Here is a 1153433-nt window from a genome sequence, read left to right as displayed (position 1 = left end):
CACATATGCACACACTGCTATTAATTGAGTTCACTGAAATTGTGTAAATCGTTAGCTTGTCTCCAAATTAAATATAAATGTTGATTTTTCCATTCTGTTTAATTTAACTCAGTTTTAAAAACAGTGTTTGAAAAATAACACTTAAACAACACACGTTCCGCCTAGTTATAAAAACAGTGGTGGGCTTTACAGTAGACCTGACCCTGTGGAAATGCTGAGCTTGCCCTAAAAATCGGGGTCAAAGTGCAACTGGAGCTAAACATGTATCATGTTGTATAAAGTGTGTCATGTTAATTGAGTTTACTTGAAAGGCAGCCTGTGTGAAACTCTGCTTTCTCAACAGTGTGGTACACGTTGGGCAAACATCTGTGGAAGGACATTACACCAGAGCTGTTCATCATTTCTTTTTGCAGAAGCACAATGTAACGGTGCAGTTAATGTTCTTGAGCTGGAGGAGGCGGCAGAAGTTGCTTACCTATTCAAACGCTAGAATAATTCATGGCATTACAAAAGTGTGAGTGAGTGGGGGCAGTGCTGTGTGAACACATTATCCCTTCCTGGGGAGCCTGGGGCCTGTGTCAGCCTCCCAACTCCCTCTCTACCTGCTTTCCTATGCTCAGATTGCAGAGGCAGGCCAGACGGTCCGACACACATCTTGCAGCTTTCCTGTCCATCAGCACAGAAGTGCCTTACCGTGGGCCATTTGAAGTGTCACTGAAATTCCGGAGACGCCACGCTTTTCCCCGGAGACCCAGAGAAGAGCATAAAAACTTGGAGTCTCCGGGTTAAACCTAGACACTAGGCAAGTATGGATGGCACCTGCAACAAAAACCATATCTCAGACATTTGGTCTATTCGGGGGTGTGAGAAACCTGAGGGTATTCTCCCGAGTAGACCTCGAGAATCCCTTGTTCAAGTGGCCAGCGAAGGGCTGGCGCTCTCAGTTCCCAACCGTGGGGGTGGACGGGAGATCACCAGGGTAGGGGAGCTCGGAGTTACTCTCGGGTGAATCTCCCAGGCGAGACGCAGTATTATAATGGGAAAGAACAAAAGGAGAACTAAGTCCTTGAGGCTTTCATAGGCTGTACCAATTCAACCTCCCTTGCACACAGTGAATCGCCCTTACTAGAATCCAACCACCCCTACACCCCTGGTAAACCGATTAAGAGCCCAAACCCTATTACAGTAGAAAACAACCTCTCCCAAAATCCCTGTTTTCCTGTTGCCTACCCGAATACTCCTGGTCTTTCTTTTCCATGTCCTTCTGGGTATTATTTTCCAAACTCCCAATCTGCATTGACACAACACTACTGTTCCCACAATCCCCCCTGTCTATTTCATAAACGCTACCAAATGTTAATCCCCCTCCCCTTTCTGACGCAAAACACTTTCTTACACCATGGAAAACAACGGACTAATACTAGAGCCGTTTACCTGACATGTCGCAACACAACAGTCAGGCAAAGTCAGGCAATTAATAATAATCTCACACACCTGACAGCCCTTTCCTTTCCCCTTGGGACAGCTATCCCAAGGCAGCAATTCAAGAGGAGGAGAAAGGTGGTGATAACGGAAGGCATGACAAGGAGAGAAGCGACCTTGTCCTTTCCGACCCAGACCCGCAAAGCCTCTGTGGAAGGAAGCATAAGACCGCAAACAATGGCCAGCGTGTGTTGCAGCAGATGTCAACAGTACATGGAGCACGCCTACACTGATAATTAGGACACAGAGAGATGCTTGCTACCATGGTACCGTCCTTGACTCCAGAGACAAGAAAAGCCAAGCGGTTCATCACAGCCTGGGAGCTGAGGGGAGAACTGATAAGAAACCGAACTGTGTTGAACAAAAGTTGCAAATGGCAAATTAAGGGAAGTTCAAAGAATTGTTAACATCTTATGGGGAGACCAGCTGCATGGGGGTCCAACACCACGTGGGTGCTCATCCGAGAGACTCTGGTTGATCCCCCGTTTGGTTAAACTACCAATACCAGAAAGAGAGCCACAAGGAAAAGGGTCAAAGTGGTTATACAGGTGTCTAACAAAATCCCCTGTACAGTCGGAAGTCTTTGACCGGCAAACCATTGGAAACTCTAAGGGAAGTGAATCCTGCAAATGTGATGAAAGTAGTCGAATTGCAAGCCTGGCAAGAATGAACCCGATGGAGGGATGCCGACAAAAAGGGGCGAAGCATGAACTTTGTGTTGACAAGAGTCAAGCCGACAAAGGGATGTTCACAGTGGACTGTTTAAAAAGACATTAAGACTTGTGAATGCAAAAGGAGAAACCTTCTGAATAAAAGTTGTACTGAACCTGACAGATAGAGGCTGGTATTGGACAAGGGCCTGTGCCCGGAAGAGGGGGATCCAAGAGTGAAAAGCGTTCACCCAACGGCTTGTGAATACCACATTCGAGAAGGGTCTGAGTCCCTAACAGTGAATGTAGCACATGTTACCTTTTTGAATGCAAGCCATAGTGAACCCGATGGAGGGAGGCTGACAAGTGAGAGGGGTCTGAGCCCGGAAGAGGGAGACCCAGGGGTTAAGAACCATTACCCTAGTGCTATCAGAAAGGTACTTTTATGTATTATTTTAACCTATCAGGCCCTTGGAAGCAAGAAACCTAACCTCTGAAGGTCCTGATATCGCTAGGAACTTTTTTGGATCTGAGCCTGGAAGAGGGGAATCCAGGGGTGAAAAGCCATCACCCAAGGTAAAATAACTTTTCTTTTGTTATTTGTAACAAATCAGGTCAGCGGAAGCAAGAGACTTTTCATAGAAAAGAGACTTAACCACCGAAGGTCCCAATAGCTGAGAACAGAACTGTTGTCTCGTGCTGGGAAAGTTCGAGAGTGTGCTGTGCTCAGGAGTCCCACTTTGTCCCATGCTCAAAATGTGGGGCAAGGGAGACCCCCCGGCTACCACATCCTGACTTATCATTTGTGAACACTTTTGTTCTTTCTTGTGAACCTTATCCCAGATTCTTTTGTATTTAGTTGTAAGTATTGGCAATTGTTTTTCTTTAGTATAGGCCCTGTTCTATTTGACAAGACGTCACTGGGACTGCCTTATTATTATTTGATGGTCGTAGCTTGCTCCCATCTTAGATTTAGGTTTAGATTAGGCATTTTTCCAACCTACCTATACAGTTTAATAAACACTCTTTTACTCTGATCACTTGTGTCTGTCTTTACTGTTGCCACCATGAGTTCCGTACAGTGGGTAATCATGATACAATACCATTCTCATTAACATAACTACATCATAACAGCATCATCACATCACTTATTGTTTAATATTGTTAGGGTGGTATAATCCTTCCCCTCCCTGTCCTTAATAGAATTATGACTTTCTGTAATGTTAATGTTGAAAATCTGAATTCTATGTCTACACCCGGAGGCTCAGATTATGCTTGTTCAAAGCTTACCAACCACCAACGTTGCAATCTTTTCAACTGGCTTGAAATAAAATGTCTTAAATGTTGATTCATTCAACCAATCTGCTACCTTCATATTGTCTTCCAGTCGGGCTCCCACATTAAAAGCCTTAGAAGCCATTGCTCCCCTCACTGGGTGGACGCCATAGCACTCTAAATGCCTCCTGCGCTCACAACCCATCTTGCCAGGGTTGCAGGAGAACTGCCCCGAAGGATCTCCTTGGGGAAATAGGCAGCTGAGACACCCCCTGCGGGTCGCAGGTCTTTCGTCATGTTTTCGTATGTCATTAAACATTGCAACGGGCATAGTTTATGCTGATCTGGGAATTATTCATATGACACTGATCTCAAATTCGTTTTGTTCTTCTCATGATATAACAGGTTACTCCTGAGGGAGGTAATGAATTCTTGTTAACTTCTAACGCTCACATCAGAAACCGTCCTGCATGACAAAAGGCATAGTAGCATCATCAGTTTGGCAGATAATGCCTTCCTGGACAGCTCACTGTTGTCTGGCCATGTTGTGAACATTCTCAAAACCCTATCTATGTCTGTCAGAGGGGCTTGCGGGTAGAGACGTGCCCACAAAGCAAAGCCAAAGGGAGAATAGTACACAAGAAGCAGGAGTACAAAGAGTCCTGCAGACAAGAAAGGATAGGCAACAGAGGCAGTGAACAGAAAGGGGCAGGGAGTACAAGTAAAACAAACACGTTAGGTTCCCTCTTGGGGTGTATGCAGAATGGGGGAAGAGTTTCCCACAGAACCAGTGAAACTCCAACCTTCTGAGCAGGGTACTATTAAAGGGCTCCACTCTGAATGCTCATGGAAAGGAGCAACAGTAGCGGGTGTCTATGTCTGGACCCCAAGGCATGAACAAACTAACATTACTCACAAGACTGAAGCTTGTACGGGTCCAGCAGGAACTGAACAATGATTGCCTCCTGAAACAGGAACCAGCACACCATTAACAATGACACAAGGTACAATACTGGAATGCGACAAAGGAAAGGTTCACAGATTGCCTGCTGGAAACCCAGCAGCCAAACTGCCAAACTCTAAACAAAGGAATTACACAAGGCACAAGTGAAGACAAGAACTGTAACAGATATATCCAGGGGAAAAGGGAAGTCAAAGTGAGTAAGATTCAGAACAGAGAACCAGAAGAAAGAAGAAAAGCAAAGAAACTAGAATCTGAGTAGAGGGGTAAGGGGACTGGAAACTGTAGACTGGTAACGAGGAACAGTAACTCTGGACTGGAATAACAAGAGTAGGACTGGAGAGAGAAAACAAGGAAACTGTAGCTCTGAAGTGGGATAACAAGGGCAGGACTGAAGACTGATAACAAGGAAACTGTAGCTCTGAAGTGGGATAACACGAGCAGGGCGGAAGACTGATAACAAGGAAACTGTAGCTTTGAACTGGGATAACAAGGGCAGGACTGAAGACTCAAGGAAGCTAAAGACAGGTAACACAGGCAATGGGTACAGCACAAGGAACAGCAGGCAGGGAACAAGAACATTGGTGGTAGAGAGCAAGGTGCTATAGACAGGGAACAGAGGACTGCAGGCAGAGGGGCAGGGCTGCAGTATGGGAAGCACAGAGGAGCAGGTTCTGGAAAAAACAGGACGCAGCAGAAATCAAAGGATCAAGGCAACAAAGCGCTGGAAGCGAGCTCAATGTAAGAGACCTGTGGTCCTGCAGGCAGCTGCTTAAATACTGCCCTGCCCTGTGCTGACGGAGGCTTATTAACAGCACCTGGAGCAGCAGACCTGAAGGTAATTGGCCTCCTCCCCCCTCCGGTCCAGGGAAAGTGAAAGCTCTACTAATCTCTAAGGCTTCTGGGGATTTTAGTTCTAAGACTGCTTCATAGGAATGGTACGGCGTTCTTTCATCGTCAGGCATTTCAAAGCCTGCAGTTTAAACGTGTTTGACAGTTCATCTAATTTTTTAGGGGGGGTGGGAAGGGCAGATAAGTGGTTGGGGGGGTTGGGTATAGGTAAAAATAGGTGCAGGAGGAGGGGATTCAATGAACTGTCAAACATGTTTAAATTGCAGGCTTTGAAATGTCCGACGATGAAATGACATACAACCATAGGAATAGCCAGGGAATGGGAACTACCACAAGGTGCATTATGGGACATGTAGTTTGTGAAATTAAATAAGAAAGTTCCAAAGTCTTGCAAACGGAAAGTAAAGGCAACAATATGAATAGGTATTGTCCAGGGAGTATTATGGAGAGGAATAAGTCCCAAATAGTCCACAATGGGTGCCAATTAGTGCGCCAGTTGCACAGTCGTGACAATGTCCCACAACTTGTCGTACTTCTCCTTTGGAGGTCTGAGTAACCCAACACCCCTCAGCAATCTGAGTATCAAAGGGTGTTCTCCGACTGCTAACCCTTCTACATGAGAGTGACCTGCTGATACCGCTGAGCAAGCCCTATTAATGGTCCTGTGGGCTTTGCCTTGTGCCGCCATCTGTGCTAAGAAATTAGATACGTGTACCACATCTGTTCTAGAGGGATGTGCGTTCCTCTCCATGCACCAGCAATACCATTTTGTCCATGCTGTCCTGTATGCTTTCCTGGTCCCTGGAGCCAGGACTCCTTGATAATATGTTCAGCTCTGCTCCATAATCCTGGCCTAGCCCAGGATATCATGAAATTGCCTACACAATGAGACTGAGGCTGCCCTTTCTCACTAGAGCGTGGCTGTCTCCCTTGGGGTCCCGCACAATCATCTCGTACTTAGGAAGAGCTATTGGATTGTCGTGTGACATCTCCAGCAGATGGGCAAACCATACTTGACGCCTCCAATCTGGAGTTATAAGATCCATCGACACCTGTTGCCTCCTCACCTGGGCCACCGTCCGTGCTATCATTGAAACAATGGGAAAGCTTAATCTTTGTTCAGACGCCTTGTCTTTCGGAATGCGTCTGTCGCTTCCGCCTTGGGGTCTGGCCTCCAACTGAATAACCAATGTATTTGTTTGTGCAACCTCGATGCAAACAAGTCTGTCTGACATGGCCCCCATCTCACATCAACTTCTGAAATACTCTCTCGACCAGCTTCCAATCACTGGCATCTCTGAGGAATCTGGAGTACCAGTCGGCTACTTTGTTCTGGTGGCCCAGAAGATGTTCTGCCGTCACTGACACTTCCCTCTGGAGACATAAGTGCCAACATTCCTGTGGCAGCTCTGCTAACATTTTGGACCTCGTGCCCCGTAGTCTGTTTATGCATTTGACCGTGGACATTGAGTGTCCGGTCAAATGTTCAAATGCATTTGATCGAATGACAAAATGCTCAAGTCAATTTGACTGAAAACCAAAAAGGTCGATTTTTTTTTTTAAAGTATATTTTTTATGTGCTCTACTATAGGTCAAAAATTGTGTTTTAACACCAAAAACAGGGATTTGGGGGGGGAACCTTTTGTTCGGTCAAATTGACTCGAGCATATTGTCATTCGATCAAATGCATTCGAGCATTTGACCTATAACCGACACATTGTTCATTTTGAGGAGTACACAGCATTGTGCTCTCTCCTGTGTCCAGCATCTCACTGCGAACAAGCCTGCAAGTAGCTTGTCATGAATCAGCACTGGAGTTTGTGGAGACGTTGGTGGCTCCGCTAGGTTCCATCACATTCTATTCTGAAAATAAGTGCAGCGGTCTAGTCTTCTCCAAGGATGGTCGATACACGCTTATACTGGTGTTCAGCCTGTCGGTCGGAGCCTTGCAACCCTCTTCCTACTTTCGGGTAAGATGCTCCAGAGTTTGCTCTCCCTTTCTGGTTTGCTTTTGCTCTTGCTGCCGATCCTGTCCTCCTGTTGTTTCGCTGGCTTTCGCACTGTGCACTGCTTTCTTTCCCGCTCCCTAGTTCATTGCATGTACTTTCTTGTCTTCCTCTCGACTACCCCGTGGTGGTTGTTACAGTCTGCTCAGTCCCATTCAGCCATGGCAGATCTCATTCCCTCCTATGGCTGCATTCTCCAGTTCTTATGCCCTCCTACTGCCTCTGCATATCTCATCTCCACTTCTGCATTCTAGTCCACCCCTGACTATTGTGTTATCTTTGTTGCCTACAGTATCCTCCTTCCTCTGCAATCTCAACTTTTATTCTCGTAGGAGTGGACTGGTCAGTGGTAGTTTTTCTGTGTACACCTTACATCAGTCCCCATCTGGATTTCACCTACGGACACCCATGTTTTAGGCTTTTTTCCTGGCCAGGGGTTGGCTCCTCTGAGTCCCCACTGCCTGGCTTGTTGCCAATTCAGGCAAAGTGGCCTCCGGAGGAGCTTGCCCTTATCTCTTCAAAAAGAAAGAGAAGAAACGCAAGCCAGGGCGGCGGAAGAAGAAAGGTGAATCTCCCAAAGAATCATCAGAAGACCCAGGTGAGGAGATTGAAGAGGAAATATCCTCAGATTCAGAGAGTTTGCAACCCCCATATCCCACAATGGCGAGACGGGAACAATACCAGGGACTGGTAGCAGCCCTTCAGGGACTCACTGTAGAGGTTCGAAACCTCTGGACTGAGAATGTGGCTTTAAGACAACAATGGCCTTCCAAGATGATCAAAGAGGGGACCTTCCACCTCTGGCATTTCCATTTGGGAAGTACGACGGCAATCCAAGACGGCTAAAGGAATTCCTTGATGCTTATCTTGTTTACTTTACCTTTCTCCCAAGATCTTATGATTCGGATAGGGCCATGGTGGGATTTTTGATCTCCAATCTGGTGGGTAATGCCTTGGCTTGGTCTACACCCTTGGTCACAGCATCAGATCCGACTCTAAATGAGTACAACCAATTCATATTTTGGATTTAAGGAATGATTCAAAAGGATGGAAGTCCTTTTTTCTTCCTATGAGAGCTTGTTGGACATTCCACAAGGTTCTTCAGATGTCCAGACTTATGTCTCGATATTTCAAATGTGGCAGCCGAGGCTGGGTGGCCTGATACGACACAACATACCTTATTCAGGAGAGGCTTACAAGAGGAGATAAAGGATGAATTAGCCCAGATTGCCATACCAGCAACTTTCTATGACTTGGTATCACTCTCCATACAGATCGAGTTTCGGTTGACAGAGAGGAGACTTGAGAGGAGGAAGACCAGAGGTTTTCAGACTACACCTTCACCGATACCTATCCAGGCAGATAAGCCTGCTGCGGATGAGCCGATGCAAATCGGAACAGCAAGAGGTCCCTTAACTGCGGCAGAATGGAAGAAAAGAAGCGATCAAGGGCTCTGCATGTACTGTGGGTCCAATAAACATCTTCTGAGAAATTCTCCTGAGATCCCCCTGCATCACCAGGGAAATTAATTTCCCCAACCTTAATCAGGGCTAAGGTAGGGGAAGAGCACACAGGTCCCTGTAATCACACCCAAAGAAAAGACACCACTGAAGACAACGACAAATGTTTTTTTGTGTACAGTTAATCATCGAGAATTGACCACTCATTGAAGTCCAGGCTATGTTGACTGCGGAGTGGCAGGGAATTTTATGGACGTAGCTTGGGCACAAGAAATGAACATCCCTTGACAAGACAAGAAGGATCCCATTCCGGTTGAAGGGGTTGATTGTTCACCATTATCATCAGGTCCAATTGTTCAGGGAACCTGCACAATTCCAGTCTCCATGTTCCTTCACAAGGAAGTTATATATTTTTATCTCAAAAAAGGTAGCATGCGCTCCTCTCCAGAAAGAACATGGCATGATAACCTGTTCTGAGATGAGAGTTTGCAGCACACGCTTTTTGCTCACTGTACCTTTCACAGATGGGAAATATCCATTTGCATATCAGTCTTTGTCCCACCCACATGGGCAGTCCAGCACCGAAATGCCATAGCAATTCCTCTCTGAACAAGAGTACCAACAGCAACCCCATACACAGGTTTCAGCCTTGTTGGGACTCACCGGTGAGGTGAAGCTGTTTGCACAGCTCACTTTCCTGTGAATTGGGGTATTCCTTGGTGCGTATGCATAACCCAAGTATTAACTGTACCTTGAATACTATCCAGTTCCAGTATCGGTATTGCTCCCAATTTTGCCTGGATCAGGAAACAGAATTCTCCCAAACAGGAGTGATGGTTCCCTTGTCTTCTTCTGTGGTACTCTCTATTCCCACGTACTATAAAAGTTTCCAGGATGTCTTCAAGGATGTTACCCCCAGAGAACTACCACCACATCGGAAAGAAGAATGCGCTATAGACTTGCTACCTGATTCCACAATACCATTTGGTAGAATGTTCCACCTATCTTTACCTGAAAAAAATGCCCTGAGAGAGTACTTGGATTGTAACCTGCAAAATGGCTTGATCGGGAAATCCAAGTCAGCTGCTGGGGCCTCTCTTTTTTTTATACCCAAAAAAGATTCTAAGGAATTGAGGCCCTGCATAGACTACCGTGGGCTCAACAAACTCACACTTTGAGACAAATATCCCATGCCCTTGATGAAAGATCTCCTAGAAGCAGTCCAGGGTGCAAACATATTCAGAAAACTCGACCTCAAACTCGATCCCATTCCGGTTGAAGGGGTTGATTGTTCACCATTATCATCAGGTCCAATTGTTCAGGGAACCTGCGCAATTCCAGTCTCCATGTCCCTTCACAAGGAGGATATCGTATCCTGAGGATCAGGACAGGAGACAAATGGAAAATGGCATTCCGGACCACTTTGGGTCATTATGAATATCAAGTTATGCCATTTGGGCTGGTTAACGCCCCAGCAGTTTTCCAGAGATTCATGGACAACATCTTCTCAGGTCTCTTGTTCACCTCGGTGGTGGTCTATCTAGATGACATCCTGGTATATTCCTCTAATCTAGCAGAACATTGAAGACACGTTACCAAAGTTTTGCATCTTCTAAGACAGCACCGGCTACTAGCTAAACCTGAAAAATGCATTTTTTAATTCTCTACCATTTCCTATCTTGGATTCATCCTCTCGAAGGAAGGAGTACAAATGGATTCCCGTAAAACCAAGGCCATCCTTCAGTGGTCGGAACCAAGATCCATCAAGGATATTCAGCAATGTGTGGGACTGGTGAATTTCTACAGGAAGTTAGTTCCCCAGTTCTTTGACATCGTTCTACCCATAATGGGGCTACTCAAGAGGGGTGTTCAATTTGTATGGAGTCCAGAGGCTGATGCCGCCCTACAAGAGCTCAAAAGGGTCTTTGTTTCAGCACCCATTCTCCGCAACCAAACCAGATAACCTCTTTTGCTGTAAAGACAGAAGCCTCTCGGGGCGTATTGAGAGCCGTTCTCCTGCAGAAAGGTGGTGACGGAATGGAGAATCCTGTGGCTTACTATTCACAGGCACTCACACCTAGTGAAAGGAACTATTCCATTCTCAAAAAGGAATTACTGGCTATACACCAAGCCTGTGAAGATGGCGCCATATCTTACAAGGAGCAGCCATTCCGTTTTTGGTCCGTATGGATCAGAGCAACCTCCCTGTTCTCCAACAAATGGAGTGTCGCAACTCCAGACATGCCAGGTGCGCATATTTCTTCTCTCAATTTGATTTCACTATAACTTACATACCTGGTCAAGAAAACAACCTGGCAGACGCATTGTCTCATAGCTTCAGAGAAGCTCCTGCAAAATACCAGGGCAACGAGAGAATACTAGCAGGGAAGAGATTCATTGGAGAGATTAATGCATTCTTACAAGATGTCAAACAGGCCACCACCAAGTACAACGCTAGTACCACATAATCACTTGAACGTCCTTTTTGTTTCAACCAGGGGTTCCTGTTTAAGGATAAGAGCTTCTTTTTACCCACAAGAGAATTGCAGGTGTTGGCGAAGTCATGGTGCCATGACCTACCGACCACAGGCCATAAAGGTCAAGCAGCCACGTTGGATTTGGTGATGCTGTATTTCTGATGGTCTTCAATTAATAAATATGTCAAGGAATATGTTTCTTCGTGTCCGTCTTGCACCCAAAACAAGTACTCAAAAAGAGCTTTCGAGTTGGATTAAACTTTTCCAGATCTTCTTGAGGTTGATTTTCTGCTGTGCAAAAGTATTTGGTTTCTTGGTTATTGTAAAATGTTCAATAAAAGCTTAATGGAAAAAAACAAGTACTCAACCGCCAAGCCTTTAGGTCTGTTACAACAAGAATCCCCTCCTGCTGGACCTTTAAAAAAAAAAATTATTAATTTTATTTATATCGCACACAATGGACCCGGAGGCATAATGGCGCATACGGACAAGCAATGAAAAATACAACATGAAACATAAAACATAAAGCAAAATAGAGTACAACCTAAAAACCAGGTAAACCCAAAAAGGACACTAATCGTCCCAATAGTATAACAGAGCTCATAGTGGGTCAGAGGACATGGATAATACATTTTCCATTTAACCGGACACTTAGAGTATTAATTTACAATTTGAACCCCCTCTAGGGAAATAATTGCACATACTAAGATAGTAAGGTAACGTACTAGACCCACAGCCTACTATGACACAGTCCCTATTTGATGATGAGCACCAATCGCTCAGGTCAATTCGGTGTATAACCTTCAAGTCAGACAATCTAACAACCCCTGGGCCTGTACGTTGTCACAGCCATGCAAGAACTTTATTACATAGTGCTTCTCTGGTCTCTCTTCCAGCTGCTTTCCCAATGATAGAAATTACAAAGTTACGTTGGTCCTTATAAAGGCATGGGTGCTGATGTCCTTGATAGTTGGCGTTTGAGATTTTGTTAATCGCACATTCCGCATAGGCACCTGCTTAGATACAACATTGACCTCTATAGCTGGTGTGTTAAGGTTTTGGTCAAGGTTGTAATCAGGTAACAGGATTAAGGAGGGAGTTTCCAAGACTTGACCCTTAAAGTCATTGCTGGAATGTTTGGACTGTTCATTAAAGGCGGGTAAGATCCTAAGAGGTTCAGAGTAGCTACTTCTAATAAGACTGGTTTGGGAGGCTTGATCCAATCTCTCCCCTTGTAGATTGGCTTGGCAACCGTTATCAATTTTTATCAGTTGACTCAAGATGGCTGCAGGAGTTTGTGCATCAGTCTGTGTAGCAGTGTTTTCTGTATGAAGGCATGTGGCCGAGACAAACTCGTTCAGAGTATCCATCAATGAACAGAGGTCCAGGAGGCTATGACACTGAAGAAGCTCTTTAGAGATGCTCGCTTTAAGATGCAAAAACTGAGTAAAAGCAGTATCATCAGATTGAAAAGCAGTCGGCTTAATGCCCCTTGCTAGGGTAGAGGGTGATGATGTCGTATAGTTGAGAATCCTTTTAGCACGTTTATCCTTTTGGCAACACATCTCAACGACTTTATTGTCGACCTTCCTTCTTCACAGGGACACACTGCCATAATGGTGACCATAGATTGCTTCAGCAAAATGGCACATTTCTTTCCCTTAACAGGACTTCCTGCTGCTTTCTTTACTGCAGCTGTGTTCCTAAAGGACATAGTCAGATTGCATGGTTTCCCACATACCATTGCGTCGGATAGAGGATTCCAATTAACCTCTGTTTTTTGGTCCACCGTATGTAAACGTATTGGTATCCATCGAGCTCTATCATCAGGGTACCACCCTCAAAGTAATCGACAAACAGAAAGACTTAACAATATCTGAGGTGTTTTTGCAACCAAAGACAAGATGTCTGGTCCGACCTACTACCCCTTGCAGAGTTTGCATACAACAATACCATACACACCACCTTAGGAATGAGTCCATTTTCTGCACCTATGGTTATCATCTTAAATGTCTGCCCACTATGGGATTCCCTCCTTCCAAAATACAATCTGTGGCCTTAGTCCTGGAAACTCTGACTAGTACCCACAAGGAAGCTCTACAAAACCTAGAAAGGAGTAAGGAATCCTACAAGACTGCGGCAGACCGAGGAAGAAGACGGAACCCGTCCTGGGACACTGGCACTAAGGTTAGGTTATCTACCAAATACCTACCTAGATGGGTACGGTCCAGCAAGTTTTCTCCTTGTTACATCAGACCTTTTTTGATCGAATCCAGAGTCAATCCAATAGCCTATGAACTAAAACTACCTCATAGATTAAGGAGGATACATCCGGTATTTCCTCCCTCCCTCCTTAAGAACGTTCTTCAAGATCCTTACCTACATAAGATCAAATGGCAATGTAAAGAAAGGAATGAAGAATCAGATGAGTATGAAGTCTCAAGACTCATATATTCCCGATACAGACATGGGCCTCTGCAATATTTGGTGTATTGGATAGGCTTCTCAGAGCCAGAGAGAACCTGGTAGCCCACTTGCAACATCCATGCCCCCCGGCTTATCCACCAGTTCCACAGAAAACATTCAGGAAAGCCCGGGGGTCCCAGATAAGGAGGGGTCATACTGTCATGAATCGGTACTGGAGTTTGTGGAGACGTTGGCAGCCACGCTAGGTTCCATCACGTTCTATTCTGAAAGTAAGTGCAGTGGTTTATTCTTCTGCAAAGATGTCAGCTGCACACTTTTACTGGCGTTCAGCCCGCCGGTCGGAGCGTTGTAACCCTCTTCCTCTTTTCGGGTAAGAAACTCCTGAGTTTGTTCTCCCTTTCTAGTTTGCTTTTGTTCTTGCTGCCGATCCTGTCCTCCTGTTGTTCCACCGGCTTTCGCACTGTGCACTGCTTTCTTTCCCGCTCCCGAGTTCATTGCCTGTACTTTCTTGGCTTCCTCGTGTCTACCCTGTGGTGGTTGTTACAGTCTGCTCAGTCCCAGTCTGCCGTGGCAGCTCTCATTCCCTCCTACGGCTGCCTTCTCCAGTTCTTACACCCTCCTACTGCCTCTGCATAGCTCATCTCCACTTCTGCTTTCTAGTCCACCCCTGGCTATTGTCTTATCTTTGTTGCCTTCAGTATCCTCCTGTCATGAATCCTCTCGGGTGGCGATGGTTGCCGTTGGTAAGGCTTCGCCGCCATTAAACCTTGCCATCACGTTCTCCCACGTTTCTCCGCTTTACGGTCTAGTTTTTCCCTTTTCGGTTCTTCTGGTCTATTTACTTCCTTTTTCCCCATAGCTCCCTGCGTTGCAACCGTCTCCTTTCGGTTTCACGGTGAGACGCTGCCAGTGCTTTCTCTCTCTCCGTTTCCCCTGTTTTTTCCCTTGCTTTTCTCACATTTTTCTTTCCCCTTTTTTCTTTCGCTCTTTCCCCCCGTGCTTTGCCAGGCTCATATGCGGCTTTCTCTCTCTGCTGCTTCCCCCTCGCTTCGCTCCACGGTGTTTTCACCTGCCATTCATTCAGTCTCCTTCTCCTCTCTCACCCTGTCCACCCTGCTTGATTTGGAGCTTCGTATTTCGCATTGCATTTACGAGGATATTACGTCTGCTGCTGCTACTACGTCTGCTACTGCTACGCATCCTGCCTCATATACCATCCAGCAGTCCTACAACAACACAGGGTTTTTTTCCGCCTTTGGGCTTTTTCCCCTGACTCTGCCTGCATCCGGGACCGGAGTCGAGGTGTGAACCAATTCAGAGTTTCACCACGGCTTCGCCCTGTGTCAGAGCTCTAACTTCAAGAAATAAAAAGGATTACCTAGCTCATTGACATGGAATTGGATCATCAGACTCTGAAGACTCAGGTGAGGAGAGTGGTGCCTCGGGTGGGAAAGCAGAACATTCGGGGAATACCCGTACGGTGGCCTCAGGTCTTGCACAGAGTTTTGACACCTCCTTCCTTTCCAATCTCAGCTATTGGTTCTAGTAGGAGTGGACTGGTCAGTGCTAGTTCTGCTGTGGATACCTTACATCAGTCCCCATCTGGATTTCACCTAAAGACACCCACGTTTAAGGCGACACAAATAACTTCAGGGTTTTTTCTGCCATAAGGCTTTTTCTCTGGCCAGGGGTTGGCTCCTCAGAGTCCCCACTGCCTGTCTTGTTTCCCATTCAGGCAAAGTGACCTCCGGAGGTGCTTGCCCTTATCTCATCAAAAAGAAACAGAAGAAACACGAGCCAAGGCGGCGGAAGAAGAAAGGTGAATCTCCCAAAGAATCATCAGAAGACCCAGGTGAGGAGATTGAAGAAGAAATATCCTCAGTTTCTGAGATAGCTCTACGCAATTGATTTGTAGATCTAACTCTTTCTCTGACCATCTGCCCCCTGTTAACAGATTTCCACATCGAGCACCCCAGCCCCATCTGCTGACATCAGACTCTATTATTAGGTCCGGTTATGAACCAAATATTACACTCCTGTTCCATGCATCCATATTTTGTAGGCACCACCTGTGTGGAAATCATGGTGACAAGTAAAACAGACACAAGTGATCATAGTTCAAGGGTGTTTATTGAACAATGAAAAGTGGTATGCGGGTTGGAAAAACGTCTAATCTAAACCTAAATCTAAGATGGGAATGGGTGTCGACCATCAAATGAAAATGAAGGCAGTCCTAGTTGTGTTGTGTCAAATAAAAGGGCCTATACTAAGAAAACCTATTGCCAATTCCTTATGCTAAATACAAAAGGGTGTGGGATTAAGTTTCTAGAAAAAGAAAAGAGTGTTCTCAAATGATAAGTCAGGAGGCGGTAGCCTGGGTCTACCTTCCCCACGTTTCGAGCACGGTGTAAGGTGGAGTTGTTGCAGCATAGTACAGTCTCGGGCTTCTCTAGCATGAGACGACAGTTCCAATAATAGTTCTCAGGACCGTCGCTGGCCAAGTCTCGTTTCCTTAGAAAGTCGCTTGCCTTCGGGTGTGATGTGTTCAGATAATCAAAAATAAAAGTTCCTTGAACACATAAAAGATTGTTACCAAAGTTCCATATGGGTGAAGGTTTCACCCCTGGGTCGCCCTCTTCTGGGCTGACCCTTTTTGTATTGTGCTTCACAATTCCATTGGGGTGACGACACCCCCCCGGCCCTGGGTTCCCCTCTTCTGGGCTGACCCAACTCAATTATATTCCAACGTTCGAAACAGGGTGTTGGCTTCACCCCTTGGATCTCCCTCGGCAGGGCTCGGATCTCTCTTGATTTGTAACAGAAGTTAATGCCCTTGGTTTCTCAATGTTCAGTTTCACTATGGGATTTACTTCCCTTTCTTGGGATTTACTATGGGATTTACCTCCCTTTGTTTCACAGTGCTTGTAGATCAAAGTCTTTCGATTGAATGGGGATTTTGCCTGACCCTCTTTATGAGCACTTTGACCTATTTCGACGGCCCTCCTACGGCTTCTTGTACTTGTAGTTTTTCCCATATGGGACCAGAGTCTCTCGAATTAGCACCAGCGTGGTGCCGCTTTCCTTCTGCAGCTGGTCTCCCCTTCACACTTTTAACAGTTGTTACTCACCAGCTGTGGTTTGGGTTTGTGGAGATAGTGACAGATGAATACCGGACTTCTGTATCTATTCTTAATTGATTGAAGAATCTGGGTTAGTCCTTAACGCAAGCCTCCTCACTTGAGGGAGCTCTTTCCCTTGATGCACCGCTCTGCTGTATGAGGAAAAAGACAGGACAGAGGAGCGGATCAACTGAAAGAGCGGGGAGAACACACCCACGGTACCAGGCTGCAACGAAAAAGCACATAGGTTACAGGCAGTCGGTGAGAGAAAATATCTAAGAACCTCTACTAAACAAAAGAACAACCTGCTTAGTCTATCACAGGCTCTCTGAGTAAAATGAGGAGGTAATACTCTTCCAGGACCCTGTTACCTAGTAATTTTAAAGGATAAGTTTTACACTGGTGTTCAAGGATTCTATGATAGAATGTAATGATACCAATTAGGGAGTCTACTATCTTACTGCTACTCTGGAAGGCAGGTAAGGAGTGTTGAAAGAAACAAAATCCACTTGATCAAACGAGGTATAGATAAAACAAAAAAGGGGGAAGGTTAGTAAGGGTCTAAGCCTGGGTGGCACGTGAGACGCACTACTTCCAGGGTGATGCACAGGTAATAATTGCAGAGCGTCCCGGATATGTGCACAGACTTTTCCTGAAGTCGGGTGTGTATAAGTCCTTGAATTCCCCAAAGAATCTGGTTGGAGTTCAGCAGCGCAATGGTAAGTAGTTGAAAATTGAGCGTCCTTATCCGTTCCGAAAGCAGAACGTTAAGGGATAAGACAGACAGTCTGATGAGGAAGCAGATTTTGGTCTGAGAGCGGGTTACCAGTTGAAAGGGGAAGGCAGAAAGTAGGTTCGTACAGCAGACTAGAGTCAGCAACGGTGCGGTATAAGAAGGACCAAATTAGCAGGCAAGAGAAGTCCGTAAGGTAGGCAAGAGTCGGAAACGTTGCAGTATAAAAAGTAAAAAATCAGCAGGCAAGAGAATTCTCGTAATACAGGCAAGGGTCAGGAGTCTGTGAACGAAGATCGGGATATGAGTAGCTACGAACAAAGGTCAGCTAACTTCAATCAGAAGCAGCCAGTGCCCTGCTTGAGAGGTTCTTATGCAAACGCAGTACGTGAGGTCTAACGTGACGACCTGCTGTTCCGATCACCTGATCCTCCAACAGCGTCCGAGGTGCTGCAGTGGAATGCAGCCTTGCGGAAAGGAGCGTGGACACTGCATGTCTCCATGGCAACCGCCAGCGTCAAAAAAACGGAGCAGCCAGGTGCGAACATGTTGGGAATCAGGCATTCTCACACCGGAATACGGGGTGCAGAATTGGGAACAGGACCTTGGGATCATGGCAGTGTCCACCCCCAAAGGCAGCAACACACCCCTGGAGGCATGCAATTTCCTTAGCAGGGCCGGGGCATGGATGTTGGCAAGGGGTTCCCATGTCCTGTCCAAAGGGGCGTAAACCCTTCCAGTCCACCAAATAAAGTGGGCTACCATCCCTCAATTGCATGTCTAGAGTAGCCACCACTTAGTATTTCTAAGTGCCGTCCGACACGGTAGGGGCAGAGTGAGCAGGCAGGCGCGTCTCAGGATGGCACGGCTTTAGCAAAGAGACATGCAAAACAGGATGCACCCGCCAGAAGGTTGGAAGGGAGAAACATACTGGAAGAGGATTTATGAGAGCAGTAATGGTATAAGGCCCTGTATACTGTGGAATGAGGATCTTCTTAGATGGGATTTTGAGGTTATGGGTGGATAACCAGACACGCATACCTACTTAGTAGTCTGGTGTCGCCAACTGATGGGCGTCAGCGAAGTGCTTTGCCTTTTCCTGGGCCTGCACGAGGTGTGCACAGATGTCAACATGCAGGGACTTCAAATCATGAACACGAGAGCAGCACAGTTGTCTGTAGGCATAGAAGGATCCAAGGGCAAGGAATGGGGATGGTGACCATAAAGCGCAAAAAAGGGCAAAACGCCTGTTGCCGAATGTAAGGAGTTGTTATACGCAAACTCTGTGGAATGTAACACTGACAGCCACGATTCCTGAAACTGTAAGCACAAGCATCATAGGTATTGCTCTAGTTTGGCATTAAATCTATCAGTTTAACCATCAGTCTGTGGATGGTGGGCAGTTGAGTTTCTGTCATCGATAGAAAATGACGAACTTAGGGCTCTCCAAAAGTGTGAAGTGAACTGGGTACCTCTGTCCATGACAATGACTGATGGCAACTCAAAGAAACGAAAAACATGTTTGAGAAAGAGGCTAGCCAGAACTGGTGAAGATGGAAGGCCAGCACAGGGAACAAAAAGCGCCATTTTGGCAAATATTCCACTACTACCCAAAAAATATCGAACCCCTATACTCATGGAAATTCTATGGTGAAGTCCATGGAGATCAAATGCCATGGCTTCTGAGGTACCGGAAGGGGTTGCAACTGTCCCACAGGCTTGTTGTGTGTGGACTTGCATTGTGCGCAGACAAAACACGATGAGATGTAATCTATGACGTCTCTTGACATTGAAGGCCACCAGCGGGACAAGAGTTCCAAGGACTTCTGCCTGCACGGATGCACCGCAATCAAAGAATCGTACAATCACAGGCTATACGGATGGGTAGAAACAACAGCACCTCCCAGTTGACAGAGAGGGTATCAGAATGCAAACAAGACAGAGCGTCTGCTCTAATGTGTAGTCGGGCAGGACGGTAGGTGATAGTGAAATCGTACTGGGAAAAGAAAAGATGCCAGTGTACTTGCCTGACGGTGACACATTTCATAGTTTTGAAGGCCAAGAGAAAACGGTGGTCTGAATGCACGGTGACCGAGTTACGGGCACCTAATAAATTATGTCTCGATTTGGAGAAAGCGTCTTTGATGGCTAGCAGCTGCCGTTCAGTTACTGTATAGTTTCGTCCGTAAGGTGCCAGTATCCGAGAGTATAAGACCATAGGATGTACCTGAGTCAGAACACCTCTGGTAGAGGATGGCCCCCACAGCCCAGCAGGAGGCATCAGCTTCCACAATAAAAAGAAGCTCTGGATTGGGATTGCTGTAGGACTGGCGCTGTGGAGAATGCAGTTTTCAGGGCCTCGAAGGCGATTTGTGCATCGGAATTCCAGTAAAAAGGCTTTTTGGCACTGATTATTACCGTCAACGGGGCAGCGATAGAAGAGAATGAATGAATGAAGCGATGGTAGAAATTTGAGAAATCGAAAAAAGATTGCAGTGCTTTGAATCGAGGTGGGTACAGGCCAGTCAAGTACTGCCTTGACCTTGGAACGACTCATTCTGATTCCGTGATCTGTCAGATCGTAACCCAGAAATTCCTCTTCCGTGGTGTTGAAGATGCATTTCTCAGCCTTGACAAAAAGGTGATGGTCCCTTAAGCGCTGCAGAACAGAACAAATGTGCGTGACATGCAGTTCATAGGTGGGTGAATATATCAAGATATCGTCGAGACGACTGCATACTGGTCTAGTATATTGTGGAAGGCGTCATTCATAAAGAATTGGAACGTAGCAGGAGCAATGCACAGGCCGAATGGCATCACAAGGTATTCAAACAATCTATAACGTGTCTTGAAAGCAGTCTTCCACTCATCTCCCTTTCTTCTTATGCGGACCAAGTTGTACGCACCTCGTAAATCCAGTTTTGGAAATATGGCTGATGACCCCAGCTGGTCCAAGAGAACCGAGATGAGGGGCAATGGGTATTGGTTCTTGATGGTGATTGCATTCAAGGCCCTGCAATCTATTCATGGTCTGAGGTTTGTTAAGAAACGAGCTACCAAGATTGGTCAGGCTCCGCGTTCACAATTCCTGGACTAAAACGGCATTGTTCGCACTAGAACGTTCGGGGATGCCCCCTTCCGACAACGCTCTGTCTCATTTACTCATCGGGTGTTTGTTACAGCCCGGAACCGTTTCTCAGAGCGCGTGCGGTTGCCGTGGGAACTAGGGCGCTTTTCGTCCCGCCGTGGTCACGTGCAACGTGGTACGCGATCACGTGACACACGACTCATAAGCAGTTAAAGGAAGAAGCCCGGCGCTTTTAGTTGAGTCGTATTTCGTTGTGAGAAGCTTTGTCTGGTTACGTTTCCTGGTTTCCTGATTCTTGCTTTGCCTTATAGATTGCCCCTGTCTCGCCCTTCTGCTTCGTTGTTCTCCTTGTAGTTCGTTTACGAACCACGTTTTGTCTTGTGCTATTGAACCCTGCCTGCTATACGGATGCTCTTCGCCTGCCCGTTGCCGAACTAATTTTTGCTGCACTGATATTCTTGGGATTACGTTTGTCTGTCTGGAATCCCCTGCCATTTCCCAAACCCATCCTGCTGCAAGGACATTCTCTGAATTCCGTTTTGTCTGCTCACGTTGTTACCGGATGCCTTACTACCAAACCACCAGGAGGTTTGTATTCAACATTCTCCCTGGCGACCCAACACTATCGTGTTAGCACCTCATTCAGTGGAAGATATCAATGCCACCCAAGTGCATCTGGTTCCACACTCAAACGTTGTCTTCTCCGTTGTCTGTCTTTACCTGCTGATTGTCAACAACTCTTTCTGGGATTCAAGAACAAGTCTCTCTCTTTCTCTCTGGTCTGAGGTTCTCCTGTAATAGGCGTCCTCGTGTCGTCAGGCCCAGTGACATCCTGGGACTAGAGACTAGTCACCCTAGCATAAGGCGTCCTCCTGTCGTTGGTACGGTGGCTCTTTGGGACTAGAGACTGGCCATCCTAGGGCTTAGGCGTCCGCGTGCCATCGGGTTGAGCCTTACTCCTCTGGCCAGAGGAGAACAGTTCATCCCTACACGATGGTAAGCCTTGATTCCTCTCTGATTCCATATTCTGAATGCCTTCTACTTTGTCTGATTTCTCATGACTTTTCATTGCTGTTTCATGCTGTTTCAGGGGAAGGTCGATCTCGTTCTTTCTGCCTATATTCTTGTTCACTACCATCTTGTATTACTACAGGTCAGTTCTTGTGTTGTATATATTACTGCTTTTGTTCATGTGGAACTTCTGTGGTGGCCTTTATAAAATCTCCCTGTAGATCAGATTACGCTCAGAGTATTTTTTGGTTCACCGCTTAAGCCAGAACGCCCTGCACTTGGAGTGTTGTTGGTTCGCCACCCAAGCCCGGATGCCCCGCTGATCTCCTTCTTCTGGTCAATCTCCTACTTGGCATGTGTGGTTTTTACCTACGCCCAAGTGGTACATTGTCTTGAGGAATTCCACGGCTACACGACGAGGTCAAGGCCACTGGAATCGTAACATAACTAGAAGCCATTACCATGGAGATCAGCGAAAACCTTGCAAGGATTATGCAGCTCGCGGCTGAACTGCGGAATGATATGGCAGCAGCACATAATGCTACACAAGGAACGATGGACGAGTTACAAGCCTCGATTCCGGCTACTGGTCCTGCTGTACCTTCAGCACAAGGACCCTCTACTTCTGGGTTGTTGGCTGGAATTTAAGGACAATGTCCCGTATATCTAACCGCGCAATTCCCTCTTGCTCCTCCACAGAGGTTCAACGGGGACCCCCGGGTTTATAGGAACTTTGTCAATCAATGTCGTTTACATTTTTTGTGTCGTCCGAATTCCTTCCCGGACTCCACCACCAAGGCTGCATTTGTACTTTCACATTTAGGCGGTACCGCTCTTCTGGAGGCTATGAGCAAGGTCTTCGACACCAGGTACAAGTCGCAAGCCACGGATTTAGAGATGCTGAGTCTTGTACAAGGGGATTCTACCTTGTTCTCTTACCTGGCCAAATTCAATCAATTGGCGGCAGAAACCAACTGGCCAGAGGAGAAGAAATCCTCTTTGTTCTATAAAGGATTGTCTGATTCCTTTAAAGACATTCTAGCCACCGTTCCAGTCCTTCCTACTGCAATTCCTGACCTCCTTGGTCTGGTATTACAGATAGATGCACGAAGGTCGCAACGGAGAGGGGAGCACAAGTCTCATGTTCCTGTTCCCATTCCTGCGTAACCTCCGGCAGTACTGAACCTATGCAAATAGGGGCGCTCCGAGGCCCTCTCACTCAAGAGGAAAGAGAGCGACGTCGGAGGGACAACCTGTGTTTTTATCGCGGGGCCTCTGATCATATCTTACGTTTATGTCCTCGCAAACCTAAGAAACAGGGAAACTCGAAGGCCCGGCAGTAAAGGGGGTCCCACTGTCGTGCGCACGTTTTCCGGATCCCGCAGTACCAAGAGTATTCTCCATTGAGGCACAATTGTCTATTCCATTCAATCTCTCCTGGGCAGTCAGTGGCATTATAGGTTTAGGTGCCACAGGCAACTATATTGATGGGAAGTATGCTTATGACATGGGCCTACCTTTGGTTCCCAAGAATAAACTGGAACTGGTCATTACAGTCGATGGTACTACATTGTTATCTGGTCTGGTTACTGACAAAACTGTCCCTATAATCATGATAACAGGTACTGGTCACGTAGAATCCATATCCTTTGATGTCATTGCAGCACCTCAATTCCAAATTATTTTGGGGTTACCGTGGTTGATGCTACATAACCCGTGTATCGATTGGAAGGCTGGTGAGGTGTATTTCGTTTCCTCTTTTTGTGAGGAGTCTTGTTTTTCCTCTAACAGGGACACCCCTAACACATGTCATCCCTTGTTACTTACAGCACCTATGGTAGGAGCTGTTTCTAAGGTCTTGCTTCCGGACGACTATGCGTCTTTCCGTGATGTATTTGATCCCAAAGGTGCTGAGATCTTACCACCCCACAGACCATATGATTGTCTGATTGATCTCGTTCCAGGTGCCAAACTTCCGGTGGGAAAGGTCTACTCATTAACAGTTAAGGAAGATGCCTTACTGAAGGAGTATATTGCAAACTCACTCAAATCTGGTTTCATCCGGCCTCTCCTATGTTTTTTGTGCCTAAAAAAGAAGGGGATCTCAGACCCTGTATAGACTATCGTGAATTAAATGCCATCACAATTAGGTACCAATATCCCATACCTCTAATATCTGTTTTATTGGATCAGTTGGGATAATCTGAGGTCTTTACCAAGTTAGAACTATGGGGTGCTTACAACCTGGTGAGAATCCGTCAAGGCGATGAGTGGAAAACGGCCTTCAAGACGCGGTACGGTTTATATGAATACTGCGTAATGCCGTTTGGGCTTTGCAATGCCCCCACAATGTTCCAGCACTTTATCAATGACATCTTCAAGGATATGCTGGACGTATTTGTGGTTATATATTTGGATGATATCCTTATATATTCATCTGACAAGTATCATTGATTTTACAAAGGCTGCGGGAACATCGCCTGTATGCAAAACTGGAGAAGTGCGTATTTCATGTCACCTCAGTGGAATTCTTGGGGTATATTATTACTAGGGTTTCCTGTTTTAGGGGTTTATTTTTTTTTACTTCCGGGGGTGTTTTTCCAGTGTTTTCAAAAAATTCAGAATCTGTGTTTATCAGTGTTTTCCCATTTGCCCCTTTCAAAAAATCGCGGACAACTGTTTTTCCAGGTGTAAACACAGAAATTTTATTTTATTGCTTCATTGCATGCAAATGTAGGGTAATATCTCAATGTGAGATGTTCTAAACAATTTTTAGATTGACCGTAAGAGGGAGCATTTCTCTCCCCACACCAGTGAGTGACACTTAGGACCTAATGACATTCTTACAGGCCATGAACAGTAAGGATGTGAAATTAACTATCGTACTCGGTCTGGCGACATTTCAGATAGTGCAAGAGCTAAAACATAGATAAGGAAGGGAGGGGGAGAGTGGGAAGGAAATGGAAACAGACAGGCGACTACCGATTTAGGCCTGGCAACATTTCTGGTAGAGCTGGAGAAAACAAAAGGTGAGGGAGAGTGGTGGAGAAAGGGAAGGGAGGAACAAAACAAGCGACTATCGTACTAGGCCTGACAACATTTCAGATAGTGCTGGAGGGCGGGGGGAATAAGGGGTCATACCCTCACACACCACCTTGTAAGTCTATGCAATACCTGTATCCAAGATGTAACTAGGTATGCTTTCCTCTGTGACCACCTATGACTACATGACTATATTATCATGACTACCACCATGCAAGTCCTACCCAAAACCTAAGAACGAGCTAAAATCATTGACTTTGTCAGTACTTGCTTTTTACAGGACTTTTGCTTCGAGGAACAGATGTGGGGGAAAGGCACACTTAAGACATTTTCATTTTACCAGTAAAACATTTACAAACGCAATTAAGCCATTAACTCTTAACAGACTACTAATTAATAATAGTGGCTTGATGTTACGGTTTGATAGAGAAAGCTCTAAGACATACCAGGATGGTGGGCATTGAGTGGGGAAGGGCAGGTAATGGGTGGTAAGGACAATAGGGTTTAGTTTAGCAGTAGACAGTCAATGGGTGGGGAAATAACCAGGGGGCACCAGAGGCAGTAACAGTCCTGCCCCGTTCTGCTCCTCTGCCACGGCTTTGGTTTTTTATTTATTTGTACAATGTTTTTCGGGTCAACATTGCGGAAATAAATAATTAATCGGGTCCACGGACCCGAAGAACATTGTCCAAATAAATTTAAAAAACAAGGCCGTGGCTGAGGCCTGTAACTGCCGCTGGGCACCAGTGGCAGTAACCGCCCTCCCCACATCCCGCTCCTCTGCTGGTGGGGGAGCTACTCGGGGGCCAAGGGCATGACTTGCCTCTGGCCACGGCACAGTTTATTTATTGATTTGGACAACGTTTGTTGGAACATTGTCCAAATAAATAAATAAATAAACCAGGCCGTGGCGAAGGCCTGTAACTTAGGGTGACCAGATTTCCAAAACGAAAACCGGGACAACCAACAACATAAGAGAGGGACTACCAGATTGCAGCTCACCAATGACCACCCCTCCCCCAACACGTCCCCACAACCACCACCCAATCATATTTCCAGCTCTTCTCCTTTTTATAAACTGTATATGATCTCATTTGTGCAGTTTTGTCTCTGAATCTTGGCATGTTACTTCAAAACAAGCGTTTGCCATAACTCAGTCATATTACATGGCCTGCTGTACAATTATTTCCAAGCCAGTCTCTGTAGCACAGTTAGTAAGTGTTGTGAGTGCACCTGAAAGGTTGGGGGTTCGAGCCAATCCTCCAACTCCAACATTGTGAAAAATAATTATAATAATTTTAATTTCCATAGTCACCCAACCATGCAAACCCCCAACGGTAAAATTAAAAAAAACTCCCGGGTCGCGGGATGGAGGGCGATTTCCCCGGGAAAACCAGGACGTCTGGTCACCCTACTGTAACTGCCTCTGGTGCCCCCTTGCAGGGGGCACCAGAGGCAGTAACAGTCCTGCCCCCGTCCTGCTTCTCAGCCACGGCCGTGTTTATTTATTTATTTGGACAACGTTTTTCGGGTCCGTGGACCCGATTAATTCATTTATTTCTGCAGTGATGGTCCCCACCAACATTGCGGAAATAAATAAATTAATTGGGTCCACGGACCCGAAGAACATTGTCCAAATAAATAAAAAAAACACGGCCGTGGCGAAGGCCACTGCGTCTGGTGCCCCCTTGTAGGGGGCACCAGAGGCAGTAACAGTCCTGCCCCCGTCCTGCTTCTCGGCCACGGCCGTGGTTTTTTTATTTATTTGGACAACGTTCTTCGGGTCCGTGGACCTGATTAATTTATATATTTCTGCAATGTTGGTCCCCACCAACATTGCAGAAATAAATTAATTAATCGGGTCCACGGACCCGAAGAACATTGTCCAAATAAATAAAAAAACAAGGCCGTGGCTGAGGCCTGTAACTGCACCGCCCTCCCCACATCCCGCTTCACTGCTGGTGGGGGAGCTACTCGGGGGCCAAGGGCATGACATGCCTCTGGCCACGCCATGTTTATTTATTTATTTGGACAACGTTCTTCGGGTCCATGGACCCGATTAATTTATTTATTTCTGCAATGTTGGTGGGGACCAACATTGCAGAAATAAATAAATTAATCTGGTCCACGGACCCGAAGAAAGTTGTCCAAATAAATAAATAAATAAACACGGCCGTGGCCGAGAAGCAGGACGGGGGCAGGACTGTTACTGCCTCTGGTGCCCCCTTCGCCACGGCCGTGTTTATTTATTTATTTGAACAATGTTCTTCGGGTCCGTGGACCCGATTAATTTATTTATTTCCGCAATGTTGGTGGGGAAGAAGTGCCCTTATTGTTGTGCTTATGAAGAAATAAGCACAACAATAAGGGACTAGTTGACAGAGAGAACAAAAAAACTGTTTGCAAAATGCATTCAATTCACCATTCAGCCACAAGGTGGCAATGGTGCATAATCATGTAAGGCACTAAATCCAAGTCTTTCATAGAGCTGCCATGATAGCTCACTGGCAACGCGTATGTCTTGAATACAAGACATCACAGCTTCATCTCCTAGATACTTAAGATCCTTACAATCTTTCTTGGGGCTAAGGTTGAGGCAGTGCTGAATTGGCTCGCTCCTAGATACTGAATTGGCTCGCTCCTAGATACTTAAGATCCTTACAATCTTTGTTGGGGTTCTCCAATTTCTATTGACATTCTAACTGCATTGACCAGTAACAAGACACGTTTTTCCTGGAACCCTGAAGCTCAATCTGCATTCGATCAATTGAAGAAGTCTTATACCACCAGCTCCGGTTCTACAGCATCCTGACCCCACACTGCCTTTTGTGGTAGAGGCTGATGCTTCAGATATAGCCGTGGGAGCCATCTTGTCTCAGAATTGTTGAGATAGAGGAATACTTCATCCTGTAGCCTTTCATTCCCGAAAACTCACCTCATATGAAAGGAATTACTCTGTTACGGAAAAGGAACGCTTGGCGGTGCGGGAGGCCTTCATTGTCTGGCAGTATCACCTGCTGGGCACTACGTCGCCCATACAGGTATACACAGATCACAGAAATCTGGTGGCCTTGCGATCAGTGAAATGCAACACCACCAGACGCGCACGTTGGCATGAGTTCTTCTCTGTTTTTTCCTTTTGATTAAACAATTTTATTGGTTTTATTGCATAATACACAACAAGCATTGACCCTGAAGGGGTCCAGCAACCAAAACATCACAAAAGTACATAAGGTCCAGAATTCAGCAACACAAGGTTATGTTAACGATTGCATGTTCACTCTTACATTTCATTTACATTCCGGCCACAGGCCTGTGTTGTACGAAAGTCTTATTGGGCGTTCCCCCAGTTTTCCCAGATTTTCCCCGCTTTCCCAGGACAACCTCTGGCCGCATACACTCTTCGCTCCATCGCAATGCATGCATCTACATCATCTATCCATTGTGCATGCTCAGGGGTTATACCCGATCCCCATAGCTTGGCAATGTTGCATTTGATCAGTGCTGTGGCGGTTGCAAACAGTAGCTTGTCAGTGCGAGACATCTCACCCTCGTCCTCGACACCCAGCAACATCAATTTCGGATCTCTGGGCACGATCCGACCCAGTACCTTAGTTAGTGTGTCGCAGCAGTGTTGCCAGTATAGCTTGATGTGCGGGCAGTCCCATATGATGTGGAAAAAGGTGCCCTCTTTCTGGCGGCAGCGCAGGCAGTTCGGGTCTGTGGTTTTACCCCATTGGAATAGTGCTACCCTCGGATAGTAAATTCTATGAAGGATTTTGAGCTGGACAAGGCGTAATCTGGCCGAAATGGCAGTTTCTCTCAGGTACATTAGGATCGTTATCCAGTCTTCAGGCAGTATCTCTCCCACATCCCTTTCCCACTTAGACTTTAGACTTGATAGCTCCGGGTTGGCAAAGGAGGTGAGAACATTATACATCACCGAGGTGATTTTGGCATCTATGCTATCTAGGACCAGGTTCCTCTCTATAGGGGTGCAGTCTGCCATGTCGCGCAGGTCAGGCAAGTGCCGCTGTAGGGCATGACTTAATTGCGTATGTCGGTATCGGTCAGTGACAGGGAGGTTGAACTCATCCACTAACCCCTCAAATGGCACAATTCCCCCATCCCGAATCATATCCCCCACTTTTTTTATTCCCGCAGTTATCCAATTCCGCCATTTTGGGAGCCTGTCCAGCTCGGGGATATGTTTATTTGCCCACAGTGGGTGTACCGGTGTGGTTTTCCCTTCCCAGTTTATATGATTATGTGCCTCTGCCCAGATTAGTGCCCGGTGAGCAGCCATTGTTTTGGTGGTGTTGATGTTAATTTTCCAGTATAGGGACTCTAGTGGGGTTATATTCGCTCCATCTAGGGTGTCGGATTTAATGTGAGGTAGCGAGGGATTGCAGTGTAATAGGTCGTTTATCACTGCCATCTGACTCGCCCAATAGTACGTCTGTATACGCGGCAATCCTATGCCTCCCTCCCAGATGGAACGCTGCAGGGTGTGGAGCGCTATTCTCGGGTGTCCATTGTTCCATAGGATTTTCTGGAGGATTCTGTCGATTCTGTGAAACTCCCATGTGGGGATGTGTAACAGGGCATTTTGGAGGATGTACAGGAATCTAGGCAGTGCCATCATTTTAAATAGTGCTGCTCTCCCCAGCAGGGTCAGTGGAAGGGCGTTCCAATGTTTGACGTCCTCTGCAAAGCAGTTTATGATTGGGTGGAAATTTTTCTCTACGTAATCGTTTAAATTTGTTGTTATCTGAACCCCCAGGTATCGAAATTGGTTAACTTCTATACGGAAGGGGCAGTTCTGTATCCCTATGCTACCTCTCTCTTTCACTGGAAACAGTATGGATTTCGACCAGTTTACCCTCAAACCAATAAAAGATTTGTATTCATTCAGTAAGCGTATTACTGTTGGGCAAGAGGTTATGGGGTCTGATAGGTACAGGAGCAGGTCATCTGCATATAATGAGACCTTATCCTCCCAATCATCTGTCCACTGGAAACCCTTCCACATTTGTGATTCTCTTAACAGAATCGCCAATGGCTCTATGGCAAGCGCAAAAAGCATTGCAGACAAGGGGCAGCCCTGTCGTGTCCCCTTGCCCAATCTAAATGGCTGCGAGAGCCACCCATTTACTCTGATCATGGCCTCTGGGGACTTGTATAGCAGCTGCACCCATCCCAGGAATTGGTCACCGAAACCCATTCGACGCATTATTTCCCACAGTGCTGGCCAGTGCACCGAGTCGAATGCTTTCTCAAAGTCTATTGTTAATAACGCTAAGGGACCCTGCAGGAGGGAGGATTTTTCGAGTGCACCGTGCAGTCTGTGTATATTCATACGCGTAGACCTCTGGGGCATAAAGCCGCACTGGTCTGGATGTAACAGTGACAGGATAACTTTCTGCAGTCGATTTGTTAATGCTTTCGCTAGGATCTTGGTTTCAGTGTTCATTAACGAGATCGGCCTGTACGAATTACATTTCTTTGGGGGCCTATCTGGTTTGGGGATCATTATTATGGTTGCTCTCCGTAGGTCTGGGGGGAGCTGTCCCTGCTCCCTTGAATGTGTGTACATCTGCAGGAGATGTGGAAGTATCGCGCTTGGTTCTATCCCTTTCCATGTCTCCACCGGGAAGCCGTTCGGCCCCAGTGTTTTCCCAGGGTGTGGTTGCGACATGGCCAACCCTAGCTCCTCTTCAGTAATGGTTGCCTCCAGTAGTTCTCTCTGTGCGCCCGTTAGGGTAGGGAGGGTAATCCCATTTAATACGGAGAGGTTGGTGGGGGCTTCCGGTGACCCATAGAGTGTCGCATAGTAAGCTGCAAAACCTTCTGCAATATCCTGATCTGTCCAGAGCGGTTCCGAATTATCGGGTTTGATCATCCTGACCTGCTTATGCCCTTCATCTCTGAGTTCCAGCCAGGCTAACATTTTACCCGCCCTAGCTCCAATCTCATATAATCTGGCGCGCATCCTACTGTGTGCCTGTTTAGCGTTGTCTAGGGCTACATTGTGCATTTTTTTTTGGGCAAGGACCAGTGCTCGGTTAGTTTCAGGCAGATCTCGCGCCAGATGTGCGCGTTCTGCATGTTCTACCTGTTCTTCAGCCTCTTTTACTTTTTGTACTTGAGCTTTTTTATGCGCCGTTGTCCAGGAGATAATCTCTCCCCGCAACACCGGTTTATACGCTTCCCATAACATTCCTGGGTTATCAATTGACCCTGCGTTTAGTTCAAAGTAATTGGTTGTAGTTTCTTGAATGCGTTCTACAAGCTCCGGGAAATCTAAGTAATAGTTGTTAAGGCGCCATGAAGGTGGAGGGATTGGCTTTGTCGTTGATAATTCTATTAATAGGGGAGAGTGATCAGAGATGCCACGCGGGAGTAGGGTGGCGTTAAGTACTCTGTGCACCTCTGTGGTTGGTACGAAAAAGTAGTCAAGTCTAGAGAGGGATGCATGGACGCCCGAGTGGAATGAGTATTCTCGACTCTTGGGGTGAAGGTCGCGCCATACGTCCTTCAGCCCCAGTGCTGATATGAAGGTAGCTAGCCTTGTGTGAGTGTCTGGATTCCTGCCCCTTAGGTGTGTGCAGTCCATTCCCAGGTTCATAACATCATTAAAATCGCCACCGAGAATTAGTGTGTCTGAGGAGTCCTGCATTATCAGGGGAGTTATCTCTTCTATGAGATTTGGCAACAACGTAGGTGGTGCGTAAATGGCTAGTATTGTTATGGTTTGACTCCATAGGGTTCCTGTCATGTGCACGTATCTGTCTCCTGTGTCCTGTGACACACTAGAAAGTGTGAGAGGTAGCTTCTTGTGGATCAATATGAGGACCCCTCTTGAGCCTGAAGTAAAACCTGAGTGCAGTGCTGTGCGATAGTTACCACGTTTAAATAGGTTGCATGTGGTGCCCGCCAGATGTGTTTCTGTGAGCAGCGCTACATCCGGTGCTTGCCTGTTTAACGCTTGTGTGACCAATCTGCGTTTTATCCCACTACCCAACCCATTGACATTCCATGTCAGGAGACGTAGTGATTTTGTATCAGATCCAGCTCTTGTCATCTGGGTGGGGGGCGGGTTACTGTTGGGCGGTACATGTAGGATTCCGGGAAGAAACCCAGTCTGTTGTTTCGCAGTTTGGTGCGGATTCGTATGATTGAGTGTTTAGTGTTGTCGGACCATACATGAACAGAGATAAAAACAAAACCAAAAGCAAAAACAAAAACTCCCCCTCCCCCCAGCTCTGTCCCTCGCTCCCCTGGAGGCATCTACTGCCTCGGTAGTATATAGTGTTACCTGATGCCCTCCCTATGCTCCCACCCAACCTGGAGTATCTGTCACCCGAAATTTAAACACAAGTAAGCCTAACTAAGCCACTCCCAGTGGCACATGAAATTCAGCCAACGGGCACCCGGGGTGGCTCTCCGTAAACTTTACAGCACCTTCCTGTGGTGCCGACGCAGACTTCTTAGTTTTAGTCTTAGTTTGTGGGGCGGGTGGCTGTTCGGCCACTGGCCTGATTGTATTCCGTGAGTAGATTGGCATGGGGAGCGAGAACTTTGTGGTGCTCCTACGTTTAGTAACCTTGTCATTCTGCCCAAAACTGCACCCATTTCATACTTCTTCCCGCTGCGGATTTCCTGGTTGTGGCCGTTGCTGCTGGTCCTGTTCTGGCGGTCGTTCTGGGCGAGGACTATTGCGTCTATCCCTTCCTCTTCTCTCCGTGTTCCAGTTCCCTTCTATGTGCCGTTCGGCCCAGCTCCATGCCTCTCTGGGGTTGGTGAAGTGCACGGTCGTTCCCCCATGGAATATCTTGAGTTGGGCAGGGAAAATCAGTCCATATTTGACACCCATTGATTGCAAGTGTTTCTTGAGTGGGTCAAATGACTGTCATGCTTTCTGTACCTCCCTGGTGAAATCGGGGAAAAAGGCTATTTTCGATCCGTTGAATGAGACCGTGTCCTTCGACCTTGCCAGTTGGAGTACAGTGTCCCTATCACTATAGTTCACAAATCTGGCAATTACTGTGCGTGGTGGAGCTCCTGGTGTCACTTTGCCAGCTGGGATACGGTGGGCCCGCTCGATAGAGAAGAATTTAGAGAATGACTCTCCGTCATAGATATTGGCCAACCAGTCCTCAAGGAAGAGTTCCATGCATTCCCCTTCGGCTTTTTCCGGCAGGCCGATTATACGGATATTATTGCACCGGGATCTACCCTCGCTATCGCCCACTCTTGCTTCCAGGGTCTTTATCTGTGCTAGCATACTCGTCACTTGCCGATTTACACCTCGCAGGCCATCCTCGGTTTCAGAGATTCGTGTCCCTGCCTCTCCCGTACGGGAGGTCAGCTTTTGCAGATCATGGCGCAACAGGGACACGTCTGCACCAAGTATATACTATCCATCTTTTTTTCCATCGAGGTCCTGGAATTGGTAATGGCGCTCATGATGTCTCTAAGGAAAATATTGTCCACATGATCTGGGTCGACCGATGGTAGCCTCTCTGGTGAGCGGGGTGCTGGTATGGCTGCATATTGATCGATGCTGCTCTGTATGGATATTTTCCTGAGCTTATCCTTACCCATTTTTCTGCTTGTTGGGGTACTGGTGTAGAACGCTGATGTCTGGTCCCGGAGGAGGGGGGTCCGCCAGGCGTTGGGAATAGGCACTATTGGTAAGTTACTGATAGTGGCTGACGTGGCGCCGGGCACGCTGCGACCAGCAGCTATTTATGCTTGTGCTAACTTTACAGTTCCTTTGTCCAAACAATGTCCATTAGCCACACATTCAGCAGCTCTGATACACTGCCCGAAGGTCAAGACGGTGTAGGTGCGCGTATTTGTGAATTGCGAATCGGTCACAGCTTTATAGGACCCACCGGGGCCCTGTGGTTCTGTCCTTTGGTAGCAGCCACACGCACTGGGCAGCACGCCGCTGTGGCAGGGTGTCGCAGTCTGGGCGCCACCGGGTCTGACACCAGTCTGCGTCGTGCTCCACTGGATGGCCCCTCTAAAGGGAAGGATGGTTTTCAATGGGGTCGGGTGGGCTTGTTGTAAGTTACATCTGTTGGAATAAGGAGTTCATTCACTTCCTCCTTTGTCGCTTTCAGAGTTCCAGTAGGGGTTTACGACTTTTCCCTCGTTGTCAGTGCTGGGGCACTTGTTCTTAACAATGTGGGATCGCCTGTTGTGTCCCAGAAGTGAGAGGAGGTTCACAGCCCAGGTTGTCAGCAGGCGCCGGTAGAGATTGCGGCTCCGGGTGGAGGGCCTTTGCCCGTGGGGGCAGGGGGGTCGGGTCACCAGTACTCTCTATCCCACCTTCCCCACTCCTTACCACATTGCCGGATGTTCCAGGTCTCGAGTAGCGGGTCCGTATCTCCAGTTACATGGGGCACGCTAGTCGGAGCACCCGCCGGTGTGCTGTGTGTCCTCCTCAGCTCCAACACTGCCACGCCAAGCGTCCCACTCCGGGACTGCTCCGGGTCCCCGGACCGAAAGGGTGTCCGCGCAGCACGGCACGATCTCGCGGCGATCTCACGGTGGGCAGGCGAGCTGCACCTGCGATCGCCGCACCGCCTCGCCGCCGTGGTCAGGATATTGGCTGCAGAGCCCGCCAGAGCTGTTCCTGATGCGCGCCCATGCTGGAGGAGTCGTTGTTTCCCTCTCGGACCGTCGGCTAGTGCGCAGTCGCAATTATGGTGGCCATCTTGGGCTCCGCGCTTTTTACGGTTCCTGTAACTTCTACTCGATCGGGACGGCGATTCCCCTTACAGATTTGCATCGGAGCACCGCGATTCGGTGCAGGAAAGTCTCACACACCGCTGGAGTATTTCAGGGTTCTGCACGGATATATTTTTGCGCAGGATTTCAGCAGGATAAGGCCAGTGGTTTCAGGTAGAAAAATATAAGTACATTTATTTTTAAACCATTCGTTATAAACACAACACTTCTATTAAACCCAAATGAAAACCATATGTTAAATATACTACAACTAACCAATTCACTTTGTACAGTAAGTCTGAAGGTAAGTACCCTGTGTTTGAATGAACCGGTGTTAGGAACAAAACACATTACCGCGAATACGATTGCGATCACTTTTTGACAGTTCAGTCTACTAAACAAACGCGTATCCGTGACATGAAATGCTACCGGGGCAAAAACACACTTAGCACTTGAGATTCCGAGAGGGTGTTGGAGGCAAAAATCACAGGCAATATTTTGGTTAGGCAGGCAGAATCAAGAAACATTCAAAGACAGGAGTTCAAACGTCAAAGGGTCGCAGCCAGGGTCGAACGACACCGGGGCCAGTTTCCGAAGATCACACGGTCAGACAGTTCACGATTCAACGTAGCCAAAAGTACTTCGATATTGTCAATGTTCGGAAGCAAAAGTTATAAGAAGGAGGGAAGACAAGGTCAAGCCTTGGAAATGAAGAAAAAGGGATTCACCCAGTTTCCTCAACAGAACACAGTACCTTGTTTCAATGGTGCAGCTGGTGCCCTGGCAGTTGTTCCTATTGGTTTCCCGCAGACCCACGATTCCTGGAGCTTAGTTGAAGCTGGCAGCAGTGACAAGGAATAAAAGGTGCGCTCCTTAAAAACAGGAGAGGCTCTGCAGGTGGCTATCCGGACCCCTACAGCAGTGTGCAGCGATTTCGACCACGGAAGAGGATCCTCTGGCTGTAGAAGATGAGCTGGTTATCCCCACCAAGCTCAAGGGAAGAAGACTCCGGACTGGATCTTCTCGGAGTCATTGAAGGGCAGATAGCTCAGGACTGCAGCAGGGCTTCACCGGGGACGGGGTAGTTGCAGCAGCCGTCGTTCTCTCCGCTTCTCTTCAGTTCCTTGTAGTTCCAGTGGCGATTCTCTGACTTCTAGCCCAAGAGACCTGCCTTTTATACTAAAAACCCCCATTCACACAGCCTGGCTGTCAATCACCCAGCAGGGGGGTTGTCCAGCCCGGACAACTACCCTGGCCAATCAAGACAAAGTGCGACTTGGGTTTCCTAGGATACCCTGTGCAGGGGGTGACTACACCTCTCCCTCACATTCAGCCCACCTAGACACCCAGGTGCCTGGTGGAGGGCTTCTGAACAGAAAGACCACCAAAAGACGGTGAACAAAGAAGGTGAACCTAGTTTGCCGTGCAAAGTAAAACACAAGAAGGACTTTAACAAAAACAAATGGCGAATTAACCCAACCGGAGCCAAAAGAAAGACGATTTGATCAAGCGGGTTTATGTTCGAGACTAATATAATAGCCAAGAACAGTACCACGTTTATCTAATATAATCGCGGTAGAAAAGTTAGGGTAGATACCACTGCCACCAGCCAAGTCTAAATGTTAAAAGAGCGAAACAATGCTCTAGGAGGTACAGATAAAAAGGGATACGAGTTAATCTTTCCAGTACTCCATGGAAGATGGGGTGTACTGGATCTGTGGTAGTTTGACTAAGTAAAGTAAATGGTAACTTTACCTTTTTCTGGGGGACAGTAGTCACCTCAGAAATGGAGTCGAGGGAAGTCTCAAAGACAACCCTGTGCCACGGCACTGAAGGTGCTATGTGACACACACAAAGAAGGGGGCTACTGAAGTGGTGTACTTCAGAGTCCATAATCACAAAAACAGATAGAAACACATAGCAAAACACAGGTAAGAGTGGGGGAAAAGCTCTCACTCTTACCTAGTGGAAAAAAATAAACTCCAGAAGTCCAGCAAAGCTGCTGGGGGACTCACTAGGTGAGGGAAATTAGCCATAAATGTGAATTCTCCCTAACACTCGCCCCCCAGAGTAAGGGACAGGAGGATTTAATCCACTCCTGGATGGAACTCATACCTCTAGTCGGTTACAAACATCCTAGAGAGACCATCAGCATTTTGGTGATGACTTCCTGCTCTGTGCTCAATGGAAAAATCAAATCCTTGCAGGCAGATTGATCATCTGAGTAACTTTGGGGTTTCCCCTTTCATTTGCATCAGCCATCTCAATGGTTGGTGGTCAGTCTGAATAGTGAAGGTAGATCCATACAAGTATGGTCTAAACATCTTCAGTGCCCAAACAATAGCAAAGCATTCTCTTTCTATTGTTGCCCACCTTGTCTCAGGATCCTTTAACTTCCTGCTGATGAAACAAATGGGGTGTTCCCTACCTTTGTCATCCAGTTGAACAAGTACTACACCTATACCTACATTAGAAGCATCGGTTTGTACAATGAAGGGTTGGTGATAGTCAGGAGCTCTTAGGACTGGAGCTTGACAAAGGGCTTCCTTTAGGCCTTCAAAGGCTTGATTGCACTCCTCATTCCACCTGACCGTTTTAGGAAATTTGGGAGAGGAGATGACATTCAAGGGAGAAGCTATGGTCCCATAGTTCTCTATGAAGTTCCTATAATACCCTGTGAGACCTAGGAAGGCTCTCACTTGGGTTTGAGTAGTAGGGGTGGCCCAGTTTTGTACAGCTTGTACTTTGCTAGGCAGTGGCCGTATTTCACCTCCTCCTACCTCATGTCCAAGATAGACCACTGAACTCTGACCAATTTGACATTTGCTTGCCTTTATGGTCATATAGGCCTGTTCCAGAGCCTGCAATACATAGCCTAGGTGTTCAACATGTTCTTTCCATGTAGGGCTGAACACTGCAATGTCATCCAAGTATGCCATGCAGAAGTCCTCCATCCCATTCAGAACTTGATTGACCATCCTCTGAAATGTAGCAGGTGCATTCTTTAATCCAAAAGGCATTACCTTGAATTGGTAGAGGCCAGCTGGGGTGGAAAATGCAGTTTTCTCCTTGGCATGGTCTGTCAGGGCTATTTCCCAATAGCCCGACGTTAGGTCAAATGTGCTGAGGTACTTGGCTGCACCAAGTTTGTCCACCAGCTCATCTGTCCTAGGCAAAGGATGGGCATTAGTCGTTGTGACTGCATTTAGAGCTCTATAGTCCACACAGAATCTCAACTCTTTGGATCCTGCCTTTGGCTAGACTATGGGCTAGTAGAGGGCTCTATAAACCCGAGTTCAAGCATCTTGTTGACCTCATTCCTTATATGGGTTCTTACATTGTCTGACATTCTGTACCCCCTGCTTTTGACAGGCAAACAGTCACCAGTGTGTATGTCATGCTGGCCCTAATGGGTCAAGCCTGGTGAAAGTGAGAACAGGGAGGCAAACTGATTCAACAGTAACTTGCACTCATCCTGCTGGTCAGATGTGAGACTGGAAGAGAGATTAACTCCTTCCACTTGCTCATCTAAAGGTAAGCCTCTGAGGAGGTCAGGTAGAGGTTCACTCTCCTCCTCCTCCTCCTCCTCCTCCTCCTGAGCTGAAGCTAGAAGCAAAGCTCCAATGTCAGGTCTGGAGACATAACCCTTTAAATGGTTGGTGTGAAAGACTCTGGGAGCCTCCTTAGGATTGCCTAAGTACACCAGATAGTTAACCTCTCCAGGTTTACCCACAACCTTGAAGGGTCCTATCCATTTGTCCTGCAAGGCCCTCTGCCTTGTGGGGACCATAACAAGAACAAGCTGGTCTTGAGTAAACTCAACCATGTTAGCCTTCTGGTCATGCCAATGTTTGACCAGAGCTTGACCTGCCTTCAAGGTATCACTTGCCTCTGCCATCATGTGTGACATTCTCCTCCAGAGACCTATCACATAGTCAGTCACTCTGACTGGCTTGGGGGAAGGAGCACTCTCCAACCCCTCCTTAATCAGGGCCAATGGACCTCTGACTGGATGGCCATAGAGAAGTTCAAAGGGACTGAATCCTACTCCCTCCTGAGGGACTTCTCTATATGCAACGAGAAGGCATGGCAGTAGAAGGTCCCACTTTCTTCTAAGGCATTCTTCTAAAGCACCTATCATGCTCTTCATAGTTCTGTTAAACCTCTCTACCAACCCATTGGTTTGAGGGTGGAAGGCAGTTGAGAACTTGTAAGTGACTCCACAGGTTTTCCACATGGTTTGCATGTAGTGGGGCATAAAATTTGATCCCCTGTCAAATATCACCTCCTTAGGAAAACCTACTCTGGAAAAAATACCAGGTAGGGCCTTAGCTACAGCCGGAGCCGTAACAGTCCTCATAGGTATGGCTTCAGGAAATCTAGTGACATGGTCCACTACAACCAGGATAAACCTGTTGCCTGAAGTTGTGGGAGGGTCAAGAGGACCAACAATGACAATCCCAACCCTCTCAAAAGGAATTCCCACCACTGGGAGAGGCACTAAGCGTGCCACACTCTTGGATCCACTCTTGCCAGAGGTTTGGCAAGTGTGGCACCTTCTGCAGAACTTGTCTACTTCTGTACCCATCTTAGGCCAGTAGAAGTGCAGAGATAGCCTTTCTTTGGTCTTCTTAAAACTTAAGTGACCAGCCAAAGGTACCTCATGGGCTAACTGCAGAAACTGGAGTCGGTTCACTAGAGGCACTACAAGTGTTCTGTAGTCTCCAGGGGTTGACTCAGTTGGTTCACTGTAGAAGAGGCCATCTTCCCAATGAAACCTATACTTCCCAGGCTCAGTCCCATTGAGCTGAGAAGCTGCCTGTTGGCGAAGACCTTCCAAGGTAGGACACTCTCTTTGTCCTTTACTGAAATCTTCCCTGTTGGGTCCACCTTCTGCCAGTAAAGACTGCAGCTCAGAATGGTCAACAGGGTCAAGATCTCCTACCAAGGTGAGATCCTCTTCTAGATCTGATTCCTCAGTATCTAGTTTGACCATACAGGGTTGAACCTCACACTCAGCCTCAGCTGGTGTGGGAGTCACAGGTGTGACTTTGGACAGTCTTTGAGATGTCCTTCTGGGCACAGGAGTGCTTGCTGGTTTCTTGCTGGCAGACTTAGGTTTCCCCTTTGTCTTTTCTTGTCCTGCAATGGCAGTAGGTATGTCCTGTGGACTTGGGGTGATAGCTTCCTCTATCATGTCCCCAGGAGAGCCTCTTAAGGTTCTCTCCCTTGCAGACCTCCTGCTTCCTTCTGCTGGGGGATTGGGGGTACTGGACACAACTCCAAGGTTTTAAGGTAATTTCCCAACAGGACCCTCCCAAGTACGTTGTTTTAAACACTTACAGGTATTCTGACAGTCATGTCATTACACTGGATGAGAGCTGGTAACTGGGGAACCATTTGCACAGGGCCTCCAGCTAACTTGGTTAAGTGTTTGGGTGCCTTAGCAACATCCTCCACTTTGAAAAAACATTCATCAACCACAGTTATGCTGGCTCCAGTGTCTCTGATGACAGGGGTCTCCTGACCATTCACAAGAACACTATCTTTATAATACTCTTTAGTATTATCTGGGATTGAGTTATAGACATCTATGTTTTGTTGTTCCCAAAGACCCAAGAACACTAAAGAAACACTAGCGGAGACTCTCATGGGTTCATCAGCTAGTAACTGAAAGTTTCCACTAGTCATAGGTACTTCATCCAGCTGGGAGAAGGCTAAGGAGACAGTGTGATCCCTGAAGGTTTACCCTTACACTTGGGATCTCCTTTCACATGACCAGGCAACCCACAAACCAAGCAGTTTCCAAATGCTCTCTGGAAAGGGGGTTTGCCATGGCCTCCATCTCGTGTGGAACCAGGAGGTACACTAGCCTGATTCGGTTTACCTTGTGGCTTACCCTGGTTATGTTTGGGGCCCTCTTTTAGATTGGAGTTATTGGAATTCTCTTTGTTGTCTTTCTTTGGCTGCTTCCAGAATCCTTGTGAGTAGCCCTGTTGGCAACCCACAAGTCAGCAGCCTTAGCTAGTTTCTTAGGATCTATCTCCTTTGAATCAGCCAAGTGCTGTCTAGGCTCAGCAGAGCAGACATCAAAAATAGACTCCAACATTACAAGAATCCTCAAGCCTTCATAAGTGTTCACCTTGTAACCCTTAACCCAACCATCTAAGTTTTTCAAACATTCACACACCCAGGTAGCCCAAGGGGTACCGTCATGCTTTTTGACGGTTCTAAACCTCTTAAGATACTGGGAAGGGGTCTTCCCAAACCTAGCTATTAATGCTAGTTTCACACATTCATAATCCTGTTTATCCTCCTCCCCCAACTCCATTACAGCATCACTTGCAACATGGGTGAGCCTAGAGAAAAGCCAAGGAATCAACTGATTCCCTGAGATACCTTGAATCCCATGATTGTACTCAAACATTGCTAACCAATCCAAAATATCAAGTTTAGTCTGATACATACCAATCATTTCCTTTGGCATACGGGGTCTCTTAGGGCTTGAAGACCTAGAGGACTCTGGGAGAGAAGCATTTTCTAGAGACAGTTTCTTCATTTCTAGCTCATGGTTCAGCTCCATTTCTCTGAGCCTTAACTCTTGATGTTTCATGGCAGTTTGTGCATCAATACGTTTCACTTCCAATTCAAGTCTCATTTTCTCAAGTGCAATAAACTCAGGAGTAAGTGTAGGACCTGTGGGGGTCCCTTTGGACAGAGGTTGTGCATTCTGAGCAGGCAGGAAAGGGAGTTGTAGGGTTTCCTAGCAAGGACTCATCTACTTCTTCACAATGAACACTCTCAGAATCAGAAACATCAAAATCCACCTTTGCTGGAGTGGTAGGTCCTTCTGACACACTCTCCAGGCTTTTTCCCATTAACTTTGCAACCAGTTCAGATTTCTTTCCTTTACCAGAGATATTCTTATCCCTACACATGGGTCTGAGAACCTCAGCAGTATAGAGTAAAATACTCTCTTCAGTGTAGTTTTCCATATTTGACATGATTTCTTAGTTAAATAGAATGAGTGGTGTTAGCCTTGTGGTTAGTTGAACCCAAGCAACAGCAGCACTCTAAGTGTAATCACTCTACTTCCAAATCCTTACCGCTGTACACCAGTGTTAGGCAGAATCCTGTGCAGTGCCCTTAGGGACCACTACACACAATTAAGACTACAGGTGGCAATACAAGTTTTACCTTTGGTACAAGCCTGTACTACTAAGTCAGAATAGTAGAAGTGGCGGAGCAGCCAGGCTTATCTCAAGAGTATATGAGCAGTAGCAGAGATTACACAAAGGGACCACAATTACTGTGACTCAAGCAAATACTGACTCAAGGTTTCAGGTAGAAAAATATAAGTACATTTATTTTTAAACCATTCGTTATAAACATAACACCTCTATTAAACTCAAATGAAAACCACACGTTAAATGTACTAAAAATAACCAATTCACTTTGTACAGTAAGTCTCAAGGTAAGTACCCTGTGTTTAAATGAACCGGTGTTAGGCACAAAACACGTTACCGCGAATACGATTGCGATCACTTTTTGACAGTTCGGTCTACTAAACAAACGCGTATCCGTGACATGAAATGCTACCGGGGCAAAAACACACTTAGCACGTGAGATACCCAGAGGGAGTTGGAGGCAAACATCACAGGCAATATTTTGGTTAGGCAGGCAGCATCAAGAAACATTCAAAGACAGGAGTTCAAAAGTCAAAGGGCCGGAGACAGGGTCGAAAGACACCGGGGCTAGTTGCCGAAGATCACACGGTCAGACAGTTCACGATTCAATGTAGCCAAAAGTACTTCGATATTGTCAATGTTCGGAAGCAAAAGTTATAAGAAGGAGGGAAGACAAGGTCAAGCCTTGGAAATGAAGAAAAAGGGATTCACCCAGTTTCCTCAACAGAACACAGTACCTTGTTCCAATGGTGCGGCTGGTGCCCTGGCAGTTGTTCCTGTTGGTTTTCCGCAGACCCACGATTCCTGGAGCTTTGTTGTGAAGGAGGACGTCTGAAGGGGGTCTGCACGACACAGGGATGAAGCCGGCAGTAGCGACAATGAATAAAAGGTGCGCTCCTTAAAAACAGGAGAGGCTCTTCCGGTGGCTATCCGGACCCCTACAGCAGTGTGCAGCGATTTCGACCACGGAATAGGATCATCTGGCTGTAGAAGATGAGCTGGTTATCCCCACCAAGCTCAAGGGAAGAAGACTCCAGACTGGATCTTCTCTGAGTCGTTGAAGGGCAGATAGCTCAGGACTGCAGCAGGGCTTCACCGGGACGGGGTAGTTGCAGCAGCCGTCGTTCTCTCCGCTTCTCTTCGGTTCCTCGTAGTTCCAGTGGCGACTCTCTGACTTCTAGCCCAAGAGACCTGCCTTTTATGCAAAAAAAAAACATTCACACAGCCTGGCTGTCAATCACCCAGCAGGGGGTTTGTCCAGCCCGGACAACTACCCTGGCCAATCATGACAAAGTGTGACTTGGGTTTCCTAGGATACCCTGTGCAGGGGGTGACTACACCCCTCCCTCACATTCAGCCCACCTAGACACCCAGGCGCCTGGTGGAGGGCTTCTGAGCAGAAGCCGGCCAAAAGACAGTGAACAAAGAAGGCGAACCTGGTTTGCCGCGCATAGTAAAACAAAAGAAGGACTTTAACAAAAAGAAATGGCGAATTAACCCAACCAAAACCAATAGAAAGAAGATTTGGTCAAGCAGGTTTATGTTCGAGGCTAATATAATAGCCAAGAACAGTACCACGTTTATCTAATATAATCGCTGTAGAAAAGTTTGGGTAGATACCACTGCCACCAGCCAAGTCTAAATGTTAAAAGAGCGAAACAATGCTCTAGGAGGTACAGATAAAAAGGGATACGAGTTAACCTTTTCCAGTACTCTATGGAAGATGGGCTGTACTGGATCTGTGGTAGTATGTCTAAGTAAAGTTAATGGTAACTTTACCTTTTTCTGGGGGACAGTAGTCGCCTCAGAAATGGAGTCGAGGGAAGTCTCAAAGACAACCCTGTGCCATGGCACTGAAGGTGCAGTGTGACACACACAAAGAAGGGGGCTACTGAAGTGGTGTACTTCAGAGTCCACAATCACAAAAACAGATAGAAACACATAGCAAAACACAGGTAAGAGTGGGAGAAAATCTCTCACTCTTACCAAGTGGAATAAATAAACTCCAGAAGTCCAGCAAAGTTGCTGGGGGACTCACTAGGTGAGGGAAATTAGCCATAAATGAGAATTCTCCCTAACATTCTCTGCTTACAATTTTGTGGTTACGTATCGTCCCGGTTCTCAGCATTCAAATGCCAATGCGCTCTCACGTATTCATGCTTCAGGTGCTTTACCAACACCTGAAAAGACGTTTGTGCTTCCGCACCAGGTGGTTTGTGGTTGTGTCCTTCAATCCTCCATGAAATCTAAATTGCGGGATTGGGTGCATTCCGGCCCCTCAGAGATCACTGATTATAAAGTGGATCTTGTCAAGGGTCTTCTTTATGTGCAGGGCCAGGTCTTTTTACCGGATAAGGACACCCGTTTTAGGGCCTTGAATTGGTGCCACGACTCCAAAATGGCAGCTCATCCTGGGGTTCGTAAAACATTGGATCTGCTGAGGAGGTGGTGTTGGATGCCTTCTATGCACAATACCGTCCACCAGTATGTCTCTTCTTGCGCCATATGTGCTCAAGGGAAAGGGTCGATTCTAAAACTATGGGGCTTCTTCCACTCCCCGAGCTCCCCTGAACCATGGTATCCATGGATTTTGTCGTTGAATTGCCTTCTGTAAGAGGTTATGACACCATATGGGTAGTCGCAGATTATTTCTCGAAGATGGCTCGTTTTGTCTCCTGTAAGGGCCTCCCTTCCACCCCGAACCTGGCAGAGTTGTTTTTGCAGAACATTATTCGTTATTTTGGTTTGTCCACCATCATCGTCTCCGATCACAGTTTACCTCTAGATTTTGGAAAGCACTTACATCTGCCCTGGGCATTGGCGACAGGTTCTCCTCGGCTTATCATCCCCAGACGGATGAGCAGACTGAGCGACTGAATTCTACAATGGAACAATATCTATGTTGTCTTATTCTGCAATACCATGATTCCTGGCTTTCCATACTAGGAATGGTTGAATTTGCTTATAACAACTCTTTGCATACCTCTGTTGGTGTTTCCCCTTTCCTTGCTTTATACGGATTTCATCCTCGTTCTCTACCTCTGACTCCAATTTTTCCTTCTACTGTACCTGCTGCTTCGGCTTGTTTACGGGATTTGATCAAGTTACAGGAGGATGTCAAACAACGATTGTCCGAGGCTCATTCGGCGGGTAAGAAGGCAGCTGATCGACACCGCTCTCCAGCACCTCACTATCAGGTGGGTTTTAAGGTTTGGCTCTCAACCAAACATTTACGTATTCCGGGTCAGAGAGCCCTCAGACCCCGTTTTGTCGGGCCTAACACTGTTGTTGAGGTGTTAAATCCAGTGGTGCTTCGATTGAAATTACCGGATCAGTGGAAGATACATCCGATGTTCCATGTATCCCTATTAAAACCTTGCCCTGCATCTGTGCGGTTGCAGTCAAAGCCATGCCCTGTTGTGGTACAGGGTTCCGAGGAATATGAGGTCAGTCAAGTGCTGGAGGCTCGCGTATCGCGGGGTGTCCGTCAGTACTTGATTGATTGGAAGGGATACGGTCCGGAGGACCAGACTTGAGAGCCTGTTCAGAATGTTCGTGCCCCCCGGTTGGTTGCCTTGTTTGGGCCTTTAGGAGAAGGGGGCATTCTTCGTGGAAGGGAACTGTTAAGAAACAAGCTACCAAGATTGGTCAGGCTCCGCGTTCACAATTCCTAGACTACAACGACATTGTTCGCACTAGAATGTTCGGGGTTTCCCCCTTTCCGACAACGCTCTGTCTCATTGGCTCATCGGGTGTTTGTAACAGCCCTGACCCGTTTCTCAGAGCGTGTGCGGTTGCCCTGGAAACTAGGACACTTTTCGTCCCGTCGTGGTCATGTGCAACGTGGTACGCGATCATGTGACACACGACTCAGAAGCAGTTACAGGAAGAAGCCTGGCGCTTATAGTTGAGTCATATTTCCTTGTGAGAAGCTTTGTCTGGTTAAGTTTCCTGGTTTCCTGATTCTTGCTTTGCCTTACGGATTGCCCCTGTCTTGCCCTTCTGCTTAGTTGTTCTCCCTGCCATTTCCCAAACCCATCCTGCTGCAAGGACATTCTCTGAATTTGCTTTTGTCTGCTCACGTTGTTACCGGATCCCTTGCTACGGAACTGCCGGGAGGTTTGAATTCAACATTCTCAACGGTGACCCAACACTATCGTGTTAACACCTCATTCAGCGGAAGATACCAACGCCACCCAAGTGCATCTGGTTCCACACTCGAATGTCGTCTTCTCCGGAGCACTTACCGGAACACTTAACTGCTGATTGTCAACAACTCTTTCTGGGATTCAAGAACAAGTCTCTCTCTCTCTCTCTCTGTCTGGTCTGAGGTTCTCCTATAATAGGCGTCCTCATGTCATCGGGCCCGGTAACATCCTGGGATTAGAGACTAGTCACCCTAGCATACGGCGTCCTCATGTCGTCGGTCCGGTTGCTCTTGGGGACTAGAGACGGGCCATCCTAGGGCTTAGGCATCCGCGTACTGTCGGGTTGAGCCTTACTCCTCTGGCCAGAGAAGAACAGTTCATCCCTACATGGTGGTAAGCCTTGATTCCTCTCTGATTCCATATTCTGAATGCCTTTGTCTGATTTCTCATGACTTTTCATTGCTGTTTCAGGGGAAGGTCGATCTCAGTCTTTCTGCCTATATTCTTGTACACTACCATCTTGTATTACTACAGGTCAGTTCTTGTGTTGTATATAATTACTGCTTTTGTTCATGTGCAACTTCTGTGGTGACCTGTGTAAAATCTCCCTGTAGATCAGATTACGCTCAGAGTATTTTTGGGTTCACCGCTCAAGCCAGAACGCCCTGCACTTGGAGTATTGTTGGTTCGCCGCACATGCCCGGATGCCACGCTGATCTCCTTCATCTGGTCAATCTCCTATTTGGCGTGTGTGGTTTTTACCTACGCCCAAGTGGTACATTGTCTTGAGGAATTCCACGGCTACACGACGAGGTCAAGGCCACTGGAATCCTAACATAACTAGAAGCCATTACCATGGAGATCAGCGAAAACCTGGCAGGGATTATGCAGCTCGCGGCTGAACTGCGGAATGATATGGCAGCAGCACATAATGCTACGCAAGGAACGATGGACGAGTTACAAGCCTCGATTCCGGCTACTGGTATTGCTGTTCCTTCAGCACAAGGACCCTCTACTTCTGGGTTGTTGGCTGGAAGTTAAGGACAAGGTCCCGTATATCTAATCGCGCAATTCCCTCTTGCTCCTCCAGAGAGGTTCACCGGGGACCCCCGGGATTATAGGAACTTTGTCAATCAATGTCGTTTACATTTTTTGTGTCGTCCGAATTCCTTCCCGGACTCCACCACCAAGGCTGCATTTGTACTTTCACATTTAGGCGGCACCGCTCTTCTGGAGGCTATGAGCAAGGTCTTCGACACCAGGTACAAGTCGCAAGCCATGAATTTAGAGATGCTGAGTCTTGTACAAGGGCATTCTACCTTGTTCTCTTACCTGGCCAAATTCAATCAATTGGCGGTAGAAACCAACTGGCCAGAGGAGAAGAAATCCTCTTTGTTCTATAAAGGATTGTCTGATTCCTTTAAAGACATTCTAGCCATAGTTCCGGTCCTTCCTACTGCAATTCCTGACCTCCTTGATCTGGTATTACAGATAGACGCACAAAGGTCGTAATGGAGAGGGGAGCGCAAGTCTCATGTTCCTGTTCCCATTCCTGCGTAACCTCCGGCAGTACTGAACCTATGCAAATAGGGGCGCTCCGGGGCCCTCTCACTCAAGAGGAAAGAGAGCGACGTTGGAGGGACAACCTGTGTTTTTATTGCGGGGCCTCTGATCATATCTTACGTTTATGTCCTCGCAAACCTAAGAAAGAGGGAAACTCGAAGGCCCAGCAGTAGAGGGGGTCCCACTGTTGTGCACACATTTTCCTGATCCCGCAGTACCAAGAGTATTCTCCATTGAGGCACAATTGTCTATTCCATCCTGGGCAGTCAGTGCCATTATAGGTTCAGGTGCCACAGGCAACTATATTGACGGGAAGTATGCTTATGACATGGGCCTACCTTTGGTTCCCAAGAATAAACCGGAACTGGTCAATACAGTCGACGGTACTACATTGTTATCTGGTCTGGTTACTGACAAAACTGTCCCTACAATCATGACAAAAGGTACTGGTCACGTAGAATCCATATCCTTTGATGTCATTGCAGCACCTCAATTCCGAATTATTTTGGGGTTACCGTGGTTGACGCTACATAACCCGTGTATTGATTGGAAGGCTGGTGAGGTGCATTTCGTTTCCTCTTTTTGTGAGGAGTCTTGTTTTTCCTCTAACAGGGACACCCTAACCCATGTCATCCCTTGTTATAGCACCTACAGTAGGAGCTGTTTCTAAGGTCTTGCTTCCGGACGACTATACATCTTTCCGTGATGTATTTGATCCCAAAGGTGCTGAGATCTTACCACCCCACAGACCATATGATTGTCCGATTGATCTCGTTCCAGGTGCCAAAATTCCGGTGGGAAGGGTCTACTCATTAACAGTTAAGGAAGATGCCTTACTGAAGGAGTATATTGCAAACTCACTCAAATCTGGTTTCATCCGGCCTTCACGGTTGCCTACGGTCCTACGTTATTTCGCCGAATGATTTTACATCGTGGGACTTTTCATCGCCACCCTTTCATCGCCAAAAACTCCTTTTTTTTTATTTATGGGGGGGCTTTGCCCCCCCAAAACTCCCCTTACTTAAATAATCATACCCCAAACCGCACCAAAAACCCCCCCATAAAAAAGTTTAAAAAAAAGTTTTTGGCGATAGAAGGGTTGGCGATGAAAAGTCCCACCATGTAAAATCATTCGACGAAAAGTGTGTATACCGTCGCCTACAGCCTCTCTTATGTTTTTTGTGCCTAAGAAAGAAGGGGATCTCAGACCCTGTATAGACTATCATGAATTAAATGCCATCACAATTAGGAACCAATATCCCATACCTCTAATATCTGTTTTATTGGATCAGTTGGGATAATCTGAGGTCTTTACCAAGTTAGACCTATGGGGTGCTTACAACCTGGTGAGAATACGTCAAGGCGATGAGTGGAAAACGGCCTTCAAGACGCGGTACGGTTTATATGAATACTGCGTAATGCCGTTTGGGCTTTGTAATGCCCCCGCAAAGTTCCAGCACTTTATCAATGACATCTTCAAGGATATGCTGAACGTATTTGTGGTTATAAATTTGGATGATATGCTTATATATTCATCTGACAAGTATCATCGATTTTACAAAGGTTGCGGGAACATCGCCTGTATGCAAAACTGGAGAAGTGCGTATTTCATGTCACCTCAGTGGAATTCTTGGGGTAAATTATTACCAACCATGGGATCCGCATGAGCGGGTCTAAGGTTGAGGCGGTGCTAAATTGGCCTGCTCCTAGATACTTAAGATCCTTACAATCTTTCCTGGGGTTCTCCAATTTCTATTGACGTTTCATACGTTCATTTTCATCTATTGTGGCCCCGCTAACTGCATTGACCAGTAACAAGATACGTTTTCCTGGAACCCTGAAGCTCTATCTGCATTCGATCAATTGAAGAAGTCTTTTACCACTGCTCCGGTTCTACAGCATCCTGACCCCACACTACCTTTTGTGGTAGAGGCTGATGCTTCAAATATAGCCGTGGGAGCCATCTTGTGTCAGAATTGTCGAGATACAGGAATACTTCATCCTGTAGTCTTCCATTCCCGAAACTCACCTCTTATGAAAGGAATTACTCTGTTACGAAAAAGGAACTCTTGGCGGTGCGGGATGCCTTCATTGTCTGGCAGTATCACCTGCTGAGCACTACGTCACCCATACAGGTATACACAGATCACAGAAATCTGGTGGCCTTGCGATCAGTGAAATGCAACACCGCCAGACACGCACGTTGGCATGAGTTCTTCTCTGTTAGGCAGAATCCTGTGCAGTGCCCTTAGGGACCACTACACTCAATCAAGACTACAGATGGCAATACAAGTTTTACCTTTGGTACAAGCCTGTACTACTAAGTCAGAGTGGTAGCAGTGGCGGAGCAGCCAGGCTTATCTCAAGAGTATATGAGCAGTAGCAGAGATTACACAAAGGGACCACCATTACTGTGACTCAAGCAAACACTGACTCAAGGTTTCTGGTAGAAAAATATTAGTACATTTATTTTTAAACCATTCGTTATAAACACAACACTTCTATTAAACTCAAATGAAAACCACACGTTAAATATACTACAACTAACCAATTCACTTTGTACAGTAAGTCTGAAGGTAAGTACCCTGTGTTTGAATGAACCGGTGTTAGGTACAAAACACATTACCACGAATACTATTGCGATCACTTTTTGACAGTTCAGTCTACTAAACAAACACGTATCCGTGACATGAAATGCTACCGGGGCAAAAACATACTTAGCACTTGAGATACCGAGAGGGAGTTGGAGGCAAAAATCACAGGCAATATTTTGGTCAGGCAGACAGAATCAAGAACATTCAAAGATAGGAGTTCAAACGTCAAAGGGCCGGAGCCAGGGTCGAACGACACCGGGGCCAGTTGCCGAAGATCACACGGTCAGACAGTTCCCGATTCAACGTAGCCAAAAGTACTTCGATATTGTCAATGTTCGGAAGCACAAGTTATAAGAAGGAGGGAAGACAAGGTCAAGCCTTGGAAATGAACAAAAAGGGATTCACCCAGTTTCCTCAACAGAACACAGTACCTTGTTCCAATGGTGCAGCTGGTGCCCTGGCAGTTGTTCCTGTTGGTTTCCCGCAGACCCACGATTCCTGGAGCTTCGTTGTAAAGGAGGACGTCTGAAGGGGGTCTGCACCACGCAGTAGCGACAAGGAATAAAAGGTGCGCTCCTTAAAAACAGGAGAGGCTCTTCAGGTGGCTATCCGGACCCCTACAGCAGTGTGCAGCGATTTCGACCACGGAAGAGGATCCTCTGGCTGTAGAAGATGAGCTGGTTATCCCCACCAAGCTCAAGGGAAGAAGACTCCGGACTGGATCTTCTCTGAGTCATTGAAGGGCAGATAACTCAGGACTGCAGCAGGGCTTCACCGGGACGGGGTAGTTGCAACAGCCGTCGTTCTCTCCACTTCTCTTCGGTTCCTTGTAGTTCCAGTGGCGACTCTCTGACTTCTAGCCCAAGAGACCTGCCTTTTATGCGAAAAACCCCCATTCACACAGCCTGGCTGTCAATCACCAGCAGGGGGGTTGTCCAGCCCGGACAACTACCCTGGCCAATCAAGACAAAGTGTGACTTGGGTTTCCTAGGATACCCTGTGCAGGGGGTGACTACACCTCTCCCTCACATTTAGCCCACCTAGACACCCAGGCGCCTGGTGGAGGGCTTCTGAACAGAAAAACCACCAAAAGACGTTGAACAAAGAAGGTGAACCTAGTTTGCCGTGCAAAGTAAAACACAAGAAGGACTTTAACAAAAAGAAATGGCGAATTAACCCAACCGGAGCCAAAAGAAAGGCGATTTGGTCAAGCGGGTTTATGTTCGAGGCTAATATAATAGCCAAGAACAGTACCACGTTTATCTAATATAATCGCGGTAGAAAAGTTAGGGTAGATACCACTGCCACCAGTCAAGTCTAAATGTTAAAAGAGCGAAACAATGCTCTAGGAGGTACAGATAAAAAGGGATACGAGTTAACCCTTTCCAGTACTCCATGGGACATGGGGTGTACTGGATCTGTGGTAGTTTGACTAAGTAAAGTTAATGGTAACTTTACCTTTTTCTGGGGGACAGTAGTCACCTCAGAAATGGAGTCGAGGGAAGTCTCAAAGACAACCCTGTGCCACGGCACTGAAGGTGCTGTGTGACACACACAAAGAAGGGGGCTACTGAAGTGGTGTACTTCAGAGTCCACAATCACAAAAACAGATAGAAACACATAGCAAAACACAGGTAAGAGTGGGGGAAAAGCTCTCACTCTTACCAAGTGGAAAAAAATAAACTCCAGAAGTCCAGCAAAGCTGCTGGGGGACTCACTAGGTGAGGGAAATTAGCCATAAATGAGAATTCTCCCTAACACTCACCCCCCCAGAGTAAGGGACAGGAGGATTTAATCCACTCCTGGATGGAACTCATACCTCTAGACGGTTACAAACATCCTAGAGAGACCATCAGCATTTTGGTGATGACTTCCTGCTCTGTGCTGAATGGAAAAATCAAATCCTTGCAGGCAGATTGACCATCGAGTAGCTTTGGGTTTTCCCCTTTCATTTGCATCAGCCATCTCAATGGTTGGTGGTCAGTCTGAATAGTGAAGGTAGATCCATACACGTATGGTCTAAACCTCTTCAGTGCCCACACAATAGCAAAGCATTCTCTTTCTATTGTTGCCCACCTTGTCTCAGGATCCTTTAACTTCCTGCTGATGAAACAAATGGGATGTTCCCTACCTTTCTCATCCAGTTGACCAAGTACTGCACCTATACCTACATTAGAAGCATCCGTTTGTACAATGAAGGGTTGGTGATAGTCAGGAGCTCTTAGGACTGGAGCTTGACAAAGGGATTCCTTTAGGCCTTCAAAGGCTTGATTGCACTCCTCATTTCACCTGACCTTTTTCGGAAATTAAGGAGAGAAGATGACATTCAAGGGAGAAGGTTTGGTCCCATAGTTCTCTATGAAGTTCCTATAATACCCTGTGAGACCTAGGAAGGCTCTCACTTGGGTTTGAGTAGTAGGGGTGGCCCAGTTTTGTACAGCTTGTACTTTGCTAGGCAGTGGGCGTATTTCACCTCCTCCTACCTCATGTCCAAGATAGACCACTGAACTCTGACCAATTTGACATTGCTTGCCTTTATGGTCATATAGGCCTGTTCCAGAGCCTGCAATACATAGCCTAGGTGTTCAACATGTTCTTTCCATGTAGGGCTGAACACTGCAATGTCATCCAAGTATGCCATGCAGAAGTCCTCCATCCCATTCAGAACTTGATTGACCATCCTCTGAAATGTAGCAGGTGCATTCTTTAATCCAAAAGGCATTACCTTGAATTGGTAGAGGCCAGCTGGGGTGGAGAATGCAGTTTTCTCCTTGGCACGGTCTGTCAGGGCTATTTCCCAATAGCCTGACGTTAGGTCAAATGTGCTGAGGTACTTGGCTGCACCAAGTTTGTCCACCAGCTCATCTGTCCTAGGCAAAGGATGGGCATCAGTCATTGTGACTGCATTTAGAGCTCTATAGTCCACGCAGAATCTCAACTCTTTGGATCCTGCCTTTGGTACAAGCACAACTGGGCTAGACTATGGGCTAGTAGAGGGCTCTATAACCCCGAGTTCAAGCATCTTGTTGACCTCATTCCTTATATGGGTTCTTATATTGTCTGACATTCTGTACCCCCTGCTTTTGACAGGCAAACAGTCACCAGTGTGTATGTCATGCTGGCCCAAAGGGGTCAAGCCTGGTGAAAGTGAGAACAGGGAGGCAAACTGATTCAACAGTAACTTGCACTCATCCTGCTGGTCAGATGTGAGACTGGAAGAGAGATTAACTCCTTCCACTTGCTCATCTAAAGGTAAGCCTCTGAGGAGGTCAGGTAGAGGTTCACTCTCCTCCTCCTCCTCCTCCTCCTCCTCCTGAGCTGAAGCTAGAAGCAAATCTCCTATGTCAGGTCTGGAGACACAAGCCTTTAAATGGTTGGTGTGAAAGACTCTGGGAGCCTCCTTAGGATTGCCTAAGTCACCAGATAGTTAACCTCTCCAAGTTTACCCACAACCTTGAAGGGTCCTATCCATTTGTCCTGCAAGGCCCTCTGCCTTGTGGGGACCATAACAAGAACAAGCTGGTCTTGAGTAAACTCAACCATGTTAGCCTTCTGGTCATGCTAATGTTTGACCAGAGCTTGACCAGCCATCAAGTTATCACTTGCCTCTGCCATCATGTGTGACATTCTCCTCCGGAGACCTATCACATAGTCAGTCACTCTGACTGGCTTGGGGGAAGGAGCACTCTCCAACCCCTCCTTAATCAGGGCCAATGGACCTCTGAGTGGATGGCCATAGAGAAGTTCAAAGGGACTGTATCCTACTCCCTCCTGAGGGACTTCTCTATATGCAAAGAGAAGGCATGGCAGTAGAAGGTCCCACTTTCTTCTAAGGCGTTCTTCTGAAGCACCTATCATGCTCTTCATAGTTCTGTTAAACCTCTCTACCAACCCATTGGTTTGAGGGTGGAAGGCAGTTGAGATCTTGTAAGTGACTCCACAGGTTTTCCACATGGTTTGCATGTAGTGGGGCATAAAATTTGATCCCCTGTCAGATATCACCTCCTTAGGAAAACCTACTCTGGAAAAAATACCAAGTAGGGCCTTAGCTACAGCCGGAGCCGTAACAGTCCTCATAGGTATGGCTTCAGGAAATCTAGTGACATGGACCACTACAACCAGGATAAACCTGTTGCCTGAAGTTGTGGGAGGGTCAAGAGGACCAACAATGACAATCACAACCCTCTCAAAAGGAATTCCCACCACTGGGAGAGGCCCTAAGCGTGTCACACTCTTGGATCCACTCTTGCCAGAGGTTTGGCAAGTGTGGCACCTTCTGCAGAACTTGTCTACTTCTGTACCCATCGTAGGCCAGTAGAAGTGCAGAGATAGCCTTTCTTTGGTCTTCTTAAAACTTAAGTGACCAGCCAAGGGTACCACATGGGCTAACTGCAGAAACTGGAGTCGGTTCACTAGAGGCACTACAAGTCTTCTGTAGTCTCCAGGGGTTGACTCAGTTGGTTCACTGTAGAAGAGGCCATCTTCCCAATGCAACCTATAGTTCCCAGGCTCAGTCCCATTGAGCTGAGAAGCTGCCTGTTGGCAAAGACCTTCCAAGGTAGGACACTCTCTTTGTCCTTTATTGAAATCTTCCCTGTTGGGTCCACCTTCTGCCAGTAAAGACTGCAGCTCAGGATGGTCAACAGGGTCAAGATCTCCTACCAAGGTGAGATCCTCTTCTAGATCTGATTCCTCAGTATCTAGTTTGACCATACAGGGTTGAACCTCACACTCAGCCTCAGCTGGTGTGGGAGTCACAGGTGTGACTTTGGACAGTCTTTGAGATGTCCTTCTGGGCACAGGAGTGCTTGCTGGTTTCTTGCTGGCAGACTTAGGTTTCCCCTTTGTCTTTTCTTGTCCTGCAATGGATGGCAGTAAGTAGGTCCTGTGGACTTGGGGTGATAGCTTCCTCTATCATGTCCCCAGGAGAGCCTCTTAAGGTTCTCTCCCTTGCAGACCTCCTGCTTCCTTCTGCTGGGGGGCTTGAGGGTACTGGACACAACTCCAAGAGTTTTAAGGTAATTTCCCAACAGGACCCTCCCAGGTACGTTATTTTGCACACTTAAGAGGTATTCTGACAGTCATGTCATTACACTGGATGAGAGCTGGTAACTGGGGAACCATTTGCACAGGGCCTCCAGCTAACTTGGTTAAGTGTTTGGGTGCCTTAGCAACATCCTCCACTTTGAAAAAACATTCATCAACCACAGTTATGCTGGCTCCAGTGTCTCTGATGGCAGGGGTCTCCTGACCATTCACAAGAACACTATCTTTATAATAATCGTTAGTATTATCTGGGATTGAGTTATAGAAATCTAAGTTTTGTTGTTCCCAAAGACCCAAGGACACTAAAGAAATACTAGCAGAGACTGTCATGGGCTCATCAGCTAGTAACTGAAAGTTTCCACCGGTCATAGGTACTTCATCCACCTGGGAGAAGGCTAAGGAGACAGTGTTGATCCCTGAAGGTTTACCCTTACACTTGGGATCTCCTTTCACATGACCAGGCAACACACAAACAAAGCATTTTCCAAATGCTCTCCGGAATGGGCGTTTGCCCTGGCCTCCATCTGGTGTGGAACCAGGAGGTACACTAGCCTGATTCGGTTTACCTTGTGTTTTACCCTGGTTATGTTTGGGGCCCTCTTTTGGATTGGCGTTATTGGAATTCTCTTTGTTGTCTTTCTTTGGCTGCTTCCCCTCATCCTTCTTCTGAGTAGCCCCAGAATCCTTGTGAGTAGCCCTGTTGGCAAGCCACAAGTCAGCAGCCTTAGCTAGTTTCTTAGGATCTATCTCCTTTGAATCAGCCAAGTGCTCTCTAGGCTCAGGAGAGCAGACATCAAAAACAGACTCCAACATTACAAGATTCCTCAAACCTTCATAAGTGTTCACTTTGTAACCCTTAACCCAACCATCTAAGTTTTTCAAACATTCACACACCCAGGTAGCCCAAGGGGTACCATCATGCTTTTTGAGGGTTCTAAACCTCTTAAGATACTGGGAAGGGGTCTTCCCAAACCTAGCTATTAATGCTAGTTTCACACATGCATAATCCTGTTTATCCTCCTCCCCCAACTCCATTACAGCATCACTTGCAACAGGGGGGAGCCTAGAGAAAAGCCAAGGAATCAACTGATTCCCTGAGATACCTTGAATCCCATGATTGTACTCAAACATTGCTAACCAATCCAAAATATCAAGTTTAGTCTCATACATACCAATCATTTCTTTTGGCATACGGGGTCTCTTAGGGCTTCAAGACCTAGAGGACTCTGGGAGAGAAGCATTTTCTAGAGACAGTTTCTTCATTTCTAGTTCATGGTTCAGCTCCATTTCTCTGAGCCTTAACTCTTGATGTTTCATTGCAGTTTGTGCATCAATACGTTTCACTTCCAATTCAAGTCTCATTTTCTCAAGTGCAATAAACTCAGGAGTAAGTGTAGGACCTGTGGGGGTCCCTTTGGACAGAGGTTGTGCATTCTGAGCAGGAAAGGGAGTTGTAGGGTTTCCTAGCAAGGACTCATCTACTTCTTCACAATTAACACTCTCAGAATCAGAAACATCAAAATCCACCTTTGCTGGAGTGGAAGGTCCTTCTGACCCACTCTCCAGGCTTTTTCCCATTAACTTTGCAACCAGTTCAGATTTATTTCCTTTACCAGAGATATTCTTATCCCTGGTCTGAGAACCTCAGCAGTATAGAGTAAAAGACTCACGTCAGTGTAGTTTTCCATATTTGACATGATTCCTTAGTTAAATAGAATTAGTGGTGTTAGCCTTGTGGTTAGTTGAAACCAAGCAACAGCAGCACTCTAAGTGTAATCACTCTACTTCCAAATCCTCACCGCTGTACACCAGTGTTAGGCAGAATCCTGTGCAGTGCCCTTAGGGACCACTACACACAATTAAGACTACAGGTGGCAATACAAGTTTTGCCTTTGGTACAAGCCTGTACTACTAAGTCAGAGTGGTAGCAGTGGCGGAGCAGCCAGGCTTATCTCAAGAGTATATGAGCAGTAGCAGAGATTACACCAAGGGACCACAATTACTGTGACTCAAGCAAACACTGACTTATGGTTTCAGGTAGAAAAATATAAGTACATTTATTTTTAAACCATTCCTTATAAACACAACACTTCTATTAAACTCAAATGAAAACCACACGTTAAATGTACTACAAATAACCAATTCACATTGCACAGTAAGTCTCAAGGTAAGTACCCTGTGTTTGAATGAACCGGTGTTAGGCACAAAACACGTTACCGCGAATACAATTGCGATCACTTTTTGACAGTTCGGTCTACGAAACAAACACGTATCCGTGACATGAAATGCTACCGGGGCAAAAACACACTTAGCACTTGAGATACCCAGAGGGAGTTGGAGGCAAAAATCACAGGCAATATTTTGGTTAGGCAGGCAGAATCAAGAAACATTCAAAGACAGGAGTTCAAAGGTCAAAGGGACGGAGACAGGGTCGAAAAACACCGGGGCTAGTTGCCGAAGATCACACGGTCAGACAGTTCACGATTCAACATAGCCAAAAGTACTTCGATACTGTCAATATTCGTAAGCAAAAGTTATAAGAAGGAGGGAAGACAAGGTCAAGCCTTGGAAATGAACAAAAAGGGATTAACCCAGTATCCTCAACAGAACACAGTACCTTGTTCCAATGGTGCAGCTGGTGCCCTAGCAGTTGTTCCTGTTGGTTTCTCGCAGACCAACGATTACTGGAGCTTTGTTGTGAAGGAGGACATCTGAAGGGGGTCTGCAACACACAGGGATGAAGCCGGCAGTAGCGACAAGGAATAAAAGGTGCACTCCTTAAGAACAGGAGAGGCTCTTCAGGTGGCTATCCGGACCCCCACAGCAGTGTGCAGCGATTTCGACCACAGAAGAGGATCCTCTGGCTGTAGAAGATGAGCTGGTTATCCTCACCAAGCTCAAGGGAAGAAGACTCCGGACTGGATCTTCTCTGAGTCGTTGAAGGGCAGATAGCTCAGGACTGCAGCAGGGCTTCACCGGGACGGGGTAGTTGCAGCAGCCGTCGTTCTCTCCGCTTCTCTTCGGTTCCTTGTAATTCCAGTGGCGACTCTCTGACTTCTAGCCCAAGAGACCTGCCTTTTATGCAAAAAAAAACATCCACACAGCCTGGCTGTCAATCACCCAGCAGGGGGGTTGTCCAGCCCGGACAACTACCCTGGCCAATCATGACAAAGTGTGACTTGGGTTTCCTAGGATACCCTGTGCAGGGGGTGAATACACCCTTCCCTCACATTCAGCCCACCTAGACACCCAGGCACCTGGTGGAAGGCTTCTGAACAGAAAGACCACCAAAAGACAGTGAACAAAGAAGTCAAACCTGGTTTGCCGTGCAACGTAAAACACAAGAAGGACTTTAACAAAAAGAAATGGTGAATTAACCCAACCGGAGCCAAAAGAAAGACGATTTGGTCAAGCAGGTTTATGTTCGAGGCTAATATAATAGCCAAGAACAGTACCACGTTTATCTAATATAATCGCGGTAGAAAAGTTAGGGTAGATACCACTGCCACCAGCCAAGTCTAAATGTTAAAAGAGCGAAACAATTCTCTAGGAGGTACAGATAAAAAGGGATACGAGTTAACCCTTTCCAGTACCCCATGGAAGATGGGGTGTACTGGATCTGTGGTAGTTTGACTAAGTAAAGTTAATGGTAACTTTACCTTTTTCTGGGGGACAGTAGTCGCCTCAGAAATGGAGTCGAGGGAAGTCTCAAAGACAACCCTGTGCCACGGCACTGAAGGTGCTGTGTGGCACACACAAAGAAAGGGGCTACTGAAGTGGTGTACTTCAGAGTCCACAATCACAAAAACAGATAGAAACACATAGCAAAACACAGGTAAGAGTGGGGGAAAAGCTCTCACTCTTACCAAGTGGAACAAAATAAACTCCAGAAGTCCAGCAAAGCTGCTGGTGGACTCACTAGGTGAGGGAAATTAGCCATAAATGAGAATTCTCCCTAACATTCTCTGCTTACAATTTTGTGGTTACGTATCGTCCCGGTTCTCAGCATTCAAATGCTGATGCGCTCTCACGTATTCATGATTCAGGTGCTTTACCAACACCTGAAAAGACGTTTGTGCTTCCTCACCAGGTGGTTTGTGGTTGTGTCCTTCAATCCTCCATGAAATCTAAATTGCGGCATTGGGTGCGTTCCGGCCCCTCAGAGATTACTGATTATAAAGTGGATCTTGTCAATGGTCTTCCTTATGTGCAGGGCCAGGTCTTTTTACCGGATGAGGACACCCGTTTTAGGGCCTTGAATTGGTGCCACGACTCCAAAGTGGCAGCTCATCCTGGGGTTCGTAAAACATTGGATCTGCTGAGGAGGTGGTGTTGGATGCCTTCTAGGCACAATACTGTCCACCAGTATGTCTCTTCTTGCGCCATATGTGCTCAAGGGAAAGGGGTCCATTCTAAAACAATGGGGCTTCTTCCACTCCCCGAGCTCCCCTGAACCATGGTATCCATGGATTTTGTCGTGGAATTGCCTTCTGTAAGAGGTTATGACACCATATGTATAGTCGTAGATTATTTCTCGAAGATGGCTCGTTTTGTCCCCTGTAAGGGCCTCCCTTCCACCGCGAACCTGGCAGAGTTGTTTTTGCAGAACATTTTTCGTTATTTTGGTTTGTCCACCATCATCGTCTCCGATTGGCGGTCACAGTTTACCTCTATCTTTTGGAAAGCACTTACATCTGCCCTGGGCATTGACGACAGGTTCTCCTCGGCTTATCATACCCAGACGGATGGGCAGACCGAGCGACTGAATTCTACAATGGAACAATATCTACGTTGTCTTGTTCTGCAATACCATGATTCCTGGCTTTCCATACTAGGAATGGTTGAATTTGCTTATAACAACTCTTTGCATACCTCTGTTGGTGTTTCCCCTTTCCTTGCTTTATACGGATTTCATCCTCGTTCTCTACCTCTGACTCCAATTGTTCCTTCTACTGTACCTGCGCTTCGGCTTGTTTACGGGATTTGATCAAGTTACAGGGGGATGTCAAACAACGATTGTCCGAGGCCCATTCGGCGGGTAAGAAGGCAGCTGATCGACACCGCTCTCCAGCATCTCACTATCAGGTGGGTTCTAAGGTTTGGCTCTCAACCAAACATTTACGTATTCTGGGTCAGAGAGCCCTCATACCCCGTTTTGTGGGGCCTAACACTGTTGTTGAGGTGTTAAATCCAGTGGTGCTTCGATTGAAATTACCGGATCAGTGGAAGATACATCCGGTGTTCCAGGTATCCCTATTGAAACCTTGCCCTGCATCTGTGCGGTTGCAGTCAAAGCCATGCCTGTTGTGGTACAGGGTTCTGAGGAATATGAGGTCAGTCAAGTGCTGGATACTCGCGTATCGCAGGGTGTCTGTCAGTACTTGATTGATTGGAAGGGATATGGTCCGGAGGACCGAACTTGGGAGCCCGTTCAGAATGTTCGTGCCCCCCGTTTGGTTGCCTTGTTTGGGCCTCTAGGAGAAGGGGGCGTTCTTTGGGGAAGGGAACTGTTAAGAAACAAGCTACCAAGATTGGTCAGGCTCAGCGTTCACAATTCCTAGACTACAACGACATTGTTCGCACTACAACATTCGGGGCTGCCCCCTTCTGACAACGCTCTGTCTCATTGGCTCATCGGGTGTTTGTAACAACCCTGACCCGTTTCTCAGAGCGTGTGCGGTTGCCCTGGAAACTAGGACGCTTTTCGTCCCGTCGTGGTCATGTGCAATGTGGTACGCAATCACATGACACACGACTCATAAGCAGTTACAGGAAGAAGCCCGGCGCTTCTAGTTGACTCTGAGAAGCTTTGTCTGGTTACGTTTCCTGGTTTCCTGATTCTGGCTTTGCCTTACGGATTGCCCCTGTCTTGTTCTTCTGCTTAGTTGTTCTCCTTGTCGTTCGTTTACGAACAACAATTTGTCTTGTGCTATTGAACCCCGCCTGCTGTACGGATACTCTTTGGATTACCCTTGTCTGTCTGGATTCGCATGCCCATTGCCGAACTCATTTTTGCTGTACTGATATTGTTTGGATTACGTGTGTCTGTCTAGAATCCCCTGCCATTTCCCAAACCCATCCTGCTGCAAGGACATTCTCTGAATTTCATTTTGTCTGCTCACGTTGTTACCGGATCCCTTGCTACGGAACCGCCGGGACGTTTGAATTCAACATTCTCAACGGCGACCCAACACTATCGTGTTAATACCTCATTCAGCGGAAGATGTCAACGCCACCCAAGTGCATCTGGTTCCACACTCGAATGTTGTCTTCTCCGGAACACTCACCTGCTGATTGTCAACAACTCTTTCTGGGATTCAAGAACAAGTCTCTCTCTTTCTCTCTCTCTGGTCTGAGGTTCTCCTGCAATAGGCGTCCTCGTGTCATCGGGCCCGGTAACATCCTGGGACTAGAGACTAGTCACCCTAGCATACGGCATCCTTATGTCGTCGGTCCGGTGGCTCTTGGGGACTAGAGACTGACCATCCTAGGGCTTAGGCATCCGCGTACTGTCGGGTTGAGCCTTACCCCTCTGGCCAGAAAAGAACAGTTCATCTCTACACAGTGGTAAGCCTTGATTCCTCTCGGATTCCATATTCTGAATGCCTTTGTCTGATTTCTCATGACTTTTCATTGCTGTTTCAGGGGAAGGTCGATCTCGTTCTTTCTGCCTATATTCTTGTACACTACCATCTTGTATTACTACAGGTCAGTTCTTGTGTTGTATATAATTACTGCTTTTGTTCATGTGCAACTTCTGTGGTGACCTTTGTAAAATCTCTCTGTAGATCAGATGACGCTCAGAGTATTTTTTGGTTCACCTCTTAAGCCAGAATGCCCTGCACTTGGAGTATTGTTGATTCGCCGCACAAGCCCGGATGCCACGCTGATCTCCTTCTTCTGGTCAATCGCCTACTTGGCGTGTGTGGTTTTTACCTACGCCCAAGTGGTACATTGTCTTGAGGAATTCCACGGCTACACGACGAGGTCAATGCCGCTGGAATCCTAACAAGGTTCCCCTCCTTTTTGGGACAAAAAATAGGGGAGAGGCAGCAGGAGATTTGGATGGGCGGATGAAACCCAAGGCAAGTGCCTTATCAACGTATTCCTTTAGTACCAGGTCCTTTTGATGCCTGAGTGAATACACTTGGCCTTAAGAGATCTTGGAGTCAGGGATCAGATCGATCGGACAATCGTATGCACGGTGGGGTGGCAGCATTTCTGCCTTTCCTTTGTCGAACACATCCATAAATTAAGCATATTCAGGTGGAATATTCGATGTGGGATTTGCTGAAACCGAACCAATAAGGGAAACCGTGGAGATGATAGGCTGGCAGGGTACCTTCCTAGAAATCACATGTGACTGAAAACAAGTGTCATTGCAAAAAGCCGAGGGAAAATGCACCACCTGCGATACCAAGTCAATGTCGGGGTTATGTAGATGCAACCACGGCAGGCCAAGGATAACCTTGAACTGGGGTGCATTAATGAGGTCAAAGGTGATATCCTCGGCATACCCCTCGTCCATTTTCATGTGTAATGGAATGGTCTGCTGCATTACCCGACCAGACACCAAGGTAGTGGCGTCAACTGCGTTGACAGTTTCGGGGTTGGGTTTGGCCACAATAGGGATCCCAGAGCTAAGAGCGTACTGGAGGTCCATGTAGTTTCCGGTAGCACCTGAATTGATGACTGCCTGAGCCCGAAAGGATCTGTCGGGGGACACTAAAAAGGTGACTAGGAGACAAAACAAAGCGAAATTAATGGCAGCTTGGGAGTCCAAGGGTGGCACTCCCGGCATAGGGACTCCATCTATTATTGGGTTTTGTAGTTTCCCACCTTTCGAGCAGGTTTCTTTGGACAGTTACGTAGAAAGTGCTCTGAAGACCTGCAGTATATGCATAGATTATTTGTGCGCCGGTGTTCCCTCTGGGTGGAGGTCAAAGAACCACGAATAGCCCCTACCTGCATGGGCTCAGGTTGGGGTTGTGAAAGAACAGCTGAGTCGTGAGTCGGGGATACAGGAACCACCGGTTTCCTTTCACCCCGTTGTTCGGCTCGGCGGGCATCACTCTGTAGGACCAGATCTAACAACTCAGTAAATGCAGTGGGTACTACAGGAACAGTGGCCAATTTGTCTTTCAGGTCCTCGGAAAAACCCTTGTAGAATACTGCTGCTTTTTTCTCCTCAGGCCAGTAAATCTCAGCGGCCAACTGATTGAATCTGGCCAGGTAACTTTTCAAAGGCCTAGTACCCTGGCGGCAGATTAGAAATTCCAGATCCGTGGCCTGGGTCTTATATCTGGTGTCGAAGACCCTGTTCATCGCTGTGATCAGGGCATCGCAATCATACAAGACATAACTGTTTGATTCCAACAGGGGGTTAGCCCAGGCAGCAGTGGTACCCCAAAGATAGGAGAGAACGAATGCAGATTTTGTGGTAGAGTCCGAAAAAGAGGTAGGGCGACACAGGAAATGCAGTTTACACAGGTTTATGAAAGTTCTTGGGGTCTCCTGTAAAACGCTCGGGATGTGCCAAGGGGAATTGAGTGGACATGAGGACTGGAGTGGGTTCTTATCTAGCAAGGAGGTAGCCAGAACCAGAGGCGGTAGCTCAAGTGACTCATTTATTTTTAAATGTTTTTATTGGCATTTGTGTAGTTACAGTCATGCATTTCAGTTTCCATTACACATGCCTACATTTGATTAACAACAACAAACAACAATTAACAAACAACTTCCTACACGTGCTTTGTGTTACTTATAACCTCAGTTGGGGCAAACGCTTCAATGTCTGGGACTGTAGCTTTCGCACCTGATATTTCCAGTTGGGCAACATCACTTTGGTGTCATGGGGTGATTAGTTGGGCACTGTTAGGGAGAATTCTCATCTATGGTTAATTTCCCTCACCTAGTGACTCCCCCAGCAGCTTTGCTGGACTTCTGGAGTTTATTTTTTTCCACTTGGTAAGAGTGAGAGCTTTTCCCCCACTCTTACCTGTGTTTTGCTATGTGTTTCTATCTGTTTCTGTGATTGTGGACTCTGAAGCACACCACTTCATTAGCCCCCTTCTTTGTGTGTGTCACCCAGTACCTTCAGTGCCGTGGCACAGGGTTGTCTTTAAGACTTCCCTCGACTCCATTCCTGAGGTGACTACTGTCCCCCAGAAAAGGGTAAAGTTACCATTAACTTTTACTTAGTCAATCTAGCACAGATCCAGTACACCCCATCTTCCATGGAGTACTGAAAAGTGTTAACTCATATCCCTTTTTATCTGTACCTCCTAGAGCATTGTTTCGCTCTTTTAACATTTAGACTTGGCTGGTGGCAGTGGTATCTACCCTAACTTTTCTACCGCGATTATATTAGATAAACATGGTACTGTTCTTGGCTATTATATTAGCCCCGAACATAAACCCGCTTGACCAAATCGTCTTTCTTTTGGCTCCGGTTGGGTTTATTCGCCATTTCTTTTTGTTAAAGTCCTTCTTGTGTTTTACTTTGCGCGGCAAACTAGGTTTGCCTTCTTTGTTCACCGTCTTTTGGAGGGCTTTCTGTTCAGAAGCCCTCCACCAGGCGCCTGGGTGTCTAGGTGGGCTGAATGTGAGGCAGGGGTGTAGTCACCCCTTGCACAGAGTATCATAGGAAACCCAAGTCACACTTTGTCATGATTGGTCAGGGTAGTTGTCCGGGCTGGACAACCCCCGTGCTGGGTGATTGACAGCCAGGCCGTGTGAATGGGGGTTTTTCGCATAAAAGGCAGGTCTCTTGGGCTAGAAGTCAGAGAGTCGCCACTGGAACTACAAGGAACCGAAGAGAAGCAGAGAGAACGACGGCTGCTGCAACTACCCCATCCTGGTGAAGCCCTGCTGCAGTCCCGAGCTATCTTCCCTTCCACGACTTAGAGAAGATCCAGTCCGGAGTCTTCTTCCCTTGAGCTTGGTGGGGATAACCAGCTCATCTTCTACAGCCAGAGGATCCTCTTCCTTGGTCGAAATCGCTGCACGCTGCTGTAGTGGCCGGCCCGGATAGCCACCTGAAGACCCTCTCCTGTTTTTAAGGAGTGTACCTTTTAGTCCTTGTCACTGTTGCCGGCTTCATCCCTGTGTGGTGCAGAGCCCCTTCAGACGTCATCCTTCACAACGAAGCTCCAGGAATCGTGGGTCTGCGGGTAACCAATAGGAACAACTGCCAGGGCACCAGCGGCACCACCGGAAAAAGGTACTGTGTTCTATTGAGGAAACTGGGTGAATCCCTTTTTCTTCATTTCCAAGGCTTGCCCTTGTCTTCCCTCCTTCTTATAAGTTTTGCTTCCAAACATTGACAATATCCAAGAACTTTTGGATACGTTTAATCGTGAACTGTCTGACCATGTGATCTTCGGCAACTAGCGCCGGTGTCTTCCGACTCTGGCTCCGGCCCTTTGACTTTTGAACTCCTGTCTCTGAGTGTTTCTTGATTCTGCCTGCCTAACCAAAATATTGCCTATGATTTTTGCCTCCAACTACCTCTGGGTATCTCAGGTGCTAAGTATGTTTTTGCCCCGGTAGCATTTCATGTCACGGATATGCGTTTATTTAGTAGACCGAACTGTCAAAAACTGATCGCAATCGTATTCGCGGTAACGTGTTTTGTCCTTAACACCGGTTCATTCAAACACAGGGTACTTGCCTCGAGACTTACTGTACAAAGTGAATTGGTTAGTTGTAGTATATTTAACATATGGTTTTTATTGAAGTTTCATAGAAGTGTTGTGTTCATAACGAATGGTTTAAAAATAAATGTATTTATATTTTTATACCTGAAACCTTGAGTCAGTGTTTGCTTGAGTCATAGTAATTATGGTCCCTTTGTGTAATCTCTGCTACTGCTCATATACTCTTGAGATAAGCCTGGCTCCTCCGCCACTGCTACCACTCTGACATAGTAGTAAAGGCTTGTACCAAATGTAAAAACTTGTATTGCCACCTGTAGTCTTAATCGTGTGTAGTGGTCCCTAAGGTCACTGCACAGGATTCTGCCTAACAGGCACATCGCAGGTGATTCCTGTTTTAGTCGGTGCATTCATAGGGGCTTGTCATCGGATGGGTGGAACATGTCCCAGAGCAAAGCTTTCCATGCCACACATTTGTCAGTACTATCTGGTTCCAATCTGTTCGCTTCCTCCACCCACACCTTGGTCTCTGCATCTGCCCACATTTCAAATTCCTTGCGCCATTTTCCATAATGTGGCCCCGCAGCAGCTTTCCAGGACATGGCGATGGTTCTTTTGGCTAATATGCATGCCAGATCCATAAACCTAACCACATGTTTGTGTTTGCTGATCCTGGGATAGGCACCAAGCAGGCATTCTTTCAGTGACCACTCATACCTCTTGACTCCAGCCTCCCTACATGCTCGCTCTATGCGTGCCCAGAAACGTCGCACGCGCACACACCAGAACATGTTTAACAGGTCAGCATCCTCGCCCCTGCCCCACGGGCATTGTGAACTTGCTTCCTTGTTAAACATAGCTGTTCTGTATGGGGTCATGTATGTTCGGTACAGCACATTCATTTGTATTAATTTGAAGCGCTGGTTCCTCGATACAGCCTTAGGGAAGCCCAGTATTCTCTCCCATTCTTTCTCCATTATGTTTGCACTTATGTCTCTCTCCCATTGTTCTTTCAGTGCTATGCCCTTGGGGTTGGGTGTGTCTATCAGCATGCTGTACAGCCTAGAAGTCGGCCTCCAGCCGTCGTTCAAATTATACATCAGGGTCAGCAGTGGACTCGCCTGTGGTTCCTCTGGCCAGCCCTCCCATCTTTCTTTGGCCGTTTCCCGGACTCTGCGGTACCCGAGAAATTGCCTGCTCGGCAGCTCCTCTCTTTCTTGCATTGAGTCGAATTCCCGGAAGACCCCATCTTCATATACGTCTCCCCATGTGTATATCCCCATCCCTTCCCATTTTCTTACTACTGACATATCTGTGCTGTCTTTGCATGTGTCAGCCGCTATCGGCACCTCCGGCGAGTAGTGGTTTACTAGTTTCAGTAGGATGTGCGCTCTCCTCCAGACCTTCCTGCCCAGTGTTATCATCAATAGAGTGTGTTTCGGACCCTCCTTTTCTACCCACAGTATTTCTTTTAGTTTGATGGGAGCCACTAGGTGTTGCAGTAAGTCTGTTTCCGAGCTAGTCTCGTCTGCTAGCCTTTTAACTACGTGACTGAGATGCGCTGCCAGGTAGTACCTCTCGAGATTTGGCAATTTCACCCCACCCTTATCGTATGGTAGATACAAAATTGCTAGTGAAAGTCTGTGGCGGTTAGCGCCCCACAAGAATTCTCGGAGCATCACCTCCAAGGAGCAGAAAAAGGACGCCCCTACATAGTATTGCACGTTGTTGAAGAAGTACAAAAACCTTGGGAGAATAATCATTTTGGTGATGGCTACCCTACCTAACAGTGATAGTGGCAGCTTCAACCAGAACTTCATGGACTTCCTCAAGCCCTGCACCACCTTTGCTGTATTATGTTCGTGCATTTGTTCCGGTGTATATCTAACGTTCACCCCCAGGTACTTAAACGTGTCCACCTCCCAATTGAGTCCCACTGCAGGTAGTTCATCAACATTCTTCCCCCTCAACCCCACCAACGGGAATATGCAGGATTTGGTTTTGCTGAAGTGGATCCCAGACACTTCGGTGTAGTTATCGAGTATGTCCAGGATCACCGGTACATTCAGGTGCGGATCTCTCACGTACAGCAGCACGTCGTCCGCGTAAAGTGACAGCAGGTGTCCTGTTCCCCCAACCCAGATGCCAGCATCCAGGTGTTGCTTTCTGATGTATATTACTATGGGCTCGAGGCCCAGCACGTACAACATTGGGGATAGTGGGCATCCCTGTCTCGTCCCTCTCTTGATATCCCAGATTGCTGACACCATCCTCCCTGTTTTAACCCTGGCCTTTGGATTTGTGTATAATATTCACGCCCATCGGAGGAATCCTTCCCCAAATACAAATTCCCTCAGTGTTGCCACCAGCCATTCCCAAAATATTGAGTGGAACGCCTTTGCGGCGTCCAGGGAGAGTATGGCATACTGTTCTTGAGATGCAGCTGTTTGCTTGAGTATGTGTTGCAGTCTGTGTAAGTTCAACGCTGTGCTACGCCCTGGTACAAAGCCTTTTGGTCACTATATATCAAGCACCCCATTATCCTATTCAGGTGCTTGGCCAATATGGTGGTTAAAATGTTGACGTCATAGTTCAGCATCGCTAGTGGGCGGTACGAATCACATTCATTCATTGGTTTTCCCGGGTTTAGGTATCGGTATAACTAGGGTCTCCCTCATGGATTCCGGCAGTTCCCCATTGGTGTATACCTCCCGGAAAACTTCAAGCAGCACCGGTGTGAGGGTTGCTTCATATGTTTAATAGAACTCTGTGGGGAGTCCATCACTTCCCAGTGTTTTACTGGAAGCTAGTGACCGTATTGCCGCCGCGATATTATGCCCTGTTATTTCGGCCTCTAAGGATTCCTGTTTTGACGGATCTATTTTGGGAAGGCCTATTTCATCCAGTGTGTTTAATATGGAAATTTGCAGCACCTGGTGGTCGTGACTGTAGAGGTGGGAGTAGAAATCTCAGAAAATGTCATTGATTTCCTGTTGTGTTTTACATGTTGTGCCTGTTGCATCTTTGATCTCCGGGGTCTGAGGTCGTGGGTGCTCTCTCCTACATAGCCACGCCAACAGTCTGCCTGGCTTATCGCCCTCAGCATGTGCTTTTGTGGTTTTCACTGAGTAACCAAACTTGGTGAGCCTTCCCCATGCTTCTTGGCAATCCCCTCATAGCCTTGCTAGTTGCACCTCCTCCTCCCTTGTCCCCCTTGTGTCTAACTGTTTGTGTTTTATCTCCTCCTCCAGTTTCTCCAGTTCGGCTCTCAACATTTTCCATATGCCCCCCGCTCCCGCAATGGCCTCGCCCCTCACCACTACCTTCATTGCTTCCCAGACTGTGCCCCATCTTTCAACGCTACCTACGTTCTTTTCCACATATTCCTCTATTTTATCTCGCAGTCCTTCTGTGAAGGATGGATCCGTTAGGGTGTCTGGTGCCACACGCCACAGTGGTATGGGCGGTCTAGGCCCCCATGTCTTCCAGTTCATCAGCAGCGGTGAGTGGTCTGATATTGACCTGCCTAGGTACTGTGCCGATTCTATTTGTGTTTGGTATCCCTTGGCCACAAATAAGTAGTCAATTCTCGTGTGCAGGGAGTGTGGCGATGAGAAGTATCCTTTGTCTGTGGGATGTAGCTCGCTCCACACATCTACCAGATCCAGGGCTTCGACGAATGTGTTTAGCGCCCCTGTTGCGCCGTCGTTTCTGGTCGCTGTCGGTTTAGACCTGTCCAGCTCCCAGTCCCTAACACAATTGAGGTCCCCTCCCCATATGAAGAAACTCTGTCTGCATTGGGCTAGTTGGCCCCCAGCGTGTCTAAGTGTTTTGGGATCCCGTGGTTGGGGAAGTATGAGTTTATTATACAGACCTCCACCAGCTCAATGCATCCTCTTACTATTAGGTACCTGCCTTCCGGGTCTGCCTCCCAACTCACTAGTTTAAATGGAATTGCCAGACTTATCCAAATGAGCACCCCTCTGGCATATTTGGAGTAGGGGGCACCATAGCATTGCCTATCTCAGTGTTCCGTTACTGCGGCCATTGTTTTCTTGGTCAGGTGGGTCTCTTGTAACAATGCAATGGCCACCCTCTTCCTGTTAATAAAGGATTTCACCCGATTCCTGCGCATGTATGTTCCCAGACCTCGGACATTCCATGTTAGTACTCTAATCTCATTGGCCATTTCAATATGTGGGTTTCCCCCCCCACCCTCTCTCCCCCTTGGTCTCCAGCTAATTTCCCCGGCTTCACTAAATGCGTCATTCCCCAGATAGCCCCCGCCCCCGCTCCATTGTGTAAAGCCACATTCACACATTTCTTGACACATACCTCGCTCCGTGTAGGGTTCCAACCATCACAAACTCCCAACCAAACTAGAACTAGAAACTGAACTCAGCTGCCACTTTCCAACCGTGGCGCTCGAGCGCTGTTACGCTCACATGGTATACACGGGGATGCCACCCAGCTCTGGTTGCATGATTTGCACTCTCGAATCCTCTCCTGGTCCCTTGGTAAGGCCTCTGGTTAAAGATGGGTCTGCAATATAGGAGAGCTGGATTCAATACCAGATTGTCTTTATGTTTTCCCACCTCCCTTGGCCTCAACTCCTTCCTCCCCCCTTGGGCCTTCTCCTCACCTTAATATCGTAAAAGGTGGATTCTCTGTCCTGCTCCTCGTGGCAGGGGCACGTAGATGTGGGGGCGAGCAGCGACCAAGTTACTTCACTGGTGCAAGCCCCCCTGTGGGAATCCAGGCCTGCTGCGACTCCGTAGGTTTGCTGCTTTACAGTCTTTATTTGCAGTTCTTATGTTCCTCTTAGTTCAAATAATAATGTCTTGCTTCTTTCCTTTTAGGTATGGAAAGGTATTTTGGTGTTGTCATGCAGTTTGAAGATGAGCATGGGCCGGTAGGCGAAAGCGCGGTGTGCACGATGCTGTCCGGTGAGTTTCGCCTTTTATATTGCTAACCTGTGTCTTTTCTCTCCTTGCAGGTTACGATATTCCTCGCCGAGCGCCGTAATGTTCCAGCAATGATACTGACCAGGAGATGACTACCCAGGTAAGAATTGTGTGGCTTTTTTCATTCAGGAGGAAACATGAGAAAATGCTTACTAATCCTGTCTTTCTTTCTCCTCTTTCCAGGTTATGGTATTCCAGGATGCATGCAGTGCCGGATGATGGAGTTCATACCTTCAGGTGAGTGGAACTGAAGTCAGCGATGGATTGAAGACAGGATACTGTTCCAGGTAAGTTTCGTAGTGTTCTTTCTCTCTCTGCAGGTCCTTGGTTTCAGGTAAACTGGCATCAAAGAACTGGACACGGTGAGCGTTACGTTGCCCACAGCAGAATAACGCAAAGCATGTTCTGCTGTTTGGGTGTGGTTTAAATAGTCTCAGGTAAAGTAGTCCAGGTAAAATAGTCCCAGGCCTGCCACACCCAAAGTAGTCCAGGTAAAGTAGTCCCAGGCCTGCCACACCCGAAAGACTAGACCGCATAGCTCAGTTCCTTGTAAGTGAGCTATGTCTGTGCCTCCATGTTGGCTGAACCCCCCAGGTTAAATAGTGCCAAGTAAATAGTCCCATTCTAATGTTGGTCTTCATGATAGTTATGAGCCTGGCGCCAAAGGGGCCAGGACTGACTCCAAGAGAGTCTTGGATGAGGTTTTAAGGCCTTTGACCTGGCGCTAACTGGAAGGCTGACTTGCCAGTGAGGGCCAGGGGCAAGGGTCATGACAGCACTCCCCCCCAAGGCCCCTCTCTTGGTGGCACTTCTGCCTGGTCCTGGTTTGGCTGGGTAATTCTGATGGAACTTTTTAATTAAGCGAGGCGCATCGATGTATTCACTAGGTTCCCATGATCTGTCTTGAGGGCCGTATCCCTTCCAATCAACTAAGTAGTGTAGTTTGGATCTGGTGTATTTTGAGTCTAGGATATCCTTTACTTCAAACTCTGGTTCTCCGTCAACTAATACTGGTTTTGGTGGTGTTATAACCCGAGTACTGGGTTGTACCGGTTTCAGGAGTGATACGTGAAACACAGGATGAATCTGCATAGTGGGTGGTAGGGCTAATTTAACTGCCACTGGATTTATTATGGATTCAATAGAATAAGGTCCCAGATATCGGGGACGAAAGGTCTGAGTCCTTTTTATGGGCACATATTTTGATGCTAACCAGACCTTGTCTCCAATTTGATAGTCCGGGGCTTTACTACGATGTTGGTCAGCGAATTTCTATTATCTGTTCTTGGCTTGGAGTAAATGTTCTGCTGCTTCTTTGAAGGTCTGGGAAATAGTCCTATGTAGGGCTTTAACCGCTGGCATTTCCAAAGGGGTTGGGAGATTCAATTCTGAAGTACGTGGATGTTTACCATATGTAGTGTAGAAAGGGGTATGTTCAGTGCTGGTGTGTAATGAATTATTATAGGCATATTCAGCTATCCATAACAAGTCCTTCCAATTTCTTTCCACTTGATGTAACATGCAACGTAAGTATTGCTCGAGGGTTTGGTTTGTTCTTTCTGTTTGGCCATCTGTTTGAGGATGGTGACTTGTGGATAGTCGAATGTCAAATTGGGCCATTGAACAGCATTTCCTCCAGAAGTTGGATACAAACTGACTACCTTGATCTGAGATCAAGACCAATGGAAAGCCATGTAGCCGTACAATTTCCTCCAAGAATACGTTTGCTAAATTGGATGCATTTGGAAGACCCTTAAAAGGAATAAAGTGTGCCATTTTAGAGAACAAGTCTACAACTGCTAAGATGGTGTTGAATCCTTGTCTGGGAGGTTGATCTGTAATGAAATCAAGGGACAGTGTGTGCCATGGTACGGGAGGAATTTCCAATGGTTGGAGAAGACCAGCTGGTTTCTGCTTTTGGATCTTGTTTTGTGCACACACACCGCAAGATTGGATAAATTGTATGGTGTCTTTACGCCATGTGGGCCACCAATAGTTTTGTTTTACTTTTGCTAGAGTTTTGGCAATTCCAGGATGACCTTCAATCAGGGAGTCGTGGTAACCCGAAATAACCTGCTCTTGTAAATCTTTACTTGGCAAGTATAGACGGTTCCTAAAATACGGTATCTGGTCTTTAATGGTGTAATATTCTCCTTGAGTACACCACTCTTGTGAGAAAGTAGTCTTCTGGAAATATGGCTACTGGATCTGGAGTTATGTATACCTTTTCATCAACACTCATGCGGCACAAGGCGTTAGCCTTTCCGTTTCGGACTCCTGGCTGGTAGGTGATAACATAGTCATATTCAGTGAAGAAAAGAGCCCACAGCAGTTGACGGGATGATTGAGCCTTTGCTGTTTTTAGGTATTGCAGGTTTCGATGATCAGTTATGACCGTGACAGTATGTCTAGAACCAAAGAGATAGTGTCGCCATGCCTTGAAAGCTGATTTTATAGCCAAGGGTTCTTTGTCTGTGATAGCATAGTTGAGTTCGGGAGGTGAGAATGTTCATGACCAGAAGGCCACAGGGTGTAACTGGCCAGTTCCTGGGTCCCTTTGTGAGAGAACAGCTCCCATAGCCATGCTAGAGGCATCTGTTTCAACTATATAAGGGAGGTCTGGGCGAGGATGCCGTAAAACTGGAGCAGAAGTGAATTTTTTCTTAAGTCCTTGAAAGGCCTTCTCTGCTTCTTCGGTCCAATGGAACTTTTTATTGTTTTTTCTCAATAGTGATGTAATTGGATGCACTATTTGGGAAAAATCTGGGATGAATCGGCGGTGAAAGTTTGCAAAGCCCAACATACTCTGGATTCCTTTGAATGAAGTTGGTGACGGCCAGTTAAGAATGGCATCTACCTTGTGCCTATCCATTCTGATACCTTTTGGTGCGAGGATAAAACTGAGGAACTCCACTTCGGTGACATGAAAAGAGCATTTTTTGAGTTTAGCATACAGTTTATGTTGGCAGAGTTTAGTAAGAACGGAGCGGACATGCCTGACATGGTCTTCTTTTGTAGCAGAATACACTAAGATATCATCAATGTAAACCAGGGCGCAAACGTCGATTAACACCTACAAAACATCATTCATAAAGTACTGGAATGCAGCAGGAGTGTTGCAAAGTCCAAAAGGCATTACCTGGTATTCATATAAGCCGTATTTGGTACGAAAGGCGGTTTTCCATTTGTCTCCTTTCTTCACTCGAACAAGATGGTATGCCCCCCTAAGGTCCAGTTTGGTATAGATTTGGGCGTCTTTGACTTGATCCAATAATTGGGGAATAAGGGGCAGTGGATAACGGTTTTTCACTGTGATCTGGTTTAGTGCGTGATCGTCAATGCAAGTCCTCAAATCTCCTTCCTTCTTTGGTACGAAGAATAAGGGACTGGCTGCTGGTGATTTAGATGGGCAGATAAATCCATTTGTCAGGTACTGATCAAGATAAGATTTAAAATTGAGGTTTTCTGGTTCAGTAAGTGCATATATTCGACCACAAGGAATTTGAACACCAGGTATGAGGTCGCTCTGACAATCGTAGGGCCTGTGCGGTGGTAGAGCATTGGCTTGTTCTTTCTGGAACACGTCTTGAAAATCTTGGTATTCATTTGGTAGAGTACTAGTCACACCTAGTACAATCGCCGCCGTACTGGGAGTAGCAGATGTACAAAAATCTGTTTTCCCCTTATCTTGGTAATAACAGGTGCGAGCACAATCATCGGAAAAGGCAAACTTCTTGGCACGCCAATCTATTAGAGGGTTGTGAGCTAACAACCATGGCATCCCTAAGATTAGTCGAAACTGAGGAGCTTTGATGAGATCAAATGCAATAGATTCTCGGTGTCCATCCTGGCACAGTAGGGTTAGTGCTGCTGTACATTGGGTTACTGGTCCGGAAGCTATTTCTGTCCCATCAACAGTAGTAACTTTTCAGTAGTCGACTTAGAGCATAAGGGAAGCCCCATCTCTGCTGCCAGATCTTGGTCTACATGATTCCCAACTGCTCCGCTGTCTATATATGTTTCGACAGCATGCATCGGAGACGATTGTTGGTGATTGATCAAAATTGCTGGTAATGCAAAGTGTGAGGTCTGTGGCTCATCCTTCTCGCTCGACAAGCGGACCTCTACGCTTGCTGGGCTTGGTTGTTTTCCGACTCCTTGTTATTATCTTCCTTCTCTGTGGCTCCAACAGTTCTCCTTGGTGGTTTCACTGGATATTCTTTGAGGAAGTGGCCTGATTTTCCTCAATATAAGCATAATTGCTGTTGCCTTCTCTTGTCTCTTTCAGTTTTAGTTAAAGGGGGCCGTACACCTCCGACTTGCATGGGTTCTAGTGTGTTTTCCAATATACGTGGAACATTATCCTTTGACCGGACATGCACAGCTCGAGTGTCTAACCTTATCCGGTCCGCTTTTCGGTCTTGTAATCTGTGATCTAATTGCACCACAAGGTTGATGAATTCTCCACAGTCTTTAGGTGGGTTAACCACTTGAGCAAGGACATCCGTTAGTTCCCCTCGTCGACCCCGATGAAATAGTGTGGTCCTTTTTTCCTCAGGCCACCCAGTTTCAAGAACTAGTCTGTTAAATGTTGCTATATATGTAAGCAAGTCTTGAATTCCTTGACAGAGTGATAAAAGTTTGTTGTCTAATGCTTGGCCTTGGGTATGACGAGCAAAACATTTTTCCATTTCCATCTAGAAAGCCCCAAAGTTATGTAACAACAGGTTATCCTGACTTACCAATGGTACCGACCAATCCGCAGCACTGCCACTCAGATGTGACAAGACAAAAGCAACCCGCGCTTGATCGTTAGGAAAAGCCCCAGGTCTGCAAAGGAAATGAAGATGATACTGGTTCATGAACGTTGCATACTTCTTGGGGTCCCCTGTAAATCGCTCAGGTGGAGCTAAAGGAACTGCCCCAGGAAGGGTTATTTGTACTGGATTGGTGGAAGAACTTGGTACAGGTGCTGGGGGAATGTTACCAGGCAATGGGGTCTGTCCTGCCTGTGATTGGAGCAATTGTCTACTTATTTCGTCGGTACGATCCTTAGTAACAATCAAATCCCTCCTAAGAGCGTTGGTTTCTTGCCTGGCTGAATGTACTTCAGCGCGTAATTGTCCTAACAACTGAACTAACTGGCCAGTCTCTGAAGTCTCCATGACGCCCAGGTGGATAATATTATTGAGTCTTTGCGTTCTGTTACACTCACCTGGAATCCACGGGGACGCCACCCAGCCCTGGTTGGATGATTTGCACTCTCAAACCCTCTCCTGGTCCCTTGGTAAGGCCTCTGGTTAAAGATGGGTCCGCAATATAGGAGAGCTGGATTCGATACCAGATTGTCTTTATGTTTTCCCACCTCCCTTGGCCTCAACTCCTCCCACCCCCCCCCCTTGGGCCTTCTCCTCACCTTAATATCGTAAAAGGTGGATTCTCCGTCCGGGTCCTCGTGGCAGGGGCGCGTAGATGTGGGGGGCGAGCAGCGACCAAGTTACTTCACTGGTGCAAGCCCCCCTGTGGGAATCCAGGCCTGCTGCAACTCCGTAGATTTGCTGCTTTACAGTCTTTATATGCAGTTCTTATGTACCTCTTAGTTCAAATAATAATGGCTTCTTTCCTTTTAGGTATGGAAAGGTATTTTGGTGTTGTCATGCAGTTTGAAGATGAGCATGGGCCAGTAGGCGAAAGCGCAGTGCTGTCCGGTGAGTAATGCGCGATGCGCGGCGCTGTTTCAACTTTTATATTGCTAACCTGTGTCTTTTCTCTCCTTGCCGGTTGCGATGTTCCTCGCCGAGCGCCGTAATGTTCCAGCAATGATACTAACCAGGAGATGACTACCCAATTAAGAATTGTGTGGCTTTCTTCATTCGGGAGGAAACGCGAGTAAACGCTTACTAATGCTGTCTTTCTTTCTCCTCTTTCCAGGTTATGGTATTCCAGGATGCATGCGGTGCCACATGATGGAGTTCGTACCTTCAGGTGAGTGGAACTGAAGTCAGCGATGGATTGAAGACAGGATACTGTCCAGGTAAGTTTCGTAGTGTTCTTTCTCTCTCTGCAGGTCCTTGGTTTCAGGTAAGATGGCATCAAAGAACTGGACACGGCAAAGCATGTTCTGCTGTTTGGGTGCGGTTTAAATAGTCTCAGGTAAAGTAGTCCAGGTAAAATAGTCCCAGGCCTGCCACACCCAAAGTAGTCCAGGTAAAGTAGTCCCAGGCCTGCCACACCCAAAAGACTGGACCGCATAGCTTAGTTCCTTGTAACTGAGCTATGTCTGTGCCTTCATGTTGGCTGAACCCCCCCTCAAGTTAAATAGACCAAGTAAATAGTCCCATTCTAATGTTGGTCTTCATGATGATTATGAGCCTGGCATCAAAGGCGCCAGGACTGACTCCAAGAGAGTCTTGGATGAGGTTTTAAGGCCTTTGACCTGGCCCTAACTGGAAGGCTGACTTGCCAGTGAGTGCCAGGGGCAAGGGTCATGACAGCGCCCCCGCATCTACTTGGCCCATCCGGGCTGCAGCGTGCGGGCTGTGGTGCACCAGCAACTGGCCGACGCCTACCAGTTTGTGAAGCGTGTCTGTTCGCTCAGTTCGAGGTTCCCACCATGCTCCTGCCATTTGGTGATACAAAGTGTTTCATTGTTCCCTGTTGCCCACCCGCAGGTTTGCTGTTGGCGAGTCTTACCCGCACCCCATTCTTCTCTTGGGCCGGCTGTACTTCATGTTTTCGCCTCCTGACCATCGTCCAGATTATTGTATTCCAGCCACATTGTGGCCGCCACCGGGGTTTCCAAGAAAACGGCTCATCCTTTGTAGAGCACCTTGAGCCTGGACGGATACATCAGCATGTACTTGAGGTTCAGTTTCCTGAGTTTAAGCTTAATTGGCATGAATGAGTTCCTTGCCCTTTGCACTGCAGGTGTGTAGTCCGGGTATATAGCTACGTTGGCATTGTCTGAACCAATCTCCCCGCCCTCTCTGGAGAATTTCAAGATAGTCTCTCTGTCGCGAAAGTTCAGTATCTTTGCTATCATGGGGCGAGGATATGGGCCCGGTGGCGGTCTCTTTTGCAAGGATCTGTGGGCCCTTTCTACCACGAACCCCTGTGACAATGTTTCTCCCCCAATTTCATGTAGTATCAAGTTTTCCACTTGTCCGTCGGGTTGGATCCTTCCATTCCTTCCGGGATCCCCAACAGGCATATATTGATGTGCCGGGCGTGCCCTTCTGCATCCTCTGCCCGGGCTTCTAGTGCTGCATTCTTCCTTTCTAGCTCTGTCAGCGGCTTTTCTAGTTCTTTGGTGGTTTCTGTTGTCTCTTTTAGTTCCGTTTCGGCTTTTGTGACCCTTTCAGTGAGGTTGTGGACATCTTACCTCATCAGCTGCACGTCAGATTTAACCTCCTCTATCTTGATGTCTATGAAAGCTCTGAGCGCTGCAATTGCTTGCAGCACTTGGCCATCATTAGTGGTGGTTTCTTTGCCTGGCTGCACTGTTGGTGCTTCTGGGTTGCTGTGCGGCTGGCCTTTCGGTTTGGCGGCATTAAAGGTGTTCATGATCGTAGCGTCTTTCTTATTCTTTTTTGTAGGCATATCTTCGCTATCACCTGATTATATACGTAGTACAGTGCTGGTGCTGGGCGCACCTCCAATTTGTGCTGCTATCACTTCCTTGCGGGTTCCCCCAAATCTGTCTAGCACCTTTCTGTGAAATATACTGATTGTGCACTCTTTTGCTTATGTTCTTTGGATTCTGATCTCAAGCTTCAGGGTCTCTGTTCTTCTGTGCAGTGTTGCTGCTCGCCTTGTCTGTGCTGCGTGCGTCTCTTGCCGCACTGGGTTATTGTTGCGTTGTAGGTGCTGCAGTGTTATGGGCCCTGTATCATCTCCTTCGTCCCTAATCAGCATCACTGTGTGCGCCCAACTCCTCACCTGTCCAATCTGTATTGTGGCGTGCCCCTGGTTTGCGCTGTTGTCCCTCCCATGTGGGGGTCCCTCAGATCTGTTTAGCGCCCCCTCTGCCAAGCTTCAATTTGAGCATCTTTGAGTTTATGTTCCTTTCATTTCTTAGCTGCAAATCATGGGGGTCTCTGTTCTTTTGTTTGAGGTCGCAGCACGTTCTGCCAGCACTAATTGTATCCTGTGCAGTGCCGTGCTGTTGTGGGTTGCAGGTGGCAACTCTTTGTGGGCCTTGGTTCACCTTTTTCCGCCCTGGTCAGCGTTACTGTGAGCGCCCAGCACCCCACCCTTCCGGGCTATGGTTTGCATTGCGCAGCTAATTAGCGTTGCTGCTTCCCCCGTGTGTGGGTACCTCAGGTCTGACTGTCACCTTGCTGCAGGGTTACTTGCTCGAGCATTTTTGGGCCCATATTCTCTCGTATTTGGCCTTTGTTTTTGGGGGCCTCAGCCCTTCAGTGCAGGGTCACACCGTGTTTGCCGGTGATGTGTGCGTCTTATTCAGTGCTGTGCCGCTGTTGACTTATAGGTGCCTCAGTGCTGTGGGCCTTCGTACCCTTCCCCGGCCCAATTGGTGTCTTTATGGGTGCCTAACTTCCTACCGGTCTGGCCCGTGCCTCTGTAGTGGGGGCCCAGTGTGTTGCTATCTGAAGGACCTGGTAGGGGAACCTGACCGGCCTGAGCGACCAATAGCCGCTTGGCCAAATCCTCAGTCTTCTATTGACTACCACTGTCATGATCTCTGCTTCCAAAAGGTCAGGGTTTTCCCAACTCCCTTGGAAGCAGATTCATAACCCAGGTTCCGAGTGCCAACCAGTCCCAATTGGGACCTTTTGGACCCAGTCCTGGCGCCAGTGGCACCAGGCTCATAAATATGCCCAGTCCCAGCGCTGGAAGCGCCGGGCTCATAATGCTTGGGTGGACTTACCTGCAGCAGACCATGCTGCTTACTTGCCTGCCAGTTGAGCCTCTGATCCTCTTCTGTTTGGAACTACTTTTCCTGTTGGGTGGGGCAGGAGCCACTCCCTAGGTTCAGAACACTGGAACTCTTCTGGAAAGCAGGAACTCTTTTCTTACCTAGGCGTGGCTGTGGAAGGAGACACCTAAGCACTACAGGAGGCTATTTAAACCACACCCGATGGATGAATCTTGCTTTGCATTATTCTGCATCCTCTGCAGCAGAACGCTCATCGTGTCTTCTGCATCTGATCCTGGGCCTAAGGAAAAAGGCTTACCATCCTGAATCCAGTCTTCAGCAACACCTATAAAGACAAGAAAGAACAGGTTAGCATTACGGTCTTCAGTGACAGCTCTTCACTTACCTGGGCCATCGGCTGTCACCAACGCCTCGCGCTGCATTCTGAAAGACAAAGGCTTACCTACTCTTCGTACGCTCCGGAGGCCTTCGGCGCTGCATCCCGCATCTGAAAGACAAAACAAGGTGCGTTTAAAGACATTGGGGAACTTTAATACTCACGTGCCATTACTCCTTTCCACATCTAACCCAGTGGGTATTCCGGCACCCTGCAGCCGCTCCGAACTTGTACCTGCAAAATAAAAAGACAGTTAGAGCGCATCGTGAAGCAGGCAACAAGCGCTTACTTACGTGCTTCCAGGCGCTTCTATTCATCACACGGGCTCCATCTTCAACTCACTTCAGCCCGTCATCCACCATCGCCCGGAACCCTGCAAAACAAGAGACATCATTACTAAAGACTTTAAAGACATTAGAATTACTCGAAACTTACCGTTCGTGCAGTAAACGACGGACAGCAGTCCTCTGAAGTCAAGAGGCCTGCTCCCCTTATCCAGTGAAGAAACTGGTTACAGCACCCTGCCCCGAGGCAGATGGAGAGCACGGCGTTCACTTACCTAAGGTGAGAGCGTTAACCTTCGGGGTTCTACAGGAGAAGAGAAAGGGAAGAAGAGAGAGACATTTAATAACCCAGTTCATTAATCCCATATTTTCTATCTGCAGACATCTTACCCTTCGAGTCAAACATACAGTGCACAGAGGTCCAGCCCAAAGAGCCAGCCGTGTGTTACACATCACCTTTGAAGATACAGTATACGCCCAGTCAAGACCGGCGCCTCTACGGGAATCAGGTGAGCATTACAACCACCTCCCTCTCACTGTGCTTAGAGAGCCATCAGCTTCACCTCAATGATGATCCCCAACAAGGGTGAAACCCGTGTATGGGGTTGCTGGTGGTACTCTCGTTCAGATTGGAATTGCCATTGTATTACGGTGCTGGACTGCCCCTGGGCAGGACAAAGACTGATATGCAAATGGATATTTCCCCTCTGTGAAAGGCACAGTGAGTAAAAGCAGTGGCTGCGAACTCTCAAGTGGTTAATAACCACTGAACAGGTTATCATGTCTGTTCTTGCGAGAGAGGGGCGCCCGCTACCTTTGTAAAACTATTTGTTAAGGAACCTGGGATTGGTAACCCTAGGTCTCCTGGGGGCAACCAGACGTGGTCTCCCTCTCACTGTGCTTAGAGAGGCATCAGCTTCACCTCACTGATGATCCCCAACAAGGGTGAAACACATGTATGGGGTTGCTGGTGGTACTCTCGTTCAGATTGGAATTGCCATTGTATTTCGGTGCTGGACTGCCCCTGGGCAGGACAAAGACTGATATGCAAATGGATATTTCCCCTCTGTGAAAGGCACAGTGAGTAAAAGCAGTGGCTGCGAACTCTCAAGTGGTTAATAACCACTGAACAGGTTATCATGTCTGTTCTTGCGAGAGAGGGGCGCCCGCTACCTTTGTAAAACTATTTGTTAAGGAACCTGGGATTGGTAACCCTAGGTCTCCTGGGGGCAACCAGACGTGGTCTCCCTCTCACTGTGCTTAGAGAGGCATCAGCTTCACCTCACTGATGATCCCCAACAAGGGTGAAACACGTGTATGGGGTTGCTGGTGGTACTCTCGTTCAGATTGGAATTGCCATTGTATTTCGGTGCTGGACTGCCCCTGGGCAGGACAAAGACTGATATGCAAATGGATATTTCCCCTCTGTGAAAGGCACAGTGAGTAAAAGCAGTGGCTGCGAACTCTCAAGTGGTTAATAACCACTGAACAGGTTATCATGTCTGTTCTTGCGAGAGAGGGGCGCCCGCTACCTTTGTAAAACTATTTGTTAAGGAACCTGGGATTGGTAACCCTAGGTCTCCTGGGGGCAACCAGACGTGGTCTCCCTCTCACTGTGCTTAGAGAGGCATCAGCTTCACCTCACTGATGATCCCCAACAAGGGTGAAACACGTGTATGGGGTTGCTGGTGGTACTCTCGTTCAGATTGGAATTGCCATTGTATTTCGGTGCTGGACTGCCCCTGGGCAGGACAAAGACTGATATGCAAATGGATATTTCCCCTCTGTGAAAGGCACAGTGAGTAAAAGCAGTGGCTGCGAACTCTCAAGTGGTTAATAACCACTGAACAGGTTATCATGTCTGTTCTTGCGAGAGAGGGGCGCCCGCTACCTTTGTAAAACTATTTGTTAAGGAACCTGGGATTGGTAACCCTAGGTCTCCTGGGGGCAACCAGACGTGGTCTCCCTCTCACTGTGCTTAGAGAGGCATCAGCTTCACCTCACTGATGATCCCCAACAAGGTTGAAACACGTGTATGGGGTTGCTGGTGGTACTCTCGTTCAGATTGGAATTGCCATTGTATTTCGGTGCTGGACTGCCCCTGGGCAGGACAAAGACTGATATGCAAATGGATATTTCCCCTCTGTGAAAGGCACAGTGAGTAAAAGCAGTGGCTGCGAACTCTCAAGTGGTTAATAACCACTGAACAGGTTATCATGTCTGTTCTTGCGAGAGAGGGGCGCCCGCTACCTTTGTAAAACTATTTGTTAAGGAACCTGGGATTGGTAACCCTAGGTCTCCTGGGGGCAACCAGACGTGGTCTCCCTCTCGCTGTGCTTAGAGAGGCATCAGCTTCACCTCACTGATGATCCCCAACAAGGGTGAAACACGTGTATGGGGTTGCTGGTGGTACTCTCGTTCAGATTGGAATTGCCATTGTATTTCGGTGCTGGACTGCCCCTGGGCAGGACAAAGACTGATATGCAAATGGATATTTCCCCTCTGTGAAAGGCACAGTGAGTAAAAGCAGTGGCTGCGAACTCTCAAGTGGTTAATAACCACTGAACAGGTTATCATGTCTGTTCTTGCGAGAGAGGGGCGCCCGCTACCTTTGTAAAACTATTTATTAAGGAACCTGGGATTGGTAACCCTAGGTCTCCTGGGGGCAACCAGACGTGGTCTCCCTCTCACTGTGCTTAGAGAGGCATCAGCTTCACCTCACTGATGATCCCCAACAAGGGGGAAACACGTGTATGGGGTTGCTGGTGGTACTCTCGTTCAGATTGGAATTGCCATTGTATTTCGGTGCTGGACTGCCCCTGGGCAGGACAAAGACTGATATGCAAATGGATATTTCCCCTCTGTGAAAGGCACAGTGAGTAAAAGCAGTGGCTGCGAACTCTCAAGTGGTTAATAACCACAGAACAGGTTATCATGTCTGTTCTTGCGAGAGAGGGGCGCCCGCTACCTTTGTAAAACTATTTGTTAAGGAACCTGGGATTGGTAACCCTAGGTCTCCTGGGGGCAACCAGACGTGGTCTCCCTCTCACTGTGCTTAGAGAGGCATCAGCTTCACCTCACTGATGATCCCCAACAAGGGTGAAACACGTGTATGGGGTTGCTGGTGGTACTCTCGTTCAGATTGGAATTGCCATTGTATTACGGTGCTGGACTGCCCCTGGGCAGGACAAAGACTGATATGCAAATGGATATTTCCCCTCTGTGAAAGGCACAGTGAGTAAAAGCAGTGGCTGCGAACTCTCAAGTGGTTAATAACCACTGAACAGGTTATCATGTCTGTTCTTGCGAGAGAGGGGCGCCCGCTACCTTTGTAAAACTACAGTGCACAGAGGTCCAGCCCAAAGAGCCAGCCGTGTGTTACACATCACCTTTGAAGATACGGTATACGCCCAGTCAAGACCGGCGCCTCTACGGGAATCAGGTGAGCGTTACAGAATGCAAAGCCTACCACAAAACTCCCGTCCAGGCGCTATGGAAACCTCGGATACCGACCAACTAGCCCAGTTACTTGGGGAACTAAGGGCAGAAGTGCATGCAGCCCGTCAGGAAACGAACGCTCTAAGAAGGGAACTGATTATTTCCAAGGAGCGAACAGATGATCTCGCTAGACAATTGCTACAGTCACAAGCCGGACAGACCCCGTTACCCGCATCTGGGGAAATCTTCCTTCTACATCCTCTATGAATCCAGTGCAGATCAACCTACCTGGGAATGTACCTCTGGCTCCGCCCGAACGATTTTCTGGTGACCCAAAGAGGTTTGCAGTATTTATCAATCAGTGCCGGTTGCATTTCTTATGCCGGCCAGCAGCCTTTCCAACTGATCAAGCTAAAGTAGCTTTTGTGCTTTCGTACCTTAGTGGCAATGCGGCAGACTGGTCGATCCCTCTAGTAAATCAAGATGATCCGGTCCTCCATGATTTTCAAGCTTTTCAGCTCAGTATGGAAAAACTGTTCGCAAGACATTCACAGGGGCAGGCCTTGGACAATGAGCTTCTTTCGTTGCGACAAGGTAATCAAGACCTTTTGGCTTATATTGCGTCTTTCAACAGACTGATAGTGGAAACTCAATGGCCTGAGGACAAAAGGATAACGCTGTTTTATAGAGGTCTACGTGGAGAGCTCAAAGATGTGTTAGCCCAAGTAGTGAATCCCCCACAAGATTGTTCGGACTATATAGACTTAGTCGTTCAAATAGATCACAGACTGCAGAACAGGAAGGCCGATCGTTCCAAGTTTGATGCTCGAGTATTTTCCAAACCGCCAACTCCTTCCAAAGGAGTAGACTCCGGGGAACCCATGCAAATAGGGGGTCTGAAAGGTCCTCTAACACAAAAGGAGCGGGAAAGGAGAAAACAGTTGCAATTATGCCTCTATTGCGGAAACTCAGGGCACTTTCTTCGAGACTGTCCGGTGAAACCTGCTAAGAAGGCAGTAGGAGCTGCAGTTACCAAAGTTACAAACTCTGAGCAGGGAAACGACCTCGCCCGACAAGAATAGAGGTCCTCTTGCCGAGCGTGAAAACCAGTTCCGTGACCTCGCATTTCGTGATACCTATGGTCCTCATTAGCCCTGATAATCCAGATCGATTACATGCAATTGAAGCTTACGTCGACAGCGGTGCCATCGGCAATTATGTGGATCATGAAATGGTTTTGAGGATGAATCTAACTCTTTGTCCCAAGGCTGTAAAGGACGTCATTACTACGGTGGATGGTACGGAGATAGCCTCCGGGCCAGTAACGCATACCACTCAAGAAGTGACGCTAATAAGTCAAGATGGACACCATGAGAAGATCGTGTTCGATGTGATCAAGGCCCCTCAGTTTCAGATTATTCTAGGAATACCTTGGTTAGAGAAACACAATCCTCTGATCGATTGGCGAGCAAGAACGGTCCAGTTTCCAGAATGTGTCTCTACTTGTCACCCTCCACCTGGTGTTGCACTGGCAGCAATTTCTTCAGAGACTCCCCAGTTACCTCCCGAATACCTAGAATACCAAGATGTTTTCCGGAAGGATCAGGCTAACTCTCTACCTCCTCATAGGTCTTATGACTGCCAGATAGACCTGATACCTGGATCTACTCCTCCTTGTAGTAGAATTTATGCCCTCACCGAGCCTGAGAACCTTCACCTTCGACAATACCTGGATCAATACCTGGCAAATGGGTTTATTCGTCCTTCCAAGTCCCCTGCTTCTTCAGCTTTGTTCTTCGTTCCAAAAAAGGAAGGAGACCTTAGAACTTGTATAGATTATCGCTCCCTGAACCAGATCACTGTTAAGAATAGATATCCGTTACCTTTGATCCCTGAACTCCTGGACCAAGTCAGAAAAGCATGCATATATACAAAGCTGGATCTTAGAGGAGCTTACCACTTGGTACGAGTAAAAGAGGGCGATGAATGGAAGATGGCCTTCCGCACCAAGTATGGGCTATTTGAATATCAGGTCATGCCCTTCGGACTTTGCAATGCCCCGGCCGCCTTTCAATATTTTATGAACGATGTCCTCAGAGAGCTCATAGATGTGTGTGTTGTTGTTTACATTGACGACATCCTCGTTTATTCTTCATCGGAATCTGAACATCGGAAACACGTGAAAATGGTCCTCGAAAGATTGCGTCAACACAAACTTTTCGCTAAGTTGGAAAAATGTGTTTTCAACGTGACTGAAGTTGAATTCTTGGGATTCATATTATCACCTGGCGGAGTGCGTATGGATTCAAAGAAGGTCGATGCAGTTCTCAAATGGCCATCACCATCCTCCGTAAAAGGTGTGCAAAGCATGTTAGGCTTCGCTAACTTTTACCGCAGGTTTATCCCCGAATTCTCTCGAATAGTCCAGCCCATCACTGCCTTGTTAAAGAAAAACAAACGTTTTGAATGGTCTACCGAGGCGGAACAAGCTTTCCAGGATTTGAAGACTAAATTTATCTCTGCACCAATCTTAAAACACCCTCGCCCCGAACTCCCCTACATCGTGGAAACTGATGCTTCAAGCCTTGCCATGGGGGCAGTTCTATCACAAAAGGACCCGGTAACCAATCAGTTGCATCCCGTGGCATTTTGGTCCCGCAAATTCTCGCCTCCTGAAATCAATTACACGATTACTGACAAGGAACTTCTGGCTATCAAGTCTGCCTTTAAGGCTTGGCGGCATTATCTGCTGGGGGCCCGACACACCGTTACTGCGATTACGGATCACCGAAACCTGCAATATTTGAAAACCGCAAAAGCCCAATCCTCTAGACAACTCCGTTGGGCTTTATTCTTTGCCAAGTTTGACTTCATAATTACCTATCGACCTGGTACAAAAAACGGTAAAGCTGATGCCCTTTCTCGGATGGGAGTGGAAGAACACTTGATCAACCCTAAACCTGTACCAATCATTCCCGAACAAAGAATTCTGGGTGTAATCGCCACACAATCCATAGAGGAAGTTAAGGATAAAGCCAGGCAACTTTTAACTCCAGCAGACATACAGAATTGGCATCTGCAAGGAAAGGACTTTGCAGTAAAGGACAACTTATTGTATTTCCAAGAACGATTATACCTACCCAGCACAGATTTACAGAAAGAAGTAATCTCTTGTTATCACGATTCTTTAATGGAAGGACATCCCGGTATAGCCAAGACCTCAGAAAAGATCAAGCGCTACTTCTGGTGGCCGTCTTGGAAAAAAGATATCAGAGACTTTATAATGTCCTGTGGAGTATGCGCCCAAAACAAGAGTCAAAAGGAAAGACCAGCAGGCCTCTTACGCCCTATTGACACCCCACCTCGCCCTTGGCATACGCTTTCTATGGACTTCATCACCGATCTACCTCCATGCTCCGGATACAATACGATTCTAGTAATCGTGGACTTATTCTCCAAGATGGCGCATTTCATTCCGCTCAAAGGCTTGCCAACAGCAGCAACTCTGGCCCGAGAATTTCTCGAAAACATCGTCCGACTGCACGGTTTTCCTTCGGTTCTAATTTCGGATCGAGGTAGTCAATTTATTTCTCATTTTTGGCGAAGTTGCTGTCGGTCGGCTCAAATTGATGTGAGACTATCGACCAGTCACCACCCTCAGACCGACGGACAAACCGAGAGGACCAATCAAACTCTGGAACAGTATTTACGCTGCATGCTGCAACAAACTGAAAAAACTTGGAAAGACATCCTTTGGATAGCCGAATATGCCTACAATAACTCTGTCCATTCGGGAACTGGGAAAACCCCGTTTTTTCTTTTGTACGGCAGTCACCCTCGAACCTCGGAGTTGGATCCCCTCCAAGATCTTGAAACACCAGCAGTAGACTACCTGCATTCTACAATCACCCAAGCCTTTAAGGAAGCTGTTTCTCACCTTCAAAGGGCTAAAGAACAATACAAGAAAGGAGCAGATCAACATCGGAAGGAAGCCCCTCAATATCGAGTAGGGGATCAAGTCTGGTTATCCACCAAATATCTACCTCTAAAAGGGCCACGCACATTCAACCCAAGATACCTTGGTCCCTATTCCATCACTACCATAGTAAACCCAGTAGCGGTCAAGTTGGACTTGCCCCCGCACATGAAGATACATCCGGTCTTCCACATCTCTCTATTAAAACCCGTGCAACCTCAAACCCGACTAACTAAATCTCCAAAACCTATCTTAGTTGATGGGGAACTCGAGTTTGAAGTCAAAAGCATTCTGGACTCCAAGATCTCCAAATCTAAACTATTTTACCTAATTGACTGGAAAGGCTACGGCCCCCAAGAGAGATCCTGGGAACCTGCTGAATATGTCCACGCTCCTCGCCTAATCAAAAGATTTCACCGAACATTTCCTGACAAGCCAAAACCCCCGGAGAAGCCCGGTTTGGGAGGGGCCTTGAGGGGGGGTACTGTCATGATCTCTGCTTCCAAAAGGTCAGGGTTTTCCCAACTCCCTTGGAAGCAGATTCATAACCCAGGTTCCGAGTGCCAACCAGTCCCAATTGGGACCTTTTGGACCCAGTCCTGGCGCCAGTGGCACCAGGCTCATAAATATGCCCAGTCCCAGCGCTGGAAGCGCCGGGCTCATAATGCTTGGGTGGACTTACCTGCAGCAGACCATGCTGCTTACTTGCCTGCCAGTTGAGCCTCTGATCCTCTTCTGTTTGGAACTACTTTTCCTGTTGGGTGGGGCAGGAGCCACTCCCTAGGTTCAGAACACTGGAACTCTTCTGGAAAGCAGGAACTCTTTTCTTACCTAGGCGTGGCTGTGGAAGGAGACACCTAAGCACTACAGGAGGCTATTTAAACCACACCCGATGGATGAATCTTGCTTTGCATTATTCTGCATCCTCTGCAGCAGAACGCTCATTGTGTCTTCTGCATCTGATCCTGGGCCTAAGGAAAAAGGCTTACCATCCTGAATCCAGTCTTCAGCAACACCTATAAAGACAAGAAAGAACAGGTTAGCATTACGGTCTTCAGTGACAGCTCTTCACTTACCTGGGCCATCGGCTGTCACCAACGCCTCGCGCTGCATTCTGAAAGACAAAGGCTCACCTACTCTTCGTACGCTCCGGAGGCCTTCGGCGCTGCATCCCGCATCTGAAAGACAAAACAAGGTGCGTTTAAAGATATTGGGGAACTTTAATACTCACGTGCCATTACTCCTTTCCACATCTAACCCAGTGGGTATTCCGGCACCCTGCAGCCGCTCCGAACTTGTACCTGCAAAATAAAAAGACAGTTAGAGCGCATCGTGAAGCAGGCAACAAGCGCTTACTTACGTGCTTCCAGGCGCTTCTATTCATCACACGGGCTCCATCTTCAACTCACTTCAGCCCGTCATCCACCATCGCCCGGAACCCTGCAAAACAAGAGACATCATTACTAAAGACTTTAAAGACATTAGAATTACTCGAAACTTACCGTTCGTGCAGTAAACGACGGACAGCAGTCCTCTGAAGTCAAGAGGCCTGCTCCCCTTATCCAGTGAAGAAACTGGTTACAGCACCCTGCCCCGAGGCAGATGGAGAGCACGGCGTTCACTTACCTAAGGTGAGAGCGTTAACCTTCGGGGTTCTACAGGAGAAGAGAAAGGGAAGAAGAGAGAGACATTCAATAACCCAGTTCATTAATCCCATATTTTCTATCTGCAGACATCTTACCCTTCGAGTCAAACATACAGTGCACAGAGGTCCAGCCCAAAGAGCCAGCCGTGTGTTACACATCACCTTTGAAGATACGGTATACGCCCAGTCAAGACCGGCGCCTCTACGGGAATCAGGTGAGCATTACAACCACCTCCCTCCTGATTGCATTTGTCTCTGAGCAGACCGCATGCACCTCGTCCAGCAATTCCCCCAAAAGAGTTGATAACGGGTCTACCCCTGGATCCATGGCACTCAGACAGGGCTTGTGATGTGGGCATAGCGTTTTGTCACGCTTACCTCTGGTGCCCTGCAGGAGTGCCTGGCCCGGTCTGTACCGATGCGTAGCCCTCTCACTGGCTGCCTTCACCTTGACACTCGCCCCAGCCACTCTTTCCCCCACTGGTCGACTGGGGATTAACTCCCAAGGGACAGTGAGGTTGGGAGGGACCTGGGTGGTTTCGGGACTTTGTGGCTGTATTGTACTGGGGCGTCAGGATGACCTAGAGGTAGTGCAGGATAAGTATAAGCGCAAGTACCTTCCCTTCTGCCCCTCCCCTCCAGACCCTTGGTTGGCTGGCTGGTGCAAAGCGAGCGCCTCTCACTGTAATGTTTGCGAATAAGGTTGCGGCCCTGTTATGACCGGCTCTTGGTCATAGGGTTCACTCCAAGGGACACTCAGGATACACAGGCCAGGTACGCATAGTGGTTACTTTATTAGCTTCTTAGGTTACAGGATCAGATGTCATCAAGTCATCAGGAGATAAAGAGGAAAGGGACAGGAGCCCACTGGCTCCCACCACCCAGGCTCACATAATCTAACTGCCTGGGTTAGGACCCATTCAACCCCAAACATTCTAATCTCACACTCCAGACTCACAGCCTACATTCTGATGGTGACATCAATCCTGGCTCAGCACACATGCAAGTATAAGAGCCAACCCTAACACCTCCTTTCCTACAACAAACAAACACACCTCAAACACACACTTAGAGAAAGCAACCCTAACACCTCCTCCTCTTGCATAAAGAATAACACACACTTTCACAACAGCAAGACACACCTCACTCTCAGCAGAGTTCCGCTAACCCCAGAGATTGAACAAACAGGCGTAACTAACATCCTATGACAGTCCCAGCCGCCACAACTAACATTCCTAACCAATCAAAACATCACAAATCGCCTTCCGTTCCCGCCTGCCACAAAGGAACCTCGAACTGCCACTTTCGAGCACTAACCGCCCACCTCGGCAAACAAACCACAACACTACCAAGACCAACCAAACACAAAGCTCCTTCCGTTCCTCTCTGCCACACAGGAACCTCGGACTGCCACTTCCGAGTACTAACTCCCAAAACCGGGAAAAACCAGGTACTGTCATAACTGCGCAAGATACTTACTAACAACCCAACAATCTACCTGGGTCACCAAGAAACCACAGTCACAACTCATGCCGCTGTCAAATCCATTCCAAAATTCAAGCAACACAGACACACCTAATCACCAGTCACTCACCTCATCACACCAATAAAGAAACGCAACCAGCTGTCACTAAACAACCACCACCAGCATAACGCTACAAATGTTGGCCAGACAAATGAGCCCTTCAAAACCAAATAAACACCCCAAAGTGAACACAGCTGCAGATGAAACGTTGCCAGGCTTCTGAAATTAATCAAGAGCGGACTCAAGAACAATTCCAAAAGTCACCTAAAGTTAAAAGAAAACGCTAAATGCAATGTAACTTGCATCTCCAGAATTCCAAGCAATCCCTGGACCTTAACAACTCCAGGGTCACCAAAAACATCAAAGCTTCACACAGCTTCAAGTAAACTCCGCAGAGCTAGACACCTTCAAAAACAACATAGAAGCTTCACACAGCTTCAGGCACTAGTCCCCTGCTAGATGCCTCTGGACTGCTCCGCAGAGCCACAATCCAAAACAACATAAAAGCTTCACTAGGTTTCATGTGAACTCCTCAGAGCCACCAATCATCACAAAAACACAGCTTTGCAAAGCTTATGGTACTAGTCTCCTACTAGGTACCTCTGGACCCCTCAGAGTCACTAACCAATTAATCAAAGTTCCAACTAGCTTCTATACTAGCCTACCACTAGTAACATCACTAACCCCACAGGGCCTCAAAACACCAAACACCTCCAACTCCGCAGAGTCCCCTGACCAACCCTGGTCATGTACATCAATTAAAACATATTCCAAAAACAATAAAAGATTTCAAAACCCAACACTGGTCATGCACCAACACTAAAACATTCACATACTGCTACAACACACACACAAACACAGGATGTTCAAAATACAGACAAACCCGGCATAGAATGTTAACTGCTAAGGAGCGCTGCAGTCACTCTGGCAGTCATCATGGGTTGCACATCCATGCACGCACAAACAAAACATCACACCTACAATGCCTCAAAAATGGTTATAGTAAGCATTGCAATGACATATCAATAATCACATTATAAATTTCAGATCTCATTTCCTAAAAGTCCATGTTGCCAAAGCATGGGCAACTCTAAATGCTGAAATGACTCAAAGATTGTGGTAACCATTAATGACCAACATCACTCTTATTGTGCTTTAAGATCACAAATCTCACACCACACACACACAAGCAAAACATAGTGTTAGGATGATCAGAACATTGAAACATAGTACATCCAAGTCACATTTTCTAAAAGTCCATGTCGCCATTAAACAGGTAACCTAATATGCTAAAATGCCTCAAAACGTTATACTAAGCATAATAGGATCAACACCCTTTGATTGTCCACCTCAATCAACCGCATATGTGCCACTCACACACAACCCCTGTCACAACACAAATGTGGAAACCGACTTTAAATGAGACCTAAACGTCCATGTTGCCAACTGGGGCCAACTCTAAAACCAACCTGCAATGCCTCAAAATGGTTACATCTAAAATAAAATGCATCTCCTATTCTCAGTGCAACATCATTCTCACTAATACTTCTCATGTTAATTCACTACTAATGCACAACAGTACTCTTCAGTCACTACTTGCCACATCGTTGCTCAATCCATTATGACATTTTACTTTTAAATGAAACTCCAAAATTTCTTCTGCAAGCATAAACTAATCATCCCCAAAAACTACTATCATACCCAAACCCAAACAGTAACCATTTTCTCATTGTGTGGTCCCCACCTCAGACCAAATCAGCATAGCGTCTATTCTCATTAAAACCTTTAGCCTCCAGGCGCATAAAAGGCACAATTACGCTTACTTGGCATGGAAATTACACTTCCCCTTTTTAAATAATGCTGGCATAGTCACTCAGGAAATGGTGGCACACTTGGGCAGCCTCATGCAAACCTGCTAATGCATCCTCATGTACCAGGGGACCTACTCCTGGCAGACTCCAACAGGCCATCCTTGCTCCAGGCTCCATGGGGCAGGATGCTTCTGACAACCCTGGGTGGCTGCCTCCAACAGCCCTGAGGGCTGACTAAAGCAGTACTGGGTGGCTGACTCAAACAACCCTGGGTGCTTTCCATTTCTCCAGACTCTTGGACAGCCTCTAATGACTCCTGGCCTCAAACAGGGCACTCTCACTTCTTCCCAGGGGTCTCCTCTGACAGGCTGTCTCTTCTAGACCTGGATGCTTTCCATTTCTCCAGACTCTTGGACAGCCTCTAATGACTCCTGGCCTCAAACAGGGCACTCTCCCTTCTTCCCAGGGGTCTCCTCTGACAGGCTGTCCCTTCCAGCCCTGGGTGATTTCCATTTCTCCAGACTCTTGGACAGCCTCTAATGACTCCTGGCCTCAAAGAGGGCACTCTACCTTCTTCCCAGGGGTCTCCTCTGACAGGCTGTCCCTCCCAGCCCTGGGTGGACTGGCTCAAACAGCCCTGGGTGATGGGCGCAAACAGTCTATGGGGGGCAGTGGGCTCTCCCTCTCTCCTTTCATTCACTTGTCCTCTTGCCTGCACCCCCCGCAGCAGAGTCTCTTCTCCTCTCTCACATGACATCACACAGGTACCTGCATCTCCTTTTGCTTCACTTGGTGTCCACTCCAAGGTCCTCCTTCACCATACCTTGGACCATCCTCGTCGCCAATTGTTATGACCGGCTCTTGGTCATAGGGTTCACTCCAAGGGACACTCAGGATACACAGGCCAGGTACGCATAGTGGTTACTTTATTAGCTTCTTAGGTTACAGGATCAGATGTCATCAAGTCATCAGGAGATAAAGAGGAAAGGGACAGGAGCCCACTGGCTCCCACCACCCAGGCTCACATAATCTAACTGCCTCTGTTAGGACCCATTCAACCCCAAACATTCTAATCTCACACTCCAGACTCACAGCCTACATTCTGATGGTGACATCAATCCTGGCTCAGCACACATGCAAGTATAAGAGCCAACCCTAACAGGCCCTCCGGTCTGTATCGTCCTCCAGTTACTTCACTAAAGGTGCATGATCCAGGCCAGGTGCGATTCTCAGGATACTACGGTGAGCAGGTAAGCCTTGATTCAAACGTAGGAACAGGAGAGTCTTGGTAAAACACGAGCGTCCAACTTGCTGTGCTAGCACACTTGGTCTGAGCTTACTTTCACAATGTCTTTGGGCCTCATTACACGGTAGGCGGTAACCATGGTGCTATTAGCGCCATGGTTCCCGCTGGTATTTTACCGTGTCCACCTTGGGGAAAATTGCAGTCCCGTAATTAGCACCAAGGTCCCTTTGCGGGTTCGTTTTTTAACGCCTGCTAAAAGCAGGTGTTAAAGTACCAACCCTCAAAGGGACCTCGTAATAAGGCGGTAAGGGCTAACGGTCACCGGTACCCTTACCGGTGACCGTTAACCCTTAACGCCTACCGTGTAATGAGGCCCTTTGTCTTTCTTCTTCACAGGAGCTGAGCGACTGAAGGCCGACACCACGACGAGATGCTGATGGAACAGAGCTGGACTCACTGCGCTGGTGAGCACACTAGGCACAGGGACGGGCGGTGCTCGAAGTACGGAATGGGATCTCTCATACTGTTGCTTTGCCTTTCAGGTCCTTGGATGCTGCGGGCAAGACAACAGTCAGAGGAACAAGGAAGAACCAAGATGAGCAGCAATGACGTACAAATGTCCAAAAGGAGCAGAAGATGAAGAACCAATGTCCAAGATGAGCAGAAGATGAAGAAGCAATGTCCAAGATGAGCAAAAGATGAAGAACCAATGTCCAAGATGAGCAGCCCCACCGGCGGACTCCGGGTGCTGTTCGGAAGAAACAAAAATGAACACAGAGACAAAGCCTCTACGTGGGGGCATGGATCCTCGTTTTCAGGTGAGTTCCCTCAGGTGAGTTTCCACTGCTTCCCTTCCATGTAAAGTTGTCGGTAGATGCACTGAGAGCAGGAGTGGTAAGTGAGACACTGTTCTTGCAAAGAGCAGAAGAAACGCTAAGCACAGGGTGCGGTCTTGGGCATGGTTTTATAGCCTTGGGCGACGCCCTGTCAGCGTTACACTGCCAAGGGGCGCTGGTTTCTCGCACATGCACAGCACTCCTTTGCACGTGCCGGGTGTTCCTTCTATCTTGGTCGGTGCACTGGGGCAGATTGCGGCCTTGCTCCCTTCTCCCCGCCTACGCCAGCCAGCCATCATCGCTGTCCACCACCTCCCCACTCTACCATGGGGGAATACCACTCTCCCTTGGGCCCGACCGCGCTGGCCCCGCTATGGGATCGTCACAGCTTGGAGTAATATGAGGACGTAATACTCTTCCAGGACCCTGTTACCTAGTAATTGTAAAGGATACGTTTTACACTGGTGTTCAAGGATTCTATGATAGAATGTAATGATGCCAATCAGGGAGTCTACTATTTTACCGGTACTTCTGGAAGGCAGGTAAGGAGTGTTGAAAGCAACTAAATCTACTTGATCAAACGAGGTATAGCCAAAACAAAAAAAGGGGGTTAGTAAGGGTCTAAGCAAGGGTGGCACGAGGGACGCACTAGTTACGGGGTGGTGCACCAGTGATAACTGCAGAGCGTCCTGGGTATGTGCACAGAGTGTTACTGAAGTCAGGTGTGTATAAGTCCTTAAATTCCCCAAACAATCTGGTCGGAGGCCAGCAGCACAACCGTAAGTAGTGGGAAATTGAGCGTCCTTATCCGTTCCGAAAGCAGAACGTTGAGGGATAAGACAAACAGACAGTCAGATGAGGAAGCAGACTTTGGTATGAGAGCGGGTTACCAGTTCACAGGAGCTGAGCGACTGAAGGCCGACACTGCGACAAGATGCTGACGGAACAGACCTGGATCCAATGCTCTTTGAGCACACTAGGCACAGGGACGGGCGGTGGTCGAAGTATGGAATGGGATCTCTCACGCTGTTGCTTCTGCCTTTCAGGTCCTTGGATGCTGCGGGAAAGACAACAGTCGGAGGTACAAGGAAGAACCAAGATGAGCAGGCGATGACTGTTAGGGAGAATTCTCATAAATGGTTGATTTCCCTTACCTAATGAGTCCCTCAGCAGCTTTACTAGATTTCTAGGATTTATTTTTCTCACCTGGTAAGAGTGTGAGCCTTTTCTTCCACTCTTACATGTGTTTTGCTGTGTGTGTTTTCACTTTTTGTGTGATCTTGAGCACTGGAGCCTCACCTACTCCATGGCCTCATATGTTCATGTGTGTTACACAGCACCTTCAGTGCAGTGACACAGGGTTGTCTTTGAGACTTCCCACTGACTCAATTTTCTGGGGCTGACTACTGTACCCCAAAAAAGGGTAAAGTTGCCATTAACTTTACTTTAGTCACTTTAAACCACAGACCCAGTACACTTCATCTTACATTGAGTATTGGAAAGAGTTAACTCTTATCCCTTTTTGTCTATGGGCCTCATTACACGGTAGGCGGTAAGGGAATAGCGGTACGCTAAATTCCCTAGCTAATCACGACCCTGAGTGCCCGCTATTAGCGGCACCGCTAAGAACGGTGCCACTAATAGCGGCCAGTCCATAGGCGCGCGACCCCTCAGGTTGGAAATAGCGGCAAGGCGCTATTAGCACGCTATCACAAGGCATGCAGGCATGCAAATAGCGGCATGGTATTGGCCGAAAAAGCCCATACCGGCATGGAGGAAATACCGGCATCGCGAACCACACGTTAAGAGACCTGAGTAGTGATCCCACCTGCCACAGGTGGCCACAACAGCACAGGTGGAGGCAATGGAGACTGGGGCAGCACAAAAGGAGCACACCACACCCCTTCCCACACCCCTTCCCACACCGAGATGGTTGCAATACTTGCAGCATTACATGGGCTGGAGGACATGATTGCATTGCAGCACCAACAACAACAGGCAGCACAGAGGAGTCGCAGGAGGAGAAGGATGGCGAGACAGGCCCAGCAAGCCCCACCAGTGCACCCAGTCATACCACAGAGGCAGCCAGCAATCCCCAGGATTCGAGCCAGTCCATTCAATGCAACCCCTGAGCAGAGACACACCCTGTACCGCCTGTACCGGGATACCATCACCAACATTGTGGACATGATTCACAACGACATAGTGAGCCACATAGACATCCGTACTGCCATCCCCCCTCCACTGAATGTGGTAACTGTGCTCCACTACCTGGCTACAGGCACCTACCAGCACACGGTAGGGCAGATGCATGGCATTTCACAAACAGTATTCACACGCACGTGGACCCAGTTGCCCGATGCCCCCCTGAAGCACACAAGTGAACACATATCCCTGCCACGGACAGCCCAGGAGATCTCCGACGACAAACTTGGCATCTATTCACTGGCATGCATCCCACGTAGCATTGGGGCAATCAACTGTACCCATGTGGAAATGGTGCCCCCACATCACAATGAGGCTGTCTAACGAAACAGAAAGCATTACACTCCATCAATGTCCAAATGGTATGTGACTCAAATAAAAGAATAACACATTGCCGTGACCGATACCCCTGATCAACCCATGAATCAATGGTCCTGCGGAACTCAATGATACCACGCAAGATGGAGCGCCATGCTGGACAAAGTTTGTGCCTACTTGTTGAGTAGCAGGGCAGGCACATGGCAGTGTGATGTGAGTTGTGTTTGGGGGGGTAGAGATGCATACTCCAACTGGTTGTGGACTGTCGTCCGTACAATAAAGGAACATACAGATTAGGGTTGTAACGGTATACCGGTATACTGGTATAAACACCGTGAACAATTTAATTATCTTTAAATAACCGTTACCTTGTTTGTAACGGTATACCGAATCCCGATATAAATGATGTTTTTGTAGTGCACTTTACAATGAATGCAAGCAGGGGTGTGAGTCACTGGGCTGGGCTGGCTGGCTTCTGTTCAGCGAGTCTGGGGCTGGAGGCGGAGTTTGCCCAGGCCCAGGCTTCACAATGAATGCAAGCAGGGGTGTGAGTCACTGGGCTGGGCTGGCTGGCTTCTGTTCTGAGCCTGGGACTGGAGGCGGAGTTTGCCCGGGCCCAGACTTTACAATGAATGCAAGCAGGGCTATGAGTCACTGGGCTGGGCTGGCAGGCTTCTGTTCAGTGAGCCTGGGACTGGAGGTGGAGTTTGCCCAGGCCCAGGCTTCACAATGAATGCAAGCAGGAGTGTGAGTCACTGGGCTGGGCTGGCTGGCTTCTGTTCTGAGCCTGGGACTGGAGGCGGAGTTTGCCCGGGCCCAGACTTTACAATGAATGCAAGCAGGGCTATGAGTCACTGGGCTGGGCTGGCAGGCTTCTGTTCAGTGAGCCTGGGACTGGAGGTGGAGTTTGCCCAGGCCCAGGCTTCACAATGAATGCAAGCAGGAGTGTGAGTCACTGGGCTGGGCTGGCTGGCTTCTGTTCTGAGCCTAGGACTGGAGGCGGAGTTTGCCCGGGCCCAGACTTTACGATGAATGCAAGCAGGGCTATGAGTCACTGGGCTGGGCTGGCAGGCTTCTGTTCAGTGAGCCTGGGACTGGAGGCGGAGTTTGCCCGGGCCCAGGCTGCTTGGAACATTCCTGACGCATGTGTAAGACAGACACGGGCGGCCCATGCTATCTGCAGCAGAGAGGAGGTTACAAAAATAAGTTTCTGAAGTTTCTATCAACACAGCATGTCTTCAGTCACCAAGAAGAACTCTGAAAAGCCAGGGAGATATTAGACTGAGCAGGGAGCAGATTTACTTCAGACAGTGCCCTCCTCGATTCTGGAATGGAGGCCCACTGGACCTGCGCAGGGTTGTTGAGTGCCAGAGTTGTGGCCTGCTCCTTGACGATCGTGGTTGCAATGGCAGCACCTGCAGGAGCCTATATACCTACGTACGTGCAGCAGCAGGTAAGGTACCCCTACCTACCCTTCCTTTCCCCCTTCCCAGCCCTGTTCGCCAACCCCAGTTACAAACCAGCCACAGGTGTAACTGTAATTCCTATCCTCAGCTCAAACAGGGCTAGGCGCGAGGTAGGTATTGGGAGGGAAAGGGGGCACGAGACAGGCATAGGCAGCCTCAGCCGAGAGAAGAGAAAGTCAGGATGCAGCTTTCCCCTTGTAGTCTGCCGCATTAGACAGAAAATTAATAATGGGGATCAATTTCTGCACTCCGCCTGCAAAGCCCCGTGTGTGTGTAGTCTCTTCTGTCTTAGGGGGCATGGTGAGGGGTAAAATATGGGGCACTGCACTTCTCTCTGATGCCAGTTAGCATGAGAGGAACGGACATGGTGGCGGCACATTATGCGAATGCGCAGGGTTCTCACTCATGTACTGACTCAGTTTTAAAAACTAGCAAGCACGTATCTCTGCAAGAAAATGCATTTTGTAATGATCCTGCACGGTTTTTATTATCCCCCTCGCCCCCCCTTTCAAAACTATTTGAAACCCCTCGCAAAACTAAAAGACACACATTTAGAGCGGCACAGCACACTTCACCCGAGCAAATCGAAAGTGGCCATTTACTGTGTGGCCTTAGAACTGTCTTTTAATTGTACAATTGCTCGGTTATTATGAATGCTATATGTGGCATAGTGCATTCTACCAGAAAACCAGTTAAGTCTTGGAATGTACTAGGGAATGGTGGTACAAAGCATGTTTTGGCCGTACCCTAGCAGTTTACTCTGTATGTTATGTTCTGCAGTGGCGCAAAACTATTGTTCTGATCGGACTCTACCCCAGACCCCCACCCCCTCCCCGCCAGCCACCAAAATGTTGGGCTATTGATTCGACCTGGCTGACCTAAAGAGCCATGGCCGGACCAACAGACAAAGGGGCTGCATTACTAACTTAACTCATTTCACTGTTAGCACCTGTATTCAAATTCATGCATACATTTTTAGGCAATTGAAATCATGATGTGGGGTTAGCACTGCGTGCCAGGGGAGTGATTGGAAGTGTAGATGCGCGCCAGGGGAGTGATTGGAAGTGTAGAGGGAGCATAGGAGACTGCTCATTCTCACAGCAGTTCTTAAATCCTCTAATGACTTGCCCTGTACTTGCCTTTAGCCTCTCAGAGGTCCATCTCTTCTTGCTTGGCCTGTATTTATGCCATGCACAGATCGCCACCTCTGGTGGCTTGGCCTGCAGAGCTGTCTGAAGTTTTTTCCCCAGGCTAACACTCCTATGATAACACGTTTCTGTTGAGAAATTGTGAAACAAATAAAACAACGTGACTCATCGTGATTCGTGTCCCCTGCCAGCTGCGAACACGGCCATGTTACCCTGACAGAGGCAAGAGCCAATTTCAGCTCCTAGAATTTCACAACTGAGTGTTTAGCCCCGAATATAAGAGTGGGCCCGCCCAAGGGGGACGAGAGTAAAAGCAAATAATATACCCGAGAGTTTCTGACAAGCCTCTCTCCATGTCTTCTGACTGTCTCGGAAAGGATACGCCAGCCCATGTCCCTAGAGCAGGCCCCTGCACCCGCCGGCACTGTATAGGTATTGCTGTTGTGTGGCCATATGCAATGCATGACTGACCCTTGGAGACCCAATACGTTGCATGCTGGGACATGTAGTTTAATTGCTCCTACCATAATTACTGATGTTTAAGAAAAACAGGACTGGCTGAGGCTGTACGCAACTAACACAGGGCTAGGCAACTGGCAGTTCCAGAAATGGTATGCTGGGAAGAAAACTCTGTGGGGTCGGTGATGCACCTGCTGCTTTCAGGATCTGATAGTGGGGTATCGCAGCCTTTTGTTATGTTGTGTTGTAAAGCTTTCATGTTGTGCCTTCATGTGTCCACCGTAGTAGTCTCTGAGCATCCAGGCAGGTCTGGAGGTTGGCATATTGTGTGCCCCTTGCCCGGGGTATCCAGACCGTACTCTGTGAAAGGAGAAGGAGTGGATAGGGGCCATTGGAATGGGGGGAGGGGGGAGTGGTGAGGGCGGGAGGAATGTTTTGTGGCAGCAAGGCTGCATGTCCGTCCTGTGGATCTGAGAACTTGTTCTTCAGAAGGGGGATAAGAGACGCACGATTCAAATTAGGTTTCGGGGGAGACGTGGCCTGCGGGGTGTTAACAGCTGTAGAAACCACTCCTGGGCACCAAACGCTCTACTCCCGTTGCCCCAGGGCCAGAAGGCGCTCACTGCTTTGACATTCAATCTTTCGCCCGCTCCCTATCAGTAGGGGACACTCAAACTGTTGACAAAGCCCCATGGGCACTTGGAGGAGAGCGCCTCCTTCCTGAGAGCAGGATGTTGGCCTGGGCCTCTTCTGTCATCGGCACTGGTGGCGTGAAAGGGCTCTTTATTCCGTGCCCAGCGCTGCTGCTGGCAGGGGCGAGTGGCAGCTCTCCAACTGGAAGGGAAACCAGGGTCGTGGGGGATCTGGTACCAGGCCGCCGATCTGACCCGAAGCCATGATGCAGCGAGGGGGTGGCATAGGAAGCGGGGAACCCCAATACTTGGGCAGGGCTAATGGGATCACTGGAAAATAATGCTAGGTGGTGTGTCAGAGACTTGTGGTTGATCTCCTGCAGGTGAGCGCTCCTTAGGGCGCTTTTACCCAGGGGGAGGGTGGTCGCCTCTTTAAACAGGGGATGCCCTACACTGGCCATGCACAGGACTTCAGGGGTCTCGGTCCTTTCCTGCGGCCGGAGATCCCTCAGATCAGGTTCCAGAACTCAACCTCTTCATCCCGAGGTTCAAAAGCACTAGAGCAGGGGGGGGCAGCTTTCCTGTTGCTGCACCAAAAATCTGGAACTGTCTCCCCATGCATATCAGAAACAAGCCATCCCACCAGCGGTGCAAGAGCCTAATGAAAACTTGGCTCTCCAACAAGTTTTAACAATCCATGACAATGAGATCCTCATTCTTTCACTTCACCCTTCAAGGATATTTCCCTCTGCCTGCATTGTTCTATAATTATGTTATGCCCCGAACTGCACTTCCAGTATTGCACTATAACCATGCCATGCCTTGACTCTGAGAGCCTCATTCTCCCACTTCACCCTGCTATCTTCCTCTGTCTATATTGACCTATATCTATGTTATAGCCCCGCACTGCCTGTATTGTATTATAACCATGCCATGCCTTGAACTGTGCCGCTGGTGGCTTAATCAACCACCCTAACCCTCACTGCACTATACTTTCCCCTGTACCCAGTTAAGCCTGTTCATGTAACCTACGCCGTGATACCTCCGGGTTTGGGCGTATAACAAATGTAATAAATAAATAAGTGGGTGATTTCAGAGGTATAGGGCAGAGTTAACAGCTTTTAGCCTTCAAGCTTGACCAGAATAGTCTCATTGGAATGTGCAAAGAAGTTAGATGCCCCCACACAAGTATGTTTGCCACTCCCCCACATTCTCTGAAGTTAGCGCCTCCACCAACATTTAGCCCCCCCGTCCTCCACCCACCGAAATGTTACCCTAGGTGCACCAGTGGAAGGAGCAGATATGCACACTTGCAGTTGGCAGAGAGGTGAGGAGGGAAGACTTTGCTGAAACCGGCAGCATTAAACTTTTACTCTGTTTGTGCACATGCAGAAAAATGTACTTGCACTAACACAGTAAAACTTGAAAGCTGCTATTTTCAAGACTTCCATGCCCGTCTGCCTCAGCAAAATCAAATGCTCACATAAGCCCCCTCCCCATGGATGCGAGCCAACATATAATGACATTATGTGTACTTTTTCACACCCGAGGTTAGGGTCTGTGCAATTGCTTTTTCTTCGGCATATGTGTTATGTGAATGTCACTAGAATAGCATTTTGGTAGTCAGTCTAGTCATTTATTTCTGTGGCATGACCTTATAGGTACAAGTGTTATCGTGTACAATCTACTTTGTATGGCATGACAGTATTTTACATCATTTGAGATTTGTTTTTCTTCATATTGATGGTCTAATTACCATTAGTGCGACTGAGACATAAGTGACTTCTACTACAACACTTGCATGACTCCACATTTCTTGACCTCCTACCCCTCTAAACTTCTATAAAGGTTGTATATTGTATGACCAAGTTAAGTTGGACCACCAGGATCCCCGCCTGCTGAGTTAAAGTAACATAGATTTATGTAAGAAGAACTAAGGCAACTTCTTGGTGGAGACTCTTGTTTGTGTTTTGTGTCTTGGTGAAAATGTGTGACTTTCCCTGGCAAAATATTATCTAAGATAATGGTTAAACACGCGTGTGTGCTATACCGCGATAACCACGGTATACCGTCATTTCGCATGCAGGTTATCATACCGTCAAAAAATCAATACCGTGACATCCCTAATACAGATGTACGCCAATGTCCTCCAACGCAGCACACAATGTAGAGGACACAAAACCACATGCAAGCAGCAAACTTCACAACAAAGACATCAATCCCTAACCCAATACATGATACATCTATCCACATGCACATTGCACATCATACCATACCCTACATGACACAAAGCTGCTACATTCAGCCAATGTGCATAATGTAAATGTGCGTTGAACAACATCACAACAGATATGCGCCCTTGAGTGCATGCAAATGGATCACCTGTAGCCATTGTACAGAACTACACCCGTACACCACTACTGATGTGCCGCTTCACAGCATGGGGATATTGGAATCCTAATGGCAGAACACTAGCATTGTCGTACAAAGGTTGCCTGCGCCCATGAACACCTAGAATGGGTCTGTGTTGCATGTGTATGTGGTGATGCGTGCATGTATGTTTGTGGCTGGTTCCATGGGCTGATTGTTGTCTCAGATTTGGGGGGCCCCTCACCCTTCACAGTGCATTGTTTCATGTGTACACTCACCTCCATCTGATGAAGTGGGCGCACCATGCTCCATGTCTCCGACTCCCTCAATCGATTCCACGCCAATTGTGCTGGCGCAGGTCTCCTCCCACTCCCGGAGTTTTATTGCGGAATCAGCGCCACCTCCTGTGGCCATAGCTAGGTTGCGATTAGCAGCCAGAATGCTGCGGACCCGGAGCCGTAGGTCATCCCACCGCTTTCTGCAGTCCTTGACAGTGCGGGTGGTGGTGCCCAACGCACTGACTTTGTGGGCAACCTCTGCCCAGATGGCCTTTTTCTTGATGAGGGTCTCACGCCGCATGTCATTGGCGAATACTACATTGGCATTTGCCGCTAGGGTCTCTGTTAGCATGATCAGCTCCTCGCTAGTGAATTTTTCTTTGCGCTGCCGATCTGCGCCTTTCTTGACGGCCTTTGGCATCTTCTGGGTGTCCGGGATGATTTGGTGTTGGAGTCGTGTGGAAACAGGTCCTGGATGCAGAGGATGGCAATGGATTCTGTTTTTAAAGATGGCCGCCGTGCTCTTTCCCGTTCCTGTGCAATGACGCTATTTCCGTTTCCGCAATTTTACGGTCACCGCTAATAGCGGTGACCGCTATTTGCATGTAGCGGGAGGGCGGAAGTGCTATCAGCACTTTCGTCGATGGCGGTAAGGGACTTTTTGGGGTCTTTTGCGGCATGGCGGTAGGGTCATTACCGGCATGGTGCTGCGCTCGTGTCCGCGTACTCATAATGCCACGCTATTAGCAGCATCAGGCCAAGGCGGACACGTTAATAGCGCCATGACGGTAATGGCTGGAATTTACCGCCAACCTGTGTAATGAGGCCCTATGTCTCTTGGAGTATTGTTTTGCTCCCTTTACATTAAGACTTGGCTGGTGGCAGTGGTATCTACCCTAACTGTTCTACTGCGATTATCTTATATAAATGTGGTATTGTTTTAGGCCATTATATTAGCCTCGAACATAAATCTGCTCGACCAAATACATTTTATTTTGGCTCCGGCTGGGTTTATTCACCATTTCTTTTTGTTAAAGTCTTTCTCGTATTTTTCTCTGCGCGCCAAACCGGGGATGACTCCTTTGTTCGCTGTCTTTTCGCGGGCTTCTGCACAGAAGCCCTGCTTAAGGCGCCTGAAAGTCTAGGTAGGCAGGATGTGAGGGAGGGATCTTCGGACCCCTGCCATGGGTTCCCTTGGTAACCTAAGTCGCAATCCTGTTTGATTGGCTGAGGGGACTGTCCTTGCCAGGACAGCCACCCTGCTGTGTGATTAACATCGAGACTGTATGAATGGGGGAAAACTGCATAAAAAGCAGGTCTCTGGGACTGGAAAGGCAGAGTCGAAACATGAACAAAAGAACCAACAAGGAACTGGCAGAAGAGGACCCCTACAATGACTGAACCACCCGGTGAAGCCCTGCTGCAGGTCCGAATCTTCAGAATCCTACGACAGAGAAGATCCTCCAGGAAACGTCTTCCCTTGAGCTGGTGGGACCAACCAGTTCGCCCAAACTGCAAGCCGGAATCCCTCCTCTGGTCGAATTCACTGTACAGAGCTACAGTGGGCCGGATAGCCAGGAAGGTCGGACCCTGCTTGGGTTTTAAGGAGCGCACCTTTTATTGGTTGCTTTGCTCTGCTGCTGGTTTCTTCCCTGGGTAGTGCAGGACCCTCCAGTCTTCCTACTTCTTGTCAGTCCGACAGTCGCTTCAGGAACCGTGAGCCTGCAGGAACTACCAGGAACATCTGCCTCAGCTACAGCTCCCTCTCCGTTTTTTTTTCTCCACTTTATTTTTATTAAGGTTTTCAGCAAAAGACAAGTCCGCCAAATAACATTTGGCAGTAACCCGTAATAAACATATCGAACGAATAAACACTCCCATTTTTCCCCCCCACACCCCTGCTCCCACTACCCTCCCATCCCTAACCCCTGGCTTACTAACTTCCGAGAACCAACGGTGCAAGAGACAAAGAGTAGAAACTGAACACACATACAACTTTACATTGAGGCCAAAATAGTAGTGAGGTCTCCGATGGTGATTAAACTCTTGGCAACAGGGCAGGACAACGAAACTCCAGGTTTCAAGGTTCATAAAACCCCTAGTCAGATCAACTTCAAGGCTTCACAGTTCACACTTAGCAGAACCACAGTCCAATCCTGCAAAAAAGATGACATAGTACCATTGGCGATGGCTAACAGTTTCTCATACGTGCAAATGGTTATCAACCTGTTCAGCCATTTTATCTTGGTGGGCGCTAGGGAACTATTCCACTTTTGGGCCAGAGCCAATCTTCCCGCTCTCAATATGGCCCCCATCACCCCCGTAAAGGAAGCCCACTCTTTATCAGGCAAGGGCGTGCCCAGTAGGACCTCAAGCTGGTGAAGGGAGGGGCTCGCTCCGAGAATGTCTTTAATCCAGCTGAGCAATTCCGACCAGTATACTCGGACAACCTGACACTCCCACCACATGTGAAACCAGGTACCCCTGCTCGAACACAATCTAGGACACATTGGAGACACCGAAGCAAACAACTTAGACAGAGAAACAGGAGGACGATGCCAGGAGTGAAGGATCTTAAAATTATGTTCCATAGCTTCCGTGTACAGCCCCCCCGAGAGAACAGATTTGAAAACAGACTTCCATGTTTGGTCATCCAAGGCGAGGCCCAGCCGTTCCTCCCAGGTACGCTTGAACGACTGTCTGTCGGTTAAATTAGTTGTGACTAGCACATTATTGATCTTAGAAAGGGTCCCCTACTTGGACTTAGCTTCTGCAAAAATTCTTTCAAAGGGAGTTAAAGGGCGCAACAGATCGGCCACCCATCCCGTCTGGGTGAGGATTCCCTTGAGCCTCAGGTATTCAAAGACCGAAAGAGGCTTATGCATAAGCACCTCCACCAATTGATCATATTCCACGAAAACCCCCTGGCGAAAGAGCTGGGCAGCCCTTTCCAATCCCTGATTGGACCAAGACTGCGTCTCCCGGAACCCTCTAGCACCGAGATCAATCAGGGGGCCCCATAAAGAAGTGAGGGGGGATGGCCAAGAAGAAAGAAGCATGTTATCCCTGCTGGGCTTCCAAGCCGCCCACAAGACAGCAAGGACCGGATGCGCTCTAATTGGCCCTGGGATGGTTCTAAGGGGAGCCCATAAGAGGTCCCTGACCTTTTTCGGATGGACCTGAACATCCTCCACAAAAGTCCAATATGTCCTTAGATTGTCCCTCAGGTGCTCTAACATAACCCGTAGCTGGGCTGCTTTATAATACAATCTAAAATCTGGGAGACCACAGGACCTGGGTAGGGTCAGAGTGGAAAATTTTACTCTAGCTCTCTTGCCATTCCAGATGAAATGGAGGATACAGGAATGCAATACTGCAAAATAAGAGTCCGGGACCAAGCAGGGAAGGGACGTAAAGAGATAAAGAAGCCTCGGGAGAATGTTCATTTTAACCACAACCATTCGCCCAAACCATGAAAGAGTCAGAGGGGCCCACCTTAATAGATCACCCTGGATTCTCGCCTGAAGGGGGGGGAAGTTTAGCTTAAACACTTTACCTAAATCTCTGGGAATATTGGTGCCCAAATACCTGGTACACTTGCGCTCCACTCGCATACCCTGCACTTCTACTCTCTCCCTGATTTCATGATCCAGCCCCCCCATTGGCATTATGCATGACTTGGATATGTTGACCTTTAACCCAGAAAAGGACCCCAACGACGAATCAAGTCCAGCAATTACAGGAGTGATTTGCGAAGATTGGTCAGGTACACCAAAATATCATCTGCAAATAAAGATAGCTTGAATTCACAGTCCCTGCAAGGCACCCCTGCCACTCCCTTATCAGCCCTGACCGCAATGGCGAAGGGCTCCATCGCCAACGCATACAAGAGGGGAGAAAGGGGACACCCCTGACGAGTACCCCGAGAAAGCGCGAACCCCGCCGATGAACGACCGTTAACCAATACCTTAGCTGAGGGATCATTGTACAGGGCTGAAATCCACCCACAGAATTTATCTCCGAAGCCCATTTTCTGGAGTACCCTCCCCGTGTAGAGCCATTCGACACGGTCAAAGGCCTTCTCCGAGTCCAAGGAGAGGAGGTAGGCCTCCAACTTTCGCTTCGACACCTCATGCATAAGCCCCAGAGTTTTCCTCACATTGTCTGAACCCTGGCGACCTGGGATGAAACCAACCTGGTCACCATGAACCAGTGAGGGAAGGAATTTCAACAATCTATTCGCCAAGAGTTTGGCTAGGATTTTAACATCTACATTAAGAAGGGAGATAGGCCTGTATGACTGACACCAAGTGGGATCCTTCCCTTCTTTCAGAAGTACCACAATAAGAGCCGACATCATGGTAGGAGCCAGGGAACCCATATCTAGGGCGGAGTTGAACACCTTAGTGTTAGGGAGAATTCACATTTATGGCTAATTTCCCTCACATAGTGAGTCCCCCAGCAGCTTTGCTGGACTTCTGGAGTTTATTTTTTTCCACTTGGTAAGAGTGAGAGATTTTCCCCCATTCTTACCTGTGTTTTGCTATGTGTTTCCATCTGTTTTTGTGAGTGTGGACTCTGAAGTACACCACTTCAGTAGCCCCCTTCTTTGTGTGTGTCACACAGCACCTTCAGTGCCGTGGCACAGGGCTGTCTTTGAGACTTCCCTCAAATCCATTTCTGAGGCGACTACTGTCCCCCAGAAAAGGGTAAACTTACCATTAACTTTACTAAGTCAATCTACCACAGATCCAGTGCACCCCATCTTCCATGGAGTACTGGAAAGGGTTAACTCGTATCCCTTTTTATCTGTACCTCCTAGAGCATTGTTTCGCTCTTTTAACATTTAGACTTGGCTGGTGGCAGTGGTATCTACCCTAACTTTTCTACCACGATTATATTAGATAAACGTGGTACTGTTCTTGGCTATTATATTAGCCTCGAACATAAACCCGCTTGACCAAATCATCTTTCTTTTGGCTCCGGTTGGGTTTATTCGCCATTTCTTTTTGTTAAAGTCCTTCTTTTGTTTTACTTTGCGTGGCAAACCAGGTTCGCCTTCTTTTTTTCACTGTCTTTTGGCGGGCTTCTGCTCAGAAGTCCTCCTAAAGGCGCCTTGGTGTCTAGGTGGGCTGAATGGGAGGGAGGGGTGTAGTCACCCCCTGCACAGGGTATCCTAGGAAACCCAAGTCGCACTTTGTCATGATTGGCCAGGTTAGTTGTCTGGGCTGGACAACCCCCCTGCTGGGTGATTGATAGCCAGGCTGCGTGAATGGGGGTTTTTCGCATAAAAGGCAGGTCTCTTGGGCTAGAAGTCAGAGAGTCGCCACTGGAACTACAAGGAACCGAAGAGAAGCAGAGAGAACGACGACTGCTGCAACTACCCCGTCCCGGTGAAGCCCTGCTGCAGTCCTGAGCTATCTGCCCTTCAACGACTCAGAGAAGATCCAGTCCGGAGTCCTCTTCCCTTGAGCTTGGTGGGGATAACCAGCTCATCTTCTTCAGCCAGAGGCTCCTCTTCCATGGTCGAAATCGCTGGGCACCGCTGTACTGGTCCGGATAGCCACCTGAAGAGCCTCTCCTGTTTTTAAGGAGCGCACCTTTTATTCCGTGTCGCTGCTGCCGGCCTCATCCCTGTGTGGTGCACACCCCCTTCAGACGTCCTTCCTTCTCGACGAAGCTCCAGGAATCGTGGGTCTGCGGGAAACCAACAGGAACAACTGCCAGGGCACCAGCTGCACCATTGGAACAAGGTACTGTGTTCTGTTGAGGAAACTGGGTGAATCCCTTTTCTTCATTTTCAAGGCTTGCCCTTGTCTTCCCTCCTTCTTATAACTTTTGCTTCCGAACATTGACAATATCGAAGTACTTTTGGCTGCGTTGAATCGTGAACTGTCTGACAGTGTGATCTTCGGCAACTGGCCCCGGTGTCTTTCGACCCTGGCTCCGGCCCTTTGACTTTTGAACTCCTGTCTTTGAATGTTTCTTGATTCTGCCTGCCTAACCAAAATATTGCCTGTGATTTTTGCCTCCAACTCCCTCTGGGTATCTCAGGTGCTAAGCGTGTTTTTGCACTGGTAGCATTTCATGTCAGGGATACGTGTTTGTTTAGTAGACCGAACTGTCAAAAAGTGATCGCAATCGTATTTGCGGTAACGTGTTTTGTGCCTAACACCGGTTCATTCCAACACAGGGTACTTACCTTGAGACTTGCTGTACAAAGTGAATTGGTTAGTTGTAGTATATTTAACGTGTGGTTTTTATTGAAGTTTCATAGAAGTGTTGTGTTTATAACGAATGGTTTAAAAATAAATGTACTTATATTTTTCTACCTGAAACCTTGAGTCAGTGTTTGCTTGAGTCACAGTAATTGTGGTCCCTTTGTCTAATATCTGCTACTGCTCAAATACTCTTGAGATAAGCCTGGCTGCTCCGCCACTGCTACCACTATGACATAGTAGTACAGGCTTGTACCAAAGGTAAAACTTGTATCACCACCTGTAGTCTCAATTGTGTGTAGTGGTCCCTAAGAGCACTGCACAGGATTCTGCCTAACACCGGTGTACAGCGGTAAGGATTTGGAAGTAGAGTGATTACACTTAGAGTGCTGCTGTTGCTTGGGTTCAACTAACCACAAGGCTAACACCACTAATTCTATTTAACTAAGAAATCATGTCAAATATGGAAAACTACACTGAAGAAAGTATTTTACTCTATACTGCTGAGGTTCTGAGAACCATGTGTAGGGATAAGAATATCTCTGGTAAAGGAAAGAAATCTGAACTGGTTGCAAAGTCAATGGGAAAAAGTCTGGAGAGTGGGTCAGAAGGACCTACCACTCCAGCAAATGTGGATTTTGATGTTTCTGATTCTGAGAGTGTTAATTGTGAAGAAGTAGATGAGTCCTTGCTAGGAAACCCTGCAACTCCCTTGCCTGCTCAGAATGCACAACCTCTATCCACAGGGACCCCCACAGGTCCTAAACTTACTCCTGAATTTATTGCACTTGAGAAAATGAGACTTGAATTAGAAGTGAAACGTATTGATGCACAAACTGCCAAGAAACACCAAGAGTTAAGGCTCAGAGAAATGGAGCTGAACATGAAGTAGAAATGAAGAAACTGTCTCTAGAAAGTGCTTCTCTCCCAGAGTCATCTCGGTCTTCAAGCCCTAAGAGACCCTGTATGCCAAAGGAAATGATTGGTATGTATGAGACTAAACTTGATATTTTGGATTGGTTAGCAATGTTTGAGTACAATCATTGGATTCAAGGTATCTCAGGGAATCAGTTGATTCTTTGGCTTTTCTCTAGGCTCCCCCCGGTTGCAAGTGATGCTGTAATGGAGTTGGGGGAGGAGGATAAACAGGATTATGAATGTGTGAAACTAGCATTAATAGCTAGGTTTGGGAAGACCCCTTCCCAGTATTTTAAGAGGTTTAGAACCCTCAAAAAGCATGATGGTACCCCTTGGACTACCTGGGTGTGTGAATGTTTGATAAACTTAGATGGTTGGGTTAAGGGTTACAAAGTGAACACTTATGAAGGTTTGAGGAATCTTGTAATGTTGGAGTCTATTTTTGATGTCTGTTCTCCTGAGCCTAGACAGCCCTTGGCTGATTCAAAGGAGATAGATCCTAAGAAGCTAGCTAAGGCTACTGACTTGTGGATTGCCAACAGGGCTGCTCACAAGGATTATGGGGCCACTCAGAAGAAGGATGAGGGGAAGCAGCCAAAGAAAGACAACAAAGAGAATTTCAATAATTCCAATCCAAAAGAGGGCCCCAAACATAACCAGGGTAAACCACCAGGTAAACCGAATCAGGCTAGTGTACCACCTGGTTACACACCAGATGGAGGGCAGAGCAAACCCCCATTCCAGAGAGCATTTGGGAAATGCTTTGTTTGTGGGTTGCCTGGCCATGTGAAAGGAGATCCCAAGTGTAAGGGTAAACCTTCAGGGATCAACACTGTCGCCTTAGCCTTCTCCCAGGTGGATGAAGTACCTATGACCAGTGGAAACTTTCAGCTACTAGCTGATGAGCCCATGAGGGTCTCAGCTAGTGTTTCTTTAGTGTCCTTGGGTCTTTGGGAACAACAGAACTTAGGTGTCTATAACTCAATCCCAGATAATACTAATGAATATTATAAAGTTAGTGTTCTTGTGAATGGTCAGGAGATCCCTGCCATCAGAGACACTGGAGGCAGCATAACTGTGGTTGATGAATGTTTTTTCAAAGTGGAGGATGTTGCTAAGGCACCCAAACACTTAACCAAGTTAGCTGGAGGCCCTGTGCAAATGGTTCCCCAGTTACCAGCTCTCATCCAGTGTAATGACATGACTGTCAGAATACCTGTAAGTGTGCAAAATAACGTACCTGGGAGGGTCCTGTTGGGTAATGACCTTAAAACTCTTGGAGTTGTGTCTAGCACCCCCAGGCCTCCCAGCAGAAGGAAGCAGGAGCTCAGAAGGTCTGCAAGGGAGAGAACCTTAAGAGGCTCTCCTGGGCACATGATAGAGGAAGCTATCACCCCAAGTCCACAGGACTTACTGCTATGGCAGGGCAAGAAAAGACAAAAGGGAAACCTACGTCTGCCAGCAAGAAACCAGCAAGCACTCCTGTACCCAGAAGGGCATCTCCGAGACTGTCCAAAGTCACACCTGTGACTCCCACACCAGCTGAGGCTGAGTGTGAGGTCCAACCCTGTATGGTCAAACTAGATACTGAGGAATCAGATCTAGAAGAGGATCTTACCTTGGTAAGAGTTCTTGACCCTGTTGACCATCCTGAGCTGCAGTCTTTACTGGCAGAAGGTGGACCCAACAGAGAAGATTTCAGTAACGGACAAAGGGAGTGTCCTACCTTGGAAGGTCTTCGCCAATGGGACTGAGCCTGGGAAGTATAGGTTGCACTGGGAAGATGGCCTCTTCTACAGTGAACCAACTGAGTCAACCCCTGGAGACTACAGAAAACTTGTAGTACTGTCAGGCTCACCTGGTCTCCACGGGGGCGTAGCACGTGGCTGCACGAATGATGTCTGCACTGGCGTGGTACTGCGTGATTGGTGATGTTGCTGCAACTTCTCCCTTGTTATCACCCTCCCGAGGCTTTTGTCTGCAAGATCGAAATAAGGTATTAGCTACTGAGGGGGGAGTTGAGTTGGACCCACCTCCTCCACCACCTGATGCCCTTCTCCGCTTGCTCTCACCTTGAGGTTTTGTAAGGTAGACTCTCCGTCCTGCAATCTAGCAGGGGCGCGAATAACACAGTCTTTCCAGGATCGAGTTACTTCAGTGATCCGATGAGCGATTGCCGAGTCTAGGAGAGCTTGGTCAAACAGGTAAGTCTCTATGCCAATGACTGGTATAAAGTCTTTGAGTCTTTATTTTGCCCCAACTCCTTTTAATCTGTGTCTTTGTCTTTACTTTCAGGCGCGACTTCGAATGGATTTTGCATGAAGGTTCAAGTGGACTTAGGACGCTGAGCAGATGTCCTACAGGTGAGTGGAAGCGCAAGAATGAAGCGCTGTAAGTCTGAAGTACTGTTTTCCCTTCCGTGCGTGACTAACCTGTCACTCTTCTTCTTTTTCAGAGGCAGCGCGGTGCTGGAATGAAGAATGGAGGAACTGCTCCGAAGATGCTCCGGAAGGATGCTGAACCTGAGAGGATCCTTACAGCCAGAACGAAGACCGTCCCCTTCAGCTGGTGCGAAGGCCCGGGAGCGGCTGAAGAAGCTGAAGAAGCAACCGATGGAAGGATGCTGCAGGTAAGGCTTAGCAGTTGTACTGACTTGTTTTTCCTCTGTCTTTTTCCCTTCCAGGTACCGATGGATGAAGTTCTGGAAGGGCGTGGCTGTAGGAGTTCAAGGACAGGACAGACATGGTGAGCGTTACGCTGCGGGAGTGCAGAATAATGCGAAGCGTGTTCTGTATGCAGGGCGTGGCTTAAATAGCCTTGCAAGTAGTCCCAGTTAAAGTAGTCCCTTTACCACACCCTGTTCTTTGAATAAAATAGTCCCTCTGCCACACCCTGAGGAAACAGAAAGGCTCCGCCTGACTAGACTGGGAAAGTAGTTCCACATGATTTATCCCATATTATGAGCCTTGCGCCAACGGCGTCAGGACTGAGTCCAAGAGGCTCTGGGGGCTTGAAAAGCCCTTATGGGAGTCGATGACTGGGGGGGCCATCGGATCCATGGGTCTTTTAGTGCAAACCATGACAAGTACCTCTAGTGAACCGACTTCAGTTTCTGCAGTTAGCCCATGAGGTACCTTTGGCTGGTCACTTAAGTTTTAAGAAGACCAAGGAAAGGCTATCTCTGCACTTCTACTGGCCTAAGATGGGTACAGAAGTAGACAAGTTCCGCAGAATCTGCCACACTTGCCAAACCTCTGGCAAGAGTGGATACAAGAATGTGGCACCCTTAGTGCCTCTCCCAGTGGTGGGAATTCCTTTTGAGAGGGTAGGTATTGACATTGTTGGTCCTCTTGACCCTCCCACAACTTCAGGCAATAGGTTTATCCTGGTTGTAGTGGACCATGCCACTAGATTTTCTGAAGCTATATCTATGAGGACTGTTACTGCTCTGGCTGTAGCTAAGGCCCTACTTGGTATTTTTACCAGAGTAGGTTTTCCTAAGGAGGTGATATCTGACAGGGGATCACATTTTATGTCCCACTACATGCAAACCATGAGGAAAACCTGTGAAGTTACCTACAAGTTCTCAACTGCCTACCATCCCCAAACCAATGGACTGGTAGAGAGGTTTAACAGAACTATGAAGAGCATGATAGGTGCTTTAGAAGAACCCCTTAGAAGAAAGTGGGACCTTCTACTGCAATGCCTTCTCTTTGCATATAGAGAAGTCCCTCGGGAGGGAGTAGGATTTAGTCCCTTCGAAATTCTTTATGGCCATCCAGTCAGAGGTCCATTGGCCCTGATTAAGGAGGGGTTGGAGAGTGCTCCTTCCCCCAAGCCAGTCTTAGTGACTCACTATGTGATAGGTCTCCGGAGGAGAATGTCACACATGGTGGCAGAGGCAAGTGATAATTTGAAGGCTGGTCAAGCTCTGGTCAAGCATTGGCATGACCAGAAGGCTAACATGGTTGAGTCTACTCAAGACCAGCTTGTTCTTGTTATGGTCCCCAAAAGGCAGATGGCCTTGAAGGACAAATGGATAGGACCCTTCAAGGTTGTGGGTAAACTTGGAGAGGTGAACTGTCTGGTGGACTTAGGCAATCCTAAGGAGGCTCCCAGAGTCTTTCACACCAACCGTTTAAAGGCTTATATCTCCAGACCTGACATAGGAGCTCTGCTTCTAGCTTCCGCTCAGGAGGAGGAGGAGAGTGAACCTCTACCTGACCTCCTCAGAGGCTTACCTTTAGATGAGCAAGTGGAAGGAGTGCATCTGTCTTCCAGTCTCACATCTGACCAGCAGGATGAGTGCAAGTTACTGTTAAATCAGTTTGTCGCCCTGTTCTCACTTTCATCAGGTTTGACTCCTTAGGGCCAGCATGACATACACACTGGTGACTGTTTGCCTGTCAAAAGCAGGGGGTACAGACTGTCAGACAATCAGACAATGTCAGATCCTATATAAGGAATGAGGTCAACAAGATGCTTGAACTCGGGGTAATAGAACCCTCTACTAGCCCATGGTCTAGCCCAGAGGTGCTTGTACCAAAGGCAGGATCCAAGGAGTTGAGATTCTGCATGGACTATACAGCTCTAAATGCAGTCACCACGACTGATGCCCATCCTTTGCCTAGGACAGATGAGCTGGTAGACAAACTTGGTGCAGCCAAGTACCTCAGCACATTTGACCTAACGTCAGGCTATTGGCAAATAGCCCTGACAGACCATGTCAAGGAGAAAACTGCATTCTCCACCCCAGCTGGCCTCTACCCATTCAAGGTAATGCCTTTTGGAATAAAGAATGCACCTGCTACATTTCAGAGGATGGTCAATACAGTTCTGAATGGGATGGAAGACTTCTGCATGGCATACTTGGATGACATTGCAGTGTTCAGCCCTACATGGAAAGAACATGTTGAACACCTAGGCTATGTATTGCAGGCTCTTGAACAGGCCCATCTGACCATCAAGGCAAGCAAATGTCAAATTGGTCAGAGTTCAGTGGTCTACCTTGGATATGAGGTAGGATGAGGTGAAATAAGGGTAATGCCTAGCAAAGTTCAAGCTGTACAAAACTGGGCCACCCCTACTACTCAAACCCAGGTGAGAGCCTTCCTAGGTCTCACTGGGTATTATAGGAACTTCATAGAGAACTATGGGACCATAGCTTCTCCCTTGCATGTCATCTCCTCTCCCAAATTTCCTAAAAAGGTAAGTTGGAATGAGTAGTGCAATCAAGCCTTTGAAGGCCTAAAGAAAGCCCTTCGTCAAGCTCCAGTCCTAAGAGCTCCTGACTATCACCAACCCTTCATTGTCCAAACTGATGCTTCTAATGTAGGTATAGGTGCAGTCCTTAGTCAACTGGATGAGAAAGGTAGGGAACACCCCATTTGTTTCATCAGCAGGAAGTTAAAGGATCCTGAGATAGGGTGGGCAACAATAGAAAGAGAATGCTTTGCTATTGTGTGGGCACTGAAGAGGTTTAGACCATACTTGTATGGATCTACCTTCACTATTCAGACTGACCACCAACCCTTGAGATGGCTGATGCAAATGAAAGGGGAAAACCCAAAGTTACTCAGATAGTCAATCAGAGCAGGAAGTCACCACCAAAATGCTGATGGTCTCTCTAGGATGTTTGTAACCGACTAGAGGAATGAGGTCAATCCAGGAGTGGATTAAATCCTCCTGTCCCTGTTACGCTCACCTGGCTCCCACAGGGGTGTCGATCTGAACTGGACAGCTGCGGTCTCCACCAATGTGACGCGCAGTGCCAAGATGACGGACTGGACTGGCCCACCTAGCTTTGTTTGCTTGACCCGTAGGAATATTCTTCTGCAAACGGAGAAAAGGAATTAACCACCTGTGGAGTGGAGCGTTAACCCCCCCACCCTCGCTGTTCTCCCCACTGATCACCTGTGATGTCCCCTCTTATAGTCTCACCTGATGGTTTGGAAAGATGAGCTCTCCATCCTGCATTGAGCGCAGGAGCGCGTAGATAACCAGTTGCTTCACTGGCTCGAAGGAATTGGTGAGTTCCAGAACAATAATGACTCCGAGATTTCCGGCAAGACTCCGTAAGTATGTAGTTCGTAAGAGTTCAAATGTCCAATTTCTTGCAGGTTGCAGCTTGACCCTAGCGAAGGGTTCCTCGTGGCATCCGGTAATATTCAGGTAAAGATTTGTATTATCCAACACAGTTCGATAAAATAATGTCAATATGTAACCTGTTGCTTTCTCCCTTATTCAGGCGCTGAGAAAAAGTATGAAGTCTCTGGGAATAATACCTTCGGCGGTAAAATCAGGTAAGTCTATTGTGGTGAGGAGGTTTCCCCTTGTTTGTCCCTTTGTTTTACCTTGCTGTCCTTTTGTTCCCCTTAGGGGCCGGGGTACGGCGAGGATGCAGTGGAGGCTGCGCCGACCCGTGAAGAGGAATAGTACCCCCGGTGGTAAAATCAGGTAAGTCTATGGGGGGTAACTAATATTGCCTCTGTTTATTCCCTTGGCTCACCTTGCTGTTCTTGTGTTCCCCTTAGGTGCCGGAGTACGGCGGGAACATGCAGAAGGATGCGGTGGAATGTGAAGATGTTGCGAAGGCTGGTGAGTTCAGCACGGCGCTGCAGCAGGCGAGGCGACGCGCATAAAATAACTTCCTTCTTCCAGCTCGAAGGCGCGGTGGATCGGGAATTCAGGTAAGGATCAAAGGTATTGCTCTTGTTCTAACCTTTTCTCCTTCTTTCTCCCTTTTTCTAGGAGCTCCAGACTCGAGGCGGGCGTGGCAGAAGGCTGGATGCAGACATGCAGGCACGGTGAGCGTTACGCTGCTGGATGCAGAATAACGCGAAGCGTGTGCTGATCTTCGGGCGTGGTTTAAATAGCCTCCAAACTAGTCCCAGGTAAGTATTCCTCCCCAGCCCCACCCGAGTAAAAAATAGTCCCAAGGTAAAGTAGTCCCTTCCAAGCCTCTTTTGGCTTGGAGCTCTTGCAGCATGGTCTGCATCAGGTAAGTTTGCAGCATGGTCTGTATCAGGTAAGTTTTAATCTATGAGCCTGGCGCAATAGACGCCAGGACTGCACCCAAATAGCCCCTAGCAGGGGTTGTTGGGCTTGCTTGGAATAACTTGATGCCTGCTTCTGGGGTTGCTGGACTTGGTCTGGGTCCGCGGGGGTAGGCATCATGACAAGGCCCTTCCTAAAGTCATTCTTCCCCGAGGTTTCGGTTTGTCTGGGAAGTTTTGGTGGAATTTTTTCACCAATCGGGGTGCATGAACGTGGTCACTAGGTTCCCATGACCTTTCCTGTGGTCCGTAACCTTTACAGTCGATTAAATAAAAAGGTTTTGACTTTATCAACTTGGAGTCCAGGATGTTCTTAACCTCAAATTCTGGTTCCCCGTCTACAAGTATGGGGTCTGGTGGCTTGGTTAGTCTTGTCCCTGGTTGCACTGGCTTCAAAAGTGACACATAAAAGACGGGGTAATTCGCATACTAGCAGGTAAGTCCAACTTGACAGCCACCGGGTTGATAATGGCCTTAGTAGAGTAAGGTCCCAAATATCTGTGGTTAAAGGTCCATGTTCCCTTTAGAGGTATGTGTTTTGTGGCTAACCATACTTGGTCCCCTATCTGGTATTGTGGAGTATCACTTCTATGCCGATCAGCATCTTTCTTGTATTTTTCTTTTGCTTGTTTTAAATGTGCAGTTGCTTCCTAGTGAACCCTAAGGGCACTGCATAGGATTCTGCCCAGGAACGGGGCTAGCGCGGAGTGGAAAGTCTTATAAAAGGGGACAGTGAAACCATCGTCTCCTGGCCCTGTGCCACTCCTTAATGAGGAGATAGTACCAAGCACTTCCTGTGGAGAAATTGGGAGCTCTAATGTGTCTACATTCTCCGCGGCGAAGCGAGGGATGGGAAGGGATCCTAGAAACTGGTCCACATCAGCCCCGCCTCCTGAATATTCCGACGTGTAAAGACCTTCATACTAATGCCTAAACTCCGTTGCTATCTGATCGTCTTGCAGAACTCTTTCCCCTTTCTGACCTGTAATAGAGTTCACCCTTCTACTGTTGCGAAGCTCCCTCAAACGCCACGCCAGGATCCTATCTGCCTTTTCCCCCCTCTCCGTATACCTCTGTTTCAAAAAGGCTAGTTTTTTCTCTGTCTGTCCCACAAGCAGGACGGATAGTTTAGCCTTAAGATTCTGAAGCTCCTCCCATTTGCCTGGACACATCTGAGACTTCAGCTTCCCGCCCGGCTGAATGGCGGCTATTTGCTCCCTCAGCTTTAATTCCTCCCGACCCCTCTCCTCTTCTTCCTCGCACCCATCTCCATCAGAGAGCCTCTGACCGTGGCCTTAAATGCATCTCAAACTCCCATGACCTCCACATCCCCTGTGCCGTTAAGAAGGAAGTACTCCTTGATTGAACCTAAGAGGGACTGTCTAAGCTCCTTATCTAACAGCAAGGTGTCTTTGCAGATCCATCAAGCCCTGGACAGGGCCAGGAGGGACCCCCAAATTGACCCTAACCAAATTGTTGTCGGACCACGGGATAACTTCCACCCCAAAATCAGAAATACAACCCCGAAGCATGGAGTCCACTAAAAGTTAATCTATTCCTGAGAACGCGCCATGGACCACAGAAAAAAAAGTGAAGAGAAATTCGCGATCTCCCTCAACAGGTTGCGCATCCGCCAGTCCCCCAAGACCCCCCTAAAGCTTTTAACATATGAGGCGGTCATATCCATTACGAGACCAAACATTTGGCCCCACCATTCCCCTGCAAACAGTCAGCACAACAGCCCCCTCCATCCAAGTCAGGGCGACGGCTGCTTCGGGAATGGTGGCGCCACCTTCCTGAACTTCCTATGCCCTCAAACGCGACTTCTTCCCACAGATTCCGAGGGTCCACGGCGGCTTTCGTCTTCCCCGCTTCCCCTCTCTTTACCATCCTTCGAGGAGGAGTCCCCCAATAACTCACTAGTCACTCGCTGAATATCAGTCTCCGAAGTAAGGGAATACTTGTAGCCGTCCACCTCAAAGGCAAGCGAAAACGGATGGCCCCACCTGTAACAAACCCCCTTAGCCTGTAGCCACCTCGTCAAGGGCCCGCAAAGTCTCTGCCGAGAAAGGGTCAGCGCCGAGAGATCCTGGTAATCACAATTTTGCTCTTCTAATCAATGGGGCCTTTCTTTCGCGCTAAGTCCAGAATCTTGGATTTCTCAGCATAATAGTGAAATTTCACAAGGACCGAACGGGGCCCACCAGCGCGTACCCCTGCCCTATGGGCTCTGTCGATTGTGGGTTCGCTGGTATTTTCACCATCAAACAAACTACTTATAATCACCTTGACCCCTCTCACAATGTCAGACTGCGTCTCCCCTTCCAGCTCCGGCATACCGAGAAACCTCAGGTTGGTGAGCCGCTTCCTATTTTCTAGGTCGTCCAGCTTGAGGATGACCTTGTCCTCTCGCCTCTCCAGCTCAGCCAGCCTCATGTCAAACTGCGTCTTGAAGAGGTCCGCCGAGGTTTGATTAGCATCCAGGGCCTGGACACAGTCCTCAACAGCATCCACCTTCTTGTCCAGGGAGTCCAACCGCTTGCTAATATCTGCCCTGAAGCCTCGTATTTCCTCCAGCAGGGCTGCTATATTGCGGCTCACCGACTGAGCCTCCATCACCTCCGACTGAGCCGCAGCCTGCATAATGCCCTCCTCCCCCTTCTTCACCGTTTCACGCCGAAACCTTTGTAGGGCCTGCGCCCAGTCCATCCAGAGAGGAGCAAGTAGACTCCCACGATAAAGGAACAGGAGACCCTTGGGGGCAACCGGAACGGGCCCTCGGGCCAGCCCGCTGTGTCTCCCCCCTCTGCGCACTCAAATGCTCCAAAGCCGTGACTCAGACCCCCGTCAGGCCACTCAGTGAATCTTTGCCAAGTCCGCCCCCTCTCCTTACCCCTGGCGCGAGGGCTTGTGCAGTTTAGGATGCCCCCACCCGGTGTGCCATCACAAATGCCCAGCTAAGTTCCAGACCAACAGACCACCTAGACACACTGACTCAGGGGGGGCCCTGCCAGCGGGCTGCTCCTCCTCTCTGTTCCCCGGTTGGGGCGCCGGTAGGGTGCAACTAAGGCTCCAAGGGGAAGACCATTTCGCCAACCAAGTCCAATGGGTGCAGTGCTCCTGGAGTCACCACCTGCGCCAGACAACCAACTCACTTAGCAGGGTTCAGGGGCTCGTAGATCAGGCTCACACTAGCTCTGCTCTCCGCTCCAGCCCGCATGGAGGGGGCCAGGCCGACCACCCACAGCTCATCTACCAGCAAGGAGGGGCCAGGTTGTGCCTACGTATACTCCTCCGCTCCTCCGCCACAGTACAATGCAGGAGAGCAGAGAATCCCCCAGGCCGTCCGCCCGCTCTCACAGCCGGTTCCACTCCTGGGCCAGGGGCGGCACGAACACTCCACCACACCGGCACATCCAGCAGACGTCTGCAAGGGGTTGCAAACCACGCCGGAGCTCTCCCGCCGGCTCGGCAGCTGACACCGATGCACACCGCAGTCGACCCCCTTGGGGGTCAGCACCTCCACCAGACGTCTCTGCCCTGGTCCCGCAGTCCGGACCACGGGCGCTCCATCAACAGCGCACTTTAGGCAGCAAACACGCAGGGTAGGCCACCGCCCCTCCCCCACCGCCGGCCAGTCAGCCTCAGCGCGGTTTGCTCACCGAAAAGGCTGACGCACTTCACACACCTCCGGCACAAGAGAAGCCGAGCGCCGATCTCCCGACACCGCAAGACTCCGGGATCACGCACCACTGCTGCACCTAGGATTCAGCCTGCCACGGGGGGGGTCGTAATGCTCCTTCAACAGGACTGGGGGCTCAAATTCCACTTATTAGGCATCCCGAAACAGAGACCGGCTGAGAAATTTCAGCTCATCTCAGCGCCCTCTGGCAGCTCTCTCCCTCTCCGTTTTAAGGTACTGTGCAAATCCGGTTGTCCGTTTCGTTCAACCGCAGTGAAAGTGTTTGAAATCTTTCTCCAATCCGAGGGCTTGTCCTTCTCTTCTCTTTGAACTAACTTTTGTATCAACCAACCTCGTCCGGAAACGTGCCACAAACTTTAGCGCAAACTACCCTGAACTGTGTGATCTTGAGCAAACGACGTTTGACCCATTGACTTTGTCCCTAAGCCTTTTCTCCCTGATTCTATCTCTGTAGTTCCTCTTGTTCAATTACCCTGAGTACTTACCTGTTGGTGTGATTTAATTCCTATTAATTTTGTCTTTCCCTCCCTTTTAAATTGCTGGAGTGCCATTTTGCTCCCAATTCATTTTGTGAGCTTAACTTGTCTGGGATTTAAGGGAAGTGGTGTGGTATATTAAGAGTGTGATTTTTAGACTGCTTGTAATAGTGTACTGTTATACAACTGAAGAGTGAAATAAATGTATATTCTTTTATTGAAAACCTTGAGTCAGTGTTTGCCTGAATCATAGTTATTGCTGTCCTTTGTGTAACTATTTGATACTGTTCACTTACTCTTGATATAAGTCTGGCTGCTCCGATACTGCAAACAATTTAACTGTGTAGTACAGGCGTGTACCAAAGGTGAAATTGTACTGTCACCTGTAGTCTTAGTTGTGTGTGGTGTTCCCAAAAGGTACTGAATCTAATTCTTCCTAACACTGGTGTACAGCGGTGAGGATAAAAGGATAGTAATTACACTTAGAGTGCTGCTATTACATTGGATCAACTAACCACAAGGCTAACATCACTAAAAAGCAATATTAATCATGTCTGATATGGAAAGCCACAGTCAGGAGACCCTCCTGAGTTACACTGATGATTATTTAAGAAACATGTGTAAAGAAAGGAAACTCTCTGCCAAAGGCAAAAAAAGATTGAATTAGTTGAAAAGTTGTTAAAGAACCATGGTCTAGGGAGTGGGTCTGAAATGCCTGACTCTGGCAAATGTGGAAAGTATTGAGGATGAGAATATGTCTGCCAATGATGAGTTGGAAGAGGTAGATGTGTCTATGAATGTAAGCCGCTCTGTCCCCTTGCCTGCTCAGCAACCTCAACCCTTGTCCACTGGGACCCCCACAGGTCCTTCACTCAGTCCTGAATTCATTGCTCTTGAGAAAATGATGCTTGAACTGGAATCCAAACGTTTAAATGCTCAAACTGAACAAAAACACCAAGAACTTAAACTCAGAGAAATGGAGTTGAATCATGAACTAGAAATGAAAAGATTGTCTCTTGAAAATGCTTCTCTCCCAGAGTCTTCTAGGTCTTCCAGTCCTAAGAGACCCAGTATGCCTAAAGAAATTGTGGGTATGTATGAGGTTAAGCTTGATATTTTGGATTGGTTGGTAATGTTTGAGTATAACCATGGTATTCAAGGTCTTACAGGGAATCAATTGCTTCCCTGGCTCTTCTCTAGGCTACCCACTGTTGCATATGATGTTGAGATGGAGTTGGGGGAGGTGGGTAGGATGGATTATCAGTGTGTGAATGTCACTAAACCTACTGACTCACACCCTCTTCCTTCACATTCCTCCCGGAGTTGGCCTAATAATGCTTCCGAAGTATTCAGACGCCCCCAAGTAAGGCCTTTTGCAAAATGATTTACATTTACTGTACTAAAGAAACGTGCGCCGTTTACAGCCCGATGGCGGTGCCATGGAGACTAGGTTATAAACAATGAAGTATACGTCATCACGCGCACATTCTGTCATGTGACTTCATGCACATTTAAAATTCCCATTGACTCTGACTCAGTGCTTCTGATTTTGGCTGAAGTACGATACGTATCTTGGGAATTTCTACGTTTGGTCTATTGGTTTGTTGATCTCTTGCTTTCTTCTTGGACTTTGTTTCTGAACCTTCCTGAAACTGCCCTCCGTGACTCCTACCCTTCATACCTTCTTCTGAGTCCTTTTGTGTTCTGCCTTGATCTGCTGTATTCCACGTTGCCGACCCGGACTGCTCAAAGGACTTCTGTTTCCTCTCGATTTTGGATTGATACTGTATTCCATGTTGCCGACCCGGACTGCTCGAAGGATTTCTGTCTCTGCTCAATTTTGGATTTGTTCTTGCCTCCACGTTGCTGGCCCGGATTGATTAACGGACTTCTCAGTCATACTTGCACATCCTTGCTGACCCGGATTTTCATCACTCTGTATTTGGATTGAATCCTCACCTGTGATCACTACCTGGTAACACGGAAGCTCTCACTCCCTTTCATCCCGTTACGGACTAGAGACTTCCTGGTACTTGGAGGGTGTTTTGGGAGCGTCCGTGTTCCGTCGGGTCCTTCAAGTGACTTCCTGGCCTCTAGGCGTTCCGTTTTCTGCGGGAGTAGTTCTGCCCCCTAAGTTTGCTTCCGGATCTACCTAAACAGTGATCACTATTCAACTCTGCACGTCAAGTGCTGATTATCAACAGGAACACAGTAAGGATCCATCTAATACCTATTGCTTTCCTGGATCCTCTCCTTTTTTCAGTTATACCAAATCTCACTTTGTATCTTTACTTCTTTTCTCGCTCCAGAATTGCACACCTCATTGCTAACCGGTTGGTTCCACCCAAGTGGACCATCCAGTGTTGTGTTAGTCTTTCCTAGTGAAAAGCTTAATTAAGGTTAGTCCAGTTTGGATACACTGTGTTCTTGCTGATAAAAGAAAAAGGCTATTGTTAACGTGCCTTTTCCTTTACGGCTCTAGGTGTACTGTTCGTGTTTGGGTCAATTCTTCCAAATAATAGATCCCTTGGTATGGTATTTTAAATCCATACACAGGGTTACATTGTTGGGTAGAATTCTTCGGCTACACTTTGTGTGCAAGAAATCAGGCTACCCTGACAGTGAAGCTACCTTTAATTGCTGGATTTGGGAAGACCCCTTCCCAGTACCTTAAGAGGATTAGGACCCTCAAAAAGTATGATGGTACCCCATGGGCTACCTGGGTATATGAGTGTTTGAAAAACTCAGATGGATGAATTAAGGGTTACAGAGTAAACACTTATGAAGGAATGAGAAATCTTGTTCTGTTGGAGTCTATTTTTGATGTCTGCTCTCCTGAGCTCAGACGGCACATTGATGATTCTAAGGAGATAGATCCAAAGAAGCAAGCTAAGGCTGCTGACTTGTGGGTTGCCAACAGGGCTACTCACAAGGATTCTGGGGGTACTCCGAAAAAGGATGAGGGGAAACAGACAATGAAAGATAACAAAGAGAATTCTAATAACTCCAATACAAAAGAGAGCCACAAACAGCAAAATAAGGGTAAACCACAAGGGAAACCAAATCAGGCCAGTGCACCATCTGGACCCAGACCAGATGGAGGTCAGAACAAACCCCCATTCATCAAAACATTTGGGAAATATTATGTTTGTGGGTCAACTGACCATGTGAAAGGGGATCCCAGATGTAAGGGTAAACCTGTTATAGACTTGATGGTCGTGCAGAGTAAGGATACCTCCGTCCCCAAGTAACGCACAGGCAACACCAGTAATACTGCCTGTGCGGTCCTTGAGGCCACAGGTGAAGTAGTTCGTAGACCTGGATTCAGGAACCGCCGGAAATGGACCCCCCGATCGCTGCAAGGCAATGGGTTAAAGGTAAGCAAGGCAATGGGTTACAGGTAAGCACAGACGACCTGACAGGAATATAACAGCAGGGTATGATCCTACTTGGCTTACCTATGTGTCAAAGGTGTAACAACAGCGGGCGTTGGGGACCCCAAAAGGCGGAGGGTAGATGGCAGGTAAGCAGGCAAACAACCGCCCAGCGTGAGGTCAGAGGCCAGGAGTCCAGGAGCAAAGACGAAATCCGTAAGACAAAACCAGGGACAGTCCAAAGGTCAGACAGCAGTTTCAACAGTTCCAAGGCGTGGTATCAAGAGGCAGAGGACACGGGGAAATCCAAAAGTAGAAGGGTGGTCCGGCAACTGGTAATCCAAAGATAAACACAAGGGCAAGGCAGAGGCAGTCCGTGGTACAAAAACGTGGTCGAGTGTATCCGTAGAGTAAGGCAAAAATGAGCGTCGCAGAATCCCGTTGGAAAACAGCTGTGAAGCGACGCTCATTGATTTCAGGACGCTTTTATCCAGCAGGACGTATCACGTGATGAGGGGCTAAACACGTGATACGGAAGCAGTGGAGAGTCACGTGACACGTGACGGGCGGATCTTCCTAAGTCCATTCAGGGCACCTCGGTAACCTGGGAGCCTCCAACGCAACTGCCAGGAGCGGGAAGGAAGGTAAGTGCCAGGTGTATGAGAAAACCCCTGGGACTGATGCCCGAATGGGCGCCTGATCGTGCGTGCACTTGTGTATATGGGTGAGCGAGTGGGATGGCAGGAGGACGAGGGTGGGGGCGTGGCCAACTCGGAAGTGCTGGTAGGCGCAGGAGTCGTAACAGAGTCCCCCCTCAAAGGCCCACGACCCCGTGGGCAAGCAGGGCAGTCCCTATGAAACTGGGCAACCAGGAGAGGGGCATGGACGTCAGAGGAGGGAACCCAGGAGCGATCTTCAGGGCCATAACCCACCCAGTCAACGAGGTACTGAAGGCGACCCCTGTGAAAACGAGAACCCAAAATGGCACTGACCTCGAACTCATCAGGGGCGGACAGTGACACGGGAGCAGGAGGCGCAGCGATACGAGTAGGGGCAAGATAAGGCTTGAGAAGGGAAGTGTGAAAAACAGGGTGGAGACGCCAGGCAGAAGGGACCCCAAGACGAAAAGCAACAGGGTTCAGGACGTGAGTGACCCTATAGGGACCAACAAAGCGTGGTAACAGCTTGCGACAACCAGGGATGCGTAGATGTCGGGTCGATAGCCATACCCGATCACCCACATGATATACAGGGGCCGCAGCCCGCTTCCTGTCAGCCTTCGATTTCATGACTACTTGCGCCTCATGAAGATGGACCAGGGTCTGGGCATGGACATCGGTCAGATCGCGGACACAGGCATTAGCCGCAGGAGTGGCAGAAGTGAGGTCAGGTAACGGGAGAGTGCGGGGATGCTGGCCGTACATAGAATAAAAGGGAGAAAAACCTGTGGCAGAATGTCTGGCATTATTGTATGCGAACTCAGCGAGATGAAGTAAGTTAACCCAGGAATCTTGATACTGGAGGGTCAAACAACGCAGGTATTGTTCCAGTGCTTGGTTTACTCTCTCCGTCTGCCCGTCGCTTTCTGGGTGATAGGCAGAAGAAAAGTGAGCAGCAATACCTAAGAGCCTGGTAAGGGCCCGCCAGAAGCAGGAAGTGAACTGTGACCCACGGTCTGATACCATAACCTGCGGAAGACCGAAAAGACAGAAAACGGTCTTAAAGAACAGGCGGGCAAGGGTCGGGGCTGAGGGAATGCCTGTACAGGGGATGAAGCGGGCCATTTTTGTGTAGGAATCGACTATGACCCATATTGTATCATAGCCCTGCCTGCGTGGTAAGTCAGTGATCAGATCCATGGAGATGGTATGCCAAGGCCTGGGTGGAACAGGTAGTGGTTGGAGTAACCCCAAAGGACGCCCTCTACGAGCCTTACATTGAGCACATACTGAGCAGGTGTTAACATAGTTAATCACGTCTCGTCTCATGGATGGCCACCAACACCAACGGTGCAGTAACTCAAGAGTGCGTTGCTGCCCGGGATGGCCATTGATAGCTGCGTCGTGGGACCAAGCAAGCGCCTGATTACGGGCGTCGATTGTGGGAAGGTACAGTCTACCCTGAACAAATGGTAGCCCCTCTTGAATAATGATATCCCATTCATTAAGTGCGTGCGGATGTTGGGAAACCCATTGCCTGATGGTCGTAAGCATGGATGGGGATGGCGTGCATAGACATATGACATGGCCCTTTCCTAAAATCGTCTCTGAGAACAGAGGCAATGTTTCCCCACCAGGGGAACGAGAGAGGGCGTCAGCTTTGCCATGGATCGAACCTGGCCTGTACTTAACCACAAAGTCAAATGCAGCAAAGAACAGGTGCCAGCGCACCTGTCGGCTATTAGCACACTTGAGCGAGGCCAGGTCCTGGAGGTTCTTATGGTCTGTGTACACGATCGTCTGGTGCCTGGCTCCCATGAGGTGGTGCCGCCATGCCTGAAGGGCATCTTTTATGGCCAGGAGTTCCTTCTCAGTCACCGTGTAGTGGGATTCGGCTGTGGTGAATTTCCGCGAATGAAAGGCAACCGGATGTAAACAGCCCGTGGCAGGGCATGGTTGGGACAGCACGGCGCCTAGGGCAAACGACGAGGCATCTGCTTCTAGTATATACGGTAATTCTGGGTCGGGATGCTGTAATACGGGAGCTGATATAAATCTAGATTTGAGCGCGTCAAACGCCTCCTGGTGTATGGAGGTCCAGATGAAAGGGACAAGGGGGCTCGTCAATGCAGTCAAGGGAGATACAATGGAGGAAAAGCCTACTATGAACCGCCTATAGAAATTAGCAAAGCCGATAAATGACTGCAACTGTTTGGTGTTGCCGGGGATCGGCCATTCCATGACAGCGCGGACCTTGGATTGGTTCATCGATAGCCCCCCAGGAGAAATATGAAAACCCAGGAAGTCCACCTCTCTGACATGGAACGAGCACTTTTCGGGTTTAGCAAACAATGCGTTCTTCTTCAGTCGTGATAGGACTTCCCTGACATGAGTAACGTGGTCCTTCGACGAGGAAGAGAAAATCAGGATGTCGTCTAAGTAAGCCACCACATACGTGTCCAAGACATCGGAAAAAATATCATCGATGAAACGTTGGAACGTAGCAGGTGCATTACAAAGCCCAAAGGGCATAACAGTGTATTCGAACAACCCTTGTCGGGAACAAAACGCGGTTTTCCATTCGTCACCGCGCCGTATTCGGATTAGGTTATAAGCCCCTCTTAGGTCTAGTTTGGTATAGATTGTTGCCCTAGTCAGTCTATCCAGGAGCGTGGAGATAAGAGGGATGGGATATCGGTTCTTTATTGTGATGGAATTCAAGCGCCTGTAATCCACGCAAGGGCGCAAATCACCCTCCTTCTTTGGTACAAAGAATATCGGACTGGCAGCCGGAGAGCAGGAAGGCCGGATATGACCCAAACGCAAGGCCTGTTGTATATAGTCTTTTAGGGTTTGTTCCTCGGATGGTGATAACGAGTAAACCCTTCCCTTGGGTATAGGGGCTTCTGGGAGTAAATCGATAGGGCAATCATAGGGCCTATGCGGAGGCAGGCCTTCCGCTATGACTTTATCAAAAACCATGTGGTAATCTTGGTATTCCCTAGGAATGCCTGCCATAACGGCTCCCACGGTGTGTGCTGACATATCGTCGGGTGCCGTATTGCTGATATGAGAAGAAGCCATGGCGCCGAGAATGGAAGCAGGAGATAAGTGTGACTCCGGTTCCAATAGACAGAAATGTTGGCATTCCTCTGACTCAAACTGCACTTGCCCCGTACCCCAGTTGATTAACGGGTTATGGTGCTTTAACCAGGGTATACCTAGTATGACCCCGAACTGGGGCGTGGAAATGAGGTCAAACGACAAGTTTTCCTTGTGTACACCATGAATGACCACTTCCAAGGGCGCGGTTTGGTGTTTAATCGGGCCGGATGCTAGGGATGTGCCGTCAACAGCCTGTACCTGTTCGGGACGTGTCTTTTGGATCAGGGGTAGATTCAGTCGATGTGCTAGTGCAATGTCCATAAAACAACCCGTGGCTCCGGAGTCTATTACTATTTGAACAGCGTGTATGATGTCTCTGGTGGGCTTCAATAGTGCTTGCACTGTAACGGGTCTGATAGGACCAAACGTAGGGCCCGCGGGGGTCGTGAATGGGCTCGCCGGTGCCCCCGACATCATGGGCGAGCCTTCTGAAAACCCGGCGCCTTGTTTCTCGGTCGACGGGGGCATTCATTCACATAGTGTCCGTTTAGACCACAATAGAAACATGCGTTGTTGGCTCTTCGACGTTCACGTTCTGACTGTGTTATAGGACTGCGGATCCCGCCTATTTGCATGGGCTCAGAACCAACGGAAGAGGGAGCTGGATGGGGCTGCCCAAACGAGGATTCTACCCTTCGTTCGGATTTGCGGGCGTCCACTTGTAGAGCAAGGTCTACAAGATCTGTGAAAACAGAAGGAAGGGCAGGAACCACTGAAAGGGCGTCCTTCATAGCACTACTGAGTCCTCGGTAAAACACGATCGCCTTCTTTTCCTCAGGCCAAGAGGTTTCAGCGGCAAGTTGGTTATACCGGGTGATATACTCGATCAATGATTGTTTGCCCTGCGTAAGGTCCAGTAGTTCCAGGTCTCTTGCCTGGGCCTTGTAGCGGGTATCGAATACTTTAGCCATCTCCGTGATCAGAAGCTCGAAATCGTATAATAGGGGATGGTTGCCCTCTAAGAATGGATTAGCCCAAGTGGCCGCTATGCCTGATAAGTGTGATAAGAGAAAGGCGGCTTTCGTAACTGAATCGGGGAAGGCTTGGGGTCTACATAGGAAGTGGAGCCTGCATTGGTTTATAAAGGTGCGGTAGGACCGTGGGTCTCCCTGGAAACGTTCTGGGGCAGCAAGAGGAGAGGTGGTTGGGATTAGAACAGGGGCAGGAGCGGGAACAAGTGCGGCCTGGACTGGAGGGGTGGGATCCCTAAACTCGATGTCTGCAGGCAGGGGCTGTTGTGCGTTCTGTAGGAGGTCTAAACGGTGGTGTATGGCGGCTGTGGCTGTGGCCATGTCAGTCCTGAGGGCCGCTACGGCCTGCATTAAAGCGATCACGGGGTCCCCGGCGGAGGGATCCATACTCCGACGGCCAGAGGCTTCACAGTCTGTTATAGACTTGATGGTCGTGCAGAGTAAGGATACCTCCGTCCCCAAGTAACGCACAGGCAACACCAGTAATACTGCCTGTGCGGTCCTTGAGGCCACAGGTGAAGTAGTTCGTAGACCTGGATTCAGGAACCGCCGGAAATGGACCCCCCGATCGCTGCAAGGCAATGGGTTAAAGGTAAGCAAGGCAATGGGTTACAGGTAAGCACAGACGACCTGACAGGAATATAACAGCAGGGTATGATCCTACTTGGCTTACCTATGTGTCAAAGGTGTAACAACAGCGGGCGTTGGGGACCCCAAAAGGCGGAGGGTAGATGGCAGGTAAGCAGGCAAACAACCGCCCAGCGTGAGGTCAGAGGCCAGGAGTCCAGGAGCAAAGACGAAATCCGTAAGACAAAACCAGGGACAGTCCAAAGGTCAGACAGCAGTTTCAACAGTTCCAAGGCGTGGTATCAAGAGGCAGAGGACACGGGGAAATCCAAAAGTAGAAGGGTGGTCCGGCAACTGGTAATCCAAAGATAAACACAAGGGCAAGGCAGAGGCAGTCCGTGGTACAAAAACGTGGTCGAGTGTATCCGTAGAGTAAGGCAAAAATGAGCGTCGCAGAATCCCGTTGGAAAACAGCTGTGAAGCGACGCTCATTGATTTCAGGACGCTTTTATCCAGCAGGACGTATCACGTGATGAGGGGCTAAACACGTGATACGGAAGCAGTGGAGAGTCACGTGACACGTGACGGGCGGATCTTCCTAAGTCCATTCAGGGCACCTCGGTAACCTGGGAGCCTCCAACGCAACTGCCAGGAGCGGGAAGGAAGGTAAGTGCCAGGTGTATGAGAAAACCCCTGGGACTGATGCCCGAATGGGCGCCTGATCGTGCGTGCACTTGTGTATATGGGTGAGCGAGTGGGATGGCAGGAGGACGAGGGTGGGGGCGTGGCCAACTCGGAAGTGCTGGTAGGCGCAGGAGTCGTAACAAAACCTTCAGGGGTCCACACTGTCTCCTTAGCCTTCTCCCTAGAGGAAGAAGTACCTATGGCAAGTGGAAACTTTTACCTCCTGGCTGATGAACCCATGAGAGTCTCAGCTAGTGTTTCTTTAGTGTCCCTGGGCTTGAGGGAACAACAGAATTTAGATGTCTATAATTCCATCCCAGATAATACTAAAGAGTATTATAAAGATAGTGTTCTTGTGAATGGTCAGGACACCCCTGCCATCAGAGACACTGGAGCCAGCATAACTGCGGTGGATGAATCATTTTTCAAGGTGGAGGATGTTGCTAAGGCACCCAAATGGCTCACCAAGTTAGCTGGAGTCCCTGTGCAAATGCTTCCCCAGTTAGCAGCTGTCATCCAGTGTAATGATATGACTGTCAAAATGCCTGTTAGTGTGCAGAGTGAACTGCCTGGGAGAGTCCTGTTGGGTAATGGCCTTAGAACTCTTGGAGTTGTGTCAAGCACCCCCAGGCCTCCCAGTAAAAGGAAACAGGAGCTCACTAGGTCTGCAAGGGAGAGAACCTTGAGAGGCTCTCCAGAGGAGTTGATAGAGGAAACTATCACCCCCACTCCATGGAAGTTGCTCACTGCTATTTCTAGGAAGAATGAGGCAAAGGGGAAACCCAAGACCCCCAGGAAAAAGACTGACAGCACACCTGTGCTACCAACAAGGACATCCCAAGATTGTCCAAAGTCACACCTGTGACCTCTCCACCTGCAGAGGCAGAGTGTGAGGTGCAACCTTGTGTGGTTGAGCCAGCATCTGAAGAGTCAGAAGATGACACTGTCTTAGTTGGAGATCTTGACCCTGTTGACCATCCTGAACTGCAGTCTTTACTGGCAGAAGGTGGACACAACAGGGCAGACTTTAGCAAAGGACAGAGAGAGTGTCCTACTCTTGAAGGTCTTCGACAACAGGCTGCTAACCAACTTGATGGCCAAGAAGTTGGGAAGCACACTTTAAGCTGGGAAGATGCCCTCTTCTACAGTGAACCAACTGAGTCAATCCCTGGGGACTGCAAAGGAATTGTAGTGCCCCTTGCTAACAGACTCCAGTTCCTACAGTTATCCCATGAGATACCTTTGGCTGGTCACTTGAGTTTCAAGAAGACCAAGGAAAGGCTCTCTCTCTACTTCTACTGGCCTGAGATGGGTTCAGAAGTTGACAAATTCTGTAGGCACTGTCACATTTGCCAAACCTCTGGCAAGAGTGGAGCCAAGAATGTAGCACCCCTGGTGCCTCTCCCAGTGGTGGGAGTTCCTTTTGAGAGGGTGGGCATTGACATTGTCAGTCCCCTTGACCCTCCCACATCTTCAGGGAACAGGTTTATCCTTGTTGTAGTAGACCATGCTACAAGATACCCAGAAGCCATACCCATGAGAATCGTTACGGCTCAGGCTGTGGCTAAGGCTCTACTTGGTATTTTTACCAGAGTAGGGTTTCCTAAGGAAGTGATATCCAACAGGGGATCCAATTTTATGTCCTACTACATGCAAATAACAAGGGGGGTCCTGGGAGACTCTCTGCCAGACATGAGTCCTGGTTACAAGAGTTTTACTCAGAGTCTTTAGCTCACTATCTTTCACAGAGGAGAAATATCCTAAACATATCAGTCTTTGTCCTGCCCTGGGGCAGTCCAGCACCGAAATGCTAGGCAATTCTCCTCTGAGCAATAGTACCAACAGCAACCCCAGATACGTGTTTCGGTCTGGTTGAACCTCATCAGTAGGGTGTAGCTGTGCCTCTCTAAGAACAGTGAGCAAGTGGTCCACGTCTGGATTCCCCTAGTAATTTAGGGTGAGACCCAAAGTTACTTGAAATATGCAAATAACAAAGGGGGTCCTGGGAGACTCTCTGCCAGACATGAGTCCTGGTTACAAGAGTGTTACCCAGATTCTTTAGCTCACTATCTTTCAACGAGGAGAAATATCCTAAACATATCAGTCTTTGTCCTGCCCTGGGGCAGTCCAGCACTGAAATGGACCCCCCTTGTTATTTGCATATTTCAAGTAACTTTGGGTCTCACCCTAAGTTACTAGGGGAATCCAGACATGGACCCCTTGCTCACTATTCTTAGAGAGGCACAGCTACACCCTACTGATGAGGTTCAACCAGACCGAAACACGTGTCTGGGGTTGCTGTTGGTACTCTTGTTCAGAGGAGAATTGCCTAGCATTTCGATGCTGGACTGCCCCAGGGCAGGACAAAGACTGATATGTTTAGGATGTCTCTCCTCTCTGAAAGATAGTGAGCTAAAGACTCCGGGTAAGGCTCTTGTAACCAGGACTCATGTCTGTCAGAGAGTCTCCCAGGACCCCCCCTTTGTTATTTCCACTACATGCAAGCCATGTGGAAAAACTGTGGTGTCACTTACAAGTTCTCTACAGCCTACAGTCAAATGGACTGGTAGAGAGGTTCAGTCATACTATGAAGAGCATGATAGACGCTTTAGAGGAACTCCTCAAGATAAAGTGCGACCTTCTACTGCCATGCCTTCTCTTTGCATATAGAGAAGTCCCTCAGCAGGGAGTTGGTTACAGTCCCTTTGAACTTCTCTATGGATATCCAGTCAGAGGTCCATTGGCCCTGATCAACCAGGGGTTAGAGAGTGCTCCTTCCCCCAAGCCAGTCAGAGTGACTGACTATGTGATAGGTCTCCGGAGAAGAATGTCACACATGATGGCAGAAGCAAGTGATAACTTAAAAGCAGGTCAGGCTCTGGTCAAACATTGGCATGACCAGAAGGCCAACATGGTTGACTTTACTCAAGACCAGCTGGTATTAGTTATGGTGCCAACAAGGCAGAGGGCCTTGCAGGACAAATGGATAGGACCCTTCAGGGTTGTGGGCAAACTTTGAGAAGTGAACTATTTGGTGGACTTAGGCAGACCTAAGGAGGCTCCCAGAGTCTTTCACACCAACCGTTTAAAGGCTTATGTCTCGAGACCAGAAGTGGGACCTTTGCTTCTAGCTTCAGCTCAACAGGAAGAGGAGAGTGAACCTCTACCTGACCTCCTCAGAGGCCAACCTTTAGATGAACAGATAGAAGGAGTTAATCTCTCTTCTCAGCTGACTTCTGAAGAACAGGAGGAGTGCAAAGTTCTGTTGAATCAGTTTGCCTCCCTGTTTTCACTATCACCAGGTTTGACCCCTTGGGGCTAGCATGATATTCTCACTGGTGACTGTTTACCTGTGAAAAGCAGATGTTACAGAATGTCAGAGCATGTGAGATCCCACATCAAAGGAGAGGTCAACAAGATGCGTGATCTCTGGGTTATAGAGCCATCTACAAGTCCATGGTCTAGTCCAGTTGTTTTAGTACCAAAGGCAGGATCCAAGGAGTTGAGATTCTGTGTGGGCTATAGAGCTCTATATGCAGTCACTAAGACCGATGCCCATCCTTTGCTAAGGACAGATGAACTGGTGGATAGACTTGGTTTAGCCAAGTACCTCCGTACATTTGATCTAACCTCAGGCTATTGGCAAATAGCACTGACAGGCCATGCCAAGGAGAAAACTGCATTTTCTACCCCAGCAGGCATCTACCAGTTTAAGGTTATGCCTTTTGGACTAAAGAATGCACCTGCTACATTTCAAAGGATGGCTAATCAAGTTCTGAATGGGATGGAATACTTCTGCATGGCATACTTGGATGACATTGCAGTGTTCAGCCCTACATGGAAAGAACATATTGATCACCTGGGATATGTTTTGCAGGCTCTTGAGCAGGCCCATCTAACCATAAAGGCATGCAAATGTCAAATTGGTCAGAGTAAAGTTGTCTACCTTGGTCATGAGGTAGGAGGAGGTGAGATAAGGCCATTGCCCAGCAAAGTAGAAGCTGTGCAAAACTTGGCCACCCCTACTACTCAAACCAAAGTGAGAGCTTCCCTAGGTCTCACTGGCTACTACAGGAATTTCATAGAGAACTATAGGTCCATAGCTTCTCCCTTGAATGTGATCTCCTCTCCAAAATTCCCTAAAAAGGTTAGATGGAATGAGGAGTGCAATGAAGCCTTTGAAAACCTGAAGAAAGCCCTTTGTCAAGCTCCGGTCCTAAAAGCTCCTGATTATCACCAACCCTTCATTGTGGAGACAGATGCCTCCAATATAGGTATAGGTGCAGTCCTTAGTCAAGTGGATGAGAAAGGTTGGGAGCACCCCATTTGCTTCATCAGTAGGAAACGGAGGGAACCAGAAACAAGGTGGGCAACCATACAGCGTGAATGTTTTGCCATTGTGTGGTCTCTGAAGAGGCTTAGACCATACTTGTATGGATCTACCTTTGTGATTCAGACAGACCACCAACCCTTGAGATAGTTAATGCAAATGAAAGGGGAGAACCCAAAACTTCTAATATGGTCAATCTGCCTGCAAGGGTGTTACGCTCACCTGACTCCCACAGAGGCGCCGGTCTGATCTGGGCTGCTGCGGCCTCCTCCAGCATAATGCGTAGGGCCGAGGTGTGTCATTTGTCTGGCCTGTAGGAGTACTCTTCTGTGAATGGAGAAAGGGTAATTAACCACCCGTGGAGTTGAGCGTAATTTCCCCCACACCCGTTGTTCTCCCCACTGACCACCTCCGATGTCCCCTCCAAAGTCTCACCTTATGTTTTGAAAGGACGAGCTCTCCATCCTGCTTCGAGCGCAGTGGCGCGTGATGGACCAGTTGCTCCACTGGTCAAAGGAATTGGTGAGTTCCAGGGCTATATTGACTCTCCCGGCAAGACGCCGTAAGTATGCAGTTCGTAAGAGTTCAAATGCCTGACGATCACTCCTATCCAATCCCGTAATCTGTGGTCTTTTCCTTTATTCGGGTGCTGAGAGAAAACCAGAGTCGAGGAGTTATACCTCTGGCGGTAAAATCAGGTAAGTCTATGGTGGGAGGTGGCTCCCCTTGATTGTCCTTTTGATTCACCCTGTTGTGCTTTTGTTTCCCCTTAGGGGCCGGTGTACGGCGATGGTGCATTGGGAGCTGCGCCGACCCGAGGTGAGGAATGGTTCCCCCGGTGGTAAATCAGGTAAGTCTTAGGGTGGTAACCAGTATTCCTCTATATGTTCCCTTGGCTTACCTTATTGTCTTTATCTTCCCCCAGGTGCCGGAATGCAGTGGGAACATGCAGGAGGCTGCGGTGAAACGTGAAGATGCTGCGTGGAACGGTGAGTGCAGCGCGGCGCTGCTGCTGGCGATAAGACGCGTTTAAAAATGAAGTCTTTCCTTTGGTTCGACGATGCAATGGCTCTGGAATCAGGTAAGAAGCTGGTAAATGTCCTAGTTCTAACCTTTCTCCTTCTTTCCTTTGTTTCTAGGTGCTCCGGGTTCGAGGCGGGCGTGGCTGAAGTCTAGATGCTGCTGCAGGCACGGTGAGCGTTACGCTGCTGGATGCCAAAGGCGCCAGGACTGTGTCCAGATGGCCCCTAACAGGGGTCGCTGGGCCCTGCCCCGGGAACGTGATGCCTGCTCCCGGGGCTGCTGGACCTGGTCTGGTTCCCCAGGGGTAGGAATCATGACAAAGGGTTTGATTTTACCATTGAGCACAGAAGAGGATGTCAACACCAAAATGCTGATGGTCTCTCTAGGATGTTTATAACCGACTAGAGGTAGAGATTCATCCAGGAGTGGATTAAATCCTCCTGTCTCTGAGTCTGGGGGGGGTTGGGGGGCGAGTGTTAGGGAGAATTCTCATAAATGGCTGATTTCCCTTACCTAATGAGTCCCTCAGCAGCTTTACTAGATTTCTAGGATTTATTTTTCTCACCTGGTAAGAGTGTGAGCATTTTCTTCCACTCTTACATGTGTTTTGCTGTGTGTGTTTTCACTTTCACTTTTCTTGAGCACTGGAGCCTCACCTACTCCATGGCCTCATATTTTCATGTGTGTTACACAGCATCTCAGGGCAGTGACACAGGGTTGTCTTTGAGACTTCCCACTGACTCCATTTTCTGGGGCTGACTACTGTCCCCCAGAAAAGGGTAAAGTTGCCATTAACTTTACTTTAGTCACTTTAAACCACAGACCCAAACACCCCATCTTACACGGAGTATTGGAAAGATTTAACTCTTATCCCTTTTTGTCTGTGTCTCTTGGAGCATTGTTTCGCTCCCTTTACATTAAGACTTGGCTGGTGGCAGTGGTATCTACTCTAACTTTTCTACCGCGATTATCTTACATAAACGTGGTATTGTTTTAGGCTATTATATTAGCCTCGAACATAAACCCGCTTGACCAAATACATTTTATTTTGGCTCCGACTGGGTTTATTCACCATTTCTTTTTGTTAAAGTCTTTCTCGTGTTTTTCTCTGCGCGCCAAACCGGGGATGACTCCTTTGTTCGCTGTCTTTTTGCAGGAAGGTCGGAACCTGCTTGGGTTTTAAGGAGCGCACCTTTTATTTGTTGCTTTGCTCTGCTGCTGGTTTCTTCCCTGGCTAGTGCAGGACCCTCCAGTCTTCCTACTTCTTGTCAGTCCGACAGTCGCTTCAGGAACCGTGAGCCCGCAGGAACTACCAGCAACGTCCGCCTCAGCTACAGCTCCCTCTCCGTTTTAAGGTACTGTGCAAATCCGGTTGTCCGTTTCGTTCAACCGCAGTGAAAGTGTTTAAAATCTTTCTCCAATCCGAGGGCTTGTCCTTCTCTTCTCTTTGAACTAACTTTTGTATCAACCAACCTCATCCGGAAACCGTGCCACAAACTTTACCGTGAACTACCGTGAACTGTGTGATCTTGAGCAAAAGACTTTTGACCCATTGACTTTGGCAATAAGCCTTTTCTCCCTGATTTTATCTCTGTAGTTCCTCTTTTTCAATTGCCCTGAGTACTTACCTGTTGGTGTGATTTAAATTCTATTAACTTTGGCCCTCATTACGACCCTGGCGGAAAGCGACTGACCGGAGCGCCACAGCGTAAATAGCGTTTCCGCCATTGCACGAAGGAGCAAAGTGCGGCCCATTCCGACCCATCGGGCACGAGCACCACACCACGGCGGAAGTGCAAAGTACGCGATGGCGGAAATGACCCCAAAACGGCCCACACCGCCGCCGTACGGCGCCCTAGGTGCAATACCGCCACCCCTCTTAGCGGTCACCGCAGTGTGCGCCTACCGGAAAGTACGGTGACCGGAAATATACGGAAACGGAAGTTAAAACATGGGCCCGGAACGGGAAACATCCCGGCGTACACCTATAAAAACACTAAAACCACACAACCACTAAAATCACTACCCTGAAACACACCCCAACCCGTCAACCACCCTAGCGAAACCAAGACAAATGGGAAAAGTAGCGAAGAAAGCGTGCGACCGCAAGCGGCAGGTCCACTTCTCCCGTGAGGAACTCACCGTGCTAACAGAGACCCTCCAGGAGAATGCTGCCGTCGTCTTCTGCACGCAAATGACCAGGACGGCACTTGCAAACAAGAAGGCCATATGGGCTCTGGTGGCACAGCGGGTAAGTGCGGTGGGGACCGCACCCCGCACCCCACAGCAATGCCGCAAGCGATGGGACGACCTGCGGATACGCGTCCGCAGCATACTCTCTGCCAACCGCAACATTGCCACAGCCACCGGGGGAGGTCCTGAATCACCCATCAAGTTGACCCCCTGGGAAGAAATCTGTGCCTCCACCATCGGAATGGAGAGCATAGAGGGAGTCGGAGGGATGGAGAAAGGAGTGCAGACATCCGAAGATTCAGGTAGGTGGGCCAGATAAAACAATGCCAAATCCACACAGTCCATCCATGTGAAGTACCATGCGTCCACATAGTGCAACAGAAACACATGTCCAGGAGAACGTCCACACACATCGGCCTGATAGCGCACGTTAAAACCCACAATAAATACATAAATAATTAAAAACCCCTAATACACGCACTACACGTGCAGCAGGCACACCCTAACTGCAGGCTGCCAAACAATTGCACCCTCACTCCACACACAAATCAAAGCACCTCCAAGGCCCCGACCCAAATCACCCTCAGGTACCACCCCAAAGCATGTGATACAATGCCATTCCAATTCCCACAGACCCATCAATAACCCTCGCCCTCCTTTACTCCACCACAGGGTCCGATCCAAACGACGAGCTACAGGACACCCCTACCAGCACACCTGCAAAGAGGGCCAAGACCAACGGCCAGAGACCCTCCACCTCAGCTGCACGCATCAAGACACGGCAGCAGCACAAATCAGGTGGCAGCACAGAGGAGGGAACATCAACAGGCACCCCAGCAGCCAGCATGCCCACAACACCACCACCACAGGTCCCCCCAATGGATGCCACAGAAGGCACTGCCTCTGGTGGCAGCAGCACCATAGGTGACACCCCATTGATGGCAGCATGCTCGGACACAGAAAACGGGGATGCCGAAGTCAGATCCATCCATGACCTGTCCCAATCCCCCTGTCTGTCCCATCCCGTACAACATGAGGATACCACGCAGGGGCACCCACAAGACGACGACTGGCCATCCCCCACAAGCCCTGTGGCAAGGCAACATGAGGACAACAGCCCCTCTGTGACACCCCCGCAAATGGCCATGGCCCAGCAGAGGCAACAGTCCCTCGACCAGTTGATCGAACAACAGCAGCAACTGGCCACACTCCTCAAGGACCATGCCGATGAATGTGGGGGCACTAAGGCAGACATAGAAACATCAACTGAGACACTCAGGGCAGAAATGGAGAGAGGTACAGAGACGCTAAGGGCACAAATTGAGAGAAGCACCGAGAGCCTGAGGGGGGAACTGCATGCGACGTCCAAAGACGTATGTGCCGAACTTGCCGCAGTGCGCCGTGTGCTCACTGAGCTCTCGCAAACCCTTAGGGACATGCATGGACGTGAGCAGGCAGACACATCATCCGTTGCAAGTTCCGTCCAGGGCAGCCCCCAACGTAGATCTGGAAGGAACCTGCGCTCCACAGGCAGGGGTGCCCCTGATACCCGCAGAGGGGGCATGCAATAGCGACAGCCCACTGACAATGAGCATCTTTGGACACTGGTGTTTGGGGGGGAGGTAGGAGGGTGGAGGGGGTGTGTTGGGCTCACTTGGGTGGCGGGTCGATAGGGTGTTCAACATGATATCACATATGCCATAAAAAGTGCACGATCAACCAATGAGAAGTGTGGACATTGATCTTTGTGTACTAGGCCATCATAGGCGTACAGTCCATATTGTGCATGTCCCAGACACACGCAGTGCCACGAGTCCCGTGTCCATGTATCAGCCACCAGGCGTGAGTGCTAGAAGCATACATCAATGAGATGCTGACGAATGTCACGGGCCTCCGGTGCCTCGCAGACTCCATGAGGTGCTGCCACATCCCCACCCTCATCATGACCATCATCAGGTGCTTGCAGTTCTGCGTCAGGGGGCATGGGCACATTTCTACGTACGCACATGTTGTGGAGCATGACACATGCCATCACCATCTTTGCAACCTTCTCATGGCGGTACAGGAGTGCCCCGCCAGACCTGCTGAGGCAGCGGAAACGAGTCTTCAGTAGGCCGAATGCCTGTTCAATGACTACACGGGTACGTGAGTGGGCATGGTTGTAGTCCTCCTCATGCTGGTCCCGTGGGTTCCGGACTGGTGTGAGGAGCCATCTCTTCAGTGGATATCCAGCATCACCTGTATGTGGACGAGAAACGTATGATGTGGAATGCCATTGATACGTACGCACACCCCCCCCCCCTTCCTGGCAGGTCATTGCCAATTCACATACCCCACATCATCATGCATGTAATGAGACTCACCGAGTAGCCAGGATCTGTTCCCTGCGTGTCGCTCCATGTAGCGTGGTATTGTAGAGTTCCTCAAGACCATAGAATCATGGGTTGATCCAGGGAATCGGGCACAACAATGTGTAATGATCCTGTTGGAGTCACACACCATCTGTACATTCAGGGAATGAAATTGTTTTCGGTTGCGGTACTGGGCCTCCATGGCATGTGGGACGACCAATTCAACATGGGTGCAGTCGATGGCACCAATGCAACCCGGTATGCCGGCAAGTGCATGGAATCCCACTTTTGTGTTGGTTATTTCCTGCTCCGAGCGTGGTAGAGAGATGTAGTCGTCTGCGTGCTGCAGGAGGGCATCGAGCACTTGCAATAGTGTCCGTGAGAACAGTGGCTGAGAAATGCCATGCAACTGTCCGACTGTGTGCTGGTAGGTGCCTGTGGCCAGGAAGTGTAGTACAGACACCACCTTCAGTAGGGGTGGGATGGCGGTTGGGCTATCTATCATGCTGACAAGGTCAGCCTGTGTCATGTCCACAATGGCGGCTATGGTGTCCCGGTCCAGACGGTAGAGGGTGTGGATCTGCTCATCAGTGAGGTTGAACGGATGTGCTCGGAGGCGTGGTATTGCGGGCTGCCTGCGTGGTGGTAGTGGCTGTGCTGGTGGGCCTTGCTGGCCCTGCCTTGGCCTCCTCCTCCTCCTGCGTCTCCTCCGTGCGGCTGGTTGTAGTTGGTGTTCGTCTTCTTCTTGGAGTCGGAGCACTTGCAGTGCTATCAGGTCCCCCAGGGCCAACATCGCGAGTCCTGCCGGTAGCATTTCGGTGTGGTTGTGGGAGGAGACTGGCTGTGCAATTTATGTGTTTTCAGGCTGTATGGCCTCCACCTGTGGTGATTGATTCCACCTGTGCAAACTGCTCTCCCCTTTGGCCGAGCACGTCCCGCGCACAACGCTGCAATTCGGGGAATTGTATCTTGCTATTGCAATCATGTATTTGTACCCGATGGCCGTGTAAGATTGGTTGATATGTTCATTCTGCTGTGGTCCCATTGTTTCACATACTATCTGTGCAGTCGCGAACAGACTTGTGAGGGGTCAGTGGAACGTAGTACTCGAGTAACGGTGGGCCCTCATGCATCACTGTACCGAGTTGCAACGACGGGCGGGGCGTCCCATTCGTGGGTGAAGGCAGTTGCCATTTTCACACACAGCCGCACTCGATGGAATAATTAGTGATTTCAAACGGCCACAGATGCCTTTTCGACGTGATGTTGCAAATGAGGAATTCGAAGGGCGGCGCTTTCGGTTTCCAGCTAGCGGCGAGGAGATGCCCACAGGTCTGACTGCAAATATAACGTTCTATTGTTCTATGTCCTTGAGACAGGGCCCATGGCGAGGGAGCAATGATTGATATGAATAGTTTGGGATGCGCAATAGCTACGTGGGCGATGAGGCCGTCCGTTCCCAAATACATGTTACTTCACAACACTGGAATTACGGGCTGGGGCACTGTGGATTTAGCAGGCTGCATAACGCACAGACTCAATGGATGTTTCTAATGTTATGTGAGTAATTATTCAGGCATTTTGGTCCCGGGATGAGGGAATGATGGATGGATGCATGGGCAGGTGATTTGATACAGAGTTTGCCATGTACAGGGCTTCTTGGGATCTATCCGCCTCCCCTACGCTATGTGATGCAGGGCTGCCATAGTGGGACCATCGTCCATCTGGCCTTGTTGAGCCCTCCCTGTCTCGAGGCGCCCTCAGACACTTGTGTCCATGCACGTTAACATTCCCATCTGATGGAATCTGTTTTGACAGACGCATGCACAGGTACACTCGTTTGTGATGGTGTTTGCACCTCGATATAGATGGTTATGAGTCGCAAGTGGTTTTGGGGTGGTGATGATCCTTTTGAGTGGGCTAGCATGCATATGGCTGTGGATTTCGTGTGATCATTGAAGTGAGTTGTTGGAATGTAGTTCTGATGGCCATTCTGTTCTTTTTCTTTTCTTTTGGTTGACAGGTATCTCCTCCCCTTTTGCCACTGCCATCTGTATGCCACTCCTGCAGATGGATTTTACTCCCGACACCTGCTGCTTCGTGTTAATCAGTGGAGCAGCATTACGATCTTATGGGACGATCGCCAATGGCCCACATGCCCTTACGCAGTACTGGTGGCTCGGAGCAACATTTCGGCCTTTCAGCTGGACTAGTGCCTCCCCATTGGGACGGCCCTGCGGTTCTGTGCGCTTCCATGTTGCCTTTTCGTACGTGAATGTGGCTCTGTGTACCATGGGGGAACAGGGCGACACACAGGTAGTGGCTGGTCATTTCTTGCGGAAGCAGCCCACAATGGTGATTAGTGTTTTGGAGTTCATGGCCTGATGGCTGTATGGGCTTGGTGATTTTGATGTGCATAAAATTTCTATTCTGATTTGGCCCGTGTAGCGTTTTTCTTTGCAAGTGATGTGGCATATGCCTATTTGGGGGGCGATGTATTGTGAGGAGATCTGCATTGGGTTCCAGCTTCAGGGTTTAGTTGCGTGGTACTGTGCTGGGCGCGTTTGCCTACGAAGCCCAGTGAGGTCAGGGATGGGGGCTGCCAATATGACAGTTTGAATGTTGTCATGCTCAGGGGCGGGGGATTGGGTTTTGTGTAACAGATGCCGGTCAGCCAGGTGGACTGGTGGAATGATGTGATTTTCGGAATATTGCTGGTCACAGGTGCCTGTGTTTGCGTGCGTTTCTTGGTGGGGGACTGTGGTCATGTCCATTGGGATGGCTTCTGTATTCGTGCCATCTGTGCCCTGCAGCTCCCATTGGCCCCTCTTGTGTTTCTTTTGTTCGTTGCCATGCATGGGTGACTTGTACATTTCAATGGTTGCATTGTGGCTTCATTGCACCTACGGGGAGTTGTACTTTGTGGGCAGGGAGCGGTGTACAGGCACTCAGTGGGGCCGTTTACGGTTGATTCGCGATGCCGTACTTCTCGCCATGGCGGAATGGTACATTACGCCATGCCTGATGGCGTTAGGTACATGTCCGCTAGGGTCGGAATTGGCGTACCGTTGCGCCATGGTGGTGTTTGCGGTTTGGCATGGCGCGCGCGCGCGTGCTTGGTGCAGTTAGCGTTGGCGTTCACTACGGTGTCGCTAATGGCTTCGCACTTTGCGGTGACGGGTCATAGTCGCACCGAGCGCTATTCGATGGCGGTATTGCATTTCCGCCATCGTTTTTCGATTTCCGCCAGGGTCGTAATGAGGGCTTTTGTCTTTCCCTCCCTTTTAAATTGCTGGAGTGCCATTTTGCTCCCACTTCATTTTGTGAGCTTAACTAGTGTCCTGTTATACATTATACAACTGAAGAGTGAAATAAATGTATATTCCTTTACTTGAAAACCTTGAGTCCGTGTTTGCCTGAATCATAGTAATTGCTGTCATTTGTGTAACTATGTGATACTGCTCACTTACTCTTGAGATAAGTCTAGCTGCTCAGCTATTGCTACCACTTTAACTGTGTAGTACAGGCTTGTACCAAAGGTGAAATTATACTGTCACTTGTAGTCTTAATTGTGTGTGGTGTTCCCAAAGGGTACTGCATATAATATAATTCCGCCGAACCATTACGTACAAATGTCCAAGAGGAGCAGAAGATGAAGAACCAATGTCCAAGATGAGCAAAAGATGAAGAACCAATTTCCAAGATGGGCAGCCCCACTGGCGGACTCCGGGTGCTGTTCGGAAGAAACAAAAATGAACACAGAGACAAAGCCTCTATGTGGGGGCGTGGATCCTCGTTTTCAGGTGAGCTCCCTCAGGTGAGTTTCCACTGCTTCCCTTCCATGCAAAGTAGTCAGTAGATGCACTGAGAGCAGGAGCAGTAAGCGAGACACTGTTCTTGCAAAGAGCAGAAGAAACGCTAAGCTCAGGGTGCAGTACGGGACGTGGTTCTACAGCCTTGGGCCACACCCTGTCAGCGTTAGACTGCCAAGGGGCGTTGGTTTCTCGCACATGCACGGCGCTCCTTTGCACATGCCGGGCGTTCCCTCTGGCTTGGTCTGCGCACTGGGGTAGATTGCGGCCTTGCTCCCTTCTCCACGCCTACGTCAGGCAGCCACCATCCCTGTCCACCACCTCCCCACTCTACCATGGGGGAATACCCCTCTCCCTTGGGCCCGACCGCTCTGCCCGCAATGGATTCGCGACAGCTTGGAGTAATATGAGGACGTAATACTCTTCCAGGACCCTGTTACCTAGTTTTTGTAAAGGATACATTTTACACTGGTGTTCAAGGATTCTATGATAGAATGTAATGATGCCAATCAGGGAGTCTACTATCTTACCGGTACTCTGGAAGGCAGGTAAGGAGTGTTGAAAGCAACTAAATCCACTTGATCAAACGAGATATAGCCAAAACAAAAAAAGGGGGTTAGTAAGGGTTTAAGCCCGGGCGGCACGAGGGACGCACTAGTTCTGGGGTGGTGTACCGGTGATAACTGCAGAGCGTCCTGGGTATGTGCACGGAGTGTTACTGAAGTCAGATGCATATAAGTCCTTAAATTCCCCAAAGAATCTGGTTGGAGGTCAGCAGCGCAACCGTAAGTAGTGGGAAAATGAGCGTCCTTATCCGTTCCGAAAGCAGAACGTTGAGGGATAAGACAAACAGCCAGTCTGATGAGGAAGCAGACTTTGGTATGAGAGCGGGTTACCAGTTCAAAGCGGAAGGCAGAAAGAAGGTCCGTACAGCAGGTTGGAGTCGGCAGCGGTGCAGTATAAGAAGTACAAAATCAGCAGGCAAGAGAATTCCGTAATGCAGGCAAGGGCCAGGAGTCTGTGAACGAAGATACGGATATGAGTAGCTACGAACAAAGGTCAGCTAACTTCAATCGGAAGCAGCGAGTGATGTGCTTGAGAGGTTCTTATGCGAACGCAGTAGGCAGGGTCTACCGCACCGACCTGCTGTTCCGATCACCTGATCCTCCGACAGCGTACGAGGTGCTGCAATGGAACGCAGCATTGTGGAAAGGAGCGTGGACACTGCACATCTCCATGGCAACCACCGGCGTAGAAAGAACGGAGCAGCCAGGCGTCGAACATGTTGGGAGTCAGGCATTCTCACACGGGAATACGGGGCGCAGAACTGGGAACGGGGTCTCGGGATCATGCCAACAGTTAATTCACAGTTCAATAGCTTTGGTTCTAAACTTGCCACTTTGCGATTCTCACTCAAAACAGCCGGTGCTTATCGATTCTCCCCTTGACTCACTGGCTGTGTTGCACCGCTTGGCTTTCGGTTTCTTTGGAGTCAAGGCTGGTACCAAGGGCGCAGGAGCGTCCCTCGCTCCTGCTTATCAGCATAATCCTGCCCCCTGTACCGTTGACATCTGCTGCAGGACACTTGTGCTATTGATCTTCTCCTCTCTGCAGTAATGGCGCTGTTGGCGTTACCCAACAGGCATATCGCTCTCTAGGCCCACTATGCAAGATCGCTGGGTCAATGGCCTCGTTCTTTCCTTTAGTCTCTTTGGCCAGTTACAGAATTTTAGTAAGCGGTCCGACCAAATCAAGCCTCTTGTCCTGGCATGACTGCCAGGACCTGTCTAGACCTTTCTTTATGTCCTTCACATATCTTCCCATAAATGTTACCATCCGGTCATCGATTTCCATAGCTTCTGCGATCCCCTGGGAGATGAGGCCTTGGGCATTTCGCCCTGAAATTGTTTCTGGCCTCTTTCGCTAGTAGTGTCCGGTGACGCTTTTTCAAATATGCTGCTACTTTGTCAGTGGTAGATCATGGGTGTACTAGGGCATCCGTGTCGAAATAATCCCCGGCTTCTTCTTCAATGTTAGCGGCCTTCCTTTTCTTAGGAGCCCTTTTTTGCCCCTCTTCTATTTTGTGATATGTAACATTGATCAATGTAGTGTCCAGCCCTGATGATGGAATAGATTCCGAAATGCATTAGCCCAATAAGGACACTTTGCTGGATACATTTTTGCCTCTTATGAGAAATTAAAGAAAGATTTAGGCCTTTTTATGAAAAGAAGACTCACTGACTCATTATATGAAAAAGCTGAAATAATTGAATACATTTTGATTGAAAAACTGCCCAGAATATCTCTACCATAATTGCAACTGCATCTGAGAGCACCCGGCTGAGTGGTAATGATCAGTTTCTGCAGTGTATATTAAAGATCCTTGAGCCATAGGATTTGATCTCCGGGCAGCTCCAGTGAAAGAATTATTATATCTTGATGATTAGTATTTTTTTCTACATTATAGTAATTTAGCGGTGCCAGTCTTTAAAGCAACATGTCAAAATACCTTTGCCATTAATAAAACCATAACAATGGACATAGGGGAACAAGGGGCATGAACAATGTTGTACAGAACCACACATAACATAAACTACTTCTGATGAGCCTCTGTGCTTAAAGTGTCCTGTGAAACCATTTGGCAACCCTGGACAGGCATGTTTTATACGCTTTTGCTCTGGAAAGCTGCTCCTCCCCTCCAATCCTTCCACCGGCCTCTGAATAGTGGTGCTGGAAACTGATCAGGAGAATGTTGGCTTTCCACTTTACTTTTCTGGAACCCTCAAAATCCAGGTTTCTGGCTCTTTGTCAGATGCTTCTCGCCTCTCCTTTTGAAACAGGCCTGACCGGTCTCTTGCGTCTTTCCTGAAGTTACCAATGGCTCTACGTAAGGACCAATGGGAAAGCCTGCTGACACGTATAATGGAGCCGTCTGCGCGATTGAGGGGAACATCTTTGCAGAGCATTTATCATGACGCAGATAGATCTAGAAGCAGCTTCGACGCAACGTAACTTATTGGTGGGTCCTCTCTTCTAATAGAAAGTACTTGCTGCCCTCCTAAATGATAGCCACTTAGCGTCTCAGCCGAATTGGTTCTTCAGTGGTTTTGGTAAATTCACAATTTTATTTTTGTTTTCGTCTATTCAAGTGCATCTTTGTCCTTTTGAATTATACTTTCGTTCATACCTGGGTTTCATGAATTTCTGGGTTCGACGACTAAAGTAGCAAGTAGGACAACCAAAAACGGAACTGGCAATGTAGATGTTTTGGACTTACAGAAAATGGAGAATGTATGCGTGGTAGGTAGAGCTGGACTGGGATAAAACAAAAATCGGCATGACATCATAAAGCGACCAAAATTTGTGAATAAAAATGTGTAATATTTTGCAAAAAAAGGAGTGGTACCTTGTGGCACGTTTGATATGGGAACATTTCTAGTAAATGTATTGTCATTTTAAAGCACACCGGACTAGTAGTGTTTATTACAACTACGAAGTTAGCATTGCACCAATGAACAGCCCGGTCAGTTTTTGAACATGTTATCGCTAGAAACGATAAAAAAAGAGCGTATTCAGAACAATATATATATATTCAAGCAGCTGGATAGCCGCGAAACGCGTAAATTGCCCGCACTCTCCATTTTTCCACCACACACCCAATAAAGTTGATTTTTTGGACCGGTGTGGTTTTGGTGTTTTCCTTTTTTGCCGCCTGTGCATTGTCACAGGCTGCTGCTCTCGGGAGTGCATTCCGCTTTCCCGTACTCTGGTACGTTGGGTTTTGTGTGTGTGTGTGTGTGTGTGTGTGTATATATATATAAAATTATTGTGCTTATGGTTTACAAAGAAACGTTTACACAAAATGAATTACAACAGCTCTGTAACATCATATAAAAAATAGTTACAAAGATGACCTCAAAATCCATTTAATATTTCATTAACCTAATACTAAGAACTTTAAAAATTACCCAACTATACCAATAACATTTATAAAATGCACTAGTGCGAGGATAAGAGCTACCGATGTAGTAAAAAAATCTTTCCCACAACACGTTGCTTATAATAAAATCCACAGAATGTACAAAACGCCCAAAACAAAGTACCATTTAACCATTCGCATTTTAAAACCAAATGCTTCAAAGTCTTAAACCTACAATTAGGGCAAATCTCATCTTTTTTCAATAAAATGATATTGTCTTTTGTTCTTTAAACATTAAAATTGAAATGTATGTAAGTCCTCCTGGTTAAGGGGGAAGGGAAACGTAAATGCATAGGAGTTCCCCTGATTTTTTGTGGACCAATAACAGATCTTTCACACTTTTATATTTAGCAAGATTTGTTTAGGTCTCACACTAATTATTAAGGAATAGCTTTTTTTAATGGACCACATATCTGCTATGCCCTCTTCCAGCGTAATACCCCATTTCAGTAATGCTGATTCACAGACATCAACAAATGGATTCTTCCTGTCTCGTGCTGTCGTTCCGAAAGCAGAAAACATTGAAAGCTGTGGGAGGGGGATGGGGGTCCCTGAATTTAGAGCATACAAGCAGCCTCTTCCACAGCATCCTGACTTTCAGTGAGGCTAGGCCCAGCTCAAAGCGAAGAGCTATCATAGGACACTTTGGTAAGGAAAGAACTGTATTTCATATAATAACTTCTATAGGAGTAAGGTCTACATAAAAAAGGAACTGATATGTTTCGAGTCCATACAGCAAGGCTTGGACTACTTTCCCCTCGTAAAATGGTTGTACTGGTAAAACAGAAAAATGTACCAATTTTCTTTTTTTTAAAATTCTCATCTGTTAACCAAAGGTTTTCGCTTTTCTTTTAACCTTATCTATGATTAATTGCCTGTTCGGGCGTGTTAAGATGGAAAGTCCTAAGTATGACAATTCATCAACCATTTCGAATTTCTGACCCATTATCCACCAACTCATAGACTGCTTATTACGCTTAGTACAGTTTAAAATCTCTGTTTTCTTTCTCATTAATAACAAGGTTATTCTGTTGAGCGTAGGAAGCGAAAGCCTCTTTAAGTCTCTGAAGGCTCACCTTTGAATTGTCCACAAGGACAATATCATTAGCATTAAGAGATCCAGGCGACCTTTAGGTCAGAAATCTGGGAAGAGAAGCTTGTGCAAGGTATTCTCCCATATGATATGTTATGATATGGCATTTATAACGCGTCTATACACAAGTGTTTCAAGGCGCAACTTGGCAAGGGAGGGGAACATACACCTGCCAAATACACATTTTAATAAGAGAGGGACAAGGATACAACCTTGCCTAAGACCTCTGAATGTTTTATTTGGTTGTGAGAGGTCCTCTTAGCACCGTATCACTATAGAGGCTAATAACGGCAAGCGGAACAATATTATGCAGTCTCAAAGTAGTGTGATAGAAACTTAAATCTTACATTCTTACATCTGTGAATGAAACAGACTAGTTTTAAGAATCCAGTGCTGTAAACCATTGCCACTTACTCTGAAAATGAAGATTACTGGCAAGAAAAATCTGTCCATAAACAGTTCTCACCTGCCATGGACCGGAGGGAAACTGAGAAACTTAGAGTATACCAATGCTAGCCATATCCTATTAAAAATCAGTATTTCTGTTGCTTTTATGTGGAGAGCGTGTGCACTGAAATGAAAATTCAATAAACAATAGAGTTTAGACTAACAACGAGTAGATGAAAACTAAAATCAAACCACGAAGGGGGCGAAGGTTGGTGAGGAGGTGAAAAACATTACTTTCAACATTAACATTAATAGGCTGGACTACTGCAACAGCCTCTTTCTAAATCTAACCTAAATATGTGGACTTTTTGAAATGTCTAATCTTCATATGTCATATGTGATTTTGAACTATGATATTAATGTCAATTTTGTAATTTTCTTATGGCTTCGGTTTAAAACAATATAGCCCTGATTTGAAAAATGCTTGTGGGAGCCGAAACGCGTAACCAAGTAGAGGGCTTTGTAACAGATTGTGCAATTAAACAATCAAGTCTTAAACTGGCGCTGAGTCCTGGAGTTTCCTGTTTTTCTTGTTACTTTGTGGACGGTATGGGCTTAATATCCGTCCAAATCCAGTGACCCCCGACAGTTGATGACAACTAGTGCAATCAATATTGCCTAATTACCTGACATTCAGTAGGGATTGAAAGGAGTCGCCTTCCAGAGCAACTTTTTCAAAAATAAGCCCCACAATTTTACATTTGAAGCCTGGTGTTTCTGAAGTTGACAAAGGCTGACCCATTACCCTATACTTCATGATGGCCGCCTATCTTAGGAATCGGGAGGAAGACACCAAGAATCTCTTCACGGAACGGGGAGACATGACACATGCCTTCTCGAACATTGTACCTAAAAGGGAAGATTTACGTTCCAAATTCATCAAACTAGAAAGAATATCAAAAAAAGAAATAGATAAATATTGGGAAAAGATCTCCCTGGAGATATGTAGCGAATGATCGAGTGCCAAGGGGATTGAGGATCCTTATTTTCTCCAACTTCAATAATGATCAAGACAAAGATTTAGCAGATGCATGGGAAGCCAATTTGAGCAACAGCTCAATGAAAATGATGGATCTCTTAATTGAGCATGCGACTAGAGAACATAAGAGAGCAGTGGAAGGAATTGAGAGTATTAAGAAAGAAATTACCGAAATGCAGTCTAATGAAGCAACCAAAGCTAAAAATTATGAAAAAATGTACGAACTTCTCCAAGTCTACCAGGATGACGTTAAGCTTAGAAAGCTAAGAAAGTGTTACTGTGACGATCGGGACTATAAAGAGGACCGAGTTTATACCTTTCAGACCAAATATGATGTAAGCACTAAACCGTCTTCGAGAAATTCAACACCCAATACGTCATCAGCAAGCTCGGATGCAGACTCTGAACCGGAAATCTCAGAGGTCAACAGTGGGAATGTACGCGAAGATGGTGGTTATATGAACCAAATTAGGAGGTATAAGAAAGGCAACCGCAATCTTCCCAAGAAGACAGTCCGTTTTCAACTACCAGCTATTATCAGCACTCAAATGCCGGTTCAAGGAGGAGAGGATGGAGGGGGGGGCAAGAAACAGCGCAAATCCAGACATCGTCCATATGGACAAAAGATTAACGAGGGCCAGTTCGAAGGAGGCAAGCAGCTCCAAGTAATGGAAGACCTTGTATTTAATCTATCAAGTAAAAATGTAACTACAGATGAGAGATGCCTTCTCAATAAGGGCTTATCATTTGCACCTACATGTGACTCAAACAGAGTGGAAGTACATATCGACTTGTTCAAGTTTATACGTAAGTTCAAGTTAAAGAAATTTTTTGCTACTAAAGCTCCTGATAATTATCTCAGTAAAGACCCGGACATTCCAATCAGTGGACATACTATTCAGGATGTTGAGGACACCTTCTTGGTCAGATCCCTAACAGAAGATGATCAATTTGCTACATTTAATCTTTTAGATGAACTAAGGGTTAAATCCAGTAGTATTCCTACCAAAGCTTTGAAATCAGCATCCAAATTCATGCCCCAGCTACCGGCGGATAACATAATAGATACATTCTATAGAGCAGTATCTCAGGATCTATACGGTATGGATGCATGGAAGAATAAACATTGTGTTACTGCTAAGCATAAACCCACTAATCTAACACAGGGAGAACTAATAGCACTCAAAGGATTGAAATCCGATGCACAGATTTTAATTAAGGAAGCCGATAAAGGGGGGAACATTGTAGTAATGAACAGGGTGGACTACCTAAAGATGGCCAATAATCATTTGTCAACCCCCGGGTGCTATCGAATAAGAACTGACAACTTCAAGAAAAAGGCTGTCGAGCAACTGAAGACAATATCTTCAATTGGCACAGGAAAGGCCTCATCACAGATGAAGAAAGAGCCTTCTTATTAGTGAAAGAACCAGTGGTTCGGACTATGTATTTCCTTCCGAAAGTACATAATGAATTCAACATTATACCGGAAGGCCGCCCAATCATGAGTGGGATTGGGTGGATTACCGAAAATGTCTCGGAATATTTAGACGCCATTCTCAAGCCAAGAGCGGCAGTACTTAAATCATATTTGCAAGATTCCACTAGCCTGATACGCAAGCTACATGATTTTGAATGGCGTAATAACCTATTACCTTGCCACCTTGCACGTCAAGGCCCTCTATACCTCCATTCACCACAAATGGGCAACCGCCTCTATCGACTATACCTTTAGGAATGATTCTGCCTCATACTACAACCAAATCCAAATGCTGAAGGAAATGTTACAACTCACCTTGGATCTAAACCTTTTCACGTTCAACGATGAGATATATCAACAAACTAAAGGAGTGGCTATGGGCACTAAATACGCTCCAGCCCTAGCCAACCTCGTTATGGGCATGTTAGAAGACAGAATAGTATATACAGCCCCGTTTTTTCTCAACAAGGTTAAATTGTGGACGCGGTACATTGATGATGTGTTCTGCATCATCGATGGATGTACTGGTGAATTTCAAGACTTTGTCGATCATTTGAACCAAAATTGCTATGACATCCAGTTTGTGGGAGAGTGTAACAACAGAAGTATTAATTTCCTGGATTTGACGATATAACCAGATGGTAATCAGCTATACACTAGGACATTTAGGAAACAGACAGAGGTCAACTCCACGCTTCATACAAGTAGCTGTCATCATCATCCTACAATTCGGAATATACCATTAGGCGAGTATATTAGAGCCAGACGGAATTGCCAATTGGATAGCAAGTTTGAAGAGGAATGTTCTTTATTACGATATTGTTTCAAAAACAGGGGTTACTCAGATAAATGCATCAAATCGGCTTACAAGAGAACAAAATGTATGCAACAGCAAGATTCTCTTCAACCCAAATCGGTTAAAAGTACAGATGGTATAATTGGACCAAGTTTCATAACACAATAGTGCAGGGACCATCGGCAGATCCAACTAATCTTAGAGAAGCACTGGTATCTTTTGAAACTTGATGAACACATTACTAAACTGATAGATGTGAGACCACGTATGACTTTCAAGAGAGCTGGGACTCTTAAAACAATACTCAGTCCATCTTTGTTGCCAGATATTGAACAAATGAACCGCACAACTTGGTTGTCTAGCAATTTGAGTGGTTTCAGAAAATGTGGTATGTGCACACAATGTAGGTAGGCGCACCATTAGACCAACAAATTTATGGATTCTCATGGCAAACAATGGCTAATACAGCAAGGGATTAATTTCAAACCCAAATTTGTGGTGTACGCTATCATTTGTGTATGCAAAAAGATCTACATTGGTAGCACCAAAAGAGAACTGAGAGTACGTATTCGCGAGCATCTGGCCAAGATTGGCAGTCAAGACACTTCGTTGCCCTTAGCAAATCATTGGCAAAACTTGCATCAGTTGCACAACAAATCTGACATTAGATTTATAGGTCTGAAACAAGTGATACTGAGCAAACGAGGAGGAGACAGATTAAAAGCCCTGCAGCAGTCTGAAGCACGCATCATTTGCTTTTTTAATTCTACCAATACAGGTCTCAATAATGATAATGAGATGGCTTTATTCCTATAGGATTTTTGTCTCTACTAAAGAGTTGATGATTTGAATCATGTGTAACAGCATGATAGTAACTTGTTTACTGCATTTATCATTACTCTTTGTGGGGTTGTGGGAGGCGTAGGGACACTAGGCACACTTAGTGATCTCATAGGACTCTTCTCACTAGACTATTTACATGTAGTCAGACATACTATATTTTTAAAATTAATGGGTTTGTAATTGTACAAACAATGAAACATTCACTCTTAAATGCACTTTCAAACAATTAGTTGATAGCGGAAATGAGGACCTTATTATTTTTATTTCTATTTTGTAGTTTATCATATTACGGTATGAAACAGTATACGCTAACTTATTGTTTTAGATGTTATGCAGGCTATAACAAACTGGTCCACTAATATACAATTGAAATTTATGCAAATATGCTTTTCAGAGTATTTGTCCTTTTGAACGCATGTATGCATAGTTTTCCCTTTAAGGGGGTGGCAACATGCAGTGATGTGATATAGGAGAGAGTTATTTGTGGCGAATCGAGGCTGCTTCGCCTCGTAGGAAAGAAATCGCCATGGCAACGCATTGTTGCGTTGCCGTGGGAACCCAAACACTTTTTAAGCCCTTCCAAAATGGCGCCGGCTGCTTTCACCATTCGAGCAGCCGACGTGAGGGATTTGTGAGTGGCAGAGTAAGTCGCTTCATCTTGATCACTCGTGTATGCGAGTTTTGTATTTGCGAGCGAGATCGCATGGATACGGCCTATTGTAGAACTCGACAAGGTGCCTTACCTTTAATCAGGTTTCTTGTTTAACGTGACGGGGCCACGAAACGCTAATTTCCACCCCGCAATGTGGTATGGCATCCTCCCTGTGACGTGCTTTCTTACTTTTATGCAATATAGGTTGCTTCCCTTCGTACGAGAGGTGACCCACTTGGTGAGCACTAGGTTGTTAGACTAATTTGGGATTATTATAATTTTTGTGTTTACAGATTTTCTACCATTGGGATTTGTCCCTATTATTATATTTCGGACAACAGTCGTACGGATCAAATAGTTCTATTATTGGGTAAGCTCAAGTTATATTACATTATGTAATTATATAAACACACTTAGCAACATTCTTAGCAATAACTTAACTAATGGGCATTTTTTACTTTTGTCTCTTGTTTTTTCATTTTCTTTTTATGTGTACCTTTATTTGTTATTTTATTTATTGCTATTCTGACATGGAATTTCTCATATTACTTACTGTGCTATGGCTTTATATGGTTACATATGTCTATATTATGACATTATTTTGTGTTTTTTGAACCCGCTTAATCCTCCCCTTCACCAACCATTGTTTCTCTGTCTAATATAAATATGTGGACTTTTTGAAATGTCTAATCTTCATATGTCATATGTGATTTTGAACTATGATATTAATGTCAATTTTGTAATTTTCTTATGGCTTCGATTTAAAACAATATAGCCCTGATTTGATAAAGGCTTGTGGGAGCCGAAACGCGTAACCAAGTAGAGGGCTTTGTAACACATTGTGCAATTAAACAATCAAGTCTTAAACTGGCGGTGAGTCCTGGAGTTTCCTGTTTTTCTCTTTCTAAATCTGCCTGTTTCTACTCTTCGACCTCTGCAGCTCATCCAGAACAGGGCTGCAAGACTTGTCCTTGGCCTCAAGCCCAGGGATCGTATCTCTCCAACACTGAAATCTCTGCATTGGCTCCCAGTGGCTGCAAGGGTTAAGTGCAAGACCCTTTGCATTGTCCACAAGGGTTTCTGGGGCCTGGGTCCTCAATACCTCCAACTCTCTCTTTGTAAATACAGTCCTACTCGAACCAACTCCCTTAGTGTCAGTCGCTTCTCCAAGCAACAAGTTGGTGGTAGATCTTTCTTCGGCTGGGGCCTCCCTCTGGAACAGCCTCCCTGCCTATCTGAAACCCGAGGTGAATCATCTCTGGTTCCGGAAGCACCTCAAGACCTTTCTCTTTGCTTCTGCCTTCTCTCTTCCTCTCCCCTGCTGATTTCCTGTCTGATACTTCACTAGTCACCTGGCTACCCTCTGATTTCGGGACCAAGTCCCTACCCGCCCAGTTGCACACCCGCACTGCCTCCCGGCATCCCTTGCACTTGGGTCTGTATCTGTGACCCTACACTCCCCCGACTTGCACTTTTGGACACCTGCTGTCTGCACTTACCCTTGCACCTGCCACCTGCTGGCCGCACTTCTTGTTATTGTTTTGATCCCATTTACAGCACTACCCCCTCCGCTTTCCCCTGGCACTTTTCCCCTCCCCCCTCCCCTGCACTTGCGCGATCTCAATGTCACTTGGCCTAGTAAGATCGTTGTAAGATTGTTATCTCTGTCCTCCCTCTGTTCCCCCTTCCTTGCCTCATTGCGCCTTGTGTATAGGCGCGTTACAAATGCCATATCATATCATATTAATAATACATTTGATAGATTTATAGTAGGCAAAAAAGGCTGAGCGGGGTTGTGTGACAACAAAACTGTGAGCATTATGTATATATTACTCATGGAAAAGCCCTCAACAAAATTGATAAAAGGCCCCTAAATTATATGGAATTAAGGGCAGGATTACTTCTGAGATGACATACGTTTTTTATGAACAATAGCTTGAGCAAGAAGATTCTGCCCACTGACACAGTTTGGTACTGCGGAAGTGTATGATCGCAGTTGCTCTGGGATGCTGCTGTTTAGCTTCTTTTTTCCCCAGCAACCTAGCTCTTTCTGTGGCCAGGGAAATTACGCAATGAGGTACGGGGTCTTTACAGGCCCATACCTGCATTGCACTACCCAGAATGGAAATGCTTATGCAGACGGGGGAACATGTAAAAAGTGCATTACCCCTCTGTCCCTCTTCCTCAGTACAGGGGTCAAAATAAGGATTTGAGGAGCAGGAGCTAAAACCAACTCCTGGGAATCAGGAATCATTCAGCAAGCAGGAGCTATCTCTTGGAAACCAGGAGCTAGTCCATAGTGAAACACAAATCTAACTTACACACTATGACCTTGTGTCTATTATGTACAAGCACATATTAGTGAAGTGCCCCCTACATGTGTCGTCATGCTTCTTTTTACACATTCTCAATCACACAGAAACGATGTCAGGTAGATCTGTTTGTATGGCATCAGTCGGCAAGGGGAGTCTTACCAGGCTCTTTTATGCTACAAGCAGGAGCTAAATAGTTCCCAGCTCCTGGCAATTTCAATCCCTGCAGTACTTATGTGAAGATGTTTTCTTACCACCAACTTCTCCAAACCCCTCTTTTCTTCTTTTTTTCCCCTTGGGACCACCCTCTCTGGGTGTAATGCCTGCCTTCAACAAACACAAGTCCTGTTTTTTTTCTGGACAGTCCTCCAGATGTGCGGGCTTCCGTACATTGATTTTTCCTACAGGTTGTTGTGCGGATCTCTCACGGCTCCTGTTGGGCTCCAGCTGTGTAGGGCGGACTGCAGAACCAGAACTGTTCCCAGAGCAACAGGGTATTCTGGGGGCCTATTCCAGTCTGCTGAGCTGTACCAGTAAAAACTGTGAGGAAGCAGTACATCACTAGGCTGGAATGTAAGACAAGTTCAGTGACACACCATTGTTATGTCTCCCGATGGACTGCATTTCCTGGCAGGTCTTAATTTGGTGGTGGGCTGAGCTTGCAGCACATGGCTTTAAGGGGGCTGGGTCAGGCGTTGTTTGGATAATGCGTCCTTGCCCATGCCTGCAAAACACTGCCTGTTTCAAGAAAATGGGGAAATATGCTTAAAAAAGGGAGCAACGGAAGACCAGTCCTACTTCATCTTTTATCTTCTCCCTCTTAAGAAGAAAAGAAAAGGGAGGAAACATGGGTCCAGATCAGAGCTTTACCTTACAGGCTGATGAAGAGTGTGTTACAGGAAGAAAAGCAGAGAAGTCTTAAATCTTTTGTTGAGGAACTCCTCAGGTCCACCTCTGAGGACACTCGGGGGTGTGTGTGCAGGGGGCCTTTAGGGAAATATTTGGATTTGAAGGATATGGAGGTAGTGTTAACCCATGTATTTAATAGAGTGTAATTTCACAAGCCTGATCCTGCGAAGGGTGATAGCCCCACTGTGCAGCAGTTTAGAGTGTCAGCAAATAAAGGGCTTCCCATCAAGGACGTAAAGGATATGCTTTTAAAGTATTTGAAAGATCCCAATTGCATCTCCATTCTGTGTTTTATGACTAAGCTCTACACTCTATCTGAGGAAGAAGCAGTGCTGCCTACATCCCTGGAAGTGGACTCTATTGTCATCCCTAACTGGGCGGTCATCCATGGCGCCCAGAAGAGGAAGCAGTTAAGGAGCCTGTGCAGAAGCATGTCGACAATGCCCTTTGCAAAAATTACTTTAACCGTGAGGAGCAATTGGTATGGTTGTTACACCACTATGCTCCTATTACATGACATCCTGTATCTGGTACAAGCAATCATTTCAGGGGAGCTCAGTAAGGAGTTAGGGCGGGGGGGAATGCAGCTCCAGGGTGAATTCCTGTCTGTGATATCTCGCAATGGCATACAAGCAGTTGTGTTAACAATGGGTAATGTTAAAGAAGGCAGGCGGCTGATGCATGTCAGAAACTGTACCAGGGACCCTGCAAACAAGTCTAGCATTACATATAGCTTCCAAGGGGCTATGCGTTTCAGGTAGAGCCAGAAGCACAAGTATACAGAGTGCATAAGCAGGATAAATCAGCAGAGATCCTCCATAAGAAGAACACGTGGCATCATTCAACTTCCACGGTATTAGAGGCCTGAAACCAAGAGGCTGTTTCAGAGAAGAGGTAAAAAAACAGGCTTCCTAGCATCACCCTAAGGTAAGCTTTCAGTGTCCAAGACCAGATCCCTGGTCAAGACGGCTACGTCCTAACTGGGTCACCTCTCCAGATTGGAGTGCATTGGTGGAGGCTGTAGGTTTTTAAATAGCAGTGAAAGATATCCGGGGAAGACCCATGATTTCAGGAGATCATTCAGAAAGGGTACACCAACAAGTTTTCCCCATTGGAGTGCATTGGTGGAGGCTGCAGGTTTTTCATCCTCTAGGCCTCCCGATAATGAAACAAGACTACATGGCCCCGGGATCCTCTCAAGAGAAAGGCTTTCCTTTCAGAGGGTAGAATTGTCTATGAAAAAGTACGATTTGCAGGGTTCCCCGATCTCAGTCTGGGTTGGTAGTGTTACTCTATTGCATTCCCTGTACCAAAACCCTCAGGCGAATTTCAGATGTTTATGGACCAGGAGGGAGTCAAAATCTCCATTAAGAACACCACGTTCACAATGGAAACACTTCACAGGATCATCCAGCTCATTTTCACTGGCAAATCATTGGCCTCAGTGTATCGGAAGAATGCTAATCTCCACATTCCCAACTGGCTCTGGAGGATCAGATGTTCCTAAGGTTCTCAGTCCGGTGGCGTAATCTTCAGCATACTGACCTGTCGTTCGGTCAAACATCCTCCCCAGGGTATTTACAAAGACCATGGCACCGTCAATGGGCTGTCTGCACAAGGGAGAGGTGTTGTGGGTTTTGTGAGGGGTCAGAAAAGCGAGACACACCCAAAGGTAAAGTTTTCTCAAAGTTTGCCATTTATTCAAAGTAGAAAGGGGGTTTGAGGAACTTCTAGCTTTCCCTAACCTAATAGAGACATCCCTACCTAGCAAAATAAGACTAAAGAAAACTGACCTAATGTCCAAAATATCTCTGACCCTCACACTAATGCATATAATAAACTCATATGAGGATAATGTGGTTAAAGTTTAGTTCAACAAAACAGTATTGTAATTCAAACTCAAATGTTCTTGTAAGCACTCCTTGCGACCTGGATTGTATTCCCTTCCCCTGGATCAATTCAGGAATACTCAGATTATAGTTTTGTTTCAACAAAGTTCTGTTCAAAGAAATAGAAAAGTATTTTTCAACCGTCAAGACTTTCTTGAAGAAGCAACAAATGTCCTTTTCACCACAGCTGGTTGACAGTTCAAGCAACTCAATGGGCCTCATTACAACCATGCCGGTCTGGAAACAACGGTGCCGGTAAACTTACCATCACTGTTGTTTCCAGAAGGGCATATTACAAGTCTGCATGCCGGAGCCGCTGTGCCCGACAGGTCGGACTCTGCCGGGTACAGCAGCCACGGTATTCAGACCATCACAGAAGTACTGGCACCGTTAAGAACGGTGCCGTAGCTTCCGTTTTCCCCATTTACTGGGGCCTGACTTTCCAGACTGCCGGGATTGTAATCCCCTGGTGCAGCCGGTAAATCATTACCGTCCGGCGGCAACCCACCCATGTCACCGGCACGGTTACAGCTGGACCTGTAATGAGGCCCAATGTTTTCCACAATATCCCTTTCTTCAAAAGAAACAACTTCTTGTCAAGATAACACATACTTTTTCTCAATACCTCTTCTTGTAACAAAACTCGTTTGTCAGGATAGCAAACAACAACTTGCCTCAGGGATGCCCCTGCTTGTCAACAAATGATACATAAAAAGTTGTTTCCAAAATTATTTTCTGCCCCAAAGATATCAATTCATCATCTTCCTTCCTGGTCCACTCGCCTGCTAAGGCTATTCACTATAAGCCCTTTCCTGGTATACTTGCTTTCCAGGAAGAAAACTCCTACCACCAACTTCAAACTTGATGGCTTGATTCCAGTATTCTCCACACCAGTCTATACATTTCCACACTTTCTTAATCCAGTCTATTTGTGTGGGTGGGTCCTTTTGTTTCCAGTGTTGGGCCAATGTTAGCCATGCCTCTATGATCAGCATCATTATCCCTTTTTTTGTTGTTTCGTATGCGTTTTCTTGTGTCGGGTCCCACATGCCTGCTAGCCATATTCTATTGTGTAGTCCACCAGCACCCTGTATCATGTTTCCCACTTGTTCCTTTATCTCCTTCCATTAATTTGTTATGGCCGGGCAGCACCAAATATGTTTCCAGTCCCCTCTTTGTTGGCACCCTCGCCAGCACTTCTCGCTCGTGGTGGGGTACATTTTGTGGAGTCTTTCGGGCGGGTGGGATGCCACTGGAAGAGGATTTTTTGCCACATTTCCCTCAATTGTATTGAGCGTGTCAGTTTGGGAATTTTGTTCCATACTTCTCTCCATTGGTCTCGCAATATCGTTTGCCCCAGGGTCTTCTTCCACCTCTTCATGTATCTCCATTGGATCTCCTCTTCCTGCTCGTTCAGGATTCCGTACAGGTTTGATATCAGTTTGTGAGATTCTGCATCTGTTGTCATGAAGGTTTCGAACGGGTTAATTGTCTTGTGGCAGCTTCTTTGTTGATGGGAGATGAAAGCCAGTGCATCAGCTGTAAGTGCTGATATTTTTCCATCTGGTTTATTCCTACCTCTTGGATACATTCCTGGAATGACATGGCTGTTGTCGATCCTTTATACATATCTCGTATTTTTGTACATCCCGCTTGGATCCAGCTGGTGTATGCTTTAGTTTCCATTCCCCGTGGGAAATCCAAATTCCCGAACATCGGGGTAAATGGTGACGGATACGTTGTCAGGGTCCGTCTTTTGGTCGCTGTATCCCACGCTCGTAGTCCCGTACTTATGATTTCACTAATTCTGGTTTTAGGGTGTCTGTGTCTCCTGTCCTTCCATAGTAGGTCCGATAGGCGTGCCCCGGCGACCGCTTCATCTTGTTGTGCCCACACATGTTGATGAGGCTGTGCCGCCCACTCTTTTATAACCCGTAGCAGTGCCGCCTCGTAATATTTTCTAAAGTGGGGAAGTGTAAGGCCTCCCTCGTTCTTGTGGGCTGTTAATGCCGTCATCGCAACTCTCGGCGGTTTGTGTTGCCATATGTATGCGTATATTGTTTTGTTTAATGATTTGAAGAATGACTTCAGTAGCTTTATCGGAAGCATCTCTAAGTATAAGAGCCTTGGCAGGACCGTCATTTTGATGGTTGTTATTCTACCCAGACATGATAAGTTTAGGGGGTTCCATTTCCTGAGGTCTGCTTTTAGTTTAGTAAGTAGGCCTGGGAAGTTTGCCGTGTATAATTGCTTTACCGTCGGCGTCAGTCTGATTCCTAAATATGTGATGGTCTCTGTTGCCTTGTTCATATGGGTTGTACGAGCTAGCCTCTCTATTTCTAACGGGTCCGCCGTTAGGTTCAGGATCTCTGATTTGTGTGTATTGATCTTCAGGCCAGATAAAGATCCAAAAAGGTCCAGCTCACCCAGGAGTGCCGGAAGGGATTGGGTCGGTTCCGTCAGGGCCAATAGCATGTCGTCCGCAAAGGCCATCGTTTTATGCTCTATTCCGCCCATCCGTATACCTCTTATTTGTTGCTGTGTTTGTATCCTTTCCATTAACGGCTCTAGGAAGTGTGCATACAGAAGGGGCGATAGTAAGCATCCATGCTTTGTACCTCTGGTTAGAGTTACTTTGGGAGATAAGAGTCCATTCAGTGATATTCTCTTTGCGGGTGTGTTGTAATTGGCCTTGACCATCCATATATATGATTGTCCAATGCCTATGAGTTACGTTCTAGCCTTGCTGGAACAGAGGCTATACTTAGCTGTCAGGTGTGGCAACCGGTGCGTTGCAACTGATTTCTTTCCCAATGCTAGTTGACAGTGCTCCTGTCTCGTGTTACTCCTTGTTATCCACCCACTTGCCTTTACACTGTTTAGTTTTCCTGCTTTCAATTTTGCATTTTTTTTCCGCCACGCTTCCCGCGGGGCGTTTTTCTTCATTATTTCTGGCCCTACCCTGCTCGCGCTGTCGCGTGACCTCCCCAGTGTGTGTGTGTGTGTTTTTTTTTGCTGGAGTTATCAGACACCTGCGTTCACGCTCTGGGGCCATTAATCTGCGCGTGTTCACTTGCTAACTGCAGTTCTTTTCTAGCACACGCTTTTACACACGGCTGCCTCTTTCAGCACGTGACCCCTGAGTTGTGTGCTTTCTCTGACCTGTGTCACCTCCCCTTCTGTTTATTTACTCACCTGTGCTCACAGAGTTCTTGGAAACTTTTCCCAAAAGCTTAGACATTGCACCCAGGTGCATTCTGGTATACATAGTACTCTCAGGAAGTTGGATTCCAAGAAGGATTGCGAATACCCACTCACTGAGCAAAATTCCAAGAAGGATTGTGAATACCCATATGAACTGAAGCTGTATTCCAAGAAGGATTGTGAATACCTTTTTGAACAGACCAACTCACCTGAAACTACCCAGGGCTTTTCTACTGCGGCTTTTCCCTCTTTTGGGGTGGGCTCCCCGGAGTCCCCGCTGCCAGGCATATTGCCTTACTGGCAAAGTAGCCTCCGGAGGAGCTCGGCCCTATCTCTTCAAACAGAAGGGCAAGACGGTGAAGAAGAGGAACCCAAGTGCCTGGAGCGAGAAACCTGTGGAGACTTCTTCAGACGAGCCTTCGGAAGCCAACTCAGAAACTCGGGTGAGGAGTGGGAGTGGGAGAGTGATATGGGTACTATTGTAGACACTAAACAGTCTGAACCTGAGACCGGCGGGGAGAGACACTTAGGCACATCCTCCTCTGCCGGACGACATTGTGGAATCCCCTGTCCGAGTACTTTTGACATTATGGGAATTGAAGTCCATAGGAGTGTGTATAATAGTAAGTTGTTCCATTTTATTCTCAATTAAATCAGATTGTCCTATACACTGAGAGTTACTAGAGTAAGGGGAGTTTGGGTAAAGAGTCTAATTTCACATTAGAGTGAGGATTTTTCGTTAAGACAGAATCATGATAACTCAAGGTTCTCATCTTCAATTCTTGAGTCTCTGAGGTACCAACTTGGTTCTGTCTAACTGGCTTTTTACAACAAGTTCTTTGAACATTGATATTAGGGGGATTGGTACATTGATAGTATGCCATTAAATATCTGGAGGAATGTTAGGGCTGGAGAGATACAGGCCCTGGGCTTGAGGCCAAGGATAAGTCTTGCGGACCTATTCTGGATAAGCTGGAGAGGACGGAGAGAGGAAGAAGGTAGATTAATCAAGAGGCTATTGCAATAGTCAACCATGCAGAGTACCAGAGCTCTGTAAACGTTGAGCTTCTGGGGAAAAGTGAGGAAAGGAAGGATACCTCTGAGGAGGTGGAGTTGAAAGTGTGCCTTCATGGCAAGGTCCAAGATGTGAGGGAGGAAAGAGAGAGAGGAGTCGAAGATGACTCGAAGGTTTCTGGCTTCAGATGCAGGAGGAGGTGCAGAGCCCGAATAGGGTGGCCAGAGTGAAGGGAGGAAAGATGGAGTGGGAATCCCAATAGGAAGGATCTCAGTTTTGCTGGCATTGAGGCAGAGATCACTGGAGGCACACCAGGACTGGATAACAGAAAGGCAGTCAGGAATGGTAGAGTCAGAAAGGGGAGCATCAGAGGGAAGTTTGAAAAAGAGTTGGTTGCCATCTGTGTAACACTGGAAGTGAGGTGAGAAAGTGGAGATGAGGTGAGCAAGCAGGGCGAGGTAGATGTTAAAGAGCCAGGGTGAGAGGTTAGAGCCCTGGGAAACGCTACATATGGAGATAGAGGTGGGAGAGGAGAAAGGGCCCAGGATGACCGGGGAGGGACGGTCAGTAAGGAATGAGGTCAGCCAGTCCAGTGCCCGCTCCAAGATACCAAGAGTACCATGGAGCTGTTTTATGAGGATGGAATGGCTGAACATTTCAAATGCAGAGGAAAGATTAAGTAGAATGAGGACAGTGGGAAAATTAGTGTCAAGAGATGCAAGCAGTTCTTCACGGGTATTCAGAAGAACAGTTTCCGTGCCTCTGAATGCTCGGAATCCAGATTGATGGTTGTGTAGGCAACAAACGAGATCAGTATGCTGGGCCAGTTGGGGGTAGACCAGCCTTTCAAGGAGTTTCCCAAGGAAGGGAGTGATAGAGATAGTTTCTTTAGACGTATAAGAGATGGTGCTTTCACAAGGTGGTCCAGCCTCTAGTTTTTCTCGTTTGTCCTTTAGGGAGTTGAGGATAATGTAAGGGACATGAATGAATCAAATGTCTGAAACTCCCACAGATAAACACCCCAGCTCTGTGGAAGGGATATTCTTATAATTTCTCTGTTTTCCCTCTTAGAAATCTAAATTCCAAAAAAGGAGTTTTAAAGTTTCCACGAGTCACTGATGACGTGTAATATACCATGAGGTTTACCCTCTTCAGGGAGTAAATCCTGTTCTATGACATATTCTCTGCAACGATTCATAAGTTTAGATGAACTTAAAGATGATTCAAAGTCTAAACACGTTTCTTGATGAAAACATTTTCGGGGTTTTGGACGGTTCTGTTCAACACATGTTAGCATATTAGTGTATCTATTGGCATTTTCATCATCCAGTAATTCAGTTAGTTTCCTCTACTAAACAAGGGGAAAACAGTTTTTCAGCTTGGTTGTCATCGACATAATTCTTAGGTATATCATTACTCCATGTTTCCCATACGACATCATACACTAAGTTTCCAACCTTCTCGCCCTTCTGAATCTTGCAAGGTTCGGGGGAGATGTTTAGGAACATATGGTTTAATTCTTTTTGCAATATATTTGAGGAAATATTTTCAAGCCCCTTTCTTGCTAGGGTATAAAGTAGACTGTTGTATTAACAGGATATTCTGTTTTTAACTGCAATGAAACTAGTATTTTGTCCCGTCCTGAAATAACCTTGAGGACAAAAAACATGGTATAAATTACCCTCTACAGGCTTCCTAATAGGAGAAATAGCGTGACTAGATAATTTTTTTAACGTTACGCCTACATTATCCCTGGAAAAACAATAGTTCTCATGCTCTTTTCTCAATGTTCCTTTTCCCCTGATGGCAAAAGGGTCTGAGGTCATTCCTTCCCTGGCTGTCGATATAATAGAGCCAAAGTGTGGATTTTGAGTATATAACCTAGTAAGGGAAGGCAGTATGTCCATGTCAATCTTCATCTGATCTAATGTAAGTAGGGTCAGTATTTACCATACTCGTATGGGTTCCCCAGTTTGTTTCAGCTGAGTCCAATCCCACTCCTGATACCATAAGTGACGGGTCACAAATGCGATACAGACACAAAGTTAAAGTGTTCTCAAAGTTTGCAATTTATTCAAAGTAGAAAAGGGGTTTGAGGATCTTCTAGCTTTCCCTAACCTACTAGAGAGATCCATACCTAGCAAATTAAGACTAAAGAAAAAACTGACCTAATGCCCAAAATATCTCTGGCCCTCACACTAATGCATATAATAAACTCATACAAGGGAAATGTGGTTAAAGTTTAGTACAACAAATATCTTGTAATTCAAACGCAAATGTTCTTGGAAGCACTCCTTGCGACCACGTTGTATTCCCTTTCCCTGGATCAATTCAGGAATACTCCGATTATAGTTCTGTTTCTTTTTTATTTTTATTTTTATTTCACATAGTTTATACAAACTTTTGAAATATAAAACTCCAATACAAAATACTCTCAATATTAAGTAGACCATAACTAAATTTTACAGATAATTATAGGAGCAAAGATAGCACAGAGGACCATCACTGTTTCCATCAGTTCTCAATCACTGCTACACGGGTTCACGTTCATGACTTAATAGCTGGCACTGAATCAAGCATCTTTTGCAGCTGTTCTAAAAATCTCATTATTGCTAATGCCAGTGATTTGCTCTCACTATTGTGCAATTGTCTCCACCATTCTTCTACGTTGCATGTCAGATATTTACTCAATTCTTTCCTTAAGAATTTCTCGCGTTGGTCACTCAATTTATTACAGAAAAGCACTAAATGTTTTAAATTTTCTTCCTTGATTGAGCAAAATCTGCAGATTGCGTTTCCCGATGCAATCATCTGTCGGTTTCTCAGGATTTCTTTCGTTTCGAAAATGTTAAGACGGAATTTCAAATAGAGCCTTCTTAGACGCTTAGAGGGTGCGATCGTCAGATATTTTGGAATAGTGTTAAGTTTTCTGGCTTCTATTTATGAATTTTGCATGGCTTTATGTCTTGATCTTCGGTCGCCAATTTCAATCCAGTCGAGATCTAGCAGCTTCCTTTTAACTGCATCTGGGTTCCATAATGTTGATTCTTCAGTACCCAACTGGTTTAGGATGTCTTTGCAAGTTCTTATCAATTAATATTTTGAACGGTGGCAAGTTTGCTTCAACGTTAGTCTTTCTGAATAATGCTAGCTTATTCCATATTATTCTAGCGTTTAACGTGGAATTCCCTACTTCGTACAGAACGCAGGCTGTTGCGGAATCTGTAGAATTTTCTTCCAGAAAGACCCTTCACGCATTGACCAGATTTTAGAGTTGCATCCGAACATGTTTTCAGCTCCGTATGTTAGTATCGGAGTAACTTTACTTTGGTAACATTTTCTTACCGGTATGTAAGAGAATTTTCCATATTTCTTTTGCATTATGATTCCTTGTGCTGTTAGTTTCTTACATGTACTTATACGTTTTTTCTTCATAGGTTCATCATTTATGCTGCAGTTGATGACTGTCCTTAATATCTTGTGTGTGGGACTTCAATCCAAGGGCCCAACTTGACCTAATCTTGTTTGACGACCTTCCTCGTTTGTTTTCAAGAACTAGAATTTAAGATTTTGCAACATTTATGTCCAGCCCTAGTTCTTCTATGAAGGCTTTTAAAGCTGTCAATTTTCTTTGTAGGCTGATGGGTGTACGGTCTAAAATGACCATATCGTCAGCATAAAGAATGTGAGTTAGCTGGATTTCATTCACCATTGGAGGGAATGATACAACGCTGGCTAGAACTGCGCCGACTTCCAATATGTAAAAATTAAAGAGAGTGGCTCCAAGTGGGCACCCTTGCTTCACCCTTCTTTCTGTTGGTATGGGGTTTGTTAAGTTACCTGAGCTATCCAGACGAACCTTTATGTGGGTGCCTGAGTATAGTTCTTTGATAGCTTGAATTAGGCTGATATTGCATCCTCTTTCCTTAGGTTTTGTCCACAGTGTTTCACAGTCTACACCATGGAAAGCATTTGCCATGTCGATGAACGCTAAGTAGACTTTTTGAACCGTTCTTATGGCATCATTGATGGCATCAATGTTGAGCAGGTTTCGGATCAAGAGGTTTAAACTACATCCCACTCCTTTAGTAAAGCCAGTTTGGCACTCATCAAAGATCTTCTGTTGTTTGATCGATGTTGTCAATTGTTCGAGCAACAAACTTGCAAAGACTTTCCCTGCTACATCAAGTAGGGCTATTGGCCGATAATTTGCGGGGTCAGTACGGCTGCCCTTCTTGAATATCGGTACTATGATACCAGTTTTCCAGGTCGATGGAATCCGCCCTTCTTTGATTATTAATTGAAACAGGATATCACAGAATTCAGTCCACTCGTCTATATTTGTTTTCAAGTCGGCGTTGGAGAGGCCATCGGCCCTACTGCCCTTGAAGCACTACTTTTTTAAATAGTTAATCGGATGTCCTCTCGGTCGATCTTTAGTTCCCACGGCTGTGTTGCTTGCAAGGTCGGGCTGAAATAATGTTTCACTTTTTTAAATAGATTTGTGAAGTGACTCTCCCACTCTTTTTCGATCACCATATTCGTTAGCACAGCTTTTTCTGGATTCATCGAATCGTTTATAATTGTCCAGAATCCTCTCGCATTTTTATGGTTTAGTGCAGTCAACATTATCTCGGCATCTCTCTGCTCCAGCATTGCTCTGTGCACTTTACACCAGTTGTTGTATTGGTTTTTCACTTTCCTAATCCGACTCTTACAGTCTGGTTCTCTAGAAGCTAGAATTCCTCTTATGGTTTTCCTGAGTTCTCATTTTTTTTTTGCACAACCTCAAGATCATATTGGTGCCTTTGATAAACGGGTTTATTTTGGGCGTGCTTCTTTTTTTTTGTATATTTCAAATAGATGATGATATTCTATAGACTCATTTTGGCAATCCTCATGTTTTGGTCTTATCATTTTTGTTACTGTTATGATGTCCTCATTTCTTAGTCATAGTCTGTTATGGCCAGGTTCAATCGCAATTTGTTGATCCCATTTTTTATGAGATGCTAATTTTTTCTTGTGCCATTCCATGGATACCACATTGTGGTCACTTTGTTTGGTCTTTGTAATTCTAAGGGCGCCGATTTCTTGAAACAATGCTTAGGAAACAAAAATATAATCTATTATGGATTTTTGAGGGCCTCTTTCCCAGTTTGGCATCGGCGGGATGTCCCGCTTATCGTGCCATTCAGCATTACTAGGTTTCTGTTTGTCATTTCTTCAAGCCATCTTTCGCTTTTACACTTCTCCTTGTAGTTGACCACTGCCTTTGATTGATCTACTTCGATCAGCTTCATATTAAAATCCTCACATAATACAATCTGAGCATTTGGATCCCTTATTAAGATGTTATCAATAGCATCAAGAAGATCATCCTCAAATTTTTGGTGGGATATCGGAGTTGTATTCCAGTATATAATTAACAGATGAGGGGTTTCCGTAGTCTTCATTGTTTGTTTTACTGGTTCCAGGAATGCCATCTGAAGGTAAGGAGAGATGATCTCGGATGACTTGATTCTTAATCCGCTGTTTCTTTTAACAAGGATCAATTGGCCCGACATTGGGTGACCTTTTTTGTTCTGTTTCAACAAAGTTCTGTTCAAAGAAATAGAAAAGTATTTTTCAACCACAGAGTCTTTCTTGAAGAAACAACAAATTACCTTTTCACCACAGCTGGTTGACAGTTCAAACAACTAAATGCCTTCCACAATATCCCTCTTGTAAGGATGATTCCCAAAAAACCCAGGTTCCAAACCCAAATGCAATTGTTCTGTTATATAACAATCTCTACAAAAGAAACAGCTTGTCAAGATAGCACGTCACTTTTTCTCATTACTACTTCTTGTAACAAAACTCTTTTGTTAGGATAGCAAACAACAACTTGCCTCAGTGATGCCACTGCTTGCCAACAAATGATAAAGCACATAAGTTATTTTCGTTCAACTAAGTTCTTTCCACAATTCTTTTCTGCCACACAGATTTCAAACTATCATCTTCTTTCCTGGTCAACTCGCCTGCCAGGACTAATCACTATAAGCCCTTTCCTGGTACACTTGCCTGCCAGGAAGAAAACTCCTACCACTAACTTCAAACTTGATGGCTTGATTCCAGTATTCTCCACACCAGTCTTTCGACATACTTTCACAATTTCTTGAATGTTGGCAATGTGAGATATGGGGCCTCATTGCGACCTCGATGGTAGCCATGCCGCTATTGGCGGCATGGCTGCCGACGAAATCGCGTCTGGGTTCCCAGAATGGGGAATTACCGGGCCATTCCGAGTTTGGAGGGCCCTGTAATTCCTCCCTCCAGGAACCCGGGCCCGGACCTTCCCCATTCCCATTTCAGCCCCTATAGGGCTGAATGGGAATGGGAGAGGGAGCAAACAACTGGCCGATTACGAGTGGCCTGTTGTTTGCTCCCTCTTCCCCTCGCGGGACCCGGTAAGGACGCCTGGTTTTACCAGGCGTCCTTACCCGGTCCATCGAGGGGACCTCGTAATGTGGCGGAATGGGTTCAACGGGTCCGCCTCCTTTTGCAGAGCCCGTTAACCCGTTCCGCCAGGGTCGTAATGAGGCCCATAGGCCTTCCCACAATTATGTCTCTTAAAAGGGGACTTAAGCTTTGGTTGCTTTATTAAGGGTTTTTCACAACTTCTTGGCTGATGGTAATGCTGGTTATGAACTTGTCCCAGGGGTTCTCTGGATTTGGTTTGCTTGTAGTCTTTTGGCTGTAGGTAATGTTGGTTAGAGGCTTTCCCCACTGGTAGCTCACCCAAAGTCTGTTGAACGCCTTTTGGCTTTGTTTAGTACTGATTGTAAACTTTCCCCTCTTGGAGTTTAGCCAAAGTCTCTTGACAGCCTCTTGGCTGTCGGTAGTACTGATTATAACCTTTGCCCTCTTGGAGTTTGCCCAAACTTTTTTGACAGCCTTTTGGCTCTAGGTAACGTTGGTTACAAACTTTCCCCTCTTGGAGTTTACCTAAAGTCTTTCTTCTTTGCCATTTACCTTTGTTTTCTTTCATTAACTGGTATTCATTAAATACGTTCTGCTTAGTTTTATTGTTCAGTATTCAAAATCATTAGTTTGTTACAGCTTTCGCGCACAGAGCTCCACAGATTCAGCTATGAAGTCTTATGAAGATAAGTAGTGACTTAGCTACAGGGTATCGTAGAGACTCGGTTTACTTGGCAAGCGTAAATCCGGTTTTAGGCCCAATCATGACAATTGGACAGCTTTTACAATTCCTCTCTTTTAATAATGCTAGATTTGCCTGCGGTTGTCGACACACTTGATCATTCGGTCCTTCCTCATAGGCTAACCTTGGTGGCCATGGTGTCTGATTCTGCTCTTCGTTGGTTTCCATCTTTTTTGTCAGACTGCCACTACTGTTTGAGCCTCAATGGACTCTACACTGAATTTTAAACAAAATATAGGGTCCTCCAAGGGTCTGCTTGGTCCCCTTATTATTCAATCTCTATGTTAAACCTTTCCATGATTTACTGTCTGACCTGGATAGTGAATATCATTGCTACGCTGATGATATTCAGATATTCTTCAGACGTACCAGTCTTTTCACAAATGACAATGATGTTTGGTCTGACATATTTTCTTTTTTTACCAACTTTATTTAAAATCGGTTGCATTCACATAACATTTTTCAAACAATAGGGACTAGACAGACAGACGCATACCATAGCGCTGTTCTGACAATTCCCACCCCGCCCACCTTGTATCGACCCTCCCAAATTCTCCCCAACTCTGCCGGGACCCAGCAAACCTCACAACGATTTAATGAATGTGCAAGAACTGCACCACTAAGTGCGGCGTGTGTTCCTGCGCGGGGAAGTCCAGGCTATACTCCAGGATCGGGGACCAAGTGTCAGTGAACTGGTGTAACACCCCTTCTTTGTCCGCAGTGACCTTCTCTGCCACTAGAATGTCCCAGATTTTGGTCCACCACAGCGGTAACAGCGGGCCTTCCTTAGGGCAACTTTTGAGTTCAAGCAATCGTAATCCTCGCCTCCAGAAGCAGCTGGGTGATCAGCTTGGCCGTCACACCTGACCTCGGGTATACCCCGGGACTGGTACCCCCAGCAAAGTCACTTCAGCTTCCACAGGGAGTCCGACTCCAGTGATGGCTTCAGTTGAGTCAACCACTTTCTCCCAGAAGGTTCGACTTAGGGGGCATTCCCACCACATGTGTAGATATGTCCCCTGAGCCCCACATTTCCTCCAACAAGCCGGGTCCAGCAAACCATTGATGCCGTTCAACCTCTCTGGGGGTTAATACCATTGATATGTCAATTTAAAGGCACATTCCTTGTTAGTTACACATTTGGAGGAGGAGTAATTTCTTGTCCAAATATCCACCCATGTCTAGTCCTCTATGGAGTGCCCCAGGTCTGCCTCCCATTGGGCCATGTATTGGGCCGGAGCGCCCACATGTTCACCTTCAAGAGTTTGTACAGCCTGGAAATGCCCCCACATCCCCCCTCTTGTGAGCCCTCTAGCAAAGTAAGCTCGATGGATCCCAGGTCCTGTGTAGCCCTTTGACGAACCAGCGTGTGAACTGTCCAGTGCCGGTTCAGGACATAAATGTACCTCTCCGCCCTGGTCAGGGTAAACCTTTCCTTACAGTTTACAAAGGACAGGGGCAATCCCCTATCAAAGAATTGAGACAAGTATTGCAGGCCCCTCTGCGTCCATCTCCTGAATTCGGCAGGCCGAAGTCCTGGAGTGTAGTCTGGATTATGGAAGAGTGGGGTGCTTGGGCTCAAACAATCATGGTCCTTCAACACCCAATCCCATGTTTTCAACGCTGGTTTCTTGAAGGATAGTAGACCGGCCCAGTGTTTTCGTGCTAAAGCGGAAGTTAATAGCAGGGAGCTAAGGTGAAGTGGCACTCTGGATTGTTCAATTGTCACCCATCTCGAGGGTGGGGGGGGGTCATCGACGTGTGCCAAGCCAGAAAGTGAGTCAGTTGGGCTGCTGCTTAATAATTGCGTACATTCGGAACCCCCATCCCACCCAGGAGGGTGTTGCCCAGCATTTCCTTTCTCAGAATCATAGGCTTTTCCCCCCGACAAATAAATTGGAAGATCTTCCGCTGTAATGCGAGAAGGGGTTTCTGCAGAATCTCTACTTGGAGAACTGAGCAGTGGTAAATAAACCATGGCAGCAAATTCCTTTTACTGGCCGTGATCCGACCCATTAACGAAATTTCTTGGGATAACCACCTTTCGAGATCTATTTCCTTGGAAGAGAGATGGGAAGTTAGCAGCATATAGTTCTTTCAGGAGCGCTGCACTATGAATCCCCAAGTATAGATCTGTCACTCCATTTAAAAGGACAGGAGGACCGAAGGGACTCTGCATCACCCGGTGACAAACTCATTCCCAGGGCCCCAGATTTATGGTAGTTAAACTCAAAGTCAGCAACCTGTTTAAACAAGCCGAGCTTTAGGAGGGACTGTTGTAAAGACGATTGAACGTTTGTGAGGGTAAGCATTATATTGTCCGCATACAGGGACAACTTAAAGTGTGTATGGCCTATCCTGACCCCCTCGGTGGTGGGATTGTTGTGGAATCGTTGGGCAAAGGGCTCCATCACTAGGGCAAAGATTAGCGGGGAGAGGGGGCACCCCTGCCTAGTCCCACACATGAGAGATATGGGTCCTGTTAGATTTTGGTTCACCCACAGTGAGGTCCTAGGCGAGCTGTAATTAGCCAAGAGCATCTTCCGGAATAGCGGCCCAAAGTGGAATGCCTCAAGGGTTAGCTGCATAAACTGCCCATTCAACCTTATCAAATGCCTTTGTGGCATCTAGCATCACCAATGCCATCTTACAGCGTTCTGAATTAGCTATATCCACCAGGTTTAGAACCCTGCAAAAGTTGTCCCCCGTGGTTCTACCCTGCACAAAACCGGTTTGATCCGCATTGACTATTTTGAGGAGGACCATGGCTTATCGATTGGCCAAGATCTTGGAGTAAATATTAGCGTCAATATTCAGTAACAAGATTGGCCTCTAGTAGGCACAATCTTAAGGGTCCTTGCCAGGTTTTAGTAAAACATGGATGGCGTTGTGCATCCAGTTTGCCGGAAGGAGTTCAAGAGATTAGCTAGGGGAGTCAGGCGCTGAACCTGGAAGAGTTTATAACTTCGATTAGCCTTTGCAATCCCGTCCCAGAGAGCCATATCATAAAAGATCGGATTGTACAACCTGCATGGGGGTTTAGGGTGGGGCGCAGGATCATGAATTCAGACTGTTAGTAAGACTGGGGTATGATCTGACAGCGCCCTTGTGTCTATGGCCACGTCATCCACATAAGACATAAGTTGGGGGTTGGCCAGGAGTAGATCTATGCAGGATGAAATGCAATGTACATGATAAAAGTATGAGAAGTCGTTTCCCCCCGGGTGCAGTAGACTTCCAAAAGTCGATTACCCCCAGGGACTTAAATAGGCACAATAACCCCAGTGCAATTTTAAAGTCCTGCGACGTGGGTTGGTGAGTTTTATCAGCCAGGGGATTCCTGCAGGAAAGCTTCTTGCCCCTCGCTCGGGGCGTATACAGAAATCAAGGTTTGGAGCTGACCAAATAACATAACTTTGGCTCCCACATAGCGTCCTTCCAGGCTGCGTTGCGCCTCCAGCTGTACAAAGGGACCCCTCTTGCTAGGAGGATTGCTGTGCCACCTTTCTTAGTGTCGCTGGATGCCAGGAATTAACTCGGAAAGTCTCTGTTGCGGAGGCGGGCAAGTCGGAGGGGGTCAGATGAGTCTCTTGGAGAAATGCAACATAGCTATTCAGATTCTTCAGTTGCTGCAGGGTCCACTTTCGCTTAAACGGTGAATTTAAGCCTTTTATGTTATAAATCACAAATGTGTCAGCTTCTGGTGGGGGTCGGGGAGTGCCAATTGGGGCTCTAAATTCTTTACAGAGGAGGTGGAATCCGGGGTAGTGTCAGCTGACACCTGGATCCATTATCGCTTCGGCTTCTCGAAGCAACCAGGGTTTCAACCTTTTGAACCAAAAATGAACCACTGCAAACTGTGCAGTAACTGAATTTTGCAAACGGCCCAACATCCCATGAGCGGTTCCACCCTCGTGGACAGGGTAAGGCTGTGCGAGGCCCAGGGCGCTTGTGACTTAAAGTGCCCCAAATTGGTAGACTTGCGAACTTCCTTTGAGCAGAGTTCACTCGTAGAGGACTCCGTTTTTGCTGTCATTTATGTCTCGAAAGGGCTCCTGATTTTCTGGATTTGTCTGCTAACGAGCACAGAGTATGCTGAGGATTTGGGTTTTCCCCTGACTGGCGGCGAGGAACTCCCTTACTCTGGGGCCAGGCCCCTGCAGAAGGTCTTCTGCCTCCTCCAGCGAGCTGACTGTGCGCATGGACCCCTCCATTGAAAGTTGAAGAGTTGCTCGGAACCCCCATCTGTAACAGACTTTTCTATCTTGCAGAACAGTGGTCAACGGCCTCAAGGCTCTTCGCTTCTGTATTGTGGCGCCAGCTAGATACTAAAATATTTGGGGGGAGGTTTCTTGGAAGATTATTTTCTGTTGTGGTCTTGCGGCTGTAATGATGTCCTGCTTGGTGGTGTAAAAATGCACCAGAGTGATCACCTCTGCAGGGAGGCCTGGGGCAGCCTTCCATTTACCCCGCAGTCTGTGGCTATGATGCAGCAGCAGGGAGGCCTCGTCGTAGTCTGGGAGCAGCATATCGGAAGACTTTTCCAACCTACTCACTCAGAGCTTGGTCAGGGACTATAGGTGGGCCCCCTTAATGCAGAGATTATTGCTCCTTGCTCTGTTTTCCATATGCTCCTGTTTGAGAGCCATGGCCTCACTCTCCCCTTCCGGTGACAATACTCGGCATTGGAGGTCTGCGATTGTCCTCGTCTGTTCCGAGTCCTGGTCTTCAACTTCCCCGACTCTCTGTTCCACTACCAGGACACGGCTGTCTAGGCGCTTCATCTGCTGTCCAGGTACTTCATCTTCGCTGAGAGTTCCACCATGCAGTTTCTGAACTCTGCCTTGATATCCGACATGAAGGATTGCAAGTTCTCATTTGTAGTCAACTGTCCTGGTGTATTAACAGGCCTTTCTGGAGAGAGGACCATGGCTCTCACCGTCTCCCTCCTCTTCCCTTCTCCTCGGGCTTTATTAGGGCGGCTATGTCCGTATTTATGAGCGCCTTCTGTTTTGGCCATTTTCAGGATGCAGGATGCGAGGGCGGTATTGTGCTGCAGAGGGAGCTACCGGGATACCCTCCCAGGATCACATTTGCTGGCACCAGACCCGAGTCTGCCCACCCCAGGCCATGAGTTCGCCCTGAGATTGGGTGGCGAGTCCTTATCGCGCCCGAAGCCCGCTTCACAGCTTTGCCAGCTCCGTCGCTGAGAAGGCCCATTGTGGGGCTCTACCTCGCCCACACCCACACCCACGGATGGCTCCTGGTAGTGTCCAAATTCCAGGCAGATGGTGCATATTTCCTAAGATTTAGTCTTGCAAGCAGAATATCTGCCTTGGTCTTAATACTGCCAAAACAGAATAGTTCATTATCGTAAATGTCCACATCTCTTATTGCTACAGTCATACCATTTGGATACTGGTTCTATTATGATACTTCCTAAGGTTAAATATTTAAGATTATATTTTGATTCTTATCTGGACTTTTCCACACAAATTAAGGTGACAAGGGGGCATGATTACGAGGTCGCCGGTCCGGTAACAACGGTAACGGTATGCTTGCCGGTACTGTTGCTACTGGACTGGAAAACTCTGAGTTGTGCCGCGGGTGCCTTTCATTGTCTGCCCTGGCGGAATGAAAGGCACCCACGAGCACTGCATGCCTGTACCACCGGCACCGTTATGAACGGTGCCGGTGCTACAGGCCTCCCCATTCCCATTGAGCCCTATAGGGCTGAAATGGGAATGGGGATATACTGGCACCCACGAATGGGCAATTACCGGGTCCGGTGGGGCCGGAATACCCCTGTAATTACCCATTCGCGGGTGCCGGATTTCCATGCCGGTATTGAGGTAGCCTTGCCGATTTTACCGGCAAGGCTACCTCCAACCTTGTAATGAGGCCCAATGACTCCTACGCAGAGTTACCCTTCCGAGTGGGCATGCATGAGCATTCCACATTGGGGATGGCTGCCTCAATGAACGCAAGAGTGGTCTCCCTCTTTGAGATCTGTGTAGCAGCCGCATTGGCATCCCCCTCCATGTTCATGTTACACTACAGATGACATCTGCCAGGGCATGCTGTTTAGGCATTTGCACAGGGTTACTTCTGGAAGCCCATCATTATTGTTTTGTTGTGTGTAATGGGTCATGATAATAAATCCTCATTGGGGGGCCCAGGTCTAGAGTTGGAGACTGGAGTCCCCGTAGTAGCAGTGATCCAGGAGTTCACAGAACCCGATGGCATGAGGATGCAACAACAAGGTCCAGAGAAATGCAAGAGTCTTGTAGCAAAGTTAATAGTTGTCAGGTTCAGGTGTTCCCTTCACCCCTTCCGAGTCACTCCAATCCCCTTCCTCCTCACCTGTAAGTTCTGAATTCAAAGTTCCTCCGAACCGCTTCTTTCCTTTTTTTTGTGGAAGGGATCTGCCCCAAAGGGAAGCCACCCTGATCCCAAAATAGAAGGTCCGGGGGGCCCCTCCTCTGGTTCAGACCAGAGGGGAAAAAGCCGTTGGCACAAAAAAACCCTTTGTGATGGTCTCTGGTGGTCTTCACACTTGATTATGCAGAAGGTAAGTTCCGTATTAACAGGGATGAGATGCCGGCAGGAATATGACATACAGTTAAGGATTGGAGTGAAGGAGCCAGAACAGGTACCCGGGGGCGAGCCCAAAGCCAGACCGCAGAAGCACTGTAGCTAAGACTGAGAGGGAGAGCAGGAGGAAAGGGAAGGGAAAGGGGAAAAGATCCCTGCGAAACCTGGGGGGTGCCCTCAAGTCCCAGGAGAGAGAGAGCAAAAGAAAGACAGGAGGAAAGGCGCCAGCAGCAGGGAAAAGCAAGCCGGAGCCGAGAGAAGGCGCAGGGCAGCATGCCGAGAGAGAAAACTTACGATCGCTCCAACCCGAAAGCCTGACGTGAGTAGGTTGCAACGCGCAGACTTCCGGGTTGGAGCGGCTAAAACGGTACTCCCCGGCGACCGGCAGAAAAGACTACACCGCCGCTGAGCGTTGCATGTAGACGTGGCGGAACGGCTAATGCCCGCTCCAACGTCATCGGCTCCATGCACGCCAGTCACGGCGGTGTGTGACAGTATGGTCCCCTCCACGGCCCACACCCCCCGGTTTACCCGGATGGAGTCGATGGAACCGCCGAGTCAACCTGGGTGCATGTACATAAGACTCAGGTTCCCAAGAGTCCTCAGAATGAGGATACCCCTTCCAGGCCACCAAATACTCAAGCCGCCCTCTTCGATACCTGGAATCCAAAATACTCGAAACTTCTCGGGGAGAGTCTGTTGGGCTACAGGTATGGTTAGTTTCCGTTTGTAAGGAGTATCTGGATCAACCGGTTGGAGAAGGGAGGAGTGAAATACAGGATGAATCCGATGCATACTTCTGGGGAGTTGTAATCTAAAGGCCACCGGATTTATCTGTTTGACAATCTTGAAGGGATCCAGAAATCAGGGAGTAAGTTTGGTTGGGTGAACCCATCGAGGTAGATACTTGGTGGACAGCCAGACTCGGTCACCCACCTTCCAGTCGGAACAAGGTAGGCGAGATCGGTCAGATTGCTCCTTATACCTAATGCTTGATAGACGTAAACTTTGCTGAGCAGACTTGTGAGCGGAGGCTATCTCGGCTAAATGGGATTCAAGCGTGGGTATATTGGAGAAGGATTTGAACATGGGAAGCAATCCCCATGGGTGTATTCCATAGGTGCAGAAAAAAGGACTGAGACCTGTAGCTGAGTGCTTGGAGTTATTATATGCAAATTCTGCAGTAGGTAGGAGGGCCACCCAATTGTCTTGTACACTATTAACAAAACACCTAAGATATTGTTCAAGAGAGGCATTAAGCCGCTCCGTCTGACCATTAGTCTGCGGATGAAACCCCGAAGAAAGGGCAAGTTCTATACCCAAACGCTGACACAGCGCCGCCCAAAATCGGGAGGTATATTGACTCCCCCAATCGCTGATAATTTTCTCAGGTAACCCATGTAGTTTGAAGATGTACCTTAGAAAAACCTCCGCCATAGCTGAAGCAGATGGCACTCCTGGTAGTGGGGAGAAGTGAGCCAGTTTGGTAAAAGAATCTATCCTAACCATCAGACAAGTACAGCCCTGAGACGGAGGCAAATCTACGATAAAATCTGTAGAAATATGGGACCATGGCTGAATAGGGGTCTCCGGTTGTTCGAGGAGGCCATAAGGTTTATGAGTTGGATTCTTATTCTTGGCACAGGTCAGACAAGTTCTACAATGTCTCTTGACATCTTGAGTAAGAGTGGGCCAAAAAAAAGAACGGGAGATAAGATCTAACGTACCCCTTATACCTCTATGACCTGCTGTCACATGGTCGTGGCCCCAACCTAGGATCTTAGATTGTAGGGTCCTAGTGGGGATGAACAACCTCTGTCCAACCAGCAATAAACCGTCAGACCATCGGACCTGGTGTTGTTGGTTCCGAGGTATCTCAGCTTCCGATTCGGGCGTAGTGACCATTCTGACCTCTTGGAGAAAGGCGGAAACCAAGCCCACAATACGGTTCCTAGGAAACATATAGTCAGGTGTGGGTTCTGTCAGTACTTCGGGGACATCACGCCTAGATAGGGCATCTGCCAGACTGTTTAAGGTTCCAGGAATATAGGTAATGGTGAAGTCGTATTGACTAAAAAAATGAGCCCAGCGTGCTTGTCGTGAATTTACGCATTCCATATTCCTGAGGATCTGTAGGTTTTTATGATCCGTGCATAGGGTAAATGGATGCAAACTTCCTTGTAGTAAGTGTCTCCATTCCTCGCAGGCAGCCTTCAATGCCAGTAATTCCTTCTCAATCACAGAATAATTCTTTTGACTGGTAGTGAGGGTCTTTGAGAGATAAGCCACTGGATGTTCCTTCCCATTTCTGACTTGAAGAAGAACAGCTCCTAAGGCTCTAGCCGATGTGTCTGCTTCTACAATGAAAGGCTTGGTTTGGTCTGGCTGGCTCAAGACCGGAGCAGTACCGAACCTCTCTTTAAGCGTTAGAAAGGCTCGGTCAGCTTGTTCTGTCCAGAGAAAGGGTCGTGACTCCTTCTTGAGAAGGGCAGTGATGGGTAAAACTATTTGGGAGAACTGTCGGATAAACTTCCTATAAAAGTTTGCTAACCCCAGGAAGCGCTGGACCTCCTTAAGGGAAGTAGGAGCTGGCCAGTCCAGGATGGCCGAAACCTTCCTTGGATCCATGGTGATGCCTTCAGAAGAAAGAATATACCCCAAATACGGAACGGATGTAGCATTAAAGAGACATGTCTCTGGTTTGACCTTCAAGTTTTGAGATTGAAGACGGTTAAGTACTGTCCTCAGGTGCTGGGTGTGTTCTTGTTGAGAGGATGTGAACACCAGAATGTCGTCAAGGTAGACTATGGTATTCAAAAAGAGTAAATCCGAGAAGAGACAGTCCATGAAGCGCTGGAAAATGGCCGGTGCATTGACTAGTCCAAAGGGCATAACCCTATACTCAAACAGGCCAAAAGGAGTTCTAAACGCCGTCTTCCATTCATCCCCTTCTCTGATACGGAGGAGATGGTAGGCGCTCCGCAAATCCAATTTAGAGAAGACAGAGGCGCCTTGTACTGCCTCAAGGATGTCGGAGATGAGCAGCATAGGGTAGCGATCCCGAATAGTGATCTTATTAAGGCCTCGATAGTCAATACACGGTCTCAATTCCAATGAATCCCTTTTGGGTATAAAAAATAACGAGGCTCCTGCAGGAGACCGTGAAGGTTGAATGAGCCCATTAGTCAGATGAGTGTCCAGATAGGCGCGAAGGGCCCTCTTCTCTGTCAAGGATAACGAAAACATGCGCCCAAAGGGTACCGGAGCTTCTGGTACCAACTCTATGGCGCAGTCTTTCGGACGGTGTGGAGGCAGATCCAGGATGGGAGTTTCCTTGAACACTTCTTGGTATTCCGACAGTTCTGGAGGAATACAACACACTTCACAGACATTCTTATTTTCAGGAGTAAGGATCTGCACGGATTCAACCTGCGGTTGTGTGAGACAATTTTGTTTACAAAAATCCGATTCGAATGCCATAGTGTTGCGGGTCCAGTCTATGGTTGGATTATGTTTCCTAAACCATGGAATTCCGAGAATAATCGGAAAATGAGCAGCTCTGATGAGATTGAACTGTATCTGTTCGGAATATTGAAGGATGGTCGCTGTGAGAAACTCAGTAGACTGAGTAATAGGTTCGGAGGAAAGTGGGGTACCATCCACTCCTTCCACCTTTTGAGCATCCTCGCGTTGCAAGAGGGTGAGACCTTGTTGGTTGGCCCATACAGTGTCCATGAACACCCCAGCAGCCCCACAATCAAGCAGAGCCATGGTGGTAAGTTCTACGTGTCTTATCTTCAGCTGGATGGTTACTTCCATGAGGCGGGCATCCATTGTTGGGACTTGGGACGAAACAGTCACTGTAACATATGGACTAAGGGTTAGACCTCGGATGCTAATCCCCTTTAGGTCCGAGGTCGATCGTTTCCCGCCCGCCAAGGTGGTACATCTGGGCAGTTTCGGAGAAGATGGGCATTGGATCCGCAGTACATGCACAGACCAGATTCTCTCCGTCGTCTTCTCTCCTCTGGTGTCAAAGGAGACCGAGCTGTTCCAATCTGCATTGGTTCTTCCTTATGGCTCAAGGATGGTATGGCAGGTAGAGAGGAGGTTCCAGGGAGAAGGGTGACTGGGGTTTTATGCTTCCTCCTTTCAGCCTTTCGTTCTGAAAGCCGATGTTCTATCTGCAGTACAATCGACATGAGATCTGATAAGGTTGTGGGTCGAGCGATACGAGCTAGCTCGTCCTTGAGTTCCTCCCTTAGGCCTCGGCGGAAGAGGGTATACTGGACCTGTTCCGGCCACCCTGCTTCCGTAGCCAATCGCTTGAAAGAGGAAATGTAGGATAGCAGATCACTGGATCCTTCGAGAAGCTCTTCAGCCGCTACATGTGTGATGTCGGGCTGTTCAAAAGTTTGTTTCAGCAAAGACAGGAAGTCTCCATAGTCCCGAAGGACCGGGTAGTTGGATGTCACGAGAGGTGTAGCCCAAGCCAGGGCATTTCCGGTCATATTAGACACCATAAATCCCACCTTTGTGTGGTCTGTGGAGTAGGTCTGTGGGCGAAAGGCAAAATGGACAGAACATGCTTCCAAGAACTCCTTCAAACGTTTAGGAGCTCCGTCGAACTTGCCCGAGGACAAGGCCATGGGAGGCAAATCCAATTCCCCAGCTTCTCGGTTAGCGACCAATTGCCTCAGGGTGGCATTCTCAGTCTTGACGTTCTGCAGTTCTACATTCATAGCCTGAACCGCGGCTACCAACTCTTGAAATTGCTCAGGAGTAGCCAGTGGAGTCCTTTGGCGTTGCAAACTGTCAGGTTCAGGTGTTCCCTTCACCCCTTCCGAGTCACTCCAATCCCCTTCCTCCTCACCTGTAAGTTCTGAATTCAAAGTTCCTCCGAACCGCTTCTTCCACAGCTCTTCTTTCTTCTTTCCTTTTTTTTTGAGGAAGGGACCTGCCCCAAAGGGAAGCCACCCTGACCCCAAAATAGAAGGTCCGGGGGCCCCTCCTCTGGTTCAGACCAGAGGGGAAAAAGCCGTTGGCACAAAAAACCCCTTTGTGATGGTCTCTGGTGGTCTTCACACTTGATTATGCAGAAGGTAAGTTCCGTATTAACAGGGATGAGATGCCGGCAGGAATATGGCATACAGTTAAGGATTGGAGTGGAGGAGCCAGGACAGGTACCCGGGGGCGAGCCCAAAGACAGACCGCAGAAGCACTGTAGCTAAGACTGAGAGGGAGAGCAGGAGGAAAGGGAAGGGAAAGGGGAAAAGATCCCTGCGAAACCTGGGGGGAGCCCTCGAGTCCCAGGAGAGAGAGAGAGCAAAAGAAAGACAGGAGGAAGGGCGCCAGCAGCAGGGAAAAGCAAGCCGGAGCCGAGTGAAGGCGCAGGGCAGCACGCCGAGAGAAAAAACGTACGAGCGCTCTAACCCGAAAGCCTGACGCGAGTAGGTTGCAATGCGCAGACTTCCGGGTTGGAGCGGCTAAAACGGTACTCCCCGGCGACCGGCAGAAAAGACTAGACCGCCGCTGAGCGTTGCATGAAGACGTGGCGGAACGGCTAATGGCCGCTCCAACGCCATCGGCTCCATGCACTCCAGTCACGGCGGTGTGTGACAATAGAACACAACAGAAATCTGGAAATAAAGGGGAGGGTAAAATGTTCCAGATTTCCAAACACTTGCTGCAGAGTCTGAAGTTACAGGTAAAAAGAGCACAGCCCATCAGGGACATAAGCAGGGAACACTCTGCCAGCATGCTAAACTGGAGAGCCGTAAGTCAATGCGCGCTGCCTTCCGGGGGCAGAGAAGCAGCAAAATGCGTTCAGCCCTTGGGGAAGCTGCAGGGACAAACCAGACAGAACCAGGTGTGGGTGAGGACAAGAAGGAAACAGGGCCGAAGATCCAAGACAAGGTAAGCATTAGAGAAGCTCCTGAGCACAGAAGATTGTACTATGCCCCTCTGCGAAATGTTGAGGAGCGTGAAGGGTAAAAGAAAGACCTTATGAAGTGTGCGTGACAGGGACGGCGCAAGCCTCCTGGGTACTGTAGGCATCCTCTGGCCGGTCGAGGCGCCACTCCTGTCCAACGAATGTGGTATGGCGGCTTCTTCCCCTTAGCGACAGCCACCAGCCGGGTATGGACATGGGTCACCGCTGCCTGCAGTACCCCCCCTGCAATGGGGACGGTGGCCATGGCCTGGTAGGATGCATCGTGTGGAAGCGGGTGTGATGCTGGAAATGCATTGCAGGGACAGGGCCTCCATGTCCTTGTCCTGTACTCCCTTATCATGTGTGTTCTGTGTTATTCTTTGCACAGGAGTCCAGTGGGACTCCTGGCAATGCAGCTCTTCCTCTTTGTTGGTTGTGATGAACAGAGACCCTTGGGACACCCTTATGGCATCCATGGGTGGGGGTACAACCCTGTTCCCCTAGTGTATGTTTTTGGGCACCTGTGTGTTGCCCACAGAGCAGGGTATGGGCAGGTGGCAGTTCCATGCTGAAGTGACAGGTGCTCTGAGTATCCTCCTTTTTGGGATACCCAGGCTCTGCCATAGGAATCGGTGGATTCCTGATTGGAGACCAGATGGCCCCTGGGGCCTCTTGCTTTCTATTTGCACCTGGGAAGCCCTGACCCTGTCCCTTCCCCTGACTGGCTGTTGGGTGGAAGAACCATATATGGTATGGTGGGGAAGTCCAGGCCAGACTGGCTGGAGCTTCCCAGTGACTGTATGTTGTGGGTAGACCCTTGGGGTGGGACCTGGGTGAATAGAGTGTGTGATCAATATGCATTCTATGTTATGGGTGCCTGGTTTCTGTGTTTGTGACACAATGAATAAGATAGCCCTGCCTGAAACTGACATGAATGCAGTGTGGTGTGCTGAAAGGCTGGTTGCTTGCCCCAATCCACATTCCATGTTATGGGTGTCTGGATGGTAGCGAATAGCCTGAATGCATGTGAGCCTGACTGGCTGCCTGCCTGCATGAATGCCCTTCTGTTTGTCTGGCTGAATGAGTCCGGCTCAGGCAGAGTGAATGAGGGTTGGGTGTGTATATCTGGGGACCTCCCACTTACCAATTTGTTCAGAAGCTGAAGTTGAAACTTGAAGCTCATCCTTGAAGCCCAGCTGGAAGAAGAATTGCTGCTGCTTTTCCTTCGGCGAAATCTAAAAGAAGTCGAGTCTGTCGAGGACTGGAGGACTGATCCGAGAGAGCAACTGGCTAGGAGACCTCTCCCCGATCTACGAGGGACCATTGTGCAAAACTGCTGCTCTTCATCGAGGCATCCTGGAAGCCAGTCGTGAAAGACTGTTGACCGGAGAAGTGGTCCGCCGAGAATCTTGAAGTAAAGTGCCATGACATCGAGGCCATCGACGTCCATTGCCGTCGTGCTGGGTTCAGAGGATTTCCGTGACTGCTGGAAGCCAGTTGAGTCGTGTCGCCCAGAAGCGGGGACAGCTTGATGCTGTGCTGCTCGACGACCAGAGCCACGAAAGTTCCACCTTTGCCTAAGAACATTTGAACAAAGGGCTCCCTTGCCATCACCGTCAACCACTTTGTCCCGCTGGAGAAAGTCGAGTTCACCGGCTACCGAGAAAAGTCTGCCGGTGAGTTTCCCATCACCAGAAGCCAATAAAGACGTCCTGAGGAGACTGACGGAGGGAAGATCCGAGGTCCAGCTCGTGGTCGAGTCCCGATCGCCGACGCCATCCCGAGGTACACGCTGGGGCTGCAGCACCGACAGGCCAGAGGACCGCCAAAGCGACTCCTGACACTCGACGGCCGCTGCCGAGCGCACATCCATCACTGAGTCTTCTTTGCGACACCGAACACTTTGCATTGAGGTGGACCGCACGCCTCATCTTCCCAGGACTTCCTCGATCAATTGTCGAAGAGCACCGCGAAGGTCGAAGCTGCACATCGACGCCAGTGTTTCACTTTTCTTTGAAGATCTCAATGCCCTGTGACTGCTGCTTTAAAGGGAATCCACCCTCGAGGGATCCTTCGACTCTTCTATCTCAGGTATATTGGGGTGGTGGAACCTTTTTGACAAGGAAACAAGACTGATTACACAATAATGGACTGGGCTTGTTAACACTCTTTATTACAGTTTGCCCAGGTGAGGGGATCCTCACTCAGAATTGTGTCTTAGTAGCAAAAGAAGCATTCTGCCATTGTTTAACCTAACTAGCCTTCCTATGATCTATGCTGTTACACCTTGCTGCATGATTTGTATGCCATTATAACTGTTAGCAGTTGATGCATTTTAAATGAATCTAAAGCTAAATGTGGTACCACATAGACATTGGTAATTCTAATATGGCAAATATATACAGAGTACAAAGTGTGTTATTGATTTATGTATATATCTTGGACCTTATTTTTACATAAAGAACTGTGTTAGCATGTAACATAGTGTGTGGACATTCCTTTGTGGGGGCTTGGGGACTCGCTGTACTTAAGAACCAGCCCGCATCACAAATCTTGGTTCCTCGTCCATACGCTACCATATAGAGAACCTTGGCTGGGGTGCTCTGGGCCTCTACTCTGCCATATAGAGGGCAGAAGTACAGATCCCGCCCTCCAGTCTTTACAGCGGGCCACTATTTCTGGAGCATGTGCATTGTCCTCAAGTTCCCAGGACCACCATTTGGACCATATTCCTTACAGCTGACCCGATATTGCAGATGGAAGCGTACCACCCGAGAATCAAAAAAGGGCTTCCATTTCATATTATTCCTGTCCATCAAGTGTTCGTCATGAGCAAGCAGGTCTGGAACACAGGATGCACATGCCAACACACGGGCAATTGCAGAACATAGGTCACAGGATTAATTGTACAGCGAATGGGATAAGGAGCCATGTATCATGGCAGGAGCTTTCGGGAGCTGGGATACTTTGTTGCCAACTATACCTTTCCTCCTATTTTATAGATGGAGCCTGGCATGCTTACTGGGCAGAAATCACGGATTGCCTTACTGCATTCGGTGCAGGTCATGGACTGAATGCACTGTGGCTTGAACCGTGTCTAGGACAGGTACCTCTATATGGAACATTTGAGTATGTATTTCATAGGTTGTGAAGAATGGTGACGGTCTAGTGGAAGAATGCAGTGCATTGTTATATGCGAATTTCATCATCGAAAGTAAAGCTACCCACGGTTCTGGATGTTTTATGCACTAACATTGTAATTACTGCTCCAGGATTTGGTTAAAGGAATGGTTCGGTCAACATTTTTTATTGTCCCTACGGGTCGGCCATGCGTTTTTAAGCCTAAATCGCTCGATTTTAGAAACATTTCCTATGGACCTTACCCGAGTTTTCGTCCATTAAACGCATGCGAAAACAGGCACCAGGCGCTGCCATTTTGTGATAATCCTATCACTTGCCCCATTGCCCTGGCTGACCTGCTTTTGCGGCACTAAATCATATCCCCCGCCTCTGAGCTTGACATTATCAAAACATTCATATTTCCCGCCTCTCTCCGTGACGTTAATGTGCTGCGTAGGCAAACGCGCCCAGTCGTCTTCTACGCGACTTCACACAGAACTCGGAAACCAACACAGATCAACTCACAACACAGCGCACCACAATTCGGAATATGAAACTGTACTTTAAAATCAAACAGCAATACGGTACATTTGGTAAAGTACATGTATTTGACATTAAATGTTTAGAGAATATTCAGCAATTGGCATATTAAATCGGAATGGAATTTTGTTTCTTTTCTCTCTATCCGCAAATCCAGAAAAGTTTATCGTGAATCATGCGCTGTTCCTTTATGGTACACAGGGTTTTGGTTTTCGATAAAACAAGCACTTTGGACGCACGGTGAACCGCAAGGCTGTTCCATCAACTAGGCACTAGGCCACCGTAAAGGTCGATAAGTTGCTTCTAGCTGCTAGTACCGCGTAAGGGCATATGGCCTCTTGGCTATCGTCCCATAAAATGGTCAACGTTGTGCAGTTGTTTACAAGAAGCTGCAGCTGGCGGTTGAAAAATCCGTCTGCCGGGGTCTGGAATAGCTGGCAGTGGCAGTACGGTAGGATGTACCAGTTTAGAAAACATAAAAATTGAAATTAGTCTCACCAGCCGATCTTTATTACTATTATTCATTTTATTTATTACGGGCGAGCTGAAACTATTTGCTTGCGAGGATGGTGCAATGGAGTATCTTCGGCTCTAAAAGCAATGCGAAATCTAACGAAATAAATCGAGGGAAACACACAAACTAATGATTTTTTTTACCGTTGAACCACTGAGAAATGACCGTTTGTCTACATGCGTGTTGAATGGGCACATGCATGCCCATGTGCCTGGTAGAAAGACGATCCCACAAATGTTGTACTTGCTCTTCATTCATTCATTCATTCCGGTATAAAAGCGTCTAAAGAATTACTTACATTATATTTGCCATTTCCATTGTATCTCTGCGTAATGCAGCCCGTAAATCCCACTGTGTTCGTGCCAACGATTTTTCCTATACTGAACTAACATGAAACTCGGTCTAGTTTCAGAATTTTCAGCCTTATCTTCTCTTACGTTATTGTCCCCCTCCTTCAAATGAGGTCCTTTCGGCATGGTCCCTGTCTCTCAAGGTCAAAAAACAAAAGAACCTTATACTGCCAGTGCGATTCGCGGGCCTCTTCAGCCTGCGAGCAAAAAATCAAAGCCGCTGACCTTCACACTGCATGAGCGTACATTCTTACTTCGCAACATCCCGTGTAAAGCCATTTGTGAGAACTTGAATTTTCGACTCCATCTTTGTACTAGGCCTCAATGTGCAAATGCAAACTGGCTTCTCACCCATCTGCAACGCCTCGCTTGGCGCGTTCTAAGGCCCCCAATTTTGTCCTCGTTGTCCACGAGCTTTGCAGCCCTAGAGAACCATAACTATGGAGACATTGGGCCTCATTACGAGTCCGGCGGTAACCGCGGCGGTAAAACCGCCTGGTTACTGCCGGACTCGTATTACCATTCCGCCTCCGTGATTCCCGGAATTACCCGGGCATTACAACCCTGGTTTTCCGGGAATCACGGAGGCGGAATGGTGTTAATCCCCATTCCCATCGAGTCCTATGGGACTCGATGGGAATGGGGATCATGGAAACACCAGCAGCATCTTGTAATGCTGCCGGTGTTTCCTCGTCCGCCTGCAGGCGGGCGGTGTTAAACCTGCCAGGTCAGACCTGGCGAGAACATCACCTCCCGCCTGCAGGGGTCAGACTCAGCCGGTCCGGAAACACCGGTGGCGGCGGGTTTACCGCCACCGTTATTTCCGGACCGCCTGGGTCGTAATGAGGCCCATTGACTTTTTGGGGGAAGGTCAGGGAAAGTATAAAGTACCCGAGGAGTTTTATTAAAGTGAGATTTATTGTTTATTTGTTTTATTATTTGCAATATGCAAGCCTCCCCTCGGTTAACAGTGCGCAGCATTTACATGAGATTGCGAAACTTAATTACAGCAACAAAAATATATACATACACATATTCACAAGGTCAGCGATATGAGGTGAATAGAGAGAGAAGTCAAAGATGACACCCATGTTATTCGCCACCCAGGATGGTGAATGGAGGGTTTAGGGTTAGCATACTTTGTATGCACACTGTACAATAACATTATTTTCAAAAAGACAATTAATGATTTATTTAAACCATGATTTGAACTTCTCAACGAGCTCTGCTTTGGGTGGACATGGCACAGTGGCAATGTTTGACAATGCATCAGTGCTCTGCACAGAAACGCTCAAAATTCCATATCTGTGCTTCTCTAGTACACTAACAATAAGGCCTTTAACAAAGTCGAACTCCATTTCCTCATATACTGGTTTCACTACCCATTTCTTACTTCTTTTCCCAAAGGTCGTAGTGTAGCGAGGCATCCCTACATTTCCCGTAGTCCTAGACTGTTCACGGCCCACATTCTCGTTATGGGCCAAGACCGCTAGTAGAGTCCTATGTTTCATGCCCTGTATGCCGAAATGCAATCGCTTTGGCCTGTACTTTAGGCACATATTGTGGAACACCTCCAATTCTCCTGTGTGACAGAATTCTGTCAGTCCCCTCAAATCTCTTGATAGAGTTTTATCGAAAACAATCTTCTCAATGGCTTTGTGTGTAGGTGAAGATGCAATCAACCACTTCTTCTGTGCCTCCTCTGTGGACAAAGGGCCATGTTCACATTGGTGGAAATGTTGGTTTTCTGTCCAGCGGTGAACGTTGGAACAGTGGTGCATCAGTGACTGCCATTTTTCAAGTAGGATTTCCACTGACCCTTCACAAGTTTTGGAGCTCCACCAAAGATGGTTGCTGATAGACTGGGACCATTGTGAAATACTTTCCAAACCTTTTTTTTCCCTGCAGCCGAGATTTTCTTATTGATTGATTTAGCAAGATGCCATACGTCAAATTGATGTTTAATATGTGGGAACTGGTCTCTCATTGTCTTAGCAATTGAAACATGTCTGTCCGTGGCTATGAGGTCGATGTTCATTCCCCTTGATTGTAGATATTGCAATGATTTTATAAATCCTAGTTTCTCCATGGCCACTGAGGATTTACATTGGGACACCTGCACGACCACCGAACTCACAATTTTCTTACTATCCATGTCCTGAAAGTGGTAGATGCAGTACTTGGCAGAAAATCCAGGGCTGTCGCACTGTCCATCGCCAGCTAGCCTGAATCGTTTACCTTCGAATGTACTTGCTAGAGACAATTGTTCAATTTTCCAAGCATCATTAATGGCCGGAAACAGATAATCATGTTGGTATTTGTAGTACTGCGTTTTAGAAATGAAATGGAGTCCCACAAACTGAAAGAAAGACTCTAACTTTCTAAAACTGGACCCACTAAAAAGTGAGGCAGCTGCACACAGTAGATTGCCTGCTGGCAGCTTCCCTAGCATCGGTTGTGCAGACCATGAGAACACATGATTTAATCTACAGGCGGCATGTATTTTGACGTTACTGCCTTGTTTTTGACGAGTCACATGAATCAATGGCTCCCCACATACTTCCCCTCCAACTGAATGCCCACATTTCAGCATACTTATAATATCCATCAAACAACTGTCGAAATACTATGTATTTGCCCTCTTTCATTAGACTGTCATCCGGCGTGAAAGTTGTTTCGGACTGTGCCGTTGAGGACATATCAACAAATTTGAAAGAAATATCGCTGATATCAAGTTCTGATGCGTCGTTGGGTGCTGCTGCTGGTTCATTCTCTGTCATTTCAACATCTGTTACTTCAGCACTGATGGGAGAACACAACAATGTCGACAGCTTTTTGGGTGGCATTTTTTTGGCGGGTGTAGATTGTGTGAATTGATCTGCGACTACTTCAGAGCTATCTTCAATACATTCAGTATCATCTTCTTTTGGTGGTGCGGTCGAACTGTAGCAATGGTCCAGTAAAACTTTACTGGATTCTCCGGACACATTCAATTCATGTTCTGGCCATTGGACATGAGCATCTCGAGTCTCAACACGCCACGTCTGAATTAATAGTTCCTCCATAGTGTAAATGGTCTGGCAAGCAACATCTCTCATTTGCTTCACTGTCTGTGTATGTATCGTTCATACACCCACGGGTAACTAGAGGACAGATTGGAAAAGGGATGTTCATTTTAAACAGAATATAAAGTATAGTACAATTGACAGGAAAAAAACATAATATAGTCCCAACACAAAACAGTTCCTAAAATTATGAACTGTTTGTAACTAACCTTATTTTTGTTTCTTTTCTTTGCAACTTTCTTGACTCGAACTTCAACATCTGCACGCTGTTGCTCCGATTAGTTTCCGCATGTCTTCCCTTCCTCTTGCGCTGCAACGACTATATTTTCTGGATCTGCATGGACAGCACGGAATGACGCTCCATCGTCTCCCTGAAACATAGTACTTTCATTACTATGTATCACAATATTGAAAACATAAAACACACGTGAGGACGAACACACAGGTACATCTCAGAACAATCAAACGACATGTATTCGAGCTCTGATGATCTAGTCTGATGGAACTGTCAGTATCCTTACCTCTGGCTCCGCATGGACTGCCATGAATGGTTGTATTGGAGAGGAGGCATCAGCAACTCCTTGCATTAGTGTGGTTTTCAATATTGGAAACATAACACACACTTGGGGTCGACGGCACAGGTACATATAAAGAGATAACCACAAATGATGCATTGTCTAAAAGAATCAAGGAATATCTAAATATGATCAGATTTCATCGACTTATTTCTCCGATTTCTTTACATCTGCATCACCTACAAGGGATGTTGTAATTTTAGAGGAAGCTCCGTCGTCTCCCTGAAACACAGTACTTGCATTAGTATGGTTTTCAATATTGGAAACATAACACACACTTGGGGTCGACGGCACAGGTACATATAAAGCGATAACCACAAATGATGCATTGTCTAAAAGAATCAAGGAATATCTAAATATGATCAGATTTCATCAACTTATTTCTCCGATTTATTTACATCTGCATCATCTAAATGGGATGTTGTTATTGTAGTGGAAGCTCTGTCGTCTCCCTGAAACACAGTACTTGCGTTAATAGGGAAGAAAGTATAGCAAATGGAATCACGTTATATGATGACGCTCGATGGAGCCGTCAGTATCCATACCTCGTGCTGCCGAAGAATATGTAGGGATGTTGTAAATGTAGTGCGCACTTCTGAAAGCTGTTGCGCCGATTTGTATACGCAAGGTCCCGCTTCCACTTCCCCTGGAATTACTTGAATTTCAGGCTCTGCATCAAGTGCTCGGGTTGACGCTCCATCAACCGCCTGAAACATAGTACTTGCATTAGTAAGGATTACAATATTGAAAACATAACACACACTTGGGGCCGACCGCACAGGTACATATCAATGGCTAACAACGAATGAAACATTGTGTAGAACAATCAAACGACAAGTATTCCAGCTCTGATGATCTAGATCGGTGGAGCTGTCAGTATCCATACCTCGTGCTGCTGAAGACCATCTAGGGATGTTGTCAATGTGGTGGACGCTTCAGCATCTCCCTGAAAGACAGTACTTGCAGTTCTATGGATAACACTAATTATAACTGAAAACAAACACCAGTGGACGATAACTAAGGTGTATATCAATTGGAAAGCACTAACCGAACATTCGGTAAAATAATTACACAATACAATAAAAATATTAATTGACATGCATAAAAAAAGTCTGTAGCGGAATAGCCAAGTAAGTCGTCAAGCAGTTGTAAAGGTAAATTATTGATTGATAATGAAATGCCAATATTAAAAATTGCCATGTAAGGAGACAGAATACTTGAGAGTAATGCTATTGAAAATGCGCAATATAGCACAGTTCCCTGTGCCCATATATAGATTTCGTTTGTGGGTTATGAAATCGAAAAAGAATATATTGATAAATGTAATTATTCAAAAAGCTATACACTCATATCAAAGTTGAAAGTATTACAAGGGACACAACACCTAAAATATCAATGAATCCATTTGGCTACCTACACACTACTGCAAGGCCTAAAGCTAAATCCGGACACTTGACTCGCCAGTAGCGGAATGTGGACGAATAGAGTGGGAATAGCGTTCGCGAGCAATTTTCGTGTCGTTCGCCGTTTATTCTTCTTTGTTACCCAAGATATTGTGTACATGTTCGAGGAAAAATGCCGGCTGCAGATGCGGTATTGATCACCCCTCTTGTCCTCGAAGGCTTGTTGGACTCTACTTTCCAGCTCATCCAGTGGATATCCGCAATGTCTGACCCATTCTCTTATTCGATCAACAGTTTTCGGGAATACATGCATTGTAGTGCCTTCAGATTTAGCATGGGTCTTCGAATGGCAACCGCTAATCGAACAGGCAGGCATTGTTGAAAATTCTGAAAAGTAAATATCGACATTATTATACAATCTTGATGAATAAAAATGTGATACAAAAGTAAATTAACCATACAATGTTCAATGCAAGGTTTGTTTTGGTCGCAGGAACTATACCAGTTCATCATGTGCGGCTTAGTATTTGCATAAATTGCAGAAATGTATAAATGATGTGACTAAACTCTGAACATGTGACTCGTCCCTTGGATGTTCTGTCTTGCACGAGAAGGAAACATGCTTACATTATAGACTGGACACCCGAAGGATGCAATTCGATGACAATTGACACAGATGAAAACAAATAGATCAATTGATAGCATAACAATGGAAACTCAAGTCAATATCAATAAGACCAATGAACATAGCACTATTGAGTACTCTACTCGCAAATAGATAGAATTTTAAAAATCAACGAAATATGACTAGGATACATGGCCTTACCTTGACCAACAAACAGTTGGATTCAGCAAGCCAAGCAGTACGTTGCAGGAGAACAGGTAGATGGCCACAGGTAGCACACTGACGAGTTTGCTCGAAGCGGTCACAGAAGTTCACGGATAGCACGACGACAAGCAGATTAGCATAGATCTCAGTGGTTCTCAGGTAGCACGTTCAGGAGTTGACTTGCAAAGCACAAAGATGTTCTCATGAGACATATCAAGTGGTTTATAAAGTATTACAGACAGGGGTGTGTTTGTGAATGAATGACGTGTGTATGTTGTGGTATTATGTGGTTTGCCGGGGGCCGGCCAGCGTGATGGGGGGTCCTGGCCGGACACACGGGGTCTGAGGAGGCCATGTGAGCGATGGCCCCTTGGCGTGGGATACCTTTTGAAGTGTACATGGTGTTTGACACCTTGGCCGTTCGCGCCCCTGACAGCCCCCCATGGCAGCGCGCATCCACTGGCGCGAACCGCCTTTGATAGAGGGGGTGGGATGGATGGGCCTGGGGCGTGCAGATAAGGCACAGGAAGACTGCTGAATGGAGACACACTTATGTGGATTGCAGGGGGGCGGCCTGCTTCAAGGGGGAGCCCTGCCTGGAGACACAGAGTCTGAGGAGGCCATGTGAGCGATGGCCCCTTGGCGTGGGATACCTTTTGAAGTGTACATGATGTTTGGGACCTTGGCCGTTCGCCCCCCTGACAGCCCCCCATGGCAGCGTGCATCCACTGGACTTGTTGTTATGGACTTTTGTTTTTGTTAAACTAACCACTTTTTTATCCTTTATATAGTTATACTTCGCCTTTGATAGGGGAGGGGGGTGGATGGATGGATGGGCCGGTGGGCGTGCAGAGAAGGCACAGGAAGACTGCTGAATGGAGACACACTTGATTCATTTAAAAAATCAAAACAACCGTTGTTAAAATATATGTGGTGTTTTATTTTGTTTCTTTTTTTGATGGCACAAAAATACAAAACTTTACACATTGTACAGGTCAGGTTGCAGCACAGCGAGGGAAAATCCCCTGTACTGACCGCTGTCACTCGGGAAAGTTTCTCTTATGGCATGAACGGCACAGGCGGGTAGTACTCTTCGAACACGGTGTCCAAGCCTCCCTTGAAGCCACCATGTAAAGGAACGATAGGCCACCAGCCGGTACCACCTGTGAAAAATAATGATACAAACTGTTTTTAAATGACCAAGATAAGTTGATTAAACGTTTGTTGTCAATGACAATTCTTTTAACTAATGGCATTCTGCTTGGACAAATGCTATCTAGACACTGCACACTATTGAACGACTTTCATGCGTTACAGTGATATGTAGATGTAATTTTGGATATAGGAGACGACCATGAAATAGTAGTGGCATCACAAGCAGATTATACTTACTCGGATTACGAGGAGGAACAATTGCACGAAGTTCGTGCATAAGCACCATCATTATCCTCAACACGGACCGTGTGAGGCAGGCTGCCCTGAAGTCTGGCAGCTTGGTGATGCATTGCGGTCGTGGCTCGCCTTCCGAAATGTAGGCCACGCATCCTGAGTTTTCACAGCAGCAGCAGTTCTCCTCCTCGGTTGGCATTAGCTCTCACCGATTGCATTTGCACCAGGTGGAAACACCGTCCATGCGACTAGGTCCAGTGTCTTCATCCGTTGATTCGTCCTGCCAACTGCCGTCTGAAGCCTCATCGTTTTCGCATGTTTCCCTTTCCAGTAGTTCCTCCTCGGTATACTCGGGCTCGTACATGTAGGGCATTATTGTAGCCATTGTTGGGTAAACAAACTAAAATAATTTATAGCGATGGTACAGGTGTTCACACGGGCTACAAGCGGCGAAGGTAGCTGACCAGAGCACAGAAACGAGTCACAGAATACTCAAAGTAACACAGAGAGAGGAATGGAATCGAAAATCTGCTGCTGTGTGTTGTGAAACGGTCTGTTTATACTTATTGAGGAAAGAGGCGTCTTGCCATTTCCATGGCGACACGTCATTAGCTGAAGCGCAGCGATTGTTGACACGAGAAGTGCTTTGGCGTTGTGAAATGGGCGGTACGCGTATGCTGATGACAGGCTCAGAGGCGGGGATATGATTTAGTTCCGCAAAAGCAGGTCAGCCAGGGCGGTGGGGCAAGTGATAGGATTATCACAAAATGGCAGTGCCATGGTGCCTGTTTTCGCGTGTGTTTAAATTAATGGACGAAAACTCGGGTAAGGTCCATAGGAAATTTTTCTAAAATCGAGCGACTTAGGCTTAAAAACATCTGGCCGACCCGTAGGGACAATAAAATGTTTTGACTGAACCATTCCTTTAAGCCTTTCAGTTTACCTGTCTTTCTGAGGGTGGTAGCTAGATGACAGCCTGACGTCTACTTGCGACAGATGCATACAGCAGCTCCAACATCTGGATGTAAACTGAGACCCCCTGTCAGAAATCAATACTGAGTGCCGTCCATGTAAACAGAACACATGGTTTAGCAATAAGACATCTACTTGTGGACCGTTTGGCATGCCCTTACGCAGGACAAAGTATGACATGTTGGTGAGCGAATCCACAACCAGAAATATATAGCCATGATCAAGGGGAAATTCCACTGTGAAATCCATACTGGTCATGTGCCTCAGTGAAATGGCTAGTGGCTGCAGTAATCCAACGGGTTTGCCACAAAGGGTCTTGGCTTGAGCACAAACCAAACATGTGATGACGTAGTAAGCCTTGGCCATATTTGGCCACTAGCACCATCTGCGCAGTAACTGGGTGGTTTTGTCGGTTCCCAGATGCCCAGCTGTTCTGCATCATGGTCCCATTTCAATGTTAACAGATGGGTTTCTGGAATGGGAAGAAAGAGTCAAGCGACTTGGGAAGGTAGACCCCAGCCAGAACCAAGTTGGAAACCAGAAAACAAGTTACATGGCTGCAAGTCCATTAGTTGATGTCCTGAAGTAAAGACGCTGCTGTGGAACATAGGAAGACTCCTGAATCACACCAGAGAATCAGTATCTGTTGGTGTTCGGGTTGGTATTCTGGCTTGATTAACAGAGACCAAGTGTCTGCTGTGCAGGTGTCCAGAATGGTAGGTTACAACAAAATTGTAAGCAGTAAAGAATGAGTACAACCTTGCTTGTCTAACATTGGTGCAATGAGTAGTGCTTAACACTAAGCAATCTCAGTGATTGAAATATACAGTGACCACATGTCTGACCCATTGAAGATTGCAAAGTCATTCCTCAATGCTGCATTAGCAGCCAGCAACTTCCGATCAGTGATGGTATCATTTTGTTCTGCCGGTGTAAGCTTCCTTGAAAAGTAGGCAACTGGGTGCGACTTGTTGGTTTTTGGACACTTCTATTGTCACCACAGAGGCATCAAGATAAGGTGGACATGTGGGGTCGGATGGAGTAGCACTGGGGTAGTAGTTAAGGCTTTCGTAAGTGCCCTGAAGGCTCATTGTGTCTCTCCATTCCAGTAAAAACCCCAACAGTCTGGGAAGACCTATTAAAGTTTCTGCTACAAAGGAAATACCTTTGATGAAGCAAAGAAGGAAATTCAAGAATCTTAGAATGCTTTGGAGAGCCATTGGGGGACAGGCCATTCCAACACCGCCTTTACCTTGCACTGGTTAATTGTCACTAATATGGGACTCAAACAAATCCAATAAATTCCATAGTCTGGGTGTCGAACACTAATTTCTCGAGTTTGGCGTAAAGCTCGTGCTTACATAGCAGCCCCAGGATCTCTTTGATGTCATCGGAATAGATTAGAATGTTGTGTAAGTAAACAACAAAGTATATTTATCACGTCTCTCAAGATGTCATTGATAAAATGCTGAAAGGTGGCTGTGGTGTTGCAAAGGTTGATAGACATCGCACAGTACTCGTAAACACTGTACTTAGTATGGAATGTGGTTTTCCAATTCTCCCCTTTTCCTATTCACACAAGGTTGTTGGCACATCTTAGGTCTTGGTAAGTATAGACTGTGGCAAATCAGTCTTGATCCAATAATGTGGAAATCAATGGCAATAGGTATCTGTTCTTGCTATCAACGGCGCGGTAGTCCACGCGTGAGTGCAAGTCTCCCTCTTTCCTTGGACACAAACAATAAGGGACACTGCACTTGGATTTGGAATGGTGAATAAAGCCACGCTTCAAGTTGGTTGCTCATAACTAATGCAGGAAGCTGTCCTCGGATTCCGTGAGTGTGCATATACGACTGCAAGGAAATCTTGGCCCCTCCACGAAATCAATGATGCAGTCATATTGTATGTGCTGTGGCCACGTCTCGGCCTCCTTTTTCTGAACACATCAAGAACGCTCACTATTCGGCTGATATTTGGGGGACTGGAAGAGGCTGCTGCGGCCACACAACATGAACGGCGAGTCCAGCAGCGGGTGACTATTCCTCTCCTTTCAGTGCATTGGGCTGTGCTGACGTTTGGTCCGGTGTTTCATGGCAACATTTGGGGAACACAATTTGATGGGGTACCCAGTCGTTTATGGGGTTATGCAGTGATAACCATGATGTTCTAAGCGATATACCGAAATAAGGAGCATCAATTAGTTGTAAGAAGATCTGCTCTGTATGGTTTTGCTCGCACAAAGACATCCTTACGGTTACCATATTTTTCGTGGGACCTGAAGATGAGGCTTTGCCATCAATGGCCTGTAGAGGTTCACCCACTGTGTTGGACACTATAGTTAAACCGATCGAAGGAGCATAAGCCAGGTCCATGTAGTTGCCAGTGACACCAAAATCAATTAAGGTAGCCGACTGTTTTTTTTTTATTTTTATTTTTTATTTATTTCATTTAGTTTATACAAACTTTTAAAAAAGATTTGTGATCCCTCCATACACATCTTACAAAGGCAGAGAGGTAAAGAGCAATCATGCGAAGCACAGTTTACAGAAGTCGCTCCACTCATGAAAAGGAGAAACTTCACACAAAAGCGCACACAATCTTCCTGGCAATTTCACGTCGGTTATCAGGCTGCCAGGATTTCTTCAAGTTGGTGTCTGTTTGGTTGGTTTCGCACTTGCGTATTCGGCGTCTCTGCCTCTCTGTTAGTTCCAGTTCTTAAGTCGGTCTTTCTCAGTCTTAAACTGCTAGCATGGTTTCTAGTTTATACAGAAAGTTTGACAGGCCGAAGACGTTTTTTTCGAAGGGATTGTGTCCTCCGACGTATTCCTCATCTTAGATATCTCCTTCCAGCTCTGCTGGCCTCGGAAAATTTTTTCTTTAGAGGGCGCTGCGCGTCGACGTCCTCCGAGTCGATGTCCCTCGACAGCCGCCGTATCGACATCGACGCCATCCTGCCTATAAAGGCTGCGCGCAGCGTCCGTTGCTCAGTTCCGTTTTTCCGCGCTTACTCAGTGCCTCGGAATACCGTTGCTCAGTTCTTGTCAGATTAATCCTATTTACCTCGAGTTATTCGATCCGTACTCGATGGCTTCCTCGTCGGAACCGACAACTCCTCCATCCGGCTTCAAAAAATGCCGAGATTGTGGAAAAAAGATGTCACTGACTGACCCTCACAGAGCTTAGCGGGAAGCTGGAGAAAGGTAAGACTTTTAAAGCTTCTTCTTCGTCGACGAAGTCGAGACACTCGTCTCCTCGTCAGCATTCGCGCTCCAGGTCTCGGAGTGGGTCCCATCACTCCTCGAGATCGAAGCACTCGAAGAGGAGACGTCGAAGATCCCCTTCTCCGTCTTCCTATTCCTCTGTTTCGCCAAAAAGAATCCCTTGCCCCACGAAACATAGTTCCCGGGCTGAATGGGAGGAATTCCGCAAAAATATGATGAGCGTCTTCGAGAAAGCGGCCTCGACCCCCTCGAAGACTGCCGAGAGCGATGCTCTGGTCGAAAGACCCGAAGGTCAAAAACGCCGCGAGTCGCAGTACCCGGCGAAGGAAACCTCGAGCGCGTCTCGAACCCTCGAGTAGGACTATGACCTCCAAACCTTCCTCGAAGGTTCCGTCGACGAGGGTTCCATCGACACACGAGTCTGTCGACTCGACGCCAGCGTTGACACTGGTGTCGACGCCAAGAAAAGTCACGGTTACGACACACCCAGTGTCTATCCCCAGGTCCTCGACGTCGATGGCTTCGAGATCGTAGAGTAGAATCACAATTCTGTCGAGGTTTTCGAGGCCTCCGCCTTTGTTTTCAACGCCACGCTCGAAGCCTTCGACGTCGGCATCGACGACATCGACGTTTTCGAGGCCGATTATGACAAGTTCGGCACCCTCAGCCTTGGAAATGGGGTTTACACCCTTTATGAGTTCAGAACAATTGAGGACTATGTCCTCAATATTGGAAGAGGGTGAATTGTCTGAACAGGAAGACACATTTGAGCTGCAGGGACCTGTAACCCCAATTAGAGAGGAATTTTCCTCTGAAGAACGCAGGTTAAAGGATCTTCATGATTCCTTACATGAGGCAAGTGGGTTAGACACCTCCCCTGAGGTGGAGTTTGCTAGACCAGACCCGGGGGAACATGCTGAAACCCCCTATAGAGCCTTAATGGCCAGGATCACGAGTTTATGGGGTGGTCTGCACCTTCACAATCTTTCCAACAAGATGACCTCACGGATATTCTTGACAAAGGCCCACAGGAGGATCCTGTGGTGCCTTTTCATAAAGCTCTTCAGAGGAAGATCATGACAAACTGGGAAACCCCAGATGTCGTACCAGCAGTAAATAAAAAACTGTCTACAAAGTACAGGGTATCCTCTACAGACCCGGAGTTTTTGTCTAAACACCCATCCCCAGAAAGTCGGGTGGTACAGGCAGCATCCTCTACCGATGTCAAGACGGCTTATCCTACCGTCCCACAGGACAGGGATGATAAAAAATATGATGCTATGGCAAAGAAAGTCTTTTCAGCATGTAGCATGGCGTTAAAATCTGTGAATGCTACTTGCACCCTTGCTAGGTTCAGCCATACACTTTGGGAGTGTGCTTCTACAGCGGCTGACTGCATCCCGGAGGGAGAAGAAAGGGATGCGTTCCTGAATATTATACAGGACGGTAAAGACGCTATGTGCGAATCCCTCCAGACGGGCATTGATTCGGCTGACAGTATCAGCAGAGCAATGGCGGCAAGTACATCAACCAGGAGATTCGCTTGGTTGAGAAAGTCTGGTTTTGCCCCAGATGTGCAAGCCAGGCTCTTGAACATGCCATTCGATGGCTCTTCTTTGTTCGGGAAAAAGGCGGATGTCAGTTTAGAGAAACTGCAAACTTCAAAAGCAGCAGCAAAATCCCTAGGAGCTGCAATCCGTCAGACTCCTTTTCGTCCCACAGGAACCTCTGCGAGAGGCAAGTCCTTTCGCTTCTACTCCGCATTCGGAAGAGGTAGAGGACGACCGGCACAAAGGGGACAAAGAACAACTACCCGAGATGGACGGGGTAGATATTCAAAAGCCGCAGCAACAGCAGGTGCCTCTTTACCATCGGCATCTGCATCAGCCGCCCCAAAACCACTCTGAGGACTTCCCTCACAGGACACCTGTAGGAGGCAGGTTGACTCAACATCTGGCGGTATGGCAGGCTATCACGTCAGATGCTTGGGCATTGGAAACAGTTGCCCAAGGTTACTGCCTGCCTTTCCTACGTATACCTCAGAGTCATCCACCGGGGATTAGCTCTCAGAAAGCTCCAGATCCGCTCCTCTTGCAGGAAATTTTGGACCTGCTAGAGAAAGGTGCCATAGAACCGGTACCTGTAGCGGAGAGGAACAAGGGCTGGTACTCCCCTTACTTTCTCATTCCGAAGAAAGACGGAGGACTGAGACCCATCTTGGACTTGCGAGAATTGAACAAATTCCTCAGGAAAGACAAATTCAAGATGGTCACTCTTTCTCAGATCCTCCAGGCCCTTCAGTTCCAGGACTGGTTGGTATCTCTGGACCTTCAGGACGCTTATTTCCATGTGCCTATCCATCTCAAACACATGAAATACCTGAGGTTCGCAATTGGCAACTCTCACTATCAATTTCGAGTGCTGCCATTTGGGCTGACCTCCGCCCCAAGGGTCTTCACCAAGTTAATGTCGGTAGTGGTGGCAAGTCTAAGGAGGGAAGGGATTCACGTCTACCCCTACCTGGACGATTGGTTGATCAGGGCTGTTTCTTCAGAACAAGCTCAGATCCAGCTAAATCACGTGTGCCACTTCCTTCACAGACTGGGCTTCTCCCTCAATTTAAAGAAGTCACAAATGATACCATCGCAGAGACTCCAGTTCATAGGCGCGATCCTGGACACTTCCCTGGGAAAAGCCTCGCCACCAGAGGTGAGGGCTCAAGATATTCTACAGATGGTTACCAAGTTCCAACATGCCCAAAGTCTCCCAGCCTTCGACTTTTTGAGGTTGCTAGGCCTCATGGCATCCTGCATTTTCCTAGTGCCAGAGGCTCGCCTGAGAATGAGATCCCTCCAGTGGGCACTGAGGACTCAGTGGTCACAATTCTCAGGGAGAATGACAGATCTTCTTCAGGTTCCCGACAGAGTAGCTCGAGACCTTCAGTGGTGGGCCTGTCAGGAGAACATTCTGAAAGGAGAACAGTTTTGGCAACCCTGGCCGGAGATAACAGTAGTCACGGATGCCTCACTCACGGGGTGGGGAGCCCACGCCAACGACTTGACCATCAGCGGTCGTTGGTCTCCATCGGCGTCCAGACTACATATCAACCTGTTAGAGCTGAGAGCCATCAGACTTGGGCTGAAGGCGTTCCTGCCAGCTGTACAAGGAAAGAACGTCCTGATAATGACGGACAACACGGTGGCCATGCATTACCTCAACAAAAGAGGAGGCGTAGGATCACTACCCCTGTGCAGAGAGGCGATGCAGCTCTGGTTTTGGGCAATCCAAGAAGGAATCTCTCTATCGGCAGTTCACCTAGCCAGAGAGAAGAACTTGACAGCGGACGCTCTGAGCAGGCAGAGCACAGTCTCCCACGAGTGGGAGCTAGCTCAGGAAGTCCTTCAAGAGATCTTCGCCCTTTGGGGAACCCCTCAGGTAGATCTGTTCGCCACCAGCCTAAACAGGAAATGCGACCTGTTCTGCTCAAGGGAATTTCCCCCGAGAGGAGCTCTGGGAGACACGTTCACAGTGGACTGGGAGTTTCCACTTCTGTACGCGTTCCCACCGGTCCCTGTCATTCCTCAAATGATCAGGAGGTTGAGAAGATTCCGGAGAACCATGATCCTAATTGCCCCGGATTGGGCCAGGAGAACGTGGTACCCGGACCTTCTAGACTTGTCCATCTGCCCTCCAATTCGACTTCCACTCAGAGAGAACCTACTCTCACAGAAGGGAGGTCAGATTCTCCATCCAGACATCAAAAACCTCAACCTTCACGCTTGGCTTCTGAAAGGCTGAGGTACAAGGATTGGGACCTCCCTGATGATGTTATGGAGGTGTTGCTTTCGGCAAGAAGGCCAGCAACAAAGTCTTTATACCGCTGCCGTTGGAACAGATTTTGCAGCTGGTGTAGAGAACAGAATATCGACCCTTTTTCATGTGGTACACCAATTATTTTGTCCTTCCTACTATATTTGGCAAATTCAGGCCGTCAAGTTGGCACCATTAAGGGCTATCTCGCAGCGCTATCCATCTTTAAGCGCACTGCGGAAGAACCATCCTATTTCAAATTACCCTTGGTAATACAGTTTCTAAAGGGGTTAACCAATGTTTATCCCCCAAGACCATTCCAGGTTCCCCTATGGGATTTAAACTTAGTACTAACTTTCCTGATGGGCACACCTTTCGAACCACTCCATTCTTGTTCGGTAAGATTCCTTACCCTTAAAACTGTTTTATTAATAGCACTTACATCTGCTAGAAGGGTGAGCGAATTACAAGCTCTTTCTTGTAAACCCCCTCACACAATATTTCACAAAGACAAAGTTGTCCTGCAAGTGAAGCCTAATTTCCTCCCAAAGATGGTTTCTGAATTCCATATCACTCAGAAAATTACCCTACCATCTTTCTATCCTCCTCCTCACCCGGGGAAAGAGGAAGAGAGGTTACACAGGCTAGACCCTAGAAGGGCTTTAAGTTTTTACATCAGTAGACTAGCCAGGATAAGACAGGCAGACCAGCTGTTTGTAGGTTACGCAGGTCACAAGCTGGGGTTACCAATAACTAAGCAGACCATTTCGAGATGGATCATTCAAGCCATTCTGGAATGTTATAAACTGGCAGGGAAAGAGCCCCCTCAAAATCTTAGGGCTCATTCGACCAGAGGTATTGCAGCTTCATCGGCCCTCAAAAGAGGCGTGCCGGTTAAAGACATCTGTGCGGCCGCTACATGGTCGTCTGTCCATACCTTTACACGTTTTTACAATTTGGATTCCTCCTCCAGTCAAGAGACTAGGTTTGGAAGGGCTGTTCTGCATTCTATTCATCAATAGAAGACAGCGTGAAGTCAGTACTCCCTCCTCCAATAATAGAATACTGCTATGGGAGCCTATCTAAGATGAGGAATACGTCGGAGGACACAATCCCTTCGAAGAACAAGTTACTTCTTACCTTGTAACGTTCTTTCGATGGGATGTTCCTCCGACGTATTCCTCATCGGCCCTCCCATCCATCCCCGCAGTTCTACTTCCCGTGTTGTTGCAGCTTACGCTCCTTCAGGGTGATTAGTCTAGTCCAGAAAGTATTATTGTGGGCTACAATACGGAACTGAGCAACGGACGCTGCGCGCGGCCTTTATAGGCAGGATGACGTCGACGTCGATACGGCGGCTGTCGAGGGACATCGACTCGGAGGACGTCGACGCGCAGCGCCCTCTAAAGAAAAACATTTTTTGAGGCCAGCAGAGCTGGAAGGAGATATCTAAGATGAGGAATACGTCGGAGGAACATCCCGTCGAAAGAACGTTACAAGGTAAGAAGTAACTTGTTCTTCTCTTGGGTTCGCAAATTTCAACCATAGCTCTTCTCCAGATAGAGTGGAGTATTGATTAACACCCAAGTGCAGGGTTCTCAAGTCTTTCAGACCGGGGCAGTACAACGTGAGATGTTTTAAGGTTTCGAGGTGGTTGATGCAGAATCGGCAACTATCTATTGCATCCGGTTTTCGAAATCTCAGCGCCAGACTTGTTCTTGTATCAAACAGGTTGAGTCTGAATTTCAAGAGCATCCTTCGATGTCTGGCATTAGCTGTTTTCACCACGTATTGCAGCTGCTTTTTATGATTTTTCCCTTTCGCTTGCGGCGTCTTTCATCAATTTGTGGCGATTTCTGTCTACCGTTGCACACCAATCTCGTACCCTAGCTTGTCCACACTTGGATAGAATTGTGAATGTCGGCATGTCCACGCTTGGATAGAATTGGGACTGTCGGCATGTCCACGCTTGGATAGAATGGGAACATTGGCCTGCGTCGCATCTAGATGGGTTTTGATTTGAAGGATGGCGTGCCCGCGCCTAGATGAATCTCGAATGTTAGCATGTGCCACACTTAGAACTGTGAACACCAGCCTGCGCCACTCCTAGATAACATTGTGAATGTTGGCATGCCCACACCTAGATAGAACTGTGAACATTGGCCTGCACCGCTTCTAGATAGGACTGTGATCACTTAGAGAAAGCTGTGAATATTAGCATGCTAGGGGTCAGGTAACCACCTAACCAATATAACCTCAAACTCTGCATACTTATCTCACTCAAAACTCACACAACCATCTCTCGCACCACAAGCCGCACGCACTTCACAGCACTGCAACAACACATAGGCCGGAGCAACAGCACACGCGGACTGACACTGATCCAATACCTGCACCAAAGCTCAGTATCTGGTGTATACTGAGCTGAAGCTGCCAACAGAACACCACTCCTCTCACTATCCTACTCTCTCTTCACCTTACTAACCCATCCCACCTTATAATTTACAGATCCGCCAGAGCTCCTGGGGACCAATTCCGTTGGTGACGGTGCGCGGTACAAATACCTTTAACATAACTTGTTTTTCACATAGTTTGGGTTGGTTTTTAAGGTTTCCAAGTCAGCGCCTATCTCAGCAAGATGATTTTTGCATGCGCTTGCCCATTTTATCAATAGGGATTCCTGATTTCCCTTCAGTGCGTCTCGTAGTATGACAAATTGAGGTGCGTAGCCGACTGTTCAACAGGGTTTTCCAGTCACTTAAGTGACACTGCTAGAAAAACAAGAGGCCTCAATGCCGAAAGGTCGGGAGTAATGGCTGGCAGAACATTGTCAGAAAGGCCTGGCATCTGTGCTTCCTTCAGGACTGAGCCTTGGATTTTCCTGTTTGTTTACTGGGTCACACTGGGCATTACTGTATGTAGTGAGTGGCCTGTTCTGACACAATACATGCACAGACTGGCTAGTGTCAGTTGGCATGCTTACTCAATCGAGCCCCTCTCACACCGCTTAGCTGCATAAGTTCAGATATGGTATCTCTAGGGACGGATTCACCTTGCTGACCCTGGCTGGAGTGGAAGCACAGCCCTCCGACGTCTTCTGGGTCTGTTTTTTACCCTTTGGTTTCCAAAAGCGCTGTTCGATCTGTAGGACTAAGTCCAGAAAATCTGGGCAGGAGGAAGGTAATGCTGGTACAGTTACTAAGGTGTTTTCAAATCCTCCCGAAGAGCCAGATAAAACAAGGCCATTGTCTTGGCCAAAGGCCAAGAGGTGGTTGCCATGAGTTGGTTTAATCTTGCCACATATAATAGTAGATCTGTGGCACCCTTCTGGAGAGTCAATAATTTGAGGTCCGCAGACTGTGTCAAGTACAGTATTACCCAATTTGTCGAATTTAATTGATCGAAGGGTAGATTTGGCCGAATTCAGCCAGTACCATTTGATCAATTACATTACAAATTTGGTAATCACTACTGAACATGGGGAGCGGGGGTTGCAGGGGTGTTCCCTGGCATTTTGGCGAGGCACTTACTAATGACCAGAGCAGTACCTCCACAAATATTGTAGCTTTCCGCAACATTTCGACATCAGGCATTGCTGTTCAAGTAACACCTTTCCTGCTTTGTATTCCACATGGCTAGAATAACTTGTACCTCTCTTTGGAGATTTCATCAGACTTTCGTTTTAGGTATTTATCCTTACATTATAATCCCTTGAATTATAATTGCAGTTATTGTAGTGTTTTTTGCAAGCGTACATGGCTCCATCTCTAATTCCTAGAACAGAATGTTGATTGCATGCTTCCTTATCCTATTAGCCCTACAACCTAGAGGGAGCGGGATGTGAGAGGCTAACGATAAGGAATTAACAGGGGCCCCCTACTGATAATGATGTTTTGTATTTCAGTTCAGCTCCTGTGGCGTACTGTTGCATTTCTCTGTGCATCTCATCTAGTCCTGTTATGTGAATAAGTCCCACTGGGAGGGCCTCCTGCCCTCGCTATGCTAGAAATACATGAAAAGTCCCTCGTAAAGGACTGGAGTTTTTCTACAGCCCAGCTGTGATTCCATATATTTTGTTTGTAATATAAAGAATGTTGCGGGTGTGGAGGGACAAGGTACAGAAAGATGAGTGGGGAGTAGGGCAAGAGACTGATCGTGACAGAAACATGGTTGATATGAAGAGGGGACTGAGGGGAAGAGGAGTCACCTAAGGCTAGCCCGGGAGTGATGGGGCATAAGGGCACCCAAGACAAGCCTGGGAGTGGGATCTCAACCACTTACTGGAGGAGACAGCATGATGCCATCTTGCCAGGGGTCGTGGCCAAGGGTAAGCAGAGGGTAAGTCTACCAAACCGGCAAATCGATGTGGCCCTTGTCCATATGATCTTCACCAGATGCCTGAGCGAGGATGAGCAATTTAGCTGGCAGCTACTGAACAGCATAATTGAGAGTCGTGTTTGAAGGGCTATGCCTGTGATTGGAGCCTCATGGCATACATTGTTTGGGTGGCCACCATGACAGGGTTTAAAATTGCTGAGTGCTATTTAGCTCCTGCTTCTACCCTGGTTAGCTTGAAACGCCCAACTACCAGGATCTATTTTTGGCTCCCTATGCCATCTGGTGCCTTACAAACATGTTTATGCAACATTAACTTTGAGCATTTGAGAATGTTAATAACAAAGAATCGGGACATATTTACACGTTTACACATCGTGAATTATACACAATGGGCAAAACGTTAAAGTGTGCATCTCATGTTGAAGTTAGATTTACCGTGTGCTGGGTTCTTGTTCCCCAGCAGTAGCTCCTGCCTACCGCGTAATATCTGACACACAGGAGTTGGTTTTAGATACTGCTCATCAAATCTGAATTTTGATCCCTGCATATTATGTAGTAGTGCCTCAGCCTGCAGCAGAAGCAGAGGGAAAGAGTGAGCAAGATCACATCTAGAAAAAGAGGATGCAGCCAAGATAAAAATGTTGTCGCAGTAATGAGACAGGAAGAGATTATTGCAGCAACAGATGTAGTGGCAGAGTTATGAAGTCGTGTGAAAGATGGGTAAAAACTAAATTGGAGGTAGCATCGAAAAGGAATACCTGACAGAAGAGAAATAAAAGGGAAAACCCTTTAAAGAAATTGTTAATCCTGAAGACATGTACATCAATATGACAAGAGGCTGACGATTCAACAGAAACAGTACTAGAGTACAAGAGAAGGCAAAATAACAGTACAAAGGTATTCAATGAATGTGTGTTTTTGGGTGCATGCCACAGTTTGCCAAAAGAAAACAAAAAGCAAGATACACCATCTTTCAAGCAATCCATTCATGAAGCTGGATTATAATCGCTCCTGGGTCGCAATGAGAAACTTCTGGTCATAGAAAAATCCTGACACCCAGGAGCTACATCCAGCTCCATGAATTCCAATTCCAACCCCTGCATAATGTTGGAAGCAGCCACAGGGTAGAGCAGATGGGAAATTACTCCAGGTTCTCATGATCCGCATCCCACAGGCAGATGCCACAGCCTGGGCATTCTAGTGTGTTTCCTTCAGTGACCCATGAAGGGAGTCACAATGATTGTGGACCATAATGTTAGCTGGCCGGCCCCCTGTCATGCTTTGCTGAGCCACGAGTGTTAGCTTTTAGCCAATCAGAAGCATGTAGGGGTTAAGTAGGAAGGGGGTAAACTGGTCATGGAGCCTCAGTGCACCACCACCATAATGAAGGAGTACTGTGGCGGTAGCAACATCAAGGATAGAGTGGCTGATGGAAGAAGTCTTCAGATGTTCCTCAGGACCCACAGGCAAATAACATAACCTGCGCAAACCAGTGGTCGCTTCTTTTGGGGGCCAGGAAGGATATATTATTTCTTCATAATTATTTTTGCAAACCACAAGTCATCTGGAAACATAATGTCCTTCCGTTTGCAGAGATCAGTGGAGGAGGCTACTTAGTACTCAGACAGAGCTGTGCAAGACTACATTTTTTGATTGGTGAGTGGTACCACATACTTGAGTGTGTTTGCCATCTTTTACTATAATTAGAAGAAATGACTGTAGTCATTTGGAGTGCTAAAAACCTTCAGTCCTGGAGATACCTACTTAAGTTAGTGTAGAGAAACAATGTTGGTATGAGACATGCCTAAATTAATGCTGAGTAACTGGGTCATTGTAAGATCTGGAAACCAGACAGTGGTTCAGTGAAAACCTTAGCATGAAGTGTTGAAAAATGCAGGTTACGGAGAGACCTATATGTTGTGAAACTACGTTGTGGTCAGGCTTGCCAAAATGAATGGCGAGAAACCAGTTGGGTGAGACCTGTCCAAGTGAATGTTGAGCACCAAGGTCGTGGAGAGAAGTGAATCTACCGAATGTTGAAATACCTAGGTCTGGGGAAGGCCTGCATTGAAACCCAAGGCCCGGAAAAGACCTATATGTGCACTTGACAGCTCAGCAAGGAGTGCTGACTGTGAATGCAGCTCAAGCTGCATGAGAAAAAGGTTAAGGAGAAGCCTACGAATTATGGAAACCTGTGAGAGGTCTCAAGAAGGAGTTTGAAAGCAAATGGACCACCTGAGGGTCCTGGTTGTGAGTAAAACCCTGGAAGAACCTTCCCAGGAGAACATTCTTTTGTGTGTCAGAATAGGGATGGACTCATTAATGTAGGTTTGGAACTTTCTGTTGACCCCATGGTTGAATCTTGTTTGTAAATTAGGAGTCCATGGAGGGACAAGGACTTGCAAGACTAGGTTTTGAACTTTGATTTACAAGTGCTGCACTGCTGGTTTAAGACCTCTGGAGAATACTCCATGTTTTGCTGCTTCGTATCTGACACTGTTTGCATTTTAAACTTTCTTATCATTTCTAGAGTTTCCCTTAATCCCATTAAGCATTGGTTCCAACACCTTTCGAGACAAACATGCAAATAAAACCATCTTGTGTCACATGTGTCCTTGCTCGGACTCCCTACGCTACCCCATGGAGAGAAACTATACAGCGCCCACACAGACCATCATACTGAAGTACTAACTGTATATTGTTGCCAGAGTGAAGGATGTGTCAAGATCCACGGGCACCGTCACACCTAAGCTGATTGACCAAGAGGAGAATCTACAACACTGTTGATTAATCAGGTTCTGTTGCCACACTCTTGACCCCTAACCTTCTTTCCAGTTGCTGAAAAACTGAGGTGGCAAACGTGATGCCGTGTGAAGCAGCATTTCCTCCTCCCACTAGTGTCCCTGTGCATTTACACCAATCCTTGACTGCTTTGCAGTTACTGAAACAATTGGCATGCTCGTCCTTTACAAAGTTGATGAAGAGCTGTAGCTACATTTCTGTTTAAGTTGCTGTGAGTGTGTGCAACCCATTTTCCTCACCCAAACAGCTGCCTCTGCAACTTTGTCCTCTACAAATACAGTGAGAGATTTACTTTATAGCCGACGGACGACTCAGGTAACTTCATTTGTCTATTTCTCCCCCGCAGTGTGTTGCCCACCTTGTCAAAGTACCTCAGGGGACCAGTCTAAAGAATTTGTTCCAGACAAAGATGGGGCTACTTGAGAAATGCCAGCCACCAAGGATTAACTTTCATACACCCACTTGACTTTGGGAGGGAGATTTGAAAGCACCTATTACTAAGGCTGATTGCTAACTCCTCATGCAGGAAATGACTTAAATAAATAAACAATAAATACTTTTTCTCTGAACTGTTGTAGGTGAATGCCACCACAGACATACATTGTACTGCAGCTAATGCACTATTTTACTATTTCTTCTAAAAAAAACAGTACGTTGTTAATACTGTGACACCCTAATGCAAGTCTGCGTCTTCCAGCTAAAGGAAGAGATCATGGCTTATGCAAGACAGCACCACAAAATCAACTTCAGAGGGGACAGCTTGAAGATCTTTCTGGATCTGGTACCATTTACTCTACTACGAAGGAGCTCAGGCTAACTATTCATGAGCAAAAGGACATAGTGTTGTATTAACTATAGTTCACCTTTCAATTGTCATTCAAGCAAAGAGTGTCATACCCTCTTTTACAACTAAAGAGGCTTTTTGAATCCTAGAAATGTTGGATAACATGGAAGGATGGAACACCAAGCACTGCTGTTGGTGACACTGGCAAAATACTGAATTGGCACTGTGATTCCTTCTTTGGCAGTCACAAGAGGGGCTGAAGACTCAGATTGAGAAAAGGCAAAGATGAGGCAGACCTTGAGTACATGAGTGTGTTCATTAGTAGTTCAGTTAAAGTCTCCTCTTGTTTGGCCTGTGTGGGAAACCGGAAGGTGTTCTCTCACCTACTCCCCAGGGATCTTCCATCCAGGTGGCCAGGGAAGGGCCATCACCTTTGGATTCCGACCCTGGGGGTGGACAAGAGAGGGAGGATCACCTGAGTAGAGGGTCTTTGGGGATTGGGGAGAGGATGCTGGAAGGTGAGGTATGGTACCCGTCCTCAGTATTTATGGGATACTGTCACCCTTATCCCGTTCATCCTCCCCCATTTCCAGCCCTTACTGAGAAGAGGAAGAAGCATCCGCGAGTAATGCAGATTGCCTATGAGAACTATGCATATATTACTGAGAGGAAGAAGATGACTAGAGAGGCACACATCAATACACTACAGGCATGTCTCTCTAATGAGGTCAGGCAGGGAGGGGCAGGCATGTCACAATCCACTTCCTAAACCCCCCCCCCCCCCGGCAGGTCCATGGGCCAGGAGGGGTCTCGGCTCGGGCCCCCAACAAGCTTAGACATCCTTTGCCTAGGCCCTCTTGGGCAAAGCCACCAGGCTCATACTTAAAGAAGACTTGTGCTTGGCGAGTACTTTATTTCAGTGCCAGTCAACAAGAAGGCATCCACATAGCTTGGCTCCTTGGAACCAAGCTATGCAGTATAGTGTTTTGGGTGTGGTAGCCTAGGGACTATTTTACCTGGACTAGTTTCTTGATGCTATTGAAACCACACCCGACTTGGATAACACGCTTCGCGTTACTTTGCAATCCTGCAGCGTGACGCTCATCGTGTTCAGCTGCATCTGCGAACCTCGGAAGAACAGCATCTGAAAAACAAAAGGACATCGTTAACAGCAGCAGCTTACCTGTGATTCCACTGCAAGCTGCCCTCCGCTCGTGCAACCAGCATCCAAGGAACACCAAGCCTCCCGGACCGTCGGATCTGCAAAAAGGAGAGAAAAAGGACATTACACATTTTACAATTGTGCCGGCAGCTTACCTCACGAGTCGCCCATCGACCAGCATCGCCTTGGGACTTCTTGCTCCAGGTGAGCACCGCAACCTACGGGAACAAAAGACAACAGGTTAGCAAAGGCAAGGCATCATAGCGCTGTGCATAGCGCCTACTTACCGCATCAAGGCGCTCTCGAAGCACCATCACCTGCCGGCGAGTCCCCATTCAGCCAAAGTTCCACAGCGAACTTCCGCGCACCTAAGGAGAGAGAAAAGACATTATTTAAATCCAAGAAAGGCATACAGTATAACAGTAATAAGACCTACCTGAAAGACTCTAAAGGGCCTGCATCAGTGAAGTAACTAGATCGCACTCGCCCACAAAGGACAACGCGCCCCTGCCAAGAAGGCAGGACGGAGAGCACGCCAAAACCCATAACAAGGTGAGGAAAGGTCCGGGGAGGGGCTGCGGGCATACAGGGTGTTGGGAGGCTCTTACCCCAGTTGCCCAGTCTTGAACATTGCCCATTTGTTTTCCAGGCAGAACTTCTCCGCTGATTATACCTGGGAGCGGCTGAGAAGGGCACCAGAGTCCCCACAGATGGGTGGCGTCCCCGTGGATACCAGGTGAGAGTAACAGGCATTTGAATTCAACTATGCACACATGCACCCTATTGAAACACGACCAAGTATAAAAGGAGGAGCTTTGCCAGAGTAGATGTGAGTTTCTGTAAGAGTGAGAAACCCTGTGTGCATGTGGAACTTTAACAAATAAAAAAGTAGCAACCTGCAAGTGGCACATTACAGATAAACTTGAAAGCAGTGTAAAATAAAGTAGCAGCATACGACTGACATGTTACCGAATGTTCCCGAAGAAGGAGTGAACGAATGAAAGGCAAAGAAGGAGAATATGAAACCTAACTATCAGAGTGGTCGCGCATAGGAAAATATGCTTTGCCGAAAGTATCTGATAGGAAAGGACAATGGGAATGTATCCTTGTTGAAACGGTAGGAAAGCAATAGTGGAAAGGTGTTGAGGAAGCAGCAATTGTAAAATTCTGAATGCTCTGAAAACCCCTGTGAGTATCAAAGAAAGGATACAAAGCGGCAGGGAAAAGGGGAGCTGTGAGCAGAAGCAAAGTGCGAGCAAAAGTCGCAGGTTAAAAAGGGGAGCTGCGCAAGAAGAGAAGAGAATTGTGTGCAAAATCCCCAAAGTGTTGAAAGACTGAGTGAATTGAGCAGAGAAGGAAACCAAGGTGAATATATGGTATAAAATGGAGACCGCATAAAGGAAAGGGCATGCTAAGAGCCGAGGAGGGCACCTAGTTGCGCGACCTGTAGTGGGTGGACCGTGCGATCTGACAACTGCATCACAGTCAGGGGGCCCATGCAAAATGCAAGTTGATCTTGGGAAAGGAAACCCTGAAAAGTTGAGTGAACTGTGTAAAACAAAGAAGCTTAAGCTTGGGAAAGGGAACCCTCAGAAGCCCAACAAACTATGTGAGATTAAGAGGTTTAAGTCTGAGGAAAGCAACTCAGAGAAATCTAACAAACTTTGTGGAATCCAGGAGGCTTGAACTTGGGGATGGGAACCTTAAAAGGCCTTGGGAAATGTGTGAACTGATTTGCTTTGAAATGGAAAGAGGAGTCGGAGAAGAACTCCAGGTGAACCCAGTTTTTGTCTTTTCCCTTTGATAGACTATTTTTTAATAAGATAAACCCTACACATCAAGCATAGGTTTGACACAGCCTAACTTTGTTTTGTGACTTACGGACACAGATGAACATTAGAAACATCAATTGAGGAAAAACCTAAAATAGAGATAGGGCAAGATAGGCGTTACACCAACCCTGAAGTTATTAATAATGGTTTTTGAACTGTTCTCCTTGTGTCTGTGTCATCTCATGATACCATGCCTGTCTCACATCTGCTAATAAACATTGCTATTTCTCTGGTTCAGAAGGGGACCGCAGTGTACTCTTTTGCTTGCATTCATGAGGTGGCCAAAGGGAACAGTTGTTAAATGCCACAGTAGTTTATTGACATGCCTCTGTTATGCGCGCAAATTCCCGGAATGGGATATGTACTGTTCGTTTCATCAGTAAAAACACGGGACTCAACCGAGTTTTGCGCTGTGGTTCACAGAAAGGAATATCCCGAACTACGGGCCTCCGAGGTGGCTGGAGGTTGCCATGGAAGCTTAGCACTGCGTTGCTAAGGAGAGGCAACGTGCGTTTCGGTTCACGGCGGTGATCATGTGACATTGGATATTTAACCCCGCCCCCCTGCTTGCTCAGTGCTTCTGATAAAGCATTTTTGGCGCTACTTGTTTACTGTCTTGCATCTCGTTTACCTGGTATCCTGAACCCTTGTTTCCATAACCGACCTTGCTTTTGGATAATCCTAGTCTGTTTTGGTATTTCAGTGATCTACTGGTTTTTTGACCCTTGCCTTCTGCCCTTGGATTTTGATTATCGTCTTTTCTTCTAGTTTACATTTGCTCGTATGGATTTGACCCGGATTGTTTAAAGGATTTCTCTTGAATATATATAGACTACTCCGCGGGACAGCCTCCGCTGCAACGTGGGACAGCATCGCTGCGCCGCGGGACAGCCTCCGCTGCAACGTGGGACAGCATCGGCTGCGCCGCGGGACAGCCTCCGCTGCAACGTGGGACAGCATCGGCTGCGCCGCGGGACAGCCTCCGCTGCTACGTGGGACAACGTTTGTTGCATCATGGGAGTTGCACATTAGGAAAAAACACTTTGACTTTCCGTATTCCTCCCAATTCATCTTTCTCTTGCATCACGAATATTTATCATGCATAGTTAAACCCTGGATTCCCTCTGGTAAGAATCTCTGTGCTTTTCTTCTTATTAGTACAGTAGTGTAAAAGGGAATAGTAACCAGAGAGGTCGTTTGTTTTGCAGAGAATTCCTATTGTTTCCGGTTCCTGCTAGATCGAGGTTAATCAACTTAAGATCTGTTCTATCTCTAAGCAGGTTAGTGTGGGAGGAGTGTTAGTACTTAGAGAAGACACACGGTATACTTGGATACTAATTATGCTTCTTTCCTTCTACAGCTACGGTGGTCTCTGAGGGAAATCCAAACATCATTGAAAACATCTTTCAATTAATTGATCCCTCTGTATGTGAATTATTAACATTCAGAGGGGTACATTGGTGGGAAGAATTCTTCTTCTACACTACGGGGTCAACCTTCCTCTTCACTGGTTGACCCCGTAGTGTAGAAGAAGAATTCTTCCCACCAATGTACCCCTCTGAATGGTAATAATTCACATACAGAGGGATCAATTAATTGAAAGATGTTTTCAATGATGTTTGGATTTCCCTCAGAGACCACCGTAGCTGTAGAAGGAAAGAAGCATAATTAGTATCCAAGTATACCGTGTGTCTTCTCTAAGTACTAACACTCCTCCCACACTAACCTGCTTAGAGATAGAACAGATCTTAAGTTGATTAACCTCGATCTAGCAGGAACCGGAAACAATAGGAATTCTCTGCAAAACAAACGACCTCTCTGGTTACTATTCCCTTTTACACTACTGTACTAATAAGAAGAAAAGCACAGAGATTCTTACCAGAGGGAATCCAGGGTTTAACTATGCATGATAAATATTCGTGATGCAAGAGAAAGATGAATTGGGAGGAATACGGAAAGTCAAAGTGTTTTTTCCTAATGTGCAACTCCCGTGATGCAACAAACGTTGTCCCACGTAGCAGCGGAGGCTGTCCCGCGGCGCAGCCGATGCTGTCCCACGTTGCAGCGGAGGCTGTCCCGCGGCACAGCCGATGCTGTCCCACGTTGCAGCGGAGGCTGTCCCGCGGAGTAGTCTATATATATTCAAGAGAAATCCTTTAAACAATCCGGGTCAAATCCATACGAGCAAATGTAAATTAGAGGAAAAGACGATAATCAAAATCCAAGGGCAGAAGCCAAGGGTCAAAAAACCAGTAGATCACTGAAATACCAAAACAGACTAGGATTATCCAAAAGCAAGGTCGGTTATGGAAACAAGGGTTCAGGATACCAGGTAAACGAGATGCAAGACAGTAAACAAGTAGCGCCAAAAATGCTTTATCAGAAGCACTGAGCAAGCAGGGGGGCGGGGTTAAATATCCAATGTCACATGATCACCGCCGTGAACCGAAACGCACGTTGCCTCTCCTTAGCAACGCAGTGCTAAGCTTCCATGGCAACCTCCAGCCACCTCGGAGGCCCGTAGTTCGGGATATTCCTTTCTGTGAACCACAGCGCAAAACTCGGTTGAGTCCCGTGTTTTTACTGATGAAACGAACAGTACGTATCTCATTCCGGGAATTTGCGCGCATAACAGAGGCATGTCAATAAACTACTGTGGCATTTAACAATGGGAATTTGCGCGCATAACAGCCTCCCAGGCAACAAAATGTTCTTATATTCTCTTGAACTTGAGGAACCTGCCCAGATAACAGGTACTTGGGCATATTCAATGTGATTGGTTGACCTTTTTGGTTTTACCCCTGCACTGGCAGTGTAGCACCCCCTATTGTCCAAAACATTGATACAGAGAAGACACAGAAAAGAAAGAGTGTTGAGAAACAGAATATTTGCTTGGCATAGAAATCGGCAGTGCTATTGTTATTCACTGACCACCTCACAGATTATTTTGTTGTGCCCTTGAATTCACCAGTCTCTATTCTAGTCCTCCTCCTCTGTCTGAGTCTCTTTCCTGTGTTCCGGTCCTCCTCATTAGACCCTGTCCTTCTCCTACACCTTCGTCATAGTCCTTTTACCTTCAGTGCTTTTTAAATATGACTTTTATTTTTGGTCCGTTATTTTGTCTTATATTTTTATTATAATGTTAGCATTGAATGCCTTATGTCATTAACCAGGAATGAGACGTGGACACATAGAACTCCTAGTGATTGCTGTAGACTTTTATTGAAATAATGAAAGGGTTGAAATATGCCTGACCGTTGCTGCACTAGGAGGTGTATTTCCCTACACAAAACTAGGATTCTGTCCAGTGTCAAGGTGTCAAAAAAAATGAAATGTCCTCTGTCTGAAATTCTATCCTAGCCATCACGCTTCAAAAGTAACTATAACGGGTATTGTCTCTGGCCTAGTAAGTGCACACATGTTCAAGTTCAAAAGAAATGTCAGACTCCAACAAAAGGTTCCAAATGAACAAGGTTTGCAGTTCCAGGGGATAACTCCATTCCCCAGTTTTCTTTGCACAACACGAAACTGTTAAAATAAATCAGAATCTTAAGGTTAGCCACTTTCCTTATGATTCCCTTTTCCAAAAGAAATGATGTAACTCAAAAGGCAAGTCCCAGAACCGGAGGATGCCTGGTATACTCCCGAGCCAGGCCTCTTTTCGTCCTCAATATTTACTTTACGGTCCCAAGAGCATGAGCCTTTCTTGGTGCCTTCTTTATGTTCACTTTCACTTTAATAAAGTTAACTTTGCCTGGTATACTCTGCTGCACGGGCTTTTTCTTGTATACTTCACTCTCACACTTGGGCACTTGCCTTTGCCTGGTATACCTCCCTGGCAGGTCTGGTATGAATTTCCCCAAGCTTTTGACTTAGACTCCTTCAAATACTTGACTTTGCTTGGTATGCTCTCCTGCCAGGATTTATATGTAGCTTTGTTCTCGCCCGCAAAGTGATATTTGCCCAGTATCGATTTGACAACTCTTGTTTAACACAGTTCATTTAGTTTCTGTACTTTCATTTATTTATTTGTTTGTTTGATTATTTATTTGTATTGCGCGCCAGACCCAAGGGTAACCGGGCGCAGTGAACAGAATATACGAAGCTTACAATGTTGCATGGAAATTACAGTGTTACAGCAAATTACAGTGTTGCATAGTTAAAATTTACAATAGTGATAAATCTTCATGGTACATATATACATACAGATAAGTAACATAGCACAGATTAGAGTCTTTCAAACCTTACATATTGTTGTCATTGAGGTGTTTGATAAGATTCGTTCTAAAGTGGAGGAAAGGTTGGTCTGATCTCAGGTTGTGTGGTAGGGCATTCCACCATTTAGCAGCTAGCACAGGGAAGCTTGTGTCGCCAATTTTGGCAAGTTTAAATCTAGGAATTTCCAGACAGTTGGAGTTGGGAGTTCTTGTAGGTCTGCTGGAGATTTTTATTTTTATTTTGTCCATCAGGTAAATGGGGGCAGCGTTATTGAGGGCTTTGTGCGTCAGGAAGAGCATTTTTAGGTGAATTTTATTGTCAGTGGAGAGCCATTTGTATTGTTGTCTAATGGATGAGATATGGTCCCTTTTGTTTATGCCTAAGGCGGCTCTGAGGGCGTTGTTTTGTAGGATTTGTAGCCTTTTGGTGATGGTTTTGTTAGCGCCACTGTAAAGGGCATTGCAATAATCGAGTCGTGATAGTATTAAGGCTCTCGCTAGGATCATGCAACTGTTATTAGATAAGAAGGGTTTACCTGCTCTTATTAACTTGCAGGTATAGGCTGTTGTGGAGGCTAAGGAGTTAACTTGTTTGGCAAAAGACATGGTGGAGTCAAGATAGAAGCCTAGTGTTTTTTCTTCACTCGAAACCTTGATGCTATTGCCATCTATGTTAAATGTGGAGTAGTCCTTGCCTAGTTTGTTGATATTGGCCTGCGTGCCCAGAATGATCAACTCAGTCTTATCATCATTCAGGCAGAGGCCATGTGATGCCATCCATACCTGGATAATGAGGTACACCCTATTCACCAACTCCCTGTCCCTGCTGTGATCCCCAGAAAGCGGGAGGAGAATCTGTGTATCATCTGCATAGTTAGTGTAGGTGATACCTAGAAGGTCCAGATCATCGAAGAAGGGTTTAGTGAATATGTTGTACAAGGTTGGTGAAACACAGGAGCCTTGAGGGACGCCACATGTGATAGGAAGAGGGCCGGCTGCTGCTGAATGGGAGAAGACTCTCATTGTTCTCTTACTCAGAAAGGATTCAATCCATTTGGTGGCATGCGTGGAGAAGTGTGCAGCGGTGTCCAAGTGTTTGCAAAGGACCCTGTGATCCACCAGATCGAAGGCAGCTGAGAGATCAAGTAAGAGGAGGAGTGCCGTCTTGCCTTGGTCTCTCAGTTCGTCTATCTGGGTCTTTAGGTCAATGAGTGCAGTTTCAGTACCGTGGAGTGGACGTAAACCAGATTGTCTGGCTCCCAGTAGGTTGTTAGAATCAAGGTGTCTTTGAATTTGTGTATAGGCAACCTTGTCTAGTATCTTCAAAAGGAAAGGTACGGTGGTGATGGGCTGATAATTAGTGGGGATGAGGGGGTCAAGAGTCTGCTTCTTGAGAAGAAGGAGCACCCATGATTGTTTTAGGTTTGCCGGGATAATACCTGTGGCGAAGGAGGAGTTGATCAATTTTGAAGGTCTCTGGCAGCGTCTTTTATTAGTTGCGCTGGGCAGATGTCGCCTTTGCAATTCGACGGTTTAAGGGAAAGGATGATTTTCTCTACCTCTAAGATGGTAGTTTTAGTGAAGGAGAATTTGTTGGTTGGGTCTTTAATGGTATTGTTAAGTGGCGGTTTGTTTATGAGGTTTAGGGAGTCTTTTTTTAATTGAATTTTATTTTGCAGTGTGATGATTTTATTTGCTAAGGCTGTTTGGATATCTGTGCACCAAGTCTGGTCTTTAATGCAGGTATCTGGTGTGGCGATGGGGGACATAAGTTCTTTCAAGATAGAGAAGAGTTCCTTCATACTTGAATTGGCATTGGCAATGCAAACATTGTAGGAATTATGTTTCGCTAGGCAGATTTCATTTTTATAATGCCGAGAGCTATTAGTTAAATTAGCTTTATTCTCTTCGGATGGACATCGTTTCCAGACAGATTCGTATTTTCTTTTGTCTAGGCGCAAGGCCTTAAGTTCTGGCGTGAACCACTTGTTTAAGTGTGCCTTGGGTTTGCTTGATCGCATTTTGAGGGGGGCAACTTTGTCCATAGTGGTGAGCATGATGTTATTAAATTTGTTGACCAATGCACAGGGGTCGAGGTTGTCTGGTAGTGCATTTAAAGTAGGATCAGGGGAATAATATTATCTGCTGTAATATTCTTTTTATTTCTTGTAGGGCATGGTGGAGCTGCCTGTGGGTCAAGGCTGGGTGGTTTGGTAGTTAGTAAGTTAAAGGACACCAAGGAGTGGTCTGTCCAGGAGAGGGGCGTAATAGAGGATACTGTGGCTGAACAGTTGGAATCAGCAATCCAGTCAAGTATTCTACCCTTTACATGTGTGGGGGTGTTAACTTTTTGGGTAAGTCCTAAGGTGTGAAGGGTATTGGCGATAGTGGCAGCATGGGCATCTGCTTGGTCATTGAAGCCAAGGTTAAAGTCCCCTAATATCAGCAATTGGGAGGTGGTTTTGGTATTGTTGGACAGAAGGCTGTGCAGGTCCTCCTCGAAAGTTCCAAGTGGACCCGGTGGTCTGTAAATTAGGTGAATTGAGATAGTTTGGGTGTTGTTTATGGGAATTTTGGCAGTGAGAGTTTCACAGGATTGCATAGTTGTAGTAGGGACTAGGCGTAGTGATAGGTTTATTTTGGATATAATGGCGATTCCACCTCCGCGGGAGCCTTCTCGGTCCTGCCTAGAAATGGTGTAACCGTCCGGAATGGCCAGCATGAGCGATGGGCCTGCCGCATTATGTAGCCATGTCTCAGTTATAGCAATAAAGTCTAGATTGGCTTCTGTGATTAAATCAGATAGGTCAATGGCGTGTGCCACTAGGGATCTTACATTAAGGAGTGCTCCCATGAGGGAGTGTCCTTTGGGGTCCATTTTGATTATGGCCGGGTTGGATGAATTGGTATTTGTCTTAGGCATGTTTGTATTCACTGATGGGGAAGATTGAGGGGGTGCAGAGCATGTTCTAATGTGTTGGTCTTTGGTTGTGCGTTTTATAGTGGGGAGGGATCTTCTAAGAGGTTCATAGAGTTTATTAAGTCTGGCGTAGTTTAAGGTTTCTCTTGTAAGTTGGGGTAGGCTGAGAGGTGTACACTAGTCGGCCTGGCATGGTCTGGTGCGTGGGGCTGATGTGGCGAAGGTAGTTGGGTATCTTGGGTGTGGTGAGTATGAGATGAGGCGCGAGAGCTGGCTTGCAAAGGGGAGCTTCAGTGTTGCTTTTCTTAGATGAGGCGTGTAGTGTGGCCATGATCATTAGAAAGTAAATGTTGATCATTAGAGAGTAAATGTTGAGTGAGCTAGACATAGTGTGAAGCTATTCCTGTTGGCTGGCAGTGCCGCTTAGAGTATGTGGACTAGGGTAGCTGGCCGTCAAGTACTAAATGTCAGTAATAGTGTCTAGGCTGTGTGGCTAAATCTATAGGTCTAGGCACCATTCACTGGTAGGGCACAAGTATATGAGGCACGAGTGGGCATTGTCTAGAGTACATAGCAAGGGAGGCACCTAAGTGCACCTGTTCCAACAGGGCTAGGCTATAGAGACTGAAGGCACCTAGATGTGGCAAACAGTGAATATGATACTATATATAATAATATGTATATATAATAATAAAAAAATATAAATGCATGGTAGGCTAAAATACAGGGACTGAAGGCACCTTGATATTGCACTCATAGTACCTAACATAGCGTATAGGGCTAGGACACAACAAATCAATAGTCTGTTAAGTGACCATGAGGCACAACACAAATCAAATGTGGTCTATTAGCGACCATAAAGCACAAGCGCAAATCAAATGTGGTCTATTAGCGACCATAAAGCACAAGCACAAATCAAATGTGGTCTATTAGCGACCATAAAGCACAAGCACAGATCAAATGTAGTCTATTAGCGACCATTGAGCACCAACACAAATCAAATGTGGTCTATTAGCGACCATAAAGCACAAGCGCAAATCAAATGTGGTCCATTTTCTTACATATGGGACCAGCGACCTCTTCTGTCTGTTTCAAAGCCCCTTTAAACTCTTTACGGGCTGCAATTATGCTGCACTTTTGTTATGGTTGTGAAGTGGCATTCACCCTCAAGAAGCATGGTAACCCGTTCTCCTTCCTAGCCTTACTGGATACTTCAGTGGGCTCTTGCGGTTCTCTGTTCTCTCTCCCTTCGGGTTGCCACCCCAGCGTGCGGTTCGTCAGCTGATATTCCTTTGTCGTGCATCGTTCTGCGGTACACTGCTCCCGCTGCCTCTTGCTTTCTGCGGGCTGTTTGACATTCGCTTTCTCCTTATGATGGCAGGCGCCTCTCCATCTTCGCTCTCCCTGGCGTGCTGGGCTGCAGCGTGCTGACTGGCGTCTCTCCAGCTTGCGGCATCACCCGGCTCCGGCACCTTTCCGTGCCGTTCCGGCTCTCCTTTTCCTTGTCGTTCGTCTGTCAGCTGGGGTGAATTTAAACTTCCCGGCAAGGTGGAGTGCCTTCCAGAGACTAAACAGTTGCGTGGGCTTCTTGGTCTTAGTCATTCTCATTGCTCCCGTCCTCTTCCTCGTCCCAGTATTCCCATATATGGGATTAAAAAACAGTTCTGGGTATATTATTTTGACAGGTATTATCAGTAAGGTTTATGGGTGACTGATGGGAGCTAGCATAATAAGCCATAGAGGCATGATATATGGAGGGGATATCCCTAAAAGGGAAAGGAGGATATGTGTTTTCACCCGATGATGCCATGCTATCCCCCTGAGGGTCGCCTCCCCACATGTGGTCCTCCCTCATATAGCCGACCCCTGGCCCAGGATCCGGTAGCTGCTGCCGTCCCCTGGCCACATGGGGAGAGGCCATCTCTGGGAAAATAGGGAAATATACCAAAATGCCGCCTCCAGAACTCTGACTGGCCACAATTTCGACTTTTCTTTTCTTCGATTTTTCTCCCCCCCCCCCACACCACATATGTGAGATGGGGGTAAGGGATATAACACAAGTATGGGGGGCTGCAAGGGTCTCCCCCTGATATGTATGTGGTTTAAAGGTGGTTGAAGAAAAAGTCGGCATTTTCAGCCATCAGACCTCTGGAGGTTGCAGTAATGATAGATCCAGAAAAAAGTGATGACATAATCAGATTCATCACATTTCCCTAACTCTTGCAATGGTGCGCTATTATGCCCAATTCAGAAGAAAGGTAATTATACGACCCATATCTCTTTTGAACAGCACTTTTAAGATTTGTCACACACTTATTTGTGTTATTTAATTGAATGGGTAGAGCCACACAACACTTTATCTGGCTCACACTTGGGCTTTTGTGACGGTCTTGGCAATGTGAATCAGGTGTTACATTAATACCTGACTGTTGTCAATTGCGTACACATTAAGGATGAATCAATATATATCGCTTTTATGGACCTCTCCACTGCTTTTGATACTGTTAATAGTTCAAAGCTGTGGCAGGTCCTTCGACAATTGGGTTTGCGAGAAAAAATGGTTAGTGTCCTGGTTGAATTTGTAAAGAAGTAGCTCAAGCTTCCAATGCGATAGAATAGCTTCCGCAGAGAAACAAATGCACTTCTGACAGTTTATTGCATGTTGTTAGATTAAATCTTTCCTGACAGTTTATTGCATGCTGTTAGATTAAATCTTTCCTATGTGTAAGTGCATTCCACAGCCCATCTCACAGAAGGTGTTCTTGACTTCAAGATACACTGCAAATTGCTTGCACCCATTACCTGCAGAAGAACATTTTTGCATTACAATTCGATTTTGCAACACTACCTAATTCTAGCAAATCTACGAGTCTGTTACAGGTGGTATCTCTGCAAGATTCTGTGTTTTTTTCCTTTTTCAGAAAATAAAACATCAACCTGCTCCATTTCAATATTGTCGTTTGTTGATGTTGGTTCTTATAGACATTATTTCCCCCTACCTTTAATATCCATTGTGTTCTTTTTATTTTAACATTATTTTGTTTAGTTTCATTTTATTTTGTGCTATATGTTTACCGCTTAATACATGTTTGTTTATTTTTTATATATTTCAGCACAATTTGATCTCTTATTAAGTGAACATACTTTTAGTCGGATGGTAGCTGTTTCTTGATATATTTCCCCTACCCTTTTTTATATTTGATTCCTCTTCACTTTATTATTTGCTACATCTACTCCCATATTTATGGTAATATTTATATTTGATTACATCTAACTACTTGAGATGGTCATATTAATTAGTAGTTTTCTGGGTTACTTTTTAGGGTATAGTATGTCTGCATTTACAGCTATATTTATTCATGGACTTATTCTGTACCAACACATTTTAATGTTGTATGACTTTTTTGTTGTAATACCATAACTGTCTTTTAGTATGCTATGCATTCCATGTAGCTATATCACTATATTTCCAATAGACATTTCCAAAGTAGATATCACCTTAAAATATGCCATTTGTTTGTACCTATTTATTGGTAATATTTAGGACTAACTGCATGTGTCTGCTTGAGATGGTGTTATCATTAGTAGATAGTCCTTTGGGACTTGTATGTACATATAGTTGACGTATATTACGCATTCGATTTATGCTAGTTACATTGTATATTATATCTATTACAAAATTCAGCAAAATTACTTACTCTTCTAAAAAAAGAAAGAGAATGCCTGACTACTGCAAAACGACTTACCATTGATTCCCCTCGTTTTTTAACAGAAGTCACCCGTGAAGATGGAGTTGTATGAAGAGCTTGGGCGTGTGGGAGAAGGAAGCTATGGAGTGGTAACCAAGTGTAAGCACAAAGGAACTGGGCAAATTGTAGCAGTAAAAAAATTCTATGAGAAGCCAGAAAAGTCTGTAAACAAAATTGTTATGCGAGAAATTAACTTTCTGAAGGTAAACTTTGTTTGGCTTTTCAAAAAATGATGTTGCTTGCAAATAAACATATTTCTTACGTACTAATGCCTGATAAATACACTTCTTTTATATAAACGTTAATCATATGACCATTTGCATAGGGTGTGCCTCTGCATGCTAATTTGTAATCTGCATAAATTGCTGGACCGTTAGTCTTTGAAATTCACATGAACATTTTTTGGAGAATAGTTTTGTTTAGAAACAAACAAGGAACACAAATAAGCACATGCAGGTTTAATTGAGAGCTTTAAAATCCACAGCTTCTGGTAAATTAAGGTTATGTCGCTACCAAAATTTGTATTCAATCTTTTTGGACGTGGGCCTCATTACAAGTTTGGCGGTAGCCTGGCCGGTAAAACCGGCAGGCTGCCGCCAAACTTTTGCATTTTTCCGGCGCCCGCGAATTGGCAATTACCGGGTTATTATGGCCCCGTCGGACCAGGTAATTACCCATTCGCCGGCGCCGGAATGAATTGCTCCCCATTCCCACAATGGGAATGGGGAGGTTGGATGCACTGGCACCATTCAGAATGGTGCCCGTGCATCCGACATGATCTGCTTGCCAGTACTCCCGCCAGGTCATACCTGGCGGTTGGGATGGCACACGCGAGCCGAACTCCTAGTTTGCCGGTCCGGTAACAACAGTACTGGCAAGCTTACCAGTACCGTTGTTACCGGACCGGCAAACTTATAATGAGGCCCACTGAGTGCAGAGTGTGTAATAAGTAACAAGTCAGTTTCCCAAATCCATCATGGTGTGGAGCAGTGGTACTTTTCTCTGTCCTTTTGGGTGCGGGAGAGGGTAATAAATCAATTTGTTATTCTATAAACCATAATATTTAACAGCTTTGTCAAGTCAAGCTTATCAATTCAGTTCTCGGAACTATTTCCCAATAGAATATCACATCAAACAGTACATAATGATTACATGCAGTTGGTCTTTTATTGGCATTTTATTTTAAGATTTTTAATCTCAAGGTTTAAGAAACCTTTTCATTTGAAATCTTCTTGTCCACATTCCCCTCCAAAAATACTGTTTCATGAATTTCCACCAAACGTAGAGTACATTCCACCCAGTACACATCCTGTTAATCCATGTATCCAAACAAAACCTAGTACAAAACCCCTATAAGGGTTGTGTAATTGGGAAAGAAAACCAGATCTATTTTGTTTAAACAAATCCAGTTTCCTATGAATGTTTCCTCTTTGAATTTGCTTGTTCCCCCATTTCCGCTGATAAAAAAAGGAAAATGCTTGCCAAACCGGTGCAGTGAAAAATGCCAACGGCAAAAATATCCCAGACGACAACACAGGAAACCCTGAAAACATGCTCTGTAGTATTTTACAGCTCATTTCTATCAGTTGTCAAATACTGTATGATTGAACCATGATGAGACGGTCTACCGAATATTTGTAAAAACAAGCTAAGCGAGTGGATGAAAAGTACTGAAAATAAGTATTGATGATATTAGCAGATGAGAAGTACTGCGCAGTGTTGAAAATAAATGCATACAAGTTCTGGCAGAAGAGTATACCAGGCAAAGCCAAGTGTTGGAAATAAATAAGCGCTTTAAAGGAAAAGGCCACATGTCCTGACAGGATAGTAAGCCAGGACAAGTTGAGTGTTTGAAAGGAGATGCACTTAAGTCCTGGACTGGAGGATACACCAGACAAAGCTAACTATGTGAAAAGCAGTGAAAGAGACTATATCCAAGACCTGGCAGGAGAGTACAATAGGCATAGTCCAGTATATGTGATAAATTGCTGTAGAAAGAAAGCCTAACCATACACGTGAGACTTTGAGCTGTTGTAAATCTGGAAAGAACCTGGCAGGGGAGTATATCAGGTGATCTGCGACTCTGAGCCCCGCACCCAATTTGTGAAACAGTAAAAGGAGACTTCTAAGAAGCACTGATACCCCTGGGATTGAAACCTGCTTTAATTGTGAAGAGAAACATGGGGAAGGGAGCAATTTCCCCGGGAGTGGATTGCAGTACCCAAAGGAGAGAGTTATCATTTTCAACTTTAAGAACATTATTATTCTTAGTCTGAACTTGGTTAAAGGAACCGGGGGAAGGGAGCCATCCACTGGCACTGTAAACATTGGCCATTTGGAACTTTTGGGTTTGGATTTATACCTTTTGTGTTGGATTGGAACATGTGCACATTTTTGAAAACAAGAGATAATATCCTTTGCACCTTAAAGTTAGTTTTAGAGTGTGACGCCCAGAAAAGGTTTTCACAGGAGGTATTCTTACTTTGGGACATCTTGACAAATGACAGACCCATTCGTTTTGGTTGAGGTAGGGAAACGCCTTCTATAATAGGGATCATGAGGCACTTTCCACCCCTCTTTTCATTTAATACAAGTTTTTTATCAAAACAATCCGTCCTCTGGTTCCGCGTCTCATTCCTCGCTCCTCACAGTGGAAAGAGTAATGGTGGCAAGCCCCTGTACTCTTTTTCTGCAGGCCTGTTTTCTCTGAAAAATACTTATGAACACTTAGCCTATTTATATTTATTGGTCTCCTGTAGTTTTCTGGGACCATCCATATGTAGTTTTCCCCCAACCCATGTGCCCTCGAGTTGTCTCTATGAAGGTGCAATTGATGTGATCAAAAGCCTAGTGGCAGCGAAACCACCAAGGGGCGTAGACAATATGCCTGTAGGAAACAGACACTCTTCCGGGATACACTGAATCCTGAGGCCATTGCATGGATGAAGACCACCTTGGTGCTTTAAAAAAGTCTAAAGTTTAAGTAACCTCCAAAGCACAATAATAAAGAGAAGTCTGAATCCTGGTCTCGGATGTGATTTTTTAGATAGACCAGTGAAGGCTCTGAGGCCTTCTGGCTGCAAAGCTCCAGTGGTGGTATCATGTGGAGCCGCTGGAGAGACAAGGACTACTCTGGCATCATCTGGACGGTTGCGCCTGTAAAAGCAAAGTCAGGACAAGGAGGAGGCGACTCTGGTAACCGCTGTGCCTGCGGAAAGCAAGTAGGTGAGGTGTGGTGGATTCCTATGAAAGTGAGACTCTTGGAAGGAGCACTGCACTGGCCTGTGCACGCAGTGGAGAGGGAGTTGGAGTGGGGATGCGGCTCAATTATACAGTGCGTGCTGAATGCCACAGGCTGCAGGGGCACTGCCACATGGAAGAAAATTGGTTGGAGGATGTGAAAAAACTGTGCGTACAGTGTGGGGAAGGACCTGGATGACCACTGGAAACTAGAGTTGTTTGTTTGTTTATTTGATATAGTGCAAAACCAAACCCGAAGGTAGAAGGGCGCAAACATTACAAGAATACTTGAGAACTTGGTTACAGAGTGATACACAAATAAAGGCAGTAGAGATAGTATATACACGCGCAAACATTACCGGAAAACTTGAGAACTTGAGAACTTGGTTACTTGGATGCACAAATAAAAGGCAGTATGGACAGTATTTACAAGTGTTGGTTTGATGAGATCGTTGAGGCGAGGTGAAATAAGCAAGAGGCAAGAGGGTGAGCATGGACGTCAAGTCAGAGTGTTCCGATCAGTTATGTGTCATTGGTGCGCAGCCAAGAGAGGGCCTGGCGTCTGAAGCTAGGGTAGGGTTGGTCACTTCTGAGGTTAATGGGTAGTCTGTTCCAGGTTTGGGCTGCTATGACCAGGAAACTGGAGCCGCCGGCAGAACTTCTTTTGTATCTAGGCACCAGTAGTATCCTGTAGCTGCATGCATGGGAGCCATGGTGACTTGAGGGCTATAGGGCCTATGGTGGTAATTTCTACTGGAAGAAAACTCAGTGTGAGGACAGTAGTGGGTTACTGCATGTGGAGCTGGGGCTCTTGTGTATCACAGAAAGAATCGCTCTTAAACCGATCCACTTGTGGGGTAGTTTTCGGGGCCAGTGACTATCACAGGAGATATCATGAAGCATTGGTAGATGTCTTGACGTCTAGTAAGTCGAGCTCCCCTGTGTGGTTTCGCCACATCAAGCCATTGTTATGTACTTTTGATCTGGAGGATTTGTGGAATAGACCGGAAACCATCAGTAATACTACCAGGCAAATTGTTCTTGATAAAAATAATCAGCACACGTGGGATAAATATGTTTTGAAATGTTTAGACCTATTAATGGGGTATGAGTATTTGCTCTGTGAAACTGATTTTGGAACAGAGGCCTACCTTTCCTATGGGGAAGATCCCTATTTGCAAAGATGCAATGAGGAAATCTACCCCCCTGCCGTGGTTAAAGCTAAGTGGGATAGTAGTAATTCCCTGTTTTGTCCCTTTTGTACTTCTGTAAGGGAATCCTTGCAGCACTTTTTTGTTTACCTACCCGCAGTATGTGGAAATAAGAGGCAGAAATGTATGTAATTTGTCTGAAGAATAGAGGTGTACAGAGTATGATTGAAGTTCAAAATGTATGTAAAAGCTCTAGTTCGATGGATGTTATTTATGCAGTGTGTAATTATTTAATTTTTGCATGGAGGAGGAGTGAAGCACTTAAGAATTGTGTTTAGTACTGTAATAGCATGTAATGATGTAACAATGTATGATATATAGGATGTTGGAATTGTGGAGCCCCACAGCATGCTTACAGAAATCCTAGACACCCTGAAGACTGGAAGCAATGATCTCTGCCTCTGGACCAATAGAGGTTTTAGCAGTCACCCATATATGAGTACAGAAGTGTAGGGCGACTACTTCCCTTAGCTGGAGGACAATCGCTAGTACATTTACTATGCATAAGGGAGTGATGTTTCGCTCTACTAATAGGGGGTCTGGAGGTGAGTGCTTTGAAGGATCCCCTATGAAATCAAGATTTGCTGTCCACTTGGGCTAAACGCATTGGACCCCAGACATGGCCATCCAACATCACAACAGCTCTTCCAGAGTTAGAAGAGTGGAAGAGGGACTGCTGAGGTGGTGACATTGCAAGATGTTAAGGATATATTGGTGGAAATCTGTGCCTCACACACAGTTATTCAAGTGCATATTTCAGAACAATGCGTATGAGTATGCAAGGTTGAGGTGCTAGAGAACAATCAACTTTCCATGCATCTCCTTGAGCTTAAGTATTAGGTCAGCCTGACCGAGCTCAAGATACAGAAAGGGAGGTCCTCAGGATTAATGACCTTAAGAATTGTGAGAAATTGAAAGATGGTTAGAAAAAAACGAGAAGAAGGCCAACAACCTCATTAGCAAACTATTTAAGAAAGCCGGAGGAAGGGAGTCAGGTGTGACAGTGAATTGGAAGGGAGCAGCCTGGGGGTAGCTCTGCTCACATTGTATGCTAACATCGAGTTTTGCTATACACCGAAACATTTTTGGGTTACAAACAGCAGCCACTTTAACCCTTACTACAAGCTGAAGTGTTTGCGTCCTATCCAGAAGTCCGGACAATGGCAAAAGAAAATTCAGTGTACGAGGGTGCTGCCGTGCCGCATGGGCAGAAACAGACGGTGAATGGTGGCTCCATAGTGGGGAGATGGTCCTTGTCACAGGGAGGCGATCGGTGCATCAGTGATGTCCTCACAGCGATGCAGGTTATGAAAGTCCCTGTCAGCGAAGGTAGATAATATTTTGACTATACCTGTGCTTATGCAACAACGTGTGACTGGCAGATAAGGTAACAGAGGCGGAGATGAGAAATAGTACAGTGGAGGATAGGATTACCAAGCTGGAGGAAAAGATCCAGGTCCTGACCAGAGATCTGATAGTGTTGACCGCCAGACTGGGGGATCAAGAGGTAAGGGCTCCTCAGAGCCCTTTGCACATACTTGGGGTTCCTGAGACAGCAGATCGGAGACAAGGAGAAGTTTGTGGTGGACCTTATCCACAAGTTTACACCGGCAGCGAAACCTTCTAAAGTTTGAATTATTGAAAGGGCACATAAGGAGCCCTCCCTTCCTGGTGGGAGATATCTCCAGGCTCGTCATCAGCAATGTTTTAAATTACAGAGACTGGGATACGATTCTCACGGTGCCCACAGAAATGGGGACTTCTAGGACAATCCGAGTAGGATGAGGTTCTACCCAAATTTTTATTTTGTCGGTTCAGTGGGCGTGCTAGACACTCAAAGTTCTGAATGCACTTTGGCAAAAATCAGTGCACAGGTCCAAGCTTCTATTTTTTTTTTTATTCATTGTTTTGGTTCAGTCAAACATTGTATAAACCTTTCACTTATACAAAAAGACAAAGGCAAAATAATCACAAAAAAGTAAAAAGCATTTTTACATACAAAATTTAAAAGGAAAACATCAAGATTCATCAGGATTCATAAGAACATATCACTTCAGTGCTTATAGCATGCTGATTCCTCGAGTAAGAAAGTGAAGAGTTAGTATGCACCATCATAGTAGCAAGATTTTCTTCAATAACGAAGCAAGGAAGCCACATAAGTCTAAAACAGTGACTGTCCCTGACCAGCCATCAATCTGGTCCAGGTAAATTCATTAACAGTTTCCATCGCTAGATGAGTGGATTTGCATTGCTGGACAATCAGCTACCAGGTGCTTAACAATTTCTTTAATTAGAATGTTTTTACAAAATCTACAGCTCTAGCTAGTAATCTAGTCCCATCTTGCTAGTCCTAGCCAAAGTGTGGATCTGATTTAACCTAAAGCGCAGGTAAATAGTCCTACGTTTAGGACATGGAAATATATGAATGTACCTGGGAAGTTCTCCTCATTTAGTGAGGAATTTGCTGTATTCAGTATACATACTGTATGTCCTCACTGTGTCATGCTTCACCCTGCTGAACCAAGCTAATGGATGTGGATAGCCCCCACTTCTTTACTGACGCAAAGGCTGCCTTTGGTTACACAGAGAGGCTTCACAGGGAAACCTGCTCTACCAGAGCGCTCCCTATGGAGGGAATCTACAGACATGGAAAAGGAGAGTGGTCCCTCATGACAGAGTCTGCTGTGGACATAGGGTCTTCAGCATCATATGACCCACACCCTAGAGACTCTGTCAGAGCTGCTGCAGTGTCTGCAGAGGTGGTGCTAATTGATCTTGTGAGGAGCAGCTATTCAAAGATTAAAGGGCCTCATTATGACTGTGGCTGTAAATATAGCAGTGATTGCTTCATTCAGAATTACTGTTATTGTGTCTGACGAAATTATTTCCATATTACAAGCCCATGGCTGTGCACGAATTGGCATCGAGGTAATGGAAATTCTGCCTGAGGAATCACAACCTGAAACCGCTCAGGAGTACTAATCCCACCAATATTTGGAGGAATTACCATTACTGCAACCAGTATTTGGAGGAATTACTGAATGATAATGGCTCCAAAAATCAGCAGGATTTGCGCTAGGTGTTAATAGTGTTACTTTGAAAACGGGAAGCTGTGCGGTGGCCATATTTAAAAATCCAATCCTTTGTATATCATCCTTTTCAAGCTGCCACCCAGGGGAGACGGATACCGCAATTCTCTCAGGGGAGGAGAGCAAATCTAAAATGCCAGAAATTACGCAGTGTAAGCCAAAATGTATAGTGGCTGAGCTCGCTGTACTTTCTGACAATGTGGTGGCTCATGCTGTAACAGCTGTTTGGGGGGGGGGCAGAAGTAATGAAAGTGCACACCAGCAGAAGGCTGCCACCTGGGCAAAGGTGCTTAAAAAGGTTGTGGCATTTGGGATAGTGCAGTGGGACACAGCGGAATCTAAAAAAAAAGCGTTGGAATTACCTAAACGGCAAGATGCACAGTTTCCTGGCACTCAATTGCAGGAAGAGGAGCCATAGAGCCAACTTATCTAAGACACAGATAGGGTATGGCCAGCAGCATCATCCATATGACATGCGTGAAGAATGTTGGGGAACCCAAGTGTGGAGTTGGTAGCTAAGCTGAACATGATTGTCCATTTCCCAATATAGCATCCAGTCCATTTGCCAATATAACATCCAGTACAGAATGGCAAGGCCTACACTGTTTTTCATCCTGTGGTCCCTGGGCCTGGCATTTCATAGGGACAATGGAGTAAATCAATAATCTGGCTACCAGGCAGGCCACATCCCAAAAACATTGACATGCCGTGAAATAACACAATCCAGTATCATACCAGTCACATAAAGGGTGTGTCATGTATCCTGAATTACCCATAAAAATCCCAGTCCACATACATGCACCATGACTGTTCACTGTCAAACACAGGCATCCCCAAACCTGAAATGTAAAGGGCTAAACAGCCATATATGCAACCACGTCTCTTAACCACGCCCCACCAAGTGACAGCAAGGCATGTCTAGGATACAGTAGTTACCAGTGAAGGGGCACTCCATGATGAGTAGCACCATACCTCACTACTCCACTACTCCAATCACCACCAGTGCCCACTCCACTATCTCTATTACCTCATACTACCTACTGGATGAAGACAATGAAAGCACCAGCAGAGAAGGCATTTGTGCAACAACTTCATCAACCCCAAAGCACACTCCACCGACATCTCCAGAGATCCAGAGCAGAGCGCTAACAGACGTAAGAAAACAATGAACAAGTCAGCTCCAGCTACTACTTTGACGGAGGTCACCACTGCTTCATCTGCAGTGCTTGCCAGCACACTAAACACCTATGTCATCCCCTCCTCCAGCAGCAGATAAACTGTGACCACCGCCAGTCACCATTGCCCCTGGCATGTGCAGTATCTGCCAACACAAAAACCACTTGTCTTCATCAGTTCAGCCCCATGTGTTTCTGAGGCTACACCCATCTCTATGGCTACTATCAGCTCTGGGACAAGGTTGCCTGTGCGAGTCCAAGACTTTATTCCACCTACTCTTGTTGCCTCGGGTGGGGACGCTCATCTGCTGGAACCCCTTCTCCTTCCCTCCCTCTCCCTGCCATGTTGTTCCCCTCATTCACTGGCCATTCTCTGCAGTGGCGGCATATGCAGTATAGTGATGTTATACTTGATGATGATGTCACTGCGTATGCTGGGTGTGGGCGATGTGCATCTTGGGGAACTGCCCCAAATCCCACCATAGCCAGTCCCACATAACTCACTCAATTTCATATGGCAGAGACTTAGCCAGATGGAGCAGAGACGGGAGTGTATGGAGTCCAAGGCACAAGAACAACTGGGACACATGCGTGATGCTATTCAGGGGGCTTTGAGTTTAGTGGCATCCACTCTGGTGAGGCAGAGCAGGAGAGTAGCAGATGCCACTACAGTTATCACGAGGTGGGGCAAAGAGTGCAGGAGTTGTCAGAGTCTATTTCCTCAAGCAATGAGATCATGCGGAGGGCCATGGCCATGTCTCTACAGCATATTCGAGGGATGACACTGCCAGCTCTATCTCAGCCATGCCTACAGAGGGATCTGTCCTAATCATCCCTTAAAGTGCTGAAGAGGGTTGGTATGGGTGTTCAGGATGAGGCTGTTGAGTAGGCAGGGTGTGTCCCTCCGGAAATAACAGGCAGCAATCCAGAAAATTAATCCAGTTTATCATTTGCTGTTGGAGAAATCTGATTGGCTCCAAATGGCTCTCTTTAGCAACAAAGGAGTTCAAAGATGGAGCCGTGGAGAAATGCAGTGGGATCTGACCGACTAGTCACTGCCGGGGAAGCCAAGCTGTCAGATGGACACGAGAGAGAGAGAGAGAGAGAGAGGGAGAGAGAGAGAAAGAGAAGGAGAGAGAAAGAGAAGGAGAGAGAGAGAGAAAGAGAGAGAGAGAGGGAGAGGGAGAGGGAGAGAGAGAGAGACAGAGACAGAGACAGCAATGATAAGAGGAACTTGGTGAAAGGCATATGCCCATAGACCTTGAAGGTAAATGAACATAGGAGAGTATACCAGGTGTTTTGCAAGTCTGGGACCCATAACCAAATAGCATCAATGACCTATATGAGAGAACTGGCAGGCGAGTATACCAGGTGTTTTGTGAGTCAGAGAATCCCAAGGAAGATTCATGCACATAGAATTTGGAATTGTATTAAATGTTAAAAAAAAACCTTGGATAGGGAGTAATTTCGCCTGGAGTGAATTACAACACCAAGAGGAGGGGGTTATCCTCTTGGGCAACAAAGAACTTGGTTATTCTTTTGAACTTTCGTTTTGGAGGCGAGAAACCTGGGGAAGGGAGTCATTCCCTGAAACTTTGAAAATTATCCATTTGGAACTTTTGTTGAATTTATACCTTTTTCTTGAACTCGAGCATTTGTTCACTTTTCAAGCCAAACACAATACCCATAACAATTCAGAGTTACTTTTAGAAAGGGAGGGCTCAGATAGGATTTCGAACACAGGACCTTTTTGCTTTGGACATCTTGACACAGGACAGGCCCTTAGTTTTGGTTGAGATTGGGAAATACCTCCTAGATTAGGGCCAGTGAGGTATTTTCCAGCCCTTTTATTATTTAATTTAAGTTTATACCAATCACCTTGAGTCCTCTGTGCCTGTGTCTCATTCCTGGTTCCTCACCCATTGCACATACCATGTCAATCTTACCCACTTTCTCAGGGCTCTACATGAGTGTCCCAGAGGTCTGGTGGAGCCACCAGAATTTTCCTTCAAGCAGACAAAAAGTGTGCTCTATGCACACCCTGCTATGTATGTGTGCTTCATTGTAGGCCTCCTCCTGTGGCATTGCACAGTTTCTTATGGGTGCCATCAGCCATGGCAGCAGCAGGGAGACAGAGTTACCTACGATAGGGAAAAGATGTATTTTATGATGGGAGTGTTTGTTGTGTAAGTAAACATCATTCTACTGTGTATGTTGGGCTATCTTTTTAGTCAGGTATATCACCGGGTATCAATGGAGGCTCTCACTCTACAACATTTGGCTGTCTGTTTCTTACAATGGGGAGTGGCCTACGAGTACTAGAAATCCTGCTCCATGATTAATTGACCATAGTTCTCACCTCACTATTCAAGCTGTAACATCGACCTTTCTCAATTCCCAATTGCTTTCCTTTTGTAGGTATTCCATGCTACTTGTGCTCTGCATTTTCGGGTAGTCTTGTTATTTGTATACCTTTCAGGAAGTTACAGACATAGTTAAGGTTTGGGGTGCATACTTTAGTGCGTGCCTGCCTCTGTGTCCTACTATTGTGCCCACTCATGTCACACTGGTGGTGAGGGGGGGATATTGGCCATGGCCTATTTCAGGAATCTTGTGGAAGGCATTATGGGAACTGTAGTGACATCAGGATGTTTTGTTTAAGGGCCTACAGAACACTTCAGCTATGCAAACAATTGGAAGTTGAGAGAGGTCTCCCACATGTAAGCTTGCATTCTTTTAGTCAAATGCATCATGTACTGACCAGGGCTTAGCCATGCATGCATGACGTCTATGACCGTTCTGTACCCACTTCTAATTTTTTGCTCCATATGTTCAGTGATTTGTCAGTATTGCTACTTACCCAATATCCATTTACGATATCCCCTGTGGGTCTCAGTGTACCCTGGAAGGGTGCTGTTCCACAGAACCATGGCAATTCAACAAAAGAGAGGAAATGAGGGTGGGTGTGATACAGATAAATAATCAAAAAGTCTCATTTAAGAATTCCAAATTGCCGCAAGTCGCTGGCTTCAACACATACATGTTAGAAAAAGAAATGGTCAATAGATGTTGGATACAACATATAAGGCACACGGAAGAGGGAGAAAGATAGTGACAGAATATAGAAAAGTTAGGGGATAGACCATAAAAAGTAAGTCACATAAATGCCCTAAACTGTTCAATATGGTTCTAAACAAGATACTCCTATTGAATCACAATCTAAACTATGGTTACCAGAATATAGTCCACCACAAAGGTGCGATCTCATGTTGTAGCCATCAATGGTTTCAAATTGGTACAACTTAAACAGAAATACAGTCATACGCAGTGGATATTATCATATGAAGTGGCACAACAGATGCTCACCATCAGAATGGCATCACAAGTCACTTGCGTATTTATCGAATTGTACTGCTTCTTGTTGCTGTTTATGTGCACCTCTGTCTGGGATGGGATAAACGCTGCAGGCATACAGACCAGTATAGCAGTCACATTGGGGAAGGGGAGGCTGCACAGAAACGTGCCTTGGTGGCATACACCTGAGTCGTGGTGGTGGGCATGGAGATGTGATTTGGCGCATATCTCCATATTGCATTCAGCACCCTTCAGAAGGTTGGTTGGGAGATGCCATGTAGCATTCTGATAGCTTGCTGAAATTACCGTTGCTATGAAGTGTAGGACAGCCACAAGCTTCAGCAAATGTGGGATGGCAATCCTGAGACCTATCCCACTCTGGGGTCCACTTATTTCAGGGTGAGCATCTATGCTCTGGTGTCCCCTTTCAGACTTTAGGATGGTTAGTTGATGGTCTGTTTGCACCCAGGGAGAAGGGTCTGATACGCGGTATGGGTCACTCCTCATCTCACATTTCCTCCTTCTTTGCAGAGCCGGGTATCCTTGACAGCTGCTGCACTGCATGTCTCTGCAACTCGCTGTATAGTAGCACATTGTGTATGCCATAGTCCATGTCTGCTAATTACTTCATGTTGCTTGGAAGTAGGTTTGGGGAATTTGTCGGCTTCAAATAATCTTTTGGGTGCAATTAAATACATTTGTGGCTTAATTTACATCACTTGGATACATTTACATCCATCTGAGGTGAAGGTAACAGCACTGATTTTTTTGGGGAGGAATTAACACTTGTTCTTGACTGTATTTTTTCACTATTTCACCTTGTTATACTGTAGCATTAACTTTTTCTTTTTTGGCATTAATTCACAGAAGGAATTAGCACTGGAGGAATTACTGCTGTTTTTTCAGCAGTAATTCCTCCAGCAATAATATCTGCAGTCGAAATTAGTGCCAGAGTAATTACCACCGATTTGAGTTCACTGTAATGTTGCGGTGCAGTAAAATTGGCAGTTATTCCATTACTGCCACTTTTTTCCCTTACCACCAAACTTGTGATGAGGCCCAAACTCTGTTAATCTGTTTGCCCCTTGTAACAAGGCCAAGTCCTTGGCTTTGTCAGAAGGCATTAGGAACCGTTTTGTAGGGGCCGGGGCGAGTGTCTATGAAGGAATTCAGAGGCAGCCCAGCCGTAAGGGAAACTACAGCCATAAGGGACCCCCCTCCTTTTGTGCTAGCATGCTTGTTTGCAGATACTTCTCTCCAGCCTTGCCTCCAAGTACAAAAGATTGCCAGTGTTTTCTATCGATTGCAAATACAATCACTATGGAGAGGAAAGAGCACTGAGAAGAGAAAGCCAGAAAACCAACACAAGTTGCTTACCTGACATATCAACGACAGCCAAAACAACCACAGGGTTACAATGCAGCCTTGCACCTACCCGAGTGAGAGGAGAGAGAGGTAGGCATCAGCTGCACACGGCTAGTGTGGGAACTGTGACAAATCCAGGGAATTCCACCCCTTTTGAGACTAGGGAAGTGCGCCTGCTACAGAAAACCCTTCCTATGGAGGCGAGCACGCTACACAAAATCTTCCCTAGGGGTTTGGGCTAGTAGGTTCTCACTGGGGTTGACCCTCTCCCTTAGGGGAGACATACATCCATGTGAAGCAATCTATATCATCTTGCTTAAATCCCTTTTCCAACAGGGCTTTTGCATATATGTAAGTTGATCACATTGTTAAAGAAGTGGGCCCTTAAAAATGCTGTCAGGTTTCAGCAGCTTTGTATTTTCTTTTGGATTTTGTGGGAAACTTTAAGAACACTCTAGTTTTGTTTGAACTATATCCAAAGCAAAGAACCTGTAATTTCAAGAGAGGGACTTTCTTAAGAGAAACTTTTTGGTGAGGAGATTACCACCGACCAGCAGGCGTCCTAAAAGGGGAAGGAGAACCAGTTTTCTAGGCCAAGTTTGTCTTTCTGTTATTTAGTGATTCAGCCTCTTAGATAAGAATAGGTTTGGACAGAGGACTAGTTATGTTTGTATGACATCCTGAGAAGCACTGTTTGTTTTGCAGAATAGGGAACTTCTACCATAGAAATAGGGCCAGGTGAGGATTTTCTTTAAGCGAAATAAGATAAAGTAATTAATCAAGTATATACAGTTGTCCGTATCCTATTTCTGACCTAACACAGAAACCACAATGTGGGACCGGCAGAATCGCCTTGCAACTGCGCACCAGAATGCAGCAAACCTCTAGGCCACCAGGGACTAAGAGGGAGGCTAAGGACGATTTCTCAAACTTACCAAGACAGTCCCAGGGAGGGAAACACTGACATTTCCATTACGCTGCAAGCTCACACAGAGCAAGTGGACAGAGCCTAGCCCCCTGTTGAAGAGTTATCCATGTACATACACGTACCGTGATGGGGAGACAGTAAAGGTGTGGCCACGCAGAGTGGCCCAATCAGTGCAGAGGCGAAGAGATTTAAGCAGTGGACAGGAAGCAGGAAGTGTGTGTTTTTCAGGTGAGTGCAACAGTGTAAGTGAAGGCAGACCAAGAGACGAGCAGGAGCAAGGAGGGAACCGCTGCTTGTGGAGGAGATTTGTGCAGCAGTTGAGGGATTGATTTAGGAGATAAAGTGGTTCTGCAGTGTGAGTGTATGCGGTTTGTGGCATGGAAAAAGAAGTTAGTATAAGGAGTAAATGTGAATTGAATGGTACTGAGTGAATAGAGGGTGTTTGTGTAGTGGAAGGGGCGGAGCAGAGTGGTAGTGGTGGAAGGAGGATAGTAGTAGTAGTGGTGGGAGGATTAGAGTAATAGTTGAGGTTGGAGAGGAGTGGTAATGGTCGGGAGGAGGAGAGTAGGAGTGGTAACGTAGTAGTAGGGAGTGTTGGAGGACAGCGAGGAGGAGAGGGGAGTAGTAAATTGGAGTGGGAGAGGTGGTAATATCAAAGGATGGAGGCGAGGATAGGATGAGTGAAACCTCAGAGGAATGGAGAACTGGTGGGAGGAGTAAGCTGGAGGGGAGCGGTAGTAAGAGAAGAGGGGACAAGGTGTGTGGGCATGACTGAAGTAGCCTGAAGACCACAGAGCGAGTGCAATGCACTATCCAAACTCTCTTCAGAACACTACCCTTTGGTTAGAGTAGGGAAAGCCAGGAAGTCCCAGATGGAGTTTTATGGAGCCATCATTAACAGAAGCCAGGAATTACACAGTAGTGGTTAACATTCGGTAGGACTTGCCAGGAGCTACTACAGACTCCTTTGTCCAGGGATGGGGATCCACCTTCGGACCTCTTAAGGTGCATAGTGTATGGTCCTTGGAGGAAAGCCTGCTCCACATCAACAATGTCAAACTGCAAGTGATTTTCAGTACCCTACAGGTCTTCCTTCCAGTCCTCAGTGGAAAGAGCTTTCGCATTTAAAATGACAGTTACACCTACATGTTTTACCTGAACAAGCAGGGGGAACCAAATATCGTCCCTTCTGTCAAGTAGCAATAAGAATCAGAGAATGGACTGTCAAGCCACTTATTTCCTTGAAGACCAGACATCTCCTGGGAGTGCTTAATGAAACCGGACCTCGTAAGCAGAATGGCCTCATTAGATCATGTGTGGGAGATCAAGCACTCCGCCCTGTACCCCGTTTTTTGCCCAGTGGGCTCATCCATGGGTAGACCTCTTTGCTATGCCTGACAACAGCAAGTGCCCTCTCTTTATGTCCAGGGGAGGAGTGGGCAGGGATTTCTTGGGCGATGCCCTTCCGATTCAATGGCACTCCCTGTCTCTGTATGCTTTTCTGCTGATTCCTCTCATCCATTAATAATAATAATAATAATAATTTGTATTTATACAGCGCTACAAATCTTAGAAGGATGAAAGGCTGAGTTTGGCTTTGCCGGGATTTGAACCTGCGTCAGCAGGCTCTGCATGGATGTCAAAGCGAGCGTTCTACTTGCTGTGCTATCTGACCGGATAGGTTATACAGCTTCAGGAATTACACCCTCATTCTGATAGCCACGCAGTGGCCAGCTTGGTTCTGGTTCTCTTGCCTAGTGAAAGCAGATTCTGATTACAGTCCTGAGAGGGTCTTTGAAGTTGGAAACCTGAATTGCAGAAGTCGCGAAGCGGGAAATGGTGCTTTGAGAGGGTGTCCTGTAGGAAAGAAAAGCTCTCCTTATTTTGTGCCTTGTTCCGTTGGCTGGCGAGCACCGGAATGCATGAGGAGAAAAACAGGCTCCTTTCCCGAACAGCGTGGGCTGTGGGAATAGGACCAAAGCTGTCAAAAGGTCAGGAAACGACCGAACCAGTAAAAGTTGCAGCAGCGGCGGATCGAGCGGACGCGTGGAGAGACCGTGAGTTGGCCTTTGTTGGGTAACACTGGGATGCTCCGTAATCGACTAATGACTGCTTCCAAACATTTTTAATACCAAACTAAGGAAAGAAAGCCAGGTTGGCATTATACTCATTTTGAAAGAAAGCGGGAGAAGAAAGGTTACAACTATCATTACCAGAGCAAACAGTGGGCAATATTGAACCAGGATAGTAGCCCTCATTGCCAAAATAAAGAGGGGTCAATACTTAAGAGTGACTGTAAACCATCACTGCAAAAGTAAAGAGAGGATAATATTGCAGAAAGATTGTAACCATCATTCCCAAAGGAAATGGGAGGCAATATTTGAGCAACACAACAACCAGCATTGCCTACGCCAAAGAATGGCAATTATAACAAAGATCCATTGCCAGTAGTTACTTGGTGTAGTAGTGTTAGGTGTTTTTGTCCTGGCAGGTGAGTATACCAGGAAAGGGATTATTAGTAGTAGTCCTGGCAGGTTAGTGGACTAGGAAAAAGAAACTGAAATACTGCATTGTGGTTGAAAGAATGGGGCAAGGCCATTACTGTGTTATGATGAACTGTGGTAAAACCATCCTGACAAAACGTTGTTGTTGATTAAGAAGAATTGTGTAAGTATTTGTTTTTCAAAGAAAATAAATTATATTGAAATATTGACAAAAATATGAAGACAGTCTTTTTGGTTTTGTGGAAACTTTGGACAATCATTTTGAAGAGTGACAAATTGTGTTCAATCATAAGACAATCCAAATGCCAAGTGAAAGACTTGGAGTGAGCAGAACTTTGTGTTGTATTCAAAGCAGAGCTTGGCTACTAAAAAATAACTTTCCTATTCGGAACTTTCATTTGGAAAATCAGACTTTAACCCAGGGGAAGGGGATCCGTCCCTGGTTACGAGGCTACATGGTTACAAAGTTTATGTTTGAATATAACTGTTGTTTTGTTGAACTTGAATGGCCATATAATACCTGTATGAGTTGATTGTATGTATGTGTGTGAGGGACATGTTCCTTTTATTAGAGTGTTTTCCTTTAGTCTTAGTTTGATAGGCAGGGAAATCCCATTTAGGTTAGGGAAAGCAAAGTGTTTATCAGACCCTTTTTTAATAAAATGGCTACTTGTGGGAAAACTTTATCTACCTGTCCGCCTCGCATTTCTGACCCCTCACAACAAGTCTGTCTCTACTTCCATTACGGGGTTGAGCAGACACTTCAAGGGTGTCTCTAGGCTCTATTCTCCTGTTAAGCGACCTCATTCCTCTGGAGTTTGGACATTGTCCTTTCATCATTAACAATCAAACCCTTACAACCTTTCACTAAATTGAGGTTTCTGACCGGGAAGGCTGCACTTCTGGTGGCTATTACATTTTCACCAAGAGTTAGTGAAATCCAAGCTCTGTCGACCTTTAATCCTTATGCCATTTTCCACAAAGACAAGGTGGTCTTCTGGAATAGTTGTCCTCTGTCTTGCTTTGCTGTGCTTTGCTACGTAGAGGCCTAGGTTTTTGCCTAAGTTGGCTTCCTGGTTTCAAATCAACTAGGAGGCTATCTGACCCACCTTTTTCTGAGCCCTTGATGTACTGTGGGCAACACTCTTCAACCACTCTGTGTTAGGAGAGCGCTTACGTTCTATCTGTGTTGAATTAAACAGTTCAGGAGATCGGGCACATTTTTCATCACATTTTGGGGCCAGCATTCTGGCTTCCAGGCTTCCAAATCCACTATTGCCAGGTGACTGGTTTTGGGCATCATTCTGTGCTATGCTATGTAGATGTGCAAACCTCCTAACGACTTTGTGTGCACGCCATAGCCTTCCAGCACAACATCCCTGTCTTCAGCAGGGCGTCCACAGGGTATTCATCATCGGCATTCTGCAAGCATTACTGTCTGGGCAACAATTCTAGGGCTGATGCAAGTTGTGACATGGTGTTCTCTGCAACCTATTTGCTAGCCTATAGTGATTTCCCCTTCGCCAAAGCTTTTATTTTGCTGTGAAACCTCCCATCAGTTTGGAGGAAAAGGGCGAGAGGTACAAATAAGAAAAAGTTACTGCCTTAGTGACAACTGTGCTACTGGTCCATAATCCCCTTTTCTACATACGACCCACCCTCCATCACTTGTAAATCAGGTAGATAGTAGCTTACGAGCGAGTGGAGTCAGCATGGGCAGGCGTGCCCAGGCACACTCTGCGTGCAACAAATTTAAAGGGGAAATTGTTTTATTTCGGATGCAAAAGGCACCGGTCCTCTCCCTGTTGAGCGCACTCTCATCGGTATACAAATAAGGGAGACTATGGACTAGGAGTACAGTAATCACTATGGTGAGTAACTGTTTCTGAATTGTAGAAGGGATGTTGGATAACCCCATGCTCGTCACTGGAATCACAGAAAGCGACACCAAATAACATTTGAACTTATGATGTACAATATAAAAGCACTAATATTGTGTTTTTTAGCAGCTTGTTAATATACAGCAATTCATAAGTTACAAACACCCAAGCGTTAAACCACACAACAGTTAGACATCGATAAGTGGGTGGGAGGCGACAGTAGATGGCAGAGGAACACTAGGTCCATTGTCTATCTTTCTATATAGCTTTTATTTGACCCACAAAGGGGTAGAGCGAATCGTGGAGGGAAGGACGAGATGGGATCTCTGAGTCAAGGTCCAAAATGTAGGGAGAAGAAACAACTGCAACTAGCATATACCATTGAACATAAATATAAAATTATTAAATACATTCACAGAAATAAAATATTCTCACTCTATTATATATCAATATACTGTTTAAAGAATAAAAACACAGAATGACTTAAAAGATGTCACATGAAATGTCAATTTCCCTTTTGGAATTACAACTGCACCAATATGCCAAACGCTTTAAGAATAGAAAAAAATGGCAATCTAAATACAAAGGTTTGGGCAATTCCTGGACCTTTTTTTATCGTTTGTGAGCCAAAATACTGAAATATGAAAGGTTAAACAATATATCCTGATATAGATATGGAACACAACGCAAATTCTGCTCCTAAAATTTAGAATTGTGACCTTCAAACATTAAATACTTGAAATGGAATTCAATTTGTGATGCATGGTTTTGATTTACTGGGTTGATTTATCAAGCACTAGAGATACATTGTTTTCCCTTCATCTCATTCTGTGGAAAATAATGCAATTAATCATTAACTATGGATTAAAGCACCAATTTCACTATAATTGTATGTTTTGTTTTATGTTTGATTTTGACTCACATCCGTATATTACACGAAGAAGGAACATGGGTTGGCATCTAAACAGTTATGGTCATTGTTACACTTCATTCAAAGATGTTTTTCTCATTGATCGCTTTGAATAGTATATAATATGTCAAGGTGCAATACAAAAATGCCAAATTGCAATTTGCTAAATATTTTCTGTTTTATTTTCAGCAATTTCGTCATGAAAATCTAGTGAATCTGCATGAAGTATTTAAGCAAAATAGGAAATTTTATTTAGTATTTGAATTTATAGACCACACATTATTGCAGGAGCTGGAGTACCATCCTCATGGCCTGGAAGCCAAATATCTAAAAAAAATCCTCTTTCAAATGCTTCGTGGAATAGAATACCTTCACAAGAATAATGTGAGTATGCTACAGGCAACTTATGTGACATGGTTCTATGGATTTCCTGTTTATTTAGTGTTCCACAATTCTGCAAATGTTTTTTAGTTGATATTTTACATTGAAATGATTGAATGCAAAAGTTTAGATTGTACCACACTGAGAATGTGATTGCCTCTGTGCACCTTGAGGCTTTTTTCGATAAGGATACTACATTGTGCTGAAACATTATTGGATTAGATTCTTTTGACATGTTGCTGAATTGATGGCAATTTGTAAAGAGGCTTGTATATTTCGGAAGTATATTGCCCAATTCAGTGTCCACCACAGCGATGTGTATTTATTTATCTGTGTATGGAAGGTGCAATTACCTCCTTTCACGTTAAAACAAATTGTAGAAAGATGTAAGTAGCTCCTGGTTTGGAAAAGATTTGTAAATTCTTTCAGTCAGCATGATGATTTTTCTTGGTTTCAGTCAGAAGAAAGACAGTTAAGGCTATCAATATGATGTAAACTAAGACTTGTACCAAGATTATGCTTTCATAGTCCCACTTAAAAGGAACAATGGTTTTGTGAAGCCAGCAAGGACTCAGATTGTGCAAGGGTTTTTATTCCATGATTTTACAGCTCTCTAGGGCCGCCTTCTTTCTCTATTGTTTTAAAAAGCACCAATCCTCCCAAGAAAAGGCATCCCTACTATCCTAGTTTGTATACAAAGGATATTGACCCCTGCTCTCTAAGTTCTGAATTTCTAGAATTCAATACTTAAGCGCCAAATGCCTTCTCTGTCTAACCTCACCTACGGACTTCTTAGACTGACCCAACACTAGCCAATGGTTAGTTGACTAAAAAGGGATAACGGTTTGTGCCTTTCACAAACTGTGCCGATCCAGTCTTCTTCCTATCAAGTCCATGTACTCCTCTCCCTCTCTGATGTTTCCCCTCTTACTACGCTACTTCTTCCAACTCCACATGCCTTCTCTTCTACTTCCTGCGTCTTCCTCCTCTATCCCTCAAATAGCTCTAATTTATTCTAAGCATTTACTCCACCCTTTCATGCTACTGTGTTTTTAGTTTTTAACTGTAATGTGCCTTGGATTAAGGCGCTATATAAAACAATAAATACAAATACTACTTCTGCCACTAAACTACTACTCCTTTGGACAAGGGGGTGACTGTGTCCATGCCGATCAACACGTAAGAGACCTCTATAATTGCCAAAGGCTGAAGTAGTGCTCAGTGAACATCATCTGGGAGGTTCTTTGTCAGATCGGGCAGCAGGCACAAAATTGTTTCATCACGGCATAAGTCCCGGGCCAGTAGAACTGACTTAGGAAGGTCTTCTGTGTTTTCTCTAGCCCGAGAAGTCCCGATGTCAAGTTAGGAAGTGCCCATTCCAGTACAGCCTTATGGTATTGCTTTGCATCTTCTCCTCTTGGATTAACATTAACTTGCTACAAGAGGCCCTTCTTGTCTATAAACTATGGTGTTCAGCTCTCAGCTTCTGATACCAAGTTCTTCCAAGCCTGCTTTAGAAACAGATCCGTCCTCTAGTCTTTTACAAATTTGTCTGAGGCAGGTCCTGAGATCCATCAGAGCTGGGCCCGTTCTTTGTGCCCCTCTGTCATTTTGCTGCAACTGGTTCTGCCTCTTTTTGTGGGTTCCAGCATCTCCACCGCCTCTATCTCTAGTACCAGGAGATTCTCACAAATGAGGTTATGGAGAATAAGCTGCCTTTCTAAGGGTTCACATCCTGTATCCCTTTGTTAGTCCATTTGGTCATTCCTGACAAGTTGGGATGACTTGGTGCTTCCATTGTAGCCGTCATCCTTCCCCTCTCCATTCACCACAATACATCGACATCCAGAGTTCTCAACAGCAATGGTAGTGGGCTTTTCTTTTTATAAAGTGGAGGGAACATACAGGTTGGTCTATGTTAGACATTTTTAACAAAGTGGTCATGAAGTCTTTCCAGGACTGCAAATGATAATTTGGCTACATGAATCTGTCAAGCTATAATACCTTCAACTTTGTCACTTGTTATTATACTCCCCTAATAAAGAGGCAGCCATGTGGAATCGGTTAACAATAGAGAAATTACAATACAAAAACTGCTTCCCTGGTGAGTCTCAAATCTACTGATGTCATCCAGCTCACAACCTCCATGGGAATTTAAGAAAAAAATGGCACAAGGAATTGGGCTGTTCCTTGACGAATAAAGAATGGCCAGGGATTTAGTTGCATATGGGAATTCCTCAACATTTGTGCAATATAAGGAAATCGCAAGTAAAATAATGTATACAATGTTGAGCCAGGAAATGCCTGACAAATGTTGGAGAGAAGGTTGAGGAGTGGATATGCTTCTTCATGTTTGGTGGAAATGTCCAAGAATAAAACACTTATGGGAAAAGGAAATTGGGATCATTTCGGATGTGCTAGATATCCAATTCCCTTGGGATCCTGGGCTGGTGTTATTAGGGATGCCAATGAAATGTGTTTACCCTTTGCACGTCTCGATGTGTAATAATGATTTTATTACTACGAAATCTGTATTATTTGCGCAAAGCTGAAACACCACACTTTAACCTGTGGTGGAAGAAGATGTGGATGCTGCTTGCAATGAACAAACTCACAGCCTTTTCATGAATCCTCAAATACTTTTTCTGTTAAATGAAGCCCCATTCTATAGTATTCAGCCACAGATAATAGGGAAATTACATATCCAGTTCGAATGAGGGGGTTCTGTAACTTCTTTTTAGCAAGGATAAATTGGTGTTGGAAATAATTGAGACCCTAATGTATTTCAGTGTAACATGTCTATTTGAAATCCTAATCTTATCCTTACTAGGATCTCTGCTTATTACGGACTTGTGATTAACTTTAAGAATGGCCTGTTCATTTTAGCAAGATTTTGTACCATGTAAGTGGGTGGGTGGGTGGATAATGAGTTCTAACTTTATTAGTATTGTCATTCAGGCGTTGTTTTAGTTGATTGTTGTGATCATGACACTCTTCATGTTGAATAAATACCAATACAAGTTTTTGGGGAAAAGACGAAATAGGAAATGTAATACTTTATTGTACTATAAGTAAGGTTTCCAGTTTCAGTGCTTGATTTTCCCGTTCTGGTGGTGTTTTTCCAGGGTTTTCAATTTTTTTCAAAACCTGTGTTTATCAGTGCTATTCCATTGTTTCACTCAAAAAACAGAGCACCGCATATCTTTAATTTCTACATGTACATTATACAGAATTCTTTGGAAGGAAAAACAATCATAATGGAAAATGAAAGCTACACACACACACACACACACACACACACACACACACACACACACACAGACACATACAAACACACACACAAACACACACACACACACACACACACATACACACACCTGATCCATTACACGAAGCAACGTAAGAACTAAAATTCATTCTGTAGAGAACCCTATTAGCCAAAGTTAAAATAAATCATGGTGTACAGGAGAGGGAGGAAGTGGAAGGAGCGTGGGAGACAGAGGTAGGTTTATTGATATATTAATTTCTAAAGCTGCATAGAGGACAAAGAACTGAGCAGTCTTTTAAAAAAAAGACACTTGGTGAACTAATCTTCTCATTGTACAGATTGCAACGAAGCCATTGGTAAAAATATAAAGTTTGCATATTTACTAAGTGGATGGTCAAAAAGAATCTGGAACAATAAAAAAGTACTTGAGATTTATTTTTATGGGGATTAGGTATTCCAAATCAGACCTAACTCTGATATTCTTTAACCACGCTGCACAATCAAATATTGCTGAAAGCTTTGAATTAAACAAATAAAAGTGACCTTTCCTCTGTCCATTTCCCCAGTAGAACCTTAACGGACTAGTGTTTGATGGAGGATCCTTGACATACAAGGCACTTTGTGATCAAGTAGTCCATACAGATCTTCTCTGACTAGTGGCTGGCTTACTGGCATTTTTCATGAGACGCAAAATATATTTTTTTATTTTTTTACTTTTTATTGTATATGGTTTACATAAGAAACCTTTACAACTGCATTTCATAGAAAAAATAAAGAATATATATATGCATACATATCGATAAATTGTAAGTACAGCATAGTCCTAAAATCCTTTAAAAAATGTAAACAGAGCAGATAAAATCAGTGCACAGTTAAGACCAAATATAAGTTCCAATTTCATACTTCTTCCTGCATAACAAGGAATCATAGATGACCAATTTGTATACAAATACATTACATTCATTGAGCAGACAACTAGGGTAAATAAATAGGAAATACATTAAACAGGTAATTCATCACAAAGGTGCATACAGATCTAACGATTTAATGAATCCTGCAACCGCAAGTCGCTCTGTAGTATTGGAAATAGAGAGACAACTTGACCAAATAAACATTTCTGCCCCCAGAAGTCCCAGGGGGTAATTCATAGAATTCAGCGCCCAAGTGGCGCACGCGGCTGGCGCACAGTGTGCGCGTGCGACAGTCTTCGCCAGCCTCGTGCGCCCAAATCCATTTCCGCGCACAGCGTATTCATGGATTTTAACATCCATTACCAGCCGTGGCGCAGAGTGGCGCAGGGACCCTGCAGCAGCGCCAGTTACGGCCCCAACCCCTCCCCGTGCGCCATGTACAGCGCACAAATCCCGTACATGGCGCACATGCCCCCAACCACGAAAACGCCTGTAAAACTCCCCGCGCACCCCTCCGAATACACGTACCCCGCTGCGCGGGGAGTTTCACACGCGATTGGCCCAGTGCGAGCGGGGTACTTGTATAACTGGGGTGCGCGGGAAGTTTCACATGCGATTGGGCCTGTGCAAGCAGGGTACGTGTATTTCGGGGGTGCACGGGAAGTTTCACACGCGAATGGCCCAGTGCGAGCGGGGTACGTGTATAACTGGGGTGCGCGCGAAGTTTCACACCCGATTGGGCCTGTGCGAGCAGGGTATGTGTATTTCGGGGGTGCGTGGGAAGTTTCACACACGATTGGCCCTGCGCAAGCGTGGTACGTGTATTACTGGGGTGCTCGGGAAGTTTCACACGTGATTGGGCCTGTGCGAGCAGGGTATGTGTATTTCGGGGGTGCGCAGGAAGTTTCACACGCGATTGGCCCTGTGCGAGAGGGGTACATGTATTACTGGGGTGCGCGGGAAGTTTCACACGCGATTGGGCCTGTGCGAGCAGGGTACGTGTATTTCGGGGGTGCGCGGGAAGTTTCACACACGATTGGCCCTGTGCGAGCGGGGTACATGTATTACTGGGGTGCGCGGGAAGTTTCACATGCGATTGGGCCTGTGCGAGCAGGGTACGTGTATTTCGGGGGTGCGAGGGAAGTTTCACAGGCGATTGGCCCTGTGCAAGCGGGGTACGTGTATTACTGGGGTGCGCGGGAAGTTTCACATGCGATTGGGCCTGTGCGAGCAGGGTACGTGTATTTCGGGGGTGCGCGGGAAGTTTCACACGCAATTGGCCCTGTGCGAGTGGGGTACGTGTACTACTGGGGTGCGCGGGAAGTTTCACACGCGATTGGGCCTGTGCGAGCAGGGTATGTGTATTTCAGGGGTGCGCAGGAAGTTTCACACGCGATTGGCCCTGTGCGAGCGGGGTACGTGTATCCAGTGGGGTGTGCGGGGAGTCCCACATGTGAATTGGCAGTGTGGGTCCTCCCAGGTGTGCCCTCTACCCCCTCCACGGCCCCTGCAGGCAACCCACACCACAGGGGACTACCCTGCACCCCTGGTCATGTCCCGCAGGCAGCCCATCCACCATGGGCATGCCCCCCAGCCAGTCCACATGTCACCTTCCACTAGTGATCACCAACCCATGTCCCCAGCACCCCCACCAACCCAGCAGTGAGGGGCACCTGCCAGCAGGCCCTGACTCATGTCCCCCAGCATCCCCACCCCCCAGCAGTGAGCCTCAGGCCCAGACTCATGTCCCTCAGCAGCACCCCCACCCCCCAGCAGTGATGGGAACCTGCCAGCAGGCCCAGACTCATGTCCCCCAGCACCCCCAACCCCAGCAGTGAGGGGCACCTGCCAGCAGGCCCCCACTCATGTCCCCCAGCACCCCCACCCCCCAGCAGTGAGGGGCACCTGCCAGCAGGCCCCGACTCATGTCCCCCAGCACCCCCACCCCCCAGCAGTGATGGGCAGTGAGCCTCAGGCTCAGACTCATGTCCCCCAGCACCCCCACCCACCCAGCAGTGATGGGCACCTGCCAGCAGGCCCCGACTCATGTCCCAACAAACATGTCCTAACAAAACAGACCCATATCCCTAAAGCCAACCCTAATCCCCCTTGCACCCCAATCCAAGCATGCAACCATCCACAGAACCCACTCCCAAATTACCCATGCCATGATAGTTGAAATGAACCACCATGCCCATGCAGGAATGCACAACGTAGCCACACAGTGGCAACACGTGACTGAGGAAATGTTCAATGAGACATGCACAAAACCAATTACAGAACACAACACCAATTCTGAAGTAATAAAAAATGTATTAAAAACATAAAGAACTGACTTGGAGGAATAGTTAAATGAAAATCAATGTACAATGACTGTAGAAAAAAAATATTGTAAATCCAATGAAGTTAAAAAAAAGAAAATATCACGTAGAATAAAAAAGTGGTCCATTGCCAATGTCCATAATAAAAACATAATCCAAATTAAAAAAAAACATTGATCCATGGGAATATACAATGTAAGTCCAAATGGTCCATGATCCACAAACAAAAGGAAACCTACAAAAAAGTCCTATGAAGAAAAAACTATTTACACACGAAGTGGAGCAATGTCCATTAACTTCAAATTAAAAGAAAAACAAAGGAAACATAACACTATCTACCTATATACAATGGCGGCAGGCAAGTCCTGCGGCTCACTCTGTGATGTCCAGGGCCAGGACATCATCGAACTCCATGTCGATGTCCCGGAGACGGGTGTCACGATTGTCGGTTATGTCTTCTTCTTCTGATGAGATGACAAGTTCTCCCCCTTCCCCCAACTCCTCACCTTCCTCTTTCTGCTTAATCCTTCCGTCCTTATGTCGTGGAGGCTTCTCTTTTTTCTGGTGAAGATAAGGACGCCCTCGATAGGATGCCACCGTGCCACTAAGATAGGGGCAACGGGGGTTATCCTACCGAGAACGCCTCACAGAGGGAAAAAAGCCGGAAGGCACAAAAAACCCCTAGACGTAGTATTGCAGGTGGAGGATCCCAGAAGATGAGTTAGCTGAAGAGAGTGCAATCCGATGAGCAGGCACCGAATCTGGAATAAGGTAGATCCAACAGACTCAGGGGAAATCACAGGCAGTCCAGTAGGCAGGCACAAGGTCTGGCAATAGGTAAGTTCAATGAGATACTAAGGATAATCACAGGCAGTCCAGTAGGCAGGCAGGGGTCTGGCAACAGGTAGAATCAAGTAGATACCGGGGATAATCACAGGCAGTCCGGTAGGCAGGCAGGGGTCTGGCAACAGGTAGAATCAAGTAGATACCGGGGATAATCACAGGCAGTCCGGTAGGCAGGCAAAAGGTCTGGCAACAGGTAAGTTCAATTTGAAAAAAGGGGAAAAATAGCAAGGAGAAAAGGAAGGAAAAAGAAAATAAGGAGAAAAAGGCTAGACAAGGACGAGACCAAGCACTGGGCAGGGTGGAAAACCGCTGAGTGGAAAACAGCGAAACTACATGCAGAAAGTAAAGAATATCACCGGGAGATGGAGCGGCAGCAACACAGGAGGAAACCCGGAAACGTTGCAACGCGTATGCGACCCGGAAGTGAGGATTATTATACTTCCGGGTCACGGACGCGTACAACGACTAGAGCGGTAAACGGAAGACGAGGAGCGGAATGCTACGGCGGACCGAACCGCCAGCGATTCCACTTCCGCCAACCCTGCCGCGGCATGACAGTATGCCCCCTCCTATGGAGACCTCCCCCCGGTTTCCCCGGATGAGAGCGAAAAAACTTGCGGACCAACAGTGGGGCATGTACCCGAGAGGCTGGTTCCCAAGAGTTTTCCGACCAGTGATACCCCTTCCACCGTATAAGGAATTCCAACCTTCCCCGGCGATACCGGGAGTCACAGATTTGGGCTACCTCAAATTCCTCCTGGGTCGAAGTAGCAGGCAAGGGGGTTTTCTTCTTTTTGCGAGACCAGATGTCTGCAAGAAAAGGTTTGAGTTGTGAGGCATGAAACACTGGGTGGACTCTTTGAAGGCTTTTGGGTAATTTTAGACGAAAGGCCACCGGGTTGATGACTTGTGTGACTTCGTATGGGCCCAGAAATTTAGGGGAGAGTTTTGAAGGGTGTGCCCATCGTGGTAGATACCTTGTGGACAACATGACCTGAGATCCTACCCCCCAGTCAGGCACCGCTTTTCGATGTTTGTCGGCCTGGTCCTTATATCTCATTTGAGCCTTGCTAAGATTGCGTTTAGCCTGTAGGTGGGCGTCTTTCAACAAGGCGAGAGTGGAGTCAACTGTGGGTAAAGAGGTGGAGACATTAGAGACCGGTAGTATAGCCCGGGGATGGTAGCCATAGTTACAGAAAAAAGGGGTGAAACCGAGAGTAGATTGGAAAGAGTTATTGTAGGAGAACTCTGCCAGGGGTAGTAGAGAAACCCAGTTGTCCTGTTGAAGGTTCACATAACATCGTAGGTACTGTTCTAGGGTGGCATTTAAACGTTACGTCTGTCCGTTTGACTGAGGGTGGAAACCTGATGTTAGAGCTCTCTCTATACTCAAACGGTTGCAGAGATGTTTCCAGAAACGAGAAGTGTACTGGCTACCTCGATCTGAGATGATCTTCTTTGGTATTCCATGGAGACGAAAGACATCTTTGATGAATGTCTCGGCCATGGCTGCTGCTGTTGGTACCCCTGGTAATGGGGAGAAGTGAGCCATTTTTGTGAAGTAATCGATCACCACCATGATGCATGTGCTTCCTTCAGAAGGTGGTAAGTCCACGATGAAATCAGTAGATACAACTTCCCAAGGACCGTCGGGAACAGGATTAGGCCTCAAAAGGCCCAAAGGTCTTAGACGAGAACTCTTGCTGCGAAGACAGGTCACACAGGATTGTACGTAACTGGCCACGTCTTGGCGCATCACTGGCCAATAAAAGTGCCTCTGTAGAAATTCCAATGTGCCCTTAATACCTCGATGACCCGCCAACTTGGAGTCGTGACACCATTTTAATGCCAATCTCCGAAATTCTGAAGTGGGTAAATATAATTTTCCTTTCACAAAGTAGAGTCCTTCCTTGACTTCATAGACGAGGTCTTGTGGGTGACTCTCCGACTCAAAACCCCCCTTTGAAGCTTCTTTCACTTGTCTCAAGAAAGTGGACAGAACACCTATTCTCCTCGTCAAGGGGAACATAAGATCCGGCGTCCTGTCGGATTCGGTCACATAGTCTCCTCTGCGAGACAAAGCATCCGCAACTATATTCTGTGGCCCTGGGATGTAGGTAATGTTGAAATCGAACTGGGCAAAGAAGTGAGCCCAGCGGGCCTGTTTGGTGTTGTAGCACTCGAACTGTCGCAGAACTTGTAGATTTCTGTGATCTGTTCTGATGGAGAATGGGTGTTTACCTCCTTGTAGGAGATGACGCCACTCTAAACAGGCTGACTTCATAGCCAATAATTCACGCTCTATGACTGAGTAGTTCCTTTGGCTGTCGTTTAGTGTCTTGGAGAAGTAGGAGACTGGATGTTCCTCACCTTGATGTTCCTGCAAAAGAACTGCCCCCATAGCTGATGAAGATGCATCTGTCTCGACGATGAAAGGCCGGTCTTGATCTGGCTGCTGAAGGATGGGGGCGGTACAGAAGGCTTCCTTGAGATTGTGGAAGCTATCCTCAGCTTCGCTGGACCAAAAGAATGGTTCGGAGCTCTTCTTAAGTAGCGTGGTAATAGGTACAATCCGGTGGGAAAAGTTGGATATAAATTTCCGGTAAAAGTTTGCCAGACCTAAAAATATTTGTACCTCCTTGATGGATTTAGGTGAAGGCCATTCCAAAATGGCAGAAACTTTGCGGGGATCCATGGCGACACCCTGACTTGATAATATGAAACCCAAATATGGGATAGATGTTGCAGAAAAAACACACTTGTCTATTTTGACTGAGAGGTGATTTTCTCTTAGTCTCTGGAAGACCTCTTTGACATGGACAACATGTTCCTCCGGAGTTCTTGAATAAACCAGTATGTCATCGAGATAGACAATCGTGGTCTGACACAGCAGGTCCGAAAAAAGCCGGTCCATAAAGCGCTGGAACACAGATGGGGCATTCACAAGCCCAAAGGGCATCACTTGGTATTCGTACAACCCATAAGGGGTCCTAAACGCGGTCTTCCATTCATCCCCTTGGTGGATCCGGAGGAGATGGTATGCATTCCGAAGATCCAATTTTGCGAAGATTGTGGCGCCATGAACAGCTTGAATAATTTCGGTGATAAGAGGCATGGGATATCTGTCCTTTATGGTCACCTTGTTTAGACCCCTGTAGTCGATACAGGGTCTCAGTTCTTGTGTGTCCTTCTTCGGGATGAAAAATAGTGAAGCTCCAGCTGGTGACTTTGAAGGTCTTATAAGTCCGTTGGCCAGGTTGTTATCCAAATATTCCCGGAGGAAGTGTTTTTCTCTGAGGGATAAAGGGAACATCCTACCAAACGGTACCAGTGCATCAGGAACAAGATCCAGACAACAGTCTTCTGGTCTGTGTGGAGGAAGATCACTAGGCGTCTTTTCTGTTACTACCTCTGTATATTCTTGTAGATGGCGTGGAAGACAATGGATGAGTCTGGAGTCGTAAACATTGGTAGTTTGTACTGTCTCAAACTTTGGTTCAGGCAGACATTCGGATCTACAAAAGGTGGACTGGAAACAGAGTACGTTCTTTGCCCAATCAATGTGAGGGTTGTGCTTTCGTAGCCAGCTTATCCCTAGTATGATAGGAAAATGGGCTGCTCCGATTATGTCAAACGAGATCCTTTCGGTATGTTGCTGGATACATAGTTGTAATTCCTCAGTGGTATGCGTGATCATGCCGGAAATCAAAGGTTCCCCATCCACTCCTTCGACTTTCTGATCCTCCTGTTTGGCCAGACGAGTTATACCTTTTTGCTTAGCCCACAAGGTATCTATGAAGTTGCCGGCTGCACCACAGTCTAGTAAAGCCTGAGTTGGGACTTCGGTCCTGCCTACAGTAAGAGTGACTGACAGAACCATCAACCTAGAATCCTCTAGTAAACCAGAAGAGGCTATTGACAAAGTTGCATAAGGACTAGGAATGGCCCCTCGGGAGTGCGTCCCCATACTCACCGAGGGCGCTCGTTTCCCGAACGCCTCGGAGGAACGTTAGGACAGTTCCGTAACAGATGGTCAGAGGCTCCACAATACATGCACATGTTGCCATCCCGTCGTCTCTTCCGTTCTTCCGGGGTGAGTGGTGCACGAGCAGTACCGATCTGCATCGGTTCTTCTTTGCCTTGGCGTGAAGGTGGTTGAGAAGATGGTATCTGGGCTTCTAAGGGAGGGAGACTGTAGAGTTTGTTCTTCTTTCTTTCTGACCGTCGTTCCGAGAGTCGGAAATCGATCCGAAGAGTGGCCGTGATGAGATCTGAAAAGGAGGATGGACGGTCGATACGAGCTAGTTCGTCCTTGAGTTCCTCTCTCAACCCTCGACGGAAGATGGCATATTGGGTTTGTTCCTGCCAGCCAGCTTTGGCGGCTATCTGTTTGAACGTAGTGATATAGGAGAGAAGATCTGTGTTTCCCTGGCGGATATCTAAGAGGTCCTCCGAGGCCATAAAACTACTTTCTGTGCGTAGAAATGTTTGTTGCAGCAGGGTCTTGAAATCATTGTAGTTCTGCAGCACAGGATCTGGCTGATTAACCAAAGGGGTGGCCCACGCCAGGGCATTACCCGTCATATGGGTAATCATGAATCCTACTTTGGCATGATCTGATGTGTAGGTCTGCGGACGGAAGGAAAAGTGAAGATTGCAGGCATCTAAGAACTCCTTGACTCGTTTCGGTGATCCATCAAACTTGCCTGAAACCAAAGGGTATGAAGGTAGGTCTGCAGAGGGTCGCTCCCGTTCATTCATTCTTAGTTGCAATGCTGCGTTGGTTGTCTTAAGATTCTGGACCTCCAAATTAAGGTTTTGGACTGCGGCTACTAGTTCCTGAACTTGTTGGGGGGTAGCCATCTCAGTTTCTTGTTGGCGTTGCAAACTGTCACGATTGTCGGTTATGTCTTCTTCTTCTGATGAGATGACAAGTTCTCCCCCTTCCCCCAACTCCTCACCTTCCTCTTTCTGCTTAATCCTTCCGTCCTTATGTCGTGGAGGCTTCTCTTTTTTCTGGTGAAGATAAGGACGCCCTCGATAGGATGCCACCGTGCCACTAAGATAGGGGCAACGGGGGTTATCCTACCGAGAACGCCTCACAGGGGGAAAAAAGCCGGAAGGCACAAAAAACCCCTAGACGTAGTATTGCAGGTGGAGGATCCCAGAAGATGAGTTAGCTGAAGAGAGTGCAATCCGATGAGCAGGCACCGAATCTGGAATAAGGTAGATCCAACGGACTCAGGGGAAATCACAGGCAGTCCAGTAGGCAGGCACAAGGTCTGGCAATAGGTAAGTTCAATGAGATACTAAGGATAATCACAGGCAGTCCAGTAGGCAGGCAGGGGTCTGGCAACAGGTAGAATCAAGTAGATACCGGGGATAATCACAGGCAGTCCGGTAGGCAGGCAGGGGTCTGGCAACAGGTAGAATCAAGTAGATACCGGGGATAATCACAGGCAGTCCGGTAGGCAGGCAAAAGGTCTGGCAACAGGTAAGTTCAATTTGAAAAAAGGGGAAAAATAGCAAGGAGAAAAGGAAGGAAAAAGAAAATAAGGAGAAAAAGGCTAGACAAGGACGAGACCAAGCACTGGGCAGGGTGGAAAACCGCTGAGTGGAAAACAGCGAAACTAAATGCAGAAAGTAAAGAATATCACCGGGAGATGGAGCGGCAGCAACACAGGAGGAAACCCGGAAACGTTGCAACGCGTATGCGACCCGGAAGTGAGGATTATTATACTTCCGGGTCACGGACGCGTACAACGACTAGAGCGGTAAACGGAAGACGAGGAGCGGAATGCTACGGCGGACCGAACCGCCAGCGATTCCACTTCCGCCAACCCTGCCGCGGCATGACAGCGGGCCTCTGCCCTGGCCCGAGATCTCACAGGGATGCACTCATGGCCTATTCCAACTCCCTGCGAGTTGCCTCGAGGCACTCTGCCAGCCTCAACGCCCGACGCATGGAGAACCCCGCCCTGACCATGGTGAACCGCGCCTCTTTCGCCCACCGCCGCTCCGCATCTATGCGCTGGCCCAACCGCAGCCACATGGAAGACACTCCCATTCCAGGGTTCTCCTGCCCTCCGGCCGATGCCTGCCTCTCTGATGTCGATGGTCCGAGCCATCATTGCTCCCACTTAGAGAGCCTGCTGCTGTTGCTGCTGTCCATGTGCCTGTCCGATGCTTGCACATCCTCCATCTGCTGGACTCCAGTTGTTGGGGTGTCCACCCCTGCTGGACCGCCTACTCCCGACTGTGGCAGGGATGGGATCTCCACCAAGCTGCCTGTGTTGGTCAGGCCAGGTCCAAAGGGGGGCCTGGTGGAATCTGGGCCGGAAGACGGCAGGGAGAACGACTGGCGCATAGTCTCCACAGAGGAGGATAGGTCCGCCAGAGTGCGCGACACATGTAGGAACCCACCGACCAGGGCCCCTCCCAACAGTGCCACGTCGCAACGCTGCTGTTCGTGATGGCGTGCGTGCTCCGCCCAGGAAGCACGCACGTCATCACGAATGTCACGTGTGCGCAACGCGACGCCAACCAGGACGGAGCCCATACGGTCGTGGAACCCCTCGCCCGCAGGTAGTGGAGAGGCAGATGACGTGGCACTCCCCCCTACCTGCGGACGGGCCTGGGACGGGGCATCCCTGCTGGTGCATGGTGGTGCAGTCACAGGGTCAAGGACAGCGACATGCACAGGCCCCTCTGCGGTGACCTGTGCTGCCTCCTGACCCTGGCCCTGGACTTCACCACTTGCACCAGTGGTACTACCCCCACCAGGCCCCATGTGCGGCTCAGTAGTGGGCTCCTCCTCCTCTGTGGAGACCACCAACCTGGATGTCTCCACACCATCTTCCGCCATTGAAAGCCCCTATGGGGGCTCACCCGGCCCTTCCGCTACAGCCATAGTGGCAGACGCGGCACCAGCCCCCTCGCTCCCAGATGTTGGCAATTCCTGGGAGGGTGGCTGGGCCTTGCGTCGCCGCTCGGTGGAGGCATCCCCGCCGCTTGGCTCCACAGTGCCGTCTCCGCCCTCTTCTTCACTTGACGCTGCGTAGAGGGAGACATAGAACACAAGCATCAGGGTACAGTACAATATTCCCCTAGACAGGAAGCAATAACACATGAGTGGCACTGTCAAATGTCACTTCCATCCTGTCCCTCCACAACACATGGGTGAATGCACGCAACACACATGCAGAAACAGTCCTGCGCCTACAATCAACATCAGCATCCATGTACAAGGGCCTCTGGTAACCAAAATGTTGCCTTCAAACTCACATGCATCATGGCTCACACTGATCCCATGCACACACATAACCGGAGGGTCATGCATCATGGCTTGTACACCACAGACGCAGTGGATAGACACAGTGGATACAACGGAGACGGCACTGCATGAGTGAATCTACACATCACAGACATGTGTCATGCATCCATGGCGTTTCAAAGTCACACACACACACACACTTCTCAGACACGCACACATGTGTACCATACATGTACATGACAGCAGCACCCATCCTTCACACCCCCTCCATGTCCAAGAACAGAGACTGGCCTGCTTTCATGTCTGCATTCCGCATACAGCTCCCCATGTTGCATTGGAACACATGCACCATCCATGTGGTTCACTCATTACTGGTCTGACATGCATGACCATGATGTCCCTGCACACACACATCCATACATGGCATATGTCACACATACAGGCAAGTATCAGACTACCAGCACACTACAACATGCCCTGTCTCACACAGCAATGCTTGGCCACTTACCGCTCAACTCCAGACGGGTCTGCCTCTGAAGGATCTGGGCGTGGAGAACTGGGGCTACATGTTCCAGGACCCTCATCTGGATGTTGCTCATGCTGCCCCGGCCCCCCTGCGCTAGGCGCCGGGCCTTGTAGAGGGTCCTGGACCTCAAGTCCTCCCAGCGCTTCTTGACGTGCTTGATGTCACGGGTTGCCACCTCCTCCGCGTTGATGGCAACCACTGCGTCCTCCCAGATTCTCGACCGTCCTTCCTTGTTGGCACGTGATGTTCCGAAGAGGGCATCATAATGCCCCAGGACATGCTCTACCAGGACACCAACTTCCTTCTCACTGAAGCTGGTGGCCCTCTGCCTCTCTGACTGGGGGTCGCCAGTGGTCTCAGATGGTGTTTGTCCCGACATGGCGACCCCCGAGGCAGGCGTGGGTGGGCAACTGGGTCCTGGGGCTGGGCTGTGGAGCGATGGTATCCCAGTCGGGAGTCTTCTGTTCCAGCAGGGGTGGACACAGCAACTGGACCCCTGCAGATGGCTGACGTGCAGGCACCAAATAGCAGGGCACATGGGCAGCAGGCAGGCAGTAGCAGATGGCTGGTGGGAGCGTGCGCAGGGCTCTTGGGGGCAGGAAAATGGCCTTTTGGGCAGGAGCATGGTCTTCCGTGTGTATTCGCGTGGCCAGCTTGATACGGAGTGATTTGGCACGTGAAATAATTGAACGTCAGCGTGAAAATCGAGGAAAGGCCCTTAGCGCGTAAGCGCGTCAGTGACGTTACGCACGCAGGCGTTGCCCACAACACGAGTGCATAGTGAATCAGCAGGTGAGAAAACTGCACGTCACCGTGCTATTGGAGGAAAGGGCATTATCGCGTAAGTGGCGTTTCACGTGTGGGCTGGCCTAAAAGATATGAGTATCAAGCTATTTCCTTGTGTGTGCTTTTTGTGGAGAGCAAGCGGGTGTATCTTGTACTTCTTGCCGGTTCACACACGATTACTTCACAACGTTTCCAGTTCGTACTCCCTGTTTCCTAAGACTGCGTTCTTTTCTTTTTTTGACGGGGGTGTTGCCAACGCGCACATGCGCGTCTTTTTCATGTTCTTTTTCAAGGCAGACGGTGAGTCGCGCACCTATTTTCCAACTGTGGTTGCCCCCGTGTGTCGCTTACCCCTTCAGAGGTCATTGTAGGCTGCGTGTAACACGCGTACGCTTATTTTTGTGTTTCTGGGTGCCACAGCGTAGTGCGGGTTTATTTTTCCACGCACGTGGTCTACCAGGGGTTGCGTGCACGTGTGCTTTTGTTTTTGGTGTGCCTGTGCGTTGCGTGACCCGTCATCTTCCCCCAGGGGTCACATACAGCCTTGCCAGAGCACTAGGGTACAAATTCCATCTAGTACCCTACCCCTTTCATCCCAATTGCCCAGGACAATTGTTTACTGCAACTCCCATACGCAAAACAACATCAGTGCCATGGTTGGGAGGCGACCAAGCAGTAAGGGAGGCAAAGGTGGCCGACCTCCAAAAGGTGGGCGTGGTGGGCGCGGTATGGGACGTGGCCAGGATTTGCAGGGTGCCCCTAGAGCCCTGTGTGTGGAGGACCAATCGGGGACCCCCATGCCCCCACCCCAATGGTTGTGGGAAAAGTAGCTGACATCATCCCAGCTCAGCCCTTGTGGGACTGGCCCATTTTGGCACCTGAAACGGCACAGGATGACTCCCAGGTTGACTTCCAGGTCAGCAAGTCTAAGCCACGTGTGGCGGTGAAAGTTGCTGTCACCAGGCCACGTGGATCTGGGGCAGCAATGTCATCTGCTGCTCCAAGTAGCCAGGGTGGGGAGGCTGCAGGGGCAGCTGTAGCTCAATCCCCCCAGCTCCGAGTCTCCCAGCTGGGACAGTGTCGGTCCAGGTCCATCAAACCGACATTGGCTCTGCCAACATCACCCTGCAGCCAATGCCTGCACCAAGACCTATGGTCATTGTGCCTTTACAGGCTTCTGTTACCCAGTCAACCTGCGCTTCTGCCCCTACTGACCAGAGTGGCAGCCACTCAGGATCCGCACCACCTTTGAAGAAGAAGGGTGCTCTGGCACTACAGGCTGAGACCCCAGACACGGCTACACACTCCGGCACGTCAAGGAAGCCTAGCTTTAATGACGCCGAACTTGATGCATGTGGCCTATGTGTCGGCACATAGCCGCGAAATGTTGGTGACTGCAGGGTGCAAGACCACACCTGGTCAACGTAGGGCACACTGGCAGACCATCGCGGACCACATTAGTGCCCTTGGATTTGTGAGGCGCACAGCTGATGATTGCTACAAGCGGTTGAATGACCTGAAACGCAGAGCAAAGAACAAGCTGGCTTCCAATCATGCCTCTACTCTGGTGACTGGCGGTGGGTCTCCACCAGAGGACAACCAACTCACTGAACATGAGCCTGTTGCTGGAACCTTCGTCACAGAGGAACAGATCCAAAGCGTGGGAACCTACCAGATTACGAAGCATTGTCCGGTGAGTGCCCATGCATGTGTGTGTAATCCATGTGTTGTTGCATGGGTGACGTGTTCAGATTGAGTGCCAGGTGAGGGTGTGTAGTCCTGAGTGGTATGGGTCACCCATGTGCTTCCTCCAAAACATTCAGCGGCCTTGGATTTGGGTATGACAGTATCCCTTCTGACCACAGTAGCCAATTAACGCAACATTACTGCAGTTGCCCTTGAACTGTCATCTTGCAAAAACATTGTTCTGAATTGTTCAGTGTTCATTCAGCCTGATTGTTTCAATTCTCCCATTTTTCAAACACATTTTTCAGCCCTAATGCTACATATGTGACATGCTTCTGTCATTGATTACACCCCACATTGGGCTACATGTATTACCTTGTTATGGGAATGATTAGACCATTCAGGCTGATTGAGTAAGGGCCTGCTCACAAAAAGTTTTGGGGCCTGTTTGAATGTGGAACATGATAGTCTTTTCGTGTCATGTTGAAGTGACCAACCATTGATGTATCCATCTGCATGCCATCACTGTATCATTGTACACTGGATGTGTTGCAGTGTGTGGCACATGCGTATTTTGACACACTATTTTGCATTTTTCATCTCATCATGTCCATCTCACATGGATGGGTGACAGTACTCATTCACTGACATATGGCTGTACTTGTCAAATGTACCATGGCTATGCTACATGGCATCTATGTGCTGGCATGTGTCATGTATGTGTATTGGACATGCCACTCACAGGCTAATGTGTGATGCCAGTGCTACCCAGCATGCAGCAAATGTGTTGCTTTTGCATCTTGGTGTCCTCAGTGTCTGATTTTTGCCTCCCCTTCCAACTCATTGACAGTGCATTCATGCCAGGGCTATAGTCATGTGGGACATGTGTAATTCATGTACTGGTTCTCTGGCTTGTCAGGCCTATGTGTGTGCTATGGTGTTCATGCCTGTTTCCATTTGTTGTCTTTCATGTTTCTGCAGGTGATGACGCACTTGATGCTGTTGAGGTGGAGGAGATGGTGCAGACCCAGGAGGAATCTCAGGCACGACCGGGCACCAGTGGAGGACGTGGTGTGGTGGTGGGTGAAAACCCAATCTTACTGCAGACCATACTGTCCAGGGGTGTCTCTGGTTGCACCTCCCCAGACCTCTATGATTCAGGTGCTGAATCGGATGATGAGACTTATGTGCTGTGGCAGGTGAGTGTTTCTGTCAGGGATTCTGTTCTGTCCAACCCACCTGCACCAGGGGTAGAACCCTCTATGGGGATGTCAGTGTTGGTAAGTCCGCCTTTGGCGGTTACGGATGCAGGGTCACACTCCACAACATCTGATCCTGTTCCTGGGCCAGCAGATCAGAGGGGGAATGCAGTCCTGCAGCCTCAGGCAGTGCCAGCACAGCAAGGTGCAGATCGCCTTGCCCCAAACAGGTGTGGGGCCCGCCGACGCGGTGGCCGTACACCACCAGGAAATACTGTATGGGAAAACTCCATGTACGGTATAGCAGCACAACAGGGAGCATCAGTTGAAATAATGGCTCAGGCAATGGAGAGGGTGGCCACTTCCATTCTCCCCCCTGAAAGGCAGATGGAGCAACAGCAGCAGGCTCCATTTGCCAATCACATAGGGAAGACATGTTGGCGTCCAACAAGGACCGACGGGCGGCACTGGAGACTCTGTGGGAAGCCATTTCTGTAGAGTCACAGGGCCACAGGGAAGCTCTGAGGTTAGAACTCCAGTTCCTCAGGCAGACTCTAAGTGAACTTGAGGCTTCCCGAAATTTAATGTCAGAACAGCGGCATGAGCAGCTCACACGTTCGCTCTCAGCTGAGCTGCAGGCAACTCGGGAGGAGATCCGGGCATCACGCGAGGCCATGCGTGCAGAAATGCAGGCAACCTGTGAGGTGCTGCATGGGGATCTCTGCACTATCATCCTCCAGAATCAGACCCTCAACACCTGCATACTTGCTGCCATGGAGGACCATACCAGGGCTTTATGTGGGCTGCCTCCCATAACACCACCACCTCCTGATGCAGCAGCAGAGGGTGAAGAGAGTGACAGCAGCAGTTCTCCCACATTAGCGTAGCCGTGCAGGCCATGAGCCCATGGAGTTATTTTCTTTTTTCGCAACATCCACGCAGGTGGGTTTTGGTGTGCACCCTGTCCTCGAACCTTTTTTACAGTGTGTTGCCTTGTGTGGCTCCCGTGGGCATCCACTATGTATTCCAGCTGGGCACATGCAGGCTTGTCCTGTCTTTGGGTTAGATTCTTGGGTTCCTGACACACACACCCCTCCTGCTTCCCTTTCCACGGGCTTGCAAAGGGTGTGACCAAGTGACAGTGACTTACACAGTGACATTGGGCTCCCATGAGCTGTGTGTGCAGTCTGTAGTCAAAACTGTGTGTACATCCCTAGTGGGGATTGTTGTTGTATTGAACACTGCATGGTGTATTGATATGTGCTTGTGCATCCATGTCTTCCTCCTTATTCACAGGTACCTTCTTCATGTCTTCACAAGGCCATCTCCTTTGCAGATGCAGTTCATGTTGTATGCAGTACAGTGACACATTTGCCTGACAGCAACACTCTGCAGTTGGAAGGGGTCGATGTGCTGGCTTATTCAGGTTGTAAGACTTGCACTACTTTGATTTTGTACTGTCATATTTTGGCAATGTTTCATCCTGTGTTGCTGTATTGTGTTGCTGGTGAGTATTTGGTCATGTGTGCTGTTTGTTATTGATTACTGGGAGCATATTGTCTGTGGCCTGTTTCCATTTGGGACAGTGCACTTTGTGACACTTGTGTCATGTGTTGTGCATTCCTTTGTTTGCTTTCACATTGCATGACATGCCATGGTGTGTTGGGTAGCAGAGATGGGGAGGGGTTGGGTGACATGGCGCTGTTTTCATGTTGTATTTTGCAAGGGGGTAGTCATTCATGCAGCATAAATGTGTCTTTTTGTGACACAGCATTGGTTGTCTTTCGGTAGGTAGGGATGCACACAATGTAACTCTTCCAGGTGACCAATCTCAGGCTGGTATGGTTGTGACAGTTGACTGTCCCTTTTGTCATCATCATTGATTGTCAGCTGTTATGTGCCAGGGCTGAGTGCACTCCACAGGGGTGTGATTTTAGGTGAAGTAATTAGCCACCAGCTGCGTACGGGCTGCCTCACCACGTGCCCTTTCCCCTCCCATGCGCAGCGGGCGTGCATGTGGTTGGGGATGTGGGGGCACCACCATGTCCACCGGCAGGCCCCGGCGGGTTGCAACGTTGTGCAGGACACATGCTGCCACTATGATCCTGCACACTACTGGGGGCGCTTATAGCAGATGCTCACCAGAGCGGTCAAGGGAGCGAAAGCGTGACTTGAGCACTCCGAATGTGCGCTCCACTATGCCCCGGGTTGCAATATGGGCTGTGTTGTATTTTACCTCGGGTGGTGTGGTGGGGTTCCGAATTGGCGTCATAATGTGGGTGCTCAGAGGGTAGGCACTGTCCCCTGGGGAGGTGATGATGGATATCATTAGTGAGGTTGTGACATTACTCAGTATCTGACATGCATGCATGTGCAGAGGCATTTATACTCACCAAGCAGCCATGTATCGCCATGCCACCCAGCTTCTAGGTCCCGGTTTAAGGGTGACATTCTGTAAATGAAACTGTCATGGGTGGAGCCTGGATAGTTGGCATATACTGAGGTGATGATTCCCTTGGCATCACATACTACCTGCACGTTGATGGAATGCAAGAGCTTGCGGTTTCTATAGATGTGCTCAGTTGCCCTGGGAGGACGTAGAGCCACATGGGTGCAATCAATGGCACCTAGCACTTTGGGGAAGTGTGCCACCCCGTAAGAATCCTGGACGGCAGTCTGCCTTTCTGCAGGTGTTCTGGGCAGGTATATGTGCCTGCGGACTGAAGAGCGTGCAGTCATGATGGCCAACACCTAGTGTAGGCAGCGTGATTGTGTGGCCTGTGTCCCCCCCCCCATGGCACTTGTCCGCTGAAATGAACCAGTGGCCAAGAAGTGCAGTACATTGAGCACCTTTTCCAAGGGGCTCAGTGCTTGGGAGCACAGGGTGGATGATGTGAGGTCATCCTCCCACTCACTCACCAGGTCGAGTATTATGTGAGGTGGAAACCTGTACCTCCCATACACATGGTCATCAGGCATCCCAAAAAGGCTAGTCCTGGGTGTAAAAATTCTGGGCCTTACTATCCTCCTCCTCCTGTGGTGTCCCACGACCACTGCTGCGAGGAACGGTATATTCATCGTAGCATCTGAGCTCGTTTGTTTGCGCGCACTTTTATGCTGCGCAGGGCCGCGTACGCCTGCTTCCTGCTGGCGTACGTGTTTCCGGATTAGCGCGTCTTTTTTGGCGCACGCGTTTCCCCTGTTCGATTCCATGAATACGTGTTGCAGGCGCGCGTGTGGGCGTTCTGCGCATTTAACTCCTGTACTTCCCCCATAACGCCCACATTTTCACGCGTTGTTCCCCATTATGCGTGTTACGCCCCGTGTTCCGCCCACTTTTGTTGTGTGTGCCACGTTATGTGCGCTTTCGCAGTGCGCGCAACTCAAGCCGTTTGATGACGTGTGCGCCGCGTGCGCCACGCATGATTTTAGTGCACATCCCAGGATTTACACGCGCACGGAGTTCCATGAATCGATGTGCGCGGCTTTTGCATGCTTGCGCTGCGATTTTCGCACTTGCGCTGCGATTCACACGCTTTCGAACGCTTGCACAGAGATTTTCGGCGCACATTAATTCCATGAATCGGCCTGCCAAAGTTTTAAGTCTGCCCAAATAAAGTGCCCTAAGTCCTTTCAGTGCTACACAGTCTAAAAAGAGTAGGCGGGCAGTTTCAGTAACCCCTGGATTATGACAGAAGCGACAAAAAAGATCCAAATCATTAATCACATTCCTTCTATATAGAACCTCCTTAGGTTTCAGGAGGAGTGAACGATAGTAGCGGTTAGGGAATTGTGTCAAAATAAAGGACAGGGAACCTCTCTTCTTATGATCGAATTTTAAGTCACAGAGCGATGGATAAGAATGAAGTTTCTCCAAGGTGTTATTCCAATCAAAACAGGAAATGAGTTCTTTCACTTTGTTCAGATTGGTCAACAAAGTATCCCTATCAGTAGACAAATCTAATAAGGTATTGTCATAGAGATCTCTGAATTTTAAAAGAAATGTGTTTCGATCCAGGGATCCCTGTGAAGAGAGAATGTTACCCACATCATCATAGAGCGTATCATATTTAGGGCAGAGCAAAGAAGAAAAGAATGCCAAAACACTCCAGAGGATTTTGGCTCGCAAAGACACTAGACCCAGTTCAAACCTTATAGCCACTATAGGGACACAGTTGGGAAGTTTCATAACCTTTCTCCAGTAAATACCCTCAAGGATGTCCCAAAAAGTCAGGATATCCAAATAATGGAGTTCCATACCATATATTAGTTTTGGAACGACCTTTCCTTCAAAGAAATCTACCACTGGCTTAAAGGAGAACCTACCATATTTGTTGTCCAGCTTGATAGTCTGTGAAATAAGCGGGAGTGCTTTATATCAGAGTGAACGTATAAGTTCAGCAGCCGAAGGTTGGGCCAAAATAAGGAATCCCAGATAGACGATTTTATGTGCTCTCACAATGTTTTCACCGGCAATTTTCCACCCTTGTTTATTCCCTTTTTTCCCCTTAGAAAATACCATTGTGCTGGTTTTACTCTGGTTAATTTTTAACCCAATTAGTGCAGCATGCTTGCATATAAGTCTTTGCAGGCCCACTTTGGTCTGATCAAAGATAAGGAAATCATCAGCATATGCCAACCACGAGAGCCTGAGATCCCCCAATTTTGCGTTCACCAAACCTGCAACTCCAAGAAACTCCCTACATCTGCCAGATATAGAATAAAAAGACATGGAGCCAATGAACAGCCCTGTCTGACCCCAATACGTGTCCTTATTCTTCTAGAGAGGGTTCCCTCTAAATCGATCCTTATGTGGACCCCCGAGTTCTCATACATGGCCATAATTAAATTAAGTAGGCCTGCAGAGAGCCCCCACTTTGATAGTTTAGCCCAAAGGCGAGACCTGATAACCAAATCGAATGCATTTGACAGATCGATTGAGACGACATAGAGAGTACCACCAAATTTTCCCCATGTTGAGCTTTGTAAAGCAGTTAGAATAAAGCCATTTAGATTGGTTGAATGGCCAGCTCTGAACCCTGTTTGATGTACAGTCCGCATCAATAAGCGAGATCAGTCTGTAGTTCTTAACCAGAGTCCGCTGACCTCTCTTAAAGATGGGAACAATATGGGCGGTCTGCCAGCTAGTAGGGACACTGCCAGTGTTTACTATATCTTGAAATAGCATGCAGAGTAGCTGTGCCCAAATTTCCGGTTCGGCTTTCAATGTATTATTCGTCAAGCCATTAGGGTCGGGAGCCCAGGATTTCTTAGCTTTGACGATTAGCCCAACTATCGTCTCATAGTCAATAGCGGGCTCCCACCTGATATTAAGTGCATCCTTCCCAGTTGCAGATACTTCTAAACCCTCTGCCTCTTTACCAAAGAGTTCAGTGTAATGATCTACCCATTGGACCTCTGGGATAAATTGATCAATAACCGCATCGGGATCTTGAGATGAAAGTAGAGCCCAGAAAGCCCTGAGATCCCTTTTAACCAAAACACGTAACATAAGCTCTGCATCATTTTGCAGCAGACTAGATTTTCTTGCTATGCAGTAGTTTTTGTATTTTTGACGTATAGATTTAATTTTGGCTTTTTTATTATCCAGGTCAATATCAAGGAGTCGGATTTTCGGATAAGTTTGCGTACATGGAGCTTTTCACTAGCCAGCTCCTGATCAAACCTATGGACATGGACTCTTTTGGAGTTACCCTTCCTAAGTAAATCATAGATACTGCTATGAAGAGCATTCAGGAAGCTGTCAAAATGTTGAGTATTAAAGGCCACTTTTTTCCACAGGAGCGAAGTGTGGTTAAGTGAAGAAAAGAGTTGACGATTAAGGAGATTAATATTTACTGGCGACCAACGTACCCCGGTACCTTGACCCAAAGTTTTTAAATGTCGTGGTCCCCCAGAGAGCAGCTTCTTAGTTGGAAGACAGAAGGAAACAGACAGAGACCCATGATCACTCCAGAGGTTAAAAGAAACCTGGACCTCAGAAGAAAGAGAAAACAGGGAATGATCTACGAAGACATAGTCTATAGTAGAGGTTGACAGACCTCTGTGCCAGGTAGGGCAGAGAGGATGGGTAGAGTCAAATAAACCATTCAGGCAAATCAGACCCACCGATTCCATAGAGAGATTCCACAATCTCCCCTCTGGTTATCATCCTCCAAATCCTGCCCCAGATCCCCTTGATTGGCATCAGACGATATGGAACAATCAGAAATCAGATTGTCATGAACCACCGTACGCGTCCCTTCTGGACTTCGTGGTCCCTGACCCATAGGGGACTGAACTCAGCGGTACTACCAACATGGCTGCTGAACGCGGAACGCTGTTTTCCAGTCTCCGCATCGTGCGCACTACGTTCTACAAAGCAGACACGCCCCCGCGGCCCTGCACGTCTCATTGCTACCGCTTGCAGTAGTCAGACGTGTGCGGCCGGAGTTCGTACAGCGATTACTTCTGAATCCTGGTTCCCGGTTCCCTGAATCTCCTCTTCCTTCATCCTCCCCTTTTTCCCTCACCTTGCATTCCTGGATTGTCAGCGCATTCGTATCTCCGAGTGCGCTCCTGGCCATTCCTGGACTTTTTTCCCGGACATCTGAACGCTTCCTGGAGTTGGGTCACAAACCGCACGCTGGAACCCGAGGATTCACACACAGGGCTCTACAAGATCCGAACAGTGCGAAAGAAGACATCTTCGAAGATCACGAACAAACAACACAGACAGGTGAGAAGGGGGGAAACCTTTGACACAGATCACCAGCCAGGATCACTTTCCCCCTGGTATTAAGAGATCTCCAAGCGAGAACCATGTCAGTTAAACTTTCCAAAAAAGGCTCAAGAGCAGCTAGGCCTTTATGCCAATAGATGTTAATCATAAGAATATTGAACAGGCCCTCTCTGGAAGCCGTCTCCAATGCTAGAATCCCAAATGGCGTGTCCAAAATAACCACACTCCTCAGGCCAAGAGAAGCTCTTATCCCAATAAGAAGACCCCCTGACGCTCTCCCTCCCAGACTAGGTTTAGCATTTTGAGAATACATTTCATAACCATCAATGAAGGGGGAAGAGAGCAGCCAGGTTTCCTGTAGATAGAAGCAATCAGATCCATTAATCAGAGCCACTGTGTCAATATTAGTCAGGAGATGTAGATTTCCCCTGGTATTCCAGGACAAAAGAGTCAATTTATTAGGGACCATATTACTTGTCACAGGGTCCAGACTCATAGGGCAAAGCTCACAGGCCAGAGGGGACCTGGGCCCAGTTTCTAGCACCTCCATTGTTTCTGGCTGTAAAAATGCCTCCGTTGAGGCTGTGAGAGCCTTTCCGGATGGTAGACCATAGTCAGATTTCCCCTATATTCCTCCGATCCTCCATGCATGCTGGAGAGCTGACTCGATTTTAGCAGTTTTACTTCAAAACCAAGCTCCATCAGGCCCTCATTTTGTCCCATTATTAAGTCCAACACCAGTCTTGATTTCAGAACAATATTGCTGAGAACTGCACGAACCTTAAAAGGGAAAAAGATCCTTTCCATATCATAACTAGAGATCAAAGAAAGTGGTGGGAGTTGATGAAACATTTTCAGAATATTCCCTCGATTCAGACATATGGGCATGTCATGACCCCAGAGACTAATAAGTTGTAGGAACTCTAACGGATCCTTATCCCCCAATGATTGGGGAAGTTAATCTGCAATATTCTTAGTGAATTGGGTTAATGGGTCAATTTACAAATCAGGGCCCCTTGCACCCCTTAAATTTGTCCTTTTTTGAGTTCCATGAGGACCCAACGGAAATCTTTCCTGGCCACTAAAGGGACCCCCATTTGATGGCTTTAACTGAGTGGAATTTAAAATATTAGGAGCATAAACATCCCCCACTGCCGTGAATCCCAAAGTACCATCCCCCAAAACCGAGTCTGGGAAAACCATGTAGCCCTCAAGAGGGAGGGATAATTGGGCAGCTGTGGCAAGAGAACATGTAGTAGCAACATTGACCTGGACTGAACCTGAGGGAGGGTTAAAGTTCACCACAGAGGGGGTCTTTATTCTATAGAGATCCTGTAATAGTTGTTTCGCCATATTGAAATTAACCAGGGTCGCAGATTCAGAAGTTGTAGAAGTGAGGGGATGGGTAGAATTTGAGCAAGGTAACAGATTAACGGTGATGGTAGAATTTGAGCAAGGTAACAGATTAACGGGGATGATAGGAGACACTGTGTCAGAAGAGGAAACATCGGAATTACATTCTATTTGAGCATTCAGGATAACCGAAGCACTATTTTTTAAAGGCTCAGAAATCACTGTGGTTTCATTAGGAATACGAATAACATGGATGTCCTCAACCAGAACAGTATTCCCCACAGCCATAGGGAAATTACTATCACCCGGCACAGAAGTAATTGCCTGTAAGTCTGTCTAAATGCCTACAGCTATTTTAGCAGGCATTAAAGTAGCCACAATAGGCGGCATGAGGAGTTACAGTGAGAGGTACTACCTCCTCCCCCGAGATGGAAACCCCCTCTGAAAGATAGTAGTGATTGGGTGGGCAAAACTGTTGGCAGGACCAGATTTTTTAAAAATGTATTAGTAAATGAGTTTAATTTTTTTTATGTTTTTCTGGTTTTTAGTTTTCTTAATTTGTTGAATAGTTTTTTTTACCTAAAGGAACAGAGCCCTTTATGGGTACAGCTTGTTTAGTAAGATCGATGAGAGCAGGAGAATTCTCCAAATTAGGCTGGGGTTTAAGACCTGGAATAAGGATATCATGAACTCCCTTGTCTCGTTTACCATTTTCTAGTATATTGGGGTCACAGACATCCATAGGAAGAGAAGGTCCAGGAGAATAGACTACTTCCGAGGGAGTAACCGATTTCGTAAGATCGATAATAGCGGTCACCTTTTCAAGGTTAATTCGTGATTTTGCTCCTATGGCATGAGCAGAGAGGACTCCCTCATTCTGCAAAGAAGGTGTAGGCAAAATTTGAGCCGATATTCCCTGCCCTGGGCAAGATGAAGAGATCGGAAAAGGGATCTTATTTGATTCTTCCCCGGAGGCACTAGCCATTTCCAAATTGGGGTCACTCTTAATTCTCTCCCCTCCCCCCCCCCCTTCCATAATTATTTGATACGGCACAGCAGATTCATGTCATAGCTTAGTTATGGAAGGATTATCATCCCTAATAATCTTCACCAGCTCTTCAAACCTATCGAGCCCCTCTAGTCTGGCATAGATTTCAGAGAGTTGAAGGGAATGAGATCTAACCTCTGCCCAGATTTTGTCATAAAGACTGACAAAAGAGCTTAGCACCATATTCAGAGCGGAGACTGTAGGTTGAGTCAGTCTTATCCTTTCATCGGTCTCTTTAAGAGTATGGTGCAGTATAGAATCACTGGCATGTTCCTTTTTCGTATCTGGCAATAGACCTCTTTCTCTAAGCCAGTTTTGCTTCTCAGTGTATTCCTCAATGAAATTTGTGAGTTCAGAAGGAGAACCCGCAAAAGAAGCATCGCAGGTTTGTTGGGTTACATTATTAGTATCAATCGGATTGGGTTCTAACCCACTCTCAGCAATTGCTTTGTCTGCACATTCAACAATACTAATGTCATCAATATCATTGTGTGCAGGATCATCAGTATCTAATTTCTTTACTACATCTGCCAAGTGCAAGTCGTCTGAGGTGGCCACTGTTAAAGCTGAGTGGGGAGGTTTAATAAGGGTACTAGTCGCTGTTCTTTTCCCAAAATAATTGGAGATTTTTTTCCCCTGAATTGGTTCACCTAACGTACCCAGCTTAGATTTTATTTTGGGAATATTAGACAGTGGTTTCCTTAGAGGTGTTTTAAAAACTGTGGATTTCATAGTAGGGGTGACAGAATTCCCAGCAGAACAAACAGAGAATTTCACATGGATATAAGAGATATGGTTAACCACCCCACCAGAAGAGGGCACCTCCACAGATAGATTAGAGGGAGAAATAGTATGGTTAATATTACCCTTTAATAAGGAAGATTGTGGGGCAGTAACAGCATTAGAGGCAACAGATAGTTTTATAGAATTAGGACCAGAGCCATCCGCCATGGAGCCAGACAGAAGCAACTTTGAATGTGAAGAAATGGGAGTCAGATGGATAGTATTCACCATATCATTATTCGGTGGATCAAAACAGGGTCTCGCCCTTAAAGAACTGCTGCCATCATCCAAGTTCATAGCTATAGTAGCTGCTAAATGTTCTTCCTGAGCATCAATGGAGATGTTTTGTTTTTCTTTGAAGATACAGCTATTATCAGCTGAAATACATTGAATGTTGCCCATTGTGTTAAAAACCTCACTCCTATCTTGAGAATGAATTTGAGCATGAACAATGCTTTTCAAAATAGTAGAGTCCGTAGAGTCCAAAGAGTCAAGCGCTTGTGTGATAAGGGGCTTACGCAGCGAGGCAGAAAAGGGATTCAAACGGAGAATGGCTTCTTTGGAATCAGGTGAGTGGACCTCCATAACAGATTGCAAAGAGTCCAGGGTAGCCTCCATACCTGACTGACTCCTGAGACCCTTACGTGTCATCCAAAAAGAGGGCTACGCTGAGGACTAAAGGGCCAGTAAAAAAGGGTACCAGCAGAGGAGACGATTCTCTAGTTAGCAAGGTCGAGGTCTCACCGATAAAAAGTAATATCAATGTCACAAGCAATAAAATGCAATACGAGAAAAAGGAACTGAAAAATATTTTGAAAAATGCACTGACTGAAAGTGGTAGCTAAATTGAGTCAATAGATAAAAGGCAATACATACTACCACTAAAATACTTGAAAACACACAAATATGAATCTTAATAAAATAGGAAATGCAGAGGCAGAGCTGTATTATTAGATATTGATTAGGTACTGGTATATGAACATTATAGAAGAGCAAGAGTGTCCCACACATCAGCATGTATTTGAGTAGGTCCAAAGTCACAGGGTAAGGAACGCCTGACAGCTTGAGGATCTGCCAGAGCCCGACTCTCCTCCCTCACCCTGATGACTAGTATAGCTTAGAACAGCCCGAAAGGTAGACTGAATTCCCAGTCTTAAGATACTCACAAAAGCACAGTTAGAGAATAAACTACCCACAGGACGAGGACACAGGTCACAGCCAACCAGGGAGTGAACTGACAATTGGAGGATAAGTGCATGAACAAAGGATTTTGCAGAGAGATCGTTTGAGGGGGGGTAGGACAGGTAGGGGTGGGCAGGTGAGTTTGTTATCAGAGAGGATTGGTCGGAAATATTGAGAAGTAGTAAGGGGGAGTAAGAAAAGACTCAAAAAGGGGATGGGAGTAGGTGCATTTAGGTACAGAGGGGTATAATCCAGCAATCAAGGGAAGGAAAAGAGGGTGGGTGCAAGGGATTAAGTGCTAGAACGTTAGGGGGAAAGGGTGGGTTGGGAACGGGACATGAGTGTACATATGTGGAGAGAGGCTGGTGAGGGAGAGGTTGATAAGGGTGTTGAAGGTGGTGGAGGGGTGCTAAGCATTTCAGGATGGATTTGTTATTCTTGTTGCCAATTGCTGAGATCCCATTGTTTTAGGTGCTTTTTGAAAGTGTGGCTTTTTGGTTCCAGTGTTACGTGTACTCGGAGGGCATTCCACAGTGAGGGGGGTATAGAGGAGAGTTACTTCTTCTGTGATATTTTCTGTGGCATTTGTTGGTTTGTAGTTTGAGTTTGGCGGGGACGACTAGAGTGCGGGGAGTGGTAGTTTTGTGAATTAAGTTTTTTTTTATTTTTTTTAACTCTTTTTATTGAATTACAACAAAACAGCCAGAACAACTAATCCCAAATCCCCCCTAACCACCCCAAAGCACATCTGCTCAGCCTTCAGTCCCACCCTACCATGGGCCACTCCACGAAGTTCATTGCAGATCCAACAGTCTTAAACGTTGCGGACACCAAACCACCCGAAAATCATCCTGAAGGAAAGCTAGGATCTCTCCCCAGTCATTAGCAAAATTGTGGACATTGTCATTCATGGCGTATGTCGCCCATTCGAGTGCAATAATCTCCCATATTTTACTGAGCCAATCCTGCATCCTGGGGATCTCTGCGCTCTTCCACCTTTGTGCTACAAACATTATGGCTGCCAATGTCAGGAATACTCTAGCCTTCTCACGTGCCCTGGGTTCCCCACGTGCCGGGCCTTCCCTCAACCCCAACAGAGTCTGCTCCGGCGTTCGGGCCCCCCGGGTCCAAAGGCCTGCTCTTGAGCCCTCTGAATTTCTTGCCAAAAGGGACCAATTATCGGGCATCCCCACCAAATGGAATCTGCCGTGCCAATCATCCCACAGCCCCTCCAGCAGACCCCAGGTAACTCCGGGTATAACCTGTGCAGACGGGCCAGTGTATAGTGCCAGCCGTACAGAATCTTATACCAAGCTTCTTGCAGCTGAGAAGCTCTAGCCAACTTGGGAATCATTCTCCACAACCTTTCCCACTCCTCTCTGCCCAGTTCTCTCCCCAGTACCTCCTCCCATCTCCTCATATAGGGCCATTGCTGCCTAACAGTTGCGTTGTCCAATATTTGTAAAGGTTCGAAATTAGCCCCTTGGACCCATCATTTGACAGTAGGAATTTTTCAAATGGCATAGCCTCCCTATTTACTGTTTCCTTTATGCCAGGGTTCATGACCTAATGTCTAAATTACGCATATCAGAGCCTCTCTCCCTCTTGTACCCCAAATTCCCTTTTACAGTCCACAAAGGTTAGTATTCCCCCCACACTAAACAGGTCTCCCAACTTCCTGCATCCCCCATTCTGCCATTGTATAAAGGCCCCCTCTCCATCCCTGGAGTGAATTCCCCATTGTTGAAAAGGGGTGTGAAGGGGGAAGGGAATGTCGTTAACCCCTTGGTTCGCACCAGCTTATCCCAGTTGTGCGCTACCAACTTCGTCACTGAGCTCATGTATAAATGTGTTGGTCTACTATATTTAGGTAGCCACAGAACCTCCGCCAGAGCACGATGCGCAACAGCCCTGTCCATTTTCACCCACAACTTATTTTGACCCGTTTCCCCTTCCTGGAGCTACTCTCTAATCACTCTCAGCTGCGTAGCCTCATAATACTGCTGGAAGTTCGGTAGCGCCAGCCCCCCCTCACGTTTGGGTGCCTCCAGCAAGTGCCTACTAATCCTAGCTCTTTTCCCTTCCCAAAGAAATTCGTTAGAGTTCTCAACTCCCTAAAGAAATTTGCTGGCACCTCCTGGGGAATTGCTTGGAAAAAGTATAGCAGCCTTGGAAGAGTGACCATTTTCACTGCCGCTAGCCGACCCAACCATGAGACCCTAAGGGTCCTCCACCTATGGAAATCCCGCTTACTGTCCTTTAACAATTGTGGGTAGTTGGCCCCATACCAACCCTCAAGTTTCGCCGTAATCCTCACCCCCAAATACCTGATTCCCCCTGAGCTCCATACAAAGGGGGTGCATGCCCTCAGAGCTTCCCGTTCCCTATCCTTCAAAGTGAGACTTAATATTTCTGATTTATCAATGTTCACCTTTAGGCCTGACGCTTCTCCAAACCTTTCCAATATGACATTACACTCCTTAATAGATTCGACAGGTGTCGTCAGAGTTAGAAGCATGTCGTCCGCAAAGGCCGCTACTTTGTGCTGTTCGCCCCCAAACGGGATGCCCCTCACTCCATCCGCCTCCCTTATTGCCTGCAAAAGGGGCTCTAAGTATAATGCGTACAGCATCAGGGAGAGCGGACAGCCTTGCTTCGTCCCTCTGCTCAACCTAAACGACCTAGAAAGGGTACCATTCACCACCACTCTCGCCATTGGTGTCTGGTAGTTTGCACACACCATTGTCAGAAATTCTCCCTCCAAGCCCATCTGCTGCAGTACCTGAAAGAGAAAGGACCACTCCACGCGGTCAAACGCCTTTTCCGCGTCCAACGCTAGTAGGACCGCGGGAGTGTCCATTTTGTGGGCCTTTTCCACCAGGTGTGCCACTCGCCGGATATTGTCTGCCGTCTGCCTGCCCCGGATGAACCCTGTCTGATCTGGAGAGACCAGATCGGGAAGACACCCCTCTAACCTGTTTGCCAGAACCTTTGTGTAGATCTTGGCATCGTCATTAATTAGCGCTATATGCCGATACGATGTCCTCAGCTCTGGGTCCTTATTAGGCTTTAGAATTAGGGTTAGCTTAGCTTCCTCCATGGACGGGGCCACCCTGCCAGTTGATCTAAAAGAGTTGAAGAGGGATGTCATGTGTGGGATGAGAATGCTTGCAAATGTTTTATAGAAGGCAGCGGAATAGCCGTCAGGGCCTGGGGCCTTATTTGGCGGCAAGTTCCCTATGACTCTTCTTACTTCGTCCTCCGAGATTTCCCGGTTAAGAACCCCTTGTTCTTCCTTTCCTATCTTATGCAGTTGTACCCCCTTCAGAAAATCCACTTGTCTGTCAAGCTGAGGGTCTTGGGATGTATAAAGGGATTCATAAAATTCTGCTAGGGCTTCCTGAACATCCCCAGAGCACGTGATCCGCTCTCCTGTTGTCCGTTTCAAAGCTGTAATCGCATTCTTCGAGATCGCACCCCGCAACAGATGTGCTAGAAGCCCGTCTGCCCTGTTTGCTTTGGCATAGAATTTCTGACGCACCGATAGTAACACTCCCTCTGCCTTTTTAGTGCAAAGGATCTCCAGCTGCCCTATCGCCCTCCTATACTCCCTCATAGCTCTCCTAGATGGGGTGGAGCCAGCCATTTGCCTAGCCTCCTCGACCTCTTCTTCAAGCTGTCTCTCCATCTCTCATTTGTTTCAGCCTCTGTGCCGACACCGCTATGAGCTCCCCCCGGAGTGTAGCTTTAAAGGCGTCCCACTTTGTGTCTTCCCCCGTAGCCCCTTTAACATTGTCCAAGAAGTAGTTTTGTATTTTCCCTTTCATTTCCTCTCTAATGACTGGATCTCTAAGTAAAGACTTCGGATATTTCCAGCACCATACCCCTCTGTCCTTAGGTCCCTTTTCAATGTGGACGGCTACAGTTTTATGATCCGCAATCCCTATGGGGCCCGTTTGCACATCCTGAATTTGCCCCACCAATCCCGCTGATACCCATATATAGTCAATCCTCGACTGGGACCCATGCACTCCCGACAGGAAGGTGAAACCTTCCTCCTCCCCCCCTTCAGCTCCCGCCAGACATCCCGTAAGCCCACTCTCCCTATTCTGTCTCTTAAATCCATGGACATCACCGCCCCTCCCCTTCCGGCAGAGCCCCCAGACCTATCACGCCCTCTATCCCAGGTTATATTGAGATCCCCCATCAGGATGATGTGCCCCCATGCTTTCTCTTCCAGTAATAACAGTACTCGCCGTAAAAACTGCTCCTGCCCAGTATTACGGACGTACACCACGGCTATGGTGTAAGGGATATCTAAGTATGTGCCTTTGGTTATCAGATACCTCCCTTCCTTATCCCTTAAGGTTTCAGTGACTCTATAGTCCAACGTGTTTTTTATCGCCAAAGCTACCCCCACAGTTTTATTCTGCGCAGAAGCGTGCAATATTAAGTCAAAACCCCTCAGGCGGAGCCGCCCTTGATCCTTACATAGTAGATGCGTTTCCTGCAACCCCAGGACATCAGGCGCTTCCTTACTAGTGAACAATTCCAATTTTTTCCTCTTGAGAGGGGAGTTGAGCCCCCTAACATTATGAGTCAGCTACTTCAATGGCAAGGATAATGAAAAGCTCCCACCATAACCCCACCTTTGGGTGACCCCTCCGTCTCCTGAGCCTCTTGATGTGCCCCTCCCCCCCTCCCTCTCAGATTCCCACCCCTCCCTTCTGCCCCCTAAGGGCTTCCCTGCCCTCACCTATTATTACCTCTGGCATCCACACCGTTCCTGATCCAAAACGGTTTCTCCCCCCTCCATCCCTTACTGTACCAAAGTATCCTTTTGAGGCCCACCACCCCTTTCATGCCTGCGATATTAGGTCCCCCCCTGCGCCCCCATCTCCTTATCTCCATTCTTCCCCTTTGGGGTCGGCCCACCCCCCTTTTGTCCCCTTCTTCTCTTCTCCCCTACAGTGGACCACTCCCATGGCCTCAGTCGGGATCTGGGATCATTTGTTTGGGAGTTGCTCCCTGCAGGATTACCCTCGAGGTCGATTTGCAGCAAGTCCACTCCTTCCTGTGTCGTTGTAATGCGCTTTTGGATTCCTTCCCATTCAAACACCAGGCCCAACGGAAAGGTCCAGTTATAACGAATGCCCTTTTCATTGAGCACCTTAAGGACGGGCCCCATCTGCTTCCTCTTTACCAACGTGTTGCTTGCCAGATCCTGGTACAGAGCTATTTGCTGATCCTTATATAAAATGGGTTCCCGCTTCCTTGCCATCCAGAGGACAGCCTCTTTCTGCACGTACCTGGTGAAGGCAGCCAACACATCCCGCGGTCTGGCTGGAGCACCCTTGGATAACCTTCCCACCCTGTGTACTCGGTCCAGTTCTATCTTGTCCGGTAGCTCTTCACCCAGAATGCCCGCAAAGATGGCCTGTATATCCTCTTTCAGATCTTTATCTTTGACCGTTTCCAGCAACAATTTCACCCTAATATTGATTCTGCGGGATCTGTTTTCCAGGTCTTCCATTCGGGCTTCCAAGTTCCGGGTGGCCACATCCAGCATCTCGATGGCTTCACTGTTGGCGGTCGTGTCCTTGTCCACATCCTTGAGGCCCTTCTCCAGGAGATCAGTCCTTTCCCCCAGCTGTCTCAAGTCCTGCCTGATCTCCCCCAGGGCCTCATTCAGGTCTGACCGCATAAGTTGAAATTGCTCTTGGAATGTTTTGGCCAAATTAGCCTGCAGGTTGTGCACTTCCCCCAAGAAGTCCTGTTTCGACATTAGGGCTGACCCCTCCGCATTGTCCGGGGCGGCGCGGCCCGTCGCCTCGCCTTGGCTTACTTTCAATTCTTCCCCATTATCTTGTGGGGGCCACAGAGAATGGAGAGTGCCCACCATGTCACTCGCAGCTAGGGGTGCCTTCCCCCCTTTGGTCTTCATTTTCGTGGTCATGACTCCTCGGGGGGACAAGCCCTTCCCACCCGTCGTCCTCTTCTTGGCAGACTCCCCAAGAAGTATCTCTTGACAGATCCCCTCTTGCCGGGGTTTCCCCTCACAGATGCCGGTGCAAGACAGATCTTCACTCTCCTTACTCCCTCCTAGTCGAGCTACACAAAGGGTCTCACAGAGGGAAGAGTCTCGATGGCCAGCCCCCGTCGGGAGCTCCCCTGGCCAGCTCCTCCAGGGGGTTCCCCCTCTCCTCCTCTTCGTTCCCAAGTCCTTGCCGCAGGGTATTCTGAGAGCAGGCCGGCCCCCCCAGATCCCTCAGGGCCCTCGCCTCTCACAGTGCGCGTGTGGGCTCAGCAGACCCCCCCGGAGCCCAACCACTGTCCACGGGGTGCCCCGCATACAGGCCGGCCCCTCCCAGGCCCCTCAGGGCCTTCGCCTCTTGCAGTGTGTCTCCAAGCCCAGGCAGCTAACAGCTCCACAAGGAAGGCTCGGGGGCCCCCGCACTCACCGCCTGCCAGCGCAGTCCTCCTCGCGGCACCACGTGGACCCAATCGACCCCCAGGGGGGCGGCCCATGCTTGTCTGGAGGTCTCTTCCTAAGCCCCCCCCACCCGGGGGGATGCACCGCCTCTCACCTCCTCCGAGCGGCAGCCGCCATAGTGGAGCCCTGCACCCCTCACAGCTGGCCGGGGCTCGCCGTCGGATGCTCGCTGCTCCTCCTCCTGTAGATACGGCCGGACGTCCTCGGGCACTACTAGCCCGCAACTGCTTTCCCCCGACATCTTCCAAGACAGCGGGGTCCGCGGAACTCTCGCCAGGCACGCAGCGCAGCCGGGGGTCCAAGTTCCTCCTTCTTCCCCGCTCGCGCCGCGTCTCCCCAAACTGCCGATGGACCCTGCTGCCGGCACAGCACACGTGTTCCCCAGGTCCTCCGCCTCCCATGCCACTCATTGGAGGTCCGCTCCTGGCCCGTTAGCGGGGTGGTGGGCACCTAATGCCTACGGGGTCGGAGGAGCACCGTCGGTACATCTACTCAGTACCGGCGGCCATCTTGAATTCTAAGTTTATTTTTGAAACAGTTGCACAGTGGAAACGCCCATAAAGTGCAGAGCATGCATTGTTACATACATTAAATCAAGCAAGTGACCGATTGGCTTATCTAACCTTTCTCCCCGTCCCCCCAAGCGTTCCTCTCCCAAGCATTCGTCCCCCCCTCCCTCCCTGAATCCCCACACAAATGTCCCCTTGGCCGTTCCAGGCAGGGTACTTGTGGTCCCTGCTCCATGGCTATGTGTAGGGCCAGACGGACCTCCCGGGGTTTGTAGGTTAGTGCTGGAAAATTTTGGTCATACTCCATTAGGGGGGCCCAAATGTCAGTGAACCGATGTAGGAGTCCCGCCTTAGTTGCAGCGACCTTTTCCGCTACTAGAATGTCCCACAGCTTGATCGACCACAAGGTGATGAAGGGGCCTTCAGGGGACTTCCATGTCCGGGCCGTTGTGATCCTCGCCACCAATAGTATTTGTGTCAGCAATTTGGCGGTCTTCCCGGACTTAGGGTAGGATCCCGGTGCTGCTGCACCCAGTAGGATAACCTCAGGTTCACTGGGAATTGTCACATGGGTGATGTCTTTTATGGTGGCAATACCTTCGGTCCAAAAAATGTGCATTTTAGGGCAGGTCGACCACATATGGAAGTAGGAGCCAAGCTGTCCGCAATTACGCCAGCACAAGGGGATGAGAGCTCGGTTGAATTGGTTAGGCGTGTCGGGGAGTAGTACCAACAAAGAAGCAGTTTGTAGGCGCATTCATGGTTGGTGATGCAAAAGGAAGATGAGTGGGCTCTTGTCCATATATCCACCCAGCTCTAGTCGTCTAATGGGTGACCTAGGTCGGATTCCCATTGCAACATGTCTGGGGGAGAGGAGTTCATCCTGTAAGAGTTTATAAAGCTTGGAGATCCTGCCTCTCATCGGTAGGTCCTGGAGGGTTAGTTCGAGCTGGCTGGAGTGGTGTGTAGCTTCTTGTCGAACCAAGGGGTGCGAGCATCAATGTCAAAGCTGGGCATAGGTAAATCTATCAGATTCAGCTAGTTGAAAGGATTTATAATTCTCAAAGGTGCGAGGTAGGCCGTTATCGAACAGCTGTCCCAGGGATTTCAACCACCCAGTTCTCAAAGTTTGATAGATGAAGCTCTGAGGAAAAGGCTGGGTTTATAAAAAAAACAGGGAATGCGGATTTAGGCCCTGTGGGATTCCTTTGGCCCTTAATACCCCGTCCCAAATACTCAGGGTGGATTTAGTAGAGGTCAGGATCCCAGTCCATGACCGTCGAGACGGGGAGGGACATGTGGGTGCGAATGGAGAGGAAGCAAGAGTTGTGATTGCTCCAGTTCTACCCATTTCGGGGGGTTGTTCGATGAGCACCAAGTTCGGAAGTGGGCCAATTGAGATGCTATATGGTATTTGCGAAGGTTGGGGACCCCCAGACCACCTAGGCGAGAGTTGCCCAACATACCTCTCTGGGATAACTTTGGTTTCTTACCCCTCCATACGAATCTAAGCATTTTCCTCTGTAGTCGCTGTAAAGGAGGCACATGGAGTGTAACGGGTAGGGAGGCACAGGCATATACGAACCGTGGCAGAAGGTTCATTTTACAGGCTGTAATGCACCCTATGAGTGATATTTCTTGCAAGGGCCATCGCTCGAAGTCCTGTTCTAGCTCCTTAAAGAGAGGAGGAAAGTTTAGTGGGAATGCGTCCCTCATGCTGGCTGAGAGGTGGACTCCGAGGTAAGGCATTGATTTGTGGCTCCATTGGATTGGGCACAGGGGTCCGAGGCTTTCCACCTCGTAAGAGTTTAGTCTTATTCCCAAAGCTGTTGACTTCCCAAAATTAATGGCAAACCCTGCCACCTCCCCCAATCTGTGGAGTTCTTGGAGGGAAGATGATAAGGATGTCCGTTAGGGACAGCAGCACATAGTCCACGTAAAGCGCAACTTTATGTTGCGAGGCACCCAATGGTAGTCCCTTGATATCTGGATTTTTCCACATACGCTGGGTGAATGGTTCCATGATCAGAGCAAATAGGAGAGGAGACATGGGACAACCCTGCCTGGTGCCACAGGACAAGGGAATGATGTCCGAGAGATTCAGGTTAACCTTAAGCTGGGTTTTGGGAGAGTGGTAATTGGCTAGAACCATGTCACGGAAGCTGGGACCAAAGTGAAAGGCTTCTAATGTGAGTTGTAGGAAAGACCAGTCTACCTTGTGGAAGGCCTTTGATGCATCCAAGGTTAATAGGGCTAATTTCTTGTAGTCTTGGACGCAATATCTATCAGATTGAGGGCCCTCCGGATATTGTCCCCAGTTGATCTGATTCGTATGAATCCCGTCTGGTCTGAGTCGACTAGTTTAGGAAGAATCTTCGCCAGGCAGTTAGCCAATATTTTAGAGTAAATATTGGCATCGATATTCAGCAAGGAGATAGGTCTATATGAACAGTTGTCTCTGGGTTCTTTACCGGGTTTGAGCAGTAAAACAGTTATCGATTCCTGCATGGAAGGGGTGACCGAGAAAAAGGGCTGTTTGTGGGGCAGTTAATTGTGGGTGAAACAGTTTATAGAACCGTATTTTGAAGCCATCTGAGCCCGGGGCCCTCGGTTTCAAGGATTTGATGGCCTCTTCTACCTCCTCACCTGTAATGGGAGCACCTAGTTCTTTATCCGTTTCCGCAAGATGTGGAAGAGTGGCGTCTCGAAGGTAGGCTGCTCGTGTCGCCCAGTCGCGGGGCAGTGCTGACATGTTTTCGGAAATGTGGGTAACGGCTAGCTGGAGTTTTACATGTTCCTCGCTGTGAATATGATCTTGTGAGTCCCGCAGGCCTATGATGGTATTCTTCCTTCTTGTCTTGGCCAACTTGTTCACTAGAAGTCTGTTCGCCTTGTTGTTTTTGGCGTAATAGCTTTGCTTTGTTTTAGCCAGCATGTGTGCAGTCTTGGTTGCGTAATGAGCCTCTAGATTTTTTCAGGCTGTTTGCAGGGCTTGGTAGGTTTTAGGCGTCCAGCCTCTTTGTTTGTGGCAGGCTTTAGCATTCTGGATCTCTGCCTCCAGTTCCGTGCGGTCGAGCTGCTTCTGTTTATGGTATGCTACCCCATGGGCAATAAGTTCTCCCCTAACCACTGGTTTCATAGCGTCCCATGTGTTCGCTGGAGAGGTGTCTTCAGCTGGGTTTTCCTGAAAGTAGTTCCGAAATAGCTTTAGCTATGGAGTCTCTGAGGGGCATGTCATTGAGGATCGGGTCGTAAAGATTCCAGTGGCGTCGGGGGACCGGGTCAGGGTTATGGGCCCGGAGGTTTAATCTGACTGGGGCGTGGTCTGAGAGTACCATTGGTTCTATTGTTACATCATCCACGAAAGTGAGGGTCTGTGGGGAGGTTAGGAGAAGGTCTATCCTTGAGGATGTCCGGTGTTCATAGGAGAAAAAGGAGAATTCCTTTATACCTTGGTGTAGGATCCTCCCGTCGTCTACTATCCCCAGTGTACGAAAGAAGTGTAGCAGGCCAATAGCGATTTTGAAATCTCTGGGGACGGCAAGTGTGATTTGTCCCAGAGGTGGTCCGGGACCCTGTTGAAGTCCCCCCCCAATGATTATTTGGCCTTCCATGAACACAAGCCGTTTATCCCCTAGAGCTGCGTAGAAAGATTCCTGGCCTTCATTAGGAGCGTAGACCGAAACAAGTGAATAAAGCTGACCAAATATGAAGCCTTTGACCGCTGAGTATCGACCTTCAGGGCAGCATAATGTTTCAAGGGCTGTAAACTGGGTCTCTTTGGCCAAGAGCATTGCTGTCCCCTTTTTTAACCCCTCTAGAAGCCATGTATTGACTGGGGAATTGCCTATGGCGGAGATGCACAGAGTCGGCTGGCAGCAAATGAGTTTCTTGCAGAAAGACTACTGACGTCTCCAAATGTAGAAGGCGTTGCAGGATTAATTTTGTTTTGGAGGGAGAAAGGCCTTTTCCATTTAGTGAAATAAAGTTCAACTTCGAAGTAGGGATGTAACGGTATTACGGTATACCGTTAAAGTTACCGTGAACCAATTCATTGGACAATAATAACCGTCACATTGTTTATACCGGTATACCGTTCATACCGTTAAGTGTGCTTTTCAATCTGATTTGGAAAGGCTGTAGTAAGCAAGTGCTGCGCAGTCTTGGTCTTGCACTGTTGGATGTGCCGTCTGCCAAGTAGTTTCAGTTTGAGCAGTTTTTAATGCCATTCCATAAACCACATGTCCCTGACACAAAATCAATATGTTAGCAATAGGAAGAATAAATACAGTGCTAAGAAGGAAAAGGTTTTTTTTTTTAAAGCGCTCACACAGCCCGCGGGCATCAAGGCCCTGTAAAAGACATAGTTTTTGTTTATTTAGTTGCATAATTGTTTTTGTCTTAGTTGCGTATTTATAACGCGCTTAAACACCCAGAGGTTTCTAAGCGCGGACCCAGGGATAGAACCTGTGTTGCTTCGTGTCGTCTTGCTTTCAAGGCACGCACGTTGCTGCTGAGCTATCCTCCCAGTACTTTGGGTTGGCGGCTTTGGGGTTTATATATTTATAATGGATAATGTTTTCTAAACATATGACAATGGGGGATTTCCCTGGTTCGATCATTGAATTTGCATATAATAAGTCACGCTGCGAAATTTACTCATCTCTGTGGGTATTCCCTGCAGCCATACCAAAGGGTAACATGTCCACGATTACTGAACACCTTTTGGCCCGGAAGTAAACTAAAGGCTGTAACGTAAAGAGAGAGTGCGTGTGCATGTGTGTGTGTATGCGCATAAGCGTATACGACCATCAGACTCCATTGATCTGTGGCATGCAGGTTATCAAGATGGCAACATGTTCATCTTCACTAGTAGCCAGTGGGGGAGATAAAAGCCTAAATGACCACTTAAGAAAAGCTATTCAGTTTGCTTTTCCAGTCGCAGCAGGCCCCCCCCCCCTCCTCCTCCTCTCCACACGTGTGTTTGTGTTTGGTGGAAGCAAGGGGTGGCATTTCAGTGAAAAGTATGTTGAAAAGCCCAATTCTGGCCCTGGGTGCCTGGTTTTGTTTGTGATGATAAATCTGACAATTTATGACCTTTTAGAAAACATTTGTTAAGATTAGTTAACTCCACCTGCTATACCGCGATAACCATGATATACCGTCATTTGGCAAGAAGGTTATTGTACCGTCATAAAACTAATACCGTGACACCCCTACTTCGAAGGGATTGTGTCCTCCGACGTATTCCTTATCTTTGATAAATCCACTTCCAGCTTGCTGGCCTCAAAAGCATTTTTCCACTGTAGAGGGCGCTGCGCGTCGACGTCCCTAGAGTCAGTTTCCCTGGAAGGCCTCCGTATCGGCGCCGACATCACCATGGGTATAAATAGTCTCACGCAGCATCCGTTGTTCAGTTCTGTTTTTCCGCGCTTCGCGAGCCTCGGAGACGCAACACTCGGTTCCATTCTTCGAAAAAATCTTCAAAATTCAGCGAAAAATCTAAAGTTTCTAACAATGGCATCTTCATTTGAACTATCGACGCCACGATCCAGTTTTAAAAATGTCGAGATTGTGGAAAGAAGATGTCTCTAACTATCCTCACAGGATCTGTTTGTGGTGCCTGGGATCAGAGCAACAGTGTTCAGAGTGTGAGGACGGCATGTCCATGACGTCGAAAGCCTTGAAGGAGTGTAAAGGGAAGTTAGAAAGAGGTAAGGCTGTTAAAACTTCTACCCCTTCAAAAGTATCCTCGGCTGAGTCGAGACATTCGTCTCCTCGCAGTCAAAAGAAACATTCCTGGGAGGCCACCAGGGGGCGCGCAGGCAATGGCTGCCTGATCGTGCTGCTCCCGCCGTAGCAGGGCAGTATTAGGGGATTGAGCCCCCCCAAACCCCCCCAGGCGGACCCAGCAAGACGGAGGGGCGCGAGGAAACCTCCGTGCACCCAACGAGCGAAGGAGCGACGCTCGCAGCCCCCGGGAAACGCGAGAACGAGACCCGCAGTGCCAGGCGGGGACGCGGCCGCGCCGGGCCTCGGCGGCCGCGGCGCCAAAGAGTGGAGAGGAGCTCCGGAGAAGCCGCTCTGACACAGCGAGGGATCCCCCCTCTCCCGCCTCCCTCGACCAATCCCTCGATCCTGTCGAGCACTTGGTCCCGCGATCGGGGCCCAAGACGGATCGAGGGGCCTAGCCTGATCCGTGCTACGGACCCTCGGTCCTCCCCTCCACCCCCGCAACGCCACGGGCCCACCTCGGCGACGGGAGGAAATCAGCAGCGGGAGGCCCGCACTAGTGATCCCGCTGGAGAGGTGCGGGAGCCCAGGGGCCCCTTGAACCTGCCCCGAACCTCCGGGGCCTGGACGGTAGGGGCGAGCCTCAGAGCACCGGGTGGGACGCTCCCAGCTAGACAGCTGGCTCCATGCCACAACAGAAAGAGCCCGGGCCAGGTGAAGTTCTAACTGGGCGGGCAAGGTGGCCCTCGCCCGCGCGCCGTGAAGGAGGAAGGCCCTGGGCGGGGAGAACAAGTTGGGACAAGCAACTGTGGTGCCCCCCCCGGATTGAGCCCGGGTCCCCCCCACCCCCACGAGGAAAGCTTCAGCAGTCACGTACGGACCCCGGGAGCGAGGCCCCTGCCAGGCCTTGGTGGGGCGTGTGCCCGCACGGAGACGACACCGGTCCCCCCCGCCCCTGGGGACGAAGGTGAAGTGATTAGGGCGGTGGAGACCACGTATCCAGCGGCCCATAAAGAACAGTCTGCTCTGACCAGCGGCAACCTAAGCGGACTGCGGTCCCTTCAGCCCGGGTGTGTGGCCCCCGCCTGGAGACGGTGGGGCGTGTGCCCGCCCGGTGAAAACCCCCTGTAGCGGCACACGACAGCAGGGGAGGAGCGCGCCTCGTCCGGGGGCCCTCTCCCCACCCTTCTTAACGATCCGATCTGAGTGCCCCAGGAAGGAAACCACTGGCCGACCAGGGCAGGGTGGGGGAGCCCGATGGACTGGCGGCAAACCTTACAGGAATTTCACTTTCAGGAGATGGCATCCAGCAAGAGAAGCCCAAGCCCCACCAAAGGACTGGCACAGTCGGAGACCCTAGGACCTTCCACGTCTGCCATGGAAAGAGGCTTGGCCTCCATATTACAGGAGATCAGGGACATGCGATCTGACACTGCCCAGAAATTTGAAAAAATAGATCAAAGAGTGGACAAGGTCAAAGACAGACTGTTGCAGGTTGAGACCAACCAAACATCATCGACGTCTCTAGAGATGGATCTAGGGCTGAGGATAGCGGCCCTGGAGAAAAGGGATGAGAAAAGGTCCAGGCAGATGGACGACTTTGAAAACAGGGAAAGGAGGAACAATCTCAGATTTTTTGGGGTACCGGAACAGGAAGGGGAAACGGAGAGAGACATTACCCGCACGGTGAGAGACATCATCACCCTCCTCTTTGCTGAAGAAATGACTACGGAACCCACATTCGATAGAGTGCACAGGGCTGGGGGTAGAGCGGGGGGCCCCCGCTCTATCTTGGTCCGGTTCCACTACTACTCCGAAAAAAACAAAGGTGTTGGAGGAAGCCAGGAAGGCTCGGGAGATCACCTACAATAACGCCCAGATTTCAATCTACCAAGATCTCCTCTGGCCTACACTCTGGCCAAACGCAGGATGTGTCGCCCCCTAACACTCCTGCTTAAGGAAAAGGGGGTCCGCTACCGTTGGGGCTATCCCTTCTCCTTGACTTTTGAGTATATGGGCCAGCGGTCAACTCTGATCACGAAAGACGACATACGAGGAGCCATCCAGGGCTACGTTGTGGACTCGAATCCCAGGAGGGCCCCGTCGGGGCCGGAGAGGGATACCCCGGGGGGCCCAGGCCCATCGAAAGATAGGAGACGAAAAACAGGCGCGAGGAAATACAGGAAAATGAATACCCCATCGCCAGTTAAGGAGGAAGAGCGGAACGACTCCGAGGATTGAGGTCTGGGGAAACCCACCGAGTCTTGGTGGGTGCACAGAAAAGTCAGCTGATTCACCATTAACAGCGTCCCTACGAACAGCAAGTATGGGGGAGTCATGAGGGGGACGGCACGGCAAGGAGGGAGGGGGGGCTCACAGAGACACGCTTTCCACAGAATGCCCGACCGCAGCGGGTAGGCTGGTGGTTCGGCCAGTAGCCAGGGATGGCAGAACTATTTGGCCGGATGCCGGGGAAGGGGGAGGGGGGACACGAAGTTGGGGTAGTTCAGTTACGGTTTGGGGAAGGGGGGCAGTTGGGGTCTTGTTCTAGGCCCACCCGGAGGGAAGGGAAGGGGGGAGTCGGGGAACAAAAAGTCAAACCAAGGGAGCACACTAGGAAGAGCATGTTGAAAACGTTGACTGAGAGAGAGGAAATTCTAGATTATGGCTAACAGTCTGCCCCCCCTGGGTGTGGGCTCCCTAAATGTACGGGGCTTAAACACCCCCACGAAGAGATCCCTGGTCTGCAGGGAATTTAGAAGGGCCAACCTCGACTTTCTCTTTGTGCAAGAGACTCACTGGCCGCGGGTTAATGAGCCCAAAATGCGGGGAGGAGGAATAGGGGAGGTCTTCAGTGCTTCTCATGAATGCAAAAAGAGAGGGGTCGCCATCTTAGTAGCGAGGAATGCAGGCTTCGAGAATGAGGCCATGCTGAAAGACCCAGAGGGCCGTTATCTGCTGATGCGGGGGTCCCTTCCGGGGGCCCCACTCACCCTGGCTGTTAGCTATGCCCCAAATGAAGGCCAAACCCTATTTTGGGAAGAGGTAGGGGACAAACTCAAGCATTTTGTTCATGGTACGGTGGTGGTGGCGGGGGACTTCAACATGGTCCTGGACCCAACCCGGGACAGAAAACGCACAGGTTCACAGCCCTCCAGGGCATCAGATGAGACCATGGTGCGTAACTTCCAAAGGGTTAACTTAGACTTGGGACTGATGGACACGATCCCGATACCCAGAACGAACACCCCCCCTTTCACATATTACTCAGCCACTCAGCTCCAGGATAGACTATATCTTGGTGGACGAGATCCTGCACCCATTCACCTCAGGCCATAGGGTTGACCCCGTCCCCTGGTCCGACCACGACCTGGTCCGAGTCACTATAGCAAGGGGGGACTAAGCGAACGCAGGGGGAGGTGGAATTGCAACGACTCCCTGTTAAAGGATGAGGTACAGCTCAGGAAGTTCTCGAGGCCATCACAGATTTTTTCGAACTTAACGATAATGGGGAGGTAGGTTTGCATACCCTATGGGATGCCTTTAAGGCTACCCTACGGGGAGTCCTGATCAAAATGGGAGCCCAGAAAAAGAGGGAGAGGGAGGCCCAGGAAAGTCTACTGAGGGAGAAAATAGCCCAACTCCAACCGGGGGGGCTCCCTACGGCCCCCTTAGATCGAGGCCAGGTGGCCGCCCTGGAGGACTATAGACCCCAGCTGAAAGGTCTCCTCCTCCGCCTTCAATTGGTCAAACAAAAGTCACTACGAAAAAGGGGACAGGGCGGACAGGATTCTAGCTTGGAAGTTGAGGGAGGTACAGAGAAGCAGATTAGTGAAAGCAGTAAAGAACGAGGTAGGGGAGGTAGGTTACGACACACCCCACATTGGGTTGGCCTTCCGCCGATACTATGAGAAGCTATACTCGTCTGAATTCAACTGGAGGGAGGCGGAGATTGAGGGGTTCCTGAACTCGATACAGATCCCGGCCCTGTCCAGGGAGATGGCAGAGGGGTTGGAGGGCCCGGTGACCGAGGAGGAGGTGGAGTGCGTGATCAGAGGGATGAAAGGGGGTACTTCCCCCGCCGAGGACGGCTACTCAGTCTATTTTTATAAGAGGTTTTGCTCGACCCTTTCCCCCCTACTTGGTTAAGGTATTTAATGCGGTGCTGGAGGGGGGATCCCTCCCGGACTCCATGATGGAGGCAATTATAGTGGTGCTCCCCAAGGACGGTAGGGACCCCTCGGAGTGCTCCTCCTACCGCCCAATTTCTTCGCTGAATATCGATGTAAAGATCCTGGCTAAGGTGATCGGGGGGGGCGAATGGAGGGGATCCTGCCGAAGCTGGTCCACGGAGACCAGGTGGGGTTCATTAGCGGGAGACAGGGCTCTGACAATATCCGGAAAACCATAGATTTGTTCCACCACGCCCAGGTGTCGGACATAGACGCGTGCGTCCTGTCGCTCGACTCAGAAAAGGCATTCGACAGGGTGGAGTGGAGATTCATGGAACTCACCCTCCAGAAAATGGGCTTTGGGTCACACATCATGGGTTGGGTGGCAGCGCTATATAGGGCCCCAAAGGCCAGGGTCCAGGTTAATGGCAGGCTGTCAGAGCCTTTCCCCCTCTCGCGGGGAACGCGGCAGGGATGCCCGCTCTCCCCCCTCATCTATGTCCTCACCATGGAACCCCTGGCCATAGCGGTTAGAGCACACCCAGACATCAAGGGGATCTGGAGAGGCGAAGGAGAATTTAAACTCTCCCTGTTTGCGGATGATATCCTGGCCTACCTGGTGGACCCGGGATCCTCGCCCCCCCCCCCTCCTGTCCCTGATGGCCGCATATGGTCGCCTCCCGGGTCTCAAGATTAATGCCTCTAAATCAGTCCTGCTCCCCATGAGAACGAGGGATCCGGTCCTGGACCCTCTGACCAGCCTGGGAGGGATAAAAGTAGGGAAGGCTTCCATCCGATACCTGGGCGTCCTCCTCACCCGGGACCTCTCCAACCTCGCCCCAGCCAACTACGACCCCGTAATGGCGAGGGTCACTGCGGATCTAAGGAGATGGGGGTCAATGATTCTGTCCTGGTACGGCCGCATCACGGCTGTGAAGGTGAACATACTCCTGCGCTTACTATATCTCTTCACCGCCCTCCCAACCTGCGTCCCCGACCAAACCTTCAGGGTCCTCCAAAATGCGGTGCGCGAGTTTATATGGCAGGGTAGGACCCTGAGGACCGCAAGGGCGATCCTGACCTTACCGAGGGAGGAGGGATCGTTTGGGTTGCCGGACTTCCAACTCTACTTCCGCGCTGCCCAGTTGCACGTACTTCTTGAACATATGAAGGAGGGGATGGGTACATACTGGTCGTACTTGGAGGACATGGACGCCCACCCACTTAAGGTCAGGGAACTCCTATGGGCCCCAAGCAAGTTCATTCCGAACAGACTAAAATCACACCCAACGTTGGGAGTCCTCTGGTCGATCTGGCGGGAAAGCCCCCAGACGGCACACCTAACGTCATGGCCGTCACCGATGTCATCGCTCTGGGGTCACCCCCTCAGATTGGGAAGCAGGGGGTTCCGCAATGCTCAGTTCTGGTCCGATTCGGGGATGGAATGGGCGGGGCAAATGTTCAGGGAAGGGGAATTCCGGCCCTACGAGGAATTGAGAGAAGCCCATATTTGAATATCTCTGCTTAAATGGAATTATATGTGACCAATCCTGGGGCCTGAACTTGAAAAGACAGTTGACCCCCTTCGAAAAACTTGTGGAGACAGCGATCTCCATGAAGGGGGCGGTATCAGGGATGTATATGTCAGACATGGGAATTTGCGTACGGGCTTTCGTGCATCTTCAGCAGCTGGACAAAGTAAACAAAAGAAAGCGCTGGGACAGCGGCATTGGGTTGCCAGAAACGCAATCCGCGGCAGAGCCTGGAGGTTGCCATGGAAGCTTAGTGACACGTTGCTAAGGAGGGGTAACGTTCGCGCACGATCACGACGTTGATCAGGTGATCTTGGGTATTTAGCCCCTCCTCCTTAGTTGCTCAGCGCTTCTGATTAAGCATTTTTGGCGTTCTGTTCCTTGTCTCTTAGTTCTTCGATCATTTCTCGTGTTTTGACCCGGATTGTACTTGTTTTTGGCTTTGGATTACCCTACTGTTTTGGCGAATGTTCCTCATAGTTTGTCATGGTTCTTGGATCCCTGGCTTCTGTGACCTGATTTCGTTTTTGCCTTCTCCTTGACTGTTGTTCGGCGACCGCTAGGTATATTTGGACTCGGACCGGTTTAAGGATTTCTCTTTTGGATTGTGAATTCACGTCTAGTGTGCTCTGGTATTTGGGACAGCCTCCGCTGCATCGTGGGACAGCCTCCGCTGCTCCGTGGGACAGCCTCCGCTGCACCGCGGGACAGCCTCTGCTGCTCCGTGGGACAGCCTCCGCTGCTTCGAGGGACAGCCACTGCTGCTCCGTGGGACAACCTCCGCTGCACCGCGGGACAGCCGCTACTGCAACGTGGGTATTCGAACCCTTGGTGGAACTGTTCCCCACACCCTGGGAGTACTGTTTGTTATCGCGGATTGCTGAAGGTGGCTCCTGTCATCCATTCATTCTACGGACTCCCTCATGGATATTCCCTGGTAAGGAAATTCTTGTGTTAAAGTTCACCTAGTTCAGTTTCCTTATTCTCTCAGGCACATAGCATTACTTATAGTGCATATTGTTTGTTTGCAGAACTTTTCTGGGCCTTTTTTCTTAACCTGACCGTTACCTACTATTCAGTTCTCTCAGGTTAGTGTATTGAGTTTTAGATTAGAATCATGATTTTCAATCATCAGTTTTTTGGTACTAACTGTGTTATTTCCTCCTACAGCCACGTGGTCTCGGTGGGATATCCATTCTTTCAACTAATTGATTCCTTTGCACTGTGTATTTCTTACATACAAAGGGGTACATTGGTGGGAAGAATTCTTCTTCTACACTACGGGTCAAACTTGTGAAGAGGAATTCTGACATAATCAGAAGCCTTCTTAACATGGACCCCAACGAGACCCTGGCTACTTTGTTTCAATTAGTGGCTGATTTAAGATCTGATGTGGGCCATGCTCACCCTACTACACAACAACAAATCCTCGAATTACAAACCGCCATTCAGCCATCACCACCAGTGACTCCGGCGATGCCCAATGTGCCTGTTGTTGAACCAGCACAGGCAGAAGCTGGCCCGGTATACATTACCTCACAGTTTCCGTTGGCTCCCCCAGAAAGGTTCCATGGGGATCCTAAGCAGTACAGGACATTTTTGAATCAATGTCGTTTACATTTTCTATGTCGACCAGGTTCTTTTCCTGATTCCGCTACCAAAGCGGCTTTTTTACTGTCGCATCTTGGAGGTACGGCCGCAGCTAGGGCTAACCCTCTTTTGGAAGAGGGTAGTCCATTATTGTTTGATTGTGATGCGTTAATTGAAGCAATGGGTAAAGTGTTTGATCCCCGATACAAGTGTCAAGTTATGGAACTGGAATTGTTAAATCTACAACAAGGGGATTTGACTCTTCTGGCTTATCTAGCCAAATGTAATCAATTGGCTGCAGAAACTGGATGGCCGGATGATAAGAAGGCATCATTATTCTATAAAGGATTATCAGACTCGTTGAAGGATACTCTTGCTTTAGTACCGGTAGTTCCGGTTACTTTTCCAGAGTTATTGGAATTAGTTCTTCAGATCGATGCCCGTAAGGCTGCCAGAAAAGGGGAAAAACGTGGTGCTACACCTGTAATCCAGGTAAATCCCACACCCGTTGCAGGTACCCCTGAACCCATGCAAATCGGAGCAGCGACACGGGGTCCTCTTTCTCAAGAGGAGAGAGATCATCGTAAGAAGAACAATTTGTGTTTCTATTGTGGTTCTTCTGAACATCTGTTAAAAGAATGTACCAAGAAACCCAATAGGAGACAGGGAAACTTGAAAGCTCGACAATAAGAGGAGTCTGATTGTCGAGTACCAATGTTTCCATGGACTCCGATCTCAACCGACCTATTTCCTTACAAGTGAGATTTAGGATGTCTCAAGACCAGGTCGTCCAGGCCAATGCTATTCTGGATTCCGGTGCTACCGGAAATTACATCGATACTCAATATGCTAAGACATTAGGTGTATCAACTATTGAAAAGACAAACCCGGTTGTAGTTAATGCTGTTGATGGGTCCACTTTGATATCTGGTCTGGTGGTACAACAGACGGAGGATTTGGTAATGGAGACACTTCAGGGTCATTCAGAGCGCATTTATTTCGATTTGATCTCTGTGCCCCAGTTCAAGCTTATATTAGGTATTCCATGGCTCAAGCTGCACAATGCTTCGATTGACTGGCACACGGGCAGTATTGAATTCCTATCGGAGTACTGTGAATCTAGGTGTTTGGAGGGGAAGGTGTCAACTTGCAATCCGTGTCATCTGTTATTGGATACTGCAGTCACGATTGGGGCGGTCATGGCCGTCGAGTTATCGATTGAGTATTCTGATTTCAGAGATGTGTTTGATGAAGGTGGGGGTACTGTGTTACCTCCTCACAGACAGTACGACTGTCCCATTGATTTGGTCCCTGGGGCCAAAATTCCTTCTGGAAGAATTTACTCTTTAACCCACAAGGAGGATGTCATTCTGAAGGAATACATTGATCAATCTCTAAAATCAGGTTTCATTGTCCCATCTCGTTCTCCGGCAGCCTCCCCTTTGTTTTTTGTACCTAAGAAAGAAGGGGAGCTCCGTCCATGTATTGATTATCATGCCCTCAATTCCATTACGGTACGTAATCAGTATCCCCTACCACTGATTTCTGTGCTCTTGGACCAACTAGGGTCATCCGTGATATTTACCAAATTTGGACCTTCGAGGGGCTTATAATTTGGTAAGGATCCGTAGCGGAGACGAGTGGAAAACGGCCTTTAAGACCAAATACGGATTATTCGAATATAGAGTCATGCCATTTGGGCTCTGCAACGCGCCCACTACTTTCCAGTACTTCATTAACGACGTTTTCCATGATATGATGGACCAGTTTATTGTGGTGTATTTGGATGACATATTGATTTATTCTGCATCTTACGAATTACATGTACAACATGTTACGAGGGTTCTACAGAGGCTTTGTGACAATCATTTATATGCGAAGTTAGAGAAGTGCATTTTTCATGCATCCGAGGTAGAATTTTTGGGCTATGAGATTACTTGTAACGGAGTACAAATGAGTCAGTCTAAGGTTCAAGTAGTTCTGGACTGGCCAATTCCTACCTCCTTGAAAGCCTTACAATCATTTTTGGGGTTCTCTAATTTCTACAGAAGGTTCATTAAAGATTTTTCTTCTCTGGTCGCTCCCATGACCGCTTTAACAAGCTATAAGACGCCTTTTTCTTGGAATGATGACTGTAACAAAGCCTTTCAACGCCTTAAATCCGCTTTCACCAGCGCACCTGTTCTTCGACACCCTAATCCGAAGTTACCGTTTGTGGTAGAGGCGGATGCTTCAGACATAGCCTTAGGGGCGATTTTGTCTCAGGAATGCCTGGAGACTAAGGGGCTACACCCGGTGGCCTTTCACTCTAGAAAACTTACCTCTTACAAAAGAAATTACACCATCACAGAGAGAGAGTTGTTAGCCGTTCGTGATTCGTTCATGGTTTGGCGACACCATTTATTGGGTTCGGTTTTTCCTGTTCAGGTATACACTGATCACAAGAATTTGGTAGCCCTACAGTCCGTTAAGTGCTCCACAGCCAGGCATGCCAGATGGCATGCGTTCTTTTCGATGTTCGATTTCACGATTACTTATCGCCCTGGTGCTCTGCACACTAAGGCGGATGCTCTTTCACGTATCCATGGAGAATCTCTCCCTCGCACATCGAAAGGTCCTCTTCTGTTACCACATCAAGTGATTTGTGGTTGCACCATTCAACCAACCCTAAAAAGCGATCTACAGGATTGGGTGAGAGACAATCCTGCAGAACCGGCAAAACTCAATCTTGAAATCATTCGGGGGTTGCCACATATCAAGGGGTTACTGTTTCTTCCGGATAGTGGTACTAGGAAGAAGGCTATTCAATAGTGCCATGATTCACGTTTAGCAGCGCATCCCGGCAGTAGGAAGACTCTTGACCTCTTGCAGCGCTGGTGTTGGTGGCCGTCGATGTCTAAGGACGTTGCTGAATACATTTCCCATTGCTATGTCTGTGCTCAATGTAAAGCTCCTAATGTTAAACCGGTTGGACTCTTGCAATCAATGCCCGTTCCTGAGTATCCTTGGTATATGATCTCGATGGACTTTGTGGTTGATTTACCTCCGGTATCAGGTTTTGACACTGTCTGGGTAATCATTGATTACTTCACCAAATTGGCGTTGTTTGTGCCTTGTCAAGGTCTACCATCTGCCCCGAGTCTGGCGGAATTGTTTCTGAAGAACGTTTTTCGCCTCTTCGGTCTTCCCTGCGTCATCATCTCGGATAGAGGTTCGCGGTTTACTTCACATTTCTGGAAGTCACTTACTGCCTCTTTTGGAATTGACGAAAGATATTCCAGTTCTTATCATCCCCAAACGGATGGGCAAACTGAACGCCTCAATTCCACCATGGAACAATATCTAAGGTGCCTTATTCATCAATATCAGGATTCCTGGCTTTCACTGCTTCCTATGGCCGAATTTGCATATAACAATTCTTTACATTCTTCTCCACGTTCTTCCCCATTTTTTGCCATGTTGGGTCGTCATCCTCGGTCTTTGCCTGTTGCTCCTGTTCTGCCCACACGCCAGCCGGCAGCTTCTTCTTGCATTAAGAACCTGTGTACAATCCATGATCAGGTGAAGAAACACCTCGTTGTTGCACAAGAAAACGCCAAGCGTTTTGCTGATGCCCACCGGTCCCCGGCTCCTCAGTATACTGTGGGAAATAAGGTTTGGCTATCTACAAAAAATCTGCATATTCCTGGCAGGAGAGCTCTCCTTCCGCGTTACGTTGGCCCATATGTTATCACTGCAATAATCAACCCCGTAGTGGTTCGGCTGTCTCTTCCAGCTAAATGGAGGATACATCCCGTTTTTCATGTATCTCTAATCAAACCTTTTCTTCCCGGAACCCCTCTTCCTGCTCGCCCCCTTCCATCACAGTGCAAGGGGAGGAGGAGTATGAGGTTCATAAAATTCTGGATACTAAGGTTTCTAGAGGTACCAGGATGTATTACGTGGATTGGAAGGGTTATGGACCGGAGGAAAGAACCTGGGAACCAGTACAGCATTTTCATGCCCCTCGCTTGATCTCGGAGTTCTGGGCCTCGAGGAGACAGTCTATCTTTAGGGGAGGGTACTGTCAGGCATGGGAATTTGCGTACGGGCTTTCGTGCATCTTCAGCAGCTGGACAAAGTAAACAAAAGAAAGCGCTGGGACAGCGGCATTGGGTTGCCAGAAACGCAATCTGCTGCAGAGCCTGGAGGTTGCCATGGAAGCTTAGTGACACGTTGCTAAGGAGGGGTAACGTTCGCGCACGATCACGACGTTGATCAGGTGATCTTGGATATTTAGCCCCTCCTCCTTAGTTGCTCAGCGCTTCTGATTGAGCATTTTTGGCGTTCTGTTCCTTGTCTCTTAGTTCTTCGATCATTTCTCGTGTTTTGACCCGGATTGTACTTGTTTTTGGCTTTGGATTACCCTACTGTTTTGGCGAATTTTCCTCATAGTTTTTCATGGTTCTTGGATCCCTGGCTTCTGTGACCTGATTTTGTTTTTGCCTTCTCCTTGACTGTTGTTCGGCGACCGCTAGGTATATTTGGACTCGGACCGGTTTAAGGATTTCTCTTTTGGATTGTGAATTCACGTCTAGTGTGCTCTGGTATTTGGGACAGCCTCCGCTGCATCGTGGGACAGCCTCCGCTGCTCCGTGGGACAGCCTCCGCTGCACCGCGGGACAGCCTCTGCTGCTCCGGGGGACAGCCTCCGCTGCTTCGAGGGACAGCCACTGCTGCTCCGTGGGACAGCCGCTACTGCAACGTGGGTATTCGAACCCTTGGTAGAACTGTTCCCCACACCCGGGGAGTACTGTTTGTTATCGCGGATTGCTGAAGGTGGCTCCTGTCATCGATCCATTCATTCTACGGACTCCCTCATGGATATTCCCTGGTAAGGAAATTCTTGTGTTAAAGTTCACCTAGTTCAGTATCCTTATTCTCTCAGGCACATAGCATTACTTATAGTGCATATTGTTTGTTTGCAGAACTTTTCTGGGCCTTTTTTCTTAACCTGACCGTGGTAGTACTTACCTACTATTCAGTTCTCTCAGGTTAGTGTATTGAGTTTTAGATTAGAATCGTGATTTTTAATCATCAGTTTTTTGGTACTAACTGTGTTATTTCCTCCTAAAGCCACGTGGTCTCGGTGGGAGATCCATTCTTTAAACTAATTGATTCCTTTGCACTGTGTATTTCTTACATGCAAAGGGGTACATTGGTGGGAAGAATTCTTCTTCTACACTACGGGTCAAACTTGTGAAGAGGAATTCTGACAGTATAGAATACTGAACACTGTCAACCTGGGGGAGAGGAGGAGGTTCCGTACTTTCTGGAACGATCTGGCGGGGGAGGAGATCTCTGAGGATGCCTGGGCAAGGATATTTAAAATAGCTTTCCATGGGAACTTATTTACAGCGGACATGGAACACAACTTCAAGATCTTGCAGGGTTGGCACAGGGATCCTGCGAAGTTGGCAAAAATGTTCACGGGAGTGTCCCCCGCATGTCCAAGGGGATGTGACCAGGTTGGTACGAGAGGTCACATGTGGTGGCACTGCCCGAAAGTTCAGGCATATTGGGAGGAGGTACGGGGCTGGATCGCTGAAGTTACTGAGGAACTACTCCCCAGAACCCTCTGACAATGCTGCTGGGCCTCCCCCCAGAGGACGCAGACATAGTCAGATACCCAAGGATGTGGGAAACTATGTTGAGGGTGGGGAGGGTGGCCCTGGCACAGAAATGGAAGAGCCCGGAGACCCCATCGAAGGAGGTCTGGTTGAAAAAGTTCTGATGGACAAACTAACGGCAATGATGAATACCGAGTTGTGCACATTCCAAGCAAACTGGTTCGGGGTACAGCAGACCTGGGGATGGGACGTACACTGACCCATGGGGAGGAAAGAAGGAGGGATCGGGCGCCCACGGCCTGGGGAACGGCGGACGATATACAGCCACAAACGTAGTCAACGTTCAAGCTCTTTCGCAAGCTCCGGACATATAGAGCTTCCACTGCGTCTCCCCAAATAAGGAGATCCATCTGGGTCCAAGTAGTTTTTTGGGGGGGAGGGTCTGTTTGGGGTGCGTGAGGGGACGGGGGAGGGTTGTTGGGCCAGCCATTTGTACATTTTTTTGAAAATGCTTTGAGCCCGTTTGTTATATTATAAAAATGCTAATAAAATAAAGTTAAAAAAAAAAAAAGAAACATTCCCGATCGAGATCTCGAAGCGGTTCCCATCATTCTTCGAGATCGAGACACTCTAAGAAGAGGCGTCATAGATCTCCCTCTTCCTCTTCCTCAAGTTCCCCGGAAAGGGTCACCTGCCCCACAAAACACAGCTCTCCGGCTAAGTGGGAAGAATTTCGTAATAAAAATGCTTAGGGTCTTTGAGAAAGCGTCCTCGACCCTCTCGGAGATGCCTAGAGGTGGTACCCTGGGAGACCCGAAAAACAAAAACGCTGCGAGTCGTTGAACCCGGCGAGCAAAAATACTCTAGTGTCATGAACCCTTGAGTAAAGGCAAAACATCATCGAATAAGCCTGCGTCATTGACGCCATTGTCGAAGGTACCTTCGATGCTGTTGTCGACGCCAATGAAAGATACGCCTAAAACCTCTACTACGCCATGGGCACCAGAGGTGTCGAAAGCTCAGAACAAGACGTCGAGAGTGGCGCTGACAACTTGGACAACGCTGAGTAGGATTCCGGTCCTCTCAAGTACATCGAGGCCCATTTCGATGCCTTTTACGGGTTTGTCGAAACCTACAACGTCTACGTTGACAACCGCGACGTTTTCACAAGCAGTAACCACGAATTTGGCTCCTTCTTCCCTGGAAATGTAATTTTACTCCTTATCCAAGATCTGATTACTTCAGAGCTTTATCTTTTATATATGAGGAAGGGGAGGACTCTGACAATGAGAGACATTTTGAACTACAAAGAACAGTAGCCATTCCAGAGGAATTAATCTCTGAAGAAAACAGATTGAAAGATCTACAAGAGTCTTTACCGGAGGCCAGTGGTATAGATAACTCTTCAGAGGCAGAATTTGCTAGACCAGAACCTGGAGAACAGAAATACCTTACAGGGCCCTTGTGGCTAGAATTATGCAATTTATGGGGTGGACTACACCTGCACCCTCTTTCCAGCAAGATGATCTTACTGATATATTAGATAAAGGGCCCCAAGAGGATCCTATCGTCCCTTTTCATGCTGCACTGCGAAGGAAAATATCTGCAAATTGGGAGACACCTGAAGTTATCCCTGCAGTAGATAAAAAACGCTCTGCTAAATACAGAGTGTCAGCTTCAGACCCTGAATATCTAAGCAAGCATCCAACTCCAGAGAGTCTAGTTGTGCAGGCAGCGACGTCATCAAGCAGTAAGTCGGCATACCCCACTATTCCACAAGACAGGGATGATAAAAGATTTGACGCCATGTCAAAAAAAAGTCTGTTCGGCATGCAGTATGGCGCTTAAATCTATCAACGCCACTTGCACGCTAGTGAGATTCAGCCACACCCTTTGGGAGTTTGCTTCATCAGCAGCTGACTGTCTTCCAGAAGGGGAAGAACGAGAAGCATTCTTGAACATCATCAAGGATGGGAAGGATGTGATGTGTGAGTCCCTCCAAACAGACATTGACTCTGCTGACAGCATCAGTACCACAATTCAGATTTGCGTGGCTGCGGAAGTCTGGTTTTGCTCCGGATGTACAAGCCAGACTTCTAAATATGCCCTTTGATGGCACTTCTCTATTTGGAAAAAAGGCTGATGGCAGCCTGGAGAAATTTCAGACATCCAAAGCAGCAGCGAAATCACTCGGGGCTGCAATCCGGCAAACTACAAATCGCCCCACAGGTACACAATGGAGGGGTAAGTCCTTTTTGTTTTTACTCCGCATTCGAAAAAGGCAGAGGACAGCCAGCTCAAAGGGGCCAGAGACGATTCACCCGTGCTGGATGGGTCAAAGGTACCAAATCGGCACCAGCAGGTACTACTTTACCCTCAGCATCTGCGTCAGCCGTTTCTAAACCCCTCTGAGGCCTCCCCTCACGAGACACCTGTAGGAGGCAGGTTAACTCAACATCTGACAGAATGGCAGGCTATTACGTCAGATGCTTGGGCATTGGAGACAGTTGCCCAAGGTTACTGCCTGCCTTTCCTACAAACTCCTCAGAGCCATCCACCAGGGAACAACTCTTTGAAGTTTCCAGACCTGCTCCTTATGCAGGAGATTTTAGACCTGCTAGAGAAAGGTGCCATAGAACCGGCACCTGTTGCGGAGAGGAACAAGGGTTGGTATTCCCCCTACTTTCTAGTACCAAAGTAGGACGGAGGATTGAGACCCATCTTGGACTTACAAGAATTGAACAAATCCCTCAGGAAAGACAAGTTCAAGATGGTAACCCCTTCTCAGATCCTTCAAGCCCTCCAGCTTCAGGACTGGTTGGTATCTCAAGACCTTCAGGATGCTTATTTCCATGTGCCAATCCATCCCAAACACAGGAAATACCTGAGGTTCGCAATTGGCAACTCTCATTATCAATTTCGAGTTCTGCCTTTTGGGCTAACCTCCTCCCCGAGGGTCTTTACCAAGCTAATGGCGGTTGTGGCTGCAAGTCTAAGGAGGGAAGGAATTCACGTCTACCCCTACCTGGATGACTGGTTGATCAGAGCAGTATCCCCGGAACAAGCTCAGATCCATCTAGATTATGTTCGCCACTTCCTCCACAAGCTGGGCTTCTCCCTCAACTTAAAGAAGTCACAGATGATACCATCACAGAGACTACAGTTCATTGAAGCAGTCCTGGACACATCCCTGGGAAAAGCCTCGCCACCAGAGGTGAGGGCTCAAGATATTTTACAGATGGCGACCAGATTTCAAAATGCCCAGCGTCTACCAGCTTTCGACTTTTTGAGGTTGCTCGGTCTCATGGTATCCTAATTTTCCTAGTGCCTGAGGCTCGCCTGAGGATGAGATCTCTCCAGTGGGCGTTGAGAACCCAGTGGTCACAATTCTGAGGAAAGATGTCATATCTCCTACGAATTCCAGACAGAGTAGCTCCAGACCTTCAGTGGTGGGCCTGTCGGGAGAACATCTTGAAAAGAGAACAGTTTTGGCAGCTGTGGCCGGTGATAACAGTAGTCACGGATGCCTCACTCACGGGGTGGGGAGCCCATGCCAACGATTTGACCATCAGCGGTCGTTGGTCTCCATCGGAGTCCAGACTACACATCAACCTATTAGAGCTGAGAGCGATCAGACTAGCGCTGAAGGCTTTCTTGCCATCAGTACAGGGAAAGAATGTCCTGATAATGACGGACAGCACAGTGGCCATGCACTACCTCAACAAAAGAGGAGGAGTAGGGTCACTGCCACTGTGCAGAGAGACAATGCAGCTCTGGTTTTGGCCAATACAAGAAGGAATCTCTCTATCGGCAGTTCATCTAGCCGGCGAGAAGAACTTGACGGCGGACCCTCTGAGCAGGCAGAACACAGTCTCCCACGAGTGGGAACTAGCTCAGGAAGTCCTTCAACAGATCTTCGTCTTTTGGGGAACCCCTCAAGTGGATCTGTTTGCCACCAGTATCAACCGGAAGTGCGATCAGTATTGCTCAAGGGAATTTCCCACGAGAGGAGCTCTAGGGGACACGTTAGTAGTGGACTGGCAGTTTCCACTGCTGTACTCGTTTCCTCCAGTCCCCATCCTTCCTCAATGATCAGGAGGTTGAGAAGATTCTGGAAACCCCTGATACTAATTGCCCCGGATTGGGCCAGGAGAACATGGTATCCGGATATTCTAGACATGTCCATCTGTCCTCTGATTCGTCTTCCGCAAAGAGAGGATCTTTTCTCGCAGAAGGGAGGTCAGGTTCTCCATCTGGATATCAGAACCCTCAAACTTCACGCCTGGTTTCTGAAAGGCTGAGATACAATGATTGGGATCTCCCAGATGACGTAGTGGCAGTGTTGCTTTCAGCCAGAAGGCCAGCAACAAAATCTTTATACCGCTGCTGTTGGAACAAATTTTGCAGCTGGTGTAGAGTAAAGAATATTGAACCCTTTTCATGTAATACACCAATGGTGTTATCCTTTTTTGCTTTATTTAGCAAATTCAGGTTTTCAAGTTGGCACAATCAAGGGCTACCTTGCAGCGCTGTCAATCTTCTAGCACACTGCAGAGGAGCCTTCACACTTCACATTGCCCTTAGTGATTCTATTTCTGAAAGGTTTAACTAATGTTTTTCCCCCAACTCCTTTTCATGTTCCAATGTGGGACTTAAACCTAGTTTTGAAATTTCTAATGGGTACTCCATTCGAACCCCTTCATTCCTGTTCATTAAGATTTCTCACTCTTAAAACAGTTTTTCTAGTGGCTTTAACTTCGGCCAGAAGAGTGAGCGAATTACAAGCCTTATCTTGCAAACCTCCACATATAATCTTTCACAAAGATAAGGTTGTTCTACAAGTGAAGACGAAGGTGGTGTCAGAATTCCACATCACACAAAAGATAACCTTACCCTCGTTCTATCCTCCTCCCCATCCGGGGAAAGAGGAAGAGAGATTACACAGGCTGGATCCAAGGCGTGCCTTAAGTTTTTACATTAGCAGACTTGCAAAGATCAGGCAAGCAGACCAATTGTTAGTGGGGTATGCAGGGCACAAATTAGGCTTGCCCATTACAAAACAAACCATTTCAAGATGGATTATTTTAACCATTATAGAATGCTATAAATTGGCAGGAAAAGAGCCCCCTCAACATCTAAAGGCTCATTCAACCAGGGGTATCGCAGCCTCTTCAGCTCTCCAAAGAGGAGTTCCAATTAAGGACATATGTGCGGCTGCCACATGGTCGTCAGCACACCCTTTCACTAAATTGTACAGTCTTGATTCCTCCTCTAGCTAGGAGACAAAATTTGGAAAAGCTGTGTTGCACTCTGTGCATCTTTAAAGGGAAACATTTAATTTTACTCCCACTTCTGCTATATACTACTGCTATGGGAGTCTCTCAAATATGAGGAATACGTCGGAGGACACAATCCCTTCGAAGAACAAGTTACTTACCAAACTGCTAATGTTCTTTTGATGGGATGTTCCTCAGACGTATTCCTTATCGCCCCTCCCATCCTTCCCCGCAGCAAAACTTCCATTGTATTTGCAGCCTACGCTCCTTCAAGGTTATTAACCAATTCATGCAAAGCAAAACAGCACCTCAAAACGGAACTGAGCAACGGACGCTGCATGAGTCTATTTATAGCCATGGTGACGTCAGCACCGATACGGAGGCCTTCGAGGGAAACTGACTCGAGGGACGTCGACGCACAGCGCCCTCTACTGTCGAATTTCTTTTCCAAGGCCTGCAAGCTGGAAGTGGATTTATCAAAGATAAGGAATACGTCGGAGGAACATCCCATCGAATGAACGTTACCAGTTTGGTACGTAACTTGTTCTTCTCATGTGGTAGGGATTCCTCTGACGTGGCTGCTTTCTGTAGGCAGGGTGGGGGGTGGATCAGGTGCAAGTCAGTCGCCATTAATGTCATTCTTGTTAGCCTTGGCATTGGTTCCGTGGTGCAACCGAAATTTTAACTTAGGCTTCAAATGTGAAGCAACAATAGTAAACTTGAGGGGCACCAAACATTTGGTGTCAACGGTGCCCTTACCAAACAGTAATGTAGTTACTATCTTCAGACGTGAAGCAATAACATCAACAATGTTGGAAGCCAAGTTCTTCAGGTCGGAAATTCCCTAAGCCAACGGGGCTAACATTGTTTGTGATGTACTCCAGGGGTTTTTAGGTGACATTCACCTCGGAGTTGGGCATGAGCAGCACGAAGCCCACTGCAGATGGGCACTTCTTTTGCGCATGTTGGATTTCTAGAGATCGCCATGTTCAGGTGCACTGTATAGAAGGTAGTAATCTCAGCCGTAGTCACCGATCTGGTCATGGCTCATGGACCCTGGTCCAGACAGAGCATTTCCGTTTCGGAGGAAGTTCTCCAGGGCCACTCACCGGAGAGTCCGGGGGGGGGGTGTTCCACTTCATTTTTCAGGCGAGGTCAGATGCAAAATTGAATCAACATCCTCTATATGGCTGATTGTTTGGGGGACCCCTTTATAGGAGAATTGGTGAGCAGTGGGAAATAACCAGCAGTAACGGACCTGTTGGCTACGAAGAAATAGAGTCAAGGGCTGCAGGGCTCGCCGCTTCTGGATAGTCGCCATAGCTAGGTCCTGGTAAATTTTGAGGGGGGAGCCCTGGAAGCTCAGCACGTCTTGCGAGCTCCCTATCGCCATGACAGCCTCCTTGGTCTTGTAAAAGTGGACCCGAGTGATAACATCAGGAGGAAGATCAGAGTCCACGCCCCGTCTGACCCGAAGTCTGTGGGTCCAGTCCAGTATGAGCTGGGCCTTATCCAGGTGGGGCAAGAGAGACTGAAGGAGGTCACCCACATATTCTGCCAACTTTTGGTCCGGGACCGAAGAGGGGATGGCCCGGATCCGGAGGTTATTCCTCCGAGCTCTGTTCTCCAAATCCTCCTGTTAGTGTTCCAGGGTAGGGAAGTAGGGTTCGCATCGTGCGCTTTATTTCCTGAAGCGTGGCTGTGTGTTCTTGGGCCAGGTCCTCCACTTCTCTTACTCTCTGTTGCACCTCCCCTACCCTTTGTCCAGTTTGTTCCACTTTAGTGGAGTGCTCAGTCATGCACGAATGAAATTCCACCTTAATATCCTGCATAAAGGCCAGGATGTCTACCTTGGTAGCCAGTTGGCTCGCGCTATCCGTGGGGGTTTGTGAGGAGGACTTCGAGATGTCTGTCTTTTTCCCCTTGTCGGATGGGCGCAACATGGTGGAGATGTCTGCGCTCTTTGGAGGTTTGGACATCTTTGTCCGGAGCCAAGAAGCATGACAGGGTCCCTCCCAAGGAGTGACAAGCACGCACGGGTCACTGCACCTGGTCAGGAGAGTTAAGGTAGCAATTCCGCATGTGTGGCAGTTATGTTGAAGAAGGGGGGGATTCACTTCCATGTGTTATAGGCCAGGTGAGGCACAGGGTCGCCAAAGCGCCCGTTCCCAGATCAGGCTGCTAGGCGTTGGGGAGAGAGGGGGCCCAGAGATCCGGCAACATGGCTAGTTCAGCCGTATTCAGTGAGGACGCCCTTCCGGCATTGCATCAGACTTTGTGGACCACTCCCCAGGGCCACCCCAGCAGACGACTCAGGCTGTGGGCACAAAGCACGGTGGATGGTGGGCAGGGGCGCCCCAGGATGCAGTGGCTCTCCGGAGTGTTAAACCCAGTTCCCAGGGGGGTGGCTCTGCGCTGTTGGGTGACGAAATAACTTCTCGCCTTCTGTGTGCTTGCAGAGGCTTGTGGGGGTTGGTTCCCCCTCTGGCTCCAAGTTCTCCAAGGCTCTCGTCGCAGGGCTGCCACAACGGCAAGAACACAACGCTGGGGGCCATTACTGTGACAGATCAGAATGCGGCCTCAGTAAAATGCTCCCCCAGGGGCCGGCAGCGTTCTGCTTCCCTGCTGCAGCCGAAAGTGGAAAGCGGTGTCTCAAATGCAGGGGGGACCCAGTGTTACGCTCACCTGGCTCCCACAGGGGCGTCGATCTGAACTGGCCAGCTTTTGTTTCCACCGGGGAGATGCGTAGTGCCGAGATGATGGACTGGACTGGCCCACCCAGCTTCGTCTGTTTGGCTCGTAGGAATATCCTTCTGTAATGGAGAAAGGGAATTAACCACCTGTGGAGTTCGAGTGCTAACCCCACCTTCCCCTCTCCTGTAGTTCTTCCCACAGGTCACTTCTGGATTCCCTCTATGCTCTCACCTGATGGTTTGGAAAGATGAGCTCTCCATCCTGCTTCGAGCGCAGGGGCGCGTAGATGACCAGTTTCTTCACTGGCGTGGAGGAGTTGGGGAGTTCCAGAACGGTATTGACTCAAAGAATGCCGGCGAGACGCCGTAAGTCTGTAGTTCGTAAGAGTTCAAAAAACGTCTGACCTTCACTCTGTCCAATTGCTTTTAGGTTGCTGAATTGCCCTTATGAAGAGTTCCACGTGGCAACCGGTAAGATGCAGGTAAGGGTTTATATTATCCGGCTCAGTTCGAAAAATGGTGTCAGTGTATAACATGTGGCTTTTCCCCCATTCAGGTGCTGATGTGGTATGAGGTCTTGGGGATTGATGCCTCCTGCGGTAAAACCAGGTAAGTCTATTGGGAAAAAATCGGTTTCCCCGCCTTTGCGCCTTGCTGTTCTGTTGTTTCCCCCATAGGGGCCGGGGCACGGCAGAGATGCAGCGGAGGCTGCGCCGACCCGAAATGAGGTAAGTACCCCCTGTGGTAAATCAGGTAAGTCTTGGGGGGGTAGTTTGTACAGTCTTAGAGTATCCCCTTGGCTCACCTTGCTGTTTTTGTCTCCTTAGGTGTCGGAGAGCGGCCGCGAGATGGAGAAGAGCGTGATGGAATGCTGAAGTGCTGCAAGGCAGGTGAGTACAGCGCGGTGCTGCAGGATTCGAAGTAAGGCGTTTTTAAAGACTTCTTCTCCAGCTCCGTGGCGTGATGGATCAGGATTCAGGTAAGGATTAAAGGTAAAACTCCTGTTCTGACATTTCCTCCTTCTTTCTTCTTGTTTCCAGGAGCTCCGGACTCGAGGCGGGCGTGGCTGAAGACTGGAAGCTGCTGCAGGCACGGTGAGCGTTACGCTGCTGGATGCAGAATAACGCGAAGCGTGTGCTGCTGTCCGGGCGTGGTTTAAATAGCCTTGGAAGTAGTCCCAGGTAAGTATTCTTCCACAGCCCCACCCGAGTAAAAAGTAGTTCCTTAGGTAAAATAGTCCCTCCTAAGCCTCATTTGGCTTGTGGCTTCTTGCAGCATGGTCTGCATCAGGTACGTTTTCTACTATGAGCCTGGCCCCATGGCGCCAGGACTGACTCTATTCTTATGAGCCTGGCGCCATAGGCGCCAGGACTGCACCCAAACAGCCCCTAGCTGGGGTTTTTGGGCTTGCTCCAAATGGCATGATGCCTGCTTCCGGGGTTGCTGGGCCTGGTCTGGTTTCCCGGGGGCAGGCATCATGACAGCACTCCCCCTCAAGGCCCCTCCTAAAGTCGTTCTTCCCCATGGCTTTGGTTTGTTTGGGAAATCTCGGTGGAATCTCTTCACCAATTGAGGTGCATGCACATGGTCACTAGGTTCCCAAGATCTTTCCTGTGGTCCGTAACCTTTCCAGTCGATTAGATAGAAGAGTTTTGACCTCACCCTTTTTGAGTCCAAGATGTTCTTAACTTCAAATTCGGGTTCCCCGTCTATGAGGATGGGATCTGGTGGTTTGGTTAGCCTTGTTCCTGGTTGTACTGGCTTCAAAAGTGACATGTGAAAGACGGGATGAATTCGCATATGAGCAGGTAGGTCCAACTTGATGGCCACCGGGTTGATAATGGCCTTGATAGAGTAAGGTCCCAAATACCTAGAGTTAAAGGTCCGTGTTCCCTTGAGTGTTATGTGCTTAGTGGCCAACCATACTTGGTCCCCTATCTGGTATTGCGGTGCTTCACTTCTGTGCTGATCAGCATCCTTCTTGTATTTTTCCTTAGCTTTTCGTAAATGTGCAGTTGCTTCTTTAAAGGCTTGTGTAATAACCGCGTGGAGATGGTCCACCGCGGGCATCTCTAAGTGTTGGGGCGAATCAAGGTCCGAGGTTCGAGGATGGTGTCCATATATGGTATAAAAAGGACATTGTCCAGTTCCCGAGTGTACAGAATTATTGTACGCATACCCTGCGATCCAAAGAATGTCTTTCCAATTACCCTCAGACTGATGTAGCATACAACGCAGGTATTGTTCAAGAGTCTGGTTGGTCCTCTCTGTTTGACCGTCGGTCTGAGGGTGGTGACTGGTCGAAAGCCTAACATCTATCTGCGCCAGTTGGCAACATTTTCTCCAAAAATGTGAAATGAATTGACTGCCCCGGTCTGAAATCAACACGGATGGAAAGCCCTGTAGGCGAACTATGTTTTCAAGGAACTCTTTGGCCAGGGCTGAATCTGAAGGTATTCCCTTTAAAGGAATAAAGTGTGCCATTTTGGAAAAAAGATCCACAATAACTAAAATGGTGTTAAAACCATTGTACGGGGGTAGATCCGTGATAAAGTCTAATGACAAGGTGTGCCAAGGGGTAGGTTGGATGTCCAATTTTGTTATAGTCCAGCTGGTTTTTTCTTTTGACTTTTGTTTTGGGCGCAAATGCCACAAGACATGACAAATAACTTAATGTCTTTTCGCCAGGTGGGCCACCAGAATTGTTTCTTGATTTTAGCTTCAGTTTTTGCAATACCAGAGTGTCCCTCCATTAAGGTATCATGGTAACGGGAAATGACTAGCTCTTGTAGTTCCTTTTGTGGCAGAAATAGCCGCCCTTGGTAATAAGGCAAATCATTGGTGACAGAGTATTCCGGGCCTTTCCTTGCCCAGTCCTGTAAGGCAATAGGATCAAAGAGTTGTTGGATCTTCCCCTGGATGTCCTCCAGTGTCTGTACAGTTGTCATGCCAAGAATCCTCTGTTCAGGAATTATGGGTACGGGTTCTAGGGTCATTTCTGCTTCTCCCATCCCAATTCGGGACAAGGCGTCTGCTTTACCATTCTTACAACCTGGTCGATAGGTTATCACGAAATCAAACTCGGCGAAGAACAATGCCCAACGGAGTTGGCGCGAAGATTGGGCCTTGGCTGTCTTTAGATATTGCAAGTTTCGGTGATCGGTGATGACCGTAATGGTATGCCTGGCACCAGGTAGATAGTGCCGCCAAGCCTTGAAGGCGGACTTGATGGCTAACAGCTCCTTGTCGGTAATGGCATAGTTTAATTCGGGAGCTGAAAACTTTCTAGACCAAAACGCCACTGGGTCAAGCTGGTTAGTTTCGGGTCCTTTTGAGATAGGACAGCTCCCATGGCTAGACTGGATGCATCAGTTTCCACTATGTATGGGAGCTCAGGACGCGGGTGCCTTAATACAGGGGCAGATGTGAATTTCGCTTTTAATTCTTGGAAGGCGTTTTCGGCTTCTTCTGTCCACACAAAGCGTTTATTTTTTCGCAAGAGTGCTGTAATGGGATGTACAATGTGTGAAAAGTCCGGGATAAACCTGCGGTAGAAATTGGCAAAGCCAAGCATGCTTTGTACTCCTTTGACTGAACTTGGCGATGGCCATTTAAGAATTGCCTCCACCTTACGCGTATCCATCCTGATTCCTCTCGGGGTCAGAATAAACCCAAGGAATTCCACTTCTGTGGCGTGAAAGACGCACTTTTCCAGTTTAGCATATAGTTTGTGCTGGCGTAACTTCTCTAGGACTGCTCGGACGTGTTTCACATGATCAGATTCTGACAAGGAGTATACTAGGATATCATCGATATAAACGACAACTCAAACGTCGATAAGTTCTCGAAGGAAATCATTCATCAAGAATTGGAAGGCTGCTGGTGCATTGCATAGTCCGAAAGGCATCACTTGGTACTCAAATAACCCGTACTTGGTGCGAAAAGAAGTTTTCCATTCATCGCCCTCTTTGACGCGTACCAGATGATATGCCCCCCGAAGGTCCAGTTTAGTGTATATGCAAGCGTCCTTCACCTGGTCTAGTAGTTCAGGGATCAAAGGCAATGGGTATCGCTTCTTAATGGTTATCTGGTTCAGTGCACGGTAGTCTATGCACGTTCTGAGGTCACCTTCCTTTTTGGGCACGAAGAACAAAGCTGAAGATGCAGGGGACTTGGACGGGCGAATGAAGCCATTAGCAAGGTACTGGTCTAAGTATTGGCGCAGGTGAAGGGTTTCAGGCTCCGTAAGGGCATAGATCCTGCTGCAAGGGGGTTGTGCGCCGGGTATGAGATCTATTTGACAATCATACGATCTGTGAGGTGGTAAGGTGTTTGCCTGTTCTTTTTGGAAGACGTCCTGAAAGTCTTGGTATTCTGCAGGTAATTGCACGGCGGCTGGGGTTACTGGGGCCAGGACTGCGTTTAGTGTTTTCTTTGGGTAACAGGTGTGCGCACATTCTGGGAAGGTTATTCTCTTCTCTCGCCAATCGATACAGGGATTATGTTTTTCCAACCAAGGTATCCCCAGTATTACTTGGAACTGTGGGGCCTTGATTAAATCAAACACCATAGCCTCTCGGTGCCCATCCTGACCCAGCAATGTCATCTATGCGGTGGAATGAGTTACGGGCCCAGAGGCAATTTCCGTTCCATCTACTGTGGTGATGACATCTGAGGTGGTCATTCGGGTGAGAGGTAGATTCATCCTGGAAGCCAATTCATAGTCCACATAGTTTCCTATGGCTCCGCTATCAACGTATGCTTTTACCGCGTGCATACATGATGGCTGCTCTGGATCTACAAGGACCATTGGTATGATGAAATGCGAGGTCTGAGTGTCCTTCTTCAAGCTCGGCAAGCGGACCTCTACGCTTGTCGGGCGTGGTCGTTTCCCGAGTCAGGTTCCAAATGGTTTTTATCTGCTGCTCCTACAATCTTCTTGGGTGGTTTTACAGGGCAGTTCTGTAGAAAATGACCAGTAGTCCCGCAATATAGACACAATTGCATTTGCCGTCTTCTTTCTCTTTCTTTCTGGGTTAAGGGTCCTCTAACCACTCCGATTTGCATGGGTTCTGAGCCATCTGCTCCCTTGGGACTAACGTGGGTTTTGACCAACACCCTATTCTCAAACTTGGCTCGATCAGGCTTTCTGTTTTGAAGTCTGTGATCTAACTGGACCACTAAGTATATGTATTCTGCACAGTCTTGAGGCGGGTTCACGATTTGGGCCAAGACATCTTTGAGTTCTCCCCGAAGCCCTCGATGTATTAATGTGATTCGCTTTACTTCAGGCCATCCGGTTTCCACTATTAATCTGTTAAAGGTTGCAATGTAAGATAGAAGATCCTGATTACCTTGCCGCTATGACAAAGGTTCGTTATCCAGGGCCTGTCCTTGGGAGTGTCGGGTGAATAGTCTTTCCATGCTTGTTTGAAAACCCTGGAAATCCCGAAGAATTGGGTCATCCTGATTGACTAGTGGAATGGACCAATCCGCTGCACTGCCGCTGAGATATGACAGTCAAAGGCTACCTTGGCTTGATCATTTGGGAAGGCTCCAGGTCTGCATAAAAAGTTCAAGCGGCATTGATTCATAAATACGGCGAACCTTTTAGGGTCTCCGGCAAAACGTTCCGGCGGAGCCAATGGAACGGTTCCTGGTAGGTTTATGTGCACCGGGTTACTCGATCTTACAGGAGTTGGACTTGCCCCGAGTCCTGGTAGGGGTGTTTGCCCAGCCTGGCTTTGCAATAGTTGCCTGGCCAGATCATCTGTTCGTTCTTTTGATACAATCAGTTCTCTCCTGAGGGCATTGGTTTCTTGGCGGGCGGAATGCACTTCGGCCCTCAGTTCCCCTAATAATTGGGCCAACTGATCAGTTTCCGAGGTCTCCATAACGACCAGGTGGGTATTTGTGGGTAGGCTTCGCGTTCTGTTACGCTCATCTGGCTCCCACGTGGGCGTCGATCTGAACTGGCCAGCTGTTGTTTCCACCAGTGAGATGCATAGTGCCGAGATGATGGACTGGACTGGCCCACCCAGCTTCGTCTGTTTGGCTCGTAGGGATATCCTTCTGTAATGGAGAAAGGGAGTTAACCACCTGTGGAGTTCGAGCGCTAACCCCACCTTCCCCTCTCCTGTAGTTCTTCCCACAGTTCACTTCTGGATTCCCTCTATGCTCTCACCTGATGGTTTGGAAAGATGAGCTTTCCATCCTGCTTCGAGCGCAGGGGTGCGTAGATGACAAGTTTCTTAACTGGCGTGGAGGAGTTGGGGAGTTCCAGAACGGTATTGACTCATAGAATGCCGGCGAGACGCCGTAAGTCTGTAGTTAGTAAGAGTTCAAAAAACGTCTGACCTTCACTCTGTCCAATTCCTTTTAGGTTGCTGAATTGCCCTTATGAAGAGTTCCACGTGGCAACCGGTAAGATGCAGGTAAGGGTTTATATTATCCGGCTCAGTTTGATAAAATGGTGTCAATGTATAACATGTGGCTTTTCCCCCATTCAGGTGCTGATGTGGTATGAGGTCTTGGGGATTGATGCCTCCTGCGGTAAAACCAGGTAAGTCTATTGGGAAAAAATCGGTTTCCCCTTATTGCGCCTTGCTGTTCTGTTGTTTCCCCATAGGGGTCAGGGCACGGCGGAGATGCAGCGGAGGCTGCGCCGACCCGAAATAAGGTAAGTACCCCCTGTGGTAAATCAGGTATATGTTGGGGGGTAGCTTGTACAGTCTTAGAGTATCCCCTTGGCTCACCTTGCTGTTTTTGTCTCCTTACGTGTCGGAGAGCGGCCGCGAGATGGAGAAAAGCGTGATGGAATGCTGAAGTGCTGCAAGGCAGGTGAGTACAGCGCGGTGCTGCAGGATGCGAAGTAAGGCGTTTTTAAAGACTTCTTCTCCAGCTTCGTGGTGTGATGGATCAGGATTTAGGTAAGGATTAAAGGTAAAACTCCTGTTCTGACCTTTCCTCCTTCTTTCTTCTTGTTTCCAGGAGCTCCGGACTCAAGGCGGGCGTGGCTGAAGACTGGAAGCTGCTGCAGGCACGGTGAGCGTTACGCTGCTGGATGCAGAATAACGCGAAGCGTGTGCTGCTGTCTGGGCGTGGTTTAAATAGCCTTGGAAGTGGTCCCTGGTAAGTATTCTTCCACAGCCCCACCCGAGTAAAAAGTACTCCCTTAGGTAAAATAGTCCCTCCTAAGCCTCATTTGGCTTGTGGCTTCTTGCAGCATGGTCTTCATCAGGTAAGTTTTCTACTATGAGCCTGGCGCCCATGGCGCCAGGACTGACTCTATTCTTATGAGCCTGGTGCCATAGGCCCCAGGACTGCACCCAAACAGCCCCTAGCTGGGGTTTTTGGGCTTGCTCCAAATGGCATGATGCCTGCTTCCGGGGTTGCTGGGCCTGGTCTGGTTTCCCGTGGGCAGGCATCATGACACCCAGTCCCTGGGCTCCGCTTCTCCTGGGCCATCAAATCAGGGTTCCGTTGGGGGCCCGTCCGCTGCGCCGGACCCGGGCAGTCTCCTGCTCATCTCCGGGCCATGTGGAGTCAATGCACCACAAACCGCAGTCCCCACAGGAGGATCAGGACACCCCCCTGAGGTGCTCGCCACAGCCGTAGGACCGGAGGGGGCAGCCAGAGGATGACGAGTGCACAGGCTGGGTCAGTCCCCTCCAGAAAGTGGAGGATCCCCGTCTCGGACCGCGGGTCACGGTACACTTGCCTCGGCCATTTTAAGTATCCCGGGGGAGGGGGCCCGAAATCCGCGGCAATCCGAGCATCTGGAGCAAGCCGGGCCCATCAGTCGCCACTACCTAGGTATCTATGTCTGGGCTCACATAACCACCATATTTCGTAGTTCTACTGCACGAAAGTTAATACGTGTATAATAACGGTCTTCGAGCAGAGGCCATTAGAGGAGCAGCCTCATCCACAGCGCTCCAAGCCACGCAGTGAATTAAGTTTTTAAGGCAATGTGGTTCATTGCTATGCGGTAGGGTGTGTGTACTGATGAGGGTTGTGATTTGTATTTGGTGACTAATGGGTAGCCATTTTAGGGTGTTCAGGCTTTCTGATATGTGGTAATCCCATTATGAGCCTTTGTTCCCTATGCCTTAGAGAGCGTTGATGTTCTCTTTGTTGGTGCATATGTAGATCGTGTTGCAGTAGTTCAGTTTAGATAGTAGCAGGACTCTTTTTTTTTTCTTACTTTATTTTTATTAAGCTTTTCATCAATCAATAAATCGCCAGTCAACCCTGGCATTCCCTAACAATAACAATCTGTAAACAGACGGAACATACCAATTTTCCCCCTCAAACCCTACCCCGCCCCATCTCACCCCCTCTTCCCAGCAAAGGCATACCAGGTTTCCCAGCAAAATAAATACATGAGGCAGGAAATTAGAGCAGGACACAAATGCAGACCTTACAGAGCGACCCCAAATAAAGTGAGGACCCAGGAGACGTGGCAAACTGTCCCAACTTGGAAGGCCACCAGCCACATCCATGCGCCACCTGAAAACATTGCTATCCAGAGTGGCTCAAAGCTTCAAAGCCTCACAGTCTGTACTAAGAATAACCACAGTCCAATCCTCCAGAAATGAAGACCGTGTCATTAGCGATGGCTGTCAGTTTCTCATAAGTGAAAATAGCAATCAGTTTATTAAACCACTCTGCCTTGGTGGGGGAGAGGGACTCCTCCACTTTTGGGCCAGAGCCAGTCTCCACGCCCTCAACATAGTCCCCGTCACCTTACAAAAAGGTAAGGAATCACTGTCCGGCATAGGTGTGCCCAATAAAACTTCTAGTGGGTGAAGGGCGGGGCTTATTCCCAAAGCATCCTTAATCCAACTGAGCAGTTCTGCCCAAAAGACCCAGATGACCGGACATTCCCACCACATATGGAAACAGGTGCTGCGGCCAGAACACAGCCTAGGACACATCGCCAACACCTTACCAATCATCCTAGATTGGGCAACGGGGGGACGGTGCCAGGAATGAAGAATCTTGAAATTATGTTCCATGGCAGCTGTATACAACCTTCCTGAAAAGATCGACTTAAAAATCAGCTCCCACGTAGGGTCGTCAAGGGCAAAGCCCAGTCTCTCCTCCCAAATCTGCTTGAACGACTGTCTGCCCTCGAGATAAGCGGCGACCAACACGTTGTAAATCTTGGAAAGAATGCCCTGCCTCGATTTGGCCTCCACAACGACCCTCTCGAAGGGAGACAGTGGCCGTATTAGGTCAGCCACCCAATTGGCTTACTTGAGGATCCCCTGAGCCGCAAATACTCAAAAATAGAAAAAGGTTTGTCCCTCAACACCTCCCGCAACTGATCATGCTCAATAAAGACACCCTGGCAAAAGAGTTGGGCCACCCTCTCCAGCCCCTGGTCAGACCACAACTGCGTTTCTCTGAACCCTCTAGCACCAAGATCAAATGGGGGGCCCCACAGGGAAGAGAGGGGGGAAGGCCAGGAGGAGAGAATCTTGTTTTCCTTACATGGCTTCCAGGATGCCCATAGAGCAGCTAGGACTGGGTGCGACCTAACCGCCAAAGGAAGGGACCTCGGGGGAGCCCATATAAAGTCCCTGACTTTTTTCGGGTGGGCCTGAACATCTTCCACATATGACCAATACGTCCTAAGGTCATCCCTTAGGTGTTCTAACATAACTCGCATCTGAGCTGCCTTGTAATACAACCTAAAGTCAGGGTGACCAAAACCTCCAAAAGATTTAGGTAGAGTCAAGGTAGAGTATTTCACCCTAGCCCTTTTGCCATTCCATATGAAGCAAAGAAGGCTAGACTGCAAACGTTCGAAGAAGGAGTCAGGAATTAAGCAGGGGAGGGATGAAAAAAGATAGAGAAGCTGAGGAAGAACATTCATTTTGATCGTCACCATTCTGCCAAACCATGAGAGGGTAAGGGGGGCCCATCTCAAGAGATCGCTTTGGATCTTCGCCTGAAGCGGGAGGAAGTTCAGCTCAAACACCTTCTCCAGGTCTCTGGGAATGTAGGTGCCTAGGTATCTGGAAGATTCCCGCTCAACCCTCATGCCCAACACGTCTACTCTATCTCGGACTTCACGGTCCAATTTACCCATAGGCATTAAGCAGGACTTTGCGACATTGACCTTTAGCCCAAAAAGGAGCCAACGCTGCAAATTAAGCCCAATAAGCGCGGGAGGGAAACCGGAGGATTGGTCAAGTACGCCAAGATATCGTCTGCGAACAGGGATAGCTTGAACTCACACTCCCCACAGAGCACCCCAGAGATTCCACCGTCTGCCCTGACCGCAATGGCAAAGTGCTCCATTGCCAGAGCATACAAGAGAGGGGAAAGAGGGCACCCTTGCTGGGTACCCCTGGAAAGCGAAAGACCTGCCGACGTACAGCCGTTAACCAACACCCTTGCAGATGGGCTGTTGTACAAGGCCTGGACCCACACACAAAATCTGTTCCCCAGGTCCCTCTTATGAAGCACTTTTCCCATGTAAGGCCATTCGACCCGGTCAAAGGCCTTTTCTGAATCCAAAGACAAGAAATAAGCCTCTATGTCTCTTCTCGCCACCGCATGCATAAGGTCAAGGGTCTTCCTCATGTTGTTCGACCCCTGGTGACCGGGAATGAAACCGACCTGGTCCCCATGAATCAAAGAAGGGAGGAATTTGGACAATCTATTCGTCAAAAGTTTAGCCAAGATAATAACATCTATGTTGAGAAGGGAGATGGGCCTGTAGGACTGACAAAGTGAGGGATCTTTCCCTTCCTTCAAGTGGACCACAATAAGTGCCGACATCATGGAATGGGGGAGGGAGCCTGTCTCCAGTGCTGAGTTAAACAACTTAGCCAGAAAGGGTGCTAACGTGGACCGGAAGGTTTTATAGAAGGTGACCGTGAACCCATCATCCCCCGGAGCAGTGCCGTTCCTCAACAATGAAATGGTGCACATTATTTCCTGCGGCGAGATTGGGAGCTCCAACAAATCAGAATTCTCAGGGGAGTGACGAGGAACGGGAAGTGAATCCAAGAAACTGTCTACATCGGCCCCATCTCCTTTATATTCCGACGCATAAAGGGATTCGTAATATTGCTTAACTGCTCTGCTAACCTGTCATCCTGCAAAAACCTTTCTCCTGTCTGGCCGGAAATACAGCTCACCCTTCTACTATTCCGAAGCTCCCTTAGCCTCCATGCAAGAATCTTGTCCGTCTTTTCCCCCTTCTCCATTTACCACTGTTTTAAAAAAGCAAATTTCTCTCCGTCTGCCCCACCAGCAAGGCCGACAGTTTCGCCCTGAGCCCCTGGAGGTCCTCCCACCTGCCTGGGCCCAATTGCGATTTCAACTTCCCCCCCTTGGTGAATGGCTGCAATTTGCTCTCTAAGCTTTGACTCTTCCCTTCCTCTCTCCCTCTTCCTCCTCGAGCCCATCTCCATCAAAGAGCCCCTAATCGTGGCCTTAAACGTGTCCCAAGTTCCCCTAACATCTACCTCCCCTGTGTCATTGAGGACGAAGTATTCCTTGATGGCAATAAGAAGAGACTGCCTCAACTCCCTATCTTGCAACAAGGAGTCATTGCAGATCCACTGGGCCCTAGCTGGAGCAGGAGGGGGAACCCCCAGGTGGACTCTGACCAAGTTGTGGTCAGACCACGGGACAGTTTCTACCCCAGACTCTGAGATGCAGTCCCGAATCGAGGAATCTACCAAAACATAATCTATCCTAGAGAAAGCCAAGTGCACTTTGGAGAAAAAGATAAAAAACGATTTGCGGTCGCATTCAGTGGAGTGCGCATCGACCAAGTCTAGTTTCTCGTTTACCCGGCGGAACATACCCGCCAACTTCATTTGGGCCCTTAGATCGGGGCAAGGCTTAGGGGACTTCCTATCCCGATCCGGGAAAAGAACCATATTAAAATCTCCTCCCATGATTAGAGAGCCCTCCGCAAATCCTCTGATTCTCTCCCCCATTCCCTCCCAAAAGACATCCTGTGCTTCATTCGGAGCATACACTCCCACCAACATAAACAACCTGCCTCTCGCAACCCCCTTGACCATAATAAAATGCCCTTCCGGGTCAGACCTATGAGCCCTAGGGGAAAAGTGAGCATTTGGAGAAACCAAAAGGGTAACCCCTCGCTCTTCCCTGAATAAGAGGAATGATCACATGCTGGATGGCCCTAGACCTTAGGATTGGTTCCTTTCCCCTGACCCAATGGGATTCCTGTAAAAAAAAGAAAGTGAAGCTTTAGCCTGGAAAATTCCTTCGCCACCAACGATCTTTTGGTAGGAGAATTGAATCCCCGCACATTTAGGGACCCCACCGATAAGAACTGAAGCGAGTCACCCATTGAAAGATCCAAAACACTCCACAAACTCCACTCAGGAGTCAATTGTGCCTGTCCGAACCCTCCGCCTCTGCATGTAGGAAAAAACCCACAGACGCCTAGTGAACCCCCTATTGACTGAAAACCCTGGCTGCCTAGAGATCCCCACCCCAACAACAAAAAAAAACACTTTCCCCCTCGCCCACCCGCCCAGTCCCCCCCAACCGAACAACCCCCCACTGCCCCCACCCTCGAGCGCCTGGAAGGGCTGTGACATTAAACCTACGCACAACCAGGCCACCAAGGATCGCCTCCACCAGGGCGATTACCCCACAAAAAAACCTCCAACCTTCTGAGCCCCCCAACAGCGAAAGTAAGCCCAATGACAACATATTATCAACCCCCCCAACTCCAACTCCCCCCGCCTCCTTATAAGCTAAACAAATGCCGTAGCCAGCCCTCCAGGACAGCCCCATAGCCCCCCAACGCCTTGAAAAACAAGCCAATAAGCACAGGCCTCCCATTCAAGATTAGGTCGCAGTCTTCCCCGGGGATGGGGGGGGCCACCTTTCTATACTTCCTGTGGCCTCGAACGCGATGCCTCCCCACAAACGCTGAGGCTTCACAAGGGCCACCGCCTCCCCCATTCTCAACATCCTTAATAGGTCTCGAGGATGAGTCACCCAACAGTTAACTAGTCACTCTCTGAATCTCGGACTCAGTAACAAGGGAGTATTTATAGCCATCAACCTCAAACGAGAGTGAGAACGGGTGCCCCCACCTGTATCGCACACCCTTTGACTGGAACCATTTTGTCAGGGGCCCACACAATCTCTGGCGCGAGAGGGTGAGCACCGAGAGGTCCTGGTAGATTGTTATTTTGGCACCCTCTCAGTCAATGGGGCCCTATTTGCGTGCTAGCTCCAGGATCTTAGTCTTTTCAACGTAGTAATGAAATTTAGCACAGATCTCGGCCCACCTGCACGCCCTCCCGCCCCATGGGCTCTATCAATCGTAGGCTTGCTTGTGTTTCCTCCATCAAACAGCTTACTTATGATTGCCTTGATCCCTCTCACAATGTCCGTCTGGGACTCCCCTTCCTGTTCCGGAATGCCCAGAAACCTTAGATTGGAGCGCCGTTCCCTATTTTCTAGGGCATCCAGCTTAAGAGTGACCTTCTCCTCTCGCCTCTCCAACTCTGCCAAGCGCGTATCAAACTGAGTTTCGAAGAGGTCAGCTGAGATTTGATTGGCCTCCAGGGCCTGGAATCGGTCTTCAACAGCGTCCACCTGCTTATCAAGGGAATCAAGCCTACTGCCAATGTCTGCCCTAAAACCGCGGATCTCCTCCAACAGGGCCGCCATATTACGACTCATTGACAAGGCCTCCGACGCTTCTGGCTGACTGGTAGACTGCATACTGGCTCTCTCCGGCGAGTGCTCAGGGGTGCGCCGGAACTTCTGTAATGACTTGGCCCAGTCCATTGAAAAAAGAGAAAAAGGGCGCAGACCACCCAGAATGTCGTAGGTTAAGCACTCAAGCCGGCCGCCTCCACCAACTCCGCTGTGCCTCCCACCTAAAGAACAGCTCCTCAAAGCCGGCTGCCCAGCCCCCGGCCCCTCACACCTCAGCACCGCCGCGGGGGAGTCTTGTGTATTAGCCAATCCCCCGAAGTCCAGCGGCCAGAGCCAGGTACAATCCCAGATACTGGACACTCAGAAGGGCACAAAAGGAGCAACTCCCTCCAGCAAGGCCACGGGCGAGCAGCAGGCAGGCCTTAATCCCTCCAAGACCCCGAGCCAGGGCCCCTTCAGGGAAAGAAGGCCAGCACAGATAAGCGCCCTGCAGCCAGGACGGGACAACAGTCTCACACCGCCAGCCCCCAAGGAATATGTTCCTCCACACAACACACGCTCTTATTTGGCTCCAAATCCTCCTGCAGGCTGCCCGCTGTGGAGCAGAGAACAGCTGTCCCAGTGAGCAGGCCCCGGGTTTGCACACTGTAGGAGAGTGGTGGCACTGACCGCTGATGACAGGCGGGGCTCCTTAGGCTTCCCAAATGCGTCACCCGCCTGGACCTCGGACGAGTGTCCCACGTCCTTTCACCTAGGGACCAGACTTCCCCTCGTAACTCACACTATGTCCTATGCCCAGGAGGCCAGCTGGCTGTCCCTTACAGTCCTTCGCCCCACCACAGTTTCACAGATCAAAAGGTGCTCCTGCAGCACAGCGTGCCCACTCCAAATGCCGTGCACTTTACTGGGACAGTGAGCAGGCACGGGCGTCCCCCATGCCAAAGCTAGTGGGTGTCACAAGTACTCTCATAGGGGGGGAGCACAACCTCAGAGATATGAAATCCTCTATTACCCCCGCTGCAGGCAGGAAATCGGGGGTTGAATGTGGAGGGTGGCGTCATGGGATGTTATAAGTAGCACGCACGGCGCCCGTAGCCTCAGTTCTTTTTTTTCTGCAACTGTGTTTGCTTCGAGAACTCGGCGCGCCTCATGTCTTCAACTTTGTACTGTACGATTATGTCTTCTTCCACCCCGACGACCCCGCGGTCTGGCTTTAAGAAATGTCGGGACTGCGGGTCCAAGATGTCCATCACGGACCTGCACCGTATCTGCTTGTGGTTACTGGGCGAGGACCACGCCACGGATGACTGCTCTTGGTGCCAGTCGTTCACTGCCAAGTCCTTGCAGGAGCGTAAGGGGAAATTAAAGGTAGGCCGTGTTTCCATACCACGTAAATCCAAATCGGCTGGAATGCCGACCGACGAGTCGAGAGGGTCTTCTCGTCGGAAAACGTCCAGAAGATCTAGGTCCTGGAGTAGTTCACGACACTCTTCGTCGAGTCTTTGTCAAGGAAATACTGTCCATTCAGTAGCAACCCCGGCTACCTGTCCACTCACCCCACTTCCGAGAGTTTGGTGGTTCAGGCGGCTACGGCCACCCCAAAGCAGACAGCATACCCTACCATTCCTCCGTATAGGGACGATAAATGCGTGGATGGATGGGTCGTCCAGGTATTTGCTGCTGGGAGTATGGCCCTGAAATCGGCCAACTCCACCTGTGCCTTGGCAACATTTTCACACACTTTGTGAAATTGTATTTCGCTTGCGGCTGAGCATATTCCCGAAAGGAAGGAAAGGGATGGCTTCCTAGCTATTGTGAAGGATGGCAAGGATGCCATGTGTGAATCCCTTCAGTGGGCTCTGCGGACTCAATGGTCCCAGTTCTCGGGCAAGATGTCCGATCTCCTTCATGTTCCATTCTTGGTCGCACAGGACCTTCTGTGGTGGGCCGATGAGAAAAATCTAATGAAGGGGAGCCTTTTTGCAGCCATGGCCAGATGTCACGGTGGTAAAGGACGCTTCCGTGACAGGGTGGGGAGCTCATGCCGACGATCTGTCCATCACGCGTCGTTGGTCTCCATCGGAGTCCAGACTTCATATCAGTCTTTTGGAGCTGAAAGCCATCAGGCTTGCGCTGAAGGCTTTCCTGCCATCTGTACGGGGGAAGACTGTCCTGATAATGACCGACAACATGGTGGCTATGCATTACCTGAAACAAGAGAGGGGGTGTAGGGTCACTACCTCTGTGCACACAGGCAGTGCAGCTCTGGTTCCGGGCAATGAGTGAGGGTATGTCCCTTTCGACGATTCATCTAGCCGGAACGGAGAACATGATGGCGGATGCTCTGAGCAGGCAGAGCGCGGTCTCCCACGAGTGGGAGATAGCTCAGGAAGTCCTTCAAGAGATCTTCGCCCTTTGGGGAACCCCTCAGGTTTACCTGTTCAGTGCAAACCGGAAGTGCGAAGTGTACTGCTCAATGGAATTTGCTCAGACGAACTATAGGAGACGCGTTCATCTTGGAGTGGCTCTTCCCGCTTCTGTATGCGTTTCCTCCGATCCCCGTCATCCCTCAAGTTCTCAGGAGGTTGCGACGGTTCGGGACCCATATGATCCTTATTGCTCCGGATTGGGCCAGGAGAGCGTGGTACCCGGACCTTCTAGACTTGTCTATCTGTCCTCCAATACATCTTCCCCAAAGAGAGGATCTTCTCTGGCTGGAGGACAGTCGGGTTCTCCATCCAGAGGTCAAGACTCTCAACCTTCACGCATGGTTTCTGAGAGGTTGAGATATGGGGATTGGGACCTCCTGAATGACGTGATGGAGGTGTTGCTTTCGACTAGACGGCCTGCAACAAAGTCCCTGTACCGTTGGTGTAAGTTTTGCGACTGGTGCAGAGAAAAGAATGTGGATCCTTTTCAGTGTTCGATTGCAGAGGTTCTCTCCTTAATTTCTTTGGCCCACAGGGGCCTTCAGGTGGGCACCATTAAAGGTTATTTGGCAGCGCTGTCTTTCTTTAAGCGCTCTTCAGAGGAATGTTGTTATTTTAAAATTCCACTGATCACTCTGTTTTTGAAAGGACTCACAAATATGTTCCCGCCGTCGCCGTTTCAGGTGCCGGTCTGGGACCTTAATTTGGTTCTAAACTTTCTGATGGGTGCTCCGTTTGAACCCTTGCACTCTTGCCCTTTAAGGTTGTTGACACTTAAAACTGTTTTCTTGGTTGCAGTTACATCTGCAAGTTGCAGGCACCTTCTTCTAAGCCACCCTTTACTTTGGTCCACAAGGACAGGGTTGTACTGAGAGTATGTCCGTCCTTTCTCCCTAAGGTTGTGTCAGAATTTCATTTGAGTCAGAAGGTGGTACTCTCTGCTTTCTACCCTCCTCCTCATTATAGTAAGGAAGAGGAACGGCTTCATAGGTTGGATCCTAGAAGAGCCTTGAGCTTTTATCTATCCAGAATGGCAAAGATCAAAGTGGACAACCAGCTCTTTGTGGGGTATACTGGACACTGTTTAGGACAGGCTGTTTCGAAGCAGACCTTGTTCAGGTGGATTATCCTCACTATTTCAGAATGGGTTGGCTGGTAAGGACCCTCCTGTGGGTTCGCGGGGTTATTCCACCAGGGGCATTGCTACTTCGACAGCCCTCCAGAGGGGGGTGTCGGTGAAAAATATCTGACACGTTGCAACGTGGTTTTCTATACACACGTTTGTCAAGGATTACTCCCTGGATACTTACCATGCTCAGGATGTTGCCTTTGGCAATGTTAGGCAGAATCCTGTGCAGTGCCCTTAGGGACCACTACACACAATTAAGACTACAGGTGGCAATACAAGTTTTACCTTTGGTACAAGCCTGTACTACTATGTCAGAGTGGTAGCAGTGGCGGAGCAGCCAGGCTTATCTCAAGAGTACATGAGCAGTAGCAGAGATTACACAAAGGGACCACAATTACTGTGACTCAAGCAAACACTGACTCAAGGTTTCAGGTAAAAAATATAAGTACATTTATTTTTTAAACCAATCGTTATAAACACAACACTTCTATTAAACTCAAATAAAAGTCACACGTTAAATATACCACAACTAACCAATTCACTTTGTACAGTAAGGGCCTCATTACACGGATGGCGGTGAACCATGGCGCTATTAGCGCCATGGATCATGTCGGTAAAATACCAGCACCGCCTTGGTGGAAAGGGGAATTACCGCCCTATTCCAAGGTTGGCGGGGGGGTAATTCCCCCTTCCACCATTGCCCTTCCCCATTCCCATTTTTGCCCCATAGGGCTCTATGGGAATGGGGAAGGCGCTAATTACGGTACCGCAAATTGCGGTACCGTAATTAGCTCCCTGTTCCCTTTGCGGGTTGGTTTTTAATTCCCCAACCCGCAAAGGGAACTCGTAGTAAGGCGGTAAGGATTTACTGGTACCGGTAAAATACCGGTACCGGTAAACCCTTACCGCCATCTGTGTAATGAGGCCCTTAAGTCTCAAGGTAAGTACCCTGTGTTTGAATGAACTGGGGTTACGAACAAAACACGTTACCGTGAATATGATTGCGATCACTTTTTGACAGTTCGGTCTACTAAATAAGTGCATATCCGTGATATGAAATGCTACCGGGCCAAAGAACACACTTAGCACCTGAGATACCCAGAGGGAGATGGAGGCAAAAATCACAGGCAATATTTTGTTTAGGCAGGCAGAATCAAGAAGCACTCAGAGACAGGAGGTCAAAAGTCAAAGGGTCGGAGCCAGGGTCGAAAGACGCCAGGGTCGAAAGACACCGGGGCCTGTTGCCGAAGATCACACAGTCAGACAGTTCACGATTCAACGTAGCCAAAAGTACTTTGATATTGTCAATGTTCAGAAGCAAAAGTTATAAGAACGAGGGAAGACAAGGGCAAGCCTTGGAAAATGAAGAAAAGGGATTCACCCAGTTTCCTCAAGTAGAACACAGTACTTTGTGCCAATGGTGTAGCTGGTGCCCTGGCAGTTGTTCCGGCTGGTTTCCCGTTGATCCACGATTCCTGGAGCTTCGTTGTGAAGGAGGACGTCTGAAGGGGGTCTGCACCACACAGGGATGAAGCCGGCAGCAGCGACGAGGAATAAAGGGTGCGCTCCTTAAAAACAGGAGAGGCTCTTCAGGTGGCTATCCGGACCACTACAGCAGTGTGCAGTGATTTCGACCAAGGAAGAGGATCCTCTGGCTGTAGAAGATGAGCTGGTTATCCCCCACCACGCTCAAGGGAAGAAGACTCCGGACTGCATCTTCTCTAAGACGTTGAAGGGCAGATAGCTCAGGACTGCAGCAGGGCTTCACCGGGACGGGATAGTTGCAGCATCCGTCGTTCTCTCCGCTTCTCTTCGGTTTCTTGTACTTCCAGTCGCGACTCTCTGCCTTCTAGCCCAAGAGACCTGCCTTTTATGCAAAAAAAACCCATTCACACAGCCTGGCTGTCAATCACCCAGCAGGGGGGTTATCCAGCCCGGACAACTACCCTGGCCAATCATGACAAAGTGCGACTTGGGTTTCCTAGAATACCCTGCGCAGGGGATGACTACACCCCTCCCTGACATTCAGCCCACGTAGACACCCAGGCGCCTTGAGGAGGGCTTCTGAGCAGAAGCACGCCAAAAGACAGTGAACAAAGAAGGCAAACCTAGTTTGCCGTGCAAAGTAAAACACAAGAAGGACTTTAACAAAAAGAAATGGTGAATAAACCGAACCGGAGCCAAAAGAAAGACGATTTGGTCAAGCGGGTTTATGTTCGAGGCTAATATAATAGCCAAGAACAGTACCACGTTTATCTAATATAATCGCAGTAGAAAAGTTAGGGTAGATACCACTGCCACCAGCCAAGTCTAAATGTTAAAAGAGCGAAACAATGTTCTAGGAGGTACAGATAAAAAGGGATACAACTTAACCCTTTGCAGTACTCCATGGAAGATGGGGTGTACTGGAACTGTGGTAGATTGACTAAATAAAGTTAATGGTAACTTTACCCTTTTCTGGGGGACGATAGTCGCCTCAGAAATTGAGTCGAGGGAAGTCTCAAAGACAACCCTGTGCCACGGCACTGAAGGTGCTATGTGACACACAAAAAGAAGAGGGCTACTGAAGTGGTGTACTCCAGAGTCCACAATCACAAAAACAGGTAGAAACACATAGCAAAACACAGGTAAGAGTGGGGGAAAGTTCTCACTCTTACCACGTGGAGAAAAAAATAGACTCCAGAAGTCCAGCAAAGCTGCTGGGGGACTCACTAGGTGAGGGAAATTAGCCATAGATGAGAATTCTCCCTAACACTCGCCCCCCCCCCCAGACTAAGGGACAGGAGGATTTAATCCACTCCTGGATGGACCTCATACCTCTAGTCGGTTACAAACATCCTAGAGAGACCATCAGCATTTTGGTGGTGACTTCCTGCTCTGTGCTCAATGGAAAAATCAAATTTGTGTAGGCAGATTGACCATCTGAGTAATTTTGGGTTTTCCCCTTTCATTTGCATCAGCCATCTCAAGGGTTGGTGTCAGTCTGAATGGTGAAGGTAGATCCATACAAGTAGGGTCTAAACCTCTTCAGTGGCCACACAATAGCAAAACATTCTCTTTCTATTGCTGCCCACCTTCTCTCAGGATCCTTTAACTTCCTGCTGATGAAACAAATGGGGTGTTCCCTACCTTTCTCATCCAGTTGACTAATGACTGCACCTATACCTACATTAGAAGCATCAGTTTGTACAATGAAGGGTTGGTGATAGTCAGGAGCTCTTAGGACTGGAGCTTGACAAAGGGCTTTTTTTAAGACCTTCAAAGGCTTGATTGCACTCCTCATTCCACCTGACCTTTTTAGGAAATTTGGGAGAGGAGATGACATTCAAGGGAGAACCTATGGTCCCATAGTTCTCTATGAAGTTCCTATAATACCCAGTGAGACCTAGGAAGGCTCTCACTTGGGTTTGAGTAGTAGGGGTGGCCCTGTTTTGTACAGCTTGTACTTTGCTAGGCATTGGCCTTATTTCACCTCCTCCTACCTCATGTCCAAGGTAGACCACTGAACTCTGATGACCAATTTGACATTTGCTTGCCTTGATGGTCAGATGGGCCGGTTCAAGAGCCTGCATTACATAACCTAGGTGTTCAACATGTTCTTTCAATGTAGGGCTGAACACTGCAATGTCATCCAAGTATGCCATGCAGAAGTCCTCCATCCCATTCAGAACTTGATTGACCATCCTCTGAAATGTAGCTTTTGCATTCTTTAATCCAAAAGGCATTACCTTGAATTGGTAGAGGCCAATTGGGGTGGAGAATGCAGTTTTCTCCTTGGCATGGTCTGTCAGGGCTATTTGCTAATAGCCTGACGTTAGGTCAAATGTACTGAGGTACTTGGCTGCACCAAGTGTGTCCACCAGCTCATCTGTCCTAGGCAAAGGATGGGTATCAGTCGTGGTGACTGCATTTAAAGCTCTATAGTCCACGCAGAATCTCAGCTCTTTGGATCCTGCCTTTGGTACAAGCACAACTGGGCTAGACCATGGGCTAGTAGAGGGTTCTATTACTCCGAGTTCAAGCATCTTGTTGACCTCATTCCTTATGTGGGATCTGACATTGTCTGACATTCTGTACCCCCTGCTTTTGACAGGAAAACAGTCACCAGTATGTATGTCATGTTGGCCCCAAGGGGTCAAGCCTGGTGAAAGTGAGAACAGGGAGGCAAACTGATTTAACAGTAACTTGAACTCATCCTGTTGGTCAGATGCGAAACTGGAAGAGAGATTAACTCCTTCCACTTGCTCATCTAAAGGTAAGCCTCTGAGGAGGTCAGGCAGAGGTTCACTCTCCTCCTCCTCCTAAGCTGAAGCTAGAAGCAAAGCTCCTATGTCAGGTCTGGGGTATTAAGGCTTTAACCGGTTGGTGTGAAAGACTCTGGGAGCCTCCTTAGGATTGCCTAAGTCCACCATATAGTTCACCTCTCCAAGTTTACCCACAACCTTGAAGGGTCCTATCCATTTGTCCTGCAAGGCCCTCTGCCTTGTGGGGACCATAACAAGAACAAGCTGGTTTTGAGTAAACTCAACCATGTTAGCCTTCTGGTCATGCCAATGTTTGACCAGAACTTGACCAGCCCTCAAGTTATCACTTGCCTCTGCCATCATGTGTGACATTCTCCTTCGGAGACCTATCACATAGTCAGTCACTCTGACTGGCTTGGGGGAAGGAGCACTCTCCAACCCCTCCTTAATCAGGGCCAATGTACCTCTGACTGGATGGCCATAGAGAAGTTCGAAGGGACTAAATCCTACTCCCTCCTGACGGACTTCTCTATATGCAAAGAGAGGGCATGGCAGTAGAAGGTGCCTTTTTCTTCTAAGGGGTTCTTCTAAAGCACCTATCATGCTCTTCATAGTTCTGTTAAACCTCTCTACCAGCCCATTGGGTTGGGGGTGGTAGGCAGTTGAGAACTTGTAGGTGACTCCACAGGTTTTCCACATGGTTTGCATGTAGTGGGACATAAAATGTGATCCCCTGTCGGATATCACCTCCTTAGGAAAACCTACTCTGGTAAAAATACCACGTAGGGCCTTAGCCACAGCCGTAGCTGTAACAGTCCTCATAGGTATGGCTTCAGGAAATCTAGTGGCATGGTCCACTACAACCAGGATAAACCTGTTGCCTGAAGTTGTGGGAGGGTCAAGAGGACCAACAATGTCAATTCCAACCCTCTCAAAAGGAATACCCACCACTGGGAGAGGCACTAAGGGTGCCACATTCTTGGATCCACTCTTGCCAGCAGTTTGGCAAGTGTGGCAGCTTCTGCAGAATTTGTCTACTTCTGTACCCATTTTAGGCCAGTAGAAGTGCAGAGATAGCCTTTCTTTGGTCTTCTTAAAACTTAAGTGACCAGCCAAAGGTACCTCATGGGCTAACTGCAGAAACTGGAGTCGGTTCGCTAGAGGTACTACAAGTCTTTTGTAGTCTCCAGGGGTTGACTCAGTTGGTTCACTGTAGAAGAGGCCATCTTCCCAGTGCAACCTATACTTCCCAGGCTCAGTCCCATTGAGCTGAGAAGCTGCCTGTTGGCGAAGACCTTCCAAGGTAGGACACTCTCTTTGTCCTTTACTGAAATCTTCTCTGTTGGGTCCACCTTCTGCCAGTAAAGACTGCAGCTCAGGATGCTCAACAGGGTCAAGATATCCTACCAAGGTAAGATCCTCTTCTAGATCTGATTCCTCAGTATCTAGTTTGACCATACAGAGTTGAACCTCACACTCAGCCTCAGCTGGTGTGGGAGTCACAGGTGTGACTTTGGACAGTCTGGGTGATGTCCTTCTGGGCACAGGAGTGCTTGCTGTTTTCTTGCTGACAGCCTTAGGTTTCCACTTGGTCTTTTCTTGCCCCGCAATGGCAGTAAGTAAATCCTGTGGACTTGGGGTGATAGCTTCCTCTATCATGTCCCCAGGAGAACCTCTTAAGGTTCTCTCACTTGCAGACCTTGGGAGCTCCTGCTTCCTTCTGCTGGGGGTGCTGGACCCAACTCCAAGAGTTTTGAGGTCATTACCCAACAGGACCCTCCCAGGTACGTTATTCTGCACACTTACAGGTATTCTGACAGTCATGTCATTACACTGGATGAGAGCTGGTAACTGGGGAACCATTTTCACAGGGCCTCCAGCTAACTTGGTTAAGTGTTTGGGTGCCTTAGCAACATCCTCCACTTTGAAAAAACATTCATCAACCACAGTTATGCTGCCTCCAGTGTCTCTGATGGCAGGGGTCTCCTGACCATTCACAAGAACACTATCTTTATAATACTCTTTAGTATTATCTGGGATTGAGTTATAGACATCTAAGTTCTGTTGTTCCCAAAGACCCAAGGAAATTAAAGAAACACTAGCTGAGACTCTCATGGGCTCATCAGCTAGTAGCTGAAAGTTTCCACTGGTCATAGGTACTTCATCCACCTGGTAGAAGGCTAAGGAGACAGTGTTGATCCCTGAATGTTTACCCTTACACTTGGGATCTCCTTTCACATGGCCAGGCAACCCACAAACAAAGCATTTTCCAAATGCTCTCTGGAATGGGGGTTTGCCCTGGCCTCCATCTGGTGTGGAACCAGGTGGTACACTAGCCTGATTTGGTTTACCTTGTGGCTTACCCTGGTTATGTTTGGGGCCCTCTCTTGGATTGGAATTATTGGAATTCTCTTTGTTGTCTTTATTTGGCTGCTTCACCTCATCCTTCTTCTGAGTAGCCCCAGAATTCTTGTGAGTGGCCCTGTTAGCAGCCCATAAATCAGCAGCCTTAGCTAGCTTCTTAGGATCTAACTCCTTTGAATCAGGCAAGTGCTGTCTAAGCTCAGGAGAGCAGACATCAAAAATAGACTCCAACATTACAAGATTCTTCAAACCTTCATAAGTGTTCACTTTGTAACCCTTAAACTAACCATCTAAGTTTTTCAAACATTCACACACCCAGGTAGCCCAAGGGGTACCATCATGCTTTCTGAGGGTTCTAAACCTCTTAAGATACTGGGAAGGGGTCTTCCCAAACCTAGCTATTAATGCTAGTTTCACACACTCATAATCCTGTTTATCCTCCTCCCCAACTCCATTACAGCATCACTTGCAACAGGGGGGCGCCTAGAGAAAAGCCAAGGAATCAACTGATTCCCTGAGATACCTTGAATCCCACACATGAGGGGGAAAAACATGAACTGAGGCTACATGCGCAGTTCGTGCTACTTGTAACATCTGATGACGTCACTCTCGACGGAGGCCTCCGAGGGACATGGACCCAACGCCATTGACGCAAGGACGCCCTCTGCCAAAAACATTTCTGAAGCTGCACAGCTGTGGACATTACATGTCATAGATGAGGAATAAGTTGAAGGAACATCCACTCGAAAGAACGTTACCAGTTTGATAAGTAACTTGTTCTTTTATATGTGACTCGCAAATCACGCTATGACTTACTGGTGCCATTTACGCCAACTTGCAATTCTCCCTGTACCTTGCATGTAATGCATAGATAGGCCTTGGGGCCTACCTGAGACCTTTTGACCTCTCATTAACAATCCCGGATTTACCTGTCCACGCAGTTTGGACTTTGATCTCCTGGTCACTTGCTCTAATTGGAATGCCCTGTCATACAGGGCTGCGCCCCTTCTCGTCACTCAACATGGCCTTGCTCACTGCCCTTTTCCACCCCTGACTTGCTCGGCTGAAGATTTGCTTTGCTCCTTCCTCATTCCATGGTTAATTCTTATTTTTCGCCATCCTTAGGCCTCTCATTGGAATACCTTGTGGACAATCCACTGAACCAGTAGACGGGGCTCCTCTCTTGAACACACACCAGGACTTACTCCCAACTAATTCCTTATCAGTAAGATTGATTTCCATGTCCCACCTTGACTATACATCTTCCTCCATCAACGGGGGCCTCATTCACACACATTAATGTATTTTCCCCTCTTCCTCCCTCTCGCTCTGTTTTATGCATTGGGGCAAGGGGATGTGTGATTAGATGAGGCGTTTATGTTTGCAATGATGATTTGGATTTCTTCTGTTGGCATTGGAGCAAGGAGAAGGTGTGGCAGTGTCTGGGGGTAGGGTTTAGGGATGGTGAAGTTGTCATTGTTGAGGGTGCTCAATTCAACAAAGGTAGCAGGCGCCCCTCTCTCGGAAGAACAAGGCATGATAACCTGTTCAGTGGTTGTTAACCACATTGAGAGTTGCAGCCATCTGCTTTTTGCTCACTGTACCTTTCACAGATGGGAAATATCCATTTGCATATCAGTCTTTGTCCCGCCCACATGGGCAGTCCAGCACTGAAATGCTATGGCAATTCCTCTCTGAACAAGAGTACCAACAGCAACCCCATACACGTGTTTCAGCCTTGTTGGGCATCATCAGTGAGGTGAAGCTGAGCCTCTCTAAGCACAATGAGCAGGGAGTCCACGTCTGGTTGACTAACCTAGTTGTTAAGGGGGCTGGCAGGATCTTGATATTGTCTATTTTTGTTTGGATGGTCTGTATTTTTGTTTGAAAGGCTGTAAATATTTTTTCAGTCCATGTTTATGAAGGGGTCAGGAGGTTGTTTAAGGCTTCAGGGTTTGAGAGTTCTCTGAATATTTTGAAGAGTTTGCAGTTTTGCGACTTTGCTAGGTGTATATAAGCTTGTTTATCATGGTCCGATTTTGAGTATCCTGATTTGTGTTAAGCTTTACAGAGGGTTTTTCTGGCTAGGCTGAGGTTGAACCATTTATTTTGTGTTTTGTTAGAGGGTTGTGTTTTCTTTTTTTTTGTGATCAAGGGTTCCAGGAAATCGAGTGTTGTGGGGATTTCTGAGTTGATTGTGCAAAGCACTGTTGTGGGGCAGGTGATGTGTTGCAGAGGTGTAGTGTTTTGGTGGTGTGAAGGTTTGAGGCGAAGGAGGCAGGGAATATTTTTTGAGAGGTGTTATTTTATTTTTGTATAGTACTTACTGCCATTAGTATGCCTTTGAATCGCTGCGGTGGATGAACACCATTTGGAAGACCCATAGTCTGTGCAAACGTGAATAAAAGGAGCACTACAATGTGAGCGAACAGTAATTGACGTTCTGTGATAAGCAGAGAGGACTAAGTTGAAGCATTTTAAAACATGCAGCACATATTGCAGGAAAGACTGCTATGTCAGTGGCTATGTGATAGCCGGGCCGAATTTATCATGGGACTTGACTGTTAATGGGTTGCATCACAAGAGGAGGCAAGGGTATTGTAAATAGCCTGTCGGTCCCTAGGGCAACTGTCTAAAGTTGAGGGTTGTGCTATACTTAACGTGCAAAACACATGCATCAATGGATGCTTGCCGTCAACATGCAAATTACATACATAGATGTCCGATAAGAAACAGATACCACCATAGTAGGTCCTCTTGTCTGTACCATCTCATTATTGCAGTGAACTGTAGTATAATGGATTCAAACGTGTCGCCGATATTGTGTAGTCACTTATAGAAAAATATCGAACTTATGGCTATTCTTTGTTTTTGTTAGGATGTGTGGGGATTTTTTGTTGTGGGGATTTTTTTAATAGTGGTTAAGAGAAGCGCATGCTCTGTCCAGGGGAGAAGGGTGATGGTGGTAGGTGTCAGCATGAGTTTCCATAATGGGATGATGCTAAGGTGTGCCCGTTTTGGTGAGTGAGGCCGATAGTGAGAGTGGGTAGCTAGGCTGTTGGTGAATGCATTGTCGTTAGGGTTGTCTAGTTGGATGTTGATATCACCTAGAATGATCTTGGATGTGGAGGTTAGGTTGGTGATGAGTGTCCCATTCAGAGTTGAAGTTGGGGCGATATATGATTAGAAGGGTTATAGTGGTGTTTTTATCGAGTTTCAGAGCACGTTTTTCGAAATATGTTGTATTCATGGTTTTGATGGATTGAACAGTATAGGTGTTGAGTGAACAAGAGCTATCCCACCACCTCTTTTTATGGGTCCGTTGGTGACTTTAATATAGTAGTTTTGTCTCGGGAGGATAGCTCAGGGGCACCGTGCTCGCCTTGGAAGCAAGACAACACGGAGCAACACAGGTTCGATCCCCGGGTCCGCGCTTCGAAACCTCTGGGTATTATATTATCATATTTCATATCATAGTTGTCAGGCATGAGGGTGTCTAGGATGATGGCGTAACTGTCATTGAACCATGTTTTGGCAATGGCGAGGATATCTAGTTGATTGCTTTGGAAGAGTGGGCGGATGTTGTGTGCATTTTTTTAAAATTTTTTATTTGTATTTATTAAGAGTTTAAAAACAGGGAAAAAAGGCATTACAACACAGTGTTTGTACCCCGACAAAGTGGTATACAAATAGTCAAAGCGTTTCTTCCAACAGTGCATTTGCTGAATAACCAAAAATTAATTTTCACACCCCCACCCTGCCCGGAACATTCTCTCCTCACTCAATCCTTGATGTACATATTTCTAAAAGACACAGTTGCTGCACAGTGTGATTTCTCCATCAGTAGCAATAGGCTTGGTTGATTTTGTATAGCTCCCTCTGGTCCGTGGTGTCGGTCTCTTCCGATTTAATAGTTCAGTATGTTCTCGCCGGGGGGGAGGGCAGAATTGTCTAGTCTCCTTCCGTGTTCTACGGATTAGTCTCAGGCATATATTTGCGCACAAAGTCTTCCCAAAGCATGTCACATTGCGCATATTTTGCATGTAGGGTCGAAGTTATCTTTTCCATGACACAAATATTTAATGCGACATTAATCCATTCAACCATGCTTGGTGTACTGTCAGATTTCCACTTCGTTACCAGATTGGCACGTGCTGCTAGTAAAAGGTGAGCCGCTAGACCCCTGATTCTATTCTGTTCATCATCACATTGTTCAAATCCGAAAAGAATAAGGAAAGGATCTGCGGTATTCTGAATTCTGTCCAGATCTTTGATCCACCCTAGGACTTTATCCCAGTAAACTCTAACCCGTGGGCAGCCCCACCACACATGCCAGTAGTCATCAACTTCACCACATTTAAGCCAGCACAATGGGCGCATTGACTGGAACATCCTAGAGAGTTTAAGAGGGTCATATTGCGACCTGTGCATGAAGTTTATATTGACTGGATATGGAAACCTGAGGAGCGGCCCTGCACAGTCTCCCCCACATGTCCGGGTCAACTTCTTCGCGCAGATCTTTCTCCCATCTACTCCTCGGGTAATGTGGAGCCTCTCCCAGCCTCGATCAGTGCTCTATACATAGCAGATATTAACCCTTTCTTTTCTGTCCTGGAATTCAACAACTTTTCAAAGGAGGTGAGTTCTCTAATCATATTTTCTTTCCACTTATCCCTCGTCAGGATACCCTTAATCTGTGAAAATTGGAAGACAGGCAGAGGGCCCAAACCTAAGGCCTCCCCCAGTTCCAAGATCGTAATAAAAGAGCCATTCTTCCATAACTGACCCACCCTCTCCAGCCCAGCCTCAAACCAGGATTGGAATCGCTCCAAATTGGGAATGTCTTCCCTAATGCCAGGGGCCCATAGATGGCTCAAGCCCATGCGGTAACTTTATGCATGTCACCTTTCTGCCTCCATATTTCCCAGATAGTTCCCAATATCGGGTGATCCCTCAGTCTTCGCAACAATTTGTTTCTTGGCACCCAAAGCCACTCAGAGACAGTCGCTGGAGTCAGGTAGTAATTATCTAATGCTATCCATTGGCGTTCTTTATGTTTCCATAAGTGGGCAGCTTGATAGTATTTTCACAGGGCTGGTAGTCCCACCCTACCCATGTCTTTGGGTAGTGCCAGAGTGTTCTAAGCAATCCTTGCTCTCTTACCCTGCCAGAGGAATCGTACGATAGCCCGTTTAACCTCATTAAAGAAGAGTTTGGGCATTTTAATAGGGAGCATCTGAAAGGGGTAGAGAAAACGGGGGAGGCAGACCATTTTAATCGCATTAAGCCTACCTAACCAAGATATCGTCAGTTTTTCCCATTTGGCGAGATCCGCATTAAACCTCGAGAGGAGGGGTGGGGGAATTAGCTTTGTAGAGTTTATCTATGTCCCATGTGACCTGTATGCCCAAATATTTTAGCTTGATCCTCTCCACCATAAGGCCTAGGGGGGAGAATCTATCCATGTCTGCTCGTGCGGGTTCATGCAGGGGGGATAGGATTGATTTGGCTTCGTTGATTTTGAAACCCGAGAGCACCCCATATTCTTTAATTAGGCCGATTGCTCTGGGTATAGAGGATGTGGGGTACGAGACATGCAGAAGCAGGTTGTCTGCATACATAGACACTTTGTATCAGTTCCCCCTATTTGAAGTCCCTCCACCTGATGATCGTCCCTTAATTTCTGGGCTAGGGGCTCCACTGACAGCGTGAGTATTCTCCATTAACAAAGACGCTTGCCTTGGGGGATGTGTACACCGCCTGGATCCCACTCCTAAATTTCAGGTCTATCCCTACCTTGCAGAGCATTTCCATGAGAAAGCTCCATTCGACCCTGTTAAAGGCCTTCTCAGCGTCAACCGACAGAAGGGCAGGGTCATTGGTCATACTCTGGGATGCATTAATCAGGTGTAGGGTCTTTCTCGTGGTATCAGCTCCCTGTCTACCTCGTATAAAACCAACATGATCAGCGTGTATTAGGCGTGGCATGAATATCTCTAATCGGGCGGCAAGGATTCTGGTATAAATTTTGGCATCCACATTCAACAAAGATATGGGGCGGTATGAGCCACATTGCTTGGGGTTCCTTTCCTCTTTAGGAATTACCGAGACAAGAGCCCAAAGAAACAAGTCTGGGGCTCTTCCAGTATTAGGAATCTCATTGAAGAGTTCCACCATAAATGGGAGGATTTGTAGAATCCAGCGGTATAACCGGCCTCTCCGGAGGCTTTGCCTAGTGACAGCCTCTTAACTGCATTCTTAACCTCTTTCCCAGTTATCGGGCCCTCTAAGAAAGGAGATTCATCACAAGGGAGGTGTGGCATATTAACAGAGGACAAGTAATCATCTGTCCCCAGCAAGCCAGGCTGTAGCTCCGATCTATATAAGGTCTCACAGAATGTGACAAAGGCATTGGGAATTTCCGCATTTGTTGCAGTCTGGGGGTTATCCCGGCTCTCTATTTCCAAAACTTTCCGCTCTGCTCGTTGATCACGCAGCCTGGCTGCCAACAGAGCATTGGCCTTATCCCCCTTTTCATAAAATGTTTGTCTTAGGAGCTGTAACTTGCGGACTATCAGTCCGTGTTCTATGAGACAGATTTCTTCCCTTTTCCTTTTTGCTTCTAAGAGCCTGTCTGTTCTCCCTCTTTCATCTCTCCTCACAGCCTCATCTAATAGACAAATCTCTCTTCTAAGTTTATTTTCAACCAGGTTTCTTTCTCTCTTCTTGCTCGAGTCTTCTCTAATCGGAATCCCCCGCCAAATCGCCTTCCTCGCCTCCCACACTGTTAATTTGGAAACCTCCCCATCATTGTTTGTCTTAAAGTATTCATTAATCTCCTTTTCCATCTCGGTCTTAAAGACTGGGTCTTTCCAGAGAGTTGTGTTGCATCGCCACCGACCCCCCCTTGGTAGGTAAGTCATCCCAGTTAACCTCCGCTGTGACCATATCATGGTCGGACCAGGTGATCGGAACGATCTCCGATCCCATTGCGGTGTTATATAGCTCCTCCGATAGGTATATATAATCAATCCTAGTGAACGTATTGTGGGGGGTGGAATAGAAGGTGTAGCCCTGCTCATCGGGATGGAGCTCCCGCCATGTCTCGCAGTCTATGTATATTAAACATGTTCGCGACCTCCGTGCGGCCTCCCTCGTCTGGCTCTCTCGAGTCGAGATTGCCTGCTTTCCTATCTAGGCTGGGGTCGGCCCATATGTCCCACGGCCTCCAGCTTGATTTTGGGGACTGTCTTAGCCAGAAACCAGGATTGCCCTGAATTGGGAGAGTATACTGTGGCAAATGTAACATTCACTTTTCCTATGGAGCCTGCTACCATCAAAGCACGTCCCTCTACATCTGCCCATATCTTGGTGGTCACGAAGCCCAACCCTTTTCTAATGAGTATGCCAACCCCTCCTTTTCTTAGATGCCCAGAACTCCAAAACTCTGACCCCGTTCACACCCCTAGGAGTCTTCTTTCTTCCCCCTTGGCATATTTCGTTTCTTGTAGGAGGACGTCAAGTCTTGCCCTGCGAAATTCCTGACATACCAAGGATCTTTTGGTTGGGGAGTTGAGACCTTTGACATTCAAGGTTCTCCCCCTCGCACATGCAGTGCCCCAGCCAGCATTTCCAATGAGCTATGCAAGGCTGGCGAAGCAAAATGCCCCCAGCCTTGCCTGCCTAAGTGAGCATGTGCGGCTGGGGAACTGAACTGTCAAAGGAAAACAGTGTTTCCCTTTGACAGTTCAGCCAGCCCAGGAGCACTCCCTCAGATGGAAAAAGCAGCTGAGGGAGTGCTCAGTGTTTCACTGGGCTGGCTCCTTGGCTCCTCCATAATGAGTGAGGGGGCCACTGGATAGATGCCCCCTCACCCATTATGGGTGAGCCGCCAGGCTCGGACTGGCCAATAGGGCAAAACCTGTACCAAAAATGCAAAATGCTAGTGTGGGCCAGTCAAAATGGGCCACTTTTTTGGCCAATGTGGGCCAATTTGATGAGTTACTTCACTGTGCAGCTAGTAGTTTTGACCGTTGTTGCTGAATAAATACTCTTTAAATATCACAATTTGCTTACATTTTAACAAAAAACACCCCTTTGGGTACTATTCAAACAGTCTGTGACTAAAGGAATGCATATTCATTTGCAACTGCAGGCCACATTTTCATTGGCGCCTGAGACAGTTTTATTCACCAGTCCGACCACTTGAGCCACCCCAGCCCATTTCCTCCACTAAAATTGCACGTGAACGTTTCAGGTAAGCGCGTCCTACTTTCCCATTATTAAAAGACTTCCTTCCCACTTCTACGGTTGATTCTCACTCGCTCATAACTCAAAGCGAGTACAATTGAAAGCTGGTTACATTTACCTCCAAGGAACTTCTGCTTCTTAGGAGTACGGAGCTTATTCTTCCGACTCCTAGTTATAAAGGTTGTGAGCAACGGCGGCTTTCCTGACTTTGCTGCTTCTCCTGCTACTACTATGGGCACTCCTGGCATTCCCATCCCTCCAATGCTTGACTGTCTGCGATCCGGCCACATTAAGGAAGAGTCTCCCACTCTCCAGTTTCCTTCAGCTCGACTCTGCACAAGGGTTTTAGGAACAACTGCATCTTCAGCTCGCCACACACAGCAATGAGGTGCAGCAGCAAAGACTGCTTGCTGCTTTCTTTTCTCTCCAGTGCTGCCACTGCTCTTCAGGGTTTGTGAGCACAGAACCAACTTAGAGTTTGCTATTGAAATGTACCCATCTACTCCGGTGTCCCTGTTGTGGTTACACATCCTCATGTTCTGCTGGCTAAGTGCTCTGCTTCCTCTGCTTCTATGCCTTCCAGATTCTGCCACAGCTTTTTTTGCTGCTTCACTCTTAGGTAGCCTTTTATGCACCTCAGGTGGGCTGATTAGATTCTGGTGCAGGCCGTAAGGCTTAATTGCCTAACCTTGTTTAGAGTCATTAGGCTTGTCTGCCTGACCTGGAGCCCTGCCTGCCTCTTTTGCCGTCTTCTTCTTCCCAGTCCCTGAGGAATTCTGGATTTTATTACGGGAAGAATTATACGGTTTAACCGTTTTAGAGACAGAAGGGACAGAAAAGATTAAATGTTCATTGCTCCTGTTAGAATACTTTTGAGCTTGCAGCGGATATGGGACTCTAGATGCATAAACAAATGGTTTGTGGGGTTCAACACCAAGTGGAGCCACTCTTTCAGGTTTTACCTGTTTGTCCTTAATAGAGGATCGAGATGTACCAAAATGGCAGTAAACCAGTTCCTCTTTTAAACTTAAGTTAACAGTATTCCTCTCTAAGGAAATATGCTGTGTCTCAACCTGTGCAATCTGCACACTTCCCTGGGCCTGGTCTCCACCCAGGTGATCCTCCCGCAGTACACCACCCCCAGGATTGGGATCAGGAAGCGTGTTGTGTCCTCCTGGTCACCTGGGAGGAGACTCTAGGCAGGGTTGTACTGGGGTATCCACTGGATTCCCCACAATGCTCAATGGCCTACCTGCACTAGGAAGCCAGGGCATATACCGACGGGCTTACCCACTATCTCCTCCTCCATTCGTCACCACCCTTAAGTCATGTTCAGGTTGACCTAGTCATGTAGCACTCTAAACTGGGCAGCCTGATAGTAACGCTTCAGATTTGGAAGTGTTAGCCCCCCCTTGTTCCTACGTCTGTAAAGGGTCTCCTTGGCGGGCCTCCCACTCCCCCACCCCTCCACACAAAGGACTCAAGGACACGTTGCGCTCTCTGCAGTGCCCGTGGGTGGGACAGCCACTGATATTGTTTGGAAGAGATATGAACACCTCAGTAGGATATTCATCTTGATTGAGGCAATTCTTTCAAACCACAATATTGCTTGCGGGCTCCATGTCTGCAGGCCCGCTCTGATAGCTATGAACAGTTTCGGATAGTTAGTCTGGTACAGCCCTTGCATAGCGGTGTAAGTGGAACCCTAAGGTATTTGAGAGACTCCTTCGCCCATCAGAACAGTCAACCTCTGTAGGCTTACTGTCATGTCCTGGCATCAATTAATAAAGTGGTTCACTTTTATCCAGGTTAACCTTAAAACCCAGAGGCCTCCTGGGACCCTTCAGAATCCTCCAAATGAGAGGTACAGGGGCTCCAGGGTCTGAAAGGGTCAGAATGACATCATCGTGAAGAGGGCTATTTTATGGTCCGCCCCATCGGGTATGCCCCTAATACCCTCATCCTCACCCCCAGGGGGTCAACCGCTAATGCAAAAAGCAACAGCAAGAGGGGGCACCCCTGTCTCGTTCCCCTAGAGAGGGGGAAAACTGCAGACAAAAACCCATTGACCGCTACCTTAGCAACTGGCCAGGAATATAGAGAAAATACACCTGTAATGAAATATTTCCCCAGACCAAACCTGGAGAGAACTTCCCTCAGAAAAGGCCATTTGGCACGGTCAAATGCCTTCTCTGTTTCTAGTCCCAGTAGCAACACCTGGACATGTGTTTTATGGGCAATGTCAATAAGCGAAACTAGCTTCCCAACTGTCATGCATGCTGGACATATTACCTCTGGACCTGGAACAACATCTTCACGCAGAACGAGTTATGCTCATATAACTGCTAGACCGTTTTATTCTAATTGAGATTGTTTGATGCACTGCTGGGAAAACGACGTCTGCATTATTCCCGTCGTTAAATTCACGTGATTCAGTTTAGTCACGTGTGTTATGGTAGTACGTTCATAAGCAGCGTGGATACGTCGCTCGCTGTTTCTGATTGAACCAATATGGCGTTTGGTAGCTGAAACCCTTGATCTGCGTCCTCGCATTTTCTTCAGTTACTTCCTTGGCTTCTTCAGCGTGTTTTCTTCCACACGCAAATTCCTGGAGCTGCTGCCTGGAAGTCACAGGTTGGCTGCTCTGTCTGCGTGCTCTTCAGTTGCGTGTATTCTGACACGCGGGTTCCTGATTTCTTCGCATGCTGCTTTCCTGACTACGTTAAGTTTGGTCGCGTGTAAATCCCACCTGGACGCTGTTTCCAAGCGCGGCTGTCCTGGGCTGCGTGTACCTTGGTCGCGTGTTAAATCTCACGTGGACGCTAGCACGGCTGTTCCGGCTACATGTACCTTGTTCGTGGGTAATACAAACGCGGACTCTGGAACTCTTCAGGTACGACTGCTCTGACTGCGTGCACTTCTGTTTGCGTATCGCACATGGTCTACTCTACTCTTTACACGCTGCGGTTCTATTTGCGTGTCCTTGTGTTGCGTGTGAATCCTCACGCTTGCAAGAGCGGCTGCTCCGGCTGCGTGAACTCTGTCATGTGTAAACCTGCATGTGGGCTTTTGGAACTCTGTTGAAACGTGTAATTCCACACGCATACAATTCTTTACTTTGGAGTGAATCCCTGGCACCTGTGATGAGATAACAAGTGGACTCATTTCATCATATTTCTGTTCTACGTGGGAAAGGAAGTATTTCTTTTTGAAGGTGATTGTGCACAGTACTTTGGACGTTATCCTGTGGTGCACCAATCCGGTATCTAGCGTGAGCCTCGTGCCGTTCGGGATAAGTCTCCCTTACTAACCTTCCCCTCCTTTTCGTTGTTTCAACTCCTGGATTTCTTCAGAGACTTTGATAGAGACTTCAGTTCTAAGCCTACAGGTCAGTGTTGTTAATTAGTGCTCTTGCTGTTCTATAGTTGATTTGGGACAGTTTCTCATGATACTTTATTTATCCTAGGCTGACTTCCTATAAAGCTCCCACGCCCTTTCCAGTGATCCCTCTTTCTGCCTGTTTAACCAGTCAGAGAGTGGTATCATTTGGAAGGTCTAATTTGACTTCACTACTATCAAGTCGTGTGAATAGGATCCGGAAGAGCCCTACCAATTGTATCCTTTTTGGTTACCGTATCCTTTTCATAAGATACCTTGGTGATTTATGACACCAACGTTATGTGTGTGTGTGTGTGTCTTGTCTCCCCTCAAAACCCCTGCCTGTTCCAGCCCCTAGGATTAATTCTAAACCTTCCAGCTATTACCTTCTCTGATTTGATTTACCATATGCAGCTATGTCACTTGCTTTAGCTCGCTCGTCCTTTTTATCCATGCAGGTCTGAGGTTTCAGCGTTACGCTATTTGTTCCCTGTTTTTAAAATGTAGTTCTCCTTTCCCTCCATTCATGCTGGGTAAAGCTGTCTTTTCCTCCCTGCAGACTCGCACTCATTGTGCCTTGACAGTCTGGGGATGGAGCACAGGTGGGACTGCTGCTGGTGGTGCGTGTCTTTCGATTCACACTCTTGTTAGGAGGCTTTAGTGCTGGGTGGACGCCCTCCTCCTCTACTCTTGAAAGACTTTTTGGCCCTTCTTCCTCCTGTGTTTTATATGAGGTTGCCCTACCTTGGGCTAATTCTGGGGTTTGTCCTGGGATTTCTTCCCCAGGTTCTAAAACCGGACTTCTATCTGAGGTTCTCATTTCAGGGGCTATGTTCAGGCGAATGCCTGAGGTTTTTCCGAAAGGGGGCTAAATATGGGGCTGAATTAGAAACTGTTTCTTCTAAGGGGGTTGGGCTGCAGTTTTTATCTGGTGTCATCGTTGCGGTTCTGCGTTTGCCTGCGGAGGTGGTCTCGTTTTCCTTGGTTAGGTCCAGGCAGTACTCTATGTACCTTCTGAGGATTGTCAAGAAAATGGCCTGACCGCAAAATGGCTGCGAAGACTACTAGTTTGGCCACTGGGCCCTAAGAACTCCCATGCCCCTTGTGGATGTGCAGAGAAGTTCAGTTTTTGTCTTCTGTAGGGAGGGTACCTTTGCACTCTTTGTGCAGTAATAGCGTCCATGCATATGTCATTGCCGCCTATGTTGGACCAACCCCTTGTTTTCATCACCAATAGTTAATTATGGCCTGTGGTGGTCCGTTGTGAGATGACTAGCCTGAATTTCCATGTGTTACAGAATACCATTTGCTGGGATATGTGATCCTGATGTTTTATTTTTGCTGTGCACAATGGTGGAGTTTTTCTCCCCATCAAGGTGTGATCTGCAGAACAGACCTAATTTTCCAATGCTCCATGCTTAAAAGTATAGCAACACACAGTGGTTAATTTGTCACAAAATAAGTGCCACCACTCAAAATGTTGATTATGAAACTGCCACCCACTATCATCAGTGATGCCACGCCTATCCACTGCTGGTACCACGAATTATCATGTTCACCACACACTGCCACCACCAAATAATGGCACCCTCACCCCTATCTACACTATCATTGCATTTAGTGTCATCTATGCTGGCTAGAGGAATAGAGTGAGAATGATTATGGGAGGAGGGACTACATTTAAGTTTAGGTATCACAAAAATACAATTCAGCGGGACAAGTAAGTCTAGTGAAAGGCTTTGAGCTTTTGTATACATGATGACCAAACAGACTTCGCTCTGTGAGTTATGTTTAGGCCTCCAATGGGGCACAACTTTGGGCTTAACAGGCTGTTTATACTTGATGAATTATGTGCATGGGTGTCACTCGTGGTTACACATCCAAGAAAGATGTCTTAAAAAATCTCAATTCAGATCTAGTGGCTGAAGATCTGTACCAGAATTCTTCTTATTACAGAGAACCGGGCTGGGGAGGGGTGCGGGCTTGTCACAGGAGTTCAGATTCAAAGTAAGCATGGGCTTTCTAAGAGAATGATCATTAAACTGCCAGCTACCGGTATAACCATTATGCTCTTTAGATATTAGTTCCAAACTCTGTCTTTTCCAAAGTCAGTGACATCATCATGCTTCTTGGGGGGCAGGCCTGGGCCAGTGCAAGGATTTATGTGACCCTAGGTGAAGGTGTCATTTTGGAACCCTCCCAAACCCGCCCCTTTTACAATGGGATCAGATTCGATGGTTTAAGGGCCCTGGGGATGTCCGATCTGTTAGTTAGCCTTTGGCAGCCACCTAAAATTTTATTATTTTGCTGTGGTAGTGTGGATCCTGACTCAATGGTTCTAGGAAGCACAATAATAGGTTTTTAGTGTCCTCATGTGTTCGTTCACAGCCGGATTGAACAGGTCGAAGAGTATAGGCTCAGAAAGACAGGTCACACCAATATTTTTGCAATTCAATATAAAAAATGTTGACGTATGTGAATTCATTTTTATTAAAACAAAAATATTGAGAAAGGCAATGCATGCACTGTAACTGCTCACAGAGAGGATCACATTCATGGTGTCATCTATATAGGCCTTCCTAATGTGCACTTACCACTAGCCATTGGCGCTAAATAACTGACTTTTGCCATTTAAGAATTGGTGTTCTCTGTATATGTGGAGAATTGAGGGAACAAGTGACTTTTTGTGTATCTTGAAACATGACAATTTCAATCATTTTTGAGGTAAGTGGCCACAAACAAAAGGAATCCTTTTACAAAGTCAAATGGCTTACGGTATTCACGTGAAGTTAAGGACATCAACCCCCTGGTCCCTCACCAGTAACATACTGCTCCCCTTTAGTTAAACCTAAGAACCTAGGACAGAGTAAAAAGTAAATGTTTGAGCTGGAAGAGACAGTCTCAAGCGAGCTTGCCTGCCGTTCATTGCGGAACAATGATCCATAAGTAAAGGAACCGAGCCTGCTTCAAGATATTCATCTGATTTCTTTAACAACTTGAAAGCACTTCAACGATAAGGATGTTTTATCTGTGAAACTGGTGTTTGGGGTCAATGCTTTGCACAGCCTTCATTTAAAGGAAGTGGACTTTTCTTTTTGCTCAATTGAGTCACCATTAAACTATTGTTAGACGTGGTTCACGCTACCAAACTCACGACATGTACAAGCTAATGCCTGATAACACTGACAAACATACACTGGGCCTCATTACAAGTTTGGAGGTAGCCAGGCCCTTAATAAGGGCCTGGCTGCCTCCAAACTCGGGTCCGGGTCCGGGTCCGTGGTCCCTGAATGGGGAAATACCGGGCCATTCCGACTTTAGAGGGCCCGGTATTTCCCCATTCAGGGAACCCGGACCATCCCCATTCCCATTTGAGCCCCCATAGGGCTCAATGGGAATGGTGAACATGCTAACAACGGGCCCGTTAATGACGGGCCCGTTGTCATCATGCTGGTCCCCTCGCGGGACCCGCAAAGGACGTCTGGTCTGACCTCGTAATGAGGCGGTACGGGGTTAATGGCGCCAGCACCTTTATCGGCGCCGTTAACCCATTACCGCCTCACTTGTAATGAGGCCCACTGTCCCTGTCCCACCCAAAACCAATGCCATGATTCACCTTCACACACAAGTATGAATCTTCCTCCTTCCAAACATCAAAGCACAAAACGCCATCCTTGCACATATACATGAATGTTTCTTACTCTTTCCATACATACAAGTATACACCTTTCTTATTGAACATCAAGCCATTTGTCTCTGTCCACACAGATAATCCCCCCTCCAGCCTACCAGTTAACGTGCGTATCTTGCCCTTTTACGCATGTAAATATGTCAAATACGGATCATTTCATTTTGTACTGCGTACTGTGTACGCTTTGATTTATTCATTTAAAAACATACTTTCCACCACTAGATGGCACTGTAGCATTTCTTTTGTCAGCAGCATAGCCTTCTTATGCATGATGGTGAATTTCCAACTGAAAGACCAAATCTGTGACAGCTAAGCGAGCAACACAATAACGCATGCACCCTTTTAAAATGTGTTCATACCCATAACGTGTTGGATAGGTTTTACTCTCTTGCAGAGGAGAAAACTCATTTTTACTCTCTTGAAATTGCATTTACGCTCTAATTTGAAAAATCATGCGTAAAATACTCCCACCTCAAAATCTTATCTGGAGCACTGCCCCCCTCCTTCCTTCATAGCAGTGACCAGCATTCTCCTTTGTAAAACCTTATATGTATTTGCATTAAATTCTCGCATGCATTTTCTCTTGAGACACATGTACTTCTGGACAGGTATTCCTTCACCCTACAAACAAGCATGAAGTGTTAGTCCGCACTACTATTCTATCGTTTGTAAGCACATACTCCTCTTATATCACTGCACAATTATAAGTTTTACTTTCACATGCAATCTCTGTACATACACAGGCACAGAACCTATTAAGAGACCCTACAACTAGCATAAACAACTTAGAGCAAAGGTCTCTAACCTTTGTTAGCTAGAGCTACTTTCAGTGGAGGACCGATAGGGAGAGCTACTTGCAGGAGATGGGGATTTTCATAAAAATCAGAGCTTTTATTTATTGTTTTAAACTTCTCTTTATTGGCAAGGAAGCGTAGCAGGATCCATATGCATTACATCAGTAAACCATATCACATAATCAAAAAACATGGACAAACGAGCCGAGCATTAACAATAAAAGACGGTCACATTCATGAGCGCACACAGTTTCCGGTGAAGCAGCCAACAGTTCAATCTGCCCCATCCGCACAGTCTGGGGACGGGGGAGAGGATAGGAGCATCAGGTCAGCCTTGTTGTTCAAGTATGTGCAGAACTCTGTCCAAACATTCCTGGGACGGGCATTCGCAGGCAGTGTGTTAATGTAGTCCTCCTCGCATACTTGTGTCTAGGTAAGAGCCCTCAGCCACATTTCTAGTGAAGGGGGGGATCGCAGCTTCCAGCACTGTAGGATGCATCTCTTAGCCACTATAGCCCCCACATTCAGGAATTTAGCAACCCGCACCGCCCCAGACCCCTCCCACAGTCCGAACAGCACCGCCAATGGGTCAGGATCAATGCGGAACCCCACCATCTCCGAGAGGGCCTCAAGCACTGCTTCCCAGAACGGAGCCAGCGCCCTGCAGGACCAGAACATATGAGCATGATCTGCATCGTTAGATCTGCATCTCTGGTAGGCGCAAGGTTGACACGTGCAAATTTCCCAACCACACGAGGAGTATAATACAGGCGATTAAGAAGCTTATATTGCACACATCTAAGTCTAGAGATAAGAGAGACCTTGGGCGTGTGTGTACACATTTTCACCCACATGTTGTCAGTGATTTTCAACCCCAGATCGTGGCACCAGGCGTCACGGGCCATGTGGGATGACTCTGTGGATTGTGCTATCAGCATTTTATACATGGCGGATACCATGTCCCTACCCCCCACGGAATTAGCAATGTAGCAGATCTCCGGGGACTGGGGAAGCTCATTAGGGTACGAGGACCACATGTCTTGTACTGCCGCTCTAAGTCTATAGTAATGCAGTAGCTCTAGGGGAGACCCAGAGTGTCCCGGTCTCCATGTCTGTGGGGTGATGAATTTCCCCTCAGGGAACAGGTCGGAAAGCGCATGATACCCCAGGTCTAGCCAGTGTTGCGCATGAAATTTATCCTGTGTAGGGGCGAGGCCTGGGAATGACCATATGGGCAACCATTTATAGTACAGGCGAGGTTCGGAGTAGGAGTGCAGCATCAGTTTCCATGCCCTGACTGTGGTGGATACCGGGTTGGCCGGGGTGTCAGAATGATATGAATGGAAGAGGATCATGGACATGATATTCACCTCCTCGGCTGCCAGGATCTCCAGTTTATCATGAGGAGGAGGGTCTTGGTGGTTGTACCAGTGTGTAGCATGTTGTGCTTGTGCTGCGATCCAATATAGGGTGAGTCCGGCGCGTTGAGGACCCCCCCCCTCGTAAGGCAAGGTCATGTGCAACCATTTTTTCCGGACCGCCCCGGAGTGCCATAGGAACCGGGCGAACCCTGCATGTAGCTCTTTGAAGTAGTGTTTCCCGGGCCAGAGTGGGACGTTAGCAAATATATATAGAAGCTTCGGAACTATATTCATTTTAATTAGTGACAGCCTCCCTGACAAAGACAGAGGGAGGCTACTCCATCTCTTCATTCTGTCTTCTGCATATTGTGCGGCAGCCACGTAGTTATCAGCTAGTAAGGGGGATCTCGACAGGGATACCTGGACCCCTAGATACTTGATGTCATCAGGGGCCCACCTGAGTGGAAATTCGCATGTCGGTTGGGGAGTTGTGGGCGTGAAAGGGAAGATGTCTGACTTGGTGTCATTTATGGTGAAGCCCGAGAACCTGCCTATTTTAATTATCTCGCGGATGATTGGATCTAGGCGGGCAGAGGGGTCCCTGACGTACAGGAGCGCATCGTCCACATATAATGATATAATTTCGGGCGTGTCCCGCAAGCGGATCCCCTTGGGAGTATGTTTATCACTTACACTGTCAGCCATAGGCTCGATGGCCATTGCAAAAAGTAAGGGAGAGAATGGGCACCCTTGGTGCGTCCCTCTATGGAGGGTGAAAGGAGCTGACAGGTGAGAATTAACCAGGACTCTGGCCACCGGGTTGGTATAAAGCGGCTTGATGTAGGAGAGCATGCGTGGGCCAATCCCCATCTTCTCTAGCACCGGCCACAGATATTACCATGACACCATATCAAATGCCTTTTGGGCATCTAGTGTCACAGCAACCGCATTGGCCTCAGGGTCAATTCTAGAGATGACATTAAACAGTCGTCGAATGTTTAAAGCAGTGAAGCGGGCAGGGACAAAGCCGCTTTGGTCCGCATGGATCAAATAGGTCATGATGGGGAGAAGCCTGTTCGCAATAATCTTGGTGAATATTTTGGTGTTAATGAGTGAAAGGGGTCTGTAGGAGCCGCACTCTGCCGGAGGTTTTCCCGGCTTAGGGAGCACAGTAATGATAGCCTCACACAGTGACTGGGGGAGAGCGGCGGGGCGGAGCGACTCAGTCCACACCTCATGTAATCTTGGGGCCAACAAAGCGACATGCTCATGATAAAATTCGGCGGTCAGGCCATCTGGACCGGGATCCTTGCCCTTGGGGAGGGCTGTGATGGCTGCAGTTATCTCTTCAAGAGTGATGGGGGCGTCTAGTTGCTCCTTAGTGGCGTCAGATACATAAGACATGGGGATACTGTCAAGGAGACTATCCAGGTCCTGCGGGGAATGCTCGCATTGCGGAGCGTAGAGGGCAGCGTAGAATTCTGCGAAGGTCTCAAGAATGGATCGGTCAGACCACTGCCGCAGACCACTGCCGCACCCCACTCTTGTCTTTGATGCAATCGATCCGGGTCCTGCCCCCCTCTATGCGGGCCAGCTTAGCCAGGGTGCGACCAGGCCTCTCCCCTCACCATACCTCCGAGCCGCAACGGGGTGGGCAAGATAACTTATTTCCCTGAGGGTGTGGGACTCAAAGGTTTCCAGTTCAGTTCTTATCAGCGCCAACTTGGGCGGGGCAGGGGCAGAGGCGTATTCACGCTCCAGTTCCTTGAGTTTGGTCTCTGAGCACTGTAGTGAGTTCCTAATATCTTTCAAAACCCCGCTTCCCTAGAGATGCACATCCCCCTGATGAACACCTTGAATGCCTCCCAACAAACCCCGTCGGTATTGTCATGGTGTTTATTGTTTTCAAAGAACGAAGTGATGTCTGCAAGAATATCAGCCATGAATACTATGTCATGTAATGCCTCCGGTTTGAAGCGCCAGCTAGAATGTCGGGGGAGGGCAGGCTTCAGAGTAATGTCCAATGTCACAGGGGCGTGATCGGAGAGCGTGTGCGGGAATATCTGCATGCTAAGAATTTTCCCCATGAGCCCTGCCGAAAGGAGGAAGAGGTTGATTCTGGCTATCGTGTGGAGAAGAGTAAAAGGTGTACTCCCTGGCCAGTGGGTTAAGAGCTCTCCAGGCGTCAACCAGACCAGCGGGAACCATGTGTGTATGTAGCCTGCGAGCGGCTCTGGATATCGTCCTGTGTGCAGCGCCCGACCTATCCAACTCCGAGTCTAATATAAGATTCATGGCCCCCCACCCGGCCAGATAATCAGGACCCGACATATCTCAGGAGCAGGGTGTTGATGCTATCAAAAAATTCAGGAGCATCTATGTTCGGAGCTTATGTGTTAACTAAAAGCACTCAGTGTTAACAAGCAGGCAGTGGAGGATCACATACCTAGCGTCTTGATCTATGTGGCTAGTGCGCAGGGAGAACTGCACAGACTTATGGACCAAGGTGTGGACTCCCCCTGGACTGAGAGGAATATGACGTACAATATCTGTTAGCGCCCCATGCCGGTGCCAGAGAGAATGAGAGGTGCGAAAGAGCGTGGGTTTCTTGTAGGAGGAGTATCTTGACCCTGTGCCTCTGGGCATACGCAGTTATCCTGCGGGCCTTCGTGTAATTGCTGAGCCCACGGATATTCCATGACATGAGCCTAAAAGTCATGTTACGGGTTTATGGAGCCTCCCAGCACCGCACAGCCCAGACAGTTGACCATGTGACGGTTATCAATGCAATGGCGCCCCTCTCCGCCTTGCCCTCCACTACCTCCCTGCTGTTTTTGATATAAAGTCCCATACCAGTACCCCCCCCACCCTCACTGCCCCCCCCAACCCAGCAGTGTCCTAAAACCCACCCGAAGACCTAATGCAGGCGTGGCCACCCCAACATGCCTCCGCCCGCCTTTACGCCCAACTGGGGTAGAACCAGTGGTCGTAACATGCCAAATGCGGCATTGCAACTGCAGCGGGGGTCACTGCTACCGTTAACCCAACTCAATTTGAACAGTGGTGCAGTGCACCGTGGATTGTGCAGCGAAATCAGATAATACATTTTTTGGGAATCATTACAACAGGTTACATCTAGCAGGAGGTACAAAGGATACAACATCTATAAGTACAACAAGAAAAGTACAGATGACAGGTGCGTTGGCAGCGCACAGAGAGGCCCACTGTCACGCCACTTACCTGGAGACCGGGATCCTCTACGCCAGTCCGCTCCGCTCCCTCTTGGTGTCTCTATCCGCTCTTTCGCACCTGGGGGTCTGCTGCCGGGAGAGTATTGGGGGTCCGAGCTGGTGTGTCTCTGCACATGCGCGGACGACCATGCTCCCGCCTCCGAGCATGCGCAGTAGACTGGGCCCTCGCTACTGCTGCAGCGTGCGTTCCAAGCCTCGTTTTGGGCTCGTCAGTACCAGGCAATGAGACGGCTTGCGCCTCAAGCCTCTCGGTTGCTGACGGCCCATAAGAGGAGTCGAGAGCGAGAGTTAGTTGCGTCTCAACGCGGTTTGGTTATCGCGTTGCTCGCTCGACTCCCGAGCGTCCTGCTCAGTTTCCTGTTCCTTGCCTTGTCCTTGCTTGGGTCCTGGTTGTTGTCCTGATTGTCTCCCTTGCTGCTTCCTTGTGGGGTTCCCTGGTCTCCCTCCTTGGCCTTCCCTCGGGTTCCCCTTCCTCAGTTCCCTTTGGGTCTCGCTCTTGGGCTCTCCTAGGGTTCTCCTCTCCTGTGAGTTCCTCTCCTGCCGGTTCCCCTCTTCCTGTGTCAGTTCCTCGCCCTCTTGCTTGTCAGCCTGTACCCCTTGGAATCTCCTCAGGCTGTCTTCCTTGGCCTGACCTTACCTCTTCAGCTACGTTGTCTTGGTCTTCGTTGGAACTACGACCATTCCCAGCATCAGTTCCGTTGTTTCCTGGACTTGCTCTGCTGAATATCCCACTCCGGCAATCAACCTCATTGGACATTCAACTATACTGAACATCTGCCTCTCCTGTCAGTGCTTGCACTGTCCTGACGTCACGCTAATCAGGAGAGAGCACCCCGTGATGTTGGGAGTCGGTCCATCTTTCACCCAGTACCATTTTGGGTGGTGGAAGGGTCGGTTCCTCGCGTCATACGTCCGTCTGGAGACAGTTGTCAGTCTGGCTGCCACATCAAGATCTACAACCAAACCAACAGATACTCGAGTTTCTCGTGATAAACACCATAACAGATTGAGACGCCTGCCTTCAGATTTGGAGATGGAGGACGATCAAGCAATACGAACCGAGTTACAAAGTCTCAGAGCTGAAATGACAGCACTACACCAGGAGAATCAAGCGTTACACCAAATGGTAACACAGGGGGCAATGAGTGTCCCGCAATCGGAAGGTTCATTAGCACATACATCTCCAATTAAATTTGACGGTGATCCGCGACGAGTGGCGGAATTTTGTAATCATTGTTGAATCCATTTTCTCTTCAGATCAACTTATTTCAACAACGACAAGTCCAAGATCGGGTACATTCTGGGAAATTTAACTGGGAATGCTCTGGCCTGGGCAACACCTTTGGTAGCTACCAATAGTCCCATTTTGAACGATTTTGCATCCTTTGAGAAAGCTTTCCTGGAAGTTTTTCAGACGCCCAATCTGGTATCTGCAGCGCAGAATCAATTGATGGATTTGAAACAAGGAAACGCCGATTTGATAACATACATCAGTCGTATCCGTCAATTGGCAACCGATTCACAATGGCCAGATATCACACAGAAGACTCTGTTCCGCCGAGGCCTGAGAGAAGAATATAAGGATGAGTTGCTTCATATCCCTGAGCCAGAGACCCTTAAACGCCTTATTGAACAGGTGCTCCGGATCGACCAAAGGTTAGCGGAACGAAGAATGGAAAGACGTCGTTCCGAGAGGTGTACCTCCAGAATGACCAGTGCTCCTGCCGGATCGTTGGGTTCCACGGATTCTGGAACAGAGCCGATGCAATTAGGGGCTATGAGAGGTCCTTTGTCGGAGGAGGAGAGGAGACGAAGAAGGACGTTACGTCTGTGCCTTTATTGTGGGGCCTCTGGGCATTACCTGGGCACATGTCCTTTGCGCCCCCAGAAGAAGAAGGCGGAAAACTAGAGGACCTGTTGTGTAATGGAAGGGCAACGACAGGTCTCATTCCTTTTTCAGTCCTTTCCTCATCTTGTTCAGTGCTTCATCCCATGCAACCAGCCGTTTTACTGACCTTGAAGATTCAACTACAATTGCCTGACAAGGTCCTGGAAGTATACGGGTTGCTGGATAGTGGAGCCTCAGATAATTACATCGATGAAGCTTTCGCTACCATCAACAAGATACCACTCCTTTCCAGAGATGCTGCCCTACCTGTGGAAGTCATCTATGGGACTCCTTTGTCTTCCGGACCCGTCCGTCTGCACACAGTGGGTCTTGCGCTTCGGATTGCCGAACACCTGGAGAATATTGCCTTGGATGCCATTAAGTCACCTACATACAGAGTGGTTTTGTTTTACCCTGGCTTCAACATCACAATCCATTCATCAATTGGAGGACTCATACTCTGTCGTTTTCCTACGCTTTTTGCTCTCAGAATTGCGGCTTGCCAGCTCAGATTCAGACCCCTTCGACTACTTTGGAATCCCTTGGCAAAGGATCTGGTCTTTGTTCCATTTCTCATGTTCCACAAGTGTACGCCGATTTTGAACGTGTGTTTTCTGAGCCAGGGGACATACCTTTACCCCCACATCGTTCTTTTGATTGTGCCATTGAATTGTTGCCGGGCTTTGAGATTCCACACGGAAAGCTGTATTCTCTGACTCTGAACGAGAGACAAGTATTACAGGACTATCTGTCAGAATGCTTAAGTAAGGGATACATAGCACCTTCAAAGTCACCCGCAGGATTCCCTTTGTTTTTCATTAAGAAGAAGGAAGGAACCTTGAGACCTTGTGTTGACTACCGGCAATTGAACGATATTATTACTAAGGAACGATATCCATTGCCATTGATTCGCAGTATCCTGGAGACCCTCCACACTGCCCAGATTTTCACCAAGCTTGATTTACGTGGAGCCTATCATCTAGTTAGAATCAAGGCCGGGGATGAATGGAAAACTGCATTTAAAACACCTTTTGGGCATTATGAGTACCGGGTTATGCCCTTTGGATTGTGCAACGCCCTGGCTGTTTTCCAGCGGTTCATGGATAACATTTTCTGTGACCTGATAGGTGTTTCGGTCTGGGTTTATTTGGACGACATTCTGATCTTTTCTTGTACGGAGGAGGAACACGTAGGACATGTACGTGAGGTTCTTTGTCGCTTATCTTGTAACCAATTGTTTGCCAAAGCAGAAAAATGTTCTTTTCACCAACCCAGTATTGAATTCTTGGGATATGTGATTAACCATACTGGCATACAAATGGATCCCAAGAAGGTCCAAGCGATTCAAGATTGGAAACAGCCTAATGACGTCAAGTCGTTGCAGCACTTTTTGGGTTTCGCCAATTTTTATAGGCGATTTATTCCACACTTTTCCCAACTTTCAGCGCCACTCACCAGGTTGACCAGCAGCAAGGTTACTTATGTGTGGGATTCTCTTACCAAAAAAAAACAAAGAGGTGATGGCTGGAAGGTTTAGAATTAATCTTAACCACTGGCAATGCTCTGGGCAACCCTCCAGACCACCGTTCTTCGCCTGCCAAGCCATTACAGAAGGGAAAGACCATATGCAAATCAGGCTTGGCCCCACCCCAAAAGGGGCAGTCCAGCCCGAACTGCTAGGCCACATCCCTTCTGCACGAGACCACAAGCATCCCCAAACATGTTTCGCCCTTGTTGGGGCTCATCAGTGAGGAGTAGCTTGGGTCTCTAGGCCCAGCAGGCACGGGACCCACGTCTGGGCATACCCGTCCCACTCGGGGTGACATAGCAAAAACAAAGAGGTGATGGCTGGAAGGTTTAGAATTAATCTTAACCACTGGCAATGCTCTGGGCAACCCTCCAGACCACCGTTCTTCGCCTGCCAAGCCATTACAGAAGGGAAAGACCATATGCAAATCAGGCTTGGCCCCACCCCAAAAGGGGCAGTCCAGCCCGAACTGCTAGGCCACATCCCTTCTGCACGAGACCACAAGCATCCCCAAACATGTTTCGCCCTTGTTGGGGCTCATCAGTGAGGAGTAGCTTGGGTCTCTAGGCCCAGCAGGCACGGGACCCACGTCTGGGCATACCCGTCCCACTCGGGGTGACATAGCAAAAACAAAGAGGTGATGGCTGGAAGGTTTAGAATTAATCTTAACCACTGGCAATGCTCTGGGCAACCCTCCAGACCACCGTTCTTCGCCTGCCAAGCCATTACAGAAGGGAAAGACCATATGCAAATCAGGCTTGGCCCCACCCCAAAAGGGGCAGTCCAGCCCGAACTGCTAGGCCACATCCCTTCTGCACGAGACCACAAGCATCCCCAAACATGTTTCGCCCTTGTTGGGGCTCATCAGTGAGGAGTAGCTTGGGTCTCTAGGCCCAGCAGGCACGGGACCCACGTCTGGGCATACCCGTCCCACTCGGGGTGACATAGCAAAAACAAAGAGGTGATGGCTGGAAGGTTTAGAATTAATCTTAACCACTGGCAATGCTCTGGGCAACCCTCCAGACCACCGTTCTTCGCCTGCCAAGCCATTACAGAAGGGAAAGACCATATGCAAATCAGGCTTGGCCCCACCCCAAAAGGGGCAGTCCAGCCCGAACTGCTAGGCCACATCCCTTCTGCACGAGACCACAAGCATCCCCAAACATGTTTCGCCCTTGTTGGGGCTCATCAGTGAGGAGTAGCTTGGGTCTCTAGGCCCAGCAGGCACGGGACCCACGTCTGGGCATACCCGTCCCACTCGGGGTGACATAGCAAAAACAAAGAGGTGATGGCTGGAAGGTTTAGAATTAATATTAACCACTGGCAATGCTCTGGGCAACCCTCCAGACCACCGTTCTTCGCCTGCCAAGCCATTACAGAAGGGAAAGACCATATGCAAATCAGGCTTGGCCCCACCCCAAAAGGGGCAGTCCAGCCCGAACTGCTGGGCCACATGGGGTGGGGCCAAGCCTGATTTGCATATGGTCTTTCCCCTTCTGTAATGGCTTGGCAGGCGAAGAACGGTGGTCTGGAGGGTTGCCCAGAGCATTGCCAGTGGTTAAGATGTATTCTAAACCTTCCAGCCATCACCTCTTTGTTTTTGCTTTGTCACCCCGAGTGGGACGGGTATGCCCAGACGTGGGTCCCGTGCCTGCTGGGCCTAGAGACCCAAGCTACTCCTCACTGATGAGCCCCAACAAGGGCGTAACATGTTTGGGGATGCTTGTGGTCTCGTGCAGAAGGTATGTGGCCTAGCAGTTCGGGCTGGACTGCCCCTTTTGGGGTGGGGCCAAGCCTGATTTGCATATGGTCTTTCCCCTTCTGTAATGGCTTGGCAGGCGAAGAACGGTGGTCTGGAGGGTTGCCCAGAGCATTGCCAGTGGTTAAGATGTATTCTAAACCTTCCAGCCATCACCTCTTTGTTTTTGCTTTGTCACCCCGAGTGGGACGGGTATGCCCAGACGTGGGTCCCGTGCCTGCTGGGCCTAGAGACCCAAGCTACTCCTCACTGATGAGCCCCAACAAGGGCGAAACATGTTTGGGGATGCTTGTGGTCTCGTGCAGAAGGTATGTGGCCTAGCAGTTCGGGCTGGACTGCCCCTTTTGGGGTGGGGCCAGGCCTGATTTGCATATGGTCTTTCCCCTTCTGTAATGGCTTGGCAGGCGAAGAACGGTGGTCTGGAGGGTTGCCCAGAGCATTGCCAGTGGTTAAGATGTATTCTAAACCTTCCAGCCATCACCTCTTTGTTTTTGCTTTGTCACCCCGAGTGGGACGTGTATGCCCAGACGTGGGTCCCGTGCCTGCTGGGCCTAGAGACCCAAGCTACTCCTCACTGATGAGCCCCAACAAGGGCGAAACATGTTTGGGGATGCTTGTGGTCTCGTGCAGAAGGTATGTGGCCTAGCAGTTCGGGCTGGACTGCCCCTTTTGGGGTGGGGCCAAGCCTGATTTGCATATGGTCTTTCCCCTTCTGTAATGGCTTGGCAGGCGAAGAACGGTGGTCTGGAGGGTTGCCCAGAGCATTGCCAGTGGTTAAGATGTATTCTAAACCTTCCAGCCATCACCTCTTTGTTTTTGCTTTGTCACCTCGAGTAGGACGGGTATGCCCAGACGTGGGTCCCGTGCCTGCTGGGCCTAGAGACCCAAGCTACTCCTCACTGATGAGCCCCAACAAGGGCGAAACATGTTTGGGGATGTTTGTGGTCTCGTGCAGAAGGTATGTGGCCTAGCAGTTCGGGCTGGACTGCCCCTTTTGGGGTGGGGCCAAGCCTGATTTGCATATGGTCTTTCCCCTTCTGTAATGGCTTGGCAGGCGAAGAACGGTGGTCTGGAGGGTTGCCCAGAGCATTGCCAGTGGTTAAGATGTATTCTAAACCTTCCAGCCATCACCTCTTTGTTTTTGCTTTGTCACCCCGAGTGGGACGGGTATGCCCAGACGTGGGTCCCGTGCCTGCTGGGCCTAGAGACCCAAGCTACTCCTCACTGATGAGCCCCAACAAGGGCGAAACATGTTTGGGGATGCTTGTGGTCTCGTGCAGAAGGTATGTGGCCTAGCAGTTAGGGCTGGACTGCCCCTTTTGGGGTGGGGCCAAGCCTGATTTGCATATGGTCTTTCCCCTTCTGTAATGGCTTGGCAGGCGAAGAACGGTGGTCTGGAGGGTTGCCCAGAGCATTGCCAGTGGTTAAGATGTATTCTAAACCTTCCAGCCATCACCTCTTTGTTTTTGCTTTGTCACCCCGAGTGGGACGGGTATGCCCAGACGTGGGTCCCGTGCCTGCTGGGCCTAGAGACCCAAGCTACTCCTCACTGATGAGCCCCAACAAGGGCGCACATGTTTGGGGATGCTTGTGGTCTCGTGCAGAATGTATGTGGCCTAGCAGTTCGGGCTGGACTGCCCCTTTTGGGGTGGGGCCAAGCCTGATTTGCATATGGTCTTTCCCCTTCTGTAATGGCTTGGCAGGCGAAGAACGGTGGTCTGGAGGGTTGCCCAGAGCATTGCCAGTGGTTAAGATGTATTCTAAACCTTCCAGCCATCACCTCTTTGTTTTTGCTTTGTCACCCCGAGTGGGACGGGTATGCCCAGACGTGGGTCCCGTGCCTGCTGGGCCTAGAGACCCAAGCTACTCCTCACTGATGAGCCCCAACAAGGGCAAAACATGTTTGGGGATGCTTGTGGTCTCGTGCAGAAGGTATGTGGCCTAGCAGTTCGGGCTGGACTGCCCCTTTTGGGGTGGGGCCAAGCCTGATTTGCATATGGTCTTTCCCTTCTGTAATGGCTTGGCAGGCGAAGAATGGTGGTCTGGAGGGTTGCCCAGAGCATTGCCAGTGGTTAAGATGTATTCTAAACCTTCCAGCCATCACCTCTTTGTTTTTGCTTTGTCACCCCGAGTGGGACGGGTATGCCCAGACGTGGGTCCCGTGCCTGCTGGGCCTAGAGACCCAAGCTACTCCTCACTGATGAGCCCCAACAAGGGCGAAACATGTTTGGGGATGCTTGTGGTCTCGTGCAGAAGGTATGTGGCCTAGCAGTTTGGGCTGGACTGCCCCTTTTGGGGTGGGGCCAAGCCTGATTTGCATATGGTCTTTCCCCTTCTGTAATGGCTTGGCAGGCGAAGAACGGTGGTCTGGAGGGTTGCCCAGAGCATTGCCAGTGGTTAAGATGTATTCTAAACCTTCCAGCCATCACCTCTTTGTTTTTGCTTTGTCACCCCGAGTGGGACGGGTATGCCCAGACGTGGGTCCCGTGCCTGCTGGGCCTAGAGACCCAAGCTACTCCTCAATGATGAACCCCAACAAGGGCGAAACATGTTTGGGGATGCTTGTGGTCTCGTGCAGAATGTATGTGGCCTAGCAGTTCGGGCTGGACTGCCCCTTTTGGGGTGGGACCAAGCCTGATTTGCATATGGTCTTTCCCCTTCTGTAATGGCTTGGCAGGCGAAGAACGGTGGTCTGGAGGGTTGCCCAGAGCATTGCCAGTGGTTAAGATGTATTCTAAACCTTCCAGCCATCACCTTTTTGTTTTTGCTTTGTCACCCCGAGTGGGACGGGTATGCCCAGACGTGGGTCCCGTGCCTGCTGGGCCTAGAGACCCAAGCTACTCCTCACTGATGAGCCCCAACAAGGGCGAAACATGTTTGGGGATGCTTGTGGTCTCGTGCAGAAGGTATGTGGCCTAGCAGTTCGGGCTGGACTGCCCCTTTTGGGGTGGGGCCAAGCCTGATTTGCATATGGTCTTTCCCCTTCTGTAATGGCTTGGCAGGCGAAGAACGGTGGTCTGGAGGGTTGCCCAGAGCATTGCCAGTGGTTAAGATGTATTCTAAACCTTCCAGCCATCACCTCTTTGTTTTTGCTTTGGGATTCTCTTACTACTGAGGCATTCAATTCCCTGAAGACGGCTTTCATTACCGCCCCTATTTTGCGTCACCCTCAAGACGAATTACCCTAAATAGTGGAGTCAGACGCTTCGGATTTCGCTGTAGGGGCTGTTCTTTTACAATGTGATCCCGGAACTTCCATTGAACATCCGGTGGCTTACTTTTCACGCAAACTGTCCCCCAGCGAGAGGAATTATGCGGTAATTGAAAGGGAATTGTTGGCCATAAAGACTGCATTCGAGGAGTGGAGACATACTTGGAGGTCGCTTCTCTGTAGAGGTCCGTACCGATCATCGTAATCTGCAGTACTTGCGTTCTCTACAATGCCGTACGCCTCGCCAAGCCAGATGGGCTTTTTTTTTCTCTCCATTTGATTTCCATGTTACATACGTCCCTGGTGCCTCTAATTTGAAGGCGGATGCCTTGTCCCGATCCTTGGAGAAGGAGGATGGAAACCCCAGTCTGGATCAGCCATTGATTTCCCCACACCATTTCTTGTTGACACTCTCTCCGCATTTACAGTCCATTTCCGATGCCACCCAACGGGATCCGGAACGGACGGGTCTTCTTCAGCAGAAATCAGTATCTGAATATGAGGATCTCCTGTTCTTCAAGAAGAGGTTGTACATTCCCGAGGGGTCTATTCGCAATGACATTCTGCACGGCTTTCATGATTCACCGATTGGAGGACATCGTGGAATTAGCGCTACTCGAGAACTGGTATCCCGACAGTTTTGGTGGCCTGGTTTGGCTGGAGAGGTCGAGAAGTACGTGGGAAGTTGTCCCGTCTGCGGCCAGTCCAAGGTTCCCAGGAGGCGGCCTTTGGGATTACTTGTACCTACGGAATTAGCTCCTTATCCATGGCACACCATCGCCACCGATTTCATTGTTGAACTGCCTCCCTCTGATGGATATACCTGCATAATGGTGGTGGTTGATTGCTTTACTAAGTATGTCCACTTCATTCCTTTCGTCAAGATACCCACGGCTGCCCAGATGGCTGTCGCCTTTTTGCACGAAGTGTACCGGTTGCATGGCCTACCTGAAAAGATCATTTCGGATCGGGGATCTCAGTTCCTCTCACATTTTTGGGGTAAAGTGTGTGATCATCTGGGCATCCGCAGGGCATTGAGCTCTGGTTACCACCCGCAATTCAACGGTCTTACGGAAAGGACTAATGAGACTTTAGAGTGTTATCTCCGTTGTTTAGCCAACGCTACTCAGTCCAACTGGAAGACTTGTCTGGATCTTGCTGAAGTTTCATACAACAATTCCATCCATGCTTCTACAGGATACAGCCCATTCTACTGTTCTGCAGGCCAGCACCCTAAATTGATGCCTTTCCGTCCTGTGCCTCCCAGTTCGGTTCCTTCCGCCGATTCACTGATATCAACCATTCGGAAGCAACACGAGATGGCACGCAAGTCCTTGATGGAAGCTAAAGAACGTATGAAATTGCAGGCTGACAGGAGGAGGAGTGTGGAACCTGACTTTCAGCTTGGTGACAGAGTTTGGTTGTCCTCTAAGAACCTGCCACCTAACAATTTACCCGTGAAGTTGGCTCCTCGATATTTTGGCCCATTTAGGATAACCAAGCGCCTGTCCTCTGTGGCTTACCGCCTCCAGCTGCCTCCCTCTTGGCGGGTGCACCCGGTTTTTCATGTCTCCCTTTTGAAGCCCTATGTTCACGATACCCATGGTCGTTCCTGTCCTCGCCCAACTTCAGTCCTAGTGCAGGGTGTCCCCGAATTTGAGGTCCAGGAGATCTGTGATGCCCGTTTCCGCAGGGCGGTACTGCATTTTTTGGTGGACTGGAAGGGGTACCCGGCTTGTGATCGCACCTGGGAACCGTACCGGCATGTGCACGCTCCCCGCCTTGTGCGTGAATTCTATGGTCGCTTTCCTTGGAAACCTGGGGCCCCGGGTCTTTCTGGGGGGGGTCATAGTGTCACGCCACTTACCTGGAGACCGGGATCCTCTACGCCAGTCCGCTCCGCTCCCTCTTGGCGGCTCTATCTGCGCTTTCGCACCTGGGCGTCTGCTGCCGGGAGAGTATCGGGGGTCCGAGCTGGTGTGTCTCTGCGCATGCGCAGACGACCATGCTCCCGGCTCCGAGCATGCGCAGTAGACTGGGCCCTCGCTACTGCTGCAGCTTGCGTTCCAAGCCTCGTTTTGGGCTCGTCAGTACCAGGCAACGAGACGGCTTGCGCCTCTAGCCTCTCGGTTGCTGACGGCCCATAAGAGGAGTTGAGAGTGAGGGTTAGTTGCGTCTCAACGCGGTTTGGTTATCGCGTTGCTCGCTCGACTCCCGAGCGTCCTGCTCAGTTTCCTGTTCCTTGCCTTGTCCTTACTTGGGTCCTGGTTGTTGTCCTGGTTGTCTCCCTTGCTGCTTCCTTGTGGGGTTCCCTGGTTTCCCTCCTTAGCCTTCCCTCGGGGTTCCCCTTCCTCAGTACCCTTTGGGTCTTGCTCTTGGGCTCTCTTAGGGTTCTCCTCTCCTGTGAGTTCCTCTCCTGCCGGTTCCCCCTCTTCCTGTGTAAGTTCCTCGCCCTCTTGCTTGTCAGCCTGTACCACTTGGAATCTCCTCAGGCTGCCTTCCTTGTCCTGACCTTACCTCTTCAGCTAAGTTGCCTTGGTCTTCGTTGGAACTACGACCATTCCAAGCATCAGTTCCGTTGTTTCCTGGACTTGCTCTGCTGAATATCCCACTCCGGCAATCAACCTCATCGGACATTCAACTTTACTGAACATCTGCCTCTCCTGTCAGTGCTTGCACTGTCCTGACGTCACGCTAATCAGGAGAGAGCACCCTGTGACGTTGGGAGTCGGTCCATCTTTCACCCAGTACCATTTTGGGTGGTGGAAGGGTCGGTTCCTCGCGTCATACGTCCGTCTGGAGACAGTTGTCAGTCTGGCTGCCACATCAAGATCTACAACCAAACCAACAGGTACTCGAGTTTCTTGTGATAAACACCATAACACCCACCCATGAGAGTAGGGGAACTGTCCTCAGCCATCATCAGCAGGTTCGCCCGCCCGGACAGGGAGTGGAATATGGGCTTCAATGAATTTCACAGCTTCCTCTGTCACAGTGAAAAAATATAACTTGTCTCGATGGGTGAACTTCAACCGCGCCGGGAACAGCATGGCATATTCAATGTTCCTCTCTCTAAGCAGTTTTTTAACACCATTGAATTGCCTACTGTTAGGCAGAAACCTGTGCAGTTCCGTTAGGGACCACTGCAAAAGGCTTAGGATTACAGGTGTTGGCAGTAAACCCAATTGGTAGCAGTCTGTACCACCCAGATTTACCTGGTAGCTGTGGCTGAGCAGCCAGACTTCTCTCAAGAAGAGTTAGACAGTATATAGAGTATACAAGATAGGTACTAAAATACAGTAGCACAAACAAACACTGACCAGAGCTTTGGTATCAAAGTATATAATTATTTATTTAAAGACACATTTATAGAAACACTCCAGCACTATTATTGTAAGCAAGTTCAAAACACAGTCACTATTAATATATATATATCCCTTATTCCTTATTAGACAAGTCTTAGTTAACACCACTTATTTTCAGACAGAGGTGAGCGCTTAACTAAAGATGGCACTCCAATAAGTTATCAAAAAAAGGGAGGGAAAAGGCAGAAATTAGAAAAGCACACAACACAATACTTTAGAAGCACCCAGCAAGGCAGGAAAGTCAAAGTCTACTAGTGAGCAAAAAGTTCAGAGGCCAGGCTCCCTCTTTGGAGAGAACAGAACACCAATGCGTCCAAGATCACACGGTTTAAGAGGCTTTGAAAAAGTCTTGCAGAGAGTTCAAAAAGAAATTAGTTCAGCTCAGAAAAGTTCATTTAGCCAGCCTAGGGCCAACCCAAGTGGTAAGTTGCGGATTTAAGAGACACCCCACACAGACCGTTGCGAGGGAGGCCAGGCGGACACAGTACCATGAAAGTGGAGAGGATCCTCCAGCGGGGGCAGTTGTTCCTGGCAGCGGGTGCAAGTCGCGGCGTCGTCCAGAGGAAGAGAAGATCTCGATGTGGAGGAAAGCTGAAGGTCGTTGCACTGCCAGGGAAGAAACCAGCCGCAGAGTTCTCCGGTTAAAAGGTACTACCCTTTTATTTGCGGTAGTGGTAAAACCTGGTATTCCGGTTGCCGGGGTGCTTGGCACAGGCAAGGCGGCCACGAGATGATCCGCGAAGGCGAAAAGGCAGGCAAACTGGTTATCCCCACCAGTCAAAGGAAGAAGACTCTTCGGGATGAAGATCTCCTCTGTCATTGGAAGAAGTGGTGAGGTGGTTCAGCAGGGTTCCACCGGTGGTGTCGTCGTTGCACGTCGGCTCAGCTTCTCCCTCTTCGGATTCTTTGGTCCTGTAGCAACTTCTGAAGTTCCAGTCCCCAAAGCCCTGCTTTTATGCAGAAAACCCCCATTCATCAGTCCTAGCTGTCACTCAAACATGCTAAGTGGTGAGCCGGGCGGCTCACCACTGGGCCAATCACACAAGAGTGCGAGTTGAGTTGCCGAGGCAACTCAGTCCAGGGTGCCTAAACCCCCCTCCCACACATCCTGTAGACCCAGACAGAGTGGCACCACTTTTGGAGGCTTCTGTGGAGAAGCCCGCCAAAAAGTGGAACAAAGGGCTCGACTTGGGTTGGAGTTACAGAGACGAACACAAACGCCATTTTAAAACCGAGTCCTGGCAAAAAGACCCAACCGGGGAATAAATATTAAATAAATAACCCGGCGGTATCTTTAACATTGCACCAAAAAGTGGTGCGTTTAAAATGAATGGGAAAATCCCATAGAAAATATTCCGGTGGAATATTTCGCGTGGTAACCACTGCCACCAGCCAGAAACTCGACGAGGGGGGACTGCACAGTGCCCCCTCGAAAAACAGACCCAGGGGCAATCTAATTACCCCTACCAGTACTTCCACACTATGATGGTTTGTACTGGTTCTGTTCCCAATTTAAGACTAGTAAAGTCAATGGTGACTTTACATGCCCTGGGAGACAGTAGTCAGTCCCAGGGTATGGAGTCTATGTTTGGGGGTCATTATGACACCCCTGTGTTACTGCACTGAGGGTGCTGTGTAACACATTTACCAAAAACCACATGAAACCCTATGGAGTAAAAGACCCCATAGCCCATAAAACACATTACAAAGTCAAAGGATATCTCAAATCATGTCTAAGAGTGGGAGAAAAAGAGTCTCACTCTTAGCAGGAGAAGAAAATAAACCCCAAAAATCCAGCAGGGCTGCTGGGGGACTCACTAGGTTTGGGAAATTAGCCTTAACAGAGAATTCTCCCTAACACCTACGCTCCATTTGCACGCTGACAGAGAAGTCGGGAAAGATGCGGATCGTTTGAGAGTCCAGTTTCAGCTCCCCCTTCTCTCTAGCCAAGCGTAGTATATTATCTCTATCTCTAAAGCTTAGAACCTTAGCAACGATCGGTCTGGGGAAGTCGCCCGGTTTGGGGCGGGGGGCCAGTGCTCGATGGGCGCGTTCAGTCGTGAAGAACGGAGAGAGTTCAGGATTGCCTAGAAGGTCCCTAAGGAGATTTTCAACGGCCAGTTCCAACTTGCCCTTGAGGGCAGACTCCGGGACCCCCACAATGCGGATATTATTCCTGTGGGATCTGTACTCTAAATCATCACACTTTGCCTTGGCCTGTTTCATATCCCGCACCAGGTCAGAGACAGTGTTTTGGAGAGTGTGTATTTCATCCTCATTTGTCCCGATTCTGGTCTCAGCCTCCACCAGCCTGGACCCATGCTGGTCTAGTTTGGCACGCATAGAGGCCACACTGGCATTGATGTCATCCAATTTCTCATGGAATGACGCAAAGTTCTTCGCCATGGTTTCCATTAGCGTCGTGAGGTCTGGCTGGGGAGGACAAGCAGGTACACCCGGATCAACCTGGGGGAGGCAGGCCCCCCCTGTTCATGTCTAGGAAGTGACTTGGTGTATTTATCCATTGCCCCCCCCCTTGTTGGCCCCACGTGATTTACTTGGCATGCCTAGGAACACATTGAAGCAGCACAGGGCGGTCCATGCTGGGTATAGGGCCGTGAGCTCAGCACCCCGCGCTTAGCTGTATCAGGGCAGGGAGAAGGGCCCCCACCCCGCACCCAACTAACTATCAAGCCAAGCGCCGAGATAGAGGCGAGCCGTATGTTAGGGGATAGTGTTCCAAAGCACCGGCAGTGAGTTCGAAGATGGCTGGTGCGTCCGGTAGCACAATGCAGCAGGATGATCAATACAGAGAGCTGGTCAGACCTCCAGTGGCAGAGGCAGTGGGCTGCACGATCAGAGGGCCCGTAATGGGAGCAGAGTGCAGGCAGCCAGGTGCAAGGTTCAAGGTTCAGCAGCCACTCGAGCGGCAGGCAGAGCTAAGACAGGTCAGCTCCTCAACGGCGCCAACCACCCCAGCAAACGAAGCCGCAGAGATGCCCCAGCAAGCAAGTCTACAGGGCGAGGGCAGCCGCGGCTGCAGAGTTAAGTATCACACAGGTGGGGGAGCAGCGCCACTTCCACTCCAGGCCAAGGGGGCCGCACAGTCACATACGATTTCCAGAGCCCACGAGCCCGCAGCAGCTTGGTGAGCGCACAGTCACTGAAAACGGCAGGATTAGCACTACGGGGATGCTATATGTATGGTACACATATGAGGGCACAGCGCGCACTCCACACAGCCCCCATGCCTCCTCACCTGCAGGTGTACTTGAACAGGCTCTGCACCGCAGCCGAGGCTCCAGCCTCCTCCTTACCGCCCCCAAGCCACCAGGAGAGATGTATGTGTGTAGGTCCCGGCGTCAGTGGGGTGGCCGGCGGGCCCGGCGCAGGCGGGGAGACCGCGCCAAACTCAGGGCCGCTCCGGCAGTCCGCGCGAGTCTGGAGAGATCAATAGAGGAGCCACCAGCAGGATCTGGCACAGCACCTCCGGGGCGGGGGGCGCTCCAGCCGCCTCCGGAGCGCAGAGGAGAACAAACTGCCAATTCAGGTAGGGCCCAGCCGCCGCACCCGCGCGCCTCAGGGGCGAGATGTCAGCCAGGGGGGGCGCCCGATCCACCTCCCCCAAACACGCCCCGCCCGTGAGCGGACGGGGCTCAGGGGAGCAGCGCCACCCCAAGGACGCACAGGGGGGTCGGGCGCGCCGGCAGCCCGTCAGCACACTAATCGAGTCCGCCGCTCCAGCAGCCCCCAGAGGGCAGAGTCCGTGGCCTCAGCGAGTGGGGCGACGGGCCCCCGAGAACAGGCAGCCAGCCAGCGAGGGATTGGGAGCAGAAGCCCCAGCGGCACACAGGGGGCCGGGCCCGCTATGTCGACTCGCGGCCTGGCGGGTGTCAGTTTTCGGGAGCAGGCCCAAGAGAAGAAAGTCTCTATTTCAACGTTGGAGCTCCGTTTCGCGCTCACACAAAAACCAGCACGTAGCTGCCAGGTTTACACATACGATGCACAGGTTCCCAGTAGTGAATGATGCGAGGATTCGTCGATGTAGTCGGATTGTAGGCAGTTGGGTCACGGAGCCAGAGAGCTAGGCAGCCATCTTTCAGGCTGCTCAACAGCGCCCCCCCAAAATCAGAGCTTTTATTAATATTTTTTGAGATGTTCATTTTCTCTTTATAAATAGAGGGAATAACATATGCCTTCACGATTATGTTAATAAGTTCCAAAACCTCTTTATTGCATTATTTTGTGTTAGTAGCTGTCTCATAAAACGACTATCACAATGTAGGAAAACGATTGGGCTATTCAATGTGAAGGCTGACACTGCATGCTATCCACTAGTGCTCTGTAGTCTGGTGTGTAACTTGACACAGCAACTCGGATAGAGCCACTCAGATGCTCATCGGTCAGGCGGGGGTTCTAAATTTCGATTTGAGGAAGTTCATATCTGAAAATGCAGATTCACAGAGATAAGTGGAACCAAACAGAGAAGTCACTTTTAATGCTGCTGTGCAAAGGTTATTGTACTCCGTGTAATCAACAAGGCTCCAGAAATTGATGTGAGATTGTCTGCTTTTCAACTGAATGTTCCCTTGCAGGCTGACAATCTCCACTTCCATAGCAAAACTGTTCAGGTTAAACAGCTCACTCATTTGTTCTTTAAGTTCTGCTGATTGCCGTTTGAGTGCTGTTGGGCTGTGGACTCTCCTTGGTTAACACAAGGCTTGCAACACTTGGGAAAACGAAAGCTGCAATATTTACTTGTAAGTTCTACACAGACATAACATGCTACAGTGTATTTAACTGCTCTGCTTACTAGATTCTCCAATATGTTTTCTCTTTATCTATTAGAAGCAGGCATATTACTGCTCACATTGGATTATTGTTTCCCGTTCTGTGGCCATGCCCCCCTGAACGCCGCTACACATTAAAAGAAAACGTGCGCATGCAACTGCACGCGCACACCTGCAGAGTGCCCTTGGAGTGCTGGTGGGCTGTTAGGGCGTTGGGGGTGTTGAGGTGGATAATTATATATTGTATTTGGCACATATCCTCTCCTATCATTGTCCACGTAGTCTCTCCTGAACTATTGCCTGTCAGTTGAATTGTATCGTATAAGACAACATAACTACGTTGCAACTGTAACAATTTCTCTGGTCTTCTTACTATTGAGCTCACTACACCTGACTGCTCAGTGACTACTTTCACTGCAATGCCAGCGGCCAGCAATAAATATAGATTGCGCAGCTCTATAAAAAAAGACTTGCAAGCTCTAGCTAATGCTGGTAACACTGTGATCACAAAGAAAAAAACAATTGGGCATAATGGACAATAATCAGCAAACAATTGGAGCTGTCACCAGTGTGATAGAGGCAGTTTGGGAGAAAAGATGTGAACCTCATCTAGCCCAAGATAAGATAAGATAACTGCCTATCTCAAGCCGGTGAATACTCCAATGTTAGACAATAATGACCAAATAGCCTGTAAAACTATGATACATGCGGTTGACACAAAACCAATAGACTGTGAAGCTGCTATACAAGTGGTTGGAAATGAAGCAACATTGCTTTCTGAGGTTGACCTAATTGATAATAACTCGCTTAAGAGTGCTTCGACTGAGAATGGTGTGAAAGCTACCCATAATCAGTCACCAGCTACACCGCTATCCCAAATTCCGCTAACTAATTTAGAAAGATCCCCTGATTTGGCATATATTTCCTCAAAAGTTATGACTCCTCTCCTATTGATGATGACTCATTTTCCTCAACTGATATTTCAAAAGACGAGGACATTTCTGAACCTGAGACTATTAAAATACTAAGAGCACTTTTTACTATATGCAATTAATTGCAGAAGGAACAACAATCTCTGAAAATGGGTGTTGGAAAACTGGTGGATGTGGTACTATATATGTCGGCACAACTTGATACAATCACTGGAGTAGAAATTAGAAACATATTGTCCTGATGTACCAACAGTAGCCGAATTACAGAGAATTGACAACATAGGCGGCTAAATAAAAAAAGACCACCGGCTGTGCCACATAAGGAATTACCTGTAAATAAAGATGCAGCTATTGTAAAATTGAACAGTAATAAACTATGAGTTAGAACCACGAAGAAGCAGGTGACCTTCAAACATAAAGCCAAGTAGCCTAATAAAAACTCAAGAAATACACATTGGCAGAAGCAGCTCCGGCTAGATTTAATTGTGTTGAGCTGGCTCACCGTTATACTATTATTGAAGAAACTCAGCAAAATGTAAAGTGAGAGAGAATCGAGATCTAAATCTCGTCATGAGTGGAGGCGATCGAGGTCAAAAAGTCGCTCGAGGAAGTCCTCTTCCTCGTCATCGAAAAAATCAAAAAAGCAACGCCATAGATCTTCGTCCTCTTCTTCTTCTTCGCCCGACAGAAGTTTAATTCCTTGTCCTTCGAAGCATGATTCTCCAAAGAAATGGGAGGCCTTTAGGGCTTCAATGCTAAAAATGTTTGAGAAGGCGGCCCCGACCCCCTCAAAAAAGCTGCGTGAAGAGCATGTCCCTGTTCACTCTAAAGGTGACAGAGGGAAATCCAAAACGTCTCACACTAAATCCGACAAAAAGTCGAGGGCGTCCTCGGACAATGATTCTCCAGCGCCTCATGAGACTGTACAGAAATCTTCGGTGCATAAATCGAGGTTGCCTGAGGACAAAATGGCGTCCTCATCGTCGAAGTCAGATATTGACTCGATGCGTCCTTAGACAACGCTGTCGAAGCCAAAAATGGCATCGATACCTTCGGTCTCGGCGTCGAAGCCATACTCGACATCGAAGCCATCCTCGATGACCTCGGGGATTCCTTCGAGTATGTCGAAGCCGGTGTTGATTCGGGTATGGCTGCCTCTACTGCCCTGCAGAGGGGTGTTCCTATTTGTAACATCTGTGAAGCAGCCACATGGGCTTCGGTCCATACTTTTGTACGTCACTACTCCCTAGATTCTATCCACGGGCAGGATCTGGCCTTTGGCAACGCGGTCCTTTACTTTGCAATTTGATTGGGCATTCTAAATTTGTATATTCTAAATTCTTCCCTCCTCCATACGTTGGTACTGCTTTGGGAGTCTGTCATAGATATGGAATACGTCGGAGGACCAAATCCCCTCGAAGAACAAGTTACTCTTTTACCTGGTAATGTTCTTTTGATGGGATGGTCCGACGACGTATTCCATATCGCTCCATCCCTACCTCCCACGCTGCAGAATTTCTTATGCGATTGCAGCTTACGTTTCCGCAAGGCTTTCTGTGGTCATACTGGCAGTGGTTTGGTGCCACACGTTCTGGGGAAAAAACTACAACTAAGGCTACGGGCGTTGTGCGTCCTACTTATAACATCCGGTGAAGTCAGCTCGACAGAGGCCCTCGCGGATGCAGGACGCAGACGCCAAAAGATTTTCCGAAGCAGCACAGCTGTGCTGATTACTGTCATAGATATGGAATACATCGTCGGACCATCCCATCGAATGAACGTTACCAGGTAAGAGAGTAACTTGTTCTTTTGCAAAAGCCGTCCTTCATTCTGTGCATAATTGAAGAACTAGGGTACTCCCTCCTCCTCTAAATTCCAACTGCTATGGGAGTCTATGTAAGATGAGGAATACGTGGGAGGACACAATCCATTCGAAGAACAAGTTACTTACCAACTGTAACGTTCTTTCGACTAGATGTTCCTCCCACGTATTCCTCATCGACCCTCCCAACTTACCCCTCCGTACAGTTCTTACGCTTGTTGCACTTGTACTTCCTTAAGAGCCTGACATCGGCCGACACAAAATACAACTGATAGGACCATTAACATCGGAAAAAACAGAACTGAACCAACGGGCGTGGGGCGAGGCATTTATACGACGGATGATGTCGACGCTCAACGGTGGCCTTCGAGGGACCCAGCTACGCGGCTTCGCGCACAGGGCCCTCTGGCGAACATTTTTCCGAAAGAAGCAGCAAGCTGACGAATATATCTAAGATGAGGAATACGTGGGAGGAACATCCAGTCGAAAGAACGTTACAGTTGGTAAGTAACTTGTTCTTCTGAATAGGAACAATGTAATCGAATTATAACATAATTTACCTGATCTAAAAGTGATCACAACGAAGGAGATGACGGTGGTGGAAAATGCCCAAACATCAAGGGAAACAAACTGGTCCATAATACATCTGGTTCCTCCCATTATATTGGAATTTATACTCACTTATACTAGTATATTTAGTGAGATGGGATATACATTTATAAAGATTGAAGATAAACAGAAGACATCTGTAATAGGTAAGAAAGACAACAAAACTAAAACTACAGATAAAGAGATGGGGGCTGACATTGATAATTTAGTGAAGCGGATTATTGTTGGCTTAAACACAAACATGCACAACACTAATCAATATGAGGGAATAGGTGTACGTCAGATTTGAAATCGATTTGACTGGATAGGAGGAATGTTGATAAATTCCTGATACTAGAGGTTTCCACTAATTTGTTTCAAAGCCGATGGGTATGGCACTGATTCTTGATGCTGATATTTTCTTACTTCAAGAGATGTGTTTGCTAAATGAGTTTGTATTGGATTGCTATACTGTGCTATATAGAAGTGCCCTAAAGAATAACAAAGGAAGGCCGTTTGGGGGTCTGCTTACGGGAGCTAAGAATAATTTGTCCCTCGTCGAGTACTGCCGAGCATGTAAATGTCAATATATATTGGTAGCCATATTGTCAACCGGTGCCAAGATTGATGAGAAAAGTATACGCATACTTAATGTTTATAACCGCCTTAATAATACATATGCTATGGAAATCATAGAAGAATTGGAGAAAGGATTGGACAGTTGGAGAAATTTAAATCCTGATAGCTTATTCTTATTGAGGGGCGACTTGAATTTTAAAAGATGAAGAATACATGTATTATAAAATTGACGCCCAAGATTGTATTGCCTTGCGCGGAAGATACCAACGAATTAGATCCTTGGCTAAATTTCATCAATACAAATTGCCTTAATCAGCAATATGTGAATGATCAAATAGAAAGCCCATCATATTACACTTGGTTCTGTGGAAAAAAATCCTCTTGGATCGACTATATATTTTTCGTGAACTCCTTATTGGAAAACCTTGGCCTATTGAGTCTCAACCCAGCATCGATTAGTGATCATCTGTTACAAAAATTTGAATTGATTATTCCGATTAATATCAAGGAAAAAGAGACCATGCGGGGTACCTTATGCCTAAATAGACCTGGTAATCTTATGCATTGGTCTATTAATAATATAGACAGATTTGCCAGTTACTTAGAGGATTTAGCTTCTAGAATGGTCAAAAATAGCAGTTTTGAACTTTTGAAGAAATTTCCATGTTTGCAAAATTATATATATATAATTGATCACTGAGGGATTCGGCCAACATGATGTATAAACGAAAGACTTTTGATATTGTAATTGCTAAAGAAAAAAAAACATAAGGAAATAAATGCAGTTAAACATCATTATAGCAATGAATACGACAAAATTAGTATAATTAAACATCTGAAAACAAGTTATAAAAACTGTACATTCTAAAAGATGGTGAAACTCAAAACTATGTTAAAACATTGTGATGGACGTAAATTCTGGTATTTATAATATGCATAATAATGAAAATCTCGGAAGAGGTAAAGATACTAACCCTATAAAAGAGCTAGATTGGATTAATTATATCAAAAAGATATATGAAGGTAATGAGCATTCTCCAGCATGGGGTCTGACATGGATTCACATGCTCATGAATATTCCCCGTCGTCAGGCTGGGAATCCTCGGTAAAGAAAAAATCAGTATCAGTTTTGTTTCTGATCTGTCTTTCGTAGTAGTAACCAATCACTGATCTATGCATCATACTGACCACAGCCAATGACTGCCCTCTACCTAAGCCCCGCCTCTGGCAGCCATTTTCAGATTTTTACCGCACGTTCAAGTGTTGGGTTCCTCATGCTATTGCTCTCCCGTCGTCACCTCCCACCCGGGCTTCCCCGCCCGACGAGATTGGATCGTTTCACTCCATGATCGCCAGGGCATCCGAGCTTTTCCAGCTCTGCCCGGAAGAGAAGAAGAAGGAAGGTTTCCTTTATCAACGGCGCGAGGCCAAGAGGAAGACGGTCCTCTCTGTACCTCTACTGGACGATATTTGGGATGAGGGCCTCGCCCTCCTCAAGAACCCATCCACGACGCCGGCTAGAAGGGATCGGTACGAGAAGAAGTACCGGGTCCCGGACGCGGCCCCCTTGTGCCTTCGGGCACAGCCGACCCCGGACTCGGTCGTCTCCGCGGCAGCCAGGAAGAAAGCGGAGGGGGCGCGGCCTCTACGTCGACCTCCCCGCCGGACGGCGAGGGAAAGAAATTAGACACGATGGGACGCAGAGTCATCTCGTCTGCAGCGACGCCGATTAAGGCGGCCAACGCCTTGGCTATCGTAGCCCGCTACGACAGGGAGTTGTGGTACAAACTGGCCCCCCTGCTGTACTTCCTACCAGATGTCAAGAGGTCAGAAGCCTTAGAAATCTTGCAGGAAGGAGAGATGGCGTCGGACCACGCCATTACGATTGCGACGGACAACGCCGACACTGGATTTCGCCAGTTGGGCAAAGGCGTGTGCCTTAGGCGGCGTGGATGGCTCAAGGCTACTGACTTCCGTCAGGACGTGCAGACCAGAGTCTTGGACATGCCGTCGACGGAAACAAACTGTTTGGGAAAACAGTGGACGATTCCCTACAAGCCATCAAGACGGACACGGAGACGGCCCGTGCTCTTGGTGTTCTCCAGCAACGATGGCCGCCCTTTCGGAGCGGCGGAGGCAAACAGGGTGCCTCCAAAGGTTCCAGCGGCGGATTTTCCACCTACCGTCAAGCGGCCCGTTCGTCGTCACAGGAAGCTTACAGGGGACGAGGCAAGTCAGGCGGACCGCCGTCGTCGCCAAGGAGGACAAGGCGGCAAAGCCTCGTCGAAGCAGGACTGAACCGGCCGTGGGGTCGGGCCCCCTCGAAGCACCCCGGTGGGAGGCCGGCTGGCGAGCTTCGTCGGCGTGTGGGAGTCCATCTCCACCGACCGTTGGGTGCTTGATGCCCTAGCTCAGGGTCACGCGCTCGAGTTTCTAAAGAGGTGCCCGCGTCCCCCCTGTGGCCAGGAAAGAACATCACGTCCCTCAACTTCTCTTGAGGTAAAGGCGATGCTCAAGAAGGGCGCCATCGAGCTCGTCCCAAAGAGGCTTCGGGGCTCCGGAGTTTACTCAAGATACTTCCTCGTGAAGAAGAAGACGGGAGGATGGCGTCCCATCCTGGACCTACGACGACTGAACAAATTCATCAAGGCACAGAAGTTCCGGATGGTCACCCTCCAACACGTCCTGGGTCAGCTGGAGGAGGGCGATTTCCTGTCGTCGTTGGATTTGGAGGATGCCTACTTCCATATTCCCATCCTAAAGGGACACCGAAAGTTTCTCAGGTTCGTGGTCCAAGGGCGTCACTACCAGTTCAGAGCCCTTCCCTTCGGATTGAGGTCGGCACCCAGGGTGTTCACCAAGTGCCTCGCACCGGTGGCGGCGCAGCTGCGCCGAGAGGGGATCCACGTCTACCCCTACCTGGACGACTGGCTCATCCGAGCGAAGACGAAGGAGCTTGCCGTGGAGCACACGGCAAGGACCATTCAGCTACTCACGGACCTGGGATTCTCCATAAACTACGCCAAGTCCCACCTGGTGCCCGCGCAAGATGCACTGTTTCTGGGAGCAAAGCTCGACACAGGGTCGCTTCTGGCCTCTCCGTCGGAGGAAAGGACGAGGGCCATCTTGGGCAAGGTGCAGCGGATGCTGGTCGCGGACGCGGCCAAGGTGAGGTCCATCAAGTCCCTCCTCGGAATGATGTCTTCTTGCATTTACCTCATCCGCCTGTGCAGGCTCCGGATGCGCCTGTTGCAGGAGTTCCTGGACGCGCGCTGGATCCAGACGACGGGCAGCTTCGAGGAGAGGATCACACTCGACGAGAGTTTCCGACGAGCGATCCGGTGGTGGGGCACCCGCGCGTATCTGACGGCGGGCATGGACTTCCAGACCCCCGGCCACCAGGAGACAGTGACCACGGATGCCTCCCTGGAAGGGTGGGGAGCGCACACCGAAAATCTGCACGCGAGAGGCCTTTGGCTTCCGACGGAGAAGTCCCTCCATATCAACGTCCTGGAGCTCCGTGCAGTGTTTTGGGTCCTCAGGTCCTTTCTACCGTCCCTCAAGGGCAAGGTGGTGAGGATCTTCACCGACAACACCACCACCATGTTCTACATCAGGAAGCAGGGCGGAACCAGGTCCCCAGCCCTGTCCAAGGAGGCGCATGATCTGTGGCATTGGGCTGTCGCCCAAGGGATGTTTCTGGTGCCGTTTCATCTGGCAGGGATAAAAAACACCATCGCCGACTCGCTCAGCAGAGAGCTGCGCTCGTGCCACGAGTGGGAACTATGACTGGATCTAGTGGACCGCCTCTTCCGGCGGTGGGGCACACCCCAGATCGATCTGTTCGCGACGGCGACGAACTCCAAGTGACGGAGGTTCGCCAGCAGGTTTCCCCAGCCGAGGAGCATGGGCGATGCTTTCTCGTTCCCCTGGGAGGGCCTGTTTCTATACGCGTTCCCTCCATTGTCATTGCTGATCCGGCTCATCAACCAGCTCAAGAGGTCACGGTGCAGGATGATCCTCGTCGCACCTGCGTGGCCGAGGCAGATATGGTTCCCGAACCTTCTGGACTTGTCAGCATCCCCGTCAATCAAGCTGCCAGTGGACGCGGATCTTCTCTCCAGGGAAGGAGGCGCCATCCTCCATCACAACCCGAAGTCGCTGAACTTGCAGGCCTGGCTCCTGCAGCATTAGAGTTTGGAGGATACGACATACCAGCCGACTGCAGAGAGGTTCTTGCAAAGGCCAGGGCGTCCTCAACTCTTAAATGCTATGGACACAAATGGAAGAGGTTCTCTGTCTGGTGCCACGCACAGAAGATTAACCCTCTACGGATTACGGCTCCCCAGGTACTGCCGTACCTTCTGACGCTGGCCAAGGCTGGACTGGCGCACGCGTCCATCAAGATTCATCTTGCTGCGATCTCCCGATACACCAGAACCACGGGGCGGACGTCTTTGTGGTCTCATCGTCTGGTGAAAGAATTTATGAAGGGACTGTTCAGATCGTTCCCGCCGGTGAAGGCTCCGGCCCCGGCGTGGGAGCTCAACGTGGTGCTGACCAAGCTCATGGGACCTCCGTTCGAGCCTCTGCACTCGGCTCCGTTGAAGTTCTTGTCGTGGAAAACAGCGTTTCTTGTGGCCATCACCTCCGCACGAAGAGTGGGAGAGATCCAGGCCCTTTCCTGCAAGCCCCCGTACTTGACTTTTCACGACACGAGGGTAGTGCTCAGGACGCACCCCTCCTTCATGCCCAAGGTGCTGTCGGAATTCCACCTCAACGAACCCTTGGTGTTGCCTGTTTTCTTCCTGTCGCCTTCGTCGCCGGCCGAAAGGACTTTGCACTCGCTGGATGTGGCTAGAGCGCTGAAGTTTTTCGTGGACCGCATGAAGTGTTTTCGGAAGACGTCGCAACTTTTTGTGAACTTTGGACCTGTCAATCAGGGGAAGGCTCTCTCAAAGGCTTCCATTTCCAGATGGCTCTCCAGCTGTATCATGCACTGTCATCGGTTGGCAAACCGACCGCTGCCTGGCCGTCCGAGAGCCCATTCCACCAGACCGATCGCAGCTACCACGGCGTTCCTATCTGGTGTGCCCTTGCTGGACATCTGCAGGGCTGCTACGTGGAGGTCGACGCACACCTTCACGAAATTCTACTGCGTCGACCGGGATTCCAGGGAGGAGTTCAGGGGCGGCCAAGCAGTGCTGCGCAATTGTTCGCCTAAGGTGAGCCTGGTGAGGAGGTAAGAATTGCTTAATGTTGAGTTTGATGTAATGCTTAATGTTGAGCCTTTGCCACCTCCCGTGGTTGTGCATGTGTGTACTGCTATGCATTCTTTATTCATGAGCATGTGAATCCATGCCAGACCCCATGCTGGAGAAGGAACAAGTTACTTACCTGTAACTGTTGTTCTCCAGCATGGGTCTGGCATGGATTCACATGCGAACCCTCCCGCCTACCCCTCTGTGGCTCTTCACTTGGTCATACTGCCACTTCACGTGCTACGAAATCTGAAGATGGCTGCCAGAGGCGGGGCTTAGGTAGAGGGCAGTCATTGGCTGTGGTCAGTATGACGCAGAGATCAGTGATTGGTTACTACTACGAAAGACAGATCAGAAACGAAACTGATACTGATTTTTTCTTTACCGAGGATTCCCAGCCTGACGACGGGGAATATTCATGAGCATGTGAATCCATGCCAGACCCATGCTGGAGAACAACAGTTACAGGTAAGTAACTTGTTCCATCTATTACTACTACCTATAATTGGTTTGAAAGTAAGGAGTGTATTGACAGAATTATTATCAATGCAGACATAGAAGCACTAATCATTAAAACTAAACTCTCTTGTGCTCCAGGACCAGACAGAATACCAAACCTAATTTACAGGAGAAATCCTGTATATTGGGTAAATATTTTTTACTTAACTATTCACTACAATTTGTATGACTGGATTCATACCGGTCAGCTGGAAGGCAACCATGTTAATACCCACATTCAAGAAAGGCTCCTGTGAAGATCCTCATAATTACAGATTGTTAGCCATGACTGATTTGAAAATCATTGCTGAAATCTTATTACAGGAGGTAGATTCCTGGATTAAAAAGAATAATATTTTATCTAAGCAACAAACAGGCTTTCAAAGAGGTTTAAGCACTTTGTATAATGTCTGGACACTGTTGTATTTGAGGAGAGATAATTTGAAACAGGACGATTCATTATATATATGCTTTATTGATTTTAAATGTGCCTTCGACACAGTTGACGGACAATTATTGTGGAATAAGATTGGTAAATGGGGTCTTATCACTATAATATTACACTTCCTTCAGGGATTTTACACAGGCACAGTGGCTCAGATAAGACTAAATCAAGAGGGTACCCTAATTGAAAAAATCAGGACTAATATAGGCCTGAAATAGGACTGGTCACTTGCCCCCACTCTATACAACTTTTATGTATCGGATATGGGGCAGACTTTGAGCGGATGTTGGAATTTCCCACCTAAAATAGGCGATGAACATCTAGCATGGCTTGCTTATGCGGACGATAAATTATTGTTAGATAAAACTCAGATTAGTATGCAACGACTTATGGACATTTTAGTCCTGTACTCCAATGCTAATAGGCTGGTTATAAACTACCAAAAAAGTAACATTATGATGATAGGTAATAAGACACACACAAAAAAATAACTTATTTAGATGGTTAATGGACCACAATAGCATTGAGGTTGTTCATACCTATGTATATTTAGGCGTCTTCTTATCAGACACGCTGAATATAGCCATGCACAAACAATATACAAAACAGAAGATAGAGCAATGCTTTTTGGCTGTTTTAAATTTTGTCAGAATTAAAGGTGGTTTGGAATGCCTGGTTAAATTATATAAAACTTGTCTAATCCCTTGTTTGAGTTATGGCCTAGAAATGTTTACCATCAGAAAAACATGATGGTTGGAAAACATTGAGGTTCGGATATGGAGAAGAGCCTTGGGCGTTCCCGCCAATACGCCTGTGACTGGATTAGACTGTGAGTTGGGCTTACTTTCCTTAAAAATGCAAAAGAAACTAGCAATTGGCATATTTTATATACAAATGAGAAGTAAAATAGATGAGCACAACTGTATATTTTCACATTTTAAAAAGGTGATTACGCAGGGTGTGGTAAATCAAGCACTTCGAGAATGGAATAAGGTTGTGTTTTTATTTTTTGATGAAATTGGTTTTAATATTGATAATGAAACTAATGTAGCAGTGATCGAAAAAGAAATTAAAGGAGACCACCAGGGGGCGCGGAGCATGACGGACCTCTGAGGCTCGCGCTCCGCCACCACCATAGGGTCTAGTTGGCTGTAGAAATCCCCGGCCGGGATTTTAGAAGCGAACCGAGAAAGTGTCGGCCCTGGGCGGCCTGCTTAAAACGCTGTGCCGGTGTGGAGCCCGCATCACGCAAAAACTGCATGAATTCGCCCACGCGCCTGGGAGAGCGCCGCAGAACGTGTGCGACTGCGGTGGCACCCACAGCGGTGTGCACTGGACGTCTCAGGCCTGGGAGGCAACCTGTGCCTTGGGACCGTGGGACCCAGAGAGGAGACACAGGGTGTCTAGGCCCCTCGCCGCGCACACAGAAGCAGCGCCAGGGCCGGGTGCCGGGCGAGGTGCCCCACGTGCCACGAACCCGGTAGAGGAGCTCCCTTCCAGAGAAGTCGCCGGGGGATCCTGCTGCATGCCACAGAGGGTGAGACAGGAGCGCCCCGGATAGCCGCGGCGTGCGGAGTAACCATGCGCCAGTGGAGGTGTAGGGAGTGCCTCGGAACCCCGTCGGTGCCCGGGCAGGACGTGTGCGCCCCTCTATCCGGGAGCCCTTCCCGAGGCTGCCTGGTGCCTGGAGACACGCGCCGGAGGAGCAGGGGAAACCAGAGACAGAGAGGTGAGGAGAAGGAGGCGGGAGACCAGGTCGACGGGGGTGCGGGGAAGAAGATCCCCCCCAATCCCATCCATCGGTCCTGACAAAGTGGACTCACTTCTGCTCTGAGAAGGGTCCCGGGAGGCACCACAAATACGTGCCCCCCTTACAAATGTGTAGGTGATAAGGCCTCTGGCCTATAAGGCCCCTACCCGCATAACACCACGCAGCATTCGGAGAGCCCCACACCATCACTGTGAGGTCCCGCGGTCCCTTGCCAGGAGGTCCCCCCCAGAGCCATCTCCTCATCTCCTCGGGGGGATTACAGGAAGAGCCACCCTGGAGCAAGCTTTGCCCAACAATACTATCCTCTCGCTTCAACATTTCCGTCAGACACCCTCAACCCGAGACGACAATCCTGAAGCCACCATGCCTGCGGAGGACACCCCCCCCCCTCTCTGGCGCTCACCAGGGAAGACCTTAAAGACATCCTCCATGAGATCAAGGCCATCCGTACAGACATCCAGGCCTCCGTGGTGGACCTCAGGGGGAGAGTGGACACCCTTGAGGATAAAATGGAGGAAATGGAAAACAACCATCTCCAGGTGGATCTCTTAAACATGAAATATGAAGCAAGGCTAACGGATCTGGAAATGAGGAAGGAGGACATGGTCCTGAAGGTACACGACCTCGAAAACAGGGAATGCTGAAACAACCTCCGCATTTTAGGGGTTACCCAGCAAAAAGGAGAGACAGCAGCGGAGGTGGGCAGAAGGTACAGGGCCTAATTAACCAGCTCTTCGTGTTGGAAGGGGGAAAGGAAGTCCAACTGGAGAGAGCGCACGGAGGAGGTGGTGGAGGACGGGGAGGCCCTAGATCGATCGTGGTGCGCTTTCTTCGCTACAGGGAAAAAATGGAGGTCCTGGAAAAAGCTAAAAAGCTGGGAAGCTTTCAATTTGAGGGGGACATGATCAGAGTTTTCCAGGATCTGTCTGCACTTACACTCACCCGTAGGCGAGACTGTCGCCCGCTTACACAGTGGCTAACAGGTAAGGACCTAAGATACAGATGGTCGTTCCCCTTTGCATTATCTTTTGAGAGGGCCGGAGTGGACTATAGAGTGATCAACGGTAAAGAGGCCTTGCAGGTCCTACAGGTGTTGAAAGGGGACACCCCCACTGAAAACAATGATGAGGAGACACAAGCATCGGCAGAAAACAGTGGGGAACCGGAAGGCCCCTGGGCCACGTAAAAAATAGCGAAGGGGAGAAGAAAATTCAGAAAACCAAATACCCTGACGAAGAATGACGCGGAGGGCTAGGCCCGTGGACACTCTCTGACGAAAGGAGTAAAGGTAACAGTCTCAAACCCCCGGCCGGGGACACGGAGTTACTCAGGAGAACTGTGGTGGTTAGGCGGAATTTCACCCTGATGGCTTGCCCGTTGGCAGGCGTCCGAAATTTGTGGGGGACGGGGGGAGATAGGAACATTAGAGTCACACACTTGCAGATTCAGCATGTTTACAATCATAGATGGAACCAAGGCGGCTCCCAAGATACCGGATGTGAGAGGTCAACAAGAAGAAATCCTAATGTTAGGCAATGAAAGAAGGGGTCGGGTCGAAACCCTCAGGCTGGGTTCACTTAATGTTAAGGGGTTCAACTCTCCAGAGAAGCGCTCCCTTCTGGGGAGGGAAATGAAGAATGCGGGACTGGATGTCCTCATGGTACAAGAGAATAGAACGATAAAAAGACAGGAGAGGGCCATCCCTGGAGCACATGTGGGTCAGACTTTCTGGGCATCCGGCCAATCTAAAAAGGGGGGTACAGGCATTATACTAAGTAAAAATCAAAAGTTCACGGAAATTTCACGGTGGGAGAGGGAAGATTGGAGAGCCATGGCGGTGTCGGGTAACCTATGCAATTCAAGAGTTTCCCTGGCAATATACTGTCCTAATGTAGGCCAGATTGAATTCCTCTGTGAAGCCCTGGGAGAAATGATGACTAAGGTGGAGGGACTCCTACTCTTGGGAGGGGATTTTAATATGTGGGCAAACCAGGAGCAGGACCATAGCGGTAGGACCGCCCCTCACGATGGTAGGGAGAGAGGGCCACAGGGGGGTTTCCGAGACCTGATGTGGGAGTATGGGCTAGTAGATATCTGGAGGGAAATGCATCCGACCGGGAGGGAGTACACTTTTTTCTCAGCGGCCCACGGTACTAGAACCAGAATTGACTATCTATTTACGGGACATCAGTATATGAGTAGGATAGAGACCTGAGAGATAAGACCCATTAGCTGGTCGGATCACGACATGGTCTGGTCTGACATCAGCATTTCTGGTCTAAAGCCCAGGGACTCCCTATGGAGATGCAATGACTTTCTCCTTAGGGATGCTGTGTTCAAGGAGGAGATGATAACTGCAATCAACAAATTCTTTGAATTCAATGACACGGGCGAAGTTAGCTGTGAGATAGTCTGGGAAGCGGCGAAGGCCACCTGGAGGGGCAGACTGATCAGAGAAGGGGTCTCCAAGAAAAGGCTCAGGACCCTCCTGACACATAAGTTGAGGTCTGAAATATTTCAGCTAGAACAGTCGGAGGACAAGGGGAAGGATGAGATAGAGAGAGATCTGGAAGGTGCAAGAGGGAAGAGGCAGGAATTGAGGGAACTGGAGATGGGCAAGGTGGTAGCCGGCCTACAACATCTCCGCCAAAGATACTATGAGAAAGGCGACAAGGCGATACCATGTTAGCAGCCAAACTTCGGGGCCAGAGAGCAGACAGGTGGGTGTCGCGGATAGTGAGGGAGGAGAGAGATCTGACCCGGAGGGCATAGCCGAAAACTTTGCTAGCTACTTTGAGAGCTTATACACAAGGGAAGGGGATTTGCATCAGGAAGCTCTGGGTAGATACCTCAACGGGATCACTCTCCCCGCCCTCAGCTCCGTGGTGGCGACCACATTGGATGCCCCGATAACGGAGGAGGAGGTGCATAGGGCAATTTCGGGTTTGAAGCTGGGAAGGGGCCCAGGGGAGGACGGGTTCACGGCAGGCTTCTATAAGGCCTTCTCGGGCCACTTGGTGGGTTTCTTGGCATGCCTTTTCTCCAACATATTGGCAACAGGGAAAGCCCCCCTCTCCTTTGACAAAGCCCTGATCACAGTGATTCCGAAGGAGGGAAAAGACCCTACGGACTGCCGCTCCTATAGACCAATTTCACTTTTAAATGTAGACGCCAAATTGTTCACTAGAATCATTGCCACTAGACTCGAGGATCATATGCCTGGGCTCATCCACTCAGATCAGGTGGGCTTTATAAAAGGGAGACAGGGGGCGGACACACTTAGGAAGACCCTACATCTCATGAGGGAGGCAGCACCAAGGGGGAACCATCCGGTCCTGGTGTCTATCGACGCCGAAAAGGCATTTGACAGAGTGGATTGGCGCTTCCTGCATGGCGTGCTCCTGAAGCTGGGATTGGGTGAGGGACTCCGCCAGGCAATCGAGGCCCTATATGAGTCCCCATCGGCTAGAGTTACGGTAAATGGGCACCTGTCTCGCATCTTCACCCTTCAGAGGGGGACCAGGCAGGGCTGCCCCCTCTCCCCGCTTCTGTTCGCCATGACTATGGAGGTTCTTGCAGAATATATTAGAGGATCCGCTAGAGCGCAGGGGATTGACATAGGTGACCGCACCTTCAAGCTGGGACTGTATGCTGATGACATTTTGCTGCATTTGAGGGATCCCGCCAGGTCGGTCCCAGCCGCCCTACAGGAGATTGAACGTTTTGGCAGTTTCTCTGGCTTTTAGATAAACATAGGTAAATCAATGATCTTCCCCTTTGCATCAGACATGGACAGGAATCTGGAGGAACTCAACCCCCTGGGCCTACAAATCTGCACTGAAGGGATAAAATATCTGGGAATCAATGTGGTCAAACCGAACGAAGACTTAAATCAAGCGAACTACCCAGCTCTGTTTGACAAAATATTCAAAGACATGGAGAGATGGGGAAAGGGTCAAGTTTCCTGGATGGGACATATAGATGCTATAAAAATGAACCTTCTCCCCAGGGTGCTCTACGTCTTTCAGATGCTCCCGCTTGAGGCCCCTGATGCGTACCTCATTGAAGCAAAAAGGCGAATCCATGAAATTTATATGGCAGGGCCAGAAACCCAGAGTGGGGTATGAAACCCTCACGCTCCCTAAAGATAGAGGGGGACTTGCCCTCCCAGACCTCCAGACCTACCACAGGGCGGCCCACCTCAGAGAAGACCCCGACAAACAATGGATATATCTAGAAAACTGCCACCTGAGCCCAGTCACAGTAGGGGAATCGTTTTGGGTCCCTCTGAAAAAGCTCCACAATAGAATTAAGACTCACACAATCCTGGCCACCATGTGGAGGACACTGTCAGTAAAGGGCTCCAGGGACAAAATCACCACGTGGCCCTCCCCTTTGAGTCACATCTGGTTCACACCGGTATTGGAAACAATACCAGGGCACAAACACTATCAACCCTGGTTTGACGCCGGTCTGAGTAGGGTCGGACAACTTGTGAAAGAGGAGACGTTCATAGGAATCCAGGAACTTGAAGAAGCACTGGGAATTGGCACCCTCTCCCCGCTTCTTTACCTTCGATTGAAAGGAGTCCTAATGAAGCCCAATCTAAAACCATGCGTGCAACGAAAGCTCACCCCCCGACAAGAGAATTTTGGACTCTCATGCAGAAATGAAGGGTCTCATATCCCTTCTTTACGGAGCGTTACTGTCGACCAGAGAAGGAACCACCAAAAGTCTTAGGAGGAAGTGGGAGGCGGACTTAAACATTAGTCTTGGGGACAATCTATGGAGGCGCCTCTATAGTAGGGCATACAAAACTTCAATCTCCTGCCAGTACAAAACACATGCTGTCAAACTCCTCCACAGATGGCAATATGACCCAGTCAAACGTTCCAGGATGTTCCCGGATATTGCCCCCATGTTGGCATGGCTGTGGAGAAAAATCAAACTACTGGTACGTGTGGTGGACATGTGATAGGGTGTGGGCATTTTGGACGGAGGTCCTTAGCTGACTCAAGGAGGCAGGAGAGGGGCCTTACCCACTGGACCCCATGGTACTGATATTCGGATTACAACTGAAGGAGGAACACTGGGAAAAGCTCCCAGACTTGACACACTCACTATTATTGGCGGCCAGAGCCGTTCGATCTAGAACTTGGAAGAGAGCCGCCCTTCCTGGAAAGAGAGAATGGGTGGCAGCAGCCAAGGACATCTACTATATGGAAAAACTAACTGAAGCAATGCAGGGCTCAAGCTCGCATACAGAATCCGAGTGGCAACAGTTTATGGAGGCTTTTGGCTGCGAAGGAAACGAGACCTGAAGACCCCATGAGAGGGTGACCCGGCCCTGCAAAATTCACCCGAGCCTAGAATTTCTGGGGTGTGACACAAGCGAGTCAGTCTAACTCTGACTTACGTGAGCTTGGGGGGAGCTGTCCGGAGAGGTTTCCGAGCGGACCAGCTGAATCTGAACTCTTGAGATAAGTGAGGGAGGGGGGAGGAGGGTTGGGAGGGGGGCATGTTCATATGTGTATCTCATTTTCTTTGGGCTCCAGCCCACAGTTGTTTAACTTTGACGTATCACTTACTCTTGTGAAAATCCAATAAAAATTGGTTTAAAAAAAAGAAAAAGAAATTAAAAAGAAAAAGATCTACGACAGAGATAACAATATTAGACATCTATTCAAATATAGAAAAAATGATAATTTTATAATGCAAGCGTTCCCAGTAGACAGACCCTGTGATTACATCATAAAATGTAAAAATATGAAGATTTTAAGATAAAGTATGTCAATTAGGTTGGAGCCTCTTCCGGCTCTATACAGAATTGGTGCATGGAAAAAGATAACATATTCCCTACTAACACTGAGACATCTGTTAACAAACTGTGTTGAATTAAAGGAGCTCTACCAAAAGGGTTATCTACGATTGCTACATAAATTGACACATTTTTATAATGATCGAATGTGGGGTCTGTTATACTCTGGGAACTACACGCTATTGAATTATACCAGATACGAACCATAATGAATACACTCGATAAAGTGGTAGATCTTTGATTTTGCGATTTTGTAATCAAATACATTGTATTATCCCTTCCTTTAAACATGTTTTTATGATGCAAGCTGAATGATATGTTTTGTAATTTATTTTAGACTAATATGATACATTTAAATGCTTTTTCTAAGATATTTTTCATTTTTCTGTGTATTGTGTTAAAATGTTAATGTAATCATAAGAACACAAATAATAAAAATAAAATGTTCACAAACATTTACTTCCATGAAGGGGTTTGCAATAGACATTACACACGGGTCAATCTTTACAAAATCTCTGAACCTGTCACTGAACTAAATCAGGAGATTGCTGTATTTTTCAATGTTCAGGAGTTCAGCACTAGCTGTGTTCTCTGTCAGCACTTGGATTACAGAAGGAAAATGATGCATTTTCCTTTTCACCACTTATTCACAGAAAAGGATAAGTTTCGAATTAAATGTCTTTACTGTGCTTAATCTGGTCATGTGAGCAATGGTGTTACCTTTGCCTTGTAGTTCACAGTTATGAGTATATTTAATTTCTCTGTAACCTCTGCCAGAAATGCCAAATCAAGGAGCCAAGAAATGCTACATAATTGGCCGATATCTCAGTTTTGTGACCGCATGCAGTTTTTGATTTCTGGGAAAAGTGAAAGAAATCAACGTAGTATTTACCCCTGCCAAGCAATCGGTTTCCTTTGTGTAGCAATAGATCACTGTGTACGGCATATAGGTCTTCCGGGAATATTTTGAACATTTTATGCTGTTTGGCCTTTGCACAAATTGAATTAATAATTCTCACAACAGGGGCCATTACATGATCAAACCCCATCACTTTTGCACAAATTGCATGCTGATGGATGATACCGTGGTAGTGCAATAATGGAGGCAAATCAGGGTCTGCTTTACAACAAGCAACAAAACCAGAATGACGCCCAGGCATTGCTGGTGCACCATCAGTTGTTATTGCCACCAACTTGTTCAATGGAATGTAGATACCATCACCTCTGGTTGTGGATTTCAGAGGCAACATTGTAAAGAATTCCTCTTTGTTGGTGAAGTCTTCCAACACCATTCGAGCAAACACTGCCAGCTGGCCAGTATCACTTGCATCAAATGATTTATCGCATTGAAAAGAAATTGCATATGCTCAGATCTTTTTCTAACTGCACCATCACATTGGCTGATAGCGCAGATATCATCCTTGCCATTGTGTTTGCACATAATCGCATATAAGAAATGTCAGACATAATCTTAGGGCAGTTTTTAAAATCTTTTAAAACTGACTCAGCCATGAGAGCCATTGCACCTTTCACAACTGCACCATCTTTATGATGATCATGATTTAATGATGTTTCAATATTTATAGAGCGCTTAAACACCCAAAGGCAACTTGGCGCTAAACCAGTTAATAGAGTGGTCAACAAGTCACTAAAATAGGAAGGTCTTTACTGCACGTCGAAAGACAAGATGATTCTCTATGAGCAGTAATTCCAGTGGAAATGAATTCCAAAGCTTGACGGCCGCAACTGAAAATGCACAGCCTTCACCACAGGAGAGGCGAACTCTGTGAATCGCTAGCACAGCATTATCGCGAGAACAGAGGGCTCAATTAGGAACATAAGGGCAAACATTTTGTTGAAGATATCCATGTCCCACTCTATAGAAGGTCCTATGCGCCCAGATGCCCCCGGGATAGGCGTGCTATACAAATTGCTAAATAAATAAATATGTACCAGGCAAAGGAATTTGAACTGCACTCTTTTCTCAATAGGAAGCCAGTGTAGCTGTCGTATAATAGGGGGAAATATGTGCAGAAATAGGAACCCGTGATACCACACGAGCCACAGAGTTTTGGAGTAGCTGAAGGAGTCAGACAAGATAGGATGACTGCGCCAAATAAAGAGAGATACAATAATCAGCGGCAACCACAGAAGCATGTAGTGACAAAGGAACAAAAGGAAGACATTTCTGTAGGATTTTTAGTTTAAAGTGTCCAGCTTGACAAACAGCAGGCACCTGTGCTTCTCGGGACAGTGAGGTAGAGAGTTTGACCCCAAGATCCTTCCCCACTAGAACAGGAGAAGCTAAAGAAACCAGTGAACCTAACAAAAAGTCCACCGTCCACAGAGAAGCAACCGAAGGGGGACCCACCACCAGGACCTCTGTCTTGTCACCGTTCAGCCCAAGCCAGTTATCACCCATCCATCCCCCTACCGCCCTTAGGCACTCCTGCAGCTGAGACGCAGCCCCACATGCTGGAGATCAATGCAGACATTATCTGCGTATCATCAGCATGCGAGTAGCACCGGAGGCCGTGGGAATAGATGAGTCTGACCAAGGGCTGAATATACACATTAAAGAGCGTAGGGGACAAGGCAGAGCCCTAAGGGAAGCTGCAAAAAAGAGCGAGGGGAGCAGACTGAAGAGAAGAAAGAGAGAGTGATTGAGTGCGCCCAGTAAGACAAGATTTCAGACACGCCAGCACCTGAACAGACACACCAGCCTATATTAACCGATCAACAAGGATGGTCTGGTCGACTGTGTCAGAGAGCTGAGTGAGATCATCCTCATTGGAGACTAATGTACTTTCCGTACCCTGTCCAGGGCAAAAGCCTGACTGAAATGGATCATAGAAACCAGTTTTATCCTGAAAAGAACTGAGTGACTCAGCAATTTCATAAAAAAAGAAAGACGAGATATTGGACGAAAATTAGAAAGAACCGAAGAATCCAAAGAAGGTTTTTAAGAAGAGGAATCACCAGAGCATGCTTGAAATGGTTGGGAATAACTCCAAAAGTGCACGAATGGTTCGTTGCTTGCACCAGCCATGAGGCAGTCTGAGAAATAGTATCTTCAAGATTTTCGGAGGGCTAGGATCGAGTGGGGAAGCAGACCTCATTTTCTGTGTAGCCTCCACTATTTCCTCAGAAGTAAAAATGGGAAAAGCAAACCATAGCTACAGGAGGGCCAGAGAAGGAATCGGGGAGGCCCAATCCCCAGTCTGAGGCTCGAGACAGCAATTTTGTCTCTAATATTCACAATTTTCTGAACAAAAAATTGAGACAGCGAGTCACAAAGAAGCTGTGCCGGGATAACCACTGACCGGGCATTGGACGAGATCAAAGCTTGCTAACAAAAGTTCCCTCGACTGATTAATAGCTGTCTCCATCTTCAGGGTATCAAAAAGACGTTTTGCCTCACTAATAGCTATATGGAAGCTATTTATTTCTTGTTGCAGAAGTCGTCTATCCATCTGGAATAGGATTCCCCCCACTTACGTTCGGCCTGCCAACATCCAAGATGTTGCAGCCGAAGTACATTTAAAAGTACATTTTGTTTTTTGCCAAATAATTTGCAACTTTGGAGGATGCCTCTTTCGCAGCATTTGCTTTCTTTGTTGGTTGGGTAATAAATGATTGTTGCATCTGCAGGGCAGCTTTTAGTTCAGCTACTTTTTGGGGTCGCAGACGGCTTCCTTTAGGAAAATTATTTACATAATTTGTATGCATTGTTAGAAACGGTGGGCAGTCATAATTTCGAAAAAAAATGTCGACAGACAAAAATGTCGACAAAAAAATGTCTAAAAAAAAAATGTCGACTTTCGTTTTTTTTAATTATATATTTATTTTAGGGGTTCGGGAGTTAAAAAAAAGGGAAAAATTAAAAAAAAAATTAAAAGGGGAGGTCGGGGGGGAACCCCCCCCATTTAAAAAAAAAATGCATTGAAAAAAAAAGTCGACATTTTTTTTTCGACATTTTTTTTTCGAAATTTTGACTGTCGACATTTTTGTTGTCGACATTATGACTATAAACCGTTAGAAACAACCTTTTTATTGGGCTCAATAGTGGTATAGAAAGAAAGGGTTTTAATTCTTAGGCGGAATGGGAGAAGAAACGTGAAGTATTGATAACATTGTATAGATCGAGCAGACTGGGGATGTTAGATGAATTATTTGTACTAGCGGTGTAGAACAATTTTATATTTTGTATGTCTTTTTATGTAATGCAGAAGGTTGTTTTTATAACCATTGCAAATAAAAAATTGTTGCAGCATGCCTCTCAACATTACTCTTTTTTACCACTACAACTTTGGCACTGCAGATTAAACACACGCTTGAGGAAAAGAAATCGGTCTCCCACTCTTGATGGAAATAATACATCTTTTGCCTTTTGTTTGATGGCCCTCCTACTTCTGCATCCATGATTTCAACAAGTGTAGTTTGTAAGTTTATTTTGGGACTGCACATGCAATGTAATCTAAGCAGGATTTCAATGTGTTATTATGGTTTTAAAAATAATTGAGCACACACAAATTTCTGCTTAGTAAAAAAAATAAAAACCAGTGCCATTTTAGCACATTAAATTCCTGCAAATTGAACTTTATGGCATGCACCTATGCCAAGTCACAGAATTCAGCCAAGGCTAATGAAGGTCAAAGCCTACTTTGTTGACTGCCCTTAAACGTTCGAAGGTCAAAATAATTGATTGAAAAAATGATCATGACGGAAGGGGAGAAAATTAATGTTGGCTGTGCTACAGTCAGTCCTCTATACAAGAATCGCTAGTATAATGAAAGGATTGTGAGACTATCTGCCTGTCAAATCAAGTGATATAGGACTACCTGAGTGTCAGTGCAACAATAAAGCAATTGTAGGTGACAGCATGGGACCTGAACAGGCGCATGAGAACACACCATTTTGTTTCTAAAATCAATAAATATGCCTCAATATAAGTGCATGCATTCTAATATGATTAGTCTAGTGACTCTTCATTGTTACAAGCAGTTAACTCTCCTTCACATCTGAAGCCACACTTAAGCTGCTCTGAGAATGAGCCATCTCCTATCCCCCTACTCTGCCAATTACTTCCCGGCATGGGCTGCACATATTTATTGGGTACAGTGGCAGAAATTCCCACACTGAGGGAAGCGAGTGGCCCATACCCATCCGCAGGTCCAAACCAAGCCATTTTGGAGCACAGCGTGCAGCAGAAATAGTGAAAAAAGGTCAAACTATTTACATGCAGGTCTAAACATGAGAATTTAACAACAGTCGCCTAACCAGCTGAGCTCTCTTTCCTCAGTATTCTGCTTTTGGAACTCCACCTTTCCCCTCACTACTTCTGCGCTTGCCAAACAGCTTTGGCCTGTCCAACTCTCTCCTACAACCATGCAATTAAGCTTCAGTTGCCATATTGATGAAGCAGCCTTCCCACTTTTAATTGAGCAGCGCTTTCTAATTTTGCAAGATGCATTCTAACACTTCAATAAATGACAGCCCAACAGCGAGGGGGGACTGAAACACTTTTACGCCAGTGAATTTAAAGCACAGCACCCACACCTTTTTTTGTTTTCATTTTTGGTGACAAGCATGCAGAATATCCACAGGGGCAAAATGACACTCCTGCCAAGGCTCAGATAGGCCTATAGGGCAATACCCGAACCCCAAAAACAAAATGTTAGTGTGGGCCAGTTTGGTAAATTACTTCACCATGTGGCTAATAGTTTTGATGAGTGCTACTGGATAAATATTCTTTAAAATGCATAATTTGTATCACACCTTATCAAAAGCCTCCCCCTTGGGTACTACTCAGTCTCTCACAAAAGGAATGAATTGCTATTTGCAACTGTGGGCCACTTTTTCATTGGTGCCCGAGACAATTTATGCCCCAGTCCAACCCTGCTCCTGCCCCCATGGTTCAACCAGTACGGGGTCAACAGCCTCTTTTTCCACCATGCATGCCACACCTATTGCCAAAAATGTATGCATATTGAGGTTCCAACAATGGAAATTAACCCAGGATGAAGCAGAGACATTTAGCTATCGTACTTGATGTCTTTGCTTCATCCTGGGCTCATGTTCAGTTACAGGAGCAGGAAGCACATTAGGAATGGCGGGGCTCTGGGGAGCAAGCCCTGCTCATTTCCTGTACTGTATGACAGTCTTTCACATGGACACTGTTTTAGCCTGCCACACTCGAGAAATTAGCACTGCTTGCTCCCTACAGCCCTGCCGTTTCCAAATGTTGCCCTTGTGACAGAAAACGTGCCCAGGGCGAAACAGAGGCATTTAGCTATCATGCTTAATGTCTACCCTTCATCCTGGGCTAACTTTCAGTCATATGAGCTACTTAAATAGAACATGATCAAACAAACGTTAAAACCTTAATCTCGTGAGAAAATGCTGTCCACGTAACTGTTAGGTTTCCAGCACTTACACAGCGCAATCAGCCTAAAGCGCTACATCATGGTTCTTACTTAAGCTGTTTTCCACCTTTCAGCACAGTGCCTGTCTTTCGGCATTGGAAATTACCATGGCAACGTTGGAGACCTTTGTATACCAGATCTCGCTACTCTGTCCCTGTAGTTGTGAAGGGAACGGCTGCGCACAATATTTGTGACAGCAGAACATAGCGTGTGCCCGCCTCCCTTTCGAATTTAATGTCGCGCTTGTCTGAAAGCTAATTGCTTCTGATTTAAGTTGCGTTCTTGCTTCAGATCCTTGTTTCCTGGTATATTTGACCCTTGTTACTGAACCTTGTTTCTGCTTTCTTGACTTGCTTCCGGATCATCCTACCTGTTATTGGAACCTCGCTGCTTGCCTTAACGCTGACCCTCTGCATCATACCTGGACTACTTTTTGCTTACTGTTTTGAAACCTTGCCGCCTGCCTAACACCAACTCTCATATATTTTAAGAGAGGTGGTGGCCACTCTGTGGTGGCAGTGGTCTGCCCTGGGGGTGGCGTACCAGTAAAGGGCTAATAAGACTTATATCCACAAAAGAGAGTACTGGTACGGCAGGGAAAGGCCCATAAATGGTGTAAATGAATTAAATACCATATCGGTCCAATACCCAATATAACCTCATTGGTTATGTATAGCACTACACCCACTTGTATATAACAAAGTCATAACCTTTCATAACAATTGGATTTTTTGCAATTGAAAACACATTTAATGTGGGAAATGTGTACATACAATTAAGTCAAACATGTAATTCACATACTTTAACAGTGGACAAAATCATTGAAACCATGTATTAACGGGTTGAAACAAGATCAAGACATAAACCAAAAAGCAAAAGAAAAAAGCCGGACCAATTCCGGACATAAACAAAAGTTCCTAGTCATTTTAGGCTTTCAATTTTTCTTATACACATAAGAATAGAGCAATACAGAGTGAAATTACTCTAGAAATCAATAACATATTTTTTCTAACTGCGTTATTCCATCAAATTGTGAACATCAAGTATACCAAAAGAAGGAAGTCTTATTAGTTGAAAGTAAAATCCCAGGTTGGAAATATTGAAAAGCTGGAATTGGGTCTGCCAACGCATCAGAGGGAAAGTAAGAACCCAAAATGTCTTTGCCAGAGATCAGTGTCCTTTGTAAATTAAACACTAAAGGCAGGTGTTACACTCACCTGACTCCCACGGAGGCGCTGGCCTGGTTCGCGCTGCTGTGACCTCTCCTAAGGTGATGCGCAGGGTTCGGAAGACGGACTGGACCGGGCCCCCAAATCTGGCTTGTCTGGCTCGCAGAAGTATCCTTCTGTAGGTGAAAATAGGGGAATAACTGTCTGCGGGGTAATGCAATCAGCCTCCCACTTTCCCCTCACACCCTCCTTGAAACCCTTCTGTGATTTCTCGTAGCGTCTCACCTTAGGGTCTGGAAGGACGAGCTCTCCATCCTGCTTCTGATGCAGGGGCGCGTTGGTATCCAGTTACTTCACTGGATTTTCGGATTGGTGAGAACCAAACTTGCTTGGCTTCCAGGTAGGTTTTTTTGATAAGAGGTTCCCCTTGTGTCCATGCATTAATGTACTAATGCTAGTGTCTTTTTCCCCATAGGGGCCGGGGTACGGAATGCCGGGGAACAGGCACCGACCCGAGATGAGAGGTGAAATCCTTGTAGAAATCAGGTAAGTCTTTAATGAGCGTTTTTTGGTAATGTCTTTTCATTCGCTCATTAACGCTGATGTCTCTTTTTCCCCTTAGGGGCCGGGGTCCGGAAATGCCAGGATGCGGTGCGGACCCGAAATGAAGAGGGAATGAATCAACAGGTAAGTCTTAACATGGAGATTTAGCTTTCCTTATTCCCTTCTCTCTCTCACGTTTTGTTCTGGTGTTTTTCTCCCTAGGCGCTGGGGCGTGACTGCGAATCCGGATGATCGCTGCTGAACATGGAGGCGCCCTGTAAAGGTGAGTGGAATGCGGCACTGCAGCGATCGACGCAATGAGCTTTTAAATTAAAGTCTTCCTTTTCAGGATTGTCGGCGAGATGTCTCCGGGATGCGGATTTAGCAGGTAATAACTTTTCCTTCTTCTGTTCTCTTCTTCTCTTCCTTTGCAGGTGATCCAGGATGCTGGCAGGGTGGCAGAAGTCAGGATGCAGGAGCAGACACGGTGAGCGTCCAGCTGCTAGATGCAGAACAACGCGAAGCACGTGTGGCTGTTCGGGTGGGGTTTAAATAGCCTTGGAAGAAGTTCCAGGTATGTATCCTTCCCCGACCACGCCCGGATGGTAAATTAGTCCCACAGGTAAAGTAGTTCCTTTCAGACCTCAAGGAGGCTGGGATCCTGCAGCATGGTCTGCATCAGGTAAGTGCACCCAAGCATTCCCATAATGAGCCTGGCGCCTATGGCGCCAGGACTGACGTCTTTTATGAGCTTGACGCCATAGGCGCCAGGACACTGTCCAAAGGGCCCCTATATGGGGTTGCTGGGTCCTTCCTTGGGGACTGGATGTCCGCTTTCGGGGACGCCGGGCTTGAACCGGCTCCCCGGGAGCGGGCATCATGACAGCAGGGTTCTAAACCCAGACTGGGTGAGGTGTATTAGTGAAAGACCTCCAGTGGCCTCTGATCAAAAAAATGCGTTTCGGCGGTGATAACTGAGTGGAGAAAGTAGAATCTTCACAGTTGAAGAAAATGTTCCGCCTTCATCAGGGCAATAAGTAGCAGGACGCTGTTGTTTTTGAAGAAAAGGAAGAAAGAAAGAAAATTCATAAAAGTGTGGAAAAATTAAAAATTGAAGTGCTAACAATTAAAATCAAGTGTAGGAAGTTATGAGCAATTATATACAAGCTGGAATCTGAGGTGTAGGAAAAAATGCTATTGTCTATGTGCAAATGCAAGACCATGGTCATGTTTGCAGAGAACTGCTTGGTGCCACCAACTCTCTGCATCGTACCCGGACTGCTTTCTGTTTACTGTTTGTAAACCTTGCTGCTCTCCTAACGCCAACCCTCTGCAACGTACCTGGATATTCTTGCTTGCTGTTTGGGCACCTCGCCGCCTGCTACCTACCAAACTTCTTTTCCTTACCGGACTGCTTACGGCTTTGTACAAAGTCAGTGCACGGACTAGAGACGCTTCTGTATACTTGCGCACCTTCCCAGTCGTTCAGGCGTCCTCATGCCTTTGGGAATCAGGCCCCACTAACGTCTCCTATTCCTTCAACGTACGCTTCCTGTATTGGAACACCTGTGCTCATCATTTCCAACTTGGCATCTCACTGTACGCTTTGGCTGGTAAAACTCATTCTCCCATTAATGTTACATTGTCTGGGATCTATCTATAGTTGCTAACTTGCTGTACTGTTACTCTAATCATTCCAGACCTCCCTGGGAATTCCCAGTTTACCATTCACTGTGAAACTCGACCGATAGCACCCAGAGTAGAAGACTCTCTTTTAACAAAGAGGTTAGCCACACTCTTCTACTGAGCACTCCTTATCGTTTACTGTCAGCTCATACCGCCAACTGCTGTTCCCTTCTGTTGTTAAAGCTGGCGTGTTCGTGGTGCTTCTGCCCGGCTCTTCCGATTAATTGACCCATCTTTTAGTAAATTCATACCTGACTGAGGGGTACATTGATAGGAAGAATTCCCTCCTGGTGAGGAGACCCTGACTAACGGTCTGAGTTCCATTCCAGATCCATGGTCAGGGTTCGGTTTGGTTATTCGGTGTCCACCTAGAGTGAAGAGAGTCGGGTGAGATACAATTCTGGTGAGTTACTGTAGGTTGTGCTTGGTAAGACACAACACTAATGCGGAACAGTAGTTTATTAAAATGTACATGAGTTAGTGCAAAATGAATGAATAATGCACCTCATTCAGTGATAAAGTTGTCACAGTTTGGCGGTTTGTAGTAATTAGATATGGTGACTTTCTGAAAAATGTATATACATTTCTGAGGCCTGTGGAATCTGCTTAGATCACATGCTGTGCATAGGCCGACATCTAGTGGAAGCTGCAGAGTATTACAGTTTGTTCTTCGAAACTCGAAAATGGGCGTCGACCTAGGGCATGCCAGTAATACTATCCCTAGTGTGACGTCCACTGTACCCATGAACCCTCACGCGTGTTGGACGCTCAGATTGTTTTTTTCTGCCATACTTGTCGGAAGCATAGTTGCGGAGTTCCCTGGCTTTTATCCTTTTGTCATAATTCATCTAAAATTCCCTGTTCTTTAAATCCCACGTCGAGATTCCGAAGATCGACGCCGGTCCGAAGAACGAACAGCCGTCAAGACTGCACAACGGACTTTGGGCCTCGGAAGGCCTCTGGCCTCGGAAGGCCTCTGGCCTCGGCCCTGCAAGTAGGGAGAGTGGGGGTGGACATACGCACACTCGTTTATTTCCTACATACATTCGCCTGCTGCCATAGAATAACTTATGGAGAGTACTCCATTTAAATTCTGCCCAATGTGCAACTGCAAGTTCCCTTGGGTGGATAAGCATAACACTTGTAATCTCTGTCTGCCTAGGGATCACCCCGAAGCTAACTGCAGTGCGTGTAAACTCTTTAAGGCTAAAACACTAAAGGACCGCTACACTAAACGTTGGGCCCACTACGCCAGGCAGCTTGAGGCCATGGAGGCGGTGGGTTCCTTCAGTGATGGCAGCAACGCCGCCGTATCGGACGGCAAGGGCACAGGTGCGTCGATAGACACCCAAGCGCGAGTCCCCGGCCTCAGAGGATTGTCCGATGGGGCAGTTATGGGGACCACACCCGGCGACATGAGCGCTACACACACTACAGCACCTAAGCACACAAACCCCAGCGGAGACTCGACACGCGTGTCGAGTGATCGGAAGAAAGAGGCACAAAGAGAGCGGTCCACATAAACGGTTTCCTCTGGGCGTTCCAGGTCGAGATAGCCTCACGACACACGGCAACCGTCCACGATTGCCAAGGGTGCCTCGCTCCTCAAAGTTACAAAGGTATGGTCATCAGACGATGAAACCAACCTCTATCCCCAAGCAGCATGCTTAAAGTCGGCTCCGGCAGTTCTTTCCATGTCTGCCTCCGAGTCTCGACGCTCGCCCTCAAAAGCTTCAGAGCCTTCCCAAAACACCGAATCTCGGCGCCAGGTGTCGAAAGATTGTGAGAAGGCCAAACATTCAGGGAAACATTCCTCTACTCATGGAAAAGGGGACAAACAGCAGAAAAGTCATCAGAGAAAACATCTGTACCCCAGGTCCAGAAGGACAAGCATAGATCTTCAGATAAGGATAAATCTAAGACCCCTGACCCTGTCACTAGACCTAAAGTTATCCCTCCCACTCCACATGACATGGGAGAAGAGGAAACTCAACAAGAAGTGGTCATCCCCAGTTCCAGGGAATGGAGCTCTGATGACATTGACAGGGTGATGACAAGAATGTCTTCTTTGGCTAATTTCTTTGAGAAAAACCCTGATTATTTTCTGAGCTATCAGAATACCCCTGACACCTCTAATCCTTCAGGATCCAAGGACCATCAGCCTCCTAATAAGAGACCTCGAAATGAGACTCTAGCTCAGGGCCTGATTTCAGACCCACTCTCTATTCTACCTTACCATTAGTATGCCGAAGATCCAGACATACACATACTGGACGACCAAGCAGGAGTCGATTATTACAGAGACGACGAGGACCAGGATGAGGAGGAGGAAGACGAGGCAGGGGCATATAATCTAGACTCACCTATCCCCAAAGAACCACCGGTAAATGATTCACCTGTGGATAATCAGCCACTACTGAATGAGGTTTAAGCTAGAGCTGTACAGCACTTTCAGATTGACACTTAATGGGCTCAAGAGGAAAGGGTTTTTTTCCAGAGGAAATCATGGGGGACAAGAAATCCATTGCCCAAGCCATACCAATTCTGAATTCTATCCAATGCAGAATTGACCCCTCCCTCACCCGTAATCTCACCCGGGCAGTCAACCCCAGAATTGAAAAATTATTCAGGGCCGCCCCTTCCGACCCACTTTACATAAGGGGTCAGTTTAAGCCCGACTCATTGGTAGTTACTACCACCAGGAAAAGAGCGGGGACTCCTTTAGCATCATCTGAAGCTCCCCCAGACAAGGAGAGCAAGAGGATATATGGTCTAGGAAGGAAAGTGGCTTCCACTTCCGCTTACCAGGCAAGAATCATGAATTCCACCACTCTGCTGGCAAGTTATAATTGTCACCAATGGGAGCGAGTAGCTGCCCTTATTGCCTCTGCGCAAGAACCACTAAAGGGTAGAAGTCGGTGAGTGCTCTGTATCCCAGTCCCTTCCATCGCTGTGTTAGTGCTGTGTCATCTGTGGGTTAGAGGCCAGGGAAATTCCAGATAGGGAACCACTTGTAGTAGGGTTGCGTCTCGTGCATCGGTGGCAGCACCTAGCCCCATGCTAGCAGTGTGGCTGCTGTGGGGTCTAGTGGGGAGTCGTCTGTATAGGCATGGTGTAGAATCAGTGTTTTAAGATTTACGTCGCCCACTGCAAGCTGTTCCAGTTTAACGTGGGGTGGATTTCCAGAGTCAGCATACCAGTACAAGGCATACTGGGCATACTGGGCCTGTGGTGCTATCCAGTAAAGTTTTAGATTGGGGCGGTGGAGCCACCTCTGTCATATGGTAAAGTCATGTGTGTCCATTGTTTTCGTACTGCTCCAGCGTGCCAAAGAAATTGTGAGCAGATGCTGTGTAGCCTGTCAAAGTATTGTTTGCCAGGTCAGACAGGGACATTCGCAAAGATATATAAGAGCTCCGGAACCAGGATAATTTTTACTAGTGACAATTTACCCACCATAGAAATCAGGAGAGAGCGCCATCTTGCAGTTTTAGTCTCAACATATTTTTCTGCAGCGAAATAGTTATCAGCCAGTAGGGTGGGCCTAGTCCTGGACACCTGGACCCCCAGATATTTGATGCCATCGAGTGACCAGCGGAGGGGGTATTCGCATGTCGGACATTTGGTTGCTGTGGTGAGTGGGAAGATTTCCGACTTACTGTAATTGATTGTGAATCCAGAGGTGCCCATACGGACCACATCCCTCACTATTGGCTCCAAGTTTTTGGACGGGTCTCTGACATCTAAGAGGACACCGTCAGCATAAAACGATATTTTTTCGGGTTGATCCTTTGGCCGAATCCCCCTCTGGGTGTGTCGTCCTCTAATCTAATCAGCCATAGTTTCTATGACCAGCACAAAGAGAATGGGGGAGAATGTGCAGCCCTGTCGAGTGCCTCTGCCCAGTTTAAAGGTAATACCCTCGCCAAAGGACATGTGTATAATAATTTAATGTACTTGTATTTGTATTTATTTTATCTATAAAGCGCAGCCAGGCCCGGGGGCATATGGGCGCGTAAGTTAGATCTGGTTACAGTTACAATTAAATGCAGTCAACAATGGTTACGTGACAGTTACAGGTAAGTACAAACATAGGCCCTCATTACAAGTCAGGCGTTAAGGGTTTAACGGCGCCGTCGGCGCCATTAACCCTTAACACCTGATTCACACTTTAACGCCTGCTTTTGGCAGGCATTAAAGTCCAAGGCGCTAAGCGACCTTGGTGCTAATTACGGCACCGTAATTTACGGTGCCGTAATTAGCGCCTTCCCCATCCCCATTATGCCCTATGGGGCAAAAATGGGAATGGGGAAGGGCAAATGGTGAATGGGGAATTACCGCCCCACTCACCTTGGAATGGGGCGGTAATTCCGCCATCCACCATGGCGGAATCCGGCACCATGGTCCACCGCCTGACTTGTAATGAGGGCCATAGTATTGCAAGTGCGTACAAATATACATTAAATTACAAAGTGTGCCGGCAGCAGTCCATCGTGCTGGGATCAGGAGGTTAGGCTGTCATAGAGTCCAAATTGTGAAGCCAGCACTTCGTGTTGTGTTTGAACGGGTTAAATGAGGATTCTGCTCCAAGGACGCGGGGATAGTGTTACATAATTTGGAAGCTTGTACAGGGAAGCTAGCTCCACCCGAGTTATGAAGTTTGAATCTTGGTATGGTCATGGTGTTAGTTTGTGCTGCTCTGAGTGGTCTTGAAGAGGTGTGAGGTGTAAGTTGGTGAGTAAGGTAACATCGGTAGGCTCGCCTTCTCCAGAGGCCCAACATGGACCTAAAACCAACGGAACCCTCAAAATAACCATTGCAACTGCAAGGGGGTACGCTGTTGCTGCACAACCACCATTAAAGGATCCAGGGTGTTCAACCCATCAATACAACATAGCATGTGAGGTGGCTGCAGACTTCATATGCCAATATCTGCTCATGACAGTAAGGAGTATAGAAAGCTCAAATAGGGAGTAGTGTACGCTAGGGATTCTCAGGCAGCGGTTGTCTTCAATTTGATCATCGTCCGGGTTGTTCAGGGGTATTTGCGCCTCGATGAATTTCACTGCTTCGCTCGGGACAGTGAAGAAGTAGAGTTTGCCCCTGAAGGTGAGTTTGAGGCGTGCAGGGAACAGCATTGCATACTGAATATTTCTTTCCCTGAGCATCTTTTTCACTCCCAAAAAATGGCGCCTTTCCTGCTGTACACCGGTAGAGACGTCGAGGAAAATCCTGATAATTTGGGATCCTAGCCTCAGCTTGCCCTTTTCCCAGTCTAGTCGGAGTAGTTGATCTCTATCACGAAAGCTGAGAATCTTCCCAATGATGGGCCTGGGGAAGTTTCCTGGTTTGGGCCGCAGGCCCAGCGCCCGGTGGGCACGTTCAACAGTGAAGAAGGGGGAGAGGTTGGGGTTCCGCAGGAGATCTTTAAGTAGGTTTTCAGTGGCCAGCTCCATTTTGCTTGTAAGTGCATCCTTAGGTACCCCGACTATCCAAACGTTATTTCTACGTGAGCGGGATTCCAAAATTGTCACACTTGCTTTTAACAAGCTTCATATCTTGGCTGAGATCAGCCACTGTATCCTGCAGTGAGTGTAGCCCATCTTCATTGGCTCCAATCCTAGTCTCGGCTTCTGTGATCCTGGCGCCCTCATGGGCGAGTTGGGACCGAAGTGATGCCACATTGGTGTTGATATCATCCAGTTTTTTGTGTATGGCAGCACATTTTTTTGGCCATTGTCTCCATCAGGGTGCTGAGATCAGGAGTGGGTGCAGAGGTGGGCATGGAGGTGTCGCTCTGACCCAGTGCTAACTGCCCCTGCTTGGGTTTGGGCGCTGATTTTGCAAATGTATCCATGGCCCCGGTCTTCTTACCCCCGCGGGCTCCCTTGGTCATGGTACGTATGTAGTCCTCTCCTACCGTCCCACGTTCAAGCTTTGGCACTGGAGTTTTTGGAGAAATCTGTGGGCGGTGTCTCATAACAGGGGAAATTAAGTACAACAGTTGGGGAGCAGTATGGGGTGTTGGTGGGTCAGAGATGTCGCTGGGCCAGTTCAGGTGTGCTCTGGGATTAACTGGAGTCACTAGGTGCACTGCGGCCGCGGTGGGAACCAACAGATCACCAGCGGGAGGTCGTGGTGGAGCCGCAGAGCAAGATTCCAGTCTAAGTACAAATGATACTAGAGTATGGAAGGGTCTCCGGTCTAGTCGCTCCCCAGCTGTAACCCCATGTGTGAGGTCGCACCACGCGGTACGCACAACGGGGCAATGTTTTGGGGGGGGGAGCGAGGATGTGAGTACGTTGAGTGTGGGGTCCCCTGTGAGGCGCAGCAGGCGCCAGGCGGTTACAGGATCAGCCAAAGGTTGCAGTATGTGTGGATGGAGGAAGGCACAATCCTGGCAGTTAGTAGTACCAGTAAGCACCAAGGCAGAGAGTGTCAGCGCCCCCCAACCCCTCCCGGGGCGGACCCAGGGTAGTCCCGGGACCGGATCCCCCCAGATCACAGCACTTACTTGTGGTTAGCGAGGCAGATCCAAGGGCAATGGCGAGATCAATGTGCCCCCAAGGATCAGCAGGCGAGTATGTTTATGGCAGGACCAAAGTCCCAGGACGTCCTCAGTTACACTCCATTGTAGATCAATTCTCCCGCCCACAGTGCCGGCAGCAGTGCATCAGCGCACCGCGCAGGACAAATGCAGCCCTCTGCGCGACCGCAGGGGCACGCAGGTCTTCGATGAAGGCAGCCAGTGGAATGAGGCCAGGTGATCAGGCGAGACTCGGTGTCCCCGCAGCTCTGGAGGTACCTTCTTCACTCATAGGGCAGCCCCGGCCGTATGGTTTCCCAAGTTTCATCAGGTAAGAGGCAGCCACTGGGTCTCCAGTCACGCCCAATATTTCCTCTTAGGAGAAGGAGAGCAGAGCCGTGAGCCAGGACGGCGTCACAGGCCGGCCCCCCCACACCAACAAGATTAGAGCCGTTGTGGGTATGGCCCTAGAGACCTGTGCCCCGGAAGGGTTAACAGAGAGCCGGCCCGGTGATGGAACACAGTGCCACTCCTCCAGACTGTGTGGGGCAGGCATGGGCAACGAGATTGCGGGCTTTGAAGAGGACTCTTTCTTTGATTGGGAGCCAGTGCGACTGTTTCCTGGCGGCTGTGATGTGTTCTCTTTTTTGGAATTCCGATGGCAGCACTCAGAGTGTTGTTTTGTATTACTTGTAGTTTGGCCATATTTTTGGTGGAGGTACCCAGGAAGAGGGCATTGCAGTACTCTAATCTAGATCCAGTAATAGCTCTTGCAATAGTAATACAATTGTCCTTGGATAGGAAGGGTCTGGCTGCAATCATGAGTTTGGCGTGATATGCAGCTGAGGAGGCGATAGCATTGACTTGCCTAGTCATAGTTAGATTGGAGTCATGATAGATTCCCAATGTTTTTACTGAGTCAGCCAAAGGGATTCTGATGTTGTCGATCATAAAGTGACTGAACTGGGAGTCGAGGTTCTTATGTGTTTCCTTGGAACTTACCAAAAGTAATTCGGTTTTATCCGAGTTCAGGCAAAGCCCATTGGCTGCCATCCATGCTTCCATAGTATTGTAAATGTCCGTCAGGCTCTTGGAGTCGGTGTCATAGTCACCTGTCAGTGTGAGCAGGATCTGGGTATCCTCAGCGTAATTAGTGTACAAGATACCCAGTGAGTCGAGGATGAGGAAGAGGGGCAGTCTAAAGATATTATAGAGGGTGGGCGAGATTCAAGAACCTTGTGGGACGCCACATAGAATGATGGTAGGTGAGGCTGAAGCTAGGTCAGAGAAGACTTGCATGGTCCTTCCTTGCAGGAAGGAAGAGATCCATGCAGTGGCGTTCAGCGAGAATTTGGCTGTGGTAGCTAGGTTGTGGCAAAAGACCTTGTTGTCGACAAGATCAAATGCTGCCGATAGATCCAAGAGGAGGAAGAGAGCGGGCTTCCCTGCATCTCTCGCATCATCCAGTTGGTTTTTTAGGTCGAGTAGGGCAGTCTTGGTCCCGTGTCCTGGCCGGAATCCGGATTGGCATAGTCCGAGAAGTTGGTTTTCCTCAATAAATTGCTGTACCTGTAGATAGGCTGCTTTTTCCAATATCTTGAGCATGAAGGGAACCGTGGTAATGGGCCGGTAGGTTTTAGGTGTGGTAGGGTCGAGGGTGGGTTTTTTGATGAGGGGGCCCAGGCTTCCTTGAGGCACGAGGGGACTTTGCCGGTGGCAAAGGAGGCGTTCACAAATGCTGTGGGAAAGTGGGTGAGAGGGGTTGCACATTCCTTTATAAGTGCGGCTGGGCAAATGTCACCTTTGCAGTTAGATGGCTTAATGGATTTCATTATGTTAGTCATGTCGCATGCTTTAATTTCCTTGAAGGAGAAATAATTGGAGGTGACTTGGGGTGGGGGTGGTGGTGTAGAGGCAAGGGGGAATATATTCAGGGATTGTCTGGTTGTCTGTATTTAGGTTTGGAGGTTGTTGAGTTTGTATTTCATGGATGTTTGACTCCCGTCACACCTGGTCTTATCTTTGGTGAAATTCTGTGGAGTGTGTGTGGGGGTCTCTAGGTCCCTGAAGATAGAAAAGATCTCTTTAGTGTTGGATTGGGCTTCCTGGATCCTAGTTTAAAATGAAATGGCTTTGGCACGTATAATAGCTTTTTTGTACTCTTTGGCCCTTAGCTTGAAGAATGGGAAAAGTTTTTCTTTAGTGAGTTGCCTAGAGCTCCTGGAAAGGGTTTGTGGCAGAGGTGGTGCCTGGACATGCTTATTCCTGGCAGTGGGGATACTGAAGTGAATAACATGGTGGTCAGACCACGGTGTTGGTGAGTTAGCTGTGATGGTGATGGGGCAGTTGTGTTGGGCTATCCAGTCTAGGGAGCGGCCTTGGATGTGTGTTGTTCTAATAATAGTGTTGGTGAACCCAAGGGTCTCAAGTGCAGCGTTAAGAGATTTGGCTGCTTGGTCATTGGAGCCATTGAGCCCCAGGTTGTGTTCCCCAAGTACGATAGCTTTGGTTGAATGTTTTAGGTTGTCCGAGAGGAGGTGAGTAAGGGCTGCTTGGAAGTTGCCTACGGGCCCTGGTGGTCTATAGACAAGATGTAGGGTGATGGTGCAATGGTCTGATAGTTTAACCTTGGCAGAGAGGTAGTCGCTGTTGTTGTTTATATCTTTCTCTGTTTTTCTGACAGAGAGGGATTCTTTAACTATCAAGGCTACTCCTCCACCCATAGTGGGGAGGTCCTGCCTGAATGGTGTAGCCTGGTGGGAGAGCTAAGGTGAGTGCTGGGCGTGAGGCCTTGTGTAGCCAGGTTTCGGTTACCATAAGGATATCAAGTTCATGGGTGGAGATGAGGTCATGGATATCTAAGGTGTGGGCGTTAATGGAGCGGGCATTAATCAGAGAACATCTTAAATGAGGGCTGGGATTGTCATGGTTGCTTTTGGTGGTGGTTGTAAGAGGGGCATCCTGCGGCATGCATGCAGCAACAGGGGTATTATTCCTAGGGGTCATATATACGTGGCCGCAGTGATAAAATTGACATGGTTGTTTGGACTCACAATATTGGGCATGCAGGTGACAGCAGTGGCAGCATTAACATCATTGTTAAGAATCATATTCATGTATATACATGTGGTATCAGCGACATCATTGACATAATTGCTGGGACGCGCATTATTAGGCAAGCAGGTGACAACAGTGGCAGCGAGGACATCCTTGTTATGTGAGATATTTGTGGACATGGTAGCATTATTAGGAGTAATATCACCAGACATATGTGACAGTAGTGCCATCAGTGGCGGTCGACATACCAGTGGCAACGAGGGGCATGCATGTGGCAACATTGTCATCATTAGCATTATTACTGGGACTCGCATCGTGTGACATGTCGCCGCGAGCAGTGGCAGCTGTTGCGTCATTGTTGTGGATCATGTTCGGGCTCATACAAGTGGCAGCACTAACAATAGTTGTGGTAGTCCTGGCATAGGTATCATGGGTCATACGTGCGGTAACAGAGTAAGTGTTAACCTTGGACGGGTCGACGTGCTTCAATGTAGAAAGCAAAGTGTGAATTTTGTTCAGGGTCGAGGCAGGCACGTAATGGGCTGGTGGAGATATCCTGAAACCCATGTGTCTGTTAAGGTATGATACGGTGGTTGGGCGGCTGGGATGTGGCACAGTGAGGGACCGCGCTTCGAGGCGTGCTCGCCTGGCGATGAGGGAAGGGGGGTGTGAGTGACGGGAGGCAGGGCAGTCGAGATGGCCACTAGGTACGGGTGGGGTCTCACCTTGATCTTGCATGATATGATCGTTTATTTATGTGGAGTTGGCTCAGGTGGCATGTGAGCACTCCAGTGCAGCTTCATGGTGTGGTGTGGAGGGCAGGCGGGCTGGGAAAGCATTTTCCACATGCCTTGTCTTGGGCTATCCTATGGCACAAATTTTGTGTATGGAAAGGGCTAGGCACTCTGCACCGTTGCCAAACGGTGCAAACAGGGCCTTTAACCTGGCCTTTCCGCCTCCGGGTTCCGCCTGCCGGTTGATGCGGATTGGATGATGAAGCGTGGGGTTGCTTAGCAATCTATTAGAGCCTCACTTTCAGGCCACGTTGCGCCTGCCATTTTGGGTCGGGCAGCACGGCGTAGGGTATCAGATCTCGGCTCCGGGGCGGTCGATCCCTCCCTGACTCAGTCCGGCGGTGCCCAGCACTCTGTCACACCGCTGCCTTCTAAGCCAAAGACACGCCCATCCGCTTCTACCTCTATCAGCGCTCCTCAACACACACGCTTAAATTCCTGCACAGCATTTCCCACTCACGTTTCACACAACAAGGCACAGCGTGGCATGTTTGGCGGAGCTGGCGTTTACCGCCCTTCACGGCGGTGGCAAACCAAGTGGAGGCTCCTTCAATCCAGGAACTCGCATCCTTCGCGGAGACCAGTTGCCTAGCAACGCTACAACGCTTTCGGTTCACTTTCACGTGATACTGTCACGTGCGTCCCTTCCAGGGATAAAAAGAGTTCGGGAACCAAAGGCGTTGCTTCACAGCTGTTTCTATCAGGATCACGTGACGCTCTCTCCTCGCTCTACGGACCTATCCTATTGCCGACCTACGCTTGCTCCACGGATTGTCTCTGCTTAGCCCTTCTTTGACTCTGGAACTTTTGGATTGCCCATTGCCAACCTACGCTTTCCCCACGGATTGTTTTGTCTAACCCTTCACTGACTTTGGAACTTGGATTACACATTGCCGACCTACGCGTGTTACACGGATTGTCCTTGTTTAACCCTTCATCGGTCCTGGAACATTTAACCATCCGTTTTCTGACCTCGGACTGCCTGGAGTTCTCTACGGATCACGTATTTTCATTAGGACCTCGGTCCTACAATAGGTGGTTGCCTGCTATACCTTACAGTCTTCTCCAGCCATACTCTGGAGGTACACACCTCTTTCAAGTCCTCACAGGTATTCCAGTGTTTTGATACTTGCATATTAGATACTTGTGTTTTGCATTCTTACTTACATAACCATTGTACCTTGCCTTACAGCGCTCAAGGGGTTCTTCCGGCTGTCCCGCGTCCTGGTTTTGAGGACTTCCACCTGTGGCCTTAATAATCACGCTGACAGTATTTCTGGTGTTGTCAGGGTGCTTCTTGGGGACAGAGGGGTTGTTCATACTCTACACGACCAACGAACTTTGTAACAGACTGTGAAGCCTTTTGGTCGTCCGGAGTATGAATCCCTCCGCCGGGGATCCAGTGACCGCGTTGTTGCAGGCAGTGGCGGCCCTTAGGACCGATATGGTTACCGCCACGACAGCCATACATCACCGTCTGGACGCCTTACAAAGCACACGTTTCCCATTACCCGCGGATGCCGATTTCGGGGACCCGGTTCCCCCAGTCCAACCAACACCTGCCACGGCCCCTGCACCCACTCCCCTATGGTTTTCTACACCTGTCCCTCTTGCTGCGCCAGAACGCTACCAGGGGGACCCCCGGAAGTACCGTACTTTCATTAATCAATGCAAATTACATTTTTTATGCAGGCCCCTAGCGTTTCCCGATTCTGTTACAAAGGCTGCGTTTCTTCTGTCCCATTTGTCTGGGGTGGCGGCCACTTGGGCGAACCCAATGCTGGAGAACGATCATCCCGCTCTGTATGATTTTGATCTTCTTGTATCAGAAATGGCCAAAGTCTTTGATACGCGCTATAAGGCCCAATCAAGGGATCTCGAACTCTTGGATTTAACACAAGGTAAACAAACATTGATAGACTACATTACTAGGTATAACCAACTCGCTGCTGAAACATCCTGGCCAGAGGAGAAGAAAGCAATTGTATTCGATCGTGGCCTATGCAACACCATGAAGGATGCACTCTCAGTGGTTCCTACCCTTCCCTCGGTGTTTTCGGATTTGGTGGATCTTGCTTTATTAATTGACGCAAGGAGATCCGAGAGAAGGGCCGAAACTACGTTCACTAGTCAATCTGGACATTCCATTTCTACCACCCCTGCTGAACCCATGCAAGTAGGCGGTATCCGTAGTCCTATAACCCCCTCCGAACGAGAACGTCGGAGAAATGATAATGCCTGTGTTTATTGTGGTTTAAACGGACACTTCGTAAGGGAATGCCCCCGACGCCCCAAGACCAAAACCTCGGGTTTTCAGAATGCTTGCCCATGATACAGGGGGTACCGGCGAGCCTGTCTACGACCCCCTCTGAACCCACCTTCGGGCCTATCAGACCAGTGGTAATTCATGCTCTGCTGAAACCCACTAGGGAGATCACACACATTGTTCATATTGTAGTTGATTCTGGGGCCACTGGTTGTTTCATCGATATTCCCTTGGCCCATCGTCTCAATCTGCCCCTGGTCAGGAAAGAACATCCGGAACCGGTACACGCCGTAGACGGCACTTCCCTGTCCTCCGGCCCAATCAGGTTCCAGACTGCCCCAATGGAAGTGGTGATACAAAACATCCATAGAGAAACCATGTCGTTTGATCTTATCAATACACCACAATTCGGCATCATATTGGGAATACCCTGGTTACGGCAACATAACCCGTTGATCAATTGGGGAAACGGACAAGTCACGTTCGAATCCGAGGTGTGTCAACAGTTTTGTCTCATCGAAGCTGATCCGCTGTCCACTCCCGCCACGATCCTTGGTGCCATGGCTGCCACCCATGTCGATGACACAGTTCCAAACCCTGTGCTTTCACACACCGTGGGGACCGTTACAGCTAACATACCCGCTGCCTACCACGATTTCCATACGGTTTTTGACAAAGCCACTGCTGAGGGTCTATCCCCACATAGACCATACGATTGTCCGATTGATCTGGTTCCAGAGGCTCCCATTCCCAGGGGTAGGGTTTATTCACTGTCACAGTCAGAGGAACAAGCCCTTAAGGAATACATACATCGGGCTTTGAAGTTGGGTCACATACGGCCTTCTTGTTCTCCGGCTGCCAGCCCAATCTTCTTTGTGCCAAAGAAGGAGGGCGACCTACGTCCATGTGTGGACTATAGACGGTTAAATTCCATCACCATAAAAAACAGGTACCCGCTTCCACTCATTTCCACGCTGCTGGACAGGTTGACTAAGGCTTCTATCTTCACCAAGCTGGACCTAAGAGGAGCGTACAACCTGATTCGTATTCGGCTAGGGGATGAGTGGAAGACGGCGTTCTGCTCCCGACAGGGTCTTTTCGAATACACAGTAATGCCCTTTGGGCTTTGTAATGCTCCCGCAACGTTCCAACGATTCATCAACGACGTATTCTCGGACATCCTGGATACGTTCCTGGTGGTATATCTGGATGATATTTTGATTTACTCATCCTCCCTGGAGGAACATGTTGGTCATGTTAGAGAGGTGCTCTCTCGCCTCAAAGCAAACACCTTGTTCGCCAAACCTGAGAAATGTTTATTCCATTCAAAGGAAGTGGAGTTTCTGGGTTTTCACATCTCCCCTGGAGGCTTGTCCATGAACCTGTCTAAGGTTCGTGCTGTCACTGAATGGCCAACTCCCGTTACCATCAAACAACTCCAGTCCTTTCTTGGCTTCGCTAATTTTTACCAGCGATTCATCGCCGGCTTCTCGTCTATCGTTTCTCCTCTGACCGCTTTGACCAGCCCTCTTGTCCCGTTTTCTTGGACCCCTACACATCAGAAGGCCTTCGAAGCACTCAAGGCCAGGTTCGTTTCTGCCCCTGTGTTGCAACACCCCGATCCCGACCTTCCCTACATTTTGGAGGCAGATGCCTCCTCATTTGCCCTAGGTGCTGTACTATCCCAGCCTTGCCCAACCACGGGTTGTTTGCATCGGGTGGCCTATCACTCGCGTAAATTCTCGGCAGCCGAATCACACTATACTGTAACCGAGAAAGAGTTATTGGCCATCAAGAACGCTCTACAAGCGTGGCGACATCATCTCATGGGGGCAAAACACCAGACGGTGGTATATACAGACCACAAAAATTTACAAGACTTAGCCTCCCTGAAATGTGCAAACAGCAGGCAGGTGCGTTGGCATTTGTTTTTTGCCGCCTTTGATTTTGTAGTCAAACACAGGCCAGGTCGCATCCATGGTAAGGCTGATGCTTTATCCCGTTCTCCTGGCGGGGTGTCATTGTCTCTGTTCCCTGACACACTACTAGGAAAAGGCCATGTTATCTGTATGTGTACGCCATCTCCCACCATGCTTACCGACATTAGACAATGGGTTTCCCAAAATCCCCATGCACTCACCGAATGGGACGTCGCCCTTCACGAGGGATTACCATTCATCCAAGGCAAATTGTTCCTCCCTAAATGCGATGTACGCAACCAGGCACTAGCCTGGTCACATGATGCTGTGATAAACGGCCATCCAGGGCAACAATGCACTTTAGACTTGTTACAACGTTGGTGCTGGTGGCCCTCCATGAGGAAAGACATTGAACATTATGTTAACACGTGCTCCATTTGTGCCCAATGTAAATCACGCAGGGGACGGCCTGTAGGGCTACTCTTACCGTTACCGGTGCCTCCCAAGCCTTGGCACACCATCTCTATGGATCTAATCACCGATCTGCCCCGCAAACAAGGCTACGATACCATTTGGGTTATCGTCGATTCATATACTAAAATGGCCCGTTTTATTCCCTGTACGGGTATACCGTCTGCCCCAACTTTGGCTCGCTTGTTCTTTAGAACTATCTTCTGTCTCTTTGGTTTGCCGCAGGTCATCATCTCAGATCGTGGATCGCAGTTCACGTCCTGTTTCTGGCGCGCCCTCACCAAACTCCTGGGTATTGATGCCCGCTTCTCTTCGGCCTATCACCCTGAAAGCGACGGGCAAACCGAGAGGGTGAATCAGGCTCTAGAGCAGTACTTGCGGTGCCTGTCCCTTCAGTTCCAAGACTCCTGGTCCAAACTGTTGTATCTCGCTGAATTTGCGTATAACAACTCCCATCATTCGACCACTGGTTTCTCTCCCTTTTATGCTCTGTATGGGCAACATCCACGCACCCTGCCTCTCCCTGATTTCCCCTCTGCCACTCCTGCTGCTAATGCCTGTGTACGCGATCTAGCAGGTGTGCATGCCCAGACACTGGTCCATCTCCGTGAAGCCCAAGCGGTGATGAAGACTAAAGCTGACCGCAAGCGGGCGAAGGCCCCTGAGTATCAGGTGGGCGACCAGGTGTGGCTGTCGACCAGACATTTGCGGATCCCTGGTTGCTGTAAACTGTTGCCCCGTTTTGTGGATCCTTACCGGATTACCAAGGTCTTGAATCCCGTGGCTCTCAAACTCTCTGTTCCCCTTTCCTGGCGGATCCACCCGGTGTTCCATACCTCTCTCCTCAAACCATACCTTGCTCCCACTCGTGTCCTTGTCCCGCCTGCCCCTGTCTCTGTGTCTTCCCAGGACATCTTTGAGGTTAGTGCTATCCTGGGTTCCCGTTACCATCGGGGTCGCCTCCAATATCTGGTGGACTGGCTGGGCTATGGTCCCGAGGATCGTTCCTGGGTTCCCTCCCGGGATGTCCGGGCTCCGCTTCTGGTGTCGCGGTTTCATAGGGACAATCCTGCTAGCCCACGTGGTCGTGGGCCTTTGAGGGGGGATTCTGTCACACCGCTGCCTCCTAAGTCAAAGACACGCCCATCCGCTTCTACCTCTATCAGCGCTCCTCAACTCACACGCTTAAATTCCTGCACAGCATTTCCCACTCACGTTTCACACAACAAGGCACGGCGTGGCATGTTTGGCGGAGCTGGCGTTTACCGCCCTTCACGGCGGTGGCAAACCAAGTTGAGGCTCCTTCAATCCAGGAACTCGCATCCTTCGCGGAGACCAGTTCCCTAGCAACGCTACAACGCTTTCGGTTCACTTTCACGTGATAACGTGCGTCCCTTCCAGGGATAAAAAGAGTTCGGGAACCGAAGGCGTTGCTTCACAGATGTTTCTATCAGGATCACGTGACGCTCTCTCCTCGCTCTACGGACCTATCCTATTGCCGACCTACGCTTGCTCCACGGATTGTCTCTGCTTAGCCCTTCTTTGACTCTGGAACTTTTGGATTGCCCATTGCCAACCTACGCTTTCTCCACGGATTGTTTTGTCTACCCCTTCACTGACTTTGGAACTTGGATTACACGTTGCCGACCTACGCGTGTTACACGGATTGTCCTTGTTTAACCCTTCATCGGCTCTGAAACATTTAACCATCCGTTTTCTGACCTCGGACTGCCTGGAGTTCTCTACGGATCACGTGTTTTCATTAGGACCTCGGTCCTACAATAGGTGGTTGCCTGCTATACCTTACAGTCTTCTCCAGCCATACTCTGGAGGTACACACCTCTTTCAAGTCCTCACAGGTATTCCAGTGTTTTGATACTTGCATATTAGATACTTGTGTTTTGCATTCTTACTTACATAACCATTGTACCTTGCCTTACAGCGCTCAAGGGGTTTTTCCGGCTGTCCCGCGTCCTGGTTTTGAGGACTTCCACCTGTGGCCTTAATAATCACGCTGACAGTATTTCTGGTGTTGTCAGGGTGCTTCTTGGGGACAGAGGGGTTGTTCATACTCTACACGACCAACGAACTTCGTAACACACTCCCAGCTCATAGAATCTGCAATTTGAAGGACAAGTGTTCACTGGAGCCGCCGCGTCATCTAGTTTCGTTGCGGTATAGTGCGGAGTTGAAGAGCTAGGCAGCCATTACCAAAGGCTGCTCAACAGCGCCCTGAAAGAAATGCAAATTGACCAAAAAGAAAAACTGTAGTGAATTTCGCAATATTTTTTCCTAACAGTTCTAAGATAAACACAAAAAGAAACAATTGGTGAGAATATAAGTGCCCAAATATTCAATATCTAAAGAACTTAATATATTTTTGACAAACCAATTATATTAGAAAGAGGCAAAAGGTACACCGACAGTTTTAAAAGTGATCAACAGTAATAATATCAAGACTCTTATTCTGCAAATGAACCTAAATGTAGAAATGTAAAGCCAGATATTCATACTTTCCAAAAGGAGAAAGTCCAAAGGAGCATCTTGAAATGATTGCTTGATCAAAAGTAATTTACAGTGTAATTTCCTCTTCAGTTCATGAAAATCTCCATGCTCCATGAAATAGAATGAATAGAATGTAGAAATAAATGATAAACCCTTCTCAAGAATTTCGAACTTGTGTATATCGTGAGATTATAGTCTCATAAACTGAACACTACATTTTCTGCAATTTGTTGTGAGAAGTTAGCATTCTTATTTTCCTCTTCTCGTGGTCCTATTTGTTTTAAAATGAAGAGGTTGCATGAGTTAATTGCAATCGGCTTACTGCAGATGTAGACAGTTGTTTCTCTAACTATAGTGCTTGTGTTGGTCGCTGGTCTAGAAAATAACTCATTTGAGTTACTACGAGAGGCTTTTCTTGGATCCACTTCAGAGGATATTAACAGCACGATTATTCGGTCACTATTTGTAGGGTCACCACTAGCATTCCCAAAAATAGGAACATAGACTGTTTGGTGTTATTGATGAAAGGTATTTTGCTGATGGTAATAAACTTGCCACTAGTCTAGTGCATATCCTAAAATGTCTGCATTCTTTGTTTTTCAGTCTCTGAGCGATATTCCTTCAATTTAGAATTAGTCACTGCTAAACTTGTATGCAGCTCATCTTGAAATTTAAATTCTGAAATTTGAATCCTAATATCACTAATTTCGTGAACAATTGTATGTAAATTCTTAGAACATTCATCAACTGTAAGCAGTATCAAGCCTATTGAGCATTTGTTAAAGATACTCTGCCATATTTCTATGAATTTTTCATTGTCTTCAAATATTAAGTTTTAGATAAATTCTTAAGACCAGCGAGGAAACATGTTGCTTTATAATATTATGACATTGCAGTTGCATGTACCTGTTGGCTTATTCCTGTGCACATTGCAAGGTATTTGCAGAAATTAGTCTTGTTGTTAGTAGTGTTGATCACTTTTATAATAGTTTGTTGGACCCATTTCCTCTTTCTAGTACCATTTGGTTTATTAAAACATGTTATTAGGTTATTTAGATATTGGGCCTCATTATGACCCTGACGGTAGCCGTGCACTTATTAAGGGCACGGCTGCCGCTGGTAATGATTTTTTACCGGGTCCCAGAAAAGGGCAATAACCGGGTCATGCCGACCTTGGCGGACCCGGTCATTGCCCTTTTCTGGGACCTGTTAAAAATTAATCCCCATTCCCATTTGAGCCCCATAGGGCTCAATGGGAAAGGCGAGTATGCTAACAACGGGGCGATTAATGACGGGCCCGTTGTTAGCATCCTGGACTGCTTGCGGGACCCGCTAAGGATGGCAGGTCTGACCAGGCGTCTCTTAGCGGGTTCCGCAGCAGTCCCTGTAATAGGGCAGCCCGTAATGAATGGTGCCGGTCCTGTACCGGCACCATTCATTACGGGACCGCCAGGGTCCTAATGTGGCCCATTCATTACTAAGGGACTTAAACATTTTTTCCTTATCTTAGAACTGTTTGGACAAACTATTGAGAAAATGTTGTTTTCTAGTTTGGACATTTTCTGTTATTTCCTTTTTTCTCTTTATTCGAAGCATCTTCAGCATTATAGCTTTTGTTATTTCTTATTTTATTATTTTTGCTCTTTCTATAATTTTATTTTCTATGTTAAATGTGTATTTTTTTAAATTTTTTCAGTATCACTTTTTTATTATTTGATCTGCTGTTGTGAAATGTTTGATGCATGTGTAGTGTAGTAAATCTATCCTTTTGAGTTATTTTATCCTTCTTTATTTCAGGTTAACTTGCAGTCCTCTCACTACGAATACCAACAATGAGGTTCAGCTTTCATAACGATTTCAATAGTGACTACCTCTTTTGATTGGTTTATAGTGATAATACCGAATTGTAAAATCTCGGAAAAAAAAATCTCGAAAAAAAAGGCCGAAAAAAAAAATATCGAATTTTTTTTATGACGTTTTTTTTCGAAATGGGGGGGTTCCCCCCAAACCCCCTTTTTTCTATTTTTTTAACCCTTTTTTTTACTTACCTGACCCCAAAAACACATATAAATAAATAAATAAATAATTCAATATTTTTTTTCCCGAGATTTTTTTTTCAAGATTTTGGTCATTCGGTATTATTTTTTAGGCCTTTTGACTGACCACCCTTTTGGTTGCATCAAGACTTTACGTGTTTGGATTGAGAAATGCTAACTTCCTCTCACCTAAATCATCCAATCAAGTCTTTCTATACTTTCTTATTTCTGGTCAATTTGCAGCTCTTTCATAACGATTACTAACGTTCAGACCACACAACTTGGTGCACCACAGAGCTTTCAGTTGTGGCCTGTATTAAGTTACTGGCTATTATAGAAGTAGTTGTGAAAAGCGTTTTATAATTTCTTGAGATACTATTACATGTGTTCCTTATTTCTGTACATACAACCTATACAGACGTTTGTGCAATGTATTAGACTCAACTTTGGTGTTTTTGTTTTATGCATCCCGTTAGGATTATCTGGTATTAGGAGTGGATCACTTGGACCAGTCTACTCTGAATATAATACCACCACTGATTATCTGTAACTTGTACCTGTATCTACAGCATAACCTGTTTTTAGCATTAGTGAAAAGGCATATATTTAATTTTAGAATATGAATGTCCTCTTCTTTACAAGGAGGGAGTAAAGACATATTGAAGCAAATAGCGATTGAAAATTCTCAAACTACACATTTACATTGAGGATTAACTCAACACTTTGATAATGATTACTACTTTGTGCAACACAAATTTCTTTGAATTTGAGTGAGTTTTCTGTGGCAAGTCAGAAGAAGGACACAGACTCTCAGAGGACATGACATATTCTTGTTTATTAAAGTAAAGGTAGAAGGCCTAACTTTCCCTATAACTATGGGTGGTCCCTGCCTATGTTACTACCTAAGGTGCTCGTTTGTCAGTCGTGAATGTCCAAACAAACAAGTCTGCCGTTCAAAACTACCCTAACTGATACTACCACTAAGAGGAAACTAACTTAGGTAAGGAGAATGACTCCCTACTCCTGAGGGTATGATATGATATGGCATTTATAACGTGCCTATACACAAGTGTTTGAAGGCGTGACGAGGCAAGGGGGGGGAACAGAAGGAAGACAGACAACGATCCTACTAGGCCAGGTGTCATTCAGATCGCGCAAGGGACAGGGGGAAGGGTGAGAGTGCAAGAGGGAAGGGGGAGGGGACAGTGTAGTACATGGGATAAAGAATAAATAACAATAGGTAAAAGTACGGCCAATAGGTGGCAAGTGCAGGATAAGTGCTGACAAACAGGTGTCAAGTGCTGGAAGTGGGACTGTAGGGAGACAGAAAAAAACAAAGTCCCCAGTGCAGGGGTTGCCAGGAAGGCAGTGCAGGTGTGCGACTGGCGGGGGAGGGGACCTGGGCCCAAGATCAGAGGGTGGCCAGGTAACCAGTGCAGATTTGGTTTCAGCCAGGAAGTCAGCAGGGGAGAGGAGGAGAAAAGGCAGAGGATTGCTAGTACCAGCCTTTATTAATCTCTTTAATTCCCCAAGTGGGATGTTGCACTTTCTCCCTTGACTTTGAATCCCTTTTGGCTCTCTCTTAGCCGGTTTACGGTTTTGGCCATAGACCTGGTTGTGCCCTTCTCCTGAGGGAATATGTTTTTCTTGGGCTTTTACTTTTAGGCTATAACAATTCCACTTTTTCTGGATCACTTGGGTTTGTATCTAGTTTATGTCTGTAGGCTCATAGCCCTGTATATCCCTCTTTAATACTATATTGTTCTTGTGCAGGATGGTGCTTTGTTTTTCCCATTTCCCCGTTTTTCATGGTATTTTGTCCCACTGTTTCTCTCTCTTAATATCCAGCTTCTTCTCAAACTTTTTCTTTGTTCGCAAACCTCATATCTATTTGTTTTCCAAGTTAACTCTGTTTGATATCTTCTGCGACGAGTTAACTATATGCTATAATGATTTTTTCTGGATTCATCATCTTTGTATCCATTTGTCCTCAAATCTAACTCTGTTTCCAATCTTCTTCTGTGACAAGTTAGCTGTGCGATATACTGATCCTCTTGAATCTCCTGCACCTCCTGTTTTCCCAGTTACCTTCTTTCTTAAAGGAGAATGTTGTCGGTGGTGTTTTGGTCTCGGGGTGTCTCTCTGTCTCTCTCTCTGTATCGCAGACACCGTCTTCTCCCCGGCACTTGCGTCTTCGATCTCTATCTCTCCTTTTTTCTGTGTCCTCGTGCACGCCAGCACTCACTGACACATTGTGGTGCTTTGTTGTTGGCGGTCTCAGCGACGCTCTTCTGACCAAAGGTTCTACCATAGATTTGTCTGTGGTCTCGCCAGCACCTCCGCTTAGGCTTGGGTTTCCCCCCTGTTGGCTTCTTGGGTCTCGGGACTGCTGTGGGTTTGGCGTCCTGTGTAGCAGCTTGCAAGTAAGTTTTAAACTTGCGGGTTTCCTGATTTTCTGTGTCGCGTGGTGTTGCACATCTTGGGGTCTCCCACAGCCTGCGTTTACGATCCTCTGTCTCTTCTGCTGCTTCTCTCTTTCCTGTTTGGATGCACACTCTTTAACATACTCGTAGACATCTGGATTTAAAGGGAAACAACCTTTTTCCGCGAGATAACAATATACATTAGAGGTTTCTTCATCCCAGTTTTGACAGTTCATTTTTTCTTGTGTTTTAAAACATCCCATGTAGGCCATGGTATGCCCAGTCTCTCCCGGTGAGGTCCCACTTGCCTCTACCCATAGGGAGGGTATTGTGGAGCAGGCTCACCTTGCTAGCCTCAGAGGCTATGGGAGAAGGGTACAATTATCTCGATTTATCACATTTGTCTCTTCTGTTTCGAAAACTCTTAAGAAAGACATGTGGGTTAAGTAAGATGCTTGACTATTTAAGCAGTGTTCAATATTCTTAAAATGCGTATTTCTCTTGTTTGCAGATCTTCATAGTGTTCTTGATGAATGTTTTTTTTTCTGAAACACAGCACTTTTTTAATAATTATTTTGAACTTCTATTTTGAGTTTTTTGGCTAAAGATCATTTTTTAACATTAAATATATTGTGTATTGACAACTCGTGTTTCAAAGCTTTGGCTCTTCTTCAGGACAATAGTCATTAGTAATGTTAGTAACAAGTGCTCATTAATTTAGTTGCACATTTTTAAATTATATTTCTTGAATAACACAAAACATATCTTTAAGCTTCACACAAATTGTTGTAATGAACATCAAATTAAACAGAATTAATTGTATTAGAAATCATAATTCAATCCACAACAGTAAAAACACATAAACCTTAGAAAGATAAGACATCGAAAGAAAACAGAAATCAGATTGTTAGTGTACTGAATTAATGACTGTAATATGTAACATTAATGGATTAATCACATTACATAGCTCTGATCTGTCATTTAAGCTTGTAATCTTAATTTATTGTTTCAGAACTCTATGTGTAACTTTATGTATCTATTATTTATTGTATATGGCACGTGCCACACCCTGAAGTGCAATATCATTTAACTTCTTGCGCTTCTATTACATATCATACGTAAAGTTATGGAGTTCTGGTAGTTAATCATTTCCAATCTGTTTATAGACTCCTCTAACCAGGTCATCCCATCTGATGTTACTAATTTTGCTAATTCAATAGCAATTAGCGTCTTGGCGGTTATCCCTGTTACAAGTTCTTGATGTCCAATCCTATTGGAACACTAAAAGTTAGTTACCACTTATTTTACATTTTGTTTCCTTGATATCTTCTTAATTTCCTTTCATTCCCCTTACCTATGTTATGCATTATTGCTTGTACCTTTTATTAGTATTCAATTATCCAGCATTTTCTTCAATGATTGAGTGCCTGTGCATTTGTTCTTGAGTATCTTCCTCTGTTTCAAAGGATTCCTAGTGTTGTTAATGCCATCTATAATAAACTAAATATATGCTGTATCATTATCAGTATTTAAGTCCTATTTTAAAATAATAAGTCTTAGTTATATCTAATATTTTCTATTTCTTTGTGTCAGTCCCAGCTCCTAATTATCCTCTCTTGTTTTGAGCTACTTACCATACAGTCCTCCCTGTTTGGGGACCTTGGGATTATGCCACGTGTCAGCAAGCGCTAGTCTCCCATTTTGGTCTTGTATACCCTCCTAGATGTAGAATAAAACTGCCTAGCTATTCCCACATCATAACATAGTGACCCGGTGGCCATCTGATAATATATTTGTCATATTTGTTTACTATTCAGTGTTATAGTTGTGTCCCTGCTAGTTACGCTACTTGTTATATTTACACAATATTTGCACGTATCGCAATCTAATCATATATTGTGATGAATCCGATGGTGTCATCACTCCTTTCCCAGCGGTGACGTCTCCCCATGTGGCATGGGGACGGCAGCCGCTACCTGATCCTGACCATGGGGATGGCTATATGAGGGAAGATCACATGGGGTTGGCAACCCTCAAGGGAATGACATGACATCATCGCACGAGACATGGTATCCCCTTTACCTTGTAGGGATACCCCTTCCATTCCCTATACCTTAATGGCATATTGTAATAACTCCATGGAAGCTATTAAGAATGTCTTCCCATGCTCTGTCTAGAAGTTACCAAGAACTGACTTCCCTTTCTATGAATGTAAAAGTACTGTGATGAGGGAGCTGAGTGGAGGAGTGAAGATAAAAAAAGACCAGAAGCACAAGCCACGCTCTGGTAGTTGTGAGTGGATTATTGGTGCCGGGACATTTAAAACAACAAACCAGATAACATAAGGGAGACGCTGGCTGGTTGAATCCCGTCTTCTCGATACTGACCAAGGGACCACTGTGCTGCTGAGGAAAGCTTGTTGCCAACCAACTCACGGACAAGGCAAAGGAAAGAAGACTGCAGGAGCCAGTCAGCCACGAAGATGCCACGGGAGGAAGAGAAGGGAAGTCTTTCTGGTGTTCGCCGGTACCGGAAAGCAGCTTCTGCGGTGCTCGAATGCAGAGAAGTACATTGCAAGCAAATGGTAGCCACAAGGGATGCAGAAGCCACAAAGCGAGGTTGGTGAACCAGAGGAGAAGGAACGGGACGCCAAAGAGTCGCTGCATGCATACCGCGGAAGAACCGAAGCATCCCATAGAGAACCAGTAAGTCCACAAGAGGGAAGCTGGGACACTGGGGCACTGGAGCAACCCTACCGAAAGCAAATAAGAATAAATGAAGCATATAAGACAGAATGTGAGACTCGATATTTCCAAAAGAGAAATTATGTCATGAATGCAAGATATTGTCAAGTTTGTAAGGGTGTCAAGTAACGCATATGAAAGTCCTGGCAAGAGAGTATAGCAGGCAGATTCAAGTTTGCAAGTGTGTCAAGTAAATCACATGAGGAAGTCCTGATATGAGGATACATTAGATATAGCCAAAGACTGTGCTGAAATCATCTATCTATCTATCTATCTATCTGTCTGTCTGTCTGTCTGTCTGTCTGTCTGTCTGTCTATCTATCTATCTATCTATCTGTCTATCTATCTATATTTTATTTTTATATATGTTTTTTGTATTTTTTTTTGTGTGGTTTATTTACAAGAAAAAAACCTTTACAAAAATTAGGGAGAACATATAATATACAAAAGCTTAAATTAGACAATAATGGAAACAACAATTAATAAAGGAATCATCGTTATTTCAGAACAATAGCAAAATCGTGAAAAAGATAAATCTCAACTTTGAACATACACTCATTGTTTTCAGTTCAAAACATCAAAAATGTAAAAAACACAGATAATTACCTTTTCTAAAATTAAATACATTACAATTCATTGAGTAAATTGAAAATAGTACATATATAAAATTGTTCACATGGTACATGGTAAGACTTCATATAATTTCGGTTCAATTATAGTAAGAACATCAATCAATTTAGGAGTGAGACGCAAGTTAGCGCCTCCCATGCATCGTTTCTAAAGAGATTCCATGGTGATGTATGTCTGACTCTGGGGACTCAACTCAAAGATTTGGGATCGAGATATTGCAAAATATGAGCAATAAATTACTAAATGTTTAAGTGTTTTGTTTGCCACAACAGAGGCACAAAAATGACAATAACCAGAAGCAATGGTTTCATTCGAACAATTCCAATTTTTAGTTCTTGAAAGAGTTGGAAGCTGATTTAGACGAAAACGAAGGAATGTTTTTCTTCCCACAGAAGAGGGGAATTGGATTAGATAATTTGGTCGATCACCCCATTTCCTACGAAACATATTGAGCCTCATTACAGGTCGGGCAGTCTGGAATTAACAGTGGCGGTAAACCAGCCGCCATTGTTAATTCCGGACCGCCCGATCCCGACTCCTGCAGGCGGGAGGTGATGTTCCCGCCAGGTCTGACCTGGCGGGTTTAACACCGCCCGCCTGCAGGCGGATGTGTAAACACCAGCACCATCACGAGATGGTGCCGGTGTTTCCACTTCCCCATTGCCATTGAGTCCTATGGGACTCAATGGGAATGGGGATTTACCAAATTCCGCCTCCGGAATTCCCGGGACACCAGGGTCGTAATGCCCTGGTATTTCGGGGAGTCACGGAGGCGGAATGGTAATACGTATCCGGCAGTAACCAGGCGGTTTCATCGCCTCGGTTACCGCTGAACTCGTAATGAGGCCCATTGTATTCTGAGTATGAAGAATAGGTACCCATCGCGTCAGACATAGTACACCAATGGAATATTTCATATTTTTTCTTCTGTGCAGGAAGGAGCATAGCCATAGTCTCAGGGGTTTTGTTGATTGATTCAAGAATAGACTTCAGTTTATCAGTTGTTTTTTTCAGTGAGCGAATAGTGGGGTTGTCCAAAATTTTATTGAGCTCAACATATAAAGTATTTCTAGGTGGGTTAATCATTTTTATGTAGTTTATTATACTTCACCAGTTTCTTTTTGCAGACAACGGAAGTGAGTTAATCTCATGACATATTATGACATTCGGGATGGATTGGGCTAAGCCCAATACAGTCTTCCACAGTCTACCTTTTAATGCATCTAAAAATGCATCAATATCATAGGAACATATGTCGAGGGAATATAGAAGTATCGGTTCTACTTTTAGTAGGTAGAATTGAATAAGGGGCAATAATGAAAATAGACAATATTTGTGATAAATGATTTTCATTTGAGAGGTAAGCATTTTCATTTTATTGTTAAAATAGGTTTTCCACATACATAATGAGTATGTGTCAGTGAGAGTGTATCGTAGATAACGAATTGAAGATGGATAAGTGAGGGCAATCCCATGTAGGGACCATGAATATTTTTTCAGCTTGCATCGCCCACTAGCAAAAGTTAGTATGAATGACTTCGCAGGGTTAACTGTTAAGCTGTTCGCCGATGCAAATACATCAAACAAATCGAGTTCTTTTTGCAGACCAAAAGGTGCTCGGTTGAAAAATAACAGATTGTCTGCGAAGCCAATTCAGTCTAGTTTAATAGGCCCCAATTTAGCGGGGAAAACAACTTGATCTTTCCAAGGCATATCTATGCCTTGCAAGTAAAGATTAAAAAGGACAGCCGCCATATTACAGCCCTGCTTAACTCCTATTTCAGTAGTAATTGCGTTAGTGAGCGCGCCATTACGATTAAGACGTATGCGATAAGTGGTATGTTGATGCAATAGGGCAATCAAAGCAACCAGAGTGGAAGAGATGCCAAGATGTAACATTTTGACCCAAAGAATTTCGCCGATCACGCTATCGAAGGCGGCTGTAAAATCCAAGCTGGCCATATAAACTGGCCCCATATGAGAATTAGATGTTTGTGCTTGGAGATGTGCTAAAATGGTGGCATTGAGTGGACAGCCAATGTGTTTTCGAAAGCCCACCGGATAAGCAGACAAAAGAGCATGTTGATCAATAAACGCTTGTCGCTCATGTAAAAGCAGTAACGAGCAACTTTTGGAAGAAGCATCAGTAAGTGCTATTAGGCGGTAATTACTTGGAAGATTAGGAGGGCCTTTCTTATAAATAGGGATGAAATGGGCCGAGCACCAAGAGGGAGGAATAATACCTGTCTGGAGAATCAGATCGAAGCGAATGTTCGAAAGATGTGCCCGAAAGAAAAGGATCCGATTTGTAGACGCATGGAGGCAGCCCATCAGGGCCAGGGGCCCTAGAGTTATTTATTTTACCAATAGCTTCAATGATGTCACAAATGGTCCATCTCGAATGCATACTAGGTGCTAATTTAGGTTGATTACCTTTGAGAAAGGCAAATCGAACCGGCATCTGATATTTCTGCTTAATATAGCTCGTCCAAACATCTGCAGGGATTACAGATTGAATTTCAGGCGTCTGGTCTGATTTTATAGAGTGCAAAGTCGACCACACTTGTCTAGTGTCGTGCTTGCTTTTTATTTTTATATTGTGCCACTCGCCCAAAGGCCTCAGGGCGCTTACAAGACAGACAAACAAAAAACACATAATGGATTGCATTGGTTGGTGTCACAGTATTAACGGAGGCCTGGTATTGACTTAATTATTCCTCTGTCAAAAAGTATTATTTTCAGTTGTTTTTTGAAAGAGTTGTGATAGCACATATCCTAAGATCTAAAGGTAGTGAGTTCGGAAGGGAGTTCCAAGTGGCTAGTGCCCAGGCATTAAAACTGGCGCCACCAATTCTTTTGAGGAAAAACCTGGCAGGGGAGTACACCAGGTATCCTACAAAATTAAGACTAACAGCCAAGTGGTTTTGCAAGGAAGTTGTTTTGTTGATCAGAGAAACCCAGGGAAAGCACATATTTTTAAGAGTTTACATTGTATTGAAGAAAATTCTAGAGGAAGGGAGCAATCCTCTGGCACTGTGAACTTTATCCATTGGGAACTTTTTTGTTGGAGTTACAACTTTCTTTTTTTGAACATTTGTACACTTTCAGGGCCAAATATATCACCCTTTGCACCTTTGAGGTCATTTTTAGAATGTGGGAGCCAGAATAGTAGTATGGACATAGGACATATTGATTTGGACATCTTGACATCAGACAACACCCTTCGTTTTGGATTAGGAAGGGAAATACCTCTTAGTATGGACAGTGAGGCATTTTCCCACCCCCCCTTTTTGTTGGAAATAAAAGTTTATAGCCAAAACTATAACCTCTCTGTGTCCGTGTCTCATTCCTGGTTCTTCACAATATACACATTGGCCTCAACTTAGTCATGTACTTTGATTAACGACCCTATTAGCTACAATTTAGTCCTTTATGGGATATTATCTACACTATCACAACACTCATGCTGACATGTTCTTTAAACATTTTATCAGAGGTTCTAGTGTATCTTCATCATTAACCTTAAAATTCAAACTTAACATCAGTATACATTGTACATTGCACACAGTCTTTATCTATACCTGACAGCAAAGATCAGTTGAGCATTCCTTATATGTTAGTTGTCCGAAAATGCACTCAGCTCAAGTTCCTTATTGAGTCTGTCGCCAATTCCTCAGACCTCAAAAATCTATTTGGCTTCCATTCTTCCTAATTGTAATTCCCTGTCTCCTCCTCTTGGACTGTTATGAGCTTGTTTGCATCCAAAAAAACAAATTCCTTTAAGAAATCCAATGTTTTGTTAGTGAGTGATGAGTATTTCCACTTTTCCTTTCATAGCATAAAGCTGTTCCCTTATTCTATAACGTAGTTCTCTGTTAGTGCTACAAAAGGTGAAATTGCTTACATGTAGTCACAATTACATAAATCGCATATGTTGTTTTACAATTGATGAAGTCTTGGATCAGAATTGCACTTTTACTATGTTTGTTACAAATATCTCAAACTTCAGGGACATTATGATGCATTCCTTCACCACAACATACCTGTCTCCTTCATCCTGACAAGGATTTGTATGATTTTCCCATGATTTCTATACCAAACTACCTTTCCCAAAATCCGCACCACTTAAACTGAAACCCTGTGGCATTGGAAAACTACATCTCCCAGAATCCCTATTTCCCTGTTGACCACTCAAGTACTCCCCTTTCACAACAATACACCTATTCTTCTTTTTCTGACAGCAAGTTATATAATTTTCTTAAAAATCTGTGAAAACACTACCACTCCCACAATCCTTACAATCCCACTGTTATGGTAAGGAAAGGAAGGACAGGCCATGGAAGCTTTACCTTTTGTGACTTGCCATGGCTCTTCCCCACTAACAAGAGTCAGGCTAACCAAGCCCAGAACCCACACCTGAAGATTGCTAACTCTCCCCACCTAGATAAAAGGCAGAGCTCAGAGGCACTGTTGGAGCAATGCCAGCAGAGCGGCAGGAGAGGATTTCCCTTGGACCAGTGGTGAAGCTGGAGGCAGAGCAGGACAGGCCAGCTGGTGAAAGTTAGGCTGTGGTGCTATCCACAGCAAAGCGAAGGGCGCAGCAGAAATGAAAGGAAACTCCTCTGTAACGCACAAGGCTAAATCAGTGCCTCTTTTGGGTGGAAACAAGCGAGTTGGAAGGAGAACAAGTGGTGCTGTGTTGGAAGCCCCTGACTTCGAAAGGGAACGAAGTTGATTAACTGTATCCCACAATACCGGTGAGTGAATTGTGATGCGAGAGACCGGCTAGCGCTAAGGAATAGAAGATATAGTAGCGGTTGAAAGCTGCACATGTGCAATTGGAAACTGTGAGAGAACACCTGAAACATTGTTGCCAATTGTGAACCCGACTGAGGGATTGTGAAACAAGTAGGAAGCAAAGTGAATAGCAGAGTGGTCCGGTAACCGATTGTTACCTTGCCAAAAGACTCGGAAGGTTGAACTGTACAAATGTGAACCTAACTGAGGGATTAGAAACTACAAGAACCAAGAGGCCTTAGGAGAGGCCGGCGTAAGATGTCAAATCATCCTACGAGGGTAAAACCAAACCCCTTGTACAGTTGAAAGTTAGGTTGTGTATTGCTGAACTGTGAACCCGGCTGAGGGAAATTGTGAGAGCGATCAGCATAAACCCGACTAAGTGATGCTTAAAGTACATTGAAATTGGTCTGACCCCGGCTGAGGGAGACTATTGTATGGATCTGAGCCGTCTGAGGGGTATCCAGGGTGAACCTTGAGTCACTGGAGAAATAATTCTCTGATCTACTTTAAAAGGGAACCAATCTCGGAAGAGGGAGATCCAGGGTAAACACCATACATGCAAGTAAACTGTGCAATTGAGAAGGCAAGCGTGAACCTGACTGAGGAATGCCATTGTGATAGAAACTGAGTTATTGATTTAGAAGGTTTGAGACCGGCTGAGGGGAACACATGGAACTGTGAATCGAACTGTGTTTTTTAAATGAACTTTGAAATACGAGACAAAGCTGGGGAAGCTTGCAACACAGGGAAGCTGGGTCAAAGTGTTTGCCTGTTTAAGTGTGCCCCACTGCCAACAAGCTCTGCCTGACCCGTGCCATTAACGCGTGGAAGGGAATTACTATTACCACGTCCAGTTATCCTGACACTTCTTTTGAGACACATTATTTCTTTTGCATTTCCCATTTAAAACCTGAACACTATTTTCTTTGAGAACAATGCCCTGATGTGTTGAAGCTTAGGTATCCCTTGACACTTTTGTATTAGATTGAGGGCCGGAAATAGGTTTATTTAGCTTAGGCCTTTTTGATTTGACTAGGACTGCCTTTCTCTTTTTGTTTGATGGTCGAGTCTACTCCTATATTAGCAGTAGAGTAGGATAGGAGTTCTCCAACCCTTTTGAAAGTATTGAATAAACACCCTTGAATTTGAACCACTTGTGTTGTATTCTTACTTCTGATAACCATGCCATTCTCACAACTATTAAAGCAGTATTGATTGAAAGAAGAGTGACAAGATCAAGTGAAAGTAAGAGAAAGAAAGCAAAGCAGAGCACGCAAGAGGCGTGAAGTGAAAGGACTATGATAAAGAACACGCGAGCGACCTGAAACGAGAGAGAAGGGTGCAAGCCGCCCGGCAGAGTGGAAAGTGTGCAAGTGTGTACGGGAAAGCTGGAAAAGGTGCCAGTGGGCACGGAAAGGTAAAGAGAGTGCAAGTGTGCACGAGAAAGCTGGAGAAAGTGCCTGGGGGCACAAGAAGGACAAAGAAGGTGCACGTGTGCAGGAGAAGGAAGGAAAGAAAGGTGCCAGTGGGCGTGAGCAAGAAGTCAAGAAAACAGGGGTGAACACAAAGGGTTGCAGAACGCCCCTGAAGGCAAAAGGTTAAGAGAAAGAAGAGCATGAAATAACAGAGGGGTTAAAGCTCGCAGTGTGCATGCTTAGGAGGAGCAAAGAACCTGGCTTTTTCAAAAGTCTCTAATGCTACCCCTTGAAAGAACTATATATGAAGGAACCTAAGCTTGGCAAGGGAACCCTGAGAGGCCCAAGAGTTGAACCTGTGTTTAAAGGGTATGCAGTGATTTTAACGAATGGAAAATAACAAACAACATTTGTAACGAAAAATGTTGAGTTAAAAAAATATATATGTGGGGGTGGGATAAGGTGTTAAAACAGGTGGGAAGGGGGTTGGGGTGGGATTATAAACCAAGGGAAACGGGGGGCGGGGAGGTCGGTTGGGGGAGCTTACCGGCATCCTTGTTTTCGGACTGCATACTCATAATGAGGCCCATTGACATTGTTTGAACTATCGAGAAGGTCCTATGAACAGTCCCTTTTGATTGGTCAGCTTCAAAAGAATTAGTTCAATCTACACCTGGTGAGAAAAGAACCGCTGCTTTCTGCTTTTGAAAGACTTCCTAACACATTTCTGTCAAAGAATGAGGGCAAGTATGTGTTTGACAGCCCTTGCAAATATCAGTTAAGGGAACCATCTCTTTAGTGTTAGACATTACAACAACCCAGGAACTTTAGTAAATAAAGGTGTTCAAACAAATATCTTTGAGTCTGTGACTCTCTTGATACCATGCTTGTCTCACACACCCCAGTTCAAGAACTACTACCACAGCTTTGTACTTTTAAGTTATTTGGCAAAATCTGACAAGACATTTCAATCTCTTTAGGTAGGCAAGGCACTCTTTCAATGACTTTCTAAAAATGGGTAGCATCTTTGCCTCTTCTGTCTGTCTGACTGCCACTAGAACAACCTGCTTCTGCGCACCACGATTTACTTCTCTCTATCTTCAGTAGTCTTTAGCACCCCAGGTTGTAATTTACTTCTGCATATTCTTCACAGGCATTTAACTCCCTTCCCCAGCTTTACTCACACCTTTTCTGACCAAGTAATTACCCAGAAGCCGTAGTGACACTTTTTCAGCTGCAGCTAGCAATGCAACACTTGTATGTTTGGCCACTTGACTGTTGACAGCTTCACAGAGTAGGTGGATAGCCCTTTAGCTCTAAGCAAGACTGGTTTCACTACGAAAAGGGGGTTGCCTCTTGGCTTGCGTAATGCATGTTCTTCTCTTCAGTATTTTAGACTCTTTGTGAAATTAGAAGGAATGTCATTTCTGGACACAGCACTTGATTTGGGCTTTTAATTGAAAACACAATTAGGCACATGCGACTGCTACTTTAAGGTAGATTTTCAAGTTTAAAGTTGTTAATAGAATTGTATTCATGTGTAATGTTAAAGGATGTAACTCTGACCTCGTTCGGGAAACACAATTGGGCACACGCAACCTTCGTTTGATGTAGTTTTCACTCTGGGTTACTTATAACTTGTATAACGTCAATGTTAGTTATTCGTGAATGGCCTAGCAAGCGATCCTTCTTTTCAATTAAGGACAAACGACCACCCTGTCAGTCAGAAAGGAGTTCAACAATGCATGTACTTGCCTTTCGCTTCTCACGCGAGTGTTAAAGCTTTTAGAATCAGCACGAATGTTACAATTCCATTGTAAACCAAACTTCAAGTATGTCTAACAACTTTTAATCGCTTTAAACAGTATGCAAGTTACTTAGGAGCTGGCTGCAGTTACCGGCAAGCCTTGTGAAGTGTATCTGAACGCTGTGCTTCACTCACAGCTTCAGGGACACTGCAATTGCGGGTTACTCTGCTTCCACGACTTACTCGTCCACTGCTACTACTTCTGACTCACTTGGGACCCACACTCTTCTCCATCACGGGTGTCTCTGGTCTCCTACTTCAATTGGGAGTTCCTTGTATTTCCCCAGCATTGGATCTTTCATAGATTCACATGCTTGAATATTCCCTGTCGTCAGACCGGAAATCCTTGGTGATTGAAAAAATAATGATATATATACATTTATTTTCCATAGGAAAAGGCAATAAGGATTGGCCATTATGTCTAATAACACATTTATTTGTGTAGTCCCTCCACCTCATTTTGGTCTTTTATGACCCTAACCAATGAGGTGGCAGGGTTTAAGATCCACCCCAGGCAGCCATCTTCAGATTTTTCACTGCAATCTACCAGACCGGGGGAATTCTCTAAGCTTTCCGAGCTTTCATCGATTTGATTTTTTCATTTTTAGCTTTTCAAGCTACAACCTTAATTCCACTTGGAATTCCATTTCATCTAGTCAAGGACTGCCATCTGTGACTTTCTGGGCTCAGAAAGGAACATTTTTCCACCTTTTTTCGTCGAGTGAAGACCACCTTGGCACCATGGCTGAGGAGACAGGATCTGCCAAAAATCCCTCCTTGTTTAAAGATTGCAGCAGATGCAGAAAGAAGTTGGTGTACATGAGGGATCCCCATGAACAGTGCATTTACTGTTTATATCCTCATGATATTCACCAATGTGAGATCTGCAAAACATTCACCAACAAGACACTACAGGACAGGCACAGAAGGCTGCTGTTACATCTGGAGAGCAAGTGGCAATCTTCTGATGATGAATCTGCTAAAACAGCACCTGTAACATCTCACAAGGTAACCGAGAGACAAACCTCTTCAGTGAAAATAGGAATCTCCCCACCTCACAAGAGCAGGAAAAAGGTCGAGAAAAGCGCCCTTACGCCTTCCTCAAGCTCTGTGGATCAAAAAAGCCATCATCATGAAGGAAAAACAACATCAAAAGGTAAGGAGACGGCATCTAAGCCTTCATTTGGGGAACGGCTGACTACGGGGCCGCCGTCGACGAGTGCGGCAGTGCTACCAAAAGTTAGTCGATGCCCAAACCATCCATGTAGGAAAACCCATCCACGACCACGTTAAAAACGTCATCGTCCACGAGCAAATCCTCTTCATCCAAATCATTGATGAAGAAAGAATCATCATCGAAGGTGAAGGAAAAACATCACTTGTCCACGAAACTCTTGTCGCCAAAGCCAACAATGCATCACTTGTCCACGAATCCCTCGTTGATGAAGCCAACAACACCCGCGTCCACAGAAAATATTAGACCAGAAAAGTCGTCCATGAGTGCCCCGTCGACGGTAAACCCACCGTCCATGGAGGAAACCACAAATATGTCTAAGGACCTGTTGGACACAGTTCCCTCCACTCCAGGACGACAGGAAGAGCCTGTAACCATCCGATTATCACCAATTAAGGAGATGGTGGAATTACCAGATATTATTCTACAAGAAGAATACTCTGACATTGAAGATATGGGTGAACAACTCATTCATACTCCGAAAGAAAATAGTCCACCATGGCATGCTACCACTGAAGACATCACTGACCCCTTTGATCCTACACTGATTGAATCCATGCAGCGAATCATAGAGCAGTTAACAGACGCCAAAGAGCTCAACTCTTGGGGCCCTCCGCTTCCAGACATAGGAATGCATCTACAAGTTCAGTGGGCACAAGGTCTCCACAAAGAGACGGGTCACCTCAACACACTACGCCTAAGGGCTCTCCCACTAACAGTAGACCCCGTAAACATACACTATCTCCCAAGCCGCTGCATAGGCCCAGGGACAGACCACTATCATGCAGTGCTTCACTGACAAGTCTCACCTCCAAGGTTCTCACCTCCACCAAGGAGAACTTCATCACCAAGGGATCCAACAACGCCACCCTCCACAGTGTCAGATTCGGATTAGCAAGAGGACCCATTCAGGGATTTCACAGACACAGAAGAACCAAAGGAAGGAGCGATCCCACAGGACCCAGACCAGCATAGCGAATGGGATGACTATGTAAGAGAAAAACCACGAAAAGCGAGATTCCCCAGGGGAAACATCGCCTCCAGATGACTTAGTATCCTTCCACACCATAATTGCCAAGGCAGCAGACCTTTTCCAGACACAAGTGACTTCAGGGGAAAAGAAATCGGTGCTCTACAAGCCCAGAGATAAACGAAGGAGGACTGTCACAAATATCCCACTGTTGGACACAATTTGGTATGCAGGGGTAAGGATTCTCTCTACCCCTCTATCGTCACCTGCCTTGGTATCACGACCAGAAAAAAAATATAATGCTCTGGATAAGGCTCCCCTATGCCTAAGGGGACACACCAAACCCGACTCAATCATTACTGTTGTGGCGCAAAAGTTGACAAATACCCTTGTTCCAATAACCGCGCCAGAAGGATTCAAACTCGAGGCCATGGACAGAAAGGTTTCGTCATCGGCATCTCTAACTATCAGGGCATCTAATGCCTTAGATATGACAGCTCGACTTGACAGGGAACTCTGGCTGCGTATGTCAAAACTAGACAAACATCTGCCGGCAGATCAATAATAACTGATGGGAAGCCTCCTCGGATCACATGATCGCAGCTGTGGATGTCACCGAATCAGGGTTTCGACAAATGGCCCATGGAACAGTCAAGGCAGGCCTAGATGAAGGCAACCAATTTTAGACCAGAAGTACAGGCACAAATCTTGGATATGCCCTTCGATGGACAAGATCTATTTGGCAAAAAAATGGATGACCGTTTAAAAGGTATTAAATCAGACACTGACACAGCCAGAGCTATTAGCTCGTTAAAGGATAAAGATTGCTACCCCTTTTCAGTCTTTTTGCAGCTCATCCGTGAGAAATAGGGGAAACAGGCCATCGTACAGCCAAAGAACACAAAACAGTGCGTATCAGGACAATGAATATTAACAAACCATCGCCAGATACAACTCTCAAAGAGGCAGATGTGGTTTGGGCCACTTGAAAACAAAACTGACAATCCATGTGCACCCCCCACCCCTACGCCACACCCCATTGGGAGGACGAATAAGCCAACACTTCCACCGTTGGCAAGACATTACACCAGACAAGTGGGTGTAGCAAGTCATACGTGAGGGACACACAATCAAATTCTTAGACCAACCTCCCTCTCTTCAAACCCTACCATGCAAAATCCATTTGATGAAATATCTAAAAATTGAAATTTTCAAGCTGTTGCAAAAAGTAGCCATAGAACCGGTACCCCTAAACCAAAGAGGAAGAGGTTTCTACTCTTGTTTTTTCCTAATCAAGAAAAAGAACGGTCAATGGCGACCAATATTGGACTTAAGGGCGCTAAACAAGTTTGTCAAGCATCCTCAAATTCAAAATGACGGCCCTTCAAAATGTGCTACCATGGCTAAACAAGAACGACTTTCTAGCAACTCTGGATTTGGAAGACGCGTACTTCCATATCCCCATCCACCCAGCACACAGGAGATTTCTCAGGTTCTCAGTGGGAAATGCGCATTTTCAATTCTGTGTCCTCCCCTTCGGCCTAAAGTCGGCACCAAGGGTCTTCACCAAATGCCTAGCACGAATGGCAGCAAACCTCAGATGCACAGGCATGGAGGTCTTTCCATACCTAGACCACTGGCTAATAAAGGCACGCTCGTACAACCTCACAACAATAGCGGTCTCAAAGACAACCCTAGGTTTTTACATCAACGAAACCAAGTCCTGCCCAGTACCGGCAAAACAGCACTCTTCCCAGGAGCAGAACTAAAAACCTGCATCCCCAGAGTGCGACCCTCTGCAGACATAATATCCACGAGGCTAAAAATAATCTTGTGGCTTCTCGACAATGCCAGAGCCACGGTATGTCGCTTCAAGTCGCTCCTGGGCATTATGTCCTCGTGTATATAACTCATACCCAACTGCAGACTAAGGATGAGACCAATATAGGAGACCCTGGACCTCCAATGGGCTCAAGCCTACGGGTCATGTGAAGATGTCGTTCAACTTCCACCAGCGTTCAAAGCACTTCACTGGTGGGGATTGCCACAAAATCTAACACAAGGGATGCCATTTCAGGCACCCACGTGTACACTTTTCCTCAGGACAGACGCATCCCTAACTGGAGGGGGAGCACAGCTAGCAGAACTCCATACAAAGGGCACATGGTCAACCCAAGAGTCTCCACTCCACATCAACATCCTGGAGCTCAGAATAATCCACTGGGCACTGAAAGCCTTTTTAGCCGTACTAGCAGGACAGGCAGTCACAGTACAGATGGACAATACAACCTCCATGCACTACACCAACAAACTGGGAGGTACAAGATCAGAGATCCTATCCAGAGAAGCACAGAAACTCTGGGCATGGGCGTTGCAACACAACGTCCAGTTGAAAGCAGAACACTTGCCAGGAATAGACAATGTCCTAGCTGACACATTAAGCAGGGATTGCTCGACATCCCACAAATGGGAATTAGACAAAGAAGAAACTCATCGGATCTTCAGCATTTGGGGATACCCGGAGATCGATCTCTACCCCACCAGCTGCAACACAAAATGCCCCCTCTTCGCTTTGAGATACCCGGAGGCCCAATCAATGGGCGACGCATTCTCAATAACTTGGACGGGGCGGTTCCTGTACGCATTCTCCCCAACCCCGTTCATAGCATGAGTGCTGCGCAGGCTGAAAGAGCAACCTTGCCAGATGATACTCATTGCTCCAGAACAGGCTCTGCAGATTTGGTACCCGACCCTCCTGCTCCTCTCCCAAGAGTCACCCATTCGCCTTAGAACGCATCAACGATTGTTGACGCAGCAGAACTACAAGGTTCTCCAACACGATCCAGCAAATCTGTCACTCAAAGCATGGTTCCTGAATAGCGAACGTTAGCGAACCTTACATTACCTTCGGAATGTTGGGACATTATAGAGCGTGTAGGCCACAATCCACCCGGCCCACATACGCCAAAAAGTGGAACTGCTTCACTACCTGGTGTGTGGCTTCGCCCATAGATCTGCTTACAACATCTGTGCGGCACGTGTTACCATATTTGTTACATCTAGAAAAAACTCGACTCTCCTTGTCCTCCATTGAAGTACACCTGTCGGCCATGTCAGCATATACAACAAACCCTAGTCAAGCTTCATTAGTTACTAATCCAGCGGTCAAAGTCTTCCTCAAGGGGTTATTACATACATTCCCACCAATGCCAGAACCGGTACCTGCTTGGAGCTTAAACACAGTTTTATCTGCACTCATGGAGGCACCCTATGAACCCATCCATAGATGTGTTAGAATTGAGTTTTCATCACACGTATACATGCGCCACAAAAAGGATCCTTAGTACTGAGAAATAATTGAAACTTGCTCAAAGTTTATTTGAGTAGTAATTACATTATTTGGTTGGCCCTCTGTGATAACACGTGTTTCGGCATAAACTCTGCCTCTTTCAAATAAGGGCAATGACTGGAATAAATAAAGATATATATACAACACACATATAATAAAATTCCAAATAATAACATAAATTCCAAGAATCAATTTAAAACATCATTAGATTAATTTTTGGTGCTACAGTTATGATCATACAGTTGTTTGCAAAATTGCATAACATATAAATGTCAGAAAAGTAACATCCAAACGTGTCAGCCCAATGGTTGCGTTTTAACCAATTTGTTATACCATGTGGTAAATATGAAAGGACACGATGTTTCATAGTTAATAGATTTAACCACAGAGATGAGAGAGGGGGGTCTGGTAGGATAGTTGGGGTAATCCGGAAAATAAAACAACACAGAGAAAAGAAATATAAACAGAGAGAGAAATAAGTATGGTGTAACATTGTGTTGTCACATATATGTCACTTATTCTCATCATTACTGTTGATTAATTTGCCTGTGATTTCAAATTACAGTGTCAATAAATAGTTTCTTAAGAAAAACATGCTTGTCATGATTGTTCGAGCTAAGACTTTAATCTTACAGTAACGTGACTTTTAATTTTGTATCCAAACGTCTCGTTAAAATTGACATGCTCGGACCTCTAGTGATTACACATGCATTTGTGTTTAAACGGCTTGGTACAGTAAAACCTGAATATTAATATATTATGGAAAAGCTCAGTGGTGGATTACCACCTCTTACCCTTGTGTGTCATAAATATTCTCCAGTCTTTGTGTAGCGCTTGATACCTCAGGTATAGGCTGGCACACAATATACAGCTTAACCCTTCACTTATAACTTGACCCGCCTCTTACCTGTCTCCAAACCCCGCTCTGCTGGGTTCAAGATTACTCTGGTGTACCTCGCTAGGAAGATGGTACGGTTAGGGAAGATCAAGAGTTGAGGTTAGGGGAGGCTGGTTCCCCAAATACCCCTAAGGAGAAAACACAAGGTTAGTGTAACTGGAGCACAAAAGGAGATGCTGACAAAAAGACTGCTGGTGTACATTTCTTTTTAGTTGTTAAAAGCTTACTCATATACTCTTCTGGTACATCAGCAATGTTTTGTGAGTTTTTTTACAAAAAGGGGCAAAACGCAAGACACTATATTCAACTTAAGTTCCCTTAAGTAGCTGCGTTATTAAAAAATAAAACACAATATAAAAAGAGTCCTTTAAACATACAAAAGTGTCTTTAAAAACATTTACAAAGTCTATACAGTGCACTGTATTAAAAACTATTTATAATGACCTTACTTGTAGGACAACCTGGCCAGGGTTGTCTAAAGGTCCTTGCTGCAGCTCTCGGGTTCTCCTTTCCTCCTGTGCTCTTCAGTGGTGGTTCTTGTGGCAGTAGGTGTCAGGCAGTAACAGCAGCAACAATGCGATGGACCGCCAAAGTTTTTGTAGGGCTGGCAATGGGCAGCAACAGAATCAGCGACAACGGCAACAGTGTGTGGGCCCCAAAGTCTTTACAGGGGCTGGGCTGCATATGTCAGATAGAGCCCAGCACTCAGAGGGAACGTGAGGGGCCCCACACTACTCACTACATCTGGGCCACATCTGCCAGGTGTGGCACAGGGATTTCTGGTGGGCCACCTGTAAGGGAGGTGGCCCTTATTTTTAAATTAAAGCCCCCAGGAGGGCTAAACAAATTTAAGGCGCTCCCCAGCTATGGCGAGCGCCAGTCATTTAATACATGTGCCCCGGGCCGCAGCAAAGCAAAAGCAGAGAGGTGCAGCTAAATATTCAAAGCACTTCCCTATCAAGGGGAGCGCCAGTATAGATGCCCGGTCTGCAGTCACCGGCGCTGAGCGGAACGCCTCTAACCCTGTTAAACAGTGTTTCCGACTGTCACTGACGCTCTACTTGCACCGCTGACAGTTGTTTCCCCTTTTTAGAGTGATGGGACCCTCGCATGCTCACGTGCGAGGGTCCCTTACTGTAATTGGTTTCCCTTTTTCCAGGTCCACAGTGCGGTTCGCGTCAGGGACCCGATTTGTCTTTTTTTCCTTTCCTTTCGAGATCCCCGGTGTGGCTTCACGCACCAGGGATCCTTTCTTTTTTTTCCCTGACTGTGCGTTACACAAGCAACCCAACAGGCGGGTGGTGGGCCCAGAGGGCATTGCACGGTGGGGCTTCTGTTGGCGATTGGGCAGGGGTCCAGGATACTATTGGGCTCTTGCGAAATCAGGCGCCAATCTCAGCGACGGGAGGGTGGTAGTTAGCACAGAAGGGGGAGATGGAAGGAGGAGAAGAGAAAAGTCTTGAGTAGTATGTTGAATTTAAGAGGTCTGTCTTCCGCGGTCATTTTTCCATAAAGAGTCAGCGTACTCCACGCCACTCTAGCATTTATTGATGTTAAACCCAGTTTGTATCTCATACAGGCCGTTGGAACTCCTTTCGGCAACCAAAGCACTGTTCGCCAGAAGTTGTTTTCAAGCGTTTCCCATAGTGACCAGGGGCAGCCTAAAGCATACTCAGCTCCATGAATCCGTGCAGGAACAGCCTTTTGTCTGTAGAAATCGATTACAGCCTTTAACGAAAATTTGCCAAACTTTCTGTTGATCAGCACTGCCTGTGCTGTTAATTGTTTACATTTTGCCTTTATTTTTTCCACCCAGGTCGCGTCATTGATGTTGGAATGAATCCACATCCCTAGGTATTTGGTGTGACTTACGCAGTTTAATGTTTCTTTCCCCAGGTGCCAATGGAACTTCTTTTTGGTGTTACGTTTCCTTCCTTTTAGATTTTGGAGAATTCATATTTCAGATTTCGTTGGATTAATGGTTAACCCGTTCATTCCAGCCACAGGACTTTCCGCTGAAGTCTAATCGGGGTGACATCTAAGAGGACCCGAAGCATCCAACCAATATGTTTCCCATTGATTTTGGGCGGGAAAGCAGCATCACTCCCTAAGGTCTCACCAATGTCGGAAATTTAACAGGTTAAAGAGAAGAGACGCCAATGGACACCCTTGTTTGACTCCTTTGAAGGTGTAAATTGGTGCAGATAAGGTGCCTGCTAGATCAGGTCAAATTCTTATTACGGTATCGGTATGCAGTTCTTTCAATGCCATGATCAAGCTGGTTGAGCATTTTAATTTTTTTTGTTTTTGCCACAATAGCGACCTATCCACACTATCAAAGGCGTGCGCCAAATCGATAAATGCAAGGTAAGGAGATTGATTATATCAGATTTAGCGCACATCCAACGCCCTTGACGAAACCTGTTTGTTTGGGATCATATGACTGTGTTGTTTTAATCCATGTTGTTGTTTGTCATTGAATTTGAGAGGCGAATATCTTCCCGGCGACGTCAAGGAGCGCGCTCGGATGGTAGTTTTTTGGGTTGTATCTACAACCTTTTATAAACATTGGTACCACTACCTCAATCTCCTATGACGCTCGGATTGCACACTCCTTTGTTATTGTTGAGAACAGATCCGTACAGAATTCTGCCCACTCCACAGGATTTTACTTCAACATTTGATTTGTGATTCCGTCGGGCCCTGGTGCCTTGGGTGAGCTGATTTGTTTGATGTTCTTCACAATGTCATCTTTCTCGAAGCTGATAACCCAATTGGCTAGCTGTGGAAAGATTGGAGCTTTTGAGAGACCTTTTTTTTATATAACTCATAGTGATTAACCCAGTGTGTTTCCGAAACCATATTACTTACAATGGCTTGTTGCGGGGCACTTTTATTATTTATGAGTTTCCAAAAGTCTCTTGAGTTTTTATGAGAAAGGATACTCATCATGATTTCCGCATCGCATTGTTCTAATACATGCAAAATTGACCAGTTTGTGTACTTTTTCTTGGCCTTTTTTTTCGAAGCAAGATGATTTTCATTTTGTAAGTGCGCAATGTGTCTGAGTTCCTTTCGTAGCTCTCTTTTCCTTTTAAGGATTTCAAGATCAAACGTGTTTTTTCTTGAACCCACTGTTGCAAAGTCCCTGTTTTCACACCATGTATTGGTCTAAAAGAGGGCTGTATTCAACTTTATTAGGTTTGTCCCGTTTCGCCATTTTGATATTTTTTACAATGTTCTTGATATTGCTGGCATTTAGCTGTAATCTGTTTCTACAGAGTTCTACAGACACGGATGCATTCCATGAGTGTGACTAAGTTGTTGGTTGGCCGTATAATGTTATTTCTACTAGGTTATGATCGCTCTGGTTCATGGTGATGACGTGCAACGTGGCTATTCTTTGTGCTATTCTTCCAGAAGCAAAGAAATAGTCCAAGATAGATTCTTGTGTGTTTCTCTTCCAGGTGACTCTTGAAGGGATGTCACCTTTGGTGTTTCCGTTAAGAATGCACATACCTCTTGCCTCCATTTCTTCTTGCCAGTGTCTCATCAGTTGTCTGCTTTGTTCGTCCTTTTTTCTTTTAAACTTTCCTACGCACCTTGATGTTATACACTCAATGTTGAGATTTCCGCACAATATTACGTTTGGGCACATATTCCAACTTTTAAAATTGTCAATTAGTTCAGTTAGTTGATCAACAAATGAGAAAGTGCCCGCTGCTTTGTAGTGCCAATATACGTTTATTATATAAATCCCGTTCCCCTCCAAATTAAATTCATCAGGAGTGTCAATTGCTGTTATCTGAATGTATGACGTTGGGTTGCTCACACTAATGACACAGCATCTGCTCTTTTTTTGTATTAATGTGAGCAGACCCGCCGTGGGGCGTCCCTTCTTTCCACGTATGGCAGGATTTATAGTTAATATCATAGCCCTCCATGATCAGAGCTTCAGAGAGCCAGGTTTCTTGCAGGCACAGTATGTCAAGATCGTTTACCCTTTGAGATGTATTGTTGAACAAGTGTGCAAATTCCCCTGTTTTCCAAGTTCTGATGCGATATGTGGCCTCCTGTTGTTCTTGTTGGCGTTAACTGTAGTTGCATCCTCCCAATACTTCCGGCAAGCCAACTCCAGTTTTCTACTTTATCATTTGCTATTACAGGATTATTTTTTAGATTATTTCTTTCATTTTTGTTATGGTTGCACTTGATTGTTATTCTTATCACGTCTTCTGGTTGGTCTCTACTCTTAGCATCTATGGAGCTGGATACTCCTTTACTCTGTGGGTTGCGGGGTTCTGCCCTTTGTGACGGAAGCTGTTTTACAAACTCTTTCTGGCTTCTCACAGTTCTAGGTTCATCATAGTTGTCCTCAACTTCATCATCATGTTTATGGTTTTCGTCACTTGGGCCCAGTCTAGGATTTATTTTTGCTTCCATGATATCCAATCCTAGAGTTATGAGGGAGGGCACGGCACTCAGCAGTATGTCACAAATAATTCTCGAGTTAATGTGCAGACGCACCCGGTCATGATGTGGTTCTTCCATAAATTCAACGATTATGATGCCGTCGGACTCCATCGTCCTTAAGGTAGGCACATGGTGCAGCAACGAGGTACGTTTTTTTCTATTGAGAATTGGTTGGTAATGTGCGTTCCAGAATTAGGGCATAGTTGGCACGTCCTTTTTCTCTTCTGTTTGTATTTTCTGGTTTGGTCCACTGCTTTATTTGCCTTCTCATCGCCACTATGTCCTTGTTGTTTGTTAATCATTGAGTGCCACTCATCACCTCTCCAGGGGGCTCCATCACGATAGGCTGGTCTAGTTATATGGTCTTAAATGTCATTCACGTGAACTCTTTTTAAAAACTTTTTTTGTCTAAGTCGCCCATTTTCCTCTGCAGCATTTTTTGAGCATCTTTGAGCTTCTATTTTCGCCCTCTTTTCATCAAGGGTGGCGAAGCTTGGCTCTTGTACTGCCATACTGATTTTTGCGGGATCACGTCCACCGTAGGTTCTCGTCTGTGGGATGATCTCGCAGACGCGTTGTTATTGCACTTTTGCTCTATGCCTCTCTTCGAGGCTCTGCTGCTCCACTTTGACTTTGAATTCTACTAGTGTTGGTACCTGGGGGTCGTTATGAATTTATACTTTCATCATCCGTATCATAGGTTGATAGATTTAGTAATGATGACGTGTCGTCCTATTTGAATGGTCGTTGAGCAGGCAGCTGTCTCAGCCTCTTTGGTTTTTGGAATCGCCTGTTTCTTTGCAAAAAGTGACTTCATTGTCGTGTTTGTTGATTCATTTTCGTCATTCAAGAATTTAAGGTTCCTCAAATATTTCCTAGAGTTATTGGAATTGCAACATTTTTCTTTGGGTAGGTTTTTGGTCTTTTTCCTTTGTATGGTTCTCGCTGATCGTGCTTAATCAGCATGTGCTTTGCCGGACTGAAAGATCGAGTAGGATGCCGTCATGTGCACTCATTTCAGGCACTACTGCGGAATGTGCGCTGGTAGGGTTAACTACAATTCCCTCTGCGTTGGTTTAGGTGGACAGACGGGTTGAGGGTTCTTCCGCTTTGGTTGTGGTCCCACTTCCCTTTCCTGCAGCCGGAGGTGCTTTGGTGCATGTTCTTATTTCGGGAAGTTGATCTTCGGTGATTCCGAAGTTGACAGAATCTCTCGATTGTTTGAATATGTTGAGATCTAATGATTTTTTCCTTGTTTCTAGCAATGGAGTTTTATTGTCGTTGTTTTCAATAGCTATAGGATTTTGTGCCTCTGTTGGAAATCGTTCAGACAGAAGCCCATTTGCAAAATTGCCTCATGTTACTTCATTGTTGGGAGTATTTTGGTTTCGTTTTAGGAGTCCAAGGGCTTCTTTGGCGACTTCCACTAAACGTCTTTTGTCCTCGCTATTGTTTTTTGAGTGTTCCATTAAAAGTGTGTATGAGTGGTTGTCCTTGACGTCGAAATCCTGTGTTTGCTAAGGAAGTGGTTCTTCTAACTTTTGGATATTCACGCTCTATGAATGAAGAGTCCGAAGATGAGTCATCAGAATTTGCCTGCATTCCTTGGGAACATGCTCGACTTTTGCTGTTCATTTTGTTATAATTGTTGGTGTTTGTGTTATTCGAACCATTTGCAGCACTTGTCTGACCAGTACAAATTCTCAGTTGAGACCATCTTATACTAGGAGAAGTGCTGGAATCCACTCTTCTGCGTTTTTGAGGTCTAGTAACTTCACCACCACAAGATGTTGGACTTTGCCGAGTTTCCTCAACGCTCTCAGTGGATGTCAAGTAGGGATCCATTGATTGTTCTTTTAAGGCACTGTCTCTGCTTTTCCAACTGACTTCGAGATTTAATTGCGTAAATCGCAAAGCAGTTTGTCAGCAACGGCCAATGAGTTTCGTCGTCGTTTGGAAATAGAACTTACTTTATCAAATTTCTTTTCCTCGTTACTCAAAGAGGAATGCATACAAAGGTGAACTTGTGGTTCTTCGAGGGATTCAGCGCAGGGGCTCCTGGCCAATGTTTTGTGACGAGATGGAATCTGTTAACACAGCCTCTGCAGTGTGTACGTTTTGAATGTTGGGACTAAAAAAAGGGTCCTCAGGTATCTCATTGGCAGCTTGATTAGTTTTATTTGGTTGCAGTTGTAGCTGCTCATTTAGTTGCTTAGATTTGGACGAAATTATATGTGATAAGAGAGTTGGTGACGGGCACGCATTGGTTTGCGTCACCGAAAGTGAGTCCAGACACCTCATCCAGTGAGTTAACCCTACTGTTTTCTTTCACGAACGATTTTGAAGTTTGAGAACTAGGGCATCAGAGGCGCCAGGTTCATTTAAAGTGCTCCGTTCTCCACCCATGACAAGCGGTCTACTCGGCGCCTCCGTCGCACGCCATGCTAAAACACAGAGCCGCAGGACCGACTGGAGACAGCCACTGTGAGTTTTCACTTGTTGCCACAACTTCCCCTACTTCCTCACCTTCCACACCTCCCTCAACCAGAGCACACGGGGGCATGCGCGATTGGGTACATTGCTCACACCAATCTTAATTTCAGTTATACATGCATGTGCCGTGTTTGTTGTTAACATTAGGGAGGGACAAGAGGAAGCGCGCGGATGGACAGGCGAGTACAATTCTTGGCTACATTGAGTCATTGCGCTATTTTTGCAAGAATGAGTAGCGCACAGTTTGCTTACTTGGGTGTCGTCGGTTCTTCCTGGCCGCTTTGCTGTTGGCACAGTTTGAGGCAGCGCAGAAAATCAACTCTGAAGCTGCATCCTTGTGATTGTGGGCGGCAGTTGTCCAGGCCATTGCCAGCACTCTTCGCTTGTTGTGAAGTGGTGGCCATTAATCCCCTGGTCTACCTTGGGCAACCCAGGGAAACGCTGCACGCACTCCGTGACGCGTCGTGGAGTGATGTTTTATGGGCTTGGCTCCTCCTCCACAAGGGATGTCAATGGAAAGAGAAGAAAACACTCGGGAGAAGCAAAGTCCAGGCGCAGGGTAATGCAGGGTAATCACAGCACCTCCACACAGGAAACACTCCACGCACTCCGCCTCAATTCTAAACAGTAGCAGTAATGACGATAGGTCTCTGTTGGTGCCGTCTATGTCCCTTATGCTTGCCAGAACCCCCTTGCAGTATGTTTGCCAGGGCTGTATACTCTCCCCCTGGCTCTTTAACATCTACCTCGCTCTCCTTGCATGCCTCATCTCCACCTTCTCCAACTTCCAGTGTTACGCAGACAACACACAGCTCTTCTTCAGACTCCCTGCTGACCCTCTTTCACCCTCCATCATCCATGACTGCCTATCGCCATCCAGTCCTGGTGTACCTCCAATGATCTCTGCCTCAACGCCTGTAAAACTGAGATCCGTTCCATTGGGTCCCCTGCTCCCTCCTTCTTCCCCTCACTCTGGCCCTCCTCCTTGGGCACCCCCACACCTTCAACTGAAGCCAGAAACCTTGGAGTCATCTTCGACTCCTCTCTCTCCTTCCTCCCTCACAACCTGGACATTGCCAAGAAGTCCAACTATCAGCTCTTCCTTTTAAAAGGAATTCTAACTTTTCTCACTTTACCTCAGAGGCTCAATGTGGCGCAAGCCTTGGTTCTCTAAAGACTTGAATACTGTAACAGCCTCCTCCTGAATCTGCCTTCTTCAACTCTTCGACCCCTTCAGCTTATCCAGAAGAGGTCAGTGAGACTTATCCTTGGCCTTAAGCCCATGGACTGCATCTCTCCTGCACTAAAAGTCTTCACTGGCTCCCGGTTGCTGCACGGATTACATGTGAATCCCTCTGCATCATCCACAAGGCTGTCTGGGCCAGGGGACCACACTATCTTCAACTTTATCCTCTCCCCCTGGAGCACTTTGCTCCTCTGGCACCAACTCTTTGTGTGTAAAGTGCTTTGCTAAAAAGAGGGCAGGGGGTCGCTCTCTTTCCTCTGTGGGCTCCCTCCTTTGGAATAGCCTCCCCCTCTCCCTGCGCCTTGAGCAGGATCTTTTCGAATTCCAGAAGCTCCTTAAGACTTTCCTCATTTCCTCCTCCTTCCCTTCTTCTCTCTTCTGCTAATCTCACAGGTGCTATTTTGGTGTCCTTGGCCCTTATGCATCTTCGGGGCCTTGACCTCCCACACCAATTCTCCCCAGCTCCTATCTTCCACACTATTTTGCATCTGCACACCCTCTACCCTGGAGACTCGCACGTACCTCCGGCGACCCAGGCTGTGTAGCACTCGATCATTCCTAGCACTTCGCCCATGTCTCACCCGCTCAAGCTCAGACTCCCCAGCACTTATCTCCTCTTCCTTTCTGCACTTGCACGTTCTGAATACTCAGAAGGCATAGTAGGTTCGTCCCTCCACCTCCTCCCCCTCTTCTCGTGATATTATGTTGTAATTGCATTTTCCACCCTCCCTCTCTGCCCTATGGGAGCTTTGAAACAGTTTATTCTTATTGTATAAGCGCCTAACAAGCAAACAATAAATAAATACATTTGTGCTAACGGGCATGCCCACCATATATGCCAATATGTGCTAACTTCTCTGCAATTCCTCCAACATAAGGGGCTGACGTTTGGGTACATGTTTGAGAGTCTTTGCGGGGTCAGATGCCATCGAAAGAGGAGCCTAGCATTGTGTATTTTTGATTGCGTTGCAATAGTAGAGGACCATGTCGCCTTATAGATAGACTGCTAGACACTTGTGTCCTCCGGAAGTTATATCTCTGAGGACCACACATGTTGGTGTGTTCAGTGATTGAATGTGGCATCTAAGTAGTAGTGCTTCGTATAGAGCCGATATAAGGCCTTTCAAGTCTGTAAATGTACTGGGGTCCTGTTCGAACCTAGTCAGCGGGCATGCTAGATTGTGCCTCCAGCACCGGTCCGTGAGGGTCACCTTCAATTGTAGAAATGTCAGGTGGGTTTGGGGGTGCCTGGGACCCTGAGGCCGGCTTCTAGTTCCGACTTGTGCAAGAGGGTACCCTCATTCCACATCTGGCCCGCTATGATACCTGCCTCGTAGTAGGGTTGGAATCTTAGTGGTTCTGTTACTTTATCCCTAATCGGGGTGGGGGGGCATATACAGCTTAAGAGTGATGGCCAGGATGTGACGCCCTTCATGTCACCTGTGGGTTTCCATACGTGGATGAGGGCTGAGAGCACCGGGTGGAATTGGATTCTATGTGGTAGATTCTTGAACGGGACCCAAAGCCATTCACCAAGGGGGACTGGTGCGAACAGGGAGGTTTCAATCGCCACCCATTGTTTTTCTCGGTTTCCGCACAATTGAGGCAGAACACTAGTAGTCATAAAAATCGGGGAATCCCATACGTCCCTCTCCTTTTGGCAGAATCAATGTGCTATATGCAACCCTGGGCCTCTTTCCCACCGACAAGAATGTCAGTAGGGCTCTTCTTATATCCTCATGGATGGTTGTTGGCAGAATGAGGGGGAGCGCCTGGAATAGGTACAATAATCTAGGCAGGACATTCATTTATATTGTCATACAGCGGGCTGCCCAGGATAGTGTCCGCTTCAACCATTTCTGGAGGTCTTGTTTTATGCTTTTCCATAACGGGGGTATTTGGTCCCAAACATGTCATCATGTCTTGGAGTGATAAATGTTCAGAGGTATTTTATGCTGGTAGAGTGTATCTTTAAGCCATGTGCAGTGAGTGTCTCCACCGTGTGGGGGGACGAGTTTGTTAGTGGCAACGCTATTGTCTTCATTTGAACGCTGATAGGGCTCCGTTTGATGTTATTGCCTCAAGAAAGGCGGGGACTGACGTGCCCGGGTGCGTGATGTATGCCAGGACATCATCCGCATATAGGGCTAGTTTAAATTCTGACGCCCCTATGTGAATCCCCTGAATCTGGGTGTTCACGCTGATGGATGCCGGCAAAGGTTCTAGCGTTATGGCAAACATTAGGGGTGATAGTGGACAACCCTGGCGAGTTAACAGGGACAGGCGAGACTCTGTAGACGCCAGTCCTTTCACTACAACTTTAGCCCATGTATTTTGTTATAAAGCCAGTGCTCTGGTGAGCCCCCTGGGGCTGGTACCTGCTCTCCGTAGGGGCTGTTCAATCAACTGCCACTTGACCCTATCGAAGGCTTTCTCTGCATCAACTGACAATAAGATGGGGTTCTTAGACTCTCTTGGCATTCCTGCTATTATGTTCAGGGCCTTGTGAATATTACTGCTAAACCCCACATGGTCGTTGTGGATTAGTCTAGGGAGGACTTGACTCAACCTCTCTGCTAAAACGCCTGTGTAGATCTTTGCGTCCACGTTTAACAGTAATATTGGCCTATATAAGCCAAAGCTTAACTTATCCCTACCCTGTTTTGGTAGGACTATGATCCGCGCTTGAGTGAAAGAGTCTGGTGTCCCTCTGCCAATGAACATGCTATTAAATAACGTTGCGAGGAACAGGGCCAGCAGGGGACCATGCTGTTTATAGAAGGCCTGAGTATAGCCGTCCTGCCTCAGAGCTGTGCCCGGCTTCAATTTGGCGATCACTGTCATGATCTTTTCGCTGCTGGCAGGGAGCTTGAGTGAGGCCCTTTCTCCAGCATGGAGTCTGGCATGGATTCACATGCTCATGAGTATTCCCTGTTGCCGGGCTGGGAATCCTTTGTAAAAGAAAAAACAGTTTCACTTTCACTTTTAAACTGTATTTCTCCTCTAAACCAATCACTGTCCTCTGGGTCATACTGCCCCCATCCAATGACAGTCCCCTCCCTAAGCCCTGCCTCTGGCAGCCATCTTCAGTTTTTTACTGCACACTTCAGTGTTGGGAGTCCTCAAGTTGCTCTCTGGGCTATTTGTACGTTTTTTCCAAGTTTATTCGTGGAAATGTTTGATTTTTCATCGGCCGGCAACGAGGATCCATTGTCAGTAAAGTTTTGTGCCACTCAAGGGCAAAGGGCCGTCGTTGCAGATGCGACCCCTACAGGAATTCTTGGAAGCAAGTTGGATACAAGTTCCAGGAATTTTGCAGACCAGATCCCCCTCAACAAGCAGAGTGGTGGAGGGTATGCTCCCACATTGCCCAAGTGACAGGATTTCAAACCGTGCCATACCAGCAGACACCTCTCTGGAAGTTTGGGGAGCTCACACCACACGTCTACACACCAGAGGTCTGTGGCTTCCAGAGGAGAATGATCTGCACATCAACATCCTGGAGTTATGGGCAGTGTTTTGGGCCTTCAAGTCTTTCCTACCGTCTCTGAGAGGCAAGGTTTGTTTGTTTGTTTGTTTGTTTATTCATTTATATTGCGCGCCAGACCCGAAGGTATGAGGGCGCAGGAACAACAAGGTTATTCTCAGCTTGGTTACAGTGCTGTACAGTAATTTACATTGTGTACATAGGTTAATACAGTTGCGATGGATACAGCGATATAAATTTTACAGTTTACAGGTATACATATTTACATAAATTAGCAAAGGCGAGGTCAGTTATTGGTCATTATTCTTTAACCACTGAATGTAGCTACACCTAAAGTGGGGATAGGTTTGAGGTGTCCTCAGGGAGTGTGGCAAAGAGTTCCAGTGTTGGGCTGCTTTCACCTGGAAGCTGTTGCCACCCATTTTGGTTCGATTGAACCTGGGAACTGTAAGTAGGTTAGCATTGGTGGATCTGGTGGGACTGTTAGGGGTGTATCTTTTTATTCTGTCGGCTAAGTAGCGGGGGGCTGCATTATTGAGGCATTTGTGTGTTAAGGAGGCTACTTTGAGCAAGATTTTGTCGGTGGTGGTAAGCCAATTGTGAGTTCTCCTGATGTTGGAGATGTGTTCTCTCTTGGGGATGCTGAGCGCTGCTCTGAGAGCATTGTTTTGCAGGGTCTGAATTTTATTGGTTACCTGTTTGTTGGCTCCTACGTAAAGGGCGTTACAATAGTCCAGTTTTGATACTACAAGGGCTCTGGCTAGGGTAATACAGTTCTGAGTGGATAGGAAAGGTTTGGCTGCTCTTTTAAGCTTACACGTGTAGGCTGTGGAAGTGGCCATGGAACTAACCTGTTTATGGAAGGAGAGGGCGGAGTCTAGGTAGATTCCTATGTCAGTCTAGAAATACGGATACCTCTACTTTGAGACCGCAAATGCATTTTGGTGGCCGTAGGCCAACCGTCTCATGCACGACACGACAGAATATAGGTTTTCGAGTTTGCCAATGAACGACCATTTTGATGTAACAAGAATCGCCATTTTGTTTTCTAACCATTGCTCATTGCTTTCGGTTCCTATTGCTTCGCAGTATATTTTCCGCTTACACTGCTCGACTGTTTGTTGTCTGTATGTGAAAAGGACAAGCCCGCAGGGCCGTGAGGATAACAAGAGTTCGCTGAAACACAAACGTAGGCAGCGCCAGGAAGAATGCCCGGCTCCCTCCTTAATGTAGCCTTGAAGCAGAGCTGCAAGTCATTAAATCATTTCACAGCTGCCAGCCAGTCTCGTTATATGGTAGAATATGTTAGAATAATACTGCTAAAGGCTTGAATTATGCTTTTCTAATGGCCCCCCTTTGCTGAGCACGCTAGAGCATGTCGGCTCCCAGGACACAAATAGCACCTGATAGATAGCAAGGTCCGGAATGCAACTCCCCCCGTATGTAGTTCGCTTCCAAGAACAGAAGCGCTGTGTTCTATTCAATAACCGAAAGATGCTTTTGCACTCACAAATTGCAAATTGTTAATAGAATAGATGTTTGAATGTGTCATAGTGGTCGGAGATGTCCATCATCACACCAAGTTCAAAAACACCCAATAAAGGGGGGTGTTAAAGATGTCATAGTTGATTGTTTGATATGCATTTGTAACTGATGTACGTAATTCACTCTCTTGCGTCCCTCGAGGTCTAGGGATACACGTCGCGGGGCGTGAGACCGAGTTGGCCAACTGAGACTTTTGCTTTGCAATAAAACCCTAGCTTTGGGAATACAACCTCGTGTCTGGCGTCTCTATCGTGTGTGGTGACCCGCCTTGTTTCCATAGACATCAGGGTCCCCTAGGGGCCCCTTTCACCTAGGGTCTTCACTTCTTTGGCTACCTTGATGGGATTGCCGTCTATAATGAAGCTGGTGTAGTTGTGGTCCAGTTTATTTAGATACGTGGTGGATCCGAGGATGATGAGTTCGGTCTTGTCATCATTCAAGCATAGACTGTGGGAGGCCCTCCATGCCTGCATGATGAGGCATACCCTGTTCACCAAGGCCAAATCCTTGGTGTAAACTCCCGTCAACGAGATGAGGATCTGGGTATCATCGGCGTAATTAGTGTAGGTGATACCCAGACCGTCAAGATCATCAAACAGGGGCTTCGTGAACACGTTATAGAGTGTGGGGGAGACGCATGAACCCTGAGGGACCCCGCATGTGATGGGGATGGGGTCGGCGGAAGCTGAGGTGGAAAAGACACGCATAGATCTGTTGCTCAGGAACGACTCAATCCAACCGATGGCTTCTTGGGAGAAGTGGGCAGCCGAGTCCAAATGGTTGCATAAGATTTTGTGATCTACTAGATCAAATGCTGCTGAGAGGTCTAGGAGGAGTAGTAGAGCAGTTTTCCCATTATCTCTCAGAGTGTCGATTTGCGCCTTAAGATCAATCAGAGCAGTTTCTGTCCCATGGTGGGGTCTAAAGCCTGATTGCCGGATTCCCAGGAGGTGGTTTTGTTCAAGATATTTTTGTATTTGTTGATAGGAAGTCTTATCTATTATTTTGAGCAGGAAGGGGACGGTGATGATGGGTCTGTAATTAGTGGGTATAGAAGGGTTTAGGGAGAGTTTTTTGAGTAGGGGGAGGACCCACGATAATTTAAGATTGTTGGGGATGATGCCTGATGAGAAGGATGCGTTAATGAGTTTGGTAATGAATGGTGAGAGATCTCTTGCCGCGTCTTTAATGATTTGTGAGGGGCAAGGGTCGCCCTGGCAATTTGACGGTTTAAGGCTGAGGATGATTTTTTCCACTTCTAACGTAGAGACTTTGGAGAAGCTGAAGATGGTGAGTGGGTTGGTTATGGCGTTCTGAGGTGTGGGGCGTGGGGGAGTGATGGTGGAGTTAGTAGAGTTAGTTAGGGATTCTTTCTTGTTGTTGATTTTGATTTGAAGGCCTGTGACTTTATTGGACAGGGCATTTTGGACACTAGTGCACTATTGTCTATCTTGTATACATGTGTCTGGGACTAGGACAGGAGTTTCCAGCTCTTTGATAATGGAAAACAGTTATTTAGTGCTGGATTTGGCTTGTGAGATTCTCTGGTTATATGATTCTTGTTTAGCAACAATGATTTCTTTTTTGTATGTGGAGACTATTTTGTTGAGGATCAGCTTCTTAGTGTCTGTAGGAGATTGTCTCCAAGCTTGTTCCTTTATGCGTTTCTCTAATCTGAGAGCTTTTAGGTGGGTAGAGAACCAAGTGTTCAGGTGTTTTTTTGGCTTACATTTTCTCAGTTTTAGGGGTGCAATAGAGTCTAAGGCTGAGCGCATGCTGTTTTTGTAGCTTTCTACAAGGTGGTGGGGGTTGGAGGTAGCTGAGAGTTGGTTCAAGGTCGGTAGAATGAGGGGGATGTGTTTTTTTCAACTGTGATATTATTCTTGCTTCTCGTAGGAATAGCTGTGGCAAGTAGGTTATTAGTGATGGGGCTTGAGGCTTCAAGGTTGAAAGTGAGGAGGTGGTGATCAGACCATGGTTGAGGGGTATTCGCGGTGATGGAGGCCTCACAGTTGTAGTCTGCTACCCAGCCAAGGGTTCTCCCTTTGTTGTAGGTAGGGATGGATACTCTTTGGGTAAAGCCTAATTCTAGCAGGGTATTGTTAATGAGGGTATCCTGGAGGTCTTTGGGGTCTTTGAGGCCTAAGTTGAAATCTCCTAAAAGGAGACTCTGGGAGGTATTTTTTAGGTTGTTGGTGAGGATGGTGATGAGGTCTTCCTCGAAGGAACCTAATGGACCAGGAGGTCTGTAGAGTAAATGGATGTTGATGGTTTGGGAGTTGGCAGTGGGAAGCTTAGCTGTGAGTGAGTCACATGAAGGGAGAAGGTTTGTGGTGTCAAGTCTAATGTTGAGGTGTGTTTTGGCAATTATGGCGAGGCCTCCGCCTCTGGATTCTGTTCTGTCCGCTCGGAGGATAGTATAGTCATTAGGGATGGCTAGTGAGAGAGCTGGGCTAGCAGCTTCATGGAGCCAGGACTCGGTGATGGCTAGGAAATCTAGTTCATCTGCAAGAATAAGGTCTGCCATATCTGTGGCATGGGCTACTACAGATTGCGCATTAATTAGGGCGCCTCTTATGGGCAGGGTGAAGGTGGGTATTATGGTTAAGTTGTAGGCCTTATGTTTGGTCGTAGTATTAGTTGGGCTCTGCTTGGGTGTGTCAGTGGGGCGGTTGGTAGGAGTGACCGTGTACATAGGTGGGGTCCGGTTAGTCAATTTAGGCTGGATGGAATCCCTGGCTCGAGGCTCATATAGTTTAGGTAATCTGGCCCGTAGTTTGGCATTTCTAGTGGTGAGGCTGCATGGTGTAGCGAGATGTATAATGAGTGGGGAAGTGTTGCCTATGGAGCCAGAGCTAAAGGTAGGGCTAGGATGGCTGGATAAATGGATGAGGTGGAGAATTACTCTCAGCAGTGCTGAGTAGATGCCTGGTAGGTACATTCTGTAAGGTGTAGGTGAGATGTGGTGGTCAGATGGCAGGGCAGGTAGCTACTTGGTGCATCTTAGATGGCCAGGGCGGTATTCAGAAACGGGGCAGCTAGGTACCAGAATGCAATAATCCTGTGCAGCAGTCAGATAGAGGGTCGGGTGACTACTAGGCTACTAGGCAGTGTTCTATCATGGTTGACAATGTTGGTGTTCACAGGGCAGGGCAGAAAGGTACAAAATGCAGTAATCAATGCAGCAGTCAAATATAGAGACAGGTGGTTGCTAGGTGCATCATAAATGAGAGATTTGGGGGCAGTTTTATCAGCAAAAGGTTCGGCTAAATTCAGAAATCACAACCTGGACAAAAATACAGTGTGCAGGCAAGTAAGAACAACTTTGGCAACCTGTCTAGATTCGAGAGTCACAACCTGGGCAAAAATACAGTGTGCAGGCAAGTAAGAACAACTTTGGCAACCTGTCTAGATTCGAAAGTCACAACCTAGTCACAAGGTGGTGAGGATCTTCACGGACAACACCACCACCATGTTCTACATCAGGAAGCAAGGCGGCATCCGATCCCCAGTGCTTTCCAAGGACGCTCAGGACTTGTGGCAATGGGACATCGGACAGGGGATGTTCCTGGTCCCGTTCCACCTGGAAGGCGTCAAGAACACCATTGCCAACTCCCTCAGCAGGGAGCTTCGTCAGGATCAAGTGGACAGTATGTTCGTCAAATGGGGCAGACCTCCGATCGATCTTTTTGCCTCGTCAGGCAACTCAAAATGCCAGATGTTTGCCAGCAGATTCCACCAACCGATGAGCATGGGGGATGCATTCTCCTTCCTGTGGGAAGGTCTGTTTCTGTATGCGCTCCCCCCGCCCCCCGTTTTCTCTCCTGCTACGTGAGCAACACACTGAGCAGTGTAGGTGCAAGATGGTACTCATTATCGGTGCTGGCCGAGCCAGATTTGGTATGCGGACATACTCAGCCTGTCAGTGTCGCCTCCAGTCAAGTTGTCAGAACTTCTGGATCTGCTCACCAGGGAGTGTAAGGAACACATGGTGGCAACAGTAAAGACAGACACAAGTGATCTCAGTTCTAGGGTGTTTGTTAAACTGTATGTGCAGTTTGGTAAAACGCTTATCTAATCCTAAATCTAAGATGAGGGCAAGCTACGCCCACCAAATAATAATAAGGCAGTCTGAGTGGTGTCTTGTAAATTAAAAGGGCCTTTACTAAAAAAGCAATTGCCAATCCTTTACAACTAAATACAAAAAGAGTGTGGGATAAGATTCACAAGAAAGAAAGAAGTGTTCACAAATGATAAGTCAGGATGTGTTAACTTGAGATCTCCCTTCCCCATGTTTTGAGCACTGGACAAGCACGAGACAACAGTTCTGTTTTCAGCTATCAGGACCTTCAGTGGCTAAGTCTCTTTTGTGCAAAAAGTCTCTTGCCTCCGAGGACCTGATGTGTTCAAAATAACAAACAAAAAGTTCCTTGCCAAGTTTACTTTGGGTGATAAATGTTCACACCTGGGTCCCCCCTTCTGGGCTCAGACCTCTCTCGAATATCAGCCTCCCTCCGTCGGGTTCACTAGGGCTTTTTCTCAAAACAATTTCACCTGTGGCATTCACAAACCTTAATGTCTTTTTAAACATTTCACTGTGGACATTCCTCTGTCTGGTTCACTCCTGCCAACACACTGTTCATTGGGACTTCAGACTTCACCCCTTTCCATCGGCATCCCTTCGTCGGGTTCACTCTTGCCAACTCTTGTCAATCATACAGTTCTTTCTCTTTTGTCACTATGCAGGATTCACCTCCCTTAGCTTTTCAATTGCGTTCAGGTCAAAGACTTTCAACTGTTACATGGGTTTTTGCCAGACCCCTGTGTGACCACTTTGACCTTTTCTTTCCGGCTCTCCTAGGGCCTTCTGGTATCAGTAGTTTCAACAAACGTGAGATCAACCAGAGTCTCTCGAATAAGCACCCACGTGGTGCCGGACCCCTCTGCAGCTGGTTTTACCTTAATGGTAACAGTTCTTTGAACTTTCCTTTATTCACCATTTGCAACTTTCGTTCAACACAGTTTGGTTTCTTATCGGTTCTCCCCTCGACTCACCGGCTGTGATGAACCGCTTGACTTTTCTTGTCTCTGGAGTCAAGGCCGGTGCCACGGTAGCAAGCGTCTCTCCCTGTTCTGATTATCAGTGTACGCCTGCTCTGTGTACTGTTGGCATCTGCTGCAACACACGCTGGCTATTGTTCGTGGTCTAACAAATCCTTCCACAGAGGCTTTGCGGGTCTGGGTCGCAAAGGGCAAGGTTGCTTCTCGCGTTGCCGCCCTTTCGGTTCTCGCCGCCTTTCTCCTCTTGAACTGCTATGCCTCGATAGCTGTCTCATTGTGCTGTCTACCTTGCTCGTAGTGTGCTCTCATGTTCCACCTGCAGCCTTAGAGTTTGGAGGTTATGACCTGCCAGTGGACTGCAGGGCGGTCCTTACCAAAGCCAGGGCGTCGTCGACTCTAAAGTGCTACGGCCATAAGTGGAAGCGTTTTGCTATGTGGTGCCGGTGCAGAAGATTAGCCCTCTGAGGGTCACAGACCCACAGATTCTTCCATACTTTCTTTCCTTGGCAAAAGCTTGACTGGCTCACGCATCCATCAAGGTACACCTGGCGACCATCTCACACTTCATCAGGTTCCCGGGAAGATCCCTGCTGTGTTCCCACAGACTTGTCAAGGAGTTTCTCAAGTTTTTTTTTTTTTTTTTTTTTTTCAATCTTTCCTCCCCAGTAAATGCGCCTGCCCCGGCATGGGAACTCAACGTGGTCCTGACTAGACTCATGGGGGCACCTTTCGAACATATGCATTAAGCCCCACTCAAGTTTCTCTAGTGGAAGACAGCAGTCCTTGTGGCCATCACCTCAGCCAGACGTGTGGGCGAGACCGATGCCCTATCCTGCAAGTAGCTGTATCTGACTTTGCAAAAATCAAGGGTGGTACTGCCTACTCATCCCACTTTTGAAAATTCTGTCGGAATTCCACCTCAACGTGCCTTTGGTGTTGCCTGTTTTCTTCCCAAACCTTTTGTTGCGGCGGAGAGTGCCTTGCATTCGCTGGACGTTGTTGGTGCCTTGAAGTTCTACGTGGCACGCAAAAAGAGTTTTCAGAAGACTTCTCAATTGTTTCTGAACTTTGGACCTGTGAATCAAGGAATTGCCTTGTCCAAGGCTTCTATCTCAAGATGGCTCTCCGGATGCATCATGCACTGTCATCGGCTGGCGAACTGCCCTCTGAGGGGCGGTTCAAGAGCTCACTCCACCAGAGCGATCGCTGCTACGACAGCGTTCCTTTCTGGTGTGCCCCGCTCAACATCTGCAGGGCTGCAACGTGAAGGTATGCGTGGATCTCCACAAAGTTCTACTGCCTAAACAGGGAGTCCAGAGTCGGCCAGGCAGTGCTCCGCAACCTGTTCACTTGAGATGAGTCTGTTCCAGGGGTAAGTGTTAATTGCTTCGGTTGAGCCTTACCACCTACTGTGGTTGTGTAATGTCTACTGCTATGTATTCGTTATTCATGAGTGTGAATCCATGCCAGACCCCATGCTGGAGAAAGTTTGTTACTTACCTGTAACTATTGTTCTCCAGCATGGGTCTGGCATGGATTCACATGAACCTCCCCCCCCCCGTGGCTCTTCCTGGTCATAGTGGCAATTTAGGTGCTCACCAAATCTGAAGATGGCTGCAAGAGGCCAGGCTTAGGCAGAGGACTGTCATTGGTTGGGGGCAGTATGACCCAAGGACAGTGATTGGTTTAGAGGAGAAATACACTTTTAAAGTGAAAGTGCACCTGTTTTTTTCTTTTACCGAGGATTCCCAGTCTGACGACAGGGAATATTCATGAGCATGTGAATCCATGCCAGACCCATGCTGGAGAACAATATTTACAGGTAAAAAACTTCTTCTACATTGAGTGTGGGGATCATTAGACTTTCAAGGAATTCCCTGGTCTCCCTCTCTGTCCCTGTGGACTCTGTTGTGTATAGTCATGCGTAATACTCCCCAAAGCGCTGCACAATCTCTTCGGGTTGGTTATGTATCGTGCCCCCTTCATCCCTTATTTTGTACACTGCTCGTTCCGCCCTTTGACCCCTGAAGGGGGCAGCCAGAATCGTATGCGCCTTGTCCCCTTTCTCGTAATATTTTTGTTTCATGTAGCGTAGTTGCGCCATTGCATTTCCCCGCTATATATCCCCTAACTCTTTCCTCAGTTCCCTGACTTCTGCTATCTCTTCCTCTGAACCCCCCAACTTCATTAAGCGTCCTCTTTCTTCTAGATTGCCTTCTTTAACCTGGTCTCACATAGCATTCTCTCCCTCTTTTTGGATGCTCCCTCTGATATCAGGAGACCGTGGAAGGTGGCCTTTGCTGCTTCCCAAATAATGTACAGTGGGGTGTCCTCACTGACATGTTGGAAGAATTTCTCTTATCCCTTCCTTGAGACTCTCCCTAAAAAACGGGTCCCTGTAAAGCGCATTATCGTTGCAGACCCTTTGATCGTCGAGGGGTGTCTGTGGCCCAATCTCGAGGGTGAGCTTGCGCATGTCATGGTCGGACCACGCCACTACTTGGATGCCCGCCTCAGTCATGGTGTTCTTGTGATGCGTCTATTAAAATGTAGTCGATTCTCATGACCCTCAAATGTGGTGGGGAGAAGAAAGTAAATGCCAGAGTATGGGGGTGTAATGTCCTCCATGTGTCAATCAGCAAGTGTTTTGCCAGGAGTGCTTTCAATGCCTTACCCTCTTGATTGGCTGGGGGAACGCCCTTGGCCTTCGTGAAGACCAGTCTGCTAGGGGCTCAGTGATCTGGTTAAGGTCGCAACACAAATGAGTTGACCTGTTTTCCATGAGGTAATAGTGGCCAGTGCAGCGTCACAGAACAGGATCTGCTGCTGGCTGGGGGCATATAGTGAGCAGAGGCTGACTGTCGTGGGGCCTATATTCCTGTTCACTGCCAACAGCCTCCCTTCCATGCCCCTTTTTACTTGCAGTACCTCGAAGCCCAGTGATGTCCTGATCAAAAGGCCCACCCCTCTTTCTTTGAAGGGCCGATGCCCACAATTTTTTTAAATTTTTTTTATTTGTAATATCTAGTTTCTTACAAACTTTTATTACAACTTTTGTTATCAACTTTCCTCGTCAGTCTCTTCATTTCACATTTGTGAATTGTCAAGGTTCGAAGATCCATAGACCATTCAGTTTACCATTTTCTCCAAAAAGTATATTACTGCACAAGTCAGGTGAACTGAATTCCCGCTTAAAATTCGCAACCACAATTCATCCATATTGTCAGTAAGAGGAGCGAACTTAAACAGGTGTAGAGTTCTTAGATCTTTAAGCAAATGACATTCTGTTAGTATATGTTTTGTCGTTTCCAGATGATTCGCGCAGAACCTACAGAGAGGATCCTTTACATTATCAATGTGCCGAACAAAACATGAATGCCTCGTCTTGTAAATGTTTGTTCATAGGCGCAGAAAACCATCTTTGTGATAACGAGACGGGAATTTACTCAAATATTTCGGCAGTTGGTCCAGCTTGTTCGAAGTCAGCCCCAAATCCAAGGCGGTCTTTAATTCATGATATTTTTCCAAGTTGTCAATCCATAGCCATTGCCTCAGTTTTTTTTTGGCATTTTGTGGACGTTCTAGTAGCATCTCCATGGTGACATTTGCGGCTTGCATATTTGTTTTTACTTTTTCAGACCACAGTTCCTGTAAGGTTTCCATATTTGGGTTTTTTTGTGAGGTAAACAGTTTAAATGCCGGTTCTGGCTTTTCAATTGACATCTTTCGCAACATAGCCATCGATTTCCAAATGACTGCTCCATACATAGGCTCCAAACCTAATTCATGACGGATTACTGTCACTGATAAGTATTTAGGCAGTCTTAGCGCACGTCGCCAAAACAGACCTTCAAATTTTGACCAGATCTTATAGTCAATGTTCCAGCCTGACTCGGCTCCAAACGTTATTGCTGGTATCACCTTTTGTAAGTAGAAGGTTCGTACTGGAATCAAGGAAAATTTCCCATATTGTGAGTGAATTCTAGCTCCTTGCAGAGCTAGTATTTTGATTCTTTTTTCAAGTTCAGTCACCCAACTCCGTTCTCTTATTGACGTGCTGAAGGACATACCTAGATAGCGGATCACATTCACTACCTCAATCGGGACGTTGTTTATTGTCCACTTGAAGTTCTTATTTCTGTGACCCTCGACGGGGCCGAGCTTCAGTATCTTTGTTTTTTCCACGTTGATCTTCAGGTCATTTTCCACCATATATATGTTCAGCGTATTTAATAACCTCTGTAAGCCAATTTGCGTTTTGTCGATCAATACAAGATCGTCTGCATAGATCAGACAGTTTACAGGGTTGCCGTTGACTTTGGGAGGGAAGCATTGAGTTTTTTCTAGCGTTCCAGACACATCCGCGATGTATAGTTTGAAAAGAACCGCTGCCAGTGGGCAGCCTTGCTTCACTTCCTTGTTTGTTGCTATTGGTTCAGAGAGGTCGCCATTTTCATTTAGCCTAATTCTTATAGAGGTTAAATCATGCAGGGCCTTTATGGGATTTAGTATGGTATCTGGGCAGTTCCATTTCTTCAGCTTTCCCCAAAGCTTTGCCCGATTTATTCCATCAAAAGCTTGTTGCATGTCTATAAATGCGAGAAACAGTTTTTCTTTTCTTCAAAGGGTTTCTAGTTTCAGGAGATTTAGTATGGAAAGATTGTTTTCAGTTCCTACTCCCTTGGTGAAACCGGTTTGCCTTACATCGTTTAGCTCAAATTGAAGGGCCCAAGCTGAGATTTTTTTCTGTAAGAAGGCTGCAAATACTTTTCCAATGGTATCTAGTAAGGCAATTGGTCGATAATTGACAGGGACGTCCCTGTTGCCTTTCTTATAATAATATATAATATCTAGTTTTATATAGCGCTACAAGCCCGCAGGCATCTAAGCGCTGAGATAACAGTTGATATTATTATCCCACAGCGTGGTACTCAATTTATCGACCTCGGAAGGATGAAAGGTTGAGTTGGCCCTGCCAGGATACGAACCTGCATCAGCAGACTGCACACAGATGTCAGAAACGGGCGCTCAGCTCGTTGTGCTATCTGACCGGCATAAATTGGGACGATTATTGCCTTGGACCATGATGATGGAATTTTCTTAGATTTTGCTATTATCACAAACAATTCGGCCATGAACTTGGCCCATTCATGAGGATGTTGTTTTAGCATTATGTTATGTTCACTGCCAACAGCCTCCCTTCCATGCCCCTTTTTACTTGCAGTACCTCGAAGCCCAGTGATGTCCTGATCAAAAGGCCCACCCCTCTTTCTTTGAAGGGCCGATGCCCACAATGCCATCCCCACTTCCCTTTCCCTCAATGTGCTTTCTTTGCCCACCTTAAATTTGGTCTCCTGGAGAAAAAGAACATCAAACCCTAATAATTTGAACTCCTGCATCACCATAGAGTGTTTATGCAGTGAGTTCAGTCCCTTTACATTCAGGGACCCCACCTTTATATCCTCCCCCTCATGGCCCAGCATTCCAGATTTCCCAGCTGTTTTGCACCTTGCTTCAACCGTGACATAACCCCCTACCCTGTTCCCGCCCTCCTGGTGTGAAAAATGCTTCCTTGCCCAACCATCCCTTGCCTTTATGCCCTTCATCGATTGGTATCTGATCCGGCTTCTCACCATGCCCCTCAATGACCCTTGCCCCATCGCTTCACGTCTAAGTGACTGAGAAAATAAAGGCACTTCCTTGCTATTGGAGACACCTTGACAACAAAAAAAAGAGGGCCAACCTAGAGTGACTCCTCGCTGCGCGGCGAACTGACCCTGGTATTTGCGAGTCACTGATTAAAGAAAACAGTGATGTAAACTGCCAAACAACAACGAAACATTATAAAGCTGAACTTTGTCGTGAACTCTCATTTGCTGCTTAGCGTGGCCGTCAGAGTCATGTGCTCCCTGACGAGTTGTGCCTGCCAAGAGGGTTAAGTTATGTTCATATGGTGGCATGGACAGGTGTTCATGGTGTGTTAAACCTCGTATATTTTCTCAACCCTGTCAATCAGCCCCCTTTTGGTCGCTGTTCACTTGGACCGCAATGGGACCTGGGATCCTTGGCTGCATCTGTGGCATCCGTGTTTCTGTCCTCTGCCTTCCTGCATTGTGACCCTGTATTCCTTGCCCTGGTGTTCGAAGGTCAGTGCGAACGGGAACCCCCAGCAGTAGCGTATGCTTTGTTCGGTTAGCCACTGCATCAATGGGCGACATTCCCTTCTATTGTTCAGTGTCATGGAGGACAGATCTTGATAGAGGTGAATTTGTGTTCCCTCAAACGTTATGTCCCCTTTCGCTGTGATTCTCTGTAGTATGTCAATTTGTAGTCTATAGTAGTGGCATTTCACCAGCACTGACCTCGGTCCTCTAGGTGAGTCCCCTCCTCAGTGGATTCTATCAAAGGTTATCTCTGGGACGTGCAGGTGCACGAAGAGTCCGTTGATAAGCATTTTCACTGGTTGCTCCAGAGTGGCTGCCCATTCGGCCTGCGGCACCTTCATGGCCATAATCCTAATGTTGCACTGCCTTTTGCGATTTTCCAGATCATCGATTTTGAGAGCAATGTCCCTTTCCTTTTGTTTGATTTCTTGCATGCGGCCCTCCGTGCGCATCACTATTAGTTTGTCTGATAGTTGGTTGTTTTCAATAGCTTCCAGTTTGTCTTCTACTTTATCAACCCTTCCTTTCAAATCAGTGATCCCCCAGTGAGGCCACTTATTATCGATCTGATCTCTTCTATTAGCATCCGTATATCTGCTCTAGTTGAGCCCTCTGTGTCATCCTTGATAACCGGCTGCGAGCTGTCTATCTGGGCCGTTGTCAAATCTGTAGTGTCTCTGTGAATGCTCTGCAACGTCCTGGCTGTATTGGCGTCCAGCTTCTGTATAGCCTAGGGGTTCCTGCCACTAACTCTTGCTTATCTCCGGGCTATTGATATGGGTTCCACGTGCCTCCGAGCGTTGCCTCTGTCTGTGGTGGTGCCTCCGTCTGTTCTTTCCCACAGTCCTTATTGCGGTCAGCTAGCACCTCAGGTACCTCGTTGTTCACCTGTTAAGGAGGGGGTGCTGCGATGTTCCCCTTCTTTTGCAACCTCTCCTTGTCCCACAAGGTCCCAGGTGGAGAGCCGGCATCCCGTGTATGTGCAACTGCTCTTCAGGGCCTCCCGGGCTGCATGTCTTTAGTTCTGCATGGGGATCCTCAACTCCCCCCTTCCCCCTTCTGGTGGCTCTGCGTGGGTTCTGATATCTCTGGGCCTGAGTCTGTCGCTGGTCGAAATGTCTCTGTTCCCCTCAACTGTGTTCCCCCTGTGTATGCTGCCACTGGAGGTTTGCCTGTCACACTACCGCTTCTGATATTGTCCGTTGGTAGCTCCTGTCCCCTCAGATGCAGTCTTGCTCTCCGGGGCTATCTCATGCTACTTGTTTGCGATTGGGGGCTTACTAGTGCTGTTTAGATTGGAGGGACCTTTGTGTGGCCCCACGCTGGTTGCCATTCGCTTCCGTTGAAGTGGGCACGGGGCCGGGATTACGTGTTGCTGCTGACCCCTTCCCCCGTGTTGATGCACCGGCAACCTTGTCCACCCTGTATCGGAACGGCCCAGACTTGGAGGGTGGTTTCACTGCAACCTCCGGTCACCGTTCTTGAATTTCATGTTCTGGTGCCTTTTGGACAGGGGGGCTATTGTCTGGCCCCCTGCTGTTTGTTGTTTGCTCCTGTTGGGATGCGGGCCAGGGTCTCCTGTTGTTGCTGGTTTTCCCCCCTCTTATGATGATGCCTGCACTCGGCGAGGCCTAGCCCCTTGGTGCTACGGCTAGGGGTGGGCCAGCTCCTCCGTCGGGTGTTGCCGGCCTGGCCTCACTGTGCTGGGGTCCCCGCCGTATTGCCTTTGGTCGGCCCCCGCGCTATGGGTCTGCCCCTGCTCACCTCCACTTTGATTTTGCCGCACTTTCCCGGGGCTCCGTCCTCGTCTCCCGCTGGGTGTCAGGGGTTTGCTACCGGTCCCCATGTTGGGCTCCTGGTCTCACGTCGCACCGGCCCCTCAGCTGGGCCACAGACCGCATTTCGTCTTCGCCGGCAACCTTGTCCGTCCTGCACAAAAACGTTCCAGACTTGGAGGGTGGCCTTACTTGTAACCTCCGGTCACCGTTCCTGCATTTTATATTCCTTTATGTTCAGTGTTTGCACTATTTCTGGTTGGTCGCCGCTCTGCGAGGCAGACGGTGGATCAAGCTTCCATTCCGTCTGTGCCCCCTGGGCGTCTCCTAAGTAAAGCTTTTTTCTTCTTCCTAGCCCATGCATAACCTAGACTGTTGTAAATCTTCTCTAATGATTCTTGATGCCTTTCTAGCTTCTTCTGTGTCTGTGAATTGGTCCTCCCTATTTGAAAATGACTTCTTCACTTTCAATGTTCTAATGCATTTATACAGGTTTATGTCGGTGTTAGTAATGCTAATGGCTGTAATAGATGAAAAGGACATTCCCTTATTACGGTCCTTCCATTCATATTTATAATTACTCTATCCAATAGGTTGAGGATATCAATATCTATTTCTGTTCCCTGTTTTCTCAGGTCTGATTCCTTAATCTTGTTTTTATGCCGTTCTTCTTTTTTGACATTTTCTTGTTTGCCATTTTCCTCTTGCTATGTAACGGGAGAGTTCTTTAAATGTTACTTTCTTTGGAGGCAAACTCCTGTACCCTCGCATACTTGCTTTCCTATAGCTCTTTATTTCCTCTAAAAAAAATGTGTTTTCTATTTTTGAGTTTGTTTCGAAATAATTGTCTCACTGGTACTACTTTCTTCAATCTCATCCATACTGTTGACATCTGAACTGGGTGGTGTAGTAGTGGTGGTCTAGATCTTGAACTGGGTCTATTATATGTATCCTAAAAAGTGTACACCCTGCCCATGTGTAATCCTCATCTCAAAATGTTTTGTAGATGTGTTCAATTTTGCATCATCTTGGTATCCAGCTAAGATTTTCTTTAGTAGATCATAATTCCTCTTAGTCATTTCTGTTTCGTTCATATCATCAGTTTCTTTAATTACAGCATCAGTATTTTCAAGTTTATCATGACCTTTACTGCATGTTCTATTAACATTTTAAGCATTACTATTGCTCTATTATTTAGATGTTCTTCCCACTTTACGGTTAATCATTCCACATTGTTTCACATTATTGGGGAAACAACATAACGTAGCCCCATGGGAACTTTGACATGCTACAGGTATTTCTCTTATATCAATTCCTCACAAAATATGCCAATTTCTTTAATTGATAATCTTTCTAATCTAAGAAATGTCTGACTTGATGTCTCTGTTACTGGATTCCTATTTCTGAACCCATGATCTATGCATGCCCCCTGTGTGTAAGAATAGAGCTTCTGGATTATCATTCTGGTTCTCTCTATGATTTGTCATATTGCAGATAACCTTTCTTATTACTGGTCTATTGAATTGGACCCTTAGGTAGCAAGGTGTGAACCAAAGGAACTTGGACATTTTTTTATATTGACTGGGAAAGTAGGGTATTCCCATTTGTGGTAAGGTTTAATTTATCCAGCGTACACTATCACAGCTCCTGTTTCTGCATCTATGAAGGTATTAATATGAGACATACATGGTGGCCCAACACTAGCGCGATCTAAAGACGCCTAACGGGGAATATTGTAAGGTAAGATGTCCGAAACAAGAGAGGATAATTATGAGCTGGACCTCGCCCATAGTAATAAGAACAATTAGATTTAATAAAGACTTAATTTTAAGAAAGGAATTAAGTACTAACAATGGTACAGCATATGTTTCCTTCATTACAGATGGCATTAACTTTGTGAAACCTTTGAAACAGAGGAGGACACTCTAAAACAAATGCACAGGACCTCAATTATTGAATAATATTATGGATAATTGAATACTAACAGAAGGTAGAAACAATCATTGTGAAGGCATCACAAAGCAGACACAGACAACAGGTTCAAGTTTGGTTCGCAAAAGTGTATTAATTCAAAAGGCAGGATGAAGTGTAAGGCCTAACTTGCCCTATGCTAAGGTGGGATTTCCCTACCAAAAAGAAACTAAGGATAGTCAATGTCAGGAAGTCCAAAGCAAATGTCTGTGTCCAAAACCTATACTGCCCTCTCCACTAAGTGTGTAGAGATGTCAGCATCAAAATGAGTAGTGTTCAAAATAACGTTCAGAGCTTTTTCCAGCTCTTGGCTTGTAATCAGCTTCCCCTTCCCCAAGTTCAAAATAGTTCATAAGGCATAGGGACTCCCTTCCCCAAGAGTTCAAATCTTCAAAACAACACAATTCCGAGGGATCCCTCCCAGCTCTTATGATATTGTTACTTTTCACTAGTTCACATAGGTAGTTCCGTTTCTTGACTTCAAAATCTGTGCGCAGTTGTCGGACCACACGGTCCACCCATTATAAGTCACGCAACCAATGGCCCTTCTGGATTGCTTTCCATCAACACTGTGCCACTGCTCCAACTTGACAGTGATCCTCAATTTATTCATCTGTGTCATACTCTCCTGACACTGTACCGTAGCTTGGTTGGCCACCATGCACTTGTTACACTTCCTTGTATTCTCCTGGCTCTTGCCAATGTGTGTATCCTCATAACATACAGTTCCTTGAATTCTCTTGACTATCGCCAATGCCATACAAGTCTTTGTATTCTCGTTGTTTTTGCCAATACTTCTTAGGTAATACAACTCAATATTCAAGACTGCTCAAAACTTGCTTTCACTCCATACTGTATTCAAAAGTACTATAATTGCTTTCTCTCAAATCGGTACTCCTAGAAACGCTTGTTTCTGTTCAAATCGATGTTCATTGCTTGTTTTTCATATTCGCCTGCCGGCACGATGTTCCACCTTCTTGGTACACTCACTGGCCGGAGCTTACGGCTTTTCTGCGAGATCTTCTGCCACCATGAGTTCTCTCCTTCCCATGCAGTACCTTGATTTTCCTCCCAGCAGCTTTCTGTGGATTCGCTCACCCAGCAACGCTCCTCCTGCAGCTTGGGACCCTTACGACCGATTCACTTGGTCACGCCGGCCTCCCTCTCGCGGTCTACCACTGGCCTACAGCGTCCTTTGCTTCACTTCCCACTGCATAAACTCTGAATCTTCTAACGGGTCTCGAGTGCTCTGCTTGCCACAATGCTGATCCAGAGAGGTCTGTCTTAACCCAGCAGTTCTTCGCCCTTCTTCCACAGCTGCCTCCATTTCTAAAATGATTCCGGCTTTTAAAGTTCCTGCTATCATGATTGGTCCAAAAAGGTCTAGACCGCTCACTGCTGAACCGGTAGTCCTGTCTTACTCTTGCTGTCCTCCGCCTCGTCACAGTGCACAGCTGAGGCCTATATGTGTGTGCAGTGTATTACTTTAATGAGGATGTGTTGCTCTAGTTGGTCTCTTCCTCGTCCAAGTAGCGTACTGATGTTTCTTGGGGAATGTTATAGGGGAAGAACAGGGAAAGGGCTGACAATAGCCTATACAGGCCTGAGGGATAGAGGTTTCCTTGTAAAAAGAAAATGGGGGATACCATGTCTCACCTAAGGATGTCATCTCCCCATTTACCAGGGTCAGGATCCAAGGGTCAGGTTCCAAGAGCGATGGCCTTTTTCTGGCCACCCGAAAGGAGGATGCAGAGGGAAAGGAAGTGAGGACACCCTCATATTCCTCACATCATGCATAAGATAGGTTAGTACAATGATATGTAATTAAGAAAATATCAAAGAAACAAAATGGAAAAAAGTAGTAACTAATTTATCTGATGCTTGTGAATCGGTTTAGAATCACATGCTGTGCATATCGTCCGACATCTAATGGTAATCACAGAGTATTGTATATTTTTTTCAAAGATCGAAAAGGGACGTCGACCTGGGCGTGTCTATAACGCTATCCCTACTGTGATGTGTAGTGTACCCATGATCCCTCACGCATTGAGGTCCTCCCAGAGTGTGTTTTTCAGCCATCTGGTTGGTCGCATTAATGCAGAGCTTGTGACAACAAGATCTATTGCTAAATATGAATATCGATATTATCGCGTCTTTGTTGCACCTTTTCATCGTTCTTCGACGGTTGATTCCAGGTTCCTGTCTGAAAATGTCCGTGATTGAATTCTCAATGGGTGGCTGCGGCCTTCACCATCAGGCATCAGCCTTTCAAAGTAGGGATATGGGGGGGGGGGGCCTTTCTACTCGACATTCTCCTCCATTATATAATGCTTTTTACTATTCTTCCCTCTTCTTTCCCTTGTCTCGCTGCTATTTTTCTACTTAATAATGGAGAGAACTCCATTAAATTTTGCTCTTCCTGCAATTTGAAGATTCCTTGGAGGGACACTCACAAAGAGTGTAACAACTGTTTGCCTCGTGTCCACGACAAGCAGCGTTGCAAGGTCTGTCAACTCTTTAAGCCTAAAACACTGAACGACACACTAAGCGGTGGGCGGTCTATGCCGTGCAGGCCGAATCCCATTCCCCCACCAGCGCTGTTGCATCGGAAGAGGAACCCTCCAGCAGCCATGGCTCCCGTTTGGAGGCCAAAGACATTGTTGTGGTGTCCTCTGACTCCCCGTGCCTGCCCTCAGCCCCACTAGGCATGCCAAACTCACTTCTACGGGGATGCTCTCACACCAAAGCAAAGCACACAGCCTGCTGGCATCCCTCAACGGTACTGTCAAATAAGCAGACTGCACCCACAGGCCCATCGAAATCTTTGGCGAAACCTGGGGAACTCTTCGGTTATTGACACTCTGCGCTTCCACCTCCGCGTTTAGGGTATGGTTCGAAGTCTTTGACTTCCCAGGATGCTCTTCCTAAATCTTCGACACCTGTTGCAGATGTTGAAATACACATCGAAACATGCGTCATCCATTAAACCTCACCCTAAATTAAGGGAGAAGTTGTCTAAACCACTTACGCAGCCTGATTCCCATGTTTCTAGCGCCCAGGCTCCTTCAGTTTTACCTCTGGGATATGTCAGGTCATAAAGGTCCTGTTCAAGAGGCGGTAGTATTCCTACTCCCTGAAACTACAGGGACCTGGGCTAGGGCAAGATTTGAGGAATGTATGGAAAAGGTATCTGAGATTATGTATTTCTCAGACAGATTCGATAAAAGAACTCATAAGAGAACTCCTGCCTTAGATGAGGACCCTAGGCCTTTCAAGTCACCTAGACTTCAGTGTACAGTTTTCCACACTACCTCTCCTTTAGGGGATATATTTCATGATGGTCAATATGATCAAGATGAAGAATTATATTATGTCCCAAAGCAGGGAGATGACTCCCAAGATCCTGTCTCCCAGGACCCAGACGCATGGCTTGATGTCACTGATGACCCGGGTGCTTGGCCCACTACTCTTACTCGCGAGGCAGAGCCTGACAACATCTTTGTAGATGCCGCACCTGTCTTACAGTCCAGAGACACTTCTATTGAAGACCAGTTGCTCTTTAACAATATTCTTAAAAAGGCAGCGCAGCGGATCATTTCAAACACTCCCTCAAAAGGCGGTGCCTGACTCTGATTTTGTAGTGAAGAAGCGTATCGCCCCTTCTTTACTCACACCCTTCCTGATGTTATTCGGGACACTCTGTTCTTGATTCACTGGTGGTCACTACAACCAAGAAACGTGCAGGCGTTCCTTTGTCATCAGCGGAGGCTTCTCATGACAAGGACTGTAAACAGTGATATGCCTTAGGCAAAAGGATTACATCTTCTGCGGCCTATAGTGCCTGCATTGCGAATAACACCACCTTGCTTGCCAGCTTTAGTGTTGTCCAGTGGGGTCTTGTGCAGGACGCGCTGGCGGGTGTTCCTGAACCAGCCAAGTCACAGCTGCTTGCTATTGTTCAAGAAAGACTGCAAGTCGCACAAAATATTTTCAAAAACACTATGGACTCCACTGAGGCAGCTGGCAGAGTGCTAGCTGCGGGAACTTTTCTAAAGCGCCACACTTGATTAAAAAACTCAGGTTTCATCTCCAGTAGGAGGTTGGATAACATACTTCACCTACACATGGGAGGGGATTACTTGGGTGCTCAAGATAGTGGGCGAGGGATACTGTGTCGAGTTTCTCCAAACACCTCGGTACCACCCACCAAAAACAATGAGAATGTCTCCAGACCGTCTCCTTATTCTTCAAGCAGAAGATGAGGCCCTACTGCAAAAGGGAGTGATAGAACTCGTCCCAGATCATACTTCCTTGTGCCCAAAAAAAGGATCTATCCATGTACCCTGTATTAGATCTGCATCCTGCAAACAAGTAAGTCAAGCCTCAAAGGTTCAGGATGACAACTAGGTAATTCCTCTGCTGAAGCACAGGGATAACATGGCCACTTTAGATACGAAAGATGTATACTTTCATATTTGAATGTTGCCAGCGCACAGAGAATATCTAAGGTTCAAGATAGAGGACACTCACTATCAATTCAAAGTACTCCCCTTCGATATTGCCTCATCCCCCCCAAGGGTTTCACCAATGTTCTGGTAGTGGCAGCAGCTCACTTAGACAGGCGGCCGTTTCTGGTGTACCCTTATCTAGACGACTGGCTTATAGCGGGAGACACGCTTCAGGCGTGTCTAGAGACCACACAGAAAACTGTAGATCTACTCTTTCAAATGGGGTTCTCTATCAACGAAAGGACGTCAAGCCTTGTCCCCAGCCAGGTAAAATAATTTCTGGAAGCCCTAATTTGAACAGAAGACGGCTTTGTCTCTCCAACGAGAGGGTCCAAAACATGATGTTCCCTCAATATGTAGCCCATCATCAGATGACCGTACGGAGAGCCATGTGGCTATTAGCAATGATAACTTTGTGCATTTGTCTGGTGCCACAAGCCCGCCTAGTCATGCGTCCTATGCAAGAGTGGCTCTCAAGCCAATGGTGTCAAACAAGCGTTCAGTGGGACGATCCAGTGGTTGTCTCGAAAGCCCTTGTTCTGTCACTGGAGTGGGGGATGAAGGAGAACCTTCTCAAAGGGAAATCATTCATCCCCCCCCCCACAGTAGAGGCCACTCTCACCAAAGACGCATCCCTGTCAGGGTGAGGAGCTCATCTTCTCCACCCAACAGAGCACGGCACATGGTCACAATCGGTTGAGGACAAGTAGATCAACCGCTGAAAGGGGTAGTTTGCACAGAAATTGGATTGTCCCAATCGATTGGGCATGTATTTTCGTTCATACAACGATCATCTTAAAAACAATTCCTATGCATCTTACCTTAGTTTTCCTCACTTTTATACATGCAAAAATGCCTGCCTGGGCACCGCCATCTTGTGGAAATCTTATCTGTTGATCTATCGCCCTAAGTTCAAGTGCCCTTGTGGCAGTAATACACATCACCCGTCCCTAAAGCTGACATCACTAGTCAAAACAATATGCTCCACCTATTTTAATGACGTTGGTGGGCAGCGTAGCCAAACATTCCCTGTCAGCACCACATCATAACGTTATCTAACACGGAACCAGGAACATAAACGCACACATCAACACAGTACGCTAAACATTTCTTTCATTTCACAAAAAGGGTAAAGAAAAATATATTTTGAAGAAAACTGCGATAATCGGAATGGTAGCAAGTACTTTTATTTTTGTCATAACACTGAAAAGACGAGATTATGTCCATGAAAACATATTACAATGGTGATTCCGTTCAGCGATCGATTTATCAGTCTTTAATTAATTGATTGATTGATTTATTTATTTATAGAGCGCTTCACACCAAGGCGCTGATGGGCCTGATCACGAGTTGGGCGGTATCCCGACGGTACTATCGCCCAACAATAATTGCGTTAGCGACACCTGGTCTGGCGCTATTAGCGCCGGATCACTGGTTGGGCGATAACTGGAAATCCCCATGGCCCAACAGGGCATTTTCGGCGCAATTGCTGCACGCTAATACCAAGATAAAAAAGAGATAGACACCAGACTACTCCTCCCTTAAACGTAAAGGTGGGGACCTATTCAGAAGCTAGTAATTTCTTAAGCTAGCTATAGACGATCACACTCATATTTATACAGATAAAACAAAGTTTAATTTAGGCAGTAACATGTTAAAAACATACACAGAAACAAAAACAGGGTTACTGTTGTTAACCAGAGAGAAGACAAATGGACATGCGTCTTAACATGGATATTAAATACAACAGGGAAAAAGACGTAATGTGTAGTCAGAAATTCCAAACACATTTTAACTGTTGACACACATTGGTGTTTCTAGCTGGGAGACCCAGATTATTGTTTATAGCTCAGATGTAAATATTGTAAACACTAAAGTCTTATAGATAGAGAAATGGCTTTCAGGGACTCTGTGCTTTCTTCAGGACAACGTGAAGATTATTAGATGTACAAATGTTCCGTGTGATCATACCATTGTTAAGTAATGGAATATAGAAAGAGTAGGTTGGACCCTCACCTTTAAGTAATTAATGACGACTTGGGATAGGAGAAAGTATCAAAACTGTCTTCCATACAGTGTTGGAAGTCTATAGTGCACAGAGGCTACCTATAATGATAAAGGCAGGAATTGAATTTAATGCTAAATGCTATAGTAATATATACTGGCAAGCAAACGAAATGTTAGTTACCTGGCAGGACTAATTGGAGTCACGTGATGTGACATTGTTGGTGGTGGTCCACGGTTGGGGACCGGCAAATCAATGTAGTTGTAAAAACTGTAGGAAAAATAGTAACCATCCAGTCTTGGGTAGAAACTTAGTTGACTAGTTTTAGCGCTACGGCATCAATGGACGCTAGTGCATGATCCTGGAAAAAACAACAAACAGTACAGTGTTGGAGCAAATGTATAAAGAACCGTTTCTAGTACAAGTTCTATAATTTCACTTAGAGAAAAAGCGAGGTTTAGCCATTCTGTGCCAAGGATTGCGCATAAAAATAATGGCCAGTGCTGTTAGAATGCTGGCGGCCACTAAGGACAGTGAAAGAGCCTCTTTCTGCCGGGTGAGGCGTTACTAAATTAGAGTTAGTGTTAGTGAAAAAAGCACCAGTGAAGGAAAACAAATGGACGCTGATAAAGCTGTTTAATAAGTAGTGACGCTCGGCAGGCGCAAGCCGTGTTGATAGGCAAAAGCTGAAAGTAACTCATTCACAGGTGGAGTCACAGAGGCGTATGAAACAAAGAGGTGGAAGCAATAATGAATCACTAGGAAACAAGAATTATTCACTAGCTGATTCATCATAAAGCGCAAGTAACACTCAGCTTCTGGAGTGTTTTACGCTGCGATCGAGGTGCTGCAGTGTCTCAGCTCTCGCGCATGTGCAGACGTGCTGAGAGTCGGTTCAATGCAGTTTGAATAGCTTTATTGATTGCAGCAGAGCAGGACAAAGTGTCGGACGGGGGTCCTTAGACACTACAATTAGATTACATGCGCGGAGCCCTGCAAAACCATAGGGATGCTTACTATATCTAGAAATGTGGACACAGCATTTCGTAATTTGAAAATTTAAAATACTTTTCACACATGAATGGTTTCTGTAATTCAACAAGCGGACAAAATATTTCACAATTTCACTTGTTATAAATGACACTTATAACATATGAGTTTGTTTTTTAATGGACAAGTGGAAAAAACCACAGGCAAGTTCACACTTTCAGAGATATGGGGAGTAGGTGTAAATTGGTGCTGCATACTATAAATATTGTTATGGAAAATGGGCAAGTATCTTTACCTCTAGAGCACTATTACATTTCATTTACATAACACAGCCAAAGACCCTAGTGGTAAGTCAAACAAGTGAACAATTGTGACAAATTGCATAGTCTCATTTTTTCAGGAAGGCAATCACAAAAAGCACAAAATATACATCTCTCATATTTTAGAAACAGATTGCACAATACAGTGTTTAATGCCGGCAAAAATCTAATTGCATTGGTCGAAATTACGATGGTGCATCCATTGATGTGGATAGATTTCAAAACGGGGGCATCAATTGTTGAACACAAATAGGATGTAGTATTTGATTTCTTGCAATTGAAGTGTGAAAGTATGGTTTAATTAAAGAACAGGTTCCACTCTATTGAAACGTTAAGGCCTTGCTTTACAGTATCTAGGCGGTAAATCCACTTCTGTTCTAGGCGACGTAGCATCATGTCGCGGTCGCCCTCTCTACAGGGAATTTTTAGCGTTTCGATGATAAACCAAAACATTTCTGTATGGAGATGTTTTTTTGTTATAAAGTGTGCAACCATAGGTTTACCTTCTACTTCATTTTTTGATGCAAGATTTATGTTCATAAATCCATTGACGGATTTCTCGTTTGCATTTGCAAATGTATATTAGATCGTATGGACATTTTATGCCATAGATTGACCATTTTGTTTTACAATTAGTGAAGGATTTAAATTTCCAGATTGTGCCATTAAGATTGATTTGTTTTAGGTCCTTTGTAGAGGCAAAGGTGGTGCATGTTCCGCTTCTGTGATGGCCGATTACTGGTGGAAGGTTCCACAATGTTCTTTGACTTAAGGTTGCAATTTTAGGTTCTCCGTAAGTGTGGACAAGACGGTCTTTGAGGTTCTTACTGCGTTTAAAAGCAAACCTAGGTTTGTTCAGCTTGAAAGTGTCAGTTCAAATGGCGTAGTACTGTCTTTCAGATGGGTGTGAAAGTTGTTACACACGTTAACTTATCTTGTAATTCTCTAGTAGTTGGAGTAAGACAAGATTCTCGTTGGCATTTCTTGCTCTCTTTCGAGCTCTTCTGATGATGTAAGGAGGGTAGCCTGCTTCTTTCAGGCGGATCGTCAGTGATTTGCTGGTGCTGTCGAAATCCGCTAATGTAGTACAGTTGTGGCAGAGGCGTAAAAAATGGCCGTATGCAAGGTTTTCTTTCAGGCTAGATGGATGATAGTTCGAGTAGCTGAGTAAAGTGATTTTTGATGTGGGTTTTCTGTAAAGTGTGGTTCCCAGGTTGTTTGCATCAGATTTGTATATTTCGAGGTCAAGGAATGGAATACTATGTAACTCTTGATGTTTGGTAAATTTGATGCAAGGGTTTTGCGTATTAAGCCATAGAAAATAATTCCTCCAATAGGTCCGTTGTATCACGCCAGACTGCAAAGATGTCATATATGTACCTGTAAACCAAAAAAGTGAGTAATCAGCCTGCACTCCTATGTTAATCTCCAATTTATTTGGACTGTAATGTTATGATGATATTGAGATAATATTGAATAGACTTAAGGTGCAGAGGGGATAATGGTCAACCCTGGCATATGGGTTGTAAAATATGAATCATAAACAACAAAGTTCCCATGTGGGAACTCCCGTCCCCTGCACACTATCAATGGCTCAAAAAAAGTATTTTGAGTCCAGGTTATTTAATGATGCTTTGTGTAGTTATTTCAGAGTGATTTTCCATCATTTACTCTTATCAAAGTATTTTTCATAATTAGATACACATCAGATGAACTGACAGAATCGAATTTCTTGTAAAACATAAGTGATTTATTTGTGGCCCAATGCGTTTCGAGAGTAATCTCTTTGCAGGGGCATATAAAGCAAATTCCAACAATATCTAGAAAAAATTTCAAATAATATACATTAATGAAAGTCTTCAGAATTGAGCGATAAAACACTTCATACGCTATTCACAGTGTTTGTAAACGAAACATAATTTCAACCTCTCTCTCAAGTTTGTATAACATTAACTTATGGTAGTACACATAGTTCCAGAATTCAAAAGATTTTTATGAAGAAAGCATATCCTATGCTTATCAGTCCATCATGCGTCTATCATAGATCTGTAATAAGTCTGTCTTGGATCCCACTATGCAGGCAAATTATTCATGTAATTCAAAAACCAGATCTAAGGTGTAATTTAGGCTTACCAATATTGTGGCAAACAGCACATGTGTGTTGCCTAATTCTTTTCACTACAGCCTCAAATGAAGGTTGTAAATCCAACCGGTTTTATCTTGTATGTAGTGCTTCTCAGAACCTAAATAAAAAAATTCAACAAATTCATGTGCTGTATCAGATCATTATCAGTCACTGGTTTTAAAGCAAAAACATCTAAGAGGAGGTAAAAAAGAGGAAAAGAATTTACCAAAAAAACCCAACCACAAATGGTTAAATGGTGACTTGAGTAATGTCCTAATGTTCGTGCATCTTGACCCTAATATGCATCCTCGTGTTTAAAAACAACGTGGAAACGTGTGATTTTTGGAAACACAGAGGTCTGCCATATTGTGGCCTTTGTGACTATGCAACCTATTTCAACATTAATCAATGCACCTAGTTCCCAACACCTGATAAGTATATATTGCTGTTCGTAAAGTCGCTAATCGCTGCCCACCTTCACTGCGGTTTATAAACTCACAAACTTATTTTGGTAATTTTACTTGATTTATAGAGATGGTTACAGCATGGAATACAGATGCATGTATATAGAAGGGTGAAAAGCGGTGGGTCAACACAGGTGGACAAGGAAGGGGGCGCTAAGGGGGTGAAAAGGTGGACAAATGGTCTATTTCGCACCTGGATGCGTGCACTGTTGCACGCAGGGCCACATGTGCCAAGAGCAACTTTACAAAAAATAAAAAATAACATCACTACAATTCCTGCATGTCTAGTGTGAGTTCCATTTTGAAAGGCTTACTGGTTTATGTGTAGATCTATTGCAGCAAACATCTTGATTTGTTGAGTTTTTGTAAGGTGCCCATACAACAAATAATTTTACCAGGTCGCCACATGACAAAATGGGTAGGGAAACAATGGGAGTAACTAAACAATAACAATAAATAAACAATAGTAGTCTTACTAGGGCTTCTCACATTCGTATCGTGCAAGTGCAGTTTGAAGTGAAGGAGAGAGGGAGGGGGGTGGTGGACCAAGGTATGGCCATGTGCTACTGGGAGCCCAGGAGGGGAAGTGCCAGGGGAGAAGGCTACTGGCTAAGTGCTTGGATGGAGGTGTCTCAAGGGGTGGATGGCCCGCCGCCCGGCAGTCAGGCGGGGGCATCAGAGGGCAGTGCTGATGGGGTGGGTGCTCGTATCGACTTGGCAGATGGCTTTGTAGCCTGTAAAACTAATGAAGGACCAGGCCGCCAGTCACAACGGCTGTGGGTGACCATCGGGATTCGGTGGAGAGATTTTATAGCTGGAGAGTTGCAGTCCCTGGGTTCAGGCCAGGCATACGTCTTGCAGCCCTATTCTGTATTAGTTGAAGGGGGTGAAGGGTGGAACGAAGCAGATTGAGGAAGATGCTCTTGCAGTAGTCTAGCCTGGAAAGTACCAAAGCTCTGAATACATTGATCTTCTGGGGGAAGGTGAGGAAAGGGAGAATGCCTTGAAGGAGGTGATGTTGAAAGTGTGCCTTTTTGGAAAGATTTCCAAGATGTGAGAGGTGAATGAGAGAGAGGAGCCTTACATCAACTCAGGATTTCTAGCCTCACTAGATTGTGAGGGTAGAAGGCTCAATAAGGGCGGCCAGAGGGCTGGAGGGAAACAGGGTGCAGGGGTCCCAATCAGAAGGATCTCAGTCTTATTGGCATTAAGACAGAGATCATTGTCTGCGCACCAAGCCTGAATGGTGGTCAGACAATCGGGATGAGAGAGGAGGAAGAGGAGCTAGTAGAGGCAAGCTTGAAGGAAAGCTATGTGTCATCAGCATAACACTTGGAATGAGTAGAGAAGTAGGAAATCACATGTCACAAACATCTGCAGCCGATTAGCAAGATTCCGACTTTCCAGCGAAGTTAGACTCTGTATCTTAAAAGACGGTTTGCGCCCCATTAATATTTTTATTTTTATTTTGAGCATTTGTAAGGTGGTTTAAACAACAGAATTGTATTTCAAAGCGCCACAAGGCTAAATTGGATGGGAGCTGGGGAATTAATAACAACAATGGCAAAAACATTAACTATACAGTCATGGTCCTACTAGGCCTTGTTGTATTTGGACGTGCAAGTGCAGTTGAGGAGAAGTGCAGGGGATGGGGATGGGGATGGAAGGAGGAGCAGAGGAGTGGACAAGTGCTGGAAGAGGGACCCGTGGGAAGTGCTAAGCCGAGCCAAGGAGGAAAACATCATGCTAAGTGCAAGTACAGGTGACACACAAGGGTGGGATGTTGAGCCACCAAGCAAGGGCCCACACGGCAGTGGGTGGGGGGGGCTGGAATTGACTGGGAGGAAGGGCCTGGGGTCATGTAGGATTCATGAGGGTCAGGCCATCGGTCACAGCGACAGTGGGGTGATTAGCAGGGAAGGGAAAGAGGTAGAGAAGAGCATAGTTTTTTTTAGCAAGGGGAGGCACCAGCTGAGTAGAGAGACCTGCCCCCCACTCTCTGCAACTTTGTACAATTAAATACATTTGCAAACACTGTGTAAATGGTTAAAACTGGCTTTATTTACAAAAAAAATTATTTGTGATGAGAGACACACATCATTTAAATCTTGAAGTCAACCTTTCAACAAGTCCAAGTTTGGGAGGGCAAACCTTTATCGCAATGTTCTGTGGCATAGACTGGGCCCTGGGAACAAAATCTGGAGCTAGGGCCAGCACATTCAATGTCATATCTTTTACAAATTCGAAATCCATCGGCTGGAAGATTGCCTTTGCCACCCACTATTTGCTTCTTTTGATAAACTCCTTGTTGTAATGGAGGTTCCCGAATGTTCCTGCAGTTTTTGATTATTCTCTGCCAACGTTCTCGTTATGTGCAAGTACAGTCTTGTTCTGGCCCTCAAACCATCTATAGCAAAATGGAACCTTGTAGGCCTGTACTTTAGGCACATATTGTGGAACGCCTCCAAATCTCCAGTGTGGCAGAATTTGGCGAGTCCCCTCATGTCTCTTGAAAGTGTTTTGTCATACACAATCTTCTCAAGTGCTTTGTGAGAAGGGGAGCCTGGCACCAAGCACCTTTTCTTACGCTCATGCTCCTTGCTTAATGGCCCATGTGCACATTTGTGTAAATGTTTGTTTAATTCCCATGACTGTTTGTTTGAACAATGGTGCATCAATGAATGCCATTTTGGAGCAGAATATCTACAGATCCATTACAAGTTTCCACCAAAGATGGTTGCTGATAGAATGTGACCAACTTAAAATGTTTTCTGTGGCCTTTTTTTAACCAGCAGCTGTGTAACTTTTGGGGAATTTGATTTTGCAAAGTGCCATATATCATACTGATGCTGTGTGGGAACTGCTCTCGCATGACCTTGGCTAGTCCCACGTGCCTGTCAGTGGCTATCAGGCCTATTTGCATTCCTCTGGATTGCAGAAGTTCAATGGATTTAATGAACCCATATTTTTGCAACCGAACATGTACATTCAGACACTTGCACGACGACTGAACTCACAATTATTTGGGTTTCCATGTCTTGGCAGTCGTAAGTGCAGTATTTATCAGAAAAAACCTGTATTGTCACACTGTCCTTCACCCTCAAGCCTGCGCCTTTTATCATCAAAAGCATTGTCCAAAGATATTTGTTTGAGTGCCTGTGCCTGGCTAATGCCCGGGAACAAGAATTTCTTCTGATATCTGTAGCATTGGGTTTTTGCAAGGAGCTGTCTCACAAATAAACGGAAACTTGGAAATTTTACTGAACGTTGACCCGCTAAACAGCAAAAGCAGATGAACAAAGTACATTTCGAGCAGGCACTTTTCCAAGTATAGGTTGAGCAGACCATGAAAATGTGTTATGGTTGTGCGCACAGCCACCCTTCATCTCAGTTTTGTGCCTTTAACTATACAAGTAAAGTTCACCAATTGCTCCCCACAAATCCTTCTATGTAATTTATGATCACATCTTATCATTTTCATAATCTGAATGAGGTGGCAGTCAAATACAATGTATTTTGGCTCATGTAACAGCCAATCGTTCTGCAGTACAGTAGTTTGCGATTCTATGGTGGTGGATAAGTCCTCAACACTCGCAGAGGAATGTCCAGATCACGAGCACAATCGTCGATCACTTGCGAAGTTGCTTGACTTATTTCTGTTTGTGACATTAACGGATTTTCCAAATGTATTGGGGAAAGAGTGAACTTTTTCTGTTTCTTAATTTTTTAGTGGGTGTGGATTGTGTGAGTGGTTCTGCAGGCAATTCGGAAAAATCATCTGTTATGTCTGTCTCTTTGGGGTGACGTTTTGTGCTGTAAAAATGATCCATGGTTACTTTCCATGGGTTACTGGTGACATTCCATTCAAACTCCGGACACAGGACATCTGCATCGCGTCTCTGAATCTTGACTGGACCACGCAGAGCTTCAAAAAGTAGCTGCTCACAGTCAGTGGAGTAACTTTGCTGAAAATGTTGGGGGGGACAGGGGTGGGGTGGTGGGGGGGCGGATGGTGGCTCTTAGGGATTGTTTCGGCCAAATTGTTTGAAAAAATGTGGTTGAACAGTAGATTTAACTGAATTCGGTCTCCACCATTAGTTTGAAGCCGAAGATAACGAACATGAAGAGCTGGGGTTGCGGGGGTTTCCCCGCTACCCATGTTTGATGTTTGGTATTTTTGGCTTTGGCGGTTGCGGGGGTGTCCCCTGCTTCCTCAGCATTGGTGGCAGGGGACCCAACAAAAAAAAGAAGAAAAAGGGACCCTGCAGCGTCAGATCCAACCCGCGTTAGATGGATGGATCTGACGCTGCAGGGTACAGGAGAGGCGGCAGATGGAGAAAAGGTAAGTAGGGGAGGTTTTTGGGTCTACTGGCGGTTTGGGGGGACAGGGATTTGGCTTTTGTATCGAGGTAAAAACGTATTTGTACCGAAAATGACTACGGTCAATTCCGCTGTGATTTTGTAACTCAGTCAAACAACCTAAATCACTGAGGGTTAATACTAAACTATTACACCACAAGAGTCCATTGCCAATGCTCTGTTATAACTTTCATAATAAGACTGGTAGTGTATCTTTAAAATTCAATTGGGCCCCCACACATCTTCAGCCAGCCTGCCATGCACCCAGTGACACAACATAACATTCACAAACTTAATTCCAATAGAACATACAAACAATGCATTATTTATCATTCATTCAGACACAAAAGTCAACACACATATGTTTGCATACACTCTCACTCACACACAAATGCACCCAGCACCTCCATTGACATACACTGTGTGCACACAACATTTATATGTACATATACAATAACACATGGAAACAGTGGCGCAAGGTCCATTGAGCAGACCAGACTTTATCACCCCCTGACACCTAGCTGAACTATAAAACCATGGCCGAAAGGAACAGATTCACTGGAATGTCAGCAATTCCCTTGATTTTTCCTTTCATTCAAAGGCAGAAGCCATCCGTTAATGCAGTGCAGTGGCTGATCAAGTATACTTAGTATCAATTTCTAAATGCCATATATCCCCAAACTTGGGTTCTGCACAGCACCTTATATGTGTACATGCTGATAGATTTATTCTACAAGATTCTGACAGATTAAAATAAAGGTATGTTTTCCTGTATTCAAATGGCTGCGAACAGTGGACTAACGAGCGGGAGAGGCAGGGGGGAGAAGCTGCCCCCCATGGCTCTTTTACGAGCCAGACGGGAGAATTTGTCACTGGGACACCTCTCCAGGAAGGCACCTCAAAGAGGGTGCCCCACAGCAAAGGTGTCCCGCTGGCAGGACAATGTGTGCTGAGCAATTTCTGCTCAGCACGCTCATTGCCCTGGCAGCAGGACACCTTACCCGTTCCGAATGGTAGAGGTGTCCCGCTGCAGGACAATGTCCCAAGGAACTCCGGGCAGCAGAGGGTCCTCACGTTGCTCTATATCAACAGAGCATTGCAATGTGAGCCATAAGGCACTGATGGGAGGTACGGGGGTACTATCGGCAAGGACTTTTGTGCCTTTAGAAATGTGAATGGGTGGGAGGGATCAGAAGTGAGAAGGGTGCATGTTGCATGCTTTATGAAATAATGACTATGGCTTTAAAACCCAAGGCGGATTTGTTTTGCTCACTTTAATCTACATGATGCTATTTTGACTTTGCATGCAGAATGGGGAAACACTAGTTTATTATGTAATGTGGTTTGCTTCCAAGGCATTCCTATATATAATTAAAGCACATGAAATGTAAAGCAAAACCTTAATAAATATCTATATCAACTAAACCTGGAAAGATGTGCGCGGTCGCTTAAATTGTCCGCATCCCAGTTTCACCATTTAACCAAGTTTGTGATCCTGAGCAAATCAATCACATTGTGCCTTATCTGCAGCTCTGCAAGTGACTCTGATTCACTTCAAAGCTTATTTTAATGTATCATGGTATTATAATGGAAAGCCTAATGATTATAGAGTTGCTCCACATATAATAATAGTGCAATTTAGGTATTTTGCACCACAAAGTTATTTGTCACTTTGCTTATTTATGGCAACTTATTCTAAAGTCTCGTCCATGGTGCCTCCAAGTATATCATAGGCTGATGATGCGCCTTGCAATGTCCTTTGTGTGAAGTCATTCTGTTGGTGCAATCTATATAATAATTAGGAAGTTTGCATGTATTTCGCCTCAGAGGGCTGGGACAGAGCTCTAATAGATGAGTTTCCTGCATCTGGAATGATCCTGCAGTTTTATTTTTGTTGTTGTGTGTTAAAAGGCCATCTTCCACTAATGTTACCAAAAAAGTAGATTGGGGCAGGGGTGGGCACCAATGAGACCATGTGGAATTCCACACATTGCATTTCGTTGCTCACTCCCCCACCCTGTGCTCCCCCCCTCCCCCACACACTCCTGCAGCACCCGGTTCAGCTCCCTGGCTGCTGACTTTGAGTCAGGCCAGCAAGGGTGAAGGACTGAGCCACGCAGGGCATCCCAGCCTTGAATGTGTTGCAGCACGGCTGCCAGGCATCTCTGAATTATGTAATTAGACAGCCCAAGCCTTGCTGAGCACCCCTGCCGGGCTCGCCCTGTCCAATTATATAATTGAGGATTGCAGCCCACCTGCCCTCCCTCCAAAAGATGGGGGGGACAAAAAGGCATGCCACAGATGTTGGGGGGACAAAACCCCCTGTCCCCCCCTATAATTACACCCATGCTCACAGTTGACATTGGTTTGGCAAGCCACATCATTAGTTTGGGTTGTTGTCTGCCTCTTCATGCTCCTCTCCTGCCTAGGTCTCTAATGGATGAAAAGAAACATGCTTAATTTTTTGTACATATAAACAATATATGAATTACAACCTCAAAATGTCAAATCAATACAATACTTCATAAACAACTTATTTAAAAACAAAAATATTCATTATTTACCCTTGTTTTCTTAATTTTCCTTGGAACATTCAATTCTGATATGCCATCACAAGACCAAGCTGAAAAACTGGCTGGCAGCTGTGAAATGATTAAATGCCCTGCAGCTTTGCTTCAAGGTTACATTCGGGCAGGAGCCGGGCATTCTTCCTGGCGCTGCCTACATTTGTGTTTCAGCGAACTCTTGTTATCCTCTCTGCCCAGCGGCCTTGTCCTTTTCACATTCAGACAACAATGTTTTATAGTCGAGCAGTGTAAGCGGAAAATATACTGCGAAGCAATGGGAACAGAAAGTAATGAGCAATGGTTAGAAAACAAAATGGCGATTCTTGTTACATCAAAATGGCCGTTCATTGGCAAACTTGAAAACCTATATTCTGTCATATCGTGCATGAGACGGTTGGCCCACGGCCACCAAAATGCGTTTGCGGTCACAAAGTAGAGGTATCCATTTTTCTAGACTGACAAACCCTCCTTTGGCCGTATGCCAAACGTCTCATCTATTTATTGAAACCTCCTCTAGTGATGATGAATCTGAAGTACTTATGTCTAAATTTTGCATGCTATCGTAGACATCATTGTCTTCATCAATATCTATTGCCATCAACTCTTTTACTGCTCTTATCTCATTTGGGTCTGGGTCAGTTCGATCATGAGGTTGTTTTTTCTTTGTCATCATATGCATACAACCTTCCGTACATATCTCAGTTACCATAGCGCAAACTATGGGTAAACAATGTATACAACAACAGCACGTTAGGAATATTCCAAACACCACTACTAATATTGAGATCAACTTCCATCCCCAAGAACGTAGTATTCCCCAAAACCAAGATCCTATTCCCCAGCTCCCTTCTCCAGTAGGGAGTTCAGAGCTTAGGACGTGCATTTTTTTTATTGCTTCAAAGATCGTGGGGGAATAGTCATCGACATAAACGCAACATGCTGATCCCACTATTTTCCAAATTTCCCCATGATCAACCAGGATCACATCGAGAGCCATTCTATTTTGCAGCGTCATTAACCTGATTCCTCTTTCTTCCAACGTCATGTTAAATAATATATCTGTTGTTGTGTTTATTGTATTTTTTTGGATTCTGGGCAGTTGCCTTATATTATAGGAGTTCACTATCTGCCCGAAGAATGGAATAAATGATTTTGCTACATCAGTTGCTATCAAACACCCTCGTCAGTCCTTTGACTCTAGTTCTGGATAATCTGACCATGGCTGCTGTTTCTAAGAGGAATACCCCTGGGCACAGTAGCCCTAGGTAACATGTACCTCCCCAGTTTCTGGGCAACCAAGGATTTGCTTTCTCTCCACATATAAAATAAACTGGATCACCTACGTATACTGGTTCTATTTCCCATTTTAATACCAATGTATTCATGCAACCAGTATATGTTCCGACTTAAAAAGAGCCTTTCTTTTTTAGACAAAAAGGGACAGTTCTTGGGCTATAATTCACAGTGTAAGATGGGGGAATTGCATTTTTGTCCCCTTCTGTTCTTACACGAAACGTCATTACAGATATTATTTCTGGTGGGGACAATCTATCTAGTCTATTTTATCGTGTTATCTTTCGTGTACTTTTCCTCGTGGGCTCTGGGTCTATTACATGTGTTTTATGGAAAATGGAACAACCCACAGCCTTCATTTTTATCTCCTCAAACTCATTCATGTTGGTTCTGTCTAATTGACCCATTTTACTCTTATTCCATTTCCCATAGAACATTGCACCTAAAGATGCACTACATGCAGAACTTAATGGTAGTGGCTGCACATACCACCCTATTCCTTTCCCAGCATGCTGTGGTAAATGGGCACATACCCAGCAATTTGTTTTCTTCAGAATTGCATGTGTCATGTTCATGATCAACAGTAAAGTGTTATTTCCAAAACCTTCCCTGTATCTTTCTTCCATTGGGGGCAGGGTATAAGTGATCACCTGAACCGGGCTTTCAATAGTGGATATATTGATTATTGGTAAAATCATTTCTAATGGGTGTATTGTTTCCACCCGCCATAATATTAGGGCTGTCGATATTGGTGCTACCACGCTCATAAAGCACATTATTATTGTCAGTACCAGCATACAATTCTTTTTACCATGCGTTTTTCTTAAGCTTACAGTCTTTATAATTGACTCATTCTCAGCGATGGTGGTGCAGGAGGAGGCTGGAACCGGTCCCGCATGTTTCTCGTCGTCCTTCTTCTTTCTTATCACAGTTCGTTGTGGATATCTCTCTTCGTCGCGCTTGCTCTGATGTTAATAAGTTCAATGGAATTGTCACAGTTCAGTTCTGCCTGTCCTTTTTAGCCTGGATTCGATTATTCGTTTTTAGGCGAGATCACTTGTCCTTTATTATACTGCTCAGAGGACCTTTGATCAGTTATCTTATCACCCTAGTATCATGTGCACCCAGCTTGTCCGCTCTGGTTCAGGACACATGTACTTTTAATCAGTTACCTCACATGCCATAGTACCATGTGCGCCCAGCTTGTCCGTTCTGGTTCCTGAAACATGTACTTTTTATGATCGCACTGAGGAGCCGCGAGTCTTGATTTGTCCGACTTGCACAACTCTCACGCTTCTCTCCTCTACACCTCTGGTTCCTTCTCCGTCCATGAGCTGAACCAGAGGTTGACATAAACATCAAAAAGAACTGCGGATCACTTTGTCTTCCGAGGCCGCAAGTTGTATCGCCTTGCTCCTGGTATCGTATGATCCGTGAACAGTGCCGGTGCACTTCTAGATTCAGGCTCAAAGTCAGTCTGTGGCGCTACTGTAGGTGCTGGTGTGCGCCGCGCCAATGATGCAGATCCGTTTTTTGGCGTGCTGGTGGGCGCCAAAGGGGTACACGATTTGTTTCTGCTGGTATTTGCAAGGCAGATTTCGCGTCGGCCAGCAGTGATGTCGATTCTGCTGGGCAACGTTGGGGCACTCTTTGCCCTTCCCCCTCTTTGTTTCGAGTTTCACTTCTCGTTTTGGCAGATTAGGTGGCTGCTTACTGGCAACAGTTTCCTTCGTTTCTGGGACCGCTGTCTCTTTCCGGTCATCAGTGTCAGGCAAGTCTTTCAGTGCAGTTGGAATCTTCTTGGCATGGGTGGCATGGATCCACGACTTCCTTCCATCCACCCGTTTTGCCGTCTGCGTCGCCAAAACTACTTGATAGGGCCCGCGCCACCTGGGTGCTAATGATGACTTTCTTTCAAAATTCTTTAGCAGCACCCAGTCTCCTGGCTCCAGCGCGTGCCCCGGACCAGTGTATCTCACTGGTAATGCCTCCTGCACCTGCTGATGAATCAAACGCAATTTCTGCATTAAAAGGCCACAATAAGTACTAAGCACAGGATGTTCTATCTCACTAAGTCGTTTTGGCTGAGGTGCGCACCAAACATTTGCCGGCCTCCCCATCACGATCTCGTACAGAGAGAGCCCAGTTTTAGCCTGTACAGACATACGCATGCATAATAGTGCTATTGGTAATGCATCCACCCAACTCAACTTGCTTCCCGCACAAATCTTGCTAATCTTTGATTTAAGAATCCTGTTGTGCCTCTCCACAAGACCGGCAGAACTCGGATGCCTTGAACTATAGAATCTCTTATCAATCTGAAGACCAGCACATATCTGTAATACCACTGCACCCACAAAATGTGGTCCATTATCAGACCATAGGACACGGGGCAAGCCAAATCTGGAAAATTACTCCTTCAACATTACTTTTCCCGTGCTCATTGCTTTGAAGTCCTTCAAGGGATATGCCTCCACCCACTTACTGAATGCACAGATCACCACCAGACATATTTCAAGTTTTGGCACCTCTCCATCTCTATGAAATCAAAATGAATTACCTCAAATGGCATGGAGGGCGGGCCAAAACTGCCTGCTGGAGTCACTGTTCCCTTCCCTACATTGTGTTGTAAACACGTGATATAGTTCTGCACCAACCTCACTGCATTCTTTTTTATGTTTACATTCTGCCAAACTGTAGAAAGGTGCTGTATTATTTTCTTCGCACAGATGTGCGTAGGGCTGAGGGCCATTGTGACCATTGCAGTTACGTACGAATTTGGCAACATCCAGTTTCTAGTTCCCTTGTCCACCCAACAACCCTCCAGATCCAACTCAGCAGATCCCTCTGCCCACCGCTGTATTTCATCGGCCGTAGCCTCGGCCTGCATTTCTTTGACAGTGGCAACTCCTTCTTCTATCATACAGGGTACTTCCTCTGTCTGAACCGTCATCATTTTGGTATTCAAATCAGTGGCAGTTTGTTTTTCGCAATTCTGTCTGCAAACGCGTTTCCCTCTCCTACTTTGCATGTTACTTTTTTATGTGCCTCGCATTTCACTATTGCTAGGCGCTTTGGAAACGTGAGTGCAGACAGCAATCGTACAATCAAAGGGCCATGTTGAATTCTGGCGCCATGTGATGTCAAAAACCCTCTCTCAGCCCAGTGTCGACCAAAATTATGAACCACTCCAAAAGCATACTGACTATCAGTATATATATTCAGATTCAAATTTTCAGAAATCTCGCAGGCTCTGTTTAATGCTATTATTTCTGCGGCTTGTGCTGAATTATAGGGAATTCATTTGCTTTCTAGAACGCTCTCTAGGGTAGTGATAGCGTCGTGTGGCAGTTGTCGTGCCATCTGGTAATTTAAAACATGAGCCGTCACAAAATAACTCTCCATCTTGCTCTTTCTGTGGGATATCACTTAAATCAACTCTCCCCTTGGTTTCTTCCTCAGTGACCATTAAGCAGTCGTGTGGGGGGGGTGATTCATTCTTCCCAAATTCTTTTATGGTTGGTGGCATTAATTCTGCAGGATTCCAAGCGCTACACCTCATAATTTGGAGATGGGGCGCGAACAAGATAATCTCATTTCTTGTCAGTCTAGCAGAGGTGAGGTGTTGCGTCTGTGTCCTATTTAATAGAACGTCTATGGCATGTGGCACCATCAAAATTAAAGTGTGCCCCAATACCCTCCCTTCCGTTTGTTTCACTGACGCAGCAGCCGCCGCGACAGATCGCAAACATCGCGGTAGTGCGTGCACTACAGGGTCCAGCGCAGAAGAAAAATAGCTGCACGGCCTATTTCTTCCACCTTGTTCCTGTGTAAAAACCGCCAATGCACATCCTTCACTTTCACACACAAATAGTCTAAACATTTTCTCATAGTTCGGCGTACCCAAAACTGGAGCCGAGCATAATGCAGTTTTCAATCCATCAAATGCCTTCTGACATTCCTCATCCCAATGAAAAGGCATAACCGCCTCCTTTCTAGTTAAATTCACCAACGGTTTCACAATTAACGCAAAATTACCAATCCATTGTCGACAATATGAATGCCTATTATGGCTCTGACTCCTTTTTGTGTCTTTGGAATAGGCATACAAGAAATAATTTCTATGCGTTCTGGCGTTAGTCTTCTCCCTCCTTTCGAAAGTAGGTAGCCCAAATAGGCCACCTCCTTTCGATTATACTGAAATTTCTTCAAACTAGCTTTATGGCCATGTGCCGCTAGGTGTGACAGTAGTAATACACTGCTTTCTTTACAAATCTCCTCTGTGTCTGCAGCTAGCAATAGGTCGTCTATGTATTGCAAGAGTACACCACCCACGGGTAATTCCAGCATGTCTAGCTGCTCTTTTAATGCTCTACTGTAAATACTTGGACTTTCCGTGTAACCTTGCGGAATCCATGTAAATGTAAATTATAGTCCTCCTAATGTGAAAGCGAACAAATATCTGCTGTCCTTGTCCACTGGAATACTGAAGAACGCGTTTTTCAAATCTACTACACTAAAATATTCTGCTGAAACAGGTATCATTGTCAAATTTTGTAGTGATGTCTGGCAATATAGGGAATTGTGGATCTACTACCTTATTTAATGCCCGTAGATCAATTATGAAACAGTATGGTACCTCATTACCTCCTTTTTTATAAACCGGAAGAATCGGGCTGTTGCATGTACTGCCTGTAATTTCCTTGATTACCCCTAATTTCACCAAATCTGTAACAATACTCTTCATTCCTTTCTCACCTTTAGCCACATTTTGTATTGGGGTATTCGCGGTAGGGTAACACATTCTTTCAAAATGATCTTTACTGGCTCTATCTTTAAACATCCTACATCATTGTCATGCATTGCCCATATACAGGTTGGTACTTTACTTAGTTCCCCTGGTAACGCTTCGGACATGAATTCTGACATAGGGGCATCGTGTGGCCATATCGTTAGAAACGTCTGCCGTGCGATGTATAACAGAACCTAGTTTTTTCAACAAGTTTAATCCCAACAAATTCTCCCCACAATTTTCTGTTAAAAGGAAAGGACAATGTTTGGTAAATGGTCCTATTGTAACTGGGACTGGTTTGGACACTGGGTTTATGACTGGTGTACCTGCGAACCCTACAGAAATATTCTTTTGCCCTGACGGTGGTATATCCGGAACCAAGTGATGGTCTATTGAACACTTCTGTGCTCCTGTATCTACAAGAAAGCGGTGCTCCTCATTCCCGACTCTCATTTCTATGTAGAGTCCTCTCTGATTCACGGGAATCGACACTGGTTCCGGCCCCTGTCCTGGGCTGTCCTATTGGGGAAATAACACATCGTCCGATGTGTAATCATTACTATTACTGTAATACGTGTTTGGCTGTGTATCGAAAACATTCTCACTCTTCCCTCTATTTCCCCCACACTGGTTTCCATATTGTTGATTTTGCTGTCCCTGACTCTGGTTTGGGGCATTTTGGTTTTGGCCTTGGTTTTGATTACCTCCGTTATTGTGATGCTGCAGCATACTATTCCTATTTGGTTCATTCGCTCCTGGGTGTCCTCTATGCTGTCTCCTCTGACCAGACCCATTTCTATTCTGTAGATGTGGACATTGCGCTCGCCAATGTCCCTCCTCCTTACAATACGCACACTGATTCGGCCCCACTGTTCCCCCATGCATACTCGAATTACTCCTTCCTTGTGCGTTCCCTCGCCCTATATTATGTCCTGTTACTTGCTGCAATAGTACCTGTGTTCTTATTAGACATTCTTTCAAGTCTGCCCCCACCTGTTTTAGCAACGATAATTCGTTCACCATCTCCTTCTGCCCCGGCGATGGTAATTGCTGCCGTTTTATTATGTGACCCCTTTTTCCCCTTCCCAGGTCTCCCGATATCCCTACTCCTGTACGCAGGTGTAGTAAACACTTTGACAGGTGCAGTAAACATTTCGACATAATCATTATCTAATTCATCTCTAAGCTCAAAAAGTCTATATACATGTTCTCTCACTTCTTCATCCTTCTCCCTACAGCGTGCTAATGCATTCAAATCTAACAATCGCTGCGGTGGTAATTTCCCAATTAGCTGTTTCTATTTCTCCACCAAATATTCACCCATGCATTCCAACACTACCTGTCTTTCGTTGCTTCTACGGAAGTCATATATTGAAGCCACTGCTGCCGTCCCATCATTCCCGTCTATATACATATCTGCCCGTTGCTGCAATTCCACCTTTGTTTGCTGATTGCGCTGCGAGTTACCCTCGTGCATCCCCGTTGGTCAGTCCCGCCTCTTGCCCCCTTGGTTTCAACTTCAACCCCGGGAGGAACGGACGGTACCGAGTCTGTGCCTGAGGCGGGAGGTGCGGATGGGACAATGGGAACAGGGAGTGTCTGTTGTGGGCCTGATTGGCTAATAGGAAGTGTTAAGTGCGCGGCCTTTGGCTGCGGGAGGGCTTGAGCTACTGGAGGGGGAGCTTGAGCTACGGGCGGGGTCTGGGCAATAGCTACTGACGTGTCTGGTCTTACTTCTGATCTTGGGCCTTGTTTTGTATCGGTCAATATGTTTTCTATCAATTCATCTGCTATGTGTAATTCTCGTTGTGGGTATATCTTTTCTGTATTCAACTGGTCACGCCTACCTGCCCTTCTTAGACTGTCAGTCCACTCCTCCTCTTTTTTCTCTTCCGCTACTTCACCTTTCGATTTATGCCTGCGCGCATGCTTTGCTCTGCTTTTAAATCGGAGCATTGCTTCCTTTCTCCAGTCTTTAATAGTCTCAAATGCTGCAGGATGTGCTTTCTTTCTTATCAACACCCTTTACAGGTTGTCTATCCTCGCTATCTCAAAACTACCATTAATCGGCCACTGATGGTCTTGTTGCTTTCTGGTTTGCCTATGCCAAGTCTCACAGAATATTATTGCACCTACTCCATACTTCACATACATCTCATACGCCGGCGTTCCCCCAGGTGGTACAATTTGGCCATCTTCCAGAGATTGTCTACCACAGTGGAAAAACCCTGCTAAGGTGGACAATACCACAGGCATGTTTCAACCTTCCCCCTGGTTAATCAACCTTACCTAGGGCGTTTGATTTTGCAAAGTCAACTCTCAAACAATATCAGGATACTTTGAATCGGGGAATGACTCACCTGATAAATCAAGTCGTCTGTATACTGACGCACCAAAGGACGTCGTGTCTGCGTTTATTGGCTTCCGCCTCGTTTCGGGACCCTCGCCTCTTTGTTCTCTAGCCAGGCACGTCGATCAGGGATCCGATGTGTGCAGATCTGCAAAGGAGTCTCTCATCACTTTTACAGGGCGCCCCGAACACCTCTTGATCCCGACTCGATCGTCCCGTCCTCGCCGTTCTCTGCCTTACTCAATTACAACGTTATGCAATGGAACAAGTGGGGGAGGGTCCCTGTTCGGGCGCCATCTTGAAAGGGGCCCCTAGGGGACCCTGACGTCTATGGAAACAAGGCGAGTCACCACACACGATAGATATGCCAGACACAAGGTTGTATTCCCAAAGCTAGAGTTTATTGCAAAGCAAAAGTCTCAGTTGGCCAACTCGGTCTCACGCCCCGCGACGTGTATCTCTAGACCTCAAGGGACGAAAGAGAGTGAATTACGTACATCAGTTACATATATACAAAATGCATATCAAACAATCAGCTGTGACATGTTTAACACCCCCCTTTATTGGGTTTCTTTGAACTTGGTGTGATGATGGACATCTCCGACTACTATGACACCTTCAAACATCTATTCTAGTAACAATTTGCAATTTGTGAGTGCGAAGGCATCTTTCAGTTGTTGAATACAACACATCGCTTCTGTTCTTGGAAGCGAGCTACATACGGGGGGAACAGTTGCATTCCGGACCTTGCTATCTATTAGGTGCTATTCGCGTCCTGGGAGCCGACACGCTCTAGTGGGCTCAGCAAAGGGGGGCCGTAAGAAAAGCATAATTCAAGCCTTTAGCAGTATTATTCTAACATATTCTACCATATAACGAGACTGGCTGGCAGTTGTGAAATGATTAAATGCCCTGCAGCTCTGCTTCAAGGCTACATTCGGGAGGGAGCCGGGCATTCTTCCTGGCGCTTCGTACGTTTGTGTTTCAGCAAACTCTTGTTATCCTCTCGGCCCAGCAGCCTTGTCCTTTTCACATACAGACAACAATGTTTTATAGTCGAGCAGTGTAAGCGGAAAATATACTGCGAAGCAATGGGAACAGAAAGCAATGAGCAATGGTTAGAAAACAAAATGGCGATTCTTGTTACATCAAAATGGCAGTTCATTGGCAAACTTGAAAACCTATATTCTGTCATATCGTGCATGAGACGGTTGGCCCACGGCCACCAAAATGCGTTTGCGGTCACAAAGTAGAGGTATCCATTTTTCTAGACTGACACAGTAGTACATTGCTTACACATAACAAATTGAACAAAAAGTATTAGATTGTTAAGCAATGTAAAGTAAAAATTATTGATCTCAAACTACATCTTGAAACAGTTCATTTAATGATTGTCGACTTTACAAAATCAGTTAAACATTTCTTAAAAGATACAGTTAATCGTCTAATTACCATTTTTTCATTATCATGGACATAAAGTTGAACACTGTGTATATGTAACATTTCAAAAAGACAGATTTGAAAGTGTACCTGATATGATATATGATTTTTTTATTTGTATCGCGCTCATACACAAGTGTTTAAGAGCGCGACGAGGCAAGGGAGGGGAACAAGGGAGGACAAAACAGCGATCTTACTAGGCCCAGTGACATTTAGAACGTGCAAGTGCAGGGGAGAGGGAAGGGGGAAAGTGTAAGGGGGAGGGTAGGAGTGGAAAGCGCTGAACACAGGCTAAAACAACAACTGGTAGTGCACCCAGCAGGTGGCAAATGCAAGGTTAAAGCGCAGGCAAGGTGTGTCAATAAGTGTAGGTAAGGGGACTGTAGGGTTGCAGATACAGATTCAAGTGCAAGGGTTGCCAGGAGGCAATGTGGGTGTGTGGCTGGGTGGGCAGGGACCTGGGCCTGAAAATTAGAGGGTAACCAGGTGCCCGGTGCCGAAGCAGACAGATCAGCTGGGGAGAGGAAGAGTGAAGGCAGAAGCAAAGAGGAAGGTCTTGAGGTGCTTCCGGAACCGTAGATGGTTCTCTTCAAGTTTCAGGGAGGCAGGGATGCTGTCCCAGAGGGAGGCCCCAGCCGAGGAAAGAAATCTACCCCCAACTTGTTGCTTGGAGAAGCGATTGTCCCTGGGGGAGTTGGCGGTGGAGGAGCAAAGAGCGAGAGTAGGAAGGTATTTAAGGTGGGAGAGTTGAAAGTATTGTGGACCCAGACCCCAGAAAGCCTTGTGGACAAAGCAATGGGTCTTGAATATAATCCTTGCAGCCACTGGGAGCCAATGAAGAGATTTCAGGGCTGGATAGATAAAATCCCAGGGCTTGAGGCCAAGGACAAGTCTTGCAGTCCTGTTCTGGAGTTGCAGAGGGCGGAGAGCAGGCAGATTTAGAAAGAGGCTGTTACAGTAGTCCGCCTAGAGGGAACCAGAGCTCTAGAGACAGTGAACCTCTGAGGGAAGGAGAGGAAAGGAAGAATACCTCTGAGGAGGTGCAGTTGGTAGTTTGACTTCTTAGAGACATCAGAGATGTGAGGAGAAAAGTAGAGTGTAGAGTCGAAGGTTCTTAGCTTCAAAGGTGTGAGCAGGAAGAGGGCCAAGGGAGGCCGGCCAGAGAGTGACAGGAAAGGAGGGTGCAGGTGTGCCGATGAGAAGAATCTCTGTCTTACTGTCATTAAGGCAGAGATCATTGGCGGTACACCAGTCCTGGATAGCAGACATACAGTCCGGGATGAGAGAAGGAAGAGAGGTGGCAGAGGGAAGCCTGGAAACGAGCTGAGTGTCATCCGCATAGCACTGAAAATTGGAGCGTAGAGCGGCAATGCGGTGGGCGAAAGGTGCCAGATATTGGTTGAAGAGCCAGGGAGAGAGGTTAGACCCCTGGGGAACACTGCAGTTAGACAGTGAGATGGAGGAAAAGAAGGACCCCAGTTGGACCTGGGAGGGTCGATCAGAGAAGAAAGAGGTCAGCCAAGCCAGGGCCTGATTGGTGATACCCAGGTTATCACGGAGATGGTTGAGCAGGATGGCATGGTTGACTGTGTCAAAGGCAGGAGAGAGATCGAGTAGGATGTGGACAGATGTGATGTTAGAGTCAAGGTTCGGGAGCAGGAGACAGCCAACAGAATCAGTGTGAAGATTTAGCTGGGAGATGGCCAGCTTTTCCAGGAGTTTGCCCAGGAAAGGAGTGATGGGGATCGGGTGATAGTTAGCATGAGGGGTCGGCTGTTTGTTTCCTGAGAAGAGGGTGCACAAGCAAGTGCTTCAGAGGGGAGGGGAAGGCTCCAGAGGCGAAGTAGAGGTTGCAGAGGTCAACCAGAGCAGGAGTCAGGGTGTCAATGTGGTCCTTGATGGTTTTGGACGAACAGGGAAAAACCTGTTTTAACAAGGCTTTCATAGATCATACTTGTCTGGAAATCTCGTCAGGGGAGAACAGAGGAAAGGAAGAGAGGGAGGGGGGATGTGGCTGTAGGAGGTCCAGAGGTAGCGGAGAGGGATGGGGGAAGAGGAGGGGAGGACAAGAGGGTGGACGTATGTCCTGGGTTTTTTAGATGAAATGAGTGGCAAGGGCTGTGCAAAGGCCTGGGAGGCGACGGGAGAGGTAGAGACTGCAGCTGGATTGGCAAGCTCCTTTCAGATTTTAAAGAGTTTGACCGAGTTGTTAGATGCCGCAGAGACACAGGCTTGGATGTGGGCTCTCTTCTTAGTTCAGACAAGGAGCCTGTATTGCCTTTGGAGCAGGTGGCAGGCCAGTTTGTCAGGGGATGTACAAGAAGCCTGCCATTTCCTCTCAGCCACCCTAGACTCGCGTTTAAGGGTAGCTAGGTCGGAGTTGTACCAAGAGTTTCACTTGGCTTTGAGCTTCAAGCGGATCCTCGAGACTGGGGCAAGAGCATCCAGAGTATCAGATAGAAGAGTAGAGCATGGAAAGGGCTGCGCCAGGATGTGAGTCAGCCAGAGGAGGGGGAGAGAAAGTGGCAGCGAAAGCCTCAACTGACACACGCTTCATGGGTTGGATGACCGAGAAGGTAGGTGGCAGTGTTGGAGTTGGCTTGGCCTGAGGGGTAGAGAGGGAGAGATGTCGCCTGGAGTTGGTGTGTGATCATCCAGCAAAACCTATTCAGTAAATGGCGCGTTGACATTTTTTTTTTTATAACGATTTCAATTTTTAACACGCAGCTAAGATTTATGGACAGAAACATACTCCATTGATATAGTTAGTTAAAGTGTCTGTAATTCAGTAACAAAGTACGTTTTTATGATGTTTTTCTTTAATGATGGCATTTGTTTCTGTGAGAAATACATTGAGGTTGTTGATCTAATGCTTTGCAAATTGCAGAGAGTATTTAAAAAAAAAATAATATGAATTAATAAATTCTCAGTTGTTATACCTCATCCATCAGACAGGTTGCAGAAGACGAGTAGTACGTTGTAGATGTTCCAGCCTCCCCCATATTAAAGTAATATCAATAATAAAGATGTAAAAGGAAAATAAAAGCAAATTACACGCAAAAGATAGTTGATATTTACATGGAAGCCTACATGCCACTTAGACAGATTTCTGGATTGCTATGCACTTGGGTGGATTATTGCAACAACAATCCATACTAATAAAGTCGCTCATCTGCATACACTTATCAAACTTCCTCCACAGCACTGCAGTGTGCTATCTTGCTCTTTTCACGTTTAACCCTACTAACCACCCACCCTCCCGCCTTGCATTACAGATCTGCCTGAGCGCCTGGAGATCACAAGTGGCATCCTTGCACGTTGTTTCGAAGGCTAAACTTGTGCATACAATAATCAATATTGTTTCTGTTGAACTTAAATACATATTTTGTGTAGTCGCATCTGAAGGATTGGTATAAAATAATTACTTGAATGGTGAGTGCGGTTGTTGTTGACTTCGGAATAGTTCTAGATATACAATCTCAGTCCTTTAATTGATACATATATTAAGACCATTGTTAAATAGAAAATGTACATTAGTATTTTAAATTGGACCACATGAAAAGCGATAAAGTATGTTTATGTGCAAGTCACTCAGCCTCACCACGTGGATGTTGGACGTGTCTGTGATTTCCTCCATGGTAACTGTCTGTACGTTCATCACTGCGGTCTATGTAAACACAGAGATTGTAAACAGCACATTTGTAATTCAATACATTCTCAGTTGTCATACCTCAATCTCCAGACCGGTTGAAGTACAAGAATAGTATGTTGTTGAAGTGGATCTATGTGATCCCTGCACCGCCTGTAATTCATAAAACATATTAGATTGAAAAAATTTAGAAAAAAAGTATTAATACATTCTGCATCCACTGCACTACTCACCTGGGTCAGCATGTGCTGAAATTCAGTAGGAAAAAAGGTCACAGTGAGTACATCAAACATCACATTGCATTGATAATAAAGGTACATTTTAAAAAATGGCACCTAAGGAAAACATGCATTGAAAAACATGCACAATGAAATATTACATTTGGAAGCAATACTCTGTAATGTTATGTGACATGATATGTCAATTATAACCTGCCTGTACACAACTGTTTCTAGGCGCCACAAGACAAGGGAGGGAAGATAGGTGGAAGACAAGACAAGCGATCCTACTAGGCCTTGTGTCATTCGGAACGTGCAAGTGCGACAGTGCGAAGTGCAGGCGGAAGGGAGAGGGGTGTGTGCAAGGAATAGGGTAGGGGGAAGTGAGATCAGGGAAGCCAGGCTCTGAGTAAATGCAGCCAAAGCACAGCGGATCTGGATAAGTGCAAGGAGGCAGGGGGGTGTAGGGGTTACAGTTACAGCGCATAAGTGTGCAATAGGCCTGGAGACAGCGCAAGGAAGATTGTTCATTTATTTTAAAATGTTTTTATTAGCATTTGTAAACAGCCAATATACATGTATCAATTGTTCCATAATTTACATCATATTATACATGTTATCTTGCAATTGTTAAACATATAACACCTTAACAAACAAAACTTCCTTCACTTTCCAGGCAACCTATAGTCAAGCACTTTTTCTCACCTTGCAGGTGAGCGGGTGTCTCTTTGAAATAAACTTCATTCTCCGTCAGAAAAGGGGCACTTGGTTTTTAGTCATCTATATGTTATATCTCAGAAAGGGTCTGTGTGCATTCATGGGGCTTTTATCGTTCGAGGGATGGAACATGTTCCAAACCAGCGTCTTCCAAGCTTCATAGGTAGCACTCGCATCCGCCTCTGACCTGGCCACCCCATTACCCCATATATTGGTTTCTGCCTCTGCCCAGCGCTGGAATTCCCTGTTCCAGCTTGCGTATTGCGGGCCCCCCAATTGACTTCCAAGCCATTACAATAGTTCTTTTGGCCAGAATGCACACCATGTCCATGAACTTGACCACATGTTTGTATTTGCTAACCCTGGGGTATGCACCTAGTAGACATTCTTTCGGAGTCCAATCATATCTCACTATTCCAGCTATCCTACAGGCCTATTCTTTCTTTGCCCAAATCTTTGTACATGCACACAACCCCAAAACATGTGTTTCAGCCCTGATCCCTCCGCTGCACACCAGGGACACAATGGCTGTGTTTTGTTGCTGAATTTAGACATCCTATAGAGGGTCATATTGGTGCGATACAGAATATTCAGCTGGATTAATCTAAATTGGGAGTTTCTTGACACTTCTCGGGGGTACATCAGTATTCTCTCCCATTCCCTCTCTGTTTTGTCCACTCCCAGTTCCACCTCCCATCGTTCTTTCAGCATTGTGCTTTTGGGGTTGGGTCTATCCATCAATTAGCCATACAGCCTGGATCCCGGTTTCCAGCCATCACTCAAGCCATGCATCAGGGACTTCAGGGGGTTTGCAATCGGCTCTTCTGGCCATTCTTCCCATTTCCCTTTTGCCACCTTCCGAGCCCTTTGGTGCCCCTTAAGTAACCCTTCCTTTTCCAGTAGAGATTCAAACTCTCTGAAAACACCTTCATCATGCGTATCGCCCTAAGTGTAGATACCCCACCTTTCCCAGTGTCTCACCACTGCTATATCCGTTTTATCTCTGCAGACATCAGCAGCGATTGGAGTCTCGGGTGTATAAGGATGTGCAAGCTTCAGTAGTGTCATGGCCCTATGACATACCTTTCTTCCCAACATTACTATCATGGGTGTGTTGCCCAAACAGCCCAGTGGCACCCATAAGATTTCATTCAGGCGTGCAGGGGCTACAAGTTTTTGTAACAATTCTGTTTCTGATGTAGGCTCATCTGAAAGCCATTTAGTTACAAATTTAAGTTGTGCTGCTAGATAGTACTTTTCCAAGTCTGGCAGTTGCACCCCTCCCTCTCTACAAGGTAGGCATAACGTGACAAGTGACAGTTTATGCCGGGCCGTCCCCCATTGGAAGTCTCGTAGCACCATTTCTAATAAGCGGAAGAAGGAGGCCCTGATGTAGCTGTGAACATTGTTGAAATAGTATAAAAACCTTGGCAAAATTATCATTTTGGTGATGGCCACCCTGCCCATCAGTGATAGCCGCAGCCTCGACCAGAACACCATGGATTTCCTCAGGCCCTTCACCACCCCTGCCATGTTGCTCTCATGCATTTGTTCTGGTGTGTGTCTTATGTTCACTCCCAAGTATTTGAATGATTCCAGATGCCACCGAAGCCCCACTTTCGGTAATTCTTCCACATCTCTCCCCCTCATGCGTGCCAGCGGAAATATACAAGATTTTTCTCTACTAAAGCAAATCCCAGAAACCTTTGCATAATTGTCTAGCACCTCCACTATCACTGGGACGTTATGATGTGGGTCCTTTGAGTACAGTAATACATCATCTGTGTATAGTGATACCAAGTGGCATGCTCCTCCCACCCAAATGCCTGCTTCCAAAAACTGTTTCCGCAGGTAGATTGCTATTGGTTCCAGCCCCAGCACATATAACATGGGTGACAACGGGCACCCTTGTCTGGTGCCCCTTTGTATGTCCCAGACCGATGACACCACCCTCGCAGATTTGACCCTCGCTATTGGTGCAGTGCAGAGTATTAATAAACTGTTCTCCAAACCCAAACTCACTCAACACTGCAATCAGCCACTCCCAGTACAGTGAATAAAACGCTTTTATTGTGTCTAGCGAGAGTTTTGCGTATTGCGCCTGCGCCTGTGAATCCACATGTTGTAATCGGCGCAGATTCATTGCCATGTTACGAACTGGGACAAAACCGTTTTGATTCCCATGTACTAGATCCCCAATAACCTTAGAGAGCCGCTTAGCTAGTATGGTTGTCAGTATCTTGATATCATAGTTTAGCATCGCTAGCGGCCGATACGAGCCACATTCGTCAGTGGGTTTCCCTGGCTTAGGTATCGAGATTACAAGTGTTTCCCTCATACTGTCCGTTAGTATCCCTTTTTCATACGCCTCCTTGAACACTTTGAGCAACACTGGAGTCAGGGCAAGCGCATATGTTTTATAGAACTCTGGGGGGAGTCCATCACTCCCAGGACTCTCGTTTGTGGCTAGTGATCGAATCGCTTCGCTTATGTCTTCTGCTGATATATCCTGCTCTAGTTCCGCACACTGCGTTTTTCCCAATTTAGGCAATCCTATTTCTTCCAGTGTGGCCATTATGTCCTCTTGGGGTATCAAACTTTCGTGACTGTATAGGTGTGAGTAGAATTCCATAAAGGTGTCATTGATTGTTTGTTGTGACTTGTGCACAATACCCTCACCGTCTTTGAGTTCCGTGGTTAAGTGTATCGGTTGTTCCCTTTTGCGCAGCCACGATAACAGCCTGCTTGGCCTCCCCCCTTCCACGTTTTCTCTAGTAGTTTTTACAGTCTAATCAAATTTTGATAGCCTACCCCAGTCCTCCTGGCAACTACGTCTGGCTTCCACCAGGCTTAATTCCTCCCACCCGTGTCCCAATATGTTGGCTTCCATCGGCTTGATATCCTCCTCCCATTTCTCCAGCTCCGCACTCAGTGCTTTCCTGATACCACCTGCACTGGCAATGACCTCACCCCTCACCACCACCTTCATTGCTTCCCACACTGTGCTCCACTCTTTTACACTACCTATGTTTTTATCTATATATTCCACCAGCTTATCCTGGAGTTCATCTCTGAAAATTTGGTCTGTCAGGGGATCTGTAGGCATGCGCCACATTGGTATGGGGGCCTAGGACCCAGCATTCTCCACTCCAGCAGTAACAGTGAGTGGTCCGATATCGACTTGCCTAAATATTTTGCAGATTCTATTTGTGCAAGTTGAGTCTTGCCTATAAATAGGTAATCTATCCTGGTATACAGGGGGGGGGGAGAAATAGGAGTAGCCTCTAACGTCAAGGTGCAGTTTCCTCCATTCATCCACCCAATCTAGGCTCCCCAGTAACGCTTTCAGTGCCACAGAAGCTGTTTCTGCCCGGTTTACTGGCGGTCTGGACCTATCCAGCTTCCAATCTCTCACACAGTTGAAATCCTCCCGCCGCCAGATGTAAAAGCATTCTCGGTATGGGGTTATTTTGGCGCATAGCGAATTAAGATGTGCTGGGATCTCCTGATTGGGGAAATAGGAATTAACTATGCATACTTCTGTTTGATCTATGTAGCCCCTTAGTATCAGGTATCTCCCACCCGTGTCTGCCTCCATCTCCAATAGTCGGAAGAGCACATCGGCATTTATCGACGTATAGACACTGCAAGCATATTTAGAATAGGCCACCCCATATCCCTGTCCCCCCAGTGTTCCTTTACCTTAGCCATAGCACCCTCCGTTAGATGGGTTTCTTGCAATAATGCAAATGACACCTTTTTCCTGTTGAGAATGGATTTCACCCGGTTCCTGAGTAAATATGTACCCATTCCCCCTATGTTCCACGTTAGAACCTTAACATTAGCTGTCATTATTATGCAGAGTAGTCCCTTCTTGTATCTTCCCTCCTTCCCATCCCCTCCACAACGTGCACACCGCCACCCCCTTCTTCCATTTTAGTGTCCTTAACCCCCATTCGTTCCCTATTTTCTCAAACGCCCATTCTACTGTTATTGCCATGGTTCGTGAAGAACATAAAACACTTTGAACAACAAACAGAACCAAACAATTGCGCCCAGCTGCTGCTCTTCCCTTGCAGCGCTCAGGTGCACCCACATCGCCTTGACCCATCCAGGTCGTTGTGTGGGAGCTGTGTCGTGTCAGCAACTGGCCAACACTAACCAATTCGCGGGATAGACCTGTGAACCCTAGGTAAGTGGCCCGGTGTCTCCCCCGCCAAACTTATGTTTCATTAACCTGGTTTCGGTGAGTACCAATTACCATACAGCTAGACCACAATACCCAGTTCAGTACATTGACCTTTTTTTCCCCTTCTTTTCTTTTTTTTTCCCTCCCCCGCCCCAGGGCTTTTCCCACACCCACCACCCCACTGGGCCAAATGCAGCTCATGTGACAGCCTCTTCTCCTCTAGCTAGGTTGTTGTGTTCCAGCCACATAGTAGCCGCTGCCGGGGTTCCTAGGTAAACAGCACGACCATTGTAGATTACTTTGAGCCTGGACCGGTACATAAGCATGTATTTAAGGTTCAACTGTCTAAGTCTGGCTTTGATTGGTACAAAGGAGTTCCTGGCCCTCTGGACGGTAGGAGTATAATCCAGATATATGCATATTTTAGAGTTATCTCGGGGTATCTCCCCTCCGTCCCTCGAGTACTTCAGTATAACTTCCCTGTCTTGAAAGTTCAAAATTCTTGCAATCATCAGTTGTGGGTGTGAACCTGGTGGGGGTTGTTTTTGTAAGGACCTATGGTCCCTTTCCACCGCAAATCCCTGCGAGAGCTGGCCAGCACTGACCTCTTGTAATAGCATGGTTTCCACTAATCCTGTAGGGTTCAGGCCCTCCATCCCCTCCGGAATCCCCAGCAACTGCACATTGTTGCGCCGAGATCGCCCTTCGGGGTCTTCTGAGCGGGCTTCCAGCGCTGCATTTCTTTTCTCCAGCTCCTTCAGCCTTATTTCAAGGTCCTTTGTGGTCCCCGCAGTTTCCTTCAGTTCAGTTTCCATGGTTGTTATTCTTTCCGCCAGATTTTATATGTCTTGTCGCATCAACTGCATGTCCATCTTGACCTTCAATTTTGGTATCTATGAATAGCCGCAGCGCCGCAATTGCTTCCAGCACTTGACCGTCTTTATTGCTAGCTTCTGGGGCTCCTTGTTCAGTTTCTATCGCAGTGTTACCCTGAGATGGTTCACGGGATCTAGCAGCGTTGAAGGATTCCATGATCGTAACTTTTCTTTTCCCTTTCAATGGGAACATACCTTTCCTCACTGCTGCAGAGGTGTAGGTCCCTAGTTGCAGGTCACTGTTTGCCCCTGCTAGCGTTGCAAGGTTATCTACCTTTGTGCAAGTCAGAATCTCATGGGTTTTGCCAGTTACCAGTTGTGCTCCCAATGGCCTTTAAGTTGGCTACCCCTGTAGCAGTTCAAAGTTGCTCCTGTGTAGCTATTACTGCTGTTTTCCTGTTTGTGCTTGGTTCTACAGCACCTCCAGACTTCACTATTTTTAGGCAACAGTTTCAAGTGCAGAACTCCCCTTTGCTAATCTCCAGCAGGTCCCTGTTGAATCCCAAGTATTGGATTGGCGGGACTAAAGGGCCCTTCTGCATAGCAGACCCCGGTTTTACACTGTTTGTGCACACAGCAAATCCACTCTACGCATTAAGTGCTCGCTCTGACTCTTACCGTGTTGTACACTGTTAGGGAGAATTCTCTGTATAGGCTAATTTCCCAAACATAGTGAATCCCCCAGCAGCTTTGCTGGATTTTTGGGGTTTATTTTTTTCTCCTGCTAAGAGTGAGACTCTTTTTCTCCCACTCTTAGGCATGATTTGAGAATGTCCTTTGACTTTGTAATGTGTTTTATGGGCTATGGGGTCTTTTACTCCATAGGGCTTCATGTGTTTTTGGGAAGTGTGTTACACAGGACCCTCAGTGCAGTAACACAGGGGTGTCATAGTGACCCCCAAACATAGACTCCGTACCCTGGGACTGACTACTGTCTCCCAGGGTATGTAAAGTCACCATTGACTTTACTAGTCTTAAATTGTGAACAGAACCAGTACAAACCATCATATTGTGGACGTACTGGTAGGGGTAATTAGATTGCCCCTGGGTCTGTTTTTCGAGGGACCACTGTGCAGTCCCCGCCCGGCTCACCACTTAGCATGTTTGAGTGACAGCTAGGACTGATGAATGGGGGTTTTCTGCATAAAAGCAGGGCTTTGGGGACTGGAACTTCAGAAGTCACCACAGGACCTAAAGAATCCGAAGAGGGAGAAGTTGAGCCGACCTGCAACGACGACACCACCGGTGGAGCCCTGCTGAACCGACTCACCACTTCCCAACGACAGAGAAGATCTTCATCCTGGAGAGTCTTCTTCCTTTGAACTGGTGGGGTTAACCAGTTCGCCCTCTTTTCGCCTTCCTGGATCGTCTCGTGGTCGAATCGCCTGTGCAAAGCACCCCGGCGGCCGGATAGCCACGCTTCACCACTACCGCGAATAAAAGGGTAGTACCTTTTAACCGGGAAATTCTGCTGCTGATTTCTTCCCTGGCAGTGCAACAACCTCCAGCTTTCCTCCACGTCAAGATCTTCTCTTCCCCTGGACGGAGCACCGACTTGCAACCGCTGCCAGGAACAACTGCCCCTGCTGGAGCTTTCTCACCATTTCAGATACTGTGTCCCGCCTGGTCTCCCTTGCAACAGACTGTTCAAGGTGTCCCGTAAATCCTTGACTCTCTGGGCTGACCTGGGACCTGTTAACTAACTTTTCTGAACTGATCCAACTCCTTTTGAACTATCTGCAAAGACTTTTAAAGTGTACTTCAACTGTGTGATCTTGGGCACATTCCGCCTTGCTCTCTCCAAGAGTGGGCCTGGCCTATGAACTTTTTGCTCTACAGTAGACTCTGCCTTTCTTGACTTGCTGTGGTTCTTTTAAAAGTGTTGGTATTGTGTGCTTTCCTAATTCTGCCTTTTCCCTCCCTTTTTAAATAATTATTGGAGTGCCATCTTCGTTAAGCGCTCACCCCTGTATTGATAATAAGTGGTGTTCTTTTCCTAAGACTTGTCGAATAATTAATCAGGAAGGTGTATATATTTCTAGTGACTGTGTTTGAACTTGCTTGACATATTAGTGCCAGTGTATTTTTACAAGTGTGTTTTTAAATAACTAATTATATACTTTTATACCCAAGCTCTGGTCAGTGTTTGCTTGTGCTGCTGTATTTTTGTACCTAATATGTAAACTCTATATACTGCCTAACTCTTCTTGAGAGAAATCTGACTGCTCAGCCACAGCTACCAGGTAAATCTAGGTGGTACAGCCTGCTACCAATTGGGTTTACTGCCAACACCTGTAGTCTTAAACTTTTTGCAGTGGTCCCTGCAAAACTGCACAGGTTTCTGCCAAACATACACCCTTTTCACCTCAGCATCCAGGCCCTGCTCCTGGGTGTGCTGGCATGTTACCCTCTTCAGAAACCCCAGTGGTCTATCCTGACCCCTGTTTGTGCAGGCTGTGTGCCCGATGTAATACTTGGAGTGCCACCTCTCCTTTGCACTTCATGCGTGTGTTCTGCCAGTTGCCACTTTTCTTCCAGGCAGTGTTTGCTCTCTTTTGCTGCGTGCCCTAGTATCTATTTCATCCTGGGTGATTGCTTGCTTGCAGTCTATGCGTGGCCATCAATGTTTGTTATATGGTGGGTCCCTTCTCTCGCAGTACCCACCAGCTGTGTTTGCCTAGTGTTGTCCCCCTACTTCCCTTGCAATGCAGCCTGCGTCATCTTCAGGTCTTATTGTGCCATTTAGACTGTCGCGTTGTTACGGAATGGGTTGTCCTTTCAATGGCTGAGCCCGTACTCTTCTGGTGCTTCTTAACGAGTTCTTTTGGAGCTGTGCATTACTCAGGCTCATCCCGCATTTGAGTCTATAAGGCCGGTGTGTAGGGAGGCCCACCAACAATGCAGCTTACCTTGCGCAGTAGTGCCACATGTCCAGAGCATAGAAAACAGTTCTCAGGTGTAAATCCGCTTACGTTGTTTCATGGTGTTTCTCCCCAAGTTCCAAACGATGGTTACATTCCCCTCAGTTGCTGCTTCGGTGCGTGCCCAGTTGTCCCACTGTCTCCTGCAGCTTTCCAGGGGCAGGGCACCGCATTCCTCACACTTCCTTCTCTTCCGTGGGTACTGGGATTGATGCTATACAGATTCTCAGCTAGACGTGTCTGTTGCCCGGATTTTGTAATCCCAGGTCTTTCGTCCGTCACTTTTCCCAATGTTCGCTGCAATTTGGTTCTTGTCTGTTTGCGAGCGCCAGTGGACCTCTGCAGCCGTGGTGCCTCTCGCCTATTCTCTTTTCGGCTCCGGCAGCTGGGTCATTCCCAGCTCCGTCCGACACTGAATAGTGTCTGCTCAGGTTTCACTGGGCTCGCCTCAGTGCTCCCTTGGTCAGGACCTCCGCAGCATGCCTCAGTTCCCCACCGCAGCAAAAACTGTGAGATGATGCTAATTGCTATCCACATACACCCTCTCCGGTAATCCGCAGGCTCCACACATCAGGGTGGGGAGGATCCGTTTTGCCTACTGTAGTTTCAGGCTCGATAGGCCACTGCACTGGTCCCGACCCCTCCTCCTTCCCCTCGCTGCAGGGCTATGGTAGTGGCCGCCCTTTTGCTTGCAGGGGGCCCCACGCTCACAGGCTTCAGTACTTAGTTGCGTGGCTCCAATTTTCGGCAGTGTATCACGGCTAGGCTGGGGAATCGTTTCTTACATCCATATGTGTGCTTGGTATCTCATAATTCACCCTCTACCAGTGTTACTCAGGATCGTTAGAAGGATCTCGGCGGGAGCTCTATCCAGGCACCTCCTCACTCCATGGGCTCAGGCCATGCCCCCCAACGAAGATTGTTCATGTATGAATGAGCCTGGCACCCAGTGAGACTCTTAGGGCAGCCAAGCAACCAGTTGGCGCAGCAGACAGGTAAGTTAGCAAGGAAGCGAGAGAGATAAGGCAGAGGAAAAATGGAAGGTCTTCAGCTGCTTCAGGAACTTATGGTGGTCCAGCCCAAGTCTGAGAGGACCAGGGAGGCCATTCCAGAGGGAGTCACCTGCAGAGGAGAGATATCTACCCCCGACTCTCAGCCAGGAGAACAGCGAGTTAGATGTAGCTCAGCGAAGGGCTCAGGAAGGAAGGTATTTCGTAAGGGAGAGTTGGATATAGTGCTAAAGCCTTGTGGACGATGCAGAAGGTCTTGAACTTGATTCTTGCAGTCACCAGTGGAGAGATTTCAGGGCTGGAGAGATACAGTGCCTGGGCTTGAGGCCAAGGATAAGTCTTGCAGTCCTGTTCTGGATTAGTTGCAGAGGGCGAAGAGTAGAGGTAGGCAGACTGAAAACGAGGCTGTTGTAGTAGTCCAGCCTAGAGAGATCCAGGGCTCTAGAGACAGTGAGCTTCTGGGGGAAAGTGGAAAAGGTAGAATAACTCTGAGGAGTGATCCTTCTTGGCAAGCTCCGTGATGTGAGGAGAGGAGTTGAAGATGACACCAATTTTCATTGCCTCACAGGAAGGTGAAGGTAGAGGGCCCAAGGAGGGCGGCTAGAGTGAGAGATAGAAAGCGGGAGCATGGGTGCCAATGAGAACGATTTCAGTCTTAGGCACTAAGGCAGAGATCGTTTGAGGCGCACCAATCCTGAATCGCAGAAAGACACTCAGGAATGAGAGGGGCAGGAGAGGAGGCTCAGGGGAGCCTGAAAGAGAACTGAGTGTAATTCGCATAACACTGAAAGTTAGAAGAGAAGGTACAGCTCAAGTGGGACATGTGCTAGTTAGAGATAAAAATACATAGAACGGTCGATAATGGTGTAGACGTTTTGAATATATTAAATTGAAAATAGGGTGTACATTGACTATAAAGCAATAGAAAGTGGCAGAGCATGTAACATTGACACTAAAGAAAACAATACTACAAGTTGACCAACTGTTAGTTAGAAGAGCAGATGAGCTGATTCATCAAGGAAGGAAAAAAGTGGATAGAAGGCAATATCCCTAGTCGATTTCAGAGATGTTTTCCTGGTAACGTCCACAGTGTTTATAAAGGCTTCCAGAAGTGGGTGTGTATGTGAATGTCTGACGTGTTTTTTCAAACGCACCAGGCTTCTATGACAAATTTGGACCTCCTCTATCCCGCAATTGAAGCTACTTTTCCAGCCCGCAGCCACAGTTGCAAATTTCCATAGATGGCCGACGGGGAATGGATAGATGTAGATAAGGCGAGCGCAATGGGACCAGAACACATTCAAAGGACACATTCAAAGGACACAGTCATATGTTGATTGCAGGGACGGGGCCTTCAAAGGGGAGTCTGGAGACACTGTGTCTGGCTGGCCTTGTGGTCAATGGTCCCCGTGCCAAAGAGCCTTTTGAGGTGTACATGGTGTTCGGCAGCATGAGCCTTTTTAACTTCAAAGTGAAAGAAATGTAATTGTTTGGATAATGATTCTAAAGATGAATATTAGGGTTTGAGATTAGAAAAAGAGATGTATTCAATTTATAGAAAAATGCTTTCGTCAGTGACCCAAAGAAGTTACAATGTTATAGGGAAACAACATGCCATGTTAGCCATCTCGGTTGTCAAACACACAACATATATTGAGTTAACTTACTTGTTACTTGGATTACAAGGGCGAACTGTAGATCGAAGTTTGCGCATAAGAACCATCAGCATTCGCAACACGGATCTTGTAAGGCAGGCTTCCCTGAACATTGCAACACAAAGCGGTGGTGTGTCTTATTCGGCATTGTAGGCCAAGCAGACAGTTTTTTCTCCAGCAGCAGTTCACCACCACAGCTGGCACAACCTCACAAATATAGCAGGTACACCAGGTGAAAACGTCTTCCATGCGACTGGGTTCAGGCTCCAGTGATTGATCGTCACGACTAGCATCTGATTGCTCATAGTCTTCACTTTTTTCTCTTTCACGGATTTCCTCTTCTGAATATTTTGGCTCGTACATGTAGGGCTGAATAGTGGCCATAGCTCCTGACTATTGAAGAAGTACAGAATCAACAGTGAGATAAATAGAAATGTTTTTGTTTGTATACAGTAACGAAATGAGGTTTCACATTAAAATTCAATGTTCATGAAAAACAACCAAAAAAACAGCCATGTTAGATAAACCAATTGTGCAAACACAAGATTAATATGGAAAAAAACTTTAAATGTTTGCAAGGACACATGTAAATAACATGCCATGTTAAAGTATAATTTAAATATGGTTTGGTAAAGACATTTGTATAATAATATAAGAAATGGTAAAATAAAAAGCGACTACTGAGTTAATTATCGGCAGCAAAAGTGCCTGTTCTCAGTGTGTCGTACTTGGCAGATAGCTGAACAGAGGAGAAACAAGTCAAGGAGACTCAAAAAGAAATACAGTAATGAGAAGGAAAAAGAAACTCCTACATTATGTGATCATAAGTGATTTGTTTTTTTGTCGAGGAAAGAGGCTTCTTGGCATTTCCATGAAGACACGTCAATAGATTGCACACAGAGGACGTTCACATGAGACGTGCATTGGCGTTGTGAACAGGGGCGTAAGCGTCGAGTATTGTCAGCTTTAGGGGCGGGTGATCTGTATTACTGACGCAAGGGCACTTCAACTAGAGTGATAGATCAACGGATAAGATTTCCACAAGGTGACGGTGCCCAGGCAGGCGTTTTCGCAAGTATAAAAGTGAGGAAAACTAAGGTAAGATGCCTAGGAATTTATTTTCAGATTGAAAATACATGCCCGATCGATGGGGACGATAACATTACTGAGCGAACTACCCCTCTAAGAGCTACTAGCAAAGTTCAAAGCCCTGAACATTTTTCAACAACAACTGAGGACAACGACCATTTTAGTCCAAACAGACAGCACCACAGCCATGTTTACATAAACAAGCAGGGAGGAACTCACTCTCCAGGGCTGTCCCTGGCGCAAAGCAACATATTCCTCCTGTCACAACACATTGCAGGGGAACACAATCTTCTTGCAGATGTGCTCAGCCGAGGCGTTCAGCTACCCGTAAAACACGAGTGGCATTTGCACAAACACATTTTGTACAACGTCTTTGCATCATGAAGGCATCCAGACATCTAACTCTTTGCAACACTGGAGAATGCACAATGCCCAGACTACTCCCCCAGGTGTTCACAAAAGATATCCAGGGGGAACGGTGTCTGTATCAAATGGTCAGGGAAATTTGCTTATGCTATTTCCCCCCAACTCCTCTACTCAACAGTATAATTTACAAGATGCACCAGGAACAAGTTACACTAATCCTGATATCACCAATGTGTGCTTGTCAACCATGGTTCATGCATCTCATGAGAGTGTCACTTTGCCCTCCAGTGAAACTGCCTTGCTGCTACAACTTGCTGTCCCAGGATCAGGGGACAACACCATTCTCTCAAACTCTCAATTTAGCAGCACAGCTCCAGAAGTCAGAGTTCAGGAACCTCAAACTGCCTCATAGATGTATGGACTTTCTTAAGGAGGCACGTAAACCAAATACCAGACAATGTTATTCCTGTAACCGGAGACATTTTGTCATTTATTGTGGTACTCGTAACATCAACACTAGACTATTTCACCTACACACATACGTACTCACCTCTTAGACGCAGGACTAGTTTTTAATTCACTAAAGGTCCACCTTGCGGCCCTTTCTGCTTACACAACCCCTCAAAGCAAGGTTTCCTGGTGGAAAGTCCTTGTAATCGAGGTTTTCATGGAACCTATTTCTAATCCAACTCCCGGATGAGACTTGAATGTCACCCTTATTAAACTTATGGGCCATCCTTTTGAACCAATGCACAAGACTAGTCTTAAATCTCTTACCTATAAGACTGCTTTTCTGGTGGCCATTACTTCCATTAGAAGGTTGTGTGAACTACATGCGCTCTCAGTTCAGGACTCATTTGTTACCATTCATATGGACAAAGTGGTTTTGCACACACATCTACGCTTTGCACGTAAATTAATCTCCAAGTTCCATTTAAACCTGTCCATAGAATTTCAATCTTTCTTTCAAAATCCTACTAATTCCACTGAAAGAGGTCTCCATACACCAGATATTAGCAGGGCAGTGATGTATTACCTCAATAAAACAAAAACCACTTTGGAAGACAGATCAATTCTTTGTCTCCATCGCCATTGGTAAAGAAGGGGATCCTGTCTCTAAGTCAGCAATCTCTAAATGGATCGTTAAGTGTCTCCAAATGTGTTACTCTCTGTCAAAGAGAGCTTTACGTTTTACACCTAGAGCACATTCTACTCGTGTCACAGGGGCTACAATAGCTCTCATTGCAAATATTCCTCTAGATCAGGGGTCCCCAACCTTTTGTGCGCAATGAGCAAAAAGTGCATATCAAATTAAATGGTGGGCAACATCCATTCTTTGGCAAAACATATTGCCGCTCATTAGACCAAAAAATTACTGCAACACAAATTGGAAATGTAATAAACCTTAAGACTGCTAATAGAACCTTTTTAATTTGCAGTACTTAGCAGATACCTAACCAAAGTGCAATTCTAGTAAAGAACATTTGAAAGGCACCCCCCCCCCCCAGTTCACGTTAAGTGGTTGTTTACAGGAAATGTTGAGAAAATTGAGTGGTCAGTAGGACATTTTTAGACAGATAGGACCAGTCAAGTTGTTCAAAAATATAGTAGACCTAGATAAACATTACCACAGACGTCAAAATATTTTTGCCAGGGCTAGGTACCACAAAGACGATGCCTGACATCCAGTTGCGGATGCTTAAGTTTGACAAGGAGGCATTGGTAAGAATGGGATTAGGAGATTACTGCACAGCGTATTTGGTCGAAGGAGAGTTTGTTGCAGTTTTTGGGATGAATGTTGCTGCATATATATGTAGGGGGTGGGTTTAGGGAAATAATGTAAGGAGTTAAGGCGGGAAGCATGGGTTCTCCCCGCATATATATGGGGCAAAATCAACCTTTAAAAAAACCTGATGAATTCTCCTTCGACCAAATGTTTTCGATCAAATTACCCTAAACCTTAAGAATGACTAATTCATAAAAAAATTGACATAGGGCCTCATTACGAGTGCGGACCTGTAATGAACGGTGCCCGTAAGGGACCGGCAATGTTCATTACGGGCCGCCTCATTACGCGGTCTGCAGCGGGTCCCGCTCAGGACGTCTGGCCAGACCAGGCATCCTTAGCGGGACTCGCTAGCAGACCAGGATGCTAACAATGGGCCTGTCATTAACAGACCCGTTGTTAGCATCCTCCCCATTCCAATTGAGCTCTATGTGGGCTCAAATGGGAATGGGGATGTACCTGGCCTGGGTCCCGAGAATGGGAATTACCGGCCCGCCAATGTCGGCATGGCCCGGTAATTCCATATTCCTGTAACCCGGACCCGGTACCCGGTACGGGGGTAGCCATGCCGCTAAAAGCGGCATGGCTACCTCCATACTCGTAATGAGGCCCATAGTCTCTTAGAACTGTTAAACAGTTCAGAGGACACAACGGAAAGTGTCTGTTTGTTTGAGTCTTTGGTTGAAACTATATGGGACAGATTTATTGGCAAATGGCGTCCCCCAGTTCAAAAGGTCCAGGTTATAGAAAGGGATACCTCCATGGTTCGATGCAGAATGTAGAATCCGGAAAAGAAAATTGAACCATGATCGATTGGTGTGCACACGGCTGGCCAGATTTATATTTTATAGTTTCAAAAGTACATAAGAAAATTGCTAAAAGACAAACAAAAATGTATTGAGAAACAATGGGAGCTTTTTTGAATGACATTCAATTGTTTTATGTTTAATGCAATTGTTGAGATAGGCATTATGCCATCCCCTGGGACAAGTAGCCCTTGGACCGCTAGCCCCCCACGGTCATGGGGCCAATTGCCTTAATGGATATTGCCAGTAAGATATTCCTCAAATGTTTGTTGCTCAAACTGCAGGAGTGGGATCAAAGTATCAATATCTTGAAGCACTTCCAAGCGGCTTTAAGGGAGGGGTTATTACAGTGGACCACTGCTTCACTCTGAGCATCATTATGGAGAAATATGGTAAGGTTAAGGGAGGACGATTATTTGTGGCTTTTTTCAGATTTTGAGAAAGCATTTCATTTGATTGATAGAAATATTTTGAGGCGTAATTTACATTTTATTGGGGTCCCTAATGGATTATGGTTTAAATCTTATGCACCTGTGATACTCAGACCTCTCAGCCTCTGTCTGATATACACGATTGGGGAATTATATGTTGTTTTCCTCCACAATTAAAGGTGAAGAAGGGCTGTCAGTTAGCTCCAGTTTTCTCCTTTCACACCTTTGGCCTTATTACGAGATTGCTGTTTCTGCCGCCCAATATCCCCGTATTACCAGGATATTACAGGCGGCAGAGTAACAGTAAGTTCCCATTCCCATGGAGTCCCATAGGACATTGTTAACGGTGCTGGTGCTTCAATGAATTATCTGCCTTCCGGTAGTTCACTGCCCCTACCGACAGACTCGACGGAAAAGGTGCTGGTACACGTTGTTACAGGCCCCTTTTTACAGAGCGGCATACTCGTAATGAAGCACTTTGAATCTAGTACTTCTCTTAGAAAAATTAATCAACCCTCTGAAGGATACATTTTATAGCATGCTTCTTTATGCCAATGAGATGGCTATTTTAGACTTAACCCTGGCAGGTCTCCTACAGGTCCTGCAATACAGAAAGGACTATTTTGCCAACTATAGTTTGAAATTAAATATGATAAAAACAAAAAATATGTTGTTCAAGGAAAAGGGTGAAACCTTGTAGCTGGTTTCTAAATGAATGTGGAGATGTGGATGTTATCTCCTTTATTTGAGCCTACTCTTCTCAAAGAGTGGTGTTTGGGTCAATCATTTTAAGAAGACAGCTATAAGGCATCATTAAGGATTAAAGGACCTGTTAAAAATGTATTTCAAGTCTGGGCATTCAGATTGGACAAGTGTTGAGGTATGTAAGGCAAAGGTCTGTTCCACGATTTTTTATGGACGTGAAATAAGTTTAAATTCATAACTTATTTTTTAAAAGCACATCAGGGATTTCCAGCTAATCATAAAGGGAATTTCAGTGTAAGCACAATTGCAGACTCGCCTGGTAAAGAAAAATACTTCTGTTATGGGGGTAGTAAGGCACAGTCCATTGGGATACAGGGTGGGGCACATTAAGTCAACTCAAAATGGCTCTTAAAGCAAGAGCGTGTCCGATTGGAAGAAATGCAGGTGTCCAAAACATACACAACCTGGCCTCTTTAGCTTCAAATGTAGACATACATACACATATAAAACAGGAAAGATAAATCTGTGAAATAATATCCCCAGAATGCAGGAGGCTGATGCTAATGGATCGTTCAATAAATGAAGAAGGTGTGAAGGAGGAAGCACAAAGTGTGCCTGCAAAATGTGAGTCCATGAAGAGTTGGTTCATTTTCTGTTAATTTGTCATTGTTTCTCTGTTTTGTGTAGGCGTGGACATGCATGGAAGCTTTGTTTTATATAATTATATAATTGTAATAAGTTTTTATATAGCACTTGTTTGAATATGTTAAACCTGCTTATTTTGGGCTTGTTCTTTGTGAATTTGATGAAATATATTACATGTTTTTAAATGTTGCTAATGTAATGGAGAAATATGATACAATATTGATTAATACTGATCACTGCATGGTAGGATTTACAGATCACTTAACTGGGGCTCTGGAGGTTACTTCCTAAGAATTCTTTTGGCATTTTAATATGGTCATTATGACAAAGAACCCAGGCCTTTCTGGGAGGTAAATGGGGGCCAAGGTGTGAGGACCTTTAATGAGGGCCCTGGGACATTACTACTCACTACAGCCTGGGTTTCTTGTCATTATGGCCATTAGCACCCATGTAGTTTCCTATGACCATGATACCAGTGTTTAGAAAAGAAAAAAACTCCCTTTGCAGTGCTGCGTGGCGCTACACCATAGTTTCCTAGTATGTTTTCTATGTTGATGACCGTCACGTCATCAACAAGGAAACAGAGATTGGAGATTATGGTGCTGAGCCGAACCGCAAAGGTATGTTTGTTTTTTACATGTTTTTATTAAACGCTCTTAGCAATGGGAGGGCAAGGATAAGAAGGAGGGGGAAGGGGACACTGGCCAGAAGCATTCAGCCTGCTTGGAACGAGTGCTTATACTAGAGAATCCAGTCTACATTCCGAGCATCCTGATTGGCCAGCACCCCCTTCCACGGTACTACACATAGGTGAACAAGTGGTTAGGAATAAAAGTCATAATATACTGCATTTTTCACTGCCCAAAAGGTATTTTAAGCAAAACCTAGTGGCAAACATTGGGTAAAACCTTGACAATTTGACGACCACTTCATAGAGGAGTGTGGTGGTCTTAGCTAGGTATTTAGATTGATTAATTGGCTTGTTAATTTAACCTTAACTTAATTGGATTTGAATATAGGACAAATTCATTCTGAAAATTGTGGCATTTGCCTTATCTGCCCATTATCCACGTGCCAGATGGGCAGAGTATCAAACAATAACAATTTTTCCATTAGGACACTATGTAATAATAAATATAGGGGACGCTAAACATAATGGGCCTCATTACGAGTTTGGAGGTAGCCATGCCGTTTTTAGCGGCATGGCTACCCCCAAACTCGGGTCCGGGTCCCGAAAAATGGGAATTACCAGGCCATTCCGACCTTTGTGGGCCCGGTAATTCCCATTCGTCGGACTCGGACCCGGTACATCCCCATTCCCATTTGAGCCCCCATAGGGCTCAATGGGAATGGGGAGGATGCTAACAACTGTCCCGTTAATGACGGGACCGTTGTTAGCATCCTGTTCTGCTAGCGGGTGCCGCTCTGCAGTCTGGTCTGACCAGGCGTACAGGGCGGCCCCACAAGCAGAACTCGTAATGAGGCGGTGAGGCAACAACGGCGCCGGTAGCATGAAAAATCTGTGGGGTTGCCATGGGCGTGAAGTACGCCCTGGCCCTAGCTAATCTAGTAATGGGGATGTTTGAAGATTTGTTTATCTACCAGTTTCAAGAATACAAGGATAAGATAATAAAATGGTCAAGATACATAGATGATGTATTAATTATTTGGAATGGAACACCAGACAAACTTGAATCATTTTTACGTCAAGTAAATGTAAACCAATTTGGTTTGGAATTTACCGGCCAATGCAGCAACTTTGAAATTGACTTCCTGGATTTAACCATTTTTGTATCCTCCAATCGATTACATGCAAAAACCTTTAGGAAAAAAACGGAAGTAAACTCTACACTATTCGCAACAAGTTGCCATCACCAACCAGTCATCCGAAACATTCCTAAAGGAGAATTTATCCGTGCAAAACGGAACTGTACGGATTTATCAACATTTGAGAAAGAATGCAACCTGTTGTCAAATCGTTTTTCAGCTAGAAGGTACCCTCAAAAGGCAATTAAAACTGCAAGGAAAAAAGCTCTAAACATGACGAGACAATCAACATTGACTCAAAGAATCAAGGAAACACACTTAGACAATACGATTCAATTCATCACTACGTACTGCGCGAATAATAAAGAAATTAAGAGAGTCCTTAAACGAAATTGGTATCTACTGAAGCTAGACCCACACGTGGGCAAATGTATCCAGGACCATCCCACGATAGTATATAGAAAAGATAAAACTTTGAAAATGATCCTAAGCCCATCACTGTTGCCAGAAAAAGAAGAGACGAGACCAACAACCTGGTTACAGCAACCTATGTCGGAGTTCAGAAAGTGTGGCTTTTGCACCATGTGCAACTATGCAGTACCAAACACAGATATGCTCACAGACAAGAAAGGAGTGAAAACTCGGATTAAAGAACAGATAAACTGTAGATCAAAATACGTTATCTATGCTATAATATGTGTTTGCAATCTGGTTTACATTGAAAGTACCATTCGAGAATTAAGAACAAGAATTAGAGAGCACATTTCGACAATTGGCAGCCAAGACAAGAACCTTCCACTGTCACATCACTGGCAACACCACCATCAGTTACATAATAAAAAGGACATCAAATTTGTGGGCCTCAAGAAGATCAAAATTGGCAAACGTGCAGAATTACGTCTGTGGCAGGAAGAAGCCAGACTGATCTGTCATTTCAAAACTGTTGAACAAGGTCTGAACTCGGACAATGAGATGGTTCACTTCCTATGATATAAATGTCACATGTTTCATTCCTCACTTACACTATGAGTGAGAATGCATAATGTGTCTACTGTACTTTTTTAATGAACATAAACACCATTCATCGGAGATACGGATCACCACTACTGGCACGAGTAGGCCAATGTGGTGCCGGATTAGTTCAGACCAGAATATATAACTAGAAAGAGGAATAACACAAGCCCATAATGAAATTCATTTGCGAAATAGAAATTTCCAAAATAAATAAACTTAAAAAATATATATATATATTTGCCATAAGGACTACATCAACCAGAATCCCTCACACCTTGGCAATCGGGGGATATGGACTACCAATACTAACACAGGCAGAGCAATAGGATGCTAAAACTACACTAACTATAACCCCCCCCCTTTTTCTGAACCTATTCTCTAAGTGCCCTCTAGTCCTTTCAGAACTAGGATATATTGAGGTGATGATTTTTCTAAAATAGAAATAAAAGGTGAAATGACTACCCTAACCACAATCCTTCACACTCTGTTACAAACAGTGACAACTACTTACTTTTGAGGCATTGCACTCGAAATTTACTTTTATAAAAAACGTTTTACTAACTACTAACTGCGCAATATTTTAGCAATATTTGGATTTAGCAATTAACTATGATGGCAAACATTTACTCACATTGAAATGTTAATAGTCTTTCTACCAACTAAAATCGACTGGTGATTTATGACTGGGATTGGAAAGGGGCAATACTAATCTAACATACAGAGGAACATGTTAATTCATCCCAAAACATGGCCGCCACGTTTCCAAAACAACGGCAAGTGAAGAAGGACTTAGGTCCCTAGGGGTTTTAATAACAACCAGAAAGCCCCAAGTGAGAGGAAACCCGACGCTTGTAGCGCAAGCATCAGAATTTTCAGGTAAGCCCTGGGAATGGGAGGCAAGCCCACCTTTCAAGATACTTACACGCTTTATATTGTGCTGAACAGAACCTCTTATCAGTAAACTGAAATGCATTTGCAAATGATGGGACTTAGTCCCAAATATAACGTTTTTTAGCATGTGTTTACCAACATTATGCATTCTAAAATTGTTATGTCAGCACCCAGGCAGTACCACGCCTGGTTAAACAGAAGCCAGCAACTGTGAACAATTGCTGTTTATAATTACATATATCATGTGTTATAGTAGTATGCACGCTACACGCTGCAAAATTTAAACAAGTAATTTGACTTTTACACTTGCTTGTTTGCACAGGTGGGATTGAGCCCAAGACTAAAAGTGCTTCATGTACAACAAGAACATTATTCTTTGTGTGAACCGTAATGACACATTAAAGGGTAAGAGATGATTTACATGTAACCCACTGGCAGTAATAAAGTAGGCAATCACATTTAGTGACAGCAATGATACCGTAAAAACAGCACTTTGAATAAGATGAAATACAATTAGTAGGAGTTTCCTAACCTCCCTCCCTTCCACCTTTGTTCCGTTACAATGGCGCACATATATCTATTTTTATAAGAGTCTGGTTCCTTAGAATGCAGGAGGTGTAATGTGGTTTTTGAATAATATATGGTATGGGACTAAACACTGACAAGATTTTTCTTTTCTTTTTTGTTATTGAAATTGACATGGTTTTCATTTAAATGTTTCTGAATGTTGTGTTTTTATATTTTTTTCATTGTCTTGATTAATGAAACTAGCCCGGATTTGAAAAAGGCGCAGGTTGTACGCCGAAACACGTGTCATCCAAGAGGGGCTGAAAATTCAATATAAAAAACTTTATCAAATACAACAGAACTTTTGGATTTGTCATTCATAGCAAAAGGAAATACACCATTAATTTATCTTGGCGCAAATAAGTGCAGGCACAGTTGCAACTTTTCCTACAGTTTACAAACAGAGTAGAGGAACTCAGTGTCTCCGTAGTGACCTACACTCATGCGACAAAGAACCAACCACAAAAGACAAAAACCCTAAAAAGGCTAATAATCACCAATTAACCACGATTTGGTCGCGAATGAACAGGCCTATGATATCTCAAAAAAGTTCCTCAATGTTAGAAAACGTGCAAATGTATGATCTCAGCTTAACATTAAGAAAGAGAAAATGCCCACACGGGTCTAGTCTACTTTCAAGGATCTGTGCCTCTAGCCCATCTTTTATCGCTATAAGGACCCCAGCCTTTTTGTCTAAGGCATTGACCTGGTATAGATGGGAATACCCCCTCAGTTTAAGCTTCCCTTTGTCCTCCTTCCAAACATGCATCCCCTGATGCATCAAAATATCTGGTTTCACCCTTTTCAAAAATTCCACTACTTTCTTCTTCTTGATTGGGGAGTTCATGCCTCTCACATTGTGGGATAATACTTTGATAGTCGTCATCTCATGTCTAAACCCACAAGCATCCTCTTTGCTTTTTCCCCCCCCTTACCTTTTTTTACTCTTGACCTTATTCTCTCTGGCGGGTCCAAACTTTCTCATCCCCTAATTCCCCCTCCAGCTCCCCCAACCTAACACAACTAGATTTAAACACCCCTCCATCCCCACCACTAACTTTACCCCCAGTCCCGGAGGGGAGCCAAGGTTCCTATGATCGACTAGGCGCAGTGCTTGATGCCATTGGCCCCCTACAACACCCAGAGAGATATTGTGGGGAATCCTAAACTCCACTCTGCAATTCCAATTGTCAAACCACCATTAGGTGCCCCCACGGGCTGCAATCTTACTTGACATTGCGTGTTCTCTCCACCTTTCAAGTCTGGGACAATCTCCGCCCATGTGGTGTTCTCCCCCATTTTCCAATTAGCATGTCCCGAAATCCAGTCTCTTTATGTTTTCCCTGTGTCCTTATTTTTTTAATATCTGCCACTCCCAGGGTCTTCTGTCCTTCCTTTCCAATCTATCTGTTCGCCTGGCTGTACTTGAAGTCTCTCTTGCCTCATCATGCAGTTGTAGGATCTGCATGCCTTCTTCGCGGGACGTTATCCGATGCAGACAGTCCGCCCATTTTAAAAGCAATCCAAAGGGAGAAGTCCATTTATATCTTGTCTGTTTCTGTGCCAGAAAACGTAATACTGGGTCCAGTGCTCTTGTTTTCTGCAGTGTTGACTGGGCTAAGTCTTGGTACAGATGCACCTTTGAGCCATTAACATTTATCGGTCCTGAGATTCTTGCTGCTTTCATTAGCGACTCCTTCTGAACAAAGGAGGTGATGGCCACCAGCATGTCCCTTGGCCGCCAGCATGTCCCTTGGGCGTCCGTCTCGGGCCCACCCTATGTATCCGATCAATATTAACCACATCCTCATCGTCCCTAGTGAGGAGGTCCGCAAACAGATGCTGTGCGGTAGATTTCAGGTCTTTGTCATCTATACATTCAGATAGATTTTTTTTATTCGAATGTTGGATCTACTGGAGTGATTCTCCATGTCCTCGCACTGGAGTTCCAAATTGTGTGAAATACGAGAAAGGTGTTTAAGCGCCTCATCGTTCTTTTTTGTCATCCACAATCTCCTGTAGTGCTCTCTCCAATCTATTCACCCTGTCCTCCAGTTTGTTGACTTCAACCTTTACTTCCTGTAGCGCTTCCTTCAGCTCTGTCTTCAGTTGAGTAAACTGCGATTGGAATGTCGCAGTGAAATGTTCTTGAAATTCCTTAAAGCACAGCTGGATGTCCTCTTTCTTGTTCGCCATAGTCCGTACCTCAGGGTTGGGTAGTCGCTTTGTGCTCCATTCAGTGCTTGTCTCTAGCGCCCCTGCATTGGTCTGCGCAGGCGTCTCTGGGGACCACAATTTCTTGATGCTAATGTTTGTTCCCCCCTAGAATTCTTCTGCGCCGCCGATGGTGTTTTTCCCCTACCTTAGGACATGAGGGAATCTTTCCTAATTTTTAATTTATGCACCTTCTTTGTTATGATCCCTCACCCCACATCCATTGGGGATCTCTGTGTTGAATAGAAAGCAGGCCGATCAGGGGAACCCCCTAATACCTGGCCTTATCCTTTTCTGGCCTTCCCCAGCCCTAAATATTACACTGGCAAGTCTGATGCATTAGGAGCAGTGCAGATCCTTCAATATACCTTCCTTTGGTGCACAGAGTGGAGGAGGTTAGGGTGGTAAACTATCCGCCACCACCCACTCACTGATACCGTTCACCTTGCAGCCTCTTTTAATATCTTGTCATATATGGGGAAGACGAAACACCCTTATACGCTTACTCTGCTTTTCGTGATGTCCCTTGAAGATTTCAAGCACCCGCTGGTCGCGCTTCTTAGGATGCACTATGATGTGCCGGATATACAGCTGGGTCCCCTTTCCCCTTGTTGCTCTTGTGATCTGTCCGCTTCTCCCTTCACGGCAACATTTAAGTCTCCTCTCCTGGGTCCCGCTTGGTGCCGCCCTCTTAAGTGAGGGAGACGTCCCTGAATCCAGTCCCATTTCTTCTAACAGGTCACTGCAGCTTTCCGGAGGTGTCCACCGTGCTCTGTGGGGAGCGAGGGGGCGTCCACCCCTCCAGCGCGTGGACTGTTACTCCAACCCTGTTCCTGCCTGTGAATTGTGAGATCCTCTGTAGCTTCTGATGCACCCTGCGAATTGAAGCACTGAAGGATCCTTATCAGCCATCGGGTTTTGCTCTTAATCTCTGGCCATTTTTCCGGATAGCCGAGTTGTCTCTCACTCTTGACAACTCTGCCACATCGAAACCTGCGCTTGCTTCACTGTCTGCTCATGATGCAGCCCGAATGGGACGGAGCAGGTTAAACAAGTCACGCACCGCCGGCTGCCATTTTGTAATCCGACCCTTTTATTTTGACACTAGGACTGCTTTTTAATTATTTGTTGGTCGTAGCTTAGATTTAGGTTTAGATAGGCGTTCAACCAACCCATTGAAGTTCAATAAACACCCTTGAACTGTGATCACTTGAGTCTGTCTTCACTGCTTGATACCATGCCTTCCTTACATGTGGTGTCAGGAGTGGGATGCGACTCAATTGAGACACATTGGGGGACACTAAAATTCCAGAAACTTAGTCACAGAGCCACAAATCCCTCGACCGCCACAAAAGAATCCATAGGCTTTCATATTTGTAGCAGTACAGAAGCTACTCTCCCTCCAGGGAAAAGAGGGTTGATGCCCACGAAGTTGGTCGTAATACCCCCTGAGGTTTGGCCCCGAAATCTGGCCTAGCCTGGATGTTTGGTCTGGATGTCCTAGCAGGCGTCATAGATCCCGACTTCCAGGGAGACGTAAAGGTTCTCCTAGACAACCATGGCGAAACTCCATTCGAAATACATTGTGGGGACAAAATTGCACAGGAAATGCTTGAGAGGGCTCTAATTCCCTGTTTTAAGGAAGAAACTGAACCAGAAGAAACGGATAGACGTAGCTTAGGTGTTGGCGTGGCTGATGAACCACCCATCACTGAGGCAAAGGGGGAAGACGAACCTACCATCCTTCCAGATCTAGCCATCGCCGAGCGAAATGGCACAGCACTTGCACATGCTTTCTTGCAAGTGATTCCTGAGGGAGAAAGGCAAGAACGGCGGAGCCCCTTTTTCTTCCTGAAACAGGGATTGCTATATAGAAAGGAAACCACCAGAGAAAGCGTAAGTAAAACTCAATTAGTAATCCCCAAAATCCATCGTAAGATCCTACTAGAGATTGCACATTCTCATTTGACAGGGGGACATTTAGGACAGTCTAAAACCCAATCTCACATCAGTGGGAAATTCTACTGGCCAGGTATCCATGCTGACATAAAGAACCTCATTCAGACATGTGAAATATGCCCAAAAAACAGCAAACATATACCCTTACCTCCCCTTTAAACCCTTAGCAATCATGGAAATCCCTTTCTCCTGAATTGGGATGGATATTGTTGGACCTTTGGAAACCTCTAGACTGGTTAATAAATATATTCTCGTGATCGTTGATTATGCTAACCGATACCCAGAGGCGTTTCCCATGCAGAACAATACAACCCAGCACATTTTAAAACACCTTCTATCATTCTTTCCTAGGGTTGGTTTCCCTAAGGAAGTTCTAACGGACCAGGGGCCCAATTTTATGAGTAAACTCATGGGTGAAGTCAAGGAATTACTACACATTTCCACCTTAAGAAGCTCAGTTTATCAACCCCAAACTGACGAATTCGTAGAGGGATTTAACAAAACCCATAAGATGATTTTGACAAAACTGGTGGATGAGGATGGAAAGGATTGGGATAGCATCATCCCCTGGGCCTTATTTGCAGTGAGAAGGACCACTCAGGCATCCACTGGGTTCTCTCTTTTTGTACTACTTTACAGTAGTGAACCAAGAGATGTCTTTGACATGCTCCGGGAGACCTGAGAAGAGAGGGAGGAGGCACCTATTCCCCTCTCACAAACAGCCACCCGATTACGAGACCATGTGAAACTTGTTCGAAATCTAGTCTACACTCACATGGAAAATGCTCAAGCCCAACAGAAGTCCACCTATGAAAAAAAGGTACATATAAGATCCTTTTCAGTAGGACAAAAGGTATTAGCCCTCTTACATACCCCTGAAAATAAACTTGTCTCAAAGTGGCATGGGCCATATGAGGTACTAGAGCAAACAGGGACCTGTACCTATAAAATAGCCCAACCTGCCAGGAAGCAAAAGACCCACTTTTACCACCTACATCTCTTAAAGGAGTGGAAAGAAAATCCTTGGACTTCCTCCGCCTCAATATTCTCTGGTACCGGAGGAGATGGACCATTCTGAGCTTATTCCCCAAGAACTATCTAGACAGAAGCAAGAAGATTTAAACAACCTAGTTATGGCATTCCCTGATGTATTCTGTGATAAACCACGGAGAGTACATGGCACTTATCATTATATCAGAACTCCAAAGGGAAAAGTGGTCAATTTAAAACCCTGTAGACTCCCCATAGCCCGAAAACAAATAGTGTTTCAGGAAGTGAAACAAATGCTGAAGGCAAACATTTTCTAGCCTTCTTCAAGCCCATGGTCCTCCCCTATTGTGTTGGTAACTAAACCTGATCATTCTTGGAGGTTTTGCATAGACATCTGGCAGGTCAATGCCATCTACACCTTCAATGCCTGTCTTATGCCGCGCATTGATGAGTTAATAGATAAACTCAGAACTGCCACTTTCCTATCAACCCTAGATTTAACCAAGGGATATTGGCAGGTCCCGGTACACGGACCTGATAAGGAAAAGACGGCTTTCTCAACACCCCTTGGACTATTCCAGTTCAAATTCCTCCCTTTTGGCCTACATGGGGCCCCGGCCACTTTGCAATGGCTTATGGACAGAATATTACTGATTTCTGTGGGTTATATATTGTTGACATAGTAATTTATAGTCAGACCTGGGAAGTCCATCTTTTTCATCTGCATACTATCATAAGGATCCTGAGAGAAGCAGGCTTGACTGCCAATCCATCTAAACGTAAGCTGGCTCAGTCGGCCATGAAATACATTGGCTTCTTTGTAGGGAATGGCAGTGTCCAGCCCAAACGAGAAAAAGTGAAAGCCGTCCCAGATACCCACGCCTAAGACCAAGAGAGATCTTAAGGCATTCCTAGGATTGATTGGTTATTACCGTAGGTTTATCCCATATTTCTCAGGTAGAACAGCTAGGTTGACAGACAAATTAAAGAATGCTGAACCCTAGAAGATTCATTGGACTGGCAAGGATGACATCTGTTACAACAACTTAAAACAAACCTTGTGTCCGAACCCAATCCTAAAAGTAGTAGAATTTGTGTTGCAAACTGATGCCTGTCTCATAGGGTTACAAGCAGTTTTATCACAGATTAGTGATGGATTAGAACACCCTATCCTATTCACTAGTCAAAAACTCTTCCCACGTGAGAAGAACTACTCTGTGTTGGAATTAGAGGCCCTTGACTTCAAGTGGACAATCACCCATCTAAGATACTATCTTCTAGGAACAGCCAGGCACTCTGCAACACATTAGTGAGAGCTGATACAGTGCCACCTAAAAAATCCAAAGAAAGGTATACAGGTACACAACCATGCTGCAACTGCCAACATTGCGGCAACATTATAAAGGGGAACACGAGCACACACCCACTCAGGCAAAAAAATTGAATTGAGACACTCCTGTACATGCGACTCCATGAATGTGGTATGTTTTGTGGTGCCCTTGTGGGTACTACTATGTGGTGTGAGAAACCAGAAGTTGTCTCACCCACTAGTCCCCGGGGGTCTCTCTTTCAGGTGACCAGGGCACGGCCATCGCCTTTGGATCCAGATCCTGGGGGTGTACCAGTGCGGGGGATCACCTGGATGAGGGGTCTTCGATGAGTGGGAGTGTGGCACCTGATGGCGAGACGTGGTATCCCCCTCTTCACTGCAACACCTTTACCCCACCCTACCCAGGTAGATATATGGAAACGCTACCCCCATAACCCCCCCCCACTTTTCCTGCACAAACACTTTCACATAGACAGCCTGCTCTGGGAGAGAACAGACTTCGACCCGAGCCGTTTACCAGACATGTCCCACTATTATGGTCAGACAAGGTCAGGCAATTAGGGGTAACCATTCACATATGACTTCCATTAAACTTCCTCACATGGATAAAGCGAGGCACAGCAGTTTGAGAAGGCAGCTGAACGAGGGACGAAAGACGGCAAACCACGAAGGGTTCACAAGGAGGGAGATACCCTTGACCTTTCCGGCAGAAAGCAGCAAGTTTCTATACACCTTTGGGTTTCACAGCATAAAGCCAAGAAACAAGTCAGGTAATACCCAGGGCCCTCCTGCACTGCTGATTGTGTAGGGTAGAAGCAGCAGCCACTGTGGTACCATCCTTGGTTCCAAGATCAAAGAAATATCAACATAGCTGGTGAATTGGGGAAACCGATGCAAGACCGGTCTGTGTTGTAGTCAAGGTTGCAAGCCGCAACTTTGTATACAAAGAGTAAGGATAAAGTTTGCTGAATGCATGTGATGAAAGACGCATGGATGTTTGCACTGTAGCAAAGAAGATACAATATTTGTGACATAGTGGTCCGGTACGGCGAGTGTGCTCAATCGAAGGTCTCTAAGATATTCAACCAAGAAGTGGCAGAAATTTAAGTGAAAGATAAAGAACAAAAATTGGTGTGAATCGAAGTGGTCCTGCGAAGGTTTAAGCTAAATTTATTGCACAATCAAAAGTCTTTGGTTTTTGATACAAAGGGATCCGAGCCCAAACAAGGGGGATCGGTGGTTAGAGCACCAACGAGGGAGACCAACCGTGAACATTTTGCTAAAGGGATCTGAGCCCGAACGAGGGGGATCCGGGATCCGAGCCCAAACGAGGGAGACCAATTGCGAACCTGTGAATGTGAAAATCCTGTTTGTTACGTCAGTCCCTCTGCAATAAGAAGACTGTCTTTGGGAGAGAGACTTTTGCAGAAGGCGCTTGATACCTTTGCTTTGAACTGTTTCCTCGTTGCCAAGAAGCCAGAGTGTGTGTGAAGCTCAAACGTGCCGCCTTGTCCCGTGCTGAAAACTTGGGGAAGGGAAGCCAACTGCTCAACTATCCTGGCATATTATTTCTTGAACACTTTTCTTTTGCCTACATTGTTGTCCCACACATTTTGTATTTAGAAGTAAGGATTGGTAGTAGGTTTATTATTAGAGGCCCTTCAATTTTGACAGAGACTCCACTAGGACTGCGTTATTAATATTTGATGGTCGTAGCTCGCTCCCATCCTTAGAGTTAGGTTTAGATAGGCGTTCAAACAACCCATTGAAGGTCAGTAAACACCCTGTGATCACTTGTGTCGGTCTTCACTGTTTGATACCATGCCTTCCTTACAGTGGAGATGACAATGCGCAAGGCTAAAACTCGATGAACCGAACTGAAGTCCAATATAAGAACCAAAAACCTTAAATCACCAGTGGCAACATACTTTTTGGAGGCTAGGCACAATGTAGCACAACTCAAATGTGTTATACTGGAAAAGGTCTCAGTCAACAGTAAAGGCGGGGACCTTCACAGGATAGTACTACAGAGGGAGATAGCCTGGATAGAGTTATTGGACTCACCACAAAGGGAATGAATTGGGAATGGGACCTTATGTGCTTTGTCTAAGATTGTGAGCAGGCTGTAACTGAGAGAATCCACATATCTCCCACATAGGGCCACCTGGCGGAACTCTGTATATGCCCTGTTTTGCTTTTCAGACACGTGTAATAATCTTAGAACTACTCACCGTATTACACAGACCAAAAGTTCTTGGACTCGGGAGGGCAATCATTCACACCCAGACCAACAATTGGAATATAATTGGCTCTATACAGGCCCTTTATTCACACAAATTATAAACACACAAATAACTATTGGAATAAATGCAATTGGTTATACATAAACACACAAACAAGGGCAATTTTAAAGGGTCTACATCACTGTTAGTGCAGTTGTAGTAGAAAACTTCATCTGAGCCACGACGACACTACCCGGTCACAAGGCAGGTAGGCAGAGAGATCACACATATTAACGGGGTCTGGAGTGGAGCCTCCTCCCTCTCAGCGAGACTTCATCACTGGGGGCTCCAATTCTCTGTCTCCTCATCAGGATACCTCTCTTCTTATGGGGGGACACCCTCATAAATTGCAAACTGTCTCCGGCCAAAGGACAGACAGCAAGCATGGGAGGCAAAGAGCGGTAAAATCCAGACAGTAGTGGAAAAACCCAGCTTGTCTCCCGTGTGCTTGTTCCCAGCACACCTTATCAATACACCTGCACATCTCCCACTCCCTTCTCGGCTCGTCCTTGAGCGAACAATACAACAACTATCCTTCATAGTGAGCTCCTCTGTTTCATAATATAATATTGCTGTTGTTGCAGAATTCATGTCTGCCTTCTAACTGAGCTCACAGAAACGTAGACTTTCATTGCGGTTTGGAAGTGAATGTCCAAAATGACCACGCACCCGTGCCATGTTTTAGCTCATTTTGGCACAAGCATTACACCTGTCAACAACCCTGTTTGTGAAAAGGACTGTGTTTGAGAACAAGGACAAGCTTTTGGGCTTTCTGCCCTATTTGACGCTTAATTGACTGGCATTGCCAGTTATCCACTATTATCCTATGGAATGTGAACAGGTTAAATCTGCGAGGCAAATTGTAAACATGTAGACCACACGAGAATTTATCACACTATTTGGTTAAGGTAAAGAAGAGTCTTGATGAGACGTATTGATTTACCAGGCATAATATTAACCACAACCAGAACATTTAGAGAAGGCTTGTTTGTTTAATTAATAACAATACCCTCCGGTAAGGAGTCCTTAATCACTCCAAGATGGCTGCCTTATTTGCACCACGCAATCGCGCGTATGCGAGGGGCGTTGCCATAGCAACCTATGTTACAAACACACCCGTGGGGCACCCTTCCGGTACTGCTGGTCTCCTGCCTCACGGTGCGTGATAATTTCATACACAAGTAAGTGCTATGAACTAGTAGACGTCTTAGACAAGGGCGAGGCAGCTTTATGGGAATGAGCTATTTAATAATCCCAAGGTCTTTGAGAGTGTGTGGAGGGTACGACGTCCTTTCATCGTGGGATGTTTTTTCGCAGGGTTTTTAATGCGATTTTTTTTTCTCAAAAAAACCCATCAAATTTTTTATAAAATGGGGGGGTTGGGAGGGGAATCCCCCCAAAAATAATGAAAAAAATATCAATGTTTTTTTTCTTCGTAAAAACAAATTGCAGTAAAAAACCCTGCGAAAAAACATCCCGCGATGAAATGACATGGAACCGTGTGGAGACCATACGCGTCTCGATCAGGTTGCCATGTTAACATTCGTTAACTTTGCAAAGGAGCAGCGTTCTCCAGCACTCTGGGCCCACTCATGTGTTGTTGTACTCCTTAATAGTGAGTCACTAGTAACAATAAGTTTTGCATATGACACACCCTAACAGCCGCATGAGGGAAGGTTTTCTTCCATTATTAATTCTATTTACTCAGCGTTACACCATTCCTGGATGCCGCAGCACACAATGCAGTTGAGCCCCTGGGTACCATATGGCTGATAGTTTGTGGCCAGTAGAGACTCTTAGTGACTAGACTAATTGGCCCTACTGCTCTTTGCTAGTTTTAGTGCAACAGAAGTTTGTTGCGGCAGAGAAGCTGAAGAACTACTGAGTACTCTGCAAGCTAGAACCATTTGAAGCTGGGTGAGTGCTTCAGACTGAGCTATGTGACATTGGTTAAACATACTAGTAATGTGGTTGTGATCGAGACCGTAATAGGGTACATTTCCTTGCAGGTCAGACCCTATCACAGCAATGTGTGAACCAGCAGGGGTTAGTTTCTATCTGACTATTATCTGTACATTATATTGAATATTGGTAGAGACACATATAGGTTAACCACGATATATTACATATTTTAGATAAACAGATTGAAGAGTTAAGAATTGTGTCAGTGAAGGACAGCTCAAAGCCCGGAAGATGAATATTGTGAGGTATCAGAAACGCGTCGGCCAATATATATATAACCTTTTAAGTTGACTGTACAAAAAGAGTTTTGTATGAACTGTTTACGAGTAAATATTAGACGCTTGGTTTTGATTGGTTTAAAAAACCTGTGGATGTTTGTTTCTTAAAGTAATGATAGTCCAGTGGCTGGGCCAAATTGTAACCACTATTTTGGATTAATTTATTTCTGATGAATTTTATCATTAAAAGTTGTGTATAGAGTATGAAATGTAGTCCAAAAAACGGTTGGAGTAGTGTTTCGAAGGACTACGTCCGATAAGAGTGCACATGAGTTACCTGTGGGCAACTACAGGCTTTTTTGTTTTACCAATTCACATTCACTTTGCTTCTCCTCGTCAACCTCTTGGCTTTTCCACAATGTGATACATGCCTTATGCCAATCTTTGGGTTTGCCACACTGTCTCCATTCATAAAGTTCACTTTTCGGTAGTCTAATTGATTTCCCACTTTTCTGTCGCACTCTTTCACACGTGCGCTCTTTTTTGTTGGTTGTTTTCAATTGGGCACTTTCCCTTTTGACTTTCATCAGCTAACAGCTTTGCCCACAAAGTTTCATTCAACTCGGTATTCCGTGTGCGTGATTAGCTTTGCTACAAGTTTTCATTCAGTTCAGTATTCAATATGCTTAACTTTGCTTCAAATTTATTCAGTTCTATATTCAATATCCTTAATTTAACTTTGTTTCAAGTTTTGTTCAGTTCGATATTCAGTTTTGCTTCAAATAGCACTTTGTTACTCACGCATAGGAGTGCCCCAGCTTCAAGTGGCATTTCCCTCCACTCATTGGTCCTCGGCGTTCCTCTGCGGCGGCTATGCTGCTTCTTCTCTGCTTCGCAGGCTGGTGGGCTGGTCTCTGCAAGCCCCAATCACACTCTGGGTGCTTCCCAGCGCACACCAGTAGCTCCAGCTGCTTCACAGAGGTTCCCACACCTGTGGCAGTCTTACGCCCACCTTGCTCTGGCTTCACAGGTCCTCTGGGACTTCTGCCGGCATCCTGGCTTCCTCTCACATTCCACCACTGGTACCTCGTCATGGAAGGGGTCCCCTGCTGGTCTCTCTTACACAGGCCTCCCTGTTGCTCTCTTTGTTGCTTGTTTGCTCTCCTTTTATGCACCTGCAACCCCTTGAAAGGTTGAAGGTGTTCGCTTCCACTTGAACTTGCCTGACCATAATTAAAAGGACATGCTGACCTTCACAGTACTTTGCAGGCATCTTCCTCCTCCCATTACCAGAGTGGTGGAAGGAGTTAGTAGTGTTCATTACTCCTAGTCGCCTCTTCCTCATTGCAGTTCTGTCATAGGTAAAGTGTTGGGAAATGAGGGGAGATGTTGTACAATAGCCTATAAAGGCTGGGGGAGGGTCAGGTTGGTCTTCAATAGGTAAAAGGGGATACCATTTCTCGCCTGTGGGTACCCCACTCCCAATCCCGAGAGCCATCCACCCAGGTGATCCTCACTCGCTTCTCCACCCCCAGGGTCAGGATTCAAAAGCAATGGTCTTTCCCTGGCCACCTGAGAAGAGGATCCAGGGGGAGTAGGAGTGAGGATATCCTCAGGTTTCTCACAGTAAATATTCTGCAAAAGAGAAGGAGTTGTTGGCTTTTGTGTGGGGAGTGAACCACTTTTCGCAAATATGGTTGAGGTGCACCATTCACTATCTGTACGGACCACAACTCTTTGTTATGTCATGTTGATTTTTACCGTGCACCATTACCACCCAGGGGCAGTCTCCAGGCGCTCATGTGGCTCTGCAAGAAAAGAGGACGGGGTGTGTTAGTGAGGATAGGGTGATAAAATAGGTTCAGAACCAGGAGAAACTGGCGTCTGTGCGTTGTCTTGCGTTTGGGTTGTTTGCGCAGCCTGGCTTGTTGTAATATCATTGGTGGTCTTTCCAGAAAGTCTAGATGTTGTGCGTGGGATGTCTTTCACCAACCTGTCTAATGTGAGGCATGGCTACTCTTGTTGGATGATCTCACTAGCTGTGGCGCATGACTGGGAGCGGGGGGTGGAGGGCTGTGGGTCATTTGGGTCTCTTTGTCTGTTTTTGTTCCTTCGTGCATTTCTTTCGGTCCTCTTTGCTTTTGCTGCTATTGTCCCTTTTGTGCTGGTCATTGGCATTTGAATAACCATGTTTTTAATTGTTTTCTGAAGGTGAGGTGGTGTTATGTGGTTCTAATTTCCTTGGGCATTGTGTTCCAAAGCTTAGCAATTAAGCATGAGAATGCAGTTCCTCAGAATTTTCTTTTTTCATATTGTTTTGTGTCTATTTGGAGGTTGTTGCTTGATCTTGGGTCTCTTCTTGGTTGGTAGAGGCTGATCTTGGCCTGGAAAAATACGGCTCCTTGTCTGTGTAAGGATTTATGGGCAATGCAGAGGGCCTTCAATTGAATGTTAATTGCCAAGAAGGCCCACTACCAGCTGCACCTCCTCTGAAGTATTATCCCTTTCCTCACCTTCCCCCAGAAACTCAATGGGCCTCATTACGACAGAGTTGTTTTTTTACCGGCACCCAGCAATGAGGATGTACCGGGGCATTCCAGCGCCGGCAGACCCGGTACATCACCATTGCCCGGTGCCGGTAATAATTACTCCCCATTCCCATTTGAGCCTTCATAGGGCTCAAATGGGAATGGGGAGATCGGATGCACCGGCACCATTCGTGAATGGTGCCGGTGCACCCAACATGCTCTGCTTGCGGGTGCCGGTACGCCCGCCAGATCAGACCTGGCAGGCGGAAAGGCACCCGCGAGCAGATCTCATAGTTTGCGGGTCCGGTAGTAACGGCGCCGGTAGTAATTTCGCTGGTAGCTTACCGGCGCTGTTACTACCGGACCAGCAAACTTGTAATGAGGGGCCAATGTCTCCAGAGCTCTCGTTCTCTCTAGGATTGACTAATGTAACAGCCTCTTCCTCAATCTTACTTCTTCCTCCCTTCGTCCCCTCTCAACTAATCCAGAATAGGACTGCAAGACTTATTATTGGCCTCAAGCCCAGGGACTGCATCTCTCCAGACCTAATTTCTCTCCACTGGCTCCCGGTAGCTGCTAGGATCAAATTAAAACCCTATGCATCATCTACAAGGCTTTTTGGGGCCTAGGACCCAGCTACATCCAACTCTCTCTCCCTAAATACCTCCCTGCTAGAACCCTTCCATCTGCTAGCTTCAACTGTCTGTGAATCAGATGCTTCTCTAAGCAAAGAGTGGGAGGTAGATGTCTCTCCTCAGCAGGAGCCTCCCCCTGGAATGGTCTTCCTACCCCTCTCAGGCTTGAGCCGGATCTCCTTGACTTCCAATAGCTCCTCAAGACCCTTTTCTCCTCCTGCTTCACCCCCTCCACCACCCGCTAACACCTTCTTGCCTCATTGACTGGCTGCCAAGTTCCCTCCGAGTACTACAGGGCTCCAGGCACCCCCACCCAGCACCCACTCCCCTGCACTTATCTGCACTCTCTGGCACCTGCCCTCTGGTCGCCCCTTAGCACTTGCACATCAACTCTTTACTTTTTGTCCCTACCCTCCTTGGCACTTGTTTTTGCAGACCAGCACTTCTCTCGCCCCCATCCCCTCCCCCAGCACTTTTTGTTCTGCACTTGCACAATCTGAAAGTCACAAGACCTAGCAGGATCGTTATTATTTCCTTCTCCCTTGTCCTCCAGCCGCCACTTTTTGTCTTGTGGTGCCTTGAAAAACATCATTTGTTGTATAGGTGCCTTACAAATATCCAATAAATAAATACATTTAAAAAGTGCATTTTTTTACTGGTAACCAATGTAGGCTTCTCAGAGCTGGACTGATGTGGTCTCTTCTGTTTAATCTTAGGAGTATCCTAGCTGCAGTCTGCTGGACGCGTTTTTGATGGGCCTTTCAGGCATTCCTAGGTAGAGACTGTTTGCGTAGTCGATTCTTGTTAATATCAGAGATATTATATAGGGGTTCTGTGTGGAAAAGAGAGGTACAGGAGCAACCCCCTGAGAAGTCTTGGGAGATAGATAGCGTTGACTTGCAGGTGCAGGTATAGTCCGTTGTCCTTGAGTATTCCTAGGTTATCACATTTGAAGTTTCCAATTGGGTTCCCATGCCTGGCAGCCGATCCCATTGTGGATTAGTTGCATTGCCTTTTGGGGGTGATACCATTATTTCAGTTTTGGCCGGATTTAATTTGAGGTGTTCATTGTCATCCAGCTGTAGATATCTGCAAGACAATTGTTGGGGTATTTTTTTGGTTCTTGGGTCATGGTTACCTCCACAACAGTTGTGTGTCGTCTGCGTAGTTGTAGCCGGTCAGTCCATGGGTGTGAATGATTTTCATTAAGGGGGACATGTAGACGTTGAAAAGTAGGGGGGAGAAGCTAGATCCTTGTTGCACTCTGCAGGAGATGTTTTGGGTGTTTGAGGTGAAGGGTGGTAGGTTCTTTTGATACAATTTGTGATGAAGGAAGTTACTCAAATTAGGGCAGATTCTTTTATGCCGCATTCCACCAGTCTTAATAAATCTTCTGTGGATAATTGTGTTGAATGCCACAGAGATGTCCAGTAGTATGAGGGCAGATTGAGGACCGCTGTCAGCATTTATTTTAAGGTCGCCCCATATGGATAGGATATGGATAGGACTGGCAATTTTGTTCCTGTATTTTATTGGCATTTTTGTCAAATACAACACAACCTCCCCTCCCCACACCCCATCCCCAAAACAGGACCCAGCAAAAGAGATTTTGTCAGTACATTTCCCTCCACAACCTCTTGAACATCCCTTATCGGCTCTGACATCTGAAACCTCTGACAACAACAGTTCTTGCATCAGTCACTAAGGTAGAGACCTATGCCTAGAACCTGACCTGCCCTCGACCCCTCGCAGTCCCCATGTCCCCTCCCGAACCGTACCAACTTTTGTCCCTGTGTGCATCCGACAAAAACTCCCCTTTGTTCGTAAGTGTTTGATCAAACCAAACCCAACAACCGCGTCTCTGATGACACCAGGCAGCTTGTGAATCCTTATAGAGAAACTGCAAGATTACGTCCCATTCCATCTGAAATTTTTGGTGGTCCCCCTGAATTGAACAGGTCACCCACTCAAGAGCAACAAAGTTCCATATTTTGCCCACCCATTTGTGCTCTGAAGGGGCGCGTTTCTGCTTCCATTATTGCGCCACCAACAACATCGCTGCCAACATCAGAATCACGTAAGTCTTTCTTTGCGCTTTTGAGGGTATGCTCCCCAGTACCTCGCTCATCCCCAACATAGCTTCCCCTACGTTGCATGGGATGTGGGATCCAAAGATCGTATTCATTGCTGCACAGACCATACCCCAGAAAGGCTGTATAATGGATCATTCCCCCAGATATGTTTCCAGGATCCCAACTTCCCTCATCCCCTCCATCACAGCGCTGATGTGTGTGGGTAGTACCTGTGCAATTCTTCAGGTGTGAGGTGCCATTGAATCATTACCTTAACCCACATCTCCTGAAACTGGATGGCCCGTTGAAGTTTGGGTATGTTTGCCCACAGCTAAGCCCACTGCCCCTCCCACCACAGTTTCCCATTGGGTCATATAGGGCCATTGCAGGTTTTTACGTCCCTCTGAAACAATTGTATACAATGCTCCCACCAAATGTGTATTTCCTGTATCTATCGTGACATACTTCTCGAAGGGAGTAAGGTTCCTAGTGCCAACGGTCCTGATTGATGGGTTTGAGAGCCAATGCCTCATTTGTGAATATTGATATCTCTTACCCTCCCCTAAAACAAAATCCTGCTTGCATTGGTCAAAGGATTTAACTTCCCGATCTTCAAACATATCATGTAGCTTATGGCACCCAACCGCTTCCCATCTGGTAAAAGCACCCTTTCCTTGCCCCGGTATAAACTGAGGGTTCCTAAAGAAGGACGTTAGCTGGGAGGGAAGGTCAGTCAGGGCCACCTGCCGGGCTAGGGCATCCCAGGAGTCCCCCATCCAGCTTAAATACATATTCTCAGGTCTATCCTCCTTAGGTTGCCAAAGTACTTCCTCCAGTGGCCTATCCACCACCGCCCTATCCAGCCGGCACCAAATGTTAGTGCGGTTGCCCAGAAACCACTCCCGAACCACTATGATTTGAGCCACTAAGTAGTAGAGATGAAAATGTGGTACCCCCAGCCCTCCCTTGCCTTTAGGGCCCACAAGTAATTTCATGGAAGCTCTGAGTTTCTTATAGTGCTAGAGAAAAGCCCCCACTTGTTATTGAAGAATCCTAAAGAAATTGCGAGGAACCGCCACTGGAAGGGCCATGAAATAGTATAAGATCTTGGGCAAGATCACCATTTTAAGAACCTTGACCCTCATCATCCATGATATGGATAGTGGACCTCCTTCGGTCAACAGCTGTCTCACTTTCTCCAGCATGGGTGTTTAGTTAGCCCAGTATAGGGAGTCCAGCGAGTCAGTGATTTGAACCCTAGATATTTGATATTATTTTTGGCCCACCTGTAATGCATGGGCCCCGAAGTCTCTGAGCCTTGGGGGAAGAGTTGAACAAGCTCAACAATTCTGACTTATGAGCATTCATTTTTATCCCTGCTACTGCTCCAAAGACACCAAGTTCCCTCAAAATCACTGGAAGTGTTGTGTCCGGCTCTGAGACCAGAAGGCGCAAATCATATGCATAGTCCGTATCTTTGTGCTCCTCGCCTCTGAAAATGATCACTCTGATGTCCAGAGTCGCCCTAATTCTCGCAAAGAGTGGCTCCATGTGAATTGCCTACAATAGTGGGGAAAGTGGGCACCCTTGTTTTGTATCCCCTGGAAGAGGTGTCCATTAATCCCCAGGCGCAGGATAGGCACTTGAAAGTTAGCTCTGACTAGTGAGAGGAAATTGGACCCAAACCCCATAGTCTCCATTGTGTGGAAGAGAAATGACCATTTAACTCGAATGCCTTCTCAGCGTCTCACGCCAGCATCAACGCGGGGGTCTTGATTTTGTTGACCTTTTCTATTAAATGGCACCCCTGCCAAATGTTGTCGAAGGTCTGTCTCTGTCTAATGAATCCCGACTGATTGAGATCAATCAGTTTGGGGAGGAGTTTACCCAGGCACATTGCTGACACTTTGGTGTAGATTTTTGTATCAAGATTAATAAGTGTTATAGGGCAGTACAAGCCCCATAGTGAAGCATCTTTGAACGGCTTTGGGACTAGTACAACGTTGGCTTCTTCCATTGAGGGAGTAATTCGCCCAGCCCTACCAAAGGAGTTGTACAATGAGAGTAGCCGGGAGATCAACGCCTCCCGAAAGGTCCTATAGAAGACATTATTTCTTCCAGTGAGATATCTTAGTCAAGCTCCTCCCTATCTTGCAGTGGGATCTTCGGTAGGGGGTAATTGGAGAGGAATTCGGTCTGGTCCCTTTCCTCACGGGAGTCTGAGGAATAAAGGTGGTGTAGTAGTCTGTGAACGCTGAAATTCTGTCCGGTAAGGTGGCGCTATCTTCCGCCGTCGTCGTCTTAATTTTGAGGATCGTCCTCACCGCCTCTTTCTTCCTGACCTGACGTGCGAGGAGGCAGTCCCCCTTATTCACATTCACCTAATACCTCTGTTGGAAGTAGAGCAAGGTTCGTTCTCTGGATCTGGTCTCCAAGACATCCAGTTGGTCCCTTATTAGCCTATATTCCTTCCTCAGCGCCCGCCCCACATTAGCTACAATTTTATCCATTACCTGTTTGAGTTTGGTTTCCAGGACTTCTTGCAAAATGCCCAGTTGTCTATCCCACTGGCATTTCCTTGCAATTGGCTCCCCACTCACGGTGTCCTTGAATGAGGCCCACACAACGTGGTCGTGGGATATTAAATTTGAAAAATTCCTCTATCCTGCCGTTTAGCTGCTCACATATAATCTTGTCCTTTAGCAGGTGGTTGGGGAATTTCCATCGCCTGACATCAGACTCACTTCTCCCCATTTGTAAAGCCAACGTGATGGGCGCATGATCCAAATGAGCTATTGCCCCAGTTCCACCTCCGAAACCTGCCCCAGGAGCGTAATAGAGATCCAGGCGTAATCTATTCTTGAGCAAGATATATGGACGTGGGAGTAGAACGTGTAACCCTTATCCCCCCCCTCTCAGGTCCCTCCAGCAATTTACTGGTGCCAGTTGTGCCATGTGCTCTTTTAATTTACTTGAAGGCATCCCCTGATTGTGGAATACCCCTGCACTCTTAGCAACCTGCGGGTACCATGCAAGATTGAAGTCCCCCACAAGTATTAAGTACCCTGTGGTGAACCTCTCCAGCTTAGCCAGTGCTGCCCGTATAAACCCATCCTGTCCCGTGTTGGGTGCATAAATGGTTGCTATAGTGTATGACCTTCTCTCCCAGCGGAATGAAACAGCCAGGTTTCTGCCCTCGTCGTCGCCCTCAGTAGCAGCAACACATAGGCCCGGTATGTCCCGGACGGCTAGCAATACCCCTCCCATTTTCTGCTGTGCATTGTATTGAAATATGTAATGATACCCTTTGAGTTTTAGTTTGTGCTTGTCCCGCCTCTGGATATGCGTTTCTTGCAGGGCCTTAATTTCTGGCTTCCCACTCCCTAGGAACTGCTAAACCTTTTTCCTCTTAACGGGGGAGTTAAGTCCTCTGACATTGAGGGTGGTAATATGAAACTTCACTGCGCTACCCATAACTATAACAATTATTATTATTATTATTATTATTATTATTATTATTATTATTATTATTATTATTATTCTCATTATAACAAGCCTGAGGTGAAATTGCACCCAGAGCCAGATGTCTCCTGCCAGTGTCCCCCCTTCAATCCCCTCATACTCCCTGCTTCTCCCGCCCCATCCCCACTAAACCTCCCTAATCCTCCCACCCCCCCGAACTCTGGTCAGGCTCATCCAGCCTCTAGTCCCCACACCACCCCGGCCTTATGGCCTGGGAGTTGAGTCCCTTTAATAACCCAGTGTAAACTTGTGCAGGTCCCCCGCAACTCATATAAATAACCAAGACGGCACAAAACTCCCACACGTCCCCCCGTGCCTCCACCACGTCTCCCTTCACCCAGGCGGTCTAATGCTTAGGCCTTATTGTCGCCCCTCTGCCCCCCTCAGCTTGATGGGTCTTTGTCTGTGGCCATGAGAGGGCCCTCCGAAAACCCCCACCCCAACCCTTATTGTGGAATCTGACTGGGCCGCATGGTGCCCGTTTAGTTTAGACCCCTCTGCGGGACCATTGACCATCCCCACAATTTCCATTTGGCAGCTTCTCTCAATGGCCATCTCTCCTGTCGGGGGGTGAGGGGGAGCTTGCCTCCTTTTCCATCTTAAGTATCCTCAGGCGTTCTACACTGGTTTAAACCAGGTGTTGCCTCCACTCCCATTCGAATAACGCACCTCAGCCTGTACCATGGCCTGCACCACCGGGCCCATCACCCGTCTTTTCACAAGGGTGGTCTGGGGCACGTCCTGGACCAGTTGTTGCCTCTGAGCCATTGCAATTGATGACCTAGCTTTCCTGGCGGCCCCCAATACCCTCTCTTTCAGGCCATATTCGTGCTTATCCACTACCAAGTCCCTGGGTCTAGCCCCTGGCTCTCCCCTCTTATGGCCCACTCTGTTGATGCGGTCCAGTTGTACCCCGGACCAGTCCTCAGCTTCCAGCAGGTCCACAAGCACACGCTGCGCCATCTCGCATAGGTCCTTGTCTGCTTCTGCCTCAGTTAAGCCTTTTATTGTGATGTTAGATCTTCTTGTTCGGTTCTCCAAGTCCTCGCTTTGGATTTCCAGGTTCTGTGTGACCGTTGCCAGTTGCTCCACCAACTCATCTATCTTCCAGGTGTCCTCTGCAATTTCTTGTATGGCATTCTCTACCACCTCACCCCGCTCCTCTAGGCTCGCTATGTCCCCCTTCACTTCCTGCAGTGACTGAGGGAGCGCTGCCCGAATCAGGCTCAGCTGTGACAGGATTGTCTCTGAAATGTTGTACCCAAAGTCCTAGAAGCACTGACAGATGAGCTCCTGGGTGACACCTGCCCGTTCACCGGCCCCTCATTTCCCCGAGCTCTCCCTCTGGGGATGGGCCCTGTGCCATTTCACCTTCTTTTCGCCACAGTCTTTGTAGGTTGTCCTCCTGGGTCTTTTTTGAGGGCTTAGAGGCTGTTTATGGGTCTTTATTCTTATTGTTGGACATAGATGCAGTTTTTATTGATGGGGGAAGGTCGAGCCCGACTTCCTCTCAGGCCGTTCTGCCACACTGCTTGGCCACCCCCAGGCCCCTGCATCGGGGCCTCAGAGTTCCTCACACACTGGCACCTCTCCTTTCTGTTTCTTGTCTGTCTGTAGACTGTGGCACTTCCCTCTGTTTGAGCTCCAAGCGGCCAGCGGGGGTGAGCCTCCTTGAGTCCCCCCCACCTATCGCTCTACCAGGGTGGCCCCAGGGTTCATGTCCACACCTCTCAGGGGCCAGTTGGGGGGGCTCATCAGGCTCCCCATCAAGATCCATCTACAAACTTGTTGAACACTCAACACTCCAAACCCCTTCTCGCAGTGCCGTAATTCGGCCATGGGGTGGGTTAGGGGCAGAACCCCTCTGTGCCCCTGTTAGCAGGGTCCTTCCTGAGGGTGACTCACTGTGTGTTGGATTGTGCGTGCTTCTGGTGCCACCAGGGAGAGTATGCCAATAACTCAGGATTTTAGTTGCATTCACGGGCCTCCGCCGGGCTCCCGTTGGGCCCTCTGCACTTGCTGCTGTAAGGCACTGCTGCCCGCCTCCTCTCACTTTGTGTTCTGATATGTATCTGCGGAGCGGCCGCAGCCACCTGCTCCTGCTTTCCCCGCAGGTCAGGCCCTGTGCTGCTGTTGTGTCCTGCGGACCTGGGGGCGGGGGAGGTGCTGCACCTCCGGGTGCTCTCTTCTTGATAGCAGTCCCCCTCCTGGGCCACCTGGTTACACCACCAGTGCCGCCTGCCCGCTCCACCACTGGGGGCATGACCGTGGTGGCCTCCTCACCCCCTGCGGCACTCTCCCTGACGGATCGTAGAGCACCCCTCCAAGTTCTTGGTCAGCCGACCACAGGGCATCCACTGCCTCCCCGGGCCCGCTACCCGCTCCACTCCGGCTCCTTGCGGCACCGAGCCCCGGGCTACCCATCCTCTGAGAGGCTGCCACACAATTCCACCAGCAGTGTATATGCTTCCCCTGGTTCAGCCTCCACACATATGCAATTTCCCCACCTTGGGAAAGGTTTCTTTATAGATATTGCTTTATTGCGCTGGGGGATGAGAGCTCTGCGTTTATGCTGCTCTCCACCGGCGGCCATCTTGGCAATCTGTTTCCTTTTTTATCAGTGGTTTGATGTATGCCGATTTGAAGGAGTTTGGGACTATTCCTCTGATTAGCGACATGTTCATTAGGTGCCGGAAGTGTGACGCTGGGGTTTTGTGATTGAGGATTTCTTTGTAGATGTCCGGGGCAAGGGTCGCTTGGAGATCTTGCAAGGTTGCTGTGCTTTATAAGTGTGGAGAAAATGTCTTCAGTTATTGGTTCAAAGCAGGAAGTTTTGCTGTAATCAGTGTTTAGACAGTTATCTGTGCTTCAGGGGTTGCATTTGTATTAGCGCGGTATGTGTTAATGGTTTGTTGGATTGTTTCTATTTTTATTCAAGTGGTTGGTGATGTTGTCATATAGTGCTTGTGTTAAGAGGACGTCTTTGTTGCAGGATGAGGTTTTTTTTAATCTATTTTGATGATTCTGAACAGTCCTTTTTGTGGGTTGTTTGCCGATTCGATTTGTAGTGTAGTATTTAGTTTTGCTTTAAGCACTGTTGATTTGTATAATCTGAGTTGTCTTTGGTATTTTATTTTGTCCGCTCGGTTGTCGTGTTCTCCCTATATATTTTTCATTTTGTGGTTGTTTTTAAAAAAAATCTTTTAGCTATTCAGTAAGCCATTTTACAGCAAGTTTTTTTGGTGTGGCTTTGAAAGGTTTTGCTGGTGCTAGTCCGTCTAAGGCATCTGTGACCCAGATGCTGAGTAGGTTTTCTGCCATGTCTGGGGTCCTTTTGTTCAGCTCTGTGGTGTTTGGTTGTGTTGATTCTAGCAGATCTGTTAAGGATTCCAGGTCTAGACTCTTCCAGTTTCTTTTTCTGGTGGCGTGTAGTATTGCATTTCCAGATTGATAAGCAGGTTTAGAGTTTGATGTAGAACGGTATCAGGTAGTGATTGCTCCATACCATTGGTGTTGGTGGGGCGGATGCGCTGAGTCCTTCTCTGCATAAGATTGCGTCCAAGGTGTGTCTGGCGTTGTGGGTGGATCAGTTTACTATTTGCTTTAAGTGGAGTGTTTCCAGGAGTGTGCAGAGCAAATTAGCAGATGTTTTGTTTTCTCTTTCAAACCAGATGTTGAAATCTCCCAATATGACTAGGTTGTCATGGTAGGTTGATAAGACAGAGATGGAATTTGCTACTTTCGTCACGAAGTTCGGGTTGTAGGATGGCGGTCTGTAGATCAGGAGGAGCACTAAGTTGGCTTGATCGTTGAGTTTGATGTTGATGAGGAGGGATTTACAGTTTTCGATGTCGGTTGAGGGGAGTGGCGAGGCTTAATGTGTTCTTTGTGCACTATTGTGATTCCGCCTCCTCTTTTTTCTCTGACGTGTATTTATTTGAAGTTGTCTGGTATTGCTTTGTGTGCAATAGTTTAGTATGTTTCTGCATGAGATAGTGCGTCTGTGCCTCCCTCGCTTAGGTTGTGGATTTCTATTGTGTGTTTTGCCATGGATCTTACGTTGAGCAGGCTGCAGTGTAGTTTGTCTATTTTTCCTTGTGGGTTGTTGTTTGTTCTTTTGTCTGTCTGAGTCGGTGTAGTATAGGTCGGGTTTCCATTGCTGGCAGTTCTCCCCTGGGTGCGCATGCTGGGTGGGGTTGTTCTTGGGTGTTCCATCGCTTCGTCGAGTAGTCTGATTAGGTTGATGGCGGGGTTGCTTGGCTTTGGTTCAAGCAGGTTGGTGAATTGTTTGAGTATTAGTCCTTAGCTCCAGTCTTTGGTAATGTATGTCGTGTTGAAGTTAATCGGCTCGAGTTTGTCCGTGATTCTTGATGTTGTATTATTGAAGGTGCTATCCAGGTTGGGATGGTTTGTTTTCTGGAGTTGGGTTCGGCTTCTCGATGGTGTCTACATTTATTTCGGTTCTTGCATGTGGGTTGATTGCCGGTTGTCTGTTATCTCTTGCAATGGAGTTGTAGGCAGAGAGGTAGCGAGAGATATAATTTGTGTTTGCTCTTTTCTTGGTCTGTATCCTTTGTCCGTTAGGTATTTTCTTCATGGGGTTATTGTGAATTCCTGAGGATGTGCTCCTTCCTGCGAGGTTATGGTTTCCCTCATGTTTCTGTTTTCCATTCTTGATTCTTTGTCTTACCTCTGGCGAGGCATGGTGTGGTGTTTTAAGTTGTGGGGGGAATTTCTCGGATCCAGTGTCCTCTTGTTTGGGTTGCTTCTTGGTCCCCGTAAGTATTACTTCATTTTTGTAGTTTAATTTGTGGTTTAGGTGTATGTTTGTTGTTGGTTGTCCCTTGTAGTTGATTAAATTGTGAGTCCACGTGGTTCGGTTGTTTCCTGGTGTTCCTTTATGGTATTGTATGATCTTGGTGTCCTTTTAGGTTTGGAGTGGTCCAGGTGTTTAGTGCTGTGGTGAATTGTAGGGCGCAGAGGGGTGACGCTAATGACCACGACCAGGAATGGCAGACTCTGTGAGCCGGCCTGTATTAATCCTGACTTAAGGATTTATGGCGGCTCTGAGGTGGCTCGAGTGAATCAGAGGGTGTCTGCACTGGTCCGAACGTGCAGGGAGCCGTGTGGTGTGATATCGGCTTGTGAGGTGTTCGTTTCTGGCTCTGGCGGGCCCAGATTCTGCAGGCCATGTGAGTGGAGTAGAGGCCTGATAAGATGCGAATGGCGGGCTAGCTGCACGACTGCAGGAGAGCGGTGACTTTGTGGCTTGCTGCGCCGCACCGGTCCTGGCCTGAAGCAGTGACTGGCAACCCAGAGCCCGGCTGGACCGCCTGAAGGACCGGCTTGGTCACCTCTTGGGTGACCAGAGAGGAGGTGTCGAGGTGCAGGAGTCCCAGCCACAGAGGGGCAGGGGTTGTGTGGTGAGCTGAAGAGCGCACTGCAGACAAGTGTGGGTGTTAGCCCCCTGAGCAGGGAAAGGCCGGTGACTGCGGCCCTAAGGCAGACGACCACTACATCCATCAGGTTGGCAGTGCCTGGACTGGCAGGGGTTGGAGGCCTCCAGATCCGCTTGCAGGGGTCTTGGCTAGCCGTGCAGAAGGGATCTGCCGGAGGCGTGCAGCTGCAGCTTGGAGGCTGCCTGTCAATATCTCCTTAAGTTTGACAGTGCCTGGTTGAGCGGGGATTAGATCACTCCATATTTACTTGCATTGGTTGCCAGCTCCCTCTGTGAGGTAGCCCCTCCTGGGCCTTCCGACACGGCCTGAAGGGTCTCCAGCTATATAGCGCCAGTGGCCCTAGCAGGGGGTGCAGCAGCCTACAGGTAGAGCTGGGACTCTGGGCTGTCCTCTTCCTGTGGGCCTGGCCCAGCCTGGGCTTGACACTTTCTGGGCTGTTCCTGCGCCCTGGGCACAGCATTTGTAATGAGGAGTTGGTAGGAGCTGTGTTACATCTTTTTTGGATCACACCTGCTTGCATCTTTCTTCCTGGCCTGTGAGTCGCCTGGGTTGGTTCCCCTTGTCCACAGGTCCCCTTATGGTACCTGCTGTCTGTGATCCCCTGTTTCCGTAATGGGGAAGACCGATAACGCCCATGCCTTGCCCAAGCCGGGAGATCAGGGGCCGGCAGGGGCTGCTTCTGGAGCAGTGTCCTAGGAGCCAGATGTGGATATCAGGCGATCCTCTTGGAGCTCAAGGCCGGTATTGGAGGTCTGGACTCCAAATTGCACTTGCTCTCTTCAAAAATGGAAATGCTGCAACACCGGTTGGACAAATATGGGTGATCGGCTTGATGAGGTGGAACACATAGTGTCTGGGATTGAGGACAACTCCATGTCGCTCACAACTAGGGTGTCTGCTCTGGAAATTCAGCTCAGGTCGGTCTCTGCCAAAAACGCGGGTCGGGCCCGCAAGAATAATATATGTCTTGTTGGGATACACGAACATCACGCCCAGACCAAGACAGAACACTTTGTTGATTCCCTCTGCAGAGCTGTTTTTGGTGATACAGATCTCTCCTCTGTTTTCGGTCAAGAGGGCGCACCATATTCTAGCATAACTGCTTGTGCCTGGGGCTCCCCTGCACCCCATTATAGCGTGTATTCTGAATTATCCGGATCGCGATAGCATCCTTCGTTTGGCGAAGCAGAAGGAGGATACATTTGATGGTGATACATTTCAAGTCTTCCTGGATTTCTCAGCCTCTGTGCAGGTGTCTAGCAGGTCCTTCGTTTTGGTCAAACGCAGACTGCGATAATAACATGCAATATTCCAAGCTTTTTCCTGAAAAGCTACTGGTCCAGTTTGAAGGGAAGACCCAATTCTTCATGTCTCCTGAGTCTGCAAACTCCTTTCTTGACGGGATCGACAATGCGGCTCGTCCAAATCATCGAAGACCCCGGAATGCTGCCACAAATCATGGTTGGGTGGGTCAGTAGGACCCCTGAATGTTGAATATTGGAACTTGCCAGACCAGGTTCAGCCTGGGATGCTGTGCACTTGCCTCCGCTTGCCGGGCAAACCCTATCCGGCAAACTTGGCCCCTCTGGGTCAGTCCTGGGTTTCTTTTCCATCCTGTGTTGGTTAGTGCTGGCTCGCACAGCGCCCCGAGCTCAGCACTAGTTCTATGTTACATTTTTGGGATACAAGCATGGTTGTTTTTCGGGCAGATTGGGATTGCCCGTGTTGGGCTGGGTGGTGGGGAATGTAATGTTGTGGGTTGTTTTTTGGAGCCTGAGATCCCGTACAGTGACTCACTGACATACTGTTCCTTGCAACATTCTAAAATATCCGGCAGAGAGGGTGGGGCTATGTCTACAGATTCTAATACCTCAGTGGGATGGCCGGTCAAGTAGTCATGTGGAATATCATGGGTGAGAGGGGATCCGCCGTCTAAGGTTAGGAAGGTTTTCCAGTACCTGCTGAGCAATAAGGTGGATGTGGCATTCGTCAAGGAGACTCATCTTACTTCTTCGTTGGCGCCTCGCTGGGCCTCTCACTGGCGTTGTCATAGGTACTATTCGTTGTACTCATCCCATGCAAGCAGTGTTGCGATACTGATGAATAAGGCTGTTACATTTCGGCTGCTCTCAGTGGCGAAGGATGACGAGGGGAGGGCTCTTATGGTCTGTGGCCTCCTGGAGGGTGTGAGAGTGCCCTTAGTTAATACATATGGGCCAAACGTGGATATCGCTGACTCCTTTTAATGGGTGCTGGTTAATGTGGCTCGGTGTCAAGCTGTACCATTGTTTGGTGCGGGGACCTGAACATGGTGCTTGATCCGGTCCGTGAAAGATCCAGAGCTAACAATGGTTCCCAATCCAAGGCGAGTAAGAAAATCATGGATAGCTGTGAAACCTATAATTTGGTGGATGCATGGAGGATGCAGCACTGGGATGTTTGCGATTATACCTTTCACTCCTGGGAGCACAGATCTAGTTCCAGGCTTGACTACTTGTTGGTGTCCCGCAATGGGGGGGTTTCTCTGGGTAACAATCAGATTCTCCCCCGAACCCTGTCTGTCCACTCTCTGGTCGTCTTGGAGTGTGTGATTGCTGAGGCTATAGGGGGAGCCACGCTTGGCGCTTCAATCCTAATGCACTGGCAGATACTGTATTCCGTCAGGAAATTCTTGGTAAAATGGTGGCATACTTTACACACAAAGACATCTCCGTCTCCTCAAAAGGGGTTCTCTGGGATTGCTTTAAATGTTACCTTAGGAGTCTCTGGCTGGCCAAAGAAAAATGTGTTTCTCTGTTTGATAAGGGAAGAACTAGCAGCAAGCAAGGTGTGTCTGAAGCGGTTGGAGGGAGAGTAGAGTCTACGGCAGATAACAGGGTACTGTCTGCGCTGCGGCAAAAGCTGGATGGGCTTCAGGCGAATGCTGGTAGGGAGGTCAAATTCCTTGGTAGGGGCCACTCAGTACGGCAATACGGTGAAAGGCAAAAACCAGGGGCCTTGCTGGCCCGATTGCTGGCAGCAGACAGAAGACACCCACATAATGAGATCATTATGGATCGCCTGGGGACAACTCTCTATGCAGAAAAGTATATTGCTGTGACGTTCCTGTGAATTTTATGTACGCCTTTAAGCCTCTTATACATGAGACGCAGCGAATTTGCAGCAATATCTGGATGACCTAGAATTGTATTTAGTGGACTCAGCACTTAGGAAGGCTCTCAACCAAGAGACATTGTTGGAGATTTTGGCAATTATCAGAGAGCTTCCCTGATCTTAGTCCCCTGGTCCTGGTGGCCTCTCCCGGGAGTTCTATAAAGCTTATGAACCCATCCTTGCTCCCATGCTGTTGCAGGTATACGCTGACTCTCTTGAGCTAGGGTCTTTGCCCCTTTCGTTGTGCGAGGCTAATATTTTATTTTATAAAAAGGGGGAAGCTCCCCAAGGAGTGTGCCTCCTACTGGCCAATATCCTTAATTAACATTGATAATAAGATATTTTCCAAGGTGCTGGCCAACCGACTCCTCGCCATGATGACTGGGTTGGTGATAGCAGACCAGTCAGGTTTTTACCTGGCAGGAACACGTGGGGGTCCTAGCTGCATTGGCGCAACAGTCACAGGAGATAGCAGTGCTACTGGATGCCGAAAAGGCATTTGATCTGTCCAATGGCCCTGCCTGTTCGCTATGCTTCGGAAACTCGGTTTGGGTGCCCGATTAATTTCCCTTGTATCACTCCCATGCGTAAGGATAGTGGTGGGGCATCACCAGTGTGAGGCCATAGAAATGGCACGTGGTTTGAGGGAAAACATTAATTCTCCAGCATGGAGTCTGGCATGGATTAACATGCTCATGACTATTCCCTGTCGTCAGGTTGGGAATCCTTGGTAAAAGAAAAAAAAGGTTTCACTTTCATTTAAAAACTATTTCTCATCTAAACTAATCACTGTCCTCTGGGTTATACTGTTTCCATCCAATGACAGTCCTCTCCCTAAGCCCCTCCTCTGGCAACCATCTTCTGATTTTTACTGCACGCTTCAATGTTGGGAGTTCTCAAGTTTGCTCTCCGAGCTATTTGTAAGTTTTATCGTGTTTTTTGAAGGAAAAAGTTCTATTTTTGTTTCGAAGAAACCTCTGTGCCCTTTTCTTCATCTGCCGACAGGGGGCACCCGTTGTCTGTGAGGTTCCGTGCCCCTCTAGGGCGAAGATCATCTAAGATTCTACCAGGCCTTTGGGCCTAGTTTGCGCCCTCCGACCATGACAGAGAAGATGGAAGGAAGGTCCCTCTTCAGGCCCTGCACCAAATTCGGACTACGGAACGTGTTTGTGGAGGACAAGCACCTGCAATGCCTCTACTGGCTGGACCCAGGCCACAAGGAGGTAGAGTGTGAGATATGCCTCGGTTTCTCCAAGAAGATGACGAAGGACAGGCGTAGTAGACTGGCGGCATAGCTTAACACCAAGGTCTCTGACCCGTGTTCGGAGCAGGGTCATGCTTCACTGAGGACCACCCGGTCCAAGGAATGGTCTTTTAAGTCCTTTGAGGGTGCCTGATTCGTGGGGGCCCAAGATAAGGCCAAGAGCCGCAAGTTAAAGTCCACCGGGTTCACCGCAGAAGTGGGTCCCAAAGTGGATAGGGCACGATCGACATCACCTTCTGCCTCCATTGTCAGCCGGCAATCAACCGCCTCATCGAAGAGGAAGTCATCTAGTCCGGCTAAACTACGTGAGCAATCCGAGAAGCCGCGGACGGAGGAGAAAGCCAAACAGCCCAAACAGGCTCAACCGGCACAGACTAAGACATCGTCATTAACTCAGTCGATGACTGCTAGTGCCAAAACAGCTAAGGGTGTTGATCCTGCGAGGGTAACCCTCACGCCTCAGAAGGTATCCGTACCCCCAAGATGTGACACTGCAACAGCGACTTTGTCAAGGTCTGCAGGCACGCCAGAAGGAGGGAAACCTGCTCAGGCCCATGTTCAAGACCTTCAGTGGGGATAAAAGGGGAGGGCATGGAGGCCGCGAAACAGCCCTCCCAGGCCTTCGCCCAAACCATGGAGGTCTCATCCACGGACGACGAAGACCAGGAGTCGTTAGATACGGTCCACAAGGACGTTGAAGAGGAGGGCGACAATGGCGCAGAACCTAGTTTTCCTGTTCTGCCTTGTCAGCTGAGAGACATTTCATTGGATATTCTGTCGACTCTGCACACCTTGGTGTCAGAGATCCAGATGAGGATGCCTCCGGCTCCGGTACCTGTGGTCCCCCAGGTCTCCGATCAGCCTCCAGCGAAGAAGAGGAAGCGTCATCCGACACCCCCATTTAAACCTCTGCCACCACATCGGGTCCCTTCTCCCCCACCAGACCCAGACACGGGTACAGGGGCGGATACAGTCACAACGACAGATGATGACGAGAATATTATCGCAGGGGACGGTGAATCTCCACATTTGGATGCTCCACATAGGGTGTCCCCACCGGATATTTCTACTCCATGATCTCCACAGCTTCTGAGCTAATCCAGCTAGTGCCAGAGGAAACCAAGAAGGAGGGCTTCTTGTACCAGAGGTAAGGATAAGGAAGAGAAGATTAGTGTGCAAGGGAGAGTCCAAATTATCACATCTCGTTCAGGTGACAGAAGTGTTCTCCTGTGCAATAAGAGTGGAAGATGGTTCGATATGGAACCTCAATAGGGTGGTAAAGTGGAGCTGTGAGGAACCTGAAGAACCATGGAAAAAACATTAAGTAGGAAAGGTAGGCGCAAGGTGTGGGATGTTGAGATGGACTGAGTTGAATGAGCTGCGCTGATTCTGCCTTCCGTTTCGTTGATCCTCAGAGTGTCCTATTCCACCTGAGCCGAATGACCATTCTGTCATCCAACTTGTTGTATGGCGTCAAACCCCTTTTGCATCGAGTCATGCGCTTGCTGCATATCTGGAGGATTCGTGGGATCCGTGGGGTATGGTGATCGATTTGGCTGACCACTTTCTGCAACAGGGTGTAACCCCCTTTTGTTAGCCGTTTTTGTGTAGCGATCCATGCTGTCTACCTTCTTGCCAGCACACGTCTTCATCCTCACTCCTCGTTCCCACTGTGCCAGTTGGATATGCCTCTTAATTCGATGTACTGTGCACAGGCAGAACGCTCGGCACAGCCTGCAGCAACAGTGGTGTTGGTTGCCGTAGTTTGTCTACAGCAGGGTTATAGACCATAGGCTCCACAGTCTGGGGACCTCAATCACCTGCTCAGAATAGGAGTTTACTGTGTTGTTTTATGGTCCCTCACAGCGTCACTGCACCATTTGAGCATGCCTCTGAATTCGATGTATTGTGCGCAGACATAGTGCTGGGCCCAGCCTGCAGCACCAGTGATGTCAGTTGCCGTAGTTTAACTACAGCAGGGTTAATCCCAGTTGTCACCGGCTCCACACAGTCTGGGAAACTCACACATCGGCTCAGAACAGGAGTTTACTGCTTGTATGAGAGGTGGGCGCACTCCCACCCCAGAGTCCTCCATCACAGGAAAACTCTGGCTCGCCTCTGCAGTGACGTTCTAGAGGAGCTGGCCAGCAGTGACACCCCAGTGCATTGCCAAAGGCTCAGCTCCGGGCCACACCACCAAGCTGCCTCAAAGGGCCACTGGCTCTCACACAGGGAGAGGAGCCCCACGCTTCCAGTAGACTCTAATCCAGCCTTGCTGCCGTGCCTCCCTCAGCCAACTGTCGCAGATTCAGATACGTTGGGCGCTGCCTAGATTCGCGGTGCAGGCCGGGTCCTTATAAGATCACTTCCGTAGTTCGGCAATGAGCGAAACTCGCCCCACACACTCAACGATCCCCACTGGGCATCCCTGCGGCTAGTTAGGAGTTTGGGTGAGTGTCATAGTGCACCACAAGAGGTGGATATCGCTGCCTCAGTGGGGAACTCGGTGGAAAGCCGCCATCTTGCACTGCTGCTCAGCAGCGTCCCCTGATAGTGAGTTTCTTCAGCACAGGGAGTGCTTGTCTCATTTTCAGTGCAGCTTGGAATGCTCCTTGTGTGAGAGATGAATTGATAACAATTGAAAAGTGGTGTGAGTGCTTCACCTGTGATGACCTTCACAATGGAGGCTGGAATTATGCTGTCTTTGTAGCTGGTGTGGTTGGGGGTTGCAAGAATAATGATGAGCTCTTCTGGAGTAATTTTCCTTAATTCAGTCCATCTCTATATGTTGTGGGCTGGTATGGCTTAATGCAGGTGTGCTGCAGTCTATTTACTAGATCTCAACAATTTTAATAATACAGAAATGGAGACTCCCTTAATGCATGATGCTCTCACTAGAAAAACACTTCAACATACCAGGCAGCATGGAAACAAAACTAACACTTAAAGCAGCATTCAACAAAGCTCTCACCAACTTAAACCGCTCTACTGGACCTTTCCAAATGGTTGTTGCTGTACCAGAGCTTTCAGCATGATGCAGATAGTTGCTGAGTAAGCAGACCTCTGACCCCAGGGCTCCCCTCTTTTATGTACCTTCATTAGTCTGGCAGCAAGTGAGCAAAGCTCATTCTAGCCAGAGCTAAAAACTGTAGTTCACTCCTACTTGTCAATTATTGACTTATTTTTGGTTATAACAGTGATAAGATATGACCATGGAAAACAGGCGCATATATTCTCATTTGCTATGATTTTCAAAATTTCCAAACTTTGCTTGAGTTGCATTTGCATTGCCTTTCCATGCCTTTCATATCACTGGTTCCATTTAGCATTTCAAATAGGATATTCTAAAGGTTCCACTCTGTTACCCCCCATCAGTTGCAAAAAGTTATATTTTTGCCAATAAAAATACTTATACGTGCAGCAATTTGCAGGAGGCAATTGGTGCATCTCAGTTTACTTTGAATTTCGAATTGCACATGTCCAAATGCACAATTTGCACATTTTCTTTTTTTAAATATTTATTTATTGAAGTTAATACAATGAATAATATAAGATCATGCAAGTAAATAAAGGGATATCAAATGCATAACATAGCAACAATTGTAAACCATCCTCTATATACAGAGGAGGTGGGGGGATGAGAGGAAAGGAATAAAAGAGAGAAAGAAGAGAAGTAGTATAAAGATGAGAGAAAAAGAATAGAGAAAAAAAGTAAACCTTTAAGCATAACACTCATTAAAAGCATCCCATCTTCTTGTTTCTAGACCTGATAAGTTACTCTCTCTACGTGAAAGAGTCGAAAGATTAAGCAGCCAGTCTTCCACAGAGGGCCTGAGGTCACTCTTCCAGCATTTTAAAATGTGCTTCTTGGCCACGATTAGATCTCTGTAAGTCCAAAAGCGTAAAACAACAGACAAATGAAGTCCAGTCGGAAAGATCCCCAACACACACAGTATAGGATCAGAGGGATGTGCAAGACCCAATACGAGGTTCACACGCTGGAAGGCATCCTCCCAAAAAGACTTGATATTAGAACATGACCAGAATATATGTAGCGAAGTCCCTGTATCAGATTTACAATTCCAACAGGTGTCATCCTGCACCAGTTTACACCTATTGATTCTCCAAGGAGACCAATAAATGCCGCCCAGAATGAGTTGCTGAGTATACCTCAGATACAAATTGAATTTAAACTGGTACGGCCCAGATCAAACACGTGTCCATTCAATATAAGAAATCTCATACCGCAATTCAAAGCACCAAACAGCCCTCCCAAGACCCGACACATTGTTTACTTCTCCAGCATGGGGTCTGGCATGGATTCACATGCTCATGAATATTCCTTGTCGTCAGGCTGGGAATTCTCGGTAAAGAAAAAAATCAGTTTCAGTTTTGTTTCTGAACTGTCTTTCTACTAATAACCAATCACTGGTCTCTGGGTCATAATGCCCCCAGCCAATGACTGCCCTCTACCTAAGCCCCTCCTCTGGCAGCCATCTTCAGATTTTTACCGCACGTTGAAGTGTTGGGAGTCCTCGTGCTATAGCTCTCAAGCTTTTACTGCGTTTTGCTTTTTTCCTGAGAGTTTATTCTTATTTTTCGGTCAATTCGAGCCTCAAACTCCACCGATTAACCTTTCCGATCAATCAGGGACCAGTTTTTGGATTCTTCTTCTTTCGTCGAGTTTCTTCTTGGAGAATTCCAGAAGCTTCTTCGAGGCCTACACTGTGTGTAAATGGCAGAGGAGAAGGACTGTGCGCCTCTCTTCAAGGTTTGCCCCGGCTGCAACTTACGGAAAGTGGTGCGCTCATAGCCAGATGTAAAACAGGAAGGGCATCATGTACAGAGGCATTCAAAGGTGAAAACAAAGTTTGAAAAACAAAACAAAGTGCATGATAACGACGAACTTCCAGACTATTCAATGTATATTTAAACTGTAGGAATTCGAAGGTGTGCATAGAAACACCATCATCGACTTGTCCCAATTTCCAAATACTAGCAGCTTGCCATAAAGGCCAAGAAAGGGTACGATTGTTAAGGCATATCCTGGATTTTTCCACAGTGAAGATTCCCGACTCAAAAGATATTTCACACCACCAATCATGCAACCTTTCTTCTAGTCTTTCAGAACATGTCTAACAAAAGGCGGGATCTGATCATAACCAGCTTTTTATCCATACTGAGCAGACAATCTAAGGGAACAGGGTGAACAGTATTCTTCTCTATAACAAACCAGTTAGGACAATCAGCCATCTCACTAGTTAGCCAAAAATGTAAAGTACGAAATGAGAAGGCCCTATGATACAATTCAACATCAGGGAATCCAAAACCTCCCTGACTCACTGGCCGCATGAGAAGGTCTTTAGGGATCCTCAGTCTACCACCGTCTCCCGAAAGAAAATTACAGAAAACATCTATTTCACGAAGCAAATCTCCTGACAGGGTAAGAGGGAGCATACTAAATATATATAACAATTTAGGAAGAAGAGCCATTTTGATTAGATGGAATTTTCCCATATCGTCCGATTTAACCTCCCCCATTTTAGACCTAATGGTCATCATTACGAGTTTGGCGGTATTTCAGAGGTAACTCCGCCAAGACGGAATTAGCGTTACCGCCGTCTTGATCAGCAGAGTTACCGCTGAATTACAACCTGGTGGGCGCATGCACACCCCAGTGGCAGTAACGTTCAGTGGCAGTCTGTTTCCGCCTAGCAGAGTTACTGCCAAAACCTGTCCAATTACGGAAATTCCATTGATATTCAGCAGAATTACTGTTACCGTTGTGTCCGTTTTTAGGCAAGATTGTATGTAGTAACCCTGTGGGAGACTACACCAGCCTTGTCCTCTTGGCAATAGGTAAGCCAACCTTTAGTATAGGCCTGTACTACACAAGTTGGTAGAGTGACTGAGCAGCCAGGCTTATCTCAAGAGGGGTCAATGTGAGCTGTAGGGTTGTAACGTAGAGATTCACAGTGACATGTATTCAAATAACACTTATACTCAAGGTTTCTTGATTAAAATAGTTATTTATTATTTTAACAGTCAGTTTTAAAATAAGCCTTCTTTAGAAGGGAGCAATATGCAACACTTAAGTACACTTCAGAAATACACTCCTCCAGTTCAGTTAAGTAAGTAGATACCCTTTTGGGATGACACACAGATACTTCCTACACCATGAGGTGACTTCAATAGGTAGGACACTGTGGACATTAATATATACTTAAAATGCAATACTGAAGTTATGGCAAAAAGGAAAACGTTAGGGAAGGAAGCAATGTTAACAAGTTTCTCAAACAGGTAAGCACTTTAGAATCCCACAATGAAATATAGGTTAACCCTTTCCCAGCTATACAAGTAAGCATGTATGACTATTTCGAGGGACAGATCAACACAGTCAGAGGGTAAGAAGAATCTGCGGGGAGCCAGGACAGCCAATGTCATTTGAGCAAAGTCTAGGGGAGCTAAGGCACTTCTTGAAGATAGCACAAAAGTCTTGCACAATCTTAAAGAGACTTTTGTTGTAAAAGAATCACTGTAGCGCCACAAGCTCGGAGGCTTGTGAAGGACAAAGCTGCAAGCAACTCTGCAAAGGGCAGCAAATGCAAGTATCCAGTGAGAGCAAGCAAGCTACATACAACAAGAGCTAAGTATCCCTAGTTACACAGTACCTTGAGTCTGAGGAAAAGGTTCTAGCTGGCTTCTGTTCGTATTTTAGTCCTGCAGATCCTGTTGTTCCTGGACCTCATTCATGGGGATAAGAGGGAGGACGTCTGGGGACTCCTGCACTACGGTTTGAAGGTTGGCAGCAGCAATGGGCAAAATTCAGATCAGCAGCACTTTGCGGTTTCAGCTACTCGCAAATAGCACCACTGCGGTTCTTGGACATCTTGTGGACTTTCCTTGCTTCTGGGGTCCAGCACTGGCTCAGGCCTGGTTAGTCCTGCTTTGAAGGAGTCTTGAAGATGTTCCTGGCCCACGGGTCCGGCTTAAGGGCGATGCACTCGATTCTGGTGTTCCTGTCCACGGGCACTCGGTTCCAGCAGCAGTGAAGAAGTACAGCCAGCAGGGAGAGGGGTTCCAGTCGAGTTTGTCTTGGGGCTGATTGGTCCCACCAACCCAAGGGGAGAAGTAGTCCTTTACGGGCTTCTCTAGTTGATTAGAAATTCAGAGCTTCAGCACTGCAGCAGGGCTTCACCGAGCAAACCAATGCTCCAGTCCTCCATGGACAGCCAGCCAACCAATCACCTTTGGGTGCATTCCTGTAACCAAGGAGAATAAGCACAGGGTGTTTCGGGAACCCCCCTTACTTCCTGCCCTGCCAGACACGCTGGAGTCAGAGGCGGGCTTCACCAGTGAATCCTGCAAAAGACAAAACTAACAAAGGGACCAAACCTGGTTTGGTTCCCAGAGTAAATCTCAAGAAGGACCTTTCCAACAAAAAATGTCGAAAAAAAAGACCAGCCCATTTTGACAAAATGGGAATCCATGGGTGCAATACTGCAGCTTTGAATGCACAATGGTAGGAAAAAGTAAACCGCTGCCACTAGCCATTAATTGTAGAAAGGGTAACATAAAAATGTTACATGAGAAGGTAGACAAAGGGGATACTAGGTAAACCCTCCAACACTCTATGTAAGATAGTGTGTGCTGGCTCCACAAAGAGAAAAAGTAATGTAAAGTCAATCTCACTTTACTATTCTTGGAAACAGTAGTTTATCCAAGAGAAGGTATTTAAACCTTAGAAAAATCCAAAGGACTTCTCTGTGACACTGCACTGAGGGTGCTGTGTGTCAGAATACAACAAGATGATGCCCATGGAGTTTGTCAGACTCCAAAATCAAAAGAAACACAGGGCTAAAATCAAAGAAATCCAAAGGATTTCTGTGTGACACTGCACTGAGGATGCTGTGTGTCACAACACAAAACAATGATGCCTATGGAGTTTGTCAGACTCCAAAACCAAAAGAAACACAGGGTTAAAATCAAAGAAAAATATAGTCTCACTCTCTCCAGGATAAAAATTAAAAGTCCTAAAGTCCAGCAAAAGAACTTGGGTCTCTGATGTAGAAGGTAATTAACACAGAATTGAGAATTCTCCCTAACACTCGTCCCCCCCAGACTAAGGGACAGGAGGATTTAATCCACTCCTGGATGAATCTCCTAATCCAGTTGGTCATACTTTCTGGAGAGGCCATCAGCATTTTGGTGATTACACTCTTGACTGTGTTCTATGGTGAAATCAAACCCTTGGAGGCTGATTGACCATCTTAATAATTTAGGATTCTCCCCTTTCATCTGCATTAACCATCTCAAGGGTTGGTGGTCTGTTTGAATTACAAAAGTAGATCCGTACAAGTATGCTCTAAACTTCTTCAAAGAACACACAATGGCAAGCACTCAAGTTCAATAGTTGCCCACCTTGTCTCACGGTCCTTCAGTTTCCTACTGATGAAGCAGATGGGGTGTTCCCTGCCTTTCTCATCCAGCTGACTCAAAACTGCACCTATTCCTGTATTTGAAGCATCAGTTTGTACAATAAAGGATTGGTTGTAGGCAGGAGATCTCAAGACTGGGGCTTGACAAAGGGCTTAAGTGCTTCAAAGGCTTGAGTGCACTTCTCATTCCACCTGACCTTCTTGGTGTCAGAATCCGAGTCCTCGGATTCTTGGCTCACCTGTTTGTTTCTTGTTGTCTTTTTTCTGGTGTTTTCTTGGAGGTACGGGTCTTGTAAAGGTATGGGCGTGTTTCCGCTGAAGCTTGTCTGCAGGCAGGTAGCGAGCGTTGAAGTCCGAGGCTCCAGCCTACGGGGGAGCTGTGGAGTCGGGATGTGTTCAAAGTTCCAGGGAGGATCCAGGAAGGGTTTAGGACAAGGAATACTAAACTGGGAATGGCCGAAAAACAGCTCGCGCAGCTCCGCTAAGGCAGAGGTAGCGGGTCCGCTCAAGAAGGGATGCCGGGAAGGGAGCAGGAAAATGGTGCCTTACTGGGAACAAAGGCAAAAACGGGGACAGGGAAGTTAGATACACAACTTGCCGGGACGAGGAGTACAGACAAGCGTTGCGTTAAGACGTGCCGAGCTATGGGGGCGTGTCTGTTTTCAAGGAAGCATGAAACAGATCAGAAAGACTAGACTGTGTAGTTCCACGGCGTCGGCCATGTTAGGAGGGTTCGAGTTGCAATAGTCAATGTCTAAGGGACCAGACCGCCAGAAGGGTCGGAATCGCCAATTCATGACACTTGGGGAATTTGGGTGAGGAGATCACATTCAAGGGAGAAGCTATGGTCCCATAGTTGCTACTGAAGTTCCTATAGTAACTAGTGAGACCTAGAAAGGCTCTCACTTGGGTTTGCGTAGTAGGGGTGGCCCAGTCTTGTACAGCTTGTACTTTGCTAGGCAATGGCCTTATCTCACCTCCTCCTACCTTATGTCCAAGGTGGACCACTTTTGCTCTGACCAATCTGACATTTACTAGCCTTTATGGTCAGATGGGCCTGTTCAATAGCCTGCAAAACATATCCAAGGTGGTCAAGATGGTCTTCCCAAGTGGGGCTGAACACTGCAATGTTATCCAAGTATGTCCTCCATCCCATTCAGAACATGATTCACAATCCTCTGGAATGTAGCAGGTGCCTTTTTGAGTTCAAAAGGCAACACCTTAAACTGGTAGAGGCCTCCTGGGGTAGATAATGCAGTTTTCTCCTTGGCATGGTCTGTCAGAGCTCATCTGTCCTAGGTAATGGATGGGCATCAGTCGTGGTGACTGAATTAAGAGCTCTATAATCCACACAGAATCTCAATTCCTTGAATCCTGCCTTTGGTACTAGTACTACTGGACTAGCCCATGGACTTGTATATGGCTCTATTTCCCCAAGATCAAGCATCTTCTTGACCTCTTCCTTTATGTGGGTTCTTATATGGTCTGACATTCTGTAACCCCTGCTTTTGACAGGGAGATGGTCACCAGTAAGTATATCATGGTGGCCCCAAGGGGTCAAGCCTGGTGTCAGTGAAAACATAGAGGCAAACGGATTCAACATAACTTTGCATTCCTCCTGTTGTTGTAGAGTCAGATCAGAAGAGAGATTAACGCCTTTAATTTTTCCATCTAAAGGTTGTCCCCTAAGGAGGTCAGGTAGAGGCGCACTCTCCTCCTCCTTGATCAGATGCTAAAAGCAAAGCTCCCAGTTCTGGTCTAGAGACATATGCCATTAGGCGGTTAGTGTGATAGACCTGAGGGGCCTCCTTAGAATTGCCCAAGTCCACTAAATAATTGTCCCCTCCAAGTTTGCCCACAACCTTTAACCGTCTAATCCAACTGTCCTGTAAGGCCCTCTGCTTGTAGGTACCATAACAAGAACAAGCTGGTCTTGAGTAAACTCCACCATGTTGGCCTTCTGGTCATGACAATGTTTGACCAGAGCCTGACCTGCTTTCAAGTTATCTGAAGCTTTTGTCATCATTTGTGCCATTCTCCTTCGGAGACCTAGCACATAGTCGGTGACTCTCACTGGCTGAGGGAAGAATCACTCTCCAACCTTCCTTTATTAGGGCCAAAGGAACTCTAACCGGATGACCATAGTGCAACTCAAAGGGAAAGAAACTAACCCCTTCTTCAGGGACTTCTCTATAAGCAAATAGAAGGCATGGTAGTAGAAGGTCCCCCTTTCTTCTAAGGGGTACCTCTAAAGCACCAATCATGCTCTTCCTAGATCTGTTAAACCTCTCCACCAACTCATTGGTTTGGAGATGGTAGGCTTTTGAGAACGTGTAGGTCACTCCACAGTTTTTCCACATGGTTTGCATGTAGTGGGACATAAAACTTGACCCCCTGTCTGAGATGACCTCCTTAGGAAAACCAACCCTGCTTAAAAATACCAAGGAGGGCCTTAGCCACTGCCTGAGCAGTAACAGTCCTTCTAGGTATGGCTTCAGGATACCTGGTAGCATGGTCTATCACAACCAATATAAATCGGTTGCATGAAGATGTGGGAGGGCCAAGGGGACCAACATTGTCAATACCTACCCTCTTAAAAGGAACTCCCACCACTTGGAGAGGCACCAAGGGTGCCACGTTCTTGGCTCCACTCTTGCCAAATGTCTGACATGTGTGACAGTGTTACTCAACAAACCAGTTTCTCCGGAGGAGTCGACAGGCGAGTGATGGAACCCTGGTTTATCCATTTTGATTGAAGAGCCTGGGTTATACCTTAACCCAGGCCTCCTTACTTGAGGGAACTCTTTATGATACACTCCTCTGATTTATGAAGGAAAGAGCCAGAGGAAAGGATCACATAAAAGAGCGGGGAGAATACACTGGCACTGTACACTGTACGAGGACACTGACTTAATTTATGTAATAGTCTATCACCTGTCAGAGGCTCTGTAGAGAGTTCCAGAAAGCTGGGAGGCGTGAAGGTAAGAACCCTTATACCTAAGTCCTAGAAAACAGTAAGGTCTGTGTTACCCAACTGACACAAATGGGTTACAATAGCGTAGTTTATAGAAGAATAGCTTTCTTACCGGTTTATATGGGATAGAAAAGGAAGTAATAGAGTAACTGTAGCAGGAGGAAATCCAAACAACGAAAAGGATAACACATTAACAAGGGCGGTTAGTAGGGAATTCTGAGCCCGGGCGGCACGAGGGACGCACTAGATCGAGGATTGCTTGGAAGGATAGATGCAGAGGGTCCCGAATGTGCACTACTTCTGATAGGCGTATGGAATCCTTCAATGAACAGTAGCGGTATATGAAGTCTTGCAACAGGTGCTGGCGTAACAGCAGGCAGTTCGGAACTGTAGTAGTAGGCGGAGTGGAACTTGAAGATCCGAACTGTGTTGGAGTTCGCGTAGCGGAGAGTGTCACAGCAATGATGATACAGGTAAGGAGCAGAGGTAATGGCATTCCGATTGACAGGCAGAGTTCGGCAACTTTGGAGCAATTCAGATACAGGGACCAGAGATTTAGGCAGTCCAAGTAACGAGCAGAGTTTGGCAACATTGGAGCAATTCAGATACAGGGACCAGAGGCAAAGGCAGTCTGAGTAACAGGCAGAATTCTGAATGGGAATAGGGAATACCGAAACGCTGGTAACACATAGAAAGGAAAGTAGCTGCAATCAGAAGCAGCGAACGTCAGAATTGCACAACTTTTATGTGGCCGCAGGAGGCGGGCCTTGTGGCAACAGCCGGCTGACCTGATCACGTGACTCCATCAACGCAGCAGTCATGGCAACAGGTTTCCGGACACCTAGCTTTGCCGCAGCTCGTTTCCATGGTAATCTCCAACAGTGAACGAACGGGACAGCCACACGCCGGGTCCTACATGAAGCAGACCTTAGCTTGTAAGGTTGCGAAGTCCTGACAAAAGCACGGGTTTGTGAAACAGTAACAGTATCCACCCCCAAAGGCAGCGGCACCCCTCTGAAGTCATGGAACTTGTGTAGGAGAACAGGAGCATGGATGTTAGCAAGAGGTTCTCAGGTCCTGTCCACGGGGCTGTACCTCTTCCAGTCCTCCAAGTAGTATGGGTGACCGTTGCGTGAACGGTAATCCAGAATAGCCGCCACCTCATACTCCTCATCATCCACCACGATAGGTACAGGACGGGCAGGAAGGCGCATATCAGGGTGGCAGGGTTTTAGTAATGACACATGAAAAACGGGATGCACACGCCAGTTGGCAGGAAGAGACAAACACACCGCCACGGGACTAATTAGTGAGGAGATCTTGTACGGCCCAATATATCGAGGGAGTAGTGCTTTTTTTACCCGGAATGGTAAAGGTAAGGTTCTGGGTTCCTGGTGGAGAGCCAGACACGCATCCCCACCTTGTATTCTGGCACCAGTGTTCGGTGGGCATCTGTATAGTGTTTAGCCCTCTCTTGTGTTTGAACAAGATGTGCATGGATGTCCATGTGCAGTTTATCCAAGTCTCTAACACAGGCGTGAGCAGCTGGATTATCAGCGGGCAGTGTAGAATCTAAAGGCACAGAACGAGGGTGCTGTCCGTACAGTGCAAAAAACGGCGCGTGAACTGAATTGTTGTACAGAATTCGGCATGTTGAACCACCGACAACCAGTTATCTTGGTATTGTAGACACACACATCGTAGGTACTGCTCTAATGTAGCGTTGGCTCTCTATCTGACCATCCATCTGCGGATGATGAGCGGTAGAGTACCTGTCGTCAATGGCAAAATTCGAAGTGAGGGTCTTCCAAAAGCGAGAGGGAAACTGGGCGCCCCGGTCCGTAACAATGACAGGGTAATCCGAAGTACCTGAAAACGTTCTCGCGGAAAAGATTAGCCAAGATGGGCTCAGAAGGGAGACCAGCACAAGGAACAAACAAGGTCAATGACAGTGCGGGGCATAGAAGGCCCCTAGGACCAGCGGCGTAACAACTCCAAAGTCTTCTGCCGGCCCGGATGTGCAGTGATGAGAGAATCATGAGAGCAATTAAGGGCGCGAGCCTGGGCCTCGCCAGGAGGTATGTACAGTCTCCCTTGAATGTACGGGAGCAGCTGAATGATGTGCAGGTTCAAGCTCAGGATCTCCTCTGGATGGGCAGACGCAAGCAACTTGACTGGGTAGAAGCAAGGGAACATCCCCACTGTCAGCACGGGACCCAGGTTGTAGACAGGAGAGGGCATCCACACAGTCGTGCAAGTGGGCCGGGCGGTAAGTTATCGAGAAATCAAATGGGGAAAGAAAAGGTGCCAGCGAGCTTGCTGGGCCGTGAGACACTTCATGGACTTAAAGGCCAGAAGGCTACAGTGGTCAGAATTCACTGGTTGGATGACGGGCCCCTAACAGATGATGCCTCCATTCTGTGAAGACATCCTTGATGGCCAGCAGTTCTCTTTCAGTAACAGTATATTCATGTTCATATGGGGGGAGTTTCCTGGAATAGAAAGCAATAGGAGGTACCTCACCGGAGTCAGGACACACCTCGGAAAGGATAGCTCCAACTGCCAGACTAGATGCATCTGCCTCCACAAAGAAAGATCGTTCTGGATTCGGATGCTGCAGGACTGGCACCATGGAGAAGGCGGCTTTTAGAGTCTCAAAGGAGTTCTGTGCCTCAGGGTTCCAACAGAACGGTTTCTTGGCAATGGTCAGGACCGTCAATGGAGCAGCAATGTGAGAAAAGGAGTGAATGTAGCGATGGTAGAAATTCGAGAATCCCCGGAATGATTGGAGGGCCGTGATAGTAGTCGGCACGTGCCAATTTAACTCTGCTCTAACTTTGGAGCGGCTCATCCTGATGCCATGGTCAGTCAGGTTGTACCCCAGGAATTCCATCTCTCTGGAGTTACACACAATTCTCCTCTTTCACGTACAGATTATGGTCCCGTAATCGTTGGAGTACAGTGCAGACATGGCTGACATGTTCTTGAGGGGAGGAATATATCAAAATGTCGTCGAAGTAGACGAGCACGTATCGGTCGAGTACATCATGGAAGACATCATTCATGAATGATTGGAAGGTTGCTGGGGCGTTGCACAGGCCGAAGGCCATGCCGATGTACTCATACAACCCATAACAGGTCTTGAAAGCGGTTTCCATTCAATCTTATGCGCCCCGAAGGTCCAACTTCGTAAAGACGACTGAGGAACCCAGCTGGTCCAGATGGACTGAAATGAGAGGCAACGGGTACTGTTTTTTTATGGTTATGATGTTCAGGGCCAGTTAGTCTATCCAGGGCCTGAGGTCACCCTTCTTCTTCGGTACGAAAAAGAGAGGCGAGGCTGCAGGTGACTTAGATGGTCAAATTAAACCCCTTGGCCAGAGCTTTGTCAATATAATTTTTGAGGACCTGGTCTTCCTTCGGGGTGAGAGAATACACTCTACCAGCAGGGATCTTGAAGCCTGGGACTAAGTCAATTGGGAAATCGTAAGGCCGATGTGGGGGCAATGTTTCTGCTTTGCCCTTCTCGAATACGCCCAGGAACACAGAGTACTCAACCGGGATGTTGGAAACAGGTGCAGTTGAGACTGAACCAATGAGAGACATAGTGTCGGTCATGTCAAGACACCGGGTTCTGTGGGTAACGCTGTGGGATTGAAAACACCTGTCTTTAAACACAGATGAAGGGAAATGGACTGACTGCAATCCCCAGTGTATCGCAGGGTTGTGAAACTGTAGCCATGGGAGGCCTAGGATGATCTTAAACTCGTAGGCGGTAATGAGGTCAAAGGAGATAACCTCTACATGACCTCCCTCTATGCGCATGTGGATCTGAATGGTTTGCTAGGTTACCTGCCCCGAAACCAGGGCAGTGCCGTCCACAGCATTCACCACCTCCGGATTGGGTTTAGCAATGGTATGGATGCCAGAGGAGAGCGCATACTGGAGGTCCATATCGTTCCCCGTGGCTCCGGAGTCAATAACAGCCAGATCCGGAAAGGAACTCGTGGCCGACACAGAAAAGACCACAGGAAGAGTGAAGGGAACAGAGGGAACGATCTCGTGGGAGTCCATGAGAGACATCCCTGGCATAGGGACTCCTTCAAACGCTGGGATTTTGCGTTTTCCACCCTTCATGCAGATTTATTGGGGCACTCCTGGAGCAGATGTTCCGAGGATCCACAATAAATGCAAAGGTTATGTGAACGGCGATGTTCTCTTTGGGCAGACGTCAAAGGGCCACAGATGGCCCCCACTTGCATGGGTTCTGGCATTGGAAAGGAAGGCGCCGCCGGTTCATGCACAGTGGCGACAGGTGGCACTGGTTTCATCTCACCTCTCTGCTCAGCATGGTGAGCGTCAATTTGCAGGACCAGATCTAGCAATTCGTTGAATGCCGTGGGGACCACAGGGACGGTGGCCAATGTTTCCTTAAGGTCCTCAGAAAGACCTTTATAGAAGACTGCTGCCTTCTACTCCTCAGGCAAGTCTGTCTCAGCGGCCAGCTGGTTAAACCTGGCCACGTAGGTCAACAAGGAGGTACTCCCCTGGCGGAGGTTCGGGAACTCCAGGTCAGTAGCTTGGGTCTTGTAGTGGCTATCGAAAACTCTGTTCATGGCTGTTATCAAGGCATCATAGTCATATTAGAAATGACAGTTAGTTTCCAGGAGGGGATTGGCCCAGGCTGCAGCGTACCCCCACATAAGACAGAACAAAGGCTGCCTTTGTGGTAAAATTTGGAAAGGAGGAAGGGCAGCAGAGGAAGTGTAGTTTACATTGATTTATGAACGTACAATACTGCTTAGTGTCTCCAGTGAACCTTTCATGGTGGCCAAAGGGAATTGGGTGGACATAAGGACTGGTGTGGGTTCCTGTCTTGGTAGAGGATAACCAGAGCCCGTAGCAGTGGCCCCAGACATCTCACCCCCTGAGCATGGGACTGGGCCAGATCCTGTAAGGCATCAATCCTGTGGCGTAGATCATCATGAGCAGCGGACATGTCTGTCCAGAGATCAGCGACCATCTGCATCAATGTGGCCAGAGTGTCAGATGCTTCCATGGCTTCTGATTCTGTTACTCACTGAACCAGTGTTTTCCAGAGGAGTCGACAGGTGAGTGATGGAACTCTGGTTGAACCGTTTTGATTGAAGAGCCTGGGTTATTCCTTAACCCAGGCCTCCTCACTATAGGGAACTCTTTTCTATGATACACCCCTCTTACGTACAAAGGAAGCAGCCAGAAGAACGGATCACATAAAAGAGCGGGGACAACACACCGTCACAAAACCAGACTGCAAGGAAAAAACAAGATGGTCAAACATCAAATCAGACCGCAGATATCAGCAGGTATTTTCTGCTGATTGGAAGGAGCGTTTCATTTCTCCTACGAACGCTCGTGCTTGCAAGGTCCATCCCTCACAGCTGCACTGCGAGCAGAGCTCTTGCAGCCCATTCTGCTTCCTGGAGGGGGCGGACCCCTTCCTGAACACGTGACACAACACGTGACTGCCAGCCTGCACAAGTTGCCGGCACAGCCGCCCTTGCGGCGTTAAGCCCTGGAGACTGTAAGGGCTGGAGATACTGTTTTGCTGTTTGGCTGTGATCTGTGAGTACACTGTTCTGGGCCTTCCCAAGCCAACCCAATTGAAGTTGTATTCTTACTACGAGGGTTTGGGGTGGAGAGTCGGACTCTGGCAGCTCCACAAGCCGTCGGGCGTTCCCTTCCCAGAAAATGACTTTTACGCTGACACAACTCATTTACTAAAACTTTTATTTAATTGAGTGTGTAACATTGCTTTTTATTTTAATTCGCTCTTAATGCTAGGTTACATATATACTTCATAGGGTTTTTAGACAATGTACTGGTCTTTCAGAGTTTGATTTTCGCTATTTGTGCCATACTCTAACAGTTGCATTTTTAAAATTTAAAAATTGCCTAGTATTTTTTTTTGCTGTGTGTCTCTATGTCTAACTTCCCCTGACATCTAGGCTTATTTCCAGTGTATTTCTGGGTACCTTCTCTGACATAACTTTTATTTTCTTTCTCATTCTGCCTACTGTCAGGTTGAGGTTTTATCTGAATGACACGTAAGGGACTTAGAAGTCAGACTGCTATGGAGGTCTCACCTCCTTTGTCCCCTTCGCCCATTGTCAGTATGCCCTCCATGCCATCTACAGTTATTGTGCCAGAAACCCCCATTCCTATTGCTATGGGGAGTTCTGATGATGCTCCACTTCAGGCCCATTATAACCCTCTCCTTTTAAGGGACATAGCCCAGGCCCAAATTCATGTGAGAGAGAGGTCTGAGGTTTGCAATGCTATGGGTATCACTTTACGTAACACAGCTCATAATAACTGTATTTTCAATGGAATACATGACATTTCTATAGATACTCAGGAAGAACGTCTAGCTGCTACTCTTGCCTCCAATCTTTTGGTCGGGGTCAGTTTCTCAAAGACAAAAAGCAACATGGCATATGACAACAACCCTTTGCCTAATATCCCTCTTCCAATGATTGCCTCACTGAATCCTAGTATGCCCATACCCCCAGTCATGGCGGATGAATCAGAAGTTACTGTATCACAACTATTAGAGAAGAAGGACAGTGGGAGCGTTGTTATCTCTCACACTCAACCCTCTTTAGGATCCAAAGTATTACTCAGTGATATTAAGCACACATCTTCTTCTCACGTTAACCTTTCTACTAGTGTGGTGGGAACTCCCTTCTCCCCTAATGGGATCCCTTTGCCGTTCAAAACCCCTCTCAACAAGCCCCGTAACTCAATATCAAAAATAAAAATTAATCTAGGTACCCAGGGTAATCCAATCCAGGGGAAAAACATCACACATTTTTTTGGTAAGAAATCTGTTTCTAGCACTCTGGCTAAATCTCCTTACCCTCTTCCTCCAGTACATACCCCGGCCCACACTAACTTAATTAACGTAGTTAAGAAACTGGATATTGAAGATCTCTCAGTCCAGGATATTGACGATATCAGTATCATAGAATGTGCAGATAAGGCAATTGCTGATAGCCACTTGGACTCCCATCTTAACAAAACAAATAATGTAACACAACAAATTTGTGATGAATCATGGGCAGGTTCCCCTTCAGATCTCACTAACTTTATTGACGAGTATACTGAAAAACAAAACTGGTTAAAAGAAAGAGGTCTTCTTCCGGACTTCAAAACTGATCCGCCCAGTGAGTCTATTCTACATCATACCCTTAAAGATGTTGATGATAGAATTAAACTCTCCCATCCAACTATCTCTGCGTTGAATATGGTTCTGAGTTCCTTTGTGAGTCTCTATGATAACATCTGGTCAGAGGTTACATCCCACTCACGTATACTTTCTGAAATATATTCTAGGCTGGAGGGCCTAGATAGATTTGAAGATTTAGTAAAAATTATAAAAGAAGAAAATCAATTTTTGAACACTCAAGGTCTTGACCCTACCTCCTTCAATCCACCTTTGGCCCCTATACACGATTTACATCAGGGGCCTACGGGGACTACGGCAACTACTTTAGGGGTGGTCCCCAATGCGGCCCCGGGTCTTCTGGTTCTCCAACCACTAGATCTTGATTCCCGGGGCTCTTCCTCTATGACTCCCCGAGCTGCCTTTGATGGTTTGCGAGAGGCTGACGACCCTACAGATATACTTCCCAGTGTTCCGACTGTATTCTCTACGGAAAGAGGAGAGGACAAAGTACAGGAGGATCTGCCAAGGGTATCCCTCAAACCCTCTATACAAGATCGTTCATGTGCAGGTGGGACTGCAGAGTCGGCCGTCCGTTCTAAAGGTGACCATATCGCATCCTTAGGTGAAAACATGATTATCCTAACTCCAGAAATCGCAGCAATTTCCTCTGAGCCCCCAGAGGAAAATTCCTGTCCAAAAGTCCTCCCCTGTCTAGGAAAGAAAAGGAAAATGAGCCAACAAATGAAGAAAACAAAAAATCAGAAGAATGTCAAAAAGATTACTTCGTACACTAATCAATTTTTCAAAAACCTCTTTATGGCAAACTCTTTAGTCCCTTCAACCACTGTTGCAGTTCCACAGGGGACTGATAACTCTGTTGAACCAATCCCCTCTTCCATTCATGTGACCACTCCAGATACCACCAATGCTCCACCTATTTTACCACCTGCATCTGTTTTAACGGATGCGGTGGGTATGTTGATTAATACCTCTGCTTCTATAGATGCGGGGCCAAGGACTGTTGGTACTGGTGAAATTGCAGTTTCTAGCATTCGGATAACACCTCTTACCGTACCAGCATCCACTAGTACCAACCCTGTAACACTGCCTACTGATATTGTTGCAGCGGAGGCTATGGACTCTGCCCCAGAAGCAATTCTCCCCTCTACTTCTCTGGAGTCTACTTCTGGAAAAAGCCTGAATCATCCGGACACTTCTCTAACTACGCCGACTGTTAATATGGTTAACATTGATATGGTTAAACATTTATTTCAGTCACTACTTGTTCCCAAGATCAGCAAGGTGACAGTGTCTAATTCCAACGTAAGCTTGTCACAGGACGAGGTTCCTACTACTCGGCTCTCTCCTTCTGACCCGGCATTCTTGTCTGCTCCTGAGGAGCCCCCTGTTAATATGGACTGCATTAAGAGGGATGGAGATATGACAGATCGATCAGACAATGTCTTATCGACTCTCCCCCCTTTTAACCTTGCTTCTCTTAGCATCTCAAATATGCGCATGTCTGCGGCTCGAGAAGCCGTCCCCTCTGGGTTTGACTTTGCCCATAATAAGAACGTTTCCAAATCTTGGGAAAGATTTCCACTGGGGCCAAATGTCAACCATAATAGGACTATACTAAGAGGGGCAAGGGGTTGTGATCTGGCGGCTGACCCTCTTGGTCACTTTACCAAAAAAATTACTGAGTCCTTACCTGTCTCTGCTACAACAAAAGTTTCTGGTGATGTTATACAGCTTTCCAGTCTTTGGGGCGAAGATATGCCAATCTGTTTAAATCGTGGTAACATACTTAAAATCTTTCACCAACTTCCTTCGCTTTCGCTTATCTCTAGCTATGACATAGATTGCATTTTATTCCCTTTCCATGATCGGGTAGATGTTAGTAATATTATTCTTAGATCGAAGGTAGTTTTAAATTTGATCATGGGGCATATGGAAGGGTTGAAGCAACTAGGATTTGAAGCAAAAATAGTGGACTCTTCTCAATTTGCCAAAAATAAAGGAGAGGGGGCTGAATATAGAGGTAATCTTACAATGGTCTACCATCCAGAAAGAACTCCCCCACCCCAACGGAGGCATTTTTTGCCCAAATCTAATGGAGACTCCGCGAGCTGGGCACATGTCACCGCAGGCTTATGGAAATGATTTAATTCCCGTTAAATCAGAATCCTCTTCGAAGGCCCGCCCTCTAAATAGCTTCAGTTTTTTTTCATGGAACTCTAGAGGTAATTCCCATTTGTTCACGAACCTAGAAACGGTTGCCGTGATTAAGGCTTCGCATTGTTTTTTTCTCCAAGAAACTTGGCTACTTTCAACTCCAGTTCTTGATGGATTCGATATTTTCTCTCAATATGCCAAACCTAGCCTGGGAGGCCGCGCATCGGGGGGACTCATTATAGGGGTAAGAACCTCCTTCGGCTCTGTTGCTAAGGAGCTTTCGGATACACCTTTTGGCTTTATGGCCTTAGAGGTGTTTTTTCCGGATTCTAATTGTTACTTTCTCTTGGTCAATGTTTACTGGCATATGGGAATCTCTCCTCTCGAATTGTTTCTGGAGAAGTTAACTGATACAATCCTTGCCTGGAGATATCTGCACCCCATGGGCAAACTCATTTTGGCGGGCGATCTAAATTCAGACTGCACTCTTTGTCTGGAATCCAATTATGATGACCTGGGCTTGGTTATGGAAGACGACCCACGTATAGGACTAAAACTTACATGGGGCCGATCTTGGAATCTGGCTTTGGATTCAATTGGCCTAACTTGTCTTAACAGCCATTATGATGCTACTAATCCTTCCTGCCCAACCTGGCGTAGATCGTCCTCATCTTCCACCTTAGACTACGTCTTTGTCGACCATTCCCTGATTCCATTTTCTTCTAATGTCGAGGTGTCCTTCAACTCATGGAGCGACCATGGTATTCTCCGGGTTCAATTTCTATGCCCCTTTTTCACCAAGCTTCTGCCGGAGGGTGGACCCACTCAGCTTTATACTGTTAGTCAAGGGACAGGGATAAGGTGGTCTCCTTTTAACATCAGTGTTCTTAATAACAAACTGATCTCTTCCCTTAACCACACCTCGCTCTGCTGGAAAATAGCAGTCTTTAACACCTCTTCTTTTGATAGTTTTCTCAATGTCTTACAGAGTAGTATTTATGGCCAGCTAAGGAAAGGAGTCTCCAAAAAATTTCACAACCATAGTTTCGACCAACAATTGGCCAATGTTAAGGCCCTTACTAAGAAACTTATTAGGGATGTTCAAGCCCTAGATATGGATTGGGCAGATAAAACAACAAAAATTAAAACCATTCGTCAAAAATACAAAAACTACTGTAAGCATAGAAAAATTACTATGATTCAAAATGACGCACAGTATATGCTTGCAGTACTAATAAAACGAGATGTGAGGGCTTTTTGGGCTTCGGTTTCCAGCCTTGATAACACATTGATGGCTGATCAGCTTAATGCAATCCCAGAGGCCAAATGGTTTGACTATTACTCTAAACTTTTTGATATTGGGGAGGAAGACTTGGCTTCGGATGCATTGATGATTTACCCATCGAATGACGCATGGAAACCAGTTTTTGATCTGGAGACAGTGTTCTGTCTTATTTCTAAGGCTAAGAAATCTAGGGCGCCAGGCCCAAATGGCCTTACGAACAATACATTCAAAGCCGAGCCCGAGATTTGGGCCAATCTACTCTTCCTGCTTTTTCAGGATGTAGTAAATTCCGGGAAGGTCCCTATGAGTTGGCATACGGCCCATATTGTCCCAATCTTTAAGAGAGGCTTACGCTCTGAGGTAAAGAATTATAGACCGATCTCTCTTATAGACGCGGACTGTAAGCTTTTTGCTTCTCTGCTCCTCTCCCATCTTAACATATGGATTAGGGACAATCATATTCTCCCCAAATACCAAACTGGCTTCAGGGCCGGCCACTCTACCAATCTCAATGGTCTTATTATAACTGCCCTTCAGACCTCTTCCTGGGGAAAATCTGATGGTCCTTTGTATGTCGCCTCAATTGATTTATCCAATGCATTTGATCTGGTCATTAGATCCAGATTATGGGAAAAATTAACTAAATGGGGCATCCCGGCGGGCCTCCTTTCTCTCATTATGGCCCTCTATGAAAACTCGGGGGTACACATCAGGCTCGATTTGGCTGGTACTCTCTCTAGGAGGATTAGGACGCGTATCGGGGTGAGACAGGGTTGCTCGTTAGCTCCCTGTCTATTTATCCTCTATTTGGCTGATGTGGATAACTTCCTGAAAAATGCAGGCATGGTGAGTGCTAAACTTGGGGACCTGAGATTCTCATGGTTGGCATATGCCGATGACTTTCTCTTGTTCGACCAGACCAAAGTGGGCCTGCAGAGGCTCCTGTGTAAATTTGAACAGTACGCACTGCTAAATGGGCTGAAGATCAATCCTGGTAAAACACGTATCATGGAATTCTCAAAGGGGAGAACCCGAAACAACAAAGTATGGAAAATGGGGGGAACAAACATTTCTCGAGTTAACAAAATCGTCTATTTGGGCTTTTTGATCTTGGCCCAACCATCGGTGATAGAACTGAGACGATTTCTTAGACAGAAACTGCTCCCTCTCATCTCCCAATCACGTACTTTGGAGAATAAATATTGTATGTTTTCCCTCAAACCTGTGGTAGACTTTTTCAAGGGTAAGGTGACTCCAAAGTTATTGTATGGTATGGAACTCCATTACCTTACACTTCTGCCCTTCTGGGACTCTCTTGAAGGTATTTACTGGAGGAAAGTTTTAAAACTGCCCAATTCAATTCCTACTGTTGCCATTAGATATGAGTTGGGTCTGGTTTCTCTACGAGCTAGGATTCTTTGGAAGGTTCTCTCATTGTTCTCAGCCTTGCTTTCCCCTAGACCTGATACTTTATATGTTGATGTGGGCCACATGATTTTTTCCCAGACACACTCGGGCCACAACATATATCTCCATCTTTTCTCCACTCTCTGCGATAAGACCCTGATGGACATATCCTCCGACAGGGATACATTACTTACAAACCCTAACAAGGTAAAGGAGTCTCTGTTCAGCCATGATTGGAGTAACACTATCGAAAAACTTCATGGTTATTCCTCACTGAGTGATCTTCAATTTGATCATAAGAAGAGAGGTGTGATGTCCTTTATTTTGTTCCAATTTCCTAATAGACACTACCGCTCTCTTCTTATAAAACTCAGATGGAACCTTCTTCCCACTCGGGAAGTCCTACGTAAAAGGAAGAAGTTTTCTGATTTGGATCCCACCTGTCGTTTCTGCAAACTTTTGGGGGTCACTGAAACTTCTCGGCATCTCATTCTTGACTGCAAGGCTTTGACCTCTTTAAGGGACAAATATCTAGGCATTTTTAATGTTATGGGGCGACTGGGGGTAGACAATTGGATTTGGTCACAATGTCTCTCAATCTCGAACATCAAGGTTGGTCTGGCTGTGGCGGGCTTTATTAGAGCCCTTGACCTATATGCCCCTTTGGTCTGATTTCTGCTCCTATTCTTGGAACTATGAATTTTTTACTATATGAGCACAGTGTTTTTAATATGAGCAATGTATTTCATATTTTATACCTTGTATCTATTCTATCTGTTATTCTCTGTAACTAGTACTTTATATTGACTTGACTAATCTTGGACAATCAAATTTCAAATCTGAAACCGGTTGATTATCTATTGTCTGTCCCTTTTCTGTAAAATTTGCTAACTTTTGCAACTTATGTAAATCTGTAATTTCGTATTTCTTTAGCGGGCATTTTCTTTTTCTTCTTTTTTCAAATGCAAATGCAAAGCAATGAATGTTTATCTTTTTCTTTTTTTACTATTTTGTTTTTAATTATAAAGTTTGTTCTATTTGTAAAGGTTTTTTGCAAACCATATACAATAAAAAAAAAAAAAAAAAAAAAAAGACCGCAGATACTGACTTAATCTTTGTAATAGTCAATCACCTGTCCAAAGCTCTGTAGAACGTTCCAGAAAGCTGGGAGGCGTGAAGGTACGAACCCTTATACCGAAGTCCTAGAAAACAGTAAGATCTTTGTTTCCCAACTAACACACATTGGTTACAATAGCCTGGTACATAGAAGAATAGCTTTCTTACTAGTTAATATGGGATAACTATTCCTGCCAAAGACAAAACCCGTCTGATTCCAGTGGACCAGCTTTGACAATAGAAGATTACTCCTTTCGACATAAATCTTGGCCAAGAGCTTGATATCAGCATTCAATAAGGAAATGGGTCTGTAGTTTCCACAAATGGAGTGATCTTTCCCTTGCTTGGGGATCTCAGTGATTACAGCAGTTTTCATGGAATTAACAATCTCTTCATTAGCACAAATCTCTTTAAATAGTTTTACCATAAAAGGAGCAAGCAAAGACCTGAAAGCCACATACAACTCTATAGGAAACCTGACTGGCCCAGGACACTTACCAGGCTACGTCAATCCCATCGAATCTCTGCCAACAGAATCTGCATTGTTCTCAAGAAACAACGTGATGTCAGCATCTATATGTTTAAAAAAATCCTGGTGTAACTGATGGGTACTTAACCTCCACCGCCTACTTTTCCTCTCTCCTCACGCTTTATCTATCAATTGCCAAGTGCACACAGGCGTGGTTGGAGATCAGAAGATCAGAACATCACCTATTCCTGCTCTACTCACATCCCCACAAAGGTCTCTGCTTATGAAGAAATAATCAATAAGAGACAAGGTTCCATGCGGGACCGACTGAAAACTGTAATGACTTTTCAGTGTATTTAGTTCACGCCAAACATTGTGTAAATCCCACGTCTGCATAAGCTGTAAGAGCCCGTTTCTTGCGCTGGCCTCAGCATAGGAATGTGACTTAAACCTCAGACTTGTCCAGTATATCAATTATAGTAGCGTTAAAATCACTGCCTGCTCCATCTCCCATACCTGCAAGAGTATCCTCTAATGTCTTCAAAAAGGCAGCTTGTCCTACATTAGGGGCATAAACATTAAGGACTATCAAGCGCCTATTCTCAACTAGCAATTTAACTGCCACATCAGAATCAAGGTCCACTCTGTCCACTGTAAATCTTAAATCCATCCTAAACAAGATAACCACTCCTCTAGAATTGCTGGGAAATGTACTGGAAAACTGCTTTACATATGTGCTGTTCAAAATATAGTCTGCCTTGCCCTGTTGCAGATGTGTCTCTTGAAGCAAGATAATGGGCCTTATTAGGTGTCCGTCGGTAGCCGTGCTGGTAAAACCGGCAGGCTGCCGCCGGACCCGGAATGAATTACTGCCTCCGTGATTGCCGGAAACACTGGAGCATTACAACCCTGGTGACCCGGTAATTCCGGAGGCGTAATTCCATTAATCCCCATTCCCATAGGACTCCATGGGGATGGGGACAATGGAGACACTGGCACCGTAACTAATGGTGCAGGTGTTTTAATTTCCGTCTGCAGGCGGATGGCATTACTCCCGCCAGGTCAGACCTGGTGGGAGTGACACCACTCGCCTGCAGAATTCGTAGTCTGCCGGTCCGGAGACAGCATGGCGGCGGGTTTACCGCCACCGTTGTTTCCGGACCGGCAGGCTTGTAATGAGGCCCAATATCGGGTTTCTTTTTACCTAGGAATTTCAGTATTTTCTGCCTCTTTACCAGATTATTCATCCCTTTCACATTTCAGTTTCGAAAATTCAAACAGTTAGACATATCACGAAAATCAGACTACCTTCCTTGAAACTAGACAGCTACAATCCGGTTAGGACTATAGACCAAGTCCAACGTAGGTCACCTTCAAAAGGCCAATTCATATTGAAACATTTACACAAGACATTCGGGAAATGCACACACTTGTTAAATTCCTCCTCAAAAAGTTGAAAGAGACTAGAAACAAATAATGAATGCATGTTTTAATAAACAAAAACAGAATTAAACACAAAACAAAAATGGAACAAAAGGAAAGGGACAGAGTCCAAAGCCAGAACATGCAGAAGATGGTGAAAGATCAGCCATTGTATAGCCCACAGTTGCCCAGAAGGATATCAGGACAGATGAGATAGGAGGTGAATACTCTTCAAATGAGCACAGTAACAAAATATTTAAAATTGAAACTAATGGTAGACCCTCTCATAGATAAAACACAAATACTAACATTAAGTGAAACAGACATTTATACTGTACATCCAAGGCAAGAAGAAAAAAAGACAATCACATTGCGGCATGTGCAAAACAAATTTAAAACAAGCAGGTACCGTAAATAGGTATTCTAGTCCATGTAGGAAGGTAACATATTTAACAAACAAACATTTCACTGAGCGAGAGAGTGGTAAGTTAGTTAGTCAGCATTTTCCTAGCAGGCTGTAAGTCAATTGTGTTAATATTTTTACTTACTTGAGTCCAAATGTTATTCTCACCTGCAAGCATTATACTGATTTCTTTTTTCTTTTTATACTTAAAGCTGAGGTTTCTTGAGCTTGTAATGGAAACGTATGTCTATTCTGATATTATACATGTGTTTTCTCGGTCCTAAGTGAATGCAACGTTTAAAAAAAGCGATTTAAAAAAAAAGGCCAATTTAGAAAGACATCCCTGTGACCGCACAGAACGGTCTTTCTAAATCGAACTGTCAGCCCTTGCGAGACCCGGAAGAGGAGTCGCAGGAGTGTTGTGTAAGTGTCTGTGTCTGTGTGTGTCTGTGTCTGTGTGTGTCTGTCTGTGTGTGTGTGTGTGTGTGTGGGTCTGTGTGTCTAAGAACAAAGGGTGGGGGAAATTAAACTGTGTGTTTGTGTGTGGGGGCGGGTGAGTGGGGTACTGCGGAGGGAAGGGGGTTGGGGGCTTGAAACCCCCCAAATACAAAAAAAAGCCTAATCTGTGCTTTTTCTGGCTTTTTGCGGGCCGCACAAAAACGACCAAAATAAATCGGTCTTTTTTTGGTGCGCCTATCGAAAAGCGAGAAAAAGACAGAACCATTTTCTCAGTACAAATATTAGTCTAATTGTGTTTACATGCATAGACTGAAGATATATAGTATAGTGGAGACATTTCTGTCTGTGGAACCTGAAAGACTCGGTTCTCATGCAGTCTTCTAAATTGAACCAATTGTATTATTTGACAGATTCTTTATCCGGCAAAATGTGTAGCACTTAAAACTAGACTAGTCTCAGATATTAAGCAGTATGTTGAAAATGTATGTACATTTAAATTAATAGAAAATAATGTTTTTGTTTCAGATTATGCACCGTGATATTAAACCTGAGAATGTCCTAATCACTGAGTCTGGAGTTGTTAAGATATGTGATTTTGGCTTTGCTCGTACCTTAACAACAAATGGAGATATTTATACAGATTATGTTGCCACACGATGGTACAGAGCTCCAGAACTGATACTAGGCGACTCTAAATACGGAAAGTATGTATTTCATAATTCCTTTCTGTGCATTTTTAAGTTTACTTAATGCGGTTGGTGCGTGAGCTAACGAATAAATGTCCTTCATTTTCTCATAGAGGAGATTAAGCATGTTCAATAAAGCTTCTGTACACCATTTTCTGTGCTGCTCCTGACAAAACTGGGGTATCTTTCTTGAAGAGACCATGAGGCAGGTTAGATGTTATTAGTGCATTGTTTGGCATATGTTTTCATCTTATTACCTAGCTACTGTTTAGTAAGAAATATTAATGTCCAGACAATAGGCAACCTCGAATGAGGAACATGTGACAATGTCTGTTTTCTAATGTGTATCTGTGGTAAGTCAGAATCAGGAGACGGACAACTCATTGTGGTTTGACTCAAGCATTTTTTATTGTATTTCCAAAACCCTATACTCATCCCTACCATGCAAATCCCTATGCTAAGGAAAGGAAAAAGGTTACATGTGAGGATGTCGTCAACTTAAAATCTATCTGCCGTCTAGAAGAAAACCTACTCTAGCCTGATCCTAAGACTACCACTTATAAAGAAATAAGAACCTATAATGAAACACAAAAGCCACTTGCAGCCTCTTGACCAAGTGGTAAATCTCTGGCTGGTTTCTGATCTGCACTCAAGGTATTCAGGAGTAAAGGTGGCGTGTTACCCCGAGTGGACTTCAGGTTTGCCACCAGCCAAAATCACTGGGCTTCTTGCCCCAATCCTTGGTTCCAGTTAAATAGTTCAACAGGTACTTTTATGCTTCCCACCCAGTTGTTCAAGACATGGTTAATGTCTCTAGGCCTCCTGGCCTGCTATTCAATGTCACTGCTCTATGAGGAAAAGTTCTTAGAAATGTTTCTGAGCAGCCGGGACTTGTCCAGCCCTGTGCAGAACCTCCCTGGGGTCTGGGGTTATACAGCCGATCCTGGGGTTGGTCTCTGGGTGGCCCCTTCTGGGCATTCTGGATTCTCACCCTGTCCTGGGCTCTCTGGTTTCACACACACCCTCATAGGGCATCCGTTCTTGCAGCCCTGCATGGGCCTTTTTGTCTCTCTGTATCTTTTGGCTTCCCATCCTGGCCTGGCTTCATCTGAGGCATCGCTCAGGTTCAGATTCTTGGTTGTGGGCTTTTCAGATTCTCGCACCCTTACTCACTAGCCCCTGCTTGAGATATCTGAGACTGTGCCCCTGTTCAGATTCACTATTTCTTCTGCTCCTCAATGGCTGCTCTGATTCTCTCCCCGGTTCGGTCTACATGATCCTTCAGTCACTTTAGGCTTGTTAGCCTTTCCACCCCAGCGTGGGGTATTTCTGATCTCACCCTGGCATGGGGTATGCCTGGGCCTGTCTGCTGTTCTCCCGGTTGTCTGAACGCACTGCGTACCTGTTGACTTGTGGTCACGTTCCTCTGGAAGGCCTGCAGCACGGTTTCTGTTTGTTGGCTTGCTTCCACATTGCTATGTGGTAACCGGTCCTTCACGTCGGGTTGTTGCAGGACTTCGGCTCTGGTTGACCACAATGCTCACAGTTGTGCCTTTTCTGTCATTTGGTGGACCAAGCTTCTCCAGCTCCAGTCCTGACTGCAGGAAGTAGCGCTTCGTTGCCTGTAGCTCTCCTCCACGCTCCACGCCATCTGTGTGTATCTGCCTCCTGATGCTGTCTCAACGAGGTCCGGGCCCTTCTCATCGTGACTCTGCAGGCTGGCATGCCTCTCTCCTGCTCCTGCTCACTCTTTGGGTGTCCTCAGAGGCCATTTATGTCTCGCCCTTGGAATAGATCATGCCATTGGTTCTTCGTTTCACACAATGAAGGCAAAATTAACGGATCAGAAACAATACCAGCTCCCATCTCATGACCATTCCTATATTTGTCTGATGCAACTCCTATATAGCCATTGCAAACATTGGCTATCAGGGATAAGGGAGGCTAACATATATCCCTGTTAAGGGGTGTCCTGTCCACTAATGGGGGCGCCCAAAGTGTGATCCTGCTTTCCCTGTACCCTGATGGGTTTTAGGGGTAGCAGGCTCACTTTCCTAGTCCCAAAGAAGCAGTCTGTCCCTTGGGGAGAGGGGACATATTCCCTGGATTCCTCACATAAATTAGACTCAGGAGGCGGACAAGAGGTCATTTCGTAAATCAAGATTGATTCAATAAAGGAATTAAGGCCTTTTATGCCCCTATCTCTAAGGAGGTTTTAACACTAGTCTATAAAGACAACCATAAAGTGTTCTTATCAGGATGTCTGATCTACACAAAATAGTCCTCTGTCCAAAGCCTACTCTATGCTGAATTTTGAGATTACACATTCTCAACCAAACAATGTCTGATCAGGGCCTTCTACTGACCCTAGGAACCGGTGGCTGGCTTCTGAACCCTACGCAAATGTCTCTATAGTTACTCCCAGGCCACTTGCCCAGTAAGATAGTTCAAAGTTAAAGTTTTTTCTTCTGCTCCGCCTCTGCCTATTTGGGTCGGCATGTAATTACTCAGTCGTGAAATAGTCTCTCAGGGGCGGACTGGAACACGAAATAGGCCCGGACACCTCCCAAAAAGTGGCCCTAATACATGAATCCTGGTAATTCATTACTTTACAGTCTATGGTACTTATGGAGGTTGTGGAGGGTTTATGGTGTTAGCTGCGTGTAATGTTTTGCGTCAACACTTAGGAAAACCAGAGATAACATTCCTTTTTTTCTTTGTGAAAAAGACAATCATCACACAAGCTTCCTCCCTTTTCAAATTTCTCTTCTCTTTCCTTCCTTTATAGAAAGCAAGACAATCATATACTTCCCGAATAGAGACCATTGGCGATGTGGGTCAGTTATTTTAAGTCTTTACTTTAGCCCAAAACAGTTGCAATACAGGAACGAAAGAATAAAGCATTAAAGAGTTGGGTCTCTTTTTTTTGTCTAGTTTCCAGTATTGCAATTACTAGTTTGTGCTAAAGAAAGACTTTAAATAACTGTTTGCCATCATCACCTTGAAAATGGCCTGCATTCCGAAAGAATATGATTGCCATGTTTTACGTAAAGTGAAAACCTTCCTACACTTGAACAGGTTGGCTGCAGGTAGCCACTGCAGCCAGCCAAGCACCCTTCTTCAAGAAGATAACCTCGAATACCCGTTGGCTACCCTACCTAATTACAGCTGGGAATATTAGTTCGAAAGTATGAGGCACAGGCACCCATGGGGTGATGCTTAAATTACCATGGGGGCAAAAGAAAGCAGCAATGAGTGCATATTGTCAAGGGACAGGCAGACAGTGGGGAGGTGAAACGCCAAATGTCACCTGAATTGCTCTTTGTCAGCATAGGTCTAATTATATAGATGAAACCTCTGGGAGTGACAAGATCAGAAGATGAATTAAGAAGGAAGTGGGGGGGGCCTGTTGAGCAGCCCAAGATGGCTGCTTAGCTTCAGTGCTCTGCGATGCATCAACGGAAAATTATAAATCACGGCGACTTCTCGAACCACTCAACTCTGAGAAGTGGACCCCATGAGCCTAAACGTATGAGGTAGCTGCACGCTGAATTTCACTAGGTTTGCCTACGTCCTGACACGATACAAGGCCTGTGTGCGGAGTACAGAGCGGGAGTTTGCCGCCGCCGCACTGGAGCCACAGGCTGCGCAGTGAACAAGCCTGCCCGTTGTTAGGGAGAATTCTCTGTTGAGGCTAATCTCCCAAACCTAGTGAGTCCCCCAGCAGCTTTGCTGGATTTTTGGGGTTTATTTTTTTTCTCCTGCCAAGAGTGAGACTCTTTTTTTTCTCCCATTCTTAGGCATGATTTGAGTATGTCCTTTGACTGTAAATGTGTTTTATGGGCTATGGGGTCTTTTACTCCATAGGGCTTCATGTGTTTTTGGTATGTGTGTTACACAGCACCCTCAGTGCAGTAACACAAGGGTGTCATAGTGACCCCCAAAACATAGACTCCATACCCTGGGACTGACTACTGTCTCCCAGGGCATGTAATGTCACCATTGGCTTTACTAGTCTCAAATTGTGAACAGAACCAGTACAAACCATCATATTGTGGAAGTACTGGTAGGGGTAATCAATTGCCCCTGTGTCTGTTTTCCAAGGGGGCGCTGTCCAGTCCCCCCTTGTCGAGTTTCTGGCTGGTCGCAGTGGATACCACGCAAAATATTCCACCGGAATATTTCCTAAGGGATTTTCCCATTCATTTTAAACGCACCACTTTTTGGTGCAATGTTAAAGATACCGCCGGGTTATTTATTTAATATTTATTCCCCGGTTGGGTCTTTTCGCCAGAACTCGGTTTTAAAATGGCGTTTGTGTTCGCCTCTGAAACTTTAACCCAAGTCGAGCCCTTTGTTCCACTTTTTGGCGGGCTTCTCCACAGAAGCCCTCCAAATGGTGCCACTCTGTCTGGGGTCTACAGGATGTGTGGGAGGGGGATTAGGCACCCTGGACTGAGTTGCCTTGGCAACTCAAGTCACACTCTTCTGTGATTGGCCCAGTGGTGAGCCGCCCGGGGTTTTTCTGCATAAAAGCAGGGCTTTGGGGACTGGAACTTCAGAAGTCGCCACAGGACCTAAAGAATCCAAAGAGGCGAGAAAATGAGCCATCTACAACGACGACACCATCGGTGGAGCCCTGCTGTACGAACTCGCCACTTCCCCGACGACAGAGGAGATCTTCTTCCAGGAGAGTCTTCTTCCCTTTGACCTGGTGGGACCAACCAGTTTGCCTTTTTCACCTTCCTGTATCGTCTCATGGTCGAATCGCCCGTGCCAAGTACCCCGGCGGCCGGATAGCCACGCTTCACCACTACCGCGAATAAAAGGGTTGTACCTTTTAATCGGGAAACTCCGCTGCTTTTTTCTTCCCTGGCAGTGCAACGACCTCCAGCTTTCTTCCTCGTCGAGATCATCTCTTCCTCTGGTTGAAGCCACGCCTTGCACCCGCTGCCAGGAACAACTGCCCCCGCTGGAGCTTTCTCACCATTTCATGTACTGTGTCCCGCCTGGTCTCCCTTGCAACAGATTGTCCAAGGTGTCCCGTAAATCCTTGACTTTCTAACTGGGCTGACCTCAGACCTGCTAACTTTGCCTTTCTGAACTGATCCAACCTCTTTTGACTTTTCTGCAAAGACTTTGAGTGCATTTCCACTGTGTGATCTTGGGCACATTCCACCTTGCTCTTTCCAAGAGTGGGCCTGGCCTATGAACTTTTTGCTCTACAGTAGACCCTGCCTTTCTTGACTTGCTGTGGTTTCTTAAAAGTACTGTGGTACTGTGTTATTTTCCTACTCTGCCTTTTCTCTCCCTTTTTAAACAAATTATTGGAGTGCCATCTACGGTTACGCGCTCACCTCTGTTTTGCTAAATAAGTGGTGTCTTAACCTAGACTTGTCGAATAATTAATTACAAATACTTATAGTGACTGTGTTTGATATATTAGTGCCAGTGTATTTTTATAAGTGTGTTTTTAAATAAATAATGATATACTTTATACCAAAGCTCTGGTCAGTGTTTGCTTGTGCTACTGTATTTTTAGTCCTATTGCGTATACTCTATATACTGCCTAACTCTTCTTGAGAGAAGTCTGACTGCTCAGCCACAGCTACCAGGTAAATCTGGGTGGTGAAGACTGCTACCAATTGGGTTTACTGCTTACTCCTGTAGTCTTAAACTTTTTGCAGTGGTCCCTAAGGGAACTGCACAGGTTTCTGCCTAACACCCGTACACCCTGCTCCCCGGACGTCACTGACTGCTCGCCCCTGAGGCGAGCCACCTTCAGCTACATTTCGAGACCCTGCCCGCACCGCGGAGGTTCCATCAGTCGGCCCGACTGGGAAGGAAGAAGCTGCCACTGGCCCCTGTTCTACGGGGGACTGGTCCACGACCCCACTTTGTGCCACCAGGAGCTCCGGCCTTGGAGTGCGCACTCTTCTACTCTCCGGCCACGGCCCGACGCGGTCTGCGCGTCCGCCACCATCCGCTCTCCCTACTGCACTGAGGATCTGGTGGGGGGCCGCGAGATTGACCGGCCACCCCCCCTCCTCGCCTGTTTTAACAGAGCGCGCGGCTGGCGGGCTCCTTGGAGCTGCAGCCCCTCACTGATCCTGCCTGATGTTGGGGCACGACAGCTGGCGGTTCAGCTGGGGGTAACCCCATTGCCAGGGTGCCCCTCCTCTCCCACGCCGCTGAAACCGGGGGCAGGAGCTGTGCCACCCCGCTGACGTCCATCTGGCCTCCAACAGAGCTGCTTTCACCAAATGCGCAGATACACCCCCTGAGGCGGCAGGACACCCTACGCTGACTCCCTGCGGCGCGCTCCATCCACGCTGGGCAGGCAGCACAACACCACGCTGCAACTACAAGTAAGTGCAGGGACTGCTGCCAGATTATATGCCTCCTGGATCTTGTTGTGTTTTGGTGTGCTTGACCAAACGGGGTGTCAACATAGCCTGGCCTCTCTAGAGCCAACGAAACTACGCCTTGCTCCCGGGTGGGGGCATGCACCATGGACTGCCATATTTCGGCTGATCCTGCTCTGTAATTTCATCTGCTGCATAACTAGGTCTGGTGCCGCTACAACCCGCCGCCCTGCGCGCGGGACCCTGACCCACGATACAACTGTTTTCACGGCCCCATCTGTACACTGGGGCCACCCACTTGGGACCCTACTGCCGGGAAGCCAGCTGTACATATTAGAGCGCCGGGCCCCTGCTGATACCCTTCAACGCTGCCACATGTGTAGAGTCTCCAGGAGCCTGTGGGTGCACTGACCAGCAAGCACAGTCTAGACCTCACGGACTACAAAACGTACACCACGGCTCCCACGCCTCCATCCCGCCAGCAGCCTAACTGACTCTGGCTGAGCTGTCACTCTACTGCTGCTCAAACAGTGCCTAGCTGCCCGAGTTCAACACTCATTTGATACACCCACGTCACTCAGACTTGAGGGAGGTACACGACCTAGCCCGGGGGCACCACCCTGCAGCCTTTTCATATACTCTCTTCGCTCTAGAAAGCTTTGGACTAGTAGTTTTTACTACCGCTGGGCGGCTGACACAAAGCTGGAGACCCTACTCACGGCCACGTCATCTCCTGGCCTACTAGCCCTTGGCGGTCACAGTGGGGGAATTGCCTCCCTTTAGGTCTGCTTCGCCACGATTGCTAGTGGCTGGGTCGACAGCTACAGCGCATGCAAATATTCTCCTTGAGGATTAAGTGGGCCCCATGGTATCGGCGGCCTGGACTACACCATCTAGCCCGGGGCTGGGCTGAATAGGCCACTGCCACAGACACTGTTGCAGCCCCAAAACTCTTGATTATCTCGAAGTAAACACTCATCTAACTAGACGATGTCTAACAGAGCTCGTGGAGACAGTAAAGTTGGGGCAATGGATACATTTGCCAAAGCTGCTCCCAGACACGAGCAGGGACAACCTTCACCTAGCCAAGATGAGGAGACGGCGCACACTGATGCTCCGACCGTTGACCTAACCAGTATGATGGAGTCCATAGCTCAAAACTTTGCATCATTCCACGAAAAACTGGACGATATAAATGCAAATGTTGTATCGCTGAGGTCCAAACTGGACCAACACGGCACCAGAATCACTGAGGCTGAGACAAGGATTAGCACGAATGAGGATGGCATACATGCGCTGCACGACACGGTTGCCACCCTGACCTTGGACATGAAGCTTGTCAAAGCAAAATGCGATGACTTGGAATCTAGGTCACGCCGAAGTAATATTCGTTATCATCTGCTGGATAACCCCGAACTATCCCTATTGTAGGGAGCTATTATTTTTCAATCTATGTCTTATGCGTATTTCGGGCAATTGGGACTTGCCCAGCAGTCGGCATGCTGTATTCTATGATGTCAGAGCCACTGTTGTTGAGATGCCCCGCGACTAGCTACCGAAGCTATGTGTTCTATTGGCTTATGGGGCACGACACTGGCTGCCTATTCAATGTACCCTGAAGTTAATAGCTTTTTCTTTTCCAGCGAGAGTTCAAACTTACGTCTCAATGTCAGGGACAGTCACCCTATTTGTAAGGTCTCATTGTGTAATGAGGGAAATCAAAGTCGCTGCAATGTACAATAAGTAGTGATGTCCCTACACCCCCTAAGGAGTCGGTAACGCGGCAGCGGCGCACCCCACTGCGGCTGCAACGGTTCTTCTGGAAGCTTTTCAAAGCACGGGCCCTTGTTGGGCCTGTGGTGCTGGCGGGCCAGTTTGGGGGCGGACCGCCATTGTAAGGGTTGGGAGTGGAACAAGACACACTGCTAGTTGGGCAAGGGTGGTGAGGGTGAGGGGAGGAAGAGTTGGGGAATGTTATGCAAAAAATGGCGAAGGCAAAGTGGCACTACACATGGTGGGCAGACAACATGTTCTTACAGCTTGTAGGCTCCTGCACATACGATGCAGTGCTGGTCGATGTGTTTTCTGCGGTAAGGCATGCCTAATCAATCAGGGTCGCTGAAAGCTCGTGAAATTGATACACCTACTGAGGCTAAGGGAACTGTAGCGTATACCCAGGGGTACAGGGTGGTAATATCTTCACGGTTGAGGACCCATGCATCCGAGTGGGGGGACCTGACACAATCAACGACATGGCTATACGGATAATGTCCTTGAACATCCGGGGGATGGGGAACTACACTAAGGCCCGAAGGATCACGGCATATGCCCAGAGGCATGGCGTTAAGATTCTGCTACTACAGGAAACTCATGCCAAGGGCCACTTGGCATCAAGACTAGCACCGTCATGGGGACCCAACAGGTTATATACCACATACTCCACGCAGTCCAGGGGTGTCCTAACGCTGATACATAAGTCGGTTAAATTCACGCTGAAGAGAAGCTGCATAGATTCCAAGGGGCGCTATGTCATATTACACTGTGTAATAATGGGCACAGAATACCTACTGGTGAACACCTATGGCCCAAATGTGGACACCCCTGACTTCTTCGATACTGTGGTCTCATTGCAGGTGGGATTTATTGGGGGCCCAATAATATGGGGGGGCATGAATTTAATATTGAACAACGATATAGACAGGACAGGGACGGCACCTAGGGCTCTATCTCGAGCTGCTAGGAAACTACATTCGCACATTGTATCGCTTGGTCTGCAGGTCATATGGAGAACTCTCCACCCCTGGGAACGCAAGTACACTTACTACTCCTCAGTACACGACAGTTCGTCAAGAATAGACCTTTTCCTGGTAACGGGGGGATTGTGGGCCAGGTGGTAGACTCTCAAATACTCAATCGCACACTGTCCGACCATGCACCGGTGACAATACATGTTGAGTTGGGTTACGCCCCACCCACCCGTTCCACCTGGCGCTTTAAGTCAGAAGCACTGCTAGATGTAGTCTTTAAGGCAGAGATCCTCTCAGACATAAAAACATTCTTCGAATGCAATACAGAACAAGACACCACCGTGGGGGTCCGTTGGGAGGCCTTTAAACTATATATAAGAGGCATGTTCATCTCCCGTGAGGCCGGGGTGTTAAAATCCATAAAACAGGACCTACACCGATCTCAAGGATCTGGAACGTGAGTGCGTGACAGCAGCCAGCCCCCTTAAATTGGCGCAAATTAGGGAACAACTGGAGACGTTAGAATCACACACCCTAAGAGGTGCACTACTTCTCACACCCCTGTGCAGCAAGGAAATACGGTGAGGGGGATAGACCTGGGAGGATGCTGGCAAGGTTGATTATGGCGGAAGGGGGTAGAGCCCAAATCGACTGCATCAGGGATACATATGGCACTCAGCAGTGGTCAGACCAATCCATATTAGAATGGTTCTCCAACTTTTATACCGATCTGTATACGCCTCCACATGAGCATAGCATAGGCAAAATCCAAGAACTCCTGGACCAAATCCCCATGACATATATATCTCAATCTACCAGAGATCAACTGGAAATGCCTATCACACTTGATGAAATAGTTACTGCAGTAACCGACCTTGCGAAGGGTAAAGCCCCGGGGCCAGATGGCGTCACCTCTGAATTCTATCAAGAGCATGTGGCGCTGCTGGCACCAAGGCTGCTTGAGGTCTGGTCCGATACTCTTTGTGAGTCCACTCTCCCCCCATCGCTACGAGAGGCGATAATAACTGTCCTGCTCAAGGTTGGCAAGCCCAGCGACGAGTGTGGCTCATATAGGCCACTGTGACCTATGAATATCGACACCAAGATATTTGCCTAGACGATCGCGAATAGGTTCCTTTAAATTATGCCGCATCTCGTACACGAGGACCAGAGCGGATTTGTTCGACAGCTCTCAATATCAGATGGCTTTTCAATGTCATGTCCAGGATAGATCAAGGGGCCTCGGCCGTCACGGATACGCTGGATGCCCAAAAGGCATTCAACATGGTGTCATGGCAGTACATGTCGCAGGTCCTTGAGAAGATGGGAGTGGGCCCTTTCATGATACAATATATTAAATTACTGTACACATGCCCCACGGCTAGAGTACTGGTCAACTCCAAGCTGTTGACACCCATTGCACTACTTAGAGGCACCCGAGAGGGCCGCCCGTTCTCTCCCATTTTATTTGCCTTGGTCATCGAGCCAATGGCGTACTATATAAGGGCGAGGCATTCCCGGAAGGGTATACGCTTAATGGAGAGCCCAGAAATAATATCACTGTACGCAGACGACGTACTACTATATGTTAGAGACAAGGCCTCTCACCTGAATACTGTTCTCCCAGATATAACAAAAATTGGTACCTTTTCAGGCTTCACTATAAACTACTCCAAATCTGAGATATTCCCGCTCACTACTTTGACTCGGCAACCACTTTGTGAATACCCTCTCGGCTGGTCCCCTGATGGCATCAAATACCTAGGAGTTCAGGTAACACTGTCCAAGCCGTCCCTGCTGGCGGATAATTACATTGCGACCGCACAACACCTAGAGTCAAAGCTGCTGAGATGGCGGTCTCTGCCCCTGTCATTGGCTGGGAGACTATCCCTGATCAAGATGATATTGGTCCCCAAACTCCTGTACATTTTCACTACTGTCCCGATATGGCCTGGGAAGGAATACTTTGTCAATTTACACAAAACATTTGCACAATTCTTATGGCACGCCTGTGCGGTCCGCAAAAAGTGGGAACATATGACCTTGCCTTATGAAAAGGGGGTTCTCACTGCCTCTGACCTAACTTTATATTGGTGCGCGGCTCAAGCCCAACACACTACGTACTGGTATAAACACCCAATAGCCCCGCCTCATGTCAAACTTGAGAAACTGGCTACGCCCAGACTACACACCATGTCTCTAGTCCTCTATTGCAAATATGAAACTGATGCAGCAGCTGACCCTGTTGCGTTTACATTAATGGTGTGTCAGCGCCTTATCAATATGTCGGCAGATCCGCACCCCTACTACAGATGGCTCCCCATTTGGGAGTTCCCCGGGCTGGAACCCCCACACGATAAGCTTCTTTCTCACTGCTGGCTGGGGTTGGGATACCATGCTCTGGCTGATCTATTCCTAGAGGGTAAATTCATCACTCCACAGACGTGGCGTCCTGGCCACTACAGATCGGCATTAGAGATGCTGCAATACTACAGACTTGGGCGGCAGTCAGGACCAGGTGGTCCTCCTACCCTGACAAACCCCCATAAACCTCCGAATTACAATACATAGCTAATTCTAGCAATAGTCGAGGGATAGTCTCCTCCATATACAAAATGCTGTGGCAAAGTCTCTGGACCAACCCATCCGAGCCCGCAGTGAATGGGCTGATGAGCTTGGTGTTGAGATATCGGATGGGTTGTGGAAGAAGATGTGCTCACATACGTGCAGGGTCTCTCTTAATTTTAAGTTCCACTGTATGCAGTATAAACTAATGAACAGGGTGTACTACACCCCGCACAAACTAAACAGGTTCACCAGGGCCCTGACACACACCTGCCCTAGATGCCATCTTGAACAAGCTGATCATTTACACATGTTCTAGTCATGTCCTGTGTGCTGAATACTTACTGGTCTGAGGTGTTGGGGGCGCTCTCCGAGATTGTGGAAACTAAAGTGGACCCGGACCCGCTGGGTGTACTGTTTGGGATTTGGAGAAATGACGATGTCAAGAAAGTATCCAAGTTTCTGAATGTAAGCAATATGGTGGCCAAGAGGTGTATATTACAGCTTTGGAAACGCTCATCACCACCTACACTTGCGATGTGGTTAAGTGCACTCACATGGAGGCAAACTTGCGAGGAGGGGTACATAGCAATGCTCCCGGCACACTCACGCCCAAAAAATGTATGGACGGCATTCTGTAGCTATCTCCACAAACGAGCCGAAGAGACACCCGACACCCCCACCTCTCTGGGCAATAAATAACAGAACAGAGCCGTGATCAGGTGATTGTACCCTGTATTTACTATACTGTGTGAAATGTACATTATGTCACTGTACACTGGAACGATATGTGCCTTCTAGCTTTATTGTGAATGCTCACTGTCTGTAACTGTCGCTACCTTTGCCAATTAACAATAAAAGTTTTTTTAAAAAAAGAAAAAAAAGAAGATGAACTACGAAGAAAAAGCTGCATGATACTTAAAAGCCCAAGGTGTCGACCTGAAGGCCCCAGACTGCAGCCGGAAGGCAACCAACTTGTAACATGTTGTGTTCGCTTCAAAGTGGGCATTGAGGAAACAGGACTTTTAAAAAAAGGCAAACCGGCGACATTGAAGATTAAGAACCAGGGGGATGACGACCTGGCTGAAAAGACTGCCAACACGGGACAGCTATTTGGTGTCATTTATCCATCTTTCTTCCTACCTACTTTAATCCCTTACTTTCTCCATTGTTTCCTTCCTCTCAACTTTGCACTCCCATTCATCTTTTCTCACTCCTGTTCCTCCTATCTCTGCTCCTATAGTTCCTTATTCTTTCCTTTGTAGGAAGGTTTCATTGCCTTGTTTTATATAAAGTGAAACCTTTGCTTTAAATTAAACAGGGGAATATGAATACTGCTGGCCTGTGGCTGCGTGGCTGCACGGACAGTGCCACAGTCTCCTTTGCCTGCACTGCCCCACCACTCGAATACTTTACAGGTAAGGTTTCTTTTCAGGCAGCAGTAGCTGTCTGCCTTTTCATCCCGAATGTTACCCCGAATCGATAAATTCAAATAAAGGCTACATTTACGTTTTTTCACTACTGCGGCCCGTTTATTCCACTCTTCGGTCTGCATACTGATGTTTGGCTGTCCAGTCCCGCGGCTACAGCACACAAGTAAATTGAGTTTACACACTTTGCCTTATACCTTTTGTGTCGGCTCTGCTATAAATGCACCATGTTAGGCATTTATATGTTTAGCGTCTCGTCAGCAGCAGCGCCGCGTGCGCGTTATAGGCTTTTGGAGCATTATGCTCACATACGGTTTTGAACATTCAGCATAGACACGCCGATGTTCTACTCGTCTGCTTCAAAGGCTCTTGTCAAGTTCCAGCATTTCGGTTGCCAGTAGGCTCTATTCTCTCTACTTTAGTTTATATATGGGCCAATCTATGTTTTGGAATTGTCCGCATTGCAACATGTTTGTTAGATCAATGTAACGGTGGGGCGGTGCACATTTTATTTGAACTATTTACAACTTGCATGGTTGACAGCCTACAAAGTTTGACTGTCCTTTTGAGTTTTCCATTATGTTCCTTTGCAGCTCCCACACATGGCGATTCATGCTGTGAACGATTGAGTTCTATGAATTGAATGGGATGTTCTTTCCCTTCTATGAAGTCTATTATGTACTATGCTGTTTCTCTGGAACAATGAAATTCGGCTCAACCTATGTAAACAGGTGAGCATTTCTATTCCGAATCCCTGTGGGTGGTCACTTTTGTCCAGCGCTCTTTGGGCATTTAGCCGATGATCTCACGTTCTTTTGAATTAGGAGCTTTTCATCCCAATTCGTTTATTGTCCTTGTTTTGTCTCCACAGACTAAATAATCCATGTCTGTCTGCCGTATGTTCCACTCGATTTTTTAAGTAATCGCATGACAAGGCTCCACACTTGGGTTGAGAGCATGGCATTTATTGTTCTCCCTTCCACTATATATTTCATTGAACTTCGTTCTGAACGTGCTGTTTAGTTTGGCTCTCTCTGAGCATTTTTAACACATCGTTGTTTTTCTTTTTGTTTTTTTTGTTTTGTGTTTTACAGAATTAAAAAAAGTTTTTTTCATTTAATATCAATTGGCGTAAAACTTGAGAACAACATTCACCTCAGAACATGCCGTGAATGATCGACATCAGCTATCACCGAGTTGGCACTCTGTGTTAGGCAGAATCCTGTGCAGTGCTCTTAGGGACCACTACACACAATTAAGACTACAGGTGGCAATACAAGTTTACCTTTGGTACAAGCCTGTACTACTAAGTTATAGTGGTAGCAGTAGCAGAGCAGCCAGGCTTATCTCAAGAGTATATGAGCAGTAGCAGAGATTACACAAAGGGACCACAATTACTGTGACTCAAGCAAACACTGACTCAAGGTTTCAGGTAAAAAATATAAGTACGTTTATTTTTAAACCGTCAGTTATAAACACAACATCTCTATTAAACTTTAAACAAAACCACACTTTAAATATACTACAACTAACCAATTCACTTTGTACAGTAGTCTCAAGGTAAGTAACCTGTGTTTGAATGAACCGGTGTTATGAACAAAACACGATACCGCGGATACGGTTGCGATCACTTTTTGACAGTTTTGGTCTACTCAATAAACGTGTATCCGTGACATGAAATGCTACCTGGGCAAAAGCACACTTAGCACCTGAGATACCCAGAGGGAGTTGGAGGCAAAAATCACAGGCAATATTCAGGTTAGGCAGGCAGTATCGAGAAACACTCAGAAACAGGAGTTCAAAAGTCAAAGGGTCGGAGCCAGGTTTAAGTGACACCGGAGACCTGTGCCGAAGATCACACCGTTGGACAGTTCACGATTCAGCATAGCCCAAAAAGTACTTGGATATGTCAATGTTCGGATGCAAAAGTTATAAGAAGGAGGGAAGACGAGGACGAGCCTTGAGGATGAAGAAAAGGGATTCAGCCAGTTTCCTCGAGTAGAACACAGTACCTTGTTTCCACGATGCAGCTGGTGCCCTGGCAGTTGTTCATGTTGGTTTCCCGCAGACCCACGATTCCTGGAGCTTCGTTGTGAAGGAGGACGTCTGAAGGGGGTCTGCACCACACAGGTATGAAGCCGGCAGTAGAGACAACGAAAAAGGTGTGCTCCTTAAAAACAGGAGAGGCTCAGCAGGTGGCTATCCGGACCACTACAGCAGTGTGCAACGATTTCAACCACGGCGGAGATCTCTGGCTGAAGAAGATGAACTGGTTATCCCCACCAGGCTCAAGGGAAGAAGACTCTGGACTGGATCTCCTCTTAGTCGTTGAAGGGTAGATAGCTCAGGACTGCAGCAGGGCTTCACCGGGACGGGGTAGTTGCAACAGCCGTTGTTCTCTCCGCTTCTCTTCGGTTCCTTGTAGTTTCAGAGGCGACTTCTAGCCTAAGAGACCTGCCTTTTATGCGCAAAACCCTCATTCACACAGCCTGGCTGTCAATCACGCAGCAGGGGGGTTGTCCAGCCGGGACAACCACCTCAGCTAATCATGGCAAAGTGCAACTTGGTTTTCCTAGAATACCCTGTGCAGGGGGTGACTACACCCCTACCCACATTCAGTCTACCTAGACACCCAGGCGCCAAGAGGAGGGCTTCTCTGCAGAAGCCCGCCAAAAGATGGTGAACAAAGAAGGCGAACCTAGTTTGCCGCACAAAGTAAAACACAAGAAGGACTTGTAACAAAAAGAAATGGCGAATAAACCCAACCGGAGCCAAAAGAAAGACAATTTGGTCAAGCGGGTTTATGTTCGAGGCTAATATAATAGCCAAGAACAGTACCACGTTTATCTAATATAATCGCAGTAGAAAAGTTAGGGTAGATACCACTGCCACCAGCCAAGTCTAAATGTTAAAAGAGCGAAACAATGCTCAGGGAGGTACAGACAGAAAAGGGGCACAGATTAGCCCTTTCCAGTACTCCATGTAAGATCGGGTGTACTGGGTCTGTGGTAAAAATGACTATGTAAAGTAAATGGCAACTTTACCTTTCTCTGGGGGACAGTAGTCAGCCCCAGCAAAATGGAGTCAGAGGGAAGTCTTAAAGACAACCCTGGGATACTACACTAAAGGTGCTGTGTACAGGGGCACCTGGAGTGGTGTGCTCCAGTGCCCAAGATCACACAATGAGGAAATGTGGAAGTGTTCACAGGCCCAGACAGCTGCCAAGCTTTCCTTCTCAGCCTGCGAGTAGGCAGATTTGGGGGCCGACAGGTGTATTGCTCGCCCAGAGTGCACAGACAGTCATTATTCACCAGTGCAATTACAGAGCCAATACTTTAAACGCAGATAGACGACGCAATGACTTACAACCACACACACTCTTAGAAAATAATGAGCACTTATACTGCTATGTATTCAAAGCTTGGAAGCAACAAGTGATAACACAGAAATAAATCACAGAAAAAACAGAGAATTCAAAAGAAAGTACATCACAGTGGGCGTAACTGAATACCTCATCTCGCCAGAAGCGGCTGGAAGACCCCGATAATAGTCAGGCCGAGAGCACAACAGCCCAAAGGTATGCCGGACGGAAGCGTTCCCCCTCCGACTGAGGTCTTTGTACTTGTCCCGTCTGACCGTTGAGGGGTTCCGCATATATGCAGTCCTCAAAAAGGGGTGGTAATTTCTCGAACCTTCTGGCAAATGCACTTGCGCATTGATGGGCAACCGTTGGTTGCCAGCTGGGTCAACCGACAGTAACCTCAAGGAGCAAAGCGCTTCCCTCCTCCAAGAACAAGCGCCACGGAAAACAGTCCTATAACTCATAACAAGACATAACAAAGCCAGCTTTCCCAGCAGAATGTCCTTGACTGCATACCAGGTTTGGAAAGCATGTTTTCTTCAGCAAAGCAAAAGCAAAGTAAATTCAGCTCTTAGCGAAATGAGTACAGCTTTTCACTGCGGCATGAAGTAAATATCCATTATGGCTCTGAGTGCTCCCAGAATACACTGCGCACCAGCGCCATGTTTTAGCTCAAGCATAACAATTCCACCCTTGGATATTTATCTTCCATAGCCCAGTGGCAGAGGAGCAGGTCTCTGAAACCGACGAAATATTAAAACTAAGTTGGGAATGCATTGAATACAACAACAAAAAGCTATTATGATAGCTAATATAATGCAAATACAAGCAAAAGCGTAACGCAGTGTACCCCCAATATCAGGAATCCATGAAAATAACCAATCCCACCAATTCCCAGTATGATCTTGGGACACTTGAGAAATGAGATCCCTCAAACCTCGAATATGACTTTCAATGGATCGTGAATGGTCACTTAGATTGAAACAACACATATCTTCAACTGCGTTACAACCTAAATTATGCTTTAGCAATAGATAATCAACAGCAGCCCTGTTTTGCAAAGTTGCTTTTCTAATAACTTTGCTATCAAGGAGTAACTCTTCTAATGCCTGAGAAGTATGATTGAGTCCTTTGACTACTAAACATGCTAATTTGATCAACGATTTGTAACCCCCAGCAGCTAAACCCCAAACTCCCACTAATGAAAGGGTTAATGCTAGAACCTCAGCTTCTGATAGCAAATGCACATGTGAATCACAATCGGGGGATATACCCACAGACTCAAAAGTTGACCTTTTGCCTCGAGATATCGCTGGGTGTAAAGGGAACATCATTAGCCCTAATCGAGTTAAGGCACATGGACCTCCGGAAATGTTAGCTGAAATATAAGTGTATGTGATGTTGCCACATGAAAAGAGCCATCCTGTTGGAAGTTTCACATGATTAAGATGACTGGCAGCTATTATTCATACTGGTACATGTGCGTGGAACTCGCGAAAACAATTGTTTCTCGAACACAGTTTTATTTTGCTGTTTGGTTAAATTAAGCTGTTGGCATTTGCCAATTTCTTTTGCATTGCATGTCATAAGGTAACACCCATCACCTTGAGTTATATTATAGGTTATAATATGTGTCACATTTCTCCATTTGCGATCTGTTTCCTGGCAAAACCTGCAGCACTCATAGACGGAAAAGGATTGCCTGATATCGGAATCTTGAACCAAAGAATCAGTGGGCCTCATTACGACCCAGGCAGTAAGGGTTTTACGGCGGCGTAAACAGCGCCGACCCTTAACGCCTGATTCCGAGGTCCCTTAGCGCCTTGAAGGATTTAACACCTGCTTTTAGCAGGTGTTAAAATCCATGGCGCTAAGGGACCTTGTTGTTAATTACGCCACCGTAATTTACGGTGGCGTAATTAACGCCTTCCCCACTCCCATTATGCCCTATGGGGCAAAAATGGGAATGGGGAAGGGTAAATGGGGATTGGGGACTTACCGCCCCGCCAACCTCGGAATGGGGCGGTAAGTCCGCCAACCACCATGGCGTAAACGTGGTTTACGCCATGGTGGTAAAGGTACGACCCAGGCGGTAACTTACCGCCTGGGTCGTAATGAGGCCCATTGTGCGTGACGCTGAAAATATGCTTTAAAACCGGAACTTGCGTCGGCACTGCTACTAAGCACGTAGTCAGTAAGGCTTCAGCATTGGGCACGTCAGTAAGGCAAAAGTGCGTAATGTTGAGCACCTGTTGTGCCAGGTATGTCCACATATTCTCCATTTGGGTGATTATTGGAGAATGTTTTCGCCGTCCTGAAGATGCCTCTCGCATAACTGGCATCAATGTTGTTTTCACTTGTGCCTGACGTGTTTGCCGCATTTCACGAATCCATGTCTTCGGTCTGGCTGGCTTTTCGGCATCGGCATAGGGCTGCTTTTGGACATCATTACTCATCATTATCAGTTTCTCCTTGATCGCTGGCACAGATGTGACATTTTTCATTGGTAGCAGCATGCCGTTTAACTCTCCCGAAAGGAGTCCATTTAGTCCCACAATTACACCAGCCAGACACAGGATCTACAAGGCAAACCCAGAAAAGAGATAGCAGTGTTTTACATCACTCTCTCAGGTAACATTTGTGTGCATGCACATATTGCCATTTCTTTCAACCGTGCTCCATTACTAAAACTACTTGGTCTTTGCCTGATGCAATGACATCTACGGGCACTGGTGGGCCACTTGTCCTTTCCACCCACACCTTTGCACCCGGTACCATACTGTCTGAAGAGCCAAAACCACAATCCCCACGGGTAGTTAACACTGTAGGAGGCTCACCCTTCTTAACCATGGACAATTTAACGGGAATAATAATTAATTGGGCCACCCGATCGCCCTTGTGGATCAGTAACAATTGGTCCCCACTATTCATCAGGATGACTTTGATCTCGCCTTGGTAATCAGCATCAATTATCCCTCCCAACACTTGAACTCCCTTCAATGCTAGGCCAGATCTAGGGGCAATCCATCCCAAATGCGCTGGGGGAATTTGTACTCTAATCCCTGTTTTAATTACAACCATCCCTCTTGGGTCTAATCTGATTTCCTCATGGGAATGCAAGTCTACCCCTGCTGACTCTGGAGTCACCCGATAGGGAGCTAAAGAACCCAGGGTAATTTCCCAGTACAATAGGGTTTCTCTGACTGAATTGGTTTGAATATGTGAAGCAGGAGTCATTAGCCGCATCAAAGGAGTTTCATGCTCATTCACAGGCCTATTGTTTAGCACTTGCACCGCATCAAACACACGATCACGCCAGCCTGCCAAATTGCCATCTCCAGATTTGCGCAGCTGTTCTTTCATCAAACCATTCAATCGTTCAATCAGCCCTGAAGCAGCAGGGTAATAAGGCACATGGTAGAGCCGCTCACTGCTCTTTTCCTGACAATATTCCTGTATCAATTTGCCTTTGAAGTGTGACCCATTGTCACTTTGAATCTGCAAAGGCACTCCGTAATGCAATATGATCTGATCTAACAACCTAATGGTGTTTAGTTGTGTGGCACGCTTGCACGGCAAAACCATCATGTATCCTGAGTATGTATCCACAATAGTGCATGCATACTGACAACCTTTACTGATTGGCAGGGGACCGATATAATCAATCTGCCAAATTTGACCTGGTAATTTTCCTCTTCGCAATGTACCCGGACAATCTGAGGGATAGGCCTATGCTGTTGGTGTTGCCACACTGGACATTGCAAAATGACCGTTTTCACTACCTCTAAAGGAATACTGATTCCTCAAGCTTGTGCCCATCTGATAGTAGCCTTTTCTCCAAGGTGCCCACATTTCTGGTGAGCCCACTTGGCCAAACCCTCCAAATCGTCTTCCTGAGCCTCCGCATCCACAGATGAAATCTTGGTGTGTTCATCTGTAACAGAATTAAACCAACGTTCTAATGAGTCTGTAGCACAATGGGCGTCCACATGATACACAGTGACTTCACTTTGTGATAACATTTCTGCAATATCTTGCCACAGTTCATTTCCCCACAACTCTTTTGAATGAATCTTCCACCCATTCTTTTGCCAGGTTGGCAACCACACCGCCAACCCATTCGCCACTGACCATGAATCCGTGTACAAATGACATCGACCAGGGGTCTCTTGTTTCAATGCCTGGTAAACTGCGTAAAGCTCTGCAAACTGACTGCTCTTCCCTTTCCCTGACGTTGTCAAAATCTTTTTTGTCTTGGGATTGCACGACACTGCTTTCCAGTATCGCTCAGTTCCCACATATCGGGCTGAGCCATCCGTGAACCAGGCATGCTCTGTCTGCTTCACGGTCAAATCGCCATAAGGTACTCCCCATTTCACGGGAGACTCACGTTTTTCAGGCACTTCCGGTGGTATGTAATCTGAGGGCGGTATGTTGGCTACTTGCTCATGTAATTTCGCAACTCCACCCTTCCCTGATTTGGCACTGTCTTGAATGTACCATTTCCATTTAATTATGCTGGCTTCTTGAGCATGTCCTATTCTATGTGTTTTAGGAGAGCTCAGTACCCATTGCTTAGTCGGTATTTCGAGGGGATTGGGTCCTCCGACGTATTCCATATCTATGACATGTAATCACCACAGCTGTGCTGCTTCGGAAACTTTTTTCGGCGTCCTGCGTCGATGACGTCGATGCGCCGTCGTCGAGGGCCTCCTCCGACGTCCGACGTCATCCAATGTGATAAGTAGGACGCACGACGCCCGTAGCCTCAGTTCCGTTTTTTCCACGAACGTGTTGCTTCGTGAATCTCGGTTAACGCCGTGACTCTTTGGAGTTCTGTTCTTCGAACCTGTTCGTTTTGTGAAAATCCTTCGTGTGAAGATGTCTTCTACTTCGTCTTCGACCCCGCGTTTGGGTTTCAAGAAGTGCGGGGAGTGTGGGTCCAAGATGTCGGTGACGCACTCGCACGACGCCTGCCTCTGGTGCCTCGGGGAGGCCCACGACACGGATGACTGTATCGACTGCCAGTCGCTCACGTCCAAAGCCTTACGCGACCGTAAGAAGAAGTTGTCGGTAGGTCGGGTGTCCAAGCCCAGGAAGTCAAAGTCTGCGGGGCTTTCGACGGATGATTCGAGGGGTGACTCTCCGCGTCATCGTCGGAAGTATCGTGGGTCTCCTTCTAGGAGTCGGTCTCGCCACTCCTCAGCCTCTTCGAGGCATTCTCGGAAGCGCCGACACCGGTCGTCTTCCAGGTCCTCTTCGGAGGACTCTGCCCGGCACGTCGCTTACCCCACCAGCCGTGCGACGCCGGAGGAATGGGCTTCCTTCGGGAAGAAAATGCTGGCGATTCTTGAGTCGCAGGGTACTAAGCCGTCCGCGCCCCCGAGTGGGGTCGGTCGTGAGAGGTCGAGAGACACCGCTCGCAAGAGTGGTCGGCACGAGTCACGGGAGAGGTCCCGTTCAGACAAGGAGACTCGTTCTTGACATACCCGTTCCAGGTCCCGGTCCTCGACGCGTTCGAGACCGCATGCACCTGTGAGGTCTTCGAGGAAGACATCGACGTCTGAGGCGTCGAGGGCGTCGACAGGCTTTCTCGAGGCTCCGAGGAAGTCGTCGAAGCCGTCGACGCTCAGGTCGTCGAGGGACACGCTCGGGGCTCCGGCTTCGAGGGCTGTGTCGACGCCGCCGATGCTGGAGGCGCTGCATCTGACGTCGACGCCGATTTCCTCGACGCCGATCCTCTCGGCGCCGATGCCGGTTCTCTCGACGCCGGCGCCGATTCACTCGACGCCATCGACGCCTTTTGTGTCGGAGGTACCCCGTGGCACGGGAGAACCCCCTAGGAAGGCTCTGGTTAAGAGCAAGCACACTCGGGTGCCTTCTTTTCGCCACCTGAACTATATTTCAGAGGCGGATGAGGATTTTGATGGCCTGGTTCTGCATGATGCCAGTGGACTGGACACCTCTCCGGAGGTGGAGTTTTGTAGGCCTGAGCCTGGCTCTCATGCCGATTCCTTGTACCGGCGCCTTATGGCTAGGGTTTCTGAGTACTTGGGATGGTCTGCTCCCCCAGGGGAGTTTGTGCAGGATGATCTGACGGACATCCTTGATGTTGGTCCCCCAACTGATCCGGTACTGCCATTCCATATGGCTTTACAGAGAAGGGTGGCGGCGCCTTGGACTGCTCCGGAGAGTCTCCCGGCGGTGGGCAGATCCTTGTCGCGAAAATACCGTCCAGCCAGTAGCGACCCCTGCTATTTGACCAGGCACCCCACTCCGGAGAGTTTGGTGGTGCAGGCGGCCACGGCCCCGGCAAAGCAGGCATCGTACCCTACCATCCCTCCTGATAGGGACGACAAACGTTTTGATGGCTGGGCGAAGAAAGTGTTTTCTTCTGGTGGTATGGCACTTCAGGCGGCCAACACCATTTGTGCCTTGTCCCGTTTCACACACACTCTGGAACTGTGTTGCATTAGCGGCTGAACACATTCCCGAAGGGGACGAACGGGATGGTTTCCTTGCTATGGTCCAGGATGGTAAGGATGCCATGTGTGAGTCCGTTCAGTCGGGTTTGGACTTAGCTGAATGCGTCAGTAGGTCCATGGCGGCGAGCACCGTAATACGCAGGTTTGCCTGGTTGCGGAAGTCGGGGTTTGCTCCTGATGTGCAGTCCCGGCTCCTCAACATGCCCTTTGACGATGAACACCTTTTTGGCAGCAAGGCTGACGAGAGCCTTGAGAGGTTGCGGACCTCAAAAGCTGCAGCGAAGTCGTTGGGCGCTGCAGTTCGCCAACCTCCGCCTTTTCGTCCTAGGGGACAGCAGTGGAGGGGTGGTTCCTTTCTCTATTACTCCTTCAGTAAAGCGAGAGGAGCTGGCAGTCAAAGAGGCCAACGCAGGGGTACCAGAGGTGGATGACAGGGTACCCGTGGTGCCAAGGCCGCTCGGGCAGTTGCCTCTTTGCCCTCAGGTAACGCCGCAGCCGCTCCCATTCAGTCATGAGGCCATGTCCCATGCTTCGCCGGTTGGGGGAAGGCTGGCGCAGCATCTTGTAGAGTGGCAAGCCATTACTTCAGATGTGTGGGTTCTGGAGATCATAACCCACGGCTACTGTCTTCCCTTTCGGCACAGGCCTCGCGACAATCCACCGGGGAACCTCTCTTTGCAGAGTCCAGATCTGCTCCTTGCGCAGGAAATTCAAGCCCTGCTGGAGAAAGGCGCCATAGAACTGGTGCCTGTAGCGGAGAGGAACAAGGGATGGTATTCTCCTTATTTTTTGATTTCGAAGAAAGACGGGGGATTGAGACCCATCATGGACTTGCGCGGTTTGAACAAACTCCTCAGGAAGGACAAGTTCAGGATGGTTACTCTCTCTCATGTCCTCCAGGCCCTTCAGCTTCAGGACTGGTTGGTGTCACTCGACCTCAAGGATGCTTACTTCCATGTGCCGATCCATCTCAAACACAAGAAGTACCTGAGGTTCGCGGTTGGCGACTCGCACTTTCAGTTTCGGGTCCTGCCGTTCGGATTGACCTCCGCCCGAGGGTTTTCACCAAGCTCATGGTGGTGGTGGCAGCGCATCTCAGGCAAGGGGGGATTCACGTCTACCCCTACCTGGACGATTGGTTGATCAGGGGGAGCTCTCCCGAGCAAGTCCTGGATCATCTGTCCGTCACCTGCCACTCCCTTCACAGGCTGGGCTTCTCCCTCAATTTAAAGAAGTCCCATTTGACGCCAAACATCGGCTCCAGTACATCGGAGCAGCGCTCGAAGCTTCCCTGGGGCAGTGCTTTCCTCCCCAGGTGAGGGCTCTTCACATTCAGCAGATGGTGCACAAGTTTCAGCATGCCCAGACGCTCCCAGCGTTCGAGTTCTTGAGGTTGCTCGGCCTCATGGCATCCTGCATTCTTCTGGTGCCAGAGGCTCGCCTGCAGATGAGATCTTTGCAGTGGGCGCTCAAGACGCAATGGTCGCAGTCCTCCGGCAGGATGTCGGACCCGGTTTAGGTGCCGCCCTCGGTCGCTCGGGACCTTCTGTGGTGGGCCGTCGAAGGCAACTTGATGAAGGGGGCTCCATTTTGGCTTCCCTGGCCGGAGGTGACGATCGTGACGGATGCATCCCTTACGGGTTGGGGAGCTCATGCCAACGGGCTGACAGTCAGCGGTCGTTGGTCTCTGTCGGAGTCCAGACTCCATATCAATCTGTTGGAGCTGAGGGCCGTCAGGCTAGCCCTGAAGGCTTTTCTGCCGACTGTGCGAGGAAAGAGTGTCCTGATCCTGACGGACAACACAGTGGCCATGCACTACCTCAACAAAAAGAGGGGGGCAGGGTCACTTCCTCTGTGCAGGGAGGCGATGCAGCTCGAGTTCTGGGCCATCTAGCAGGAAGTTTCGATCTCGGCAGTTCATCTGGCCGGAGACGAAAACGTGACGGCGGACGCTCTGAGCAGGCAGAGCACGATCTCTCACGAGTGGGAGTTGGCTCAGGAGATTCTCCTGGAGATCTTCGCCCTTTGGGGGACCCCTCAAGTGGATCTCTTTGCCTCCAGTGTCAACCGGAAGTGCGAAGGGTTTTGCTCGTGGGAATTTCCTCCAAAAGGAGCCTTAGGAGACGCGTTCGTGGTGGAGTGGTCATTCCCGCTGCTGTACGCGTTTCCTCCAGTCCCCGTCATCCCGCAAGTGCTGCGGAGGTTACGGAAGTTCTGTTCCCAGATGATCCTCATTGCTCCGGCGTGGGCTCGGAGGACGTGGTACCCGGACCTTCTCGACTTGTCCATCTGCCCTCCGCGTCGTCTTCCCTACCGAGACGATCTGCTCTCACGGGAGGGGGGTCAGGTTCTCCATCCAGAGGTCAGATCCCTCAACCTTCACGCTTGGCTTCTGAAAGGTTGAGGTATAGGGATTGGGACCTCCCTGAAGACGTGATGGAGGTGTTGCTTTCGGCCCGGAGGCCAGCAACAAAGTCTCTGTACCGTTGCCGTAAGTTCTGCGTCTGGTGCAGAGTTCAGAATGTGGATCCTTTTGCATGTGACATCCCCATAGTTCTATCCTTTTTACTTTCTTTGGCCCACAGGGGCTTGCAAGTGGGTACCATTAAAGGTTACCTGGCGGCGCTGTCCATCTTTAAGCGCTCGTCTGAAGAGTGTTCTTACTTTAAAATCCCTTTAATTTCACAGTTTCTGAAAGGGCTCACTTATGTGTTCCCTCCGTCACCTTTCCTGGTGCCCGGTTGGGATTTAAACCTTGTTCTTAAGTTTCTTATGGGTGCTACGTTTGAGCCTTTACATTCTTGCTCTTTGAGGCTGTTAACTCTGAAAACTGTGTTTTTAGTTGCGGTTACTTCCGCTCGCAGAGTGAGTGAGTTACAGGCACTTTCAGTTAAGCCACCCTTCACTGTATTTCACAAGGACACGGTTGTCCTTAGAGTTCGTCCTTCTTTTCTTCCGAAGGTAGTGACGGAATTTAATTTGGCCCAGAAGGTTGTTCTTCCGGCATTCTATCCTCCTCCGCATCCTGGTAAGGAAGAGGAGAGGCTCCATAGGCTTGATCCTAGGAGAGCTTTAAGCTTTTATGTTTCACGCATGTCCCGGGTCAGAGTGGACGATCAACTCTTTATTGGTTACGCTGGAAAGCGTTTGGGGCAAGCTGTGACGAAACAGACTTTGTCTCGCTGGATTATTTTGGCCATCTCGGAGTGCTACCGCTTGGCAGGTAAGGACCCACCGGCTGGCTTGCAGGCCCATTCTACCAGGGGTATGGCTGCGTCTACTGCCCTGCAGAGGGGTGTTCCTATTCGCAACATCTGTGATGCAGCCACCTGGGCTTCAGTACATACATTTGTACGTCACTATTCCCTCGATTCCATCCAAGCACAGGATCTGGCCTTTGGCAAGGCGGTCCTTTGCTCTGCTATTTGATTGGCTATTCTAAATTTTGATTCTAAATTCTTTCCCTCCTCCTTGCTCGGGTACTGCTTTGGGAGTCTGTCGTTAGATATGGAATACGTCGGAGGACCCAATCCCCTCGAAGAACAAGTTACTTTCTTACCTGGTAACGTTCTTTCGATGGGATGGTCCGACGACGTATTCCATATCGCTCCCGCCCTGCTTTCCCCGCTGCAGAATTTCTTTTGCGATTGCAGCTTACGTTCCGCAAGGCTTTGTGTCTGACTGGCAGTTGACTAGTGTCACACGTTCTGGGGGAAAAAACTACAACTGAGGCTACGGGCGTCGTGCGTCCTACTTATCACATCGGATGACGTCGGACGTCGGAGGAGGCCCTCGACGACGGCGCATCGACGCAGGACGCAGACGCCGAAAAAAGTTTCCGAAGCAGCACAGCTGTGGTGATTACATGTCATAGATATGGAATACGTCGTCGGACCATCCCATCGAAAGAACGTTACCAGGTAAGAAAGTAACTTGTTCTTCTGGCCTCATCAATACATCATGGCCCACTGTCATTTGCTCGGTATCAACAAGGGCCCAATAACATGCCAGCAACTGCTTCTCAAACGGAGTGTATGAGTTACCAGCATCGGGTAACTTACGACTCCAGAACCCCAATGGCACACGTTTCCTGTCCTGTTTCTGCCACACACTCCAGTTAGCATAATTGTCTTGTACAGACACATTCAATTCCACTTTTCCTTCCTTCAATGGCCATAGATCAAGCACCTGCTGCACGGTGTCTTTTGCTAAATCAAATGCTTTCTGCTGCTCTTCCCCCCACTGAAACTCATATTTCTTTCGTGTCACTTTGTAGAGGGGGGGCAGTACCTGCCCTAAATGGGGAATGTGTTGTCTCCAAAACCCAAACAGCCCTATAAACTGCTGAGCTTGCTTTTTGTTCCTTGGAGTGGTGAACTCAAGTATTTTCTGTCGGGCCTTCGGCACCATTTCTCGATGCCCATTATGCCACTGAATCCCTAGGAATAGCACTGTTTCAGCTGTGCCTTGAATTTTATTCGGGTTAATCTCCCACCCTTCCTTCTTCAATATTTCCATAATGACTTCTAACTGGTTTTGCACACTGTGCTCATCCTTGCCCTGAATCAAAATATCATCAATGTAGTGAGAGATTTGTATGTCAGGTTTACACAGTATCTTGTCTAAGTGCTCTGCCACCAGCCGGTGACAGATAGTCGGGCTATGTATGTACCCCATAGGTAACCTTGTAAAGGTGTACCGACGCCCGCTTCAGGAAAATGCAAACTGCTCTTGGCACTCTTCAGCAATTGGCACAGAGAAAAATGCATTGGCTAAATCTACCACTGCATACCAAGTCCCCTCAAACTTTTGGACATTCTCAATCAAGGTAATGGCATCTGGGACTGCGGGCACTAAGGGAGGAGTGTGTTTATTCAACTCACGGTAATCCACCGTCATCCTCCAAGACCCATCCCCTTTTTTGATAAGCCAGAGAGGATTGTTCCATGCGGTAGGTATAGGGCGTAACACACCCGCCTCCACATACCCTTTGATGGTGTCTGAAATTTCCTGGTGCCCCCCAGGAATGCGGTATTGCTTCATTGCTACCCGCTTGGTTGCCACAGGCACTTGCACTGGGGGCATCTTCAATTTGCCTATGGTAATGGGTGTGCAGGTCACTGCACTCACCCCAAACTGGTATGTTTTACCTCTCAGTCCCAAAGTCAACCCTTCCAGAATGTCAAAGTCAATTATGTACTCAGGTATCGGGACAATCAACACTTGGTATTTCTGCCTATTTCAAATTGCCTATTTTCATCTCCACTTCCGTTTGTACTGCGGGGGTCTCCTTTCCCCCGAGACCTGTAATAGTAAATTGTCTGCCTTTGAATCGTGCTGGATTTTCATGAATGAGAGAGGCCTCTGCCCCGGTGTCTATCAATTCTCGCACCCCTTGCGTATTTCCTGGCCCCCAAAAAATCTTAACATTAACATGGGGCCGCCTATCAACTTTTATGCAAGCAGACGCTGCCGGAGCTTGGCCGTAACCCTAGTCAAATTTTGACTGAGTGTGACTTGACTCTGCCTCTAGCATTGCACTCACCACCTTCCTCAAATCAGCGTATGTTGGCTGGTACAGGGAAGGTGTCCCCATAGACCCTTCTTCTTGTTCTTCCTCAGGAGGAGCGAAAGTTGAGGTGTCCCCCTGTGGCTTGGTTACTACCTGTTTCTTAACCTGTTTATAACGCTCTTTGGCTGCAAGCCCTCTCTTTTTGTATAATTCATACATTACCCTAGTTTCAATGCCATGAATTTCTTCTCGTGGCACACCATCTTTTAACAAAGCCAAAAACATGTCCTTTCTGGACACTCGGGAGTCTCTACTATCTTGCCTCTTGCCTTCAGTTCTTCTCTCACTACGCCCCTCTCTCTCCCGTGGCTTGTCATCACTCTTGTCCCACTCCCCTAAATCTGCCAGTTGCCGAATGGCATCCACTACCTCATCTGTGGGTTTGCCCGTCACATCTACAAGCAAAGTCATAATGACACTTTTGTATGCGGGTGGTGCAGTTCTAATCACCATGTTTCTAGTTGAAACTGAGAGCGGCACGGCCCCCATGTGTCCTGGAGCATCTACGTGAATTGCCTCTTTCATAGCATGCTCTCTGACCTTTTGAATTGCCTTTTTCATAGTATACCATTTTGTTTCCTCGCTAGGCCAATTTGTGGTAATGGGGTATTTACGGTTACAGGCTTGGGCTGCTAGGTGCAACAAAGACACCTGTGAATCGTGACCATTCTCATCAGGGGGCGGCCCTGCCCTTAAGACCTCCTGTACATTGGTGTCAGTTGACAAGGGTAGAAAACGTGGTGAGTCCGTGGAATCTACCAACAACCCCGCAGCGCCCCCATCTAGCAACCTCACCATCCATGTCAATAAAGGTTCCCCTGATTTTTGCCTCAAACGGGTAATAATTTCCCCAACCTCCTGCTGGGTGTAATCCTCTGGCGTGGTTAAATCCACAACCCCGCCTGCAGGATTCTGCGGGTGGGGCCCGGCTCGCCATCTTCTAACTGGCTTAGCAACCACTGTCTTCTTCTTAATTTCCATTTTGGGGTCTGACTCATTTGCTGAACTACTCTCTGGACTGGTTGAGTCAAAAATTTCACCCTCCCAATTATCCGGATCCCAGTCCACACCGGCGGTAGCGATTACAGCTGCCACCTTTCTTTGGTTGACCCCTCCCCGTCTTTTTCAATACTTATACCGGGCTACTCTGACTTCTGCCCTCTCGGCCTGTCATGATCTCTGCTTCCAAAAGGTCAGGGTTTTCCCAACTCCCTTGGAAGCAGATCCATAACCCAGGTTCCGAGTGCCAACCAGTCCCAATTGGGACCTTTTGGACCCAGTCCTGGCGCCAGTGGCACCAGGCTCATAAATATGCCCAGTCCCAGCGCTGGAAGCGCCGGGCTCATAATGCTTGGGTGGACTTACCTGCAGCAGACCATGCTGCTTACTTGCCTGCCAGTTGAGCCTCTGATCCTCTTCTGTTTGGAACTACTTTTCCTGTTGGGTGGGGCAGGAGCCACTCCCTAGATTCAGAACACTGGAACTCTTCTGGAAAGCAGGAACTCTTTTCTTACCTAGGCGTGGCTGTGGAAGGAGACATCTAAGCACTACAGGAGGCTATTTAAACCACACCCGATGGATGAATCTTGCTTTGCGTTATTCTGCATCCTCTGCAGCAGAACGCTCATCGTGTCTTCTGCATCTGAAAAAGGCTTACCATCCTGAATCCAGTCTTCAGCAACACCTATAAAGACAAGAAAGAACAGGTTAGCATTACGGTCTTCAGTGACAGCTCTTCACTTACCTGGTCCATCGGCTGTCACCAACGCCTCGCGCTGCATTCCGGCATCTGAAAGACAAAGGCTTACCTACTCTTCGTGCGCTCCGGAGGTCTTCACACTGCATTCCGGCATCTGAAAGACAAAAGCTTACCAACTCTTCGCACGCTCCGGAGGCCTTCGGCGCCGCATCCCGCATCTGAAAGACAAAACAAGGTGCGTTTAAAGACATTGGGGAACTTTAATACTCACGTGCCATTACTCCTTTCCACATCTAACCCAGTGGGTATTCCGGCACCCTGCAGCCGCTCCGAACTTGTACCTGCAAAATAAAAAGACAGTTAGAGCGCATCGTGAAGCAGGCAACAAGCGCTTACTTACGTGCTTCCAGGCGCTTCTATTCATCACACGTGCTCCATCTTCAACTCACTTCAGCCCGTCATCCGCCATCGCCGGAACCCTGCAAAACAAGAAACATCATTACTAAAGACTTTAAAGACATTAGAATTACTCGAAACTTACAGTTCGTGCAGTAAACGACGGACAGCAGTCCTCTGAAGTCAAGAGGCCTGCTCCCCTTATCCAGTGAAGAAACTGGTTACAGCACCCAGCCCCGAGGCAGATGGAGAGCACGGCGTTCACTTACCTAAGACATCTTACCCTTTGAGTCAGACATACAGTGCACAGAGGTCCAGCCCAAAGAGCCAGCCGTGTGTTACACATCACCTTTGAAGATACGGTATACGCCCAGTCAAGACCGGCACCTCTACGGGAATCAGGTGAGCGTTACAGAACGCAAAGCCTACCACAAAACTCCCGTCCAGGCGCTATGGAAACCTCGGATACTGACCAGCTAGCCAAGTTACTTGGGGAACTAAGGGCAGAAGTGCATGCAGCCTGTCAGGAAACGAACGCTCTAAGAAGGGAACTGATTATTTCCAAGGAGCGAACAGATGATCTCGCTAGACAATTGCTACAGTCACAAGCCGGACAGACCCCGTTACCCGCATCTGGGGGAAATCTTCCTTCTACATCCTCTATGAATCCAGTGCAGATCAACCTACCTGGGAATGTACCTCTGGCTCCGCCCGAACGATTTTCTGGTGACCCAAAGAGGTTTGCAGTATTTATCAATCAGTGCCGGTTGCATTTCTTATGCCGGCCAGCAGCCTTTCCAACTGATCAAGCTAAAGTAGCTTTCGTGCTTTCGTACCTTAGTGGCAATGCGGCAGACTGGTCGATCCCTCTAGTAAATCAAGATGATCCGGTCCTCCATGATTTTCAAGCTTTTCAGCTCAGTATGGAAAAACTGTTCGCAAGACATTCACAGGGGCAGGCCTTGGACAATGAGCTTCTTTCGTTGCGACAAGGTAATCAAGACCTTTTGGCTTATATTGCGTCTTTCAACAGACTGATAGTGGAAACTCAATGGCCTGAGGACAAAAGGATTACGCTGTTTTATAGAGGTCTACGTGGAGAGCTCAAAGATGTGTTAGCCCAAGTAGTGAATCCCCCACAAGATTGTTCGGACTATATAGACTTAGTCGTTCAAATAGATCACAGACTGCAGAACAGGAAGGCTGATCGTTCCAAGTTTGATGCTCGAGTATTTTCCAAACCGCCAACTCCTTCCAAAGGAGTAGACTCCGGGGAACCCATGCAAATAGGGGGTCTGAAAGGTCCTCTAACACAAAAGGAGCGGGAAAGGAGAAAACAGTTGCAATTATGCCTCTATTGCGGAAACCCAGGGCACTTTCTTCGAGACTGTCCGGTGAAACCTGCCAAGAAGGCAGTAGGAGCTGCAGTTACCAAAGTTACAAACTCTGAGCAGGGAAACGACCTCGCCCGACAAGAATAGAGGTCCTCTTGCCGAGCGTGAAAACCAGTTCCGTGACCTCGCATTTCGTGATACCTATGGTCCTCATTAGCCCTGATAATCCGGATCGATTACATGCAATTGAAGCTTACGTCGACAGCGGTGCCATCGGCAATTATGTGGATCATGAAATGGTTTTGAGGATGAATCTAACTCTTTGTCCCAAGGCTGTAAAGGACGTCATTACTACGGTGGATGGTACGGAGATAGCCTCCGGGCCAGTAACGCATACCACTCAAGAGGTGACGCTAGTAAGTCAAGATGGACACCATGAGAAGATCGTGTTCGATGTGATCAAGGCCCCTCAGTTTCAGATTATTCTAGGAATACCTTGGTTAGAGAAACACAATCCTCTGATCGATTGGCGAGCAAGAACGGTCCAGTTTCCAGAATGTGTCTCTACTTGTCACCCTCCACCTGGTGTTGCACTGGCAGCAATTTCTTCAGAGACTCCCCAGTTACCTCCCGAATACCTAGAATACCAAGATGTTTTCCGGAAGGATCAGGCTAACTCTCTACCTCCTCATAGGTCTTATGACTGCCAGATAGACCTGATACCTGGATCTACTCCTCCTTGTAGTAGAATTTATGCCCTCACCGAGCCTGAGAACCTTCACCTTCGACAATACCTGGATCAATACCTGGCAAATGGGTTTATTCGTCCTTCCAAGTCCCCTGCTTCTTCAGCTTTGTTCTTCGTTCCAAAAAAGGAAGGAGACCTTAGAACTTGTATAGATTATCGCTCCCTGAACCAGATCACCGTTAAGAATAGATATCCGTTACCTTTGATCCCTGAACTCCTGGACCAAGTCAGAAAAGCATGCAAATATACAAAGCTGGATCTTAGAGGAGCTTACCACTTGGTACGAGTAAAAGAGGGCGATGAATGGAAGACGGCCTTCCGCACCAAGTATGGGCTATTTGAATATCAGGTCATGCCCTTCGGACTTTGCAATGCCCCGGCCGCCTTTCAATATTTTATGAACGATGTCCTCAGAGAGCTCATAGATGTGTGTGTTGTTGTTTACATTGACGACATCCTCGTTTATTCTTCATCGGAATCTGAACATCGGAAACACGTGAAAATGGTCCTCGAAAGATTGCGTCAACACAAACTTTTCGCTAAATTGGAAAAATGTGTTTTCAACGTGACTGAAGTTGAATTCTTGGGATTCATATTATCACCTGGCGGAGTGCGTATGGATTCAAAGAAGGTCGATGCAGTTCTCAAATGGCCATCACCATCCTCCGTAAAAGGTGTGCAAAGCATGTTAGGCTTCGCTAACTTTTACCGCAGGTTTATCCCCGAATTCTCTCGAATAGTCCAGCCCATCACTGCCTTGTTAAAGAAAAACAAACGTTTTGAATGGTCTACCGAGGCGGAACAAGCTTTCCAGGATTTGAAGACTAAATTTATCTCTGCACCAATCTTAAAACACCCTTGCCCCGAACTCCCCTACATCGTGGAAACTGATGCTTCAAGCCTTGCCATGGGGGCAGTTCTATCACAAAAGGACCCGGTAACCAATCAGTTGCATCCCGTGGCATTTTGGTCCCGCAAATTCTCGCCTCCTGAAATCAATTACACGATTACTGACAAGGAACTTCTGGCTATCAAATCTGCCTTTAAGGCTTGGCGGCATTATCTGCTGGGGGCCCGACACACCGTTACTGTGATTACGGATCACCGAAACCTGCAATATTTGAAAACCGCAAAAGCCCAATCCTCTAGACAACTCCGTTGGGCATTATTCTTTGCCGAGTTTGTCTTCATAATTACCTATCGACCTGGTACAAAGAACGGTAAAGCTGATGCCCTTTCTCGGATGGGAGTGGAAGAACACTTGATCAACCCTAAACCTGTACCAATCATTCCCGAACAAAGAATTCTGGGTGTAATCGCCACAGAATCCATAGAGGAAGTTAAGGATAAAGCCAGGCAACTTGTAACTCCAGCAGACATACAGAATTGGCATCTGCAGGGAAAGGACTTTGCAGTAAAGGACAACTTATTGTATTTCCAAGAACGATTATACCTACCCAGCACAGATTTACAGAAAAAAGTAATCTCTTGTTATCACGATTCTTTAATGGAAGGACATCCCGGTATGGCCAAGACCTCAGAAAAGATCAAGCGCTACTTCTGGTGGCTGTCTTGGAAAAAAGATATCAGAGACTTTATAATGTCCTGTGGAGTATGCGCCCAAAACAAGAGTCAAAAGGAAAGACCAGCAGGCCTCTTACGCCCTATTGACATCCCACCTCGCCCTTGGCATACGCTTTCTATGGACTTCATCACCGATCTACCTCCATGCTCCGGATACAATACGATTCTAGTAATCGTGGACTTATTCTCCAAGATGGCGCATTTCATTCCGCTCAAAGGCTTGCCAACAGCAGCAACTCTGGCCCGAGAATTTCTCGAAAACATCGTCCGACTGCACGGTTTTCCTTCGGTTCTAATTTCGGATCGAGGTAGTCAATTTATTTCTCATTTTTGGCGAAGTTGCTTTCGGTCGGCTCAAATTGATGTGAGTCTATCGACCAGTCACCACCCTCAGACCGACGGACAAACCGAGAGGACCAATCAAACTCTGGAACAGTATTTACGCTGCATGCTGCAACAAACTGAAAAAACTTGGAAAGACATCCTTTGGATAGCCGAATATGCCTACAATAACTCTGTCCATTCGAGAACTGGGAAAACCCTGTTTTTTCTTTTGTACGGCAGTCACCCTCGAACCTCGGAGTTGGATCCCCTCCAAGATCTTGAAACACCAGCAGTAGACTACCTGCATTCTACAATCACCCAAGCCTTTAAGGAAGCTGTTTCTCACCTTCAAAGGGCTAAAGAACAATACAAGAAAGGAGCAGATCAACATCGGAAGGAAGCCCCTCAATATCAAGTAGGGGATCAAGTCTGGTTATCCACCAAATATCTACCTCTAAAAGGGCCACGCACATTCAACCCAAGATACCTTGGTCCCTATTCCATCACTACCATAGTAAACCCAGTAGCGGTCAAGTTGGACTTGCCCCCGCACATGAAGATACATCCGGTCTTCCACGTCTCTCTATTAAAACCCGTGCAACCTCAAACCCGACTAACTAAATCTCCAAAACCTATCCTAGTTGATGGAGAACTCGAGTTTGAAGTCAAAAGCATTCTGGACTCCAAGATCTCCAAATCTAAACTATTTTACCTAATTGACTGGAAAGGCTACGGCCCCCAAGAGAGATCCTGGGAACCTGCTGAATATGTCCACGCTCCTCGCCTAATCAAAAGATTTCACCGAACATTTCCTGACAAGCCAAAACCCCCGGAGAAGCCCGGTTTGGGAGGGGCCTTGAGGGGGGGTACTGTCATGATCTCTGCTTCCAAAAGGTCAGGGTTTTTCCAACTCCCTTGGAAGCAGATCCATAACCCAGGTTCCGAGTGCCAACCAGTCCCAATTGGGACCTTTTGGACCCAGTCCTGGCGCCAGTGGCACCAGGCTCATAAATATGCCCAGTCCCAGCGCTGGAAGCGCCGGGCTCATAATGCTTGGGTGGACTTACCTGCAGCAGACCATGCTGCTTACTTGCCTGCCAGTTGAGCCTCTGATCCTCTTCTGTTTGGAACTACTTTTCCTGTTGGGTGGGGCAGGAGCCACTCCCTAGATTCAGAACACTGGAACTCTTCTGGAAAGCAGGAACTCTTTTCTTACCTAGGCGTGGCTGTGGAAGGAGACACCTAAGCACTACAGGAGGCTATTTAAACCACACCCGATGGATGAATCTTGCTTTGCGTTATTCTGCATCCTCTGCAGCAGAACGCTCATCGTGTCTTCTGCATCTGATCCTGGGCCTAAGGAAAAAGGCTTACCATCCTGAATCCAGTCTTCAGCAACACCTATAAAGACAAGAAAGAACAGGTTAGCATTACGGTTGTCAGGGACAGCTCTTCACTTACCTGGTCCATCGGCTGTCACCAACGCCTCGCGCTGCATTCCGGCATCTGAAAGACAAAGGCTTACCTACTTTTCGTGCGCTCCGGAGGTCTTCACACTGCATTCCGGCATCTGAAAGACAAAAGCTTACCAACTCTTCGCACGCTCCGGAGGCCTTCGGCGCTGCATCCCGCATCTGAAAGACAAAACAAGGTGCGTTTAAAGACATTGGGGAACTTTAATACTCACGTGCCATTACTCCTTTCCACATCTAACCCAGTGGGTATTCCGGCACCCTGCAGCCGCTCCGAACTTGTACCTGCAAAATAAAAAGACAGTTAGAGCGCATCGTGAAGCAGGCAACAAGCGCTTACTTACGTGCTTCCAGGCGCTTCTATTCATCACACTGGCTCCATCTTCAACTCACTTCAGCCCCCTGCAAAACAAGAAACATCATTACTAAAGACTTTGAAGACATTAGAATTACTCGAAACTTACCGTTCGTGCAGTAAACGACGGACAGCAGTCCTCTGAAGTCAAGAGGCCTGCTCCCCTTATCCAGTGAAGAAACTGGTTACAGCACCCTGCCCCGAGGCAGATGGAGAGCACGGCGTTCACTTACCTAAGACATCTTACCCTTCGAGTCAGACATACAGTGCACAGAGGTCCAGCCCAAAGAGCCAGCCGTGTGTTACACATCACCTTTGAAGATACGGTATACGCCCAGTCAAGACCGGCGCCTCTACGGGAATCAGGTGAGCGTTACACGGCCACAGCCTGGTATGTGACAGCCTTATCTTTAAAAAGTTTCATTTGAATCTGCTGCTTTAACGCAGTCTGCCTTTCTGCAGCCAGCTCTCTTTCCATCACAAAATCTCATTTTTCATTTCCAAATTCCTTTGATGTATTTTCCTATAGGCATGCAGGAGGACCCAACCCCGCCTACCCAGCGCAGTGCATTCCCTTCCCCTTTCCACTGAAACTTGTTGTAAGCACAACATTACATCAGACGGATCAGCATCTCCCAATCCCTCATCCCAGGTTTCACTTAGCCCTGCGCCGCATGCCCACACCTGGGCCAATTTATTATATGGGCTCTTAGCCCAGCCTGGAATGATAACATCAGAACATTCACTGCCAGCGGGAACGCTCTTTTTCCTGAACAAACTATTCATCATTGCAATACTGTACAAAACCTCTTTATATCTATTTTTTTTTCTTTCCACACTGCAGTCACTCGCGCAGGCATTGTCACGCCGACCACACGATCTAGTGTTCTCCCTGCTAGGTCACGCCCCTCCCCGCACACAACTTCCATCTGTCCTGTTACCCGACATACACAAACTGGCACACGTACCCCTCACTTCCGTCGCAGCAGGTCACAGCATGTTAGGACCGGCGTTTACTGCCCTTCACGTCTGTGGCAACTGAACTGGAGGTTGTCTCCACATCGCATCGGCTTGCGCCGTTTGCGGAGAACCGCTCGTCACTGCTCGCCACGGATCCCGTGATTCCCTGTCTCCTAGCAACGACGCAACGCTTCTGTTCCACACGCATCACGTGACTTCTGCCGGTTGGATAAAGGATGCCCGGAAACAGAAAGCGTTGCTTCACAGCTGTCTCATCAGGGTTACGTGTCGCTCGTTCTATGGTTTAAGGATTACTGGAACTGCTTTCCACCACGCTTTGTTGCACGGATTGTCTTTGCCTGCTCCCATAAATTGCTACGGACTTCGGATCACCTGTTACCTGACCACGCTTTGTTTCACGGATTGTCTTGTGCTTGCTCCCATAAACTGCTACGGACTTCGGATCACCTGTTGCCTGACCACGCTTTGTTTCACGGATTGTCTTGTGCCTGCTCCCAAAAATTGCTACGGACTTCGGATCACCTGTTACCTGACCACGCTTTGTTTCACGGATTGTCTTGTGCTTGCTCCCATAAACTGCTACGGACTTCGGATCACCTGTTGCCTGACCATGCTTTGTTTCACGGATTGTCTTGTGCCAGCTCCCATAAATTGCTACGGACTTCGGATCACCTGTTGCCTGACACCGCTTTGTTTCACGGATTGCCTACGCTCTCATTCTACGGACCACGTGTCACTTGAACCTTCTGGCAAATGCACGTGCGCATTGATGGGCAACTGTTGGTTGCCAGCTGGGTCAACCGACAGTAACCTCAAGGAGCAAAGCGCTTCCCTCCTCTAAGAACAAGCGCCACGGAAAACAGTCCCATAACTCATAACAAGACATAACAAAGCCAGCTATCCCAGCAGAATGTCCTTGACTGCATACCAGGTTTGGAAAGCATGTTTTCTTCAGCAAAGTAAATTCAGCTCTCAGCGAAATGAGTACAGCTTTTCACTGCGGCATGAAGTAAATATCCATTATGGCGCTGAGTGCTCCCAGAATACACTGTGCACCAGCGCCATGTTTTAGCTCAAGCATAACAACAGGGCCCAGCTCGAATAGGCGACAATGTGCCTGGGATGAGTCTCAGCACCGCTTTTCTGCGCTAGGATGGCCCCAAGGCCTACAGTGCTTGCGTCCACAATGATCTCTGTGTGCCAGTTCGGGTCAAAATAGGCCAGGCGGTGTGCCTCTGCTAGCGTTTTTTTGATGGACTCAAAAACTTCCTGGCAGGCAGGGGACCAAAGGAACGTCGGCTCCTTTTGCAGTAACTTCTGAATCAGCTCAGTCATGGGCGCATAATGAGGGCTACAGCATGCACAGTACCCGGCCATGCCCAGGAAGGAACGGACATCCGCTACTTGTAGTGGTGCTTGTAGGTTTGTGATGGTACTGACTTTGTCGGGGTCAGGTGTCATGCCGTCAGCAGAGAAGATGTGACCGAAGAACTTCAGTTTTGTCTTGCTGAAACAACATTTCTCGATGTTGAGCGCAAGGCTGGCATTCTGGATTACTGTGCAGGTCGCCAGTAGAGCAGCATTGTGATCCTCCAATGATGTGCCGAAGACAAGTATGTCATTTCTGTAATTTAGTGCGCCCCTAATAGGTATAATAACCTGCCTTATGACCTCTTGGAATATCTCGGCAGCTGAAGAATTGCCAAAGATGAGGCGTCTGTATCGAAATAAGCCTTCATGAGTGGCAAATATTGTGATGTCCCGTGATTCGGGGTGCAGTTCTAACTGGCGGTACCCGTGAATTAAGTGAAGTTTCGAGAACATCACTGATCTGTTGAGCTGGACAATCATGTACTCTATGCACGGCCCGGGGTGGTGCTCTCTTTGTATAGCAGTGTTCGCCAACCTCATGTCTACACACAGACGTAAGCGTCCACCTTCCTTGGGTACAATAACAAGAGTTAACACCCATGGGGTGGGGCCCGTCACGGGCTCAATGATGCCGTCATTGAGTAGCTGATTCATTTCTCTCGAGACTGCCTCTTGAAGATGAAAACCCGCCCTTCTGGGGTGTTGTGGGATGGGTCTGACAGCCGGGTCTATGTGCATTTTGACAGGAGCCCCATTGAGCTTCCCAAGTCCCGTACACAGATGGGGGAACCTCATCAGGATCTCTTCATTGGTGATGAGGTTTGTGCCGGCGGGGGCGGTGCTGATTGCGCACAACGTGCTTTTCTTGTCACTTGCGCTTGCAACTGAGTGAATCACATCTCCTTCACGAAAATGAATATGAGTCCTAGACAAAATGCTGTATGGTAGTTGAGGAGGCACCAGCCTTTCGTTAGGCTCCTGATGACGTGGATGGTGGGTCTATTATTAGACACTTGTGTATGAGTTGGCGTTTGAAATGTCCAATGGCGTAAAGGGGGGACGTTGCGCCCCATTGAAAAATTCCCGAGTATGTCTTTTCCAGCGTCGGCCTCAGGAATTTGCAGGAATTTTTGCTCTCCATGATGTTGACTGTGGCACCAGAGTGAACTAGGAAACAAAAGCGTCTTTTCGCCTTGCTCGCTTCTCTGTCATTCTGGATGAGGTTGACATATTCATCCTGGTACAATTGATCGTAGTTGACATTTCGCTGACATGGAGTGGGTTGCTGTGGGTCTTCGTAGTCCTGGTAGGCTTGTGGGGGCTCATCACACTCCTCTTCCACTTGAGGTGGCTGATCATAGTATCCTTAGTCCTGTGTATAGTCAAGTGGATGGTAATCCTCTACCACTCAGACATACCGTTGTTGTCCTGGGTAGTAGAACCTGTTCTGCTAAACTGAGGCTTGCGGTGGCCGTTCATACATCCTATTATGTGGTTGTGGGTTCATTCTTGGAGTGGGGAACGGTCTTCCTTACCTACAGACGGATTGGAAGTGGCCCTCCCTTCCGCAGTTGGCACCTCTTTGCGATGGGGCCGGACAAGCCCCTGAGTGTGGGAAAGCTATTCCACATCGGTAGCACTGTCGCTGTGGTCTGGGTCCACGCTAATTTGGCACCCTGTTCGTTGGGGTTCCTCTGTCTTCTGGATGCTGCGTCGCCGGCTGGATAGCAGCGATGAGTTCGGTGCTGTCCTTTGTGACGGGGTACTCATCATGGAGGCTGCTTGCGCGTCGAACCTTTCAAAAATTCTCGCTAGCTCACACACTTCATCGATCGACAGGGCTTCTTCAGCAGTTGTTTCTTCAGGGCTAGTGACAGGCAGCCTTCTATCACCTTAGTCGTATTGCTTCGTCCAAGGAGAATGAGTGCCCTTGACCTGAAGACGGGTGATTAATTTGTTGACAGTCTCTGTTAGCCTCTGCGTGCATTCATTGAACATATACCGCTTGTAGTCTCGGTTCGGTTCAATGACAAGTTTCCTTTTCTAGGTGGTGAATAGCGCAGGATGATCAGGCTGATCTCCTGGTGGGATTGTTTTGACGATGGTCTTTAGCTTACTGCCAACCAGGTTGATAAACATATCGTATAGGTTGGGCGACTTCTCCTCCCCCGCCACTTACACAAAATGGTTAAAGTCCTCCATCCACTCGACCGACCTCGGGCCTTTGTCTGCCTGAGGGGTCATAGAGAATGGGAGCGGCATGCGTAGCAGAACAGTCTTGGACCTGGGCGTGGGAGGCGGAGTCCCTTGGTTGCTCATTGTGGCTGGTGTGGCAGTTGAGGTATAGGGCTCTGGTGTGGTAGCTGCCTTCCTTTGCTGCGGGAGGGACCTGTGGTGATGGATGTTTTGATGGGCTCTGCATGTGCCAGTTGGTGCTGGTCAGTGCGTGCGAGCATTGACTGTATTGTGTCCAAATTGGCAGTCCCTCTGTGGTTGGATGCACCACTTTCAAGGATTTTCCCAGGTTTATCTTAAATTCCGATAGTTTCCCTTAAGTCTGAAGTCCCAGAAAGAAAGGTGGGACAAACTCCCTCTGGTTGGTCACTTACAGCAAGGCATCATTGGCAAATAGCACCACCTTATAGGACCGTTGCTGAATCCTTATACCATCTTCCCTTATTCTATGTGCCCAGGGCTCCATCACTAACACGTACAATGATGGAGATTGGGGAAAGCCCTGTCTGGTAACCTGTGACAGGGGGAAACATCGGGACGCCATTCAATTTACTAATACCTTAGCAGAGGGGAACGAATAAAGCACCCCAATCCATTCCATCCACTTTTCCCCCATATCTGTCTTCTTCAGCACCACCTTCATAAATGACCAGCAAACACAGTCAAATGCCTTTTAAGCATCCAGGGAAAGCACCAGCGTCCCACCAGCCCTGACCTCCAGGCAGGCTAGAAGATCTAACGTCTTCCTGAGGTTATCCAACCCCCAACAATTCCTCACAAAGCATGCCTGTTCAGGATTTCGGAAGGGCCACCGCCAGCCTCGATGCCAGCACTCTCATAAATATCTTTCAGTCAACATTCAGGAGTGATATAGGCCTGTAAGCCGAACAGTGCGGCTGGTCCTTACCCTCTTTTGGGATTATCATTATCAAGGCATCCAAAAATGAGGGAGGAATATCCCCACCAGTCTTAATGGTATTATGAACCTTAACCAATGTGGGAAACCAGAAGATCGACAAACATTTTATAGACGGCTGACGTAAAACCATCCTCCCCGAGGCCTTCCCAGCTTCCATGTGTAGGATGACTCTCTTAACCTCCTGGACAGCGATCTCTGCTTCCAGGCATTCCCTTTCCTCCAGTGATAAAACCGGTAGTGACATGTCACCGAGGTACTGTCCCAATTCAAGATACGCCTGGAGGGTTAAGTCCACTGGGCCGTGATTATCATTTCGGCTAGCTTGCAGTGGCTAACTTCGCCCTTCAGCGCCCCGACAGCAACCGTCCCTCCCTCTTTTTCTTTGCCCCTTCTGCTATGAGAAACCCCCTTAAGGTGGCCTTCGCCACCTCCCAAACATGCCGCTGTGCGACCCCCCCAGTGTCATTCGTCTTAAAAAAGAAACCAACTTCCCCTTCCATGAATTCCCGAAAAACACCACATCTCTCAGAAGGTAGTCATTACAGCGCCATTGGGATCTCGGTGTACTGCCTGAATCTAACTTAAATGTCATGACCACCATGTCATGATCTAACAAGGCTAGAGTTTAGTGTCGCAGCATCTAGAGATCCACAATGCTCCCTGGAGCGTATAAGAAGGTTGATTCTAATGGATTTTGTCCTCCCACGTATTCCTCATCTTTGATATATCAGATATGCTGCTAGGAGGTTCGGAAACTTTTCATAGCAGAGGGTGCGGTGCGTCATCGACCAAATGTCCCTCGGCGGTTTCCACCCCGCTCACGACCATGACGTTGACACTAGTATAAATAGCATGCATCGCGCCCATTGCCTCTGTTCAGTTTGCTCTCAAGCACAGCATGCTTCGAACTGTTCAGAGTCACCGCTGTGATCTTTCAACTGCGTTTTTGGCCTAATCTTCTAGAAATGTCTACTCCGAAGACTGGGTTTAAAAGGTGTACCGACTGCAGGTCGAAGATGTCTATCACTGATCTGCATCATATATGCCTTTGGTGTCTTGGAACCAGCCACAAGGTTGATGATTGCGGCTCCTGTCAGTCAATGACTATTAAGGCCTTGAAGGAGAGGAAGGGTAAGCTCGCCCTGGGTAGGCCCCCATCGAAATCTCCTTCTACTACACTGTCCACAAAAAGGTCATCTGATGAGAGAAGTAAGAGGGATATTTCACCTCAGCGGGCGGAGTACCGCTCAAACTATTCAAAGCACTCCCGGTCGAGAAGTGGTTCTCAGCACTCGTCTTAGTCGGCCTCCCATAAGAAGTTGAAGAAGAGGCGTCATCAATCTCGTTCATCTTCTTCGGACTCCTCAACCGATAGAAAATTGGTATGTTTCCCTGGTAAGTAACAGAAAAGGCCGAATGGTAGGATTGTCACCTCCAAATTAGTGTTTGAGAAGGCAGCTTCTCCCGTCCCTTCAAAAGAACCAAAGCAGGTTTTGGACCCCATTGCACCTTGTAAGGCTGACAGGGTGTCGGTTGAAGCTGCTGCTCGCGTTCCTTTGAGCCCGGTCAAGAAATCCACAGCGCTTCCTCGAGAAGCGTTAAGTGTCTCAAATGTTCGAGACGTGTCAAAGCCTAAGCCTCTACACTCCACTCCCTTGAGGGAGATCGCCTCGTGTGCCTCGACGCTGAATTCATCGATGTAAAAACCATCAACGTCTTCGACAGATCTGCTGAAGAGTTATAAACCCAAGAAGGACTTTTTTAAGCTGATGACTTTGAAGAGGTTTGGGAGGATGATCATACTCCTCTATTTGGTCTGGAGTTTGGAACTCCTAATGTGCCTGAGGAGTTGATATCTGAGAAATCCAGGTTACAGAACCTTTTAGACTCATTGAATGATGCTAGTGGGCTAGATGCCTTGCCTGAGGTTGATTTTTCCACCCCAGATCCATCTACACATGCAGATGCTTCGTATAGGATTGCCATCAGTAAAGTGACAGAATACCTGGGCTGGGTAACATTCGCCCTAAACATTAGCTCGTTTACGGACCTCAGCCAGGTCATTTTATGCCACAGGTGTCTGCTCAGCGTCGCTTTCATTATAAAGTGACAGAAAGTGGCATTTTTATTCCCCCAAATTCTCAGCCATAGGATGCTCGGGGCAACAGCCCAGTCATCCTCCAAAAAATGCATCCCCAATTCTCTGTGCACCGAGGCACAGGAAGAGGAGCCAGGAAGTCCCAAAAGTCTCTTGAAATAACGATTTTCCATGGCCTGCATGTCACCGGGCTTGCATTACCCCCATAGAGCTGCTCCATATTATGTTGCTGGTTTTACTTGCATGGAATATACCTTAATGGTCGATTCCATATGTTGACCCTTGCAATTAGCAGAAAAACAGGAAAGACCCCCCAGGTATTGGCACATTTTCAGGGACTGTTTTTTTTTTACATGCGCCGTTCCTGTTGGGATCTCCAAAAATCTGCCTTCCGAGTAATCATACTCAGTCACCCTTTGGATAACTTCCCCCTTGCAGACTATGGGACACATTTTGATAATTTTTCTACCTCCGCTGCAGCTCATCACCGCTGATTTGGTGGAATTTAATTTTAAGACCTAGACTTGTGGGGGGGCGCTGTTGAGCGCCGAACAAGATGGCCGCCTGAGCGTTCCTCTCCGTGGCAGGCAGATCTTATGATCCTTCGTTTGGCACCTTCCTGCCTGGTTCTCTGCCCTGGAGGGCACAACTCTACTTATTGAAGATATTGGGCACCATCAGCCCCGATCCCGATCGAAATCGGAGCCGGGAGCCCCGAGATCTGAACGTCTCTCTCCCCTCCCCCATCGGCGCTGCGGCTTCGCGCCAACATCGAGCCTGACGGGGGGAGACTTGCCAGGCCTTTCTCGCCCGCATCTTCTGGTGCATATCCTGCGGGGGCGGGCCCGTCGGAGACGCGGCCCCGTACCTGCTACTGGACCACCCCAAGCTGCTGTGGGGTGCCGCGGCTGCGTCCGCCGCAGCTGTGCGACCTCCTGGAACCTGCTGTTTGCGTGGGGGGGGGCCTGCCGGAGGCTTCGTGGACCCGGCCCCCCTCGCCTGCTTTTGCTGTCCCGCGTCCCGTGGGAACGGGCCCCTGGGAGACGCGGCCCCGCGCCTGCTCCTCGACCATCCCCCTCTGCTGCGGGGGTGCCGCGACTGCGGCCGTTGCTGCTCTGAGGCTCGGCACCACATCAAAGGATTCCTACAGAGTCGCCGTGTCCTGGCCGTGCCGGTGGGCCCTCCGGAGGCTGCGTGGGGCTGAGGCGCGCCACAGGACAACGGACGCCGTGCCCCCCGGCCGGCCCTGCCGGTGTACACCCGGTGTTGACGGGGAACGTGGTGGTGGGGTGCCCCTCTCCTCCCCCCCGCTGGACTCTGATCTCGCGTGCTGGACTGGCACTGGGCACACTTGAACCCCCCCCCCCCTGGAGTGCCCCTCTGCCATCACCTGCTCGCCTCGTTGGGGGCGCCCTGGACCTCACTTGCCTCTGGATCGCCGTCTCCTGAGCGGTCTCAGGTCTGCTGTATCACTTGGGACCTGCCAACCAGCGCGCCCTAGGACTCCAGGTGCAGACTCGCAGGGGGGGCTAAGGTACGCCAAGGGGGGGTGCTGCTGCGCGCCCCCCCATCTGGTTTCGTGATCCTGGGGCAAACCTCGAACACTGATCTTCTCCTGTGCCCGCTGTGCCTGTACTCCCATTAGCACTAACTCTTCGATGTGCCCCCCTGCTTGGTGGTTCTCCCTCCACTCATTTGTTCTACTGGGGGCACCCCTGGGCCTTGCTGGTCATCCATACCCCCACTCTTGGGGGTCTCCTATCCCCTGGGTGGGCCGCGGTGTTCTCAGAGCTACCACTCTACACAGGTTCTGCCTTTCACCTAGGACCTGCCTCACCCCATATCGCTGCTCCCGGGGCTGTGGCCGGCCCGCCCCTGCTGGGTCAAGCATACCTGAACCCCTACATCCACGGCGACGGCCGGGCAGCATCGTCCCCACTCCTGGGGTCTCCTGCTCTTGTGCTCCCCTGGCATCGCCCCCCAGGCCCCCCTGGGCTAGTTAAGCTTCTAAGCTTCTACAATCTGTACTGGCAGCCGCAACATTTCCATTTATTGACCCATAGCCTCTGGCTCCTTCGGGCTACCCCTGGTTCCATACCACACTTCTGTATACTGTGCCGCGTGGTGCCTGGTCCGCGTTCCCCCCGCCTTTCTCCTTGGACTGTTGGGTCCCCCTCTCACCCCGCCCGACCTTCAACACTGCCAGGATGACCAAGGGGGGCGCGAGGAAACAGAGTTCCATCAACATGTTTGCGAGGGCGGCGGTGAGTTCGCCGGAGGAGACCGCTGGGCAGGCCCCTGCCGCTTCATCTGATACAACCCCGGACTCCCAAAACATGATGATCTTTATCCGGGAGGGCTTCACCGCACTCCACTCAAAATTTGATGACCTGAACGGCACTATATCCTCTATTAAAGCCCAAATCGAGAGAACGGATAGCCGAGTGTCGGAGGTCGAGACATGGGTCGGCTCCGCTGAGGACGCACTGGGTGCCCTGCGCTCTGAGGTTGCCGCTCTCTCCGGCCGAGTCCTTGAGGTGGAAAAGAAGAATGAGGACTTGGAATCCCGCTCAAGGCGTAACAACCTCCGCATTATTGGGGTTCCCGAGAACGAAATCCATGAGCCGATGGAGGATTTTGTTGAGCATACATTGCTGTCCCTCCTGGATTCACCCAAGCTTTCCCCTCACTTTGCTATTGAGCGGGCACACCGTGCCCTGACGGCTAAACCTAAGCCCGGGGCTCCACCTCGGCCCATCATAGCCCGAGTGTTGAACTACCGTGACCGTGACGCCCTCCTCAGGGCCGCAAGGCTCAAGGGTGAGCTATCACTGGGTGGCGCAAGAATTCATCTTTACCAGGACTTTTCAACAGCCGTCCAACGTGAACGCAAGACTTTCCAAGCGGTGAAGCGAAGATTGCGAGACCACTCAATCAAATACGCTATGCTCTACCCCGCCAAACTTCGCATAGAACATGCTAACCAGGTGTTTTTCTTCACGATCCCAGAGGAGGCCTCCAAATTCATTGACGAACATTTCCCTGGCTGATCCCCCTCCTCCGACCACAGCTCTACAGTTACCCTTTTGTGCCCGACGGGGAGAGGCCAGGCCCGGCCGCCCCCCTGCATCGGGACCACACTGATCCTTTATTCCGTAATCTGTTTGTTCTGCTCATTTTACAAATATGTGCCATACCACCATGTGCAGAAACTTTGCCCAAGTTACTGGTAATTCTATTGTGGGCACCTCTTGTTCTACTGGATCTGCCGTAGCCCGGAGCGACGCGGCCAGTCCGGCCCACAGGCCCCCAGGCGCTGATGCCTCTGGTTTGGTTTTGGTTGAGGGGGGTTGGGATTGTCATCCCTCTGTTTGGGGGAGGGATGTGGGTGGGGGTGGGACATGGTTGGGGTTATGCTATTAAAAAGTTAGCGCCGGCAGCAAGGGCGGACCGCGAAGCGGCACTCAGGTATGGTTGCCGCAGGACTGCGGAACTAACCCACTGGTTATTGCCATTTTCTCTTATTCAAACGCCACTGCATCTGTGACCGAGAGTGACTTGACTTTCATGAGCTGGAACGTACGGGGGTTGGGCAATTATAAAAAGATGAGACAGCTCCAGTTGCAGGCCGAGCGCCATGGGTCCAAGATTCTCTTTCTTCAAGAGACACATGCCCGCACGGAACAGTGCATGCGATTTGCCAAAACCTGGGGCCCCCACAGATTTTTCACCGATTTCTCTACTCAAAGCCGCGGGGTTATGACCCTTATTCACAAGTGTCTCAAGTTCACCCTTATTTCCTCACAGATTGACCCCCAAGGCAGGTATGTTCTGCTCATGCCACACTCCAGAACAAGGAAGTGGTTCTGCTGAATATCTACGGCCCTAATCTAGATGACCCGGAGTTTTATGTACAGATCACGTCCCTCCTCGATGGCTTCCCCCTTGTCCCCATCCTCTGGGGTGGTGATTTCAACACAAACTTCGATGTAGCCCTCGATAGATCTGGCACCAAGCCCCGTCATCTCTCCAGGGCAGCTTATGCGGCCCTATCATCCTTACCACGCCTGGCCATGGTAGATGCATGGAGGTTCTTTTACCCGGATTCCCGCATTTACTCTTTCTACTCCTCAGTCCACGACTCCTATTCCCGAATTGATAGGTGGGTGATCTCCAACGAATTGGTTAAGAACGTTATACAATTAATGATTCTCCCCAGAACCCTGTCTGACCATTCTCCAGTTGCGATTACCGTAGGTTGGGGCCCGGACCCTGGCCGGACTCGCTGCTGGAGGATGAAGCCCCTTTCCCTACTGGACCTGGAGTTCTGCTCCGAGCTCGAGGAGTCTATCGAAGAGTTCTTCGGGTTTAACACGGGCTCGGTAACATCACAGGCCACTCTATGGGAGTCCTTCAAGGCATATATTAGAGGGATTGCGCTGTCCAAGGAGAATGGGGTCCTTAAGTCGATCCGGAGAGATCTTGCCGCGAGCGAATCCAAACTATCGACCCTGGAAGCTACATGCTCACTTCACTCTACCCCGGGTAACCTAGCAGACATCGGGGTGGAGCTTGATACGTTTCGATCCCTCGCGGAACGCGAACAAAGGTTTTTGGGCAATCCCGGTATTGCGAGGAGATACGGGGAGGGTGAAAGCCCTGGCCGATTCCTGGCGAGACTGATCCGTCACGAGACGGGGTCCCCACACATACTGGGGATCGAGAGGCCTGACGGCTCCATGGCTGTCTCCTCACAGGATATCAATGCGGAATTTTTCACTTTTTATGAAACCCTATATTCTAACTCAGATGAGGTCTCGATGGCGGAGATCGACTCCTTTCTCGATGCCCTTCCTTTGTCGACTCTATCTCCGGAGACCGCTGGTTCCCTTGATTCCCCACTCACGCCAGAGGAGCTCTCAGAGGCTATCGACTCCTTATCCTCGGGAAGAGTCCCTGGCTCGGACGGTATCCCAGTCGAATTTTATAAGCGTTACAAGTCACTGCTGCTCCCCCATTTGCTGGCTCTATGGGAGGAGTCGGTGGAGGCTGGTGTATTTCCCCCATCACTCCGTGAGGCCACAATTACAGTATTACTTAAATCCGGCAAACCCCCCTCGCAATGTGGCTCATATCGCCCGCTATCACTTATAAATTGTGATGTCGAAATATACGCAAAGGCTCTGGCGTTCCGTCTAGCTCCCCTTTTACCATCCATCATCCGTCCGGATCAAGCGGGCTTCATCCCAGGTCGCTCTTCTTCCCTGAACCTGAGGCGTCTATTCAACATAATTAACAGAATCAGCCCCGAGACACGCAAAAAGCATTTGACTCAGTTTCATGGCGGTATCTGTGGCGGGTTCTCGAGAGCTGCAAATTTGGTCCCTCCTTTCTCCTGGGTCAGATTGCTTTACTCAACCCCTGTGGCCAGCGTCCGCACCGATGACCGTTGCTCCCCTCTCTTTGAGATCACCAGGGGGACTATACAGGGGTGCCCCTTCTCTCCTCTGATCTTTGCGATAGCGATAGAGCTGTTTGCTGATATGCTCCGCCAATTTCACGCTCACAGAGGCCTCCGCACTGCGGGCCAGGCGGACATAGTGTCCCTATATGCGGATGACGCATTACTGTTCATACGCTCCCCCTCCACCAACCTACCCCCGATACTCGACGACATCATTCAGTTTGGTCGGATCTCGGGCCTTAAGGTGAATTGCTCGAAATCCATTCTCTTCCCACTCACAGAATGCACCCTCCCCCCTCCTGACACACTGGGATTCACATGGGCTCAATCCACGTTTACCTACCTGGGGATAGCGGTAACACGCCAGCAGTCACTGACCTACAAGGAGAACTATCAAAAGTATCTCACACATCTTACGGCCAGAGTTCTAGTCTGGGACAAACTCCCGATATCCCTCGCGGGCAGAATAGGGCTACTGAAGATGGTGGTGTTGCCTCAGTTACTTTACAGGTTTACCAATGTACCCTTGTGGCCAGGTCGGAGCTTCTTTCCTGATTTGACCCGCACAGTTAACTCCTTTCTTTGGCACTCGGGGGCGGTCCGTCTCAAAATCGAGACCTTGTCTACCCCTATGACCAACGGGGGCTTTGGTGCCCCAGACTTCCTTAAATACTGGCTGGTATCCCAGATACAATATACGTCCTACTGGTTCAACACGACGGACCCCCCTCCGCATGTCCGACTCGAGAAACTGGCGGTCTGTGACAGCGACATCCGTTCTTTGGTGATACAACCCGCTCCCCTGGCACTGGACTCACAGAGCCCGGTCGCCTGCACATCCCTTGCACTGGTGAGAACTTGGAGACTGTCCGGGACTGCTTACGCCTTCCATGGTAACCTCCCTCTTTGGAACTTCCTCCCGGGGGTCCCACGGGTGTCGTCACTTACGGTCCGCCGCTGGGCTGAAGCGGGCTATGAGCTGCTGCGGGACGTGTTTGATCAGGGTATATTTGTCGAATGGTCTGATCTCCTACTGCCCTTGAGGAGCGGTCAGAGTGTATGGCTCCAATATTTGTCTCTCCGCAGGACCCTTAAGCGCAACTACCAAATGTTCCCCGCATTGCCACCGGATGACCCTGCCATCGAGGAACTCACCTCCCCCTCGCCCATGACAGGCAAAATCTCCAGGCTATACACGATGCTGCAGTCCAGATCTGTCCCAGAATTTGCTAAACTAAAGCGTGCTTGGGAGGTGGACCTGGGTGTTGAAATGTCGGATGAGCGCTGGGCACACTTATGCGAGCGCACACACCGAGTGTCCCTCAACTCCCGCTTTAAACTTATCCAGTTCAAAGTATTACATAGGTTCCACTACACCCCGATCAGACTGCACCACATGTCCAGTGATCATCCCTCTAGCTGCCCTAGATGCGGCCAAGACGATGCCGACTACATCCACATGATTTGGTCCTGCCCCCGCCTTTCACAGTTTTGGGTGGCAGTTTGCTCGACGGTGTCTGCTATGCTCGATCATCCTATTGATCCTTCTCCGGCGCTATGCCTCTTCCATGACCTCCCTGGCCTTTCCCGTAACTCCAAAAAACTAGCTGGCCTATGCATGCTTCTCGCGGTACGATCAATCCTGCTCTGTTGGCTTCGCCCCTCACCTCCCACTCACACCCAATGGCTAAGGGCAGTCACGTGGGCCTCGGACACCGAGGAAACCTGGGCCCACATGCAACCTACTCACTCCAGGCCTACGAACATCTGGCTCAGGTTCCGTTCATACATGTCTGATCTCAACATGACACTAGACGCTTCACCCCTGCCAGCTTCCCCCCACCAGCTCGGGTCCTCACCCCTTGCATAGCTCTCCCCCACTCCTCCTATTCCATAAATGTGCCCATTAATTGTGTTACGGTGTGAAGCAACCTTTGAATGCCTATATTGTGTACACTGTATTCACATTGTAAATGCCTAGTGCTGTTCGCCTGTGTTTTGCTGCCACGCTGAATAATAAAAAGAAGTTTAAAAAAAAAAAAGACCTAGACTCGTCATAAAGGAGGCATAGGCATTGTTAGGGAGAATTCTCTTCAAAGGCTAATTTCCCTTACCTATAGAGTCCCCCAGCAGCTTTGCTGGATTTGATGGGTTTATTTTTTTCTCCTGCTAAGAGTGAGACCCTTTTTTCCCATTCTTAGACAGATTGCTACTGTGTGTTTTAGGCTATTGTGTGTGCTTATGGTCTATGGGGTTTTTCTCATAGGAATCACCTTTTTTAACATGTGTGGTACACAGCACCCTCTGTGCCGTACCACAGGGGTGTCGTAGCGACCCCCAAACGTAGACTCCATAACCTGGGACTGACTACTGTCTCCCAGGGCATGTAAAGTTACCATGGACTTTACTAGTCAATAGTTAAAGGAGAGTTCCGGGACTTTTTTTTTATTGTCCCTACGGTTCGGCCATGTGTTTTTAAGCATAACTCGGTAGATCGTAGAAAACTTTCCTATGGACCTTACCCGACTTTTCGTCCATTAACGCACTCGAAATCAGCCGCCATTTTCTGATAATCCTATCACTTGCCGCATCGCCCTGGCTCACCTGCTTTTGCGGCACTAAATCAAATCCCCCGCCCCTGAAACAGACTTTATCAAAACATTCATATTCCCCGCCTCTATCCGTGACGTGACTGTGCGCCCAGGCGTCTTCTACGCGACTCCACACAGAACCCGGAAATCAACACAGATCAGCTCACACAACACAGCGCGCCACAATTCGCAATATGAAACTGTACTTTTAAATCAAACCGCAAGATTGTAAATTTGGTAAAGTACATTTATTTGACATCAAATGTTTAGAGAATATTCAGTGATTTTCTTTTTTATTTGCTCACGTTCCAAAAAGTTCGTTTTGAGGCACGCGATGTTCCTTTGCTGTACACAGGGTCTTAGATCATCTCACAATACAGCGCCACAATTCGGAATATGAAACTGTGGTTTAAAAGCAAACTGCAAGATTGTACATTTGGCAAAGTACATTTATTGGACATCAAATGTTTAGAGAATATTCAGCGATTTTCATTTTTATTTGCTCTCGATCCAAAATAGTTCGTCTTGAGGCAAGCGATGTTCGTGTGCAGTAAACAGGGTGTTGGTTTACGATAAAATAAGCTCTTCGGTCGCACTGATAATCGCATGGCTGTTCCAACAACGAGGCACTAGGCCACCACAACGGTCTGTATGTTGCATCTAGCCGTTAGTACCGCGTAAGGGCATACTTGTACTTGGCGATCGTCCCATAAAATGGTCAGGGTGGTAACGTTGTTCACGCGGAGAAGCAACTGGCGATTAAAAAAGCCGTCCGCCGGTGTCTGGTACTCGTGACACATGCAGTAATGCATGATGTACCTGTTTGAAAAACATAAACAATGAAATTAGTCTCACCATCAGATCTTTATTAAAATTATTCATTTTATATATTCGGTCGGGAAATTATTTCATAGCTAGGACAGTGCAACTGGGTTTTAAACGTCAAGGGGGGGCTGTAGGATACTGAGACAGTCCCTCAGTGCAGGGGTTGACAGGGAGTGCAGGTGGAGAGTGGAAGGGCCCAGGACCGAGATCGCAGACAGTGGACCAGTTGTAGCAGGGGAGAGGGAGAGAGAAAGCAGAAGCAAAGGTTTTGAGGTGCTTCCGTAAAAGTAGACGGTTCTCCCCAAGATAGTGCGCGGTACAAAACAATATGCCACATAGAACGAACAAGTACAACTTAACCCGTCTTTAAAGCTACTGTATAGTAATTAAATTGCGGTATAAACTCATCTAAAGAGTTACTTACATTATATTTGCATTTTCCATTGTGTCTGTGCGTAGGGCAGCCCCGAAATACCACTCCTTCTATGCCGGCGTTATTTCTTCTAATGAACGAACATGAAATGGCTTTCGTTTCTGAAATTATATTCATTATCGTTTCTTACGTGGTCCCGGCCTGTCAAGGTCAAAATACAATAGAACCTTATACTGAGTCGTGGGCCATTCTGGCACCCGAGAAAAAATCAAAGCAGCTGACCTTCACTTTGAACGAGCACACATTCCTAGTTAGCTACATTCAGTGTAAGGCATTCTCACGGGACTTGAAATTTACACTCCATCTTTGCATTTTGTCTGCGTGCTTTGCAGCCCCACAGAACCATAAATACGGAGACATTCTATATTTTTTGAAAAATGATTTATATTACTGTTTGGTTTAATTTAATGCGCAAATGAACAAGGTTGGATAGATACACATATTCAATGGGCCTGCGACATGAGGAGACTCGAGAGAACAGACAATCAAATTACAATCATTTAAACCGTGATGTGTATTTCTCAATGAGCTCTGCTTTAGGTGGACATGGAACAGAGGCAATGTTGGGTGGCAATGCAGTTGTCCCCTGCACAGGTTCGTTCACAACTCCATTTATGTGCCTATCTAGGACGTCAACAATAAGTTTCTCAATAAACTCATATTGCATATCCTCAAACACTGGTTTGATCACCCATTGTTTACTTCTTTTAGTGAAGGCCTTATTGTAGCGAAGCGTCCCTAAAGTTCCGGTCGTCCTACTTTGTTGACGGCCAACATTATGGTTATGTGCCAAGACCGCTAAAAGAGTCCGATTTATCATGCCCTCCATGCCAAAATGCAATCGTTTTGGCCTGTACTTGAGGCACATATTGTGGAACACCTCCAAATCTCCTGTGTGGCAGAATTCCGTGAGTCCCCTCAAAGCTTTTGTTATAGTTTTATCAAATACAATCTTTTCAATGGCTTTGTGAGTGGGTGATGAAGGAATCAACCACTTCTTCTTCCGTGCCTCCTCTGTGGACAAATGGCTATGTTCACAATTGTGGAAATGTTGGTTCGTGTTCCATCGGTGAACGTTTGTACAGTGTGGCATTACTGACCGCCATTTTTCCAGTAGAATTTCCAACGACCCTCCACATGTTTTTGAGCTCCACCAAAGATGGTTGCTGATTGACTTGGACCACTGTGAAATACCTTGCAATTCTTTTTTTTTACCTGCAGCCGACAATTTTTTATTGATTGATTTTGCAAGATGCCAAACGTCAAATTGGTGATTTATATTTTTGTAATGTTCTCTCATTGTCTTGGCAATTGAAACGTGTCTGTCCGTGGCTATCAGGTCGATCACCATTCCCCGCGATTGTAGTTCTTGCAATGATGCTACAAAGCCAACTTTCTCCATGGCCACTGAGGATGTACTTTGTGACACCTGCACGACCACCGAACTCACAATTTTCTTACTTTCCATGTCCTGAAAGTGGTAGGTGCAGTACTTGGCTGAAAATCCTGGGCTGTCGCACTGTCCATCACCGGCTAGCCTGAACCGTTTGCCTGCGAATGTACTATCAATAGACATTTTTTCCATTCTCCAAGCTTCGCTAATGGCTGGAAATAGATAATCGGTTTGGTATTTGTAGAACTGAGTTTTCGCAATGAAATGGATTCCCACAAACTGAAAGAAAGACTCTAATTTTTTAAAACTTGAACCACTAAAAAGTGCAGCCGCTGCACAAAGTAGATTGCCTGCTGGCAGTTGTCCCAGCATAGGTTGTGCAGACCATGAGAAAGGATGATATTTTGTACAGGTGGCATGTATTTTAAGGTTAGTGCCTCGAATTGCACGAGTCACATTAATGAATGGCTCCCCACATACTTCCCCACCTACCAAATGCCCACATTTAATCCGAATAATAATATCAATCAAACAACTATCGAATACAATGAATTTGGCCTCTTTCCTTATACTGTCACTCTGCATCCCAGCTGGTTCGGCCTGTAACGTTGAGGACATGTCACTCACATGAAAGGTAGAATCTCTGATATCGTCTTCCGCTATGTTCAGTGATATTGATGGTGTTTCATTGTCGTCTACTTCATTCTCTTCCATTGCAACATCTGTTCCTTCTCCGGCGATGGGTGAATAAAACAATTTCTTCAACTTTCTCGCGGTCTTAGTTTTTGCGGGTGTGGATTCTGTGAATTGATCTCCGACTGCATCCGAACTACCAGGAGGACATTCACTATCAATGGCTGGTGGTGGTATAGCTCCGTTGTCAATCACTTCATATTCTTCCCATTGGCACGATGCTTCTCCAGTCTCAAGTCCCTGCCAAAAGGTTTGACAAGCAACATCTCTTGTTCGCTTCACTGTCTGTGTAGATCTAGTTCGTACACCCACTCGCAACTAGAGGACAGATTGGAAAAGGGGTGTTCAGTTTAAACACAACTTACAGTATTGAACTATTAACAGTGAAAAACAACATAATATAGTGACCAGGACACTAACCTTCTTTTGCTTTCTTTTCTTTGAAACTTTCTTGCCTCGAACTTCAACATCAGGACGCTGTTGCTCCGACTCGTGTGTGCATGTCTCCACTTCCTCTTGCGCTGCAACGACTATGTTTTCCTGATAAGCACATCCATCACGCACTGACGCTCCATCGACTCCCTGAAACATAGAACTTTCATTAGTATGTATAATAATATCGAAAACACAAAATGTACTTGGGGACCAATACCCACGTACATCTCAATAGCAAAACACGAATGAACGCTTTGTGTAGAACATTCAAACGACAATTATTCACGCATTGTTGATCTAGTTAGATGGAACTGTCAAGATCCATACCTCGGGCTCCTCATAGACTTCCATTGATGATATTATTGAAGATGATGCTTCAGTGACTCCCTGAAACACAGTAATTGCATTAGTATGGTTTTCTATTTTGATAAAAAGAACAGAAAGTTTGTGCAGGTGTGAACGGCTCATCTAAATAGACCTGCACAAATGATCAGTTGTCTAAAATAAATAATGGATATCTAAATATGATTCGATTTGCTCGATCGTTGGAAGTGTCACCACCCAGAAATCTGCATCAACTACTAGGGGTGATGTTCTTGTAGAAGAAGCTCCGTCATCTCCCTGAAACATAGTACTTGCGTTAATAAAGAAGGAAGTATAGCGGATGTAATCACGTCATATGATTTCGCTTCATCGAACTGTCAGTATCCATACCTCGAAATGCATAAGAACATCAAGGGACGATGTAACTGCGGTGCACACTTCTGCAAGCTGTTGCGCCGACCCGTAACTGCACGCTCCCCCTTCTTCTTGGACTAATGCTCCATCGACTCCCTGAAACATAGGACTTTCATTAGTAATGAACACAATATTGAAAAAAGAAGACACATAGGAGGGCGACGACAGAAGGACATATCAATGGCTAAAAACGAAAGAAACATTGTTTGTAACAATCACGCTACAAGAATGCAAGATCTGATGATCTCCATCGATGGAACTGTCCTGAAACGTACCTCGAGCATCTGAGTGACATCAACGGTAGTCGTCAATACGTTGGACTCCTCAGCATCTCCCTGAAAGACAGTACTTGAATTATTTTGGATAACAATAATTATAACTGAAAACAAAGACTAGAGGACGAGTACAAGGGTGTACCATTAGGTAAAATAATTACACGATAAATTAAAACTATTGATTTACATGCCTAAAACAAGTCAGTGGCAGAATAGCCAAGTAAGATTACCCGATAGGCGCTTGAAGTGGCTGATGACTGCAATAACGACACGGATGGAGAATCTTCCGCCTTCATATTGAGTGGATACATAAATGGGGAAATTATTGTTAGCTAATGCTACACACTACCGCAAGGCCGAGAGATAAATACGTAAACTTGACTCACCAGCGGAGGGATGTGGACGAATAGAGTGGGAATAGCGTTTGAGAGCAATTTTCGCCTCGCTCGCGGTGTGTTCTTCTTTATTAGCAATGATGTGGAGTACATGTCTGAGCTAAAGTGCCTGCTGCAGATGCGGTATCGATCACCCCTCTTGTCCGCAAAGACTTCTAGGACTCTACTTTCAAGCTCAGAGGGTGGATATCCGCAATATCGGACCCATTCTCTTATCTGATCTATTGTCTTAGGGAAAACATGCATTATAGTACCTTCAGATTTATTATGGGCCTTCGAAGGGCAACCGCCAATGGAACAGGCAGGCATTGTGGAAAGTTCTGAAAAGTAAAGATCAACAATTCTCTATGAATACCAATGTGTTAAAAAATTAAATGACACATAAAAGGTTCAATGCAAGGTATGTTTTGGTTCTTGGAACTATACACGTTATTCACATGCGGATAAGTATTTGAATAACTTTAAAAAAATAGAAAAATAATTTGACTAAACTCAGTACATGTGACTAGTTCCTTGCATGTACTGTCTTGAACGAAAAGAAATTGGACGCAAAATGAGTATAGTACATGGCCTTACCTTGACGAGCAAACAGTTAGATGCAGGGATCAGAGTAGTTTCTTGTCGTTCACAGGTTGCAAACTGACGAGTTTCCTCGAAGTGGTCACGGAAGTTCACCGAGACGAAGAGCAGATAACCAGCACCTTCACGGGTTGACTAGCAAAGTGCAAAGAAGTTCTCATTAGAAATATGAAGTGGGTTATAAAGAATTCGAAACAGGGGTGTGTTTGTGAATGAATGACGTGTATATGTCGTGGCATTATGCGGTTTGCAGGGGGCCGTCCAGCGTGAGGGGGGATGCTTGGCAGGAGACACGGGGTCTGGCGGTAGACATGGGAACAACAACCCATGCTCTATAGACCACTTTGAAGTGTACATGGTCTTTGGCACCTCTTGGCCTTTATCGCTCCCTGACAGCTCCACTTGCCAGCACAAGTACCCCGGTGCGAACTGCCTTTGATAGGGCGGGGGGTGGATTGGGGCGGTGGTCCTGCAGACAAGACACAGGAAGACTCGTGAATGGAGACACACTTATGTGGATTGCAGGGGGCCGTCCAGCGTGAGGGGGGATGCTTGGCAGGAGACACGGGGTCTGGCGGTAGACATGGGAACAACAACCCATGCTCTATAGACCACTTTGAAGTGTACATGGTCTTTGGCACCTCTTGGCCTTTATCGCTCCCTGACAGCTCCACTTGCCAGCACAAGTACCCCGGTGCGAACTGCCTTTGATAGGGCGGGGGGTGGATTGGGGCGGTGGTCCTGCAGACAAGACACAGGAAGACTCGTGAATGGAGACACACTTATGTGGATTGCAGGGGGCCGTCCAGCGTGAGGGAGGATGCTGGCCGGAGACATGTGGTGTGACAAGACAAGGCACAGGAAGACTATTCAATGGAGACACACTAGATTCATTTAAAAAATCAAAACAACCATTGTTAAAATATATGTTGGGTTTTATTTTAGATCTTAATTTCAATTGAACATAAATAATAAACATTACACATTGTAAAGTTGCGGTTGCAGCACATCCAGGGAAAATCCGCGGTATTGTCCACTGTCGCTGGGGAAATGTTGTCTAATGGCAAGTACCGCACAGGCAGGTATTACTCTCCGAACGCGGTGTCCGAGCCTCCCGTGAAGCCACCAAGTGAAGCAACGATAGGCCACCAGCCTGTACCACCTGTGAAAATGAAAGATGCAAACTGTATTAAAATGACAACTTTCTTATCACTGTCGATTCAGGTAAAACATTGAAAAAAATTCTATCTAGAAAATGCTTTGAAAAAAATTCTATCTAGAAAATGCACAACATGGAACCAATTTACATGCATTCGAATGATGAGACGACCATGAAATAGTAGTGGCATCACTGACATCACAACCAGAGTATACTTACTCGTTACTCGGATTACGCGGACGAACAGTGCCGCAAAGTTCGTGCATAAGCACCATCATCATCCTCAACACGGTCCGTGAGAGGCAGGCTTCCCTGAACTCTGGCAGCTCGGTGATGCATTGCGGACTTGGCTCGCCTTCCGAAATGTAGGCCAAGCACCCGGAATTTTCACGGCAGCAGCAGTTCTCCTCCTCAGTTGGCATTAGCTCGCACCGATTGCACGTGCACCAGGTGGAGACGCCGTCCATGCGACATGGTCCAGGCTCTTCATCCGTTGACTGGTCCTCCCAACTGCCGTCCGAATCCCCATCGTTTTCGCGTGCTTGCCTTTCCAGTAGTTCTTCCTCGGTGTACTCGGGCTCGTACATATACGGCATTATTGTAGCCATTGTGTGGTAAAGAAAGTAAAATAATTTATAGCGGTGGTACTGGTATCTGTTCACACGGGCTACAATCAACGAAGGTAGCTGACCAGAGCACAGAAACGAGTCACAGAATACTCAAAGTAACACACAGAGAGTAATGGAATCGAAAATCTGCTGCTGTGTGTTGTGAAACGGTGTGTTTATACTTATTGAGGAAAGAGGCGTCCTGCCATTTCCATGGCGACAGTTCATTAGCTGAGGCGCAGCGATTGTTGACACGAAACGTGCTTTGGCGTTGGGAAATGGGCGGTACGCGTCTGCTGATGTCAGGCTCAGGGGCGGGGGATTTGATTTAGTGCCGCAAAAGCAGGTGAGCCAGGGCGATGCGGCAAGTGATAGGATTATCAGAAAATGGCGGCTGATTTCGAGTGCGTTAATGGACGAAAAGTCGGGTAAGGTCCATAGGAAAGTTTTCTACGATCTACCGAGTTATGCTTAAAAACACATGGCTGAACCGTAGGGACAATAAAAAAAAAGTCCCGGAACTCTCCTTTAAGAACAAAACCAGTACAACCCATCTTACTATGGAGGTACTGGGAAGGGTTAATAGTTTTTCCCTAGTGTTCATTTTCAAGGGGGTACCGTACTGTCCCTCTCTCAAAAGTTTCTGGCTGGTGGAAGTGGTTACTACCATAAATATTTCCCTATGGGATTTTCCCATTGTTCGAGCCTACCACTTTTACTGACAGCCTCTAACATGCCGCCGGTTATTTTGATATTAACTTTACTCCGGTAGGCTTTTATTGCCAGAACTTTAATAATATTTCTTTCTCGTGTCTTTCTCTATAATCCTAACCCAGGTCGGGGATCCTTTGTTTGTCCTTTTGGTGGGCTTCTGCACAGAAGCCCTCCTCTCGGCGCCACTGAGTCTGGAGTAGACAGGATGTGTGGGAGGGGGAATAGGCACTGTGGACTGGGTTGCCTACGCAACCCAAGTCACACTCTACCCTGATAAGCTGGGGGGTTCTCCCGCCAGGAGAGCCACCCCGCTGTGTGAGTGACAGTTCTCCAGCATGGGGTCTGGCATGGATTCACATGCTCATGAATATTCCCCGTCGTCAGGCCGGGAATCCTCGGTATAGAAAAAAATCAGTATCAGTTTCGTTTCTGATCTGTCTTTCTTAGTAGTAACCAATCACTGGTCTCTGGGTCATACTGCCCCCAGCCAATGACTGCCCTCTTCCTAGGCCCCGCCTCTGGCAGCCATCCTCAGATTTTTACTGCACGTTCAGGTGTTGGGAGTCCTCGTGCTGTAGCTCTCAAGCTTTTGCTGCGTTTTCGCGCTTTTTCAGGAGATTTTTTCTCATTTTTCAGTTAAATAGAGCCTCAAGCTCCACCGTTTCTACATCCGATCAACGGGGATCCGTTTCGGAATTTTCTACGCCCCTCAAGGGTGAAGATTTCGTCGAGTTACGCTTTTGGAGGATTCCAGAAGTTCCGAGGCCTACCCCGGACATGGCCCAGGAGAAAGGAAGCTCGACGCCCGGGAAGCTGTTCAGGACCTGCCCTGGATGCCAGCTTCCGAATGTTTTCAAGGAGGACGAGCATGCGTTATGTCTCTACTGTCTCCATGAGGACAAGACGCACACGGAGAAGGACTGTGCGTTTTGTGGGAACATGTCGGAGCGGACCATGAAGGATCGCCACCTCCGTCTCGCCAACTGGCTGGAAGGGAAGAGCCCGTCAGGCGAGAAGAAGAAAAAGAAGTTCGAGCGGTCTAATAAGTCCTGTGAGTGCGCCCCGGCGACGGGGGCCCAACAAAAGGCCAAGCACCGCGAGTCCGCGGGCACCAGGGGCGCCGAACGGTCGGGCTCTTTGGCTGCCAGGCAGGGCGCATCCTCCCCGGCGCCATCAACCACGAGCCAACGCTCTGGCTTGGGTAAGAGGAAGTCCGAGAACCCGGCGAAGCTTCTGGAGAGGCCCTGGTCGATCTTGAAGATTCCGGCAGAGGGGGAGCGAGGCTCGGACCCTCCCCCCAAGGTGAAGGCCCCAGGCGTACAGAAGGTGACGATGGCCTTAATTCACCCTGCTAAGACCTCGATTGAGGATGTCGCAGCGGCCCTTGCTCAGCCTGTGGAGGCTACGCCAGTGGAGGCGACCTCAGGACCCAGAGTCTTCCTGCCACTGCGGAGGGAGTCGTCTTTCAGGCCCATTGAGAAGACCCCCACGAAGTCCTCGTTGGAAAAGGTGGGGGAGGGGCAGGTGGCCATCGTGGATACGGACACAACCTCCGAAGAAGAGCTCATCGAAGTCGTGGAAGAGGCCCAGCCCATCGGGAGGGATCCCGACGAGGGCGACGACGAGAGCAACGGTGTCACCAACGAGGTTCCTCAAGAGCCCTCGCGCCTGTCGTTTCTGGTGCCGCAGGACACTTCGGCGGCCATTTTGTCAGCGATTCAGTCCTTATGCTCGGAGATAAGGACAAGGTTGCCCCTCCCCCCGACGGAGGTACCTGAGCCAGACCCGACGGGGGAACTGGAGCCGGGACCTTCGGAAAGTCGACCGCAAGAAGAGGAGGATGCATCCTACGCCAGCTCTCCCACCTCTGTGGCCTGCTCTGCCTTCTCCCCGGTCTACTACCCACGGGGATGATACAGGCACGGACACGGCTACGACAGGTACAGATGACGACGGAGGCGACGACGGGTCGTGTCCCCCGTCGCCCCCTGCTCGGGCATCCCCACCCGACGAGATTGGATCCTTTCATGCCATGATTTCCAGGGCATCCGAGCTCTTACAGCTCTGCCCAGAAGAGAAGAAGGAAGGGTTCCTTTACCAACGGCGCGAGGCTAAAAGGAAGACGGTCCTCGCCGTACCACTTCTTGATGACATCTGGGATGAGGGGCTCGCCCTCCTCAAGAACCCTGCCACGGCGCCGGCAAAAAGGGACCAGTACGAGAAGAAGTACCGGGTCCCCGACGCTGCCCCCTTGTGCCTTCGGGCGCAACCTACCCCGGATTCGGTCGTCTCGGCGGCGGCAAAGAAGAAAGCTGGGGGGGCATCGGCCTTGACATCTACTACCCCGCCGGACGGCAAGGGCAGGAAGCTGGACACGATGGGACAACGGGTCATCTCATCTGCAGCAACGATTATCAAGGCGGCCCACTACGAGAGGGAGTTGTGGTTCAAAATCGCCCCTCTGTTGGACTTCCTTCCGGACGCCAAAAGGGCAGAGGCCCTTGAAATCCTACAAGAAGGTGAGATTGCTTCGGACCACGACATCACGTTGGCAACGGACATCGCCGACACCGGTTTCTGTCAGCTGGGCAACAGGGTTTGCCTGAGACGACGAGGATGGCTCAAGGCGACGGATTTCCGCCAGGACTTACAAACCAAGGTTTTGGACATGCCCTTTGACGGGAACAACCTGTTTGGGAAGGCGGTTGATAAGTCCCTTCAGGCCATCAAGACAGACACAGAGACTGCCTGGGCACTGGGAGTGCTCCAACAACGACGGCCGTCCTTTCGGAGCTCCGGAGGCAGACAAGGTGCCTCCAAGGGATCCGCAAGTGGCTCCTCCACGTACCGCCAAGCGGCAAGATCTTCGTCCCAGGAAGCCTACAGGGGACGCGGCAAGTCAGGTGGTGCCTGTCGTCGTCGACAGGGAGGTCAAGGAGGCAAGGCGGCCTCCAAACAAGATTGAACCGACCGTGGGGTCTGGCCCCCGCCGAAGCACCCCTGTGGGAGGCCGGCTGGCGAGGTTCGTCAGCGTGTGGGAGTCCATCTCCACCGACCGTTGGGTGCTGGACGACCTGGCCCAAGGGCACGCCCTCTAGTTTCAGAAGAAGTGCCCTTGCGTTCCACCCGTGGCCAGGAAGGAAAATCACGTCCCTCAACTACTGTTGGAAGTAAGGGCGATGCTCAAGAAAGGTGCCATCGAGCTCGTCCCAAAGAGGCTTCGGGGCTCTGGAGTTTACTCAAGGTACTTCCTCGTAAAAAAGAAGACAGGAGGATGGCTCCCCATCATGGACCTGCGACGACTGAACAAGTACACCAAGGCACAGAAGTTCCGGATGGTCACCATCCAGCACGTGCTGGGACAGCTGGAGGAGGGCGATTTCCTGTCGTCGTAGGACTTGGAGGATGCGAACTTCCACATCCCCATTCTAAAAAGACACCGAAAGTTCCTCAGGTTCGTGGTCCAAGGGCGGCACTACCAGTTCAAGGCCTTCCCGTTTGGATTGAAGTCGGCACCCCGGGTGTTCACCAAGTGCCTCGCACCGGTGGCGGCGCGGCTGCGCCTACAGGGGATATACGTCTACCCCTACCTGGACGACTGGCTCATCCGGGCAAGGATAAGGGAGCTCGCCATGGAGCACACTGCGAAGACCGTCCAGCTGCTCACGGACCTGGGATTCTCCATCAACTTTCCAAAATGCCACCTGGTTCCGTCGCAAGTCGCCCTGTTTCTGGGAGCCAAGCTCGACACAGTGGTGCAGCTGCCTCGCCGTCGGAGGAAAGGACCAGGACCATTCTGGGCAAGGTGCAGCGTCTGCTGGCCACGGACATGGCCAGGGTAAGATCTATCAAGTCCCTCCTCGGGAGGATGTCCGCCTGCATTTATCTGGTGCGCCTTTGCAGGCTTCGGATGCGCCCCTTACAATAGTTCCTCGACGCCCGCTGGGTTCAGTCGACGGGCAGCTTCGAGGACAGGATCCCTCTCAACGAGACATTCCATCAGGCGATCCGGTGGTGGGGTACCCGCTCTCATCTGTTGGCGGGCACAGACTTTCAGACCCCAGCTCACCAGGTGACGGTGACAACGGATGCCTCCCTGGAAGGTTGGGGAGCGCTCTCCGGAGATCTTCATGCGAGAGGCCTTTGGCTCCCGGAGGAGAAGTCACTCCACATCAACATCTTGGAGCTCTGCGCAGTGTTCTGGGCCCTCAGGTCTTTTCTTCCGTCCCTCAAGGGCAAGGTGGTGAGGATCTTCACCGACAACACCACCACGATGTTCTACATCCGGAAGCAGGGCGGAACCAGATCCCCTGCCCTATCCAAGGAAGCCCAGGATCTGTGGCATTGGGCTGTCGCCCAAGGGATGGTTCTGGTGACTTTTCATCTGGCAGGAATAAAAAACACCATCGCCGACTCACTCAGCAAAGAGCTGCGCTCGTGCCACGAGTGGGAACTACGCCAGGATCAAGTGGATCGACTCTTCCGTTGATGGGGCGAACCCCGGATCGATGTCTTCGCGACGGCGACAAATTTCAAGTGCCGGAGGTTCGCCAGCAGGTTCCCCCAGCCGAGGAGCATGGGCGATGCTTTCTCGTTCCCCTGGGACTGCCTATTTCTTTATGCGTTCCCTCCTCTGCCGTTGCTGCTCCGGCTCATCAACCAGCTCAAGAGGTCCCGGTGCAAGATGATCCTCGTCGCACCGGCGTGGCCGAGACAGATCTGGTTCCTGGACCTTCTGGACTTGTCAACGTCCACACCAGTCAAGCTGCCGACGGACACAGGTCTTCTCTCCAGAGAAGGAAGCGCCATTCTTCACCACAACCCGGAGTCGCTGAACTTGCAGGCCTGGCTCCTGCAGCACTAGAGTTTGGAGGGTACGACATCCTGGCCGACTGCAGAGAGGTTCTTGCAAAGGCCAGGGCGTCCTCAACTTGCAAGTGCTACGGACATAAATGGAAGAGGTTCTCTGTCTGGTGCCGCGCACAGAAGATTAACCTTCTGCGGATTACGACCCCTCAAGTATTGCCATACCTACTGTCATTGGCCAAGGCTGGACTAGCTCACGCTTCCATCAAGATACATCTGGCCGCCATCTCACGATACACCAGAACTATGGGACGGGCGTCCTTGTGGTCTCATCGACTGGTGAAGGAATTTATGAAAGGATTGTTCCGATCTTTCCCGCCGGTGAAGGTCCCTGTCCCGGCGTGGGAGCTCAACGTGGTGCTGATCAGGCTCATGGGGGCACCATTTGAGCCTATGCATTCGGCACCGTTGAAGTTTCTGTCGTGGAAGACAGCGTTTCTCGTGGCCATCACCTCTGCACGACGAGTGGGAGAGATCCAGGCCCTATCTTGCAAGCCGCCATACTTGACGTTTCACGACACGAGGGTGGTGCTGAGGACCCCCCCCTCCTTCATGCCCAAGGTGCCGTCGAACTTCCACCTCAACGAACCCTTGGTGTTGCCAGTTTTCTTCCCGTCTCCTTCGTCGCCGGCAGGAAGGACTCTGCACTCGCTGGATGTAGCTAGAGCGCTGAAGTTCTACGTTGACCGCACAAAGAGTTTTCGGAAGACATCACAGCTGTTTGTGAACTTTGGGACTGTGAATCAAGGGAAGGCTCTCTCGAAGACTTCCATTTCCAGATGGCTCTCCGGCTGCATCATGCACTGTCACCGGTTGGCAAACCGACCGCTGCCCGGCCATCCGAGAGCCCATTCGACCAGAGCGATCGCTGCTACCACGGCGTTCCTGTCTGGTGTGCCCCTGCTGGACATCTGCTGGGTTGCGACGTGGAGGTTGACGCACACCTTCAAAAGATTCTACTGCGTCGATCGGAACTCCAGGGAGGAGTCCAGGGTCGGCCAAGCAGTGCTGCGCAACCTGTTCGCTTAAGGTGAGCCTGGTGAGGAGGTAAGAGATGCTTAATGTTGAGTTGTTGTATTGCTTAATGTTGAGCCTGTTGCCACCTCCCGTGGTTGTGCATGTGTGTACTGCTATGGATTCTCTTATTTATGAGCATGTGAATCCATGCCAGACCCCATGCTGGAGAAGGAACAAGTTACTTACCTGTAACTGTTGTTCTCCAGCATGGGTCTGGCATGGATTCACATGCAAACCCTCCCGCCTACCCCTCTGCGGCTCTTCACTTGGTCATACTGCCACTTTACGTGCTACCAAATCTGAGGATGGCTGCCAGAGGCGGGGCTTACGGAGAGGGCAGTCATTGGCTGGGGGCAGTATGACCCAGAGACCAGTGATTGGTTACTACTAAGAAAGACAGATCAGAAACGAAACTGATACTGATTTTTTTCTATACCGAGGATTCACGGCCTGACAACGGGGAATATTCATGAGCATGTGAATCCATGCCAGATCCATGCTGGAGAACAGCAGTTACAGGTAAGTAACTTGTTCCCTAGGCTGTATGAATGGGGGTCTTGCTGCATAAAATCAGGGTCCTGAGGACTGGAGGACAAGACGTTGCCACTGGAATTAAGAAACCAAAGAGGAGAGAAGCTGAAGACATCTGCAACGACTGAACCACCGGTGAAGCCATGCTGCAGATCCTCACCACTTTTCTCCAACGACTTGAGAAGATCTTTCCCTGCAAGAGTCTTCTTCCCTTCAGCTGGTGGGGCCAACCAGTTCACCAATCGCATTCCAGGACCTGCCTTGGTCAAATCGCCAGTGCCCTGCATTCAGAGTCCGGATAGCCAGGTACCCATCCACCAGGACCGCGATTTAAAGGAGCGTACCTTTTATTTGTTTTGGCAGCACCGCGGCTGGTTTCATCCATGGGCAGTGCAGTAACTCGAACCTTCCTCCACGACGAGAGCCTCTCTTCCTCTGCTGGATCTCCCGAACTGAAGGACTGCCAGGAACTACCGCCACCGCAGGAGCCTCTTCCACTTTTAAGGTACATTGTTCCGCCAGGCCTCCCGTTGTCGTTGGTATTGCTAAAGGTGTTTTAAATCCTTTACTTAACTTCTGGGCTGGCTTCCTTTTTGTCTAACATTATCTTTCAACGTCCTGCAGCCGCCTTTTCAATCGTTTAACAAAGATTTGACCGCAGCTACTAGAATATTTTGACCCTAGGCACTTTGCCTTGTACCACTGACGTTGGCACAGGCCTATTGACTTTGGCTAAATCTGTTACAACTGCCTTCTCTAGATTGTTTCTCTTCAAGAAATGTGTTGGTGCACCTGAAACTCTTATAACCACCTTTCCTTCCCCTATATGTATTGCTGAAGTGACATTTTGCTCGGTTTTCACCAAAGTATTGCTGATGCTAAAGTACTGCCTTGCTTAACGTGTTCACAATCCACTTGGGACGTGTTGCTGGTGTGTTTAGGGGTCTAACCCTGTATATCTTGTCCTTTCCCTCCCTTTGAAGAAATTGATAGTGTGCCATTTCTGCTTGGTTTTCACTGTGCCATTTTGCTCAGGTTTCACTCTGGCTCAAACTTGTCTACAATTTAAATAGGGAGTTGTGTATACTTTTCCAGACTGTTTTAACTTACTTTATGACTAGTGATTTGTGTGTGAACATCAGAGTGTGTAAAATAAGTATATACATTCTTTTTGATACAAAGCTTTGGTCAGTGTTTCCTTGTTCCATAGTACTGTAGTCCTATTGTGTAAACCCTGAATACTGCTCAACTCACTCTTGAGATAAGTCTGACTGCTTAGCCACAGCTACCAACTAAATCTTTGTGGTACGGACTGATACCACAGGGGATTTATGGCATATACCTGTAGTCTTAATCTTCAGCAGTGCTCCCTAAGGGAACTGCACAGGATTCTGCCTAACAGACATCAACCAGAGCACTGTATCCTCGGCATATGCCGGAACCGGGAATGGCCTACCCCCCACTCTTAGGTAATCAACACCGGTATTCAGCAAAGCACGCAGCAACCCATTTATATATACGTTAAAAAGTATGGGGGCCAAAACACCCAGTATGATCTCAAACCACTCGGTACACCTGTCCCCCGGACCAAACCGGACATTAGCTTTGTTGTCCAAGTGAATCTCCCGCATCACTTCCAAGATGTCCACAGGGCAGCCTATAGACTGAAGCACGGGCCACAATTTAGCACGATCAACTTTGTTGAAAGCCGTGCTTAAGTCCATGAACGTGAGGTAAACTACCTCGCTCTTGCAAGACAAAATTCGAGACTAAAAGGTACAAATTTAGTACCTGCTGCATTGTGGCCAAAACAGGCCGAAAACAGAACTGAATGTCACTTAAGATCTCCGCCTCAGTGAGCCACCGCTCTGTGACCACGCAGTACCCGGCCATAAATCTTAAAAGTAGTGTCCAAAAGAGAGATGGGGTGATATGAGGAGGGTTTGGTAATGTCCCCCTTTTTGAAAAATTGGAAAGATGGTTTCCATCTTCCAAGATGGGGTAATGCCCTGAACTCAGGCAGGTGTTAAAGACCAAGGTCAGCACCGGAGCCCATAAATCAATTTGGCTCATAAAGAGATCTGCCGGTATGGCGTCTGGGCCAAGTGCTCGGTTTTGTGACTGTGCCCCTATTGCTTTAACCACCTCGTCCAAGGTAAAGCGTAAAGACACTCCCCCAGACAACTCTGCCTTTCTTGCACGACTATCATCGTACAAGGTCCCAAAGTAGGAGACCCAATCCGCTGCCCCCACATGAGTGCCCTGTAAACCTTGCTTTCCCTTGTTGGAAGATCCACTCGTCACACATTCCCAATAGCCCTTTGCATCATTCTCCTGAATTGCCTCTAGAAATTCCTCCCAGGCCGTGACTTCCAACTCTAGTTTCCTTTTCTCAATCGTCATGCAATAGTCAGTACCCGCTTGAACTATGCTGCGTCTGTCCGTCGTAGGGCATTTTAGAGCATCTAAAAGGGCCAATTTTGGCAGCCTGCAGGCTTGGTCGAAGCCCCGCTTTCCACCACTCCCTGGTTGTCTGGGCATCACTGAAAAACCCCCAGTAAGGGCCTTCAGGATGACCATGAAAAGACCCACCACTTCCCCATGGCTATTAGATTTGTCCATTATCCCCATTAGTGGCACTTCGTTGGGTGGCTAGTATTTGCAAATGCAGACCAGAGCCTAGGATTTTCCCCATTTAATTCTTCTGAGTGAGACTACAGCACTGTCCACTTTGCAAAGTAGGCTAGGCACAGGCACCACCCCCTCAAACAGACACATGACTATCAAAACCAACTGATAATGATCACTGTTCCCCACACTTGCTACTTCAAAACTCACAATGAGTATCCACAGGTCCAGTGTTAGGCAAAAATAATCAATAGTTGAGGATCCCAAATGGTTAATGAACGTGCGTTTACCAGGGATATCCGGATTGATACGCCCATTCACCGATCGCAACCCCCACTAAATGTGCCAGGCACTCATTTGGAGACCCCTTGTGCACACCATAGTATCCTCCATTTGAGGCTCCAAAACTTTATTGGGACTATTATAGAACATTCAACCCATCATTGCCAAAGGTTTTGAACCTCGAAACTTGCAAAAATTCCAGCTCGGTCTCAACCACCTCCACCAAGGGTAAAGAGGCCTTAACCATAACAACCAAGCCACCAAAACTCTGCCCTCTCCTATTCTTCTTGGCAGGGATGCCATAAGAGGCATACCCATCCAGGCGGGGCAACTCCAGGTCCCAGGTTTCCTGCAGTAAGCTGATCGTGTGGCACTTCAAAAATTCCACGTTCTCATCCAATTGCAATTTACCCCTAGAGCCTGCTTTGTTCCAAGATACAATTTTAACTTCCGTGGCATCCACAGTTCGTAATATCCCCCCACCTGAAGGGCCTACCAAGTCCCCCACTGTGGGTAAGCACTGCGCTTCCTCCTGTCAATCTTGGTCATCCAATCACAATAATGGCTCAAATCTATTCTGAGCTGCAAGGCTCCAGTTGGGTTCAGCCCGCCCTTGTCGTAATAAAAAAGAATCAGCTGAAACAGAAACTGCAAGGTGCAAATGCAAGTATGCAAGTATGCAGTTTAAAACTGCTCTGTGACGGCCCGGAAACATATCCGGGAACGACAACCATGCCTTAGAGTGGCAAAGGAGAACACTGTGTCCAGTTACCCAGAGCAACCCGAAGTACACCTCCTTGGGGAGTGGTGGGGCCAAGATAAGGGGAAAGAAAATAGCCCGAGTATATGGGCATGTGTCGATCAAACTGAGTGGAGAGGCGAAAACCCACACAAAGAGCTGCCCTGCAAAGAAGAACCTGTGCCTGGTGATAGAGAGGAAAACACGGCTGATAGCCATCTGTCGGCCGAGACCCGAGGGGAAGGTCTGGATCCGTGAGACGGGTATGAGAGGGTCGAACCGCCGCGTTGCTGTGAGGCCACAGTCCCGCGGCCGTTCGGCCGGTGTTACAACTACAATGATCCCAGCCGCGGGAACGCGACCAACGAAATGCTGCGTTGCTGCGAGGCAACAGTACCGCTTGCGTTCGACGAACAACGGGGACAACCAGAAAATCCCAGAAAACCCACCCAGAGACAAACCAAGCCCCGTATACACCAGTGCACTTACCTGGGCGATTGGGACCCAGCCAGGGCGGTAGAATCAGGAAGAGCTGGGGAAGGATACCGGACGCCATGCTCCAAGGGAAAAAGGGGCGGGGCTTGGGAGAGCTTTTATAACCTGGGGAAGGAAGTGGGACATGATAGGCCAGTTAAGCTCTGTCTATATAAACGCCCGGCTATGATGAGAAGGGGTGTTCACTCTCGCTCTTGTTGCAGAACCGACCAGACGTGGAGGCAGGAGCTACGGGAAGCTTGTGGGCGTATGAAGACTAGGAGGAAAAGACTTGCCAGAAGTCCATACGTTGTGCCCTGCAAGGAACCAGAAAATAACACTGCATAAATACAGAAGAAGAGGATCAAGGACTCTTCCTGTGAAGAACTCTATTTATTTTGTTACATTTTTGAGTTATTCTGACAACAGTTATAAGTCTGAATAAAGACCCGTTTTTTCTTTCTTCAAACTACCGCCTGACTGTCTCATTGTCACAAATCTTGGTGGCAGTGGTGTGATTCTGAAACACGACATGGAGACAATCATCAAGGCATTGGCAGATGGACAGCAGCAGCTCTAGCAATTGGTGCAGGCTCAGAGTCACCAAGCCCAGGCAAGCGCTACAACAAGCGCTGCAATTGCAAGCTGCCAGCCAGGACGCTCTAAAGAAAGTAACGGAAGCAGTGGTGGCCTATAGAGGAACCTGCCCCTTCAAACATATTGCAAAAGTTCCATCCAGGGGATGACCCAGGATATTTCTTTTTTTAAAATTTTTTTAAACTTTGGTTTTATTGGCAATTTTTCTGAAAAAGAAACAATGACAACACCTGGAGCAATATGAATATCACGTTTAACATCATCATCAAACCCCCGGGGTCTCCCTCCCCTCTCGTCCCCCTCTCCCCCTCCCCAGCTACACCCCTCCCCCCAGATCAGTGTCCCATCGAAAAACCAACCGTAGGAATTGTCATCAGTACTTGTGGTTCGGTGCCTTGGAGCTGTGCTATGCGTCCACGTAAATGCTGGCTTAGACGGATCCGCTGTCTCCCGGGCCGTGGATTACACCATTGTTCTTGAGTGGTACTCTTTGGGCTCCATCGCCCTCACGCCCCATATTGTCTTATTAATGTCAGTGAGCGTCCCACCCCCATGCCTGGTAAACCCCATACCAATTTGCCTGGAAGGCGCTCGATTCGTTATTTACCATGGCCGTCAGTTTGTCCATGAGGAACATGTTCTTACGTTTTTTTAGCCAGTCTTCCTTAGAGGGGGTCTCCGGGCTCTTCCACCTTTGCGCTAGGGCCACTCTTCCTACTTGCAACATAGTCTCCCACATTCTTGGGTACTTATATATTTCCGCCTCCTCTGGTGGGGGGCCCAACAACATCGTCAACGGATTGTGTGGGAGTAGTTCCTCAGTGACCTCCGCCATCCACCCCCGTACCTTCTCCTAGAACCCCTGTACCTTAGGGCAGGACCACCACATGTGACCCCTCGTCCCCACTTGGCCACATCATCTTGGGCATCGGGGGCTCACCCCCGAGAACATCTTGGATAATTTCAATGGGTCTCTATGCCATCCCTGTAAGATCTTAAAGTTGTGCTCCATGTCCGACGTAAATAGGTTCCCATGGAATGCTATTTTAAATACCCTGGACCATGCGTCCTCCGAGAGAGCCTCTCCTGCCAAGTCATTCCAGAACCCACGAAACCCTCTTCTCCCTTCCAAGTTAACAGTGTTCAACATTTGGTACATTTTGGATACAACCCCCTTCCTTGCTGTGGCCGTGTCCAGTAACTTTTCAAAGGGGGTCAACTGTCTCCGCAGGTTCAGGCCCCAAGTCCGGTCACAGAGGATGCCCTTCAGGCGCAAATATTCAAAGACTGAGAGAGACCCCCGCCCAAGCGCATCTCGCAGCTCCTCGTATTCGAGGAACTCGCCCTCCTTGAACAGTTGCCCCGTCCATTCCAACCCCCCATCCGACCAGGACTGGGCATTCCTGAATCCCCTGCTACCTAGTTTGAGCGGGTGGCCCCAGAGCGAGGACATCGGGGAGGACCATGAAGTAAGGTGTGCGGTTGTGGGTCCTTCCTTCCAGATTGACCAAAGTATTCCCAGGGTTGGGTGGGTCTGCAGTCTGTTTGGGATGTGTTTACGCGGCAACCACAGAAGGTCGCGTACTTTCAGAGGGTGGGCATCCATGTCCTCCAGATAAGACCAATAGGTGCCCATCCCCTCCTTCATATGCTCCAACAGGACCCTTAGCTGGGCGGCCCGGTGGTAGAGAAGGAAGTCCGGCAGCCTGAATCCACCCTCCTCCCTAGGTAAAGTTAGAATGGCCTTCCCTATCCTCGGGTTCCGCCCTTGCCATACAAACTCTCGGACTGCCCTCTGTAGGTCTCGAAACATCTTGTCGGGGACCCCAGTTGGGAGTGCCGTAAAAAGATACAGCAGTCTCGGGAGGATGTTCATCTTCACCGCCGTCATGCACACATACCAGGATAGGATCATACCTCCTCAGATCCGATGTAATCTCCGCCATAATGGGCCCATAATTCGCAGAGGCCAATTTTGAGAGATCTCTCGTGAGGAGCACACCCAAGTACCTAATGGATTCCCTCCCCACCACAATCCCTGCACACCTATCCCGGTGGTCCTGAACCCCGGGTCCTGAACCCTCATAGGGAGTAACACTGATTCAGATGCTTTTATTTTTAGCCCCGAGAATTCATCAGGGACAGGAGGGGGGGAGCGAGGAGCTGGGCTCCACGAGGTATGCTAGAATATCGTCAGCAAACCGGGAGAGCTTGAACTCCACCTCTTCTCTTTTAATTCCTTTAATGTTGGGGTGGGCTTGGACCGCTATGGCCAGGGGCTCCATCGTCAGGACATATATTAAAGGGGAGAGTGGGCATCCCTGCCGCGTCCCCCGCGTGAGAGGGAATGAGTCGGAAAGTTCTCCATTCACCTGTACTCTCGCCGTTGGGGCCCCGTATAGGGCGGAAACCCAGTTCCTGATATGAGCCCCGAAGCCCATTCGACGGAGGAGGAGTTGCATGTACCTCCACTCTACCCTGTCAAAAGCTTTCTCGGAGTCCAGGGAAAGCAGACTTGCTTCGAGGTCTGATTCTTGGGCATGGTGGATTAGGTCTATCGTCTTCCTGATGTTATCAGAGCCTTGCCTGCCCCCTTTGAATCCCACTTGATCCCCTGTGAACCAGCCTGGGCATTATCCCCTCCATCCGTTTACCTATAACCTTGGCCAGGATCTTAACATCTATATTGAGAAGGGAAATCGGGCGATATGAGGAGCATTCAATGGGGTCTTTGCCCTCTTTGGGCAGTACCACGATTATGGCCCTCATCATGGTATCCGGCAGAGAGCCCCCCTCTAACACCTCGTTAAACACCCTCACCAGATGTGGGGCTAGGATAGCCCGAAACCTCTTATAGAAGTATACGGAGAAGCCGTCTTCCCCCGGGGACGTTCCCACCTTCATCCCACTGATCGCGTGCTCCACCTCCTCTTCCGTCACCCGGCCCTCTAGACCCTCCGCCATTTCGCCTGTCAAGGACGGGATCTGGATGGAGTCCAGGAAATCCTCAATCTGAGTGTCATCCCCGTCATATTCTGACGAGTATAACTTTTCATAATAACGGCGAAAGGCCGCTCCAATGTTAGGGGTATCGTGATCTAATGATCCCCAATCATTCTTCACTGCCTTCACCGTTCTGTTCCTCTGAATCTCTTTCCAGGCCAGGATTTTGTCAGCTCTGTCCCCCTTCTCATAATACTTTTGTTTCACTAGTTGGAGGCTCCGCTCAGTCTTATGTAACAGGAGGTCTTTCAACTGGAGTTTATAGTTTTCTAGGGAGGCAATATGATCCCTCTCCAGGGGTACCTCCGGGAGGCCACCCGACTGAAGTTGGGCTATTTTTTCCCTCAGGGACTTTTCCTGGGCCTCCCTCTCCCTCTTTTTCTGGGCTCCCTTTATGATGAGAACACCACATAAGGTCGCTTTGAAGGCGTCCCACAGCATGTGTGTGCCCACCTCGCCATTGTCATTCAACTCGAAATACTCCGAGATGGCGTCCTGCACTTCCTGTGCCAGAACTTTGTCCTTGAACAGGGAGTCATTACATTTCCATCGCCCTCTACTGCCACTCCGCCATCCTCCCACTATGGTGGTACGGACCAAGTCGTGGTCGGACCAAGGGACCGGGTCAACCCTGTGGCCAGAGACATCTGGAAGAAGGGGTTCGTCTGCCAGGATGTAGTCTATACGGGAGTATGATGTGTGGATTGCTGAGTAGTATGTGAAAGAGGGGAGCCCCGTCCTGGGAGTCGGAATGGTGTCCACCAGGCCCAACTCCGCGTTGACCCTCTGGAAGATATGGGCCATGGTTTCATCTGCAGCCCTAGTGGGCTGGGGCCCCAAGCGTTTTCTATCCGCGGTTGGGTCTAGGACCATATTAAAATCCCCCCTCCACCACCAAGATCCCGTGAACAAACAATTTCAGTCTGTCCTTCACTCCCTCCCAGAATTGCGCCTGGCCTTCATTGGGGCCGTACACAACTGCCAGAGTCAGAGGGGAGCCCCGCAAAGAGCCCCTTGCCAGCAGATATCGGCCCTCTGGGTCCTTCACCGTGGCTTCCACTTCAAAGCCAACATCCCTTGCTAGCAATATGGCTACCCCCATTTTCTTGGTTCTATGGGATGCGCTGAGGACCTCCCCGATCCCACCTCCTTGCAGTTTCGGTTCCTTCCCCCGAGCCCAGTGTGTTTCCTGAAGAAAGAGCAGGTCAAGCTTTGCCCTCCTTAATTCCCTGCAGACTAAGGATCTCTTGGTTGGGGTGTTCAACCCCCGCACATTAAGGGAACCCACGCCCAGGGCAGGCAGATCCTCAGCAGTTGTCTAGGATCAACATCTTACTGGATAGCTGACTCATGGCACTTTTCCTTTCCAGCTCCTTTTGTGTTATGTCCTGATCTCCCTTGCACCCTCCACCCGCCCCCCAGGTGGGCCTTAAACATGTCCCCAACTGCCCCCTGGTCCGCCCTCTGAACTGAACAACGCCAACTATTCCTTCAACCTCCACCCCCACCCCGGCGTCCAGCCAAATAGTTCCACCATTGCTGGTAATTGGCCGGACCACCAGCCCACCGCCTCCGGCTGGGCTAATGTCGGAAATCACTCGTCCTTGAGCCCCTCTCTTTCCCCCCGCCCTCCCCAAGACCCCCTCCCCCAGGTAGCCAACATACTTGCTGTTCTGGGAGGCCCCTTACGTCCTTGGACCCCAAGGTCCTGAAAGTCTTTGAGCCGGACGTTGTGTTCGTGAACTGAGTTCTTTGCCCGGTTTCCCCGTACCCTTTTTCCCCGTACCCTTTTTCACTTCCAGATTGGTGTTTCAGCTACCAGACTACCCCAGGCCCGACCGGCCCGCTCGTCCGTGTCCGGGGTCGGCGTCCTCCCTGTCCATCGTCGGGACGGCGGGTTCAGTTTCTTAAATTTCCATGGACCCGTCTTCTTTCTCCTCTCTCCTTGTGGCCTGCGTTCTCTGGCTCCTTCCGCTGCGAATCCCGTGGGTTCTCTCCGCGGGGTCGGGTCCGACACATACTCTTGGATGGCTCCCCTTATATCCTCCTCAGTAATCAGGGTCGACCGTTGACCCTCGTACTCGAACGTGAGGGAGAAGCGGTACCCCCATCTATTGTGCACCCCCTTCTCTTTTAGCATTTGTGTTAGAGGGCGGCACATCCTGCGTTTGGCCAGCGTGTATGAAGAGATGTCCTGGAAAATGGACACTTGTGCATTATTATAGGTTATCTCCCGTGTCTTCCTGGCCTCCTCCAGAACCTTCCCTTTCTCGGTGTAGTAATGAAAGCGGACCAGAATTGACCAGGGGCCCCCAGCTCTGCCCCCTGCTCTGTGGACCCGATCAAACGTTGGTTCGGTCGTCATCTCGTCTGAGAAAAGGAGGGTGATGATGTCCCTCACCACCCGGTTCAATTCTCTTTCCGTTTCTCCCTCCGATTCCGGCACCCCAAAGATTCTGAGGTTGTTCCTCCGTTCCCTATTTTCGAAATCGTCCATTTGCCTGGCCTTTCCTCATCTCTCTTTTCTAGGGCAGCTATTTTCAGGGACATGTCCATCTCTTGGGTCATTGCTGAGGACTGGTTGGTCTCCAGCTGCAACAGTCTGTCCTCGATCTTGTCCACCCTACGGTCCATGTTTTCCATTTTCTGGGCAATGTCCGCCCGCATGTCTCTGATCTCCTGCAGGACCGAGGCAAAGCCCTTTTCCGTTGTAAGGGTGGGTGGGAGCGAGGTCTCGGACTGGGTCATTCTGGTCGTCCGTTCCGGGCCGCTATTCTCCCTTCTGGCGTCCTGGTAACGGTACTCCTGGAGGCTGTGGCGCCAACTCATCCGATCTCCCTTCCTCTCCCTCCGGCCGGCGGTCCTCGGGGGCCAAGAGCGATGACCCCGCTGGAAGACTGCCCTCTCTCCTTTAGGCAAAACCATTCCGTGGGGGGCTATCTTTGAGCGGGCACACGCCCCACCGGCCTCTGGTGGGGGCCTCACACTCTTTGCATGCCCTTTTCCCACTGCTTGTGTTCGTCTGTCCCTCTGGTGGGGAAGTGGCGACGATGTGTGTCAAATTGTGATCGGATGAAGGTCCAGGCTAGGCCCCCGGCGTACTGATTAGATTCTATCGGCCATGTTTTCTTCAGAGTTCGTCTCCAGGCGGGCACTCGCCCTGGGAAGGAGCCCAGGGGCCACCACCTGTGTAAGTCTCCTCCCGCCTGGGCCTCTCACCTTCCTCACCAGCCATGTCCTGCTGTTGTCCGCTGTCCACCGCTCTGATGGCCCTCGCCAGGCTCTGTTGGACGGGGCCTCGGCGCCCCTGTTGCTCGACTCCGTGTTCGGGAGCTCGGGTCAGGTGGGCTGCCTCTCCTTTGGCGGGTCCGGATCCGCGGCTCTAGTCGCCGCCGCCTGGGGGTTCTGCCCCACACCGGTACCGTCCTGCTGTGCCGCGGGGCCCTGACGGTGGAGTCCCCGCCGGTGCGCCGGCATGCTCTCTGGGGTGGGGTGGAGAGGTCAGGCGCGCTTACAGGCCTCAACGGCTACCGCGCACCATGACTCCCCACGCAGCTCCGGAGGCGGGCCGGGCCTCTCCTGGATCCACTCGTTGGGCCGCAAGGCCTCGTTCTTGGGCACCCAAGGGTCTTTCGGCGTAGCTCTTTCGCCCGGGGGGGGGTCCTCCGTGGTTCACCGCCACTGGGAACCGCAGATGTTCCGTGGAGGGATTGCCGGGGGGGCTCAATCCCTCAACACGGCCCAGTTTCGGCGGGAGCAGCGTCTTCCCGCAGCCATCGCCTGTGCGCCCCCTGGTGGCCTCCCCCCCAGGATATTTCTTTACGAACTTGCAAAGGGTTGGTAGAAACTCCCAGTGGCCTGTGGAAAAATTGAGTCACTTTATAGCACCTTTATTAACCGGCTCTATGCAAGGGGCATACCAGGCGGCAAACTCCAATGGGGACACAGCCTACGCCGACATCAAAAGAGCTATTCTAGAAAGGATGGGCATAGATGAGGAGGCATATCATCAGAAACTCAGAGAAACCAGACTGGGCAATGGGGAGACCCCACGGCAGCTGTACTACCGAGTCCATGATTAAACGGAGAAATGGTTAAAACCTGCCAGCTGCACTGTTCCGGAAATCCTGGAGAAAGTGAAGTTAGAATAGTTTGTAGATGCCCTTCCCAGCACTATGCAAAGATGGGTCCACCAGCACCATAGACCCACCCTCAACGAAGCGATAGACATCGCTACAGCGTTCCAAAAGGCCGGAGGAGCCCGGATAAGTCCTTTGGAGGTAAACAGAATCGTACCTCCCAGAGCAACAAGTTCTGTTGAACCCAAACCAACGTGAGCGGAACCCAAGGGAGCAACATGGATCCCCACCAACAGACAGCCCTAGTGTTTTGATTGCGGGGCCATATTGCTCGATTTTGCCCAAGAAAGTATAAATCGGAACCAATGGAAATCAGTTGTATCCAGAATCGTGAGTTCCGAAGAAGATGGGAGCCTTACCTGGTAGAGGTCCTTGTCGACGGCATATCCTGACAAGGCTTGATCGACAGTGGAAGCGAACAAACAGCCATCAGACCAGAAGTAAATGTCTCTGGGAAAAGGGGGGAACAAGAAATACTGTTAAAGTGTGTACATGGGGACATCAAAACGTACCCTTCCGAACAGGTCACCTTAGAAGTAAACGGGGTTAGCACACCAATGGAGGTAGCCATCATGCCTCATATACCAACTCCAGTACTAATAGGGACTGACCTACCCAACTTTGAAGACTGTGTCAGAGACACTGAGTGGTTAAGAAAGGCTCCTTTCTCCCATACTGATATTATAGGGAGTAATGGGAGGTTATCAAGGAAATCTAGGAAATTGAGGGAAGAGAAAAGAAAGTGGGTGGAAAAGTTCAACGGACTTGTAGACTGGATTCCGAAAAAACAAAAAAGGGTCTCTTTTAGAAGCGAAACACTAACAGACCCGACCTTAAGGAATGTCCGGGAAAAAGCAATGAAGGACCCTGAAAGCCAAACTACTTATCCCAAGTTCAAAGTCATGAGAGGGCTTTTGTACAGGGTTACCAAGAATCAGAATGACCAGGAAGTAGAACAACTACTAGTACCCACTAGTTTCAGACCGTCCATTGTGGAATTGGCCCATGACGGGATAACCAGACGGGAGGACACATGGCTCGTGAAAAAACCCTAGAGAAAATCCTGAAAAGGTTTTATTGGCCTGGGGTATATCGAGAAGTGGCCAAGTATTGTGATGAGTGCTCAACATGCCAGACGTCTAACCCAACTAAACCCCAGCGCGCACCTTTAATACCCATGCCATTGAGAAAAGAGCCATTTTTCCGGATTGGTATGGATGTGGTGGGACCACTGGAGCCCAGTTATCACGGATACCAGTACCTATTAGTAGTGGTAGATTATGCTACGATGTATCCGGAGGCCTTTCCCATGCGAGGAATTAGTACAGTACAAGTATGTAACCGGTTGGTACCATTCTTTGCACGTGTGGGAATACTGTCAGAAATTGTAACGGATCAGGGCCGGAATTTTGTATCAGGAATAATGCGGAGAGTCTGTCAACAGTTGCAAATCAAACAACTTTGCACGTCCATTTATCATCCACAGACAGACGGCTTGGTAGAGTGCTATAACAAGACCATCAAACTAATGCTCAAAAAGGTAACAGTGCCTACAGGGAAAAACTGGGACAGAGCAGTACCATGGGTACTCATGGTATTACGGGATACCCCGCAATCATCAACGGGATTCTCACCATTCGAGTTGCTATTTGGACATCAACCAAAAACAGTGCTGGATATTGCTAAGAATGAATGGGAAGAACAAGAGGAGACAACCACTCTAACAGATTACGTGTTAGAACTAAGAGATAATCTGACTAAATTGAGAGAGTTAGCCAGAGTTAATCTAGGAAGATCACAGTTGGCACAAGAAAAATACTACAATAAGAGAACCAGAGTTCGCCATTTCAGAATCGGAGACCAGGTACTAGTGTTGCTACCCACTAGCCAGAATAAAATGTTGGCAGAATGTAGGGGGCCATATAAAATAACGGCAGTTTTAGGACCAGTAAATTACATGGTGGAACAGCCCGATCCTGAAGTGAAATACCAGAATTACCACGTAAACCTACCAAAAGAATGGAAGACCTCGGGTCCAGGTGGCTACTCGAGAGAATCCGGAATCAGTTTTTAATACCGTTCAGTGGGGAGTACAACTCACCTCCGAAAAGAAGAAAGAAATGGAAGAACAACTCGGACCTCTAAGAAATGTGTTCTCCTGCTATCCAGGAAAAGCCCACCTGACAGAACATAAAATAGAAACAGAACCAGGACAAACAGTGAGAATCCGTCCTTTTCGCCTTCCAGAGTCTAAAAGGACGGCAGTGCAGACCGAAGTCGAGGAAATGCTGAGGCTAGGAGTGATAGAACCATCCTGCAGCCATTGGTCCTCTCCTATTGTTCTGGTCCCAAAACCAGATGGCAGTATCCGCTTTTGCATGGATTATAGGCAATTGAATTCCACCTCAACATACCAAGCCTATCCAATGCCCCGGATCGATGAACTTATCGAACGGTTAGGTTCCGCAAGGTTCATCAGTACCATTGAACTGACCAAAGGGTACTGGCAGATTCCCCTATCATCAGAAGACAAAATAAAAACTGCTTTTTCCACCTCTTCAGGCCTATGCCAATTTACAGTTCTGCCATTCGGGTTGCATGGGGCTCCGGCAACATTTCAATCACTAACGAATCAGGTACTAGCACCCCACCATCAATACAGTTCCGCCTACCTGGATGACATAGTTGTGTATAGCAAAACCTGGAAAGAACATCTAGAACATCTCACAGCAGTAGTAACTTCTCTACAATTGGTAGGACTTCATATAAATCCGAGGAAAACTTTACTGGCAGCCAATCAAACCAGATACCTAGGTTATCTAGTCGGGAATGGGGTTATTAGACCCCAACTGGAGAAAATCGAAGCAATTGGGAAATTACCTATGCCAGCAACAAGAAACCAGTCAGAGCATTCCTGGGCTTCATAGGCTACTACCGCCGGTTTATCCCTCTCTTTTCCTCCATTGCCAGTCCTTTGATGGAAGCGCTCATATCCTCATCTACCGGAGATTTACTAAAGGATGGAAAAGCCTATAAAGCCTTTCTTGAACTTAAAAACATCATATCACCGCATCCGGTTCTAAGATGTCCAAACTTCCAAGAACGGTTTTATTTACAAACGGATGCATCAGGGATAGGTTTGGGAGGCGTAATCTCACATGGTAGTGAAATCGAGCTACATCCGGTCGCATTTATAAGTCGTAAATTGTTGCCTCATGAGGTTGGATATTCTACCATTGAAAAAGAGTGTCAGGCGATCAAATGGGCGATTGAGACCCTCAGGTACTACTTGGCTGGACTAAAGTTTACCGTCTTCACGGATCATGCCCCTCTTCAGTGGTTAGCCACCCACAAGGATTCCAACCAACGTATATTGAGGTGGTTCCTCACATTACAGGAGTTCTGTTTTGAAACCATTCACAAACCAGCGGCGTTTCAGTTAATCCTGGATTACCTGTCCAGGAACCTAGATCAGCCCGATCGGCTGCATGCTTCGGGGAGTGTATGTGACGGCCCGGAACATATCCGGAAACGACAACCATCCCTTAGAGTGGCAAAGGAGAACACGGTGTCCAGTTACCCAGAGCAACCCGAAGTACACCTCCTTGGGGAGTGGTGGGGCCAGGATAAGGGGAAAGAAAATACCCCGAGTATACGGGCATCTGTCGATCAAACTGAGTGGAGAGGCGAAAACCCACACAAAGAGCTGCCTTGCAAAGAAGGACCTGTGCCTGGTGATAGAGAGGAAAAGACGGCTGATAGCCGTCTGTCGGCCGAGACCCTAGGGGAAGGTCTGGACCCGCGAGACGGGTATGAGAGGGCCGAATCGCCACGTTGCTGTGAGGCTACAGTCCCGCGGCTGTTTGGCCAGTATTACAGCTACAACGACCCCGGCCGTGGGAATGCAACCAACAAAACGCTGCGTTGCTGCGAGGCAGCAGTACGGCTTGCGTTCGACGAACAACAGGGACAACCAGAAAATCCCAGAAAACCCACCCAGAGACAAACCAAGCCCTGTATACACCAATGCACTTACCTGGGTGATTGGGACCCAACCAGGGCGGTAGAATCAGGAAGAGCTGGGGGAGGGTACCGGACGCCATGCTCCAAGGGGAAAAGGGGCGTGGCTTGGGAGAGCTTTTATAACCTGGGGAAGGAAGTGGGACATGACTGGCCAGTTAAGCTCTGTCTATATAAACGCCCAGCTATGATGAGAAGGGGTGTTCACTCTCGCTCTTGTTGCAGAACCGACCAGACGTGGAGGCAGGAGCTACAGGAAGCTTGTGGGTGTATGAGGACTAGGAGGAAAAGACTTGCCAGAGGTCCATATGTTGTGCCCTGCAGGGAACCAGAAAATAACACTGCATGAATACAGAAGGAGAGGAAGAAGGACTCTTCCTGTGAAGAACTCTATTTATTTTGTTACATTTTTGAGTTATTCTGACAACAGTTATAAGTCTGAATAAAGACCGTTTTTTTCTTTCTTCAAACCACCGCCTGACTGTCTCATTGTCACAGGCTCATAAAGAGCTAAACAAAAACAGCCAATGCTATTTGTCTTGGAGCCAACCTATCTATAGTCTTGTCCAATATTGCCCAGGACGTTGGGAGCGACACTTCAGACTTCGCAGCCGACAAGCCTGCTGACAGCAAATTATTAAGCAAATGCTATTGATTTTTAGACGGTGCCTAAATAAGGGATGTTCTCTATTTGCGGGGGAGAGAAAAGTCTCGCAACCCCTTTGACAGGCAACCAAGGCAACCAGGATATCACGTTGCAATCACAGGGAGAGAAAACCTTGCAGCCCGCTTTACGAGCCGGTCCTTTTGGGTCCCTTCACAGGCAAGTTGATTGCAGACTTTACGGGCTGTTTAAAGTATTTTAAATGTAAAATATAAAATCTGATGGTGGTTCATTGGTAGCACAACAATAGCAGTGGAGTAAATGTGCTGTTTCTTTTTGCCGTAATTGGTAAATGGTGCAACAGTCAGTATTCAGCAGTAAGCAGCACCCTGCTCCAGGACGTCAGTGCAGCACTAACAGCACAGGCAGTACTGGTAGCACAGGCAGACTACAGCGTTCGAAAAATAAATTGGGGGACACGACCAGACACGTGCGAGAGATACGTCCACAATAAATGTGCTTTCCTAACTCCCTACGCTTCTCAATAAGCCTGTGTTCCCCTTTTATACAGCCAACGGTGAAGTAATGGTGGAGTAATAAACGTAACAAAGATGACAGATGTGTAAAGAACAGGCCTGAAGAGCTGCCAAAGTCTGACTCTCCCCCCAGCCCCTTGGGTCCTTGTCAGTATTTCACCTGGTTCTATAGCTTGAGGCACGTTGCACAGCTCCCCCACTCATCGGCTTGTTGTGAGGATTCAAACAGTAGTCTCTCCGCACTCGTCCAACAAGGACACCAAGGATTCTGCGGACTCTGCTTCGCTCTGCTACCCTGGGTCCTTATATGTGGGAAAGGCTCCGCCTCCTAGTGGTCACTGAAGGTAGACCACACAAAGTTTTCAAACCAGCACACCAAGGACTCTGCGGACCAAGATAAAAGACAAGGGGCCTGATCACGACTTTGGCGGTAACGCCGGCGGTATTAGCCCTACCACCGAACTCCCCGGCGCTAATAGCGCCGGATCACGAGTTTGCCAGTAATGTAATTCCCCATTCCCCATTGAGCCCATTCGGGAATGCCCCATTCCCCATTGGGCTCAATGGGGAAAATGTGCGCTCTTACCGCGGGCGGATATCCCGCCGGCGATAATAGCACGAATTTTCGGCAGATTCACCCCCAGCTAATAGCTGGGGCGAAATTCGCCAAAGTCCTGATTTGGAGGACCCATAAATCCAGCGGTTACCGCCAAAGTCGTGATGAGGCCCAAGCTCTCTAGCATCACACTACCTTCACCCAAAGTCTCTCTAGATGAGGCACCCAGAAACATCCCCCCTTTCAACTTCCACCCCATCTCTATCTCCTCTCTCAGTAACATTATTGAAGGCCTCAAACCCTCTTTCTGGAAGGGAGACACCTGCCCAGCCTCCATCATAAATGAATGCGCTGTACTATTTCTCCCACTTATCTCTGCCTTTGCATCTTGCACAGTCCCATTCTCCCTCAAAGAATTTGGGACCCCCCTACTAAGAAAACAGCCTTAGACCCCGCCATTCCATCCCACCTATTGACCCATCACCACTGTCCCATTCCTCCTAAAAATCCTCAACAATCTGGCTTACGTCCCAAGCACGGTACTGAAACTGCCCTCTTGGACCTCAAGAACCAGATGGACGACGCCAACGACCTAGGCAACATCTCCCTCCTCCAACTCCTTGAGATTTCTGCGGCCTTTAACCTCGTCGATCACCAAACTCTCTCCACCTCACTTCTCTTCGGACGCTGCCAATTGGGTCTCCTCATTTCTGGCTGACAGAACCTTGCGTGTCTTCCCCTGTGAAGCTGCCACTTGCTCCGCCTCAACACTGCGTGGAGTCCCTCAAGGTTCCTGCAAGCCCTCCACTACAAATAATATGTACACAATGCCACTTTTTGACCACTTTGATTCGATGGGCATCTCATACGCCAACCGACGACCTCGTCCCCCTCACCGGCAACCACACATAGAACACTCTCAGAGTAAACTCTAAATACAAGTGCATACAATCTTGGATGGTCACTCACAGCCTTTGCCTTAATGACAATAAGACAGAGCTTCTCCTCATTGGCTCCCCTACTCACCTTGCCAAACTACACCAATCCTACAAAGCCTTCAACAAAGATGGCCACATCATTCCAGTGGGCAGCTCAGTGAAAACTTCGATTCCTCCCTAAATGTGACTCTTCACGTGGACCACATTGCCTCAACCTCTGGATAAACCGCTAAGCTTATCACTTCTGATGGCCTTTCTGTCCTCCCAGAACCAACTCAAAGTTACTTTAAGATCTTATCCATCACTCATCATTGCTTGAGCAACAACACTCCTCCCTACCTGTAACAAAAACTCAAAAAGCATACCTCGGCACGGCCACTAAGAACAGCTTACAATCACTGCCTCGCCACCCTGAGGTTCAGCCTTAAGAGAGCTGGTCGGGGCTAGCTTCCCTGTCTGTGCCTCCATACTCTGGAACAACCTCCCATCTCAGCTTTGTGATGAGCCGTTTTACAACAGCTTCAGGGAGAAGCTCAAAACTCACCTTTTTAACTGACACACTCACATTTCTCTGACATTCAACTCTGAAACGTGTACCTACCTTATCTGTACCTGCTTATTCTACTGTAACTAGCGCCTAAAAGCTTGGTACGTTGTCACAAATGGTTAAATAAATAAATAGATGACGGTAGTAGCTGCAAGTCTAAGGAGGTGAGGGATTCACATCTGCCCCTACCTAGATGATTAGCTGATCAGAGCTTGTTCTCCCGAACATCTCAGAATCACCTGCCACTCCCTACACAGTCTGGGCTTCTCTCACAATTTCAAGAAGTCCCACAGGATACGTTCCCAAAAGCTTCAATTTATTGAAGTGGTCCTGGAATGCCTCCTATGGAAAGCTTCCCACCCAAGGTTAGGGCTCAACGTATTGTGCAGATGGTCATGAAATTTCAAAATGTCCACATCTACGGGCCTTCATTTTTCTGGGGTTGCTCAGCCGCATGGCATCCTGCATTTTCCTGGTGCCAGAGGCCCGTTCTGAGGATGGGATCCCTTCAGTGGACCCTCAGATCCCAATGTTCAAAGTTATCTGGCAGGATGACGGACCTTCTTCAGTAACTGAGCAAGGTCGCACAGGATATTCTGTGGTGGGCCTGCAAGGAGAATGTGATGATGGGCGTACCCTTTTCGCAACCATGACCGGGGATAACAGTAGTTACAGATGCCTCCCTCACAGGTTGGGGTGGTCATGAAAACGATCTGACAATCAGCAGTCATTGGTTTCCATTGGAGTCCAGAGTACACATCAACCTTAGAGGTCAGGGCAAACATAATACGGCTGATGACCTTTCTGTCCTCTGTGCGGGGAAAGAACGTCCTGATAATGAAGGACAAAACAGTGGCCATGCATTACCTCAACAAGAGAGGTGGCTTAGGGTCACTACTACTGTGCAGGGAGACAATGCAGCTCTGGTTTTGGGCACTGCAAGAAGGATTCTCTATATCGGCTATTCACGTAACTGGAGAAGAGAACACTGCAGTGGATGCTCTGAGCAGGCAGAGAGCAGTCTCTCACGAGTTGGAGTTGTCTCAGAAAGTCCTTATAGAGATCTTCACCCTTTAGGGAACCCCTCAAATGGATCTCTTCGCATCCAGTATCAACAGGAAGTGCAACCTGTTACGCTCACCTGGCTCCCACAGGGGTGTCGGTCGGACCCGGACAGCTGCGGTCTCCACCCACGTGATGCGTAGTGCAGCGATGTCTGACTGGATCTGCCCTCCTAATCTTGTCTGCTTAACCCGTAGAAATATTCTGCTGAAAGTAGAGAGATGGATTTAGCCACTTGTGGATTCAAGTGATGGCACCCCCACAGTTCTCCCCAACTAATCACCTCCGAAATGCCCTCACAGCAATCTCACCTTATATTCTTGAAAGATGAGCTCTCCATCCTGCGTGGATTTGCAAGGGCGCGTCGATTCCAGTTACTTCACTGGTTTGAAGGCTCGGGAGAGTTCCGGAGAGTTGACTCTGAGGTTCCTGGTGAGGACTAGTAAGTATTAAGTTCATAGAGTTCAATATGTCCGATGTTCACTCTTGTTCCCCCCTTTTTTTCTTGTCTTGCAGCTGGCTCGTGAAAAGATGCTCTTGTGGCAGCTGGTGGCGCTCAGGTAAGAGTCTGTATTACCCGGCGCTGTCCGTTAAATGTTGCATGAGGAAAACGTGTTGTTTTGTCTCTCTTTACAGATGCGGCACGTGAAAATATGGAGAGTCACAAAAGGATGCCTCCGGTGGTAAATCAGGTAAGTCTATGGTGGTAAGAACTATATTTGTTGGTTCCCTCGGCTCACCTTGTGGTTTTCTTTTGTCTCCTAGGTGCCGAAGTTCGGCGAAGAAATGATGGAGGCAGCGCCGACCCTAAGGATGATGTGAAGACTGGTGAGTATGGCGCGGCGCTGCAGCTGGAGGTGCAGCGCGTGCAGAAATTATGTTCGAAGGGAATTGTGTCCTCCGACGCATTCCTCATCTTAGATATCTCCTTCCAGCTCTGCTGGCCTCAGAAAATGTTTTCTCTAGAGGGCGCTGCGCGTCGACGTCCTCCGAGTCGATGTCCCTCGACAGCTGCCGTATCGACGTCATCCTGCCTATAAAGGCCGCGCGCAGCGTCCGTTGCTCAGTTCCGTTTTTCCGCGCTTACTCAGTGCCTCGGAATACCGTTGCTCAGTTTTGTCAGGTTAAACCTATTTACCTCGAGTTATTCGATCCATACTCGATGGCTTCTTTGTCGGAACCGACAACTCCTCGATCCGGCTTCAAAAAATGCCGAAATTGTGGGAAAAAGATGTCGCTGACTGACCCTCACTGTGGTGTTTGGGAGCTGAACACCATTGTTCGGAGTGCGAGGACTGTATGTCCATGACAGCTAAGGCCCTGAAGGAGCGTAGGGGGAAGCTGGAGAAAGGTAAGACTTTTAAAGCTTCTTCTTCGTCGACGAAGTCGAGACATTCGTCTCCTCGTCACCATTCGCGCTCCAGGTCTCGGAGTGGGTCCCATCACTCCTCGAGATCGAAGCACTCTAAGAGGAGACGTCGAAGATCCCCTTCTCCGTCTTCTTCTTCCTCTGTTTCGCCAAAGAGAATCCCTTGCCCCACGAAACATAGTTCCCGGGCTGAATGGGAGGAATTCCGCAAAAATATGATGAGCGTCTTCGAGAAAGCGGCCTCGACCCCCTCGAAGACTGCCGAGAGCGATGCTCTGGTCGAAAGACCCGAAGGTCAAAAACACCGCGAGTCGCAGTACCCGGCGAGGGAAACCTCTCGAGCGCGTCTCGAACCCTCGAGTAGGACTATGACCTCCAAACCTTCCTCGAAGGTTCCGTCGACGTCGTCGACGAAGGTTCCGTCGACGCCGAGGTCGGTGTCTTCGACGCCGTTGTCGAAGGGACCTTCGACACACGGGTCTGTCGACTCGACGCCAGCTTCGACACCGGCGTCGACGCCAAGAAAAGTCACGGTTACGACACACCCAGTGACTATCCCCAGGTCCTCGATGATGATGGCTTCCAGATTGTCGAGCAGAATCCCAATTCTGTCGAGGTCATCGAGGCCTCGCCTTTGTTTTCGACGCCATGCTCAAAGCCTTCAACGTCGGCGTCGACGACATCGACGTTTTCGAGACCGAGTATGACAAGTTCGGCACCCTCTGCCTTGGAAATGGGGTTTACACCCTTTATGAGTTCAGAACAATTGAGAACTATGTCCTCAATTATGGAAGAGGGTGAATTGTCTGAACAGGAAGACACATTTGAGTTGCAGGGACCTGTAACCCCAATTAGAGAGGAATTTTCCTCTGAAGAACGCAGGTTAAAGGATCTTCATGATTCCTTACATGAGGCAAGTGGGTTAGACACTTCCCCTGAGGTGGAGTTTGCTAGGCCAGACCCGGGGGAGCATGCTGAAACCCCCTATAGAGCCTTAATGGCCAGGATCACAGAATTTATGGGGTGGTCTGCACCTTCACAATCTTTCCAACAAGATGACCTCACGGATATTCTTGACAAAGGCCCACAGGAGGATCCTGTGGTGCCTTTTCATAAAGCTCTTCAGAGGAAGATTATGGCGAACTGGGAAACCCCAGATGTCATCCCGGCAGTAAATAAAAAACTGTCTACAAAATACAGGGTATCCTCTACAGACCCGGAGTTTTTGTCAAAACACCCATCCCCAGAAAGTCTGGTGGTACAGGCAGCATCTTCTACCAATGTCAAAACGGCTTATCCTACCGTCCCACAGGACAGGGACGATAAAAAATATGATGCTATGGCAAAGAAAGTTTTTTCGGCATGTAGCATGGCGTTAAAATCTGTTAATGCTACTTGCACCCTTGCTAGATTCAGCCATACAGCGGCTGACTGCATCCCAGTGGGAGAAGAAAGGGATGCGTTCCTGAATATCATACAGGACGGTAAAGACGCTATGTGCGAATCCCTCCAGACGGGCATTGATTCGGCTGACAGTATCAGCAGAGCAATGGCGGCAAGTACAACAATCAGGAGATTCGCTTGGTTGAGAAAGTCTGGTTTTGCCCCAGATGTGCAAGCCAGGCTCTTGAACATGCCATTCGATGGCTCTTCTTTGTTCGGGAAAAAGGCGGATGACAGTTTAGAGAAACTGCAAACTTCAAAAGCAGCAGCAAAATCCCTAGGCGCTGCAATCCGTCAGACACCTTTTCGTCCCACAGGAACCTCTGCGAGGGGCAAGTCCTTTCGCTTCTACTCCGCATTCGAAAGAGGTAGAGGACGACTGGCTCAAAGGGGACAAAGAAGAACTACCCGAGGTGGACAGGGTAGATATTCAAAAGCCGCAGCAACAGCAGGTGCCTCTTTACCATCGGCATCTGCATCAGCTGCCCCAAAACCACTCTGAGGACTTCCCTCACAGGACACCTGTAGGAGGCAGGTTGACTCAACATCTGGCGGTATGGCAGGCTATCACGTCAGATGCTTGGGCATTGGAAACAGTTGCCCAAGGTTACTGCCTGCCTTTCCTACGCATACCTTAGAGTCATCCACCGGGGATCAGCTCTCAGAAAGCTCCAGATCCGCTCCTCTTGCAGGAAATTTTGGACCTGCTAGAGAAAGGTGCCATAGAACCGCTACCTGTAGCGGAGAGGAACAAGGGCTGGTACTCCCCTTACTTTCTCATTCCAAAGAAAGACGGAGGACTGAGACCCATCTTGGACTTGCGATAATTGAACAAATTCCTCAGGAAAGACAAATTCAAGATGGTCACTCTTTCTCAGATCCTCCAGGCCCTTCAGTTCCAGGACTGGTTGGTATCTCTGGACCTTCAGGACGCTTATTTCCATGTGCCTATCCATCTCAAACACAGGAAATACCAGAGGTTCGCAATTGGCAACTCTCACTATCAATTTCGAGTGCTGCCATTTGGGCTGACCTCTGCCCCGAGGGTCTTCACCAAGTTAATGTCGGTAGTGGCGGCAAGTCTAAGGAGGGAAGGGATTCACGTCTACCCCTAGCTGGACGATTGGTTGATCAGGGCTGTTTCTTCGGAACAAGCTCATATCCAGCTAAATCACGTGTGCCACTCCCTTCACAAACTGGGCTTCTCCCTCAATTTAAAGAAGTCACAAATTATACCATCCCAGAGACTCCAGTTCATAGGAGCGATCCTGGACACTTCCCTGGGAAAAGCCTCGCCACCAAAGGTGAGGGCTCAAGATATTCTACAGATGGTTACCAAGTTCCAAGATGCCCAACGTCTCCCAGCCTTTGACTTTTTGAGGTTGCTAGGCCTCATGGCATCCTGCATTTTCCTAGTGCCAGAGGCTCGCCTGAGAATGAGATCCCTCCAGTGGGCACTGAGGACTCAGTGGTCACAATTCTCAGGGAGAATGACAGATCTTCTTCAGGTTCCCGACAGGGTGGCTCGAGACCTTCAGTGGTGGGCCTGTCAGGAGAACATTCTGAAAGGAGAACATTTTTGGCAACCTTGGCCGGAGATAACAGTAGTCACGGATGCCTCACTCACGGGGTGGGGAGCCCACGCCAACGACTTGACCATCAGCGGTCGTTGGTCTCCATCGGAGTCCAGACTACATATCAACCTGTTAGAGCTGAGAGCCATCAGACTTGCGCTGAAGGCGTTCCTGCCAGCTGTACAGGGGAAAAACGTCCTGATAATGACAGACAACACGGTGGCCATGCATTACCTCAACAAATGAGGAGGCGTAGGATCACTACCCCTGTGCAGAGAGGCGATGCAGCTCTGGTTTTGGGCAATCCAAGAAGGAATCTCTCTATCGGCAGTTCACCTAGCCGGAGAGAAGAACTTGACAGCGGACGCTCTGAGCAGGCAGAGCACAGTCTCCCACGAGTGGGAGCTAGCTCAGGAAGTCCTTCAAGAGATCTTCGCCCTTTGGGGAACCCCTCAGGTGGATCTGTTCGCCACCAGCCTCAACAGGAAATGCGATCTGTTCTGCTCAAGGGAATTTCCCCCGAGAGGAGCTCTGGGAGACGCGTTCATAGTGGACTGGGAGTTTCCGCTTCTGTACGCGTTCCCACCGGTCCCTGTCATTCCTCAAATGATCAGGAGGTTAAGAAGATTCCGGAGAACCATGATCCTAATTGCCCCGGATTGGGCCAGGAGAACGTGGTACCCGGACCTTCTAGACTTGTCCATCTGCCCTCCAATTCGACTTCCACTTAGAGAGAACCTACTCTCACAGAAGGGAGGTCAGGTTCTCCATCCAGACATCAAAACCCTCAACCTTCACGCTTGGCTTCTGAAAGGCTGAGGTACAAGGATTGGGACCTCCCTGATGATGTTATGGAGGTGTTGCTTTCGGCAATGAGGCCAGCAACAAAGTCTTTATACTGCTGCCGTTGGAACAGATTTTGCAGCTGGTGTAGAGAACAGAATATCGACCCTTTTTCATGTGGTACACCAATGGTTTTGTCCTTCCTACTATATTTGGCGAATTCAGGCCTTCAAGTTGGCACCATTAAGGGCTATCTCGCAGCGCTATCCATCTTTAAGCGCACTGCGGAAGAAACATCCTATTTCAAGTTACCCTTGGTAATACAGTTTCTTAAGGGGTTAACCAATGTTTATCCCCCAAGACCATTCCAAGTTCCCCTATGGGATTTAAACTTAGTCCTAACTTTCCTGATGGGCACACCTTTCGAACCACTCCATTCTTGTTCGTTAAGATTCCTTACCCTTAAAACTGTTTTATTAATAGCACTTACATCTGCTAGAAGGGTGAGCGAATTACAAGCTCTTTCTTGTAAACCCCCTCACACAATCTTTCACAAAGACAAAGTTGTCCTGCAAGTGAAGCCTAATTTCCTCCCAAAGGTGGTTTCTGAATTCCATATCACTCAGAAGATTACCCTACCATCTTTCTATCCTCCTCCTCATCCGGGGAAAGAGGAAGAGAGGTTACACAGGCTAGACCCTAGAAGGGCTTTACGTTTTTACATCAGTAGACTAGCCAGGATAAGACAGGCAGACCAGCTGTTTGTAGGTTACACAGGTCACAAGCTGGGGTTACCAATAACTAAGCAGACCATTTCCCGATGGATCATTCTAGCCATTCTGGAATGTTATAAACTGGCAGGGAAAGAGCCCCCTCAAAACCTTAGGGCTCATTCGACCAGAGGTATTGCAGCTTCATCGGCCCTCAAAAGAGGTGTGCCGGTTAAAGACATCTGTGCGGCCGCTACATGGTCGTCTGTCCATACCTTTACACGATTTTACAACTTGGATTCCTCCTCCAGTCAAGAGACTAGGTTTGGAAGGGCTGTACTGCATTCTATTCATCAATAGAAGACAGCGTGAAGTCAGTACTCCCTCCTCCAATAATAGAATACTGCTATGGGAGCCTATCTAAGATGAGGAATATGCCGGAGGACACAATCCCTTCGAAGAACAAGTTACTTCTTACCTTGTAACGTTCTTTCGACGGGATGTTCCTCCGACGTATTCCTCATCGACCCTCCCATCCATCCCTGCAGTTCTACTTCCCTTGTTGTTGTAGCTTACGCTCCTTCAGGGTGATTAGTCTAGTCCAGAAAGAATTATTGTGGGCTACAAAACGGAACTGAGCAATGGACGCTGTGCGCGGCCTTTATAGGCAGGGTGACGTCGACGTCGATACGGCGGCTGTCGAGGGACGTCGACTCGGAGGACGGCGATGCGCAGCGCCCTCTAGAGAAAATTTTTTCCGAGGCCAGCAGAGCTGGAAGGAGATATCTAAGATGAGGAATACGTCGGAGGAACATCCCGTCGAAAGAACGTTACAAGGTAAGAAGTAACTTGTTCTTCTTTACAGGTCCGGAGACAAGATGGATCCAGAATCAGGTGTGGAATAGAAATAAGTTAGTTTTCTAACCTTGTCCCTTTCTTTCCTCTTTGTTTTAGGAGCTCCGGATTCGAGGCGGGCGTGGCAGAAGACTGGATGCAGGCTGCAGGCACGGTGAGTGTTACGCTGCTGGATGCAGAATAAAGCGAAGCGTGTGTTGCTGGTCGGGTGTGGTTTAAATAGCCTCAAAAGTAGTCCCAGGTAAGAAGTCCCTAGAACCACACCCGAGTAAAAAATAGTCCCTGTAGAAAAATAGTCCTTTTCAGGCTTCATGTTGGATTGGAGTCATTTGCAGCATGGTCTGCCTGAGGGAAGTAATGAATGAATGAATTCCTACTATGAGCCTGGCGCCTAAAGAGCCAGGACTGAACCCAGATAGCCCCTAGCTGGGGCTGCTGAGGTTTTACTAAATGTCTAGATGCCTGCTCCCGGGGCTGATGGGCTTGGTCCGGATGCCTGAGAGTAGGCATCATGACAGCACTCCCCCCCAAGGCCCCTCCTAAAGTTGTTCTTCCCCTGGGCCCTGGTTTGTCTGGGAAGTTCCGATGGAATCTTTTCACCAACCGAGGTGCATGGACGTGGTCACTAGGTTCCCATGACCTTTCTTGTGGTCCGTAGTGCTTCCAATCGATTAAATAAAAAAGTTTTGATTTAACCATCTTGGAGTCCAGGATATTTTTTACCTCGAATTCAGGTTCTCCATCTATCAAGATGGGGTCGGGTGGTTTGGTTAATCTTGTTCCTGGTTGAACTGGTTTTAAGAGTGAAACATGAAAGACAGGATGAATGCGCATATTAGAGGGTAATTCCAATTTGACGGCTACCGGGTTGATAATGGCCTTAATAGTGTAAGGTCCCAAATATCTAGGGTTAAAAGTCCGAGTTCCCTTCAGAGGTATGTGTTTTGTAGCCAGCCAAACTTGATCCCCAATCTGGTATTGTGGAGTTTCACTTCTATGTTGATCAGCATTTTTCTTATATTTCCCTTTTGCTTGTTTCAAATGTTCTGTTGCCTCTTTAAAGGCTTGTGTAGTAGTAGAATGCAAATGACTGACTGCAGGCATTTCTAAATGCTGAGGCGAATCTAGTTCTGAGGTTCGAGGGTGATGTCCATAAATGGTATAAAAGGGGCTTTGTCCGGTTCCTGAATGTACAGATGTTATGACCCGGCCAAATTGCCCCTTCTGGACCTCATGGTCATTGTCACAAAGGGCTTGTACTCCTTGTTCCTCCCAACATGGCTGTACCAAGCTCCGTGCGACGCACTAGCTTTCACGTCGTGGCACGTACTGTAAATTGGTCACGCCCCTGCAGGTCCGCGCGTCTCAACGCTATCTTCGGTAGTGACCCGACGTGTGCTTACTCTCTACATTGGTTTCCTTTGATCCTCTTACTTCCTTCCTTGCCTTTTATCCTGTTCCTGGATTTCCCCCCCAACTTACTCGTTCATCGCTAATCCTGGATACCCTGGAACCAGGAATTTCCCGGAACTCTGAACGCGTCCTGCAACCTGACGAGGCTCGGGCGAGCCTATTCAAGACCCGAACCATCCACAGGAAGAGTCCTGCGGCCGAACAAGGGAGATCCCGATCACAGGTGAGACGGGGGGAGATTTACGACAGTTTGAGACGACAAACGATCAATACGGATTCTACCATGGAGAATGCTATTCAGGACCTGATGCGCGGAATGCAAGAACTTTCAACAGAGATAGAGAATTTAAAAGCCGAGAATGCGGCGCTAAGACAGCTTGTCTTGTCACGTGACTCCGCGAACTAGGACAGCGTATTATTGGGAGGAGTGGTTGATAAATATGACGGTTCAACAAAGACCTTGCGTGGATTCCTGGATTCTTGTTTGGTACATTTTACCTTCAAGCCCTACTATTTCTCAACTCCTAGGGTTAAGGTGGGCTTCATAATATCGCATCTTTCCGGTAATGCCCTTACATGGGCCACTCCTTTACTCAATTCAGGGGATGCTCTCCTGGATGATTATGAAGGCTTCATCGCGGAACTCAAGACCATGTTCGAACGTCCAGAGCTGGTCCACGGTGCTCAAGAGAAGTTACTTGACTTCCAACAAGGATCCCAAGACATGTTGACCTATGTTACTAGATTCAAACAGCTTGCCAAAGAGGCGGACTGGCCCCTGGAAGCCAGTTTTACCTTGTTTCGCAGAGGTCTAAATGAAGAGATTAAGGACGAATTAGCCAGAGTGGCACGTCCTAGTTCATTCCAGGCCCCCCTGGACTTGTCTATGCAAATAGACTTCAGAATCCAAGAAAGAAAAGCCGAAAAGAAAAAGAATAAAGTGTCAGTTCAAAGAAACTCCCCAGAGAATACTACAAGGACCGAGTCTGCCAAGAATCCGAGCACTGATTCTTAACCCATGCAACTTGGAGCCTTTCGTGGACCAATTTCCCCGCAGGAAAGGTTAAGAAGGATACACACAGGCTTATGCATGTATTGTGCCTCAGATAAACATCTAGTTAAAAAGTGTCCTCTGGCTCCTCCCCGACGCTCGGGAAACGCCAGCTCCCGATCCTAAATGGAGCAAGGTTTTGGGAGAGCGATGTTTGCTCCACATCAATTCCATCCTTGAACTCTCCTGGACAAAACAAATTGGTGCTATTACAGGCCTTTTTATCGCCATCCAAGGACAAGGTCTACCCCATACTGGCCTTGGTGGATTGCGGAGCAATGGGAGTCTTCATTGATCAAGATTGGGTCAGAAGTCATAACATTCCATACGAAGCAAAAAGTTTTTCACAGCCAGTGGAAGCAATTGACGGAAGACCTCTTTCCTCAGGACCCATAAGTCTGCAAACAAGGGAGATCCATCTTTCCATAAATCATCATCAAGAAAGGATTGTGTTTGACATTATAAAATCAGCCCATTACCCCTTGGTTCTGGGCATGCCCTGGTTACAAAGGCACAATCCATATATTAACTGGACGGCCGGATCCTTATTCCTGGGCTCAGGGTTCTGTATGAACCATTGTTTAAACCTGGATACCTCAGTCACAGCTCCTATAAGTCTACCAAGGTGTCCAGAGACACCACTCATGGTTTCCTATATTGTACAAGTTCCAGAGATCTATCAAGGGTATGCTGATGTATTCTCTACTGCCATTGTTCAAGCCTTACCTCCACATAGACCCGAAGACTGTGCCATAGATACTGAACCCTCAGCAGTGATTCCCTTTGGCAGGATGTTTATCCTTTCAGAACCCGAAAAGAGAGCCCTCCGGGAATACCTAGACACTAATCTTGAGAACGGCACCATAAGACCTTCAAAATCACCAGCTGGTGCTTCATTGTTCTTTGTTCCAAAAAAGGATAGCAAAGAGCTCAGACCTTGCCTGGACTATCGGGGCCTAAATCAATACACCCTGAAAGACATATACCCACTACCCCTGATCTCGGATATCCTTGAAGCTGTGAGAGGTGCAGTGATATTCACGAAACTGGATCTCCGAGGTGCTTACCATTCGATTTGTATCCGGGAAGGAGACGAATGGAAAACAGCCTTTAGAACACCCTTTGGTCACTTTGAATACTTAGTCATGCCCTTTGGTTTGACTAATGCTCCCGCAGTCTTCCAGCGTTTTATGGATAGGGTGTTCTCTGACATGTTATTTCTCAATGTTATCGTCTACTTGGATGACATATTGATCTTCTCCAAGGACTCCTTGAAACATGAAGAACATGTAAAAGCAGTACTTCAACGTCTCTGTGAAAATCAACTCTTAGCCAAACCAGAAAAATGTTTGTTTCATGTTACATCAGTTCACTATCTGGGATTTGTCCTCAGTTCAGAAGGAATTAGTATGGACCCTTCAAAGGTGAAGGCCATACTGGCTTGGCCCGCCCCAACATCTGTTAAGCAAATACAATCCTTCCTGGGGCTTGCCAACTTCAACCGGAAATGTATTCCCACCTTTTCCGAGATTGTTCAACCCATTGTTAATCTCCTGAAGAAAGACATTCCATTTAACTGGTCTATACCACAAGACAAGGCATTCCAACGCTTGAAAGAAGAATTCACTCAGGCCCCCATCCTGGCCCAACCTGACATAAATCGTCCTTTTCTAGTGGAAACTGATGCCTCCAATTACGCCATAGGAGCAGTTTTAAAACAAGAATCTGATGATAAATTGGAACATCCCATTGCTTATCTCTCACGAACCCTGACCACCAGCAAGACTCACTACTCAGTTCTGGAGAAGGAGTTATTGGCTATTCGTCATGCCTTCACTGAATGGAGACATTTACTCCTGGGTGCTAAATATCCAGTTCAAGTCCGTACTGATCACCGAAATCTTCAGGTCCTACAATCCATGGAGTGCAGGAACAGTAGACAAGCTCGATGGGCCTACTTCTTTGCTCAATATCAATTTCAAATTTCACATGTTCCTGGATCGCAAAACTTGATTGCCGACGCCCCTTCTCGGCGTCCCGACTACGTTCCCTTGGAGGATAAGATCTATCCTAAAATGTTTCCACCCACAATCTTTGTAGCTCAAGCGATCAATCTCCTGGAAGAAATCAGAGCACAGACTCAATTATCTGAACTCTGGAAGGACATATCGAAGAAAAATCCCTGGCGTCTGACAATCAAGGAAGAATATTTATTCAAGAACAATTCAGTGGTCATTCCGACAAAAGAACTTCAACAGAAGGTAATGAATCTATGCCATGATACTCTTCACTCCGGCCATCGAGGAGTAACCAACACCTTCCGTCTTATACAAAGACAGTTCTGGTGGCCAGGGATGAAGTCCAGTGTAGATCAATACATCAAGACCTGTGCTATTTGTAGTCAGAACAAATACGATAATCAGAGGCCGGCGGGTCTGCTTCTACAACCTACGTTGCCAACCAGACCCTGGGAAGTTATTGCCACTGACTTTGTTGAATTACCACCTTCCCGAGGATATACAACCATCATGGTAACCATTGACTTGTTCACTCATCTAGCTCATTTTACACCATTGTATAAACTACCATCTTCCTCAGAACTTGCTGGGATTTTCCTGGAACATATTTTTCGTCTTCATGGCCTTCCTTCCAAGATTATTTCGGATCGGGGACCTCAGTATATTTCACCATTCTGGAAACATCTCTGTCGTGTTCTAGGAATCCAACGTGCCCTTTCTTCAGGCTATCACCCACAAACCAATGGGGCAACGGAACGAGTAAATCAAACCCTGGAACAATATCTTCGTTGTTTTGCCACCAAGGTTCAAGACGATTGGTCTCTCCTTATACCTTTAGCCGAATTCTCCTACAATAACTCAGATCATTCAGCTCTCAAGATCAGCCCTTTCTATTGCAGTCAAGGTTATCACCCGTCTGTTTTACCATCAGTTCTTCCAGAATCTACTCCAGTACCTACCCTTGACTCTTGGATTCAGACGCTGATCGACTTACAAAGAGAGGCAAAGGATCAGTTAGAACAGGCCCAGACTCGAACCAAAAGATATGCGGACTCTAAGAGAAGACCATCACCTTCCTATTCAGTTGGCGATCAAGTCTGGTTAGCCTCGAAAATGTTACCTCGACATCTACGACCAAACAAATTAGCTCCTCGCTATTATGGTCCATTTTCTATAAAGGAGATCATCAATCCTGTCTCCTTCCGACTTAAGCTCCCGGATTCCTGGAAGAAGATACATCCAGTCTTCCATACTTCCCTGTTGAACCCCTACGTTAGTTCTACTCGAAAACCCTTCAAACCCACACTTGTTGTTGTGGACGACCAGTTGGAATATGAGGTGTCCAGGATATGTGATTCCAGGTATAGGAGGGGTCGACTACAATATCTGGTCGAGTGGTAAGGCTACCCCCCTAGCGAGAGAACCAGTTTCTAATTTAAAGACCCCTCGTTTGCTCAGAAGATTCCATCTTATTCACCCAGGCAAGCCTGGAGGAACCAGTCTTCGTAGGGGGCATGCTGTCATGACCCGGCGAAATTGCCCCTTCTGGACCTCATGGTCATTGTCACGAAGGGCTTGTACTCCTTGTTCCTCCCAACATGGCCGTACCAAGCTCCGTGTGACGCACTAGCTTTCACGTCGTGGCACGTACTATAAATTGGTCACGCCCCTGCGGGTCCGCGCGTCTCAACGCTATCTTCGGTAGTGACCCGACGTGTGCTTACTCTCTACATTGGTTTCCTTTGATCCTCTTACTTCCTTCCTTGCCTTTTATCCTGTTCCTGGATTTCCCCCCCTACTTACTCGTTCATCGCTAATCCTGGATACCCTGGAACCACGAACTTCCCGGAACTCTGAACGCGTCCTGCAACCTGACGAGGCTCGGGCGAGCCTATTCAAGACCCAAACCATCCACAGGAAGAGTCCTGCGGCCGAACAAGGGAGATCCCGATCACAGGTGAGACGGGGGGAGATTTACGACAACAGAGTTATTGTATGCATACTCGGAAATCCATAAAATATCTTTCCAATTACTTTCGGTCTGGTGTAGCATGCAACGTAGGTACTGTTCAAGGGTCTGGTTGGTCCTCTCCGTCTGACCATCGGTCTGGGGATGGTGACTGTGTCATAAATCTCCCCCCGTCTCACCTGGGATCGCTTCTTGCTCTGCTCCGCGGGAGGATTCCTCTTGTGGACGGATCGGCTCTTGTATTGACTCGCTCGAGTCTCGTTTGGCTGCAGAGCGCGTTCAGAGTTCCGGGAAGGCCGCTGTTCCAGGATGTCCAGGAAAGTAGGTAGCGGTCGCTAAGAATGGGGATTCCAGGAGTCGAAAAGATGGAAAGGGAGAAGGAAGGAGGAAGGGAACCAGGAGCTTGGATAGAAGGTTCGCCGAACAGCACACACACGTCAAGTCACTACCTAATGATAGCGTTGAGACACGCAGGGCCGCGGGGGCGTAGCCAATGTATAGAACGTGCCGTGTGCGACGTGAAAGCTGGTGTGAGGCAAGTCGCTTGTTGCGGCCATGTTGGGAGTAACAAGGAATACAAGCCCCGGCACGATAAGGACCAGGAGGTCCAGAAGGGACAAGTTCTATGGGTCATGACAGCATGCCTCCTCCGAAGACCTGTTCCACCAGGTTTGCCCGGGTGTATGAGATGGAATCTTCTAAGCAGACGATGGGTATTTAAGTTAGAAACTGGTTCCCAGGTTCTCTCGCTTGGAGGGTATCCTTTCCATTCAACCAGGTATTGAAGTCGACCCCGTTTATACCTGGAATCGCATATTCGGGACACTTCATATTCTAGCTGATCATTCAGAACAACAGGACTGGGTCTGCAGGATTTTCGGGAGGATTGGAAGTAAGGTTTCAATAGGGAGGTGTGAAAGACTGGGTGTATTTTCTTCCAGGAATCGGGTAGCCTGAGTCGGAATGAGACAGGATTGACGACTTCCTTTATGGAAAATGGTCCCTAGTGCCGAGGAGCAAATTTGTTTGGCCGTAGATGTCGGGGTAATAGTTTCGAGGACAACCAGACTTGATCACCAACAGAATAAGAGGGTGCTGGTCTTCTCTTGGAATCCGCATAGAACTTAGTGCGTGTTTGGGCCTCTTTCAATTGTTCCTTGGCTTCCTTGTGAATGTTGATGAGAGTCTGTATCCAAGAGTCGAGAGTAGGTACTGGAGTGGGATGTGGAAGAATAGAAGGTAAAACGGACGGGTGAAAACCTTGACTGCAATAGAAAGGGCTGACCGTGAGTGCTGAGTGAACGGAATTGTAGGCAAACTCGGCCAGGGGGTATGAGGAGAGACCAGTCAGCCTGAACTTTGGTGGCAAAACATCGAAGATATTGCTCCAGAGTTTGATTTACACGTTCCGTGGCTCCGTTGGTTTGTGGGTGATAACCTGATGAGAGAGCGCGTTGGATCTGTAGAATACGACAGAGATGTTTCCAGAATTGTGAGACATATTGAGGTCCTCGGTCCGATATGATCTTGGAAGGAAGTCCATGGAGACAGAAAATATGTTCCAGGAAGATTCCAGCAAGTTCTGATGAGGATGGTAGTTTATACAAAGGTGTGAAATGAGCCATATTGGTGAACAAGTCTATGGTTACCATGATGGTCGTGTACCCTCGGGAAGGTGGTAACTCCACAATGAAGTCTGTAGCAATAAACTCCCATGGTCTTGTTGGCAGCGATGGTTGCAGTAGAAGACCCGCCGGTCTCTTGTTATCATGTTTGTTTTGACTGCAGACAGTACCAGCCTTGGCGTACTGTTGTACGTCGGTCTTCATTTGAGGCCATTAAAACTGTCTTTGTATAAGACGGAGGGTGTTAGTTATACCACGATGGCCGGAGTGAGGAGTATCATGGCAAAGGTTTATTACCTTGTGTTGTAATTTCTGCGTAGGAATGACCAGTGCATTGTCCTTGAATAGATATTCTTCCTTGACTCTTAGATTCCATGGATTCTTCCTTGAAATTTCCTTCCAGAGGTCAGAGGACTGGGTTTGCGCTTGGATTTCTTCCAGGAGGTTGATTGCTTGAGCTACAAAGAGAGTTTGGGGAAACATCTTAGGATAGGCCTTGTCCTCAGTGGCTGCGTAGTCTGGACGTCGAGATAAGGCGTCAGCAATCATGTTTTGTGATCCGGGAACGTGAGTGATTTGGACTCTGGTATTGGGCAAAGAAGTAGGCCCAAAGGGCCTGACAACTGTTGCTGCACTCCAAAGACTGTAGGATTTGGAGATTCCGATGATCTGTGCGGACCTGGACTGGATATTTAGCACCCAGAAGTAGGTGTCGCCATTCAGTGAAGGCTTGGCGGATGGCCAAGAGTTCCTTTTCCAGGACGGAATAGTGAGTCTCACTGGGGTCAGGGTTCGTGAAAGGTAAGCAATGGAGTGTTCCAATCTATCCTCAAGTTCCTGTTTCAAGACCGCCCCTATGGCGTAGTTAGAGGCATCCGTTTCCACTAGAAATGGGCGATTTGTGTCAGGCTGGGTCAGGATGGGGGCTTGTTTGTGTACTCTGTCTTCAATCGTTGGAATGCTTTATCTTGCGATGTAGACCAGATAAAGGGGGTGTCCTTCTTCAATAGAACTACGATCGGCTGAACAATCTCGGAAAAGGTAGAAATAAACTTCCTGTAGAAGTTTGTGAGCCCCAGGAAGGATTGCACCTGTTTCACAGAAGTGGGAGCGGGCCAAGCCAGTATGGCTTTTACCTTCGAAGGGTCCATGCCAATTCCTTCTGGGCTAAGGATGAATCCTAGGTAGTGAACAGAAGTAACGTGGAACAAGCATTTTTCGGGTTTGGCTAACAGTTTGTTTTCACAAAGTCGTTGTAGTACTGCCTTTACGTGTTCTCAATGTTTTAGGGGATCTTTGGAAAAAATCAATATTTCATCCAGATAGACGATGACGAAGAGGAACAACATATCAGAGAACACCCTGTCCATAAAACGCTGAAAGACTGCGGGAGCACTGGCTAGTCCAAAAGGCATGACTAGGTATTCAAAGTGACCAAAGGGTGTTCTAAAGGCTGTCTTCCATTCGTCCCCTTCCCGGATTCGAATTAAATGGTAGGCACCCCGGAGATCCAGCTTTGTGAAAATTACAGCTCGTCTCACAGCTTCCAGGATATCCGAAATCAAGGGCAGTGGGTATCGATCTTTGAGGGTGCATTGGTTTAAGCCTCGATAGTCGAGACAAGGTCTGGGTTCCTTGGTGTCTTTCTTGGGAACGAAGAACAACGAAGCACCCGCTGGAGATTTCGAGGGTCTTATGGTGCCGTTTTCAAGATTGGTGTCAAGGTATTCCCGAGGGGCCTTTTTCTCAGGTTCGGAAAGGATGAACATTCGGCCGAAGGGAATTACAGCTGAGGGATCTGTATCTATGGCGCAGTCTTCAGGCCTGTGAGGGGGTCATGCTTGGAGTATGGTGGTAGAAAATACATCAGTGAACTACTGATAGGACTCTGGAACTTGTATGATATTGGAGACCATGAGCAGTGTTTGTTGGTCTCTTGGAGGTTCTTTAGGAGTTATCGAGAAAGGGTCCAGGGAGAGACAGTGGGACATACAGAACTCTGAGCCCAGGAATAATGATCCTGCTGTCCAATTGATATACGGATTGTGCTTTTGTAACCAGGGCATACCCAAAACCATGGGGTAATGGGCTGATTTAATGATGTTGAATGTAATCCGCTCTTGATGATGATTTATGGAAACTTGGATCTCTTTAGTCTGCAGGCTTATGGGTCCTGAAGAGAGGGGTCTTCCGTCAATTGCTTCCACCGGCTGCATGGTGTTTCGAGTCTCGTACGGAATATGATGACTAACAATCCAGTCTTGATCAATGAAAATTCCCATAGCTCCGCAGTCCACCAAGGCCAGAATGGGATAGGTCTTGTCTTTGGAGGGCGAGAGGAAGGCCTGTAGTATCACCAAACTATTTTGTCCAGGAGAGTTCAAGGATGGAATTGATGTGGAGCAAACATCTCTCTCCCGACACCTCGCTCCATCTAGGATCGGGAGCTGGCGTTTCCCAAACGCCGTGGAGGGGCTAGAGGGCATTCTCTAACAAGATGTTTATCCGAGGCACAATACATACACAGGCCTGTTTGGATCCTTCTCATCCTTTCTTGAGGGGAAATAGGCCCACGGAAGGCTCCGATTTGCATGGGTTCCGAATCTGTGTCAGGGGTTGGATCGGAATCGGTTTTAACAGAGGTCTCGAGGGAATTCTTTTGAAAAGGTGTCTTGGTCTTCCTCCGTTCAGCCTTTCTTTCCTGGATTCCAAAGTCTATCTGCAGGGCTAGATCCATAAGAGCCTGGAAGGAACTAGGATGAGCCACCCGGGCTAATTCATCCTTAATGTCCTCGTTTAGACCACTGCGAAATAGAGTGAAACTTCCTTCAGAGGACCAATCCGCTTCCTTGATCAGTTGTTTGAATCTAGTAACGTATGTTAGCATATCCTGGGTACCCTGTCGGAAATCAAGTAAGCGTTCGTGAGCACTAAAAACCTGTTCTGGGTGGTCGAACATTGTCTTGAGTGCCTGAATGAATCCTTCATAATCATCCAGGAGGGCATCCCCTGAGTTCACTAAGGGCGTAGCCCAGGTTAACGCGTTCCCTGTGAGGTGCGAGATAATGAAGCCCACCTTCGCCCTAGAAGTAGAAAAATAATAGGGCTTAAAGGTAAAATGCACCAAGCAAGAATCCAGGAATCCACGTAAGGATTTTGCCGATCCATCATATTTGTCCACCACTCCACCAAGTAACACACTGTCCTTGTTAGCGGGGTCGCGAGACAAAACTAGCTGCTTTAGCGCAGCATTCTCAGCCTTTAAGTTCTGTACTTCAGTTGTGAGCTCTTGCATGCCACGGACTGGACTGCTTTCTCCATAGCTGTATCTGTGTCAGTCGTTTGGCGTCTCAAACTGTCATAAATCTCCCCCCGTCTCACCTGGGATCGCTTCTTGCTTTGTTCCGCGGGAGGATTCCTCTTGTGGACAGATCGGGTCTTGTATTGACTCGCTCGAGTCTCGTCCGGCTGCAGAGCGCGTTCAGAGTTCCGGGAAGGCCGCTGTTCCAGGATGTCCAGGAAAGTAGGTAGAGGTCGCCAAGAATGGGGATTCCAGGAGTCGAAAAGAGTGAAAGGGAGAAGGAAGGAGGAAGGGAACCAGGATCTTGGATAGAAGATTCGCCGAACAGCACACACACATCAAGTCACTACCATAATGATAACGTTGAGACGCGCAGGGCCGTGGCCAATTTATAGGACGCGCCGTGTGCGACGTGAAAGCTGGTGTGAGGCAAGTCGCTTGTTGCGGCCATGTTGGGAGTAACAAGGAATACAAGCCCTGGCGCGATAAGGACCAGGAGGTCCAGAAGGGACAAGTTCTATGGGTCATGACAGATTGGTTGATAACCTCACGTCGATTTGCGCCAGTTGACAACATTTCTTCCAAAAATGTGAAATGAATTGACTACCTCGGTCAGAAACCACTACGGAAGGAAATCCGTGTATACGAACAATGTTTTTGAGGAACTCCTTGGCCAGAATTGAAGCAGAAGGTAATCCCTTTAGAGGAATAAAGTGGGCCATCTTGGAAAAAAGATCCACAATAACTAGAATGGTGTTAAATCCATTACATGGAGGTAGATCTGCAATAAAGTCTAACGATAAGGTGTGCCATGGTGTAGGTGGAATATCCAAAGGTTGTAAGAGGCCAGCTGGTTTTTTCTTCTGACTTTTGTTTTGGGCGCAAATGCCACAAGACATTACAAATGACTTTACGTCTTTTCGCCAGGTGGGCCACCAGAATTGTCTCTTAATTTTAGCTTCAGTTTTTGCGATACCTGGGTGTCCTTCCATCAGGGTGTCATGATAATTGGAGATGACTAGTTCTTGTAGTTCCTTGTGTGGTAGAAATAGTCGCCATTGATGACTGAGTAGTCCGGCCCTTTCTTCACCCAGTCCTGCAGGGCTGTTGGATCGAAGAGTTGTTGGATCTTTACTTGAATATCCTCTAGTGTCTGTAGAGTGGTTATGCCAAGAATTCTTTGTTCTGAAATTATAGGCACCGGTTCCGGGTTCGCATATGCTTCTCCCATCCCTATTCGGGATAAGGCATCTGCCTTGCCATTTTTACAAACTGGTCGATAAGTGATCACGAAATCGAACTCGGAAAAGAACAATGCCCATTGAAGTTGATGCGACGATTGGGCCTTGGCTGTTTTTAAATACTGCAAGTTCCGGTGATCGGTGATTACCGTAATGGTATGCCTGGCACCGAGAAGATAATGCCGCCAAGCCTTGAAAGCGGATTTGATGGCTAATAATTCTTTATCGGTAACCGCATAGTTTAACTCGGGTGCCGAGAACTTTCTCGACCAAAATGCTACTGGGTGAAGTTGACCGGTTTCAGGATCCTTCTGGGACAGGACAGCTCCCATGGCTAAACTGGATGCATCAGTTTCAACTATGTATGGAAGTTTGGGGTGTGGATGCTTTAAGACAGGTGCAGACGTGAATTTCACTTTCAGCTCTTGGAAGGCCTTTTCAGCTTCTTCGGTCCACAAGAAGCATTTGTTTATTCGCAAAAGTGCTGTGATAGGGTGTACAACATGTGAGAAATCCGGAATGAATCTGCGGTAGAAATGAGCAAATCCGAGCATGCTTTGTACCCCTTTAACTGAACTCGGTGATGGCCACTTGAGGATTACGTCCACCTTTCGAGAGTCCATTCAGGGTCCTTTTGGAGTCAGGATAAATCCAAGGAATTCAACTTCCGTAGCATGAAAAACGCATTTTTCCAATTTTGCATATAACTTGTGCTGGCATAGTTTCTCAAGGACTGCACAAACCTTTTTCACATGGTCTGATTCTTTTTTTTAATTTTATTTTTGTATTATTTGTTATAGCTGGTAAACCAACTTCAAATATTACATACATTTTCATAAAACATGATGAATACATCTGTACTTCGGAGTTGCTTAAACCTGTTTGTACAGAATTACAACAACAGAATATATATACATAGTTTATCGCAACTTGCATTTCACATGTCGGTCACTTTTCTTTTTTATCCAATTTATTCAGATTTGGTTTCAGGAAAAATTTAATTTAAAAATTGTACAATTGCAATCTGTATAGTTATTCTCGGATTAGAGAATAGAAGATTCCATACTTGTGTGCAGTCTGAGGTACTCTTAACAAGCAATTTTTCCCCAAAACATTTCACTCTTATATCATATAATGCAGTGCACTCCTTAATTTGACAATGTCGACAGAAATTCTGTTCCTTTGATATAACTTTTCTTCTAAACAAGATCTCATTTGTTTCGTACTGATTTAATCTAAATCTTAGATATTTCTGTCGGCATGCATGTGATGGGAATTTCAGCAGATATTCAGATATAACTCCATATCTTTTGGTACCAAATGCATCAGAGTTGAAGTCTTTGAGTTTTGTACAAAGTTCCATATTCCTGATCCAGTCAGCTTGATGAATTTTATTTTTTGCACGATCAGGATTTGTCAGAAGAAGCTCAATCGATACCGAGGCATCGGATGCCGCATTTAAAGTGTGATTTCTCCACTTTGTTGATATGCCATTTTTTGCTGTTAATACATTTTGGGCCAGTACATTTAGAAAGGTAGGTTTCTCTAAACCCTCCAGCATTTTTCGTAGAAGGGCACACTGCTTCCATAATGCATGAGCATACAGAGACACCAATCCCAGTTCAAATCTTAATATAGCCAGTGGTGTTCCAGGCGAAAGTGATAATACACCTTTCCAATATCTAGCTTCTACAATGTCCCAAAACTTACGGTTTTGCGGCACCAGGGCCTCAACTCCGTATAGCACAATTGGTATTACCTTGGACTTATAGAAGGACACAATATGTTTCAATGTGAACTTCCCATATTTTCTTAGGAGAATTTTCGATTGAGATATCAAGGCACTCAATTTAACTCTAATTTCGATGGTCATAGTGCTTAGAGTTTTCTTGTGCTCAATACACACTACAAGATATTTATATTTCACAATTTCAGTCAATACACAGTTTTGAAGGGACCATTTTGGGTGATATTTTTTCGATATGTTGGTATTACAAACTAATATTTTGGGATCCTATGCGGGGCGCATCTACTACACAGTTCATTAAGACAGGACCTAAATCGAGAATAAAGAAGTTAAACAGGAACGATGCGAGAGCACATCCCTGTTTAACCCCTCAGTGTGTAGAGATGGCTGGTGATAATTTCCCTTCCATGTTTAGTTTGACTCGCATAGATGTGGTCGTATGTAGTAACAACACTAGATTTACTAGCGATGTTGGACACTGATGTTGTCTGAGTTTAGCTATGAGCATAGCTCTAGCTATATAGTCAAAGGCAGATTTGAAATCAATAAACCCCAAATATAGTGGGAGTCGGCTATCAACTTGCTCAGATTGTATCATTGTTAGGGCTAGGATGTTTGGTATCGTGCCCATGCCTTTTACAAAACCAGACTGGAAAGGGTCCCTTAGGCAGTTTTTATCCACCCACTCATTAAGCTCTTTTAATATAATTCTACTAAATATCTTGGCAGGATCATCCAATAAAGAAATTGGGCGATAGCTCATCGGTAGTTGACGGTCACCTTTTTTGTAAATCGGAACTGTGATTGCTTCCATCCACTTTTTGGGTAATTTCTGATGTTTATTTATAGCAGTGAATATTTTATAGAGAATGGAACTCCAAACTTCGGGATGTTTTTTCATCACAAAATTTGAGATCCCGTCAGGGCCCACGGCACGTGAATTGCTTGCGGTCACAATTAGTTGTTTTATTTCCTTCTGATCAAAACGGAGCCAGAACCTCAGCTCATCTCGAGAAATTAGTTTAGGGACCGTGCTTAAAGGTAATGCATATAATAGTTGGAAATGTTCTATCCACTGATGTACCTCAACTGCTGTTGTTTGTAGATCTAATTGGCGGACATTGTTTGCTTGGTTTAATATGGCCCACATTTTTTATATATTTTTACCAGCTAAAGTTGACAGCATAATAGCTCCATCTTTCTGGTTAAGTGAGGCTCGATGTCCTTTTAGCCAGTTGTTATAATTCAAGCGCACTTTTTTCATGAGAACCATTCTGACAGAGAGAGGATGCCTTGTTAGACTTCTCAATTCGGCACGATATGCTCTCTTCCTGATGAATATTGATCTATCAAAAATATGAATATGCCTTTCTCCTTGTGAGTTCGAAGTTTTTTGTTGACTATACATTTGGATGACATTACTATATGTTAAACCTATGTCAGATGTTTGCCAATTGTTTAAGTTGTTTGAATCATATAGAATTTGATTAAAGTGCAACAGGGCATTCTCCGTCCATCATAGGCGGTACTTCCCACCATTTACCACAAAACATCCACCTTTCGCTGTCTTTGGTTTGTTATCAATAGCTTCTGCCATTACTTGCCACCTAGCGCACAACATATTATGGTCACTTGCCACAGTTGGTGACACACAAAAAGAGCACATCACTGTCCATAGTGCAGGGTTTACATAAATAAAATCAATTGTAGAGACGGAATTTCCTCTCTTCCAGGTCGGTGCGGGTGGAATATCTGTCTTAAACGCTCAATTCAAAACTTGCAAGTTTCTAAGGCCAACCATAGAATTCCACTGCAGTAGCCTTTCACTCTTTTGCACACCATTTGTTGCCAAGCAGTTCATATTCAAGTCTCCCGCTAAAATGAAATACACAATGCTTTCATCAGCAGAGACTATATCAAATAATTTGTAAAGATCCCTAAAGAAACACTCAGATGAGATGGCTAATGGGCTCCAGTATATATTCAAAATCGCGTATACATCACCATTGATCACCGCCCTTACAAGTAAAATATGCGCATTTGGCATTGCCCACAGATTTGACGAGGATCCTGGTTCATCTTTCAAGGCCACCAGGAGACCCGCTGAGGGTCTACCTACTACAGGCTTCCGAGCTGGGTTCAGATGTATCTGGCATCCTGACCGGACTATAGGACTTAATAACCAGGTCTCTTGGAGTAGAATCACATCAAATTTACCTAATCCACTCTCATCATTATTCACAGGTGTTTAAATCCCCACGAGTTCCAACTGACCAAATCAAGAGGAATATAGTTTGGCGAGCTAGATAGCTCGTTCGAGTTTGTATTACAATTACAAACACAAGAATTCCTCTCTTGTGATTGTTGCTTTGTGTCTTGATCATTCAACGTTGTAGTTTTCACCTTTGCCATAGATTCCATGGTACTTGGCACATCTGGTTCTATTGCACTATCCATTTCTATACTGAGCAAGAAAGCCAGATCGAACAGAGTTTTTGGCCTGCCATACCAGATTGCGAATTACTTTGGATTGCATCCACACCCGCACTGCGTTTAAATTTTGATTGGATGTGAATTCGACCAGAGTCGAATCTGCAGATGTACTATCTTCTAATGATGGAATATCAGAAAAAATTGCTAAGATTGCACTACGGTTCAAATTATATTGAATACATGGAGCTGGCCTACATTTTAGAATCATGGAACACAAGGCCGATCGAGGGATAGCTTTTTCAATTCCCGTGGTGTCTTGTATTTTTACTTGCTTGCCAGATGCCACATTACTCCTGTTTTTCATATTCGGAGCCAATTCCCCTAGAGCATCTTTGATGAGTGATATTACTTCTTTAGAGAAATCATTGGGTAAACTCGATTGTGAACAAGAAGTCAATTTTGAAGTAGCTACAGGAGTAATCACCCTTGGAGGGTCAATTTCCACACTTACCGGGGCAGTAACAGATGTTATAACTCCTGGATTCATAGAGACAGACCCCCCAGTCTCAATTTCCTTCGGACTTCTTTCACGATCCCCACAGATTTTTCGTCACTAACAATAGATCTACAATGCAAAGTGGTTGAAACTGATCCTACGAGTGGAGGGATAAAATGTCCTTGCATATAGGCATCTACTGCCTTCCGTATTTCAGATCTGTGGGCCCTTACATCCTCCCTTCTGTCCGGGGTTGTGTCCACACTTTCACTGAGGTTACTTGTTCTAATTACAGGTACTGTGTCTTGCTGTTGTAGCCTCCGCGGCTTAGTCTGCGAAATTTCTTTTACCAAGACATGTAATGGTGAGTATGGTTGAGCTCTAACTTTCTTGGATACATTAGGGATCTCATTTGGCTCAGAATCGTTCGTTGCTAAAAGTTTTTTGTGCAGAGTGTTTTTTCAAAAAAATTGGGGCAATCTTCATGTTCGATTTTGTTATGACCGCAGACCCACCTTCATTCAATGTTGATTTAGTGACCGTCTTTGATCTAGCTTTCAGAAAAATGGGAGCCAAAGTAATTCCACTTCTTTAGATTTGGCAGTACTTGGACCCCATCTAGTTTGTCTAGACACTTTTCTGTTTGTGATCCCTTTGAAAACATACTTTGATTCACCTCATTTCTAATAGCGCAAGATTTTTTTTGGCTTCGTGAATGACTTGTGGAGGTCTTTCTTGATTATATTTCTTCTTTGCACCCCCTTCCTTTACCTGTGGTCTATCCGGAGATGGCAGTTCAATAATTTCCTGATCGTCCTCTGCCACTGATGGATGTGAGGTTCCAATTTTCTTCAAGAACAAGTTGTTTGCAGAGTTATTTTGTTTTACTCGCTGTTGGTTCTTTGGATTTTTCTCCAGATTTTTTTTCATTTGAGATCTTTTTTCTTTGATTCTTTTTGCCCGTCTTGCTTCCCACTTTCGGATTTTTTTTTCCCATCTTGGTGTGTTCTTATGGGACTGGCTTCTTCCATTACTCCCTCTTGGGAATCCAACTGAATCTCAATGTTTGCCAATGATGGTTTCTCCACTGAGACCACGTCAAAAAGATTGTCTTTCACATTCGCCAGTCTCATAAATTCTTCTAGGGTTGACGCTGAAAGAGATGTATCATTCTCATGTAGAGGGACCGCCTCTTTAAGTTCTAGTGTCGCCAGTTCTTGCAAATTCATATCATGTATTTGCAATTGAGCTAGTAGGGCTTTGTTTACGGCTCTGTCGTCCTCTTCTGATTTCTGGATGTCTTCAATGGACCTCTGGATTGCTGAAATGTCCAGCCCTTGTTTGATAGACTCCAACTGCATCGACTGTAATTTTGGCAACACACTTGAATTTACAGCATTGCAACAGCCCACTATGGAACCGTCCAATACAGCCACCTCTTTTGTCAATTCAATCATGGATCCAGATTGGATTTGTACTTCGGTTTTCAGAAGCTCGAAAACAGAAACCAGCGAATTCAACACATAACTAAGCACAGTTAATGTATTAACATTCGCCTCAGTCCCCTCAGCCAAGATTGCCTCCTGATCTTCACTTGGGTCGATGACAATTGATGTTTCCATCGGTGGATCGTCCTGCCCCAAACTGATAGATTCTGGATTGTTTTCTATGCCTGACAGATTCAGATGGCTCAAAAAGGGGATACTTGTGTCCAGAGTAAGTGGGGGAATCATAGTTTCATCAGGCTGTCTATCGTCTCTTAAGGGACTTGAGGATGTGTTAGTATCTCTATGGATTACTTTTTCATGTATCACTTTATTTACCCCAAAATGTTCCTCTATTTTTTTCTGAATTTTAGTTGTTGTTGTAGTATATTCAAGTCCCTTTTTCCAGTTGTCAACTAGGGTGGATTCAGACCCCAAGGCCCCAATACATCTCACCGGCGTAGAAACACATGGGGGACAAGAGTCAGCATCCACTAGTGCTTGAGTTTGCAACCCTGACACCCCCACCTCCATGGTTTGACCCCCACTATGATCTTCTATGGAGCCTCTAGCACCATTATTTGGCTGGCATTTTGTCACTTTCGACTCCTCCCATTCCGGGGCTCTAGGATCATCATGTAGTGAGCTACTCCTTAATTTCATTGGTCCGTTAATTCTTATATATATACCAGAAAAGAAATGGGGGGAGGTAGAAGGCTGTGGGTAGGGAATGGTATGGGAGAGGGAAATATAATAGGAGTGTAGAGTGAAAGGAATTTAAGGGAATGGAGGATAGGAATAAGGGGTGGTGCTCAGAATTCGTGCAGCCCAAGGGTTATGCATCAACAGGCACTACACGTATTACTCCCTCTTCCCCCCTCTCTTATCAGATCTCCTCGTTCACGAAGAAAAAAAAAATGTTTTTTCTGTCTTTCCCAACACGTGTTACTGTAGACAAAGGTAATGGGTCCAGCTCTTCTTGTTTCCCACGTGAGATTAGAATGCGTGGGAGCCGAGCGTGGAAGTCGAGCGGCTCAAAGCTAATAGCCCACAGTAGCCACCCAGCGCTCTTCCTGCTTCCCACGCGTAGGTGCAGTGCACGTTGGAGCTGAGCTGAGCGGCTCAAAGGCTAATAGCCCGCAGTCGCCGCCCAGTGCTCTTCCTGGTTCCCACACGTGGGTGCAGTGCACGTTGGAGCTGAGCTGAGCGGCTCAAAGGCTAATAGCCCGCAGTCGCCGCCCACCGCTCCTGCTTCCCACGCGTAGGTGCAGTTCACGTTGGAGCCGAGCGGCTGAAAGGGTAGGATCCCACAGTCACCGCACGGAGCTCCTGTTACTCCCCACACACGCTGCTTCTAATAACCATAGTGATCGTACGGATCGCAGGAGTTGTATTAGATTATTGTTAAACTTGCTCTTAATGTTCTAAAGTTTTCGCCGCGATTACAGCAGCGTTGTCAAGGAGTTCAGTTTCTCTCAGTTCAAATAGTCCCTAGCAAATGTCAATGTAGTGGCTACAATTCAGTTCAATGCCGATTTAGCTGGTAGCATGAAAGGTGGATCACGGTTCCCCGCTTAGCCTTAGCCGACTACACAGACTGCAATGACTGCTTCCACTTGCACACCACTTCGCTCCGCTTCGCGGTCCTGGGAGTTTTTAACTCCTTCACCTCCAGTAGTGGTAGACAGCGAGGTAGGACTCCCCAACAGATTTTTGCACAGGATTCAGCCCGAAAAGATTGGAGACTGCAATGACTGCTTCCACTTGCACACTGCTCTCATGGTCTGATTCTGAAGAGGAGTACACTAGAATATCGTCTATGTATACAACAACACAGACGTCAATGAGTTCACGAAGGACATCGTTCATAAAATACTGGAAGGCTGCTGGTGCATTGCACAACCGGAAGGGCATCACCTGGTATTCGAATAACCCGTACTTAGTGCGAAAAGCAGTCTTCCATTCGTCGCCTTTCTTTACACGTACCAGATGATGTGCCCCTCGGAGATCTAATTTAGTGTAGATGCAAGCGTCCTTTACTTGGTCTAGTAATTCGGGGATCAGGGGCAATGGTTATCGGTACTTAACCGTGATCTGATTTAATGCGCGGTAGTCTATGCACGTTCTGAGGTCACCTTCCTTTTTAGGCATGAAGAACAAAGCTGAAGATGCAGGGGACTTGGATGGACGAATGAAGCCATTAGCAAGGTATTGGTCCAAGTATTGTCGTAGGTGAAGGTTTTCGGGTTCCGTAAGGGCGTAGATCCTACTACATGGAGGTTGTGCACCGGGTATGAGATCGATTTGACAATCGCATGATCTGTGAGGTGGTAGGGTGTTTGCCTATTCCTTTTGGAAAACATCCTGGAATTCTTGATATTCCTGAGGTAACTGCATGACTGGAGTAGCTACTGTGACCAGGCCTTGGTTCAAGGTTTTTTTGGGTAATAGTATGTGCACAATCCGGGAAGGTTATTCTCTTCTCTCACCAATCAATACAAGGATTATGTGTTTCCAACCAAGGTATCCCCAGTATTATTTGGAACTGCGGGGCTTTGATTAAATCAAACACAATAGTCTATCGATGCCCATCCTGACCCAATAGTGTCATCTATGCGGTGGAATGAGTTACAGGCCCAGAGGCAATTTCAGTTCCATCGCCTGTGGTGATGACATCCGAAGTGGTCTTTTTGCAGAGAGATAGATTCATCCTAGAAGCCAACTTGTGGTCCACATAGTTTCCTATGGCCCTGCTATCAATGTATGCCCTCACTGCGTGCATACGTGATGGCTGCCTTGGATCTATAAGGACCATTGGTATGATGAAGTGCGAGGTCTGAGTATCAGGCTCTGTTTGATTTTTATCAGCAACTCCGACTACTTTTTTAGATGTTTTTATAGGGCAATCCCGTAGAAAATGTCCTGAGGCCCCACAGTACAGACACAATTGCATCTGCCGTCTTCTTTCTCTTTCCTTTTGAGTTAAAGGTCCCTTGACCCTCCCGATCTGCATCGGTTCTGATACATCTGTTCCTTTGAGGGTAACATTGGGTTTAACCAATACCCGATTCTCGAACTTAGCCCGATCAGCCTTTCTATTCTGAAGTTGGTGGTCTAATTGGACCACTAAGTCTATATATTCTGCACAATCCTGAGGTGGGTTCACAACTTGGGCCAAAACGTCTGAGTTCACCCCGAAGTCCACGATGAAATAATGTAATTCGTTTTACCTCTGGCCATCCGGTTTCCACACTAACCTATTGAAAGTGGCGATATAGGTTAGTAGATCCCGGTTACCTTGTCGTAATTATAAAAGTTCGTTATCCAGGGCCTGTCCCTGTGAATGACTGGCAAATAGTCTTTCCATGCTCAATTGAAAACCTTGAAAATCCCGAAGAAGAGGGTCATCCTGGTTAACTAATGGAATTGACCAATCCGCTGCGCTGCCACTAAGATATGATAGTACAAAGGCTACTTTGGTTTGGTTGTTCGGAAAAGCTCCAGGTCTGCATAAAAAGTGCAAGCGGCATTGGTTCATAAACACAGCAAACTTTTTTGGGTCTCCAGCAAAACGTTCGGGTGGAGCTAAAGGAATGCTCCCTGGTAGAACCACTTGCACAGGATTGCTCGATGAAACAGGAGTTGGATTCCCCCCGAGTCCAGGTAAGGGTGTTTGCCCAGCTTGGTTTTGCAGTAATTGTCTAGCAAGATCATCAGTGTGCTCCTTTGACACAATCAGTTCTCTCCTGAGGGCATTAGTCTCTTGGCGCACGGAGTGCACTTCTGCCCTAAGTTCCCCTAACAATAGGGCTAGTTGGTCGGTTTCTGAGGCTTCCATAATGCCCGGGTGGGGATTTGTAGATAGGCTTCGCGTTCTGTTACGCTCACCTGGTCGTCGGTCGGACCCGGACAGCTGCGGTCTCCACACACGTGATGCGTAGTGCAGCGATGACTGACTGGATCTGCCCTCCTAATCTTGTCTGCTTAACCCGTAGAAATATTCTCCTGCAAGTGGAGGGATGGATTTAGCCACTTGTGGATTCAAGTGATGGCACCCCCACAGTCCTCCCCAACTAATCACCTCCGAAATGCCCTCACAGCAATCTCACATTATATTCTTGAAAGATGAGCTCTCCATCCTGCGTGGATTTGCAAGGGCGTGTCGATTCCAGTTACTTCACTGGTTTGAAGGCTCGGGAGAGTTCCGGAGAGTATTGACTCTGAGGTTCCTGATGAGGACCAGTAAGTATTAAGTTCATAGAGTTCATTATGTCTGATGTTCACTCTTGTTCCCCCCTTCCTTTCTTGTCTTGCAGCTGGCTCGTGAAAAGATGCTCTTGTGGCAGCTGGTGGCGCTCAGGTAAGAGTCTGTATTACCCGGCGCTGTCCGGTAAATGTTGCATGAGGAAAACGTGTTGTTTTGTCTCTCTTTACAGATGCGGCACGTGAAAATATGGAGAGTCACAAAAGGATGCCTCCGGTGGTAAATCAGGTAAATCTATGGTGGTAAGAATTATATTTGTTGGTTCCCTCGGCTCACCTTGTGGTTTTCTTTTGTCTCCTAGGTGCCGAAGTTCGGCGAAGAAATGATGGAGGCAGCGCCGACCCGAAGGATGCTGTGAAGACTGGTGAGTATGGCGCGGCGCTGCAGCTGGAGGTGCAGTGCGTGCAGAAATTATGTTCTTTACAGGTCCGGAGACAAGATGGATCCAGAATCAGGTGTGGAATAGAAATAAGTTTGTTTTCTAACCTTGTCCCTTTCTTTTCTCTTTGTTTTAGGAGCTCCGGATTCGAGGCGGGCGTGGCAGAAGACTGGATGCAGGCTGCAGGCACGGTGAGTGTTACGCTGCTGGATGCAGAATAACGCGAAGCGTGTGTTGCTGGTCGGGTGTGGTTTAAATAGCCTCAAAAGTAGTCCCAGGTAAGAAGTCCCTAGAACCACACCCGAGTAAAAAATAGTCCCTGTAGAAAAATAGTCCTTTTCAGGCTTCATGTTGGATTGGAGTCATTTGCAGCATGGTCTGCCTGAGGTAAGTAATGACTATGAGCCTGGCGCCTTAGGCGCCAGGACTGATTCCTACTATGAGCCTGGCGCCTAAGGCGCCAGGACTGAACCCAGATAGCCCCTAGCCGGGGCTGCTGAGGTTTTACTAAATGTCTAGATGCCTGCTCCCGGGGCTGATGGGCTTGGTCCGGATGCCTGGGAGTAGGCATCATGACACCTGTTCTGCTTCAGGCAATGTCCTCCGAGAAGAGCTGCCAGTTCCCATCATTCCTCATGTCATCAGGAGGTTGAGGAGGTTTGGGAAATCCATGATTCTGATCACTCCGATTGGGCTAGGAGGATATGGTACCCAGACCTTCTATTTTTGTTTTTAACATTACTTTGTTGTTTTTCAAAACAACAAAAACATTGCAGTTCACCCCTCACCACCCATTGCTAATTGTTCCAGACACAATGTTAATCCTATATTCGACTTGCTGAGCTCTTGCCCACAGTGTCTGAACCATATACAATATCTGTACTGCTGGAGGTTCGGGTTCATCTTCACTCAAGGCTAACCGGGGGGTCCCTGTCATCGCTCCACATCAAGTGTCTGGTAACACCACAGGTCTATGTTTCCACTAATTGAACCCAAATCCTGCAGCCCGCTATTCCCACCCACCCCTTCCACCCTACACCTCCAATCCTTCTCCTTTTCATACATCTGTCCCACTCCACTTCCAACCGCATCCTACGCCCCCCTGCCGACCACCTCCATTCCCCTCCCAGCAGTACTATGGGGACATAGACCTTTCCGACACCCTTGAGTTCTAGCAATCAAATATTGCTTATATGGCCCCCATATTTCCTTAGGTATAGCACTCCGCTGTACCAGTACACCAAATGCTGCTTTCATGTCATTGCAATACATCACATCCTTCTCCCACTGTGCAATGTTAGAGCCCCCTCTTCCCTCCCAAGTCATGGCCACCCTTCTCCTAGCCAATATCAACAACAACCCCAGCAACCTCATTGCATGGCTAGGAGCCTTCCCCGTATACTCCAGCAGGGCAGTCAGCTGGGATGGGTCGACACTCAATATGATCTCAGACGCCTTGGCAAACACTGTATTCCACAAATCCCCAATACTAGGGCAGATCCAAGCCAAATGGATGAAGTCAACCGGGGCATAGGAGCACCTTGGACACTCACCCGAGACCTCCGGATAGAATCCACGCAACACTGCTGGCGTATAATACATCTCATGTAGGAATTTAAAATGTATTAATTTGCACTGGAAAAAAAAAAACTCCTGGAGACTGCGCCAAATTTTGATTGTTGTATGATTTTTAGATTTATTTATAATAACACATATTGCCCTCTATTAATGACATGTGTTTTGGCTAGCTTCAGCCTTTTTCAAATCAGGGCATGGTCTGTTTTCTAATCCACAATAAATGTGTGTGCCCAATACATCAAATGCATTCATCATATGCATGTTCCAAGTGCAATTGTCAAATCATTATATATTCAAATTGTAATAATGTATACAGAAAATAGTAATATGCATACAGAAAATGAGGGTTGGTAACGGGGAGGATTGTAGGGTTTGAGAGAAAGAGAGAGTGTTGGAACAATGTTAAAACACTCGCAAAAATCCGATCTCGATCGTAATATACTTTGTTTAATTACAAGATCAGGTATTTCTTATGTCTCATTCAATATTGGCTGAATGGTGGCTTACCATTATTCAAAGCTTGGTATTCTTAATGTTGAATTGTGTCATGGGTTTGAGCCCATATTTCCTGTAGATAATACATATACAGTTGTTTAAATGCGCTCCGAGCGCATGTATTCCAGACGCGACGACCCGACAATTGTCCTGTCTCTAATGTCAAATATATCTTGCATATTCCCACATATAGTTAATTTCTAAACAGCAACTTCCTTATTTTTAATTCTATCCTGCTAGTGCAGCTCGTTGCAATGCTTATTTAGTGTATCGCAGTGGCGTGATCAAGTTTGCCCCATTCTAAACCAAGAGTCGGTTAGCTATGAGAACGCGCACGCCCTGGTGGCAATGCCGATCACGATCGTAATATACTTTGTTTAATTAGTCTCGATACATAGGTTCTAAGTATGTGTAAAGTTCCATTTTTAACTGTTCGTTATTTGAGCTTACCGTAAATGCTGCTCTATTAACGCATGTTGGCTTCTCAAACGCTGGTGCCTGGTGCCATTCTTGGAGTTATTTTAGTTGGTTACTATGGCAACATAGCTGAGGCCTTCTACGTTGCCTTGGAGACGCACCAATTAGTCCTCCTACATCTTCTTGGTGATACAAATTGACCTGCCATCTTATGTAAATCTACATTTATCTAACTTGCATCAAATTGATATTATACAAATCTAATTCAAAAGTAATGTTATACAAGGCAAAACAATGTGAAATGTAAAGGTATGTTATCTAAAGCAAACTTACTTCAAACCGAAGTATCCCTACATACATTTGGTCGCTTTTAGAGACACAGGTGTTAATCTGCTCACTTCCCTAGTGCGCAGATGGTTTTCTAACGTTAGTGTTCCAGATTGTAGTACAGTATTTCTAAAAATCGACTACGCGTACTCTATAGTTCACGGTGTCCATTTTTCAAGTTTTAGAAACTTTATGGCTCCAATATTAATTTGATATCATGATGTTGTTAACAGATTTGAGAAATTACTTCCAATTCACTCTTTTTTCATGTCGGCGACCCATGTTATGTCTTGGTACTGTATAGGCTTCAACGGATACAGTTCCACATATTTTTTGACAAAAGGGCTGAACGTTAATCTAATTAAAATGTACTTATATACAGCAAGTGAAACAGTTTACATACGGTTATATACCTGTATGGTATTCATCCATCCCTTCCTTTTACTTCATGATTCATGATAATAACCCTCCTAGCTAGTACATTAAACATCACATCAATTATGTCCACACCATTCATAAGTCAATAAACTTCATTTGTGATATTGTTAATTCCCTGCACATTAATAGCATCATGCTTGTACCATAATAATACAGTTGTGTACAGCAAGTAAAACAGTACATGTACGGTTCAATACTTAAATCGTATTCGTCCATTCCTTCCTTGTGCTTCATCATTAATGGTGATAACCTCCTTAGCTGATACTTTAAACATCACATCAGTTATGCCTACATCATTCATTAATCAATGCACTTTGTGTGCAATATTGTTCATTCCTTGTGCTTCAAGTCCTGCAAGGATCTTCATAGGAAAGACGCCATTTCATTATCAGAGTTCAACCCTGTCACAGTTGAGTTTAGATAGCAGATAATTCTTGCTTCGGCTTGTCTTAGCATTGTGAGTCTATCACCTCCTCTTCTTCCAAGTGATATCTGTTGCAATCCTATGAATTTGATGACTGATTTATCCTCCAACTGGTGTTGCACTTGCCAATGATATGCCAGCTGAAACTTTGGGTCCTGGCTTCCGATTGTGGCCATATGTTCATGAATCCTAATTGGAAGTGCTCTTTTAGTACTGCCGTTGTAAACTTTCTGGCATTTAGAAAATAATCCCATAAATCACAAATTTAGTCCTGCAGTAGATTGCCTGTTTGATTTTGATTGTTTTCCCATTGATATCTTCAAATTCTTTGATTTTGGTGTGCGCATATTTACACACAGTGCAAATACCACATTTTCTGAATCCACTATCCTCGAGATCCAACCATGTTTTGTCTCTTTTGGTCTTTTGGTTTGACAATAATGATGGGCTCACAATATTTTTCAGAGTATCTGCTTGGTTGAAGATTATTGATGGTTTATCTCCTATGTAGTTTCTGACAAGTTCATCCAATTTGAGGAGGTACCAATGTTTCTTTAGAACTTTGCGTAGAACATAGTGATTTTGACTGTACTTCGTGATGAACCCCACTTCCGTTGGTTTAGTAGCATCATCTTTGTTTTTACCCAAAAGTGTTTGTGCTTGGGTTATTTTCCTTGTCGTATTGTATGCTGCTTTAATACTGTTATTTGTATAGCCCCTCCTTTGTTTAAAACGTTTCTCCAGAAGATTACTTCAAATCTATCATCCTTCTGGCAATTACGCCTTGCTCTAGTGTATTCTCCAAGTGGGATGTTTTTAATAGTAGGTTTGTGGTGGCAGCTCTTAGCGTGTAAGGTCGAGTTCACCTCTGTTTCTTTTCTAAATGTCCAGGTTTCTAGATTTTGACCTTCAGCATGTGTTGTAAGGTCCAAGAAATTAATCTGTGTCTTATTACATGTCCCTGTGAATTGAATCCCAAAGTCATTGGTGTTTAATCGGTCAGTGAATTCCTGAAATTCTTCCGTCGTTCCTTCCTAAATGAGAAGGACATCATCAATATACTGTGTCAAAAGCTTAACCTTACAGTTGAAGTCTGACTTTTTGTACACAACATAATCTTCAAACATGCCCATGGAGAGGTTAGCCAGGGCTGGGGCGTATCTTGTGCCCATGGCCACTCCTTTTATTCGTTGGTATAAACAATCATGAAAGGTGAAGCTATTATGATCCAATGTCAATTGTAGCATTTCCTTTATCATCTGTACTTGCTGGTAATATAAAGCTGAGTCTTCCATGAAATCATAGTCAATAGTGGCAATTGCCCATTTATGTTGTATTGAGGTGTAAAGGGCCTTGACGTCTAAGGTGGCTAATAAGTAAGATTCCTGCATGTCACTGTCTGTAATATATTAATGACACTCGTTGTGGCTCTTAGGTAGGATTTGACTTGGCTTGCTCTTGGTCTCAGAATGTTGTTCAAATATTGCGATAGATGTTCTGTCACCCAGCCAATCCCACTAAGGATAGGACGTCCTTCAGGGATACTGTCAAAGGTTTTGTGTATCTTTGGTAAAAAAGTACATCGTGGGAGTAATGGGTTCTTTAATCATCAGGTATGCTCTTTCTTCGTCTGTGATAAGTCCCCTTTTATGCCAATTGATAATATATCCTTATAGCTGTTTCAAAATCTCAGATCTCGGGTTCTCTGTTAAAGTTCTGTAACATCCTGGTGATGTTAAGTGGTTACAGGCCATTCTTAGATAGTCTCCCCTGTGCATTATAACAATGTTCCCTCCTTTGTCCACCTCCTTTACTACTATCGTAGTGTCTTCTTCTAGGGATTTCAAAGATTTTCTTTCTGTCATTGCAAGGTCATCATTCCCTCTTTTGGGTTTCCCAATGCGTTTGGTATCTTTTTCAAAAATCGTGTACAGTTCTTCCGACACTGCTTTATAAAATGTGTCAATCACGTTGTCTATTGGTAATTGTGGTACAAAGTTGGATTTGTTTTGGGATTCTTTCAAAGATAACATATCTGGTCTGACATTAAGTTCTTGCAATAGATTCCTAATCTCAAAATCCTCGGTCTCAGTTAATGAGCGTAGTATGAAAGTGTCCTCAATTTCCTGAATCCTGAGTTCACTAATTGGAACTGGCGTTACTTTCTTATACTGGTCTGACACTTTTGTAGCAAAGAAGTTCTTCAACTTGATTAAAATGGGACGAGGGTGCAAAGTAGAGTCCTTTATTTAGTACATCCCTTTCATCTTTGGTCACTTCCTGTTAGGAGATGTTAAGTACTGAATCTTTCATTGTTTATTCCTGTTCACCTCTTTCGCACTGGCCCTTTTGTATCTTTTGTTGAAATTGGCTAATGCATCTGTGTTCCCACAGTCTTCTACCCCCCTCCTTACTTGGGTAATTCTCATAGGTCCTGGTATCTGAAAACGGACTGACTTCTGTGGAAGGTTTTGCGGAAAGTTCCTGTTGCCTTTTTTGTAACGTTTAATTTGATTCATGTAGCCACGTTCATTCGAGTCCGAGCTTCTGTCTTCGGTTGTGCCAGATTCTTCTTGATCCTGATTCTCAGGCTCTGAGTCTGCATCAGAGCTTGCAGAAGAGGTATTTGGTGTCTAATTTTTAGATGATGGTTTTGAGCTCAAGTTATACTTTCCTTGGAATGTATACACTCAATCCTCTTTATAGTCTCGATCATTCGGGATTGGCATTTCCATGAGGGCGTGCGCGTCTCTCATAGCTAACAGACTCTTGGTTTAGCATGGGGTAAACTTGATCGCACCACTGCGATACACTAAATGAGCGTTGCAGTGAGCTGCACTAGCAGGATAGAATTAAAAATAAGGAAGTTACTGTTTAGAGATTAACTATCTCGGTTGAGTGGTAATATGCAAGATATATTTGACTTTCGAGACAGGACAATTGTCAGGACTGGAATACATGCGCTTGGAGCTGAATTAAATAACTGTATATGTATTTTCTACAGGAATAAGGGATCAAACCCATCACACAATTCAACATTAAGAATACCAAGCTTTGAATTATGGTAAGCCGCCATTCAGCCAGTATTGAATGAGACATAAGAAATACCTGAGCTTGTTTAATTTTTGCGAGTGTTTTAACATTGTTCCCACACTCTTTCTCTCAAACCCTACCAATCCTCCCCGTTACCAACCCTCATTTTCTGTGTTTATATTACTATTTTCTGTATACATTATTACATTTTGAATATATAATGATTTGACAATTTGCACTTGCAACATGCATATGATGAATGCATTTGATGTATTGGGCACACACATTTATTGTGGATTAGGAAACAGACCGTGCCCTGATTTGAAAAAGGCTGAAGCTAGCCGAAACACGTGTCATCAATAAAGGGCAATATGTGTTATTATAAATAAACCTAAAAATCATACAAAAATCACAATTTGGCACAGTTTCCAGGAGTTTTTGTTCTCCTGTTCATGTTAGCGGTTTCTGGCTATATCCGCTTTCTCCAGCGAAACTCAACAATATTACTTTGATTGAAGTATTACTTAGTGATCATCAGTAGAACAAGGCATTTAAAGGAGTCGCCACCTAGACCAGCCTCTACTAAAGCCAGAACTGCTTCATAATATTCATTTGCACTGGCATTTGTGCACCACCTCTTGTTTGTGCTTAGCAATATTGCTATACCTTATCCGTGATAGGTTGGCCCAATGATCTCTTCCATTTCCCTCGTGCCATGTCTGGCCACACTGCCCTGGTATGCACCACTTTGCTATATAGATCAGACACCAATCTACCCCCGCCTCCGAGTGTGAGCATGCCATGCAATACTGGAGCCACCACCAGAGGTTCCGGAAACTCGCCATGAAATCTCTTGAAAGTGTTCTTCAACCGAAAATATAAAAACAGATCTAAGGCCGAGCCGCCTCCCTGTCCCTTTAAGTCATTCACTGAGATAAACCATCCTTGCGGGAACAGATCCTGAGACTGAAGGATACCTAGACTTTCTCACATGTCATGTGAATCCCTAGTATGTGCACCACTGGCAATCTCTGAGAATATAGGAGCTCTGCCCTCCCCTTCCGCTCTAGCCCCACCCAAGTACTACATGTTAATTCACCATATGGTGAGGTCGCCCTAGATTCCGCGGGGCAGTTAGTGGCAAATACAGGGCCTCCAGCGCCAGCTTCACCTGCACATGCCGCCTGTCAGTATCAGAGGAGAACAAGTAAGCGACAAACGATGCTTGCGCTGCGCTGTAGTACAATTCCATGTCTGGCAAGGCCAGACTGCCCCTTATTGAAAGGGCTGATAGTGTCTACCACCGGACTAGTGGCTGCTTGCCACTCCAGACAAATCGAGTCAGAACTGCTCGCACCTCCCGAAAGTACGTCTTAAGCAAAGCCAGCGGCATATTAAAAAAAGTGGAAGAAGTCTTGGCAAGAGGATCGTTTTGACCATCGAGACTCTCCCACAATAAGACAATGGGAGGCTCATCCACTTCTCAGTTGCATCCAGAGCCTGTGCATAGTTTTTCTGGTACATCAACGGATCACTGGCAATTTCAACTCCCAAAATACCGAGTGCTAATAGTATGCCACTGGAAGCATAGCCCATCACAAAACTGCTGAGTCACTTCCATAAGTGGGAACAGCACTGATTTAGACAGGTTAATCCTTAATCTCGAGAGGTCACCAAAGCCTAGCACATCGGCCATTATGGGGGACAAATGGCACAGGTTAATCAACCGCACCCCTCTATGTACATGCTTATCCCTGAGTAATTCAGCGAGCAGCTCGATAGCAATGACAAAAAGGAGGGGCGAGAGGGGACAACCCTGGCTCGTTCCCCTACCCAAAGTCACTGAGTCAGTGAGTTGGCCGTTAACTCTCACCCGTTCAAGCTGGAATGTATACAACAGCTTCACCAGCGTTAGGAACCTGTCACCCACTCCCATCCGTTTCAAAACTGTAAACAAGAAGGGCCACTCAACAGAGTCGAACTCCTTCTCGGTGTCCAATAACGCCACGACTAGGGGGCCAGCAGTGTCCACAACCGAAATTAACCTGAAAATACGTCACAACCCATACGTAAGTATACCTGCCCCGTATAAACCCTAACTGGTCAGATTTAATACAGCGAGACATCAAGGGCTCTAGCCTAACTGCCTAAATCATAGCCAAAATCGTATTATCCAGGTTAATTAGCGAAATAGGCCGGTATGAAACGCACTCATCCGGCGCCTTACCTGGCTTTAAGAGGACAGTGACTACCGCCTCACGCACCGTGCTGAGAGGCATGCCATCGTCAACAGCTTGTTCATATTCAGTAAATGGGGGACAAGGACCGCCACATACGCTTTATAAAACATGTCAAAGCCATCCCGCGTCAGCGCTCTGGCCGCCGTCATTGCCTTAATTGCCCCATGTACCCCCTCTTCAGTGATGGGACCATTCAACAGCGCTCTCTCCTCTATGTTGCACCAGTACAGTACAATCTGATTCAGAAACTAATCTAGTTCCGGCTGTTGCACCCCACAGAGTGATGCATATAAATGAACATAAAAATCCTGAAATACCTGGCCTATCTCGCAATCTGTGTACCTAGCAATACTTAGTGTATCCTTCATTGCCATCACATGCGTCCTGAAGGGCTCAGCCTTTGCTGCCTTCTCCAGCGACCTCTATGGATGCTGTCCTTCCCCATATTGCGTTGCCGCAACCTGCCTCTGTAAAAACAGCACCTCCCTGTTCGCTATCTCCTGAAACCTGTCCAGTTCATCCCACAACATCGTCCGCATGGCCGCATACCCATATTGATCCATATCCGTCTGTATCTGGCAAATCTTCTCGCACTCTGCTAGTTCTTTCCGTATGACCCGCAGTATACCTGCCTCCTTTGAGATGCATTTCCCCCTCACCACGCACTTGACTGCTTCACATAATACTGCTGAGGAATGATATGATATGATATGATCATTTATTTATATAGCGCCTATACACAATGTGTTTCAAAGCGCTTCAAGGCAAGGGAGGGGACAAGGGAAAAAACAATGACATTCTTACAGGCCATGAACAACTGCTCATTCTCTGCAAACAAATTAATATTCACATCCGAGATCTGCTTGTGAAACACTCTGTTCAGGAGGCCCTAGCTCCTAAAAACCCAACCCGGCCTGGATGCAAGTTTCCCCAGGAAATTACGCCCAGCAACACTGCTGCATGGTCCGACAAGGTCATAGCTAGCATTTCACATTCCACCACCCATCCTGTGATGTTCTCCGATATCAGTAAGTAATCCAATCTGAAAGCAGACTGGTTCACAGTAGACCTAAAGGTGTACTCCAAATCCTCATTGTGTCACACCCTCCAAATATCCCTCAGCTCCCACACATCTAACCCAATTCCCTAGTGGTCTGAGTAGATGTTCTGTGCACCCCCTGTGTCCTATCCATCCCTGGGTCCATGACCTCATTGAAGTCTCCTGCCCAAATTGTATGTTCAGTCGCAAGCTCAGCAAACTGTATCTCAATCCATCATGAATATGTCCATATAGACCCCCGTGACCACCAAAGCCCTTCCTTCATCATCCTTTTTCATTCCTACAAACTGGAACCCCACAGAGTCATTGAGTATGCATACACCTCTAGAGTAGCTAGAATAGGATGAAAAGTACCTATGACATCCCCAAGCTTTACCTATCCGGGGCTCCCTATCAGGGGAGAGATGTGACTCCTGTAGGAAGGTGATAGCCACATTGTCTCCTCAGATACAATAAGACCCTTCAGACGTTCGATGGGCAGTTCAACCCCCTCACATTCCAATTCGGCAACCTCATTCCTTTAATCATAAGGGCCAGGAGTTAAACATCTCCTTCCAACATTTCCAAACAAAGCATCAAGCCCAACATTGTGTCCAAGAAGCCAGGTGGGCGAACTGCAAAACAAAAACAAAACCCTGCAACACCCCATAAAATCCCCCTCTAACCGCCCCATCTCCACCGGCAACCCCAATCCGCCAACCCCTCAACATCAACCCATGACTGCAAATGCATGAGGAACCCCCCTGAGCCCAACCACCCTGCAGCCCTATATAGACATGAGGCCGCCTCTGCCACCCACACAATATCATTGTGCGTCCTACTATCGTCATCTGTTGTACTCAGTCATTGCCCCCCACGGGGGGCACTCCCTACAACTGCCACACCCCGCCTGACGGGGAACACGCAGCAAGGACTCCAAGAAGGCGTTGACCTCCGCCAGGGACTGGAAGAAAAGGGCACGCCAATTGTGTTCCATCCGTAGCTTTGCATGGAACACCATAGCATATTTTAAGCCCCTATCCCGGAGTCTTTTCTTAACATCAATGTATGTAAGTCTGCTGTGATGCCTGCACAGAAGTCTGGGAAAAATGTAATACTGCCCCATTTATAAGTCAGGGACCTCTTTTCCCTTGCCTTACGCAAAGCCAGGTCTCTGTCTCTATAGTTCAGCAACTTTGCAATTATCGGGCGGGACGGAGCACCCAGGACCAGATGTCTCCCGCTGGGAATTCGATGGGCTCGCTCTACAATAAATACGGAGGAAAAGCCCTCCGAGTCCAGCGACTCCTGTATAATAGATTCAACGAGGAGTTCCATGCAATTTTGATTAGCTGACTCCGGGACCCCCACAATGTGTAGATTGTTCCTCTGAGACCTGGATTCCAGGTCATCTTGCTAATCTACTAGCTCCTTGAGCGCCTTTTGGATCTGGGTCAAATCCCTTGTCGCTGCCGCTGATTCGTCCTCCACAGCTGGCAATCTGGTTTCCACCTCGTCCAATCTTTCCCCGTGCTTCTCCAGTTGGACCTGCATGTTGTCAACTTTACAGGTTAAGGTGTCCATTTTCCCATCAAGCGACTGAGTCCTTGCCAGGACCTGCATGAACATTGCGCTGATATCATTAAAATCATCACTGGATATGGTCACCCCTAATGGATGCTCACCTCCCATGGGCAGCTTTGCAGCCTTAGAGTTCTTATTGTGCAAAGGGGTATCGATCTGTAGTTTGGACTGATTCTTCTCTCCCTTCAGCATTGTAGCCAGCCATGGGCTCGTAGACACCACCAATAAGAGTGTGGTAATTCAACGACTTTGGCTGTACAGACTCTTTTAGGTTTCCATGCAATCCCTGCCCTGATCACTCCTCTGGGCCCTGGGGTTCCCAGGTGCTGTCGCCCGCCTCCAGGGCCCACCGGCCCCCTCCAAGAGAACAGGGTGCACCTCCGCTACTGCAGTTCCGGATCTCCAAAGCGGCCCCACCAGTGTCCCAGTGGCGCAAGAATGACTGTGCAGCTTCCCCCCCACTCCTCCCCGACACACACTGTCAACCCGAGCGGCCCTCCTCCCGCTGACCCTCTTCAGTATCAGCAGCCAAAAGGATCACTCAGAGCAGGAGGTGTCCGATCATCACAAAATTGTATCTCAGCAGAAGCCAGGAAGGAGCCTTCAACAACACGTGGGGGAGCAAATAGAAACTGTCAGGAGACGCTCTCTCCCAGGCCAATATCATCCTCCTCCTGGCTCCCCACTGCCACGATCACGCTACGAGCAGGGCGGTACCCTTCAGGGACACAGCTATCAAGCAAAGTCTTATGGTGTCCCCTTGCCAAGTGACAAGCTTTGTAGTCAACAGTAATGACCTGGAGCAGCCAACCTACAGCTCCTTGCTGCTGCGAGCAGTGCTACAATCAGTAGCCAAGCTGGGGGTCACGGAGCACAGCAGGCTCTCCGGGGAGACTGCTATCGCTAACTGCAGATCGATCCCCGCTCACCCCGCGCAGAAAGCTGTTCGCAGTGACACTGTACTGATCGTGGGGGCTCTCTGTGCCGCTGTCAGTGGCGTCCTCTGGGTCAGGGCACCACACCACAAGCCCAATCCTTCCCGCTGCACCGCCGCAGCCTGTCACGGCAGCAGGATGCTGCTCCGAACCAGGTCGAACACTGCTAGCCGCCTTCTCACTGCCAGGTGTAAGGAAGACATGGTATCAAGGTAAAACGGGCAAACGTGACTACAGTTCAAGGGTGTCTAATGAACTTTGACAAATGTGTGATAAACGCCTATCTAACCCTAAATCTATAAATGGGAGCAAGCAAAGATCATCAAATAATAGAAAACGCTGTCCTAGTGACATTGTGTCCAAATAAAGATGGCATACACTGTAAAAAACTATTGCCAAACCTTACTCTATATAACAAAAGGTGTGTGGGATAATGCCATGTATAAATAAGTGTTCAGGAAATAATAAGTCAGAATGACTGAGTAAATGTGTTCCCCCTCCCCACGTTTTCAAGTGCGGGACAAAGCATCTCTTTGGAGCTCAGAAAAAACTTTTGAGACTATGGATACAGTTGAAATCAATGGTGTTATTACCCAATGTTATAACAAGTCTCTTGCTTTCACAGTGCTGCTTACAACAGGTCTCTGTGTGTTGGACTCAGATCTCCTTCAATTATTTACTTGCGAAGACTTTCGATTGTGTGGGGTAGGTTTGACTCGGACCCTCGCATGACCACTTCGACTTTGTTCCTGACTTTGTAATGGCTTCTAGTATCTGTAATTCTCATACAAAGTTCCTTTTCACTTTGGCTCCTCTCAAACAGTGTTACAGCATTCAACTTTCACATTTTCTTTGGCTCCCCGCAGTCGGACGTGAGCCTTTTAACATGACTTCTCTTCAATCGCATCAAAGTTTGAAACACATCTTCCCGAGACTTTCGACTGGGGGGGGTTCCCTTCGCCTGACCACTCGGTCCTTTCAGCACTACACAGTTCAACAAGTATTTATCTGTTTTCCTGCAACCTTCTCCTTGTTGCTTGGCCTTGCCCAGTCTTTCAGGGTCTCCCTCCACCGGGTTCGGACCATCTCCCAAAGTTCACAAAAGGCCTCCCTTTGTAGGGCTTGGACCCTTCTTCTGAAGTTCACAAGGGGTCTCCCTTTGCTGGGCTCAGACACCTCTCCAGGTTCACAAAGGACCTCCCTTTGCTGGGCTCAGGTCCTTTTTCAATGCATGCAAACAGAACAAAAACAAGTGTCTTTGGACTTCCAGTCCCATACTGCAGTGCTTAGCATTTTACTCACACTTCCTCAGCTCTCCAAAACGGCATTCTTGCGGATTTAGGAGTCTCACCACCTACCCCCCCGCCCCAGAGGCCTGGGCTCTCCTGTTTAGTCCTGGGGAGGAGCTTTGTTGTGGGTGCCATCAGGTAACCCCAGCTGCCCCTGCTTTAGGTTGCCTGGAGGCACAGCTCCCACTCCACACTGCAGCCTCCCCTGCGTAGTCAGGCTCAGTGTGTGGGTAGTTCTTTCTCCTCCAGGCCTTCCAGGTTTCTCTTAGCTCCACAGCTCTCTCTAGCGCCCTGGCACCCTCCAGCATCCCTAGTTCACTCAAAGTGTGCTCTCCTGGTCCGCCTTTTATACTTCCTCAGAGTCTTAAGTGGAGTCAGGTGTGAGTAGTTAGAAAGGGAGGCCTGACCTTGCCTGGTCTCATTAGCGGGACAGTCCAATCTTAGTATGGCATATTCTTTCTTCTGTCTCTCAGTGGTGTTTTGAGAGATCTTCATTCTTTTAGCTCCCCTCTTCCTCGTCTCAGTGTTTGTAGAAAAGGCAAGTTGGAGGGATTGTGGGAGTTGGGGTTTTTCTGATTAATTAGGGAAAAACTGTTTAGGGATTTGTCCAAATAAACTGGGTGAGTGTGTGATGGTAAATAAATGCGATAGTGTAGTTTCACAGAAAGGTACTAGGGCATAATGCAACAGGTTTCACAATATTCTATTTCAATTGCAGGAATGTGGGGTAGGGGCATATCTGAGACGAGGGGATAGTCTTGCTGTTGTAATACGCAGGGTAATATATGTAATTTCTTTCACCCTGTTTGCCCATGCCTCCTTTCTGAGGTGGTACTTGTTTGAATTAGGGAGGGGATAATGGGACAGGATTTAGAATAACCTATAAAGGTGGAGGAAATGCAGAAAGGGGGAATACCGTGTCTTGCCCCCATTCCCAGAGGCCCCCTCACCCAGGTGATCCTCCTGAACTTGTCCAACCCCAAGGTCTGGATCCAAGGGCGATGGCCATGCCCTGGCCACCTGAGAAAGAGATCCCAGGGTTCAGACAGTTCAGGTTTCTCACACAGGCCCGCAGTCCGAGTTCATAGGAATTCTCTGTGAGCGGAGCCGTCGGGTGTTGCAGGATTGCTACAGCTGACATCTCAGGTTTTCACACAGCCATCATGCTGTTTATTCGGGCAAAAGGCGTCTCGCCGTCAGGATGAGGGCAGGATTTCAGAGTGGGCTTCAGGGAGCTCACAGACCTGCGGCCATCTTAGCTGGGCTTACTAGCACCCTGAGGATAGTACCCAGCCCTTCTAGACCTGTCCATCTGCCCTCCGATTTGACTTCCTAAAAGAGCAGACCTGCTCACTCAGGAAGGCGGTTGCATTCTCCACCCAGAAATTAGAACTCTGAACATTCACGCCTGGTTTCTGAGAGCTTGAGATACAGAGATTGGGACGTCCCAGAAACAGCAGTGATAATAGAGGTGTTGCTTTCGGCCAGAAGGCCAGCCACTAAAGCTCTGTACCGCTGTCTTTGAAAGAAGTTTTGCAGCTGGTGTAGAGCTAATGACATTGACCCTTTTTCATGTCATATACACCTTTGGTGTTTTCTTTCTTACTTCATTTGACCCTGTAAGAAAGCCCTTCAACGCTCACACCAGAAAAAATACAACCCACTGTTGAAAAGGGCCCAAGACACCTCTTGCAGGGATAACAAGAATTTTATTCCTACAAAATAGTGCTCTAGCTGCCGAACGTTCTGCCAAAGTCTGCATGAGCAACACTTTAAGAAGGTACAACGCATCATCAGTGACATTATTATATACAGTAGAAACCCACGCGGCTACTTGGTGTGACCCTATACATCGGCTGCCTGTTCCATGGGGGATGCCAGGCCATTGGTCCCAACCCTTCTGTCCATCCTCTTCCACGTGGGTGATGCTGCAGTTGTCATCGGTCATGTGGTGGCGGTTAATTGGCAATTGTGTAAAAACTAAACAATACATCTCTATCTCTATAGTAGTGCACCTGGTACTGGCAGGCAGGGGCCCAGGAGGAAAAGTCGAGGTCATACTAACTCACAAACTTCACTTGGTCCCAGACTGGCCGGCATCTCTCCAATGTCTCCCACCCTCGTTCTGGGCCACAATTTCATCCCTCCGTCTACCTCGCAGGACAAATCACATGACCCATAATTGAAGGCAAAAAGCCTTGCTTTCTGATCTTTCTTAATTATCGGGGGGCGGGGTCTAACAGGTTTATTTATTTATATTGTCATTTGTATAGTGCACAAAGCCCAAAGGCATCTAGACGCTTATTCTTGAGCAAGTGGTTACGTTGGTTTCTTACAGTGGAAAAAGTTACAGTCGAGTTTCATAGATCGTTTCAACTTATGGTGGTTACATCGGTTACTAGTAGACAGTAGTTTGGCGCACAATTTGGAAAGCCTCACCTCATGGTATGGGGTGCTACATGAAAATATGCAGAAGCAGTTCAGTAATAAGTACCATCATTTTGGCACACAATTTTGAAAGCCTCTCCTCATGGTATGGGGTGCTACATCAAAATATGCAGAAGCAGTTCAGTAATAAGCAACATCAGTTTGCTGCACAATTTGGAAAGCCTCACCTCATGGTACGGGGTGCTACATCAAAATATGCTGAATCAGTTCAGTAATAAGCAACATCCGTTTGGCGTACAATTTGGATAATTTGGATGTAGAGTGCGGTTTTAGGTAGACAGTTTGGTGAGGCGATATGAGGAGATGGGAAGAGTAGTTAAGAGGTGTCGGGTGACATTAGTCTGCAGGTGAGGTGGGAACTCTAAAGGCAAACATGGGGGTCCAAACATGGTAAGCGACAAAGCAGGAAAGAGAAGCAGGCGGGATGAGGGTACAACGCTGGCTCTGCACCCAGATAAGTGTACAAGTGGCGGGCCAGTATGAAGCCGCGGAGACACTAGGCACAGTTCACAGTAGTGTTGGAGTTCAAAGTAGGTCCAAAAGAGTCAAATGGCAGAGAGTGGGGGCTGGGGGGGTCGAAGGTGAAACAGCGAAGTTTGCGAGTAGAGTCTAACCTGCCGTGTGGGCAAGATACTACGCACACTAGCCTCCAGGGTATGCTAGGTCACAGCGGCAGTCCCATGATCGGTCAATCTCCCCTGGCCTGCCATGGCAGCGGACAGGGAGCAGACAGGACCTTGTTACCGGCCTTAGTGAGATGGGCCGGCTCCTGCCTTCGGTGGCAGCAATTGCTTCAAAAATACCAAGCCAGCCAATGGGAGGGGGAACAGGCTCAAACAGGTGCCATGGTGACGGGTAAAAACAATGCAGCCATCTTGGCATGGCATCAAGGATGAGGCTAGTCGCCGGAATCAGAAGGCACGAAAGATGAAAGGTGCTTGCAAAGGATAATTCTTGCACACGAGTGCCTGATGTCATTGTGACGAAAATTACAATGAAATTGTCCATAAAATAACTTTTTTTGATTGCGCTGAGGTGCGCATCAACATGAAATCAAATAAGGCTTACCATGCCGTGTGGGGCCCAGGGAGTCTGAAAGCATCAGGATGATGGGCTGCTTGAGCGCTAAGCAGCTGCACCTCATTCAATTTATGGTCTGTGGTCTGGGGTCAGGCGTATTAAGGCTAGGGCTTTTGGGTGCTTTAACTTAGAGTTAGGACTGATGGGGGTCGGAGGCCGTGCCCTCCTTCTTGTTAGCTAGCAGGATATCAGGTATATCAAAGATGAGGAATGTATGGGAGAAACATCCATCAGAAAGAACATTACCAGGGGTAAGTAATTTGTTCTTATGGTGCATGTATCATGAGGAAGGAAATAAAAAGTCTATCCACCTGGCTGGCTATGTCGAGAACTCTATACATCCAACCAAAAGTAGTCTGTGATGAGGTCTGTAAATTCTACATTACCCACCAACTATTTTAAAACTCTTTGACCACAGGCCATCCCCACCCTCTCTGGTCCCCCCGTGTTGTTCCCTTGTGCCCTCTGCCTCCCTTCCCGCACACAGGAGTCTGTCCTGATACATTCTGTTTTCACCATCACTGTCTTGTGGCCAATGCTGGATTTTACTTTTATGGACATCATTGATTCACGGTGCGTCACCCTTTCTCAACTCTCATGTTGGACTTCCTTTGCATCTTGTACTCATGGTGGCCCTGAATCGTGCTGTTCCCATCTTCATCTTGTATCCTGGCTTGCAACCTTATGTGTTACTACTGACTTCCGCAATTATTTTCACTCTCCCCTCTTGCTTCCCCAGTCTTTTTGACTGCTTACTCTCTGTTCTCTCCTCCCCTCTTCCTTTTCCTATCTCCTCCCCTCCGCCCCTTACTTTTTTCTATGCAATTCCTCCCTCCAGCACTTTCTGAAACGTTGTCAGGCCTAGTACGATAGTCGCTTGTTTTGTTCCTCCCCTCCCTTTCTGCACCCCTCTCTCTCACCTTTTGTTTTTCTCCGGCTCTACCAGAAATGTCATCAGGCCTAGTACGGTAGTCGCCTGTCTGTTTCCATTTCCTTCCCACTCTCCCCCTCCCTCCCTTCCTTATCTATGTCTTAGCTCTTGCACTATCTGAAATGTCGTTAGGCCGAGTATGATAGTTAATTTCACATCCTTACTGTTCATGGCCATGTAAGAATGTCATTGTATTTTCCCTTGTTCCCTCCCTTGCCTTGAAGCGCTTTGAAACACATTGGGCCTCATTACACGTTAGGCGGTAGGGATTTACCGTTACCATTCCCCCCATTACACAAATCAGCAACATGCATGTAAAAATCACATCTGAAATGTATGCTGAACAACATCAGAAATGATCCGCGCACATGAGTGCATACAAATGGATCTCCTGTAGCCATTGTAGTGAGCCACACCCGTACCCCACCACTGAATTGCCATTGAACAGCATGGGGACATCAACTAAGGAATGGCAGTGTACTAGCAGTGTGGCACTCACGTTGCCAGGGCCAGGAAACACAAATTACTTAAACTCAGGCGGGACATGGCAATCCCTGCCGTATGCATGCATGGTGCATGTCCACTTGCAAGGACCACCTCACCTTCCCACATTGCAGTTACCCTGATTGCCATGCGTGCTTGGATCAGTGGATGTCGTTGAAAATGCTATGTTTGTTTGTGTGATATGTGCAGGCTCCACTTTATGTAGACACTTACACATACCCATTGTTGCACCCATGCAGGTGATGCAGGTTATCCCCTGAAGAGGTGGCTCCTTACCCCTGTGCGGAACCCACAGAACAGGCACGAAGAGGACTACTATCATGCACACACCCGTACCCGCGTGGTGATCCAGCAGACATTCGGCCTATTGAAGGAACGCTTCCGGTGCCTCAGCAGGTCGGGCGGGGCACTCCTGTACGGGCATGAGCAGGTGGCCAAGATCACCATGGCATGTGTCATGCTGCACAATATGTGTATCAGACGGAATGTGCCAATGCCCCCTGACATTGAACTGCAACCACCGTCTGAGGATGATGACGGGGATGAGGATGGAGGAGAGGGGGCTGCAGGTCATGCAGGTGGCGATGCCCATGAGGGACGTGCTGTGCGGCAGCACCTGATAGACCATTGTTTCTGATGCACATGGATTAGAAGGGTGCAATTGATGTGGAGCTCAGGGCACGGGGTGTATGGAGGACATTAACACAGTGCACCCTTCAACAATAAAGCACACATACACAATAATCAATGTCCAGTCATGTGATTATCCATGCCATTACGTGTGTATTGAGCATTATGTCATTCAAACGTGCATGTACCCTCCACCCCAAACACCCTCACCCCGTCCCCCACAACTCCACCAAACACCCTCTCCCCCCTCCCCCCACAACTCCACCAAACATGGTGTGCACATCAGTGCTGCATTAGTCTCCAGGTGTCAACAGTGACAGGCTGGCCCTACTTCCCTCCTCCACTACCACCATTGGGGGGTTGTGAGTCTGACCGCCGCAAGGACCGGCTGGACCTGCGCAGGATGGTTGTTTGGTCAGAGCTAGTAGACGAGGGGGTGGCTGGTTGATCTGCTCCCTGTGTGTGACGCATGCTCTCCATCGCCTCAGCAATGCGCGTTAGGACCTGCCTCACAGCGGCCATCTCGTCACATAGGCGCGTCGTGTTGCTGTCCAAGGCAGCTTTCATGTCCCTTGATAACCCCCGGATCTCCTCCCTGGTCAAGGCAGCCTCGCTCACTTGCCGGGCAACCAGGGCATTGAGCTCCTCCTGGCACTGTCGTATCAGGCTCATGCTCTCGTCTGCGGCCCTGCCCCTGTTACTCCTCGGCGCAGCTTGCTACATGTGGCCGACATCAGGTGAGCTCGCCACGGGACTGAATGACCCATCCATTGAATCTCCGGCATGCACCTCATGGATGCTGCCATTGGATGTGTTGCATGGGCTGTGGTGTGGGTACAGCTGGGTGCTGGGTGTACGCTGCCCTTCCGGTGTCGGACATGGGTCGTCCACATCACTCATGGGTGCCGTGGCTGCTGCTTCCCCGACGGAGCTATTGGCTGCGGACGGCGTGCCTTCTGGCACTGGCTCCTGAGTGGTGCGGGTGGGTGGTGTGGGTGCTACCACAGTGTCGGATGGAATTTCGACCCTTGGTGTGGTCGGTGCGTGTGTGGCTTGTGAACGCTGGGTCAATCCAGATTTCCCAGTGCCCCTTGATGTACTGGGCCTGGTGCCTGCATCCTTTCCCTTGGCCTGCTTTTTGGGTGGTGGGGCCTGCGTTGCAGAGTCCAGCTCCTCACTGTCAGAATGTGACCCTGTGGGGGAGCAAGACAGGGATAGCATCAGTGATGGGTCAACGTGCATCATGCATATGTTGTTGTTGCTGCAGTTCTTTGGATTTGGACATCTAGTTTGGACATGCAGGTTGTTGGCCAGATGGGTGGGTCATCCGGACATGAGTCAGGGTGACACATGTGTGAGGTGCTGCATGCATGTGGTTGTGTGGGGATGTGCACGGCATATATGCAGGGTTGTGTACATGTGTGTGTGATGACCCCATCCATTAGCTAATTCCCATTTTACATTTGGGGGAGGAACTCATGCTTTGCATTGCAGTGTTTTGCGTGGACACTCACCTCTGTCTGACGTTGTTGCCACACCGCACTCCATTCGGCCCACTCCCTCGATGGTTTCAATGCCAATGGTGCTGGCACATGTCTCCTCCCACTCCTGCATCTTCATCGGGGATCCTCCTCCGCCTCCTGTGCCCATGGCCAGATTCCTGTTGGCCGATAATATGCTGCGTAAACGGAGGCGCAGATCATCCCACCGCTTGCGCACGTCCTTTACGGTGCGGGGGGTGGAGCCCACCGCACTGACTTTCTGCGCCACCTCAGCCCAGATCTCCTTTTTTCTCAGGAGTGCAGGGCGTCGCATGTCGCTAGCAAACACTACGTCTGCATTTGCAGCCAGGGTGTCTGCCAGCATTTTCAATTCCTCGTTTGAAAAGCGTTCTTTGCGCTGGCGCACATCGGCTTTCTTTAGGGCCTTGGGCATTGTTTGTTATTGTGGGAAGTGGTGTTGCCAGTTGTGGTGTTGCTGCAGGTCCTGAGTGCAGGGGATGGCAATGGATTGTGTTTTTAAAGATGGCCGCCGGGCTCTTTCCCGTTCCTGTGCGATGAAGCTATTTCCGGTTCCGGTGTTTTACGGTGACCGCTAATAGCGGTGACCGCTAATAGCATGCAGCATGAGGGCGGAGGTGCTATCAGCACTTTAGTCGGAGCCGGAAAGGTGCTTTTGCGCCATGGCGGTAGGGTCATTTACCGGCATGGCCCTATGCGCGTGTCCGCTTACTCGTAATGGAACGCTATTAGCGGTCTCCTGCGAGGGCGGACACGCTAATAGCGCCATGCCGGTAAATCGCATTTTTTACCGCCTAACGTGTAATGAGGCCCATTGTGTGTAGGCGCTATATAAATAACTATTATATCATATCATCGCTCAAGTATAGCCAAGGCCGATCGAATGAAGGCTAGTTGATCTGTGTTAAGGGCATAGCAGGCAGCCGTTGTAATCCATCGATCGCTCAGGAGAGCCCTACCATGAGCCTCCTACCCTTAAGTGCCCTTTTGGTTTGTACCTCCCTTAGCATGAATTACTTTACCAGGAGTATACCCACTCCTCCCTTCTTGCTTTCACCTTCCGATGCCCAGAAGGACTGCCCCATCACTCCACCAGTTAAACTAAATTACTGCCCACGCGTGTAGTGCGTCTCCTGCACAAACAAAACACCAAGATGCAGTTTCCGAAACTCCCTAAGCAAAAGGGAATGTTTGTGTGGCGAATTAGGCCCCTTTACATTCAGCGTTGCAGGCATGATATCACTCATGGTCTCCATCAACAGTGTACATTTGTAATGACCTGGTCCCTGTCAATAGCTTCGAGAAGCCCATTTCTCCATCCCTGTCTAGAAAGAGTAGCAGCTCCTTGAAGCTCATGCAGGAGCTGATCTGCCGATTCACCCTCCTTAAGCACATATGGGTCTCCCTTGATCTCGAAGGACAGGTCAAAGGTGTAACGCTATCTGCATCTGATCCCTTCCAACTGCAGCCACGTTATGATCGGTTTACATTGTCGTCTCTGGTCTAGGGTTTGTGCTGATAAATCCTGAAACACCTTGATAGAGGCACCCTCCCATTCGAATGTTCCAAGTGTCCTTGCCCTCCGAAGAATAGCTTCCTTTCCCCGAAAGTAGTTACACTTGCCCACCACCGATCTGGGGCCTGGCCCTGAGCCTGCTCCAGGGTGGACCCTGTAAGACAGAACAGTTCTGTGGGGCTCCAGGCCCAACTAGCCCTTGACTACGTCGCTCACCCTTGTTCGAGGTCAACAGACGTTTCTCTGTCACGCTGAGCAAGGCCCCAAAGGCACGAGTTATTTCTGTGTTCTCTAATTTCCATGTCATCTACTTTATGACAGATCTCCCTCTCGCGACGTGCAAACTTCTGCAATTACAGACTCCATATTAACTTTCAGGACCACCGTCGAGAACTGGTTGTGTTCCAGATCCTCGACCCTGTCCTCAACCTTGTCAACCCTCTCCTTAATCGCAGAAAGAAGTCTGGATTTCAGCCCTGAAAACCTTAATACTCATAGGTCCCGTCACCTTTCCTCCATCCTTGTGGGTGTCCTCCAAAATGCGGATGGAACTCGAACCTTTTGCAGCGAAAAATTTTGCTTCACCTTTAAATTCGGTATAGCGCACGGGGCGCGGCCTCAGGCGCGAGAACTCCCCGCTGAGGCCCCACCCTCCAGCTCCTCACCTCAGTCCCTTTTTCCGCACGGACAGTGCCAGACCTGGCAGCCTGCGCAGAAACTTTTTTAGCTTTCAGTTTGCTCCACTTTTAGTTTTTTCAATCTTCTTTAACTTCACTTCGGTGCCTCGCCTCCACCGGTGCATGTCGGCCGCAGGAGAATTCACAAGATGTGCCTCGTGCGACCGCTCATTCCCGGCCTTAGACCCCCATGCACTTTGTCTTTAGTGTTTGGGACCCGGCCACCACTGGAACGCATGTTCGGCTTGCAACGCTCTCAGTCATAGGGCATTGAAGAATCGGTTGTCACAGTGGAGAGAGAACCGCCACACTTCTCCTTCTCCCCACTTAAGGACTTTGTATCCAGGACCTCTTGTCAAGACACGGTTGGCCCTCTGTTCAGCGCAGCCACTTCTTCCCCTGGGTTCCTCGGATTCAGGTTCTGGCTGGCCCGTGGCCTCTAAGGATACCGGCTCCCAAGCTGAGGGGCCCTACTGCTCTTCCGGGTGCTCCGGGAACAGACCTGAGGCCATCCCGGCTACCAGCTCCCGGGCTGAGGGGCTCAGGGGCCCTACCAGGCTGTCCTCGGAAGGGCAATCAAGTTCATCCTCTTCTTATACCTCAACGGGTAAGGGATCGTCGAGTGCCACCTCCAAGAGTCTGTCCTTGGCATGATCCAACACGGCTTCCGGCACAGATACCGAGGGCGTCCTGCCTACTGGAGCTCGCTCCGAGGTCCTGAGTAAGGGAGTTAAGGCTCTCCGGCTGAGGACTCAGCACCTACCAGAGGGATCTCTGAGTTTGACGGCTCTGCTTTGGGTGCTTTGGTATCTTCCCTTGTCTGATGCCTCTCTTGGCTCGGGACCTCCACGCCCTCCCGCCCAGGGCATGGGGCAAGGCTTCAAAGTGGCAGAGAAGTATGTGACCGAGTCTGCCAGACCAACTGCCATCATGGATTCAGCCCAGGGCCCGCCATTGCTTTCGCCCATCGAATGGGCTTTGCAGGATGATCCCAGCCCCCTTCCCTCTGAAAGTGGCAGCGGATCCTACGGTGCAGGTTTGTGGTCTCCTCAGGGATCCATCTACCCATCACAGCCTTGCGGCTACATGCACCAGGCACCTCAGCGCTTCGACCAGGAGTGGAAGGCACGCGCCTCGGATGCAGGCCCTCTAGAGACACGTCGTCTTGTGAGGACTGCTTCTTTGAACACGTCCTCTTCCTCATGCGTCCCCCTCAGATGAAGGGGCTCCTGAAGGACATTGTAGAGGAGGTCACATTGTGTATAGGCACTATATAAATAAACTATCATATCCCACAGGTGGTGCCGCCCCAGCCCCCTCCTCTAGAACTCCACCCGCTCCTCCAGCCCTGTCGTTTCCAGTACTGGTCCCTTCCCCAGTCTAGGCCCTACCGGGTTGTTCTGACCCCTCCACCTCCTCCTGTACCACCAACGCCGCCCCCTCAACAGCCGTTGGACAGGTCTACTGCTCCGTATCTTGGGGGGACCTCGCTGGCACCTGTGCCCCAAGGCCTGGATTCTCCTCAATCTGTGAAAAGGGGGGGGGAGCGATGACACCCAGGATGATGAACCCTCTGCATCCGTGAAGGCCTTTCATGACTGCCTTCAGGGCCTGGCAGAGGTCTTGGGGATCCCTCTGCCCGAGGAAGACCCCCAGAAGTTGGGAGTGCTAGCAGAGGTCCTGGGGAAGCGCACCATGATTCGGTCTGGCATCCCTCTCCAGAAGGGTGTTCTGCAGGTGAAGCGAAAGGTCTGGCAAACGCCCAGATGAACAAGAAGTTGCACAGAAGGTTTAGGCTGATGAACAGGGAGCTAATCCTCCTTGCCTCCCACCTGCAGCCGCATTACTCAGTGGTGGCTGCGGCCTCCTTGTATTGTAAACCATCGTCTTCGTCGTCTTCCTCCACGGGAGCCACCTCCAGTTGCCTCTCCAAGGAGGACAAAGTCCTAGAGTCTTTGGGAAAGCGCTGTTATTCCATCTCTGGACTGCACCTGCTGCAAGCCAACGCAGTTGCCCCTTTGCCAGCGGCTAACCAGAAGCTGTGGCTGGAGCTCAGGGAATTTCGTCCCGACCTCCCTCGGACAAGCAGGCGTCTTTCAAGGCCGGGCTGGCAGTTGCCCAGGCCATTGTGCAGGACCTCATGGAGTCTTAGGTCTCCCACATCGACACAGCCAGCAGAGGGCTGTGCCTTGGGGTCAAGATGAGAAGGACGGCATGGATGCAGACCACTGAGCTTTTTCTGATGTGCAGGAAAGGTCTGCCCTTTGAGGGTGTGGACCTTTTTCATTCGTCAACCGATGAAGAGTTGACAAAGAAGAAAAGTTCCACTCAAACCACCAAGTCCTTGGCCATCCTGACAAAACCAGGTCAGAAATCCTTTCCTCAGTCCCAGGACAGGACCGAGTTTAAGCTCCATGCCTCCTCCGGCTTCAAGGGGTTCTGGGACCGTGGTACACAGAGGCCTGACAGGTCGCCCAGCGACAACAGGAGGAAGCAGCAGAAGACGTTGCACATTTTTGTTCAGGTCTCCCTCCTCTGCTCCCGCCTCTTACCCCAAAGAGCAGTGATGTCAAGGTCAGGGAACATCTCGCCTGTGGGGGCCATTTGGCTCTGTTCCAGGACACCTAGAAACGCATTTTTTGCAACCTGTGGATCCTATCCGTAGTCTCCACGGGCTTCAGTCTTCCTTTTCCTCTTCCATCCTCTCCTCCTCTTTGTCAGATCGGGTCCCTGGCTCTTTTACGGGAGGTCCTTTTGCTCTTGGAGATGCAGGCGATAGAACCAGTTCCTCTTGTGGACAGGGGCTCTGGGTACTATTCCAGGATTGTTGTGGTACCCAAGAACAACCAGGCTGGCCTGAGGGTTGTCCTGGAACTGTCATTTCTAAATCTGTCTAAATCGCTGGAACGCTTCAAGATGATTACTCCCGCGCACATAGCTGAGTCTTGATGTGCAGGGGACTGGATATATTCCCTGGACTACAAGGATGCGTACCTGCATGTTCCCATCTACCAACTGCATCGGACATTTCTGCGGTTCAGTGCAAGGTGCTGCCCTTCGGCCTGAACTCGGCTCCTTGTGTCTTCAAGAAGTTGATGAATACAGTGGCTGGCCTTCTCAGCTTGGAGGAACATCACCTGTACCCTTATTTGAACAACTGGCTGCTGAGGATGGTGTCACCCAAAGGGGTGGTGAACTCTTGCCAGAGATTGGCGGTTATCCTTCATCAGCTGGGGTTCTCCCTCAACTAGAGGAAGTCACAGTTGTGCCCATCCGGGAACTGGTCTTCATAGGGGTGCGTTGGAACACTACCGTTCAGTGGGTGTTTCCTATGCCTGAGAGGCATTTGTCCTCCGCAAAGTGGTTGGGCACTTTCTGGCCAACACGACCACCTCGGCATGGTGGCTCCAGCACATTCTGGGCCTGATGGCCTCCTGCGTACTCACTGTACAGGACGCTCGCCTTAAAAAGAGGCACCTACAGCTCCACCTGGCCGCCAGTTGGGATCAAGAGACAGGCTCTCAGGCGGACAGGATCCCAATTCCCCCACTCCTACTGCCCGATCTTCACTGGTGGCTGATGGATGGCAATGTTTTCGTGGGAGTCCCTTCACCCGACCGGAGCCTACCCTGGTGGTGATGACGTACTTCTCTCTTTCGGTTTGGGGGCTACTCTTTAGGGCTACGCGATTCATGAAGCATGGTCCAGGACTAAAGCCCTTCTGCATATCAATCTGCTTGAGCTCAGAGCAGTGGGCCTGGCCCTCATGGCGTTTTTTGCCTCTCATCCAGGACAAGTCAGTACTGGTCTGGATGGACAATTCCACTACAATGTTTTACCTTTTTTACCTGAACAAACAGGGTGGCACCTGTCTGTCCCAGTCTCCCTCCCCCGCTCTGCATGGAGGTGGTATCGATGCTTGGGCCTTGCAAACCAGCCCCTACACCCTGCATGCCAATTCTCTCTGCTTTCTTCAACGCTCCCTCTCCTCGCAGCTCCCAGAAAGTATTTTTCAGGTAAGTGTTTTACTTCTGACTAACTACTACGTTGCCTCCTGCCGCCCCTTGCACCATTTGTTGTCCCCTGCCAGACCTTGGGGTTTCCTCTGCTGTTAGTCTAGAAAAATACTCTACCATAGCATGCACAGTATATTATGTTGGCCGAAAACTAACCGCATCATATGTCTAGCATCGCCAGTACAGAATCGTCAGCATAACCATAGAGCGTCCATTTTGTACCAACAGAATTCGCCATTTGCAATTTAGCTTTCTCTTGCTTTTCTGTTCTAATGCTTTGCTAAAGTGGATTCTATTTCGTTCTGCTCATGCACAGAGCAAGGCCGCAAGTTACATGCTGAAAGACTAGCCCAGACAGCCCAGACAGCAATACACTGTTTTCCTCCCTCACAAGTCCTTGGAAGTAAGCAGAAAGGCATTTAATCACCAAGCAGGTGCCAGCTAGTCTCACTGAAACGGCAGAAACTGTAGAAATAGACAGTTAATGGCTTGAATTATACTCTCCGTTACGGCCCCCCTTTCCTGGGCCCCCCTAGATAAAGCCGACCTCTAGCTCACAAATAGAAACCAAGAGATAGCAGGGCTTGGAATGTGTCTATCCTACGAACACAGCTTGCTTACAGAGCAAGAGCATTATGTTCTATGTAACAAAGAATAGTGTCTGCGCATTTGCAGATTGCAACTGTTGCCGAATAAATGTCTTAGAAGGTGTCATTTTTGTCATAATTGTCAATCATCGAACCCTTGCTAAGGAAGATACATTAGGGGAGGTTATTGATGTGGCACTGACTGATAATATGATGGTCTTTTTTATATATGTGACTGTTGTAAAATGTCCGCTCTCTTGCGTCCCACGAGGTATGGGTAACACACGTTGCGGGACGTGAGATCCGGTCGACCGACTGAGGTTGTATACGAATTGTTCGTTTTACAACTGCTCAAATGACAATTGACCTTTTCACAATTGACCGAATTGTGAAGGTCAATTGTACCATATATGTGGGGGGGGGAACCCCCCACCCAACGCCAAACCCTCCAAAACCCATATATATATATATTTCTGATGTTTGTTAATCTGCTTAGAATCACATGCTGTGCATAGGTCCGACATCCAGTGGTCACTGCGGAGTATTGCATTTTGTTTTTCGTAGTCGAAAAGGGGACGTCGACAAGGCGTGTCTGAAACACTATCCCTATAGTGACGTGCGTTGTACCCACAATCCCTCACGCGTTGAGGTCCCTCAGATTGTTTTTTTCCGCCCAGCTACTGGTCGCCTTTACGCGGAGCTCCTCGAGAGACATTGCAGATTTCATCTCCTCGACCTTTGGTCGTTTTTCCTATTTAATATAGAACATATCGATCCCTCCCTCGACGCTGTTGTGAAGCTGTCTCCGCCGAGCAAGATCTTCGACGGAGGGGACGAGCGGAGGAGATCCTTCGGCGTTGCCGAACACCTGGCCTGGCCTCGCAGGCCATATACAGTAGGGAGAGTGGGGGTCGTGGGACATCTCTGGTTCTTTCTAAGAATGCCTTTCCTTTTCCCCTTCCTTTCCCTTGGGGTGGTTATCACGATTCATTGCCTCGGCTATGGAGAGGACACCCTTTAGGTTTTGCCCGCTTTGCAAGGGCAAGTTTACTTGGAAGGACAAGCATTCACGGTGTAACCGCTGCTTGCCCCTCGATCACAAAGAGGAGGGTTGCACGGCTTGTCGGCTTCTTAAGCCAAAGACTCTAAAAGACTGTAGGGTCAAGAGGTGGGCGGCCTACGCTATGTCGAAGGCCGATGCTTCACCCACCGTTGCTACCACCGACATTGACGAGGAACGTGATAACAGGACCTCCGCTACGGAAGTCGAAAACCCCCCTAAAGAGCGCTCACGCGCTTCGTCGTCTGTCCCCGGCTCCGACGGGCTCGGCTCACGCCCTGCTTATGGGGATGAACACCCCGGCGACATTGACGCACACAAGTCCACACATAAGCACACAACCAATGGCTCTTCTTCGTCGAAGGCGAAGAGAGCATCAGCGCCCAAGGAGACGCAGGTTCCACCGGCGGCCTCCTCGGACCGTTCGGGTTCGAAGCCCCTCTCGCAGCCGCGACCAGCGACTGGGCTTTCGGCAAATAAGGGCGCCGCCCCCAAATCATCGGCCGGCGCGCATCAGCAGAAAGCGCATGCCGCCATAGAGCGATCGACACCCGTGACGTCGAAACCACAGCCCTCCGCTGACAAACGAGTCGCTGAGAGCTTGGCGAGGATCGTGGTAGCTGACGCCCACAAGCGTACGCCGAAAGACATGTCGAGCGCTACGCAGAGGTCGAAAGACACGCCGAAAAAGCCCGAAGAAAGGCAGGGACTACCCCCTTCAGTCGAGGGGACCCCCGAGACACCTGAAGGCTTTTCGGAGGGCGACGGGACACTTTCCTCGACGTTGTGGGAGAGGTCGAGCCGTTTTCAGCTACAGGACACTATTTTTCCCCCGCTAGACCGCTCAGGGGTACCCCATGAAACCATGGAAAGGCTCCATCTCTGCATGGAAAGAATGGAGAGGTTTATGAATACCCAGAACCCTCCCACTCCCAAGAGAACAGGAGAAGGGCCTCAGGAGGACCCCAGGGCCAAAATTCCGAGACAGGACACAGCCTCAGACTTCCATAGTGTGTATGACCTCACTGGGGAGGAACATTACTTGGAGGAGGAGGATGATTTTATGGACGATGAAGAGGGACGGAACCAGGAGGAAGGTCTGGAAGACATCCCAGACTTGGTAGGAGAAGGCTTCGGAGAAAATCCAGAAGAAGGACCTTCTCACCCCTGGCAATCCCCATCAGTATATTCCGATACTGATGTCCTGAACCTAATCCTCCTGACAATTCACCAGTTAGAAACACGTCTCCCATTGACGATCAGCCCACATTCAATGCCCTGTTGCGCAGAGCAGCAGCACATTTCGAACTGGACACTGGGGAGCTCTCTCCCGAATTAGACTTTGTGGAAAGAGTAATTAAGGAGAAACCCCCGGTCAGTCAGACCATCCCCCTCCTCGCTTCGGTGAAGAGAAGAATCATCCCTTCGCTGTCCACACCCGCACTAATCAGAGGGGTTAATCCTAGAATTGAAAAACTTTTCACTCCTTCACCCTCAGACCCGGTGTACATCAGGGGACATTCCATTCCGGATTCCCTGGTAGTAACCAATACAAGAAAGAGAGCAGGGGTACCACTTTCCACCAGTGAGGCACCACCTGACAAGGAGGGCAAGAGGTTATATGCCCTTGCAAAAAGAGTTACATCCTCGGGTGCCTTTTCGGCAAGAATTGCGAACAACAATTCTTTGCTCGCTAGCTATGCGGACGCGCAGTGGGCCAAACTGCGCAAAGACGCCGAAGAAGCGCCGGAACCTCCACGTACACGCCTGCTAACAACTATTGGCGAAGGAACCCAGGTCAACCAGAGTATTGTAAAGAACTCTCTGGATGCTGCAGAAACAGCGGGACGTTCCCTGGTTCAGGGAATACTCCTAAAACGCCACGTATGGCTGCGCAACTCAGGGTTCAAACCGGAGACACAGGCGTCTTTAATAAATAAACCTGTTGAAGACTCAAACCTCTTCGGGAAAGCGGTGGATGAGGCTCTGGAGATGGCTAAAAAAGAGTTCGATACTATCAAAACTCTTGACCAAATCTCTAAGCCCTCTACCAGACGCGGCTATGGCAACAAACGCTTTTTTCGTGGCCAACGCCAACAACAAAACCAGCAGCAACAGTACCCTGCCACCAATTTCCAAACCAATACGGCCAGTACAGCCAGGAGGTCGGGGGTCCACCCCCAGAGGCTCTCAAGCCCCCAACAACACCAAGGCCCTCATTACGACCCTGGCGGAAATCGCGGTGCTAAATGCACCGCGGAGCACGGCGGAAAGCTGCCGATAGCGCCATGGAGGTTGGCGGATTTTCCGCCCCATGCCGACCTTGGCGGGGCGGTAAATCCCCATTCCCCATTTTACCCTTCCCCATTCCCATTTTTGCCCCATAGGGTATAATGGGAGTGGGGAAGGCGTTAATTACGCCACCGTAAAATACGGTGGCGTAATTAACAACAAGGTCCCGTAGCGCCATGGATTTCTCCGCCCGGAAAAACCAGGCGGAAAACGGCTCCATGGCGCTACGGGAACTCGTAGTAGGGCGGACGGGTCCGCCGCGAATAACGCTGGCGTAAACCCACTCCGCCAGGGTCGTAATGAGGCCCCAAGTGACGCGAAGATTCACGTCCCCTCCCATGCAACACCGGTCGGGGGCCGGATAACATCCTTTCTTCCAGCATGGGAGGGTATAACGTCAGACCGCTGGGTACTTTCCACCGTAGCCCACGGATACTGCATCGAATTCAACAGTTCCCCAACATACAAACCCCCGAGGGGACGACGCATGACACCGGAACATCTTGCCATCCTTCTCCAAGAAGTACAACAACTGCTGGAAAAAGGAGCCATAGAGGTCGTGCCTCTATCTCAGGTATCTCAGTGTACTTCCTTGTACCCAAAAAGGATCTAACCATGCGCCCTGTATTAGATCTGCGCCCAGCGAACAAGTTTATCAAACCCCAAAAGTTTCGTATGGTGACCTTACAGGAAGTGATCCCACTGCTATCACAGGGAGATTACATGACAACATTGGACATGAAAGATGCATACTTTCATATTTTAATGTTGCCAGCGCACAGAAAATACCTCAGGTTCATGATAGAGGACAAACACTACCAGTTCAGAGTGCTACCCTTCGGCATAGCATCAGCACCAAGGGTATTCACGAAGGTGCTGGCAGTGGCAGCGGCCCACCTGCGCAGGTTGTCCATCCCAGTTTACCCTTACCTCGACGACTGGCTCATAACAGGGGATTCTTACGAAACGTGCTTCTCCAATACCCAAAAGACTGTAGACCTTTTGTTCCAGTTGGGCTTCTCCATCAATGAAAAGAAGTCCAGCCTAGACCCCAACCAAATCAAACAATTCCTAGGGGCTCTAATTCAAACAAAGGACGGCCTCGTCTTCCCCTCCAAAGAGAGGGTCCAAAACATGCTGTTTCAGATCCCTCAATATGTGACCGGTCGAGAGGTGACGGTACGCAAAGCAATGCGCTTGCTAGGCATGATGGCGTTGTGTATTTATTTGGTACCTCACGCGCGCATGCGCCCAATGCAAGAGTGGCTCAACAGCCAGTGGTGTCAGGCCAGCGGACTATGGGACGATCTAGTGGTGGTCTCGCAGGCCTTGGTTCTCTCGCTACGGTGGTGGACAAAGGAAAACCTGGGAAAAGGGAAACCCTTTGCCACACCCGCGGCGGAAGCCACTCTAACCAGAGACGCATCCCTCACAGGATGGGGGGCTCACCTATCCCATCAGACTGCTCACGGAGTGTGAACTCCGAACGTAGCATCCAAACACATCAATCTACTGGAGCTACTAGCGGTGTTCAAGGCGCTAAAAGCCTTCCAGGAACACCTACAAGGCAGGACAGTGATGGTCCTTACAGACAGCACCACAGCCATGTATTACATCAACAAGCAGGGGGGAACCCACTCTCCAGGACTGTCCAAACTGGCCCAAAATATATGGAAGTGGGCTCTCAAACAAGACATGTTCCTACTGTCACAACATGTACCAGGGGAACTCAATCTGCTGGCAGACAAACTCAGCAGAGATCTCCCCCTGCCCGAAGAGTACGAATGGCGACTGCACGGAGACATCGTCTTCGATGTGTTCACACAATGGGGATTCCCAGAAATAGACCTGTTCGCAACCCTGGAGAACTCACAATGCCTAAGTTACGCCTCCAGGTACCCCCAGAACCAATCCAAGGGGAACGGTCTGTCGATACAATGGTCAGGGAAATTTGTTTACGCTTTTCCCCCGACTCCCCTTCTCAACAAGGTGGTGCACAAGATGCACCAGGAACAAGTAACCATGATACTGGTGGCCCCAATGTGGGCCCGACAGCCATGGTTCGCTCACTTGATGGAGATGTCTCTATCTCCCCCAGTGAAACTCCCCTGCCCGTACAACATGCTGTCACAAGACAAGGGCAGGACCCTGCATCCATGCCCCCAGAACATGAACTTAGCAGCTTGGCTCCTGAGATCATAGAATTCGGACATCTACAGCTCCCGCAGAGATGCATGGACATCCTCAAAGAAGCCAGAAAACCTAACACTCGCCACTGCTATTCTAGCAAATGGAAGAGGTTTGTCATCTGGTGCAGGGGTAAGAGCATCAACCCGATTGACTGCTCTCCCACACATATTGTTCTATACCTGACCCACCTAATGGATTCAGGTCTAGTGTTCAATTCCATTAAAGTCCACCTAGCGGCACTTTCTGCATACACCACTTCCCAACTCAAGGTGTCGTGGTGGAAGATCCCTGTTTTAAAGGCCTTCATGGAGGGAGTAAAAAGAATACACCCCCCGATAGCTGACCCAGCTCCCGGATGGGACCTTAATGTGGTACTTACCAGACTCATGGGCTCACCATTCGAACCCATGCACAAAGCATCTCTTAAACACCTCACTATTAAGACTGCTTTTTTAATAGCTATCACCTCCATCAGGAGAGTAAGTGAACTTCAGGCTCTTTCTGTTCTAGACCCCTTCGTTACAGTTCACAGAGATAAGGTGGTTCTACGCACTCACCCAAGGTTTGCTCCGAAATTCATCTCAAAATTCCACGTAAACCAGTCTATAGAACTACCAGCGTTCTTTCAAAATCCTTCCAACTTGGGAGAAAAAACTCTGCACACACTAGATGTGCGCAGAGCGGTCATGTTCTACATGGAAAGAACCAGACCACTAAGGAAGACTAATCAATTCTTCGTCTCGGTGGCAGCAGGAAGAGAAGGGGATGCAGTTTCAAAGTCCACTATTTCTAGATGGATTGTTCAATGCATCACTCTCTGCTATATTCTTGCTAAGAGAGAACTGCCCTTTAGGCCAAGAGCACATTCTACTCGACGCACGGGGGCGTCCATAGCATTCATTGCAAATGTTCCCCTTGAGTCCATCTGCAAAGCGGCTACCTGGAGTTCTGTGCACACCTTTACAAAACACTACTGTCTAGATGCACACTCTAGATCTGACTCCCAGGTGGGACAGGCAGTATTAAGACATCTTTTCTCTACTGTTCCTTCTCATAACCCACCGCCAACTCCGGGTACTGCTCGCTAGTCTATGCACATCATGTGATTCTAAGCAGATTAACAAACATCAGAAGACAATGCATTACTTACCGTAAAAGCATTTCTGATGGTTGTATCTGCTTAGATTCACATGCGCCCACCCTTCCTCCCCGCTCGGATGGAAGGAACATAGACTTCCTTTTATATCTCTCTTTTCTGTACTCACTCACGTCTAGAAGGCTCCCTCAGGGCAGAAAAATACTAACAGAGGGACCTCGACGCGTGAGGGATTTTGGGTACAACGCACGTCACTATAGGGATAGTGTTTCAGACACGCCTTGTCGACGTCCCCTTTTCGACTACGAAAAACAAAATGCAATACTCCGCAGTGACCACTGGATGTCGGACCTATGCACAGCATGTGAATCTAAGCAGATACAACCATCAGAAATGCTTTTACGGTAAGTAATGCATTGTCATATATATATATATATATATATATATATATATATATATTCGGTCAATTGTGAAAAGGTCAATTGTGACCCTTTAAATTCGGTCAATTGTTCATTCGAACAATTGTAAACAAACAATTTGGGTAATACCCCGACTGAGACTATTTGCTTTGCAATAAACCCTAGATTTTGGGAATTGAACCTCGTGTCTGGCGTATCAGTTCGTGTGTGGTGATTGTGCCTTGTTTCCATGCAGGGGCCCATCAAAAAATGGCACCAGAATAGGGACCCTCCCCCATTTGCTCCATCGTGTACGTACATTGAAATTTAAAGAAGGTGGAAAAAACAAATCGAGGACGAGGCTGTCGAGCCAGGATCGAGAGGTGTTTGGGGCACCCCTGTGAAAGTGATGAGAGACTCCTTTGCAGATCTGTACACAACCGGTCCCTGATTTCCGCGTCCAGCCAGAGAGCAAGAGGGCGAGGGTCCGGAAACGAGGCAGATTAAGCCAGATACGCAGACACGACGATCCTTGGTTGCGTCTGTATACGGACGAATTGCGTCTTGAGAGACAAACTGATTGATCAGGTGAGTCGTGCCCCGATTCTTATTAGCCCTGATATTGGTTGAGAGTTGCTCTTGGAAGATCAAATGCCCAGAGTAAGGTACGAATAAGATCAAACATGCCTGGGAAATTGTCTTCCTGTCTAGTGGGATTTTTCCACTGCGATAGACAATCTTTGGAAACTGGCCAGGCTGCGCCCACCCGTAGGGTCACCAGCGTTTGAGATGTATGTGAAGTATGGAATAGGGGCAATAATGTTTTGTGAAATTTGTCATAAGCAAACCAGACACGTAGAAGATTTGCAATGGCCGAAAAATGGGAGTTTTGAGATGGCGCGAATAGAGCATTTGCAATCAGTATTACTGCGCAAGAAAGCACGCCCTGCAACATTTGATGTCATTAGAGACTGGAGGAAGGAAGCTAACCTCTGCTTGCGAAGCAGATAGAAACATGCGCGTAGGCACAAATCTGGCACAGATAGAGTGCTGGAACAGGAAGAAAAAGGGTGGGATGAGCAAATTGGGAAGGCAGACAGGAGTCTCCAAATGGGCATAGATAAAATATAGGTAAGTATAAAGGAAAACCCAGAATGAAGACTGCGCCCAGAGACTGGGTTTACCCTTATACTTACCTGTTTTGTGGTCTTTTTTGGCTAAACCACAACCCAGGGAGACGCGACCTATTGCACTTTACCGATTTGGAAAAGAATACAGATAGCGCTGGATTAAACATGTCACCATGTTAGACCAGACCTCTAAAGCCAATAACTTTTGAAGCATAGATAAAATATATCCTCAACAAGAGTTGCATGCATCAGATGAACTAATCAATAAGATTTTAAATGAGAAAAGACAAGAAAGGCCTGAAAATAAGACTGACATAATTGCACCAGTGCCCATTGCTCAGCTTCAGCCCCAGTCCACCCCCGCTTCTCAGCCTCAGTTACAACCTCAGTTACCACTCCCCCTTCCAAGTTGTTCCATCTTCACCAGCCCCTCCTGAACACGTGATACCACTCCCCCCCTACTCCTACCGAGCTTGAATCCACAGCTATCAGAGAAGAAAGTATGGGAGGAGCGGGGCCTGAACAAAGCGTGTACGCTAGAATAACACGTAGTGCGGTCAGCAAGGTGATAAGGAAGGAGTTGAAAGAACAGGCAGAAATGTATATCGAAGGAAATGATGAGGCCTCGACGCTGGGGTCGATGTATGATTATAAGAAGCTCAGTGAAAAACAGGTATTGTTGGAATGCATGGGAGAATATCTTATGGAGAGATGGAAGCAATTAATTGGTATGGTACCACCGCAGAAGTTGCAGGATTTGAATGCCTTTTCATGTATAAGAGAAAGTGATTCAGAGATGAAGGAACACGTGGACAGGCTTTTTGAGTTTAAAAATGAACTTGATGAATTGTATTCAGAGATGTTTTCTGTTCCTGGGTTTCGGTACAAAGAGGTAAGAAGAGGGAGACAAGAGATGGCCCCATATGTGCAACAGCGTTTTTTTCCGCCATCAAAACAGGTTAGTGAAGAAATGAAAATGTGTACGCGAGAGGCGCTTAGATGGATTACAGATGCTAGCATCCCTACAATGGAGGTTCATGATACATTTGATCAGTATACATTAGGGATGCAAAGAAAGGCATTGCAGGTAATGGTTGAATATTTGCAAGACAGATACGTAAAGAAAAAGCAGTGCTGCCCACCTGAAATAATGGCAGTGTATAAAAGAGCGTTTTCACGGGTTACTGGAGAGACTGCCCTATCCCTTGATCTAGCTATAGTGCTTCATAAGAGAGAGGAAGGAGGAAGAGCGAGTGCGATATTTCCCATGAGGGAGGTCCCACCCACTTTTGTGCCGAAAGTAGAAATTCCTGCCGCAAATGGGCAACCAGCGCAGGTGACAGAAGCGCATTATACAGCACAATATGTACATGTCCCTTTCTCCAGACAGGAGGTGAATAATATAAAACAAACGATCCCTGAGTTGAGAAAAAATCTGGTGGGATTCTATAAAGAAATTGAGTCCTATCTGAAATCGTCCATTTTTAATATGAGCGATATTGACCTATTATTCCCTGTAATTCTCCCAGCAGGTATATGGAAGCAAATTAGGAATGTAGATGATCAGGATAGTTTGGGTGCTACATGAGAGAATTTGATAAAAGAGGATGCTGACAGAAAAGCAGGTGAAAAACCATCGTCAAATATGTCAGCGTTACCGGCACGAATAGTACAGACATTAAAGGTTATAGTACCTGAAAGAAGAATTATATGGGTCAAACTAACTGCATGTGTGCAAGGCAAAGATGAGTTGGCTACAGACTATTTCAATAGATTTGAAGAAGTATTTACAGATTTTAGTGGACAAGATTTAAGCACTGAACCGGGCAAAAGACTATTTGTTGACAAATATGTGAGAGAGTTGTGACCCCAAATCCAAAATTTGATAATGACATCTGAAAGTCCATGGCAAGTAAAATCACAGAGTGAGGTATTACACATGGCCCAGTACTATGAAAATAGAGTAAATACAGAAAAAGAAAAGGATGTAAAAGACAGAGTGAATTTGAAAACAAGATTGTTACTGCAGCAGGTAGCGAATCATAATAGGGCTAGAGGAAATGCACAAGGAAGAGGAAATTATTCGAACGTGCATGGAGGTCCACTTGGACTAAACCAATGTGCATACTGTAAGGAAGAGGATCATTGGCGAGCACAGTGTCCACATTTGCAAAATAGAAATGGGAATGGGTAGAGAAGACAGAACAGAGGTTGCCCGGGAGCACAGGGGCAGAATAGAAGCAATAGTACACAACAAAAGCAGAATAATCAAGAAAATAGCAACCAGAATCAGAACCAAAATCAGAATCAGCAAAATGGAGGTGGGGATGGAAATGTTTTTGATACTCAATCAAATACATACTATTCCATTGACTATACATCAGATGATATATTGTTCCGCTAGGAGAGCCCAAGACAGGGGTCGGAACCAGTGTCTATTCCCTTTGACCAGAAAGGACCCTACGTAGAAATGAAAGTTGTGAATAAGGCGCACATTTTTCTAGTGGACACAGGTGCACAGAAGTGCTCAATAGACCATCACTTGGTTCCAGAGATACCACTGTCAGGGAAAAAGAACGTTTCTGTAGGGTTCGCAGGCACCCCAGTAATTAGTGCCGTGTCACAGTCAGTACCGATAACACTAGGACCATTCACTGTGTCTTGCCCGTTTCTGTTGACACAAAATTGTGGCGAGAATCTATTAGGTTTAAACTTATTGAAGAAACTAAGCACGGTTATTCATTGTTGTCCTGGTGGAGTGTTTTTGACGATCTCACCACAAAAAATGCCAGTGTCCCAATTCCTGTCCAAACCACTGCCAACAGAGTTAAGTAAGATATCGACTTGCATATGGGCGATGGATGATAATGATGTTGGTTGTTTGAAAATAGAACCGGTGAGAGTTGTTTTGAAAGAGGGAGTAACATTACCACGTATTCCCCAGTATAAAATTTCGGTGGAAGGAGAGAAAGCATTGAAATGTATTGTTTCAGATTTGGTTAAAAGAAACGTAATTGAAGAGATTACTGGTAGCACTTGTAACAGTCCCATTCTTCCAGTTTAAAAACAAGGAGATAATGAAATACCGTTCTGTTTTATAATTGATTTACGTGCATTGAATAAAGTAGTAGATCCTCAATTCCCGTTGGTCACAGACGTCACTACCATTTTGACAATGATTCCAGCTTCGGCTACATATTTTAGTGTAGTGGATCTTAAGAATGCATTTTTTAGCATTCCAGTACATCAGGATAGCAGATACCTATTTGCTTTCACACTAGGAGGGCGTTCATTAACATTCACACGAATTCCACAAGGTTATACTAAGAGCCCAAGTATTTATGGCAGAGCATTAAAAGAACAACTAGACATGCTAAAGCTACCAGCGGGTTGTGTACTATTGCAGTACATAGATGATTTGTTAATCGCAGCCGACACAGAAGACATTTGTAAAGAGGGAACTGCCATGTTGTTAACATACTTAGCATTGCATGGTCATAAAGGGCCTCATTACAACCCAGGCGGTAAGTTCCCTTCTTTACCACCATGGTGTAAACTCTGTTTACACCATGGTGGATGGTGGATTTAGCGCCCCATTCCAAGGTGAGTGGGGCGGTAAATCCCCATTCCCCATTTACCCTTCCCCATTCTCATGTTTGCCCCATAGCGCATAATGGGAGTGGGGAAGGCGCTAATTACGGCACCGTAAATTACGGTGCCCTAATTAGCACCAAGGCGGGTTAGCGCCTTGCATTTTAACGCCTGCTAAAAGCAGGCGTTAAAATGGTAATCAGGCGTTAAGGGTTAACGGCGCCGACGGCGCCGTTAAACCCTTAACGCCTGGGTTGTAATGAGGCCCAAAGCGTCTTTAAAAAAATTCCAGTATTGTCGAAAGGAGGTGGCCTATTTGGGCTAGCTACTTTCGAAAGAGGGAAGAAGACTGACACTGCAAAGAATAGAGAGTATCTCTGGTATGCCTATTCCAAAGACACAGAAAGGAGTCAGAGCCATAATAGGCATGGCTTCGTATTGCCGGCAGTGGATAGCAAATTTTGCGATGATAGTAAAACCAATGGTGGCATTGACAAAAAAGGATATTGCCCTACCTTTGCCATGGGAAGAGGAATGTCAAAATGCATTTGATCTGCTCAAAGTTGTTTTGTGCTCAGCTCCAGTTTTGGGCACACCAAATTATGAAAAAGATTTTAAATTATTTGTGCATGAGAATGAGGGCTGCTTGCCGGCTGTTTTGACACAGGAACAAGGAGGAAGAAATAGATCATGCGGTTATTTTTCTTCCGTGCTGGACCCTGTAGCATTCGTTTTGCTGTGTTGTTTGCAAGCTGTTGCTGCAGCTGCCGCGTCAGTAAAACAAACCGAAGGAATGGTGTTGGGGCACACCTTAATTTTGATGGTGCCCCACACAGTAGACGTTCTCTTAAACAAAACGCAGACGCAACACCTCACGTCGGCTAGATTAACTAGATATGAACTTGTCCTGTTTGTACCACATATTCAAATTCAGAGGTGTAGCGCTTTGAATCCTGCAGAATTAATGCACCTTCCCAATGAAGAAGTAGGTGAGAATGAATCACATCCCCATGATTGTTTAATGGTTACTGAGGAAGAAACGAAAGGGAAAATTGACCTAACAGACACCCCACAGAAAGAGCCAGATGGAGAACTGTTTTGTGCCGGTTCCTGTTTCAAATTACCTGATGGCACATCAACTGCTGCCTATGCCATCACGACACTAAAGAGTATTGTAGAGAGCAAAAGGATTCCATATAATTCAACGCAGGCAGCAAAGATAATAGCATTAACAAGAGCATGTGAAATTTCTGAAAATCTGAATGTAAACATATATACTGACAGTCAGTATGCATTCGGGGTGGTGCACAATTTTGTCTGACTCTGGGCTGAGAGGGGTTTCCTAACATCACATGGAACTAAAATCCAACATGGCCCTTTGATAGCGTGATTGTTGTCTGCACTTACGTGTCCAAAGCGACTGGCGATAATGAAATGCGAGAAAGTAACATGTAAGGTGGGAGAAGGAAGCGCATTTGCAGACAAAATTGCAAAACAAACTGCCACTGATTTGAGCACGAAAATGTTGTTAGTACGGTCAGAAGAAGTGCCCTGCATGATAGAGAACGGGTCTGCCACAGTCAGCAGGCGGATGCAACTGCTGATGAAATAAAAGGGTGGGCTAAGGGCTCTGCAGAATTAGACTTGGAAGGTTGCTGGGTGGACAAGGAAAGTAGAAAGTGGATGCTGCCCAACTCCTACGTATCTGCAATGGTCACCATGGCCCACAGCCCCACACACTTATGTGCGAAAAAGATGGTTCAGCATCTGGCTACAGTATGGCAGAGCGCTCACATAAGAAAAAATGCGGAGAGACTAGTTCAGAATTGTATGACATGTCTGCAACACAATATTGGAAGAGGAACAGCTACTCCAAGAGGTAGTTTTGCCCCCCCCCCCTCTATGCCCTTTGAGGTGATCCATTTTGATTTCATAGAAATGGAAAGATGTCAGAACCTAAAATACATCCTGGTGTTAGTGTGTGCTTTCAGTAAATGGGTGGAAGCGTATCCGCTGAAGGACTGCACAGCCATGAGCACGGCTAACGTGATGTTAAAAGAATACTTTTCCTGATTCGGTCTGCCACGGGTCATATGATCAGATAACGGCCCGCATTTTGATGCCGCCGTGGTATTACAGATTTGTGCAGGCCTTCAGATTGATAAACGATTCCATTGTGTTAGACACCCGGTGAGTGCTGGGCTTGTTGAGCGCCAGAACAGCATACTAAAAAATAAGATTAGCAAGATATGTTCAGGGAGCAAGCTGAAATGGACAGATGCATTACCTTTAGCTTTGTTGTGCATGCGCACATCTGTGCAAGCAAGGACTGGGCTCTCCCCATACAAAATCGTGATGGGGGAGACCTACTAATGTTTGGTGTGCGCCGCAGCCCAGGCGCTTGAGCGAAGTAGAATACCCTATGCTTAGTACATATTGTAACGTTTTAATACAGAAGCTTTGTTTGATTCATCAGCAGGTGCACGAGGCTCTTCCTGTCAGATATACCGGCCCGGGGCATTGTCTGCAGCCTGGAGACTATATCCTAATAAAGACCTTTGAGAGGAAATCATCACTTGCACCAAGATGGCGTGGGCCTTACCGGGTACTCCTAGCAACACAAACCGCAGTCCGTGTGGACGGTCGTAAGGCGTGGATCCATGCCACCCACATGAAGAGAATTCTGTCGCCATTAAAAGAACTGCCTGATCCAGACGACCAGGAAGAAACAGCTGCATCCGGCTCGAAGGACATCATTGCCAGTTCTCTGCAACAAATTCTGCTTGAGCCTGTCAATCATCGAACCCTTGCTAAGGAAGATACATTAGGGGCGGTTTTTGATGTGTCACTGACTGATAATATGATGGTCTTTTGTATATATGTGACTGTTGTAAAATGTTCGCTCTCTTGCGTCCCACGAGGTCTGGGTAACACACGTTGCAGGACGTTAGATCCGGTCGGCCAACTGAGACTATTTGCTTTGCAATAAACCCTAGATTTTGGAAATTGAACCTTGTGTCTGGCGTATCAGTTCATGTGTGGTGATTGTGCCTTGTTTCCATGCACGAGGGTCCCCCATGGGCCCGTCGCTGCAGAGTGCCGTGAATCCATGTCCCGTCCTCATGGTGCCCTGGTTTTTCATTTCTACATCCCGCTGACTCCAACTTCTAATTCCAGCGCTGTACTTGTACTTTTCGTATGCCCCCACTCTAATTTCAGAGCTACACCTCTGCCTTGTTTCCTGCTTTGTTGCATTGCTTCTTTTCATCCGTAACTTGTGCGCTGGAGCACATGACATGATTCTGTTGACATTGATGTTCCATCTTGGTGGCACATGACGTTCTATCCTGGGCCTGTTCCCTCCCTCATGGCCTTACCTCAGCTATGAGACCTACCTGCACCTGCATACTCCATGTAGCGCCTCACCTTGATCTGGCAGTCACATTATTTTGGGAACGCTCCAAAGGCCCATAGCCCATGCATTAGAATCCACGGACATGCGGAACGGACTACAGGACTCGCCCATCTCTCTCAACGATGTCATGAAGGCCATCATTGAATCTAGGTCATCCCTAGAAGAAAAGATAGGTGGCCTTTCCACTGAGCTGTCCTTCCTCCGACAGGATCTTCGCAACCTGTCCTCGCGAGTGGGCGAAACAGAACAAAGGATCTCAGACTCAGAGGACTCCATGAAACAAATGGAGAAACAATTGGCTGCGATCACCCAGAAGGTGACCTACCTGGAAAACAAAGCGGAGGACAACAAAGGACGTGCTTGCTGCAATAAAATATGGATCCTTGGGGTACCGGAGAGGGAGGAGGGGCCCAGCACGGAACTCTTCCTCGAACAGTGGCTCAACAAACTGTTTGCCTCAAAGAAACTCTCCAAGTTCTTCTCGATTGAACGGGCGTACAAAATTCTGACTGGACGGCCAGTACCGTGGGCGCCACCACACACTATAATTGCTAGACTCCTGAACTTTTGGGATACAGATGCCATACTCCAGATGGCCCGAGCCACTGGCCCATTAACTTACGACGGCTACCATATCGGATTTTATCCTGACTACACCAGGGAGGTCCTAAAGGCTAGGCAATCTTTTGACTCAGTGAAAAAGAAGCTACAGTCGCTATCTATAAAATATTCTCTGTTTTTCCCAGCATAGCTTAAAGTACATCACGAGGGAGTCACCCACCTGTTCTACACACTGAAAGAAGCATGGGAATGGCTGGAAACCCAATGTCCTTAACAGACCCACACCGGCACGATTACCAGAGGGCCCTTCAGTACGGAAACCAAGGGACAACCAGTCCCGGAAATGACGGACTAAAATGGATGACAGGCAACAATCACTCAGGACGAGAGTTGCAAAGGGAACCCAATATTGGCGGCTGCTGGCCACCACCAGTGTGTGACCTATGGCCGCAGTAATGGGGGATACCCCGCAGTGGAGTTACTTAGTTGATCGGCACCTAGACGGCACATTGTTCGGGTTACAGGTGCTTCAGGTTGGGGGGAAGCACAGGGAGGGACAGAGGTATCATTGCCTTATGGTTGGGGAGAGGCTACAAGGGGGCAGTTTGGGATATTGTTTTCTTATAGTGTGGTTTTGTTGGTCGCAAACTGGGCAGTGGGATGGGGCGCAGGGCACTGGCAGATAGTACTCTTGCACACAGAAAAGGGACAACTGGATCCCAATGGCACATGATGGGCAACTAACTCTGACATGGAATGTCAACGGACTGGCCTCCAGCATCAAGCGCAGACTAGTTCTCCAGTTCCTTAACGGGCTCTCACCTGACATCACCCTCCTCACAGAGACACACCTGGTTGGCACGGAGTGCAGATTCTTTAAAAGATCCAACTATGCACTGGCCTTTCATGTGGGATTCTCTGGGGGGGGGGCAAGAGGGATAATGATGACTAATGTTCCACTATCCATCTGACCTATCGCCTACTGTATGACTATAACCCTCCTGCCTTTCTGCACTGTTATTTACTTTATTTATTTACTTCCTACTGTACTATTGTATGACTGTAAATGTAACCATTACCATATATGTACCTTTTTATTCTAAGATACGTGCCCGGGTGCCTTCGGGTCTGGAGCGCTATACAAATAAATAAAATACAAATACAAATACATAAAAGGGTCCCATTCCCACTTTGCGGGAGGGGGTCCATTCAGATCTGAGAGGACGATTTGTCATGGTATCCAGGGAAATGGGAGGTAACACCTGGGGCATTATAGCAGTATACGCACCCCCGCCACTCACAACCGAACTCCAACATGAACTCAAAGTGGTGATGCTTGATAAGCAAGCAGATTCATGGGTGCTTGGGGGAGACTTTAATGAGGTACTGGAGGTGGCTAGGGACAGATCTCACAAGGGCAACTGGAACCCCGACCTCCTGAACTCCTTTGCGACAACACTTGGGCTAGTGGACGCATGGTGGTTGCCTCACGCAAGAGAATCTGGGTTCTCGTTTTTCGCTAATGCACATAAATCCCTTTCCCGAATAGACTACTTTTTATTTTTTTTATTTTTTTTTTATTTTGTTTTTGATGCAAACGCATCTTTACAAAATTAATTTACAACAATTACAACCAATTACATTCGACATTAATACATGTCATTTAAAAACAAACATTTACATAAATCAGACATTTATTTTCCCTTTTCTGTTCCTTAACCACAAACATATTCTTTACTTAAACAAAGGCCACAAACCCATCACATCCTATAAACACATCAAACATAGAAACATAAAGCGCAAAAACACATGGACTCAACAACGGCCTCAAATTGTCCCAACCACACATTTACCATCAACACAAAAAAAAAGTGCGGACTCAATTATTTTCACTAATCGCACCGTTGCCAACATTAAGGAATTACTAGAACCCCACATACAACGGGTCCAGATTAATTCTCTTCCCATGAGGGTGTTAGTAGTACTGAATAGTGAAATGTTTTTTAGTCTCACCATTTTAAAGGCTGTACAGAACATAAAAAGGTGTTTCAAAGTCTCTGTACATTCAAGTTTTTTACAAAATCTACAACTAGTATCAACCTCTTCTCTATCTCTGGTGCCCCAATATTTCATTCTTGCTTTAGTGTGCAGTAAGTCCAATCGAAAACGCATGTAATCTGAACGAACTTCAGCACTCGGAATAAGAATAAGATATTGTTGCCGAGGTACCTGAGCGTGCCTAAAACGTGCATATTCAGAAAAAGAAGAGTAGCTCGATATTTGAGTACAAGTCTCTGCCCAGTCATTCAAAAAAACACGCTTATGTGCAGTGTGGAATCTGCTTTGAAGATCTTCAGCAGAAATATTAATACTTCCAAGGACAGACAATATACGCTGCTTAAAATCAGCAATAGATCTTGGCTGCGATGCTCTTAGCATATAACAAAAGTCCTCATACAGCGAGTTTTCCTCTGGGAAACTCATTTTTAAATAAGTTTTCAAAAGACGCCAATTATATCGTGCTGCCAGTGAGTTTAAACCTAACTCATGACGAGGTATTGCATTCGGAAGAGAAGAAGGAAGACATAGGCCCTCATTACGACCCTGGCGGATTTTTTCCGCCATCGACGGACTTTTCTGCCATGGCGTAAAGTCCGTTTACGCCATGGCGGATGGCGGACTTACCGCCCCATTCCGAGGTTGGCGGGGCGGTAAGTCCCCATTGACCCATTTACCCTTCCCCATTCCCATTTCGGCCCCATAGGGCTCAATGGGAGTGGGGAAGGCGTTAATTACGCCACCGTACATTACGGTGGCGTAATTAACACCAAGGTCCCATAGCGCCATGGATTTTTACGTAAAAGTGACCATGGCGCTTTGGGAACTCGTAGTTGGCGGTAAGGGGTCGGCGCAGCTAACGCTGGCGTAAACCCCTTACCGCCAGGGTCCTAATGAGGGCCATAATGTTGTTTTCCATAGCATGGCTTGCAATTTATTCAAAAAGCTTGCTAGATCGTTTAAATTCATATCCAAACCATAAAGAATGATAGATTCAACCTTTTTTGAATAAAATTCAAATAGAGGACTTAGAGAAAATGTACAAAGTTTACGACAAATAATTCTCATTTGATTCTGTAAAGGTATCACTTTTTCTGCAATCGCACGTTGCCAAAAAAGTGCAGATGAATTGTTTGCCAGATTATATCCCAAATAGGTTATCTGGACTGCAATTTGAATGATAGAAGACTCTAAGTGCCACCGAAACTTCCGAATCTTTTTTTTCGAAGAAAGTATCAGGATATTTGATTTTGAGGGATTTATAGTAAGATTATTTTTTCTACAATACAACAAAAATGTCTCTAATTTATTTTGCAGCCCAGATTGCGTACTATCAAATAGTAATATATCATCGGCATAAGCCAACCACGAGAGATGAATCTTCCCCAACTTCAGAGTGTAAGATTTAGAAGAATCCCAGATACCTTCAATATCGTGGAGGTATAAATTAAAAAGCACTGCTGCAAGATTACATCCCTGTTTAACGCCAATTGCCGTTGGAATAGAATCTGTTAGAATGCCTTTGCTTGAAATACGTACTCTAATGGAAGTGTGTTGATGCAAAAGAGCAATAAGCGCCACCAAACTTGGTGGAAAATTAAGATTTATCATTTTTTTCCACAACCTATTACGAATTACTGAATCAAATGCTGAAGATAGGTCGAGTGATGCAATAAAAATCGGACCATGTGCAGAATTATGAGCTTCCGCAATTAGATGAGCAAGAACAGAAGCGTTCAGTTGAGTCCCCATATTTTTTCTAAAGCCTGTCTGTACTTTATTTAGAGTTTTTTCTGTTTTGATGTGTTTCTCAACTTCATTGAGTAGAAGAAGGGCAAAGAATTGGGATCAGTGCAGGGTCCTTTTTTATGTAAGGGAATAATAATTGACTTGACCCAAGAACACGGAAGAGTTTTGGTTGAAAAAATAGATCTAAATATCCTCAAAAAGACATTAGCCCAAAAAATAGGATCATCTTTTATGACACATGGCGGTAAACCGTCAGGGCCAGCACACTTCGACGGTTTCAGCTTCTCAATTGCTGCTATGACATCATTCAGCACCCACGGACAGTGCTCGGGTATATATTTCAATAGATATGACATATCTTCTTCACAAAAACTCGTCGGAAGACGATATTTATGTTCAAAAAATGAAAACCATGTAATACCGTCAATTGCAGGTTCCATATGGGCTACGTTTGAATTGTCTGGTGTTCTAAGCATTTTCCAAATATCACGAATGATATCTGAACCATATTTTGATTATTAGACAAGTGAAAAGCACACCATGTAGCCTTTATCTTAGATTTATATAATCTGAGCACCTTCTTTTTTGCACTCAAAGCCAATCTCCTATTCTTGATCTCAAATTCTTTTTTTAACGCACGTAATGCAGTATTCTTTTCAGATTTCAATTTCGAGAGTTTATTTGACAATACATTAAATGAATGTAACTTCTGGGTATTATCCAAAGCTTCATCAGCAAGATCCTTAAAATGAAACTGAATCATCTGCATGTTCCCTTCGAGGATTGTGCCAAACGACGTGTCACAAACAAACATGTCGGGCCACCATTCACGATTGACTAAAAAAGTCAAACGACGACAAAGGGACTTGTTCCAACGGATAGAAATACACGATCTATACCCCTGGGCCAAAGCTAACAAATGGGCCCTATCAAATAACTCAGTTGGCCCTGACAGCGTGCATTCTAAGATGGCATGGTCTCCATAAGGCAGGAAAGATGGTTTAACCAGAGAAAGTAAACCCGAAAGCTCTTTAGAACTCACTATATAGTCAATGGTCGAAGAGGCATTACCCCTGTGCCAAGTGCAAGATGATTTAGATTGAATAAAGTTGATAATACACAAGTGCCAACTAGACAAAAAGTTACACCAACTTAGGCCATTCTGAAACGATGTTTTAAAATGTTGATTCCAAAGGAGTGGAGATCTTAGACGATGCATCTAAATAAGAATTAAAATCGCCACCGATCAATAACTCTATCGTTGGCTGTATCTGGAAGAATTCTAAAAGCGAATCATTCAACATATTAATAGCATTCACAAGAGGGAGAGATTGAGGATTCCAATACAGTGATATCAGCAACATCCTTCTTGGCACACCCACATTAAAGGTAACATCCAGCAAAAGAAAAAGTTGGGTCGCAAATGTGTGATTTATTACAAATCTAAGATCATTATTAAGTAGAATGGCAATTCCACCTACAGGCCGGCCAGACACCGAACGAGCAGCACCTTGTTGCACAACCGTAAAACCGTCCACATATAAATCATGAACACACATGGTTTCTTGTAACAACAAGATCGAAGGTAAAGTACTCATATGCCTATCTAGAAACCATTTCGAAATATTAGAAAACCACAGCAGTTCCATGAGCAAATGGTAAGGCTTTCACACTATGACGAAGCTATGGAGCTTCCACCTAAAGAAGATAGAATCATCGGAGGGGCTGCATTAGGCAAATTCCCCAATATTCTATTCAATACAGCAGTCAGCGAAGCTAAGTGTGTTAAGATTTGTGCATTATCACTATGGACAGCTGGTAAACCCTCCACAAGGGGATCCTGTTTCTTCACCACAGGCAAGATATATTCCAAAAATTTCATAGCTATTTCCACAGAATGGAAGGCTTGTAATTCAAGTCCCAAAAATAACAAATCGGATTTATGTTCCCAAATCAGTCTCGCAACAATAGGAGAGACTACTTTGCACAGCATCCGATTGTTATTCTCCAAGGGTAATTTAATCCAATCTACATCATGTGAGACCAGATTACGTAAGGAAGGAATTTTGTATAGAGAATTCATCAAAAAGCCACGGTTGATAGGGGACGTGCCATTGATCTTTGGATTACTAATCCATCCAATAAGTATCTGATTTTCCTCGGAGATGTCATTAAATTCAACTAGACTCTTGTCAGGTATAGAGCTAGGAACTGAGGACTGCCCAGTTATAGCAGGATATATGGATAGAAGAGGCCCTCCTTGCTGTTCAACCTGGGCGCCAGATACAGATGCCAAGCCCAGAGTCGGCGTTACCATCTTAGCCATATTATGGGCAGGTACTGCTACATGCTCCCATTTCGATACTATAGACAGGTGTTCAGAAGCATCTGGCCTCACAACACAAGCTTCGTGACATGTCTCAGACGAAAGCTGAGAAGAAGGCTGAGAGCTGCAAGGAGCAGGCTTAGGAAGCATTGCCTGCCCTAAGGACGTAGTAGATACATCATCGGCACTTGCTACATGCATCTCCCCAGTTAACCCTGTGTGACAAACAGATTTTTTGTTCTCAATCATAGGAAAAAACTTATTCAAATTTGTTTGGCTGATAACAGCAGATGGAAGTTCTTCAACAGCACTAGTGTTGAATGCAGAAATACATCTGTCATCTACATTCTGTTGCAAAGACAAACCCTTATTTACACTGTGTGTACCCTTTAATTTACCCTTTTGATTTTTTTTAGGAGCTTTGATTTGTAGTGTAATTTTGTTCTCGTCAGTTAATTGACTTGCATTAATTTGAAGATCTGCCTCTCCAATATGCGATGTAGTCGAAGAGGCCAAAGTCACTACCTCCTTAAAAGCTTTATTCTGTGTAACATAATCTGTGGTGAAGGTATTAGAGGCAGCTTTCTTGTTTTTGTTTGCTTTATTTTTACGTTTTACTGCTCTCTGAAATGCCTTCTTCATTTTACGGGACGCATGATACGTATGATTATTCAATTCATTTTCTTCAGCTATTACCTGCAACTCGGCAGATTCGATGATATTCGTGAGAGCCGAAGGACTGTCAGGCGTGTTTTGATCTACCATACGTGTAGGTGAACTGATACAAGGCTCACACATATCTAAGTTAAAAAGCTTAGAATTATACATAATATTTTCAATTTGCAATATTCTTTCATGATGTAATTTAGCAAGATCTACAAGCTCTATAGGCGGAGAAATCACACTAGGCTGACCCTCAACCGCCGCTTGGACTACCGCAGATGCAAATGAAGTAGGCATACCATGTAGTAACAGTGAAGCATTGGTTGTTTGAGTGCTTTGAGAGGTTAAGACATGCGGAGCAGGAGAGGGAAACACATTCCTCTTTACAAGTTCCACCATACGATCTGGACAATTTGCATGGAAACTATGTCAGGCTTCTTGAGCCAACATAAAACCCTCAATCTTAGCCAGATGAAGTGAATTTGCAACAACAGAATCTTTCAAATCTTTTAGGAGTACATGAGTAAGTTCGTGCCCTTTATCAAGCAAATTGAGAATTCGCGTCAGAACAGGAAAAGATTATAATTCCTGTTCTGTTTGAAACACCGAATTTCCCATATTGAAGATAGGAGAGCTTGAGGTATGGGGAAAAGCAGGCTCCATAGGAGAAGCCTGGGGAAACTGTGTAACGGGAGATTTCAAGATTGGATTCCCCAGGTGATTGCAAACCACCCGGAAGATTACTGCGCATATTAGCAAAGACCTGGGGAACTTCCCTGCTACTAAGAGAAGCATCCATGTTACATAGAGGTAAAGGATGAAAATGTACTTGATCGCGCAGGCCACGAGACACTGCCGCTGGAGTTGATGGCCCCAAAGATAGACTAATGCGTCTTTCTAAAGCATCAATTATCCCAGGTGCTAACATTGATATGTCAGAAATCGGCGGATAAGATTTCCCCATCTCGTCTGCAAAAGCTACCACCGATAAATTAGCCTCGTTGGCAGATTTCAGTGTAAAAGGGGGAAATGCATTAGAGGGCGCTGCAGGCTCGTGCAGTAAAAATGCCATTAGGAAAAGGCCCTGAGCCTTGCGACAACACATTTGGTATGTCATCAGTGCAGGTTAGATCAACACATAGAGGCAAATGATTTTCTTCTGAAGTCAAGAGAGGCTCCATATTTACCAACGACTTTGTAGTGCTTCTCAAACATTTACCACTTCTTAAGGTCGACAATGTACCATCCACATAACTCATTGCCTAACTCAGGTCAATACAGCAAAACAATTGCAAGAACTGCTTAAACAAACTTGCAGTACTACACTGAGAATCCTGTATCAATAAAGCATACCATACTCACAACAGAACACGACCCTCACCGCGCCCCGCTCCGCGCACCGCGAACAGCAAACAGCCCTTTGCAGTCCTTCGCGAGTGCGCAGCACGTGTGCGCTGAGGGTCCGTGTTGAAATAGCCACAAGAAAGAAGGCGTTTCCAGTTCAATGGGAAAGGAAACGTGTCACCAGTCACCTTTGATATGAAAAAAAAAATAAGGTGTATTAATAATTGGTGAATGTAAGGCCAGTTAACCTCCTAAGGGACACCAGCCACACAATGCACAATTTCCAAAACAAAATCTCCGAAGCAGCAATCAAAGCACCTGATGCCACGGAAGTCAGGCAAAAGCGGTGTTACACAGAGGGACTTCCTCCTGGTTGAAGTCGGCGTGCAAACACTCAATAATGAATGGAAAAATGACAAACTCCAATGTCCAGCAAAGTCAAACGGGCGGCAGAGCGAGGACCAGCAAACAGCCCTTTGCAGTCCTTCGCGAGTGCGCAGCGCGTGTGCGCTGAGGGTCCGTGTTGAAATAGCCACAAGAAGAAAGAAGGCGTTTCCAGTTCAATGGGAAAGGAAACGTGTCACCAGTCACCTGATGCCACGGAAGTCAGGCAAAAGCGGTGTTACACAGAGGGACTTCCTCCTGGTTGAAGTCGGCGTGCAAACACTCAATAATGAATGGAAAAATGACAAACTCCAATGTCCAGCAAAGTCAAACGGGCGGCAGAGCGAGGACCAGCAAACAGCCCTTTGCAGTCCTTCGCGAGTGCGCAGACTACTTCTTTGTCCCACAAAAAATGACACATAGACTGCTGACTGCCATGTATCTTGCCAGGGGCATCTCAGACTATTCCCCTTTGCTCATAGTGTTAAAAAATGGGCGAACCACACCCAGTGCCTCTTGGCGCCTCAACACATATTACCTCGGCATCCCTGAGGTGACGGAAGGAGTCTCCCAAAAACTGTGAACTATTTCTCCCGAAATGAAGGCACATTTGACAGTCCAGTCATGCTATGGGAGGGCTATAAAGCGGTACTTTGGGGGGGAAGCTGTCTCCCTAATTTCGGCCCACCGACAACACACCTGGGAAATTGAAGAGGCTGAAGAACGGGCATCCAGGGCAGAAGAACTGTTCCTGGAATCTGGGTCCCGAGCCTCACGCGAGGGCCTAATCAGTGCACAGGAGGTGGCGCTGGACAATGCGAGTGCAGCCCACTGGGTAGTACACAGCCAGATATATGAAACGGGGGACAAGGCTGGGAAGACCCTGGCATGGCTGGAAAGAAGAGACAGGAAAAGGGGGCACGTGCAGGCTATAAAGGAAACCGGAGGTGAGCTGCTAAGTGAGGACTCTGAGATAGCAGAGGCGTTTGCCACCGTCTATGCATATATCTTCTCCACCCAGGGGAGTGCTAGCCAGATGGGCGGCCCACACTTCCTTCACTCAATCACGATCTCTAGGCTCTCGGAACAACAGACACATAAGCCGAGATCACGGAAGAGGAGGTCGCGAATGCACTGTCCCAGCTCCAGTCCGGCAAAACCCTGGGATCAAACAGCTTCCCGGTGGAGAACTGGAGACATCTGGGTGAACTGGTGATAGGCCACATGCACTGCATGTTCCTATGTAGCCAAGTGGAAGAACGTCTCCCTCAAGACCTTAGGAAGGCATCTATTGTGGTGATCCCCAAACCCAGGAATCCACCCGAACTTTGTGCCTCCTATAGGCCGATATCGCTCATCAACTGAGAAACCCAAGTCCTGGCGCAGGTTCTGGCCAATAGACTCCTAGGAGTTATGCACTCCCTTGTACACCCGGACCAATGTGGATTCATGCCGGCTAGATCTACCCGGATGAATCTGCAAAGGGTACAGTTCGCAATAGATCAGGCATCGACGATAACAGACCCGCTCGCACTCTTGGCGGTAGACTTCGAGCAAGCTTTTGACTGTGGGATGGCAGCCCAGTGGGATATTATGGATCGCATGGGATATGGCGAAAGCTTCATGTCTTGGGTCCAGCTATTATATGATTCCCCAGAGGCAGTGGTGAGGATAAATGAGGTCTCTTCCAGGGCCTTCACACTAGGGTGGGGATCTAGGCAGGGCTGCCCCTTCTCCCCCCGCTATTCAAACTGGCCATAGAGCATCTTGCGATTAAACTCAGGAAAACAGAGGAGTGGATGGGGTTCGGGTGGCCGCGGGGAGGGGAGGACCGGGTTTCACTTTATGCTGACGACCTACTTATCTACATGAGCAATCCGAAAACCTCCTGCCCGGTCGTGTCAAGTATCCTCATGGAATACCAGAAATTCTGTGGACTCAGGATCAACAAACAGAAAACAGTCCTTTTTCCCCCTCCAGGGTGGAGATGAGGCGATCCCAAGACACTGCCCATACTCCTTCTATCCAGAGTTTTGAATACCTAGGCATACGAGTAAGCCCCAACGCTTGTGATTTCCTACATTTTAACCTACAACTAGTGATAGATAGATTTGGGACAGATGTGGTCCACTGGCAAGCCCACCCACCAATGCTAATGGGCAAGGCGGCCTTTTTTTAAATGCTGACACTCCTGTGATTTGTGTATGTCCTCCAGAATGCCCCGCTTCCCATTCCCAAAACAATCTTCACATCAGTGGATAGCATCCTTCGGGGACTACTATGGGGAGGGAAACAACCCCACATAGCCCTCAAATCCCTCATATGCTCAGTCTGGGAACAGGGAATAGGCCTACCCTGTCTTTGCACCTACTACTGGGCAACACAACTGGGAGTGGTGAACGACTGGCTTCACAGTGACGCAGAGCTCCCACACATAGGGGTTGAGAGCAGGAACATGGGAGCAAACACACCACTGCAGGTATTATACAGAGTAGAAAGGGAGGTGGTAGACATGCCTAAGATGACGCAACATATCCGCCAAACCTGGGTAGATGCTCACCACCACATTGGATGAGTGGAAGAACACCACTGGAGCAACCCCTATGGAATAACAAGCACATTCCTAGAGTCCTAAAAATGTGGCACTTTGTGAGGTGGGAGGAGGATGGGATACACACTCTAGCGGATGTGGTACAAGAGGGGCACCTCCTGGCGTTTGGGACTATGCAGGAAAAGTTTGTGCTGCCCACCAATGAAGACTATAGACATATACAGATAACACCCACCATCTGCCCGCAGTTCCCTGTGTTGGCTGAGATCCCAAAGTACTCCCCTATCGAGGCCAACATTCTCCAGGGCAAAAACCGCTGAAAGTTACTTCTGTACTCTACCTGGTACTTAAAGCATTTGGGGCCCAGGAACTATCTAGACTTCGCGAAAAATGGGACAGAGAACTAGGCCCGTTGGAGTCAGAGGAATGGGTAGAAGCGCTAATGTTCCCACAAGATATTGCAATAGATGTCAGACTCTGTCTAATACAGTACAAGATACTGCACCAGGCCTATCACACCCGCGCAGCGATGGCGAAATGGGGGGTTACAGAAAATGGAAACTGCCTGCGATGTCAGAGGCTAGAGGGCCCCTTCCACATGGTGTGGAACTGTGATGTAATGCAGGACTTTTGGCGGAAATGCATCTGCAAGATCTCTGGCGTGCTGGGGTCCCCAGTCCCGCAGGACTCGAAGCTAGTGATACTGGGAATCTGGGGGGAAGTGGATTTCACTAAACACCAAAAGGCATTCCTGGCAGTAGCGTTGGGACTGGGGAAAAGACTCACTGCTGCTACCTGGGGCTCGGCAGATAGACTGAGCTTTAGTCGATGGGTCAATGAGGTGGACATATGCGCATTGCTTGAGTAACTGATTTATAACGCCAGGGGCTGCCCTGGAAAGTTACAGAAGGTTTGGGGGAAATGGATTGAAACGTATGATCATTTAACACCCGAGTGCTCTGGGGGCGAGGAACCCATTATGCCCTTGATGAAAAGTATCGTAGGCACTCAACCTCCTACTAATCTCAACTGTGCTCACATGTGTTCTCAATGCCGCCCTAAACTCACTGATACGCTGTTCCTATGCTATGCGACCTTTGTGTTGTTTTGTTTTCCCTCTTATTGGTTTTCTCGTGTTGTAAAACAATAAACACATTTATTTAAAAAAGAAATGTAAATGACCTTGAAGAAGAACCAGGGTTAATGACGTATGACCTTGACCTTTTGTCAAGTTCATACCAAAAGTCGACGTTCACACCTGTCACATTATGCAAACGAGTTTGATGGAAGATATCCCTATCTCATCTGTCTTTTCATTAGTCTGAAATTCAGTTAAATGTCTAAGGGCCTCATTACGAACCTGCTATTAGCGCCATGCTTGACTCCGGTATTTTACCAACTTCGTCATGGTGAATGGCAGAATTACCGCCCCATTCCAAGGTTGGCAGGGCGGTAATTCCACATTCACCATTGGCCCTTACCCATTCCCATTTTTGCCCCCATAGGGCTCAATGGGAATGGGGAAGGCGGTAATTACGGTACCGCAAATTGCGGTACCGTAATTACCTCGAAAGTCCCTTTGTGGGTTCCTTCCTTAACGGCTGGTAAAACCAGCCGTTAAGGTCGGGACACACAAAGGGACCTCGTAATTAGGCGGTAAGGGTTTAACGGCACCGACACCTTTTACGGCCCCGTTAACCCCTTACCGCCTGGGTCGTAGTGAGGACCTAAGTATCACAAGCATCACCACCACTTTCCTCGATCCAGTTCCTTCATCCATAATTACTGCCGTCTTTTGGTGGTGATTCTTACATTAAGCACATACAAAAGCATTTCACTGACTTCTCGAGGCACCATCCTAGCCTTTTTTATTACTAACATTTTTATATAAACAAGCTAGTTTAAATAACCTGTTTTTTTTCCACTGCACTATAGCTATTATTGGTGCCAACGGTTATAGTTTCTGTAGCAGCAGTTCTTCAGCAAAGCTGTCCTTTACCATTTCTACTGCCACACCTTCATAACCTACATTTTTGTATGCTGTTTTCTATGCTTCACTGAGCTGATTCCTAATCACCAATGGTCACCCTCTTACTTCTCATATACAGGTGATATAACCATATTCTTTAGAGCCTCCTGCATTTTCAAAGAAGCTCTTATTAGTATGGTACATATACCATAATGAATTCTTACTGTGTGGGGGGCGTTCTTTGCATTTCACGATTTTGATGTACTGTTTTTTTCATGTTCTGCATAACCTCTGACCTATTTACCTTATTGTCCACTCATCAAGTACTGGACTCTCAGCTTTATTATTTGCGTTACTCCGTGGAAGAGCACCATCATGTTGTTGTTAATTGTTCTGAATGTGGAAAATGATTTCCAAAAGCCATCACAACTTTAACTGATTTCAATCGTTTGTCTTATTTACTAGCACTGTGTTTCAAGTTTGTTAGCGCCAGTATATTATTTATATTTCGCGTCTGTCCCCTGGCTATTTTTACTCTTTGCAAATTTGGCTATTCTTGCTCTTTTCAAGCTACTGTCCTCCCAGTGATTATTTTTTCACATCCATGTTCTGTTTTAAATATGGACAATGGGCTACCCCGCTATAATTGCGGTATGAGGTAAACCGAAGTTCATTAAAGAAATAAGGTGCTGCCAATGCGTCTGCAGGTAGGGATGTGGTAAAGGACATGCCCATGCACCATATGCGCTTTCCCTGTCCACTGGTTTTCCATTTAGGGAAATTATGACTAAAATGAACATGCTTACAATACCACGTCTTCGCCAAGCGCGGAAAATAATGTCATGTTGTATAGCCATTGCGCAATTTGTGCAAGTCTTGCTCAGGCAGATCTATTTGTCATATTGTTTTTTGATTTATATTTTACAGGGTAATGACCCAACAAACAAAATCACAAATTGTAGTCATCATTTTGTGACTGTCACTCGCATTCACGTACGTATTATGTGATGCAAATCTGAGGGTGGTGTTGGAAATCGAGACCTTAGCATATAAAGACTTATGGTTGAGTAGGTGAATATGCGTCGACAGGAAGACTCTGCTTTCTATGCCAATGGGCCATTTCAGACAAAATGCTCGTTAGAAGACCTTTCTAGGGAATCAACTGAGGTAGAGTAGTAGTGGCAGCTAGCTATCGTGCATTAGCTACCTACCACTCTCCTACTCTGCACAATATTCAATTTTATCCTTCTGAAGGATTCCAAAGGTTAGATATGTAAAAAGGCCCATCAATAAAGAGTGCAGGAGTTACTAAAACTAGAAGTTGCATAATATTCCTCTTCATGAAAATATTAGACCGCTTATAACTAAGGCAAACCTATTGATTGATTTTACTATTGCTTGTTATGTTTGTAATAAACGTCCTGTACACATTTGTATTTATTTTGTTTTGAAATGTGTTATTTTTTCAAATCTTAGACCTGTGGACATATGGGCTCTCGGATGTATGATTGTTGAAATGGCCTCTGGCAATGCCTTCCTACCCGGTAGCTCTGATGTGGATCAGCTCCATAAGATTGTGACGAAAATTGGTATGTGATGCTGGCCAATTCTATACATTTTAAGAACGAGTATTCAATGCCTTTGTTTAAACAGCAGATTTGTAATAAAGCGCCTGCATGTAGGTTCGAAATTTGCAAATTAAGTTCAAGTGACAATAGAAGTCAATGTTTACTTTTTTTTATTTTAAAAAATGCAAGTGAACGGGACATACAAAAGAGTGAAATAATTCGATAATAATGCGGTTTGCAAGTTGAAAATACTAACTGTATATTTTTTTAATGGGTCAGAATGCAATTACTGAGCAAATTCTACTTTATTCAAATAACTGCTAAAATTAAAATGCTGCCAACATAATAGTCAACTGTTGAGTGCCAAATTGAAAAAAGGCTTCTACACTGTGTAGTCACTGTACTTGTTGTGTTGTGATGTTCATATGTTCAGAGATCTCTTCTTCACACCATCACTTTTGAATAATTTCTTCCTTGCTTTAATTGTGTAGGCTGTAAATCTGCTATGAAAGATAACGGGTGACATTATTCTTTACCCTAATGACTACACTACTCTATCACCGGGTTACTTTTAGTGTCTGCATGCCGACTGCACTTGATTTAAAAAAAAGGGGCAACTGAAGAAATAACTAATAGTTTGATTTATAGAAGTCCCTTTACCCTGGTTTCTAGTTCAAGCAGTGGATTTGTAATCCTCTCTTTGGAATTTATTGGGTATTTCTCAGGCCTAGAATGGTTCGCATCTGTTCTTTTGGACGGAGAGCTGTGTGTCGGGTTGGGGCCTTTCTTTCAGACAACACTACAGTCACTTGTAACTCTCTTCATGGAGCCTAGCTATGACTTCTTCTCTACAGCATCAACATGCTTCCATACATACAGGTTCTAAGACCACTTTGTTTTGCATCCAATCCTGTGTAGATGACACCTACATTTATCACTTCCCCAAAAGACCTCAAGATTCCTTTTTTGACATGGCAAGAGCCCTTAATCTAACCTACAATTTGACGAGAAGTATGATGAGGCTTATTTGTTCCCAGACAAAGTCATGCTTTGGCTCCAAAACGATTCCCTGGCATCCAACCGTACTTTACTTGTTCACCCCATCTCATTTGGCAGGCCTACTAATAACCTAATGTTCTCTTACTGTGACCTTAGCATGTACTCTTGGGTAAGCATCTGTTTTAAGGATTCACTCCAAGAACGGCTGTTCAGTATCTCTGGGGGTCTGTAAGCAAGCTTTCTTCCCGCTTCAATGCCCTCACCTCACCTAAAGAAGCTGTAGTTTAGCACCCAAGGCATAAGGCGTATAAGGTTATGTGGGTTGTGAGAAACTGTACAGTATTTTATCATATTGAACAAATGGAATTCCACGCTATTTTTGTCTTCAAAATAATGTTTGAATTTCTGCTTATAATTCATCAACATTAGCAAAGTTGTTCTTGCCAACGTAACTAGTCAAACCAAACACCCCCCTCAACTCCCCTACTGCCCCATATCCACTGTGATAATTTCCTTTTTAAACTTCAGCACCTGGCTATAGGGCCTTATTATGAGTGTGCCCGTCTGAAAAAATGCCAGAAATAATGCTCATAACTCTGTCTCTGGCATTTATTTCCAGTTCAGCACACTTCAAGTTTGCCGTGGGGGCTATGGATCTCCAGGAAGGCCTGACCTGTTGGGAGATAAAGCACCTACCGGCAAATAAACGCCTGAATCATGGGACTCCATGGGAATGGGAACTTACTGGCACTCTGCCGCCTGTAATATCTCGGAAATACCGGAATATCGAACTGCGGGGATGGTAAGGGCAGTTTGCCGGTATCCCACCTGTAACACACCAGCGGGATACCAGCAAACTTTGAATGAGGGCCATAGTCTATTTAACAGATAATCATCCATAATGATCTTTAAGAAAGAGTCATTATGTGTAGCATTTTCAGCTCTTACTGTCCAGGTTCCTTCTAACTTGCAATGGCCTTAAGTATCTCATCCTCTTTCCATAATGCAGAATTTTTAATAAAAAAATAACCTATTCAGTGCACAATGCCTTGATGGCCAAAATGTGTGTCTATTTTCATTCTTCAAATATCTTAATTTCAAGCCCCATTTCTCAAAGAGGCCCCCTGGTTTATCACTGAGACCAGCTGTTAATCTTTCCATAGAGAGCAAGAACCATGCTCTCTGCCACTGCATATTTACATGCAGTGGGTCTGCTTTCCTCCACTGAGACCCAACAAGCACCTAATCTGCCAAAAGCAATGTCAGCATAACCTTCTTCACCATCCCTGGTAGGCGCTAGGCTCCCTGTGCATGAATCCCTAATATAATCACCCACGTATCCCAGGGTATCTGCATACCAATAATTTGTGTAATGGCACTTGTGATCTCCTTCAGTATTCTTGAATCTTTGGGCCTTCCCACCAAGCCTAGAGCAGGGTACCCAAGCAGCGACAGTTTGTCCAACATTTCTCAGATTCTTCCTTCCAGATCTTAGCCATTCTTTGGGGCGGGGGGTGGTATAACTACTATACTGTAGGCACCTGGCCACCTTTTGGATGTCTCTCCAGGTCTCCTCCCGTTCTCGAGTCATCAACTCCCTTTCTAAATCGCATTCATATATTTTCATGTACCCACATTTTACTATCTCCCTGATTGATGTCAACCTTCTATAAATGTTTGAAATTCGGGCCTTAGGTGAGGTGTTAGTTGCTATCAGTTACTCAAATGGTAACAATTGTCTGATTGCTTCCTCCTTCAGCTCTGTTTGCATGTCCTAGTGTCGCAGTGGTATGCACTGCATCCTATTGGTTTCTCGCAACTCGGAATCTCTCTTGCAGTCTTGAAAATATTTTATCTAGCTTCCCCTGAACATGTCACTAATACACAATCCCTTATCTTCTCTCCTGTGGGTAAAAGCATTCCTTGCTAAGGCTATGAAGAAATCAGGGTTAGCATAAATTGTGTAAATGGAGCGGGAAAGGCCGTCAGACCCGTGCAAATGGTAGCTTATCCCACAATATTTTACCAAAAATTAAATGGAAGTATCATGAACTTCTACTAGAGCCGGCAAGCAAATCAAGTTGAATATGAAAAAAGATGTTCAGGAGCAGTCCTTAAACAAATGGTGGTTAACTAGCAATTTAGGGAAAAAAGATATGTATGAAAACCCACACTTCTTCTATTCTGGCTTAATTTCAAAGTCATAGGCTTTTCAGATTAAAGCTAACCCCACACAAGCTCTGTTTGTTCTCAGTGTTCACAAAGTAACAACATTTCTTACAAGTGATTTGCCAGTTGTTGCTTCATGGGAGGAATGGCTGGTGAGAGACCAGTGGCCTATCAATGTTAGGTTAACCCATATATACAAGTCACCTCGAACAGTGGGTTGTATAGGCTCTACTGAATGGGTGCTATTACATACAATTCTAATGGTGCATAATATGCAAGGAATCTGTGTAGAATCCAGGCATGAGCCCAGCATCCTAACAATGTGACCTCAGTGGCATATTCAAGATTTCCATTGCTGATGAATCTTTAGTTGAAGACCTACCAGATACACGTAGGTTTATCCTGTTAGGTGTGATGAATCTAACAATGTCCTCACTTCTTTCCCTAAGGAAACCTCCTCCTATGTGGCCAGGGGACGGCAGCTGCTACCTGGTCCTGACCCTGGGGTGGCTATTTGAGGGAGGACCACCTGGGCGGGGGTACACCTCAGGTAGATGACAGGACATTGTTGGAGGAAACCGTATACCCCCCTTCCCTTTCAGGGATGCTTCCTTTCTTACCCAACATCTTGGTAAATCTACTATGGTTACTCCAAAAACTTCTATTAGGGATACTGTATTGACAACTGGGACGAGGAAGAGGCAGGGCACAGTGAGGATTACTCCCAATGAAGTTCAGTGTCTACCCCCTCATTCAAGAACTAGTCCAATAACCACTGTAATGAGAAAGAACAACAGAGCAATGAAGATCACTAGTGTGTGAACTGTTTAAGGAAGGATGTCAAGGAAGTCCATGCCCTTGAACTTGCGAACTGTTATAAAAGTGTGCAGAGGAAGAGAGTCCTTAGGAAGAAAAATACCCTGAGGATTTTGAAGTGAAGAGAAAGCTTGGGGAAGGGAGCGATTTCCCCAAAAGTGAATACACCAACGGGAGAGAGTAATGCTCTGGGAAACGTGATTATTCGTCTTGAACTTGTTTGCTTTGGTATAAGGAGTCTGGAGAAGGAAGCTATTCTCTGGAACAGGGAACATTGTCCATTTGGAAACGTTTTAGTTGGATTTGAACTTTTGTGTTGATCTTTGAGTACTTTGAGAAGTCAAGAGACAATTTTACACCTTATATCCAGAATAGGATTACGGACACAGGACGTACTTTTGCTTGGACATCTTGACACAGGACATACACATTACATTTGGTTGAGGTATGGAAATTCCTCCCAGATTAGGGATAGTGTGTCATTTTCAAACCCCATTTGTTTTAATAAAAGTTTGTATCTACACACATGTCTCCTCTTTGTGTCCGCGTCTCATTCCTGGCTTCTGTGAGGGGTCAGAAATGTGAGGTGTACCACGTTGTAAGGTTTTCTCAATAAATGGCATCTTATTATATTTAAAGTTTGGATCAATGCCTCACTATCCTTACCCCGACAAGGATTTGCCTGCCTAAATTAAACTAAAGGAAACACTCTAATAAAGGATTTATGTCCCTCACTCTTGTACATATAACAAATGAATACGGACATATATGGCAGTTTAAAATAACAAATAATTGAAATCACAATGCAACCAAAGTCTCTCTTTACAACCTGGTTGAATTCCCCTTCCCCAGGTTTAAAAGTGGTTCTGTGCCACAGTTCATGAAAAGAACATAAAGAAATCCTGCAGTTCAACAAAAGTTCCAACACAGTCTTATGCCACTTCAACTTGTCAGCGTAAAGTTCCAACATAAAAAGAATAAGGCTTTTCCTCCTCTTTGAACAAGTTCTCAGTTCATAAATAGCAGCAATAATTGTCTTGTCAGGATGATTTTTGCCAAAACAAATACATTCCAAAGCACCACCAACACCATAAATGGTCTCTGTCAGAACCGCTGCGTAGCACTTCTCCAACTTTCATCTGGTTTACTCTACATAGGTTTGTCATCTGGGTATACTCCCCTGCCTGAAATACATTTCACAGCATCAGTGCCTTTGTGGTTTAGATCAACTGACAAGAGGTTCATTACAACTTCATAATGTTCAACAAATTGTAGCTTTAGCACTTAAAACAACACTTTAGGGAAAACAAGATTCACCTTGGTGCTTTTTAATATTCTTTTACAAATTATGTTCCTCTCCCTCTGGATATCTCTTCCCCAGAAGGGCAGCCATTTTTGCCACTCTTGTTTCCCCCACCACACCAGTAAGCAATGATTTCCAAGGATAGGATTTCTTTCTGCTTCTCCCCTGGCTTTGGCAATGTGGTTTTCTACCAGCGTTCACCAAATGTTGGACAAAGTAAGGACAATAAGTCTCCCCCTGTTCAGACTTTTTATTAGCCCCCTTCTGCTGTTGGCAACATTGACTAAATTGTTCTTGCCTAAGTCTCTCTTGGCTTGGGCAATGATTGCAGGTCTTAGCTTTTAACAATAGTGTCTCTTGGCTTGGGCAATGCTGGGTTTTTCACAGACTCACACCTTAACATTACAGTCATTTGCATTGGTTGCAAAAGGTTCCTTTTATTAGTTAAAGATTCAAATTCACCTTGGGAATCACTTTCACTTCTACGGGAATACCACGTCACTCCTACGCGAACGTTGCTCACTTTCCGAATGCCTGCCTGAGCCACGCGAGGGGAGATGGAGTGCTCCAGGGTCGCTACAAACCTGTGTACTCACCGGGTAAGCCACGTGCCTCCATTTCCTTCGCTGCTCGCAGGACTTCTGCTTTGGTGACTTCTCGCATTTCAGCAAACTGCTACCTTCAGTCTGCCTTCACCCGCTTCACCTGTATTTGGCACTTTTTTTGCTCTGGAGATCTCCTCATTCACGTCAGCCACCAGAAATCTCCTCGAGGCCCTCGGGTGCATGTCAGTCACCTGAGACGGCCTCTCAGGAAGGAAAGCTTCCCTTGCCTTTGCATCCTGTTGCGAAACCCCTGCAACCAGGGTCTCCAGCGTGCAAGCTTCTTTCCTGCACGCTTTCCACTGCGCAACCTCTGCTCTTCCAACTCCGGGAGGCACAGACCCTCTCAGGACCGGCAGCTGCAATCTGCCACTTAGGAGTCCGGGCGTCCTCTCTCTACTCCAGCTTCGGTACGTATTGCCTGTATGAGTCACGCTGGTGCTTCTTATTGCTGATACTCTTCTTCTGCTCTCCCATGGCCTGCACCTGAGGGGGCTTTTTAAACCCCTCAGACTTCCTAGGTGTGGGTCATTGGGATTCATGATTTGACTGCTCCTGTAACATTGCACCTCTTCAACCCTCTTCCTCGTCCCAATACCTAGGGAATTATGGGACTTGAAGTCCCTAATGACAAAGATAGTTTTCTAAGTTCGATTTGCACTTTTAAACACACCTTTGTTCCTCCCAATATTCTTTAAAGGAAATTCATAGGAATTAGTCACCAAACTTGATTGACAAGGGCCAGGCAATTCTTTTAAGTTGTTATTATTCATAGACTTTCATTCACTGTACCTTTGGGTGTTAGAGAGATCTTTAGCCTTCCAAGTTTCAAGATTTTAGTAAGGAGTTTTATAATTGTTTTCACCCCTATTTACAGGCAGATCTTGTGGAATAGTAAGATGATTATTGCAACAAGCTATTGTATATTTTGGCATTGTGGAAACATACTGTGTCTCATCCCACAGAGTCCTCCCATTCCCCTGGGTCTTTTCTCCTCACAGATGATCCTCCCGCAGAACACCATCCCCAAGATCAGGATCGGAAAGCGTCTGCTTTCCCTGGCCAACTAGGAGGAGACTTTAGGCAGGGAATTAGTGAGGAATCTTTAGGATTCATCACACTCCCCACATATGATAAATGCAGAAATTCAGAGGTCTCTCACAGAGGTGCACTTTAAGGCTTTCAATGTTGCAGCACATTAAAAAATGAATCTTATGGGTCTCCCAAATTAGCCACATTCCTTTTTATCACTCTGCCTCCACACGTTGGTATGTGGCTCATTTTGAGTTTCGAAGAGGAGTTTGTCAACATGTGCGCTGCCTCACCCTTACCCAATTAACACAAACTGCACTACCCCCACTCAGTGCGTACACAACATAGTTAGGAGGCTGATTGCAGCCCTAATGTAATGAGTTTATTGCTGCTTTTATTCTTTCTTTAAAGAAATGATAGTATACAATTTAAGATACTTTAGGGGATTTACATGTGGCTTTGAGGTGGAACTTCCCTTATTTTAGGTCCTACTCTTGTTCCTCGTTTATCACAAAGATTTCAGTTGTCTGCTTTTTCCTCCCACCCACCTTTTCCATGTCTAGATTGATGACCAATCTAAGCCTCCGTAGCACAAATCGGGGCAAAAGGAATCGGCATCGACGTGGAAGTCGAAGACAAAACTTGACTCGAAAACTGACTCGACATTGTCGACGACCATCGCGTCGAAACCGATTACAAAGATGGCGTGGACACCTGTAGCTTTGATAGCATTGAAGCCTTCTTCGACAGCATCGAAGCCTCCTTCAACACTGTCGAAGCCAGCGCCTAACCTATCGACGCCTTTATCGAGGCCTTCTCTAATACCAAGGCCCAAGTCGACGCCATTTGCTATGCCTAGACAAGTTCCACCTTCTTTGCCTGAAAAGGCTTTTCATTCTCAATCTAGACAGGAATTCTTTACATCCATGCCTTCTATGTATGAGGAACATTCCTCTGAAGAGGATGTCACTCCAGCTGTAGTTAGATTTGGGGCCAGAGAGGTCCCTGAAGAACTGGTGGACTCACAATCAAAAATAACAGACTTGTATGATTGCCTACAAAATGCCAGTGGCTTGGACACTTTTCCTCAAGTGGATTTTGAGAGGCCAGACCCTACAGATCATGCTGATCCCAGTTATATAAATCTTATGGGAAGAGTCATCGATTTTATGGGATGGAAAGCAGCTTCCCCTGATTTTGACCAGGATGACATGACTGATATCCTGAGTGAGGGTCCCTTAAAAGATCCTGTTTTACCATTCCATAAGGCTTTACAAAAAAGGGTAATGATGAATTGGAATAATCCCGATTCGATTCCAGCAGTGAATAAAAAACTGGTACCAAAATATAGACCAGCCTTATCAGACCCAGAGTATTTATCCAAGCATCCCTCTCCCGAAAGCCTAGTAGTTCAAGCTGCAACTTCCACTAGGGCCCGGAAAGCCTTTACTTCGGGCAGCATGGCCCTGAAATCAACTAATGTCACTTGTACATTAGCAAGATTTACTTTTATTTACCCTGTGGGACTGTATGTCATCGGCGGCTGAACGCATCCCTGAAGGTGAGGAACGGGATGGTTTCCTGGCTATAGTGAAGGGTGGTAAAGAGGCTATGGAGGAATGCCTTCAGTCGGGATTGGACACTGCGCATAGTATAAGCAGGTCCATGGCTTCTAGCACGGTCTTGCGCAGATTCGCATGGCTGAGAAAATCTGGATTTGCATCTGATGTGCAGTCTAGACTACTTAATATGCCCTTTGACGACTTGAGCTTGTTTGGCAGAAAAGGCAGATGAGAGCCTGGAGAAGCTGCAGACCTCGAAAGCGGTAGCAAAATCACTCAGCGCCGCTATAAGACAACCTCATCAACACTCTTACGCAGGCTCATCTTCCTGGAAGAGTCGGCCTTTTCGCTTTTATTCCTCTTTTGGAAAAGGGAGAGGGCAGGCCAGTCACAGAGGCCAACAGAGAAAATCTTTTCGTGGTGGAAAAGGGAGAGGTGCTAGATCAGCCACAGCAGCGGCTACTACCTCCTCAGCCACTGCTGCAGCCGCTGCAAAGCCACTTTGAGGTCTTAACCCACAAAACCCTGTTGGGAGGCAGAATCACTCAGTATCTGGACGAATGGCGGGGCATTATATCAGATGCTTGGGCACTAGAGATCGTGATCCATGGTTACTGTCTTCCTTTTCATCAAAGACCTCAAGATCACCCACCGGGAGCCAACTCTGTAAAAATTCCAGACCCGCTCCTTGTGCAGGAGATTTTAACCCTGCTAGTGAAAGGTGCAATAGAACATGTACCTGTAGCGGAGAGGAACAAGTGTTGGTACTCCCCCTATTTTCTCATCCCCAAAAAGGATGGAGGATTGAGACCCATCTTGGACTTGAGAAGCTTGAACAAGTTCCTCAGGAAGGACAAGTTCAAGATGGCAACCCTTTCTCAGATCCTTCAGGCTCTTCAACTTCAGGACTGGCTGGTTTAATTTGACCTTCAGGATGCTTACTTTCATGTGCCAATTCATCTCAAGCACAGAAAATACCTGAGGTTCGCGATTGGTGGTTCTCATCAGTTTTGAGTTCTACCATTTGGGCTAAACTCCGCCCGAGGGTTTTCACCAAACTGATGGCAGTGGTGGCAGAGAGTATCAGAAGAACGGGGAGTCACGTCTACCCTTATCTGGACGATTGGCTAATAAGAGCGAGTTCATCCGAACGAGACCAGGAACATCTGGCCTTGACCTGCCATTTCTTACACAGTCTGAGCTTCTGCCTCAATTACAAGAAGTCACAAATTATTCCAAGCCAAAAACTCAGAGCGATCCTGAATGCTTCCTCAGGGAAAGCCTCGCCTCCCAAGGAGAGAGCTCACCACATTCTGCAGATGGTAATGAAATTTCAAAATGCCCTACATCTACCAGCATTCGACTTCCTAAGGTTGCTAGGCCTCATGGCTTCCTTAATTTTTCTGGTGCCAAAGGCCAGATTGAGAATGAGATCCCTTCAGTGGGCCCTCAGGACTCAGTGGTCCCAGTTTTCGGGGGATTAGTCAGATCTTCTACAAGTCCCAACCAAAGTGGCTCAAGATCTTCTATGGTGGGCTTTCAAGGAGAATATCCTCAAGGGGGAACCGTTTTGGCAACCATGGTCGGAGATAACGATAGTGATGGACGCCTCACTCACGGGGTGGGGAGCCCACACCAACGATCTGACAATCAGCGGTCGTTGGTCTCCATCGGAGTCCAGACTACACATCAACCTTTTGGATCTGAGGGCAATCAGACTAGCGCTGAAGGCTTTTCTGCCCTCTGTACAAGGAAAGAATGTCCTGATAATGACGGACAACACAGTGGCTATGTACTACCTCAACAAAAGAGGAGGCGTACGATCACTTCCACTGTGCAGAAAGGCAATGCAGCTCTGGTTCTGAGCAATGCAAGAAGGAATCTCTCTATCGGCAGTTCACCTAGCCAGAGAGCTAAACACGGCGGCAGACGCTCTGCAGCAGGCAGAGCTCAGTCTCCCACAAATGGGAGTTAGGTCAGGAAGTCCTTCAAGAGATCTTCGCCCTTTGGGAACCCCTCAAGTAGATCTGTTCACGACCGGGACAAACCGGAAGTGGGAACTGTATTGCTCAAGGGACTTTCCCCCGAGAGGAGCTCTAGGGACGCGTTTGTAGTGGACTGGGTATTTCCACTCCTTTACGGGTTTCATCCAGTCCCCGTGATATCAGGAGGTTGCGAAAGTTCAGGAAAACCATGATCCTAATTGCCCTGGATTGGGCCAGGAGGACATGGACATGTCCATCTGCCCTCCAATACGTCTTCCACAAAGAGAGGATCTTCTCTTGCAAGAGGAAGGTCGAGTTCTCCATCCAGAGGTCAAGACACTCAGCCTTCACACATGGTTTCTGAGAGGCTAAGATATAAGGATTGGGACCTCCCGGATGACGTAATGGAGATTTTGCTTTGAGCCAGAAGGCCAGTAACAAAATCCCAGTTCCGGTGTCGTTGGAATAAATTCAGTGACTGGTGCAGGAGCAAGAATGTGGATCCATTTCTTTGTAATATTCCAATAGTACTTTCTTTTCTCTTGCACTTAGCCAATTTGGGGCTTCAAGTTGGTACGATAAAAGGTTACTTGGCAGCGCTATCAATCTTTAAGCGCTCCTCGGAAGAGGTGTCCTATTTTAAAATGCCTTTAGTCATTCAATTCTTGAAAGGGTTGACAAATGTATACCCTCCGACACCTTTTCAAGTGCCCATCTGGGACTTAAATCTAATCTTAAAATGTCTCATGTGTGCTCCTTTCGAGCCCTTACACTCTTGCCCATTAAGACTGCTCACTCTTAAAACGATTCTGTAAGTGGCTATAACATCAGCCCGCAGGGTAAGTGAGTTGCAGGCACTATCTTGTAAGCCTCCTCACACCATGTTCCATAGGGACAAAGTAATTTTAAAAGTCAAACCATCCTTACCTTAAATAGTGTCTGATTTTCATCTGTCACAGAAGATTGTTCTACCTTCCTTTTATCCTCCACCTTACACTAGTAAGGAAGAGGAAAGGTTACATAGACTGGACCCAAAAAGGGCTCTCAATTTCTATATTTCCAGATTGACAAATGTCCGACAATGTGACCAACTATTGGTTGGATATACTGGGCACAAATTGGGCCTTGCAGTAACTAAACAAACCCCATCCAGATGGATAATTGTAGCCATCTCGGAGTGCTATAAATTGGCTGGAAAAGAGCCTCCGGATGGATTAAGAGCTCATTCAACCATAGGCATGGCAACTTCCACAGCCCTTCAGTGGGGTGTCCCTGTGCAGGATATTTGTGCGGTGGCCACCTGGTCATCAATGCACACCTTTGTAAAGCACTACTGCTTGGACTCTACCTCATACCAAGGAGGACTATATGCAAAAGATGTCCTTCATTCTGTCCATAATTAAAATTTCTAGTACTCCCACCTCAATTACCACTGCTATGGGAGTCTATCATAAGATGAGGAATATGTGGGAGGACACAATCCATTCGAAGAACAAGTTACTTACCAACTGTAACATTCTTTTGATTGCATGTTCCTCCCACGTATTCCTCATCGACCCTCCCATCCTACCCCCCGAACAGTTTACGCCAGTTGCAATCTAACTTCTAAGAGCCTAAAGACTTAAAGCCTGATCAACTGATGCAACCATGAACACCGTAAAAACAGAACTGGGGTAACGGACGCTGCTTAAGCCCTTTATACAGCGAATGACGTTGACGCCCGACAGCAGCCCTCGAGGGACATCGACTCTGCAGTCTCGAACACAGCGCCCCCTGGTCAAAAAATGTTCCGAAGCCACTGAAGCGGGGATACCATTATTATAAGATGAGGAATACGTGGGAGGAAGATCCAATCGAAAGAACGTTACAGTTGGTAAGTAACTTGTTCTTTCATTGCATAGCAGCTTTGTCCTGGTTGGGGTTCATCTACTTAGGATTGTGTCTAGAGACAATTAGGGTTGTGCTTTGCGCTTATAAAATAGAATACCATAGAAAAAGACGAAATGCAAGGTGGAAATAAATGTACCTACGAACAGTGATGCTTTAAAACCCCTTTTAATAACTGATATCCTGTAAGGAAACTCCACAAATGTATTATCTGAATACCGATATGAAGACTGGTCTTTAGTTTTCTTTTAAAATGCCACTACTGTACCTCACATGTATGTCCCTTGAGTTCTGAACCTACTAAATGTTAGCTTATCTGCTTCCTGTGGGGGAATCAGTTTCACCTGAGGCATGACTTCTAGTTATGTTATTGCTCCTCAGTGTTCAAATTGTCATGTATCTCAGTGGTTAATGTTCCTATTGTATCAAACAATCAAGAGCCCTTCTGGGGGAACTCAAACTTTCATAGCCAGATATCCACAGTTGTTTAGCATGGCTGTACTAAATACATTGTGTACTGTGTTTATTCGGTGGAGGATTTTGATGACATGTTTCCACAACTCCATCTTTCCTCCCATCTTTTTTTGTGAAAGGCTTTTAGTTTTCATCAACAAGAGTTATAGTTGAAACTTAAACTCGTTTTGGAAGATCTCAAACTATTATTGATCTGTCGTTATCTTTTTGGCATCAAACATTTAATGTCACTTTTTTAGGTTTATCTCGCAGGTGGCACTAAAGCAGCCACAGCCAAAACTAATAGCATTGAGTTTGCTGAGGGGAAAAATTGCGTTGGTGGATAAATACAGTGTTTTGCCCTTCTCCATAGTTTTCTCTGTCAACTGCTCTGAATTCCTGGTGGGTCCCACCATTAATTTTGTGGTCCCTCACATTTCAATACCCTTTCAAAGTGTCCTTTGACAACCCGCAACCAAGTAGGTCAGTGCTGCCCCTTCCTCCCCAGGGATACTATTGCTGTCTTTCCATGAATCACAAAGATTCTAGCGCAGATCCTAACCAAGCAAATTCCTTTACTCTTTCACATATATTTGAACCATACTTTGTCATGGAAACATTCCTTCATGACAAAGAGCAACTAATCAACTTGTTACCAGAGATGGCCGCCTTAAAAACAAAAACAAAAATGCACAGTAATATTTTTCGGTGGAAAAACGGCGAATTTGATTATCGAACCCAAACGCTTTCTAAAAAATTAACTCAAGATCCTCTTACATCCCATTTTGATCAGCTTGTCAACCCCAGTCTGCACACAACTCAAGAACTTGTCATTTGTTTTAAATGCCCACTTGAGGGTGAATTCCCATGGTAGAGGTCTAGTTAAGATGTAAGATGTATGTCTTTCAACTCAAAGCACATGAAAGGTCTCCCATTAGTGTCCTGAACAGCCCACATAACAATTGTAAACTCACTACCTCACTGCCTGTGCTATGCAAATCCTCTACATGTCCAGATTGCCACATATCGAATAAAAAGGCTACAGATAGTCCAGGCGGCATGCTGATTTTTCATATGTGTGCTTCGTAATTTAAATCCCTCGTCTATCCCCATGCCCCCAAAATATATATGCATTAGCCTATTGTTAAGCAAGCAACAACTTGTATTAAATTAATTCAAGCTGTGCTTCACCTTCAAATGCCTGTACAGTACTGTGCATAAATGTCTTGAGGCCAAAATTCAGCTGTATTTCTGATCAAAGATTTTTTTTTCAATTGATAAATCAGTATGTGAGGGCAATATATGTACTGACTAACTGAAGGTGTACTCCATCTGGATGAGTTTGTAACAGTCAAATGGCAACCAAATCATAATAACCTATTATGCTATGCAGAGTCCTAGTAGCATGGCATTGCTGACCACATATTCCTGATGATCTATCCAGCCAGTGAACTCCAGAAATTTTAGTTTTGCACACCACTGTGAAAATGACTGTTGAATCAAATGAACTACAACACTTGGCAACAATATTCTGTGTTACGTCCATGTGCGATAATAACGACAACTTCATGTGTAGCTAAAGCCCCTCTAAAATTCGTATCCTACCCTTCTCATACAGCCAAAACAAAGTTACAATATTGAAAATAGTGTTGTGGCTCAATGTCATAATCCCTTGCACTCCTTGCTGTAAGAAGACAAACATTTGTGAGTGCCCCAAGTCGCCTTCTGTCTGAACAGTGGAGCACCACTCAATTTTGTCATCCACATCATCAGGTTGGCCTCTACCAACGTTCTCACTTACGTCTGGGCCTTCCAAGTGTTACATTGTTTAGGCCTTGTACATTACATGCAGGAAATGTAATCAGCATCATGTTTCAGTTATCCATTACCACTTCACAGCCTGTATGGGCTTATGTCCACCGGCATCACCCACAAGGAACTAGCCTTTAGAATTAGGGAGCTGGTTCAGTTGCATTAAATTACTCTTGGAAGAGGTAAGCTAGTACAATCCTAGAGCATAAAGAGCAAGTTCAGGAGCAATTAAAAGGGTATATGTTTATATTTTAAAATCATTTTTAGATATATTTTTATTGTAAGAATGTACTCATTCATACAGATGAATTGCAATCTGATTGAAAACCATATAGTACAACTATTTAAGCAGCTTGTCACAAATCATGAAAAGCAGTTGGTGCATTAAGCCCCTGCAGCATACTGCCTATGCCATTGGTTCAACCCCATACACGGTAAACTGTAAGCTCAATATCCCTACACACCTTCCTCCTCACAACAGCAGGGTAACAGTTCCCACAACAGACCTAACTAGTAACACCAGGGTGCACAATTTGCACTCACCATCTATTGGTTAGAGAAAATTGACTCTTGGCGAGTATAAGAAATGATGTGCTGTGTGTATGTATAGAACCTATCCAACTTATGCCAGGTAATACACAACCTGGGGACTTCCCCAAATCTAATTGAGTGCCAGCCAGTCACTTCATATACAACATAATGTAATCTGTGTACGTTGCTATGATAGACTGCTGCACATGGGTGATTACACCTCCTCTTTCAACTCACACAGTTTCACTGAAAAGGGCTCCATGTCAAGCACAAAAAGTAGACTAAATGAGAGACCCCCGTGCCTGGTGGCCCTCTGTAGCAGTAAATGGTCTTGACCTGGCCCTTTCTGTCCTGACCAATGCCCACGGCTACAGCAGTTTGACAAGACTGATAAGCCAGCCACCAAAACTAATTTTCATCATCACTTCTAACAGGTAGACTGTTACTCATCACTCCGAAATAGGCCAAAGATACGGAGGAGTGACCTTGGAGATGATGGTGGTACAAGAATCGATATTCAGCCTTCCATCCCAGCTCCCCTGAGTACAAGACTCAGGCTTCCTCAAAGAGGGGCTCTTTTCTACAATGTACCTCTCTGCTGTTTCAGTTGGGACAGACAGAGGTGTCAATTGAATAAAAGAGCGGGGAGAACACACACCGCCAATACCAATGCTGCAAAGGAATACAAAGATATTAGACAGTGTTGAAGTTAAGGCAAATAATCAGAACAGTTGAATTAAATGGGAAACTACCTAGATAGGTATTGGAGTGGAGCTTCCCCGGGGTGGATCTACAAGGAATATAACACGAAATGAGTGGGAATGGTCTAAAGAGCCTTTAAAGGAGCAGTTCCAACTTATATATATATCAAATTGGAAGGAAACAACTAACCTGAATAAGGATATTTTGAGGAAAGGAATCCAGGACACAGAAGACAACGAAAGGAGAAAATAACAAACAGGAATGTTAGTATAGGGAAGTAGCCTCGAACGGCACGAGGGTCGCACTAGTGCCGGTTTGGTGCAGTTTCAGCAGAGCGTTTATATGCACTTGAAGACAAGTTCACAGGATAGCACTCAATGTCCCAGAATCCAAAAATAGACAAATATCCAAACAAGTCGTGGAGAGAAACAGTAGTAGAAATGGGAATTTCCAATTAAGTATGTACCTGAGCAAACATGTATCCAGAGTAGATGTAGAATAAGTTCCGGATAGTTGACAGCAAGTTCTCGGCTTTGGTTCCGTATGCAGGAGCGGCAACCTGGAATGAAGTACCGCAAGAGACAGAAGGGAGCCGGATCCAGTAACGTTCTGAGTCAAAAGCCAGACGAGCACGACAAGAATAAGGAGGAGACAAGCCAATCCAATAGTCAGGCAAGGGTCAAAACCAGGAGTTCAGATGAGGAATCTTGTGGGAAGACACGAAGAAGTAACGGACGTAACCGCGAGTAGCTTGTAACGCTAATTAGCAGCAACGAGCCCCTTGGAAGACGGGGGTTTTATAGCCGTAAGGGGGCGTGTCTTGCCGTACGTCTTCCACGTACAAGACGTGTCAGCTGACCCGGAGTCCCTCGTAGTTTGTACAAGCGCCATGGCAGCCTGTATCTGGTCCATAGAGGAGCTTGTAAAGAAGTCGTATTCTGTAATGAGGCCCGCGGGGAAGCCTGAAGTGTAACATAGACCCACAACATCGAATCAGAAACTGCTGTGGCATCCCCAGGCTCAGCATACCTCACCATGATCATTGAAAGTCTACTCAAATTCAAAGCCATGGACAGACCCAGGACAAGGCCTGTTTCGTCCAGGTGAACTAAGATGCTCATATATTTGCTGTGATTGTGGCCAATACTTATGTATCAGTATTGTTAATAAACAGCAGCCTGTATGACCCAGAGCAGGTAGGGTCCTGGCAGGGAAGCAAGACAATCTTGGCCTTCTACAATGTTGACAGATGTCTGACATGTTCTGTGGCACCCATATATACCTTAAGGTGTTTCAAGGCTATCACATCCAAATAATCCTTATGTTGTTCTACCTCTGGGCAATCTGGCCCAGGTACTTTACCTCAGTTAATCAAGGACAAAGCCACACACATTTCATGCAGCGGGATTGGTGTCTCTAGACTTCGTACACTATCCTCTGTCACTATGTTCAGTTCTATGCCATCTAGGTATGTAGCAGCTCCTTTCTCCACTACTGGTGCATCTTGTCTGTACAATGGCTCATACTGTATTGAATTTGAAGGGTTTCCGGTGCAACTCACTATTATCAACCATAGTTTCAGTAACTAGGACAGCAAGTGAAGCAGAGTGCTTCAGTGTTTCAGAGTCCCAGAGTCCCAACTTCTGAGACCCGAGACTGGGCAGTCCGCGAGGCCGTGTGGTTGCGTGGCTGCGACACAGACACCCAGCTCTGGTGCCGGAGTGAGGAGGAGTGAGGCATTATGTGCACACAGCACACAGCGCTTCCGTTTCCAACAGTGATCCAGGGGATAAGCCAGGAAAACTAAGCTAGCAGAGGTGTAGTTCGCAGTGCTGTTTTTATTGTTCACTGCTGTGCACTGAAGCACTGTCCACACATGGTAGGACACGTCTTGATTGGTAATTATTCAGGGATTTCAAATCTACACTTCGCCTGTACAGCTAATGTAGCCATTTAACCAATGTCTGCATACAAACAGGGGACACCTTCCCTTGACTCGAGCCTGACCCGAGTTTGACATTAAAGGGGTTACTAATGTGATTACTTGGACACATTTGGACACAAAGTAGCTTTAACCAACCCTTTCCCAGTTGTCTGGATGTGCGCTGATAACTTATTCTAAGAGGCTGGAGGATAGCAAATACTCCATCACTCTGCGACACGCCTGCTATGTGCATTTTTAGTCTGAGTTGAAGACTTCATGTCAGGTTCTTATTGAGCGTGGAGGCCACGAGCAGTGACTGCACGGAAACTTCCCTTTTAGCTGCTCGAGCTAGCAAAAAGGGATTGGGATCCCAACGTGACGCTGGTAAAGGCCCATTGAACAGATAAGTGGATATGTTGAACTATCTCTTGGGTGGGGGCGAAATCGAAAACATCACAGCGGCTTCCATCTGCGCTGATTGGCATTTTTTATAAAAGTCCTATTCATATTCACAGGCTAATCATGGCCAGAGAGCAATAACATCATTCCGTTTAATGAAACAGGATTTCGGAAGGGCCTTAATACTACCACAATTGTTCAGCAGGCTTGGTATACGCAACACTCCTGTGTTTGTGCCATATATGGATTTTAGCGCAGCCTTTGATACCGTGGATGGGGCAGGCTATGGAGGAAGCTGCACACTAGGAACATCCCTCTTGGCCTGTTAAAAATGATCTCCCTCCATGAGCAAGCCAGGGTTAAAGTTTGCCTTGACCAACTTGGTGCCCTGACCAGCTACCGACCAAGAAGGAGCTTAAGCAGGGGTGCATCTTGGCACCAATGCTGTTTAACCTTTACTTGCTAGATCTCGAGAGGCCATCACTAACACGTCCACAATACCACCAAAACTAGTAGATACTCCTATACAATGGATGGGCTCTGCCGATTACCTCGTTCTCTTTTACCTTATCCTGGTGGGTTTTCAGAACTAAACTCCCTTAAAGTAAATATTGCCAAAACTAAAATCATGATTTTCAGTTCCTCAAATAAAAAGGTGCAAAGAATGAATTGGCACATGGATGGGGAGGTAATTGAAGTAGTTCCTGATTATAAATATCTGGGAATCAATTTGGACTGCAGGTTGCGAGGTGTTATACCCGTTGAACACACTAAGACAAAGATCTGTCAGATAACTGGTACCATCGGGCAGGGATTACTCTGTTGGAGCCCTGTCTATACTATACCACGCTAAAATACTACCAATTTCTTTGTATGGTGCTACGATTTGGGCTTTTGGGATTATGGCAGAGCTGACAAAACTGGAGACAGTGATCTTAAAAAGACTTCTGAGATTACCTCCCCATACATCCATGGAAATGATTTATTTGGAATATATCATTGTACTGATCTCTGTCCGATTTCATTTGAATGTCTTAACCACATACTACAAGCTTGTAAATGCCTCACATGATTCGCTGAATAAGTTGACGCATGGTGTGTTACTGTCTAGAAATTGTTTCACGTCTTCCAGTTATATAGTGAACATTAGGCGGACTGCTGATAGGTGGCTTAGTTTAGCTCCAGAAAATGTACTTGCTCTGCCACCTAGTCAGTTTAGGAATACTTTGAAGGTGATTCTACGTTCGCAGAACAAGGAACAACTGCTCGTTAATTTTACTACTAAAAGTACATCTACATTATCCACCAACATGAAGCCCAACTCCCAGGTACTGCTATTAGGTGACCTCAACCTCGGCCTCGCCGATCCTAAAGACCATATGACCACAGAAGTGGACACCACCGTCGCCAACTTAGGTTTCCTGCAGCAGATCCATGATCCTACCCACAACAAGGGCAGAACGCTAGACTGGCTAGCAGACTTTAACTGCAATACAACCGTAAGCTCCAACGCTGCATGCGCCTGGTCTGACCATCACATCATTACCTTCCTTGTGCCAGCCACTAATCTTCAGCCTACACCTAACATAGCCCCCGTTATACACACGAGAAATAAAAAGGACATTACTAGAGAGAAATTGCTCCCCCTCATCCTTCCCATCTTGAACTCCTGCGTCGCGCAACATAAGGACCCTACAGTCCTAGTAGACAATTTCCACAGCACTCTACTCAAAGTCATTGATACCATTGCCCCGCTAAAAACCTGTGAAGCCAAACAACAGTCCCACCTGAATTCCTGGTTCACCCCGCAGTTTAACGCCTTACGCAAAGAAAAACGCAAGGCCGAAGCTCTCTGGAAAAGTCATCCTAGTACGACTAATAAGGATGCCCTCTTTATCACCACTATTAACTATAAGGAAGCCATCCTTCAAGCCAAAAAAGAGACGTATAACTCACGCATAACCCAAGCAGAATCTAATACAAAAGAATTATTCAAAATTCTCAAAGAACTTGAATCCCCATCACCTGCCCCTGACGTGTGCATCAAAGACAGCACATGGTGCAACAACATACAAAATGCACTTCTCAACAAAATATCCACCTTGCAATCCAACATTAATGCTAAACAAAACTCTCTTCAGATCCCGTCCTCAAGCAAAAATATACCACCTAGAACAACTTCCTCAGACTCTCCTGTGCCATTCAGCTTTACGCCACTCACCACCTTTGAGGTTGAAAAAATCATCTCTAACTTAAAATCATCCAATTGCCAAGGTGACACTTGTCCAGCTCCGATTATCAAGGAATCGGCACATGACCTCGCTCCTTTCATAACAACCTTCATCAACTCCTCATTCCAATCGGGAGTGGTCCCTAATAATTTGAAAGATGCTTGGGTCATCCCTCTTCTAAAAAAAACAACTCTGGATCCTGAGGTTCCAACCAACTATAGGCCCATCACCATGGTCCCATTTCTCTTAAAAATCCTAGACAGAGCAGCTTATCTACAGATTCAGAATTATCTGGAAACCAATAACCTACTAGGTTCCAGACAATCCGGCTTCAGACCTATGCATGGTACGGAGACAGCCCTCTTGGACCTCAAAACCCAAATTGAGGATCTTAAAGACAAAGGCAAACTAGCATTACTACTATTATTAGACTTATCCGCTGCCTTCGACTTGGTCAACCACCAAATTCTCTGTCATCATCTAAAAACTGCAGCCCACTTCTCTGATAATGCCACCAACTGGATCAAATCATTCCTGGACAACAGACATATGAGGGTATTCTCGCCAACATCTGCGGCCGACCCTGCCCTGTCCCGTGCGGGGTCCCCCAAGGATCATGTGTCTCCCCTACCCTTTACAATGTTTTCACTAAACCGCTGTTTGAAGTGCTTGACTATCTGGGTGTCACATACACTAATTATGCCGATGACACCCAGATACTCATTCCTATCACAGGTGATTACTCGGTAGATGCGAAAACCCTAAATGACATTTACCTTGTCATTCAAAACTGGATGGCTCAACAGGACCTCTGTCTTAATGATAACAAGACAGAGCTCCTCAATCTTGGTACACAGCAAAGACTCAACAAGTTGGACCCCTTGTTTAGCTCCTTCAATATTGATGGTAACTCCATAAAAGTCTCCAAAGATACTAAAACTCTCGGAATCTACCTCGACTCCACTCTCTCCCTCCACAGACAAACAAATGCAGTCACAGCCGCCTCTGCCTACACATGCAAATTGATCACAGCTTGTCGCCCCTTCCTCTCTTCCCTGAACTGCATAACCCTTGCTAAGACCCTGGTCATGTCCAAACTGGACTATTGCAACGCATTGTACCAAGGCAATCTAGACAAACTGCAAATCATACAGAATAATGCCATTAGAGCAGCCCTCAATATCCCGAGATCAGCTCACATCTCAGAAACTAGGAAGAACCTTCGCTGGCTGACAGTCTCCCAAAGGATTGCTCTAAAATCTCTTGCCCTGACTTACAAATGCTTGAATAACCAAGACCATTCTTACCTATCCTCTCGGTTTACTCAATATACCCCACCTCGGTCACTAAGATCTGCCCTCAACCAGAGCCTACTGATCCCTAGATACAAGCTCCAAACAGCCAGTGGGCCTAGCTTCCCAGTTTTGGCAGCCAAACTGTGGAACTCGATGCCTTTCACGATTAGAAACCTGCCTTCCTTGAACCTATTCAAACACAAAGCTAAACTCTGGCTAATCACCTCAGACGACCAATTGACACGCTAAAATATTGCGATTACTTATGCACTGTCTTTGTCCATTATTTATTGTGACTGTAATCTTCTGCTCATTTAAATGCCCTTTGCAATGTAATACTGTTTCTGTAACCATTGTCCTAAGATATGCGCCCAGTAGCCTCCGGGACTGGTTTGCGCTATACAAATAAATTAAATACAAATATAAATACAAATACAAATGCTGCCCTATGCATTGAGTGTATTCAGGTACGGGATGTTTTTCCGAGCTACATTCATCATTTCTTGGGCAATTCCGTGGTCTGGGATTATCTCAGTATTACATTTAATGTAGTAAAGTCCTTGGAAATACTTGGAGAATGGCAAAATATTCCAAGGAATGACAGACATTGCCGATTGTGTGAAAGAGGCAACTTAAGTCTGCCAAACGCCTTCTGATTGACTGTTCCTCACTCCTGAAGCTTTGGCTCCTGGGCAGGAGGACAGGAGGCCTTGAGGGGAACATCATGGCCAAAGAACTATGGAGCATTTTCATGAGTGGGTTTCATGACGCGTGTACTGTATACCTTACTACCTTATGGGAAAAGATTGTAAATATTTTGGCAATTTTGGCATGCTGATTTGGTGACTGTTGTCGCTTCACGTAAATAAGTCAGTAGAATTGAAACACTGTAGTGACTGCTTGCTTTATATGTAAATACTCATAGGTTTGTGTAGTATTAAAAGTGGACTCTTGTTAAATGAATAATACGTTAAATAAATAAATAAATAGCTGGATAAAAGAGCTTTAGCAAAGAAGTAAATATCTGTAATTTCCTGGGCCTGTAGGTAGCAGGTCCAAAAGCAATGAAATGAAGGAATCACAGATATAATTTGAGATGTGGCGATCCCACCCACCGGACATGGAAATCGAAAGCAACTTACAGATGCATGGAAAACAAAACGGACAAACAGAGCAAGTGAAAAGAACTTTTTTTCCACAGGTTCAGTCATGATCATACAGTTATGTGGTTGCAGTTGGTCAGTCCATTTCTGAATCATTGAGGGCGGGGTCAGTCTCAAAATATATAACAAGGGGAGTATGAGAATATGTTAATTGATTTGTTAATGTGAAGCCCATATTCAATGGGTCTGTATGTAGGGAATGTATTGAAGTTTTAGTGTGAATGTGGTTACAATGAAGTACGCCTGATGAACTCGGTATGTATGTATTTGTGGAAATAAATTGAAGAGATTCTTTGAAATGAAGGTTTTTTGTTACTGAGTGTTAAATGCTCCTAATGAAACGTCAGTGAAAATAAATAATAATTGATTTTGTACAACACATGATTAGAATTGACTATAATCAAGTTCTGTTCATCATTTAAGGTCTTGATCTATTTTTTGTTAAAGTTTAAAGAAAAAGAGACAAAACGATTGGATAAGACTGTATGTTTGGTGAGTGATAGACAGCTGTGTTTGACCTCTGTGACCAAAGAGGGTGACAAGAATACCATTATAGAGGACAAAAGAAAGAAATCTAAAAATATCAAAGGACGACCTAAATCTACCAACAAGTGATCCTGAAAATTCTTCAGAAACATCTTAGAGGCAACTAAGAGGAGGGAACAAAAATGTGACTGAAGCACCACAGACTGTCTTTGAAATAGTAGACAGTCTGCTGAATGTGATAAAAAGGAAGACATGTAAAAAAGAGAAGGTTCAAACTGAACAAGTAATATCAAAAGTGATATGAAGACCAATACCTGTTGCATAACAAAAAGCTATGCAAGGTACAAAAAAGTGCAATAAAGTTAAGAAAAGGAAAGTAATTGCTAGAGTTTAAGAAATGGAATCAACAATGAGTCGTAGAGCAGGTGGGTCAGCGCCTTAACCATGCAGCGATGAAGGAGACCAGAATGATTTTAGTACATTGATTGAGGACTCCTGTCACTCCTTAAAAAGAAGCTCAACTAATCAACTCTACCCGATTAAAACCACAAACAAAAATATTCTAGAAGAAACGAGGGTCAATGAAAAGGAAGAAACTAAACCAGTAATTTTTTAATCAGTATTTCAAAATGAATGGGATGTTCCACTGTCTATCTTTCACTCGATTTCTGAACTAAGGTCGATTTCCTCATCAGATATTATGTTTGTTCACTTGTTTGATGAAAGTTATGTTGTGAAATTTGCGGTACATTTCTATTCTAAATTACTTGAGAAACTTGTGTCTGATAAATAAGGAAGAGTTTTTGATAAACGGGTTTGAAAGTATTTACCCCAAGACAGATAAGGTTGGTAAAGAAACTATCGGGGTAGGAAAAATAAATGAGAAAACAAATTTAATCTTCTCTGTTAATAACGACGACCGGAGGCAAGTTTGCTTCGAAAAAGAATCAGGCAGTTGGGCTTGGCTTGGAACCACTCTTTACACATCAATGAGAACGCAACATGGATTTCAGAAAAAGGGAATGTAAAACTCTTGAGTTGGCACTCGAGAGGCCATAGTAGCTTTTTGAATGTAAATATGATCTTTGCAAGCTTTGATTACTTATTAATTCAAGAGACTTGGTTGAGTTTGGATCCAGTATTAGATGGGTTCATACTTGACATGAAAAAGGTAATTAAGGCACCAAGGAGAGACCATTCGGAGAGATTCTTACAGCTATAAAAAAGAGTTCAAGGACAGACACTTCATAAAAAGAAGCTGTTGTCAGAAACAATTTTGGCAACAGAAGTGGTTGTCACGCATGGGAGATGAGAGAAAAGGGTATTAATAATAAACTTCTATTTTAACCCTGTACAAGATAGTGTTGAAGACGTTACAAATGAAATAGAAAATGTCCTACTCAAATGGTCAAGTGGAGGAGATTCAGGTCCAATTATTTTGGCTGTTGATTTTAGATGTATGTGTGAACATCAGTGTTGCATTTGAGGAGTTGACCATTGAATCACCTGAAAAGCTGGTAATACTAGGAAGAAAAGGAAGCAACAAAATGAAGAATGGGTATTTGTGGGGGGAGATGCCTGGCCAGGTCTGGGTTTTGTCAAATGAATTCCATACATAATGCAGGTGTCTCCCTTGATTCGACCTGGTTCAGAGATTCTTCCAACTCAGTGATAGATTACATGTATCTTGCTAAGGTGGACAGATGCAACATGATACATTTTGAAGTACTGAAAACCACTGAAAACCACTAAAAGTGATGATGCAATGTTGGTAGCATCTTCTTTTCGGACTTCTGTCTGTGGTGCTGAAAGGTTACAATCAGGATGTAAAAACATAATCTTGAATACATCCAACAACAGAGTATCCAAATTTAGCAGAAATTCAAAGATGGTAAACGGTTGCCTGACTAAATGGCGGAACTCATTAAGTGATGAAGATAAGTCGAAACTTTCCCCCCTCTTAATTCCCGAAGATACCATTAATGCTGAAAACATCTAATAACGCTGTTAAATGTTGGGAAAACAAGGCCTTTGTATACAAGAAGGGCAACAAGTGTGATCTAGTAATCACAAAAAAGCACAAGACCAATTTACTAATAAGAGCTAATCAGAAATCAAACCACTGTGAGGAACCTGTGAGTGTCCTCATGTCTTTTCCCCCTTGTATCCTCCTCTCGGGTGACCAGGAAAAGGGCATCACTTTTGGATCCTGGCCCTGGGGGTGGATATGCGAGGGGGATTCACTGGGGTGGAGGAGACTTGTATCTGGTACTAGATGGGTTCATACCCATCTATGAGGGGTGGGCAGAGGACGTCCTTAGGTGAGACATGGTATCCCCCATTTCCCTTTCATAATGAACCCTCTATCCCTAAAGCCTTTGTAGGCTATTGTCAGACCTTTCCCTGTTCTTCCCTCCAACTGTCCCTAACAAATACCAGCTCAATACTGTGAAGAGGAAGAGACCAACTAGGAAGACACAGGGCCTCATTCCGAGTTTGGAGGCAGCCGTGGTGCTATTAGCACCACGGCTGCCTCCAAACTCGGGTCCGGGTTCCCTGAATGGGGACTTACCGGGTCATTCCAACCTTGGAGGACCCAGGATTTCCCCATTCAGGGAAGCCATCCCCATTCCCATTCGAGCCCCCATAGGGCTCAATGGGAATGGGGAGGGAGCTAATAACGGGCCCGTTAATAACAGGCCCGTTATTAGCTCCCTGGTCCCCTAGCGGGACCCACTACGGATGTTTGGTCTGACCAGACGTTCTGAGCGGGTCCCGCTAGGGAACCTCGTAATAGGGCAGTATGGGGTTAACAGCACCAGCATCCTTACCGGCACCGTTAACCCCTTACCGCCGACCTCTTAATGAGGCCCACAGCCTCATTTTGTTAATACAGACAAATATCAGCCTCAGCTGTGTACTGGGACGAGGAAGACAGCATGAATAAGCCAGAACTACTGTTGTAATGGTGAGCAGTCTAGTCTTTCCTGGACTCATTATGGTGGCAGGAACTTTAAAAGCCGACATCCTTTTGGAAATTGAGTCAGCTGTGGAAGCAGGGCTACAGACTGCTATGTGCAGCAGACCACTCCGGATCTGTGGTGTGGCAAGCAGAACGCTCAAGACCCTTTCAAGGATGCAGAGTTTATGCAGCAGGAAGTGAAGCTGAGGACGCTGCAAGCTGGTAGCAGACCGCAAGAGGGAGACCAGCATGACTGAGCAAAGCGGTCAGAAGAATCCAAAGCTGCAGCTGGAGTCGCTGGGTGAGCGGAGCCAGGAGAAGCCGCTGGGAGAAAGAGCGAGGTGCCGCACCGGAAGAAGAGAACCTGTGGCGGCCAAGGACCTTGCAGAAGAGCTGTAAGATCCAACCAGTGAGCAAACCAAGAAGGGGATCTCTGGGCTGGCCGGTGCATATGAAAAGCATGCAGTGAACATTGTTTTACAACGAAATGAAAGCAGTTATAAGTACTTTTGAATACCGAATCAACTGAAAGCAAAATAAGTACTTTTAAATACCAAAAGAAGTGAAAGCAAATATAAGCACTTCTGAATGCTGAACAGAGTGGATGCCAGTTTTGGGCATTCTTGAACATTGAGCAGAGTGAAAAGAAAGATTGGGAATCTGCCTGATACAAGGAATTGTGTGTGGCAACAGCCAAGAGAATTCAAGAAATTGTGTGTTATATAAGAAAACAAGTATTGGCAACAGCCAGGAGAATTTAACAAAGTGTGACAAATGCATAGTGACAAACCAAGCATGGATCAAGCATCACTGTCAAGTTGTAGCAGTGGCGTAGAGTTGATGGAAAAGCAGCCAAGAAGGGGCCTCGTTTACTTGACCACTAATGGGCGGACCAATTGTTCTGACAACTGCGACTAAACTGAGTGCACCCTTGTATGGAAAACCCACTGAAAGCAATTCGAAAGAAGCTTGAGTTTTACAAGAACCGCTTATGTGTTTTTAACATCAAGGAACTGAATTGCCTATGTGAACTAGTAAAACGTGACAATATCCTAAGAACTAGAAAGTGTCCCAGGGAACTGTGTTGTTTTAAAAGCTGGAAGATTTGAACTCTCAGGGAAGGAAATACCTGTGCCTTTTGAACTATTTTGAACTTGGGGAAGGGAAGCTGATTACAAGCCACGAGCTGGAAGAAGCTCTGAACTTTACTTTGAACACTTTTTGTTTTGTTGCTGACATCCCTACATATTGTATACAGTTTGACATGAGGACAAGTATAGGTTTTGGACACACACAGACTTTTACTTTATACTTCCTGCCACAGACTATCCTTAGTTTATTTAGGTAGGGAAATCCCCCCTTAGCATAGGGCAAGTTAGACCTTATGCAACCCTGCATTTTCAAGTTAATAAAACTTTGTGGACAAAACTTGAACTGGTTGTCTGTGTCTGCTTCATGATGCCTTCACACCAGTTAGATTGGAAGGGAAAAGAAGTGGTAAAACGTCAGATACAGCAGAAATTCAAGAATTGATTGGAACATCATAAGATACAGGGATACATAGCAGAGTATCAAGATCTCTTAGATAAAATTATAAAGAAGGATGTTTGATCAATATGGTGGAGGTTAAATCTTAAACAGGATGAACAACCAAAACAGCAGTCTTTGTGTGTTGTTGAAGGTGCTTGGGTAGACTACTTTACGGCAATGTTTAAGGACAGTGAAAGACATGTGTTCAATGGGCCTCATTCTATCCTTGCCGGTATCCTGGTGGTAAACCTGCCACCATACCGGCAAAAGCTATTACCGGTTCTGGCACCCGGTCCGGCGGCGCTTCCGAGTGACTGTGTTAATCCCCATTCATGGAGAAGCATAGGACTCCATGGGCCTCATTACAACTCTGGCGGTAGCTGTGCGCTGTTGCATTTTTTCCGGCACCTGCGAATGGGCAAGAACTGGGTCATGTCGAGCTCGGCGGACCCGGTATTTGCCCATTTTCGGGTATCGGAATCAAGGGCGTCCCGATCCCCATTCTGCCCCATAGGGCTGAATGGGAATGGGGACGTCGGATGCACCGGCACATTCAGAGTTGTGCCGCTGCATCCGATGTGCTCTGTTCGCGGGTGCCGTTACACCCGCCAGGAAAAACCTGGCTGGTGAAATGGCACCCATGAGCAGAGCCCGTAGTATGGCGGTCCGGGAACTACGGTACCGGCATGCTTACCGGTACCGTAGTTCCCGGACCGCCATGGTTGTAATGAGGCCCCATGTGTGGTCATTACCGGCACCGGCAATAACGGTGCTGGTAATGATGGGATCTATGCAAAAAAATGAAGAAAAAAAAAACGTTGACTTGACCGGATTTTGCCATTCATTGGTATTACAGTGAACAAGGGCAGCAGGGCCTGTGGGGGTGTCCCCTGCACAGGGGTGTCCCCTGCATCCTTGTTCACTGTAATGTCAGCGGGGTTGCAGGGATGTCCCCGCACCTGTTGGAATAAAGTTTAGAAAAAAAAGAGGGCCCTCCAGGGCCGGTTCCTATCCACACAAGTGAAGGAACTGGCGTTGCAAATGGATGCAGGAGACGGCGACACACAAAGTGGTGTGCCTCCCACAGGTAAGGTGGGGGAGGAGGGGTTGTCTGAAATGTCCAGGGGAGTGAAAACCAAAAGTTATTTTCGGATTTGTTTAATTCACAGTAATCCGGTAAAGACTGCTTTTTTTGACTTTAATGCACCTGCCTTACCTCCAGCTCTTAGCCGGAGGTAACACAGGTGCCCCACCGGCAAACCTGTAGTCAGCCAGTCAAGTGAAGTGCCGGTATACATCAAAACCGGCACTTTTATACCAGACCGGCCAACTTGAAATGATGCCCAATGTTTCTTCTGGCAGAAACAGTATATTACTACAATGATGTTTTCAATTTAAAAGGCTTAATGTGTGCGAACACAAAGTACATTAAAAACTTCATGAGCCTGTGGCCCAGATGGCATAACAGATGTCCTCTTAAAAGACAACATCGAATTGTGCTCCAACATCTTATTTTTACTATTTACCCAAGTGGTTTCCACAGGCACCTGCCCAGTGTCCTGGAACCAAGCTATATTGGTGCCCATTTTTTTAAAAAAGGCCCTAGAGATGAACCAGTGAGTTACCGCCCTATCGCTTTGATAGACACGTCATCAGAAATTCTCTAGTACTAAGAGATCTTACACAGTGGGATGAGAATACACAGAGATTTAGTCCTCTGCAGACAGGCTACAGAAACAGTACAGTACTAAGTGGCCTTGCTGTTTCTATGTGTATGGTGTTAGCTGGAGGAAGAACAGGATGACCGCTGTACGTGGCAGCTTTAGACCTTTGCTCTGCTTTCGACTACGTTGACATATCAAGGTTGTGGAGTAAGTTAACAAATTGGGAAATTGATTATGACCTGTTACGTATGTTAGAGCTCCTATATTCGAACAATACAGCCAAGGTTAGGATAAATACTGATGGAGATCTGTCCAGAAGTATACATATGGAGAAAGGAGTCAAACAAGGTTGTGTACTCGCCCCAACCCTATTCAATCTATATATGGCTGATTTATGGGATGTGAGTAGTGGTTGGAGCAGGTTACCACCCAAATGCACTTACGAATAAATTGCATTGCTTATGCTAAAGACCTTTTCTTGTTAGATTATACCCCATCTGGTTTGCAGCGCACCTTAAACGTGTGAAGTCCTACTTCTCCATCATGTGGTCTCGCATGGATTCACATGCTCATGAATATTCCCTGTCATCAGGCTAGGAATTCTCGGTAAAAGAAAAACAGTTTCACTTTCACTTACAAACTGTATTTCTCCTATAAGCCAATCACTGTCCTCTGGGTCATTCTGCCCCCATCCAATAAGAGTCCTCTCCCTAATCCTCTCCTGTGACAGCCATCTTCAGATTTTTGCTACACGCTTCAGTGTTGCGAGCCCTCGAGTTTTCTCTGCGAGCTACTTCTACGTTTTTCCTGTTTACGGTGGAAAAAGGTTCTATTTTTGTTCCGGAAGAGCCTGTGCGCTTTATTCTCCATCTGCCAACAGCAGGGACCCATTGTCCGTCGAGGTTTCTAGAAGGCCATCAGGCCTACTTCGCACCCTCCGACCATGACAGAGGAGAAGGAAGGGAGGCCCCTCTTCAAGTCCTGCACTATGCGGGCTACGGAATGTGTTTGTCGAAGACAAGCACCTGCACTGCCTCTACTGCTTGCATCCGAATCACAAGGAAGGAGAATGCGAGATATGCCTCAGTTTCTCCAAAAAGACGCCGAAGGATAGGCATGGTACACTGGCGGCGTGGCTGAACGCCAACGCCTCTGCCCTGTGCTCCGAGCAGGGTCATGCCTCGGCCAGGACCAGCCAGTCCGAGGAGTGGTCTTCTAAGTCCTTTGAGGGTGCCTCATCCGTGGCTGCCCAAGACGAGGCCAAGAACCGCAAGTCCGGATCCACTGGGGTTGCCGCTGGTCCCGCAGTGGATAGGGCGTGATCGACATCACCCTCCGCTTCCATTGCCAGCCGGCAATTGAGCTCCTCCTCGAAAAGGAAATCGTCCAACCTGGCTAAACTGCGGGAGAAACCAGAGAAGCCGCGGGCGGAGGAGAAGGCGGCCGAACTGCCCAAGGAGGCCCAATCGGCGCATGATAAGGCTGCCGATGATGGAGTTGGTGGCGGCTGCTCTCAGGAAGGCTAAGGGGGCTGACCCTGGGAAGGTAGCCCCCGAGCACAGAAGGTATTCCTGTAGCCCTACCCCTGAGGCGTGAAACCGCTGCAGTAACTTTGGCAAAGTCTTCTGACACACCGGAGAAGGGGACACCGTCTAAAACCCCGGTTCTGACCCCTCAGGGTGGAAAATGGAGGGGGGTGGGCAAGGAGGCCCCAGATCAGTCCCAGGCCGTGGCCCAAACCATGGAAGTTTCATCCATGGACAATGAGGACCTGAAGTCCTTACTGTTACTCTCACCTGGCTCCCACAGAGGCGTCGCTCTGGACTGGACTGCTGTGGTCTCCACCAATGTGACGCGTAGGGCCGAGATGACGGACTGGACTGGCCCACCTAGCTTCGTTTGCTTGGCCCGTAGGAATATTCTTCTGCAAATGGAGAAAGGGAATTAACCACCCGTGGAGTTGAGGGTAAATCCCCCCACCCCGCTGTTCTCCCCACTGATCACCTTGGATGTCCCCTCTTATAGTCTACCCTGATGATTTGAAAAGATGAGCTCTCCATCCTGCATTGAGCGCAGGGGCGCGTAGATAACCAGTTGCTTCACTGGCTCAAAGGAAATGGTGAGTTCCAGGACAATATTGATTCCGATATTCCCGGCAAGACGCCGTAAGTATGTAGTTCGTAAGCGTTCAAATGCCTGACTTTCACTCTTGTCCGATTCCGTGCAGGTCGCAGCTTCACCCTACTGAAGAGTTCCTCGTGGCAACCGGTACAATTCTGATACGGATTTGTATTATCCAACACAGTTCGATAAAATAATGTCCATATGTAACCTGTTGCTTTCTGCCTTATTCAGGCGCTGAGAGAAAGTATGAAGTCTCGGGGAAAAATGCCTCCGGCGGTAAAATCAGCTAAGTCTTTTGTGGTGAGGAGGCTTCCCCTTGTTAGTCCCTTTGTTTCACCTTGCTGTCCTTTTGTTTCCCCTCAGAGGCCGGGGTTCGGCTAGGATGCAGTGGAAGCTGCGCCGACCCGTGAAGAGGAATAGTACCCCCGGTGGTAAAATCAGGTAAGTCTATGAGGGGTATCCTGTGTGTATTCCCTTGGCTCACCTTGCTGTTCTTGTCTTCTCCTTAGGCGCCGGAGTGCGGCGGGAACATGCAGGAGGATGCGGTGAAATGTGAAGATGCTGCGAAGGCCGGTGAGTTCAGCGCGGCGCTGCAGCAGGCGAGGCGACGTGCATAAAATAACTTCTTTCTTCCAGCTCGAAGGCGCGATGGATCGGGAATTCAGTTAAGGATCAAAGGTATTGCTCTTGTTCTAACCTTTTCTCCTTCTTTCTCCCTTTTTCTAGGAGCTCCAAACTCGAGGTGGGAGTGGCAGAAGACTGGATGCAGACTTGCAGGCACAGTGAGCGTTACGCTGCTGGATGCAGAATAACGCGAAGCGTGTGCTCTTCGGGCGTGGTTTAAATAGCCTCCAAAGTAGTCCCAGGTAAGTATTCCTCCCCAGCCCTACCCAAGTAAAAAAATAGTCCCTAGGTAAAATAGTCCCTTCCAAGCCTCTTTTTGGCTTGGAGCTCTTGCAGCATGGTCTGCATCAGGTAAGTTTGCAGCATGGTCTGCATCAGGTAAGTTTTAATCTATGAGCCCGGCGCCTATGGCGCCAGGACTGACTCTCCATATGAGCCTGGCATCATAGACGCCAGGACTGCACCCAAATGGCCCCTAGCAGGGGTTGTTGGGCTTGCTTGGGGTAACTTGATGCCTGCTTCCGGGGTTGCTGGAATTGGTCTGGGTCCCCGGGGGTAGGCATCATGACACTTACACACGGTCCACAACAACAGCGACGCCAGCTTAGTCGAGGGATGTGTCTCTGGACATCCCGTCGACCCTCCACACCTTGGTGTCAGAAATCCAGAAGAGGATACCACAAGGCTCGGTTCCAATGGTTTATCCTAGCCTCCCAATTTCAGCCTCCACATCCGCATCCGGCCGTCTCTCCCTCAGCGGACCCAGACACGGGTACGGGGATGGATTTGCTCATGACAATGATTGATGACGACAAAGACGTCATTACAATGGATGGCAGGTCTCCGCAGCCTAGGGTGTCCCCACCGGATGAGGTGGGGTCGTTCCATTCCATGATTGCCAGAGCCTCCAAGATGTTCCAGCTTGTGCCTGAAGAAACCAGGAACGAGGGTTTCTTGAACCAGAGGCGCAGACCAAGAGGAAGACAATCATGGCGGTGCCCCTTCTGTACGACGTGTTGTCATGTATCGATGATATCGACCCTTCTGGTCCGCCTGGTCCTCCAGTCAATAGACTTTGCAGTCACATTCAACATGGCCGCCGCTATGTCCAGGAGCGGTCTAGTTGTATGTGCGGACCTCATGCTTCCTTGAAAACATTCACGCCCCCGCACTTACGTGTGACTCAACGCTCTGCTTGCCTGCCCTTCGCCCGGCAAGTTGTGTACTCGCATTAGCCCTTTTCCTTTGTAAGCCCTGGTTTCCAATTCCTTTCCTTCCTGGTTACCCCCTTTCCCAGTGCTCTCTCAGAACCCCTTTCCCAGTAGTCTTGTCTTGGTTCCATCCTGGTTTCTTCGTGGACTCTTCCTGGAACTGAACGTAACCAAGCCTCAGCGTCTCCGCACCCGGGAGCCGTGAACCTCCGTGCCCCTCCGGAGTCCAACAGACTGGATCTAGAAGACTCCAGAGCCTACCTTTACAAGGCACGCTCATCCAGGAAAAAGAAACCTGCGCACTCAAAGAAGAAAACCACAAGAAGCAAACAGGTGAGTCACGAATCCGAGGACTCAGATTCTGACAGTTTGAGACGCAGCTGACTACAACCGTACCCGTCATGGAAGCAGCCGTTCAAGACCTAATGAGAGGCATGCAGGATCTCACTGCTGAAGTGCAGAATCTTAAGGCTGAAAATGCCACCTTAAAACAGCTTGTTTTATCCAGGGGCTCGGCATATCAGGAAAGTGCATCGCTAGGGGGCATTGTGGACAAGTATGATGGGAATCCAAAAACCTGGCGCTCCTTCCTGTACTCTTGTTTGGTTCATTTTACCTTTAAACCATATTACTTCTCTACCCCCAGAGCTAAGGTGGGGTTCATGATCTCTCATCTATCTGGCAACACACTGGCCTGGGCTACTCCTTTGGTCTCAGCTGGGGATTCGGTACTTGATAATTACGACAGATTTGTTTCTGCCCTCAAAACCATGTTTGACTGCCCAGATCAGGTGTATTCCGCCCAGGAAAAGTTATTAGAGTTTCGACAAGGAAATCAGGATATGTTGACCTATGTTACTCGTTTTAAACAATTGGCTAAGGATTCTAATTGGAATCCAGAAGCCTATTTTACCTTGTTCAGGCGTGGGTTAAGCAAAGAAGTCAAGGATGAATTAGCCAGAGTAGCCCGTCCAGCCTCCTATCAGGCCCTCTTAGATCTATCCTTACAGATAGATTTCCGGATACAAGAGAGAAAGGCCGAGAAAAAGAAGATACAGAATCTGCCACCAAAACCTCTACCTGAATACAACAGTCCCGGAGAACAGGAATCCTCACTCCAAGCTCAATCCGAACCTTAATCCATGCAACTAGGGTCCCTGAGAGGCCCCATTTCTAACCAGGAAAGAACAAGAAGGATCAATAGTGGTCTCTGCATGTACTGCGCCTCAGATAAACACTGCGTAATTTTCCGATTGCCCCTACTCGTCGTTCGGGAAATGCCAGCTCCCAATCCTGAACGGAGCCCAGCTTCCGGAAAAGGAATCCTGCTCCGACATTTCACCCTCACAAGACTGTTCTTTGACCAATACTTTGGTGCTTCTCCAGGTAAATCTTTCAACACCCAACCAAGAAATTAATTCAATACTGGCCCTGGTGGATTGCGCTGCCATGGGTCTTTTTTTGGATGACGAGTGGGCACAGAGACATCACATTCCCCGAGAGAATAAGGAGGTTTTTCAGAGGGTGGAAGGAATTGACGGAAGACCCTTGTCCTCCGGTCCCATAACTCATCAAACATCAGAGCTTGTGCTGTCAATTCACAATCACCAGGAAGTCTTGCGTTTTGATATCATAAGAGCAGCTCACTATCCCATTGTGCTTGGCATGCCATGGTTGAAAAAACACAATCCATATATCAGCTGGACAGCTGGATCCTTGTTCCTGGGTTACGAGTCCTGTCTCACTAACTGTCTATCTGAGAAACCCAAACAATCTACCGAAGTGAAGCTCCCAAAACCACAACACCTCACGGTCTCTGCCGTTACCCAGGTACCCGAGGAGTACCGTCAGTTTTCAGATGTATTTTCTTCTGCCATTGTTCAATCACTCCCTCCTCATCGTCCTGAAGATTGCGCAATTGACACAGAAGAGAATGCAGTTATCCCGTTTGGAAGGATGTTTATTCTATCAGAACCTGAGAAAGCTGCCTTGCGAGAGTATTTAGACACCTATCTTTCCAATGGAACTATTCGCCCATCCAAGTCCCCAGCCGGAGCATCTCTATTTTTTCTACCCAAGATGGACACCAAGGAACTCCGCCCATGCTTGGACTGCCGAGGTTTGAATAAATGTACCCTGAAAGATAGGTACCCCTTGCCTCTTATCTCGGACATCCTGGAGGCCCTACGTGGAGCTGTCATTTTCACCAAGTTGGATTTAAGAGGGTGTGGAAATCAGGACAGTAGGCGAAGTGGAGTTTCGTAGACCTTTATTACACAGTGTCTTAACCAGGTAGTTGAACTCCAGGGGTGACCCCACAGTTACTTCACTGTGAGTAAAAGGCACCAGGAGTTCCTCTTCTTTTTGAGTGTCTCCTACTCTCACGGACCCGGATAGGCCCACCAGTTGCTCTCACTCTCCTCTCCTTCTCCCTGCAAAAAGCAACAAAAACGCCATTAGGCCAGTCCCTTTTATACCTGGGGTTTGGAGGGAAAAAGGACCAATCGGGGACAACTTCTCTTCCCCCCTGTCTGATTGGTGGGGACCCTAGGCGCCCAACCTCTATGAATAGTGCTGCCTCCTCCCCCCTCCTCCTTTATACTGGCTGCCTGGTTCTAGCTTCCCCTCCCTGCGGTTAGCCACACCCCCTCCATTGGCACCGCCCCCCCAACAATGTGTCTCCCTCGAGACATGTCTCCCGGAGGCCCGTCCTGCTTGAGGCCCCAAGCCACCGTCCTGGGTCTGCCCCACATGAGGTAAGGAGGGGGTTCTGGTGGGGTGTCCCTGATGGGTCCTTGCCCAGCTGTCTGGCGCACCTCCGACGCCGAGCGGTCGGCACGAGTCGGGCTCTCCAGTTCCCGAGCCTCGCCGCCGCTCGCCGCCGGAGGCCGCCAAGGTATGCTGCGCTCGCGGTTCTCCCAGCCGCAGCGCCAGTGAACCCGGTCCTTGTGGCCACACGCGGCGCTGCAGCTGCGAGCACCCGCGGCGCCGCGGCCGCAACGCCGGCACCGCCGCGGGACGCCGACAAGGCTCCCCCTTTAACAGGGACGCCTTCCCGGCGCCCGCGTTCGGCGCCGCACACGCCCGCAGCACAGCGGGCTCCTTTGGCTGTGCGTCCCGTTTTCCCCCGCCATCCGCCTTCACATCCTCACAAACCCCCACTACAGATCCAGGCCGGTCGGGCCGGATCGAACTCCTGGACAAGTAATCCGCCACCAGCTGAAAGCTGGCAGGTCTATGCAAGGTAATGAAGTCGAAGGGTTGGAGGGACAGGAACCACCGTAGAACACGTTGGTTGGAGTCCTTGTGTCTCGCCAACCACTGCAGGGGTGCATGGTCGGTATACAATGTAAATTTCCTCCCTAGTAGGTAGTATCGCAATGAATCCACCGCCCATTTAATGGCGAGACACTCCTTTTCTATAGTGGAATATGCCAACTCATGCGGAAGGAGTTTCCGACTGACAAAACAGATCGGTCGCAGGAACCCGTCCACCTCCTGTGTCAGGACCGCCCCCAATCCCATGCCAGAGGCATCCGTCTGCAAAAAAAAATGCTTCCGGAAGTCTGGGCATACCAACACAGGGTGGGATGATATACTGTGCTTCAGCCCCTCAACGACCAATATGGCGGCGTGATTGGTTGACAGGTCTGGGGAACCCCCGATTTTCAACGCCTCGGTCAGTGGCGCAGCCAGGGAAGAAAAACCGGGAATGAAGCGCCTATAGTACCCTATAAACCCCAAGAAGGCCCTAATTTGTTTTCTGTTAGTTGGTACTGGGATCCCCTGAATAGCCTCGATTTTGGACACCTGTGGCCGAATCACGCCGCCACCGACTATATGTCCGAGGTACTTGGTTTCCTGGGACCCTAGTACCGATTTCCCTGGGTTGATGTGGAGTCCGGCCTGGGTCAGGGTGCCGACCACCTTGCGTAGATGGGTTAGATGGTCATTCCATGATGCGCTATATATCACGATGTCGTCCAGGTAGGCTGCAGCGTATTGGTCGTGGGGCTGTAGGAGGACGTCCATCAGCCTCTGAAAGGTGGCTGGAGCCCCATGCAACCCAAATGGTAGCACTTTATATTGAAAGAGCCCCTGGGGTGTAGAAAATGCGTTTTTTTCTTTGTCAGATTCCCGTAGTGGTATCTGCCAGTATCCCTTGGTGAGGTCCAATGTACTGAGATAACGGGCAGCACCCAGTCTTTCCAGCAGTTCATCCATCCTGGCCATGGGATAGGCTTCGTATTGGGATATCAGGTTGAGTTGCCTAAAGTCCATACAAAATCGTACAGCCCCGTCTGGTTTGGGTACGAGCACGATTGGAGAACACCACGCACTGGTTGAGGGTTCAATGATATCCAACCTGATCATTTCTTCGATCTCTTTCTTAATGATCAACCTTCGGGCCTCTGGGATCCTGTAGGGTCTTAGCCGGACTATCTGTCCGGTTAGGGTTTCGATACGATGCTCCATTAGGTCGGTCCTTCCAGGTAATTGGGAGAATGTGTTGCGGTGTGGTTTGAGCGTCTCCAGGATCTCATTCTTCATGTGTTCAGTGAGTGTTTCACCCCACTGCACCGCATCCAATTGGCCGGTCGCTTGTAACGACCCCGTATCCTGGGTGGCCAGAATATCGACCGGGGCAGGCTCGGCCCATTTCTTTAGCAGGTTTATATGATAAACCTTATATGATGGACTTCGGTCAGGTTGGTGTATCCGGTAATTTACTGGTCCTACCACGTCCTTCACCACATAAGGGCCTCTCCACCGAGCCAACATTTTGTTCGTACTTGTGGGTAGTAACACCAGTACCTTATCCCCTGGTTCTAGCTTTCTTAGGCGACAGCCCTTGTTGTATGTTTTCTCCTGTCGGTCTTGGGCTATGTTCAGATGGGTTTCCGCTAGTCCCCTTAAAGTAGACAGATGGCTCTTAAGGTCCTCAGCGTACTCGGTGAGGGATGTTTCCTTAGTATTTTCCCAATCCTCCTTAACCAGGTCTAGAATCGTTCTGGGCTGTCTTCCAAACAGTAGCTCGAATGGGGAGAATCCTGTCGAGGACTGGGGGGTGTCCCTTAATACCATAAGGATCAGGGGTATGACTCTATCCCAGTCCTTCCCCTCTGGGCCTGTTACCCTTTTCATCATTTTCTTTATTGTTTGGTTGTACCTTTCCACCAACCCATCCGTTTGGGGGTGGTAGACTGAGGTACGTAGACGTCTGATCTGTAGTCTTTCACAGACTTGTCGCATGACAGTTGACATGAAGTTGGTACCCTGATCGGTGAGGATTTCGGTGGGTAGGCCTACCCGTGCGAAGTAGGGGATGAGCTGGTCACATATTTGGTTAGCCGACGTCCCCTTTAGGGGGAAGGCCTCGGGGTACCGGGTGGCATAGTCCACCACTACCAGTAGGTACCGATATCCACGACTGACTGGCTCGAGCGGGCCTACCAGATCTATGCCTATCCTTTGAAAGGGTATGGTGATCAAGGGCATCCGTTGTAGAGGCGCTTTGGCTGGCTTTTCCCCACTTGTCAACTGGCAGACTTTGCATTCCTTACAGAATTTTCGCCACCTCCCCATAGACCCCCGGCCAATAGAAGCGTTTTAGAATGTTTTGCTGTGTCTTTAGGGAGGCCATGTGACCGCCACAAGGGTGATTGTGGGCCAACTGGAGGACAATGCCCCTGTGTGTTTTGGGTAGGAGTAGTTGTTCCCTCCGTGCACCTCCCTTTTCTTGGTAAACCCGATAGAGTAGGCCCTGTCTAGATATAAAACCGGCTCCCTTGGCCAGGTCTGGGTCCCCATTCGTGATGGCTCTTTCGCGGGCCAATGTTAAGGTAGGGTCCGTCAGGGTTTCTCCCCGGATGGAATCCTCATGGTCCTCTGGGTTCCAGGCTATCCGTTGGGTGGCATACATGGATGCGCACTGAGCAAGGCGAGCTTCCCTTCTTTTCCTAGTGGGTCTCTCTCGTCCCTGGGTGTTCGGGGGGATGGGCTCCCTGGCAAAGGGTGCTTCCTCCCACCATCCCTGGTCTAGGGCTTTGATAGTCTGGTGGAAGTGGGGTAGATCGGTCCCAATCACCACTGGTGCGGGTAAGGAGGGGAGGACGGCAGCTCTCATCTCTGCAATGTTAGGGCCCACCTCTACTGTTATGGATTTCATGGGGTAGGTCCTTACATCCCCATGTATACACCGGATCGGGATACTAACATTGGCGAGGTAAGGAGAATCACTTACGGTTGGTAGTACCGCCGTCTGTCGACTTCCACTGTCGAGTAGGGCCCTGGCTTGGTTCCCGTCTACCCGGACGTCCATCTCGTAGAGACCTTGGCATCTTGGTCCTTGCTCGGTCCTCATGAATCCGATCTCCATCGGCTCGGTGCCTCTCTTCCGGGGACAAAATCGAGCGATATGGCCCCACTCGCCACAGTCATAACATTGCGGTTGTCGGTATCCCGTGGAAAACTGGGAGGATCGCGGGTCGGGACCGCTCCTCTTCTCTTCGGATCCAGACGGGCGCCCTTCTGTTGCTCTCCACTTGGGAAACCCTCCTCGCAGGCTCTTGGTTGGGAGGGGTTCCAATGGTGGCATTGGATTGCGAATGGGAGACCCGACTCTGAAGGGTTTACCAGTTCCCCCTGCCTTTTGGTAGGCCGACGCGATGTTCACCGCCTCAGATAAGGTGGGTCTGTGATGTTGTCGGACCCATCTTTGCATCGGAGGGGGTAGGGCCTCAATGAACTGCTCGAGGATGACTTTATCTAAGACATCTTGGAGGCCCGTTCCCGGTATTTGTAACCATTTCTCGGTGAGGTCCTTAACTCGGTAGAAGAGTTGTCGGGGGTTCTCCCCCGGTTTGAGTTTAGTGTCACGCAGCCTCATTCTGTAGGCCTCTTCGTCAAGTCCCAACCGGTCCAGTACTGCCTTTTTGATTTCAGCGTAAGGCGTAGTTCCGTTTGGGTTAACGGCCTGGTAGGCACCTTGCATGATGCCAGACAAAAGGCGAGCAACATACTGGCCCCAGCGGTCCACCGGCCACTGAGCGTTTCGGGCGATTCTCTCAAATGTGGTGAAAAAGAAAGCCGGGTCTTCACCTTCCTTGAATTTTTGCAACACTGCGGAAGGGACCGTGGGCTGGTTTCGGGTGTCGGTAACAGCATCCGTCAGGTGTTTTATCGTCTCTTGGTGTTGGTCTTGAGAAGTGGACTGCAGGGTTCCTTGCAATTGTATGGCCTGTTGAAAGGCTTGGCGATCAGCGGCCGCCTGCTGGGCCTGAAGTTGGAAGAGCTGTTGTAACTGTTGTTGCCCTTCTGACAGTGTCTGTATTATTTTCTCCATCGCGTTCTCCTAAATCCTGCCGACTACGCCACTTGTGGAAATCAGGACAGTAGACGAAGTGGAGTTTCGTAGACCTTTATTACACAGTGTCTTAACCAGGTAGTTGAACTCCAGGGGTGACCCCACAGTTACTTCACTGTGAGTAAAAGGCACCAGGAGTTCCTCTTCTTTTTGAGTGTCTCCTACTCTCACGGACCCGGATAGGCCCACCAGTTGCTCTCACTCTCCTCTCCTTCTCCCTGCAAAAAGCAACAAAAACGCCATTAGGCCAGTCCCTTTTATACCTGGGGTTTGGAGGGAAAAAGGACCAATCGGGGACAACTTCCCTTCCCCCCTGTCTGATTGGTGGGGACCCTAGGCGCCCACCCTCTATGAATAGTGCTGCCTCCTCCCCCCCTCCTCCTTTATACTGGCTGCCTGGTTCTAGCTTCCCCTCCCTGCGGTTAGCCACACCCCCTCCATTGGCCCCGCCCCCCCAACAATGTGTCTCCCTCGAGACATGTCTCCCGGAGGCCCGTCCTGCTTGAGGCCCCAAGCCACCGTCCTGGGTCTGCCCCACATGAGGTAAGGAGGGGGTTCTGGTGGGGTGTCCCTGATGGGTCCTTGCCCAGCTGTCTGGCGCACCTCCGACGCCGAGCGGTCGGCACGAGTCGGGCTCTCCAGTTCCCGAGCCTCGCCGCCGCTCGCCGCCGGAGGCCGCCAAGGTATGCTGCGCTCGCGGGTCTCCCAGCCGCAGCGCCAGTGAACCCGGTCCTTGTGGCCACACGCGGCGCTGCGGCTGCGAGCACCCGCGGCGCCGCGGCCGCAACGCCGCGGGACGCCGACAAGGCTTCCCCTTTAACAGGGACGCCTTCCCGGCGCCCGCGTTCGGCGCCGCACACGCCCGCGGCACAGCGGGCTCCTTTGGCTGTGCGTCCCGTTTTCTCCCGCCATCCGCCTTCACATCCTCACAGAGGGGCTTACCATCTGATTAGCATAAAGGAGGGCGACGAATTGAAGACAGCCTTTCGGACCCCCTTCGGTCACTACGAATATCTGGTGACGCCATTCGGCTTAGCAAATGCTCCTGCCGTGTTCCAGCGTGTCATGGACCGGGTCTTTTCTGACATGTTGTTCCTTTTCGTAATTGTCTATCTAGATGATATTTTGATATATTCCCAGGACTTGACATTACATCAGAAACACGTCTCCTTGATCTTACAAAGGTCACGCCAACACCATCTGTTGGCCAAACCCGAGAAATGTATTTTCCATGTGTCCACAGTCAAGTACTTAGGATTTGTTTTGAGTCCCCTAGGAGTAGCCATGGATCCATCCAAGGTGGAAGCCATCCTCTCTTGGCCAGCCCCAACCACAGTGAAACAGGTGCAGTCATTCCTAGGACTTGCAAATTTCTACCGGAAATTCATTCCTTCATTTTCAGCCATCGTCCAGACCATTGTCCGTCTTTTAAAGAAGGATACCCCCTTTCAATGGACTACCACTCAAGAAGCAGCCTTTCAGAGACTCAAACATTTGTTTACTAGCGAACCCATTCTGGTTAAACGTGACACAACCAAGCCCTTCCTGGTAGAAACTGATGCTTCTGAACATGCTATTGGGGCCATTCTCTAGCAAGCTACGGAAGACAGGTTGGAACACCCAATTGCTTATTTATCACGCACATTACAACCTAGTGAAACTCATTACTCTGTCCTGGAGAAAGAACTACTAGCCGTCATACAAGCCTTCACAGATTGGCGTCACCTCCTTCTGGGCGCGAGGGATCCGGTCGTGGTAAGGACCGACCATCGGAATCTCCAGGTTCTACAGGCCATGGAATGCCGAAATAGTCGGCAGGCAAGATGGGCCTACTTTTTTGCTCAATACCAATTCAGCATCCAACCCGTCCCGGGCCCATCCAATGTAGTAGCGGTTGCTCTGTCCCGAAGACCAGGTTACATAAAAGTGGATGATCCAGTTCTCCCCAAGATGTTTTCCGAAAAGGTGTTCATAGCATAGGCTACCTCTCTCTTGGAATGGATACGCGAAGAGACTGCAACTTCTGTTATGCGGAAGGAGTTCAATACCGATAATCCTTGGGGTCTCTCAGTCACGGATGGATACCTCATTAAGGACAAATGTTTGGTTGTGCCAACCCCAAAGACTCAATCCAAGATCATAAGTCTCTGTCATGGCACGTTTCATTCCGGGCATCGTGGTATAACCGCCACTTATCAGACGATCAGAAGGAACTTTTGGTGGCCTCAGTTGCCTATGATGTGTGCCCTTATATACAAACGTGTTCAGTCTGCAACCAGAATAAGATCGACAATAGGAAACCAGTAAGGTTGCTTCAACAACCTGAATTACCATCTTGACCCTGGGAATTCATTGCCACTGACTTTGTTGTGGACCTTCCTCCCGCCAGAGGATTCACCACTATAATGGTCACTATAGACCTCTTCTCTCACATGGCCCATTTTACCCCCTTAACTAAGCTTCCCTCAGCTCTCGAGATGGCAGAGGTTTTTGTTTCTCACATATTCCGGTTACATGGACTACCCTCTAAAATCATCTCTGATCGTGGACCTTAATATGTTTCCAAGTTTTGGAAGCAACTTTGTTAGCAATTGGGTATCCAACGGGCATTATCATCAGTTTATCATCCCGAAACAAATGTGATTACAGAGAGAGTAAACCAGACCCTGGAACAGTATCTACGTTGTTTTGCTTCTAAGGTACAAGATGACTGGTCGCACCTTATTCCTGTTGCCGAATTTGCTTACAATAATTCAGACCATTCCACGACAAAGATAAGTCAGTTTTTCTGTACTCAAGGATTCCACCCTTCAGTGATACCCACACTTCTGCCTCCCCTCACATCGACTCCTTCAGTAGACTCTTGGATTGCTCAACTAACTTCCATCCACAGGCAAGTTAAGGAACATCTTGAAAAGGCCAGGACGGACATAAAGAGATTTGCGGACATCAAAAGACGTCCCGGACCTTCTTACGCTGTCGGTGATAAAGTTTGGCTCTCATCTCGTTATCTGCCCATACACCTAAGGCCAAACAAGTTAGCTCCTCGCTTCTACGGACCCTTCACAATAATTGAGATTATCAACCCGATCGCATTTCGACTCCAATTAACCACCACTTGGAACAAGATCCTCCCTCTCTTTGACACATCACTGTTAAAACCTTTCCATCAGTCGAGTAAGCCAAGTCCTCCACCTCCTCCACTTCTTGTTGACAACCAAATCGAATTTGAGGTGTCCCGGATCTGCGATTCCAGATACAGAAGAGGTTGTCTGCAATATCTGGTGGAATGGAAAGGCTATCCACCCAGCGAACTGACGTGGTAACCAGTCTCCAACTTAAATGCACCACGTCTACTGTTACGTATTCACCGGTCTCTGCCAGGCAAGCCGGGTGGACTGGAGTTTAAGAGGAGGCATGCTGTCATGTATCAACGATATCGACCCTTCTGGCCCGCCTGGTCCTCCAGTCAATAGACTTTGCAGTCACATTCAACATGGCCGCCGCTATGTCCAGGAGCGGTCTAGTTGTCCGTGCGGACCTCATGCTTCCTTGAAAACAGTCATGCCCCCGCGTTTACGTGCGTTTCAACGCTCTGCTTGCCTGCCCTTCGCCCGGCAAGTTGTGTACTTGCGTTAGCCCTTTTCCTTCGTAAGCCCTGGTTTCCAATTCCTTTCCTTCCTGGTTACCCCCTTTCCCAGTGCTCTCTCAGAACCCCTTTCCCATTATTCTTGTCTTGGTTCCATCCTGGTTTCTTCGTGGACTCTTCCTGGAACTGAACGTAACCAAGCCTCAGCGTCTCCGCGTCCGGGAGCCGCGAACCTCCACGCCCCTCCGGAGTCCAACAGACTGGATCTAGAAGATTCCAGAGCCTACCTTTACAAGGCACGCTCATCCAGGAAAAAGAAACCCGCGCACTCAGAGAAGAAAACCACAAGAAGCAAACAGGTGAGTCACGAATCCGAGGACTCGGATTCTGACACGTGTGGGGGGAGGGCCTGGCCCCCTTGAAGAACCCTTGCACGTCTCTTGCCAAAAACAATAGACTGGAGAAGAAGTACTGGGTGCCAGAATCCGCACCCAAGTGCCTGAGGTCGTAACCATCGCCTGATTCAGTGGTTTCTGTGGCCCTGAGGAAATGTTCAGCTAACCCGTCCTCGTCGTCTTCAGTCCCTGTGGACAGTGAAGGGAAGAAGATGGACGACATGGGAAGAAAGGTGATTTACACTGCTGCGCCCACCCTCAAAGCGGCCAACGCAGTGGCGATCCTGGCCAGGTACAACAGGGAGCTGTGGTGCAAGCTGGGCCAATTTTGGAGTTCCTCCCCAACGACAAGAAGATGGAGGCAATCGCTCTCTTCCAGGAAGGGGAGGTAGCGTTGGATCACGCCATCACAGTGGCGCTGGACCGTTAACTATTGTTCTCCAGCATGGGTCTGGCATGGATTCACTTGCGAGCCCTCCCACCGTCCGCTCTGCGGCTCTTCTTGGACATACTGCCACTTTACGTGCTTACCAAATCTGAAGATGGCTTCCAGAGGAGGTGCTTAGGGAGAGGACTGTTATTGGATGGGCCAATTTTTCTTTTACCGAGGATTCCCAGCCTGACGACGGGAAATATTCATGAGCATGTGAATCCATGCCAGAACCATGCTGGAGAAAAATAGTTACAGGTAAGTAACTTGTTCCTTATGTTACAATAAGGTGGTAATAAATCCGGTTAAATCCTATCCGATGGTAATAAATGGAAGAAGAAAGAGGAAGAAATATGTGTGGGCGATAAACAACACTAAAGTGGTAGAAGTTGAATCGTTGATTTATTTGTGCCTGGTGATCTCTGCAAAAAAGGCGATAAGGCAAAAAGTTAAGTGAGGTGATAAAGCATACATTATGTGCCTTCTCCTCGGTCCCCTTTATAGACTTTTTTCGTCCAAAGGTTTTCTCCATGGTTTTGTATGGCTTTTTTTATGCCTGCCAAAATACATTCCTGTCCAGGTTGTTTGCCTAGAATTTGGCTTACAATCCTGGTGAGCCCAATACATGAAGCAAATTATATATCTGTATAGGAAGGTTATGAATATGGAAAAACCAAGTCTTGGATCGTATCTGGGTGAAATGTTAAAGGAGTATCAAATTCATTTAAAAAGCAATGGGCCTCATTACGACCTCCGCGGTAGCCATGCCGCTATTGGCGGCATGGCCGCCGCCGAAATCGCATCTGGCTCCGGGTCCTCAGAATGAGGAATTACCGGGCCATTCCGGGTTCGGAAGGCCCGGTAATTCCTCCCTCCAAGGACCCGGACCCGGTCCGTCCCCATTCCCATTTCAGCCTCCATAGGGCTGAATGGGAATGGGAGAGGGAGCAAACAACGGGCCATTACGTGTTGGCCCGTTGTTTGCTCCCGCTTCCCCTCGCGTGACCCGGTAAGCACGCCTGCTTTGACCAGACGTTGCTTCCTGTGTCCCGCGAGGGGTCCTCGTAATGAGGAGGTACGGGGTAAACGACGCCGGCACCTTTTACGGCGCCGTTTATCCTGTACCACCAGACCAGAGTCGTAATGAGGCCCAATGTGTTTACTTCATGAGCATGATTTCTTTCTTCTCCTTTTAATGAGTGTAAGGTATTTTGTATAACAAAAACACAAATAAATTTTAAAAAAATAATAAAGTTTCAGTAATTTCAGTTCTACTTTCCTCTGCTCTAACCACCCACTCCAGTGCCCTCTCAGGTCTCTCCACCTCTGCCTGATTTTGGCTATTATCTCCCTACAACACAGTGGGCCTCATCTTGAGTTGGACGGTATCCCGGCGCAAATGGGTATGGGCGGCGTAATAACTGCTGGCGCAAATACCGCAGGCAGTAATAGCGCCAGAAATGCCCTGCCCATACCCCTGTCGAGTTAGGGGCATACTCTGTATTGGGCGGAGCAGTAAATGTGACGGTAATAGCGTTACCGCTGCATTTTCCCACTCCCTCCAACTCCTAATGAGGCCTGTCTCGTAGATCTGTTAGCCTTGAGTGCCACTTCAGCCCTATCCAAGGCTCTCCTCATGTTCTTCATTATAATTCATTCTAGGGAGAGAAAGATTCCTCCAACATGGAATTTTAAATGTTACCCAAACTGTCTGACTCTAAATTCCCTCCCCATTTCTTCTAAATCAATGCCATGTCTCTTAATCAAGCTCTTTACTGAAGGCCCTAACTGCCAAAGCATCCGTTTTAAATCTACACTGATGAGCCATTCACTGGGCAGTGGTCCTACATGGTGCAGGGAAGAGATCTATGTGAATATGGTGGAAAAAAATACCAAACGGACAAATAGAGAATTTCTTTCATCTGTTTTGTGTAGTTATATGCAGGAGGAGACCCCCTGCATCCCCTCCCATACTCCCCCTACGTAATTAACTTCCCTTACCCACCCCTCACATATAACAGCGTAGAATTCCGGAGAAAGAAAAACTGAGGCATTTTTGCATTCAGTATTTTTGCACTCACAGTAAACGAGTATTACCCAAGTAAGTATGTTGCTTTCTACAGCCGTTCTTCAGTCCTCTATTTATCCAAACATTGGGCCTCATTACACGTTAGGCGGTAAGGGTTTACCGGTACCGGTAAGGGCACCGGTACCGGTAAACCCTTACCGCCTTACTACGAGTTCCCTTTGCGGGACCCGACCTTAACGGCTGGTTTTACCAGCTGTTAAAGTAGGGTGCCGCAAAGGGACCTCGGTGCTTATTACGGTACCGCAATTTGCGGTACCGTAATTAGCTCCTTCCCCATTCCCATTATGCCCTATGGGGGTAAAAATGGGAATGGGGAAGTGCCTTGGTGAATGGGGAATTACCAACCCAGCTCACCTTGAAGTAGGGCGGTAATTCCGCCATCCACCAAAGCGGACACGGTAAAATACCGGCAGCAACCATGGCGCTAATAGCGCCATGGTTACCGCCTACCGTGTAATGAGGCCCATTGTCTCTCCTGGTCGACGTTTTATGGATGCTGGAACAAAATATCCATTAGTGTTCATGTGGGTGCAAGTGCCTCCAGATGCCCTGTAACTTATAAGAAGCCAGTCGATCATCCAAAGCATTGCATCGCCTATTGACTGGTTTCTGTATGATGGTGGATCTATCAAGTACATAATCTAGTGTTGCTTTAAAATCCTCCACCATTATCGCATTCTGACTTAGTGACAGAGTTGGAATATTACCTCAAAGAAATCAACATCCTCAGTATTTAGACCTCAAAGATCAATAAGGAGCATCCTTATACCACCAACACAGCCTTTGAGAACCACCCTGCGAAGGGATTGTGTACTCCGACGTATTCCACATCTATGACATGTAATGTCCACAGCTGTGCTCTTCGGAAACTTTTCAGCAGATGGTGTCTTACGTCGATGGTGTCGATCCCATGTCCCTCGAGGGCCTCTGTCGAGGGTCGACGTCACCGGATGTTATATATAGGACGCTGTTAGGGAGAATTCTCTTATAAGGCTAATTTCCCAAACCTAGTGAGTCTGCCAGCAGCTTTGCTGGATTTTTGGGGTTTGTTTTTTTCTCCTGCTAAGAGTGAGACTCTTTCACTCCCACTCTTAGGCATGATTTTAGGTATGTCTCTTGACTATTTGTGTGCTTATGGGCTATGGGGTTTTTACTCCATATGGTATCATCTGTTTTTCATGTGTGTTACACAGCACCCTCAGTGCAGCAACACAGGGATGTCATAGTGACCCCCAAACATAGACTCCATACCCTGGGACTGACTACTGTCTCCCAGGGCATGTAAAGTCACCATTGACTTTACTAGTCCTAAATTGTGAACAGAACCAGTGCAAACCATCATATTGTGGAAGTACTGGAAGGGGTTAATTATATTACCCCTGAGTCTGTTTTCAAGGGGGCACTGTCCAGTCCCCCGTGTCGAGTTTCTGGCTGGTGGCAGTGGTTGCCCCGCAAAATATTCCACCAGAATATTTCCTATGGGATTTTCCCATTGATTTTAAAGGCACCACTTTTTGGTGCAATGTTAAAGATACCGTCGTTTTATTTATTTAATATTAAATCCACGGTTGGGTCTTTTTGCCAGAACTCTTTTCAAAAATGGCGTTTTTGTCCGTCTCTGTAACTCTGACCAAGGTCGAGCCCTTTGTTCCAATTTTTGGCGGGCTTCTCCACAGAAGCCCTGCAAATGGTGCCACTCTATCTGGGTTCCACAGGATGTGTGTGGAGGGGAATTGGCACCCTGGACTGCGTTGCCTTAGCAACGCAAGTCACACTCTATTCTGATTGGCCCAGAGGTGAGCCGCCCGGCTCACCACTTAGCATGTTTGAGTGACAGCTAGGCGTTGAATGGGGGTTTTTCTGCATAAAAGCAGGGCTTTTGGGACTGGAACTTCAGAAGTCGCCACAGGACCTAAGAAATCCGAAGAGGGAAGAAGCTGAGCCATCTGCAACAACGACACCACCGGTGGAGCCCTGCTGCAACGACCTCACCACTTTCCCGACGACAAGAGGAGAACTTCTGCTGGAAGAGTCTTCTCCCTCTGAGCTGGTGGGATCAACCAGTTCGCCACTTCACCTTCCAAAGACGTCTCTTGGTCGACTTGCCCGTGCCAAGCACCCCAGCGACCGGATAGCCAAGCTTCACCACTTTGACCGCGAATAAAAGGAACGCACCTTTTACCGACGAACTCCGCGGCTGGTCTCTTCCCTGGGCAGTGCAACGACTACAAGGTTCCTCCTCAACGAGATCTTCTCTTCCCCTGGTCGAATCCACGACTTGCATCCACTGCCAGGAACAACTGCCGCCGCTGGAGCTTCCTCTCTTTAAGGTACTGTGTTCCACCTGGCCTCCCTTTCTTCGGATTGCTAAAGGTGACCCTTAAATCCTTGGCTTTCCAACTGGGTTGGCTCCAGACCTTCTAACTTTACTTCTCGAATCACCCCATCCTCTTTTGAACACTCTGCAAAGACTTTTAGTGCATTTTAAACCTTGTGATCCTGGGCATATTTCGCTTTGCTCCATTTAAAGTGGGCCTGGCCTATGAACTTTGGCTCTACAGTGTATACTGCCTTCACTGACTTGCTTTGGACTTAGAAAAGTGTTGGGAACTGTTTTATTTTTATGCTCTGCCTTTTTCTCCCCCTTTAACCTAATTATTGGAGTGCCATCTAAGTTACGCGCTCACCTCTTTTTTGACAAAAAGTGGTGTTTTAACTGAGACTTGTCTAGTAATTGCTAGGGGAGGTGTAAATTCTTTTCTGATTGTGTTTTGAACTTGCTTTGACTTGCTTTGTGCTAGTGTGTTTTCTAAAGTGTATGTTAAATAAATAATTATATACTTTTGATACAAAGCTCTGGTCAGTGTTTGCTTGCCCCATTGTGTTTTTAGCTCTATTGTGTATACTCTATATACTGCCTTATTCTTCTTGAGGGAAGTCTGACTGCTCAGCCACAGCTACCAGGTAAATCTCGGTGGTACAGACTGCTACCAATTGGGTTTACTGCTTACTCCTGTAGTCTTAATCTTCTTGCAGTGGTCCCCAAGGGAACTGCACAGGATTCTGCCTAACAGACGCACAGCGCCCATTGCCTCAGTTCCGTTTTTTCCGACAGCGAACGTGTGAGCTTCGTAAATCTTGGCACGCCTTGTGTGTTCATCGAACTTCATGATGTCTCTTTCTTCAACCCCTCCGCCTCCAAGGTCCAGGTTCAAGACTTGCCAGGATTGCAAGTCCAAGATGACGTTGACCGACCCGCATCGTATTTGTTTATGGTGTCTGGGGGAGTCGCACGACACCGACGAATGTTCGAAATGCCAGTCTCTAACCGCCAAGGCCTTGCGTGAAAGGAAGGGGAAGCTCAAGGTAGGGAGGAGGCTCTCGAAGTCCCTTAAATCCGGATCGATGTCTAGGGTTTCCACCTACGACTCGAGGGGCGACTCTCTGCGTCAGGAGGAGGCTCGAGGTTCTCGGTTCCGGAGTGATTCCTGCCATTCCCCATTCTCGCGGCACTCTCGGAAGCGCCGGCACCGGTCTCCTTCCCCGTCCTCCTTGGAGGATGGCGCCGTGCGTAAAGTGGCGTGTCCCATGAAGTCCACGACTCCGGAGGAGTGGGTGGCTTTTAAAGAGCAAATGATGGCGATTTTCCAGTCGCAAGGTACGGTACATGTCACGCCTTCTCATGAAGCCGGCAGAGAACGCTCTTGAACCGCAGCTCGCATGCCTTCGGGCTCGAGCCGCGACTCGCACCGGGAGCCCTCGAGGTCCTGTGTGGACAAGGGCAGCCGCAAGAGACGTGAGTCCAGGTCTCGGTCCTCGTCCCCAGCGAGACCGTTGCAGCCTGTGGTGGTATCGATGCCGGGGGTTGACTAGTTCAGCGCCGGGCCAGTCGGACTCGGATAGTGCTGTCCCGTCCTATCAGCCCACGCCTATAGCGGCATTGATGCTGAAGGTCTAGCGTCGACACCCACGGCGCAGATTCCGGCGTTGAAGCCCTCGGCGGTCCCAACGTCGAAGTTCTCGATGGTGTCGGCGTCGAGGCTCTCAGCGCCCTCTCCGCCCTTGGCGCTTTTTGGGTTTGGGCGTAATGTGTCTGAGGAGTTCCCTGAGGAGGTGGATATGCCTAGGAAGACTTGCTCTAAGTCTTGGAGGCCGGTATTGGGCCCCAGGCCCTCTTCTGTCACTTTGGCTGGGTTTCCCGACCTTTGGTTGACATTTTTGAAGAGGAGGAAAGGTCGGAATTGAAGACCCTGATTCTCAGGATGAGGCTACGGGAGTTTTGGGTGACAGTCCCTTGGAGGAGTTGAGACAGTCCCTCCATGATGCAAGTGGCCTAGATACTTCTCTGGAAGTGGAGTTTGGGAGGCCTGAACAGGGGGCTCATGCAGATTCTTCCTACAGGCGGCTCATGTCTAGGGTCTCCGAGTACATGGGTTGGTCCAATCCTCCTGAGGATTTTATTAAGGATGATCTTACTGACGTCTTGAACCAAGGTCCCCTCTCTGACCTGGTTTTACCGTTTCATCTGACATTGCAAAAAAAGGGTGTCATCGGCTTGGCAGTCCCCGGAATCTCTTCCGGCGGGGAATAAGAATTTGTCAAAAAAGTACCGCCTATCTGTTAGCGACCCCAGCTATTTGTCCACTCACCCCACTCCTGAGAGTTTGGTGGTTCAGGCGGATAAGGCCACCTCAAGGCAGCAGGCGTACCCTACCATCCCTCCGGATAGGGACGATAAGCACTTTGACGGATGGGCTCGAAAGGTCTTTTCTTCAGGGAGCATGGCACTGAAAGCTGTCAACTGCACATATGCTTTGGCAAGATTTAGACACACTATGTGGAACTGTGCTTCCTTAGCGGCTGAGCATATTCCCAGAGGGAGGAAAGGGATGGCTTCCTTGCCCTCGTGCGAGACGGCAAGGATGCTATGTGCGAATCCCTTAAGTCGGGTTTGGACACGGCAGACTGTGTCAGCCGGTCCATGGCTGCGAGTGCTCCTGATGTGGAAGCCCGTCTTCTGAACATGCCCTTTGATGGTGTTCATTTATTTGGCAGCAAGGCTGACGAGAGCCTTGAGAGGTTGCAGACCTCCAAAGCTGCAGCGAAGTCTTTGAGCGCTGCAGTACATCACCTCCGCCTTTTTGTCTTAGGGGACCGCAATGGAGGGGAGGTTTCTTTTGTTTCTACTCCTCCCTTGGTAGATCGAGAGGGGCTGCCAATCGAAGGGACCAACGTAAGAGTACGCGTGGTGGTCGGGGAACTTGTGGTGCCAAAGCCGCTCAGGCAGTTGCCTTTTTGCCTTCAGGCCGCTCCAACTCAGTCATGAGGCCATGTCCCATGGTTTGCCTGTTGGGGGCAGACTTGCGCTGCATCTTGGAGAATGGCGTGCCATTACTTCAGATGTGTGGGTCCTGGATATCATAGCCCACAGCTACTGCCTTCCCTTCCTTTGGCGGCCTCACAACAATCCACTGGGGAAGCTCTCTTTGAAGCGTCCGGATCCGCTCCTTGCGCAGGAAATCCTCTCCCTGCTGGAGAAAGGCACCATACAACTGATGCCTGTAGCAGAGAGGAACAAGGGATGGTATTCCCCTTATTCTTTGATCCCAAAGAAAGACGGGGGATTGAGACCCATCATGGACTTGCATTGGTTGAACCTGTTTCTCAGAAAGGACAAGTTCAAGATGGTCACTTTTTCTCAAATCCTCCAGGCCCTTCAACAACAGGATTGGTGGGTGTCTCTGGACCTACGGCTTGCTTACTTTCATGTGCCGATTCGTCCCAAGCACAAGAAGTACCTGAGGTTCGCAGCTGGCGACTCGCACTTTCAGTTTCGGATCCTGCCTTTCAGATTGACCTCCACCCCGAGGGTCTTCACCAAGCTGATGGTTGTGGTGGCAGCATACCTCAGGAGAGGGGGGATTCATGTCTACCCCTACCTGGACGATTGGCTGATGAGGGCGCGTTCTCCCGAGCAAGCCTTGGATCATCTCAATGTCACCTGCCATTAAAGAAGTCGCTTTTGATACCTTCTAAGCGGCTCCAGTACATCGGAGCTGTGCTCGACACGTCCCTGGGGCAGTGTTCGCCTCCCCAGATGAGGGCTCATCACATTCTAAAGATGGTGGACAAGTTTCAAACTGCCCAGGGTCTCCCGGCTTTCGAATTCTTAAGGTTGCTCCGCCTCATGACTTCCTGCATTCTTCTGGTGCCAGAGGCCAGACTGCGGATGAGATCCCTGCAGTGGGTTCTCAAAATGCAGTGGTTGCAGTTCTCCGGCAAGATGTCGGATCCCGTTCAGATTCCGCTCTTGGTTGCCTAGGATCCTCTATGGTGGGCCGACGAAGGAATCCTGATGAAGGTGGAACAATTTTGGCAACCATGGCTGAAGGTGACGATCGTGACGGATGATTCCCTCACAGGATGGGGTGCTCATGCCAACAAGTTGACAGCCACCGGCCGTTGGTCTCCGTCGGAGTCCAGACTCCACATCAATCTGTTAGAGCTGCGAGCCATCAGGCTGGCGCTGAAGGCTTTTCTGCCGTCTGTGCGGGGGAAGACTGTCCTGATTATGACGGACAACACAGTGGCCATGAGTTGCTTCAACAAAAAGGGGGGGGGGGCAGGGTCACTCCCGTTGTGCAGAGAGGCGATGCAGCTCTGGTTCCGGGCCATCCAACAGGACATTTCGATTTCTGCAGTTCATCTGGCTGGAGACGAAAACGCAGTGGGGGACACTCTGAGCAGGCAAAACGCAGTCTCTCACTAGTGGGAGTTGGCTCAGGAAGTCCTTTTGGAGATCTTGGCCCTTAGGGGAACCCCTCAAGTGGATGTCTTCGTCACCGGTGTCAACCGGAAGTGCGAGAGATTTTGTTAGTGGGAATTTCCCCCGAGAGGAGCCTTAGGGGACACGTTCGTAGTGGAGTGGTCATTCCCACTACTGTACGCATTTCCTCCAGTCCCCGTCGTTCCTCAGGTGTTGCAGAGGTTACGGAGATTCGGTTCCCGCATGATCCTCATTGTTCCAGATTGGGCCATGAGAGCGTGGTACCCGGACCTTCTCGACATGCCCATCTGCCCTCCACGCCGTCTTTCCTACCGCGAAGATCTGCTCTCACGGGAGGGGGTTCTCCATCCAGAGGTCAGGTCTCTCAACCTTCACGCTTGGTATCTGAGAGGTTGAGATACAAGTATTGGGACCTCCCGGATGACGTGATGTAGGTGTTGCTTTCGGCCAGGCGGCCCGCGAAAACAAATCCCTCTACCGTTGCCATTGGCAGAAGTTCTGCGACTGGTACAGGGAACAGAATGTGGATTCTTTCCAATGTTCCATTCCTCTGGTGTTGTCTTTTCTGCTTTATTAGCCCACAAGGGCCTTCAAGTGGGTACCATTAAGGGTTCACTGGTGGCGCTGTCCATATTTAAGCTCTCGTCTGAGGAGAGTTTTTACTCCTTTAGTTTCACAGTTTCTGAAAGGACTGACTAATGTGTTTCCACCGTCCATCATCCTCGTTCCATGTGCCGGGTTGGGATTTGAATTTGGTTTTAAAGTTTCTGGTAGGAGCTCCGTTTGAGCCCTTGTACTCTTGTCCTTTGAGACTGTTGTCTTTCAAGATTGTGTTTTTAGTTGCGGTCACTTCAGCATGCAGAGTGGATGAATTGCAGGCAGTTTCTGCCAAGCCACCCTTTACTGTGTTCCATAAGGACAGGGTTGTCCTGAGGGTGTGAACTTCTTTTCTTCAAAGGTTGTGTCTGATTTTCTTTTGCGCCAAAGATAATTCTTCCGGCATTTTATCCTCCTCCGCATCCTGGTAAGTATGAGGAGAGGCTCCATAGGTTGGATCCTAGGAGAGCTTTTATCTTTCACGGATGTCCCCAGAGTGGATGATCAGCTCTTTGCAGGTTATGCTGGACACCGATTGGGTCAGGCTGTTTCCAGACAGACCTTGTCCAGCTGGATTTTCCTCACTATCACTGAGTGCTATCGTTTGGCGGGGAAGGACCCTGCGGTAGGTTTACGGGCTCACTCTACTAGGGGTGTGGCTGCCTCCACTCCTCTCCAACGGGGGGTTCCTATTCGGAATATTTGTGAAGCAGCCACATGGGCCTCTGTCCATACTTTTGTTGTACACTATTCCCTGGATTCTATCCATGGGCAGGATTTGGCCTTTGGGAAGGCGGTCCTCTATTCCGACATTTGATTGGGTACTCTAAATTTTACATTCAAAATTATTTTCCCTCCTCCATAGTCTGGTACTGCTTTGGGAGACTGTCAGAGATGTGGAATACATCGGAGGACACAACCCCTTCGAAGAACAAGTTACTTACCAATCTGGTAACGTTCTTTCGATGGGATGTTCCTCCGACGTATTCCTCGTCGCCCTCCCAGCCTGCCCCTCTGGAGAATTTCCTCTGTGTTTGCAGCTTCTGTTTCCGCAAGGCTGTAGGCAGTTATACTGGCAGGAGACTGGTGCCACACTTTCTGGGGGAAAAAACTAAATTGAAGCAATAGGCGCCGTGCATCCTATATATAACATCTGGTGACGTCGACCCTCGACGGAGGCCCTTGAGGGACATGGGATGGATGCCATCGACGCAAGACGCCCTCTGCTGAAAAGTATCCGAAGTGCACAGCTGTCGACATTACATGTCATAGATGTGGAATATGTCGGAGGAACATCCCATCGAAAGAACGTTACCAGATTGGTAAGTAACTAGTTCATCTGACCGTACGACTGGCTCTCTGCTTCTTCAACCAACCTGAAATTTTGTGACTTGTATACGATTGGGAGTACCCCCTCAATGCTAATGAAAAAGCCTTCAAATACATGTGCCTGGCCTAGCTTGTGCCACATGTGATGAATCTGATGTGATCATTCCTTTCCTGGATGTAGCCTCTCCTCTTGTGGCCATGGGACGGCAGCTGCTACCTTACCCTGGGGGCGGCTATTTGAGGGAGGAGCACGTGAGGGTAGGCGACCCTCAGTGGGAGCCCAGCATCATCAGATGAGACATGATATCCCCTTTCCCTTTTAGGGCTACCCCTTCCATCCCTCATGTCCTAATGGCATATTGTGATCACCTCCTCCTACAACCCTTAAAGCCTGCTGATAGTATCCCTCAATATTTTATAACCAACCGAGTAATAAAGACTGAGACAAGGAAGATGGGCCGAGTAATGCTGAATACTCAGCAGAATCAGAAGGAGCAGGCTAGAGTTTGGAAGAAGCTTATTGGTTCCATGCGACTCGCTCCCTGGAAGTGGGAGTTTCAACAGCTGAAGAGTCATACCTCCCATCCCACCCACTACCTCTGATTTGCCTTCCCTTGCACCCACAGTAAACTTAACCGACCGCGCACATCTGAGTGGTTGCTTTGATTCCCTGCTAGCAGCCAGGTGAGCTGCACTGCCCGGAAACCTCCAGAGCCTCTAATTTGAAATGTTGGTGCCCCGCGTGCACTGCGTTCCTCCGGCACTTCCATTTCCTCCTCCCCCGTCCCTCCCGCCTCCCATCCCGCCCACTACCCCTGATTGGCCTTCCCTTGCACTCATCGTAAACTTAACCGAGCGTGCACATATGCATGGTCTCTTTGTATCCCTGCTTGTAGCTAGGTGAGCCGCACTGCCCAGCGTCTAATTGTAAAGCGTCTAATTTGAAATGTTGGTGCCCTGCGTGCATTGCGTTCCTCCGGCGCTTTCATTTCCTCCTCCCATGTCCCTCCCGCCTCCAAGCTTGCCCACCACCCCTGATTGGCCGCTTTGGTGCCTTTAACCACCCAATCCAGGGCAGCCCTTTGCCTGGCAGCCCCTGCGGGTAAGGGCCCCAAGGCAAAGGACGGCTCATACAGAGGCGGCTCTAGATCGTGTCTCCAGGTGTCAGCAGGGGAAGCCAGTAGCCAGCCGTAAACCAGCAGCGGCAAATAAGGTAGAGGTGGCCAGAGTGGGGAGTACAGCAATCACTCTACTCTGATAGCCCTGCCACACAACAAACCTACTCAGATTGTGATAAAACTGTGACTATTAGCTTGCATCCTCTAGGATAACACTGTGATTATTAGCTTGCATCCTCCAGGATAACACTGATTATTAGCTTGTGTCCTCTGGGATAGCACTGTGATTATTAGCTTGCACCCTCCAGGATAACACTGTGATTATTAGCTTGCGCCCTCTGGGATAGCACTGTGATTATTATCTTGCATCCTCCAGGATAACACTGATTATTAGCTTGTGTCCTCTAGGATAACACTATGATTATTAGCTTACATCCTCTAGGATAACACTGATTATTAGATTGCATCCTCCAGGATAACACTGTGATTATTAGCTTGCGCCCTCCGGGATAACACTGACTATTAGCTTGTGTCCTCTAGGGTAACTCTCTGATTATTAGCTTGCATCCTCCAGGATAACAGTGATTATTAGCTTGTGTCCTCTGGGATATTGCTGTTGTTAGCTTGTGTCCTCTGGGATAGCACTGTGATTATTAGCTGGCACCCTCCAGGATAACACTGTGATTATTAGCTTGTGTACTCTGGGATAGCACTGTGATTAGCTTGCACCCACCAGGATAGCATTGTGATTATTAGCTTACATCTTCCAGGATAACACTGTGATTATTAGCTTGCATCCTCCAGGATAACACTGTGACTATTAGCTTGTGTCCTCTGAGATAGCACTATGGTTATTAGCTTGCACCCTCCAGGATAACACTGTGATTATTAGCTTGTGCCCTCGAGGAAAGCACTGCGATTATTAGCTTGCATCCTCCAGGATAACACTGTGATTATCAGCTTGCACCCCTTAGGATAACACTGTGATTGTTAGAATCTGCCATCTAGAATTACACTGCGATGACTAGCTTGCGCCTTCTATGATAGTACTGAGATTATTAATTTATGCCACCTAGGAGAACACTGTGACTATTGCTTATGCATTCTAGGATACTACTGTAAGTACTGGCTTGTTCCTTTGGATAATACTGTGATTGTCTAGACTGTGCCCTACCCTCAGATATGAACAAACATTGATCTGATTCACATCTAGAAAGCAGCACTACAGAACAGCACAGTGATTGTTAGCTGGTGTCCACTAGGATAGTACTGTGATTATTGGCTTGCACCTTTCAGGATATTACTGTGATTTTGGCCTGCACCCTCTAGACTAGTACTATGATTATCAGCTTGGGCCTCTAAAATAGAACTGTGATTATTAGCTTATGCCTCCTAGAATAGTTTTGTGATTATTGGCCTGCTCCTTAGGATAGATAATACTGTGATTGATTATTAGACTGTTTTCTACCCTTAGATTTTAGCACACATCGACATGATTCACATCTAGAAAGCACTGAACTACCCCAACAATATCATCTGACTAGACCACCCCAACAGACAGAGCCCAAGCCTGTACCGGACATTCCCCCGCACCCAGTCCAACACCACGAGACAGCCGGACCAAAAGCAAAAAGACGAACACTGCATCAACAAACCGAAGAAAAAACGACGAAAAATGCTTAAGCTCAAAATGCAGCGCAAACAAATGGGACCAAAGCAAAGACAAAGAGCAGAAAGAACAAACCCAACTGAACACCACTGAAGACTCACAACTACAAAACACACTCCTACAGACAGGAACGACAACAGAGCCAGTGCCAAGAGAAGAGAGAAATCCCTCTATCTAGCTCCATACCTCGCAAACAACCACTCACCAGAACGAGCCAACCCAACGTACAAATCAAGAACCGACAACCAAACACAACCACACAGAAGAACGGACAAAGCTAGAAATAACAAGAACATAAACGACACACTAACATCTTACATCACCAAAGCAAGAGGACCTTCTACTCGATAGCCACAAAATCTAGAAGAGGAGCCTGATGAAAACAAAAACCCAAGACTGAACCGAGAAGAACTTTTTGACGAGACAGACACAACAGTACCAACACCTCAACTAGAGATCGACCTAGAAGGAAACCGGAACACCAGCCAGAAGACAATACCGACTTTAAAGCGCAAACCAAACTACACCTCTAAAATCCACTGCAACCTAATAAACACAAGATCCATGTGAAAACACTCAACAGAGATCTTTGTCCTTCTCTGCGACACTGGCATTGACATCCTATTCATCACAGAAACATGGCTGGAATACAACTACAAAATTACACCCCAAAGCTGCCTCCCCACCAACTTCAAATGCCTTCAGGTAAACAGGAAAAATAAAAAAGGAGGAGGCATCGCAATAGCATTCAAAGAACACCTGAGAGTAAAAACAGACAGACCTCTTAACATCATCAACTGCAAAACCATGGTCATATACCTATCAGCGAATCCAAAAACAAACATCAAATTCATACTAGTTTACAGACCACTGACATACAATGCAACCTTCGTCGACAACTTCATAGAAGCCATCACCAACATAGCCATCGAGCATGAACATCTAATAATCCTGGGAGACTTCAACATTTGGTCCGAAGAAAAAGACGCCAACTCTCAAAACTCACTAATTGGGCAGCTAACAACCATGAAATTACAACAATTGGTCAAAGGTGCAACACACTCGGCAGGACACACCCTTGACGCAATCTTCGCCAAGAAAAAACGTATCACCACGGCCCCACCAATACAAATATTATGGAGCGAACAGCTGATCTTCCCATTCGTGAGTGATCACACTACCAACTCAACGCAATATCCAGCCCCTCAAGCTCACAACCACCACAAAAAGAAACTGGAAAACCGTCAAAGCAAGCCACCTAATGGAACAACTGGAGATGACCAAACCTTCAACAACAGAACTAGAACTGGCAGACCTAGACGGGAAAGTGGAGCTACTCCACAAATGGATTGATGATACAGTTGAAAATAGTTTCCCTTATGCTTGTCGGGCGTTGGAGTTCCCGAATCTTGCTCTGTTTCCTCGTTGCCATTGTCTGTTGCTCCAACTAATCTCTTGGGTGGTTTCACTGGGCATTCTCAGAGAAAGTGTCCTGCTCTCCCGCAGTATAAGCAGAGCTGTTGTTGCCTCCTTTTCTTCCTTTCAGCCTTGGTGATAGGACTCGGTAATCCACCGATCTACATTGGCTCAGTTTGTTCGTGGGTTTTGGTTTCATTGTCCCGAGGTCGCATATAGACGACCTCCCTTCAGCTCTTGTGCGATCCATTTTTCAATTCTGCAATCTGTGGTCGAGCTGCACAGTCAAGTTGATGTATTCCGCACATCCCTCGCGGGGATTGCCCACTTGGGCTAGAACATCCTTAAATTCCCCTCGCAACCCTCGATAAAAGAGCGTAGTCCTCTTTTCTTCTGGCCAGTTTGTCTGTGCTACGAGATGATTGAAGGTTGCGATGTAGGTCAATAGGTCTTGGTTATAATGTCTAAGTGACAATTCATTGTCCAACGCTTGTCCTTGAGTATGCCTTGCAAACAATTTTTCCATCTCCCGCTGAAATTCCCCAAAGTCTCGGAGTAGCGGATCATCCTGGTTGTTACGCTCACCTGGTTCCCACGGGGACGTCGACCGGAACTGGGCCGCTGTTGTTTCCACCAGCGTGACGTGTAGAGCCGAGATGACTGACTGGACTGGTCCGCTCAGCCTAGTTTGTCTGGCTCGCAGGAATATTCTTCTGCAAAGGAGAAGAGGAATTAACCACCCGTGGAATTGAGTGTCAACCCACCTTCCCCACTCCCGTTGTCTTCCCACAGATCACTCTTGATGTCCCCTCCTTAGTCTCACCTGATGGTTTGGAAGGATGAGCTCTCCATCCTGCGTCGACCGCAGGGGCGCGTTGATGACCAGTTACTTCACTGGCGTAGAGGAATTGGTGAGTTCCAGTATTGACTCTAAAGTCCAATTGTTCATAAGGGTTCAAATGTCTGATCTTCACTCTGTCCTGTCTCTGATTTCCAAATGGCAATTGGTAAGATTCAGGTGAGTCTATTGTGGTTTTCCCCATAGGGGCCGGGGTACGGCGATGAAGCAGAGTTGACAGTGCCGACCCGAGATGAGGTGAGACCCCCGTGATAAATCAGGTAAGTTTTGTGGGGGGTCACTTGTATTGTCTTTGCTTTCTCCCCTTAGGGGCCGGGGTACGGCGATGAAGCAGAGTTGACTGCGCCGACCCGAGATGAGGTGAGTACCCACCTTGGTAAATCAGGTAAGTCCTTGGGGGTAGCTTGTATAGCCTTAGAGAGTTCCCTTGCTCACCTTGCTGTCTTTGTCTCCTTAGGTGTCGGAGGGTGGCCGCGAGATGGAGAGAGCGTGATGGAATGCTGAAGTACCGCCGAGCAGGTGAGTTCAGCACGGCGCCGTAGGAATGTGAAGCGATGTTTCAAAGACTTCTGTCTTTCAGCTCCGTGGCGAAATGGATCAGGATTCAGGTAAGGATTAAAGTTAAAACTCCTGTTCTAACCTTTATCCTTCTTTTCTTCTTGTTTCAGGAGTCCCAGGACTGAAGCGGGCGTGGCTGAAGACTGGAGCTGCTGAAAACACGGTGAGCGTTACGCTGCAGCAAGCAGAATAACGCGAAGCACGTGTGGCTGTCTGGGCGTGGTTTAAATAGCCTTGGAAGAAGATCCAGGTAAGTATTCTTCCACAGCCCCACCCAAGTAACAAAATAGTCCCTTCAGTAAAATAGTCCCTCCTAAGCCTCATTTGGCTTGAGTCTTCATGCAGCATGGTCTGCCTCAGGTGAGTATGCAGCATGGTCTGCTTCAGGTAAGTTATCAATAAAGAGCCGGGCGCCCATGGCGCCAGGACTGACTTTATCTTTATGAGCCTGGCGCCATAGGCGCCAGAACTGCACCCAAACAGCCCCTAACTGGGGCTTTTGGGCATGCTCCAAGTGGCATGATGCCTGCTTCCGGGGCTGCTGGGCCTGGTCTGGTCTTCCGGGGGCAGGCATCATGACACTGGTTTACTAATATTATCGACCAGTCCGCTGCACCACCTCCTAAATATGAGTACAAAGGTGACTCTGGCTTGATCGTTAGGAAAAGCCCCAGGCCTGCACAAAAAATGTAGGCGATATTGGTTCATAAATATAATGTACTTGTTAGGGTTGCCAGTAAAGCGTTCGGGCGGGGCCAGTGGCACTGCACCTGGAAGAACCACTTGCACTGGTGGTGGTGGCTGCTGCATGGGAGGTTGGGCAAGTCCAGGTAGTGGGATCTGACCCGCGTGGGTCTGAAGCATTTGTCTTGCCAAGTCGTCAGTTCGTTCTCAGGCTACAATAAGACCTCTCATTAAAGCATTGATTTCCTGTCTGGAGGCATGAACTTCAGCCCGTAATTCCCCCAGTAGCTGGGCCAACTGGTCTGTTTCTGAGGTTTCCATAACACCCAGGCAGAGATTCGTAGTGGCTTTGCGTTCTGTTACGCTCACCTGGTCTCTGCGGGGGCATGGCTGCAGCCCTCCCTGGAAGTGTATCCCCCTTATCAGACTTCTTCCCCTGCTCATATGCTGAGCGCTGAGACAATTGTTGACACTGCTCCTGCGTGGATACGAGAGAGCGTGAGAATGCTGCTATGTGACTGCTGTCTCTCTCAAACCCTTCTTCCCAAAATGTGGTGAGCATGCGTTGACCCATATAGTCTCACCTGCTGATTAATGATGACGAGCTCTCTGTCCTGCTTCACACTGTAGGGGCGCTTCTTGATGGACCGAGTTCCTTCACTGGCCAATTGTGCGTGGCAGCCCAGACCAGCTGTGGCTTGACCACTCCTGAACGTAAGTGTCTTATGGCTTTAAAATATTGTGATGTTGATTCCTGATTATTGTCCGTATCTTTTTATAATGTATTTCCTCCGCTTCTCCCAACAGATGAAATGCAGCCCAGCGGTGTTTGCGGTGCATGGAGCGAGGCCAAATGGGAAGAGAAGGGAGTCCGCGTTGCTCCAACAGAAGGTGTGTGTTGGTTTAAGGTTAAGCGCGAGGATTTGTCAAAGCGCGACATTAAACGTAATGTCTTAGCAAATTCTAACCTCGTCTTTATCTTTTTCTCTTGCAGGCAACGTCTTCCGATGGATTGCTCATAGTGTCACGATTTCGTCCTGGAGCGCTGCTTTCCGGAGGTCTGGAGATGGATGATGAATGCCAGAGTCAACGATGGTGCTTGCCGAAAATGGATTCCGAGGTAAGTGCTGCGGCTGGTAGCTGGAAACAAGGTAAGATGCGCTCAGGCTGGTAGCTGGAAACAAGTTAAGATGCGCTCAGGCTGGAAGCTGGAAACAAGGTAAGATGCGCTTAGGCGGCGGTGAGCGTTACGCTGCCATCAGCAGAATGACACGAATCGCTTGCATGCAGGCTGGGCAGGCTTATATAGCATAGCCCTGGCCACGTCCATTAGTATTGGCTCACTGGCCCCACCCTGCCACTCCTGAAGGATGCTGCACATGCAATCCAACGCTCTCAATAAGCCACGCCCAAGCAAATGCACGTGGACGCCCTTGCTGGGAAAAGAAGTGTGCTAGTGCACACTTATTCATGAGCCTGGCACCAAAGGCTGAGTCCAGCTGGGCCTTCTATGCTGTTTTGTCCCCAAAAGGTTGCTCTCGTCCCCTGATGGTGCGGGGTCTGTGGTTCCGGGCCAATGGCCATGACAACCAACACTCAAAAAGAAATGTTCAACATCATAAAAGAAATGAGAAACCCGCCTGGTTGTGACAACAGTCCAACCCCCTCAGAGAAACTATGCAACGACTTGGCAGACCATTTCAAGAACAAAGTCAACGACATTCGACAAATCATACAAAACAGACCAACCAACCCTAACACTCAACTAACCAGACCTGACAAGGAGCCACAGCACAAACTCCAAAACTTTCCTGAAATATCAGTAGAGGCATTCATCAAGCAGGTAAAACACAGCAAGAAAGCAGGATCATCCATGGATCCCTGCCCCCCGACATCTTCAAATCAATCCTCGCACAAGGAACGCCATCAGCAAACTACAGAAACCTCTTAATCTTTCACTCACAACAGGAACCGTACCACGATCCTTCAAATCAGCATACATTATACTGCTTTTAAAAAACACAAGTGATGACGTAGAAGACCTCTCCAACTACAGACCGATTTCAAACATTCCCTACCCGGCTAAACTCCTAGAAACATATATATACAAATTAACCCAAGAGCATATAGAAAAACACCACCTGCTAGACCAAGCACAAGTTGGTTTCAGACCCGCAAGAGGAATAGAATCGGCACTACCAACCATCTGGAACAACCTAAAAACAAACTGTTATGTTCCGGCCATGGAAGGTTTGGCATAGATGGTCCCTTTCCCGACTTAGGTGATCGATCTATGACTAGAACCGTTACGTACGGTCTAGTCTTCTTCCAAGATGGCCGCTTCCAGGCAGCGTTTCTATAACAACGCACTGAAACCTACGTTCAGTGCGTTGTATCGCTCCCACTTCCTGTTTTGGCTTCGGTACTCTTGTTTGCGTGCCAGCTGTTCGCTCTTGGTCCTGGTCCTGCTTGCGGGAGTTTCTCCGGCTTCCGCCCCTCCTCGCTCTGTACCTCTCCGCCCGGCTTCTTCCCTTGCCTTCTTCCCTCGCTCCCACTCTCTCTCATCCGGCTTCGGTTGAGTGCTCTCCTTCTGCTCGCCTCCGGCTTCCAGTGCCATCTCTGTTCGGGCCGCAGGATTCCTTTCCTTTTCTGTGCCTCTGCACACACTAAAGCCCCTCTAGGCGTTCATCCCTATACCTCGCTCTGTTCTGTCTTCCTCTTCCTTCTGCCTTTCCCTATTTACAATTACCTTCCACGGAGCTTCCCCTTGAAATTGGATAATTTCTACGGCCAGCAGAATCTCTACCGTTGGTCCGATCAAGCTCCACGTTCAGCCTGTGTGCTTCAGGGTTTTTTGGTGCCGCAGAAGCTTTTTCCCTGGATTCTCGGACGGGCTTACTGGGGGTCCCTCTTGGCGGGGAGTTCCTCAGTTGCCAAGGTGGCCTCCAGTGGAGCCCGTCCCTACCTCCACGATAAGAAGGTAAAGGGCCAAAGAAAGAAGACCCAGACGGCTACTACTAGAGGAAGTAGAGGGACCTCACGAACATTGAGCACATCTTCAGGAACCTCAGGTGAGGAGGGGTCACGGGAGAGAGACCTAGCCGTTAGCAATCACGACAGTATACAACGCCCGAAAACACCCATGGCTACCCTGGAACAATATCAAGAGTTGGTGGCTGCCATCCAGGGACTCACAGTGCAAATGCAAAACATGCAGGCAGAGAACAACTCTTTGAGACAACAAGTGGCCGCCCGCAATGAGGATAGAGGTGACCTTCCCCCGATGCCTCTGTCGTTTGGCAAGTATGATGGAAATCCCAGCTCATGGAAGGAATTTATGGATGCCTGTAAGGTGTACTTCATGTGTAGACCAAAGACCTTCGAGACAGATAAGACGAAGGTGGGTTTCTTAATCTCAAGCTTGGTGGGGAATGCGTTGGCATGGGCCACTCCACTAGTGACTAATAACGACCCGGTCTTACAGAATTTTGATCAGTTTTCGCAACAGTTTCAAGCAAGATTGGATCGCCCTGAAGTGGTTTTTGCTTCATATGAGGCTATGTTGGACGTCAGGCAGGGTGGTGCTGACGTCCAAACTTATGTTTCCAGATTTCCGAAGTTGGCTACTGAGTCTGGATGGCCTGATTCGGCACAACAAACCATCTTTAGGAGGGGTTTACACGAAGAACTCAAAGATGATCTAGCACGGGTTTCACGACCTGGTTCGTTCCAGGAACTGGTTACCTTAACCCTACAGATCGAATATCGGCTGATTGAGAGACGTCTTGAGAAGAGACGGCAACGAGGTTACTCTCCCTTGAATGACCCTCCTCCAGCAACCAAGGTAGTACCTAAGCCGGAGTCTGTATTTGAAGAACCTATGCAGATTGGTTCAGCCAGGGGCCCGCTGACACCTGAAGAAAGGCGAAGAAGACGTGAATTGGGTCTATGTATGTACTATGGGTCATCTAAACATTTACTCCGTAACTGTCCCGATGTGCCTCCCCGGAAGAAGGGAAACGCTACCCCCCCCCGCCCCCCCCGAGTCTGTGCAGGGGCGACCTCGGGGGAAACCATCGAAAGCCCTGTGATCACACCCAAGCCTCAGGTGTAGCCGAGGATTCTCGCTTGATGGTTTTCCAGGCCCGATTACAGTTGTCTACCGAGAAGTCTGTGGAGGTTTTGGCGATGTTGGATAGCGGCGCGGCAGGGAACTTTGTGGATAAGGTCTGGGCTAAGGATCAAGGAGTTCTCTGTCAGACTAAACACCGAGCCATTCCAGTCGAAGGAGTTGATGGTACGCCTCTCGTTTCTGGACCCATAGTTTCAGAGACCGAACCTTTATGGATACAGATGGGAGATCACCAAGAAAAGATCAGTTTTGACGTGATAAGAGCGGCTCATTTCCCCATTGTACTGGGGATCCCTTGGCTCAGAAAGCATAACCCCAACATTGATTGGTCCCTCAACACTCTAAGATTTGACTCTGAGTTTTGTCATGAAAAAGAACAACTGCCTCAGTAAGCAGGTACAAGAGAGACAGGAGGGACGAAGTAGCACTATACAGACTAAGGTGGTCTCGAGCATTCCGCTGGTATACCAATGCTATTCCGAAGTATTTGAAGACAAGGTTCCATGCCTCCTGCCACCCCACAGACCAGAAGACTGCTCCATCGAGTTACAGGAGGTAGCAGTGGTGCCCTTCGGAAGAATGTTCCCTTTATCTCTTCCAGAAAGGAAGGCCCTTAAGGAATATCTGGAGGAGAATCTGGAGAATGGACTGATCCGGGAGTCACGATCTCCTGGTGGGGCCTCCCTGTTCTTTATACCCAAGAGGGGAACTACAGAACTAAGACCCTGCACTGACTATAGAGGTCTCAATAGGATCACCTGTAGGGATAGATATCCAATGCCACTAAGAGATATTGTGGAGGCGTTGCAGGGGTCACGTCTATTCACCAAGTTGGACCTAAGGGGGGCCTATCATCTCCTTAGGATTAAGGAAGGGGACGAATGGAAGACTGCTTTTAGGACTCCCCTACGCCATTTTGAATACAGGGTGATGTCTTTTGGTCTGGTCAATGCCCCCGCAATATTCCAAAGATTTATGGATCGTATATTCTCAGATTTACTATATCGATCCGTAGTTGTTTATCTTGACGACCACCTTATTTTTTTCTGTACATCTGAACGAACACATCCAGGTGTTAAAGGAAGTTCTGAGACGTCTCCAAGAGAATCAGCTCTTGGTGAAGCTCGAAAAGTGTCAATTTCATGCTGACTCTATCCCCTATTTAGGTTTCATCCGATCCAATAAAGGTGTCAGGATGGACCCAGGGAAGATTGAAGCCATATTACGATGGCCAGAACCCAGGTGTATCAAGGAGGTTCAAAGGTTTTTAGGGCTGGCGAATTTTTATCGTCGATTCATCCCTCACTTCTCTAAGATTGTTCTACCACTCACTGCACTATTGAAACAAGAGGTTAGGTTTCTGATGAACTCCGACGCAATACAATCTTTTCAGCATCTCAACAGTTTGTTTACTTCTGCTCCCATTCTGGTCCAACCTGACCAGACACGTCCCTTTGTTTTGGAGACCGATGCGTCTGAGAATGCCATTGGAGCGGCCTTGCTCCAGAACTCTGAGGACGGAGCGGAACATCCAGTAGCTTATTTTTCCAAGACCTTGAGCCCTAGTGAAAGAAATTGCTCGGTATTGGAGAAGGAACTCCTGGCAATGAAGAAAGCCTGTGAGGAATGGAGGCACCTCTTACAAGGATCCCTTGAGCCCTTTGTCATAAGAACTGACCATCGTAATTTGCAGGTGCTGCAACAGATGGAGTGCACCAACGCTGGACATGCTAGGTGGGCATATTATTTTTCTCAATTTGACTTCCACCTTACGTATCTACCAGGCACTCAAAACATCTTGGCAGACGCCTTGTCTAGAAGCTGGGAAGTTTCTTCTGAGACACAGTCCTGAAACGAGCTGCTACTTGCCAACAAGAAATTTATTTCAATGGTCTCTAGTTTTCTGCAAGCAGTGCAAGAGGAAATTCAGCTCAGCAACCGTATAGACCCCAATCTCCTTCTCAAAGACGGACTATTATATCATGACTCAGCTTTATTCATCCCAACACATAATCTGAGGACGCAGGTGCTGAGGTGGTGCCATGAGTCTCCCCTGGCAGGACATAAGGGCCTGAGGAATACAGCGGAATTGGTGAAGAGGCTTTTCTGGTGGCCAACCATGTCTCAAGATGTCAAACAATACGTGTTCTCTTGTCCTGTATGTCCGGTTAACAAACCCCAAACTGGTAGACCTTTGGGTCTGTTGCAACAACCGGAGGTACCCTCTCAGCCCTGGGAACACGTGTCTACTGACTTTATTGTGGATTTACCTCCCTCGGAAGGTCACAGAACCATTATGGTCACCATGGATTCCTTTAGTAAGATGGCCCACTTTATTGCACTTGCAGGACTCCCCACAGCTCCAGAAATGGCAACAGTATTTCTTTGTGAAATAGTTCGACTGCATGGGGTACCCAAAACTGTACTTTCGGACCGAGGGTCGCAGTTTACATCACGATTCTGGGCTTCCTTGTGTAAACAATTAGGAATACAGAGAGCACTATCATCGGGATTCCATCCACAAAGCAATGGCCAGACTGAGAGGCTGAATGCCACCCTCGAGCAATACCTCAGAAGTTTCTGTAACAGGGAGCAGGACAACTGGACATCCTTGTTACCCTTGGCAGAATTTTCGTATAATAACACATATCATTCTGCCATAAAGATGAGTCAGTTTTTGTGCGCCTATGGATTCCAAACTTCCCATGTACCAGGCCTTCGGAAGAACTGTTCAGACTCTCCCACCGTGGACAGTTTATTGGAAGCATTTCGATCCTCCCAACGGATGGCCCTGAAGGCATTGGAGGACAGCCGCAAGAATACCAAGGAGCGGGAAGATCGACATAGACGAAGCAACCCGGAATGGACACCCGGCACTTTGGTTTGGCTTTCGACCAAATACCTACCTCGATGGTTACACCTTGGCAAATTTGCTCCCAAGTACCTGGGTCCCTACTCGATAATCAAACAAGTTAACCCAGTGGCGTACCGTCTTCGACTCCCCCATAAGATGAAGAGAATTCACCCCGTGTTTCATACTTCCCTGTTAAAGCCTTACGTGCCGGATCCCTACCAGAGACCCAGAATCCAACCAAGGATACCTCCTGTCTCGGAGCCGGAGGAATATGAAGTGTCTCATGTTGTGGACACCAGATATTACCGGGGGTCCCTACAATATCTGATTCATTGGAAGGGATACTCAGTGGCAGAACGTACCTGGGAACCCCGTCATCACATCCATGCACCTCGTCTGTTGCGATTGTTCCACAGAAAACATCCTGGCAAGCCGGGGGGGGACCCCGAGGAGAAGAGGTCATACTGTTATGTTCCGGCCATGGAAGGTTTGGCATAGATGGTCCCTTTCCCGACTTAGGTGATCGATCTATGACTAGAACCGTTACGTACGGTCTAGTCTTCTTCCAAGATGGCCGCTTCCAGGCAGCGTTTCTATAACAACGCACTGAAACCTACGTTCAGTGCATTGTATCGCTCCCACTTCCTGTTTTGGCTTCGGTGCTCTTGTTCGCGTTGCCAGCTGTTCGCTCTTGGTCCTGGTCCTGCTTGTGGGAGTTTCTCCGGCTTCCGCCCCTCCTCGCTCTGTACCTCTCCGCCCGGCTTCTTCCCTTGCCTTCTTCCTTCGCTCCCACTCTCTCTCATCCGGCTTCGGTTGAGTGCTCTCCTTCTGCTCGCCTCCGGCTTCCAGTGCCATCTCTGTTCGGGCCGCAGGATTCCTTTCCTTTCCTGTGCCTCTGCACACTCTAAAGCCCCTCTAGGCGTTCATCCCTATACCTCGCTCTGTTCTGTCTTCCTCTTCCTTCTGCCTTTCCCTATTTACAATTACCTTCCACGGAGCTTCCCCTTGAAATTGGATAATTTCTACGGCCAGCAGAATCTCTACCGCCGGTCCGATCAAGCTCCACGTTCAGCCTGTGTGCTTCAGGGTTTTTTTGGTGCTGCAGAAGCTTTTTCCCTGGATTCTCGGACGGGCTTACTGGGGGTCCCTCTTGGCGGGGAGTTCCTCAGTTGCCAAGGTGGCCTCCAGTGGAGCCCGTCCCTACCTCCACGATAAGAAGGTAAAGGGCCAAAGAAAGAAGACCCAGACGGCTACTACTAGAGGAAGTAGAGGGACCTCACGAACATTGAGCACATCTTCAGGAACCTCAGGTGAGGAGGGGTCACGGGAGAGAGACCTAGCCGTTAGCAATCACGACACAAACAGACTCCAACACAACCTCAGCTCTGATTCTGCTCGACCTCTCCGCAGCCTTCGACACAGTAAGCCATGACACCCTAACCAAAAGATTGGAAGATATAGGTATAACGGACATAGCACTACTCTGGATTAAATCATTTCTAGCAGACAGAATAGAAAACTTATGGATAAAACCCTTCAAATCTACTACACAAGTTAATGACTGGAGTACCATAGGGATCCTCACTATCACCACTATACTTCAACATCGACCAAACCCCAGTAATAAGGATCTTCAAAAAATACAAAATTAAATACTTCAACTACGCAGACGACACTCAAATCATATACAAAATCGAAGATACTCAAGCCGATCACTCAACTCTAATAGAATGTAGAAAAGAAGTCTTTAACTGGATGAATGCCAACAACTTGAAAATCAACCCAGGAAAGACAGAAATCATGATTATATCCAAAAACCAAGAGAACCACACCTGCACTCCCTGACCGACGGAAATGGGAACTGCGCCCACACCATCTAAGGTAGTAAAGAATCTGGGAGTCCTAATGGACAATGCCCTAACCTTAGAACCACAAATAAACGCAATAATCAAGAAATGCTTCTTCCTCGGGGTTCCTCCTCCTCCCACCTGGCCGCAAAAACATGGAACAACATCCCGAAAGAAATAAGAAACACTAACTATCCCCTACAATTTAGAAAACTACTAAAAACTTGGTTCGTCAACACCTCCGAACCAATTTGAAACAACCAAACAATCAAATAGCAAACACAAAGAACAGATTGACCGATTATATGGGGAGAAATGCAAAACCCAGAACCGACAAAGAAAACCCCTACAACAACAAGAGACACGACGCTAGGTTGAACAAAACACAAGCTACAACCCCATGAGGACAGAAATTAACATACATGCCCAACACTATCCAACTACCTCACCCATTCCATGAATGTTACCAAGTGCCATACTTCGATAGAATCATGAATGTTAGCAATTACCACATTGAGACAGAATTGTGAAAGTTTGCGTGCACCGGACCCAGACAGAACTACGAATGATAGCAACTACCACATTTAGTTAGAATGGTTAACATTAACCTATGTCGCATCTAGGTAGGAATTTGAAGGTTAGCAATCCCACGCTTAGTAACGTGAATGTTAGCAAGCGCCACACTTAAACAGAATTGTGAACATTAGCCTGCCTCGCATCAAGAAAGGATCATGAATGCCGGCCAGTGCCACATCTAGATAATTTGGCAAATATTAACCGTTGCCACATCTAGAAGGCACTGGGAATGTTAACAACGCCATATCTATATAGAACCTATATGTCAGCTTGATTTGCATCTAGAAAGACTCGAAGGCAGGTCAACACCACATCTGGATACAATAGCGAATATTGGGCATCCATCATATATAGACAGGACTGTGAATATTAGCCAAGGCCGGATCTAGATAGCAATGCAGAGATATTTACGAGCCACACGTAGAAAAAACTTGGACATTTACCACATATCACCTCTATATAGTGAGGACAATAACCTATCCACTAACAATCTCACCCCTCTGCATACACCTCTCAAACTCTAACGAAACAACTACAACCCTAAAGCACAACAAATTGCACAAATTTCACTACACTGCAACAACAAAACAAACCACACATAGCTTTGCACAACAGCACACAACGGCAAACGAACGATAAAGCACCCCAAGCTCAGTGAACGGTGTCAACCGAGCTGAAGCTGCCAACAGCACATCATTGCTCTCTCGCATTGTTCCCGCTCGCTCCCACTAACTTTCACCTCCACCCCCTTTTCATTTTCAGATCCGCCAGGGGACCACTCGGGTGGTGATAGTGCTTGGTACAAATATCCTTTAAGATTAACAAGATAACAGAGAGTTACAACCAACTGTTTACTGCTGGGGAAGCTGACCTGAGAAGCCCAGAGACGGTGAGAGAAGAGGGACTGCAGTAGCTGGTTCGCCGGCCTGGGTTTGCAGCATTAGAAGAGTATCCTTCCTGGTGACTGCAGGAACCGAGAAGCAGTATCTAAGCCCGAAAACAGAGATGGACTCAGAAGTGTTGTGTGAGCCACGTAGGACGTGGAAGCCATCAGACAAAGCCAGTAAGCCCGTGAAGTGGAGGCGGGACACTGAGGTGCTTCCATGTCTTTGCCACGAGAGGCCAGAAGAACGCCAGAGAAGGCCGGTCGAGCCCTGGGAAGAGAAGCTGGGTCACCGGGGAGCTTCGGCAGCTCCACCATGTATTAGGTGCCAGGTACATGCGTTGGGTGATCCCGAGCAAGGATTTTGGGTCACTGGGACATATAACAAAAACTGAATGAAATAGAGTTTTGAGTCCCCACATTTTGACAAAAGTAACACTGAATATTGGAACTATGCGAGTACGAGAAATACCAGAATAACGAGAGAACCTGGCAGGAGAATATACCAGGTGTTTGGCGAGACTGGGACTCGCACCCAAATTGTAGAAAGGAATTACAAGAGAGAGAGCGCCTGGCAGAGTGTACCAGGTGTCTGTCGAGTCTGGGACCTGCACCCAAATTGTGTAAAGGAGCTACCGGAGAGAGCCTGGCAGGACAGTACACCAAGTGTCTTGTGAGTCTGGAACCTGCACCCAAATTGTGTTACTTTGAAAATTGTATACCAAGGAAGACCCTTGGGGATTTGAATTACAGTGTTTGTGGAAAAGGCTTGGGCAAGGGAGTAATTTTCCCTGGAGTGCATTGTAACACCAAGAGGAGAGAGGCATCCTCTTGGGCCTTAAAAAACTTGCTTTTTCTTTGGAACTTTTGTTTTTGGTGAGGAAAAGGAAGGGAGCCATTTCCAGGAACTGTGAACATTATCCATTTGGAACTTGTGTTGGATTGTATTTTTATGTTGTACTTGAACATTTGTGCATTTTGCAAGCCAGAGTCAATACCCTTAGCATTTTAGGGATCGTTTTAGAATGCAGGGGCTTGGATAGGATTTCGAGAGTAATTTTTTACTTTGGACATCTTGACACGGGACAGAGCCTTAGTTTTGGCTGAGGTAGGGAAAATACTTCCTAGATTAGGGACAGCGAGGCATTTTCCAACTCCTTTGTTGTTTAATAAAAGTCTTTAACCAATACCATGAGTCTTCTGTTTCTGTATCTCGTTCCTAGTTCCTCACAATCACCTTTTATGCGTGGCTCTGAGGGTGTTTCCTGCAGCATTGCCATTGGCATCTTGTGCCTTACCATGTAAGTTAACATCTTCCTCTGCTTAATTTTTATGTCAAAGCATCTGATATTCCACTGCGTGAGCCTAATAGCCTTCGCCACCAACTGGTGCTGTGCCCACATTTATCATTCCAATCACCCCCAAGGTTCTTGAGAAAACCTTAACTATTTCTATACTGCAGCCCATCAAGTCCCCTTTCTCCCCTCAGAACCCCAACTGCCAGGTGCCCCCGCACCCCTCACATAAAACCTCCCATCAATCCCCTAACTGTGCACGATATTGTTTCGACTGGTGACCTAACTGACTGTAATTCCACCATAAAGCGCACTAAAATTATACCTGCTACCAAAGTCTAACATAACTTCCACAACCTCCAATAATCTATTTTTGAGCAGCTGTTTGCTTGAACCCTTTTACACTGTATACTTTGACCTCTGGGCAATCCATGCTTCACTAGGCAGTGTTAACGTTGCCCATCAAAGCTTAAGGATGCATATATAAATCAACCAATCATGATCCCCAGCCACACCATACCGCTGTAGCACACTCACTGCATTACATTAGATACTGTGAGGTTAAATAACAATAGCCCCAAAGAAACCTCCCCTGGAGCAAGTAAATAAAACACTCCATTTGGCAACTCGCCTAGCCACCATATTATCCTTACTGGCCTGACTGCCTAGCCAGGCCTTCCCTTTAGGTATAATACTGGCACTCACTTATACCACCCTCACACAAAATCCCTTATATGCAAGCAGATCTTTGCACAGAAAACTCACGTTGTCGTTTACCCCTGACTTCAGGCATCTATTCTAGAAACTAGAACCAAATATATATACGGATCACAATGAAATTAATAGTCACTTGTGTAATGCAAATATTTCACTCCCCAGTGTTAATTCTAGTAATTTGCATGCTTACCTCTAGAAACTCTTTTTGATGATATTGATTACAGTTGCTGCAGCTAAAACCCCCGAGATGTTCTATTTTGACATTCCCTTATCACTTCCCCATATTGCTAAAGAACAGCTTGGAGCACTGCTCCGCCCTTCCACATATTGCCATACCCTGTTGCTTGGAGTGTAAAAGTGAGTCTGGCCATATTCTTAACTTGATGGAATGAAGCATTGCGTCAGCAATATTTGATTGTTTTTGCTGTGAGATTTTTTTGCTTGCCTCTCTGGACAGTGATTGCAAAGTCCAAATAATAGCTTAATCTATTTGTATTTAAGAGGACATCACACTTCTACCGCAAAGCAGGACATATCGCATTGCAATCCTTATTAAAATCTTTAGAAATGATGGTTATGGTCGGCTGCTCAGAGGAGGCTGCATTCCCAGCGACCTGTGCATGCTCTTCACTATAAAGACTGCAGGCAGTTTTGCTGCTGGCAGCGTAGTTTTGACGAGGATTTGAACTATTTCTACATCAGACCTAGAGAGTTAGTCTCCAGTGTGCCCAGAATGCAGACATTGTTATGTTGGGCATGGCCCTCTTGATCTTCAAATCTGGCTATGGTAACAAATCTGAACAGTTCACAAAAGGGTGTTGAGCCAGTTCTTGGCATTCCTGATCTTTGCTCTGCAATCTCTGCAAAAAAACAAATTAAATCTTTAATAGAGTGTGTGGGAACTCTGATATTTATTATAATGCATCTAAAATAGCAATAATTGAGCCTTGTAGTGGTGGACTTATCTCGTAGTAGTGGCCTTATCTTGTGTGGCGGGATAAGTCATCAGCTGCGAGGATTGGCTCGTGTTGCAGGGGTTCTGTGATGCGCTGTGTGCAAGCTCTAGTGGACGATTGGAGCAGGTGACGAGAAGCCAGAATCCGGTGGGGCTCACATTCCCTATTGCTTAAACCAGTTATATTCAATCCCTTCAGTAATAAACCCCCGTTCTGTTTACTTACCCTCCGTGTTGTGTGATCTTCATTGACACTGCAAGTGGCGACGAGGATGGGATATCGCACTGATACGAGCCCCACCGTGCCTGCTGATATGTTTCCCCGTTGCAGCAACAATTAAAATAAGGTGAGGAGACCCTCTCTCTGCGGTGCCGACGTAATTAGCAGTCCAGTGCGGCGTTGAGACCGTAGCACTCTGTTACAGCTTTGAACGCCTGTCCACAACATTGCGCCAGCAGGGGGCCACTGTTACTTTTGTTCAAGCCTCACGAGCTTTGTGACATCATATATAAATCAGGCAGACTCCAGGACATCACTAGCCTCACATCATAACTGCCATCTCCAGGTCCAGGCATATTGCAGCTATCCCGACTAATGTGTCTCATGCTGCTAAGTAACCACACATGGGACATATTGCAATTGAAATTAATCATTAATTGACAGAACAGAAATTAATTGAAATTATTCATTGATTAATCAAAACTGAGAGCCAACAACACACTATAAACCCATCAAATAAGTCTGCAAAGACCACAACTGTACTCTACACCAGCACATTCCACCAAGTCTATATATATTATGGCATTTGCAGTGTACCTCCACCCGTGTTCTTCCTACCTGAAGTGGAAGGACCCACCACACCGTGGAATAGATAGAAGGGGAGAGTGTAGAACATTATATTATAATACTTGTTTGAGAAAGTTAGCAAGGACTTGCAACTTCAATGAACAGCTTAACGAACATTTGAGAGATCAGTTCATGCTGGAGTGCAACAATGCCAAAGTCAGGGAGAAACTGGTCGGGAAAATAACCCATCGTTAGACACAGTTCTGCTTGTTGCAAAGGAAGTAGAACACAGAGAAGTGTGTCAAAATGTTGGAGGTCAGAGTAAAAGTAATGAATATAAAAATAGAAGACATCAAGACAAATGTTTCACCGTTGAACGCACCCAACATGAATGACTCGATTGCAATGATCAATAGCGCAGCTGCCAAAAGGAAAATCTCTGAGAAAGCAAGCAGGTCCTCCTGGAGGGATGACAGGAGGGGTAGGCCATCATTTTATCCGCAACGAGCAAATATCCCCAGGAGAAACAGCCCAGGCAGATGTTTCAGACGTGACAGCGTTAATCATTGGGCAGATGATCCCGATTGCCCCACTTTGAAAATAATTTGCTGCACATGTAAATGGAAAGGTCATTTCTCAAAGTTTTGCAAGACTAAGAAAACATTCACACACTGGATAGGAAGTGATCCTAGTGACGAAGTTGGAGAAGAATGTGTATCCATGATTGTTGATGATGATGGAGAGATAGACAGTCCCAAAGTCCCAGTATTCATAGATGATGCGGAAGTGTACATGATGATCGATTCCGGTGCTAAATATACCCTGCTGCCACAAAATAATTGGGATAAGTCAAAACAATGTTACTCAATGAAATAGACATCAAACCCAAGGCGTATGGGGGGTGAAAATTGAACTGATTGGATGGTTCTGGCGAATACTAAGATTCAAGGACAGAACAGCCAACTAAAGATATACGTTACAAAAACAGGGAGGACACAACTGTTGAGTTGGACGCATCAGCGAAAACTTAAAGTAAGATTAGATCCTAATGCGGAAGAGTCAGTGCTTTCAGTGGAAAGCATCAACACAAAGGAGTGTGTGATGAAGGAAGTAATTAAGTGTTTCTTGACGAGATTGGGTATCTACGCGGGCTCGTGCATAAGATTAAAATGACGAATGATCATCAGCCCGTGGCGCAAAGGTTGCGCAGTATGCCTCTGTCGATGAGGGAAGAAGTAAAGATGGAATTAAAGAAATTGGAAGACCAAGGCATCATAGAGGGCATCAATGCTATTGAGTGGGTGTCACAGCTTGAAAACAGGGACACTCAGGATATGCATCGATATGAGAAGCTCAATAAATGTATAATTCTGGAAAGGCATCCACTTCCATCAGCTTATCATCAAGTTAAACTACATCATGAATCTAAAAATGTGACTGCTTTGATTATGCCAGAGGGTCTGTTTCAGTACAAAAGAATGCTGTTTGGACTCGTCTCTGCCATTTCCGTGTTTCAAAAGATTATGCATAGGCTGTTTAATGGAGATAAAGGCATCATATGTTTTCAAGACGATATATGCAGATAACCTGAAACTTCACAATGAAAGTTTGGAATATGTGTTCCAAAAGTTAAATGCGGCGGGATGACATTAAGCAAAGAGAAGTGTAAGATCAACAGACCAGAAATAGAGTACTTAGGCCATGTCATTTTAGCGGAGGGTATACATCCAAGAAAGCAACTTGCTGATGCATTAGAAAATATGCCCAGACCTGTATCTAGGGAAGAGGTTTAAGTTCATCTGTGATTTTGCAGTTCACACAGTATTCCTACGTGAGCTCACCAAAGGGAAAGATGTTTTTGAATGGAGTAGAGAATGCAAAGAAGAATTGAAGTCCATTAAGTTAGCATTGGCCAGAGCCCCAGCTTTTATTTTTGTTAGCAGTGATCGGAAAACTATCATAACCATTGATGCCAGCAATGTAGGTCTGGGTGCTGTAGTCACTCTGGAGGACAATGGAAAATAAGTTTTCATAGCATTTGCCTCCAGGCTATTAAAAGGAGCTGAAAGATCATACACTACCATTGAAAAGGAAAATATTAGCCATTAAATGAGCGGCAGACAAGTTCAGAAACTTCATTTGGGACATAGACTTTGAATTTTGTACCGACCATAAACTGAAATAGTTATGTCAAAAGGGCTGGGCAGAGTTTCGGGTCGAATCAGAAGATGGGTAACTCAGCTGCAGGAATTCAATTGTACAATAAAGTATGCCCCAGGGGCAAGAAATGTTGCTGCAGACTGTTTATCCAGACTCACAAGTGTCACAGAAGTAGATAAAGAGGAAGACAACTCAGAGGTGGTTTTCAGTATAGATGCTGTGCTGCGAGAGGAATGGGAGGAAGCAATGGCACAAGATACTTATTTAAATAAACTTCGACAAGTGTCAGAAGAATGTGGTCCTCGCATGAAGGCTCATTTTGAAGATCTGGATTTGTTACCATATTGGAATGTCGTTGATAATTTAAGCATCCAAGGAGAGATGTTGATGCAAGGTGACGGGATCATTCCACCACTGGTTGTGCGTTAGAGGATAATAGATTTAGGTCATGAAGGTCATCAGGGATCATCAAGACAAACCAGAGGATCAAAAGTGATTATTGGTGGCCAGGATGTGACCTTCAAATTGAAAGAACTGTTCGGGAATGTATCCTTTGTAGTAGAAGTGATAAGGTTTGTGTGAGTGATTTACCTGGATTACAGGTGGAGCACCACGTTTTTCCCCTTTTCTGGCAGCCTTACGGGCATCGATCTGAAGAACTAATTCCAATAACTCTGGAAAAGTAACCGGAACTACCGGTACTAAAGCAAGAGTATCCTTCAACGAGTCTGATAATCCTTTATAGAATAATGACGCCTTCTTATCATCCGGCCATCCAGTTTCTACAGCCAATTGATTAAATTTGGCTAGATAAGCCAGAAGAGTCAAATCCCCTTGTTGTAGATTTAACAATTCCAGTTCCATAACTTGAGACTTGTATCGGGTATCATACACTTTACCCATTGCTTCAATTAACGCATCACAATCAAACAATAATGGACTACCCTCTTCCAAAAGAGGGTTAGCCCAAGCTGCGGCCGTACCTCCAAGATGCGATAGTAAAAAAGCCGCTTTGGTAGCGGAATCAGGAAAAGAACCTGGTCGACATAGAAAATGTAAACGACATTGATTAAAAAATGTCCTGTACTGCTTGGGATCCCCATGGAACCTTTCTGGGGGAGCCAACGGAAACTGTGAGGTAATGTATACCGGGCCAGCTTCTGCCTGTGCTGGTTCAACAACAGGCACATTGGGCATCGCCGGAGTCACTGGTGGTGATGGCTGAATGGCGGTTTGTAATTTGAGGATTTGTTGTTGTGTAGTAGCGTGAGCATGGGCCATATCAGATCTTAAATCAGCTGCTTTATCCCTGTTTGAGTTTAGCAGAGGACGGAAAGCTAACACAAAACTGGTACCACCTTGGATGGGAAAGGAAACCAATATAGGAAAAAGGTTGGAGGGTGTTGTTGAGAACATCAAGGGTAGCCAGTTAAGGAACAAAATGGCACATGACAAATAAGGTGTTGGGGGTACCAGTAATATCCGTCCAGTTGTAGGGGACACAGCAAGGATGAAGCTTCCTCCTGTTCTCAGGAATGGGCCGTGTAAATGGTCCAGACCCATGGGGGTCTGGAAGTGTTTAAACATGCCATAAGGGTGGAGGATGGACGTGTATGGAACATGGGGAGAGTATTTGTGGTGTGGGGTTTGGATGGTGGTGTGAGAAGTGGTGTCAGTGTGGATGGTGGAGCTGATGCAGAGAGTGGTGCTGGAAAGGTGAAGAGACGAGATTCTGAGTTTTCCTTGCCTAGTAATACAGCAGGATGTCTCTGCCGGTCAAGATGGACAAGAACCTACCGAAGACCTTGACACCTGGCCGAATTTGTGTAGAGGGAAGAGAAAGAAATTGTTGGCGTTCGTTTGTCTGTGAAGAAGGGAGGATGTCTAGTGGTGGACTTATCTCATAGTGTTGGACTTATCTCGCGTGACGGGTTAAGTCATCCGCTGCGAGCATCGACCCGTGTTCCAGGGGTTCTATGACCCGGCTGGAGCAGGCGATGAGAAGCCGGAGGCCGGTGGGGCTCAGATTCCCTATTGCTTAAACCATTTATATTCAATCCCTTCAGTAATAAACCCCCTTTCAAATGGATTGTGTCCTCCAACGTATTCCACATCTTTGACATGTAATGTCCACAGCTGTGCACTTCGGAAACTTTTTCGGCAGAGGGCATCCTGCGTCGATGACATTGGGCCGATGTCCTTCGAAGGTCTCTGTCGAGGGCGACATCACCGGATGTTATAAATAGGACACACGGCGCCCGTAGCCTCAGTTCAGTTTTTTCCGCGAACGTGTTGCTTCGTGAAACTCGGTGCACCTCGTTAGTTTCATCGTTGGGATGTCTTTTTCTTCGACCCCTCCGACTCCGCGGTCTGGCTTCAAGACTTGCTGGGACTGCAAGTCAAAAATGTCGATCACGGACCTGCATCGCATTTGTTTGTGGTGCTTGGCCTTGCAGGAGCGTAAGAGGAAACTCCAGGTAGGTAGGGGGTCTAAGATCAGTAAGTCCCGTAAATCCAAGTCGAAATCCAAAATGGTGTCCACTGCGTGTCACCTTACAGAAAAGGGTGGCAGCTGCTTGGCAGTCCCCGGAATCTCTTCCGCTGTTAATAAATCTTTGACAATAAAGTACCACCATTCCGTTAGCGAACCCAGCTATTTATCCACTCACCCCACTCCTGAGAGTTTGATGGTTCAGGCGGCTACGGCTACCTCGAGGCAGGCAGAGTACCCTACCATCCCTCCGGATAGGGACGACGAGCGCTTCGACAGTTGGGCTCGGAGTATTTTCTGTGGGGAGCATGGCATTGAAATCGGCCAACTCCACTTGTGCCTTAGCAAGGTTCTCACACACTTTGCGGAACTGTGTTTCTTTAGCGGCTGAGTATATTCCCAAGGGGGAAGAAAGGGAGGGCTTCCTGGCTCTCGTGCAGGACGGCAAGGATGCCATGTGCGAATCCCTTTCGTCTGGTTTGGATATGGCAGACAGTGTAAGCCGGTCCATGCCTGTGAGCACCGTTATACGCAGATTTGCGTGGTTGCGGAAGTCGGGTTTTGCTCTGGATGTGCAAAGCCATCTTCTAAACATGCCCTTTGATGGCGCACATTTGTTTGGCAACAAGGCTGACGAGACCCTTCAGAAGTTGCAGACCTGTGTGTCAACCTCTGCCTTTTCGTCCTAGGGGACAGCAGTGGAGGGGAGGTTCTTTTCGTTACTACTCCTCCTTTGGTACAATGCGAGGGGCCGCCAGTCAAAGAGGCCAGCCAAAAAGTACTTGTGGTGGTCGGGGAAATACAGGTGCCAAAACCGCTCAGGCAGCTGCCTCTTTGCCTTCAGGCACTGCCGCAGCCGTTTCCAAACAGTATGAGGCCATGTCCCATGGTTCGCCGGTTGGGGGCAGACTGTCTCAGCATCTCGAAGAGTGGCGAGCCATTACATCAGATGTGTGGGTTCTGGATAGTATAGCCCACAACTACTGCCTTCCCTTCCTACAGCGGCCTCACGACAATCTACCGGGGAAACTCTCTTTGAAGCTTCCAGATCCGCTCCTTATGCAGGAAATCTTAACCCTGCTGGAGAAAGGCACTATAGAACTGGTGCCTGTAGCATAGAGGAATAAGGGATGGTATTCCCCTTATTTTTTGATCCCCAAGAAAGACGGGGGATTGAGACCCATCCTGGACTTGTGTTGGTTGAACGATTTCTCAGGAAGGACAAGTTCAAGATGGTTACCCTTTCTCAAGTCCTCTAGGCTCTTCAACGTCAGGATTGGTTGGTGTCTCTGGACCTACAGGATGCTTACTTTCATGTGCCGATTCATCCCAAGCACAGAAAGTACCTGAGATTTGCGGCTGGAGACCAGCACTTTCAGTTTCTGGTCCTGCCGTTCGGATTGACCTCCGCCCGAGGGTCTTCACCAAGCTAATGGTGGTGGTGGCAGCCCTCATGCGAGGGGGGGATTCACGTCTACCCCTACCTGGACGACTGGCTGATACGAGCGCGCTCTCCCGAGCAAGCATTGGATCGCCTGGGTCACAACTGCCGCTCCCGCCACAGGCTGGGCTTCTCCCTCAATTTCAAGAAGTTGCTTCTGACACCTTCCCAACAGCTCCAGTATATCGGGGCTGTGTTAGACACGTCCTTGGTGAAGTGTTCGCTTCCCAAGGTGAGGGCTCATCACATTGTGCAGATGGTGGACAAGTTTCAACATGCCCAGAGTCTCCCGGCTTTCGAATTCTTACTGTTGTTTGGCCTCATGACATCTTGCATTTTTCTGGTGCCAGAGGCCAGGATGTGGATGAGATCCCTGTAATGGGTCCTCGAGATGCAGTGGTCGCAGTTCTCAGGCAAGATGTCAGATCCTGTTCAAATTGCACTCTCAGTCTCCCAGGATCTTCTGTGGTGGGCCAACGAGGGGAACCTGATGAAGGGGGAGCCATTTTGGCAACCATGGCCGGAGGTGACTGTAGTGACGGATGCTTCCCTTACAGGATGGGGTGCTCATGCCAACGACTTGACCGCCTGCAGTCAGTGGTCTCTGGCGGAGTCCAAACTCCACATCAACCTGTTAAAGCTGAGGGCCATCAGGCTAGCCTTGAAGGCTTTTCTGCCGGCTGTACGGGGGAAGAGTGTCCTGATCATGATTGACAACACTGTGGCCATGCATTACCTCAACACGAAAGAGTGGGTAGGTGTTATGCTCACCTGGTCTCCGCGGGGGCGTTGGGGCACGGTTGGAGCCCTCCCTTGATTTGACTCCTCGGAATCGCCTTCCCCTCCAGATAGTGGTTGGGCCTGCTGCTCGGAGGATGGGTGTTGCCCCTGAGTGAAAAGGAGAGGCAATGAAAATGCAGTGTGGATATTGTGACTTCCCCCAACCTTTTCGTGCCAAAATACTGATTGCAAGCGCCTTCCCATATAAGCTCACCTGTAGTTTTGTAATGTTGAGCTATCCATCCTGCTTATTCTAGCATGGGCGCGTAGAGCGGACCGAGTTGCTTCACTGGTCCTTGGGAGTGTTGATCCAGACCAGCTGTGACCAATCCACTTAGAAGGTAAGTCTTTTGTTATGGTTATTGTTCGATTAGACGGTATTTCGTCTAATAATTCTTGCAATGTCTCATTCCATTTCCATAGGTATGGACAAGTAAATCGGGACTGAATAGAGTCCGGAAGTCTCTAGAGGCTGATGGAGTTTCAACAGTGACAGGTAAGTTGGTCTTTATAAAGAAACTCTAGTCCCTTGTATGACGCAGCTGTGCGTTCGATATGCACATGAGTTCTAACCTGTTGTGTTCTTATTTCCTCGTAGGTGCAGGCCGACGATGAAAAATGGCATCCGGATTCTCGATGAAGATGCGCGGTTGCAGGATGGAGACTCCGACTCTGACCGTGATGGACTGCCGGTGAGAAGGAAGACTTCGACTCCGACCGAGATGGGATGCAGGTAAGAGGAAGACTCCGGCCACGATGGGATGCAGGTAAGAAGCGCTCTCAGCGATGAAGCGGCTGGCAGCAGGCAAGATGCGCACTCAGCGATGTAGCGACTGGCAGCAGGAAAGGAGCGCGCTCAGCGATGTAGCAGCTGGCAGCAGATAAGGAGCTCCCTCAGCGAGGGAGTAGTTGAGTTCCGGTGAATGGCGCGCACGGCAATGTAGCGGTAGGCTGCAGGTAAGGAGCGCTCTCAGGGATGTGATGTAGCGGTAGGCTGCAGATAAGGAACGCTCTCAGGGATGTCTTCAGGATGGGCTGGCCTTATATAGGCTGGCTCAGGCGCCTCCCTTTAGCCCCACCTACTGACTCCACCTTGCCCTTCTTTGGGACTTTGGCACGTGCCTTCCAGTTCTGTTCTATGGCCATGCCCAGCCCAGCTGCACACGCCCTTGGCATAGAGTGTGCAGAGCTCTGGCGCCAGGACTGGGTCCAATGGGACCCTGGGGATGAGGAAGGACTGGCCCCTTGTCTAGTGGCCATGACAGTAGGGTCACTCCTGTTGTGCAGAGAGGCAATGCAGCTCTGGTTCTGGGCCATCCAGCAGGGAATTGCGATCTCAGCAGTTCATCTAGATGGAGAAGAAAATGCGGCGGCGGACACTCTGAGCAGGCAGAGCTAATCTCTCACGAGTGGGAGTTGGCTCAGGAAGTCCTTCAGGAGATATTCGCTCTTTGGGGAACGCCGCAAGTGGATCTCTTCACCACCAGTGTCAACCGGAAGTGCGAGAGATTCTGCTCAAGGGAATTTCCTCCAAGAGGAGCCTTAGGAGACGCGTTCGTAGTGGATTGGTCATTCCCACTGCTGTATGCGTTTCCTCTAGTCCCCGTCATTCCTCAAGTGTTGCAGAGGTTAAAGAGGTTCGGTTCCCACATGATACTCATTGCTCCGGATTGGGCCAGGAGAGCGTGGTACCCTGATCTTCTAGAAATGTCCATCTGCCCGCCACGCCGTCTTCCCTACCGAGAGGATCTGCTCTCGCGCGAGCGGGGTCAGGTTCTCCATCCAGAGGGCAAGACTCTCAACCTTCACGCTTTGTATCTGAAAGGTTGAGGTATAAGGATTGGGACCTCCCGGATGACGTGATGGAGGTGTTGCTTTCGGCCAGGCGGCCTGCAACAAAATCCCTGTACCATTGGCGTAAGTTCTGCGAATGGTGCAGAGGTCACAATGTGGATCCTTTTCAGTACTCCATTCCTATGGTTTTGTGTTTTTTGCTTTCTTTGGCCTACATGGGCCTTCAAGTTGGTACCATTAAGGGTTACCTGGTGGCGCTGTCTATATCTGTCATGATGCCCGCTCCCGGGGAGCCGGTTCAAGCCCTGCGTCCCCGAAAGCGGGCATCCAGTCCCCAGGGAAGGACCCAGCAACCCCATATAGGGGCCCTTTGGACAGTGTCCTGGCGCCTATGGCGCCAGGCTCATAAAAGACATCAGTCCTGGCGCCATAGGCGCCAGGCTCATTATGGGAGTGCTTGGGTGCACTTACCTGATGCAGACCATGCTGCAGGATCCCGGCCTCCTTGAGGCCTGAAAGGAACTACTTTACCTGTGGGACTAATTTACCATCCGGGTGTAGTCGGGGAAGGATACATACCTGATTGGAGGAAGGATACATACCTGGAACATCTTCCAAGGCTATTTAAACCCCACCCGAACAGCCACACGTGCTTCGCGTTGTTCTGCATCTAGCAGCTGGACGCTCACCGTGTCTGCTCCTGCATCCTGACTTCTGCCACGCCTGCCAGCATCCTGGATCACCTGCAAAGGAAGAGAAGATGAGAACAGAAGAAGGAAAAGTCCTTACCTGCTAAATCCGCATCCTGGAGACATCTCGCCGACAATCCTGAAAAGGAAGACTTTTATTTAAAAGCTCATCGCGTCGATCGCTGCAGCGCCGCATTCCACTCACATTTACAGGGCGCCTCCATGTTCAGCAGCGATCATCCGGATTCGCAGTCACGCCCCAGCGCCTAGGGAGAAAAAGACAAGAACAAAAGGTGAGAGAGAGAAGGGAATTAGGAAAGCTAAATCCCCATGTTAAGACTTACCTGTTGATTCATTCCCTCTTCATTTCGGGTCCGCGCCGCATCCTGGCATTTCCGGACCCCGGCCCCTAAGGGGAAAAAGAGACATCAGCGTTAATGAGCGAATGAAAAGACATTACCAAAAAACGCTCATTAAAGACTTACCTGATTTCTACAAGGATTTCAACTCTCATCTCGGGTCAGTGCCTGTTCCCCGGCATTCCGTACCCCGGCCCCTATGGGGAAAAAGACACTAGCATTAGTACATTAATGCATGGACACAAGGGGAACCTCTTATCAAAAAACTTACCTGGAAGCCAAGCAAGTTTGGTTCTCACCAATCCGAAAATCCAGTGAAGTAACTGGATACCAACGCGCCCCTGCATCAGAAGCAGGATGGAGAGCTCGTCCTTCCAGACCCTAAGGTGAGACGCTACGGGGAATCACAGAAGGGTTTCGAAGGAGGGTGAGAGGGGAAAGTGGGAGGCCGATTGCATTACCTCGCAGACAGTTAATCCCCTATTTTCGCCTACAGAAGGATACTTCTGCGAGCCAGACAAGCCAGATTTGGGGGCCCGGTCCAGTCCGTCTTCCGAACCCTGCGCATCACCTTAGAAGAGGTCACAGCAGCGCGAACCAGGCCAGCGCCTCCGTGGGAGTCAGGTGAGCGTTACAATATCTAAGTGCTCGTCTGAAGAATGTTCTTACTTTAAGATTCCTTTGATTTCTCAATTTCTTAAAGGACTGACTAATGTGTTCCTGCCGTCTCCTTTCCAGGTGCTGGTTTGGGATTTAAATTTGGTTTTGAAATTTCTCATGGGTGCTCCGTTTGAACGTTTGCATTCGTTTCCTTTGAGACTATTGTCCTTCAAGACTGTGTTCTTGGTTGCGGTTACTTCCGCTCACAGAGTGAGTGAATTGCAGGCACTTTCGTCTAAGCCACCCTTTACTGTGTTCCACAAGGACAGGGTGGTTCTGCGGATACAAACTTCCTTTCTACCTAAGGTACTATCTGAATTTCATCTGAGTCAGAAGGTGGTTCTTCCTTCTTTCTATCCTCCTTCTCATCCTGGTAATCGGTTGGATCCTAGGAGAGCTCTGAGCTTTTACATTTCTATGATGTCCAGGGTCAGAGTGGATGATCAACTCTTTGTAGGATATGCTGGACACCGATTGGGCCATGCTGTTACTGAACAGACCTTGTCCAGGTGGATTATCCTCACCATTACGGAGTGTTACCGATTGGCAGGTAAGGACCCTCCTGAGGTATTGCGAGCTCATTCCACTAGGGTCGTGGCTACTTCCACCACCCTCCAGCGGGGTGTTCCTACTAGGAATATTTGTGATGCCGCTACATGGGCTTCGCTCCACACCTTTGTTAAACATTACTCCCTGGATACGATCTATGGTCATGATACGGCCTTTGGTAAGGTGGTTCTTTATTCCGCCATCTGATTGGGTACACCAAATTATTTTCCCTCCTCCATTTTCTGGAACTGCTTTGGGAGTCTGTCAAAGATGTGGAATACGTTGGAGGACACAATCCATTCGAAGAACAAGTTACTTACCAACTGGTAACGTTCTTTTGACTGGATGTTCCTCCAACGTATTTCACATTGCCCTCCCAGCCTGCCCCTCTGGAGAATTTCCTGTGTGATTGCAGCTTACGTTTCTGCAGGGGTATGTGCAGTCAATAAGGCATGAGACTCGTGCCACACGTTCTGAGGGAAAAAACTTAAAACTGAGGCTACGGGCTCTGTGCGTCCTATTTATAACATCTGGTGACGTCGCCCTCGACAGAGGCCTTGGAGAGATATCGGCCCTTTACTAACAAGATATAATTTCCCTCACTCTAAGTGCTTTACTTGATTGTGTGACAGGGCCTGCACCCCCAGATGGCATCAGTGTGTGTGCGTGTGTGCAGGCCCCATCCCTGCCCCTCTTTATCTGTACTGATGGCAGCATCCCCACCGGAGGAGAACGCCGGCAGAGAGGAGCCGCAGTGTGGAACAACAGCGGAAGACGCCAGGCCATGTGAGACGGGCCGGCAAAGGAACATACATTGGGAGGCTGTGAGCATGACCACGCTGGTAATGGAGGAGGTGGTGGATGCAAAACCTAGGGGTGCAGTGGTCAGGACAAAACCGACCGCTGCAACAAGAAGAGAGTACAGCTCCAGCTGGCAGTGTCAACTGGAGCCTGCATGTATGGAAAACTCCACTAGCCCACAAGTGCGACTTTTAATTATGAAAGAGCCCCATAGAGGGCTTAAGTACAAATCCACTAACTCACCAGGGATTCTCATTTGGGCAAAAGGACTACAGTTAGGCCAGACACGCAGGGAGCAGCAGTTCCCTCTAGACCTTTGGAGAGTGCATTTAAGAAATGCAGTGGGACCATGGAAAGAGGCGGGGCTCAACAGCCCTTTTGAAGCCACCCCCAGTCACCCCCCTAAAGGAAGCTAAATGATTTGCTAGGGTAATTAACTAATCCTGGGAGTAGTTGGGGTAATTAAGGAGGTGTGAGAATGGTTGAATGTGGGTTAGTAGGTTGAGGACAGGAGGTGGTGAAGGAGGTGTCCGAGCGACCAGAAGAGGCGAGAGCGATTGGAGTGTAGAGGCTATTGTTAAGAGGGGGCCTGTGGTGTGTTTGAGTGTGAGATCAGAAAGATTGAGGAGTAGATGTTAAAGGAGGAATAGTGGAGTAATAGTATTGGAGGAGGCAATAGTAGTTGGGAGTGGAGGTAGTACTGGGGAATTGTGATAGTGGTAGTGATAGTAGCAAGAGAAAATAACTACTACTGGTAGTAAGGGGGTAATGGGTAATATTGGAAGTGGAGTGAAGTAGAGAGAGCATTACTGAGTCTAAGTAGTAGTAGAGCGGTAGTAGAGGGCAATAGCGATGGATAAGTACAGAGTCGAAATAGTAGGAGAGCCAGAATAATAAGATTGACAATGAGTGGAAGAACAGGGAGTAACTATCAACGTATAAAGAGACAGAGATTACAACAAGAGAATAGCAGAGGTAGCAGGAGGTAGCGATAATAGTAAGATGAGGAGTTAAGTAAGAGAAGTAAGATCAAAGGGTGGTGGAAGAAAGGCAGAGTGAGAGATCAGAGGAACTTTTAGTATGGTGGGAGGAGAATATCTTGGGACCCAAAGTAGAGGAGGGTCAGGAGAGATTGGGTGTGAGAGACAAAGGAGAGACAGAGGGCAAAAGAAGGCACCATCGCTAACTTCCTAGATTACTAAGTGGCTAGGTTTGGGAAAGATTAGAAAGTCCCTATGGTGTTAGTTAGCCAACATGTTAGAGAAAACACCATCAGCTTAAGAAAAACATCAGACAGATAGGTGTCCCCATTGGCAAGATACTAACATCCTTGTTAGGGACGTCTGGGATAGGGAGGGGGGAAACGGGCGGGAACCAGGTAGAGAGGGATAACCCTAGCACCAAAATTCCAAGCCCCATCTAGGACCTTAATACCTTTGCCCAGAAGATATAGCAATTCTGTCTATAAAGATTTTCAAATACACACCCTTGGAACTTGTCTGGGACCCATCGTGGTTATTTGCAGTCGGCCTCCCCATCACAATTGACAAGACCCAAGATGATATTTGTTTAAGTTTGGCTAGCTGCATTTTATGTTTAAAGGTTAAACTAAGATTTATATGGAAAATAATACAGGATGAGCCAAAATAACTAATGGAGAAGATTTTGTTAAATTGTAATTCAAAAGCTTGGGTTTCTTGGGCTGCCTAAAGTTACCCTGGGTCCCGGGTAACAGGGTCTCCTCCCCACTGTACTGCTCCTCCACGGAGCCTTTTTTCTCTCTTAAATTGGGATTAAGGGATTTACGTACCATTTGCTTCTCTTCTTTTCTTGGGTTTTCCTTCATCTTTGGCTCTCAGTCTCAGACTTAAGTATTTCCTGCACCTGTCTTCACTGATCGCCTTGGGTTTCTTTTTCTCTTTGGTTCTCCTTGTACAATTTCTGTTGCTTTTCACTTTTCATGTATTCTCAGAGATGATGATGGTGTCCCTTTTATCTTTCATGGTACCTGGAGGAGTTTCTCAACAAGCGTTTGGTAGAGACAATGGGCATGGCTAAGAACGATTCTATGAGCTCCCTCTCCTAGGCTCCTAGTTGCCTCTGTATTCTGGCTAGGGTCTTCCTTGACATTCTGCCACTTGCACTTTCCTATTTCAGCCAGGGGTCCAACCACTTTAGATCGGGATCTTTCAGCTTCTGCCTGCCTTGTACCAATCTGGCCATCTCAAATGTTATTTTTTCATCTGTCTTTCTATAACTTCCTCCTGATGTTCTCCAATTTCTTTCCTACATTCTATTGCTACTATTGATGTTCTCCAACCTCCTCATTAGGATGCTCTTCAAACTCTTCCTTGTCTTTTACCAGGTTTTCTTGTGTTGTCCAATCTCCCACTGATCTTCTCCTATATCATCCTGATGATGCTATCCAACTTCATACTTATCACCTACCACCTTCTTCTGGCATTCTCGAACCCCTTCCTGTTCTCATTCCAACTCCTGTTTATGATGTTCTCTGAAATCCGCCTCATCTTTTACCACATCCTTCTCCCCATCTAGTCTCCAACCTCCTCTCCAAACTCTTGCTTTGCTCCAACGTCCTCCTGCTCAATAAGTGTTTCCTTCGCTCCTTGCTCTTTCTTCTCTCGAACAAACTCCAAATTCTCACTACCAACGTATTCTCTGTACACCCACTGTGTCTGACTGACAGCCTGTGTTTATGTAGCTTTGTGACCTCTTCTTCTGGGGATCGCTCATGAGTGTCTGTACCAGTAACTGTGAATTGGTGAAGGACTGGGATTGGTTAGCAGTGATAGTCTCACCTGGGTCCACTAAAAGACGGTGGGGGCGAACCAAACCTTTAAAGGGCTGGTTCGCCATATTGGATTTTATGTTCCCCTTTACTGTGGTCTAAGTGAAGCCATGCAACCAGTAGTGTGCGGTCTCACTGTTAGAGGCTTTAAGAATTAGTAGTAAGCATCGACTTTACGCACAAACAAAGGGGTCCTGGGAGTGTCTCTCTACCTGGCCTATATCCCGGGTTAGAGTCTCAAACAGCCTTTAGCTCACCATCCTTTCACAGAAGAGAAATGCCCACTACATATCAGTCTTTGTCCTGCCCAAGGGCAGTCCAGCACTGAAATGCCAAGCAATTCTCTTCTGAACAAGAGTACCAACAGCAACCCCAGATATGTGCATCGGCCTGGCTGGGCCTCGTCATTGAGGTGGAGCTGTGCCTCTTTAAGAACACTGAGCAAGGGTTCCACGTCTGCATTACAGACGTGCAGTTACCTAGTAACTTAAAGTGAAAATTCAAATCTACTTAATGTGCACAAACAAGGGGGGTCCTAGGAGTGTCTCTCTACCGGCCTATATCCCGGGTTAGAGTCTCAACCAGAGTCTTTAGCTCACCATCCTTTCACAGAAGCAAAATGTCCATTACATATCAGTATTTGTGCTGCCCTGCTTCTGTGAAAGGGATGGTGAGCTAAAGAATCTGTTTGAGACTCTCCCGGAATATACGCCGACCGAGAGGCACTCCCAAGACCCCCCTTGTTTTTTGCATATTTTTTTTATTTATTTTATTTTTGTGTTTATCAAATTTCTTTGATTTTACAAAATGCTGCTAGATCTGTACAGGAAAGATCTTCGTCTTTTGTGTTGGGAGTGAGATACTCTGCGAGTATAAACGTTTGGTTTACAGATGCTATGTGTCGGTTTGAAGTCGGTCATCTGTTAAGTTTCCTTGCTGATTTTCCTGAAGGTTATCTTCTTTGAGGCATTTTGCTAAGGATAAGTCTATGATCTTTGCTGCTGCAATCGTCCAAGAGGTTTGGTTTCCACTTATGAGTCGGTTCCACCAGACTTCTTCTTCTCGTAAATCAGAGGGCTTTAGTAGCGGGAGTAAAAAGGCTTGCCTTAGGTTGATTGTTTTTGTGCAGGGTATTAAAAGATGGCGTATTGTTTCGGTTTGTGTGGAATCTTTGCACAGTCTGCAAGTACTCACATTGGACAGACCTCTCAATGCTCTAATTTCATATGTTGGTAAGCGGTTTAGTTGTGCCCTTAAAAACAGTTGTCTTGTTTTTTGTCAGGAAATCTTCTCACAATTAGTGGGTGATCGTTTAGTTTTTTTGTGTGTTGCGGCAGATGGGCGAGAAGTTTGTTTGATGCTGCTTTTTCTTGCGTAAGTATCCAGTCTTGTAGATCCATCTTCTTTTTGATTTTGTTGGGGGTGAGGAAGAGTTATTCTTTGGTGAAACCGAATTCTGTCAGAGTATTTTCATTTTTTGTCACCCAGGCGGATAACGATTTGCAGTTTCCTCTTTGAATTTCTTGATTGATCAATTTGTACTGACTTGGAGCGTCTGGCATGATTATTTTCCTGTATAACAACATTTCATTTGCATCCACTATCGCTTTCAATGAAGTTAGTCCTAGTTCTCTTCGGATTGCCGCTATCGCTGTTGATTTTGGGAATTGCATTACTTCTCGCCAAAAGTAGCCCTCCAGCTTGTCCCAGATGGTTTTTGGGATTGTCAGGAAGGCCTCCCCTCCATATGTCAGGGCTGGGACCACTTTGCCTTTGAAGAACTTTATGATTGGGAGCAGAGAGAAGCGGCCAAATTTCCTGTGCATTGCTCGACCCTGAGCTGTAAGTTTTCTGGTCTTTTCCCAAAGATTGTGTTGCATTCTTACTTTGTTGCCTAAACTGTCAATTAGTACTCCAAGATATTTGAACTCTTTTACCACTTCAATTTTGGTGTTCTCGATTGACCAGTGGAATGTTTTTTTTCTAGCAGTTCATTTCTCGAGGATCAGAATTTTTGTTTTCTCCTTGTTTATTTAGAGGTTGTTTTCTGAAATGTAGTTTGCTAAATTGTTTAGTTGGCGTTGCAGCCCAACAGGGGTTTGATCAAGGAGTATAATATCGTCTGCATAGAGAAGCCTTGGAGTTGGGATGTCACCCAGTTTTGGTGCGAAGGTTCTGAGATCTTTACCAGAGTCTTTGTAATCCCCAATGAAAGCCGTAAAAAATGCTGGAGCTAACGGACATCCTTGCTTTACGCCTCTGTTGATTGGAATTTCTTTTGATAGAGTTCCAGCGTGGTTTAGTTTTACCCTCATTGATGTGTCTTGATGAAGTACCTTTATAGGCTCTAGTAATTGGTGTGGGCATTTCCATTGTTCTAGTTTGGCCCATAGCCTGCTTCGGTCGATTTTTTCAAAGGCCTGTGTTAAGTCCACAAAGGCTATGAAAACCTTACGTTTCTGCGCTCGAGTTTTGTTCTTTATGATATTGAGTATCATGATGTTTACTTGTGTGCCAGTGTTCTTCATAAAGCCTGATTGGAGGGGATCCCAGCTGGGTGAGGTTTAAGCCCACCTTTGGAAGCTTTTTAGCAACAATGAGCCAAAAATGTTCCCGATGGTATCTAGTAGTGCAATTGGGCGGTAGTTAGTGGGTTCAGTTCTGTCGCCCTTTTTAAAGATCGGGACCACCGTGGCCTTTGTCCATGAGCGGGGTATCGATTTTGAGGTTGTTACCATTTCGAAAACAAGACTTATAAACTCAGCCCATTCTTTTGGGTTGTTTTTCAAGTCTGCGTTTGTTATTCCATCTGGTCCGGGCGCACGACTTGGCTTTAGCTTGCGGATTGCATCTTCTATATCTTCAGTGTCGGAGATATCTTCACAGTTTGAATTATCATTAGCAGTGTTTAGGATTTGTGATCCGTTGGGGCTTTGGAATAGGGTGGAAAAGTGGGTCGTCCATCTTTCTTCACTCACTGTGGTGGTTAGGTTGTTGGCCTGGTTGCTGTCTATCTTTTTTATGAGTGACCAGAAGTCTCTGGAGTTTCTTCCCATTACCTTTTTGAGCATTTCTTCTGAGTCTTGTTGGTATAGTAGGATGCGGTAAGATTTTAACCAAGCTTTGTATTTTGCTGTTTCTTCTCTTAGTTTTTTTTCCATAAGTATTGATTTTGATTTTGCTGCAAGGCGTTTTAGTTTCCTTAGTGCACGGCGCCTGAGTACCAAAAGTTTGTCGTACTTGTGGTGTCCTTGGGGTTTGTCTTTTTTCTGGCCCATTGTGGGGTTTATCTGATATTGAATTAACAGGGGTTGGTAGTCTGGTACCGTTTTGCACCTGATTGGCTCTTTGGCAAGTTTCTTTTTGTAATTTTGTACCAGATCTTTTATCCTTTCAGCGTTCAGTCTTAGGCAATTGCCTTGAGTTGTTACTTCCACTTCTTCCGACATTAAGTGTTTGACTGGGCGTTGTGTGGTCCATGATATTTGGAGGATGTTATGATTGCTTTCCTCTGTGCGTAGAACCTCAAATGAGGTTATGAGTTCTAGCATTCCTTCTGAAGCGAATATTAGTCAATTGTTCCCGCTTGAGATGCTCTTTCCCAGGTTGGAATTTGGGGTTTTGTTGTTGACAGCAGTGCCGTGTTGTGGAGGTTTCTGGAGTCCATTAATTTTAGCCATTTTTTGCCTCTTGAGTCTCCTCTTGTCTCGCTGTTGGGTGCTGTTGGGTGAGAACTTTTGTGGGGGCATTTAGCGTTCAGGTCTCCGCAGATAATTAATTCGGTGGTTTCGGAGTTTATTTGTGTCTCGTCTATTTCTGTTTCGATTATACGAAGAAAATCGGCATCTGAGATTTTGTCTGGGTTCCAGTATGTTGTTATTATTACAATTGGGGTTTCCCAGCTTTTGTTCGTGATCGTGTTTTGTCGAGTCCACTTCACCTTAATTGATAGATGGTTCTGTGAGGAAGATAGCTCTTTATCTATTTCCAGACCACTGCCTGTTCGAACTGTGATCAGGAGGCCTGCAGATGGGCGGCCCGTTTTTCCTCTTACAGCTTTTGAGGTTGTCAGTTCGTAGCCATCTAAAGCCGGCGAGGTTGTGAGCCAGGTTTCTTGTAGTGCTAGAATGTCGAAGTCTCCTAGATCTGTTTTCCCTGTTTTCATTAGGTGTTTGAATCCTCGGGTGTTCCACGATGCCATTTTCAGAGTTGTTGTCATTGAGAGCAGGTTTGTTGAATCTTTCTCTGCTCTCGTTGGTCGTTGCTATTTAGTAGACCTGTTTGGGGTTGTTTTAGGAAACCAGGACCACAGCTGTTTTATCGGTCCAAGGGAGAGTCTGGTTGTCTTTTTCTGTTCTTTGTCTTTAAGGTTTATTCTTGGTGTTGGGAGCTTTTCTGCTGTCGTTTCGTTGCCAGCATGGTTGTTTATCTTTCTGGGTTCTCTCTGTTTCAGTGGATGGGGTGTTTCTTTCTTGCCTTCTCGACTGGTTTTCAGCGTCGGATGACAAGTTTTTTGCGGGGTGTTTCCGGTGATGTTATCACCTTTTCTGTGAGGCAGTGCGACTGGAAGTTGTCCAGGCTGGTCCGGCTCTGCTGGTTGGGTGTTTGATTGTCGGCCCGTGTTCCGTCAGAAGATAGCCTATTAGTTGTAGATCCGTGTCATTTTCTATAGACTGGGTGATTCCTGCATTCTTTTTTATATGTATGTATGCTTTTGCTTTGCAGGCTTTGTGGTATGGTTCTACTAGAGGGATGTCTTCTGGTATCAGGTGTCTAAGGGACTTGATGTTTCTGAAAATGTTCATTATCGTTCCTCTATTTAGAGTTACTGCTTCAGAGTTGTGATCTGTTTGTTCCATTTTGAGGATTATTGTCTGGTGGTTTTCATCATTCTTTTTCTTTAATGCTCGGGAGGTCCATTCTTTTCTGGGCTTATTCCCAGGGGCCTTTTTTTCTGATCGGGATCGGCTTATTGGTCTGCGCCGAGGGGTTCTTTCCCTTGACCTCCTGGTTTTATTTCTTTCAAGGTGGTGGGTGTCTTTATTGTTGACGTTGCGTCTTTCATCCACAAATTGGGCTTGACTTTTTTGGGATACTGGCAGGGTTGGCTTTGGTTGGGAGGTGACATTCGGTCCTTTCGGATATTTTAAGCTCACTCTGGGGGTGTAGCGATGTGGTGTTACGCTGTTTCGTCTTCTTTTTGTTTGTTGCTTTGGTTTTGGTGGGGTCGAGTCGATGCTTATTGTTGAGACCTCTTCAGCATCTTGATCTGGCGTTAAATGTATGGACAGGTTCATTAAGTTTGTATCCGACAAGAAGTCTTCCGCTGCTCTTGGCGATTTTTGAATAGATTGTTGTCCCAGTTGATAAGTGGGGAGTGATTTTGGTTGCTGGTTGGTAAAAGTAGTTTGTTTGGGAGGATTTTTTTCTGGTCTGCAACGATCAGTAATTGAGTCTTTGGTCATTGTGCGATTTTCTACCAATGTGTTCTTTTCTGAGATTCGAGTAGATGAATCTGTTGTTGTATAGAGTTGGTTGGGTGGCCGATTCTTCTTGCGTGTTTCTTTTCCTTTGGTTCCCAGAATTTTCTTTATTTTGGGCTCTTCTGGTAGTGTGCTTCGGAAACTGAAGATCTGGGAACATAATGGTTGCACTGTTTGGGTTTCTGCAGTCGAGAAATGTTTTTGTTCTCCCTTTTCAGCTCTCGGAGTATGGTCTTTAGTTTTTATTTCTTTTTCCTTGGCCGTGATGAAGCCTTCTAGAAAAATTAGTTTCGTATGCATGAGGGCAATTAAGGTTGTATTGTCTTTTAGCGTGTCATTCAGGGTCTCGTAAAGTTTTCCGAAAGGAGCTAGAGCTATGGTTATCGCTGACATTATGGTCATCATGTCTGGTTTCCTCGACGGAGTTTCTGTTGTTTGAGGGAGGCTTATTCTGCCGGGTCTAGCCGGTGATGTTTGGGGCTGCTCAGATCTTGATCTTTCTTGTGTCTGGTTGTGTGGCAGATAACTTGCTCTTTGGTCCCTTGTTAGGGTGCTTGTTCTCGTGGGTCTGGGCATCAGCAGAATTTCCCAGTCCGCTCCAACTGCTGGAGCTGATGGGTCTTGTCTTTGACCTACGATTTTGTGTGTTGCTGTTTTGGGAGTTTGGGATTTCGGCAGCTTCTTTTGGGAGCCGATGTTTGTTTCTGCTTCTGAGTGGGTTCCGTTGGGTAGGGAGGGTACATTTCGTCCAGCTGTGACTTGGTTTCCTTTTGAGGCAGAGGGTCGATAGAGTGCTGTGGGTGTTCGTCTATGATTGCCGCTTTTGGTGGTAGTTTGTCCATGAGTTTGCCAATTGGCATTGTTGGGTCCTGTGTTATGCTGTTTGAGTTTTGACTAGGCTGGTCTGCTTGCTTGGCGATGTCTAACGTTTTTCCCTCTGAGTCTAGGACCTTGGGGATCGTTTTGCGAGCTTTTGGTGCCGGCACTGGGTCTATTAGAGCCTCCAGTATCTCGTTGTCAGTTAATTCGTTGAGAATATCGTGTTTACGCTTCCCCTGTCTGGAGAAAAAGTCTTTCAGGGAATTGCAGAAGGTGGTTTTTAGTAGTGCTTCATTTGGGGGGTCCTGTTTCCCTTTTTTCGTTTTTTGCTGATTGCATTTTTTGTTAGTTTTTCTTTTTGTCTGGCTGCCATTAGCCTGCTTAGTTTTCTGTGTTTTTTGTGCAGGCTGTGTCGGACCTTTTTTTTATTTTTGTTTGTTCCTATGCCGGGTACTTAGTCTGTATCAGGTGTGACTTTTTTGCCTGGAGCGAACTCTTCCCAAACACTGTTTGGTTGAGTTCCGTCGATCGCCACTAGGGGTGCTCTTCCAGACTGCGGGGGAGTTGGAGTGAGCAGCCGGGGAGGCGTGCTGTAATTCTCCCAGCCCTCAGCTTCTGCTGCTTCCTCCGCGGTCTCCGACACGTGAACCATAGCTACAACAGTGCTCCGAGCCGGTCTCTCCGCGGGAGCTAGAGCCGCCGGCAACCTGGTCGAGAGCCTCTGCGCTCGTCCTTCACAGGTGGTTCTGGGAGCCGGTGAGATTTCTCGGTTTCCTGCGGCGCTCCTGTTATTATTGTGAGCGGGCTCATCCGAGGTTGCTCCCCCCGCTGGGACAAAGCCCCACGCGGCCTGTCCTCCGACATGCTGCAATGGGCTGCTCTCGGCGGGAGGCAGTTGGCGTGAGGTTGGGTCTTCGCTTGGCTCCGCATTTGGTTTTTTTGGAATTTGCGGCCGAGAGGCCGAATTGTGATGCGTTGTCACGCAGACTTCGCTCGCAGATGACGGCTGATTGCTTTGAAAGTCTTTAGCCAGTGATATGGCTTTTTTTGGTACTGCAGGGTTAAAGATGCAGTTTGAACCTCCGGTCGGGGTCCCACTTGGGGTGGTTGAGTGTGGGGGGTGGGGGATTTAGGGCCAGGATTTGCTTGAACTGGTAGGCGTGCTTTAGGTGCTTTTTTTGTAGCGAGTTGGTTTATTGGTTGAAAAGTTTGGAGTATTGATGGATTGCCTGTACTCCTCAGATGTCTTTTTTCCGGTTCTTCTACCTCTGTTGTTGCTCTCCCCTGCAGAGAATGCGGGGGGTACGTGGGTTCTGGGTTCATTTCTCTTGCAGCCTGACTGCCTTTCAGTCCTGACAGTCCTGACAAGGACTGCAAAGACTGCAAAGACTGCTGAAATCTGCTCGAACTCCGCGACCGCTCCGCGGTGCTGGGTAAGTTTTTGTAGGTCCTCCCACACAATGGTGGCTGTAGGCTGGAGCACAGAGAGAAAGGCAGCCTGGGTGTCTCCTGCAAAGACTGCTCCACTCTGCTCGAACTCCGCGACCGCTCCGCGGTGCTGGATACGTTTTTGTAGGTCCTCCCACAAAATGGTGGCTGTAGACTGGAGCACAGAGAGAAAGGCAGCTTGGGTGTCTCCTGCAAAGACTGCTCAACTCTGCTCGAACTCCGCTATTAAGTAGCTTTGGGTTTTCACCCTAAGTTACTAGGGTAACCCAGACATGGAACCATTGCTTACTGTTCTTAGAGAGGCACAGATCCACCTTACTGACAAGGCCCAACCAGGCCGAAACACGTGTCTGGGAATGCTGTTGGTATTCTTGTTCAGAAGAGGATTGCCTGGTATTTCAGTTCTGGACTTACCTTGGTCAGGACAAAGACTGATATGTTGTGGATATTTCTCTTCTGTGAAAGGGATGGTGAGCTAAAGAATCTAGTTGAAACTCCAGGGATATAGGCCGGCAGAGAGACCGTCCCAGGACACTCCTTGTTTTGTGAAAGCATCAACTTTACTCCAACTCTCCCACTGTGTTTGAATGCATAGCAAGTGCTGTCTGCATTATCCTGCTTACTTGACCTGTCTCTACAAGCAGTCGGGGAAATTTTGCGCTGCTGCAGATATCCACACGGCTTGCCAGCTAATTTGCGTCATCATTTCTGAAAAGGTGCTGATGTCTGAGCTGGCTGGTCTTCCCTGAATACATGCTATGTGATCAGAGTCCCATTTTCTTATAGGTACAGTGTCATTATTAATGGGATCTATGTTAATGAGGGAATGTTTACCATTGGGGGACTGGTACTGTTGGATATGGGCTAGTTGGTAACTTTTCTTGGGCCGTGGTATATTTTTGATGGCTGTTAAATGGCTTGTGTCCTTGCTGGGTTCCCTGTGACTGTCCCATGCCCTATTGCTGGGGTTAATTGGGTTGACCTGAGGATCCTCCCCATACCACCGCCTGGGCCCGCCTGCAGGCTTGGGGAGGCACCCATCATACTTGTTCACACCACAGAATGTCCCCAGAGTAAGCCAGTGGACTTCACATGCCCCCTTCTCTCTACTACCTTTCGAATTGAGACTCAAGGGGGGTGGGTGGATGATCCAGCTACCAGTGGCTTGCTCTAGCCCCACAAAATCCAATTCCACTCAGATCTGTGGAGGATCCCCAAAGAACCTCCCAAGCCTTTATTGTTTGGGGTGATGTCCCTTTCACAGAAACTGCTAGAAACAACTCTTCAAACTGGAGTAGGTCTGTTTCAGGAATCACCTCTTTCAGCGGTACCGGGAGGGCAGATATATCCACTTCATGATATTTTCCTTCTACGATAAATATCACTCCCACCATAAGGTACACATTATGGTCCATATCAACGCAGGCAATGGGAACTTATCATAGGGCATTCACTTGCTCCACCAGGATCAGGGCAGATCAGATAGCGCTCATATCTGGCATAGCTATGATCCTCTCTTCCTCTAAGGTGATGGGGAGGTAATATATTCCTCCTGGCCATCCCTGAGCCCAGATTTTATCTTATTCAGCAGGTCGTGTGTCTTTATACCCTGGCTACAACTTCTTCTGTGCCTTCTGGGACACAGCAACCAGTGTTCATTGGCTTTGGGGAGGTAGGGTAGGGCATAAGAAAGCTAGATGGCCAGGTTTCACCCAAGAGCATCACTTGACCATCGGCCATTCCGCTATGACTGATGTGGGTTTCTTTGTCTCCCTGTTGGTTAGTTTTGTTGTGTGGGTCTTTGGTACTCATTGATGAAGTTAAACATTGCGCCCCATTTTTGTCTTCATAAAGGCGCCATGAGTAATATTAAGATCTTGAAATATAGTTCTGCGCTAGGTAACCCCGGCTTTATTATGAACATATATAACTATTGTGGAGGAGCAATTGTTGATTCATTAACTTTTGATGCTTATACAGTTTATATGAACAAGTTGTTGCCCATAAAGAGTTAATGCACTTATTAGATTTTTTTTATTTTCATCATGGGGATTTTATTGCTAGAATTAGTTTGGAAAATGATGATAATTTCTTTCACCCCAACAAATCTGAACCTTGGGGTATTTCTTGCATGACTGTTAATTCTGAGTTTGCCAACAACCAGGGTAAATGCCCTTCAAAACTTTGAGCGTATTTTAACCTAGGTTATGCTTTTCTTCTGTCCTCTGTATTTTGTACCTTGAAAACGTTTTTTACTGCCTCTTAAGACTGCTCAATTTTAGGCATTGCCATGTTGCTTATTTTTGCTTGATGTAAGCCCAAGAACCTTAAGTATGTTATGCATTGAAAGTTTTTTTTTTATTGTGTATGATTCTTAACATAAGACATTTACAATACCAATATACCAATAACAACACGAAGGAGACTACTTCAATTCATAAAAACAGGAAATCAAGACAAGATTAAAACTGCACACACAAAAAATTCAAAGTACATAAATCACAATAAATATCCAATTACACGTTCAGGTAAATTCACATACAATGCTCATTAGGATACAGCTGGGTCCGCGCCGCACCATCACACACTACAGTGAGACAGCCTAAAAGGAATCAGCAACAACCACACGCACAGGAATACAGCTCAAACCGAACAAGAAGTATTAGAACCAGGATACAGACCCCACTAACCCAACTTTCAAATCTCTGCATACTAAACCCACCATATACTCGCACAACCATCTCTCTCCCAGCAATCCGCATGCACTTTACCACACTGCATCAACAACACATAAAGTTTAAACAGCACCTACAGCACACAAGATCTCGCCAGATCCGATACTTGCACCAAAGCTCAGCGCACAGTGTATACCGAGCTGAAGCAGCCAACAGCACACCACTTCTCCCACTCCCCCTCCCCCCGACTAACCCTAGCCTCCCTTCTTCAGGTTTACAGATTCGCCAGAGCACCTGGTGACCAATTCCGTTGGTGACAGTGCGCTATGTAAGTACCTTTAAAATATAACATAATCATGAAAAGTTCAAATGCATTATAAATTCATATTATTAAGACATTCTTAACTTAAAAACAAAATGCAATATAAATATTAGCAACTCAACCTGTCGTTTCATTTTAAAAAGAGGTACAATTTTCCTGCTTGTTACAGCTAATCTCTAAATTCTAAGCAATTTATAAAACCAGTGCCTACAAGTCCAACCAATGTTATACATCCACCCAAACATCACGCCCATAATACATCTCCATCCTTATTGGGGGTACCATTGATGCATTTCTCAAAATATGTCTCGCAGAAACGACAATATGCCTCCTCTTTAACAATTTGTTTCCATCTAAGCAGAACCTCCCTTGTTTGTAAGAGGTAGGTTCCACCTAAACCGTAAGAGGTTGTTGCTTCTGGCGCCTTTAGGGAAGATATTAAGAAAGGGTGCCACATTCCCTCGCTTTTTTATACTCATACACTAAGTGATTCATTGAGGAGTAAGCATGAAACAAATTTAATGTAATTCACCAATGCCACTGTAAAAAGGCAATTTTCACCTCCCCCGGAAACTTCTCTAAATTGGTACTTCCCATCCCAGTTTCTTCCAAAACATTCTCACATTAGACCTTTAAATTGGAGATATAGTTGGTCTGATTTAATGTTAGCAAATAGTTCAGCTTCTCAGAAAGGGTTTTCGCCTGTGGAAAGTGCAACTTCCAGTACAAACACAACTGGCACTATCTCACCCTAACTTGAAGGGAGGGTGAGATGAGAAGTCAGCAGCCGCGGGTATAGCATTTAGTACATACAAAGGTCTCCTCCACATTAGAGCCTCCAATTTATTTACAAGATCAAGGGCCCACTCCTACAACAGTTGTTCCACTCCATAAGCCATTTTAGGTACTACCTTCCTCAGATAAAAATGTAAAACGGCTTAATTGAGAATTTTCCAAACTGTCGATTACTTTTCATCATTTGATTGGTAATCAGGGAAGCTTTTTGTTTCATCATATTGGTAATTAAAATGTTCTGTGGCTGCCCACAAATTGTATAACCCAAATAGACTAAAGGATTTACTTCCTGTAGGATAACATTATTTAATTTCCACTAATAGCTTTGGCTACTCTTCTTATAGACTGTTTGCAAAATGTTTGTTTTCTCAGAGTTTATAATAAGTGAGTTTCTAGAGACAAATAATGCAAAAGCGGCAAATAATCTTTGTAAACCAATTGGGGTATTGTCATAAAGCAAAAAGTCATCTGCGTAGGCCAACCAAGGGACTCTAAAAGTGCCTATTTTTGGGGATATAAAAGCTGCGTTATCCAAATACTCCTCCACATCGGAGACATATAAGTTAAATAGGCAAGGTGCAAGTATGCATCCCTGCCTAAGACCTGAATTAATGTAAATTATTTTAGTTAATGAGCCATGCTTATTCAATCTGACCGGAATGCCTGAGGATTCATGGAGACGATAATCAGTCTAAGAAGTCCATCCGGAATCCCCCAACATGCAGCTTTTGCCCATAATGCCCTTTGATCTACTCGATTGAAGGTTGCTGACAAATCATTTGAAGCAACACACATGGTCAGGGATTCTTTTGCCCAAAGTAGATGCTGCAAAGTTTTCGCCAAAGACCCATTTAAATTTGTGCCATGGCACCTCCTGAAGCCAGTTTGTAGCCCATTCAACCGCCCAATAATACTAACCCAAGCTTCTAGATGGGTTAACAAAAGGGATGCAAAGACCTTAATATCGGCATCCAATACTGAGATAGGTCTGGTTTAGCACCACTTTTCTAAATCGGAATTACAAACGCGGCCCTCCAGGAATCTGGAAAGGACATGGCTTTAACCACACCTCGAAACAGTGTTACAAAAATGCTTGCCCAAATATCAGGATTTAGTTTTGAAGCAATGTATTGCTAAATTGATTATGGTCAGCTGCCTTTGAACTACACCTAGGAATGATATATACAATCAGTGAATCGTCAATCTCAAGCACCCAGTTGTCATTGGAGCCTCTAGGCTACTCCCCAGCCTGAATGTCCTTATTATCCTTAGTATCATATAATGTCTCAAAGTATACTGCTTAATCTGCCTCATAAACTGAGTTAGATTGTTTTAATGCTTGTCATCTATTCAGTGAATTAATGACTTCAGTGAGAAACCAGAAGTTGTCTCACCTGCTAGTCCCCGGACATCTGTCATCCAGGTGGCCAGGAGACGGCCATCACTTTTGGATCCAGTTCCTGGACCATTGCTGGAAGATCACCTGAATGAGGGGTCTTTGGGGAGTGGGAGTAGGACACCGGATGGTGAGATGCGGTATCCCCTTCCCTCTAACACCTTTTCCCCATTTCCCCATCCCCATACTTAGGAACTCAACCCCCCACCGCTGATTCCAGACACAAACACTTTCTCACAGACTGCTCACCGTGAACGAAAACGGACTAACACCAGAGCTGTATACCTGACATGTTCAAATTCAATGGTCAGGCAACGTCAGGCAATTACTGATCATTACACACATCTGCCTTTCATAACACTTTCCCACACCGATAAAAAAGCCGGAGCATGAAAACACACTCTGAGCAAGGCAAAGCACACGAGGCAGCAACATTTCCAAGATGGCAGTTTAATACGAGGAGGAAGGCAGCAAGACCAGAGAGGGTTGCAAGGAGGGAAGTGCCCTTCACTTTTTCCGAACTTTACTTTTGTGAACCTTGGAACCTTTGAAAATAAGACACCTAAGACCTTGGACTAAAGCTGAAGAAACCTGCATTGTGTGTCGGTGGTACCCTGGGCTCTCCTGCATCGATAACCAAGGCGGGGAGGAGCATTTGCCTCTGTGTACTGTCCTTGCCTCCTACAACAAAGCAGCACCAGTAAATACAGCACAGCCAGTGAGTCAGAGAGACTGATACCGGACCAGCCTATGTTAGATCTAAGGTTGTGTGTGAAACGGTTACATGTCTTTATATCGAAAATGTTATAGTGAAATACACATATCAAGTATTTTATAATGAAAACCTGCATACTGAATGCATTTTGGGGGATGGGGGGTCCCCCTAAATCACTGTTTACCACCCTTAAAAACTCACCCCAAACATTTCCCCCAAAAATGTAACCCTTTACCCCACCCAAAAATACATACGGTATACAGGTTTTCGTTATAAAGTACTTGATATATGTGTGTTTCACTATAACATTTTCGATATAAACACTGAAACGTATGTGACGAGTGACATTAATATCATTGAAAACCAGAGGAGTGACTGAACTTTAGAGGCCAAGAAAGATACCGTAGACGGAGTGGTCCGGCGCTACATTGGTGCTCATTTGAAGGTCTCTGTTGGGTATCCAACTAGTTGGCAACTGTGAAAAGGAATTTTTTAGATCAGAGTGGTCCTGCAACGAGTCAATCTAAACCCTGTGCACATTTGAAAGTCTTTGATAGTTTAATGCAAACTGAAATTGGTGTAAGCCCTGCTGAGGGAGACTAATTGTGTAAGAGGAGGGATCTGAGCCCGGCTGAGGGGGGGTCCGGGGTGAACCGTGAGTCACCCAAGAAAGAACATTCTCTGAACACTGTAAAATGGAGGCTCTGAGCCTGCAAGAGGGGGATACACAGTAAGATTGTGATATAAAAGGGATCTGAGGCCGGCTGAGGGGGATCCAGTGTGAATCACTTGAATTGAGTACTTGAAAGGAACTTTGTGTTTTGTTTTGGTACATCAGGCCCTCTGAATCAAGACTCTTTGATAAAGTAAAGAGACTTGGGCACAGAATGTCCTGATGCTGCTAATGTAACTGTATCCTCGTACTGAAGAAGCCAGAGTGGGTGCTTTGCTCGAGTGAACCACCTTGTCCCGTGCTGAAAACATGGGGCTGGCAGGCCAACGGCCTGAACATTCTGACATATCATTTTGTGAACACTTCTTTCGTTTTCATGAACACTACTCCACACTATTTGTATTTAGCGGTAAGGATTGAGTTTTAACATCGAGGTGTCATCGATCGTTTTGGCCCAGTCCATGTCTTTTATCTTCTTCAGCACTTTGCATGGATTTGTGATGAGTTCATCTTCATCTGAGTTGATTGCCTCTAATACTTTTTGATTTTGCCTTTGCCAGTTGGTTATCATGTTACACGTGTTGTCATTCATTTCTTGTTTAATGATGCTGAAGATTTTGTTTTTGCTGTCCATTCTGCATTTGCGGTATAGCATGACTCCATTACAGGTTGCGGCACATTCTAGGGATTGTAAACTAAGTTCGCGTCGTATTGCTGTCCCTGGAGTCGAATTTGGTAGATTGAGAACTTTGCGCCAAAAATGAGCTTCTAGTTTGCACCAGACTTTCTGTGGAATCATTGGCATGGCTTCACTGCCGTATGTGATGGTAGGTACGACTTTCATCTTGTAGAAGTTTATTATTGGTTTCAGGGAGAATTTTCCAAATTTGCTGTTGATTTTTTTTGCTTGCGCTGTTAGTTTGTTCATTTTTGTGTGTAGTTCCTGCTGCATTGTGGTCTCATGGTGGGAACTGTCCATGTGGACTCCTAGGTATTTAAAGTTTGAGACCACTTCGATTTTGGTTTTGCCCAAATGCCATTGAAAGTTTTCCTTTCTTGGATGGGATTGGAAAATCATGATTTTTGTTTTATTAATATTGATTTCCAGGTGATTGCTATTGGCGTAGATTAGAAGGGCATCAAGTTTACGCTGCAGGCCAATTTGGGTTTGGTCAAAAATCGTTAGGTCATCAGCGTAGAGTAGGTGTCCAATTTGTGTTTTACCTAATGTTGGTGGGAAGACTCGTGTTGGACTTCTCATATTTTGAATGTCACCTATATAAGTGATAAAGAGTGCTGATGCTAATGGGCAACCTTGTTTGACTCCTCGCATGGTGTTTATTTCGGATGATAGGTCACCTTCACGGCTGAGTCTGACTCTTATGGATGTTTCCTGGTGCAGAGCTTGAATTGGCTCTAACAGAGCGTGGGGACATTTCCATGCTTCAAGTTTGTTCCACAGGAGAGATCTTTCAACTCTGTCAAACGCTTGCGAAAAGTCAATATAAGCTGCAAATAGACGGTGCTTCTTTTCTAGGGTTTTTGCTTTTAGTATACTGCACACTAGTATGTTGCATGTTGTGCCTGTGTGTTTCTTGAACCCCGTTTGCATTTCATCATTACATTCTGCAGAGGCCGCCCATCTTTGGAATCTCGTCAAGAGTAGTGAGGCGTATACTTTCCCCATAACATCTAGTAGGGCGATAGGTCGGAAGTTTGTTGGATCCGTGAGACTACCTTTTTTGTAGATCGGTACCACAATTGCTTTGGACCAGGATTGTGGTACTGATCTCGTTTCGTTGCATCGCTTAAAGATGACGCTTAACAAGGTGGCCCATTCCTCTGGATGGTTTTTTAGTTCTGCATTACTAATGCCATCTGGGCCTGGCGCACGAGAGTTTTTCAATTTGTTGATGATGTCGATGATGTCTTCTTTTTTGTCTAAGTTCAACCATTGTTCACCTGTTAGTTGTTGTGCCTGTGGTTTTGCGTTTAGATCAGATTTGAAGACTTTACTGAAGTGACTTTCCCATGTGTATTGACTGATGTTGTTTAGAATTTGATTGTCCTGGGATTGTTCAACGTTATGTATTAAGGACCAGAAGTTCCTGCTATTATTGTTGGTGAGCGCTTTTGTTATTTGTTCGGCGTCCTCTTGGTACAAATTGTGTCTATATGATCTTACCCAGGCTTTGTATTTTGTTTTGATGTTTTGCATCTCTGATGTGCCATTTGTGGGCATTTGCTTGGAGGCTATTCGAAGAAGTCTTCTGTATTCGCGTCTTTTATCAATTAGAACTTTGTTGTATGCATGCCTTGGATTTTTGTTTGTTGCATTTCTTTTTCTTTTTGTTGATTGTATATACGGCAGCAGTAAGGGTTGGTAGTCGATACTGAGGCATGTCGCTGAGGTGGTAATGGCCTTGTATTTTGCTGTGATTTTGAGAATTTCAGCAGTGCTTAATTTGATTCTGGTGCCTTTCGCGTTTGCCTCAATTTGTATGTTCATTTGACGGTTTTTGTTGGTTTTGAGGTTCCATGCAGTTTCCAGCAAGTTGTGGTCACTTGTTGGAGTGTGCCGTACTTTGAAAAATTGTAGGCGTTGCAACATGGATTTAGATACATAGATATAATCGATCGTGGAGGCTGAGGATGCTCTCTGCCAGGTTGCTATTCTATCTATTTCCACGAACACTTCATCCAAATTGTATAGCTCACTCGAGTCGGTGAACTTTCGCCAGATTGTGCCACGGTGTACGGACGCCTTTTGTGATTCCGTTGCGTTCGTGTTAATTGTTTGGGTGACATTTAGATCTCCGCATATCAGGATGTTCTCTATGTCGTGCTCGGTTCTTATTGCGTCAATTGTTGTTTCACAAAGGTTTATGAATTTTTTTGTAGTGATTGCAGCTGGGTTCCAATAGAGATTTATTATAGCCAGTTTTGAAAAGTCTGTCTTGTGATTTGCGTCGCCTTGCCAGGCAATTTCTACTGCCAAAATTGATTGATTTGCAATCATCGTTTGTACAATGGAGGCTCCAGAACCGTTTCGGCAGGCTATTAGGAGACCTGAAGTTGGACGTCCTTTGGATCCTCTTGCAGCAGGGGATAGAATGATTTGATAACCTTCTAGTGTAGGAGTTTGCTGCAGCCAAGTTTCCTGTAGACAGATTATATGGAATTCTCCAAGATTGGGGCCTCCCGGAGCAGTCAGATGTGCATGGCCTCGTGTGTTCCATGAACATAACTTGATGTCATTGTTGATTTCTGTTGGTTCGTTACGTGTGACTGCTTCCGCTATCTTGAGTGGCTATTGTTTACGATGTAAGTTTAATGCTCGTGGCAACCAGGCCCAGATTCCTGTTTTATTGCTTGTGTTTGAACTTTGTTTGCGTTGAGCAGTGGATGTTGAGCCGACTCTTTGCGTACAGGTTATTTTTGTGGTACCATCTATAGTTAATTTCTGTTGTGGCGTTGCCGTATTTTCTTTCTTCGTTGTTTTGTTGTGTACTGAGTCATTCTTGGTTTTATAGTGCTCATTTTTGCTCTTATCATGATGTGATCTTTGATGTTTTTTTGATGTTTCAAGTTCCATTATTGCTTTATGGTCTTTCTGAGGGTAATCCTCTGTATCTTTTGTGACATGCTTCTCATGTTTCGTGGTTAAGGGTTTGCTTTCTGTGGCATCGGTCTCTCTGATCTTAATTGATTCAATGCGTTCTTCGTTACTGTGAGTTGTGAGGTCTTCCACGTGGTAACCAGAATTGTAGATATCTCTTTTGTTATTTAGAATTTTTTTGAATATTGTTGAAGACGTTAAATGCAGTATTGTAACTGCCCCATGTTGTGTGTGCCATGGTTCGACAATTTTCAAATTGTCTGTGTGAAGTCTCTGCAAGTCTTTAACTTGACGTAATATTTTTAAGACCGTTCTTCTATTTAAAATGATCTCTTCTTTTATGCAACTTCGTTGGGTCAGTCTGATGAAGTATCTTGAAACATTTTTCGTGGAATGTAACTCATCGTTTTCTTCAGTTTCTGTATTTCTCATTTTTGAAGCATGAGATGCTCGTTTGTGTGTCTCGTTCTGTTGTTTAAGTCTTGAGCTTGGATTGTATTTGGTGTTATTGTTAGATCTTCTTACTTCGTAATCTCGTTTCTTGGGTGTTTCTTCGTACACCTTTAGCTTTCGTTTTTTGTCCACTTGAAGTTCTTGTGTTTTGTTTTGTACTTGTGAAGTTGTAATTGGCTCTCTGTCCATTTTCTTTTTCTTTTTTGTAGAAAGTTCTTCTGATTTGTTTCTGATGTGTGTTTTTTTTCGATGTTCTTGCTTTTGTTGGTTTCTGTGTGTTTATCTGCAGTATGTATTTGCTTGTGCTCTTTTTTGTTCTCACGGGATGCTGCATACTTTGTTAGACGATTTCGTTTTTGTTCTAGAGTTTCAAAGTCACGTTCTTGTAGCATTTTCGCGTGATTTTCTTCTGTAGTTGCTGTAGTTTTTTGTTTCAGTGATTGTGTTTGTTCTGCCTTTTGATTGACTGTGGTTAGTGTTATTGGTGAATCACTGATTTCATCCGAGTATGTGCTCAGATTCGTTAGGGGATCTGTTAAATCCAGTTTATCCTTGAAATTCTGGTTTTTGATTTGTTTACTTTTGTTGTTTATTGCACTTTCTGAGTTACTGTTTTCCCCTGTTGTGGTAGGCTTTGAGCTACTCGTATTCCATTTTGGTGCTGCGACTGGTGCTATTATTTCAAGACTTGGGTTCGATTCTTTTTCTATGTTATGATTATTGGCGGTGGCTTTTAAGACATCCTTGTTGATGCAGGTTGAGACTGTTTTTGGACCGTTATTCGGTTTGTCTTTTCGGCCAGTTGTTTCAAAAATGCCAAACGAGGGTGTTACAAGTCTGGTCTCGCATTTGTCATTAGCGTTTGCTTGATTTAGCACCAACATTACCGATGGCGTTTGTTGTTTCGTGGACACATTGTTTTTGATGTTTGTGGTCTCGTTATTGTTTACTGTGTTTTGCTGGGTTTTTTCTTTATCAATTGCTTTTCTGTCAACTGTTAAGTCGATGATGGTCTCTGTTTGTGTTCCTACTTGATATGTGTTGATAGACTTGCTTGGTTGATTAGACAGTGTTTCATTTATCATTTCTGTGCGGTTGATGATCGTGTCATTGCTACTTGACTCTATTGTACCTTTATTGTTTGTGTGATTTCCTTTTGCTATGATGTAACCTTCCAAGTATACTATTTTTGTCAGCAACATTGCTAGGATGACTTGTTGATCTTTTACTGCGTCATTCATGGTCTCATATAATTTGCAGAAGGGATTGAGTGCAATAGTTATGACAGACATAATTCCTTGTAGGTCCGTTTTTTTTGAGGATGCTTCTTGTACTGCGTTTGGCGTTTGTGGGCATGAGGTTCTGCCTGACTGATGTTCAAAGTCACTATGGCTTCTCCTGGGTGTTCGTGGATGATGATAACCTCTTGCTTCCGTTTGTATTATTTTTTCTGTCGGAAAGATCCATTGAGGTCGATCTTTTATTTTATCCCCTTGCATATCCAGTTCCGCTATCTTTAAATGTTTGTTTGGTTCTTTTGTTTCTGTCGCGTGATGACTGGTTGAGCGTGGGCTGAGACTTTGACTGGATGCAGCTCGTAATGGGGATACTTCTGACACAGAGGTCTGAGGTAGGCTTTCTTGTTCTTGTGTTTTTGCTATGACCGCAATGGCTTTTTGAGGCTCTTTAAGTTCTTTACTGCTTCGAATCGGTTGTTCATCGCTTGTCGCGCTCTCCTGGTCTGTGTTAAACGATGTTGAGTACACACCTTCTGTGGTGTCTTGATAAGGTGCATTTTTTCTATTAGGTGTGTCTTCGTCCATATTCATAGAGGGGCTGACTTTTGCCATTTGGCCTGTTGCATTCTCGTTGTTTGCGTTTGTTTTTTTGCCGTCCTCGATAGTTGAGTCTGTTGATGTACTTCTTTGAACTACGGTTTTGTCTGCTTGTGGCGATCCAACTTCAGGTGTGAGGTCCATTCTTCGTTGTTTTGCGTGTGGTATGTTTTCGCTTATGGCTGTTAACATTTCTGCATCAGAAATTTCCGTGAAGTTTCGTGATTTCTTCAGTAGCTGGAGTTCAAAAAAGTCAGTCAACATTCGCATAGTATTTGTTTTTTTTGATTTTTGATTTCGCGATGCTTGCGCTTTTGCTCATCCGCTCTTTCACAATGAGTGATGTGTTCTTAATGGATCGATTCACTTTGGATCTTGCATGTATATTTGATTTAGTATTCTTTTGATTGGTTAGTTTGTGCAAACTTGATTGTCCGAATGTGGTTTCGCAACTGTCTCTGCTTCTTTTTTTCATGTTTCGCTCTGATGTTAGTGCGCTTTCTACGCAATTCGTTTCTGGTGGAGCGTGTTCCGTACCGTTAATGCTTTCCTGGAGGTTTTCTTCATTGTTTGAGGCGTGCACTAGGACTTTTACTTGTTGATGGGTCTTCGTTGATAATTGGTCATGAGTCTGTTTTTCAGATTTTTTCTCTTTCTGTCTATGCGGTTCACAGCTCTCTACTTCGATTACGGGTTGTGTGTCCTTCATGTGCGCACGATCTTCGTCCTCTGACGGCAGATCAGAGGTGACTATAGCCAATCCAGAGTTGGTAGAGCTTGATTGCAGCGTTTCTTCGACGTCTTCATTTTGAGGGCGTGTGTCTGTTCCCTCACTTTGCTCCAGGCTCTCTTCATGCGTACACTCCAACCCCCCTCCGGGGGTTGGCGGTGTGGTTTGCTTGGGAGTGCCGAGTTGTGGGGATGTAGACTTCTTGCCGTTCTTGCTCTCTTCGTTTTCCAAGTGTTTGCGATTTTGGACGCTGGTTCTTGTTTCCTCGTTCACGGTAATTTCAAAGATTGTAATGGGGGTGTGCGCAGACTTGTGATTTCTTTCTAGATTGACTGTCCGCGGGTCGGTGTGCTCGCAACTCGTTTGTATGAGGGATATTAACGATGCATCGGTGACTTCAGAGGGAGCATCGTTCTTCTTTGTCGATCTATTTGTCTCGTCTCTTTCAATGGCTGCACCGGTTCTGGGCCCTCCTGCTCCTTTCCTCGAGCTGCGAAGACGACGCCCGTCATCTTCATCCATTTCTGGAATGAACAGATTTTGTGCGCTGGGAACTTGGGTGCGTGTGATGAGTTGGTAAGCTTCAATGCTTCAATGCTAGTGATTTTGAGTGGGATGGGTGTTGGAATTGGAGTTTATGGGCTGGATGCAAGGAAGGAAGGCTTAAGAGCTTGGAAGGGCTTACCGTGTGAGCTTGAGCTTCTGGGTCAGGGCGCTACCGCGGCCCTCCGCCTGACCACGCCAGACCACTTAGACACCACTTCGCACCGCGCGCGCTCCGCGCCGCGGATGGTGTTTTGTAGTTGCTGCAGCTCCTCCTTCAAAAATCGTGGCAATGGATAACAGACTCTGACCACGCCAGACCACTTAGACACCACTTCGCACCGTCCCTATACTGGTCGGATTTTCTTCAGAGTGCTGTTGAAAAACAGATAGCCAGTGGGGAGGATGCCGGTTTGTGGTCTTTAAGGCACTCACACCTTAAACTGAGGTTTTGCCAAGCTTGTGGCCTCTTCCCTGGACAGTGCAGGAACCTCCTGACGTCCTCCTTCTTGCCCCCATTACTTAAGCTCAGGAACAGCGAGAACTGCAGGAACTGCCAGGAACAACTGCCTCAGCTACAGCTTTTCTTCACTTACAAGGTACTGTGCAAGTGCGGTGCATAACTCTGTTCGGGTGCGGGGAAAGTTTGTGAAACTTTCCCGACTTTGAAAGCTTGTCCCTCCCTAAACCAACATCTAACTTTTCGTCTGACCAACTACTTCTAAAAATCGTGGCAAAGACTTAACCGTTTACTACCAGAACTGTGCTATCCTATCCAAGACTCTGAACCATTGACTTTGGCCCAGGCCTATTTAATTGAATTGCTGGTTGTAGTGAACTGAAACTATTTGCTATACTTCTGAAAGTATTTGTGCTGTTGATTTTTATAACCTTGTCTTTTTACCCCTTTCTAAAGTAACTGAAGTGCCATTTTGCTCCCACTTCAGGGGAGCTGAACTTGTTCCGAAACTGATTGGTTGTGGATTGTAGCATATTAGATTGTGATATTGAGCTGCTCTTGCTAGTGGAATGTTTTCCAACTGACTTTGTAAATAAATGTATATTCTTTTACCAAGAAACCTTGAGTTGAGTGTTTGTTTGAATTGCTAGTCCTTTGGGTAACCTCTTGTACTGCTCACTTTACTCTTGAGATAGGTCTGGCTGCTCTGCCACTGCTACCACATTACTGTGTAGTACAGGCTTGTACCAAAGGGGAAATTGTACTGACACTTGTAGTCTTAATTGTGTATAGTGTTCCCAAAGGGTACTGCATGTGATTCTGCCTAACACTGGTGTACAGTGGTGAGGATAAAATATGGTTGTTACACTAAGAGTGCTGCTCTTACCTTTGTTCAAACAACCTTCCCAAGGCTAAGCACCACTAGAGAAGCAATCGTTCTCCAGCATGGGGTCTGGCATGGATTCACATGCTCATGAATATTCCCCGTCGTCAGGCTTGGAATCCTCGGTAAAGAAAAAAATCAGTATCAGTTTCGTTTCTGATCTGTCTTTCGTAGTAGTAACCAATCACTGATCTCTGCGTCATACTGACCACAGCCAATGACTGCCCTCTACCTAAGCCCCGCCTCTGGCAGCCATCTTCAGATTTTTACCGCACGTTCAAGTGTTGGGATCCTCGTGCTATTGCTCTCGAGCGTTAGTGCTATTTTTTCACGTTTTTCTCAAAAAATGTCTCTTTTTTCGGTCAAAAGAGCCTCAAGCTCCACCGTTTCTTCATCCGATCAACGGGGACCCATGTCGGATTAGTCTACGCCCCTCAAGGGTGAAGATTTCGTCGAGCCACGCTTTTGGAGGACTCCAGAAGTTTCTCAGGCCCATCTCGGACATGGCCCAGGAGAAGGGAAGCTCGACGCCCGGAAAGCTGTTCAGGGTCTGCCCTGGATGCCAGCTTCAGAATGTCTTTAAGGAGGACGAACACTCCCTTTGCCTTTACTGCCTACATGAGGACAAGATGCACGTGGAGAAGGACTGTGCGTTTTGCGGCAATATGTCGGAGCGGACCATAAAGGACCGCCATCAACGTCTCGCCAACTGGCTGGAAGGGAAGAGCCCGTCAGGCGAGAAGAAGAAGAAGAAGTCCGAGCGGTCTTCTAAGACCTTTGAGGACGCCCCGGCGACGGGGGTCCAACAGAAGGCCAAGCACCGCGAGTCCGCTGGCACCGGGAGCGCCGAACCGTCGGGCTCTACGGGCGCCAGGCAGGGCGCATCCTCCCCAGCGCCATCAACCACGAGCCAACGCTCTGGCTCGGGTAAGAGGAAGGCCGAGCACCCAGCGAAGCTCCTGGAGAGACCCCGGTCGAGCTCAAAGGCCCCATCGGAGGGGGAGCGAAGCGGTGACCCTCCCCCCAAGGAGAAGGCGGTGAGTGCACCTAAGGTGGTGAAAGCCTTAATCCATCCGACCAAGGCCTCTATCGAGACAGTCGCGGCGGCCCTGGCTCAGCCTGTGGAGGCTACACCAGCGGTGGCGACCTCGGGGCTCAGAGTCTCCCTGCCACCGCGGAGGGAGTCCTCTTTCATGCCCATCGACAGGACCCCCGTGAAACCTCCGACGGAGAAGAAAAAGGGGGGGCAGGAGGTCGTCGTGGATTCGGCCTCAACCTCTGAGGAAGAGCTGATCGAAGTCTTAAGCCACGGCGTTGGCGTGGAAGAAAACCAGCCCGTCGGGAGGGACCCCGACGTAGGAGACGACGAGAACGTCGAGGGTGCCGACGGGGCTCCTGACCGCCTGTTGGACTCCCCTCAACCAGTGCCGCAAGACAACTCGGCGGCCATTTTGTTGGCTATACAGTCCTTATGCTCGGAGATAAGGACGAGACTGCCGTTACCACCAGCGGAGGAACCGCTCCCGACGGGAGACCCGGAGCCAGGCCCTTCTGGGAGCCCTCCCCCTAAGAGAAGAAGGATTCATCCTCCACCTCCTTTTCAGCCATCGCGCCCTGTTCAGCCCTCCTCCCCGTCCACGACACGTGGGGCTGATACGGGGACTGACACGGCCGCGACGGGTACAGACGACGAGGTTTACGACGAGGATCTCCCGTCGTCACCTCCCAGCCGGGCTTCCCCGCCCGACGAGATTGGATCGTTTCACTCCATGATCGCCAGGGCATCCGAGCTTTTCCAGAGAAGAAGAGAAGAAGAAGGAAGGTTTCCTTTATCAACGGCGCGAGGCCAAGAGGAAGACGGTCCTCTCTGTACCTCTACTGGACGATATTTGGGATGAGGGTCTCGCCATCCTCAAGAACCCATCCACGACGCCGGCTAGAAGGGATCGGTACGAGAAGAAGTACTGGGTCCCGGACGCGGCCTCCTTGTGCCTTCGGGCACAGCCGACCCCGGACTCGGTCGTCTCTGCGGCGGCCAGGAAGAAAGCGGGAGGGGGCGCGGCCTCTACGTCGACCTCCCCGCCGGACGGCGAGGGAAAGAAATCAGACACGATGGGACGCAGAGTCATCTCGTCTGCAGCGACGACGATTAAGGCGGCCAACGCCTTGGCTATCGTAGCCCGCTACGACAGGGAGTTGTGGTACAAACTGGCCCCCCTGCTGGACTTCCTACCAGACGACAAGAGGGCGGAAGCCCTAGAGATCTTGCAGGAAGGAGAGGTGGCGTCGGACCACGCCATTACGATTGCGACGGACATCGCCGACACTGGATTTCGCCAGTTGGGCAACGGCGTGTGCCTTAGGCGGTGTGGATGGCTCAAGGCTACTGACTTCCGTCAGGACGTGCAGACCAGAGTCTTGGACATGCCGTATGACGGAAACAACCTGTTTGGGAAAACAGTGGACGATTCCCTACAAGCCATCAAGACGGACACGGAGACGACCCGTGCTCTTGGTGTTCTCCAGCAACGACGGCCGCCCTTTCGGAGCGGCGGAGGCAAACAGGGTGCCTCCAAAGGTTCCAGCGGCGGATTTTCCACCTACCGTCAAGCGGCCCGTTCGTCGTCACAGGAAGCTTACAGGGGACGAGGCAAGTCAGGCGGACCCCGCCGTCATCGCCAAGGAGGACAAGGCGGCAAAGCCTCGTCGAAGCAGGACTGAACCGGCCGTGGGGTCGGGCCCCCACCGAAGCACCCCGGTGGGAGGCCGGCTGGCGAGCTTCGTCAGCGTGTGGGAGTCCATCTCCACCGACCGTTGGGTGCTGGACGCCCTAGCTCAGGGTCACGCGCTCGAGTTTCTGAAGAGGTGCCCGCGCGTCCCCCCCGTGGCCAGGAAAGAACATCACGTCCCTCAACTTCTCTTGGAGGTAAAGGCGATGCTCAAGAAGGGCGCCATCGAGCTCGTCCCAAAGAGGCTTCGGGGCTCCGGAGTTTACTCAAGATACTTCCTCGTGAAGAAGAAGACGGGAGGATGGCGTCCCATCCTGGACCTACGACGACTGAACAAATTCATCAAGGCACAGAAGTTCCGGATGGTCACCCTCCAACACGTCCTGGGTCAGCTGGAGGAGGGCGATTTCCTGTCGTCGTTGGATTTGGAGGATGCCTACTTCCATATTCCCATCCTAAAGGGACACCGAAAGTTTCTCAGGTTCGTGGTCCAAGGGCGTCACTACCAGTTTTCATGAAGGGACTGTTCAGATCGTTCCCGCCGGTGAAGGCTCCGGCCCCGGCGTGGGAGCTCAACGTGGTGCTGACCAAGCTCATGGGACCTCCGTTCGAGCCTCTGCACTCGGCTCCGTTGAAGTTCTTGTCGTGGAAAACAACGTTTCTTGTGGCCATCTCCTCCGCACGAAGAGTGGGAGAGATCCAGGCCCTTTCCTGCAAGCCCCCGTACTTGACTTTTCACGACGCGAGGGTAGTGCTCAGGACGCACCCCTCCTTCATGCCCAAGGTGCCGTCGGAATTCCACCTCAACGAACCCTTGGTGTTGCCTGTTTTCTTCCCGTCGCCTTCGTCGCCGGCCGAAAGGACTTTGCACTCGCTGGATGTGGCTAGTGCGCTGAAGTTTTACGTGGACCGCACGAAGTGTTTTCGGAAGACGTCACAACTTTTTGTGAACTTTGGACCTGTCAATCAGGGGAAGGCTCTCTCAAAGGCTTCCATTTCCAGATGGCTCTCCGGCTGTATCATGTACTGTCATCGGTTGGCAAACCGACCGCTGCCTGGCCGTCCGAGAGCCCATTCCACCAGAGCGATCGCAGCTACCACGGCGTTCCTATCTGGTGTGCCCTTGCTGGACATCTGCAGGGCTGCTACCTGGAAGTCGACGCACACATTCACGAAATTCTACTGCGTCGACCGGGATTCCAGGGAGGAGTCCAGGGTCGGCCAAGCAGTGCTGCGCAATCTGTTCGCCTAAGGTGAGCCTGGTGAGGAGGTAAGAATTGCTTAATGTTGAGTTGGATGTAATGCTTAATGTTGAGCCTTTGCCACCTCCCGTGGTTGTGCATGTGTGTACTGCTATGTATTCTTTATTCATGAGCATGTGAATCCATGCCAGACCCCATGCTGGAGAAGGAACAAGTTACTTACCTGTAACTGTTGTTCTCCAGCATGGGTCTGGCATGGATTCACATGCGAACCCTCCCGCCTACCCCTCTGCGGCTCTTCACTTGGTAATACTGCCACTTCACGTGCTTCCAAATCTGCAGATGGCTGCCAGAGGCGGGGCTTAGGTAAAGGGCAGTCATTGGCTGTGGTCAGTATGACGCAGAGATCAGTGATTGGTTACTACTACGAAAGACAGATCAGAAACAAAACTGATTTTTTTCTTTACCGAGGATTCCCAGCCTGACGACGGGAATATTCATGAGCGTGTGAATCCATACCAGACCCATGCTGGAGAACAACAGTTACAGGTAAGTAACTTATTCCTTTTATCATGTCTGATATGAATAGCTACAGCCAGGAGACCCTAGTCACTTTAACAGTTGATCAATTGAGAGAAATGTGTAAAGCTAGAAATCTCACTGTAAAAGGCAAAAAGGTTGAATTGATAGAAAAATTGTTGGAATACCAAAGTCTGAGAAGTGGGTCTGAAACACCTACCCCTGCCGCAATTGTGGAAAATGATGATGAGGATGAAAATGTTTAAGAGTCTAACTCAAATGTTATGGATGAGTTAGATGAGGCAGAAGAGTCTCAAAATATAGGCCCTGTTTTACCTCTACCTGATCATAGGCCTCAACCTTTGATCACAGGACCCTACAGGTCCAACAATAAGTCCTGAATTTGTCTTTCTTGAAAGAATGAGACTTGAGTTAGAATTTAAAAGAATCCAAGCCCAAGCTGAAAGTAAGCATCAAGAACTTAAACTCAGAGAAATGGAGTTGAATAATGCACTTGAAATGAAAAAGTTGTCTCTTTAGAATGGTTCTCTTCCAGAGTCTTCTAGGTCTTCCAGTCCTAAGAGGCCTTGCATGCCCAAAGATGCAGTAAGTATGTATGAGTTTAAGCTTGATGTTTTGAATTGGCTGGCAACTTTTGAACATAACCATGGGATTCAGAACATTACAGGCAATCAGTTGATTCCTTGGCTCTTATCTAGGCTACCCCCAGGCGCATCTGATGTTGTAATGGAGATGGGAGAAGTAGACAGAATGGAGTATGAAAGTGTGAAACTAGCTTTGATAGCTAGGTTTGGGAAGACTCCTTCCCAGTATCTTAAAAGGTTTAGAACGCTCAAAAAGCATGATGGTACCCCTTGGGCTACCTGGGTGTGTGAATGTTTGAAAAACTTTGATGGGTGGGTTAAGGGTTACAAAGCTTTTTTTTTTGTAACTTCTTTTTATTGGTTTTATAACATAGAAAGAAATAAAGAACATCCCCCAACTCCCTCCCACCCCCCCAGAGGCAGCTCCGACGTGTCCGTAGTTCATTTAAACCATGAATCAAAACTCCCAAGTGACCAATATACAACAAAGAAAACAGAATCCCCCCTCCCATCCCTAACCTCCCTGGTGCAGCTCTTCCTTGACCACGGACCATTGCCCTCATGGGTCCCTCGCCCACACCTACTGCAAATCCAGTAAACGCAGGCGCTGGGGCCGCCAGCCAATTCGAAATTCATCCTTAAGAAATAGCAAGGTTTCCTCCCAGTCCCCTGCAAAAGACTTCAAATCGTTGTCCTTCGTGTAAATTGCCCATTCGAGGGCCACAATTTCCCAAAGTTTCCGTAACAGATCCGGGAGAACCGTCACCTCTGCTCCTCCATCTCTGTGCTATTACCAACATAGCAGCTAATGTCAAAATCGCTCTAGCCTTCCCCTGGGATTTAATCCCCCCCACCTGAAGTCCGCTCCACTCCCAATAGGGTCACCTCTGGGGCCTACTGCCTCCCGGGCTGAACGCTTGTTCCTGAGCCCCCTGGACCTCCATCCAAAAAGAATGAATTTTTGGGCAGGACCACCAGATATGCTGCGCCGTTCCCTCTTCCCCACACCGTCTCCAGCAAGGGTTACAAAGTTAACACTTATGAAGTTATGAGAAATCTGTTTATGTTGGAGTCTATTTATGATGCCTGCTCTCCTGATCCGAAACAGCACTTGGCTGACTCTAAGGAAATTGATCCCAAGAAGTTGGCAAGGGCTGCTGACCTGTGGGTTGCCAACAGGGTTACTCACAAGGATTCTAGGGCAACTCAGAAGAAGGATGAGGGAAAGCAGCACAAGAAAGCCAACAAAGAGAATTCTAATACCTCCACTCCAAAAGAGGGCCCCAAACATAACAAGGGTAAGCCACAAGGGAAACCGAATCAGGCTAGTGTACCTCCTGGTGCTAAACCAGAAGGAGGTCAGAACAAACCCCCATTCAGAAAAGACATTTGGAAAATGTTATGCTTGTGTGTCAACTGACCATGTGAAAGGGGATCCCAGATGTAAGGTTAAACCTTCAGGGATCCACACTGTCTCCTTAGCCTTCTCCCCAGAGGATGAAGTAACAATGGCAAGGGGAAATCTTTCACTTACTGGCTGAGGAACCCATGAAAGTCTCAGCCAGTGTTTCTTTAGTGTCCCTGGGTCTTTGGGAACAACAGAACTTCGATATCTACAATTCCATTCCAGACAATACTAAAAAGTATTACAAAGACAGTGTTCTTGTGAATGGTCAGGAGACCCCTGCCATCAGAGACACCACTGTGGCTAGCATTACTGTAGTTGATGAATCTTTTTTCAAGGTAGAGGATGTTGCTAAGGCACCCAAATACCTCACTAAGCTTGCTGGAGGCCCTGTCCAAATGCTTCCACAGTTACCAGCTCTCATCCAGTGCAATGACATGACTGTCAGGATACCTGTAAGTGTGCAGAGTGAAGTACCTGGGAGAGTCCTGTTGGGGAATGACTTAAACTCTTGGAGTTGTATCAAGCACCCCCAGGCCTCCAAGCAAAAGGAAACAGGATCAGACTAGGAAGGCCAGAGAGAGTACCTTAAAGGGCTGTCAAGGGGATATTATAGAGGAAACTATAACTCCCAGTCCACAGGACTTACTGACTGCAATCTCTAAGAGAAAGGAGGAAAAGGGGAAACCTAAAACCTCCAGGAAGAAAACAGCCAGCACTCCAGTGCTACCAACCAGGACATCCCCGAGAGGACTGTCCAAAGTCACACCTGTGACTCCTCCACCAGCCGAGGCTGAGTGTGTGGAACAACCTAGTGTGGTTGAATCAGCTGCTGAGGAATCAGAGCTGGAAGAGGACCTTGCTCCTGTTGGAGATTTGGTTCCTGCAGACCATCCTGAGCTGCAGTCTTTACTGGCAGATGGTGGACCCTGTAGGGCAGACTTCCGCAGAGGTCAAAGAGAGTGTCCTACTCTTGAAGGTCTTCCCCAACAGACATCTTCCCAGCTGGATGGGCAAGAGCCAGGGAAGCATAGGTTGTACTGGGAAGATGGCCTCGTCTACAGTGAACCGAATGAGTCTATCCCAGGGGACTACAGAAGACTTGTAGTGCCTCTAGAAAGCAGACTCCAATTCCTACAGTTAGCCCATGAGATACCTTTGGCTGGTCACTTGAGTTTCAAGAAGACCAAGGAAAGGCTCTCTTTATATTTCTACTGGCCTAAGTTGGGGTCTGATGTAAATAAGCTCTGTAGGAGCTGTCACACTTGCCAAACCTCTGGCAAGAGTGGAGCCAAGAATGTAGCACCTTTGGTGCCTCTCCCTGTGGTGGGAGTCGCTTTTGAGAGGGTAAGAATTGACATTGTTGGTCCCTTAGACCCTCCAACCTCTTCAGGAAACAGGTTTATCCTGGTTGTAGTAGACCATCCTACTAGGTATCCTGAAGCAATACCTATGAGGACTGTTACAGCTCAGGCTGTTGCTAAGGCCCTACTTGGTATTTTCACCAGGGTAGGTTTTCCTAAGGAAGTTATCTCTGACAGGGGTCCAATTTTATGTCCCATTACACGCAGGCCATGTGGAAAAATTGTGGAGTAACTTGCAAGTTCTCAACTGCCTACCATCCACAGACAAATGGATTGGTGGAGAGGTTTAACCTTACACTGAAGAGCATGATAGGTGCTTTAGAGGAACCCCTTAGAAGAAATTGGGACCTTCTATTGCCATGCCTTCTATTTGCTTATCAAGAAGTCCCTCAGGAGGGAGTTGGCTTTAATCCCTTTGAGCTTCTCTATGGCCATCAAGAGGGGTTGGAGAGTGCTCCTTCACCCAAGCCAGTGAGAGTCACTGACTATGTGATAGGTCTCTGGAGGAGAATGTCACAATAGCGGCATGGCTACCGCCAAACCCGTAATGAGGCCCATTGACTTTACTGTGGTTAACAGTGAGCCCACCACTGCCAAAGGTACCACCCTTGACTGTGTTGTAGCCAAAAATCTTGATGTGCATATTGATAGCACCATCCCCGCCATATATTCGGATCACAATGCCATTGTCTTTCAGATCCAGTTGCATGATCTCCTCCCAAAGGCCAAGAACCCATTAAAGAATGTTCTTAGTCGAAATTTGAATAGAATTCACATGACAGATCCGCACAACTCCATTGATCAAGTTATGCTTTCCTCCAACGATCTTGAGCCCCCTGCCAACATAGTTTCAAACTTTAAGTCTATTATCCAAATGTGGCCCCTCTTAAACCTAAATTAAGTAGAGAGAACCTATGTCATCAAAAATGGTTCACCCAAGAGCTTCATACAATGAAAAAAGATGAAAGAAAAGCAGAGGGTAAATGGTTGAAAGATCCAACTGAGGTGAATAAGATCAATTGGAAGATCCTGGAAAAAAATCTATTTTGTAACTATTCTAGAAACAAAAAAGAATCTCTTTAATAAACAGATAGATGCTGCAAATAACACCCAAAATAAACTCTGAGTTTTCCAATCATCTAGTGGCCCCAAGAATTCAGGCAACAACCGTTACACCTACTGATTTGAATTGTACCAAAGTTCAGCTTGCTTTTTGATACTAAGATCTTGAAAGCCTGTGATGAAATCGAAACTTTTCTATTGAAACACAAGCCTGATTCACCTATGGTTGTGCATGCTAGTGAGACAGGATAGCAGCGTTTCGAATTCCATCCTGTATCGATCACTGACATGAGAAACCTTATCTACAATGCGTCCGTCCTCGTGTCCAGAAAATGTGATTCCACCAAAACTGATACTTGACAATAAGGACGTTTTGGCCCTTTTCTTGTTAGATTAGTTAACTCATCCTTTCATCACAAATTGGTACCAGAGGACATCAAGGTGGTCACAGTTACCCCATTATTGAAAAAAACCCACCTTCAGTCATTCGTAGAATCCGCTGGGATTTTATACTCTAAGCAGTAGGAGGTTAGACCCTGTCACAGCACTGAGACAGCTATGCTAGATCTTCAGACCTATATGCTGGAGATCATTGATAAGGGACATACAGGCCTTCTGGTCCTTTTAGATCTCTCAGCGGCTTTTCATTTGCTGGACCACAAACGCCTACTTCACACAATAAAAGATGTGAATTTATGTGGTCAGGATTTCATTGACTTGGTGTATTCCTTCTTGACACATCGGATGTCCAGAATGTACTCGGGAAAGGCAACGTCCTCTCAAACTCTGATCAACTGTGGTGTCCCACAGGGATCCTGTATGGCTCCCATACTTTCAAACTTTACATCAAGCCTTTGCGTAGCCTTCTGGAAGGCATGGGTACTTTACAAATTATGCAGACGACACCCAATTGGTGGTGGAACTATCGGGTGACTACCCTTTGTACCCGAGGCTGGCTTTGCCCAGTGAGACTCTCACAGAGCTTGGAGACGCCCTATTTGTAGTGAAAACGACTTCAATGTTCTATCTTTAGTTGTGAATATAATATTGTGTTCTCTTTTCAACCTATTGAGGTTGCATCAAATGATTATTTATTCTGTTTGTTACAAATGTTCAACAAACGTTTTTATTTTAATCTTTAATTAGCAGAGGCCTGAGCCGATGCATTTCAGACGATGCGTCCTTTGTCGGGGCAGGCTGTAAAACAAATTAACAGATGAGTGTTTATTGAGACCCCTAATGCATACTAGATTCATACGTACAGTCAACAATTAATGTTGCACTTCACATTATACTTTACATCGCGTGTCACATACCTGTGGGTAATGTGGGATGTATTGACCCACTCCACTATGCTATGTGGCATCACCCTACCAGTTATGGTGAAAGAAAAGGCAACAATGGCAGAAAAGCCCTTGTGCCAAAACCCTTGTGCGCACCAAAAACCTAAAAAAAAAACCATGTGCTTAAGCACACAAAAAGAGGGATGCACAACCTGCCACCCATGGTGCATGTGCGGTGGAATAGAGCACACCCTACAGAAAATGCGCCAGTGGGGTCCAGGACCAGCAAACAGAGTGCATAGAGAGAGAAGCAGCACTTTGCAAGTGAAACCCCAAAATGTGACTACAGATGACATTTGCTTTGTTGCTAAAAACTCCAAAATGCCTATAACACAACACTTCTCAACATTCAAAATCTTGCCTGGTCCTAAAATTCATGTATCTAATGAAGCATTGTGAACATACAAAGTCCTAATGTGAAGAGCAAAACATTCTTCAGACAAACTGGATTGTCTCTAAACTGACAGCCCATGCCAAAATCTGGGTGCAGTACCCTGGGCTACCCGAATGACAGCTGTCAGGTGAGTTACTGATGACACTTTAAAGTGATCCAAAACTACAAAGTCTGCTGGATTAGCAAACATAAAAGGGATTTTTTGCAAAAGGGAATACAGATCTTTGTTGTGTTTTTGATCCCACAGATTTTAAGGCTAAGAAAGTAATGTATTTATGTTTGATGCAACACATTTGGTTTTTGCTGGATTTATGAAGTTAAGCAGGTTTTTCCCAAAAGAGGGTCTTCCTCTCAGCAGAAACTCACTGGGAGATGCTAATTGTGGGTTAGAACAGACTCTTGTCTACAGAAAGAGAATGAACAATAGCAAGCCGTTCAGCCCAGGAAATTGAGGTGTGAGAGGGTGTAGTGATACACGAAATTGCAGCCTTGCCAATCAGGGCTTTAGATGACAGCATTAGCCGCTGAAAGCCAATAGTGTATTCAAAGTATGTGCTAAAAATGCTGACAGTAGTCTGTTGTAGCACTTCCATTATGCAGTAGTGAGCTACAAGGAATATGCAGGCCTAGTATGAAATAGGTCACATTATGCATTGTTGATAGACAGGCAGGGAGAGGGCCCCTAGCTCTGTAGCTAATAGGTATTTTTGGAGTGTTTGGAACATCATGGCACCTATATAGCGCTTAGATAGCCAGTCTTAAGCGCTATAAACACTAAGCTATGAGTGCATGCCTTTTAGAGCTTGCAGATGGGGTTAATACATCCCTGCTTCCCTTAGAATATTCAGCCTCACTAACGGTAGCCCTGGCTCCAAGCTAATCTTCCTTTTCTCTGGGAAGGTACTGATAAGACATTCCTCAGCCAGCGCAGATGGGAACCAGGGAGGGGTAGGAGCGAGCAGGGTGCCTCTCAGAGAGAGTTGGGTTTTTTCCATGAGCCAGTTGCACAGGGAAAGTTCTGGAACTGTGCGTCATGGTGACTGACAGCACGAGATTATAAAATATCCATGCACACATGACTCGGTGGGAGATCGTCCTGTGGACTTGATTCATGCACGGTCAAGTGCCCGGAATTGGCTCTCACGGTGTCCTCCAGCATTTGTTTTTCTGAGCGGGGCTTGTTTTTACAGCTAGCTTATGAAAAGCCAAGGTCTCCCAGTGCTGATTAAAGGGACGTAAGACTGTGTTTCTCTATGTTTCTCTATATTTCTCTATGTTTCTCTATGTTTATCTAAGTTCCATGTTTCACTATATTTTGCATTGTTCTAAGTTTATGCTTTGTAATATTCTTTAACTTGAATCCCAAGGGTATATGAAATTCACTGCTTAGAATAAATATGCTAAAACTTTGAGGGTGTCATTTGTCACTAGCATGAGATCACTGCTCAGCACAATAGAACCTGTATTTTGGGCTGAATTGGGTATTTTTGCTCTCAAAGGGCTGGCCCCGAGGAAGATTTTGCCCATATCAAGACAGAGGGTCATAAAATTGCTCCTGGAAGTCACTTCCCCAAGGAGGGGATGCACTGGACTCACAGGAGAGACAAAGGGGTGGAGCCAAGCAACCATCTGCTGTTAAGAATGAACAATGAGCAATTTTGAAAAGACTCATAACTTGTTAGTCAAAGTGGTGAAACATATAAAAAAGGACAGAGTTGTTAATTTAAATTTTGGCTGCACGTGTGAAGAGGCGGTAGAACTGTGTGAAATGTTCTGGACAGGTATGGCAATATATGTGGTTTTATGTGAAATGTATGAGTGCTAAGGTTGTGAAAATGTACACACACACATCCCTATGTTAAATACACAGTTGTGGACATTTGCATAAAATTTGGAAATTGTGTTCATAGCGAAAAGGACAAAATTCTGTAGAAAGTTGAGACCAGATCCCATCGCTGCAGGGTTTTGAGGAATAGCTGCTGCATAAAATATGGCATCTTTGTGTGTGATTTGTATAAAGGTGACCAATGTAAAAATGTACATTTAGTATAAAATCTGATCGATTTTGAGACCAGTGGCTAAAGGGAGGTCTCTGAGGACTGTAAAGCAAACCATAAAATGTGACATCATCCGGCCTTGATCCAATCACTCAAATCGCAAGGCGGAGATGACGTTTTGATCCTATCCCAGCTCACAGGGGCAAGCTTAGCTAAACTGGCCCATACACCTACTTTGTGATGTCATTTTAAAGCATAAATAGAGACAGCTGACAACACATAGGGACTCACAGATCCACTCACTTTCCTGATTCCGGTGAAGCACTCTGATCCAGCATTCTACATCCAGCTTTAATGTTCTTCCAGATCCAGATGCCAAGACTCTTGCTAGCAGTAGAGAACTATTGATTTCCAGGAAGTCCCAAATACTCCAAATTATTCTCTCCACTTAGTGAGGCGCTGCGTGGTGTGAGAAGGCCTTTTGAACCCGTATCCTGAAATTCTCTGGCTTGCCACCACTAGGCTTTCCTGAGGATCTCGCTATCCAGCTGAGTAAAATACCCACAGACTAGGAGGGCAGATCCTGTCCAAATCTGGCGACCAGCCTAGCTGATCCATTACCGTGTCTGATTTGCTGTCTTTCCTAGACCAGACCCAATCCAATGACCAGAGCTGACGATCCAATTTAATAACTTATCCTGTGATTATTAATAGGGAGAACTTTGACCCATAGTATATTTGCATTGTCTTATCCCGATCCCAACCCCATCCTATCTTTCATTCAGAACCAGTATTGTTAGAACTAGCTTTGCGCTGACTCCTTTCTCATCTGGAGAAGCAGAGTTTCCACAGCAGGCGGGTTACACTGATCACTTGACTGTAAGATCCCTCTGTGGTATTTGCTTTTTCATAGTCATCCTCTAGTGTAATCAAACCATTTGTCATTTTCAGAAAGTGCATTTCTGTTTTCCATTCTCGCACCAATTTCGCAAAAACGACCTTTACTAAAACCCCTATAACTCCCTCAGTGGTTGTGATAGAAACAAAATTTCAACTCCTACTTGTACATAGCATCCATAGCTATCCATAGAACCCAAAACCGTACTGCTAAACAGATTCTCCCGTTATAACCAAAATCGCACAAGGAAAAGTTTGCTGCAATTTTAAAATTTGAAAGGTTTCACACGCGTGAAATAGCTTTAAATTGTTTCTTACTTGGACTTTGAGATTTCAAATGCTTTCTTTGGACTAAATCATTGTTTGTGACTGTGCGCAACTGTGCAAAGCGGCTCCCATAGGAATTTACAACATTTTTGACCATATTTGGTGTTTTTGGCCAGTCAATTCTAAGGACAATTTTAAAGTCCATTCCGCTATTTTCTTGTGTTTGAAGAGGGAAGGTGGGACTGATATTCTGTTTGATTTGTGCTATTCCTGAATACCTGCTCTCTCCTCACAGCTATTTAATTGCCTATTGGGGGGTTGAGTGGAGTTGCACGGGGAACCTCTAACCATAGTGACATCTGTCCAAACCAATTCAAAAATATTCTTGACTGTGCTGCATATGTTTGTGGTGCCCATTACTTGATTCCTAGTGTATTAAAAGATATTATTCTGTGTTCTGTCACCCCATGGTGATTGTTGTTTACCCATGAAATAATTTGTGATTAAAATTTAAATACATAAATAAATATTTACATTTGCAAACTAGCCTGATTCCTGGTTCAGTGTGACCGGGGGGGGGGGGTCTCAGGAGAAGGGTGTGATATGAGTGGTATATCTTTCAAAGTATTGAACTTATAGAGAAAATAAATAAGGGTTCCAATTGTGCACTACATGCTGGTCTTGACTCTGGTTGGGTGCCGAATTGAAATCACTTACAGTAGAATGTCTTTGTTCAAATTACACTTTGTGCTCTTGGAGAGCACCTCTCAATCTCCAGTTTGTATATTACAAGGACACTGTTTTATGAGGATTATGTGCCGATATTCGGTTTCCAAATGGAATTGGGCTTGCCTGACCCATTTGGTTCACTTTGTATTGATACATTCACTGTAAAACAGGAAAACAAAAAAATACATTGTGTACTGAATTTCCCTGATAATGGTGTCTATACTGTCAGTGTGAAATTGCTACAAAATATTAATGAACCATGATAATATGGTGAAGGCCAACGCCTACCTCATGAGAGTGGACACCTGATCTCCATAAGTAAATCATGCTTGTGCGTCGTTCGCTCGCACAATGAATCGTCGGCGTGGGATGCTTCCCCTGGACCCTGCTGGTAAAAAATGGTGTTAGATTCTCTCTGTCGAGAACTGGTTTATGTGTATGTATGCTTTCTGTGCTAAATCCTATGCGGACTTACTTGTCAAGATCTTGGGGTCGTCCTGCGTGTTCATCCGGTGCCCCCGCGCTGCAGCAACAGTGTTGCCTTTGGCGACGAGACGTCGGAGTCAAGAGGATCTTTCATATACTTCGATGTCATCGCGTCTAGCGCGATGACGTATAGGCATTGCTCAAGGGAATCATGGGAATTGTAGTATCTAAAAGTTTGAATTACTGATGTGATTGCCACAGTATGTTGACTTCAGTGAGATTTTGTCTACAGAAGGCATGGGTGTCTACTTTACTAATTATGCAGACAACACCCAAACTATCGGGTGACTACTCTTTGTACTCGAACCATATAGGGTACATCTATGCTTCAATTGAGTATTGGATGAATACCAATTGGATGTGTCTTAATGGCAACAAAACAGAGTTATTGATCTTTGGGTTACCCCAAACTAAAGCTAAATTGGCCCCAAATTTCAATCTTTTCGCCTTGACAATTGTGATTTCTCGGTTGTAAAAAGGGTCAAAGCGCTTGGCACCTACCTGGATTCATCTCTTTCTGTGGACCTTCATGTAAACCACGTGTCTAAAAACTGCTTCTACTATCTCCAACTGCTGAGGAAGACCTGGCCCTTCCTATCTGAGAAGAACTGCAGCTCTATTGCCTGGGCCATAATCTTGTCTAGACTAGATTATTGTAACTCCCTTTTGATTGGAGTTAATAAGAAATGCCTGTCTGAATTTAACACTTCCCAGAATGATGCAGTTAGAGTTGTCAAAAGCAGATCGAAGCGGGACCACATCTCTAAGAGTAGGCAAGAACTCCACTGGCTTCACATCACTGCTCATATATCCTTCAAAGTGGCAATATTGGTACACAGTTGTCTTTATGGCACCTCCCCTGCTTTCAATAATCCATGATTCTTCCCTCTGTCCCGATTAGATCTCTGGTCTCTTCCAAGATGGGGTTAGTAAGATATTCGTGTTTCAATCGAACCAATGGCCTAGGTAGATCATTTCCAGTTGTGACAGCTAAAATATTGAACTCCCTTCCTTCTAATCTTAGACTTGAGGAAAACCATCTCAGTTTTCGTCGTTAACTGAAAACTTTCCTCTTTGAATAAATCCCTTCCTGCTCTTAGTCCTGCTGGAGCTCTTGCTGTCTCATCTGTTTTGTGTCTGGCTCACTTGTGTCTATGCTGGTGCCCCCTGATGCCTGCGGGTTTCAGTGCCTTACAAATAAATAAATAAAATAAAGTTGACCTGTTGAGGAGACTACTGTAACTATACCCACCCTCCTCACTGACTAAGACCTAGAACACCAGTTGGTCTTCAACCACCTACCACTCACCCAACAAGAAAATTACCATGATTTACTCAACCAATTCCCATAGGTCTTCTCTGAACAGCCAGTGAGAATACAGAATATCTTCCATCACATCAGGACACCAGGAGGGCAAATGGTAAACTTAAAACCTTACCGAATCCTGTTAGCAAGTATGAAAATCATGGAAACCGAGCTCTGCAAAATGCTCATTGCCAACAACATTGAGCCCTCAGATAACCTCTGGTCCTCCACCATCATATTAGTGCAAAGTCGTACAAGCATTGGAGGTACTGTAAAGATTTCAGGAAACTGAACTCCATCTCCACGTTCGATAATTATCCCATTTCACGAATCGATGAACTCATTGAGAAGTTAGGGTCATCTAAATACATATTCACTCTGGATTTAACCAAAGGATACTGGAAGGTTACCGGAAACCCCACTGATAGGGAGAAAACTGCCTTTTCTACCTCGGAGGGACCCTTTCTACTTAAAGTACTCCCCCTTGGCTTGCACAGTGCTCCTGCCACATTCCAGAGGTTAATGGATACAATTTTAAGACCATACATTAATGCTGCAATCACTAGGAGCCATGTGAATCTTATATGTATTTTTTAAAATAAAAGCGTGGGAGGCCTTCCTCCTTCAGAAGTTCCATCAACAGTCGTCTCTTGTACAATCAGCATGGGTATTTATACCACACGCTGGAACCTGGAATGTTAGACCATCTCCCTGGCAACAGGGTAAATAAACAGGAAACAGACAGCACAAGTTTGCTGGGCAGGGAAATTGAATGACAACAAAATGTACTGCGATGAACATAATGGTGTCATCACTCCTTTCCCAGTGGTAGCTTCTCCTCCTGTGGACAGGGGATGGCAGCCGTTAACTGATCCTGACCCTGGGCATGGCTATTTGAGGGAGGACCACATGGGGGAGGTGACCTTTGGGGGTGGGGGGTGAAGCGACTTAATTGAGTGAGACATGGTATCCCCCATTCCCTTTTAGGGACACCCCTTCAATACCTCGGGCCCTCATGGCATATTGTGGCAGTAATCGTCAATATTCCCCAACATGTAGTCATAGAACTGTTAAACACCCTGCAGTTTTATCAGTAACAAAGACTGACACGAGGACGAGAGCAACCAGAATGAAGATTACTCATCTAGACTGAAGGGAACGGTCTAGCTGTTGGAGGAATCCAATTGGCTTCCAACAGCTCCCTTCACTACAGCAGGATTTTTAAAGATGGAGCTGTGCAGAACTGGAGAGAGACCCGACTGGCTAGTGATTACCACCTTGGTCATGGGCTCTCTAGCGCCCCTAAAAGGCAGAATGTAATACTTCTCAGCATTACAAAGCAAAAGACAACAGGTAAAGCGGCAGTTATTAAGTACCCCTGGCCATCACGTTCCCATGCCACACAAGCGGTTGGCAAATATCCAATAGAGGCGAAACCTCGAGCCTGCCCAGAGGCCCACTGGACTCCAGAAGCAGGAAAGGGTTGGAGACCCCTGCATTAAGAGGGAACCCACCAAGGCGCGATGCTGCAAGGCATCTGAAGGGGGAGACCCTCTTCAAAGAAAGGATCAATAAATCCAAGGCAAAGCTACCAGGGACGCCGGACCAGAAGGGCACAACCTGGGCACCTGGACACTTGGGGGAACACTCCAGAGCGGTAGGAGTTAAGACAGACATAGATGACTTCCAAAGTAAGGGGCAAAACGGCTATGGCTGGTCCACATACAGGAGAGCCCCTGGAAATCCTCCCAACACTGTGGCCCACCATGAAGGCCAGAGAGTCGAATAAGGGAATTACTGAACGCCAGAAAGAACGGAAGGACCGCGACGCAGGCGTCAACTCGGCGCAGATGACGAGACAGGACCTCAGAGGGGAGATGCAAACACTAAGAGAGACTTTAGCAAAGACCTTCCATGACCAGTTCCAGCTGATTAGGTCCGACCTCAGTACGGCCCTGGGTGAGATGAGACAAAAGGTGGGCCAACTAGGCTATAGAACAGGCCTGCTCGAAAGAGGCCTCCAGGAAATCGAAAAGGAAACCACGGCAAACAGCGAAGCCAAAGACCGGCTAGAAGTAGCGACTCAGAACATGGAAGCACAACTGGAGGACCTCGAGAACAGATCCTGCAGAATCAATATTAGGATCAAAATGCTGCCGGAATCGGTGACGGACTGGCAATTGAAGGAGGAAACACAGAGGATCTTTGCGGTCCTCCTGGGTGAAACGACCCCAGAGGCAATTGAAATGGATCGGATCCACAGAATAGGCGGAATATACAAGGGCTCCAATGCTAGGTGCCGGGACGTCCTGGCAGCATTTGCAAGATATGGCCAGAAGGAAGCGGTGCTGCAGGCGGCCAGACAGCAGGAATCGGTGCTATACGAAGCCCAAACGATATCCCTATTCCAGGATCCAGCAAACAGCATGCTAATGAAAAGGAGGAACATGGGCCTGATTGTGAAGGAGCTGGCCAGGAAGGGCATAAACTACAAGTGGACCTTCCCCTTCGGTTTGCTGTTTGAATGGGAGACAGTCCAAAAATGTATGACCACATTTTAGGAAGCGACAAACATAATGCACGTGGACCTGGATGACGAACGCGAAAGTTAAGGAAGAGAGGTCCCAACCACATCTGAGCGAAGAGCAAGGTCCAGACCTTGGGAATGGTCGACTGTAGGAGAAAGACGCGTGATGCTGCAATATGGGCCACGGGGTAGGGGAGTAGAAAACCTGTTGGAACAAGTAAGGGCGGGTACGTCCGAGAGAGGGAGTGGGGGGGTCAGCAACACCTCAAAGTTGGGGTAAGGGAGAGTGGTAGGGAGAGAGAGGGGAAGGGGAACGAACCAGAGCAGCCACACAAGAGGAACAGAAGGAACAGAACAGGAGGGTGAATTAGAACCGAAACACGAGCACCGGAAAGCGCAGGGAGTGGGGCTCTGGGCAAAAGGAGAGAAGGCACACACCAGAGGGAAGATCGAGAACGGGGTACGGGCACAAGGGCAAATAGGGGGCCGGCAGATTGGTCCAGGTTCAGATGGATAACGCATAACATGAGGGGGCTCAACACCCTCATCAAAATGACCAAATTAGAAAAGTTCACTAAAAGTTCACTAAAGTTCACCTTCTGAGAAAAGATCAGGGACGCCTACGTCTCAGGGGTTTCTTGCAGATATTCTTCGCCTCGGGTCCCACGAAAACAGGGGGAGTGGCCCTGGCCTTCAGGAGCAGCCTGGACTTCAGAACACAGGACATCCTTAGGGATACAAATGGCAGGTACATCGTGGTAAGGGGAGATTTCATGGGCGCCCCCTACACCATAGCCTCTGTGTACTCACCGAACGCAGGGCAGGAACAATTCCTACGTGAGCTATTGGAGACTATGGAGGGCTTCGCGAGGGGACAAGTCATACTAATGGGGGATCTCAACTTGCCATGGAACAAGCACACGGACAGGACAACACGGGGCGCAGGGGAGGGGCAGTAGCCTGCCCCCAGCTACGAGAGCGTTTTGAGGGAGCTAGAATGAGGGATGTGTGGAGAGCACTACGGAGCCAGCAGGAAGGTCACACATTCCTGTCAGGGGTTCATGGGACCCAGTCATTTGGGTCTCAGCGAGACTCGTTGGCAAAGTGGAACAAGTAGAGGTGGGCCTCTTGGGCATAGCTGATCATAAAATAGTACAAATGAAGATGGGCCTGGGGGGGCGAAGGCCAGGGGTCTGGAAATAGAAGTTCCCAAAGGAGCTACTGAGAGATCAGGTGATTTGGGAAGAAATAGGGGACAAAATCAAGGCTTTTTTTTAGCTGAATAATGGTATAGACACGAGCGAAAGCCCGAGGTGGGTTGCATTCAAGGCCACGCTGAGGGGGGAACTCAAAACCCAGAAAGCAAATAGAGACATGCAAGTAAGGATGTTGGAGACTCAACTAGAGGAAGAAGTAGAGGCCTCGCGGCTTAAGGTGCGGGAGGCTCCCACTAGGAAAGCGTTGAGGGAATACAGGGTAGCAGTGGGCCAGCTGGGGGTTCTAAGAACAAAAAAAGCTGAAGGGGCCATGCTATTCGTGAGGCAAAGATTCTATGCTAAAGCCTATAAGGCGGACGCACTACTGGCACGCCTTCTAAGGAGAGCTAGAGAGCAGAACGTAATCACGGCCATTAGGGATGAGGGGGGGGGGGAGCCGGCTCACTCTGACGGAAGACATTAAAGAACGCCTAGCAAGATACTATAAAATACTGTACTCAACCCAAAACCCAACGGCCCTCCTACAAAACGGCTTCCTAGACGTCTCGCACCTTCCCAAATTATCCTAGGAGGCCCAGGAGGAGCTGGGGCAGGGGATTATGGAGGAGGAAGTGAGGGTTACCATAATGAAACTGCCCCAAAACAAGGCCCGGGGACCAGACAGCTATCCTGCCGCATTCTACAAGTCTTACTCCCAAATATTGACCCCATACCTGACGCAGTTTAACACATTCAAGGAAAAAGGCCACATCATACCAATAATGGAAGAGGCCAAAATTACTCTGAACCACAAAACAGGGAAAGACCCGGAGGACTGTAGGTCCTACAGGCCCATCACACTTATCAACACAGATGTAAAAATATTCACTAAGATGTTGGCGAAAAGGCTGGAGGGATACCTCCCGTTACTGATCCATCAGGATCAGGCGGGTTTGTTCTGGGCAGACAGACGGCTGACAACATTAGACTGGTGGCCCATCTAGTGGAAAAAGCGCAGAAGATGACCACTCCGGCGGTCCTACTAGCCCTGGATGCGGAAAAGGCATTTGACCGGGTGGAGTAGTCGTTTCTGTTCAAGGTCATGAAGAGAATGGGCCTGGGGAGGAATATATTAAAATGGTCCAAGCCAATTACAAAAACCCCTCCACGCGCCTCATGGTGAATGGAACATCAAACCCAATACAGCTAGGACGGGGGACCAATCAGGGATGCCCACTTTCCCCTCTGCTCTATGCGATATACCTGGAGCCCCTACTCCAGGCGATACCCGAGGCAGAGAATATCCAGGATATACCTTTTGGGGGAAGACAGCACAGGGTGGCGGCATTCGCCGATGATATGCTCCTCACACTAACCAACCCAGGGGAGTCAATTGAGGTGTGCATGGAACTCCTGATGAAATTTGGGGAGGTTTCAGGCCTACGGGTCAACCTGCAGAAATCAGAACTTCTAAACCTAACGATGGGTGACAAGGCGGCCGTAGGACTAAAAGCAGGATCCTCATTCAAGTGGAGCCCCGGGGGGATAACATATTTAGGGGTTAAAATTACTCCATCAATGGCAGGGTGGTATGCATCTAACTATCTCCCTATGATAAAGGCAATAAAAAAGGACCTCCAGAAATGGAAGAATTTAAGAATCTCTTGGTTGGGGAGGGTAGCAGCGCTCAAAATGGTAATCCTGCCCCACCTACTTTACCCGTTTCAGCTATCCCACTGATGGTCTCATCAGGTTTTTTCAGGGATCTCGCAACAATAACAAATGAGTTTGTTTGGGAAGGTAAGAGATTGCGACTGGCCCAACGCCTAATGATGGCCCCAAAGAGGGAGGGGGGTCTAGTCTTACCGAACTTCCACCTATACTATGAGGCGGCACAGCTAAGGGTAATCCGAGAATGGTTGACGGGGACGGAAGAGAAACAATGGGTACAGATGGATAGGGCAGTGGCCCAGCATGATCTAGGGGAGGTTCTCTGGCTCCCGCGCCACCATAGACCTCAACACCTATTTCAAATGGATTGTGTCCTTCAACGTAATCCACATCTTTGACATGCAATGTCCACAGCTGTGTAGTTCGGAAACTTTTTTGGCAGAGGGCGTCCTGCGTCAGTGGCGTCGGGTGGAAGTCCCTCGAAGGCCTCTGTCGAGGGCGATGTCACCGGATGTTATAAATAGGACCCATGGCACCCGTAGCCTCAGTTCCGTTTATTCCGCAAACATGTTTGCTTCGGAGACTCGACGCGCCTCGTGTATTCCTTGTGAATGTCTTCTTCTTCGACCCCTCCGACTTTGCGGTCTGGCCTCAAAACTTTCCGGGATTGCAAGTCGAAAATGTTGATTACCGACCTGCATCGCATTTGTTTGTGGTGTTTGGACTAGAGTCACGACACCGATGACTGCTCCAAATGCCAGTCACTGACTATAGCCTTGCAGGAGTGTAAGGGAAAGCTTCAGGTAGGTAGGAGTTCTAAACCCAGTAATTCCCGTAAATCGAAGGCTATGGGGATGGCCACCGACGACTCGAGGGGCGATTCTCTGTGTCAGGATGGGTCCCGGGGATCTCGGTCCCGGAGTGGTTCCCGCCATTCGTCCTCCTCGTCTCGGCATTCTAGGAAGCGCCATAACCGGTCGCCTTCCCCGTCCTCCTCGGAGGATGGAGCCGCGAGGAAAGTGACTTGTCCAACAAAGTCCTCGACTCCGGAGGAATGGGCTGCCTTTAGGGAGCAGATGTTAGTGATTTTTCAATCGCAGGGCACAGTTCCGTCCGCGCCTTCGGATGAAGCCGGCAAGGAACGGTCTTGTACTGTGACTCGCACGCCTTCGGGCTCGGGTCCTCTATGCAACTCTCATCGGGAACTTTCGAGGCCCCGTTCGGCATAGTCGCAAGAGACATGCTTCCAGGTCTCCGTCTTCGTCTCCAGCAAGACCGCAGAAACCTGGTAAGGGTCTGAGGTCAGCGTCGACTCCTTCGGCTCCATGTCCGTCGGATACCAATGTCGAAGTTTTGCCTTTGTACCAGCCCTCTGCGCCATTTTCAATGCCTTTGGGGCTTTTTGGCCGAAATTTGCAATTGGAGATCCCTGATACTGTGGATCCTCCAAGGAAGGCTACTGCTAAGTCTATGGGGCCTGTGGTGGACTCCAGTCCATCTTCTGTCCCGAGGCAAGGTTTTTACCTCCCTCTGGATGACATCTATGAGGAGGAGGAGAAGTCAGACTTCGATATGGACCCTGTTGGAGACTGATGTGGCTCCTGTCTTTTCTGGGGACAGTCAGTTGGAAGAGTTGAGGCAAACTCTTCATGATGCCAGTGTTTTGGACACTTTTCCGGAAGTGGAATTTGGCAGGCCTGAGCCTGGGGCTTATGCTGAGTCGTCCTACAGGAGGCTCATGGCTAGGGTCACGGAGTATCTGGGCTGGTCCAGTCCTCCTGAAGCTTTTGTACAGGATGATCTCACGAACATCTTGTATCAAGGTCTGTCCTTTGACCCGGTGTTACCTTTTCATCTGACCTTGCAGAAAAGGGTGGCGGCTGCTTGGCAGTCACCGGAATCTCTTCCGGCTGTTAACAAATCGTTGACCAATTAATACTGCCCTTCCGGTAGCAACCCCAGCTACCTTTCATCTCACCCCACTCCTGAGAGTTTGGTGGTTCAGGTGGCTGCGGCCACCTCGAGGCAGGCGGCGTTCCCTACCATCCCTCCAGATAGGGGCGACAAACGCTTCGAATATTGGGCACGCAAGGTGTTTTTTCTGCAGGGAGTATTTGCTAAAATAGGCCAACTCCACTTGTGCCTTAGCAAGATATTCACACACTCTGTGGAATTGTGTTTCTCTAGCGGCTGAGGATATTGCCGAGGGGGAAGAAAGGGATGGGTTCCTTGCTCTCATGCAGGATGGCAAGGATGCCATGAATGAATCTCTTCAGTCGGGTTTGGACACGGCCGACAGTGTTAGCCGGTCCATGGCTGCGAGAACCGTTATACGCAGATTTGCGTGGGTGCGGAAGTCGGGTTTTGCTCCGGATGTGCAAGCCCGTCTTTTGAACATGCCCTTTGATGGCACGCATTTGTTTGGCAGCAAGGCTGACGAGAGCCTTAAGAGGTTGCAGACCTCAAAAGCTGCAGCAAAATCTTTAAGCGCAGCTGTGCGTTATCCGCCGCCTTTTCGTCCTAGGCGACAGCAGTGGAGGGGAGGTTCTTTTCATTACTCCTCCTTTGGTAGAATGAGAGGAGCCGTCAGTCAAAGGGGTCAGCGTAAAAGTACCTGTGGTGGTTGGGGAAATAGAGATGCCAAAGCCGCTCAGGCAGCTGCCTCTTTGCCTTCAGCCGCAGCTGCTCCAAAACACTCATGAGGCCATGTCCCATGGTTCGCCGTTTGGGGGCAGACTGTCTCAGAATCTCGAAGAATGGCGAGCTATTACTTCGGATGCGTGGGTTCTGGAAACCATAGCCCACGGTTACTGCCTTCCCTTCCTAAAGCGGCCTCACGACAATCCACTAGGGAATCTCTCTTTGAAGCTTCCAGATCTGCTCCTCGTGCAGGAAATCTTGACCCTGCTAGAGACAGGTGCTATAGAATTGATGCCTGTAGCGGAGAGGAACAAGAGATGGTATTCCCCTTATTTTTTGATCCCCAAGAAAGACGGGGGATTGAGACCCATCCTGGACTGTTCAAGATGGTCACTCACTCTTTCTCAAGTCCTCCAGGCCCTTCAACTCTAGGATTGGTTGGTGTCTCTGGACCTACAGGATGCTTACTTTCATGTGCCGATTCATCCCAAGAACAGAAAGTACCTGAGGTTTGCGGCTGGCGACTCGCACTTTCAGTTTCGGGTCCTGCCATTCGGATTGACCTCCGCCTGACGGTCTTCAGTAAGCTAATGGTGGTGGTGGCAGCGTATTTCAGCCAAGGGGGGATTCACATCTACCCCTACCTGGAAGACTGGATTATCCTTGTGCATTCTCCCGAGCAAGCATTGGATCACCTCGGGCTCACCTGCTGCTCCCTCCACAGGCTGGGCTTCTCCCTCAATTTCAAGAAGTTGCATCTGACATCTTCCCAACAGCTCCAGTACATCGGGGCTGTGTTGGACACGTCCTTGGGGAAGTGCTCGCCTCCCAAGGTAAGGGCTCATCACATTGTGCAGATGGTGGACTGTTAGGGAGAATTCTCTGTAAAGGCTAATTTCCCAAACCTAGTGAGTCCCCCAGAAGCTTTGCTGGATTTTTGGGGTTTATTTTTGTTCTCCTGCTAAGAGTGAGACTCTTTTACTCCCACTCTTAGACATGATTTGAGGTGTTCCTTTGTCTTTCCATGTGTTTTATGGGCTATGGGGTCTTTTACTCCATAGGGTTTCATGTGTTTTTGATGTGGTCATGTGTTTTTGATGTGGGTTACATCGCACCCTCCGTGCCGTAACTCAGGGGTGTCGTAGCGTCCCCCCAACATAGACTCCATACCCTGGGACTGACTACTGTCTCCCAGGGCATGTAAAGTCATCATTGGCTTTACTAGTCCCAAATTATGAACAGAAACCAGTACAAACCATCATATTGTGGACGTACTGGTCGGGGCAATTCGATTGCCCCGGGGTCTGTTGTTCGAGGGTGCACGTCTCCGTCCCCCCTGATCGAGTTTTGGCTGGTAGCAGTGGATACAACTTTTTATATTCGACCGCAAATATATCTCTATTTGATTTTCCCATTGTTCGAGGCTACCAACTTTACTTATTTCATTCCTATAGCCTCGAACATACCATCGGTTTATTTATTTAATATTAATTCACCGGTTGGTATTTTTTGCCAGAACTCGATTCTAAAATGGTGTTTGTGTTCTCTTCTGTGACTCCAATCCAAGTCGAGCCCTTTGTTCCACTTTTTGGCGGGCTTCTCCACAGAAGTGCCAGTCTGTCTGGGTACCACAGGGGGTGCGAGAGGGGGTTTAGGCACCCTGGACTGAGTTCTCTTGGCAACTCAAGTCGCACTCTTGTTTGATTGGCCCAAGTGGTGAGCCGGCTGGCTCACCACTTACCATGTTTGATTGACAGCTAGGCTGAATGAATGGGGGTTTGCTGCATAAAAGCAGGGCTTTGGGGACTGGAACTTCAGAAGTCGCCACAGGACCTAAGAATCCGAGGAGGGAGAAGCTGAGCCGACCTACAACGACGACACCACCTGTGGAGCCCTGCTGAACCGTCTCATCACTTTTCCCGACGACAGAGGAGATCTCCAGTCCGGAGAGTCTTCTTCCTTTGACTGGTGGGGATAACCAGTTTTGCCTTCTTTTCACCTTCTTGGAGCATCTCGTGGCTGCCTTGCCCGTGCCAAGCACCCCGGCAACCGGAATACCACGGTTTACTACTACCGGAATAGAAGGGTAGTACCTTTTAACCGAAGAACTCTGCGGCTGGTTTCTTCCCTGGCAGTGCAACGACCTTCATCTTTCCTCCACGACGAGACCTCCTCTTCCTCCGGACGAAACATCGACTTGCACCCGCTGCCAGGAACAACTGCCCCCACTGGAGCTTCCTTCCCACTTAAGTTACTGTGTCCGGCCTGGCTTCCCTTGAGACAGATCGTTCGGGGTGACTGTAAAGCCTCGACTTACTAACCTGGGCTGGCCTGGGACAACCTAGCTAACTTTTCCTGACTTTAATTTCATTTTTTGTGTGCAAACTATCTACAAGACTCTTTGGGCATAACCCCACTGTGTGAACCTGGACCCCTTCTGCTTGCTCTCTCCAAGAGTGGGCCCTTGCAATTGACTTCCTTGCTCTCCAGTAGAACTCTGCCTATCCTGCCTTACTGTGGTTCTTGAAAAGTATTGAAATGTGTGTGCTTCCATAACTCTGCCTTTTCTCTCCCTTTTTAATAACTTATTAGAGTGCCATCTTATGTTAAGCGCTCAACTCTGTCTGAAAATAAGTGGTGTTTCTCATTAAGACTTGTCTAATAAGTAATTAGGGTTGTATATATATAATAGTGACTGTGTGCTGAATTTACTTACCTCTTTGTGCTAGTGTAATTTACAAGTGTGTCTTTAAATAAATAATTATATACTTTTACACCAAAGCTCTGGTCAGTGTTTGTTTGTGCTACTGTATCCCTGTACCTATTGTGTATACTCTATATACTGCCTAACTCTTCTTGAGGGAAGTCTGACTGCTCAGCCACAGCTACCAAGTGAATCTGTGTGGTGCAGACTGCTACCAGGTGGGTTTACTGCCAAACACCTGTAGTCTTAAATCTTTTGCAGTGGTCCCTAAGGGAACTGCACAGGTTTCTGCCTAACATGGACAAGTTTCAACATGCCCAGAGTCTCCCGGCTTTCGAATTCTTAAGGTTGCTTGGCCTTATGGCATCCTGCATTTTTCTGGTGCCAGAGGCCAGGCTGCGGATGAGATCCCTGCAATGGGTTCTCAAGATGCAGTGGTCGCAGTTCTCAGGCAGGATGTCGGATCCCGTTCAGATTCCTCTCTCGGTCTCCCAGGATCTTTTGTGGTTACCTGGTGGCCCTGTCTATCTTCAAGCGCTCGTGTTCTTACTTTGATTCCTTTGATTTCCCAATTTCTTAATGACCTCACTAATGTGTTTCCACCATCCCCTTCCCAGTTACCGGTTTGGGATCTGACTTTGGTTTTAAAATTCCTCATGGGTGCTCCGTTTGAACCTTTGCACTCTTGTCCTTTGAGTTGTTGTCTTTCAAGACGGTGTTCTTGGTTGTGGTTACTTACGCTCATAGAGTGAGTGAATTGCAGGCACTTTCATCTAAGCCGCCCTTAACTGTGTTCCACAAGGATAGGGTTGTACTGAGGGTACGTCCATCCTTTCTACCTAAGGTAGTGTCTGAATTTCATTTGAGCCAGAAAGTGGTTCTTCCTTCTTTCTATCCTCCTCCTCATCCTGGTAAGGAAGGGGAGCGACTCCATAGGTTGGACCCTAGGAGAGCTCTGAGCTTTTATATTTCTAGGATGTCCAGCGTCAGAGTCGACGATCAACTCTTTGTGGGGTATGCTGGTCATGATTGGGCCAGGCTGTTACAAAACAGACCTTGTCCAGGTGGATTATCCTCACCATTACTGAGTGTTAGCGTTTGGCGGTCAAGGACCTTCCTGAAGGGTCACAAGCTCATTCCACTAGGGGCGTGGCTACTTCCTGCAGAGGGGAGTTCCTATTCGGAATATTTGTGATGCAGCCACATGGGCTTCTATCCACACCTTAGTTAAACATTACTCCCTTGATAAACTATCTGGTCAAGTTTTGGCCTTTGTTAAGGCGGTTCTTTATTCTGCCATCTGATTGAGTATTCTAAATTCTTCTCCCTCCTCCATTTTCTGGTACTGCTTTGGGAATCTGTCAAAGATGTGGAATATGTTGGAGGATACAATCCATTCTAAGAACAAGTTACTTACCAACTGGTAACGTCTATTATCGATTGGATGTTCCTCCAACGTATTCCACATCGCCCTCTCAACCTGCCCCTCCAGAGAATTTCCTATGCATTTGCAGCTTACGTTTCAGCAAAGGCTATGTGCAGTCAAGCAGGCATTGGATATGTGCAGGTCACACGGGATGGGGGGGGGAAAACAAACTGAGGCTATGGTCTATTCATAACATCCGATGACGTTGCCCTCGACGGAGGCCTTCGAGGGACATCGACCCGACAACATTGACGCAGGACACCCTCTGCCGAAAATGTTTCCGAACTACACAGCTGTGGACATTACATGCCAAAGATATGGAATACGTTGGAGGAACATCCAATCGAAAGACTGTTACCAGTTGGTAAGTAACTTGTTCATTTAAGTGTCAAAACAAAGGGACTTGCGGACATCTGGGATAGGGCAGTGAAGAAACTGGAGATAACGACCTACCCCTCACCATTCACCCCGATCTTCAACAATAAGGAGATCACCCCGGGGATGGAAAAGGGGGCGTTTGAACAATGGAAGCGGGGAGGATCCAGCAAAATAAGGGACATGTTTCGGGGTCAAAACGTGAAAACATTCCTAGACTGTAAGCAGGACTTTGGAATAGGGCAAAAGGAAAGGCACAGATACTTTCAGGTTAGGCATTGGGTGATGAACACGGAGACCAGGGTATCGGCTACATGACCGACAACGCAGTTCGAACGGTTCCTACTGATGCAAGAAGGGACAAAAGGGCTGATCTCAGACCTATACAAACTCCTGGAGGAGGCCGCCTCGAGGGAAAACTGGGCATACAGGACCAACTGGCAACGGATACTGGGGAAATGCATAGAGGGAGGATACCGAAGATGGCAAGGGCGGTTCAACTCCAAGAGACCTGGTACAGGTATATATACGGGTGGCAATACGGCCGGCATGCTTACATGCTATATACCCGGCAACAGCCAAAGAATACTGGAGAGGGTGCAGGGAAGAGGGTACAGCAGCACACATCTGGTGGGAATGCCCCAAGATCAAGCCCTTCTGGAGGGTAATCAAACAACGCAAGACCAGGCACAAGATCCGAGGATGGTCCTGATGGGAATGCATGACTCTGAGGCGGGGCAGGAAAAGGCAAAGGTCATTTTCACATTGGCGCCAATGGCCCTCAATGCACAAAGGTGGCAGAGGCCCTTGATCTCAACAGAGCAGGACTGGCCGAAGAAGCTCTCGGAGTTGGTCGCTCCGGAATGAGCTACATATGCGGTCAACAACAACCTAGCAAAATTTGATGCAGAATGCAGAGAGACTGTAACCTTTCTAAATGGAGACTTCAGGGGTCAATGGTGCCCACAATGACTAAAACTACTGGACCTTCATTGAGGCCCCACCGGGAGTGGGAGGAACAATACAAACAAATGCCGGCGCTCTACCGAAAGAACTGGGGTGTGGGGGAGTGACAATTGTTTCTTATGTTGTAAAACAATAAAAAGAAGTGAAAAAATAAAGACAAAGGGCCTCATTCCTTGGTTGCTGTCGACCTGGAAACACTGAATCTGCCGCCTGACTTTGCGGTGCCACCAGGACATTACAAGTCCCGGCGACGCGGGCAGTCAGGTGGTGGATTTAGTAACTCCCTAATCCCATGGAGTCCCTTAGGACTTCATGGGAGTGGGGAGACTGAAGCACTGGCACCGTTTCTAACAGTGCAGGTGCTTCAGTGATGACTCTGCCTACCCAGGCCGAAACGCCCGGCAGGGTCAGATCTGCTGGGCGCTACGGACCCAGCAGGCAGACTTCTAGTGTGGCGGTCTGGAAACAAGGGTGCCCATAAGCTTACCAGCACCATTGTTTCCGGAAAGCCACACTCGGGATGACGCCCATAGTACAATTGCCAGTTCTAACCCTCTTCTGGAAGGATTCAGCAGCACATGAGCCAGGTGAAACTGTATAGGTTCTTCTGCAACATCTGATGGATTTGAACCGAAATCAAAGTTGATTTGTGTCCCTGCATTTCACATTGTGGCTAACAAGGTTCCATAGTGTGTCCTCTCTGCTTTCTCCTTGCCTCTTTCATTCAAACAAGTAAATCTGAATCACTGATTTATGCAGACCCTGAAAGGAGGCAGCTACTGCAGCCACCTCTTCTTTGATCTGAAAAATAACACAAACTGTGTTCTCTTTAGACACTAGATTTCCACTGCCAGCTACCTTAATAGGGTGATGTAAGTGAGGACATCCACAGTAACTTGCTGGAAGTCACAAAGATCCTCTTTAGCATGGAATCCCGTTCTGGCTTTCGAAACTGTCGAAAAAGGTGTCACTAAATTTAATCCCAGCAAACTGGATTGGAATACCTTCATTATCAACTCCCAAGCACGATAGCATGTGTGTTATGGATTAGAGTGGTGGATTATTGCAGATGTATGTGAGTGGGTGGCTGTGCCCTGGGAATGATACATCTATCTTCAATTGAAATGGAGTGCGAAATGTACCAGTGAGTCGTAGTTGATATGTAGTTTCGATGAGGGAGTGCAGATCATAACTGCGGATCGACTGGAATCATCCTATGTGTGTTTGCTACTGTGTAGTTGTCTCCTCATGCAACTCTTACCTTACACCTACCTACCTGTCAGGGGGGTGATAGTTCACCCATGAGGTGGACTGGGGCAATCAAGATGGAGAAGGGGAGAGCCAGATCTTGAGCGTCTTTGCAAGGTAAGTTTAACTCCTATTCAGTGGATGCTAAAAGGCATAGACTTCCATATGGTGGGAGCTTAGACTGAGAAGTAGGATCTCCCTATTCTGGTTGATTTGGCAGTTGGGATGACAAGGAGGAGAGCTCTGCCTGATCTCAGGTTTCTGTTGGGTCTGTAGGGTGTGAGTTTGTTTTGTAAATATTCTGAGCCTATGTTTTGCAGAGCACGGTGGGTGATGCACATAGATTTGAAGGTGGACCATTGCCCGATCGGTAAACAGTGAAGGACACGAAGGGTGGGTGTGATGTGTTCTTTGGGGCCTAGGGCAAGAAGGAGCCTTGCTGCAGTGTTTTGGGACCTGTTGGAGTTTTCTAAGAGGAGATGCATGGGTGCACAGGTATAGAGTTTTAGCATGGTCCAGGCATGAGAGGACGATGGTCGTGATTGCTGCAGCACTCTGTGGGAAGGTCAGGTAGGAGAAGATGCATCGGAGAATGCATAGCCGTAGATAGCAGGATTTTGACACTGAGTTGATGTGATGTGGTAGTGTACAGATCCCTCAGGTTCTGTCATTTTTCAAAGAAACGAACTGGGGGGCCTCCCTCTGGAACAGCCTCTCTGCCACTCCGAACCTTGAGGATAACCATCTCAGGTTCCAGAAGCACCTCAAGACCTTCCTCTTTGCTTCTGCCTTTGCCCCTACTCTCCCCTGCTGATCTTCTCTCTCTCAGCACCGTGCACCTGGCCTACCCTCTGTCTTCCGGGCCCAGGTACCTGCTCACCCTGCCACCCACCCGCATGGACTGTATCTGTAACCATGCAGCCCCCCTGCCCCTCTTTTCCTGCACTTATCAGACATACCCTGTCTGCTGCCTTAAATCCAGCACTTGCCACTTGCTGGCTGCACTACCACTGTTTGTTCATTTTATTATTTATCTGTTTTCCTTTGCTCCGCTCTTTCCAATTCTCCCCCCTTCCATGCACTTTTTCCCTTTCCCTCTCCCATGCACTTGCACGTTCTCAATGTCACCGGGCCTAGTAAGATTGTTGTTTTTCTTCTCCCTTGTACCTCTCCCTTGCCTTGTCGCGCTCCGAAACACTGTGAGCGTGATACAAATAAAATATCAATAAGATCTGAATCCATGGTGCATCCAAGATTGTTCACTGTGTTGGAGGTAGTGGGGAAGGGTCTAGTGAGGGTGACCAACGGGTGGGTTGGGGGAAGAGCAGTATTCTTTCAGATCATGATTTCTGATTTTTCTGGGGTTAGAAAGGAGGTGGTTAGTTGTCATCTAGGCGTTGATTTCTTTGAGTCGTGAAGTGAGGTCAGGGGTAGTGTTGGAGGAGTCCTTTGAGATCTTGAAGATGATTTGGGTGTCATCTACGTAGTTGTAGCAGGACAGGCTGTGTGAATGGCTAATAGCAGGGAAAGGGCTCAGGTCAATGTTAAAGAGCAGGGGCAGGTGCCCTGTGGTACTCAGTTGCTGACAGGGCGCAGAGTCGAGCAGAAGGGAGGCCTGTGTATTATTTGGGATCTGTTGGAGAGGAACAAGGAGATCCACTTCAATGCTGCATCCTTGATGCTGAAGGAGCGGGTTATGTCAGTGAGGTTGCAGTGGTTAATGGTGTCGAACGCCGCCAAGAGGTCGAGAAGGATTAGTACGGCACAACCGTCTGTGTCTGAGGTTCTTTTGAGATCTTCCCAGTTGGAGACTAGGCACGATTCCGTTCCTCGTAGGCGTCTGAAGATTGGGTGGGGCTGAAGAGGAGGTTAGTTTCTGTGAAAAGGCATAGCTGGGTGTAGTCTTTTTGTTCAATTAGTTTGGCTGCAAAATGATTGTTTGAGATAGGTCTGTAGTTGGCTGGTAGAAAGAGATCAAGGGAGGGTTTTTTGAGCAGGGGGTTGATGTGGGATGTCTTGAAATCTACTGGTAAAGTGCCCAATGTGAGAGAAGTGTTAATGAAAGATACGATATTGCGATGCTGCCGACGCAGGTTGAGGAAAGTATTTATTTTAGAAGAGAAGGGGGGCAGAGGTCCCCATGAGATCCTGAGGGACGGCTGCTAGCTAGAAGATTTAGAAATTCAGCATGGTATATATGAGAGAAGGAAGAGAAGAGCAGGCGGGTGGGTCTCGGAGCCCGGACGCGGAGGCAAGGGAGTGGGGCAGGAGCGACACTATTTTTTTCCGACTTTGTTTTTATTAAGCATTTTGACATAAGAGACCAAGAAACATGTTACAAACTGTTTGAACCGCAAGTAACATACTTTTCATTATCCTCTAACCCCCATTCCATCCCTCCCCCCGCTGTAACACTACCAAGCCCAACCGACTGTTGAGGACAAGTAACACCAAAGTAATGAGACCAAGAAATCAATCGTGACTGATGTGGTGAGATAGCCAATTAATGCCAAAGTAAGTACAGGTTTCCGTGATTCAGTGAACCACCTGGTACTTACAGGAGCAAATTATTAAAGTCTCAGGGCACTGCATTCCTCGTTCAAAGGGACCATGTTCCAGTTCAACAGAAAGGTGTCCATATTCCTATGGGTGATTGCTGAAAGTTTCTCAATTGTAAAGATAGCCCATAACTTAGTGAGCCACTCTGTTCTGGACGGGGCACAGGGTTGCTTCCATTTCTGGGCAAGGGCTAATCTCCCTGCTCTCAGCATCGCCTCGACCACCTTCGGGAAGCTGCTCGATTCCAAGTCGGGGGCGGAGTGCCAAGGAGACGTTTGAAGGGATGTAGGGATGGCGAGATGCCCACAATATCTTTGATCCAACTCAAAAGCTCTGTCTAGTAGATCTGGATGGACGGACATTCCCACCACATGTGATACCAAGTTCCACTTTGAGCACATTCCCTAGGGTAGAGAGCAGATGCACCTGTGAACATCATGGAGAGCCTAGCAGGGGGAGATGCCAGGCGTGAAGGATTTTAAAATTGAGCTCCATAGCCAAGGTGTAAAGGGATCTCGAGAAGAGAACCCTATATACTGCACCCCAGTACCGTTCCAGTTTTTCCACCCAGAAGCGTCTAAAATTTTGCCTGCCTTCTAGATTCGCTGTGATCAGAACTCTATAAATCCTAGACAGTGACCCTTTCCTTGACGAGGATTCTAGAATTATTTTTTCAAAAGGTTTGAGGGGGCGAGGAAGCTCAGCACTCTATTTGGGGTTAGTAAGAATCCCTTTGAGGCAGAGGTATTCAAAGATCGTGAGTGCTTTCTCCCCCATGACTTCAGCTAATTGGTTGTACTCGATGAAGGCATTCTGGTGAAATAATGGGGCGGCTCTCTCCAGTCCCATATCCGACCACGACTGAGTGTCACGAAGACCCTTTTTACCCAGGTCGAAGGGGGGTCCCCATAAGGAGGACACGGGGGATGGCCAGGAGGACAGGCTCCTATTTGCTTTATCGCTCCTCCATGAGGCCCATAGCACTGCTAGGGTTGGGTGGGTTTTAAGGTGACCGGGGAGGTCTTTAGTCGGGGTCCACAGGAGGTCTCTCACTTTCCTAGGATGTGTGTGGGTATCCTCAATATATGTCCAATAGGTGCCCAGCCCGTCTCTCATGTGTTCCAACATTACCCTAAAATGGGCTGACTTGTGGTATTGCCTGAAGTCTGGGAGATCAAAGCCTCCAATGGATTTCACGAGAGCCAGGGTTGCATGTTTAACCCTTGGTCTTTTCCCATTCCAAATAAATAGTAGGACTAGACCCTGCAGGGTTGAAAAAAAAAGTGTCTGGGATAATGATGGGAAGGGCTGAAAAAAGGCAGAGGAGACGGGGGAGAATATTAATTTTGATCGAAACCATGCAGCCAAACCATGAGAGAGTTAGAGGGGCCCAGCGTAAGAGATCTACTTTTATCTTGGCTAGGATCTGGGAGAAGTTCAATTAAAAAAGGGTTCCCAGGTCTCTAGGGAGGAGTATCCCCAGGTACAGGGAGGCCTTACACTCGATTCACATTGCCCCTAGTTCTTTCCTTCCCCTGATTTCCTGGTCCCTTACACCCACTTGATCTTTAGACCAGAGAACACACCAAAAGTGTGTAACAGGTCTCGGAGACTCGGGAGTGAGTCGTGTATGTTGGTCATGTAGGCAAGGATGTCGTTGGCGAAGAGTGAAAATTTGAAGTCGTGTTCCCCACAGCGAACTCATGTGATATTCTGATCTAGCCTGATGGCGATGGCCAGGGGCTCCATCGCCAGGGCATACACGAGGGGGGAGGTGGGGCAACCCTGTCGAGTTCCTCTTGAGAGGAGGAGGGGAGCCGAGACAGAGCCGTTTACCGCTACTCTTGCCAAGGGGCCATTATACAATGCTGCAATCCACCCACAGAATTTCTCGCCCAGGCCCATCTTTTGCATGACCTCGCTCATGTATCACCATTCAGCATGGTTGAAGGCCTTTTCTGAGTCTAGTGAAAGTAAGTAGGCCTCCAAGTCCTTACTTGAAGCATCATGCATCAGGTCAAGAGTCTTTCTTATATTATCCGCACCCTGTGTGCCTGGGATAAACCCAACCTGGTCTCTGTGGACCAGCGAGGGGAGCTATTGGGTTAACCTATTAGCAAGTAACTGCAATAGGATTTTTACATCTGTGTTGAGAAGGGAGATGGAGCAATCGGATTGGGACTATGTTGGATCTTTTCCCTCTTTAGGTATAACCATGATAAGGGCCGACAGCATGGATTGGGGCAGGGATCCCATTTCAAGGGCTGCATTAAACCATTTGGCCATGAACAGAGCCAGGGTGGAGCGGAAAGACTTAGAAAAGCAAACCATTAAACCATCGTCTCCCGGTGTGGTGCCTCCTTTGAGAGTTCCAATGGTGTCTATTACCTCCTGAGGAGTTATGGGGAGCCCGAGCGGGTCAGCCTTCTCTGGGAGGAGATGGCTGATTGAAAGGGAATCAAGAAACTGGTCAGCGTCGGTCCCATCCCCAGTGTATTCAGACTTGACGCTCGTAATGCTGGCGGATCTGTTCCGCTATCAGGGAGTCATTTATAAGTTTATCTCCTTCAGGACAAACCAGGTAAGATGCTGGCACGGCTGTGCAGGCAGGAGACCCTAAGGCTCCCCATTTGTAGGGTTAGAAACGAGAAGATGGAGGAAGTTGGGACACAAGAGGGGATAAATGAGGTGTTCTCTGAATATTATAAAGCATTATACACAGAACCCCAGGGCGGTGTGAAGGAAGAGATACAGGATGTACTGGAAAAGATAGACCTGCCCAGAGTAGAGGACTCCCAGGCAGAGTCACTGGAGGCTCCCGTAACGTCAGAGGAGGTGGCGGCCATAATCAGATCCCTGCCCAAGGGAAAGGCGCCGGGTACAGATGGTCTTCCGGTGAGTTCTAGAAGGCATATGTGGATATCTTGGCGCCAATGTTGACGAAAGTGTATAATGAGTCATTGGAGACCAGATTGTTACCTGCAAGCATGAGAGAGGCCCTGATAGTGCCCCTGCTAAAACCAGATAAGTACGGTAGGGATTGCGGTTCCTACAGACCATTGTCCCTACTGAAACAGGATAGTAAAATCCTGACCGCAGTCCTGGCAAGCACACTATGTAAAGTGATCCACAAGCAGATCCATCCGGATCAGACGGGATATGTGCCTGGAAGAGGTATCTCGGAGAACCTGAGGCGGCTCCACCATGTGATACATAGTACGATGGACAGTCCCATACACGGAGCGGTCGCCTTATTAGACGCTGTTAAGGCATTTGACTCAACGCATTGGGACTGGCTGTATGCAGCGATGGAAAAAATGGGGATTGGACCGCAATACATGAGATGGGTGCGCTTGATATACATTCTACCAGTGGCCAGGGTTAAGACAGGAAAGAGGCACTCAGAGGCCTGGTAACTGTACAGAGGCACCAGGCAAGGGTGCCCGCTGTCCCCAATGTTGTATATACTAGCAGAGGAACCCATGGCAGCATATCTGAGAAAGGAATATGGAGATGTAGGCATAGAGGTGGATGGGGTCAGACATGTGATATCAATGTACGCAGACGACATGTTATATGTGCAAGACCCTGAAGTGAACTTGCCATACACAATGGAGGTGCTAGATAACTCTAGCAGGTTCACATGTATCAAAGTCAACAAGACGAAATCGTGCCTGTTCCCCTTGGCCGCCACAGCCTCCCTTGAAGCAGATAATTTGCTGGTACTCCCCGTGCCCTGGAGCAGAACCACGTTTAGATATTTGGGCATTAACATCCACCAAGACCCCGCCCAGAAACATGAGCACAACACGATGAGCGCCAAGACTGGTTTAGCGGCTTCCATGGGGTTCTGGAGCAAACTGGCCTTGTCTGTGATGGGGAGAGCGGCACTGCGGAAGATGGTGGCCGCGCTGCGCCTCATGCACTGTTTTGGGAATATCCCATATGATATTCCGGGGCGATTTTTCAGAGAACTGGAGAAATTATGCAGGGGGTTCCTGTGGCAGGAAGGAAGACATAGGGTGGCTCTCCACACATTGCAGAGACTGTACGACCAGGGAGAGCTGTGGGTGCCGAATTTTGAGCTGTATTTCCTGGTGTGTCAGCTGCAGCACGCAGTGAAATGGATGGCCGATAAAGCCACGATTGAGACGGCACTGCTGCAGCCCACGCTAAGTGGACGGCACCTGAGAGACCTCCTCTTGGCTCTGTGGGGAACGCAGAGAGGAAGCGGCTGCCTGGTGAAACTTGGAATGCAAATATGGCGCAGAGCTTGTAAGGTGGCCGGGATAACGGACCAGCACTACCCTCAGATACCGATAGTGACGGTGGTGGGCAACAGAACGGGAGACAGGAGAATGATAGAGGCCGGTTGGGAAACGTGTGGAGTAGCCACAGTGAGGGATCTAAGAGGTAAGCGAAGGTAGAAGACCTTTGAGGAATTACGGGAGGAGTCTGGGATACAGGTGGGCCAGTTCTTACTGCATAACACAGTCCTGGAACTGCTCGGTAAGAGATGGCCCGGAGCCAGTGAGGGGGACATAGAGAATGAGGATGTAGAGATGATTCTTACAGTGGCAGAAGGGGGACACAATGTGTCCAGGATCTATGATGTATTGCTGGGCTGCACTGCCCGGGCCAAACTACACTGCAGACGCAAATGGGAAAGGGAGATGGGAAGGGAATTTGAGGGGGGAGTGGAAGGAAATCAAGCAATACCATAAGAAAGTCTCCAGAAATGCCAGACTACAGTTGATACAACTATACATAGTGCAAAGAGCATATCTTACGCCTGCTGTGATATCCACATTCAAAGGAGCTGAGCAACAGGTATGTTCCAAGTGCAAGGAGGAGAAGGCAGTGCTCATATATATGTTCTGGGGATTCCCAGTGATACAGGGTTTTTGGGGGGAGGTGGCACTGAAAGTGGCCCAAGGGGGTGTGGGCATTGATATAAAAATGCTGGAAGCCTGCATGCTGGGGCGGTTCAAAAGAAATGAGAAGGACAAACCGCTGAGTAAACTAAAGGACCTGATATATATCACAGTCAAGCGCAGTATAGCCATGGGATGGAAAGACACAAGAGCATCGAGCGTGGTCAGGTGGTGGAGGGATTTGGAGAAATGATGCATGGCAGAGACAGGTGTGGGAGAAAGCTCTTAGAACGCAAATGGAGGAGCCCGGGATGGGTTTACAGAGGTGGATAGCACTGACGGTCACGCTGTTTGCAAACATGGGAGTCAATGTGAATGAGCTGGAACAGGAGGCGGTAGACATAATTTCTATGACTAGTAATGAGTCAGGTCAACAGGCTGGGAAGGGGGAGGGGGAGGTGAAGCGGTAGGGCATTTGGGGAAAAGGAAATGGGAAGTTAAAGTTGAGCCTGTTGCTCTGTGTGGTATTGTTCTTATATCATTGAAAAATCTAATCAAAACTTCAACAAAAAAAAGTTTATCTCCTTCAGGGGAAAGCAGTGAGTGTATTCTTCTACTGTTCCTGAGTTCCCCCAACCCCCAGGCGAGGATCCTGTCCGCCTTCTCCCTATTTTCCATATATTTTTGTTTCAGGAAGACAAGCTTCCTTCCCGTCTGTCCTACCAAGAGAGCCGCCAGTTTTGCCTTAAGCTCTTGGAGCACCACCCCTCTACCTGGGAACATTTGAGACTTTAATTTATCCTGGGTGGATAGCTTCTATTTTATCTCAAAATTGCTTCTCTTATCTTGACCTTTCTTTCTTCCTCTTCGTGCCCATATCTATGAGAACACCCCTGATTGTAGCCTTAAACGCGTCCCAGACTCCCATTACGCCCACCTCCCCATTGTAATTGATTGTGAAATGGGAAAGGATCGTGAGGCACTTGTGCAAACTAATTTATTTAATAAAATGGCAAAAGTTGAAAACTCACTACAACATTGTCTGCCTCACATTTCTGACCCCTCACACTCCTCAACCTGGCCACTCGAGAAGAACACTCTATCCGTCAGCCTTCCCAGATCATCTCCCCTATCCCTTCCACCCACGCCTCCCACCAGTTATCCCTTAGCCTCCTGCAGCTCACCTAACACCAACCAGACCCATTCTCCGCCGGACCTCTCTAACCCATCTCCTCTCACTTACCCTCTACTCATCTACACTACCATGATCCACTCTTTGCAACCCTAAACTCTGCCCAAGCAATCCAAGCAACAACCCCTCACTCTGCTGCCCCACAACCCTCACTAACACACCATGTGCCCCCCAGAATCTCCTAATAAACAGACACTGCACTACCCAGGCGCTCGCTCTACTGTCCACCTCACCCTATCTCTCTTTCAGAGCCATAACAACGCCCCTCACATTCACCATTACGCCCTCCCCCAAGTCTCCCAACTCAGTAAAATCCCTCTTCAACCTACCTCCCAACACATCTTGCATCCACATCAGACACCAGCCCCCTGCTCCCCCAGGTGTCACCCCCCTGACACCATCACCGACCCTAGAAGACACTCACATGATCTCTCCCTTGTAACAGGAATCCAGCATAACCTCTGCAGTCGCTGTCCCACATATCCGCAACCCCGTCCCCACCCCAATATCCACATCCCTTATCACACCTCAAGACAGGGCCTCCATCCCTCATCCATCACTCACACTCCCACCACCACCATCTATCACACCCATTTCCCAAAGGACCCTAACCTTGCAAGTTCTCTTCTCACACGCACCACCAATACACTCAGCCTCCATCTCCACTCTCGAGAACAGAGACAATAGGCCCACCCCCTGAAACCACACACCTCCCATTATCTACCAGCCACTTCTGCACCCTGCCCCCTCTAACCATCTCTCACAACACACCCCTATCACCACATGCATCTCAGCTCCAGGCCTCCCGTTCATACCACCTGTGTACCCCCCACCCTGGGGTCACCCATCACCAATGCCCTAGTCGCCCCATACTCCTCATCCCCTTGAATCAAACACCCAACCTAGCAACAGACTAAAGTGCATTCTAATCAACACCAGATATGTTGCAAAAAAAGGCGACAACATGTACAACGTAATCTCCTCTGAAGGCCCAAACATCCTCTTCATTTCAGAAACCAGGCTCTCTAAGGACTTCAGGCCTATTGTGCAAAACACCTTCCCTCCAGACTAAACCCCTATCGTGCAAAATAGAACCAGCAGGTCAGGAAGAATTGCTATTCTTTCCGAATCCTGCCTCTCTATCTCCTACTCTGAAGAAAAAGCCTGTAACTCAGACTGCAAATCTCTTCTAGTGAAATTTCTTATCGCACCCACACAGACTTACAGCTTCTTAATCATATACAAACTCCTGGGATACGACAGATATTTTGCTGAACCCCTGAGCGATTCCTTAGCTGCCATCCTGGTAACTCACCCCTTTATCGCCATGCTAGGGAATTTCAATATATGGTTCACTATCTGAGACAACTAGTTTCAAAGCCCACACACTCTGCAGGCCACACACAATCTTCAGCTCTTCTGAACTGATCACCACGCTCCCACCTCGGCCACTAGTCTGTATGGACGATGCAGCCATTTTTTAAATCCTCTCGATCATAGACCCGCCATCCTCACTGACAGTCCTAAGACCCACCCCCTGCTGCCCTCTATGGAACAAGGTCAAAGTAAGCCCAGACTTGGCTGATTCCCTGCTTTCTACCCTACCATCCCCTCCACTCCAGTTGGGTCAGCTCTCCATCAGTCATTTTGACCAATGTCTCTCTGAAGCTCTTGGGCCTCTCACCCCTATCAGACCCTTCTCCAACAGACAAGGCCCCTCCTCTGGACGGTTCACCCCAGCTCTCAAATCCCAAAACCACCTCCTGAAATGAAGATAGCTGGCAGATCCTTTGCCACAGAATCGAACATCTTACACCCAACAGTTCAAAGTGTTCAGGGCAGGAAGCTGTAAGGCCAAAAAATATTTTTATTGGAAATAGAATCACCAATGCCCCTAACACTTGTACGGAACTCCACAAGATCATCTCAGAATTCAAGGCCCCTCTTTGCACCACCTACTCCCCATCCCACGTGCACGCACTGTGTGACTCAATTTCTGACCACTTCCACAACATAGCCCTGGAAAGAAACATCACCATTGGCATCAAAATAGCGTAGCTCCGGAGCCACTGGGGGCGCTGAGATATGCTAACTCATCTCCGCCGGTCTCCTCCACTGGGTCTGACTAAAGGCAATTGAGCCCCACCCCATCCCCCAGGCCCCTAGGAGTGACGACCTGACCCCTCCAGAAGCTGTATAAACCCCCGGAGCACCAAAGAAAACAACTCCGGCGCTTCTATACTGCATATAGCTGAAGATCTGCGCCTGTGAAAGAGGGGGCGGAGTTCCCGCGTGTCTTCGCCCACTCCGCGACTCTGGGACAGGCTACCCAGTCACTGCAGCGACGGGGAGGCCTCTTTGCCCCAAGCCACCTACAGCTCACTACACCCCCCTCTCTTCATGAACCTCGGGGGCGAAGCAACCATCCAACTTACTGACCAAGGCGCGAGCCCGTGGGACGTCAAACTTCCAGCTTGCCCCGCCGATGATTTCTGGAGCCCTCTGGACCCCAGAGCTGTCCTCTAAGGTGCCTGCTTTGAAGGGCAGCCGAAGAAGAGCTCCCCGCTGTGGAGGACGGTGCTCGAGTAAACCGCTCTCTAACCCCTGCTGCCTCTGACCAGACCTGGCACGTCCCCCTCCCTGTCCAGGAACGGGAAGAGGGAACGACAGACGCGGCAGCGCTGATGCCATACATGCGCCAGTTCCACGGCCCGCCACCCACATCAAACCACAGATAAGTGCCTGCAGTGAGGGGAAGGCGGGGTAGGGGGGCCACGGGGCTTGGGCCCCTTTTTGATACAAAGCCCTAGTTGGGGGGGTACCTTGCTTGGGCTAATCCCACCCATAACAATCCGGTCAGGCATCCAGCGCCTCTGATGGCCGCCTTCTAACTCTCCAATCCGAAGCGCTGGCGCCACATGCCGCAGCACAGCTGACCAGCCACCAGTCGCTGTGCTGTCCCCACTGCGTTAGGCTGAGGACCATAGCAGACTCTCACCAGCGGCCCCTATAGAACCGTAGATGTGCCCCGCGCTCTTCACTGCAAACTCGTGTGCCTCCCCACCCGACATCTGCTTGCCCGGACAGTATTGCCGGCCCACCTCTGGCCCAGTACAGACCAACGCAGAAAGAGAACTCCACTCCTCACAGCGGCTATACCGGTGGCAAGAGCACCGGCAGACCCTTTGATAAGAGTAAGACGGACCCCACTTCACCTAGCACTACCTGAGCCTGGGAAATGATAGGTTTCGATGCTGCTTCCCTCTGAGTGGGAGTGAAGAGGTAGCTACTAACTGCCGCATAGGACGCCTTTGCGCCAGCCCCCAGCTGAGAACTTTGCAGCCACTTTACAGCCCTCTTCTTGCTTGGTTCGCCGTGGGACCTCCCCCGGGGACCCTCCTCACTTCAGCCCTGCCCCCCCCACCATGCTACGGGGCCCCTCCCCAGAGTAATTTCACAAGTGACCCAGAGTAATCCTCACTGCTGGTGAATTCCCCATGAGCTGGGCCGAGTCCCTACAAAGGTTCTGTCACATCCCAGCTTCGACAGCCGTGTCCTTCAATATGTCCGCCTCTGCACAGTTGGAACCACTGGATGCTCAATCAGTAAGTAAGGGCATGGCGGCCCTGCTGGAGGAAATCCGAGGCTTCAGAGCGGACATTGGAAAAAGGTTGGATACCCTGGACAAGAAAGTGGATACCATGGATGACCGTGTCCAAGCCCTAGAAGCGAACAGAACCTCTGTAGACCTCCTAGAGAGATATGCGCCTCTCCGAATTGGAAAGAAGAGAGGAGAAGTGTACTCTCAAGCTGGGTGATTTAGAGAATAGGGAGTGCCGCAGCAACCTGAGATTCCTGGGCTCTCCGAAGAGCCGGAGGGTAAGACTCAGGCGGCCATCATAAGGGCCGTCAACGCCGTGATCAGGAAACTCTTTGATGAGGCCAACGCCAATGAACCGACGATTGATAGAGCACGCAGAGCGGGGGCTTCCACCAGTGGTCCCAGGTCAGTCCTTGTGAGATTTCATTACTTCTCAGAAAAGAGCAAGATCCTGGAACTGGCACGGAGAAAGGGCCCAATTGACTGGGAGAATGCGCACATCTCGATTTACCAGGATCTATTGGCCTTCACCCTGGCAAGACGACGGCTATGTGGCCCCCTGACAAAAATGCTTCAATCTAAGGCAGTGAGATATAGATGGGGATAACCTTTCTCCCTGTCGTCTGAATATGAATGTTACAAATATGCCCTAGTCAAGGAAGACGACATACACAGGGTGTTCCAGGAACTCCTGGGTGAGCCCACCTCGGAGAGCGAGCAGATGAACCGGGGAAAAAAGTTGACTGAATCCCAAAAAGCCAATGGCTTCACGGAGAGGCGCAGGGTTCGCAGCAATAGGAAATTCAGAAGAGTGACTCCGGCCTCCCCCTTATCATTCAATGATTTTCTCGGCTTGTGTCGATTTGCTGCGTTGGGAAGATCTGATCTCGACACCCACACTGGAAGTCTCGAGGTGGGACGGATCAGAGCTGGTCCTTCCGATGAGGAAATGGAGATGATCGGGGTCTTTCCCGTGGGGAGGAGAAACGGGTGTTAATGTACAATAATGTTTCAATTCAATTGCGGGGGGGTTGGGGAGGGCTTCAGAGAAAGTATTGTGTTGGGTTTGAAAGCCCAGAGGAGGTAGAAGTTGGTGGTCGGACTTTCGTGGGGACAGGTACTTTTGTGCTGAATCTGTGCTTATTGAGACAGTACGGGGATATTGGTAATATGTGCACCCCAAGAGGGAACTTGAGAGAAATCCAATACCCTGATGGCTGACACAAATCAAGCACTGACGTTGGGTTTGTTTAATGTACTCGGGTTGAACTCCCCGAACAAAAGATCTCTTTTGGTGAGAGAATTTAACAGGCTTAAATAACATTTCCTGTTCTACCAGGAAACGCACTGGGTGAAGCAGAGTTAACAATTGCTTAGGTCCAAATCCATACAGGATGTTTTCCACACCTCGTACACAGCCAGAAAATGAGGGGTAGCACTTGTGGTGTCTCCCAAAGCCCATTTCACTCCCACAGCCCAGTGTAAAGACCCTGAGGGTCGCTACCTAATGGTTAAGGGGGTAATCAGAGGCAACATGGTAACAACGGTCTCTATTTACTGCCCGAACGAGGCTCAGGACCAATTCTGGGTGGAGACGTGGCATTCACAGAAGGGACTTAACTGGTGGGTGGGGACTTCAACATGGTCAGGGGACCCTCATGCGGACACACACGTGCAGAGAAAGATAGCCGGCACCTTCCAAAGGGTCAATGAGGAACTGAGACTCGCTGATTCGCATATGACACAGCAGGGACTGGAACCCCTATTCACATTCTTCTCTAAACCTCATGCTACGTTCTCCAGAATAGACTATATCCTGGTAGACGCCTCCCTTCGGGAAAGAATAACCAACTTCACCGTTGAGCCTATCCCTTGGTCGGACCATGACTTAGTTAGGGCCCGCATAGGAATCTCCCCGAAGCTCCCGGACAGATCGCGATGGTCATGCAATGACCTTCTGCTGCAAGACAAAGAATTATCCCAAACCCTTCTAGTCGATCATGGTAGTGTAGATGAGTAGAGGGTAAGTGAGAGGAGATGGAGTTAGAGAGGTCTGGCGGAGAATGGGTCTGGTTGGCGTTAGGTGAGCTGCAGGAGGCTAAGGGATAACTGGTGGGAGGCGTGGGTGGAAGGGGTAGGGGAGATGATCTGGGAAGGCTGACGGATAGTGTGTTCTTCTCGAGTGGCCAGGTTGAGGAGTGTGAGGGGTCAGAAATGTGAGGCAGACAATGTTGTAGTGAGTTTTCAACTTTTGCCATTTTATTAAATAAATTAGTTTGCACAAGTGCCTCACTATCCTTTCCCATTTCACAATCAATTACAATGGGGAGGTGGGCGTAATGGGAGTCTGGGACGCGTTTAAGCTACAATCAGGGGTGTTCTCATAGATATGGGCACGAAGAAGAAGAAAGAAAGGTCAAGATAAGAGAAGCAGTTTTGAGTTAAAATAGAAGCTATCCACCCAGGATTCCCTGCCTATCATAAACTAAAGAGGAGCACTCTAACAAAGGGATATCTAACCCTAACACTTTTACAACAATCAAAGCAAAAAGAACTTATATGCCAATTGAAATCAACACCATCATATAGCATATAACCTGAGTCACAGTATGGACCATGTCTCTTTTCGTGGTCTGGGCGAACTTTCCTTCCCCAGATCCAAACAAGGGTTTCTCCATACAAAAGGAAACGCAAGGAAATCTGTTTCGACACAAAGTTCCAGTACTCAAATTCAAATAGTTCAGTTGCTTCAGTACCAAAGTATTCCTCCTGGAATAAGAACTGTTTCACTTGTGGCAACAACAATTAATCGGGTCAGGATGGTTTACTTACATTTTAAACTGCATAAAGAATTGTAACTTTTCTTCAGCCAGCTTTTACAAACCTTCTACAACAGGCACAACAGAATATGTTGTTCTCTATTCATACCGTTCTTCAGCACTTGCACCTTCTTCTACTTGATTTATCCTTTCACCAGGTTTCTTCTGGGCAATCACGTGTTGCCCTATAGTACACTTGCCTACCCATCTACTTCTTCCACAACAAAAGAGAAAAGTGCTTCAATGGTAACTTGCAGAATAGCAAAAACCTCAGTCGTTTTTCATGGTATCAAAATGCTGCTTTCAGCTAATAGAACATTCACTCTACAAATGGTGCTCATCTCCCTCTGGATAACTTCTTCCAGAAGGGCAGCTTGTTTGCCACCTTTATCTCCCTTCTGCACTAATGGTTAAACAGTAGCTAGGATACTCTTTCCTTGTGGCTACCTTGGTTTTGGCAATGTGAGTCTAGATTAAGCACATCCTTCTCAACATAGGAGTAGCACTTCCTACAATCGTTGTGGTTCTTATCACTCACCTCTGGCTTTTGGCAATGCTTGTTGTTCTCACTTAGCCCAGCTTTAGCTCTCTTTTGGCTTTGGCATTGCTTAATCTTCTCAATTCTTAATACCGTTTTCTCACCTGGTTGGTGATCTCCAAAAACTCAAGAAAGTTACATCATAGATACTTTGTTTTATTAATCTCCACATTCGTGGTTTTCTAATAGTTCTGTATTCAATGAAAATGCCTCTGTCATGCACATGCGAGCAGCGCGACTGACCTGGCATATGCGAGCAACACTCTAACACTCCGGTACCACATGCAAGTGGGGAACTCACTGGGTAAATCGCTCTGGCTCGGTGATCGCTGGCCGTTGGCTTCTGCGCTCTCCTGGAGTTGGGGAACAGTTTCTGGTTGTTCGCTCTTGCCGCGCCACACCAACTCAGAGCTTTCCAAGCTCCTACAAATCTCCTGCACAACCCAGTTACGAGAGATCTCTCAGCATCTCCCACCACTGTGGCTTTCTGCTGCACAACTTCTGCAAGAGACATAAGGAGAGGCAACGACCCTCTCAGGACTTTCAATGGTCTCTGCGTCTTCTCACTCTTTTAATCTTGCCTCCACCTGCAGACATGGCCCACACAGCGTACACTGCTTCCTCTGCTTCTGCTTCTCTGACTTCTTCAGCTTCTCCCTAGCCTGCACCTGAGGGGGCCATTTAAGCCTCTCAGTCTCCCTCAGGTGTGGGTCATTTAGGTTAACTAGCTGATCACTACAACGGGATGGTCTTGCGTAATGTATGGACTTTTTGTGTATAATGGTAATGTTCTGTCTCTGGGAGGCTGTGTCTTTGCCGGAGCGACACAAAAGATATAAGGTCGCCCTCTGCAAGGACATCGCTGACCACCACTAGCTTAGCCTTGGTCCATCGTGGCCACATCGACAATTTGTTCATTTCGGTTAGATTACTGTTATTCCATAGCGGATGAAACTGGGTCACCTTGCGGCCCCAGCCTATGTGCTCTCTTCCAAATCATAGTAATGTGTGTGGCTGTCATTTGCAGGGGTGGGTGAGTAAGTGGTTGGTGGAGTAGCGATATGGGCGAGATATTCGGCCGATCCTGTACGTGAGCTCTAATATGAGGCAATTCCCAGTTACCATGAAGTATATCATTGTGGACTGACATTTGGGTCGCCAGTAATACGTTTGTAAGCGTGGTAGGCCTATGCCTCCCTCCCAGACCACTCGTTGAAGTGTGCTAAGAACAATACGTGGGTGTTCCCCTCCCCAAATGAGTTCCCTGAGCAGACAGTCTATCCGGTGGAACTCTGAATCAGGAATCCAGAGTGGGGTGTTTTCTGGAGAGCGTATAGAAAACGGGGCAGCGCTAGCATTTTGAAGAGGGCTGCCCTCCCCAGTAGCATCAGTGGGAGATGCTTCCAGTGCCCGACATCGCCAGCGAATCGGTCAATAACGTGGTGTAGGTTACAGGGCACATGCCATGTGAGATCTCCTCATATCTGTATTCCTAAGTATCGAAAACCTTCGCGTTCAATCTGATATGGGCAACCATGTGGTATAGCATGCTCACCCCCTTTTACCGGAAAAAGGACCGATTTCCCCTTAGTTGACTCTCAGTCCACTGAAAGCACCAAAACTTGCCAGCATCTGTGTGACCACTGGACAAGAGTGGTACGGGTCTCCCAGATATATCAGAAGGTCGTCTGCATATAGCGATAGTTTGTCCTGTCCACCCTCTGGCTAGCTGAAACCCCTCCATGTGTCGGATTGACAAAGCCATAAGGCCAGGGGTTCAGTGGCCAACGTGAACAGTAAAGGGGATAGGGGGCACCCCTGCCGAGTACCCCTACCCTGTGAAAAGGGTTTAGAGGGCCAGCCGTTGACCCTGACCTCTGCTTGCGGGGGACTCGTACAGCAGCATCACCCATCCCAGGAATGTTTCACCAAACCCCATTCAACGCAAGGTCTTCCAGAGGCTTTCCCATATCACTTTGTCGAACGCCTTCTCAAAATCGATTGCCAACAAAGCAAGGGGAGTATCAAGAATCGGAGCCCGTTCTAGAAGCAAATGTAGGCGTCTTACATTCATACGCATCAATTTGTTTGGCATAAAGCCGGATTGATCGGGGTGGATCAGTGAAAGGATAACTTTCTGTAGTCTTGTCGCAAGCACTTTAGCTAAAACCTTGGCCTCCCTGTTGATTAACGAGATCGGCTTATACGAGCTGCAGAGTTCTTGGGGCTTTCCTGGCGTGGGGATGATTACTATGTTAGCCCTGCGTAGGTCAGGAGGGAGAATACCCTGATCTCTGCAGTGGAGAAACAATTTGTGCAACGGGATCGCCATTGCCTCCCCGCCCAGTTTTTTCCAAGTCTCAACTGGGAACCCATTGGAACCCGGTGCTTTCCCAGAGCTCAACTGGGTGATGGCCTCCGCAATTTTGGTTTCAGTGTGATCTATGTCCAGCTGCGTACGTTGTGAGTCCGTCAGCTTTGGAAGTGAAATATTATCTACTATGGAGAACTCCACCAGGGCAGCCGGGAACCGATAGAGCACAGCATAGCACTCTGCAAACGTCTCCGCTATGACAGAGTCCTGCTGAGTTCACCTCGGCTATTCGTGATTTCCCTGACATGCTGGAGGCCTTCCCCTCTTTTCTCTAAGCAAGCCAACAGTTTGCCTGCTTTGTCCGCGTGTTCATGGATGCGGGCCCGCATCGCCCAGTGGTCCTGCTTTGCATTATCAAGTGCAATATTTCTGAGGCACTCTCTGGCCTTTAGAAGGGATCGATGTGACTCAGGGGTGCCGTTCTGTATATAATCGGCCTCTCTTCGGCCTCTTTCTCTGCCGCTGCCACCTTGTGTGCATGCTCCCTCTTCTCCAGGAGATCGCCTCACCCTGGAGTAAGGTCTTATAGGCCTCCCAAACCACTGTCAGGTTATCGACCGAGGAGGAGTTTGTCTCGAAGTACTCCACTGTTGTCTCATGGATATGGTCCACAAATTCTCGGAAGCCAAGGTAATAACTATTCAGCCATCATGACCTAGGAGGGGATGGAGTATTAACGGCTATCTCTTTCATCAGGGGTGAATGGTCCAATATGCCCCGAGGCAGCTTCGGTGACCCTATTGGCGTCTGGGGTCAGGAGAAAAAAATTATCTAGTCTGGACAACGAGGCGTGCGCCCCTGAGTCGAACGAATATCCGCTCTCGAGTGGATGAAGCTCTCTCCATAGGTCGCAGAGGCCCAGGGCAGATGCAAATGAACTGAGTTTAGTCAGAGTGTCGGGGTTCGGCCTTCTGATATGAGTGCGGTCTCATGTGGAACTCATCACGTCATTGAAGTCCCCGCAAGGATCCATAGATCCGGGTGGTGCTCTGCGATTATATGCCCAATATCTGCAAAGAGCTCTCCTGTAAGCGTGCGAGGAGCGTATATGGCCAAGATACCCACAGTCTCACTCCACAGCGTACCTTGCATCAGGACAAATCTGTCCCTCCCTAGGATCCTGCGCCACAGAGGTCAGAGTAAGTGGGAGTTGCTTGTGTATTTAAACCAGAACCCTGCGGGCACAGGTGGTAAAACCCGCATGTAAAGCAGTACAGTAGTTCGTCCTGCGGGAGAGCGTGCAGGTTGTGCCAGCCAAAAGTGAGTCCGTAATGAGGGCAATATCTGGAGAGTGCCTTTTGAGGAACTGGGTGACTAACCGTCTCTTTATCCCGGATCCTAGAACGTTTACATTCCAGGTTCCTAGCAAATTCTGAGTGTGTGCCATAGGTGCTCATGGGCATGTCGCCACAGGTGGACAGTGTCTCTATTGGATGCAATGTGATTTGGGTAAGTGCATGTATCGTGGTGTTCTCACATTCGGCTAACAATTCAAACAAAAAACAGTAGTGAACATCCCATCCCCCCCTATACTCCGCCCCAACCCGAAGTATCTGTCGTCCGAACATTAGCTAGGAGACAACTGGAACCCGCTCCCAACCTCAACCACTATACGTAATACCCCCAATAGAGATCTGAAGTCCTTTGTGGAGGCCCTGGTGGCCGCCGCTGCTATGGTCAGATTTGGCGGGAATGAAATGTAAATGAGTCAGTTTGACACCCAGATGGATGTACCATTTCATATCGTCTATGCCACCTCCCTATTCCTTTGTCCGTCACGTTCGGATCCCTGGACCTAGGAGTGTGCTTCTCGTTCCGGGTCATTCTGTTTCAACGGTGGAGGCTGCCCAGCAGGCCAGACTCGGTTCAGTCGGGCTCGTGGTCTTCCCCCTGGGTCCCGGCCACTCGTTTCCCAATTTCCTTCAACATGGCTCTCTGCCCATTTCCAGGCTTCCCACGGATCATTAAAGTGCTCTGTGGTGCCGTTATGTTGAATCTTTAGCTGAGCTGGAAAGGGCAACCCATATTTTACGTTCGTGGAGTGGAGTATCCTCTACAGATGTTCAAAGGACTGTCTGGCCTTCTGCACCTCTCAGGTATAGTCTGTAAAGAAGGTGATTTTAGAGCTATTATACGTGATCGCCCCCTTTGTGCAATTGCATCTCTATCTCGATAATTTAAGAGTTTAGCAATGACTGTTCTTGGGGATGCTGCCTGAATCGGCCTCCCTGCTGGCATCTGATGAGCCCTCTCTATCGAGAAGAACTTAGTGAAGGATTTAGTTGCGAAGAGATCCGCCAACCACTGTTCCAAAAACAGTTCCATACTTGGCCTTTCTTTGTTCTCTGGAAGGCCCAGGATAAGAATATTATTGCGGCGTGATCTACCCTCGTCCTCATCGACTCGCGCCTCCAGAATCTTCAGGCGTGTCATTGCTTGTGAGAATTGATGGCGCACTCCACCGAGGTCATCTTCCACTCCAGCTATCGATGTTCCACTTCTCCGGTCTGGTGGATAGCTTCTGGAGGTCGTGACGGAGAAAAGATAACTCTGCAGTGATAATGTCCCATCTTTTTTCAATCGAGGAGTGAGAGTTGGCGATGGCGGCCATCACATCTTTCAACGTTAGAGGTTCAACTGTGGAGGAGGAGGCCGTCTGCGGCTCGGCTTCCGTCGTTACAGTGGAGGCGTTGGTTGTATATTGATCCATGGTGCTCTGCTTGGACCCTTTTTTTTGTTTTGTCTTTGCCCATGGTTCAGTCTGGTGTTCCCTGAGGAGCAAGCAGTCAGGAGCTTCTGTGGGCTTCACTCGTGGGGTCAGAATGCTTGGAGCAGGGTCATCACGAGTGACCCCAATGCGCCAGGGTAGTAAGAGGTTTCACCTTTCCCAGGAAGTCTGGGGCCAAGTGTCCAGCGTGTGATTATCACAGTGACAGTACAGGCGGGAGGGGGGGTTGCATGTCACCGACAGGAGTGTCAAACCTAGGTGTTGGAGTGTGGTGCAGGTTTTCTCCCCAGGTGGCACATGTGGGTGTTGACTGCAGCCCAGCGGACCACTTATTATTTCTCCCAGCCGGTGTAAAAAATGGCTGGCAGCTTGTTGGTGTACCCTCGGTATGGGCTTGCTCACCTCTACACACCGGGTGTGCTCCCCACTGGTGCGGTCCGGAGTGTGTCCAGGTCTAGGTGCCTGCCAAGATTCAACCCTTTCCTGCGGGTCTGCCACTGGGTACCTTTGTACAATCTGTGGTCTTGTGTAGCCCCTATGTCCGCCCAACAGGTCTATATGATCCGTCCCAGAGGTGGTGTAATTAGTCCCAGATTTCTCTCATGATATAATTGTAGTCCCTTCAGGCCCTCCCAGGGTCACCCCACGGTAGAGTGTGCCTGTTCCAGCAGTCCAGCCACCTCGTTGAGCTACGTTGTACTCCTTAGTCACCCCAGGATTCCGGGCAGGGTGAGGCCCTGTCACCCCAAGGGCATCTCTGCTACTGGTATTATTAGAGGGTTTGGCACCTCAGAGGTCGACTGACCTGCATTTCGCTGCTCCGCACTGATGTATTTATGACTGTTGAGGGGCCGATCGTTCTGCAGTTAGTAATATCCCTGCTGTCCTCCTTTGTGACCCATAGCTGGCTCTGGGTAGGGCGGGCAACTCTCCAGACAGGGGGGCCCTGCACCTTGGCCTTTGGTCCGGGGATTATGTAATCAGGCAGGCTGGTGCTGGTACCCAGTGCAACATGAGGAACAGGCCTGGCTTATCTGGATACAGTAGTCAGTTTTCCTGGAAGTGCAGCCTGCGGGTCTCCCCAGTGTTGTGTGACTCGGTCCTCTCTCCCAGCACCATGCTGTATGTTCTGCGCAACTGCCGTATTTGTGTCGCAGGGGCCGTGGGTCAAGCACTGCTCACATCATCAGCCGCCCGCAGTCGTTAACTTTCTCGTCCTCGGGCTCCGACTCAGGGACAGTGGGTTGCCGGCCCTCCCCCTTGTGGAGAGCCCCTGGGAGGGAGCCCGGGACCAGGAGGAGCACCAAGGTGATGTCCTCTGATCGGGGTGCAGAGGGTTGGATAGTCAGAGGTCCGGGTTGTGAGTCAGTGCTCCACCATTCTCGCCCCCTCCAGCAAGTGCAAAGCCTTCCTTTTGGCCGCCGTCCCCACGATCCCAGGCCGATCCCGTCTGAGGCTATTTCTGCCTGCGCTAGCGGCCGTGGCGCTGTCCCTAGTGGCGCCCATGGGTCCTCTCCTATCGCACATGGCAGCGCCGCTCCGGCTAGCAACCCCCCACTCCGGGTCTGCCACCACTGCTCCGGTCGGGCCGTTTGGTTACCACACTGCTCCTGCCCTCCCCGCAGAGGTTGCCCGGGGCTGGCTAGCAGTCCTGGCACCCACCAGTGTCTCAGCTCCGGTAGCCCTTCTGTTCAGCAAATGCGGTCGGTGGCGGCCATCTTAATGGGGAGTTTTCGCGCCAGGCTGGCGCGACGAGTGACACGGAGCAGCTCCGGCAGGAGTTCGTTTCTAGAGCTCCAACTTTCCACGGTTGTACATCAGGCATTCATCTCCCTGTGGGTGTATTGTCTATGGATTTTGTCCCGCCAAGCAGCATATTTCTTCAGGATAATGTCGGCGGCCACTGGAGCTCTCAAGGACTCACGCCCTTACCGCTCGCATAGTAGCATGCCCCCCCACCCCCACCTTGATGAATCTAGTGCATAACAAACGGACTGCAGAGACACTCTTAACTGCCTATTTGCCGAGGATGTGGTTGTACACACCCTCCACAAGACTTTGGGTCTTATTAAAACTTTGCCGGTGCAAAGAATGAGGATGCCCACGCCCTAGCAGCACCCACTTTAATTACGCTCTTATTGTATTTTTTACACTGCCTAATTTTGATATCACTCTGAAACCGAAGCATGTAGTTAATTGCCAAGCTTCATCTGGACGAGAAATGCATTGCATGCAACTGGATGGTTCTCACTCTTGGCTGGAATCATATGCCTTAGGATGTAAATGTTGAACATGCACGTTTGAAAAACATTTATCAAGAGCTGCCTTAAGTTATGATTAATGATAGGCAACGTGTTCAGTTCATTGAATCACTGTATTAGTACTAACTGTTTAAAAAGAAAATCAATCAGTACATGTTCTCTAAAGGAGACTGATAGTGAAGTGTAAGTGTGGGGAAACAGAATGTACTACATTGCTCTAAAAGAGCCAACATTGAAAATGTGGCAAGAAGAACTTGATAAGTTGGTACTTCTGATCATATCTTAACTTTGGTGCTATTTTTTAAGTACTCCAGATGCCTGTTCTAGAGCCGATCTGCAGCTAGGAATGGCTTTACTATGTAGCTTCATTGTCTAATTTCAAGTTGGGCTATTTAGTCTATATCCTCCATTCTGCTTTTTTCGAAGTTTCCAACATGCTGGAAATGCGTCGAGATTGGCTTAAAAATAAAGCTACAGTAGAGAGACTTTTGTACTCTTTGTCCTAAACTACCGCCATTGTCAAGAGGGTCACCCTCCTTTGGCTCTCTGGTTGGTGGTTCTATAGGAAGGGCCTCATGCAGGCGATGCTAGCGGCAAGCACGGAGCATATACCCTACTGAACCTCACTTTATAAATCCATCATGTTTGTAATGGGAGGACCATTTGATGAAGAGATCGGAGTAACTAATACTTTTTCTATTTGATGTATTTCAGAAATCTTCCAGACATAACTGAAATAACTATTCAAATAGTCATGGGCCCATTTTTATCAGTGCATGTGAATGCTGCCATATTAATTCTTCATGGTTTTGATAGTATACAAATATATATAAAGAGAAACTTGATCACTGGCAATTATGAATACAGCTACATTGTTTAATGGAGTTCAATCATTCGAACTCACATTTCAGTTCTATCAAATGTGTGTGGGTGTGTTAATCTAGTAATTAATAAACAATTTGAGTTACTAAAGCGAAAAGGAAATAAGTAGAAACTATTGAGTTTTATCAACTGAATTAGAACTGTTGCTTGTCTTTTTTGTAGGTCCATTGAGTCCTCATTTCCTGAGCCTTTTACAAAGGAATGCTGTATTTTCTTCAATACCACTTACACCTTCGCCGAACCCATCAAACGCAAGAAAAAAATACCCTCTGACCATCCCTTTGTTGGCTGATCTAGTAGACGTACGTTGGAAGAGGTTTGAATATGGGTGTAAAACATGCTTTATATCACTTTTTATTGTGGGCACCATTCTTATACAATCATACGCCTAACATTGTGAACCATTGCTAGGTATGGGCGAACAAATTTGGCTGAATTTAGGATAACAGGCATTTTCAGGTTATTTGGAATGCAACAAGCTCATAAAACTGTTAAAGCGTTTGTTTCCAAAGTGCAGTGCAACAGCCCAATAACTTGAGGCACAATTTGGGTTAAGATTATCAATTGACTTTTACAGATTGAGCAGAATGGGGGTTCTGAGCAATAATGTTTCCCAGCAATAGTGTTAAATGTGGTTCATTTGTAATGTAACTGGTCTTGTATAGGGCTTCTTCTGTTATTCATGCATCCTCTTGGTGGTTTGTCCTTAAAAAGGGGGGACAGGATGTGGCCGGGAGAGAGAAGCAAGATGTGAAGCCTAACATTTTAATGCATGCATATCAGAATCACCCATTGTCTGTGTGCTAGTGAGAGTCTAGACTAGTAGGGCTTGTGGGGCTTGCGTTGCCATAGGGGTCCCTGCACTGTTGCTTGCTAGTAAATTATACCCTGTGAGCATGGCTGATTTTGGGTGGGGGTTGACTTGTTCTCTGGCAACGTGAAGAATGGTTAGTGTTGCATTGGGTGCAGGGGACTAATGTAAAAGCAGCTGGTCCACTGCCTTGTCAGTGTTTGCTGTAAGGTTGATGTACCATTGTTGTATTGTTGATGTGTTATGTAATGTGAGGTGGAAAGATGGATGATAATAACTGGGTTAATGAAGGGCTAGATTGGTTATATGAGCCCATGCCAATGGCTGTTTAGTTACATGTGTCCATTTTGATTAAGCAGTAACAGGAAATTCTCCAGCATGGGGTTTGGCATGGATTCACATGCTCATGAATATTCCCCGTCGTCAGGCTGGGAATCCTCGGTAAAGAAAAAACCAGTATCAGTTTCGTTTCTGATCTGTCTTTCGTAGTAGTAACCAATCACTGGTCTCTGCGTCATACTGACCACAGCCAATGACTGCCCTCTACCTAAGCACCGCCTCTGGCAGCCATCTTCAGATTTTTACCGCACGTTCATGTGTTGGGATCCTCGTGCTATCGCTCTCGAGAGTTAGTGCTATTTTTTCACGTTTTCTGCTCAAAAACTTCGTTTTTTCGGTCAAAAGAGCCTCAAGCTCCACCGACTCTCCATCCGATCAACGGGGACCCGTGTCGGATTCGTCTGCGCCCCTCAAGGGTGAAGATTTCGTCGAGCTACGCTTTGGAGGACTCCAGAAGCTTCTCAGGCCCGGACATGGCCCAGGAGAAGGGAAGCTCGACGCCCGGAAAGCTGTTCAGGGTCTGCCCTGGATGCCAGCTGCAGAACGTCTTTAAGGAGGACGAACACTCCTTTTGTCTCTACTGCTTACATGAGGACAAGACGCACGTGGAGAAGGACTGTGCGTTTTGCGGCAATATGTCGGAGCGGACCATGAAGGACCGCCATCAACGTCTCGCCAACTGGCTGGAAGGGAAGAGCCCGTCTGGCGAGAAGAAGAGGAAGAAATCCGAGCGGTCTTCTAAGACCTTTGAGGACGCCCCGGCGACGGGGGTCCAACACAAGGCCAAGCACCGCGAGTCCGCTGGCACCGGGAGCGCCGAACGGTCGGGCTCTACGGGCGCCAGGCAGGGCGCACCCTCCCCAGCACCTTCGACTACGAGCCAACGCTCTGGGTCGGGTAAGAGGAAGGGCGAGCACCCGGCGAAGCTCCTGGAGAGGCCCCGGTCGAGCTCGAAGGCCCCATCGGAGGGGGAGCGAGGCAGTGTCCCCCCCCCCTCAAGGATAAGGCGGTGAGCGCACCTAAGGTGGTGAAGGCCTTAATCCATCCGGCCAAGCCCTCTATCGATACTGTCGCGGCGACCCTGGCTCAGCCTGTGGAGGCTACACCAGTGGTGGCGACCTCGGGGCTCAGAGTCTCCCTGCCACCTCGGAGGGAGTCCTCTTTTGTGCCCATCGATAGGACCCCTGTGAAATCCCCGGCGGGGAAGAAAAAGGGGGGGCAGGGCGTCGTCGTAGATTCGGCTTCAACCTCGGAGGAAGAGCTGATCGAGGTCTTAAGCCACGGCCTTGGCGTGGAAGAAGACCGGCCCGTCGGGATGGATCCCGACGCGGGTGACGACGACATCGTCAAGGGTGCCGACGGGGCCCCTGATCGCCCGTCGGATTCCCCTCTGCCAGCGCCGCAAGACAACTCGGCGGCCATTTTGTTGGCTATACAGTCCTTATGCTCAGAGATAAGGACGAGACTACCGTTGCCGACGGAGGAACCTCTCCCGTCGGGGGATCCTGAACCGGGACCTTCTGGCGTTCCCCCACCCAAGAAAAGAAGGATTCACCCTCCACCTCCTTTTCAGCCGTCGCGCACCGTCCAGCCCTCCTCCCCGTCCACCCGAGGGGATGATACGGGGACTGACACGGCAGCGACGGGTACGGACGACGAGGTATACGACGAGGAGCTACCGTCGTCACCTCCCACCAGGGCTTCTCCGCCCAACGAGATTGTTCGTTCCACTCCATGATCGCCAGGGCATCCGAGCTTTTCCAACTCTGCCCTGAGGAGAAGAAAAAGGAAGGATTCCTTTATCAACGGCGCGAGGCCAAGAGGAAGACGGTCCTCGCGGTGCCTCTACTGGACGACATTTGGGATGAGGGCCTCGCCCTCCTCAAGAACCCTTCCACTACGCCAGCTAGAAGAGACTGGTACGAGAAGAAGTACCGGGTCCCGGACGCGGCCCCCCTGTGCCTCCGGGCGCAGCCTACCCCGGACTCCGTCGTCTCCGCGGCGGCCAGGAAGAAAGCGGGGGGGGGGGTGCAGCCTCCACATCGACTTCCCCACCGGACGGCGAGGGAAAGAAATTGGACACTATGGGACGCAGGGTCATCTCGTCTGCAGCGACGACGATTAAAGCGGCCAACGCCTTGGCTATCGTGGCCCGCTACGACAGGGAGCTATGGTACAAACTGGCTCCCCTGCTGGACTTCCTACCGGACGACAAGAGGGCGGATGCCCTGGAGATCCTACAGGAAGGTGAGGTGGCGTCGGACCACGCCATCACTATTGCGACGGACATCGCCGACACTGGGTTTCGCCAGTTGGGCAACGGCGTGTGCCTTAGGCGGCGTGGATGGCTCAAGGCTACGGACTTCCGTCAAGACGTACAGACCAGAGTCCTGGACATGCCGTTCGATGGGAACAACCTGTTTGGGAAAACAGTGGACGATTCCCTTCAGGCCATTAAAGCGGACACTGAGACGGCCCGGGCCCTTGGGGTTCTGCAGCAACGACGGACGCCTTTTCGGAGCAGCGGAGGCAAGGGCGCCTCCAAAGGTTCCGGCGGCGGTTTCTCCACCTACCGTCAAGCAGCCCGCTCGTCGTCTCAGGAGGCCTACAGAGGACGAGGCAAGTCTGGTGGACCCCGCCGTCGTCGCCAAGGAGGTCAAGGCGGCAAAGCCTCGTTGAAACAGGATTGAACCGACCGTGGGGTCGGGCCCCCACCGATGCACCCCGGTGGGAGGCCGGCTGGCGAGCTTCGTCAGCGTGTGGGAGTCCATCTCCACCGACCGTTGGGTGCTGGACGCCTTAGCCCGGGGCCACGCGCTCGAGTTTCAAAGAAGGTGCCCGCGCGTCCCCCCCCGTGGCCAGAAAAGAGCTCCACGTCCCTCAGCTTCTCCTGGAGGTAAGGGCGATGCTCAGGAAGGGCGCCATCGAACTCGTCCCAAAGAGGCTTCGGGGCTCCGGAGTTTACTCGAGATACTTCCTCGTGAAGAAGAAGACGGGAGGATGGCGCCCCATCCTAGACCTGCGACGTCTGAACAAATTCATCAAGGCGCAGAAGTTCCGGATGGTCACCCTCCAGCACGTCCTGGGTCAGCTGGAGGAAGGAGACTTCCTGTCGTCGTTGGATTTGGAGGATGCCTACTTCCATATTCCCATCCTAAAGGGGCACCGAAAATTCCTCAGGTTTGTGGTCCAAGGGCGTCACTACCAGTTCAAAGCCCTCCCCTTCGGACTACGGTCGGCACCCAGGGTATTCACCAAGTGCCTTGCACCGGTGGCGGCGCGAGGGGATCCACGTCTACCCCTACCTGGACGACTGGCTCATCCGGGCCAAGACGAGGGAGCTCGCCGTGGAGCACACGGCAAGGACCGTCCAACTTCTCACGGACCTGGGATTCTCCGTGAACTACGCCAAGTCCCACCTGGTACCCGCGCAAAACGCACTGTTTCTGGGAGCGAAGCTCGACACAGTGTCCCTTCTGGCCTCCCCGTCGGGGGAAAGGACCAGGTCCATCCTGGGCAAGGTACAGCGGATGTTGGCTTCCGACGCGGCCAAGGTGAGGTCCATCAAGTCCCTCCTCGGAATGATGTCTTCTTGCATCTACCTCATTCCCATGTGCAGGCTCCGGATGCGCCCGTTGCAGGAGTTCCTGGACACGCGCTGGATCCAAACGACGGGCGGCTTCGAGGAGAGGATCACACTCGACGAGAGTTTCCGCCGCGCGGTCCGGTGGTGGGGCACCCGCGCGCATCTGACAGCGGGCATGGACTTCCAGACCCCAGACCACCAGGAGACAGTGACCACGGATGCCTCCCTGGAAGGGTGGGGAGCGCACACCGAAAATCTACACGCGAGAGGCCTTTGGCTCCCGACGGAGAAGTCCCTCCATATCAATGTCCTGGAGCTCCGTGCAGTGTTCTGGGCCCTCAGGTCCTTCCTTCCGTCCCTCAAGGGCAAGGTGGCGAGGATCTTCACCGACAACACCACCACCATGTTTTACATCAGGAAACAGGGCGGAACCAGGTCCCCAGCACTGTCCAAGGAGGCGCAGGACCTGTGGCATTGGGCCGTCGCCCAAAGGATGTTTCTGGTGCCGTTTCATCTGGCAGGGATAAAAAACACCATCGCCGACTCACTCAGCAGGGAGCTGCGCTCGTGCCACGAGTGGGAACTACGGCAGGATCTAGTGGATCGCCTCTTCCGACGGTGGGGCACACCCCAGATCGACCAGTTCGCGACGGCGACGAACTCCAAGTGCCGGAGGTTCGCCAGCAGGTTTCCCCAGGCGAGGAGCATGGGCGATGCTTTCTCGTTCCCCTGGGAGGGCCTGTTCCTCTACGCGTTCCCTCCTTTGCCACTGCTAATCCGGCTCGTCAACCAGCTCAAGAGGTCACGGTGCAGGATGATCCTCGTCGCACCTGCGTGGCCGAGGCAGATATGGTTCCCGGACCTTCTGGACTTGTCAACGTCCCCGCCAATCAAGCTGCCGGTGGACCCGGATCTACTCTCCAGGGAAGGAGGCGCCATCCTCCACCACGACCCGAAATCGCTGAACTTGCAGGCCTGGCTCCTGCAGCGCTAGAGTTTGGAGGATACGACATACCGGCCGACTGCAGAGAGGTTCTTGCAAAGGCCAGGGCGTCCTCGACTCTTAAATGCTACGGACACAAATGGAAGAGGTTCTCTGTCTGGTGCAACGCACAGAAGATTAACCCTCTACGGATTACGGCTCCCCAGGTACTGCCATAACTGCTGACGCTGGCCAAAGCTGGACTGGCACACGCGTCCATCAAGATTCATCTTGCTGCGATCTCCCGATACACCAGAACCACGGGGCAGGCGTCCTTGTGGTCTCATCGTCTGGTGAAAGAGTTCATGAAGGGACTGTTCAGATCGTTCCCGCCGGTGAAGGCTCCGGCCCCGGCGTGGGAGCTCAACGTGGTGCTGACCAAGCTCATGGGACCTCCGTTCGAGCCTCTGCACTCGGCCCCGTTGAAGTTTCTGTCGTGGAAAACAGCGTTTCTTGTGGCCATCACCTCCGCACGACGGGTGGGAGAGATCCAGGCCCTTTCCTGCAAGGCCCCGTACTTGACTTTTCACGACACGAGGGTAGTGCTCAGGACGCACCCCTCCTTCATGCCCAAGGTACCGTCGGACTTCCATCTCAACGAACCCTTGGTGTTGCCTGTGTTCTTCCCGTCGCCTTCGTCTCCGGCTGAAAGGACTTTGCACTTGCTGGATGTGGCTAGAGCGCTGAAGTTCTACGTGGACCGCACGAAGTGTTTTCGGAAGACGTCACAACTCTTTGTGAACTTTGGACCTGTCAATCAGGGGAAGGCTCTCTCGAAGGCTTCCATTTCCAGATGGCTCGCCAGCTGTATCATGTACTGTCATCGGTTGGCAAACCGACCGCTGCCTGGCCGTCCGAGAGCCCATTCCACCAGAGCGATCGCAGCTACCACGGCGTTCCTTTCTGGTGTGCCCCTGCTGGACATATGTAGGGCTGCTACGTGGAGGTCGACGCACACCTTCAGGAAATTCTACTGCGTCAATCGGGATTCCAGGGAGGAGTCCAGGGTCGGCCAAGCAGTGCTGCGCAACCTGTTCGCCTGAGGTGAGCCTGGTGAGGAGGTAAGATGCTTAAGGTTGAGTTTGATGTAATGCTTAATGTTGAGCCTTTGCCACCTCCCGTGGTTGTGCATGTGTGTACTGCTATGTATTCTTTATTCATGAGCATGTGAATCCATGCCAGACCCCATGCTGGAGAAGGAACAAGTTACTTACCTGTAACTGTTGTTCTCCAGCATGGGTCTGGCATGGATTCACATGCGAACCCTCCCGCCTACCCCTCTGCGGCTCTTCACTTGGTCATACTGCCACTTCACGTGCTTCCAAAATCTGAAGATGGCTGCCAGAGGCGGTGCTTAGGTAGAGGGCAGTCATTGGCTGTGGTCAGTATGACGCAGAGACCAGTGATTGGTTACTACTACGAAAGACAGATCAGAAACGAAACTGATACTGGTTTTTTCTTTACCGAGGATTCCCAGCCTGACGACGGGGAATATTCATGAGCATGTGAATCCATGCCAGACCCATGCTGGAGAACAACAGTTACAGGTAAGTAACTTGTTCCTTCTCCTTCTTCTTTTTGATTTTCTCTGATTGCTTGTACATAAGAGCCTTTCTCATTTGAATGTGATAATCTGGGATTACATTTATCAGTCTTGGGTAAACTGTGTATTGCCTTGCTGCGTTTGTGATGAGAGAACTAACAGTATAAATGAGCAGTGTCAAAATGTACTGTAACTGGGGTTACAAGAGCAACAGGCCGCGCCAAACCAAGCTTCGTTAATACCCATATGTTTATTAAGATAAGTGTACAAAAGGGTGGCCAGCTTCATCAAACAGTAGTTGGAAGGGATATTCTCTTCAGAGTTTGGATAGTGTCTCCAGAAGTCAGTCAAGGAAAGTGCCTTTCTAGTAAACCTAACCCAAAAACCTTTTCCCTTGGTAAAGTGATGTGTTAATACCAAATGTTTCGATATGTATGGGGTCAGGTTTCCTCTTAGTCCCTAATTGTGAGTTTCCCGGGGTTCTTGGACCCTTCTTTCAATCAATTTCTGTGTTAGTCTTGGGCTTTAGCCCTTCTACTTAAGGTGACCAGTAGGCTTTTTCCAGGTCAGTGAGGCCCTCTCCCCATGGAGAGAGCGATACCGTTGGAATTGCTACTATCAGAGATTATCCAGCTCCTCCTCAATAATGTCAGCTTTTGGTGGACTTTGGTTCCTGGGCATTGGGGAGAGCCACAAAGGAGAGATTTCCTGGTCCTTGAGACAGAGCTTCTTGGAACTGCCTACCCCTCCTTGTCAGAGTCCTCGTCTTTCTGAGCCTCATGTATTCTTCTGCTCCCTATGGCCAACCGGGACCCACTGGAACCTTCAAGATCTCACTATCTTCTGAGTTTCTTAGTACTCCTCTCCTCCTGTTTAACCTCCAACAACTTATTATCCTATTGTGATTTTCTCTGATTTCTTCCTTACTTCCTCCTGCTACCCCTGGGTGTTCTCTTACCACCACCTTAACTTCAACCACCTCAGTCTCCCTCACTCCTTTCCAGCTACCTGTCCAAACTCTATTTGCCAATGTCTGGAAAGCTTCGCCACCACCTTCCTCCTGTTAGTCTGTAATCTCACACTGACATTCTCCGGCTCCTTCCTTATGATATCTTCCAGCTGTGTAGGCATCACAAAGCAGACACAGACAACAGGTTCAATTTTGATTCATAAAATTGTATTAACTCAAAAGGCAGGATGGAGTAAGGCCCAACTTGCTCTATGCTAAGGTGGGATTTCTTTACCTAAAGAAAACTAAGGCTAGTCTGTCTCAGGAAGTCCAAAGCAAATGTCTGTGTGTCCAAAACCTATACTTGTCCTCAAAACTAACTATATACAATGTGTAGGGATGTCCGCATCAAAATGAACAGTGTTCATAATACAGTTCAGAGCTTCTTCCAGCTCTTGACTCTTGGCTTGTAATCAGCTTCCCTTTCCCCAAGTTCAAAACAGTTCATAAGGCATAGGTGAGACTTCTAAGCGCTATAATTCAAACAAAGTACAGTATCTGAGACAGAGTTTCAAAATTGCAAGGTAAGATTTATTTTGCACAAATCATTCACTCGAGCAGACTTCAGGTTCAACCACGACCAGTATTTCATGGGGAGTGGAGAAGTGAAGTGCCTGAATAGTACACAGCATCTCCTTTTATACAAAAAATTAAGCCTGCATCAGCATAGGTCATTTGTTATTCATTTGCAAGAGATAAAAACACAAATATGTTCAGACTACATACACAATAATGCCCTAATCCCCAGAAGGCAGAACAAATTGCATATTCAACAGATGTTATTGCTATGTCAAAAATCTTCACTTTGCTTATGCCTTTAATTACAAACTCTTTCTGTCAGTTCACAGACGGTGACTTATGTTTGAGGCCTTAAGCACAGAATCCACTTGCCCTCTATTCCAACAATGGTCACCATATTTGTACAACCTTTAAAAGATATCTCTTGTGTGTTTAGCAAAGTTGAAGGGCTGAACACTATGACTCATTGGGCCTCATTACAAGTTAGCCGGTCCGGAATCCGTTGTTATTGTGAAGGCGGTGACACTGTTTCCATGACCGCAAGCATGCAGAAATAAGGTGCGATTATGGTCGCGCGCACCAGACTATTGCGGAAATGGTGTCACCGCTGTTACGCTAGCACCCACGGAGATGTCCCGGATACGGAAATACCGGTCCCGGAAACACTGATCGCGAAAACCGGAAAGAGAGCGGCGGCCATTACTTAAACCACAATCCACTGCCATCCTCAGCAACCACTGGGCCTACACCTACTGTGACTTGTTCCAGAGAAGCAAGAAGATGCCCGCATACCAGCCACATGGCAGCGCAAACCCCACTTCAGCGAGGCTGTACTAACAGTGCTGGCTGAGCACATTGTTGACAATGCACCACTGCTCTTCATCGCCGATCAAAGGCAAAGCACCAAGCAGCGGCGAAAGGAAAAGTGCACAGCAGTCGGCGTGACAGTGCGCCCTGTCAAAGACTGCCACAAGTGCTGGGACGATCTGCGGCTGCGTGTACCCAACCTCATGGCAGCACACCGCAAGCACAGCACCAGGACAGGAGGAGGACCTGCTTCACCTCTCAAGCTGCAGACCTGGGAGGAGAGGTGCAGCAGTGTCATGCACCTCGAGGGTATCGAGTGAGTTGGTGCAGCAGAGGTCGGAGCCGGCACACCTGGCGAGGCTGGTAAGTACACAGTGTGCAAAGCCATGAGTGCGAATGAGGGAATCCCCCGCCCCCCCCCAGCCAGGGCCTAGAGGCACACAACACATCCACCAATGACCACACCACACGCAACACGGCCATGTGACAACACCACCAGGACAGGAAGACAACGTGCAACCTTTATCCACAATTAGATAACATACGTGACAATAGCCCTCATAAGAGAAGTGTAAAGGTCACTCAAAAAAGGTTACTAACATCACCTATGATCATTATAATAACGGTGATCCAAACAGATAAAATGAGACTGTCAGATGTCCAATAAGATCAATTATGTTGTCTTTGTATTGTAATAATAATTTTTGATTTTGTGAATCTTTGATGTAGTTTTTTACGTCTTTTTTTATGAAAAATGTGTCAATAAATTGCATTTAGAATATTTTAGTGACGCATTTAATTATAACTATGGTAACACCACCTTCTTGTCACCTGTGTTTTCTCTAGCTAAAAATGTAACAACTGTGTAGCTTCTTTGTAAATGGTGTGTGTACGAGTTATTGACATCCTCATCCAAAAAAGCCCCCTTTCTCCAGCATGGGGTCTGGCATGGATTTACATGCTCATGAATATTCCCTGTCGTCAGGCTGGGAATCCTCGGTAAAGAAAAAATCAGTTTCAGTTTCATTTCTGAACTGTCTTTCTAGTAGTAACAAATCACTGGTCTCTGGGTCATACTGCCCCCAGCCAATGACTGCCCTCTACCTAAGCCCCTTCTCGAGCGTCTAAAGGATCCTGGACAAGAGGTTCGAGGAATGCAAGGCCCACGGGAAGGATCCCGATGAGGCCGATGAGGAAAGCAAGGGGGGAGCCGACGAGGAAGATAGGGCTGCGGAGGACCCCACGCCCCAACCGTCGGTCCCATTGCAGCCGGTGCCCGTACCACAGGACAATTCAGGAGCTATCTTGATGGCTATACAGGCTCTGTGCGCAGAGATAAGGACAAGGATGCCCTTACCCCCCACCGAGGACCCAGCGGAACTTGGTCGTCGGGCAGCCCGCCTAACAAGAGGAGACAAGTCCATCCTCCTCCCCCCGTTCCAGCCTTCACCTCCATCCCCTCCTCGGAGGGATCAGACAGGAACAGAGACGGCGGCAACGGGGACGGACGATGACAGTGGTGATGACGGAATGGACCTCCCTTCACCACCTCCTCAGGCCCCCCCCCCGACGAAATTGGCATCCTTCCACGCCATGATCGCCAGGGCATCTGAGCTCTTCCAGCTCTGCCCCGAAGAACAGAAGAAGGAAGGTTTCCTCTACCAATGGCGGCAGGCCAAGAGGAAGACTGTCCTCTCAGTCCCATTACTGGACGACATCTGGGACAAGGCGCTGGCGCTCCTGAAGAACCCATCCACGGCTCCTGCTAAGAGAGACCATTACGAGAAGAAGTACCAGGTCCCGGACTCCGTCCCTATGTGCCTCAGGGCACATCCGTCTTCGGATTCGGTCGTCTCCGTGGCGGCCAAGAAGAAAGTGGCTGGGGCGACGGCTTCAACTTCAACATCCCCGCCGGACGGCGAGGGGAAGGAACTGGACAACATAGGACGACAGGTCATCTCGTCGGTGGCGACGACGATTAAGACAGCCAAGACCCTCGCGATCGTGGCACGCTACAACAGGGAGCTGTGGTTCAAGATCACTCCCTTGCTGGACTTCCTCCCGGACGACGAGAGGGCTGAAGCCCTGGAAATCCTGCAGGAAGGCGAAGTGGCGTCGGGCCACACCATTACGGTGCAGCGGAAATCGCCGACACCGGCTTTTGTCAGATGGCCAACAGCGTTTGCCTTCGCCGGCGCGGTTGGCTCAAGGCCACCGACTTCCGCCAGCACGTGCAGACCAGGGTCTGGACATACCCTTCGATGGGAACAACCTGTTCGGCAAGACAGTGGACGATTCACTACAGGCCATCAAGGCAGACACAGAGACGGCTCGGGCCTTGGGTGTTCTACAACAATGACGGCCGTCCGTTCGGAACTCCGGAGGCAAGCAAGGTGCCTCCAAAGGATTTGGCGGCGGTTCCTCGTCGTACCGCCAAGCTGCCTGCTCCTCGTTGCAGGAGGCCTACAGAGGACGCAGCAAGATAGGAGGATCTCGTCGTCGACGCCAAGGAGGCCAGGGCGGCAAGGCCACGATGAAACAGGATTGAACCGGCCATGGCGTCGGGCCCCCACCTGAGCACCCCAGTGGGAGGCCGGCTGGTGAAATTTGTCAGCGTGTGGGAGTCCATCTCCACCGACCGGTGGGGGCTGGATTCCCTGGCCCGCAGGCATACTCTGGAATTTCAAAAGAGGTGTCCCCGCATTCCACTGCTGCTGGAGGTACGGGTGATGCTAAGAAAGGGAGTCATCGAACTCGTTCCAAAGAGGCTCTGGGGCTCCGGAGTGTACTCTTGATACTTCCTCATCCGGAAGAAGACTGGCGGTTGGCGACCCATCCTGGACCTTCGTCGTCTAAACAAGTACATCAAGTCCCAGAAGTTCCGTATGGTCACCCTCCAGCACGTGCTGGGACAGCTGGAGGAAAGCGACTTCCCATCGTTGCTGGACTTGGAGGATGCCTGCTTCCACATCCCCATTCTAAAAGGACATTGAAAATTCCTGCGATTTGTGGTCCAAGGGCGACACTATCAGTTCAAGGCCCTTCCTTTCGGATTTGAAGTCGGCCCCCAGGGTGTTCACCAAGTGCCTAGCTCCAGTGGCGGCACAGATGCACCTGCAGGGCATCCACATCTACCCCTACCTGGACGATTGGCTCATCCGAACGAAGTCAAGAGAACTCCCTGTCGATCACACAGCGAAGACTGTCCAACTGCTCACGGACCTGGGATTCTCAATCAACTTTGCGAAATCCCACTTGTTGCCGTCGCAAATAGCCCTGTTCCTGGGAGCCAGGCTTGACACAGTGGCGTGATTGGCTTCACCGTCGGAAGAAACGACGAAGGCCATCCTGGGCAAGGTACAACGGCTGTTGACCATGGATTTGGCCAGGGTGAGGTCCATCAAGTCCCTACTCGGCATGATGTCCTCCTGCATCTACCTCGTGTGCCTATGCAGGCTGCGGATGGGACCGCTACAGGAGTTCCTCGACGCCCGTTGGATGCAAGCTGCGGGCATTTTCGAAGACAGGATCTCACTCAACAAGACTTTCCGTAAAGCGATCCGGTGGTGGGGCACCCGCACGCATCTAGCGGCGGGCATAGACTTCCAGACCCCGGCACATCAGGAAACTGTGACGATGGTCGCCTCCCTGGAGGGATGGGGAGCGCACAACGGAGATCTCCACGCAAGAGGCCTTTGGCTCCCGGAGGAGAGGTCACTACACATCAATGTCCTGGAGCTCCGGGCCGTGTTCTAGGCCCTCAGGTCGTTCCTTCCGTCCCTCAAGGGCAAGGTGGTAAGGGTCTTCACCGACAACACCACCACGATGTTCTACATCCGGAAGCAAGGGGCACCAGATCCCCAGCCCTATCCAAGGAAGCACAGGATCTGTGGCACTGGGCGTCTCCCAGGGGATGTTTCTGGTACCCTTCCACCTGGCAGGAATCAAGAACACCATCGCCGACTCACTCAGCAGGAAGCCACACTTGTGCCACGAGTGGGAGCTGCGGCAGGATCAAGTGGATCTCCTATTCCGACGATGGGGCAATCCGCAGACCGACCTATTCGCGATGGCGACGAACGCCAAGTGTGGGAGGTTCGCCAGCATGTTTCCCCAGCCGGGGAGCATGGGCAATGCCTTCTAATTCCCCTGGGACGGCCTTTCTGGACATGTCAGCGTCCCCCCCAGTCAAACTGCAGATGGAAGCGGATCTTCTCGCCAGAGAAGGAGGTATTTGTATTTGTATTTATTTATTTATATAGCGCACCAGGCCCAGGGGCAACCGGGCGCATAACATAGTTACATCAAGATAAAAGCAGTACAGGGCAGTACTTACAGATTGACAGGTCTATTACAAAGTATGCAAGCAAAATAATAATAATAAGAGGACAAGCAGCAAATATATACAGGGTGCGTCTGAGTACAGGTTAAACAGTGAGTCCAGTGTTCTCCAGCATGGGGTCTGGCATGGATTCACATGCTCATGAATATTCCCCGTCGTCAGGCTGGGAATCCTCGGTAAAGAAAAAATCAGTATCAGTTTCGTTTCTGATCTGTCCTTTCGTAGTAGTAACCAATTACTGATCTCTGCGTCATACTGACCACAGCCAATGACTGCCCTCTACCTAAGCCCCGCCTCTGGCAGCCATCTTCAGATTTTTACCACACGTTCAAGTGTTGGGATCCTCGTGCTATTGCTCTCGAGCGTTAGTGCGATTTTCACGTTTTTTTCTCAAAAACTTTCTCTTTTTTCGGTCAAAAGAGCCTCAAGCTCCACCGTTTCTTCATCCGATCAACGGGGACCCGTGTCGGTTTCTTCTACACCCCTCAAGGGTGAAGATTTCGTCGAGCCACGCCTTTGGAGGATTCCAGAAGTTTCTCAGGCCCATCTCGGACATGGCCCAGGAGAAGGGAAGCTCGACGCCCGGAAAGCTGTTCAGGGCCTGCCCTGGATGCCAGCTTCAGAATGTCTTTAAGGAGGACGAACACTCCCTTTGCCTTTACTGCCTACATGAGGACAAGATGCACGTGGAGAAGGACTGTGCGTTTTGCGGCAATATGTCGGAGCGGACCATGAAGGACCGCCATCAACGTCTCGCCAACTGGCTGGAAGGAAAGAGCCCGTCAGGCGAGAAGAAGAAGAAGTCCGAGCGGTCTTCTAAGACCTTTGAGGGCGCCCCGGCGACGGGGGTCCAACAGAAGGCCAAGCACCGCAAGTCCGCTGGCACCGGGAGCGCCGAACGGTCGGGCTCTACCGGCGCCAGGCAGGGCGCATCCTCCCCGCTCAACCCCAACGCTCTGGCTCGGGTAAGAGGAAGGCCGAGCACCCGGTGAAGCTCCTGGAGAGACCCCGGTCGAGCTCGAAGGCCCCATCCGAGGGGGAGCGAGGTGGTGACCCTCCCCCCAAGGAGAAGGCGGTGAGCGCACCTAAGGTGGTGAAAGCCTTGATCCATCCGGCCAAGGCCTCTATCGAGACAGTCGCCGAGGCCCTGGCTCAGCCTGTGGAGGCTACACCAGTGGTGGCGACCTCGGGGCCCAGAGTCTCCCTGCCACCGCGGAAGGAGTCCTTTTTACTCTGAGGAGTTGTTGATCGAAGTCTTAAGCCACGGCGTTGGCGTGGAAGAAGACCAGCCCATCGGGAGGGACCCCGACGTAGGAGACGACGAGAATGTCGAGGGTGCCGACGGGGCTCCTGTCCGCCCGTCGGACTCCCCTCAACCAGTGCCGCAAGACAACTCGGCGGCCATTTTGTTGGCTATACAGTCCTTATGCTCGGAGATAAGGACGAGACTGCCGTTACCCCCAACGGAGGAGCCGCTCCCGACGGGGGACCCGGAGCCAGGCCCTTCTGGGAGCCCTCCCCCTAAGAGAAGAAGGATTCATCCTCCACCTCCTTTTTAGCCATCGCGCCCTGTTCAGCCCTCCTCCCCGTCCACGACACGTGGGGATGATACGGGGACTGACACAGCCGCGACGGGTACAGACGACGAGGTTTACGACGAGGATCTCCTGTCGTCACCTCCCACCCGGGCTTCCCCGCCCGACGAGATTGGATCGTTTCACTCCATGATCGCCAGGGCATCCGAGCTTTTCCAGCTCTGCCCGGAAGAGAAGAAGGAAGGTTTCCTTTATCAACGGCGCGAGGCCAAGAGGAAGACGGTCCTCGCTGTACCTCTACTTGATGATATTTGGGATGAGGGCCTCGCCCTCCTCAAGAACCCATCCACGACGCCGGCTAGAAGGGATCGGTACGAGAAGAAGTACCGGGTCCTGGACGCGGCCCCCTTATGCCTTCGGGCACAGCCGACCCCGGACTCGGTCGTCTCCGCGGCGGCCAGGAAGAAAGCGGGGGGGGCGCGGCCTCTACGGCGAGGGAAAGAAATTAGACACTAGGGGACGCAGAGTCATCTCATCGGCAGCGACGACGATTAAGGCGGCCAACGCCTTGGCTATCGTAGCCCACTACGACAGGGAGTTGTGGTACAAGCTGGCCCCCCTGCTGGACTTCCTACCAGACGACAAGAGGGCGGAAGCCCCAGAGATCTTGCAGGAAGGAGAGGTGACGTCGGACCATGCCATTACGATTGCGACAGACATCGCGGACACTGGTTTTCGCCAGTTGGGCAACGGGGTGTGCCTTAGGCGGCGTGGATGGCTCAAGGTTACTGACTTCCGTCAGGACGTGCAGACCAGAGTCTTGGACATGCCGTTCAACGGAAACAACCTGTTTGGGAAAACAGTGGACGATTCCCTTCAAGCCATCAAGGCGGACACGGAGACGGCCCGGGCTCTTGGGGTTCTTCAGCAGCGGCGGCCGCCCTTTCGGAGCGGCGGAGGCAAACAGGGTGCCTCCAAAGGTTCCAGCGGCGGATTTTCCACCTACCGTCAAGCGGCCCGTTCGTCGTCACAGGAAGCTTACAGGGGACGAGGCAAGTCAGGCGGACCCCACCGTCGTCGCCAAGGAGGTCAAGGCGGCAAAGCCTCGTCGAAGCAGGACTGAACCGGCCGTGGGGTCGGGCCCCCACCGGAGCACCCCGGTGGGAGGCCGGCTGGCGAGCTTCGTCAGCGTGTGGGAGTCCATCTCCACCGACCGTTGGGTGCTGGACGCCCTAGCTCAGGGTCACGCGTTCGAGTTTCTAAAGAAGTGCCCGCGCGTTCCCTCTGTGGCCAGGAAAGAACATCACGTCCCTCAACTTCTCTTGGAGGTAAAGGCGATGCTCAAGAAGGGCTCCATCGAGCTCGTCCCAAAGAGGCTTCGGGGCTCCGGAGTTTACTCAAGATACTTCCTCGTGAAGAAGAAGACGGGAGGATGGCGCCCCATCCTGGACCTGCGACGACTGAACAAATTCATCAAGGCACAGAAGTTCCGGATGGTCACCTCCAACACGTCCTGGGTCAACTGGAGGAGGGCGATTTCCTGTCGTTGTTGGATTTGGAGGATGCCTACTTCCATATTCCCATCCTAAAGGGACACCGAAAGTTTCTCAGGTTCGTGGTCCAGGGGCGTCATTACCAGTTCAGAGCCCTTCCCTTCGGATTGAGGTCGGCACCCAGGGTGTTCACCAAGTGCCTCGCACCGGTGGCGGCGCAGCTGCGCCGAGAGGGGATCCACGTCTACCCCTACCTGGACGACTGACTCATCCGAGCAAAGACGAAGGAGCTCGCCGTGGAGAACACGGCAAGGACTGTCCAACTACTCACGGACCTGGGATTCTCCATAAACTACGCCAAGTCCCACCTGGTGCCCGCGCAAGACGCACTATTTCTGGGAGCGAAGCTCGACACAGTGTTGCTTCTGGCCTCTCCGTCGGAGGAAAGGACGAGGGCCATCTTGGGCAAGGTGCAGCGGATGGTGGTCGCGGACGCGGCCAGGGTGAGGTCCATCAAGTCCCTCCTCGGAATGATGTCTTCTTGCATTTACCTCATCCGCCTGTGCAGGCTCCGGATGCGCCCGTTGCAGGAGTTCCTGGACGCACGCTGGATCCAGACGACGGGCTGCTTCGAGGAGAGGATCACACGACGAGAGTTTCCGACGAGCGATCCGGTGGTGGGGCACCTGCGCGCATCTGACGGCAGGCATGGACTTCCAGACCCCCGGCCACCAGGAGACAGTGACCACGGATGCCTCCCTGGAAGGGTGGGGAGCGCACACCGAAATTCTGCACGCGAGAGGCCTTTGGCTTCCGACGGAGAAGTCCCTCCATATCAACGTCCTGGAGCTCCGTGCAGTGTTTTGGGCCCTCAGGTCCTTTCTGCCGTCCCTCAAGGGCAAGGTGGTGAGGATCTTCACCGACAACACCACCACCATGTTCTACATCAGGAAGCAGGGCGGAACCAGGTCCCCAGCCCTGTCCAAGGAGGCGCAGGATCTGTGGCATTGGGCCGTCGCCCAAAGGATGTTTCTGGTGCCGTTTCATCTGGCAGGGATAAAAAAACACCATCGCCGACTCGCTCAGCAGAGAGCTGCGCTCGTGCCACGAGTGGGAACTACGACAGGATCTAGTGGACCGCCTCTTCCGACGGTGGGGCACACCCCAGATCGATCTGTTCGCGACGGCGACGAACTCCAAGTGCCGGAGGTTCGCCAGCAGGTTTCCCCAGCCGAGGAGCATGGGCGATGCTTTCTCGTTCCCCTGGGAGGGCCTGTTTCTATACGCGTTCCCTCCATTGCCATTGCTGATCCGGCTCATCAACCAGCTCAAGAGGTCACGGTTCAGGATGATCCTCGTCGCACCTGCTTGGCCGAGGTAGATATGGTTCCTGGACCTTCTGGACTTGTCAGCGTCCCCGTCAATCAAGCTGCCAGTGGACGCGGATCTTCTCTCCAGGGAAGGAGGCTCCATCCTCCATCACGACCCGAAGTCGCTGAACTTGCAGGCCTGGCTCCTGCAGCGTTACAGTTTGGAGGATACGACATACCGGCTGACTGCAGAGAGGTTCTTGCAAAGGCCAGGGCGTCCTCAACTCTTAAATGCTATTGACACAAATGGAAGAGGTTCTCTGTCTGGTGCCACGCACAGAAGATTAACCCTCTATGGATTACGGCTCCCCAGGTACTGCCGTACCTTCTGACGCTGGCCAAGGCTGGACTGGCGCACGCGTCCATCAAGATTCATCTTGCTGCGATCTCCCGATACACCAGAACCACGGGGCGGACGTCTTTGTGGTCTCATCGTCTGGTGAAAGAATTCATGAAGGGACTGTTCAGATCGTTCCCGCCGGGGAAGGCTCCGGCCCCGGCGTGGGAGCTCAACGTGGTGCTGACCAAGCTCATGGGACCTCCGTTCGAGCCTCTGCACTCGGCTCCATTGAAGTTCTTGTCGTGGAAAACAGCGTTTCTTGTGGCCATCACCTCTGCACGAAGAGTGGGAGAGATCCAGGCCCTTTCCTGCAAGCCCCCGTACTTGACTTTTCACGACACAAGGGTAGTGCTCAGGACGCACCCCTCCTTCATGCCCAAGGTGCGTCGGAATTCCACCTCAACAAACCCTTGGTGTTGCCTGTTTTCTTCCCGTCGCCTTTGTCGCCTGCCGAAAGGACTTTGCACTCGCTGGATGTGGCTAGAGCGCTGAAGTTTTACGTGGACCGCACGAAGTGTTTTCGGAAGACGTCACACCTTTTTGTGAACGTTGGACCTGTCATTCAGGGGAAGGCTCTCTCAAAGGCTTCCATTTCCAGATGGCTCTCCGGCTGTATCATGTACTGTCATCGGTTGGCAAACCGACCACTGCCTGGCCGTCCGAGAGCCCATTCCACCAGAGCGATCGCAGCTACCACGGCGTTCCTATCTGGTGTGCCCTTGCTGGACATCTGCAGGGCTGCTACGTGGAGGTCGACGCACACCTTCACGAAATTCTACTGCGTCGACCGGGATTCCAGGGAGGAGTCCAGGGTCGGCCAAGCAGTGCTGCGCAATCTGTTCGCCTAAGGGAGCCTGGTGAGGAGGTAAGAATTGCTTAATGTTGAGTTTGATGTAATGCTTAATGTTGAGCCTTTGCCACCTCCCGTGGTTGTGCATGTGTGTACTGCTATGTATTCTTTATTCATGAGCATGTGAATCCATGCTAGACCCATGCTGGAGAACAACAGTTACAGGTAAGTAACTTGTTCCTTAGATGTCTTTGGAGGACAACCAAGCTTTGGTAAGGTGTTTGAATCTCAGAAAGGAGGTTTCTGCTCTAAGCTCATTGGGGAGTGAGTTCCATAATTTAGCTGCCATGATGGGGAAGCTGGTTCCACCTGATCTTTGGAGGTTAAATCGAGGGATGACAAGGCAGTTGGCTTGGGCCATTCTGCGAGGTCTAGTGGAACTGTGGAAGGCAAATCTGTTAGCTAGGTAGCAAGGAGCTTGGTTATGAAGGCATTTATGGGTAAGAGTCAGGGATTTCAAAGAAATTCTGTGTGGGATTGAGAGCCGGTGAAGTTTACGTCTAGTGTCAGATATGTGTTGGCGCCTAGGTATGTTAAGGGCCGCTCTGATTGCATTGTTTTGGACAATTTGTAGCTTATTTAAGTTACAGTGATTAGTGCCTAGGTACAGGGCGTTGCAGTAATCAACCTTTGATAGTACAAGGGTCCTAGCCAGGGTCACACAGTTGGCTGTAGGGAGGAAAGGGCGGCAGGCTGTAATAAGCTTACAAGTATAAGCCGCTGCGGAAGAGACTGAGTTGGTTTGTCTAGACAAGGATAAGGTCGAGTCAATGTAGATCCCAAGGGTTTTTGTGTCCTTAGCGGTTGGGATAGTATTCCCATTGATGGAGAAGGACTGAAACGCAGGGTCACGCTTGGTGAGTTTTTGTGGCAAGCCAAGGATGAGGTGCTCTGTCTTTTCATCATTTAGACAGAGTCCGTGTTGAGCCATCCACGCTTGGATGACCTGGTAGATGACATTGAAAGTGCGGGAGTCAGCAGTGTAGTCACCTGTGATAGGGATTAGTATCTGTGTGTCGTCGGCGTAGTTGGTGTAGGTGACACCCAGATAGTCCCAAATATTGAAAAGGGATTTGGTGAACACGTTATATAACGTGGGTGAAACGCACGATTCTTGTGGCACGCCACAGAAGAAAGGTGCGGGTGGGGCAGCTGCTAGAGGAGAGAACATGCGCATTGATCTGTTGTCTAAGAAGGAGCTAATCCAGTTTGTAGCTTTGTCTGAGAAGTGAACAGCTGATTTGAGGTGGTGACAAAGAATTTCGTGATTGACGAGATCAAAGACCACCGATAGGTCCAAGAGGAGTAATAGCGCAAGTTTGCCTTTGTCTTTTAGATCTTCGATCTGTGTCTTTAAATCAATAAGGGCGGTTTCAGTGCCGTGCCGTGGCGTGGCCGAAACCGAGATTGCCTAAGTCCCAGAAGTTTGTTTGATTCAAGGTAATCTTGGATTTGTAGATAAGCAGCTTGGTCAAGGATTTTTAGAAGAAATGGGACAGTAGTGATTAGCCTGTAATTTGTGGGTATACTAGGGTCCAAGGTAGGTTTTTTCAGAAGAGGGATGACCCACGCGTCCTTTAGGTTGTCAGGTACAATCCCAGAGCTAAAGGAGGAGTTGATGAGCGTGGTGATGAATGGTGCCAGGTCACGAGCTGCTTCCTTAATGATGGGCGCAGGACAAAGGTCGCCTTGACACTTGGAAGGTTTAAGGCTAGCAATGATCTTTTCCACTTCAGAGATGGAGAGTGGAGAGAAGCTAAAAGGAGTCAGAGAATCTGGGATGGGGTGGTTTAGGGTAGGGATAAGGTTAGGTTGAGGGTCAGATTGTAAACTGGTTTGTTTGTTGTTAATTTTAGTTTGGAGAGTGGCAATCTAGCCTCTTGGATTTTGGTGCACCAAGAACTATCTTTGGTGCAGGTATCTGGAGCAGTGACAGGAGTTTCAAGTTCTTTTAGGATTTTGAACAATTCTTTAGTGTTAGATTTGGCTTGGTCTATGCGTTTATTGTACGTGTCTTTTTTGGCCTGGAGTATGGCTTCCTTGTAATTGAGGGTAGCCAGGAATAGACACGATTTGTTGGCTGGAGACTGGTTGCTTTTCCAATGTGATTCCGCAATTCGTTTTTCTTTGCACAAGGTTCTAAGCTGTGGTGTGAACCAGGAGTTTAGGTGGGCTCGAGGTTTGGATTTTCTCAGTTTAGATGGGGCGATGATATCTAAAGCTTTTTGCAAAGCGCAGTTAAATGTGTCAACCAGCGCCGTAGGGTCAGAACATGTGCGAATCTGGTCATTGAGAGCAGGGAGGAGAAGTGGGAGAAGTCTGTCGCAGGTGATGTCACGTTTATTACGTGTGTCCGTAGCAGGTGAAATGCTAGGAGAGGGGCTGACAGGTTTGGACTGGATGTTAAACGTGATTAGGTTGTGGTCAGATGGTTAGATGTGATATTGATAGGACAATTGTGGGCGGCTAGCCAGTCAAGGGTTCTGCCCTTGGCATGGGTGGGTTGGTTTATGAGCTGTGTGAATCCTGCATTCATAAGCATATTGTCAATAGCCATGGCCGCAGTGTCGTTAGGGTCAGAGAGGCCTAAGTTGAAATCCCCCATTATCATGGCTTGGGATTTGGATTTGGTGTTGTGAGTGATGATGTTAGAGAGGTCCTCAGTGAAGGTGGATAATGGCCCAGGTGGCCGGTAGAGTAGATGGAAGGTGATAGAATGGTTTCGGGTAACGGCTAGTTTAGCTGTCAGTGCTTCCATTGCAGAAAAGTGATGCGTGGAGGAGAGGTGGAAGTTTAAGGTATTTTTATGGATAATGGCAATGCCACCACCTTTGGACTGATTAGAATTACGGTCATGTTTGATAATGTTATAACCTGGGGGGATGGCAAGGGAGAGTAGTGGGCCTGAGGCTGCGTGAAGCCAAGTTTCGGTGATTGCTATGAAGTCAAGGTCGAGGATGAGGTCCACCACTTCAAGAGCGTGTGTCGTGAGTGATCTGACATTGATTAACGCACCCTTGATAATACTTGTGTTGGGGAGGTTAGTGTGGGGTGATGGTGGGTTTGGCATAGGTGAGGACGAGGTGGAGGTCAGTGACTGTTTGTTAAGATGCGCCGAGTGGTGGGAGGCGTGGATGAGTCTCGACCCAAGTCTGGCATTTCTCAGGGTGATGGAGCATGGTATGTTTGGTAGAGGTCTAGATGCAAAGTGTTAGATCCATAGGGCTGGGTTGTTAAGATAGAGGTTAGTATGGTCGGCAAAGGAAGGCATAATGATGGTGCGGTACGGAAGTGTGTAGTGGATGGGGGCAGTGTTGTGGTTAGGTATGATCCCACCAGTGTGGCGTATGAGGAAGAGAAGGGTCGGCAGTAATCTAACAAGTAGGATACTGAGAGTGTATTTAGGCGAATCTGTGGCTATTAGGCTGTTGGAGAGGGGCATGTTGGCCTAATATAGTCTAGGAGCAGATGTCTGTTGGAGCTACAGGGGGGTTGTTGGAGTAGATATTCCTGTTCAGGGCGATTACACACAGGAGCATGCACATAGTATTGACAAGCACTAATAATCCACACGCTAAATGCAAGATAACGCAGAGTGTTACACAGCAGTGACCCTAGTAGCAATAAGTTATGGTACTATGCAAACAACAGTCAACATTAGTCGTGCCTATGAATATGAAAGGCTAGACATCTTGCAGAATGCAGAGTCAGGTCCATATCGGGGTGTAGCAGTCTAATACAAAGACCTCTGGCGTGTTTAAGCAAAAGGAGGCTCCAAATGATAGCGAACATAAGGCAAACAGAGCGGGCATTGGCAAGACTCTAAATTGAGGATTCAGCGTAAGGCGTCTGCAAATTTAAATTGGTCTAGCAGCAAAGAAGAGGAACACCCGTAAGGTACTTCATGGGGAAGACAGACAGCAAATAATCCATGCGGACGTAATGGAAATGTCTTAGTGTTTATAGTTCCTCATAGTGAAGGTGTTTAGGCGGCATTTTGGTCTCACCGTATAATGAGCGCGGCTAACTGCTCGAGAACTTGAAAGTCGCCCAGCGCAACCGGTAACTCGGTACGCTCGGTTAGCTCCGGTCAGCAATGGAGCCTTCTTCATACGCCTTACTCCTTTAGCCGGCTCACACCTGCCGGTTGCCTGGGATTGGTTATGTAGGCCAGCCAAACGCAGCATGGAGGGCGGTGAGGACAGGCAGGCAGGCGGGACACGATCAGGCACTGTGGGCGCTTCTGGCGGCGGCCATTTTAGGGAAGTGCAGCTTAGCGCTAACACACTTGCAGTGCTCGAGAGCTCCGACAACAGCAGAGGAGCTCTTAGGCATACGGCCTTGGAAAGTGGATCAGGCCAAATTCGAACGTAGGTGGCAGCATATTATTAATAATAAAGGTGAAAAATAGCGATCGTAGTAGCGGCCCGTTGAGGGAGTTGAGGCAGCTGGTCATATGCCTGCAACTTACCTCCTCGACTTGAAGAGGGTTCCTCAGATATGAGGAGCGCGTGGGTGCTGGGGAGCTCCTGCTCCTGTGGAGAGTCCGGGTACGCAGCTCCAGTCAGCAATGGAGCCTTCTTCCTACGCCTTACTCCTTTAGCCGGCTCACGCCTGCCGGTTGCCTGGGATTGGTTATGTAGGCCAGCCAATTGCAGCGTGGAGGGCGGTGAGGACAGGCAGCCAGGTGGGACACGATCAGGCACTGTGGGCGCTTCTGGCGGCGGCCATTTTAGGGAAGTGCAGCTTAGCGCTAATACACTTGCAGTGCTCGAGAGCTCCGACAACAGCAGAGGAGCTCTTAGGCATACGGCCTTGGAAAGTGGATCAGGCCAAATTCGAACGTAGGTGGCAGCATATTATTAATAATAAAGGTGAAAAATAGCGATCGTAGTAGTGGGCCGTTGAGGGAGTTGAGGCAGCTGGTCATATGCCTGCAACTTACCTCCTCGACTTGAAGAGGGTTCCTCAGATATGAGGAGCGCGTGGGTGCTGGGGAGCTCCTGCTCCTGTGGAGAGCACCGGGGACGCAGCTCCAGTCAGCATTGGAGCCTTCTTCCTACGCCTTACTCCTTTAGCCGGCTCACGCCTGCCGGTTGCCTGGGATTGGTTATGTAGGCCAGCCAATTGCAGCGTGGAGGGCGGTGAGGACAGGCAGCCAGGTGGGACACGATCAGGCACTGTGGGCGCTTCTGGCGGCGGCCATTTTAGGGAAGTGCAGCTTAGCGCTAATACACTTGCAGTGCTAGAGAGCTCCGACAACAGCAGAGGAGCTCTTAGGCATACTGCCTTGGAAAGTGGATCAGGCCAAATTCGAACGTAGGTGGCAGCATATTATTAATAATAAAGGTGAAAAATAGCGATCGTAGTAGTGGGCCGTATAGGGAGTTGAGGCAGCTGGTCATATGCCTGCAACTTACCTCCTCGACTTGAGGAGGGTCCCTCAGATATGAGGAGCGTGTGGGTGCTGGGGAGCTCCTGCTCCTTTGGAGAGCACCGGGGACGCAGCTCTGGTCAGCCATCCTCAACCATGACCCAGGGTCGCTGAACATGCAGGCCTGGCTCCTGCACCCCTAGAGTTTGGAGGGTACAATATCCCACGGACTGCAAGGAGGGGATTGCAAAGGCCAGGGCGTCCTTGACTCTCAAGTGCTATGGACACAAACGGAAGAGGTTCTCTGCCTGGTGCCGGGCACAGAAGATTAACCCTCTACGGATTACGGCCCCTCAAGTGCTGCCGTACTTGCTATCGCTGGCCAAGGCGGGGCTGGCACATGCCTCCATCCAGATCCATCTGGCGTCTATCTCCCGCTACGCCAGAACTCCAGTGCGGTCATCTCTATGGTCTCATCGCCTGGTGAAGGAGTTCATGAAAGGATTGTTCCGATCGTTCCCGCCGGTGAAGGCTCCGACCCCGGTGTGGGAGCTCAACGTGGTGCTGACTAGGCTCATGGGACCGCCATTCGAGCTGCTGCATTCGGCAACGTTGAAGTTCCTGTCGTGGAAGACAGCGTTTCTTGTGGCCATCACCTCCACACGATGAGTGGGAGAGATCCAGGCCCTCTCCTGTAAACCGCCATATCTGACATTCCACGAGACGAGGGTGGTGCTGAGGACTCACCCCTCCTTCATGCCCAAGGTGCCGTCGGACTTCCATCTCAGCGAGCCCTTGGTGTTGCCTGTTTTCTTCCCATAGCCTTTGTCGCCGGCTGAGAGGACTTTGCACTCGCTGGATGTGGCTAGAGCGCTGAAGTTCTACGTGGACCGCATGAAGAGTATTCGGAAGACATCACAGCTGTTTGTGAACTTTGGACCAGTGAACCAAGGGAAGGCCCTCTAAAAGGCTTCCATTTCCAGATGGCTCTCCGGCTGCATCATGCACTGTCACCGGTTGGCAAACCGACCCTTGCCCGGCCACCCGAGAGCCCATTCGACCAGAGCGATCGCTGCTACCACGGCGTTCTTATCTGGTGTGCCCCTGCTAGACATCTGCAGGGCTGCTACGTGGAGGTCGACGCACACCTTCACAAGATTCTACTGCGTCAACCGGGATTCCAGGGAGGAGTCCAGAGTCGGCCAGGCAGTGCTGCACAACCTGTTTGCCTGAAGGTGGGCCTGGTGAGGAGGTAAGAGATGCTTAATGTTGAGTCTTGCCACCTCCCGTGGTTGTGCATGTGGGTACTGCTATGTATTCTTGTATTCATGAGCATGTGAATCCATGCCAGACCCCATGCTGGAGAAGGAACAAGTTACTTACCTGTAACTGTTGTTCTCCAGCATGGGTCTGGCATGGATTCACATGTGAACCCTCCCTCCTACCCCTCTGCAGCCTTCTCTTGGTCCTACTGCCACTGTATATACTACCAAATCTGAAGATGGCTGCCAGAGGAGGGGCTTAGGTAGAGGGCAATCATTGGCTGGGGGCAGTATGACCCAGAGACCAGTGATTGGTTACTAGTAGAATGACAGTTCAGAAACGAAACTGAAACTGATTTTTTCTTTACCGAGGTTTCCCAGCCTGACGACGGGGAATATTGATGAGCATGTGAATCCATGCCAGGCCCATGCTGGAGAACAACAGTTACAGGTAAGTAACTTGTTCCTTACAAAAAAAGAGAACTTGTCATGCTCACTTTGTGTTCACTACTATTCCTAGAACACCACCACATTTTAGGAACCCGCCAGTCCAGCTTCCACCCCAAACATGGCACTGAAACAGCCCTCCTTGATGTAAAAAAACAACTTGACATCACCAACAACAAGGGCTCTCTATCACTCCTCCTGCTGCTGACCTGTCAGCCGCCTCCGACCTCGTTGATCACAAGCTTCTCTGCCTAGCACTATCTACCTCAGCCCACTTTCCGCCAGACGCGACCAAATGGATTGCCTCTTTCCTAGCTAACAGATCCTCCAGAGTCTTTGCGGGAGAAGCCTCAGACACCCCCATCCCTACCTCCTGTGGTGTCCCTCAAGGTTCCTGTGTCTCCCCCACTCTATACAATGTGTACACCAAACCCCTCTTCGGCCACCTAGATGCCCTCGGTATCTCATATATCAACTACACCGACGACACACAAATTATCATACCCCTCTCTGGTAACTACCTCTCGTCGTATCAACATCATCTATGAAACTATCCAATCCTGGATGGCTGCACATAGCCTCTGCCTTAACAATGAAAAAACTAAGCTCCTCATTACCGGCCCGCCTGTCCAGGCTGGACGACTCCTACAAATCCTTCACCATCGACAGACACAAGAGTCCATGTCAAAACTCTGGGTGTTTAATTCGACTCTGCACTCACCATGACTCACCAAATCAATCACATTGCCTCCTCATCGTGGTATGCCATCAAATTTATCAATGCGAGCAAACCTTTCCTCTCCTCCCAGAACCGTCGAAAAATTGCAAGGGCCCTAATAGGCTCTAAATTGGACTACTGCAACTCCCTACTCTGTGGGACCTCTGACAAAAACCTGCATAAACTACAAAGAACTCAAAACAATGCCCTCTGAGTAGCTCTCTACATTGGGAGACACAATTACATCTCAGAGGCCAGGAAAGCTGTCCACTGGCTGCCTGCAAAAGACAAAATCAAGTTCAAGACACTTTTACTTACCGACAAATGTATCACTAACGAGGCACCACAATACATCACTGAGAAAATTAAAAAACATTTCTCTACCAGGCCTATCAGATCTGCCTACAAACATCGCCCAACCACAGCAAGCTTCATTGCCTGTGCGCTGACCCTTTGGAATGGGCTACCACCACATCTTCCAAATGAACCTTCATACTACTCCTTCAGGAAACATCTTAAGACTTTTGTCTTCAACTTATTTTACCGTCCCCTTCCTTCTGCCTCCCCCGTCCTCATTTTTTTCTTTATGCTATGAAGTGATATTTTATTTGTATCGCTTTCATACACAAGTGTAACCAGCACCTAGATGCCTCTGGGTTATGTGCGCTTCTTAAAAATGTATAAAATAAACATGGCTTTGTTTGGGGATGGCCAGTATGAAAATGTGTTAAAAATGCTCCTGTGTACTGTGGGCAATCTGGATTCCATTGAAATATTTCATGCAACCTCCCAAAGAACTGATGATAAATTCTATGGCTTTTCACAGACTTCAAATGTAATAATAATAATAATAATTTCGCATTTATATACCGCTACAAACCCTCAGGTATCTGAGCGCTGCTTATTATTACCCACTGTGTGTGGTGCTCATTTATCGACCTCGGAAGGATGAAAGGCTGAGTTTGGCCCGGCCGGGATTCAAACCTGCATTAGCAATCTCTGCACGGATGTCAAAGCGAGCGCTCTACTCGCTGTGCCACTTGACCGGCTCGGTGTCATATTATGCAACATGAGCGCTCTACTCGCTGTGCCACTTGACCGGCTCGGTGTCATATTATGCTACATTTTGATGCATTATTTAACTACATTTCTTGGGGGTGAACCTCAAAACATCTATTTGTTCTGGTCAGGAAAAACATTTATGCCCAATTTAAGAATTGACTAGCCACCACTGGACGTGCCTAACTGAAGGAAAGTTGCGTAATTGTTGCCCATGAAAGTTGCATAGTGGTTGCACATTCCGTCCCTGTTTTATTTTCAGGGGCTTATTCCAGTGATGCTCATGCTGTTTTCTGTTCTGTGTGTACGAGACAAGGGAAGTTGTAGTGCTGCCGCTGTTCTCAGTGGGAGAGGCTTGCAAAGTTGCAGCACATGCTATACCATCTATGTGAGAAGATAATGTGCACTTCTATGTCCTGTGTTGTTTCTGTTTCTTAAGGCCACATATAATGCCACTCTGGCCACGTTGATGCGTCAGGGAATCTTAACACTGTTACCTTTTCTCTGCCTTTTTTGTGAGGGGGGAGCTTGCAGTGCTCCTACTCATGCTGTACTGTCTGGGCATGTGGGGTGGGGATGGTCATGCGTGACTGATGTTCTTTGTTTCCATTCTATTTGTTATGGCAAATTCTGTTTCTACTGGAGTGAGAGAGATGTTAAATGGGATTTACTTTTACAATTATATAAAGTACACAAGTGTTTTTTGTTAAAGCACAGAATACACAGGATGTTGCAGAGATGGTACCTTTAATATGATGAATCATATTCTTGTTGCAAGATTCCAATACCATAGTCGGTAGAGGACAGAACTATGGGTTAGCCTATTAAAGGCATCGTCGCTGCGAGATTCTGTTTTGTTTCTTGCGTTTGGTAAGAAGAAACACGTTTCACGTTATTCAAGCCACTGTGTCAAAGGAAAGTTTTAAACAGTAGGAGTAAAGGGAATGCTGTAGGTCGTTCACATTGTGCGGGGGCACTGCATTTATCTGAAGTAGCAGGGCATGCAGCTGCCGGGGTACAGAAGAGGGCGGCAAAATTACCCTTTGCCTAGAGCAGCAGAGTTCCTTGCACCGGTCCTGCTCTCGCCAGAACCCTCTAATTATCTGCGACGTCCATAACGTGCATCATGTGCATAACATAACATGCATAACATGTGCGCCCTCACCACACCTGGGACACTCCCTCACCGTTGAGCCTGGAGATTGTGAGATAAGATGTGGAGTCATATAGGCCCTATGAAGCACATAAAGCTGGGTCAGCTTCAGCCTAGCATTTCTTGAGACATTATTGGGATATAACTGCACCCTAGACCGCTCTGGCTGTGTAAGCTCCCTAGCTATATCCAACTTCCATGTATGCCTTACTTTGGTGACATCCTTCGGTAATGCTGCTAGCAACCCCAGGTGCAATCTGGACACACTGTGTCCTCCTTCTGAAATGTCATATAGCAGCCCTAGTATACTATATACTCGGGAAGCTCTGCCACCTTTTCCGTGCCTCATGTACTAACCTGGAATATGTAGAAAAACTGTCCCCTCTGCAACCCAAACCCTTCTTCGATCTCTTGAAATTCCAGGAGCCCCTCGGCGAAAAGAAGATCCCCAACCATCACTAGGCCTTTTTCTTCCCATTGTGACCTGATCAACGCTAGGTCTGCTATGTCTCCTCCATAAATCGCTGCCAGTGTTCTCCTAATATTAGCAGTACATTAGTTCTAGTCCAAATCTTCCTACCCAACTGTAAGAGGTAAGGGGGTCTCGGATTATGTTCCTCCCCAACCACAGCACCTCCTTCAGCAAATAGGGGGCCGCCACTGCCCGCAGCAGGGTGTGCTCCAATGTCTCTATATCTGCCAGCCACGTATTGCAGTTGTCCTGCTAAATAATATAATTCGAAGTGCAGGAGCCGTACTCCTCTGTCATAGTACCCACACAAAGTGGCCATGGCCACCCTGCGCCTATCAGATCACTATATGAAGCCCCCTTTTACTGCACGCAATTCCTTGAAGAAGGACTTCGGTATGAGATACGGAATGTTCAGGAAGTGATACAACAAACGTAATGTGCAATTCTGCCCATCACTAAGCGAGGTAATTTCTCTCAGAACTTCATTGAGCTCCCTAACCCTGTCTTAGCCCGCAGCGTATTCTCCTGATGATCCATCTTAATGTCATGATATATGTTAACACCTAGGTATCTAAATGTCTGTACTCTCCACTGCAGCCCCAAGTTTAGAAGTCGTACTTCCTGTACCCCAACCCATACTGCTAAGGGAAATATACAGGACTTTGCCTTCCTGATCAATATCCCTGACAATGCTACAAAGTTATCCAACACCTCTAGATAATGCACTAGGTTGTCTTCTCGGCTGGGCACATATAGCATGTCGTCAGCATATAATGATAATGGGCCTCATTCCGAGTTTGGCGGTAACCATGGTTGGCAACCATGGAGCTATTTACTCCATGGAAATCCGGCATGGTGAATGGAGTAATTACCGGTCCATTCCAAGGTTGGAGGGACCGGTAATTCCCCATTCACCATAGCCCATCCCCATTCCCATTTATGCCCCCATAGAGCTCAATGGGAATGGGGATGTCGGTAATTACGGCACCGTAAATTACGGTGCCGTAATTTACTCCAAGGTCCCTTTGCGGGTTGGTTTTTTAACGCCTGCTAAAAGCAGGCGTTAAATGCCAACCCGCAAAGGGAACTTGGAATATGGCGGTAAGGGTTAACGGTCACCGTTACCATTAACGGTGACCGTTAACCCTTACCGCCATACTCGGAATGAGGCCCAATGATGTGTTATTTATATAGCACCTTTATCCAAAGCTCTTTACATAGCACATATTTACATACAATATCACCCAACTGAAACTGGTACTCATTTATCAACCTCGGAAGGATGAAAGGCTGAGTGGGCCTTGCCAGGATTCGAACCTGCGACCTGCAGATCACGCTCAGATCGCAGCAGTGAGTGCTGAACCGGCTGAGCTATCTTAGCGAACCACATGATACCACATTATGTACTCCATCCACCAGGAGCCCCGTGACCCTGAACTCCTTCCTCAAAAACTGCAAGGGGCTCCAGGGCCAGAACATAAAGCATGGGGGTCAGTGGACATCCCTGTTTCGTGCCTCTTTTTATAGAGAACCTTCCTGATACGCATTGGCCTGTGCACACCCTCGTTACCGGCATGGAGTAGAGCATCCGGACCCACCTCATAAACCCCTCTCCCATCCCAAATCTTCCTAAGGAGGTGTGCAACCACTCCCACCCTACTGAGTCAAATGCTTTAACTTCATCCACTGCCACCACTTGGCCAACCCTCCGACCACTTCTGCGTCCTGTCTATTGCTGCATGTAGCTTCCTCAGGTTCCCAGACATCGCTCTTCCTGGGACATATCCCGTCTGGGTGAAACAATTCCCCTATTACCCTCTTCAGTCTCTTCGCAAGGACCGCAGTGAGGATCTTATAATCTCAGTTAATCCATAGCTTCAGTATTAGGATATTAATAGATTTTTCCATGCTAGGGGGTAATCGTCCCACCTCATATGCCTCCACAAAGGTTTGCAACAGTCTCTGGCCACTTCCCCCAAAAATTCTTTATAAAACTCGGACGGAAGGCCAAGTCCTCCCAGCGTCTTGCCCTCAGCTCCTCTGTCATGAGTAGTGTGCATAATTTGTCCACCTGCTCTCTATACAGGGTGGGTAAACCTATCGCCGACAGAGTTTCCACAATCTATTGTGCCTCATCCCCTCCCGCCGCCCCACATAAGTCTCAGTAAAATCTTCGGAAAACTTAATTTCTTTCTGCAACCTCCATAGTTCCCCGCTCTCGTCCTCTATCTCAGTGATCCTATCCCGGTTATTTGCCCCACGGCATAGCCACACTAGAAACCTGTCCAGTTTATCCCCTTGCCCATGTAGTTTCTCTGAGTATTTTGTATAGCTATATCTACCTAATAGTTCCCAGTGTTCCAGGCATTCGTGTCTAAGCCTAATAAGTTTCCCTTCCCATCATCCGCCCTTGGACAGGTTTCCTCAACTTGTTTAATTTCCTTTGCCGATTCCTCTAACTTCCACACTAACTCCCTCTGAATCCCCCCAGCCTTTGCAATAGCAGCCTCCCATATCACCAACTTAACTGTGCCCCATAGATTCCCCATGCCACTGACACTCCCCTCATTGATACTGAAATACTCTTGTATTTGTTCTGCCATGTTATCCCCGAAGGGTCCATCCCAGAAGGTTTATGCTTGCTGTCTCCATATGGGTACCGGGGCAGGTGGGTTGCTTACCACCCATTCTACAATCAAAGGGGAATGATCAGATAGCGTCCTACCCTCATACGATGCTGCCACAAATTTCTAAAGCTGATCTGTCCCAGTGAAAAAATAATTAATACGTGTATAAATTCTATGCACACTTCAGTAGTATGAAAATTCCTTCTTAGTTCCCATCAGCCACTGCCAGACTTCTCGTAACTCCAACTCCTCCAATAGCGTCTTTAAGACTTATGCTGGTGGGGATGGTGAAGTGTGCTTGCTGTCTGATTGGTCCAATGTTGGGTCCAAAGTACAATTAAAATCTCCACCCCAGATCCATGTCATCCCTCGAAAAGGGGCCAGCCTGGCTTACAAGGAGCGGAAGAAAGACGCATGGTGGTTGGGAGCGTAGGTATTTATAAGGTACACCTCTTTTCTATCCAAGAACCCATGTATCAGCACCATCCTACCCTCGTTATCTGTGCAAACCTCTACTTTCCGAAAGGGCACGGTTAGGCTTAACCAGAAAAGTTCTCCACTCGCATAATTAGAAAAGGTTGACCCATATCCCATCCCTCCCCATTCTTGTAGGACCCGGGCCTGTTTTTCTACTGTGAGGTGTGTCTCTTATAGCAGCACTATCCCAATATCCCAATCCCTCTTCAACGTAAATATGAAGCCACCCTGACCTATTCTATATAGTTGTTCAGTCCCCTGACGTTCCAGGAGGATACTTTCAGCACCTCAGCCATTTAACCATTCCCTTTCCTTCCTCCTCCACCCTCCCCGTCACAGGCACAGAGCCCCCTCGTCCTCCCTCTCCCCATTCTCCCTGTGAATTCCTGACTTCTTTTATCAAATAATGCTAAGCCGTGTTGTAACCAAAACAAACTGTATTGAACTTGAACTAACCACCCATCAGAACCCGCCTGTAGAGGAGTAACCGCCATTTATGCCACCTCCTCTTAAGAAACTTGGCAGCTGGATACTACCCAGTATCTGCAATTTCGAGGGGATTGGTTCCTCCGACGTATTCCATATCTATGACAGTAATCACCACAGCTGTGCTGCTTCGGAAAATCTTTCGGCGTCCTGCGTCGATGACGTCGATACGCCGCCCTCGAGGACCTCCTTTGACGGCCGACGTCACTGGATGTTATAAGTAGGATGCACGACGCCCGTAGCCTCAGTTCCGTTTTTTCTGCGAACGTGGTCGCTTCGGGAATCACGGCGCTCCGTCGACTCTTTGGAGTTTCTATTGTTTCTCGGTTCTTCGAACCTGTTCGTTTTGTGAAGTTTCTTCTTCGTGAAGGATGTCTACATCGTCTTCCACCCCACGTCCGGGATTTAAGAAGTGCGGGGACTGTGGGTCGAAGATGTCGGTTACGGACTCGCACGACGCCTGCCTCTGGTGCCTCGGGGAGGCCCATGACACGGATGACTGTGTCGACTGCCAGTCGCTCACGTCTAAAGCCTTGCGGGAGCGCAAGAAGAAGTTATCGGTAGGTAAGGTGTCTAAGCCACGGAAGTCGAGGTTTGCGGGGCTTTCGACAGACGATTCGAAAGACGACTCTCCAGTCCAGTCCAGTCTCGGTCCCGGAATCGGTCCTGCCACTCCGCTGCCTCTTCGAGGCACTCCCGGAAGCACCGTCATCAGTCACCTTCCCCGTCCTCTTCCGAGGATTCCGCCCGTAGGCAGGTCGCTTACCCTACCAAGCAGGCGACGCCAGAGGAATGGGCTTCCTTCGGGAAGAAAATGTTAGCGATTCTCGAATCGCAGGGCACTGGTCCGTCCGCGTCTCCGAGTGGGGTCGGTCGTGATCGGTCGAGAGACAACGCTCGCACGCCTTCGGGCTCGGGTGGTCGGCACGATTCGCGATAGAGGTCCCGCTCGGACAAGGGGAATCGTTCTCGTCATGCCCGGTCCAGGTCCCGGTCCTCGACGCGCTCGAGACCGTGTGAACCTGTGATGTCTTCGAGGAAGACTTTGTCTCCGGTGGCGCCAAGGTCGTCGACAGACTCTTTCGAGGCCCCGCCTCCGAAGAAGTCGTCGGCGCCCAGGCTGTCGAAGGACACGTCGACGCCGATCACTCGATGCCCTCGACGCCTTTCGAGGCTGTGTCGACGGGGGTACCCCGAGGCTCGGTGGAACCCCCTAGAAAGGCTCTGGCCAAGGTCAAGCATGGCTTTCGTTCACATTCTGTGCCTTCTTACCGCCATCTTGAGTTTATTTCAGAGGTGGATGAGGGCTCTGATGATGGCATGGTTCCTAATACAGTGGCAGACGAGATTCTCTCGGGCCATAGCCAATTTGAGGACCTGAGGCAGTCCCTGCACGATGCTAGTGGGCTGGACACCTCTCCGGAGGTGGAGTTTTGTAGGCCTGAGCCTGGCACTCATGCCGACTCCTCGTACCGGCGCCTTATGTCGAGGGTCACCGAGTACTTGGGATGGTCTGCTCCCCCAGGGGAGTTTCTTCAGGATGACCTTACAGATATCCTCGACCTTGGTCCACCAAATGACCCGGTACTGCAGTTTCATATGGCTCTACAGAAGAGGGTGGCGGCAGCTTGGACTGCTCCGGAGAGTCTCCCGGCAGTGGGCAAGTCTTTGCCGTGAAAATAATAAAGAATAATTCTTCCAAAAGAACATGAGTAATTTGTTCGCTCCCTGCTACTTGTCCAAGCGCCCCACTCCGGAGAGTTTGGTGGTGCAGGCGGTTACGGCCCCGGCAAAGCAGGCGTCGTATCCTACCATCCCTCCAGATAGGGACAACAAGCGTTTTGACGGCTGGGCGAAGAAAGTGTTTTCTTCAGGGGGTATGGCGCTTCAGGCGGCCAACTCCGTATGTGCCTTGTCACGTTTCACGCACACTCTGTGGAACTGTGTTTCCTTAGCGGCTGAACATATTCCCGAAGGGGACGAACAGGATGGTTTCCTTGCTATGGTTCAGGATGGCAAGGATGCCATGTGTGAGGCTGTCCAGTCGGGTTTGGACATGGCAGATTGCGTCAGCCGGTCCATGGCGGCGAGCACCGTGATACGCAGGTTTGCGTGGTTGCGGGAGTCGGGGTTTGCTCCTGATGTGCAGGCCCAGCTCTTCAACATGCCCTTTGACGGGGAACATCTTTTTGGCAGCAAGGCTGACGAGAGCCTTGAGAGGATGCAGACCTCAAAAGCTGCAGCGAAGTCGTTGGGCGCTGCAGTTCGACAACCTCTGCCTTTTCGTCCTAGGGGCCAGCAATGGAGGGGAGGTTCCTTTCGTTATTACTCATCCTTTGGTAAAGCGAGAGGAGCTGCCAGTCAAAGGGGCCACCGTAGGAGTGCCAGAGGTGGAAAACAAGGTACTCGAGGTGCCAAGGCCGCTCGGGCTGTTGCCTCTTTGCCCTCAGGCAACGCCGCAGCCGCTTCAGCTCAGTCATGAGGCCATGTCCCATGGTTCGCCGGTTGGGGGAAGGCTGGCACAACATCTTGCAGAGTGGCGCGCCATTACTTCAGATGTGTGGGTTCTGGAGATCATAATCCACGGCTACTGTCTTCCTTTCCGGCAGAGGCCTCAAGACAATCCACCGGGGAATCTCTTTGAAGAGTCCGGATCCGCTCTTTGCGCAGGAAATTCAATCCCTGCTGGAGAAAGGCACCATAGAACTGGTGCCTGTAGCGGAGAGGAACAAGGGATGGTATTCCCCTTATTTTTTGATTTTGAAGAAAGACGGGGATTGAGACCCATCATGGACTTGCGCGGTTTGAACAAACTCCTCAGGAAGGACAAGTTCAAGATTGTTACTCTATCTCAAATCCTTGTGTCTCGACCTCAAGGATGCTTATTTTCATGTGCCGATACATCCAAAGCACAATAAGTGGGGATTCACGTCTACCCCTACCTGGACGAATGGTTGATCCGGGCGCGCTCTCCCAAGCAAGTCCTGGATTATCTGTCAGTCACCTGCCACTCCCTCCACAAGCTGGGCTTCTCCCTCAACTTAAAGAAGTCCAATTTGACACCAACTCAGAGGCTCCAGTACGTCGGAGCAGTGCTCAACACGTCCCTGGGGCAGTGTTTTCCTCCCCAGGTGAGGGCTTATCACATTCAGCAGATGGTGCACAAGTTTCAGCTTGCCCAGAGTCTCCCAGCGTTTGAGTTCTTCAGATTGCTCGGCCTCATGGCATCCTGCATTCTTCTGGTGCCGGAGGCCAGGTTGCAGATGAGATCTTTGCAATGGGCAATCAAGCTCCAGTGGCTCAGTCCTCCGGCAGGATGTCGGACCCTGTTCAGGTGCCGTCCTCGGTCGCCCCGGACCTTCCGTGGTGGGCCGTCGAAGACTATCTGATGAAGAGGGCTCCATTTTGGCTACCCTGGCCGGAGGTGACGATTGTGACAGACGCATCCCTCACGGGATGGGGAGCTCATGCCAACGAGTTGACAGTCAGCGGTCGTTGATCTCCGTCAGAGTCCAGACTCCATATCAATCTGTTGGAGCTGAGGGCCGTCAGGCTAGCCCTGAAGGCTTATCTGCCGAATGTGCGTGGGAAGAATGTCCTGATCCTGACGGACAACACGGTGGCCATGCACTACCTCAACAAAAATGGGGGGCAGGGTCACTTCCTCTGTGCAGGGAGGCAATGCAGCTCTGGTTCTGGGCAATCCAGCAGGAAGTTTCGATCTCGGCAGTTCATCTGGCCCGAGACGAAAACGAGACGACGGACGCTCTGAGCAGGCAGAGCATTAATTCGCATGAGTGGGAGTTGGCTCAGGAGATTGGGGGACCCCTCAAGTGGATCTCTTCGCCTCCAGTGTCAACCGGAAGTGCGAGAGGTTCTGCTCGCGGGAATTTCCTCCAAAAGGAGCCTTAGGAGACACGTTCGTGGTGGAGTGGTCATTCCCACTGCTGTACGCATTTCTTCCAGTCCCTGTCATCCCACAAGTACTGCGGAGGTTACGGAGTTTCGGTTCCCGGATTATCCTCATTGCTCCGGCGTTAGTCCAAAGGACGTGGTACCCGGACCTTCTCGACTTGTCCATCTGTCCTCCAAGTCGTCTTCCCTACTGAGACGATCTGCTGTCACGGGAGGGGGGGTCAGGTTCTCCATCCAGAGGTCAGATCCCTCAACCTTCACGCTTGGTTTCTGAAAGGTTGAGGTATAAGGATTGGGACCTCCCTGAAGACGTGATGGAGGTGTTGCTCTCGGCCAGACGGCCCGCAACAAACTACCTGTACCGTTGCTGTTGGCGTAAATTCTGCAACTGGTGCAGGGTTAAGAATGTGGATCCTTTTGCATGTGACATTCCCATGGTTCTGTCTTTTTTGCTTTCTTTGGCCCACAGTGGCCTTCAAGTGGGTACCATTAAAGGTTACCTGGCGGCGCTGTCCATATTGAAGCGCTCGTCTGAAGAGTGTTCCTATTTTAAAATTCCCTTAATTTCTCAGTTTCTGAAAGAGCTCACTAATGTGTTCCCTCCGTCTCCTTTCCAGGTGCCCGGTTGGGATTTGAACCTTGTTCTCAAGTTTCTGATAGGTGCTCCGTTTTAGCCTTTGCATTCATGCCCTTTGAGACTGTTAACTCTTAAAACTGTATTTTTGGTTGCGGTCACTTCCGCTCGCTGAGAGAGTGAGTTACAGGCCCTTTCAGTTAAGCCACCCTTCACTGTGTTTCATAAGGACAGGGTTGTCCTTAGAGTTTGTCCTTCCTTTCTTCCGAAGGTGGTGTCGGAATTTCATTTAGGCCAGAAGGTTGTTCTTCCGGCGTTTTATCCTCCTCCACATCCTGGTAAGGAAGAGGAGAGGCTCCATAGGCTTGATCCTAGGAGAGCGTTAAGCTTTTATATTTCACGCATGTCCCGGGTCAGAGTGGACGATCAACTCTTCATTGGTTACGCTGGAAAGCGTTTGAGACAAGCTGTGACGAAACAGTCTTTGTCTCGCTGGATTATTTTGGCTATCTTTGAGTGTTACCGCTTGGCGGGTAAGGACCCACTGGTCCGCTTACGGGCCCATTCTACCAGGGGTATGGCTGCCTCTACTGCCCTAGAGAGGGGTGTTCCTATTCGTAACATCTGTGATGCAGCCACCTGCGCTTCGGTACATACTTTTGTATGTCACTACTCCCTCGATTCCATCCGGGGGCAGGATCTGGCCTTTGGCAAGGCGATCCTTTACTCTGCAATTTGATTGGGCATTCTAAATTTCTGTTTTTCTGAATTCTTTTCCCACCTCCTTGCATTGGTACTGCTTTGGGAGTCTGTCATAAATATGGAATACGTCGGAGGACCCAATCCCCTCGAAGAACAAGTTACTCTCTTACCTGGTAACGTTCTTTCGATGGGATGGTCCGACGACATATTCCATATCGCTCCCTCCCTGCCTTCCCCGCTACAGAATTTCTTATGCGATTGCAGCTTACGTTTCCGCACGGCTTTGTGTGGTCAGACTGGCAGAAGACTGGTGCCACACGTTCTGGAAAAAACTACAACTGAGGCTACGGGCGTCGTGCGTCCTACTTATAATATCCAGTGACGTCGGCCGTCGGGGGAGGTCCTCGAGGGCGGCATATCTATGTCATCGATGCAGGACGCAGACGCCGAAAGATTTTCCGAAGCAGCACAGCTGTGGTAATTACTGTCATAGATATGGAAAACGTCGTCGAACCATCCCATCGAAAGAACGTTACCAGGTAAGAGAGTAACTTGTTCGTCTACTGAAAAAACAAGGACAAATCGTGTGGGCCAGCTTCCCAGAGCCACTAGCCCCCAGGGTCCTAGATCAGGAAAATAAAAATCCAATGCATCATGTCCAACTTATCCCCCCAAACTATAACAACCTCTGAATTTGTGCATTCTATGTGTCTAATGCGTTGCGGCATTCCACCTCATAACAGTGTGTAAGGTGTTTCTATTGTTTTCCATAGGTGCCACCTCGTTACCGTCCATCCAAGCATTTGCTGCCTCTGGATCATCGAACAAAAAGGGCCTTCCTTTATGAATCACTTTCAGCGTTGCTCGGTATAGGAGCCTGTATTTTATGCCTTGCTGTCGCAATACTCCTTTCGTCGGGATGTGCTGGCCTCTCCTTCTCTGGACTTTGCAAGGTATAGTCTGGGTAAATTGCCAGCGCAGCAAACCCTCATCGGATCCCCCTCCCTCCCTGGAGAAGGCCAGGATCCTCTCCTTGTCCTTGAAGTTTAGAATCTTGCAAATAATCGGTTGGGGCGGTGCTCCGTGGGAGGGCGGGTCTACTCACCAATGCTCTGTGGGCTCTCTCTACTGTGTACCCCTCTGACAATGTTCCCGGACCAATCTCTTGGAGCCACATATTTTCTACACATGTTGTGGGGTCCTTACCTTCTTGTCCCTCTGGCAATCCCAGGATCCAAATATTGCTCCTTTTCTCTCTTCCTTCCGCGTCTTCTGCCCGGTCTTACAACATCCATACCTTTGTCATTAGGTCCTGGACCCTCTCCTGCAGTTCCTTCATGGTGACGGACATCTCTTCTACTCTCTCTTCTTTCTACCCACTCTGCCTGCCAAGTTGTGCACATCTTGCCTTAGTGGGTCAATGTTGCATTTGATCTCGTCAATGTGGGACTCCATTTACGCTCTCAGGGCCGCAATTGCCTCCAATATTCTGGCATCCGTTCCTCCTGTCGGCAGCCTCTGGCCTCCTGCCACTGGCAGTGCCTCGGAATCCCTGGGGTCCTGTCCTTGCTCCCTCCGGCATGTGTTCCCAGAACACCCTCTGGGTCCTCACTGGATTTAAATTCCTACGCAAAATCCCTTCTCTCCAGGTCCAATAGAAGTGATTTTTGCGCTGTCTTTATGTCAGTTCTGCATATGCCTCCCCTGTTCTCTAGGGATGCAACCCCCAGCTCCATCCAGACCACGGGGCCTCAGGGTCTAGGCTTACAGTGCGCCGCCCTGTCTCTGATCACTGCCCCCTCTGGTCCAACCGTGGCCGTTGTGTGTCCGATCCGCTAGTTTGCCTACTGTCTTCCAGCAGCTCAGCTGTACCTTGAGTATGTTATCTGCACAGGCTGCCCTCACTTCAAATAGTCCATGTTTTATGAGAGGAGTTCAAGTGCAGACTCCCTCTTCACCAAAGAGATAGGGGTTCTTCAAAATCTGTATTGTTCTCGTCGCTCAAAGAGGATGGTTGCCATAAGGCTTTACCAGCCAAACTGACATCCATTCTCTCCTGATAGGCTGTAGTTGAGCACCCTGGCACTACCCCCTGCGTGCCCAGTTATTTACGCGCCCTGTGTGGCTTCGTGTCCTCCTTAGCCGCTGCCTTTCCCGGAGATTGATCGGGTCCCTTCTGCCCACAATCAGCAGCACGTTGCTCACCTGCCCCTCCATCTCCTTCAGGTCGGCAGCCATTTCCCAGGCTGTGTGTCGTCGAATCTCCTCTCCTGTCACCTCTGGTTCAGCACTGGACGTGCGGAGCAGTCCCGGGCCTCGTGCGTATCTCCCGCTCCTTCTCTGCAGCGGGTCTCCATGCACGTCACCAGGGTCCCCTAGTTGCACCCGCAATCTTGGATCTGTCCAGCGTAGTCTCTCCACTCTACTTCAACCTTCCGACAGTCTTGAGCATTGGTTTCTCAGTCTGAAAACCCGTCCGGCCCCTCTTCGGTGCAAAGTCCCACTGCAGGCCATTTGATGCACAGAAAGCATATCTATGCAGGATCCCTTAGAGAGCTTGGTGAGAACATGTCTTCCTCACACCTCAGCTGGCCACGCCTCCCCTTTTCTTGTATACTTCACAACGTAAATGTTTGTTCCACTTTAATTGAGCTGTTCACTGTTTGGAGACCTTTGAAAACGTACTTTCTGTCACACGTGACCATTCCTGTATTTCCAAAAATGCTTACGTTCACAACCGCGCACTGGGTTTATAAAGCCCCAGAAACTCACTGGTCGCTTAGAATGTTTGTGTTACAGCGTGGATCACAAAGCCTTCTTCCTCTAGTGCTGGGGCTCCAGCTTCTGCCCCTCAGACACTTCTGGGGTGGTCCTCCACCAGAGGGGAACAAGCACTTTAAGTAGAAAGGAATGGGGCAGCCTTCCAGAAAGGCTCCCTTCACCTTTCTTGGTCTGCTCCAGGGAGTCCTCACTCCCACGCCATGCTGAACGATCCCCTGCTGCATGCACCGGCTCCTGGTCCTACTCCTGTTGATTCCCTCTGTCACTGGGTTGGGCTCCATTTATACACCTGCAGCTCCTTGACAGGCTGCAGATGTGAATGATTATTCAGTCCTGCCTGACTCCCATTAAAGGGACATGCCTGACCTTCACTACTCCTAGCAGGCATCTTTCTCTTGCCAGTACTAGAGTGATAAAAGAGCATAGTCTCCATTGCTCTTATTTGCTGCTTCTCCGTCCCAGTAAGGTGAAGTGTCATTGGTGGAGAAATTAGGGGAACTGGCTATAATAGCCCATAAAGGTTGGGGAGAGGTTGGGTTGGTTGTCACTAGGGAAAGGGGGATACCATGTCTCGCCTAAGGCCACCTCACCCCCTTTTCCCAAGGAATAACCACCCAGGTGATTTTCCCTTGCTTCTCTGCCCCTGGTTCGGCATCCAATAGCGATGGCCTTTCCCTGGCCACCTGTGCAGAGGATCCAAGGGGTTCAGGTTTCTGACAACTTAAGGAAGAATTATATATTTTCTTTAACAAGTTTTCACAAGGCACAAACAGTATGAGTTGTTTATGTCAGAACCACAGCTCAGCACTTGCATCAACTACTACCTGGCTTTTACCTCTGCCAGGCTCTTTTGGGCAATACCGCTTGCCCTACATGTTTCCTCGCCTGCCCATCTACTTCTTCAACAACAAGAAAAGTACTTAAGTGGTAACTTCTATCTTAGTGTAACAACTTCATTATACTTCTTCAGCATCAAACTTTAAACGTATTGTAGGGGAAACAAGAAACCACATTAGTGCTCTTCAAGACTTCTTGGCAGCTATGCTCCTCTTCCTCTGGATAATCTACTCCAGAAGGGTAGCCTATTTGCCACCTTTCTTTCCCCTCTGTACCAACAACCCGATTCTGATCACAAGATAGTCTCTCTTCTCTTCTACCTTGACTTTGACAATGGAGTTTGTCATTACTTGTAGAATTGTATCTTATAGCACATAAGCAGTAAGCTCTGCAGTTAAGCCTCTCAATATTTACCTCTTGCCTTAAGTACTGGTTGTTACACTGGTTTTGCTGGTTTGTTATAAACTCTTGGCTTGAGTATTGCTTGTTAGCTTTTGTTGGGCTTTCCACACGGTCATGCACTTATTTACACACTTAATCGCTTTTAACAGGCATAACTTTTGTTTGTTTCGTATAGTTTGGTATTCAGAATCACTTCTATTGTTGCTTTCACTCACTCGCGAGTGAAGCGCCTGCTGTGAAAACATGGGCAGCTTTGGAGTGCTCCGGAGTCACTGGCAAGCTGTGAACTCACCGGGTAAGTCGCTCATGTACGCTTCCACCTGGCGTTCACAAGTCTTCGGGGCTTGTGGCTTCTCATGGTCAGGTGGGCTACCTCCTCTGCTTACACCACCGACGATTGGAGCCTTCCCTGCTCCCGAGAGGGTCAGGTGCAACCCAGCTACCTTGATCCTCAAAAGAGGGAACACTTCCCTCACTGCTACTGCTTTCAGCTGTGCGAACTCTGCACAACAAAATGTTACCTGGGAAGTGTTTCATCTCCACGCTTCCGGCAGCGCGACCTCTGCAACAGGGAGAGTCACAGGCAAAGACTCTCTCAGGACCCGCCACGGCTTCTGGCGATTCAGTGGTCCCGGCGTCTTCTCTCGCCTCAGGCGTCCCTCTGCTGCAACCACAGCTTGCACTGTTTCTTCCTCTTCCACAGTTCTGCTTCTTTTCTCTCTCCCTCCTTCTCCTTCTAATGCATGAAACTGCATGGGGCTTGTTAAGCCTCCCAGTCCCCTCCAGGTGTAAGTCATTTACACCAATTAAGAGATAACTCCCACAGTAGTGTTCCTCTGTATCCCTCTTCCCCGTCCCAGTACTGAGGGAATTATGGGACTTTAAGTTCAAGTCCCTGGCAACAAAGTTAGTTTTTCTAACTTTGTGTGCTCTGCTGATTGTCTTTGAAGGAACATTATATAATTCAGTTACCTGTTTTGTTTCAAAAGAGAAATAAGGTCTTCTAAACCGTTGGTGATTATTGCGAGAGCAGTGGGTGAGCAGTCGTCTGCAGTCTTTCTACGCTGCCTACGCCTTGAGAAGCACCTTAAACCCCTCATTTTCCGCGGAGCGGTGAGCGGAGCAGTGAGCGGAGCGAGAGCAGCGGGAGAGCAGTCGTCTGCAGTCTGCTGCAGACAATGCAGACAACAGAGTTGCGAAAACTGAGTGTTACATCTGAGACCAGCCCTATCAATCGGTAAACACCACTACAATGGACCACTCTTCAGAAATATCTCTCCGAATTCTACGGAGTTCCCTGAAGTCGAATGAAGAAATGAAAATAAAACCCAAACCTACGGTGACTATTCAAAAACAGAAAGAACAGAAAAAACAGCGCCTACCGCCAAAAGCAACGATAGTCGTACCTTCGACCACCAAAACTTCAATAAACACGGCGAAAAGCATCTTTTTCCCGACCCAATCACCAGGGGTCACAGTAAAACAACAACAGGGGCCTGAATCCATTCACGGAATCGAGGCAGGATCTCAGTGTGCCTCGAGGACCTCAAACACGCCAACAAGTTCTTTGATCGACACAACCTTAAATAGGTTGGACAGTTCAGACTCATACGCAGAAGGGGTAATAACAGAACTACCCGGGAAATTCACTGAAGCAAACAAAAACACTTTACCAGTCTTACCTGTGTCCCCGGTTTCTCCGGTGGCACGGACTCATGGAACGAGGCTCCTGGACGCCGTGAGTTTTGAAGGAGCACGGTCGTTCCGTCCCCTTCCCTCCGGCAACCACTCCCCCGCCCGGCAGGCTCTGCCTTCCCGTCTCAGAAACTAGACGAGTGGCGCACGGGACTCTCCCATCGGAGGACGGGTGGCCCGCGCTCCTGCGCATCCGGCCGTGGGCAAAGGGTGTATGGCCCCGGGAGGGGGCAGGATAAAGGAGATAGAAATTGGGGGCGCTCATAAAGAGCGAAACGCGGCCGCATTTCAAACTCTGGACATTACTGGAAATCTGAGCTCAAGCAAGGAGAAAACTTCGAGCTCAAAGCCCGCCCAGAACGACGCCAGCTTGCAGCCTGATGCAAGGGGCCCCATTAGGGGAACACCGACGGGCGAAGCTGGCAGCACAAATTCAACGGCCAATACGGTAGAGGCTCAATATCATGCCTCTCAAGAATCGGCATTAAACAAACCTGATTTTCACTTTGCCCCCCCAGAAACAGCTGGAGAGGAATCCTCTGCACATGGAATCGAGGATGCTGGGGGGTAATGAGTTGTGTGGGACCCCAATGGAGCTGCCTACCCATCAAAGGAATCCATGGCACCCATGCATTTGGACTCGACTTTAGAACTGGAGACAGCTACTATAGGGGAATTACAAATCAAAGTCTCACAGGAATTTCCCAAACAAAGCCAAAAAAGAAAGAAATTGTCCTCGTCAAATGTAAAAACAAAAGCATATAGAGCCAGGAAAACAGGAAAATCAACCCTACCGGCTCTCCTTTTGTCGAGTGCCCTGAAAGATTTTATAAACAAACAATTCAAAAGAAAACTAGACCATACAAAAGAATTGTCAGACGCAGAAATTCTAGAGGCCATCCAGGATTTACCGCCAGTGAGTAAATCACGGAAACTAACCTCGGGTTCGTCTGGGCTGCGAAACCAGGCACAGACGCAATCGCTTGGAAGAAACCAACTAAGGGGAGACAAAGAAATCTTGGAAGCCCCGAGAAATAAAGAGCAACTTGAGAGGGGCGAACCAAGGAAAGAACATACATCTGATCCAAATACAGAGAGCCACAAAAACCCAGAAACTAGGAACACAGAGGGAGATACCCGATCTCCCATGGAAAAATCACACAGGCAGGAGGCAAACCAACAAGAGGTGTCCAAATTGTGGAGCCCTAAAAGCCCCGAACAGGACTTACAAATTTCGTCCACGCCCAAAAAAGCCCAACCACGAAAATCTAGTCTACACGTAACGTCACCAGACATACACCCTCTCCCAGAACATCGGACTCCAGAAGTGGGGATTTCCAATCCGGAAGGTCTTAGGTTTGCTGCAAACCAAGCATCTCAACAAACATCCCATCTCAGATCTCCTCCAAAAAATCGAAGACTAAGTGAAATTGTAGCGCCAGGAAACAAAGAGTCTCCTTCAAAATAAACAGACCTTCCAATCATTATGTCAGCTATCACCATTGCCCTAGCTCCATTCGGAAAGCTTTATGAAGCAATTAACGATTCAATAAAAGACAGTTCGGTTCTGACCGCAATGATGCACAGTAAATTAATTTTCGTCGAAGGTTTTATTACAGCGTTGGACCAAAAAAACAAAGAGCGCAGTGACATTTGGGACAAAAAGCTGAGTAGGCTAGAAGACTTAATGTCCCGTCTAAATCAAGCCCCCTCGGCCACTGTAGAAAGGGAATCTCAGACTGAAGGGCCTTCTGTGCCTCGGAATTTGGCACCGGTTTTCAAAAGGCAAATAGAAAAACATCCCCAAAGTATCGCAACAATGTCTAACCAACAGAAAACGATTGAATCACTAGAAATGGTAACACCTGCAACTAAAAGCAAACCATTATTGAAAATCGCAAGAAGCAATGAACTGAGAGAAAATGGAGAACAAATAGTGTCGGCCCTGGACCCCCTGATGGCAAAGAGAAATAACCAAAAGGAACCAGCAAAAGCAATCATGAGCTTACAGGTGCAAACCGATAGTGTAAACAACTCAGTAATTTGCACGTCTTCCTCTCCGAGATCGGTTGAAGATTTCATAGTGCAGAGCTCAATAATGGATTTAAGCCAGCACCTAGACGGAGCCAAAGAGGTCCCAATGAACCTTACGGCCACTAAAGGCACTCATGTCCAAACTACAAATCCTACCACAGTATCCAACACTCGGGCACAAGAAAAAAAATCGGAAGGAAACAACTCCATCCATGTTCCAGTCTCGCCGGCCTGTGACCAACAAAAACAACTTGAAGAAGCAGTGCCTAAGTCCTTTCGAAAAAAGAGTCCACCGAGAAGCGTGAGGGAAGATCATATGAGACATAGAGGTCCGTCTTTACTGGAGAAACGTCTTTTTAAGATTTAACAAACATCTTCAGTTGACCGGTACATTGTCTTTAACCGCAACACGGTGCTGAAAACTCTCAAAAAGACCAAAACTCTGCAAAATCTAAAATCGGACGATTTTACACTAATCGAGCCATATCACAGAAAAAAACTAGCAAAGGCGTATCTGCATATTAAGCAGAGCGCCCTGAAGGAACTGTCTCGTGACGCCTATTCGGAACTAGCTCACATGGGATATAACTTATTCAAGATCCCCACTGCAATCCCTAAAGACTCTTCAAGATACATCCACAGTACTTCCCCAAAAAGGAACTACAGGTTAAAATCTAGAACCGAAGATCTATATACCTGGAAGAAGAGGTCAAAGTCCAGCGACAGAAGCCCAGTGGCCACTTAAGTCAAGAAGTGACGAACGATTTGAATACAGACAAGAGAGGAGACAAAACTATAAGTCTGTTCGAGACAAAAAACCAGCTACATCATTACGTTTCCGTGATCAGGACCGCAGATCTTCATTGACGGAGACCCCGTCACCAAGAAAACCAACTAAACCAATTAACTGTGAAACAGAAAAAGTAACAAAGAAGGGCAAATGGAGCTGGTTTCGCAGTATCCTAACGCCAGGGCAAGGAAAATAGCAATCACCTGGGGATGCAAAGTCAAGGCTATTTGCATCCGACTCGTCGACGACAAGTTCAGTAAACAACATCTTAAGCATAGCGTCTTGGAACACCAGGGAACACGTACACCTCACCAACTCTGAGAGCCATGATCTCAGCTGTTACGACATCATATGCCTTCAAGAGACTTGGCTGCGTGAAAAACTGACACTCGACGGCTACTGTATTGAAATATCCCCGGCCCATAAGGGACGACTTGGCCGCCCGTTATCAGGTCTACTTACAGTGATCCGGATTGGTTCCGGGGTAGAAATCACAATGGTGGTAAAGCGGACGTATGAAATCCTGGCAGTTCTGACCACATGGGATTCAAGAACCCTCAAGATAAAGCCTGGAACACAAGATGCGGTAGCTATAATAAACGTGTATTGGAATCCCCAAAAGACTTCAACAGAAAACATGTGCAAAGAAGTAACAAACACAATCGATTAAATTGCTATAAACTTCAAATCTTTCGACATCATGATTTGTGGTGACCTAAACTCCAACTGCGCAGGGCCCAGCTCGAACCAAAGAAATCCATCTACAAACTCGAACTCGTTAAATAGGGGTTTGGCCTGGAATAGAATCATGAAATCTCGCAATCTTCACAACTCGGCCACAGTGACGAATTCCGAAACTCTACTTCCGACTTGGGAACGTGATGCATCCGCGGCAACTCTTGATTACATCTTTGTCTCCGATTCTCTACATCGCAACATCGTCTCCTTCAATGTCATCAAAACAAAACACAGTGATCATAACCTACTACATCTTAAATTCAAATATAAGGGGACCGTATCGCAATTTTACGCTCCTGAAATTGAGACAAATTCACAACACACCCGTCTACGAATGATTGCTTCAGATGTCTCCAAACTTAAAGCCCATTTCACAACCTTAATCTCTTATCCAACATTGCAAGATGATGTGGCTAGATCGAGCTACATTCCTCTTCTCGTGACCTTTAAGAAGCCAAGAAAAACACTGAACACGCAGTTGACCCAGCACCCCACGAATACAATGCAACTTTGGTTGTAAAACACAGAGCCTTAAGAAAATTAAGAAGAGAAGCAAGAGGCTCGAATCTCCTATCACTTTGGGATACTCTAAAAGTGGAAACCAGATGCTACAAACAATGGCTGAAACACTCAAGAAACCTGCTCTATCAAGCTGACGCTGAGCAGATGCTGAAGACACTAGCAAACAAAAAATCCTGTGACTTCTGGGCACTGATAAACAAATCAAACAAGACCTCTAATTCACATATGATAAATCCAGTTCCAGAAGAAAACTGGAATGCTCACTTCTCGAAGCTGTTCCAACAACCGGAAGAAAACAAGGATGCGTTTCTCAGAGCGGCGGAGTCACCATGGGTGAATTTGTCTGACGTGAGTGACATCAAATTCACAATAATGAAATTAAACTCATCAAGAGCAGCCGGACCGGATGGCCTAGCAAATTGCAATCTAAAGGAACATCCAGACGAGTGGTCTAATCTCATAAGTGCAATCTTCAAACTATGTAGAGAAAAAAGAACAGTACCGGAATCATGGTCAAAAGCTTTGATCGTCCCTATTTTCAAAAAAGGCTCAAGAGATGACCCTGTGAACTACCGGCCGGTAGCTCTCCTGGATGTCATCGGGAAGATTTTCGCCTCCATCCTTCTGTCTCATTTTCGGAAATGGGCGGCCTCAGCAATTTGCTTTGATCCTTTACAGACTGGATTTCAGAAGAACGCAAGCACCAGCGCAAACATTATGTGTTTGACCATTCTCAAAGAAAAAGTCCTGACTGGTGGCCCTCGAATTTTCCTTGCTTTTGTTGATCTATCTCAGGCTTTTGATCGAATGGACAGGCAGAAACTCTGGGCGAAACTGAAGACCTGCGACTGTCCAAATGCAATCTTGGAGCCCATAGTCAGCCTTCATACCGACACTTGTATAAGAGTCCGCCTAAACAACGCAGGCCTCACATCAAAACCCATCTAAACATGTCGCGGGGTAAAGCAAGGCTGCCCCCTGGCCCCGGCGCTGTTTATATCATTCTTGGGAAACTTTAAGGATAGTCAAAGCAAGATCAGAACATTTCCACCTAAAATAGGTGTGACACAAATCCCAAGACTGTTGCACGCGGACAATCTAATTCTACTCGATCTTACCCAGGTGGGCCTCCAACGCCAACTGGATAATTTGTCATCATATATTCAAGAAAATAACCTGGAGATTAACAAAGCCAAAACTAAGATATTGATTTTACAAAAAACTGCCACCAAAAAAAAGGAGGGGTTTCACTGGCATCACAACGAAACACAAATTGAAGTGGTGGACTCATTCAAATATCTGGGTGTCCACCTGGATAGCTCGAAGAAATCTGGCAGTATGCAAGCCATTTTATGGTCGAAAACCAAAAATTTGACAGCACAGCTAAGAATGGTTGATCGAAAATATGGAAAGTTCTCAATCCAATCTGCTATAAACTACTATAAGGCAAAGATCGTTCCATCATTGACTTATGGCATGAACGCCACACCCTCCATTCCTCCCTTAATTTGGCAAAAATTGGAAGGTCATATATGGAGAGCCGTCTTGGGTCTTCCAAACTCAACCCCGATCGCCCCAAACAGGCGTGAACTTGGCCTTCTGTCTTTGAAGGCTGTAGTGGATCATAGCTCTCTGCAACTATATAGAAATATTATTCACCCTGAGAGTCTCAAAATCTACCAAATAATGGCATCAGAACTGGAAAAAAAGTTCAAATCAGACTATGAACAAGTGGGCCGCGGACCAAAAACTACAGCAAATAGTGTGTACTGAGGCAGAACTGAAAGAAAACCCAACTAGGATAAAAACAAAACTTGAATGTTGGGACTGGATCAATACGATTGATTTAGCTTCATTGTGTAAACTTCTAGTACACCTTCCCATGAACACCAACAAATTAAAAGAACCTATGGCATACTGTAAAAAATACCCTGACAAACTACTGATGAGAACCCTTTTAAAACCTCGCCTAAACGTCTTACCGACTGGAGAAATCTTAGCGATCAGAGCGGGCTTGGAGAAACTACCCTGCAGACTCTGTGCAAATCCTGATGACGTTGAATCGATAAAACATCTATTGATGTGATGCCCTGCTCTTCACCAGGCCAGGATCACCTACTTTTCCACCCTGACGGCCACATCATTTGCAGGGAACGAAGGTACTTGGTGAAAGCGCCTGATTACAGGTCAAAAGACTCGATGGCACACGGCGACTGCTAAACTTTTAAACCTGGCTTTGGAAAGAATAAAAGATACTCCGGAAGTTAGGATCTAAATGCACAAACAATGAAGTAAAATGCAAGGCACGAATCACTCATCAGACAAAATCAGAAAGGACTTCTCTCAGTTTAGAAAGCGCTCTTGTAAAAATCTTTTTTATGATTAAATACAAGTAAATAAAAATAAAAATAAAAATTACAGCCTTCTGTCCATTGTCCAAGAAGTTGGCCATGCCCCCCACCACGCTCCAATCTCAAATGCCTACGACACCAAACCAAAGACTTGATATCACTATAATCGTATGCTATGACCAGGCACGCTCACTGCCACCTGACCAGACATGCACTACACTCTAAGGCCAGGAGATGCCTTTCTGTATGTATCAACCTGGAAACGAATACCCTGACTCCAAACCAGAGCCCAACAGCACCAGTGTTATGATATGACATGATATGGCATTTATAACGCGCCTATGCACAAGTGTTTCAAGGTGCGACGAGGCAAGGCAGGGGGAACAAAGGGAAGACATTCTTACTATGCCAGGTGACATTGAGATCGTGCAAGTGCAGGGGAGCGGAAAAGTGCAAGGGGAAAGGGGAGAGGGCAGTGCAGTACATGGGATCACACAGTAGAACAAATAAAACAAATAAATACAAATAAATAAAAAGGGAGGCCAGCTGGTGGCAAGTGCAAGGGTAAGTGCAGCCATCAACTGTCAAGTGCTGGTAGGGGACTCTAGGGATACAGAACAGACTCAGGGGGGGCAACCAGTGCCAGAGTGCAACTGGGGTGGAGCCGACATGGGTCCGAGATCAGAGTGTACCCAGGTGACCAGTACAGTTTCAATTTCAACCAGGAGTTCAGCAGGGGAGAGGAAGAGAGAAAGCGGAAGCAAAGAGGAAGGTCCTGAGGTGCTTGCTGAAACCGGAGATGGTTCTCCTCAAGTTTCATAGAGGTAAGGAAGCTGTTCCAGAGGGAGGCCCCAGCCAAGGAAAAAGATCTACCACCAACTCATTGCTTGGAGAAGCGACTGACCCTGAGGGAGTTGAAGGCGGAAAAGGGAAGGGCTCGAGAAGGAAGATATTTACAAAGAGGGAGTTGAAGGTATTGAGGCCCCAGCCCCCAGAAGGCCTTGTGGACAATGCAGATGGTTTTGAACTTAATCCTCGCAGCCACTGGGAGCCAGTGAAGAGATTTCAGTCCTGGAGAGATACGATCCCCGGGCTTGAGGCCAAGGACAAGTCTCGCGTACTGTTTTGGATGAGTTGCAGAAGGCAGAGAATAGAAGCACGCAGATTAAGAAAGAGGCTGTTGCAGCAGTCCAGCCTAGAGATAACCAGAGCTCTGGAGACAGTGAGCTTCTGGGGGAAGGAGAGTAAAGGAAGAGAGGAGGTGCAGTTGGTAGTGTGACTTCTTAGAGACGTCAGAGATGTGAGGAGAGAAGGAGTGTGTGGAGTTGAAGATGACCCCAAGCTTTTTAGCCTCACAGGTGGGAGCAAGAAGCCGGCCAGAGAGTGACAGGAAAGGAGGGAGCAGCTGTGCCGATGAGGAGAAACTCAATCTTACTGGCATTAAGGCAGAGATCATTGGTGGCAAACCACTCCTGGATAGCAGACAGACAGTTATAAATGAGAGATGGAGAAGAGGTGGCAGAGTGGAGCCTGAAAATGAGCTGAGTGTCATCCTCATAACACTGAAAGTTGGGGCTGGAGGAGAACAGGGGAAAGGCAGATAAGGAGGGAGGGGGCGGTTGCCAAAGAGGGGCCAGAGGATGAGCACAGAGTAGAGAGAGGAGGGGAGAGAGAGAGAGAGATAGAGAGAGAGAGGGGACAGGATGTCCTGAGTTTTAGAGAAGAAATGAGAAGCCAAGGCCGTGCAGATGGCCTGGGTTGGGACAGGAGAAGTAGACTGCAGCAGGATTGGCCAGCTCCTTGCAGATTTTAAAGAGTTTAGCCGAATTGTTGGATGCTGCAGAGATGCAGGCTTGGATGTGGGCTCTCTTCTTGGTGTGGACAGAGAGCCAGTATTGTCTTTGGAGCAGGTGGCAGGCCAGTTTGTCAAAGGATGTACCGATAGCATGCCATTTCCTCTCAGCCACCCTGTACTTGTGTTTAAGGGTGCCTAGGTCTGAGTCGTACCAGGAGTTGCATTTGGCTTTGGGCTTCAAGCAGATCCTCATGACATGGGCAAGAACATCAAGAGTATCAGATATAGCAGAATGTAACATGGAAAGGGCTGTGTCAGGGTGTGCGTCAACCAAAGGGGGAGGAGGGGATGAGAAAGTGGCGACGAAGCCTCAACTGATATAAGATTCATGGGTTGGATAACCGAGAAGGTAGGTGGCAGTGCTGGAGTTGGCTTGGCCTGAGGGGTAGAGATGGTGAGATGGGAAGAAAGGAGAAAGTGATCACTCCAGGAGAGAGGAGTGGTGAGCGGGATGGAAAGGGGAAAGTCTGAAGAGATCAGAGCATCCATAGTGTGCCCTGCAGAATGAGTCGGCCAGAGGGGAGGATAGAGAGTGAGAGAGAGTCGCAGTGGTTGTGAAAGAGTCCAGAGGAAGGACAGAAATCATCCAGGTGGATGTTAAAGTCTCCAAGAAGGAGTAGTTGAGTGGCCGAGGCCAGGAGGTAGGAGGGGAGGTCTGCCCACTCAGAGAGAAAGGAGGAGATCTGACCAGGTGGCCGATAGATGGTGGCCACAGTAAGGGAATGGCCAGGAGAGAGAGAGAGAGAGAGCCTGCAGACGAGGCATTCGAAAGAGGAGTAGGCCTGCGTAGGAATGACAGAGGCAGGAATCCACTCCGGGAAGATTAGGGCTACACCTCCTCTGGTATGGTTGGACTTGGGAACGGAGAGGATCTTGTAGCCATCAGGGAGGAGGGTGTCAAAGTTTGTGACAGAGCTGGCCGTGAACCATGTCTCGGCAAGACCGAGGAAATCAAGGTCCAGTTCTTCCAGGAGGTGGCAGATATCAGAGGAGTGTTTGACAGCTGAGCGAGAGTTGAGAGTGGCAATATGGAGAAGGTTTCCATCCTTGAAAGACTTCCGGGGAGGGGTACAAATCAGAAGTACGCCCTGCAGAGGTGTAGAAGAAGCCCAAGGGGGGGCAGAAGAGGAAGGAGGAGAGGGCAAGGTAGCCAAGGAGGAGACAGCGGGGGGAGGCGGGGAAGCCGTGGAGGGAAGACAGGGGACAGCAGGGGAAGACAGGAAATTGATGAAGCATCTATCAAAGAGGAGAAGGTTGGCCTGAGGGCCTTGGACCAAGACGGTGCCATTCAGGTAATGGTTCTCTGCCTTAATTCAGCTTAATCATTATCTTCCCTTCAGCAAGCACAGCACTATCACTCCACGAGAGGCCAACCGTTGTCATACATACCTACCCACACCTCTGCACATATCTACAATCGCAGAGCTTAACTGCACCTCTGACAGTCAATATGATTGGACCAGATCTGGTTAACCTGTGTCAAACCTTAGCTATCTGGCAAATAACACACAGAGCCACTACCGCAGGCTCCTCTGTTAGTCAAATACGATTAGCCTGGTCAGATCTGTAATAATCAGCTGAAGTCAGGGTGACGGCCCCATTGGAGTAAGGGCGGAGTGACTATTTTACACATGCCCCATGCTAGATCCCACGTCCTATGTTTCCAGGCGCGGGACAGTTCACTGATATAGGGCAACAGATGCTTCTATGTTGGGAGAAGTGTAGGGTGGGTAGGTGGGGCGTTCAGTTTTGGGATGAAGGGGGAGGGCATGGGGAAGGAGGTCAGGGGTGTTGTAGGAAGAGTTATTGTACAATTGATAATATGTGGTGTGGTGTGCGAGGAGGGTGTTACTAGGGAGCTTTACTGGGGGTTAGCACAATGCAGGAAGACCGTGGCTGTGAGAAATCTAAATGGCAGAGACGCTACCATGAATATGCAAGCCTTATGGGATGAAGGTGGTGCGTAAGAGGCTGAAATGCCTGACGTGGAACATCAACGGCATTCTTGACAAAATCAAAAGGGGTCTAGTACTGCGATACTTTAGGGACCAGAAAACATAATTCGAAGGGATTGTGTCCTCCGACGTATTCCTTATCTATGATATTTGTATCTCCAGCTTGCTGGCCTCGGAAAAAATGTTTCCCAGTAGAGGGCGCTGTGCGTCGACGTCCGTCAAGTAGGTGTTCCTCGACAGCCACCGTATCGACGTCGACGTCATCATGCCTATACGTGCAGCGTCCGTTGCTCAGTTCCGTTTTTCCGTGCTTCGTGTGCCTCGGAATACCGTTGCTCAGTTCGTCAGTCGAAATATATTCATATTTCCTCGAGAAAACCGACTCGTACTCGATGGCTTCCTCCTCCAACCCGACGATTCCTCGGTCCGGTTTCAAAAAATGCCGAGACTGTGGGAAGAAAATGTCGTTGACGGACTGTTTGTGGTGTCTGGGAATCGAACACCAGTGTTCGGAGTGTGAGGAATGCCTATCCATGACGGCGAAAGCCTTGAAGGAGCGTAAGGGGAAGCTCGAGAGAGGTAAGTCAGTTTTAACTTCCTCGAAAGTTTCCGTGGTAGAGTCGAGACATTCATCTCCTCACCGTCGAAAGCATTCTCGGTCTAGGTCTCGAAGTGGCTCCCACCACTCGTCGAGGTCTAGACACTCGAAAAAGAGACGTAGAAGATCTCCTTTGTCGTCGTCTTCTAGTTACCCTGAAAGAGTACATTGCCCCACAAAACAAAGCTCTCAGGCTGAGTGGGAGGAATTCAGAAAAAAGATGCTAAGCGTCTTCAAGAAAGCGGCCTCGACCCCCTCGAAGTCAGCTGAGGGTGATACCCCGGGTGAAAAGCCCAAAAAATCTAAACGCCGCGAGTCGAAGCACCCAGCGAAAGAGTCAACCCGAAAGCGCCATGAGCCATCGGGAAGTAAAGCATCTTCGACGCCATCGTCAAAAGCCCCTTCGAAGCATAGATCGGCGCCATCGACGCCGTTATCGAAGGGTTCTTCGACGCATCCGTCGATCGAGTCGACGCCGGCTTCGGCGCCGATAAAAGAAAAACCCACGGCTACTCCACAGCCAACGGTTACACCGAGAGCCTCCGACACGACGTCGAGAACGTTGTCGACATCCTCGAGCAGGATTCCGATCCTCTCGAGTTCTTCGAGGCCTCTTCCAGTTTTCTCGACGCCTTTGTCGGCGCCTTCGAGGATTTTTACATCGGCGTTGACGACATCGACCTTTTCAAGGCCACTGATGATGGCTCCCTCTGCTTTAGAGATGGGTTTTATACCATTTCACAGGCCAGAGCATCCCCCCTTAACTTCAATTTATGAAGAAAGGGAAGATTCTGATCAAGAAAGGCCTTTTGGGCTGCAGGGGACCACATCACCTGAACCAGAGACTTTTGCCTCTGAGGAAAGAAGGTTGAAAGACCTTCAGAATGTATTACAGGAAACAAGTGACCTAGACACTTCCCCAGAAGTGGAATATGTCAAATCAGACCCAGGGGAACATGCTGAAACCCCTTATAGAACCCTAATGTCAAGAATTATGGAGTTCATGGGTTGGTCTGCGCCTTCACCTGTTTTTCAACAGGATGACCTCACAGATATTCTGGATAAAGGTCCACAGGAGGATCCTGTGGTTCCCTTTCATTCTGCTTTACAAAGAAAGATTTTAACTAACTGGGAAACTCCTGAAGTTGTCGCTGCGGTTAACAAGAAGTTGTCAGCGAAATATAGGGTATCTACTGCTGACCCTGAATACCTATCTAAGCACCCTGCTCTAGAGAGTCTGGTGGTCCAGGCTGCAACTTCATCAGGCAGTACATCTGCATACCTCACTGCTCCACAGGATAGGGACGATAAAAAATATGATGCAATGGCTAAGAAAGTCTTCTCGGCCTGTAGCATGGCTTTAAAATCTATTAATGCGACTTGTACGCTCGCTAGGTTCAGCCACACTCTTTGGGAGTGTGCTTCATCAGCGGCTGACTGCCTCCAGGAAGGTGAAGAAAGGGACGCATTTTTAAATATCATCAGAGATGGTAAAGATGCAATGTGTGAGTCCCTTCAAACTGGCATTGATTCTGCTGACAGTATCAGCAGGGCCATGGCGGCAAGTACCACAATCCGCAGGCATGCGTGGTTGAGAAAGTCCAGCTTTGCTTCTGACGTACAGGCCAGACTTTTAAATATGCCCTTTGACGGCTCTTCCCTGTTTGGTAAAAAGGCGGATGACAGTTTGGAAAAACTGCAAACATCTAAAGCAGCAGCCAAGTCACTAGGAGCTGCAATCCGCCAAACTAATTTTCGTCCCTCGGGATCCTCTTGGAGAGGAAGGTCCTTTCGCTATTATTCCTCATATGGAAGAGGCAAAGGACGGCCGGCTCAAAGAGGCCAAGGAAAATGTACCCGTGGTGGACGGGGTAGAGGAAAGAAAACCGCATCAGCAGGAGCAGGAGCCGCTTTACCTTCGGCAACTGCATCAGCCGCTCCCAAACCACTCTGAGGTCTCCCATCACAAGACACCTGTAGGGGGCAGGTTAACTCACCATCTGACGGAATGGCAGGCTATTACGCAGATGCTTGGGCATTGGAGACAGTTGCCCATGGTTACTGCCTGCCTTTTCTACGCATCCCTCAGAGCCATCCACCGGGGAACAGCTCTCTGAAAGTGCCGGATCCGCTCCTCTTGCAGGAAATTGTAGACCTGCTAGAGAAAGGTGCCATAGAACCGGTACCTGTAGCGGACAGGAACAAGGGCTGGTACTCCCCCTACTTTCTCATACTAAAGAAAGACGGAGGACTGAGACCCATCCTGGATTTACGAGAATTGAACAAGTTCGTCAGGAAGGACAAGTTCAAGATGGTAACTCTCTCTCAGATCCTTCAGGCCCTCCAGCTTCAGGACTGGTTGGTATCTCTGGACCTTCAGGATGCTTATTTCCATGTGCCAATCCATCCCAAGCACAGGAAGTACCTGAGGTTTGCAATTGGCAACTCTCATTATCAATTTCGAGTTCTGCCATTTGGGCTGACCTCCGCCCCGAGGGTCTTCACCAAGCTAATGTCGGTTGTGGCTGCAAGTCTAAGGAGGGAAGGGATACACGTCTACCCCTACCTGGACGATTGGTTGATCAGAGCAGTTTCTTCGGAACAAGCTCGGATCCAACTAGATTATGTCTGCCACTTCCTTCACAAGCTGGGCTTCTCCCTCAATTTAAAGAAGTCACAGATGATACTGTTAGGCAGAAACCTGTGCAGTTCCCTCTGGGACCACTGCAAAAGATTTAAGACTACAGGTGTTTGGCAGTAAACCCACTTGGTAGCAGTCTGTACCACCCAGATTTACCTGGTAGCTGTGGCTGAGCAGTCAGACTTCCCTCAAGAAGAGTTAGGCAGTATATAGAGCATACATAATAGGTACAGAGGCACAGTAGTACAAGCAAACACTGACCAGAGCTAGGTGTAAAAGTATATAATTATTTATTTAAAAGACACACTCATAAATTACACTGGCACAGAAAAGGTAAGTAAGTCAAAACACAGTCACTATTACTTATATGTACATCCCTAGTTATTTGTTGGACAAGTCTAAGTTAACACCACTTATTTCCAAACAGAGTTGAGCGCTTAACGTTAGATGGCACTCAAACAAGTTAGTTAAAAAGGGAGGGAAAAGGCAGAAGTAATGAAAACAGCAAGGTAAAACACTTTTCAGAGATTCACAGTAAGTTTAGAAAGGCAGTCTATTGCGGAGCAAGGAAGTTCGGTTGCCAGGCCCACTCTAGGGAAAGCCAGGCGAAAAGATGTCCAAGATCACACAATGTCACAAGTCTTTACAGGTGAGTAGGAAAGGTTTTACCAAGTTTAGAAAAGTTTAGTTAGGGTGTCCCAGGCTTACCCAGGTTCGAGAGCCGAGGGCTAAATCTACCGCGTACAATCAGTGGCAAGGGAAGCCGGGCGGAACACGGTACCTTTAAAATGGAAAGGATCCTCCAGCGGTGGCAGTTCCTGGTAGTGGGTGCAAGTCGCGGTGTCGTCCAGAGGAAGAGAAGATCTCGACGTGGAGGAAAGCTGAAAGTCGTTGCACTACCAGGGAAGAACCCAGCCGTGGATTTTTCCGGTTAAAAGGATGTTACCCCTCTTTTGCGGTTGAGGTAAAAAGTGGTATTTCGGTTGCCGGGGTGCTTGGCACAGGCAAGGCGGCCACGAGATGCTTCAGGGAGGCGAAAAGAAGGCAGAAACTGGTTGTCCCCACCAGTCAATGGAAGAAGACTCTCCCGGCTGGAGATCTCCTCTGTCGTTGGGAAAAGTGGTGAGACGGTTCCGCAGGGCTCCACCGGTGGTGTCGTCTTGGTAGGTCGGCTCGGCTTCTCCCTCTTCGGCTTCTTAGGTCCTGTGGCGACTTCTGAAGAACCAGTCCCAAAAACCCTGCTTTTATGCAGCAAACCCCCATTCATACAGCCTAGCTGTCACTCAAACATGCTAAGTGGTGAGCGGGGCGGCTCACCACTTGGGCCAATCACACCAGAGTGCGACATGAGTTGGCAAGGCAACTCAGTCCAGGGTGCCTAAACCCCCTCCCACACCCCCTGTGGTACCCAGACAGAATGGCACCACTTTGGAGGGCTTCTGTGCAGAAGCCCGCCAAAAGTGGAACAAAGGCTCGACTCGGGTTCAGGGTTACTGAAGTGAACCTAGACGCCATTTTGGCGGTGAGTTCTGGCAAAAAATCCCAACCGGTGAATTTATATTAAATAAATAAACTGGCGGTATCTTTAACATTGCACCAAAAAGTGGTGCATTAAAATCAATGGGAAAGGTATCCACTGCCACCAGCCAGAAACTCGGCGAGGGGGGACGGGACAGTACCCCCTCGACAACAGACCCAGGGGCAATCTAATTGCCCCTACCAGTACTTCCACAGTATGATGGTTTGTACTGGTTAAGTTCCTAAGTTAAGACTAGTAAAGTCAATGGTGACTTTACAGACCCAGGGAGACAGTAGTCAGTCCCAGGGTGTGGAGTCTATGTTTGGGGGTCACTATGACACCCCTGTGTTACTGCACTGAGGGTGCTGTGTAACACACATTCAAAAACCAATGATAGCCTATGGGGAAAAAATACCCCATAGCCCATAAGCACATAGCAAGTCACAGAAACACTCTCAAGTCATGTCCAAGAGTGAGGGTAAAAGAGTCTCACTCTTGGCAGGAGAAAAAATAAACCCCAAAAATCCAGCAAAGCTGCTGGGGGACTCACTAGGTTAGGACATTCAGCCTAAACAGAGAATTCTCCCTAACAGATACCATCACAGAGACTCCAGTTCATTGGAGCAGTCCTGGACACGTCCCTGGGAAAAGCCTCGCCACCAAAGGTGAGGGCTCAAGATATTCTGCAGATGGTCACCAGGTTTCAAAATGCCCAACGTCTCCCAGCCTACGACTTTTTGAGGTTGCTAGGCCTCATGGCATCCTGCATATCCCTTGTGCCAGAGGCTCGCCTGAGAATGAGATCCCTTCAGCTCTGGTTTTGGGCAATTCAGGAAGGAATCTCTCTATCGGCAATTCACCTAGCCGGAGAGAGGAACTTGACAGCAGACGCTCTGAGTAGGCAGAACACAGTCTCCCACGAGTGGGAGATAGCTCAGGAAGTCCTTCAAGAGATCTTCGCCCTTTGGGGAACCCCTCAAGTGGATCTTTTCGCCACCAGTATCAGCAGGAAGTGCGACAGATTTTGCTCAAGGGAATTTCCCCCGAGAGGAGCTCTAGGAGACGCGTTCGTAGTGGACTGGGATTTCTTACTTCAGTACGCGTTTCCTCCGGTCCCTGTCATTCCTCAAATGATCAGGAGGTTGCGAAGGTTTCGGAAGACCATGATCCTAATTGCCCCGGATTGGGCCAGGAGAACATGGTACCCGGACCTTCTGGACATGTCCATCCATCCTCCAATTCGTCTACCATACAGAGAGGATCTTCTCTCGCAGAAGGGAGGTCAGGTTCTCCATCCAGCCATCAAGACCCTCAACCTTCACGCTTGGTATCTGAAAGGTTGAGGTACAAAGATTGGGGCCTTCCAGATGACGTCATGGAGGTGTTGCTTTCGGCCAGAAGGCCCGCAACTAAAACTCTATACCGCTGCCGTTGGAATACATTTTGCAGCTGGTGCAGAGAAAAGAATATCGAACCCTTTTCATGTGGTACACCTGCGGTGTTATCCTTCTTACTTTATTTGGCAAATTCAGGCCTTCAAGTTGGCACTATTAAGGGCTATCTCGCAGTGCTATCAATCTTTAAGCGCTCTGCAGAGGAGCCATCGTATTTCAAAATTCCATTGGTAATACAATACCTGAAAGGTCTAACTAATGTTTACCCTCCAAGACCATTCCAAGTTCCCTTTTGGACTTAAATCTAGTTTTAAACTTCCTAAAGGGTGCTCCATTTGAACCACTCCACTCTTGTTCATTGAAGTTTCTCACCCTCAAAACTGTTTTATTGGTAGCATTAACATCTGCTAGAAGAGTTAGCGAGATACACGCCCTATCTTGTAAACCTCCTCATACAATTTTTCACAAGGACAAAGTCATTCTACAGGTGAAGCCTAACTTCCTCCCAAAGGTAGTTTCTGAATTTCACATTACTCAGAAGATTACTTTACCTTCATTCTATCCTCCTCCCCATCCGGGGAAAGAGGAAGAGAGACTACACAGGCTGGACCCTAAGCGAGCCTTGAGTTTTTATATCAGTAGACTTGCTAAAATTAGACAAGCAGACCAACTCTTTGTAGGTTATGCAGGACATAAATTGGGATTACCAATAACCAAACAAACCATCTCCAGATGGATTATTTTAGCCATTCTGGAATGCTACAAACTGGCAGGGAAAGAGCTCCCTCAAAATGTAAGAGCTCATTTGACCAGGGGTATCGCAGCTTCCTCAGCTCTTCAAAGAGGGGTACCAATTAGAGACATATGTGTGGCTGCCACATGGTCGTCCGCACATACCTTTACCAAATTTTATAGCCTGGATTCCTCCTCTAGTCAAGAGACTAGATTTGGCAAATCTGTGTTCCACTCTATTCATTCTTAAAGAGTAATATGGCATCTCTTACTCCAGCCTCCAATCACATACCACTGCTATGGGAGTTTATCATAGATAAGGAATACGTCGGAGGACACAATCCCTTCGAAGAACAAGATACTCCTTACCTGGTAACGTTCTTTCGATGGAATGTTCCTCCGACGTATTCCTTATCGCCCCTCCCATCCATCCCTGCAGTAACATTTCCCTTGTGGTTGCAGCTTACGCTCCTTCAAGGGTAGTAACCATTCATGCAATAACTACCTTACTCTACAAAACGGAACTGTGCAACGTTCGCTGCGCGTGGCCATTTATAGGCATGATGACGTCGACGTCGATACGGTGGCTGTCGAGGAACAACTACTCGACGGATGTCGACGCATAGCGCCCTGTACTGGGAAAAATGTTTTCCGAGGCCAGCAAGCTGGAGATACAAATATCATAGATAAGGAATACGTCGGAGGAACATCCCATCGAAAGAACGTTACCAGGTAAGGAGTAACTTGTTCTTCTGCTTCAGGAAAACCCACCTAATGGGTACAGTATCAGGGTACTTTGAGAAAGGGCAGTATAGTGTGGTGGAGCACGCAGAGTATCATAGAGAGTCCAGGGGGGTGGCAATATTGGTGCACAAATCGGAACCCCTTCAGGTTGATACAGTGTTCAGGGATGGAGGTGGGAGGTATGTAGGGATAAAAGGGGCCCTATGTGGGGAATCAGTGCTTATTGTCAGCGTTTATACACCTCCACCGCTACAATCGAACCTCCTAGTGGAGTTGCAAGGTGCACTGTTAAAGTACGGGGTGGTAGACAGGGGCAAGGACGGGTGGTCCAGAGGAGGGATGTGTCTCGCACCAGACTCACTTCTTTTCTGGCGACAGTGGGGCTGCAGGATATATGGAGAGACATCTACCCGGACAGATACATTACTCTGGGGCCCATGACTCATTACTTTGGGGCCCATGACTCCTGGTCGAGGCTGGACTACATGTTGGTGCCCTGCACGGAAACAGGCAGGGTGGTGAAGGCGCAGTACCTGCCTAGGGGGCTGTCTGACCACGCCTGCTCCTTATACACTGGGAAGGAAGAGAGGAAGTAAGGGAAGGAGAGTGGCGTCTGAATGCATACCATTTGAGGGATGAGGAAATTAAAGAAGCTATAAGGGCGAGAACAGCGGATTACTTCAATCTGAACACAGGGACGGTGGAAGGCACTGATACGCTATGGGAAACATACAAGGCAGTGATAAGGGGGTTGGCGAAGTGTGCGATAGGGGCGCATGGAGGGGAGAGGCCGGCCAAACTGCAAGGGAAAGAGGTGGGTGTGATGTAGGCAGAGAAGAGGGTCACTCGGGCACCGTCAGAGGCAGCCAGATGGGCATTGGCCAGGGCTGAGCTGCAGTACAAAGTGGCAATAGACAAACCCCGACAGGCCCACCTGATTAAATGGGCCCTGGTGTATGAGCTGGGGGATAAATGGGTTTGCATGCTTGTGTGGTTAGAGAGAAGAGAAGAAGGGGCGCGATGGGTCCGGACTATATCGGATGAGGAAGCGAGGGACCACACGGAAGGGGGAGCTATTGCTCACATATTTGCAGCATATTACCAAAGACTGTATGCCGAAATATCAGGTTCCTCGACCTCCGTAATAGAGAGATACTTAGCTGCCATAGACGTGCCGTGCTTGGGGGAACAGGAACGCCGTGGGTTGGAAGCCGACATAACAAAGGAAGAGCTCCTGGAGGCAGATCATGGGCTTCAGGCAGGGAAATCTCCAGGCCCTCATGGGTTCCCGGTTGAATTCTGGAAGTGTGCCTGGGATAGAGTGGGAGTTCCCATGTTAGAGATGCTGCGGGAAAGTTGGGGAAAGGGTGAACTCCCTAAAAATCTCAGGCTAGGAAATATAGAGGTCATCCATAAAAAGGGTAGGACCCCAAACGTCTGTCCCTCTTACTGACCGATTTCCTTACTCAATGTGGAGACTAAAATCCTGGCTAAAGTCCTGGCAAACAGCTATTCACGCTGATATTCAAATTGATACACCCGTACCAATGTGGATTTGTCCCAGGTAGGGCGATCAGAATGAACCTTTGGCAGATCCACAATGCCTTGGCGCTAGCGGAATCACTGGAAGGGCCCCATGTGGTTATGGCACTGGATTAGTAAAAGGCCTTCGATTTGATCGGGTGGGCCTTCCTCTGGGCCGTGATGTCTAGGATGGGGGTAGACGGGTGCAGCTGCTCTACGCGCAACCAATGGCCAGAGTCCGAGTTAACAGACAAAGATCACAACCATTTCTTTTGCTAAGAGGCACCTGACAGGGGTGCACGCTATCACCCCAGCTGTTCCTTAATGGCAGGTGAGCCATTGGCGCAACGCCTCTGATCTGGCCGGGTCAATCCAGGGGTTCCGGTGGCCCGAAGGGGGAGAGGATACTCGTTTCCTACATGCGGACTACATTCTGGTGTACCTGGGGTACCTGCCGCATCATGCCCAAGAACTATGGTGATACTTGGGGAACTCCAGTGGTTCTGTGGGTTAAAGATAACCTGGGAGAAATCTGTGATCATGCCGATCAAAGGAGGGGTGGAGGCCATCCCAAGAAACTGCCCCCTTCAAGTGGCAAGGGAAGGCTTCAAATACTTAGGCATTCAGGTGCAACGGGATATGGGCACCTTCTTAGAGCTCAATCTTGACCCAATACTTAATAGACTACGGGAAGATGCCAAGCACTGGGCCACCTTACCAGTGTCCCTGCTTGGGAAGGTAAATCTATTAAAAATGTTGGTGTTCCCCCAACTCCTCTACATATTGCAAAATATTCCAGTACAAATCCCTAAAAGTTATTTTGATACAATTAACACCCTGCTCAGGGAGGTAGTTTGGGGGAACAAAAGCCACCAAATAGCATTGCGCACACTGACCAGGTCGGTTTGGGAAGGAGGGGTAGGATTGCCGGATGTCAGGCAGTACTACTGGGCCGCCCACCTGGTGGTAGAGAATGAGTGGGTATTCGGGGGAAGACAGCTCCCGCACACGAGGCAGGAGCTGAAAGCGATGAAGTGGGCAAATCTGCTGCAAGTGCTGTATGGGGGATGGAGGGTGACAGATACCTCTGGCGGGCAAAGGCTAATTAAAATTCTAGCAGAGGCCACAAGAGCAAGGTTCTATGTCATTTCATTTACAGATTCTTTTCCAATGGGTTTTTAAGAATATTTTTCAATGAAAAAACTTATCGAATTTCATTTTTTTTATTTTTGTGGTGTTTCTACCTCTATACCCCATCCTCTATTGTTTTTTCCACTATTCCTGTGCCCCAGCCCTTATATGCACTTCCCCACACCCTAAATTTCATGATCAGTTTTTTCATTGAACATTCTTTGTTAAAAAAAAACCATTGAAAAAAAGTCTGTTGATGAAAGGAAGTTGTACCGAGAGCGATAGGGTGGAAAGGGAAAGTAAAGAAATTCCAACCCCTGTGGGATAATCTGGCAATGGGGGAAGTCAGGAAGCTGGGGTGTCAACCGCGGTGGACTAGAGCGAGGATAATAAGACTGGGGGATGTATTGGAATAAAATAATATACTATCTTTCCAGGAATTGAGAAACAAGTACAGCCTTGGTCTCAGGGAAGTTTACACATGCATAAACCTCTGGCATGCCATCTTGGCGCATTTTAGGGGTAGCCTTGATCTACCGGACTATAGCTCTCTGGTTGTTAACTTGCTCACAGAGGCACCACAGGGGAAGGGGATTAGAATTATGTACCAGGTAATTAATTATTGTTCTGCTCCCCTGCTAGAACACTTAAAGGCTAAATGGGAAAAAGATCTAGGCACACTGGAGAGCGAAGACTGGGTGGATGCCTTGGTGGCAGCCAGGGAAAGTAATGTAATCTCGAATGCGGCTGATCCAGTATAAAATCTCTCTGAGATCCAATGCCACGAACCACCAGGACAGACAGTCAGCTCAGCAGGCTCTAGAAAGTAACCAGGAATAGGGGCCTTCTACCATTAAGCACAGACACTCCCTCACACCAATATGCTCATTCTCTCCTGTACACCAACAAACAATAGAACGCAGCTATACCTCTCAATCAATTCGGCCTAGGTGCACACATACCTACACTACTCTTTGAACACCTCAACAGTCTTTTAGGACGCAGTTATACCCCACAACAAAATCTCATACACAGGGCCCACGGCCACCAGAATGCAGACTCAGGCCATCTACCCTGCTGCACACATTCCACTCACCTCTTGCAACCACTGCAATGTGCCTAGCATTAGAATGCAGCCACTTTCTGCGTAAACCTCACTGGCTGCACACATACTGAGTGTACCCAAGCACTATATCTACCCTACTCTCCACTGACCTGGACCACGCTCCCCAAGGGCATTGATCCCACAGCGCTTTGAGATCATACCAATGGTTTATGAGGCGCTATACAAATGCACAATAACATAAACCTCTCCTTTTAACATGCACGAAAGACTGGTCCCCTCAGAGAAGTGCTGCAGCCGATTTGGACGGACAGGAAACTCCCAGCATCTTGGAAAGCCTGGAGATCACATCGGGGCCACCAAATGTGGGGGTGGATCTCTGATCTCCTTACTCAAAAATAGGCCCACCTCTTAAGAAGCAATTGCACATTTGTTCGTAAAACAAGTTTATTGTATACTAACGACCGGGTGTGGCTAGACTACTCTTTAGAGATCAAACTAACCAGATTCTCTGCGAACCACGGAAAGGTTACACATTATATACAGTCAGTATATTTCCAGTATACAGTATATTTCCAGTATTGGCTGGAAAAGAGGACACCCATGGGAATGCACAGAGGTCTGACTTGCGCTAAGCGGCCCACAATTTATTACCCAGAACCCCAGACAAAGTGAACATTGTGTTTTTTCCCCACCAAATATCACACTTTGTCGGGGATTGTGGCTAGTAAAAACTGGGGCAATTTGCGCAAGGCAGACCTCTGTGGAGTCCCACGGGTGTCCTCTTTTGGGAAATGCATGGGGTTCCCTGTTTCCCTTGCTGGCTTCGACACCCTAGGCCCAAATCTGTAGGTTGCTCACATGAACAAAATGGGCAGTGGCGAAAGGCTTGGGGTTAACAGTGGGTTACCCTTTTCCTTTTGCGCCCGCGGTAGGGGCACCCACACATGTGAGGTACCGTTTTCATCGGGACACGTGTGGGGACGCGGGAAGGTAGGCCATGTGTTGTTGGCGGTGTGTTTCGGTGGTTGGGCAGAGCGAAATGTCTGAGAATTGTCTTCATTTCCAGCCAATTTCAGAGACATTTCCCTGTGTCCACTCACCGAAACACGTCGCCAACAACAGATGTAATGCCTCCTCGCGTTCCCACCTGTGTCCAGAAAAAAAAGGTACCTCACATGTGTGCGTGCACCTACCGGGGGCGCAAAAGGAATAGGGTAACCCGCTGGTAACCCCAAGCCTTTTGCCACAGCACAATTTGTTCATGTGGGCAACCTACAGATTTGGGCCTAGGGTGTCGAAGCCAGCAAGGAAAACAGGGAACCCCATGCATTTCCCAAAAGAGGACACCCGTGGAAATGCACAGAGGTCTGACTTGCGCGAAGCGGCCCAGAATTTATTACCCAGAACCCCAGACAAAGTGAACATTGTATTTATTCCCCTCCAAATATCACACTTTGTTGGGGATTGTGGCTAATAAAAACTGGGGCAATTTGCGCAAGGCAGACCTCTGTGGATTCCCACGGGTGTCATCTTTTGGAAAATGCATGGGGTTCCCTGTTTCCCTTGCTGGCTTCGACACCCTAGGCCCAAATCTGTAGGTTGCCCACATGAACAAAATGGTCAGTGGCGAAAGGCTTGGGGTTACCAGTGGCTTACCCTTTTCCTTTTGTGCCCCCGGTAGGTGTACCCACACATGTGAGGTACCGTGTTCATCAGGATACCTGTGGGAACGCGGGACGGTAGGCCATGTGTTGTTGGCAGCGTGTTTCGATGGGTGAGCCGAGTGAAATATGCGGAAAATGCATTTTTCCCCACATTTCAGACTTTGCGGGCGTGTCTGGGTAATAAATTCTGGGCCGATTTGCGCAAATCATACCTCTGCGGATTCCCACGGGTGTCCTCTTTTCGGAAATGCATGGGGTTCCCTGTTTTCTTTGGTGGCTTGGACACCCGAGGCCCATATCTGTATGTTGTGCTTGTCTGGAGAAAGTGTGAAATTCAGGTGTCAAAACAGACTTGGGGTTACCTGTGTTTTAGACTTTCCCCTTGGCGCCCAGGTAGGTGCACCCACACATGTGAGGTACCGTTTTCATCGGGACATTTGTGGGAACGCGGGACGGTAGGCCATGTGTTGTTGGCGGCGTGTTTTGATGGGTGAGCCAAGTGAAATGTGCGGAAAATGCGTTTTTTTCCCACATTTCGGACTTTGTGGGGGTGTCTGGGTAATACATTCTGAGCCGATTTGCGTAAATCATACCTCTGCACATTCCCACGAGAGTCCTCTTTTCGGAAATGCATGGGGTTCCCTGTTTTCCTTGGTGGCTTGGACACTCGAGGCCCATATCTGTATGTTGTGCTTGTCTGGAGAAAGTGTAAAATTCAGGTGTCAAAACAGACTTGGGGTTTCCTGTGTTTTAGGCTTTCCCCTTGGCGGCCAGGTAGGTGCACCCACACATGTGAGGTACCGTTTTCATTGGGACACCGGTGGGAACGTGGGACGGTAGGCCATGTGTTGTTGGCGGCGTGTTTCAATGGGTGAGCCGAGTGAAATGTGCAGAAAATACATTTTGTTTCCTACATTTCGGATTTGCTGGGGTGTCTGGGTAATAAATTCTGGGCCGATTTGCGCAAATCATACCTCTGCGGATTCCCATGGGTGTCCTCTTTTCCGAAATGCATGGGGTTCCCTGTTTTACTTGGTGGCTTCGACACCCGAGGCCCATATCTGTATGTTGTGCTTGTCTGGAGAAAGTGTGAAATTCAGGTGTCAAAACAGACTTCGGGTTACCTGTGTTTTAGGCTTTGCCCTTGGCGCCCAGGTAGGTGCACCCACGCATGTGTGGTACCGTTTTCATCGGGACACCTGTGGGAACGCGGGACGACAGGCCATGTGTTGTTGGCAGCGTGTTTCGATGGGTGAGCCGAATGAAATGTGCAGAAAATGCATTTTATTTCCCACATTTCCAACTTTGCGGAGGTGTGTGAGTAGTAAATTTTGGGCCGATTTGCACAAATCATACCTCTGCGGATTCCCACGGGTGTCCTCTTTTGGAAATGCATGGGGTTTCCTGTTTTCCTTGGTGGCTTGGACACCCGAGGCCCATATCTGTATGATGTGAGAAAGAGAAATTCAGGTGTGAAAACAGACTTGGGTTTACTTGTGTTTTAGGCTTCCCCTTGGCGCCCAGGTAGGTGCACCCACACATGTGGGGTACCGTTTTCATCGGGACACCTGTGGGAATGCCGGACGGTAGGCCATGTGTTGTTGGCGGCGTGTTTCGATGGGTGAGGCGAGTGAAATGTGCGGAAAATGCTTTTTGTCCCCCACATTTCAGACTTTGCGGGGGCGTCTGGGTAATACATTCTGGGCCGATTTGCGCAAATCATACATCTGCGGATTCCCACAGTGTCCTCTTTTCGGGAATCCATGGTGTTCCCTGTTTTCCTTGGTGGCTTGGACACCCGCGGCCCATATTTGTATGATGTGCCCGTCTGCAAAGGATGTGAATGTAATGTCCCACAGGAGACGGTGGTGTTTGTGGCACCGTTGCTCCCGTGTGCAGGTGGCATCCATCTTTCCTTCCAAGATGGAGCGCACGAGTGCCTGCTGTGCTCTAGTCTTGCACGATATAGTCTGCTGTGTGGCTCCGCCCCTTCTCCAAGGTTCGGCTTTTGTTCCTCCCGGGACAGCGCCCGGATGCGTTGCTACTGTTAGCCAACAACGCTTCGTAAATTCGCTCCTAGGGTTTCTTGATACTTGTTCCTCTAAACCTTTCTTTTACACCTAATCATATCCCGCTCTTACCTTACAGCCTTCTGCGCCTTCTATCAAAACGACATCTAACTCTTTCCAAGCCACTCCGGTGAACGCGAACCGCTGCCCCTTTCAAGACGCGGTCGCTTTGTTTTGCAGCTGCCGTGCCGACACATATTACTCTTCCAGAATCCTTTCAGATCATTACATGCAAAAGGACGATTAAAGCGCGAGTACGTGAAAACCCTTTTTTGTCCTTACCTTCTAACTTCGAAACCTTACCACGAATTGACTCCATCTTGGTTTTCCTTTCTCAGCTGTTTTTAGTTGACTGCAGAATAGCGGTTAATCTTGCCTTTCCTCATCAGGAAGAGACACGGCATCAGGTGCACATTCTGCTTTCTAACATTCGACAAGAGTTCCTTAAGACTACAAGTATTCCCTCCGAACTTTGATTGTACTATCTTTCTTATAGACTTCACTACCAGATTATCTGAATAAGAACTCTGATACATTTCTACTGGGTCTGCCATACAATTGGTACTTTCCGAAGCCTTCTCTCAAATTATATCTGATTCAAATTGCACATTACCCTCATTTACTCATTTCCCTTTTTTTTGTCACATTCCACGTAGGAGACACATTTCGTTAATAATGAAGATTAATCATTAAGCAGTTTGAAGACCCTTCCGGACCTTACAAGGCATGACAGCCCTGAAGACTATTCCGGAACTGACAGGGTTTTTTTCCCCAGAGGGTTTCCCTGTAATGCTTCTTTCCTTCTGGCCCTTTCGTTGCTTCAGAAGAGAAAGGAGTGTATCAGGGGAATTCCACTATCTGCACAAAGTGGGCATCGGAACATGTCAGTGATACTTTCCTTATTGGTGTATGCATTGTTCTACATGCTTAGTAATATCAGATACTAGCGTTTATTACAGTTAGCAACGCCAAAAAAAGAATACAAAAAAAATAAGGTAGTAGAAGAATAGCTACACCAATCCATAGTTATTCCGACATTGGATCCAGCCCAAAAGCAGCAACTACTGGCTGCTGTCAGTCACTGACAGCAGAAGTTCAGGCACTAAAACAAGAAAACGTTGTTTTACGACAATATATGGGAAGGGCTCCCAGTTGCTCTGAACTACCTCGAGGACCATTACCGGGAGGGCAGTTCGATGGGAACCCACACAAACTAAAAGAATTTTTGGAATCTTGTGCTGTACAGTTCACCTTCAAGGCAGCCTTCTTTTTATAGTGACCGTGATAAAGTAGGCCATATGATGGCTCATCTTACTGGGCCTGCTTTGGCTTGTGCTATGCCCTTGGTTACTAACAATAACCCCCTCTTAGATTCCTATCCTGCATTTATTAACAGTCTGAAGGCAATGTTCGGCAGGCAGGAAATTACTGTCTCAGCTCAGGGGCAGTTATTAGATTTCAGACAGGGTTCCCAAGACCTTTTGACATACATAACTAGGTTTAAACAATTAGCCGCTGGCACGGCTTGGGCAGATGACGCCTTGATCACTCTATTTAGACGTGGTTTGAAGGATGAAGTCTCACGAGTGGCTCGACCACCCAATTCAGCAGAACTCATTTCCTTAGTCATGCAGATGGATTATAGATTGCAAGAGAGACTTAGGGAACGACGAAAGAATAAGGGATCACGCACTCTTTCTGACAACACTTTTCTAACTTCTAAACCTCAGGCCACCGATGAACCTATGCAAAACGGTGCAGCGCGAGGCCCATTGTCAGCGGAAGAACGCACCCGGCGGCGTTCCCAGGGCCTCTGCATGTATTGCGGCTCAAAAGACCATGTTCTACAGAACTGCCCTATCGCTCCTCTCAAAAGACCATTTAGAAGTCAGGGAAACGCTCGCTCCCTTCCGTCAGGGGAACCACGGTTGGGGAGTCAATAAATGGTTCCTCTTCTGCATCCCATTCCTCTCATCTCACTGAACTCCCGAATCACCCTTTGGTTACTCTCAAAATTCTTTTTTCCACTGGTTCGCAAGAACCTGTTGATGTCCTTGCCTTAGTGGATAGTGGGGCGGCCGGGAACTTTGTTGATTATTCTTGGGCTTCTAATCACAATATTCCTCGTTCAGCCAAGTCTGTGGCCATTCCAGCGGAATCCGTTGATGGTAGCCCTTTAGTCTCTGGTCCAATAAAAGAACAAACTGAACCTTTGCTAATGAACATTGCTTCACATACTGAAACAATTCAATTGGACATCATTCGTACCGCTCACTTCCCCGTGATATTAGGGCTACCATGGCTCCGGATTCACAATCCCTATATTAATTGGACTGCTGGAACCCTGTTTCTGGGTTCAGAACATTGTCTTTCTTATTGCCTCTCTGCTAGCGCAGTAGGCTTTCATTCTATACCTTCACTTCCTCGCCAAGAGTCCAGTATGGCCATTCTTAACCAGGTACAAGAGATCCCGGAACCATACCGCTCATTCCGAAAGGTTTTTTCTGAGACTGAATATGCAGAACTTCCTCCACACCGCTGAGATGACTGCACCATAGATTTAGTCCCCGATGCGCCTATTCCTTTTGGACGCATGTATGTTCTCTCAGCGAAGGAGAAGGGAGTACTTAAAGAATACCTCCAAAGGAATGTCCACAATGGCTTGATTGCAGAATCGCCCTCTCCGGCTGGAGCTTCTTTATTTTTTGTCCCGAAAAAAGACACCTCTGAATTCAGACCCAGCATAGACTTTCGTGGATTGAATAGAATAACGATTCCAGATCGTTATCCAATGCCTTTAATTCCAGATATCTTAGAAGCAGTCAAAGGGGCCACATCTTCACAAAACATGATCTGCGTGGTGCTTATCATCTCATCCGGATAAAAAGAGGGGATGAGTGGAAGACAGCATTCCGTACACCATTCGGACATTATGAATATCGGGTGATGCCTTTTGGGTTAGCCAATGCGCCGGCCATATTCCAACGTTTCATGGACCATATCTTCTCAGACTTGTTACTTCATTCAGTTATTATTTACCTCAATGACATTCTTGTATTTTCCTCCTCACCCGTTGATCATGTTGAGCATGTCAAGAAGGTTTTGCAAAGATTACTGGAAAACCATTTGTTCTGTAAATTGGACAAATGTGAATTTCACCAAGCTCAAGTGACTTACCTAGAATATATACTATCTGCCAAAGGCATTTCTTTGTATCCTCGCAAGGTCTCTGCTATTTTGGAATGGACAGCTCCTGCTAATGTCAAAGAATTACAATGTTTTCTGGGATTTGCAAGTTTTTATCGGCGTTTTATTCCCAAGTTTTCAGACGTTATTCTGCCTCTCACTGTTCTCCTTAAGAAGGGTGTTTTCTTTGAATGGTCTGCGTTTTACCACCGGTCCCATTCTTATAACTCCTGACCAAGGAAAGAAATGTATAGTGGAATCAGATGCCTCCAATCACGCTCTTGGTGCTGTTCTCCTTCAGGAAAACGAGCACGGCGTGGAATGCCCAGTGGCGTATTTATCGAAAACTTTGTCGCCAGCTGAAATTAACTACACTGTTCTAGAAAAAGAGTTGCGTGGCATTAAACAAGCTTTTGAAGAGTGGAGGCACTTACTATTGGGGGCTACACACGCTGTGGAGGTTCGGACGGATCATCACAATCTCCGCGCCTTGCAGTTTGCCCAGACCCGAAATAGCAGACAAGCCCGCTGGGCTCATTTTTTTTCTCACTACAAGATCATCTTCACGGTTATCCCTGGCAGGGTTAATCTTAGGGCCGATGCTTTACTAAAAAGGAGGCCGCCCGTTTCTCTCCTATTCAGTCTGAGCCCTTTTTTCCCAAGGCTCGGTTTGTCCTTGTGGTCACCGATTATCTTCAATCAATTTCCAAAGCTACTTCTCGCTTACAGAGGGAGGATCCCAATATATTTGGTGCTTTGGGACTCTCACTTTCACGGGGCTATGCTTAATTTGTTCAGAGGCTGTTTATTCCGACTGATACCCTTAGGAAGTCGGTCCTCCAATTGTGTCATGATTCTCGGATTGCCGGTCATAGAGGGATAGCGAATACCACTGAACTAATTCAACGTCATTTTTGGTGGCCGGGGCTCTATAAAGATGTTCAGGACTATGTCTCTGCATACTCCATCTGCCTACAGAACAAATCCCCTCGCTGTCATCCTTTGGGCTTGCTGACCAGAATGGCGGTTCCGGTCCGCCCTTGACAGGTAATTTCAACCGATTTTAACGTTGACCTTCCAGTTTCTAATCGGTGCAACACGGTCATGGTGACCATTGACTATTTTACGACGATGTCCCACTTCATCCCTTTGTTAAAGGTTTCCCCCTTTCTCACCTGTCTTCGATGTTTGCTGGAATTGTTTGAAGGAGTCCTCTTGCGTACGGTTCGGATTTTGTACAACCCTGTGCGAGCGTCTTCAGGTTCCAGCGTACGTTCAGCGTTCCCAATCCAGGAATGCTTAGAATGTCCGGGAAATCCAGGAAATGAGAGATGGTGTTCTCGGAGACGGGTACACTAAGTCCGAGATTCAAGATATGATAAAGAGGAAGGGAATGATAGAGGAAGGAAAGCTAGGGTCCAGGAACCAGGAATCAAATGAGTTCAGCGAAGGCGAACTACGGAGCACACGTCTAGCCACTGCAAGCGGTAGCGTTGAGAGGCGTGGGGCTGCCGGGCCGTGGTTACTTTATAGAACGTGCTACATCTGAAGTGGAGGCTGGTGGTCAGCGTTCTATGTTAGACGGCCATGTTGGAAGTACTACTGAGTGCAAGCCCCGATGTGTCAGGGACCAGGAAGTCCAAAAGGGACGCGTCCTACGGTTAATGACAGCATGCCTCCTCCGAACACCTGTCCCACCAGGTTTGCCCGGGTGTATGAGATGTTACCTTCTGAGTAATCTGGGAGTATTTAGGTTTTAGGTTGGTTCCCAAGTGCGTTCACTAAGAGGGTATACTTTCCACTCAACCAGATATTGAAGTTGACCTCGTTTGTACCTGGCGGCGCATATTCTGGATACTTCATATTCCAGTTGGTCATCGACAATTACGGGGTTAGGTCTGAGGGTCATCCAGGAGGACTGGATGTATGGTTTTATTAAAGACGTGTGAAAAACTGGATGGATCCTCTTCCAGGAGTCTGCTAGTTTGAGTCGGAAGGCCACTGGATTTATGATTTCTTTTATGGAAAGGGGCCATAATACCGGGGAGCCAACTTATTCGGTCGTAGATGTCGGGGCAGTAGTTTCGAGGACAGCCAGACCTTATCACCTATTGCGTAAGAGGGTCCTGGTCTTCTTTTGGAGTCCGCATAATGCTTGGCACGATTTCGGGCTCTTTCTAAGTGATCTTTGGCTTCCTTCTGTACTTTGATGAGGGTCTCGATCCAAGAATCAACTGTAGGAACAGGTGTAGGGTGTGGGAGAACAGAAGGTAGCCATGAAGTGTGAAACCCTTGATTATAGAAAAAAGGGCTGGTCCTGAGCGCCGAATGATCCGAATTGTTGTATGCGAACTCAGCCACAGGTATTAAGAGTGACCAATCATCCTGGACTTTGGTAGTGAAGCAACGAAGATATTGTTCTAGGGTTTGATTCACACGTTCAGTAGCGCCATTAGTCTGTGGGTGATATCCTGAAGAGAGGGCGCGTTGAATCCCTAGTATTCGACAAAGGTGTTTCCAAAACTGAGAAATATACTGAGGTCCTCTGTCTGATATGATCTTGGAAGGAAGTCCATGAAGTCGGAATATGTGTTCCAGGAAGATTCCAGCAATTTCTGAGGAGGATGGTAGTTTATATAAGGGTGTAAAATGAGCCATATGAGTGAATAAATCAATGGTGACCATGATAGTCGTGTATCCCATGGAAGGTGGCAATTCCACAATGAAGTCCGTAGCAATAATTTCCCAGGGCCTTGTTGGTAGCGTGGGCTGCAGTAGGAGACCCGCTGGTCTTTGGTTATCATGTTTGCTTTGACTGCAGACTGCGCAGGCTTAGATGTACAGTTGTATGTCAGTTTTCATTCTTGGCCACCAAAATTGTCTTTGTATTAAACGGAGGGTGTTGGTGTCGCCATGATGTCCGGAGTGAAGGGTATCGTGGCAGAGGTTTATGATCCTTTGCTGCAGTTTCTGTGTAGGGATGACTAGACCATTATCCTTAAATAGATATCCGTCCTTTGTTCTCAGATTCCATCGATCCTTCGCTGAAAATTCCTTCCAAAGCTCAGAGGACTGGGTTTGTATTTGAATGTCTTCTAGGAGGCTGATTGCTTGTGCTACAAAAATCGTATGGGGAAACATCTTAGGGAATGACCGATCTTCAAGAGGTTCGTAGTCGGGACGTCGGGATAAAGCGTCAGCAATTATATTCTGTGTCCCAGGGACATGATGGTTCTGGAACTGGTACTGGGCAAAAAAGAAGGCCCAACGGGCTTGACGGCTATTTCTGCATTCCAGAGCCTGTAATACTTGAAGATTTCGATGGTCTGTGCGGACCAGGACAGGATGTTTCGCTCCTAGAAGTAGATGACGCCACTCTGTGAAGGCTTGACGGATGGCTAACAGTTCCTTTTCTAAAACGGAATAATGGGTTTCGCTGGGAGTTAGAGTCCGTGAAAGATAAGCAATGGGATCTTCCAGATTGTCCTCGAATTCCTGTTTTAGAACTGCTCCAATGGCGTAATTAGAAGCTTCCGTTTCCACTAGGAAAGGACGATTTATGCCAGGTTGAGCCAGGCTGGGAGCTTGTGTGAATTCTGTCTTTAGCCGTTGGAATGCTTCATCTTGGGCTGTTGTCCAAGAAAAGGGAGTATCTTTTTTCAACAACGCAATGATCGGTTGTACTATCTCCGAAAAGGAAGGTATGAATTTTTGGTAAAAGTTAGCAAGCCCCAGGAAGGATTGGATTTGTTTCACTGTAGTCAGAATGGGCCAGGATAGTATGGCCTTTACCTTTGCGTGGTCCATCCCGATTCCTTCTGGGCTAAGGCCAAATCCTAGATAGTGAACAATAGAGACATGGAAGAGGCACTTCTCGGGTTTAGCCAGGAGCTTGTGTTCACGTAGTCGCTGTAACACTGCCTTAACATGCTCCTCATGCTTAAGATGGTCCTTAGAGAATATTAAGATATCGTCCAGGTATACTATGACGAAGAGGAACAGCCTATCAGAAAATACCCGATCCATGAAGCGTTGGAAGACCGCTGGGGCATTAGCAAGTCCGAAGGGCATGACCAGGTACTCAAAGTGACCAAAGGGTGTTCTAAAGGCCGTTTTCCATTCGTCACCTTCCCTGATACGGATCAGATGGTAGGCTCCTCTGAGATCCAATTTCATGAAGATTACAGCTCCTCTTACTGCTTCCAGGATATCTGAGATCAAGGGCAATGGATAACGATCGTTCAGGGTGCATTGATTTAGACCACGATAATCAAGACTAGGCCTGAGCTCTTTAGTATCTTTTTTAGGAACAAAAAACAACGAGGCTCCAGCTGGAGATTTGGATGGTCGTATGGTGCCATTTTCAAGGTTGGTATCCAAGTATTAACGGAGGGCCCTTTTCTCAGGTTTGTATAAAATGAACATCTTTCCAGAGGGAATCACAGCTGAGGGTTCAGTATCAATAGCACAGTCTTCAGGTCTATGAGGGGGTAGGGCCTGAACTATGGCAGTTGAAAACACATCGGTATAGTCCTGATAGGCCCTAGGAACCTGGATGATATTTGAGACTGTGAGTGGGCCTTGCTGGTCTGTCGGTGTACCTCCAAAAGATGTCGGCACGGAATCCAGGAATAGACAATGCGACATACAATGTTCGGAACCCAGGAACAAGGATCCTGCTGCCCAGTTGATGTATGGGTTGTGCCTTTGTAGCCAGGGCATACCCAACACCATTGGGTAATGAGCAGACTTTATGATGTCAAATTTAATCGTCTCTCGATGGTGGTTTGTTGAGAGCTGTATCTCCTGGGTTTGAAGGGTTATGGGTCCTGAAGAAATGGGTCTTCCGTCAATTGCCTCTACAGGTTGCATGATGTCTCGGGTTTCATATGGAATGTGGTGTTTAGAGACCCAATCTTGATCAATGAAAATCCCCATGGCTCCGCATCCACTAATGCCAAAATTGGGTAGGTTTCGTTCTTGGATGGCGATAGAAAGGCCTGTAAAATCACTACATTGTTTTGTCCAGGAGAGTTCAAGGATGGAATAGATGTGGAGAAAACATCTCTCTCCCGAAACTGCGCTTCATCTAGGATCGGGAGCTGGCATTTCCCGAACGCTGTGGAGGAGCTAGAGGACACACTCTTACTAGGTGTTTATCTGAGGCACAATACATACATAACCCCGTGTGGATCCTTCGCATTCTTTCTTGCGGGGATATGGGTCCACGGATGACCCTAAGCTGCATGGGTTCTGATTCATTGGCAGGGCTAGGAGTGGGATCAGCCTTCAAGGAGGTCTCTATAAGATTTTTCTGGAAGGGCATCTTGGTTTTCTTCTTCTCAGCCTTCCTTTCCTGGATACGAAAGTCTATCTGTAGAGAGAGATCCATAAGAGCCTGGAATGAACCTGGGCGAGCCACTCTGCCTAGTTCGTCCTTGTCTTCATTTACCCCTCTTCGAAAAAGAGTAAAGCAGGCTTCTGAGGACCAATTCGCTTCTTTAGCCCATTGCTTAAAGCGTGTTACATACATAAGCATGTCCTGCGAACCTTGTTGGAAATCAAGTAGACGTTCCTGGGCACTATAGACCTGTTCTGGGTGGTCAAACATGGTCTTTAGAGCCTGTATGAATCCGTCGTAGTCATCCAGGAGGGCATCTCCAGAATTAACTAAAGCGCGGCCCAAGTTAATGCATTCCCGGAAAGGTGCGAAATTATAAAGCTCACCTTAGCCCTGGGGGTAGAAAAGTAGTAGGGCTTAAAGGTAAAGTGGACTAAGCACGAGTCAAGGAATCCGTGAAGGGTTTTTGCAGACCTGTCGTATTTATCAACTACACTGCCCAATAATACGCTTTCCTTGGTAGCGGAATCACGGGACAAGACTAATTGTTTCAGTGCAGCATTCTCCGCTTTCAGATTCTGTACTTCAGTCGTTATTTCTTGCATGCCGCGCATGAGGTCTTGAACAGCCGCCTCCATGTCTTTATCGACTTCAGTTAGTTGGCGTCTCAATCTGTCACAGGTTTCCCACTTTCTCACCTGTCTTCGATGTTTGCTGGAATTCTTTGAAGGAGTCTTCTTGCGTACGGTTCGGGTTTTGTACAACCTTCTGCGAGCGTCTTCGGGTTCCAGCGTACGTTCAGCGTTCCCAATCCAGGAATGCTTAGAATGTCCGGGAAATCCAGGAAATGAGAGATGGTGTACTCGGAGACGGGTACGCTAAGTCCGAGATTCTAGATATGATAAAGAGGAAGGGAATGATAGAGGACGGAAAGCTTGGGTCCAGGAACCAGGAATCAAATGAGTTCAGCGAAGGCGAACTACGGAGCACACGTCTAGCCACTGCAAGCGGTAGCGTTGAGAGGCGTGGGGCCGCGGGGGCGTGGGTACTTTATAGAACGTGCTACGTCTGACGCGGAGGCTGGTGGACAGCGTTCTATGTTAGATGGCCATGTTGGAAGTACTACGGAGTGCAAGCCCCGATGTGTCAGGGACCAGGAAAACCAAAAGGGACGCGTCCTACCCTTTACCTAAAGTGCCAACCGCCGCGCAGATGGCTCGGATATTTATCAACCGGATATTTTCTTTACATGGTCTCCCGGAAACAATAATTTCGGACCGGGGTCCACAATTTACCTCTAGGTATTGGACACAGATCTGCAAGCATCTCAACATTTCCTGCGCCTTGAGCTCGGGATTCCAACCTCAAACTAACGGGCAGACCGAGCGCCTGAATCAAACCTTAGAGGGATATCTCCAGTGTTATAGTTCTGCTTCCCAGGATAACTGGTCAAAGTTGTTGCCCTTGGCAGAGTTTGCCTATAATAATTCTTGTCATGCTTCTCTGGCTACCAGTCCCTTTCACTGCACTTATGGTTTTCATCCTACCTGTTTCCCGATCAGTCCTTCATCTGTCTCATCATTTCCGGATGTCGACGGACTTCTTCAGGATATCCAACGTGGTCATCATTCTGCACGATCCTCTCTTCTGGAAGCTCAGGAACGGGTGAAGCGAATGGCCCATCGTTGTCGATCCCCTGCCCCACTACTTGTTCTGGGTGATAAGGTCTGGATGGCTTCTTGTTTCCTCCCTAAGCATTTGGTGCCCTCGAAGCTATCTCCACGGTTCTTTGGTCCCTTCTCTGTTCTCCAGTGTGTGGGTACATCCGCATTTTGCCTGTGGCTACCGCCTTCTTGGTCTAGGATTCACCCAGTGCAGTGTTTCATATCTCTCAGCTGAAGAAAGATGTTACTGATCGTTTTACGCCATCTGTTGCTCCCCGTTCCCCTCCGATCGCTACTGCTTCTGGTCCCGAGTTTGAGGTGGCTGGGATTTGTGACTCCCGTTATCATCGGGGCCTGCTCCAATATCTGGTGGACTGGCGTGGTTATTCCCCAGCCGAACGCTCCTGGGAACCTGGCTCTGCTGTTCATGCTCCCCGTCTGATTCGCAGCTTTTACCGGAATCATCCTGGTAAGCCCGGTACCCCGGCCCTTTAGAGGGGGTATACTGTAATGTCCCACAGTAGATGGTGGTCTTTGTGGCGCCATTGGTCCCGTGAGCAGGTGGCATCCATCTTTCCTTCCAAGATGGAGCGCACGAGTGCCTGCTGTGCTCTAGTCTTGCACGACATAGTCTGCTGTGCCCCTTCTCCAAGGTTCGGTTAGAAGGTAAGGACAAAAAAGGGTTTTCACTTACTCGCGCTTTAATCGTCCTGTTGCATGTAATGATCTGAAAAGATTCTGGAAGAGTAATATGCGTCGGCACGGCAGCTTGAAAGAAAGCGAACGCGACTTGAAAGGGGCAGCCGTTCGCGTTCACCAGAGTGGCTTGGAAAGAGTTAGATGTCGTTTTGATAGAAGACGCAGAAGGCTGGAAGGTAAGAGCGGGATATGATTAGGTGTAAAAGAAAGGTTTAGAGGAACAAGTATCAAGAAACCCTAGGAGTGAACTTACGAAGCGTTCTTGGCTAACAGTAGCAACGCATCCAGGCGCTGTCCCGGAAGGAACAAAAGCCTTACCACGAATTGACTCCATCTTAGTTTTCCTTTCTCAGCTGTTTGTAGTTCACAGCAGAATAGCGGTTAATCTTGCCTTTCCTCAGCAGCGAGAGACGACACGGCATCAGGTGCACTTTCTGCTTTCTAACATTCAACAAGAGTTCCTTAAGACTACAGGTATTCCCTCTGAACTTTGATTCTACTATCTTTCTTATAGACTTCACTACCAGATTATCTGAATAAGAACTCTGATACATTTCTACTGGGTCTGCCATACAATGGGTACTTTCCGAAGCCTTCTTTCAAATTAGATCTGATTCAAATTGCACATTACCCTCATTTACTCATTTCCCTTTTTTTTTGTCACATTCCACTTAGAAGACACATTTCGTTAATAATGAAGATTAATCATTAAGCAGTTTGAAGACCCTTCCGGACCTGACAAGGCGTGACAGCCCTGAAGACTATTCCAAAACTGACAGGGTTTTTTCCCCAGAGTGTGACCCTGTAACGCTTCTTTTCTTCTGGCCCTTTCGTTGCTTCAGAAGAGAAAGAAGTGTATCAGGGGAATTCCATTATTGGTGTATGCATTGTTCTACATGCTTAGTAATATCAGATACTAGCGTTTATTACAGTGAAATTCAGGTGTGAAAACAGACTTGGGGTTACTTGTGTTTTAGGCTTTTACCCTTTGCGCCCAGGTAGGTGCACCCTCACATGTGAGGTACCGTTTTCATTGGGACACTTGTGGGAACGCAGCAAGGTATAACATTTGTTGTGTTTGTGTGGTTTTCATAACATTTTGACCCATTTGCTGGTGCCCTTTGTCACACAGCTCTTTCATTTGCCAAATGTGATTTACATTTAGTCACTGCTTTAGGCACCATACACTTTTGTAACCTGCACAAGTCACCTACCCTTGAAAACGTCTGCCTGTGCTCTTTCAAGAAATGCATGCTTGCCGTTCCTCACCACATTGGTTTTCCCGATTTACACATGCTAAGTGCGTCTGTTCAGGCTGTGAGCATAAAACTCCTGCGTACCATGGCTCAGTGTTTGGCATGTGGTATTGCTTGTTTTGTAAAACACTACAAAAAATTTGTGCTTTCCTAACTGCAAGAGTCGGGGGAATGTAGCAGAGCATTGCTTTTCTCAAAAATCATAGAAGCCATTGCTGTACCAAGCCAACCATGTCCAACACATACCTTTTTTCTGTCATTTTCCCGCTTTTCCCCCAATCTATGGCATTTTCCCCTACCTAGTTGCTGCCCGACCTACGCAAATCACCCCTTTCCAAACTTGGAATTTTGTCTACTTTTTAGAAATATATGCCTTTCTGTCCTCCAATTCGGCTTTCCTACACTTTTCTTCTATTCCGTCCATGCATGTCCAATTGGCAAAAATGGCCAAAATTGTCTACCTCTCACAAAACCACATCAAAATAATGTTTTTTCGTTTCCACTCAACCTGTTCTTGAAAGCCAGGAAATGTGGGGAATTTAGCACAGCAAACCACTTGTTCCTAGCTCTTACAAGGAAAAAACCACAGGCTTCTTTGTACATGATTTTATTGGCATTCTTTGAAAAAACCCAAATTTTCACCCTTTTTGCTTATTTTCTCTCACCCCCCCTACAGCAACCTAGGATTCCTGGGTGGCGTTAACGACCGCCTACATGTGGGAAAAAAGGAGCCAAATTTGCCTGAGATATCTCATGTAACAAAAAGGTTACAAGGCATTGAATGGCCACATACCGAAATCACCAAAAAAGGCCTTGGCACTGGGGGAAAATACCCATGGCAGTTAAAGGGTTAAGAGCATCCACAAAAACCACATTGTACATTTTTTTTAAAAACACTAAGTTAAAAAAACCATATAAAAATACAACTTATACTGCCAATACCGATGCAAATTTAAAAACATATCTAAGAACAAAAATATGCCATATTCAATACTGCTCGACAGTGGAATCAACGGCAGTCCTCACCCTAAATCCTTAGTATCCCCTTTCTAAAATACATCATATACCTTTTCAGAAAGGTGAGTAATGCCCATGCAACCAAAACAGAATCTGCACTTAAAAGAAATGAAATATCCTCTCTGTAATGGCAAATCTTAGACTCCCAAAGAACTTGAATTAATGTCGCTCTCCGGATCCCGGTGAACCCCAGGCAAAATATTAACAGATGTGGCACATTTTCAATGCTATACACACACACCGGGCAAGCGGCGGAATCCGGATAACATTTCCAGTTCACTGTATTTCCCCGCAAGAGGAGACAGTTGAACCAAATTTGTAACTCACCAGCCTTCTGAAAATCCCACAATGGGGCACCATATAGTGTAACTGCCTTTGATTGTGCAACATATATCTAGATACAACATCAAGCAGTTGACCCTCACAACGGGACATAAAACGAAATATGCCCCCTATTTGTTGGCTCATTTTAGCCGACTGTTTAGTTAGGTGTGCTTTCCCCGTAAGGGCTTCCGAGAATCTAATCCCCAGTTAGTCAAAGACCTTCACCCTGGGGATAACTTCTCCAGCAAAAATCCTGGGTTGCATTACAACTGGCCGTTTTCTGCCCACACAGGCCATTACAGAAACCTCCTGTTCCTTCAGCCAGGTTTTAATATGGCCTAGTAACACTCTCCCAAAAATCTTAAAAGAGGTGTCCAGTAATGATATTGGCCTATAGGCACTTGGGCTTGCATAGTCCCTCTTCTTAAATATAGGGAAGATAATATCCCTTTATCAGGATGGGGGTAACTCCCTGATTCCATGCAGGCATTAAACACCACCGTCAAGAGAGGTGCCCACAAATCCAGGTGGTCCTGAAAGAGGTCCGATGGTATCACATCAGGGCCCGGTGCCCGATTATGGGCTTGCTGACTTATAGCCCTGGTTACGTCATTCAGCCCAAACTTTAAACAGGAGGGACTTGGCCCTACACATCCCGTCATATTCTCACCCTTGAATAGATTCCCAAAGTGTTCCAGCCAGGCTGCTTCCTCCACATGGGTACCACTTGCCTCATTGATCAAGCCGCCCCCAGGATCCCTCTTGACATACTCCCAGAAGGCCTCCTGGTCATTGCGTTTAGCAGCGTCCAGAAACCCCTCCCAGGATGCCCCTTCAGTTTCTAATGTCCTTCTCTTTAGCTCTACTTGGTAATGTGCTCTGGCCAGGGCAATCTCTCTTCTACAAGAGTTTGGGGCCTTTAAAATCAATAATAATGCTCTCTTTGCACTTCTACACGCCTCATCAAACCAACCCTTGCATAACACTGTGCCCTTCCCTTTATGTATTAGCGTAAATCTTTTCGAAAGGGCTCCAGTTAGTTCAAGGAATTGGTCCACTATTCGCCCTGACGAAGAAATATCCTCCAATATATGTATATAATATACCAAGTAATAAAGCTACATTCCTCTAAAAGGTATCTATATGCAAATTCTCCTCCTTTATTGTCCCCCATTTAATTCTTATTGCACCGGGAGCCATCTCCCTAATTGGACATAAAACAGAATCAGCTTGAGCCCCCACACACAGCATCCCCTTATGATCGGGCTCCTAGGGGACCCTCGTGTATGGAAACAAGGCACAATCACCACACACAAACTGATACGCCAGACACGAGGTTCAATTCCCAAAAGGTAGGGTTTATTGCAAAGCAAATAGTCTCAGTTGGCCAACTGGGTCTCACGTCCCGCAGCGTGTGTCTCCAGACCCAGAGGGACGCAAGAGAGCGAACATTTTACAACAGTTACATATATACTAAATAAACATCTCACTATCAGTAATGACATGTTCAATACCGCTCATAATGTATTCGATGATTGACAATTGTGACAAATATGACACCTTCAGACATTCATTTAGCAACAGTTTGCAATCTGCGGACTTGCAGACATGATTCTTTGTTTTAGGCAACACACTGCTCCTGTTCTTTCAAACAAGTTGCGTGCAGGGGAGAGACACATTCCAGCCTTGCTATCTTCTAGATTCTATTTGTGTGCTAGGGGTCAACTTGCTCTACAGGGCTCAGTGAAGGGGGCTGTAAAAGAGAGCATAATTCAAGCCATCAATTGATCGTTCCCACCATTTCTACCGCATCAGCGAGACTAGCTGGCACCTGCCTAGTGATTAAATGCCTGTTGCTTACTTCAAAGGACTTGTGAGGGAAGAGACCGGGCATTGCTGTTGGAATTGCCTGCGTTGTGTTTCAACATGTATCTTGTGGCCTTGCTCTATGCATGAGCAACAATGAAATAACGGAATAGAATAAGCTTACAGCAAAGCAGGTTGATCAGAAAGCACGAAGCGAAAATTAGACAAAATGGCAAATTCTATTCCATCAAAATGGACGTACTCTGGTCATGCTTATGAATCTGTATTACTAATACCAAATATATGAGGCGGTTGGTCTTCGGCCAGTGAAATACAGTGCCTATGCTATGGGAGGGTAATTTCTAGACTCACAAACCCTCCTCTTGGCCGTAAGCCAAACACATCATCCATACATTGCATCCTCTTCTGACCAAGTATCTGATTCCGAACTTTGCATACTACTATAATCGTCATCATTGTCATCAATATTGACTGACATGAATTCTTTCACTGTCTTCATTTCATGATTCACTTGCGTATCCAACCCAGGAGGTTTTTTTTGTGTTACTATATGTACGCACTCCTCACTTATTTCAGTGCAAATTATTGGTAAACAGTGTATGCAACAACATGTCATAAATATTCCTAGCACTGCCAATAGGATTGCAACTAGTTTCCATCCCCATGAGCGTAATATTTCCCAAAACCAGGAGCTTATGTTTAATTCGCAACTACCTTCTGGGGGATGGAGGTTGGAGCTCAAAACGTGCAACTTTTTTATTGCTTCAAGAATAGTAGGCGATGAGTCACTTACAAATACGCAACACGATGATCCCACGATTTTGCAAACTCCCCCACGATCAGCCAAAATTATGCCAAGAGCCATCTTATTTTGGAGTGTCATCAATCTAATCCCTTTTTCCTCCAATGTCATGTTGTATAATATTTCCGCTGTCCCATTTATCGTTTTCTCTAATATTCTGGACTGTTGTCTTATATTATAGGAGTTATTGCTTGGCCCCAAAATTGTATAAATGATTTTGCTATGTCCTCTGCAATTAATCCTCCCTCCTCGTCTCGACGTGGTCTTGATCTGGATAGTTTGGCTATGTCGGCTGTTTTTGAAAGAAACACCCCTGGAAACAGAATCCCCAAATAACAAGTACCTCCCCAATTTCTAGGCAACCAGGGACAAGCCTTTTCTCCACATATGAAATAGACAGGGTCACCTATATACACGGATTCCTCTTCTCTCTCAAGGATGGCAATGTTCTTACACCGGGTGTATGTCCCTACTGAATAGGAGCCTTTTTTCTTTAAACAAAATGGAACAGAGCGTGGACTGTAATTTACTTCATAGGAGAGGGGCACTGTATCTTTATTTCCTTCTAGGTTCATATGAAACGTGATTACAGATGATTTATATGGCACATATAATCTGTTTTGTGGTGTGACTGCTGGTCTTATTAATCTTGCTTTGCTAAATATAGAGCAACCTACAGGTTTCATTACCACCTCCTCAAATTCATCCATATTTGTTCTATCTAATTGACCCGTTTCACTCTTATTCCATTTCCCATAGTACAATGCACTTAAGGATGCGTAACATGCAGAATTTAATGGCAATGGCTGCACATACCAACCTATTCCCTTACCACCATGCTGTGGTAAGTGAGCACACACCCAACAATTGTTTTTTCTCAGAATCGAGTGTGTCATATTCATTATTAGCAGTAATGTGTTATTTCCATATCCTTCGCTGTCTCTCTCTTCCATCGGGGACAAGGTATAAGTAATTACATGGACCGGGCTTTCAGCAGCGGAAATATTTCTAATTGGCAACAACACTTATAATGGGTGCATTTCTTCTAAATACCATAATACCAGTTAGAATCAGCATACAATTTTTTCAACAATGTTTTTTCTGTAACCTTCCAGGCTCTACAGTTAACTCATTATCAGCAACGGTGCAGGAGGTGGCAAAAGCTGGTGCAGGCATCTTTCTCTCGTGGTCCTACTTCTCCAACAATGTTCGTCGTGAATATCTCTCACTGTTGCTCTTGTTCGAATGTTAATAAGCTCGGGAATGTCAACAAAGTGTTTTGCCAGTTCTCAGGAGCCTGGATTGCTATACGTTGGGCAAGATTTATCGTGTTTCTGCACATTGCTCAAAGAACTCCAGAGTGGGTATCAATTGCCTTCATACCATATGAGCCCCTCTTGTCCGTGAGGGGTGATTTACACATGGATTTTCAAAGATAGCACCGGGGAGCCACATTCTTGAACTGTCGGATTTGCAAAACTCCCACGCCCCTCTCCCCTAGGCCTCCGGTTCCCACTTCATCTGTGATGGGAAACAGAGGCAACAAAGATCAATAAAACGAAGATTTGATCACTCCTTCTTTCGAGGCTGTAAATTATAACGCCTTACTCCTGGTACTGTGTGATGAATGAATAGTGCAGGTGCACTTCCAGACTCAGGCTCAGTGCCAGCCCACGGCTCAACGATAAGTGGTGGGCGCCAAAGTGTCGATGCCGGCTTTGTGTCAGCCAGCAGTGATGCAGATTCTGCTGGGCAACCTTGGGGCACTCTTTGCCCTCTGTCCTTTATAGCAATCATTCCAGGCTTTGTTTCAGGATCAGACAGATTTTGTGACAAAGAGCTGGCAACAATTTCTTTCGTTTCTGGATCCGTTGTCTCTCTTTGGTCGTCTGAATCAGTCAATTCTTTCAATGGCGATGGGACCTTCTTCGTATGCGTTGCATGTATCCATGCCTTCCTACCATCCACAGTCTGTGTTGCCAAAAGGATTTGGTAGGGTCCACACCACCTGGGTGCGAGCAATGACTTTCTCTCAAAGTTCTTCACTAGAACCCATTCTCCTGTTTGCAGCGAATGCCCCGGACCAGTATATCTGATGGGAAGAGCCTCCTGCACCTGCTGATGAATCAAACGCAATTTCTGTATTAACAGGATACAATATGTACTGAGCACAGGATACTCGACTTCTCTCAATCGCCGCGGCTGTGGCGCACACCAAAAATTCACCGGCCTCCCCATTACAATTTCATACGGGGAGAGCCCAGTCCTTGCCTGCACAGATGTGCGCATGCACAATAACGCTAGGGGCAATGCATCTGTCCAATGCAACTTTTTCCCCGCACAAATTTTGCTAATTCTTGCTTTCAATATGCCGTTTTGGCGCTCAATACGACCGGCACTCATGGGATGTCTGGCGCAATGGAATTGTGTGTCAATCTGGAGACCTGCACAAATCTGTAGTACCACTGCGCCCACATAATGCGGGTCATTATCTGACCATATGACCCGGGGCAAACCAAACCGTGAAAAGTACTCCTTCAACATCACTTTTGCAGTGCTCATGGCAGTGCAGTCCTTCAATTGACATGGCACCCACTTACTGAACGCACACACAACCACTAGAACGTAGCTCAAGTTTTGACACCTTTCCATTTTTATGAAATCAAAATGGATTACCTCGAATGGCATAGAAGGTGGGCCAAAACTACCTGTTGGAGTCGCTGTCCCCTTCCCCACATTGTGTTGCAGCCACGTAATACAATTCTGTACCAGTCTTTCTGTATTCTTCTTTATGTGTGTGTTTTGCCATACTGTGGCTAAGTGCTGGACTATCTTTTTTGCACAAATGTGTGTGGGACTGTGGGCCATTGTGACCATCGTGGTTACATAGGAGTTGGGCAGCATCCAATTTCTACTTTTCTTGTCCACCTAGCAACCTTCTAGATTTAATTCTGCAGAGCTCTCAGCCCATTCTTGTATTTCATCAGCAGTGGCTTCTGCCTGCATCTCTTTCACAGTGGCAATCCCATTCTCTATCATGCAAGGCACTTCTTCTGACTGTTAACATCTTGGTATTCAAATCAGTGGCAGTTACCTTCACAATCCTGTCTGCAAATGCGTTTCCCTCTCCCACTTTACATGTTACTTTTTTATGCGCCTCGCATTTCACTATTGCTAGGCGCTTTGTACACGTAAGTGCAGACAGCAATCGTACAATCAAAGGCCCATGTTGAATTCTGGTTCCATGTGATGTCAAGAAACCCCTCTCAGCCCAGAGTCGGCCAAAGTTATGTAGCACCCCAAAGGGGTATTGGCTGTCAGTATATATGTTTACACTCAGATTTTCAGAAATTTCACATGCTCTGATTAATGCTATTATCTCTGCTTCTTGTGCGGAGTTGTAGGGGATTCTTTTACTTTCTACAATACCTTTCTGTGTCGTGATAGCATAGGCAGCAGTTGATGTGCCATCAGGTAATTTAAAGCAGGAGCCATCACAAAACAGTTCTCCATCTGGCTCTTTCTGTGGGGTGTCTGTTAAATCAATTCTTCCTTTCGTTTCTTCCTCAGTAACCATTAAACAATCATGGGGAGGTGATTCACTCTCACCTAGTTCTCCATTGGGCAGTGGCATTAATTCTGCAGGATTCAAAGCGCTACACCTCATAATTTGGATGTGTGGTGCAAATAGGACAATTTCATATCTAGTCAATCTAGCGGACGTGAGGTGTTGCGTCTGCGTTCTATTTAATGGAACGTCTATGGCATGTGGCACCATTAAAATTAAGGTGTGCCCCAGCACCATTCCTTCAGTTTGTTTCACTGACGCAGCAGCCGCTGCAACAGCTCGCAAACAACGTGGTAACGGGCAAGCGACAGGGTCCAGCGTGGAAGAAAAATAACCGCATGGTCTATTTCTTCCACCTTGTTCCTGTGTCAAAACAGCCAACGCGCAGCCTTCATTCTCATGCACAAACAATCTGAATTTTTTTTCATAGTTTGGTGTGCCCAAAACTGGGGCGGAGCACAATGCAGTTTTGAGGAGACCAAATTCTTTATTCCATTGCAAAGGCATCACAGCATCCTTTTTTGTCAATGCCACCATTGGTTTCACAATGGTTGTAGGTCAAATGGTCGAATCTAAATGGTCGACAGGACAAAAGGGCGACACCAAAAGGTCGACAGGTCAAATGATCGAATTTTTTTTTTTTTTCACATTTATTTTTGCTAAAAAACACTTTTTTCCCTAAACGAAAACCTAAAAAAATATATATAACTAAAAAAAAAAATCGATCATTTTACCTGTCGAGCAAATTGTGTCGACCATTTGTCTGTCGACCATTTGACTAGATACCTTTCACAATCATTGAAAAGTTTACTATCCACTGCCGGCAATAGGAAGCCATGCCTATTATGGCTCTGACTCCTTTCTGTGTTTCTGAAATAGGCATACCAGAGATACTCTCTATTCTTTCTGGTGTCAGTCTTCTCCCCTCTTTCGAAAGTAGGTAGCCCAAATAAGCCACCTCTTTTCGACAATACTGGAATTTCTTCAAACTAGCTTTATGGTCATGTGCTGCTAAGTGTGACAATAACAAGACAGTACTTTCTTTACAAATTTTCTCTGTATCCGTAGCAATTAACAGATCATCTATATATTGTAATAATACACAACCTGCCGGTAGTTCTAACATATCTAATTGTTCTTTCAATGCCCTGCTATAAATACTCGGACTCTCTGTATAGCCTTGTGGAATGCGCGTGAATGTGAATGACCGCCCTCCTAATGTGAAAGCAAACAAGTATCTGCTATCTTTGTGTACTGGGATGCTGAAAAAAGCATTTTTAAGGTCTATCCCGCTAAAATATTCTGCTGAGGCGGGTATCATTGTCAAAATCGTGGTGACGTCTGGGCCCAATGGGAATTGAAGATCAACCACTTTGTTCAATGCGCGCAGATCAATTATGAACCGAAACTATCTCATTCCCTCCTTTTTTATACACCGGGAGAATGGGGCTGTAATTTCTTCAGTTACCTTCAATTTTACCAAATCTCAAACAATACTTTTCAATACTTTCTCTCCCTCCATTGAAATCTTGTATTGAGGAATACGTGGCAATGTTACTCCCTCCTTCAAACCAATTTTTACTGGCTCTATTTTCAGGCATCCCACATCATTGTCATTCATATGCAAGCTGGTACTTCACTCAACTCCGCCGGAAAAGGTTTGGACAAAAATTCGGACCCTGGTATATTCTGTGGCGATATTGTCAAGAACACTCCATCAGGAGTGCAATGGATAACTGCACTCAGTTTTTTCAACAATTTTAATCCTAAAAGATTCTCCCCACAATTTTATGTTAAGAGAAATGGACAATATTCAGTAAATGGACCTAATGTTACTGGTACCGATTGGGACACTGGATTGATTACTGGCGTACCTGCAAACCCTACTGAAATATTCCTTTGCCCTGACAGCGGTATTTCCGGAACAAAGTTATGGTCTATTGAGCACTTTTGCGCACCTGTGTCTACGAGAAAGCTGTGCTCCCTATTCCCGACTTTCATTTCTACGTAGGGTCCTTTTTGATACACGGGAATAGACACTGGTTCCGACCCCTGTCTTGGGCTGTCCTATTGGGGAATCAACACATCATCCGATGTGTAGTCACCACTATAATATGTATTGGGTTGTGTGTCAAAAATGTTTCCACTTCTGCCTTTATTTTGCCCACTCTGATTTTGGTTATAAGGAACCCGGCTTTGATTCTGAGTGCCATTTCCTTGATTATTTTGGTGTTTCTGCATATTATTATTTCTATTCTGTCCATTTGTTCCTGGGTGTCCCCTGTGCGGTCTTCTCTGACCAAACCCATTCCTATTTTGCAAGTGTGGACATTGCGCTCTCCAATGACCCTCTTCTCTACAATATGCACACTGATTTAATCCCAGAGGCCCTCCATGCATGTTTGAATTACTTCTCCCTTGCACATTCCCTCTCCCTCTATTGTGTCCAGTCACCTGCTGAAGTAACACCCTCGTTTTCAAATTTACCCTGTCCTTTGCCTCTTTCACTTTCTCTGTTCACTCTATTCTCATAATACTCGGCCATATGCAATACTTCACTCAATGATTTTGCTTGCCATGCACTTTCCGATGTCATTATTAAGTTTTGAATTGGAGGTATTAACCCTCTCACATACTTATCATCAAAGAGTATTTTACCTGCCTCCGTGCTTACATCCTGTCCACTAAAATCTGTAAACACTTCCTCAAATCTATTAAAATAATCTCTGGACAACTCATCTTTGTTTTGAACACATGCAGTTAAGTTGTCCCATACAATTCTTTTTTCTGGAACAATTCTCTTCAGTTTTTGTATTATTCGTCCTGGTAGCGCTGCCATATTTGGCAATGGTTTCTCGTCTGCTTTTCTATTCCTATCCTCTATTGCTAGATTTTCCCATGTGGCACCGTAGGCACCCTCATCATTTACTTTCCTTATTTGCTTCCATATGTATGCTGGTACAATTCCAGGGAATATTAAGTCTATATCATTCATAGTAAAAATGGACGATCTCAAATAGGACTCTATTTCCTTATAGAATCCCGCCGGATTCTTCCCCAAATCGGGAATCGTTTGTTTTATATTATTCACCTCTTGTCTGGAGAACGGGACAAATGCATACTGTGCTGTATAATGCGCTTCCGTTACCTGCGCTGGTTGATTACCTTATGCAGGAATTTCTACTTTCGGCACAAAAGTAGGTGGGACTTCCCTCATAGGAAATACCACACTTTTCCTCCTCCCTCTCTCATATGCAATACTATTCCCAAATCAAGTGATAAAGCTGTTTCTCCCGTTCCGCGTTCTATTGCTCTTTTATATATTGCTATCAATTCGGGAGGACTAGCTTGTTTATTGTCTATATCTCTGTCCTGCAAATATTCAACCATCACCTGCAATGCTTTTCTCTTCATTGGCAATGTGTATTGATCGAATATTTCGTGCACTTCCATCGTGGGAATAGCAGGATCTGTAATCCATTTTAGCACCTCACGTGTACATATTTTTAATTTTTCACTCAGCTGTTTTGACGGCAGAAGAAATCACCACTGCACATATGGTACCTCCTCTTTCCTATCCCTTCCTATATTTTTGCCCCTATACCACGGCATGGCAAACATTTCAGCATATACATCATCAAGCTCATTTTTAAATTCAAAAAGCCTGTCCACATGTTCTTTTATCTCTTCATCTCTCTCTCTATATCCTGCCAAAGCATTCAAATCCCGCAACTTTTGCGGCGGTACCATTCCAATTAACTGCTTCCATCTCTCCATTAAATATTCTCCCATACATTCCAACAATACCTGTCTTTCACTATTCTTCCTGAAATCATACATCGAGTCCAGTGTTGATATTTCATCATTTCCGTCTATATACATCTCTGCCTGTTCTTTCAACTCCCGTTTTCTCTCCTTGCTGACCGCACTACAGGTTACCCTAGTGCACTCACTTTGTGCCGTCGCCTCTCTCCCTCTATCGTCTTCTCTTATTACAGTGAATTCAAGTTCAATGGGCGGAGGGGGAAGGGGAATATCTTGGGAGGGAGTTGCGGATGGAACAACCGGACCGAGAACAGGGAGTGGCTGCTGCGGCGCTGGAGTTGCGGACCTCGGCGCTGTTGGCTGTATGATCTGTGGCTGTACTGGGATCTGAACAGCTGGGAGGGGCTGGACAACTGAAGGGGGTTGAGCAGTAGGCACTGGTGCAATCCTCTTATTCTCTCTTTTTGGGTGCTCTTGCCTTGTCTCAGTTAATATTTTATTTATTAACTCATCTGATGAATGCAATTCTCGCTGAGGATATATTTTGTCTACCCCCAACTGACCACATCTCTCTGACTTTCTCAAATTATCATCCCACTGCTTTTCATCCTGCTCTTTCACTCTTTCTGGTTTTGCGCGCATTTTTCTCCCTGCTTTTCCAACAAAGCATGGCTTCCTTCTTCCAGTCTCTAATGATGTCAAATGCAGCAGGGCGTGTTTTTTTTGCAGTAATACTTTTTCCAAATAATCTATCCTCGCAATCTCATAACACCCCTGTTTTGGCCATTGTAAATCTTCTTCGTGCCTGGTTTGCCTATGCCAAATTTCACAAAACATTACTGCCCCTACACCACACTTTACATACATTTCATACGCCGGCGAGCCCACGGGTGGCGCGACCTGGCCAGTTTCCAAAGATTGTCTACCGCAGTGGAAAAAACCCACTAGGCAGGAAGACAATACCCCAGGCATGTTTTAACCTTCCCCTGGGTTAATTTTAACCTTACCCTGTGCGTTTGATTTTGCAAAACCAACTCTCAACCAATATCAGGGTTATTTAGAATCGGGGCGCGACTCACCTGATCAACCAAGACGCAATTCGTCCTTATACTGACGCAACCAAAAATTGACGTGTATGCGTATCTTGGCTCACTCTGCCTCGTTTCGGGACCCTCACCTTCTTGTTCTCTGGCCGGACACGTCGATCAGGGATCAGCTGTGTACAGATCTACAAAGGAGTCTCACGTCACTTTCACAGCGGCGCCCCGAACACCTCTTGATCCCGGCTCGACCGTCTCATCCTCGCTTTGTTTTCTCCTCTCGCCTTCTTTATATTACAGCGTACACGAAGGAACAAGTGGGGGAGGGTCCCTATTCGGGTGCCATTTTGATGGGGCCCCTAGGGGACCCTCACGTATGGAAACAAGGCACAATCACCACACATGAACTGATACGCCAGACACGAGGTTCAATTCCCAAAAGCTAGGGCTTATTGCAAAGCAAATAGTCTCAGTTGGCCAACTGGATCTCACGTCCGGCAACGTGTGTCTCCAGACCCTGAGGGACGCAAGAGAGCGAACATTTTACAACAGTTACATATATACTAAACAAACATCTTGCTATCAGTAATGACATGTTCAATACCACCCATAATGTATTTCCTTTGAAATGGATTCGATGATTGACAATTGTGACAAATATGACACCTTCAGACATTCATTTAGCAACAGTTTGCAATCTGCGGACTCGCAGACATGATTCTTTGTTTTAGGGAACACACTGCTCCTGTTGTTTCAAGCAAGCTGCGTGCAGGGGAGAGACACATTCCAGGCCTTGCTATCTTCTAGTTTCTTTTCGTGTGCTAGGGGTCAACTCGCTCTACAGGACTCAGTGAAGGGGGGCCATAAAAGAGAGCATAATTCAAGCCATTAATTGTTCGTTCCTACCATTTCTACTGCATCAGCAAGACTAGCTGGCACCTGTGTAGTGATTAAATGCCTTGTTGCTTACTTCCAAGGACTTGTGAGGGAGGAGACTGGGCATTGCTGTCGAAATTGCCTGCCTTGTGTTTCAACATGTATCTTGTGGCCTTGCTCTATGCATGAGCAACAATGAAATAACGGAATAGAATAAGCTTACAGCAAAGCAGTTTGAACAGAAAGGAAGAAGCGAAAATTAGACAAAATGGCGAATTCTATTCCATCAAAATGGACGTACTCTGGTCATGCTTATGAATCTGTATTACTAATACCGAATATATGAGGCGGTTGGTCTTCGGCCAACGAAATACATTGCCTATGTTATGGGAGGGTAATTTCTAGACTCACACTTAAAACAAAGACGAATGGAGTGGTGATCACTTTTCGCATCCGGAATCGCTTCAAATTTCAATGCCTGATCCCAAAGCCTCACAGAGATGCAGAAATAATCAATTATCAAGGAGCCCAAATGGTTGTTAAGGGTCACCCGGCCTGGGATATCTGGGGCCAAGCGACCATTAACAGTGCGTATCCCTATTCCGTCAACAATGAGCACAATTGGAGACCCTTATTACAGACCCTTGCGTCCCCCAAAATAGGGGCAGGAATATTCACAGACAAATCCTCTAAAGGGCCTTGTAAATCCCCATCCATGCCCATTCCAATTTTTAGGTTAAAATCGCCTCCCCAAATATTCAATTCATTTCTACCCTCCCCGAAGACAAAAGATCCTCAATAAACCCCTTAACCCTGGCTAGTCTATCAGCCTCTGCTTTATGCAGACTATTATAAAAATGTATAATACAGATCGGGGCACCCCTCGTGGTCGGAAGACGGACCTCCTGAAGGAAGTCCATACATGTTTCGACCACATTAACCCTGCATTCGAGTGAGATCTTAATCAAAATAGACAAGCCCCCATAGCATCTTCCCCTCGATTGTTTCTTAGCAGGGATCCCAAAAGAAACAAAGCCATCCAGTTTTGGGGTCTCCAATGCCCAAGTTTCCTGTAGAAAGTTATCACTTCATTTGCTTGAAGAAACTCGGCAATATCTCTCCTTTCTAACTTCCCCCTTGACCCTGCAATATTCCAGGACAGCAAACGGTACACTGGCGGTATACTGGCCTGGCGGTCACTTACTATGATAGGAGCTAAGGACGGAGCTACCCCCTGCCCCTATCTCCGGGGCAACCCTACTCCGTAGGACATCTGACTGTCAATCAAGGTCCTCACATGAAGTGAGGACCTCAAAACGATTAGACAGTTCCAAAGCACCATTAGATGCACTTTCACCAATATGATTAAACCCTTGCTTCCTGGGAATTGAACTCCATCCTCCCTCCTTGGTACAGGTAGATACTTGAAAACCAGTTGCTTGCCCCTTCCCCTCGGACCAACCCCCTGCCCCTACATCCATTCTACCCTGCATTGTTTCTGGTGCTACCTGATCAACCACCCTCTCATAGAAATAATCCAGAGAGAGAAGTCTACTAAAAAATCTAGTACCATTTGGTTTAAGGCCCAGTGCAAGGTTAGAACTAAGGAGATAGCCAGCCACCGTTGCATCCGAAAAGATCACCACTACACAGTCGCCATCCACATTCTTGGGCTTGGTGCCAACCCATCCAACTCTTCTAGCCATACGAATAATGGCCGGGTCTACCTTAGGCCCCATCAGGTTTGTATTATTCCAATGTCTCGCTTTGTTAATAAGGGAGATGGTTGACTCAAAATTGCCCTTCTGGAGACCAGGCAGACCTGTGATAATCCCCGCGAAAGGGACTGCTTCGTGGGGCAAATTTAAGATGGTTTGGTCCCCCACCCCCTGTTGTGGAATAAACCTCTGTGGACCCGGTCCAACCATTTGTTCGGACTCACTTCTCCTCCCTTGATTGACGTGAGCCCCAATCCCTAACATTTTAGGGACAGACCCTACTTCGGCAGCCACCTGCAAAGCGCTGCTGCTCCCTACTTTAGCCAAATCGGGGATTTACAGGGTGTCCTCTCATCACTAGTGTGCAACAAACACAAAGCACAACATCCCCCACCTCTTCCACCCAAGCTTTATCCAAATCTAACACCTTGGAAGATAACGCTCTTATGGAATCATCCATTATTGCTAATGTGCTCAGAACCCCCACCTTTAAGGCTGTTAAGGATTGCAGAACCAACTGTAAAGGCTTCAGTTTTTCATCTAGCAGGGATTCCAGCCAGATCTTATCGTCCTCCCCCACAAGGGAAGAGTCTAGATCCAAACTAGCGGAGCCTGCGGTCATTGCACAACCTGACTGTAGGTCCCCAGCAGATTTACTTCCACCTCTGGAGCTGGGACCAGTACTGGGGCTGCCCCTAGCCTTCCCTTGGGCACCTTCTCACATGCTATTGGGACAACTAGACAACCTTCCCCATGGTTCTCTCTACTATTATTTCTGCTGCACCCACCACTACTTGGGCTAAGGTTCCCCTCTAACAAGGGTGCTACCTCTCTCGAGGCTATCTCGGCTGCGGTTAGGCAGCTCGCTATCTTATTCGCCATCGCATCCATACAAGAATCCAGGGACCGGGATTCTGGAATGCAGGCAGTTTAGGCAGCAGCATAATCCAGTAGCTCCTGGCTCTCTCTTTTTCTTGATTATATTAGATCATGCTAAAAAAATATATATTGATACTGCAGAGAACCCTATCCCTAAGAAACCTAAATCAGCTTCAGGGATGAGAGGTTCCAAATACACAAGATATTTATTCCTTACTACTGAAAATGGCTCAAGATCTGGCACAGGATGTGGGGGATGTTAAATCCCCTATAAAAGATATTTCCCTGAAGGTCTCTCAATTAGATAGCCGTGTTTCTGCTCTGGAATGTGGTTCATCATCGATTTCTACAGAGATTGCAGGAAGTTTCGGGCTTACAACAGCTTGAAAGATGACTTACAGAAAGGGAGAGAGAAGAGCTTGGAATTGGATTGAAAGATCAGAAGCAAGAACCTGAGGCTGGTAGGGATAGAAGAAAACACCAATGAAGATTTGTTACTTATGATTTTGGATATTCTAAGAACATGCTTCAGCGGTGATCAAATTGGTCAAGGTGACATTGATAATGTACACAATGTTGGCAGGAAGACTGGTCCAAAGGCTAGACAAATTCTCATCTCGTTTATGAATACAAGGATCAAAGAGTACATCCTGAGAAATGCAAGAAAAAAAGGACATGCTTTCTACAAAGGTAAACAGATTTTTGTTTATCCTGACTACCCTAAGGAATCACTGGCTATCAGAAAGTCCTTTAAAGAAGCCAAAGGTTTGGCCAGGCTAGTGGGTGTGAAAGCGTTTCTCAATAGAGCCAATCTGCTGACTCTGTTCCTTCCTGGAGGTGAGAAAAGCACCTTGGAGCCTAAGGAAGCTGTAAACTGACTGAAGCCCTAACAAAACAAGGGTAACTGAAGTGTTTGGATTAACTTAACTTACTTCCCACATCTGTTTTTTTTACGTCCATAACTCTGATATATTTTTTTTTTTCTTCAACATGATGGAAAATGGCGCAGATGCATATTATAGCTAAACGATCTATTTTCAAAAGATCACGCACTAAGATCTTCCATCTTCAGATAGAAGGAGACAGAGTTTGGAAAAATGGACCCTACAAGGTGCCCAGAACGTAGCTCAGCGAACTCAGGGAGGTTCATATGCATGTTCATGAGCTCTGTATGGTGCGGTTGGCTGCGTGGAGCAAGATATGGAGGACAGAGCTCACAGAGGGCTGCAGCGACCGTCGCCCACAGCCTGCTGTGACGGAGACCCTATGATGTCCGGTTATCAAATGGTAAAGGTACATGACCCAGGTGCAGCTCTGATCGCTATCTGGGTCCCCTGGTGCAGCCGCGGCTCCCGTTTGATGGGGCCACGGCATTGCTTTGATTCCCTTCTGGGTTTTGTGGTTGGCTGCACGGGGCGGGGATGTGGATGATTGGTTTGGGCACGATTCTGATGGCCGGAGTCGGGCTTAGGGCACTAACTTTTGGCGAAGGATGATTGTTACATTGGCTGAATTATTCAGAATTGGCAATGCTGCCCCTAACATCACGCCAGATGCACCTTATCACTTAAGACTGACAGGACACAGAGGTACTTGCCTGAGACTGGGGTGCCTATGTGACCACTAAACACCCAAACTGATATTCATATTATTACGGTAATTGTCTCCTTACAAACCTTTGCTCCTTTCCCCATTATTCATGATCCTTGTCGCTGATATAATATACATGTTAGAAATTAATATGCTGTACTGTACGGGTGGTAATGGATGATATCGGATACATGCTGTCAGAATGATTTATTACGTCTGGATTGCTATGTTTAGGATAATTATGATACGGTAGCCCATTAATCATATTATGATAGGCGATGCATAATACTGGTTGAAATAATTTATTCTAACTCTGATTTCGTAACCTGGAGGTTTTTCTCTTGCTATTTATATGTGAAGTGCCTTTAGCATTTAGTGGCCCTATGTAGCCTTACCTCATGTTGCTAATAACATATGTAATATTTACTAAAGTGATTATAGGCTAACCACATGAGATCTTTTTTTGGGCTTTTAGATGATGTACAATATGTTGGTTAGTAGCTCTATTAATATTTGCTGTTGGTTGTAAATGACTATGAGAAGGAGGACCTATAACAGATATATGCATTAATTATGAGCGCAGCATTCATATGGATCTTGAAATTCTACCAACAATTAAATTTGTGTAGCCTACTGTTGGTTTCCAGGTTGGAATTTGGGGGTTGACATTTTCATTTCTTGTTTATGGATGATAAATACTGCCTTCGCCATATATGATTGGTGTTTGAGATTAGCGATATCAAATAAGATATATATGCAGAGAAATGATTATCAAATATAGGATTGGATTCTATAAGGGGCTGGTTTGAGATATAGGATACAACAGAAGCTGATATGGAGTCATGCTATAATATGTTAAAGTTACCAAATAAATGAAATATGGAAGATAGAGTTAATTATATTTTATATTAGTGACGCTCTTGCCTGGATCATAAAGGATATACAGGGTATGTGTGATTTGCTGAATAAACTGTGGAGGGATTTCTCATTTTTATTCAGGGTTGGAGTTTATAAGAACGATTTGGGTTCAATGTATTCCTTAATTTTTCTATCTAGGGGGTGGGATAGATAGTTAGGGGTTTGTGCAGGTTGACTCCGGAATCAGACAAAACCAATTGGACTCCATGAGGAGAATACGTTCTGATGCATTCTGGACATTTCTTATTACTACATAAATGGCAGAATGGATCTAGTTGGGGGACCCTAAAATTTACCATATATTGAAGAAAGTATGGAATTGATAATGTACTATGTGTGGTAAGGTTGGTGGGAGGCTGTGGGTGACGTTAACATTTTAAACGAAGGAGGAGGAGGCAGTTATTTGCAGGCCTTTGTTTTAATATAGATACTACGAAGTGTTGAGTTTGGGCAGCTGAGAGGGGAATTATATGTGGGGAGTGAGTTAGTGATGGGGTTTTCTGAAATTAAATTGTATATATAGTTAGTTCAAGTTCATTTAGGAGGGGTAGCCAGGGCACTAGGAAGTTTGGAATGTTTTATTCAACTTGTTACATTAGACAGTGGTTAGCTTCTGTTTCAGAGGGGGTGGGTTTGGGTATCTTTTTGTGTGTTTGAATATACTGCTGAATTTAGTACAATTGATTGATATATACTCTGTTGTACAATTGGAGATGGGTAGAGTGGAGAAGATGGTTGAAGACTTGCGTGTGGTAACTTGGAATATAAATGGATTGAATAATGTAAATAAGAATGAAAATTATGGATTTTGTAAACAAGTTAAAAGGTAATGTGTGTTTCATACAGGAAATGCAACTCGAAAAAGGAGATATTGATAAGCTGAGGAAGAGTTGGGTGGAGAAGGTTTATAGTTCATCTTTCAATTCACAGTCTAGAGGGGTAGCAATCCTGATTAGGAAGAACACTCCTATTAAGGTACTAAAAGACATTTCGGACAAAGAGGGAGGGATAATTGCATTGTTAGTGGATATTCAGGGTCAGGTGGTGTCTTTTTGTAATATTTATGCACCATCAGTGTACGGCGGGTCCTTTTTCAGGAAAGTGGCACAGACACTACACGATTTAGGATCTAGGGATATTATCCTAGGTGGTGATTTCAATATTGTGCTTGACAAAAATATGGACAGAAGTAAGCCGGCAACTAGTAGACATAATGATAGGCAATATTTGCCATTGAATAATCTACTTTTTGAGCATAACTTAAAAGATTGTTGGAGGCTGGAAAACCCATCTAATAGGAAATATCATTTCTTTTCTGGCGCACATTCAGTTTATTCAAGACTTGATATGTTTTTAACAGCTGGGAAAATGGCGGAGAATTATAGAACAAGCGAAATTGGGAACATTCTTTTGGCGGACCATGCTCATGTACTTATGCCCTTGCGCTTGAAATTTGCGCTGCACAAGCAATATTTCTGGAGGATGAATACCTCTATTCTACAAAATGATGATGACGTTAAGAGACTAGTGAAGGAAATAGTTGTTTGTGTCTGAAAACCACCTGGGGGATTTGAGTCTGGGTTTTGTATGTGAAGCTTTTAAATTTACCATACGTGGACATCTAATTAGTGTGACTATTGGACAAAGAAAGCAATACGACAATAAAGAAGCTGAACTTGTGGAGAAAATACGTGAATTATCAAGAAGAGTAATTGCTAATCCAACAATTGTAGACTCAATATCTGTCAAGATTCGTTGAGACTTGAAGCTTGCGAGGAGCATGAATACCTCCATCCCTAAGCAACGAACAGCAAGATACAATATATACTTGCTATTCGAGGATTAGGGCCACAGGTGGTAGGAACAGGAACACCAGGACCTCCAAATGGTTGCTGAAAGAGAATGCAGGTTATGGTATGTACAGTGGATTCCTAATGTGAAATACAGGCCTTGGTGTAATAAAGAAAGGAATCACCTACCAGGATCTTGGATACAGTAAGCCTGAATGGGTATGGGGGTCTGGTGTGAAATCAGGAATAAATCCTGTTCCCTCAGGAGGGTCCTAAATGACTGGCAGGCTGTTGTCAAAGGGCCAGAAGGAGGACCCAGCTGGAGGCACCTGGACTTGAAACAGGAAGGTGGATACTTGATGTGCTTGAATCCAAGGGTTGGAGCTTTCAGGAAACACTAACGCCAAAACCAAAAAGGGAAAACCAGAGCAGTCCGAAAAACAATCCGAGGTCAGCGCCTAAGACCAAGAAGGTAAAACCAGAGCAGTCCGTGAAACAATCCGAGGTCAGCAGGAGAAAAGCAGAATCCAATGCGTTGCCGGTAAGGTAGAAGCAAGAACAGTCCATGAAACGGAGTCTAAGGTCGAAAGATGCAAAACAGAATACGAGAAAGTCAAGTCGCCAAACGCTGTAGACAGCTGAGATGCACTGAATCTGGAACGCTCAGCTGATTTAAGCGTTCCGCTACGGCATCCGGACACATGACGTTACATGCGTGTGTCCTGTTTTGAGAGCTGTGTTACTTGATTGGCTGTAAGCCTCATACCACGTTCTGTATCGGGTAACACATGACCCGGAAACAATCACAGCCTCTAATCACGGCGGTGAAGAACAGCGAGCGAACTGTGACGCCCGTTGACAGGTGACAGTGGCTGGGCCGCTCATCTCCTCTGGCAGTATTTTCTTGCTGAGATGGTATGGCCACCACATCCGACCAAACGCCAAGGCAAGCGCCACTTATTATACAGCAAATGGCATTTTTGTAAGTTAACAGGATTTTTACTCCTGAGGACAGACCCTTGTGTAATCCTGGAGCAGTGACCAAATGTGATGGGGCTGGTGTAACAGGAGTGTTAGTAGTGTATATGGGCCTTGTTTCTCCTGTGTGTGTGGATCCTGTTGGGACGGTTGACATGCCTGATGGTGCATGCATGACAGAACCCCCCGACCCCCAAGGGCCCACGACCTTGTGGGCTAGAAGGATTGGCACGATGGAAACGAGCCACAAGACGGGGGCCATGGACATTGGCAGCAAGTTCCCATGACCTCTCCTCAGTTCCATAGCCTAACCAGTCTACTAGGTAGTACAAGCGGCCGGAGTGAATCGAGAACCCAGGATGGCGCTAACCTCATATTCAGAGGAGCCGTTGTGTACCCCCGGAGAGGGTAGCAACACCAACCTAGTGGAGGCGGGACAGGGCTTAAGTAATGAGGCATGGAAAACTGGGTGTATTTGCCAAGCCGAAGGGAGGGCCAATCGTAAGGCCACCGGATTAACCACTCTGGTGATCTTAAATGGACCAACAAAATGAGGTAGCAATTTATGGGAGCCCGGTAATCGCAAATGGCGAGTGGACAACCAGACTCGGTCCCCAATCACACATGGCTGGGAAGGTGAACGCTTCTGGTCAGCGGCGATCTGCATGGTTTTCTGTGCCTCCTGGAGATGTGTTAGTGTTTGGCTATGGATGGTGTTCATATCTCTAACACAAGCGGATGCGGCGGGGATGTGGGATGTAGAAAGGTCAGGAACAGGCAAGGTACGTGGGTTCTGCCCATACAATGCAAAAAAGGGTGAACAACCAATAGAAGAATGAGGTGCGTTATTATATGCAAATTCTGCAAGATGCAACAACTGATACCAGGATTTGTGGTTTTGGGGGAACAGGCATTGTAGGTATTGTTCCATTACTTGATTCAACCGCTCTGTATGCCCATCTGTTTCTGGGTGATAGGAGGAGGAATACCTGGCATCTATACCCATCAACTTGGTGAGTGCTTTCCAGAATTTAGATGTAAACTGAGACCCCTGTCAGTTATGAGAATCGTAGGTAATCCAAAAAAACAAAAGACCTCCCGAAAGAACAAGCCAGCTAGCTTTGGTGCCGTGGGTATGCCAGAACAAGGGATAAACCGGGCCATTTTTGTAAATGAGTCGACCACCACCCATAGTGTTGTAACTCTTTACCCGAGGTAAATCTGTAACAAAATCCATATTTAAGGTACGCCATGGTTGAGGTGGTATTGGTAGCGGGTGGAGTAGTCCGAGTGGACGCCTTTTCGTTTTTTACACTGCGCACATACTGAACAGGTGTTAACATAAGTGTTGACATCTGCCCGCATCGTAGGCCACCAACACCATAGCTGCAGTAGACCATATGTGCGTTTTTGTCCAGGATGACCATTGATGGGAGCATCGTGAGAGCACTCCAGGGCCTGACTCCGTGTATCTGGCTTGGGCATGAACAGTTTGTTCTGGTAATATGGTAGTCCTTCCCGTAGTACCAAGTCCCATTCTGAGTCCGCCTCGGGATGCAAGGACACCCATTGCTGAAGGGTACTGAGTAGGTCAGCGGGAGGTGTACATAGACATATTACATGTTTCTTGTCTAGAAGAGTTTCAGGATAGAGGGGAAGAGCAACCCCACTGGGGAACGGGAGATAGCATCGGCTTTTCCGTGGGACCTACCGGGTCTGTATTGTACCGTAAAGTCATAGGCCGAGCAAAACAAATGCCATCTTACTTGTCTACTGTTGGCACATTTCATGGACGCCAGATCCTGGAGGTTACGGTGGTCGGTGTAAACAATGGTTGGGTGACTGACCCCTAGAAGATGGTGACGCCAAACCTGAAAGGCCTCCTTTATGGCTAGCAGTTCTTTTTCTGTAACGGTGTAGTGTGTTTCAGTCATTGTGAATTTACGTGAGTGAAACGCCACGGGCTATAAGTGACCGGTGTTTGGGCATGACTGGGACAAGACGGCACCCATGGCGTAGGATGTGGACCACAAACTGGAGTTCTGGGTTCGGGTGCTGAAGAACAGGAGCAGTTGTGAAAGCAGATTTCAGATTCTCGAACGCTTCTTGTTGGATTGATGTCCATTGGTAAGGGACCCGAGGACTAGTGAGAGCTGTGAGGGGAGCTGCGAGAGAGGAGAATCCGTAGATGAAATTGCCGATATAAATTGGCAAACCCAAGAAAAGACTGGAGGGCCTTGACTGTAGTGGGGACTGGCCAATCTAACACAGCTCGGACTTTGGAAGCGTGCATAGACAAGCCTCTGGGTGAAATGTGGAAGCCTAGAAAATCCACCTTGTTCACGTGGAACAGACACTTTTCGAGTTTGGCATAGACTGCATGAGTACGCAGCCTGGACAATACCTCACGTACATGGACTATGTGTTCAGAGAGAGAGGGCGAGAAAATCGCTATGTCGTTAGGTATGCAATGACGTAAGCGTCTAGTATATCATGAAACACATCGTTCATAAAACATTGAAATGTGGCGGGTGCATTACAGAGACCAAAGGGCATGACTAGGTATTCGAATAAGCCGTATTGTGTACAAAATGCCGTTTTCCACTCATCTTCCTTGCATACCCGAACTAAATTGTAGGCCCCCCTGAGGTCCAATTTAGTGAAGACCGTAGCGTGGGTTAATCGGTCCAATAAGCGTCCGATGAGGGGAATTGGATAACAGTTCTTAATGGTTATCACATTTACGCATCTGTAGTCAATACAAGGACGTAGGTCCCCCTCCCGTTTTGGGACAAAAAAGATGGGACTGGCTGCTGGAGATGTGGAAGGTCGTATATGGCCCAGTTTTAGTGCCGTCTGTATATATTCCCTCAGGGTCCGATCCTCTGGAGGAGACAAGGAATAGATCCGTCCGTTGGGTATACTGGCATTTGGCTCTAAGTCGATTGGGCAATCATAGAGCCTATGTGGTGGAAGGGTCTCAGCACATCCTTTGTCGAATACTTGTTGGAAATCTAGATATTTTGACGGAATACCTGATGCTATGGCACCCACCACGTGCGAGGGTGGATCCAGGTCCATAGGAAGAGGATCGTTCAATGTGAGCTGAGCAACTGCCCCTAGCAACCGTGCCGGTGTTTCAGGAAGGTTATGGTTTGCTAGACAATTGGTTTGGCAAAATGGCGATTCAAAAAACAAGCGTCCGGAACCCCAATCAACTACAGGATTATGTTCACGTAGCCATGGAATCCCCAGAATCATCCCATACTGAGGTGTGGCTATTAGGTCAAAAGTGATCTGTTCTGAATGGGTGTCTTGTATACTTAGTTGCAGTGGAGTGGTTTGTTGCTTAATGGGACCGGAAATGAGTGCTGAATCGCCTACGGCTTGCACTGGTTCCGGTCTTTTCTTATTCAGTAACAGTAAATTCAGTGTGGCAGCTAGTTCAATATCGATGTAGTTGCCAGTAGCCCCTGAATCTATGACCAGCTGGACCAAGTGTATCTTGTCAGGGTTAAAAGACAAGGAGGCTTGCACTGTGGTGGGACTTTTTCCCCCAAAAGCTGATGTATTCATGGAGAGGGTCTGATCTAGGCTTGTCCGTGCCCCCGGGTCTAGGGACGAGCCTTGTGAAAACCCATGGTTTTCCGTTTTGGTCGGCATGGACATTCCTTGACATAATGACGGTTACGCCCACAATAAAAGCGGGCATTTTCCAACCTTCTGCGTTCCCTCTCAGTATTCGTAATGGGACTGTGAACATCCCCTATTTGCATGGGCTCACCCTGTGAATCCGGAGCCGGAGAGGACCGGAAGTGGTAAATCTGGATTCAGCTTTGCGCTCCGCCCGACGGGCGTCTACTTGAAGGGCCAAATCCACAGGTTTGTCGTATTTTACAGGCAGTGAAGGTACCACTGCCAGTGCATCCTTCATGGCATCATTTAGACCCCTGTAGAACACCACAGCCTTTTTACTTTCGGGCCATCCTGTTTTGACGGCTAGAGAGACTAAGTAGTTCCAAGTCTCGTGACTGAGCCTTGTGTCTAATGTCAAATACTTTGGTCATTTCTGCCATCAAAAGATCAAAGTCATATAATGCAGGACTGTTACTCTCAAGTAATGGGTTGGCCCAAGTGGCGGCTATACCTGCTAGATGAGACAATGTAAAGGCTGCCTTGGTTATTGCATCTGGAAAAGCCTGTGGTTTGCACAGGAAGTGGAGTTTACATTGATTTAGGAAGGTTCGGAACTTCCGGGGGTCTCCCTGAAACATTTCGGGGGCAGCCAGAGGGAATGGTGTAGGCATTATTACTTGTTTAGTGACAGGAGGGACTGCCTGTGATGCACTGGGTGGCACCGTAATATCTCCAAACTCAGGGTCTGCAGGTTAAGCGTGGCGTTCGCACTGAATGGTATCCAGCCGTTGGTGGATGGCTGCTGTAGCGGTTGCCATATCAGAGCGTAAGGCCGTAATGGCCTGGGCCAGTGCAGCCATTGGGTCCCCGGCAGAGGGATCCATTCCCCAAACAAGTATTAAGGCTTCTCAGTCTGTCAAGATTCGTCGAGATTTGAAGCTTGCGAGGAGTATGAATACCTCCGTCCCTAAGCAACAAACAGCAAGATACAATATATACTTGCTATTCGAGGATTAGGGCCACAGCTGGTAGGAACAGGAACACAATGGCTGCTGAAAGAGAATGTAGGTTATGGTAATTACAGTGGATTCATAATGTGAAATACAGGCCTTGGTGTAATAAAGAAAGGAATCACTTACCAGGATCTTGGATACAGGAGCCTGAATGGGTATGAGGTCTGGTGTGAATTCAGGAGTAAAGCCCGTTCCCTCAGGAGGGTCCTAAGTGACTAGCAGGCAGTTGTCAAAGGGCCAGAAGAAGGACCCAGCTGGAGGCACCTGGACTTGAAACAGGAAGGTGGATACTTGATGTGCTTGAATCCAAGGGTTGGAGCGTTCAGGAAACACTAGCGCCAAAAAGGGAAAACCAGAGCAGTGTGAAAAACAATCTGAGGTCAGCACCTAAAACCAAGAAGGTAAATCCAGAGCAGTCTGTGGAACAATCCGAGGTCAGCAGGAGAAAAGCAGAATCCAATATGTTGCGGTAAGGTAGAAGCAAGAACAGTCCATGAAACGGAGTCCGAGGTCGAAAGTTGCAAAACAGGATACGAGAAAGTCAGATGCCAAACGCTGTAGATAGCTGAGAAGCACTGAATCAGGAACGCTCAGCTGATTTAAGCGTCCCGCTACGGCGTCCGGACACGTGACGTTACATGCGTGAATCACGTTTTGAGAGCCGTGTTACTTGATTGGCTGTAAGCCTCGTACCACGTTCTGTATCGGGTGTCACATACAAGCACGGCCTCTAATCACAGTGGTGAAGAACAGCGAGCGAACTGTGATGTCCGTTGACAGGTGACAGTGGCTGGGTCGCTCGTCTCCTCCGGCAGTATTTTCTTGCTGAGATGGTATGGCCACCACGTCCGACCAAACGCCAAAGCAAGCACCACTTATACAGCAAATGCCGTTTTTGTAAGTTAACGGGATTTTTACTCCTGAGGACAGACCATTGGTGTAATCTTGGAGCAATGACCAAACGTGATGGGGCTAGCGTAACAGGAGTGTTAGTAGTGTATATGGGCCTTGTGTCTCTTGTGTGTGTGGATCCAGTTGGGACGGTTGACAGGCCTGACGGTGCATGCATGACAATATCTGAGCTGAGGAGAATGAAGAAAGATTCGAAAAAGCTGATAGATGAACGTGCTGAACGGAAAAACTTTTATCTAAAATGTGCATACTTTGAGAAGTGGGGAGAGTGCGAGAGATGGTTGGCTTATAGATTACGGAAGAGGGAGGCTGAGAGGTCCATAACATCTATTCGAGACAAAAACAATAAAATTACATATCACCCAAAAGAAATTAACAACATCTTTCGGGATTTCTACGTGGAACTGTACCAAAATGAGGTAGGCGCGACGGGCAAAGAGAATGGACTTCATTACGAGTCTGGCGGTAACCGAGGCGGTAAAACCACCTGGTTACCGCCGGACTCGTATTGCCATTCCGCCTCCGTGACTCCTGGAAATACCAGGGCATTACAACCCTGGTGTCCCGGGAATTCCAGAGGCGGAATTCGGTAAATCCCCATTCCCATTGTGTCCCATAGGACTCAATGGGAATGGGGAAGTGGAAACACCAGCACCATCTCATGATGGTGCTGGTGTTTCCACGTCCGCCTGCAGGCGGGCGGTGTTAAACCCGCCAGGTCAGACCTGGCGGGAACATCACCTCCCGCCTGCAGGAGTCGGGATCGGGCGGTCCGGAATTAACAGTGGCGGCGGGTTTACCGCCACTGTTAATTCCAGACCGCCGGACCTGTAATGAGGCCCAATGACTTCCTGGAAAAGTCAAATCTTTCGATGATTACTGAATGTGATTCACAACTTTTGGAAGAAGACATTACGGTTGATGAAATTAAACGGGCAATTAGTAAACTGAACACAGGGAAATCCCATGGCCCTGATGGTTTACCTGTGGAATTTTATAGGTTATTACCGAATTCCGCACTACACCTGTTAAAGGATATGTATACGGCATCATTGGCGAATGGTTTGCTACCAGATACTACGAGATATGCGATGATATCTGTCTTCCCAAAAAAAGGGAAGGATGATACCCTTCCCACAAGCTATAGGTCAATAAGTCTTATCAATACAGACAACAAGATCCTTGCTAAAATGTTGGCATTAACATTGGAAAATGTACTTCCATCATTAATTCACAGAAACCAATCAGGTTTTGTGAAAGGGAGGAAAATACGAGTACCATCAGGAGACTATTACATACGATTTCCAGGGAGACGTTGCTGTTCTATCCCTCGACGCCGAGAAGGCTTTTGACCGAGTCAATTGGGATTTTCTCTTCTCGGTGCTTCATGGGATGGGATTTGGAGGAAAGTTTGTGTCATGGATTAAATTACTTTATAACGAACCAACAGCCGAGGTAAACACCAATGGAATACGATCCGACAGTTTCACGCTTAAAAGAGGAAGTAAGCAAGGATGCCCTTTGTCGCCCTTATTATTTGTTATTGGCATAGAACCATTAGCCGCGGCCATCAGGGACGAGTGTAGGATAATGAGTTTGTCATGCTGGGGACTAGAGCAAAAATTGTGGTTATTTGCTGATGATTAGTCCTCAGCGATACCGGCATTTATGGACATCTTAACAGAGTTTCATTTGTGTCTGGTTACAAAACAAATTGGACAAAGTCTGAGGTACTGCCGCTGGTGCATTTTTGTGATTAAAAAATGTGTCACGGAATTAGGATTCAGATGGTGTACTTACAGATTGTTATATTTACGGATTTGGTTCACACCTAAAATCTCAGACATGGTACATGAAAACTTAAAAATAATATGTTGTAAATTAAGGGATGATCTGGAAAGATGGAGTCTGTTGAAACTGTCACTCTGGGGCACGGTGAATGCCTTGAAAATGGTTTCTGCCCCAAAGGTTAACTATGTCCTGAGTATGATTCCTCTGACAATAACTTCCATGTATTGGAACGAATTGGATGGACTACTTCAAGCATTCTTATTGCATAAGAAACGCCCAAGGTTAAAGTTATGGAAGTTGCAATTACCACTGATAAAAGGTGCATTAGGGGTACCTAATTGCAGAGCCTACCATCTGGCGTATATTTCTTATTTTTCTTTTTCCCTTTATGGAAGATTCAAATGATGATTGGGTGTTGGCAGAAACTAGTTACAATGGTCCTCTGGTGGCAGGAGCTGTCTTGACCTCAAACTCGAGACGAAGTTGTGGGAAAGATCCATTGATTGAATGTTTGAGAAGCTTGTGGAAGAAACTGTGTGACTTGATGGGAGTGGATGCATTGAAGGATCCTGGAGCGTCAGTCTGGATGAATCTGTCTATTAAAATAGGCACAGTGGTATTCTGGGCTGATTGGTATTTATTTAGGTGGTGTTCTGTTTAAGGATGGGCTCTGGATGACAGCGAGAGAATTACAGATGAGTTGTAACATTGAGAATTTCAAAGTTTCTGACTACAGAAAACTCAGAAGTGCGATTGGAGATATTGATTTGGAGAAAAGGCTCAACTTCTCCAGCATGGGGTCTGGCATGGATTCACATGCTCATGAATATTCCCCGTCGTCAGGCTGGGAATCCTCGGTAAAGAAAAAACCAGTATCAATTTCGTTTCTGATCTGTCTTTCGTAGTAATAACCAATCACTGGTCTCTGCGTCATACTAACCACAGCCAATGACTGCCCTCTACCTAAGCCCCGCCTCTGGCAGCCATCTTCATTTTTACCGCACGTTCATGTGTTGGGATCCTCGTGCTATTGCTCTCGAGCGTTAGTGCTAATTTTTTTTCACGTTTTTCTCAAAAACTTTGTTTTTTCGTCAAAAGAGCCTCAAGCTCCACCGACTCTCCATCCGATCAACGGGGACCCGTGTCGGATTTGTCTGCGCCCCTCAAGGGTGAAGATTTCGTCGAGCTACGCTTTTGGAGGACTTCAGAAGTTTCTCAGGCCCGGTCATGGCCCAGGAGAAGGGAAGCTCGACGCCCGGAAAGCTGTTCAGGGTCTGCCCTGGATGCCAGCTGCAGTCTTCAAGGAGGACAAACACTCTTTTTGTCTTTACTGCCTACATGAGGACAAGACGCACGTGGAGAAGGACTGTGCGTTTTGCGGCAACGTGTCGGAGCGGACCATGAAGGACCGCCATCAACGTCTCGCCAACTGGCTAGAAGGGAAGAGCCCGTCCGGCGAGAAGAAGAGGAAGAAATCCGAGCGGTCTTCTAAGACCTTTGAGGACGCCCCGGCGACGGGGGTCCAACATAAGGCCAAGCACCGCGAGTCCGCTGGCACCGGGAGCGCCGAACGGTCGGGCTCTACGGGCGCCAGGCAGGGCGCACCCTCCCCGGTACCATCAACCACGAGCCAACGCTCTGGGTCGGGTAAGAGGAAGGCCGAGCACCCGGCGAAGCTCCTGGAGAGGCCCCGGTCGAGCTCGAAGGCGGAGGGGGAGCGAGGCAGTGTCCCCCCCCTCAAGGATAAGGCGGTGAGCGCACCTAAGGTGGTGAAGGCCTTAATCCATCCGGCCAAGCCCTCTATCGAAACTGTCGCGGCGGCCCTGGCTCAGCCTGTGGAGGCTACACCAGTGGTGGCGACTTCGGGGCTCAGAGTCTCCCTGCCACCTCGGAGGGAGTCCTCTTTTGTGCCCATCGATAGGACCCCCGTGAAATCCCCCGTGGGGAAGAAAAAGGGGGGGCAGGGCGTCGTCGTAGATTCGGCTTCAACCTCGGAGGAGGAGCTGGTCGAGGTCTTAAGCCACGGCCTCGGCGTGGAAGAAGACCGGCCCGTCGGGATGGATCCCGACGCAGGTGACGACGACATCGTCGAGGGTACCGACGGGGCCCCTGATCGCCCGTCGGATTCCCCTCTGCCAGCGCCGCAAGACAACTCGGCGGCCATTTTGTTGGCTATACAGTCCTTATGCTCAGAGATAAGGACGAGACTACCGTTGCCGACGGAGGAACCTCTCCCGTCGGGGGACCCAGAACCGGGACCTTCTGGTGTTCCCCCTACCAAGAAAAGAAGGATCCCCGTCGTCACCTCCCACCAGGGCTTCTCCGCCCGACGAGATTGGATCGTTCCACTCCATGATCGCCAGGGCATCCGAGCTTTTCCAACTCTGCCCTGAGGAGAAGAAAAAGGAAGGATTCCTTTATCAACGGCGCGAGGCCAAGAGGAAGACTGTCCTCGCAGTGCCTCTATTGGACGACATTTGGGATGAGGGCCTCACCCTCCTCAAGAACCCTTCCACGACGCCAGCTAGAAGAGACCGGTACGAGAAGAAGTACCGGGTCCCGGACACGGCCCCCCTGTGCCTCCGGGCGCAGCCTACCCCGGACTCCGTCGTCTCCGCGGCGGCCAGGAAGAAAGCGGGGGGGGGGTGCGGCCTCCACATCGACTTCCCCACCGGACGGCGAGGGAAAGAAATTGGACGCTATGGGACGCAGAGTCATCTCGTCTGCAGCGACGACGATTAAAGCGGCCAACGCCTTGGCTATCGTGGCCCGCTACGACAGGGAGCTCTGGTACAAACTGGCTCCCCTGCTGGACTTCCTGCCGGACGACAAGAGGGCAGAGGCCCTGGAGATCCTGCAGGAAGGTGAGGTGGCTTCGGACCACGCCATTACCGTTGCGACGGACATCGCCGACACTGGGTTCCGCCAGTTGGGCAACAGCGTTTGCCTTAGGCGGCGTGGATGGCTCAAGGCTACGGACTTCCGTCAAGACGTTCAGACCAGAGTCCTGGACATGCCCTTCGATGGGAACAACCTGTTTGGGAAAACAGTGGACGATTCCCTTCAGGCCATTAAAGCGGACACTGAGACGGCCCGGGCCCTTGGAGTTCTACAACAACGACGGACGCCCTTTCGGAGCAGCGGAGGCAAGGGCGCCTCCAAAGGTTCCGGCGGCGGTTTCTCCACCTACCGTCAAGCGGCCCGCTCGTCGTCTCAGGAGGCCTACAGAGGACGAGGCAAGTCTAGCGGACCCCGCCGTCGTCGCCAAGGAGGTCAAGGCGGCAAAGCCTCGTCGAAGCAGGATTGAACCGGCCGTGGGGTCGGGCCCCCACCGAAGCACCCCGGTGGGAGGCCGGCTGGCGAGCTTCGTCAGCGTGTGGGAGTCCATCTCCACCGACCGTTGGGTGCTGGGCGCCTTGGCCCGGGGCCACACGCTCGAGTTTCAAAGAAGGTGTCCGCGCGTCCCCCCCGTGGCCAGGAAAGAACTTCACGTCCCTCAACTTCTCCTGGAGGTAAAGGCGATGCTCAGGAAGGGCGCCATCGAACTCGTCCCAAAGAGGCTTCGGGGCTCCGGAGTTTACTCGAGATACTTCCTCGTGAAGAAGAAGACGGGGGGATGGCGCCCCATCCTGGACCTGCGACGTCTGAACAAGTTCATCAAGGCGCAGAAGTTCTGGATGGTCACCCTCCAGCACGTCCTGGGTCAGCTGGAGGAAGGAGACTTCCTGTCGTCGTTGGATTTGGAGGATGCCTACTTCCATATTCCCATCCTAAAGGGGCACCGAAAATTCCTCAGGTTTGTGGTCCAAGGGCGTCATTACCAGTTCATAGCCCTCCCCTTTGGACTACGGTCGGCACCCAGGGTATTCACCAAGTGCCTCGCACCGGTGGCGGCGCAGCTGCGCCGCGAGGGGGTCCACGTCTATCCCTACCTGGACGACTGGCTCATCCGAGCCAGGACGAGGGAACTCGCCGTGGTTCACACGGCAAGGACCGTCCAACTCCTCACGGACCTGGGATTCTCCGTTAACTACGCCAAATCCCACCTGGTACCCGCGCAAGACGCTCTGTTTCTGGGAGCGAGGCTCAACACAGTGTCCCTTTTGGCCTCCCCGTCGGAGGAGAGGACCAGGACCATCCTGGGCAAGGTGCAGCGGATGTTGTTGGCCGACGCGGCCAAGGTGAGGTCCATCAAGTCCCTCCTCGGAATGATGTCTTCCTGCATCTACCTCATTCCCATGTGCAGGCTCCGGATGCGCCCGTTGCAGGAGTTCCTGGACGCGCGCTGGATCCAAACGACGGGCAGCTTCGAGGAAAGGATCACACTCGACGAGAGTTTCCGACGAGCGATCCGGTGGTGGGGCACCCGCGCGCATCTGACGGCGGGCATGGACTTCCAGACCCCAGCCCACCAGGAGACAGTGACCACGGATGCCTCCCTGGAAGGGTGGGGAGCGCACACCGAAAATCTGCACGCAAGAGGCCTTTGGCTCCCGACGGAGAAATCCCTACATATCAACGTCCTGGAGCTCCGTGCAGTGTTTTGGGCCCTCAGGTCCTTCCTCCCGTCCCTCAAGGGCTAGGTGGTGAGGATCTTCACCGACAACACCACCACCATGTTTTACATCAGGAAACAGGGCGGAACCAGGTCCCCAGCACTGTCCAAGGAGGCGCAGGACCTGTGGCATTGGGCCGTCGCCCAAAGGATATTTCTGGTGCCGTTTCATCTGGCAGGGATAAAAAACACCATCGCCGACTCACTCAGCAGGGAGCGGCGCTCGTGCCACGAGTGGGAGCTACGGCAGGATCTAGTGGATTGCCTCTTCCGACGGTGGGGCACACCCCAGATCGACCTGTTCGCGACGGCACGAACTCCCAAGTGCCGGAGGTTCGCCAGCAGGTTTCCCCAGGCGAGGAGCATGGGCGATGCTTTCTCGTTCCCCTGGGAGGGCCTGTTCCTCTACGCGTTCCCTCCTTTGCCACTGCTAATCCGGCTCGTCAACCAGCTCAAGAGGTCACGGTGCAGGATGATCCTCGTCGCACCTGCGTGGCCGAGGCAGATATGGTTCCCGGACCTTCTGGACTTGTCAGCGTCCCCGCCGATCAAGCTGCCGGTGGACGCGGATCTACTCTCCAGGGAAGGAGGCGCCATCCTCCACCACGACCCGAAATCGCTGAACTTGCAGGCCTGGCTCCTGCAGCGCTAGAGTTTGGAGGATACGACATACCGGCCGACTGCAGAGAGGTTCTTGCAAAGGCCAGGGCGTCCTCGACTCTTAAATGCTACGGACACAAATGGAAGAGGTTCTCTGTCTGGTGCCACGCACAGAAGATTAACCCTCTACGGATTACGGCTCCCCAAGTACTGCCGTACCTGCTGACGCTGGCCAAAGCTGGACTGGCACACGCGTCCATCAAGATTCATCTTGTTGCGATCTCCTGATACACCAGAACCACGGGGCGGACGTCCTTGTGGTCTCATCGTCTGGTGAAAGAGTTCATGAAGGGACTGTTCAGATCGTTCCCGCCGGTGAAGGCTCCGGCCCCGGCGTGGGAGCTCCACGTGGTGCTGACCAAGCTCATGGGACCTCCGTTCGAGCCTCTGCACTCGGCTCTGTTGAAATTTCTTACGTGGAAAACAGCGTTTCTTGTGGCCATCACCTCCGCACGACGAGTGGGAGAGATCCAGGCCCTTTCCTGCAAGGCCCCGTACTTGACTTTTCACGACACGAGGGTAGTGCTCAGGACGCACCCCTCCTTCATGCCCAAGGTACCGTTGGACTTCCATCTCAACGAACCCTTGGTGTTGCCTGTGTTCTTCCCGTCGCCTTCGTCGCCGGCTGAGAGGACTTTGCACTCGCTGGATGTGGCTAGAGCGCTGAAGTTCTACGTGGACCGCACAAAGTGTTTTCGGAAGACGTCACAACTCTTTGTGAACTTTGGACTTGTCAATCAGGGGAAGGCTCTCTCGAAGGCTTCCATTTCCAGATGGCTCTCCAGCTGTATCATGTACTGTCACCGGTTGGCAAACCGACCGCTGCCTGGCCGTCCGAGAGCCCATTCCACCAGAGCGATCGCAGCTACCACGGCGTTCCTTTCTGGTGTGCCCCTGCTGGACATATGCAGGGCTGCTACGTGGAGGTCGACGCACAGCTTCACGAAATTCTACTGCGTCGATCGGGATTCCAGGGAGGAGTCCAGGGTCGGCCAAGCAGTGCTGCGCAACCTGTTCGCCTGAGGTGAGCCTGGTGAGGAGGTAAGATGCTTAATGTTGAGTTTGATGTAATGCTTAATGTTGAGCCTTTGCCACCTCCCGTGGTTGTGCATGTGTGTACTGCTATGTATTTTTTATTCATGAGCATGTGAATCCATGCCAGACCCCATGCTGGAGAAGGAACAAGTTACTTACCTGTAACTGTTGTTCTCCAGCATGGGTCTGGCATGGATTCACATGCGAACCCTCCCGCCTACCCCTCTGCGGCTCTTCACTTGGTCATACTGCCACTTCACGTGCTTCCAAATCTGAAGATGGCTGCCAGAGGCGGGGCTTAGGTAGAGGGCAGTCATTGGCTGTGGTCAGTATGACGCAGAGACCAGTGATTGGTTATTACTACGAAAGACAGATCAGAAACGAAACTGATACTGGTTTTTTCTTTACCGAGGATTCCCAGCCTGACGACGGGGAATATTCATGAGCATGTGAATCCATGCCAGACCCATGCTGGAGAACAACAGTTACAGGTAAGTAACTTGTTCCTTAGACTTGTTTACAAGGAAGGCAGTAGGAGGCGAAGGTGGACTAGCCAGCCGTGTTTACAATATGAATGTATGTGAGTACCAGGGTAATGACTCATTAAGAGAAGAATGGAGTAGAAGAATTGGTTTGTATATCTCAGAAGAGTTATGGAAGCAAATGTGTGTGAATGTCCAGCTATGCTCTTTGGGGCTTACAGAGAGATCAATATGGATTAAGATCCTAAATCGGGTTTTTGGACACCCGAAAGAATGTGGAAGCGAGGTATGTTGGAGAATTCAGATTTTTTGACATGGACACATGAATCAGGTACCCTGGAACACATGTTATGGGATGGCAGGATGGTGAGAGTGTTTTGGAGAGAGATAGGTGTAGTTTGTGAAAAGGTGATTGAGGGGTTGCCTGTTCTAGACTTTAAAACAGTGGTGTTGGCAGTGATGAATCTCTGGATGACCTTACTCAATGTCAGAAAAAGTGGTTGTTCAGAGGTGCTATGATTGGAAAGAAAGTAATTTTAAGCAATTGGAAAGCTGATTTGAACCAGAAAATGGAGGTATGGGCAACGGACCTGCATGCATTAGCAAAAGTGGAGAAGGTACTATATAAGAGAGAGGGAAAAAAGGATTGTTTGAAAAAATATGGGGAACATTTCTGTCATTGTACTAAACTGTATATTAATAGGAAATGTATCTAAAAGACGTGGGTGTTTGGATGGGGTGATTAGGGAGGCGGTACGGAATCAGTTGTGAGATGATGTAGTAGTTGTATCCTTCAATGTAAATTGTTGTATTGTTTATCTGATCCATGTGATATTTTTCTGACCATTTAGTAGCATAACTATGTATTATTCTGTATTTTGTTAACTTGTAAATAAAAGTTTAAAAAATGTTTTTTTTAAAAAAAAAGAATCCAGGGACCTCTGGGAGGGGTAATGTAAAGCTTTGAAGGGGGGGGGGGTCTTCCCATTTTTGCTAATTTACCCATTTTGGGTTTCTTAGCCTTCTTTGCACCCTTTATCACCCCCCCCCCCCCAAGACTCCCCTCCCTGCTGCCCTCATCCCCAGCTTTCCTTTTCCCCATAGGCAGCACTTACATACCAACCGTATTGCAAAACTCAAATTCGAAAATAAAAAATTAAACAAACCGGGTCTAGGGATCCAAGTTGGATAATGCCCAGAAATTACAGATCTAAGAACAATCAGAACTGTAAAACCACAGAGAAAGAAAACAAATAAAATGTTTGCAAAGGAAAAGAAGACCCTTAGTCCCCTCGCAACCCTATAACAGAAGACGGTGGGGGGATAAAAAAAAGGACTCGCAACCCCACCTAAAAAAAGGTTATACAAATAGTATATACAACCTGACTGATAAAAAGTAAAATATGGCTCAACTTGTGGATATTACCCCTATAAAAAAGAAATGGTTAACATTGATGTATTTGATTAAGCAAACAAACAAGCATTAGTCCATAAAAAGTCAGTGAGTAAAACTGCCTCCAGAAACTGCCAATAGCATATTAACAGGCAGATCTGAGCATATGCCAGGACCACAAATCCACAGGTCCTCGGGGCAAAGCAAAACAGAGGCCCCCCTTGCTGCTAAAATCAATATATTAATACAAGGGAGACTCAGAGAAGACTTAATATTATGCAAAAGGGTAGTGCACAGCAGAGTTCTGAGAGGAGAGCACTAAAAATAACACTAATATATTATGCTCTCCCCAGCCAGGCTCCCCTGAAAATAAATAGCTCAAAGCAAATAACCAACGAATGTCCAACACACTTAAGGGCACAGCATTACAGCATCACAACGGGCTGGAAAGTTTCACGATAATCCACCCCTCACTGGCTCAGTTCGTAAAGAAGTACATGAAGGAAAATAGCGTGTGTTGGTGACCAGGTGTGGTAATTTCAAGTGCAAATTGCCATTCCAAGTCCCAGGGCAAAGTCTGGGTGTTAGGTGGGGAACGTCCGACAGCTCAAGGAGTTGTCTGAGTGCCCCCCCCCCTCACTGGGACTCAGCTCTCACAGTGCACAGATGAAGACAGGAAACCGAAGCGGGATAATTCCACATGCAGGCACTCCTGCAAAAGCAGAATAATGCTACAGTCAGTAGCCAACCTCGTGGAGACAGTCTGATGAGAGGTACACGCAGCAAACAAAGAACAAGAAGCCCTTAAGTATGTTTAGCCCCTCCTTCAGGCTCCCATTCCAGCAACGTTAACCCCTTCCAGGGAGGCAAAGCAAAAAACAAGCGTGTGTGCCCAGGACAAGAAGGACTCTGCGCGGACTTCCATTATCACAACATTAACACACTTCTGCATATGTCCTTACAAAGTCATCCCCCAAACATGATTGATTAACCCCATACAAGTAAATCGAATCTCCCTCAGTTCCCACTCTCTCAGTGGATACATTCATTTAACAACCATCCCCTTTCAACATACATTTGCATTAGCTCATATTTACAGCACACCCCTTATTGAGATCAATACAGGGTTTGTTGGGCACTAGGAACTGTGGGTTGCTGCACCTTTTATGACAAAGTTCACTAGCAGCCGGTAGGTAGAAAATGAAGGTCCGTGCCTGTGGTACCTAATATGTCTGTCCTGGTAGCTTGGTTTTAGTGTCTACTCTTCTCCAGCATGGGGTCTGGCATGGATAACACATGCTCATGAATATTGCCCGTTGTCAGGCTGGGAATCCTCGGTAAAGAAAAAACCAGTATCAGTTTCGTTTATGATCTGTCTTTCGTAGTAATAACCAATCACTGGTCTCTGCGTCATACTGACCACAGCCAATGACTGCCCTCTACCTAAGCACCGCCTCTGGCAGCCATCTTCAGATTTTTACCGCACGTTCATGTGTTGGGATCCTCGTGCTATTGCTCTCGAGCGTTAGTGCTATATTTTCACAATTTTTCACAAAAACTTCGTTTTTTCGGTTAAAAGAGCCTCAAGCTCCACCGACTCTCCATCCGATCAACGGGGACCCGTGTCGGATTCACCTGCGCCCCTCAAGGGTGAAGATCTCGTCGAGCTACGCTTTTGGAGGACTCCAGAAGTTTCTCAGGCCCGGACATGGCCCAGGAGAAGGGAAGCTCGACGCCCGGAAAGCTGTTCAGGATCTGTCCTGGATGCCAGCTGCAGAACGTCTTTAAGGAGGACGAACACTCCCTTTGTCTCTACTGCTTACATGAGGACAAGACGCACGTGGAGAAAGACTGTGCGTTTTGCGGCAATATGTCGGAGCGGACCATGAAGGACCGCCATCAACGTCTCGCCAACTGGCTGGAAGGGAAGAGCCCGTCAGGCGAGAAGAAGAGGAAGAAATCCGAGCGGTCTTCTAAGACCTTTGAGGACGCCCCGGCGACGGGGGTCCAACACAAGGCCAAGCACCGCGAGTCCGCTGGCACCGGGAGCGCCGAACGGTCGGGCTCTACGGGCGCCAGGCAGGGCGCACCCTCCCCGGCACCTTCAGCCACGAGCCAACGCTCTGGGTCGGGTAAGAGGAAGGGCGAGCACCCGGCGAAGCTCCTGAAGAGGCCCCGGTCGAGCTCGAAGGCCCCATCGGAGGGGGAGCGAGGCAGTGTCCCCCCCTCAAGGATAAGGCGGTGAGCGCACCTAAGGTGGTGAAGGCCTTAATCCATCCGGCCAAGCCCTCTATCGATACTGTCGCGGCGGCCCTGGCTCAGCCTGTGGAGGCTACACCAGTGGTGGCGACCTCGGGGCTCAGAGTCTCCCTGCCACCTCCCTGCCACCTCGGAGGGAGTCCTCTTTTGTGCCCATCGATAGGACCCCCGTGAAACCCCCGGCGGGGAAGAAAAAGGGGGGGCAGGGCGTCGTCGTAGATTCGGCCTCAGCTTCAGAGGAAGAGCTGATTGAGGTCTTAAGCCACGGCCTTGGCGTGGAAGAAGACCGGCCCGTCGGGAGGGATCCCGACGCAGGTGACGACGAGGGGTTCCTGATCGCCCATCGGATTCCCCTCTGCCAGTGCCGCAAGACAACTCGGCGGCCATTTTGTTGGCTATACAGTCCTTATGTTCAGAGATAAGGACGAGACTACCGTTGCCGACGGAGGAACCTCTCCCGTCGGGGGATCCTGAACCGGGACCTTCTGGTGCTCCCCCGCCCAAGAAAAGAAGGATTCACCCTCCACCTCCTTTTCAGCCGTCGCGCCCCGTCCTCCCGAGGGGATGATACGGGGACTGACACGGCAGCGACGGGTACGGACGACGAGGTATACGACGAGGATCTACCGTCGTCGCCTCCCACCAGGGTTTCTCCTCCCGACGAGATTGGATCGTTCCACTCCATGATCACCACGGCATCCGAGCTTTTCCAACTCTGCCCTGAGGAGAAGAAAAAGGAAGGATTCCTTTATCAACGGCGCGAGGCCAAGAGGAACCCTTCCACGACGCCGGCTAGAAGAGACCGGTACGAGAAGAAGTACCGGGTCCCGGACGCGGCCCCCCTGTGCCTCCGGGCGCAGCCTACCCCGGACTCCGTCGTCTCCGCGGCGGCCAGGAAGAAAGCGGGGGGGGGGGTGCGGCCTCCACATCGACTTCCCCACCGGACGGCGAGGGAAAGAAATTGGACGCTATGGGACGCAGGGTCATCTCGTCTGCAGCGACGACGATTAAAGCGGCCAACGCCTTGGTTATCGTGGCCCGCTACGACAGGGAGCTATGGTACAAACTAGCTCCCCTGCTGGACTTCCTACCGGACGACAAGAGGGCGGATGCCCTGGAGATCCTACAGGAAGGCGAGGTGGCGTCGGACCACGCCATCACTATTGCGACGGACATCGCCGACACTGGGTTTCGCAAGTTGGGCAACGGCGTGTGCCTTAGGCGGCGTGGATGGCTCAAGGCTACGGACTTCCGTCAAGACGTACAGACGAGAGTCCTGGACATGCCGTTCGATGGGAATAACCTGTTTGGGAAAACAGTGGACGATTCCCTTCAGGCCATTAAAACGGACACTGAGACGGCCCGGGCCCTTGGGGTTCTGCAGCAACGACGGACGCCCTTTCGGAGCAGCGGAGGCAAGGGCGCCTCCAAAGGTTCCGGCGGCGGTTTCTCCACCTACCGTCAAGCGGCCCGCTCGTCGTCTCAGGAGGCCTACAGAGGACGAGGCAAGTCTGGCGGACCCCGCCGTCGTCGCCAAGGAAGTCAGGGCGGCAAAGCCTCGTTGAAACAGGATTGAACCGACCGTGGGGTCGGGCCCCCACCGAAGCACCCCGGTGGGAGGCCGGCTGGCGAGCTTCGTCAGCGTGTGGGAGTCCATCTCCACCGACCGTTGGGTGCTGGACGCCTTAGCCCGGGGCCACGCGCTCGAGTTTCAAAGAAGGTGCCCGCGCGTCCCCCCCGTGGCCAGGAGAGAGCTTCACGTCCCTCAGCTTCTCCTGGAGGTAAAGGCGATGCTCAGGAAGGGCGTCATCGAACTCGTCCCAAGGAGGCTTCGGGGCTCCGGAGTTTACTCGAGATACTTCCTCGTGAAGAAGAAGACGGGAGGATGGCGCCCCATCCTAGACCTGTGACGTCTGAACAAGTTCATCAAGGCGCAGAAGTTTCGGATGGTCACCCTCCAGCACGTCCTGGGGCAGCTGGAGGAAGGAAACTTCCTGTCGTCGTTGGATTTGGAGGATGCCTACTTCCACATTCCCATCCTAAAGGGGCACCGAAAATTCCTCAGGTTTGTGGTCCAAGGGCGTCACTACCAGTTCAAAGCCCTCCCCTTCGGACTACGGTCGGCACCCAGGGTATTCACCAAGTGCCTTGCACCGGTGGCGGCGCAGCTGCGCCGCGAGGGGATCCACGTCTACCCCTACCTGGACGACTGGCTAATCCGAGCCAAGACGAGGGAGCTCGCCGTGGAGCACACGGCAAGGACCGTCCAACTTCTCACGGACCTGGGATTCTCCGTGAACTACGCCAAGTCCCACCTGGTACCTGCGCAAAACGCACTGTTTCTGGGAACGAAGCTCGACACAGTGTCCCTTCTGGCCTCCCCGTCGGAGGAAAGGACCAGGTCCATCCTGGGCAAGGTACAGCGGATGTTGGTTTCCGACGCGGCCAAGGTGAGGTCCATCAAGTCCCTCCTCGGAATGATGTCTTCTTGCATCTACCTCATTCCCATGTGCAGGCTCTGGATGCGCCCGTTGCAGGAGTTCCTGTACGCGCGCTGGATCCAAACGACGGGCGGCTTCGAGGAGAGGATCACACTCGACGAGAGTTTCCACCGAGCGGTCCGGTGGTGGGGCACCCGCGCGCATCTGACGGCGGGCATGGACTTCCAGACCCCAGACCACCAGGAGACAGTGACCGCGGATGCCTCCCTGGAAGGGTGGGGAGCGCACACCGAAAATCTGCACGTGAGAGGCCTCTGGCTCCCGACGGAGAAGTCCCTCCATATCAACGTACTGGAGCTCCGTGCAGTGTTCTGTACCCTCAGGTCCTTCCTTCCGTCCCTCAAGGGCAAGGTGGTGAGGATCTTCACCGACAACACCACCACCATGTTTTACATCAGGAAACAGGGCGGAACCAGGTCCCCAGCACTGTCCAAGGAGGCGCAGGACCTGTGGCATTGGGCAGTCGCCCAAAGGATGTTTCTGGTGCCGTTTCATCTGGCAGGGATAAAAAACACCATTGCCGACTCACTCAGCAGGGAGCTGCGCTCGTGCCACGAGTGGGAACTACGGCAGGATCTAGTGGATCGCCTCTTCCGACGGTGGGGCACACCCCAGATCGACCTGTTCGCGACGGCGACGAACTCCAAGTGCCGGAGGTTCGCCAGCAGGTTTCCCCAGGCGAGGAGCATGGGCGATGCTTTCTCGTTCCCCTGGGAGGGCCTGTTCCTCTACGCGTTCCCTCCTTTGCCACTGCTAATCCGGCTCATCAACCAGCTCAAGAGGTCACGGTGCAGGATGATCCTCGTCGCACCTGCGTGGCCGAGGCAGATATGGTTCCCGGACCTTCTGGACTTGTCAGCGTCCCCGCCAATCAAGCTGCCGGTGGACGCGGATCTACTCTCCAGGGAAGGAGGCGCCATCCTCCACCACGACCCAAAATCGCTGAACTTGCAAGCCTGGCTCCTGCAGCGCTAGAGTTTGGAGGATACGACTTACCGGCCGACTGCAGAGAGGTTCTTGCAAAGGCCAGGGCGTCCTCGACTCTTAAATGCTACGGACACAAATGGAAGAGGTTCTCTGTCTGGTGCCACGCACAGAAGATTAACCCTCTACGGATTACGGCTCCCCAGGTACTGCCGTATCTGCTGACGCTGGCCAAAGCTGGACTGGCACACGCGTCCATCAAGATTCATCTTGCTGCGATCTCCCGATACACCAGAACCACGGGGCGGACGTCCCTGTGGTCTCATCGTCTGGTGAAAGAGTTCATGAAGGGACTGTTCAGATCGTTCCCGCCGGTGAAGGCGCCGGCCCCGGCGTGGGAGCTCAACGTGGTGCTGACTAAGCTCATGGGACCTCTGTTCGAGCCTCTGCACTCGGCCCCGTTGAAGTTTCTGTCGTGGAAAACAGCGTTTCTTGTGGCCATCACCTCCGCACGACGGGTGGGAGAGATCCAGGCCCTTTCCTGCAAGGCCCCCTACTTGACTTTTCACGACACGAGGGTAGTGCTCAGGACGCACCCCTCCTTCATGCCCAAGGTACCGTTGGACTTTCATCTCAACGAACCCTTGGTGTTGCCTGTGTTCTTCCCGTCGCCTTCGTCGCCGGCTGAGAGGACTTTGCACTCGCTGGATGTGGCTAGAGCGCTGAAGTTCTACGTGGACCGCACGAAGTGTTTTCGGAAGACGTCACAACTCTTTGTGAACTTTGGACCTGTCAATCAGGGGAAGGCTCTCTCGAAGGCTTCCATCTCCAGATGGCTCTCCGGCTGTATCATGTACTGTCATCGGTTGGCAAACCGACCGCTGCCTGGCCGTCCGAGAGCCCATTCCACCAGAGCGATCGCAGCTACCACGGCGTTCCTTTCTGGTGTGCCCCTGCTGGACATATGCAGGGCTGCTACGTGGAGATCGACGCACACCTTCACGAAATTCTACTGCGTCGATCAGGATTCCAGGGAGGAGTCCAGGGTCGGCCAAGCAGTGCTGCGCAACCTGTTCGCCTGAGGTGAGCCTGGTGAGGAGGTAAGATGCTTAATGTTGAGTTTGATGTAATGCTTAATGTTGAGCCTTTGCCACCTCCCGTGGTTGTGCATGTGTGTACTGCTATGTATTCTTTATTCATGAGCATGTGAATCCATGCCAGACCCCATGCTGGAGAAGGAACAAGTTACTTACCTGTAACTGTTGTTCTCCAGCATGGGTCTGGCATGGATTCACATGCGAACCCTCCCGCCTACCCCTCTGCGGCTCTTCACTTGGTCATACTGCCACTTCACGTGCTTCCAAATCTGAAGATGGCTGCCAGAGGCGGTGCTTAGGTAGAGGGCAGTCATTGGCTGTGGTCAGTATGACGCAGAGACCAGTGATTGGTTATTACTACGAAAGACAGATCAGAAACGAAACTGATACTGGTTTTTTCTTTACCGAGGATTCCCAGCCTGACGACGGGGAATATTCATGAGCATGTGAATCCATGCCAGACCCATGCTGGAGAACAACAGTTACAGGTAAGTAACTTGTTCCTTTTGGAGCTTGTGCTGGAATTTATATATAGACACATCTTTTCCCAATCAGGTGAATAGGTAGGTAGAGTCCACAAATTTCATTTATCCTTGTTAGCTTTTATTTGGTTAAATCACTTTTTTGTTGGGTTCACTGCTCTTAGTACAGAAAAGTGTCAAGGTGTGTTTAACATTGTTTTCAAGTGGTGCCGACACGTGTTTCGACCATCAAGGTCTTTATCAAGGCTGGTGGGTGTCTATCCTTGGTACGAATGAAGTTGGAATGAGGAGAAATTAGCTCTGTAGTCAAGGGGTGTCCTTGGTTGTATGGCGATTGCTGCTTAGATGACCAGATTCCTGGTCGTCAAGCAGGTGAATACCTGTGTCCAGCGCTGTAAACGCATGTTCCTGGGTGTCTATCCCTGGTTCGAATGAAGTTGGAATGAGGAGAAATTAGCTCTGTAGTCAAGCGGTGTCCTTGGTTGAATGGTGATTGCTGGTAATATAACCGAATTCCTGGTTGTATGGCAATTGCTGGTTAGATAAAGGGATTCCGCATGCGTTTACAGCGCTGGACACACGTATTCACCTGCTTGACTACCAGGAATAGGGTTATCTAACTAGCAATTGTTAGGCAGAAACCTGCAGTTCCCTTAGGGACCACTGCAAAAGATTTAGGACTACAGGTGGTTGGCAGTAAACCCAATTGGTAGCAGTCTGTACCACCCAGATTTACCTGGTAGCTGTGGCTGAGCAGTCAGACTTCTCTCAAGATGAGTTAGGCAGTATGCAGAGTATACACAATAGGTACGGAGACACAGTAGTACAAGCAAACACTGACCAGAGCTTTGGTGTAAAAGTATATAATTATTTATTTAAAGACACTTAGAATTTACACTAGCACAAAATAAGTCAATTCAACACACAGTCACTATTACTAGATGTACATCCCTTATTCCTTATTAGACAAGTCTTAGTTAACACCACTTATTTCCAGACAGAGGTGAGCACTTAACCAAAGATGGCACTCCAATAAGTTAAGAAAAAGGGAGGGAAAAGGCAGAAATTAGGAAAAGCACACAACACAATACTTTAGAAGCACCCAGCAAGGCAGGAGAATCAAGTCTACTTGTGAGCAAAAAGTTCAGAGGCCAGGCTCCCTCTTTGAGAGAACAGAACACTAATGCGCTAAGATCACACAGTCTTGAAAAGTCTTGCAGGGAGTTCAGAAAATAATTAAGTCAGCTCAGAAAAGTTCAGTTAGCCAGCCTAGGGCCAACCCAAGTGGTAAGTGAAAGCTTTAAGAGTCGCCCCACACAGACCGTTGCGAGAGAGGCCAGGCGGACACAGTACCTTCAAAGTGGAGGGGATCCTCCAGCGGTTGGCAGTTGTTCCTGGCAGCAGGTGCAAGTCACAGCGTCGTCCAGAGGAAGAGATGCTCTCGACGTGGAGGAAAGCTGAAGGTCGTTGCACCGCCAGGGAAGAAACCAGCCGCAGAGTTCTCCGGTTAAAAGGTAAGACCCTTTTATTCGTGGTGGTGGAAAAACCATGGTATTCTGGTTGCCGGTGTGCTTGGCACGGGCAAGGCGGCCACGAGATGATCCGGGAAGGCGAAAAGACGGGCAAACTGGTTATCCCCACCAGTCAAAGGAAGAAGACTCTCCGGACTGGAGATCTCCTCTGTCGTTGGGAAAAGTGGTGAGGCAGTTCAGCAGGGCTCCACCGGTGGTGTCGTTGTTGCAGGTCAGCTCAGCTTCTCCCTCTTTGAATTCTTTAGTTCCTGTGGCGACAGGACAAGAGCAGTGAACCCAACAAAAAAAATGATTTAACCAAATAAAAGCTAACAAGGATAAATGAAATGTGTGGCCTCTACCCACCTATTCACCTGATTGGGAAAAGAAGTGTATGTATAAATTCCAGCACAAGCGCCAAATGAGTAGAAACTAAAACCAAGCTACCACCCCTTATTGAGGTCTTCCCATATTCGGTCATGACATCATCACATAGTTACATATTCACGCATAACAATCCTAATTCATTACAGGTTCCATCTGGTCTGGGACCTCTAAGCTCAGTCGTGATGCACATGGCTTTTCGAAGAATACTTCAACAATGTGAGGAGGGAGAGAAACAAACAAGTTCCCTTTGAACTGATAAGCATCTTATCTGCCCAGACTTGCTGTCGTCTTCATTTCATGGTAATCTATAACGACTACCATTTCAGCACGCATGGCTTGTGGCCACATCCTGGTCATTCCTGAGAACTTGATCAAAACCCATAAACCGTTTGTCAACTCTGCCCTCAAGCACCCCTTGTATCGGGTTTATTACCTGGCCCCAAGCTGACCCTAACAGGTGGCCGGACTTCCCTGGTCACTGAATAACAACTCCCATGTACTTAGAGAGATTACATCTTCTCTCCACAATAGCACCAAGTTGTAAAATACCTTGTCTGGCTGCAACTGACCATTTGATGTTATCACAGCTGCCCAAATGTGGTAAGCTGCCTTCCCCAGCCTTCAAACTCGATCAACCAGCTTCCCAGGTAACACAGAGTTTATCTCGCCAACCGAGGTTTCTGCGGCTTACAAAAACCCCAACTTGTGATTCATGTATTTGCCATTTACCCCATGTGCCCTAACTGTCCCAAACACATTTCCCTGTAAACCCCTGTGTATATATGTTTGTGCATGTATTTTCTACACTATCGCGTCCCCTCACAGTGGTTTCCTTGTCCATGAATCTCCTATCTCGCATGCACATATAAAGCTCCTCACTTCCTATCTTTAGGTGCTGTATCGCACGCCACACAACTACATTGTGTCCATATTGTATGAGCAGATATGTCATTATGTTGTAATGTGTGTGTGAATCTAAAACGTATCACGTATACCAAAGATAACACTAATAGTAACACTTATCACTTTCTCATTAACTACACTAGATACATACTCAATTGCAACATCACGCTAACATCGCGTCTACCCCAGTCACCAATATGGCACGTGCAGCGAAACCCTTCTTTCCCCCAGAAACCATCATCGACCACCCCAACAGTACCAAGAACATCAAAGTACTGGGAGATGTTGTCCTCAACGGGGTGTTACAACCATTTGCGGACCTTGCACTGGATTACTATGTATGCTGTGACGAATCGCAGGATGTCATCACTGCTTTCGAAGCGGGAGCCCTTTCCCATGAGGCCAGGGTGGTGAGGCCGCTACTCGATAGTCCCCCTGGGGTGGTACTCAGTAAGTGGATCTCATGGGAGGGGAAACCCCCTTTGGGACCAGTGACAACCACAGCAGGAGAATGCAGTATTTTCATCAATCCCATGACCCTAAACCCTCTTCACACAGTGCCCCACTTTCCTTCACCTCATTCTTCTTCACTCCTACCCTCATACCCCATCTGCTTTTCTAAAGCAGTCCATGTTGAGAGTACTGAGACGAGGAAGATTCCTAGTGAGTTACCACAACAGCACTCACTTAGTACTGAGACGAAGAGGAGGTGCGAAGCAATACTGAATAACCATCTGAACCACGTTTACCAGTCTAGTTGTTCACAGCCTTTCATTGGAAGAAGCAAGATAAAAACCAGATATAAACATCAGCATCAGACTCCTGGTCCAGATATCGTGACATGTGTATTAAGTTAAACTAACAATCAAAAACTGATTGGTTATTCTATTCTATTTTTGAAATATTTGGTGTTATATATGACTGTGATTGTGAACAGTTTATACCATGTGAATTTATATTGTGTGAATTTCTATGTAACAAATTGTGTTGTTTTATGAATTTGTACCTTGTAAAAGTGTCTACATTGACTGTCAAGAATTCATTTGATTTGGAAATTATAAAGCTTTATATTTATGGTTTATGTGTTTGAAATTGATCAAGATTTAACAAGACTAGGAATATCTTTGCAATTCTTATTGCGTTAGTAGTGCACCTATTTGTGTCTCGGCGTGATTCTGAGACACCGTTTTTTGTTTTCCAATTGTTGTCAGATCTGGTAGCACAGGTCTAATAGGTAGGCACCTAGAAATTTTCTGGTTATTTATTTAATTTGTGTGACACACTCATCTTAACTTATGGGATACGAGTGCACCCCTACAACCAATCCTTGTTAGGTTTATGAACCAATCCTCTATCACCTACTACAGCCTGAGGAGTGCATACAGGCTGCTCTTCTTCATCGCAGTACCTGGTGAGAGGGAATCAGGTCTGCACACTAGGGTTAGGGACCCCCTTCTGCTTGGAAAGTTTGTCCAGGCTATTATTCGTCATCGCAGTACCTCGTGAGAGGGAACCAGGTCTGCACACAAGGGTCAAGAACCCCATTTAGCTTGTCAAGTGCATCCAGACAAATCCTTTATGTCTCTGTAACTGGTGAGAGGGAACCAGGTCTGCACACAAGAGTCAAGGAACCCCGTCAGCTTGGAAAGTGCACCCAGGCTAAGCTTCTTCATCACAGTACCTGGTGAGAGCAAACCAGGTCTGCCCACTTGGATCAGGGACCCACTACAGCTTGGAAACATTCAGGCTGTTCTTCTTCAGCACAGTATACAGAGAGAGGGAGCCAAAGCTGGCAACCAGGGTCTGGGACATGTGATGAATCTGATGAACTCATCACTGATTCACCAGAAGTAACCTCCTCCCATGTGGCCAAGGGAGGGCAGCCGCTACATGATCCTGAGCCTGGGGGTGGTTATATGAGGGAGGATCACATGGTAGGGGACAACATCCAGGGAGAAGCGATGATTTCATTGGATGAGATGCAGTATTCCTCAATTTTCTCTGACAAGGAACCTATGAAACACAAGTTCTTGAAGGCTTGTAGTCACCCCACAATTCATCCTTATTGTGAAAATCAGAAACCTTCCTTTATGTCAATCTAGAAAAAACATCATCTATACTCCAAACACTCATAACACATATAAAATATCTTCTGTTGTTGACATTTCTTTGCGTGAAAGTTTTGAACAACATCATTGTAGAAATCCAAATACATCTATGGACTTCATCTCCGATAAAGCCTCAAGTACTGAGACGAAGAAGAGGAGGGAATAGTTGATGCAGATTAAGCAAAGTCCAAAGGCTAACGTGCAGACTAGTTGTGTTGTTCAATCTAAAACCCAATGGACATTTAAAAATGGCCTCCGCAATATCAAAGGCAGTACGAGAGAGAACCGTGAAGGAGAAGACGGGCACATCCAGGCAGCTGCTCGCAAAAGCGAGTCATATCTACCGGCGTGGCTTGAAGGAAGGAGAAGCGCAGCAGGCATGCCTGAAAGACGGTGGGAGCACCAGGGAGCACAGCAAAGCTTCAGGCGGTACAGTTGTGTCAGGAAACAACTTTCTCCGGTTTGGGTCACAGAAGGAAGCCAGCAAGTGAATGCACAGCTGCAGGAAATGCACAGGAGGCATCCGCATCGTGAAGGAAGCCAATGTAGGGAGGAAGCTTCACCGCAGAGGTACGCCATTAGTCGGAGATGCCACAAACTACCAGTGAGTCGGCCCAGAGCCTTTGGGGACCCCGGGGCAAACTGGCACACAAGTGAATGATATCATGGACAATATTCAAAGGCGATTTAAACATACACAAAACCTAAAGTTGAAAGAAGATTTGAATACCGACAAGAAAAAGTGCAACAACAAAACCTAAACAATTATCTATGCAAGCGATATCAGTGTGGGAGAGAGGTGATACAAGTGTTACCCTAAGTAATACTGATGTGATATATTGAACAGTGAAACTAAGAAGAAGTCCTGGTAAAGAGGAGGCACCAGGCAGCTGACATTTGGGGAAAGATACCTGCCAGGGAAGTATACCATGGGATCTGTAAAACCCCAGAGGATTCCTGACAGGAGAGTATACCAGGTTATCCACCAAAGTTGTGTAAAGAACCCTAACATTCGGGGAAGATACCTGGCAGGAGAATATACCAGGGAATCTGACGAGCCCCATAAAATGACCCTAACATTCAGGGAAGATAACTGGCAGGGGAGTATACCAGGCGATCTGAAGAGCCCCATGAAAAGGATTCCTGGCAAAGGAGTACACCAGGTAATCCCCCCAGAAGAAGAACGTTTAACAGTGGTACAAAATACCCGGCAAGGAAGTATGCCAGGGAATCTGAACATACATGAAAGAATTTCTGATATTTAGATACTCCAGACTATTGAAATTGTATAATGACTAACATTTTAAGGAAAATACTTGACCTAGGAGTGTACTAGGAAAATCTAAAAAGCCTGTAAGAGGATTTCTGGTAAAAGAGTACATCGACCAAATTTTCAAGCTTACAGAATAAGAACCTCATGAATTCAATATATAGAAACTGCTATTTAAGAGAAACACTTTTTGTTACAGAGGCGTTGTTAGATGTTATGGAATATATTGTGTGAACAAGAACTTTCTGAGTCCAGTATAAAAACCTTAAGGAATTGTTGGATAAAGAGAAATGCTTGTGATACAAAAACTATTGTTTAAAAGAGACACTTTCGCCATCCTACCTATGATAGGGAGGTCCCAACACTTCCTCATAAAAACCAAAGAATTACCTATGGAAGGAGATATCGTTCACGGAGTCCGGGAGATTTGAATCTGAGCTGAGGAAGCAGTCGGTGAACGTAAAGCTGCTGGTTGTGGAGCAGACGGCCCAGACAGAAAAGAGAGAGAAGCGGTCAGGAAACATAGGGGCGAACCACAGAAGAAGGCCTGGAGGCGTTGGCGTGACCCGGGTGTAATGAGATGTCTGTGAACAGCGCAGAGACCCTACCAGTGATGGTTCTGCAGAGCCGCAGAAGAAATAACGAAGAAGAGGAAGCCATGCAGGTTATGTCAGACGGACAAACTTGACCCCATGGGGAAAACCGGTGGCGCCTATCCTGTATGAAAGATGTCATGGAAATGGCGGGAGACCCGGGTGTGGTAAGATTACCTAGGAATCAATAATACTCATCCCAGTACCAGCAAGTGGGGTGAAGTTAATAAAGATTATCGAGGAGCCACACATACTTGTTCCAGTATGAGTGAGTGGTGTCAAATGAACAAAGATTACAGAGGGACCACTAGTACTCATTCTTGTACCAGTGAATGGAGTGAAGTTAAGAAAGATTAACGAGGGACCACTCATGCTTGTCCCATTACTAGTGAATGGTGTCAATTTGACAGATTGCCAGGGGACCAATCATACTCGTCCCAGTACAAGTGAATAGTGTGAAGTTAACAGAGATTATCAAGGGACCAGTCATACTCGTCTCAGTAATAGTGAATGGTGTAAAGATATCAAAAGCTACCAAGGGAGTGAGCCCAGTGCCAGTCAATGTTGGGAAGAGAAAGGAAAATATCAAGAGGACAGTGTTGCAATTTATAAAATACACTAAATGCTGAGAGAGAGGAGTGGCCAGGGACCAATTGTTCACAGATACTGGAAGAATTGTGTGTGAGACTAAAACCGCAGTACGGGAGGAGATTCCAAGCACTTCATAGGTTGACAAGGAACAGAGAGACATTTACCGGTTTGGAGGATTGCCAAGGCCTGGGTAATTGGCTACAAAGGCTTGGACTTTAACAAGGAACTGTGCCAGTAGGAGGTGTAAGAAACCTAGGGTTATTCTCCCATGTAGACCCTGGGAATCCTCTATTCAGGTGGCCAAGGGAGGGCCTTTGCTCTCTGATCCCAATCCTGGGGTGGACCAGAGTGTGAGGATCACCTGCGGGAGGGGTGTCTGGGGTTATACCCAGGAGAGTACCATAGATAGAACGCGGTATCCCAAGGGAACGAGAATCAAGGGAGATGAAGTCACAGAGGCTTTTGTGGGGTATTGTCATCCAGACCCTTTCTTAACCCTTGACTACCCCTCAAAAGGAAGGAAGACAAAGAAATCTAAATCCAAAGGTAAACCAAACCTTCTCTCTCCTTCCCGACTGTCTTTCCCAAATAATTCACTTAGACCAGGGAAATGAGGAACACCATTCCGTCTCTATCATCCACATCACTGTAGTCCTGAGGTTAGAAAGAGAGGGCTAAAGACATCGCCCATTTATTATCTGAAAGACAACTCCCCCTCCCCATTTCCACATAATACTAGGACGAAGAAGAGGTGACTAGGAGTAATGATGATTACCCATGAGAACAACCTAGAGCAAGTAAGGGCAACCCAATTTAGAAACAACGAATGCCCCACTAATAAGGATCAGTTAAGTCAGTCCAGCAAAGCCCAGAACTCACACCTGCAGCCTGTCAAAGAAGCACAGGTGTATAAAACGATGGCGTTCCTGGCAGAACAGGGAGCATTATTTGGGAGAGCAGAAAGGAGGCAATGTGGCTGACTCCTGCAGGGGATCCCTTCTCAGTCCCATCCCAACGTGCTACCCTGATCATGAGAGTGTGGGATGCCGGAACGAGGACCCAGTGTGGTTGGTGGGTTGCAATGTGGCGTGGAAGCTGTGTCTCCAGGGAGCCAGAGCAAGGACAGCTGCTTGCGGTAGGCCAAGCCCAGGCCAGTGCTGCTTCCCCTGGGTGGGTGCTGGTCCCCAGGAAGTCAGAGGGGCAGGTGGTGAGACCCTGACCTCAGCACTGAAGGCAGCAAGCCTTTTCCCGACAGCATTGCGTGGCTGGTGAGTTTCTGAGTGAAGGGAAACACGGCACGCGTGTGAGGCTGAAGCGGGAGTTTTGCAGAAATATATGAACCCTTTTTTTAAGCCTGAATCCCACTATTTAACCATACAGGGAGATGCATTATGGTACTTGTAGTGAAAATACCAAAACGAAAATATATGCAAATTACCTATGAACTGTGAAACTAATTTGGCCCGAAGATAAAATTGTACAGAAACAAGCTTTGCCAAAGTCAAGAGGAGTTAGAAATAAGCTTTGCCAAATCCAAGAGGGCCTGTATGAAAGAAAGTGTTGGGGTGTCCTCCACGCAGGGGAAGGACCCAGGAGGGCTGCAGAGACCCCACTGTAAAACCACAAGGAAAGCTAAAGCATTGTGGTGGCCTCCAGGCATGGGAAGGACCCAGGAGGTCCGCAGAGACCCCACTGTGAAGAACTAAGGAAAGCATTGGTGCTACAGAAGCACATATAAACTGTTTGGGAAACACTAAAGTGGTCATGCATGGAAATGTGCAGTATTGAAAGTCTTCAGAGTGAAGTACCATGCGATTGAGGCTCAGACCCAGGTGAGGGACGCCAGGTAGGCCATTGTGACATCATTTTTCTAACTTGTGAAACCCTTAATATAAGACCCAGACTCAGGCGAGGGAAACCGGATTGGTTCATTGTGAAAGAAAATTGTTGTTTTATTTGAACTCAAGAGAGGCCCGGACTTGGGTGAGGGCAACCTGAGGAGTCCATTGTAAGAAAACTGTGATAGATTTATGATGAATCAAGGTGAGGAAAGCCTAACTAAGATTAAACTATTGAACTCAGGCCAAGAGGGCCTGACACTGTGGTGTGAACTGTCTGAACTGTATTCAAGTTACTTCAGAATTTGCGAAACCAGTGAAATGTGTAAGCCAGCCATCAAGCAAGAACTCCTTTGTATCCCCCTGTGATTTGAGCATGGTGAAGGGAGTTATAATCCAGTAACGTTGCTATTCTGACTTTATTTATTCACCTTTTCGTTCTTCATTGCATACCCCTTCACCCAGTTATTGTATAATAATGAGGACAATTGTATGTGTATTAGATATTCCTTTATTTTGAGTAAAAGACTGACTAAGACCTATTTTCTTTTATTTAATGGTCGAGATTACTCCCATTGTAGCGTTCGGGCAAGATAGGAAGTTTCCAACCCTATTGAAAACTTTAATGAAACTCTGTTGAACTTGTCTCTTTTGTGTCATTGTCTAACAAAGAGGAAAGGGGAAGACCCAGAGAGACAAGAGCCCCTTTGAAGACAAAGGAACGTGTTCAAAAAATCACCAAAAGCAATCCGAAGAAAGACTTGTTGAGGCTATAAAAGCCTGTCCTGGAGAAGCCTGTCCAGGAGAAGGGAGCCATGTCCTGCTTTTCTTTGAACCTTTCTGAGCAGTGGTAGGGACTGAATAGGGTGGTTTGGGACAGAGGACAGTTCATTACTTTGGACCGTCTCACTGACGACGAGCACCTTAGTTAGATTTTCATTAGATAGGGTAAACTCCATACTATTAGAAATAGATGGGCCTTTTCCTTTATTATTTAAGTACAACAGATTGCTAAAATGCCACCAGTGACTCTGTCTCTTTCTTCTGGCCTACCACAAGAGCCCTAACAGAAGCCAAGTGTATCAAGCCCCCTTTCAGCTCACCTCTACTTTCCGGATCACTAACTCTGCCCCCTTCCCATGCCTGCTGACTTCAAATGGATTCCAGCGTTCAGCAGCCTGGTGTGAGTGTGGTTTTGTGTCTCTGTTTCCCAGGACAGGAGGTTCCTGTGCCCTGGAGGCAGGTGTTACTCCTCCTCTGGAGATCCAATGAAGGCAGCTGCCTGGTCATTGTTGCACAAGGCTGTAGTGAAGATATCCAGGCCTGATGGCAATACACATTGTCCTGCCATAGCTGGGCCTTGCTCACAGAGCTGATTCAGACTCGGTGAAGGGACATGCACTGCATTTCTTGCCTTATTTTTACGGGGGTCAGGGAGTAGTTTAAAAGGGATTTTGAGGATTGGGTGCATGACGTAGCCTAACTGTAGGCTTTGCCATGCTGTTCATACATTCACTAATTCACCCATCCCATCTCTGATTAATCTTATATATACCTGCTTATTCAATGGAATTAATCTACATCACACAGATACTTTTGTCCTAGCATACCTCCTCACACTTCAAGTTACATTCATTCATCCATCTTCAAAGTCTTTGATTCATCCCTCTGGCACTATATCCTTAACCATTCATCTATTCCCATAATCATTAATCTACACATCCTCCCTCACATTCCTTGATCCTCACATTCATATTCATTGATCAACCCAACCTGCAAACTCTGCCCCACTCTCTACCTGCTTTGCCCTATCTGTTTAAGTGTGAGGAAAGAGAGTTTTAAGAACAAAAACAATACCCTTATCCTGGAAGAAAGCGACTGTAGTTCCGATATATAAGACCGGTCCGAGAGAAAATCCTAAGATCTATAGACCAATAGCGCTGCTCGTCATTTTCGGCAAGCTTTATGGCTCAACCCTATTAGATCTTTTTCAAAAATGGGCTAACGACATGAAGGTCACAGATCCATTCCAATCAGGGTTTGTTAAAAATGTCGGAACTTTGGCAAATATGCTCCTGATTAATATCTTAAAAGATAGAACCAAGGAAGATAGACCACCACTTTATGTGGCCTTTGTTGACCTGGTTCAGGCCTTCGCCAGGTCATCCGAGAGCCCCTTTGGAAGAAGTGGAAGAGCAAAGAGTGTCCAGATAACATCTTGGAACAAATCCAGGCGCTCCATAGCGAAACCTCAATATCTGTACAATTGAATCAACTAGGAACCATCTCTAAACCCATACAAACGTCGAGAGGGGTCAAACAGGGATGCCCTTAGCGCCTATTCTGTTTAACGGCTATTTATGGGACTGTAAAGACTCTGAGATTTTGGTAAGATCTTTTCCGCCGAAACTGTGTGGGACCCAGATTTCTCGTTTACTATACGCCGATGATCTAATCATTTTGGATCAAACACCCATAGGCCTGCAAAGGCAGTTGGACAAGCCGAGTGCGTATATTGGAAAAAATAACTTAAAAATCAACATGACCAAAACACAGATAATGATATTCCAAAAATCGTTGAAATGAAATGCCAACTTTACATGGCTTCTGGAGGGAGCGGAAATTCAGACAGTTGCCGAATTCAAATATTTGGGAGTCATAAGTAATAACCCCACAGAAAAGAACATGCAACAAAATGTGTGGGACAAGACAAAGAAATTGACTGCTCAAGCAAAGAAAATTGAAAGAAAATTCTGCAGATTCTCACTGGTACCGATAATTCAGTTCTATCGGATGAAGGTGGTACCGACACTTGTGTATGGAGCAGAAGCTTTTCTAAATCTACCAGATGGTCTATGGCAGAAACTTGAAAGTTTCTTTTGGAGGCATCTGTTGAACTTACCATCGTCAACACCTATGGTCTTAATTAGAAGGGAACTGTGTATCTCGTCACTAAAGGCCATTGTTGAAAGAAATCGACTGATGCTTTTTAGAAAAGTGATTCTTCCCGAACAACCGACTATCTTTAATATTATTCATGACGAACAGTATGATCCAAACTCAAAAGTATTAAAACCATGGCTACAGAAAATCAATTGCACCATAGCTGAGATAGGATCATTTGAAACTGAACTGATAAATAACCCTACAAAAGTGACAACTAAATTAGAAACTTTTGATTAGATAAAAACTCAAGAGACGGCAGCTACGTGCAAGTCAACGACCCACGTTTCATCAGTAAGCAGACAACTGAATGACATAAGACCTTATTTTAGGAAATTTCCGAATACACAATCTCGACAAACTTTTATGAGAGCTCGTTTGAACATCGTAACAAACAAAATAAGAAATATTAGAGGAACATCAAGTACAAACTTATGCCGATTTTGCGATATGATGGAGCAAAAGGAAACCATCAGACACCTTCTACTGAATTGTAAAGGTTTGGAGAGAGAGAACGATTCATATGATCCATCTGTTCAAAGACCTATATCACTATGATGAAGATATTTGGTGGAATCGCCTAATGGAGGGAGAAAGGACAAGTGAGACTATTGCAGTGACGCGATTTCTACAGAACATTGATCTCACGAAACCCTAGAAAGAATCTAAGACTACCCCTAATAATGGCATTCATATAATTGATGTCAAAAAGAAGACTTTTTGTTCACTCTTCCATTGTGACTCCTCAACAGGGGATGAATAACATGATGTGATGTAATAACCTTTGTAAAAAAAATGTGTAATCATTTTTAATCAATAAAAAAGAAATTTGGTGCAGATTGGTGAAACAGTGTGGAATTGTATAGGGAACACACGCAAAGCCACACACCCACACACCCACACATTTTCACTTTTATAAAGATAGATTAGAATAAACGAATTAAGTACATATTTCAGATGTAAACACTTTTTCAACATTCTTTTACAGGATTGTTTACAAATGGAACCTCGTGATAGGGCCTCAGCAGCTGCGCTAATGAAGCATGAATATTTCACCAGAGAAGGATTTGAAGAGAAGTAAGCACATTATTATTTTTCTAATCTGTACAATTTACACAGCATAATAATGAAAAATATTATGGGACATTTTAAAACTCCCATTAAAGAAATGATATGCTTCGTACTAAATCAATGCTGTATTACGAGAGCATGTGGGTACTTGTTCTAACGTTTAAATGATTCACAATCAAAACAATTATTTCTAGTCATTTGTTGAGTTATCCAGGAGTAGAGAACAAATCAATCTGTAAGAACCAGTAAAACTTGGACATTGCAAGGTGGCACTCGCAATTGAATGGGCAGCAGTACCAGGGGCTGTACTGCAGAAACGTTGCAGGGTGTTAGAACTAGGGCAACGCTTGGGTGGAGAGTTGTAGGTGAGAAGAAGTAGGATGTGGGGAGTAGCAGAAGAGGCAGAGAAAAACCAACATCTGGAAGGAGAGGAGACAGCAGGGGGGGCAAAGGTCAATCATCAAGGAGAAGGAATCGAATGACATTGGCATCATTTAGGGCCAGAGCCAGTATGGTGTTCTTGTGGTGGGGGGGGGGGGGGCAAGATAACGGCCAGCAATAAGAATCAGAGACCTTATCCTAAGGCCTATTTAGATTAACTTGCCGCGCCCACCAATGAGGATAACGTGGATAGTACACATGGGCCAAACTACCTGAGCATTGCTTGACACTCAACCTTGTTGGGAGACCTAGCGCAACAGCGTGGGGATGCCTGATCCAGATGGACACAGATGACTGCTGCAAAACCAAAGAAAAACACAAAGCTAAGAAAGAAGTGTCCAGGACACTATAAAATTCCAGGGACACAGAGTGTCTGTAGATTCCAACCCATGACACTACCCTTCCACTGATATAAATGTAATATGTAACATTAATGAATTCATAGTTCATACCTTTTTGTAATGCTCTATTTACCGGAGACCAGTTTCTAAGTGCTGGACAGCGATTCAAACCTGTGTTGTTCTGCATGGTCTTCTTTCAAGACAAACATGATGCTCCTGACCTATCCTGCTGGCCCTATTGTTGCACTATTTAAGATAAATGTTAATAAAAATACATACAAATGTAAAAAGAATGCTACATTCCCTGCATGGCCAAACATGTTTATGAAAAAAGAAATGCAAAAAACCCTGATCTGTCTTGAGGGGTCCAACCATCCCCTTAGCACTCTTAAGTCTAGGGGTCTCTTGTTTTTCCACTATGAGTTTGGATTGAAATTATGGCCTACAAATACTTTCAAGGCATCCTGAATACCCCAAGGTTACCCACACAAATTTGCCAATCATGTTTGCAAGTTAGCACAGGCCTGAGGTGGGAATCTCAGTAAAAGCCATGCTTTAAATCTCATTCTTATACTACAAACCGTAGTAGTTAAGCACCTTTCCCTTTGTTATTTATCATGCCACTCCTCCCAATTGACGCAAGTGACTTATCTTAACCCTCATAACGTGATGGTGTGGTATAAGTCAAACTCAAGTACACTGAATAGATTGAATTAAAATGTTTTAAATGTTTGGTTTCTGTTGTTGCCAGGATCTCCACTTTCATTGGTCATCTTCGAAATTTCAAATCTATTACAATCTCAAACAGTTGTACAACAAACTCACCAGAGCACCCAGGAGCCATTCAAGTGGTCCAGCGCTCAGAATGTGGTTATGTACCACTCATAGTGCCTTATTGAAGTCACTTTGCAAAGAGTAGTGAACACCTTTTACATTTATTTATGATGTAATTTATTTTAGCACAAGACACCAAAGAGCATCAGAGCACTGTACCAGTAAAACAAGTACGAAATTCCATGACAGAAAAACATATACAAATTTCAGCACAGCAAGACAACAGCTAAAAACATACGAAGCTAAAAACGGAGCACTTAAGTGAATCAGAGTGCTTTACAAGTAAATCAAATGTACAATTCAGTGATTTAAAAAATATAAAAATACAATACAGCAAGAAACTACCTAAAATATAGGAAGCTAAAAGCAATACTCATAATTGTATACAACATATCAAAAAGGAAGCTGAAAGAACCCCAACCCATTAGATGCCAAAAACTCGTTTTCATAATCAGCACTTTAAGTTTTATGAAATTGAAACACGTTTTGGGACTGGCAAATCCCAGAGGAATAGAATTAGAGCAGATCATGACACACTGACAGAATTAACGTTTTAAAGAACACATCTGACGAAATCTAGGGACTTCCAGGAATAGGATTTCCTGGCTTCATAGAACCTTCCATGAGAATGAACAGCATTTTGCTCCAAACAAACTATCTTGAACTGAATTCTGTCTCCTGATGGGAGCCAATGCAATTGAGCTAGGATGAGAATTGTATGCTTAAACTTGCTGGCCACGCCAACAAACCAGAATGAAGACTCTCTATTTTATATGCTGCTTTCAACACCGTAGACCGCAAGCTAGTTTTACATCATTTGTGGTCAGTAGCTAAAGTGTCAGAACATACCTACTTTTACCTACCTACAGGCCCTCTAGGATCTGTCGAAGAGAATATAGCAACTCTCCTGAATACCAACACCAAACCTGCCTCCCAAATCATCATACTGGGTGATTTTAATCTAGGCCTTAATGACCCTAAAGACCAGAATGCCACCATCCTAGCAAATACCATTGCTGAAGACGGCCTTACGATAAGAAATACTGGACCTATCCATTTCAAAGGCCATACCCTGGACTTGGTTGCGGATATCAATTGCACCTCATGCATCACTGCCACATAGCCTTGTGCCTGGACGGACCACTATCTGATATCTCTCACTATCCAAGATTGTTCCCCCATCTAATAGACCTAAGCATATGGCCCCACCAGCCTTAACTAGATGTAGAAAGAATATAACTGTCACTAACCGCTTACCTCTGATTCAACCTATCACCAATCACACCCACCTTCCTACTGATCCCACAGAACTGGTTGAACTGTATAATAACACCATCAACTCAGCAATAGAAACTATTGCACCATTAAAAGTGAGCAAAGAAAAACCATTAGCCCACCTCAACACTTGGTTTACACCTAGCCTAAAAGCCCTCCGCAAAGAAAAAAGACAAGCGGAAACTAGATGGAAAAAAAATCCTTCCACTCAGAACAAAAACCTCCTCACCTTCCTGTCTGACAAATACAAAAAAGAAATTATACAAACTAAAAAAGAAACGTTTAAAGACAGAATTAGAAAAGCTAACCCAAGTACTAGGGAAATCTTCTCTATACTCAGAGAACTTGAATCCCTTATTACCCCTAGCGACTCATGTTCAAAAACTAAATCTAGTGTACTAATATACAAAATATATACAAAATGCCCTCTGCAACAAAATCTCCACACTTCAAAACAGAATAATAGCTAAAAATCCTGCCTCCACAAGATTGCTCTAGCCCCCCAAGAAGCCATTCTGCAATAACTTGCCGACAACCAAACCACCTAATCAATTCAAATTCAGGTCAATTCTCAACCACTGAGGCAGAAACAATCATTAGATCACTCAAAACCTCCTGGTGTCTTGCCCAGCACCCATTATCAAGGAAGCGGCAAAGGACCTTGCTCCTTTTGTCACTACCTTCATCAACTCCTCCTTCAAATCCTGCTCTGTCCCCACTAACCTTAAAGATGCCTCGGTACTATCCCTTCTAAAAAAAAACTAATTTAGATCCTAACATCCCAACCAACTATAGGCCAATTACGACAGTACCGTTCCTCCTTAAAATTGTAGACAGAGCTGCCTATCTCCAGATTCAATCATATCTGGAGCTCAATAACTTACTAGGCACCCGACAATCCGGCTTCAGGCCAAGGCACGGAAATGAAACAGCCCTTCTTGATCTCAAGAATCAACTGGTCAACCTGAAAGACAAAGGATACATCTCAATCCTCCTACTCCTAGACCTCTCAGCTGCTTTTGATTTGGTGGACCATAAAGTCTTATGCAACCACCTCAAATCTGCCGCCAACTTTTCCATAGAGGCCTCCTCATGGATAAACTCCTTCCTAGACAATGGAACTATAAGAGTCTTCTCACCCTCTTCATCAGCAGGCCCAGTACCAATCACATGTGGAGTACCGCAGGGGTCATGCGTCTTCCCCTCTTTGTATGATATATTTACAAAGCCACTTTTCGATATATTGGACAACCTGGGTGTCTCATATCCCAACTATGTGGACGACACCCGGATCCTTATCCCAATTCAAGGAGACTACATCAAGGATGTAGAGCTTATTAACAAAATGTACCAAATTATACAGACGTGGATGACGACACACAGCCTCTGTCTTAATGACGAAAAGACCAAACTCCTAATCATAGGGTCCACCAACAAACTAAAAAAACTCCCCCGCCAATACATTTCCATCACTATTGATGGTATTAAGATCAATGTCGCAAAGGAAGTAAAAACCCTAGGTTTTTATGTGGACTCTGCTCTTAATCTCAACAGGCAAGTGAACGCCACTGCCTCTGAAACTAGTTACACGTGTAAACTGATCTATGCATGCAAACCCTTCTTGACCACAGATAGCTGTATTATTATCGCACACGCACAAATTCTCTCCAAATTGGACTACTGCAATGCACTCTACTTGGGCACCAGTAGTCACAATACTAACAAACTCCAAACCCTTCAAAATAAAGCCTTAAGAACTGCCCTAGGTATTCCTAAAGGCCAACATATCTCTGGTGTTAGACAATCCATTAACTGGCTAACCATCAAAGACAGAATCAAGTACAAAACACTAAACCTGACCTACAACTGCCTCAACATAAAAGGCACCTATATATCTGTCTGAGAGATTCACCAAACATACATCAGAACGTCCTATTAGAAAAGCATACTCTAACAGCATTAGAATACCAAACTTTAAACTAAAAAATACAGGCGGATCTAGTTTCCCAGTCATAGCCGCTCATCTCTTGAACTCCATACCAGACTCCCTAAGAGCACTACCTTCCCTCCCTGCCTTCAAGACTAAGGTCAAACAATGGCTACATGCCAATGACCAATGATGCTGTCACCCGAATTGTATATATGTACATCTTTGTTTCTCTTCCTGCACAGTTAAATATGTCTGTAATTTGTTCACTGTATACTGCTTTATTACTGTATTTTTACTGTATACTGTATTTTACTATATTTTTACTGTATTTTCTTGCCCTGTACTTGTAACCTTATATTATGTACCTGCAACCAACCTAAACTTGTGTAAGCGCCCAGATGCCTGACGGCCCGGCACGCTCTATAAATAAACAATGCAATACATGGTTTAAATGATTCCTGTCAGATAGAGCTACCCTTTTTAACTCCAACGGCTTTGCAAATCAACCCTCTGCAGTATATTCAGTAGTTCCACCGGGCTCTGAGTTCTCATTCGTATTGTTTAATATATACATCAATCATTATAATTATTTACCAGAAAAGTTGTGTGTCATATCATTGTTATGCAAATGAAACTCCATTCTTTTTCAAACTTATAGGTAAAAATGTTCATGTCAATCAACTTCTTGTCGTGATTTTTGCTAGCTTTAAAGAAAGGATGCATAGCAATTGGCTTAGTTTAAAATCCTCAAAATCTGAACGAACTATTGTTAGCTCATATCAGATCGACAGGAAGCTATTCTCTTACCCCACCATCATGAGTTTGAATAACCAATCCATTTCCACTCTAGCTAACTGAAAGATCCTGGTGTTATTCTTGATTCTCATCTAGAAATGGTAGCTCAAGTAGATTCACGGTAAAGACCTCCAGATACTATGTCAAACTATTCGGGCAAATTCACCCATATCTAAATGAGAACAGCATGGGGTCCATTGCTGGGGTATTAACTGGTGCAAAGCCGGATTGCAGCACCTCTATTTATGGGTGTACCTAAGTACCTTATACAGAGACTTCAGTCTTTCCAAAAGTGCCCTGCTTGGATTGTCACCAATACCCCTTTCCGAGCCGATATCACCTCAGTTCTGCATCATCTTGACTGGCGCCAGGTTCTTACCAGAATTCACTACAAGGGTAGTAATATGGTTTACAATGTCTGCAGGTTTTGGCACCCCCATATATAGCAGCCAAAATCTCCCCTGTCTATCTTCTAGAACTTTGAGGTTGTCTAACTCCCACACAATTGTGAAACCTAGATTTAATCTGTACTCGGCTAGGAGAGGACCTGTCGGACCAGGTTCATTGAGCCATTACATGGAACTCCCTTCCACTCCACTTTAGGTCAGAGCACAACCATTTGATTTTCAAAATGCATCTAAAACAAAATGATTCCACCATTGTTCAACTATATAGAAGCTACTATGTTATTCTAGTACGTCTTCTCACTTTCATGCCTTACGGTTTAAGCACTATTTAAGAACCTATAACATAACATAAAGTGGCCTCAGCAAGAAAGACTGCCTTCAGGGGAGCAAGAGTGGAGGAAGCTAGTCCTGATAGAAGTGAATTCCTAGTGTCAATACTTTGAATATCCAAGGTTTGAACTAACAACCGAAAGTGAACCGATCCGGCAAACTATATAATACATTTGAGGAAATGAATGTCAAAATGTGCCGCTTTGACCTCAAACAATTGGGAAAGATCAAATAAAAAAACCAAACGATTTTACAGAAGAAGTGAAAATTGAAGGAGCCCCAGGAATAGAGGCCTCAGACTGCCGCAAAAGCATGGAATTCCTGGGTCGAAGAATGAGAAGCAAAATAAATGTAGGCTTTGACGTGTGAAATTCAAGAACGTTTTTATGACACCTGTATTCACTCCCCCGAAGGCAGTCACAGCGACGATAGAGAGTAGCCCTGGATGTAATTTTCAGGTACGATAGGTGTCATCAGCATGCTAATACAGGGGGATCACCCAGCTGACAACCAGGGTGTCCAGCAACTCCATCTAAAGATTGAAAAGTACTGGGTACCCCAAATGTCATTAGGACCACTCAAAACCCCTTGCACCAATGCCCATCCAATGTAAGAAGATGTCCAAGAGTACCCGATGTAAGAAAATGTCCAGCAGGAAGATTGCTGAGAAATCACTGAGCTACTACAAGGCAAAAGCTTGCTCCAGTTAGACCTAAAAGGGTGGAGTTTGAAGTGGTGGGATTGGGATGGGTTTGTTCAATGTTCTGCAAATATTGTTTGAAGAATTACATTTTCAATTCCTTCCTGAAGCCTAATGCAAGTTGGTAGGTTTTTCCATATTCCAGTGGCATAGGAGAAACCATATTTGATATTTCTTTTCCACAGTTCTTGGCTACTAACCTGGCTGTCATCTATCATGTGATGTGTTTGGCTTCCTGATATACTTGGCACCGGTGCCAGGTAGGATGGGAAATGGTGGATATTGCCTTTATGGCCTTGCAGGTTATTTTGAAGGAGAAATGAGCCTCACAGGGCAGTTCTCTCAGGACAATGGTGAGGATTTCAAACTTCTTTGTGCAAGTGATGAGGTTTGCTGGGATTTGGTTTGGTAAGCAACTTTCAAACAGTAGTGGCTGGACTGCCTCTGGGGTGGACGTTAGCACTGCCTGAGTAGGAGAGAATGTTGCTTGGAGAGTAGTTTTGAAAATCTACAGCTCAGAGGAAAGGCTTGATGTTTCCATTGGTGTCTTCATAATGTCCTGAGTATTGCCATAGATGCCTCAAGAAATACTCCAAAGCTCAGAGACGGTTTAACATTTTTGTTTGAGGTTGTTGGGCCCTAGGGCCATCCCTGTCTATCTTGTCTAAAAAGCACCAGTCCTCCCTAAAGCAGTTGTCCATAATCACCAGGTTAGTGCATACTGCAGATTCCACGCTACTGTCCGAGTTCATACTGTTGCTATAAATGAAGAACTAAAGGCAGATCGCCTTCTCTTTCTGAACTCATTTAAGGACCTCCTAAACTGTCTTTAAATTATCCAGTGGTTAGCAATCTAAACAGGATTTTGGATTGTGACTTCCAAACATCTGTCCAATTCTGCTTCATGTCTGCCACACCTGCGTATTCCTCTCCCTCTCACTACTTGATATTCTTTTTTCACTTTTTCACTACTCTCCTCTGTGAGAAACCTGAAGGTGTTTCCCTGACTAGACCCCGGGGATCTTTCATCTCGTCCATGTGGCCAGGACACAGCCATCACTATTGGATACAGTTCCTGGGGGTGGACCAGTGAGGGGGGGGATCACCTGGATGGGTGGTCCTCAGGGAGTGAAATTGGGACACTGACGGGTGAGACCCGGTATCCCCCTTCTTCCTACACCTTTTCCCCATCCTACCACGTAGGATACTCAGAAACTCTACCCCTCCCCCACCCCCTTTTCCAGCACAAACACTTTCGCACACCACGAAAGACAACGGACTAACACCAGAGCCGTTTACCTGACATGCCCCAACACAAGAGTCAGGATCACACACACCTGACCCCCCATTACACTTCCCCGCAGGGATAAAAGGTGGAGCACAAGAGTACACGACGAGCAAGGCAGACCGCCCGACAAGACATCTATCCAAACACGGCAGTTCAAGAAGAGGAGAAGGGCGACGAGAATCGAGAGGGTAACAAGGAAAGAAGCGTCCTTACCCTTTCCAACCCAGACCCGCAAAGTCTCCGCACAAGGAATTGTAAGACCGCAAGCAATAGCCGGCTTGTGTTGCAGCAGATGTCAACGATACACAGAGTATGCCTACGCTGATGAGCAGGACAGAGAGAGACGCCTGCTAGCGTGGTACCGTCCTTGACTCCGGATACAAGAAAGCCAAGCGGTTCATCACAGCCAGTGAGTCGAGGGGAGAGCTGATAAGAAACCGAACTGTGTTGAACGAAAGTGGCAAAGTGGCAAATGAAGGGAAGTTCAAAGAACTGTTAACATTAAGGGGAAACCAGCTGCAGAGCAGTCCGGCACCACATGGGTGCTCACTCGAGAGACACTGGTTGATCCTGCATTTGTTGAAACTACCGATACCAGAAGGCCTTGGGAGAGCCGCATGGAATGGTCAAAGTGGTTATACAGGGGTCTAGCAAAATCCTCTGTACAGTCGAAAGTCTTTGACCGGAAAACCATTTGAAAGCCAAGGGAGATGAATCCTGCTTAGTGTGGAAAGAGAAAGAACATTGTGATGAAAAGAGTGAACCCAACGGAGGGATGTCCACAGTGGGTTGTTTAAAAAGACATTAAAACTTTTGAATGCAACAGTTGAGATGGTTTGGAAAAAGCCGTAGTGAACCCGACGGAGGGAGGCAAACATATGAGAAGGGTCTGAGCCCGGAAGAGGGGGACCCAGGGGTGAAGTCATCACCCAACGTACATTGGAAAATAACATTTTGTTTGTTATTTTTTAACACATCAGGTCCTCTGAGGCAAGAGACTTTTTGTAGAAAAGAGACTTAACCACCAAAGGCCCTGATACCTGAGAACTGAACTGTCGTACTTGTAAGGCTGGCAATAGTTTTTACTATAGGCCCTTTTATTTAACAAGACACCACTAGGCCTACCTTATTATTTGATGGTCGTAGCTTGCTCCCATCTTAGATTTAGGTTTAGATTAGCCGTTTTTCCAACCTGCATATACAGTTTAATAAACACCCTCTAACTGTGATTACCTGTGTCTGTATTTACTGTTGCTACCACAAGTTACTTACATAGGTCTATGAGGACCTTCAGGATAGCTTTGGTTGTGGTACTTCTCAACAGGAATACTTCAGGTTATTGGGTCACATCCTCAACGATCACCAAGATATATTGATTCCCTGATTTTAATGGCTCCAGGGTGGGCAGTTTGTCCATTCCGATCCTAAAGAAGGGGATCTTAATGATTGGTAGGAGCTGGAGTGGGACTTGGGGTACGTCATCATGATAGGTCTTCTGACAGATTGTAAAACAGGCACAAAACTGTTAGTATCAACATATACCCCTGACAATTACAAGCCAGCAGAGCAGAGTCTTCTTGGTTTTTTTCCAGCCCCAGATATTCCATCGTCAGATTGAAGTGTGCTAGTTTCAATATAAGGTTCAGGAACTACTTGGAGCCGTCTACTCTAAGGTTAACGTTTACTCAGTACAAGAGTCCCTCTTACTCTATAAAATATGTTGTTTTCAGGGTTCGGCCCTTATCTTCCAAAACCAAGTTCCTTTGCGCATGTTCTAGAAGCAGATTTATTCTCGGTGCCTCTAGAAACTCAACAGAAGCGGGTCTTGGAGGCTTCGGGAGTGGACTCCTTTGTGTGCTCCCCATCTCGGCTCCTTCAATTGGTTCCGGCATCTCCACCTGCTCTATCGCTGGGACCAAGATTTTCTCACCTACGAGTTGTGCTATAGGTAGGCCAGGTTTCACAATGAAGGTGGTGTTTCTGAGATTCAGAATGATTAATTTTACCTTTCCTCAGTAACATCTGTCAATAACTCCTTATCCTACCTCCAGGGAATACCTATGGGCCAACCAGGATATTGGAGCCACTCTTCTATAGGTTTTCTCAGGTGCGTCCTTTTGTGAACTGCTCCGAACCATGGCTTGATCTCTGATAGGGATGGTTACTTCTTCGTCCCCGTATAAATCATACCCACTGCCAATACTCCCTCTAAACCGTGCACATGTGCGCTTGCCCAGCTTCATTCTGGGTGCCGCTCAGCAGAGTTTTAGCAGCGCACACAGACCATTTCCAACTTCTTCAGAATGAATAAGGCACAACCCACAGCAGTTGCCTGACATTTGTTTTCTCTCTTAATATCGCTAAATTATATTAACTAGTTTTGATATTCTGGTCTAGCCTATTTACATTACCCTACTATGCAAGGGAGACCATAAAATCCTAAACACACTGAAAACAAAATACACCCTTAAGAGTTTGAAAACGAATATGAAAATGTGCCTCCATGAACAGAAGATCTAAATAAGCTATACCTGCATAGATTACCCAAATAAGCTTCCCTCCCCACCCATGACTCCTATACTTGACTCTCCCTCTTGTATGCATTATGATTCTAACTTTAGCACCAGGCCATATTTCGATATTACCAGACAACATTGACTGTGCCTACTTTGGCTCTGCCAAGGTTTCCCAGACTTGTACCTACATATGCTTGTTTTATGTTTGCTTTAATATGAATAAAATTTAAGCACCAGAATTTCTGTTACTCATGGGGCTTAAGCAAAAGCTTCTCCCACAATGCAACTCAACTATCAGCTCAAATATCGGATACTGACTGTAAATAAGCAGACTACTTGGAAGGAGAACCCATCCCATGCTTCCTATTCTCTGTACGTATGTCACAGAAGTAGCACGCTTGACACAAATAATTATAAAATAAGATTTTCATTTGCCCAGTAAGGATTTTGAGTAGGTAAATGTCATACTTAAGCATTGCTAACATTACCCTATAAGTGTAGAGAAACATTGCAATATCATTTGCTTAGTCTGCAACTAATAATGCGTATGGACTATGCCTGGCATTATTCATATATGTTATTAGGGCAGCAGATATTCAGACAGCTACGATGCTCTTCACGCAATCTGCATCCTTTCCACTTGTATAATCCTTCCCAAAAATAGTAGGGTGGGGTATGTTGCAAAGCTTTAAATTCACTGCAAAATAATTGCATACATGCAGGTTCATGGACATTTCTTAAACTGCCATTAGTATCATGGTGAGACTTTAAATATAGTTTGCATGCAGTGTAATGTGGTATGCAAATCTACCAGTTAATGTTCTACTGCTACAATCGCTCACTTTTTACAGCACCCTGTTAACTAGTATTGGAGGCCAGCACAGGAGTCAGGGTGGGGCACGATGTGGCGGGGGTAGGGGTGATGGCCACATGAGAACACTCTTTGAGGTTGAAGAACAAATAGTCAACTTAAAAAAACCAAGTCAAGCTTTTTGGCAGTCTACAGTGAAGGAAATGCGTTGTTTGCTTGCTAAAGGATAGAAAACTCCAGTAGCAGGAAACTGCCCTTCTTTTCCTTTCCTTGCTCAGCTGCTGAGGACTTTTCAATATGTGTTCCAATGTTCTAGCCTCCAGAATCCCTGTGCATCTTGTTTAACTGATAACAGCGAATTGCAGAAGCGAGGTCCCTCGTTACAGAAGAAGGCACTCAATCTGTTGTACCTCTGAGCAGTACTGATACTAACTTAAAAAGCAAATATAGGCTTCCCTCATAGCATACTTAAAGGAGGGGGCGCGTAGAGCTTGGTGCCCTAAGGCGATGACACTATTAGGAATTATTGCTCCCCAGGAGGAGTCTGAACTATGATAAGGGAGAAAGGCAGAGACTTTAAGGGGTAAAGCTTTTAAAGGTCCCATAAACTGTAGCCCAATGGGGACCTAGGGACGTTCACCTCGGAGAGGAAAATACAGCAGTGTAATCCTGGAATCTGGGGGAGGGAGGGTGGCGGGGGGTCTTGTTGTTTTTCTGTTGATTGTTTGTTTAACTGTAAAATGTCAATAAAAACAAGTTGGAAAAAAAAGAAAAAAATCAAATATATGTGATTTTCTTCAACGGTTCTCCATAAGCAACGTTAGGAAAACTATAGGCTGTATTATGTGCCATGTCATTTCACTTCCTACTTCAGGGTTACATCAGGGCACTGCTAAGGTTTTACTCCCCACTTGAAATCAAATGATTTTTCAGGGACTAAACAAGTAATTAGCTTTGCCAATATGGATGCATCATGCTCATTAAAATATGTTATTTCCCATCACAATTCCTCTTGAGATTGAGCAGTAATATTATTAGAGATCTTTCATATGCCACTGCTCTGCTGGTCATTGATTTCAAAATATCAGTGGACCTTTGTGGGTAGAAGGAGGGAGAATGCTCCTATATGCTAATAGTTTCCCATTTTTGTTGGGCACATTTTCATGTTTTTAAAGGAGTAAACATGGGTAGTGCATATGCCTCCTGGCTATACAGCTGATTTTGAGTAAGTGTTGTCAAAGCTCTGTTCACAGGACAATGTAATGAGGATAGTAAGCAGAGGCCCAAGAATGTTGATCATCAGTGATTCTGATGCAATATCATCATGAGAGACATGTTCTACTGGCCCTTGCATTACTTCATGAAAGTGGCACATTAATTCTTTTTGGCATGTTTTCTGTCGCATTCCTTTTAGTTGCCATTATTCCATCTGCGAATATTGTATCCTGTCTAAATGTTTTGCCAACCGCATTAGTAATTGTTAGGGAGAATTCTCATTCTATGGTTAATTTCCCTTACCTATAAAGTCCCCCAGCAGCTTTGCTGGATTTGAAGGGTTTTATTTTTTTCTCCTAAGTGTGAGACTCTTTTTCCCACTCTTAGGCATTGTTGCTATGTGTGTTCTAGGCTATTTTTGTGTTTAATGTCTATGGGGTTTTTCTCACCTCCATAGGAACCTCCACAGCACCCACCGTGCAGTGATACAGGGGTGTCGTAGCGACCCCCAAACATAGACTCCATACCCTGCGACTGACTACTGTCTCCCAGGGCATGTAAAGTCCCCATTGACTTTACACGTCAATTTTTATTAACTAAACCAGTACAACCCATCTTACTATGGAGGTACTGGAAAGGGTTAATAGTTTTTCCCTTATGTTCATTTTCGAGAGGGTACTGTACAGTCCCTCTCTCCAAAGTTTCTGGCTGGTGGCAGTGGTTACTACCGTAAATATTCGACTGCCAATATTTTCCTATGGGATTTTCCCATTGTTCGAGGCTACCACATTTTCTGACAGCCTCTAACATACCGCCGGTGTATTTTAATATTAACTTTACTCTGGTAGGTTTTATTTGCCAGAACTTTAATATAACTTCTTTCTCGTGTCTTTCTCTAATCTCCTAACCCGGGTCAGGATCCTTTGTACGTCCTTTTGGCGGGCTTCTGCCAAGAAGCCCTCCTTTCGGCACCACTGAGTCTGGGGTGGGTCCATTGTGTGGGAGGGGGAGTAGGACCCCTGGACAGGGTTGCCTCAGCAACCCATGTCGCACTCTATCCTGATAGGCTGGAGGGTCTCCCGCCAAGATGACGGCTCCACTGTGTGAGTGACAGCTAGGCTGTATGAATGGGGATCTTTTGCATAAAAGCAGGGTCCTGAGGACTGGAAGAGCAAGACGTCGCCACTGGAACTAAGAAGCCGAAGAGGAGAGAAGTCAAAGACATCTGCAACGACTGAACCACCGGTGAAGCCCTGCTGCAGCGTCTCACTACTTTTCTTCACACAACGAGAGATCTTCATCTGAAACTGCCTTCTTCCCTTGAGCTGGTGGGGCCAACCAGTTTGCCAATCGAATTCCCGGACCTGCCTTGGTCGAATCGCCAGTACCCTGTACTCGGAGGCCGGATAGCCAGGCACCAGTCCACCCGGACCGCGATTTAAAGGAGCGTACCTTTTATTCGTCGGGCAGCACGCGGCTGGTTTCATCCCTGGGTAGTGCAGTAACTCGAACCTTCCTCCACGACGAGAGCCTCTCTTCCTCTGCTGGATCCCCCGAACTGCAGGAACTACCAGGAACAACCGCCACCACAGGAGCCACTTCTTCATTTTAAAGGTACGTTGTTCCGCCAGGCTGCCCTTTCTGCGTGGTAGAGTTAAGTGTTTTAAATCCTTTACCTACCGGTTGGGTTGGCCGCCCCTCGCTCTTAACATTGTCTTTCACCTTCTGCATCCACCTTTTCAAAATCATTAACCAAAGACTTGACTGCAGCTACAAGAACATTTTGCTCCTGGGCCCTTGCCCTGTACCACTAACTCTGGCACAGGCCTACTGACTCTGGCTAAATTTGTTAGAACTGCCTTCTCTAGATTGATTCTCAACTAGAACTGTGTTGGTGCACCTACTTATAACCACCCTTTCCTCCCCACTTTTTAACCTTGTGAAGTGCCGTTTTGGTTAGTTTTCATTTAAATATTTTCTATACTGATGTACTGCCTTGCTTAAACTGGTTCACAAACTTATGGGAAGTGTTGCAAGGGTGTTTAAGAAGATATTTCTGTATAACTTGTGCTTTCCCTCCCTTGTGAGAAATTGCTAGAGTGCCATTTGTGTTTGCTTTTCACTGTACCGTTTTGCTCAGTTTTCACTCTTGCTCAAACTTGTCTACAATTTAACTAGGGAGTTGTGTATACTTTCTTGGACCGAATTTAACTTGTTTAAGAACTGTGATAGATGTGTTTTACTAGAAGTGTATAAAATAAATATATATATTCTTTTTACTACAAAGCTTTGGTTAGTGTTTCCTTGTTCCATAGAACTGTAGGCCTATTGTGTAAACCCTGAATACTGCTCATCTCCCTCTTGAGATATGTCTGACTGCTCAGCCACAGCTACCAACTAAATCTTTGTGGTACAGACTGATACCAAAGGGGATTTATTGATCTCACCTGTAGTCCTAATCTTCTGTAGTGCTCCCTAAGGGAACTGCACAGGATTCTGCCTAACACTGGTGTACAGCGGTGAGGATAAAAGTATTGGATTTACATTTTAGAGTTCTGCTAGTACCTTGGTTCAAATAAACACAAGGCTAACTATCACAACAAGTTTATTTTAAACAGAGTTTACAGCCAGAAGACCCTCCTTACTAATACTGCTGATTATTTAAGGGAACTGCACAGGATTCTGCCTAACAGTAATGAAAAGCTATATTTGATTTTAGTAATACACTTTTGTGTTTTTTCCAGTGGCATCAAACAGTTTCTGCATTGTCTGAGCTTTGGTGCCAAATGAATAACTACAACTAAACCTTTTTCAACTGAGCATACAATATTTCTGTGCATATACATATTACTATTCTCTGCATAGGAGTACTTTTGCTAGGTAATGTGGCACATCGTGGAGTCTTGGACTGGTTGATGAGCACTCTTCATAACCACGTATAAAATTTGTTTTTTTACCCTGTATCTTTGGAAAAAGTGCTGTGAGATATACCTTTTACACTCATTTTCAATTCATTCAGTGGTTGGGAAAGGGAAATCCCCTCAACTCTCTTCAGAGATGATAGTTCACTAAATAGGCATGCTAACAATGTGGCTTAGCTCGTTAGTCAGTTGTGCACATGGAAAATAATGTGTGCACGAAAGCCAAACCTTTCCACACTTGGAGAAACATAATTAGAGGGAACATTGCTCACTGCTCCCAGGGTCATTCTCATGGGGATTTGGGCCATGTTACTCAGAGTCACAGCACTTAGACGTCTGGATGGCGGTGGGCAACCTCTGTATCAGGGTCTTTAGGATCCCACCACTGACACCATGTGCCACAGCTGACTCAAGAACTACTCCAAATTTCGGAGACGGTTCAAGGGGATTTATTTGACATTTTTGGGCCATAGTGCCGTCCCTCTCCTAAATCTGAGAAGTACAAATCCGCCCATACCCAGGTGACCCTACTCTCCAGGTTTGTATATACTGCAGCTTCAACCCTACTGTCTAAGTTCTCATTGGTGCTATAAATAAATACCTAAAGGCAGATCACTCTGCCTGATTTGGTCTTCTTTCTGTCACACCCATGTATGCCTCCTACTACTTGATGTTGTTTCCCACTCTATCTAAGCCTCACGTCCACCCCTTGATGTTACTACTTTTCCCATGACTCTACTTTTCCCTTCTCCGCTATACTGCTCCCTCCTCCGCACTACTACTCCTGCTTCCACACATTTGCTCCCTCCTCCACAGTACTACTGTCACTTACCTTATGACTGTGATGCCAGGATGGGCACAGTCAAACCCTGGAATGGGAGCCAGGAGCGACCACCAAGGGAAACCCTGAGGGGGAAGAAAACCCTTAAAGTGTAATGCTGCAGAAGGGTGTTGAAGCAAAAGGATGGAGCTCGAGATGATTAGTGGCAGGAATACATCAAGCAAAGCAGGATCCAGAAGACATGTAAGGCAGCAGTGCCATCAGAAACTAGAGATGAGCATAACCAAAGGAGGGACCAGAGAGGCCGAGGGCAGGAGAGGAATGGATTGATGGCTAACAGAGGAAGAGAAGGCACCAAGGGAGCGAGCAGGATAAAGACCAGCAAGAAGAACCGAAGAGAAGGAGCATCGGCCCAGAGGAACAAACTTTAGCGTTATGATGCGAGGATCTCCAAGAAGGACGACTTCATACAGTGGCAGCAGTATGTGTTATCCGTCGGCTGCCCCGGATTGCGTCTCATACAGAGGACATCCAGATGGTGATCACAAACTTGAGTGTGGTGGCGTGTCCTTATGTCAACGCCATCTTGGTGGAGGAGCACAACCCTTACCGCACCATCATAGGACCTCAGGGTAATGCTGCCACCGTTGCCAAAGCGAACCAAAGTGAGCTGAGGATCTGATAACTACTCCCACTCCACCCAACCTCCTACTCAGACAACCTTCTTTCACTCATACAAACACCTCACATTCACTCCCTACACTTCGTCGCCTAACCACACTCATTGCCCTCTCATACACACTCATAATGCATTACCACTTGCACTTTCTAACCAATACTTCATATGCTCCAAAAATGCCTCTAAAATCTTCTTGCAATCTTCACATTGCATACGTACGACTCTGCATGGTTGAAACTCATTTTAGGGTATAGCTTAATTTGGTACGCCTACTGTTCTTGGCTGATGCTATTTGGGCATGAGGTAAAAATTGACTGGTTATAAAGATTTTTCCTTGCTTAGCATATTTTTATAGCATCACTTTTAAACAAGGGAGCCGGGTGACAAAGTGATATGATTATGCGACTTTAGTTATTTTTGCATGCTTTTATGCATTGTTTTCTGGCTCTATTTTTCTCTATATTTATGTATTTATGTATGTGTGTTTTTGTTTTTGCTGTTTATCTCATATTTGTGCTTTTGTGGATTATTATATATTTCAAAATAAAGTGTTGTCTGGTCTGATCTGAGACGTGACTGTAAGTGGTGAATCCAAGGGACTTTGCATTGGGAACAATCATGGTAGTGAATCCATTGAGTTTTATTTCAGCCAGCATGTCTTAATTTATGTTAAATTCTGTTTATTGGTAAGTAAGCAGTATCATCAAAAAAGAATCAAAGCAATGATCAAATCTTCCAAGAACAAGCAACAATAACAAAAAAGAGAAAAAAACAAACAAGACATCAAGTATTGCTTACCATATAGTGTCCGGATAGGGGTTGGTGCACATATTCAGCGCCACATCTCGGATATGGATGTGCAGGTAGGAAGGGTCTAACTGCTGATCCCAAATCAGCTACAATGGGTCTATATTATAGTGACAAGCCAGGCTCTGAGTGAATCCCCACCCTAGGTCATATGTCTGTTTAAAGGAGCGCCTAGATGTTCACAGGGGCCTATTGTCAGATGGGCCGAAAATTGCGAGGAGTGCAGTCCAAGCAGCTTTGTTCTCAGTGGGTTCTCGGATACCTTTCTTCATGGCCCTGAACCAAGTCGTGGTTTCAGCTGAGCTCAATATCTGGAGGTTGCTGCGCCAGAGGTAATATCATGGACTGTGAGAAATCCTGCAGAGTCATCACTGAACCCCAGCCTAAAATCTCCCATGTGGCCAATGAAAGGCAGCCGCTACCAGATCCTAACCCTGGGGATGGGATCATGAGGGAGGATCAGGTGATAGGAGATGGCTTTCAGGGTAAAATGGTGACACAGTGTTGCTCTTCTCACGAGGATCCCATAATTACCAAATATATAATGGCATGCTGTCACTGTACATGTCCCTCCCATGAGAAAACCCAAAGAACATTCTATGATAAGTCACCTAAACAGAGTAATCTTTGTACCTTGGAATTCATGAATCAAATGTGACATCCTCTAATTATCATGATTTTTGCCTCAGGTAGAAGTCTTCACCCCAGTGTCAAAGCCCATATAATTCACTTAACATCTCCTAGTTCTGATAACTGTCAGTTCAACAATCAATCAAAACTAAATAACCATGGAAAACTTAAAACCACTATGGACTTCAAGATCCATAATGCTTATGGTACTGGGACGGAGAAGACGAACAAAGAGTTAAAAATGATCAAGAAGACTGTGCAGTCTAGTTGTTTCAATTCAAATCACCTAAACAGGAAATTTAAATGTTTGAATGATACACAGGTGAAAGAGTGAGTAGCAGAAGCAGTCAGGCGAACAACCGATTCAGTTTGGAAAGCCACTGAACGAAGATAAGCAGTGGTAGTTGAAGCAGAAGAGAAAGCCTCCAGCAGAAGCTGACGCGGGAAGAGAAGGTTTTCGGTTTTGCAGAGTATGCGCGCAGGAAGCAAAATCATGGCAGACGGCAGCAGGGAAAGATGCTCAGCTATGCAACAGACATGCCTACAACCCAATGTGAGTTGCTAAGGTGTGCTGGAGGACGCAGAGACGTGATGGAGCCGGTGGAGCTCCAGAGAATGGCTGTGCATGCGACGCCAGTCACAGTAGAGCTGTCAACGGTACCGAAGACCTCACTGATATTATAATGCAGCTTCAGGGAGTGACGCAGAGACGCTGAAAGAAGCCGGTGAGTTGTCCTAAAGAGAGAGGCTTAATGAATGCGAGACGTAATGCTTATGTGATATAAAATACAGATCTTCAGGTGATAGAAATCTACATTGCCATAGCCAAGATAGAGAAAACGTGAGATTACCTTTTGGTTATTATTTGGTTGTTGGTACAGAGGGTAAACAAAGGGCAAACAGGCTCCCTTCTGGAGAAGGTTATCCAGAAGTGAGAGGAGCACAGTTGCTTCCATGTTTTCCCCAAAACTTGATTAAAGCTTGATGTTAAAGAAGTCTAATGAAGTTGTTGTTCTCTAAAGTTGGAAGTTACCACTAATGCACTTTCTGTGCTTGTTGTTGAAGAAGTAGACTGGCGGGCGAGTATTCCCTCAGGGCAAGAAGTTGTTGCCTAAAAGAGCCTGCCAGAGGAGTGAGCCAGATAGTAGTTGATGTAAGTGCTGAACTGTGGTTCTAACAACAACTCATGTTGACTTGTAACATTGGCAGGAGAATTGTGATAGCTTGTTGAAGAAAAGTAAAAATTCTTTTTTAAACCAAAATAGCAGTAAACCATCCTGACAAAAACATGTGTTGTTCCTACAAAGGTTAAACCTTGTCTTACTTCAGGAAGAGTTGGAATAGTTTATTTCTTTCTGAAACCAAAAGTTGTGACAACTATCCTGACAAAGACAATTGTTGTTGGTTACTTCGAGAAGACACATGTGAGAGAGTTCTTACTCAAGGAGGAGTGTGAACATGTGATTTTCTTTTTTAGATACTTTATGGAAGCAACAGAACTTTATCTGATTGAGTATGAAACCTTAAGAACTGTATTGGAACTTTGTGCTGAAACCAGACTTCCTTGTTTCCTTGAACTGTGGCGAAAAACCCTTGTTCAGATCTAGGGAAGGGAAACTCACCTAGGTTATGATAAGAGATATTTATCATATTGTGTGTTAGGAAAGATTTCATTTATGTGGAATTTTCCCTCCATTTATGGACCCCCCAAACTTTTTGCTTTTGTTTGGCTGGCCTATCCTCACTTTTTCCAGTGGAGCCCAGCCTTCAGCTGAAATCCCCTGGACTTTTGCTCACTTGTTATGGGGAAACTGACACGTCCTTCAGACTGTCAGTACTGGGAAACTATGTTTCCCTTAGTCTTTGACTGTGTTGCCATTTCTTGGTAACTTTTACAGTGCACAATGTACCTTCCAGTAGCATGCACTGGGGTCCTTGTTGTTTTTTGGCCCTAGACACGGTTCTATGTTCTTTCATAGTCAGGCTTTATAACGTCTGCCTTTTAAACATGGACAGAATTACAAAAAAGTTCATCTATTTGTTTTGTTGTTTTTTTGTTTTGTTTGGGGGTGCCCCCCCACACACCCCTTCTTACCCACCTACTCTTTGCTATTCCCGACCCCCCAAACCCTTATCTGCCCTTTGGGGTATTCCTGCATGAAAAAACAGACTAGTTAAACCGCCTGAGACACTTTGGAATGAGTTGGCACCCTTCGCCGTCTGTTGTCGCGTCGGAGGCCTGCTTTCGAAGGTGCTCGATCCTGGCTGGGTTAGCCTGCGCTCCCTCGCCATTCCCACCTTTTGAAAGCCGCTCTGCCTCCAAGGGCAGATCCTACTCGATTAGTGGGAACCAATTCTTCATCGCCTCCTCAAGCCCCTTCCTGACTTGCTACAACCCTCCCAAGAAGACCCTCTTTTTGCTTCACCTGTGAGATTGTGCATTTTTATGCACAACTGTACTGTTGAGCACAATGCTCCCATCTTCTTAGGGCTGAACCTGAAAGTTAGGGAACAAACTCAGAAGAATTGCCTAATGCTATAAATGTGTTAACTCAACCCTCTCTTTACAGGTTGTGGCTGGATTTTACCACTGTAGTGCATTAGGAAATGTAATGTATGTATATTGTATAGTATAAGGATTTTGTGTGACAACTGGGTTTGCATAACTAAAGTTTACTTGTGTCTATTGGTCCGGCTGACAATAAATGTATAGTTATTTTTCATATACACTTGTCTAAGAGTAATTTATGGTTTGTTACTGTTTGTGCTCATTGTGGGCTTTCAATCACTTTCACCCCTCCTGATCACTTAGTCTTGATCACCTGCCAAGCTACCTAGATTGGTCTGGCTTGTCCAGAAGGTTCGCCTGTTTCACCAAACTGTGGGTGGCCTCCTAAACTTTTGTCCACCAGGTCAGAGTTTAGAAATCCATCTTAACAAATTGGTACAGCTTTGGGATACGATCGGAGGTACCCAGGTTACACTTACACAAGAGGCATAGTGCTCTTAGGTTAACGTTAACTGCAAGCCACCTGCCTTTACTTATAGTATGGAAGCAATTACAGACATTGCTTTGAGTGCCTCTAGATCTGAGACACTAAGAAATATGTGTACCAAAAGGGGCCTGTCGGCCACTGGTGCTAAATCTGAAATGATCCAAAGGACAACAGATTGGAAAGAACCGCAGATTCTGGCTTTACCCTCCTATGATAGGGCAGAAGGTACTGGGGCTATCCCAAGTACCAGTAATGTATTGACTAGTGCTACTGTAGAAAGAAGCCAAGATGATGCTGATGAAGTGTCCTCTGTTTCGCTGTCCGGCTCTGGGGTTGAGGTCATGCTGGAATTCAAAAAGCAAGAGTTGCTGTTTAACCAGAAGGAGCTTGAGTTCTGCATGGCTAAGCTGAATTTGGAGAGGTCAGAGAAGCAGAAGGACAGGAACCACCAGTTGGAGCTTGCTAGATTGCAAGGCACCAATGGTTCCACTAGAGGGTCTGGCAATAGGTCTAGCCCCTCCTCTCATCCAAGATTTCCGAAAGATATGCTTAGTGTATAAGATGACAAGAGTGGCATTATGGACTGTTTGACTGCATTTGAGTATGCATGTGAGGTACAAGAAGTAGTGGATGCTGATAACATTACATGTTTGGTCAGTCGACTACCCCATTCTGGCTGCAGCGCTAATATGGATATGTCAAAGACTGACAGAAAAGACTTTGCAAAATTGAAGCAAACTCTAGTCTTAAAGTTTGGGAAGACTCCTGCCCAATACTTGAAACGATTCAGAGAACACAAAAAGAAAGAAGGTAATACTTGGGTTTCTTATGTTGTTGATTCTTTTAAAAACTTGACTGGTTGGGTGGAAGAATACAAGGTCACCACCTCTGAGGGAATTATGTATTTAGTCATGCTTGAACATATTTTCTTGTTCCCCTGAGCTTAAACAGCACTTGGCTGACGCTAAGGAAATGGATCCTAAAAAGTTAGCCAGTGCAGCAGATGTATGGGTGTCACAGAGTGTCCCATAAGGACAAGCCTGCTTCTAGTAAGTAGGAGGAAGGGTAGAGCACAAAGATAAGGAGGGTGGGGGTTCTGAAAAATCTTCCTCTCCGAAGGGCAACACAATATTTAAAAAGGGTAAGTCACCTGAGAACAGTCAGAGTATTGGGAGTAACCCTAGCACTCATAGCTCAGGTTACAGTAAGCCTCCCTATGTACACAGACCCAGTGGATCTTGTGTGGCTTGTGGAGCAAGTGACCATGTGAAGGGGGACCCCAGATGTAAGGTCAAAACATTGGGTGTACACTGTGTGAGCCTGGCCTTTGTCTCCTACGAGGAGGAAGACACTATCACAGGGGCATCCTTTTCCTCAGACACCTTCCCCAGTAGGATAGAATCTGAGGTAGTCTTAGTTTCCCTGGGTTCCTGGGAGCCAAGCGTTTAAGAAGCTTATGCTAGGAGACCTGACAACACCAAGCACTACTTTAAAGAGAGTGTGCAGATCAAAGGCGTAGACACTCCTGCTCTTAGGGATAGTGCAGCCAGCAGAACTGTGGTGGATGCCACACCAGTCAACCAGGAGGAGCTTGCCAGAGATCCCCTGATGCCCAACAAGTTAGTTGATGGCCTCCCTCTCAAGTTCCCAGCAATCCCTGTAAATCTGACTATCAATGGTACAGTAGTGCGGATTCCTGTGAGCATACAGAGGCTAGTCCCTGGAAAGGTCCTGCTTGGAAATTACCTCAGAGACTTAAGTCTCTGGGGGGGGGATACAGCAGAGAGACCATGCACAAGGTCACAAACAAGAGCTGCCCTAGCCAAGTCCAAGGCTGAGTCAAAGCCAAAGGGGAAACCCAAGGCTAAGGGAGTCATAAAATCAAAAAGAGGGAAAGAGAATATCGCCCCAAACTCACCTACCACTCAGGTGGAGGTAGTTGGCCAAGCACCTGAACCTGATAAGGAAGAGGTGCTGCCTGAAATACTCAACCCACATGACCATTCTGAACTCCAACGTTTATTGGTTGAACGTGGTCCTGATAGGGAAGAGTTCAGTAAGGGCCAATGTGAGTGACCATCTTTGGAAGGCCTAAGGAGACAGGCCTGCTCCCAACTTGAGGGTGAGCCTCCTGGGAAGCATAGGATTTTTGGGGAAGGTAGGCTCCTGTATAGTGAGCCCACAGAGTCTACTGAAGGAGACTATAGGAGGTTGGTGGTCCACCTTCAAATAAGACCCTTCCTCCTGCAATGGGCGCATGAAGTCCCCCTTTCTGGTCACCTTGGTATCAAGAGAACCAAGCAAAGGTTATCTATGCACTTCTACTGGCCCAGGATGACGGTGCAAGTTAATGTTAAAGGTATTTATATAGCACACCGTCACCAACAGAGTTGGTCTCCAGGCGCTCAGGCAGATCTGTAAACAAAGAGGTAGGGGGTTTGTTAGTGGGTGAAGAGGGCGTAGGAAAGTGAGAAGGTGGTGTCCTGTTGGCCGCTTCAGTTTGGTTTTCACTGTGCGATGAGCTTGGGTATGAATATAGCATCGAAGCGAGTCCTCGTGTGCTGTTGTTGCAATCTATGTGTTGATTGTTTGTTGTTGCGATGTGGTTGGTGCGGTTTGCTGTGAGAGAGGTGGTTGTGTGGGCTTTTGTGTGAATTAAGTATGCAGACATTTTAGGTTTTGGTTAGTTGATTATATGTCTCTTAATCCTTGTAGTTTTGTTTTATGTATCAGGTTGTCATATTGGGTAGGTATATTCTTTCTCTTTCTTTACTGACTGTCTAGTTTCTAGGGCGATGGCGTGGCTGGTTCCAAGCAAAGTTATTTGAGCTTAGTACACCCGGTTGTGCGAGCATTATCCCCTAGTTCGATAGTGGTGTTATATAATCATTCACCTGCTTCTTTCTATCTATTTGCTGTCGATAGTCCATTGGGCAGGTATATTCTTCTCTTCCCTTTCGTGACTATTTTGTTTCTAGTGCAGTGGTGAGGCTGGTCCCCAGCTAAGTTACTGAGCTTAGTACACCCGGGAGGGCGATCAGTATCCCTGCTTAGATAGTGATATTATATTATCATCCCCGCTCCTACCTATCTATTTACTGTCGGTGGTCCTTTGCGCCCTGTGTTTACAAGGTGTGCCTGCTATTATTGCTAGCTCAGACCTTGTCTTCCTTCCCGATTTCTCTGTGGATGTTCTTTGGTATGATTCAATGTGGTTTATCGTTTAATTGGTAAGTGGATATGTTGTAGATCCATTAATCCTTACTTCTTTTAATGGTCGATGGCTTAGGGAATAGGGATAGGTTCCTCTCTCAGCCTAGTTCCGCTGTGTATGTCCTTGTGTGCATTCTTTCTAGTTATGAGGTGAAGAACCATGATTTGAGGAGTTTCCTGAATTGTAGGTGATCGCTTGGGTTCCGTATGTTCTTTGGTAGTTCGTTCCAGGTTTTTGGGGCGAGCTGGGAGAAAGAGGATCCTCAGAGTTTTCTATTGTTGTATGATTTGGGTTCCAAGCGGATGTCACTGCTGGATCTGAGTGTCCTTGTAGTGTGATGTATGTTTAGTTTTCTTCTAAGGAACTCTGCACCTTGGTCCTGGATTGCTCTGTGCGTTCTGCGCATTGATTTGAACTTGATCTGCTGTTTGATGGGTAGCCATTGTAGCGTTTTCAGCGCTGGTGTGATGTGTTCTCTTCGAGGTAGTTTAAGGAGCAGTCTGGCTGGCGCATTTTGTATGCGTTGGAGATTATTTAGGAGTCGTTCAGGCATGCCTAGATATAAGCTGTTGTCGTAGTCTAATCTGGACATGATGAAAGTGATGACTGAAGTTGTTTTGTTGGTGAATGGGAGGAATGGTAGGATCCTTTTAGCCGCTCGCAGGAGAAAGAAGCATTTCTTCATTAAGGGTGTTTACTTGTGGCTCTAGAGTGAGTTTGTTATCCATCAGGACTCCGAGGTTTTTTACAATCGAAGATGGGGCTGGAGTTTCACCAAGTTCTGTTGGCCATTAGATGTAGAGTTTGTCTTCTGCGTTTTTTGTGATGATCATTATTTCCATTTTGCCTGGATTGAGTTTGAGGTGGTTTAAGTTCATCCAGTTGTATATTTCACAAACGCAGTTCTCTAGTGTTGAGTTGTCTTCTTGTGAGTCTTGTATTTTATAGACTATTTGTGTGTCGTAGGCGTAGTTGTAACAGGTGAGACCATGTCTTTCGATGATTTTAATTCGCTGTGACAGGTAGATGTTGAATAGTAGTTGCGAGAAGGATGATCCTTGTGGGACTCTGCATGATGATTTGTGAGGTTTCATCCATGTTGTTTCTGTTCTGTTTGTTAGGAAGGATCTGATCCATAGTAAGGCGTTCTCAGTGATTCCGAATTCTTCCAGTCTCATGATGAGGATGTTGCGGTTAACTTTGTCGAATGCCACAGAAAGATCTAAAAGTATCAGAGCAGTGCTGTTGTTTGAGTCTGTGTTTGCCTTTAGATCATCCCAGATTGAAATAAGTGCTGTTTCTGTTCCTCTCATCGGTCTGAATCCTACTTGTGCCTGGTTTAATAGGCAGTGTTCTTCTATGAATTCTTGAGTTGTTCTATATATGTGTGTTTCCAGGAGCTTAGCTGGGTAGGGGATGTTGGAGATGGGTCTGTAATTGGAGAGGTCATCTACGTTTCCTGCTATATCCTTGAGTGGTTTGATGTAGGCTGATTTAAAAGCTTGTGGCACTCTCCCTGTTCAGATCGATTGGTTGAGGACGTTCCTGTAATGTTCCATTGGTGTTCCTTATGAGAGGATTGATTTGTAGATGTCAGGGGGGCAGGGATCATGGGGAGCCTGATTTTTTGCTTTGATTTACCAGTTTGATGAAAGTTTCCACTGATATGTGAGGGACGTTTGAGTTTGTTCTGGTGTTCCTTGCATTGGTGGGTGTCTTCAGTGTTGTGGTTGCATGGTCTCTTTTGTATGGTCTGTTGGATGGTCATGATTTTTTTTACAAAAATGGTCTTCGAGGTCACTGCATAATTTCGTCGATAGTGTTGGAGTGTTATTGCAGCCAGGTTGTTTTTTTTATTTCATTTATGATTTTAAATAGTTCTTTTTGGGTGTTTGGTGCTTTGCAGATTCTGTTGTCGTAGTATTTCCTTTTTGCTTTTTGTGTTTCCTTTTTGTATGAACAGGTATGTTGTTGAAGTTTGAATTATTTTCTGCAGCCTTTATTGATCCTCCATTCTAGTTCTAGTTTTCGTTTTTTCCTTTTCATGGTGGCTAGTAGTGGGGTGATCCATTTTGCCGTTGCTCTTTTGCGGGATGGATTGAAAGGTTTTTCTTTGGCGATCTCGTCAATTGTTGTGGTGATCCAGTTGTGAAGTATATCTATTTTAGTGTCTAGGTCAGCTTCGCCCATGGTTGTTTGTGGTTTGGTGATCTCCAGTAGTTCCGTTAAGTTGGAGTTTTTTATGGTTCTCCAGTGTCTTTTCATGCTGATTGGTAGCTTTTCTTGTTTTTTGGTTATTGGGGAGGGCAGTGTGATTACAAAGGGGATGATGAGGTGGTCGCTCCAGAGAATCTGAATAGGTGGAGCCGTGGTAATTAGTTTTCTTTTAGGGAAGACTGCGTCTAGTGTATGTCCTGCCATGTGGGTTGCTCCTTTGACCATCTGATGTAGTTTATTTGTTGTTAGTTGACTGATAAGAGATTTTTGTGAGTTGTGGTTTATCAAACCAGATGTTGAAGACTCTGAGGATAATCAAGTGGTTACGCTCGATAGCTGGGTTGGTGATTGCTTCTATGAAGTTGTCTACGAAGGCTGCATCATACGATGGAGGTCTGTATACCAGTATGAATTTTAGTTTGTTTTCCTGCAATTTGTTAATAGACGGATTTGCATTTGTTGATGTTTATTGAGTCTTCCACTTTATTTTCCAAGTGTTCCTTCTGGATGATTGCCAGTGCACTACCTCTTTTGGTTTTCCTGTTTGCTTGGATGCACTTGAAGGTATCGGGCAGGCAGTTATTGGGGGTGATCTTGTAGTTGTCATCCGGCCATGTTTTGTTTAGAAAAGGATGTCGATGCCTCTGTCACTTAGGAGGTCGTAGATTTCGGTGTTATATTTGGACATTGATCTTGCGTTAATTAGATTGCAATAGATCTTTTTGGTGTCATTTGGTTTATTTTCTGTTCCCAGTTTTGATTCGTCGGTGTTCAGTTAGGGTGCTTTTATGTTGGCTATAAGCGGTTGAGGTTCTGTGAAGGTGGCTTTGTCGTTGAATCGGTCTGTGAGATTAATAATTGGGTTGTTGACTTCTATTGTTTCTTCATCTCTTGTCATTTGATGTGGGTATCGATAGTGCCCTTCTGTTCTTGTGATGTAGGGAATAAGGGGGTTGGGGTCATCCCATTCTCTTCTTGGGTCCAGTCTTCTTTTGTACCGTTGTTTGGTAGGTGGGTTTATATGGGCAGTTTTCCAACTGTGGTGCCTCGTGTCAGGTTAGTGTTGATTTTAATCCTCTTAAGTTGTTCCGTCTTCGTTTTTTCAAGGGTGTGTCTTTTTTCAGTCAGTTGGGTCTTGAGTCAGTGGGTCTTTGTTCTGTCAGTAGGTTTTAATCCTCTTAAATTGTTCCGTCTGGATGTTTGAGGGTGTGTCTTTGTTCAGTCAGTTGGGTAAGGGTGTTCCTCTTACAATGGAAGGGCTGTCCTGGGGGGTATTGTACGTTTTTGGCGCGTGGGGCATCTGGATATAGGCCATGGGTGCAGGTGACTCCAGTGGGGATTATGGTACTAGTTACTGGCTTTGGTGGTTGCTGGGTGTTCTGGGTTTGTAGAAAGCCATTGCAGGGGTTTTGCCACTTGCCAGATCTCTGGAAAAAGGGGCTGAACAATTCAGGCTCCATTGGTGGTGCCTCGTGCCAGGTTAGTGTTTTTTAATCCTCTTAAGTTGTTCCGTCTTTGTTTGAGGGTGTGTCTTTGTAAGTCAGTTGGGTCTTGGGTCAGTGGGTCTTTGTTCTGTCAGTGGTTTAATCCTCTTAAATTGTTCAATCTGGATGTTTTCAAGGGTGTGTCTTTGTTCAGTCAGTTAGGTAGGGGTGTTCTTCTTACAATGGGAGGGCTGTCCTGGGGGGTATTGTACGGTGGTGGGTGGGCGTCTGGATATAGGCTATCGCTGCAGGTGACTGGGGTGGGGATTATGGTAGTTACTGGCTTTGGTGGTTGCTGGGTGTTCTGGGTATGTAGAAAGCCATTTCAGGAGTTGTGCTACTTGCCAGATCTCTGGAAAAAGGGGCTCAACAATTCAGGCTCCATTGGTGCCACTCCCTGTTGTGGAAGTGCCATTTGAGAGGGTAGGGATTGACATTGTTGGTCCCCTTGACCCTCAGACATCCTCTGGGAATAGGTTTATCTTGCCACCAAATATCCTAAAGCCATCACATTGAAGACAATGACTGACAAGTCAGTTGCTGAAGCTTTACTTGGCATATTTACTAGGGTTGGATTCCCTAAAGAAGTTGTGTCTGACAGAGGCAGCCACTTTATGTCCCAAGTATATGCAAGTCATGTGGAAGGAGTGTGGGGTCACTTTTATGTTTTCATCAGCCTATCATCCACAAAAAAATGAGTTAGTTCCGAGGTTTACTAGAACTATCAAGAGCATGATTGGGGCTCCGGAAGAACGCCAAAGGAGAAAATGGGATCTCCTGTTGCCATGCTTATTCTTTGCCTACAGCGAGGTACCTCAAGAGGGGGTTGGCTTCATCCCATTTGAGCTTCTTGGGGGCCACTGGCCATAGTCTAGGAAGGGTGGGAGCTCCCCACTTCTCCTGTCAATACCAATGTAGTAGACTATGTGCTGGGGTTAAGGAAGAGGATGGTCCTCATAATGGCTCAGGCAGTGCAAGTTTAAGGCTGGTCAGGCATTGGTCAAGCATTGGTATGACCAGAAAGCTTCACTTACCCCCAGGTCAGGACGTCTTGATCCGGAACCCTATAAGGCATCAAGCCCTACAGGATAAATGGTCAGGCCCTTACACAGTTGTGGAGCAGCTGGGCGAGGTTAACTATTTGGTGGACCTTAGCAGGCCTGGACAGGCCCCAAACGTGTTTCACATAAATAGACTGAAGGCTTTCATCCCTAGGGTTGAAATAGCTGCACTGCTAGTGGCATCAAATATGGAAGAAGAGAAATCCAAACCTCTGACTTATTCCAGAAAGGTCCTTCAGATGGCTCCATTGAGGGAGTCCAAGGGGCCCCTCACCTGACTTCTGACCAACAAGGGGAAGTAAGAATGTTGCTGAGTTAGTACTCCTCCTTGTTTTCACTGACTCCAGGTTTGACACCTTGATGCAAACATGAGATTGACACTGGAGATAGTGTACCTACCAAATGTAGGGGATAACAAATGTCAGATAAGGTGAGATCCTACATCAAGGCGGAGGTCAACAAGATGTTGGATCTGGGAGTGATTGAGCCTTCCAGTAGTCCCTAGTCCAGCCCTGTGGTTTAGTACCAAAAGATGGTACCTCCGAACTTAGGTTTTGTGTGGATTACCTGGCTCTGAATGTTGTCACCGGGACAGATGCTCACCCCCTACCTAGAACTGATGAGCTGGTTGTTAAGATGTATTTCTGAACTCTGGCCAGGTGGGAAGAGGTTCAAAAGGCCAGCCTAGTTTCTTTGAACAGGGTAACCTTCTGGACAAGCCAGACCAATCACGGTAGCATTGGTGATGGTCAAGACAAGGTTTCAGGAGGGGTGAGGGTGACTGAAAGCCCACAATGATCACACACAGCAAACAATACCACAAATTACTCTGTCAGGTGTATATTAAAAATATAGATACATTTGATAAAGGCTTTTTAAGTAAAACACAAAGTAATTATTCAGCAGTAATAACAAAACTAAAACTAATCTGGCCTCTAAAACGTTAATCGATGTTCCTCCTGAAGCACAAGCTTTTGGCATTAGCCAAAAATACATTGCATTATTTCCGGATCCAAATGCTAGAAGACTGTTTATGAGATTTCGGATGAATTCTTTTAAAACTAAAGAACGTATGCTTCGTTGGTCATCGAATGCAAAACTCGATCCGAGATGTCGCTGCTGTACAGAAGAATTTGAAACCCTAAAACACTTGGTATTATTTTGCAGCGCCTTACGTACAGAAAGAACACGATATCTGGGCCCTTGGAGCGAGGCACATCATTTTCTCTGTGCAGAAGACTGGTGGCAATATATGTTTAATAGAACAGATATGAAACTAATATTGCCATTGACATAGTTTTTAGTGATAATTGAAAATCGACTGTCTGACTTAATGTTAATTGGTAGCAAAAATAAAGATACAACTGTTTTTTTACGTATATGAGATTGTGAAAAAGAAGAGGTATGAGGAAACATGAAATTTTGAAGTTTAGTAATATGATGTCATTTTAAAGGTTTGAAATTAAACCAATACATTTTTTTTTTAAACTAAAAAACATATATACATCAACCAATGGCCAACAGGGATATTACTTAGTACAGTTCCACAACCTGTAAACAAAGGGGTTATACAGTGTGAATATCTCTGTAGCTGTCCTTCACAATTCAAACCCTAACTTGAGAGGCAGTCCAGTCCCTAATATGAGTGGAGCCTTGAGCTCAAAAGTACTTTTGGTGCTGGCGCTCGTGATTGTGCGGTTAACTCCTAATGGGGTCTCTTTTGGGGGCTGCAGCGACTCAGGAAGGTGGGTGAGGCAGTGAAGAATAAGTTCCCACTATTCGAGGAGGGTCTCTCCAAGAGGAGAGACCAGTTGGGAATAGTTGGTTGCACAGGCTACCTCGATAAAGAGTGGCTCCCAGGAGACACTCATGTGTAAAAATTGATGGATGCGTCGGGGGCACCAGTAAGGATTGCAAGTACTCACCGACCCTCGGCGCACTCCGGACCAAACTTCGGTAGTCAAGTCCACTTTGGTTGCAGGTTCAAATCCTGCAGTTGCGTGGCTCTGTGGCTTTCAGAGGCTTCGTTCCAGGGAATGATTCTGTGGCGGGACATTGGCGATTTATGTTTATGTTTATTAAATTTACATAGCGCTTTAACCCAAAGCGCTTTACAATACAACAACAGGTACAATGGATGGAGAAGCATATAAACAATCATGATACAAACCAGTGTAACAGTAAGTAGAACAGTTTCCTTAGATGGAGGAGGTGAGGGAAGGGTGAGGTGGAAGGGAGTGGGGGTAGTCAGAGAGGGGGATCAAATTCAGTTGTTTGATTTAAGTTCCACGGTATGAGAAAAAATGGGGGAAGTGGGAGGTATGAAGGGAATAGGGGGGGACTCGGGAGAAAGGAGGAGAGGGAAGGATGAGGTCAAGGGGGGGAATGGAGAAGGAGGGCTTTCAAGGCAGAGCAGAAGGAGGAGTAGGTGGGGATGGAGCGGATGGAGAGAGGTAAGGAGTTCCAGTGTAGGGGGGCCAAGAGCTGAAAGGAACGGAAGCGAGAAGAGGCACATGGTGAAAGGGGTACAGCGAGTAGGAAAAGATCAGCGGAGCGGAGAGAGCAGGAAGGAGTGTAGAATGAAAGGAGAGAGGAGAGGTAGGGAGGGTTAAGGTCATGGAGAGATTTGAAAGCCAGCCAGAGGAATTGAAACTTAAATTGGGAGAGGAAGGGAAGCCAGCCAAGGAGGGAGAGCGAGGAGGAAATAGAGTTGCGAGGACCTAGGAGACAGAGAGTACGTAAAGAGGAGTGGTAGATGGATTTGAGGGGGGGCAGATGAGATTTCTCTGCTCCTGATGAAGGGATCAGGCCAGTTCCGCTGCAGTGAGTCTGAGGGCACAGGGGGGCACAGCATCAAGGTACCCACAAAGTTTGTCACCATAGCTGGGCGACACAGTGACCGTGTATGCTTGGGTTCAGGGGTACTCTCCTAATTCCAGACCTAGGAATGCTAGGTGTACGAAACTCAGCGAGAGAGAGTGCCTTATACCCAGAGTTTACAGTCTCCAAAGGCTGTTCCAGGGCAAAGGTCCTGTACGAGCTGGTCAGTTCACTGGTCTGTCCAGGAACACTTCCGTAAAGGCTCACTTACAGGTTAAGTTGAAGGTGCTGAGAATAGTTGGTCCTACTATTACAATGGGTGGAAGCGCCCTTGCAGGCCTTCTAGGATTGATCAGAACAGCGGGTCCGATGGGATAACAGCGGACTCAGGGTGCCAAACCTTCCAGCGGGTCACCAGCGGTTCTACGGATCTGCTTTGTTGATTCAGGATACATGGCTTCCTTCACTAAGTTCGGTGTGAACGACTTGTAATGGGTGTAAGATGCCTTCTCGTATCCAAAATCTCCATCGCGCCAAAACAAAGAGAAACCAATGGGAGATCTGCTCACATACAGCCATCCCGGATGTGGATCAATCACGGACCACAGTGGTCCCAGTCATCCCAGCACACCAGACATTCTGGCACCCAGGATGTGTATTGGAACTAGACAGCTCCAGCCCACATCCTGGAGGCACACACACAAGGCATGCAGAAGCCCACGAAAGCTTTGGTTTGCACGGGGGTCTGCATGAACAAATAAGGAATTTCCTATGTCTGCTCGACCTGGGGAAGGCAAAGGGACAAGACGGCCAAAGGACAGAACAAAGGACCTTGTGGAATGGCCATTTTAGGCACTGACCACTGTCCTGGGCCAAACGCAGTAAGCGCGGTATTGGACCTTTAAAAATAGTTGAAAATACATGAAAAGTAACAGCTGCCACGAGCTCTGTCCAAGGCACACTTGTACATTCACCGACAAATCCTTTGAGGGTGTCTAGGGCCTTAAAAATGAAAACGGGACCCCAGCACACTGTACTGTAAGGTACTTTGTGCACAGATAAAATGTTGCTAAAGAATAGCAACAAAATGAAAGACTAAGGGAAACAAAGTCTCCCAGTACTGACTGTCTTAAGGTCATGTCAGTTTCCACGTAACAAAATGAGCAAAAAGCCCAACGGAGTACAGCAGAAGTCTGTGCTCCACTGGCAAAGTCAGGCTAGGATGGTCAGACAATAGCAAATAGTTGGGGGGTTCACACTTGGAGGGAAGATTACCCATAAATGGAAATCTTTCCTAACACTTGCCCCTCCCAGACCAAGGACAGGGGGAACTAATTCACCCCTGGATGAGCTTCATGTTCAGGTCGTTTAAACATTATGGACAACCCATCAGCATTGCTATGTTGGACACCGGACCTATGTTCAGTGGTGATGTTAAACCCTTGCAGGCTTATGGACCACCTGATAAATTTAGGATTCTCTTCATGCTCATGAGCCACTGCAAGGGCTTATGGCCAGTTTGCACAGTGAAGTGGGTCCCATAGAGGTAGGGCCTCAGCTTCCTTAGGGCCCACACAACAGAGAAACATTCTTTCTCTACTGTGTACCACCTGAGCTCTCTGTCCTTAAACTGGCGATTTATGAATCCAATAGGGTGTTCCTTGCCTTTCCCATCTACATGTAATAGTACAACACCTATCCCAGTGTCGGAGGCATCTGTCTACACAATAAAAGGTATTTTGTAATCAGAGGCCCTGAGAACAGGGGCCTGGCACAATGAGTCCTTTGAGCCATTGAAGGCCTACCCACACTCCTCAGACCAAGAGACCTTCTTGGGTTTCTTATGAGTAGTGAGAACAGTCAGAGTGGCAGCTATGTATGGTACCCTAATCTGCCATAAAGCTTTTGTAATGCACAGTGAGGCCTAAGAAGGCTCTCATCTGGGTTTGTGAAGGGAGGGTAGGCCAGTCTTTTACTGCTTGTACTTTACTGGGTAGAGGCAGAATCCTCCCTCCACCTACTTCATGCCCAATGTAGACCACTGACCCTTGACCAATCGCACTTGCTGGCCTTTATGGGTCAAGTGAGCCTTCTGAAGAGCTTGCAACACAATTCTAAGGTGCTCCACATGATCCTCTCAGGTGGCACTGAAAACTGCTATATCATCCAGCTATACAAGACAGAATTCAACCAACCCATTAAGGACACAAGCCTCTGAAAAGTAGCAGGTGCATTCTTAAACCCAAAGGGCATTACCCTGAACTAGGAAAGGCCTTCTGGAGTTGAGAATGCTGTCTTCTCCTTGGCATGTTCTGCTACGGCTGTTTGCCAATACCCTGCAGTGAGGTCAAATGTGCTGAGTTACTTGGAGGCTCCAAATGTATCCACCAGCTCATCAGTTCTAGGGAAGGGGTGTGCATCTGTCTTTGTGACAGCATTCAGAGCCCTGTAATCCACACAGAACCTCAACTCAGAGGAACCTGCCTCTGGAACCAGAACCAGAGGACTGGACCAAGGACTACTAGAGGGTTCAATCACCACAATATCCAACATCTTGTCTTGTTTTTTTTAAAACCATTTTTATTTTATAACACAAACAACAAACAACCAAACTTGCGGTACTTCTTACAATTATACAATTTGCAACTCAAACCTTGTCTACTACATCTCCCGCTACACTACTTCATAATTTGCTTATTCGTCTTGTGAAGGGGTATCTTCTCCAGTGTTCTGTTCTTGGTTCCTGGTCGCTCGACTAGTCTTCAGACTGCCCAAACAGGGTGGCTATTAAGTGTTTCCGGGCTGTCAGGGTTCCTGCTTCTTCCTCCCCACCTGTATTGCTAGCTTCTTGCCATACTGCAGTTTCGGCTTCCACCCATTTCTGGAGGTCCTTCCACCATACTTCTATCCTTGGTCTATGGCATGCCTTCCATCCCATGGCGATTCTACGCTTCGCAAGTATATATGCCAAATTTTTTAGTTTACTTACATGTTTGAGCTTACGTGGTCTGGGAAACCCTCCTAACAGACTTGCCCATGCTATTTCAACCTGTAACTTAACCCCTTTATCTTCCAATCTATGAGCTACTTCCCCCCAGAATTTCTCAATTTCTGGGCATGCCCAGAACATATGCATCATCCCGGCATTTTCAACGCTGCATTTGGGGCAAGTTTGTCGTTCCGCCTTTTCAAATTTAGCTATCTTCTGGGGTGTCATATAAGTCCTGTGGGTTATATACAGCTGTATTTGCTGTAGCCTCGCATTCCTTGACACTTTCTTGTGGTACCCTTGGGCCCGCTCCCATATCCCAGCACTCATAGGGGTACCCACTTCTTCCTCCCATTCCTGTCTCAGTAGTGCCACTTCCTTCCCCACTTAAGACATCACCAGCTTGTATATCCTAGATATCTCATGCCCGCCTTCTGCTACATCATACATCGTTTCTATGGCGGCGTCTGGTTGTTCCTCTAATACTATTTCGGACCATGTCTCTCTGATACGCCGTACCACCCTATGGTATGTGATGTATTGCCCTTTGTGCAACCCCGTTTCCTCCACCGGCGTCCTAAATTCTTTTATCCTCCCTTCTTGCCATATGTCTCCCACTGTTGCTATCCCTACCGGTTCCCAGTGTTGTGGTACTTGTGGGGAACACGGGGCTGGGTTCCCCATTATCTGACAGGCCTACGCCATATTCTCCTCCCAATATCATCATCTTTGGGTGCTCTTTCATATCTGCTTTGGGTAGCCATATCATTTCTTTCAGGAAGTATGCGGCACATTCTAGTCTGAACAACCTGGATTCCGAGGGTGGGTCTTCTGATAACCATTTTACCACATATTGAAATTGGCTCGCTAGGTAGTAGACCTCGTAGTTCAGCAGTTTTATTCCCCCTTTGTCATACGAGTTTTGTAGCTTCCAGAGGGCTATTCTGTTCCTCGACCCGTGCCAGAGAAATTCCCTACATATACTGTGCATTCTAGTAAAGAATCGCCTTGGTATCAGATATGGTATGTTCCCAAAACAATGCAACAGCCTCGGCAAAACTACCATTTTCAGCATTGCCCCTCTCCCCATCATCGCCAAGGGAAGCCTTGCCCAGAACTTTATGCTGTTTTCAATGTTCTGGACCGCTTTCACAGTGTTATGCTGATGCTCTGCCTCCACTGTGTGGTAGATGTTTATCCCCAAGTATCTAAACGTGCTCACTTCTCATGGTATCTGTAAAATTGGTAGTTGACCTTTCGGGGTCCCTGCATATCTGCCCAGCGGAAATATACATGATTATTTGGGATTCACCGCTATTCCTGATAGTTTTGCAAAATGCTCCATCACTTCCAAAACATATTGGAGGTTTTCTTCAGGGTATTGCAAATACAACAGCGTGTCATCTGCATACAAGGAGACTAAGTGCGGTTCCCCCTTTATGTTAATTCCTATCATATCATATTGCTGTCATAAGTATATCGCATGGGGCTCTAGTGCTAAGATATACTACATAGGGGACCACTCTACTGAGTTGCCATCTTTCCGATTTATTGTTCCCATTTTAACCCTAGCCAGTGGTGTGCTATATAATAGTCGGACCCATTTAAGATACCCAGGGCCTATCCCATAACTGGCCAGGGTTGCCATCAGCCAAGGCCATTTGACTGAATCAAAGGCTTTTATCGCATCCAACGATACTATTGCCATTTCGCCCTCATCCTCCTTGGTGTGTTCTATCACTCGGTGGAGTCGCCTGAGGTTATGTGATATATTCCTATGTGGCACATATCCAGTCTCATCGGGGTGTATACGTTTAGTAATGATCCGTCTCATTCTGTTTGCCAGAACTGCCGTGAGCATGGCCGTCTCATTCTGTTTGCCAGAACCGCCGTGAGTATTTTGCTATCTTGATTAAGCATTGACAGCGGTCTGAATGATCCGCAATCTTTACCAGGCTTATTTGGTTTAGGGAGCGGTATGATATTCGCTTCTCTCAGGGACTCTGGTAACTTTCCTATTTCGTAAGCCTCATTTAGCATTGCTAAAAGCAGGGAAAGCACCTCCTTTCTATAGGTTTTGTATAATTCACTAGGGAGTCTATCGGCCCCCGGGGTCTTGCTGGTAGGTAGCTATACCACCGCTTCTTCTAATTCTTCTAAGGTAATTGGGGCGTCTAGATCCTCCCGTTCCTCCGTGCTAATTTGCGGCATGTCTATGTCTTCTAAGGTTTCCTCTATCCCTCTACGGTCGCTTCCTCCTACATCCCCATACAGTTGTTGATAGTACTTTAGGAATAACCGATTCACGCCCTCTTGGGCGTCGACTATGCACCCCTCCTCCTTTGTTATCACTCTAATCGTTGGTCGGGGGTCTCGCTCTTATATAACCATGCGAGCATTCTCCCTGGTTTGTCTCCCCCAGCGTGTTGCCTCTCCACGTACTTATTATAGTTTAGGTTGCACAGGCTATCCCAGCATTCTACGCATTTCTGTTGCAGCCTAAGTATGGTTCCTGCATCTTCCTTGGTGGTACCCTGTTTATTCAATGCTGTTTCCAGCTCTTTTTCCGCGTCCTGTAATACTATCACTACTCCTCTTTGTAGTCCCTTGGACTTAGCTATTGCTATCCCCCTCGTTACCACTTTGAATGCTTCCCACAGCGTGCCAGCTGACTCCGCACTTGCCAGTATTGGTCTCAAAGTAACTCGTTATTTCATCTCTTAAGTCCTCCCTAAACATTGTATCTCTTAGTGCCTTGGCCCTGAGGCGCCACGTTGGTATCCTCGCTCTTGGGGGTTGGTATTGCTATGCTAGGACCAATGGCAAGTGGTCTCATAAGACCCTTGCTTTGTATTCTGCCTGTACTATTTCAGCCATTAGTTCCTGTGTGACAAACATATAATCTAGCCTGGTATGCAAATTTTGTGGGGCAGAGTGATGTGAATAGTATCTATCCTGCGGGTGGCGCACCCTCCATGCATCTTCAAACCCAAAGTCCGTCACCAGAGTCTGCAGCGCCCTGGCAGCCACGGGGGGGCTGTCTATTTTGTTATCCGTGCTGCCTATTTTCGGGTTTCGAGTACAGTTAAAGTCTCCTCCCCAGATCACTGCCCCTCCTACATACATGCTCATTTTGGTGCGCAGAATCTTGAAATATTCCGCTGTTTCTTGATTTGGGGCATATGTATTTATGAAACTTATTTCCTTATTTTTGACCAGCCCCCTTATTGCAACCATCCTACCATCTGCTTCCGCTGTGTACTGCAACAACTGAAATGGGAAGTGCGGCGCTACCCAGGTAATCACTCCTCTTGCATAGGCTGAATATGTTGCACCAAAAACCGTCCCCTTCCATTTCTATTTAATCACCTCTAATCTTTCTTTTGTGAGGTGGGTCTCTTGTATCAAAGCTATATCTATTTTCTGTCTACGTAAATACATCATTACTGTGTTCCTTTTTAGGTAACTATTGAGCCCCCCTCACATTACAGGTAATTACTTTAAGATCCCCCATCCTCTCTACCTTTATCGGCTTATTGGTATATAGGTATAGGTCCGGTCCCCAATTAACATTATCACACCCAACTTCCCGCCTCCCTTCCCAACACCCTTCCCTTCCCCCTCCCAAACAACCCTTATTTCTCAACCCTGCCTGCTAGGATCCTGTGGTAGTCTCTTGGCAAGGTGGCATCTGCGGATATAGTGACCGTATCTCGTGCTAGCGTAGTCGGGGATTGCTGCGATTTGGTAAATATGTCCATTGTTGGCTGTTTTTTCCCCTATTCTTGCCCCCTTTCAGAGCCATTGCACCTTCTTTCCCCGGCACAGATTGTGTCACTTCGGCGATATTTAGGTTCTCGTGCTGCCCCTCAGACCTTTCTACGCAGCTGCTGAGCTCCCCACAGCACAGTCTGCCGTGTGCTTCTTTGCTTGGTATATCAGTCCACTACGTGGGGACCCAGCAGCCCTCGCCCATTGACCTATCTGTGTGGTTGGTCTGTACGGGACACGGCACCGCAAGAGTCCAGTGCTGAGAGTCTCATCTCAGCCCTTTCGAGGCGTTCCTTTATGCAACCGTTTGTACCTTTCCTCTGTGTACAGTACTGCGTGTTGGTTATTGGCGTCTCATCTGGCCCTTATTTGGGTCAGGGTGTAGTTATGCCGGTGAAAGGCAGTACCAGCTTTAGCCTGTTACTATTTAGCAGGGCCACCTCTGCCCTGTACTCAATCCAAGCGCGCCTATGGTGATCCTCCATTATTTATGCCCGGCCTTGGGCGCCCATTTCGCTTTCCATGGGTTTTTCCTCTCCTCCATCTAGTTATGATGCGGGTTGTGTTTCTTTGTAGCTTCCACTCTTCGCTGCAAGGCTGTTGCTTGCTGACTCTGATAAGATGTTTTAGCTTCGCTGTGGGCAACCCCCACAGTATTGCCCTCCTTCGGCGTTATGAAGCCGTGACTTTAACATATTTCCCTCATTGCATCTGGTCACTTTCTTACCACGGGAGGGGATGCCTTGGTTGTAGTGGTGTCTTTTCCTCTTACGTACAGTTTGCTCATCGCATTGCCCTCATTTCATCTGGTCTCTATCTCATCCGGGGAGTGGGCGCCTTGATGGCGCTCAACAGTGCTTTTTATCGGGTCGCGCTGCTCCTGCTCTTCACATCTGTGGGCTGCGTCCGACAAGCAGGGTACTAATCGCTTCTTTTATTCCGCATTACGCAGACTAAACCATGTCCAACATCGCTTCAATGCATGGCCGTGGGGGTTCATGTGCCGCTCTCGCACACGGATCTCTTGCTGCATCAATTGCTGCGATCCGTTACTTCCATGCCTTCCAAGCGCCCCGCAGCTTCACTGAGCACCGTCAGGGTTTTACTCACGTGTTCCCCCTCCTGTGCTCTGCCGCCTCCTGAGTGCGAGGGGCTCCGTACTATGCCAACACTGAAGTGCAACTCTTCGCAGCAATGGGCTTACGGGCTCACCCGGGTCGGCTCCTCAAGGCGGTCAAGTCGTCCAATGCCCCACTAATCAATGTCCTCAGCTACAGTTGCAGAATATCCAACATCTTGTTGACCTCTGTCATGATGTGTCACAACCGCAGGTTCCTGGCGTTTATGGAAGAGGTGGAAACATGGCGGTCGTCTGACCGTGCCGCCACGTTGTGCTCGCTAGCGAGGTTACGTTCTAGTCTTTTCCAACATGGCCGCCGCTGAGATTATTTCTCTGTTCTCGCTCGGCGGTTCGGCGCGTTGCAACTTCTGAATTCTTCTTCGTTGCTAGCGCTCCACAGTACTCTCGCTTAGCGGTGATCCGCTCCTGTACTATTTTCCTCCTGTTGTTTCTCTCTCTCTCTCTTCATACCTGGTGCTCATTTTCTTACACGGGCACTTGTTTTGTTCTCCTCCTTTCTTGCCTCCTGCCTTTCTTGTTTTAGTTTTCTCTTTCTGGACCCCTCTTATTTCAGGGCCGTGCTCTGCATATATTGCTACTCCCTACCATCAGTATAGCCAGCCTCCCGTATTACCAGCTGGCTTGGACAGTCCTCTCGGATACCTACACTCCAAAGGGGTTTTTGTGCCGTAAGGCTTTTCCCCTCGCCGCACTTGTCTGTCGCGGAGGGGGAGTCCCCGCGAATTCTTTCCCAAAGGGTCGCGGTGGCTTCCTCCCGAGGCAGACCCTATCTACACAAGGAAAAGAGGACTTTTACTCGTCGACCTCGTGGGAGGAAGTTGAACTTCTCGTCTTCATCAGGTGAGGAGGAAGGGGAATTGAAAGACTCTCAGGGTTTGAGTGGGGTGGACCACATCACGGACAACCCTGCAGATACGCCCACAGCGTCAGACATTGTTGATAGCTTGCAACGCCTAGTTACAGGACTATGTAGCATTCAAGGATCTTCTAAAGCAGGCATTTCTTCGCTCTGAAGGCGCTCACCAGGCTAGTGAAGACTTGTTGGATGTACGTCAGGGTGGTTCTGACCTACTAACTTACATATCCTCCTTCAAAAGACTAGCTGCTGAAGCCGGCTGGCAAGAAGAGGCTCAATATACCATCTTCAGGAGAGGTTTGCGCGAAGAGCTAAAGGACGAGCTCGCTAGAATCCCTCGCCCTGATTCTTTCTCAGATCTCATAAATGCAGTGGTACGAATAGATTTCCGGTTGTCGGAAAGGAGAAATGAAAAGAGAAAGACCCGCAACGTCAGTACCTACCCCGAGACTCACCCATCGACCTCCTCACCTGCCATTCGTCCATCCACCCGGGAAGAACCGATGCAGATAGGAACAACCAGATCGCCCTTGACAGCTGAAGAGAAGAAGAGGAGAAGAGAAGGCAGCCTGTGTCTATACTGTGGCTCCTCCACTCACCTATTGAGAGACTGCCCAGATGTACCTCCCAGACGTTCGGGAAACGAACGCCCTCGGTAGTTGGTAGGACGGACTACCGAGGGGCTTTTCTCAGTTCCTATGTAACACTTTCAGTTACTTCTGCTCAACCCTCGGAGGACCAACGTCTTATGGTGCTTTCCGTCCAGCTTCAGTTCAGAGGAAAAGAAATAGAGACTCTGGCCCTGCTGGATTGTGGAGCAGCAGGAAACTCCCTGGACACCCTATGGGCCGACAAGATAGGCCTTCGTAGGATAGCCAAGAAGGAAGACCAGAAGGAAGAGGGTGTAGACGGTACCCCTCTGTGCTCCGGCCTCATTACCCATACCACAGAGGAGGTACGAGTATCCATTCAGCAACACACTGAAGAACTGAACTTCGACATCATCCGAGCAGCTCATTTCCCAGTCATTTTGGGAATTGGATGGCTCCGACGACACAACCCTACCATCGATTGGTCGGCAAATCTCCTAAGTTTTCAGTCGGCCTTCTGCCAGGAGAAGTGTCTTCCAGGACCCTTGTTCGAAAGCGTCAAGATGGGGTGTGCCCCAGAGAGGAGCACGATTCACTGTATCCCAAACAGTTTCCAGGAGTACGCCACAGTGTTCCGAGAACAACAACCTATGGAACTTCCTCCTCACCGACCTGAGGACTGTAGGATAGACTTAGTCCCTCAGGCTCTGGTTCCGTTTTGTAGGATGTATCCCCTTTCCTTGTCGGAAAAAGAAGTCCTTAGACGTTACTTAGATGACAACTTAGCCAATGGACTTATCCGACCGTCCAGATCACCAGCAGGAGCATCATTATTCTTCGTTCCAAAGAGGGACTCCAAAGACCTAAGACCTTGTATCGATTACCGAGGGCTCAACCAACTAACCATCAAGGACCGGTACCCTATGCCCATCATCACTGAGATCCTGGAGGTCATCCAAGGTTCGGTAGTGTTTTCCAAACTCGACCTACGGAATGCTTATCATTTACTCCGCATCAGAACTGGTGACGAATGGAAGACGGCTTTCCGCACTCCCTATGGATTGTTCGAATATCAAGTAATGCCGTTCGGATTGGTCAACGCTCCCTCAATCTTTCAAAGGTTTATGGACCGTATATTTTCAGATCTCTTGGGTCAAAATACCGTTGTCTATTTAGACGATATTCTGGTTTACTCCCGTCAACCCGAAGAACATACCCATCATGTGAAGGAAGTATTACGCAGGCTGCAGCATCATCATTTACTGGTCAAGCCGGAAAAGTGTGCTTTCGCTAAGTCCTCTGTCTCCTATTTGGGCTTCATCTTATCCAGCGAGGGAATCGCCATGGATCCAAAGAAGGTCGAAGCTATACTAGGCTGGCCCTCCCCTTCATCGGTTAAAGAGATCCAAAGATTTTTGGGACTGGCCAAATTTTACCGGAAGTTAATTCCCGAATTCTCCAGACTCACCCTACCCATCACCTCCTTACTGAAGAAAGCCTCCAGGCCATTTCAATGGTCCAGGGAAGCGGAAGAGAGTTTCATTAGCCTAAAAGAAGGTTCTGTTCAGCTCCTATACTGAGACAGCCGGACCAACTACTCCCCTTTATTCTTGAGACCGACGCCTCTGCGGGGGCGGTTGGCGCCGTTCTCCTACAAACTAATCAGGGTCAAGAACATCCCATTGCCTATTTCTCAAAGACCCTTAATCCTAGCCAACAGAACTACTCTGTTATAGAAAAGGAACTTTTAGCCATGAAGTTGGCTTGTCTTGAATGGAGACATCTTCTCCAAGGAAGCTTACACCCGTTCCTGATACGGACTGATCATAAGAACCTACAGATCTTGCGTCAACAAGAGTGCTATAACACCAGACAAGCCCGATGGGCACATTTCTTTGCACAGTTCCATTTTCTCATAACCTACATACCCGGAACCCAAAACCAGGTTGCTGACGCATTATCCCGCAGAGATGTGACCTCTCTGGGATACGAAAAAGAACTCATGTTTCCCTATATCAAGATCATTTCCGCAGTATCTTCTTTCCTGGAAAAGGTGAGAGAAGAATCTCGGTCCCCCGAAGACACACTCATGCAAGTGGGGAGAACTCCGGTGGATCTGAAGGACGGTTTGTACTTCTCTCGAGGAAGGCTCATCCTTCCTTCACAGGACATCAGAATACAAGCTCTCCAGTGGTGCCACGACTCAAGGGTAGCCGGGCATAGAGGATTACGAGGGACCCTGGAATTACTGCAAAGATCTTTTTACTGGCCCGGTATGCAAGCCGATACTCAGGCATACATCCAGACCTGTCTTATCTGTATGCAAAGCAAGCATTCCACTCGAAGTCCTCTTGGCTTGCTTCAACAAGACCCGATTCCATCAGGCCCCTGGAAGCATATATCTACAGACTTCATCGTAGACCTACCAAATTCCCAGGGCTGTACCTGTATTATGGTAACCGTGGACTCCTTCTCGAAGTTGGCTCATTTTTCCCCCTTACCCAGAATTCCTTCGGCCTCCCTTATGGCTGAAGTCTTCATGAAAGATATCTTCAGATTACATGGACTTCCCAAAAAGATTGTGTCTGACCGTGGGAGTCAATACACCTCAAAGTTCTGGACAGCCTTGTGCAGACTGCTGGGTATCGAAAAGGCTCTATCCTCTGGGTTTCACCCACAGACCAACGGTCAGACAGAAAGGCTAAACGGTACCCTTGAGCAGTATTTGAGGTGTTTCATCAACCAACAACAGGACAACTGGGTGTCCCTCTTACCAACAGCTGAGTTTACTTATAACAATTCAGTACACAGCGCACTGGGAATCAGCCCTTTCTTTTGTACGTATGGGTGCCATCCTACATCCATAGTACCTACCTTCTGGACTGAGACTCCCATACCTTCCTTGGAAAACTCTCTGTATAGTATAAAGGAAGCCCATAACACCGCCAACCAAAGTCTTCTAAAGGCCAATACCCGTAACAAACTACAAGCGGATAAACACCGGAGACCTGTACCGGAGTGGAACAGAGGATCTAAGGTCATGCTGTCCACAAAGTTTTTACCCCGCTGGGTACGCCCTTCTAAACTATCCCCCCCGATTTATTGGTCCCTTCGATATTCTATCCAGGATCAATCCGGTGGCTTATCGCCTCAAACTGCCTAACAATCTTCGTCGCATACATCCGACCTTTCATGCCTCTCAATTACGTCCCTTCAGATCAGGAAACAGGAAACAGAATAAACCCAGACTCCCTACTTTGTCGGCTCCCATCTCTGAAGAATACGAGGTCTCCCATATCCGGGATTCACGGTATCGCAGAGGACGCCTCGAATATCTTATTCATTGGAAGGGGTATCCTTCCTCGGAAGATACCTGGGAACCTAGGATCCATGTACATGCTCCCCGCTTGTTACGTCAGTTTCACAGGTTACATCCCGACAAGCCGGGGGAAACCCGACTTCGAGGGGGGCATACTGTCACAACCGCAGGTTCCTGGCGTTTATGGAAGAGGTGGAAACATGGCGGTCGTCTGACCGTGCCGCCACGTTGTGCTCGCTAGCAAGGTTACGTTCTAGTCTTTTCCAACATGGCCGCCGCTGAGATTATTTCTCTGTTCTCGCTCGGCGGTTCGGCGCGTTGCAACTTCTGAATTCTTCTTCGTTGCTAGCGCTCCACAGTACTCTCGCTTAGCGGTGATCCGCTCCTGTACTATTTTCCTCCTGTTGTTTCTCTCTCTCTCTCTTCATACCTGGTGCTCATTTTCTTACACGGGCACTTGTTTTGTTCTCCTCCTTTCTTGCCTCCTGCCTTTCTTGTTTTAGTTTTCTCTTTCTGGACCCCTCTTATTTCAGGGCCGTGCTCTGCATATATTGCTACTCCCTACCATCAGTATAGCCAGCCTCCCGTATTACCAGCTGGCTTGGACAGTCCTCTCGGATACCTACACTCCAAAGGGGTTTTTGTGCCGTAAGGCTTTTCCCCTCGCCGCACTTGTCTGTCGCGGAGGGGGAGTCCCCGCGAATTCTTTCCCAAAGGGTCGCGGTGGCTTCCTCCCGAGGCAGACCCTATCTACAGAAGGAAAAGAGGACTTTTACTCGTCGACCTCGTGGGAGGAAGTTGAACTTCTCGTCTTCATCAGGTGAGGAGGAAGGGGAATTGAAAGACTCTCAGGGTTTGAGTGGGGTGGACCACATCACGGACAACCCTGCAGATACGCCCACAGCATCAGACATTGTTGATATGATGTAAGATCTCACCTTATCTGACATCCTGTATCCCTTACTTTTGGTAGGTACACTATCTCCTGTGTCTGTGTCATGTTTGCACCAAGGTGTCAAATCAGGAGCTAGGGAGAACAAGGGGGAGAATTGTCTCAGCACACTTCTCACCTCACTGTTCAGAAGTCAGGTGAGGGGTCACTTTGACACCCTCAATGTAGCTCTCTGAAGGACTGCCCTGGAACAGATCAGGAAGAGATGGAAGATATTCTGACTCTTCCTCCTCTTCATCTGAAGCCAACAGCAGTGCAGCTATTTCAACCCTAGGGATGAATGTCTTCAGCCTATTTACATGGAACACTTTTGGAGCCTGTCCAGCCCTTCCAAGGTCCACTAAATAGTTAACCTCATCTAGTGACTTCACTACTGAGTAAGGGCCTGACCATTTATCCTGTAAAGCTCTAGGTCTTATAGTGTTCATGATCAGGACTTAATGGCCTGGTTTTAAGTTGAAAAGGGAAGCTTTCTGGTCATACCAGAGTTTCACCAGAGCTTGCCCAGCCTTCTACTTCTCAGTAGCCGGACCCACCAGGAGTACCATTCTTTTCCTTAGACCTAGCAAATAGCCTATTACATTGGTAGTGATACGGGGAGTAGGCATCTCCCACCCCTCCTTGACTATAGCCAAGGGTCCCATTACAGGGTGACCAAAAATAAGCTCAAAGAGGCTGACGCCAACCCCTTCTTGAGGCACCTCTCTGTAGGCAAACAACAAGCATGGAAGAAGGAGATCCCATTTTCAGAGCCCAAATAATGCTTTTGTAGGGTCCTATTAAACCTCTCAACTAAGCCATTGGTTTTGAGGAAAACTCATAAGTAACCGGTAAAAGGGTTAACCAGAAAGAGGTGAGCCCTGACGGAAAAGGGGGCAACAGAGCATCAAGGCAGGGAAAGAATACATGGTTAAATGCAGGAGGAGGGACAAAAAGGTGAATGATGGACGTGTGCTGCAACGAATCAGGAGTGGGTAGCTGATTGCAAGGAACTTTCCTCTAACGTTTTGTTTTTGTTCATTGGTAAATTTTGAAAGAGTGTCAAGGAACGCGCAGTGGCTGGCAGATAGACAGTACCACAATATTGCTCCATTGATGACTGGAGAAATGTAGAGCGCATATCAAGCGGCAAACCCTACGGGAGATACAACTTATGTGGACATGAACAAGGTTGTTTTCGAGAGACTGGGTCACGACGAAGAAGCTTACCGAATAAAGTTCAGAGAGACTAAACTGCTGCTTGATGAAACACCGAAACAGCTGTTTTATAGAGTAAAAGAGTTGGGTGACAAATGGCTCCAAACTGTCACTATCACGACCCAGGAGATGACAGAGAGGATCGCTCATGAACAATTTTTAGAGGACCTTCCCCTACCAATGCAGCGATGGTTGAGACAACATCATAGACCCAGTTTAACTGAGGCCGTTAATATAGCCTCAGCTAAAAGGCAGGTCAAGGGAGATTAGTTGCGTATCCTCAACCAGCCAAGATACCAGTGGATCCACCTCCACCCCGGTTTAATGCGTCACAAAGCCAAGGTGGCCTAACACCATGAGCAAACGACCGGAATGGGAAGGACCAAGAACACGTCCCGGTGGAGACAGAGGTATGTTGAGTCGACCACCAGGAATGGGATCAAGAGGTCCTCAATGCTTTGAATGCAGAGAATGGGGTCATCTAGCCTGACTATGTCCAAAAAAGAATAAGTCGGAACCCATGGATGTCGGAACCTTCGATGTACCTAAGGAGGGAGACTATCCCGAAACAGATCAACCCACAAAATCCCCCTATGTTTATACCTGCGACATGGAGATGGGGGGACACCCGACCGGAGCTATGATAGACTCTGGAAGTCTACAGACTGCAGTCAGCGCTGATCTGGTAGGTGAGAACTCTAAAACTGGCAGATGCATTCCTAGAAGATTTGTGCATGGGGACGTTAAAAGATACCCAAGAGATTAAGGTTAAGCTGGTGGGTGAACAGATAGACGCGAGGCCCGCAGTGATGCCTGTGTTGCCCGAGCCCCTCCTAGTAGGCTTGGATGTCCCCAACTTACCCCGCAAAACATTGAAAAAAGCTGGCTGAAGAGCGCCCCATTTCATGATCAGGAGATTTTAGCACCCCTCACCAAGAAAAAAAAGAGCTGAGCTGAAAGAAGGAGAACTCAGAGAGAATGGTGTTAACAAAATATGCTCCTGATAACAGTAGATTCGAAACAAGATGAACAAGGAGACAGTTTCCGGATGGCTCAAGAACTAGACCCTGTTTTGAGTCATGCCTGTGCCTCCACGGAAGAAGAGCGGGGAGGTGAGGGCCCGTATTTTATGAAAGACAAGGGCTTATATTACCGAATAACATAGGGACCTGGGGAAGAGACAGTTTGGCAACTATTGGTCCCAAGCAAACTATCAACAAACAGTGCTTGAAGTGGCCCACCTACTACGTGGGAGAAGGCCACTTAGGAGTGGAAACAATGACCCAAAAGATATTAGGAGATTTATTTGGCCCTGAGTGTATGGACAGGTAGTCAGGTTCTGCCAGCAGTGTGGCGAATGTCAGAAAAAGAACAGAGCAAACATCCCAAAGGCTCCCTTACAATCCATGCAACTTATTCTTGACCCTTCCACCGAATAGGGATGGACATTGTCGGACCCCCCAACCCCACAAGCCGGGCCAAAAGTATCTGCTGGTGATAGTAGACTGCGCCACCCAGTACCTGCAAGCCTTTCCCTTGAGAAGCACCAATGCCCAACAAATTTGCGAATCATGGGTACCCTTTATAGCCCGAGTGGGCATACCACGAGAAATTGTAAGAGACTGCAGTACCAATTTCATGTCTTTGGTGCTTAAGCAAGTGTGTGAGACCCTCCACATCGAGCAATTGAGAACAGCCGTCTATCATCCACAAACGGATGGACTGGTGGAGAGATACCATTAAGCAACTGCTAAGGAAAAAGGCGAACCCCGCAGAGAGAAATTGGGACAGGCTGATACCCTGGATACTGATGACCTTACGAAATGCGCCCCAGTTCTTGACAGGTGTTGCACCCTTTGAGCTTTTATTCGGGAGGCCAGTACGAACTCTGCTCGACATATTGAAGGAAGAGTGGGAGGCACAACCCACCCAAAAGATTACCCTCACTGAATACGCATCCCAGCTGAAAGAAAGAATAGAGAAGCTACAAGGCATTGCACACATGCACCTACAACAAGTTCAAGAGAGACAGGAACAGAACTACAATCGAGGACCCGGATGCGAACCTTTCAGGTGGGAGACCAGGTGTTGGGTTTACTACCACCAACCGAAAATAAGATGTTGGCAGCCTGGAGAGGTCCTTATACCAGAGCAATTTCTGGGCCCAGCCACATATAAAGTACGTCAGAGAGACAGGAAGGCGCTGTTCAAAACTATCACATCAACTTGTTAAAAAAATGGATGGAACCTGCATCTACCGTCACATTGATCAATACGGAAGACGTCCCGACCGAATACCTTCCCCAAAGGTGGGAACACGTTGGAAAGGAAGCCTTGAACATATATCCTGATTTAAGTCCCCCACAAAGAATGGAACTACTGCACTTAGTTGACCGGTTCTCTAAAGTGTTTTCCTCATATCCAGGTCGAACCACAAAGGCATATCATCACATAGAGACTACCCCAGGGTCCACTGTCAGGCTATGCCTTACCGAATCCCAGAAGCCAGGATCCAGCCCATAAACCAAGAAGTACAAGATATTCTACAGATGGCATTGATAGAGCCGTCCCAGAGTCAACAGTGTTCCCCCATGGTTCTGTTGCCTAAACCCCACGGCAGCTCCGGGTTCTGAATGGACTATCGTAAGCTGAACGAAATATCTCAGTTAGATGCATACCCTATGCCCCGAATCGAAAGATCTTCTTGATAAACTGGGAGAAGCCAGATATTTAACCACCATCGACCTCTCAAAAGGTTATTGGCAAATGCCCCTCCATCTGTCCGACAAGGAAAAGACTGCGTTCGCAACTCCATCCGGACTTTACCAATATTCATGTTTCTTCTTTTCGGTCTTCACGGAGCCCCGACCACCTTCCAAAGAATGATGAACTCCCTACTCAAAGGTCATGAATATTATGTGGGGGCATACCTCAATGGCATCATTTACAGCCAATCCTGTAAGGCACATCTGAAACACTTGGAGACCATTTTAGAGACTTTGCAACAGACCAGCCTACATGCTAACCCAAAGAATACCCATATGGCTAACTTCCACACAAAATATCTGGGATACTTTGTCGGACAGGGGACCATCAGACCGCAGAGGGAGAAGATGGAGGCCATTCAAAGACTTCAGTTCCCAGCCAACACCCGGCAAGTCCAGGCCTTCTTCTGATTTGTTGGATATTACCGCTGATTCATCCCACATTTTTCAACTATAGCAGCGCCACTTACAGATCTTCTAAGATCCTCAGCCCCCGCCAAACGGGAATGGCGAAACGACAAAATGGAGGCAGCCTTCAATTCTCTAAAGAATCTCTCACAGATCAAGCGGTACTAGGATGCCTTGATGATAAGGCCCCCTTCTTTCTGCATACCGATGTCTCGGGAACCAGCCTGGGGGCCGTCTTATTCCAAAATCAAGGGGAAGCTGAGAGACCCATCCTCTTTATCATCCGCAAACTACTTTCTCATGAAATGGGATATGCTACCATAGAGAGAGTGCCCGGTGGGCAAGTGGGTGGTGGAGGCACTCAGGTATTACCTCCTAGGACAACATTTCACGCTGGTGACGGACCATGCACCATTGGTCTGGTTAGCGAAACACAAGGATACGAACCCCAGAATTCTGAGATGGTTTCTGTCCCTACAAACATTTTCATTTCAAACTATCCACCACCCAGGACGATTGATGGCACAGAGAGACTTTTTGAAAAGGAAAATAAGTGGGCACCACAAGGTAAGTACTATTTGTCGTCCTTTGTACGTATTATATTTTTAATTTTAACAAAAAAATATCAAAACACTTGCAGGAGCAGGCTGTGATGGGTCTGGAGCCACCCTGACCCGAAAACAAGTGAGGCGATAGACTAGATGGGAAACCTAGTCACACAACCGCTCTCCGTTTGTACCCGATCTGGGTAATGTTGTTCGAAAAAACGGTTCCAAACAGTGCTGGTTTTATTCCTCCTAATCTAGGAATTGTTCATAAATCCAAAATAACTTCAAAGACTTCATTTGGGTAATGTATATATTTCTTTATCAGAGAAATCTAAAAAATTATCACTAATCAAATCTTAGTGAGGACGCAGCTGACATATTTCATTATTCGAGTAGACTTAAGATGCCAATGCATTTCGGAGTGTTAAACTCCTTCATCAGGGCAAGTCTGTACTGTTGGAGGAAGGTAACATCAACAAAATCATAAGAAAATGTATAGAGAAAGAGCAATGCACAATGAAATGTAATGGTGACATAATAATCATACAGCACATAAAAGAAAAATAATGATTACATACCCCAATAGGAGAATTGAAGTCAAGGTGTAATATGTAAAAAACAGAGAAAATGGAAATCAGTAAAAAAGTGTGGTTGCAGACATTAAATTATTGTCATGTGCTTGTGAGGGAAAGAAGATTACCTCGCTTTTAGAATGGAGTCAGGCGCGGTGAAAGAAAAAGAAACAATGTCAGGCGTATGTTTTCACAAAGAACACGATCGAATGCTGGAGGGAGTCCAGTGTGCGATCTGTAAAAGCGAAACCAACTTTAGTGGGTGAGGTTGTAGGAGGTAAGTAAACGGAGTAGAGTGAGCCACACGGTGCCCAGTTACCTGGGTCCAAAGAATGGTGTCGGCGGTGAACGCAGCGAGCCGTTGTGCATCGCTGACTGAAACTGTTGTTAGGGAAACGGTGAATGAAATAGACACGTGACCGCATCGCGCTGGGGAAACCCGCGCGATGCGGCATGTAATACAAGAGGCAGCATACCACCGTTAGGGGCATCATTGATGCAGGAAAAGCAATTGTAGGGGCTGTGGGGACTAAGTCATGAATACTAAAGAGAAAATAATATAAAAATTGTACATGACATAGACATAGAAGAAATACTCATATCATTTACAAAAAACGGGCCAAATTATAAACCAAACCTAACATATGTATGAGAAATGTAATAGAATATCCATCGTGTCCACAAAGTGTTACACAGAACTGTGTCACCTTGAAATGAACAAATAATAACAAAGTATTCATAAAGAGCGCTCTTACGAACGCTAGACAATACCAAAGGTGTCTAAACTGATAGATGTATATAATGACATGATGAACATTAAGGGCAGCATAGAAAAATGTGGAAAAATATGCAACCAATCTGCAAGAGGTTGTGCCATGTTGTACCACCTTGGGTCCCAGTCAGGTGACCAGGAGTAGCAGACTAGTTGTGGTAAACCATAATATATCTCATTAGCAAAGTAAAAAAAGCGAAAAAAAACGCTAATCATAACCATATGTATCTACGCTTATTAACATATATAATAATACAAAAAGCATTCAGGGCAGCGTAGAAAAACATGCAACAAGTCTGCAAAAGGTGGTACTAGGAAGTACCACCTTGGGTCCCAGTCATGTGACCAGGAGAAGCAGACTTGATATGATAAACCATGTTATACCTTATTTAAAGAGTGAAGAGGCACATCCTCAGCAAAAAACTATGCATACCAATGGTAACAAATGGACTGCAAGTTGAAACAAAAGGCAACCCTACTGTTTTTTGTCTTAACATCGGAGCAGCTTGTACCTGATGACAACAGTCAGTATATTACTGTGTTATTAGCACCACCTCTTACATAACATTGGGAAATAATAAACAAAACCACAATACACCACATTAGATATAGCAATGATAGTTAATCTCCTCGTTGAGACCATTGGGATACAAACTCCCAAGTTTATCAATCCAAAATGTTTCTCTTTGGTTGAGGCGAAGACTCAAATCCTCATATGGATTAACCTTGGTCAGTACTTCCAAAATCAAGAACCTGATTTGTGTCAAACTATGACGTTTCTCATTCCAGTGTCTGGCCACCGCTGAATTTGGATTCGAATTCCGGATACACGAGCGATGCTCATTCCATCGTACTTTAGCAGCTCTCGTGGATTGGCCAACATAATATTTCCCGCATGGGCACTTGATTCCATATATTATGTTCACACTGTCACAAGTACCGAAAGACTTCAGAGGAATCTTGTTGCCTGTGCGGGGATGGTACACAATGTTTCCTTTGATTACCTTATTACAGTTGGCACAGTGTAGACAGGGGTATGTGCCTGTCCATTGGGTGCTTGGTTCTTTTAAAGGGGGTCTGGTACGGACAAGTTCATCGCGAAGATTCCTACTTCTCTGGTAGGCAAATACTGGTATTTGGTCAAATAGTTTCTGAACTCTAACATCGTCCTTGAAAATGCTCCAATGTTTTTTAATGGAATTCTTGATTTTGTTGCTTTGGATCGAATATTTTGAAACATAGACCGGCGATTTGAGTTCCCTTTTGGATTTAGTAACATTGGACAGCAATGTATCACGATCTAAAGCATTCACTTTCTCAGATGCTAAGTGTAGTTCTTCTTGCTTATAACCACGTGCCAGGAATTTGTCCTTCATTTCAATTTGTTGGGCTAGACATTCTTCTGGGTCACTCACAATCTTTTTGACTCTCAAGAGTTGACTATATGGAAGATTTCTCAAGAGACTAGGCTGATGGAAGCTAAGACGATGTAACAAATTGTTCCGATCAGTGGTTTTGCGGAACAGAGTTGTACTGTAGCCGCTGTCTTTCTTCTCTATTAAAACATCAAGGAATGTGATCCTGTCTTTAGATATCTCACTCGTGAACTGGATTTGCGGGTCAATGTTATTGAGGTATTCGAAGAAATTATTGAATGTGGATTCGGTACCTGTCCAGATTCCAAAAATGTCATCAATGTACCGTGACCACAAGTGAATGTTACGGTTCCATTCTTGATTGTTCGGTATGTGTTCTGTCTCAAATTTGTACATAAAGCAATTTGCATATGATGGTGCTATGGTGGCACCCATCGATGTGCCGGAGATTTGACCAAATACCAGTATTTGCCTACCAGAGAAGTAGGAATCTTCGCGATGAACTTGTCCGTACCAGACCCCCTTTAAAAGAACCAAGCACCCAACGGACAGGCACATACCCCTGTCTACACTGTGCCAACTGTAATATGGTAATCAAAGGAAACATTGTGTACCATCCCCGCACAGGCAACAAGATTCCTCTGAAGTCTTTCGGTACTTGTGACAGTGTGAACATAATATATGGAATCAAGTGCCCATGCGGGAAATATTATGTTGGCCAATCCACGAGAGCTGCTAAAGTACGATGGAATGAGCATCGCTCGTGTATCCGGAATTCGAATCCAAATTCAGCGGTGGCCAGACACTGGAATGAGAAACGTCATAGTTTGACACAAATCAGGTTCTTGATTTTGGAAGTACTGACCAAGGTTAATCCACATGAGGATTTGAGTCTTCGCCTCAACCAAAGAGAAACATTTTGGATTGATAAACTTGGGAGTTTGTATCCCAATGGTCTCAACGAGGAGATTAACTATCATTGCTATATCTAATGTGGTGTATTGTGGTTTTGTTTATGATTTCCCAATGTTATGTAAGAGGTGGTGCTAATAACACAGTAATATACTGACTGTTGTCATCAGGTACAAGCTGCTCCGATGTTAAGACAAAAAACAGTAGGGTTGCCTTTTGTTTCAACTTGCAGTCCATTTGTTACCATTGGTATGCATAGTTTTTTGCTGAGGATGTGCCTCTTCACTCTTTAAATAAGATATAACATGGTTTATCATATCAAGTCTGCTTCTCCTGGTCACATGACTGGGACCCAAGGTGGTTCTTCCTAGTACCACCTTTTGCAGACTTGTTGCATGTTTTTCTACGCTGCCCTGAATGCTTTTTGTATTATTATATATGTTAATAAGCGTAGATACATATGGTTATGATTAGCGTTTTTTTCGCTTTTTTTACTTTGCTAATGAGATATATTATGGTTTACCACAACTAGTCTGCTACTCCTGGTCACCTGACTGGGACCCAAGGTGGTACCACTTGGCACCACCTCTTGCAGATTGGTTGTATATTTTTCCACATTTTTCTATGCTGCCCTTAATGTTCATCATGTCATTATATACATCTATTAGTTTAGACACCTTTGGTATTGTCTAGCGTTCGTAAGAGTGCTCTTTATGAATACTTTGTTATTATTTGTTCATTTCAAGGTGACACAGTTCTGTGTAACACTTTGTGGACACAATGGATATTCTATTACATTTCTCATACATATGTTAGGTTTGGTTTATAATTTGGCCCATTTTTTGTAAATGATATGAGTATTTCTTCTATGTCTATGTCATGTACAATTTTTATATTATTTTCTCTTTAGTATTCATGACTTAGTCCCCACAGCCCCTACAATTGCTTTTCCTGCATCAATGATGCCCCTAACGGTGGTATGCTGCCTCTTGTATTACATGCCGCATCGCGCGGGTTTCCCCAGCGCGATGCGGTCACGTGTCTATTTCATTCACCGTTTCCCTAACAACAGTTTCAGTCAGCGATGCACAAGGGCTCGCTGCGTTCACCGCCGACACCATTCTTTGGACACAGGTAACTGGGCACCGTGTGGCTCACTCTACTCCGTTTACTTACCTCCTACAACCTCACCCACTAAAGTTGGTTTCGCTTTTACAGATCGCACACTGGACTCCCTCCAGCATTCGATCGTGTTCTTTGTGAAAACATACGCCTGACATTGTTTCTTTTTCTTTCACCGCGCCTGACTCCATTCTAAAAGCGAGGTAATCTTCTTTCCCTCACAAGCACATGACAATAATTTAAAGTCTGCAACCACACTTTTTTACTGATTTCCATTTTCTCTGTTTTTTACATATTACACCTTGACTTGAATTGTCCTATTGGGGTATGTAATCATTATTTTTCTTTTATGTGCTGTATGATTATTATGTCACCATTACATTTCATTGTGCATTGCTCTTTCTCTATACATTTTCTTATGATTTTGTTGATGTTACCTTCCTCCAACAGTACAGACTTGGCCTGATGAAGGAGTTTAACACTCCGAAATGCATTGGCATCTTAAGTCTACTCGAATAATGAAATATGTCAGCTGCGTCCTCACTAAGATTTGATTAGTGATAATTTTTTAGATTTCTCTGATAAAGAAATATATACATTACCCAAATGAAGTCTTTGAAGTTATTTTGGATTTATGAACAATTCCTAGATTAGGAGGAATAAAACCAGCACTGTTTGGAACCGTTTTTTCGAACAACATTACCCAGATCGGGTACAAACGGAGAGCGGTTGTGTGACTAGGTTTCCCATCTAGTCTATCGCCTCACAGAGAGACTTTTTGTCACGCGCCCATGCTCTTCCCGAATGTAAGGACCTAGAGAGGGGGGTCTGTGAAGGGGTTAACCAGAAGGAGATGAGCCCTGAAGGAAGAGGGGGCAACACAGAGCATCAAGGCAGGGAAAGAATATGTGGTTAAATGCAGGAGGATGGACAAAAAGGGGAATGATGGATGTGTGCTGCAACATATCAGGAGTGGGCATCTGATTGCAAGAAACTTTCCTCTAACATTTTATTTTTGTTCGTTGGTAACAGACTGCGTATGGTGAAGCAAAAGGAGCCTTTGAATGGGCGTATTGAGACCCGTGTCAAGTGAAGAGATTAATGGGGGAGAAATTGTTGTAAACATTCAGCCATGTTGGGCTAAGCAGAGCAAAGCTGCAGTGTTCGGCAGCGACGCCGGCAGAGAAAAACAACCAAGTGTTTTGTTGAAGGAAGGTTGTCACGGGAGACCAGGGGGGCATAACTGGGGGGGCATAACTGATGCGGCACGCGCTCAACGCTGAGATCGCTGATGAAAAAGTAAAACCTCTGAATAGACCCCTGCAGCCGCTGGAGGAAGCGAATACAAAGGGCAATGCCTTTGAACTGGTTCAGAACTGGAGCGTAATCGGAAGAGAATTGAGGTGAAACTGACACGCTTGCTTGTGGTGCCTGTCATGGAGAGCAAAGGAGGAATAACCAGGTAAACAAACACCTCTAGATAAGCAACAGTAAGGAATTCAATGCAAGTGATTGAATACAAGGGAAATGCCCTTTTGAAATTGACTTTTACCACAAGCCAAGTTATAAACATGCAGATGCTAGCTGAATGAGAAAGTGAACAGAAGTAACGCCGGCAGTGAAATCTATTACCCTGCTTGTAGTGGGACATAATACCTGAACAGGATACCCACCTAATAACCCAGATTGAGTAACTGAAGGAGGATCAAGCCTCTCACCAAAGTTAAAGACAGATCTTGGAACACACTATCGATAAGCTCAGTAGGGGGGTTGGCGGAAGATGAACCTCCAGCTATTCTAAGAAGTCACAAGTAAGATATGTACAGTGTTCCTCAGCAGATCTAATCCACTACTTCAGCCTTCATCACTTTAAACAGATTAGAAGCATAAAGGTTCTTATGTGTTAACCAATCTACAGTGAGTTGTCCTTATTCCCCAATTCCAGTATTGTGACATAACCCCACACTCCTTCCACATGGCTTGCCTGTACTGTTGGGTGTCCTGACCCACGTTTGAGCTATCATGCTGCAACATTTGGTGCTGTGGGCTTAGAAAATCCAAGATGGCCAAAAAGCCCACATGTGCGCCAGAATCCAGGAGAACCACACAGTTTGTGCATACACCAAAATGGCTGCCTAACTTGCCACCCACCAGCGCGAGCATGATGGGCCAGGGTGCCGTGAGTGGAATGGGTGCCAAAGGTAAAACAGCAGCGCCTGTTAAAAAAAAATAAAACGCTTTAAAATTACCTTTGGTTTCTCTGAATGCCAGCTCAAAATGCCTATTTTCAAACATTGCAACACATCCAAAAATCTCACTGAACACCAGCGGACATCTGGCAGTATGAAGTATGTGTGCATACAAAATCTGGGAAGATGAAGAGCCCAAAACAATGTTCATAACAAAACTGGCTGAGCTATGCATGTCAGCAGCCTAACTGAAACTGGATTAAAACCACCAAAATCGAAATGTTTAAATTAACTGAGTGACCTACTTTTGAGTGTCACATAGTTTGTAACTGTTAAAATGTCATAGTTTTGAACTTAGAATCAGCATTCTAGCTGCATATGTAAAAATTGCATTGACTTAAACTGGGGAACAAAAAGTGATATTTTAGCTGAAACCTGGCTTAATGAAACTGAATTCTGCCTGACATCTACCCCCACAGGAGTTAAAACCTGCTCAGCCACTCTTCCCCTTGCCAAAAGGAGTTGTCACCTCTCTGATTAGATTAGGGGTGGAGCAGCTGGGGACTACAGGGAGGTGAACAAAGGCCTGTCCTGGACTCAGGCAAATGACAAGTAGAGAGGGGCAGGCTTAGCTAGGCCCAGGCACACACCCATTTTCAAAACACATAAAAAGAGACCACTGGAAGCTAGAGAGGAGATTCAAATCCAGTTTCTGCAGAGCGTTTGCCGGACCACACAACATCCAGAAGATACCAGTTCCAGACTGACTCCAGCTACATATTCCAGAACCTAGAACTTATACTTTAGAACCTAAATCAGAGGCCTAAAACCACAAGCTGAGTTCTCTGCAGCAGGCCTTAAATCATTGCAAGCTACTCACAGCCGGGCTAGCTGCTTGAATCCCTTGCCAAGAACTTTTGCCAGGACCAGTGCAGAGATCCAGGAGCCGTGCAGAGACCGCTGTATCCGGACAGACCAGACCAGTGCCAGACCAGACCGTGCAGAACCGCAGACCCAGAGACCAGATCGCTGTGAAGTGCCGCTAGCCTGATTGATCAGATCCGTGACGAGGTCCAGTCCTTCCAAAATATATTGTGAGTACTTAGGTCAGATTGTGACAGAAATAAGCTCTTAGTTTAAAATAATGTAATCCAAACTATTTTAATCTAACCAGAACTGCCTCCTAGAAGTTGTCACCTGTCATTTGTAAAGCTGCACCACTGTCATTTGTCAATTCTGCAGCTGCAAAGCTGTCACCTGTCATTTTGAGTTTACTTTAAATCCGAAAAACGACCTTTACAAAATCTTTCATATCTCTGGAACCGTTTGGGCTACGAACTTGGTTTAACTTTTCTCTGAAAGCTTAGAACCTAAGCTTTCCAACAAGCCTAGACTTCCTACTCCTTATACTTTTTCCGCAATCAAGATTCACGCACTCGCGAATTTTACCGCAATTTGCGATTTGGTTAAAAATCCAGCCACGTGTAACCATCAGCAGTCATTTCTTTCCTTGCTAAAAATTCGTTTGCCTCTTAATCACCATCTCTGAATCATTGCTAAAGTGAGCCTGAACTCATCCCAAGTATCTCTCACTCACCCTGAACCTCCTAAAGGGAATTAAAAGCATTTTCAGCATATTTCTCACTTCATTGCCACCACATTCAAAGCACTTGGGCCTGTGTTTTAAAACTTATACCGGTTTTCTCTAAGCTTGCTGGGGGGGAACTGAATTTCGTATTGTATTTGATTGCATTCTTGAGAACTGTGTGCTCCTCTTTCCATCTACTTCCATGTCTTACATTGCATAGGGGAGGGGGGTGAATTGCCAGAGAAAAAGTGATTATATTATCTTTTGCTAAAATCATCTCAAGCATTTCTGTACTGCCTTTTATTCCTCATTGCTTTTCCCTTGAAATCATAAAAGTATTTTTGCTACTTGATCCATCCTATACTAACTCCTCATTGATTATAAAGAAGTGTGCTAGTGTCAGATTACCCATTGTTGATTAACATTATATTTATAAGGGCGATATCAATTATTAATTTATTATAAAAGCGTGGTATCTATATTTTGTCTTATTTCTCAAATAAACCTTTTAAACTTGCAAAACAGAACTACTTCTTGGCTCAGTGCGGTCAGGGGGATTCTAAGAGAGGGGTGTTATATAGGGGTAGTCATCCAGAACTCATGAACTGGACATAAAGATATATCAATAAGGGTTTCCATTCAGTATCCCAGACTAGGCATTGACTTAGCTATAGTGTTGAATTGAATCTTCTTACAAAGTGGGGGCTCGAGCTGGGATATTCTGGGTTAGATTTACCATTTGTGCAGATTAATACAGTGTGCCAGCTGACCAGATACACATATCCGGTCGGATCACCACGCTGTGTTACGCTGTAAAGCACTCCTCAAAGGAACGCTCTAAGGAAACGGTCTGTTTTGCAAAAATAAAATACAAACTTCTGTAAGTCAGGAAGGAACTCAAATTCCAGAATGACGACACTGGTAAACATCAAAATAGCCAGAGAGCACTTCTTACATAAGCTATTTGGCAGAGGTGAGTGGACTCATCAGGACCAAACGGTCTGGTTGCAGGCAATCGCGCAACAAGTCACTGAAACAGGGTCAGATATATGGGGAGATCAGGGTCCCCTACATGTGGCCCTGAGTGAACTATATATGGCCCCTGAAGCCAAAGATGAACATAATAAGATTGCCAGGATAGCAGCATATTTGTATCTATATATGGGAGCCATGCAGGACAAATGTGCTCAAGGCCAAGATCTGGCAAATAGGCAACAGCTGGCGTTAGAAAAGGCCCAATCTGACCTGGTCTCTTCTGAGCAGAGGCTGCAGAGGAGCCAGGAGTCAGAAAATGATAATAGGCAGTATATCATTAAAATAAAAGAGGACATGGATAGACTGCAACACGAGAAGGCTGAACAGGATACCAGATTTCTGGCCTTGCAGAAGGAGTACCAAGAAGGTTTGGACTCCCTTCTGCAGAGCCAGAAAAAGCTGGAGCAACATCTGGACTTCAACAGGGCATGCACAGAACAGGTAGCCACCCTGCAAATTCGATTAGACAGAGAGAAAGAGGAAAGCAATAAATTGATTCTGAAAGACCTGGACACCCAGGCAGAGTTTGATCAGGAGCACCAGAAAGCTGGTGCCTTCCAAAGGCAAAGGGACGACCTGGCGGCACAGATGCAGGCTCTTAGTCAGGAAAGGGACACCTTAGGCCAGGAAGTCTGCCACTTAAAAAGGAAAATGGAAGAAAATCACCTGGCCCTCCAGAGACTGGGTGACCTCCAAAAAGAACACCAGAACTTGTTAGAGCACACCAGGAGGGTGGAGGATGCTCTGGCAAGAAAGGAGCAGGCCAATAGGGACACAGCTCAGGAGGTAACCCTCCTGCAGCAGAGACTGGCCCAGTACTCCGGGACCAATCAGGAGGCACAGAGAGAAAATGAGGCTCTCTGTCAGCACAATGATAGGCTCCAGCAACAGGTAGCGATGCAGGAGAGACTGATAGAGTCGAGTAAGGCCTTAACTGAGGAACTGAAAGCGCAGGCTCTTGCATTGCAACAGGAATCAGGGGCGGATAGAGATGAGGTTCGCTGGGAAAGAGAAACTCCTGAGCATAACCTCAGGAGCCCTAGTACCAGAGGCCTTCATCTCTCCCAGTCCCTGGACTCTGCCACCCCCATGTCCCCTCGCGCACATGAGCCCAGGGCCACGGGGATGGCAGATTACTATCCAGCTAGAAGTATGGGGCTCATAGGCCAGTACCTCCCAGGAATGGATGGGCGGGCATCCGGGTATGGGCACCCAAGCACAGTGCAATTTAGTGGGGAACCCCAGGAAAGTAGGCCCATTAAGGGCATCCTGAAAACTTTTGCCCAGTTAGGTCAGTGGGGGGGGGTACCCATCAAATCCTGGCAGCAAGGAGGAATCTGAAGACTCCTCTGAACGGCGCAGGACACAGGAGACCAGGTCCCACATTCTGCCAGCCATTCCCAGGCTCGCAGAATCCGGGAAAACCTGGAAGATCAGACAGGAACCTCTGGGAGCAGTGCCTCTGAGTCAGAGGATGAATGGACCAGGGTTACCCGAACCAAAAAGGCCAATAAGGCAAAAAGGGCCTTGCTTAAGGACCCATTGAAGCAAATAAAGGCAATAAGGAGTGTCATCACGCCTTATCATAAGAACGCCAAGTATTCCGTTTGGGAACACTTGGAGCTCTATGAACAAATGATGGAGACTTTCCATTTGAAGGACAGCAGTAGCTGCATCCAGTACGTCAAATGGACATTCTCCCCAGAATACTCCAGTTTCTTTGCGGGGCTGGAGGACCAAAATCATTTAAGATGGTCCACCTATAAGGCGGCCATCTTGAAACATTTTTCTGTTCACAGAAATCCTCAAGAGGCTCGCAAGACAGCCTACAATTTGCAATATGGGGAGGATCAGGCCCCACAAGAGTTTGTGCAAGAATTAAAACATGCTTTTGCGCAGACCACCAGAAGGGTGCGCACGGATAGCAGAGAATTTATCAATACGTTTTTCCATGCCTTACCCAAATACAAAATGACCCAGCTCGTGAGAGATTTTCATGAGAAAAGATCTTTAGACTGGGTCATTGAACAGGCTACCCGGATCTATGAGGTGCAGAAGCCTATCGAAAATAAAAATAACGCGCCGAAAAACCCCAAAACCAACAGCACCCCGGCTGCTGCCAAGGTGGCAGAGGTAAAGGTTGCCCCCGTTTTAGATTTGGAGATGGGGGGGCCTAAAAACCTGCCTGCACCAAATAGTTCACAGCCCAGAAGGCCCTCGGGCCAGTCACAGACAGGGAGTCGAGGAGGTAGTCCCACAAATGGGGTCCCCCGCTCATCTGACTATGTAAGTCCCCGCTACAAGGGAAACCGACCAATCCTGGGTTATGTGTGGACTCCTCCAGCCCAAGGGGGGGGATCCAGCCAAGCACCTAACCCAAGGAACTTCCCTCCCAACTTCTCACAGGAGCGCAGAAATTCTCCAAATCCTGGGCAGAACTTTTTCCCCAGGTATCCACCCAATTTCCAGCCCCAAAATCATCCATCCTTCTTTCCCCAATTCCCTGAGCCCAGACAACCAAATCCGGGAGAGGGGAGGCCAAGGGTGGAGGGGTACCAAAATCTTCCCAACCAGGGATACTACCAGAGAAGGGATAGCTACCCTTCCCGGGATCAGCCCAGGGGAGAAAATAGAGCCCCGTATCAGCCTGAGCGGGTTTCACAACTTGAGCGCCAGGTCCAAAATATGGCACGAGATCTGGGTCACATACTGAGGGCTCAACAGAACCCTGAGATGAGCATGCCACCGCAGAATGCCCCAAACCCTGGACCTGGTGCTCCAGAACAATGACGGGGCAGCACCCCAATAACACACCGGTTCCCAGGGAGGAGGCACAAGGGGAAGGGGGGTGTAAAGCCTTGGAGGAAGCTTCCTTCCCAACTTGTAAACAGCCCCTGGAAAACCAGGAACCGGAAACAAAATCTCCTACCCCTGAAAGCCTGCCTCCCAAGGAGCAGAGGGGGGGTAGGAGAAACAAAGGACCCAAACAGACCCACTTTGTGGAGGAGGTACAGGTCTTCCAATTTGAGAGAGAGGGATCCTCAGAGGATCCTGGGGAAAGGATCTTCTCCTTTAGAGATGGGGGAACTCCTCCCAAGGAAAAATGGGTCCCAAGGGATGCCAATTCAGACTGGGGAGATATGGAGACTGAGCTACCGCCGCCCATCATCTCATCCCAGAACCCACAATACCGAAATCCCCTGGTTCAAACCCATCCTGATTACTGCCTCCAAAAAGGGCGGGGCGGCCCAGAACCGGAACCAGGGGAACCCACAATGGCTCTGATCTCCAGTTGCCAACTTTTCCTTTCAGATTCCCAAGACTCTCCACAGAATTCTGCCCAAATCTCTTCTCTAGCAATGTCCAAAACCAGAAAGTTAGCCCACCAGTTGTCCAAAAATGTGCATTATCTGTGCCCCCTTGAGGAGAAGGAGGGAAGATACTATGCCCAGGTACAAGTACAGGGGCAGGGTACAATTTTGGCACTGGTGGACACTGGATCCCAAGCTACCCTTCTGTCCAAAAGGGCCTTTGAGGAACTAAATGCAGGAAGGGGGGAGAATTACCATATTCCTCTCACCTCTCTTCCTGGACAACTGCAGAACTTTGACAGGAAGGAGATTCCCGTTGAGGGGACTGCAGACTTGGACATTAAAATTGGGCGACACAAGGTGAAACACCCGGTCATAGTAGTGACTCCAGAGGGCACCCCTTGTTTACTAGGGAATGACCTCCTGAGAAGGTTGTCACCCCTAATAGATTGTGTAAACACCCAGACTAGCCGACCAATAAAATTAAAACAGAGTGTCAACAATGTTAGTTTAAACGGCACCTGCCACATGGTTGAACAAAAATCTGACCAAGTAGAATTTCACTTCCAGAACAACCAAACTCCAGACGTGACAGTAATAGCAGTAGGACAACAGACTCGTGATGGGGGGTCCTCTCTATTTATGAAAATCAACCTTCCTTCCAGTTTAAGGTGGTATTCCACACTGGAAGGAAACTGTCACAACTTTACGCAATTTGGAAAAGGATACAGATTTATAAAGGATACAAGTTCAGCATCCGCTTTTGGAACCCCTTCACTCTGGGATGTCCTGGATTATCACCAAGATGGTTCTGGGATATCTTGAACGCGATGATTGCACAAGACTTTCCCCCCAAGAGCGCAGCCTGTAGAAAGTATACCAACTAACAGGCCAGGGGCTTAAGTGGAAAGGCAGGAGCAGCGACAACAGAGCTAATGGAACAAAGAAAAGGATAGTTCAAGATAGCAGCCAAAGAGGTACGTAAATACAGCACTTGTTCCCTCCCCCCGTAATTGCCCCCTCTTACCTGCTTAGCAAGACAGGAAGTCCCGTAACCTAAGAGAGTGCAGTAGGATGGTGACTTGATGATAGAAAATGAAAGTTCCAGTTGAAGGAAGTCTGTGCAAAGGTCCACCTAACCCGAACGGCACGAGGGCGCAACTAGTAGTGTTCAAAATAATCCCCAAGTGTATTCAGCAGAGCGTCCCCAAGTGTAAGTAACCAATCCAGGGAGTGACCACCAGAAACAGGAGAGCGTCCGTTTGGTCACTTCAGTATGTAGAGCCTTGTCTTCTTGTGAGGCGGGCAGCGCCGTGGATCTGTCCGTGGTAAAGAGTTTGTATATGTTCTGTGTAATAGGTGAAGGGGAAGGGAAGCAGGAAACTCGTGCAAGAGTGATAGCACAATAGAGAGAAAGAAACGTGCGTGGAAGTTTTCAACAGAGAGTAGCACGGGAGGTCTTTTATTCTTGCATAAATCCAAATACCACAACATACGGGAGCAGGCAGAGAACAAATCCGAAATGGGAGCCAGGAGTTTGTTAACCAGGGGAAACAACCGAGGGAGTCAGGAGCCAGAAATCGAAGGAAAAGACGTTCAGAATAGTCCTTGATACAAAGCCGGGTCAGGAATAAAACATTAATCAGAGTAACAGAATGTCAAGTACTCGAACTGAATAGTCAGTTTTAGGAGCACCCGTTACAGGGACACGCCACACTAAGTACTGGAGTCTGTTTCAGAACGCGAGGCACGTTGCGGGCGTTTCACGTGACCGCAAGCAGATGGAATTCTGGACCTTGTAGTGCGGCGGATTCCGTGAGCTGTAAACAGTCTCCAGGTTAGTTTCCACCTGGAAGTAAACACCCGCGAGCGTCCAGAAACAGGAATGCGGGGCATGACAGTACCCCCCCGCAAAGGACGACCACCCCTGCGGGCACGCAGTCTTTCCAACCAAAAGGCCCGCAAGAGTCGGGGTGCATGTAGATTCGAGGCCGGTTCCCAAGTCCTATCTTCAGGACCGTAACCCTTCCAATCAATCAGGTAGAAACGCACTCCGCGACGCAGACGGGAGTCCAATATAGCACGTACTTCATATTCATCTTCACCCTGTACAATAATTGGAGCAGGGGCAACAGGAAGCCGAGTGCCAGGTATAAAAGGACGGAGCAGGGATATGTGGAAGACTGGGTGAATCCGCCAATGGGATGGTATGTTCAAACGGACAGCAACAGGATTGAGACAAGAAAGGATCTTGTATGGACCTACATAACGAGGCATGAGTTTCCGTTTACCCCGAATGTTGAGATGTTTAGTTGCCAACCAGGCACGATCACCCGGTGCATAGGAGGGGGCAGGCGACCGATGTTTGTCCGCTTGCGTCTTTGCCCGGGACTGCGCAGCTTGTAGATGTGACATAACGGAATCCCGTATAGCAACCAGAGTGTCCCTCGTGGTTTTTGCTGCAGGGATTTGGTCCAAGGAAGGCAAGACAGGTGGAAGGATCCTTGGATGTAATCCATACAAGGCGTAAAACGGGGAACATCCTGTTGAAGTATGTCGAGAGTTGTTATAAGCAAACTCCGCTGTTCCCAGAACGGATAACCAATTTGTCTGATGTTGCAAGCACAGGCAACGAAGGTATTGTTCCATGGTGTCATTTGTGCGTTTGGTTTGTCCGTCCGTTTGAGGTTGATAGGATGACGAAAGCCGTGCATCAATACCCAAAGAATGGGTAAGGGCTTTCCAGAACCGTGAAGTAAATTGAGTACCCCGGTCAGAAATCATGATTGTGGGTAGGCCGAAGAAGCTTACCACATGATCAAAAAAAAGAGTAACCAATGATGAGGCGGTAGGTATACCTGAGCATGGTATAAATCGTGCCATCTTTGTGAATACGTCCACCACCACAAGCACCGTTGACATTCCCCTAACCAAGGGCAGTTCTACCACAAAGTCGAGTGAAACCGTATGCCAGGGATGTGGAGGAAGCGGCATGTTCATCAATAGACCGAAGGGTCTCCCTGGTTGCCTTTTACATTGAACACATATCGCACACGTAGATACGTATGACGCGGTGTCCTTCTTCATACCTGGCCACCAGCACCATCGATGTAACAAGTCATAGGTTTTAAGCTGACCTGGATGTGCAGCTAACGGGGTATCATGGGCCCATTCCAAAGCCTTCCGTCTGGTGTGGTTGTCAGGTAAGTATAAAAGACCATGAACATAAGGAAGACCCGTGACAATCTGGGCACCCAAGGTATCAAGATAAGAGGCATGTTCTTTGGCCCACTGTCGAACTTGTTCCAGAAGTGAGGGGGAGACCGAACAAACACAAATGACAGAACCCGAAGGTAGCATAGAGGTAACCGATACCCGGGTGTCGAAATCGGCACCGACACGGGATAAGGCATCTGCCTTTCCGTGTAGAGGTCCAGGGCGATAAGTAACTGTGAAGTCAAATAGCATGAAAAATAAATGCCAACGTATTTGTCGAGCATTGGTACATTTTGCGTGTGAAAGAGCCTGTAGATTCCGATGGTCAGTGTACACAGTTACTGGATGTCGAGCACCCAGAAGGTGGTGTCTCCACTCCTTAAAGGCTGCTCGAATTGCTAGGAGTTCCCTCTCCATAACAGTGTAATTGCGTTCAGCCTGAGATAGTTTACGGGAGAAATAAGCCACTGGATGCAGTTGCTGTGTAGTGGGGCAGATCTGTGACAGAATGGCCCCCACCACTATAGCGGAGGCGTCAGCCTCCACTATAAACGGAAGGGAAGGGTTTGGATGCTGCAGAACGGGAGCAGTAGTAAAGGCCTCTTTTAATGCCTCAAAGGCCGACTGGGCTTCGTAATCCCAAAGGAATGGAATCTTCGGGCTGGTGAGACGGGTCAAGGGCGCTACTATCTCAGAAAACGAGGCAATAAAGCGCCTATAAAAGTTCGAGAAACCCAGAAAAGATTGAAGTGCCTTTACAGAATCTGGGACTGGCCAGTCCCTAACTGCTTTAACCTTGGAAGTACACATGAGCACCCCTTTCGCAGATATCTGAAACCCCAAGAACTCAACTGATGATGCATGAAATACACATTTTTCCAATTTGGCATAGAGAGAGTGTGTACGTAAACGCTGCAGTACAGAGCGAACGTGTTGGATATGTTGAGTGAGTGAATCCGAGAAGATCAAGATATCATCTAAGTAGATCACCACATAGCAATCTAGCATGTCACCGAAAATATCATTAACAAAGTGTTGGAATGTGGCTGGAGCGTTACAAAGTCCAAATGGCATGACGCAATACTCATATAGCCCAAACTTCGTTTTGAAAGCGGTTTTCCATTCGTCCCCGCTTCGTATCCTCACCAAATTATATGCCCCTCTGAGATCTAATTTGGTAAAAATAGTGGAGGATGTCATCTTATCAAGCAGTTCCGTTATGAGGGGCAACGGGTACTGGTTCTTGACTGTTATCTTGTTCAAGGCTCTGTAATCCACGCAAGGGCGCAGATCCCCCTCCTTTTTCGGTACGAACAAGATGGGAGAGGCAGCAGGGGACCGGGAAGGTCGAATATGTCCCAGTCGCAATGCCTTCTCCACATACTCTTTCAGGAGTTCTTCTTCGTTCCTGGTCAGGGAGTAAACACGACCATGAGGTACCACTGCCCCAGGTACCAAATCAATGGGGCAATCATAACAACGATGTGGAGGGAGTTTTTCTGATAGCCCTTTGTCGAACACATCGGAAAAATCTTTGTATACTGCTGGTAGTTCGGGATTTGGATCTCCCAGCGTGGCATTAACAGAGGAGACATTAGACACCAAAGCCAAACAAGGAGACGAAGGCGTCACACCGGGGCTTCGAGAGCAATCTTGGGTACAGAACGCAGAAGAGAAATGCACTGTTTGTTTGACCCAATCAATCATAGGGTTATGAGTCCGGAGCCAAGAAAGACCAAGAATGATCCCAAACTGAGGGGCTGAAATAAGGTCGAAAACTATTTGCTCAATGTGGTCTTCTGAGGTAAACATGCGAAGTGGGACAGTCTGTTCCGTTATCCATCCGGACACCAGATGAGAACCATCTACTGCATGTACTTCCTCAGGTCTTTTTTTAGGAACCACCGGTATGCCATGGTGTTGAGCTAATTGTATGTCCATATAGTTTCCGCTAGCCCCTGAATCGATCATAACTGGACTGGTGAAGGGCTCAACACCAGGGAGGACAAAACACATGGCAAGATAGATGTGTGAGGAGGAAGGGCATTGGTCCGAGCCATCCATATGGTGACTCATCCTTAGGGCTCGGTTTAAGGACGAGTCTTGGCGTTTCCCGCTACCTTAACAGGTCTCTTAGGACATGCACGAATGAAATGGCCAGATTGACCGCAATAGAAGCATAGGTTGTTAACCATACGCCGTTCTCGTTCGGCTTTGGTTAGAGGACCTCTGATGGCCCCTATTTGCATCGGCTCGGCTTCTCCTGAGGAAGTAATCAGAGTCGTTTCTGACTTGACTGAGAGGCGAAGGTCAGGACTACGCCGTTCGCCACGTCTTTGCCGCAGCCGAGCGTCGACCTGCAGGACCAAGTCCAACAATTCCGGGAAGCCGGTTGGTAAAGCCGGTACCACTGATAAGGTGTCTTTTAACTCATCCGAAAGACCCTTATAAAAGACAGCTGCCTTCTTCTGTTCGGGCCAGGTGGTTTCTGCTGCTAATTGATTAAAGCGAGCAAGGTAAGACAGAAGGTCTGATTTGCCTTGACTGATAGCAAGGAATTCGAGGTCCGAGGTTTGTGCCTTGTAACGCATATCGAATACGCTATTCATAGACTGAATAAGGGCATCAAAATTATATAGGGCTGGATCATTGGCTTCGAGTAATGGGTTAGCCCAAGCCGCTGCTGTTCCTCCCAGATGTGAAAGGAGAAACGCTGCTTTGGTACCAGCGTCAGGAAATGCCAGCGGTCGACACAGAAAATGCAGACGGCATTGATTTACAAAGGTCCGATAAGTCTTAGGATCTCCATAGAAGCGTTCTTGAGGGGCCAAAGGGAAGGGTCCAGGAAGCACAATGGGTGCGGAAGCAGAAGATTGTGCCTGGGGTACAGGAGGGGCTGCTGCGGCAGCAGCATCACCGAACTCCTCATCGGGGGGTAAGGGCTGCACAAAACTCTGTAGTACATCCATACGTTGATGGAGAGTCACATTCGCAGATGCCATATCGGTGCGTAAGGTCGCAAAGGCTTGCATCAAAGCAGCCATTGGATCAGCTCCAGTTTCCATGACCGATAGGCAAAATTAATAGGCTCCTAAATCTGTCACAACTTTACGCAATTTGGAAAAGGATACAGATTTATAAAGGATACAAGGTCAACATCCGCTTTTGGAACCCCTTCACTCTGGGATGTCCTGGATTATCACCAAGATGGTTCTGGGATATCTTGAACGCGATGATTGCACAAGACTTTCCCCCCAAGAGCGCAGCCTGTAGAAAGTATACCAACTAACAGGCCAGGGGCTTAAGGGGAAAGGCAGGAGCAGCGACAACAGAGCTAATGGAACAAAGAAAAGGATAGTTCAAGATAGCAGCCAAAGAGGTATGTAAATACAGCACTTGTTCCCTCCCCCCGTAATTGCCCCCTCTTACCTGCTTAGCAAGACAGGAAGTCCCGTAACCTAAGAGAGTGCAGTAGGATGGTGACTTGATGATAGAAAATGGAAGTTCCAGTTGAAGGAAGTCTGTGCAAAGGTCCACCTAACCCGAACGGCACGAGGGCGCAACTAGTAGTGTTCAAAATAATCCCCAAGTGTATTCAGCAGAGCGTCCCCAAGTGTAAGTAACCAATCCAGGGAGTGACCACCAGAAACAGGAGAGCGTCCGTTTGGTCACTTCAGTATGTAGAGCCTTGTCTTCTTGTGAGGCGGGCAGCGCCGTGGATCTGTCCGTGGTAAAGAGTTTGTATATGTTCTGTGTAATAGGTGAAGGGGAAGGGAAGCAGGAAACTCGTGCAAGAGTGATAGCACAATAGAGAGAAAGAAACGTGCGTGGAAGTTTTCAACAGAGAGTAGCACTGGAGGTCTTTTATTCTTGCATAAATCCAAATACCACAACATACGGGAGCAGGCGGAGAACAAATCCGAAATGGGAGCCAGGAGTTTGTTAACCAGGGGAAACAACCGAGGGAGTCAGGAGCCAGAAATCGAAGGAAAAGACGTTCAGAATAGTCCTTGATACAAAGCCGGGTCAGGAATAAAACAGGAATCGGAGTAACAGAATGTCAAGTACTCGAACTGAATAGTCAGTTTTAGGAGCACCCGTTACAGGGACACGCCACACTAAGTACTGGAGTCTGTTTCAGAACGCGAGGCACGTTGCGGGCGTTTCACGTGACCGCAAGCAGATGGAATTCTGGACCTTGTAGTGCGGCGGATTCCGTGAGCTGTAAACAGTCTCCAGGGTAGTTTCCACCTGGAAGTAAACACCCGCGAGCGTCCAGAAACAGGAATGCGGGGCATGACAGAAACACCCTGAAATTCTTTAATAATCCACAATCAGAAACTCCCACTCCTATAGTCCAGAAAGATGTGAAATCAGCTCAGAGCCTAGCTGATATTCAGCAAATTGGAGAGCAGTTGTTCATCCCTGTTCAGTTAAATGATGGGAAGGACTCTGTTCTCGCTCGAGTGTGCGTGAACAACGGTAAGAGCTTCATCAGCGAAGCCATGTTCCGCCAACTCCCAAAAGATCCAGCTATTCCCACATTCAAACTGATAGACAAATGGGAAATGGACCTGGAAGCACCTAATTCCAAACATCTCCTGCCAAGCAGGTGTATGCTCAAAATCTCCATTGTCAACAAGAGCATAGTCCATAATTGTTGGGTCGTGCGAGACGTCACTGCCGCCTTTTACTTAGGCAGTGACATTCTCAATCGTTTTGCCATTAGTTTGGACCTAATAAACTTCAAAGCTTGGTCCCAATTAGCGGATAATCCCATGGGCTTTGATGATCCAGAAATAGCATTTAGGTCAGCTCAATTGCTACCTTATGCAGTTGAAATTCAGATCAAAGAGCAAGTCACCATCCCAGAAAGGACCCGACAATTCTCCCTGGAAGTGAAAGTTAAAAGAGGACAAAAATTGCAAAACCCTGATGCTTACATACATCTAAACGCTTCTCTCCAACAGCAAGGGTTGGGGGTAAACCCAACTCCATTAGTCAACATAGAACATGACACCATTCTAATAGAGGTGGATAACAGCGACTTAAAGAGTATTACTCTAGCCGCAGGCACCATTATTGGAATGGCGGTTGATGACCGACATTTTTCCATCGATTTAGGAAATGAACTGTTAGGACCAATCCCCAAGGACTGCTTTGACAGTGACAGTGATGACAATACAACACCAGACAGGATTTTTACCCGGCATGGGGGGAACTTCCTGGTGTACACTTCCTTCCCCTATGGTAAGGAAGATGTGACTTGTGACTTCAGGAGGGATGAGGTGATTTTCCAGGCCCATGAGGGTTGCCTTTCCCACCTGAGGCCTCCAGTCCAAATCAGCACTCTGACCAGGGACTTCTCCACCCAGCTGGAGGAGGCTGCTGAGATAGCCAAACCAGAAGTCTTTCCAGGCTTCAGGCCGATGGTGGAAGAGAGAGTCAACCTAGCTGATGCCTGTGTGACTCTGGAACAAAAGCAAAAGTTGAAACAAGTTTTCTTGGATTTCCAAGATCTCTTTGCGGTAGACTCATATGACTGTGGCCGCACCGACATCCACACAACAACAATCCCCACGGACCCTGGCATGACTCCAGTGTTTGTGAAGCAATATCGCTTGCCTCTCGCATCAATGGAGTCCCTTACTGAAATAATTAAGACCCTTGGGTCCCGGGGAATAATCCGTCCAGTTCACAGCACCTTCAATAACCCGTTGCTGGGAATATTGAAGCCAAACGGCCAGTGGAGACTCTGCGCCAACCTCAGGGAGCTCAACAAACGGGTCCATACTTCCCGATGGCCTCTGCCCTACATTGACCAAGGGCTGGCCCAGATTCAAGGGTCACAAGTATTCACTGCAATAGACCTGACCAATGGATACTGGACCGTGCCTGTCAGTAGGGAGGACCAATACAAGCTGGCTTTTACCTTTGGGGGCCAGCAGTACACATGGACCCGGACTCCCTTCGGATACCTCAACTCCGGCAATGAATTCAACATTTTCCTACACAAGGCCATGCCCGACCTGGGTGCAAGGAGTAACCTGGCTTATGTAGATGATGTCCTCATCCAAAGTTCATCTGTGGAGGAACACATAGCGGAGATCCGTTATGTTCTGACCCAGTTGAGGGCCGCCGGAGCAAAACTTTCCTTTCAGAAAGCACAGTGGTGTAGGACCCGTGTTAATTTCTTGGGGCATGAGATTACTCCTCAGGGTCTCTGTCCCCAGGAAAAGAAAGTGGAAGCACTTCAGAAACTGAAAGACCCCACAACTCTGCGGGAACTAAGGAGCCTCCTTGGACTGACTAATTACAGCAGAAAGTTCATTGAGGGCTACGCAGAGATCACCAGACCCCTGATTCATCTCCTGAAGGGGGGGTCAAGTGGGAATGGGGTCCAGAACAAGCCGAGGCAGTAAGACAACTCAAAAAAAGCCTCTCACAAGCGCCCCGCCTAGCTTACCCTGTCAGAAACAAGGAGTTCTTCCTGGAGACAGGGTTCTCTAATACGTGCTTGACGGCAGTATTATACCAAAAGCATGACAAGGTCAATAAAGTAATCTCCTATGCGAGCAAAACTTTATCCTCTGTGGAGGAAAAATTCAACGATTGTGAGAAGGCACTCCTAGCAATGGTGTGGGCATTGAAGAATTACCGCCCGTTTATCCAGGGGGAACACATCATAGTGGAGACTTCCCACCAGCCTCTGCAATATCTCCAAAGTGACAGAATCCGGGCCGGAAATGTCAGTAATTCCTGAATTACTTCCTGGATTCTGTCAATGCAAGGCTTTCCTGTGGAGGTCAGATATGGCCAAAACAAGAAGAGTCCCCTCGCGCAAGGTCTGGCTGACTTGCATGATTGTGCCAGAGAAAACTGTCTCGAGGACGAAAGTCTAAAAATCAAGAACATAGAGGCATACCTTAATTCCCCACACAAAGTCTTTGAAGAAGACAAGTGTGGGGGAATGCCCACTGTCTATGTGGATGTATGCTCTTACCATGTTGACAACGACGGGGAGAAAGAACTGGTGGCTGGCGTAGGGAATGCATGGGTGAAGGAGTTCCCCGAACCCTCCGCTGGATCCAAAATTGGTCCCCGAAGTAGTCAGGTGGCAGAATTGATGGCTGTGCATCAGGCCATCCTCACTGCTGTCCAGCATCAACTCCACGAACTGGTCATAATCACAGATTCGGATTATGTACGGAACGGGTTCGTGGAGCACCTGGTCAACTGGAAAACCAGAGGCATGTTATGCGCTAATAACAAACCCCTGAAACATGGGAAGTTAATCCAAAACATTGATGATCTGGTCACCTCGAATGGGATGCCCATCTACTGGAAGAAGATCAAGGGTCATTCCAAAGTAGAGGGACCAGACAAAACTGGAAATGACTTAGCTGATCAGCTGGCCAAAACCGGGGCCATCCAAGGGGATCTAATCGAAATAGAGTCCCTCTTGCGGGAAATCCAGGTCACCGCTATCACTAGGTCCCAGACAAATGCTCACAATGATCTTTCAACTGCACAATGGAGTAAGGAGACCCCTGATGCTGATTTAATTACAGCTCAGAAGGGGGATCCAATTATTGGTAATTTTTACCAACACCTTGAGGACCCTGAGAACTTTCCCCTGACGGATACCGATTACATTGGGAAAGAGGACCTAAGAGTGTTGATGCAATGTCCAAAAATGTTCCGGATCCAAGACGGTTTGCTGGTAAGGAAATCCAAAACTGGCCACGATCAGTGGGTGGTTCCTACCTCATTCCGAAGCCTGATGTTAAGTCACGCCCATGACGCGGCCACTGCCGGGCATAGGGGGTTTCACACAACACTGGAAATCTTAAGAGAGGTTGCATACTGGCCACACATGGGGCAGGACCTCGACCAATACTTGAAGGGGTGTCTTGTGTGTGCACAATTTCAGCCATCATCCCTCACACACCGTGCGCCTCTCCAAAAGAGGGGGATGACACTTCCATGGTCAGATTTGCAAATCGACTTTGTAGGCCCTGTGATTCGCTCGTCTAGAGGAAACAAGTACATGTTGACCGTTACATGCTTGTTTACCAAGTGGGTGGAATGTCTCCCAGCCCCAAACTGCAAGGCAGAAACTGCAGCTGCCCTGATGATTAACCACATCTTTTCCCGTTTTGGTCTACCTCAAAGGATTGAGTCAGACAGGGGTAGCCACTTCACCAGTGAAGTAATGACAAAGATGTGGGAGATACTGGGGGTTAAAAGGAAGCTACACATTGCTTACAGGCCAGCTTCTTCTGGAGCAGTGGAGAGATATAACCGAACCATTGTGAGCATCTTAAAAAAGTTTGTGGCAGATTCTGGGCCAGGTTGGGATATCCGATTACCTCTGGTCCTAATGGCCATCAGATCTACCCCTTCATCTGCAACCAAAATGTCACCATTTGAGTTGATGACTGGACGCAAGATGGTGCTTCCCCAGCATTTTCTCTACAGAACCCAAGAGCAAATGTTAATAAATGCCTCCACAACTCATGAGTATGTGGAGAATTTAAGGAAACACCTTCAACATGCTTTTGCCTATGCTCAGCGGAATCTAGAAAGATCAGCTGAGAGTATGAAGACCCACTATGACCTGAAAACTTCCAGGAAGGAATATCAGGTGGGGGACCGGGTCTATTTATACAACTTCCAAAGAAACCAGGCAAGACAGCGCAAATTTTTGCCTACATGGAAGGGACCCTTTGAGATTATAGACAAGATCTCCCCTGTGGCCTACAAGATCCGCATCCCCAAAGGCGGTTTGGCAGAGGGGGAAGACAAGTGGGTCCACATAAACCAGTTGAAGTGTTGCCATCCCAGGCACACTTTGCAGCAACTGGAGGAGTCCTCTGTAATCCCAGAGGGTACCGTTCCAGAGTAATTCAATTCCAACCCTAAAATATCCTACATATAGCCTATCAAATTCTGTGTTTCTCAAGTTTATGTGTTCCTGTCGCTTAATTTAAAAAAATATGCATGTTTATATCAGTTGAGTTCTAAAATATATATGCCACCCCACTATATCAATGGTGGGGGAGAAATGTCCATGAATAGGTATTGCCGCTTTTCCTTTGTCGTCCTAGGAGAAAGAAAACCTGGAGACTGGCCAAGGAGGACGATCCGGAGACCGGGAGCAGAGACCCAAGGGGCCCAGGGTACCGCCCAATCCTCCCATCAGGACCAGCAAGGAGAACTGATTGATCGACTGGAGGGAGGAAAAGATGCTGAACTGTGCCATTTGCAGAATTGGAAGAAGATTATGCGGACATACCAGTGCGTGGGTCAAAACCTTCTGTGCACTCGACTCCCCATCGACTCAAATTCAAAGTGCAGTCGCGTGGGGGGGTCTTGTTGGGTGTCCTGACCCACGTTTGAGCTATCATGCTGCAACATTTGGTGCTCTGGGCTTAGAAAATCCAAGATGGCCAAAAAGCCCACATGTGCGCCAGAATCCAGTAGAACCACGCAGTTTGTGCGTACACCAAAATGGCTGCCTAACTTGCCACCCACCAGCGCGAGCATGATGGGCCAGGGTGCCATGAGTGGAATGGGTGCCAAAGGTAAAACAGCAGCGCCTGTTAAAAAAAAAAAACGCTTTAAAATTACCTTTGGCTTCTCTGAATGCCAGCTCAAAATGCCTATTTTCAAACATTGCAACACATCCAAAAATCTCACTGAACACCAGCAGACATCTGGCAGAATGAAGTATGTGTGCATACAAAATCTGGGAAGATGAAAAGCCCAAAACAATGTTCATAACAAAACTGGCTGTGCTATGCATGTCAGCAGCCTAACTGAAACTGGATTAAAACCACCAAAATCGAAATGTTTAAATTAACTGAGTGACCTACTTTTGAGTGTCACATATTTTGTAACTGTTAAAATGTCATAGTTTTGAACTTAGAATCAGCATTCTAGCTGCATATGTAAAAATTGTATTGACTTAAACTGGGGAACAAAAAGTGACATTTTAGCTGAAACCTGGCTTAATGAAACTGAATTCTGCCTGACATCTACCCCCACAGGAGTTAAAACCTGCTCAGCCACTCTTCCCCTTGCCAAAAGGAGTTGTCACCTCTCTGATTAGATTAGGGGTGGAGCAGCTGGGGACTACAGGGAGGTGAACAAAGGCCTGTCCTGGACTCAGGCAAATGACAAGTAGAGAGGGGCAGGCTTAGCTAGGCCCAGGCACACACCCATTTTCAAAACACATAAAAAGAGACCACTGGAAGCTAGAGAGGAGATTCAAATCCAGTTGCTGCGGAGCGTTTTGCCGGACCACACAACATCCAGAAGATACCAGTTCCACACTGACTCCAGCTACATACTCCAGAACCTAGAACTTATACTTTAGAACCTAAATCAGAGGCCTAAAACCACAAGCTGAGTTCTCTGCAGCAGGCCTCAAATTATTGCAAGCTACTCACAGCCGGGCGAGCTGCTTGAATCCCTTGCCAGGAACTTTTGCCAGGACCAGTGCAGAGATCCAGGAGCCGTGCAGAGACCGCTGTATCCGGACAGACCAGTGCCAGACCAGACCGTGCAGAACCGCAGACCCAGAGACCAGATCGCTGTGAAGTGCCGCTATCCTGATTGATCAGATCCGTGACGAGGTCCAGTCCTTCCAAAATATATTGTGAGTACTTAGGTCAGATTGTGACAGAAATAAGCTCTTAGTTTAAAATAATGTAATCCAAACTATTTTAATCTAACCAGAACTGCCTCCTAGAAGTTGTCACCTGTCATTTGTAAAGCTGCACCACTGTCATTTGTCAATTCTGCAGCTGCAACACTGTCACCTGTCATTTTGAGTTTACTTTAAATCCGAAAAACGACCTTTACAAAATCGTTCATATCTTTGGAACCGTTTGGGCTACGAACTTGGTTTAACTTTCCTCTGAAAGCTTAGAACTTAAGCTTTCCAACAAGCCTAGACTTCCTACTCCTTATACTTTTTCCGCAATCAAGATTCACGCACTCGCGAATTTTACCGCGATTTGCGATTTGGTTAAAAATCCAGCCACGTGTAACCATCAGCAGTCATTTCTTTCCTTGCTAAAAATTTGTTTGCCTCTTAATCACCATCTCTGAATCATTGCTAAAGTGAGCCTGAACTCATCCCAAGTATCTCTCGCTCACCCTGAACCTCCTAAAGGGAATTAAAAGCATTTTCATCATATTTCTCCCTTCATTGCCACCACATTCAAAGCACTTGGGCCTGTGTTTTAAAACTCATACCGGTTTTCTTTAAGCTTGCTGGGGGGGAACTGAATTTCGTATTGTATTTGATTGCATTCTTGAGAACTGTGTGCTCCTCTTTCCATCTACTTCCATGTCTTCCATTGCATAGGGGAGGGGGGTGAATTGCCAGATAAAAAGTGATTATATTATCTTTTGCTAAAATCATCTCAAGTATTTCTGTATTGCCTTTTATTCCTCATTGCTTTTCCCTTGAAATCATAAAAGTATTTTTGCTACTTGATCCATCCTATACTAACTCCTCATTGATTATAAAGAAGTGTGCTAGTGTCAGATTACCCATTGTTGATTAACATTATATTTATAAGGGCGATATCAATTATTAATTTATTATAAAAGCGTGGTATCTATATTTTGTCTTATTTCTCAAATAAACCTTTTAAACTTGCAAAACAGAACTACTTCTTGGCTCAGTGCGGTCAGGGGGATTCTAAGAGAGGGGTGTTATATAGGGGTAGTTATCCAGAACTCGTGAACTGGACATAAAGATATATCAATAAGGGTTTCCATTCAGTATCCCAGACTAGGCATTGACTTAGCTGTAGTGTTGAATTGAATCTTCTTACAGTACTTGTACATGAAGTTGATGCCCCTATCAGACACAACTTCTTTAGCGAAGCCAACCCTAGTGAAAATTCCAAGTAAAGCTTTTGCAACTGACTTGGCAGTTACAGTTTTCAATGGGATGGCCTCGGGATACCTGGTGGCATGGTCGACCAGCACCAGGATAAACCTATTGCCCGAGGATGTCTGAGGGTCAAGGGGACCAACAATGCCAATCCATACCCTCTCAAATGGTACCCACACAACTGGGAGTGATACCAATGGAGATGGGATTGTTGTGCCACTTTTCCCAGATAACTGGCATGTGGCACAACTCCTGCAGTGACTTTCTACCTGGACCCCCATCTTGGGCCAGTAGAAGTGCATGGCTAACCTTTGCTTGGTTCTCTTGATGCCAAGGTGACCAGCAAGGTGGACTTCATGCGCCAGCTGCGGGAGGAAGGGTCTTACATTAAGGGGAATCACTAACCTCCTATGGCCTCCTTCTGTAGACTCTGTGGGCTCACTGTAGAGGAGCCTACCTTCCCAATAAATCCTGTGCTTCCCAGGAGGTTCACCCTCAAGCTGGAAGCAGGCCTTCCTCCTTAGGCCTTCCAAAGATGGGCACTCATGTTGGCCCTTACTAAACTCAACCCTATCAGGACCACCTTCAACCATTAAACTTTGGAGTACAGGGTGGTCATGTGGATTAAGAATTTCAGGAAACACCTCTTCCTCGTCAGGTTCAGGTGTCTGGCCAACTACCTCCACCTCAGTGTTAGGTGAGTTAGGGGGAATGTTTTCTTTCCCTCTTTTGTATTTCTTGACCCCTTTAGCCTTGGGTTTTCCCTTTGGCCTAGGCTTGGCTTTGATCTTGGCCAATGCAGCCCTTGTGACCTTGTGTATGGTCTCTCTGCTGTGCTACCCACAAGACCCAAGTCTCTAAGATAATTTCCTAGCGGGACCTTACCTGGGACTTGCCTCTGTATGCTCACCGGAATCCTGACCATAGTACCATTTATAGTAAGATTTACAGACATTACTGGGAACTTGAGAGGGGGCCATCAGCTAACTTGGTGGGCATCACTGGAGCTCATGCATGCTCCTCTGGGTTTACCAAAGTGGAATACACCACAGTTCTGCTGCCCCCACTATGCCTAAGGGCAGGAGTATCTACTCCATTGATTAGCACACTGGGCCAAATTACGACAATGGAGGTAGCCTGCATGGCTACCCCCATACCGGGTACCGGGTCCGGGTTCCCTGAATGGGGAAATACGGGGCCATTCCGACCTTGGAGGGCCTGGTATTTCCCCATTCAGGGAACCCGGACCCAGTAAATCTCCATTCCCATTTGAGCCCCCATAGGGCTCAATGGGAATGGGGAGGATGCAAACAACGGGCCCGTTAATGACGGGCCCGTTGTTTGCATCCTGGTCTGCTTGCGGGACCCGCTTAGGACTCCTAGTTTTACCAGATGTCCTTAGCGGGTCCCGTGAGGAGACCTCGTGATGAGGCGGTAGGGGGTTAACATATCGGCCCCGTTAACCCCCTACCGCCAGGGTCATAATGAGGCCCACTGTCCTCAAAGTAGTGCATGGTATTGTCTGGAATGCTAGCATAAGCCTCTGAGACTTTAGGCTCCCAGGAACCCAGGGAATCTAGAACTACCTCAGATTCTATCCCACTGGGGAAGGAGTCTGAGGAGAATGGTACCCCTGTGATCTCTTCCTCCTCATAGGAGGGGGAAGGCCAGACACAGAGTGAACCCCCAATGTTTTGACCTTACATCTGGGGTCCCCCTTCACATGGTCATTTGCTCCACAAGCCCCACAAGGTCCCCTGGGTCTTGGGACATAGGGAGGCTTAATATAACCAGAGTTATGTCTGGGAGTATAACTCTCACTACCCTGAGGATTCTCTTAGGACTTACCCTTGTTTTTCTTTTTGTGGCTCTTTTGGGAGGAAGTTTTATCAGATCCCCCACATTCCTTATCTTTGTGCTCCCCCCCCGCTTACCAGGAGTAGACTTGTCCTTATGCAGCACTCTGTGTGACACCCACACATCTGCTGCACTAGCCAGCTTCTTAGGATCTATCTCCTTTGAATTAGCCAAGTGCTGCTTAAGCTCAGGGGAACAAGATGCAAAATAAAAATGTCAAGCATGACTAAACATATCATACCCTCAAGGGTGGTGACTATAGAGCCTTCAATCCAGCCAGTCAAGTTGTTCAGGGAATCAGTAACATAGGACATGCAAGTGTTACCTTCTTTCTTTGTGTACTATCTGAATCTCTTTAAGTATTGAGCAGGAATCTTCCCAACCTTTAACATGAGAGTTTGCTAAAATTTAGCAAAATCTACTCTATCAGTCTTAGACATTTCCATAATGGCACAGCAGCCAGAATCGAGTAGTCGACTGAGAAGCCATGCAATCTTGTCAGCATCCACAACCCCTTGCACCTCACATGCATACTCAAATGCAGTCAGCCAGTCCATACTTTCATTCTTCTCATCATACAAACTGAGGAGATCTTTAGGAAATCTTGGATGAGGGGAGGACTCAGACCCAGGTCCAGATTCCTTGGAGGAGCCAGTTGCAGCCTGAATTTTGGCCAGCTCCAACTGGTGATCCCTGTCCTTCTGTTTTTCTGCTTGCTTAACTCTCAGCTTTGCCATATTGAACTCATGCTCCTTCTGCTTAAACAGCAGTTCTTGCTTCTTGAATTCAAGCATGGCTTCAGCATCAGAGCTGACAGATAAAACTTGGGAGTCCACGTTATCTCTTTCTTCATGGCCCCATGTATGAGTGCAGCAACAGCTCTGCTAGAGCTGTCAGTGAGAGCATCCCCACCACCTTCTGCGCTCTCATCTGAGGTAATGGCATCGAGTTGCGCCTCTTGCCAGTCCATGATCCTTTGGATAATTTCACTGCTTGTACCTTAAGCAGATAAGCCTCTCTCAGTACACATCATCCTCAGTGTTTCTGACTTGGAAGCATTCAAGGTTATGTTCGTTATTGCTTCCATGTTTTAAGATAGGTCATTAGCCTTTACTGTTACATTACTACTAAGGTCACTATGTGTCCTGGGTAAGTGTAATCTGGGTACATTTACCAGTGCGCAACACTGGGTACCTTCGATCCTATCCCACCGCTGTACACCAATTTGTTAAGATGGATTTCTGAACTCTGACCTGGTGGCGGGGGTTCAGAAGGCCAGCCTAGCTTCTTGGTACAGGGTAACCTTCTGGACAAGCCAGACAAATAACGGTAGCATTCGCGGCGGTCAAGACTAGGTCTCAGGAGGGGTGAGGGTGATCAAAAGCCAACAATAAGCACACACTGCAAACGCGATCCCACAAATTACTCGCAGTGTATATTAAAAATAGAGATACATTTATTAAAGGCCTTTTAAGTAAAACACAAAGGGCCTCATCACGTGTTGGGCGGTAGCGGTAATGCTATAACCGCTGCATTTAAGGGTCCGCCCAATCGCGAGACTGGCAGCATTTACCCCCAGCTTTAAGCTGGGGGTAAATGAGACAATTTAACGCCCATTTTCGGGCAATGGGGAATACCCATTACCGCCCAACTCTTGACCCGGCGCTAATAGTGCTGGAGCAGGTGGCGGTAACGCTATTAGCCCGGGCGGTATCCCGGCGGTAATACTGCTGGGATACCGCCCAACTCGTTATGAGGCCAAAAGTAATTATCCAGCAGTAATAACAAAACCTACACAACACTAATCCAGCAAACATATATCCATCAACCAATGGCCAACAGGGATATTACTTAGTATAGTTCCACAACCTGTTAAGAAAAGGGTTATACAGTGCGAATATCTCTGTGGCAGTCCTTCACAATTCAAACCCTAACTTAAGAGGCAGTCCATTCCCTAAAATGAGTGGAGCCTTGAGCTCAAAAGTACTTTTGGTCTGGCACACGCAATTCGTGCAGTTAAGTCAAAAGGGGGTCTCTTTCAGGGGCTGTAGCGACTCAGGAAGGTGGGTGCGGCAATGAAGAATAAGTTCCCACTATTCGAGGATGGTCTCCCTAAGAGGGCAGAACAGGATCCAAGAGTTGGGAATAGCTCGGTAGCACAGGCTACCTCGATAAAGAAGAGTGGCCCTCAGGGGACACTCATGCGTAAAAATGGATGGATGCGCCAGGTGCCACCGGTAAGGATTGCAAGTACTCACCGAGCCTTGGTGCACTCCGGACCAAACTTCGGTAGTTGAGTCCACTTCGGTCGCTGGTTCAAATCCTGCAGTTGAGCGACTCTGCGGCTTTCGGGGGCTGCTTTGCAGGGATGATTCCGTGGTGGGACAGTGACGATTTCTCAGCTCCTGATGAAGGGATCAGGCCAGTTCCACTGTAGCAAGTCTGAGGGCACAGGGGGGCACGGTGACCGCGTATGCTCGGGTTCAGGCGTACTCTCCCAATTCCAGGCCTAGGAATGCTAGGTGTACACAACTCAGTAGGAGAGTGCCTTATACCTAGAGCTTACAGTGTCCAAAGGCTCAAGTAAAAACTCAAGATGGCGGCGGTACTAGGGCAAAGGTCTCATACGAGCTGGTGAGTTCACTGGGCGGTCCAGGAACACTTCTGAAAAGGCACACTTACAGGTTAAGTTGGAGGTGCCGAGAATAGTTGGTTCCACTATTCAAATGGGTCGAAGTGGCCTTGCAGGCCTTCTAGGTTCAATCAGAAACAGGGAGTCTGACGGGATAACAGCCGGCTCAGGGTGCCAAACCTTCCAGCGAGTCACCAGCGGTTCCGCGAACCTGCTTCATTGATTCAGGTTTCTTGGCTCCTTTACTATGTTCAGTGCGATCGACCTGGAATGCGTGTAAGATGCCTTCTGTTATCCAAAAACTCCTTTGCGCCAAAACGAAGAGAAACCAATAGGAGATCTGCTCACATACAGCCATCCCAGACGTGGACCAGCCACGGACCACGGTGGTCCCAGTCATCCCAGCACACCAGACTTCCTTGCACCAAGCATGTGTATTGGAACTAGACAGCTCCAGCCCACATCCTGGAGGCACTCACAAGGCATGCAAAAGCCTGCAAAAGCTTCGATTTGCGCGGGGGCCTGCATGACCAAATAAGGAATTTCCCGGGTCTGCTCGACCTGGGGAAGGCAAATGGACAAGATGGCCAAAGGACTTTGTGGCATGGCCATTTTAGGCACTGGCCACTGTCCTGGGCCAAACGCGGTAAATGCAGTATGGACCCTTAAAAATAATTGAAAACACATGAATAGTAAAAGCTGCCACCAGGTCTGTCCAAGGCACACTTGCACATTCACCGAAAAATCTTTTGAAGGCGTTTAGGGCCTTAAAAATGAAAAAGTGACCCAGTGCATTGTACTGTAAGGTATTTTGTGCACTGATAAAATGTTGCTAAAGAATAGCAACAAAGTGAAAGACTAAGGGAAACAAGGTCTCCCAGTACTGACTGTCTTAAGGGCATGGCAGTTTCCCCATGACAAAATGAGCAAGCCCAGCGCAGTACAGCAGAAGGCTGGTCTCCACTGGCAAAAGTCAGGCTAGGATGGTCAGACAACAGCAAACAGTTGGGGGGTTCACACTTGGAGGGAAAATTACCCATAAATGAAATCGTTCCTAACTCTGGTGTACCTCAGCACATTTGACCTCAGTACAGGCTATTGGCAAATAGCCATAGCAGAGCATGCCAAGGAGAAGACGGCATTCCCAACTCCAGAAGGCCTTTACCAGTTCAGGGTAATGCCCTTTGGGTTGAAAAATGCACCTGCCACTTTTCAGAGGCTTGTGGAGCATGTTTTAAATGGGATGGATGAATTCTGCTAAGCATATCTGGATGATATAGCTTAGACGGCCCACTTAACCATAAAGGCTAGCGAGTGCCAGATTGGTCAAGGATCTGTGGTCTACCTTGGGCATGAATAGGTGAAGGGAGGATTCAGCCTCTACCCAGTAAAGTACAAGCAGTACAAGACTGGCCTACCCCCACTACAGAAACCCAAGTGAGAGCCTTCTTATGACTCACTGGGTACTACCGAAATTTCATGGCAGACTATGGCACCATAGCTGCTCTGATTGATCTCACTACTCCAAAGAAGCCTAAGAAGGTCTCTTGGACTGAATGTGATAAGGCCTTCAATAGCTTAAAAGTCTTCCTGTGCCAGGCCCCTGTCCTCAGGGACCCGGACTACAAATGTGCTTTTATTGTGCAGACAGATGCCTCTGACACTGGGATAAGTGCTGTACTATCACAGATAGATGAGAAAGGCAAGGAACACCTGATTGGATACATTATTCACCAGCTTAAGGACAGAGAGCTCCGGCGGTCCAGAGTAGAGAAGGAATGTTTCTCTGTCGTGTGGGCCCTAAGGAAGCTGATGCCCTACCTCTATGAGACCCACTTCACTGTGCAAACTGACCATAATCCCTTAAAGTGACTGATGAACATGAAGGGGGAGAATCCAAAGTTGCTCAGGTGGTTCATAAGCCTGCAAGGGTTTGACTTCACAATTGAGCACAGGGCAGGTGTCCAGCATAGCAATGCTGATGGGTTGTCCAGATAGTTTGACCGACCTGAACATGAGGCCTATCCAGGGATATATTAGTTCCCCCTGTTCTTAGTCTGGGAGGGGCGAGTGTTATGAAAGATTTAATTCATGTGCAATTTTCCCTCCATTTATGTACCCCCAAACCTTTTGGTTTTGTTTGGCTGTCCTATGCAGACTTTTTCCAGTGGAGCCCAGCCTTCAGCTGAACGTCCCCTGGACTTTTGCTCACTTGTTATGGGGAAACTGACATGTCCTTCAGACTGTCAGTACTGGGAAACAATGTTTCACTTAGTCTTTGACTATATTGCCATTTCCTGTTAACTTTTTAACAGTGCACAAAGTACCTTCCAGTACCGTGCGCTGGGGTCCTTGTTTTATGGCCCTAAACACCCATGAAAGATTTTTTGGGTGACTGTACGAGTGTGCCTGGGACGAACTGGTGGCAGCAGTTACTTTTTATAATGTTTTACTTCTTTTTACTAAATCATATTGTGTTTACCGCGTTTGGTTCAAGACTGTGGCAAAGTCCGGAAATGTCTGAGCCACAAAGTCTTTTGTTCTGTTCCATGGTCATTTTGTCTCTTGCCTTCACCCAGTTTGAGTAACCCAGGTTTTCCTTATTTGGGCATGCAGCCTCCCACGAAAACCAATGTCTTTAGCAGTCTTCTGCCCGTCACGTGTGTGTGCCCAGAAAGCGGGTTGGGACTCTCTGGTCCGAATCCACACTACTGGTGCCAGGATGTCCGGAGTACCTGAATGACTAAGCCAACTTGGACTGTGATTGGTCCTGCAAGAGAGCAGATCTTCGATTGGAAGTCCTCGATTTTGGCGCAAAGCTAATCTTGCATAAGAGAAGGGGCTCTGCATCCATTCCAGGTCGATCACCTGAGTTCTCACCGAACTACAGAAAAAGCCAAGCCTCCTGCACAAAGAAATTTACTTTTGAAACCGCCAGAGACGCTTTGGAAGGTTTTGGTACCCTTCACGCTCTTGTCCAATCTGACCCCTGCTTTCTTCTTCGATCAAGAAGGCCTGCCAAGGTGCTTCGCCCCTTTGGAGTAGTAGGAACAACTACTCTCGGTGCCCCCTGCTTACCCACTGAACAAGCCCCTTCAGTAGTGTTCCTGGACCATCAGTCAACTGTCCAGCTCTGCCTCATGGTAACCCGCAGAACCGCCACTGTCTCGAGTGCAAACCCGAGACTTGGGACATCGCTTGCTTGTGGTCCCGTGCGTTCTCCCGCCAAATTATGCAGGCCTAGCTCCTCTGGGTCCCGAATTAGGAGAGTGCGTAACGCTGCACGTATCTGTGATTCCCGGGTCACTACCTGTTGGTGATGGTCGCTGTATATCCCTTGCTGTTCTGCTCTCCTGTGCCCTGAAGCCGGCTGCACCAGAATTTTCTTCATAACTCCTTCGGAAGCTGAGAAAAGGCAACTACCCATCGTGGCAAACGTTCTCCCCCGCAGCCACTGAGAGCCGGAGCGCCGCAAAACTACAGGCGACCTGAACTAAACTGGCAAAGTTTGGTCCGGACTGTGCCGAAGGTCGGTGAGTACTTGCATCACTTACTGGTGGCCCCCTGGCACAACCGATCACTTTTACGCACAAGTATCCCTTAAAGGTACTCGATCCTGGCTTGGTTAGCCTGCGCTCCCTATCTATTCCCACCTTTTGAAAACTGATCTGCCGCCAAGGGCAGATCCTACTCGAATAGTGGGAACCAATTCTCCATCACCTCACGCCCCTTCCTGACTTGCTACAGCCCTCCCAAGAAGACCCGCTTTTTGCCACAACTGTACTGTTGAGCACAATGCTCCTCTCTTCTTAGGGCTGAACTCGAAAGTTAGGGAACGAACTCGGAAGAATTGCCTAATTCTATAAATGTGTTAACTCAATCCTCTTTACAGGTTGTGGCTAGATTTTTCCACTGTAGTGCATTAGGAATGTAATGTATATATATTGTATAGTATAAAGGTTTATTCCCTCATCACGAGTTTGGCGGTAACCCTTAAATGCGGCAATAATGCCATTACCGCCGCAATTAAGGATCCGCCAAATCACACGTTTGACAGGATTTACCCCCAGCTCTGAGCTGGGGGAAAATCTGCCGAGATTTTGCGACTTGGGGGGAGGGGGAGTTTGGCGGTAACGCTAATAGCCCCAGCGGTAATACCGTTGAAGATCTGCCCAACCGCGAGGGTCGTCCCTACGGCACAGAGAGTTTCCCTGCCTCCCAGGTGCAACACGGCCACTGAGGTAGCAGCAAACGCTGCGGGCACCCCTGGGGGGAAAGGCACTGGTTAATATCCCAGTACACAACCCTCAGGAGGGAAAGGGGGGAGGCAAGGAGGCAGGTTCCATATGATCAGCCAATGGACATAACTCCACCGATGACGACGACCAAGCGTCTGTCCATACAGTCCACAAGTAGGATGGCGGCGCAGGGCCTAGTATTCTTATCATTCTCTCCCCAGCCGAGGTACATATCCATGTACAGCCTGTCAACTCTCCACACCCTAGTGACAGAGATCCAGCAAAGGTTGCCCAACACCGGCAACTGTTGTACCGCAGGCCCCTGACCAGCCTCCGCGTAACAAGCAAAACCGTCACCCGATGCCACCGCATCAGACTCTTCCACCACGTCAGGACCTTACTCCACCATTGGATCCAGATACACCCACGGACACTGCTTCGGACACGACCACACGAACTAACAAAGATGAGGATCTTGTCACGGCAGACAACAAATCACCGCACCTGGATACTCCTCATAGAGGCTCTCCACCAGACGAGGTAGGATCATTTCACTCCATGATCTCGGGGGTCTCCGAGCTGTTCTGCCTCTGAGCTGTTCCAACTGGTGCCAGAGGAAACCAAAAAGGAGGGCTTCCTATTCCAGCGACGAGAGTCCAAAAGGAAGAATATCATGTCAGTACCCTTTTTTGACGACATTTGGGAAGAAGATCTAGCCTTCATGAAAAACCCATGCACAGCTCTGCCCAAACAAGACAGGTTGGAGAAGAAATACAGGGTGCCGGACTCCGCACCCAAGTGCTTAAGGTCGGCCACCACAAGGGAACATTCAGCCAACCTGGCCTCCACATCATCGGTCCTCCCAGACAACGAGGGGAGGAAGATGGACACCATGGGGAAGAGAGTCGTCCACACGGCTGCATCCTTGATCAAAGCGCCTAATGGTCTGGCCATCTTGTCCAGGTACGACCAGGAGCTCTGGTACAAGCTGGGCCCTCTCCTGGAATTCATTCCTGACAACTAGAAAATCGCACTCTTCCAGGAAGGGGAGGTGGGGTTGGACCATGCTGACACAGGCTTGGGACAGATGGGAAACAGTGTTTGACTTCGTCGGCAGGGATGGTTGAATGCCACTAACTTTCACCAGGATGATCATGCAAAGGTGCTGGATGTTAGAGAGAATTCTCTCTTTAGGCTGAATTTCCTAACCTAATGAGTCCCCCAGCAGCTTTGCTGGATTTCTGAAGTTTGTTTTTTTCTCCTGCCAAGAGTGAGACTCTTTTTCTCCCACTCTTGGACATGATTTATGGTGTTCCTTTGACTGTTAATGTGTTTTATGGGCTATGGGGTCCTTAACTCCATAGGGTCTCATGTGTTTTTACTATGTGTGTTACACAGCACCCTCCGTGTAGTGACACAGGGGTGTCATACTGACACCCCACCATAGACTCCATACCCTGGGACTGACTACTGTCTCCCAGGGCATGTAAAGTCACCATTGGCTTTACTAGTCCCAAATTATTAACAGAATCCAGTCCAAACCATCATATTGTGGACGTACTGGTCGGGGCAATTTGATTGCCCCGGGGTCTGTTAGTCGAGGGGGCACGTCTCCGTCCCCCCTGATTGAGTTTTGGCTGGTGGCAGTGGAAACTACTTTTTATATTCGACCGCAAATATTTCCCTATGGGATTTTCCCATTGTTCGAGGCTACCAACTTTAATTATTTAATTCTAATAGCCTCGAACATACCGGCGGTTTATTTAATTAATATTAATTCGCCGGTTGGTATTTTTTGCCAGGACTCGATTCCAAAATGGCGTTTGTGTTCTCTTCTGTGACTCCAACCCAAGTCGAGCCCTTTGTTCCACTTTTTGGCGGGCTTCTCCACAGAAGCCTCCAAAAGTGGTGCCACCCTGTCTGGGTACCACAGCGGGTGTGGGAGGGGGTTTAGGCACCCTGGACTGAGTTACCTTGGTAACTCAAGTCGCACTCTTGTGTGATTGGCCAAGTGGTGAGCCGGCCGGCTCACCACTTAGCATGTTTGATTGACAGCTAGGCTGAGTGAATGGGGGTATGCTGCATAAAAGCAGGGCTTTGGGGACTGGAACTTCAGAAGTCGCCACAGGACCTGAGAATCCAACGAAGGAGAAGCTGAGCCGACCTACCACGACAACACCACCGGTGGAGCCCTGCGGAACCAACTCACCACTTCCCGACGACAGAGAAGATCTCTCCCGGCTGGAGAGGCTTCTTCCCCTGACTGGTGGGCACAACCAGTTTACCTTCTTTTCTTTGCACCCCAGACCGGTTTGTGGTCGAACTGCCCGTGCCAAGCACCCCGGCAGCCGGATAGCCACTTACCACTGGACCGCTCCTTGTACCTGAGAAACTCCGCGGTGGTTTCTTCCCTGGCAGTGCAACGGACTCCTGTCTTCTTCCCCGACGAGATCCTCTCTTCCCCCGGACAAAGCACCGACTTGCATCCGCTGCCAGGAACAACTGCCCCCGCTGGAGTGTTCTCACCACTTTAAGGTACCGTGTCTGCCAGGCCTCCCTTTCTAAAGATTGCTACAAGGTAATAATAACCCCTTAACCTTCTGGACTGGGCTGGCCGCCTTGACCCTCTAACTGGTCCCTTTCTTTGGTCCAACTCCTTTTTGAACCGTTACAAGACTTTTGTGCACTGCAACCGTGTGACCTTGGACAAATTTCGTTTTGATCCTCTTAAAGCGGATCCGGTCTTCTGACTCTGAATTCACAGTGTTACTTTGCCTTCCTCTCTTGTTGTGTTCGTGAAAAAGTGTTGGGATCTGTTTCAATTTATTCTCTGCTTTCCTCTCCCTTTTTAAAACGAATTATTAGAGTGCCATCTACGTTAAGCGCTCACCGCTGTCTGAAAATAAGTGGGCCTTTACTTAAGACTTGTCTAAAAATTCTTTTAAGGGAGTGTATATCTTTTAGGGACTGTGTTTTTGAATTGCTTACTATTAGTACCTGTGTGTTTTTCTAGATGTGGTTTTAAATAAATAATTATATCTCTTTTACACCAAGCCCTGGTCAGTGTTTACTTGTTCTATTGCGTTCTCTTGACCTATTGTGAATACTCTGTATACTGCCTAACACTTCTTGAGGGAAGTCTGACTGTTCAGCCACAGCTACCAAGTGAATCTGTGTGGTACAGACTGCTACCAAGTGGGTTTACTGCCAAACACCTGTGGTTCTAAATCTTTTGCAGTGGTCCCAGAGGGAACTGCACATGTTTCGCCTAACACTGGACATGCCTTTCGACAATGAAAACCTGTTCGGGAAGGCGGTCAACAAATCCCTTCAAGCCATAAAGACGGACACAGAGACGGCGCGTTCCCTTGGCGCTCTGAAGCAGCATCGCTCGTTGTCTTTCTGCTCCTCCAGGGGAAAGTCGAGCATATCATCCAAGGGATACTCCACATCGTACAGGCAACCTGCCCGATTCTCCACGCGGGAAGCCTACAGGGGTCGCTCCAAGGCCTACAGTAGCAGACGTCAGCGTTGCCGTTGACTACAGGGCAGGACTCTAGCGCTCAAGCAAGCCTGAACCGGCCAAGACGTTGGGCCCCCACTCGTGCACCCCGGTGGAGGCTGGCTATCGAGGTTCATCAGCACGTGGAAGAAGATCACCACCGACAGATGGGTGCTGGACACTCTTGCTCAGGGACACACCTTGGAGCTCCAACGCAGGTGCCCTCATATTCCACTGGTTCCCCGTCAGGAGCAGCACATCCCTCAGCTCCTAGAAGAAGTATGAGGCATGTCACTGAAAGCGGGGATAGAGCTAGTTCACCAATGGTTCCGGGGGACTGGAGTCTATTCCAAATACTTTCTGTCCGGCTTGTCTAACAGTGATGGAAAGAATGAGCTCCTGAAGAAAGTTAGCCACTATTGGGCTGGATAACTGAAACATGTCGAGCATGAGATAAGAGAGGATAATATATTCATTTCAAGTTCACCCGCTATCACTCATTGGAATCAGTGGACTAAGGGTGGTTAGAAATTGAAATGCGTCACTTTGTCTATTTCTTTTAAATTTTTGGGTTTTAGAAGTGATATTGAAGTCGGTTGTTGATGAAATGTAAGAGAAGCTTGATTTGAATTATAATTGGCCTGATAACTACAGTACCGGTGAACTTGCCGGTACCCTTGGGTACCGGACCGGCAAACTACGAGGTCTGACCTGCCGTGCGGGACGGCACCCGCGAGCAGACCTACCCGGTACCGCCAGCACCTATGGGGCTCAAATGGGCTCAAATTAAGACTATGGTGAGCACCAATGGGGCTCACCATAGTCGTAATGAGGCCCAATGTGTTTAATGTGTTTATTGAATTCTGAATAAAATTGTGTATTTTTAACTATTTTCTAATGTATGGTGACATGGGGCCTCATTACGACCCGGACGGTAAGGGATTACCGGTACCGGTAAGGGCACCGGTGCCGGTAATCCCTTACCGCCCTATTCCGAGGTCCCTTTGCGGGTCCTCCCTTAACGGCTGGTAAAACCAGCCATTAAGGACGGGACCCGCAAAGGGACTTTAGAGGTAATAACGGTACCGTAATTTGCGGTACCGTTATTACCGCCTTCCCCATTGAGCCCTATGGGGGCTAAAATGGGGAAGGGCCATGGTGAATGAGGAATTACCGCCCCCTCCAACCTTGGAAGGGGGCGATAATTGCTCCATTCACCATGGCGGAATCGGTAAGGTTTTGGAGGCAACCATGGCGCTAATAGCGCCATGGTTACCTCTAGGGTCGTAATGAGGTCCATGATCATTGTCTTAGAAGTCTCTGTAAAAATATATTGTAAACTGTGCATTGACTTTTAAGTCTCTATGAACTAGAAAGAACGGGTGCTAGTCCCACCTGAGTGTTTCTTATTACAACTTCTTTCACAAGTATTCTGATTAAAAAGATAATGGGCCTCATTATAGGTATGCCGGTCCGGAAACAACAGTGCCGGTAAGCCTACCAGCACCATTGTTTCCGGACCGGGACACTACGGGTCTGCCTGCTGGGCACAGCGGCCACGGTAGGCAAACATTCACGGAAGCACCGGCACCTATGGGACTCTATGGGAATGGGGACTTAACAAATTACCAGCGCCTGACTTCCCGGACCTCCGGGGTTGTAATCCCCCGGTGTTTCCGGGAAGTCAGGTGCCAGTGATTTTTTCGGGTCTGGCAGCAACCCGCCAGTATCACCGGCACGGTTACCGCCAGACCCGTATTTAGGGCCAATTGATCATTTTGCCATAGGCAATGCAGGTTACAATGTTCTCCTATTCAACCTCCTCCTTTTTGGGAGATTGCATTTACTTTGCATGTTTATTTCCCCTTTTTGGCTGTGGAAATATGTGTTACAATGTTCTCCTATTCGACCTCCCACTTTTAGGAGGTTGCATTCACTTTGCTTGGGTAATGTGCTCTTTTAGCTTTGGCAATGCATTTTACAATAGTCTCCTGTTCTACCTCTCTTAACATGAGAGTTGTGCCCAGTTTGCTTTATTTTACAGGTTCAAAATGTTCATTCTTGCACACCAGTCTACTTCGGAGCGCCCGGGGGTCACCTGGGTAAAACCAACTCACTGATCTTTCCTGGTGTCTCCTTCTGACTTGCTGCTTCTGCCGCTTAGTTCATAGTGACTTCCTTGGCATTTGACAGCTCCGGTCACCTTTCCGCTATTCGCGCTGTCTGCAAATGGAGCTCCAATTGCTCCATACACACTACAGTGAAAACTGCAGACCGAAACGAGATGCCTCAATACTGCTTCCCACTGCGTGTTCTCTGCATCTCTCAGGAACTCCGACCTCAGCCACGATCTAAGCACAGTAGTGGCTCCCACTTCTGCTTCCTCCTGCTTCAGCTGTCTCTCTTCTCTGACCTGCACCTGAAGATCTTTTAAATCTTCAGAGGTCCTGCTCAGGTGTGGATCATCATAACAACTAGACCGCTGACTTCAGTTTAGCAGCTCCGGGATCCCTCTTCCTCATTTCAGTATTAAGAGCATCAAGTCCACAATGTTCTTATCTATTTTAACATCAGAATCCTTGACTTTACAGTAAGCCATTATTATAGTATGGTCATCAGGGAAATTACACAGGGTTCTCCCATCCTGACCTGAGTCCCCTCCTCTGTGGTCCTCCAGCATAACACCACCCCCATGACCAGGATCAGGCATGGGCCACCCCTCCCTGGACACAAGACAGGGGGCACAGGGCAGGGTCTTTAGGATGATCACCTCTGATTCCTCACAATACCCAAGTACTTGAACGTCTGCACCTCCCACAATGGTACCAGGTCCGGCAAGTCTCGGGCGTCGTGGTGACGCAGTGCCTCCAAGGCATGACTTCTGTCTACTGAAGGAGATGCCAGACGATCCGCAAAGTTGTCCAGAACCATAAGTAGATTGTGTTCAGGCTCACATAGGTACAAGATAACATCATCAGCATAGAGGGGATCATGTGTAGACCCTCCCACGTTGATTCCAGCCTCTGAAAACTCACTCTGTAGAAAGACTGCCAGTGGCTCCAGTGCCAGTATTTAAAGCATTGGCAACAGTGAGCCGCCCTGCCTAGTACCTTTCTGTATGTCCCAAGTCCCAGAAGCCTGTTTACCCATTCTGACCCT

At 47.5% G+C, this 1153433-nt stretch overlaps 1 protein-coding gene across 1 annotated transcript; it reads left to right on the top strand.

Annotated features, from left to right (window-relative positions):
* Positions 1 to 225835: 225835 nt before the first annotated feature.
* On the top strand, positions 225836 to 751838 carry CDKL3 (cyclin dependent kinase like 3). The gene is made up of 5 exons (XM_069650268.1): positions 225836 to 226012; positions 245655 to 245849; positions 576065 to 576243; positions 751224 to 751336; positions 751807 to 751838. Exons 1-5 carry the CDS (start codon positions 225848 to 225850, stop codon positions 751836 to 751838), a joined length of 684 nt encoding a protein of 227 aa, XP_069506369.1. The 5' UTR covers positions 225836 to 225847.
* The last annotated feature ends 401595 nt before the right edge of the window (positions 751839 to 1153433 follow it).

Source organism: Ambystoma mexicanum, chromosome 3p, assembly GCF_040938575.1.
Source record: "Ambystoma mexicanum isolate Mex_15411 chromosome 3p, UKY_AmexF1_1, whole genome shotgun sequence".
NCBI lineage: Eukaryota > Metazoa > Chordata > Amphibia > Caudata > Ambystomatidae > Ambystoma > Ambystoma mexicanum.
Note: the sequence above shows the minus strand (reverse complement) of the source record. Positions and strands in the feature narration are given on the sequence as shown.

Coding starts and splice junctions, on each gene's coding strand:
- CDKL3 (XM_069650268.1), top strand. CDS start 225,848: ATGGAGTTGTATGAAGAGCTTGGGCGTGTGGGAGAAGGAAGCTATGGA. Junction 245,850..576,064: donor AATACCTTCACAAGAATAAT/GTGAGTATGCTA, acceptor TTTTTGTTTCAG/ATTATGCACCGTGATATTAA. Junction 576,244..751,223: donor GGCGACTCTAAATACGGAAA/GTATGTATTTCA, acceptor TTCAAATCTTAG/ACCTGTGGACATATGGGCTC.